General features: G+C 38.4%; 4 protein-coding genes and 4 pseudogenes across 16 annotated transcripts; 5 read left to right on the top strand and 3 right to left on the bottom strand.

Annotated features, from left to right (window-relative positions):
- Positions 1-384,176: 384,176 nt before the first annotated feature.
- LOC118709787 lies at positions 384,177-384,611 on the top strand (annotated as a pseudogene).
- Positions 384,612-409,851: 25,240 nt separating this feature from the next.
- ACVR2A (activin A receptor type 2A) lies at positions 409,852-501,804 on the top strand. 4 transcript variants are annotated; one of them, XR_006740504.1, is made up of 13 exons: positions 410,163-410,457; positions 462,543-462,750; positions 468,009-468,118; positions 468,308-468,462; positions 479,834-479,857; positions 483,583-483,726; positions 487,007-487,150; positions 488,491-488,636; positions 490,304-490,418; positions 493,346-493,484; positions 496,518-496,648; positions 498,102-498,709; positions 500,902-501,804. XR_006740504.1 is itself a non-coding variant. In XM_045575577.1 (12 exons), exons 1-12 carry the CDS (start codon positions 410,403-410,405, stop codon positions 498,294-498,296), a joined length of 1,566 nt encoding a protein of 521 aa, XP_045431533.1. In that variant the 5' UTR covers positions 410,163-410,402; the 3' UTR covers positions 498,297-501,804. The 4 variants fall into 4 exon arrangements, 3 of the variants coding, with proteins under 3 accessions (XP_036277111.1, XP_045431533.1, XP_045431534.1); XM_045575577.1 differs by having other exon boundaries at positions 498,102-501,804; XM_036421218.2 differs by lacking the exon at positions 479,834-479,857 and having other exon boundaries at positions 409,852-410,457; positions 498,102-501,804.
- LOC118709177 lies at positions 433,353-433,618 on the bottom strand (annotated as a pseudogene).
- On the top strand, positions 434,035-434,535 carry LOC118709274 (annotated as a pseudogene).
- Positions 501,805-504,622: 2,818 nt separating the features above from the next.
- Positions 504,623-559,809, bottom strand: ORC4 (origin recognition complex subunit 4). Of its 3 annotated transcripts, none has more exons than XM_045575289.1 (14): positions 559,701-559,809; positions 537,845-537,918; positions 534,711-534,787; positions 533,588-533,678; positions 528,148-528,223; positions 527,589-527,674; positions 524,407-524,455; positions 520,448-520,599; positions 517,995-518,168; positions 511,893-511,979; positions 508,755-508,863; positions 507,960-508,055; positions 507,811-507,878; positions 504,623-505,170 (listed from the first exon to the last, which is right to left on the bottom strand). In XM_045575289.1, exons 2-14 carry the CDS (start codon positions 537,899-537,901, stop codon positions 504,982-504,984), a joined length of 1,311 nt encoding a protein of 436 aa, XP_045431245.1. In that variant the 5' UTR covers positions 537,902-537,918; positions 559,701-559,809; the 3' UTR covers positions 504,623-504,981. The 3 variants fall into 3 exon arrangements, with proteins under 3 accessions (XP_045431245.1, XP_036277115.1, XP_045431246.1); XM_036421222.2 differs by lacking the exon at positions 559,701-559,809 and adding an exon at positions 558,658-558,794; XM_045575290.1 differs by lacking the exon at positions 559,701-559,809 and adding an exon at positions 558,665-558,794.
- On the top strand, positions 558,929-911,328 carry MBD5 (methyl-CpG binding domain protein 5). Of its 4 annotated transcripts, none has more exons than XM_036421216.2 (15): positions 558,929-559,095; positions 559,722-559,758; positions 680,541-680,634; positions 705,581-705,729; positions 774,039-774,158; positions 855,028-855,702; positions 859,086-859,188; positions 860,264-860,444; positions 867,020-869,155; positions 881,823-882,149; positions 884,385-884,593; positions 888,291-889,499; positions 901,369-901,442; positions 907,236-907,311; positions 910,716-911,328. In XM_036421216.2, exons 6-15 carry the CDS (start codon positions 855,590-855,592, stop codon positions 910,785-910,787), a joined length of 4,500 nt encoding a protein of 1,499 aa, XP_036277109.1. In that variant the 5' UTR covers positions 558,929-559,095; positions 559,722-559,758; positions 680,541-680,634; positions 705,581-705,729; positions 774,039-774,158; positions 855,028-855,589; the 3' UTR covers positions 910,788-911,328. The 4 variants fall into 4 exon arrangements, 3 of the variants coding, with proteins under 3 accessions (XP_036277109.1, XP_045431244.1, XP_036277104.1); XM_045575288.1 differs by lacking the exon at positions 558,929-559,095 and adding an exon at positions 620,996-621,042 and having other exon boundaries at positions 559,673-559,758; XM_036421211.2 differs by lacking the exons at positions 558,929-559,095; positions 559,722-559,758; positions 680,541-680,634; positions 705,581-705,729 and adding exons at positions 767,404-767,570; positions 843,838-844,011 and having other exon boundaries at positions 881,823-882,845.
- On the bottom strand, positions 837,129-837,918 carry LOC118709724 (annotated as a pseudogene).
- Positions 911,329-1,026,118: 114,790 nt separating the features above from the next.
- EPC2 (enhancer of polycomb homolog 2) lies at positions 1,026,119-1,132,577 on the top strand. 5 transcript variants are annotated; one of them, XM_036420838.2, is made up of 14 exons: positions 1,026,119-1,026,557; positions 1,063,037-1,063,196; positions 1,092,507-1,092,652; positions 1,097,767-1,097,973; positions 1,104,433-1,104,581; positions 1,105,366-1,105,498; positions 1,107,700-1,107,891; positions 1,111,380-1,111,469; positions 1,112,802-1,112,947; positions 1,113,052-1,113,395; positions 1,125,404-1,125,540; positions 1,128,336-1,128,495; positions 1,129,405-1,129,738; positions 1,130,668-1,132,577. In XM_036420838.2, exons 1-14 carry the CDS (start codon positions 1,026,405-1,026,407, stop codon positions 1,130,738-1,130,740), a joined length of 2,424 nt encoding a protein of 807 aa, XP_036276731.1. In that variant the 5' UTR covers positions 1,026,119-1,026,404; the 3' UTR covers positions 1,130,741-1,132,577. The 5 variants fall into 5 exon arrangements, with proteins under 5 accessions (XP_036276731.1, XP_036276735.1, XP_036276734.1 ...); XM_036420840.2 differs by having other exon boundaries at positions 1,026,122-1,026,557; positions 1,125,410-1,125,540; XM_036420842.2 differs by lacking the exon at positions 1,097,767-1,097,973 and having other exon boundaries at positions 1,026,121-1,026,557.
- The last annotated feature ends 20,856 nt before the right edge of the window (positions 1,132,578-1,153,433 follow it).

The raw sequence follows: 1,153,433 nt of genomic DNA, 5'->3' as shown, positions 1-1,153,433 counted from the left end.
GGCCTCCTGGATGGGGTCTGGATATCCTGCCCAGACTCAATACCTATAACTCCAGACACTGGCCAAACCTCCACCTCTAAAGGACTGATGGTCCAGCTGTGGCCTAATGTTCCTGATCCTAGACTCTTATTGCTCTGTTCCACCTGGCATACAGGACCTCTTCAAAAATGAGAGAAGAAACTAAGGTGGGAATAGAACCGGTAACAATGCTACCTCCCTAGGTGGATTTATGTTGCTGAATGCACTGCTTAGCTAGCTATTCTCTTGAATTGCTGACTCTATGTCCGCATTTCCAGGGATTTCCTAGTTTTTGGCCATTTATCATCTAATTTGAACTCCTATCTCAGTTGCTGAGATAGGAGAGCAACTGAAATAGGAGTTCCTTGCTGCTCCTTTATAGCTCACATATCTACTGTAAGTGATATTTTCAATCTTGCTATGAACCCAATTCCTTCTATTTCCCGTACTTGCCTCCTGTCCTGCCAGCATTTTAACTATAGGTTATGTTCATTACCTATGAACTGATCAGATAAAGTTATGATTACAATGATCCATTCAAGGCAATCCCACAGTCACCCAATTTGTTCTCTTCTTGTTCCTATTTGGACCCAGTTTCCTATATAGAACCTTTGGTGCCATCTCTGATTTACAACTCTACCTATAGTAGACATATTTTATGTCATGTTCTTAGCTCAGCATGATTCTCTTTATCTCCAGGGACTTCTCACCCTTTGCATGGTCAGGAGGTTAAACATTAGTAGTCATGTTTGAACCAAACAGAAGTGGACACATATTTAAAACCCGCCCAACCCTATTCTTTCCTGGCAAGTTGATATTGGAACTAATAATGTCTTGCTTTATTATAAGCTCAGGAGGAGAGCACAGTATGATAATAATATCTATTACAATATATCCACTGAGTAACAGGAAAAGAGTGGCTGTAGGAAGAAAGAAACAGCAAATGTTTAGAATATAACCAAAATGAGTGAGAAAGAGAGAAAATATCACAGGCTCTCAAAAGTCATTTATTACTGTAAATGGGGCCCTGCTGATTTTCAGATCTGGAGTGAGCTCCCCTGTATCTTTATATATTCTTCAACTTCCCTATATTGGTTTCTGCTATCTGGGCATTAAAAATCTTGACTAATTTACCATCCGGACTTCTCTAGGAAGAAAAATGACAGCATTATCCCAAGACCTGGTTTTTACAGGGTACCTTTCATCTGTTATTATGAATAACCAAGAGTGACAGAGCAGCTACAAGACCCTGGGTCCCTGGAAGATGCTGTGGGTTTAAGTTGCAGCAATGGATTTTTTTAACTGTACTCAATATTATATTACTGTTGGAGTTAAGACTTAGCCATGGCTTCCCCATTTATGTCTAGCTCTTCCCTGACCTCCCACCTCTCCTACCTCTCAGGCTAAGAGTGCTCTCCCTCCTAACTTTATAAGGTGGGTCATGAACTTTCGCAGAACCTGCACATAGAAAACTTCCCAACAGGCCTATTTATTCCCAACTTTCTTGCTTTCATCATTTAATAACCTTTTAAAAGCCATGGAACTCATACCAAAAGGAGCAACAGATGATGGCTTTTGAGTGAACAAATTTCAACATAACAGGTATCAATTTTGAACATCAAGATATTAGCCACACTGAAACCAGTTTGGCTCAGTGGATAGAACATCAGGCTGTGAACTAAAGGGTCCCAGGTTCAATTCTGGTCAAGGGCATGCACATTGGTTGTGGGCACATCCCCCTGTAGGGGGTGTGCAGGAGGCATCTGGTCGATCTTTCTCTCTCATCGATGTTTCTAGCTCTCTATCCCTCTCCCTTCCTCTCTGTAAAAAATCAATAAAATATATTTTTAAAAAACGATATTAGCCACAACACAAAAATTAGTATTAAACCATATTGACAAATTTTAATTCAGCAGGTGTCATAATTTTGAGCATCAAGGTATTAGTCATGGCACAATGACTAGTGTTAACTCATAACAATTTTAATTAAGAATCAAGTACTGAGCCATCTATCTGAAATTCTCAAAGAGTAGCAAGGATTTCAATATATCAAAGAATAGGAATTTTCTCCACTTTATAGAAAAAGAGACCCAGTGACACCATAATCAAAATAGCCTGGTACTGGTTCTCAGAACAGGCATGTAGATCAATAGAACAGAACAGAGAGCCCAGAAACTGACCCAAGCTATTATGCTCAATTAATATTTGACAAAGGAGGCAAGAGCATACAATGGAGTCAAGACATTCTCTTCAATAAATGGTTTTGGGAAAGTTGGACAGGTACATGCAAAAAAAAAAAAGAAAAAGAAAGAAAGAAAGACAGAAAGAGAGAAAAAAAGAAAGAAAGAAAGAAAGAAAGAAAGAAAGAAAGAAAGAAAGAAAGAAAGAAAGAAAGGGAGAGAGAGAAAAAAAAAAGAAACTTAAAACCACCAACTTACACCAGACACAAGAATAAACTCAAACTGGATGAAAGACTTAAACATAAGTCATGAAACTACAAAAGTTCTAGAAGAAACAATAGGCAGCAAAATCTCAGACATCTACCATAGCAATATGTTTACAGATACATGTCCTAGGGCAAAGGAAACAAGGAGAAAATAAACAAATGGGACTACATATAAATAAAAAGCTTCTGCACAGCAAAAGAAACCATCAACAAAACAAAAAAGGAGCTTTTTGATTTTGTTGATGGGAAAACATATTTGGCAATGGTATATCTGATAAAGAGTTAATATCAAAAATATATAAGGAACTCATACAACTTAAAAGAAGAAAGTAAAAAATCCAATTAAAAATAGGCAAAAGACCTAAATAGACACTTCTCCAAAGTGGACATACAGATGGCCAAGAGACATATGAAAAAAATGCTCAAAGTCACTGATCATCAGAGAGATGCAAATTAAATGACAAGGAGGTATCACCTTACACCTGTCATAATGGCTACCATTAACAAATTTACAAATGATAAGTTTTGGCAAGGATGTGGAGAAAAGGGAACCCTAATACACTGCTGGTGGGAATGCAGACTGGTGCAGCCATTATGGAAAGCAATATGGAGTTTCCTAAAATGATAAATAAATATGAGAGTGCCATTTGACCCAGTGATTCCACTACTGGGAATATATCCTAAGAAATTCTAAATACCAATCAGAAAGAATGTATGCACTCCTATGTTCATAGCAGCACAATTTACAATAGCTAAGATATGGAAATAGTCCAAGTGTCTATCAATAAATGAGTGGATAAAAAAGTTGTGATACATTTATACCATGGAATGCTAAGAGCAGTAAAAAAGAAGAATCTCTTACAGCATGGAGGCACCTGAAGAGTATCATGCTAAGTGAAATAAGTCAGTCAGAGAGAGGTAAATATCACATGATCTCACTCAGATGTGGAATCTAAGTAACAAAATAAACTAATGAGCAGAGTGAATCCAGACATGAAAGCATGGTACAGAGTGTGGAATCTCAAAGGGCAGGCAGGGGAGAGTGGGTGAGTGGGAGGTAACCAACCAAGGACCTTGTATGCATATGTGCATGGCCCATGGACACAGAAGAGGCTATGCAATACTGGTATGTGATGGTGAGGGCCCCGGGGCAGGGGATAGGGGTGGTCTGGAGGGGGACAATGAGAAGGACATATATAATACTTTCAATAATAAAAAATTATTTTAAAAAATAAAAATAAAATACAAGTGCAGGGGGTAAGTTTGTACAACACACAAAAGAAAGGAAGAAAGAGAGAGAGAGAGGAGAGAGAGGAGAGAGAGAGAGGAGAGAGAGAGAGAGAGAGAGAGAGAGAGAGAGAGAGAGAGAGAGAGAGAGAGGAGAGAGGAGAGAGAGAGAGAGAGGAGGAGAGAGAGAGAGAGAGAGAGAAGGAGGAGGAGGAGGAGGAGGAGGAGGAGGAGGAGGAGAGGAGGAGGAGGAGGAGGAGGAAAGGAAGAAGAAAGGTAGGTAGGAAGGAAGGAGAGACCCAGGAACAGAGTGAAGATTTTTTAGCTTTAATCCCAGTTCTCTTCTGATATCTACTTTCTCAGATTTTTTAGGACATAGGTAATTAATGCCACCCTGAGAACACAGAAGATGCAGTAAAGCTTGCTTTGTTAACACCACTCAGAGTAAGTTTCCTGTGCCTGTAGTGTTAATTTTGGAAGGGCAAGTGATGTACGCAAAAAACAAAAAACAAAAACAAAATAGACCCAACTTTAAAAGTTCTCTATGCACAGGGAGGCACTGGGGTATGGTAGAAAGAACATTGGCCAATGAAGCAATAAAAGAGTTACGTCCCCAACTCTACCATTGGCCTTGTGTCTTCTTTAAGCCATTGAAACTGCCCAAGCATCTGTTTCCTCATCTACATATTGAGGATAATAATAAGCTCTCCTTCTTCAGGGCTTTCCATGAGGATCAAGTGGAAAATAAATAAATAGGAAAAGAGTTTGCATGACATGGAGTTACAGTGAGAAAAAAATACCACTATATAAATCCTCCTTACCGTAATGGTTTGACTTATTGTTTGACCTCTTTAAAAGCTTTCTATTTCAATTTAACTTTGTTATTTGGTTAAAACACTAATGAAAATGTCACTTTCATCCCCTCAACATGTTGCCCAAAGTATGAGTAAAAAAATAGACCTATCAGGTAGCCATAATGTCTGCAAAGAAATGATGAAATGCTAGGGCATGAGGTAAGGCTAACACCATCCTCTATATGGATCAAGAAATGAGATAATAAATGCAAAAGAGCTCTGAAAGTATAAAGCACTAAACTACTGTGTGTTGCTACTATTAATGAGGAGGGATTGGGTTCAGTGACAGTATTTCCTGGCTGGGCCCAAGGTCACGCAGTCAGACCTCAGACACCGTATAGACAGACGGTTGTTGTTCTGACTAAGGAACAAATGCCCTCTGTCTTCCTTGTCCCTGTATGGACCCCAAACATTACTCATGCTGCTTCATCATCCTTGTGTGAAGGCTCCTGTTGACTTCTGATGGGATTTAAATGAAGTTTTCTTTCACACCTACTTAAAAACACTGGAAAGTCATCATGCCCTCACCCCTGTTGTGTGCTATTTTATCTGTGAGGATTATTTAAAACCCTTTAATTTCATTGGATGAAATATCTGAGGAGTAACTTTTTAAAGTCAGGGTCAATGCTGTCTTCAGAAGAAATAAAGTACAAGATGCATTAACTTGGTCATGGTGGTTATTGGAACGATACTAAGGCAGTCACAGGTCCCAAGCATGTGCATGCTGGTGTATCTTCTGTATTTCTTTAGTGAAATGATTTTAAGTCTGCCACAACAATATCGCAAAAACATTGCCTCTCTACCTTCATTACTTTGTGTTGGTAGATTTACCACAGACACAGAACTTTGACATCCTTTTCTGGTCTCCCCTCATTCTCTCTTCCATCTGCCAAGCCAATACTCCTCAACCAGCGTGGACTAAAGATCTAAGCCTATGCACATTTCATAATCAACTTTTTGGTGAATGGAGCACTGAGACATTCTAATTACTTATCTTATTAACTGCCTCCATTTATACTAGAAGCACAAAACCAGCTAGGTATTTGTATGTTTGTTGGTTTAATTGTAAAAGTGACAACTACCAATTCTAACGGGTCTCTATAATAAATGTTTACCTGGCACTGAATGTCAGACTTGAATAATAAAAGGCTTACCTTAAAAGCATCATGGAATTTGAAGGGACCTAAAATACTACATTATCCAATCTCTATAGTTAACAGATAAAGAAGCTGAGATGCAAGGGGGACAATCCCTTGTCTGTGGCCACAAAGCCAATTGATAGTCTAATCTTTCTGGACCATAACTCTTTTAATTACTACATGCTGAAGGTTGGCCCCCTAAAAATAAGACTTCTTCCCAGCACTGGAACTCGTCTTTGCTCTACAGGTGTTCCAAAGGTAAGAAAACTCATTAAAATCATCAGCAGAAATTTTAAAATGTTATCCTGTTCATCTATCTTACAAGCTGCTGTCAAGATTTTAAGAGGTGCTAGATAGAAGATAACACAAGGTGATATGAATTTAAATATGTATTTAATTAATCATGAAAATATTCATAATTAATATTGGGCAAATAGCCAAATGCAGTAAAGTAGCAAGGATTTGGAGAGGGGATCATTTCTCCCCCACTGATAAGTCACAGCATGGTAAATCGACTACTTGGGAAAGAACACGCTCATAAATACATATATGCCATCCTGAGTACCCCTCCATTTCAATAACACTAATTGCCCTTTTTTTCCTTGCTGCTCCTAGCCATATTTCTTGGAAAACAACAGCTGTGTTTATTCAAATAGTAGCATACTGATGACTTGATGATAGGGTAATCTGCTGGAATTCCAAGCGTGACGGTCCCAGAGACAACTTCTCAGCACACCAGATAAGTATCCTTTGCATAGTACAAAGCTTTGGAAAGGAATCCCAGTTTCTTAGGACGTGGAATTGGGTGTACCGTATTTTTCGGACCATAAGACCAGAAGTGGGGGGAAAAAGTCTCTGCGTCTTATGGTCCAAATATAGCCTACACATATACTTTAAAAAAGAAAGTTTTTTTACTTGCCCGGCTCTGTGTGGTCTCTGTGTGCTTGCCCAGCTCTAAAATGGTTCCAAATGCTGCTGTTTACTTTACAGGGTTGATTACATGTGTTTATGACTGTGATGTTGGGTTTTAATGCACATAAAATATTTTAGGACACTATTTGTTTCAGAATCTTTTTTTCTTCATTTCCCTTCTCTAAAAACTGGTGCTTCTTATGGTCAGGAGCGTCTTATGGTCCGAAAAATACGGTACTTTATTTCAACTAGTTGTGACATTGAATTTCTTCCAGTAAGTGTCATATTTTCTGGTTCTTGCCGAATAATCTTCCCATGCATCATTGTCAACAAGTAATCTGCAACATGAACATTTTCACTCCAATGGCTTCTAAGCAAAGGGATTAAACAGTCCCTTGAATTATAATGAAAATAGGCCACAAGATCCCAGTGCAAAATCTGAGCAAATAAATTCCATTTGTTGGCATGTTCTCTGAATCAATGGGCATTGGAGGGGATAATAATAACTTAAAAAGCTATTTACTGGAAAAACAAAACAAACAAATAAAAACCCTGAATATCCCTGGGAATGTAATTAATTGAAGCACAAGATTAATTTCCAAAAGTAGCAAGGGTTAAATTTCTGCAAGAAGTTAATCATCTTCTTTAATGAAGACCCTGCAAGATACCTTTTATGAAATATAAGGTTTTTAAAGGATACTTAGTAATAAAATAAATTTTTAAAATTCTAACCAACATTTTTAAAGTGATGACTTGCTCTTTTTAAATAATAATCTTTATAATTCAAGAAGTTTTCATTTTATTTCTTAGATGGTGTTTTCTATAATTCTTTTCTGTAAGAAGCATTCTCATATCAATTTAAAAAGAGAGATCTGTTCTATTGATGATTACATAAAGTGTAACAGTAACAACATACATGTATAGCACAATGGGAACTGTTTTATAAGATTTAAAACATTAGCTTGTGCCCTGGTCAGTGTTTCTCAGCAGTTAGAGCATGGGCCGATGCACCGAAGAGTTGAGGATTTGATCTCTGGTCATGAGCACATACCTGGGTTGCAAGTTCAATCCCCAGCCCTGGTCTGAGCTCATTTAGGAGGCAATCAGTCAATAAGTCTCTCTCACATCAATGTTTCTCTCTCTCTCTTTCTCTCTCTCCCTTCCTCCCTCCCTTATACTCTCTCTAAAAATCAATAAAACAATCCTCTGGTGAGGAATAATAATAATAATAATAATAATAATAATAATAATAATGTTTTAAAAATTAACTCATTAAATAAAATAGGTCCATCTTTTTTTTTTCCAGAGTGGAAACATGAAACACAGAAATATTGTCATTCATCCAAGGTCATGCAGCTAATAAGAGATAGACATCCCAACCCAGACCTAGGCCATACAGTCCATGTTCTTCATTAGGATACTAGACTCCTCTCAAACTGAGCATAACATGCAGAATAAACAATCTACCAAGTGTTAAAATCAAAAATTTTACAGTTATAAATAATTCCTTTAAAAACATTTATATAATAGTCTCCAGAAACAAAGGAAGTACGTTAAAAAAAAGACAAGAGTTGAGGGATCTGCTAAGTCAGAAAATGTTTTACATACAAATATATCTGACACACAAGGAACTCAAAATCAATTGAGACTCTGGCCAGATAGCTTAGTTAGTTGGAGCATCATCCCATACACCAAAAAGTAGTAGGTTCAATTCCCCATCAGGGCACATATCCAGGTTGTGGGTTCAATCCCCAGAAGAGGATGTAAGAAGACAACTGATTAATGTTTCTCTCTCATGATGTTTCTCTCCTCTCCTCAATCAATCAATCAATCAATCAATAAGTCAATTGAGAAAACTTATCTCCAGCAAGAACACAATTGTATTCAAAAACACAGTTCTCTTTATTTCCTAGGCAGTGGTTTTCAACCTTTCTAATGCCAAGACCCTTTAATACAGTTCCTCATGTTGTGGTGACCCCCAACCATAAAATTATTTTCACTGCTACTTTCATAACTGTAATTTTGCTGCTGTTAATGAATCAACCGTAATGTAAATATCTGTGTTTTCCGATGGCCTTAGGCTCTACAGCAGTGGTTCACAACCTGTGGGTTGTAAGCAAAGAAAAATAGGCTTCTAAAAGTTTCCATTCAGGTAGGGTTAGAATTTCAGAAGAGCTTTGTTTAGGTCAATATGTGTTTCTAAAATGACTTACAGAAATTGTTTCTCTAGATGTTATGTTTATTTTTTGTTTAGTTGATTTTGATTTTTAATACAGTAGAATGCTACAGGATTAGACTGGTTTGGTACATTCCTAAAAAGAGGCTAATTAATGGTCTCCATAACCTCATGAGGGTCATTCTGTCTTTGGAATAAAATTGGATGAGAAATCAATTTAGTAAACAACAACATCATGCTGTTTCTTTACTCACATGGGACATCTCCTGAAACATTCTCAACAACACTAAACAAATTCTGAACCACTTCTGCATGAATTATATGTTTAGTTTTAATTTCAGATTAAGAATTACAAAAACAGAATGGTGTTTTTAAATTGGCATTTAGCTATCACTTACCAGTAAGATAGAACATCTAAATTCAATTGAAAATCCCTAAGAAGACAAAGAAGGTGAGAACTTAATCTCTCACTTCACACATGCATGTACATTCTCTGTATACATATAGACACATGCATGTCCTTACATATAAGTATGTACACATAAATATGATACACAAATGGTTGAGTATCTAGCTGTGTGTCTGTGTTTTATGTGTGTGTATAATATATATGTATGGTCTGGTTTCCCCCAACAGCCCTCCCCTGCAGGCCTGGTCCCCCTAACTGCCCTTCCCAGACAACCCAGTCACTACTAACACAAAAATTGTTACATATGTAACAGATTTAAAAATATATTTACCCATATGCTATTCTTTGAGAATGTGTGTGTGTGTGTATGTGTGTGTATTCCAGCCACTTAAAATATTAATCAAATTAAAAGCTCAAGAATGAAAACAGTATGGTGTAAAATGACCAATGTTGAGCACTAAAATCAATTAGATATAGATCCATCTACAAAAATGTAAAAACTGTCATATTAAATAAAATAAATTTGAAATTAACAAAATTGCTAGAAATAGGTATCAGTCATGGGAATGTGGCTGATTTTTACTTTTTATGTTATTTTATTTTATTTAGCAAATAATCTACAAAAAGCATATCATATTTTTTAAAGAAAGAAAAGCAAAATATATTGAAAATTTTTAAAAGAATGGTTTAAAAATATTGGGTTAACTAATTTAATTAGTAAATTATGAAAAAAAATCTCTATGCCTTTTTGGACCCAACATTTCACAAACCTATTTGACAATAGTAATCTTTTAATTTTTGATATATCTATTCACCAATGTGTTGTATTCTGCAAATAAGTTGAAGAAAATAAGGCACTAGAAACATTTTCATGAGATTCAGGATATAGGCAAAAATATTCACTGTTATTGCTGGACTAAGAATTGTGCACAAGAACTTTTACTATAGCTTTATTTATAGTATAACTCAAGTAATAGATAAATTTACATATCTAGGTAGAAATATACTTAAGCAATAAATATATATTCAATAAAACAAATTAATAACATTTTCACATAACACTGAATGCCTGGAAAATACTATGCATTTCTAGGTTAATAAAGAAGGATACAAAATTATACATACAGTATGAATCCCATTAATATACACACATTTTAAATATATATTAATAGTAGTTATCACTGAAAGCTGGAAACATAAGCAATTTTTCATTCTATTCTCCCTACTTTTCAAAATCTTAATCAGGAATAATACAAATTATTTTTTACAGATGTAGAGATAGAACAGTTTCTACCCTGCAAAATTTCTGCTTTGTCCTTCAGCAGGCACATTATTATTAATAATAATGCCGATTGAGCAGGAATAATCTGTGTTCAGCATGAAACATCTCGTATTCATGCAAAAATAATCTTACTACTTATTATTTGTAATGAGAAAAATGTGTTCAGGTAGAACAATTCTTATCAAATACTTGATATGAACATGTAATGGAGAACTTGACTTTGTTACCAAATGTTACAATTGCCGATAAACTATGGAGAGGAAAAGAGGCTGGCAGCTGGTAGCGAAAGTGCGAACTGGAGATTCACAGGTACATCCTGATGAGTGGGACCTAGAGGCAGGTCCCAATGTGGTCCAGTAGATCCCCACCATTACCACCACCACTGCCCATTTCACACCCCTCCCCCCACACACACTTTTAAGTCCTTTTTCTTTCTTGTTTCATGACTTCTCTAGTCTGCAGCTGTCCATATTCTCCTTCCAGGATCTTCTTCATTTAAAATTCCTCTGCTAAAATAAATATTTAAGAACATTTTCACTGCATCACTTCCAAGACAAATTTATGGCTGCCTGTGACTTCTCTAGAAGTTAACTCACTGACTATTTCATCATCTTCCTTGGAGTCAACTTCAGTGCATATTTCAACACTAAAGGCCACTTACTTGGTGGATGTGTTGCCTCTTCAAGTAACATTGCCACTGTAGCCTCTAGATTATTGGGTTTCTTTTTCTTTTCTCTTTTGTTTTCTTCAATTCTGCCTTAATTTTATTTGAACTTTGACATCTGATTGTATCATCATAAATTGTGCTGAGATGCATATTTCCTCAAAGACCTTATGAACAATAAAAGTTATCCTACAGAGAGAAATAGCTCAGTAAAATGAACTTACACCATTCCTATATTTATCTCCTTTGCACATTTATTCAGAGTTCTGTTATGAAATGGTGCTTTTAAGATATAACACTGTGCCCTGTTCTGGTAATCATTTTAGTCCACCTTCTAAAAGAACAGAAAAAAACAAAACAAACAAACAAAAAAACGGATCTATTAGAGCATGAACTTGCATTTCAACCTTTTTTATTTGTTTTAGGTTATCTGTAATAAAACATAGAAAAGTCATTGTCTATCATTGGATCATGGTATAGTATAGAGAGAAAAATACAAATTTTGAGTTAGATCTGGGTTCCAGTCTCAGCTCTATGGAATATTTTTAATGACTCTGTGTTAACACCATTTACACACTCTAAGCCTCCATTTATTTTTATTTTTTGGCAAATAAAGTATAAATTGCCTACCTTACAGATTTTAATATTAAATGACATTTATTAACTGTGTTATATAACTGTGTTTATGTCCATATCACTTAAGATAGGTGCTAAAGACAGGTAAATAAAGTTTATTATTATATTGGGTAACACATACTAAAAAACAAACAAATACATTACAGAAAATCATAAAATGTGCTCCCATGCACTAAATTTTACATGTAGATCACCCATCTAAAAAAAATTATCTCTCTCTATTAAAGCTATAAGTTGATAGTTTTCTGGGAAATGAGGTTCCATTTTCTTCCATCAGGCTTTCATGTTGCCAGTTTTAATTGACAATTATTATAGCAAGATGGCAGCCTCCACGTTGGAGCTAAGAAATGTCATAGAGGTTGAGTGAAAAGCTGCATTAAGCTCTCAGAGGTAGTTTTCATGGTTTGTTGTGAGGAGGGAATGGAGGCTGTTAAGTGCTTATTACAGTGTCAGCAGACATACTACTGAGATGAATCTATTTTGACCTTTGTTCACATTCCATCTGCTCTAGTGACTACAGTTCACAGGTTCATTGTGAGTCAGGCTTCATTTACATCCTTAGAAACATTTGCAATAACACACCCCACTTTGGAAACCCAGAGTGAGTAAAGGATTTGCTAAAGACATTGCCTTAGGTAATGTGATGGGGGTAATTTACTCAAGTTCCTGCACTGAAAACACTTCAGTGTCCTCAGTTAACTCCAGAATCAACCATGTCGTTATAGAATTAACCCCTGGCCAAAGCACGACCCTTTCCCAATAAAGGTGAGATTAATTAAGAGAAACATCAAGAGCAATTTTGTAAATGTGATAAGCCACATGACTCCCCTCTGTAAGCAGAGACATATGCAAAGGAAAGAGTGAATTATTCCTATGCCTCAGGATGAGGTGGGAATCCAAGGAAAGCTTCTCTAGGTTGACATCTACATGTGAATCTCAGTCTTTAGGAAAAAATGGTAGAAGCACTTCATTCTCTTCTATTGCATCCTAGTTATAAGAGACACCCAAAGTGGAATGACACAAATTGCCCTTATATTAGAAATAACCAAACAACTTGATAGTCCTTGCTGAGTTGCAACCCATCCGTCTCAGTCTTCTTAGCAGATTCCCCTTATTTTTTTTTTAATCTCTAAGCAGCAGAGGACTCAGTCATTAAAAATATTTTCACAATTTATACTTAATTAGATGTTAGTCCCAGAGTTTTAAATAATACCTATTCACAGAAAAAGAAATTCCCAAGTTTTGTCTCTAGCCCTGAGCTCTTAACTACAAAACCACCTACCTGATATCTCATCTTAAGTATCTAATGGGTGTGTGTCAGCTTTATCAGATAAAAAAAAACCTGATTATTTGGTTTCCCCTTTCCAATCAACTATCTTGAAATCTTCCTTATTTCAATAATTAGCATTCCATCTTGCCACTTAGACCAAAATTCTTGCAGTGATCTTTAACTCCTTTTTATCAATAAATCCTTCCGTAAAAGGGTCAGCACATCCTATAAATTATGTCTAAATTCCAACCATTTCTCAATGATTCCACTGCCAGCACTTTAGTCCAATGCCCCACTAACATTTCTTGTTTGAACTAGCCTCCTAATCAATTTCACCAGTACTTGCTTTCCTACAGAAACAGAAGACAAGATGACACCTTTAAAACATAAGTCTGAACATGTCACTCCTATATCTACATTCCATTAAAGGCTCCCTATGTCATTTGGAGTAAAATACCAAGGGTGTGCCAGAGCATACAAGGTCTTGCTTAATCTGGATTCCTGCTAGGGCACTACCCTCCACTTCTGCTTTCTACCAGCTCTCTCTACCCACTCATTCTGGCCTCCTTCTTCCTGAAACACTGCAAGAACACTCCCACTTTAGTTCCCTTGGAGTCACTAGTCCTTATAGATAGAATGCTCCTCTACCAAGATGTCTCTCACTTTCCTCAGATCTCTACCCAAAGCTTGCCTACTCAGAGAGACATTTTGTAATTAGTGTGTGTCCCTCTTCTTTTACTTTTTTCTTACTGGAATACTTATCATCATCAGATATGTGTTTTGTTATTTGTTTACATTTTTATTTTATTTCTCCCCTGACTAGAATGAGAGCACTTTGAGAAGATGAGTTTTATTTATGATAATCACCACATTTTACCAGAACATAACACAATACCTGAAACAGAGAAAAAGCCCAATAGATATTTAAAATAATTTAGTATCGATACAGTTCTTGTCTTCAAGGAACTCACCAGCCAGTAGGGAAAATCAGGATAGTCACAGCTAACTATAATGCAAGCCAACAGTGATTAAACAAATTACAGGATAGCACACAGGAGACAAAATTAATTCTATCTGGGGTTGGGGAAAGGTCAGAGTTTTCTCACCATACAGACATTGGGACTGAAACAGATTAATGAGATTCAAAAAAAAAAAAAAAAAAAAAAAAAAGAGAGAGAGAGAGAGAGAGAGAGAGATGGAGATCAGTATGGGCATAGGGCAAGAACTTTAATGCTTAAAAGTGCTCAGCATATTCAAGGAACACGAAATGATCTTGTGTGGCTGCTAAGGGTAGCTAAGGGGAGGATAAAAGGAAGGAGATGGGGGCTGGAACAATAGAGAGAGCCAGATCTTGAGTGGTTTTGAATGCAGAGAAAGTTATATTATTTATGCAGTAAACAAATATTTGTTGGGACTTTCCAAAATGGCAGCCAAATAGGCAGCTGAGTCTTGCACCTCCTCATGGAGCAGATAGAAGGAACAACTAAATCAAATAACATCCACCCAGAATTGGTGAATTAAACACAGCTGCTGAGACAAACCACAGCCTGAAAAGACAAAGGATGCCTGGAGAGTGATAGGATTGGGAATCTGGGCTGGAGAGAGAGAGAGGGGGGGGGGGGGGAGGGAGGGAGAGAGGGAGAGAGAGAGAGAGAGAGAGAGAGAGAGAGAGAGAGAGAGAGAGAGAGAGAGAGGGAGGGAGGGAGAGAGAGAGGGAGAGAGAGAGAACCACTGGGAAGACAGAGGAACCTGTGCTATACCAAGTCCACATCCCTTGGGGACATGTGTAACATTTGACTGTGGAAAGAGGTCCACAAGACTGCTGGCAGCCAGAAAATCTAGATCCAAGTCCACAGCCATGAGAGGCTGCACCTAGAAAGGTAGACTGAAGAACAACTCGAGCTTTGTGGTACCTGGGGGAGAGAAACTTGCAGTGGCACAACTCTTTTGCCTTTACATTTTCTTTGCTTTTATTCACTAAACCCAGTTCATAGGACCTTTCAATTACAACACTCACTGAGGCTGCAGGGAGGTGGAGGTGCAGTTTTGTGTAGCCTGTGGAGAGACCGTGGAGAGGAGTAGGACAAGGAGAGGTGACCAGGAATCCAGCACTGGGACCCTAAGCAGCCATTTTTCTCCTAAACAGCCAGCCCCTCCCAAGAGCACCCACAAGGAAACTAGTGCAGCTGCACCCAGTCAGAGCTTTGCAGAAGAAACAAAGAACTGACTAGCACAGTGGTTCTCAACCTTTCTAATGCCACAACCCTTTAATACAGTTCTTCATTTTGTAGTGACCCCCCAACCATAAAATTATTTTTGTTGCTACCTCATAACTGTAATTTTGCTACTGTTAATGAATCATAATGTAAATATCTGTGTTTTCTGATGGTCTTAGGTGACCCTGCTAGTGGTTCTCAACCTGTAGGTTGTGACCCACAGGTTGAGAACTGCTGCTGTAGAGCCCAAGACCATCAGAGACTACAATAATAATAATAATACATCAATAAAACACATAAAGAAGCTCAGTTTTTAACAAGGGGTAAAAAGTAAGGAGAAAGAATAACTAAAACAGAGACAGGAGAAGAGAAACAGAAATAATAACCCTGCTAGCAGTTCTCAACCTGTGGGTCACAATCCATAGGTTGAGAACCACTGCTGTAGCGCCTAAGACCATCTGAAAACAGATATTTACATTATGATTCATTAACAGTAGCAAAATTACAGTTATGGAGTAGCAACAAAAATAATTTTATGGTTGGGGGTCATTACAACATGAATAACTGTATTAAAGGGTCGTGGCATTAGAAAAGTTGAGAACCACTGGAATAGCCCCAGGGAGCCCTGAGCGACTGGATTGAGGGGCCATTTGGTCCCAGAAACCAATAAAGTAACACCCCAACCTAAAGCCTGAGCAGAAATAGACGCTTGTGTAAATAAGACTGAAAGCAGGAGAGTAGGTTGGTCGTGCCTGCCTGCAATCAAGGCTGTGGAGACAGACACAGAGGAGCAATGGATCACTGAGAACTTCAAACAGGAAACTGAGAAGTGGCAGACAGAACAGTAGAGAGGGGTCTTAAACCAGTCCCCATGGGACATTAAAACTTGGCTGAAACAAATGACACTTCACTTTTTTATTTTTTTACTTAAATTTTTTCTTTCTTTTTTTTAACCTTTTTTTGTCTTATTTTTCTTCATTCTTTTTTTATTTTTCAATCATTATTTTATTTTATTTTTTCCACCCTTTTCTTCATCACATCTCCCTTTTTCATCCTGTTTCTCTTCTGTCTCTGCTTTAGTTTTTCTTTCTCCTTACTTTTTACCCCTTGTTAAAAATTGAGCTTCTTTATCTGCTTTATTGATGTGTTATTATTTTTGTAGTTTCTGTTGGCTTACATATATATATAATTTCCTTTCCTCTGTTCCAAGTTCATGCACTCTTCTCTTTTCTCTTTTTTTGCTAGCCATTTTGTTATCCTTTTTTTCTCTCTCTCCTCTTTTGCTCTTTTCTCCTAATAGCTTAATTGGTTTTACTCACTAAACTCAAGCTATCTGCTCTCTCCTCTCTTCTCCTTTTCAAAAAATAAATGAATATACAGATAGATAAATTTTTAAATGTTGTTTTTTTAATCTTTTTATTTTTTATTTATTGATTATTTTGTGTGTATTTTTTTTTCTTCTCCACTCACTTTCTTTCTACCTCTATACTAAACTGTGGCCATTCCTCTATTCATTCAATTCTTTTACCTTACTTTCTGAATATAAGCGCTGATTCTACAGATTCTGATCCTCCCCCCACCCCTACTTCATTTGTTGTTTGCATTTTAAAAGATAAATCACATATTGGGAAACAGAAAAAGTCTCTTAAAATTCAGGAAGACAGAAATCATATCAAGCATCTTCTCAAATCACAATGCCATAAAATTAGAAATCAACTGCAATAAAAACAATGAAAAAAAATCAAACAGTTGCAGGCTAAATAGAATGCTTTTAAATAATGATTGGGTTACCAAAGAGAACAAAGAAGAAATAAAAAGTGTCCTGGTAAGAAACAACAATAAAAACAAAGCAATCCAAACCTGTAGAATACAGTGAAATCAGTCATGAGAGGGAAGTTCATAGCTCTACAGGCCTAATAATCCACTCTACAGCAGAATAGTGGATTAAAAAACAGTGGTATATCTACACAATGGAATACTATGCTGCTTTAAAAAAAAAAGAAAAGAAACTTTTACCATTTGCAACAGCATTGATGGACCTGGAGAGCATTATGCTAAGTTGGAGAAAGACAAATATCACTTGATCTCACTCATTTGTGAAATATAATGAACAACATAAACCGATTAACAAAAATAGATCCAGAGACAGAGAAAACCAAACAGACCATCAAACCTCAGAGGGAAGGCAGGGGAGGGGAGTGGGTAAGAGATCAACCAAAGGACTTATGTGCATGCATATTAGCATAACCAATGGACACGGATATTGGGGCAGTGGGGGCTTGTTCTTGGGGTTGGGAGTGGCCAGGAAGGAATTGATGGGGGAAAAAAGAGACATATGTAATACTTTAAACAATTCACTCCAGGCCAGTCTTTGTGCTAAGTGCTGGGGATACAGAAATGGCATCTTCAATTCCTGTGTTTAGGAATGGACAGTGTACCATATGGTATACAATATGCAGTCAAATGGTTGCCACAATGTGTTATGAGTGTCATAGCAACCACCTGAGGGACAACACAACAAAGGGGTAAAGATTCTATAGGGTAGATAAGGAGTTTTCCAGAAAGATTTTATGGAGACTATGAGTCAAGGACTTGGAGTTGGAGAGTAAAATGCTGGCATCTAAGTTTTATAAAGATTAGTCAAGGCACAGTAGGCAATCGACTAGAAGGACAAGAACCAGAAAAAGACCTAATTCTCTTCTAGAAACGAATGAGGAAGTCCTAATCAAATTACTTTAGACTTGAAAATGCTATTCTCTGTCCTGGTGAGTATTTACCTGCTAGGAGATTTTCTAAATTTAAACCAGTTTCATGTGGATGATATTTTACATTTACCAGCTGATATTTTACATTTCTCTTTAAGTTAAAACAGGTAAGCTTCTGACTGTGGATCAGAAAATTCCAGGTTTAGCTCCTGTCTGGCTTTAAAGTTACCCTTCATAATCTTTTCTGGGGAGATGGGGCATGTGCTGTTATTTGTAATCCACATGTATCCAAAGAATTGAAAGCAGGTTCTTAAAGAGATTTTTGCATACCTATGCCCCTAAAAGAAATTTTCACAATATTAAAAAGGTGGAAGCAATCAAAGTTTCCACCAAGGGATGAATGAGTAAACTCAATGTGATCTATCCACAGAATGAATTATAATCCAGCTTGAAAAACAAAGGAAATTTGAGCACATGTTACAGCATGGATGAACCTTGAGAACATTAGGCTATGTGAAATAAGCCAGTCACAAAAAGACAAATGTCATAGATTCCACTTTTATGAGGTACCTCCAGTGGCCAAATTCATAAAGCTCAAAAGGAATGTGGGGGGTGCCAGGGACTTGGGGAGGGGAACATGGGATGTCATTTGAGTTTCACAAGATGAAAATGTTCTGGCTATGAATATGTGGATCTAAGTACCATTATTAAATTGTATATGTTTAAATGGCTAGCAATGGTCATTTTTATGTTATGTGTATTTTACCACAATTAAAAATGTGTTTAGCCCGGGGGAAAAAAAAAGAAAAAAAGAGAAAAAGAAGAAAAAAAACAGTAAGAAAACTAGAAAAAGCCATGCAAAAATTCTTAAGACAAGTATAGATGTAGAGGAAGAACAAAGGAACCAGGCAGTGTGATATTGTGTAGAATGCTCTTTAGTAATGTATGCTTACCTACATTACAGCACCGGCTTTTATCAATGAAATTGTTTGCATATCCTCAGTAGTTTAATAATAAAAGCTCGCAACCTGCTATATTCCTATCTTTCTACAAACTCTCATGATTTCAAGATGTTAGTGCCTACAAGTTCAAATCATAATCACGATAATTAGTATTTGACACTTAGAGCCTCTTCACTAAGAGAACATGTTGTTCATTTGTCAACATATAGCTGCGGTATAGAAAATATTTATCATACATAAGAACCACATGTTGAGTCATCTAGGAACATTTTGATAAACTAAATATACTGAAGGGTGCTTCCACCATTGATTATTTTTTCCCTATTTTGTTAAGATGTCATTTTATAAGCTAAATTAGTTTTCAAATTCCTGTATTTGTTGAGTTGAGTCCCTCTAAGATTATCCTCTGGCTCATGCAAACGGAGTGGTAAAATTGACTCACTAAGTTTAAAAAATTAAACATGAATAAATGCAATCCCCACACATATTACTATAGTGATCATATTATGTGTCACTTCTTGGTCACTACAAATGCATTGAAAGCACATATCATTTTTTAATGTAATATCCAATATAGTTATTTTTTTTCTACAAAAACTAATGATGGGCCAATGGCATTTGTATACAAATGTATGTTTACTTGTGGAAACTCAAAGCCTGTGCATTCCCCTGCTTTCTGACAGTAATTATTTTTACTTGAGATTGCTTAATAAGATTTCTTCTACAGAACAGATGAATATTTCCTTAGATGGTTGAGGTAAAGTTTAAGTATGTATAGCATCTGCATTCATAATCTAATTGAGAATTATTACAAATGTCAAGTGTAGTATCAAGAATGGCTATAGTTGCTAGTTAAAAAAGTTGTCCCCATAAATTAATTTTAGAATATGTAGTCTGTCCTGCTCTTTTGCACTGGGTTTATGGGTACAACCACTCTGATGCCTATTTCTTAGAAACTACGAATTTCACTAAGGTTACCTATAAAGTCACCAGGCCTAAAAATCAGCAAAGACTTGCCACCATCCCTTCCGATTAGGCAGCCAAACTACTAGTCTTCACTGGCTCCTGGATAAGATTTCCTGACCCCGCCTGGCCAAGTGCTTCCCACAAGGGAGCCTAAAAACACCTGCTCATGGTTTCTTGGTGGCTTCCCCACAAATATCATCTGCAAACAACGTGGTGTATATAAAAACAGGCTGAGAGTTCTGGGATTTTACAAAGCACTTTGATAGAGAACTGGTCAAAATAAACTGTGAAATTAAGTAAACAGTAAGTTAACCACATTTGGAAGTAGCATTAGAGCATATTCATGGAAAACAATTCTCCTCAAAGCAGACTCCCAGTGAATTTTGCATCAGAATTATCTGATACATTATTTTAGTGTGTGAGGATGTGTGTAAAGAGTATTATTGTAAAAATTTAGTGAAAACAGTACAAGCCTGTGAGAAACTTCAAATGAATTGAAATACATAGAAAGATTAGGTCAGAGAAAGATAACTGTATCCTTAAGCAGTGCGTGCCTGAGAAATTATGCATGATCAAAAGTCTTCCCACAGACCCACTTAGGAGTAAACATCCTTAGCATGAAGAAAATTACCAACAGGTACACTGCAGCATCAGAAATAAAAATGAATAGTTTTCTCTGTCTCTTCACCTTCTCACGTTTGTATAGTTCTTTATAGTTTAAAAAGAACTCTGAAAGCATTACCTCCTTTGATCCTTACAACAGCCTGGTGTGATAGGTAAAAGATTTTACAGAAACAAAACAAAAACAAAACAAAAAACAAACAAACAAAAAAAAGACTGGGGCAGCCGAAACCAATTTGGCTCAGTGGATAGAGCGTCTTGCCTGCGGACTAAAAGGTCCAGGGTTCGATTCTGGTCAAGGGCATGTACCTTGGTTGTGGACACATCCCCAGTGGGGGGTGTGCAAGAGGCAGCTGATCAATGCTTCTCTCTCATCGATGTTTCTGACTCTCTATCCCTCTCCCTTTCTCTCTGTAAAAAAAATCAATAAAATAAAATAAAAAAGACTGGGGCAAACAAAAGGAGCCACTGAATCCTAGTAGTGTGGCTGCCCCAGGTGAGTCTTGCCCTAGAGGTAAAGGGATGGAGCTGGACAAGGTACATTGTCAGAACAGAAGGTGCAAGATATATGTTCATGTGTGTATGTGATTGCAAATATTTTGCCTCCCAAGTAAACCCAAGAAATTTCTGGATTTCATGATTTCAAAGGCCTATATCTTCTCCTTTTTCAAAATAGTATTTTATTTAAAAAATTTTTTTAAAGAGAGAGGAAGGGAGAAGCGAAACATCAATGTGAAAGCATAACACTGATTGGCTGTCTCTTGCACGTCCCCTACAGGGGATCAGTTGACAACCCCAGCATGTGTCCTGACCAGGAAAGGAACCAGCAGCCTCTCGAGGCATGGGATGACACCCAGTCAACTGAGACATATCAGTCATGCCATAATTCCTTTCTTTTTAATGGACACCGAAAAATATAAACATCCAAAGAGAATAGTGCAATCAATACAACCTGGTTTGAAAGCTTAGAAAACTGCAAGAAAAGAGAATAGAACCAAGTGACATGTATACAGTATTGCATGCTAGAGGCACTCCTAGATACTGGTAAAGCCATAAGAAGAAATATGTGAAGAAGTCCTCCCTATAAGGGCTGTTTTTTATTGTGTAACTGTTTTCTAAGGCCATGCTCCTCTTTAGAGATATTTCAGTATTAAAACCCTGGTTTCTCCATTTTTACAACAGTTACTGATCTTGAGTGTGGATCTGTACAGAGGCAACATTTCATCACAGAGAGACATCTGTTACTAACTTTTAATGTACCTGTATTTTCCACTAGATAGCTTTACCTTGATGTTCTTATGGATATCTAGAATCCAGTCTTTAAAATCTAATCACACTACCTTACTCCTCAAACTGAATTCTACTACATCCCCTCTCTCAATAAATGGCAAAACCATTATGCAATCTCCCAAGCTATCAACCTTGTTCCCTCGACTGTTAAAACCAAAGAAGCAGATGCTGAGTTTGGAAAAAGAATGGCTTTGTGAGAGATAAAACTCTTAGTGATTTCTGAGGGAGTTTACACATTCTTACAGGAAGGACTGAAAACTGTCCACTTAGAAAGGTCTAGGTATTCAGCTTCCTGCAGGAATGAGGATGCACCATATTGTTTTCTATGAATGTGTCCAGTTCTATAGTTTAATGAGATTATCTTATATTCCCCATAACATTGCATAATATCCTGAAAAACACAATACACCCCATGTTTATTTAATATCCTCACATTCGTCCTCTGGAGGAAAATTTCACAATGGCTTTAAACTTTCCTCACAGGAAGTATATTTGTATCTTCCACCATTTTTGTGTCCACCAGCCAGCTCCTCCTCAATTTCTCTGCAAATTATAATAAATGTGGAGTGCCAAAAAACACACAACTCTTCAGTAGTGCCCAAGAAATACCAGGTCAAAATAGACAGATTACTCCATGGCTTTTGCATGTCATACATCTATTAATACATCCTAGGATCATGTTAACACTTTTAATAACAGCACCAGGCTGCTGACTCACATTAGGGCATGTTTCTACTTCCTTCATACCTACATAATTATCCCCTTTCTTGTGTCAGCCTGGCTTGTTTTCTTCTCTAATCTCATCCTGTTTAGCTTGGCCAACTTTTCTCAATTTTCAAGGGTCTGTTGAAAATTGCTGTCTTGGTTTCCATGTATCAGCAACACTACCAAAATGAGGACCTTCTTTTCTAACTTTCAAATAATCAAGGGATAAAACAAGTCAGAGGGAAGCTCAGTAATTTGTTTCAGTCATGTGCAAGGCTCTCTGCTAGGTGTTAGGGGTAAGACAAACATGGTTCCCACTTCCTGATAGATACAGGCTGTTAGAGATAAGTTAATAGAAAACAGCAAGCCTCTGTGATAAGGTTCAGGATGGGAAGGGGAAATGGCAATAGGACAAAGTGAAACTTTGAGCACAAGGAGGAGGATGGGTCTAGAGGCTGTGACTGAATATCATTGTGCCACCTTGACCTCCAAAGAGAAGGCTGCAGAAGAGAGAGAGGCAAAAAGTCTGAGAATTGTCACAAACATATAAAATTAACTCCTTTAATCTTCACAACAACCCTGTAGGGAAAGTACTGTTATCCCAACTTTACTGATGAAGAAATTCAGTATTTAATAAGGTAGCTAACTTATCTGAAGGTCACACACCTCTAGCTAATAAGTAACAGAACTGGATTTCCAATCCAGGTCTATATGACTCCAAAGTTCATGTATAAGACCATGTTGCTTTTCAAACATGCTCTATGTTTCTGGTTTATTACCACACACACACACACACACACACAAATGATTTGTGGAAAGAAATCCAAAATTTCAGAAGTCCAGATAATGAGTGCTGCTTTTATTATATGTGACATTCAGTCAAAAAAGAACCACAAGCTTATTTGACATAATTTCATCTCAAATTATTCTGGAAACATTCTGAGACTAGAGTTCAGGAAGCCAACTACCCTGTGATGTGTAGTTATGTTACCAGGGCCTAAAGATATAATACTGCATCCATAACTTCAAGAGTCATTTTCTTTCTTCCATGGTTTTTTTAACTATCATATTTTTCCATCTTTGGGCATTTTTGTTTTCTGCAGAAATTATTCTAATAATAGTTGAAAGCACTCAACAACTTCAGAAGTAGCTTGAGTATCTATTTTCATGGTTCAATGACAGTAGTTTCCTGTCATAAGCAGGTAGCTAATAATTAATAGGGATTTAAATAGGAAAAGGAAACAATACAGGAAATCAACTTAGCCCATAGAATTGTTTAACAGATGTTATCTTAAATTCTATGTTCACCTCCTGTCACTATCATTCATCTTATAAGTACAATGTTTAAGCTAACTCCTACAATGTGTCACTGAAAAGGGCCTAAAAGTGGCAGTGCACCAAGAATAATAGTTTTCCCATTTCTCTACCTGACAGGGAACCTGTTCTCCATCTTTCCATTTCTCTGATTTCCATTGGTTGGCTCAGGGGATGATCCAGTTTCTACCAACACAACCATATCCAGCACTCAGGATTTCTTGATAGTAATATTCTGATAGATTTCTAAAAATACTCTCATTCTTTAAAAGCCTATCAATATAGAATTTAAATCAGCACAACCACATCAGAAAAAAACAATGTTTAATAAAGCTTAACTTACGCATATCCTATGACCTAGCAAAAAAAAAATGTCTACATAGGTTCACCCATAGACAAGCACCAAAAAGTTTGTAGCAGTGTGCTTTGTAATGTCCAGAAGAAGAAACTATTGCAATGCTCAACTGCAGTAGAATTAGTAGACGATCTGCATGGGAATGAATAATGACAATGACAGGCAACAATAGAGATGGATCTCACAAACTTCATGATTATTGAAAGAAGCCAGACATACACAAAAACAGCATATACTGCATGATTCTTCATATGCAAAGAACAGAAAGAGGCAAAATTGATGTAATTTATTGGAAATCTGAATAATTGTTACCCTTATAAAGAGAGATGGTAACAGATCAGTAGGATAAGGATGGCATCTAAGGTACAAATAATGGGGATATTGACTTATTGAATGTGTGCAATTTTGTGAAAATTAATTGACTTACTTTTCTTTATATGTATTATACTGCAATAGAACGTTTTTAAAGCCCCCAATGGCTTGACATGTTGAAGAGCTAATATTTGGAGAGATTAAAATGGACTATATAAAGTATTACCTGTGAAATAGGAAAGTTTGGAGTAATGATCTACATTATAAACAACACAGGCTTAAATGTCTATTTTTTTTTTAGAAGCCCTGAGGTCTCTCTCTCTCTCTCTCTCTCTCTCTCTCTCTCTCTCTCTCTCTCTCTCTCTCTCTTTCTCTCTCTTTTTAATATATTTTATTGATTTTGTACAGAGAGGAAGGCAGAGAGATAGAGAGTTAGAAACATCGATGAGAGAGAGTCATCGATCAGCTGCCTCTTGCACACCCCCTACTGGGGATGGGCCTGCAACTAAGGTACATGCCCTTGACCGGAATCGAACCTGGGACCTTTCAGTCCCCAAACCGATGCTCTATCCATTGAGCCAAACCGGTTTCGGCTTAAATGTCTATTTTAAGATAAAACCGGATCCCTTGCTCTTCTAGAATTCATGAGGTTCTCACAACTCCCTACACATTGCCCCTGGTCTTTATTCTGGCTGGCACAACCAGTCCACTGTTTCTGGTCATAAATAATGTTCCACTTCTGCTAAAAGGCTATCCTGGTTCTTGAAAGATATGCCCTGGCCTGGGGTCTTCAAAGAAAGACACTTGTCTAGCAGCCTCAGCTCTTCTCCTCCTGGCCTTTAAACATGCTGCATTGGTCATGCAGTCACCTCCTTTGCTCTGCAGAGCACTTTGGAAATCATTCTTGGAATGGCCTCTCTCTCTCTCTATCTCTCTCTCTGACATTTTTTAGTTTGCCTCCTGTGGCAGTTAAGAGTAAGGTAGCTGTTTCACATATTGATACAAATTCATCCAAATGTACACTTGAACTTGATGGCAGATACTGCTTTGTTTTTGCTTTTACTATTTTCTAGGAGGGCCACTTCCCACTCACTGCTCATTTACTGACACACCTGAGTTCCCAAAAGGGCCAAATGATAACTGCTTCAGGCAGCCAGCCCCTTCCATGTAGTCTGGTTCTCTTTGATAAATTATCATGCAGCAGCCCCTCACCAAGCTGCTTATCTAGAGTGACATGATGACATTTTATAATATTAAAAATGAATGTATCTTGCCAAAACTGGTTTGGCTCAGTGGATAGAGCGTCAGCCTGTGGACTGAAAGGTCCTGGGTTCGATACTGGTCAAGGGCATGTACCTGGGTTGCGGGCACTTCAATAGTGAAAGGTGTGCAAGAGGCAGCTTGTCAGTGATTCTCTCGCATCGATGTTTCTAACTCTCTATCCCTCTCCTTTCCTCCCTGTAAAAAATTAATAAAATATATTCTTTAAATGAATGTATCTTAAGAGAAGCCAATATAACTCTCACAAGGAAAAAGAATCTAATAGGAGCACCTATTGTGTGCAGAACATTATGCTCGTATTTTCCTGTATATTATAATTTTCAGTCCTTACACAACCTTATAAAATGGATATGATAGCCTTCCTTTTGCAGATGGGAAAAGAGAGGTTTAGGATTTAAACATACAGTGCCAAGTCACACAACATGTAAGATGCAGAGCAAGACAGTAAACAAGGTATCAGCCAATGATTTTCTTTTTGAAGATTAACAAGTATTTTAGGTTTTTTGAGTCTCACCAGGCCCTTGTCATCTATTTTTCTTTGTTTCTTTCTTGATTGGTTTGCTTTTATAACACTTTAAGAAGATAAAAATACTATTTTTAACTACTTGGCTGGACTTGGTCCAAAGATGGTCAATTTGTATATGCTTGTCTTAAGAAGTTGGGGGAGCTTCCAGCTTTCAGCTCCAAGGAGGCGTAGGTGCAACTTTCTTTGGTCATCCCAAGTCCAAGTTCATCCAACACCAGCAGCCTCCACCAGGCCCGTGAAGTTCAGCTCCAAGGAGATCAGTCATATACCCGCCGGGCACTGGTGAGGAAGTCAGTGCCACATCTGCCCTACTCCCAAGACTGGCCTTCTGGATCTGTCTCCCAAAAAAGGTTGGTGAAGAAATTATTGCCAAACAAATGCTGATTGGAAGGATCTGAGAATTAATTACAGTGAATGGACCAGTCATAACAGACAGGTTCAGATTGAGGCAGTGCCTTCTGCCTCAGACTGATCATCAAAGCCTTCAAAGAAACACCAAGAGACAAAGAGAAGCATAAAACAAAAGCAAACAAACAAAAAATACAAACAATTCTTAAGCACAGTGGAAATATCACTTTTGATTAGATTGTCAACAGATGCAGTGTTGATCTTTAGCTAGAAAACTCTCTGGAATCATTAAAGAGATCCTGGGAACTGTCCAGTCTATCTGCTGCAGTGTTGATGGCCACCACCTCCATGATATCATAAATGATATCAGCAGTGATGCAGTGGCTACCCAACTAGTTAAGAATTAAAAAGGAAAATATTTCCATTAAAGATCATTTGACAACAAAAAGAAATCAGAATAAAATATGTGATTAGAGCGTGTATTCTGGACTTTGGTCTAAATGTAAGCCCTAATTCCATCTTTTACTAGCTAATAGTTTTGAAGAGCTTATGAAGTACAAAAGGGGAGCTATTCAATAAACCTGAAAAGCTCAGAAGGGCCATACTGCATTCCTGACAAGCTCAGTGACCAAAAGTAACCACACAGAATAGTCTGATCATAAATTCCTAAGTGGGCAGGTCATAGCAGTAGTCACGTTCCAGGCCGACAGTGTCTTTAGAAAGGTCAGTCTTTATCTTAAATGAAACATTGTCCTTATGAATATAGATTAAGATATTTTTGAAACAACAGAATAATTTTTCCCTATTCCTTGAAGAACAACCACAGGCACCAGAACACAGGAATATCAAAGCATGAGACCACAGAAACCTCCATTGTTATCTTGATACTCATATTCCATCTCTATGTACTGTAATGTTATTACTATCTCATACCCACCAGGGAAAAGAAGTATATGTTTCTCCATTTTATACAATCCTAGAGACTTCTGCTTTGCTTCTCCTGCCCCCTTAACCTACCAACAATGGATTTCATGTAACTCTCCTTATATCTGGTCCTTTGATTCTAATTTATAAAATAAGCTACAAAACTGCCTTTCTCCAGAGCATTGAGATTTTTCGTTCCAGCTTAAGTTGTCAGTTTGGATTAAATTAAATCATAAAATTTCTCTACATGTTTGGACACTACTGTTATCAATAGTCCCACACAATATTTTATGTATTTTACATGCATTTACTTATTTAATCCTCACAACTCTCTGAGGTAGGTAGGTTCTATTATTTCCCCAATTCTGCATATCTGGAAACTGAGGCCCAGACTAGTTAAATAACTCATCCAAGTTACACATAGTAAGTAAATGTTATAACTACAAAACCCATGTTTTCCAACCACTATGTTAATATTATTTAGGCCACCAATGAGCTATTTAATCAGGATAATTGGATTGCATTTGTACAAAGAAGAAGGCTTTTTAGTTATTTTTAATGATCCTTTTAGACTTGCAAGAAAAGGACTCAGTAATAGAAGCTATTGTAACTGGGACTGAAGCTTCAAGATTCTAGCAGGTGTCCTTATCTAAGGTTCTATAGGTTCATGAGTGTGCCAAGCAGAACCTAGACAGAGCAACTATTCCAATGCAAAGGGATAGACTGAGTTTGAGTTTATTAATCAAGGTCAAAGGAGCTTAAGGCACAATTGGAACTCAAGGTATGAGCAGGTGAAGAACTAGGTGAGGGATAACTGAGAGGCATCAAAATGGACAGGCCCTGGGTATCAGGACCTACAGCTAAGACAACAGGGCACCTGGTTGAGGGGGCCAGCCTTGGAATGTTTGAGATCCCCCACATCCATCTTGAGTGACTAGTGAGACTGATTCAGTTCTAAGCTGCAGAATTATTGCATCAGCAGTGGTAGCTCTTTGCCCTAGGTCTGCATTGTGCTTGTGCGCAAAAGGCGCATCCTCAAAGACAAGATCAATTATGTCCACCTACTAGAGTTAAAGATCCATAGAGACAGAGACCCAGGAAGACCCTTCAAATACATGGAACTTAAAGTTCTTTAAAATCCAAAGTAACAAATATTGCTATTTATTGTTATTGCAATTAATCTATTATCAACCAGATAATGTAAAGGTTAACAAAAAGGAAGGAAAGTAAAAGAAAAAGGCAATGTAGTCTTGTGTGGGAATAAGTTGCAATGGCCTAAGAGGCCTGTGTGATCTGCCTCCTAAGGTTCCCAGAACATGAGACCCTTTGTGCAGGCTGTCCCCTTCCCCTGAAATGCTTGACACCACCCCCTTTGTGACTGAGCTTTTTTCACATTTTCTTTTCTCTCTTTTTTTGTCACATTTATTGTGCTTTTAATTCTACATATTTTTATTGCCTGTTTTCCTCACTAGACTGTAAGCTCCAAGAAAGCAGAGACTATGTTTAGTTCATTATGGTATCTCCACCCCTGCTGAGCAGTTTCATAAATTTAACCTTTGTAATGATTGTTAGGAATAAATCTCCACTAGTAGGGCATTGAGAGGCCTAAATATTATTTCTCTCCTCAGACTGAACAAAAACTTCCTAAGGCAAAGAAATATGTACCACAAATACAAATTATTTGTCAGTAGTCTTATGTAACAATACTAGGAAAATCATAAGACGCGGGATAAATAGAGTATCATAATGTTATTTATACCAAAATGTGCCCACAAGGTCCCTGGGACAGAGAAGGGACTATATATATAACAAAAAGATTTTGCTGGTAAACAAATAGCAAGAATGTTTCTGCCTTCCACTCAGTAAACATTATGCTTCTTTCTTTTGCTTGCTGGTGAAAAAAAATTCACCCAAACAATCAGTCCTGGTTTTTTCCCTTCTATTTTTGACTTAAGAGGGCTATAATTTATGACATAAACTACCTGGCATCCTTGGAGTACTCAAAGTCCACATTGTCTATCACGGCTCAAATAGCAAGGGCATCTCTGGCATTCCAAATGCATATAAAGTAATCAATACAGAAAAAGAACAAATTAATCGGAAATTATGTAATCGTATACCCTAAAAGGACCTGATTAAATCTCCATCCTTTGTAGCTATTTCTAATCTTGGATAGTACAGGTGTTTACAATTTTTTTGTGAGTTGACCTCATGTGACCCAAGGATAGTTTTAATTGCTTGTCAAATGTAATTTTATGAACGAGATAAAGATATTGTGAATGTGTATCAAACACCTTTGAAATACAGAAAGCCTCTCAAGATGGAATTTTTAGTTAGCTTGCTACTCTTTCTTTAGAGTCTAATTGATTTTCTTGACATCTCTTTAGCCTGGCAAACTGCCTGCCTAAGTACTTTATCTGACCTTCAGGCTGTTTGCCAGGTATTGATCCAGTACCTACAATGGCTGTGTTGTACCAGCTCTTCCAACTTTGATAAGAGCTAATGTACTAGCACCAGGCAGACAGGAAGTCAATGGTCTCAAAATTTCTCTCATCCTCTGTCCTCTTCTTCTCTCTGCATCTTCCTTTCTTCTTATGCAAGAATTTCAAGTTTTGTCAAAATCAGATCTGAAGATCTGATGGACATTTGCATCCAATTTGTCTTCTAGGGACTTTTTAAAAGCACATCTTAGAAGAGCTGTCTATGCAACAATAAATAGAAATGTTTAGAAGTATTAGATTTCTTGCTGAAGTTAAAATATATTTTCATGATGGGTTTCCTTTTTAAAGAAAAGTAAAAGTAAATATGAGTTATAGTGATGCTTAGGGAGGATTTAGACAAACTGCATGACATAGAATGAGAGAGACCAGGTAGTAAGGGATCTGAAAATGTGCCATAAAAAAACAATAAAAGAAAATTGGATATTCTAGTTAGCCAGAAGAATAGCATTCTTGGAAAGAGCAATGTGTTAACCCTATGAGATTAATATCTGTATGTTAATGTGACTATAAGTATTAATTTGTAGATAGATCTCATGTTTTCATGCTTTGCCTTGACAGTAAATTTTAGGAAATTTTATTGGACAAATGACCCTGTGCAGGCTGGGGAGATCCTCTCCAACAAAACATTCCAATTACTTGTGAGCCCAGCATGTAATCCTTGGAATTGGAGAAAACAAAGGCCTAAAAGTAGAAATGTTGAAATAAGCCCCCGGGGAAAGGGTATGTTAGTGAGAATATATTTTGTGTTTTGAAGATAATTTGAGATAGAAAACATTGATTTCCTGGTTTGCCCTTTGTCATCTAACATCAACAAAAACAGTTGGAAGGGTTTAGAGACTTCATAATGCCTTTGCACAGAGCAAATCGGTGTTGACCAGTGCCTAGTTTGTCTGATTCAAGTTCTTTTGTAGCTTGGAACAGAGAGAAAGCCATGAAAAGTTTACTTTTAAGTTGCCAACTTGAGGGAAGCAATTCTTGCTTAGAATAAACAAACACATTCACATTCATCATTCTCAGAATGCCTCTTCTAGCAATCTACATCCCAAAGTCATTTCAAGCAAATGGGGTGAAGACTGAGCTGATGACCGGCCATGGGGGGAAAAGGCCAGAGTCCCACAGAGCACACATAAGTGGAAAACTCCAGAGGGTCCTGCAGGAGTGGCTTTGGGTGGAAGAAGCTCAGAAGGTCCCAGGGAGCTGCCATGGGTGAAGAGGGGCACAGAATCCCACAGGGCTGGCTTTCAGAGCAGGAGATCCAGAGCATTTCCCTGAGCTAGTTTGCATAAACCCAAAAAAGCTGTGCTAAGAAAGGTGCTGCCTGGATATTTATCTCCACCCGTACTAACCAAGGGCCATGAAACACATTAATCTGTTAGGCTCAGCAGTCCAAGAGATATTGCAGATAAGACTGAAGGATAGACTTTTTAGCTGCTTTCAAAACCATGGGAGCTTTCTGAATCTTAAATACCAAAGATTAAATGATTAAACCATTAGGAGAGGCAAGGGGAACCCGCTAAGAAGAGAAACAATATTAAGTGAAAGAAGGAGAAGGGTAAACAATGTGAAGCCCTAGAAATGCCTTTAGATAACTGCACACTCTATGCTGGCATAGGATCCCTTTACTGACAGGCTTTTAGACAAGACAGCTTTGCCAAATCCATGGCTGTTGGGGAGGAAATGTTAAATAGAGAAGTAATGAATAAGAAGTGATGATTACTCCAGGTTGTTTTGTTAATTATCAGTTAAATCACTTCTGCTATTGTGATTACAAGCATGTTTTTCTCTGGGACAACTGGAGACAAAAAAAACCTTGAAAACAAGGAGAGGAAATCAACTGAAATTTGGCATGGAAAAAAAATAGTTCAGACAAATACACTCAAGGGAATAAATGATAGAAAGTCTGAGATGCACCATTGCTGAGAGGACCAGAAGGGTGGCCAACATGGCAGGAATGTGTGCATGGCAAAGCAACAGAGAACTCTCACTGCAGGCCTTGTCTGTGGATCATGTGGATGAGGCAGATACTTTATTTACCTACTACAGGAAAAGTCTGTGGGATCAGATATAAGGTGCTATTTATGGGTTTGCATTTATGTCTTAGGTAGATTCCTGGACAGGATCTGGGGTATTTATCTAAGCCTTGAGATAAACTTTAACCATGCAGGTTGGGATATTCAAGTAGCTGTGAGGGAAGAGGCTGCTCTTTCTCAAGCAGGACTAAGGGCAGTCTTAGGACCAAAAAGACCAAAGGATTTAATTTAAATTTTAAGCATACACAAATTAATTCAATTAACTGCCTGAGGAATTACACCACATGAAACATATGCAGTTGCAAATCACACAGCTTTTTATTACACAAATTCACGAGAGGCTGTGGGTACAAGCTTAGTTAGGGATCCCTGTGGTGTTGTCCTCTGTGGTCCTGCAGCTGGGCTGGGCTGGTCCAGGTGCAGGGGGGCCTGTGTTCTTCTCCCAAGAGTTTGGTGCTGTCTCAATTGGGGATTACTGGCTGTTCTCCTGTCATCTGGCAGGAAGAGGAGCATGGAGCAGCGTCACTTGTCAGGCTAACAAAGGGATGGGTCTTTGTAATATCTCGACAAGACGAGCTTCATTGGCTGGCAGGGGTCCATATTTAAAGCTTGCTCATACCTGCAGCAGCTCAGGTGGCTATCAATGATTTACGTCAATGCACATATGTTAATCTTAAACATGGTGAGGGGGCTAAGGAGAGTACATCACTCAGGCAAGTGTTGATCTTGACACAAGTCACTCTGCGTCAGTTCAAGTCCTTATCTTGGGGGTACACGTGCTTCAGGGAAGTGGGGAATGTATCTTTAATATCACACTTTAAGTTTTAAGGGAAGTTAACTCAAACATTTTTTAACTCTTCTGACATTCTTTAAGCATTTTTAAACATTTCTATACTTTTACTTCAACAATTTAAAAACACACACACACACAATAGGACAGGAAAAATAGAGAGAGGTACAAGAAATTTAGGAAATGACAAATAATCAAATCTGATGGAATCCCCCCTCAAAAAATAATCATCAAGCCACAATCCTAAAGTGAGAAATGGAAAGAGAAAGTGAGGTCCAAAAGATGAATAATAAAAAAGGTGGAAAGAAGTTAAAATGTTGTGTTTATAAAGCTACCTCTCAGGGGCATGAAAAAAATCACTTGACCTCTTTGGACCTCAGTTATAAAAGGAGATTTGTGGATGACATTCTTGTTAAGGCCTCTTCTTAGAGAAGTGCCAAATGCCTATGTCCCAAAGCAAGATTTAAAATTCAGCTTCTTCTAAATCAAGCTCCAACCTCACCTTGGGGAACTCTTCTCTGATATATATCTGGTTTCACTCAGTTGGCCCCTTTCCTCATATCCACAAAAGGTCATCTGCTTATACTACCTAGTTAGGAACAGTTCATTTGCCTTATTTTTTAAATGAGGATTGGAAGACAGTGGAAAGAGAATGAACTGGAAATTAGAAGCTCTGGCCTCTGGTTCTGGCTCCTGCACAGACACAGGATGTATCCCTCTGACCCACAAAGAGATGGGTCAGATAAGTTACCACTCAGATACCTACCTTTTCTCCTTACTGATCGTGTTCTAGTTCTCAGGTCTTCAAATGAGTTCTTAATTATGTGTCACTTAACAATGAGAAGGCAACCACTGAGTAGAAAAAGGACCAAGTCTCTTGCATTCCAATTCTCTATCTAATCTATGATGTGACAGCTAGAGGACAGAAAGTACATGACATAAAAAGAAAATAGTAACAATAGACCAAAAGATGAAGAACTTCCCAGATTGGTGACTCACTCCATTACCAACCAGTCTCCAGAGAAAGGAAGAGTCAATTCTCTAGGAGACACTTGAAATGAGATCTGAAAGAAGGCAGACAAAACAGTCAACAATTGGCCATCCTCCCCCAGTGCTCAGAGAAGCTGGCCCCCATATTTCCTCATGTCTGATGCCCATAGCAGTCATCTCTGGCTAATGCTGACTTGGAGACCACTAGAGACAGCCTCTGCATCTCCACCCACCAATTCTTCAGTTTCCTGTTTCCTCCCTGTCATTCCTGCAGCAGGTGGGCCACTCTGCATCATGCAGTCCTGTTAGGTGTCCTGTTAGGCAAGGCTGGTTTATTTAAGGTCATGCTGGCAGCTGAGCTCAAAGAGCCTGCTGCCTGTGATGTTAACCTTGCCAAATTACGCTGCATCTATTTTTTTTTATCTTCAATTATTCCTAGAAATATCAATTCTGGAAAACTGTTTTCCCACATAAGGTTTTGGCAGCCAATCCTTAGTAGTTACCTCATTCTTAGCCCCACTGCCATCTGAGAGAACACACCAGGAAAAATCTGTACACCTGTAGGGGGAATCAATGCATAGAGACTGAAGGATTGGATAGCCTCTTCTTCCTGACAGGGTTATGAAGGAAAGTTCCTCATGGCATTAGAGTTCATTAGTGCTGTCAGAGACCTGAATCTCCACCTAGTCCAGACCTATCACTATGCATGCAAGTAAAGTTAGAGGAAGAAGAAGACATCTTTGTAATTAAGTCTCTTAATCTATCTGGGTTGCTCTAACAGAATATGATAGAAGACTGGGTAGTTATAAACAACCAAAATTTCTTTCTCACAGTTCTGGAGCTGGAAGTCCAAGACCAAGGTGTTGGCAGCTGCAGTATCTGGTGAGAGCTCAATTCCTAGTTCGCAGATGGCATCTGCTGGTGGTGTTCTCACATGGCAGAAAAAGCCAGTGAGTTCCCTGGGGTCTTTATTAGGGCACTAATCCCACTTATCAGGGCTTCATCTTGATGACCTAATCACCTCTCAAAGGCCCCACCTCCTAATATCATTACATTAGAGGTTATGATTTCAATATATCAATGCTGGGGGGTTAGAGAGGACACAAACATTCAGTCCATGATACTAAGTAAAAGACATCAACTCCTCTCTTGCTCCTCTCAGGTCAAAATGTGGGCACTGGTCCTCATTCCTGATTTTTGGTCCAGACAGCATTGTCAGAAAACAAGCTGTTCATGACTTTTAAATTATTAACAATTAACAAAAAGTGAGAGCTCAAAAGAGCCTTGGGAAACATATGGTCAGATCCTCATATTTTAGAGATGAGAGACTAAGACTTGAAAAAAGAAAAATGGCTTTTCCTGACCATCCAATGGCCTTGGAATGGTCATGTATACACACAAAAAGCAATACAGAAATACAGACAGACAGACAGACCTTGATCTACTTGTCCCTGAACAATTATTTTTTTCCTATTGAAATAAGTTTAAAACATGTGCAGGCACACATGTATACTCGTGCATTCATACCTACTGCAGGTATAAGAAGTTACTAAATATACTATTTCAACAGCTTGGATTTTACAAGTTGACTTTTTACAAGGTGTTTGTGCTTTCTTAAAATGTGTTAGGCTCTCTTCTTTTTTCTCCTCCTGAGGTTTATTTAATTTAACAAAAATCTTAAATATCAAAAGGCTGAATTGGTCAAGGCAGTTATTACAGGGTTACTTTCTACCTTCAAATTCAAATCATGGACAGTGAATTCAAGCCTGGCTGTGTGATTCTAGGTCACCTCTTTTGGCCAGCAGTGTTCAAATAAAGTGCACAGAAGCCAAAGTGGCTGGCCTGAGACCCTGCAGAAGTTGATACCAATGGGTATCCATCTCCACACTTGATTAGAGGGAATTCCCTTTGACATTAGTGGGAACTAAGAACCAGATCCTGTTAGGGGATCTTGTAGGTGGTAAAGCAGCACTACTCTCACTCTTATTCATGGGGCTTGTGATGAGTTACTAAACTGGTAACTTAGCGCAGAAGAGTCCATAATACATAACTCTACTTCATGTAGAAAAAGAAGCTTTTCCAGGAAACCAGACATCCACTGGAAAAAACTAAGGGGTGCCCTGGAGGAATTCAATGGATGTCACACAGTGATTTCATTTCCTCTAAAACTTCACTCATCTTCTTCTTCTGGTATCCCCTCCACTCATCATCAGCATTAGCATTCATTGCAAAGAAGTGTGCTAAGAACTGAGTTGGAAACAATGCTGGAGACCTTCCTCACAGAATTGACAATCTGATGAAATACAAAATGTGTATACAAAAGGCTAGAATAATCAAAGCACCAAATAAGTTAATAAAGTTTCAATTAATAATTAAGGTGTGCAGAGGAGATTGTGGTAAATTTCAATGAATTATGAATCCCTTCCTTTGCAGGAAATTAAATATTTTCCTACATTTAATTCTTGTTTTATTATTTAGGTCAGGTTTATGATTTACCCCCACTAGAAAAGCAAAAATAAATAAATAAATAAATAAATAAATAAGAAAGCAGAAGAATCTGGCACAAAGAGTAGGAATATGAATCTAAAATATGGTGTGAGCACCTACTATGTAGCCATAAAAGAAAATGAAACAGTGTACAGTTGAGTAACTGGCCCCACCTTAAGAGTTAAATCTCAGTTGAAAGTCAAGTATGTATGGCAGGGATGGGATCCTTAGATGGATCCCAAGAATGCCCTAGGCAAACTTGAGCAAAGTTAGGTGGGGCTGATGATCAGAAGAGGAAGAACATGGTTACCCCCAAAGAAGAGAATAGAGCCTTTAATGAGATTTTATAGTTTATGGGGGCTAGAGATGTAGGCAGCTCAGACTAGGCTACTAAGAAAAGAAGACTAATAAGGGCATAAGTGTAAGTGGGAATGAGGTGTTACCTAAGGAAACCAGTTAGGTTAGACTAGGATGAAATATTACTCCAATGGCACCATGAAGGAAGATACAGATAGACTCTTTCCCAGACCAAACCACCAGTCAGACAAGGGCTGCATTTGTTCCCTATAGGGTAGGGACATCAACTCCTTTCAAAGAGAAAAAAAAATGGGTGGAAAATTTTGACACCAAGCCACAAGTTAAACTTGGCAGTAAATTATTTAACAGCTTGTGCACCCAATTCCCTCTGTGACCTGAAGATAGATATTATAAACAGTCAACTCAGTGATTCCACTCATGAAGGCCAAGGGTATAAATACATGTCTCCAATAACTACGTCTCACGAACAAAAGTTTAAAATGAAATTTAAAATCAAATATTATATTAAAATAAGATTCATGTACAAAAAAAAAGGATATGTCTAATTCTGTTGTGAGATCTTAAAGAAAGATTTAGCAATAACAGGGCAATTAATTGTAGAGCTAACATATCATGCCCGGGAATTGTGAAAACGCAAATCCCCATAGGTCTCAATCAGCTAAAAGATTTGTCCTTGCTTAGTATGTGTAGATGATTCATTTTTATTTAACACAAATTAACTGAATCTCTGGGTTATATGATTTATAAAAATGACTATATTCTAAGAAGGATGAAAAGCAACAAGTGTAACAAATGAATATCTGAGTGTGGCAAGTTTCCTCTTTTCCTTAAACCAAAATGTGTTTCTTGGGAAAGTGTGTTTTTTAGTTCTTCAATGACACAAAACTTCTCATGGTCCCTTTGCCCATTGTTTGTCCCGGAGGCAGCATTGAAAAGAAAAGGGGAGGATCTGCAGCCTGCCAGCCTTTCAGCCAAATGCTGGCTCTGTCACTTACTTGTAAGTATTAATTATTAATAATTATTGAGTTGCTACAAAGTCCCAGTCCTGGGTAAATTTCTTTACCTGTATTTTGTCATAATAACTATATGAGATAAGTACTCTTCTTGTGTCCATCTTACAGATGAGAAAACTGAGACATAGAAAGTTTAGTAACTTGACCAAGGTCACAATAAGTGAGAGAGCCAGGATCTGGTCCTATATGGATTCACTTCTCTTAATCCTTATGTCATATTACCTCTTCTCTCTTGGATTTAGATTCTGGGTCACTTAACTTCTCTGGGCCTCACTTTCTTTATCAGCAATATGGAAAATATACTACTTATCTATCAGATTGATAGAGAAATTAAATGAGATGATACATACAAAGCGTTTAGTGTACTTCCTGGCCCAGAATAATTAATCATTAAATAGTAGCTACTACTGTATTTGATAGATGATTATTTTATAATCTCTAAGATTTCCCGATAAAATGATTATTTCTTAAGATATATAGTTTATTTTCATCTATAAGAATACAGTTATCAGTAACTAGATTTTTACTAATAGGAGAATTACAATTGCCATTTAAATTATTTTACCTATATATTTTGAGAACACAGTCAGGTGCTTAAGAGATAGCTAATCAGAAATGGGCTGTAGTCTTAGACTGTAAAAAAAAAGAAAAAAAAAAGAAAAAAGAAAAGCCAACTGGATGCTAAATGAACCTTTATCTCAACATTCTAATGTAAATGACCAAAACTAGTGGTTTACATTGACCCTGAAACATCATATCACTCAACAGAAATCTGAGGTCACCCACATATGTGAACTGTCTAGTTTTTGCACCAAATTTCCTTTTCAACGCCCATATGCTCTGCCCCTCTTCCTTTCCTTCATCCTTGCCAATAGAGCCCAGATTTTATTCAGGGGATACATGGCCACAGGCTCCAAAGAGATGAGGACCTTTCCAAACCCAGGTAGTGAATCATTATTGACTAAGCCAGTGGTAGGCAAACTCAAAGCCAAATGTCAACAGTACAACGATTAAAATTTATTTTGAGACAAATTTTAAATCTTTAACTTCTTCTAATGCCACTTCTTCAAAATAGACTCACCTAGGCTGTGGTATTTTGTGCAAGAGCCATACTTAAGAGGCCAAAGAGCCACATGAAAGCTGCAGTTTGTTGACCACGGACCTAAACTAATGGTAGTATTCCTATTAATTGATTTAACAATGGACTTACAATAGAAAACTTGACAGGAAATCTAATGGGAACTTTGGGAAATATATTTTCACTTTCAAAAATAAACATTCAAGAAGAAATGTTCTTTTTGTATTTTCATGTAATACATGAAACTACAGTGGGTAACTTGAGATCGATCATAAGGGAAACCAATGTGAGAAGATAAATCAATATGTTGAGATAGTCAGATGAGAAGGATGGAGAGTACATGGTCCCTGATGGGACACTGAAGATAAGAATTAACCCTGAAGGTGCCCTAACAAGCCCTCCGGACTTCTGGTTAGTGAACTACCTTTTCTATTCATTGTTTAAACCAATTTGAGTTGTGTCTTCTGTTATCTGAAGCTGAACACATCTTAACTGATATCCAATAAAAAAATAGATTTTATTATGCCTACAGAGTCCAAATTAACAGAGACTATCCAACAGTCTTGATTCTGTGATTCCTACCAAAGGCATATGACTAAAAAAAAGGGGGGGGAAACAAAAATGTAGTATATAAAGAGGGAAGGAACTTAAAAAATCCTCAGGTCCAGACCATCTTCCAGATACTGACTGTTCCTTCCCACACTCATTAACTTCTCTTGACTAGCTTGCTACTTCTAGGCCCTATTGATGTGCTTGTTATAAATCTGCTTATAGAAATCCCCAGAATGTTGAAATAGGACCTCAGATTCAGCTGCAGAAGTACTTCTCCATAACTGACACATCCCCTGAAAAAGTGTGTCCTTGCTTAAGTGTGTTTCTCTTACTCTGCACACAAACATCAAATATCACCCCCGACTGGCTCTCATGGAGCTTCTACTGGACTGGCAATATCAAGAAAGCAACTGAGTCAGATTGGAGTAGTGATGCGTGAGCTGCCCATGAACCACTAGGTGTGTCTCTAACCACGTTGAGCCATCAGCAAGAGAAACTGTTGCCTGAGTGGGCACAGTCGTGGAGAGTGAAGTGCAGGAGTTTCTTAGAGGCACTGAATGAAAATCAGGGAGAGGCAGAGACTGACAGTAACAGCCTCCATTTATCAGGGGTGACCGCATGGTTGTCGAGAGCAGCTGTTCTCTTCCACAACTGACAGGCAGCAGGATTACATCTGGGAACAAAACTCCCCGCAGCAGTTTGTGAGAATAAAAACATACTATGGGACAACATTATAAATACCTCCCCTGGAGACTTTGTATTATTTTCTCATAAAACTCTATTTATATTTACATATATATATATATATATATATATATATATATATATATATAAAGTAGGTTTACAGTTATGAGTACACAAAAAAGCACTTATCAAAAAAGCATTTATTATTGTATTATTTATTAATTAGTATATTATTTTCCATATGAAGAACTATAAATCTACTTTTGCCCCACCCTATATATGTATATAGAAATATGTGCTATATATGTATATAGAAATATGTGTGTGTAAATATATACATATATATCTATAGAGAGGTGAACAGATGTCTTGATGATAAGAGAAAGAGAGAGAGAGAGAGACAGAGAGAGAAGGAGAGAGAGAGAGAGAGAGAGAGAGAGAGAGAGAGAGAGAGAGAGAGAGAGAGAGAGAGAGAGAGAGAGATTCTATATACAAGTAAAACAGAAGGGACAATACTTAAATGCAGTTCTGTAGTAGAGATAGACAAGCTATTCTCCAGGTCCATTAATCTGTGATACACTTTAGCCTAAGGACACATTCTGCCCCCACCTTCCCAATGATTATTGTCATCATGAATTATTCTTGCACTGGTTGGTCTATTCCTTTCTTCACAAGCTTGACTAAAGAACTCTCCCTGAAATTTCAGCTGTACTTCTTCCTTACCACTGCTTCTCATATCCTCTTTGTTTCCCTGGGTCTCCGATTTCCTCCTTTCCCCTCTCTTCTTAATCCATCATTCTTTGTGAGACACTGCTGGCTGAGCACTGCACAATAGGCCTTGTCTCACCCTATTTACCATGCCCATTAAATCTATTAGTCTCAGTACAGCATCAGCTTTTAAAAGTGCCCCTTTCACAGGCCCCCTTCTTACCTGTTCTAATGACATTGTCCCCTCTCTCACTGCCCTTTGAACACTCATGTCATTAAGCTCCAATTTCACTTTGCTTTTGATAATGACAAGATGGCTGTCCTCTATAATCTTACTCTGGAGCCTAACAGAGAGTACGTTTACAGCAGCAGCCACAAGAGATACCTATTGATTGCTCCCTTCGCCTCTCCTTCCTCAAGGTCCCAGGGCTGCTATTAGGATTTGTTCAGTCCAAGCTAGTTCACATAGATGGTTTAATTTGTTATTTCATGGGCACTGGAAGGTGGGTATTTTGAATGACTTTCCTCCCTGATTGCCCTTTTTCTCTTCCCTCTCCCTGCCCCAAGCATTCTGCTCCGATATTCAGATCCTACTCATTCCTACTATTAGTATGTTCTTACTGAGTGTGTTTCAACTGCCTGGCTCTGAACTAGGTGTTAGGGGACAAGAAAAATGATATTAAGTTCCTTCCACCAGGAGATTTCTATCTGGACAGAGGGGACGAAGCAGGTGGACCTGCCATAACAATTGCCATAATAACAGGTGAGTGGCTTTATCCAATCCATCCAGGAACCTCAATCACACTGTTCTCCTTTTTTTTTCTTTTTCTTTTTTTTTCTGTTCTAAAAATAATGGCAGCCTGTGCAGAGCACTGTGAAAGTGCACTGCACCAAATAAGGATGGACCTTGGTTCAAATCTTGCTCAGGCACACATTTGAATAACCTGAGGCAAATTACTTGAGGGTGATCAGCTTGAAGGTAAATCAGGGACCACAGTGAGGATGAAATAGAACATCTGGAGAGATAGCTAGCCCAGCACCCGACTCCCCATCAATGTTAACTGGGGGTACATGAAGGTCTCATATTCCTCAGAAGCCCTCTGATTTCCGAGGCCCAGTATCCCTCCGCTAGACTGTTTCCCCTAGTGATCTACAACTGGTGAATTGCCTAGGAGGGTTGTTGAATCAATGTGTGAGCCAGATCCGCAGCTCAGTTAATTCACCACTAGCACAGGGACATGTTACCCATGAGAGTTTAGACACAGGGAAATTGGTTTAGAGTTTCTTCTGGGAATTTATTCCTGTCACAAAATGAAGCTGGATTTATTACCATTGACAGTCTCTAGTCAAGGGGAGTCAGAGCCCTGAAAAGCAATGGGGATCCAGATGAAGAGAAAACCACATTAACTAACTTTCTATGGGGGCCTCATGTCAACGCCGGAGCCGCCAAGGCCTAGAACCATCTCCTGCTGCATTTTATTGTGACAGAAGACCTCCCCTCTTCTCCCCAAGGGAAGGGGATTTCACAAAAATCCTCCCACATATTAAAGGCCTAAGGACTAAACAGTAGCAATGGAGAAACAGTGAAAAATGATTATTGAGCCATGTGCAGACCACCCCAGCATTTTTAATTACAGAGCATACAAGAAAAATATAATTTCTTTTGTTTTGCCTGTATTCAAGATAGTCTTATCAGGATTGTCAGGAAAGAGTAATACTGCAGTCAAAAGAATATTCAGTGTCCCTTCAGGCGCTTTTCAGAATTCAGAGTGTTGGCATATATTTAAAAACCAAATACAGACGAAATGCATAACTTAGAGAGTTCAGGTGCTAAATTAGCAGAGTCTGAGGGAAAGAATGAGTCAGGAAAATGCTTCCCCATCATGCCTACCTAGCCTTTAACCCCAACTTTTTCTCAACTCTTGTCAAAGTGCTGAAGTCTGGTGTCGAGGTTGAAATCATCTGACAACTTGTAACTCAACTATAAGCAGTTAGGCATAAGCCACAAGTGTCTATTTTTATACAGCAGCAGCAATTCTCCCAGGGACCCCACCTTTCCCTCCCGCCCGCTCTCCTGTCATGCCCTCCTATGGATGTTCCCTTCTCTAGCTGGATGCCTTTGGAGAGTTGCCTTCCAGTTCCTAATTACCTCAAGCAGCTGCCTAATGCAGCTTCCAGGCTCAAACCACCATGGACTATCCATTTCAACACGGAGCACTCTCACTGACTGGTGTCAAGAGAGAGGGATTGCTTCTGTGACTGTCAGGAAAACAACAGTTGTTGTATTCATTGGCCTCCCAGGAAACTAGGATGCCTTGCCATTGTGCTTGAGATTTTCCCCTGGGACTCTGGCTGATGAGCCATCAGGCACCAAAGAGGAATGGCTTTATTCTGCCCTCTATTCTCCTTGGCAGGGATTACATCATTTGCTCAAGTACCATCATCAACAAGCCTACATATACACTGCCTACAGAAAACATTTTATAAGCCAAGAGCAGTTATGACAAACAAATACCATGAAGACCTTATTCCTTCTAGGTAACCCTGTGACACAGTGCCCAGTGCCCAGGCAATGGCTTACTTATTTCAGGAACAATTCCAATGATAGAGAGAGCACTCAGTAAAGACTTGTGGATTAATTGATTCCTTGATTGGTCTGGAATACATCAATTGAATACTCTGAAATCTGTATTTTGATATGAAGGCAGGGTTTTCACAGCAATGGCATTTGCTGCCAGCCATTTACAGAAAGGAGAGTCTTATCACTGAGCTGTCCTTGTTTCCTTACACAGAATAGGCAAGCTGCCGAGCCTCCTGTTGTCCTCCCCCTGATCCTCCTTCCCCCCCCCCCAAAAAAAAAAAGAAAAGAAAGAAAAAATGATCAAGAAAGGAAAGGCAAGATTCTCATGGGCTTGGGCTTCATTCAATAAAAATCAACATTTTGCCTGTATTGTTGGTGGTATTTTTGCCTCCTTGTTGATGCCATTTACTTTGAGGCCTGTTTTCAAAGAGTGCCCAATAATTAATTACTAGTGTTTCAAACTCACTATTCAACAATCTATCTCTCTTTATTTTCACTAATGGTTTCAGAAAACAATCCAGTATCAGGATTAAGTGTTGAAAGAGCAACCCAATACGCAAAATGGGTTCTCAATTTGTAAAAATGGGGCATCTATTCAGACCAAGCTTCCAACACTGAATTCTCCCAACATTCAGTTCATTGTGCCTGGTAATTTGGTGGTAGATTCTACTTGGTGAACTTTTTCAGAAATGAAGAGATCCAAACTGTTCCACTTTGCCTGGGAAGTACCACATGAACCTGGCATCACAGAATAAGGCAGCATTCTTTGGGAAATTGTCTAACACGTGGTTCCCTGACACTCATCTTTTACATGAATTTCTTAGGATGACCACCACAACAAGGCCCCTAAGAGTGTGTTGTATCAGTGAAGTGAACAGGAATTAAATATGTTGTAAGATCAGAGTTCCAGGCCTGGTGCCTCCTCTACCCAAGAAACTTAACGTCTCTGAGACTCATTTTTATATAATAACTAAAATTCAGGAGCAAAACTAACATCTCCCCTTCTGCCAGTCTCTGTGATTCCTCACTGAGGCACACAGATGGGGTGGCTAGGAGAGAAGAGGACACAGGAAGAAGGCAGGTGAATGATGAGGGTGCCACAGTTACTGAACATCTTCCAGGGTGTCATTTTTTTCCCTCTCATTAATCTCTTACCCAATTTTCACCATGGGGGCGGAATGATTCACAAGGAAACAAGATTCTACATACTTTAATGTAGTAGAAATTAGTTACTTGAACTGAAGAGCCCAACTGTGTTTTCAAGAGATCCTCTGTCATATTAGAACTAGCTCTCGGTTCTGTGGAGGATGGGATTGCTCATAGATATCTCTCAAAAGCACATATGGGATGTTTTCCCTGGAGTGCTGAGGGATTTGTAAAACAGGTTTCGCTTCTCATGACCAAGCATGTGTGTCTGAGAAACGCTTTGGGCCCACTGTCACAAGACTAGATGTCTGAAGCTACATCTTCAGCTGTGGTCCCAATAGCTCTGAACCCTTCCCAAGGCAGAGGGCCCTGCAGATTCAAAATACAAGGATGGGAAGAGGGAAAAGGAATGGGGGGTGGAAGGGAAAGAGAGGAACTTGGAAACACAGTCATTTTGCTGCTTATGTGGGGAGGGGTTTGGGATGGGAATGGGGGGATGAGGACAATTATGTGATAAAATCAATTTTTTTTTAAAAAAAAGAGTAAAAATTAAGGAAGCTCTTTCTTATATGTTTATTCATTTTTACTTTTATACTTTTTTTCTTTTTCTATCCACATATAACCCTCTGCTATGATCTTATTTCCCAGTTGGGCAATAATAAACAGTTGTCTTGGCTTTCTTGTTATTGTTTGTGATAAATACTGAGGTTGTTCACCATTACTGCAGATTTTCTATCAATCTCAGGGTAAGACTGACTTTCCTGCCTCCTTGACAGTAGTCAGAGACATGTGATTTGCTTTGCCAGTAGAATTGGGGGGAGGGGGAGAATCACGTGTATTGCTTTGGGGCAAAACCCACTAAGGGGCAGGCATTTTTGCAGGCTTCCTTCCTCCCACCAATGTCACCAGCAAATCTCCAGACATTGGAGGCTCCATCAGCCTGACTCCAGAATGAGAAAGGCTGGGATAGAGCCCCCAGCTGCCCACAGTGGACATGTATTGTGAACAGGACATAAAACAACTTTGTTACTATTTTGAGCTGCAAAGTCTTTGAGGTTCTTCTTATTGCAGCATAACCTAGGCAAACCTGACTGACTTGGCATTGTTATTACTGGTTATGATTAGCAGAAGGCTGTCAAATACTGTTATTTATAGTGCAGTTTTACAAAACATTAAATGTCTGACGTAGAAATAAACCCATTTCTAAGAATGAATTCTGTTCCTCCAAAGAGTTGTTAGGATCTTATGCTGGGTGTGGAGTTTACCACTTGCTGTTTCATCTAAACAAAACTTTCTGTATATTGACAGCACTCTGGGTCTGAGAGGAAGTGTTGATTGAAAATAATGGAGACAGACTTTGCCTTCATCATAGACATTTTTCATGGATTATGATTACAGAATAATTTTTATGAGTATATAATAGCTGTAAACTTGTCAGAAATAGACACTAGAAAATAAAATTATTGTTGTCATGATTATTTTATCATCTCTAATACCCAGCAGCTAAGCTCTCAATGATTTTTAACACCAAATAAAATTCAGCCAGTACCAAGCAGGTTTATAGACCTAATAATCTTGTGAGGTTTAATCTGTAGAAATAACTAAATTGATCTGAAAATATTTTTCAGATGGGAATTCTTAGCAAAAGAGATTAAATATTGGAGAATGCAGATATAATAAACAAATGTTACCTAACATTTCCCGAACATAGCCTTATCCAGCTGTTGGCAGCTTTAATGCAAAAAAGGTTTTTATAAAGTCACTAATTTATGGCAATATTCTGGAAATTATGCTCTTTCTTCACACACTTAACCAATAACAATTCAAAAGGAGGGAGGTATTTTCACAAAGCAGAGAACAGATTAGCCACTCTAACCTCTACTTCATTACTGTGTTGAAGAAACATCCTGGCTGAGGTGCAATAATTATAGCTCCTTAAGGTGAAAAAAATTCTCCCCTAGCCCTGACTGGTATGGCTCAGTGGGTTGGAGTATTGTCCTGTGCACCAAAATATCAATTTGATTCCTGGTCAGGTCACATACTCAGGTTACAGATGCAATCTCTGGTCAGTTTCTCTCACATCAATATTTCTCTCTTTTCCCTCTCCATTCTTCTCTAAAATGAATACTATTAATTAAAAATCCTTCTCTACCCTAGCCAGTTTGGTTCAGTGGATAGAGCATTGGGCCTCAGATTGAAGGATCTGGGTTTTTATTCTAGTCAAGGGTATGTGATCCCTGGTGTTGGCTGGGGTGTATGGAAGGCAATCAATCAATGTGTCTCTCCCACATTGATGTTTCTCTCTCTGTGTTTCTTCCCTTCCCTTCTATTTTCTCTAAAAATCAGTGGAAAAATATCCTTGGGTGAGGATTAACAACAACAATAAAAATCCTCCCCTAAGTCTAGAAAAAAAAAACATTTTTTCTAAGAATAGAAAAAGAAATCTAAGAACAGTGGGCCCATAGAGAACCTAGATTAGAAATAGCCTGCTAGTTTTTCCCCAAACCCTGTGTCAAAAGCACAAGAACTTGACAAGCACAGATCTGAGAATTGTGTTCATTTAGTCATTGTTTGTTCATGTCTATAAATATTAAACTGTATAGGACCTTGTTATTATAGAAGTTTCCTAGACCTATGTCAAACCATATCAGCAAACACAATCCACTCTGAATAAGCTTAGAAGTTAAGACAGCCTGGTGACACATTCAATCTGGTATAAAATAAAATTCATATACATTATTTCTTAACAAATCCTTTTGCTTTTATTTACAATAAAAATTCAAAAAAATGCTTTTTTATCATTTCTCATTTCTCATTCTACCGTTCTTTATGTCTATAAATCACTTGTCATAAAAAGCACCTGTCCCCTCCAAATTCTTCTCCACTCCATCATAATCACAACCTAAGGATGCAAAATATCTTCAGTAACAGGCATTTTTAGAAATGTAAGTTATAAGGAGTAAACAAAAAAAAGCACATGAAATAATGTCATTTAGTTTCAGTAATCAAAAATGAGCACAGGCCCATAAATCAGAGAAAAGATATATCAATAGTTCAGCCTTCACTGTGTCAAACACTGTTTACTATTTCTCAGTCTTTTTCCTATTCTATGTAATAAAAGGCCAATATGTAAATCAACCAAACTGCAGAACGACCAGTCACTGTGGTGTCTACTGACTACCAAAGGGGCAGACTCTCAATGCAGGAGTTGCCCCCTGTGGTCAATGCACTCCCACAGGGGAGTATGTCTCAGCCAAAAGCTCGCCTCCCAGACTGTGAGAGGGCACAGACCAGGTTGAGGGACTCCCCGCCACCCACAGTGCATGAATTTCATTCACCAAGCCTCCAATAGTAAAATATTTTAAATGTTTCTAATTTTCATTTCCTGAATTGGATTTTTTTTTTTGAAATTATTTAAATGTACACTGAAAAACGGAGTTCCTTCATCACAGTTTTTTTGGTGGCAAAAATACTAAGACAAATGCACTGAACATGAATGCTCCTGAGTAGAATAAGATAATTGGGAGGTGGTATATGTTTGCTTCTTTTCAATACCAAATAATAAATTCTCAGTACATCAGGAGGTCAACATGTAGTCTTATTTAAAGGTGATTAATTCACTTTTCTTACCAATCTAAATAGAATCAAATATTCCTTATTGTTTGAAAACTTCCTATGAAATAATTTCCCATGTTTTGTGATAAATGTTTGTGCATTTTATGAGTTAATTAACATTTTCCTACTATAATAAATACACATTATTAAAATAATTGATCCTTCCTTTCAAAACAAAAACAGACTCATAGACACAGAGATCAAACTGATGACTGCCAGAGGGGAAGAGAGTGGAGGAATGTGGAAAAAGGCAAAGAGGAGTGAAATCAGATAACAGTGTGATAATTTTGCATGTGACAGATGATTAGTAGGCTCAGTGGGGTGATCACAACATAAGGTATATAAACATCAAACCACTATACTGTACACCTGAAACTAATATAATATTGTATTCATTAAGCCCAGGGTTTTTCAGGCCTTCAAAACAGAACATACCTATCAATATAGGCGATAGTGATATAGCAAGGATTTAGTACAGCTGTTCTCAACAGAATTAGGGATAAATGTATAAAAATCACCACCAAGGTTTTGGGAGTGTTTTTTGTTTGTTTGTTTGTTTGTTTTTGTTTTTTTTCAAACTACTTATGTCCATACCCTACTCGAGATTCTGGAATATGTCTGGCCTGGAAAAAACACATGATCCTAAGGTTCACTGCTTTAGGAGATAGGGCAGCTTTTTGAACTTAACACAGAAGTGTTGATAAAAATGTTTTCTTCTCTCTTCTAAAAATGTTGTGCAGGAGAAAAAACTCAAATTAATCTTAGAGAACCGATCCCTTGAGTTATTTTTAGTTAAGATCTTAACTGCATGGCTAACTCTGCTTTTCCATCTATAGAGGCAAATAGGCTGCCTTTGTCTTTCACCAAACTGGAAACATTTGCTTAGAGAAACATTTGCTGGAGAGCTGACTATCACCACCAAACACCTCTGTCTTGCAGTTAACTGGCTTTGCTGCAGCCTGCCAGGAGCAAAACAGCAGCTGATGGGCCAAGTCTAAAACACAGAGTGAAATGGCTCTATTAAAGTCAGAGATTAAAGCATCCTGCTTTGCAAACGAGGCTGAAGCTCCAAACCGCAAAATTATCTTGATACATGTGATTGGGAAGGACTAATTAGAAGAGAGGTTGTCATTTTATTTTCTAACCAACCCTCTCTGATCTGAAGCCTCGACACCCCCTCACTTGTCACCTAGCAACCCTTCTTTGTATATGTAAGGTTGTTCCTGCAATGTTATTAAATTTGTTTGCCATTTTAAGTATCCTCATCCTCTTTAGGACTCTCACCCTGGTGCGATTGGCCTTCAGCTCTAAAATACTAGAGGGCAGTCAATTCAGTGGGTCTAAGTATCACTGTGTGGCCACCATACAACAGTGCTAAACAAATGCTATAGATTTCACCTTGGACTTTGTGGTTTTACCAGAATCCCCCCACCCCTTCTGAAACCCCAGCCAACCACCACCCTCTGCTAACCCACAAATTTTGCTGTCACTGCTTTTATCTTGATTGAAAGAATATATGCAGGGCTGCTTCCTTTTAACTCAGTGGAAAAAATGATTATTAATTTAAACATTAACTGGTGTCCAATCTAATCATGAAGCTAAAAACAGAATTTGCTTCTGCATATTGCACTAAACTTCACAATTTCACCTAAACCCTAGCAATATGTAAATAGGTAATCAGCCACATTTGGAAATGTATTTTTTAATCAGGTAGTTTAGATGCGTAATCACCTCCAAATCAAGCCTCCATTAGAGGCCATTAACTCTTCAAGGGAGGAATCTCGGTTAACAGAATTCTGTCAGAAAGAAATTCTGATTCCACCCGTAATTCTTGTAGAACCCGGGCTGAGGCTTGTCTCCTAGATGCCTTGCTTTTGTTCTCCTTAACAAGAGAATTTTGATTCTCCCCCAGTGCTGGAAAAGAGTTAAGAAGCTTAACAAAACAATGAACATAAAGCACTTGAGTTCTTAGAAAAAGGCCCATTGCCTCTTTACTGTTTCTATTCTCCCCTCAGTCAGTCACTTGAGGATTGCTAGTAATGTCAAAAGTCCTAAATACTGACAGAATACCAAACTCCAGGACGTTCTGATATACAATATCTAATATGCAATCTAATATACATACTGGTAATAACATTTGCTCAAAGCAGTAGCACAATATTGCTCATGCAAAAATAACCCCTGTTGCAAGAACCCAAATTCCCATTCATTGCGGTACCCAAAATAATTCCAAACCTTCACTGCAATTCTTTGGGGGTTTTATACAGAAAAGGAATTTGAAAGCATTTGTTGTCTACCTCCTACTGTGCTGGTTGCGGGGATAATGGCAACAGGTGGACCTAAGTCCTAGGATATGAGACAGTGGGGTGCATAGCCTGCCAAATTTAGATAACTCAATTAAAACAGCCCTATTCACCCAGACCACGAAGAAAAGCTGGGAGCTGGGAGCTGGGGGCAGGGAAGAGGGCAAGCCTGGGTGACAACTGCAGATTTTCTTCTCTGGGGTCATTAGCTATGTTTATATTTCTATAGCATAACTGCCTTCGGAGCTAGCATGGTTATTTTTGCCTTTGCCTCATCACTCAGTGCACAGGGGCAAAGGCGAGAGCCTATAAATTCACACAGCTGCTGGCTAGGAGGAGGCATTTGGAAAATAGTTCAGTATTGTGGGCCTTTATTTCACACAAAGAATTGTTCTTTGAAGAACATTCTCTTCCCCCCTCCCCCCCCATTTTACATTCCCCCCCTAAACCAAGAGAGTACCAAGGCTCCTGCAAAACCTTCCCAGGGTAAAGCAAAGCACAATTTCTAGTTCTCCTGCCAGCCGGAGGTAGGCAAAGATTTTCTCAGCAGGAAGTCACTCATAGACATCACATGAATATTTAAACAATGGGAAGCCAGCAAAAAGATTCTTTCACGCTGCAGGATGATAGTGACTTCTGAAATTATCACAATTATCATTCCATTATTGCAAAACAAATGACCTGATTTATTATGCTCTGCCTCTGCTCATCGCTGGATCTCTTCCTGATATATTACACAACCGGTTACTTAGGCATTCTACACAAACAGCATTTGTATCGACTACTTCATTAATATTTTGATTATTATAAATCTCAGGAACTCAACTCACATCCTAGACGAGAGTCAGCTCTCCCCCAGGCTGTTTCCCTGAAGGAGAAGATGAGAGACTTTTAGAGGGGGATACACTGTTGTGGTCCATGAAATTCTGGAAAATGAGGCAGTTTATGAGGTAACTCTCTTTAGTGCAGAAATGCTCCTTACTTGTATCTCACAGCCAAAAAGGCCAATGGTTCTTGAATCAGCAAGAAAAGAAGTTTACATAAAACAAAATCTAGGCAGAAATGATATTCCCTAACATAATTCCAGTGCCATGTGTGACATTTTTTTCATCTTTATCATTGAAAGTATTTTATATGTGTCCCCCTTTTCAAGTGTGACATCTTTAAAATTAAAAAAAAAATTTTTCTTGTCATTTTTCTTTAAGAAGTAAAGATGGGAGGTATATTATGGAGGAGCGTAGCAGTTATCATTAACCAGCAGAGACAATACTAAACGTCTGGTCTTCCAATGCTATCCTCTGTTAACTCCTTTAGCTGCACAAGGCAGCTGGCAAGTGCCATATTTGCCAACCCATCTGCCAGGTAAGGCAAGTTCCTTTATCGTCTTCACAAAACTCAGCACAGGGTAGTTATATCCCAGCGGTGCACAGAGGTGACACAGTAGAGCGAGAGGGGAATTCGGAGACAAAAACAAACAAGACCATGGCAACAAAAACAAAAGCAGATCATGACAACTTGAGTATTGTAATGAAGCAACTGATGAGCCATGAGTCAAATTCCCACTTCCTCAGCTGGAACGTTATCACAGTATGAAGCGCTTGGAAAAGAGCATATCTGCTATACACTAATGACTTTAAGTGGGCTTGTGCGTCAGGCTGCAGGATGAAAGGAATACTGAAAGCATTTTTCATGTGCTATGAAATCACTTTGTACAGGAGTTTAAGCTTTACCTGTCCAGCAACAACTTTAGTCAGCCCTATCCTTTATTGGGGTCTAATATTTGCTCAGGAGGCACAGGATTGCCATCTGCCCTCAAGGTGAATCTAAAATTGGTCAATCCAGGTAAACTGCCAATAAAACCTTTGGATGAATTCTCCTGGCCACACCGTTCCCACTTCTTTTATTATATCCCTCCCCCCATACTCTCTCTTCCCTTTTAAAAGTTTTTCAAGAAGCAAGGGTAAAATTATCAGGACTCTAAAAACAACTGGCCTTGTGGATTTCTGTTACAATAAATATTTCTTGAAGATTCTGTAGAACATCATAAAAATAAGATCAAGACGCAGCCTGATCCTCTTCAAAGAGATAATAATATAGGAGAGATATAGAAATCAAGAAGAATCAAGCTAATTCATTTGAAGGTGGTTCATTTAACACAAATTTGTTGACTGTTTGTTAGAGAACTTCATTAGAACTATATCCAGCAGGCAAGGAGAAAGGAGCTAAAGAGTAATCTCATTTATGGTTTAGGGAGAAAAATCAGACATTTTTAAAAAAACATTTTTTATTGATTTCAGAGAGGAAGGGAGAGAGAGATAGAAACATTAATGATGAAAGAGAATCATTGATCGGCTGCCTCTTGCACGATTATTGGGGGATCGAGGCATATCCCCTGACCAGGAATTGAACCGTAACTTCCTGGTTCTTAGGTCTATGCTCAACCACTGAGCCATGCTGGCTGGCTGAAAATCAGATCATTTAAATAAAGATTAGAAAGATAATAATTACTCCTAGCTTGCCCTCACCCAGTTTCAAACCCAGAAAGGCACATAGAAAAAGTAGCCCCAAAATAGGGGAAATTGGACAACCTGGTGGGTTCTCATTTCAGTAGACCATAGGTGTTGGAGTGGAATGCTAAGAAAGGAGTTGTTTCCAGACAGAGGGGAAAAAGGAAAACCATGTCATGGATTCAGCTGCCTGGAACCAAGAGCTTGACTGGCCTGGTCTGGATGGAAACACCACCTGTCCCTTTCTTTTTATCCATGGGAGGAAACATCTTCAACTCACACAAATGATGCTGTGAAGTATCCTAAATTAGCTACAATCCCCTCCTTTAATCAAACAGACATTCTCACTGAAAGGAATAATACTTAAAAGAAATGCATTTATTTCCCTTTATATTGGAAAGGGCACCAAGTAAAATCATGAGTAGGAAAAAAAATAAAACTGAATCTTTCGCAATATAGCACTATTGTTTGGCAAAGCATCTACTCTGGGATTGTTTTTCTAACCGGAATGAGAAAAAAAAAAAATGTCCTATTTCCCTACCAGTGATAAGCCTAAAATTTTTAAGGCATCAAATACCCAAAGCAAGGGCACTAAAAAAGAGGGAGAGAGAAGTAGAAAAAAAAGAAACAAAAGCAGCACTATATAAATACACAAGTTTAAACCATTGGAGGAAAGCATTCTGTTGCATTAAAAATACCTTGAAAGATTGGTCTACCTTTTTTTGACTGGGAAAATTCTCAGTATTCTATTATATTCTTCTATTCTATTCTATTCTATTATAATCTTCTATTCAATAGAATCTACTGTCTAAATCAGGCCCATCTCTTACCACAAAACAAGTTGTAATTGGCCTTTGGCACCACAACTGGAATAACTCAAGGAGTGATTCTGGCAGACATCATTTAACATTCTCCCATTATACTTTCCAGGATGTTAGTTTTGTTTTCTTATTTCCTTGGATCCAAAAGGATTTTTTTTTAATTATGGGATAAAGATGTTTTCCTGTGCATCTTGGATTTCTTTGGTCCACTTGCAAGTCAAAAATGAATGATGCTAAAGAAGTATTTCTCTTATTTTGAAAATAAATTATAACTTAGAGACAAAAGATATGACCCTCTGCTGAAGCCGGTTTGGCTCAGTGGTAGAGCATCGGTCTGCGAACTGAAAGGTCCCAGGTTTGATTCAGGTCAAGGGCATGTACATTGGTTGTGGGCACATCCCCTGTAGGGGGTGTGCAGGAGGCAGCTGGTCGATGTTTCTCTCCCATCGACGTTTCTAGCTCTCTATCTCTCTCCCTTTCTCTCTGTAAAAAATCAATAAAATATATTTAAAACAAAAAATGATATGACCCTCCATTGCTATAAACCAAGGTCTCCAGGATAGCATAAACTCCAGTTGAAAATGGCAATAAATTCTAAATGATAGGTATGTTTTCAAAGACCTTGCAAAATCTAATGTGCAATATTTTTATAACCAGATATGTGAGAAATATTTGTATTGATATAATATTATTAAGGTAAAATTATGTGGATTCACGGCTCTGTGCCTTAGGTGTCTGCTCCATTGATTCTGAACATCCAGGGAGGTACTTTAAAAAGAAGAAAGAGTCCTGGCCCCACTCTATATCTAATAAGTCAGATTTTCTGGAAGTTGTGAGTGCTTGGGAAAAAATCTTACACCCCACAAGTGTCGCCCAAACAAGACTAAGAACCATAAATCTACTCTGGCCTTCAGGAAGCAGGACTTCTACAGTATAAGAAGCAAATGGATTTTCCATCTTTTCAAGATTCCAAGCAGAGTGATGGGAACAGGTGTAAGAATTCATAGCAAAAAATATTATCTACAGCTCCAAGAGAAGGACAACACAAATGGTATAAACAATTTTGAGGTTTCTCCACAAAGAATATCACACAAATGTTTTTCCAAGTTTTGTCTACTTTACTATCCTTTTAAATAGGAATTCCTAATGTCCTCTCCAACCTTGACCATTCCTATGACTCAACATATATGTCCACTTCGGGCACATCATCTATTTTACAGCACAGTGATTTGGGTAGACAATTTGTTCAAGAATTTCACCTTGCAGATAGGTTAACTGACAGAGGATAGGAGAGCATAAGAATATAAAACTGTCAAATGAAATCACATTAAATTGATGAGTTCCAAGAACAGAAAGTCTATTGCACAATTTCCCAATCATATTGCAGCTTGAACAAGAAGAATCTACAATGGATAGAGGCTTGACTTTGGGTGGTGAACACACGATACACTGTACAGACAATGTATTGTAGAATTGTGCACCTAAAACCTATTTAATTTTATTAACTGGTGTCACCCCAATAAATTCAATAAAATAGGGGGAAAATAAACATCTAGAAATAAAAGAATCAAATCCAATGGGTATATGACAATAGGGTGATAAAGAGTTATACTAAGTTATGCTATAAATAGACAACTCATTTCTAATGTAAATTTATTGCATTGTAAACACATTCTACAAAAAAAAAAAACACTCTCTATGACTTCACCAATGTAGAAATATGTCAATCTGACAACAGAATACAAAAAAAATATATACACATAAGGCAAAATGATCTTTCTTACTTAACAATCAAAGAAGAGTGTTTTCTATGTGCTGCTGGGCATTGTGCTAAGCACTTGGTTACTATTAGTTCATTTAATTCATGCTCAGAGCAGCTGTATGACAGATTTATTATTAGTAACCCTCCTTTACAAATGATAAAAATGTTAAGTTTCTTACCAAAGATCATATAATTAATAAACAGTAGAGCAAGGATGCAAAGCAAAGCAGCATGGCCCCAGAATCCATGAAGTTAAAGCCATGGTTTACAGCACATGTGTCAAACACAAGGCCCACGGGCCAAATCCGTCCCGCCAGGCCTTGCAATGTGGCCCGCACCTCGCTGTCATCACTGCACTCCGCTGCGTTTCCATCACAATGACAGTTTATGACTGTTCAGTAAACCATTCGGCCCGCGATTTAGGCTGGATTTTAGATTTTGGCCCCTTCTCTGATTGAGTTCGACACCCCTAGTTTACAGTCTCTCATCTGTTACCAAAAAAGCTGTATGGCAGAAAAAGTTTATGGCTTCTCCCAACAGCTTTTTATTTTTTCCTTCCACCAAATTACATTTTCTTAACTCCCCTTTCTTCTATCCAAACTTCTGTGCCTGGTATTTAATTTCCCAAGTCTTGATGTCTACTGGTTCATAGAATCTAAAATACATGGAGAATTAACAAATAAAAATAGCTTAACATGTTAACTATTAAAGATGATGGGTTTCCATTTAATCAAAAACTGTTAATGCTTAACTCAAAGCAGTGGTTACTGTGGGATTCTTGTCACTGATGGTAAGCATCTTTGGGGAAGAAGTCACATCTCATTCATGTATGTAGTCTCAGCACCATCACAAGGCCTGGGACATAACTCATTTCTAGCATAAATTTATTGCATTGTAAAAGCAGGCCAGGATGTTCTGCAACCATTCCATATAAGCCAACTTCATCTATGAGAGGACCACCTAATAGGAGATCTCATGGTTCCCTTGGACCTAAACTAAAATACCTCTAATATGGGACATCTTGGCTAAGAACCTCCTTTATTATTTTTTTAATAAATGTAGGTCATACATGATATATGGGGGGAGGGAGGCTCAAGGTTATAGGCAGCCACATTCCAGCCAGTCATAGGAAGAAAGACCAGACCATGGGCCCTGAGTGCCAAAAAAATAAAAAATAAAAAATAAAGTTTTCGTGAGGAGCTACCTAGAGAAAAGGTCTTGATCATGGGTCACTGCTTATGTGTACCAAGCCTAGGGCAACCTGGGATCCTGGCTCTTTAGGGAGACCTACAAGTTAAGAAAGAAATGCTTGTTAAAAGCAAAAGGGATCTAAAATGGAAAATGACTGGAGCTTCACAGGTTTGCTTAGAGCTATGTCTATAGAAAAGTCACTAGTAAGGCAGACTATATTTCCCAAGATAGCTCTCTCATTATCATGTTCTTCTTACAGTGTGACCGAGACATTCCTCCCATCAAAAAGTGAGCCTGTGTTCCCTCCCCTTAAATCTGGAGAGGACCGAGACTACAGTGGTAGTGATACTATGTGACTCCCAAGGCTAGGTCATAAAGGGTGATGCTACTTCTTCCTGCTCTTCCTGGGACACTTACACTGGGAACTAGGCTCTTAAGAAGCCAAGAAACCACACGAAGATGCCACATATAGATATTCCAGCCAACAGCCCAGCTGAAGTCCCAGCTGACAGTAAGTCACCAGACAGGTGGATGAGGAAGCCTTCAAGATGGTTTCGGCTGCAGCCAGCATCTGACTCTAATCGCATGAGACACCCCAATAGGGAATCATCTCTAAATGAACTCAATCAACCCTCAGAATCATGAGAGATAATAAAATAACTATTTTTTCTTAGGTCATTAGTTTGGGGATGATCTGTTATGCAGTACTACTGAAATACCCAGCCTGGAAACAGGTTCAGAAGCCACTTTGTGCAAACCTGGTTCAAACCCAAAGAAGAGTTGGGCTTTCCTAATAAGAGAAAGAGATGAAGCTGTTTAGAAACTGGGTGGGACTGGCTGAGTCACAGCAACCAGAAGGACGCCTTTTTTTCTTTCTATAAGTTGAGAAGCTATAAAACCTCCCTTGAGAGCATGCTGAGCCTGCCCAGAGAGAAGCCACCTCACAGATGATTAGAATGTAAGTGGATAACGAGCCATTTGAATTATCTCCTCTAGTTCAAACACATGCTGTTGCCAATATGCTGTGGCAGCCAGCTAACATCTGAGCATCTTTAATTTAAATTGCATATACTTAACTTGAAATGGCATCTACACTTGAAAACTAAGAATTTACTGTACCATCATCAGATCATAGGAGAAATCATCTTTTCAGGAATTTCCTAAATTTGCCTTTTTACTGCACTCTAATGTGATAACAGCTTAATGCCTGATGGCTCCCAAGTCAAATGTTTCAGAGTATGAGATATAACTCCTTTCCCAATCAGTTTGTTAATACACATGCTGTTTCCTGTCTACATATGTGAATGGAATAATTCTCAGCACTTTAGGTTTCATTCCTTCATAAACACCAAAATTGTATCTGTAACCTTAGACAATAGACACATTCATAAAGCTAATGTTTAACTTACTGAGCTTTATCAGAACTAAAATTTTCAAGGCAAAATCTCCAAAAGAAGCTAAGTTAAAAAAAAAAGAAAAAAAAGAAAAGAAAAACAACAAAACAGACTTATGATAGAAAATTGAGCCTGTACTCAAAATTTGAAAAACAAATATGGAGCCCATATTCTAGGCTCAAGATAAAAGCAACAACCCAAAAACATGTATTAGACCTAATCATATTGCATCAGCTATTTAAAAACAGATTCGGGGGTTCGGGGAGGGGGGGTCATCATATTAAAATGGCCTCATTTTAGACATTATCCTACTTGAGCTCCTTGGTATATAACATTGTGGACCATGTAATATCCCCCTCTCTCTGTCCCAAAGCTTCTTTTTCTCTTGGATTTTTACATTATCCCCCTTCTTTTATTGCCTCCTGGAGGAAGTTTCTAGAATCCAGGTCAATCCGGTTTATATCCTAGCCAGCCCCTCACAGCTATGTGACTATTCACAAGCTAAATTATCTAAGCCTCAGTATCTCTATCTGTGAAATAGAGATAATAATGACATAAAGATACAAAGGCCATTTGATGAAATAAAGCATATAAATGATTAGGTAAATAATAAGTATTTAGTATATGTTAATTATTAGTTTGCTATATTTTAGTGGTTCTTAGTGTCTTGTTCTCTACTTGCCCCTGAAAAGTTGGATTTCATGGGGATCTGTTCTCACCTCTGTTTAATCCCTCTGAACTGCCATATCCCCTTCCATGGCATCAATCCCCTCCAATATGTCAGTGATTCTCCATTCCTGATCTTTCTACAGACCTTTATTTATATGTGATTACTGCCCTGTTCTTTCAGAGGAACCAAGCCATGCCTACTTTGTGTGTTTAGATCCATAGGGCAGTTCATACACCTCAGAGGTCCTAGAAATGCTCTATGAATACTGTATTTTTTCCCATGTATAAGATGCCCCCATGAATAAGACACCCCTACTTTTCCAACCCAAAATTAAGAAATAAATATTTTAAACATTTTGCTGGGTTTTCTCTTAAGGCCTTCTTTTTTTTGGCATCTTAAGGAGTTGTTCTTCCTGTTTTCTCCACTGTCTGATCATATATTCAGGAGGAGGTCCAAATTATCTCTCTGCAGCTCTATTTCCATGCTCTTTTACATAGCTGATTTCATTCAGTTTGAATTTTGCAGAGTAAAACAATCACTTACAGTATTTATCTTTTTATTTTTTGACATCTTTATGGACTCAGAACACTCTGGTCCCTGTTGCATCCACACAATCTCCACCTCCACCTCCAATCACGGCATTGGCTGACATCAGTAGCAATAAAGCTCATGATGGAAGGAAGCCTGTTTGACAAGTTATAGGCAGCTACTAGGCTGACTTCCATGTATAAGATGCCCCTCAATTTTCAGTCTAACAACTTTAAGAAAAAAATAGTGTCTTATACATGGGAAAATGTGGTACCTTCATCTATGGGCTATCAATTGAGAGATCATGAGCCAGATGTTGTTTTAGGAGAATGGGGTTAAGATTTGAGCTTTGAAGCCAATCCTGTGACAAGCTAACAGGCTAAGCAAGCCTTCCTCTTGTGTCCTGCTATGTTGAGTGTACCCATCCTAATACCACCTTCACCTTTCTCCACCCAGATCTTTGCTCCGGGAAACATCAAGGGGCCCTTGTGCCCTCAGGCTACTAGCTGGGCACCTAGGCATGATATTGAAAAGAAGAAAGAGGGAAAGTCTGGCATATTTACTCCCTTGGCTCCTTCCTGTGATGTCTCCTCTCTATGCTGATTTCAAACCTCAAGTCACTATTGCAGCTCCTTTCATGGCAACACCTTCCAGAAGACTGTCCTATGGAGTTCCACACTCCTGTGGTACTAGCCTCAGGGCACATCGCTAACTTGCCTACACCTTTGAACAGTTTCTTTGTTAATTCTCATGAAATGTTCCCAATTTCAATGCACCATCTGTCTTCTGCTAGAATTCTGACTAAACTCCTGCCTGTTTGATAGCATAGACTTTCCTTTAAAAAAAAATAAAAAGTAAAATTGACTGAAAAAATTTTATGATAAATACATTAAAACTATGCTACAAAAATTATCTATAGATCCATCGCAATATTAGAATGTTAACATTATCACTTTGCAGTATTTCTGATGTATATTTAACAATTGTAACTGAGATATTTATAAAATTTCATAGTATTCTGTTTTTCATTTAATGTTCTAAAATTAGAATTTTCATTGTGCTAAATAATCTTTACAAACATCATTTTTAATGCTGCATAATGTTCTATTAAGGAGAGTGCTCCAATTTGCTTGATTTTTCTCAAATTAGTGAACATTTGACATGACCTTTCAAATGACCTTCCCAAAGCATACATTCACATCTACCATCAAACATATGGTGGTTTCCTTTCCCTTTCTCTACTAGCTTAGCTAGAGGGCAGATTTTTTAAATTTACATATGTTCTATAAACAAAAGCCTTTGTGTTCCCTGAAGTCTCTCCTTTGGAAAAGGTTTTCTCGTCTTGTGCAATAGAAAGCACAATGGGTTTGCAGTTAGAAGTCCTTGGTTCAAAGTCCAGATTTTTGTTGCAGTCTATGACCAGGAATACTTCTTTGAAGAAGTTAAACAGTTGATCTTTAAAGTCTCTTCAAGTCTAATGTGCACTACAAATTATTCACTCTAGAGCCACAACCATAAAGATAGAATGAGAAGATCATGAATTTTTGTTTGGAAGCAGGAGATCTCATAAATCATCTGACTGATTAATACATTCTCCCCTTGTTCTTAATCACCAATCTGAGAATTCCCCTTCTTGCATCTGAGGAAGCCGAGGCCCATAGAGTCTCTGTGACTTGCGAAATCATAAAAAGAGCATTAATTCTGGAGCCAGCACTCTGCCAGCACCTGGTGACTCTTAGTCCACTGTTGTGTTCAGTACTCCCAATATAACTCTTGAGAAGAGCATTTAAATATCTACAGACCTGCCTCACTCACTCAGATATAACTCTTTGACCTGCAAGATCAAGGTGTTATTTTCTTATCTTGCAATTACATAACCTTCCTCACCATGCTTTCATGTCAGATGATATCACTGTTTCTTTCCCATGACTATATGCAAAACTGCTATTAGAAAAAGGTTTAAAGTTCTTATGAAAATTATAAATGTATAAAGATTGTCCACATAGGTTTTTCCAGGGCTCAAAGAACTTGAAGATAGAGGGGAAGCATTTGAGGCCAAAATGGAAATGAAAGAAAGGAAGGGAGAGAGAAAGGGAGAAAGAAAGAGAGAGAAGGGAAAAAAGGGGAGAAAGAAAGAAAGAAAGAAAGAAAGAAAGAAAGAAAGAAAGAAAGAAAGAAAGGAAGGAAGGAAGGAAGGAAGGAAGGAAGGAAGGAAGGAAGGAAGGAAGGAAGGAAGGAAGTAAAAAAGTAAAAAAGGGCTAAAAATAAACAAAATAGACTTGACCACTGAAATTGCACTAATAGACAGTGATACCTCAAACTCATCCCTGTCCAGTTCTGTAGACACTGAATCATCAGCACCAATCTGATAATTATGCCATCCACAGTTTTTCAAAGGAACTGTCTCATGCATTATCTCATTTTCTTCTCACAACAACCTCTTGAAGTAATTACAGTGAGATTTCCAACTGAACAGAAAAAATAAGACTCAGATAGAGTGGTAAAATGACCTTCCCTTGGTGCAGATTTCATTGTATAAGATTTGGTTGCCCTAATTAGAAATTAGGCAAAGTGGATGAGCACCCCAACTGCAGGCACTCTACCTATATCAAAGGAGGGTCTTTAGAGCATCGCAGGGTGACTCGGACCTAGAATCCCTGAATAAATGAAACTTGAAGTCCCACACGTTTAAGTAGAGATAGCCTGAAACTACATTTTTTAGTTATCTTGAGTGATAAAATATCAATAAAATACAAAGAATAAATTATTGTAAAAGTATTCCCTCTCAGCTCCTGAAAATAGGGACCTAAAACAAGTTGTAAAGCAGGCTCATCTGACAATTAACTCCTAAATAAAACTAGAAGGTCGCAAATTCAATGTCTACAACAAGGCACTGACAAAATAAGAAAGTAAAAAAAGGGGTACTTTTTTACTCCCCACTTTAGATCTAGAAGTGACTCAGAAAACATTGAATTCAACTTCTTCAATCTTGGTTTCTGCATTATTTCTCTTTCCTGTCCATAAATTCCCTCATTACTATATACTGATGGCTATGGTCCCTCAGAAACATTGGTAGCATCTGATCATTCTCATCTATCTTGTCTTGAGACAAGTAAAACGTATTCTGCCAATGAATAAAGGAGGATAGCACATTTCACAGTCAGATATTTAGCCAATAGTTTTTCTAACTTCTCCCTAATAACAGCATCCCAGTTTATTGGCTAAATCATAATATCACTAAATCATTTCTTCTATCATATCCTCAACTTCCCAGATACATTTATAAGTAACTAATTCTACCCCATGGGGAATAGAGGGCTTTCTGTTAAGAGGAACTCCCTTTGGCTCTCACTGCGTGGTCCCTGGCTTTGACGTGGTGTGACAACCTAACGCTTGAAGCCATGGCCATTACTTTGCCACCATGAGATGACTCCTACAAAGGTAAAAAGCCAATATCATGAGGATGATAATTCAGAAAAGCAGGAAAAGCTTTTTGAGGATCTCTGAGCAGGTGAACTAAGTTTCAGGTAACCTAAATTTCAAACCTTTATATACAATAAATGTGTGTGTATTTTTGTTGAAAGCATGCTTAGATGGCTTTTTTTAACCTTATAATATGTCTTTTCAGGTAACACATTCAATTTGACATGGGTTTCAATGCCTCATAACCCAAAAGATTAACTAAGGCAATCATTATGGGTCCCAGGATCATTGTGGCACAGGAAGTCATTTTTTAGTAAAGACATCACCTATGTGGCCACCACAAGTGGTCATCTACCCCTTTCTTACAACACTGCTAAAGTTTTCTTTTTGAAGACAGGAAAAAAAAGACATATCCCCATTACAGAAAGTCACTGCAGCAAGTAATATCAAAGCATCAAAAAAGCAGAGTCTTCCTTTTTATTTTAAACTTCAAGAGACATGTATGCTAATTATCCCCAATAAAGACCTGCCTATTCCCAAACAAGTCCTATGTAAAAGTTGAATGGCATACATTCCAACACCAAGGCCAGTGCCACCACCACCAGCCAAAGCAAATGCTTTATTTTTTCAACAGTCCTAGAGAGGCCAAAATGCTTCAATTATTTTATGAATTTACCTCAGTATTTTCAACATCTGGACTATTCACTCCTTGTTGAGTTTTTGAAGTACTACGAGCTGTTAATCTTTCTTCTACTAATAGTTACCTCCATTTGTGAAAGGCTTGTATAAAAATCATGTTCTCACCAAGCTTTGTGAGAGTAGAGAGTTTCAGAATGTTGGAAAATGCCCATTCAAAAATTCTTCCGGTGGTCACCTGTAACAATGATTTGGAAATATGCAAGGAGGGGTTTGAGCTCTGGTTCTAAGGTTGCATTCCACGTTCATTATCTTAAATGCATTTTTCCCTCCATCAGAATTCCCTTAACACTTTTCATGAGATGTGGATCAGTTTCTATCTCTTATTATATTAATGCATATGCATTTCTCACATCATCCATAGAGGACAAGATTTTTGAGGGCAAAGATAGTCTTTTTATTTTTGACTTATTATTATTCCAACCAAAATCTTTTACTTTTATTTAAATTAGGCATCTTTTCCTCTACAGCACACATTTATATCTACCTTAGAGGAGATCATGGCAAAATACCTCAGTGCAGTCCACACCACCCCCAGCAGCAGATGGAGAGAAAATTTTCTAAATAAATATTTACTATTCTTAAGTCGGATATTGAGGTCAAATTTTTCTGTTATTTAAAAGTTTTAAAACACAGATACAACTGTTGAAAGGCTCAAGTTTTACAATCCCATTTCAAAAAAAAAAAGTCATCAGTTGGTTTCAGATTTAGATTCCTTTGCTAATCTGCAATTTTGAAATTACAGTAGAGCCATGTGACCTTTGCGCATTAAAGCAGCTGTTTCTTTGACCCTTTCCTCATTAAACTTGTGCCCTGACTCCATCACTCTCATTTTCCTTATTGTTTCGACCCATACCAACTCAAACTTTTTATCATCCACCTGGTATTCTCTCTACTCTTTGATGCCTTTATCACATGCTTTCCTTCCCACCTAAAGGACTATGAAGTCAAGTTCTTATTTCTTGACAGAGGGACAGAGAGCATTCTCCAGCCAGTCTAGTACTCATTTCCTGGTGGTGTACTCACTCTTTTTGAACTCCTGGCTTGAGTTTTTATTCCATTCAATTGCTCAAGAAAAATTTACATATGTCTCATTTTTAATCTCAAATGTACAGCTGTCTGTTGTGTTTCTCCTTTATAAAAGCTCATGTCTGCACCTTTTGCTAGCTTTGTCACTCCCTATATGACCCTTATAGGCTATCGACTTGGTAGGTATCAATTGTTTAAATGTAAAGAAAAAGAGTTAAACATGCATGTAGGCTATTTTTCCAGTTGTGGATTACACTTACTGTAATCTAGTTATATTTGCCCTGTAACATCTATATATATAAAACTCTAATATGCAAATACACTGAATGGCAGAATAACTGAACAACTGGTCACTATGACGTGAGCTGACCACCAGGGGATGCGTGAGGAACATGGCGAGCTTCAGGAGCAGTCAGCAGCAGAGCATAGAACATGGTGGCTGTTGGCCACAGTGAGATGGTGAAGCAGATGAGCTGGGGCACCAGACCAAGGCAGGGTGCCTGTTGCTTTTATCAGGGCAAGACTCTGGTGGTTACTGAACATTCTTTGCTCCTGTGCACTGCAGTCCACCCAGTGCTCACACCCACGACCAGCGCTGGAGCTGCCTTTTGCACCCTCTGCCGGCACCAAGCCTGATCAAAGTATGAGTGGCAGCTGTAAATATGAGTGGCGGCTGCCAGCTCCAATCACCCCTCAGGGCTTCTCCACTTCCCTCTGCTACTGAGGGGTGATCAGAGCCAGCAGCCGCCTCTCAAACCCACTGCTGGCACCGAAACTGCAGCTCGCACCTGTGCCAGCACCCAGTGCAGGTCCTGATCGCTCAGTGCCATCAGCAAGTGTGAGTGGCAATTGGTTGGCCTTGATAACCCCTCAGGGCTTCTCCACCTTTCCCTGCTCCTGAGGGGTGATCAAGGCAGCAGCTGCCACTCATACCCACTGATGGCGTCAGCCCTGCTTGCACCCACTGCTGGCGCTGGCCCCAATCACTTCATGCCATCAGCAGGTGCAAGCAGGGCCAGCACTGTCAATGTGTGGGAGCAGTGGTGGCTGGAGCAGAGCTGCTGGCAGACAGGGGCCAGGGCCGAGGTGGGAGGGGCTGGACAGGGGTACGGAGGATGGGCCAAGATCTGCTCCTCTGCCCACCATGGCCCATAGTTCCTTTCAAAGTACACAAATTCGTGCACTGGGCCCCCAGTTTATGAAATGAAATGATCACTTCAAGTGTTAATGTATGGCCATGGAAAAGATTTAGAGAGAACCCCATTGTGTGCTAATCAGTGGGGAAAAAAATATCTAAAGTACCCACTCAATAACATCTTCTAGATGTTCCACAATTAAATTAAGAAAATAGGTCATTTAAGTTGCCACCTTTGAAAAACATCTCTAGCTTATACCAATAGAAAATTTATTTTATGTCTGCCAACCATACAAAGGATAAAGAAAAATATAAGAAGGTCAGAGGCCTTAAGTAATTGCAAATTATTTGAAGAGATGATAAATGTTTAAGGAGAATTCAAATGAGGACACACATATTCTGCTTCAATAGTTTGCACCTTCCACCTTTGGTACCAATCAGAAGCCAGTCTATGTTTGTCAGCAGGTGCCATTCTGTTCGGTATTCCTCTCCTTCTTAAATATTGGAAGGAAACCTGACAGTACTCAACTTGCTTTCTAAAAAGACACTTTGAACTTGTCCTCTTCTCTCTTTTTAAATAGATTTACTGTTGAATACAATAAAAAAAGTTTTTTACTTACATGCTTTTCAAACTTCTCAGTCCCCACAGTGTGTCTCATACAACAGGCCTACATCCTGTCAAGGGGAGGAAATTAACTCCCAGATGGGCTCAATGGAAAACCAAAATCAGACAGACTGCACCTTGGAATATCAGTGAACATTTTCAGACTCTGATCCGTCCTCTTGCTCTTTGGGGCTTTCTTATTTTGTGTTTTCTTCAGGCTACTTGGACAGCTCTTGTCTTTTATACAGAAAACCACAGACTCCAACTATCTGACAGTTAAAAATCACTTGCTTATCTGCTCTAATCCTTCTTTCATTTTGAATACTGTAAACAAAATTAAATGCAGTTCCATAAACAACAACAACAACAACTCTCCAGCTATAACAGATGGACCCTATCCATCTCAGTAGATAATATCTCATAAATGATTCATCGCCATTGCTTTAACCCAGAGCCTTTTGTATTTTGCACATCTAAGTGAATAACCATTAGTAAGCTTTACACATTGCACTGTGTAAATTATCTTGAGTCTGTCACAATCTAGAGAATAGCACTGATACTGTGAAGCAGGGTGTCAAATTCAAAGGATACTATAGTAACGGAATCACATAGGATAAAGGAAATAAGAAAAGAGGTGGCTGAAAAGTACATGTGGGGGTGTGGGGCTACCACACACCCCTGGCAGAATGCAGAGGTCCCACGGGAGGTCTTAGGCTCCCTGTCTACGTTTCTCCAATTCCTCCCCACATGTTACTTTATCAGGCATTCCCAAATGCTGTGGACTGGGATGCCTATGCCCCAGTCCTTGCCATTTCCATCAAATCACACTTCTGCCCTGATCCATTTCCTCCAACACAGCTAGGCCAGTTAATCCTCCATTAATCGCTTTATACTGGAATTAGTGGCTGCTGATTCTTCATGAATTAGCCCTCAGAGATAATCTTATTACTTCTTGGGGTTCACTTTACCCTAGGAAACAAGGAATGGGGAGAAGATATCTTCCAGATCTCCCCCAAAATTCAGAGGGTTGTTGATACATCATCCTAGACCACATATTCTGACATCATATTATTTGCATTTTAAATTAGGGTTATGTTGGACATGGATTGTGGAACAGAATGAGAGCTGGTCATTATAGTCCCTTCTTAGGCTCAGGAGAACAAATTATGCAGAAATGTTATATATAAAATGTACATAAATCTGACTGGGCTAAATGACAAGACATTATCAAGCAAGAGAAAAAGAAAAGTTATCAAGATAATGAAGGAAGAAAGATAAGGACCTGTGAATTACCCTAGCCTAGAGCAAATGAATAAAGTTTGAAAATGCAAACGCCAAGAGGAAAAATACAAACATTTTAAAGTGGGTTGACTTTTGCTCCAGTTCTGAACCATGTTGATAAATAAAATAAAAGTGGCTAATTAGCATGAGTCCATACTTAACAGCTCACCACCCTATGAGTCATTTTATGGTGTTTATAACAAGCAAGGTCATTAATATAAGACAACACAAACCAAATAAATAATTTAGACATGAGCCTACTGCACATGGTTTGGGTTCCTTTGCATGACCTTTGAAAGAGCCCTTTGGCATAATTGATCACCAATGAAAGGAAAGTCAGGTGAAAACTCTCTTCCCATTCTGAAAAGGAAAGTAACACCCTGGGTCAGAGCAGAGTCCAAGGTGAAGAGAGGTAGGAGATTGCTAGCCCTATAAACATTCACCTCTTCTCTTTTGTTTTCTCAATCCAAGATTTAACTGCAAAGTCAGCCCAAAACCCTGATCAGAAGGAGAGGACTTCTCTCTGCTCCTGACTTGGGGCATTGGAATAAGTGCCACTGTGCCCAATCACAATGCAAAACTTTGCCAGTAATGGGAAAAACTTAATGAGAGGTCTTAGGCTCAGTTTGAAAACTTAACTAGATAGTAACAATTGTGAATGAGATAATTTTTTCTCATTGGCACTGTGGCATGGCAGTTAAATTACACTCTGGTGTCTATGTTCAAATTCAAGGTAGAGACATTCATTGAAAACCTTGGGCCTCAGTTTTCACATCTGTAAAATGGATGTAATAATAGTATCTACCTCATAGATTGAGAATTAAATAAGATAATGATTCTCAAGCACTTAGCCTGAAGCTGGTCTGATATATGATAAGTATTATATTCAATAAGTCCTAATTATTACTATTAATGTTATCCTTGTAGTCTTACTATAAATTTAGCAGATTATGATGAGAATACATATCTTGGTTGCCAGGCACATTTTTCTAGAAAAACTGACTAATGTCTGCTTTCCTTCTGTCACCTCGGTCAAACTAAAATTACTTTATGACAAAGGCCAATGGGTAAAATAGTTAATAAAGCAAAGAGACCGAGGATTTTATCATGGTGATGATCAGAGACCAGGTTTCAATATCTTGTTTAAGTCAGGTAGATAAACAGAATTGCCTGCAAAAAAATGTCTTCAACATTTCATTCCAATAAGATTAGCTTGTATTAAAAACTGCACAATTACTATGCTTTGGATAATGTTATCATTTAGAGAAACCAAGTAAAGCATTCATAGGATTCCTCTGTATTATTTATTTTTAAAAATGTTTTTATTTATTTCAGAGAAAGGAAGGGAGAGAAAGGGAGATAGAAACATCAATAATGACAGAGAATCATTGATTGGCTGCCTTCTTCACACCTCAACTGGGAATCTAACCCACAACCTAGGCATATGCCCTGACTGGAAGTCAAACTGTGACCTCCTGGTTCGTAGGTCAGCAGTCAACCACTGAGCCACACCAGCCTGGCTTCCATATTATTTCTTATAACTGCATGTAAATGTACAATTATTTAGAAATAAAATTCATAATTTTAAAATGCTTGAACCAGAATATGGCCTCATATAATAATTCAAAAAGAGATCTGGGAGATAAACCATATAGCTCAAACGTTGTTTGACCCATTGAAAAGCTGAGAACTAGAGAGACTCAGCTGCTTAATAGCTTCTAATCAGAGCTTGTTTCACAACTGTGTTGCTTCTGTATTAGTATATATTGTGTGCCCTGCTATTTTCCCAGTCCATTGACAAAACCAAGAAGTGTGTATCATCATCTATAATTCAAAATTGAGAGAAGGAAGGTACAAACAAACGTGATTATTTTAAGTTTGTAATTCTAAATTTCAAATGAAGTTCTAGCATATGGTTTATAAGAGTTTCCTAGTGCTGCCATAACAAAATATCACAAGCTGGGTGTCTTAAAACAATAGAAATGTATTGTCTCACAGTTTTGGAGTTAAAAGTCTGAAATGAAGGTGTCAGCATAGCCATGCTAGTTCTGAAGCTTATAGGGGAGAATCTTCCTTGCCTCTTCTGAGCTCTTATAGTCCTATGTGTGAGTCTTTAGCTTACAAATGCATCACTCCAATTCCTCATCTTCACAGGGCACTCCTGTGAGTCTTCACATCATCTTTCCACTGTGAGCGTCAGTGTCCCTGTACAAAGTCACCCTCTTTGTCATTTTAGATGGAGGCCATCCTGAAGACCTCATTTTAAGATGATTACCTCTATAGTCTCTATTTCCAACTGAGGTCGAATTCTAGAACTTCAACATATCTTTTTAGAGGGAACACAGTTCAGCACAAAACTGAACACAGTAGGTGCACAATAGATATCTGACCACTCACTAACAAAGGAAGGAAAGTCATTGACATCAGAAATCAAAACAAACACAGGTACCAAGTCATAAGGCATGAAACAGATTATTGGATTCATTAGATATTGCAGTAGTTTTGAAAGAGCTTAATATTTGTCTACAGAGAATGTTCAAACTTGTAGACAATTTAAAAAAAATGTATTTGAACATGGCTGGGGTGGTTCAGTGGTTAAGCATTGACCTATGAAGTAGGAGGTGATGGTTTGATTCCGAACAGGGCACATGCCTGGGTTGTGGGCTCAATCTCTAGTGTGGAGCATGATTCTCTCACATTTCTGATGCTTTCATCTCTCTCTTCCTCTCCATTCTTCCCTTTTAAAAATTTTATTCGAGTCAAGCAGAGGATACGCCTGGAAGCACATTCTCAACAGACTGAGATAAATGCTTCCAACAATAACAGTTTGCAGCTCCTTTTATGCATTTGAGATTAAGGAGGGAAAGGAAGGAAGACTACATAAAGGTGGAAGAAAGCAAGGGGTGGATCAGATTACAGGATAGTTTTAAGACTATGTGCTATCACAATACGGTGTACAGATGATGTGTGTGGAATTGTGCACCTGAAACCTGTGTAATTTTGTTAACCAGTGTCACCCTGATAAATTCAATAAACAGGAAAGTGTGTGTGTGTGTGTGTGTATATATATATATATATATATATATATATATATATATATATATATATATATATATATATATATATATATAAAATTTGGTGCTCACCTGCAAGAGTTTTCCTAAGGTATACGCCTGGGAAGCATAGAAAATATGCACCCTCAACTGTACTATATCGTGTCGAATTATTTTCTAAAGTGATTGTTATCACCTGTCACTGGTGTTCAGGAGACCCTATTATACCCACAAAGTCTTTCCAACACTTAAAACTGTCAACTTCAAATATGTACCAATCTGGTAGATGTGAATGTATCTCCCATTATGCCTTTATTTTGTTTTTGCTTGATTGATTCCTAATAAAATTAAGCTACACTGTGTATATTGATCAGCCATTCATGTCTCCTCTTCCGTGAAAATCCTTTTCATTCTTTTTGCTTCTTTCCTTTTTTGGGGGAAGGGGATGTTCTTCACTTATTTTTAGGAGCTCTCCATGAATTCTGTACATTAATCTTTTGTTAATTGAATGCATGGCAAATAAGCCCTCCAAATTTTAGGCTTATCTCTATGATGTCTTTTAATAAAAATAAAAGCATAATTAAAAAAAACACCATTTGCTCTTTTGAGGGTGATCACCTTTGAAGGGTGGGTCTGAAAAGAGGCATTTCAAGGCATGTTAACCTTGGTGCACAGAAATAATGCAGGGGACTTGCTTAAGGCAAAGATATAAGCCTTTTGCTAAAGAAGTTATATGCCTGAGACAGGACTACCTATCATGACCAGCCCAGTTAGGAATTTATGATAGATGTGGGGTTACTTTTGTCCACAATATAAAAAAAAAAAAGAGAGATGTCTGAGAGACAGGCAAGGACCCTTTCACAAAGAGCTGGATTGGAAGCTCAGACATTATCCTGTAGGCGGTTTATAGTGACTGGCAAGAGGTTGTTCCAAAGTTGTTTCTTGAACTAGGATGAAAGCCAAATAAGACATAGTGCTGCCCTCAAGGGCCTCATTGATAATGCAGAGAAGATCATGAGCAAATCATGACAGTGCAGTGTGTGTTCTTGGGAGCCAAAGGAATACTATATCTGCAATATCTTGAGGGCATAAACTACAGCAGAGAGTGAACAATAGTTTGCTGAATGATTTCAATGTGTCCACCTGCTATTTTTTTTTTCATTAATGAAGGTATAATGATAAAAATAATAAAGTTAATAGTAACTTGATTGTTTGGCAAGCACTGTGATAAGGACTCTGATATATCTCATTTAATCCTCATTACAGTGTTCTGAGTTGTGTACTGTTTCATCTCATTCTACAGATGAGGGAAGCAAGACTTCGAAAGTGTAAAGTAACAGATCTAGAAAGAGGTAGAACTGGGACTTGAACTCAGATCCACATGATTTCTAAGCCCTGGATCTTATCTATTACACTGCAATGTTAATTGATGAGCTTTTCAATGATCTTATATTCTAGTTCTAGAAGTTAGTGGTGATTTTCTTTTAAAGTACATCAATATCCCTTCATCACATGGGATAAAGCTTATAAAAATGCTGATTGAGTGAATTCAAGAGCAGTGTGTCAATGGCCATTAATCAGTCTATAATAAATGTGCAAATTCTCTGCTAAACAATTAACTTGTTGGAAAATGTGTAAAATAAGACAATTTTGGTTATGGCAGATATTAGCTGATAGGTGTGGAATACAACATCAGGGACCAACAAACTGCTCTCCATTTAATTGTATTTGTAACACACCTATTGTATATGTAATGAACTTCCCTAGAAATCAGCCCCTGGGACCTTCAGTAATTGAGAACTGTTCCTTTTTGCCTGACTCAAGAAACAATCAGTCTCACTAACAATAAATGGAGAATCTAGTTGGAAGTGAAATTGTAAGACAGTAGGTTACAAACAAACAATAAAACTATTTTAGGTTCAAATACTTGATTTGCATTTGATGCCATGGTAGTTTTGGAAAGGATGATCCAGTTCATAGGATCTTTTTTTTTCTGATCACAAGTTTATTCAACACAAAATAAATCCCTCTCACTTTACTGAGGTAGTTGACTATGCCCACGACCAAATCTGCCTCTACATTGGAATTCTGTTGCTGAATCCTAGATACACAACTCTTCCATGCAGCTTACAATCCTACATTTGGTTTTCCTAAAGCCACTGTTTATAAGCCTCAAAACAGCAAAAGAAACATAGAGAACATGTTTCTCTTTTCTTTTTATTAATCCTTTATTGTTTAAAGTATTACATATAGTATTACATATGTCTCCTTTTTTGCCCATTGACCTCTCCCCGGCCACCCTCACCCCCAGCACATGCCCTCACACCCCTAGTGTCTGTGTCCGTTGGTTAAGCTTATATGCATGCATACAGGTCCTCTGGTTGATCTCTTATCCTTCCCCCACCCCCAACCCCTGCTTCCCTCTGAAGTTTGATGGTCTATTCGATGCTTCTCTGTTTCTGGTTCTATTTTTGCTCATCAGTTTATGTTGTTCATTATATTCCACAAATGAGTGAGATCATGTAATATTTATCTTTCTCTGCCTGGCTTATTTTGCTTAGCATAATGCTCTCCATGTCCATCTATGCTGTTGTGAATAGTAAGAGTTATTTCTTTTTTCACAGCGTGTAGTATTCCATTGTGTAGATGTACCACAGATTTTTTTAATCCACTCATCTGCCAATGGGCACTTAGGCTGTTTCCAAATCTTAACTATTGTAAATTGTGATGCTATGAACATAGGGGTACATATGTCCTTTCTGATTGGTGTTTCTGATTTCTTGGGATATATTCCTAGAAGTGGGATCACTGGGTCAAATGGGAGTTTCATTTTAACTTTTTGAGGAAACTCCATACTGTTCTCCACAGTGGCTGCACCAGTCTGCATTCATACTAGCAGTGCACTGGGATTCCCTTTTTTCCACCTCCTCATTAGTACTAGTTGTTTGTTGATTTGAGCTCTCTGGCAGGTGTGAGGTGGTATCTCATTGATGTTTTGATTTGCATCTCTTGGATGATTAGTGACTTTGAGCATGTTTTCATATGTCTCTTGGCCTTCTACATGTCCACTTTCAAAAAGTGTTTATTTAAGTTCTTTGTCCATTTTTTGATTGGATTGTTTAATCTTCCTTTTGTTAAGATGTATGAGTTCTCTGTATATCTTTTGGAGATTAGGCCCTTATAAGATATAACATTGGCAAATATGTTCTCTTATGCAGTGGGCTTTCTTGTTTTGTTGATGGTTTCCTTTGTTGTGCAGAAGCTTTTCTGATTCCACCAATTCCACCATTACTATCTTATACTGGCCCAAAGGATCAGTCAACAACATTGGCCAGTGACTAACAATTCCATTCACCTTGAGGGGCTGTGCTCCAACTAATCCTTTCCAATACAACTTCATGGATTTTACATATCTACAGATTGGCTTCCATTTGAATATATTGGAGTAGGATAAAATGCCATCTACACTTTCTTCCAGGATTACCAAATACCTATGCTTATTGCCTCAATGGTGCAAATTGACAAGAGGATATTCTGTGTGTTTTTATTTTAAGTGAAAAGGAAATGTATGTGCTGTTTGCTGTCATAACAGTAAGGGAGCTTTGATGACATAAATGTCTCCAGAAAGATGAGTAAATTGGCCCTTTCAGAGAGCAGGGCTGCCAAGAAACTGAGGGAGGGGGTGGTGGTGTCAGCTTCAGGGAAACACCGTCTGGCCTATAAATTAGGCAAATCACTTTCCTTAAAACTTTACTTTAGAAATTGATTTTTATATTAAGATGGACAGATAGATAGGACATTAAATTAACATGCCTCACCTTTATCTCCTTTGGTGCAAATTAACCCCCTATTTAAAAGCTCTGGGTGCCACTGAAAATGAATTTTCAAAAATTATTTCAAAGTTTTTAATGCCTGATTAGAATCAAATCATTGTATTCTTTCTACTGTAAGCATCAAAGTATTTAAGATTGATTTTGGGGAGATGGGAATGGAGAGAAGATTTATTTGAAAAAGTATGTCATTTTCAAAATAACAGAAAAATCTTTATACTATGAGCACCAAAATTTCATTTCACATTCACAAAACCAAATCCAAACTCAGGATCTTCTGTCCACATATCAGTTTTCTTATTATCTTGGATAACTTAATTAGCACCCAACAGTTTAGAAATCAGTCGTTCATTCACATTATTTATTGAATACCTACAAAGTGCCACCCAGTAATAGAAAATAAGCAGACTAAGTCTTCCTCATTGAGCTGACATAAGAGACAGACATTAAGCAAATGAGTATGGGCTATACAGTCATATGCATTGCTACAAAGTTATGTAGCGCAGGGTAATGGGATAGACAGCAACAGAAGCTTTCGGTTAACATGGATGAAAAGGAAGTTCCTCTCTGAAAAAGTAACTTTTGAATAGAGACTTATATGGCTGAAACAGTGATGTCACATGAACATTTGGGGCAAAGCATTCCAGATACAGAGAACAAAGAGCAAAGATAAAAAGGCCTTTGAATAAGTTTCTACTTTTACAATGACTAGTGTGGCTGGCCCACATGAAGCTTGGATGGTAGGAAGGAGGTCAGGTAGGCAGCCAGGGGCTCAGACTTGCAGCAATTTATAGGCCATGGTAAAGATTAATTTCATTCTAACTATCACTAGAAGCTATTGGAAGGTTTTGAGCAGAAAAAATGACATCTGCTTTATAGCCCTTTAATTATCTCCCATTTACACCTATTATTTTTGGTTCACAACTTCAGTTGATTCTCCTTCATGTATTCATTGTTTTGATCCCAAACCCATTCTAGATCATATCTGCACTTCCTTATACATGCACCATCACAAGAAGACTTTTAGTGAGTATTCCAGTCCCCAGTTTCTCCAAGGTCCAATCAATCCAAATGCCAAATTGATCTTCCAAAAATACCAACAGTTCATGATATTTTTCTGTTTTAGAATAGGAAGCAACTTAGTCCCTACTGGCCATAGTCTAAAGCTCAAATTTCTTATTCTGTAGTTGAGAATTTAACAATATGGCCTCAATACTGTCAATTATTAAAGCCACAAAAAGAAAAGAAAAACCCACAAATGAACACACTAAAAACCAGCTGATCTTCATATCTACCTCTAAACATGCCTGACTCATCTTTGATCTTTAGCCAATCCCTTCATCAATTGGGATTGGTTCTCCTTTTATATCAGCCATTTATATCATATAATATATGATTTGTCTTTTGGACTTAATTCAAAACACACCCTCTTCTCTGAGGTTCTTCTGAATGACTTGAATTCAAAATGTCTGCAGTGCACACATCTAGCATAACCCATTTTTGTGTATATTTTCATATCCTACCTTGAAATACTATGTACTTGCTTCATATAATTACATGCTATCTTCACAAAAAAGCCATAAGCTCCTGGGGTCTCACTACTTCCAACTTAATGGCTTACACACATTTAACATCGAGTCTATGTTCAAGGAATGAAGGTTGAGAATCATAAATGAAAGTTAGAGCTTTCCATTTCTGGTCCCTCATTTTACGGATAAAAAGTTCAAGACCCAGAGATGTGAAGGGCTTTGCCCAGAGTCACATAGCTATTTACTGGCAGAAGCAGAACTCACTCACAGGTGCCCTGACTCTTTCAAAGACATCATGTTGACTGGATCAAAGCATAAATCCCACTATTGTCCCACTATTACCACTTTCTAACTATTGCGGCTGCATGTTTTTATTATTTTTAAACAATCTTTGTTTTTAAATCATACTCCTGTTGTGAAGTAATCATGTGACCTTCACCAATTACAAAAACAGAATTATTATTCTCAAGGACAAATAAGAGAAACCAGCTCTGGATACCATGAGCAAAAGGAACCTCATTAGAAAAATATCAGAGGCTGGCAGAATTGATGGGAGTTTTGAGAGGTTCCACAGTTGATAACAGCACAAGTGAGTCTGAGCATCACAGCATCACCATGATGAATGAATGACCTCAACTTCTCCTTCTATCCATTGCCATAGATTCAGGATTCAAAACACCCCCCACCCATACCCCCCACCTCACTCCCCAGCCCCCAGCCACATACATACACAACCCACAGAGTGGCAGATTAGTCGAATGTAGGTACCAGGAAATGGTAAGAAGAAAAGTCTGGAACCTCCAGCCTCCACAGTATAAAGCAGGGACAAGAAACAACACTTTCACCAAGATCAGACATTAAAAGGTTCAATAATTCCAAAGTTAGTTGTATACTATCATGAAGGGGGAATAATCAGAAGTCAACAAATCTCAAGTGTCTACTACACCAACCATCTCTACAGAAATCAGGGAAAACATTAGTTCTTCTATTCCATTTCTGCTTAGAATGAAGGAATAGAGTAGGGACAGAGTCAGAAGATAGGGGAATGAGACAAGCCGCTTGACTGAAATGGATCAGGATCATTTCATCTATTCCCTATCTCTGATTTTCACAAAGGAAAAAAGAGGTTAAAGTTAAAATCTTCCCTAGAGGTATTTTTAAACTGCAGCTACTATGCAGTTCTATGTTGATTTCTTAGCCCCTGAGCGCTATCAGTTCACTTATCCTATACCAGTGGTCGGCAAACTGTGGCTCGAGAGCCATATGTGGCTCTTTGGCCCCTTGAGTGTGGCTTTTCCACAAAGTACCACAGCCTGGGTGAGTCTATTTTGAAGAAGTAGCATTAGAAGAAGCTTAAGTTTTAAAAATTTGGCTCTCAAATTTCAATCATTGTACTATTGATATTTGGCTCTAATGAGTTTGCTGACCACTGTCCTACACAATAAAGAGGTAATATGCAAATTGACCCTCATGACCTTATGTCACAAGATGGCCGCCCCATATCGTCACAAGATGGCCACCCCCATGTTATCACAAGATGGCCACCCCCACATTGTCATAAGATGGCCAACAGGGAAGGGCAGTTGGGGGTGACCAGGCCTGCAGGGGAGGACAGTTGGGGGCAATCAGGCCAGCATGGGAGCAATTAGATGTTAATCAGGCTAGCAGGGGAACAGTTAGGGGACTACCAGGCTGGCAGGCAGAGTTGTTAGGGGCAATCAAGCAGCAGGCAGGCAGGCAGGCAAGCAGTTAGAAGCCAGCAGTCCCAGATTGTGAGAGGGATGGCTGACTGCCTAAACCAGCAGTTGGACATCCCCTGAGGTGTCCCATATGGAGAGGGTACAGACTGGGCTGAGGGACACTCCCCCTCCTCCCCCCAGTACACAAATTCCGTGCCCTGGGTCTCTAATATGATTGAAAAAATATTATTTTGCCTACATTTACCAGGGACTTGACATACATTATCTCATTTATTCCTTGGGGGTCGGGGGGTGGGCGCATAAATATAGTATTATTTTCCCACTTTAAGGAAATATAACTGAGGTTCATAGAGTCCAAGCTGGAATTTGAACCTCAATCTATTTACTCCAAAGTTCCTGTTCTTCCCATCATGTTATTGATAAAACAGGGGATACGTGCAAATAGAATATTTGGATGCAAGTCCTAGCTGTAGCAGTTACAGAGATGTAACTCTGGGCAAATCATTTTAACTTCTCTGTGCCTCAGTAATCTCACCTAGAAAATTGTAATACCTAAATATCCCTACTCATTCTCCCTCATAAAATTGTTAGGAGGAACACATGTGAAAGGGCCTTGGAAACTGTAACTATAAACCTATAAAAAGCTATTTAAATAAGTATTAGTAACTACCATTACTTCACACAACTGGAGACAAGCAGAGTACAGGCTCAGACACATCTGGCTATATGTGGTATGCTTGGTGAAATCCGGAAAGAGGTCCCAGATTGTAACTTTGTTCTGACCAAGTCTACTGGTATATGAGAAAGAAGAGCCAGAATTATCTTGAAAGACTGTACGCAATAGAATTTGAAATTAGGATATCATTTTGTAGCTGTCTTGCTGTTACAGGAATGAATACAACAAAAATCACTGAATTTAAAGACAATCTTGTTACTCTTGATAGACTGGTTGCCTGACAACATTTTGGAACTGCTAGAGGAAGCAAGGTTACTTTTATGTAACTTTAAAACTGTCAGGGAAGTAGAGTAAAATTAAGTTGTTTTTTTTTTCCTTTTTGCCACTTCGGGTAGAGGTAAATTGCACTGCTAGATGAAGGAGAAGGCATGTGACAACTCTAATATTACAAATGAATACCTTTATGAGCACTGAAAGTTTGTGCACAGAGAATGATTTTTCCCCCATTTGGTAGAATTATAGGAAAGTGATGTACTGCAGATCAAAGCAAAAAGAGAAAACTAGAACCAACTACAATATAATAACCACTCAACAGAAGTGCAGATATAAGTAAAGATCCATTTGTTTTAATTTAAAGACATTTCTGTTTGAAGGAGATGTGAAAACTGGAGCACCCAAACTGATGTATACATAGAATTACCTCCAATTTATGCTTTGTCAGTCTTCCTCCTTTTTATTAGAATTTATGAATCATGATTGGAACATGAGTATTTATTTTAAAATATCATGTAGTGTGCATTTAAATACACCGTTCTAACACGAAATGTCTGCAACCATTCGCCCTTTCCTCCAATTACAATGAAGAAATATTCCTCCTCCTTTCAAAGGCCATGGGTTGCACAAAAGCCCCTCTGCCTGCAGTATCATGGACCTTTAAGCTCCTCCTATCATCACTTACATATGATCTAGTATTTCTTACTGGAAATCTGGGAAAACCTGGACCCCATGGCACCTTTCAGCTATTGTCTTCTCCATCTTGGACCCTGGATGGTCAAGAGTCTCACAATTAGAATTTTAGCCTCAACTTTTTTATTCTCGTGGACTCTGCATTTCACTACAGTAATATATCTGCCCACACTAAAAACCATCCTCTCAAAAAAAATTATTTACATTGCTTGATTGAATGAGATTTTCATCATCTTCATTCTGAACTTCTCAGCAGCATTTAAGACACATGACCACCTGCTTCTTTCTTCTTTCTCTTGGATTTCTTAACAGTACACTGATAGTTTTGCTATCATTTATCTTTGGCTATTCCTTAATATCTTTTTCTGGCTCTTCTTTTCCATCTGATACTAAGTGTACTTACACTCTTCCCTGCCTCACCTCATATCATATTCTCTTCCTAGGCAAACTCAATGACTTACTGCTTTAAATTCCAAATGTATAAAATGGCTCTCAAATTTAGATTTCCAGCCTAGCCTCTTCTTTAAGCATTTTTAATTGAATATTCAACTAACTACTTGGTGTTTCCCCTTGGTTGTCTCACAGGTATTTTAAAAGTCCAAAGTCAACTTTTGATTTCTCTTCCCACTTTGAAGTGGTTACTCTTTCACAGTACTCTGGCTCAATACTTTTGTTATACATATACAGTATACTCATAGTCCATACCAATAACTTCAGAGTTAGCCCTGACCTGAGACTTCACATCTAATCTATGAACTCTATCTCCAGAATATATATCATTCTTCTCAACAATTGCTAACAATCAAGTTCAAATTATCAGCATCCTTCACTGTTGCTGCTTACAGTAACTTCCCAATGAATCTACCACATCCATTTCCAATCTTTTCTGTACATGGGGCAATGCAGCCTTTTAAATGGAGCACTAATCATGCCACTCCCCTACTTAAACACTTTCTGTGGGGAACTAAATTGCCCTTAAGATAAAATCTTCACATACCTGAGCAGTCACATGACAGCTAATCCATGGGCAAAGCACTAACCTGGCCTTTGGCTATCATTACATGGGTCATACCAAGTTAAACTTGCAAACCTTTTGGAGAATCAACTTGAGACATCCCTGCCTTCAGTGTGCTTGGAAGAACACAAGTCATGTAAATAAGATTATTCAAGTCTACTAGACTGAGAAATTATATCCTCTCTAATAAAAGAGTAATATGCAAATTGACTGTATCTCCACTACACCCACAAGCCACACCAACCAGCTAATCAGGAATAAGTACGCAAATTAACCCAACCAATATGGCTGTGGCCACAGAGTGAGCAGGAGGCTTGCGTTCCCCTGGCAATGGAGGAAGCCAAACTTCCCACACACCCTGCCAGCCCAGGCCTCCCCTCAAGACTACAAAGTTTCAATTATAGAAGGTAAACAAATCCCAACAAAAAATGCAGCCATGGAGTGAGCAGAAGGCTTGACTCTGTTCCAGGCTACAAAGTTTCAATTGTAGAAGATAAATAAATCCCAGATATCAGGGCCTCCCCTTGGGTTGCCAGGGGTGTGTGGCTAGCCTACAAACCACCATAGGCCCTTAACCCAGGCTTCCCCATACCCCAAGGCAGGCGTCTTCAAACTATGGCCTGCGGGCCACATGCGGCCTGCAGAGGAGTCTGATCCGGCCCACCAGGTTTTTTGGGCAGTGAGCGCAGCCGAGGTGTTACAGTAGGAATTAGTAGTTCATATAGTCCGGCCCTCCAGCTCTCTGAGGGACCGTGATCTGGCCCCCACTTTAAAAAGTTTGAGGAACCCTGCCCCAAGGGAACCCCCACCCTGATCTGGGACACCCTTCAGGGCAAACCAGCCAGCCCCCACCTGTGTACCAGGCCTCTAACTTATCTAATAAAAGAGTAATATGCAAATTGACATTCACTCCAACACACAAGATGGCTGTCCCCATGTGGTCAAAGATGGCTGTCCCCATGTGGACACAAAATAGCCACCCCAAGATGGCCAGCAGGGGAGGGCAGTTGGGGGGAACCAGGCCTTCAAGAGAGGGCAGTTATGGGCAATCAGGCCACCAGGGTAGTGCAGTTGTGAGGGACCAGGCCTGCAAAGGAGAGCAGTTGCGGGGGACTAGGCCTGCATAGGCGGGCAGTTAGGGGTGACCAGGCCTGCAGTGGAGGGCAGTTAGAGGCAAACAGGCTGGCAGGAAAACAGTTAGACATCAATCAGGCTGGCAGGAGAGTGGTTAGGAGATGATCAGGCTGGCAGGCAAAAGGGGTTAGGGGCAATCTGGAAGGCAGGCAGGTGAGCAGTTGAGAGCCAGCAGTCCTGAATTGTGAGAAGAATGTCCGACACTCATTGAAGCCCGATCTTACTGGGACATTCCTTGAGGGGTCCAAGATTGGAGAGGGTGCAGGCTAGGCTGAGGGACACACACACACACACACACACACACACACACACACATGAATTTTGTGCACCGAGCCTATAGTATTAATATATTTTAAATAAATGTCATTTATAAAATTATTCTTTTATCTACTATAACTCAACCCTTCATGAGATGATTCAAAATTATATTAGCCAAAACTGGTTTGGCTTAGTGGATAGAGCATCAGCCTGTGGACTGAAAGATCCTGGGTTCAATTCTGGTCAATGGCATGTACCTTGGTTGTGGGCACATCCCCAGTGGGGAGCATGCAGGAGGCAACTGATCGATGATTCTCTCTCACTGATGCTTCTAACTCTCTATCCCTCTCTCTTCCTCTCTGTAAAAAAGCAATAAAATATACTAAAGTGATCTTTATCAAAATTTCATAGAAGATTAAAAATCATTAATATTTAATAATTTTCCCATTTATTAGCCAACAAATATTTTTACTACTTTGGTATACATTATATATAAAGAAGAAGAGGAAATTCAAATTTCATGTTCAATTGACAAAAACTTCTATAAGCCTTTGAAAACATTTGTCATTTCAAGATATGTATATGTAATATAAGCTTTGGTTTTCATATTTTCAAAAAATTGTATATAGGAAAATAGCATGCATGCACATTCATAATTTGCATTATTCTCTGGAGGCCTGTAAAAAAGTCAAATATTAATTCTTTAAAATAAAACCTACCTATAATCTTTGTCTACAGTAATTAAATAGACACAATGAGTAGGTAGGTAGAGTGGAATCATTTTCTGAACTCCAGAATAATGTTTTAAAGATGACTTTTGAGGTGTTAATAACCTTATAAACTCCTTTGATAGTTCATGATTTATTTATTGCCATCATTATCCTTCATTCAGTTATTTTACTGCCCCTGCAGAGTTGTATAAAATTGCTCTGGTGCCCATCATTACTACCTACTACCTTGGAGTCACACTGGTCAGCTAGCCAGGCAAAATGTACACGGCTTCTCTGTTCTCTCACCAGAATGTCAGCTTTGCTGCCTGCCTCCAGTTTATAGATTACTCTTCAGTCATCATCCCAGAAAATGTCCACTCCCACTACTCACTGGAATTCTATACCAATTTGACCTGTATTCAGGGCCTGCCAAAGCCAACTAATGTTCCAGTGGAGAAGCACATTAACTACCCAGTCCTCTAGATTCTCTGATCTCTATTCCCATAACCAGTTAGGGCGCCAATAACCAATGTCCCTGAACTGTACTAACCTACTTCCTTAATTACAATTTAGTGTAATGAGAATTGTTCATTTCAATATATTGACTAAATCGCTTGCAAAACTGTAGTTGAATGAATTGTCTCCTCTGTCTCTCAGAGACAATTCAACAGATCCCTTCTTGATTTTAGCATTGAGAAATTAGTTCTTTTTAGCAAATGGGTACACTTCTAAATGTTAGCCAAGAAGAACAACTTAACTTGTCAGGTTTGCTTTTTGCTTTGACATCTAGAAACCAAAGAACTAAATCTACTCTTCAATTTGTATCACTACCTTACTGAGAGCTCCTGGTATAATAATTTCCTTCCTTCTCTAAATAATTTTTTTTTTCCTGCCTGCCGCATTGGCAAGAAACAGCAGAGCCACATCAGTAACACTGATTCAATACAACAATAGAGCATTGACCCAGATGCAACTAAAAAGTCCCCCCCAAAATTGTCTGTATTGAGCAAGAATGTCACCTTGGGAGAAGAGCAGATTCTCATCAGTAAATGGTTTGCCTCAAAAGCCAGGATTCTCCCTGGGATTCTTAAACTAGATTATCCTGAATGCACACCTTTCCCTCCATTCCTTTGTTCCCTTTCTCACCTCACCCAGATCTAAATCAAGGGCTGGCAAACTTTCTATAAAGACCAAATACTAAATATTTGAAGCTTTGCAGGCCAAAGGGCCTTTATCACCACTACTTCACTCTGAAATTCTGGCATGGATGCAACCTCAGAAAATATGTAAATAAGTGAACATGGCTATGCTTCTATAAAACTTCATTTATAAAAATGTGCTGTGGGCTTAATTGGACCATGAGCTGTAATTTGTTGCCCCCTGATCTAACTGGTTTCTTCTACTGGTTTTTAATTTTTTTAAAATATATTTTATTGATTTTTTACAGAGAGGGAGAGAGATAGAAAGCTAGAAACGTCGATGAGAGAGAAATAGCTGCCTCTTGCACACCCTCCACGGAGGATGCGCCCGCAACCAAGGTACCTGCCCTTGACCGGAATCGAACCCGGGACCCTTCAGTCCGCAGGCCGATGCTCTATCACTGAGCCAAACCGGTTTCAGCTAGTTTTTAATTTTTATTTTAATGTTCTAAGTTGTTTATGTTTAATATGTTAAGCCACTTCAAAATGTCAACAGCATATAAAAAAAAAAACAAAAAGTGAATATAAGAGCTTTAGAGTAATGATGTTCAACATATGAGCCTACCTGGATCCCAAAGATTTTTCATATGGCTCTTAGTGGATAATAAACCCACACTCCATTTAATACTGGTAACTGAGAATTGCCACCTTTGCAAGCCATCATTGCAGTGTGCTGTATGTACCTTGAGTGTGTTGGGAATAGATAATAAAGGTTGCAAAAGCCTGGCAAGAAGGCTGTCACAAGAAACCCAGGCAAGAAGTAAAAAGGAGGTAAGATATGGTAATAAGAATAGAAATAAAAATAAGGGTTTATGAGACTTTGCCCAAACAGGGCTTGCTTCCCCCTTGGAAAGTCCACTCTGAAGTACCTGGGAGGTGGTGCCAAATTAATAGAAGTGGGGATGTCAGAAGGAGCACAGTCAGGGGCAAAGGTGAGTTCAGTGACAGGCATGTGAAGTCTGAAGGGTTAAGCAGATTGTACAGGTGAAGAGCTGCTGAGACTGACCAGCAGCCCCTGAACGATGGACAAACAAATTACTCAGACACACTTTGAGAAAGAGAGGGCTAAGGGGCTCATAGCTCTAGAGGCCTGAGCAGCCTCAATTGCCTTCCTCGTTAGCCTTTTATTGCAGTTGTTATCTTTGATACAATTGGTAGGGTGAGTTATCTTTAGAGTACACATGTGTTTACATTGTCCTCTAGGCAAGGGCATCCAGGGGTTAAGCATAAGCATTCCAGTAAACTCCCGGGGGTCTGCCCGAACACAGGCTTGTTTGGGAAGGTCAAGGAATAATTAGAGGCGCTGCCTTCGACAGTCCTCTATGTCTCCCCTAAGTCAGAATTCCAATAAACAGGGCAGGCAGCCTTCCACACACTTCCCTTTGCTCAGAATGTCCACCTTTCAACTTTCCAAACACATCTTATGTGCTCCTCAACAAAGAGCAACCAAAAGATTGAGCATGTGAGGGTAAAGCTTGAGGGATTTGGGCCTAGAAGTAGAGATGTGGGCATTGTTCACATGAGGTGATAGATAGTCACACAGAGAGCATGTTCAGAGAGAAGTAAGCACTTGAGGATCAGTTATAATTTTGGTGCCACAAGAAGAAGAGAGGCAAGAGAAAGCATTTAGAGAAAGAAGGAGAAAAAGTTGAACAATCCCAGAAGTCAACAGTCGGAGCAAAGGAGACAAACAAGAAATGATTGGCCAAAAAGTCAAGAACTTGGAAACAGGCCTGTAGAGTGAACAAAGATGTCACTATCCACCTTTGGAAGGACAGATGGGTTCTAGCAGAACACAGGCTTCAATGGATGGAGGCGTGAACTGGGTGAGGAATTACAAGTAGCAACTGTAAATCCGCTTGAGAAATTTGGGAGTGGTTGGTTCCTGGGATGCTATAAATAACAGGAATGCAGGAAGCAGGAAGTTGGGAGATGAAAGGGACATCTTAGTAACAGGAGAGGAGTTTGCCATGGACAGTGCTTGTAATTAACTAGCCCCAAGGTTACAATCAGCTGGTGGTGTGATATGCAGGCCTTGAAATGTTTGTCACCCAGAATATGGTGGGTTCTGGCTTTCAGCCATGGGACAACTGGCCAGCAGTCACCATCATCATCATCAGAAGTAGTTAGAGAGCCCCTGAGTGCAAGTTGCATGCGTTTTGCTTAAAACACTTAAGCAAATGAGGTTTATATTGTAGAGAAGCTAAGAATTTCAGAGCGAAAACACCAACTTGAAACAGAGGCGGTTGAGAAAACACTGAACTAATTGAAATCATGACTATATATTATGATCAAATGATGGGTACCATTCCTTTTGTTAGGCAAAACGTGAAGACAACGTTATAATTTGTTCATGATTAAGTGGTGTTGTTGCTGGTATGGCTCCAATCCCTTCAGCAAGCCCACAGAGTGGCATAACCACCAGCCACCCACCAATTAACCACAAGAATTCACAGACCAGCTCATCTCAGTAGCTGTGTCAAATTTCTGGGTGTCCTGCCCATCACTATTGAATTTGCTCCAGCCAATTCAGCTTCCTCTTCTGCAAACTCAAGTTTTCAATGAAAACGTATGTATCTCACATCGGCTGGATATAGAAAGAAAGACATCATCAACCCTCACCCAAATACTTCTTCGAACTTTTTTTCTGGATGAAGCCCCTATGGTTTTTCCATTTCACATGATCACAGCCCTGCCCAACAATGCAATCAGAGTTTGGTAGGTATCACAGACACAAGAGAGAAGAACATTTCTAAAATCCATTTCTACTCAGTTGCCATTTTTAAAAGCCTCTGGTCCTTGAAGTACCTGAGAAAAGGAGTGGTTGGGACACTGGGAGTTTTGTTCCACCCCATATCATTGAACAATCATCAGTCTTTCAGGGAGAGAGAAAGAAACTGCTGCTATTTTTCAGTGGTCAAAGAAAAATATCTTGTGTTCTGATGAGGGTGAAAGTCAAAAGCACTTTTTCAGACTTTGCCACAGTGTCTGCAAAGCTGAGCTGGACAGAACTTGATAGCCCAGGCAATGTTGGCTGTAAGCCTGATGTTATGGAGTTCACTTTTCCCCTGGTGCAAAAGGTTTCCCTTAATTATTCTCTCAATTCAGCCTCCTCAACAGCAGGCTGCTGGGTCTTCCCATATTACCAGGTCCAGGCCTGGGAATGACGTCATGCCCCCTGACAGCTGTGTTGGAGTCAGTTACAGGATGAGGCTGACCAGATTGAATGATATGTTGGGATTATCCAAAGGCCATATAACATATAGCCCTTCTGCCTTAGAAGGAGACCTTTATAATTCCTTTGTTCCAAAATACATCCTCTGGCACTGCTGTTCCCTCCTAATCCTAACTGTTCATTTTAGGCCAGGCCATTGAAAAACTTCCAAATGATGCTCCTAGCAACAGAGCTACAACCCTAGCATCTCTCTCCATTTCAATGAGATTCCATCCTTCCTCTGGATGAAAAAAAAAAAAACAAAAAAAAACCTCAACAGTGAATGACCTCATCTGTATTGGATACTAGCCAGAATCCTTGTTGGTCCTATGGGAGGGCCAACAGGCTAATATGTGGCCGATCATGGGGCTTTTTATATTTTTTGGCAGAGGTGAAGAAAGCAGTAATATGGTGTCCACACAGCAACCACATGGAGACCACCCAGCAAGAGGCTTAGGAGTACAGCCCGTCCACAGATGACCTCTAAATGGCTCATGGGCCACTCTGCCCTCCCATGGGAAATCAGGGGAAGGGCTGGGAGACACTTTCCATTATAGAATTATTAGCAAATGATCCACACACAGTTCTGTCTCTTGGCTGCTTCTAATCTTCGCTGAACTGATCTTGGTACCAAAATAAAACAGAAGCTGAGGCCCAATCCACCACCCTAGTATCTCATCAATCCTTCACTTCATAGAAAAATGTTAAGCTTCAGCAGAGCAAAAAATAGCATAATTTCAGAAAAAATAAAATAACAGATTGTCATCCATATTTGCTAAAAATATTTTCTCCAAAGAGTTAATATTTATATTACATAAAAACTCATATAAAATGATTAGAAAAATATCTAAAAACTTCCGTTTATCAGGAATTTAAGTTCAGGCACAAAATTTAATTTCTTCAAGACTCAGCCTTCTCCTCTATAAAATAAAGGTAGAAATATTAATTAGACTCTGGTCATTATTCCAGAATTTACTCTAAAGTCAAGCTTTTGAGGAGGCTGAGGGAGGGGCCCAAGTATGAACTCTAAGGCTCCCAGACTAATACTGTACTTAATGTGGGCTACATATTCTTCGGGTGTTGACATTGCAGGTCCAACATCTGCTTGGACACATTACGTGCTTCTCTGTATTTCAGAGCTGAGAAGCCAATGGGAAAAGCCTCAGTATGTATGGTTCAGCAGGCTGTGTATAATTAGGATGTGCGCTTCCTGCACTGACCCCCTGGAGGAGAGCTGGCTCAATCCATTGATATGGATTGTTCTGGTAGTGTGACAGGATGGTCAATTACAGTCCATCGTGTTAAGATGACTATTGTTTCAAGACAACTGAAATATGTCTGGAGCCTTTTACTTGGCCCATCCTCTGTCAGAAATGTGAATGCTGTCCTGGCCAGGTGAACCTCCTTAATCAGAAAATACATTTTACTCCATGCATTGGTGACATTCCTAGTCAAATAAAATTGATAGTTCCAATTAAGATCCAAAAATAGTTTAAAGAAAACTTTAGAGAAAGCAAATTCTAAAGTGTTATATTTTCAGTATTTAATTTGACTCTAGTCATTTCAGTTTTTTGTGTGTGTTTTTTAAATCACCTGAAGCTACACACCAGGAAATGCTGTGGATGGTGGTGGATAGGGCAATCCCTCTTATCTAGTCTGACACTAATAAAGCCATTAACAGGGTCCAACTGGAATGACAATGAATAAGGCAAGAAGAGCTGAATTCCTTAATATCAGCCCTATTAAGTTAGACATATGTCAAGTTTAATCAATCTAGAGACCTTAAAGACTCACAAATGTCCTTTTCATTTTTTATGTGTTTATATCTTAGTTGTTTTAATACTCAGTTTGCATGGATATAATTATCCTTAATAGATATTAAGTAATCAGAAAAGTTTTTATTTATCTTACCTTAAAATAGAAAAGCTTCCTGGTGCATTAACTACTTTGAAAACTTAAAAATGAGTGTGCACACAGGCTAAAATAATGATACATGAACATGATAGTAACTAGGCCTGTTGAGCCTTTTGTTAACAAAGTCCGACACTTCTTTCAATTATCATTTAAAGAATGAATTAGCTGACCCTCTATATGCTATTTTTTTCTCCAGTGGCAGATACCTGGGAAAGTAATGTTTCACAATTAGAGATTTATTGCTTTGACTTGTACTTTCCAGCCTAAGAGATAATAATCTCAAAAGAAATCACATATGAACCCTTACAAGTTTAACTTGTGAGTCAAATTCAGCCTCCCATATTTCTTAATTCCACAAGTCTTTGAAATACAGAACTCTGCATTAACAGTGCATTAGAAAGGGAAGAGATGAGCAGAGAAAGAAGGAGAGGGGAGTCTGGGGTTTTGAAAACTGACTTCATGACCTTGCCTGGGCTTTGAGCAGGTCTGTGGAGTCATTAATTCTACCAGTGAATATTTGTTAAATATCTACTCTATATTCAGTAATGTGTTCAAAATTATCTGCCATTTCCCTCTTTGGTTGGACTGTACAAATTGTTGAATAAAGAATGTGAAGCTTGTGGATTCAACGGTTAAGAATAATCTATGATTATTCTCCTGCCTTGAGCTCCCTGAAATGGGCCTTACAGCTGTAAGCCTATATCTTGTCTCTATAGAAATAAGAAGATAAACCATTTATGCACCCTTCTAGTTAAAGCTAATAATTTTATAAGTTAAAAATCTATATTTAAACTGAGGTTGAATAAATGCAGATTCTACTTCAGATCCTAGAGCACACGGGACTCACAAACTTTAGGCAGGGGAGTTTAAACCTCATGTTCCTCATCTGAACCATGAGGATCCTTCTTAGACTTTCCCCATGTGGTGGTTGTGAGAATTTTATATGAGACAGAAGTGAGGGCTTTATATATATTGTGTGGGACAAAGGAGGAAGCACCCAGTAAGTGATGAATGCGATTGTTGCCTTCATTTCCAGGAAGTATAACACAACAAAGAAAAAAAAAATAGTGAATGAACACTTGATCTAGCTAAGGGGTGAAGAGTCCCTACTTATGATGAAGGTTGTGGAAATGGGAATTATGTTATTTTTTAAAAGAAGAATTGAAAAAATATATTATAATGATAATGCAAGTAATCTAATCAATGCCAAAAGTACCCCCATATAATTGTTACCTCAGATGTATCAGTTCTTTAAAATTTGTTCATGTTACCCATTTCTTGTTTATGAGCGCATATGAAAACATAACCATAATAGAGATGTAATTGTGCATTCTCTGCTTTTCTGTTATGTAATTAAATTTTATCTGATATTATGCACTAAGTTGTTCTAGATCTTTTCATTATAATGAATATTGTGGCAATAAAAATGTTTGTGCTTGTAATTCTTTGTCTTTGGGCTGTGTCTTAGGAGAAATTTCTAAGAAAAGAATAGTAGGTTAAAGGATATGAGCATTTTCTGTCTTTAAGTACAAAGGATATTGCCAAAGACTGTCCAAAAGGGTTTTCCAATATGTGCCATCACTGGTTGAGAATGGATGAAATATACAGTCTTCCTGACAACCTCACTGACAATCTTAAAGTAGTGTCATTATTTTGCATTTTTTCTCTGTAATAGATGTCAGGTGTCTTTTTTTGCATAGCTAGTAAGAAACCTTCATTTCTTGCATAGCTAGTAAGGTTTAATATTTTCTCACTTTTGTTTCCTAACCATATTTCCTCCAATATGAATTTTTTTGTTGTTGTTCTGGCCTTTACCCACTTTGGTGTTGGAGCATTTGAGGGGCAAAAAAGGGAACCTACTGTGTTTCCCCGAAAATAAGACATCCTCCGAAAATAAGACCTAGCACATGGAAAGATAAGACATCCCCTGAAAATAAGACCTAGTGCAACTTTGGGAGAAAAAATTAATATAAGACACTGTCTTATTTTTCAGGGAAACAGGGTATTATGCTCAGATTTTGTTCTTGGCACTTTAAATGCATCATCTCATTTAATCTCCAGCACCTCAGCAAAGTTGATAAATACTGAAAATATAAAACATTGCTAGAAAAGTTGTTATCAAACTTATTAGCAAATGCCATTAGTATCTTCCCCTCACAACTCTCCTACCCACCCCACGTCTCTCCCACAGTCAGAGTCTTTGAACTATGGTCCATGTAAAATACATAGAAGTCAGAATAATAGATAATCATGTATTAATCTTAAAGGATACAATGAGAACCCTAACCTCACACATAGAGTCCCAATTATATTAGAACCTTACTACCTAGTAACCCTGCAGAAGGCTAAGTGTCACAATGTACGTACAATAGTTTTCAATCCTCATAACCAGGAAAATCTAATAAGTAATCTGAATTCCCTCACCTACAAACAAAGACATGTAAGCCTGTCCTCACAGTTCCATTGGGATCTGGCCCCTGTATGCCTCTCCAGCTTCACCTTTCCTCTCACCTGCGCTGGCCTGGATTCCAGGCTCTTCTATGCCTGCTGAATGCCCCAAATCAATGAGCTTAGAGACAGAGCTGTGAGGACACAGCACTCATGCTCTAGTGCTGCTGCTCTTTTTGCCTCTCTACCTGCCCATCCTTCAAAATGGCCTTCCTCCAGGAAGTGCTCCCTGATCTACTGCCTTTAGGCTTCTCCTATGCACTCCCATTATGTTCTTTGGATACCCCTCTCCTAGCACCTTTTATGTTTATATGCCAATAAGGCTAACTTGTTTGTCCACCCACCAGATTATTCCTGAAAAATCTTTCTATTGTAAGTACTCACTCTTATGTTTTGCTCATACCAAGGACTCAATAACTGTTAAGTGAATGAATGGATGAATGAACAAATAAACAAATGAATAAACTCAATCCTTTACCTAGTTATTGAAACCCTCTCTATCTCATAGACAAGCAGGAAATGAGCATACTAAAAAAAGAAGGGAAAAAAAACAGAATTAAAACAATGTAAACGAGTGGAGTTCTAAAATTGGATTGTGGTGATGGTTGCAAAACTTTGTAAATTTACTAAATATTATTGAATTGTATGGATGAATTTTATAGTATTTAAATGATACCACATTATGGCTATTTAAAAAATGCATGGAAAATAAAATATTTACATTATACACTGGTTCAAAGTGAGAGATTCAGAAATGGAAAATGGTTGGTTTAAAAAGCTGCAGGATAAACAAGAGAAGTAACTATGAAAATTCCTCATTGAGTTTTCTTGCATTGTTATTGCAAAGTTGTTTTTTACCTGGACAAGACATTGATAGGAAGTTTGCAATTAAATATACTTATGAGAATGTGAGAGGATACATGCTGAAATTGGACTATTTCCAAATTGGCAGAAGGGACCACCCAATTTCAGAGTTGAATTAATGGTTTGAAAAACAACAAATTTACTTTTATTAATCCTACTTTTATTAAATTAATGAATAGAGTTCAAATTATGTAATTTAACTCTAAAATGTGTTGACAGCAAATTAAAAACAATAAATTTTTGCAATGAATCTTTATTGACCTTATTTTTGTAGTTTGCTAGTTCTAAGTAAATCCAGTGTTATATGTTTTTAATCAGCTTCACTACCTCTTAATTTCCACTAAAATTTTCTTTGTGGTGTTCCAGTCCTTGTCTGCTGAGCTGCAAATGAAGGGCTTTCTTCATATAGCATCTAACATCTAAATTATATAAAAGTGGCCTTGCTTCCCTTTTAAGTTCTTAACTACCTTACATTGAGAAGGAGTTCCTTTTAAATAGATCCTCTTTTATAAATAATAGCAATGCTTTCATCTGTCCATCAAAATCAGGTTGAAAATTCCTTTTCAACCTCATTTTTATGACACCTCTACCTTTTGGGATATAATTTATTAAGAAGGAAAATCACACCACAATAATAACTTCAGACCTCTTTTCTTTGTAGAGATAGCCTGAGGTACAAATACAACATGAAAATAATTCTTTTCATTATCTGCCTCTTAAAACATAAAATAAAAGTTAGACAATGAATTCCTGTTGGAAACATCAAAGTTAAATATACTCCTTGACAGACTTTTAATGAAACCAAATATGAAGAACAGGAAGGCTAAGTTGTTATAAACATCAGTTGGCATGTCTTGCAATTCTTGGTGGTCTAAGATCACCGCTTTAAATTTCAAAGGAGTTGAGTAAAGACAGCTTCACAGTTGCTCTGGAGTCTTCATATCTGAAACAAGTCCTTTACAGATCTAAAATGGACTGATTTGATATTTATTACAGAGCCGTCATGATCTTGCAAGGGATCAATGACTTTAACCATACTTTCAATGAGAATATCTTTTTAATGAGTGGTGGGCAAGGATGTGAGGGGCACATAGATCACTCAGGACTGTCCTTGTCACCCAGTTGCTTTTTGTTTGTGACCATTGCTGGCACTTCCATACTTGTTATCAGTAGGGTTTAGCTATTGTTGTTGTTGTTGTTATTGTTCTGATTAAAGGCGTATGTGGCATTCTTTCTAAATTACGTGTCACTTGGTTGTGATTGTTATTTCTGGCAATTTTATTTTTTTTAAATATATTTTTATTGATTTTTTTTACAGAAAGGAAGAGAGAGGGATAGAGAGTTAGAAACATCAATGAGAGAGAATCATAAATCAGCTGCTTCTTGCACATCCCCCTCTGGGTACATGCCCTTGACTGGAATCGAACCTGGGACCTTCCAGTCCACAGGCCGACGCTCTATCCACTGAGCCAAACTGGTTTCAGCAATTTTCTGGCAATTTTAATAGTCTGTGAACAGGAATGCTTTGGAACGACTGTCCTCTGTCCTTTGACATAAACCAATCACCAGGATTTAAACTTTCCTGACAAAACTATGGTGACCGATTTGAGAACAAAGTGGTTTTAAATTGTTATTTTTGACTATTTAACCTTTCCTGTTTTCTGTAACTAAATGTTTTCAAGTACAATATGTGATCATGAAAATAGCCTCAGCTTTTGTTATTTCCTCAAGCAAAAGCATGTCTTCAGTATATTCCTGTACCCTTTAGTGATGAGCGATGGCTTAAATTCATTAAGTACCTCCTATTGTTGCAATAGGGATGTGTACAAAAGCTTCAGAACCAAGCTCGATTCCTAAAAACCCACATTTGATTCTGAAAGATACATAAGCAATTATTATTCAAGTTTTCTTCAAGGGAAAAGAATTAAAAGCAGACATACTTTATCTCAACTTCCAACTATATGTGAGAGGTATCCAAGCAGGTTTAGAAGGTGATACTACCAGGTTTCCCTAAAGAGAGTTACTTTGTTAGTTGTGGACAATTCTATTATTCTTGATGCATGAACAGAAGAATTCTTACAGCTTTACTTGGTACCAACAGAATATAAGAAGAGGTAGCATGTGCTCACTGGGCAAAGCAACTCCTAGGCAATTTGACACAGTTACAAAAGTCACCAAATTCCTTCCAAACCACATATTGCACAAAAGTCAGCTTTTGTGCATTACTTTCCAAGTCATGAAAGCATTGAAAAACTCAGAGATGTGTCTGGATAATAGGATATGAAGTGAAATAATGAAAAGCACTTTTCTTTGGTCATTCTCAAACAGACCATAAATATTTACATCCCATTATAAAACACCTTAACAGCTCGGTGAGATTGAATGCAATAGCACTCATTGCAATATAACTCCAAACACTTTACAACTCCAATGGACTTTATAACTGTTCCTGATAAAGTTTATCATGCAGGAAAATCTGAGTTGACTAGTTAATGTTCTTTGTTTAAAAAACATGCGAGAGAAACACTATATGCGCTATATGAACAGCATATTAAAATAACGACTATATTTTATATAGTTTCATCCAAAGAGCCGTGTGAGCCCTCGAGGAATTGGACAAAAGCACTAGGTTTATTTCCTGAGGGTTATTGTACCACTTATCCGCAAATCTTATAAAAAGGAAAATGTGTGTGCTTAGAGCAAAGAGCACCTTATGAGCCTTACATTTAAATGGTGTTTTATGGTTCACCAAGCATTTCCTTGTTATTTTCTTATTTTATCATCAGGTAAGGAGATGGGAGGAAAGGAGAGCAGGAGGGAGGGAAGGAAGGCATATTTACTGAGCACCTACTACTAATATATACCAAAGACCTCAGGAATGTATATCTATTTGCTGGCCGCCTTCTGAAAACCATGTGGAGTATAAGTTTTCATTTACATTTTATATATGAGGCTCAGAAAGATTAATTTTATTGGCAATGACATATAAAAACTGGCAGAGCTGGGGCTGAACCCCAATTCTTATTCCAAAAGCAGGAGTGTTTTCTCTCTTTTCAAATAATTATTAATATTGACTTTTGAACAATTCTAAGACTATACTCACTTTATTTTTGTGGTTAAAATGCCCTGACTTTTTATACAGTGGCAAAGCTTTTTGAAATATCCTTTAGTATCTACTCTTTGAAGTATCCTTTTTTGGCAAAATAAAACATTGGGAAGCCCAATTTAGCCTCCCATATTTCTTAATTTTACAGGTCTTTGAAATACAGAACTCTGCAAATGAGTTTGTTCTGGTTCTCTTCATTCATTGATCTAGGGAAGTCTTGAGAAGTATGATCACAGACTAGAGTCCTCTATATTTATAGACAAATGAGATACAGAAGAGGAATCAAATTTTCTTTGGTTCCTGGGTAACATATGAATGATTCATAAGTGGATAAACAAAGAAAAACTCTTTATATTTTGACCCTTTACTATTGGTCCAGTTGCCTACTGTCTGCATGAGAGAGGATGACTGAGAATGCTGTACCAAGAAGTTGTCAAATGGCCTTTTCACCTTTTCTTTCTTAGCCTGGTTGATCTCAAACAATGTTCCTCAGGAGTTCTGTTGAGGCACTTAAGAGCCATTAAGAGGCAAATGAAGAGTCATCTTTAATCATACCATCATTATTTTAACTACTTTACATATGGAGGTTTCATTTTATTATTTTTTAGAGATTTGTACTCTGTAAGAACACACACACACATATATACATATATGAATATACATATATTAAAACTACCAACCTTAGCCTAATGTTTGTCAGTCTGAGGTTCTCACATGCTAAAAAAAAATCTGCAAACATAGCAATAAGGTGTAGGAAGTTACTTTTATATTTTTAATATTACCAAACTATTAACAGTCAATTTTAGCATAAGAAATTAACTTCATTTAAAAAAATAAAAAAGAGGATACTTATTATTAAATGTTGGTTAACTATTCTGATTTAGAGAAAGTAAGTATATGATTACTATCTCAGGGTGCTCAAAACATCAATTATATAGGTCTTTGATAACCAAAAGAATAAAGGAATTAATTAACACTTTAAATTTTAAAAAAAGTTAGTTTAAAAGACCAGAATGATTCAAAGTATGGAACCTATAATGAAAGAAAGACTTTTTTAAAAGTTGGTGGATTTTCTCCATCAGGCTCTTTTCCTTTTTGATCAAGCTTATTTTCACCTCCTCTTTTGATCTTCACTAAACTCCACAACTTACCTAGAGCCTGTAGGATTGTTGGATGTGAAAACTGACACCCAAAGTCTTTTGACTAGGTCCTAAGATAACATTTGGCAGAGCCAGGAATACTGGACCTGAACCTTGCCCACCAACACCCCCTGTCTAAGGACTGGTAGAAATCTTTTCATTTGGAGAAGTAGTCAAACATCTAACTATTTGGCTATAAGATGGAATTAAGAGTTAATATTAATAAATTCACATTAACATTGCCAACAGTAGCTATACTGCTTATCTGAAATTTAATAAGAGCATCACAGGCCATCTATGAAGAATACTATTGCAATAATTAGTTTAGGATTTTCCACCATTGGGTTTTCTCCTCCTCTGACAACAAAAGAAGAAACATTTTCCACCACAAGCCAGGTAAATGCTACTGAAGACTTTGCTCTCTGAACTTGACTTCTATCATATGATAGTATGATTTGAGAGGCTTAAAAGCATTTTTAAAGTGTTTCCCTTTAAGAGAAGGAAAAAGAAACATGTTTTTGAACTTCTCAGCATGTGCCTCTTTGATTTAATCTTCATGAACTGCAATATGGAGGGAGAGATTATGAAGTTTTAAATTTAAGGTTATTTTTCTGTTATTGTTATTGTTGTGGTTGTTGTTTGAGTGCAGTTGACCAGCTGTGCTGTTCCTAAGTAGCCATTGACTGAGGAGGCCTTTTGATTTCTGAAAGAGTAACGCTCCTTCCCACTGCCACCTTGTCTGCTAGGACCCTCACCCATTCACTGGAATGGGACTTCTACATTTTCCATTTCATGGATCCTTACAACCATGTAATGACGCAGATAGTGTCAAAATTGCTCTTTCCTGGGAAATGGGTAAGAGGCAATCATTGAAGATTAAATGGGGCTAGAGCAGGGAGTCAAGTGAAATTAAAAACACATCTGGAACCAAGAGTTGAGCTAAAAAGGGAAATAAAAATGAGTCAAGCAGAAATCAGAAACAAGGAGAGTGGGACAGGATGCTGATAATAGTGACATCAGGGTCTAGGTGACATATAGAGTAAAATGAACATAATTAAAACTTAAATAGATCCTCCAGCTCATCCTCAATGCTCACTTCCTGATCTTAGCCATCATGCTATCCTTTATTCTTTTCCTTTTGAAGGTATGATGTTGAAAAGTAGGACTGGTTTATCTGAATGTGGCTCTGGGTCAGAAGCAGAAAATTCCAACTCATGACATGGTATGTCTCCAAAGATCAGAGAAAAAGCAAATTTCTGTTGCATTAACTTTTTGTTAATGTTTTTCAGCAGAAAGTTCAATGGTTTATTTTCTAAGGTCATGAAATAGTGTGAAACTCTTGGCTACTTCCTGCTATGACCATATGGTTACATTAAATCAGTTGCATTTTACTCTTAAAAATGTGGTCAGTACTGAAAAATACACATCAGGGAGCTATAGGATGATGGAGTTAGCATTTCCCAGACAAAACTTTAATAATGCAAGCATTAGCCTTGTCCTTTCTGTCCTAAAACATGTGTCTCAAGTACCCTCAGGAAAAGGGAATTCCCAGAGGATAGCCTGGCCTTACGGTGTATCGCTTGGATATCTGTATATACTGTACATCCAGTTCCCTGGTTTGTTTTTTCAGCTTATAAATTGTACAGCTTCACATATTTGTTGAATGTCCATGGCTTTTGCCTCTATTCTACTTCCTTTGTTGAAAACAGTTTCCACCAAAAGAAACGATGATCCCTGGTTCAGGAAAAATGATGGTGGGTTTCACATTAACTATGGTTGTTCTTCTTTTTCAATAGATAAACATATACCTTGCCACCACATGGATTTCTTTTCAAAGACTGCCTATCTGATCTACATGACAAACTCCTGTTCCTCTCATTTATAAGACTATGATCCAATTCCTAATTGGGTCTTATCATACCTAAGATCTAGTCACTCTCTCTGCTATGGGATTTCATGATACAGGTTTCTATACCAAACATTTTAGAATGCACTGAAACTTTACTTTGTTTTGCTTTGATAGGCATTGGTCTCTACAGATAGCTTTTTTTGTACTTCTTACTTACTAAGAGGAATGTTGGAGAAGCCATATTCTCTTAAGAACAGGGGGTAGGGTCATAGATAGAGAAGGTAGTTGAATCTCCATTATTACAAATGTCAAAAATGAGGGTCAGAGAAATTAAGTGACTTCTCCAAGGAGAAATATATTTGGGCCTATAACCCATATTTCCTAATGAGTCCTCTACCCATTATAGTTTTTTAATCCATTATGGTACATATCTTCATAGTCACTCTGTGGAATGTATCTGTAAAAGTCAATACTTTTATGTAGAACAGTTCGACAGAGTATAGAGAGTAGAAATCACAAAATAAAACTTTTGAAGAGATTTAAACACTTCTAAAGATCAGATGCCTCTGCCTCATCCACTCTAAAAGCACAACATAATCCTATGACTGATCTTTAAGAAATAAAAGAATCTTCTATTGCTATTTAGCAAGAAGGGATCACATTGGGCATAGAACCAGCCCTCCCACTCTTTAGCCCCATTGTCAGGCTTCTGGGCAAATCAGCTTGAGCCCAATACCAGTTCTTGGGGCAAAATTTCACATGCTACCTGTCAGCTTAAAGCTGTTGCTCTCAACTAAAAAACTGAGATAAAAACTTTTCTTCTAGTCTAAGTGGCTTAGAATATTCCCTCTTTCATCCCAGAGGCATCAAGATGATGGAAACTTATGAACAAGAATAAACATCTAGTTTTCTTAGCCCCGGGCATGGATTAAAATTTTGTAGGTCACTATTAGCAAGATTGTGACTATAAATGTCTAATCTTGACCTATATTTGAACATGAATCTTTCAACATTTAAGCCACTTCTTTATTCTCCTTAGGATGATCATATCACTTTCACTTAGCTTAGAAGAATTTTTATGATTTCCCAGGAAAAGTAGGCAATCCATGATCAATTCCATAAGAACAAGAGCCATTGAGAAATACTAATTAACAAAAAACAAAGGCTTTGGACTAGTACCAAGAATTCAAGAAAAAAGCCAAGAAAGTTTCACTCATCCTAAAGAAGTAGACAATTCCTAAGGTTTTGTATGCTTTTTAGTTATTTCTCCTTACATATATTTCCCCTTTACCAGTGTGATACTCCTACAGAAATCTTGACATAGCTACTATGATTAATTCCATAGTTATTCTCAAATAATGCTAATTTAGTATTTAACCATTATTATGGCTTAATTCTTAACTGATTGACAACCAAAAAAAGTCATTAGTCACAAAAATACATACTAAAAGTGCAAAACAATAACCTGACATATACTGCATATTTTGGTGGCTTAGATTTTGTTTATTTTTCTTTCCCTTTTTGACTAAATGGCTATGAATGCAGATAACTTTCAGTTGTCCTTGTGTTTCTTGCCTGAAAAAACCTTTAAGTACTCTTGAAATGGTTACATGAGCAGCAGAAACAATTGCATCTTTTCAACCTTGATCACAACCATCCAGAGATTTTGATGAGTAAAAAGCATTGGGAAGATTTTAAGTCAATAGTGGCCTTCCAAATTCTAAAGTTCTTTCAGAGTAAAAACTATGTCACTTGTACTCTCCTGGCATGGTTTTGTTCATTTGCAGGAAAACCATATTTTGCACCACATCCTCACATATTGATATGTTGAGGAAATAAACAGCAAACATCACTTCCCATCCATCTGCTAAGCTTGTTAGAAAGATGAACATTCAATGTTCAGATGTTTTTCACTCAGGTTTGAAACTCCATGTTCAGCATAATTTGCTTTTACTTTATAAGACACATTTTAATATAATAAAAGGAAATTCTACTCCTTTGCTGAAAACAAATCATACCAATAAGTAGAAAGTCCATCCATGTAGAACATTACCAAGATACATCTGCAACTGGGTTCCTATTAAGGTTCAAGAAACATAAATACCAATTTGGACAAAAGACAATTTTCTCTATTTTTTATAAGCAAGTTCAGCAGTTATTATTCATCCTACCTAATAAAAGAGTGATATGCAAATTAACCACCACTCTACAACACCCACCAGCCACACCCACCAGCCACACCTACCAGCCAATCAGAGCAAGTATGAAAATAAACCAAACCAAGATGGCAACAGCCACAGAGAGCAAGAGGGAGGCTTGGGTTTCCCAGGCAATGGCGGAAGCCAAGCTTTCCACCTGGCCTGTCTAGGCCTCCACTCAAGGCTACAAAGTTTTAATTAAAGAAGATAAACAAATCCAAACAGAAATGGCTGCCAGCGATGGAGAGAGCAGGAAGCTTGGCTCCGCTCAAGGTTACAAAGTTTCAATTGTAGAAGGTAAATAAATTCCAGATACTAGGGCCTCCACTTGGGTCACCAGGGGGCATGGCCGGCCTGAAAACCACAGGCCCTCGCTCAGGCCATCCCACTCCCCAAGGGAACCCCAATCCTGATAAAGGACACCCTTCAGGGCAAACCAGCCGGCCCCCACCCATGCACCAGGCCTCTTTCCTGTCTAATAAAAGAGTTATATGCAGATTGACCATCATTCCAACACACAATAGCTGCCCCCATGTGGTCAAAGATGGCTGCCCCCACATGGACACAAGATGGCCACAAGATGGCCAGCAGGGGAGGGCAGTCGGGAGGCACCAGGCCTGCAAGGGAAGGCAGTTGAGATGGACCAGGCCTGTAAGGAAGGGCAGTTGGAGGCAATCAACCCTGCAGGGGAGGGCAGTTAGGGGTGACCAGGACAGCAGAGGAGGGAAGTTGGAGGCAAACAGGCTGGTAGGTGGAGCAGTTAGACATCAATCAAGCTGGCATGGGAGTGGTTAGGGGGTGATCAGACTGGCAGGCAGCAGCGTTTAGGGGCAATCATGAAGGCAGGCAGGTGAGTAGTTGGGAGCCAGCAGTCCTGAATTCTAAGAGGGATCAGGCCTCAACCAGCAGTCAGACATACCTCAAGAAGTCCCAGGTTGGAGAGTATGCAAGCTGGGCTGAGGGACAACCCCACCCCTGCCTTGTGCACAAATTTTGTGCATCGGGCCTCTAGTATAGGAATAATGTACTTTGATTTCAAAGTACCAGATAAAATACTAAAAATGAGGGTAAAGCATTTAATCTATCATTTCTAACTAACTGTTTTCTAAAGATTTTCACACCCATGCATCAGTACCCAGAATTACACAAGCTCTTCTTGGGTTGCAAATATTTTAAAAGCATGAAACAAAACAATAAAAGTCAATGGAACAAGCAAAAACCTGGCAGTCACAGTGCCCACTGGAAACTGAGCCAAATGCTCTTTTGTTAAAAGCAATAAGAATGAATGGTACCAGCATCCATAGATTTGTCCCTCCCAATATTTTTGCTTCCTCTTTTGTATGGAATTTCAACTCATCAGGGGATGTTTGCTTTTCGCCTGTTTTTGATTACTCTTCACATTTTAAAGGGTAGAAGGGGTGATTTTGTAAATTATATGTCAGTGGGATACAAAACAGCAATGAAGCAGATGTACAACAAATACTTTCTAAGTTATACCTAACAAAAACCCTTGGGGTCCTGTGCAACATAATCCTGTGTAATAAAAGCCCATCAACTGAATGGCAGAATGACCAGAATGACCATTCAACAAGTCGCTATGATGCATATTGACCACCAGAGGGCAGATGCTCAATGCAGGAGCTTCCCCTAGTGGTCAGTTCACTCCCACAGTGGGAGCACCACTCGGCTGACCAGGATGAGTGGCTCTCCCACAGCAGGAGCAGCATCTCAGAGGGCAGGTCCACAGCCACTCAGCTGACCGAGATGATTGGTGCTCCCACAGTGGGCTGATTCCCATAGGCCAGGACCATGAATACTGTGCACCGGGCCTCTAGTATTTTTATAATACCAATGTTGGTTTTCTTTGTGTGACTAGAAAATGAATATAGTATAGATCTTTTAACTTCACTATCACTTCACTTTAACTTCACTATTACTTCACTATGGTGGTCAGTATGCATCATAGCGAATTGTTGAGTGGTCATTCTGGTCATTCCACCATTCAGTTGCTGGGCTTTTATTACATAGGATTTTGTTGCATAGGACCCTAAGGGTTTTTGTTAGGTATAACTTAGAAAATATAACTTAGAAAATATCATTATGACATGAAGAAGCTAAGCTGAATGAATATAGTCTCACCAGCTATTTTATAAAATTCAAGACATCAAACTTAATCAAGGGTAAACAGCTCCTGGGGAGATCATAATGACCCTGCAGGAGTGATAGTGTAGTTCTAATGAAGAAGCAGAGAATAAGAAAATGCCGAGTTCGGAACAAGGAAGGATTTCAAAAGCTGTGTACCATCTAGTTCTTCTCTAACTATGCTATGTGTTCAGATCACTTGAGAACCTTGTTATAATGTGAATTCTGACTCAGTAGGTCTGAGGTGGGGTAACCATTCTGCACTTCTGAGATCTCCTGTATGATGCTGATGCTGTGACTCTATGGACTACATTTAGAATATCAAGTTTCTCATAACACATCCTCCAGGAACAAAGAAATTCAAAACAGGAAACTAACAATAATTATTTTTGAAATAATTGCTATGACTTAAACCTAATAAATAAGCATTGGCACTGTGAGAAAACAGTGCCTATCTAAAAAAATAGGTAAGTTTTTGTGCAAATAAACTTATAAATCAAAAGATATTTATTATTGACTTACAACAAAGAATAAAAAAGATATATAGTCCCTACTCTCAAGTCTAGTACCCTAATTTATCAATTCTTACCTTTCCTTAAATATGGTCTATCTATCTAGGGAGAATACCTTTTATCTAGTTACTAGATTTAATGTCATCCTGCCTGTTCTGAGATCTTGTTCTGTCATTATCCCTCATTCTGTCATTATTCCTGTGCCATTTTTCTCTACTCTCAGCATCTTTCCTTGGAGGCTGTTTACTTTCCCTAAAGTGATTTCATTTACCACCTACTGCCATGACTTCAAGGCCATGATCTCCGTTCTCCATTTAAGGCAGAGATTTCTCCCCTAAGATAAAGTTGTTCTTTCTGCTTGCCTCCTGGACATCTCCCAGCGTGTGCAATTTAACTAAACTTATTATCATATCTACAGAAGGTTCTTCTGCTCTTCTTACTCTGTTTACCAGAATCTAGTCTTTCCTCTGCATCTCACAGCTACAGCTCATTTTCCAGCTGCCCTCCATCTCTCCACTCTGTCCATAATCCATGTTGGTATCAGAATTCTCATTCTAGTAAATAAATCTTTCTTATAAATATCAGCACTCTGAAAGCTAAATGTACAAATTTCTTAGTTCCACATAGCAGATAAGAACCCCAACAAGCTGGACCCAGGCTATTTTCATCTTCCTCCCCACCTTCCAAACCACATGCACACAAAATATGCTTAAGCCTCTCTACTCAATTCACCAGGTACTGTGGACATTATGCCCTCTTAAGATTCTACTTCTACATAAAATGCTCTGTCTGCCTGATATATTGCCCCTGTCTTCTCTGACTAGAAAATTTCAATCTATCTTTAAGATCCATCGTAATCTCCATGAAACCTTCTCTAGAGTTAGTCATTCTTCTCTCTAAGAAGTCTCCAGCACTTACTTCATACTTCCCTTATGGCACATAGCACATCAAAAAGTGGTACTGGCATCTTTTTCTTCACTAAACATAAGCACTGCTGGTTGAGATCAGACACAATGCCCAATTCATACTCTTGTTTCCATAGTGCCTAGACCAAAGCAAATATTCAGGAAATGTTTATTACATGGCTGAATGGACATAAAACAGAAACTAATAATGCAAAAATGCAGATGACAAATGACTTGTACACATTAAAAGGCTTATAGGCACACAAAGTAAGGAGTGTTTATTGTGTAAAATTAAATGCTAAAATGCATGCAGTATGACCTTCAGAGTAGACATTCAAGGCCTACTTTGTGCAGGAAAAAGAAATATGAGATGGGCCTTGAAGGAAGTATCACTCTTACACATGAGTAGGAGGTAACATTACCTGTACAGCCATAGGGTTAGGACAGGTAGGTAATTATACGCTGTGTATAAGGAGGTACCATCCTGAGTAGGGCACACAATATTTTTTTAAATTGAAATTGATAATGTTGATTAAGGAGCACAGGGAAAGAGAATAGGTATCAAACTTCAGAGGAAATTGCCCTGGCCGTGGTAGGGATAGGACTGTAGGTAGCACACCACACCCTCCCATGGCACCAGAACACACTTATTATCAGGACTTGTTGCTAATTTTTTATTATCACTCTTGGAAGAAGAATACAAATCCATTCTTTCTGGTTCTGCCTCTACATATCTGCAAACATATACTATTTGTAATCGACTTCTTAATAGTTGAAACTCATTTAAAGTTACTCTCAGCTTTGCTTTCTCAGTACATGCGAGTCATTTTGAGAAAGGAAAGCAAAGAAAAACTTCAAAATCTCTTTATTGGACTTTTTCTCCTTTTCTCTTCTCCAATTTCTCATTCCCACTCCTAGACCTTGGAGGCATTATGGAGATCTGAGCAGAGCGGGGGAACACTGACTCAGATGCTGCATTCCCAGCCACTTGGTTGGCTTGTGCTGGCAGCAAAGACTAATGATGGGAAGGAAGGCCTCAGACCTGCTCCACCTCCACCACAATGCCCAGAAGGCCTCCTGGTCCTGAGAATCTCCACATCAGTCATACCACCCCATTGAATTAAGGCAACAAAAGTAGCTTCCAAATTGCTAATGATACAGGAGAAAAAAAAGAGAACAAGCCATTATCAATTGCTGCTTCATTCCTGATCATTCATTTCCCTTGTTAGTGGCAACAGAAAGGAAGCCTTGTGGAAACACACCAGGCACAGGAAAAGTCAGTATTAATGCATAAATAATTATAACACTTGGTGTAAAGGGTGTCCACGTACAATCAAAAGTCTACCCTCATAATATTTTATCCCTCTCTCTATTTTTTATGTAGAAGCTGAAACACTGCCATTTCAAAACTGAGGAGATTTTCTCTCAAAGAAGTAGGAGGACTGAATTCATCTTTGGACAGATTGTTCCTTTGCTTTGGGATAATTGCTTCAAATGGACCCCTCTATTGACAGGAATGTAAAGAAGTCCACACCCATATTGTTCTTGGGGGAAATTGAAAAAGTAAACTGAGTGCAGGTGTTTTCAATTGGTAAAATAAACTGTGGGGTACAGGTTTATAGCCAAATTCTTTATACTTGTTTCTTTCAGAGCAATGTAGCTGTTTTTTACTATCCTGTTAGATAGAGACAAACTTCTGCATGTTCTTGTGGAGTATGTGCATGTGTGTGAATGTGTGTGATTGTGTTTGTATGTGTACATTTTTCTGATTACTCAAAGGAGATAGATTGGAGGCGCTGAGAGAAAGGTCATGCTAGCCTGATCTTCATCTCAGGATGGATGAAAAAGGGTAACAAAAAAAGAACTGAAAAATCTCAGATACTTGGACTGGACCATTGAATTTTTATATGTAAAATTATTTAAGACTAAACTTGCAAAGAACAACTATTGTAACCGACTGATTTTCAAGTCATTTATAGTCATTCTCCTGTTGGAATCAGAGGACCTGGCCACAGTCTCTGGAAGTCAGAGACTTGACTTTCTTCCCAAGAAAGCAGATATTCTCTTTGACAATCATCCTGGACTAGGACTAGAAATAAGGCCCAAGGAGGTGAGCCTTAGTCTGAAAGGAAGGAGAAGCACCTGGTTTCTTTGGGATGACTGCAGATGCCAGCTCCCAGGCCTGAAGAGCCCTGAGCATTGTAGGAAGTATGAATGGGGAGAGGCTGGGCAGGAGGGCAGTATAGCAGTGGGGGAGGGGGGGTGTGAAGAAACTTCTGGCCAGTGGGCTTTGAGGGAAATTTCATCTAGACCCAGCTATATGCTAATATCAAGAATATATTTTTCTTTCTTTGCTGCATGGCTATAGGAAAGCCTTGTAAAAATGTCCAGCTTATTATCAGCTACTCATCTGGAGAATGGGGAGAAGGATCCTAGAAAATGCTAAGAAAGAGGGAAAAGGAAGGAGCAGTGCTCCTCTCCCTGGCCAGGGCCTTTATTCATGTCAACAATGTCCTTGGCAAAGGCCAGTTACCTCACACTGTAACCTATACACTATAGCTTCTTGACAAGGAAGCGAGATGGGAGGGAGGAAAGTACTGAAGACTCTTATAAATACCTGGAGAGCAGTTAGAGGAGTCTAAATTCCTTTATGGGCAGGTAGGGGCAAAGTCATTATAATTTCCATATTAATGAAGTTGTGACCTAGTTTTAGACACATAGGCCAATGAGGACTAGGCAGACAAGGAATTTAAAGGGGTTCTTATTTTTTCTGGTTATAAAATTGATGTATACTCATTGCTGAGAAATTAGAAATTAGAAAATAAAGATATCAAAAATAAAATTAAAAATAGCCCACAACTCTACCAAGAGATAACCATAGTTATTGCTAGGCAGTTTTGTAATCTGCTTCCCTGATCAGCAATTAATCTCCAGTTAAAATAAATTCAAAACTATTTTCAAAAAAAAATTCCTTACCCTACTCATAGATGCCCCTTTGATTCACCTCTGTGCCAAGGTGAGAGGGTCTTTTATTTAAGTATGCATCCTAGTAAGGCTTCTCAATTTTCAAATGAGGTCAATCAACCCCACCTGGGTTCTACTTTATACTTAACCAGCAATATAGGAAGACTGCATTCCAGGTATTTGTGAAAGAGAGTGTGAACTTGAAAGTCACTATCCTCCAATATTTTTAAAACACCCCACTTAGAGAAAAATTATTGACATGGATGTTCCAAAGCAAGTGAAATTCAATAATTACTCTTCATAGTCCCAAGTCCATCTTAACACACCGACATAACCATATGCATAAACGTATCCTGTTTTCTCATTTGTCTTTACTTGGTGTCATTAACATTGTCTTAAATAATGTATTTAAAAAAAACTTTACAACACTACCTAGAATAGCTGCATGGTAGCTATATTGGGAATACCTCATAATTTATTTGGATATTTAATTTCAGTTTTTCATTATTATATTTGAAACAGCAAAGAGCATCTTTGCATACAAGTCTTTTATCAAGACAATTAGAGAGTGGACCACAGAGAAACGTAAGCGATGAGTTGCTATAGTGAAGATGCCAGGGGCCATATGGGAAGTGAAGCCCTCACCAAGAGGCAGAGAGTTGCAAGAGGGAGGAGAAAGAGAAGCAAAACTTGCCCCTTCTCAGCTTCATCTAAGGGTAAAGTTGCCCTCAGTTTATGAGGTACTGAGATACCTACCAACAGTGTCACTTTTTTCTATAAATTCTCTATTATTTAGCATGGTCAGGAAATGGTATATTTATTTTGATTAATCATACATTCTAGTTAATAGAGAATTGGAACATATGCCATATGCCAATAACTGATTTCTCAAGGATTGGAATATAATAAAGTTTAGTAAAGCTAAGGTGAGTAAAATATACACTTTTGTCAGTACTTTTAAGGATTGGTCAGAATCTGCCCATTAATTCATTCATTTCTCAAATATTTATTAACAATCTATTATTACATAGGGCACTATGTTAAGTGCTAGTGCATCCGTTATCTATTGTCTATTAATTTTAGTTAGTACATATTTTCATCTATCTGACTTTGCACAAAGGATAAAAGTCATAATTTATAGAGAATCAGGCTATTAATAATTGTTTTTTAAAAATTAAAGAGACTACTTTCTAAAGTTTCCAAATTTGTTATCTGGATGAATTTAATGCTATTTTAAAAATTCATTCTCTGGAGGTGGAGAGGAAGAGATCAATCAAAGGACTTGTATGCATGCATATAAAGGTGAGGGTATGTGCTAGGGGGTAGGAGGTAGGAGTGGCCAGGGAGAAGTCAATGGGGGGAAAAGGAGACATATATCTCAATAACAAATTTTTTAAAAAAATCATCCTCCCTCAAAGCTCCTAAATATTGTAAAAGTCAACATCCAAGAAAAATTCTATGGCAGATTCACTATTTTTAATAGTAGTAAGAGATAAGAACTATCACATTTCTTTATTTTTCTATAAACAACATAATTTTGGTTTCCCCTCCTGCCTGGGTGGAGGAAAAGTCAACTTCAGTCATTCTGAGGGTCCCCAAAGTTGGACCAAGGTTCAATGTCTTTCAGACTTTGAGACTTTCTGAAGTTCCTTGGGGTCACTGGCCCTCTGTGCAAAGTTGTTGGTGCCAGACACCCTGTGTTCCAGCTGCACAGTCTCTCTAGATCCACCACTTCATGCTTTTGAGGTGCACCTGGATCTGGAAATACCAGCACTCCAGACCTCCATTCTATCCCACAGATAGGCTCTGATCCTTTGCTCTGCGATTATGCTTCCACTTCAGGATACAGGCAGGCAATGAGATATGTGGCCCCTTATCCCAGGATCTCAAGATCTGCTCTCCCCTCTATAACCCCTAGGGGAATTGTTTGGAGTCTCAGTTCTCTACATGTTTCCTCAAAGCAAGTCAACCCACCTCAATGGAACTTACTGTGCACTTGCTAAGTACCAGCACAGTTCTAAAAGCTATGCATATATCATCTCATTGAATATCATTCAGTATTTTTCCCCCCAAAGGAGAAAATTTACTTTGAAAGTCACAAAGGTAGAAAGAGGTGAGGCAGCTGAGCTGTGTGGGACTTCAGAGCTTAGGAGAAAGAAAGGCAAAGGTAATGCACCTGGGCTAAATAGAGGGGGAAAGGCATGGGTGTGTGGGCCTTGGAAAGAGTAAGGGTATGGAGGAAGGCGAGAGAGAGGAGAGAGAGAGAGAGAGAGAGAGAGAGAGAGAGAGAGAGAGAGAGAGAGAATGAATTCACCTCAATGAATTTTAATTACAACCCTGTCCATTAGGCCATATCCCTAACTTACAGATAAGGGGACTGAAGCTCAGAGAGTTCAGGTAACTTGTCTAAGATCACAGTCAGTATACCAGCACTGCAATAGCCATACCTATTACTCTCTATATTATTCAATACATTTCTGAACCTTATAATAACTATTTTTATCCTTTTGAAAACACCGAAAAATTGAGACACCAAATTAAGACACAAAGAATGTAAGTGATTGATACTAGGGCACACAGTCCAATATTCCCCTGGTATACCATTTAAAAAAAAATCATAGGATTTAGGCTTATGAGCACATAAAATTTAAATGAAACATCATCATAGTAGTGGCAAGAGTATAAACTTAGACTTGTCAAGAGATTAAGGACTTAGCAAAAGAACTAAAATACACTACTTTGAATATATGTTTATTTAAATAAATATCTACATATTATTATTATTAGGCAAACGTCTATTTAATGGTTTCCATGGGCAACATTCTATGTTCAGTGCTCTGAGAGATAAGACTCCACCCTTTGCCTTCCCTCAGCTTATCAGCAGATCATTCATATCATACGCAGGTATACAAATAGACCGAGGAAGTGAATGCAAACCAGGGAGGAGGGCTGCCGAGAGTGCCGAGTGTAGGCTGAGCATGGACAGAGCCAGCCTTGAGTTTCCAAACCTGAGTATAGGAGCGTGGGTATCAAGGCAAATAATGTGGGTGACTCCGCCTTTCTTCTCCTTCCAAGGGATGAGAATGCTAGAAGCTCAGCTGTTGCAGAATGTAAACCATACGGATTGCCCAGAGTTACTGACTTGCCTAAAGCCATAAAAACATTTTTTATGAGTTATTTTTCACTTCTTTTTCTGCCAGGATCAAGTATCAGCATTGTTATATTCAGAAACCTTCCACTTTTAACACAGTAAAGAAGAGCTAGCCCGACCGGGGTAGGCATAAAACAGTTGTCAGAGGCAGGAAGTCTCCCAGACTCCAGCCCCAAGCTACAGCAGAATAAATTTGAGACATTCAACAGATTTCTAATGCGCTGGGATGCCTGAACTAGCCTTCATATTTACTAGTAAAGAGACAAAGAATGTTGTTTTGACAGAGCCAAAAAGAGATTTCAAGCAGATTTGGATTACTCAGATGAGTTTTTCTGCACTGATCTAAAAAAAAAAAAAAAAAAAAAAAAAAAAATGTAATTACTGCTCAGAACCTTAAAACTGCTGCAAAGATTTCTTCTCCATCACTGGCTTTCCTGAGCTCCTTCAGGGTATACCCAATGGTACCAGGAGTTTTGTGCTACTACAACAAATCATTATACTCCATCTGTCCCCCCACCATTTGTTGAATTCTTTACCAAATAGAAAAAAAAAATGCCAAGAGACTCCAGTTGCCTGGTTTTAGGTTTTGACTGACTCCTACCCCATCAAGGGCCAGGATCACCATTTTCTTTGTCTTGGACTTTTCAGGAGACCCAGAGATTGAAATCCAATACTTTTGTCTGCATCTGCTGCTAAAAGCCTTTTTTCCCTGACCATGCCACAGCTCCCTCGAGGCTCATTAAGCACATTTACATTTGGCTCTTAAAATCCTAAATAGCCCATTTCACGCCTAGCAATGGTGTATTGATGAAAGAAGCACTCAGCTGATGGCCTGCAGGATGAGAGGGAAGTCTCTTTTGATTCTAGATATCTCCCACAAAGGAATTGTACATGCTGTGAAGGACTTAAACAGAATCCTGCTAGCAGTAGACTATTGTTAGAAGGACACATGCACACAAATGCCATCCTTATGCACCCCTTCGTGTGCAGAAAACATAGCAAGGGTCTAAAATGTAGTAGAAATGCACAGAGGTGAGAGAGAGAGAGAGAGAGAGAGAGAGAGAGAGAGAGAGAGAGAGAGAGAGAGAGAGAGAGAGAGAGAGAGAGGAAGGGAGTAGAGAGAACAGGAAGGAACGTGAGAAAAAAGAATCTGCATTGGATTTCAATGTAAATCTTTCTTGCTCACCAAATTGTAGGGAAAATAAGGAGGGAAAAAAATGGGTGGACTAATAAAAGCATATGAATTGATGTCAATGAGCTACACCTGGTGGATAATGGGAGGCTAATGAGGGACCAGAGGGTTCACATTACCCTCAGATTCAAGTTGAAACACTTGGGAAAGAAACAGAAGATCCACATTTTCTTATTGACAATCTTCATTTCCTTTCACAACCCAAAACAGAATAATATTTATCTTTGTGATTTCATGCTCTCTGGAGCAAGAGACTTAGCACATGATAGAAAGTGTCTCCTTTTAGCCAACACAAATTGAATACCTATTGAATTCAATGCTGGTTTCTCAAGGATACACAAGAAACAGTTCTTGATCATTGGCTGGTCAAGGTGGGAAAGAGACCTTTTATTTTTCATTTTAGATCTTTCAGTATTTTTTTCAAATAAAAGTAATAGATGCACATGATCAAAGTTCAAAGACAATGCAGGTTATATGTGCAATGAGATCATTTACATTTTGGTTTTCTTTACTATATTTATTTGTATGAAAAAACTGTCAATAAAAATAGTTCCATGGTAGTACAGGGAAAGGGTTGTCTACTGTACCATCTTTACCAGCCCATGCTCTGTATTTAATCTCATTAAAATTTAAGTGGGAACCAGTATGAAAATTCTCCAAAATATAAAAAATAGAACTACCATATGATTCAACACTTCTGGTTATTCATCTGGAGAAAATGAAAACACTAACTTAAAAAGATATATGCATCCTTATGTTCATTACAGCATTATTTACAATAGCCAGGATCTGGAAACAACTTAATTGTTCTTTGAAGGATGAATGGATAAAAAAAGGTGTGTGTATAAATGGAATATTATTCAGCTACAGAAAAGAAGAAAATCCTTCCACTTGAGGAAACACAGATGGACCTTGAGGGTGCTATGCTAAGTGAAGTGCAATAAGTCAGACAAAGACAGACATGATCTCACTTACATGGGAAATCTAAACCAAACAAACCAAAAAATAAGCTCATAGATGGGTGTGGAGGGTGGGTGAAATGGGTAAAAGTGGTCAAAATGCACAAACTTATTTATAAAATAAGTAAGTTATGGGACTATAATATACAGCATGGTGACTATCAATAATAATAAAAGGGTAATATGCTAATTAGACCAGACATCCTCTGGATGTCCTTCCGGACAAAGCCCCAGTGAATGGCGGGCAGGGACAGGGGTGGGGTCCCAGGCCAAGGCCCTTCCACGAATTTTGTGCATTGGGCCTCTAGTAGTTAATAATACTGTCTTGCATATTTGAAAGTTGTTAAGAGTAGATCTTAAGAGTCCTCATCACACACACAAAGGTTTTATAACTATGTATGACCACAGATGTTACCTGGACTTATTATAGTGATCATTTGGCAATATATGTAAATATAAAATCATTATGTGGTACACCTGAAGCTAATATAATGTTATATGTCAATTATATCTCAATAAATATATTTAAAAAATTTTTTAAATAGACTACTGAAAATCTTAATTAATTGCAGCTGCCATGTACCTAGCATTTGTGCCTGGGACAGAGTAGGGGCCCAATAAAAGTAGATTAATGAATGAATGAACATAAATTCAGGACACTTCCTAGAGAGCCTTAAAAATGACATATGTAGTGTATTTATATAATTAAATTCTAATTTTATTTTTCTTTTTCTTAACAAGGCCTTTAGGAAATTTAGGGCCGTCAAAGCTTCAACCAAATGAGAAAAGGCAAAACATAATTAGCAAGCCCCAAACAGATGATGTTTTCAGTGAGGTTTATGTCTTGTTAAAAGGAAACAATTTGTACAACCCTCTCTGAGCATACCTCATCTATCATTCCCTCAGTCCTGTTTTCCTCAAGGCTTTTTCCAGGTTGAGCTAAGAGACTTTCAATGTTTGCTGACCAAGAGTGAAACCTGGCTTTTGGAAGTGGCGTCCCCCAAAACATTTGCTCACCAAGGGGTCTCCTCAGCCAAAGGAGGTGTTTTATTAATAAGATGTGCCTCAAAAACTAGTGATTCCCACATCATTGAAGTCTTGGTCTGCCAAGGCTATAATTTCCACATTAGTTGAAAATACCATAGTGAATCCAAGTCCTTGATGTTGCTCTTATTGAGGCTGATTGCTTTGTGCACATAAGGGTGTGTGTGTACGTGTGTGCGTGTGCATGTGCCTGTGTGTGTGTGTATGTGTGTGTGTGTGCTCGCGTGTAAAAATCAGTAAGATTGCTAGTTATTTATAATTCTTCTTAAGATGCATTCTTTTTAAAAATATATATTTTATTGATTTTCTTACATGAGGAAGAGAGAGGGATAGAGAGTTAGAAACATTGATGAGAGAGAATCATCGATCAGCTGCCTCTTGCACACCCCCTACTGGGGAAGAGCCCCCAACCCAGGTACATGCCCTTGACCGGAATCGAACTTGGGACCTTTCAGTCCACAGGCTGACGCTCTATCCACTGAGCCAAACCGGTTTAGGCTCAAGGTGCATTCTTCATGCAACTAGCCTTTGAAAACAATGTGTCTACTTAATGTAAGGGGTTTGAGAGCACTGGAGTGGGAAGAGCCAGTGTGGCCAACCCCCTCCACTAAGGTAGAGCTGTGGAAGGTAGAGTTCAGTTCATCAGCCTCTCTCCATACACATCTCTGCTTCACAGAGGAGGATACTGAAGCTCAGAGGGCGGAATAACATACAACTCGTAAGGGACCACCAGGATTTGACTCCAACCCAGTCTCTCTCTTACTTCCTAACCTGGATGCCAAAGTATTACCCAGAAAAACCCAGGAAGCTTGAGAGGAATCTAAGAGGAGAATGCGTTTAATTTCATTCATAACTATTTGGGCTTTAACAAAATTAAAATAACCTTGTATTATTAGCAGTAGCAATATTTATGAGCAGGTACCACTTGGAACACTCAGTGCAAGGTGAGATGGTATAAACATGGTACATACATTCCATCCAAGGCCCTGAGAGACAGTCTCCATACTCAAGAGTCAAAAACAAGGAAATGATCACAGCTAATCAGTTTATCACCGCCTGGTGGTAGCCTCTATTCAAGCATTAGTAGATCTTTACAACATTACTATCAGGGGGGTATAATTACATGCTCATTTTACAGAGAAGGAAACTGAGTCTCAGAGAGGTTATGTAACTTTCCCCCACACAGCCACTAAGTCAAAAGACGGGTTTCTAACTTAAGATATCTGATTTAGGAGCTTATACTTCTAACCTGAATTTGTTTCCTAGAGTTGCTATGACTAAGTACTACAAACTAGGTGGCTTAAGTACTGAAGGCCAGAAGTTTAAAATCAGGTGTCAGCTCTCCTAAGGACTCTGAGAATCTCTTTCATGCCTCTATCTTGGCTTCTGATGACAACTGCAAATATGTGGTATTTCTTAGTGCATAGTTGCGTCATTTGAACCTCTGCCTCCACCTTCACATGGCATTCTGTGTGTCTGTGTCCAAATTTCCCTCTTCTTATAAGGACACTAGTTATAATGGATGAAGGGCCACCCTAATGACTTCATCTTACATTGATTACATCTGCAAAGACTCTATTTCCAAATATGGCCATATTCACAGGTCCTGAGTATTAGAACTTCAACATATCTTTTTTAGGGGGATGCAATTCAATCTATAACCACTACACCATGTTACCCTTCATAATCCCAATGTGAGAAACATTTCTCACCCTCTGAAGATATTTTGTACTGTTTGCAGTTTCTTTTCTACTTAATAAGCAAGAGATCAAATCCCACCATCTTCACTGGCAACTGAGCAATTTGAAAAACAAAAACAAAGAACCTCTCTGACTCAGGCCACCATAAAATCCAAACCCTGATTCTGTTAGTGATTAGTTAAAAATAATTATCTATAGAGTCCTGAACTTCACAAACAGCCATACATAGAATTCTAGAATATCCCAGCAAAAAAGGTCCTGATGGGTCCACCTGCCACATTTTACAGGTGATGAACATCAGGCTCAGAATCAATGATCAGTCTGAAGTCACATGGCTGATTATGGCAGCAGCAGGACCAGAACCCAGGTCTCCTGGTCAGCAGCCTGAATCTCTTTTTGGAACTCAGAGGACTACTGGTCTTCTGTCAACTGTAGAACTATGAACCAGATGTGCCCAGAAGTATTTTTGATGCTTTGCACTATTTTGAGAGCTCCAACAAGGTGAGTATATAATTGGTACATATCCAGGGGCACATACATATTTGAAGACAAGCAGGCTCCCTACCTTATGCACTGTCTGAACTATCTCATTTGACTGGGAGAGCTGAGCAACATCAGTCTGGGTAGCCTTACCGTTTCAAGTGCCAGGAATTTGCTTTCAGTCCCAGGAGCCTACTTTCATTCTTGAATCTTCAGATATAAATGACACCTTAACAGCACTTCCTTTCTTCACTCCTTTCAGTTTGACAATTCAGATATGAAAACAGTTGCCAAAGATAAGTGTAAAGTAAAAGGCTCCAAAGAGAAATATTACATAGGTTCACTTTGGAGAATATTTTTCTCTTTAATTGGGGTCCAGACAGTGGTGTCTGATTGGAAGGCTAAGCAGAAGAGATCCTGGCCTCACACTCAGATTTCCCAGGCCAGGCCAGTGGGAAGGAGAAGCACCCTCTCTCCAAGATTGTCCATACAAAGCAGGGTGGGGCCCAGACTGTCCATACAATAAGGGAGTGGCCCAGACTGTCCATACAAAGCAGGGAGGGGCCAAGACTGTCCATACAAAGCAGGGAGGGGCCTGTAGCAATTTCAATGCCCAGCTTTACAAAGCACTCCCTTACCCAAGTGGCCTTTCCACCAAGAGTTTATTTAAATAAATCAACAATTAAAAGCTCTAATGCGCATCACCATGAAACTCTAGCTCATGGTCACTCAATGGATTAATTTAGATAAAAATGTCTATCTCTACAGTTCTCTTCTAATAAATTAAACCACAATCCCATCTCACTTCCTTTTCTGAATTCTGTCCTGTTGGGGCCAGGATGGCTGATATATTTATGCTCAGATAGTAAGTTGAGATATGAGATATAATGAGGCAACAAGGGTACATCACAAGTCTTAATTTCTGACACCCAGCTTAGTATTGCTCTTTCCCTTTGCCGACCTAAAGAGTGAGCAATTTATTCCCGGGTAGATGAGTTGCATTAGGGCACCTTTGAGTTGCTCTCCTGCCTGAAATTCCCTCCCAGCCCTTCTCAGTCATGGAATCAGTTATTTAATATCTGTATCCTCCACCAGAAGGCAAGCTTCATTTCTATTGGAATCATCTCTGTATACTCATCTAATGCCAGGCTCATTTTATTAAGCACCACATTTTTTTTTTTTATTGAATTGAAGTTTCTTAATTTTTTCTAAGGGATCAACATCTGGTTCATAGTTCTACAATTTATGACTTCCAATAAACGATATTCTCCTTAAAACAGTATTTTAAATTCTCAGCTCTTAGCAGAATGAAAGGTCAACAGACATCTGTATGGCAGAATTTGCCCATGACATTGCCACATTTTTTTTTACCTGGCCAGGTAGCTTAAAGTATGTCCTCACCCCCTAACCACTAAAACACGTGTTCTCTCTCCTTTTATTTTCAGTAATGTTCTCTGTTATGCACTTATGCTTCGATTTTGTGGCCATCCATACATAGGCATGGCTTTGGGGCATGCCCACCATTTTTATTTCATCTGTTTCCTTTGAACAAGGCAAATTCCAGTCCATAAAGTCCCAGGGTTTTCTATGTCCTTGAATCTGGTTCCTAGTGCTAAAATGCCAGGTTGACTTTATTTATTACTTATAATCTGTCTATAATCTAAGATCATAAATATAGTTCTCAAACATCTCCCCTGTTATTTTCTTCAGTAAATTACTAGGCACCTCCCTCATCACTGGGCTGTCTGTGCCATGCTGGCTGTCTTCCTAATACCTAGTTTATAGGCCTTTTTTACTCCTCCCACTCAAATTTCAGTGTAAAACTTTCTTAATTAGATTGGTGAATCTCTCTGTCCTTGTATTTTTTTTACTCTTCCTAGTGTGTTTGGTGTGTATTCTGTCTCTTGATATTTTGTTTCTTGAGCCATATTTGAGAAAACTCATTCTTTGGCAGTACTTCTAGAGCCAGACACCTTTTCAGATTTTCTTTTCTAATTCAAAATTATGAGGATTACTTAGAAGGAGAATTGAAATTGGCACCCATAGCCCAGAGTTCTTAAATTTTCTGACCCTGATTTGTATAGATAATGAAGAAATTTGTACAAGAGAGAGTTGCTGCTGGAGCCCATATCCTTCAATATTTTTTTTCCTTCTGGATACAACTTTGTGCCTGTCTAGAAGAGTTTCTCAGCCCTTCCAAGAAATCAGAGCGGCTTTCACCATGGCCTTTGATCTTACACTGACACACAAGACAGACCTGCACCGATAGCACCAGAATGCCCATCCCCTAAAGCCTAAACCCTCAGAGATGCAGAGTTAACATACTTTCCCATACCCAGGGATTAGGGCATCATTCCTTCTGTTTATCTTCTGGGGTAAGCCATATAGATATTAAGACACAGCTAGAAGGAAGAAGGAAAAAAACAAAGGAAACATTCAAGATGTAAAAATCACATTTTTCTCTGAGTTTCGACTTGGTTTTCTACTCAACAAAATCAATTATCTAAATACATGTATACCTCATTGCCCCTTTCCCAGACCACTCCTCAGTTATTATTTAATTGTTATTGGTTACCTCCTTCGAGGCTTAATATAATTAGACACATCTCTAGTCAAAGGAGTTCTGGAGAACCTGTTGATTTCCTCTTGCTATTTTCTCCCCAAGGGAGGCTAAGAGGAGGGAGGAAGATGTCACTATGTGATTCTGGGGGAATAGAGGAAGAAGTGAGTGCAAGGATAGTAAAAGTGGTATGAGGGCTCTCTGCTTCTATATTCCATAGGTCATTCTACTTGACCTTTTCATTGCAAAGCAGGGTTCTGTTAAATAACCAATTCATTTGGCAAACTTTTATTACAAGCCTACTTCATGCCAAATCATATCTAGGTGCTGGGAATGAATATCACAGGCAAAAAAAGACATCAACAAATAGGCCTTGAGTTTAAAGAATTTAGCTAAAGAAAAGTGCAATATATATGCAAGGTTTTTTACAAACTTAGAAGGACCTATTATAGAACCTAAAACACTGTGGCTCTTCAAATGAGTATTTTTCTGAATAAATAAATGAACTGTTATTGTAAATGTTGAGGAATGACTCTGTTCAGCCTCCTGGCAAATACTGCCTACGGTACTTAATAAGAACAGTGGTGACTCTCCAGAAGGGCTAAATTGACTCTCACATTGATGCATTTCTAGATGTATATTGAGTTTTTCAGGTCTTCATCTCTGTTGGGAGACATTTTTTCAGAGTCCAGTAAGTTTTCCCATTTCAACCTATACCACCACTTGCAGTTCAGACCCTGGTTTGTGCAACTACACATATCTTGATTATGTCATTTCCTGTTTCATTTACTCACTAACCTGCTCTGCATCTCACCATTACCATCACCATCACACACCAAACCCATGCTATTCAGGGTAGAGTCCAAGGCTTACCGAGTCTCACAGGCTCTATCAGAGGGAACTGCTGAGTACCTCTCAAGCCTCATTTCTTGCCTTCCTCCCAATCATCCTACATTTTGTGTCAATTGATAGTCCTTAGAAGAAAAAAAAAAAAAAAAGAAAAAAAAGATGTTATTACTTTATTTCTTTTCTGTCTTTGTACAGGCTATTTCCTTTTTCTCCTGGATAACTCCCACCGGTCCTTGGGGATTCAACTTAAGCATCCTTCCACTCTTGAAGCCCTTCTAGGAAAACCCAGCATGATTTTGATGCCTCTTCTCAGGCTCCAAAGGCATCCTGCACACACAATGTCCTGAAATTGTCAGCATTTGCTTAATATATCTTACCAATTACACTAGCTACTTGAGGGCAGGAATTGTGTTTCTTTTCACTATTCCTCTAATGTACATCCCAGTGGCCAGAACACAGTAGGGTGTGTGTGTGTGTGTGTGTGTGCGCGTGCGCTCACATGCGCACAATCATATATGAAAGGGAAAGATAATAGAAAAGAAACAAAAACAAACAAGAAAGCACCTGGCTTTGGAATCCTAACCTCCCAGAGGTGGCTGGCAGGCAGGCAGGAAATTGCCAATGTGTTCATGTGAGTACTCTCTCTATGGACTGGAGAGAAGCCAAAGGAATAGAATATTCTAGCACTTAGAGATTTTACAGCCAAAGAAGGAGGGGAAAGCAGGCATTTTAAAAGGGACATGAAACTTTGGAGAATCACAGGGATGGAGAAGCATAAATTAACAGTGGGCAAATTGCATGATTATCTCGTAATTGGGCTCTTAAAAGACATTTGGCGATGTAACTATTGGCATTATTTCTGTTTGGGGAATGAGCTATAAGAAATATAGACCATTACCAGAGTCCACCTGAGCTGTCATTAGGAGATAAGCAATCTCTGTTTACTGAAATACCAGCACCCATGGGAAGACAGGCCACATATAACCAAGCTTCTGCCTAGAAACCCCAGGGTCAAGGCTGCCCCAAGTGGTGTTCCACTGATAGAGGAAGCCTTCTTTATGCCACGATTCTCCTGCTCCCCTGACCTCTCTGCCCATAAATCAACTTCCCTTATTTAGGCTCATTTCCCACGGGCTCTGCTCTCTGGAGGGAAAGGGAACATTTGTTGAGCCCTCTCTATGTGCACATCTGATATAATTCCCAAATGCCTGTAGATGTGGAGAAATATAGCCATCTTTTGATGATGAAACTTAGACTCTGAAAAGTGAATAATCTGCCCATAATCACATAGTTAGCAAGCAATAGAGCCAGGATCCAAATCCTACTGTTTGATTCTAAGGACAATGCTCCTTTCATGACAATAGACTATTTGTGCTAAGTAAGGTTGCCTTAACCTTTGTCTTCCCCCTGTTAAAATTCACACTGGGACCTTTATCCCCAAAAAGTACCCACCAAGGCCAAGCTAGTTACCATAGCAATGGCAGATGGGGAAATTTTGGCTATTTCTCCCTCCAATTACACCAGGTGTGTACCGTGGACTCCTCCTGAATTGTTCTAATAATCACTGTACCGATTCTTAAAATTGCCCAGCATGTGCAATCAGAAACAAAATGATATGGAAATTGATAGTGAAGTAAAATAGAACACCTCATATATCCACAACACTGCCTTTGTATATATAATTTCATCAGGGAAGGGAAAGCTTATAGGAAGATAATGGCAGCATTTATTCTCACAAGCAGGTTTATACCTGTGAATACATATGAGTTAAGGTTAGTTTAAACACTGTAATCTCTTTTCATGCATTTTTAAAATTTTAATTTGTGTTTAAAATATTTAGATGGCTTCTTTGTACCCATGAATAAATAATTCTATGTATGCTTTTTTGGCCTACTTAGCAGAAAATTACTAATCTATATTTTAATCCTTTCTTATAATATTACTGAATTCACAGCTTTCTTAGAAATTCAGGAGAGGAAATGTGGGCTCTGTTTTTTTTTGCCTTCTATTTCTCCCCTGCCCTCAAGAAGGGCACCAGACCTGGGGAGAAATAAAAGTGTCTTCTTCTGGAAGGGGAGGGGAGCTTGGTGTCCTGGGGACCCCAAAAGGGTGATGTCATGCAAAAGGGAGCACGGATTCCAGGTCTTCTGCCCACAGCAGCCAGTTGCCGTGCAGGGATTATCATGAAGCATCCAAAGAAACCTTACATCACCCCTTCCTCTAGGCCTAGGGGCTAAACTGCTATAAAAATTCCTCCAAGTCATGTTTGCTGAAATTGGGCTGAGGGCCGTGGTGGTTCATTATGACTGAAAGCTCGGAACGAACATGAAAGAAGCACGAGATATGGAGAGAGGTGTCATTCTGAAGCCTGGCGCCAGCATCGAAGTATTTAGAAAAGCAGCTGGGGTGTAAGCCAGATTTATTTTCGCACATGTTTAGCTCAGTTAACCAACATCAGATGCCCTAAAGCCAGCACTCTCCACCCCACCCAAACCAAAACTCAGAGTTTCAAGAATAGCAATAAAAAAATTAACTCATGACCATGTTAACTGAATTTCCCTTTCTTCTGAGATTTTTTTAAACACCACAGCAAAATAAATCTCTGCCTCTTTGTGTTTCTAAACAGTACGTCAGAGAACCTGTCTGTATTAGAAGTGTTGATAAGGTCATGTGATGCTTAGAATTTTTTCTGAAGAGATTATGATTCTGGAGTCTGGCACTCAAGAAGTTATTTGTAAGGAGTCACATTGCCAGCTATGAGAATGTCCCACTTATGAGAGAGGGTGGTATCTTTGTAAAAAGTTGTAGTTTGATGACAAAGTCAAAGATTGAGATGATCAATTTTTCAATCAATAACTTATCAAAATAAAACTCATTATTAAGGCAATTAAGTCTGATGACATTAAAGAGCTACCTTATTTAAGAAAATCATATATATTTAGAGTAATATATAAAAAATATTTTAAACTCTAGAACACATTATTTTCTCACTAATACTTCATTGGTATTGTTAAACAAGAAGCAAAACAATTTTTTATATAGAAATATAAAGTGAATCCAGCCAGCATTGGTGGATTGAGCATTGACCTATAAGCCAGGAGGTCATGGTTTGATTCCCAGTCAGGGCACATGCCTGGGTTGTGGGTTCCATCGCCAGTGGGGAGTGTATAGGAGGCAGCTAATCAATGATTCTCTCTCATCATTGATGTTCCTATCTCTCTCCTCCTATTCCTTCCTCTTTAAGATCTATATATATATATATATATATATATATATATATATATATATATATGAAATATAAAATGGTTTCGGTAAGAACCTGTGACAAAAAAAAAGTTATACAAGATTCTGAAAAAAACATAATACACATAAATAGAAATTATAATTTAAATTGGCAATATGCTTGTCCACATGACAGTGTTGATCTCAGGCTAATAGCAGCTAATATTTTAATAAAATAAGTTAACAGAAGCACACTGGCTTTGATAAAAATATATCTCATCTGTTATTTCTTTGTATTTCCACAAAATGTTCATGTTATATATTAAGCAAATATTATCTTTTTCAATCTTACAAGTAGGAGTTATGAGGGACTAAAAGAAAATTTGAAATGTCAAATATTGTTAAAATGAAAATGCTTGCACACAGTTATTACAAGAGCTGGAACAAGATTCTAGCTCTCCTAATTCTCATTCACTGATCCTTTTACAGACCACTCCGGCTTCTTGGAATTCAAATGCTTTACCACCATCACAGGGACCTGGAGCTCTATTTTTAAGGGTAGACTGAGTAGTGTTCATGTGATATTTGTGCATACTGACACCTGCACACTAAAATTGCACTTGGAATGAGGTAGGGAGAGAATAATTGCAAAAATGGGTGTTAGAATTATGATCCAAAAAAGATCCTGACAAGCTATGATATGGACCACATCGAAAACATTCTCTCCTGCAGGGGTTCATCCATCCTTAAATAGCTCCAATTTTCAGTAAGTAATCCATAGCCATTCTTTTGTATATGCCTATACTCAAAGAAATATGTATTAAGAACTTACTTCATGATAGCTAGGCATTTGTGTTAGATCCTAAAATTAAAATAGCATATTGGTTGCTATTGCTGTGTAACTAACCACCCCCAAAACTCTGTGACTTGAAACAAGCATTTATTATTGTCTAGAGGCCCAGTGCGTGAAATCTAACCACGCACTGGGTGGTCCTTAGGCCTGGCTGGTGACCAAAGCGCAAGCATCTGACATGGAAGGGCACCTCCCAACTGACCTCTGGGCCTTGGGCAGCACCTGGGCCCCTGGGCCTCCATAATCCCCCTCCACCTGAGTCATCAGGCCCCTGCCTGGCTCCCTCAGCACCTAGGAGCCAGGCTGTGGCCCTGCCCCCCCACCACTGACACTGGATGCCATCCATGAGGAGATCAATGGAGCAATCAGACCCTGCTTGCACCCACCTTGGCCTGGTTCTGCCTGCTCACCTGCTCCACCATCCTGCCATGTTCCTGCTCTCCTCGGGATCAATCGGGGCTGGCAGTGCCTCCACTGCCCCCTGCTGCCAGTGCTGCGTCACTAACACCTGCCATGTTCCAGGCCACCCCCTAGTGGTTAGTGCACATCATAGTAAGTGGTTGAACTCCCAGTTGAACTCCGGGTTGAGGGAACAATTTACATATTAGGCTTTTATTATATAGGATTACAAGTCAGCTGAGTGGGTCTACTGATGTGTGCCAACTTCACTCATGTATCTGGAAAACCAACCAAGTTGGTTGGTTAAACTAGTGTAGATTGACTAATCACATGTCTAGCAGTTGACTGACTACTGACTAATAGAGCAACAGAATGACTGGACCACATACATTTTATCCTCCAACAGATAGTTGCAGGAGACCAAGGGAACAAGCAAAAGTGTTCAGTGTTCTCAAGGTCTAGTCCCAGAAGTTGTACAGTCACTTTCACTGCATTCTATTAGCCAATGTAATAACAAGTCCAGGTCAGAAATAACAGATGAAGTAACAGAATCCACAACTTGATGGGAGGAGGTGAAAAGTCACATTGCAAAGAGTTTGGGAGCAGGAAGGCAGAAAGATCTTGGGTTATTTTTATAATCAATCTACTACAAATGAGTCAGACAAGCAATGACCCTCCCTATCAGAACTCAAGAACTTTATTACTATAGCTTCTAACCATGAATTATGGTTTATAGAACAAATCTCATCCCTTTCCACATGACCAGTTCTTCAAATACTTGAATTTATCTCTCATATCTCATGTGAGGTGTTTTTTTTTAAGGCTAAGTATGTCACATTTCTTGCTACTATCAGGATACAGTAGGTAATATGAGACTCTGCAGTACTGGGAATGTTTATTTTCTAAGGCTTCTGAAAGCCAAGGGAGGAATTATGTCAAGGATGTGTTGCAACTTGTTTTGGTTTAGAGATAGACTCTCAAAGTAACACGTAGCTGCCTGGCCGAATAGTTCTTGTACATACACTTGTATATTGTGAATTCTTAAATGAAAAATATTAGTGCCAAAATGGGATGAAATTTAGTAAGTCTTAAAATGAAGTCATTAGACATTGATAAATGATGTCATGGGGTTAAAGAAATATAAAAAATGGAATTTCATATTCCATTTTTACAGGGAATATAAAATTATTTTGATCTAAGCTATCTGTTCATAGGGCTTCTGAAAAAAATGGCTAAAAGATAAGAGGTTTGGGGATCATTCAAATATAGGACTGAACATGAGAATTTGGGCTGAATAGGTAAAAGTAATTAAAGAAATAATATCATTATGGGGAAGATGCATGTGTTTTTATCAATCAAGGAAAATTAATAACACTGTTTTTTAAAGACAGTAATAAACAATGATGAAACATTGAGTTTCTAGCATAACCAGGAAATAAATAACAAAAATCTTTAATAGGTAGCCCTAAGAACCTTCAAAACAAAAAGAAAATAAATAAATAAAAATGGATGCCCAAATCACAAAAGCAGATGATACCGAATTTGTTTTTCTATCAGTGTCATTATCTGAAGGAAAATTCATTCCTACAGCCAGGTTGACTATCAAATTTAGCGTGAAACTATTCAAAGGATTTGAAAGTGACTGCTCCACGGAAGGGAGTGAACAATAGCCTATTATGAGCTCTAGTTTACAATGAGCTTTCCCTGAAAATGTTTTTGACAGAAAAACACCATCACCTGGGTTGATCACCCATTTAGTCATCAACTTTGGCTCTGAGTTACTAGTACAGGTATTTCCAAAACTCAAATTCTCTATAAAAGCCCCAGCATGTTCCCAATGTTGCTTCATCTCCAAAGGCAATTCCGAAAATAAAATTTAAAGCATTTTGGAAGATAAAGCAGCATTAGAACAACTGATTGCCCCTCTAGTAACCACTTAAAGGAAGTTTTGGATATGGACTAAGCTGATTTTCCCTCTAATAGATGCTGGGAAGACAGGTCAGACCTCATTCTGATTTAAATTTTTAAATTAGGGGTCAAGAAACCAGCACTCTTAGGTCAACTGCAGGCCTCAGAATGTTTTTGTAAATTAAGTTTTACTAGAACATAGCTTGCCCATAGGTTTACATTCAGTCCAGGGTTGCTTTCATATACAGGGGAAGAGTGGGATAACTGAGACAGAGACTACATGGCCCACAAAGTCTAAAACATATTTTATCTGGTCCTTGACAGTTTTGTCCACTCCTGATTTAGACTATCAGTGTAATGTAAGTATGTACATCAACCATCTCTTTTATTTTGTTCACAGCTCTCTATATATTTACTATTTATTCATTGGCTGAGTTACTTATTTGTCTTGTTTTAACTTTTATTTTAAAATAACTTTTATATTTTAAAATAAAATAGAGATACAGGAAATTACTCTAACAAATATAGATTAAAATGGATTATTATAAGATAGAAACTCTTGTACATGATTCAGGTCAAGAAATAGAGTATTGCCAGCCACTCATACGCTCTTTTATGTGTCCTCTCCCCAAATGTGCAACCAATATTCTAACTTTATGGTAGTACTCTTTTTGCATTTGTATAGGTTTATCACCCAAGTGTACACTCCTGCTGTGGCTCATTTTTAAAATGTATCTATCTTTTAAGTCACTCTAGTCTGCAGTCCCCACCACCATCACCACCAGTGTCTTTTCCTGATGGCATTTGGAATGAGAATTTCCCAGGTCATTTGAGCAGGAGAATTTCCCACAGTCTGTATCTTTCTCACTGCATACACATGGTGCAATTCAACATGTTTATCGGTTCCAGGTATTTCCTGTAGACTACCCGTTGGATCCAGAGGCTTGATCAGACTGCTCTGGTTTATTTTTCTTTCAGCGACTTCCATATGACAGGGCTCAGGACAACCAATGAAAGGGTAGGAAAGAGTGGCCTCATTAGCCATCCCTTCCCCTTTTATTTTGTCTTCACCCCAACTTTTTAGGGTAGGTGCATAGCTGTCTGGGACCCTATTTCACAAATGAAGAAAGAGGGGCGAGGCAGGTGAAAGTTTGCCCAGGACTGTTCAGCTAGTTAGTAGGAAAGGCAGAAGCAGCAGCCAGGTGTTCTGCCTTCTTGGCATCTCTGATCATTCCACAGTCTCCTGCTTGTCTGTGCCCAGTCTAATGGTTTACTTGACGTAAGTGTGTTATACAAGAAGTTAGTGCCTATAGTGGCTGAGTACTAGGGACACTGATAGATATGGTCCCTACACTTAAGTTACAGAATGATCTAGTGCAAGCATGTTAAACTCAAAGGCTAACACAGGCCAAATCAATGAGGCATGCAGCCCATGGGCCACGAGCTAGACATGCTTGATCTAGTAGAAATTAAAAAAAAACTCCATTATTCAAATAATTATTTAATCACCAATGTGATATATGCAATAAGAGATAAAAAGACAGGGTTTTCTTAGCGTAAGTAATATGGGCAGAAACTCAGTTTGGGGGTAATGATTAGGGGAAAGTGCTATTTGAACTGAGAGCTAAAGGAGTGATGCCACAGATGGGCAGAATGGATGAAGGAAGGAGTGGTGATGGAGGCAGGGTAGGCAGGGCCTTGAATTCCAGGCAGGAGGAACATACCTGTGAAGTGCCTGGAGGGAGTAAGGGGATAGCAAAGCCCTGATGGAAACAGTGTAGAGCAGTGGCTGAGAGAGCAGATTGGAGCCCAGCCCCGGGGTTAACCTACACAGTCCACATGGCTCTGCCCGTTAGCAGCTGCCTGCCCTTAGACAAGTTTTTAACCGGTGCTACAGTTTCCCCATCTGTAAAAGGGGGATGAGAAACATAATAGCAACCCTATATAATTATTATGGAGCTTAAAGGATATGAAACACCTAGAACAGCCTGGTTAAGAGGTTCAGTTGAATGGAGTATTGTCCCGGACAACAAAATATTGCAATATTGCAGGGTCAACCCTGCTTGGGGCACAGACAGTAGACAACTAATTGATTGTTTTCTATCACATCAATGTTTCTCTCTCTCTTTCTCACTCTCTCTTTCTCACTCTCTCTTTCTCTCTTTCTCTCTCTAAAGCAATAAAAAAACATATTCTTAGGTGAGAATAAAAAAAACCCCATAATGTATTTGAGTGTATTTGAGAAATAAAAGGTGAGTATTCTGAGCAAACAGAGAACTTAGTGGTGGTTACACTGTCATTTTTTTTTTTTTTTTTACTTTATCCTAAGAACAATGGCAGGCCTTGAAGGTGTTAAATAGGACAATGACAGGATCAAAAGGTTTGGCAAAACAAATGCCTGAAATATCAACAACAGCAAAGTGAACACAAGACAGTCAATCATCTGACACACTAATATTTTGATCTTTTGCAAACTCCAGGGGAAAAGAGGCACCATCAATTAAGTAAACAAATGACTGGATTAAGAATGAAAGTATCCGCATAACCACCATCTCTTTCACCACAGCTAATGAATTCCACATTCAAAAAGGACGATTTACTGGTAGATGCTGGGTACTTCTGATCATTGAAATGCAATGTTTCTGTCCTGGGAGGAGTTAGTTTAGATGTGACCCAAACCCAGGCTAGATCATAACCTCCTTTCAGGGCAAGAGTAAGTCTTACTTGTTTTTGCAATCCCTGTCCTGCATCTCTGCTCAGAGTAGGCACTCAGGAAATTCTTATCCCAGTGGGTTGAACAATTCTGTGTCATTTGATCTCAGAGCTGTCTCCATTTATGTTGCTCCAAACCAGGAAAATAACCTACACAATGCCCAGCCGGAAATTCACCCACATTTCAGGATGATGATCAAGCTGGAGGCCTTGGTTATTAACTCATAAATGATTGCACTGAATAATGTAAATTTCCAACAGGAGCTGCTTTGAGGGAAGTTGTAGGCTTGTAATATACTGTCAGACTACCTTGTTGACACATGTAGACTACCCAGAAGCCTTCACAGAATCAGCCTTCATTCAGTTGTGCCTTTGTGTCTAGCATAACTGAAAAATAATGAATACTTTCTTGATGAATCCAGTACTTTCCAGACCTTCCAAATGCCATCAGGAAAAGATACTAGCACTGAAAGCATATTATCTGATGACCTCCCAAAAAACCACCAAAGGAGACTAACAGGTGATATTTCTCATAGTCCTCAAATACTGCAAAAGCTTCCTCTCCCTGCCTGAAGTAGGATCCAATTAATTCTTCCTAGGGTAAGATTTGATCTCTACTACCACTACCTTTTGGGTAACCTTGACAACGGACCTCATCTTTTTCTGTCTTGAGTTTGTCTTTTTTTTTTTTTTTTTTTTTTCTCTATAACCTTGCTCACGGAGTTGGAGAGTTATAAGGATGTAAGTTGCTTTGCTCATGCCAGATACACAGGTAAGAACTAAATCAGCATAAGTTACTATTACCTTTCCAGATTCTTTGGAGCAACGAATTTCAGTCCCAGTTTTACAATGTCCCAAATTCTGAAAACAAACAGTGTTAATTCACTTTTATTTTAAAAGTGCCAAACAGCAATTTTAAGAGGAGTGGGAGGGTGCCATGAAGTTAAAAAAAAAAAAATACGGTGTTTGCAATTTCAAAAAAGGTCAGGAATCATAGCCAAGGAGTTGACTATTTTGGTCTGTCCCCACTGCCCCACAAGACACTGCAGAAATTGTCCTTTTGGGTCATAGCAAACTTGAGGGGACCCACAGTGAAAGGGACCTCTTCCAAGATACACAGCAAGAACATTATAGGACTTGGAATTCTAAAAAAGAGACATGGAAACTCTGGGTCAAACTTTGATCAGCAAAACCCAAAATGAGTTCATCGATAGCCCATTTTCCAATGTAAACGGAACACACCTCACAAAAGAAGACTAACCTAAAAAAGACTTACACTATGGTATAGTTTCTCCCTTCCCTCTTCCTTTTTTTTTTTCTCCCTCTCCCTCTCTCACTAACAGGTCAAGTTTAAGAATATAATATAATTCTTATTGACTCCTACAAATGAGTGGCAATGAATTTGGAACCACGAGTAGTTAAGTTCTATAAAAGCTATCATGCAAGAACATTTACTTACATTCATACTTTAATACATTAAAGCTCTTTGTTCTTTGTTCATAAAGATATTAATGTAGCCATTGAGTCATGGAACAATTATTGCTTTTTTATTACAGACAAATTGTCACTTTTAACCAGATTAAGATCTTTTAAGCCTAAAAACCTATGTTGCTCTATTTTCAATATTTCTAGGAGAAAATTCTATATTTCATGAACTTTAAGGCCTGTACAGACTCATTCTTAATAATAAATCAGCCTATTCTATGTGTCAACCAACAGTCATTATTAGCAAGGTGATGCTGGTTTTAATCTAAATACACAGTTAGCAGCCATTCTTGCTGTTATTGCTTAAAATTCAAATGAGAGAATGGCTAGGTATAGAAAACAAATCTGAACACAAAAGCCTTTTCTTTGATCCACCTGTTGTCAAATTTCCTGGAAATGCAAATATTGGCCTTAAGAATTCCAAAGGTCCATCACAGTTTTATACCATTTTACATCAATCAACCAATGTAAGCAAGCTCATAAATGTCTTGCCAATGTTATTCAAGAAAGTTAAACATAAATAAGTATAGATTGAGGTTGAAACAAAATTAATAAAAGGGGGGCTAAATACTCTTACAACCAGATAGCCCTAAAGACAAATTAATCCCCTTTCTTTGCAGATGGATGGATGGATGGATCCATGGATGGGGTAGGTAAATATAGAAAACAGAATCATTACTATTACTTGGGCAATATAAGACATTGAGTGTGAGGATCCCTATCCTATTCAAGGAACTAGGTTGTTTTATCTAGAGTTTTCAACAAGATAAGGCATTTGGTCATTACTACAAGGCCCAGAACAATCTTGAATCTAATGAGAGTTTGGTAGATCTAAGGGATTGATAAATGTGTTGGGTAAAAGGTCAGCCCTAACCACTGAGACCTAAGGGGGAAAAAAAATGTGTTCCCAACCAATCCCAATCACTGTCTTTTCTTGACAGCTCACTGTGAGAATATGAGGAGTCAGCTACTGGGCACAGCCACTATTTTACACAACTCTAAAATCACCATATACATCCGAATCCATGTGAGCAGTGTACAGTATACACAGCAGGATACTATAGCTTTGACCAAAAGCCTGTCCTCTTTTTAGGTAACATGACCAGAATGTAGCTCTGCAAGGGGAAAAGACACTCTAGAAAAACAAAAGATATCTTTGATATAGACCTAAAGATTTCAAAGTCCTAACTCAGAAAAGGGTCAGAGTAGTCTAGTAAATGCTCATCATGTTATTCCTTCAAAGAAAATATTACACTAGCTTGATTAAGAGCTGAGACAAGAAATTAACATGCAGTCCTGGCTGGTGAGTTCAGTGGTAAGAGCATTAACTCACCCACCAAAGTTTTGTGGATTTGATTCCCAGTTAAATGCACTTACCTGGATTCCAGATTCAATTCCTGGCCCTGTTGGGAAACATGCAAGAGGCAACTACCGTATTTTTCGGACCATAAGATGCTCCGGACCATAAGACGCACCAGTTTTTAGAGAAGGGAAATGAAGAAAAAAAGATTCTGAAACAAATAGTGTCCTAAAATATTTTATGTGCATTAAAACCCAACATCACAGTCATAAACACATGTAATCAACCCTGTAAAGTAAACAGCAGCATTTAGAACCATTTTAGAGCCGGGCAAGCACACAGAGACCACACAGAGCCGGGCAAGCAAAAAAACTTTTTTTTTTAAAGTATATGTGTAGGCTATATTTGGACCATAAGACGCAGGGACTTTTTCCCCCCACTTCTGGGGGGGAAAAAAGTGTGTCTTATGGTCCGAAAAATACGGTAATTGATGAGGCTCTCTCACATAGATGTTTCTCTCTCTTTCTCTTTCCCTCCCACTTTCTCAAAAATAAAAAATAAAAAATTGAAAATATCTTCAGGTGAGGATTAACCGAAAACAAAGAAAAATTACCATGCAGGATTCTGACAACTCTAAAATTGGCTAATCTTCAGATTTCCCAAGTAAGGTAAAAACTAAAGAATAATTCCCTGAAATGATCACGAGACCCCAGGGCCATGGTTCTGATTCTGATATCAATTTTCAGTGTAATTTTAGACAAATCACTCAACTTCTCCTTATGTCACTTATTGAGGAAGTAAACATGAAAAGTTTTGAATGTTAAAAGTGGAAGATATCTATTAACTATTATTTTTATTATGACATTATTGCAATGGTGCTGTATTAGGGAGAATATGGGATTCCAAAGATTTGCTTTAAAATAAAATTTTCCCACTTCTTTGATCCTTTGTATCAATGTCCTCATTCTGTAAAACAGGAATAAATAAATAATAAAAACCCTAGATATTATCTCATTCAATCATCTGTGTACTAAATTCATGATACATTGTAGGTTCTCAATGAAGGTGAAGTTTCTTTTCTTCTTTGTGTCAATAAAGTCCCAATAAGGATATCTATTTAATAAAGGTGATCATTCACTAGCCAGGAATTTTGTTCCAGGGATTCCAGAAAAAGCCCCCACAAGGGGTTGAATGCAGCTGCATAGAAAGGAATTTCCCAGAACTTGACTCTTCCTCCACAGATTCTTTACTTAGTTGTGTTTTCTATCCCAGACATATTTAACACAAGAAGCTCAAGGGAATTGACTGATATCTCTGGCCTGGTCTGAGACACAAAGCCATCTGGAGAATATAACTTCCAGCACTCATTCCTGGTTGCATCACACCTAACCACAAAACCCCATCCATGCTCATAATTTCTCCTCCACTCTCCTTTCTCCATGGACTTATACTCATAGGCCTGCAGCAACCTTTTAAAACTTACAAAAAATAATTCTACCTTTAGTGTCCTCTGGGCTGTTTTCCTAATTAGGAATCAGAAATATGGAGAAGGCAACTTAGGAATAAAGTCAACCATCCAAAGTCAGTCATTTCTGCATTGTTCTGAAATATATGGCACATGTTTTCCTGGGAGCAAATTTATCTTCTTAATTGGGCTTTATTTAGTCAACTATTAAAATTAAGTTCCCTTCCCTGGGCATATTTCATTTGATAGCAATGGCAGGCAGCCTAAGATTAAATTTTCACTATGAATGAGCTACAAAAGTAAGAATTTGTGTGGCTAATCAAGAACAACACATCTTTGATATAGACCTAAAGATTTCAAAGTTCTAATTCAGAAATAGCACTCAGTGTCCTGCTGAACAACCAACAAACTATTAAAGCCTGCCTTCCTGCTTGCACATGTGGTCTTAATTCTTATCCTGGTACCATTCCCACACTTTCCATCCCCATTGGGCTAAAGTCACTCCAGAAATCCTTCCACAGGAGATGCAATCATTCTACTTCTCTCTGCCACCTTGGCCCAAGCTAAGGAGCGCTGGCTCTTTCCAATGCCTCGAGGTAGCTTTTTGTTACTAACACACGTATTCCAGCACAGAGAATGGCTGAGTCGCCTGCAGTCCTGAGGTTTGGCTCCATTTGGTGATCTGACTCTGCCTGTGACCAAAAACATAGTTGAGTAGCAGGGTGGTGAGTATTCTGAATCAACATAAGGTAACCAGACGCTTAGAAAAAAAGGCACTTATGAAATATATTCAATAAATATCCACATCCAATGTGGTCTCTTTAATTGTGGCAGAGGGAATACAAACAAATCAGCAGCACACAATTAGCTCTCCATCCATGAAATGGAATTTCTCAAAATTTCCACTTGCAATCAAGTCTGAGACTGCCACATAAACCTAACCATTTGCAAGAATACTGCCAGAGATGTAAACACAATGCTCCTTTGGTTGCTTTTGCCCACTTGTATCCTTGGACCCTCAGTTTGATAAGCTTCTTTGCCCTTGTAGTTGACAAAGGGCCAAATATGCAGTTAGTCAGTTGTTTGAAACTGATTGATCATAAGCCATTGAGGATGTTTTCCCAGACTAAGAGGAAAGAAGCAGTCCTAATTATATCAGCATTTATCAAGAGATTTTTACATAAATATATGGCACAAGTAAGTAGAGCTAGAACCAGCATGATAATAAATTCAGCAGTTTAATTATTACTAGGCCATTGGATTCAATGCAACCCAGGTGATTTTATTTGAAGATTAAAAGTAAAGAACAGTAATGTTAAAGTAGTACAGACAGTGGGTAAGAAGACATGGGCTAAGGGATCAGAGTTGGATTTAAATTACAACTTTAATATTTATCAATTATGTGGTCCTGAGCAAGTAAATTAACCTCTAAGACTTAGTTTCCCATTATTATGTGCATAGGGGACTGTAACACAAAGTAAGAACCAATAAAAGTGAGCAGTAATAAACTCTTAATACCAAAATGTTATAGAACTGAGCCCACTAGACTAGTGCCAATTATTCCCAAATTCAATGTGAGATACAAAGAAACCCGATTTACAAAGGAGGTTTTCTCAAGCCCCTCACCTCTCATGGGAATCTAAAGAAATCATTTGATAAGGCTGGGAGAACTGAAGATTTGAGGAAGGACTTTTTGTGTGTGTGTGTGTGGGGGGGGCATTTCTACTATCACCTCAGTACTTAAGAGAGTGACTTCAAGGAGACCATTTGGTGAGTTTGTTAGAGAGCTCATGGGTGTTGAATGACATAGTAAATGGACACTGAGAAATATAAAGGGCCTGGGCTGGTTAAATTGACTTGTGGAAGAGGAGTAGAGAACTCTAGCTGGAAAGTAATTGCATGCCCACAGAAAGAGAACCTCAGACATGGATCACATGAGAGAGATGACAGGGCAATAGGGAAAAAATTGTAAACCCTTGTCAAGAAACATATGGTAGGCAGATTCTAAGATTGCCCTCAATATTCACACCCCCTTGGGTCTGCTACATAATCCCCTTCCCTTGTATAATTGCCTCCATGGGGTGAGACCTGTAAATATGATAGTATATTGCTCTCTCGATTAGGCTACTGATCCACTGAGTTGACCAAAAGAAATATTTACTGAATGGGACTGACCTAATTAGATAAGACTTTAAAAGAAAGCAAAGTGTCACAGAGACACTCTCCTGCTGGCCTGGAAGATACAAGGAAATAAATTCTGCCAACAATCACGTGAGATCAGAAGAGAACGCCTAACTTCACTTGAGAACACTGCTCTGGCCAACACCTTGATTCTGGCCTGGTGAGACCCTGAGCATAGGACCCAGCTATGCTGTGCCTGTATTTCTGACCACAGAAACTGAGATAATAAATTTGCATTTTTTTAAAAACACTAAGTTTGTAGTAATTCCTTTCACAGCAATAGAAAACTAATATGAGGACCCTCTGGAGGAGCAAGAAAACCTCAGCAATGTGATGGAGATAAATTCTCAGATGCCCGGAACTGAGGAACATAACACAGGCAGCCAGTCTGAGTGTACCTCACTTGTAACAACAGAGCAGGTGAAATGTCCTTGGTGATGGGCTGTTGAGGGAGGGGAGTTTCAAGCTACTGCAAAGCCCACAGTGCTCCAGTGCCAGTTCCCAATAGTTTCAGTCATGCAAGACCCCACCTGTCCCCTTACCCTCTCTCTTACACCCATCTCTCAACTTCAAGCTACCAATGGGGATGAGGATCAGCAGCCATAGTTAGCAAGCTGTGGGAGGAAGGGTAGAAACATAACATTGAGAAATGTAGAAGGACCTATTCAGGTACCCTTTTCCCTTACTTTCCCCACTTCCAGTCTTCTACCTGCATAGGCCTAAAGTTCTTCCTTTGACTGAGATTCCTAATTTTGATCATTGCACTAAATTGACCTAATATAATCACAGATAATGCTGATGGGGCCATGATAAAAAAAATAAATAAATCTGCCATCAAGTTATCCTGAATTCTGCTCCAATGAAAATCTCAGGCTCTTGGTTCTATCTTAGTGGGGAAAGTGAAGAAGGTTAGAGTACTCAATAAACTCCCAGATTCAAATCTAACATGGTGATGATAATTCCAGGAACTCTGCTACCCAGCTTAAGTGGAAAACATTTCTTGGACACCAATAATTGAAAAATGTTCCATAGCAACTTGTTATTTATTCAGTATAAATACTGTTCTACACAAGATACATGCCTAAAAGTCATTGTTCTCACTCCTGGCAACACTGCTATCTACTTCATTGGTCTTAATATAAATTCCCCTACTTGTGGGGGGGGGGGTGAAAGGGGATACATATGAATGATAAGTACATACAAACACACAATCACATACACTTCCCCTTTTCAAAGGTGTGAGAAAGTGTCAAATTTACATTTTTATTTCTACTTATACAAAGAATTTAGCAGGGGGCGGGGGGAATGTTGGATCACAGAGAGAATGGGGAGTCTCAAGCAGGAAGCAAAGAGAATGAAGATACGGTAAATGAGGTAAGAAGAAGGCCTGAGGTTTAGACCAGAGGAGGCAGCAGGGAAGGGCAGACATAGAGAATGCACCAAACCAGAAGTATGGGGACAATGTGAGGATCCCAGCATCCCTCCAATTTCTATGGCTTATGCCTGATGAAGACTAGGCCTGGAGGGCAGGGTTCTGGTGAGGAGGTTTTATCATTTTACTTTTCAGCATAAAATAAAGAGGTGGCTACTTAGGAAGTTTCTTCCTTCCAAGCAGTTTTATCTCATGTCTGAAAGACTTGGGCTGACTGATCACTGCATATTTCTAATAGTGAGTCATCTGAAGACTTACTCTAAGTCTCTGGCCATAACCATACTTCCCTGCCTGGAATGTCTTTCTGTGACACCCTTTTATCTTCCTTCTGAAATATTGCCCTACTTTAAGACCTAACTTAAACCCTACCATTCCATAAATTTCTCTCTTCTCTAACCTCTTATTACATTTAGAAGGAAAGGAGAAGGGAACTGAGATGATGGGATAACCTAACTTGTACAAAGATCTGTGTTGGGTGGTTTCCATTCTGTCCCTGTTATCTCTCTGCATAACAAACCATCCCCCAAACAGAGTGACCTGAAATAGCCATTTTATTATGCTCATGAGTTCCATGTATCGGAGATTTGGAAAGGATACAGTGGAGACAGTCCTTCTCTGTTCCTCTTATTTGGGACGTTGGCCCAGGTGACTTTTCAGGGCTTGGAGTGACTCAATAACTGAGAGCTGGAATAACTGGGGAATCCACATCCAAGATAGCTTCTATACTTACCTATCGATTATATAGTGGAAGAATAGCTCAACTAAAACTCAATCAGAAGGCCTCCATGTGACCACACTGGCCTTAGGGTCTTTAGAATTATTATTTAGTGGCTCAGAGTTCCAGGAAAGAGAATTCTGTTTGACAGCCTTGGAGATCATAGAGTAACACTTCTGCTGTACTCTTTTAGTCCAAGTAAAAGTAATATGTTCAATTTGCAGTATCCATTGTACCCATAGGTACAATGACACATGATCTGACACCTAGAGAAAGTAGTAGTCCAACTTTATCTGATTTCAATGCCACCAATCTTTTTATTTAGGCTTTCTGCCGCCCTTGAGTCATCATCACATTGACATCTCCATAATCCTACACTCTTTGAGAGCACAGATTGTATCACTTGTTTCTTATTACATACACGTGACCTAAATACCTAAGTTAATAGTGGGACTTCTCATTGATGTTAGCCAACTGAGTTCCACCCCTTTCTTCTGCCAAAAGCATTGTATCCTTCGTTATACTGCATAGATAAGTAAGCTGGGTTGACACCAAGGCTACCCCCTCTTAAGAGAAAGTACAACAGAGAGTCTAGTACACAAAAACAGAAGCTTTTTTTAATAGCAGAGAAAAAAAATCCAAAACAAAGCATTCATTATTTCAACAAATTATAGAGCACCTACTATGTACCACTCACTGTTCTAGGCAATGGAGATAGGGGATTAACTAAATTCCCTGCCCTTATGGACTCACATTCTAGGGGCTGAGATGGACAAATTAATAAATAAAAATATAATGTGTCAGGTAATAATTAGCACATAAAGAAAAAAACTCAGGGTAAGGGCGTAGAAAGTTTAACAGGATGCTATTTTAGGTAGGGTGTCAGATAATACAATTTGAAAAGGTGACAAAGGAAATGAAGTTAGAAAGTCAACCAATTGTCTGATGCATAGCATCTCATAGGCCATAACAAAGAGTTTGAATTATATCCTTAAGTTTGATGAAAAGATATATAAGAGTTTTAAAGTAATGAGGAGTGACATGATCTGATTTTCATTTTTTTTTTAAATTGGCTTGTGACACTCTGAAAATAATTGATAATAGAAGGATATTGAATATTAAAGGCAGCCACAAAATGTTTTACACTTCTCTCATTGAAAGGAGGGTCTACTTCTCTTCTTCTTGAATCTGAGCTGGCTCTGTGATTGTTTTGACTGATAGAATATAATGAAAGAGATGCTTTGCCAATTTTCTAGGTGAGGGTATTCACAAACTGGAGCTTCTACTTCTTCCATCTTGGAACATTCATTCATTCATGTAACCTAGCTACCAGGCTGAGAGAAAACCCAGGTAACCTCAAGGAAAGGCCTTATGGAGAGGAATTGAGTCCCCCAGACGACAGCCCTGGCTAAACTCATGGCCAAGAGCCAGTACCAGCTTGCCAGCCATATGAGTAGGCCATTTTGGAAATAGATGCTCCAGCCTCAGTCCAACGGCCCCAGGTGACAATGCTGAACAATTTTGAATCCTGACTCACAAAATTGTTAGCACACATTTTGATATAGTTTGCTATGCAACAATCAGTAACTAGAACAAATGATGAGAGAGGAAGAAGGAGGACCATTGAGGAAAGCCATTGCAGCAATTCAGGTGATTGATAATGGGCTTAAGCCAGGCTGTTGATCTTGAAAGTGCTAAAAATCATGAAGATTCAGAATGTGTTTCATAGCAGGAATTGGTGACTAACTCAGACTGAAAGAACAGTGATCTAAAAGTTAATGGTATCGGTCATATTATTAAGTGTTTTATGAAATGGCAGGCATTGTTTTTAAAATTCTTTATATTTTACCTGATTTAAACCTCATGACAACCTATGAGATAGATATGATTATTATCCATAGTCGCATGTGAAGAAACTGAGGCACAGAGGAGTTAATTAACTTTCCTAAGTTTTTTTTATTTAGAGGAGAGTTATTAACCGGTAACTTGAATACAGGCTGGCCAGTCCCAGAAACTGTGCTCTTAACTGATCTTGACCACTGTATTATACAATATACACTATACTCTGAGTAACTAGCTCTATAACCTTTATAAGTATTTGACCTTCCTGGAACTCAGTTTTGTAATCTGTAAACGGAGGAGCTGGAGAGATAATCTTTAAGATATCCGCAAATGTAACATCCTGTGATTCCAAATGCCAGAATTCCTGGACCCGCTTGTTTTTGGAATTCAGAATGGATAACTTCACGGTTAGTCACAAGATATGACAGAAAGTTTATTACAGACTCTATCTCCAGGCCTGTGCACTAGATGGGAAACTAGGCACTTTAGAACCAGCCTCCTCAAGACAAGGTTAAGCACCCAGAGCTAGCGTCTGCTTGCCTCCCTCCCTTCTCTCTTGCCTCTGCAGTCCAGTGTGACCAGCAAGACCAGGAACCAGGAGCTCATCCCTCAGGTTCAGATAATGCTGATTATAAAACCACAATTTCCCTATGGGGATCGAAGAAGGACCAGCCCATCATGTATGGTGCAGGAAAAGAGACGGCAGCAATTCTGGGCTCTAACCATAGGGTACTGCTCACATTAGCTCAAGTATGTTACCAAAAATCATAGTACTGAGAACACAAACTGTACTACTGAGTGGGGATAAGACTGCCCAGTCACAGTCAAGGGCCACCAACCAAATTCAGACAGGGGAAAAATAAAGTTATGCTTTAAGAACACCACTATTTTTATAAATTTGCCCTCACAAGCAATATGTAAGTTGGTGTTTTATAGCACTGTTTCCAAAGACTAGATGAAAACATAGAAACCTTTGGGTCCAAAATCACCCAGCACATTTTCAGCAGCATCAGCAGGTGCCATGGTGCCATTGTCACCAAGACCTCAACTCAACCACAGAATCCTACAGTTAGCTGTGGACTTTATAGGTCATGTAATGTAACTACCACTTGATGGAGAAATACTGCTCACACCACCTCTAGATCTGGTCACCAGGTTCTTCTCTTATGACAAATCGATGTTTCTGAACATGAAAACATCTTTCACCTGGATCTGTCTCCCACCAAAGTCCTCATTCTGCTCTCTAAGGCGTCAAATAATAAGTCTAGATTATCTTATATTTTTTTTCCCCTTGAGTATTTTAATATGTTTTTAAATCCTCACTGGGGGATGTTTTTATTGGTTTTTAGAAAGAGAGGAAGGGGAAGAGAAAGGGAGAGACATCAATATGAGAGAAACATCCATCAGTTGCCTCCCATGCATGCCCCAACTGGGGATCGAACTTACAACTTAGGTATGTGCCTCAACTGGGAATTGAACCTGTAACTTTTTTATGTATGGGATGATGCTCCATCCACCTGAGCCAACTGGTCAGGGCTCCTTGAGTACTTTAAATTAATCATCATGAATTTATTGATCCATTCCTCTGAACTAGCAACAAATCTTCTCTTCTGAAAAATTAAACTTCCCAATTCAAATGAATGTTTTCTCGTGAACCTGGTTTCCAGACCTTGTGCCATTTTATTCACTTGCCTCTAGATGTGATCCCAATTATCAAAGCTCTTATTTAGGTGGAGAGTATGTTTCCACAAGAGAGCATAATTGCAGATACGCCATGGCCTCCACAAAGTGCAGCAAGACCTTCCCCTTTGTTTATATAAATTCTAACATCTCTCGTTCAGTACATGATTGCATTGCATTTTTAGCAACTACATCACACCAGTGGCTCCCTCTCTGCAGGTAGCTATGGATCCTTTGCTTGAAAAGGGAACATTCTAGGAAATGACAAGGTCTTGGATCCTGCCTTCACTAAGCCTAAGCTCTTTCCTGGTTCTAAAAGTCAGTTTTATAGTTCTCAGTATGAAGGCTTCACCCTTTCTTGAGAATCGTACTGCAGCTGCCTACAATGAGGGCCCAGCATCAGTAGTAGAGTGAGACTACTGAAGGAACAGGGAGGGGCCTCTAGAAGCCAAGCAGAAGCTTCCAGTAGCATTTCATTGATACTTAGCCCGCCACTCACGGAGTTTAAGAAATTTGCCCCAAATTGCAGAGCTACTCAAAAATAGAGCTGTCTGTGTAGTATTCTTCTTATTCGCTACTCTGTATATTCTAACTTGCTAGTTTAGTATTTCTCAAGTCATAACCCATGGACCATTACATCAGGACAATAAAAATATACCTTCTTGAATACCACATCAGTCTTACTCCATCAGATTATCTGATGATGCTCTGCAATCTTTTCACAAATCTCCCAAGTAATTCTTAAGTACATCAATGTTTGGGAACCAATATCTTTGGTAAAACAGAAAAACCATTCTCCACCTAGGAGAATAAGAGGATAAAGACTCTCTCCTGCCTAGTCTTTAAGATTTTCTGGGATGCAACACACACACACACACACACACACACACACACACACACACACACTCACACCACGGAACATCAAACAGTAGTTAAGCAATACTCTGTCCTTTTTTGTTTGGTGGGAAAAGGGTTGATTAAAGCTGGCTGGTCTCATGGGACTAAAGATAAGAAGATCAAAAGATTTGGATAATTGTTAGTCACTATTCTCCTGGCAAACAGTATTACATGAACTAGCAACACCTCAGGGTCTCCATGATTTAGTGACCTGAAATGGAATAGAGTTCAAGAAGCAAGAGAAGCTCTCCACCACTCAGGATATATCAAGAAGTCGTCAGCCCAACTAGTCTCTCTTCCCACTTTTTTATTGTTTTGCTTTGATCAGAGTAAGGAAACCTCAGCTTCAATAAGCAAATATATGCCAAATGCACCATGCAAATCAGGGCCTGGCTCATGCACCCCTTCTGGGGCTGGAAGAGAACCCACAGAGATTGTTTCTAGCTCATTCATCCATCCTAAACTCAGAGTCAGCCCACAGAGGACCAGAAAATAAATAAGGTGTTAAGTGACCCTGAGGCTGAAGAAAACATACCCAGCATCCCCTCTGCATGTGCCCAGACAATCTCCTCCGTTACCCCATATCCAAGTGCCTGCTCATGGGAGTCCCCTCCCACCTAGAAGGTTTCCTCTTTCCTACTTTTCTCTGACTCCAAAGCATCCTTCAAGACCCAACCGAAGTCTCCTCTGCTCAAGGAAGCCTTTGTCAGTGTCTCCTTGCCTGCTTCCAAGGATATGTGTCATCCTTTAAGTTCTGGGTGCTAGTCTTATAGTCCTGATTCTCTCATGGTGCCTACCACTAAGATGGCCACAAGGAGGAACATAAGATTTCCTTTGCATTTTTAAAAAAGCTAAGCAAAACCACAAACCAATAAATACTAGTATATAAAGCCAGCCTATGCCTGGACCTGTGACAAGAGCATGTCAAGAGGACCCCTCCCCGTCTCCTCTTCCACATATTGCCTTTCTCTTCTCAATGTTCCTACTCTTCTCAGAACCTATTTCCACCACAGCATTTGTAGCATACCGTCACATGAACTAATAATTCAATTCCATTAGACAAAAGGAAAAAAAACTCATATTGTAGAAGCATGTCTTGAGTGGCTACTCTATGCCAGGTTCTATACTAGGTGCTGAAGAAATAGAGATGAACCAGAGGCCTTCCCTCAGAGCTTAATACCTTGCTTTATGCATTCCAGACTGGACTGGGGCTTCCAGAGGATGAGGACTCAGGTCTGATTCTTCTTTGAATCACAGATCAGCCCATAAGAAAACCTGGAGGGACAGCTGGTGTGGATCAGAGACTGAGCACTGAATGAGGCACAAGGAGGTAGATTCCTGGACAGGGTATAAACCTGGTTGATACCAGCAGGAGGCATGCAGGAGGCAGCCTATCTATGTTCATGTTTCTCTCTCCTTGAAGTTTCTATCTCTCCCTTCCTCTCTCTCTAAAATAATATTAATAATAATAATAATAATCCTATCTAATAAAGAGGGACTATGCAAATTGACCATCACACTGTCTCAAAGATGGCAGCGCCCATAGCCACAAGATGGTGGTGACCAGTCCCCTCAGCCCTGCTGAAGTCCCCTAGTCCTTTCAGCCCCACTGGGGGAGGAAGGGTGGCAGGAGTGTGATGCGGCCAGACCCGCCCACAGCCCCTCAGCCACCCAGGATGGGCCCAAGGTGCAACCAAGCCTTTGAATGGTGGCTGCCCAGGACCACCTGAGGCTCAGGTAACCATGGCCGGTTGAGGCTTGTGCTGCCAGCAGTGGCAGCACAAAGGTGTGATGGAGGCATCGCCTTTCCCTGATCATCAAGTTGCCTCCTGCCTCTGAGGGCTCCCAGACTGTGAGAGGGGGCAGGCTGGGCTAAGGGACCCCCATCCAGTGCATGAATTTTCATGTACCAAACCTCTAGTAATAATAATAAAACTTTGTGAGTAAAATATTGGCTTTTTTTTTTGCCAACCCTGTGTGGTTCAGTGGTTTAATGTCACACACAAAATAAAAAAATAATAATAAGGCAAGAGAAGGATATAGAGGGGGGAAAATGAATAAACCCTAAAATACTAGCAGTCCTTAATAAAGAGTTTAGATTTTTAGCTCTTTTGAGATAAAGAGTTGTGACAGAAACTGGTTAATTTTTCCAAACTATCTTTCCTTTTCTCCAAGGTAAGAGACTGCAGCAGGACTGCACTTTTGAGCTTCCCTACAGTTAAGTGTGGTCATATAACCAATGTTTGGCCAATGAGATATGGATGGATTTTGGGTTTTTTTGTTTTGTTTTATTTTATTTATTTTTTTTGCTTATTTGTTTTTGACATTACAAACATGGTCACTTAATAAAGTCAATGCTCTTTTTTCGCCCCCAGAATTAATAGAGTGGGCAAACCACATCAGCATCATTGCTATTGGCCTTATTATTAACTAGAGGCCTGGTACATGAAATGCATGCACTGGGGTGGAGGTGGGGGGTGGAGGAATGTGTGTCCCACAGCCTAGGTTGCACCCTCTCCAATCAGGAACCCCTAGAGGGATGTCTGACTGCCTATTTAGGCCTGATCCCATTGGACATCCCTCTCACAATCCAGGACTGTCCTCCCCTGCATGGAAAAAAATGAAAGTGAGAACCAGGAATTGCTCTTTCTAGTTTACAATACAATTTCTTTAGGTTCCCATTTGGTGCTTACTTCCAAGGCCCACATATCCCACTACAACAAAAAGAAACATTTTAAAATATGTCTAAAGCAGCCAACCTTTACACCTCCCTTTCTTAAATTTAAAAATTGCATTCATCTTCAAAGACTTATAAAACTAACCAGCATAGCCGAAACCGGTTTGGCTCAGTGGTAGAGCGTAAATCTGCAGACTGAGGGGTCCCGAGTTCGATTCCGGTCAAGGGCATGTACATTGGTTGTGGGCACATCCCCAGCAGGGGGTGTACAGGAGGCAGCTGGTCAATGTTTCTCTCTCATAGACGTTTCTAGCTCTCTTTCTCTCTCCCTTTCTCTCAGTAAAAAATCAATAAAATATATATTTTTTAAAAACTAACCAGCATAAACTTTACAATTAAAAAATATATATATACAGGTAAGCACAAAAAATTGGAAAAGGCAAAATTCTCGTAATTTTATCCATAGTGATAACTGTTTTCTTCTAGTCCTTTTTTATTAATAGATACCTACATATATTTTTTGTTTTTACAAAAATAAGATCATAAGAAAAAAATAAGGTAATAAGTAAATGGAGTTAGATAACTTGATTTTTTCCTTTTTAGTTCCTTCAGTCTGTTTTTTTTTAAATAACAGCTTTATTGAGATATTACTCACATAACATGAAATTCAATCTAATAGGTAGTTGTTAGTATATTAAGATTCTGCAACCAACCAAATGTAGAAAATTTCACCAATCCGTAAAAAAACTCAATATCCATTAGCAGTTACTCCCCATTTCTTCCTCTGTCCAGCCCAGCCCCTAACAACCATTAATCTACTTTCTGTCTCTGTGTGTTTTCATATTCTGGACATTTCATATAAATGGAATAATATAGTATATGGCCTTTTGTGCCTCTCTTTCTTCACTTAACATAATGTTTTCAAAGTTCATTCATATTGTATCAATAAATTATTCTTTTTTAAGTTGAATACTATTTCACTGTGTGAATATACCAGGTTTTATGTATCCATTTATCAGTTGCTGGACATTTTGTTTATCAATTGGTAACATATTTTTTTGCTTATCAAAAAAGTTTTATTAATGTGGAATTTAAAAATCCTGTTTAATGTCTATGGAGTATTCTATTAGAATGGCCTCCAATATAAAGAACTACTGTATTTTCCGGCGTATAAGATGACCTCTAATTTTACAGTTAAAACATAGGTTTAGGCCTATATTCGCTGTATAAGACTACACCCCACTTCTGAGGCAACACCAGTTCTTTTTTTAATAGACCACCTCTCTGACTCTGGCCAATCTGAGCAGGCTTTTTTTCGTTTCAAAAGTCGTCTTATACGCCGGAAAATACGGTATTCCATTCAGTGAGATGTAGCATATTACTTAATTTAACTATCTTGCAATAAACATCTCTATAGAGACTAGACAAATTTTTAGCAATTCTGTCTCACTTTAGATTTGGGCAACTAGAATTGACTACATTCTGGAATGAGAGGGGGAAGAGGCAGGAGTTCAGTGCAAACACAGGGTGGAATAGAGTTGTGGGGCAAGGAGAGAGTCCGCTTTCTTAAGCTATCTACAGGCAAGGAAAGTGGGTTCAGAATATGCCACTGACAATGTCTGTAAACTAACAAATAAAATGATTTGCCTGACCAAGGGCAGATATAGCTCCAGATTGCACATGTGTGGCTCTAGCTTCTTTCAGACCTGAAGCAGCCTGAGGCAGTACTCTGTCAGCCCTAAAAGGCTGACTATAAATCACGCTTGTTGGCAATTTGTGCTGACGTGCTGCCTGGCACATGGCTGAAAGCCTTTCTCAGGGCTGAGAGTAAATTCCAAGACAGCAATGACAGCTATAACAATGATGCCACGTGTTAAAGTATTTAAAATCCCTCATCAGGAGTAGTCATCCAACACAACATCCTTTACTTAGATAGATCCTGAACGCTGGAAGACAATGGAGAGGCAGGCTAGGCTAAAGAACGGGAGACTGCAAACGACTATAGCAGCAGGGTTAACACTTAGTATTTGATGAAGTAGCCCCTGTCCCACCCTCACCTCCCCAAGCCCAAAGGGACTGAGTTCTTCCAAGGCATTTCAGTTGTGAGCAGATGTCTACTGTGCAACAAGAAAATGAGACAAAGGGGGATACAGAATTGCTTGAAAGAACATAATAAACACAAATCATGCTGCTTCCAATAGACTGTGTGGTTTTCATTTACAATCTGGCTTATTCCACTTGATTTGTTTCTAAAGGACTCAGGTTTGTTCTGGGATGGGGAGAGAGAGGTGGCGAGGCCAGCACTGTGTCCTGAGGATAAGCTTCTGTGGGGTATCCACACAGAAGCATGTGCACTAAGAACATTTCCAGGCAGGGGGGGGGGGGGGGGAAATGGGGGAGAGGAGTCCAAGGGTTTTGCTTAAAAAGCAGTCATAAAAGGGAAAAGGTTTGGCATTCCCTTTGAAGAGATAAAAAGTATACCTTTTGAGTAGTATGCCTTTGAAAGAATTTATCCCAGACTAATTTTTTTTTTAACCAATCAAACTGTATGTGTGTGCATGTGTGTTTTCAGAGAGCTGTTTTGCAAAAGGAACATGTCTTGAGATTTATGAGAAGAATTGCTAGCATGGAGCAAATGAGGGACCTTCTTGAGTCAAAAGAAAAAAAAAATCCCTGGTGGTTTCTGGCTCACAGATACTCTGCAAAATGTCCTGGGATGGAGACCATCTGGACAAAGATATTCCCACCCCACCAAACAAAATGCAAGTTAGAAAACAGGAAAAACACACCCCCACACACAGAGCTGAGCCAAGACACCGAATGATTGAAGGGCGGCAACTTTGCACAATGCAGGAGGAAGTGGGGCTCCTCAGGCACCTGGGAATGCAGAGCCACTGGGAACCCTGGGAATGCTCTTCACAGCCTCCTAGGAGAGAGAAAGGACACAGATCCTGCTGAATGTGAGGCTATAGAAGACTATCTGGCCAAAGGGAAAAAAAGGGGGGGGGGGGGAGACAGGAAATGGAGAAATTTCCATTTTCACAGTCATTTTCCATGCTTCCTCCAAGCACTCAAAAGCTGTCCAAATTACAGCTACTTGCTGGGTGGCTTTGAGTGATGGAATGGGCTTTTCTTGGGAGTCCTTGGTATGTTTAAATTCATGAGAGGTATAAAAGGGTGTAAGGTCTCACCTGCTAGATCAGACGGATAGTCAGCTTCGCAAACATATCAATAAACATGTAAGTTAGTCACCAATAGACAAAGAGCCGAAGCTGATATACTATGTGCAAACTTAACCAAACTTTCTAAGTTTACATTAGAAAAAAAAAATTTTACTGGAATAGGTTCTCTAAACTTATAGGTTAGTTTGAAAAAGAAACTTTCATAATAGTCAGTAGTGGTGCACAGGAATAACACAGATATGTATGCTATGGTATCACTGTTTCTTTCATGGTGTTGGTTTTCTAAGTACAATAATATGTCGGGCTTTCTATTCCTTACATAGAAAAATTATTCATGGTTTTATGTGGAGTGGAGTCTAACACACAAAATATTGTTTTCCCATCAGAATGCTGAGGATGTGGCTTTTCTCCCTTCGCATACCCCACCCTTTCCTACTCCTCATAAGTCACTTCAACTTCTATTTCTTTTCACTATATCTTTGAATGATGTAGCCAAAGTCTCCTCTGCCAATCAGCAGCCCATTCCTCTCCTCTTAAAAAAACATATTGGTTTTGGATGTGTATTTTCTAGAATAGTTGTCTTCGACTTGTGACCCACAGTTCTGTGCGGGTTCAAGGAGATTTGGCAAGTGATCCCTAGACAGAGGTGATGTAATAAATAAATAAATAAATAAATAAATAAATAAATAGATAGATAGTTGACTGCTGCCTGTCGAACAAAATAATCTCAGAAAGATACACGAGGAATCACTAATCTAGACCATGGGATAGTCTCCAACTATTATAAGAGCTTTAAAATCAATCTATGTGGCCAGGCCAGAAACATTGAGGACCCGGTTGCTAAGCACCCAGTTTCTAGTCAGGAATTTTGCTTCACCATTCAGTTACCATTGCTTTGCAATTTTTTTCCAAAATGCTGTGTGTGAGTGTGTGTGTGTGTGTGTGTGTGTGTGTGTGTTTGTGTGTGGTATATATTTGTGTGTGTGTACCTCATCATCTTTACCTCTGAAATAGGCGATAAAAATATATAGGCACCTGAATTTTAGACTATTCAGAGAAAAGAAAATAGAATAAAGAAAAATAGCACTGTGATAGCCTTCGTTCTTTTTTTTTCTCCTTCCTTCCTCCCTCCCTTCTTTCTCCCTCCTTCCCTTCCTTCCTCCCTTCCTTCTTTCCTTCTTTCCTTCCTTCCTTGTGTCGTTCATCTTTTATCTTTTGGCAATGAGATGCCTTTTCCTAGAAACATGTTAAAATTAACCCCATTATATAAAAATACAAAAGTTGAGCTTCTCTGGTTAAAAACAGGATAAAGGACCCTTATTCTTGTTTCCCCTTCAAGTACTGCTTTCCTCTGTTAGTCATGGAGATTGTTTCCCAGGGTCCTAGGGATCCAGAAAAGGTCTGAAAACCATTGGTTTTCTGGGAAGACCATTTCCTGGGTATCAGGAAACCCAGATTCCCATTGAGAAGTGGAGCTTTTGTCACGTCGGATCATGTCAGGAACCAGAGGACGGGGTGGTCTGGGAGCTCAGAGACCATTTCAACAGGGGAAGTCAGCCTGGCTGTGGAGGAGAGCTGGCATAGCCCCAATGTTTCAACAGAGCAGCTTCTCTGCCAGCTGTTCCTATCCCAGCATTCCACTGGGGTGTTAGGACCTGTCAAATCATTTGAACAGGTGATCTATAAAGTATCATTCAATCGCAAAGTTCTATACTACAGTTCTAACTAAGCTGTAGTCCATCTAACTTTCTCTGAGTGGTCTTAGAATATAGCCAATGTATTCATTTGCTAGTTGTTGATCGGATGTTATTAGGATTTCCCCTCCCTTGTTATGCTTAACGTCCCATAGTAACAATACCTGGCTACTCTTCTCTCAGAAAAGAAAGATAATTATGGGAGTTCAGGAAGCAAGGTATTAGCTAGTTCTATGCTATTCTTTTACATAATTTATTACAGCCACGTACATGAGATGTAATCACTTTACCCAAGTTACCTTTATGAGTTTGGACCAATTCAACTATTTTAGCTTCAATGCTGTTACAAAGCATACACATTTTAGAAACTCATATTTTTCATAGTTCTCGAATTATACCGAACATCGGTGGATTGTTTGTATAAAAATTACATATTGAAGGAGAGATCCAAGATAGATGCACAGGTAAATACCTAACAGCAACCTAACACAACAATTTCAATAAAATACAACTAAAATACAAAAGGGACATTACCCAGAACTACAGGAATGTCAACTGACTGGAAATTCTACAATGAAAAGGAAAGAGAAAACCAGAAGGAAAATCAGAGGAGCTATAAAAGCCTAAGGTACAGAGACATGCTGTGCGCGCGGAGAAGACAGAGCCAGAGAGGAGGGGGAGGCTGAGTGCCTGGCTGGCGTTTCCTAGTGGGAAGGAGATAAAAGCTCTGGACTGTGCTGAACCCCAGATTCTATAGCACTGAATCCCAGTTCTAGGCTAGACCCTGGGGACCCAGGCTCATACAGAGGGATCCTGGGCTGTAAAGCAGAAACCAGGGGAGCAGTGAAAGGAAGTCCCGGAGGCGCGCACATTGCGCGCAGAGAATGAACGGTTGACTGTGCTGCTGATTGCCCTAGCAGGAAGGAGACAAAAGCTCCAGACTGCTCTGAACTCCACTTCCAACTCCACTTCCAACTGAACTGAACCCCAGTTCTGGGCTCATTGGGGGAGAGCCTAGACTGTTTGGTAGTGGGCAAAACTCAAGGGCACCTTTCTCTCAGAGGTGCTTGCAGTGAGTACCAAAGAACCCTGAGGAACACTGAGACTCAGGAGCCTCATAGGGCAGGGCTGACGGAAGCCAAGGCCATGAAACTCTGCTCCATCCAAGCTGAACACAGAGACTTTTAAGGCTACCAACTCAGGGAAGCTGCAAAATGTCGAGACAAGGAAACAGATCACAAACGAAAGAAATGGAGGACAAAAAGCGACTGGATATAGGGTTCAAAACCACACTTATAAGGTTTTTCAAGAATTTCCTAGAAAAGTCTGATAAATAAACGAGACCTATGAGGATATGAAAAGGGATCAACTAGAAATAATAAGGGATCAACAAGAAATAATAAGGGATCAATAAGAAATAATAAAAGATCGACAAGAAATAAATAATACATTGTCTGAAAAAAAAAAAAAAAATATTATACAGAGTCCTAAAAACAGAATGGAAGATCACAAGAATCAAGTCAAAGATTTGGAACAAAAAGAATTAGAAGACATTCCTCAGCAGAAGCAAGAAGACAAGAGAATCCAGAAAGTTGAAGATAATGTAAGAAACCTCTGGGACAACTTCAAGCCAACCAACTTCAGAATTATGGGGGTCCCAGAAGAAGAGAGACAGCAAGATACCGAAAACATACTGAAAGAAATAGTGACAGAAAACTTCCCCCACCTGGTGAAAGAATTAGACTTACAAGTCCAGGAAGCACACAGAACCCCAAACAAAAGGAATCCAAAGAGGACCACACCAAGACAAATCATAATGAAAATTCCAAGAGCAAAAGACAAAGAGAGAATATTAAAAGCAGCAAGAGCAAAGCAGGTAGTTACCTATAAAGGAGCACCCTTATGATAGTTAGCTGATTTCTCAACAGAAATCTTGCAGACTAGATGGGAATGGCAAGAAATATTCAAGGTGATGAATAGCAAGAACCTACAGCCAAAAATAATCTACCCAGCAAAGATATCACTCAGAATCGAAGGCCAGATAAAGAGCTTCACTAATAAAAAAAAAAGCTAAATGAGTTCATCACCACCAAACCAGAATTATATGAATTGCTGAAAGGGGTTCTTTCGGAAGAGAAAGAAAATAAAGATAAAAATTATAAACAACAAATAAGTAACTATCAACAAGTGAATCTAAAAACTAAGGGAATTTAAAAAAATCTGATGAACAATATTAACTGGTGAATATAATAGAATCAGAGGTATGGAAGGGGAGTGAACTGATGATTCTCGAGGAAAAGGGGAGTGGGGAATATGGGAAGAGACTGAACATAAACTGTGCACCTATGGATGAGGACAATGGGGGGTGGGGAAACAGCAGAGGGTGGGGTGGGAACCTGGTGGAGGAGAGCAATGGAGGGGGGTAAAAAAATGAGGAACATTTGTAATAATCTGAACAATAAAGATTTATTTAAAAAGAAGAAGAAGAAAAAGAAGAAGAAGAAGAAGAAGAAGAAGAAGAAGAAGAAGAAGAAGAAGAAGAAGCCCGAGAAGCTGAGGATGAGAAGAAAGATGAAGGTGTTGGGGAGGAGCAAGCAATCAATAAAAGACTGAGCCCTCCTTTCTTTATTTCAGGAATAATCTTCCTGAAACCAGGTCAACCCCATCACCAACCAAGGGGTTGAGTTCCTGATACTATATGAATTAAGAGGTCAATATAGATAACATTCTGAGGTGACTCAGGTTGGACATTAAATGTTGCGCTATGACTTTTCTCCTTATGCAGAGTATCTGTTTGCTTGCAGAGTGGCTTTCTGGCTTGCTGCCAGCCTGTGCATGGTCCATGCTTATGAGTTCAGTATCTATGACAATGTGAATAATTCAGATGTTTATAATAAAAACACATGAATACATGAATTCACTGATGTTAATGTTAAACTTCATGGAAAAAAATAGTTCTTTGAATCTTTGGTGATTAGAAATTAAAGATCTCAAATCATGTGCAATAAACAGTAAATAAAGTTACACTGAATGACAAAAAAAATTTACATATTGAAGTAATGATGGGACTACAGAAATAACTTTTTCCAAAAAAAGTTAAAGTCCAAATAAACAAACTTTATTCTCAATTTCGCTTATTGCCTTCTAGTTTCTACATACACTTTATTGCTATTACTCTGGTGTCCACATAAATTTGCAACATGATTTACAATTATTTTGCAAAGTATTTAATTGGCAAAGGCTGCATAATATTCCATTGTATATATACTTCAACCACAGATCAAGTAGCAATAAAAGCTCAGAATCTTAACATCAGAAGTTGTAGCTCTGCTTTGTGAAGTAGATCCATCTCTGAACCACTAAAGTCAAGGGTTAAGGATTGAGTGAGCAGATTACAGGGCCTCATATGATGTTCTCAAGGTTGGAAAATATATATGGCAAGTGGAGTACAAAATGTACACCATACAAGGACTTTTAAGCCTACTGTAGTCTCCAAATACAGAGAAAATTGAAAATGTTAACCTAAAAAGTCCCATCAGGTTTTGGTCAAAGAAGCCAGGTCATAGATAGACATTGAAATATCCAAGTCATTCTTAGTTATCTCCAGTCCTGCTTTGCACAAAAAAATTAAGTCAGAATTTTCTACAGAAGTGACTCAAACGAAAAGTAATTTCTCTTTTTAAAATTATTTAAGTTGGAAATAACCTCACAAGCTTTGGAGCTGGAAATTTTTAAGGATGGACCCATGGATGGGATCTAGGAAATATGTCCTCATACAAAATAACTTATTTTTACTTGGCCTTCTGAGAGCATTTGGATATTTTGAATAAAGCTTTTGCCATCTTCCAATATATCAGGCAATACTGGGCCTTCAGTTGTATGTTTCAGAATGGATAGACCTCAACTTTTTCTCCAATCAGAATTTGGTTTTCAGATGCAATGGGTGGTTGGTTATGTTCCACATCTGTTCAGAGGGTTTTGTCAAGGGGAGCCTAAAAATGTCACTTCTTAGAAGTGTTCCTTGTTGTTCCCTTCTTCCTGTTAGTCCTTCTCCTTCTTGTTCCAAAACATGCTAAATAATTCCAACCTTCTAGCACTGTTTGCACCTTCCCAATGCGCATAGCAAGTACATGGGGCTGTATAAATACTCACGAGGAAGTCAAACTCTGAAAGGTGCTAAATAATCACATTGTTGGAGCTATAACAGCAATACAAAGCACTTTCATTTTCACAAGTACATTTTGAACGTAATAAAATAAAGTGTGTTAGTTAAACAGAGACATTTGCACCATGGGAGGCTGGAGAACTATTCAAAGGTAACATTGATAGAGGTTAATATATGAAAGAGGCTTTGGGGAACAGATTATTATTATTATTTTAAGTGGAAATACACTTACAGCATTCAAAAGGCATAGGACTGCAATTTTATTATGATAGATCCTCAAGCTCTTGATTTTCTTTAAAAATACAAATTTGCATTTGACTCATAGATATTATTCAATGAAATGGAAATGCTACCATCATTTTCCACCTTCTTACTTTTTTTTCTCTAAAACCTTCCAAGTTCAGTATGTTGTTGGTAAAATAAACTACCAGCTTGAAATGAATGATTCTCAGTGGACACAATCATGCACAATATAATGACCACTTTCCTCAGCTGTCACCACAGCTCATGTGTCTTTAAGAGAATGGAATCCTAGCCTTTGTCTCCACTTAAGAAACCTGCTATTAGGCTTTGAAGATGGGAACTACAATCACCTGGAAATATTTTGTGCCAAAAACTTATGCCTTCTCCCACACCCCTTTCCAATAAAGTTTCAAAAGTACACTTGGTAATTACTCATTTATTCGAGACTTTTATTTACTGGTATTGTCACAGCAAAAGAGGTGCATGGAAAGTACTTAACTTTCCAGAATTGCAAATGTATTTGAAAAATCCCTTTTTACTTTCTTGTGTCCCCCCAACCTTATGTTTTATGCAATAAAAATTTAAAGATACACTGAATCTCTTTGGTACCTTGGACCACCATGATTGGGCCTCATTGAACAGTATAAGTCATTGTATAATAGGAAAGCAGGAAATTTCTCTCATTGCCTCTACTTCCCCTTTGCAGTCCTCTCAACTCCTTTGTCTGTCAGTGATATATAGCTGTACCCAAAGTTTCGCCTGAGATAATGAAAAAACCACTCCCTCAAAAAATAGCCATAGTTCTGGGCCTCATGGAGCTTATAAATATTCCTGTTATTCTAATTCATATAGTATCCATTGATTGATTGATTGATTGACAAGAATCTTTAACTCTCTTTTATTTTGCTTAGAGCTCTTTCACCTCAATTGTAAAAATTTTAAGTTTTACTGAGCAAACATCTCACCAGACCTTGGGAAAGAGGAAAACATAGTGATCTAAAACTGACCTCACTTCAAATGTCACCTCTGCCACTCCTTCACTGTTTGTTGTGTAACAATTACTTAACTTCTCTAAGCCTCAGAGTTCTCATCTATAAAATAGGATAATTGTGTTCTTGGGATTATTATAAGAATTTAATAAAACACCTGTGAAGGTAGAAATCTCAGGACTTAACATAAAATAAACCAAAAAGTATGTTTAGTTGTTTCTTCATTAGTGTTGTTTTCATTTTATCAATCTCATTTTGTTTAAGTGATGGCCACTTACCCAGGACTACTAGTAAATGAACATACCCTCTATTTGTGGCACATGGGTTGAATCTATCCATATCATATTTTCTTCCTTCTGATGGTCCAATATCTTATATTCTGAAATTGCTCTCTCGTTTGAACTTTTCATCTGGATCATGAGTGTTTTTAGGGAAAGGATATTATACTATGCTTCTTCCTGTTGGATTGAATTATTTGGAGAGGAAATCACATATGGAACACCTATTAGGTGCAAAGTATTCCACACACTTTGTCAATCAACCAGCAAGCACTATTGAGAGCATGCTGTACGCATACAAATATCATCATAGTGGTTTACAGGCTTCAAAGGTTTACCTGGAGTGAAATTATCTTTTCACAGTTTGATTTTTATTATGTAAAAGGCTCATGTTTAAAAGAATGAAACCACTTCCCTTAGTAGAGATTTACACTACCAGAAAATCTTCCTATTTGAGTAAGTGCAAACATCTTCTCAATATGAGTAGGAAGTTCAAGGTCTGTTAGAAAACACTTATGAACAATAAACACTAAGTAATAAAGATATCACAATTTCAGTGTAAATCTGCAGGGAACCTGAGAACTCCACAATTATATAATGTTATAATTTCAAAATACTTTTAACAAGCATCTGTAGGAATTGAGTTATGTCTTTAAAAAAAAAAAAAAAGATTTGCAAGATAACATGAAGTCCCCATCAAAGGGAACCTCGAATTAGCATCCAATTTAAAATGTTACAAATACAACATTATTTCCCAACATCTGTTTTATGATCTGATGGTTTCATTGTAAGATTATTTCAGAAGTCAAGAGAGACCCTTATGCTGCTATTATTCTTAGATTATGTTCCTATTATCCCCATATCAAGCTCATGGCTAGTCAGAGGAGATCAAGGGATGTAAACTTAGCCCATTTTATTTAGGGTCCCACCTTACCTGCTCTAAAGAAATGATTGTCTATTTGTCAAGCAGTATAATTGTTGCTATGGTATGAATGTTCGTGTCACCCCAAAATTCATATGTTGAAATCCTAATGCCTAATGCAATGTTATTAGGAGGTGGGGTTTGGGAGGTGCTTAGGTCATGAGGCAGAGCCCCCAGGAATGGGATTAGTACCCATATAAAAGACACCTCATGGGAGTCTCTTGCCCCACTAACCATGAGAGGACACACAGAGAAGGTGACAGCTAGTATAAACCAAGAAGAGGGTCCTCACCAGAAGGCAACCACGCTGGTGCCATGATCTTAAAGTTTCAACCTCTACAATTATAACTGACATTTATTAGCCAACCAGTCTGTGATATTTTGTTATAGCAGCTAAAATGGGCTGAGATAGTTGTCAATTACCAAACATAATTTTCATAAATTCAAAAAAATATATAATTTTAGTTCTATTTTAATAAATTAATTTTTTACCTCAAAGTATCCTAAATTGGCAGAGATGCAACAAATGTGATGATCTATCTTCTGGTAAGATATGTAGATATTATTTCATGTATACAGATTACTAATAAAAGCCATCAAACTGCTCTTTGTAAAAGTAATTATCATGCATATAATTAGTAGAAAATTATTTTTGTACATTTAAACTGTTTGAAATAATACACTCAGAATAAATTCATTATCAAAAGTCTCCAGTCCCATACCTCCATACATTAAAGGCACATAATTACACGCTCATATAATACATGCTTTATAATAGCCTTGACCTTTATACCTTGGACATTAACAAACCAAGCCTCGCTGCCATTGATAATGACACTGACTATTACACACACATTTGTTTGTACGTATTTTTGGAAAAAATTTTGTATGAGCAAGAGAGTAGATTCTATGGAAGATACAAGGCTGAAGTATAATCTGTTTCTCCAGGATGAACAACAACAACAAAAAAATACAAGAGAAACTTTTAAGATAACGCGTGCACAGTATAATCAATCACTACTCCTAAAGACAGTAGAGTCCTTCAAATAGAGGGACTGCTTTTTCCTATATCAATCATAATTTGTAATGTTAATCTATTCAGTGTCTGAGACACTATAGAGATATTCAATAAGTGGTAACTACCCCACACCACAAAATTAAAATAAGATAGGAGCAGCAAAATGTTCATGCTATTGATCTCCCACATCTTTCCTCCATTTTCCAGTTAAAGAAGAGCAGATGTCAGCTGTGAGAAGGCAGAGATGGCTTCTTTTATTCACAGCTGTATCTTCAGGATCTGAAAGTGTCCCTGGCATATAACAAGCACTCAATAAATAATTGTTGGCTAATTAGTATTATTATTTTATTTAAATCAAGTATTTATTGGGGTGGCATTGATAAATGGGATCACAGGGGTTTCAAGTGTACATTTCTATGATCTGTATATTACATTGAGTGCCCAGCACCCACAGTCATCACATATTTGGCACCCTTTCAACCTCTACCTCTCCTACCTACCCCCTTCCCTCTGGTAACCACCCTACTGTTTTCGGTTTCTATGAGTTTCAGTTTTATATCCCAAACATGAATGAAACCATATAGTTCTTGACTTTATTTATCTGACTTATTTCACTTAGCATGATATCCTCAAGATCCATCCATGTTGTCACAAGTTGCTGTAGTTCATATTGTTTTGATAACTGAGTGTAATCCATTGTGTGTGTGTGTATATATATATATATATATATATATATATATATATATATATATATATATACTGCATATATATATATATACTGCATCTTCTTTATACAATCATCTATCGAAGGACACTTTAATTGTTTCCATGTCTTGGCCATCATGAATAATGCTGCAATATCTTTAGGGGTGCATATCTTTTTGCAATTAAATGTTTTCAAGTTTGTCAGCAAGACACTCAGAATAGCCATTGCTAGGTCACATTGTAACTCTATTCTTAATTTCTTTTGAGGAACCATCATACTGTTTTTCATAATGGTGGTACCATTCTATTTCCACCAGCAGTGAATGAGGGTTCCTGTTTCTTCACGACCTCTCCAACACTTGTTATTATTTATCATGTTCATAATAACCATTCTAACATGTATGAGGTTGTATCTCATTGTATTTTGATTTCATTTCCCTAATAGCTAGGAAGTTGAACATTTTTTCCTATATCTGTTGGCCATTTGTGTGTCTTCCTGGGAGAGATGTCAGGTCAGGTTCTCTGCCCATTTTTTAATTTGATTGTTTTTGTTTGTTTGCTGTTGAGTTGTTTGAGCTCTTTATCAATATTGATATTAACCTCATGTTGGAGCTGTTGTTTTCAAATATCATCTCCCATTCCATTGGTTGCCTTTTAGTTTTTTATTGGTTTCTTTTGCTGTACAGAAGCTTTTTAGTTTGCTATAATAGTTGGCTAATTAAATGGCTCTTCCCTTTCTCCCCCAATCACCTCTATCCCTGCTCTCTTCCTCCAAAATTGATGGATCCTAAACCCAGGAGGATAGAGCTTGAGAGGTAAAAGAGAGGAAGGTTGGGAGGAGCTGGGTTTCCAGGTGAAGGAGGCCTCAAAGCTGGGAATACTGTGGCGTGGATTGCATGTCTTTTGTTTAGCTCTAGGTTGCCTATAAAAGCATTAAAGATTCATGCACTAATGTACTATTAGGACTTGACTGTTCACTATGGTTAATAATGCTTTGTTTGAAATTTGTAAATAAAATAATATCTTTAAACTTTACAGAAGTTTTCATTTAAGTCAATAAGACTCTTGGAATCTTTCAAAATAGTAAGAGATTCAGATGGGAAACAATATTTTAAAATAAAAATCAATATAGGAATTCCATAAGAAGATTGAAAAGCAGTATCAGTAAAAAAGAACAACTAGATTCTTATTTTATCTTCTGAAACAAAAACTGAACTAGGCATGTGTACTGAATCACTTTGAAGGATCATCAGTCTCTAGATTAGAAGAACATCGCATTCTGGGATGCCATGATATTGGCAGGTTTATAAATCAGCTTTGTTTTGCTCAATCATTTCAGAAAATATAAGATTTAACTCTCTAGTCTTCACAGAGGTAAACTGCTCAAGAATAAAAAATAGTACATACATACATTGTTATTTACACATGATTAAATAGATCCATATACTAGAAAAAATGTATACATTTGATCCATATTCTTTTTTAAAAGCCAGAAAATATTCAGAAAGATCAAAGCTAAATTCTAGAGTCCTTCAGTCTGGTTTTATTTCTATTATACCTTGTTTTAATCCACTGGATAAAGTACTATTTTTCTGCAAGTAATATAGTACAAATATTCTGCTAGCAATGTGGGACTAATGCTAGATATAATAGTAGAAATAGTTTTAGAACATTTTTAAAACATATATATATATATATATATATATATATATATATATACTTAAGATTAAGCAACATACATGCCAGAGATTATTTTCTTTATTGCTTGAATCAAGAATAATTTTAACTTATTTTTCAATGTGACATACTTATAGGAGGCACACAGAATTTCTAACCAGAATAAAGTTTATATTCTAACAGTTATAGGTTAATTTTTTAAGAGTCAGTTTAATAATAAAGCCACATTTCTGGAAACATTTAGGTCCTTAAGAGCCTGATATGATGGGGGGAGGGGGAAATAGGATGTTAGACTACTATAATGAATTTTTATTCATTAAATTGAAATTTATCTGTTATTAGCAAAATAGGATATAATTCTAAAAGAATGCTGGCATTCCCTTGAACATATGAGGCAAATTATAAGTAAGACAGAATAAGTAAAAGAGGGAATGTACCATCTTTATGTACAAAGTATTTGCTGACTTCAAGAGGTGTAATTCTCTAAGTCAAGGGTCAAAGGCGACTTTCCTACATTTTGCTCTAGGTAAATGTTCATTAAAATAATGAATCTGCACTTTATAGACTAACACATTCTGACTCGGAAAACTTAAATATTTTAGCCAAATCACACCTTTAGAAGATAGAGCTTGAACCCCAGATCTCTGAGTTCTGGTCCTTGGTAGTAAGGAGGACAGCTCCATAAATGCAGAGGGCTCATAACCACACACATATTGCAATGAGAAACATGTGGAGCGATGTCTGGAAGGCGTGAGGAAGAAGAGAAAATGTTGTGGGATCCTATAGTAAGGGCAGAAAAGCAGTCAGAGTCCAAAATCACAAGTCCAAAGGTCCAAAGCCAAACTTAAGTCCCTCTCTCCTAGGAATGGACTTCAGAAAGGAGCCCGGTGGTGGTTCTTGTCAGGGAGCAAGGTTATCAAGTAGAAAGTAGACAGATGGAAGTCAAATAAAGGAGAGGTTCCTAGCCTACTGACAGGATCCAGAGTAAACTCCAGGACATAGGAGCACACTCATGTCCACATAGAGGGATGTGGGAGAGAACAAAGGTTAAGATTCCTGTCATATCTGTTTGGATTGCCTGGCCCGATGCTAGACCAAAACTGCAATAGCCTTCAGACACTGGACAGCCGGGCATTGTCTCCAAACCTGAATACTAATAGGGACGTGGCTGCAGACCCCACACCTATTTAGTGCCACTGGTTCTGGGCTTGGGTTTGAGCCTGCATGGGGTAGCTAGAGGGGCCCAGACTCAAACCACATGGAGTTCAATGTCCCTACGTCACAAAAACTGGCATAAATGCAGGCTTGGTGACTTGAAGTTGACATCATAATAATGGGCCAAAAGATAAGATACTAAGAGTGTAGTAACAATTTAGTCACATTACAGAAGCTAACTAAATGGGGCAGAATGATTGGCATGATACCATAGAAGATCACATGAAGTTAAAAAAAAAACTTTATTATTAATGATGTGAAATATCAATATTCCATTTTAAACAAAAAGTGGCAAAGATTTTAATAATATTGCATGCAGTGAGTGATAATGGTACTCCCCTATATTAAAAATAAGTGTATAAACTGGGGAATACAACTTGGCTATATATAGAGAGAGAGCCTTAAAAAGTGTGCTTATACCCAGTAATTTACTTTTAAGAATACTTCCTGAGGATATCATCTTATATTCAGATACTTATAAACCACAATATTTATCATATCATTAGTTATCATACAAAAAGGTTAGTCATCTAAATATACAAAAATAGGTAAATTGCAGTGCCTATATTCTATAGAGCATTAAATGATCATTAAGCATATTGATTGTTTTTTAAGAATTTTTAATATCATATTGTTTGGTAAAGTAGACCATAAAATTATCATATGAGATATGATTCCAATGATGTATGCACACATATACGAAGAGAGATATATATCTCTATATATTTGTGCATATTCACATATGTATCTACATAAATCTAGATATAAGTATAGGTATAGATGAAAAAAAATCGATATAAGCTGCAGATAGAAATAGACTAAAAGGAAATTGAACAGAACTTTATCAGAACATAGTATTGTGGGTGATATTTTTTGTGTCATTTATTTGAACTTTCTAAGTTTCCTATAATGACCTTTATTGCTTTTTATAATCAGAAAAAAAAGTAATAAGTTGTTCCTTTATATTGGTGTTTTTTAATTTTACATGGTATATAGCTTTGTGTCAGAATCCTATTTTACCCTTTATACCAGCTCTCTGATCTTGAGCAGATTATTTATCTTCTCTGAGATAATTTTCCTCATATGTAAAATGGAGACAAAATCATTTTTATCTTCACAACAAAGGGTTGTGAAAATTAAATAAGAACATGAAGATAAAACAATTATCATGATACCCAAAATGGTTTAGAGACTCAATAAATGGCAGCTGTTATATTATTCCCAGTAACCTTGCCCCCCCAAATCTACCATCCTACCACAAAGATCCAGTCTTCAGAGAACAGGTTTGTAATGACATTCAATTAGCACTCTATACCAGGCAGGAGACTGCCTCAAGGGTTATGAGGGACTAAACCCTAGGATTAGAAAAGAAAACTATTTAGAACTACATGGTTCACACAATTAAGTCCCAGCAGCTTCCTTGGCAATTCATTCCAGCCCCACAATTACTTCTTTCCATAACTGAAGAGTTTTAAAGTCACTGATACTTATAAATCTAACTCTTTCATTGAGTTTCACAATGTCCTATACTCCCATACACTATAAAGTTAATTTTATATTCATAACTTGAACTTCATGCTAAAAATGTAATCTTCTTTATATTTAATTATTGTTTGGATATTTACTCTTCACACAATTCTGGGTACATGTTAGGTTAAACAATTTACTGAACACAAAATCACAATCGCATTCTCTCCAAAATAATATATGCAACCAGTAATTCATTGCAATAAAATAATGCATACAAAGACTAAAGATAATTCAACAGTTTTATCTTGAAAAGTGAAGATTACAACCTGTTAGTCTAAGAGGTTTTATGTATAAAGCTATTATTTACCCTGGTACTATATGAAAATGTAAGGAAGGAAGGGAAGGAGGAAAGAAAGGGGAGAGTAAGAGAGAAAGAGAGACAGAGGAAAAATTTAACATATCCTATATAATAAAGAGGTAATATGCAAATTGACCCTCACGTCAAAAGATGGCCACCCCTATGTCATCACAAGATGGCCTCCCCCACATCATTACAAGATAGCCACCACAAGATGGCCACCCCATGTTGACACAAGATGGCCACCCCATACATCATCACAAGAGGCCAGCAGGGGAGGGCAGTTGGAGGGGACCAGGCCTGCAGGGGAGGGCTGTTGGGAGGGGTCAGGCTGGCAGGGGAGCAGTTAGTTGTCAATCAGGCCAGCAGGGGAGCAGTTAGGGGGCTATCAGGTTGGCAAGCACAGTGGTTAGGGGCAATAAGGCAGCCAGGCAGGCAAATGGTTAGGAGTTAGCAGTCTTGGATTATGAGAGGGATGTCCAATTGCCAGATTGGACAGGTTCCCAGACTGGAGAGGGTGCAGGCTGGGCTGACAGACACCTCCCCCCAGTGCATGAATTCCATGCACTGGGCTTCTAGTAGTAAGAAAAAATGCTCCTATTAAAAAAAAAAAAAAAAAAAAAAAAGATTTTTCAGGTGACAGAGCTTTTCAAATATTAACATAAATATTTGGGTAAGTTGTGGATTCTTTCTAATTTGGTGTGGAAGTAGAAGATGAGGAGAAAATTTGAAGATAGATTTTTACAATATCTGCCTAAGTTGATCACTAAGAATGGTTCCACTGATTTCATAGATCATAATTATTTATTTTAATCCTCTTCTTTAAAGATTAAGTACAAAAAAAATAACCTACATGGAAGACACATTTTCAGATTATTGAGATATTTCTACCTGAGATCAAAATGAGAAAAAGAAGACCATGCTATTCTATGCAACAAGAGCCACTGCAAATCACTCAATTCACTCAATAAATATTTATTGAGAATCTGCTCTGTACCATGCCCTGTTCTAGGGCTGGGAACATAGCAATGAACTAGCTCTGCATGTCCTTAATCTCAGTCTGTATATCTTAAACAGTCTTAAAACTAGGATAGCATATGACACCTTTTCAATGTAGAGTACCCCAAATAAAGTAATCAGAAATTCTTAGTATGCTTATTGCCCTGAAAATAAATTAATGGATGGGTAAAGAAAGAATGAGGCAAGGGAGATAAAATAAATCCTCAAAATTCACAGCTTCTGTATATCTATATTCTCTTGCTCAGTAATATTTCTTTGTTACCCCAAATCAATATTGAGGTTCTTTCACGGTTATTCATGGATGTGCAGTGAGCAATGAAAACAGGCATGTTCCCAGCTGTGTTCTTTTTGTGTTCTATCTGGTGACACATTTGTGTGCTCTTTGTGGATAATTTCAGTGTTTGAAATGGCCCCCAAGCATAGAACTAAAATACTGTCAGTGATTCCTAAGCACAAGAAGGCTATGATGTCTCCATGATAGCATAGGGAATATAGTCAATAATATTTTAATGACTATGTGTGCTATCAGGTAGGTACTAGTCTACCTGGATGATCAATTAGAAGGTAAGGTATATAAATGTCTAATCACTATGTTGTACACCTAAAACTAATATATTGTTTTCCAACTGTAATTGGAAAATAAATTTTTAAAATTTTATAAATAAATGCTGTGATTTGTCTTATGGAGAAAATATGTATTAGATAAGCTTATTCAGCTATGAGTTACATAGAAGTTTGATAAGAGTTCATGGCAATGAATCAACAATATCTATACATATACATATGTATTTTTATTCAAATATATAACATGTTTTATATATATATAAAACATGTTATATACACACACACACACACACACACACACACACATATATATATATATATATATATATATATATACACACATATATATATATATATATGTAAAACAAGCTGTCTTTAAACAGAAACACACCTGAAACAAAGTCTATATTGACAAGTTGGTGAAACTGTAACCAGGAACTCTCAGTATTTCCCCTAGGAATAAGGTTCATTATTCACTAATTCAGTATTCACAGTGACTTGATAAAACATAACTGCCACTAATGATTAAAATTGATTGTATATAGATTAGATAGATAGATGATAGATGATAGACTGATAGGTAATAGCTATACAGCTTTTAGAAGCCTGGGAGACTATTATCATATATATTGTATAACAGAGTACAGATACATTGCGGGGGAGCAGTTTTGGTGGTGAAATGTCTTGCTTCTGAAATAGAAGTTTGCCTTGAATTTTTCTGGAATGATTAGCTCCAGTTAGGAGGTTGGGCATCCTGCAGGATCATTCTGCGAAAGAAGGCTAACCCTTAAAGATCGCCATGTGTGCCAGCTGTGGGCTTTTCCTGCCCCCCCCCCTCATTAGAAAGGAATATTTTCCCAGGCAAGTATTTTATTTCAACACTCAATTATTTTCTTCAACCTCACCCACATGCTAGTACATGTCCAATAAAGTGTTGAATTTTTTTCTCTTTAGCTGTAAACACAGTACAAATCCAACTCCCACATAAGCAGTATCTGCTGCAAAATCATGTAGCACCCACATATTTACTTAATGAAACAGGCCCAAATGGAAAAGTTACAATCACATTTGAAGTTTAGATGCCTGCGGACAATTGTGATAATGTTTGGAGGTGTATAATTGTGGGAAACAGAAGAAATGAAAGATAAATATTGGCAGTGGCTGAAAGAAAAGGGAAAGACTGCATTCAGATCCATGAGCAACATTAATAAATAGCACAAGGTAAAAGACCAAGGATTTTATGTGTATTTGATGCCTAGGTACGTAGTTTTCTCAAGTGCCAGGAGCTTTCTGATTTCCGTTAGGACAATTGCTTATAAAAGTAATCAGAAGTATTTATTATTGCAAAGCACTCAGCAATAGCTTTGGATTTGCAAAATTTAGCTAGAAGTCCTGCTGTTTTCAGAGATTAAGGGCCTCTAGGTAGATAGGGAACACTAAGAAATTTTGATATCGGTACCTGGGCAAAGCCACAGGGTAAAAACAAGAGAAGAATGGTGCTTTGGAAGCTCTCCTTCCCTCTCAGAACAAGGGGTACCACATTCCACAGATGTTCAAGAGTCACTGAGAAGCCAACACTTGATACATGGATGGATTACAGGGACTAATCACAAGGGTCTCTTTTTTTCTTTGTTTTGTTTTTCAAGATGTAAAAAATAGAAATTATATAATTGGGCCTCAATGTTTGTTTAGTTTAGAAGATGACTTATTGCAACATTTGAGTGATGTTTACAAGAAATCTTTCAACTTACTTTTCACTGAAGGATCCAAGGCATTCAAAATTTACTGGAAACTGGAATAGTTTCTTAGAAACATCTGATGAGCAGATTTAGCTTTAGCTAAAATGACACGGGTTATTATTTTTGTTTTTGCATCTGGTGTGTATCTCCCACAAAAGGCCCTCTAAGTGCCCTCTTGGATTCTGATTATTAGTTACCAAGGAGACCATCACAAAAAGCCAGTCTAGAGGGACCAAGGAGTTAGGGGCTAGGGATGAGGCTAAAAGGGCAAAGATCTAATGGAAACAAATAAACAGAGACCACTGGTGCCAGGAGTCAGTCTCAGGAACTTGGCCATGGCGCTAAAGTTAAGCTGGCTGAATTAGATGCTCTGAACTGAGCAAACACTTCCCTTAATCTATATCTGACTGTGGCTATAACAACCTTGGGCAGGTGATATCATGATACTGATAAGACTAATAAGCTCAATTCCTGAAGAGGCCCATTCCTTTCACTGTTTCACTGCCAAAAATGTCCTTACTCCCTTCGGTTCATTACTATCATCCATGGACAAACTTTTTTGTCAAAGTCTTTATCCCCCAACAGTTTAATTATAGGATGTAGAGCCTCAGTGTGAATTCTAGAATTATACTTCCTGGGTTTGGAAGTATAATTTAAAAGACCAAGGATTTTATGTGTATTTGATGCCTAGGTATGTAGTTTTCTCAAGTGCCAGGAGCCTTCTGATTTCCGTTAGGACAATTGCTTATAAAAGTAATCAGAAGTATTTATTATTGCAAAGCACTCAGCAATAGCTTTGGATTTGCAAAATTTAGCTAGAAGTCCTGCTGTTTTCAGAGATTAAGGGCCTCTAGGTAGATAGGGAACACTGACTCCACTATTAACACTACTGTGGGCATTTTCCTCATTTATAAAATATGGTCTAGTAAACATGCTTTTCCCTGATTTACCTGATCATTATTTGTAGCTATAGTTATGTTTATAGAATCTCTCTCTTTAAAAATTTTGGTGCAAAGAAGAATCAACCTCCCAATATAGAAACTGGAAATGTGGGACATTCATCATCCCAGGTTCTCTTGCAGCTAAAGTGTAGTCACATGGTCAAAACAATCAGAATCACCCACTCCCGAGTTTTACTCAAATAATTAGGGATGGCAAGAATCCCTACTTCTGCGGTAGGTGGTCCACTTTCTCAGGCATCAGACAGGGGCCAGTTGGGACATCAGAGCTGCCAGGAAATTGAAGCATCTGGAGTTTAGTGGTATCAGTTCTGAGGCATAATTTTGGCTTAGGTAAAAAATAATTGTTTAAAATAAAATATATTAAAAGAAAAAGGAGAACAAATAGAACAAGAAAAACAAATTAAAATATGTCCTCTGTTTTAAAACCTTTAATAGATTTCTATCCTATAAAATAATATGCAAGTTTTTAACCTATAAATCTCTTCTGAGTTTGGCAAAATCTAAATTCCCAAACTAAAACCCTGCTGCTAGGCCCATGCAAATTAGTCTCAAGCCACAACTATTCTACCCTAGGTTGCAAACATTATTATTCACATTCATGCCTTAAAGTTCCTTCTCAAAAATCCTTTTCTTGGTGCAGCCTCTTCCAACTCTGTTACCAAGGTAGAATCAGTTGCTCCCTTCCTCGGTGTTCCCCTAGTCTTTGATAAGAAGTAGCTACTGAGAGCATTTACTACAGGCATTGTGATTTGCATGCCTTCCCCAAAGCAAATTTTAATTTCCTGATTCCTAGCATCTAGCACATTGCCAGTCAGTGGATGGGCATTCAACAAGTAATGAAATATAAGCAATAAAGGTCAAGAACCTAGTTTTGACAGAACCCAATATTTTAAAAATGTAATAATTAAGGGGTAGTTTGGTCCCAGTCAGCAACACATTTTTGTCTAGTGTGTCTATATAGCAAAAGCATTCAAATATTATTGTTACACAGTTTGCTAGTGGGAGAACTACATAAATTCAGGCATCTAACTAGAGCAGAATTAAGTGAAAAGAGTGTTGCAGTCCGATAAACATTTTTCTCAACAAACACATACAAATGAATGATCAATGCTCCTCAGGCCAAAAAGAAATTTGTTAAGACAGAAAGCAAGATGAAGTAAAATAAAATATAGGCTGACTTGTTTACGCTTTAGTTTGTAAACGTGAGGATTTTGTGGAAGATTTCTAAAGATATTTGCAATACATAAGGCAAAAAGGAGATAGGGAAGTTGAAATGAAAAAGGAAAGAAACTAGATATGCATGGGTGAAGCCAATGTCCAACATAAAAACTCTTGCCCAATGTGCTCACCATCGTAGCTCATTGTTTTCATCAAGTTTTTTAATCCATTGACTTCTCTTTTTCTCTCTATTCATTACAAATATCTGCAGGTCCCTTGGCCCTTTGTGCTTCTATAACCTCTACCTAGCAATATCCCAGTCCTGTTAGCTGTGGCATTTTGGCATGATTCACTTTTGATCTACCACCCACCCCCTCTTCTTGGGGAGGCTGCTCCATCACTAACCCCTTTCTCCCACATTCTCACACTTCCTCTCTTCTGCTCATTCCCATCAATATTCAAACATGCTTTAGTATCTCCCGTCTTTTAAAAATTCTCTCTATATCTGCAACCCCACCAGAGATCACTCCTCTCTATGCTTCCCTTTACAGCCAGTCTTTTCCTAAGACTTTTTCTCATATTTCACATTCACTTTCTCACTGTATATTATTCAGCTTATTGTAATCTAAGTTCTGCCTCTCCTTCAAAAGTTATTCTCATCAAAATTGCCAAAGTCCCCTAAATTATTAAGTTCTCATTTTTCTAAACTAACAACATTTAATTAACCAAACTTCTCTTCTCTTGTTGGCATGCTCTTTTTGGTCCCTTCTATGACACCACATTCTTCTAAATGCCTTCTTATTTCTTCTATTTGTAGCTCTTGGCTCATTAACAGGAACTCTATGTGACCTTTAAATTTTAGAGTCCCTCAGAGCTCAGTCTTTTCTTCTTCTTCTTCTTCTTCTTCTTCTTCTTCTTCTTCTTCTTCTTCTTCTTCTTCTTCTTCTTCTTCTTCTTCTTCTTCTTCTCCTCCTCCTCCTCCTCCTCCTCCTCCTCCTCCTCCTCCTCCTCCTCCTCCTCCTCCTCCTTTTCCTCCTCCTTCTCTTCCTTCTCCTCCTTCTTCTTCTCTTCCTTCTTTTGTTTGTTTCTTTTGTTAATCCTCACTAGAGGATATTTTTTACATTGATTTTAGAGAGAATGAAGGGAGTGGAGAGAGAGAGGAGAGAGAGAGAGAGAAAAACATTGTCAATGTGAGAGAGCCAAATCAATTGGTCATCTCCCACATGTGTCTCAACTGCATGCCCCCTCCCCGCCCCAACCAAGGCAGGGAACCTCTAACCAAGGTATTTGCCCCTAAGATCTTGGGCAGACTTTCTAACTACTGAGCCATACCAGCCAGGTCTGGGGATCTTTTTCTATTTACCAGTAAAATTATATGTATAGTTTTAAATGGCACCTCTGTGCTGACAAATTTTCAACTTGTATCTCTAACTGGGAACACTTATATCAAATTAAGTCTTTTTCCTTTTAAAACTTTTTATTTTTAATTTATTTTTTTCAAGATAAACTATTTTAAATATAATATTACCAAAACTGTATTAACATAGTATAATATCACAAAAGTTGTAGGAAATATTAAAAATCTGCAAATAATAGGATTACTTTTATTATATTCTAAAGTATTTTCCCCCTCTGGCTCTATTTCTGTTCATCAGTTATTGTTGTTCATTATATTCCACAAATGATATTTATCATTCTCTGATAAATATTTATCTTTCTCTGATTGGCTTATTTCACTTAACATAATGCTCTTCAGCATAATGTTCCATCCATGCTGTTGCAAATGCTAAGAATTCCTTCTTTATTATAGCAATGTAGTAATACATTTTGTAGACGTACCACAGTTTTATAATCCACTCATTTGCTGATGGGCACTTAGGCTATTTCCAAATCTTAGCTATTGTAAATTGTGCTGCTATGAATATAGGGGTGCATATATCCTTTCTGATTGGTGTTTCTAGTTTCTTGGGATATATTCCTAGGAGTGAGATTACTGAGTCAAATGGGAATTCCATTTTTAATTTTTTGAGGAAACTCCATACTGTTCTCCATAGTGGCTGCACCAGTCTGCATTCCCACCAGTAGTGCACCAGGGTTCCTTTTTCTCTGTATCCTCGCCTGCACTTGTCATTTGTTGATTTGTTGATGATAGCCACTCTGACAGGTGTGAGGTAGTACCGCATTGTTGTTTTGGTTTGCATCTCTGGGATGATTGTCTTTGAGCATGTTTTCATATGTCTCTTGGCCTTCTGTGAGTCCTCTTTCGAAAAGTGTCTATTTAGGTCCTTTGTCCACTTTTTTTATTGGATAGTTTATCTTCCTTTTGTTAACTTGTATGAGTTCCCTGTAAATGTTGGAGATTAAACCCTTATCGGAAATATCATTGACAAATATGTTCTCCCATGCAGTGGGCTTTCTTGTTATTTTGTTAATGGTTTCTCTTGCTGTGCAGATGCTTTTTATTTTGATGTAGTCCCATCTGTTTATTTTCTCCTTAGTTACCCTTGCCCTAGGAACTGTATTGGTAAAGATATTGCTATAAAATAAGCCTGATATTTTGCTGCCTATGGATTCTTCTAAGATTTTTATGGTTTCCTATCTTATGTTTAAGTCCTTTGTCCATTTTGAGTTCATTTTTTATGTATGGTGTAAGTTGGTGGTCTAGTTTCATTTTTTTACATGTATCTGTCCAATTTTCCGAACACCATTTGTAGAAGAGACTATCTTGACATCAAATTAAGTCTTTAATCTTACCACTATAATGTTTGAAATGCATTTCAACCATAATATATTAAAATTAAAATTTTATTTCCCCTCTATTTTCTCCAACTCCTTCCCCATTTCAGTAAAGGGCATTATTTTCCATCCACTTAATTGCACTAAAAATATGGAAGTCCCACTCATCACTTTCTTCTTCCTTATCCTCTCATCTAAGCCATTGGCAAATCCTATCTATTTTACTGATAAAATATGTCTGAATCTAGTAGTAGCTTCTGCTATCAATATCTCTGGAGTCCAAACTGCCATGCCCTTGTCTTGGGCTCAAGTATTAATGCTCCATTTTCTATTCTTGCCTTTTCCTCCAGATGACTTTCCATACAGTAGCCAGAGTAATCTTTGGCTACTTATATCCAGTTGTGTAATTCCCTTACTTAAAAGCTTGCAATGGCTTGCTAATCTTCTTAATATAACTCCAAACCCCTTGAAATGGGCTACATGCCTTGCATTATCCAGCTTTTGCCCATATCCCTAGATTTATCCCATAATTGTCATTTCCACACACATGAGGCTCTGACTATGCTGACTGCCTTTCTGTTCCTCGAATGCTTCTAGTTCTTCCCCTCCCCAGGGCCTGCAAGCTGGTGCTTCTGTCCGCCTGGAACAATCTTCTCTCCAATTCACCTCTTGGCTAATTCTTACTCGCCCTTCAAATCTTCTTAGTGTTATTCTCACAAAGGTCTTTCTGACTTGCCAAACTAACATCAATGATAATCATCAATCAAAGATTGAATCTATATGTTCCACCATAATTCATACATCTATTTGAAGTTATACAACTTTTCATTTAATTGGTGTCTGTTTCCTAAGGATGTCATAACATCTATGAGGATGGAAATTATGTCCATTTTGTTCACTGCTGCATTTTCAGTATCCATCCTATTGACAAACATTTGTTGAATGGATGGGAAAGTAACAGTTTTAATAAAGCAACATTAGGCTGTCCTCACCTGTTTTAAGGAGGGTAGGAAGTAGCTTTGGTAAGGGGGTAAAAGAATGATATACCTTCAAGACACAGAAGGACAACACACAGAGCAAGGGGCTATAGAATAAAAACCCAGCTCAGTTCTCTGGGTGACTGGCATCGAAACAAGGGGTCAAAATGTGAGATTATAACTCGTTAGAGTTATATGCTCTGCTAGATGGAGTTGCAATTATTCATTTGAATTTCTGCATCTAATTCCTCTTCATATTGTTCATAAACTTAAAGGTTCTACTAAAATACTATGCATAAAACTTTCAATACATTTACAAAAGTAGGTACTTTTGTACATTTTGAACAAAAGTATGAGGCTTATTGCCTCATTTCACTGACCTGTACACTAGTTCCTCTGTCCAAGGATGCTAACAAGAACATGCATTTAATTTTGTGACTGATCTTGTTATAAACATAAAAGAATAAGACCAAAAAAAGATGCTACATGGGTGGAAAAGAAAGTCCAGAGCTGTGAATAATATTCCTGCAGATTCTCAAGTAAAGTGAAATAATAAACAACTGTCATACCAGGCCAGATCCAGTTATTAAAGTGTTATATTCCAGAAACCCTATCAACAGTCAAGATAATTATGTTCACCAATAATCAGAAGAGTTCTCTCAACCCACCATTGCTGACCCCCAAAGAATAAAGGTCAGATATTTAAAATCATAAAAAGTTTGCTTCACTTTCTTATTTCCTTTCCAAAAGCTTTCTCATTCTGAAGCTTAAAAACTATGGAAAAGGTTCTTCCTTTAGTCAGTTGGATATTGCCTAAGCATAAATTTCTTCTCTTCTACAAAACACCCAAACCAAATAAGTCAAGAATAACATGGGTATTAATTCCTTTGCAACACTGATGACAAAGTCTAAATTTTATATTGCAGCTTGCAAAATATACCTAAAGCTTAAGTATACTATCTTTCCTTCTATATTGGAAGTCGTATACCATTCTGTTCAAGTGCTTAGCTTCATAAAATTTGACTTTTTCCAAAGGAATAGTAAAGCTTAAATCAATCAGCATATTATTATGTATGAGATTTGGTAATGAGGGTTGTTAAGCAAGAAAAAAATGAGTTTCAAAGCTTGCTGATCTTTAATGATTCAAGGTTTTGCTGTGTCTTCAGTCCTTTCTGAATGTTAATTATAGTCATAAGATAGTAAGTACAGGAGATTAAACAGATTTTTCACTAATCCCAACCATAATATAAAATGTGGTTTCTTGAAACAGTACGACTTCACTGGCATTTACTTTTTCTCCTAATGTAGATTATATAAAAATAGCAATCAACTAATATTCTGCTAAATTAAGACCTTTGTGCTTTAAGGTCTTTGTGTGTTAAGAACAAACAAAATGTCTGTTTCTGGGTAAAGTCCTGGAAAACTAGGGAACTTCTCATAGATCAATCTTTTGGGTGCAATAGAACCAGTCTAAGAGTTCACCGCCAGCTCCCTCTCTTAGAATTCAGAAGCAGAGATATAGTTGTTAGAAAGAGGGGTGGGCTTCAGATGCTGAAAGGAAGTTAGGCTATCTGCTCAGACCACTGCTATGCTTACAGAGACAAGGTGTCTCCATGATGTATTTTACTTCAAGTATTTTAATACTGTAATAAATTGATATGCAACTTGAGAAACCACATATTTTCGCAAGTATACCCAATAAACCAGGAGCTTATACTCCAAATACCAAGCATTTTTGCTTTCTATCTTGTATACTTCTCCAACAAAGGCCACAAAACCGTATCTGGAAGACTTATTTTCATCCTCAGAGCCCAGTGTATGAGAACAAGCAATTTTTAAAATCAACCAAAGCAATGCAAAAATAATAATAATAAATTAAAAAGGAGGTGGACTGTAGAAAGTAAAGTAGGCATTAGGAAAAATAATGACCATTTGAACTAGATATATTCTTGGGCCCAAATCACCTATGCCTACACCCTATCAGACACAGACCAGCCATCAATTGGTGGGGAGTCTGCTTCCCAGAGGTCACTGTGGAATGGATTCTGCACTGCCTCACTGGTGACATTGTTCAACTTTTCATGTTTGAAGACCTAAACAAGGTCATGGCAAAAACAGACTCCCTGTGCTCCTTCCTCATACATTCTAGGTCTGCTTACAAGAGGCTTCCTGAGAGGCCCAGTTCCATCCATTCTTTCCATTTCTCTTACCATGTCCTGCAGCTGTCAGGACCAGAGCCATAGCAGCAAAATCCTGCCCAAAAAGAACTGCTCCCTCTTTACCTGCCCTCAAGACCCCTCAAATTCAGAATTGTCCTTTCTCTCTCTCTCTCTCTCTCTCTCTCTCTCTCTCTCTCTCTCTCTCTCTATATATATATATATATATATATATATATATATATATATATATATATATATATATATTATTGATTTTAGAGAGGGAGAGAGAGATAGAAACATCAATGATGACAGAAAATCATTGTTTGGCTGCCTATAACTGGGGATGGAGCCTGTAACCTGGGCATGTATTCTGACCAGAAATCAAACTGTGGCCTCCTGATTCATAGGTTGATGTTCAACCACTGAAATGGTTGATATCCTCTCTTTTTAGTATGAGGAAACCACAGTCTAGAGATGATGTCTTACTTGCCCAAGGTCACACCACCAATGAGGGCCCATGTTGTGGGATGAAATGACCATTTGGCCCCAACCATCTGTTTTTTCTTTTCCAATCTACTACCATTCCTCAAATTAACCTGGGAGTAGAGGAAAGGCTGGCTCATGCATCCCTGTGCTTTGCCAGTTTGTTAAACATTGTTGTTAATATGATGGGAGTCCAGAAGCAGAATAGCCAAGAAGGAAAGGCAGCAGTCTGCAACCTAATATAATTTTACAGAAGTCACTTCTCCTAGTAAGATGGTCCAGCCACCAGCTCTCTGTTTCTCCCTGTTTCCAACCATTTTGGCAGAGTGTCATCTCTCTAGCCTCTAGAGTTACATATGGTGCAAGATCTCACTGTGTAAACTGACAGCAGAACCACTCCAAATTCTCCCCCATGAAAAGGGACTGGTGGGATCCCCGTGTCAGAAAAACAGAAAGAATTTGTATAGCAAATAGCAATTTCCATAGGGGGAAAAAAGGCTCCAAGGTCCTTATTCAAAGTAAGGGTCCCTAATCTTTTTTGCATGAACTCCTTCGCAGTTAGGTAAAGTTTTATAATGCCTACTCACAATAATATTTTTAAAAGCATAAGATTTTAAAATGTAGGAATACAAAGGAAACCAAATGTATTCAAATACTAATATAAAAATGTTTTAAAATTGTGACATAATATATTTTTTATTACTTTATGAAATAACAAGATCTATTTGCAGGTCTAATTAAAATCTTTTGCAGTTGTGTTGAATGTAAACAGTATTTTATGGTGCAGGAAAACAACAGTAATATCTGTTTCTACTAATGACTAAGTCACAAGTACCTTGGAAATTAAAAGTCAATAATTAAAAGTCAACATTCGTGATGAAAGAAATGTTACATTTCATTAAGAAATTAGGGGTAAGTGAAGGTGTACCCTCTTTTCAATTCAAGTCCACTAACTGTCTGAATTCCATCCAGGGACCCCAGGTGAAGAACCTCTGCTCTGAAAAATCACTGATATAGCCATCAGCACTGCCTAATGAGTACACACCCTGTACGATTGAGAATGCTCAGCTTAACATTTCTTAATGTCATTACATTTCAACTGAAAGTTATCAAGGATCTAGTAGGAATTAGATTACTCTGCCATCACTTTCCCTAAACCAATAGCTAATATATTCTCATTAGCTCAATGGGCTCATAAGCATTATTTCCAGAGTGAGATCATCATACCAGCAAATATTGATTATTCACATGGATTATAGCAGGTTTTAAGTGTAGTCTGTGTGTCTTTGGGGTTGTATATGCAGGCCACCATCTCAGCTGAGAATATGGTGGTGAAGCACTGGTTAAAAGAGTATAGGGGTCTCCACTTATTGTAGGAAAGTAAAGACATTCACTATGCAGCAAGTGGGGACCCAAGGCTGTCCACGTCCAATTTATAGAGTTAGACATAATCACAACACTGACAGAAATTCAATTAACTTCATCAAATTCTCATTGCCTTCTATTCTTATTTACTAATATTCCTATCCCATCCTCTTATTCTTGCATCTAAGTTTTAGGAAGTAGTAAATGCATTCTAGATTAAACACTATCTCTAATCATACATCTGCCTGTTAGTTTTTGCAACACTACCAAATTATAAGTTATGTGTTAGGTAGAAAAAATACTTACTTGCCAAAGCACTGAGTAAAATGTTGGGCACAATATAGAAGAACTTTTAAATACTTGTTCATTGACCAGAAGTAAATGAGAAATATTGAAAAAGAAGGATGCACATATAATAACTTCTTGGCTAATATATATATACATATATATATATATATATATATATATATATATATATATGAAGAAAATGGTGTATCAGAATTGTTTGGGTAATAGTTACCAAGAATGGATAATGTTTTCTTTGGGAAAGTCACATGAGCAAATATGTTATTTAGAATGGATATATGTGATATAACAGCAGAATCACAAAAGCCTAGCATTCTTTTGCTCATGCATTTATTCATAAAACAAAATGGAATAAGGGCTCACAAGGTGTGAGGAAGGAATGAAACCTGGTGTAGGAAATCAAAGCTTGGGAAAGTAATAATAATCCATGTGATTTCCTCTATTTCTTCCTTTGCTGCTACTCAATGAAGGCCTGGAATCCGTGAAATGTCTTCCTGTCATTGGCTGCCATTTCCAGTCATGTGTTATTTGTGTAACATAACCTTCTTCTTCAAATCATATTGCTGCCAAATGAATCTTAATAAAATAATTATAACATTATTTAATAATAAATAGATAATCCAAATGTTCAACAATTAGGAAGTGGTTGAGGAAATAACAGTATTTCTACAAAATACTGTACAACCAATAAAAACTATCAATATGTTCATGAAGTGTTTTTAATAATCTAGGGCTTTAATGTTCTGGTAAGTCCAAACACTGGGGCGGGGGGCGGGGGGGGGATTGTATATACAAGGTGATCTCAACTACAAAAGTCCACATGCACAAAGACAAATTTGCACAAATTTATAAAGAAACATGAGAATGAAAATGCATTAACTTTTTTATAGCTTTAAGTCTACTATCTCATTTTATTAACCAAAAAAATTATTCCAAAACTATGAGTCTGATTAAGCAAATCACAATCCTGGCCCATAACTCTTCACTGCCTTACGATAATTTAGTGAAGACAGACCAGTTCTCTAAAATTAGACAACCCTTCAAGGCCTCTATAAGCTGATGTCCCTTACTTGGCAGCAGTTTCTGCCACATCTATCCTACAGATGATGTCTCACATTCTTGTATGACACACCAAGCTCTCCAGCCTCTCAACCTTTGTGCGAGCTGTTGCTTCTTCCCAGAGTCAGATTGGGGCGCGGGCCAGATGGCAACCACGCTAGCAGTGCTCAAGAATGAAGGGAAATGCAGCAAACTGTGTTTACTAGGATTCTATTCAGAAACAGCACTGTAGGTGTTAGGAAGGGATAATTTAATAAAGCCACCCGGGGTTGCGGAAGATTGGCAGGGCCAAGTGTGAATGGCCACAGATGGCAGGTGGTGAGATAGCCTTTCAGGGAAGTGGATCCAGGTAACTGCAGAGTTTTTATCCTGCTAAACAATGGCACACAAGTTTGGCACTAGAGCTGAATTATTTGGGTTTTATTCTCTGCACTACAAAATGTTGAAGAAGTATTTTAAAACCATTAGTTTGCAGGACCGCCAATTCATAAACCCAGTCTGAGGGCTCTTACCTTGGTCCTGGCTCTACTGTAAACTCTCAGACATCTCCTCTATTATCTCCTTACCTCTCTCACCCACCACCATCTGAACATCTCCCTTCCCTAAACTGGGCATGCCTCAATCCGTCTTGTTTTAACAATATTTAGGATGTCCTCTAACTTCTTAATTAGATGAAAAACTTCTTATTTATTTTAGCTGTACCTACCATATTATTCAACATATATCAAATTTTTAAATGACTAAATTAAATAGAAGGAAAAAAAAAGTACTAAGCTAACTGGAAGCTAAACCAAGAAGACAAGAGTTTCACTAAGCATGAGAAGTGGCCCAACAGATATATTTGGGCCAATTTGACATAGGCCAGAGTGGGAAAAGAGCAGAGACTTGCCAAAAATTTTACCTTGGTGTGGCCATGACCTAGAGAAATAAAATGCCCATGTATCCCAGACCCTTTTCAGAGTACATTAAAGTGTCTGACAGCTGGCTATAAGCAGGATAAGCAGTCCCATAACTTTTGTAAGAAAATGTCATTGAAATGTGAATAATCTGAAGCCCCACTGGAATCCCCTAAGTACTGTTACCTAGATGAGCGGCTTTCCAGCCTGATGTCACACTGCGTTCTTTGGGTGGAGGTGGGAGTTGAACAAGCAAGCTCTCAGAACTGCACGCTATAAATAGAACACTGACTCACACTTTCTAATGACAATAACCATCCCTGAGCTATGTAGCCATCACCTGCTATATTTCACACTCCTCATATTTCCCAACTCATTTGCAAGAACCAGGCCTCTGCCATGAATCACCCTGTGTTGCTAGTTCAATTCATTCTTCCAGAATTAACCTCCAGACTCAGCAGAAAATCACAAGTCCCAAAGTAAAACGTCCCTCATACAGGTAAATGGGCCATCTTCCTTTTTAAACTTCTGTAGGACTTATCTACTCTGGTAGGTTTCTCTCAAACAAACAAGTGTCCGGAGAGCTCCTTTCACACACTTTCCACAGTGGCTTCACTTCTCTCTGTAGCCATGGCTGCCAAGATCCAGTCCCAACAGTTCCTCTGGTTTGTTTGAAATTTCATTTTTATGGGCTCTGGCTGGCCTGTTAAACTGGGGGTTTTTTCAGGTCCTGGACAGTTCTTCCCTCCTCCTATCTACCCAGAGCTCTGAAAGTAATAGCCGCTCAAAAGACTTTAATGCTTCATTAATGCATCATTTGTTTTCAATACTGTGAGACTTTTATTAAAAATTCTACTAAGAAGTCAATTCAAAAAACAATAGGAATACAAATCAAAGAAGATGCTTCTTATACATTTAGGTTGCATACTGCCTATTAGCTACAATACATTTCCTAAGTCTTTTCTTTTTCTTTTTCTTTTTTCATATCTAATTGACCATTTTAACTTTCACAGTGTTGGTGAAAAATATCCAAATGGACTCTCTTAGAATGGTTGGATGGAAGTCAGTATTTCCTGCTCTGCTCAAGTGAAGATTCTGCTAGACAAAAATCCTCCTTCGCTCAGCACTGGAAGTCAGTGAACCTAAGGAGGTAGTGGGATTTGTAGGAGTTCTTAAAAATATCTGTAGTCCATAAGTCTCTTCCCCACCACTCAGGCTGCCAGGGTCCCTGGAGCTGCTCTAAGCACATTTACTCTTTTGAGTAAGGCAGTGGGTTCCCCAAAGCCCCACATTGTCTGCTTAAATTCCCTATGATACCCAGGACACCACAAGTGAAGGGAAACAGACTGCCTCTTGACTCATGTAACCCTTGTTTGGACAATGCTAGCTTTAAAAAAATAACTTTCTAAAATGTAATAGTAAAATTGGCACCCACAAACCATTTAGAATTTACAATTTTGACATTTCTTCTTCTTTTTTTAATTTAATGAAAAAAATAAGTGATAAAGTTGAAGTCCCTTCTCGTTGGTCAGCCTATCTCTCTCCTCAGAGGAATTTAGAAGGATCAATTTGAAGCTGTTTCTTAAACTTCTCTAGATTTTGTTTGAATAATATGTTAATCTTCAACTGTGTCTTGATCAAAGTAATTCAGTTTCATGTGATTCAGTCTAACATATACATGTTTTGTGGATGTACCTTTGAAAATGTACATAAATGATATCACACCATACATATCAACCTGTAATTTGTTAGTTTCACTCAGTATTGTCTTTTGAAGTCTCTCTCTCTCTCTCTCTCTCTCTCTCTCTCTCTCTCTCTCTATATATATATATATATATATATATATATATATATATATATATACACACACACACATTTAGAGAGCTAGTGCATTCACTTTAACAGCCACATGGGATCCCATCATATGATAGATCAGTCTTTTGTTTGTTTGCTGTTACAAAGAAGGCTCACAATGGACATCTTTACCCATTTCACCCTCGAGTACAAGAATGAGAGTCTCAAAAATATATAACAAGAAGTAGAATTGCTGGGTTATAGAATACATTTTCAATTAAACAAAAGATTGCCAATTTACAGATTTCCTCTCTAGCTGTCACCAATGGTTATAGAACTCCAACTTCCACTGATTTTAACTGAGGGTTCTTACTTTCACACACTCTCACCAGACTTGACATTAGCATACTTTTTCATTATTGTCAATGTGAAAGGTAAGAAATTATTTCTATCTAGCATTTTTAATTTTCATTTTTCTGATTACTAGTGGGATTGAGAGAATTCTAATTTTCAGATAGTGCTTCCTTACCATAAGCCAAAACCTGCAAGTTCTACCCATTTATTTACTATGTCAGCAGTTATCAACCTTCCCTGGCACCCTAGAAAGTTGGCTTCTGATAAATTCAACCAGCAAAGCACCGCAACAAATTCTCCACCACCGGTGAACTCTGGAAATGCCTTCCAGTAAGTTCACAATCTCAACCCTGGGGGGATCTCCTGCAGGTGCCCTATCTAAGCCCTAGGATAGTGGGTGCTCCTTATAAATGGTCTTTCTATATTCTTTAGTGTTTTCTTTAGTTATTACTTCCAGTTTCTCAAAACTGCAATCCCCTTGCTATAATTAATAATTCTTTATATTTAACTGTACTTGTTCAAATAATTATATGGCTTATATCTCCTGATTGGATCCTGACTGATATAGACCACAGAGAACAAAACTTTAATTTTCCAATTTCAAAATAAACCTCTTTGAGGGTTATTATCAGAGATATTCTCATCTGTTGAAAGAAGCCCTATGCAGTGAGACACAGATAGGAAAGTTTTAAAAGAAGAAAATAGAAGATATAGAGAAATGAAAAGTCCATTGTATAGAGTTTAAGTGGGAAGGATATGAATAAGCACTAAGAATAGAAGTCTCAGAAAATTCAGGCAGACAATCTGAGGGATTTGATCAGCCAACAAGGGAAATAACTGAGTAACCTATTAGAGTGACTTATTTTGTATTCACCTTATATTTCAATTTTCTACTGCTGTGATGTTTACCACAAACATAGCTAGAAACAACTCAAATGTACCATCTTACAGTTTGGGCGGTCAAAAGCCCAGAATGGGTCTCACTGAGCTAAAGTCAAGGTGTTGGAAGGCTACATTTCCTTTCTGGAGACCATTTCATTGTCTTTACTAGCCCCTGGAGGCCACCCATATTCCTTAGCTTTTGACTCTCCATCTGCAAATCCAGCAATAAAGGATTACATCCTCATATTACATATGTCTGACTTCTTCTTCTGCCTCCCCCTTCTGTTCCTAAGGACAATGTGATTACATTGAATCCACCCACATACAATAGGACAATCTCACTGTTATAAGGGCAGCATATTAGTAATCTTAATTCCACCTACAGTATTAATTTCCTTTTGCTATGTAAGGTAACATGCTGATAGGTTGCAGGGATTTAATGAAGACATCTTTGAGGAGCACTATATTGCCTATCACACTGTGGCATAGGTTGCCTCCTGAAGCTCTCCCGACAAGGCTTAAAGGAAGAAATGTTGATGGGAGAAAATTAATGATAGAAAGGAAAGTAACCATTTTTGAAAACTTAGATTTTATGAGATGAGTTTTTTTTATGTGTTGAGTTTTGTTTTTATTAAGTTTATGTATGCATTCAATGCTAGTTTTTACTCTAAAGGAGATTAAAATTGAACATAGAAAAACAAAACAAGTCAAATGTGTCTCCTAAATTAAAAAAAAAAACTTGCTACTAAAGACAGATAATATTTTATTCTTCTTTGTTTTTTTCTGAACTCAAAGCATGGTGCCTTGCAAATAGGAGCAAATGTTGGTTTAGTGGCAAAGAGGTCAAGAGAGAGTTATTATAAAGAATAATATGTTTTATACACAACACACATACACATGTTAGAAGGCAAGAAAGAAGGTATAAGTTACAACAATATATTAAAATAAAAGAAGTGTAGAAATAGAAAGTTTTAATTTCACATTTTAATGTAATTTCACATATTATTACCTTATTACACTGATCTCTCAAAAATAGCCAAATGAAGTAGGCTTTCTATGTTTCTCTTCCAATTTAACATGAGGGAGAGGGAAGTATATTCTGCCCTCTTCAAAACAATGCAAAAATATAAGAAAACAAATTCAAAGGTGATAACTTTCAATTCAGAGGGTACATTTTTATAGTTACATTAAGTTACAGCCCGGTGGGTTTTAAATATGAAAATGTTGACAGGCCCTGAAATATAGCAGTAATACCCAGGGTCTCTCTTCCTTTCTCTCTTTTTATCATTGTCACCCACCTTCTTCATTGCTTCTCCTGTTTCCAATGCTCAATGGAACTGAGCTATTTTTTGACCAGCTTTTGCTCTCTGTTCTCAATCCTACTTTGTGTCATAAAAACTGATTAAAAAATAGTATTTATTTACCAAAAGCCATGATATCATTATTTGAAATGTCTGTCCTAGAACATGTCTAATAACATCTACTGTGTGACCCTAGACATTCCCAATTAGGGATTCTGAAGGGCAAACACAAAAGCAGTAACTGCCAGACCCTGCCACCTGAGTCCCTTGCTGAGTAAAGGGCTCTGAAAAAAATGGAAAAGGAAAAGAAGCAGAAGGGAGGCCCTGAGGGATTCAATGAGGAAGTATCTTGGGACACATTGCCCCTGACTGATGCCAGAGCTTGCTTCCTCTTTGGAAAGCTCTAGGATTGTTATGTCCCCCAGGATCAGCCTCTGGGTTTACATACTGCTGAAGTCATTAGGAAGGCTTTAAAGGAAGTGAATGTTTTTTAGAAACTCCTCCAGAATCAACTCTGGCTGATCTGGGAGAAGATGAACGTCCTTACAGGTTATAGCTCACCTGGCATGACTACAGCTATCAATAGTTCTACTGAGAAGAATCATTGAAGCAGCACAGAAGTGAGTGAGTGCTTAGGGACTTATGCTATGAGTTGGCAGGTCTGAATGTGGGTCTCAGGTTGCAAAACCTAACAGACCAGATTTTCTAGTTGTTTGATGTTTTTAAAATCTCCATTATACAAAAGATGCAAAACATACCTCTTTTGATACTATCTTACTGCCTTTCAGGAGCCTCTTCTCTCAGATGCCTTCTACCTAAAACTAACTGTCCCAGCCAATAGCATCCCAACTTCACATCCTTCCCACAGCCTTCCCCATTCAAAATGCAAGTTCCTGAATCCCATGTCCTCAAGTCACTCATCCCAGGTAAAACTTTTTACAGGTGCTTTCTGGGAGGAAAAAAGACACACAAAACAAAACAAAACAAAAAACTTAAAACAGTGAAAATGAAATGAAAAAATTTCAAATCTTAGACAATTTATTTGAGGACAGTGCACTTAGGTACCTGTCAAATCAAACCATATAGGTTCTTAACGTGGTAGATAAGAAAGAAAAGGATGTTAACACAATCGTAGGCAGAAACACATAAACAGAACATCACAGGATTTCAGAGAGGTAAGAACTGCTTCCTGCATGTATTAAAGGTCGATTTCAGACACAATATCCAGAGGGCCATGATTATACTTTCTCACCTATGCATGCTAGTCTTACTGAAACCCTAGCTAGGCTTAACTTCTATCCCTGTTTATGTTTTAATAATAACAAATGAAAGGAAAAAATTTATCTGATAAGGGAAGAAAATAAATCATACAGCTTATAAAAATACCCAGGATGATTTATTTTCCTTCCTAGCTTTCACTGGTTTGTTTTTGTTTGTTTAATATTTTTAATTAGTTAATTTTTTCCTACTGTTGTCATTGATTTAAAAAATAAAATCTAAACAAAAATGGTGAAGTGACAACTGACACTTCAAGAATACAAGTATTGTAAGAAAATACTATAAGCAACTATATGCCAAAAAGCTGGACAACTTGGATGAAATGGACAAATTCCGAGAAAAAAGAAAACCTTCCAAAACTGAATCAGGGTGCAGCCACTGTAGAAAACAGTATGGAGTTACCTCAACAAATTAAAAATGGAACTTCCATTTGACCCAGTAATTCTACTTCTAGAAATATATCCCAGGAAAACAGAAACACCAATTAGAAAGGATATATGCACCCCTATGTTCATAGCAGCACAATTTACAATAGCTAAGATTTGGAAACAGCCTAAGTGCCCATCAGCAGATGAGTGGATTAGAAAACTGTGGTACATCTACACAATAAATACTATGCTGATGTAAAAAAGAAGGAATTCTTACCATTGCCACAGCATGGATGGAACTGGAGAATATTATGCTAAGCAAAAGAAGCCAGTCAGAGAAAGATAAAATCACATGATCTCACTAAATGAACAACATAAACTGATTAACAAAAATAGAACCAGAGTCCTAGAAGCATCAAACACTGTCTAACCTATGAGGGAAGGCAGGGGGAGAAGAGGGTGAGGAGGTATGAAATCAACCAAATGACTTGTATGCATGCATATGAGTATAACCAATGGACACAGGCTTGGGGAGGAGGGAGTGAGGGCACTTGCTGGGTGCTGGGGGGTGGGGGCAGCCAGGAAGAGGTCAATGGGAGAAAAGGAGACTTATGTAATACTTTAAACAATAAAGAACTGAAAAAAGAATAATAATTTACCAAATTCCCAGTCAAAAACAAAACTGAATTAGAAAACCTGAATAGGCCACAACAATTGATGGAATTGAAGAAGTAATAAAAACAAAAACAAAAAACCACTACTAGCAAACAAAAGCCCTGGTCCAGACAGATTTACAGGGGAGATTTACCAAACATTCAAAGAACTAACGCCTATACTACTCAAGCTATTCAAAAAAATCCAAGAGGAAGGAACACTTCCAACCTCTTTTTATAAGGCCAGCATTATCCTAATTCCAAAAACAGATAAAGACACTACAAAGAAAGAGAATTATAAGGCAATATCTCTGGTGGACATAAAATCCTCAACAAAATATTAGCAAATCAGATACAGCAATATATTAAAAAGATCATACACCATGACCAAGTGGGATTTATTCCAAGATTGCAAGGCTGGTACAATATTTGCAAATCAATAAACATGATACATCACATAAACAAACTGAAAGACAAAATTTACATGATCATATCAATAGACACAGAAAAAATATTCAACAAAATCCAACATTCATTTTTGATAAAAACTCTCAATAAAGTGGTAATAGAAAGATCATATCTCAACATAATAAAGGCCATATATAACAAACCCACAGCCAACATCATATAAAATGGGCAAAAACTAAAATCATTTCCCCTAAGAACAGTAACAAGATAGGGATATCCACTTCCACACTCTTATTCAACATAGTATTAGAAGACCTAGCCACAGCAATCAGAAAAGAAGAAAACATAAAAGGCATCCAAATTGGAAAGAAGGAAGTAAATGTCTCATTATTCACAGATGACAGGATAATGAACTTAAAAGCCCTAAAGCACATGTGTCAAACACAAGGCCCGCAGGCCAAATCCGTCCCACCAGGCCTTGTAATGTGGCCCGCACCGCGCTGTCATCACTGCACTCCGCTGCATTTCCATCACAATGACAGTTTATGACTGTTCAGTAAACCATTCAGCCCGCGATTTAGGCTGGATTTTAGATTTTGGCCCCTTCTCTGATTGAGTTTGACACCCCTACCCTAAAGACTCCACCTAAAAACTACTAGACTTAATAAATGAATTCAGCAATGTAGCAGAATACCTAGAAACCAATGGCATTTTTATCCACCAATAATGAATTCTCAAAAAAAGAAACTAAACAAACAATCCAATTTATCATTGCAACAACAACAACAACAAAAAATTAAGATTCTTAAGAATGAACTTAACCAAGGAAGTAAAAGACTTGTACTCAGAAAACTATAGAATATCAAATAAAAAGGTAAAGGAAGATATCAACAAGTGTAAGAATAGACAGTGTTCATGGATTGGTAGAATTAACATCATTAAAATGTCCATACTACCCAAAGCAATCTATAGATTCAATGCAATCTCTATTAAATTACCAATGGCATATTTCACAGATCTAGATAGAATAAATACTCCAAAAATTTATATGAAACCAAAAAAGACCCCAAATAGCCACAGTGATCTTGAGAAAGAACAAAGTTGGAGAGGTCACAATACCAAATATCAAGTTATACTTCAAAGTCACTGTAATCAAAATAGTTTGGTATGGCATAAGAACAGACATACTGGGTATAGATCAATGGAACAGAATAGAGACCCCAGAAATTGACTCAAGCCATTACACTTAATTAATATTTGACAAAGGAGGCAAGAGCATACACTGGAATTCAGACAATCTCTTCAATAAATGGTGCTAGGAAAATTGAACAGATACATGAAAAAAACAAACAAACTGAAATTAGACAACCAATCAACTTGCACCATACACAAAAATAAACCCAAAATGGATAAAAGATTTAAATGTGAGTTGGGAAACCATAAAAATCTTAGAAGAAACCATAGGCAGCAAAATCTTAAACATCTCTCACCTATTCTATCTAATAAAGAGGGAATATGCTAATTGACCCTCACATCATCACAAAGATGGTGGCACCCACAGCCAATAAGGAGGGAACATGTTAATGTACTGCCATGCCTTCAAAGATGGTAGCACCCATAGCCATAAGATGTTGACTCCCAGTCTCCTCAGCCCCCAGCTGAGGGACTGCCCAGGGTCGCCCAAGGCTCAGGTAACCAGAGACTGCTAAATATGTGCTGCCAGCAGTGGCAGCAGCAGAGGTGTGATGAGGTGTCTCCTTCCCCTGATCGCCGGGTCGCCTCCTGCCCCTGAGGGCTCCAGGACTCTAAGAGGGGGCAGGCCAGGTTGAGGGACCCCCCCCCACTCCAGTGCATGAATTTTCATGCACCAGGTCTCTCGTATATATAAAAGACTAATATGCAAAGTGTCCTCTCCGGTGTTTGACCAGGAGACCAGGAGTTTGATCGCTTGCTATAATGTGCACTGACCACCAGGGGGCAGTGCAGAATGAAGGGAGGCCCCAGCTGGCAGCTGGAAGGCCCCAATTGGCCCTGATCATTGGCCAGGCCTCTAGTAGCAATATGTTTATGAATACATCTGCCAGGCAAAGGAAACAAATGAGCAAATAGAACTACATCAAAATAAAAAGCTTCCGCCCAGCAAAATAAATCATCAACACATATTTGACAATGACACATCTGATAAAAGGTTAATATCTAAAATATATAAGGAACTCATACAACTTAACAAAAGGAAGACAAACAATCCAATTTAAAACTTAGCAAAGGACCTAAATAGACACTCTAAGCTGACATACAGATGGCCAAAAGCATGAAAAAATGCTCAAAGTCACTGATTATCAGAGAGATGCAAATTAAAATGACAATGAAGTATCACCTCACACCTGTCAGAATGGTTATCATCAACAAATCAATGAATGACAAATGCTATCGAGGACTCAGAGAAAAGGGAACCCTAGTACACTGCTGGTGGGAATGCATATTATTGCAGCCATTATAGAAAACAATATGGAGTTGCCTCAAAAAATTAAGTATGGGGTTTCCATTGACCCAGTGATTCCACTTCTAGGAATATATCCTAAGAAACCCAAAACACCAATAAAAAAGGATGTATGCACCCCTATGTTCATAGCAGCACAATTACAATAGCTAAGATCTGGAAACAGCCCAATTTCCCAGCAGTAGATGAGTGGATAAAAAAGCTGTGGTACATTTACACTGTGGAATACTATGTGACAGTATAAAAAAAAAGATTTCTTACCCTTTGAAATAGCATCGAGGGACCTGGAGATTGTTATGCTAAGTGAAATAAGTGAGTCAGAGAAAAATAAATATCATATGATCTCACTCATATGTGTAATCTAATGAATAAAATAAACTGGTGAACAAAATAGATCAGAGACATATACTGGTAAACACAGAACAGACTGTCGAATCTCAAAGGAAAGGCAGGGGAGGGTGGGTAGGTGGATAGGAACTGATCAACCAAAGAACATATATGCACACATGCATAACCCATGGACACAGACAATAGGGTGGTGAAGGCCTGGAGTATGGTAGGAAAGGGCGGGTGGGCTAGAAGGGATAGATGGGGCAGGAGGGCGAGGAGACATTTGTAATACTTTCAACAATAAAGATTTAAAAATTAAATAAAAATAAAAACAAAATCTATAACCTGAGAAAGAAAGCAGATAGTTGGACACCGACTTGATTTTCTAAGAGACTAAGACTTTTTTAAATGCATCACTGTCCTTTAATTTTGTGTACTTTGGGCAGCCTGAACAGTAAAGGGCCTCAGAAGATTGTTTCCCCTACTGCTTACCTATGTGTTGCTAGGATAACATTAAAAAAGTCCTCCAGAAGTCCAGTTGGAAGTATTTACTGGCATAGGAATAGCACCTCAGGCTCCTGAATATTTTATTATTATCCTTTCAGAAATCTCACCTGCCTAGCAGATTGCTTTGCTTAAAGTGAGAAAAATAGTGGTGTCTATTTTAAGCATCATGATCCTTAATTTCTTAATCTTCTCTTCTTGAGTTCTAAAATAAATCCACTCTAAGCTCCACATATGCATTAAGAAGCACACAAAAGTCATCTTTTCATTTCTCTCCAAAACATTAAAGCCTTTTTATTTTGTTTTAAAAGAAGACTCTTTTAAAGCAAATTCTCTAAGCCAGTTTCTAGCTACACATCACAGAACACTAGGATCCAGTTTCTCTAGATGCAGTTACTATTGTAGTATAATGCTTGATAGAGTTATTTCACACATCAGCATCTCAAGGAAAAGTAGCTTCTGAGCAGGGCCAGGGCCAATTCTAGGAAAAAGAGGTGGAAGTGCTATGTTCAGGGTCTCTCTCTCTCTCTTTCTCTGTTTGTGTCTCCCTCTCTCTTAAACACAGCTCAATTTTCACCAAATCCCCCAAAATATTAGCCAATTATAACTAAGGATTTATTAGAAATGCCATACAACTAGTAAAGATTTCCAGACACATTCCAGGAAAATAACTCTGATCCACATTCTCCTTCATATGACTCAAACCCAAGATATGGCCACAATGTTCCCAGTAGATTCTGGGATGGATGTGTTTGTCCAAAGTTAGAGGTCAGAACAGGCAGGGAAGGCAACTTTCTGGATCACTAAATTTCAAAAACCATCTTCTTTTCTCCCCCTCCCTACTTTTCTCTCTCTGGAAAAAATAATAACGATGATGATGTACATTTTGGCAATAAGATATAGAAAGAGATAAGGATCTGTAAATACCTCCATAACTTAATATATTAATACTAATATATTTGCCTGTTTCAGAAATTCAGATGTAAATCCCTCCAAAACAAACAAACAAACAAACAAAAAACTGGCCTCTTTTGAACAATAATATTTGTGCTGCCATCACACATGGTTCTTCAAGGGTTTAGGTCACACATGTGTCAAACACAAGGCCCGCGGGCCAAATCTGTCCCGCTAGGCCCGCACCGCGCTGTCATCACTGCACTCCGCTGCGTTTCCATCACAATGACAGTTTATGACTGTTCAGTAAACCATTCGGCCCGCGATTTAGGCTGGATTTTAGATTTTGGCCCCTTCTCTGATTGAGTTCGACACCCCTAGTTTAGGAGGTTGAAAGGCTGCATACCATTAAAGCAAACTTCTTAAGGTGACTTATATTAATAAGTAATATACACATTTGCACAATTGATCATTAAAAAGTGCAACAATTTTACAGTGAAGTAATTTCTAAACAGCCCTCCTTGGCTTTTCCCATGCTTTGCCTCGTTGAAGCTCTGCTCCTGTCACTCACTGGGCCCTCTTTTTAGGCCAATCCATCCAGAATCTCTCCTCCTTATAGGCCGCAGTTCAAGCATCACCTCTTCTAGAAATCCTTTCCCTAACTGGTGGTCTCCCCCACCTCTTACTACTGCCATCACGTCATAATGGCCCATTGATCGCAGCTCCCTTTGTGAGAGGTCTGTGCAGTTTGGAACATCTCAGGGTCACACTGCTTTTAGCCAAGCAAGGACACTTCCAGGAGTTCCTCTAGCACTGGGACCTTCTCAGTGACCTCAACATGCACAGGATTCCTTCAACATCCTCATGTCTCAGTTCTTCACTGATGAACTCCAATGGGTTACTTGGGCCACTTACAGTCACCTTCAACCCCTGTGGCCAACATCTCTCAGCTGCCATACTCACCACTCTGATGCTCTCGTCCTCCATCTGACACCTACCCTGCATGTCTCCCACTCTCTGGTCTCTCAGCTTCACTTTTCTCTACATACAAACTTCAGTTCAGGCATTGCAACTACAGTTGACCCTTGAACAACACAGGAATTGGACACTGACCCCTATGCAATAAAAAATTCCTAGACCTGTAACTTTTCACTCTATAGTGAACCCTTGCATCTGCAAGCTCAACCATTCACCCATGGAAAACAGCATTTTAAATCTGCACTTGGGAATCCACCAATGGAAATCTGCAGTTGGGGATGCAAAATTACTGTTTCAGATCCACAGTTGGTTGAATCCACAGATGTAAAACCTGTAGATAGGAAGGGCCCCACTGTATTTGTTGAAAACAAATCCACGTATAATTGGACCCATACAGTTAAAACCTACGCTTTTAAAGAGTCCACTCTATATTCCTGTCAGCACCCTGGGATTCCTCAAAATTTTTTATGTTTTTTTTTTGTTTTGTTGTTTTTTTAATATATTTTATTGATTTTGTACAGAGAGGAAGAGAGAGAGATAGAGAGTTAGAAACATCGATGGGAGAGAGTCATCGATCAGCCGCCTCCTGCACACCCCCTACTGGGGATATGCCCGCAACCAAGGTACATGCCCCTGACCGGAATCGAACCCGGGTCCCTTCAGTCCCCAAGCCGAAGCTCTATCCACTGAGCCAAACCGGTCTCAGCAAATTTTTACATTTTAAAGCTACACAACCCACATTGCCAATCCTTGATCCTGGATAAAGTGAACCATGCCTGTTTCTGTTCTGAGCTGCTGGCATCCACAAGCAAAAATAGCAGCTATTTAGAACCTACTGGGAAATAAGGGCTAACTGGTACCAATGGAAACGCACACCTGAGTCCACAGAGAAAGGTCACAGTTTGCCTTTTCACTCTGGACAGAGAAGAAATTCTGTACTGCCTTTATTGGCTTAGGATAAGTCTCAAATGATTCCAATTTCTTTAGTTCAAGCATGTCAAACACATGGTTCACAATGAATATTTTTGTGGCCCAGCCAATATAAGATGTAAGAAACATCTTAATAAAAATTTTGTAACTTAATTTTTACAATATCCTGTTATACATAACAAACTACAATGTTCACTAATGGCTGATTACTATAATTGTGCAAGCACACCATTTCTCTCCACTAATACTAGCAGAAAATATTTTAGCAGCCAATTGCCGCTTCATTATTCTTGGACTGACGTGTTGGTGTGCACAACAGGAAATACTTTGCTTTTGGAGAACAAGAAAAATAGGTTTATTTGCGTTATGCTTATTAATTTATGTAGTTATTCAGTGTCTGGTAAGTTAATGTTCAAGAAAAAAATATTAATTTTTATTAAAATATTCTATTTTATGTTAACAATTACTCATTTATTTCAGCCCTTTGTATTTAACATGTCTCTATCGAAATAAACCTATGTTTCTATGAAAATTGAAGCTTGTGATTTTTTGCGGCCCACATAAACTTAAACCTTGTTTATTTCGCCTTTAAGTTTGACATGCTTGCCTCAGCTTCTCTTATCATCTCCTTTATATGGGCATTCCTAAGGGTGACAGCTAGCCTTCTCCTCTGCCTGGTCCCAGCAGGAGCTTTTCTGTAAACACCTGGAGGGAAGAGACCGCTGGGCAATGTGGGCAGAGCACATTCCTCCCAAAGCTGAGAGATAGAATCAAAGCCCCAGGAATGGACTGTTGAACTTTTCAATCCTGAGTCTACGGCTCATTTGCCATATAACATTTGGCAATTGACCTAACTTTTCTGTCCCCAAATTTTCTTATCTGGAAAATGGGTAGAGTAATAATACCTAAGCCATCATGTTGCTGGGAGAATGAAAGGAGGTTAGCACTTAGAAGCTGTTGGAAGAGTGCCCATGGGAAGTGCTCAGTGGGTGTTATTTTTAGCTGGTGTAAAGGAGCACTCATTTACTTCATGGACCTTTGAAAAAGCTATGTCCCCAACAGTGAACATCCACATCCATCTGATTCAGCTCACTTCCCCACTCCTCCCGGATTGTCCAATGGAGTGCTGAAATCTCCCTTTCCAAGAGACTAGATTTCTACAGTCTCTCTTGTCTGTGTATATCTGCTCAACTTAGTGTTCTTCATGTTTCCCCAACCTCAGCCAGAGGGGTTAGGGCAGATTTGCTGGCTCCTACTGGTTTTACATCCCATGTTGAGGTCTTCCTGCCTATTACTGGATAGACAGCTGGGCAAGATTCCTTCAAGATCCCTTCGTGTATGGTATTAGATCCCACAACTCTCACAGAGACACATTTATTCATATACCACCAGTAAGGATGCCTAATTAGCTGTTAAAAGGGGGAACAGCCCAGCTAGTGTGGCTTAGTAGTTGAGCATCAACCTATGAATCAGGAAGCCACAGTTCTGTTCCTGGCTGGGGTACACACCTGGGTTGTGGCTCTACCCCCAGTAGGGGGTGTGCATAAATCAGCTAGTCAGTGATTCTTATCATTGATGCTTCTATTTCTTCCTCCTTCCCCCTTCCTCCCTGAAATCAATAAAAATATTTTCTAAGAAGGGGGGACAAAAAGGAGAGACATCTTACATTATCATGCATGATGCTGACATTACTCCAGAATTTCAGTTGCACATTTAAAAGCTCCCCCCACCCAATACATGATGAAATTACCCAAGGGCAGACAGTGTACAGTTTTATTTATTTTTTAACTCTGGATTATGTAGGCAAGTCTGCTGTCCACTGCTAGATGAAAGGGAAGAGCTTCATACCCCACAATGCCATGACCATAGTAGGTATCAGGAAATATTTCCGAATCTGAGGTTGACTTGGTTTGGCTATTCAAATTAATAAAAACTCCCTTAATTAGCCTCAAACAATCTTCCTTTGTATCTATAGAAGCCCAATTAATCACCCAAAAGCCCTAGCAGCTCCAAAATCAAGATTGCCTCCAGGTACCAGGATCCCATCGGGGTTCGTCTAGAACACGCTTCTAGTGAACCTCCATTTCAAATTTGGAACCACCCAAGACTCTCACTAGTCTTCCCTCAAACTTTAGGAAGATTCACCTGGGAGGCTTATTTCACTAGCAGGTCCCGAGGCTCAACTCCCAGAGATTTGAAGTCAGCAGGTTTGGAGTGAAGCTCAGATGTCTGGATTTTTATCACCTTCTGGTGATGCTGAGAAGGTACATGAAATCATTGGAGGGCAGGAAAACAGGTCTTATTCTTGGCTCATATTTTGAATACCCCACACAGTGTCTGAAATATGTTTGTTAATCTGACTCCAAAGCAGCTAGTCCTACCTAGGTACCAACCAATATGGCATGGCAATGTATTAAAAGTAGCGGTGTTTGAGGTAAGACTGGGGATTCAGCCAGTCCTGTACTTTACCTGCATCTCTCTTTCCCCTGGCAGAGTCACTCTCAGCCTCACTTTGCACCTTGTTGACAAACACCTGGCTAGTTCTAGGAGCATTCAGCTAGCTTACATCACTGTCTTGGCCCTGCAGTTACAGATGAGCACGTGAGTGTGTGTTCTACCATCAGAACCAGCCTAGAAAACAAGCTCAGGTGACTAGAGAGACAAGCAATCTGGAGGAAAGAGGGGAAATGTGGGTCCAATTCCAGGAAGAAACTGAGCCTAGAGTGCTCATCCCTCCTCTCCGTTTGCCTCTGGCTTTGCAGGAACTGGTGGCTTCAAGAAAATTGAGGCTGTGGCTGCAGCATTTGTGCATGTTGTCTGGCAGGGAATGAGATAATGATAAGGTGGGCAGGGAGGGAAGCCAATGCAAATGTTGTGGGCTGGAAAATTGCTTAAGGAGTTTTGGAATCCTCTTCAAGGCTGACTCCCGCTGCATCCTGACTTCCACACACCCACCATACCCCAGATCCATTCAGAAGGCAAAGCAGAGGCGGAGAGCAGCGACCCTGATAACATAGTGCTTGGAGTGGTTCAGTGTGAGGCACACTAGGGTTGAGCTGAGCTTCAAAAAACAACATATCAGAGTTCTAGTCACAGCCTCTTCACCACCAGTTTGTTTGTTTAGGCTTCAATAGTCTCCTTTGAAAAAGGAGGTGTCTATACCGAAATTGGTTTGGCTCAGTAGACAGAGCATCGGTCTGCGGACTGAAAGGTCCCAGGTTCGATTCCGGTCAAGGACATGTACCTTGGTTGCAGGCACATCCCCAGTAGGGAGTGTGCAGTAGGCAGCTGGTCTATGTTTCTGTCTCATCGATGTTTCTAGCTCTCTGTCCCTCTCCCTTCCTCTCTGTAAAAAAATAAAATTAAATAAATTAAATAAAATAAATTAAAATAAAATATATTTTTTTTAAAAAAGAAAGAAAAGAAAAATGAGGTGGCTGGAGGCAATGCACTAGGGTTTTCTGCTGGTGTGACATGAAAGGAAACCTAAATCCAAGTCCTTTAAAGACCCCCTTCCTCAGAGTACTGCATCATAGGAAGCTCACCTCTGTGCACTGCAGAATTCCTGAATTCATTAAGTAAGAACAATTTGATAGCTTCCATTCTGCAGATATGGATGTGCAGAAAACTAATAAATAAAAGTAAGTACCTAGAAAGGATAAATTATTATAAATTTGTACAGTCATCTCAAGAATGACAGTGTTCTGCTGTCTTCTTCATTATTAATGAACTAGACAGCCTTATTTAAAATAACAATAGAGAATAGCAAGAAGATAAATATTTTACATTTTGCATTCAGGACCTTCTTTCCAATGAAGAGAAATTTCATCTCATAAATAGCTCATGTTATTTATTCAATTACTTCACTGTATGTTGCTCTTTCCCATAGGAATCTGTATAGGGAGAAGAGCCCAATTGTTTTTTTGTTTTTTTTCTTTTATACTTGAAACTCGGGCTCAGTCCTGCCTTTTGCACTAAATCATCATCTTAGCCCATTTTCCTTTGCCTCTTTTGGATTTTAATATTTGAAAATGGGCAACTACTTTTCCTCTACAAAGGTAGAGTTTATTTATTACTCATATAGATCAACTCCAAAAGTGTGAGTGTGCACAGAACTCATGCAAACGAGGGCATCTTTTTGCTGCGCCACTTTCAACCAGCACTAATACTCTTACTCTCCAATTGTCAGGAAATAACACAGCCACTGAGATGGAAATCCCTTCACAAACTAAACCCTGCAAATATTCAGTCCTTTTTTAAAAAAATATATATTTTTATCGATTTCAGAGAGAAAGGAAGAGGGGGAGAGAGACAGAAACATCAGTGATGAGAGGGAATCATTGATTGGCTGCCTCCTACATGCCCCTACTGGGGATCAAGCCCACAACCCAGGCATGTGTCCTTAACTGGAATTGAACCAGGACCCTTCAGTTCATAGTATGATCCTCTACCCACCAAGCCAAACTGGCTAGGGTAATAATCAGTCTTAATAGAATGCCCTGGACACAACCAGAACCTATGCCATATTTATTAGCTATACTGATCACTCTTGAAGCAGGTCCTAAATAGAGGACATAATGCCTTATATTTAAAGTATAATTTCCAGTTTAAGAAATGCTTTAACATATCTCATTTGATCCTCACATGAATCCAGGCTTTAGCCCATTTTATGGACTAAGATGCTAAGAAAAGGTAGAGGTCATTTCACAACTTCCCAGAAAAGCCTAAAACCATTCCACATGGGAAATGAAAGATTTCTATAACCCTCTCTCTTCAAGCAACATTAAGCTCTGGTTGGCTACTTACTAGCTGTGTGACCCTGGGGTAAATTACCTACTCAACCTGAAACTCAAAACATTTACACCTATGAAAAATAGAACACACAGAAAGCTACCTCTCTGGGTTGATATAATGATTAAATAAAATCATGCAAGTAACAGGCCTTGCTTTGATGCCTGGCACTCAGCGACTCAGAAAAGGATGCTTTCGCGCAGTGCCACCTGCTCTTCCTAATTAACGTCCCTCATAAACACACCCAAATGAAAAAAACAAACCAAGGAAGATTCCACCCGTAGAATCTTATAAAACATGCCACTTTCTCATCAGCAACACTGTTCCTGTATCTCTTAAGATATGATGAGATCTTGATTCCAGGGGCTTACAAAAGCAGGTCTTCCTCACACTAGACACAGAGGAGAGTTTGGAAATGAGTCGCCTCCTTGGGGCAATTTCTGTTGCTGCTTCCTTTGCATATCTGACCCACACAGAGAAACTTTCTTGTTCCTCTTCACCATTGATTAGTAGCAATTTTCATAGGTGATTTACAAGCCTTTAATGCATGATGTCCTGATGAAGCGTGACAAAGCCATAATCCTTGGTTTATCCACCTGTCTCATTTCGCTGCCCTAACCTGGGAAACAGATATCATTCTATGACAAAAGGCATTGCTCCTTGTGTTCGGGCAGTCCTTGCCTCCTTCCAGGCTTCTCTCCTCCCCTCCTGTCCCTTTTCAGACATCAGGCAAATGGGATTCCTTCAGGGAGGGCTTGGATGGAATCCAATTCAAAGACATATAATTGGCACTTTTTTTCATCTTTCAAAGGCCTTTTCAATACTCATGCAGCTACAGTCAGACTTGCTTTGATTCTCACAAAGCATTGCCTCACCTCCAAGACTGTTGCTAGGATATAGGGGATATCACAACTCCTGAATACATAGGCGGAAGGAAAAGATTTCCTCCTTCTCACAAATGCCACTCCAATTCTTGCTCTGCTTTTCTTCAAGGCCAAACTCAGGACAAAGAATAGGATTACCAGGATAAAGTATTCAACATGAAAGTTAGAAACCAGAGAGGCCAGGCCTGACTGGGAAGGGGGGTGGGGAAAGCCCTATGGGAGAGGAGCTTTGCTCGCAGCAGTGGTCAGATGACTCACCAGATGTGGACCTGGTCCAGAACCAGCATGGGTGATTGTGTGTATGTGAGTGTGTGAGTGTACGTGCTGGTGTGTATATCACAGACGGGAGAAGGTATTAAAAATCAACCAGAAACTGAAATGTCCCCGTTATGTCCTCTCTCAAGCCATAGGTTAGAGAAGGGAGCTCTAACGTGTATTAAATATTGAATAACTTGAGGAAGAGTTAGCAAACTAAAGCGTTATCTACTGTGGTAGTTTAATAAACATACCCATCATTTCTTCGATGCTACTTCCTTCAAAAGGTGGAGCCAAATTGCCCTTCTCCTTAGTATTTAATGACTCTTTTAGCTAAAGAGTGTGGTCGAACTGAGAGTGAGACCCCATGGCTTCTGAAATCAGGACATAAAAGGTTGGTGTGACTTCTTCCGTCCACTCTTCTGTATCACCCATTCTGAAGGAAGCCAGCTGCCATGCCATGAGGGCACTCAGACAGCCCTGTGAAGAAGCTTACTAAGAGAGGACCTGAGGTCTCCAGCATATAGCCACAGGAGTGAGCCGCCTTGGAAGCTGATTCTCCCCCTGTTGCCTAGCTTTGGGATGACTGAAGCCCCATCCAATATCCTGACTACAACCTCATGAAAGACCAAAAACCAGGACCATCCAACTAAACTCCTCCCAAATTTTTGAACCCAAAGAAACTATGAAGTTCATAATGTTTGCTGCTTAAACTACTCAGTATTGGGTTAGTTTGTTTTGCAGCAATATATATATATATATATAATATTTCCACTTTTTCTCCAAGAACATAATAGTTCAAATTAGCTAACCACCCAGTCACTGAGGAAACTATGCCTAGGACCAAAGTATTTCAAAGAAAGGGAAAAGTTAAGTATTTTATATTCTTTTATCATTTAGAGACCAATTTGTGATAATAGAGAGGACAAACCAGGGTAGAGCACAGTGGGAAATCTTATGATACCAGAGCTAGCAGGGTCCAAAAGAAGATGGAAAAAATCCAGAGAGGAGCTTTGACCTATTTCTGACATTTCCCAGAACTTGCCTATTGATCATCACAAGTATGGGCCCACCTTTTGATTCCAAAAGACAGGACTCACCTGCACCCGATGAGGCAAATCAACTAGCACAGAAAACCATCTATACAGAAAACCAGAAGCAGGAAGATCAATCATGGGCAAGAAAGGCCAGAATATCCCCAATTTAGCCAGCCTAGGAGTGAAAGACTAACATTTTAAAGAACATAAAAATTTCATAAAGAGACCTGGCTCATGTGGCTCAATTGACTGGAGCATTGTCCCATACACAGAGAGGCTGAGGGTTTAATTCTTGGTTTGGGCACATACATAGGTTGTGGGTTCAATCCCTAATCAGGGCTCTCTCTCTCTCTCTCTCTCTCTCTCTCTCTCTCTCTCTCTCTCTCTCTCTCTCTCTCTCTCTCTCTCTCCCTCCTCTTTACGTACACCCTTCACCTTCCCCTCTCTCTAAAATCAGTAGGCATATCCTCCTGTAAGGATTAAACAGTTTTCATAAAGAGCAGTACATGAGATGCTTTGCATGGGTTTAAAGAATCAGACCAGTCATTGTGAATGTAACAAAGTTCCAAATGCAACAGTTCCCAAACCCAGTGACACAATGATACCTGATAAGTTTGGGAAAATGCACATTACTTGTCCCCACCCCAGAATCTATGGAATCAGATGTAGGATCAGTGGCTTTGGTCACAGTTACCTCACTGGTACTTACCCCATTTACAAAGAAGGAATGAAAACGAATTCCCCTCTCCCTCACAGCAATGCAGAAACAATTAGTTGGATAATGCCAGAACATACTGAGCTCATCATAAGAAAGGCAGCAGGGTTTACCATTGCTATTATTCTACTCAAGGGACAGCTGCTGCAGTTGCTACAGAAGCCTACCTCCCTATGGCAAGAAACCTTTGAAGCTGGTCAGTCTTTATCTACAATGAACAATATGTAGATTGGGATTTCTTCCAAGAACATCTACCATGGATGTGGCCTTCAGGGCAACTGGTTGTGTGTGTGTGTGTGTGTGTGTGTGTGTGTGTGTGTGTGTGTGTGTGTAGGGTCAGGGGGCCAAATCCATGGCCAATGGCTTGCTATATCTTGGCATCAATATCAGTCCAGTTACCCATCACCCTGGTAACTGGACTGATATTCTGATAGCACAAGCTTTTATCACAGAAGCTCATCCACAAATTATAGCCCTGAGAAGCCACAAATAGCATCTACTAGATGTTTCTGAAAGTATCCCCACTATATGTGTATTCATAGCAGAAGAATACAGGAAGGAAATATACTGGTATTATTATGTTGCTTATTGCTCTGTAGTAGAATTTTAGTTAACTCAACATTTCCTTTTTATAGTTTTATTTCATTTCCATTTTTTATAATGGCCATGTAATATGTATAATTAGAAAATAATGTTGTTGTTGTTTTTATTATAAAAATGGGTAGAAGGCAGGAGGTAGTATTGCCAGATCCCAGAGGCTGGGGCATCCTGGAGACAGCTGAGTCCAGGTAAGCCTGCCTGTGGGGAGCTGGGACCACAAAATGAGGGACTGTCTGTGAGCTGGAAACACTTAAGAAGTTGCTACCTGAGACATCAAAGAGGACAGAATATCCAAACTCCCCTCACTCCTTCCACCCTCCACCCTCCAAATTCCTCTGCCTTCCTCTTTCTGGTTGACCCTGACTATGCAGAGCAGAGCCTGAGAAGGGCAAGGAATCAGTCTGAGAGCAAACTGGGAAATGACCAGCATCACTGAGTTTCATAATTACATGCCATTCTATTTTTCAGTATTTAAGAGCATCAGATGAGATAAGCCCGCACAATCCTACAGTGCTCCTGGCAGCACCACACCATAATGAGAATGCATTCTTAAAGCACCGTGTGAATCATCTAGCTGGTTGTGTAAGTTCAATTTTTGTGGAAAGGCCCTCAGGCATCAAAACCCAGCGGTGGGAGGAAGGAGTACAGTTCACAAAATGAGCTCTATTTCTCATTAGAAATGTTTCCTACATATGTTTAAATGTTTAGGCCTATTCACAAATTTATAAGCAGAGAGGTCTTGTGGAGAAGGTTCTTTTAAATCACTTATTTGTAAGAGGAAGAAGTTACACAAGGCTGGATTTTTAGGTAAGTCATCACTTCCTTCATCATCTTTGTTCTGTATAATCAGGTCCTGCTCTGAAACAGAGACCCCCATTGCAATAATAATTATTATCTTGAAAGGAGACAATCAAATACTCACCAAACCAACTAAGAATTTTCAGATTTTGTGATTGTGATAGCTCTGAAAGAGAGGCATAATCTATTTCTCCAGAACCAACCTCGTCACACACTTCACCTCTGGAACAACATCAGAATCTATTGTTTTATGAAATACTTTGCAAGTGTGAGTTAACTAGGTTTCAGTTTTGGTTCTCTTTATACACATCTCCCGTTTATTTATTAGATCTTTTAAACTGCAGTCTTTGCTAAAAGCCAGTCCACAAACACAATAAAATTTTTCATTAAAATATTTAAAACCCAGAACAGCAGCAATAACATCAAAACAAAATGCTAGCAGCCTGCAAGAGCAAATCCCAAGAGGCCCCTCCACCATCAGCACTGTTGAAAGAGGCAGCATTTCACACTTTGTCCTGAAACTTATTAAGCCCAGTTTCCTGAAGAAACAAGGTAAAAAGCTATCCAAAATCTTGACCTGTTCAAAGCAACTCTCTTACTCCTCTATTTTCTTTATAATGGCTAATTGGATGGGTGGATAGATGATAGATTGATTGATTGATTGATTGATAGATGATAGATAGATAGATAGATAGATAGATAGATAGATAGATAGATATAGAATTACTGCACAGTGTTGAGTCTGCTATGAATAGCAATCTACAATGCCCTGAGCATCGAGGCCTAGGCAGGATCAGGAACTGTAGCTATCCAAGAAGAGCAGGGGACTAACCTAGCATTAAAAGATAGAAGCATTTGTGTGTGTTGTCTGTATACATATCTAACATATTCATCAAAATAAGAATAAAGTGCCTACTGTACACCAGACAAAATTTTATTTCCCAAACCAAACCCACCAACCAAGAAAACGTGTTTACACTTGGAATAGAATACCTCCCTGGAATGAGGACCTCCCTGGGAAACACTGGCCTTGAGGATTATAAGGCCCAGAGAGCCAGCCCATGAAGCCTAAGGACATGGCGCTCTTCCAAGACTGCCAATTGGACCCTGCCCCCATGGGCCCTTTCCCTGAAAATTCTGGAATTGTCTGCAATCCCCTTAATAGGGGCAAAGTTCCACAACTTGCAATAAAAACCTCAAGTTGCAGACACACCTGGGGAAGGTAATGCTGTTAACTTGATTTCACACAAAGTCTGAATAGCTGCTTTCTTGAGAGTGGGTTTGATGTGCAGGGGGAGGTTGAGTGATAACAGGGAGGAGATGTACGACAAGGATCGTGTGTGCCTGGGAAAGAGTTGTCCTGGGGAGGAAAGTAAGGCCAACAGGGTGTCTAAAATAAAATCCTCCTATGACACAATTTAACCGAGGAAAGAATTTACTTCTCTTACTCACTTTTATGTTCACCTACACATGGTATGTACATCATAGCAACTGTCTCACCGACCCCACCCCAACTCGGCAAAAGCCCAAAGCCAACCCCTGGCTGGTGGCCAGAGCAGATTGCAGAACGTGTGGTCACAAGCACACAGTGGTAGCAACCAGCTGTGGGCTCTAAGACCAGGGATAGAGCATTCTCAACATGCAATACAGAGGGCTGGTGAGGAAATCAGAGGAACCCATATTCCTTCAGACTCTCCCTTGGCTTTTTCTTCTGTCGTGTTTTTGGGTTTGGTGACCCCAGCTGTACAATGTACTTGTTGTATTGTAACAGAGTTCCTATTTTCCCATAAAAACCAACTGTCATTTAATTCTTCTAGCAATCCTGTGAGGCAGATAAAATTGCATTTTAAAGGAAAACTTCCGTGACTTGTCCAAGGTCACAAAGCTAATTGCAGGTATTTGAGCCCAGATCTGCCTCCCCTTTTGAAACTTGTATTAAATCAATCAACGAAAGCTACCAAGACCAGTAATTTTCATTCCACTAAGCATATGATAGTCTCTTTGAATGAAGAGCTTATATTCTGATCTTGGAAGGCCCACTCCACTACAATATGGCAGATGCTCAAAGTCAACTCCATCTGCCTCTTTAAAAGATACATAAAACCTTGCTACATGCAACACATTTCAAGTTCCCAGGACCCCAGATAAATATCCAGCTCCACAAAAAATAAGTCTTGCAAATCCAAAATCCAACTCCACAAAAAATAAGTCTTGCAAATCCAAAATCCAACTCCACAAAAAATAAGTCTTGTAAAGAAAAGAGTTCCAAAGCAAAGACTACAATAGCCCACAGGTCAAAGATTTGAAGATGACATTTACACATCAGTCTTTGATGGTATGGATAATCTGCAAGATTCTCATTATTAACCAAATTTCAAAATCCCATCGCAGGGTGCATTTCTTGTTTATGTTTGAAAGAGCTCCTCCATGAAATTGTATCCTTCCTCATTGCCATGAAAATAATTAAGGGACCACTTAACACTTTTGTCACAAGATACTTACAATGAGCGGCCAGATTATTATGATCTCTGAATGCATAATAATCTGGCTACTCAGTGTATATATATTAGAGCCCTGGTGCATGAATTTGTGCATGGGTGGGGTTTGGCCAGCTTGGCCAGGAAGAGGGAACATGGTTTGCTGGCCAGCCTGCCTGCTCATCGAACTCCTGGTCAAGGGGACAATTTGTATATTAGCCTTTTATTATATAGGATATATATGAGTGGCCAGATTATTATGCATTCAGAGATGATAATAATAATCTGGCCACTAAGTGTATTTTTAGCCTCTTACTCTTAACTATGCGGTGGAAACCTCTACCTCCCCAGTCATTTCTATTGCTTAGAGATTATACTTATTAAAATGAAACAATATTTTTTTTCAACAAATAAAACTTAAAGTAAAATGTACTTTTCCCCCTCACAATTATTCCTATAATAACTAGAAAAACAAACACGGGGATCATTATATTTCAGCAATTGTCATGGTGACAATGTATTGCCAGACAGCTACATATGATTTTTTAAATGTTTTCATTTGTTAGAATATTTTAAACATTGTTAGGACCCTTCTGAAGCTAGCCAGAAATGAATGGCATTTCACTGCAGGTTACAATGCTTCTAAAGCCAAGGAGCTCCGGACTTTTTGAAGTCCCCTCACTAACAGGGTCCACATGTGTAAATAAGGAAAGCAAGCTTTACAGCTTGGGGGTTTGTAGCCTGGATCTCACTCCCACAATGATTGAAAAATTCCCAACTTGATTAAGTTTCTGAGCCCATAAAGTACTTTGAGCTCCTCCAAGAAAGACGCTATATAAATACAAAGTATTATTATTAGGTGGCACTGGAATTTATTAACAGTTTAGTTACTCCATCAGTTTCTTGGCATTAGTTTTTGTTCTGGTTTGCACAAATCCACCTGTAGGGTTCAAATTCAGCCCAATGATTCAAATATCCACCCTCCCTCGGGTAATAAAGAGAGCAAAGATAGTCTCATTAGCCAGAAATAATTAACCTTATCCCAACTACCCATAGGTAAAGTCATGCTAAGTCACCTATGGGGTCAGCCAAATTTAGTTATTCTGTTTCTTTCAGGTGGCACCATTGATGAACCATCACAATTTACCTACATGTTATAAAATACAAATGCATCCAAATGCTCTTGAGTCCCTCAATATGTTTTCTTACACAATAATTTAGCTAAACTTGCATGTTCTACCTTTTTTTTTTAACATACACTTTCAGGTAGAGAGACTTTCATAAATTTAATATCAACAATCAAAATTCATATACATATTATTTGTCTATTGAGTAACAAATATTTGATTTTCTAAAATAATTCAAAGAAAAATTCCCACATGGACAGTTCAATGTGGAAAACATTGTAGTTGCTGTGCTTTGGAGAAAAAGAAATATGGAATAGAAAGCACATCCAAAGGATTTAGGATCCTGCTGAAGAGATGAGATGAATGCAAAGATTAACAATACAAAGCAGGTACTTTTTTTCCTATTGAATAAATTAAATCAAGTATTATATGAATAAGAGTGTCCCAGCAAGAGGTCACTAGTGAAATCAAGTCATGCATCACCCAAGTCCAGTTGGGGCTGAACTGGTGGTCCTTCACACCTGGTTTCTATTAACATCACCTGGAAAGCTTTAAAATAATACTGATGCCTGGGCCCAACCCCTCCCCAATTAAATTAGAGCCTCTGGCAGTGGGACCCGGGCATAGCATTTTTTAAAAGCTCTCCAGGTATTTCTAATATGCAGCCAAGGTTGAGAACCTTTAGGCAAGACTAAGACTTGGAAGGAGTCAGCTGAACAGAAAAGCAGAAGGGAAGGCCCTTGATGTGATTAGGAAGGTGCCCTGGGGGGAACAGTGAAGCAATACGGCATGGACGGCACAGATTCTGATCAGGAGCAGTGAAGACCAGCATGAGGGATAAGGACTGGTCTCCACTGTGGAGTACTTTCATGTCCAGAACCATTACTGGACTCATCATTTTTTTTAACTGGACTACAGTCATTCTAACCTAATCTCTCCTCCAAATGATAGGCTTCTAAATATTTAAAACAATTTTAAAAATTTTAAATGTCATCCTATCTCCAGAATGTTTACTTTTCTGGGCTAAATCTCTCCTAGTTCAACCATTCATTCCTCACAAGACATTCCAGCCTTCTCCAAATTTAAAGCCCAGGCAAAGGGGGTCTTTGGGAAGTGTTCTCACCAGGCCACAGCAGCCCTCCTCCGGCCTTGGTGCTGGACACTTGCTCCCCTAGAGCTGAGGCCTTAACGCTGTCTCATCTAGGCCACTTTGCTGCATGCCTATGGAGCTTTTAATCAACTAAAGCCTTGCAAGTTGGGTGGATGCTGTTGTGTCTTGCTTTGTTTTAACAAGCCACTGTTATTCTATGTATGTGTAAGCTGATTTTTTTTAACTGCAGGACTTTGTATTCATCTTTGTTCTATTTTAGCATATTTGTTTTGGCCTGCTCTCCTAGCCTCCTTCCTTGAAAGTTAATTATGTTTGATTAACATGATCTGAATGTGTCTATTTCCAAGTGCCAAAGTGAAGTGTTCATTAGCCCTTAGGTGAGATACACAAATTACTCCACCAAACACTAAGGAACCAATTTGGACTTTGGGTATAAATTAACTCAATTTCAAGACATTTCCATGCCATTTCCCTGGTAATACTCCCACCTATACTCTTTATGTGAAGGAAAGGGAGCAAGAAATTGATGGGCTAAATAAAAAGTGAGGAATCATGAGGCCAGAGTTTCCTAAATGACTTTCTGTGACCTTTGATCATGCAAACACCATCTACACTTCTATAGAAGTCCAGTGTGAGATGGCAATGTGGGCCCTGAATCCTGTTCCTAAACTTTAGTTTCTCTTCCACCATATGCTGATACTTTATTCCAAGATCCCAAGCTCTAATCTCTTGTGCATTATTTAAATCATAATTAAATCTACAAGGAATGTAATTTCTGTTTGGAGGACAGTTTGGTGGAAGTCACCTGGTCTTAACTTTGGCCCTGGCCAGCTTTCCGCCTCTGTACAACAGAGATTATATCAACCTGCTTTCCTCGGCTTAGCTAATAAAAAGTTGTGTGAAGTGCCTTCCAGATAAAAAAGATTTCTGTGCTGCCAGTTGCATGGGCTGGCCATGAATTCCTAAAGCTTAGAAGGCGGTGCCTCTAAAGTCTGCATTCCAGTTACAACTAAGAGAATTCCCTGGGTTTGCAAGTAAGAGATGTTTCTTTTTAGTTGGAACAAGAAAAGTTGAAGAAGGTAGAAGAGTGGGGGCCTATGGAACATCTCTGAGTTGAGGAATAAACCTGAGCATGAGCTCACATTGAAGGCTGAGCTCATGAGTGTCAACATACATGCATGTGAGTATACATTCTCAAATACACACACACACACACACACACACACAAGTGGCGGGTGAATGAAATTCATGCACATTAAAAGGGAATTAATTAGAGGAAATATTTTAATATTGCTATTTGCCCTTTCTCTATAATAGAAGTATCAGAGATGAAAGAAAATTAGTAAAATGTATATGAAAATCTTCCTCCTGTTAGAGTCTGGGGTGTGCTACAGGACCCAGAGTCAAGTACCCACCCACCCACGCGTGCCTTGAAATCACACAAGACCCAGATCTGGTTGACCCCATCCCGGGCGAGATCTAGACCCAGCTGACCCCACCCCTGTCAAGCCCCATTGGGTGGGGGCACATCCTCAGGTCCCCCAGCCCAGTTCCAGGGCTGGGGGTGTGGCCTGAGGTCTCCTGTCAAGCCCCATCAGGTGGGGGAGCACAGCCTCAGGTCCCTGCTGATGGCTCATTAAGGCTCATTATGGGAACTTGGCCTCCACTGTGGATGCAGCCATCTTGTGTTACAGGATCCCCGCCTCTGCTGTGGGTGCAGCCATCTTGTTATGGTATGATGATCAATTTGCATATTCCTTCCTTATTAGATAGGATTTGGAGAAGTGTTCAGCTTGAGATTGACCTCTCCCTTATTTGAGCAGTGGCAGTGTAAGACAGGGAAGGAGGAAGAGAGCTCTTGACACCAAAACAATGAAGACAAAGGCTGCTTCACTTTCTATCAGGAAGAGATGAGATGGTGGAATTGGAGAGTCACATGGCACCAAACACTTCACGTTCAGATTCTGCAGTTTCTAACACTGCTTATCTTGCTTAATTTTCCCCTTTTGCTGATATTAATAATGATAGCACTTAGCATTTCTAAAATACTTTTCATCTTCAAAGCATTATGTGAATATTACCTAATTAACTAACATTAACTAATTATAATTAAACCTGCCCTGAGCTCACAGATCCAAACTCTATGAAGGGAGGGGGAGAGGAGGAGAAAAGAAGAAAAGCATTCAAGCCAGACAGGTTTCCCAAGTTTTCTCGATTAAAGTTTGATTCACATTATCACAGATTTTAAACAATCCCTGAGATAGCCGAAAAGGCGTCCCTTGCTTCCCGATTGTTAAATATTGATGAGAAATGGGCCCCTGAAAAGAAAATTGTCATTCTTATCCTAACTTGTATTAATAAAAAAGTTTAAATGCCAACTAAAAGGCGTTTTTCTAAAGCAAAATGCTCTAAAATATTGAGCCAACAAAATTTCTTTCCCTAGAGAAACCTCTCACTTTACACACACACACACTCACCTGCATAAACACATGTACGCATGTGCACATACACTCACATGAATAGATACACAGAGACTCACTGCTGAGCAGAGTCAGAATTCTGACTTCCATGCTTTTAAGTGCGATGAGCTCAGTGTTCTAACTCATGAGCCTGTTTCAGACATTTTAATATATCTATTGCATTTCCTTTTTATTAACCTTAGGAAAAACTTTCAGTAATATTATATCCTAAGATCAAATAAAGCATCCTTTTTCCATAATTCCTAGACAGAAAAGCCATTTAATCAAATGAGTTTATTTGGATGCTTATTTTCTGAACATTACACATGTCTAAAATTATACTTGAAGGAATGGGTAGGGAGATAGGGCTTAACGCCTCTTAAAAGTTCGTCCTCCTTTTCATTCTAGAAATGTCTAAATGAAATATGTAGCTATGCTTGACTGGAAGCCATCGCTGAGACTTTGTTCTAGTCAGGACATGCTCAGACTGTTCTAACCTATTCACTTTAGAAACGTGCAAGTTCAGTATTGTATCAAAAATAATGTTCCTCTTTATATAAATTTCCCTTAAAATGACAGTGTTTAGTAGGGCAGCTGTGAAAAACCTGGTAGTAATGACATAATTTACCTAGTGGTGTGATTTTTTAAAAAATTCATGCTGCTTGCATTGGTAAAATTACTCTATGTCTGTCAATAAAGCAGACCTGCAAAATGCTAGAGAGAAATCATTGCAACAAGCCTGTGTCTCTTTCGGTTTGCTTACTTTAAAAGGCCTCCAATAGCAAAAGGGATGTGATCTTCCCTCCTCGGCGAGTCTCCGGGAGAGACTGATACAGCTCAGCTGACAGTGGTTACTCTCAGAAGCCGGTTATTGATCAGCTAAGATGATGCGTGCCATTTATCTCTGCTGAATTTGATCTTTTTATTGTGCTCTTCCAACCTCTATGTAATGAGAGCCTGCGGGCCAGTGCTTGGCGGATCTTTATCCACTGAAGTCACTTCCACCTTCTTATTACCCCAGTGCCTCCCTATGAAGCTATACTTCATCTTTCTCCTCTGAAGACTGAATATCAAAGATCATAGAGGATATGGGTGCAAACAAAAGCTGGAAGCACCATCGATACATCATCCACGAAGAAGCCAGAGCATCTCATATGGTGCTAAATATTATTCATGTTTCAAATCTGATCTGTAGGCTTCTGGTTTGCAAAGATACATAGCCATTTTAATTGTTTTTGCTATCGTAAGACTATTTTTTAAGCAGCAAAATTAATTCAATGCTTGGAACATGTTTAATATCAAAGGGAAAAAATGCCTACAATATACAGAATTCAACATGTCAGGTTAAAAAAGGGATGATCCCTTGAGCATCCCCATCACAGGCCTCTTTCAGGAATATGAGACAAACAAAAGGGACCACAGAATAAATCAAAAGAGGACATAATTTTGAAGAAAAATATTTTAAACCCTCTCTCCATAAGGCTAATGACATGTGCCATTTTTATTTGTTAGCCTTAAGCAAAGTCACCTGACAACCCATCGCACTTCCAGAATGCCGTCTTTATTTTTTAGCTCCTGCCAGGGAAGTTGTACAACTCCTTATGGCATCTTATGAAAGCTTAGTATGCAGTGCATGCAAATCTGCCAAAGCTTGCTCTGCTACCTTAATCCTGTAGAGAGATTTATTCACACTGATGAAAACCTAATTTTTGAGCCCCGCCTATTTGCTGAATCCAAAATCTGTTACGCTCTTGATAATTGCTCTATAGAATTCCAGTTTCAATGACATAAAATCTTTCCAAGCAATAAACAGCTACATAGAGCAAGATCCTCCTCAAACATCCTTCTAAGCAAAATAGAAAAAATAAAAAAAAGAAATTGGCATGCCATGTGAACTGAGCTTGACAATACATAATAAGACACAAAGGCTTGGTGTGCAAAGGTGACACAGACCCAATATAAATATTTTGAGGCCTAAGCTTGCTGGGCATAGGTTCAACACAGAGCCTATTATACAATGCTTTCACATTATTTAACTTTATCTGCTCAATGCTGTGTAATTCCTGCTGAAAACTCACGGAGCTGTGACATGTAGACTCTCCACCTTCATTTGTTTGATCCGTTCTGCTTGAGAGAGAATGGGGACTCTAATTAGAAGTTGAGTTTTGAATAACTTTCTGAATAAAGGTAAAATAACTTCAAAATATCAAGCTGTTACCTTCCAAGGAAGAAAGCTCTCAAGATCAAGGCTGTTTGGGGGGCGGTTTTCGGCAAAGAAGGGCTCTCACGTGTAAAGGGCTTAGAAGTGGAGAAATGATCAATTTGGAAATGTGATTTTTTTCAGAAGAATCTATTTAAAATATACAGAATATTTGAATAATGCACACGTGCCATTTGCCAGGATGATCCAGCAAAGGGACTTCATTCTGGGAGCCTCCTTCAACGTGCAATTGGCCTCAAAGCAGAGAACAGAAGCCCAGCCAAAAGTCAAGCACAGAATAAAGGAGACGGGGGACATGGATTCACGTTAAGTAGATGAACTAAGACAATCTCTGTAATGACTGTTACATTTCATTTGTGTACTCCAAGCAAAATCTGTTAAAATAAATTATATATGTTTAAACTGGAAGTGTTCCTTGCATAATGGTATGAAGTACCTAGGGCTAAATTGAAACGATCATTCTAAAACTACAAAAATCTCAGGAACATAAATTATAATTTCACGGTATGCCTGGAAATGGTAGTTTTGCAATAAAATTAAGATATATATTCTCAGTGTTTGTCTGACAAATGCAAATACGTGAAACAAACATGGTTAGTAAATGAACCAACAATTTGCTAAATTTGGAGAAATCTGTTTTTACGCTGAATATTTCAATGGCAAAAACCTAAAAATTTTATCTTTCTAAAGGGATTACCATTGGCATAATTCACAGGATGATTCCAAAATGATCGGTGATTGTAACAATAGAGATCTTCTGTTCTTAAAAACAACAAAAGGGAAAGAAAAAAAATTAAAAACAAAACAACAACAACACACAAGTACCTTCAGCAATGGGAAATATTTTTCTACATTCATTTTCTTTGTTGTATGTACATAGATTTTAAACAAGAGAAAATGCAAAACAATTCGTGTTCCCTTACTAAAGGATCAAATAAAGGCAGAACTAGAGGTTGAACTGCAAACCAAAAAATGATTTTAAATTAAGAAGACATATTGCCCCCATGGTTTTTGCTTGCCTCTTGCCTATCTGTAAGAATAAGTAGTCAGCCCAAGTGCGAAGAAACCCTAAAGGAGCTGCTGGTTGGTATTCCAGCCACTCCCCCATCCAGCAAACCTGCCACCAAAAGTGGTTACTGAATGCTAGCACCATCAATTCTATTTTAAAGCAAACAAACATTCTGGATTTACTGGTTTTAACAGTAATGACACAAATTTGGCGTTCTCCTGGCCATGCAAACTTGCAGAAGTGGGTTTTGTAACACCAGCTGCTTTTCTCTGAAGGGGCGCTGCTTTTCTGACCAAAACATTATTTGAAAAATGACTATTATTGATGTTGATATTTCCTGAATTCTGCCCAAACCAAGTACAGATGAAGTGAGGCAGACCTGAGAGGGATGTTCTAGGAATGTATACTATTGGATCACATAGGTCTGTATATTCATGGAGAGAAAAGGAAAAAGAAAAAAAAAAGAGGTCTCAATTAGCATACTTATTTGATCTTTTCCCCAAAGGGTTTTAAGAACATTGTGTTTAAAACTCTATTCAATCTATCTTTGGAAGCACTGCTTTCCAGAGGCAATAGTGCGGAGCAGGGAGACCAAGAAGCTTTTCATGTAGAACCAAGAGTCAGGGCCCAGCTCTTCCGCTGACCACCAGTGGAACTTTGGCCATTAAGTTTCAACCTTTTTTTTCCTCAGGATTCTCATTTATAAAATGAGGAGGTTTGGATTTTTATGAATATTGAAGCCTCTGATCACATACTGAAGCAAGGAAAGTGATTACATTTTTTAGAGCAATGTTAGCTCTATCATGCTTTATATCATACGCCACATTAAAACAATAATTGACCACCACATATTTATTAGAGCAGTTTCAGTTCTCAATTCACAGCAAAATTGAGAAGGTACAGAGATTCTCCATATACTCTTGCCTTCACACTTGTATAGTCTCTACCATTATCAACATCTCTCACCAGAGTGGTACATTTATTACAATTCATTAACCTTCACTGACATATCATAATCACCCAAAGTCCATAGTTTACCTCAGGGTTCACTCTTGGTGTTGCATTCTATGGGTTTGGACAAATGTGCAACAATATGTATCTATCATTATAGCATCATACAGAGTGTTGTTACTAACCTAAAAATCCTCTCTTCCCATCCCCACCCCTGGAAATCACTAGTCCTGTATTATCTCCATAGTTTTGCCTTTTCCAGGATGTCACAAAATTGGAGTCATATAGTATATTGCCTTTCAGATTGTCTTCTTTCACTTAGAGATATACACTTAAGGTTTATCCATGTCTTTTCATGGCTTGATCATTTCCTTTATAGTGCTGAATAATATTCCATTGTCTGTATGTATCACAGTTTATTTATCCATTCACCCACTGAAGGGCATCTTGGTTCTTCCAAGGTTTGGTAATTATAAATAAAGCTGCTATAAAGTTTCATGTATAGGTTTCTGTGAGGACCTATTTTCAGCTTCTTTGAGTAAATACCAAGGAGCATGATGGCTGGATCATATGGTAAGAGTATATTTAGTTTTGTAAGAAGCCACCAAACTGTCTTCCAAAGTAGTTGTATCAGGCCCTGGGAGATAGCTCAGTTTGTTAGAGCATCATCCTGATATGCCAAGGTTGTGGGTTCAATCCCCTGTCAGGACACATACAAGAGTCAACAAATGATTGTATAAATAAGTGGAACAATAAATTGATCTCTGTGTCTAAAATAGAAATATTTTTAAAGTAGCTGTACATTTTGCATTCTCATCAGTAAAAGGATGAGAGGTCCTTTTACTCTATACCCTAGTAAATTTTAGTGCTGTCACTATTCTGGATCTTGGTCATTCTAATAAATATGTAGTGGTAAATTATTGTTTTAATGTGGCATATGATATGAAGCATATTTTCATATGCTTATTTGCCCTCTGTGTATCTTTTTGGTAAGGTGTCTATTAAGATCCCTGGCCTATTTTTTTTTAAATAAGGTTGTCTGTTTTCTTATTCTTAAGTTTTAAGAGCTTTTTGTATATTTTGAGTAACAATCTTATCAGATGTGTTTTTTGCAATATGTTCTCCCAATTTGTGGACTGTCTTCTCATTCTCTTGACATTGTCCCTTGCAGAACATAAGTTTTTCATTTTAATGAAGTCCAGCTCATGCCTTTAGTATTATATCTAAAAAGTCATCACCATACCCAGAGTCATCTTGGTTTTCTTTTACACTACTTTCCAGGAATTTTATAGTTTTGCATTCCACATTTGGATCTATGCTCCATTTTGAGTTAATTTTTGTGAACAGTGTAAGTTCTGTATCTAGATACATTTATTTACATGTGGATGTTCCTTTGTTTCAGCACCATTTGTTAAAAAGTCTATTTTGCTCTATTGTATTGCCTTTGCTCCTTGACCAAAAATCAATTGACTATATTCATAGGGTTTTATTTTAAATAGGTTCTCAATATTCAGTCTTTTTGTTAAAGGTTCATTGATTTTTCCAGAAGTCATTAATGTTCTACACCATGTAAAAATGACAATAGGCAATATAAGAGGTGCCCTAATAGCCAAGGGAATTTATACATGTCATATAATGAGTGGTTTACCCAATGGAGAACCATATAATTCAATGTACACTATGTTTGCAAACTCAAATTTTGTAGCATCAGAAAAAAAAGCTATTTTTATTTTTATTCAATAAATCTTTCCTTAGATTTCTAGTATTTAAATGAAATACTAGCTTATTTAATAATTAACTTGTTAATTTAAACTTTGTTGAGGTTTGAAGAGGAGGAGAAAGGTGTCATTCAAGCCAACCCTACTGTAGACCTACATCTCCCACACCCTTACTCCATCACTCCCTTTCCCCTCACCTCAGGCTATTTTTCTATATAGCACTTATCTCTATTTTGCATGACTTTATATATTTCTTTATTATTTGGTAATTATTTGCTTCTCCTAGTAAAATGAAAGCTCCATGAGAGTAATTTTCTTGTTCACCCCTATGTGCCTAATATATAGAAAAATACCTTGCACAAAGTGGATGCTTCATATTTTCTGAATGAATGGTGCCATTTGATTATTTTAAAGGTATTATCATGTGTAATGTCCCAATTACTTGTAACAATAACTTTAAATGTGCCATAATGTATATCTGCATAAACTTCATTTCAGGAAAAGAAGAAAGTCAAGAGAAAGAAAGATTTGAAAAAGATGTGGTCTGTGGGCCAGCCACATTGGCATCACGTGGAATAAATTGAGAATGTAGAATCTCAGGTCCCACCCAAAATCTACTAAATCACAATCAATATTGTAACAAGAAATGATTCACATGCACGTGAGAGATTGAGAAGCACTACACTGGGAACCTATATTGGAGACATATACTTAATGGAAGACACCAAACATATTGATCTTCACCTGGGACCTGCTTCTAGCTGCCACAGCTGAGTGGAACATGATTCCTGATGATTCTCTTTTGGGTCCCTCCACTGTGATTAAGTCAGGTTTAGCTCCAGTGCTTGTCTGACAAGCAGATCTAGAATTATATCAGACTGTCTTAACAAATTCCAGAAAGAATCCCTTGCTGATTTTTTTTAATGGAGAACCTCTTGTTTCCCAACCAGAAACAAAAAGCCTAATGTACAAGTACTCAGAAAAGAAAAATATAGACAAAAAAATAATTATACTAAGGTGAAATCCATAAACAAAAATAAAACATATCAGATTTTGCAAGTTTTGCTAGGGAAGGAGAGGTGCAAACAGGAGGAAGGCATTCGATGCTTGTAAATTGTTAACTAGCAAGTTAACGTGATAGAGAGGAATGCGGGAAACCAAAAACAAAGTGTGAGGTGCACCAATTTTTGTAGGGCAAACACTATATACTTTGAATTGAAAAAATATTGTTCCCATAAATGTATAAATATTTAAAATAGTCTAACATCATCAAATTATTTTATTCCCAGTCTTTAATAATCCAAGTATTATTCAGTAACCCAAAAATAAACGACAACACAGTGAATTACAATCTTAGCACTGACAATCTTATCTGTGCAGCATAACAAAAGGAAAAGAAAGCCCCAGGAAGCCATATGGATTTGCCATTTGGAGAAATCAAGCCAATGAATGCATACTCTTTATGGGAACTCAACCTGCTACCAGCTCAAAGTCACGTTAAGGGCACTTTTCTATAAATCACTATAAGTTAAAAACTAAATGTTTTGCAACTCCTTTTGGCATATCAAATCAAACTGACTCTCAGTTGGTGGAAGATCCAGATGTAAATTTTGTAACACACATCAATTACTATCTAATCTATCACTCGCAATGGCTGACTATGCTCAGTGTCACTCCCAAGAACTAGTGTCATGGAAACAATTAACAGCATCAAAGTAGGAGAAGAATTTTAAAATGCTCTCGTCACCATTTGCAAAGCAAATGGAGCACGTGTATGCACATGTTCAGTTTGGCCTTTTAATCTCAAACCATATAATCTCTTAAACTATTAAAAGCAACAATTTTGTTATGTAAAGAAAATGTAAATTTCTTTCATACCAATTTTATATTAGCTCATCAAACACTTTCTCTGATAATAGCCAAAATTTTCCAGAAAAAGGCATAGTCACTAACATGATTATTAACCTCAGTGATACCCACATGCTTACCCTTACATGTAAGACATGTGGTTTATTTGTATCCTTTACTTGCCATAAGGGTAAATTCAACAGAAAATAACATTGCAAGGCAATCTAATGTGAATAAGTTGATGTCAACATGAAAGAGTCAACAGGCTATTTGAACATCCAAACCATTCTCACGACTGCATTTCTGATCCTTCACAACCTGGTGAGATTATGTCAGGTATATAGTTTCATTTTCTGCTTGAATTAGCTAATTAACCAAGGCCAATTATCCTATTGAGAGATTGTCATTCCCATGATGCACCAGATACTGCTCTGTAGATTTAGCATGTATTAATTCATTTCCTCATAAAAATCATAGTCGTAGGTATTGTTATTATCCCCATTTTACAAATGAGCAAACAGAGGCCAGTGTGCTTAAGGAACTTGTGCAAGGTCATATAACTAACTGTATTAGATGCTTGACAAAGAACAAGTCCCATGCCAAAACCGGTTTGGCTCAGTGGATAGAGCGTCAGTCTGCAGACTGAAGGGTCCCAGATTTGATTCTGGTCAAGGGCATGTACCTTGGTTGCAGGCACATCCCCAGTAGGGGGTGTGCAAGAGGCAGCTGATCGATGATTCTCTCTCATCGATGCTTCCAACTATCTATCCCTCTCTCTTCCTCTCTGTAAAAAATCAATAAAAAATCAATAAAAAAAAGAAAAATATTTTTTGCAAAAGAAAAATATTTTTTGCAAAAGAAAAATATTTTTTGCAAAAGAAAAATATTTGGAGAGTGAGTACTATTGGCCATCTATTATGTCAGGTAGCCCAAGGTCAGATAAATTTTCTAATTTTTTACAAAAGAATCTGTAAAAAATCAATAAAAAAATCTTTTAGAAAAGAACAAGTCCCATCCTCCTCAGTTATATTTCCTACATCTCCATATTTTGACTATCTTCCCCCAGTCTCCCTGACCAACTAGAATGTTTTGAAGCAAATAGCCAGACAAAAATTAATAGAAATAGAAGTAGAATGGTAGTTGCCAGAGGCTGAAGGGAGAGAGAAATGTTCAATAACTCTGGGATTTCAGTTTTACAAAATGAAAAGAGATTTAGAGATCATAGAGTTAATGGTTGCACAATAGTAAGAATGTGTTTAATACCACTGAATTGGACACTTAAAAAAGGTTAAGATGGTAGTATTTGTTATGTATATTTTACCACAATAAAAATAATTGAAGGGGGAATAGAAGAGAGGCAGGTGCTTAGAAGAGATGCAGAGGTATCACTGGGATACTTCTTTGTGCCAATCACTTTTAGCTAGTTAAAAGATGCATCAACAGGGTTAGCACTGTATATGCCTAGGTCTGTCTGTGGCTTTGGAGCTACATGTATGGCCTGAAGCCTATGAGCTCCTTGAATGCACTGCTTGGAAAGGTGGCCCAGGTAGCACAAACAAACAGAATCACCCCCAATAAAGCATCACTCCACCTGGGTGCACTCTTCTTGTTCACCCACACTGTGCATCAGGGCCTTAACTATATCTGGGAGGTGCCCCAGACTAAAGATTTTATGAAATCTACAATTGATTAACAACAATGAAATATTCTTTTCTATGGAATAAGAATGATAATCAGTGTTCTATACATGTGATGTAAGCAAAACTCATGCAAAAAAAATTAGAAAATTTATCTGACCTTGGGCTACCTGACATAATAGATGGCCAATAGTACTCACTCTCCAAATATTTTTCTTTCACATCAACTCCCTTCATTAGCCAAACAAGGCTAAGAAAAATGTCTCTGCACTAAGGTTTCTGTCTCGGTCTCTCCACTCTTACACTATCCATCAAAGTCTGTATACTCCACACTGTTCTTGTGTCCAGTGCTTTTGAATGTCATTTCCTCATATAAGCTCCCTTATTACTATTTCCAGGTAATTTTTAGTCATTACTTTCCCCTTGCATAGAACATGGTTTAAGTATGGAGTTTATATGAATATGAGTTTATATGAGAATGTTTGCTTCCTCAGCACATTTTGGTGTTTCAGCTCAGGAAAGATGGCTCTGTAATGTGCATTGTCTCACGCTGCTCTTCCTGCCCCTGTACCTTGATTTTAGACGACTCCAAGTCTTAGCTCCTGCTCAGCCATGCTGAGACTGTTGGAGAGATATATATTTTGTTCTGTTTTGTGGCCTCTTTAGTTAAGAAAAATATTTTTCAGATTAAGGTTTATTTAAAAAGAGGATGACTTGCACTCTCCCAAGCTCTGTTAAGGGGAAAATGTGCTATCCTTCCCCACATACCCTTATATTTTATTTATAAACAATTAAAGGTTCCTATTGACTCATATAGGACAGTTATAATATGATTTATCTCAGCACAGAGGAAAGAATATTAATTTCCAAAGTCTGCTCGAGGTGCCTGGAACAAGACACAATAAAGAGCAAGCTAAGAAATCATTTGTGATTCACATGAATGGTTTCCCAAAGAAGGAGCAAGGCTTCTGTTAGCACTATCCTCAGCTTTCACTGTATTCTCAGCCCCCATGGAGATATTTAATGTGCTGGGGTAATAAAGCATCTGAAGAACTGAAACCATTTTTTAAATCCCTTAAGGTTGTTCATTTTGACCAAGGAGGAAGAAAATGCAGAGGCCAACATTTGACCTAAAAGCATACTAAATAAACTCATTAGAAAAACAAGAGAAACTAACTGTTTATATTTGTGGAACAGTCCAAAAGAAGCTTGTTTCTCAGCCCCTATGTTTCTTTTTTAACCTGATTAGTACTTTGCATAAGGAATATCTTTAAAATATCCTTGGTTATGCTGTAAAACAGTAAAGTCGTTGAAAAACAAATCATATGAATAATGCAGTAGAAAAATCAAAACAATTTAAAAAGCCAAATCAGTAAAAATTCATTTGGATGTAAGTAATAAAAGCTATTCAACTCAAAATGGGTGAAGTTAAAAATAAGAAGGAGGGAAATTATTGGCTCACAAAATGGTAAAGTGCATGAATCCCGAAGCAGGGGCTCAAATGCTATCATCAGGACTCAATTTCTCTCCACTCCTGGCTCTGTAGACCTCTGGGTTGGCTTTCTTCTCAGGTACACCCTGTCCTCATGGGAACTTTACAGCTCAGGCTTGCTTCAGCCTTTAGCTAGCAAGCCCTGCAGAGATTGTATCTTCCCCATTCTAACAAGTGTCTCAGAAATGAGTTGTATTGTCCTGGCTTAGGTCATATGCCACCCTGAACCAAGCATATGCCAAGGCAACTTAATACACTAGATCTGGTGTGGTGGAAGGTGCTGCCTCAGATGCCCATCCTCATGGACTAGAGGCACTGGGCAGAGAGGATCCCCAGAGTAAAATCAATGTGCCATTACTAAAAAAAATAATAATAAGGGCAGGGGGAATGCATGTCAGACAAGCTAAAGGCTGCCCATTTCGTCACTCAATTTAATTAATTCCCTAGCATCAGCTTGTGGGAGAGTGACCAAATATTTTAAAAGAAAAATTAAGTCTAAATCTTGACTAATCAGCAAATGCTGACTTAAATAAAGGTTAGGACAGTAGCCCTTCCATTGCAACAGCAAGAAAATATGTGGGTCACTAAGCTGGAATGAAAATCTGAATCTCTTCAGAAACAATTGTTAGCTCAGTGCTAAAGCCACAAGCATCCGAGTACATGATAATACACTCTCATGTCAAGGAGGTCCTATTCCTCTTCACTTCAATTGGCACTTGTTCTGACATTACACCATATGGTGTGGGCCAAGTGCTCTTGTATGCAAAGTGAGTTCAGAGTAAATAAGCTAAAAATGTCTTCCATGCGTAATGGCTCTTGTTTCAACCTAGCTGTGACTGCTAGATTGCTGCAAACACCAAAATAATAGTACTGCTAATGAGGAGATTTGTTCATAACTTACTACACTGTCAACTCTAATGTTCAACCATAATGGCTATTATTTATTGATAAGTTGTGTGTGCACAAAGCAGTCGCTGAGGCCAAAAGCAGACTCTTAACAGAATCCAAGCTTATTAAATTGTAAATAATCTCCTAACGATACTATTTTTTAACCCAACATCTCTGCCATTTGAGATATTATAATTAAAAGACAATGACATATATCTTAAGTCAGAACAACAAGATTCCTCCTATGAAACACTAATGTGAAAACTCCCAATGCTGGTAAGGATGCAGACAAGCAAGCACTTTAAGACATCATCAGTAGGAAAGTGTTTGACCCAGACTTTTGGAGAGGAATCTGACACAATATATTAAAATTTTAAAGACACATATCCTTTGACTCAGCAATTTTACTTCTGGGAATCAACCCTGTAAAAATTAAAATACCAGAACCTGAGGACATATATATAAAGTTGTTTGCTGCAGTTGTGTTTCTGATGGCAAAAATTTGACCACAGAATAGGATGTTTAAATACACTGAGGTGTATCTGTATGGTGTAGGTTATCATGCAACTACTAAAAAAAAAAATAAATAAAAAAAAAATGAAAAAAAAGTCAGGTTTATATCTTATCTTGGAGAAATGTATGTGATCTACAATAGTATTAAATGAGAAAAGAAAGTTGCAGGGAAATTGATAGATCGATAGACAGACAGACAGACATATACATTGTGTGATCACATCTTTGTATAAAATAATAGAATAATATGCCCTAACCAGTTTGGTTCAGTGGATAGAGTGTCGGCCTGCAGACTGAAAGGGGCACGTACTTGGTTCCAGGCACATCCCCAGTAGACAGTGTGCGGGAGGCAGCTGATCGATGTTTCTCTCTCATTGATGTTTCTTATTCTCTATCCCTCTCCCTTCCTCTCTTTAAAAAAAAATCAATAAAATATATTTAATAATAAAAAAAGAATAGAATAATAGAGTTTGGATTTAGGTTTTGTAATATGAGTGATCTTTGAACCTAATATTTTTCACCAGACAAATAAAATTTTTTGTGAAGATCCAATAAGATAATGATGAAAATAATTTGTGAACTGTATACAGGAATCAAATGCCATATACAAATATTATTACAAGATAGTCTCAGGTCAGTCTAAAGTTTAGGCTCCACAAAGTCTTCCAAGGTTAGTATCAACTTACAGAGTTGTATTTGGTTCTGTCTATGTGAATACCAGCCACCTCTTCTGGTCTCTAATTGTGTTTATTGGATTCACAAGAGAGAAAACAAAAGGTGAACTACTGTTAATACCACTGCAGATTACCCATACAGTGTCTGAAAAATAACTGCAACTGTTCCAAATGAAGCCACTCAATTCATTGAGTACCTTCAGCCTAATAAGCTCATGTTTATTTAGGTGCTGAGTTAAGTAGAGGACCAGATAAGATAATTGCCTTGCAGAGATATGATCATACATAAGAAGTGTTTTCACTTTTTAAAATCAACATATTCTCTCTTCATATATGCTTTATATCATACTTTTATAAATGGTTTTAATCATACAATAGATACAATTTTATATCCTGTCTCTGGGGCCAGGTGGCTCTATTTCTTTCTATCTGTGTAATCCTTGAAAATTACTTATCCTCTCTGTCTCAATTTCTTCATTTGCCAAATGGGGTGATAATAATGCCTACCATTTGATTATTGTGATAATTGAGTTAAAACATTTAAAGGACTTAAAACAGAGATATTATCTAATGGATGCTAAGTAAATGTTAGTTATTACCCTGTTTCCCCGAAAATAAGACAGTGTCTTATATTAATTTTTGCTCCCAAAGATGCACTAGGTCTTATTTTCAGAGGATGTCTTATTTTTCCATGAAGAAGAATACGGTACACATTTATTGTTAAATGAAAATAAAGGAAATTTATTACCTGTATACGGTATGGTAGTACAGTAGTTGTCAACACAAACCAGACAAACTGTGAATCCTACAGTATCAAGAATTTACTCATTATTCAATGACAATCATGTCATCATCTTCTGGAACATCATCATAACAATCCAATTCCTGAATTTCCTGGTGAATTTCTTGTGACTCCATTTCTTTCAAAATCAGTGGACCAAATCTCTCATGATTAGCCTAGTGGGGGGCCTTATTTTCAGGGGGATGCCTTATATTTCACTCAGAAGGAAACCTGTAAGTAGGTCTTACTTTTGGAGGATGTCTTATTTTCGGGGAAACACAGTATTATCCTAATCTTTCAGTTTAATATAAGTTAATATGCCATTTCCATATTCATTATATAGTGTTCATATTTAATAGAACATAAATATCATGCTCTAACAAATAGGTGTGTGTGATTTATTTGGAAATTATATTTACTTTATTTTTCAAAAAATTTTTTTCATTTCACTATTATAAATAATGCCTTAATCAATATCTTTGTGCACTAAATTTTTCCATGCTCTGGATTATTCCCATAAAATAGACCCCAGAAAGAGTTCTGAGAAAGAAAGAACATAGCAATCTAAGAATTTTGACATATCTTGAGAGTTAGACTTTAAAGTATGAATATTCCTTCTAAACCTTTTTCAGAACTTGATATGATGTTCTTCATCCAGTCATTCAACACTAGCTGATGTTTTTATCAACGTTGATTTAAGAAAGGTTACTATAAGAAATTAGCACATTAACCCAGCCCTGTATGTAGTTCAGAATCATCCTGATACACCAAGATTGCAAGTTTGCGTACATACAAGAAACAACCAATGAGTGTATAAATAGTATAAATAAATGGAACAAACTGATGTTGCTCTCTCTTTCTCTCTCTCTCTCTCATTAATTTTAAAAATTGGAATAAAATTTTTAAATAATAAATTACCACATTAAAACTCATCTATAAAATATTTGAGTCTCAGATCTTTAAAAGATAGTTTCCTAAATATAATCATGTCATATTAGAGCTTTGCTGTTAATAAGTCAAACTGAACTAAAAAGGAAGGAAAAAAAAAAAACACACCAAAAACAGGAAAGCCCACTTACTCAATGACATCTTTAGCACATAAAATTCCCCCTATGATTCATACACTCAAAAACCATGCACCCCAAAATATTTAGCTCCTTCTGACTCACTCTGACAACTTCTCCATTGAAATTTAACATGTCCTAATACTGTAAGGTCCTCTTTTCCTCTAATTAATTAGTGCCCTTTCCCACTAACAAAATGCAAGAGTGTGCTGAAACCGGTTTGGCTCAATTGATACAGCGTCGGCCTGCAGACTGAAGGTCCCGGGTTCGATTCGGTCAAGGGCATGTACCTTGGTTGAGGGCACATCCCCAGTAGGGAGTGTGCAAGAGGCAGCTGAAGGATGATTCTCTCTCATCGATGTTTCTAACTCTCTCTTCCTCTCTCTTTCTCTCTGTAAAAAAATCAATAAAATTAAAAAAAGAATTAAAAAATAAATAAAATAAAATAGAATGTTAAAAAAAAATGCAAGAGTGATCATCTCTATATTTACAGATTGTGGAATGAAGCACACTGCTGGAGCCTTCCACTGCTCACTAATCTAAGTGTTCCCATCTTCCAGGCATGCTTCTCTCTAACCAAACACTGGACTTTCATTATACCCCTTCCCTGTCCACAGGTGACCCCCCACCACTGTGCACAGGTGACATCTTATCCTTCAAAATCCTGGATGTTTACCAAACACCTTTTTCAGCTGCAGACCCTAAGTTATCTGTGTCCTCTCTGCACAGTGTGCTTAAGGAGACACATTGACCTCACTAATTTACATGGATTTATCCAGGCTTTCAAAGCACAGTTATCTCTCCCATAACAATTGCCTTACTTTCCTCCTCTATCAACACACCCTTGAGTGTTCCATCTTGTGTAGAGGTCATGCCACACAGAGAACAAGAGAAAAATTGAATTGTAATGTTTGTTTTTTCTCATTGGCCCCTTTTCCTACTTCTAATTATTATAGCATCCAAAAAATAAACATAAAACTCATTCCTCAGGTGCTTTTCTCTTCTATTGCTACAAATCACACTGGGCTGCTGGGCTGGCAAACTTTCAAGTTCCTTTGCCACCAATTATTGAATTAATTAATTTTCCAGCAAGCTTGCTCTTTGTTCTATATAGCACGTAAGGAGTGCTCAGGGCTGGCAAATTTATACTAAGAAAGTAAGACAAGTGCTAATTTAAGTCACCATGAAAAGCTCTTAAAACCCCCACACCTTCCAACAGACCCTTGCTGATCATTATCTACTTCCCAGGCACGGCCACTTGAGTGACTTCTGAGACCATGAATTTCACCAAAGTGGCCTTGCATGAACCCTGACTAAATTTTAAATTAAAATCATCCTGTGAAACCCCACTGGAGATCCTAGCAATATGGCCGGGGTAATGCTACTGGTTGGCTAAATAGCAAGTCATTTATCCTCTCGGCCCTTGTTTAGTCACACGTGAAATGAGGAACACTGATTCACAGAAAAACTGCATGTGTTTAATTAATTAACAACAACATCAAAAATACAAACTGCAGAACACCTTTGCTCAGTAAAAATGCCAAAAGCATTGTTTAGTTTATATTACCTACATCTTTCCTTAAGTTGTGCCTCTGGTCTGGCCCACCAACACATTTTTGTCTAAACACACAGAAAACTTAAGTCACTCCTGTGGATTTTAGTTGCCTATTTTAATGTTTTCTTTTCATTGCTGCAATTGTTGAGGTATTATATTTTCTTCAACAAACGTTCACTGAGATTTCCATTTATCACAGAAAACACTAAACACCTAGGCCAGAAAATTGCATGTCTGACTAGCATATATCTAGCCAAAATGAGTCCACATCAAAATCAGTTTTACTTTTCTTACTCCAAAGTACCTTCTGTGACTAGACAAAAGATGATGGAAACTTCATCATAGAACATCAAACCCTGCCAGGCACATTTCCATCTGTCCTATTGAAGATTGCCAAAAGAATTTTTTGAGTTTGTGGGGCTTTTTTTTTTTCATAGTTAATCAAAAATTATCTGTGGCAAAAGTTATTCAAGGACTAGGAAATGTGGTTGTTCCTACCCTGACTGACTTCTTGGATTATGGAAGACACACCTGACCAAAAGAGAAAGAGAAAAATCAACTTATTCAGAAGTGGTAAATACCTTCAGAATTTGTTTACTTCTTTTTTCAGCCACACAGAATACCCACAGTCAGCCTAAGTGATGGAGAATCATGTCCATAAAGGGTGAGAGAGGAAAGATTTCTTAGGCCCTAAAGAGGTAGGAAGTGTCACAGCAAGAGTGTGGAGCCAAAAAGGTTGGAAAATAAAATTGATGCCAAGGAGGTAAGGTCAAGGCCAAGAATTTGGGATTGGATGGATCAATGGCTAGTCATCCAAGTCAAAAAGTAGACTACCCATTTTGACACTGGAGCAAGGGAAAGTCTTACTGAAAAACAACAGCAGAGAGAAAAATTATTCAGGTTAAACATATCTGTTCTTCTCTGAGCAAAAGACCAAGTAGTTAAAGAGATGAAAGCTTTCTTAATTCTCCTCCTTGAGTAAGCACCATGTTAAGTCATTAACCTGTGCCAAACTTACAGTCATTTCTCATCAGTCAGCCTTTGTCAGTCCTACTTTTCTACTTTCCCCAAAGATCTTTAAAACCATCAAAAATCTCCAAGATCAGTTACTGTCCTTACTTAGGCTCTTCCTGCTTCAGGCAGATCTGTCGATCTTTTTTCATGCTTCTCCTAAAGAGCCATGGTAGGATCATGCCTGGATATTGTAGTTTCCAGATGCACTAATATGTTAATGAGTATTTATTAAGAAACCATGGAGTATTGGTCACCATAATAGGTACAATGAGAATGCTGTTTTAAAAAATAAGGTCCTTTCTTTTATTAATAAAATGTTCTTTTTAATTAATGACTTCAAACTCCCATATATACAATAACAACTAGCCAATGCATTAACAAAGTAATTTGTGATCAAGTGGAAGTCAAGATAGTACTGAAAAAGCAGAATCCAGAGGTCCTGAATGAGCGCCCTCTAACCACAACTCAGGAAATGAGGTCAGACCTAACTGGGGAAAGTGACCGTGCCAGCTGCCTCCCTTTCTTACTTCCCATTCTCTTAACCCTCTGGCATCTGTCTTCCTTCCACCACATGCTTGTTATATGGAAGCTAGTGGCTCCCAAATTTAATATGCATCAGAATTACCTGGAAAGCGTGTTAGAACACAGATTGCTGGGCTCCACTCCCAGCATGTCTAATTCAGTAGGTCTGAAATGGGGCCCAAGAATTTGCCTTTCCAACAAGTTCCCAGGTGCTGCTGCTGCTGCTCTATGAACCTCACTTTGAGAACCTCTGCCATGTGACCTTGAGCAAGTCTATTTTCCAAATGTGAGAATACCCACCCTCTCCCTACCTCAGAGAGTTACTGAAAGGACCTAAAACTTGTAAAGAAAATGGAACATTGTGCAAGGACTTTGTAAACTAAGCAGATATGCCATTAGTGATTTTTAATGCCTAATCGCCTCTACTTGTTGCATTTGACCCCAAGGGACACTTTGTTCTTGAAACTCTGTTCCCTGTTCTACTGCTCTTTTCTGCCTCCTTCACTTGTCCTCTATGCTCTGCTCTTCTTTCTCTACACTTTCTACAAATTCATCTAGTCTGACTTGCTCAAAAGTCACTTATAAGAAAAATTACCCTTAAGTTCTATATTTCTAATTTATCCTGCTCCGTTCACAATTTCTCTAGGCTTAAAAATATATTACATATTACCTTCACCCCTTTTTACCTTTTCCTTCCAGATATCAAAGTCTCAAATGCTTTCTCTTACATCATCGGCCCTGTTGCCTCCCTTCCTCTACAATCTCTGTGCTGCCACCCTTATTGGCCTCTGTCCCACCAGCCTCCCCCTGGGCCTCTGAACAAGCTCACTGGTCCAGTTCTCTAAAATGCTCCCTCCTTGTGAAGCTGCTTAAAATACTGCTTTCATTAAGACCCCCCCACACACACACATAAACACACAACCAACTATAAAATTCTAGCTTCTCGGCCTAAATAATGAATTCCCAAGGTTAGTCAGATACAAAAAGCTTTGCAATCTGCCCTCCCGGAGAAGCAAAGGCTGGTGGGTGCCTTTAAGGGAAGTGGTAGAACAGACTTCTATGATGAATAAACTTCCTTTTCAATTCGCCAGTTGTATTAGATATTTCCAATCTCTAGTTCTACTATTTCCCTAATTAATAAAGCTTCAATCAATCCATTCTAATACTTTGCATCAAAATACCATCTTAACTATCACAAATGCACATTTGCTTATGATGTTCCCAATCCTTTCTGCCCACACAAATGCTAGTCACCAACCAGGTCAAAGTCAATGACTTCGTTTCTATCAATACTCAAAAGTCCATACACTCTCAAGCACTTTGTACTTATAGGCTTTCCCTTATTTCTCCTCTTCCTCCTCCTCCTCCTCCTCCTCCTCCTCCTCCTCCTCCTCCTCCTCCTCCTTCTTCTTCTTCTTCTTCTTTCTCTCTCTCTCTCTCTCTCTCTCTCTCTCTCTCTCTCTCTCTCTCTCTCTCTCTCTCCCCCCTGAATCAGCCACCTTACCTTACAACATACTTTAAGACCTCTTATCCCCACCTGCTCTCATGCCTTTAAATACCCCCTATTTGCTGGTGACTCCTTATTTACCTCCAGGCTTAACATCTACTTTGAGCCCCAGACTGTCCTGGTATCTTAACTTTGATGTCCAAGATGCATATTAAATTTATCTAATCAGAACTCTTAGTTCACCTCTCTAATTTTCTTCCTGTACTACTACAATCCCTTCCTCTTAATAAATGATACTGTTCATTTAACTCAGCCCAAAATTATGTTCAATTCTCTCCATCTGCACTGCTACCACTTTAGACCAAGTCACCAAAATCTCTGTCCTGGAATGTAGCAGTAGTCCCCTACATGAACTTCCTACATTCATACTTGGCCTTCTTCCATAACAAATAGCTATTATTTGTGATTTTTTTTTCTATTTTTAATTTTTTAATTACAGTTGACATTCAATAATATATTAGTTTTTGGGTGTACATAATAGTGGTTAGACAGTTACATAACTTATGAAGTGATCTTCCAATACATCTACTACCCACCTGGCATACTACATAGTTATTTCCACATTATTGACTATATTCCCTATGCTGTAATTTACATCATGACTATTTTGTAACTTCCAACTTGTACTTCTTAATCCCTTCACCTTTTCACTCAGCCCTCTAACCCCCTTCCATCTGGCAACCATCAGTTTGATCTTTTTTAAACATCAATCTCCTACTTAAAATATTGCAATGACCTCCCATTTTCCCTAATAATAAAATTCAAAGTTCTCACTGCAGCCTACAGCATTGGGGTCTTGTCCCTCTAATCTCAATTGGTACCACATTCACCCCTCTACAAGCACCTTATTCAAACCACACTGATCTTCTTTTGTTCTTGACATAAGCCAAGTTCGTTCCTGACTTCAGAGTTTTTACTGTTTTCTCTCTGCTGAGTTTTCACATGGTTGATTTTTTTCCTCATCCTTTCTTGACTACCCTGTCTAAAATATTTCCTATTAAAAAAAGGTGTTCTTCACCTTAATGAGAGTATCAAAATATAAAATCTTACTAATTATGTTGTTTATTTGTTTATCTTTCTCCAGCTTCATATCCTAACCTCCCATGATGTTGTATAGCTTATAAAAGCTAGTGGGCTCTGCTCATTATGGTCTATGGGGGCCCATGATTGATTGAGGCTTCCTCCCAATATATGTGTCCATATATATTGTGTCCATATATATTGAGCATGTGGCTCCTAAAGCTTCCAACAAGAAGTGACACGTATCAATTTTGCTTGCTTTGCCAAAATAAGTCATTTGACAGGCCTAACTTCAGAGAAAATGGGAAAGTACAATATAATACTCCATGTACCCAGAAAAAAGAAAGTTGGTCAGTAGCATTGATGTCACACCCACCTTCTACTAGAAGATTCTTTCACCCAGAAGTAAGACAATAAAAATATTTGGTTCATGTGCACTTCTGACTTTCATACCCACTCTCTATTTAAAGCATTCTTCCACCTGTCCAGGCTAATATAAACTCTTTAAATACCTCTAGCAGTTATTTCTGGAATTCTCTGGTATAATTGTTCAATTCTCTGTTTTCCCATCTACACTATTAATAAGGAGGCAGGGACCCAGATCTCTTTTCTCTGAACCTAGGATTCTGAGAACCTGGTTCAGTACCTTTCACATAACAGATTCTGGACAAATATTTGTTGAAGGAATATCTTATAGCTATTCATGTGTAAGGGTTTTTGTCTGCACAATTAGACTAAACTATGCCTTTACATACTGTACCTATAGACAAGAATTTATATTTCATGTATCTTTCAGCTCATTTATCATGGAGGTATTTTCATTTTGGCAGAATACCATAAATAATTGTTGAACAAAGATAATTAATAGTATTGAGGCCACTCATCCATGTGAATTGCACAAAATACCTTTTAAAAAGATACTCTCAAATCCCAGCACCACCATCTTTTTTAATACATACTTATAAAAAATACACATTGCCATCCTTAGCTTCCTGTAAATGTCCCATGGCCATTTTTCTTTGGTAGGGAAAACCCAACAGATGATTGCTTTCTTGGTTCTGTTGGTGGACAATCTGTGTCGGGAAGCAAAACTCCTATTTCCACAGGATTTGATCATAGCAGTAGCTATAGGACTCAAATTTTAGTCATTGATAGTATTTCAGCTCAACTATGTATCCCAATGTGAAAATAAAAACTTGTGTTCCTCTCCCTTGAATTCCCTTTCCTTAAGTTGCCAGTTCTAAAATGATGCTGAAATTAAAATATTGAGGAGGGTCATTAAATACGATGACAGATCTGTCTCAAAAACCTCATTATATGAGAGAGAACAGTGATATTGTTGAGATTTTTTTTGCATCAGAAATGACCTCTGACTAAAAGGTGGTGTCTATTTCTGCTGACAAGATTAAAGTGCATATATTTGGACAATTTTTCTGCCACAATACTATTGGACTCATAACTTTCTTTTATATAAAAAAAATGTTTCAATTGACTGACTATTCTTAATTTTTCAAATCACACAAACCAGTGCAACATAGTAAAAAAAAGTTAGAGAGGCCATGTTTATTTAATTCCATAGCATATCTTGGGAAAATTACTTGACTTGAATTTCAGTCAAGTCAAGAAAAAAAAAAGATAATAAAACAGTCCTCGTAGGATTAAATAACATAGCACTTAATCTCTGTTCCTGGCACAGGGAGATATTTAATAAATGTTTGTTTTCTAATAGCTACTTTACCTGTTAAGCGAGGTACCAGTTTAAAGATCCTTTAAATAAAGTCACCTAGCAATCACAGAGCTACTGAATCTAAGAGCCCATAGCAGAGCCCGATAAGCTCTATGTAGTATTGTCAGTCATGAGCATCTACACTAGGACATGCTATGCTACAGTCTGGTTTTTATACTTTCCCCACTTTTTATCTCTTACAGCCTTTCTGAAATGTATCATGTTTTCTTCCATTGTGATTGAGAATATGTATGGGTAGACCTTTTTTTTTCTAGGGGGAATAATTTAGCAATATTATTCACAATTTTAAATGCATAAATTCTTTCAACCAGCAATCCTACTTCTAGGAACTTACCATATAAATATACTAACACAAATGCAAAGTAATATATGTATAGAAACATTCAAGGTAAGAAAGTAATATCCAAAGATGGAAATAACCTAATGTTCATTAGAAAGAGAGTAGTTAAACAATGATGATATGTACATATAAAGAAATATTATGAATGAAGCAACTATAAATACTGATGTGGAAAAACTTCCAAGATATGTCATTAAGCAAAAAGAGCAAGGTGGAGACAAATATTTATGATAGGCTACCATTCATGTTAAAAATTATATGCATATACATGCTTGTGTAAGCATAGGCCATCCCTAGAAGGACATAATAGACTGGTAATGGTGCCAAAACCAGTTTGGCTCAGTGGATAGAGCGTTGGTCTGTGGACTTAAAGGTTCCAAGTTCGATTCCAGTCAAGGGCATGTACATTGGTTGTGGGCACATCTCCGGTGGGGGGGTGTGCAGAAGGCAGCTGGTCGATGATGTTTCTAACTCTCCCTCTCCTTCCTCTCTGTAAAAAAAAAAAAAAAAAAAAATCAATAAAATGTATTTTTTTAAAGAGAGAGAGAGAGAGAAAGAGAGAGAGAGAGAGAGAGAGAGAGAGAGAGAGAGAGAGAGAGAGAGAGAGAGAGAGAGAGAGAGACTGACTTGTAATGGCAATTGCCTCTGGGAAGGGGGACCAGGTGGCCCATGGGAAAAGTAGAGGGATAGTTACTTTTCACAGAATATCCTCTAATGATACCTTTCAAATTTTTTGCTATGCACATGTCATTTCTTTACTATCTATAAATTGTTGCTTAAATCTGGGGAGAGGGTGATAGACAAAGGAAATTTATAGAATTTTTCCATTTTTATTTTACAAAAAATGTTTTCATATTACTTGTAATTATTTTAAAAAAATAGTGGGGGGGGGGGAGAAAGACTAGAAAGGGAAAATATTAGCTAAATCCCTGTTACGTCCATGCCACAATGACTGTCCATCAATCAACATACATTTATTGAATAACTTAAGTCCCTGATGTTCTGTTAGATGCAGAGAGAAGGAAAGATGCAAAAGAGAGAGGGCTCAGCTTTCCCCCTCAAGGAACTTGCAATCTGGTTGGATGGATGAGACTAACAGGTGAAATGGTGAGCAGCATCCAGCAGTATAATCATTCAGTTATTATAAAGGTATTGTAAAGGTATTATACAGGAGGGGTTTGCAGAGATAATGATGACATTGGAGGCAAGTTATGCCTTCTCCTTTCTCCATTTCCTTCTCTTTAAAATGGAATGATCTGCCTTAGCTGTCCTCTCACAGGGATGCTGTTAGGATTAATGCAGTATAAAGTCTGTGCTATATAGCATCTTTCTTCTAAGAGCTCGGAGTGCTTTGCAAAGTATTCTTATTAATATTCATAGGATGTTTATGTATTTTTCCACCTTTCACTTTGGAAGTGGCACATCCCTACCTAAAGATGCAGATTTTTCTCTCACTCTTCCTCAAAATCACTTTCTCTTTTGTACCAAAATAAGCAGGTTTGAGTTTTAAAGTCGTGGTGGTTTTTATATAGCTCAGGGCTAATAACATCACACAGCTTGCCTGCAGAGAACCCACCTGTACATTCTAAAATTTCTACAATTTCCATTGTATCCATATGCATGATAAACCTGAGCTCTGGGAAGATATCAAGCAAACATATAACATGGAGGGAAAAACTACCAATAACCAAGACTGCTCCCTGGGCAGGGTGAATCCCAAGAGCAGTAGTCATTTGAGGTTGTTCAGGGTTACACTTTTGTCCACTCTCCCCAGGGACCAAACTGCTCAGCATGACAGGGGTGATCTGGGGTTAGGGTAAAAGACAGAGGCTGTAGACAGAGAAAGGTGGTGGAAGCTGAGGAAGGAAGGAAAACAGAGCAGGGAAGGTAGCAGGAGGCCATGTACACCAGGAAATGACTTCTCTCCACATGCTCCCTTCCCAGTTATGAATAAATTCCCCTAAGAGAGAATGGATTTTTTTTCTTTCATTTTTCTTCTTAATTTTTTTGGGGGGGCGGGGTATAGATTTCCTTTGTAAACTGGGCTGAGCTTGCACCCAGAGAGATACGGTGATGAAACAAAGGTGTGAGGAGAAGCTTGGAAAATGACAGAAATCATGGGAAAACTCTGGACTTTCCATACCTTGGGACTAACTAGGGTCCAAATTAATTAGCTAAATGTCTGAGGGAAAGGGGGCTCAGCTGACATGAGGATATGTGATGCTTAATAATGTTTGTTATTTATGCGTGCATACCAATATCCAAGTAAAATTTCAGATTTCGAAAAGATGTCCCAGTCCAGCTCTTTTCTCGGACAGAGTGGAGAATGGGAAGCAGAGAAGTAAATGTATACCCTCCTGGTGCCACGGTCAAGACTGGATCCCGGTCTCCTACCTCTGGTCCGGTGTTGACTACAGGTAGCCAAAGCATGCCACCTTCCAGCATCTTTCTTTGGACTTATTTCTGGCCTGTTATGGATGTTTGATACCAGCACTGGCTGAAGCCATTCGCTTGAGAGAAGTAGGAGGGATGCCAGTTCATATCACACTACCTGGTTGGCTCTTAGCCAATATCACAAAACAACTTCTCTGCAGCAACTGAGAAGAAACCTTTTGCATAACTTAGAGCTATGGTACAATGTCGTGCTTCATGCCTGAGCAGCATAAGTCTTGAGCTTTAAATAGCCCATCCCTAACATATATTTAAGAGCAATGTTCTTAAGACTGTGTTACATAAAGTGGAACACTTAGTGACACCATAGCAAAATGCCAGGTACCCTTTCTTGCAAATTGACAGCAGCCAGTCTCAGGCAGTGGGGAAGAAAGTTTTTCTGTGACATGAAACCCAAAAAAAGGTCAGCCTTGTTTATAATCTGGAGAGCCCACAGCATTCCACCAACCCCAAATATCTCCTTCCCTGCTCTTCCATGACCTAAATCAGGGGTGGGGAACCTTTTTTCTGCCAACGGCCATTTGGACATTTATAACATCATTCCTGGGCCATACAAAATTATCAACTTAAGAATTAGCCCTCTATATTTGGTCAAACATTTATTATTTTTATTATTTTTTTAAAATATAGTTTATTGATTTTTTTTATAGAGAGGAAGGGAAAGAGATAGAGAGTTAGAAACATCAATGAGAGAGAGTCATCAATCAGCTGCTTCTTGCACACTCCCTACTGGGGATGTGCCCGAAACCAAGGTACATGCCCTTGACCGGAATCGAACACGGGACCCTTCAGTCTGCAGGCCAATGCTCTATCCACTGAGCCAAACCGGTTTCAGCTTTGGTCAAACATTTAATTAACTCACCCCTAATGCCTTGGCAGGACCAGACCAACTGATTTCAAGGGCCTTATATGGCCCTTGGGCTGGATGTTCCCTACCCCTGATCTAGATATTCTAACAAAACCACCATAAAATTGCTCCTTTGGATTAGACAATAAAAGAAGAGTCATAATTCCTGAAGGACACTTAGCAAGGCCTACATATGCCAACTAAGACTACAGGTCTTGTTGGTGGACAGAAATTGTAGACAGTGTCTTTCTCTTTCTGGTCTTCTCCCACTAACATATAGATTTAAATGATCTTTCATTACTCTCTTTGGTTTTCTGGTTTGTCACCTCACACATTTATGAAAGACCAAGTGTGCACCAGAATCACCTGTGACGCTTTTATAAACTATAAATGCCTTGGATCTGCCCCAAACTTACCAAGTTAGAATTTGAAAAGTTGTAGAGGTTTGAACAAGTATGTTTTTAAAGACATTCCTACAGGCATTCTGATGCAAGCTCCTACCTAACAACCACTGGAGATAGCATGGAATGTCAATTAAGGTCAGAGTTGGGAAAGAGGTATCTTGAAAACCTGGAGACTATAGAAATATGGCTGGGAAGGATGGGCCCCAAAACCTGCACTCCAGGACAAGTCCCAGATATGAAGGGAGCACAGTCACTGAAACATATTCACTCTGGAAAGAGGCTGAGAATTTCAGCCACACTGAGGACAGCCCCCAAATGGACTGCCTGAAACAAATAAGAACCTTACTCAGCGAACACTGCTGTATATATTTACATCTGTCTATACATTCAATTTAATATTTATTATTGATAACTACTAAATACCAGACACAAAGGTAGGTCCTGAGGATAGAATACAGAGCAAAACCAAAACAATTCCTGGCCCCATGGAGTTTAGATTCTAATGGGGAAGGCAAAGGATTAAAGAAGTAATTACAATTAAATTGATGGCTGGGATGCTATGGAAGTAAAGGCTCCCATAGGAATATATAATGAGGAAACTAACCTAGTTAAGGGTAATCAAGAAAGGTTTCTGGAACAAGTGTTCATTAAGTGGAGACTAGAAACATAAGTTAATATTAGTCTGATAAACAGAAAAGGGAATGAGAGTCCAGAATCATGTGCAAAGTCTGTGGTTCTTAGCCCAAGTTGAATATTAGCATCACCCTGGAAGATTTTTAAACTTCTGGCTGCATCCTCACAAGTTGAATAATAATCTTAAGGGGAGGGGGGGCGAGAAAGACTCTGACATTAATAATTTTTCAAGTTCCCAGGCTATTTCAATGTGCAGCCAAGGAAGGAAACCACTGGTTTGGAGACAGGACTCTCCATTCAAAGTACTGGAAGATATTCAGAGCATTTTATGCAAATGAGAGAATGACAAGAAATGAGGCTAAAGTGCCCAGATCATATATGCAATGTGCCCTAGAATTCTATAGAGAATCAGAACCAATAGGAGATGATGGATTATATAGATAGGTAGATATATAGGTAGATATATAGGTAGATATATAGGTAGATAGGTAGAGAGATAGATAGATAGATAGATAGATAGATAGATAGATAGATAACGAATAATTGGCTGGCATAAGTATGGAGGTTGAGAAGGCTCACAATCTGTAAACTAGAGACACAGGAGAGCTAGTGGTATAGCTCCAGTCCAAGTATAGGAAAAGTCTGATGTTTTATTTCAAAAAATAAGCAGAGAGAAAGCAAATTTTTCCTCATCCCATCTTTTATTCTCTTCAAGCCTCCAACTGGTTGGTTGAGGCCCACCCACCACTGTGAAGGGTAATGTGCTTTATACAGTCTACTAATTCAATTGTTAATATCGTCCAGAAACACTGGCACAGACACACCCAGAGGGTTTAACCAAATACCTGGACACATAAAATTAACCATCACACCATACATACTTAAAGAGTTATTGCCTTATCTTAAAGTCATGCGAATCTTTTAATCAAGAGAATATGGTCTGATTCACATTCAGTATGGTCACTCTGGCTGTGGTCACAATGAAAGAATAAAGAGGGAGAAACTGAAGATGCTGAAGTCATTAAGAGGTTGGCCAATAATCTAGGTGAAAGTGATGATAGCTTGGGCCAGGGTGCTGATGGAAGGGATAGAGAGATATGGAGAGATGTGGATTCTTCTGCAAAAAGGCAGAATCAACAGGACATGGTGATTGATTTGGATATGAGGGATGATGGAGAGCAGAGTCAATAGTGACTCCCTGGTTTTTATTTGAGTAGCTAAGTGAACTGGAATTCTACTTACCAAAATGGAGAATGTAGGAAGATGGGGAATGGATGTCTTAATCTCTCCACAGAATTCTAGGTATCAACATGTAAGAAATTCACCATCCTTCAACAACAGCTCTCCCCTAAAAATTGCACCCCAACTATCCCAAGCAGATGAGTATCCTAACTGAATTTCTCCAGGCCTGAAGGAAGTCCGCCTTCGACTTTCTTCCAAGATAGCTCTCCATGGAGACAATCCATCTGAGGGTGAAGAGATCATGAAAAGGGGCTGGGAAGCCAGATCAATAGAAGATACATGTACCTGCACTGAAGGGAAAATGTTCCTAAAACCTTGTCTTTGGAAACACAAAATATCTCTTTTGTTTTTGATCCTAAAGCTAGGGTTTTACTTAGGAGCAAACTGAGCGAATCCTGGATCATAAGCACAAATGGCAACAGGATGCTCTCACCTGGGAGTGCTTCTGAGAGATGCAGCCAGGTAGTTTACCCACACATCGTGTCTTCTAACCAGGAGGCCCAGTCAGATGACCACCAAGAGCTCTCATGTCTAGAATAACAGTCAACTTAGATGATCTACAATCCCCTCCCCTGAACAAGGAGCATGGGTTCTCTAAGTACAGAGAGCATAACCATACCTACAGGACCCATCATTCTGTCGCACTGGGAATGGTGCAGGAATTGGTGCTAAGGGGCACAAGAGCATTGCACATTTGGGGAGCACTGTAGGTACCTATACCATGACCTCCACCACAGAAAAATTATAAGCACTGAGCTACCATTTGTGAAACTCCTTTCAGAGGAGGTTTTCATAAATACAGTTTTAACAGTGGCTTAAAAGATTAAGCTCGGGGGGAAAATTGTGTTCGGTTTGTTAAAGCACCTACAGCTATGTTTATTAATTATTAGAATAAAATTGTTCATCAACTGTATTAGTTTCCTAGGGCTGCCTTAACCAATTACTGCAAACTTGGTCGCTTAAAATAATAGAAATTTATTTTCTCACAATTCTGGAGGCCAAAGTTCAAAATTAAGGTATCAGTAGGGTAGGCTTCTTCTGAAGGCTCTGAGGGATAATCTTATCCGTGCATCTCTTCTGAGAGATAATATGATCCATGAATTTCTGGTGATTGCTACCAATCCTTCCCATTATTGGCTTGTAGATGGCTGACTCCAGTCTTTGCCTCAGTCTTCACATTGCATTATTCCCTGTGCCTTTGTGTCCTATTGTCTTCTTATAAGGACATCAATCATTGGATTTAGGGCCCACCCTAATTCAGTATGTTCTCATCTATACCCTGAACTAATCACATTAAAAAATTCCCAATATCCCTATAAGATAACCTTTTGTGGTTCCAGTTTCATGAATTTTGGGGGGATACTGGTCAATTCACTGCAGCAACATATCAGACTTTTGTATTTCCAAATGATGGTTATAAGCAATTACATATGCAAAGTCTGAATATTTATAAAAACATGTCAACCCTACTCATAGTATATATGAAATAGGGGCTGTCAAAGAGCCTATGGCATGTTGTTGTTGTTGCTCCCTTTTCTTGCAAACCACATTCTTGACCTCCTAACTGCATTTTTCCCAATCAGTCTTTTTTATGAGTTGGAAACTTACTCTGCTCACTCCATTCATCATCACCTTTCTTCCTCTGTGCTAAACTCTACACTCAAAGAAATAAAGCATAGCTAAGGTCAGGGTCTAAAACATTTCTGAATTAATCAAATGAAATAGATTGCCACAGTTTTCTACTTCTCATGCTATTGAAAGCATCTTAACATCTTACTCTTTTTTAGAGTGAAAAAGGTTTGAAGACACATGAGGGTCACAGGACCCCTTGAGTGAGAAGGGTGTGCAGGATCAAAAAGGGTAATGATCTGTTTTAGAAATGATGACCCTCCTATCATAATAGCCTCAGATAAAGAGAGCAATGTTATCTGAAGCTATTCTGGTTTAAGATGTTTAAATAGTCTAATGTATCACAGTCTGTTTTAAACGCAATACATTAAAACACACTTCAACACAAGCCATAAATGAAGCAAAGATGTCTTGGAGGAATAGTTAGCTATGCTGCTTTGCAGCCTAACTGTAAACTCTCCTTGAGTTCTAAAAGGCATTAAAATCACAATAATGAAATTTTGCCATTAAGAGTCAGAAAGCACTTTTCTCTTGAAAAAGACAGATGCATTAAAGTTTAATTATTGTCTCCGTACCTGAGCATCAGATATGAATAAGGCACATTTGGGAGGGGGCAGGGAATTATACACATGTTCTCACAGCAACAGGAATATGTTTGAAGACTCTTCAAGGAATTATTCCCCAAGACTTACTCCCCAAGTAGACAAAGACATTACTGACAAGATATGTGTGTGTGTGCGTGTGTGTGTGTGTGTGTGTGTGTGTGTTGAAACAAAGAGCCAATGTACCAACTGCATAGGCAAACCGATACAAATCAGGTGCTTAGGAAATGGTTTTGGTTTCCTAATCCCTGCATAGTCTCACTGTCTCTGAACAGGACATGTGCTTTTGACTGGGGGTGGTGTTCCTTGATCCACATTTTCTTTTTCTTCTTCTTCGGGATAGGTAAGTAAAGATTCCTCCGTGGAGTCTGAAAGCTTGCAGCAGCAGGAACACAGCATATCTCATCTCTAATTTATGACTGACTAACTGAAACTCCTCACTGTCAGCAAACTCCGCCGTGTTTACTGGTTTGACAGCATACACACATATGGCAGGAGCCAGATGGACCTTCTCCCCCAGCTTCGAGCTAAGGGTGCTTCATTAGGAAAGAGATGCAGCCAGCCTTTGAGATCTTTGAACAAGGCTTCCCAGCACTACGGGGAGGAAGTCAGTCAGCAATCTGGAAAGAAAGTAGCCCTCCCCTCGGCGAGGGATTAGGTCAGAGAGAATTTATAGTTGCCCCACACTGAAGCCCATCAGGTTTGTAAGAACGAACAGCCTGTCCTCAACCACGGAAATTGGGAAGCTGCTTCAAAAAAAAAAAAAATCAGTTGAAATGAAGTTTGCATTTCATCTACGCAGACACGAGTAAATAGGACAATAAATCTACTTCCCAAACTCTGACTCACAGTTTGAGTTAATGGTGTCAAAAAATTCTGGTAAACTCCAAGAAAATAGCAGGTCTTTTGCAACTACAAAGATCGCAGTGAAGAAACTTCCTGCTACAATAAAATGTTGCTGATAAGTCATAAAATAACATGTAACTTTCTGAACCCGATTTTTCCCTTCAAAGTGTCAAGAAAAACAACTCTTCTTTAGTGTAGCCAACATTGCTGGGTTTTGTTTGTTTTCTTTTTTTTCTGGTAGGTGATTTCCTCCGACCCTTTTCTGACCTCTTAGCTTGAGTCCTTTTCCTCCTTAACCTCTGGCCTCCAAGTGTGAGGTGTGGCTCAGAGCAATGGGCTTAAATTCCCATCAGAGTCCATATTATCCACACTTGAACCAACCGGAGAAGAGATTTCTGCAAAGGAATCTGAGATCTTCCCCCTTCCTAAAGACCCAGGAACAAGGGTTCTTGGGGTGCTAAAGGATGTCATGGAGAATTGAGAGAAAATGGACCTTTAGCCAGGGAACAAATTGCCCCGCTAAACTGACCCTTAGATTCGGGTAAATCTATTAACGCCATATCTCTCAGGGCCTAGTTCCAAATAAAATAAGGGAAGGTCTAATCCCCGTGTTGCAGAGGGTGCTGAGGAGAAGTGTGTGTGTGTGTGTGTGTGTGTGTGTTGTGGGGGTTGTTCATGATTTAAGAGGATGGGCCTTTCTCTGGGACCTGGTAGATTTTACAGGAAATCCACTGCCTCCAAAGCCTTCTGATGACTACGCTCTGATGAAGAGAAGCAGTGAGAAGGGATCACTGGACTTTGCTGAAAACTACCTCTAAGTGCCCTACAGTTAGTTCACACTGACTTGAAATTCTTCTCCCTCTCAGAGAGCAAAAAATAACATATTGCTACAGAATGGGCTATAGAAGCAACTAACAATTTTCTCAACACTCTACAATGCAGTGTAAAAAAAAAAATTACTCAAGAGCGGCCTTTTAATTGAATGTTGGAATATATAGGGCCACTTCTCTTTCTGCCTTTCTACAAGGAGTAATTAGAACTAATGATTTTCGTAGGCACATCAGGACTCCAGGGTTAGCATAAAGCATTAACCTTCTGTTTAAATGTGCTTTCAGGACACTAAGAAGAAGCCCCTAGGGTGAGGCTGTGGGTGAATTGTCACCTGGCCCTTTTCCTCCAGATAATGGAAAACTTTGACACAATTTGAAACACAGTTGTCATTGTTGGAGAAACTGTATGAAACCAACAGGCCACCATCAACCAAACAGAACCTAAACAGAGTGCTTGAAGGCAGTCGGCCTGGGGTCCTCCTCCAGGCATTGGTATTTACCTTGACACCAGCCACCTCCAAGGGTTCCATACTCATCTTAAAGAACTCTGTGAAATAGTCAGAAACATTATTTTAGTCCCTTTTACACACAAAGAAACTGAGGCCCAGAAAGCTCCATGCTATGTGTCCAACTGGCTAGTGGTAGGGACAAAATTAAATTCTAAACATTCTATACTCAAGAATGTAATAGTGTCCTCTTACAAAGGGTTTCCGGATAACTGAGTTTCCGGATAACTGAGTACATTCAGTTAATGGGACTCAGTGACGGACGGGGTGGAACACATAGGCTCTGTTGGATCACAGCTTAGAGCATGCAAATATAAGGCAACTCGGAGCAAGGGGAGGAGGGAATGAGATGGAACTAGCGGAGCTGTTTTACCACTCAGCAAACATGCTCCTGAATCGCTCCATGGTTTACACCTCAGACAGCCCCCGTCCATGAGAATGGAAGTGAAAAGAAAATGCAAATTCAGCTGCGTGTTACATCCACAGTAAATGCAAAGACAAATTAAGAATTAAAGACAAATGCAAATTACTCTGCTCATAAAAGGAACCTATACAAAAGGCAGGGAATGAAAAGGCTCTGACAGTTATGGATGAATCTCTGAAGAGGCGCACAGCGACCGTATTTCCAAATTCAAGCCTTTTAAGAACTGGTTAGAAAAATGAGAACAGCTGCTGCAAAGAAGGGGTGGGAGGGGGAGGGGGGAGCAAACTACAGTTAACAGTAAACCAAGCTACAGAGAAAAAACTGAGAACCGTGTTCTTATTGTCAAGGTGAGGATGAAAAGCAACAAAAGGACGAAGCCAAAAGAATTCTCTCTCCAGAAACTCTGTGGAAGACTTTAAAAGCAAAGCCCCTGGCAAGCCTTGGGCTCGGGGAGATGGAGAGGAGAACAAAAGAAAAGGGGAAGATAGAAGGAGAGGCGGGTGTTGGGAGAGGAAAGCCACAGGACATCCTAGCAGGAAAGAGGCCCAAACACCAGGGGTCATTCGTTAATGCAAATGGCTGCCAGGCCGGGCAGGTAATGGGACACCCGCTTGGCTGGGAGCAGTGGGCACTGGGAGAGACTGTCCAAAAAGAATTCAGATTCACACTTTTTAAAAGAGCTGTTAGAATCAATGCTGAGCCTGTCCGCATAGCATCAGTGTGTGTGCTTTTCTAATTAAGTCCTTTGGTGCATCTCCTTCAGCAGAGCAGAAGGGCTGTGTTTTAAACGGTAGGTGAATGAACCAATGCACCAATGGACCCCTCATTTTACAGATGAAGAAACTGAGATTCTAGATGAGTAAATGGTTCTCCTGAATTCACTCCATCAGATCAAAGAAATGAGCCAAGTCCCCACCCTCGGTCCGAGTCCCCTTCATCTGGGCCCATGATTGGCAAACTGCGGCTCTTGAGCCACATGCGGCTCTGTGGCCCCTTGCGTGTGGCTCTTCCATGGCCTGGGTGAGTCTATTTTGAAGAAGTGGAGTTAGAAGAAGTTTAAGTTTTAAAAATTTGGCTCTCAAAACAAAGTTCAATCGTTGTTCTGATGATATTTAGCCCTGTGAGTTTGCCGACCACAGATCTATGGTGCTGCAATGCCTCCCAAGAAAAAGAAAACAAAAGTCTCTGCCAGATGTCTTTTTCAGCTTCAGTGAGTGGGACAGAGAGACTCACAGTTGTCTCAAGTGGCGCCTATAGGCTTTCCGACCACCTCTAAGCTAGAGTGAAGCATCCAGGCTTTGAGTTTGGGTCAAAAACTAAAGACTCGCAGGGGTCAAGGAGGCAGCGTATGGAGCAAGGTGTGCTTTTGCCAACCTGTGCCAAACTGGAAAGTGTGTGTCCTACAGGTGTGGCCTCTACCCCGTACCAGCCAACCAGCCACATGGGACTGTGGACAGTCCTTTCAGAACCCACCCTTTTTTCTTTGCTAATCCTCTTCTGAGGATACTTTTCACTGATTTTTAGAAAGAGTGAGAGGAAGGAGGAGAGACAGAGAGAAAGATCAATGTGAGAGAGGCACTTTGTTTGGTTGCCTCCAACACGTGGCCTGACTGGGTGTCAAGTCTATAACCGAGGTACATGCCCTTGACCGGAATCAAACCTGCAACCCTCCACTTCATGGGGCAATGCTCTATCCACTGAGCCAAACCAGTTAGGGCAGAACCTACCCTTTTTTCAACAGAGTCCAGAAACCTTAATTTTTTTTGAAACATCCTCATTTTAAGATGTTACAATAATTTATTTCTAAAGATAGAGTTCCACACTATACAACTTGAGGTCTTAGGAGCTTGAGCACAGCCAACTGACAACCTCTGACTTTAGTCATGACAGCCATTTTACGACAAGGAACAGTGTATGCGTTCTACAACATCTTTCCTCTCCCCTCCCTGATACTTCAGCTATTTAGAAGCTCTCGGTCTAAGAACATGTACTTTTATTAAAAGATCAAATCTCTATAACCTGCATTTTAGGGGAAATGAGTGCCCTCAGTGAGGCCTCAGCATGTGTATACTTACCTGTCACATTTCTTGAGGTTCATGGTCTCCTTGGGTGGCATTAACCTGGGACTGCTTTTCTTTCCTCCCTACAGGTAGCAAGGTTGTCAAAAGGAGACTGTGGCTTCTTCCTTTCCAAAATTCATAAAACACTGGCTTTCACACAGCAACTCCTTCAGTCAAGTTCAGACCTCTAGGGATTACACAAGCAAGACAACAGAAACTTAATTTGAAGCCAGTCTCAATAAATGTGCAATTTTTATTTAATAAGATTGGGTTAGAAAATGAAAAGTCATTGCATTTATTACGACGCAGACTGAAAGAATTCTTAAAAACTCACATCCAACAGATAGCAACTGGTCTTTGGGGGCTGGTTATTTATTTAATTTGGGGGGCAGGGGGGAGGGCGGGCAGTATTTTTCTCTCTCCTGAAGCTATTAGAGAACCAGTTTGGCGGATTATTCAAGAAATAGAATTCGCATTGTTTATGAGACAATCAGCCCCTGAAGAATGCTGCCCTTACAATAAGCTTCGCCCTCAGAGAGGAGAGGCTGCGATTTAAAACCTGCAGGAAAGCATTTCCGAGGAAGGAGCCTGTTCCTTGCTCCTCTCAAAATCGTAGGCTGTGGAAAATAAAAGTGGTAAATGTTATATAAATAGTGCGTGACATTTGCAAAGGTTACCAAGAGTCTCTTTGCTCCTTTTCTTCGTTTCCCAAGTATTATATTTGAGCAGTGAACCTCGAGGTTTCAGTATTCAGGTACAAGCCCACAGGTCAGATTACTGGCGATACCAAGGTAGATCAGGAATTTTCACCCTGTTTGTTCCTTGGAAGAAAGCAAGGCCTTACCAAGTAAGATTCTGCACAAACATCACCCAAACAAGGGGCGACATGGCCTCCTGCCAAGGTGTCCTGGTGCTGCTGAATTTGCACAAAGCAAACTCTGCTATGTGTTCCATTCCCATGAGGAATACAGCACCGTGTAGAGGCACTGCTTCACATAACGGCGCTCCAGTCCATCTATTCGTGGTCTCTGATTCCCCCCCCCCCCCCCCCCCCCCCCCCCCGCTTTAATCCTCCTTTTCAACTAGCTAAACAAAGAGGTAGGGTGTTTCTGCTACCAAATCTGTGAAAAACATTCAGTGTCTAGTATATCTGAGTCGTTAAGGTGTTGGGTTTTCCAAGCCATAAACACAGAACTAAACTGGGAGCTGGAAAACCAGCCTGGGAGGCCATGTGAGTCCTGCCCTGCCTCCAGGCCAAGCAGGATTAAAACCTAAAAGCAAACTCTGAAACTCACAGAGAATAACGCTCTCCAGTTCCTTCCTCGGTAACCTATCGAAGTTCCTCAAACTTGGAGGGTGAAAATTCTCCCTAATGTCTTACTCACTTCAATTTGCTTTCTGCTTTTCCCCTAAAAAGGGACAAATCTCCCTGCCATTGGTAGCAGGAACACTGAACATCCTGAACCGCGTTCATCTTCATGCAGGAATGTGTAAGTGGAATTCCAGGAGATTGCTCTACTAAGATGTAACAAGGGTAAATAATAAATTGCTGGTGGGGCTTCGGTATGAAGTGGTTTTGTGGACTGACTGGAAACTCGGAGTCAGTCTCTCCAAAGAAGCAGAGCCCTTGCAAGCCAGGTTTCCTTCTTGACTCACAAACACTCACACAGCTAGTTTATCCCACGCTCACCTCCCACATGACACACATCCAGTCAGGGTAGGTATAGGTAGTAGAAGTCAAATAGCTGAATATTCGTCAGTTGGTGATTACTGACAGTTTGGCCTCATGGGAAGTCATCCTGGTTCTTTCTGAGCCCTTGGCTAAATCTGATTTAACAGCTCCCTCCTCCTTTGCCCACACCTTCCTTTGTCCCTAACACACCATGCACTGTGCTAGTCTCTAGACTTCAACTAGGGCCAGACAATGTTTGGCACTGCACAAAACCCAGTTTTGCCACATGCTCCACTGTGTCCACTTTGGATTCCCTAGCGCGTGGTCGGCAAACTGTGGCTCGCGAGCCACACGCAGCTCTTTGGCCCCTTGAGTGTGGCTCTTCCACAAAATATCACGGCCTGGGCGAGTCTATTTCAAAGAAGTGGCGTTAGAAGAAGTTTAAGTTTAAAAAATGTGGCTCTCAAAAGAAATTTCAGTCGTTGTACTTGTTGACATTTGGCTCTGTTGACTAATGAGTTTGCCAACCACTGCCCTAAGTGTATGGACTGGTACTATCTGCTGCTCTCATTGCTGGCCCAAGGCCTTGTTTCAACTGTGACCCAAGCCATTACTTGCTTCTCAATCTCTGTAAACCTATGGAGAGAGAGACCAGAGCCAATTGCCAGACTTAGCTGTAAAGATGATGGTCATTGGGCCACTCAGGGTCAATTGCTATAGGTCCACAGAAACTGAATTGAATGGACAAGTGAAACTGCCATAGTCTATATGAAGGAGGTGATAGCAACAGCATCTTTGCTTGGATCATTTAGATTTGGTCATTTAGGGTGAAGGCTCCCTAACTCTTGCTACTGGAAGGGTGGTCTGGAGACCAGCAACATTAGTCACACCTGAAAGCCTGTGAGAAATGCAGAATCTAGAGCCCCGCCTGGAACATACTGAATCAGAATCTTCATTTAACAAGATCTCCAGAGGAGTTCTATGTGGATGTAAGCTTGAGAAGTACTGAGCTAGAGCTAGCACCTGGGGAGCTTCTGGGCACCGTCCCACACTAATGATGTCAGAATCTCTGGGGGTGGGGGTGGGGGGAGAGGGTTAGGAACTACACATCAGTATTTCATAAACCCTCAGTGGATGATTCTAATCTGCAACCATCGGAGTTCAGTTTGTTACACAGATGTGAAAAATCTGACCCTAACGAACAGTAAATGAACTGCTTTAGGTCCCGTGGTTCACTGGTAGCAGACAAAGGTTTTGATTTATATAGATGCTTAGTTAAAAGAGCAAAGACTTTAAAGCCAGGTTCAAATCCTGGTTTGGCCACTTTTTAGAAGTGTGGCCTCGGGCAAGTTTTTTTTTTTTTTTTTTTTTTTTTTTTTTACCTTTGTGAGCTAGTGTCCTTACCCATGAAATGGGATGGTTAATAAAAATCTCTGGACTGTTGTGGGGATTAAAGGAGATAATGTCTGTGAGGATCTCTCTTTTTCACTTTCATCCACTGTACCTTCCAATAAACAATATTTGCAGGAGTCCTAAGTTGGAATTATTTATCTATTCATATAAGAAACATGTGTTGATCACCTGTTAACTAACAAGAACTGAGGATTCAGAAACAGTGAAACAGTTGTTGCCTTCAAGGAGTTAGATCTTGCCTTGTAGGAGGGGAGATAAGCATGTAAAACACCAAATGTAGAAGCAATCCTAGGGGTGCTTGAAGGCACAAAGGTATGCAGAGACGTTTACAGTTGAGAGTTCAAGAAAATCTATCCAGAAGATGTGACATCTGAGCAGAAGGAAGGAAGTGAAGGTTTCTAAGTAGACAGGGAGGAGAGGGGCATTCCAGAAGGAAGGAGAAGCATGTACAAATGCAAGGAAGTATGAAATGCTATGGCGTTGCCAGAACTGCAAGCAATTTGGTGTTGTAGGTGAAGTGAAAGGGGGGAAGAGCAGGGGAGGAGATAGCAAGTAGGCAGGATCTAGGCCACTGAGGGCTTTTTTTTTTTTTTTTTTTTTTTACGTGCTACAGTACATATACTTTTTAAATATATATATATATATATATATATATATATATATATATATATATATATTATTGATTTTTTACAGAGAGAAAAGGGGAGGGATAGAGAGTTAGAAACAATGATGAGAGGGAAACATCAATCAGCTGCCTCCTGCACACCCCCTACTGGGGATGTGCCTGCAACCATGGTACATGCCCTTGACTGGAATCAAACCTGGGACCCTTCAGTCCACAGGCTGATGCTTTAACCACTGAGCAAAACCAGTTGGGGCTAAGCTGCATACACTTGATCTTATGAAGGATGGGAGCCAGGGAAAGGCTTTAAGAAACAGCTTGTTCGGGTGGTGTCTTGTAGAGGGAGAGACACCTACAAGATTCTCTCTGATGTCTTCTAGGAAGGGAGCAAGTCAGGGAATAGATGGAATTTCAACTTTATCACCTGATGTCTCTGAGCAGGCAGTCCCACAACATGGGATGCCACAGGACTTACTGATTCTTAGACAACACGTAGTTGCACAAGTAAAGCAAGAAAGAAAAATAAAACCAAGAGACCTGAGGAGGGTGTCATCATTATTTACGAATTCTGTTCCCATAATGGTACTGAGAGCTACCTAAGAATGTTTTCTTGAAAACAAGTGAATGCAGAAGTAACTCCCCTCTGTGTATGTGAGTTCTTTCTTGCTACCTTCCCCAGTGCAACTGGCCACACCTTCCAACCCCTCCCTGCCATACATTAGCTCTGATACATGCTGAGTTTAGTCCTAGATCCATTGAATTCCCTATGTGTATTTCATCTCATCTTTTTCTCTAATAATGTTTTCACAATCACCAAAAAAGAAAATATGGTAATGATGGAAAAGTACAGGAATACTCAAAGGAAAAAATTAAAACTACCATAAGCCTATCACTTAGAAAATACCATTAAAAACACTTCAGTGCGTTTTTCCCCTGTATTTTTTCTAAGCATACATACACGTACGAAGACTGTTTATAGAATAGGATTACACTATGTAGATTTATTTATAACTTTCTTTTTACACGTATTTATTCATTGGATAAGACTAATTTTAGTGAGTCTCTTTTTAAGAATGAGCGAGGAAGTAATGTGAAGACAGAAGCTCGAGCAGCCATGTGCTCAGAGAAACCTAGAAAGCCACTCTTCAGAGAGAGAGAGAGAGAAAGAGAGAGAGAGAGATAGAGAGAGAGAGAGAGAAGGAGAGAGAGAGAGAGAGGGGGGGGGGGAACACAAATGAAGCAGGTGAGCAGGGAGAGGCAAAGACAAAAGCCCATGAGATTCCAGAGAGCTGGAGAAAGTAACATCCATTCTTCATTATTTTCTTGTGAGTCCTATGGGCTTCTCAATATTGCCTTGTATCTTCCTAATAAATTTGTCCAGTTTTTCTTAATGTTGTTTGAATGTGTTCTATTTCTTACAAACAAATTTTCCTAACCAGGACCAAACACTGGAATATACTAGAGAATATTTGGGCATAAGAAGGTGGAGCCAATAGCATGTTCAAGTAAACAAGTGATTTTTGTCTTGAAGGTAAAACTTCCCCCAAAGAGCCAATTGTGATTTTTGCTGAAGTTCTATGCCATGTTACTGCTCACCCTCGGATGTGCAGATAAGAAATTTTACTTAATACACCATGACAACCTGTCAAAAAGAATGACTACAAGTGCACTGTGTGGTCCAAACATCTTGATGTGTTTTCCCCTGGAGTTGGATAATTGCCTTACTTGTTCCTGTTGCCACTGGAGACCAGGTGCAATGATAAATTAAATCAGTGTCCAAACTGGGGTTGTTCAGTGGTCCTTGCCATCACAGATTCGTATTAGTAGCAAGGCTACAGAACTCTGCAAAGTTCCAAGGCCAAGGTACAGAAGCTTTCTGGCAAGAGGACCCTATGAGAATTCAAGGGTCTTTTCTAACTATCCATTCCACAGTGCAACCAGAGACATTATTGGAGTTCAAATGGGATTCTGGTGATGTCTCTCTTAGCCTTCCTGTGACCTGTACTTGTCACTACATTGAATCAAAATTCAATACCAGTCCTTAAGTCAAATAGTGCCATCTAAGAGAGTCCTTCCCTCATCACTCTGAATTAAAAAGCACCTCTCTCTCTCTTTCTCTCTCTCTCCACAGCATTTAGCACCAACTGAAATAATGCAATATTAATTTGTTGGCTGTCAGTCTATCCCACTAGAATGTCCATTTCTTAAGAACAGGGACTTTACTTGATTCACTGCTTAATGTCCACTGTATACCACAGAGCCTGGAACATAGTAGGCCCTTAATAAATATTTGTTGAATAAATGAACTCCTATACATAGCATCCTAAGACTTGGGGGAGAGGAGCAGGGATTAAATTCCCAACAGAATGGGATGCCAGAGTCTTTTCCTTTCTTGCGATTACAACCCTAATTCTTACTTAAATTTGGGCGAAGATCTCAAAGATTACCATCCCCCTTTCCAGGCCAGCTCTTTGAGTCACTAAGTTTCCTTTCTTTGTAGCTTCAGCTCTTAAGCAGTTTGTCCAGCTGTTCCTTCCAAATTAAAAGTGGAAGGAGGTAGCAGCGGTTTCATTTCCATGATGCCATAATTCCCAGCCCTGGGACACTTCCACCACCAAGTGCCTCTAATTACCTCAAGGGAACATCATTAAAACTTCAGAGAAAGAATCATTTTCATGCATTTGAAGTTTTAAATAAGCATAGACCACATAGGACAAAATCAAGCAAACAAGGATGCTAATATTAAAATGGTAAAAATGCTAGGAAGCCCTGCTTTAATGGATTTCAGGGGGAAGATCCACAATTCTGAGCTGCAGTTAGTGTGATATATGCTTACCATACATTTCCAAAATGACTCACCTTTGAATTTTCTCAAATTTACACACTTCACCTTCTCTCATTCCAAATTACCAGGTCAAGAAATGCCTCTCATTTTCCTCCATTAATATGCTGCTTCACCCATTAAGCTTATATTAAGTTTTAACTTACTGGCTTCAGTGACACTCAGGGACCCCAAAGAGGGGGTGGGATGGGATAAAATAGGTGTTTTTCCAGGGTGCCTTCATGCCTGGATTGCAATTTCTAATCTGAACTATTGCTTGCTCTCTATCTGTGTTTTATGGAAGAGCTATTGATCTGCAATCAAACCAGTGTGAGATTTAGATTTTACCTCCTGGTAAAATTTCGAATCAAGGGCAGACTCTGGCTACAAATTACAGAAAAGGAGGCACCCAAGCATCCCAATAGAATTCTGACCTTTGGCCATTCACACCCTGGGCAATTGGAGAGCAAGCCTGTGCTTCTACTCTCCTTCATCGGTTAGCCAGGTGCTACTATGTCCCAAAGGCAACAGGAGTGAATAAATAATAAACAAACAAATAAATAAATGCAAAGTAGACTTGTGTTACTGCAGACAGTGCTATTGATCCCATGGTGTACCATTTGTGAATTATAAGAGGCAGCATGAGGTTGCCGGAAAAACACAGGCTCTGTGTTAAAACAACCTGGGTATTTTTTAATCCAGACTCCTCTTCCACTGTTTGCTAATTTTCTCTCTGAGCCTCAGTTTCTTTTTCTGTAAAATAAAAATAGTACTACCTAGCCTATAGACTTGTAGTCAAACTGATTACGTTGCGTCTAAAGAGTACTGAGATATGGGCTCAGTAAACAATAGTTATTGCCCCTACTTCCAATTCTCATATTCTAGACTAGAGGTCAGAGACAGTAAAAGAAATCATGTCCTTAACACTCAAAGAAACAAGAAAAAATATTGAAACAGTGGAGATGCCAGATGTGGGCCATAGGAATGTGCTGCTGTAAATGCCAAGGAAAGCTGAGGGGTGGAGTGGAACTGGGCCCTGAGAGTGAGTAGGTTATCTGAGGCCACACTTGATAAAGGGTGGGAGTCTCCTCCTTTAGGCCAAGATTATCTGGTAGGAAAAAAAATGCATTTTAGTAAATGAGTAACTACATCTCTTTAACACCAAACAATGAGGATTGAATAGAATCTACAGGTTGTGGCCATCCCAAGTTGCTGGTGACCTTGACCAAAGTAGAGTTTGGGAGATAGGCTGCTGGGAGCTAAAGCAGTAAGAGAGGAGTAAGCAAAGTCAACAAGTGGAGACTATTCTTTCAGGTAGTTGAATTGTGAAGGGAAAGTAATTTCACCTTTCTGTATTTTGAGGACTAGAAATTTTAATGCCAGAAACAGTGCAAATAGGAGTGTTGAGCAAATAGGAGGACAGTTTTCTCCACCCTGTCCCCATAGTTTTTGGGTATCACAAGTGACCTCCTTGAATCTTCACTGCCTTTCTAGGAACTTCTGAACCTCACTTGCTGACATTGGCCTCCACTTGAGTCTTCTCACAATATAGAGAGAGTGCAGGAGCTTAGTCAGGACTGGTATTCTGGTTTATGGGTTGTGGCCTTGGGCAATGTGATATCCAAAAATCTGTTTATGCCTCAATTTCCCCAATTATAAAATGGGGTAGCAAAAATATTCAGATGGGGGTGTTATAAGAAAAATCAACTGGTCTTTATCAAAGCACTTAGAACAGTGTAAGTGCTCAATAAATTGTTAATTGTTATTGTCATGGGTAGATTTGTGCTGATCTGCAGACCACCTTGGTCTCCTATGTCTAAAAGTCTGAAGTTTAATACAGAGTCTGTCTGGCCTTGAGTTTTGTCTTGGTTTAGTTTGCTACATAATTCCAAGATAACTCTCTTTTTCCTTTCTGTCAGTCTGAGACAAATTCTCCCTTGCTCAACTCTCCACCTCCAGTCATGCAAAATGCTATCTCCAACCCAGACCCTTTTCTACAGCCATATCCTACATAATAAAAGCATAGTATGCAAATTGTCCCCTCCACCAGAGTTCTTCCAGGAGTTCGACCAGGGGCAGGCTGGCCGGGGGAAGGGAGGGAGGCTCTGGCTCTGGCAGGAGGCCAGGGAAGGGTGGGGGGCCCCAGCTGGCAGCTGGCAGCCACTAGGGACCCTACTAGTGCATGAATTTTACACACTGGGCCTCTAGTCTTATAATAACAGCAATAACTGCTGTCTTTTATTATTGCTTAGCACATGCCAGTGACTTTGCCAGGAGTTTTATGCATATAAAATCCTCACAAACCCATGGGATAATCATTATAAATAAGGAACCCAGCCAGTTAACAACACAGTCAGAATTTGAATCCAGTTCTAATTGCACAACCATGCTCTTAACCCCTGAGTTGTTTTCTACAAATGTTGTTCAGATTATCTTATTCTTGCTAGAGCCTGGGTTCTCTCATAATTTCTCTGTTACATTAGATTTTTAGATGTCTGTGTGGTAGATTGTGAAAATAGCTATCAATTCCCCCACAATTTCTTGAAATTCATCAAGAAATATAGTTTAGTTTTTCACCCCTTACTGGTAAGTCTAGGCTGGCTTTGTAACTTGCTTTCACCAGTAGATGTGTGCTAGTTCCAAGCCTAGACATCAGGAAGCCTTACACACTTCCATTTACTCTTTTGGGACCTTTGCCACCATCATCATGTGAACAAGTTCTGGGGAATAAGAGACTGCATAGAAGAAAAATCAAGCACCCAGCCAAAAGTCAATCAGCCCCAGCTGACCTGGCACTCAATTAGAGATGCCTGGATGAGCTCCAGCCAAGAGCAGCCAAGCCTGGCCCAGATCATCGGAGCAGCCAGCCTGAGCCAAGCCCAATTTACCAATCTGCAAAAGCACAAACTAAATAAATGGTTATTGTTTGAAGTCATTGCATTTGGAAGTGGTTTGTTATGCAGCAAAAGCTCACTGATGCGATCTTCAAGCATTTCTTCGAAATCCCTAATTTATTTCCTTGTCTTCTGTCTTAGTTCCTGTTTGCCATTCAGGCTCAGTTGCTGATCTTCACACTGCTCTTGATCAAGCCTTAGGCAAGAGGAAAACAGTATTAAAACAAGATTTCACTAGCACTACAGTAATAAACTTCTTTGGATGAGATCCAAGCCTATTTTCTTTTCACCAAATGTCATACTCTAATAAGATGCATTATAGTCAAGTATCCAGGTAATTGCCAAATGTGGAGTAAAACAATTGAATTTAACTGTTCATAACCGAGAACCAGCTACAACATAAATGCACACAAATTTTCACTCCCCTTTTAGGTCAAAGAAGACATCATTTAGTCAACCCAAGATTAACCCAGGGGCTCCAGAAAATCATCAAGGACCCAGACTCCTTCTGTTTTTCTGGTCTGCCACACATAACTTTTATAACCAAATGCAGCTAGTTTTTCAGCCATTACATCTGGGCAGGAGAACATGAGCTCCTTCACATGCCTGCATTCCACCCATTAAGCTCTCTGCCAACAGAGATGGAAAACTACTCTTTACATCTCACTGGCAAGCCCTTTAGTCAAAGGGTCACATATTGCAAAGGATGTTAGGAAATGTAGCCCAGGTTCTGTTGCTAAAGAGAAAGGAGGAAGGTTAATGGGCATTGGGAGGTAACTGGCAATATCTGCAAGACATATTGTATTACCATCATAGCTAGGTATCTGGTTGCTGGCAGTACAGACTACCTTGGCCTCCTATGTCTAAAAGTCTGAAGTTTAATATATAGGCATTGTATGTCTCATAGTCTGTCAAGAGGCATTTAAAATCATGTTCATTAGTAGCTGTATCTGGGCAATCAAAGGCTCCGTCACTACATCCCCTGTCTGTGGAATATGCATTCTTCCCATTGTTCCCATAGTTGGAGTGGTTTTCAAGGACACACCCTTGAGATGGAGCAATACGTTGTTGCGACCATCTGCATAGTATATGTGACTAGACCTAGTTAAGGCCTCTCTATAAACTTGTTAGATTCTGGCAGGTGGGTACAAGGATCTACTCATCTTAAGGCTGCTGAAGATAAGCCTTGTATGTAAGTCTGCCACCTGCCTATCTGGAGTGGCCTGCTTCTTTCTTTGGTCTCTCCTGGCCTCCATGTACAGGCACCAGGTTCAGATCTCATTCAGGATGCTCCTGAGGTTTTCAAATCAACAAAGATTAAAAAATGTCTTGCAGTTCATAAAATTAGAGTAGAACTCCTTAAAAATTGTATATTTTAAGCTTTTAATATTTTCCTAAATTATAACAACTCCTAATTAGACATGTATGATGTATTATAATAACAGCTAAATAACAAATAAAGGGAAACCACCAGCTAAGATTACTTGAATGCACTAATTTTATCATGAAGTAAAATCTAAATCTTTTCAAAATTCCAGACTTAAATAAGATAAGCCATATTCCATATGTTTCTATCATGTTCCTATTTTTAATTCACTATCGTTGTAGGGACATTCTGAGTCAATATTCTCCTCAATTGTTTTTGTGGAATTATTCCTTTAGTTAGAAGCAATGTTAGAAAAAATATATAATGTAATTAATTAACAGATAGATAGATAGAATTAAACAGAACACTTATTTCATGGAAATAGTTGATAAAATGATTTGCTATTAGTTGAGATTTGAATTATTGGCTCCAATATCTGAAGTGTTTACCCAACAATGATTAAAGTAATTACCAGAAGCAATTTGCAACCCAAACTTTATCTCTGAACTCTAGACCAGTATATCCAGCTACCTACTCAGCATCTCCTTCTTAAAGGCAGCACAAATCCTACCTGTTCAAAACTAAAGTTATTTTGTTCCCAAATCCACTCTTCGTCTAGTATATCTCATCTCAGTGAACAGCATCACCATCTACCCAGAGGCTAAAACCAGAATCCTGGGTGTCATGCTTGATCTTCCTTTTTCCTTAATGCCAACATTCACTCAGTCACCATGTCCTTCCAATTATCACTCTTTAATACCTGTTAAATTCACTCATTTTTTCCATCTCCAAGGCCACCACCTCATCTAAGCTAACTTCATCTCTTATCTGGACAGCTGTAATAGTTTCTTAATTGGTCTCTACACATCCATTCTTGCCATGCCTCCAACTCATTGTCTACATTACAGAAAAAAATGTTTACTTGAAAATAAGTGACATCATATCACACCCTAGCATAAAACTCTTCAAATAAACTTTATTACCTTTAGCATAAACACTCAAATCCTCCATATGGTCTACAAGAATACAGATATCCTCATTTCATCCCTCATTCCACTCTCCATGATCCAGTTTTGTCAACTTTTTCCAAAATATGCCAAGTTCTTTTCTATCTCAGAGCCTTTACACATGCACTTTTCTGCACACCCTGCTCTTACTCCACCCCCACCCCCTCACTCACCTACTGTAGCCCCTGTCCAAATTATCCAGAATTCAGTTCAAATATCTTCCTCAAGTAAGTGAACTAATCAGGCTAGTCTAAGTACCCCAACTAGTGACTCTATTAACATGGTATACTTTTCCTCTGTAGTCCTCTTTATAATCATAGCTTAGTAGTTAATTGTGTCCTCTGGTTCCTCTACTAGAAAAGATGCTCTGTGAAGACAAGATTACTCTCTGTCTTGATTATAGCTACCATATTTTTCGGACCATAAGACACACTTTTTCCCCCCAGAAGTGGGGGGAAAAAGTCCCTGCATCTTATGGTCCAAATATAGCCTACACATATACTTTTAAAAAAAAGTTTTTTTACTTGCCTGGCTCTGTGTGGTCTCTGTGTGCTTGCCCGGCTCTAAAATGGTTCTAAATGCTGCTGTTTACTTTACAGGGTTGATTACATGTGTTTATGACTGTGATGTTGGGTTTTAATGCACATAAAATATTTTAGGACACTATTTGTTTCAGAATCTTTTTTTCTTCATTTCCCTTCTCTAAAAACTGGTGCGTCTTATGGTCCGGAGCGTCTTATGGTCCGAAAAATACGGTATATCCTACCATTGTGACATAATGATCTCAATAGATGTTAAAGGGATAAGTGAACAAATGAAAAAGTGAAGGAATAAAGAAATACCATGCAAGCAGAACATCTCATCCCAGAAGGCTTGCAGCAGATTTGTCATAGTCATGAAAGAAGACTCAGTCTTGCGAATGGTAGCATGAAGGGGATACCCAGAAATTGGGTGAAGATAAAATACTTTTACATACTGCAAAATCAGAGAGAAAAACAACAATAATAACCAGCAAGCAGCTTAAGCAGGGTTCTTCATACTCATCCCAACTAGGACCAGGTAGGTCCCATGTCTTTAGGCAGAGCTGATGGATATTTGTTAGATTTAAGTGTAACCCAAACAGTCCTGTTACATCAACTCCAACTTACCGCAATTTAAACTGAAAACTGGAGTTCTGGGTCTACTAGTATTCTGTTCACTGCGTATCCCTAACACCTGGTATAGAGTCAATGCTCAGTAAATATTTTTTGAATGAATCTCAGTGTGAATGGCCACAAGTAAGAAAGAAATACTAATAAGTGTTAGTAGCCACAATTCAAAATAGACTCAAGAAACAGGGAGTGGCTGAAAGATGAATAGCAAGTATGTCAAACTCAAAGGCTAACATGAGCCAAATAAACAAGGTTTAAGTTCAATTTTCATAGAAAAGTGGGTTTATTTTTATAGACTTACACTGAATACATAGGGCTGTAATCGTTAATATAAAATAATAGAACATTTTAATAAAAATTAATATTTTTTTCCTAAACATTAACTTACCAGACACTGAATAACTGCACAAATTAATAAGTGTAACACAAATAAACCTATTTTTCTTATTCTCTGAAAACGAAGTATTTCCTGTTGCACACACCAAACAAGTCAGTGCAAGACTAATGACACCATCGGCTGCTAAAATATTCGCTGCTAGTATTAGTGGAGAGAAAAGGTGCGCCTGTACATAAGGCATGTAAGAGAAATGAATGCAACAGGATTATAGTAACCAGTCATTAGCAAACATTGTAGTTCACTATTATATATAACAGGATATTATAAAAATTAAGCTATAAAATTTTTATTAAAAGGTTTCTTACATACCGTTATGTTGGGCCACGGAAATATTTGCTGTGGGCCACATGTGGCCCACGGGCCTTGAGTTTGACAGGCTAGCATTAAACAAATAGCATAAGTATTTAAAAACTGTGCAGTCTTTAGTTCTTTTTGACCCAAGCACAGGAGCTGCAGAGTGCATCCCTTTTAATCACACTTTCACAACTTTTACTTTCCCCTTACAGTTCTGCCACTTTACTTTGCTTTAAGTGTAGTTTTCCAGCACTAGTCAGTCTCTTTCACTTGATAGAGCACATTCTCACACCACATCAGTGAGTAAGGAGTGTCCAGTGTCATTTTGGCACAGGAATTAACTGTGTGTCAAAAAAACCTTGAGGCAGTGACTCAGGTTAGCACAGCTCACAGAATGGCACAGGTGCTGCATGGTGAAATCTTCTGCTGCCAGGCTTACTTTCCCACTATTCTCTCTTCCGGACAATGGTCACAGTGAAGGAAATAGCACATCCAGAATCAATGAACAGGTCTGGGGAGTGAGGGGAAAACTGCTAAAAATTTAAGAGATCTTCATTAAAAACCTTCCTATAACATTTTATATAATTTCTCTCTACAGCCTCTTTCACTTTGGTTCTAAAAAACAATGCAATTGAGTTTTACCTGTAGATAACTGGGGTGAAAAGTTTGTGGTGATCAAATGTCCTGTATTGGCTGATAGAAGATATGGTCACTCTGGGGAAGATGTTTACTTTTTCATAAAATGCTTCACTACATTTCAATGACCCAGTCCTCTAAGGCTCAGCTTCCACCTCCCCCAGAAGAGCCAACAGAGAAGTAGTATTTTGGCTGTTCTACCCGAATTATTCTAATCTCCATCCTCTTTCTTGCCTTAGCCCTAGAGCCTGGCCAGCAGTGTTTGCTCAGGCAGGCTTAAAACGCAGGCATTGCAAGGTTTCTTCATTTGATTGGAGCTGAGACTCATGGCCACCACTGATTCTGTACAAGCCCAGTAGACTGGCACTGAACCAGTAATCAGACTGAGAGTTGATGCTATCATTGGATTACTCCTCTGAGTTGGCAGCTTGTTAAAATGCAGATTCTGATCCAGTTGTAACTAAGGTAGAATCTGAGGGTTTTTGTTTCTAACAAGCTCCCAGGGGATGACAATGCTGCAAGTGGGCGGACCTCACATGTAGTAGCAAACCCTTGAGCTGATCAACACAGCTCCCCACCCAGTCACATGCCCTCATTGTACCTGTTCTTCATAGCATATCACAGAATGGCATTACATATTTGTAGGGCTATTTGAATAATATCCATGTCCCTCCAAAATGTAAAGTATTGAGATCCTATCACCCAAACTCTAGTCAAGAAAACAAAGACTACATCAGATAGTTTAACAGAAGGAATTTAATTTCAGAAACTAGTTATAAAGGTGCTGAAGAAATTGAGAGTTGAGACAACCTAGAGTTAAGCAAGAGCAAGAAGCTGCTCCCATCCTTGTGGCTGGAAAAAAAAAAAAAAAGGAGAGACTATTACATGAACCCAAGATCTGAGCGGCCTAGTCGGAGTCAGATACATGATAGAAGCTGCCTGGCAGGAGGTGGGACACAGGGAAGACGTAGCTTCCCAAAGCGGGAGATGGAGACATGGTGAGAAATACCATTGCTTCTCCTTTCTTCCTGCTCTGCTACCTCTTTCTAGATTCTTGCTGAATCTAATAAGAAGCCACTTGGCAAGGAAATCTGGAAAACATAGTTTACAGAAACAGAACAAGAAGTGAATCTGCTTACATATAGCTCAGCAGTGGCATCAGGACATAGTGCCTATTATACAGTAGGCATTAAGTAAATATTTGTTGAAAGACCGAGTGACTAAAGGAGGAGTAAAAAACAGATACCCTCCTTACACACACATACATACCACACAAACACATTTCTTGCACTTATTAAAACTATGATAACAGTCATCTGTGGTCACTGAGCTATGTCCAAACTACACTATCCAAAGTTACCAATGGAAGTGAACCGTTTTATTCACGAGCCATTAATGTGGCAAGCAACTTTTACAATTGAGCAAATCCCTTTTTTAGTAGACTGTGGTCCAGCATTGAGAGAGCAGAGATAGATAATCATAAAACACACTAAGAACAATTCAGTTGCCATCCACGTTAGGGATGATAGTGATAATAGTGGCATGGCAGAAGCGTCTACAGCCACTGAAAGTCTCATAATGTAACAAACAACCCATTAAAGATTCCCCTAAAGATTCATCTCTTGTTGGATAGTGTTCTTCCAGCCATTCTCTCTTAGGACAAGCTGATCTAGTATTGCTTACTATGTGGCTCTCGAGGTCAACAAAGCCAGTAGAAATCACTAATAATATCAGCCACCAGTTACTGAGAACTCACTACTTAGCAGGCATTGTGTCAAGAGCTTTTTTCATGCTTTATCCCATTTAGTCTTTACTATTGTACAATTCAATGAGGTTGACACTATTTTCATTCCCATCTTACAAGAGAAGAAACTGAGCTCAGAGACTTTTTCCTACTCAAAACCATTCAGCAAATAAATAACAGAGCTGGAATTGAACTCAAGCAATGTAACTCCAAAGCCACGTTTTATCTCTGATTCACCAGGGAAGACTGTTATCATACGAGCAGGATTCCCTCATGAGACTTGGGTACATAATTTCATTCTTGAGACTACAGTATTGTGCTGACTCTACAGAGTAGACCAATAATCCTTGTGTGTGTCTTTGTCAGCATGTATAGTATATCACCCTGGCTTATTGACTTAAGAAAGGACTTTAGATGTTAAGTAACTCTTGATGATATAGGAAAGTTTTCCAGGATATCTGAAGCAGACAGTAACATCAGTTCTAAATTTGTAGTAGTATCCTCAAGTATCCCTACACAAAACAGAATAAAGCTAGCTCTTTTAGGCACCCTTCCTTGCTCCTTTGGTGTGAAAAATGACTATAACACAGTACAGTTAACACTGACCACCTGACCAAAGTCCATGAAGCTCAACAATTTTCTCTGGCAGCATACTTAGCATCTGTCAGAGCCAAGCATTATGGAAAAGGACAGACATCCTAGAAAAGGTATTGAATGAGATTTAGATTCTGGAAGTTGTACTGGGCATTTACCCTATGTCAGCTACTCTTTGAAGACAGTATAAGGTTTCCTAAAAAAATGGAACTGCCATTTGATCCCACTTTTAGGAATATATCCTAAGAATCCTGAAATACCAATCAGGAAAAATATATGCAGCCCTATGTTCATGGTGGGGTTATTTACAGTAGCTAAGATCTGGAAACAGACCAAGTGCCCATCAGTAGGTGAGTAGACAAAAAAGCAGTGGTACATTTATATCATGGAACATTATGCAGCTGTAAGAAAAGAAGGATCTCTTACCCTTTGAGGCAGCATGGGGGGACCTGGAGAGTATTATGCTAATCAAAATAAGCCAGAGAATGATAAGTATCACATGATTTCACTTATATATGGAATCTGATGAACAAAATAAACCGATGAACAAAATAGATCCACCAGAGACACGGAAACATTGAACAGACTGATGAATTTCAGAGGGAAGTGAGGTGGTGGTTGTGGGAGAGATTAACCAAAGAATTTGTATTCATATAAGCATAACCCATAGACAGACAATAATGCGTAGTGTGGTGAAGGCCAGGGGAGGGAACAGGAGCAAGGTCGAGGGGGTCAATGAAGGGAAAAAAGAGGACATCTGTAATACTTTCAAATATAATAAAATTTTAAAAATAAAGAGTATCTGTGTGAACCTATAAGATATCCTAAGTCCCACCAGAGTCCAGGGGGCTTCTCTTTAATACAGAATCCTCCCTGAGCTATCACACTCAGCCTCCTCACCTTTCTTTATTCAGAGGCTGCCAATGGGGCCTCCAGTGAGAGGTGGGGGGAGGTGCTCTCTTCCTCCTGGATGGAAAGCTTTAGAAAGACCATCAACATTGGCTTGAGAAAGCTCATTTTTTTCTTACAACTGTGATATTAAAATCTTTAAGAATTCTGGGAAAATCTAAATCTATTAATTACTAAGGGTTGTTTTGTTTTTGTTTTTATAATTTTTATAGAAATTTTATTCAACATACAACATTTTCCAGCAAAAATGCAATATACAGGAAGAGTTGGCATATACTGCTACTACAGGAAAAAAACAAACAAAAAACAAGAAATACTGGGAAAGAATGAAAAATAAGTATGATTTGCTGATTCCATTTTACTGCACTTAAAACTAGACACACAGCTGGCATAAGCTCCAAAATAAAATAATTAGGGGGAAGGGGGAGTTGTTGGGGTTTTTTTGTTTGTTTATTTTTGTGGGGGGTGTGTGTGTGTGTGTGTGTGTGTGTATTTCAGCACTTGGGAAAGGGTAGTTGGGTAGTGTTTCAGTTACATACTTCCACAATCATGTTGAGTAACAAATAACTACTACATGCAAAATAAACACCTAATGCTCATATATGTGGGTTTGTTGAGTGGATTTGCTGATTTTGGCTGGGTTCTCTTGCGTGTCTTTTCTAAACTTTTGAACCTGAGTCAGGGGCCCGTCTGTGTAACCTCCAGCACTTTGTTGTCATCCCACCATGGCACTTATTGACTCAGATTGTTACTGTTTACTTGTCTCTTTCTTCCACTAGATTGTATATTCCAAGAGGAGAGGCCCTGCAGACCTAGAGCCCAGCAGTAAAATCAATAAATGTGTGATGAATGAAACTGCTCAGAGCCTTGGCACAAATGGCAGTGAGGAGGAAAAGGGCAGGGAAAGGGCAGCCAGCAAACCATGCATTCTAGGATGGAATGTTTCCTCCTAAAACAGTTCCATAGGAATGGTGCAGATCAGCAGTGGTCTTGAAAGCTAAAAAGAACATGGAGGTTATGTGGATGGGATTAAAGTGCCACTCAAAGTATTTGAGAAAGAGCATCTGGGGAAGATTCATATTCAGCAGATATTCAAGAGCAGCTCTGTCCAAAAGAAATAAAATGTGGTCTCAAATGTGGGCCCACTTAGGTAACTTTACATGTTCTGAAAGCCACATTTTTACAACTTAAAAAATAAACAGGTTAAATTCATTTTATTATACTAACATATTTTAAGTGATGATGGACAGAGACTTGACTTGGGGTAGTGAACACACAACACAGTGTATAGATGATGTGTTGTAGAATCAAGTACCAAAGCATGTATAATTTTGTTTATCAGTGTCACCCCAATAAATACAAGAGGAAAAAACATATTTTATTTTTCACAATTTAGCTAATATACATCATTTCAATGTGTAATCAATATAAAACTTCATAATGAGATACGTTACAGTTTTTTTGCACATTATGTCTCTGGAATCCACTGTGGATTTTTACATTTAAAGCACATCTCTATTTGAACTAGCTACAATACATTGCAAGGGCTATAACACCCCAGTGGCTAGTTATTAGTATATTGAACAGTTCAGCTCAGGGGATAAAGAAATTATCCAGCAGTAATCCCAGATGATGATAGTGATGAAAAATGCTGACAATATTGAGAATGGAGAGAAAGGCGAGTGCATGATACATCCTTGGCAGAATTAGCATGTCAGTTTATCTGAGAGAGAGAGGGAGCCTTCCCCCTTGAAATGTATATGTATACATTTGGCCTTCAACTGCACTGGAAAGAAGAATAAAATCAGTTCACACACAAGCTGTGATTTTGTTTATATTTCTCTTCTCAACGATAACTGTTTGTTAATGAAATCTACCATCTTTATCTAAACCATGAAAATAGTGAAATAATTTCTGAGGCTGTTTTCGCTAGTGTGGAATGCAAGATTTGCGAAATGCAAACATACTTGGTAGGGAATCCAAGCCCATTTTTATGTACTATGGGTCACAATCAGTTCCATTCAACAACCATTGAATGAGTTACTAATTGGAAGCTTGAGCTACTGAGCAATTATCCTTTGGAGAAGAGTAAACAAAAGCATAATTTATTAATTTGCTTTTTATTCTGCCAGTTATATAATTAGCTAACTATTGCAGACTTACATTGTGGTGTGTGTAAATGACATAAATTTGTGTGTGTATATGTTATGTGACTTTATGTACAACTTTGAGGTTATCTATTCTTTGCCCTTCCAGCTCTCCTTTCTTCATTTTACAAATTAAAACAACTGAAAAAGGATGAAGGATTTGCCTAAATGTAGGCAGTGGAAGATTTAACAGGAGAATCCTGGTTTCTTCCTCCTTCCAAGTAAGTACTTCTTCTGAGGTTCACTTGTATTTTTACATGATGTATTGAGTTTTACAGGCTTTGCTCAATTTCATCCACTTGACATGAAAATAATTAAACATTTACACATATTAGGTTATTTTTAAAGACATTTATATGCCTCTGTGTGTGTTAGTAAATGAATAAAACATTATTTTTTAAACAATTGCCTGCATTTTAAGTATATGTGTGTTTCTAGTAAAATGAATTTCAAGCACAGACCTAAAGGCTCTTAACCAACACTAAATTTGATTTGTCCCCAAACTGTGTCTTCATATTAGCAGATAACTCTCTTACTCTTATAAGCATCTTTAACATATCTTTTTAAATTATCTGGATTGACTGTCTAGACTGTTTCAAGTTCCCTGGATAATTTCACAACTCCCTCTTTGCTCTGACAGTGTGTGTGTGTGACCTTGAGTTAAATTAGAGAGCTTTCTTTTCTTTTAAATGCTTCATACGCACTACATACATCATTTAACATTAGAGATTTTTGTTTTAAAGTACAGAAGAAAAATTTTCTTGGAAGCATATTAAAGACCACTTAGTGAAATTATCAGGTTACATGACTGCACATTTTTCAGCCTTTAAAAAAAATGAATGCATTGTTATTGAAATTTAAAGAAATTAATGCATTTTTATCAAATCAATATGAATTTGCTATAACAAGCACACAATCCATTTTTATCAAAATATTTTTATTGCAAAAAAATCTATTTCAAGGCTCTTGACATTTTTTTTTGCCCCCCTCCCTCCCATACATACCTTCCCTCCCCAGAGTTTTATGTCCATTGGTTGTACTTATATGCATGTATACAAGTCCTTCGGTTGATCTCTTATCTCCCCCAGATCTCCCTCCCCTCCCCGCTGTAATTTGACAGTCTGCTTGTTGCTTTACTGTCTCTATATCTATCTTTTGGTTCATCAGTTTATAATGTTCTTTATTATCCATAAATGAGTGAGGTCATGTGGTGTTTCTCTTTCATTGATTGGCTTATTTAACTCAGCATGATGTTCTCCAATTCCATCCAGGTTGCTGCAAATGATGAGAATTCCTTCTTTTTTATGGCAGCATAGTATTCCATTGTGTAGATGTACCATAGTTTTTTGATCCAATCATCTGCTGACGGGCACCTAGGCTGTTTTCAAAACACAATCCATTTTTAATTGAGTGCTGTTTTTTAAAACCAATAAGATCACTATAGGTCAAAAAACAAATATATTGAAACTTTACTAAATATGTACATCTTTGTTGTCAATAACATGAATTCATCAAGAGCATCTAATAAGTCACAAGGATTTGAACATTCTGTTGTCTTACTTTTCCACATGACAATATGGGCAATGAGGAATCATTCTTAGTTTAAGAATTCATAGGTTACTTTCCTCCAGGATAAACTCATCTCATGAGAAGTGTGGACCTGGGAAGCTGAAACTCTTCAGGTCCAATAGGAAGTCTTCAATTTTGACACTCAGAAACCTATATTCTTATAAGATGTCAGCCTCTGAAGGTAGGGAGGTACCCAGAAGCATCCCATAACTTTCACTAATTACATTCAAGTCAACAGAAGTTCAGGGATTCTGGAAGTATTAATAATTTAAATTGCAGATTCAATGTGAAATGGAAGCAAATACAAGGACTTCCCTATATCATTCACAGGTCCAGTGAGCACCTATTGCAATGAACTACCATGGGTTTGCTAATCCAATCAGTATTTTAGAATTCTACCTGATTTCCTTTTTTACCAACAGTACGTTTGTTAAGGTCCAATTAAGTGCAATGAGTGAGCCATTGAAGCTTTGACCCATTCCCCTTGGTTTTTGCTTTCAGCGATTTCTTCAGCAAATCTGTATTCACCTTGCTCAGACCCTTCATGACTTTACAGACTTCAATCATATCCCTGCCAGCCTTCATCTTTCATATTATTCTGTCCAAACTAAAGACATCTGATGATTTTAGACATTTTGGAAGCACTTCCTTTCATGTCCAGCCAAGATGAAAATAGAGGGTTCCATTGTGCTCTCAAGGAAAAAGTTATGTGTTTGGTACTTGAGGCTGTCTCAAAAAATGAGATCTTACAAAGTATATCTCTATAGAAGACATAAAAATGGGAAACACTCAGACCTACTAGAGACCCAAATCCAAATACCTACATCCACTCTCACCTTAAAAAGACTCCTCTTGCTAGCAGCAACAGTTTTGAAGGAGGAATGCTACCCATTTCCTTCTTTTGTATGTTCAGAGGGAAACCATTGCCAGAGAAAGAAATTATACTTCACAAAATATTTTGTCTTTATCTTCCACTTCTTTAACAAATTCTATGGACTTTTTTTCACGTAAGAATGTTTTTCCTAGCATGAGTTGTAAAATGCAAATGTCTCTGAGTTAATTTATCAATTATCTAGATCTAATTGTGAATTGCTTTAATCACTTTGCTTTCCTTACTGATACTCAGATAAGATGAACACTAAAAGAACAATGAGCTACTGACTAGAAGAATGAAAATAGAAGCACAGGGCACTAGTGAGAGGGTCAGAGTTGAATGGGCACATCAATCAAAAGTATTGGGCCAGCAATACAAAGTAGGAATTTTTATCTGCATTTTAAAGTTGAGGAAACAGAGGCTTAGAGAACTTTAAGGGGTTTTCCCAGGATCCAGAGCTTGTTAATGACAAAACTGGGATTAGAACCCAGGTTTTTCTGACTCCACAGCCAAGGCTTCACACCACTATCCCTGTATCTCAAAGTTAAAGCTTTTCTGCTACCCCACCCCCCAGCAGCCTAGTGCCTTACCAGCAAGAACCCTACTTTGCCAATTAGGGCCTTGAGTCAGTGATTTTTCTAGGAGGGTTTTTTTGTAGTACCACCTTACTTTTTTTGCCAATTAAGATTACCCAGTAAATTATCACAGTATCCTCAGTTATACTTGTGTGCTCATAAAAGCCTTTGCCAGGAAATCAGTTGTCTTATGTATTGGTTCCAGACCTTCCATGGCTGGTTGTACGTCTTTGTGTCATCCCCAGGAACACTAGGGGCAAAGCCATGCCAATGAGCTGAGTATTGGAGACCTCCTGACACCAACATTCATCATCTCTTTGCAATCTTCTGTCAATTTGATGCATTTCAAATCTCTTCCTAAGTATTAAAACTCAGTATATATTTAGCAGATACTAGAGGAGGTGGAGAATAAGAGTAGGGGATTTGGCTCTAGCCTGTTTGGTTCAATGGATAGTGCTGTTCTTCAGACCAAAAGGTCCCAAGTTCCATTCCAGTCAAGGGCATGTACCTTGGTTGCAGGCTCCTCCTCTGGCCTGGGCCCTGGTACAGGCTTATGAAGGAGGCAACAAATGGATGTGTTTCTCTCACATCAATATTTCTCTCTGACTTTCCCTCTCTCTCCCATTCTCCCTAAGAATCAATGGAAAAATATCCTCAGGTGAGGATTAACAACAACAAAAAAATAGTAGAGGATCTGTTACAGTTCCACTCTTCTCCCTGCCACACACAACACAGTGTTGGGGATAATGTGACTATTGTTGCTTCATGTGAGTACTCCACAACATTAACTTTGACGCCTGGTATGTAATTCCTTTTGCAAATTGGATTCCATACTGTCTCCAAGAGCAAAGTATTTTTTCACTCACCATCAAGTGAGTACAGAATATGTGCCAGGAACTCTAGGAATAAACTTGAATATTGATATATGAATTGGGTCCTGTGGGGACCCAAAGTGTAGAGGAAGGGCCAGATAATTAATTACCATAGCTAGCTAGCTAGCTTTTAATAAGCACCCGATATATGCCAGGCAGTGTTCCCAGCATTTGACATGGATTATCTCATTTAATCCTGATGTAAACCCTCTGAGGTAGGTATGATATCCTTTGAAAGATGAAGAAACTGAGTCCAAGGGAGTTAGTGAACTTATGTAAAGTCACACAGATGGTAAATGCTAGAGTTGAGATAGGACTTTAGGGTTTCTGTTTTAGCTTATATATTTGGCCTACCTGCTATGTTATTTTCTTATAGTCCTTACAGTAAAAGTTGAGATAAAGGTCCCTGTGGGAACTGCTATAAAAAACACAAGCCCTAAGCCCTACTAGGACTTTAAAAATTTCTAGCAAAATATTTCTTGGGTTTGACTCCATTGATTTTTTTTCTTTGGAAAGGATCTTTTTGCCAGTATTGATTGTCAAGTACATTTAAATTAAATCGTATTTATTTTAATATTAATATTAAAATTGAAAAAAAAATTAATTTCATAAAAGAAAGGGGATTTGGGAAAATTCAAACACATTGGAAATTATTTATTCAGGCTATATGTTTTGTTTTTTATTAATCCTCACCTGAAGATATTTCTTCCATTGATTTTCAGAGAGAGTGGAAGGGATGGGAAAGAGACAGAGAGAAACATCAATGTGAGAGAGGTACATTGTCTGAACCCCAGGCCAAGGATCAAGCCTGCAATTGAGGAACATGCCCTTAGAGTGGAATCAAATTTGTGGACCCTTCAGTCCCAGGGCCAACGCTCTAACTACTGAGCAAAATTGACTAGGGCTGGTTATGTGTTTTAATTCAACACACATTTTAAAACTATTAGGACTGGTTATCATGAGGATAAGTTCTAAATAAGTGCAGAGCTATGGAACAAAGAATGAATTTACTGTCCTCATGTGTGTTGTTTAATAAACCAGCAAAAGGTATTTCTTTTTAGAGCTAATTAAAGCTTAATTGTGCTTCAATTTTTTTAAAAAAAAATTAATTTTAAATAATTGCTTTGTTTAAAAAACAAACAAACAAGCAAGAGAGATAACAAGTTTCCCCAAAACACCAACCCAAGACTCTGTCAACACTGATGTTTCTTTTTGACATCTGGGCCAGCCTCACCTTACTGATTTCTGTTATTTTTCTAAAGCACAGCTCCCAATTCCAACTCCATCTTCTTTCATTGTTATATTATGTTGATTAATTCAAAGATGAAGTTTAAGCTAGAGAGTAAACTAGATTTCTCTATGGATACATTTGGGGAGAAGGGGGTTGAAGAGCCAGAACTTCATTGATTGCTATTATCTCCCTGTGATACTTACTGAGAATAACCAGTGGTATAAACTCTGGGACAGTGTTCGGCAAACTCATTAGTCAACAGAGCCAAATATTAACAGTACAACGATTGAAATTTCTTTTGGGAGCCAAATTTTTAAAATTAAACTTCTTCTAATGCCACTTCTTCAAAATAGACTTGCCCAGGCAGTGGTATTTTGTGCAAGAGCCACACTCAAGAGCCGCATGTAGCTCACGAGCCGCAGTTTGCCAACCATGGCTCTGGGAAATGGTGAGGTTCTAAAGAGCCTTCTTACCATAAGGAAAGTGGCAAAGGAGCCAGAGTGATCATCACTTTTAGGCTCACACCATGTTTGATTATGACAAATTCATCCTTTCTATCACCAACTCTCATCTCTGAATGAACCCCTAAGGCAGAATTGTGAGCTAGACCCACCCTTGAAAACAACTCTCAAGTCATTAGGCACCATCTATTGATGGAAGCCTAGAGACACTGGCTAGTGGGGGCTTTGTGGTACCAAGCACCAGTAGATAAGGACTTTGAGACTTATTCCCCTCACTCTTTCTCTTTCACCTAAACTCTGGACCATCTTCACATCCACAAATCCCCAAAGGCAGATTTTACTTACATACCTTTTACCTTCTTACCTCCAGATAATTATTTATTTTTAATGATGATTCCCTGTGGGTAACTGACTAGAAAAATTCTGTGCCTTAAAACGTCACTGATTGCTTCCTCATTCTTTGCCTAATGCTTAATGCTTTGTGTGCTCCAAAATGCCTTTAAGGTCCTTTGCCAAACAAATATTTTTATATTATCCTTTTAATCACTTTATTTTTTTAAAAATTTATTTCATTTTAGTCCAGCCAAAAAACTGAAGACTGAATAAAACCATCCCTTGATGTCACTTTCGGTTCCAAAGTTTCATTATCCCATAAGAATTTTTACTAGAAGTATTGGGGCCAACAAAGAAAAGGAACTATAAAAGTGAAACAGTATTGGCTCAGGTTTAACACAAAGAAGAAATTCCTAAAGATCTGAATAAATTAAAACTAGGACTTTGGATAATCCCTTCCTATGGTGGACTTGGAGAGTAAACTCATTCTGCCTTTGAGGATAGAAGAATGAACCTGACTATATCTTGAGCTTTTGCCTATACAAAGACAATTTTATTTATACCTTAAATCAGTGTTTCTCAAAATGAGCTCAGGAACCATCTCTTCAGAATTACTTAGAATGTTCACAAATATTTAGATTTCTAGGTCTCATCCTAGAATGTATATTTTTAACAAACCCATAGTTAATATTTATGTACCACTGAATTGAGAGACTTCAAATGAATTTTGCTGAGTATTTCTAAATAGATACAAATGAGATATGTAGTTGGAAATTTAGCTCCTCCAAATTTATTCCCTTTGTCAATACAAAATCACAATGTTAAATATCACTGAAAAAGGAAAGTGTCTAACTAAAACCCCTTAACATTTTCATCTACTGAAGCACTAAATTATTTGTTAAAAACTTACCATTGGATGTTTAAATCTAAAAAGCCTCCGTTTCTTCTAGGCTAACCCTTTCTCTTTACAGAAGAGGAAACTGAGTGGAAAGATTACAACTCACCCAAGATCAGTCAGCTAAGGTCAATGGAAGGCTGAAAAGGAACCTCTTGGCTTGTGTTTCAGGACTCATTCTATTCCACAAGGTGAATTTCTATCTATATGGACTATTTCCACAATGTATGCTTTGAAAACTGTTCTTGGATTTGTTTTCATGAGTAAAATTTGTTTTTATACTCAAAAATGAGCAAGTCATAGAATGTACCATCAGTATTACAACTCAAACTTTATTAAAATGTTACCAAGTTCATATTTTAGCACCCAGTGAATGTTAGCTACAGTTATATTTAAAATAGAATAATCAATAAGTCAATGAATTGATAGATATAGAGATACTACACATACACCTATGACATCTAGGACAATTCTTTTTTTTTAATTTAAATTCTTTATTATTTAATAGGACAATTCTTAGAGAGATTTCTAGCAGAGCTATTGAATATTCTAGAAGTAGAGTTTCCTGTCACTCTGCTCATATATTGTATCTAATATTCATATATTCATTCATTTCACCAATATTTGTTGAGTGCCATCTGTGTGCCAGTTACTATGTCATTCCAAAGGAGTTATATATTTTGCCAAAATTGGATTCCAGGGTCAGCACTTGAAACAAGAATCATATAGAATCAAAATTATCCTTGGAAAAAATCCATAAGGAAGATTTATAACCCCATTTTCTTTCAGTTCTTTCTCTGATTGAGCACCAGATGAAGTTGTTAGCTTGCTTTTAGCGGCCATGTCGTATGACAATTAAGTCTCATTAAACATTTGGATCACCCTTGGTACAGAGAAATACTCAGTGTGAGAAGCACATAAGAACTGAGATCAACTCAGGAACATTTCTTGCTCATTTATTAGGTGGAATGGCAAGCAGAATCACCCATCCATTTAAATTATTTCTCTCTCTCTCTCTCTTTCCCCCTGAAGATAAAGTTGAATTCAAGTAATTTAAATCCAGCTATGTTAGGACCTCTTGCCATTTGACATAATCTGTCCTCAATTTGAATTATCCTATATAATATGCATGCAATTTTCTTAAATTGGTTCCTATGCACTCATGGCAGGGAAAACTATGAGACGTTTTTTAAAAAGAGAAGCCTCAGTTTCAAATTTTCTAATGCCAGTACCTTCAGTCTTGCCCAGTGTCTTACCATCTTCTTGATCTTGACCCCCACAAGCTTCCCGGTGGCAACCCAAACAGCTGTTGACTTGTTGACTCATAGAAAGAGTCATGTGATCTCTGGCTTTAGGACTGCTGACCCCTTTCCATAGTGCTCTCCGAGCTGTGAGGCCAACAGTGGATCCCAACTTCTTCGGCTTTAATAATATTTGCTTTTTACTATGGCCCCATTCTCCACATGAGCCCCAAATCCTGGAACAACTCCAGATAGCATATTCGGGTCAGTAAAAAAGTTTGGTTGCACTTCTACAGTTTATTCTGTCAAACTGCCTAAGCTCCGAGGAGAGGGGAAGAAATTGTTTCCAGAAACTGTTCAATTCAGAGCCCATTTGTCAGCCCGATGGAACAAAGGATGCCATGTGTCACTGAATTATGGGGAGCCTTGTCCATTAAAAACAGGATTGACGGCAACAGCTTATTTCACAGAATCCTCTAACTGGAGGTCATTAAAGCCAATGACTTCTTGATTGGCTCTGAATTAGGAACCAAAAGATGAAAGACTGCACATTTCCCATCACTAATCTTATGAGCCACTCAACCTAAATCCTGGGCTTTATTGTCAGGCAGCATACCACAACGACCTGGAGCAGCATAGCAGACCTCTAATCAGATCAAGCTCACCCAAGCTGTATAGCACAACAGCTTCTGGATTAGTAACTTCCAGGCTAGAGACTGTAAGAAACGAAGAGCTAACATCTCTCTAGCTTTGGGAAATCTGTAAGCATCATGCTACCAAGAGAAATAGTAATGGAACAGCTGGCAAGCACTTGAGACCTGGGACTCAAGTCGTACTTTTGCTTTTATTCCCCAGTTCTCATTATGTTTCCTGCCCCCATCCTTTTCAATAAACGTATCTTAATGAAAGGTTTTAAGGGGGGGAAAGTTACTGGAAACATGTAAAGAAATATTCTTTAATACATAAGTGGCAATTAAAATGCGAGCATGCCCTGAGGGCAGAAAATGGATACTTCTGTTAGGAATTGCAAGGCTAATAAATACAGCAATATAAATATACCATTAAATTGCACTGTAACCAACAAACAGAACATATGAATTATTGAGCCAAAGTTTAGGACCTGACTGCGGAAAAGGCCAAAAGCAAACAAAAAAGTTTCCAATTAATTGAGCAAGTAATAGGATCCAGGAGGGTAAACGGTTTAAAAGTGAAACAGCTGAGGCATTAAAGCACAGACTCGCAAGAGAAGCATCCCAAGTGGAGAGAGGAAGCAGAAGAGGTCATTCTGGTAACTGCATACCTTGTGGCTGAAACCCCAGCACTGATGCCAGTTTGAGTCTGAAGATAGAATACGTTTCCTAGAAGCACAGCTGTGGAAACAAAATGGAATTTTCTTTAGAATATAATATAGAGCATTGTCTATGTACTTTTCATAAAAGTCTACCAGGGGCTTCCACTTTTGGCCACAAAAAGTATCAAGGACCGTATTTACCCCACCGTCTTAAATAACTTTAAATAAACAAACTAAACATCTGAAATAATAGTTTCAGACATTGGCCACAGGAAGCATAGGACAGTGATCCCTAACTGAAGGGAGACAAATCTCAATCTCCTCCTTTTACTGCCTAGAGAGAGTGTCTAGGCTGTTGCAAAGAGAGGAAACCCACACAGAGGCAGGCTTTCTCCCTGAGTTGAGGAGGTAAGAGTTGATTATTTAAGAGAGGAGACCAAAGTGGATAGAATTCACAACACTCAGTATAGGAATAGGAGAGCTGCCCAGAGACCATGGGTTCCTTTGGGTTTTCATCTGAATGCTGATCAGCACATGTGTGTGAGGAAATACAAGGCTGAGTAAGGACCGCTGAGAAGAAGCAGTGGTTAGAAACAGTTCCATTTCCCTCTGCTATTACCAGAGTGGCAAAACCTCAAAAACAGAGCAGTAGGTACAGTGCTTCTAGGCTTAATGGTAAGAAAAGAAATTATTCCTAAAGGTTACACTGCTCCCACCAAAACATAAAAAATAGAAAAAAAGCTTACAAACTTATTTCCAAGTAACTTAAATAGGTCCAGAATGAAGTTCAAAAATATTTAAGAGAATGCAGAAAAATGTCCAGTACCCAACAAGATAAAATTGGCATCCAATAAGAAATCACCAAACATGCAAGGAAGCACAATGAGGAGAGAGGGAGAGAAAAAAAAATAGACACAGATTCAGATATGACACAGATAATAAGACAAGTGGACAAATATATTAAAACAGATACTATAACTGTCTGAGCAGGGTTTCTCAGCCTTGGTCTACTGATGTTTGGGGCCAAGTAATTCTGTGTTGTGGGGCTGTTCTGTACATTATAGCATGTTTAGCCTGACCTATACCCACTAGACTCCAGCAGCATTCCCCCACCCTCCTGTAGAAACAACAACAAAAAAATCTTCAGAGATTTCCATGGGAGGCAAAATCACCTCCAATTGAAAACTAGGGTAGAAAAAGCATGATCAAGTTGAGAGACATGGGTAATACTGAAAAGACCCATTTAAAAATTCTACAGATAAAAACTACATTTACTAAAACAAATAGCCGATTAGACACTGCAGAAGAAAAACTAGTGAAACAGATGTAAAGCAATAGAAACTTTCCAAAGTGAAACACAGAGTCTACCATGTAGTATAGTGATGAACTGTAGTAGATGGCCTATGATTGCAGTTAAGAATATTAGCTAGAGGGCTATTGTAGCAAACCTGTCTACTGAAAGAAGAAGGCAGGGTGAAAATAATAGTGATGGTAGGAAAGTAATGCCATAACTACCAATAACACTAATATAGCAGTAGGTGTTCTAGCTAATATAGAGTCTTTTATTCTAGACTACAGGCCCGGTGCACAAAATTCATGCACTTGTGGGGTGTGGTCCCTCAACCCTGCTGCAGTCTGGGAGCCCTCGGGGGATGTCCAACTGATAGCTTAGGCCTGCTCCCCAAGGAGTGAGGGCCTAAGCCATCCGTGGGACATCCTTAGCACTGCTGCAGAGGCAGGAGAGGCTCCCACCAGTGCCGCTGTGCTCACCAGCAATGAGCCCGGCTTCTGGCTGAGCGGTGCTCCTCCTATGGGAGCGCACTGACCACCAGAGGGAAGCTCCTGCACTGAGCATCTGCCTCCTGGTGGTCAGTGCACATCATAGTGATTAGTTGTTCTACTGTTCAGTTGATTTGCATATTAACCTTTTATTATATACTAGAGGCCTGGTGCACAACATTTGTGCACTGTGTCCTCTTGCAGTCTGAGATCCCTCAGGGGATGTCCACCTGTGGATGTCTAGGGAGCCAGCAGCAGACATCCCCCAAGGGATCCTTAGTGCTGCTGTACCACTGCTGTGCTCACCAGCCAGAATCTGGGCTCACTGCTCCTTAGCACTGCCTCAGAGGAGGGAAAGGCTCCCACCACCTCTCCAGCCATGAGCCCAGCTTCTGGCTGAGCTGCCCTTCCCTGTGGGAGTGCACTGACCACCAAGGGGCAGCTCCTGCATTGAGCGCTGTCCCCTGGTGATCAGTATGCATCATAGTGACCAGTCATTCTGCTGTTTATTTGCATATTAGGGTTTTATTATATAGGAGGATATTTAGCCAAGCCTTTATATGCATTTTTCCCTTTAATATTAAAACAAAATCCTAAGAGGTAGGTATAACCATTCCCTTTTACAGACAAGGAAGCTGAATTTCAAACAGTTTAAATAAAAGTAAATTTTATTCTACTGTAAAGCCTGCACTCTTAACCACTGGGCTTCCTGATACAAAATCGATGGAAAGGAAGACATTTGAGAGATATTTTGAAGAAGAATCAAAGTGAAATATGAGGCCAATTTTGAGGTACAAGAAAGAAAATATAGCAAATGGGAAGGACATTATCCAAAAAACAGCAGAAGGGTCAAAAATATAAATAAAGCTGTATATATGTACTACCCAAGAACTTGAGCTGGGCTATGAAAGAGAACCTCTTCTATACACAGATGCACACACACTCTCTCTCTTTTATTTAGTAAAATAAATACAGACCTAGAGATTTTGTTTTCCTTCCTTATATTTGTTGAGTGTTTTAAATGACGGCTTAGTTTTCCCAGCCAGTTAGAGGCTGTGCCAAGATGGAAGCTCTACTTGTCATGCTCTTCCTACTCCAACACCCTGCTTCTGCTGAATAAATATGTAAACATGCCTATCCCATGCCTAGCACATGGCAGATTCTTAATAACATTAGATGTTTCTATGACAACCAAGTAAGCCATTCAAAACGATTTACACATATAGACACAGCATAACTGCATGGGGGCAAATCCACTGTGAAACTCTCTCAGCCTTTTCGTCATGGAATAATCTTATTTACTATCACATGATGAAGCCAAGTCACAGTGACTGGGGAAAGAATAGAAGTTTTTAGAATTATTTCCCTTTATATAGTGTGTGTTCTTGAAACCCTCTCTGGTGCCTGCTGCCCAAGCAGAATGGGAAGAAAATAACCCTCTTCACATAAACAGCATAACCCATGTTTACAATACTTTCCAGGGGCAGGATCACCTGATGAAGGCAGCCAGTCTGAATGTACAATTATAGGAGCATGACAGAATCCAGGTGAGCCATTCTCCACAGGACTCTGCATTATTCAGAGCCCATATCCGCCCCAAACCCAAAGGCTGGCCTTAATCGCTTTATCACCACATTCTGCGCATACAATTGGTAAGCTTCATTAGAAATAGCTTTCTCTGGCTGCGACTGCTGTCCCCAGCAACATGTGAACTGGTTTGCCTTCAAATAGCCTCCCCATCGCCCTTGGCACCAACATTTCCTAATGTTTATTTTGAGAGAACATTGGAGAAGCTCTCTTGGTCACACACAGAGGTGCCTTTTTGCTCTGGCGGTTCACAAGATCTTCAGTTTTATTTAATGGCTTAACTGCTTCATAATTGTTCATATTCAGCTGCTCCTAAGCCTGAATGATCTCAGCTTTTAATGTGCCTTGTCTAATTTCTAGCCACATCAATCTATACAAATAGCTCATCACTACTCTGAAATGCTAATGCTTGTCACATATTTCAATAGCCTCTATAAGAACTTGTTCCAGTGTTCATAAATCTTATTAACATTTCAGGACCTTTATTTTCTTGTCCAGTGGTTCAAAGATTATATATATATACATATATATATATATAGTCCAGTGCACAAAATTTGTGCATGGGGGTGGGGGTGTCCCTCAGCCCGCACTGCATCCTCTCACAATCCGGGACCCCTGGGTCCTAACTGCTCACCTGCCTACCTGCCTAATCGCCACTAACTTCTCTGCCTTCTAGCCTGATCACCCCTAATTACCTACCCCTGTCCTGCCCATCCCTATCAGACTGATTGCCCCCAACTGCCTCAGCCCTGCTGGCCTGATCGCCCCTAACCACCTCTGCCTCGGCTCCACCACCATGGCTTTGCCGGCCAGGCCTAGGGACCCTACCTGTGCATGAATTTTGTGCACTGGGCCTCTAGTATGTGTATATACACATACACACACACACACTCACTAGAGGCCACATATACCTACATATATATATATATCTATATACATGTATACATATATATGGCCTAATTTTCTCCAAGGGTGGAATCCTACGTAATAAAAGAGAAACATGCAAATTAACCCCACCTTTGCTATGCTCACAAGCCCCACCCACCAGCCAATCAGGGTGAGTGTGCATATCCAGGCCAGAGAAAAGACTGAACACAGCATAGAAAGAAGCCAAGCACTGCAGAAGGAAGTGAAGCTGCATAAAAGCAAGCAAGAGAGCAGAGAAGAAGGAAGGGAAGCAGGCAAGGCAGGGAGAAGGGAGGAAAGCAGTCAGGGCAGCAACCACAGCAGGAAGCCTTTTGCAGGAATCTTCCTGCAACAGGCCTTTAGTTGTTTTATTTATTTATTTATTTATTTTTAAATATATTTTATTGATTTTGTACAGAGAGGAAGGGAGAGAGATAGAGAGTTAGAAACTTCGATGAGAGAAAGTCATCGATCAGCTGCCTCTTGCTCACCCCCTATTGGGGATACGCCCGCAACCAAGGTACATGCCCTTGACCGGAATCGAACCCGGGACCCTTCAGTCCCCAAGCCGACGCTCTATCCATTGAGCCAAACTGGTCCCAGCAGTTGTTTTAGAATATAAGATAAAAAAAGTAAGTAACCCTTTTCACTAAATCTACATAACACTACTTTTAGTTACTGATAGCATTTTATACCTTCTATTATACCTTCCTTTCATGACTAATTGTATGTTTCTCTTACCTCCTCTTCTTGTTTGTAGACACCTTGGGATAAACCAAGGAGATGAAGAACAATGTGGGCAGGAGAGTGGGGACCAGCTACAAATCGGTGTTCAGAGGCCCTTCTGGAATGTCCTCTGAGTGGAGAGCTGGAATATGGGAATGGTTAGCCACAGTGGAGACTGGTTGACTCTGCCATTTTCAGTAGGAGAACAGCAACATGGTCACCATTACATGGTGATGCTATTTCATCAGAATACTAATTTATTAAGTAAGTGATGACATCATCAGAAAGGGGTGGGACAATAACAAGGAAAAGTTTCTAGGGACACCTCAGGAAACTTGAAGTAAGGACTCCACTGGGAAATTCTCCAAATCAGGAAATGTAAATACCCGTTTTCCTTAGTGTCACTATCTTCAAGGCCACAGGACTGTTTCAGTTGTATCTACCAGAATTCATCATTACCCAAGCATTATAAGATCACTTACAGATCATGGTCTCTCTGAGAGCTGAAAAATAATGTACTCGACATAATTTGTAACTGCATTGACTGGACCTTGCTCAAGTGTTCCTATAAAAGAACTGTTCTTTCTTCCTCCTCAAGTACTTATTACCCTTAATAACACCTGTTATGACTGAGGCCTTTAGCAAAAAGAATGTAAGCTTAAATTGTATGTTGTTAGTTATAATTTGCCTGCTGGGAAAAATGTTACCTAAGTAATAAATATACTTTATTAATAGAAAACTAGGTCAGGGTTTTCTTTTACAAGTCCACTCTCCAACTACTTTTCTCCTCTTTCCCAAATGTGTGTGACTTTACAAGAGCTGCAGATGTTCCCAGGAATAATTCTGGCAGCTGGGGCAGCGTTCTTGTTATAAGACCAACCCTAGGACCAACACCTTTGTTCCGGCATCCCTTTCGGCAACAATTTACCTCCACGTAGCCTCTCTCCCCTTTCACGATTGTTGCATGGGATCATGATCCAATAAGCTCACTCACATTCAAACATCAGATACTGAGGGTTTGGGTGCCACCTCACTCAGGAGTATTTGTGTTTCATGAGAAGGTGTGGGAAGGGAAGAGCAATGTTTAAAACAAAGAAATAAATCCCTAATGGTGGAATTTCAAGTTTTTTTCTGTCTACCTGTAAGATCCAAATATGTGCAGATCTGAGGCATTCAGGAGCTGCCCCCAGCCCACAGGCCCTGACCAGGGGTGGCAGTGGGGGGAAGGGATGGCAAGCGGGCAGTGTCAGGCCAGCCAAGACATGTGCAAGTGGGGGGGTGGGGCCAGCAAGTGGGCGGCACTAAGCCAGGCAAGGCAGGTGCAAGTGGGAGCCCCCAATCACCCCGCTGATTGCCCCACTGATCAGCCCTGATTGCTGGCCAGGCCTAGGGACCCTACCAGTCACAAAGTATTTATTAAAAGCTTACTATATATGTGCTAATCACTGAGCAAAGTGCTAAAGATGTTACAATTTGACAGACCTAGTCCCTGACCTCCCCCAGCTTATAATACACAATTTGCTTAATTTGGGCCCACATAGAACCCTGACCCTGATTCAACATTGTGGACAATACCCTTCAAATACACTTTACTTCTTTTGAGGCCCCCAAACTCCCAGCTAAAAAGCATTACCTAGTTCTGATTTCTGTCGGGTCTTTCATATCACTCCAGCCCTAGGGAAGAAAAGATGGGCCCTGGGTGACCCCCAGCTCTATCTCTTGCTTCAACAGTGTTTGGACAGAACAGACCTAGGCACATCCCTTCTTCCAGCTTCCAACCATGTTCCAACGTCTTTTCCAGACACCACCTTCCAAACCACTTCAGCCATCCTCTGCCTCTGAGACCAGCCAACACCATTTTTCAACCTTAACTCTTTATTGCTGAGCAACCATGAGCTCCCAAATTTGTCAGATTATTCTACTGAGGTGGAGGTTGCCATCACCCACCTTGCCAGCCTGCATCTGCGGGCTGCCCACTCCTGCCTCACTCTGGGCTTCTATTTTGACTGCGATGATGTGGCTATGGAAGACATGGACCACTTCTTATGCAAGTTGGCCCAGGAGAAACTCAAGGGCACAGAGCATCTCTTAAAGAAGCAAAACCAGTGGGTGGCCGCATTCTCTTCCAGGTCCTGAAAGGGTCCCAGGATGAGTGGTAAAACTCAGAATGCCATGGAAGCCGCCATGGCCTTGGAGAGGAACCTGAACCAGGCCCTTGTGGAGCTGTAGGCCCAGGGTTCTACCCGTACAGACCCTCAGCTCTGTGACTTCCTGAAAAACCACTTCTTGGTGAGGAGGTGAAACTCATCAAGATGGGTGACACCTGACACCTCCACAGGCTGCCAGCCCCCAGGCTGAGCAAGGTGATTGCTTTGAAAGGCTCACCCTCAAACACAGCCTGGAACCTTTAGAGCCCAGAGGTCTTCGAGGAGCTCCTCTGCATTTCCCTGGTGGCTAGCTTTTGACTGAGCCTCTCTCTGACACCACTAGCCATTCTTTTAACCTCCCTGGAGCCTTCTCCCATGCACTGGACCAAATGGATAAATAAAGCTCTTTGCAGCAAAAAAAGAAAAGATGATCTGCCAAAAGCTTTCTATAGTTGTTGTTTTGTTTTTTTCTGACAGCCTTCAGGGTCAATTTCAAATTTAGAAACTGGGGAGACTCCTTGACTGGTTTCTGTGGTAGAAATAGCAGCTTTCTTCAAAGAGGACCGGTGCTCAGCACTTTAGGAAGCAAGACACCTCCCTTTGCCAGCAGCTCCTCGCAGATATGACAAACAGAAGAACTGACCCAGAGCTCGAGAGAACTTGGGCAATACTAGAAAATGTAGCTCGTATCGGTCGGCATTAGGATAATTGCATCAGATGTTTATATCCAGTCTCCATTCCAATTGTCAGTATTTGTGCCTTATCCCTGAATATATCCCTTTTAATCATTTCTCTTCAGCTGTCTTATAGATTCTTTCTTTCTCAAATCACTAATTCTTTTCCCCCTCAGCCTTATCAATTTAAACATGGATAGTGTATCTGATCCCATCTGGCAGAAGATGGGGGGAGAAGGGGAATTAGATGATTTTTCCATTGAAAACCAATTTGCCATCAAAATATGATTAAATTTATTAAAGGGAAATGACAGGGAGGAGACACATTTTCCATGTGATCTGACGGCTCCAGGTAAAATTTCAGTGGCTGTACAGGAACATTATGGATGTCAAAGAGGTCAAAAATACATTGAACCAAAGTTGTGGATGTAGAAAAGAAAAAAGATTTTGGGGGCAAACACCATCCGTAAATCTGAGTACGGCTGATTTAAATTAGTAGGCTGCATAGAAACTTATTTCTGGAGATAATTTTCAGCAGGCTTTGAAGACCAGACCAGGAATTAGAGATACATTTAAAAACTGTTTGATCTATATATAGGGAAAAGAAGCTATATAAAGGAAAAGGAAGTAAAATCCTCAGCTGGTTCTATATGAAGCAGCATAGTCTCGAGTAACTTTTTGCATGTGGAGCCATGCTGTACTTTAAAATAACTAAGGTTAATAAGTGGAGTATTTAAAATATATTATATATCTTTAGAAGGCTATCAATAAATGGTCATTAGGATATTTGAGTGATGAATTTAGACAGGCATACAAATCTTAATGATGACTAAAAAAAATGCTGGTTAAATAAAAACTGTTGACAATAATAATCAAGAACTTAAGTTTTATTCTGAATTTAAGAAGAAGAAAAAAAGAACCACAACTAAATTTGACCTATAACTTTGGTCTGTTTTAAGTAGACATCACCTATCTTCTGCCTTAATCTTTTATGATTACTGAATGTGCACAATTTTCTCTTGCTACTATCTCCAACTTCTTTCTTGCAAGTAGACAAACAGGTTATATTTATTGCAAAATATAACCTGTACATACATATCTCCTTTCCACACAACCACCCTTCCCAGTCATACTGAGGAGGCTGGCCCTTGGAAAATGGTACCTTTTTACTGCTCTGACCATATATGTTCTCAGAAATCATAGTAATTCCTTTCTTTCCTTTTTTTTTTTTCCTTCAAAATAGAGCTATTGGTTAATAGTTCTTGCTCATGAAATTTTCCTATCTCCATGATCCAGAATATTCTACTTCAGTTACCCATCAGCCTAAATTCTACCCATACTGCAAGGTTCTCTTCAAATTCTACTTCATCCATACATTTTTCCTGATCCATTGAAACTACATAAACACTTTATCCTTCTAAGCCACATGGCCCTCAAAGTAAGGACAACACTGTCAATAAAGAGTGTGACTTTATTTGGAAACAGGGTTTTCCAGATATAATTAGTTAAGATGAGATCATACTGGATTAGGGTGGGCCCCAGTCCAATGACTCATGTCCTCATAAGGCGAGAGACACAGAGACACAAATACTCGAAGGGAAGACGGCCATGAGAAAATAGAGGCAATGTTATGCTGCCACAAGCCAAAGAATGCCAAGGATTGCCAGCCACCATCAGAAGATATGAGAAGCAAAGAAGGGATTCTTCGCCAGAACCTTTGGAGGGAGAATGGCTCTGTTGACACCTTGATTTGAGACTTCTAACCTCCAGAACAGTGAGAATAAATTTCTATTGGTTTAAGCTACCTGGTTTGAGGTAATTTATTACAGCAACTCTAGGAAACTAATACATGGACCATGTCTTATATTTGTGTTTCAGATTACACAAAGTTTCAGGTTTGTGGCTGGTGATTAATTATCAATGGGAAGATACTTGATGATCACTGTAAAAGTCAGGGAAGCTATAACTGAGAGGTAGTCTTTAAGTGGAGACCATTCTCAAGACATTTATAAAAACAAGAATCCTGCCAGTGATTTCCCAGTACCACAAATATATTCAACTCCAAGAGGTGGACAAGTCCAGAGATATTTGTGTATTTGTTATTGGTCACTACATTAAATATATTTTCTTTCACCTGCATGCTATTGATATACTCCTCTTAAATAGGATTATAAGCAAAGGCAAAGATTCTTTTTAAAAACCACTTTGCTCTGAGCCTTTGATATTTAAATTTTATCATTAATTTCCATAACCATCTATAGTTTTTAAATATCCCACATTTATTTGATCATGGATTATTTTAGGTTGAAGAGTACATCCAGGGAATAATATCTTGAGTTATACATTGTGGAAAGCTGACCTAATTAATTACCCTTGCCTCTGTCTTAAGATTCTTTGAACTGAAAATAACAAACCAAAACAAAACAAAAAGTGATTTTGAGTGGCTTAAACAATAAGAATTATTATTTCATATAACAAGAAATTCTTCATCGGGGATCTCTAAGGATGGATAATTCAGTGATGTCATTAGGCCCCATGAACTTCAGTCTCTTTTCTTAGCCTTTCTCAAGGTATATGGTTCCCCTCATGACTACAGCACCACCAGCTATCAAAACCATATATGCCAATGTCCATCAGGAAAATAAAGTATTCTTTTCCCCCATGTGTTACTTTTAGTCAGAGAGGCAAATCTTTCCCAGAAGCCTCCTGTCCAGTTTCTTTCACAGCTCATTGGACAAAATTATGCCACAGTTCCTTACTTAACCCAACCCCTGGCAAGGGGAATTTGGCCACCATACTTGGCTTAAATCACTCATGACCATGATTCATCCTCTAGGACTAGAAAGGTAGCCCCTCGCAGCATAAATGAGTCACTCTCCTGTGTAGAGGAGAAAACTCAACAAAACTGTGGTTCTGTTTGTGTGGCAGATACTGTTGGCTGGTCCTTTAAGAGCCTCTCCTTCTTCCATACCAACCGAACCATCATTTTGTGTAGAACACTGATGTTTTTAGCCCCTTTGTATTTGAATCATGATTAGCTAAGCCATTCATAGCTTATTCATTTCTTCCAGATGCTAGATTTCCCAAACCCCTGTACCTACAAATGAAAAAGGATATATTTCAGGTCAGTGAGCTATGAGTACAAGTCTTCTGAAGCCTTGTGATTATCCATGTATCTATATCTACCTGTCTATGTGTCTGTCTATCAATCTATCAATCAAGAGAGAGAGAAAGAGAGAGAATTAGCTTAAGTCACTTCTTTCCACCTAACCCCACTCCCACTTCTTAATTCTGTCTTTGAATATGGCCATATTGCCAAGGAATTGTGGCAGTCATCTTGAGGCCTTGAAGTAAGCTGCACAAGAGCCAAATACTAACACAATGTTAATGACTAGACAGAAGATGAAAAGGCCTGGCTTTCTGATGTCATCACTGACCATAGAACCCACCCTGAATATTTATTCTACTCTTTATGTAACACCTATTTTTCAGGTTGAACATTCATGGAATGCAGAAAGCAAAACTCCAGAACACCAAGTTCTACAATAAATGTGCCATTGCAGCTGAGTCCCATAACCCCCACCCCATCAAGAAAAAGAAAGAAAAGGAATATAACCTTTGGGGGAACAGTAAGTCAAAGAGAGCCAAAAAATTCACCAATGCCCAGCCAGTGTAGTTCAGTGTTTGGATGTCAACCTATAAACTAATAGGTCATGGTTCGATGCCTAATCAGAGTTCATCCCTGGATTGTGGGCTTGATCCCCAGTGTAGGACATGCACGAGGCAGCTGATCAATGACTCTCTCTCATCGTTGATTTTTTATCTCTCTCTCCCTCTCTCTTTCTGAAATCAATAAAACTATATTTTAAAAATCACCCAGAAAGGCAGATTTTCCTGGCAGGTTGGCTCACCCTCACAGTAGACAGGTTCATTGAAGAGGTACTCAGAGATCTCCTGCAATCCCTGCATTATGGAAAGGGGCACGCAGACTGTTTGGGGAACAGTTTTTTCTGCTGTGAACAGGCAGTTGGAGCTCCATGGAGAGTATGGATGCACGAATGGGGAACTGAGATGTTTGCCCTCAGTGATTCTCACCATAACTATTTCAATCAGATTTCATCTGCATGAACCTGTGTGGAGGGAGCAGCGGCTCATCCAGGATCATTGACACTGGTTCTGTATCACCCACCTACCCTGAGCCCAGGATGGTCCTTGTGGCAAACCACTTTTTAGAGCAACTCTGTTCATTCCCTCACTCTGTCCTCCCTTCAAATCCCCTACTCATTTGTGACCAGTTTTGTAATCTACAGGCAAAGCACTGAACTTTGAAAGTATGCTTGGGAAAGGGGAACTGAAAATGTCACTAAAGCAAGGAGATGAGCTGGCAGAGCAAGCACAGGCTTGGTGCCACACAAGTACCAAAGAGGAACTTAGCAAGCATCCCAAATCAGCCTACTCACCCTCCTTAAATGACAGCCATACCTTCATTCTAACCAGTTGTACAAAAATAATATATTATGTCTTTATCATACACCCCTATTATGTGTCCTGTAAGCTTAAAACGCTTTCATTTATTTGTGTATTATATTATCCCAAGAAATATACATATGATTCATGGCTTCTGGAATTTAAAAATCTGAGTTCATGTCAAATGAAAGAGAATAAAAGAAAGAATCAGGAATGAAGGATAACAAGAAGAAAAATAGAGGAATTTTCTACTCACAGGTCTTCCTATAGATTTTCTCATTCCATGCCCTTTCCTGTGCAGACAAGGAAGACAGAAATTAAGTTTTGTGCCAGCATAAAGTTTCATACTTCTGCAATTCTTTTCCGGAGTTTGTCTCAAGGGACTCATTGTTTTAATTTGAACACTAATTTGTCAGACTGAAGGGTGGGAGAATTTTAATCATAATATATTTGCATGGAAGCACATCGAGAACTTGTCATAAAAATATACATTCTTTGAAATACATAAAAATGTTGCTTTTGACATTTCTAGTGCTTTGATTGTATATAAGTGATATCAGTCTCATAATAAACCCCTGGATTTAAGAGGGCTTCTCTAGCATGACTATGCCTTCTCTCATGGGGCTTTCCAACGAGGAGATAAATAAAACTGACAAATACTGAGTTAAATATCATCTGAAAGTACTGGGGTTTTTTGTAAGGGAGATTTCTGTTTTATTTAATCACTGAAGAAGGATGGGCCCAGATCAATCACCCCTCACCCTCAAGGAGGGGTACAGTTAGGGGGTGGTGGGAAGGCAGGGGGAAGGTCCCAGTACAGTGTTTCCCAAACTTTTGACATATGTGTACCCCTTCTATAATTTTCGTAACACTGAGTACCCCTCGTACTCATGAGAACATAGAATTAGGCGCAGCTAAGCACATTGCAGTGCATATCCCTACCAAACTCCCGTGCAACACATACCCCCACCAAACTCTTCCCGTACCCCTAAGGATACACATACCACACTTTGAGAAACACTGTGACTATGGCTTCAGGCACTTCCTTTGGCTCTACTCTCCAGAACTTCCTTCTTAAACGATTGGTTCTCACTGGTCTCCATCCTGCACCCCATGGTCATGCCATTGATTTCCATCTCCACTCAGTTTCTACAGATGAACATTTCACTTAGGACTGAACTTCAGGTCTTCAATTGGATATGTTTTTGGAGCTCCTGTGGCTCTGCTCAGCTTTTGGCAGTGAGTGATCCAGCCAAGCCCACCTACTCAATGCCCCCCAGCTCCTCAGGTCAAGTGCTTTGAACTCAGAGGGAAATCTAACATTAGCAAAAATGAGTTCTGTCAGCTCTGTCTTGAATGGTAAGCAAAGGGAGACAAATGGAGAATGAACACAGGTTTGGTTTTGATATATGGACAACAGACCTAATTTAGAAATATCCTATATCTTACCTGAAAATGGCACTGTCCTGGAAGTTTGAAGACCTCTAAATAGCTATTGTACATGACTCTGATCAAAATAGCTAAATTTTCTAAAGTCTATGATCAAAAGATCTGGAATATTCACTTCCTGAAGTCCTTTCAGATCTAAAATTCCACAACTGGTGAAAGGAGTGGATCAGAAAGCACAAGTTTATAAACTTCCTAGTGATTTTTCTTCACACAAGAAGCTGGGGGAACCCAGGAGAAGGCACTGAACAAGTAAAAACAGGATACCTCAGCTCTCTTCTGTTCTCCCATCCCTCTCCAAGAGAAAGCAACCAAGATTGATCTGGTGGTAGGCAGGCTATTTAGCAACCCAGGAGAAAACCAAAGGTGTTTATTTAGGATTCCTAACCCTAGCCATTTCCCCAGCTCAGTGAATGTTAAATCATGATGCAGAAGGTAGGATTGTAATCTAATTCTTTTCAAGTTCCAGAGGCTTTGGTTGAAAAAAAAAAAAAAAAAAAAACACAAAAAAGAACATATTACAAATTTGCATCCTATTTGGAAAATCTAAAAACTAAGTTTTAAAAAGCCTAAATTTAAAGTCTGTACAATTAAAATAAACACTCCTCTAGGCCAGATTCAAATACAGCACAAAATACATATTTTATCTTAATTTAATCACATTCACAATGAGAAAAGAAGTACAAGAAACATACAAATGTCCAGATTCACTGTGCTAAGGTAAGGAGGGGTTCCAGAAAGTAAAACTTGTCCTTGACAAATTCAGTCTTCCATTTCCCTGACTTGAACGTCAAATTTCTGCATTTCCCGGAACTCTTATTCTTAGCTAGACTATCAACTAGTCTCTACAGATAATGTCTTTTAGTTGATATTGATGTAGGGTGTTTCTTTTCCCAGCTGTATTTGCATATTTAAGTGAAAGCTTCGAATATTAGTTAAGGAACTAATTATAATATTGGGGTGGGAATAGTAGGCTGGAAAAATAAGAAAATGTTTTGGTGAAAAATTCTCAATTGGCCAGATTTCCTTGTCAAAGTCCAAGGGAAAGAGAATTGAAAACAGATATCAAGGTATTTAAACCAAGAATTGTCTCCTGTGAGACTTTTAGATTTCTTTCAGTTGCAAATGCTAAAAACACAATTGAAATCAGCTAGAGTAAATATGGGACTTTACTGGCTCATGATATTCAAGAAAGAAAAGAACAATAAGATATGGGAAGAGTGGAGATGCTACTTAACCTTTGAAGTGATTGAAATTGGGGACTCCTGCACACTGGCCCTTTCCTCCTTTTCTTGTTCCTGCCCCCTCTGCCTTTCTACTTCATCCTTTCTCCTTGCAGAATGATTTTCTTCAAATAATAAGATATATGACCTTTGAAAGTTGCTAGATCTTAAAGTCTTAAGCCCTAGAAAGAGGATGCCCTCAAGCTCTCTCTGGGCCCTAGTCCACCCCAGAAAAATACTCTTTAGCCCAGCTTAAACCAGTGCTTGGACCAGTTAACTAGGGCCAGAGCAAGGGCTGTTGGGATTGGCCCAGTTTCCAGGGGAAACCTGTCAGTTAAGGCCTGGAATGGAGACATGCAAGTAGACTCAGATGTTTGTCTCTGTGTCAACAGTGAGAATGAAGGAAAGGGGAGGAGGCAGTTTTTAACAAAGGGATCCCAGCAGGCAATAGTGCTGTGCTGCTTAAAGCCCCAGTGTCTCACGTTCACAGAAAATCCTCACTCCTTCAAGGTGGAGCACCTCATGGCTTCAGCCCCCAGGGGACTGTGAAGAACATATAGCCTTCTTGGATTAAACTGTAGAAATATGGAGGCAACAGTAAGACAATATCCATGGGACACCCACCAAACAGTAGAAAAGGATTGAGCAGACACTACACATTACACCAATGTCTACTGGTCCACACCTACCAGACATTCTGGGGGCACTTCAGAAATAGTTGAGTGTGGTGGCAGGGGGAGCTTTGCTAGAGACTGGTGTTTCTGCAATAGCAGTGAGGTGCTCACAGTAGCAAAATAAAAATGAATGCTTTTGGTATAGGACACAGTGACAGGGGACTTAATGCTGGTGCTCTGGAGCTAGACTGCCTGGGTTAAACTCTTGCTTTACCACTTCTTTCCTGTGAAATCTTGGGCAAGTGGCTAGTGCCTCTGTGCTTCAGGCTTCTCATCTGTAAAATGGGCAAAAATAACAGAACTTTTCTCACAAGGGTGTTTTGAGGATTAAATTAATGTACTTATTATATTAACTTAATATAATAAGCACCTTTAAATTTTTATTTCCCAGACAGATTTAGACAGGGACCTTCAGGAAACTGAAACATTCCAGATCCAAAGGACTTAATCTCTAGTGGTAAAATTGTGGATATTAATAGACTATTTCAGCACAAAGAGTTGTACGTAATACCTCAGGCTATCCACCTTATAGACACCTACTCACCCTGATTTTAGGTTCACTGTATCAGGCAAATAGGGGTTATTTCTCATTCTGATTCTCCTCCCCGCATAACTCTGTGGGTCTGGTCTCAAGTAGATTTTTGATAACTTAGGAATCCTTAGACACAGGCCTTGAAGACACTCCCACCATCACCAGTTTGTACATTCTCCTCAGTGATTCTAGTTTCTACAACCTGAAATTTCAGAATTTCTAAGAATTACGGAATAGGATGGGGGAGGAAGGGAGATAAGCCCTGAGAGGATTGAGGAATATCAAACAATGGCCCTTTGAAAGAGATAGGAAATGAAAGAGAAGAGTGTCCATCTGTGTAGCCTGGTGCAATGGCCCAGGCTGTCTTGGAAACTAAAGATAACACCCAGCTGCCCCCTGGGACAAGGTCAAGGCAAACTTATCCTTCACTACCTACCATGCTTCTGCAATAATAGGGAGGCAGAACACAGCTAGGTTAATCCAGGGCACTGAAGATCAAAGAGTACAACATGCAGGTCAGCTGCACTACCTCTTTCTGATGTCAAGGATGTCGTCAGCTCAGATACAAAATAGAAAAGTACATTCCTTTGAACTGTTGACTGAGAATAACCATTGGTTGTGAGTGCAGTATTTTTCTCTCTTTCTCTCTTAAAAGGAAGTTGCTAAACTTGTTACTGGAAAGAGTCAGATTCCTTAGATTGTTCCATATGCCCAAATCTGACAGTTACTCTGGCACACTTTGATTCTCCATTTCAGAAATGTGTGTGGAGACGCAACTGAGCGACTTCCATGTCACATCCTGTTCTCTCAATCCAGCTTTTGACATTTGCAGAGGACTCTTCCAAGGGAATAAACTGAGTGCAGATAGACTCAGTCTTCTCCCTTTAAGCCGTCGCTTCCTTTAACATATTCTTCATCAAAGATGCACTAGAAAACACTGTCTAGTGCGTAGAGAAGGTGTAATTTTTCAGTTTCTCACTGAGACGCACGTTGGCAAATAGGTTAATTTTATCTTCACAGATTGCAAGGTGTGTGAATGGAAGAGCTAAATCAAGAACAAAATAGAGCTGAGGAGAAAGAGCTGCTCTGAACCACCAAATTGTTTTGCCCCTGAGGTCAAAGAGGGCATCAGGGACTGTTACATTAACTACTGAAACAACACTCAGGAAAAACTTCGATAACATATGCCCCTTTGGTTCTTATCAGGAATAGAGAAGGGTGTGGAACATGCAAATTTTCCATAGATAATAATTAGAGCTAACACTGATTAAGTGCCTACTGCAGGCAAGGCACCAGAGTAGAAATATAATACACATGATCTCATTTAATCCTTACCATAATCCTGAGAAAGGGACAGTCTTGGTCTCCTTTTGTGGATGGAGAAGTGAGGGCGCAGAGAAGTTAAGTAATGGCTTGAAGTCACTTAGCTGGTATGTGGTGGCGGTGGAATTTGCTCCAACATCTGTCTAGCTTCAGAGCCTATACCCCATTTTTCTATCCAAGCTCATGCCATAAACCAGGGATAGGATAAGATCATTTGCTGTCCACCTCAGTTACCTGGGGCCTTTTACCATTTATGGATTACCCAACCTCTCAATACTTTCTTCCAGTGGTAACAACTTGTTAGATTTTAATCTAGATTGATCACTTTTGTTGGATCTTCCTTCAGAAGAGCAGGTACACATGGGCCACAGGCAGGGGAGGGGGGGAACAAAATGATTGATTTGACACACCTGGTACCAAACCCATGGAGGAAGTCACTAAAACCAATGGGCAGAGTAAGATTTAGGGGTTATTTGCATGTTTCAGTTTTCAAAAGTATTCACTGTTCCTCATAAACCTACATCACCAAGTTGGCTCCAAAGCAATTCTGTTTGCTTTGCCCTTTTACCCACCTCATTAACCTACACAAAGACTTCACCTCTGATTTTAGATAAACAAAGTCATTCTGTATGAAACACAACTGGTTCTGCAAGTCACACAGCAGCAAGGTCCCACCCTGAAATCAAATACAGTTTAAGGCCAGTAATGAACAAGGTCATTAAGTCATTTTAAGGCCTCTTACTCCTACTGCCTACCCAACCAGGACGTGTTTACTCATTTTCACATGCAGGAAAAGTCCAAAGAAGGATATCATGCTCCTCTTAATAATGAATGGATCTTAAAAGGTGTAACTTCAATACAAGTTATTTAAATTCATACTTATGTCATTCGCTGGGTGTAGACTCAAAATTCAGTGATAAAAAATCATGTGCGCGCGCGCACACACACACACACACACACACACACACACAAATAAATGCTTTCAATGATGATATATTGAGTTAAGTAAAGCTTTGTTAAACACTTTGTTTAAAAACTGACTTTAGCCTTTAGGAGATTAAATTACTGCCTTGGAGAATGAAGGCAGAAGGCTATTCCTATTTTATTTGGAGACAGAGCAGACAGAGCAGGGGCAGCATGGAATGTGGAAGTGCTGTAACCTTGTAAACTAAAGTAAACATTTCTCCTTGGATGAAGTTATCTGAATGCTTCAAGGGGGAGGCGGGGGGGGAAGCTCTCTTTTAAGTCTTTTTGGAAAAATTCATTTCATGAGTAAAATACGCCTATTCCTACAGGTCACCACAGCTGCTGATTGATAAATAGAGACTGGCAGAAACTGCTGGTTGCTCACTACAACCCATGTTCTCCACTTCTTTCTGCACAGGCTGACTAGATTTCCCAAGTTCCTCTGCAGTTAGATGTGGCCACGTATCCAGTAGAATGTGGGCAAAAGTGATGCATGCCACTTCCATGTGTCACAAGAGCCTCCAGGCTTGCTCCTCTATGTCCTTGCCAGCTACCAGCTGGCACTCGAAAGTCACATGTTGAGGATGACATAGCCTTCATCGGCTTGGGCTCCTAAATGACTTCATGAAAGAAGGCCATCCCCACTTCATGTGAGCAAGAATGTTCATTTATATCCTAACCATACCATATTTTATAGTCTACTAGTAGTCCTGCGCATGAATCCTTGCACTGGTAGCTTGCCAGTAGCTCACTGCTGCCCTCCTGTAGCTCTCCACCCACTGCTCCACCCTCCTGTAGCTCCCTCTGCCCCCTCCCCCTCATAGCTTGCTGCCCTGCCCCCTCCTGTAGCTCTCCACTGCCTACTTGTAGCTCACTGCCCCACCCTCCTGCTGATCCATGATCCGATCATTATGCAGTCAGTCATTACACTTCACAGGGTAATGATCATTTGCATATTACATCTTTATTATATAGGATTCTCATGGCAGTTAGCCTACCCTAACTAATATAGGACACATTTTTCAGGCAAAAATCAACTCCAAATTTGTTAAAACCATTTCAGTTTTGATTAACCTCCTGGGTATCAGTAAAAGCATTAACCATCTACATAGATAAGTTCCTGTTGTTATTCTTCTAGAAGCACAGCCCATAGACTAGCTTGACTGCAAATCCACATCTATAAATCAGGACATCTGCCCTAGAGATGTTTCATGTAAGACTCGTTTTGAAGCAAATGTTGGTTTTCTCTGCCCAAGGAGCCTTGACATATATAAAGCACCTATCCTCATTCACAGGTAAGTGGTTCTAAGGAAGCCTTCATCTCAGCCTCTCTGGAGAGTGACTACCTATATCTCTTAGAAGAGGGCCCCAGGAAACTCACAAGTGTATTTCTGGTATGCCTTATATGGTAATTGTTTGTATAAGATTGTTTAACTTAAGTTACACACATTATGAATTCCCATCTCAATTGAAGGTACAAAAAGAATTTGCAATGTTTTGAACAAAGCGAGAACTAACTAGAAGATAATGTGCATAAAGTATGATAAGGTAAATGCTTTTTTTAAAATCAATATTCCATATAATTACTCTGAAATATTTTTAGAAGATGGTTTCAAAAATAATTTTTATTCTTTTAATGACTTTATTGATTTTAGAGAGAAGGGAAAGGGTAGAGAGATAGAAATACCCATGAGAGAGGAACATCATCTGCTGCCTCCTGCATGCCCCCTACTGGATAGCAAGCTTGAAACCCAAGCATGTGCCCTGACTGGGTTTTGAACCGGTAACTTCTTGGTTCATGGGTGGATGCTCAACCACTGAGCAACACTAGCTGGGCTCAAAAAAGCCATTTTTAAATGATTTTTTAAATCTGCATAAACAGTTTTTGTAAATTATCTGTTGAAGTACACAAATTATTTTTTTCACATACAAAAACACCAACACTCCTCTTCCTATTCTTCCCTCCCCATTATTAAAGAACAAGTGTTTTTGAAGAAGTTATTTGATTCTTTCACTTCTGACTTCACAGGTTGCTGGAAAATGAGATCAGAACAGGGACCAGAGAAGAGGCCAGTCCTAGAAACTGGGGAAGGAGATTCGAAGGGAGATAGAAAAGATGTGAGGGGAAGAAAAGAAGATTTAATCTTAAAAACAGTGGAAAGAAATTCCCATGCTCAGACACCAGGAAACATGCAGCTAGAGGGGGAAGCTCAGAGTGTGGAGTAGATAGTCATTCAGTGACTGAAGGGGAGGATGAGTTGGTGGACAATCCCTCTCCACCCCACCCCCTGCAGGCTGCTTGAAGCAGCTTAGTAATGTGACCAGTACATTCAGCTTTCATTGACCTGTGAATTAAAAATTCAGAGTACATTTACCTCTAATATTCAACTGACAATAGTACTCCCTACAAATGAAATTCTTAGGCTTCTTGTCCAATACCTGCAAAGTGCTTCTCCCACATTATTTGTGAAGTCTCTGAAGGAGTGAGTTCTCTGTGCTTAAAAACAATGCTAGTCACCATTTGATATCTTCCATGGTTGATGTCCACTACCCCACTTGAAGAAGTCTCTTGGTTGCTTAATGAGATCACCAACCAGCGAACAGGTGCGAATCTGGGGGCTGATGGATAAGGTAAAAGGAAAAAGCCAAATGAATGACCTGGGACTGGACATACCTCCCTTCTCATCCAAATTCAGCTCATGTTAATCACTGGCCAAGTTAAGTAACTTTTTGGTGATAAGTTCTCTCCAAACTTCAGTTCTTCCTCTGTTTCCTCTAATCTTGATTTCTTTGTAAACATGTCTTGAAGGCAAAGGAATCTGATCTCAAAATGGATTCCTGTTTTGGTTAGTGAGGTCTGCCAGTAATTTGTACCATCTAAGGACATCAGAAGCAGCTATTTTGACCATAACCAGATGGTTGCAGCTTCCCAAATTATCTGTATCTTCAGTGTAACATTTTTCCCCATTTGTTTCATGGAACTTTTTGTGAGTCTATTGATATCTTTTACTTCAGCAATTAAAATTTCCCCAAGGAACATCTTTTCAGCCTTCCTCTCAGTTTTTTTCCTAATAGTTATAAATTGAATAATCTGTTCAATTTTATAATGCTGCAAAGAAACATCAGTAACTTCCTGGTAGATCAGGCTAATATATACAGAAAAATTAGTCTGTCCAAGTCTCAGTGTCTCAATAAGCTTCTCCCTTCCCCAGTTCCCAGAAAAAACAGCCTCAACAACAAAGAAAGAAGGAAGGAAGGAAGGAAGGAAGGAAGGAAGGAAGGAAGGAAGGAAGGAAGGAAGGAAGGAAGGAAGGAAGGAAGGAAGGGAGGGAGGGAGGGAGGGAGGGAGGGAGGGAGGGAGGGAGAGAGAGAGAGAGAGAGAGAGAGAGAGAGAGAGAGAGAGAGAGAGAAAGTTATTAAAAATAATATGTATAGTGTGTGCATAAAGTTTTATATATTATGTAGGAGATATATGTGAGTGTATACATAAATATAAACTTTAGGGGAATAAGGTTATACAAAAGTCTAAATTTCAATCAAAATTGGGAAAAAATGAAAATAAGACCCTAAACACTGATAGTTGGACTTTACTTGAAATAATTAGCAAGAATTTAAATGGAAGCAATTGAAAAGCTATAATTAGCATCATCACACTGAAACTCACTATAAAATTATACAATCTCCCTCTCTCTCTCTCTCTCTCTCTCTCTCTCTGCTCTATCTCGTTTCTGTTTCTCTTTAGAAAGACAGCAAACTTTATCCTACTACCTTTTGTACCCATCCCAGTCCTTCAAGTAGATCTTTGTGCAGGCTGGTGTTACTCTGGCAGCACATTGATAAAAATGCCTCCCTCAACGTAGCCTGCCCTCATAGAGGTTTCAACGGCATTTAAGGAGAAAAGCAGAAGAAAAGGGAAGATGGCTTTAAGGCAAAGTGGAGGGCTAACCTGAAGGATATTGTTATATTAGCAGAGAGGTTTGAAGGATTTTTCTGCACTGGTTTATATTATAGTAGTCTTAAGTATGTGGGAAAAGATCACCAACATGGGTTAAGAGACTGATTTGAGGAGTGACTCAAGGTCATTTCTTAAACCTTTCTGAGATACTATTTGTTCCAAATGTAAATCGAGAAGAATAATTCTGTGGATCTGAACAGCACAAATGTTTTCTGAGAAAACCCAGACTCACCGAGAGAGGCTCATTGATGGAGAAATTTCAAACACAGTCTGACATGAGTGGTCTAGATCCAGGTGTAAATAAGAAATTGCAATAGGTTCTTCAATGACAAAAATACTGTTTAACAAGAATAATCAGGTACAATATTTAGGATGAATATTTACATCTAGACAGAGGCAAGGAGCATGAACCACATACAATTATTTCTTGAAAATCGCGGAAGGTGACTACAACCTGAGATAGAAAACGAAGGAAATTTGAATGTGAAGACAAAAACTAACACATTATAACACTGATTCCATGAGGGTAAAGGAAAGAGGAGATTCAAATATGCCCCCAGTTTTTAATCTGATAGGTGGAAAAAATGACTTTGCACCTTTATCTGCTAACAGATTAGGAGAGCCATTGTACTTTAAAATTATTTTTAAAAATATGTGATTGCTTAATCATAAAGTGAGAGCTGAAGACAGATTGTTCATTTTAATCTACTTGCAGTGGCCACGTAAGTTCTTCATTAGAAAGTAGGGCTAAACTAAGGTTTGAGAAGTATATGTCATTCAGACCTCCACTCCACCCACCTTGAGGGCCATCTTTCTATCACCTCTGAACAAACCCACTGTGCTGAGCATAACACACCAGGCCTTGGGTAGCCTGGAATATACCACACTTTTTGGAACCTTTAATTTACTATAACCCTTACTATCACATGCTTCCCACACCAGACTGCTTAAGGCCATGCAGAGTCTTATTCCCATTCTTTTGCCACTTCAGTTCTCTCTGCATAGAGTGCTTTCTTCTTCCTGTGAAGGAATTTTCTATGCTTTGCCTTACTCCTCAATATAACTTTTTCTTGCATGTGATTGGATTCTATTTGGGATGATGGCTAACCGAATATATATTCTCCTGTCTCTAGGATGACCAATTCATCTGGATTTGTCCAGCACCATCCCCACTTTAAACCTGAAAGAAGCAAGTCCCTGTAAACCCATCAATCTCAGGCAAACTGTGATGATTGGTTACCCTACACATCCTTGTAATACAATCCAAAAGATAGAGTATTCAGGATATTTCCATAAGCACTTTATTTGTATTGTCTCAAGGATCACAGCAATGAGAAAGGTGTTCTTAGTCTATTCCACAGATGAGAAGACTGAGGCACAGAGCAGGTAAGTAACATGTTTAGAAAATGGCAGAGCTTAGATGGAGCCCAAGATGTTTAATTTTTGAACCCATTCATTGGAGAGCCCTAGCCAGTTTGGCTCAGTGGATAGAAAGTCAGCCTGCAGACTAAATGATCCCAGGTTCAATTCTGGTCAAGGGCATCTACCTTGGTTGCAGGCACATCCCCAGTTGGGGGTATGCAGGAGGCAGCTGATCGATGTTTCTCTATCATAGGTGTTTCTAACTCTCTATCCCCCTCTCTTCCTCTCTGTAAAAAAAATCAATAAAATATATATTTTTTAAATTAAAGCAGAAAACTGACAAATGTTTCTCCATGTCGCTCCTTAGCCAAACCTTGCTTTTCTTAAGAAAGTACAATTTGTTTTATATTTTAATTTTGGCAATGACTAGTTAAGAAGTGCTCAATAAATGTTCATAGAATCAAGGTAAACTAGTTGATAGGCACATAATGTAGAGAAAAAGAGAAATGGAGTCATGAAAGAGAAATATTAACTAATTTTCACCAGTACAAAGGAAAAAGAAATGGTGCTTCCAGTTAGAGCTTAAGATAAAGTTATAACTAGTCTGACTGCTCTCCCATCTCACCTCCTTTCAGTCAGGTGGAAAGCAGGCCCTTTTTTCAACATTTTCTCAGAACATTTCCAAATATTACTTCTCATTATTCTTATATTATCCCATTTGCATTTTAAGCATACAGTATAAAGGCTGGAAAACAATGAAACATGCAAATAAGGAAGCGAAAGTGTTCTTTGAACAGTTAAGTGATGAAAAGTAATGGCATTCAAGTTCTTTAAATGCAATACATTATCTCTTCAATCGGCTTTTCTATTCCTTTTCTATCTTCCCCCTTGTTTTTTTACTCTCTTCAGTGAGGAAAATATATAATTCCACAATGACATTTTTGTAGGGAAAAGTAACTTTTAGAATTTGAATTATTTATTTTTAATCTAACAAACATAAATGCCTTTGGGGGGAGAGGAAGGTTTAACCTGGATAGAAAATTCTATGGCAATTCTCCATTATTGCTATTTGAGATAGGTTATTAAATTAATGCAGGACCATTTAGTACTGAATATTCTTAAAATTTTGGCTTATCGTGAGGGTCAGGGCCAAAGTTAGTGACCTGAATTCAATTAAGGGATGTTTTTAAACAATTGGATTATCACATGGCCATTCGGGGCTTCATTGTGAGGAGCTACATTTTATAATTTGTTGGCATAAAGTACGCTTTTAAATTGTTCTCTCATAATCTGCTTGCTTTTAGACAAAAAGAAACCATTTTTGCTTTATTAACCTGGTTTTTTAAGTGCTCAAAATAGCCCTACACATAAATCAATTGATATATCTTCATGACAACAAAGGGACAATGGCCAGAGACATTTTTTTTTTAATTTTATTGTTGACTGTATTACAGATGTCCCCCATCCCCGCATGTTGCCCCCCTCCACCCTGCTCCTGCCCCACCCCAGGTCTTCACCACATTATTGTCTGTGTCCTTGAGTTATGCATCTTTGCATATATGTTCTTTGGTTAATCTTTTCCAGTCCACTCCCCACTCCCCACCCCCCAATGCTCTGAGATCTGTCAGTCTGTACCATGTAACCATGCCTCTGGTCCTATTTTGTGGGTCAGTTTATTTTGTTCACTCACTCTTCAAGGATGTTGGAACAGTCAGTAAAGCAACGGTATCTGCTTTTAAATAAATTCAAAAGATCTCTGTGCCCATAGAACGCCTTATGTGACCCAAGCCCCAGTTGCCTCACTGTAAATCCTGCGTTTTTTCCCTTTCCACTCACAGATGAACTCTTGGCCAAAGTCTTTCATGTTCTGATTCCGTCTCTTCTGAATCTTGTATAGCTGGTCCTCAGGCAACGCGTCCTTGTGTAAGAAAATTACCTATCTCAGTTAGGAAATTTGTAAAGACAGATCTTGGATGAGTCATGAGGTAAATAGCTTGTCTTTAGCTTGACCTTTTGGATTTTACAGCCTTCTCATTCTTCAGAGTGTCCTGCCACAGGCCTTCTCTAAGTGCCCTTGAGGCTTCTTCCCTCTCCTACCTTCAGGAGCCAATCTCCTCAGGGTTTCACCATCTCCTTCGCCCAGAAGTCTTTGCATTTTTTTTTTAATATATTTTATTGATTTTTTACAGAGAGGAAGGGAGAGAGATAGAGAGCTAGAAACATCAATGAGAGAGAAACATCGACCAGCTGCCTCTTGCGCACCCCCTACTGGGGATGTGCCCGCAACCAATGTACATGCCCTTGACGGGAATCGAACCTGGGACCTTTCAGTCTGCAGACCAACACTCTACCACTGAGCCAAACCGGCGACAGCAGTCTTTGCATTTTAAATGCAGAAAGGTTCTCTCCAAACCCACCACCTGTACCCCCACCCCCTATAGAAACTGCTTTATTATTTTTAATTATAAAATTAACACATATTTATTTTTAAAAAATATAGAAAATTATTTTTTTTAAAAAGAACACAAAAATCACCCAACATCCCACTATATACAAATGAATGAGACCATGCATACATATTGCAGCCATACTTTTTCACTGTATTATCCAGTTAATAAGGGCACACAAAGCTCTTTTTTTTTTTTTTTTTTTTTCTTTTTTTTTTTTTTAAGTGCCTCCATAGAAGCTTGCACAATCTGAAGCTAACATTGTGTCTTTTCTTGGTGGACCATGGCCTACTGCCTTCTCTCTCTGCACCCTCAACCAACACAAACTCGGTCAGAATGATGTAGAGAAAACTCTTCATGAAATAAATCATGATTCACTCTACAAATAGGACTCACATGTGCCACGTCTAACTCCCCCTACCCTGGGCTCTCCAAGGACAGATGCCAAGCCACTTCCTTCCTCTTCCTGCTCCTCAGCGCTCAGAACGCAAACTTTTTTCACTTACCAAGTGGGACCTTTCAGGTTGAACATTCATGTGTTTGAACTCTGGGAAACTGCTCTCTCTTACCGTTCTCATTGTTCCTTCCCTTTGTTTTCGGAGGGTGGGGGGGGGGGGGGTGTTTGTTTCATATGTTAGACTTCCTGGTTCGGTCTCTTATTTCATGCATTTTCGTATGTTGCTATTTGTTATTATGGCTTGATGCTCTGAGAAACAACCCCTACTTCGTTTTTAGGTTCTTGCACTGCATTCTTTTTGTACAGATGCTAATATTTTTTATCCTTTATGAGCTCTTGCTTTTTTGACTCTCCCTCCAGGGAGTAGGCCAGTGCCTTTCCCTCCCCCTCATCCTTTCCCCTTTCCCTCCTTTTCTCCCTTTTAGCACCAGAAATCAAAAAATAAAAAATAAAAATAAAAAGACCTCTTACTTTTTTTATTGCTCTTATTTTGTGTAATATTTTCTTGACACTCTCTGAGTATTTTTCTTTTAAAGTTTTATTCTGTTTCCTATATGATCTTGGATCCTTCCAGGTGTAGTTTTTGCTTGTGTGTGTGTGTGTGTGTGTGTGTGTGTGTGAGTGTCCTTTCTCTTTCATGGTGCTAAATTTCTTTGGATTTCTTGGCTGCCCAATCACACTTAAAGAATGGGGATTAAGACTCTGCTAAGGGTTCTGCTGTTGCTGCCTACATCAATCTATTTATTGGAAGAGCTCTCCCCTGAATAGGAAACCTCATAGAGAACTATGTGTAGTAGGTAAACATGGGAGTGAGTCTAAGAGCCAACTCTGAGGTGCAGTGCCCCTATCAGCCCCCCAAACAAAGAATAATAAGGGTACCAGCACCCATCCCAAAGCAATCACTTTGCTCCAAGGGTTAGTTCAATTGTGCAAGAACTGAGAAATCAAAATATTTTCCTTGAAATAAATTACTCTTTAGGTTTCTAGTAATAGAAAGTTACATCATTAGTACAGGTGCATAATCTTGTACCCACAATTCTGAAATCCAAAGATCTCTAAAAACCAAATGTTTTGCCAAAGTTTGGGGCTGACTCAGTATGTAGCAAATTGAACCTGAATTATATAGTATTTATTTATATATTTCTTGTTATTTATCTATTTCTTGTAAATAGCCATTTGGCTTCGCTGTAGAAATATTAAAGAGTTTGGTTATGTGGTGTCCTCCCAGACTCCATTCTTTCAACAGATTTTCTCAAAACCAAAGATTGGGTGCTACCAAGGTGAAACTAAAGGAAAAAAAAAACTGATTTACACTTTTAAATAGTTTTATTTTAATAGTATTTTTGTTTTGGAATGTTTTTATTCGTTGAATTTAGTTTATCACTTATGCCTATGAAATTTAAAAAAAAATGTCTCAAGACTCAGTTTTAGCCAAGTTTCCCCATTTGTACACAAAATGGGGGAAAATTTGGTGACACATTAATTTATTTGTATCATTTGGAGTTGATTCTACATTGAGTTTTCTTGTTTTCCCCCTGATTTCTTTTTGTTCCTGGGTCAATATTTTAAGACCTGGGTCTATTCTTCCTGACACATATGCAAAATGCTTAGAAAAACTAACTTAATATCTCAGGTGAAATACTATAGTGAAAAAAAATGTGAAAATAAAATCTCCATGTAGAAATGATTCCTCACCCAAAGCTATTCATATTGGCCACAGGTAATTCACCAGTTATCTCAGTCAGGCAGAATTATTTTTCCAATTGCACATGCAACCATAAGGTAGAAATCAAATTAGCCTCCCTCTTAATAGGGCCCAAAGCTATTAATAATAAATCCAAGAGGCATAGTTTAATTAAAAAAAAACACCTAGAAACTATTGTCAGACAGAAATCACCTAATAAAAACATAATTTATAATGCACACCCTAATTAATAATTTACCTCCTAGGGTAAAAAACTATCAAAAGTAATAACAATTAAAACACACTATTTTTTTAAAGATAATACCAAGAAGCTAGGGTAATCTCGAGCAACAAATTCAACTGCTGTTATCCTCACTTTCTGTCAAAAATTTAATTAATTCTTAATGCTTTTTTTAAATACAGAGGTTCCCTTCTCTCAACTCACACTCATTAAACTGGTAATTGTAACTTTATAAATGATTTAAAACACACACACACACACACACACACACACACACACACACCTAAACATAGTCTAGTAGAATTCTAAGAAAGATATCCACTATTCAAAAGGATTTGGGAAACAACGATCAAGTGATTAAGACTTGCATGAGAGATTAAAATGGGCTTAAATTAGGACGCATTGAGTTACTGACCTAGAACCAATTTCTGATTAACTAGAGACTTCAAGGAAGGATGTTAAATACCAATAGTCTCCCCCAGGCTATAATAATAAGAAAAAAAACTTGGTACATATTTTTCATTATCATATCCCTAGCTTCTCACACAATGCCTAAAATAATTTATGCTTAAGAATTATATTAAAAATTAGATGTTGCTTGAATAAATGAAAGAATATACATATATCAAATCATGTGCACATGTTATGTGTCAATTATGTCTTAATTAAAACCATTTTAATAAATAATTTTGCCAAATTGAAAAAAAAAGAATTATAGAAAAAAAATGTATGTACATAAACAGTGATGCTGGGTGTTGCAATAAACTGTCCAAATCCCCCTTAAGGAATGAAAGACTTATTTTCTTCAGGTGGGGACAGGGGCTACGGCTGATAGCTCTCGGTGGTCAGCCCCTTTCATCTGTTAAAGAGCACCACCTTCCCCAAAGTCCCACCCCTTTCTCAGGACCACCCATACCCATGATAGATCATTCTGGATAGAACAGACCCAGCCTCCACCCTCCAATTCTAAAAGGGTAATCCTAGCTTCAGAACTCCTGCTATGGCTGTCTGAAGATGGTTTAAATTGCATCATAGCCCAGTTTCTTCCTTCTGCCAACTCTACCTGCTTCCATTCCCTTCAGATTTGTTGATTCCAAGAGCACACTCCAAGAAATCTCTTATATGGTAATCTCCATTTTAGATTCTGCTTCTCAGGGGACCCAACCTGTGACAACATGTATCCTTCAGTTAAAAAAAAAAAATTAGAAAAATAAGATATTTTTAAGCAGAGTGCCCTCCTCCATTACCTAACGTATAAATACATTTAGTGGACCAGTAGAAAAAGGCTGAAAAAGGAAGATTTTGGTTGAGACAGACAAGAATCACCATGGCAGAGTATTGACAATGTCATCGTACTGGAAACCAGTCTTTCAGAGCAAGCACGGACCTGGTCTGCCTGGTTAATGTCTGAAAGTAAGGGAACCCCAAAGAATCTCAGCTGGTCATTAACAACACGGAATTAGGCATCTAATTGACGTGGATTTGAATAATTTACCCACACCTTGTGGATTGAGGGACCTTGGGGCAAGTTACTTAACTTTTCCAAGCTTTGTAAAGGAGAACAAAATGCATAAAATTGAAAAATGCTTAACAAAGTACCTGGCACACTCACTAAATGGTAGACATTCTTACTGCTTTTTAAATATTTATTATTAAGAAGGCAGAAAGATAATGCCCTTCCCTTGTCAATCTCCCAACTTGAAAACTAAATGAGTGTTATTGTTGCCAAGAGGAAAAATAATCCTCTGTGCCGTGGTTATCAGCACTCAGAAATGACAATATCAAATGTTTGTTCACAAGGAAATAGAGAAAGGGGCATAAGTAGAGCTTCTGGAAGCATGAGTAATGGATAGAGGGTATGCCTGTTGTTGGGCATACCCTGATACAGTGAGTATGATACAGTGAGTGACCTTCTGAGCATGTTCTGAGCTTCCATATACACATCCAAAGGGTAAGGACTACTCATCTTCAATGAAGATCTTGTCACTAAAACTAAGTGTAGAAGATTTCCAACTTCTACTCTGACAGAACAAAAAGGTAATAAAAAATAAAAATAAAAAAAAAGAAAGATTTTTTTCCCAAAAAAAAATCCTCCCCTTCAACAGCAACTACAAAACTGGACAAAATAGTCAAAAACAATTACCTCAGTACTTTGGAATTTGACCAAAAACATATAACAAACTGAGAAGCATTTAGTCTTGAAACAACTAAATGTTGGGTAAGAACAGACAAATCTGTGTCATTTTCCCTAGGGCTACAGCCATCACTCCTTCGGCTTTTGGCCCAGTAATTCAAAATTCAGCCAGAGTTGGGGAAGCTATGAACATATAAGCTTTGTTGTTGCACTGCTAGTAGAGGGTACTTCCTTGATTTGAAGCATTGTCAGTTAAAGAGGAGATCTGGTGCAAGGGATGGCCAGGCCTCTATCAGTATGAGGATGCTGCCCTCTTTGCAGAAAGCAATGGGTTGGTGAACTAGCCAGAGCTTCAAAGGAGAATTGTGGGGAAACTAGTATTCATAGAGGATATGATAAACTCTTCAAATATCCTGGATTGACCACATGCACAGCCACTCACATTCCTCATTGACAGAGCTAACTCTAGGTATATGAAAGGAAGATGCAAGAGAACCAGAGGAAATTGCAGGGGGGGGGGGGGGGGGGGGGGGGGGGGTGGCTGCGGGGAGCCTGTTTCTCTGTTTTCCGTGTCCATCATGGAAAATGACAGGTTCCTGAGGGAGGAACTGGGGCTTAAGAAATATTGAAAAAAGAAAAAGACCAGAGGCAGAAATAGATTCATCAAGCTGGGTGCTAGGTGGACATCATCTCTCTGATGGAGAGGCAGCAAGGCGACCCCAAGCTACACAGCAGGTTTATTTATAGGGTCAGAGGAGCTTATTTGATTCTTAAGTAGGCCCTAGCATTACTAGATTTACATATCTAGACCCGCCCCTGCTGACACCTGGACAAAGGTACTCTGCCAGTGCCTCAGGCTCAGCTAACAATTTAAAGAATGTCCATGTGCCTTCTCAGGCAGCCCTCTACAGAAAATAAATGCTGATGCAGACCTGAAAATGACCTGAAGTTTGAATATACTCCCTGGCCTCCACACAGATCTAGAAGCAATGAATGAAACTGTGCTAATTCAGAGTGTTTAAGCATAGCCTCCTTTGGGTTTTTCCCCCTTTATCCTTCATCACTGTCTTTTCCTTCTTAGGTCATTGGTTTTTGGTACCTATAACCCATGGTGATTACAAATGTTCTGAGATGGTCCTCCTTCATATTCAGATTTTCTTTCTTAAGGAAGAATTTCATTCCCATTGAGCAGTCTGACTTAAACCATTGCATAAAAAACAAAAAATAGAGAAATTGGGTACCCAAAATGACAATTACAAGATGTCTAGCATTCAAAGATAGCTTAAAAAAAAATGCAAAGAATGGAGCTCATTTACTTGATTTGGCTCCATGATTTAGCACAATAGCAAGTTTATGTAAACTTTGGATGTCTCAACGTAATAGTCAACTAATTTGTTATGTACGCCCATGTTATTTATGCTGATATTTCCATGGGAAAAAAATAATTCCATTTACTTCCATGCATTAATTTGAAACTGATTTGGGGAGGAGGATTACTTGAAAATCACCATACACTAAAAGCAGCATCTTTCTGTAAGATTTAGTCAGATACAGGAGAAATTGGGCAGCCTTTCAAAATTGAATCTGAGCATGACAGATAGGGGCTAGCATCAGGTGGGAAAAGTTACACTGTGTTCTTGGAGCTTGTTGATAATACTGTACTGGCTAAGCTGGTACACTTAGCCGGTACAGTATGGTACAAGGACATTCAAATTAAGCTCCTTTTTACAGTGCTGAAAGGACATAATGTGATGCAGGCTTCACAAAACAAACTTTTATCAAAAATGAAATCTCAATTATTAGAATTCTACCCAAGCCAGCAGTTTGATCTTGTAGGAAAATCTAATGCAGCAGACCTTAATAACAAAGTCTTTGGCTGGCAATCAATAATTCATTCTGTTTCTACAGTTAAGTTATGTAACCTAAATTATGACATTTACATTCTTTGGTACTCAGTTTTCTCATCTGTAAAATGAAGGTGTCAGACCAAGTGACCCCAAGTCTTCTTTCAAGCTTAAATATAAATGAAGCTTATAAAATAGTCTCCAGCCAAAACCGGTTTGGCTCAGTGGATAGAGCTTCGGCCTGTGGACTGAAAGGTCCCAGGTTCAATTCCGGTCAAGGGCATGTACATTGGTTGCAGGCACATCCTCAGTAGGGGGTATGCAAGAGGCAACTGATCTATGTTTCTCTATCATCGATGTTTCTAACTCTCTATTCCTCTCCATAAAAAATCAATAAAAATATTAAAAATTAAATTAAAAAAAAATAGTCTCCAGCTCCACCTCAATTTTGTTACTTGCTAATTCATAAGATATATATATATACTATTATTTTGTTTTTTTTAGTTGTTTGCTCAGGTCTGATTGTTGCCTTCTCTGAGAAGTTTAGCAGATCCTGCAGCCAACCATGAGGGCTCCAAAGATACCAGAGAACAACTTGTTATAAAAATTTACAAAATCCCTTATACTATCAATGAACTTTCAGATATGAAAGCATTCAAGATTAACATCCACAAAAATATCTTCTTCCAGACATCTTTGTCTTTTGTGGAATTCTGTCTTGGGGATTTTTATAACAAGATATTCAAAATATTCCACCCACTTTCCTTAGAATTATTAAAAGGTTTAGTCAAATATGAAGCAGAGATCAATTCACCAGTTTTTTTCTATCCAAGTTATTCATAGCCTATATGCCTCACAAAATGTAGCCCCTTCTTATTTTGGAATGAATTTCCCAATGAGGGACTTAGGGAAATGCATACTGCAAAAATATGGAGGCAGAGGACTTATCTAAGGTGTTATGTTTCACTTTTAGCAGGTAGTGATGAGCAAAGAGAAGCCAGACAAGCTATGAGCAGGAAAAGAGAGAACAACTCACAAATTGAGAGTCTGGTCAATCTGCTCCCTACCTTGAGTGATAATTTTATAAAAAGGAACTCTGTTGCCCAGACAGGTGGCTCAGTTGGTTGAGTGTCATCCTGTGTATCAAAAGTTACTGGTTCAATTCCCAATAAGGGCACATACCCAGGTTGTTGTGGGTTTGATCCCCTGTTGGGGTGCAAACAGATCAATTCTCATCCTCTCTCTCTCTCTCTCTCTCTCTCTCTCTCTCTCTCTCTCTCTCTATCTCCGCCCCCCCCCCCCATCAATATTAAATATCCTCAGGTTAGCATTTAAAAAAAAAAAAAGAACTGTGTTGCCCACTTACCCTCCTTAACTGAATCAAAGCTCCTAATTTTGTATTTTTCTACAGGACTTTACTATGGAAAGGTTAATATTTCAAGCTATTTATTTCCCTAAATCAACTGGTGAAATTTTTCTAATTTGCATTAACTCCAGTCTAGTCCTGGGAGCCTGTCCAGTAAAACAAGAACAGAGAAATTTGCATTTGTGCTCACAGATTGTTCACAATTTAATCAGCAGGTGAAAGAAAATCATCTTACAAAATGTGCCTTATCTTTGGCTGGCTCTTAGCTGTCAATAAGCAAGCTCTTCAATGATCACATTTGACAATAAGCAACATTTGCCTTACTCCACAGCTGTTGAAGAGTAGCCATGTTGTAACAACCTAAAAAGAGACCAATGTTTTGTTTTAGCCAATAGGCATTGTCTGTCTCTAATCCAACTCTTTAATGTTACTACTAATATTTTTCTACACAAATTCAATTTTTAATAAATTAACAAGAAATAAATTCCTTTCATTGATCATTTCTTCTTGTAGATTTAAGTTATTTGATTCCAATGGTGCTTTTATTGACTACTATATTGATTTTCTCTATGAATCAGGGCTGGGGGTTCATCTGCAGATACTTGAATATGATTCACAGATGTTGTGCTTGAAGAAGCTCTTCATGGTTATACATCCATCCGTCGCCTGACCAAAGCTTATATCAGTCCTTATGGCGGGGATATTCTACCATCTGTGATTTTTAATGAAAGATGATCCCAAGTCATAAGAAGCAGCTAACCCTCACCACAGCAGCTGGACTCTGTCTCCAAAGAGAGTTATAGGAGAATCATTGCACGCATAGCATTGCTTTGCAAGAATCTGATTAGATACAGCGTGGAAACCAAAAAATGTGCACAAGGACAGCTTCAGAAAGTGAGATTTACTATTATTTTCTCAGTTCCACATACTTTCTGAATTTCAAGAGTGGAAAGTCATTGTTTCTCTGATTTCCACAGAAGAAATGATACATTATGTTACATTATCTATCGGGAAGTAAAATTATGGAAGGAGAAAAGTTAAAGAGGTGTGAAAATTGAAGCCAATGTTATTTCCCCACTATTGTCCCTAAAAGGGGTTCAGAGTTGGACTGGCCATACACAGATGAAATGCTGAAACTTTTATAAGAGAGAGTATGAGGTCAAAAAGAAACCAGAAAAAAGCCACGACCTTGTATGGCAGGGGGAAAAAAGTAACATGTCAAAATGAATTTTAGGAGGAACTAAGCTTTTCCCACAATGTTTCTTGAAACAGAGCCCAAAGAGTCACACCACTTTTGAAGATCAAGGGAACAAGAGCCAGTCAAGTGCAAGGATGGCAAACCGAGGAACCGACGGGGCCCAGGAAACCCTTGCTATTTGAGAATGCGGGCCCTATGTTGCCAGATTTTTCCATTTCTTTTTTTTTTTTTTTCTTTTTTCTTTTTTTAATTTTAAATCAATCTTTATTGTTCATATTGTTACAAAGGTTCCTCATTTCTTCCCCCCTCCACGAAGTTCCCAGCCCACCCTCCGCCCCCTCCCCATCCCCCATTGTCCTCATTTATAGGTGCACAGTTTATGTTCAGTCTCTTCCTCCCTCCCTTTCCCCGATAGTAAATCCCTTTTCAGATAGTAAATCTGTTACTTAGCATTTTCTCATATCAATAATACCACCACATGCCCAATGATACACTTCACACAAAAGACATTTCCAAATAGGTCAACCAGCCTCATCCAGGCCCCACCCAAGGCACTCACAAATCAACACCCCAGCCCTATACTAACTCAACACATCCAGATCTAAGCCTTCATCACTTGATTCAGCAGACTCTCAAGTTCCCACAAAAGTTTCCAGCCATGTCTGAGAGGCAGCCGTGGGGCAGGGGCAGGCGAGGAGCGAGCTGTTCCGGGCCTGGCTGCTCCGGACCTGGCCTCTGTTGCTCTGGTTCATTCCACAACCAGCTGCTCCGGGTCTGGTCACCGCCGCTCCCCACCTAGTTGCTCTGGACCTGGCTACTGCTGCTCCAGGCCTGGCCGCACCCGACCCGGCTGCTCTGGGCCCAGCTGCTCTGGGCCTGGCCGCACCAGACCCGGCTTCTCAGGGCCTGGCTGCTCCCAGCCTGGCAACCGCTATTCCGGGCCTGGCCGCACCAGACCCAGCTGCTCCGGGCCTGGCCGCTCCCAGCCTGGCAGCCGCTGCTCCGGGCCTGGCTGCACCAGACCCGGCTGCTTCGGGCCTGGCCGCTCCCAGCCTGGCAGCTGCTGCTCCGGGCCTGGCCGCACCAGACCCGGCTGCTCTGGGCCCGGCTGCCTCGTGCCCGGCCGCTCCGAGTCTGGCCGCTTCCAGCCTGGATGCTCCGGGCTTGGCTACTGCTCTTCTGGACCTGGCTGCTCCCAACCTGGCTGCTCTGGGCCCGGATTCTCCGGGTCCGGCCACTCCAGGTCTGGGTATTCCTGGACTGGCCACCCTGGGCTTGACTGCCTCCACCTCAGGTCTGGCTGCTCCAGTGCTGGCTGTTGTTGCTCTGGTTCTGGCTGCTGCTGCTCTGGGGCCTGGCCGTTGCTGCTCCGGGCCCGATTGCCATTGCTTTGTGCCTGGGCACTCTAGGCCTGGCCGCCGCTGTTCCAACATTCTGTCCTTTTTTTTTTCCAAACGCATTTATGTTGCAATGTTGGCTGGTGAGTTGAGTTCTGACTTAGTCTTTGATTTTTCAAGATCTTCTTTGTATTCTTTCTTAAGTAATTTTACTATCTTTTGCTCTCACTTGATTTCTTCACATTGAGAACTTTGGTTTCTTCCTCCTTGTCCTGGGAGCTCAGCAGGTTGGCCTGTGGCACCCCTTTGTTCTCCGCGGGCTCCTGCGCTTTTTTTCAGCTCCTCTGATTTTCCTTCTGGTTTTCTCTTTCCTTCTTGTTGTAGAATTTTCAGTCAGTCGACTACCTGTAGCTCTGGGCAATGTCCACTCTACATTTTAGTTGTATTCCATTGAAATTGTTGTGTGCTGCTGCGGTTAGGTGTCTACCCGAGCAGCCATCTTGGATCCTCTCCAGATTTTTCCATTTCTTTAGAGACACCAGAAATCTTACGTAAATATTCTGATTTTTAAAATAATATGGTGGCGCAAACAAAACACCAGTGCTCACTGGATTTAAGCCATGAGCCGGCAGCTTGCAAACCTCTCATTTCACAAAATAAGGGCACTGAGGCTCAAGAAATTTACAGTCAAAGTCTGAAAGCTGCTTGTAGGCAAATCCAGGTCTGGAATCCAGGTCTGTGCTCAGTCCACACCATTCAGTATAACAGGCTTACCCTAAGTATGTCAACAATATAAAGACTGTGAGAAGGGGGAAAATATCACAGATGGCTAAGGAGCTTCCCATTCTCCCATAGTAGCCAACCAAATTGCAATTATACTATTGAAGAAAAGACTCTTGGTCTTCCCAGCATGCATGTGCTCTGCTGTGAGAAGTGAGGTGCCTACAGATGTGCAGCCACTCACTGATCTGAGAGGTACATAGGGATAACTCAGAGCGCTTCTCAGATTAGAATCTGACTTAAGGAGGGCAAACCATCTTCTTCTAGGATTATGACACTTTCTCAAAAGGACAAGTGCGTTGACACAGGGCAATAAACACAACTGACCAGTATTTTCTAAGAAGTTTTACTCGTTAATGCCCCGAAATAACAAACCCTATTTTAAAACCTTTGAGAATAACTCACACTGCAGTGTTTATTTGTTCCTGTTGAGAACTAAGAGTAAAAATAACCACTCATGGAGACTTGCATAAGAATAATGAGCTGCAGTTTTCAATAAAATCACAACCAATTCTCTAAAGTCACAGGTGAAATCCACAGAACTTTCACAAAACAAGATAATGCAAACTAAGGGAGTATTTCATTCCTGTAAAGGAAAAAAGGTGTAACGTCCTAGGTAAGAATGCCATTGGAGTGTAGTGACTTGCATCTTTGCAAGAGTGTGGAATGCATTATGTATGCATAATAGATTTGCAGTAAAGTTGGGAGCTGGTATTTAACAAGTTTGCCTTAAAGGAACCTTTAGCCATGGGGTTCTAAGATGAGAATTTTAGTAATGAATACTACCCATACTATAAGTAAAAATCAAAAATTTTATTTTTTAATTGCATATACTTTGACACAAAATAAAAAGTGTGATATATGGAATGCATAGACATTTAATATATTTTTATAATAAGGATGACAATCAAAGTATGGCTTGGCACATTCACTGGCAAAAGTATTTTAAATCTATTTCATTTAGAACTATATAATCAACAAGGAAATATAGTTGAGAGAAATTTCTTTACAGAAAAATTGACTCAATTTCTTCTAGAATGTTGCTATATAATTGCTCTGCCTTCTGACACTGCACCATCTCATAAGGCTCCAAGAGTATGAAATAAATTATACTTACAACTAAATGTCCTTTTATGTTATCAAAAGAAATCAAGTTAAAACAGCGGCACTTTGTAAATAGCTGATCACGTGATCAAACATTAAGCTAGGAGGTCATTCTGAAAGGACATTGGAGCTTTAAAAAGATCTAGGAAGACAAGAAACTGAACCAATAACTAAATACTACCATGATCTCATGCTTCATTTTGGGAAACAGTGTAGTGGCAATAAAGAGAATTTTAGGACTATTTTAGATACAAGTATGCAAGGATGGTGAGCTTGCTGTCTGCAGAGGAGCTAACTGCTCCCTTATGAATGTCAGAACCGATTTCAGAAGGATCGGGGCCAGTATAACATCATCTCAAAAAATAACAGGTATTATTATAGGTCATACTGCAAATGGTATTTTGAATCATACCATCCATACCAAATTAACTTTTCAAAAGATAAATCACATAATTTTGTAATTTCAGTGGCATATATCTAAACGGGTTCTTAAGAACAAACATTCTCAGAAGCAACAAACATTTGCTCACTATTTTATGATTATATTCCCCCACAGTTAGAAATAGCTGTGCTCTTCCAAACATGCCATACTTCATTAATGAGCATGAAAATTTCCATTCTTGCATTGCAACATTTGCCATCTCTCAGAGATCAGAATTTATTCATCTTTATAATTTTTACTGATGACTGGTGTTTGCACATAGTAGATGCATAAAACAGGTCTGTTGATTGATTGTCAACAAACCCTCATTTAATTCATCCATTCAACTAATACATTTAATTCAGATAAATCAAATTTTAAAAATTGAAATATAAAATTTGTGATATTTGCTTAATATTCTTCCTATGATACATACTACCAATTAAATTGTGCAGTTTTCTGCATTTCATGATACACATTCTCTCCCTTGGCATTCCTAGATTTAGTGTTGCAACCAAGGGGAGGGAAGCACTAATTTCTAATACTGTTTATAACAGAAATATGGTCCTTAAATCTCTTCCCCACATTCAATAACATATAAGAGTCCAATCTTCTCACGGACAACTTACAAGGATTGCAATACCAACCCTTTGTCGTGAAACCTAATCCCCCAGCGTCTGGCCAAGTTTAAATTGGAGCACGTCCACTATGCTTTTATAATCCAGCAGGAGACAAGCAGGAGTGCTGGGACCATTTATCTCATCCCTCTGTTAACGGGGGTCCCTTCCACCCTTTATCCTGAGAAATACTATTTGGCACGGTCCCAAGCCACTGCTGCCTTTGGATTTTCAGTTAGCAGCTTGAACTGACAGTGTCAAATTCTGGCAAATGCTGTGGCCATTCTCTGAGAATCCCACCTCTATTGACCGTGTACATATTTCCAGCATACAGCCACAGGGAGAGACCAGACTTGGAAGGTAGAAGATCTGCCTTTTGATGCTAAGTGTCACTCTTTTTAACCAAAAAGAGTAAACCTTTAAAGATCATTCTTCATGAGTAAAATAAAGACTTTGAATTAAAATGTAAGGTACCTTCCAGAGTTCAAAATCTACAATCTCAGTCTCTTAAAATATTTTTTTTCATTTATTAAATGAGGACATTGTCAAAATTATTAGATAATAGACATTTTAGTTAGGGGATTTTATCTCTTTTGTCACTGCTATAGCCAAGGTAGACTCTCAATAAATATTCATTCAGTGAATCAGTGGATGCTTTGAACAAGAACAACATAAATGTGATTCCCTCTTTTTTAAATATATTTCTTTTTTAAGGGTTGGCTATACAGATGCACACCAAGGAGATGATCCAATAGTTCTGCCTGTCTAGGGAGCAGTACCAGCCAAACATCTGTCCCACACTTTACATCTTGCCTACTTATCTCTGGTGCAATTCAACATCATGACCGTTTGGGAAATCTACATGGTTTTTGCTCCAAATCTCTTAATTCCCTATGCAGCTGACTTAGAACTGTAAGATTTATCTGGATCTTCAGGGGGGCACATTTTCAGTATTGTGTACCCCCTTTCCCAATGATGCTGCCAACCTCTAAAAACAACTTTGGCAACTGAAGATCAAAGGCCCTTCTTCTCAAAGTTTACCAAGACTGTTCGTTCCTTCTCTCAGCACCCTTTTGACATGAGGTTAACATTGACCAAAAGTTCTGGATTGAGGCGGATCTTATTTCAAATTGTCCTATTATCAGAGGGCATGCCAGATTATTTGTTCTTGCTTAAGAAATTTAGGACACCATTTCCCAAAGCTTCCCTCCCCCCCAAAAAAACAACAAAAAACTAGTCTTCAGAAATGTTCTGAAAGGGAAGGTGGTTTGTGGAAAATAATTTGAGGAAAATATTGCATACAGTATTAAAATTGCCATGTTAAATGCTCTGACAAGTCCTGCAGAGAAGAAACCATCTTGTTTTCTAGTATTTCTCCAATATTTTCCACCAGGAAACATTTCCATTTTCTAGTAAGACTTATAAACACCTCTAGAATGAAAGAATACTTTTTGAGACATGCTCACAAGTTTATTTTAATTTGGGACAAAGAAGGAAGTAAATGCAACAAAATGCATGGGGGGAAAAATGACAACCTTCAAATCAGTACTGATAAAAAATGTCTCCACCTTAAAATTTACCTGTGAACAAATTTCATAATGAGGAGGCAGCTCTAGCTTTGATAGGTCCTGACACTAAACTGTTAAAAGGCAGGGCCTCATTGAGGCAGTCTTTCTTCACAAGGGAACAGTCTGGGACCTCAGAGATTACAGCCAAGTTTTTTTTGGGGGGCGGGGTGTGCATTTGATAGCCTGGAACAGAAAACTGCCACAGGGAAAAGGGCTTGTGACCAATAAAATAAGGGGAAATCTGCCAGGAGACACACTGGCAGAGTTCATCTTCTGCCTGTCCTGATAACGCCTTGCTGATTTCTTTTAGATATGGGAGAAGGTTTTGTTCTAGGGCTGTTTTAAAGAGTATATTCACATTGGAGAGAAGACATCTATCTTGTATTTCTCCCAATTGATGTATCAATTCAGATCAACAGGAAAAGTGTCAGCCAAAGACAAATGCAGTTGGCAGAAGCCATGTGTGGAGTCGGGAAGACCTGTACTAGAGAATGAGGTCCAAACAAGACTGACTCCTTTATGGGCAGGCTGGCCCGAAGACACACACCCAGCGCCTCCTAACTATAGGCAGATGAATGTTCACAGGTTTCTTGATTGCTCAGTATAACTGTGGGTGGTCCTTGGCATCTTCTGATTTGACCAGGATACTGTCGGTTCAGAGCAAGGACTATGGCAGGCAGGGGCCAGCTTGGCCCTGCTTCCATAGCCTTCTTCCCAGCTGTGCAACTTTGAGTAAGTATAATCACCTCTCCACGCCTCACTTTTCTCTTTACACATAATGAGAATGACATTGCTCACCACACTGGATGGCAGTGAAGAGCAACAGAGCTACTACCATGGTGAGCATGCTATCAGGCAGGTAATGAGCACTCAGTGAGTGTTAGCTGGTATTATAATACTAATGGCTGATTGATGGAAGATACAGTCAGAACTAAAGATATGCAGCAAAGGTTCTGTAAAATAAAGATGTGGAGAATTAACTGAGCTGCTCTCTATGGGGTCAGCATCAGGCACATGGTCATCTACACTTTATTAACAGCTTTATTAACAGCTCTACCACTGACAGCGATGCAGCCAAGCTGGAGGACCACTGCTCCCCTCTCTCCCCAGGCCAAGCCAGTTAAGAAAGAAGGAAAAGAAGAAGGTAGAGAAATGGACAAAAACAGAGTCAGAATTCTGGCTTCTGGGACAGAACCTTTACATATCATCTTTGGAAACTCCATATGCAAGTTGGAAACTGGTTGCAGGTGAAGAGAGATTAGAGGTGGAGGTTGAAATTGACTATCAGTGACAGCAGTTTATAGAATCCTTTTGGTCATGGTGACAATGAGCAGAGGAAAACAAGTACAGAACTATGCCTTGCAACAAATTCATTGTAACCAAATCCCTAAAGACCAATTTCTCAATGCATGAAAACATCTGTATTTTTCAGAGCCCTTTGTTGCAATTCTCTAGTCCCATCTTTATCCTCCCATCGGGTAGCCACTAATAATACAGGCAACATGTGTTGAGTGCTCATTACCTACCCAGCTGCATGCTAAACACAGTAAGCACAGTAGTAGCTCAGTTACTCTCCGCTGTCACCCAGTGTGGTGAGTAATATTATTCCCCTTAAACGTATAGAGAGAAAAGTGAGCCTTTAAGAGGTCACTTCACTTTAAGTTACACAGCTGGGAAGCAAGCGATGAAGGCCTGGCCAGGCTGGCGCCTGTCTGCCATAGTCCCTGCTCTTAGACACAATGTCAAGCAGCCTGGCTGGATAAAGTCTACCTGCCACACCATCTCTGGAGTATGTTCCTGTCCTGGGTGAAGACCAGGCAGATCCTGCATCAGTCTTGGAGTGAAAAGATATTAGAGCTGGCAGATTCTCCTTACCCCTCTACTATCCTCAGATGAGACATCTATGGGTAGGCAGTCTTCAGAAATTACACATCCAGGTGAGCCAACTCTCACTTTTTCTTGGGTTTGTAAGCACCGTGTCACCTGAAGGGTATATCTAGAAAACTCCAGTTTCTCCATGATGGATCCAGGTGTTGTTGCTTGACCTGTACCCTCGTTCTGTGTCTGGTGGTGTCTTTAAGTTACACTGATGGTCAGCTTTGCTGTTGCCTTTTTCAGGGTTCCCTCTGTTTTGAATGCGTCCACTTCAACATTCACAGTTTGCATTTACCCATTTGAGGAGGGAGCTCATTGTCTACAGACATAGGTCACAAATCTCAGTCCCAGAATATAAGCAATAGTACAGTCCTCTCTTCAATTACCTTTGACCAATGTATAGAAACCGTTTTTAAGAACAGACTGTAAGTTTTATTTCAAACAGGTAAAATAGCATTTAATCAGTTCTGCTTAGCACAGCAGTTCCCAGGTCTCCAAGGATCGGCCATAGTAACAGTGCTTTGCTGATCTGGTTTCCACACACACACAAAAAATCTATTAAAAGAAAATCCTTTAGAACAGATGTGTTGACAAATCCCTGTCCACAAAGCAGTCGAGCTATTTAACAAAAATGTTGGTTCAGTATTTGTTCTGTGTGTGTGGTGTGTGTGTGTGTGTGTGTGTGTGTGTGTGTGTGTGTGTGTGTGGATTCTCAGCAGGGGAGGCTGAAGGGGTGGGGGGAGCAGGGAGAACCAGGAAAGAAGTATTAGCAGGGCCAGGTGCGCATGAAAGAAAACAGCAGGGGTGGAGTGAGAAGGAGTGGGGAGAGAAACAGACAGAGCAGGGCGATCACCCCCAAAGTTTAAGAGGCAGTTGCCAGAAAGCAGAAACTAGGAATCCATGATGCTGACTGCTCCAGGCAATGCTAATTTCAACAGTTCTTCCCCTAATGAAGCCATTTTAAGTCATCTTTCATTTCAAACCTTCCCTTCCCCTCATAATCGCTCTCTCAGTAAAAACAAAAACAAAAACACACTGGATCAGCAAACCTGAAATCTATGAATCTTTATTGACTCCTCTCACATACCAGCACTGAGTCAACCACCGAGCTCCTACAACTCTTCTGTTTTATTGTTGCTCAAATATGTCCCCTGCTCTTCATTACTGCCCTAGCCTCTCAGGCTGGCTCCTCAAATCACCCCCTACTGCTCAGTCACACCCTCCTTCAACCCATTTCTCACCCAGCAGCACAGAGGGCACTATTGAAAATGCAAAACCCAATTAATTGTATCTACTCTTTCACCTCCCCTCCCTCCCCCCACTCCTGTGCCCCCTATGCCAACATGCTGCATAAACTCCTTACATGGCTCCCCATGGCATTCCAAATAAACTTTTACAATGACAGGCAAGGCCTTCTAAGATTAGGCTCTGTCTACAATTCCAGCTTTATCTATTCCCCTGACTCTAATCCCCACCTATACACTAGCCAGCATCCTTGACTCCTAAATATTTCTTTCTCTATAGCTCTGCACAGGCACAACTCAACACACGGCTCATCACCCTTATCAACTCTTCCCACCAGATACAGAGTGAGAGCACACCTTGATTCTCCCAAATGTTCCTCCCCTGAGCTCCCACAGTCCTTTGAGCTTTCTCTCCAGGTGTTCTTGTCAATGTCACATTGTCCTTTAATCTTCAAAGATATTAATCTCCTCAGGAGCAAGGACTCTGTCAGGAAGTCCTCAACAGAAGCCTAATACTCACCACACAATAACAACTTAACAGTTGCTTCTTGAATGAGAGAATCCATGCCGCCACCAAAACGCTCAATGTGGAGAAGCTATCGTTTTCAGGGTGCACGCCAAAACAAGAGGAAAAAATGTAAACTTCCCATAGCCTGCGGCACTAGATTTTTTTAAAAACGTAATTTGAATTTAACAAACACATCTGAATAAATCCATCTGGTTTATTAAAATGGAATTTTTACCTGCAAAGTGAATAAGGGTTTAAAATAACTGTACACTATTTGACTTGTTCTCTCTAATGGAATCCTATCTGCAGTTTAATCACAGAGTTTATTGATGTTTCCATAAATGTATCTGTACCGAAGCACGGTTTATTTTCCGGACCATGGAGCTCTAATTTCAACCATCCCAGAGGACGCCCATCATTTTCATCCAATCCTTCGACTTCACAGGAGGTCTTCCTTTCTCCTCAATGGGACAAATGAACCATTTCTCATCTTGTGCACAAGAGAGAACAATTCATTAAGCACTCAACAATACTATACTAAGTACCACGAGAAGAAATTAAGGACCTAGATAAAGACCCTGCTATTGTGGTACCTCTATTCTCAGATGTGAATAGTTCAGCAACTGGGGAGAAACTGCTGTTAGCTGTCTTTATTTTCTCCAGTCTATACACCTCTTTCCCCTTTTTGCTTTTTCTTTCCCTTTTCTGCTTTCTTGGCCCCTTTGTCCACTCTCATCTTTTCCTTCTGTAGGTTCCTTCACTCCTACCCTTGGCCCTAGGCCTGACATTGACAATTCCAATGATTCAAAACTCCCTGGCTAGTACATTTTTTTTCTTGCTCCTTTCTTTGACTTCTACTGTCCCAGGCTCCATGGCAAGTCCCAGCATCTCCTCCCCAGTAGTGGGGAATCCTTCTGCAAATGATTTAACTTCTCTGCAATACAATTTCTATTCAAAAAAGTCACATCTACACAATATTTTACAGAGTGTTTGCATATCAGTTGATGTAATGAATATAACACCATTAAGTGCTACACAAATCTTATCATTATGGTGATGTTTACTATCATTTTTTTAAGTAAAAATATAAGAAATAATCATGTGACTATCACAAAGACAAAAATAGTCCATTTGATCTTGATTTATATAACTCTGCCTAAATTTATAGTCCCAAAGTCAACCTTAATTTTTTAGAATGTATAGTAGTATGTGGGTAGGGGTGGGACTGTGAGAGCAAACGGTGGTGTGAGGGGTAAATTCAGCGACAAAATACAGGGATTTTTACACAAACCCTTTGAGAAGCATTGCTTACACTAACTATAATGATTCTAGTAATAATGATATTCATAATAACAGGTAATATTTGCTAAGTAATTTTTATATACTAGGCACTCATTTAAAAGTGTCACATGCATTAACTTCCTATCCTCCCAACAACCCTATGAGATAACAACTGTTATGACCTTCATTTTGCAGAAAAGGAAACTGAGGCACACAAGATTTGAGTCTACAATTTGAGTCTGGAGCCCACACTCTTGACTGGTGAGCTCCATTGCCTTTCAGCATAGAGCTGTGCTTAAGCACACAGGTTACAGAGCCAAATCGGCAGGGAGTGAAGCCACTGCACTATTTCTGATACTCTTAGGTTAATGAGATAGTCAATACTCAGCACTTGGTAGGCACACAGATTTTAGCTAGCAGCACACTGCCTCAATTTGCTTTCTTCGCTTCTCAAACAATGAACTGGTTCTATCGATCGTCCCAAAGCAAAACAGTTACTGAAGGCAATGTATTTAAAATAGGACGCCTACTGGAAACCCACTCAAACGCATAGTGAACCAACCGAACAAGGATCTTTAAATACGTTAGACACAGTCCCTTCCCAGGCTTGACAGTGGAAATAGGCATCAAGAAACCAGAAGCATTCATGCTGCCATTTGCTCAGTGCCACCGTGGCTCTCTGTGAATAGAAGTAATTGGATTTTTTGGTCCCAAATCAATCCACACAGGGTAAAGAAGGCACATCGTAAGGTCTGTCTCTCTAAACAGATAAGGTGAAATAGAGAGCAAAACAATTTTAGATAATTGTAATGTAGATAGTCCAGCTGAATAATTTAAGCCAAAAGGGAAAAATCCGTGTTTGGCCTTAATGAAGGTTTTAAAAAATGAAATAATTTAGGTAATTGTCCCAGATTTCCCTTTTACTTTGCTTATATCCACGAGACTTAATTTTGCAATTGAGAAGCTCATTAAAAAAAAAAAAAAAAAGAGCAGGAACTCGCCTGTCTACTCGGGTGGAAAGGGAAATCGTTGCCGTCTATGCTTACCTTCTCAGAGCCATCCTTAGCCAGTTTTCTTTCATGGGTCCTATGTCAGTACTTCCCCTCTAGTCTCTCCTATCATAGAAAAAATATAACCAATCTCTATATAAAAACCCAGCGACGGGAAGAGCAGAACGGCCAGAAAGACAGCCAGTGGCTATGATGCTCACTATGGCAGCCAACCAGCCTGATCTGGGCCCTAATGGGCCCTCAACCACCCCACTGAGGGCAGGACCAGCCGGCCAAACACACATGGTTCCTCTCCCTGGCTGGTTCCACCCCTGACCGCCCCCCATCCCTGGTCCAGCCCAATGGGCCCCCATAGGAGTAGGCCAGCTGGGCCCCACCCAAGCACAAATTCCTGCACAGGGCCTCTAATTCTTTCATAATAGATTGTGCATTAATATATTACTCCTTCCTGGAGTATTTTCAATTTAGAGAAGAGTTACTCTATGAGGGAAAAGCTTAATAGCAAGCAATGAATCATTATTGGTTGTGATTCAATACACACAGTAGGACTATATCTTTGAACAGGGAAACTTCTCAGTTTTCTGTCAAACCCACAGACTATTTATAGTATATAAATCAAAACACTTCAAGCTTTTTGGCACTTAAAAAGCCCAAGCAATATGAACTTTGATTAATGGAAAATAACACAGAACAGGACTATCTAATCAATATACCAAAAAAGCTTTGAAATAAAAGGAATCTTTCTCACTACAAATATAGATTCCCCCCCCCCATGTTTTAATATGTTATGTAAGCCAGAGAAGATATTCTTTCCAAATGAAATATATATTTTAAAAAGTATCGCAGGTCAGTCTAATTAGACTTTAACACCAGATATGTCACTTTTTTTTATCTAGAAAGTGTGAACAAGCACATTAGTCACACAGGAAAGGTACTAGACCACTAAATAATGCATATTTTCAGGGTAAGTTAAAGGGTCATAACATGTGTGATATAGCTGTGTGAATATATCGCATAATGTGTATATGTGTGTCCCCAGGAGAAACACCTCCAACTAAGTTTTAGAGACATGAGTCAGTGTCTGGAGTTTTCACCACTTTTCCTTAAAAACTGTTGAATATCATGATGATATTTATAAAAACTGCTCATATATTTTTAATATAATAACATTTTAAATCCAGAATTTAGAACAATTGCATTGTGTAATGATTTGACAACTCATCATCAGAACAATTAACTTTATTTTTTAATATATTTTATTGATTTTGTACAGAGAGGAAGAGAGGGGAATAGAGAGCCACAAACATCAATGAGAGAGAAATATTGATCAGCTGCCTCCTGCACACCCCCTACTGGGGATGTGCCTGCAACCCAGGTACATGCCCTTGACCAGAATCGAACCTGGGACCCTCCAGTCCGCAGGCTGATGCTCTATCCACTGAGCCAAACCGGTTTCTGCAGAACTATTAACTTTAATAACAAAATTATATTGTGTATGTATTGTTGGACACAGCACAATACTATATAGCATTTCAGTCTACCCTCCAGGTATAAGAATAATTTTTAAAATATAACATAGAATTTATTACCTTAACCTTTTTTAAGTATACAATTCAGGAGTGTTAAGAATATTCACATTGTTGTGCAATAGAGCTCCAGAATTTTTATCTTGCAAAACTGACACTATGCCCGTTAAACAACAATTTCCCTTTTCCCCTCCCCTCAGCCTATGGCAACCACCATTCTACTTCCTGTTTCTATGAATTTGACTACTCTAGAGACCTCATGTAAGTGGAATCATACAGTATTTTGTGACTGATTTATTTTACTTAGCATACTATTCTCAAGGTTCATGCATGTTGCAGCATGTGTTAAAATTTTCTTCCATTTTAAGGCAGAATAACATTCTATTGTAAGAATATACCACATTTTAAAAAATATTTTTTATTGATTTTTTTTTACAGAGAGTAAGGGAGAAGGATAGAGAGTTAGAAACATCAATGAGAGAGAAACATTGATCGGAACAGCTGCCTCCCGAACACCCTCTACTGGGGATGTGCCGGCAACCAAGATACATGCCCTTGGGCCAGACCTGGGTGGCTGGGGGACTCCAGAGATAGGCATGCAGCAAGGCCAGGCCCACCTGGGGATGAGCCCGGCCTTGCCATGTACCTGCCATCCTGGTGGAGCTGAGGGGACTGGGCACCGCCATCTTTGAAGGTGTGGCAGTCAATTAGCATATTCCCTCTTTATTAGATAGGATTCTACCAAAATTAATTGAACACCTACTATATACTGGCCCTATTCTGAGTTCTATGGACACAGAGATAAATGTGCCACAGTCTTAAAAGGCTCTCAAAATGCTCTCAATCTAACAAGCAGTGAGAATCTTTTGGCAACTAGGGCTCTTTAGATCAAGCACTCTTCTCCATGGGTTGCTTCAGCTTCCTGCCAATGTTATACAATAAAACCAGAACATATGGTGTTTCTGTGATCCATATGAAAACACATACCGTACCTCCACAGGTGAAAAAAGCACAAGAGGTAGAAGGAGAAAATGGGAAAGTTTCATTTGTTTTCAGAACATTCTACAGCCATCTGGCTTTGGTCAAACAGAGGGCCTGGCTCCTCTATTTACTAGCCATGGAACACTGGACAAGAATATGATTCTCTGTGCTACGCTTTTCTCATCTGGCAGCTGGAAAAGCAGGAAGGTGAGAAATATGGAGTATAGAGTATCCAGAAGAAAACAAATGAGTAAAAGAGACGGAAATGGAGTTCATGGGAATTGAAATACATATGATTCTTGGAGAAGAAAAGATACTCAATCTCCCTCATAATAAGGGAACATGAAATTTAAACACTATTATTGCTCATATATTAAAAGATCAAAATCCATAAGATTAAAAAAGATGATAGAGTTTGATAACACACTATATTGATGAGGCTGTAGGGAAATAGTCTCATATATTGTGTTCATGGGAGAATAAACAGGAATATTCTTTTTGGAGAGTAACTTGGCAATATCCAAATTTTAAGTGTAAACATACCCTTTGACCAATCAATTCTACTTCTGGGAATTGATCCCATAGTATATTTAAACATGTACAAAATGATAAATGTACAAGAATATATATTGCAATATTATATCCAATACCAAAAGGTTGGAAACAACTCGCATATAGATCATCAGGGATCTAGTTAAACAAATTATGGCTTATCCTGAAAATGAAATACTATTGACAAGAATGAAGTGCCTCTATAGGTACCATCTAGAGGGTCCCTGAAGATATATGACCAAGTAAGGCAAGTCAAAGTTTACATTAGTATCTTTAGTGTGTTACATATCTCTATATATATAAGAAAATTCAAAAATATATAGATACATATACCTTTGTATATGCTTAGAATGTCTCTGAAAGAATGCATAATAACCTGGGTCTAAGGTTGCCTCTGGGCATGAGAACTATGTGGAGTGGTAGAGAGACTTTCTCTTTATTGTTGTTATATTATTTTGTACCTTTTTTAATTTTATAGCATATACATGTATTATCTATTCAAAAAGTATTTTTAAATTTCTGAGGAAAGAGTGTTGCCAAGAATGCAAGTAAAACAACGACTGAAAAACTGACCAATGATAAGGCAAGATGGAGAGTTTTGGTAACCTCAACAAGGATGAGTGACTGGCATGGGAGTATGGAAACCTGGTGAGACATTCAAGTGAGGGTAGAGATAAGTTAAGTGGTGATGGTGAATATAGTTCCATACAGGAAAGAAAACTGGATTTAATTTCTACTTTTGACCCAGCCATGTCTTACACTTTCAACTTAAACACATCATTTAATTTCTCTGAGGCCCAGTTACTTATGAGAAAGATGAAGAAAGCCATTTTGCCTTGCCTACTAGAAAGTATTCTTGTTGGACACAAAGGGGATTGTGTATTTTAATTGATAAGCTTATCAGATAAGACATTTAATTATTGTTACTAGTACCCAAGCATCCTTGCACTACAGAAGAAATCCTAAAAGAATTTTTGAGAGTTTGAGATTTAATGTTGTTATACTGGTTCATTTTTATAATGTAACTTATATTCTAGATATATCTATATTAATGTCCTTAAATGTCTCCTTTTTTCTAAATGAAAACGTATATTTCTGATTTAGAATACATTGATTTTAATGTCATATCTTTAGCTAAAAGCTTGTAAAAATCCTAGTGGTTATCTTTGCTTTAACATTATTTTGATAAAGCAAAAATGCATAAATCATTAAAAATAAAATATTATAATAGTCTAATTTTCCAGAGAGAACCAGTAATAACTAGTATGTTTTTTCAATTTTTTCAGCTATCATCCTACATAATAAAAACCTAATATGGACATTGTCCCCTCAGGCAGTTGTTTGACTGGAAGTTCAACCAGGAGACCTGGCGTTTGATGACTCATATGATATGCACTGACCACCAGGGGGCGGCACTGCACGTGTCAGGTGTCAGTGAGGCGCTGCATCCTCTCGCCTGCTACCTGAGGGTGGGGTGACCGGGTCAGAGGTATAGTGAGAGGCCAGCTAGGAGAGAGCATGCTGCCCACCCGGCTTTCATGTGGCTCCACTGGGCAGCCCAGAGGCCCACGCTGCACCCTGGCCCATAGCGTCCAACCTTGCTCACCGCATCTCCATGGGGGACTTGGGTGCCATGACTCAGGTGGAGAGGGCCCTACAGGGAACTGGGAGCCCAGGTGCTGCCCAGGGCCCATAGGTCATTTGGGACCTGCCCTTCCACACCAGACGTTTGCACTTCAATCACCGTCCAGGCCTATGGACCACACCCATGCATGAATTTCATGCACCAGGCCTCTAGTCTATTATAATCATAAATGCAACCAATGACCTATTCACATTTACTTGGGATTAAAACAAAAGCAACTTGACTTCTCCTGAAACTTTTTAATCCCAAACTGAATTAGCCATATTGCCCCCCCCAAGATACATTACTGATCTGGATTTGACTAAAAATTGAAAAATCAAGATTTTTTTTTTTCTTCTATGAAGAAAGCCCACACAAATATTTGAAAAGAAACCATATTTATTTAATTCCTTCCTAAATGTTTAGGTTTCTGGGTTGAGTAGAAGATTTAGAGTTAATTTTACCCTACCAGATAATTCTCATCTCATTGAAAGATGGGGCAATAGTGTGGCTGGGTCCCCTGCAGAATAAGAAATGCAAAACTCCCTCAGCTACTAGCCCCTTTGACCAAGATAATTAGAAATCACCTAATTTAGCCCTGAGCACTCAGTAGTGAATAACATATTCCCACTTGAAAGAGAAAATTTAAGACATAATAAACTTTCTTTTTAATCAAATTAATCTTTGTTTGCTTAAGCAGATCAATCTCTAGGGCAGGTCCAAGAATAGAATTTGCACATAAATCATGCAATGCACCTCTATCCATAATGCAAATTTGTGATTTGCAGAAACGTAGCATACTCTGAAGAAATAAAGATACTTCTGTTTTCTTTCTCACCTTCTAACAGTGTTCATCAAGACACCATCAATACTTATAACATTAAAAACCAATGGGAGAATAGCCAAATCTGGCCTTATTTTAAAAATAAAAGTATTTTTCTTTTATTGTGTTAATTTCCTTGGGCTGCCATAACAAAATGCCATAGATGGGGTGGCTTAAACAACAGAAATGTATTCTTTGACAGTTGTGGGGGTTGAGAAGGCATGATCAGCATGATTGCTTTTATATATATATATATATATATATATATATATATATATATATATATATATTATTGATTTTTTTACAGAGAAGAAGGAAGAGGGATAGAGAGTTAGAAACATGGATCAGTTGCCTCCTGCACACCCCCTTATGGGGATGTGCCCACAACCAAGGTACAAGTCCTTGCCCGGAATCAAACCTTGGACCTTTCAGTCCACAGGCTGATGCTCTATCCACTGAGCCAAACCAGTTAGGGCAGTTTGATTGCTTTTTTAATGATGGCTCTCTTCCTGGCTTGCAAACAGCCACGACTCATTGTGTCCTCACATGATGGAGAGACAGCCAGCAAACTTTCTGGTGTCTCTTCTTATTAAATCCCATTATGACGGTCCACCCTTATGACCTCATGTAACCCTAATTACTTCCATAAGGGCCTGTCTCCAAATACAATTACATTGGGAGTTACGGTTTCAACATTTGAATTCTGAGGAGGCATAAACATTCACTACATAGCATCAGTCCTTCTGAAGTAATGTACAATTAAAAGAATTATAGGAAGACTATAAACAGTGCCCTGGATTAGAAATCAAGAGACTTAGTTTAGTGAAACTCCTTGTTTGTCTTTGAATATCTCTGTTTTCCACTTGTTAAAATGAGACAGGTGGACTAGAGACCCACCATCAGAGCTAATATTCCATTTATTCAAAATGAAAGGAATGTTATGGCACTTAATTTTCTAATACCAGCTGAAATTAATTTCTGTCCTGCTGTGAAAAGATGATTGAATTATAACTCCGCTTTCCCTTTCAAAAATTCTCTTTTCCAAACAAAAATCCAATTTTGCTGCTAGAAATAAATTCCTGTACTTATAAGAGAGAGATAGTTTAATGTTGCAAAACCATATATAAATATATACCACATGACTGATGAAAAATTAATAAACACATTAGGGAACAAGCCACTGGAGAAAATGTTTAAATGATTTTAAATTTCTTATTAATTTCCTTTTATCATCTCACCTTCATCTCTGGATTTACTTTTTAATGCTATGATAATGTTATTACTATCAGAGGTAATACAATTAGTTAGTAATCTTTCCACTTTCATAGTGATACATAATTGCCTAAGCCTCATTTGTGAGGATAATGTATAGGTTACATGGCTTTCACAAGACACTTTTCAAATACTGTGATATTTAGATATTAAGTATTTATAAATTTTGTTATTTTTAGCATTTAGACATCAACTATAAAAATAATAACATAAACCAAAGTTACTCAATAAGGGTTGAACATTTAATACTGCTGTATAATCAAGTAATGCTCAATTTTTTTAAAATATATTTTATTGATTTTGTACAGAGAGGAAGGGAGAGAGAGAGAGAGTCAGAAACATCGATGAGACAGAGTCATCGATCAGCTGCCTCTTGCACACCCCCCACTGGGGATATGCCTGCAACCAAGATACATGCCCTTGACCAGAATCGAACCCGGGACCCCTCAGTCCCCAAGCCGACGCTCTATCCATTGAGCCAAACCGGTCCCGGCAATTTTTTTAAAATTAGGGGTAGGCATAGAAGATATTTAACTATGACACCCAAGAAGACATTAAAATAATTTCAACACCACAAAGGATTATTTTTCAAATTGAATTCAACCAATAGCTGTTTTATTATGTGAAAAATCCATGGATTTATATATTAATTATTTCCAGTTCCTCAATATAGGGCAAGGAAAAAAAAAAAAAAAACTCTTAGAAAAACCAGGTTGAGAATTGCTTGCAAAGAATACTCTCACTCTAGAGACCAAATGGGGGTATTTTGTAGAATATAAGGCAGACATGGAAATCCCCTTTCCATTTGATGCAATAATGGATTTGATACAAATTACATTTGATGCAATTATCTAAAGAAATGGATGAAAACCTTACTTAAAGGCTATGCTATGTGAATGGAAATGTAGCAACCAAATATCCTCTTCCAATAATAACCCTGAGGCTGAGACAATGCATGTCCAGTCTGAGGCAGGCAGCAGAAGGGCGTGCCAAGTGTAGGACACAGAAAGGGAGCCGTACAAAAGGACCCGCACCAGGGCAGAGCTAGTTCTCTCTCTGATCCTCACTTACCTAAGATTTTTCCAATTCTCTCATATCAAGAGGTGACCATCTCTGTCAGCATAATGTTCATTATTTCTTGTAGTTGGTTGGAAATGTATTAAAGTAAAATTCATTTTAAGTACAGCACTAATCTATAATAATAAAAGCGTAATATGCTAATTAGACCAGATGTCCTTCCAGACAAAGCCAAGGCTGCGAGGGAAGCCTGGCTCCTGGGTGCCAGAGGGAAACCGATGTCAACAGCCTGGGGAAGGAAGGCCAATTTCATGCACTAGTTTTATTTAATGAGTTCAGTTATTTCAATTGTACACAATTAAAAAGTGTTGCCTGGACTCGGTGACCCCCAACACCCCAACTCACAACTGCAGTCAAGATTCAGTTGCCCAAAGTAACGGGAGTTGGTAAGTTTTATTCCTGGCAGAGGGTACCTGAGCAGGTCTTATTCCCACCTGGAAACATGCACAGTACCCCAGTCTTTAGGCATTTAACACTATAGTATGCATGGCATTGACCCTGACTTCTAGAAACTTATTGTTGGGAAGCAAAAATGATACACATATACTCACAAATATAGCAAACATGAGCCTATATATAAGACACTATGCTAAGCAGAATATAAAGAGGAATAAAATTGCATGGTCCTTGACTTCAAAAAAGACTACAATATTTAAGTAGTGGACAACAGACAAATAGCAATATAATAATAACTTCAAACATATAATGGATCACATAATTGCCAGAGACTGCACCAAGAGCTTTATATTATATTGTAGCACATACATGATCTCATTTAATCCTCATAGTAACACTACTGGGTAGATATTGCTATTCTTATTTTACAGATGAAGAAACTAAGCTTACAGAGTTTAAGTAAGAAGTTAATGGTTATAAAACCAGTAAGTGGGACTTGTCTTTCTGATTCCAAGGAGCATTATTTCCTTTCTGTGATACCACAGATCATCTCCCATATTAGGACAAATTACAGTGAAATGGCAAATATCATCAAAGCAGACCCTTGAACTATGGTTTTTATATAGCAGTCATTTCCAGTCAGAGAGAACTGGAAATGTTGGTGGAGGAGATGGCCTTTGAGAGGGCCCTTGAATGATGGCAGGGATTCTAATAAGATATGATTAATAATAATAATTTGAATCATACCAGGAGGTGGGAGGCACATGAGCAAAAGCGTAGAGGTAGAAGAACATACATTTTGTTTAAAAAAAAAAAAAAAAGGAAATGACTAATAATCTATTTTGGCAGTGGCCCAGAAATACTATGGTGGAGTGGTGAGAGAAACAAGTTGGAATGAAGTTGGAATTCTATGGTAACAAGCGGGTTTTGAATGCTATTTTAAGGTGTTTGAGGAAGAGGGCGTTATCAAACAGTGCTTCTGTGTGATTAAACAAAGAGACAACAATTAGGTGGTGATATATGACAAACATTTTCCAAATATGATATCAGTGAGGAAATATTTTTGTAGAAATACAAGGAGAGACCTAGTAGACTGGTCCAGCAGTGGCTGATTAAATAACTGATCACAGCTTGACAAGAATCATCACCGTCTAGATTGGGCCAAAAAAAAAAAGGCTTATAAACTCCGTGTCATCAGTTTCATCCCCAGCAGTTTGATCACCCTGGGAGAAATGATAAAGTAGCAAGGAAAAGAAAATAGTTGTTTATAATAATAGCTAATCTTCTTGGAGCTCATATTATATGTCAGGAACTGCCTTCCCTCTCCTCGCCGCCCCTCCCGCCCCCCAAAAAAACACCCCCCACAACCTCTTTATAACAATCTGGTCTCTGCTGAGCCCAGATTCGCTGAAAAGAAGGTTGAATAGTCCTGTGAACTATTTAAATCAAGCTGTCTGGGAGATCAGAGAGTTTGTCACTTTTTAAGTGGTCAGATTACTAGTTGATATCAAATATAGTCTCTTCCTTCTGTTGAGCAGTCACAAATAAACACTGAAAAATACTCACCAACTTTCCCTTTCTGAAACTCCATAAGGACCATTTATCGCTAGCAGGCTTCTACTTCCAAGATTACAGTTTCTTTTACATTAGTTACATTTTATGGTACTTGTTTCCCAGCACTTCTGTCTCCCCAGCAAACCCTTCTTCAAATCAGAGTGTAGGACGGGTTATTTCTAGGAAAAACGTCTCCAAGTAAACTGATTCCACCCACTATGTGTTTGTTCTAGTGTCTTCTCCCTGCGTTTTGAGGCATGTCTGGAACCTGCAGCTCACTATCTGTGATTCTCTAAACTTCTTCAATGCAGACGGGGAGAGGTGCCGTGAAAAGGAAGAGAAAGGTTTTGCAACCGTTATCTATCTTAACTATCAAAGAAGACTTAGTCACCTATGTTCTCACTCACAAAGCACCTATTGTACATAAGCCACACACTTCACAAGCCACCTAACAACAGAATGTGTGTGTAAGGGGAGAGGGACTAGTTTTAACCAAATTATTGTGTCTGTTCTTTAATGATAAAAATTATTTTTTAATCTTTGTATCTCTTTTATTGCCAGCAGAGTGAACTGTACACTCTAGAAACTAAATATCTGTTAAGTAAATGAATACTTTTTAAACAAATCATAGATTGGAGGAAGGGAGAGAAAATAAAATTCAAATATGAACAATTCACTTATTTTAACACTTTGAGCTAAAATATCTCAGGAAGAATGAGCCCTAACTGGTTTGGCTCAGTGAATAGAACGTGGGCCTGTGGACTGAAAGGTCCCAGGTTAGGTACCAGTCAAGGGCATGTACCTGGGTTTTGGGCACATCCCCAGTAGGAGATGTGCAGGAGGCAGCTGATCAATGATTCTCTCTCATCGATGTTTCTAACTCTCTATCCCTATCCCTTCCTCTCTGTAAAAAAAAAATCAATAAAATATATTAAAAAATAAATAAATAAAATATCTCAGGGAAAATGAGCTTAATAGCAAAATATAAACATAATGTTGATTTTTAATAGAGATTTAATAATCTACTCTTTTACATGACCAGAACAATGGATATCTTTACTAATAATACCTGATCGTTTAATTCAATAGCTCAGGCTATTATCAGATGTCCTTTCAGCTAAAAAAAAAAAAAAAAAAAAAAAAAAAAAAAAAAAATTGCATGCATTCCTCCCTCTCATCCCACCTGCTTTATTTACAGTCTCTAGCTTTTCAATGAATGGTGTAGTGGATTGAATGATGCCCTCCCCAAAACACACACATTCAAGTTCAAATCCCTGGAACATGTGGATGTTACCTTATTTGGTAAAGGGGACCTTGCAGATATAATTGAATTAAGGATATTGTGATGAGATCATGCTGGATGATGTCATGTGGGCCCTAAGACAAGTGCCCTAAGACACAGAACAGGAGGCGATATGACCGTAGAGGCGGAGCCTGGAGTGGTACAGCCAAGGAACGCCAGTGAAAACCAGCAACCACCGAAGCTGGAAGGCAAAGGACGGATGCTCCCCTAGAGCCTCCAGAGAGAGCACAGGCTTGCCAACACCTTGATTTTGGACCAATACTCTCCAGAACTTTGAGGTAACACATTTCCCATGTTATTTTTAAGTCACCCAGTTTGTGGTGGTCTTTTTTTACAGCATTACTGAAACTCAAATTCAAGTAACAATTCTTTCCCTTTAGATGCTTGCCCAAACTCCTGGAATTGTCCTTGACTTGCACCTTTCTCTTACATCACCAGTCCATCCAATAGCGCTACTTTTAAAATGCAGCCAACATCTAGAAACAACCCAAGTGCCCATCAGTAGAAGAGTGGATGAAAAAGCTGTGGTACATTTTCACAATGGAATACTATACAGCTGTAAAAAAAAAAAAAAAAAAAAAAAAAAAAAAAAAAAAAAAAAAAAAAAAAAAAAGAAAAGAAAAGAAGGAAATCTTACCTTTTTATGACAGCATGGATGCACCTGGAGATTATTATTAGACCAGACTGAGAAAGACAAATGCCATAGAATTTCACTTATATGTGAAATCTAATGAGTGAAATAAACTGATGAACAAGCTAGAAACAGGCATGGATACATGGAACAACCTGACAACTATCAGAAGGAAGGGACTGGATGAAAGAAAGTGAAGGGATTAACCAAAGAATATACATGCATAGCCCATGGATACAGACCATAGTGTAGTGATGGTCAGAGGGAATGGGAAGTGGGGGCTGGATGGAGGGGGGCAAAGGAGATAGAAATGGGGACATCTGTAATAGTGTCAACAATAAAAAAATAAAGAAAAAATAAACAAAATAAAAACTATCCAGAATCTGATCACTTCTCACTATTTCCATTGCTCTCCTTGGAGCCACCATCCTAGATTCGCCCCTAAAGAGTTCCTTGATTCCACCCAGGCCCCCTGTAATCTATTCGCAACACACCATACAGGCTGAACATTTTTTCCCTTATTTTTTAAATTATCTTTCAATTACAGTTTATAGTCAATATTATTTTTCATTATTTTCAGGTGTACAGCATGGTGGTTAGATAATCACACACTTTATAGAGTGGTCCTCCCAATATTTCTAGTACCCACCTGGCACCATACCGTTATTAATATTTTTTACTCTATTTCCTCTGCTGAACTTTATATCCTTGTAACAATTTTGTAACTACCAGTTAGAACTTCTTATCCCTTCAACTTTTCACTCAGCCCCCCACCCCTCCTCTCCTCTGCAATCATTAGTCTGCTTTCTCTTGTGTGTATTTTAAAACCTTGTTTTATTCACATCTTTTCAAAGCACTGCAAGTCCTCATGTTGCCTAGAATAAAAACCAAAATCTTTACATTGGTACAGACCCCAGTATCTTCTGACCTCTTCTGCCTATGCATTGTTGTGCTCCAGCCCACAGCCCCTCCATTTCTCCTTGCTCCTCCTCCAACACTCCAGAACAGTTCCACTCTAGTTCTTTGCATTGGCAGTTCCCTCTGTTTTGAACGTTGTTTCCTCAGATATCTGCAAGTTTCACTCCATCCTTCCTTTAAGTCTTGCTCAAATGCCACCTTCTCAGAGGTGAGTAAAAGAAAACTACTGGCCTAATAACTAAGTGAATGGATTTTAAAGCAACATCTTTTATACATACCAGGCACTTTCACTTTTTAATTAATTATTATATTTTCTCTATTATTGTTCTTTTTTAACATATGACCTGATCTTACTGCTTCATGAATATTTTCTCAGTCTGTACAGAATTAGATTCCTATATAATGTCTGGTACATTAAATGCATGATAATTTGATGGCCTTGGATGTTTTGGAAACATATAATAATATTCAATGTTTTCTGAAGTAGCGTATGTCATACCTTGCCCAAGTAACTAATTAGTTTTAATTTGTGACATAGTGCAGTAGTCTTTTCTTTATAGTCAGGAAGATGATTGTGTGTCTCCTCATTTTCTCCAAAGTTACAAACTACTGTCAGAAGCATGAATGGTGATTAGTTAATGAATAATGTAAGAGAGTGGTTAGAATAACATGGAAAGTTAGCTTCAAAATGAACAAACCTATCAAAGAAAAAGCTATTTTTGCAATATGGTCAAGATAGTAGCAGGTATATTATCACTACAGGAAGCAAATCTGACTGTCAAGTTGGTGAAGAATAATTACAATTGTCAGGCAGAAAAATGATGAGATTGTGGGAAATGGAGCATTCCAAAATTCTCACAAAAGTGTTGACTTAATGTTAGAGTCCCAAAACTCATTTTAATGCTCTAAGATCCAACTCACTTTTCCAGAAGTCGTTGTTGCCAGTGTTCATCCTGCCAATTGCGAAATGTCCCAATGTGATTTTTGTGTTTGTTTGTTTTATTTGTTCGAGGGTTCATTATCGCATTGTCAGATTTCTAGGTCATTGCTTGGAGAGGCAATTTTAGTAGTGCTTTAAATGTGATAAACCTTGTCTTTGGAAAGACCTCTGTCTCAAGCATCCAAAACAATTTCATAATCTCTCTTGGATTGAGAATTTATAGATTTGAGGCCACATAATTCTTTCTTTGGCTAAGATAATAACTTTTTCCAAGCTAAAAAGAGCTTTCCCAAACCATGCAGAAAACAAAGTTATGACACTCTACTAAGTGTCAATTTCAATGACTCAAATACATTTTCAAAAATTTCAAAGCAGATAAAATGTTTCTACAAGTGAGGCACTCTGGGTCCCTTATTTTACTAAGTCCATAATAGCACAGTACTGTTTTTGAAGTCAGTATTCTTAGAGCACCTGTCAGCCCTGAGCCCAGATAAGTTCCTCAGAGACAGACCTGGTATCATTTGTATAACAGCCCGCAGCATTACCATTTCACACTTATAATTTTGCCACATCTTATATACTAAGCAAGCTTGGTCCTAGTCATTAGAGAGATGCAGCCTCCAGGGTAAACCCAATTGCAGTAGAAACTATTATTGAACATGTACATGGTGCCAAAAATGCATCTGAATAACTCATTGTAGTGATTTGGATCAGCAGCAAGACAATGCTTCTGGGCTTCACAAGGGCCACATGAATGCTTTGGCAATTTCAACCCAGGGAAATGCTGAAATGGAAAAGCACTGGTCCCAGAAGGGACTCAGGCAACATCATTCTGCTCCCTCGGATTCTGGACCACTTTCAATTCCAGCATCCTGTATCATCCCCTTATGTAGCCAAGAGACTGAAGGGAGGCCCAGATGTAATTTGATTATGTTTGGCCAATTTTATCTCCAAAACACTTCTCAAATATATCTTTTCATTTCACATTACTGACTACCATTGCCTTAGTCCAGTCCCATATATTGTTGAGTTGGACTAACACAAGACCTTCCAAACGAGTCCCTCTAACTCCTGTCTACCTGTATCTCCCACCCTGAAACTACCCTTACATACATTCATCACGTTGCTGCCCGAGTGTCCTGCCAAATACACATACCTGATCATTTCACTCCGAAATTTTGAAATGTTCTGAATTCATTCATTTCATTTATTGCTCAGTGCCAACAAAATGAAAAGACAACTTACTGTATGGGAGAGGATATTTACCAGTGATATATTTAATAAGGGGTTTAGTTTCAAAATGTATAAAGAACTCATACAACTCACACCAAAACAAAAACAAAAAATAAAAACAATCCAATTTTTAAAAATGAACAGAGAACCTGAATAGATACTTCTCCAAAGAGTGTTATACATACGACCAATAGACATAGGAGGAGATGTTCAATGTCACCAATCATCAGAAAAATTCACATTAGGACTACAATAAGATTTCACCTCACACCTGTCAGAATCATCAATAAATCCACAAATGATAAGTGTTGGTGAGGATTTGGGAATGCAGATTGGTGCAGGCCCTGTGGAAAATAGTATGGAGAGTTCTCAAAAAATAAAAAATGAAACTGCTTATGACTCAGTGATTTTTATTTCTAGGTATGTATCTGAAAACACAAAATACTAATTTGATTGGATATATGCACCCCTATGTTCATTATAGAGTTATTTACTATAGACAAGACATGGAAGTAAACCAAGTATCCATAAATAGACAAGTGTATAAAAAAGTGGTGACACATACACTGAGTGGCCAGATTATTATGATCTCTGAACACATAATAATCCTGCCACTCAGTGTATATATATATATATATATATATATATATATATATATATATATATAGAGAGAGAGAGAGAGAGAGAGAGAGAGAGAGAGAGAGAGAGAGATGCAAATTAACCATCACTCTGCTACACCCACCAGCCAATCAGGAGTGACTATGCAAATTAACCAAACAAAGATAGCAGCGGCCACAGAGCTGGAGCAAGCTTGGGTTGCTCCTGGCAATGAAGGAAGCCAAGTTTCCTGCCCGCCCTGGCTGGCTCTGGCCTCTGCTGAAGGCTACAAAGTTTCAATTATAGAAGATAAATAAATCCCAGCTAACGGCTTCCAGCAGGCCCTGTCCTCTGCTCCAGGAGGTGCTGAAAAAGAAGAAAGAAAGAAAAGAAAGAAAGAAAGAAAGAAAGAAAGAAAGAAAGAAAGAAAGAAAGAAAGAAAGAAAGAAAGAAAGAAAGAAAGAGAAGAGAGAGAGAGAGAGAGAGACAGAGAGAGAGAGAGAAAGAGAGAGAGAGAGAGAGAGAGAGAGAGAGAGAGAGAGAGAGAAGGAGGGAGGAAGGAAGGAAGGAAGGAAGAAGGGGCTGGGAGCTTGTCTCACCAGGGGGTGTGGCCAGCCTGAAAATGGCCATCAGCCCCTCACCCAGGCTGGCCAGGCACCACAGCAGGACCCCAATCCTGATCCAGCACACCCTTCAGGGCAAACCAGCCAGCCCCTACCTGTGCATCAGGCCTCTATCTATACTAATAAAAGAGTAATGTGCTACTTAGACTGGGATAACTTCCAGGAGACCTTCCAGATGTTCTTCTGGACAAAGCCATGGTGGCAAGGCTGAGGTAGAGGTGGTTAGAAGCCAAGAGGGAAGGGCAGTTGTGGGTGATCAGGCTGATGTGGGGGCAGGGCCTTTGGGGGTAAGCAGACCAGCAGGGGGACCAGTTGGGGGCGAGCACACTGTCACAGGGGGGGCAGTTGGGAATGATCAAGCTGGTGATGGGGAGCATTTGGGGGCAAGCAGGCTAGTAGGCAGAATGGCTAGGGACAATCAGGTGGGCAGGCAGGCAGGTGAGTGGTTAGGAGCCAGCAGGCCCAGATTGCGAGAGGGATGTCTAACTGCCAGTTTAGGCCCAATCCCTGTATACCAGCAGTAGGACATCCTTCAAGATTGAGGCCAGGCTGAGGGACACCCCCTCCTTCCTGTGCATGAATTTCATGCACCAGAGCACTAGAATATATATATTAGAGACCCAGTGCATGAAGTCATGCATGAGTGGGGTCCAGCCAGCCTGACCAGGGGGAGGGGACATGGGCAGTTGGCTGGCCTGCCTGCTGGTCAAACTCCTAGTCAAGGGGACAATTTGCATATTAGCTTTTTACTATATAAAATATACACTGAGTGGCCAAATTATTATGCATAGAGATCATAATGATCTGGTCACTCAGTGTATATGTGCAATGGAATATTACTTGGCCATAAAAAATTCCATTTGCAACAGTATGGATGGAGCTAAAGTGTACTGTGCTAAGTGAAATAAGTCAGTTAGAGAAAGATAAATGTCATATGATTTTACTTACATGTAGAATTTAAAGAACAAAATAAATGAACAAACAAAATAGAAACAGACTTATAGATACAGAGAGTAGGCTAATGTTTGTCAGGGGAAGGAGGTTTGGGGGCTAGGTGGAAAAGGTGAGGATTAAGAAGTACTAATTGCTAGTTACAGAATAGTCATAGAGATATAAATTACAGCATAAGGGAACATAGTCAAGAATATTGTAATAACTATGTATGGTGCCAGGTGAGTACTGGAAATATCAGAGGGAAACACTGTAAACTATATGATTGTCTAACCACTATGCTATACACCTGAAACTAATACAAAATCATATTGAATGTAAACTGTAGTTAAAAAATAAAAATTAGATTTAAAAAATGTTCTAGTGCTCTACTGCTAATAAAACAGTAAACAAAAAGTAGATAATATCTTGCCTTCTTGAGGTCTATATTCCTGTGGGTAAGACAAGCAATATGCAGACAACTGTACAAATTACACATGTGTATATAAAGAAAAAAAGAGGCAGAGAGTGATGGAGGTGGGTGGATTTGGTTTTATTAGAAGGATAGAAGGATAGTCAGGAAGGCCCTTTCTCAGCAGAAGGGCAGTGAGAGGAGAGAGTCAGTCATGAGAGCTTTGCAGGAAGGAAAGACAAATGTTACAGATAGAGAAATTACTACGTCAGGGAGATGCCAGCATGTCCCAGGCACAGCCAGGAGCACTGTATGGTTGGGATGCAGTGTGTGATGGGATTGGAAGTGAAGTGAGGAACAGGGTAAGGGGCAACTCAAGTAAGGCCTTGCCTTGTAGGCCTTGGTAAGAGTGTGGATTTTATTCTAGCAGTGACAAAGCTATGGGAAGTTTGAGAACTCACTGGGGGATGTCATTATCTGATTTATGTTTTAAAGGGACTTTAGCAGAACAGAAATGCAAGGAGACTGAGTCCCACTGTAATTGCAAAGCTATTGCGTGATCCATGGTAGTTAGGTTGGTGTTGGTGTTTAGATTTGGGATATCTGTTCAGGAGGGTTTGCTGAAGGAAATGTGGAAAAAGAGAAAACAAGAAATGAAGGACTTGGCATTGCCCATAGAATAAGGGCCAAGCTGATAGGTAGTACAACACCCAAATCCTTCCCGACCTGAGACATTTTTCTTCCTAGGCCTGATGTCCCACATTCTATGTCTCAAATATTTCCCTCCAGTAATTCTGAATGAGGGGAGTCTCCTGACCATGTCTCCATGCCATTTCATATTTCTGTGACATTTTTAAGGCTACACTTTTTAAAAAATCTTTACCTCCTTAACCAAGGATATTTTTTCCTCATTCATTTCTGAAGAGAGTGGAAGAGGGGAGATGAGGGGTTGAGAGATACAAAGAAACATCGAAGTGAGAGAGACACATTGACTGGTTGCCTCCCTTACACACCCCAACCGTCGCTGGGGAACCTGCAATTGAGGTATGTGCCCTTGACTGGAAATTGAACACAAGACTCTTTGGTTCAAAGCCTGATGCTCTAACCACTGAGCGAACCAGCCAGGGCAAGGTTCTACTTTTTATGTGGACTTCTCTTCCCACCTATGCAATGCTTTCTTAATCTTCAAGACTCTTGCATCATCTTCCCAAGAAACTTTCCTGGGTCCCAGGTTAGACCAAGTACCCTTCCTGTATTCAGTATCCAGAAGTCTTATGTTAGTATTGATTATACTACATTGAAAAACTGGTTTTCCAATGTCTTCCCCCTCTGCAAGCATAGGGATCATGCATTCAATGTCTTGGTATTCCCAGTGCCTCATTCAGCGCTTACACAAAACAGAGGCTCAATATGCCAAGACTGGTTTGGCTCAATGGATAGAGCTTCGGCTTGGGGACTGAAAGGTCCTGGGTTCGATTCCGGTCAAGGCCATGTACCTTGGTTGCAGGCATATCCCCAGTAGGGGGTGTGCAAGAGGCAGCTGGTCAATGACTCTCTCTCTCATCAATGTTTCTAGCTCTCTATCTCTCTCCCTTCCTCTCTGTACAAAATCAATAAAATATATTTAAAAAAAAACAAAAACAAAACAGAGGCTCAATAAATGCTCTTCATACCATAAGGTCAGCCTGATATTGGACAGAGGGAATTATACCACCCAAGAGAAATGGAGAGAGAAGCTTTCCTGGATAATTCACATTGCATAGAAAGGTCTGCTGACCACACGAATCACCCGCTCTTCCTATGGAGTGCTCAGGTCCTTAGGTCAAAGTAAGCCACCCCAAAATATCTCTGGATGTGACAAAGGCAGGGATCAAGAAGTGAAGGCTTGGGGGTAAAGGCAGAAAGAACACAATTACCTACTCTCTGTTATACATGGGGTAATGGACTGCTGGAAAAGTGAAACCACAAACACTGGCACAAGTTACCTCTGCCTGTGTCCTCTGCATCAGCCCTGCTGCTTTTCATGGTCATCATGGCTGGTAGAGAATACCAAGAGGACTGTTCTATGAGCTGCAGGTACAAAGCAGTGTTCAGAAGATCTATAATCATATTACATAAAGTGGGGTTTATATAAACTTGACAGAATGTGCTGATGTGAGCCATTTACAGTTCAATTGTAACAGAGCAGTCTGGCAAGCTGTTAGCTTTATCTGGGAGATGATGTACTTTGGATCTGCCATCAAGTCAGATTTAGAATAACAATCTGAAGGGAACACAATCCCTCTTTTAAAAATCCTGCCTTGTCTTCCTTGAATCCAGAGAAGCAAATACTTTTCATTACTTTTTACAGAAATTCCACACATCTAAAGATTTTTTTTTTTGTCACAGGAAACATATTCAACATACAAAACTCCATTATAATGCAATGGACAATAAACTTTATATATATATATATATATATATATATATATATATATATATATACACACATATGTATATATGTATATATATACATATACATATATATACATATATATATATTCTTTGAACTTAAAAAATTAAAAAATTAAAAAATTAGCCTGATGAATCTCTAATTAAATCTCTACAAATTTATCAGCATAGCTTTTCTAGGTTCTAAAAAACACACAATAATCACTGAGAAGTATAGAAAGGGACTACATTATGGAAAAGACACAGATTATCAGTCCATATGTGTGTGAAAAGATTGACAACTGTTATCCTTAAACACAGGAGTGCATTGTCACATGATTTTATTTTCGGATATATAATATAAACATGTATTTCAAATATTTTTCTCAATTTGTTTTATGTTTTTTCTATTTTTCATGGTTTATTTTGCTATACTAGTCTTTTCTATTTTATACTTAAATAGTTTTCTTTAGGGTAGGGGTGGGGAATGTCCATCCCACAGGCTGTATAAGGTCCACAAATCATTTGGTTAGGCCCTGCCAAGGCATTAAAGATGAGTTATTAAATGTTTGACCAAATATAGCAAACTAATTCTTAAGTTGATAGTTTTATATGGCCCACGAATGATGTTATAAATATCCAAATGGCCCTTAGCAGAAAAAAAGATTCCACACCCCTTTATTAGGGAGAGAGAGAGAGAGAGAGAGAGAGAGAGAGAGAGAGAGAGTGAAAGAGAGAGAGAGAGAGAGCGAGAGAGTAATAGTAAAAGGCTTTTCTTACCAAAAGAGTATAATACTAGCCACCCTTGATTTTTATCTATAATTCTACTAGAGGCTTTGTGCATGAAAATTCATGCACTGGAGGGGGTTCCCTCAGCCTAGCCTGCCCTCTCTCATAGTCTAGGAGCCCTCAGGGGCAGGAGATGATTGTCAAACAGGGGAAGGTTATGCTCCCATCACACCTCTGCTACTGCCACTGCCAGCAGTGCAAGCCTCAGCCGGCCCTGGTTACCTGAGCCTTGGGCAGCACTGGGCGGCTGGGGAGCTGAGGGTGGGTCCTGCCATACCACATGCCTGCCATTCCCCTACCTCCCTCAGTTGGGCTGAAAAGACTGGAGGACTCCAGTGGGACTGAGCAGACTGGGCACCACCATATTGTGGCTATGGGTACCACCATCTTTGTGATGGTATTATGGTTAATTTGCATATTCCCTCTTTATTAGATAAAATAGCTTAGTATTTTATACAAAATCTCTGATCATTTGGATTTTATGTTAACACAGTGGTTGAAATTAGTATTGAGCTCTTTTTTTCCTGAATAACTAACCAGTTTTCTTAGCACTATTTATTAAGTAATCCATCTTTTTTACAGTGTCACCTTTATCAAATATTTTGTTCCCCAACTAACAAGTCTCCTTCTAGATTAATCATTTTATCTCATCCTTCTGCCTATTCCTGTGCTTTCAAAACCACATTCCTTCACTTACTAATTCCTTGATGCTAGGGAAAGTTACCCCTCATCACTTTTCTTTTTCAGAATTTTATTGGCTATTATATTCATTGACTAATATATTTTTCAGAATATTGTTGACTGTATTTACAATCCAGTATTATCTTTATAATCACTTAGTCAAGTTCCCTGCAAAAAAACTCACTTGGAGTTTTAATTAGGATTTGCATTGATTGGGATCATGAACATCTTTATATTAGTGAGTGTTTCTAGTCAAGAAAGGGCATCTTTCCATGTGTTGTCTTCTTTTATACCCTCCACAGATTTTATCACTTTCTTCATAGGTCATGCATATTTCATGTTAAGTTTACCCCCTAGGTATTTTGGATGTTTGCAACTTAGAAATTATAATTTGTCCAAATCCTACCCACCAAGATTCGAAAAAGATCTTAGCCTCCAACTTTTAGTCAGCACATCCTGTTAATGTGTCACCTAATTTTAATTTCTAGCTCATCCTGAAATAAATGTGTCCTCACTGAGTTTCTTTAGTCATAGCCTTTGGAACTTAATCATTTGTAGCTGCCTGAGAGCTTTTAAGCATTCTCAATATTTTGAAAGATTCTCATATCATGAATCAGCCTTGCCAAAGTAGAATTTAAAAAAAAAAAAAAAAAAAAACACCACAGAACTCCTTCCAGTCTCTCTTGCACCTACAGTACAAGCATCAGATCGAGATTGTATCAAGCAAATACTTCCATATAAGACTCCAGAAGTAAAATGTGGAAGGTAATAGCATGAACCAGTAGTCACACATGGAGAAATAGATCTTCTGCCAAGTGTGGGAGTGGAGGCATCTGATTCTCCAGGAGGTGTCTGCCATGTGGCATGAAACTCAATCAGTGGAGGGTGGCAGCAGTGGTCAATTGGTAATAACAATCCTGCAGCTGGTGAAGCAGAGCTCCAAGATGTATTATTTGAGAATGTGTTGCCTTCAAACCTGGCCCAGTGGACCTTACAGAAATTCTGTGAGCTATCTGAGACACTTGAATAAATCTCTTTAAACTAGCCAGAGTGGACTCTGTGGCTTGCAATGAAAAACTCTGACCAATTTATAGACGAAAGATAGAAACCCATATAATAAGCACTAAAAAATAAAATAAAAAATAAATGTAACTATACGCAAAAATGGATGGATTGTGCCTGTGCTTATCTTTCTATTCCCTAGGCATTTATCTAATTATAGCCTTTACCGTGCCGCTGGCTAATAAACACAGTTTCTGTTTGAATTCCTCAAGTGCAGCTAAACTTGGCTCCCTAGTGTGAAAAGCAAACATACTTTCATAGCACAGGACTTTGATCCCTCGTTGTGTAATTAACCATGTGTTAGGGAGAAAATGTGTGAATTTGCTAATTTGTTGTTTTTTTAATCCTTGTTAATATTGGCCATCGGTATGTCTAGAGGAGATTAAGTATAGTTATGCCTGAACACAAAACTAAATACCCATATACAACCATTAATTCACAATAAAACAATAACCATATATTATTGTTAAACCACATACTGGTCTCAGCTATTTCCCACAAATAACTCTTCACATTTTACTGGATTTCCAAGGCTACATTCATAAGCTAAAAGAGACCAAGATTTCAGACTCAAACAATGCTAGGAACAACAAATACCTAACTATCAACAAGTGAATCTAAAAACCAAGGGAATTAAAAAATCTGATGAACAATATTAACTGGTGAATATAGTAGAATCAGAGCTATGGAAGGGGAGTGAACTGACGATTCTATGGGGAAAAGGGGAGTCCGGAGCGTGGAAAGGGCAGAGAGTGGGGTGGGAACCTGGTGGAGGGGAGCAATGGAGGGAAAAAAAAAAAGAGGAACATTTGTCATTATATGAACAATAAAGATTTATTTAAAATTTAAAAAAAACAATGCTAGGATTTATTGCCTTTGTTATGGAGATCTCATACTGGAACACAATTGAAGGCAGAAAGAAAGGAAGGAAGGAAGGAAGGAAGGAAGGAAGGAAGGAAGGAAGGAAGGAAGGAAGGAAGGAAGGAAGGAAGGAAGGAAGGAAGGAAAGAAGGAAGGACGGAAAAGGAAAGCTCTCTTCAAGATTGCTAGGCATTAAATAAGAACACATAAAGCTGAATATATATTCATTCTCTGATTTTTCTAGTTCCATTTCCTTCTCCTCACTTCTTACACATGAATGGCCCCCTTCTTTTTGCAGGTCTCCTTTCCACTTCTTTAACTAGATGGTGAAATACCTCTTCTGTTCTTTCTTAGTCAAAATTCAAAGACACCTAGGGCTGCTTCTTTATGTGCCTTCACCAAGACTAAGGTAACCCTTGCTCATTCCCAGAAATACACCTCGTATCCTGTTCAAGGCATGCACTAGACATTAGAGAAACAACTATTAACAGAGGATTGATTCCCAGAATGCTCACACACATCTTAGATGCCATGTTATTTCTCTAGTTTCAGAACTTCTAGCCTATCGCATATATAAGAAGAGTACATTGTGTCTCTAAAGTTTAGCCTGATCCTTGGTATGTAGAGGGTGTACAAGCAATATTGTGAAGTTTTTATTTTTGATTATCACTGATCAGTTTCACATATGATTGTATGTATGTGAAAATGCATAACTAAATTTCCAAAATATCTGAAGTGGTCTATGATTCAAAGAGCAAAATGTTCTGAATAAAATGTATGTTCCTTCTAAAATTTGTTTTTGTAACTTATTTTAGAACAAAGAGGATAATAAGGAAATTCATATTCATTTCAAAATTGCCTGATCTGAATACTTATTTTTAAACTTTATCGCTCTGCTTATAAATATACAACTATATGCACTAGAAGTAGGTTATTCAAGTAAAGTAATCAACAGGAACCATCTAATAGAGTTTAACTGAAACATTTAGCCAATGAGAGTCAGTGGAATTATCTTAACTATTTTGTGTTATTGGAATCGGTATTTCTAGATTCCACATTATAATATAATTATGTGGGAAATCTCTATCAAAGTGAAAAGTCTGATTTTTTTTTTCTCATCTGCTAATAGGCCATGCTGTCTAGACATAGTCTTTTCCTGTGAGAACATGGCTAAAATGGGTTTATAAATACTAGTTTCTTTGAATCTAGATTTATCTAATTGCCCTTCTAAAAGATAAGCCCTAGCTCAGGTAGCTGCTACAAATTTTCTCTTTTGTGCAGTAATTCGTTTTTCTTCTACTGACCTTCCTTTTTCAGTAATAATTGCAATAAAAATTAATAGCAACTGGGAAATCAAGAAGGATCACACCCAGGAAACGAGAATGTGAGAAAACCTGAAAACTTGAAGGGTAGTAGCCTTTATTAGTACTTTCTTGAAATCATTTATTTATTGCCTTTGATTAATCATGTTGCTTGGAACTATTGGCTTGCATATAAATACAATTAAGAAACATTTTCTTTTCAAATAAAAAACAGATGGGTACTTGTTTTCTAATAAAACAAAACTGATGACAGAATGAAAAAGGAAAAGAAGGGAAGCTCTCCAAAGCCTACAAATGATAATTGCCTTTTCCTCTTAAAGAATATTAAGGGTCCTTTTCCCCCTGCTTTATACACGGGGAATTTATCTCCTCAGCTTTGACTACATTTAACAAGAATCTTAACGGTTTAATGCCTCTGTATCACATTGAAAAGAGAGAGTAAAACTGTAATTAAGCATTTTTAAATGACGAGTTTCTCTTAGAGATGTTTCGAAGCCACTCTGAAGGAAATCAAGTTCATAATAGTTGGAAACAAACAAAAAAAAATAGTTTGCTCGTTACTAATAGTAAGTGGCCACTTACAAAGCGGAGTCTTGCTTTATGCATGAAATTCTCACATTGTTTACTTCCTTTTGGGCACCCCATTTCTTTGCTATTTCAAATTGTTGTCAACTCTAGTGAACTCTTTTCCTTATCTACCATACTATAGACTAAGGTCACTGATTCTGCATAGAGCAAAAGGATGGAAAAAAGAAAAAACAACACAAAACACAATTTTAATCAGTTACTGGGAGAGAAACTGTCAGTCTCAAAACAATGACCTTTGAAACAGCTACTATCTGTGGAGTAGGTTCTAACTGGGGAAACAAAGCAGGAGATGGTAACCATGCCTCTTAAAAACTCAACCTAATAGGGACAGAAAGAATCTAACAGAGACTGAATGAATAAAAAAATAATGACATGCAAAAAATATAGTGAAAAGATGTATGACCCACCTGAATATTCCATAAAGGAGCAAAACCAAAGATAAATAGTATTTACCATAGTAACTTTGGGGTTCTTCACCGCCTTATGCACTTATGAGATAGCCCAGAGGACAAGAAAGCAGGGTCACGCAGATGCAACCCACATGGACCAGTCTTTCATCTGCACTATTCAAATTCCATTCCAGGTTTGTGAAGTCCACACGTTTTAGGACACTTTTTTTAATCCCCAAATTAAATCCTAGAAAATCATTAACTTAAATCTTCATTGGAAAATGAATGCTTAATAAAAACAATTAAAACTGGTTAATATTTTAAATTGGATTCTTTAAGAACAAAGAAATTTTTAAAGAAACAGTTCTCTCTTTGTGAATCTGGGCCAAGCGAGCAGAAGACGATGTGAAAAAAACGAAAGATGGCTTCAGCTACCCCATGCAGCATCCAGGAGAGCATGGTGTGACTTCTCCTGTTTCTCCTCAGAGGGGGCTGTTCAGAGGGCAGTTTTTGAAAAACAGTAGAAGATGAACACAGAACAGCAAACTGGGAAAATCACCCGGCATGCCAAATAGCTAGTGCTCTTAGCTTTTCCTGCCTTCGTTTTCTATACTTGTTGGCAATGAGAGTCACCAAAACACAGAATCACATGTATTAAACTTTTTCAAGATGAAGTTTCTATCTTAAAAATAGTAAATTCCTAGTGGGAGCAGAGTAAGAGGTATGTTGATTTTTTTTTTCCCCCCAGAAAGATGGTTAATAAGTGTATGCCAGTGTTTTTGTTGATTTGGGGTTTTTTGTTTTTTATTTTATTTTTATTTTTTAGTGCTCAAAAAAAAAAAAAAATGCCATCCATCTGTCCTTAATTCCTTAATCTGGAAATGACTCAATGGTTTAGAAGCTTTTGTTTAAAGTTCACAGGATTGTGATGCATTGACTTGACTGCCTAAATGTGCAATTCGGGCCTTCAATTAGATACCCAAGTGAAAAAGATGATTAGAGTAACAGAATTATGTTTTTAAAGAACCATTTATTGTCATCCAGCGTATTTAACTTAATATTATGTCTTCCTTGACATCTAGTTAAAATGTTAGTCTCATCTAACTGAAATTGATGAAATCTAAAATGTATAATTAATGACCTCCTTTGCAGAAGAGTAGAAGATTAACTTTATTTCTTTTAGAAAAGGTGTTATTCTCATGAATAACCAAATTTCTTTAAGTTGTTAGAAGTAGTTTCGCTTAATAGTCTTATAAAAAAAAATCATGGAATTTTTTATTCTTTCTTTTGCAAAAGAAATAAAAGTCATATGTACTGTGACACTAATGCTCAAAATTAGAAATTTTGCTGGCTACTTCCATTCTCAGCCCCCACATACATCACTTGTCATGTCCCTCTTTCACCCTTTTGTACTATTTCTGTGTTTATGTCTCTCCCTCACAAGACAGTAATCTCTTTAGAAAGCAAGAAATGGGTCTTGTTTATTATTAGTCTCAGCACGGCCAGCCCAACCATGTGTACATAGTAGGTGCTCAGTAAATCTTTGCCTGCAAATATTTTAAAATGTAAATTAATAAATGTGCAAAGAACTGCAAATTTTTTTCTATATGGAAAGACAGGGAATTTTTAACCTTATAGCCCTGATGACATCAAGACTTCCAAGGGGGCATGTAATATGTGAGCAATCCCTTGCCCACCTCCACCTTCCCACACCTGGCCTGGAGCTGCTCTTTGATTGGGTGATATAACATTCCTTCTTACCCCCAGGTCTGCTCCTGATCCCAAACATGTGCCATGTGCTCCAAAGTTGAGAGCCTCTGTGAGTAGATCTTAGCTGGAAGCAGTGTCTTACCCAATCCCAAAGAAACCCTACTAATCTGTGGTGGAGTCCCATGCTGTGCTGGACAGGAAACGGCAGAGTTTCTTAGACATTGTGCGGGTGCTTAAGGAAGATGGTCTTGTACTCTAGGTCTATTAGAGAAGAAAAGATTTCCCAGCTGCTGACAGTTGGTCTGAGGAGAAGGTGGTGGTGAGTGCTCTGGGTCTGTCAAGTGTTTATTTAAATCTTCTTGGGATCAATTGTCTTTCTGCAAACCCAGTGCTCAAGGACTTGTGGGTCAGGATATTTTGGCTTCTCATTGCCCAATACCCATCCACCCTGGTTTAAAAAGCCAACACCCTCAATAGGGAATGGAAGGCTGAAACAGAAACCCTTTGAGTTCAGCCTCCCCAGCTCCAAGAGTAGCCGCATCTAGAAGAATTAGTAGGAATCGTGTGAAACTGTGATCGAAGGGGACTCAAAAGTCCTGGTCCTGGGCAAAATAGCCCAATACATCCAGCCCAGAGGTCAAACCCAGAACCAGAAATAGTCCCAAGTACAAGATTTGCAATAGAAGGCAAAGCTTCAGAGGGGTCGGAGAGAGAGCTGCAATGACGTCAACGGGGGAAACTTGTGTTAGGCTTGCGTACCCAAACCCACCAGCAGGCAAAGAACTGTCCCTGGACCTGGCCAGTTTGGACTTCTTGTTTTCTCACTTCCCAAGGATATCAGAACAAGAGTGGGAGCTTATAGAATCCAAGTACATTCCCTTTAAAGAACAGTTTTTAGTTTGGGGCTTTTGTTTGTTTGTTTCCCTAAACCAGAATCAGAGAGATATTCATTGGCTCTGGGAGGAAATGAGAGAGAGCATATGAGAGAGATGGCGAAGATGATGATGAAGACAACATTGGTGATGGCAGGAGACAAAGCCCAAGGAAGTTAGCAAAAAATAAAAAAATAGGGAGTCCTATCAATGGTTCCAGCAGTGGCACCTCTGCAGGCACTTGAGCAGCTGGGAAAATCCTGAGAGACCAAGGGAGCCAGGGTAGCACACAAGGCAGTATTTGCTAAAAGAAATTGTTGGGGACACTGCACGTTCCTTGTGGTGTGCAAACACTGTGCTTGTGAAAATCATGACTGTTGTAATTGAATTGGATGCTTCTCACTAGCTTTCTAGGGCAGGTATCCATCCACGTGAGACGAAGATTCACCCGGGTGCTTTGTGCTTGGGCAGAAGGGTACAGGGTGCTTTCATTTGTCGCCTGCATCAACACTCCTCAGATACTTTTTGGGAGACCACCAGACACAGACATTGTTCTAGCACTTGGTATAGACAGTTGTGGTCAGAAAAGGCAAAATCCCTGCCCTCGTGGAGCTTTGTTCCTATCCGGGAAATGGATCAATAAGCAAAATATATAGCGTATTTAACTTAATATTATGTCTTCCTTGACATCTAGTTAAAATGTTAGTCTCATCTAACTGAAATTGATGAAATCTAAAATGTATAATTAGTGACCTCCTTTGCAGAAGAGTAGAAGATTAACTTTATGAAGATTAACATCATGCTACAGGTGACTAGCATGATGGAGAAGGGAGTGAAGGAATGTTGTCAGGGGAGATGTGGTACTTATAAATAAGGTGCACTGAGAAAGTCTCACTGAAAAAGTGATATTTGACAAGTGACCTCTTCAAATAACTTATTTTACCATGAAAATTTGTTATCTTTAAATGAGTGTTAAGGACAACATTCCTCTCCAACCTATAACCAGAAAGATAAAAAAAGAGCAGGAGCTGTTCATAGGGATAAAGTGTTTCCTGAGAGATGTATATGGAAATGTGTTGCCCAGCAACCAGCAGTCGGTCCAGCATGGAAGCAGTGAAATGAACCCAGGAGTTCTCTGGAGTAACTACTTCCTCTTCCAGGAAAATGTGGACTCTGCCCTCTGGATGCAATCAGAGCCTGTTCTTACTGCCATGTCCTCTGCACAAGGTGCTCCCTCCTGAAGGCCTCTCCTGAGATGCCCTTCAGACATAGGCCTCCTTATACAGCTCGGAACATTACTAGAACCTGGGAGAGGAAGGGATAGAGTGAGCGTGCCTCCTTGCCTTTTGCCACACTAGCCTTTTACTTTCACAAGAATAGCTCATCTGACTGTGCAGACTTTAGCAAATTTCCTGCCTGAAGGATTCATGGTATTTCAGAAGGGAATAAAAACAGAGGTTAAAAAAAAAAAAATTAAAATCCCAGCAACGTGGACTTTTCCCTTCAGTGTCTAGCACACCTCAGAAGCACATCTCAAGATTTAAACCATCGCAAAGGAAGGTCCCTGCACACATACTCACACTCACACATGCATACAAGCTTCCTTCCACTACCACCTCCAAACAGATGTCTATTGATGCTAGAGAAAAAGGAAAAAACACATAAATCAACCATCTTTAGTTCCTATTGACTCCTAAATGTTTCCTGGCTGGGGAAAGAGGAGTTAATTCCTCATTAATGGGTCTCCTGAGTCCTTTTATTATGTTTTAGTATTTTTGTAAGATTAGCAGTGTAAATATCTTACAAATATTTTTGTAAGATATTTACACTGTCTCCAACTATAACCAGCCATTTAGTTTTTTAAAACTCTGGGGTTCATCGTCCCCCAAACTGATTAACTATATTTGAGAAACAGCTCCACACACAGAACCAGTATAGAAATCTAGAAATGAAGAATGAAGAAAATCAACACAAAATTTCCCTTGTAGTTCGATATATATATTTTGAAATTATAGTGTGAATTTTACCTTTGAAAATTTCCCTCAATTGGACACCCAATGAATAAAGAAATTAAAGCTACCAATATGTTGGGAGTTGAATAGCTATTAAATACTCAGAAGAGTGAGGGCTGAATGATTTGACATTTTTGACCCAATAAGGTATAATAGAGAAAGAAGGCCAGTGTCAAAAGGCCTTTCCTTAACTCCCTTCTCCATCATGCTTATCACTTCTAGCATATATTATATTTTTTACTTATTGATTCATTTTCCCTGACAGAATGATCAGATTTGTCAAGGATCACTTTGATATTTAGCAATGGAAAATGTGAATATGATTCTAATTTTTAATCAGAGGAGTACCATGTCTGAGAGCTCAGGGCACTCCTGTTTTCAACTCAGTCTGACTTGATGGGCGTTGTTCCTTTTGCTCTTTCTACAGATTATTTTCCTGTAAATTTTTCTTGAGAGGGTTACATTTTCATCTAACTAATATTCCTCTTACACAAATGAATGTTATTTACATACATAAAGCCAGTTAAGAAATCAAAATGGCATTCAATTGATATTTACAGGCAGTTTCATCTGCTTATTTTTTAGTTTCATAGAATTTAAATTTAGCATTTTCTGACTTGGATTTCATTAGATTGGTACACTTAAGAGTTAAGCTGATTTTCTTTCATTAAAGTTTCATTTCTGTGGTTTAATCAGTGAACATGTAATTGCTTAAAGTATTCATTTTATAAGATTTTTCAATAAATTATCAAGGCTGTTTAAATCTAAAAACTGGTGCTATTTTTGTACTTGTGGTCAGAGATACACAGCACAATTTTTGCAGCTAGTCAGCTTGCTTTACTTTAATCTAATACACCAGCTGGAAAAAAAAATGATTCTTTTTTCTCTCTGCTTGATTTCTTTCATTGTATTTCTATATGAATATTTCCCTTATAATTCTGTCTCAGAGGTCAGGAGCTTTTATTTTGAATTACTCTTGGTTCATCAGGTAATAGTTAACATTGACTGAAATCTTAGTATCTGGTAGCTACATAGTAATAGATTAATTCATTTAATCTTTATAACCCTAAGAGATATTTACTATTGCTATTCTTATAAATAAGGAAATTAATGCTCAAAGAGGTCAATTTTGGAAAAATAATAGTCACCTTCAGGTCCACCATATTCTCATTAAGTACAAGAGTAAATCTGCACTAATAAAAGAGAAATATGCAAACTGATCATACCTCCATGATGCCCACCAGCTAATCAGGAGTGTGTATACAAATTAACCCAACAAAGATGGCAGGTCAATTTGCATATTCAGGTGGGGAGCAAAGACTGAAGACTGAAGAGGCTTGACTTCTCCACTGCCATCAGAGTGAAAGCCTGGAGGAAAACCGGTGCCAGTAGCCAGGGGAAGGAAGGCCTATTGCACAAATCATATATATATATATATATATATATATATATATATATATATATATATATATATATATATATATATAGAGAGAGAGAGAGAGAGAGAGAGAGAGAGAGAGAGAGAGAGAGCAGGTTCTTATTAAATGCAATACAGGTTAATGTGTAGCATACTGTTTGCACTGTAAGTATTCAACTTGAGTTTGCTCCTTTTGTACACTCTATCTTCCTTTATTTTAGCTAGTGGCTCACTGCCTTCCAATTATTTATTTAGTTAAATGACCTTTAGCAAAGTGCTTAACAGCTAGTTAGATGCATAGCAGGATTCTTAATCAGGCAGTTTTTGTCTAGATCCCTAGCTCTTAACCAGCACAATACACTATTAGGTAAACAATATAGCTTTGATAATTCCATAGTCACCACACATTGCAATTTATTACACTATTATGGTACACAAGGGATAACTCTATTAACACACTGACTTGAGAATATAATCCATGGTCAAATCTATTGTAGATGACAATGTCAAGGGGCAAATATGAAAGAAAAATATAAAATGGAACAAGTACATACTAAAAGGTGAGAAAGTCTGTAGTGAGTACTCTTATAAAAGCTGGAAACCTAGACTCAAAAAATTGGAATTATTTACAAATACTATTATAGAAAAAAATGCAAAAATAAAACATAATGGAATGCCTGCAATGCCTCCCAAAGTACATGAATAAAGCAAAGGGAATGTGCAAAATCTGAAAAAAAGGGAAAGTGCAAAATCTAAGTTCCAGAATGTGAGAGGGATGATGAGGCATCTTGTTCATGATCTTCATTTTAGTGATGCGTTTAAGCCAATAAAGAAAGTATCATAGTAACTGTAATTTAGGAAGCTTTTAAAGATATAATCATTCTTCTTAACTGCTGCTAAACTGCTCTTTCTGAAAAACAAATCTGATTTCCTTCTACCAAAATCTCCTGGTGCCTGAATCCACAAGATTCAACATCATCCTGTCTTGTCTCTTGAAGTTCTCTCCCTTCTTCCATGTCACATAGACCAGCTGATGTGGTGGAGAGAACTTGAGTTTTAAAATCAGAAACATGCATATTTAAATTTAAAAACTGAGTGATCTAGGGAAACTTACTTAACTTCTCAGACTCTTATATTCTTTTTTCTGTAATTTAGGGATGATAATAATACATACTTTTGGAGGTATATTATTTGGATTAAATGCAATATTTATATATAAAATCATACGGTATACTGCCCAGCATGCTGGGGCATTGTAGGCATTCCCTTTGCTTTATTCATGTACTTTGGGAGGCATTGCAGGCATTCCATTATGTTTTATTTATGCATTTTTTTCTATAATAGTATTTTTCTATAATAGTAAATAATTCCAAGTTTCTTAATGTCTTTAGGTCCTATTTTCCTCATCTTCAAAATGAGCATGAGAATAAATATCTAGTGTAGTTTTTATGAGGAATAAAATAATAAAAACAAGGCATCAGTTGTTGCTCCATAAATGTTATATTATTGTTACTGCTGCTGCTATAAGTTCATGAACTCCTTGAGGACAACAACTCTGTCTTAGTTTTGTTTTATATCCCCAATGTCTTACATAAAAACTGCTTATGTAGTAGGTGCTCAACAAAACTTCAAAATGTGAATAAAGAACTTGTATCTGCTTTGTGAGGCAGGATTTCTTGGGACCAACCAACACTAGACTAAATAGCAGTCACAAATCTCAAATTATTAGCATACTACATGTTTTAGAATCCAATTTTATTAGTTAAAGTAAATAACTACAGTTTCTATAAAATAATACCCCCAAACTTCAGCAGTTCAACATAAACAGTTTATTTCTTACTCATAATACAATCTAAAGCATGTTGCATTCTCAATGATTTGTAATAGAGATAAAATTACAAAACTAAGTAGGTTCCTATCAAGTAGAATCAGTGGGGGCTTTTTTTTTGGGGGGGGGTGGAAAATTGGTTTTTTTTATAGAATCAGTGTTATATGTTTATTTATTTGTGTGACATCCTTAATTATCACTAGCCCTTTACTCATTATTGTTAGTACAGTGCATTCCTTGTCTTCCATAAGAATTCAGAAAATATTTATTTACTAATCAAACTGCACAATCAGTTAGTCTATTCTCCAAACATTTTAGAGGAAAAAAACACCTTTAATTAATGAAAAGTCGGACATAAACGCCTGCATTTGCTACTTTTATCTAAATTATTTAACTTTGAAAGAAAATTGCTTAAATCATACCCACATTGAAAAATCTTTTTGTACTAATGTCTAGCACTTCTTTATTTAAAAAGAAAATTTCTCAACTAGCTTAGTATGAATATGACCAGGAGTGATAAATATTATTTTATACACAAGAGTCTGAATCTTCCTACATTTGATGCAGAGAATATGTTGAGTATAAACACTGAATGGTTTCTATTTGTAGGCACGGGGCTAAGTGCTTTCCATGAATTGATTCATTTAATCCTCTCAACAAACCTCATGAGAGAAATCCTATTATTATTCCCTTTTACAGATGAAAGAACTGAGACACAGAAGTTTTAAAAAGCATCGTAAAGACTTACAGCTGAGGAGTGCTGGAGCTGGAATATAAGTCCAGGCAATCTAACCCATAGCCTATGCTAGGGGTGTCGAACTCAATCAGAGAAGGGGCCAAAATCTAAAATCCAGCCTAAATCGCGGGCCGAATGGTTTACTGAACAGTCATAAACTGTCATTGTGATGGAAACGCAGCGGAGTGCAGTGATGACAGCGCAGTTCGGGCCACATTGCAAGGCCTGGCGGGACGGATTTGGCCCTCGGGCCTTGTATTTGACACATGTGGCCTATGCTTTTAACCACCACCTTCTCTACTATCTCTGTAATAGAGCATAGATTGAAGAAAAATCACACAATTGTTGTTGTTGTTAATCTTCACTCAGCGATACTTTTTCATTGATTTTTAAAGAGTGGAAGGGCAGGAGAGAAAGAGAGAGAGAGAGAGAGAGAGAGAGAGAGAGAGAGAGAGAGAGAGAGAGAGAGAGAGAGAGAGAGAGAAAGAGAGAGGTATTGGTTGCCTCCCATACACACCCTGACCAGAGCCTGGATTTAAGCCTGCAACCGAGAATTGAGCCTGCAACATGACTGTGATTGGAATCAAACCCTGGATCCTTCAGTCAGCAGGCCAACACTCTATCCACTAAACCAACTTTGTCTTTACAACATTGAAAAGACTGTGCAGAATATCACTAGGGTAAAATGGCATCATAAACAATATAGGCACAATTGTCTTTTATTTTTTTTAATTTTAAAAAGGTTAAAGCTTTAGTATAACCTAAATAAACAGACTTTGAGTTATAAATTAGCTTGGGAGCTGTTTTCTTTGATGCTAAAAAGGCATTTGATTTGATGTGGCAAAATAATGCAATCAGTTTTAAAAGTAACATTTGAGCTGAACTCAAGATTTGCTTTTTAAAAAACAATCTGTAATCTTCAGTTACCAATGGCTGATTTCCAGGTTCTGTTTTGAAAGTGATAATTAGGCCTGGAAAATTTTTTGCTAACTTTGTTATGTAAATCACACCTTGGTAGAGGGCTGGAGGGGGGGGTAGATTTGGGCAAAATAACACAATAGCAATAGAAAACCATTTTACCCTGAATGATTTTATTCATCTGTTCAATCAGATGAGACATGTGGCAGGCTTTTGGCCATACTCAATGATTCCTAGAGCATTTAAAAATTCAGTCCCCAATTAAAAAAAAAAAAAAAAAAAAAAAAAAAAAAAAAAAAGAATGATTCTTGCTTTTGATTATTCCAACCTTAAATATAATCTTGAGTTCCTCAGGTCTTGGGTCCCCGCCCCTTGATTCATAGAAACTTGAACCACCAGAATCTTAAACATTTTTTCTCTTTTTCATCACAGTTCCCCTCAATTTGAATACCTCTCCTCTTGAAATAGTATAAATGAATCTTCTGTTCATGTTTTTTAATTATTATTTCTACATTTTTTTTCAAACCATTGAGACTGACAAAATTATGTCACTCCGGAAGACTTTCCTTAGTCAAGGCAATCCCCAAATTAAAGTCTATAACGTATATTACACAACCGATTGGAGACAGCTTCTCCAGGCCCGAGAAAAAGAGAACTGTATCAGTTCTTGCTGCTATGCAGCTTCAGTGGCAGGCAACATGAAAATGGTCCTCCAGACATCATAGAGCGCCCTGCTCTGGCTCCTTGAGAAGCAGTGTCTGCTTTTGATGGGAAAGTCCAATTCCAATGATGAACTCAAGATATCTGCAGAACTAAATGTATCTCTAATTCTCTAATTACAGCCCAGCTTGAAAAATAGATCAGATCAGGTTTCAAAACACAATGTCATTAACCCTTTTCAAGATGTGAAATTCCTTGAAATGATGGTCCTCAAAGTTAAAGAGAAAAAAGTCACAGAAAATCATTTTGTATCCAAATATTTGCTTGTATCTCAAAATATGACATTCCCACAATGGTGGCATTCTACCTTAAGTTACTGTATGGCTTCCTGACTGCTGAAGCCAAGAACAAAAGCAAAATAGATATAATTTGCCTATTCATATGTGAGGTCAGAATAGAGAGGCTGACTCATTGTAGAGTTCTTAGCAAGTCATGGTCCTTTCTACCATCAGCTTGTTCATTTGTTAATATGAGCTATTCGATTGCTGTTTTCCTTTCTTCATTCAGGGCTAGAGAGAGTGGAGTTCTTAATGGCTCTTTTCTCTCTCACTTCCCCTCTTGACAGGATAGCCAGTTGGACACAAATGCCTTTGTCATCTCGTCTCTTCATACCATCAGCTTTAATCACTTGTCAGTGTGTTTTTGTCTCTTTTCTGTGGAGAGGAGAGGATTTCTGGCACATACACTCTCTGTGTTGCTGGATATGACATTTACCATGGTGTATTTTAAGTTAATGTATATGTAATAATTTATCTATTTTAAGAAAGTCACTTTCCCTCTATTCATATTCTTCCCAGTGATAAAGATCCTACTTTCTTTTGTCTAACTACAGGTCCTAGTGTACCTACCATGTTGCAAGCATACTGACTCACGAAAATATTCCCTAATTTCATAATGATATTTCCCTTCTCCATTCCTTGGTAGCATTATTTGGAGTACATTCTTAACGCCTTGTTCTATTCTTTCTTATTCTCTATTCTCAACTCACCTATGAGTGGTTCCCAAACCTGTTGCATGTCAGAAATGCTTAGGGAAACTCTACCCCTACAGATTCTAACTCAGCAGTCCCTGAAACACTCAAGAAACTGTATTGTTTTTAAAAGTGTTACTTTTTTTTTTTCTTGTCCACAGTGTGAACTAGATTAAGAGGGCTGTCCTATCTAATAAAAGAGTAATATGCAAATTGACCATCACTCCAACACACAAGATGGCTGCCCACATGCAGTCAAAGATGGCCACCCCCATGTGGACACAACATGGCCAGCAGGGGAGAGCAGTTGTGGGAAATCAAGCCTGAAGGGAGGGCAGTTGGGGGCAACCAGGCCTGCATAGGAGGGCAGTTAGAGTTGACCAGGCCTGCAGGGGAGGGCAGTTGGGGGCAATCAGGCTGGCATGGGAGCAGTTAGGCATCGATCAGGCTGGCAAGGGAGTGTTTAGGAGGTGATCAGAATGGCAGACAGGTGAGTGGTTGGGAGCCAGCAGTCCCAAATTGTGAGAGGGATCCCAGATTGGAGAGGGTACAGGCTGGGCTGAAGGACCCTCCCCCTGTCTCCCCAATGCATGAATTTCATGCACTGGGCCTCTAGTAATATCTATAAAGATGTGACCTAAATAATATAAAATTTTAAAGTCCTCTAACAATTCTGAGGTAGACAGTCATTGACAGTAATTGAGAACCTTTATCAGCAACCTATAGCAGTAATGGGGGATATTAAAGTAGAGACAGTAATGCAGAGGAAACTAGTAGAGTTGACATATAGATGTAGGAACTAAACGTTAGGTTTGAACAAACAGATAAGGACTCCTAAAGGCTTTGTTAAAGGATGTGGATTTATTTTGTAAATAATAAAATGCTACTAGAGCTTCTTAGAAAGGAGTGTCATTCATTATCCACCACAATTCTACAAATATAACTCTGAAAGTATTAGGAGGATAGAGTTAAGGGAGAGAGACAGAATGAGGAGGGCCTGACTAATGAAGGAGGAGAAGAAAGGAATAGATGTATGAGACAATAAACAAACACTGGCAGATATTAGAGTGAAGGTGGAGGGAATAATTTTAAAAAATGATTACAGGAAGACTTGTGATCCCATTAATTGAGAATAAAGACTCAGATTTTGAGATGAAGGTGACTATAGTGGTGTATTTCTTACTTGAAAATCAGACTCAATTTGATCTTGGGAACATGCTAAGTTATGTCCAGAAATTTATGTCTGGAATTCATGAAAGAAGTCATACTGAAGAAGCAGGTGTAGAGTCATCCACCCAGAGGTACTATGTAAAATAATGCCATAGACTACTTCTCAGAGAATTTACATATAGAGAGAGTGAGGGGGTTGGGACCTGTGGGGCCTTAAATTTGAGAGTGGGCTGGCTGAATCTTTTGCTACTCTATTTAACACATGAGCTCAGTGAAGAAGTCATTATGGGGAATGTGAAAGGAACAAACTGGGAAAGCGTAAAAGGATCATCTGGCAACATTGATGGCTCTGTCAGTAAGACTGTACCAACTACTGTAACAAATGGTTTCCAAATCTCAGAGGCCTAATACAATAGCAGTGTATTTCTCACTGATGTCACAGTTCAATGAGGGTGGATGGATTTAGATGGAGCAAAGGGTCAGGGAAAGGGAGGGTCTTGATTCTTCTCCATGCACGCATTCAGGTACCCCAGTTTCTTTACTCTTCAACTGTGCTGTCAAATCACCCTAGTATCATCCAACAAGGAAATAGGAAAGAGGAATTGCAGAGAATTCATAAGACATTTTAGAAGTTAGGCCCAGAAGAGGTTTGTATTATTTCTCTACACATGCCACTGGTCAGAACTCAGTTATATGGCTTCACTTACTGAAGGAGATGCTGGGGAAAATAAATTTGCTATATGCCTGTTGGAAAAGAAAGCAGATTTGGTAAGCATGTGAAAATATCTCTGCCATAGTCTTCCCTCCCCACCACATATCTATTTCACCCTCTTCCTCCACACACAGACAAAACCTCCTTTTCCCCATGAAAGGCAGCCCTAATTTCCATTCTACCCCTGAATTCAGTCCAAAGACCAGGATCAAGTTCAGATATAATTTCTCAAGTTCTCGTAAACAAGGAACTAAACAAACTACAAGTTGTCTTCCTCTGGACACACGTACTCCCAAAATTCAGCAGTGGAATGTGTGCAGAATTATCACCAAAAACACTCCCATTTGGGAAAAGGAAGCATGAGTTAAAGCAAGTCTCAAATTCTACTGGGAAGACACTCTGAGGGTCTCCTACTTGGAATAGGGGTAAGGAAAGAGTGTCTTGCACAGGCCCTGCTTCCACTCTTTGGGAAGACTCTTTTGACCATTTATCCTTGGTCATTGTCTCTCCCATCTGGGAGCTTCTTCCTTGTCCAGCATCTTCTTTGGCTTTGTCTGAATTGGGTACTTGAGAGGACTGAATTTCTGTCTTGCAGCTCACACAGTTTCTATGAGCCACTTTCTTTTACAGAAACTTGGGAGTTCGAAAGTTGTCTTACTATTTGAATAGTCCAGTCGAATTAGCATATTAAGCTTTTATTATTATAGCTATCCCAGCTGCTATTATAACACCAAAATCTCACTGAGAGTCTAGCTTATGTCACAGTCAATGCATTTTAGGGAGAAGGTGATATCTATACTCCCCCTAACTTTAACTATAACTTTTTGCTACAGGCTTATTGTATATAGTCCTAACATTCATATGTTTAGGTACTGTCCGCCTGGAATCTCAGAATGTGATCATACTTAGAGGCAGGTATTTATAGAAGTAATTAAGTTAAAATTAGATCATTAGAATGAATGGGCTTTAACCAAATATAACTGGTATCCCCACAAGGGGAGGAAATTTGGACAGGGACATATACAGATGGAAGACGATGTGAAGACACAGGGAGAAGACAGCCATCTACAAGTCAAGGAGAGAAGCTGGAAACAGATCCTTCCTTACAGTCCTCAATAGCAACCAACGCTGTGGCATCTTTATCTCAGACTTTTATCCTCCAGAACTGTGAGGAAATAGAATCTGTTGTTTATGGTACCCAGTCCATGGTACTTTTTCGTAGCCATCCTAGCAAATTAACACAGCTTCCTAGTCACCAGGTGTTATCCAGCCAACATATAAAGAGAGAATGTGGAGAACCTTGAGGTGATTTCAGGGTCACTTTCTAGTCATTTAAGGGACTATGCCTCTGATCCACGGTCACCCCATAATATTAATTAGAACTCAGTCACATGGCCTCATCTTACCGAAGTAAAGATATAAAAATGAGTTTGGTAAGCCCATAAAATTGTTTCTGCTACAAGCTGGGTAGCCTGAATTTAATGGGAATGACTTTCTACTCAATCCAGAAATTGGTATATATAATAGTCCCTTCTTATCCACAAGGAATACATCCCAAGTTCCCCAGTTGATGCCAAAAACCTCAAGTAGTACCAAACCTTGTCATGCATCACTTAACAACCAAGATACATTCTAAGAAATGCATTGTTAGATGATCTCATTGTGCAAACATCAGAGGGTATACTTAAACACACATAGATGGTACTTATGGACATCAGGACAAGTCACATCACAGGTGGGACAGAGCTGAACTCACATGATTTCTTTTTTTGTTTTAATATATTTATTAATTTTTTTACAGAGAGGAAGGGAGAGGGATAGAGAGTCAGAAATATCGATGAGAGAGAAACATTGGTCAGCTGCATCCTGTACACGTCCTACTGGGTATGTGCCCACAACCAAGATACATACCCTTGACAAGAATCGAACCCAGGACCCTTCAGTCCGCAGGGTGACGCTCCATTCACTGAGCCAAACCAGTTAAGGCTGGACTCACATGATTTCATCACACTACTCAAAACAGTATACAATTTAAAACTTATGAATTGCTTATTTCTGGAATTTTCCATTTAATATTTTTGGACCACAACTGACTAGAGATAACAAACTGCAGAAAGCAAAGCTACAGGTAAGGACTACTGCAATTTCAGAACAGAATTGGGAGGTGATGGAAGAGATCCTTTCCTCATTTACATTTTGCTCTGTTGTTTATAAAATATAATTTTCTCAGTCATTACTCAATTCATTTGGTCCTCAAAACAGCCCATGCAGGTATCCACTGAGCAAATATTTGTTGAGCCTCTCCCTTCAGAATTTCCCAGTCCATTAGATGTCTGGGTGGATAGGTAGGTACATAGCTGTAGGGATATTATTATCTTTATTTTATATTTAAGTAAATAGAGTCACAGAGACATGGACTTACACAAGGCATACAATCAGCAATTAATTCAGTACCTTAAGAAATCTGTATATTTACAGTGCCTGGCAGGCATATAGTAAATACTAGTCATCCCACTCCACCCTTCACTTTCACGTCCTGTGTAGTTTTCACATTAAGATGGTAAGTGAAAGATGGCTATGAAAAGCATGATTATTTTAAATGCCTCCAACTACACATGCATATAGCACTTGTTCTGTGGCACCACTATAGAGTACACTCCAAAACCACACACTCAGACACGACTGCCACACGTGGCCCTTCCCACCTCAGATGCCCAGCTGAGGAGACTCTGCTGTGCTCACCTTCCATTCCATAAAACATGGTTTGGAAACCCATACTCTTGTGTTTTGTCATGCTTCTCTCGCCTTCTGGAAGATCGCCTTCCTCTTTTGCTTAATTGCCTAAATCCTATCAGTTCCTCAGGTCTCAGATGTGGCCCTCTTATAGATTCCCTGCATATGTCAGCCTCCCTCAAGCCTCCACTAGCTGGACTCACTATTTATAATGTTGTTTTGGCATTCCCTCGTTAGGATTACCTTAAATACTTTTTTAAATGCTCAATTGACTTAGATTAAGCATATTTTTATATTTCTAAACTTCTGGGCCTTTCAAAATTCATTTTGTAGTTAGAATAAATTTGCATGAATTGCCTGCTCATTTACTTCTGACAAAGTCATAAGTTGGCAGATCTTTTTTCAGTGTGGTGTCTAGATATGGTCGTCTCTGGTCAAAAATGTAAAATAGATAACCTCATGTAGCCTTTCAAGTCTTTTTGCCTTTTATAAAATAATGACTCCCATAGCATCCTCCTCCCATTAATAGTATAGAGGGCTTGCTTGGCCTCATAGGTCTGCTGAGGAGAATGCCTGTGGCCATGTACACTTTCAATTTTCTTCATTTCTTTCCCAGCAAAATATACCTGTCCTCTCCCACTTCCAGGTGTGCAAACTTAATCAGATAAACAAATTTACATAAGATACAGATGCGAAACACAGCGGCAGTATTCTGGTTGAAATTTCATGACATCCAGGATTGGCTGTGAAAATTGTAGACAATGAGGTAACCTTGGAAGTAGGAGGGAAGGAGGTGAAGAACTTTGATGTCCTTCAAATGAGAAAGCCATACAGACATGAGCAAAACTCTAGTCCAGTAAAATACCATTGTAAGGGGGGGAAATACTCCTTAAAACCGACTGAATAGTGAAACATCTCAAAGCATGGAATCTATAGAAATATTTTTTTACAGTTATGCTATTATATTAGTTTCAGTTGTTTAACATAGTGATTAGACATTTATATAACTTATGAAGTGATCACCTCAATAAATCCAGTATTCATCTGACAACATAGAGTATTATTGACTATGTCGGACTTTACATTTCCATGACTATTTTTGTAACTGACAATTTGTACTTCTTAACCTCTTTCACCTTTTACACCCAACTCCACCCCTTCCCATCCTGCAACCATCAGTTTGTTTTCTGTATCTACAAGTTTGTTTCTGTTTGCTTGTTCATTTATTTTGTTTTTTAAATTCCACATGTAAGTGAAATCATCTGGTATTTGTCTTTATGGAAATAACTTTAGTGTTGAGGTCTTGCACCCCTATTGTAGCTTTCCACATTAGTACTTTATGGTTACAAAGCACAATTATAAAGCTGGCCAGCTACTTAACATAAAAAGTTCATTCTAGCAACCACAACAAAAGAACTGTTTTTCTGACTTAGCATTCAGTAAGAGAGACAAGAACGAGCCATTCTTTAAAGGGCAATTTTCTGTTGAACAGAAAATGAGCCTAGTAGAAAAATAATGAATAGATTTAAGCATGAAAAGCATCTGCCTTCTCTGCAAGTCTGCTGGCTGGCAGGGCCACAAAACTGGTCTACAGTCTAGTAATAGTTACACAGGCACTGACTACTTCTGAGAGAGCTGGGAATAGGCAGGTTGTATTTTTAGATTATGAGCCTCAGGTACTTGGAGACCATAACTTGTTGATTCTAGCAGCACACTCTTGCACAGTGCCACATGCATTTTTGACATTCCAGTGTCCTTTAATATGGATATCGGGAACCCGTCTATCTTTGTCCATGAACCTCAAGAACAGAAGAGGGACTTTCATCTGTGCTCAAGTGTTCTCATGCCACTTAATGCCCGCCCAAGAGCGGAGAAGTCTTCCCCTACTTCATCATAAAACATTTTATGATGCCAATTATGGAAAACCCAATCGCTCACATAATTCATAGTGAGATGAAATAAAGTGCCTGGAGAATCATGGGAATAATCATAAGAATGGTCATGGATGCACACATCTTTCTAATTTCAATAATTCCTTTTTCCTGGAAATAGAGGAAATTAATCATTCATTCCTCCCTTTTAGCTACAAATATAGATATAAATGCATTTAAATGGAGGAATTAGGTTGAGCATCATAATCACCAACTTCCTTTATGAATGGGGTCAATTCAAAGGAAGGAGAAAAAGACAAAAACTAGCAGCATTCCCCCCTCTCTCTCACTATATTAATTTACTATAAATATATAAGAAGTTAATATTCTTACACTTTTATTTAACTTTTAATTAACAATAATTTAAGGTCTTCATTATAAAACATCAAATGAAAAAGAGCAGAGTTAGCTTAGTTATGTGTATATTTATTTGTGGAATACACCTCCCAGGTATAGTTATTTAAAAGCACATCAAAGGGCTGAAACCAGTTTGGCTCAGTGGATAGAGCGTCGGCTTGGGGACTAAAAGGTCCTGGGTTCGATTCCGGTCAAGGGCATGTATCTTGGTTGCCGGCACATCTCCAGTAGGGGCTGTGCAAGAGGCAGCTGATCGATGATTCTCTCTCATCTCTCATCAATGTTTCTAATTCTCTATCCCTCTCTCTTCCTCTCTGTAAAAAATCAATAAAATGTATTTTTTTAAAAATAAAATAAAAAAACAAAAGCACATCAAAGGATAAATTGTTAATTATAGAACTAACATGGCATACTGATTCCCTGAAAAGTTTCTGAGCTCTAGTTTCCTTTATCACACATAAATGGAGAACCTACTCTTTTGTGCATATATTTTTTTGTTTCCCATTTTAACAACTTTACCACCAACTGAATTAACATGAACATGTTTGTAAATCCTACAAATAAAACTCTGTAGTCTGTTTTTTTTTAAAAAGAAAGTCTGTTTAATAGTCTTGGTTGTTATAAATTCTTTTCACCATCTTTGCACTATACAATCTCAAACTTATTATAAATGACCAAAAAATATATATTTTTAAAGGAAAAAAAAAAACTAGCTTCAATAATCCTTTTTCAATTCATTACCATAGGACTTCTCTGAAAAACCAATGACAATGCTTTAACACAATTTCTCATCAGCACTTTCATCTGCCCCCTATTTCTTCTTTCTAGCTTCAAATATGCTAAAGAGAGATGCAAAGTCACAAAGAAGCACACGTTATGCTTTCCCAAGGGGGGAAAAAATGAAGTTCTGAGGCTCCTTCTCTGAGTGGGTGACCAGCCAAGTTTGCCTTCCTTGTGTTCTCCCCTCTGCCTCAGAATGTGCACCCCAAACAGAAGTGATGAAAACAGGTAGGGGGCTGTCACAGGTCCACCCGATCTTACTCATGACTGGGTGAAGGCATCTGTTTGTGGCCCTATGCATGTGTGTGAGAGCAGGAGGAAAGAGGACATGCAAAGGGACTTCTCCAACCCTGGCTAGTTGAACACTTAACATCGTCATGTTTCCACCACTTTCAACAACTGACTGCACATCTTTGTGCAAATGAAACTGTTAAGCCCAAAAAAGTGACTTTTCTAACGCTTCAGATAGACAACCCACATCCTCACAAAGAAAAGAAATTCTTGTTTATTTAAAAAATGTCTTTTGTGCTTGGAACCAAAACACTCCTCTAAACAATATCATGTGGTAGAAAACAAAAGGAGCAAAGGAGATTTCAGTAATTGGGTCCTGTTGTGTTAAGTAAATGCAGCATGAAGTTTACATATTTATGTGGGTGTAATGATGTAATCCGATCTCAGAAAACTCATACCTTTACAAGATACTGTTGGGATATATGCATTCCTGGGTACTGAGATTAACAATACATTTATACAAAATGGCAAACATTGTTGGAAAAGAAATAATATTGCCACCTTTATGGAAAAAAAAAAAAAAAAAAAAAAAGACAAAGACCAGCCATTCATATAAAGTAGTTTGCTCAATTGTCTGTTAGCTTAAAATTGGGTTACTCTTTTTTTTCCTCCCAGTTTAGAATGGTCCAACACATTTTTTCTAAGCACTCCTAATCCAAGCTGAATTTTGTTTTCTTTTTTCTATTTCTTTTATTTCACACTAAAATTTTCTCTATTTTTTTTTTTTTTTTGGTCCTATTGTATATAAGCCACTGCAAATCTTTTTTTTAACATCTCTTTTCCCAGTCCCAAGTAGCAGGGAGATTTGACTCTATCTTGTCCAAAGAGTGTGTGTCTGAAGCTTACAGCCTAACTGTCTTGGGAAAATTAATCTGCATGACCACTGTACTCTTAGCTTCTCATTGGCAGAGAAGAGTTTGGAGGGTATATGTGTGTGTAAGCATTAAAAATCACCAGTACCAAACCCAGCTTGAGGTATACACAGAACTAGGGCCTGCAGGTTAGAGGTGCTATATTTAGACATTTCAATTCTGCCCCCTTTTCTAGGTAACAAACTGAATTTCTATCCTTTCTCCAATACTGCTAAATCCATAAGATTATCGTTTGCATTCCCAGTGCTTGACCCGATGCTAATAAAATAGCTAATATTTTTTTTTAAATATATTTTATTGATTTTTTACAGAGAGGAAGGGAGAGAGATAGAGAGCTAGAAACGTCGATGAGAGAGAAACATCGACCAGTTGCCTCCTGCACACCCCCCACCGGGGATGTGCCCGCAACCAACGTACATGCCCCTGACCGGAATCGAACGTGGGACCCCTCAGTCCGTAGACCTACGCTCTACCACTGAGCTAAACCGGCTTCGGCAAATAGCTAATATTTTTTGAGCACTTAGTATATGCCAAACATTGTACTAGGCACTTAACATAAACTATTGTATTTAGTAATTTCAAACGCACTATGAAATAGTGTTAATTTTGCCCCCATTTTACAGATGTGTTCGGTAACTTGCCAAAGTACAAATTCACATTTGTAAATAGGAGCGGAGCCAGAATTCGAAGCCAGCGTATGCACTCCTGACCACTGAGCAACACTTATTCCAACTCCCCACACATTTAATCAAATTTTGATATGAGGTTAGAGGATTTTACCAAGTAGGGACATGAAAATGTAGGAAAGCAGTTGAAAGGCCAATTTTTCAAGTATAAAGGGGAATATCCTTGATAACTCAGAAGCTCTGCCTTTTTATTATATGTTCAGCCACTGAGCAATGAATGGTATCTTTTGAACCAGGCTGTGTTATAGACACTGCCTAGACCCAAATGATACCAGTAACTTTCTACATGACCTCTATTTCCAATCTCTTCCAGACTCATGTTCTATCCTTTCCAAATCAATTATAGTAAGGATTCTAATATAGACCATATATTATGCTTTCCAGATTGTGTTCTATGCTTTTAAAATTGATTCTATTCCTGGCTCTAATATAGACCAAATCAGAATAATTGAGTAAAATAATTGGATTCCCTTATTTATCTCAAAATGTAAGCTCATTACAGTAAGAGCTGTATCTTTTTTTTTTTCATTTCTTCTATATCCCCTTTCAAGTAGTAGACTCTCAACAAACGTTGTAGTTAGATAAATAAGGACCTTGTCAGTCTTGAGTACTCTTTGGGGAATAGTGTAGGGTGATCCCAATTGACAAAATATTCTGGACAGAGGCAGGGGTAGACATACACAAAATTATGCATACATAGACAAGTTTTCTTTGATTCTATATTGTTAATTGTGTGTTTAGCTATGAATAATAGAAAAACTAACTAGCTCAAATCAATAGTTTGTTTTTTTCTATATAACAAGATGCAGGGTAGCAGTTGCCACAATTATTCCACTGCTCAAGCATGTACTGAGGTTCAGGCTCTTTCTGTTCTTCCCTTTACTGTACTCTGCACTGGCTTTTCCTCGGCATGATTTTTATCCTATGTGGAAGGATATCTCTGGACATCACAACCATACTCAGAGCAGGCAAATGGGAAGGGGCAACACCAGCTATTCCTTTCATCCGGAAAGCAATGCTTTACCAAGAGCCCCACTCCCACCCAGGCAAGCTTTTACTTACATCTCATTGGTTGGCATATTGCCACATGGTCACTCATCAGCAAGGAAAGCTGGGGAAGTAAATTAGACTTTCCAGCCTCTTTAGTGAAAGGAGACAAGAGGGAAGGGGGTTATAAATTGCTGTGGTCATTTTGGGGGCCGGGTGGGTACTTGAAGTATCGGGGGACCACTCTGTGGAGAACATGGTTGTCTGGCCACCATGCAGTACATCTGAAGCTAGTGCAGACTAGTACTGAATGTAAACTGTAATTGAAAAGTGAAGAAAAAAAATGCTGTTAGGTCCTGGATGGTGTCCTCATTGGTTAGAACACTGACCTTCACACTGAAACATCATGGACTTGATTCCACATCAAGGGCATATACCTCAGTTGCAAGTTCAATTCCTGGCCTGGTCATGTAGGAGGCAACCAAACGACATGTCTCTCTTATATTGAAATTTCTCTCTCTCTCTTTCTCCCCCTCCCTTACACTCCCTTTAAAAATCAATGGGAAAAAAATATCCCCAGGTGCTATATCAACCAGCCAACAGTACCTGCCTCACATTCTTTTCTTTCTATTTTCTTTGCCCCTATGAAAACATTACTTCCAGGAAATTCATAAAAGGTGCTCTTTCTACCATCTCTTACCAGTCTAAGTACCAAAACTATGATCCCCATTTCACAGATAAGGAAACTGATTTCCAAGGAAAGACTGTAGACTATGGCAAGTTCTAAGTGACAATGCCCTTTCTGGTATTTACATGTTAAAAGGAACCAAGTGTCAAGCTAAACCCTGTCAGTTATCTCTCATCACATGCACTCTTGACAACTGGGGTAGGATAACTCTTTGTTCTACATGACTGACTGCTCATGCAGGGCATTCTCCTCACGTCTGGCCCCTTCTCCAATAGATAGTAGTAATATAAAATATCTCTCATTCTTAAATGCCCTATAAAGAGCTTCCAGGTGAGTCAACAGAGCTCCTAAATGCACTGTCAGAAACCAACAGCTTGGGACTAACTAAGAAACTGAGTTGGGAAAGAGAGTGGACAGGTAAGTCTGATGGGTCAGCAAGACCCTCTCAGAACCCCTGAGAAATTAAAGCCATCTGAGAAAGAGAAAAGCCTAAGTAACTTTTCTTCACTATTTGCCATTAGCTCTTAAGAAAGGTCATCCGGGGTCCTGACCAACATCACTGCATTCACAACCCATCAAAGACCACAATGGAATGAGAACAGGGTTAGTGAATAGGTTTGCCATTTAGTTCATAGAATGGTCAAAAAGGCAGACATTTAAGCACACCACACACAAACACATGCATTCATGCAAGCTTGTTTTAAAAACCAGTCTATTGCTATATCATCCATATGCCATACAGTTCACCCATTTGAAGTGCACAATAACCATTTTGTTTTCAGAGTAGATGTCACTTGTGCCTGGGGAGCAGAAGTGTTGAACCAGTTGTAGTCTCAGAGGCTTTGCAGCTCAGGGTTCCTCCGGTTTTCTGTGCTCTCCCGCTTGCCCTCTTTACGAAGTGGTGGAGGGGGTGGAAAGGAGATAGCCTGGCTCTGTGATCAGTCCTGTGGGCAGAGACCCTACCTGCTTCAACACCCTTGCACCAAATGCATGGGGAATAGTTATAAGTTGCAACGTCCCTCAAAGAGCTCAAAGCTGACTTTATATGTACAATGTTATATGTATTACAATAACAGGTGTATTTATTTTCATACCTGTACTGAGTAGATAATAGTTGAATATTATTATCTTTACTGCAGTAATAACGAAAGTGAAAGGCATTGGTTGGACTGGCTAAGTCAAAGTTCTTCCATTTATCCCTGGGTTAACTGCACCGAGCCTTCCAGTGAGAGTGCTCTGCTTTTATCTCTTAGGGGAATAAACATTAATGGCAGTTTTCTACACAGCTGGTAAGAAAAAATTACAATAAAATACAATTTCTTTGTAACATATTCTTGATGTGTTTTTTTCAGACTTGATCATCTGTTACTAACAATGAAGATATAGCGCTTATATAACAATTTTATCCACACAGCACTTTTTAAATGTTAATTAAACATCACAAGCACCCTGGGACTGAGGGGAAAAAAACAACTTACTGTATTAGATTTACATGCTTCTTGTAAGATGTATGTTAACTATTCTGTTTTAGGTTCATTAGAATATTTGTGACACAAATTAAGAAAATCTCATTTTAACTATTGACCTACCTTCTTTCATTATGCAATAGAAAGTGTTATTTAAAGTGTTGATTAAATATTCTAAAATTTCCATTTAAATAGAATAATATGGAACTTGAGGCTCTTAATGTATATTTGGTATGATATATTGGAATTTGAAAGCATAATGAAGTAATATTAATTGGATTGTTTTAAAATCAACCCTTGAGAGGGGGTTAAACAAATCACCAAAATTATTAACATTTATCAAACCTTCTCTAGGTCAAACGCAATTATAAATGGTTTACATTTATCAGCTCATTTAATCCTGGCAACAGCTCTCTAATGAAGAATGCACAATGATCCCCATTTCACAGATGAGGAAACTGATTGAAGAGAGGGCTAATGATATGAGTATGGTTAGATAGCTCATAGAAAGCTTAGATAGGTAGCCTGGCTCCAAAGTGCATGCTCTTAAACTCTATCATGCACTATTAAATTCACAACTGTGAGTAAAATTTTTAAAAGGACATTGTAAGTCAAAGGCCCATTGAAAGTTATTAAGATACAACCTGTCGAAGCCCTTAGAAGTCTTAAATATGCTTCCTTGTGAATATAAAGAATGAGCTTAAGTTATGGCACCATTACAGATTTGGAAAAAATAATGACAGATTTCATATTTTTTAAGGTGGATCTTAATGCTTGGTAATTATTTTAAATGCCATTACAAATATTCTCTGACACTAACCATAGTTAAATTTTTGAATTTTTAATTTGTCAATTTGTCTGCTAATAACTTTTAAAACAACTGTTAAACTTAACACTAAGTGGAAAATGTGCCATATGTAAAATTTCTTCTTTAGATATGTAAAGAAAAAATAAAAATGTGTCTGCATGTGTATGTGTATGAGAGAGAGATATAGAAAGCGAGAAAAAATAAGCTAAAAACAAGTTGAATAAAACCTTTATATTAAGAAAGAACCAAACATCTATGTAACCTTTGTCCACATATATTGTTTCAAATACAGAAATTTCAGTGGATATTTCACTAAGCATACTTCATGCACACAATATCTATTGAGCTTATGCTATGAATCTTCGGCAAAGAAGAAAAATGTTTTAAAATTTGTCTAGCATCCTCTAATCTATAATGATTATATTAGAACAAATAAATTGAAATAAAAAGAAATGTTCATTTACTATGATTGAATCTATCAAGATACATGACTTTACATCTAGATTGAATTAAAGTATAGTATCATTCTGAAATAATTTGTTTCATTTTATTGTGGATTAGGTTTATACTTTAGTTTAAATAATAACCTCAAGTATCTCACTCATTAAAATGCACATAAAATCTAGATTATTAATGTAAATTTTACCTCTATCACCAATCCTATATAATAAAAGGGTAATATGCAAATTGATCCTAATGGCGAAATAACAGGGAACGACCAGTCGCTATGATGTGCCCTGACCACCAGGAGGCAGATGCTCAAAGCAGGAGCTGCCTCCCGGTGGTCAGTGTGCTCCCACAGTGGGAGGTCCATTCAGCCATAAGCTGGGCTGATGGCTGCTAGCGCAGCAGAAGTGGTGGGAGCCTCTCCCATCTCCTCGGCAGTGCTAAGGATGCCTGACTGTGGCTTAAGCTCATGTGGGCCTAAACTGGCAGGTGGACATCCCTCAAGGGGTCCTGGACTGCGAGAGGGCACAGGCTTGCCTAAGGGGATCCCCTCCCCTAAAGTGCACACATTTTTATGCACTGGGCCTCAAGTGTTGTATTAACAGTAGCTCCATTGTATTATCAGTGTTTTAAAAGTCAATTTTGAGAAAGTTACAGAATTCTCACCTCCTGTTGAACTAACACAGCATATCCCCAAAGGTATTTTCCACTTCTCTGTCTTCTTTCTCTCACTAACATGCCCCCTCCCCTCACACCCATCCCCTCTAAGGGGAAGAAGGCACAGCCCTGAGCAGCCATGTATGGTCAAAGACATTAGAAAATAACTCAATTCTAAAAATATCCTAGCTATTATATCACTCATTAGGCAGATGTATGCATTGCACCCTTTTGTTACTTTTTTTCCTCCAATGAACAATTCCATCACTTCATCTGTACTCCTGGAAGTGTAAATATATTCTCATGAGAGTTAAAAACAACAAAAGTAGGCATGAAGCTTACAAATGAACCATGGCAATAATATTGTGAAATTCTTATTAAATTAATGTTAGCTTTCTTAGCCCTCTACTTTAATAGCTCATTTCCTTTGCTTTGTCAGAAAGACAACTATTTTAAAGGTATATGTCAAGATAGGAGCAATAAAATTTAGTAGTGATTAGAGAGTGCATAGAAAATTAAGACATTTTACAGTTACCTTCAAGAGTGGAAAGTTTTTCTTTCACTTTTGTCTTTGTTTCTGAACTACAACTTCAGAAATGAGAAACCTTATACCTGATATATGTGTTATGGAAGGCTGATAGAGATAATGCCACTCACACGCTCTTATAAATCTCAATCAAAACTCTAACTCAAAGATATGGAGCCTAACCATCAAACAGTCTTCCAATTTAGGAGTCAATCATTTTGATAAAGCACCAGGTTTGGTGATGTTACAAGAAAGTTATAACTTTGTAAGTCCACTTCTGTGAATATATCTAAAGAGACCTGAAACACTGATTTGAAAGAATATACTATGCATTTCTGTATTCATTGCAGCATTATTACAACTAGAGATCCGATGCACGAAATTCGTGTGAGGTGCTCGGCTCTCACAGCCCCAGCTTTGTCCAGAAGGTCGACCGGAAGGACATCCGGAAGGCTGTTTCGCTGTTCAGTCTAATTAGCATATTAGCTCTTTATTATATAGAATAGCCAAGACTTGGAAGCAGCCCAAGTCCCCATCAGTAAATGAGTGGATCTAAAAGCTGAGACATATTTACACCTTGGATTATTACTCAGTCATAAAAAAGAAGAAAATCTTAGCCCTTGCAATAGCCAGGATGGATCTGGAGAGTATTATGCGAAGTGAAATAAACCAGTCAGAGACAGACAAATACCGTATGATTTCACTCATATGTGGAATCTAATGAACAAAATAAACAAAATAGGAACAGACTCATAGATACAGAAAACAAACTGACAGCTGTCAGAGGGAATGAGGGTTGGGAAGCTGGGTCATAAAGGTCAAGGGATTAAGAAGAAAAAAGCCATACTCACAGAAACAGACAACATTATAGTGATTACCAGAGGAAAAGGGGCATGGAGAGAGGTAGAAGAGGATAAAGGGAGGGATAAAAGGTGATGGAAGGAAACTTGACTCTGGATAGTGAACATGCAATCCAATATATAGCTGGTGTATTATAGAATTGTACTCCTGAAACCTGTATAATTTTATTAACCAATGTCACCCCAATCAATTCAATAAAAATTTTTAAAAATAAAAAATGAAAGTTACAATAAAGAGAGGAAAATATGACAAAATATCAGGGAACACTATATTCTAACTTGTCTCACTGTGGAATTAATGTGCTATACTGTTTGATCACAATGTAGTTGTTATGTGAAATAATTGTGTGACAAATGAATGCAACTACGTAAGTGTCACAGGGACCATCTAGATAGTGAGGGGATATTTGATGCCTCAAAAGGATGACATTCTATATTAACATGCTATGTTTTGGAAGGAGTATTTTTAAAAATATATATTCTTATTGATTTCAGAGAGAGAGAGGGAGATAGAAACAGCAACGATGAGAGAGAATCATTGATTGGCTGCCTCCTGCAAACCCCCACTGGGGATTTAGCCCACAACTGAGGTATATGCCATGACCATAACTGAATCATGACCTCCTGATTCATAGGATGATGCTCAACCACTGAACCAGGCCAGCTGGGCAGGAAGGAGTATTTTTAATACTTATTATTTTTAATTATGAAAGTAATATTTTCCTTTGTGTGCCTCCTAGTTGAATACTAAATATAGAATTATACATGTAGTATATATATGTTGTGTATGTATATAGAATTTTATTTTCTTAAGAAAGTGTTTTGAAAATGTAATTACGTAAGGAACCGCTATTCTGCTATCCCCACCAAGTCAAAAGTACAAAAAAAAATAGTAAAAATTGGACAGCCAACTAAATGTGTCGTAGTGCTTAATCAAAATCTTCTCATTATTGATCACCTGAGCTTTCACAGGAATAAGGGTATGGCATGTAGATACAGTACTCTTTTCGTTACAGATAATAGAAAACCCAACTCAAACTCTTTAAGCCTCAAACAGTGCTTCAAGAGCTGAAATCCAGAGGCAGGTCTGATTGCAAGTATGACTGAATTTAGCAACTTGTTGATTTGACCAGTGGCCAGCTTCTCTGTATCTCCCACACGTTGCTTCCTTGCTGCTGATTTTATTGCCCAACTGCACGTACCAGTATTTGCTCCTAGTGGCCACATCTACATCAGCTTCATGCCTGACATCCTCATAGAACACCAGCCAAGAAAGAAAAGAAAAAAAAAAAGAAAAAAAAAAAGGGTGGGGGATCTCAGCAGTCAAATACAAATTTTTGGTGCAGGATCTCCTTGGTTCAGGTTGGACCACATGCCTAACTCTGAACAAGTCACAAGGACCACAGGAATGAGATGTTGATAAGCTAAATGAGGCCCAGTCCAGGAATGAGATCAGGGTTAATCCCACCTACCAAACCAGAATAGAGAAAGATAGGCTGGGAAATGATTATCACAAGACAAATAAAACAAAATAATACAAATAAAATAGTAAAATATATACTCCATACCAGCTTATTATTGTTCCACTGTGACTGGCTCCAATCAGACTTCCCTTGGTATTCACAAATAAAATGAGAAATGTGAAAATTTAGTAGATGATTTATAAATGAACAATGAAGATAAATAAAAGTATTTGGATTTCTTAATCTAATAAAGGGAAACCTGAAATCTGATGCAACAGACTGCATGGGAATAGTTGTAAAAAAAAAAATTATCTAATTATTTTCTTTTTCATAAACACTAACGTGTGGGTCTCCTAGATTTCCCCCTTAATGAAATCTTCTTGCTATGAGACTCCTTGTCCTATCACAGAGCCAAGCTGGATTCCTGTGTCACTTCACCCTGGCTTAGAGTGGCAGAATTAGCCTGGCCTTATGCCTAAACATCCTGTCACTCACAGGATAACAACTATAACAAGAGCTAACGTCTATTGACTGCTTATTATGTGCCATACAGAGTGCTAAGAGCTTTGTTTTATGTGTCATAATTCCATTAAGTGGTAACTGTTATTATCCTCATTTTAAAGATGAAGACATGAAGGTGAGTTTCTTCTTCTCCAAGGTCATAGCCTCTTGAGTCATACAGAATTATTTCTACATGACCACGTGAGAAACAACACGGAGAAACAACGTGAGAAACAACACAATGACTCCACACAGAACAAGTTGCAGAGCTCAGGGATGTGGTGTTCTTTCAAAGAAGAGTCTCACTTTTCTTGAGGACATATTTATGTGCTTTTTGAAAATGGTTACAATGTCTTATGCTCTTTAAATGTTCCTTACAGCTATCTCAGGACTATGACCAGAATTGAGACTCATGGACTATGTTAGTGGATGGATTAATCTGGCCAAAGGAGTCTTAAACTGTTGTTCAAATCTATATATTTAATTTATAATAGGCACATAGGTCTATTTGGATGTTAAAGTCTCTTTTCAAATCTATTAAGTATAGATTCTTTCATTACAATTAAGCTCTCATGTATTGGTCAGTGATTGTTTCACAACAAACCACTCTAATAGTCAAGTATAGAATGATAAAACATTGATTCTGAATCAGTTGAAGTGCCTTTGCTTCAGACTACACTAGAACTCCCCTGCTTCACTGGCCTTACTCCAATGCCACGGCTGAAAGAGCAGAAAATACCTGGGATATATTCTTACCTTGGTAGAGGCAGAAAAGCAAGAGGGAAAATCCTAGTATGGAAGTACATGTCAAACCTTTGCTCACATTTCTAACATTCCATTGGCTAAGGCAAGTCACACAGCCCAGATCAACATCAGTGGAATAGGGGAATATATTTCTCCCTTGGAAGTGTTTTTTGGGGAAGAAACTAAATATTATCTGAGTAATAACTGATTCAATCACAACTCCTCAAATAAAGAACAAAGAGAAAAGATTAACATGTATTAAGCACACACCCACTTACTCAGATATTTAGAAAAGATTATGGAACGATACAATGTAGTGATTTTTGAGCTAGATGCTGGGACTGCAATAATGAACAATAGTCCACTGACAAAATAAATGTTGTCTCCTTGTGAGCAATCCCATTAGTAAATATACCCTTCCCCACTGGGCAGCTGAAGAAATAAGGGCATCAAGAGATCAAAGTCACACAGATAACAAGTAGTAAAGGTAGAATGTAAAGATTGAGTATAAAGCCTAGATTTTTCAACCTCAACAATGTTGTTTCCCAATAAAAAATAAATTCTAATATGGCTTCAGAAATGAATAATGAAAATAAATCACTCATCAGTTAGGGTTTGATCAGGCAAGAAGAGCCAAAATGAACGACAGAAACCAAGGAATTCACTATGTAGGCATTAGTGCTCATACAAACATAAATGTCTGCCACATCTAGGTCTGAAGACTAACTCTGAGCATGAGCATTCAGGAAGAGAAGTTAGACACACAGACAAATCAGAGCCTGTGAGGAAACACTGAAAAGCCACCTCATCATTCACCACATCCAGACCCAACAATTTGGGCCACTTGTCAACTACACAGCTATACTTACCCCTGGGCCCAGGATTTTCAGAAGCTCAAGGGGTTTGATGGGAGCCAGAGGTGGTGTGGGCCCAACAGATGTACCTTGCCAACAGCAGATCAGTGACAGCAAGTACAAATGCCAGCAGTGCCTGCCCTGCAGCACTCCTCAGAGCCTAGGGATGGCTGCCCATTGGTGCCAAATCCCACCAATTTTTCCTGTGGCCAACCCTAACTTGGAACCATAATGGAAGAGAATTTGGAGAAATTGACATAGTTCAACATCATCATATAGTTTAGTACTTTTACCATGAATTAACTAAGAGTTGTATTTAAAATTGGTAAGTGTGAAATAGAATGATTTGCTAAAACTTGCAAATGCTCTGAGAGTGGAAAGTTCTGAGAGGTGTCAGAAGACTCCAGTCCAGAGCTTCTTCCGGTGATAGTTTTCATGGTCACAACTTGGAGTTACTCCTTTTGGGGGTGGTGAAAAGTTACGATTACTTTTAATTTATTTAGCCCTGCCATTTTATACTTAGAGAGCCAAACACTTACTTTTTCTGAGCACAGTGTCACCCTGATGTTTACTATTTTGGTTGTAAGAACGCAAACCAGTGTAGGTAGCAAAGAGGGAATTTGAAGCTCATAAAACTAAAATTCAAGGGTGGCTCTCACTTCGGGCATGACTAGGTTCCAGGGTGCAAATAGGATCACTAAGGTTTACTCAGCATCTCTCCGCTCTGCTAGTCTTCATTTCTCTTTATGAGTAAGGTTTATATTTTTCTACTTAAACTCTCTTCACATGTCAAAAGACAAAAAATGTCAGTTTTTTCAAGTGTGCGTCTTTACAGCTTGTGATGCAAAAATAAGCCCTTTCTTTCCCAACACAGATGCAACACACACACACACACACACACACACACACACACACACACACTGAAAGGTTCTAAATTGTCCTATCTGGGGCTTCTGCCCACTCTGGCAGCAGAAGCAGGCAGGACACTAGGGCTATCACTTCCACCAAAATCACTTGGGTGAGGGAAGCGTTACTCCTCAAATGACAGAGGGGTTCTGGCCAGTGTAAAATGACTGGGGTTTAATGCAAATGCACTTTAAATTAAAGAATTGCAATATCTCTCTGTTAGTTGAGAGAAAGTGAGAGAAATGTCATAGTTTATGCATTTTTTCCTTTTCTAGAAAGCATGACAGTGACATAAAGAAGCACCTTTATTAATTCTCTGATAACAGACGGAGTGTAGACATTTTTTAAAAAGCAACACATATTGGCAATAGAACCAAATGCAGTTTTCTATAGATAGCACTAGCCTGCTGCTGTCTCAATTTAAAATACATTCAAAGAATTGCCACCAAATCTAAACACACACACACACACACACACACACACACACACACACAAAACAAAACAACAACAAAATTCATAGGAAAAAGAGATCACACTTGTGGAATTTGGAAAGGGTGAGTTGGAGGAATATAGTCAAAAGCCACAAAGTTCCAGTTATAAGATAAATAGAGCTAGGGTTGTAATGTACAACATAATGACTACAGCTAACACTGCCCTACAATATGTAATAAAATTGTTAAGAGAGTAAATCCTAAGAGTTCTCATCATAAGGAGAAAATATTTTTCTTTTTTCTTCTCTCTTTTCTTGTTTTATATCTATAGGAGAAGATGGATATTAGCTGAACCTATTGTGATAATCATTGAATAATATATGTATATTAAGCCATCACGATGTACTCCTTTTTCTTGTTCAGGGATGTATGTTAATTATTTCTCAATAAAATTGGGGAAAATGCCAGCAAATGGAATTTATGTCCAGCTTTAGTTTAGAGAAAAATAAATCTAATGCCCTACAAATACCTTGTAATGGTATGTCTTTGCCTGGGATTTTTTAATTAACAAAAAATTGTTCATGCAGTCATTACCCACTAGTCATTCACAGCATATATATTCCTCCATCATCATTTATACCCTTTTCCATCACCACCCACCCCCTCCCACACCCCTGCAATCACTACATTGTTGTCCATGTCCATGAGTTCTCTCTCTCTTTTTTCTTTTTTTTTGCTCAATCCCTTCACACACACACACACACACACACACACACACACACACCAACTCATATTTTCTATTTTTAAAATATACTTAAAAATATATTTTATTGATTTCAGAAAGGAAAGGAGAGGGAAAGGGAGATAGAAACATCAGTGATGAGAGAGAATCATTGATTAGCTGCCTCCTGCATTCCTTTCCAGTGGGGATCGAGCCCACAACCCAGGCATGTGCCCTGACTGGGAATCAAATCTTGATTTTCTGGTTCATAGGTTGTTGTTCAACCATTGAGCCACACCAGCTGGGTCAGCTCATATTTTTTAATACCAAAAGGAATCCATAATAACTGATAGGCTTCCTAGTAATGAAGAATGACCTCTAATTGTAATGGATTTTGCTTTCTGGTAAATTGATAAAAGCAAATTTTTATAGCATGAAAAAATTATTATTTTTAATGGCTTTGTTTCTAGACAGAATGTGAATCAATAAGTGATAACATTGAAATTGTTTCACAACTAAAAGTGCTGAAGGATTTATTCATTCTTTTATTCTTCCACTCTGTATTGAGAGCCTACGGCACTATCATGCACTGAGCTGAGCACTAATGATACAACAAAGAATAAGACATGTCCTTGCTCTAGAGAAGCTCACAATACATCCGAGGAAAAGCTCAAAAGTATAGCCAAGTGCTACAAACCACTTAGGTCCAGACTTAAGATAGCACAGAGCAGCAAACTGTTGAGCCTGGGGTCTGAAAGAGAAAGCATTTTTTAAGTGAAGGTATTGATGGAGAAACAATAATTGTTTTTTAACTAGAGCCCTAGAAACTATATTCCAGGAAGAAAAAGCATAACTCACTGTTACAGCACTAGGGGGTTTCCTTAAGTCACTGGCAGGACCAGAAACAGCAGGAAGGATTTCCCAGGAAACTATCAAGGGGTGAGAACACACAGAATGGGATGGGAATAGAATGCCATGCCAAGGAGTTGGGAAAGATAACACTGGAAGTAGGGAGGAGGATGGGTGAAAAGGAGAGGAGACCGATTTCACTGAGACCTTATGGAGGTTACAGAAAAGGCTGACAGGTGGCCTAAACAAAGACTGGATGTCTACAGAGACTTTGCAAAGTTCAAATGGAAATTATTGGTAATGGATTGAATGAGAAAGCTAATGAAGAGAAAGGAATCAAAATAACTAATGTATCCAGTTTAGGAGACTAGTTTAATATCCTTAAAGGTATTAGGAAAAGTAGAAGAAACAGACATTGGGGTAGAGAGCAGGGCTGGGATGGATTGGAAGAGAGAAGGGAGCTGTAATTGCCTATGCTGAAAGACATTAAATCGGGGTTTTAGTACAATAGCTACATAAAATAATGTCTTCTACTGATAATATATTACTCTTGATATATTTAATGCACCACTTAAATGTATTCACCATCAAAACACATGTTATATAACAGTATGGATCAAGTCACCTGTTTCTATATTCCCAACACTACAAGAGAAGCTTGGTATTTTGAGTAGCAGTAATCTCATGTTATGTTTACCAGTACTATTCTACCTTCATGAGTATATTCCAGATGCTTTTGGGGACTGAACAAAATTTTGAGACAAAGAATTTTCTGACCTCAATTAGTGATCTCCTTTTAAAGCCAAGAACTGATATGGTTTATATTTCCTAACCTCCACTTTTCATGTGGAGATATTTTCATCTCTAGGAGTATCACATTGTTAAACCTTTTCAAATTATGTATTTTGGTTTAATTCAAAAAACTTGAGGACAACAGATTCTGATAGATTAGGAGTAAACTATTCAACAGAAACAATAATAGCTACTAGTTGTTGAATATGTATAGCATTTTCAATGATGTGCTAAGAAACTTGCTTACTACTATATTAAAAAAATTCTCAGTGATTTTGAAAAGGCATTAAAACATTATTACAAGAAAAATAGTTGAGTTTTTTTCACATTAGATGTCAGGGTGGGGGCTTTTAATGTCTAGTCTTATTTCACACCGAGTCCTTTTCATTAACTTTTCTTAATGCATTCAAAAGTTGTTAAAGTTTCTTATATAAAAATATGATTGATTGTTATAGTGACAGTAATTGCATTTTAGCAAAAGTAACCATTATAGTAATTTTCTTCCAGGAAGAGAAATCTAGCTAACTAAAGTAGCTAGTTACTTCCTCACACATTAACTCTGAAATTTCTAACATGAAAATACTTAATAAGGGAAGTACAGGTTGAGGAACATAAAATAGCATGTAATATTTACAAAATTACTTTCATCGGGGGGTTCACAATTTTAGTTAGCTGTTAATCACAAATTAAGTAAAACAAAGGGAAAACTAAAATTTCTACACTAGTGGGCTAAGCTAAGTGCTCAAGTGAAGCATTCGAAATTGACTGTCAGATATCTCTTATTGTCATGTCTAAACTACAGAAGGTAATGATTTTCTTTGAAACCAAGATTTATTCATATCATGCCTTTAGAAGATTGAATCAAATGAATACGCAAAGATACCATGATTACAAAGGAAAAAGAAAAAAACAATTACACATGTACGTAGACAGGGGAAATGCAGCATGTAGTAACAACTTGTACACATTAAATCACAAATGAAACAGCATTCGCATTTAATTTCCTTATTCCACTGCACACCTGAATACTAATTAGAGACTAAAATAGGAAATGTGTGGTGCTGCATGTATTGATAAAATCTCAGCTCGCTATTATTCAGACACCAGTGATTAACATGAATTGCATCCTGGGAAAAGCTACTCTATCATTTTTATAGTTTTCTTTCTAAAATTCTTGTTCCTTCTTATTGGAAGCTATATACTAATTTCAAAATCAATCAAAGGTAACTAAAATGATAGCTAAATGTTGAATTGCACTTTCTAATATTTATTGTTAAGATGGTATAGACAGTAACTGCCTCAAATTCAGCATGCAAATAGATGAACAGTATTCAAGGTAGCCTAAATCAATTGAATCAACTCAAAATTTCTCTTTTTTTTTGGGGGGGGGGGGCTGCCATGAAGAGCAGTGATACTTAATTTCTGCCTCTTCTTAGCCCTGTTTTGAAAATGGCCCCCAGGACTTCAAAAGAAAGATTTCTTTTGAAGGCTGAGATAGAGGAAAAGGAGTTTAAATCTCATGATTTTTCCCTAGCTGCCTCTACCCATCTCTCTCCATCTCTGTTCACTTGCTAGCCTCTTTATTTAAATAGGCCCTTGCACTACCATTTGATTTATTTTGGAGTTATTCATTTTATTTTATTGATTTTTTACAGAAAGGAAGGGAGAGGAATAGAGAGTTAGAAACATCAATGAAAGAGAAACATCGATCAGCTGCCTCCTGCACACCTCACATTGAGGATGTGCCCGCAACCAAGGTACATGCCCTTGACTGGAATCGAACCCAGGACCCATCAGTCCGCAGGCCAATGCTCTATCCACTTAGCTAAGCCAGTCAGAGCTGGAGTTATTCTTATAGATAAGAATTTTATTCACAAAGCCATATTTCTTTGAATTAATGCTTTCTTTTATTTTCCCATTATCCCCATAGATTACAGATCCTCTCCCATTTGTTTGCACATTTTGCCCATCAATTGCATCAATAATATAAGTTAGTTCTTACTATGTATGGCAAGTGGTACAGTAGGGGGAAATGCAGATATGTATCCACGTGTGTGTGTGTGTGTGTGTGTGTGTGTGTGTGTGTTTATGTGCACACCCTTGCATGTATCTGTGTGCTTTTGAGTTGTATTCTAAAAAAAGGATTCAGTATAAAATTGATGATAGCAGCCTATAAGAAAAACCCTATTTCCTTGAAGCCTGGCTGGTGTCTCATTTATTAACAGAACACAAAAGTAAAGGTAATAAAAAAAAAATTACACTCTTAGACATCAAAATAGAATAGAATGTTTCAAAGAGAAGGACCTAGTAAATATCTGCTAGGAAAGTCAGTAGTTGATCAGTTAGGATACTTTTTAGTTACAACAACAGAAAACCCAGACCCAACATAAACTTTCATAAACAATGAAGAGAGTTCATTGGCTCATGTAACCAAAAGTCTGGAGGACGGAGGAGACTCTGGTGCAAATAACCAGAGCTCCAGGCTATTCCCTTTATTGGCTACAATTGCCTCAGTTGTCTCAGTTCATTTCGCTTCTTGATGGTTGGTTCTGCCCTAAGTTAGCTTCCCAAGTCGCAAAGTTGCTTCAGATAGAAGCAACTAGGGTCATGTTCTTCTTTCTCATTCACATCTGCCAGGAGAGGACATGTTTTTCCCAGCCAAACAATAAAAGTCTAAACTTCATTCATTGACCCAGTTTGAACCCCTCTTGAATTATCTGTGGTGGCAAAAAGGAAAGATATTCAATAGTCCCCACTCACACTCTTTTCTTCAGTGGATACACTCCAAGACCCCCCCAACCCCCCCATATATATATATATATATATATATATATATATATATATATATATATATACCTAGTAGGATAAAATTTCAACTACTCACGGACTTTGTGTTCATTATGTAATAAAAAATAAGGGTTATTTGAACACAAGTACTGTGGTATGGTGACAGTCACTCTAACAAGCCAGAGAGCTGAAGGACAGGGAACGTATACAAGGGTGGATACACTGGACAAAGGGATGGCTCATGTCCCAAGTTGGGTGGAGCAAGATGGTACAAGATTTCATCACGTTACTCATAACAGCACACAATTTAAAACTTATGAATCGTTAGTTCAGTCATTTTCCATTTAGTATTTTCAGACTGCAGTTGACCCTAGGTAACTGAAACCATGAAAAGCGAAACCATGGATAAGGGGCACAACTATATTGGTTTAGACCAACCAAGGTGTATGCCTGGAACTCCCTGGTATGACTCCGTAGGTTTCTTAAATACTGAAACACTTCTAACCATAAGCAGCTAATGCTCTGAGTCTCCCCAAGTGTTCCTCACTGCATCAGCAACCCTTCCTAAAATCCCCCTGACCTTTCCATTATCCAGCAACTAAAAGGTCAGTATCTCCAAAGCAAAGATCCATTTGCACCATGCTTTAGCGATATAGTAGGCATCCCTTCTGTTTGGATGGATCATGTCCTGGATATTAAACCTTTTGAATAGCATCTAACATGCAGCACTAATCCCACTGTATTCATTGCCTAGGTAGCCATAACAAAGTCCCCAAAACTTGGTGGTTTAACACAACAGAAATATACTATCCATCATTCTAGAGGCTAGAAGTCCAAAATCAAATTGTTGGCTGAGCCATGTTCCTTCCAAAGACTCTAGGGAAGAACCCCTCCTGGCCTTTTCTAGCTTTTGATGGCTGCCCACATTCCTTGGCCTTTATTTATGGTAAGCTAACTCCAGTCTCTGCATCTGTCTTCACATGTTGATCATCCATGTATCTTATGTTTAAATTTCCTTTGTCTTATAAAATCACTAGAGGCCCGGTGCATGAAATTCATGTACTAGGGGAGGGGGGTGTCTCTCAGCCCAGCCCGTGCCCTCTCGCAGTCCAGGACCCCTCCTCCAAATCGCCATCCTGCTTCCTGCTCCCTACCACTCAGCTAGCTGCTCCTTAGTGCTGCTGTAGAGGCTCCCTCCACCACCGCTGCACTCGCCAGCTGTGACCCTGGCTTCTGGGTGAGTGGTGCTCTCCTTGAGCATCTACCCCCTGGTGGTCAGTTCATAGTGACCAGTCATTCCACCATTTGGTCGATTTGCATATTAGGGTTTTGTTATATAGGATAAATCAAAGGATTAGGGCCCACCTTAACCTAGCATGACCTCATCTTAACTTGCTAATATCTTCAAAGACCTTATTTCCAAGTAAGATCACATTCACAGGTTCTAGGTGGACATAACTTTGGGGAACACTATTCAAGTCAGTATATTCCCCCAAGTGGGGTGGCTGTTATGCAATGGGAAAGTAGCAAAGTGATGGTAAGGGGGTTATACAATGTCCACTATAGATGTTAGACCTTCTGGCCCTTTACTCTCTTCATTTACCTGGTTATAGACAACAGTTTTATAGTTGCCCTGGCATTTCAGGTTTTATTTACATATTCTAAACTAGATCCCATATTGCCTAATCTCATTTTTTTATTCTGAGGCCTATGTCCACTGACTTCAAAAAGTAATTTTGGGGAGAGGTCTGGCAAAGAGTCCTTAAATCCATATGCCAATCCAAACATTATCAATAGAGTGAATAAGCAATATATCTCAACTAGGTAAGTACTACTTTTTTTCAAATGAATATAGCTGTGATTAATAAATCTTCATTCAAAATCTTTTTATATCCCTTTGTCATTATGTTTATTCTCTATCAAAAGATTGTAAAGTACAATCACTATTGGACTTTAGCACACTGGCCTATATTAGAAGGGTCATGGGTAAATTGGGATACAATTCTTGCTTCTGCTACAAAGGCCAAAAAAATAATAGCTCAAAGCTCAAACAAAGACATTTATTTCTTTCTCCTAACCAGTTTGGCTCAGTGGATAGAGCATCGGCCTTCAGACTGAAGGGTCCCAGGTTCAATTCTGGTCAAGGGCATGTACCTTGGTTTCGGCACATCCCCAGTAGGGGGTGTGCAGGAGGCAGCTGATTGATGTTTCTCATCAATGTTTCTAACTCTCTATTCATCTCTGTAAAAAAAAAAAAAAAAAAAAAAAAAAGCTGAAGCACAAGTAATTCAGGGGTCACATGGCAACTCCATGGTCTTGAAGACGTAGGCACTTTCTATTTTGTTGTTCTATCATTCTTAAGACAGGTGTTTCATCCCCTGTTATAAAATGGCTTTTGTAGCTCTCACAACTGTGGTTGCATTCTGTTCACGTATCATTGGCTAGATCCTAAAGTATATGGTCAACATAGCTGCAAAAATAGCTGGGAAATGTAGTCTTTATCTGGGCAGCCATGAGTAATCAATTTATGGTTGTTCAAAGTTCTTATTCGTATTTCATTTGTTTTGCTTGTGCAGTCATGTGCTTATAAGTTATAAGAGTTGAGAGTTCATTACTAAAGAAATAAGGATAAAAGCATTATTAGGGAAGGGATAGCATCCTTGACAAAATCTACAACATTTGGAAGAAAGTAATGGTATTGCAAATGATATTCCTAATAAACTGTGATGTTTGTTCTAATATCAAAATACCTTTACACATCTTTAATATTGCTGTTTTCTGATTTATTTTCCTTATAATCTACCTCATCTTACTAACTCTACTTATATAGTTGGCCTAGAAATAATCATTAATATAAACAAATTGAGAAACAAAAATCACATAATCATATCAATTGATGCAGAAAAGACATTTGGCAAAGTCCAACACCCTTTTCTGATAAAAATGCTCAGCAAAGTGGAAATAGAAGGATCATACTTCAACATAATAAAAGCCTTATATGACAAACCTACAGCCAACCTCATACTCAATGGGCAAAAATTAAAACCATTTCCCTTAAGAACAGGAACAAGATAGGGATGCCCACTTTCACCACTCCTATTCAACATAGTACTGGAAGAACTGGCCAAAGTGATCAGACAAAAAGAAGAAATAAAAGGCATCCAAATCAGTATTATTAATAGCTGACATGAAACTGTACATAGAAAATCCTAAAGACTTCATCAAAACATTATTAGACTTAATAAATGGATTCTGCAATGTAACAGGATACAAAATTAACACCAAGAAATCTATGGCCTTTTGATATGTCAATAGGGAACTTAAAGAGATATTTTTTAAAAATTCCATTTACTGCCAAAGCCGGTTTGGCTCAGTGGTGGAGCGTTGGTCTGCGGACTGAAGGGTCCCGGGTTCGATTCCGGTCAAGGGCATGTGCCTTGGTTGTGGGCACATCCCTGGCGGGAGGTGTTCAAGAGGCAGCTGGTCGATGTTTCTCTCTCATCGACGATTCTAGCTCTCTATCTCTCTCCTTTCCTCTCTGTAAAAAATCAATAAAAATATATTTTTTTAAAAATCCCATTTACCATTGCACAAAAAAAATTTAAGATACCTAGGAATAAACTTAACTAAGGAGGTAAAAAACTATACGTGGAAAACTACAGGTCTTCGAAAAAAGAGATAAAGGAAGATATAAACAGATGGAAGAACATTTTTGGAATCAGTCTAAGTGCCCATCAGCAGCTGAGTGGATTAAAAAACCGTGTGTGGTACATCTACCCAATGGAATACTATGCTGCTATAAAAAGGAAGGAACACTTACCATTTGTAACAGCATGGATGGAGCTGGAGAACATTATGCTAAGTGAAAGAAGTAAGTCAGAGAAAGAGAAATATTACATGATCTTACTCATTTGTGGATTATAATAAACAACATAAACTGATGAACAAAAGCAGATCCAGAAACAGAAAAGCATCTATCAGATGCTCAAACCTCATAGGGAAGTAGGGGAGGTTGGGGGAATAGGGAGAGATTAACCAAAGCACTTGTATGCATGCATATAAGCATAAGCAATGGACGCAGACAACAGTGGGTAAGGGTGAGGGAAGGATCGGGGGTGTTGGGGGACATTAGGGGGATAAGAACACATTTGTAATAATTTAATCAATAAAGGAAAAAATAGTTGTGTAAAATTGTCACTTAAGAGATTTTTCAATTAAGTTGTTAGCTGTAAATCCACACAATAAATTTCTCTTGGAGTAAAAAAAAAAAAGTCTGAGCGGAGAATAAAAAGGCAGAAGCACACTCTCAAACAGATCAAGAGATTTTGAGTTAGAGGAACTGCTCTGAAACCCCCATCTTCTCTTTCCTTTTGTGGCCATCACGGAAGTAGCAGTTGACAAAATGAAGTGTAATCCCTTTGTGTCTTGTAAGTAGAGCAAGAACCATAAAAGGCATTTTAATGCACCTTCCCACATTCACATGAACGTTATGTTTTTCCCTCTTTCTGAAGAGTTAAGACAGAATTATGATGTTTGTTCCATGTCCACCCAAAAGGATGATGAAGGTCAAGTTGTGTGAGGACACTACCAAGGTCAGCAAATTGGTGACATAGTCCAAGTTTACAGGGGGGGAAAAAAATGCATCATTTACATTGAACATATGCAGCAAGAGAAACCAATGACACAACAGCCCATGTGAGCATTCAGCCCAGAAAGGTGGTTGTCACTGGGTTAAAACGACAAAGACAGCGAAAGGGTCCTGGAATGTAAAGCCAAATCTCACCAAGGAGGAAAGAAAAAGGGCAAATATAAGGAAGAAACAACTGAGAAGATGTAAGAATGAAGCAATAGTATATGCATCCTTCATTAAAAACTGCTAAAATGAAAGAAAAAAAAATTTTCCTCAGCCCTATCCCTGTGGTCTACCAGCTGCCCCGTTCTCCCAAAGAACAAACAGATGGAAAATTGTTTCAAGTTCTTGTTTATTAATTTAATATCAATTTGCACCAAAAGACTAAGAGTATCAAAGATTTCCAGGAATAAAATTAGGGCCCTATCTTTATTAAAGAGTTCTCCTGCTTTGGTCAATTATAAAACATTAGAGAAGGCTTCCCCTTTGCCCTTCTGCTGGAACTTGGCTCTGCCTCTGTTCTTCCCCAAGTCTTATTTCGGTGAAATGTGTACTATGTTTGCAAATCACAGTGTTTTAAAAATAATCAAAAGAAGAAAGAAAAAAAGAAATAAGGGACGGAGGGAGGGAGGAAGGAGAAGTCATAGTACATTAAACACAAGAAAATTTCTTGGGAAGCATTTCTAAGTAGGTACTTAAGAGTTTTCAAAACAACATCAATAAAAGAAGTTAAATGAATGAGTTTTAAATATTGATATTTCAAGTATGTTAGTAAATCAGAATGCCTATTAAACATGACAATACCATTCCTCAGGTTGCATAACAAACGTCTCTATCACATAAAAAGATATTCTAAAGTGTAAGTAATTCACATTTGGTGCCTCCTATTGATAAGAGTATTCCAATTGCCAGCAGCTCTCAACACACACAAAATAAGAGCCTTAGATTTCAATTTTTTATATTATTTGATATGAGGATCACTGTTTTTATTTCAAAAGTGATTTATATAAAACTTCTTTAGGATTTTAAAAGCATTTTATATGTTGGCTTTCTTTAGAGAACTTCTAGAAGAGATGTGAAATGTTGAGATTTAACCATGCCAGAAACACAGCAATAACGTTAAATTTACTAAACCAAATCAGAATTTCAGTATCAATAGGTATTAATCTACATATTCACAATTTTTCAATTCTGTGTTGTACTTTCAATTCTCTGTTGTACATCTTTTATATTCATTGACATGCTGCTCAATATGTGTATTTTTATTTTTTCTAACAGAAACATTGTACAAGTTATGATGTACGTCAGATGAGAACATTCATCAGTACAGGAACCATCCATTCTAACAGAAGTGAATGGATGGTTCCTGTACTGATATGTAAAGAGTTCTAAGTGATCATTCCCATCATCACAACATGAAAAATCCTGAAAAACATAAAATGCAATACCTCTTTTTAGATACATGACAGAATTGAGAAGACATGGCAAACCTTAACCCCAAAACGAAAGACAGGTAAATATAGAGTTACTACTTAGCTGGAGGAGAAACAAATAGTCAGCAGCCTCTAGGACACATGTGTCAAACACAAGACCCGCGGGCCAAATCCGTCCCGCCAGGCCTTGCAATGTGGCCCGCACCGCGCTGTCATCACTGCACTCCGCTGCGTTTCCATCACAATGACTGTTCAGTAAACCATTCGGCCCGCGATTTAGGCTGGATTTTAGATGTTGGCCCCTTCTCTGATTGAGTTCGACACCCCTACTCTCGGAAAACATAAACTCTTAGAAATGAATTTTCTAGAGACACAGATTGGATTAGCTTGAGAATCAAAAGCTTTAAGAAGTCCAATCCAAGGGAACTCCTTCAAATTTATTATTCCCTATAGAGTCTAAACAGGTTCTTACCATGAAACTAGAAAATATTGCCTCATGCTCCAGGCAGAAAATGGGGGGAACATTTTGATAAATCCTCAATGTATTTTGTTCTCTGTAACTTAGACATCCCTCAAAAAAAAGGAATTCACCCAAATAGTATCTGGTTGTTGAAAAGAGCAAACAGCTCTCAGACACTTTTGTTTTCTCTCTGACAAAACCAAAATAAATAAATCTAAGAAGCTGCTCTGAACTTTATAGCACAGAGATTTTGTCCCACCCAAACATAATAGTTTTAATCATAACATAAAATAACATTTTCTCACACATATATCTTCTTTTCATCATATCAATATGGCTCTAATTTGAAAAGATATATGCATCCTTATGTTTATTGCGGCATTATTTACAATAGACAAGATATAAAAGCAACCTAAGTACCCATCAATGGATGGTTGGATAAAAAGGAAATGGTACATATAATGAAATATTACTTGGTCATAAAAAAGACCGAAACCTTACCATTTATGACAACATGGATGGACCTAAAGGATGTTATGGTAAGTGAAATAAGTCAGATATAGAAACACAAATACCATGTGATTTCACTTCTATGAAAAATATAAAACACAAAATAAATGAATACACAAAACAGAAACAAACTCATGGTTGCCAGCCAGATGGAAGGGGGTTGGTGGTGGGGAGGGGAGCAGGAAGGGAGACTGGGTGAAAAAGGTAAAGGGATTAAGAAGTAAAAATTGGCCGAGACCAGTTTGGCTCAGTGGATAGAGTGTCAGCCTGCGGACTGAAAGGTCCCGGGTTCGATTCCAGTCAAGGGCATATACCTTGGTTGTGGGCATATCCCCAATAGGGGGTGTGCAAGAGGCAGCTGATTGATGATTCTTTCTCATCGATGTTTCTGACTCTCTATCCCTCTCTCTTCCTCTCTGTGAAAAATCAATAAAATATATTAAAAAAAAAAGAAGAAGTAAAAATTGGCAGTTACAAAATAATAATAAGGATGTAAAGTACAGCATAGGGAATATAATTAATAATATTATAATAACTAACTGCAGTTCTCCAGAAATTAGCACTAAATGATGCTACTATCCTTGCAAGAGTTTAAAGATTTAAAGCTGTCTCTATCTAATCTAAGGTTGAGCACTATATATAGAAAGCAAGCTGGCAGAAATTCAGCAACCAGAAATCTGTGTCTCTTAACAAAAGACAGTTGGACAACTCCTCTAAAAGACAGCAAGGTATTATGCAAAAAGTCAAACATTTGCTCCTTCATTTGCTAGGAATAATTGTTTTCTCTCATCAAACCCAGTGTGTGTTATTTTAAAAATTACATGCCCATCCCTACATGGCTGAGTTCACCTACATATGTGAGTTAACATATTAAACAAAGAAAACAGGCTTTGCTGCAAAGTCAATGAAAGTCAACTAAAAAGCCAAACTAAACAGATGAGACACCATGCCCTGAAGATCAACAAGGAGAGCATTGTTAGGTGAGGAGGGTTTAGTAACTTTGGCAAAGAGGATTTGCTGTGTTCATCACAACACAAAGATACTCATTTAAGCTACTTAAACACAAAAACACAAATCCAACTGCAAGACTGCTGGGTAGTTAATTTCATATATCTGCACCTTTTTCTTTTTCCACTCTGTATTACAGTTAAACTCCACTAATCCTTACATGGATATTCCAGAGGTATTTTAGGAAATAATGATGGTAATAATAAATAGGTAGTAAATTTCTAGTATTATTTTTTTAAAATATTTTATTTATTTATTTATTTTTAATATATTTTCATTGATTTTTTACAGAGGGATAGAGAGCTAGAAACATTGATGAGAGAGAAACATCAACCAGCTGCCTCCTGCACCCCCCCTACCGGGGATGTGCCCGCAACCAATGTACATGCCCTTGACTGGAATCAAACCTGGGACCTTCCAGTCTGAAGACGGACACTCTATCCACTGAACGAAACTGGTTTCGGCTTAAAAAATATTTTAAAATATAAATGCAAGATGTGATGGCAATTACGATGGCTGAGATTAAGATAATAATAAATTATTTGTTTTAAAACAATCCTCATTCCATTATATCTGTCCTAAAATAATTCTACAGCCTTTGAATACTGGGCATTACTTGGTCTGGTCTAGAGTACCACAGAGCCATAATATACCCATATTTGTCCTTCCAGAGATTTGTCAGAAGAAACTTGCATCCACTGAACCAGGGTTGGGGAACCTCCGGCCCATGGGCCATACCATGCCCTCAAAATCATTTGGATCTGCCAAGGCACTAGGGGTGAGTTAATTAAATGTTTGACTAAATGTAGCAGGCTAATTTTTATTTTTTTATTTTTATTTATTTATTTTTTAAAATAAATTTTTACTGTTCATATTATTACAAATGTTCCTTTCCCTCCCCCCCCACCATTGCTCTCCTCCACCAGGTTCCCACCCCACCCTCTGCCCTTTCCCCACTTCGCATTGTCTTCATCCATAGGTGCACAGTTTATGTTCAATCTCTTCCCACATCCCCCTATCCCCTTTTCCCCAAGAATCGTCAGTTCACTCCCCTTCCATACCTCTGATTCTATTATATTCAACAGTTAATATTGTTCATCAGATTTTTTTTTTAATTTCCTTGGTTTTTAGATTCACTTGTTGATAGTTACGTATTTGTTGTTCATAATTTTTATCTTTATTTACTTTCTCTTCTGAAAGAACCCCCTTCAGCAATTCATATAATTCTGGTTTGGTGTTGATGAACTCCTTTAGCTTTTTTTTATTAGTGAAGCTTTTATCTGACCTTCGATTCTGAGTGATAGCTTTGCTGGATAGATTATCTTTGGCTGTAGGTTCTTACTATTCATCGCCTTGAATATTTCTTGCCATTCCCTTCTGGCCCGTCTGTGATTTCATGGTTTCTGTTAAGAAATCAGCTGACAATCGTATAGGTGCTCCTTTATAGGTAACTACCTTCTTTGCTCTTGCTGCTTTTAATATTCTCTCTTTGTCTTTTGCTCTTGATATTTTAATTATGATTTGTCTTGGTGTGGTCCTCTTTGGATTCCTTTTGTTTGGAGTTCTGTGCGCTTCCTGGACTTGTAAGTCTAATTACTTCACCAGGTGAGGGAAGTTTTCTGTCACTATTTCTTTCAGTATGTTTTCGATATCTTGCTCTCTCTCATCTTCTGGGACCCCCATAATTCTGATGTTGGTTCGCTTGAAGTTGTCCCAGAGGTTTCTTACATTATCTTCAATTTTCTGGATTCTCTTGCTTTCTAGCTTCTGTGGAGGAGTGTCTTCTGGCTCTTTATGTTCCAAATCTTTGACTTGATTCTTGCGATCTTCCATTCTGTTTTTAGGACTCTCTATAATATTTTTTTATTTCAGACAATGTATTCTTTATTTCTTGTTGATCCCTTATCATTTCTTGATGATTCCTTATTAATTCTTGTTGATTTCTTTTCATATCCTCATAGGTCTTATCGATCTTTTCTAGGAAATTCTTGAAAAACCTTATAAGCGTAGATGTGAACTCTATATCCAGTCGCTTTTTGTCCTCCATTTCTTTCATTTGTGATCTATTTCATTGTCGCATTTCGCAGCTACAGATGGTGCGAGGTTTCAGGGTGGAGCCTACAGCCTTGGCTTCCGTCAGCCCCGCCCTGTGCGGCTCCTGGGTCTCAGGGTCCTTCAGTACTCGTTGCAAGTGCCTCTGAGAGAAAGGTGCCCTCGATTTTCGCCTGCTACCAAACAGTCCAGGCTTTCCCCCAATGAGCCCGGTATTGGGGTTCAGTTCAGTTGGAAGTGGAGTTGGAGGTGGCATTCATAGCAGTCTGGAGCCCCTGTCTCCTTCCCATCAGGGCAATCCCGCGGCATAGCCAACCGTCCCTTCTCTGCGCGCAATGTGCTTGCCACCAGAACCTCCTTTTGCCGCTCCCCCGCGGCTCCTCCTTACAGCCCAGCTCCCTATGAATGAGCCTGGGTCCCGGGGTCTGGCCTAGAACTGGGTCTAGGGGCTGTCAGGTCTGGGGCCCAGCACAGTTGGAGCTTTTATCTCCTTCTTGGTAGGGAACACCAGCCAGCACCTCAGCCTCCCTCTTCTCAGGCTCCTTCCTCTCCACGCGCCACGTAACTCCGTACCTCAGGCTTTTACAGCTCCTCCGCGCTTCCTTCTGGTTTTCTCCTTGCTTCTCGTTGTAGAATTTCCAGTCAGTTGACTTTCCTGTAGTTCTGGGTAATGTCCATTTTATATTTTAGTTGTATTTTATTGAAATTGTTGTGTGCTGCTGCGGCTAGGTGCCTACCTGAGCAGCCATCTTGGATTCTCAGCAGGCTAATTTTTAAATTGATTATTTTGTATAGCCCATGAATTATGTTATAAATATCCTAATGGCCACTGGCAAAAAAAGGTTCCCCACCCCTGCCTAAATTGAAAAGCAGAATTTCTTCTCCTTCACTGAGTCCATTAGGATTTTTCCTGCCTGATATTGTCATTATCAACCTCTAGGCATGCTGCCTAGAGGCCAGAGTGGCTGGGGGTGGGGCTGCCTCCATCTTTGTCAGTTTATTTTGCATACTTACTCCTGATTGCCTGTTGGGTGTCACACAGTTACACCAATTTGCATATTTCTCTTTTATTAGTGTAGATAAATATTCTCAAGTCACAGAAAGAAAATCCAAATGGCTTATAAACATAAGTAGATGATCAAGTCCACTTGTAATAAGGTAAACACATGTCAAAACTATTCTGATATGTTACTTTTCAGACTGAAAATGGTCTAAGAGATTGATAACACATTTTATTCTTTGTTAGGCCCTCTCACACATTAGGGAGAATTAAATGGGTATGACTCTAATAGAAGGAATTTTGCAAGATTCATCAAAACCTCATATATCTGTTGACTCACAATTGCACTTCTAGAAATTTTTCCTACAGATATACTTGCCCAAAAGTGAAATGCTATCATCCATGCCAATATTGCTTGACATAAGAAATTGGAAATATTTCACATGCCCATTAATAGGACACTGGTTAAGAAGTCATGGAACATTTACAGAGGGCTTTTTAAAAAAGAGGACACTCTCTAATTGATCATAAGATATATTGCTAAATGAAAAAAAAAAAGATAATGTATGAAACAGTGTATACTGCATGCTACTTTTTGTAAAAAAGAGAAGGAATAAGACTATCCTATCTAATAAAAGAGTAATACACAAATTAACTATCTCTCCATCATAAGGATGGCAATGCCCATAGCCACAAGATGGCGGCGCCCAGTCCTCCCAGCCCCCACCAGAGTCCCCCAGTCCTGGGTAGAAGGTGGGGGGCAGCTGCTGAGAGTGGGCAGTGGGAGCAGCCTGGCAGAATACTTGCTTCATCGCCATGGCAATGAGGCAAGCGTTCTGCGCCCAGCTGCGAATGGGCCTCTGGGACACAGAGAGCCTCTGGGCAGCAGGTGTGGAGTGACCAGGCCCCACAGAGAGCTACTGGAACATGGATTCATGTGCAGGGGTACTAGTCTCTTTATACTTTCCTTTAAATGCATGAAGAAACTCTGTAAGAATAGATAAGAAAATAAGCCAAACTGGTGTGGCTCAGTGGTTGAGCGTCGATCTACAAACCAGGAGGTCACAGTTCAGTTCTCTATCTGGACTTCTGGCTTATGTCAGACCCCCAGTATGGGGAGTGCAAGAAGCAACCAATCAATAATTCTGTCTCATCATTGATTTTTCCATCTCTCCCTCTCTCTTTCTCTCTGAAATCAATCAAAATATATTTTTTAAAAATAAAATAAGCAATTATGGTTCTATATATGCATTTGTGTGTCAGAGAGCTGTGTAGATGGTAAACAGTGAGAACAAAACTTTTTTCTGTACACTTTTTAAAAATTTTTGAACTATATGAGTATATGACATTTAAGGGTAGAGAAGGGGTGAAGACTGTGCTTGCCAGGAAGAGCTGTTCCTTTACAGCCCTAGTCACAAGCAAACCATTTGCTGTTAGGGAGAGTGGGAAGTCAATAAAAACTATCTTCATTGCCAGAGGATCTTTCTACTAAAAAGTACACCATTAAAGCCACACTTTGGAAAGAGAACCAACTAAAATACATTTTTTTATTATTTTTTTTTTACTTATTTGTGTTGCTTTACCTAGGAGAAAGGAAATTTTCCCCAAATATAGTGTATCCTCACGTCTTCATCTTTTTAATTCTTTTTAAACATGAAGGGGGAAAAAGCTTTCAGTATTTTCCTTGTCTTGGTCCATTCAGTGGCGGTGGCTTATAAACAACAGAAATTTAATTTCTACTGGTTTCTTTCCCATAGTCTGTTGAGAGCCCACTTCCAGTTCTCATTGTACTCTCACATGACTGAAGGGTTAGGCATATCTCCAGAACTTCTTTTATTAAAGCGCTAATCCTGTTCATGACGGCTCCACCCTCATAATTTAATGAATCCTGTTCATGAGGGCTCCTCCCTCATAATTTAATGAATCCTATTCATGAGGGCTCCTCCCTCATAATTTAAGTGCCTCCCTAAACTCTACCTCCTAAAACCATCATCCTTAGGGGTTTGAATGTCAAAAAAATGAATTTTGGAGGGACACATTCATTCAAACCCTAGCATTTCTCCTAACATACTTTATAGCTTTAAAATATGATTTTGTAAGCTGAATGTTTCTCTGCTTTTGTTGATTTTGCCATTAAACTTGGAAACTCCTCTATTTTGTCTACAGAATTTTAAAGTTTTCTGATCTAGATGAACACACCATTTTAGTACAATTCTGTCCAATGTAAAGTGGGAGAGTTATTTTTCAAACTAAGTTTATGGGAGTTGTTTTTTGTTGTTGTTGTTGTTGTTGTTTTGTTTTTAATGTAAACCTCACCTTTTATTTGTCACCTAAGAGTTCACCCTCTGTTTCTAGACTAATATTTTTACCAGCTTGCAAGGACATTTCTCTCTCTGCTCTAGGATATTAGCAAACCACCTAATTCAACTCCCTCTGAGTCTAACAATATGTCCTAAATTATTCTATCCAGATCATCAATAAAGCTATGACAAAACCTATGCTTATTGTAGGTTTCCGTGAATTATCTTTTTGATTCACCTGGTCTAGAAACACAGTGAAGGCTAACTACTCTTCTTTTATAACTTTCTCAAATTGTTCAATTACCTAGAAGTGGTATAAACCAGGCTCTACCACTACACTGATGTGATTAAAGAAAAGTTAACTCCAATAACCTAAAATTCCCTTCAGCCATTGTTTCAAAGGAGAATTTGTAAGACACTTTGCATTGCAACTTGACTTATATGGTAAAGATATAAAAGTGATACTCCAGGAATTAACAGATTGTATTCAGTTTCTTTGTTTTTCTCTTCCCTGCCCTCCCCCACTTGCTCAGGAAGTGTTTTTAGCTTGGTTTTAGGACTGAATTAAAAACAAAACAAAACAAAACAAAGAAGAAAAAAAAAAGACTAGTCCTGGGGGAAAATAACCCTTGAGAAAGTAATGCTAACACAATATCGTGACCATATTTCTTTTTATCACATAAGTAGACCATGATAATAGTAGAAATATAATAGTAGATATGAGAGCTCAATATAATTTTCCTCTACTTTTGTATATTTTGAACATATTTTCATAACAAAAACTTAAATAAATGAACATTCTCAATCTCTTTTATTATGGTGCATTTTTTTTTCTTTTTTTATTGAACTTATTGGGGTGACATTGGCCAATAAAATTATATAGGTTTCATGTGTACAATTCTATAATACATCATGCATATTGAATTGTATGTTCACCGCCAAATGTCATAATTATCTATACTTGCTCACTGGGTTAAAAAGGGTATACTATACTAGAGGCCCAGTGCACAAAATTTGTGCACTGGTGGGGGTGGGGGGTCACTCAGCCTGATCTGCACCCTCTTGCAGTCCAGGAGCCCTCGAGGGATGTACAATTGCCAGACTAGTCCTGCTCCCCATGGTTTTGGACTCAATGAGAAAACAGCAAATGAAAGAACTGAAATAACTCAGGAGAAATTATTTCCTCTTCTCAGGGTGTACTGAGCTAGTGAAATAATATACACCAGTAACTCACCTCATCTATCTATAGTTTACTCCTGAAGTTACCCAAAGGGTACTAATATTAGTTGTGGGATTGAAACGATTGTATATATGTATTTTGGTGGATATAATAGGAAAGGTCTGCTCTAGATAGGGAAAATGGTGTCCAGATGTAAAGAGATATTTGAAGGAAAAATCTCACACATACCCCCACCACCTTAAATATTTACATGGTTGAGAAGGTAAATATTTTTTTGCTCAAGATGAGGAACAGAGAAAATCCAGCTAAAATTGCTGTTTGGGCTCTGAGAGTGGTATTTCATCAGCCATTTAAAACTTAATTGCAAAAGCATAAATAATATTCCCAAGCCCCTTATTCTCTTTATAAATTATACTTCCTCACTTATGTGCTATTCTTCATTTGCCTGAAAAGAAAATTAAGGCTTCCTAATAGTTATCCACAAATACATAACAGCTTTGTGGGTCCTATTTTATTTAGTATATCATTTGTGAGTTGAGTATTTATGTTTAGAATAAACTTATTAAACTAGCCAAAGATAACAAACTTAGCTGGCATGCCTATTACTTAGGAAAACATGATTGAATTGTAAGTCATCGACACAAATTTAATGACCTTTAATGGGGACAAATGCAGATTAAATCACCTAAATAAAAGAAACAGATGTTAGAAATTTACATAAACATTGTAGAATATTATCTAGTAATTATGATATATCAGAAGCAATAAACGAAGCTTTTATAGTGATCACTGACCAGGTCTTAATTAGAGGATTGTTTTCTAGGTAAAACCAACTAGTATAGATGAAATGATGAGACTAAGATATTTTCTGATAGGAAGAATTTCAGCCAATATGAGAATGTTTAGTAAATGACAGAAGAGATGCATAAATTAAGTATGGGAAAGACCACTAATATAAGAATAGGTTTTAATGTTCCTCAAATATTTAGAAAGGAATCATAGATTGTGACCAATCATTCTACATTTGAGTAGAAGACAGGGAAAAAGCACGCTGTAGAAATAAAGACTTAGCATTATAATCATGGGAAGACTTCCTTATCACAAAAAATATGTGATATTGAAAATGAGAGAGCATTGTGAAATCTCCAAAAGATATTTAAGTTATATCTCATGGAGAGACTCAAAAGAGGAAGTTCAAAATTCTGTCTATTCCTAAAATCCTGTGATTACCTATGGAATCAAAGATTAATATCATATTTTAAGAATGATTTAATAGAAAGCTAAAACCTTGGATATCCATCGAATTTTAATAAGTTGGTGACTAGCAATAAACTACAGAAACATAATAATCCAAGAGTAAGACACAAAGTATCAACCTTCATTCTACTATTCACAAATTCTGACTCTACATCTAAGTGTTTTTATGTGGAAAATATAGCATTTGACTTCACCTTCAAGAGTTGTACAGATGATAAGAAAATAAATGTGAAAGCCATTTAACTATTGTTGACATATATGTCTCTGTTGTTAATAGTAACAAATCATACCTATGTCTCAATGATACATATATAAATCTTTTAACTACAAATATGAAACCTTTCACTTCTGCATAAAACTATTTACTTCTGTTACATTTTTTATGAAAATACGTTCATATAATAAAGTTCATAAGGTGTATTGCTCAAAGGATTTTAGTAAATAATCATCATTCAGGTCAAGATATAGAACATTACCAACATACTAGAATATTCCGTCATGTCCCATCCCAGTTAACCTTTGCAAAGATAACTACCATACTCTGACTTTCATCACTAGAGATTAATTTTAGTTATTTTGGAAGTTCACATAAATGAAATCATAAAATATGTACTCTGATTTTGGTTACTTTGGCTAACATTATTTCTGTGAGATTCATCAATGTGATTGCATGAAGCAGTTGTTCGTTATTTGTATTGTTATATACTATTTTGCTTTAAGAAACTGCTAAAAACAAAAGCATTTCTGGAATGGCAGAGTAAGGATCTCTGAAAATATCCTCTTTTATAAAAGCAATGAGATCACTGGTAAAAATGGTTAAAATCAACTTCTCAGAACTCTGGAAATAAGCCAAATACTACAGCAATCCTAAGATCATTTATTTATTTTTATTTACTTATTTTTTTAAAAAAACTGATATTTGTTTTTTAAAAATGAGCTCTCTGGGATTTTAGCTTCCCCTATTCTTATTGCACTCTTTCCAGATTCATAATAACCTTGAAAATCAGCAGCCTCTCATCATAGATGCTGTAAAAACCACCCTAGTAGATACTGAACAGGACAGAATGGGTTTGGAGCTCCCAAAAAATCCTTAGTCAATTGTTGCTATTTGACCTAGCTGGCAACTCCCTGGAAAAGCCCCACTCACAAGACTTGTATTTATTTTTCCTGCTCTGGAATTTACTCAGTGAGGAGAGCTCTATTCCCTAGGCATTGTCAAAAACATTCAGTGGCAATTACCTAACATCACAGCAATCTAAGGCAATCTACCATTTGAAACAAATAAGAAGCTTGCCAAAAAACAAAACAAAACAAAACAAAAACTTAAAAGAAAAATCTAGAAAATGGGACATCCACAGTGGACTTTGAAAAGTTCCAACCTATTCCTGGGGATCTAGATGGCCACATACATGTGCAGGACCTTATGCATGCCCCAGAAAGACCACAGAAGGCCCTATTCTCTAGCTTCTAGCATAATCCAAGGCCCTGTGCAAACAGGATCTGAAGGCTAAGGCAGATGTATAAAATGCCAGAGCATTGAAGACATGCCCCAACACAAACCCACAAAGATCCTCTTTCGTGTTTGCAAAATCTTGAACATTTGTTGTTTTAGGGCATTTAAAGAAATCTTCCTGCAGTTGTTAGCTAACCATTTATATAACCACAGAGAGACTTCCATAGCCATACATGACAGAACTAGAGGCCTAGTCCACAAAATTTGTGCATGGGTGGGGGAGTGGTCCCCTCAGCCCAGCCTGAAACCTCTCCAATCTGGGACCCTTCGGGGGATGTCTGACTGCTGGTTTAGGCCCTGCAGTTGGACATCCCTTTCATAATCCTGGAACACTGGCTCCTAATTGTTCACCTGCCTGCCTGCCTGGTTGCCCCTAACCCCCCTTGCCAGCCTGATTGCCCTTCACAGCCTCCGGCCTAATTGTCCCTAACTGCCCACCCCCTCTGGCCTGGTCGTTCCCGACTGCCCCCTTCTGCCAGCCTGGTCACTCCTATCTGCCACCCCCTGCCAGCCTGGTTGTAGGCAGCCATCTTATGAGGGTGTGATGGTCAATTTGCATATTATTTTATTATTTAGGATTAGTTTTCAAAAGTCTAATTTTACAGAATTAGTTCTCAAAATACCATGTTAGGCCAAAAACTGCAATAAATTTAAAATAATTTAAATTATACAACATGTTTTCTAGCCACAATGGAATAAAGTAAAAAATCAATAAAAAATTTTTGAGAAATTTACCAATAGGTGGAAATGAAACAACATACCCCTAACTAACAAGTAGATAAAAAAAAATCACAAGGAAAATAAGAATATATTTTAAGATGAATGAAAATGAAAACACAACATGCAAAACATATGGCATGCAGTGAAAGCAGTGCTCAGAGAAAAATTTATAGTTATAAATGCCCATATTAAAAAAGAAGATTTCAAATGAATAAGCTAAGCTTCCACCTTAAGAAACTAGAAAATAAAGAACAATCTTAATTCAAATCAAGCAGGAAGGAAATAAAGAAGATAAGAAAGAAAATAAATAAAATGGAGTGAGTCCTGGCCAGGTGGCTCAGTTGTTGAAGCGTCATCCCATACACCAAAAAGGTGGTGGGTTCTGTTCCAGGTCAGGTCACATGTGGGTTTGATCCCCTGTCAGGATGCCTCCACTAGGCAACTGATTGATGTTTCTTTCTCACATTGAAGTCTGTCTCTCTCTCTCTCTCTCTCTCTCTCTCTCTCTCTCTCTCTCTCTCAACATCAATAAAACATATCCTCGGGTTAGGATTTAGATAGATAGATGATAGATAGATAGATGATAGATAGATAGATAGATAGATAGATAGATAGATTATAGATAGATGATAGATAGATAAAATAGTGTTGAGACAAATCGAGAAAAGCAACAAAACCAAAGGTTGATTCTTTGAAAATATCAAGAAAATTGGCAATCCTTTAACCACTGCTAAAAAAAAAAAAAAATTAAAAATTAAAGAAAAGAATTGGGAAAAAAGGCTAAAATTACTAAAATTAGAAATGAACAATAGGCCGTCAAGCTATTCTGTCAAAGCCAAAAGTGGAAGTTGAACCATTTACTTTTAATTTGTACAAGTGAAAAGGATTATAAAGGAATCCTATGAACACTGTATGGCAACAGATTAGATAATCAAGATGAAGTGGGTGAATTACCAGGAAAACACAAACTACAGAAATTTTTACTTATGTAATTTCTTTCTTTACATATTTTATAATTATATTATTAGGTACATTTAAATTTAAATTTATAATCCTGTTGATTCCTTTACAATTGCGAAACACTATGTTTTTGTCTAATAGTAATATTTTTTGCTTTAGTGTTTGTTTTGCCTGATATGTATATAGCAGCACCATTTTCTTTGGTTATCATTTCATGTTATATTTTTCATACCATTACTTTCAACCTTCAGGAGTCCTTATATTTAAGATATTCTATCTAATAAAGAGGGAATATGCTAATTGACTGTCACACCCTCACAAAGATGGCAGCAGTCACAGCCAATAAGGAGAAAATGTGCTAATTGACTGCCATGCCCTCAAAGATGGTGGTGCCCACAGCCATAAGAAGGCAGTTCTCAGTCCCCTCAGCCCTGCCTGGGGAGCAGGCACATGGCACGGCCAAGCGTGCCTCCAGGTGGGTCCAGCCACTCTGTCCACCTGCCTCTAGAGTCCTCCAGTCCTCTCAGCCCCCTATCCCCCCAGGGCCGGCCCAAGGGGCAGGAAAGCCTCAGATGTCAGCTGCCCAGGCTCCCAGGGCCTGCCCGAGAAGTGATCAAATGACTAAACAAGCAGGCTGTGTGGCGTGACAAGGTTGGCAGGGGGGTTAGTGAGGGACAACCAAATAACTGGAACAAGCAGGTGCGAGGAGCAACCAGGCTGGTGGGGGAGGGGGTGTGTGAGGAATGAGCAGGCTTGCAGGAGGGACAGTTGGGGGCAACCAGACAGGCAGGCAGGTGAGTGATTAGGAGTCAAGGATTCAGGATTGTGAGAGGGATGTTCGATTGCTGGTCTATACTGGCAGTTGGATATTCCCTGAAGGATCCTGGATTGGAAAGAGTTGAGATTCTTCCCCCTGCCCCTGTGCATGAATTTCATGCACCAAGCCTCTAGTATCTTTTATGAGCAGCATGTACTTGGGTGTTTCTGTCCACTTTAACCATCTTTGTCATTTAATTGGAGTATTAATCACACTAATTAAGTATAATTATTGATACATTTAGATTTAAATCTACCTTATTACTATTTGTTTCCTATTGTAATATATATTTTTGTTTCTATATTTTCTTTTGTCCCATTTATGAGAGTTAGTGATATATTTATTATTGCTGTATATTATTGATTAAACTAAAATAAGTAATTTCAATATTCATCTTTTGCTTATTACAATATACCTTAAGTTATCCACCTTTTGTGTTGTCATATATTTTTAATCCTACATTCATTTAAAACCCTACAGTGCATTGTTACTACTGGTTGTATTTAAGTTTACTCATTTATTCTTCCCTATGTACTGAATTTTTTCTTGTAGTACCATGATTCTGAAAATAAAAAGGCCTTTTATACTTTCTTTTAGTGTAAGTCTGCTAGCAACAGATTGTTTCTCCCTTTGTTTATCCATAATGTATTTACTTTACATTCCTTTCTGATGACTATTTTTGTGAGTATAGAATTCTTGGTTGTGTACTTTTAGAATTTTAAAGATAGCATTCCATTATCTCCTGTATTCCATAGTTTCTATTGAAAAGTCAGCATTGAGTCTTATTTTTGCTCCTTTGAAAGTAATGTATTTTTTTTCTCTTTGACTATTCTAAATATTTTATTTTTATCATTGTTTTCCAGGTATTTGAATATGAAGCACTGGTTGTAGTTTTACTTGTATTTATCCTTCATGTGATTGGTGAAGCTTCTTGAATTCATGATTTGCTGTCTTTCATAAGTTTTGTAAAATTAGTTGCCAATATAATTTAAAAGACTAATTTTGTTCCCTTCTGGGACTCCAATTACAGGTATACCAAACTTTTAAACTCTGTTTCACATTCCTTTTATTTTCCCTTCTGTATTTTCTTCCCCTTTTTAAATTAAATTTGAATAATATCACTATTATTCTCTTTATGCCTAATTTGTTACAGTCCTGTCTTTTAATTTGTTTAGTTCTTATAACTTTTATATCTAGCATTTTCTTTTAGTTCTGTTTTTTTATATACTTGGTAATTTTTTAATTGGACATTGAACATCTTGTGTGAAAAATTACAAAGAATCTACATGAAGTTATATTTTTCCAGAAAGGATTTAATATGCTCTACCCATATATGGAATGAAAACATTAGTCAATGCAGGATTTTAGACTTTATTATCCTCATCAATTTCTATTTATTTCAGCCTTTAATTTTTAAGTAATAGCCTTCTTGGGTTCTCCTCTGAAATCCTGAGGTGTTTATTTATGTTTTTTCCTGAAATCTTGATGTGTTTATGTGGGCTCTCATACCTTGATGGTATCTAAATTTTCATCACTGTCTCCCAAGATCTCTAAGACTGCCAACATTTCTGCTTATCATCTAAGCTCTTCCTTTATAATTAGTTTCTCTGCAACAGTTTATGAGTCAGCACATGCCTCGAGGAGAAATTGCACAGGCATTTAGGCTCATTCCTCTCAATTCCTGGATGTTAGTCTCTCAAGTTCTAAGTTTGGTAGACTCAAACTCCAACACCTGTCTCTTAACCCAGTGAGACTGCCATACATTCTGGCTGACATTTGCTCCTTGGCCTCTATTACCTATGACATGAATCTACAAACACACATGTGAAAAGCTCAAGTGAATGTGTGGTTAATTTATTACATCTTTATCTTCTCTGGGATCTTGGTCCCTCCAGTACTGGCTTCCTTAATTCCCCTCTAATAACTTTAAATAGTTGATTATATTATTTTAAAATAGCTGTTCTCAACAGGAGAGTTAATGTAATACAAGCTATTCTGTCATAGCCAGAATGGAGTTAAGCCATTTACTTTCTATTTTTAATTTTTCTTAATCTCTGTTTTCAATATAATCTTCTCATTTGTGGTTCCTTAAAACTGCAGAGTTAAAATTGAGTCAGAAAAATTATGTACCTGGGTGAATTTAAAATAAGAAAAATGATTCAGGAAAGCATTTATTCAAACACTAAATAAAATTTGTATGATTGCTTTTTTTCTATGATTAGCTATTTAACAAAGGAAAAAATGGATTTATGAGTTATGTAGATGTTGGTTTAATAATGCAGACTCAATATTCTGTGTATCCCAGATATAATGTCACTATTAAAAAAGAAAACAAAAACATTGGTTTTTTAGGTATTAAAGTTAGTGTCTTTTTGTAACATATTTTGTATTATTATTTGAATTTATAACATGTATTTCCTTTTTTCAAAAAGGCAAGTTTATCAGTTTGATATGGACTTATTTCCCTCCCTCCGTCCCTCCCTCCGTCCCTCCGTCCCTCCCTCCCTCCCTCCCTCCCTCTCTCTCTCTCTCTCTCTCTCTTCTTTCTTTCTTTCTTTCTTTCTTTCTTTCTTTCTTTCTTTCTTTCTTTCTTTCTTTCTTTCTTTCTTCTTTCAAGTGAAAGTAGGTCTTTTTAGTATGTCGTGTAGATCTTCTGGACCGAACATGCTCCATTTAGAGCTGAGTTTCCTGCTTAGAGGGACAATTAATATGCTTACTACTTGAAAAATAGCATGGCTCATTGGACCAAGCTTTGAGTCAGTAGTTTGGAGTTATAATCCTACTTCTGTTACTGATTCAATTTGTGCCCCTGGGCCAGCCATTTAACTTTTGTATTTGTTCACCTGAAAATGGTATAAAATTATCAGTTATTTGCAAGAGTAGCTAGTAATTACTGATTTTGAATATAAATGCATATAATATATTTTGACCAGTTAAAATTACTACAAACATTGCTACAATTCAATTTTCTTCCAAAACTTCAGTACTGCTTTAATTAAAATTCTTCTGATCTAACTTAAAATGAAGCACAGTAAAATGCAGTTAAGTGTTTTGTTTAATTTGCATGCTTAAACAGGTGGGAAAATCCAGTGTACTTAAGCCTAAGAAAACAAAAAATGTTTAAAAATAGAGAGAACAATAATCTTTCTTTCCCCCACAGTTTTTTATTTTATTTTTAAAAGTATATATTTTACACACGTATTATTCTTTATTGCCAAAGCACAAAAATTTACATTTACATACAATAACAATAAACTCGTATTTTTTCTTTTCTTATTTATAATTCTTTAGAATTGAATTTAATAATAATTACTCCTAAATTTTATAATAAATTTCTCTCGTTACAGTTTTCTTTTTAATTTTTCACCACATTATAAAAAGGAGCAAATAGTCAGATCATTCCTTTGCCTGATACTTTATCTTCCTTTGTACAATACATAATACTAAAAAAAAAATAATAAAATAAAAAAAATCAAGATTGAATTAATGTAAATACAAAGAAATTTAAAATATAGTACTTGGACTTAGGAAAGGTACCTTTTAAATGAAGTTTTTAAAATAATGCTTTTAAATATTTAATAAGACATATACAATTTATTTCATTTATTTGAGTTTAAGTTTAAATAGAAGATACTAAATTGACTCTCTTTATTGCATATACTTATAACTGTTTCTACTGCATTTATAATTGCTCTGAGACTTAGAGCAATTATTATTATTATTTTTTACTTATCTATGAAATGCTAAAAATAATATCAAGTCTACCAATCAAAATTGTAGTAGCCCAATTGCCTATCAGTAGATGAGTGGATAAAAAAAGCCAAGTATTATACAATGGAATACTATTCAGCCATAAAAAAGAAGGAAATCATATCTTTTGCAATAGCATGGATGGACCTGGAGATTAATATGCTAAGTGAAAAAAAGCCAGTCAGAGAAAGATAAGTACCATATGATTTCACTTATATGTGGTATATACATATATATGGTATGTGTATATTTTAGAGAGGAAGGGAGAGGGAGAAGAGATAGCAACATCAATGATGAGAATCATTCATCGGCTGCCTTCTGCATGAGCCCAACTAGGGATTGAGCTCACAACCCAGGTATGTGCCCTGACCAGGAATTAAAAACTGTGATCTCCTGCCCTAACCGGTTTGGCTCAGTGGATAGAGCACTGGCCTGTGAACTGAATAGTCCCAGGTTCGATTCAGGTCAAGGGCATGTACATTGGTTGCGGACACATCCCCGCTAGGGGGTGTGCAGGAGGCAGCTGATCGCTCTCTCTCATCGATGTTCCTAGCTCTCTATCCTTCTGTAATCCTCTCCCTTCCTCTCTGTAAAAAATCAATAAAATATATTATTAAAAAAAATACCATGATCTCCTAATTCATAGGTCAGTGCTCCACCACTGAGCAACACTGTCTGGGCTCTATGTGAAGTCTTATGAACGAAATAGAAACATAGATACAGAGAACAGACTGCTAGCTGTCAGAGGGTAGAGGCTGGGGGTTGGGTGAAAAAGGTGAATGGATTCAGCAAAGAAAAAATACATAGAAAACAGTTGATTACTGGGGGGATGGGGGTGGGGGAGGTAGAAGAGGGTAAATGGGGGATAAATGATGATGAAAGAAGATTTGACTCGGTTGGTGAACATGCCTGAAACTTATATAATTTTATCAACCAATGTCACCCCAATAAATTCAATTAAAATTTTAGTAAATAAAATAATTAAAATGTAAGAATGTATATGAAGACACATTGAAACCATTTATCTTGTTAGAGATAACTTTGAAGAATGCTGATTTTTAACAGCCTCGAAATAACATCTCTGTATTATTGAAGTCTTGATGTTTTTATTCACCAGCCTAATCTTTGTCACCATTCTAGGTGGTTTCAACATTCTTGCAAATTACTCATCCAACTCCCTGGAAGTTTTTTATTTATTTATTTTATTATTAAAAAAAAAAAAAATATATATATATATATATATATATATATATATATATATATATATATATATAATTTTTTTTATTGATTTTTCAAAGAGAGGAAGGGAGAGGGATAGAGAGTTAGAAACATCAATGAAAGAGAAACATCAATCAGCTGCCTCCTGCACCCCCCCCCGCCACTGGGGATGTGCCTACAACCAAGGTACATGCCCTTGACCAGAATCGAATCTGGGACCCTTCAGTCTGCAGGCTGATGCTATATCCACTGAGCCAAACCGGTTTCGGCTCTCTGGAAGTTTTGACATCCAGTTTTCTGGACCTCCTTATGTTAGTGACCATTTTTCTGTCACTCCAATAAGACTTCTAGTGTATTTGTAATTGCTCTGAGACTCAGTTATTTTTTTCTTATCTATGAAAGTGGTAAAAATAACTCCCAATGGTAACTCCCTAGCTACTATCAACACTAGACATATATCCCATTCAAAGCCTTGAATTCTTATTCATAGATCATAGCTCCTATCCTTCTAGTTCACTTGTGTATGCAAATTAACCCTCATGCCCTCACAAGATAGATGCCTGTGACCAGGCCAGTAGGGGGCTTAGCTTAGTGAGAGACAACCAAATGACTGAATAAGCAGGCTGTGTGGGGCAATAGGTCGGCAGTGCGGGTTAGTGAGGGATGACCAAATGATTGAATAGCAGGCTGCATGGGGTGACTAGGCCTGTGGGGAGGCCTTGAGTGATGACCACACCAGCATGGGGAGCAGTTAGGGGCAACCAGGGCAGCAGAGGGGGGCATTTGGGGGCGACCAGGCAGGCAGCCAGCTGAGTGATTAGGAGGTAGAGGTCCAGGATTGTGAGAGGAATGTCCACCCACAGTTTAGGCCCTATCCAAAGGATCGGGCCTAAACCAGCAGTCAAACATCCCCTGAGGGGTTCCAGATTGGAAAGGGTGCAGGTTGGGCTAAGGGAACCCCCCCTACCCCACCATGCATGAATTTTGTGCACTGGGCCACTAGTATCTTGTATAAATACCTTCCAGGAAGCAAGAGTCCTTCTAATGTGTCAGCTTTCTAATTCATTACTCCTATCACTTCTTTTTACCTACAAGAGCCTCTTATAAACTATGCTTTCTTCTTATCCAACTGACATTCTATCATTCATTATCCCAATAACTCCCATACAATTTCCATTACTTCCTTATTCCTCTCCTCTTCAAAATCTCTTAACAAATCCAACCATGGAAGAACACAATCATCTGTCTTCTCTGTGCCTGCCAACACCTTTGTGTTACAGGAAATAACCACACACGTAGATGGGCAGATTGAAGCCATGATCTCCAACCTCTCAAATCATTGATCAATCCCTACACTTCTATGGTAACACTTTTCTCTCCAAGGTCAGTTAGGACTATTTCATACCTTTTCATCATGCCCCTTTCACGTTATGCTAAAATCTTGCTTTAAAGGGAAATAAGAGCTCTCAGCTGGGAATGCCATCACCCTCTAGTGTCCTGTTTTACAAACTCATCTTCTACTTGCCCTTTCTTCTTTTTGCCTGCCTCAAAAAAACAAACAACAAAACAAAACAAGAAAGGAAAAGATGTTAGAAATAGAGACAAAAAGGGAGATGAGGTAGATAGATAGATGATAGATAAATGAAGGGAAGAGGAGAAGAGAGAAAAAAAAGGAAAAAGAGAAAAAAAGGAATGGCCATACTGGTTTGCCCTGAAGGGTGTCCCGGATCAGGGTGGGAGTTCCCTTGGGGTGTGGGGTGGCCTGGGCAAAGGGCCTGTGGTGGTTTGCAGGCCAGTCACGCACCCCAGAAGCCCAAGGGGAGGCCCTGGTATCTGGGATTTATTTATCTTCTACAACTGAAACTTTGTAGCCTGGAGTGGAGCCAAGCTTCCTGCTTTCTCAGTGGCAGCAGCCATTTCTGTTGGGATTTATATATCTTCTATAATAAAACTTTGTAGCCTTTAGTGGAGGCCTAGGCCAACAAGGGCAGGCGGAAAGCTTGGCTTCCTCTATTGCCAGGGAAATCCAAGCCTCTCTCCTGCTCTCTGTGGCGGCAACCATCTTGGTTGAGTTTATTTGCATATTTACTACTGATTGGCTGGTGGGTGTTGGTTATGGGTATAGTGGAAGCACAGTCAATTTGCATATTACTATTTTATTAGATAGAATTATGTATAACAGGATATTGTAAAAATTAAATTACAAATTTTTTATTAAAACATTATATTGGCTTGGCTGGGCTGCACAAATATTATGGGCCACATGCAGCCCGCGGGCCGAGAGTTTGACACTCTTACTTTACTTGGCATAAGAGAAATTCATTAGTTGTGCTACTTCCAGAATGCCTATTTTATCTGAAACCAAAAGATTTTTACAGTAGCTAAAAAAACAGCAGAAATACCTTTAAGTCCTTCATTGAGGTGGAATTCAACATCCCTCATACTCAGGGATTCTAACATCTTCCTGAAGATTAAGACAGATTTGGCATGTGTTGCTTATAGGTGTCTATTGTTATGTCCAAAAGCAGGTGAATACCTTAAATTTCCTCACAATATATGCCATTCTACCAAATCTCAAAGGCTAATTCAATTCTAGCCCTACTTTAAAGTTGTAGTCTATCCATACCTTTTTGAGCCATGAGTTTCTAGTATAAAAAATCATCCTTTATTCTGGAACCATCTGTGACTCCTATTTACTTCTGTCTCCTCATCTAGCCAACACAAACTTGCATCTCAAGATTTTTCAGGCTGGGAATAATTTGCAGTTTAATTGAACTTGTTTCTGGGACTCTGGACTTGAAATTCTAGCATTGGAGTAGCTACTAGGGTAGGTCTCAAGTTTTGGGACTGAGTGATGTTAGCTAAGTTAAAACGCATGCCTAATGCTCTGGCAGACCAGAATTCTTTCATGTTTCATTTTCCTTTCCTCACTATTCTTCCTAAATCAGGTTTGTACAGCTTGCACCATTGGACTTGTAGATTAAAAAAAAGTGATTCTACAAAAAGGGCAGGAGGGTCAGTTGCAGCTATCTCTTTTTAAGTTTTGAAATTCCCCATAGGGAATAGTCTTAACAGGTTATTTTTGAATTTTTGAAAAATGCAGTGCAAAGTGAACACAGATTTAGGAACAAAACAGATAACTACTGTTAATGGATGCTAATATTTCCCATTTGGTTATTTTAACTCTTTATTAGAGAAGAATACTGTAGTGAAGACTTTGGTTAGTTGTTCCTCTTTCATACTACAGAAAAATAATTTTTATCTCCTCTTGCATTCTCATACTGGGGAATTTGGGTGGTAAGATAAGGATTATGTTTTCAAGTTTTAGTCATATTTCTGGTTATTCCAGTTATTCCACATGCTCTGGTTTCACAATTCAAAAATATTGAAGTGATTCAGAGATAAGACAACAGTGGGGCCTGATCCAGGGTATAACCGACATCAAATTCCTGAATGAAATGAAGGTAGTTCTAAATAAAATACACTCTTCTATTCCAGAAATGTTAGTGGCAACTCTTAATTCAACCAGCGAATGGAAAATGGTTTATATTTATTCCTTTGAACAACTCATAATGTCTAAAGAACTACATGAGATCTTTTAGATACCTTGAAGAGCAACTTTAGACTTTTCTCAACTGTTGCACAATATCAAATTCCGAGTACCATGACTTGGGAACTGGGAGTCTCAGAGAGAGTTTAAAGTGCCACAAATGATTGCTGTAACCTTGACAAGCTGTAGAAATGGGCAGATAATTACAGGATGAATTTAATAGAAATACAGAGTAATTTCGAGGAAGAGAAAAACACTATAAATACAAGGGAAAAGGCTTGACTTTGTGAGGAAAATGTAGGAATCAGAAAGCCACAAGTAAAACATGAATTAGCCTTATAATACAGTTGCATTATTATTTTTATTAATAAAAACAAATATTCGTGGAACACAAGTGAAAACATTGCATTTTTGTAAAAGGCTATTTTGAATCCCTATCTATTTACAAAATTATTTATTAATGACCCATCACATACTAAACAGATGAGATCCTACCTTCACGGAGCTTGCTAAATACTTTCTTTAGTTTGTATTCGGTAGACACAAATTCGAGTAGAGCAAATACTGTGAGCTCCTTGAGGCAGGAATACAATTTTTACATTTTATATACCACTCCATGCCTAGAGCAGCAATCAACTTAGATTAAGGGATTCAAAACAGGCCCTAAAAAGTTGAAAAAAGTCAACAATTGTCTGACCTTCAAATAGGTCGATCAAAACCTGCAGGTACTTGCGAACCTATTACATGCACAACCGTTCTCCACACAACGACGATTCGTGCATTAAAAGGAATGGTGGGAATGGATTCACGTTTTCAAATTGCACAACGTGAACACTGTGGATATTCTCATCGGGTGGGCAGCCATCCTCCTCACCTTTTTTTTTCTTTTCTTTTCTTTTTAGCCTAAATACAATGCGCTTAAGCCGAAGCCACAGGGGTGGGATGCACCGCTGAGGCTGGTAGCACCAATGCATCAGCTCGCACCAGGCCGAGCTCAATCGGGCAGCTCGCTCCGTGCAGCGGGCCGGCTCCCACCCGCGGCTTCCCGGCGCCCGGAGTCTCAGAGCGGACCAGGCGTCCCCCAGAGGAAAGACGGGGCGCCGCAGACGCCCCCCTCCCGGAGGAGTCGCCGGCCCCCCGCTTCGCCCCGAAGTCCTGTTCGTCTTGGGCTCCCCGAGCAGTGGGGATTGCGCTCCACATAGGCCGGGGTGGCGCGGTGAACGCACCAGGTGTGCCCGCCGCCCCTCCGCCTCGACCCGCCCCCAGGAGCCCGCAGCCCCGCCGGCCGAGCAGGCCGGACGCCCAGGCCCGGCGGCAGCGCGCCTCCGCCGGCCCCGCCTCCGCGTCCTCCCGGCCCCGCCCTCGCTCGCTACTTCTCCCCCGCGCCCGCCGCGCCGGCCCCACAAGCTTCTCGCGCTCCCGGCCCGGCACGCGCGCAGCGCCCCGCAGCCGCCACCGCCGCTGCCGCCGCCGCCGCCGCGGAGCGTTCCTCCACCAAGCCTGCCTTCCAGCTCCGGACCGGAACCGGAAGTCCAGGGGGCGGGGCCGGCCCAGGCCAGGGGACCGAAAACGCGGCCGAGCTCGGAGCCCGGAGCCGGAGCCAGCGCCTGGGCCAGAACTTGGCCGCCGCCTGCACCGCCGCCGCCCGCCGCCGCCCGCCGCCCGCCGCTCTGTCCTCGCGCCGCTGCCGCCGCCGCCTCCCGGGCCGCCGCCGCCGCCGCCGGAGCTCGGCCCTCAGTGGTCCGCGGACTTTGGGTGTCCGGGTTGAAGGTCGGTCCGGACGTCGGACCCAGCTCGGCTCCCGGACTGTCCGGGCGGCAGCGAACGCCGCCGCCGCCGCCTCCGCCGCCTCCTCGTCGCTGCCTCGTCGCCTGAGCCTGGCGTTTTGTTCCGAGGGACCCGCGAGGCGAGCGGCGCTGACAGTGATTTTGACAGTGATTTAAACCCGCTTTTGTTGTTGTTGGCTTCTCGTGGTTCGGTTTTGTGTGTTGTGGGTGTGTGTGGCGGTTTTTTTCCCCCCCGTGGTGCATTTCTTTTTTTTTTTATTTTATTGTTGTGCTTTTTCCCCCCCTCCTTTTTTCTTTTCTTTTTTTTTTTTTTTTTAAACCCGTGAACGTTTTTTTTTTTTTTGTTTTTTTTTTGGATCGGGGCTTCCGAATATGTTTTATGACGGTTGATTTTACACCAGGAGGTTTGTCTCCGAGGAAGACGCAGGGAACTGGATATCTAGCGACAACTTGCTACGACGGCTTCCCCGGCGCCTCGGGAACATGGGGGCCGCTGCGAAGTTGGCGTTCGCCGTCTTTCTCATCTCCTGCTCTTCAGGTAGGTGCCGGCCGGCGGCGGGAGGGCTGCAGCCGCCCTGCGGGCCGGCGAGCTCCGCTGCAGCCGGGGAGCCTTGCCCTCCCCCCCACACAGACACACACACATGCACACACACACACACACACACACACACACACACACACACACCGCCGAGCCCCTCGGCCGCCGCCCCCCCAGGTCTGATTGGGATCTGGAAACCTCCGTGCACGTCCCCGGTGCCGAGGGAGGCTGCTCGCCGATAAGGCTGGCGGCTCTTGTTGTTGTGGAAGTGAGAAAGTCATGGTTTTTGTGGCCATCGCACTGGGTGACAGCGCCGGCTGGGGTTGCAGGGAAGCCGCAAATACCACAAGGTAACAATTTTAGGATGCACAGGTTGGGAACCCGAAAGGCGGATTCTAACGTTGTCCTGTGAGTGTGTGGTGGCATGCTCCAAAATTAAGGGTGTATTTTTATTTTTTTAAATCGTCTTTTTTTAATTAGTGCTCCACCGGTGGCTATCTCGGCCGAGATCGAGTCAGTTGGGCTACTTAATTTGGACCGTGAGAAACAATGGATCGTATATCGGCAATTTCATCGGGTCTCTCTCTCTCTCCCCTTCACGTTTCTCCCCTTCAACTCCAGCGTCCAGCCGTGTTAAAAATAGTTGTGGTTGTTGTTGGGGTATTAACTCTAACCCCGTGCAGGGGAGGTATGCCGCTGGCTTCGTAATGTGCTGGCTCTCCACCACCATTTATGTGCTCTGTTCTGGCAGAGGATTTTGCTTACCTACGGAATACTTATTTCAAACGCGTTGTATTGAGGCATTGTTTTCGGGTTAGAATAAGCCCATTTGAAATTGTTCATACTGTCAAAAATGCACTGTATTCATAAAGTGGGTTTTGGCTCCAGGTTGGAAGAAGAATCTGGCCCTTTTTGCATTTGAAATGTTGATTTTTTATTTATTCTTTTTGTGAGAACATTCTGTGGTTGCAACCAGTGGTTGGAAAACTAGCTAGGCTTTTGTATTTGAAATTCTGTAAATGTGTCATCTAGCCCAGAGGTGTGCAAATGTACACAACCAGAGTTAGTTGCATAGATGAACAATTTTAAAGTCGCAGTGGATTTGTTTATCGTAAAATTTAAAAAAATCAGTTAGTTGCTAGGTTGTGAGATAGAATTATGGGGTGGGGGTGGGGGGTTGGAATTGACAGGTTTTATGGCCACGTCTTTATCTCATTTGCCTCAGGGAAATTAGAGGGTAGTAGTCCTTTCTTTGTGTACCTCTGTGGTTGGTGTGTGTTTGTGTGTGTGTGTGTGTGTGTGTGTGTGTGTGTGTGTGTGAGGTCCATCCTCCCCACCCCCCTTTTTAATAGAATTTTTTGTAATGTATAGAATTTTGCTGAATGGTACATTTCCTTGTGGTTAATAAATGGATAAAGTCTAGTCTTATGTCTGTAGTGGTATTGATCAGTTCCGGGTGGGCTGAATGTGTTGTGAAATGGCGATCATTGCCAGAGATTAACCAAAAGAATCATGTCTGTTTAGATGGAAGAAGGTGCATGTTTAAGGCAGGCTGACAGTTCTTTTTGTGCACGTTTGGAGAGGAAGATAAACAATGGTGCCTCTAAAAGGAATGAATACCTTGATAACATTAAACCCCTGGCTTTTGTGACATGACTTAACCATGAGGGTTTTATTTTTCCTGAAGTACTCTTTCTCCCCTGCTCCTATATGCTCAGGTTGGTGAACTCCTCTTGTTCAAATCCCTCTTTCTGATCTCCTGCCCTTGAGGAGGAGGGGCATCATGGCCACTGACCAAAGAATAGTGGACATTATTCCCCTCCCCAGCTCACCTGAGTCGCACTCATTGGTAAAGGAGGTTATTCTTGAGCAGACTCAAGGTATTACTTCTGGAAAAGCAGGCTGCCACTCCAGATCTTACAGCTTCCTCTGCTTGGTTTGGGAGAGAAAAAAAAAAAAAGAAAAAAGAATTGAGCATTCGTTTCTTGTAGGAGTATTTTCACTGGGCCAGGAGGGTTAATAGCTAAAATTTTGAAATCGTTTGTTGCTATAGAGTATATAGATATTCTACTTACATTAAACTGATATTATATATTGTTGCATAGTTTTTTTTAAGTAAATGTTCCTAGTTGAATATTCTATTGAAGATAATTGAACAAACCTTAAAGACTTTAATCCTTATTTATGCATGAAGATTATTAGAACTTAAAATGTCTGCTTTTTTTTAGAGCTTTTGTTGTGAATCAAATGCACTTTTAAAAGGGGTTATTATGTTTCTTTTCCTATTTGATTTTTCTATGTAATTTGTAATCTGACACAAGGATGACCATTTTTATGTAAATTAAAAATTTTTTTCCCCAGGTTTTCAGTTTTTTGTTTCTGGATATTTGAACATTTTCCATCAACTGGAGATTAGTAATTTATTTCAGGTGTTTAGGATGGATGTTTACTGTTTTCTTTAGTATTTTGTGCATTTTTATTTTTCAGTTTCCATTCCACGGTATGCACACTGAAGACTGATTATACAGACTATTCCTGTAGGGTATGGCCAAGTGTGTAATTTCCCCTCTCATTCCAGGGGAAACATTTTTGAGTTTTGCCCTCATCTAGAAATGTCTACAGATTCCCCTTGATTTTGATTTTTTTTTTTTTTTCATTCTTCCTCAGCTTTTTTTTTTTTTTTTTTTCCCAAACAGAAACCTACTTAGTTGTTTTTTATTTTTATTTTTTAAAGCATTGTGGTTAATTTGTACATTTTCCCCACAATTTGTTAAAATATGAGGATGAGTTCATTACTTGCTCTAGTTCTTGGTTTTATCCTATCTAACGTGATGAAACTATTGTGGTACTAAATGAGCTGCATTGAATATGTTGAGAATTCCTTTGGAGTTAGAACGGTCTGATCCATATATTTGATGAAATAAGAAAAGAAAATGAAGTAATATGTGCATTTTCTTTTGTTCAACTAGGCAATACTGTCTGTATTTCTTTGAGTAAGTGTGTGGTTGGAGGGGGAATTGGCAGTGCAGTGAATCTTCTGGGACTCTTCTGAACTTTGGCTAACAAATGATAGATATTAAATGCTTTGTTTTCTAAAAGGCAGAATCTCTTAAATGTATGCTGTGATCAAATTCAAATACAATATATTGGAACATCAAGAGCAAAAGGGAAACAAAATATCCACCACCTCCTGGGATCTTCCCATTCATTTTGAATTTTTACTTATTTGTGAGAAGCCAGTAGTCTCAAGCTTGGGTAACTTTTGCTCTCTACCCCTGCACCTCTACCCCAGGGGACACTGGGAGACATTTTTGGTTGTCCCAACTATAGGAGAGGAGGGGAGGGTGTGATACTGGCATCTAGTGGGTAGAGGGCAGGGATGCTGCTAATCATCCTGTAATACACTGCACAGCCTTCCATAACAAAGAATTTTCTAGCTTAAAATGTCAGTAGTGTTGAGGTGGAGAAGCTCTACTTTAAACTTTTAATTTTTAAAAGCATTAGTATATTAGTAAAGGAATTTTGTTCCTCCTCCAGTGATCTAAATTTTGTAAGTACATGGTGTTGGTCATCTCCAGGTGAGAGAGTTTAAGAGTTTTCATTTCCCCCCCATTATCTTTAAAAATTAGAATGATTAAAGAAATAAACTATAGGTATACACATTATTTCATCCTATTATACTTTATTAAAAATACTTTGCTGACTGTTAGGAATAAACTCTAATCATTTGTTACCAAGTGCTCATGAAGATTGCATATTCATGGATATGATGAATGATTGGTCAGTTTATCTAGTTTAATTATATTTGTTTTTGATCCAGTATTTTTTTTTTGCCATAATAATTGTCTTTAAGGATATTTCCTTTTATCCTTACTGCTTGGGCTGAATGGTGGCATCAGGGTGTGTTTGTGTGTGTAGTGGGTATTTAACATGATGCTTAAAAGTTTTATTAAGTTTTATATGGAAGAAATATGTCCACTATTGCATGATTCCTGAATGGTTCAAGGTGTATATTCTGTGTTTTTGTTTTTGTTTTTGTTTTTAAGATATATGTTTTTTGTCTAGCTAACTTTAATTTCAAGAAATTTTTAAAGTGATTTAATAATTACATGATTTTCTTGCAGGTTTTTGGTTATCATTAGGCTCATTTAGGCTATACTAAGTAATATTCTATAATCTATTAATAGATTCTTGTCCTTTTTAAGGTTAAAATTTGACCATAATTAATAAGTGCTTATTGTTTTGAAGTCAGCCAACCAGGTTAAGAATTACAGTGAAATTCTTACATTAAATAGCATTACACCAGTGAGAGGAAAAATTCTGAAGTCACTCCCACAAAAAGCATGCAAATAAGCCTCCTATTGTCTTTGTAACACACCACACACACACACACACACACACACACACACACACACACACATCTGATATTACTGACATCTCACCTTTTGAGTCTATCAGAATCACTGTTTAATGAGAAGTAAAGCATAACTAACCTAAAAGAAGTTTTAATCTTTAAATTGTCCCTTTGGTTTCTAAAACTGCTTTGTTGCTTTTTTTACTTTTGTAAGTCCTCTTATTTCTTATCTTTGGTGTCTCATAAGTCTGTGATTTAATTTTTTCTTTTCATGTTCCTCTTATATTGCCATTTGTCATGGTGCCCCTCAGATAGTAAGCTAGGTAAGGTACACAATGCTTGATGTTGAGATCACTAGAATTCCTTCACTGTTTGTTCCTTATCTTGTAATTCATTTCATTCATTTTCTTTATATTTCTTCCATTCCTTCTGTAGGCTGTTTGCTTGTGGAACCCACTCGTAGTTTAACATTGTGCACTTCAGAGGTCTCATCCATGGTTTAAATGAAAATGCTTGAGAATTGACCAAATAATCTTTTCCACTATTCTTTCACTTGTTGGTTTCTGGAATACCACACACACACTTGGGAGTACTGTTACTGTCTTGCAATTAAATGGCTTTATCAAACTTTAGATTGCTCTTATTCCCTTTTTAATATTCTGGTATTCTTTAATTTTTTGTTGTTTTCAAAAAGTCTGCCTCTTGTTAATATTCATTCATCTCTGTGTAAACCAGAATTTGACCAGGCCAGAGAGTATATTTATTGCCACAGCTGGGACCACATTAAAGTTTTCCTCTGTGGTAAATTTAATTCTGTTTGGTTATAATAGTCATGTCTAGACAGAACATTGATTTTAAATTGACTATTGAACATGAAAGTTCCAGGAATAGTGTATAGAGGAAGAAGAAGGAGAAGTCAAGAGGATAAGCCCAACTGGTATGGCTCAGTTGGTTAGAGGTTTCTTGGTTCGATTTCTGTCAGGGCCTATGCCTGGATTGCAGGTTCCATCCCCAGTATGTGGTGTGTGTGCAGGAGGCAGCTAATCTCTATTTCTCTCTCATCCATGTTTCTCTCTCTCCCTCTTCTTTCCTCTCTCTGAAATCAATAAAAACATATTAAAAAAAGAAAAAGAAAGATAATTACTGTAGTGCACAATTGACTTCCCTTCATTCTCCAACTGGATTTCTGATAGTCACTTTCATATATCTATTGCATCAAGAGGTCAGGTTTTGTTTAATAAAGGGACCTAAAGAGAATGTGTGTCTCTGAGGTTTGGAGCCCTCTCTCGCTCCCCCCCCCCCCCCCCATCCTCACCGAGGATATATTTATTCATTTTAGAGAGGGAGACAAAGAGAGGGAGGGAGAGAAACATTTATCTTTCCTCCCATAAGTGCCCTGACTGGGGATTGAACCCACAACCTAGGCATGTGTCCTGATGGGAAATTGAATTCACAATCTTTTGATGTACAGGATGACACTCCAACCAATTGAGCCATCAGGACAAGGTTGGATTTCTTATATGTTAGAATGGTGGGCTCAAGGGAAAAAATTGGGAGGTTCTTATGGATAGTGGACAGGAATGTGGTGGTCATTAGGCTTGGGTTCAGGTGCCAGCACTGCCACTGTCTAGCTCATCATCATTTTTCTTACCTGAATAATTGTAGTACTTTTCTAGCTAAGACTAGCTAGTTCCTTGTTACTACTTTCTCTTCCAGTCCATCCACATAGCTGCTAGATTGACCTCATTTAAAAATATATCTGTATGGCCGAAACCAGTTTGGCTCAGTGGTAGAGCTTCGGTCTGTGGACTGAAAGGTCCCGGGTTTGATTCCAGTCAAGGGCATGTACCTTGGTTGCGGGCACATCCCCGGTAGGGGGTTTGCAAGAGGCAACTGGTCGATGTTTCTCATCGACATTTCTAGCTCTCTATCTCTCTCCCTTCCTCTCTGTAAAAAATCAATAAAATATATTTAAAAAAATATATATATGTCTGTATGTATAATTCCTGCTTAAAACCTTTTACTGACTGTCGAGTCACCTTTAGCATAAAATGTAAGTGTTAAAATGGCATAAAAAGTCCTTCATCATGTGATTCTTGCCTCTTTTCTCTAACCCCTTGGGATAGGCTCTGGAGTTAGACTTCCTTGGTTTTCATGTTTTACATTTTGGCTTCTCAATTTAACCTTGGGCAAATCACTTCACCTTTTGTGCTTGTTTTGTCACCTATAAAATGGGGATAGTGCATACCCCACAGGCTGTTTTGAAGATTAAATGTCACATAAGTGTTAGGTGTTCTGCTGTGGCTCCTCCCTGGCATGAATCCTATATTTCATCTATACAAATTCGACTTGCGGATTCCTGAATGTATTTTCCTTTATTGTATATCAGTATGGTGCCTTTTTGTACAAGTTATTTCTTCTTCTTTTCCCTGGCTAACTCCTTGTTTTTAAGGCTGAGAAGTATCACTTCTTTAGAAACATTTTCTCTGCCACTCAACCTAGATTGAGAGTTGCTTTCTGTTTTCTTATACTTTGTAAATTACCTTGATCCCAGTAATTATTGCAAGTGCATACTCACCTATATGCACTTTAGACTATGAGCTCTTTAAAGATATCTCCTTTTTTTTTTTTTTTTTCCTTCACAGACCCATCCTAAACCTGTCATTCAGTAGATGCTCAACAAATGTTTATTGAACAAATGAGGTGAATTTTTTTCATTTTTGGGCCTGAGTTTTTAGTGTATTAAAGTGGTAAAATTGGATTAGATGATCTCTGAACTTTTTTCTACTCTAAAAGCTTTATAATTCTTTAATTTTAAGGTTAGAGTTTAATAGTGACATTTTATTAAGAAAAAATGATATTGTTTTTTTTTTATATCATTAAGTTCTCTGCATTTAAAAAAAAAAATGCTGTCTCTGATCCTGAGACTAACTCTTTTAATATAATTTGAATCATGTAGATTTAGAAGGCATCTTAGAGATCAAGTTCAGTGACTTTTTTTAACTTTTATTTTATTTTATCATAACTGTAATAAGAAATACACATTGCATCATGATTGAGTTCCCATATACATAAATATATAGCAGAAATTGAAGTTTCATGAACTAACTCATACTGTGTGCAGTACACTTAGTTATTTTTATATTCAGTTGTATTTAAAAACATTTTTATTATGACCCATTAATTAATTCCATGATCAATGGCTACTAAACTCCTAAAAAATACTGACCTAGTTCACCATTCTCTTATTCTACTCTTAATAGAGAATGAAGCTGAATAAGTAAATATTTGCAAGTGAAAATAGTGTGCACTGAAAAATATGCTCATTATTTAATCTACAGTAGAGAACATATAATTATAGAATTGAGGGAAAACTGATCCTGAGGGAGAACATGTATAATACCTGCTGTGGCCGAGTTGTTCTTTCTTCTGGACCAGTTGGATGAATTAAGCACACACAAAGGTGCTGAAACAGAATTAGTGGTATAATAAGTTTGAAGAGTTCAGATGTTTTTCATTTAGGAAAGGCTTGCTGGAAAATATAGATCCTAATAATAGGGGGAAAAAATGTTGTGGCAGCAGGTTGAGAAGGTTATTCATCTTAATGTTAAGGAAAAGGTACAAAATAGGATAAGAAACATAGAGGGCATTTGTGAGTAAACTTGATTATGGATAAAAGGTAAGTTAGAATGCAGGAATTTTGCCTAAATATAAAGAAGAGGTTAATAAGATGAAAAGATGTTTAGAATTGCTTGAAGAAGTAGAATAATCTCAGTTGAGGGGGGTTATGTCGAAAGGAAAAGTAATTAAAAGTTAGAGGAGATAGGAGTTGATGATATGATCATGATTGATGTCCCAAATACATATATGTAGCGTATAGGACAGAAAAGCAGCCTGAAGATTTAGGTAGTATGGTAGCACTACTAAATAAAATTGATAAAGAAATAAGCTATCAATAGAAGAAAAGAGGAATCACTTTCATAATAAAAGAAATTCTAAACAGATAGGAGTTTATATTATAAGCATGAATGAAAATATAGACTTAGATTTGGAAAAATAAGAGCACATAAAACACACGATAGCACGTACTATTCTTTTAAAGGGCAGAGACATTGCTGGGTATGTAACCATTGTGCTGTCCAGTTAAAGAATTCTGAGCACAAGTGGCTCAATATGTTGTTTGTGTTTAAGCATTCTTTGAAATCTACATGAGTCATTTTCCTCACAGTAAATTACACTGTTCTATAGAAGTAGATTTAGAAATTTTCTGATGTGATATAAGCTATTCATGCCCGAATCCTAAACCGTTTCAATACCCTTCTTTTGGACTAGATGAAAGCTCTATTTTCTTAGTAGGTAAAGTCACATTGGGAATCATTTTATTCTCTAGTGTTGCTGAAGAAAATTAATTTAAAGCAATAAGATAATTGTTAGAAGGACTCAGGTAGGGAGCTGTTGCTTTTTAAAAGATTAAGGTTATCAGTATACTAGAGGCCCTATGCATGAAATTTGTGCAAGTGTAGGCCTTCCTTCCCTCTGGCCTCAGGCACCCGGAATCTGGGCTTTTCTTGAAGAAGGCCCTGCCCACCTGCCACAGCCCACCAGTCACTGGCCTGGGCAATCCTGGAGTCCCCCGATTAATTGCCTCGCCAGCCAGTGGTCTGGGCCTTCCTCTGCGGGGCGATCATGGGGTGATGGCCGGCCCCCCCAACCAATCACATCACACCTGCCTTGGCTGGCCTGGCCCCAGGGAGTGTCATAGTGTGGTCCTGGATGGTCCTGCTGCTGTTCCGCTGATAAGTCAATTTGCACATTACCCTTTTATTATATAGGATAAAGTTTTGAGGTACGATTTTTTTCTTGTTATTATTACTAACTTTACAATTTATATTTTATAGAAATGAGACCCTACTTATTAGGAAAGATCTGTTGGTCTTCACATCTTTATGATTATCTATGATAAATCAAGCTTGTTCTAAGGCATTATTTCAAGAGGAAGGGGCATGGGTGAGTTATGAGATCTTGGCAAGTTCCTAAAACTCTGAGAATTTAAAAAAAATTGTAGATCAATATGTTCTAAGTGAATTAATATACCATATAACACATAGCTAGTTCATAGATTTTGCATATATGAAGTGGGCAAAAGTAGGTTTATAGTTGTGAATACATGAAACAATTTATTCTTGTATTATTATTTATTCTTTGTATTCCAACTGCAAATCTACTTTTATCCACTCCTGTATATGTTAGTGTCTAGCCTATCTTTTAAAATGTGTGTAAAACATTTAAACTATAAACCTACTTTTGCCCACCCCTATAAGTGTGAGTTTTTAACCTATCTTTTAAGTTTTATTTTTTAAAATGTAGCGTGTAGTGTGTAAAACATTTAAAAATGTAGAGTCACTTATTGGGGGATATTTCAAATTTGCTGGTTAATTCCTTATCAATTAATGTTGATATCAAGTGACAAATAGGTGCCAGGAAATATCTAGAACATTCAGATACCATGGTTCTTTTATAAGTTTTTTAAGGTCTTATTGTTCTAGCATTCATTAAAAGGAAACATTGGAGTAAATCTTCATCTCTATTTAATTGTTATAATTAAAAGTATTTTTCTTAGACAATCTTATTTAAGTATCAATTCAGTGTTTTAAAATTTTTCATGTAAAACTCAAGTTTGGAAAGATTCTCAAGTCTGTTTTGGGTAACAGCTATAAGCTTTGAAAACATGATCTTTCAGTTTTGAGATCAATATTTTGAATGTGGTGTGATATTTTGGACTAAAATTTTAGTCTCTCATTCAAATTCCTTTCTTACTTACTCTTCTTTGACCTTGGCAACCACGGAAACCCCTTTTATCTCTAAATTAAAGAAGATGAAATAATTTAATTAGTAAATGGTGAACTACATGCTAGACACTGTAATAAGTGCTTGGATGCAACAGGGAATATGACAGACATGATTATGTCCTAAAGGAGCTTACAGTCCTAAAGTAAGTAATCCAGTGAATAAATAATTACAAATTGTCATATGTGTAGTAACAGAAACAAACAGGGTCCTGAGAGAGTGACTGTTTGTCTTGCGTCACATGTCACAGTCTCTGATTACTACTCAGTGTATCTACCTATTTATTATCTGCCCTTTTCACTACTGGTGTGCAGGCTCTGAGAGAGGGTGAGCCACCTCTCACCTTCATCGCAGTACCCCTAAGGGTGGCACAATTTCTGGCAGAGTAGAAGCTCAATTAATATTTGGCTGCCTGAAGAAATGAATGAAGGGATGGGATTGGAGAGAGTCAGGGACGAGATCATAGAGGGGTTATGATCTGGTGTGGGAAGGTGTTGGAATGAAATCCAGAGGGGAGAGGAAGCAACAAGTTTTAAGGAGAAGCTAGATCTGGGTTATGTGTTAGGATCGCTTTGGCAGCAGTCTGGAAATACAGTGAAAGTATGTAGGGGTGAAGAGGTGAGACCAGTTAGGAGTCTATTACATCAACCTAAGCTAGAGAGACTCTCCAAGATCCCTTCTAGCTTTGCACATTCTCTGTATTTTAAAACTTGTCTACACTTAACCAGTCTTCCCTCTTAGTCACTCCACTTTTTCCTACTTATTATTACTTAAAAAGAAATGGATGCATTTTATTGTGCACATGAGAACTGTGAATATAATGTCTTAAAGCCGAAACCGGTTTGGCTCAATGGATAGAGCATCGGCTTGGGGACTGAAGGGACCCGGGTTCGATTCCGGTCAAGGGCATGTACCTGCCGAGACCGGTTTGGCTCAATGGATAGAGCGTCGGCTTGGGGACTGAAGGGACCCGGGTTCGATTCCGGTCAAGGGCATGTACCTTGGTTGCGGGCATATCCCCAGTAGGGGGTGTGCAAGAGGCAGCTGATCGATGACTCTCTCTCATCGATGTTTCTAGCTTTCTATCTCTCTCCCTTCCTCTCTGTACAAAATCAATAAAATATATTTTAAAAAAAATAATGTCTTAAAAACACACACCTCAAAAAGGAGAGAAAAAAACAGACTAGAGACAATTGAATTTATGTGGCAAATCTCTATCTTCAGATTTTGGGCATCTGCTACTTTATATTATTTATAAAACATTCCGATTTTTATTGGGAACTTTGGTTTTACTTATTTTCAAATGTCTTTTTTCATTAGATCACATCTTAATTGTTATAAACATGTAAGATAGTATATTGTTGGTATGGTTGAAGATTCATAAGTAGAATTGCATATTTTGTATTTTAATTCTCAGGAATTTGATATCTTTATAGGTTATTAAGGTCTTACAATTAAAGCTGAAAGGATAAATAGTTAATACTATGGGCTAATAATTTTACTCAGGACTGTGGCCTCTAACTCTAAGAAGTCAGCTTGAATATTTTTGTGAAAGATTTCAAGCCTCCACTGTTGATGGGAGGGGGAGTTGGTGCTTGGTGCAGGGAAATCTTAGTTTTATATTGGCAGAAGGTCAGTAGTTTCATCTTTGACTAGGAAAAACTACATGATTACACAGAGATAAAACCAGAAGAAACATTAAACTTTTCTGAATTTAAAAATATAATGGTTGCTGCCTCTTTTCATTTGGTTTCTTTCATTTTGGAAACAGGTAAAGTAAATTATCCTTGGTAAGCTATCCTCTATAAAGAAGTGTAGTTTCACTCTGTAAGTATTGTAAGGCATTTTATTTAATACCTTAGATAAAGTAGTTCTAGAAAAAGAACTGGTTGCTAGGTGTTGTGTTACCTGGAAGTGAGGTTCTATGCTGCAGGATTAGTGAACAGAATTTGCTGATTATTTTTATTTAAGCTAAGACTTGGCATTACTTGTATAAATATGCTCTAAAATTATATGTGTAGAAATGAAAGGTCAAAGTTAAAAGAGACTGATAAATTATAAATAAGGGCAGTTGTGAGATACTGACTTATACAAATATGGACAAGGTAATAGTAAAACAAATTATTAGTAGGCACTCAGAAGTAGGTCATTTCTAAATGACCAAGGAAAAATGATTGAATAGCTACTGACCATCCTTTTATTCTATATAAATATTATATAGTAAACCTTACCTGGTAACCTTTTTAAATTCTCTACCTTAGTTCTTTAGACAGACATAAACTTGGTTTGGGTATTGAATTAGGAAATTAATTGATAATTATGTTGTTTGTTAAAATGTAAACAAAGATTGCCTGTTAGCTAGAAATAATGGAAGCAGTTAAATTAGGAGCTTTAACTGGTGAGAGGGCCTAACAAACTGTCAGGTAATATTTTTTCTATCAGAATGATTTTTATGAAGAATACTTAAATTGATCCTTTCTTCTGAAGTATGGAGTCAAGTTAAAAGAGTAGGGTCATAGAAGAAGTGTGTTTTTTTCCTTTTGAATTAATGAAAGGTAGTTTTGATCTTATCTTTCACTATAGGAGCCTGACAATAGCTCCTACTAAGAATTGTAGTTCCTGTTAATTTAGCAACATTTATTTAGCAGCCCCAATTAAGTAACATTTTTTATAATTAATAACTAGTCTTACTTCCATGAAATGGAAACTAAGTCAGCAGAAGAGTAGGTGAGCTAGTCTGTTACACATTATAGAATTTTCTACCTATAGGCCACTAGGGGATAGTTTATAGAAATAAAGGCTAATCTTATTGGTACAAATGTAGCTAATGGTTAGAAAGAATGGTTTCCTAAAAAACAAACTGACAGCAGTAAGAATGTTCTTCATCTCAAATTCAGTGAAAATAATTAATTATGCAAGACTTGGGCTGGCATAGAAAAAAGAACAAACATTCTGTAGAGAGGAAACTTGGGTATTGGGCATTTCTTTACCATGGTATGATTATACACCATGTGAATTTTGGGCAGCTCCATAAATTTAGTTTCTTCATCTATAAAATGGAAAGCTTGTAATACTAATACTTACCTCTCAAGATTACAGTGAGGATCAAAGACTATGTACACAAACACAATCATACTTGCATATACATATATACATGAAACTTTAAAATATTATTGCAAGTATTTGTAATAATGCGATGATTTATTAAAGAGTAGAGAGTAATTTATTCCATAAACAACTGAATGTAAAATATGAAACAATGTCTATTCCTTCCAGTGACTTTAAAGGCACTGCTTGATAAGGCCCTCTCCAACCTCATCTTTTGCCATATTGGCCGTTTGATGGTTTCTACAATAAACCAAGTGCCTTTTATTTCTCTGATATTTTTCTTTCACTTTTCTTCCATTAATACTTACGAGGGGGGCCATATCTAACTTATTCACTCTAGTTTACTCAGTGTCTGACACATGCTTAACAGATATTTGTTATGGATAATATGTAAATGAATTAGTGTGACTGTTCTAATAAAACTTTATTTATAGACTAAAGGCCATATGTATGAAGATTCATGCAAGAATGGGCTTCCTTCCCCTGGCTGCTGGCACTGCCTTCTCTCTGGCCAGAGCCACCTTTTCACTCCGACCTGGAGCCGCCTTTCTACCTTCACATGCTGCCCAGAGGCCCAGAGTGGCTGGGGTGGTGCCTGTGTATACAAATTAACTCACCATCTTTGTTTGTTAATTTGCATACTCATGCCTGATTGGCTGGTGGGTGTCACAAAGGTAGGGTCAGTTCATAACTTACTCTTATTAGTGTAGATATTGGAATTTGATTTTCATGTGTGACAAAATATTATTTTGATTATTTCAACTATCCTACCTAATAAAAGAGTAACATGCAAATTGACCATCACTCCGCTACACCCACCAGCCTTGCCCCACCAGCCAATCAGAGTGAGTATACAAATAAACCCAACCAAGATGAATATGGCCACAGAGAGCAGGAGGGAGGCTTGGATTTCCCAGGCAACGGAAGAAGCCAAACTTTCCTCCTGCCCTACCGGGCCTAAGCCTCCACTCAAGGCTATAAAGTTTCAATTGTAGAAGGTAAATAAATTCCAGATACCAGGGCCTCTGCTTGGGTTGTGGCCAGCCTGCAAACCACCACAGGCCCTTCGCTGAGGCTGCCCCACACTCCAAGGGAACCACCATCCTGATCCGGGACACCCATCAGGGCAAACCAGCTGGCCCCCACCTGTGCACCAGGCCTCTATCCTATCTAATAAAAGAGTAATATGCAGATTGACCATCACTCCAACTCACAATAGTTGCTCCTATGTGTTCAAAGATCCTGCCCTCATGTGGACACAAGATGGCCACCACAGGATGGCCAACAGGGAAGGGCAGTTGAGAGGGACCAGGCCTGCAAGGAAGGGCAGTTAGGGTTGACCAGGCTGGCAGAGGAGGGAAGTTGGGGGCAAACAGGCTGGCACGGGAGCAGTTAGACATCAGTCAGGCTGGCAGAGGAGTGGTTAGGGGGTGATCAGGCTGGCAGGCAGTAGCGGTTTGGGGCAATGAGGAAGGCAGGCAGGTGAGCAGTTGGGAGCCAGCAGTCCTGGATTGTGAGAGGTATGTCCAATCTCAGTGGGATTGGGCCTAAATGGGCAGTTGGACATCCCTCAAGAGGTCGCAGATCTGAGAGGGTGCAGGCTGGGCTGAGGGACACCTCCTCGCCCCCTGCGAATTTTGTGCACCAGGTTTCTAGTTGAGATATAAAAGCCATTGTTCAGGGTTTGTACAAAAACAGGCTGCAGATTGTATTTCACCTGTGGGATATAGTTTACCTACCCCTGACATAGGACATTGTGTAAGTAGTACCCCTTCTCCAACTTAGAAATATATTATGTTCCAAAAACTTTGAAAACTAGGAAGCATTTTCTTGTAAGGATCATTGTTATATGTGTTGGTTAAGTTCCCAGACCAATCTACAAGCCTGTTTTACCTCTGTTCTGTATTATAGCAATACAACTAAGTTTATCCTCAGGAATAACATTATGTCTGAGGAAACATGGATTTCTCCCAGCATTATTAGAATTTCCTTATTCTCTGATCTCTCTTTCACTTGCTGCAATTTGCATCCTGGAAATACCCTGCTTCCTGGAGCTCCAGTAGGTTGGTATGGTGACCAGACTAAAAAGAAATTCATGTATGTGATTAGGGAGGAGTCATGAGAAGAAAAGGGTTATAGAGGAGAGGAGAAAGAAAGAAAGAAAATAGAGAATATCGGAATGCATTATCCATAGCAAAGGTTAGTATCATTTTGTGCAATATCATTTATATGTGTGATTATATCTGTCTACATGCTGAGTCTCAGTGAAAATACATTTCTTACTGTGGTCTGTAGTCAGTTTGACAGCCTGTTTTCTAAGGATTTGAGATACTGATCCTGAGAGATAGTGATCCTGAGGTCCTTTGTCAGAGCCAAGTGAAAAATATAAAGGAAACTGCCTGCTACAGTGGGTATCTGATACTGAGCTACCTTAGTTACCAGTTTTACAGATGAGAAAACAGGGTCCTGCAGCCAATAAGCTTCATGACTGAGATTCAGACAGACACTTACCTTATTTTAGAATATGGGCTTTGTCCACTACACCATGGTGTGTTCCCCATAGGGAAAGAAGCCCTGTTTCAGAGGACTAGATTGCTTGAGACAAAGGCAATTGGCTTAACTATTAGGACAGGGCCACTAGAAGAAAATGGTTAGGAACTACTTATGGAGAATGATACGATTTTCCATATATATATATAGTGTAAGAAAGGAGGGGACTCTTATATAATTTTGCCTTTATTTTTTCCCTCTGCCTCTGTAATACTCTCCCTGCTTATTCATACCTCACCACCAGTAAGGACTCAAGTCATACTAGATACAGCAAGGGCTTAAGGATGAGACTTAGTGAGAAAGAGTAATATAATCTTGTCTTTAGCTGAAACGAGAATGAGAAGGGAAACTCAAGTAGCAGGGCCACCTGGTCACCCAGATGGGTTAGCTGTTCCCAGGTGGCAATTTATCAGTGGGTATACGTAAAACAGCCTGCTATTAATTGTGTTACAAGCATGAGTCTTGACTTTAGATACTTGTAACTTGATATGCTAATTGAAAATAATTCTTTTAGTTATTAAGGGAACATCTCTCTTATTTTTAATTATTTTTGTTAATCCTCACCTGAGGATATTTTTCCATTGATTTTTGGTAGAGTGGAAGAGAGAGGGAAAGATAGAAACATTAATGTGAGAGAAAGACATCAATTGGTTGTCTCCTGCATGAGCCCTGGCCAAGGGCTAGAGCCTGGGAGAAGCCTGTAGTCAAGTTATGTGCCCTTGTTCAAATCGAACCTGGGACCCTCTGGTCCTTAGGCCAACCTTCTGTCCACTGAGCCATATGGGCTAGGGAATGTCTCTCTTAAGCAACACTTGGTTAGTCTAGATTCAGTTACCTATTGTAAGTACTTCAAAATTATAATACATGTCGAAGACATCTCTTGTTTCCCTTATGTATTGAGTTAACAAGTGTGGTAAAAACTCATTTATGCTGATTGTGATCTCTAACTTGACTTGGAATTGTCTTGGGAAGTAAAAGATTGATAGGAAAGTTATTGTTCTTAACTAGAAAACTAACAAAACCATAGCAGATAGATACTTGATTAATTGAATGGAAAAATGTGTTCCTCTTTCTCATGCTGAGTTTGGGATTCTTTATTTTTCTGTGGGAATTAATTAAAATATAATTAGTTTCAACTAGCAATATCTGAAGACTTGGACAATATTGCTTACCCTATAGTACTGCTTACTAAATGCAGTATAATTGCATGTTAATGTGTTCACCTACCAGCTGACCTGTGTTCTGTCAGTCTCTTTCAGTATAGTACCGTATTTTCCAGCGTATAAGACGACTTTTGAAACGAAAAAAAGCCTGCTCAGATTGGCCAGAGCCAGAGAGGCGGTCTATTAAAAAAAGAACTGGTGTTGCCTTGGAAGTGGGGGGGTAGCCTTATACAGCAAATATAGGTCTAAACCTATGTTTTTAACTGTAAAATTAGGGGGTCGTCTTATCCGCCGGAAAAATACGGTACTATGTTAATGTATGGTGTAGGTTAATAGCATTGGAGCCAGAGCACCTTAATTTTCTATATGTGACTGAGGTAAGTTATTTAACCTCTGTGCCACAGTTTTTTCACCCGGAAAATGGAGATAATAGTGGTACTTTATACAGTTGTTATTTAGTATAGATAAGTTAATATATGTAAAGACCTTTGAATGATGTCTGGCATTTAGTAAGCATTTTTGTAGAAAGCATTCTAAATAACTAAATACAAAATAGAAGTTGAAAGATAAGCCATAGACTGGGAGAAAATATTTGCACTATTTGATAATATCTGATAAAGGACTGTTACCCAAATAATGAAAGAATAAAGAAGAAAACAAATAACCCAATTAAAAAATAAGCCAAAGATTTCAATAAACACCTAACCAAAGAAGATATACAGATGGTAAATAAGTGTATGATAAGATGCTTTATATCATATGTCATCAGGGAGATGCAAATTAAAACAGTGAGATACCATTACATACCTATTACAGTGACCAAAATCTGGGACACTGACACCACCAATTGCTGACAAGAAGGTAGAACAAAAGGAACTGTCATACATTGATGCTGGGAATGCAGAATGGTATAGCTACTTTGGGAGACAGTTTGGTGGTTTCTTCTAAAATGAAATATCCTTTTTCCGTAAGATCTAGTGATCATGCTTCTTGATATTTACTTATAGGAATTGAAAAACTTATATGACACAAAAACCTCTACACCGATATTTATAACAGCTTTATTCATAAATCCGGACAATGGAATGCTATTCTAAAAGGAAATGAACTATCAAGTCATGAAAAGACATGGAAGAAGCTTAAATGCATGCTACTAAGTGAAATAAGCCAAACTGCTGAAAGGCACTATCCAGTATGACTACAACTGTATGATATCTGGAAAAGGCAAAATTATGGTGGCAGTAAGATCAGTAATTACCAGGAGTGCATGGGGGAACGGTGGTGATGAAGGAGGGATGAATAGGTCGAGCACAGGATTTTTAGGGCATCGACACTACTCTTTATGATATTAAAGTGATGGATATATGTCATTATACATTTGTCCAAACCCATAGAATATATCTCACCAAGAGTGAACCCTAAGATAAACTGTTGATTTTGGGTAATTATGATGTATCAGTATAGGTTTATTCTTGCTGACAGATGTACTAATCTGATGAGTGATGTTAATTAGGGCATTCTAGTGTACAGGGTGTGGCAAAAGTAGGTTTATAGTAGTGAGTTCGTGAAACAGTATTGTATTATTATTTATTAATCGTTGTATTATTTTCTGTGGGAATAACTGTAAACCTACTCTTGCCCCACCCTTTATTTAGTGAAAAACTACTTTTGCAAGTGGTTATGCTGTTTTGTTTAGGATACAATAGTGTTTGTTTTGTTTATAATATTTATGTTTATATATTTATTGGACTCTGGTTTAATTCTAGGAAATAAGTTGATTTTCAGGGAAGAATACTATATTTCCAATTATGTAATTTGGTAGTATTGCTTTATATAGAGGTTTTGGGGGGAATGTTTTCAGAAAACAGTAAAATAGAATGGAGTAGTGCATCATTCAGTAGTATATTCCCAAGTGAGAGCACCTCAAGACCTTTCCAAAATGAGGTAAAGACAAAAGGGAGTGGTTTTTCAGGGAATAAATGAAATTTCCAAGAGCATATTTTGTTTTATTTTCTCAGTATTTTAATATCAACATATCTGGGAAGGTTACTTCCATTTATTAATGCTTTATAGTTTTATATGTAATTTGATATAGATTCCTCTTTTATCTTATTTGAATTGTTTCATGATTTTTTTTTCTTTCTCTAACTCAGATTGAGGTAATAGAATTTACCTGAAGTCACTGATTTGCCTGAAGTCACTGATTGGTTTAAGCTAGAACTTAAACCCTGATTTTTAAGTTCAGTGTTCTTTTGTAAAAGTCAAGAATGCTTACCCATCCTCCTCTGCCATCTCCCTCCCTTAGTGGAAAAATGTTTGCAATCATTTATAGAGATAGTTGCTTTGTAAATAATCCTTGTACCATATTTTATGAAATCCCTGGTTGGCAGGGGAAGGGGAGAGCCAGAAGTGGCAATATAGCAGTAGGAAGTACCAAAGTCAGCTCTAATTCCAGGGTAGAAGTGGTTGTGCTCTTGATTGGATAGCTCAGTGGCAATCCCAAATCCATGTATTCCACATATGTTAATTGTTGCTGAAAGAAATTTGTAGGTAAATCCTGCCTTTATTGCTGCAGAAGTGCTTTTCTCAATCACTTTTGCTTTTTTTAAAAATTTATTTTTCTATTATAGTTGACATATAATATAATATTAGTTCAGGTACAACATAGTGTATAACTTACAAAATATTTACCCCAATAAGTCTAGTACTCATCTGACACCATACTTAGTTACTATAATATTATTGACTGTATTCCTTATGCTGTACTTTACATCCCAGACCACTTTTGCTTTTGATAAGAATGGTTAAAATTGTTTTCCCAATAGGCCATTATTAGGCGAGTCCCATTACGAATGTGCCAGAATTTTACATTATTACATTGTTTTGTCGAAATTGGAGATGGCAAGTTATGTCACAGCCCAGTCATTATGTAAAACAGTAATGTTACTAATGATTATTTTTTGTAAAAACTGCCATTGTTAACAGCCACCACTATATCGTATTGCACGCTCTAAGCTAAGTGCTTTTAGGTTTTAGTGATAATGTGTATGACTTACCCTGTCAGATAAATATTGTCCCCATTTTATAGTTGAGGAAATTGAGATTCAGTGACTTGCCGAAGTTATATAACTAAGTAAGTAGCAGAGCCAGGGCTATAACCAAGGTCTGCAGGGCTTAACTTTATTTTTTCTGTTGAATCAAGTATCTTGACATGTATATTAAAATTGGTGTTATTAATGCCAGGGCAGTGTGACTTTCTTTGAACCTGTTCTGCCAAAGTTGCTTCCCCTTGCACCACTCTGATATCAGCTGCTGTTGCTGAGATCCCTTAAAACTTACGATTTGGTAAAAAATGCTGAGTTAACAAATTGTGTTGCTAATGGTCTACCATGGTTCATGTAGCTGATATAACAAACTTTTTCCACCCCTTATTTAAAAGTAGTTGTTTGTTCAAAACAAAAGTTGTCCTTTTGGTTATGCAATGATCCAGAATCAGAACTAGGTCAAAATTCGTTTCCTCTTATCACCACTTGAGTAATTAGTGAATCAAATGATCAAAGTATGTAGTTCTTTTAAAAATGATTGTACTTTGATTCTTAGAGGTTGAATTAATTGAAATTTGCTCATGTAGAAGTAAACAAATATAAATTCTTTTGACTCATAGTTGGAAAATAATTTAATGATAGTGGTCATTATTATTCACTTTTTGCCTGTTGTGGATTAGTGAAGAAGAACATGCCGGATAAATATAAATGGTTCTGGCATTTGGATTTATGGTTCCCTTGCCCATGTTCAGAATAAAACAGATTGATAAAAACGTGTAATACATACTTTGCTTTTCCAAATCCAAGGACTTTAGTTTTCTTTTACTATAACTTAAGTTTTGGATTAGCTTGCAGAAAACTGAAAGATGCTGAAAAGAATATGAAGAAAAGGAAAACTCTCATTTCTATGTGTTAGACTAGGAAAAAAATGAATGAAATGTGGCAAATGAGTAGTAGAATGTAATAAATCCTTAGGGATTTGGTTTGAATTTAAGCGACTGAATTTATGGAAAACTAATATTGTTGTATCTTTAGTTCATTTAGCCATAATTGTAATCAATAAACATTTTAAGGGTACCTTCTGTGGGCTTCTCAGTTTTGCAAAAGGAATATGAAGTGTTTTGATTGAAAAATATTTGATACATTAAATTACTAAAATTAATTAGTGTCAGGCATTAAGGGATATTTCTCTCTCTCTTTCAAGGTTTCGATTATTTTTTAGAACTTCACTGGGTGAGGAGTGCTTTTCATATTCTCTTTGATCTCATCTTTTGAGTTCTTCTTGGCTTTTTTCTTCCTGAACTTATTGCTGCTAAAAGAAAAAAAGTATCAGAACCATGAGGGAAGGGATTTATGGTACTCATGTTTATCACTGCATTCTAGTGTTCAGTTTGGGTTTTGAATAAATTAATGTGAAAGTCTCCCTTCTTCCTCTCACTATCCAGTTTCTTGAAAGGTTTCTATCCTACATTGGCTTCACATTTGTACCTTTTGTTTCTTCTTCAGCCATTGGTATCCCAAAGTAAATGAAATAATTCCCTCAAACTTAATGATTTTCTAATAGTCTAATCTAAAGATTGTTATCTATATTTGGTTATCACTTGACTTTCCTGTGATACTCTTGTCTCTCTGTTCTTTTTTGTGCCTTTATTCTCAGTTTTTCTGTCCACTAACCCTCACCACCTCAATATTCATTCTGCCCATCCTTTTAGTTTTTTGTTTCTGAGTTCAGCTGTTAAAGAATTCTTAGTCTACTTGTCCTTCCCTGTTGAAGTAATCCCACCTCTTTCATTAGTTGTCATATATATATATTTCAGAGAGGAAGGGAGACGGGGAGAGGGATAGAAACATCAGTGTTGAGAGAGAATCATTGATTGGCTGCCTCCTGCACACCCCACATTGGGGATGGACTTGCAACTCTGGCTGTGCCCTGCCTGGGGATCAGATCCTCACCTCCTGGTTCATAGGTTGACGCTCCACCACTGAGCCATGCTGGTTGGGCTTATTGCTAGTTTTTAACTGAATGTATGTGTCCAGAAATATATATATCTGGCTTTGATCTCCCTCTTGAGCTCCAGTAAATATTAAGTATATGTCAGAACTGGGAATATGACATACTATTTAACCTAGACTGCTTATTTGGAGGAGAATGGTTAGTAAACTAGCAATTATGCAGCACATTATATGAGTACCTTGGGACTACTGAAAAAGATGGCCTAATTCAGTTTGAAGAAGTCAGGTAATGTTTTTCCCCTCTGATGCTTGAGGTGATTGTGAAGGATGATTAGGAGTTCACCAGGTGAATAAAGTGGGAGGGGTATTTTATGTTGTCTGTCAAGCCTGGTGGGTGTCCTCCCTATTGAAACAACCCATTATGGAATTTCTAAGGTCTGAGGACATACAACCTCAGGGCAGAGGATAAGAATCTTCCAGTGGAGCCAATGTCATAGTTGGCAAAATGGTATCTAGCATCAAATCAGGAGGGAAAGGTGACTGTAAGACCAGGGGAGTTAATATCAAAATCTATTACTACTATGTCAAAAGCAGTGAATATAAAGGAATGATTTTAGACTAAGGCTCTGAAAGTTATTTCTGCTACATTTGCCCTTTTCTGTGATATCTGTTTATATTGTAGTAGCGGTTATGATAAAGCAATGCCTCTCAAGCTTTAATGTGTATATGCATCACTTGGAGATAATGCTAAAGTGCAGATTTTGACTTGGTACCCTGGAGTGGCCCTGAGGTTCTGTATTTCTTATAAGCTCCCAGTGATGCCACTGCTGTTAGTCTCTGTACTTTGAGTAGACAGGGACTATAGGAGCTTTTGAATATTCACAGGTTCAAGAAAAGTGGTTTAGAACACCTTCAAAATTCATTCTACTACAAAAAGGCACAAACTTTCTGGGGTCTGGAAGGGATTGGTACTTGAAGATACTCTAGTCAGCAGAGGGTCATGTTGAGCATTCTGCAGTCAATTGGTTCAAATCTGCAACTGCCTAGGAAACCTTCACGCGGTTGAGCCCATCCTCCAGCCAGAGCTGTTGAACCACTTTCTTCATAGTGGTAACACTGGAGGAACTAACATTGATGTTGAATGGCCAGACAAATGCAGAGGAAACAATTAATATGGAAACATGAATATTTATTACATGTTTGAAGAACTGAAATTAGTTCATGAGACCTAGATCATAAGGCATATTAAGGGGCATGGAGCAGCGATGGGATGAGCTTGCAGAGATGTGCAGGGTGTCAGATCATGGAGGGCTTGATTTGTTCAGGAATGTTAACTGCATGTTTGAAGACTGTAGAAGTGTTCTTCATCAGATTAGAACTTTAGCATAAATAGATGGCATAAGTTTTCAATAAGTTGCAAGGTCAAAGTAGTGGCTCTTCCTGGTAGGGACATCAAATAAATAGTTAATTATATAGACCTGAGCTGGAGAGAGATTTGAGTTTCAGCAAGTTGAAAAATAGCCATGAAATCAACAAGGCAGGAGGAAGAATAAAAAGAGAACCAGGTCTGGCCCCCACGGATCCTCAACCCGCTACCGACCAGTCTGCCTGGCACTTGTGTGCACCATGTCTGGTTCCTCCAGTGTTACCGCTGTGAAGAAAGTGGTTCAACAGCTCTTGCTGGGCTCAACCGCGTGAAGGTTTCCCAGGCAGTTGCAGATTTGAAACAATTCTGTCTGCAGAATGCTCAACATGACCCTCTGCTGACTGGAGTATCTTCAAGTACCAATCCCTTCCAGACCCCAGAAAGTTTGTGCCTTTTTGTAGTAGAATGAATTTTGAAGGTGTTCTAAACCACTTTTCTTGAACCAGTGAATATTCAAAGAGAGCTAAATCTGAAGCCTGTACAAAAAGCTTACCCTATAACATGTGGCATACTATATAAACTTCTGCTTTTGTTAGTCCTTAACTTCTACCTCTCTGAATTTTCGTGAATTTCTATTTCACAAGAATGATTATTTTATATACACTGGCAGCAGCATACAAATAAAATACTTAGAGAGAACCAGCCCTGGCCGGGTTGCTCGGATGATTATAGCATAGTCCGGATGCACCAAGGCTGTGGGTTCCATCTCTGGTCAGGACACATACAAGAAACAACCAATGAATGCATAAATAAGTGGACTAATGATTGATGTTTGTTTGTCTCCCCCACACCCCTTCTTCTCTCATTTTCATGGTAGAGAGAGGAGGAGGAGGAAGAGCTTGTAGAGAAGACCCAGATGTCGCAAGACACAAATATAGTGTCATTGTATTAAATGTACAGAGAGATTCTTCAGTAGTGACAGAGTGATCAAATAAAATAGAGCCTGAAATGTCACAACTAGATTTGTCAGATTATTTGTAATTTTACAAATAATTTGGAGATTATTTGTAATTTTAGCAAGAGACATTCAGTGGAATGGTGGAGACAAAAACCATGTTGTAGAAGATGAGAAGTGAAATGCAGATGAGGAAGTAGGTCCAACTGTGATCTGTTACTTTTTAAGAAATGTTTGCTGAGAAGAAATGTAGAGACATGGGAAGAACACAAAGTTGAGATGTTTATGTGCTTGAAATGTTGGTTCAAGAGAGAGCTTATAGAAAGGGAAAGATTAAATTTAAATATTTTGGAGCCAGAGACTTGGGTACCATCCATCTTTAACACTTCTTTAGTATTGTGCCAAATCTAAGAAATTACTAAATCCTGTAAATTTTACCTTCTGACTATTTGTTGAGTCTCTTCTTGCTTGCACATTCCCATCATTAGTGTATTAGTTCTTCCCTTACTGTTCCTTGCCTGGACTCTTTTTATTATTATTTTATTTTATTTTTAATATATATTTTATTGATTTCACAGGAGAAGGGAGAGCCAGAGAGAGAGAGAGAGAGAGAGAGAGAGAGAGAGAGAGAGAGAGAGAGAGAGAAACATCAATGATGAGAAAGAATCATTGATGGCTGCCTCCTGCATGCCCCACACTAGGAAATTGAAACCTGACCTCCTGATTCAAAGGTCAATTCTCGACCACTGAGCCACACCAGCCAGGGAGGTTAAGCTTCTTAATTTCTGTACAGTACTCCCTGGGACTATTCCTTTTTAACTTCATTTCCTACTATTCCCTGCCTTCTACTTTGGTCCTATACCACTAAAAAGTATCTCATCTCTTTCTTGTACCACATACTTGTGTTTTGCCTCTAAATTCCACGGATTTAATACATCCTGCAATTTCTGGGGGACCCTTCTTGTGTAGCACTTTGTTAAGTGCTCCTTTCTGTGTTATCTTAGCGCCATACTCATCCACTTAACGTACTTCTTACATTATTGACATTTCCTCTAGTTTTCTCTCTTCACATTAAATCTGTAAGGGGTTTGTCTAATTCATCTCTGAATTTTTTTTTGTGCCTGGCTCAGTGCTGGTAGAGTTATTATTGCTCAGCTCATGCTCATTGATTATATATATATAAAAAATATTTGTGGTGGTGGTGGCATTTGACTGGATTTGGGAAGAATGGTAGGATTTCATCAAGTAACCTTTGATGGGGAAGATTCTGTGCATAGTAGCCAGTATATGCAAGAGCATTGAGGCAGTAAATATGATAATATTTATATATATGCTGACTATTCCTTTTAGACAGGATAGGACTAGTAGAAAATGTAATGGGAGGTAGGGTTAGAAAAATAAGTTGGGTACCAATGAAATGAAGCCTTGGATGCTATGCTTTAAGAGTTTATTTTTCCTTTTTTTCCTGTAACAACCCGTGTGGAATGTTAAACTGGGAGGTAATACCAACTCAGAATTTTTAGGAAGGGATCTGTATCTTCCTGAAGTATCAGATGTGGATAATTTTTTCCCCCCAGAGTTTTAGTAATTTCTGTTTTTGTTTTTTAGTTTCTTTTCTAAGGATTATAAAATGTTGCCCTTTGTGGATATATCAGTACTTTCTAACATTGTCTTTTAATATCCTTGATGATTTCTAGATTTTTTCCTCATAAATAATAATTTAATAAGGATAGTTTTTATTATTCTTCCTTTGATATTAAAAAGTATTCTAATATTGCAATTTTATGCCTTTAAGAGAACATAATCAAGTTTCTCCCTTTTGGCTTGGTAACTTGCTTCCCAGAATTGCTTTCTGAAATCTGTAAGTCTGGAAGTTTTGCTGTACACATGCTTTTCTGGATTATTCATAAAAATATTAAAAATTGATTTTGCCTTATTCATAAGAGAGATTGATTATTCATTTTTTCCTTTTGCATATTTCCTTAAGCCAATTTATGAGTGCAAGACTATGGAAGGAGATCCAGGGATGTATTTGGGGCACTATTAGACAAGAATAGGTGAGAAAGAGGAATACAGTATAAGGTAACAAGCATTCAAGAGGGATATACCCCTTTACTTTGTTCCTGTAGAGAAAACAAAGCTGTGGTCTATGCTTATACCTAATTAAATAGAGAATTCTATATAAATCTACAGTAAATGTTACAATATAATTTATATTTAAGTGCTGTTACGCGAGAAACCAGTTAAACCACCAGCTGAGTAAGAAATCTAGGACCAAAAAAAAAATAATAATAAAAAAAAAATCACAGCGACAAGATGGTCTGGAAAGCTTTATAAAGAAAATAGGACTTCAGTGAACCTTGAAAAATAAAATTTAGATAGTTGAGAAAGTGGTAGTGTGTGGTGTATTGAGAGATGGGGGAGGAAGAGTGAGGGTAGGCATGCGAATGGTTTATTTGCTCTGACTAGGGTATGAATGTGTATAGGGAGTGTAGGAGAGTATAGGTATGGAGGTTGAGAGAGCTGTATTGAAGATTGAGGAATGTATGAGAGGAGAGGATGTGAGGGTATGTGGGAGTTGTGAAGGTGTGTGGAGGTGTGTAAGAGGAAGGTATGTATAAGGGTGTGAGGGTATTGTGGGATGTTTGAGAAGAGGGTGTGTGTGTGTGTGTGTGTGTGTGTGTGTGTGTGTGTAGGGATGTGTGGAGAAGGGGTGGGAGGATAGGATGTATGTGAGTGTGAGAAGAGAGTATGTGTGGAAGGTGTGAGTGTTTTTTTTCAAAGCAAAATAATAGTGGAGTGCAAAATGTCTAAAGTGTAAGGAAACCTTCAATATGCAGACATGCCTTCAATATTCAGGCATTAGTTACTGTTTACTCTCATGCAGCATAGCATTTAAGTGTTGACTTATTTCTTCCTTCTAATATTCTACTTGGTCATCTCTGGTATTTCTTTAATCAAAATGTACTTTTAATCTCAAATAATTCTACCCATCTGTGCCTTTTAAGAAAAAAATTAGTCTGAGTAAAATATACCTTCTCAGAATGCTGAATCTAACAAGCAACTTCTAATTTTTCTTGTTTGAACATTTGCAATTTGAGAGCAGATGTCAGACTTTGTATCCACCTATGTAGCATCCTGTGGACTATCTGGGACCAAGTTTCACCTTTTAGTAAAAGTGACTGTAAAGTCACTCTCTATCGATTATGAATATTATAGATAATTATCATAAATCTTTCAGTTGCAAGAACTGTTTTTTCTCACTTGAGTTATTCTCATTTCTTTCTCCTGGCTGTATCGTGAAGACCCACTTCTTCCTTCTTCCCTTTTAATGAACTTCCTTTTGCATTACTTTTTGTTAAGACTCTGGGCATATGTGCCATTATTTTCCTTGAATGTACTCCTTTTTAGATAATCAGATATCTTTATAAATATAGCTAGAATCTTTTTCATAAGCTACTATGGAATCTTTTTCATAAACTTCTATTCTTTAATTCATCACATTTCTCATTACTTGGCTTACAAATAAGCATAAATTTATTTTTTAAAATTTCAAAAATTTTGATATGTTCACTATTCAGAATGGATTGCAGATTCCCCATGGACAGAAAAAGATGATTCAGTTTTTTCGGGAGTCTATTTCCATACATTTTGCATACTCTAAGCACTTAGATATGGTTGGTACTCCTGTGCCTAGATCTCATATGTGGAAAGGTGTTTCTCTTGCTATATTGCAAGTTGTAGTTCATATACTTGTGGATTTTTATGATATTAAATATTTTGTTAAGACAGTTTTTCTTCCCTTTTGGTCAATGTTGAATAAATGCTAATGAGTTAATACATTATTATTAATTAAATTAACTCTATCCTATACTTACTTTCTGCTCATCACTTTTTTTCGAAACCTAAATTCTAAGGCCCCTGATGGGACATAAAAAAATAATTTAAATTTTAAGTCAGGGTTTTAGTTAACATTTTTTATCAGGAAAATTTGCAGAACATCAAGCATAGGTATTGATGCATTTATGGATGTGTATTTAATTATAGGTAAATTTTTGCAGCTGGTATATCAGTACTTGTGAAAGAAAAAAGTAATGAAAAGCCTTGCTAAATGCTTCGGGTAAGTCCTAGTAAGCAAACTCATGAAACAGCTGCTTTTAAGCCTTGTACGATCTTTTCAGTGTCAGTGGAATTGAGCAGATATGTATTGAAAAACTCATTTTATAAATATTCTGAGGACTAAGTCCCCTACTTAACCATCTGTTAAGATTTCGTTTTTAAGACAAACTTACCTCATGCTTTTTGGGATCATTTTAAATTGCTGCTCACATTGCCTTCTTTCTCATGTTCAAGTTGACATTTTTTCTCTTTTCTGCTCATTCTCTTGTTACTTTTTCATTTATATTCCTTGTGACTTGATTTTGTTGGTCTTTGACTAGAGTAGGAGAAAAACAGTTTATCAAATGCCTACTATATTAGGGGCCCTTATTGATAAAAATTGCTTGCTCTCCAATGCATGTTTTCTTTCCTTTTTTTTTTTTTCAATGCATGTTTTCTTACCCCACATAGCGGCAGACCTGATCACGCACTTTCCATTTCCATCTTTGAATTAGCATTGAAAACGTAAGTTCATGGTTTGGTATGTATTTGTTTATTCTCCAAAAGTAAAATTTAATGACTGATGGCTAACTTCTTAAATGTGTCCTACTTACCAGTTTTACATCTGTAAAAAAGAGTCGTATGTTATTTTTTCCACATTGAATGTATTATGTAAAGTCCATTTAAAAGTAAAATGTACCTTGATGTAAAAAGCTTCTTATTATGTCTTAATGGAGTATTCGATTCCGTGGATAATTCAGAATGCTTAGTAGTTGACCTAAAGCATTGATAGCTTATATTTTATTGTACTTTATATTTTCAGACAGAGTATTTCTCAACAGAAACCTCTGTCTTGATTCTTTTGCAGTCTGACATTAACAGACTGCCAGGCTTTTTCATCTCATGTTTTGATTTATCATTGCCACTTCTGCAAATTCAGGAAAGTCGTCATTAATGTATCTCTTGGCTCAGACAATTAAAGAAGTATTGTTATGACTTCTTCCTTTGATCCAGATGCTTCTAGATGACCATGGTTGGATTCTGATTCACCTACCACTGCCTTTAGGTCATCTGGTTGAATAGGATTTGTGGCAGATGCTGTTAAATATGTCCTTTCTTCGAAATGTATGTTCTAAGTCCTAGAATTACATATACATGTGGTTTTGCATATAGATACTTTAGCAATAGAAGTTATACTTGTCTTCTTATAGTTTCTAGGATTTTCCTCTTCCATGTTAGAGATAGCCATTGTCTTACCTTCTTGGGAGCACTTCTATATACTTGGGAGTACATAGAAGAGAACAATAGGAAAAATTTCAGAGAATAATTTCCAAGTATGGGAGAGGACTAGTTTTAGAATAGTCAGGGTGGTTATATGCCTTTGAATAGCTCATTTACTAGACACCTAACTTGTAGTTCTCACTTTGGAGACATTTATGATAGTTTCATTCCAGGTAGTGTTCCTTGAAATGCATTCATATATTATTTATTAGGGGCCCCATTGCACAAGATTCATGCACTAGGGGGGAGGGGTTGGGGAGAGGGACAGTGTCCCTCAGTCTTGTCTGCACCCTCTCACAATCTGGGAGCTCTCAGGGGATGTCTGACTCAGAGGATGTCTGTCTGATGGCTTAGGCTACTGCTCATCAGCTGTGAGCCTGGCTTCTGGGCTTCTGGCTGAGTGGCACTCCCCCTGTGGGAGCTCACTGACCACCAGGGGCAGCTCTTGCGTCAGAGTTTGCCCTCTAGTGGTTAGTGCATGTCATAGCCACTGGTCATTCCACCGTTCAGTCTATTTGCATATTACCCTTTTATTATATAGGATGATTAATTATTTTAGATATTTTTATGGGAAGATACAACTTTTAAGCAATGGTTAAAAATAGAGTGGGTATGTTCTAAGAAGCTCTTATATGACACTAGAGGCCTGGTGTATGAAATCGTGCACGGGTGAGGTCCCTCTGCCTGGCTGGCAATTGGGGCCAATTGGGGCCGTCTTGACCAATCCCAATTGGGGCTGGCCTGCTTGGGAGGAGGGTCCATGGGAGATTAGCTGTAGGAACTCACTAACCACTAGGGACCAATTCCTGTGTTGAGCGTCTGCCCTCGGGTGATCAGTGTGCATCATAACTACTGGCCAGTTGTCCAGTCATCTGGTTGTAATGGTCACTTAGGCTTATATACAATATATATACTAGAGGTTCCTCAGTCTGGCAAGTGATCGGGGCTGATCTGGGCTGTCTTGCTCAGTACTGATCTGGGCCGATTGGGGTCACTGGCCAGGGGGAGGGACCTCGGGAGTTTGGCCAGCTGGCAGGATCGTGGGAGGTTGGCTGTGGGAGTGCACTGACCACCAAAGGGCAGCTCCTGCATTGAGCAGATTGCCCCCTGGTTGTCAGTGCCTATAAAAGCGACCAGTCGTTAGGCCAACCAGTTGTAATGGTTGCTTAGATTTTTATATAGACAGACAGATGTGTTATATATAATGAGAACATTAGGCCAGTTTAGCTCAGAATGATGTACTGTTTAAAGCAGTGCTGTAAAAGAACAGTGTAAGCTACAAAATGTACTTTTAGATTGTCTGGTAGCCACATTAAAAAAAGTAAAGATAAAAACATTAATTTTTTAATAATACTAGGGGTCCAATGCATGAACTCATTAACCTTGAAAAGAACTGTGGGGCCATGAGGCTGCGGTAGGCACAGAGGTGGGTCTCAGCCCATGTTCTGAGCTTCTGCCCGCCCCTCCCGCCATGGCCCCCGATCCCCTGCCAGCAGCCCTTCTCCCACTACCACCGCTCCTGTGTGCTGAAGGCCTCTGCGCCACTCGCATCCGCTGACAGCGCAGAGCGATTGGATTGACACCAGCAGCAGGTACAAGCCGGGCTAGCGCCATCAGTGGGTGTGAGCAGTGGCTGCTGCCCCTGTTACCCTTTAGCAGCAGGGGGAGGTGAAGAAGCCCTTAGGGGTGATCAGGGCTGGCAGCTGCTGCTCGCACCCACTGATGGTGCTGAGTAATTGGGACTGGTACCAGGCCGGCTGTGGGTGCGAGCAGGGCTGGAACTGGCAGTGGGTGCAAGCAGAAGCCGGTGCTGGCAGCAGGTGAGAGTGTTGAGCAGGACTGTGGTGTGCAGGAGCAGAGAATTTTCAGCAACCACTGGTGGCTCACCCTTATAACAGCAACCGGTGCCCCGCCTTGGTCTGTCGCCCCCACTCACCTGCTCCACCATCCCACCACGGCCAGTGCCCTCCATGTTTCGCACATGCCCCCAGGTGGTAAGCGCACATCATAGTGACCAGTTGTTCCCTTTGCTACACTGTTGGATCTATTTACATATTAGCCTTTTATTATATAGGATAGTTTATTTATTGTAACTCTGGATATTAAAAATATTTCAACATGTAATCAATATGAAAATTATTGAGTGTTTTTCTTTTTTTGTAATAAGTCTTTGAAATTTGGTGTATATTTTACACTTACTGCCAACTCAGTTTAGATTAGCCACATTTTAGTGCTCAGTAAGCACATATGGTGAGTGGCTATTATATAGGACAGCTTAGGTCTAGAGTGTTTGGTGAAATTATGGTGATACCAGGAAATTGGAAAAGCATAGGAGATCACATGGGATCACATGTGAATCACTAAGATGGACTAGCACAGGGAATTCTATATGAAACTGAAATTTCAGGAGAGAGCCAGATAGGGAAATAGGTATGAAACAGCTTTGGTAGATGGAGGGAAAACATCTGGAAAATGAGAATAAGAGAGATTCAAAAGATGAAAATAGGAAATGGCAGAAATTGACAATGGCCAATCCTTTATAATAAAGAGGTAATATGCAAATTGACCCTCATGCCCTCACAAGATGGCTGCCTATAACCAGGCCAACAATGGGGTCAGTGAGGGACAACCAAACGACTTAACAAGCAGGCTACGTAAGGCAACCAAACTGACAGGGGGATTAGTGAGGGATGACCAAACCACTGAAAAAGCAGGCTGTGTGGGGTGACCAGGCTGGTGGTGGTGGGGGGGTGGGGGAGGGCATGAGGGATGACCAGGCTGGCATGGGGTGGGCAGTTGGGGGCAACCATGTCAGCAGGAAGGGCAGTTGGGGGTGGCCAAGCTGGCGGGGGGCAGGGGACAGTTGGCTACCAGGCCGACAGAGGGGAGCAGTTGGGGGCGACCAGGTCGGTGTGGGAGGCAGTTAGGGGTGACAAGGCTGGTGGGGGAGTGTAGTTGGGGGCAAGCAGGCCAGCAGGGGGGGGCAGTTGGGGGAGATTAGGCTGGCAGGAGGGGCAGGATTGGGTGACCAGGCTGACAAGGCAGGCAGTTAGGGGTGATCAGGCTGTCACACAGAGGCAGTGAGGGGTGATCAGGCTGGCAGGAGGGGACAGTTAGGGGCCACCAGGCAGGCAGACAGGTGAGCAATTAGGAGCCAGCCATCCAGGATTGTGAGAGGGAAGTCTGACTGTTGGACATCCCCCAAGGGGTCCAGGATTGGAGAGGGTGCAGGCTGGGCTAAGGGACATATCTATCCCCCCCCCCCCCCCCTGAATTTCATGCACCAGGTCTCTAGTATTCTATAAGAGGAACAAAGTGATTGATTATCATTGAAAACATGTTTCCTAATCAAGGGCTTTTAGCCTATGCTATGTCATTACAGTTTGGAAGAAAGCAGTAGTTACTCAAGAGAAACCATTGAGATCAGCCGATAAAATTGATTGATTGCAGAGAAATAATATGAGTAGCAGGGAGGCAGTAGAGTGTGATTTACACTAATATAGTAGAGAGGAAGGGTCTGAGGTAAATGATTGATTTTTATAAAATAAGAACCGGATAGAGTTGTTAGTGACTTAAGAGCAAATGAAAGATGCAGAATATTATATCAAAATTTATTGCTTTGGCAGTGACTAAGACTTAGGGACATTGTCCACAGTATGTGAGAGAGGTTAAGTAAGAGCTCATGCTTTTAACTTTGGTCCAGTCCTAGCCTGACAACTTAACTTTATATTCCATGGCAAATTATTGCCACCCAAGCCTCAGTTTCTTCACAAAATAGGCAGAAATAGTATCTACTTCATAGAACAATATAGATTAAATGAGATTATGTATATAGTGACCTTGACTTGTATGACACATCTTCCTGTTATTCTTAGTTTGGAATGTCCAGAGGAAGGAAAAAGTTACAGTAGTATGTGTTTGGAGTACGTGCTCACACCATTATCTACTAAGTTATTACCCCTAAAAGCAGTTTTCAGAGTTCAGCTTGGTGAAACCTCTTGATAATTGATGACAATTTGTTTTACCCGTAATTAAAATTAAGTGAAGAAAGATTTTCTAAGTTTTGTTTTATGAATGGTGTTGGTAGTGAAAATGACAGTACAACTCTGGGATTGAGTCCCATCTACACCACATAATGATCTAATAATCATTTATCTTTCTGGGACTCAGTTGAGATTGAATTAGTGAGTCTTAAGCTATGGTTCGAGGACTTCCCAGCATTAGAATCACCTTGAGTACTGGATAAAAATTCTTGAGCCCCACGTTAGACCCACTGAAATAATCTCTGAAGGCAGTGCCAAGGAGCTTTTGTTTAGTACTCAAGTGTAGTTGATTCACACCACATCTAACCACCAGAAAAAATGATTCCAAGATCTGTTTTGGTTCAAGTATGAATCTGTACATTGCTTTATAAGCCTAGAGTAGGAGTTGGATAAAAATAATAATATATATTTCTATTTACCATATAAAATTGTTGTGACGCTCAAGTAAAATACTTTTAAGTTTGTAAAATTAGGTTTAAGTGAAAAAAACAAACAAACACACACACACCAAATTTTAGAATCCTATAGATTGTAATATATATAATACATATTATACATGCATGTGTTATAATTTGAAATACTTAAGTATATAGGCAGTGATTCTTGGCTATAAATCTATAGTGATTTATCCGTTGGGGGAGTTTTGGTGGATTACAGGTCAAGTTAAGTGTTTGATACCAGATTTCCTATGCACAAAATGAGTTTATTTTTATCTCCCAGGTCTTATTTATTTATTTATTTATTTTTTTGCTTTTATTAGTCATATAGAGGCTATGCAGGATTATAGACATTCAAACCAGATAAATATGCAATTTGAAATTAATACTTATAATTTTTAAATTTAGAGTTTTAAAACTTGTAATATTAGTACTATCAATATTAGGAATAATTCTTAATACTAATATTAGAAATATTTTTTTAAATCATTTCTATGACCTTTGTTTAAAGTAGAAACCCTGGTTAGGGATTATCTGTAACCTACCATTAAAACTCTTTTTTTCCCATCAGTTACCCCCTTTGGTCTCAATAGGAAATAAAAAAAACAACAACCCAGAACAAAAAGCCACCCCGCTGCAATGGTACTTTCTCTGGGGGTAAAACATAATCCTTTGTTTTCTTTATTTCCAGAGAACAGAATATTATTAAATATTTCTTTTGTGTTGGTCACAGTATTTCATGCTTATAACATTCTTGTTTTCATGTCTAATGTCTACACATCATTTAATATATAGAAATGCTTATTAAAAATGTAGCACCTCAGACAAAGAACATACTTTTAGAGAATTTGATTGAGTGGTTCTGGATTGGGTCCCAGAAATCACCATTGTGGTGATTTTGTTGGAAGCTGTGTAGGTTCTACACTGGAAATACTACTCAGAGATTCTTGTTGCCTCGAGAGGCATAAATTGTAGGTTCTGGCTCCATTGCATAAATTAAGAATAGCATGCTTCCAGCTTGCAATGGCCATAAAAATGTTACACATCCAAACTTCACCTGTGTTTGTGTGTGTTTTTCTCAGTAACTCAAGATAATATTAACACAGATGTCAAATGAAGGGGATAAACCTACCACCTGAAGATTAAAGCTGTTTATTATCACAGAAAACATTTTTATAAGAAAGAACAATATAGAACATAGCTGGCTCTTAAAGTAGTTTGTCTATATGTCTCAGCCTTTTTTTTAAGTTAGCTTTGGGGATCCCAAACCATTACAATCTATTAGTGAAAGTTGTTAAGATTTTGTGGTGAAATAAATAAGGGAGAAGAAAATAGGGTAACAGGCAGTGTCTGTCACTTCTTTTAATAAAAAATATTGAGCCCTAACTTGTTTGGCTCAGTGGATAGAGCATCAGCCTGCAGACTGAAGGGTCTCAGGTTTGATACCAGTCAAGGGCATGTACCTTGGTTCCTGGCATATCCCCAGTAGGGGCTGTGCAGGAGGCAGCTCTTCGATGTTTCTCTCTCTTCAATGTTTCTAACTCTCTATCCCTCTCCGTTCCTCTCTCTGAAATCAATAAGAAAAGGAAAAAAAAAAATCTAAAGTGTATTAAAAAAAGAAAAGAAAAACTATTGAGCTTTATTGTATGTCTGTTAATATGCTCCTGCAAGTATCTTTCTCAGCACTGGCATTGACCTTGTGAAAGGATTAAATGCCTTTATTCCCATGAACAGTCCTCAGGTTTTGGTCATTTTTCCTGTTCCTCATTTAAGCAGTCTGATCACTCATTATTTCTGTTTTGTTTTGTTTTTTTGTAATATGTCTCATTTTTTGTCTCTCCCTGTCTTCTCCCTTTTTACTGTATCGTATAATTATAAAATTAACTAAATAGTGTACAAAAACTTAAAAATTCCTAAGTATTAAAGTAAGCTAAAAGTTAAAATTTGGTTTGGTAAAAAGCAGTGATGCTCCTTTTTCTCTTAGTTTATCCTCAGGTGTTACATATATGTCATTAGTGCTTATTATATTTAAAAATGCTAATGTTAGAGATGGATCTTGGATTGTGTGGCATCTAGAGCATTACTTTCATCAGATTATCACTGTAATTCTCTTCATTGGATTTATGAGACTTCTAACACCTATAGATACGTAAATTCTCGTTGTGCTCAAACGTTTTTTCAATTACTGCTTCCATTTAGTATTATTTTGTATTTCATGTGCATAGCATAGTGGTTAAACAGTTATATACTTTACAAAGTGGGCACCCCCCCTACCCCCCATATTTCTAGTAACCACCTGGCACCATATATAGTTATTACAGTGTTATTGGGGCTCAAACATTTATTGCAGTTGTTCCCTGTTCTTAATTTGTTTTTAAAAAGCAAAATTGTGCTTTACTGTAAATTGAGTCAGGTGGGCAGAAGTGCTAAATGAAAAGAATGTGAATTCCACCAGGAATTGGTCTTCAGACTTTGTGGAAGGCCAGGGATTACAATAGAATTGTTGACCCCTGAGTCACCAGCCAGCCAGCTGCTTAACTGAGAACAACTCTGATGGATGCAGTTGTTATCCAAGTCCTTTCAACTACTTTTTGTTTCCATCCTTTTCTTCTGTCCTGTTGTTCCTGTCCCTTCCCTCTGTCTCCTCAGTGTACAAATGCATCACTTAGTATGACAAGGGGTAACAATTGTAGCATTATTATTAAAGTCTCTGTGTCTCTGAATTCCTTTGCTTTCTGCTTACATATGTTCTGATCCCAGACTTCCATTCCAAGGGTAGACCTGAATCTAAACATTGGCCAGCTGGTGCCCTTAGTTTCTGGCACTGGGAAAGTGGCTTTTAACTTGAAGAAAAGAAAGTACCCTATGTTTTAACTCCTTTAAATCTTATTTTGGTATCTTTCAGTGGCTCACTAGTAAGAAAATTTTGTCCCATGTTCAGATGTTTCAGAAATAAAGGACTAGTAACAACCCAATAATTGTTAGGGTTTTGAGGGTCTTTGTTCTTTAAGAGAAGGATGGATATAAACATTTCTGAGTGGTGTAATTGCATTCAAGGTGAGCTAATAGAATTCTTTTAAAAATACTTAACTTATTAGAACAGAAGCAAGGATATAACAACGTGTTGACTCTTCCACTACAGTAGGTCCTACGGTGCAACGTCGCGTGGTTTTCGCTGTAAGTTGGAACCCACCTACATACGCACCTACGTCACTCACATGGAGCACATACACAGCGTAATGAATTGAAACAGTAAAAGAGAATTTAAAAGAAAGATAAAAATTCCTGATCTTTACTTGTGGTAAATAAGTAATAAAAAACATAAAGCACATATGTCATATGTCAAAATGATGGAACTTTTAAAAAAATAAATAAAGTGGGAGATGGCAACATAACCACGAAACGATGTACATCGATTCTGACATAATCCAAGGACTGCCTGTATTAGATTAAAAGTAAATAGGGAGATGAGCCAAAACCGGTTTTTGGACTGAAAGGTCCCAAGTTCAGTTCCACTCAAGGGCATGTACCTTGGTTGTGGGCACATCCCCAGAGGGGGTTGGTTGTGCAAGAGGCAACTGATCGACGATTCTCTCATCAATGTTTCTAACTCTCTATCCCTCTTTCTACCTCTCTGTGAAAAATCAATTAAATATATATTTTTAAAAAAAGTAAATAGGGAGATGAATGTGGTAATGAAATGGTTTCATGTTTTTTATTGTGATGTATGCACAAACCTACACATCTGAAAAAAAATTGCTTAGAATTAACATGCACTCGCATGCGCCCACATGTACGTGGACACACATACACACACACAAATAAGGATAAGTAAACTATGGAAATCTGAATCTGGTGGGTTATATCAATGTCAATATCACCCTATATAATAAAAGCCTAATATGCTAAGTGTCTGACCATTTAGCCATTCGACCAGTCACTATGACTGCACTGACCACTGGGGGGGGCAGATGCTCTGACTGGTAGGTTTAGCTTGCTGCTGGGATCCGGCCACGCAGGACTGAGTGAGATGGGCCAGACACGCCCTGGAACTCTTCCATGATCCTGGCCCCAATTGGCCCCATTGGGCAAGATGGGTCAGACATGCCCTGGAGCCCTCCTTCAATCCCTCCCCAGCCCTGTAGGGCCCAATCAGGAATGGGCAAAACGGGCTGGGCATGCCCTGGAGCCCTCCGTCAGTCCCTCCCTGGCCCTGATTGTGCACTGGTAGGGTCCATCAGCCTGGCCTGCACCCTTTCACAATCTGGGATCCTTGGGGGATGTCGGAGAGCTGGTTTTGGCCTGATCCCCACAGACCAAGCTCAGGTGCACTGGGCCTCTATTATAATTTTATAATTTTACTAGAGGTCCAATGCATGAAATTTGTGTAAGGGTAGGCCTTCCTTCTCCCGGCTGCTGGCACTCGCTTCCCTCTGGCACCTGGGTCTTGGACTTCCCTCAGGCTGTCAGCAGGTACCCAGGACCTGGGCTTTCCTCCAGCCGCCAGCAGGTACCTGGGACCTAGGCTTCCCTCACAGTCCCAGCTTCATCCGGAAGAACGTTTAGTCTAATTAGCATATTATGCTTTTATTATATTAGCCTATCTAATAAAAGAGTAATATGCAAATTGACTGTCACTCCAATACACAAAGATGGCTGCCCCCATGTGGACACAAGATGGCCACCACAAGATGGCCTGCAGGAGAGGGCAGTTGTGGGTGACCAGGCTGGCAGAGGAGGGCAGTTGGGGTTGACCAGGCCTGCAGGGGAGGACAGTTAGAGGCCACCAGGCCTGCAGGTAGGGCAGTTAGGGGCAGTTGGACTGGCAGAGAGCAGATAGGTGTCGATCAGGCTGGCAGGCAGAAGCAGTTAGGGGCAATCAGGCAGGCAGGCAGGTGAGTGGTTGGGAGCCAGCAGTCCTGGATTGTGAGAGGGATGTCCAAGATTGGACAGGTGCAGGCTGGGCTGAGGGGACCCCCCCCTCCCCAATGCATAATTTCGTGCACCGGGCCTCTAGTTATAGATAAGATGTTACCACTAGGGGGAAACTAGTTAAGAGTAAATGGGGTCTCCCTGATCCTCATTATGTTATTCCATATAATTGCTTGTAAATCTATCATTGTTTTAAATAAAATAGGTAAATAGTTTAACTTTATTTAATATTTTTCAGTTCTACTTCTCCTGGGTTGTTTGTCATACTGCTGAACACAGAAAGTTTCTTTTATTATTAGCTTAAGTAAACAGGAGTTTTTCTAGTTTTATTAATCAGATACAGGTACTAGCATATCAGAAAGTAGTTAATCGTTTACATAGTAAAAAGTATCAATTATTGCTTGTTGAAGTAAACATGGATTGTTTTCAGTATAAACATGACATTTCAAGTGAAAGTTTTATTAGTGAAGGTGATAAAAAATCGTGGACTAAATATAGTTTGCTTTATAGATACTTATATTTCTAAAGGAGGCTGGTCTTAATTATTTTCTGTAACTTTGATCTTGATTAAAACTGTTAGTGTTACATTTATCATACTTGATTAAAACTATTAGTGTTACATTTATCATACTGCTGTTTTTACTTTTCAAAAACTATATTAACTACTGACTGGTTAATATAGAGAAATGTGAATTCTTACAGTAAAAATTATTGCCTGTAGTATGTTTTGTTTCATTAAATTTGTGGAGGAAAAAATCTATTGAGATATTATTAAAATAATTCTTTGTGGTAATTAACATAGAACAGAATTGTTAGGTTTTAGGCTGTATTAATATATCAAGACTATTAAAGTATTAATTTTTTTTCTTTCAGTTTAGAAGGTAAAGATTAAAGCTAGATTGGAGAAAATATTTTAAAATTATGTGAAGGATTTAGATTAAATATACTTATCTGAATTTTTTGCTTAGTTTTGTTTGGGTTTTGGAAGAAGAGTGCATGTTTTTCTATTATCTATGTGACTTAGATATTTTCAGAGGAAGGTTGTTAGACTTAAGGGCTCTTACTTGTTTCTTATGGATTAAATAGTAAATGAGGCTTTCTTTAAATCAACTGGTTATTATAAGTTTTTAAAAGTTTACATACAGATCAGTAGTTTCTTGGGAATAAAGAAGATGGTAAATATATGTTTTTTTTTGTTTTTTTTAAAATCTTACTAAATGCAACCAAACAGTTCTCAGTATCTAGGAACTATTTCCAAACTAGTTTAATTTTGTTCACTTTATGATCTGGTAATTTCAACTTTTTAAAGCATTTTCTCAATGTTTTAACTGCATTCTGCTATCACCTCCATTAAACGGGGTTAGAGATAAGGAGGATGGTTGTACTAGGGAGGATGGTTGTACTAGTAGAAAGACTGTATCAAGGCCTGAAAGATTTTGATGTTCAAAGGAAGTTCACTTGTCTAGTGTGAATTGAAGAGGAGCCAAACTGTGGAAGGACTTGTAAGTGTTCACATTTATTTTTAAGGCCAAAGGCAGTGGGAAGCCCTTTAATGGCTTTAAATTTCGGGAGAGACTTGATTTTGTTCACTTTAATAAAGGATCTGACTTTGGATGAAGAAATGATTGGATGGGATAAAAGTGGAAGCTGGGAAATCAGTTAGGAAGACTATTGCTCCTCTTCAGGGAGATATATTGGTGACTTGCAGTAATAAATAACCTTCTTACTCCACTGACTCCTTCAAAAAACTTGTTTAGATTTTCTCTAATTCTTTTACTTATGATTTAAATCTCAAACCTGATTTTGGTCTTTTTTGTTTGTTTCAGCTATATATAAATTTTTATTTGACAAGACAGGTAACATTATTATTTTATTCATTAAGGGTGTAAGTATGAATTTCTTTGTAGCTAGTATGACTTAATGGAGGATTTATTAATCCTTACTATCTATTAGTGAGTTTATATGACTAGTGAGCACTTTCTATGCTGTCTGTATATTCACTTTTTATTCATTACTCATCTTTTTATCTTCTAAATTTAGTCTAAGACAAAAGTTACTTTTTTTAGAGGTATTAAAATCATTTTTTTTCTTTTAAATAAAGGACATTGCTAAAGATAAAAATTCCCTGGTCTTGGCAGTTTTCTGATTATTTATCTAGTATTCCTGCCTTTCCACTTACAAATTACTGAAGAAATTAGAATGAACCTTAACTGAAGTTCAGAAATATCTAATGATTTGTGAGTTTCTTTCTTTTTCTACTTCCAGTGTTTCATTTTGAAAATTAAACCTCTAATTTTTCTCTTCTTTTCAAGTTGATATTAAAAGACTTCTCAGATTTTGAAAATATGACTTTTTCACTATTTCTGCTTAGAACCTAAGGGTCAAAGTGCCTGACACTGTGTGTGCCAACACTAAACATTTGTTGAATGCAGATGATGCTCTCTTTGTGGGAAAGACATAGTATCCTATAAGATTTCATTTAACATGTCACTAAAATAGACACTTAAGTATCTTGTCAGGATGAAAGGGGTAGAAGAGGGGAAGTTTATCAATTGTAAATGGAAAAACATAGGGCTCCTATTTTTCCTGTTCTTCACTTAATTGGAAATAAAAGAATAATATGCTTATTAGACTGGACTTTATTCCAGACAACCTTCTGGATGAAGCTGGGGCTGAGGCAAACCACCGTGGCTATGTGGGCCAAGCCCCTTGCATGAATTTCATGCATTGGGCCTCTAGTCTATCTATATTAATAAAAGGATAATAGGCTAATTAGACCGGATGTCTTCCAGACAACCTTCCCATCGAAGCCGAGCCCTGGTGAAGCCACCCTGGTCCCGGTCCTGGTCACCTGTGCCTATGGCTGCAGCCTGGGCAAAGCCGTCTGGGTCCAGGATTGTGAAAAGCATGTCCGGCCGCCAGTTTAGGCCCAATCCCATAGGTATTGTGCCTAAATCGGCAGTTGGACATCCCCCTAGGGGGCCCGGATTGGAGAGGGTGCAGGCAGGGCTGAAAGACACCCTCCCCCCTCTCGAGCACAAATTTCGTGCATCAGGCCTCTAGTAATGTTGTAAGAAGCCTTCTTATATTGATTACATTGAGAAGAAAGCACATCTTTTCTTGCAACCTTTACTTTTCTCCTATTTGTAATAATTAAAAAGGCACAGGGTAGTTGAGGTCTGGAAATACGCCAGGTTTTCTTGGACTGTCCTAGAAAAATAATCTTCAGTGTGGTCCCAGGTGTTAGTTAATTGAATCAGAAATTTTGAGTATTGTGATTTGCTCTTTTGCTGGCTCCAATAAACATATACTAGAGGCTTGGTGCACAAATTGGTGGGGTCTGGCCTGCCCAGATTGGGGCCGAATGGGGCCAGGCAGGGTTGGCTGAGTTATGGGCAGCAGGCAGTTGGCGGGCCAGACCTGCCCCTGATTGGGGTAGGGGGGCCGATCGGGTGGTGGTGCCAGCTGGGGTAGAGGCCATGAGCAGTTGGTTGGCTGGCCCTGCTTCTGTTCAGGGGGATAATTTGCATATTAGCCTTTTATTTATAGGATTCTTGCTTTATGTATTCAGAAAAGTGAAGTTCTTTGCTAATAGATGATACGAATCAGTGCTTTGTTCTGAACTGTCAATCAAATATACCAACCTGATATAAATTTCTGCCCAAACAGATGTCAGGTCATTCCTTAGGAGGATGAGGATGGTTACTTTTATAAATGAATGCTCTCTGGATTCTGATGCCTTTATATTGTATTTTCTTTGCCTGTATGTCATTGTATCTATGTCTTTCACTTTTAAAGAATATTTTCTTTCTTTTGGTTCTTTTGGAAGAATACATTACAAAACGTGTCTTTTGTTATTTAGTAGTTTAGTAACTGAGTGCAGGTAGTTAGCATCTTTATTGAATAAGCCTGTGTAGAGAGTACCTTCTGTAGATAGTGAAGAGTTTAAGAAAAAAGGTCCTCTAAAAGTTTTGCTAATTCAGAAATGCACATTTTTGTATTAGACTCTATATACAATTAAGTAGATCAAGAAATAGGCAAATTGTAAGGAATTTATTTAAAGGGGGCTGGGCTGCTTGCCTCTTTTATAAGAGAAAATATTACCATTACAAAGTTTGTGCTCTCTTTGGAACTCTAAAACTTTATGTTGAGGATTGTTAAAGATTTGGAAAAATGAGCAAATTATATATACTTCTCACATCTTGGTCTGTATAAAAGTAGATACTTATTTTGGAACTATGTACATGGGGAAAATTAGTCATTTATGAGTTATTATGTTGAAACATTAACGATGGTTATCTTAGTGATTTGTCAGGAATGACATTAGGAGTCCTTAAATATCCTATAGTTAAATGTTGACTTCTAAGTACTTTTGCTCTTATTCCACATGCACATGCATACACTGTATATAGTGTCACAACACACATTTATCTTATTAATTTATTCTATATTAAGTTTTGTTTTTAGTTTATAGAACTTGCTCTAGATCAGGGGTCGGCAAACCGCAGCTTGTGAGCCACATGTGGCTGCCATTTGGCCCCGAGTGTGGCTCTTCCACAAAATACCACATGTGGGTGCGCATGTACAGTGCGATTGAAACTTCGTAGCCCATGCGCAGAAGTCGGTTTTCAGTCTGGGCGAGTCTATTTTGAAGAATTGGTGTTAGAACACTCAAGGGGCCAAAGAGCTGCATGTGACTCACGAGCCATGGTTTGCAGACTACTGGTCTAGATGGACAAAATCTTGCACTATGTTGTCAGAATTATAGTAAGTACTAGATAGAAAATTTAACAGGCCAGGCCAAAATATATATATATATATATATATATATATATAATATATATGCCTGGAAAGAATGCCAGAAAGTGTTGTGTTTACCTTCAGAATTGATTGGTGGTAGGAAGGTGCTTAAAGAAATAAGATTGACAGGGCCTAAAATGGTGCATTGCCATGTAGAAGTTTTATTTGAAAATTTATTCTATTTACTCATATTTCTAACCTGTTTATCAGAAGTCTTTTGGAATATTGTGGACTTTATTTATTTATTTTTTTTTGCTAATGCTTAAAAAGAACCCAGGGCAGCCAGATAGGAAAGGTGACTTGTGTTCTATGATCTGTATTAATATAGAATAAATGATACAGAAGACATATGATGTCTTTATAGTTGCAATAGAAACAAATTATTAAAATGAGTTATTTTAGTTATTACATAACACAAAAGTAATAAATAAGAATTTTAATATTTTCTTTCCTAATACAAATAATTTTATTTCTAGTATTGTAAATATGAGCAAGGCTATTGGTGATTTTAAAAATAAAGCTAGTTAAGTGATTCTGTCTGCTATTTAACTAGAGGCCCAGTGCACGAAATTTGTGCACTGGTGGGTGGCGTGAGGGTGGGAGTCCCTTAGCTGGACCTGCGCCCTCTTATAGTTTGGGACACCTCGGGGGATGTCCACCTGCCAGCTTAGACCCAATCCTGCTCATCAGGCCAAAACTGGCATTCAACACCCTTCTTGCAATCCGGGACTGCTGGCTCCTAACTGCTCGTCTACCTGCATATTGCTCCTAAGTATCTCTGTCTGCCTGATCTCCTCTAACCACTCTGTCTACCTGCAAATCGCCCCTAACTGCCTTTGCCTGCCGGCCTAATGCCCCTAACAGCTCCCCTGCTGGTTTGATCGCCCTCTAACTGCTCCAATGCCAGCTTGATCGCCCCCTAACTGCTCCCCTGCTGGCCTGATTGCCCCCAACTGCCCTCCCCTACCAGTCTGATTGCCCCCAACTGCCCTCCCCTAACGGCCTGATCCCTACCAGCCTCTGCCTCAGCCCCTGCCACTGTGGCTTTGTCCGGAAGGATGTCTGAACTAATTAGCATATTACCCTTTTATTAGTATAGATTCCCTATGCTGTACTCTACATATCTGTGACTATTTTTGTAACTGGCAATTTATATTTCTTAATCCCTTCACCTTTTTTACCCACCCTGCTTACTTCCTGCCATCTGGCAACCATAACTTTGTTCTCTGTATGTATGAATTTTAACCAAATCACTTTTATCTTTTCCTTTCTAATACTCAGAGAGACCAAATGAGGGGCAAAGAAAAAACTTAATCTCTGTATTCTAATTTGCCATTCCTCTTGATAACTGTGGCCATCTGGTTAGCATGTACTAGTAGACCTTTGTTTTTATTGGGTAGTTAGTATGGCTTACTGGGTTTCTTTCCATTCCAACAGTTTACTCATTGTTTTCTCCCTCCCTCCCTCCCTCCCTCCCTTCCTCCCTCCCTCCCTCCCTCCCGTCCTTTTCTTTCTTTTCTTTCCTTCCCCTCCCCCTCCCCCTTCCCCTCCCCCTCCCACCTCCCCCCTCCCCTTCTCCCTCCCTCCCCTCCCCTCCTCTCCCCTCCCCTTCCCTTCCTTTCAATATATTTTTATTGACTTTTTTACTGAGAGGAAGGGAGAGGTATAGAGAGCCAGAAACATTGATCAGCTGCCTCCTTCACACTCCCTACCGGGGATGTGCCTACAACCAAGGCACATGCCCCCGACTGGAATCAAACCTGGGACCCCTCAGTTCACAGTCTGATGCTTCATCTTCTGAGCCAAACCTGCCAGTGCTCATCGTTTTCAAATTAATCTTAACAATACTTATTCTATTTTTTTAACTTAAAAAAACTTTATTGTTAAAATTATTACGAATGTTCCCTTTTTTCTCTCATTGACCCCTTATAGCCTGCCCCCCACCCTTCTTTCTTTAAATTTTTGCTGTCTTGCAGACCTGTCTAGATTATATCCAATATTAAAGACTATAGACTTCTTATGTCTAATTAAGAACAGTCTTCTCACATATTCACAACCTTGCTTGGTTATGGTCTTTCCTACTTTTGTTTACCTTAACTCTGTCTCTCCTTCAAAGCCCTGACTTAGTCCCATTTTCTCTATAAAGTCTTCTCTTTCTTCTTTGTCCCTGAGAATTGATTTAATGCACATTTATTGAGTTCCTGTACTGTTCCAGGGCACTGGCGGTATAGAGAAGATATCAGGGCTTTGTCTAGAAGCTCTTAGTTTAATGGAGGTTATAGGTTTTTATCTTAAAATTCTTACAGCATTTATTTATAAATAAATAAGACACCTTATCTTGATGTTTTAATCTAAAGTACAAGTATATAATGTTTTTTTATGTGTAAATATCCTATATAATAACAGGATAATATGCAAATTAACCATCACTCCCTCACAAATATGGAAGCCTCATAGACACAAGATGGTGGCACCCAGTCCTCTCAGCCCCACTGGAGTCCCCAGTTAAAGTTTGAGAGCAGGCAGCGTGAGTGGCCAGGTGGAATGTTTGCTTCGTCGCCATTGAAACGAGGCATGTGTTCCACTTGGCCATGGCGGGCCTCTGGGCCACAGAGAGACTCTGAGCAGCTGGTGTGGATCAGCCAGGCCCCGCAGAGAGCTACTGGTGTGCAGATTTGTGCGCAGGGATATTAGTACTAAATAAAGCAAATTTTTGTATTATATAAAGCAAAGTTTTCTCTGAAAGATTGTCAGAAAAAGAGTTATTTTATATTTGAGTCCTTACAAAGTTTTCATATTTGAGACTTTCAGTAATTTTATTTTTAATAAAAATGCAGTGTTTGGAAAACACAGACAATCTTGAAATGATGCCAGTCAGTTCTAGTTTTAAATGTTTATGGAGGTTTCTGGAGGAAATAGGTAGGAGGGGATAAAGAGTTTAACAAATAAATTGTTCATGGGGGTCGGTGGCTTCATATTATAATTTGTTGTAAACTATTTACAAAGGTTGTAAAAAATGTAAAAGCTCATTTTTAAAATCAATATTTTAAGTAGTTACTTTTATATACTTATAGAACAATGAAAAAACTACTCTCAGGATTATGTGTTGGATATTTGTGGCTTTGAAAAACATTTCCAGTGACCATATTCTATATGACTACAAAAGGTATTGCTTCTTAAGAAATTTTAAACAGAAGTAACGATTATTTACACTTTGATACTTTTAGATGTCTCAAAAGAAAGTAATGAGATGACACCTGTTGAAAGATGTATGTGAAGTTTGAACAAAACTGTTGTGTAAAATTTTTGTGCTTTGATTTTAAAAACATAAAACTAAATTAATGAATTAAAATAAGTGTACACTGGGCTGTTTCATATACATGTACAAAGGTTTATATTTCAGTTTGGTTAAAAAAAAATTAAATATCTTCTCATTGGGGGAAAATTGGGAATCCTTCATGATGAACTAATAAAGTGCTGTTTATATTTACTTATATTAGGGTTTCTTGGTGCCATGAAGGATTGTACTATACCAGACTTTCCCAATTACTTAATTTACTTAAAATTATTCTTCAATATACTGTTTTTTATATTGTTTTGCTTTTTATTTATAGTATAAAATGTTTTGGATTAAACGCATTATTCAGTTTGATCTTCCTTCCATAGCTGATTCTTTTTGGACATATGTTCTACTTCTTAAGTGGCAGGAAGCAATGACGTGAAAGGGAATTTTTTTTTCAAGTAGAACTAAGTTGTATATGGGAGTAATAAGTTTAGGGAAGGCATTCAGTTGCATGCCTGTTTATATTATATTCTCAATGCCTTATTTATAGTTTCATTCAGCATTAGAATACTTTTTTAGAAGCTAGACACAGATTTATAGGTTGTCCAGGCAATTCTTTTTGTTTGTTGGCTGTATATGTAACAAAATTGTGAGGGGGTAAGGCTGGTCACAGGGCTGTGAAAAACATTGTCATCTTAATTAGAAAAAAAATTAATGCAATTTCTAATTGTAAAATATATTTTAATTCCATCTACCTTTTTCAGAGGATGGGGAGAAGTAGTAGTTGGTAAGTTTTTTATTCAGTTTTTATTCATTAATTATTGTTTGTGTTGGGAGGGCAAGTATAATAAATAGTCTTGGACCCAGTGGCATTCTGACATGTAAAAGGACATATATAGTCAGGTAATTAAAAACAGTGAATAAAATAAAATAAAAATTAATATTATAAGTAGTATGCATTTTGGGGGAAGGAAAAGTTCCGATTAAAGAACTTATTAGAATTTTGATCTATCTTCCTTGAAAAATCATGAAATTGTCATATATGTGGGAGCTGGGCTTTTAGAAACTACTAGAATGATGATAGATATCAAAGGGAGGGCATTCATGAAAAATATTTGAACCATGTCCCATAGCTCCAGCATCATTTATTGAAAAGGCTCTCTTTCCTCCATTGAATTGCTTTTGATAATTTGTCAAAATTAATTGGGCATATTTGTATGGATCTGTTTCTGGATTCTCTTTCTGTTTCATTGATCTTGTATCTGTCCTGCCAGTACCACACATATGGTAAGCCTTACCATCAGAAAGTTATTTCTCCCACTTTATTCTTCCTCACAAATTTTTAGAATAAATTCATTTATGTTTAAAAGGAAATTGCTGAGATTCTGATATGAACTAGAAATGTTTAGGTTAATCCAGTTCAGATCAAAGTTTAGAGAAAATTGACATAATTATTATGTTGAATTATCAATCCATGAACACAGCATGTCTTTCCAAGTATTTGTCTCTGATTTCTCCCATCAACGTTTTGTAATCTTCACTAGAGGCACCGGTGCACGGGGTGGTAGGGGTGGTGGTGTATGTCCCTCAATCCAGGCTGCACCCTATTCAGTCTGGGACCCCTCAGGGGGTGTCCGACTGCCCTCTCACAATCCAGGACTGCTGGCTCTCAACTGCTCACCTGCCTGCCTTCCTGGTTGCCTCTAACTGCTTCTGCCTGCCAGCCTGATCACACCCTAACCACTTCCCAGTCTGTTTGCCACTGACTGCCTTCCCCTACAGGCCTGGTCACCCCAATTGCCCTTCCCTGAAGTCCTGGTCCCGTCCAACTGCTCTCCCCTGCAGGCTTGGGTTCCCCCCTATTGCCATTCTTTGCAGGCCTGGTCACCCCCAACTTCCCTCCTCTGCCGGCCTGGTCACTCCTAACTGCATTCCCCTGCAGGCTTGGTTGTCCCCAACTGCCCTCCCTTGCAGGCCTAATTCCTCCTAACTGCCGTCCCCTGCTAGCTTGATCACCCACAATTGCCCTCCCTTGCAGGCCTGGTCCCTCTCAACTTCCCTGCTCTGCTGGTCATCTTGTGGTGGCCATCTCATGTCCACATGGGAGCAGGATCTTTGACCCCATGGGGGCAGCCATCTTGTGTGTTGGAGTGATGGTCAATCTGCATATTACTCGTTTTCATTAAATAGGATAGAGGCCTGGTGCATTGGTGGGGGCCAGCTGGTTTGCCCTGAAGGGTGTCCTGGATCAGGGTGGGGGTTCCCTTGGGATGTGGGGTGACCTGGGCAAGGGGCCTGTGGTGGTTTGCAGGCTGGCCACACCCCTGGAGATCCAAGTGGAGATCCTGTTATCTGGGGTTTATTTATCTTCTATAATTGAAACTTTGTAGCCTGGAGTGGAGCCACGCCTCCTGCTCACTCCATGGCTGCAGTCATTTCTGTTGGGATTTATTTATCTTCTCTAATTGAAACTTTGTATCCTTGAGTGGAGGCCTGGACCATCCAGGGTGTGTGGAAAGCTTGGCTTTCTCCATTGCTGGGGAAACCCAAGCCTCCCTCCTTCTCTCTGTAGTGGCAGCCATCTTGGTTAGGGCTAATTTGCATTTTCTCTGGCTGGTGGGTGTAGTTGAATCGATGGTTAATTTGCATATTACTCTTTCATTGGGTAGCATTATATACATCTTATACATGTTCTCTTAAGTTATATTTAAGTATTCCATTTTCTTAGGAGCAACTTTAACTGGTATGGCATTTTTAATTTCAATTTCATTTCTTCATTCTGTCAGTAGATAGAAATGTAATTGAGTTTTGTGTATTGATCTTGTGTCCTGTGGTCTTAGTGAACTCACTAGTTCTAGCATTATTTTGTTTTAAGACTCCTTGGGACTTTTTAGATAGACGGTCGTGCAATCTGAAAGTAGAAACATTTTATATCTTCTTTTCCTGTTAGTATTCCCTTCCTTTTTTTTTCTTGCCTATTGCAATAGCTAGAAATTAATACCTTGTTGGATTGTTTGCTAAAATTTTGTTGGAGACTTTTATATCTAAGTTAATGAGAGATACTAGTCTGTATTACTTTTTTTTTTTTTGTACTATCTTTATCTGCTTTTGGTATCAAGATAATACTGGCCTCATAAAATTAGTTGTGGAGTAATTCCTCTCTGTTACTGGAAGAGATTGTATAAAAATTAGTGTTGGTATTTTATTATAATACTTTATGCTTTTTTAAAAAACAAAATGTCCTCGGGTCTAGTCACATTAGATGAAATTTACTTCTTCCTCATAGGGGGAATATTTTAGATTTGAATATGACTTTTGCAGGCCTATTTTCTGGCCATATAGTCTACCAAATTTCAGGCCGTTTATACTGCTTTTTTATTTTTTTTTAATGATAGGAAAAACAAAGGTCAGTACTAGTCATTGATGCATAGAAAGCACTTGTTAAGTAGAGCAATATCTAATTTAAGTCTAATGCTGGATTCCTTGACTAGACTTACTGATTTACTATAACTAGGCTAAGTGTGAATTATAAAACTATGAAATTATTCATAATATGAATTATGGAATTACAGAAATTGAATCAAATGTGGAAACAAGGTAGAGTTACAAAGATTTTCCATCTCTTGTTTTCTAGAAACTTCATAGTTTTAGGTCAGTAATTTGTTTATAATTAACTTTTGCATATGGAGTGAGAGATGAGTTGAGATCATTTTTGTTTTCGTATATAGATGTCTAATTGTTCTAGCATCAGTTGTTGAAAAGACTTTGTTTTCTCTAGTGACATTTATTGGCTGTATATCAATTGGTCATATATGTGTGGGTCTATTTCTGGATTCTTTATTTGTCTCATTGGTGCATATGTCTGTTTTCTAACTAAAATTGCACTGTCATAATTGCTGAAGCTTTATAGTAAGTCTTAAAATCAGATTTTCATGAATTCTCTTTGGTACCTTTTTTTAGAATTATTTTATCCAAAATAATTGTTTCCTTGCTTTCCCATATAACACAAGAGATAATTTCTCTTAAAGTTAGGTACAGTGAAAAATTTGAAACCATTAATGAACTTTTTGTCCTCTGTACCATTAAACTGTATTGGGCTATCTTGAACATTGAATAGATTTCCCCCCTTGAATGCTTTTGTAACATAACACATAGTTCATTTGAAAAGCATTGGTTTTCCGAATTATCAATATATAGACCTTCTAAATATTGGCACATTTCATTATTCAATATTTAAATGTAAATTTGTTAGTATCACTGGTTTCATCAGAAAATCCTTTATGTGTTGGGAAGGTGTCATGCTAATTCATGGTGGTGGATACAAATTTTCAAAAGTTCTTAATTTTGTGTAAAAACTCAAATTTTTGATGCATACTGTCAGTTGTTTTCCTTGAAGTAACTGGTTTACTTAATTCACTTTTGAGACTCTACTAGATACCCATGTCTGAGATAACCATGGTTGGTTTATTTCAAAACTCAATTATGCAAGGGCTTTTTCTTGAGGTAACCATTTTCAGTATGCAGCAGAAGTGCCTTAGTTCCTATTTTGTCACACAGAATATTGAACTCTACTTAAAGGTTAAGATTTAATAAAATGAACAATTTTACTGCTTTTCATCAAGGACATTCTTAAGTAAAGTAAAACTGATCTTTTCAGAGAAATCTTGTGATATATGTATTTGCTTTCTCCTGTTATTATTATTACACTTAAAATGCAGTGATTGACCTGGAAACCTATGCCTAATGTTATAACACTAGTAAGAGTAAATTATTGACATTTTCAGAAGATCTGAAGATAGTATATTGGGAGATAATCTTTTATTTTAAGAGAAAATGTAGTTACATTAAGTTTTTGTTTTATTATCTTATAGGTGCTATACTTGGTAGATCAGAAACTCAGGAGTGTATTTTCTATAATGCTAATTGGGAAAGAGATAAAACCAATCGAACTGGTTTTGAACCCTGTTATGGTGACAAAGATAAACGGAGACATTGTTTTGCTACCTGGAAGAATATTTCTGGTTCCATTGAAATAGTGAAGCAAGGTTGTTGGCTGGATGATATCAACTGCTATGACAGGTAAGGAAACATTTCTTTTTTTTATGATAGCATGGTATAATTTTTAAAGGGGAAAGATCAATGCATGTATTTTTCACTTTATTTCTTTTTTGTAAACATGGGATTATGAAGACCATCACAACGCTAGAGGCCTGGTGCACAAATTCATGCATGGATGGGATCGCTCTGCCTGGCTGGTGATCAGGCTGGTCAGGGCCTTCTCGCCCAGTCCTGATTGGGGCCAGTGGCTGGGAAGAGACTGTGGGAAGACTCCCAGGTGTGTCCAGACCCGTCTCACCCAGCAGTCCCAATCGGCCAGACCCCAGCAGCAAGATAACCTATCGGTCAGAGCATCTGCCCCCAGGTAGTCAGTGCACATTGTAGCAACTGGTTGGTCAACTCTCAGTCAGACATTTAGCATATTAGGCTTTTATATATAGAGATTCTCTAATGACAAGATATGTATTTAAAATAAATGTGACATGTTTATATTTTTTCTTCAGTATACTTTAAATAAATGACCAAGTGAGAAGTATAGATGAGAAATATTTCTTTCCTTATATTGTTAGGATTATAAATGTGTTGTTGTTGTTTTAAATGACAATTTTAAGGAAAATGGATTTTTAAAATTGCTTTAAAAGAGAATATATCTGTTGAAAATCTGTTCTTAAGGAGATGGAATCTTAATAAAAAAATAAAAAAAATATTAAATTTGCTTTTAGGTTTCTTTTTTATGGATGTAGAAGAAATTGATTTTACTACATTTTTTCCTTTTTTTTTTTCCCCTTGCAAAGTAGGCCTTTGTTCTCTATCCCAAGAGACATTTTAACTTGACATTCAGGATGACTTCAGAACTAACACAGTCCTCATAGAAAACTACATTTTATTCAAAAGATCTTGTTTAAATTGTTTTATTCTATATTGACAATGAAATGCAGTGGACATGTAATTGACTGTCAGTGATCTTTCTGTGAGGAGTCCCATAGATGTTGGGCTGATCACTTAAACTACCTGGATTTTTTCATGGCTGGTAGGTGCTGATGATTGGCAGAGGCTGCAAAGTCCTAGATAACTGGACTTTTTGGAGCCCAAAACTGATATACTTGTGGGACACGAGATACTTCCTCTTTGCTTTTAGGTTTCTCTTCTATGGTTGATTGACTATATGTGATTAATAGTAAAATGCATTGAATAAGACCATACAAATTGAATTAGCTCTACTTTTTATTAAAATAGTTATTTTGGTTTATATGTATTATTTAGGTTATACTTCTAACTGTGAATTTTCAAGGGATTACTTCTATATAATTATATATTTAAGCTGCATTTCAATTATTAGCCTTTCTATTGCAGAGGTGATCATTAAGTAATATTTGCTATTATGAAAGGTAAGTAGGGCCACTAAGAAAACAGTATAGAGCTTCCTAAAAAAAGTTTAACTACCTTACATTTCAGCAGTTCTACTTCTGGATATTTATCCAAAAATGAAAACATCAACTGAAAAAGATACATGCACTTTTATGTTTATTGTAGCATTATTTATAATAGCAAGATATGGAAGCAATATGTGTCTACCGATAGATGAATGGATAAAGAAAGTGTATGTGATTAAAATTAAAATATATATTTCATGCATAATATATATAATATATAAAACATATAATATTCTATTGTATGCATATAAATCAGCCATAAAAAGGAGGAAATCTTGCTATTTGAAACCACATGGATAAATCTTAATGGCATTATGCTAAGTGAAATAAGTCAGAGGGGAAAAAAAAACAAAAAACCCCATATGATGTCATTTATATATGAATCAAAAAGACAACCCAAAATTCATAGATACAGCATAGTTGTAAGAGACTGAGGGAAGGGGGTGGGTGAAATAGGTGAAAGGGGAGAAATGTTGCAAACTTCCAGTTATAAAACATATTAGTCCTAGAATGTAATGTACAGCATGGTGACTATAGTTATATACTGCATTGTGTGTTTGAAAGTTGCAAAGAGGGTAGATCTTAAAAGTTCTCATCACATGGAAAAAAATTTGTATCGCTCTGGTGATGGATGTTAACTAACCTTATTGTGGTGATCATTTCATAGTCTATACAAATATCATGTTACTAGAGGCCCAGTTCACGAAATTCGTGCATGAGGGGAGGGTCCCCTCAGCCCAGCCTGCACCTTCTCCAATCCAGGACCCCTTGGGGGATGTGCATGTGTTCAGGATTGGGCCTAAACCGGCAGTCAGACATCCCTCTCACAATCCTGGACCACTGGCTCCTAACCACTCACCTGCCTGCCAAGCCTAACTAGTCCCCTGCTGGCCGGATCACCCCCAACTGCCTTTGCCTGCTGATCTGATTGCCCTCACTGCTTCTGCTCTGCATGCCAGTCTGATTGCCCCCCGCTGACCTAGTTACCCCAAACAACCTGTCAGTTGTCCATTAGATTGCAATGGTCATTTAGGCTTTTATTATTATAGATTGTTTCATACCTGAAAAATATACAATGTTATATGTTAATTATATATCAAAAATTTTTTTTAAGGTAGGTAGAAAGAAGTTGCTGGGAAAATGAGATTTGGGAATTATCTTTATCCAAACTTATCTTTCATTAATTAGTTGAGATCAAGGATTTCTCGTGGGTTTTTTTTTTTTTTTTTTTTTTTTTTTGTGTGTGTGTGTGTGTGTGTGTGTTTTGTAATAAAAAGATACTGTGCTTTTCATCTAAAAGCAGTATTGCTGGAGGTTAAACTTGGCTTGATAATGGGGTGCGGATTGTTCAGTGCAAATGCTTGTTCTTACAGGATAATTACTACACCGACTCTGTTTCTAGGGATTAGATGCTAACTTAAAAGTATGTGAAATTTTGTTTTTATGCTCTGAATTTGATTAAAAAACAGATAATAAGGATAATAAGAAAAGTAGGAGAAAGAAAAAGAAGATTAAAGAAATGTCAAAGTGTGGAAGAAAAGAGTAATAAAAAGAAAAGTGAAATTGGATGGCAAAAAGTAATTAGGCTAGGTTAATTTACTTCCCATAGTTTGAGGCATGGTTCTAAATACTAAATATTAAATTTATATTATTTATATATATTACATATATATATATATACATATATATTATATATATATATATACACACACACACACATATATATATATATATAGAGAGAGAGAGAGAGAGAGAGAGATTTCTTTTGCTAAATTGTTAAAAATTTAGCTGTCATTTATCTTTTACTTTCTCCTAAGCAGATGTTGGTATCAATTACGTTTTATATATATATAAACATATATATATATATATATATATATATAGAGAGAGAGAGAGAGAGAGAGAGAGAGAGAGAGAGATTTCTTTTGCTAAATTGTTAAAAATTTAGCTGTCATTTATCTTTTACTTTCTCCTAAGCAGATGTTGGTATCAATTACGTTTTAAAGTTGGATTTTTTAGACTGCATTCTACCTGAAATATCTTGGGCTTTTCATTATAAAGTTAAATTCAACCTATTATTTTAATAGCCATCCTTAAAGTTCAATTTATTTGTAACATGTCTTTAAATCTACCTGATGTTTGTTAGCAATATTTAAATGTTTGATTTTTAAAAAAATATATTTTATTGATTTTGTACAGAGAGGAAGGGAGAGAGATAGAGAGTTAGAAACATGGATGAGAGAGAGTCATCGATCAGCTGCCTCTTGCACACCCCTTACTGGCGATATGCCCGCAACCAAGGTACATGCCCTTGACCGGAATCGAACCCGGTCCCTTCAGTCCCCAAGCCGATGCTCTATCCATTGAGCCAAACCGGTCCCGGCGAAATGTTTGATTTTTTTAAGAGAAGAAATAGGTACAGTGGTCCTTCCTTAGTTGCAGTTTTGCTTTGTTTTTAAATATATTTTTATTGATTTCAGAGAGGAAGGGAGAATGAGAGAGAGAGAAACATCAGCGATGAGAGTGAATCATTGATCTGCTACCTCCTGCATTCCCCTACTGGGGATGGAGCCTGCAACCTGTGCTTGTGCCCTTGATCGGAATTGAACCTGGGATCTTTCTGTCTGCAGGCCAATACTCTATCCACTGAAGCAAACCAGCTGGGGGTGCTTTTCGTGGTTTCAGTTACCTATGGGAATTAAGAGTGTCATTTTTGGGCCCCAAAATATTGCATGGAAAATTCCAGAAATAACTTGATATTGTGAACAGTTTTGAGTGTTGTAAAGAAATCTCGTGCTGTCCTACTCACAACTGGAATCATAGCTTTGTTCAGTGGATGTAGGTTGTATATGTTACCTGGGAACTACTGTATAGCTGTTTCTTAGTGATTGATTAGGATTTGTTCTACAGGCTAATTTCTGGTCTTTTCAGTAACTTAGGTTCTCTATAGAAGGCTGCCTCCGCCTTCCCCTCCAGATCAACCTACCTTGAATCAGTTTTTGAGTTACTAGGTTCTATGTTTGTTGTTACATATTGTTCTTGTTGCTTATTATTCATTGTGTTCAGGGTATTTAAATCTGCTACTACAAAAAAATGCACTTAATTTCCAAGGCCTGATTTGGTCTCTAATATTGAGATATATTCTACTGTGAGGAATGAACTTGCATTACTTTGTATTTGTGTATTTGAGTGTATACATACGTATTTATATGTACACAGATATAGTTTTATATATAGTGTTCAGTGTTTGTATTTCTAAAATGGGCAAGCTATATTTCTTGTGAGAAAAAGCACTCCTAGACCAAATTTATTCATTGGCTTAGGTTCCTCTTTCAGTTTTCTAATAATGAAACAACAGAAAGATGGTTTATTTAGATTGATCATTAAAAACTGAGCAGAAACCGGTTTGGCTCAGTGGATAGAGCATTGGCCTGCAGACTGAAAGGTCTCAGGTTCAATTCCGGTCAAGGGCATATACCTTGGTTGCGGGTACATCCCCAGCTGCAAGAGGCAGCTGATCAATGATTCTCTTTCATCGATGTTTCTAACACTCTATCCCTCTCTCTTCCTCTCTGTAAAAAATCAAAAAATATTTTAAAAAAACAAACCTGTATTAAAGCAATAGTGTCAATGAGCCAATGTGATTGTTATAAAATCAGCTGTTTGTTTTATTCTAATTTAGTAACAGGATTCCAAGCACAGTTTTGAATTTTAAGAATTGATCGTTGGATATTAATAAAGATCTTAAAGTTGACTATAGATGACTTAGTATTTTATCTCTGAGAAGAACTTGAGAATACCTGTTGTAGTATAATGTTGATTTTCATTATTTCTCTTTGTTTGCAGGACTGATTGTATAGAGAAAAAAGACAGCCCTGAAGTATATTTTTGTTGCTGTGAGGGCAATATGTGTAATGAAAGGTTTTCTTATTTTCCGGAGATGGAAGTCACACAGCGTAAGTTCACAGGGAAAATGCCTAGGTCTCTTTAGTAGATGGAAAACGAAGTATATTTGTGTTAATAGGATAATTTACTCCTACCTCTCCTACTTTTATTTTTCTCTTAAAATTTGATCCTACAATAAATATTTATTATAAAATTTTGTAGATCAAATCTGAGTTGTTTTTTTCCTTCCCTTTCCACAGCTACTTCGAATCCAGTTACACCTAAGCCACCATATTACAACATCTTGCTCTACTCCTTGGTGCCACTTATGTTAATTGCAGGGATCGTTATCTGTGCATTTTGGGTGTATAGACATCATAAGATGGCCTACCCTCCTGTACTTGTTCCTACTCAAGTAAGTTATTGTCTCATACTTTGTGCTGCTTTAACTTGCATATTTTAAAGGAGTATTACTGTGATAAAATCCACCAGTTTGTTACAATTCATTTTCCTTTAGAGTTAATTTTTTAAATATTTCTACAGTTAATCTTAGCCAAAAGGCTGAGAAGCGATTGAATATTTTTTATCATGGAAAAATATAGCTAATTTTGCAAACTTACTAATTTGCTATGTCCTAAACTTTTCTCACGTAAGTGTTGAGTAGACTAGATTGAAGGGTTTCCCCATTCCTGTTTTTCTTGTCATAATACTTTACAGTGTGAGATTCACCCTGCTTTGTTTATTATGATGTAACTGATGATGGAGAAGGGAAAACATTTTTCCCCCTTTCCATTCTCTCCTCCATTCCCAAATTTTTGTGCCTTTTTTCAAGACTACTTGCCAAAATATCCTTCTAACCATGAATAGGGACCCCTTAAGGTAACTAGGAAAGTGTGGAAAAGAGAGGTTCACAAAAGCTTCAGGAAGATATATCACTAAAAATGTTGTTGGGGGGAATTTCTCATCATGTATTGTTGGCAGTTCCAAATATATTTTTGTTTGCAAAATAAATTTAAACCCCCCCCCCCCTTTTTTTTTTAATGTCCTTGATTCTTACTTCTCTGAACCAGAATATATCTGAAAATATAGCTGTGGTGGGTAGCCAGATTAAATGCATGAAATTTTCCTCATTCTTTATCATATAGACAGTTGTTGGCTCTAGTCCAGGGCTTTATAAGGACTTTAATATAAATAGTTGATATTCTATAGGCTGAGCAAAGCTGATAACTTTTGGTTATATTTGCTTGAGACATTTTTAAACTCTAGTTTTTACTGTTTTAACTCTTAAGATCAGATTACCTCAGCCTCTGGATCTCTTTGTTTAACTTTGTTTCTCTAATACAGTAGGATTAATGGTTAAAACTTGATAGAAGAAAATGGTAAAGCCCTATAATTTAATGGCCAAAACAACTTCTTCTCTTTAAGCTTTATTTACATAACATATTTCTTTCTCAGTACTTGCTGCAATCTGTTAGCATTAGATCATTGATCCCCATAATCTTTGTAAAATGTGTATATCGAGGAATAAACCTGAGATTAAATACTTGATTCAATTAGGCAAACACACTATTTTGAAATATTTTAACTTTTAGACATTAGTAATCAAGTTGTGTGTCAATATAAAATAATCCCTAAAAAGTATTTTATAATAAAAAATATTAGTGTCCAGTTTAATCCGCAAGGTCATAGGATAATACACTTCAATCTTCTGTTGGTGGTAACTATTTTAATAATAAATACCTACATTTAGGAGAGAGAGCATTTATCTTTATTATTATAGTGGTGTCCAAATGTACCTTACTCACATTTGTGAGATAGAAACTAAATGGAAACTACATTTAAAAACAACTTCATTGTTTCTTAGTAAAACTATAAGAAGAATATAATCTTATAGATAATATTAATTACATACTATGTGATAGGAAAGTATGGTTGAACATTTTTTTAAAAGGGCTTGATATAATATATTAGGCTACTTTAATTAGAAATGCTAATTCTAGGGTTTAAGGAAAGATGCAGTTATTATTCATAAATAGCTAAGAGCCAGGTATCTTTATTAGTATTCATCTCTGCTATGGTTAATGTTATTGTACTCATTTATTTGACACTTGAATTGTTCTGTGGTGAATTTGAATAAATTGTATGAATTGCTGAAAAATGAGGAATGAGTTAGTTGGAAGGTTTTTGATGGAATGACCTAGAATGGTCAACCTTTGTTATTAAAAATAAAATAAAAGACATGCCTGATGTTATGCTTTCCTTCTGTCATAAACTGTGCTGTGGAAAAGGAGCATTGTCATCAGTGTGGTATTTCTCTTGTGTCAACTTCACAGAGTTTCAGAAACTGTAGTACCACTCTTTCAGTCTCATTTTGGGTGAGAAAATTATGTGAACTAGTTCTGCAAGATGACTTAGGGGCCATCTTGTTACAACATTCTGAGTTTTATCTATTTAAAAATAATTACTGAAAATTACATCAAGCATTTATTGAACATTTAGAGTGTATCAGAATACTGGTAAGTTATGTATATGTAGAAATATATAATTTAGATAAGAATATATAAAACTATATAAGATACATAATTTTCCCTTCATGATTTCCAACTTGTGACTGGTATATGAAGATCATTTTTAGATGCATTTTTGTATAAAAATAAAAATTACTGAACCACACCCCAGAACTATAGAATGGGGCCTAGGATATTATGTTTCTAATAAGTTTCCCAGATAATTTTGGTGACAGCCAGGTATGAAAAGCCCTGATTTGATTTTAATTACAGGATTATTTATATAGTTTAATTCCTACTTTATAGATAAAGAAATAGAGACATAGCAAAGCTCACAACTATTGGAGCTGGAATCTAAACCAAGGACTCTGACAACTAAAGCTTTGCTTTTATTGGTTATGCTGTTCTACTTCTCATTTTCTACAGAATACTTGCCTCAGGGGTTTCAGATCATTCTAAACCTTCCTGCCATCTCAGAATCATTCTATAGGCCTTTTTATTTTCCTACTTTGGGATGTTGAATAAATAACAAGCAATAAAACAATAAAAATGAGCAATAGTATGGTCACATCATCTCTAATAGGACAAAAGGAAACATAAGTCATGTTCATGTTTTCCATTAAAAATTTTTAACACATTTTAGAATAGGGTTTATAAACTTTGATTGGGTTGAAGGTAAAGATTGTTGTGTGTCTGAGTTGATAGTGCCAGTACCTACTTGGTATTCAAGGCTTTTTTGAGGGAGAGACGTAGGTAGGGAAGACCTATTACACATTTGAAATCTTAAAGTGACTTCTGTATTTCATCCCATATTCCAAGTTTAATTCCAAGACCAGTTAGAAAAATATCTTACATGCTTGTTGTGGATATCTAGACCATTCTTTCTCTAAATTCTTTAAACACTTTTAGACAATGATGTAAAATTTGTCATTCATTTTCTTAGGGAAATTTTTCCTTAGAGCTTTGGCTAAAGGCTGGTTTGTGGATTAACTGCTCTGTTGTAAGACGTTAGTGGTGATATCTTTTCATGATGATACTTATTGATGAGTCATTCCTTTAGTAAGAACTATACTGGAAGATTTACAGGGATTCTCAACAGAGCAAAAGTCTGTGCTGATAAAGTTACATATACTGTGCTCATTCATTGATCTGATCTTTTATTGTCCTTGGGGGGGGGAAAGATAAATTCTATGGGATATACTGGAGAACTGAGATATCAACATACATCTTCTTGCTAAGCTACTTCTATGTGACAGCTTAGCAAGAAGATGTATGTTGATATCTCAGTTTCATGGTATCACTGTCTTCACAATCATCCTAAATGAAAGCCTTGGAGACAAGTGCTTCTCCTACTCTTGGCTCTGCCCTTTCACTATTCATCCCTTCTGTTCCTAGTGTAGTTCAGGACATTTTTGCATCCAGTGCTAAGATTATTTCTATAATCTTGTAGCTGGTCTTCTTGCTTTCAGTTTTCTTTCTTCATCTGTACTAATGCTGTAGAATACTTGTCTGATTACCGTATTTTTCGGACCATAAGACGCTCCGGACCATAAGACGCACCAGTTTTTAGAGAAGGGAAATGAAGAAAAAAAGATTCTGAAACAAATAGTGTCCTAAAATATTTTATGTGCATTAAAACCCACCATCACAGTCATAAACTCATGTAATCAACCCTGTAAAGTAAACAGCAGCATTTAGAACCATTTTAGAGCTGGGCAAGCACACAGAGACCACACAGAGACGGGCAAGTAAAAAGTATATGTGTAGGCTATATTTGGACCATAAGACACAGGGACTTTTTCCCCCCACTTCTGGGGGGGAAAAAGTGCGTCTTATGGTCCGAAAAATATGGTATATTTTTTCTGTGCTTTAAAGCTATTTGAGAGTTTTCAAAGGATTAAATACAAAATATACAAAGTTTGGAGCATGATGTGGGGTCTTCTACACTTTGTATGCCTTTTGATTTTTTTCTCCTAATGCAGCTTAAGCCATCCATCATATCCATCTAGAATGGTATTAGTTATGTGCCTTCCTTGAGGGAATTGAGAAAATAGTGCTCAAGTCAGTTTCAGCTTTCTGTGATGCAGATGAGTAACTCTGGTTGAGAAAGGCTCTAGTCATTTGTATATGTGTCATTCTCACACTTGATCGTAAGCTCCTTGAATATAACCTGTGTTTGTATCACTACTGTATTTCAAACAGTATTTGCATGTAATAACTATTCTGTAAGTGATGAATTGCTAAATTGACTTTATTGTATTTAGAGTTATACTAAGATGATAATCCACTATGCCCAGGGATAAACATTTAATAAACATTTAGATGCTCTAAAGCTTTGCTTTAAGATGAATCTTGAGGCTGTATTTCTTGGGGGTAAAATAAGTTGAAGTCTCCCAGGGTTTTATAAGAGAATGCCATTATTCAATTCTTTATTTAATCACAATCTTAAAGTATTCTTTGGATTTGTATCACCTATGTCACTTTTCTTTTGCCTGTGTTGAAACTGTCTTTCTACATGTAAAAAGAGCCTCTTAATAATCTTTAGTGAGTAAACTGATCATGAACTGGTTTTTCTAGTGTCAGTGAGTCATGAATGTGAGAGAATTGATGCATTCACTTTGTTATTAAGAAGTCTTAATGTGGTTTCAATAAAACTATTTGCATCACTTTCATAACCATATTTGAGCTTAAGTTTCTTGCTTATAAAATCTTTATTTGTGCTGATTAAAAATACCACTTGATAAGAAAATGCATTTTAGCGACTAGAAACTAACCTGCCTTAACAAGATAAGAAGTTAGCTTCTTGTTAAAAATTTAAATATATAAACAGCATTATAGTATTGTAACATTCATACTTTTAAAATGACATTGATCTTTTCAGTTCTTATGTCATGACATTTTTGTCTAGGTTTTGGTCTGATAAGGACTAAAAACTTCCACATGTTTGACAAGATACCTAGTTGGGCACACAGAATAATCCAATTAACCTTAATATTAAAGTAATTATAGGTTGTCTTTTTATGCTATGTCAAATTACTGTGCACTGAGAAACCAAGCCATCTTTGAAATGCTTTGTAGGATTTTCCTGTTGAATATGAATCTATATATGTATGCATTTAAAGTTAATAAGATACTGAAAGGGGCAGTATATCATCATTCAAACAAGTCAGTTTAGGAAAGTATGTTCCTTCTTTATTTGGTTGGATGTAGGGGACATTTACTAAATTTCATTAACTATTTAATATACTAATATTAAGTAATACTTGCAAAATAAATATTACATCTATAGAAGCATATTTTGAAATAGATTGACTGCTTATTAAATGCTTGGAGTTTATGAACACATCTCTTGCTTTTTCTATATCTCTTGCTTTCTCTTTTGAAAATTGTCTTCTATTTAAAATCAGTGCTTACTTGAAACAAGACAAATTATACAGATGAAAGTTTGTATGTACCCCCCAAAAAAGGGGAAAGTCATTTGTTCTTTCTCTCTTTTTTAAATCAGTTTTCTGAAATAACCAATTCTAATAGGCTGGTGTATATCCCTTGACATCTTGAATCTCATTTGTTTTCCCCCTCTTTTTTAAACTGTAAAATGTTACTCCACGATGTATACTAAGGACAGCTTTTCAGCTCAGTACTTCTAATCGATCTCATTTTGATTAAATGATGCTGATTTTAGATGAAATGTAGTGGAACTTTAATGTGTGCTCTTAAAATATCAAAAATTTTTGAATTATTCGCTTAGAGTTTGTGTTAGGTTTCTGATAAGAGCAGGAACCTACATTCCACAAATGTTTTCACTTTATTATTTTAGCATGCTTAAAATATGGTGATATAATGCTATTGTTTTATGCTTGAAGATATATATTTTTTTTTGCGGGGAGGGTACATGCTTTAGAAATAGTACAGGGCTATTACAAATGTCTCTTCCTTCTGTGTTCCACCTTTGTGTGATTGTTTTTATATTGGTAATCTAAATTAAAACTTACTTTTATATATGCTTCTATACTAATTGTTGAAAAAAATGTCATAAATTATCCATAGACATACAGCTTGAAAAAAAATTACTATCATTAGGCATATGTAAGCTATTTCAATTGCATATACACAGATAGAGCCATTTGGAGATTGGCTGAAATGCTGTGTTCAAAAGCAAAAGGAAGGGAAGGGAAGAAGGGGGGAAAAGAAAAAAAAGCTATGTCAAAAGCTTAAAGTAAGTTAATGCTGTACATTAAAATTAAAGCACCTTGTTTCTAAGACTGACTTTCATTTAAATTAAAAAATGTTGAATTCAGTTTTTCTTTGACCTATGGAGAGGACCCTTTCTGCCAATTTACAAATGGGGCTGATGCATGTAGACCAGAGGACATTATTTCTTCTTGCCTGCAAGGAGATGGTAGATAGGAAGAAGTAAGTTTGCTTTTGCTTTTCTCTCTATTCTTTATTCCAGGATCTCATCCAGGATCTGTTTTTTTACTCCTAGCTACTTCATTGCTATCAAATCTTTTTCTATTAACTTGAGATTATAAAAATGAAAAAAAAAGTCCATTTATTAGTGAAGGCTGCTCATATCAGATAGTCTGGGAGGTATGCAAGTTTGTTTGTTTTGTTTTTTGTTTACACACTCACCTAATGCTTGAGGGCCCATCGTGAGCCAGGCACTATGCTGGGTGTGCAGTGGTAAGTAGCAGCAGGACAGTCCTTGCTAGTAGCCCTTTTGGAGCCCACAGTTAATACTTAGATGAATGAAAAGTAGGTTGGTTCATTGGTTGTTTGACTTTACAGTTTGGAAATGAAGGATATCAGAGTAAGAAGGGAGTTGCTTCAATAACTTTGGGCAATGATGGAGGAAAGGAGAAGTACCTGATTCTAGCTCTGTAGTGATTAGGAGAAGAGCCACATCTGGGGTGCTCAATTAATAATGTTAAGTCCTCAATACGCGTTAGCTATTATTGCTAACACAATAACAATTTCAAAATTGTACTCAAAATGCATCAGTCATTGAAACCATTGTAGGTACATGTCAATACTGTGTTTCCCCAAAAGACAGACATCCTCCGAAAATAAGACCTACTTACAGGTTTCCTTCTGAGTGAAATATAGGCATCCCCTCGAAAATAAGGCCCCCCTAGGCTAAATATGAGAGATTTGGTCCACTGATTCTGAAAGAAATGGAGTCACAAGAAATTCACCAGGAAACTCAGGAATTGGATTGTTATGATGATGTTCCAGAAGATGATGACATGATTGTCATTGAATAAATGAGTAAATTCTTGATACTGTAGGATTCACAGTTTGTCTGGTTTGTGTTGACAACTACCATACTACCGTACCGTATACAGGTAATAAATTTCCTTTATTTTTCATTTAACAATAAATGTGTACGGTATTCTTCTTCATGGAAAAATAAGACATCCCCTGAAAATAAGACCTAGCGCATCTTTGGGAGCAAAAATTAATATAAGACACTGCCTTATTTTCGGGGAAACAGGGTACTTTGAGATTAATTTAGTGTAATAAAAGATTTCATTTTGACTCAAGTACTATACAGAGCACTTACGATTAACTCATTTAATCTTTCAACATCCCATGATTTAAGTCCTGTTTTAAATCCTATTTTATAGAATAAGAAAACCAAGACAAAGATAGGTAAATAAGCCTAGAGTCAGTTTGCTTATTGGCAAAAATGCCTGTTCATTTATATCCAAGGATTTAAATACATTGAATTAATTTCAATTTAATGGCTTATTTCTGTAAATAATGTGGGGTTCATAAAAAACTAAAATAGGGTGAGAGTAAAGATCACAGTACATAAATTACGTTTAAAAAAGTTTTTATAGTGAGTATAAATAGACTTAAAGCTAAGCATAACCACTTTACCATATCACAATATATTAATGTATAGCATCATGGTCCTTTTCCTTTTCTCAGCCTTACTTGCAGAATACAAGTGCTGAAATGTACAAAAATTTTTCATGCCAGTAAAATCTGATGCTACTGAGCAGGAACTAAAAGGAGAATGGGCATCCCTACATCTCTTTCAGACTTTCACCGCAGGGCTGGTTACCCTAAGGAACTCACAGCTTCTTAGGGAACGTGTTCAGAATTCTAATTTCATCCATCTTGGTCTGTTTTTGCTTTGCTTTCAGGATGATTAAGTGAGAGAAACTGTAGGAAGTAGGAGTTGATATATCACAAGAATTTTGAAACTTTATTTGGATTGGAATCATGGCTGTGCATTTGACAGTATCCTTATTATTGAATCTGTTAATGTATAATGTCTTGCTTTCCTTAGCTCAGACACATTTGTCCTCATACACACACTGTGTTATTTCTTTATAGATTCTATTTCTATCTACTTGGCAATAGTCTTTTTATAATTAGCGATTGTAAAGTTTCTTAGAATGTAAGATAACTACATGACTAAGAGGAGATAAATTTAGAATTTATCAGTTTTCAAATACTTTGGATAGAGTATTCTTAATTCTTAATAGTTCTAAGAAGTTTTTGAGTGATATCAGAATAGTTTAAGTAGGGGAAAATATATATTCTATATCATATATATTTATAGTATGTAAATGAACCTAAATCCCTATTTCTAGGAAGATTTCTTTGTATTCCAGTTTTGTATATCTTACTGGCTACTAAATGTCTCCACCTCAATATCTCTAAGCACTTAACATTTAAGGATAGTGCACTCTCTCAAACCTGTTTCTCAGTAAATGGAACCAATAATCATTTGGTTGTGCAAGCCAGAAATGTAAGATAGGTCCTCATGTTGCTTTTGTACCTTAGCTTCCCCCCCCCCCCTCTCTCTTTATTGATTAAAGTATTAATATGTGTCCTTATCTCTCCCCTCCCCCTCCCCCCACTCATGCCCTTACCCCCCTGGTGTCTGTGTCCATTGGTTAGGCTTATATACATGCATACAAGTCCTTTGGTTGATCTCTTCCCCTTACTCTCACCCTCCCCTACCTTCCCTCTGAGGTTTGACGATCTGATCAATGCTTCTCTGTCTCAGGATCTGTTTTTGTTCATCAGTTTATATTACATAGATGAGTGAGAGTGGGTGATATTTATCTTTCACTAATTGGCTTATTTCGCTTAGCATAATGCTCTCCCTTATCTTGCTAGCTTTAATACTTATTTCATTTCTTAAGGATCCTCTTCTCTTATTTAACTTGCCAGTTTAAGTAAGATTTCTCCTTACAGGTGCTCAAAGTACTGAATTCCTTTTTCTTGTTCTTTATAATTATGCATTTATGAGTGTAATCTTTGATTAGTTTAGTCTTTCTTACCTACACTATAGTAAGTGTCACCAGAGCCTGGATAGTCAAGTCAGTGCCTGGCAGAAAATAGGCACTCAGTAACGATTGGTTGAATCAGGGAGAAGTACTGTTCATTCCTTTCTGATGTTTGACGGTTATTTTTTTCCCCTTAAGTCTTTCTTTAAAAGAATTTTATTCATCAAACCTAATTATTTGACATTAATGTGCTTATTTGGTTTTCACTGCTATCTCCAGTTATAGTTAGTGACATTCAAGTTCCATTTTCCATGTTGTGAATCCATGCTGTTTTGTTTGGTTCCTTTCTATCTATTTATGTATTTTGGTGAATCTATTTTTTTGGATTCTGTTTGGACCCTTTTATTTTATAACATTGTTGATACATTGAGGCTTGTTCTTGGTGTGTCAAACATAGTTTGCATCATTCTATAGTTTATTCTAATGTGTACATTGAACAAATTTATACTTTTTGGTAAGGTTCATAAATGGTACCTGCTTGCACAATGTTATTTACAGTGGCATCTTTATCTCCAAAAGCACCGGTATGAAACAAAACCTGGGAGATGCTTAAACCTTGGGAAGTTATAGTCTAGTTATTCATGTGGCATGTATTTCTTATGAGAAATGAATTTTACTGTGGAGTACTGATAAGATGTTTTAGTAGTAGGATTAGCTAAGCCTTTTAGATGAATTATAAATAATCCTGAATTGTCACAGGTAAAAATTAAGAAGGCAGCCGAAACCAGTTTGGCTCAGTGGATAGAGCGTCAGTCTGCGGACTGAAAGGTCCCAGGTTCGATTCTGGTCAAGGGCATGTACATTGGTTGCGGGCACATCCCCAGTAGGAGGTGTGCAAGAGGCAACAGGTCAATGTTTCTCTCTCATCGATGTTTCTAGCTCTCTATCCCTCTCCCTTCCTCTCCGTAAAAAAAATCAATAAAATACATTAAAAAAAAAAAAAAAAGGCAGAAATCTAGTTAAGCAACTGGTATAGATAAATGAGCTGTCAAATATTTTTGTTGTTGCTGTTTTTCTCTGTAGAAATATTGGAAACTGGAGAATATGATCAGTGATTGGAGGGATTCATAGCCTTCCCTTACACTGGTGACAGTATTTCTCTTAATTTTAAATTTGGACCCTTACCTATTTTGTGATGACTAAGGCATTGAAAATCTTGTTCTCTATGAGTGTCCTCAGATTGAAAAGTATGTATGGATACTTGTTCTCTCTCTCCCACCACTGCTTGAATTCTTTACTGTTGCTGTGGCTAGGGAAGTAGAATAATAGTAGGCCTGGTCTGTCACTCTTTCTATTTAATTCTGATTCTTAGTGTTCCCTTTTCTTTTTTTTTTTTTTTTTTTTACCCTAGTGTGTTGTTGCACACATTCACATTGGTACCGGAAACAGTTTTCTGTCTCACTGTTATGCTTCTACTGCCTTCGATGAAAGGGATGTGCAGCAAGCAGTTCAGGAAGTAAGAGATTCTAGAGATTCTAAAGATAACTGTCAGAGTGTGGTCTGAGCTAAATAGTGCTGCTCCTTTAAATGTTGTTAAAGGCAATACTGCCCTCTGGTGTCCAGAAGTCAATTCCATGCATTTCTTCTCAAATTACTTTTTGTATTCTTATAGTTAAGACACTCTAAGTTTTTAGAAAAATAAGTAACAGTTATTTAAGATTTGGTTTAGTTTATTTTCTAGCTTGAAGTCTATTCAATCAGGTAACTCGGGGTTATACAAGAGTCATCTAGCTGATAGGTAATGTCAGATAGGTAATGTCCCAGTTTGTTTTTTTAAATATTACTTTCCTTTGTTTTATAAGGAAAGTGTTCTCAAGTCTCATTTTAGAAATATTATACAGTGGATCATTGCCAATTTTAAAAAAGCTAAATCATTATCCTTCTTCCTTCACTTTTATAACTGATATGTCATTTTTCATTTCATTCTGGATATAAATCGTAATTTCTTTTGCCTGTGTTTTTTCTTCACAAGCACGCCTTTCATATAATGATAGAGGTAAGATGCATTAATGTTTGTTTTATGGTTGTGGAACTTTTTTGTGGATGCATACTAAACATTTTGTTCTTAGATTATTTGTTATTGCTTTATTGTGCATCCTTTTAGTTTATACATTTATGTTATGAAGTTTTTCCCCCCCAACTTTTAATATTGAAAACATGATTGATTTGCCATAGTAATAGTTTTTGGTTTTAATGGATTGTTAACAATATTTATACTTATCTGAGGTGGCATGTAGACACGACTATTTTAGTTGATTTGAAGTTAATACCTAATGGCAAGATTTTTAGTCTTAAAATCTTTGTATTGGTTAATTTTTATATAACATCATTAGCTTAAATGTTAGCATGTCCTCACCTTTGACAGGGGCTGACTTTCTGATTGAATCCATTATCTTTTAATGTGTAATCTTTATTTTCAGGTAGTTTCTTTCATCTTTGTCATCTTTAGCAAATGGACTAGCTAGTGAAGTGAAATCTGATTTTTTGCTGTGTGCTAGTTTAAAACTTTAATTAGAGTTCAGCCTTCATCTGGAGAATTCAGATTAAGTAAAATGATCACTTCTTTGAAGTTCTATCTTTGAACAATGTATTCAGGTATTGGTTACAGCAGTGTTATTGTGTTGGGTGGGAGGCACTTTTTCCAACTGTAGTCATTTGTTGCTTCATAATATAATGTCTCACGATACCATAATTTTCACGCATAAATGGGTAAAGAAGGGATGCAATCAGAGCCATGTTCTAATGTGTATCTTTTAGTATGGATACTGCAAAAGAACCAGAGAATTAGGGAGATTTTTTAGGAATTCTGCAGTCCTCATAGCTGCTCCCACCTGAAAGTAGTTTTTTTCTGCATGGCAGGGCAAATCCCTATTTTACGGATAACATTACAAAAGTTGCTATCATTTTGAAGTTTAAGTCTGAATTAGTCTTCCCAGGTATTCATATACTTTAAAGGTATAAATATTTATTTCTAGAATAGAACATTGCTTTTTGTGTGGGTAAATTAGTATAATGATGTTAATAAACTGAAAATCTCTTATAATCTTGGATTACAGAATAAGTAAAAGCTAAATATTAGAGCTTCAGTTAAAGCTTAATAAAGAACTTAAAATTATGAAACAGAAGGACATTCTACTGATTTTTAATTGAAAAAGGAAAATATATGTTGATTAATTGATGTTATAGATTTCAAATAGTGATACCTAATATAGTTACTAGTTTTTTAACCCAGCCTTTTAAGTATTATAGGATGTTATTTATAAACAACATTTCTTATTGATGCTCTATAGAAATGTACTTTTGAAGAGCTTTATATCCTCCTTTGAAAATTGGCCAGTGTTCTTTTTTAAGCTTTTTACTTATAAATAATTTTGACAATGGTGGTTTTTTCAGGCTATGATATAATGGTGATATCATTACAAGAGTTATCTAAGATTTCTCAGTGAAATGATGGGAGCTTAGAAACTTGTTAAACAGAGCCTTGGAAACCTGGGAACGTTGAAGTTTATCTCTGCGTTTGGAAAACACTCAGTTATTTCTTTTCTAAGCATAGACATTAAAATTTATTATGTTTCCTAAAATTAAGATTAATATTCTGTTAAATCATGTTTTGAACTGCCGACATATTCTTAATTTGATTTGTGAATTAAGTAATCTAAATCCTGTTTTTTTGACATCATTTCCAGGTAGTTGGTACTCTAGAACTGAGAATGAGCAATGTATGTTATCTAGAGACATTATCAGTTAATTTATATATGTTATTAAAAATTATAGTGTTTAAATTTAGAGCCATGTTACCCTTTATCTGGTTATTTTTTCCTTCAGCTTTCAGCCCTTATTGGTAGTTTTTAGTTTTTGGCATCCCAACTTTGAAAATTCAAGTTTTCTAATTTACCTCTAGAGGGGAAATCATTGACATTAATTTTTTAGTTACTTTAGTTTTTCAAATGGAACTTGTTCAGTTAGCATAAATTTTCTTTTATGCATTTATCCAATAATTCTTGGATTTTCAGCACTGAGTTCTTTGCCTCTAGAAGAGTCTTTTTCAACTTTTTTCCCCCTTCCTGACTCCACATTCCCATAAGTAACAAACTCTTAGCAGTAGAAGCTAAGAGTTTAAATGAGCAGTCAGAGAATGAGATAGGGAGGGTTAAGTTTTACTAAAACCTTTCCAGAGATCCTGGTGTCCTCTCCTACTGAAGATATTAACGTTAGGGGCATACGTCTATGAGATTTATATCTGACTTCCTGGATTCATCCCTGTTAAATAAAAATACTCTTCAGCTTTGCTAACCTTTCATGTTTTGAATATGTGATGGAAAAACAACTTCTATAGACATTTAAAAAAATAAATACCTGTGGTTGAAATGAGTCACAGGAAGTCTTGTAGTTATCTTACTGTTTTAAAACATAGGAATTCTGAAACTGTTTTGTAAAAGATTGTCTACTTTAGTTGAAATTACATGTTTGTTTGTTTTTTTCTCTAATACATTGCAGTGTTTCTATTCTTTAGGGTCCTTCTAATGTAGAGGCTAACTTTTTAAAATCTCTAGTGGCACTGGTGGGCTGACTAATGCCTGAAGGGAGCACTAACAGTCTTGAGGCATTAGAAGAGGAGAACTTTTCTTTTTACGCGAAGGGAGGAGGCAGAGAGAGGTGCATCGATATAGGGGTGACGTACTGTTTCCACGTGCCACCAGTGTCATAATGTCTGTTGCTGCAGTCACAGAAATTTTAGTTGCTCTCTATAATACTCATTATGCAGCCCTTCAAAGACTTTTACTTTTTTTTTTCTTCTGGAAACTTTCCAAAAGGCTTCCTAGTATATCTTTTTTTTCCTTGCAGATATTGAACTGATATAATACTTTCAGTGAAGGGTTGCTACTCCAGTCTGTGTAGGGAGGATTCCCTTATCCTTTGTAAATGCTGTATTCCTATTTGTATTTACTCCATTTTAAAAAGTTAACTAAAGCGGTACACTCACTTTTCTTTCTTTTACCTAAAGTCTGTATCACCTACCAGGATGACCACTCACTTTCTTGATTATTATTTGTACTTTCTTTGCCAGTCAGTCCCAGAACACTAATAATTTTTATCTCAGATCAGTTTTGGGAAATAATTATAAGCAAAAGGTTGAAACAATAGAATGAATGGAACAGTTGGGCTATAGCAACGTTAACTGACATTTCTTTTATGTGCTTATTTGAGAATCACTGTGGGTATTTCTGAGATTAATTGAAGAAACGTTTTAAAGAGCAATTGGGAAAAGAAGTGGATTTTGAGGACAAGTTTTCTTTGAGACACAGCCATAATTTGCTGTTTCTGATACTTTTTGAATCCTCATTCTGTAAAGAAGTATCAACCTGAATGAAACCATTGAAATACTAGAGGTATACTAGAGGCCACAGAAAGTCTTAGTCAGGAAAATTAATGACAGTGCCTCAAAAAGATTTTTAGATCTTTTTCTCCACTATACATAGATAGCAATACTGCCGAATGTTCTTCTGAGAACTCTCAATTCAAGTTGCTTGCCTTGTGATTACTATAGATAATTAGGAATGGTTGAGAACTCAGTTTGGGCAAGATTGAAGCTAATGCCATTTGTATGTGTTTACCGTTTCTGTCAATTGATTCCTCAGTATACTCAACTTTTCCCCTCACATTTAGAGAGATAAGTATGAAGTGCTGCTTTTTAATATTATTATTGTTATTTATCTGTAGGACCCAGGACCACCCCCACCTTCTCCATTACTAGGTTTGAAGCCACTGCAGTTACTAGAAGTGAAAGCAAGGGGAAGATTTGGTTGTGTCTGGAAAGCCCAGTTGCTCAATGAATATGTAGCTGTGAAAATATTTCCAATACAGGTATGCTTATTATAGATTCCTGATCTGCACAAATACTTTTAAAAGGTTGCAACTGGCTTGGTCTTTGTAACTCCAGTTTGAAAATATAAGCCATATGTTTCAAGGTGGTTCTTGTGGTACCAGGGAAAGTGGTCCGCCTGGTTAAGTCTGCCTTCTCATCTGAGAAATGGAATTAATGATATACTAGTTATTATGTTTTTTTAGAGTGGTGAAATTAAAGTAAATGAACATATAGGAGATCTTTTACCACTAAAAATTTTAAAGACATGCAAAGTGAAGATGAAGATTCTAAAAAAATTTAATTAATGTCTAGGTGGTTAACTTTTAATATACCATTGACGTAATCAGGAAAAAAAAAAGCAAACAGAATGAGAGTAATGTGCTTTGTTTCAGAATTGCTGTTTGGAAGTATTTTATCAAACTTACTCATTTTTGTTCTATTCTGAGTGTTAATAGCTTCAGATATTGCTTGTTGAATTTTCAGAGGCAGTTAACACTAAATAATTGGTTTACTGTTGAAAAAACATTTTTTTAAAGGGATTGACCTCATAAAACCCTGATCTAATACACCCCTAAGCTATCTTCTGTTTTGTTTTGTTCCATTGAGAATGACTGTGGTATAGATCTGTGATGATTCATTTTCCCTTTCTCTCATGTCTACACCCCTGTGGCTAAAGCCATGCATGTATTACAATCCTGGCTGAGTTGGATGATGCTGGCTTCACCACTGTACCTAGATGGTAGATCTTCCTTATTCCAAAGTTACAATATAATCAACTTCTTCATTGTAATATATCTGGATTTTACCCTTCCTGACTCTTCTAAAGCCTATTTCTTAGAGTCTATGCAAAAGTTTATTACTTTTGGTAGAATTGCAGATACTATATATTAATAGTTTAGTTCTCAGAGGAAAAGTCTGTTCTGATGTTCCAAGATTCACAAATATTTGGGTGATATTAATGTAAGATTAATAATAACAGTAGATAACATTTTATTTGATGCTTCTATTGTGTCAGGTAGAGGTGTTTTACTTATATGAGTAATAATATGAGTCCATCTATTATCCATACATATAATACAACACACAATATACATATCTATTTATATTAAACCCTAATATGAAAATTGACCAAGTGGCAGAATGACCTGTGGAATGACCTGTCAGGGGTGGGAGGGGCTGGCGAGTGGGCAGTGCCAGGCCAACCAAGGCAGGTGCCTGCAGGCAGAGAGGCGACCAGTGGCAGAGGTGTGACTGGTGGGCGGGGCCTGCCAGCAAGCGGGCAGCTCCACTCCCCAATCGCCCCACCAGTGGTGGCAGGAGGACGGGGCTGGTGAGTGGGCAGCAGGGGAATTGGGGGATGAGGCTGGCCGGCGAAGGGAGGTGCCAGTAGGCGCCCCTCCCTCCCCCCCATCACACCACTAGTTGCCCCACAGAGGGCCCTGATCGCCATCCAGGCCTAGGGACCCTACCCTATATATTGAGAACAGGCTCTTAGATTTAAAAATTAAAACCTGGCTAGGCTACTCTAACACTGAAACAACAGGATGATGCAGCGATGACGTGCATGGACTCTGGCTTACACATTTTGTGGTCAGACTTGATTCTGACACTTATAACTGTGTAACAAAGCCAATTACTTAACTTATCTCTGCTTCAGTTTTTCCATAAGATGGGGAAAATGGTACCACCGCCTCAGAAGGATCATATTATGTACTACTTTTTATAATCAGAGCAAAAAAATGTAGATGCCCACACAACAGCAAGATGCCTTTCACCTGTATTAAAAGTATGGTCACTGGTGCATGCAGCGTCCCAGATTGCGAGAGGGATGTCTGACTGCTGGTTTAGGCCCGACATCCCCTGAGGGGTCCTGGATTGTAAGAGGGCACAGGCCCGGCTGAGGGACCTCCCCTTACCGACCTGTGCACAGTCCTCATTTTGCTAATGGTTATTAACTTGCCAAAGGTCTCAGATAGTTTGGATCCAGAGGGTCCCTAACTATTATGCAGTCATGCCTCCATCTTTTATTATCCTTTCATTGTGGATGGAAACTAAGTATTTCATAATTTGATATGTAGTGGACATGGATCACTTGCAGGCACAAATGAGAATATTGTATTTTAAATTATTGTATTGCATAAGTATACTCCATTGTTCTCTTGTTGGCTTTATGGAATATTAGAAGCATTTTGTTAAGAATCCTATATAATAAAAGGGTAGTATGCAAAGCAACAGAACAATGGAATGTCCATTTGCTATGATGCACACTGATCACAGGGGGAGTGCCTCTCAGCCAGAAGCTGAGCTCACAGGTGGCGAGCACAGCAGCAATGGCAAGAGCTTCTCCCACCCACCTCCATGGCAGTTGGACATCCCCTGAGGGCTCCTGGACTGCGAGAGGGTGCAGGCCATGCTGAGGGCCCCCCCCCCCCCCCGCAACCCCCCTCCCCAAGTTCACAAATTCCATGGGCCAGTGTATGGATTCGTGCACTAGTGGGGTCTGTTGGCCTGGTCTGTGCGGTTAGGGCCAAAACCAGCTCTCTGACATCCCCTGAGGGGTCTTTGATTGCAAGAGGGCGCATGCCAGGCTGAAGGACCCTACAGGTGCACGTTCGCGGCCGGGGAGGGCTCCAAGGTATGTCCAGCCGTCTTGCCCAGTCCTGTTCAGGATCAGTTGGGGCTGTCTCACCCAGTCCCAATTGGCCGGACCCCAGCAGCAAGCTAACCCCAGAGCATCTGTCTCCTTGTGGTCAGTGTGTGTCATAGTGACTGGTCGAATGGTTGAATAGTCAGACACCTAGCATATTAGGCTTTTATATATAGAGACTCTTTAAAATATTTTTTTCCTAATTAGATGAAGTCTTTCTACCTGAATTTCATCTCCCAGGGAGATTATTATGAATAGTAACACAAGTAACTTCACACCATGTTGAAATTACACTGTAGTGCTAACTTGTAAGCAGAATGTGTCCAAGGTTAGATACTGAAGTTGAGCACTTCTGAGCAACTCCTGTGTTTACAAACTGGAAACACAGAAAAGTGTGTTTTGAGGGACTAGGGGAGGGCAGACATTTGGTATGGAACTCTTACCTGTTGTTAGAGTGTGATTTTATTAAAAATCAATAATGGTGAATCTTTTAATAGTTATGTTTATTTTTAAATTTTTGCCTTAGAACTTGAGTAACTTTTTTTTTTTTTTTTTTTTTTTTTTTTTTTTTTTAGATATGGTTTATTGCCTCTATTCTTTGCATTCTAACTGTTCTTTCTTTTTGACTGTAGGACAAACAATCATGGCAAAATGAATATGAAGTCTACAGTTTGCCTGGAATGAAGCATGAGAATATATTACAGTTCATTGGTGCAGAAAAACGGGGCACCAGCGTTGATGTGGATCTTTGGCTAATCACAGCATTTCATGAAAAGGTAAAATTACTTTCTGTTTTAACTCAGTAAAGTCAGGGTTGGTTTACCTATCTAATGTTGGCTACAAATTCCTCAGATTTATTTTTCTGGGAATAGTATATTCTAAGATAGCAACTCTTTTATCTAACTCTCTAGTTAACCAGTCTTTTATCCCTGATATCTTGTGCTGCAATTACCTCTCCTACAAATAATTATTTTAGTACTAGAGGTTCGTGCACCAGTGAGGTCCCTTGGCCAGGCCTGCGGGATCGGGCTTTCTGACATCCCTGAGGTGTCCTGGATTGCAAGAGGGCACAGGCCAGGTCGAGGGACCCCACTGGTGCATGACTGGGGCCGGGGAGGGATGTGGGAGGTTGGCTGCAGGAGGGCTCCAGGGAATGTCTGGCCCGTCTCACTGAGTCCCAATTGGCTGGACCTCAGCAGCCAGCTAACATACTGGTTGGAGTGTCTACCCCGTGGTCATTGCACATTGCATGTCATAGCGATTGGTCAACCTGTTGACTGTCTGCCCCCTGGTGGTAATGCATATCATAGCGAGTAGTTGAACAGCCTTAGCATATCATTAGCATATTAAGCTTTGGTTGAATGGCCAACCAGATAGTAAGACACTTACCATATTAGGCTTTTCTTATAATGGATACTTAGTAAATTTACCATCCATTTTGATTATGTGAACCATATTTTTTTTCAGCTTGAATTTGTTTCTTAAAACTTTGCTCAGTGTAGCTTAGTGACAAAACTAGAATTAGGAAATTTACCTGGTCTTTGTCACTCATTTGTAGGGTAATTATTACCAAAGCACACTAATTTTTTCTACTTTCAGAGTTGTATGAAAATGTACATTAATGATATGGGAATTGTGTTCTCCTTGGCAGTCAGGTTTATTACTGTCAGATTCAGATATAAGTGACTCTTTAACTTTTCTTAATTCTTAACCAAAAAGATAGCAATAATCCTGAGAGGATTCTTTATGGTTGTTGTTGTTTATGTGTCTTAATTTTATGTTCTCCTAGTCCTCTGAATATAACATCTCCATAGTCATTAAATAGTTTCTGAAACTAGAATTTTTGTTTTTTCCCCCCCTTCTAAATAGGGGGAAACTGACTGACTGCCTGTGCTTGTAGCAAACTTTTAAGGATGAGTGGTATTTTTTTTCTAGTCAAATATTTATTAATGTGAAACTTGAACCATTCCAGATACTGTAAATCGGTTTTGCGGTATTATTCACCAAAAGAAAAATATATTGTCTTCCATAACCTCTTAAAAGTAAAAAGGAAAATTTCCATATACATACGGCTTTTGTCAAGAACTTAAGTTGTGTTTTTTCCCCCTTTCTTTAGGGTTCACTGTCAGACTTTCTTAAAGCTAATGTGGTCTCTTGGAATGAATTGTGTCATATTGCCGAAACTATGGCTAGAGGATTGGCATATTTACATGAAGATATACCTGGCCTAAAAGATGGCCACAAACCCGCCATTTCTCACAGGTAGAGCTAAAATGATATTATTTTCCCAAGTAATTCAGTATTTGTTTATTACTTAAGCTTTTAATCCCCTGAAAAAAATTTATTTAGTTATCTAGTTATGCTATAGGAGGCAGAATGATTTCATTTATTTTTCAAATTAATTTTGAGATTGGCCAGGAAGTAATTTGGGTAATGTATTTATTAACATCATTAGCTTAATTGTTAATCACTAGCTTTATTATTGATTTATGTTTTAATTAGTCTTATTCTTGAAAGCATGGTTAAGAATAAAAGTGTATTTTCTCTGAATCAATAGGTAAATTTGTTTAACCTCAAAACATGATTGACTTCGAAGATGATTATAAGTAAAAGGGGGATATAACTAAGGAGTGCCCTTGTTTTTTTTGCTTTCATTTTGAATGATTATTTCTTGAGCTGAGGTGGAAGGAGGCATCATCAGAACAATTGGTTTTACTCAGTTGCCTTTTCGAGGGAAGAAATAGTACTTGGACAAATAAGTTATTTTCTTAAAAGGGAAAACATTAGTTTCCTTAAACATAGGATTCAGTTTGTCATTGTGTATTTAACTTCCTTGAACATGAGAACAATTTGTCTTCTGGCATTCAGTTTAAAATGGTTGCTTTAAAATTGGGTATGAACTGATGCATTTAACAGATATTTAGTTGAGTGGCACCAGATGGTGTTTTAGGCATTACTATAAACCCAACTGTAACGTAGATTCTGATTTTGCAAACTTTCACCTCAGAAATAACTCCCCTTCTCACCTTCCTCTGTTCAGTCTAACTGTCTCTTCCTGGATTTTACTCACCTCACAGGGAACTGAATGAACTTTTCTCCCCCAAAGGTTATAAGGAGTAGCATCCATAAAAATGTTTGAGTCTAAAACTGATTGGTGTCTCCCTGAGTCTCCTCTATCCCACTTTTGGTCTCTGTACACATAAATTTAACCATTGCTCATGGCACAGATGTATTCAGCTCAGGTACAGTATTCCTAGGATGAACCAGTTGAGGCTGGTGTGTAGAGGACATCTGATTGCCTTAAAAAACAATTACTCTTTTCAGAACACCAGGGTCTAGTTGGAGCAGGGTATGTTCTTAGTGCAAACTTTTTATCTGTTATACATTCCTGTAGGTGCTTGTCTGCAACCAGGTTGATGAATGTAAGAACCACTAAAATAAGGGACCATTCTAAAATGTAGGCCTGTACCAATAGGCAGAAGGCCCCCATTAAGCTATTCTTTGAAAATTCTTAAGTTTAATGTTCTGTTTCAATGGGAGTTTCTAACAGTAAACTCTGATGTGTTTTCATTATCTTAGAAAACAGCAATTTTATGATTGGTAGGAAGGAATGGCATAGATAACATGTAGGCTGGATAATATTTTTGGAATGGCACTTCTTTATAAAAATGTGTTATGGAAAGAATTCCTTCTTATTGTCCATGTTATAAATAGGAGTTTGTCCCTGTACTCTTTCTTGTGCTTCAGCTATATGGACACTTTGCTTAAGCTTTTTCTCCCTCTCCTTTTTTTTTTTTTTAATTTCATATTTTCCAGAAGCTATTCTTTTATTGCATACCTAGTCTCTCTTCACTTTCAGTGAAAATTTTTACAAGATGTACCTTGTTAAAACTTAATTTGAGTAATTTGTCCATCTTTCTATTTGCAAGGGACATCAAAAGTAAAAATGTGCTGTTGAAAAACAATCTGACAGCCTGTATTGCTGACTTTGGGCTGGCGTTAAAGTTTGAGGCTGGCAAGTCTGCAGGTGATACTCATGGACAGGTAAGCATGATCAGTATAAACTGTAAGAAAAAAATCTTGTCTCATATTTTCTTAGTATGGCATATCTGGGTTGAATTGGTCTGAAATTATTGTGGTCATTATTAAATCGAGATCTAATATAAAATAGCTCTCAAGAGTAACATGTTAAATTTGCTAAGGAGGACATCTTCATAGGATGGTGAAGGATTGTCAGGACCTCAAGTGGTTTAGAACAAGCATTTCATAAAAATAGCCTAGACAGATGTCATGGGATTCTATTTTAAAAACTAATCAAAGAAGAATCAAACACATTTTAATAGACGCATTCTGAGGGAGTTCTTAGTATTAACTCAGTTTTAACTTAATTCTTTCACTACCTTAAGAGCGAATGGAAGAATATTTGGCCACTATTCATGCTACATTGCACTAAGTTCTGCCCATTTTTCAGACAATTATAATTTCTTGCTTTTTGGTCTTTATTCTTTCCTCAACTCTTTAATTAGCTCTATAGCCTTTCTCTGAATTCTCTCCACATTTCAGGACACTTGTAAAAAACCTTGAGTGAAGATCCTACCTCTTGTCAAGGTCTGCACAGAGATCTCCGTAATGAGAACCTTTAAGAAGGCCAAAGGAGCCGAAACCGGTTTGGCTCAGTGGATAGAGCATCAGCCTGCGGACTGAAAGGTCCCAGGTTTGATTCCGGTCAAGGGAATGTACCTTGGTTGCAGGCACATTCCCAGTAGGGGGTGTGCAAGAGGCAGCTGATCGATGATTCTCTCTCATCGATGTTTCTAACTCTATCCCTCTCTCTTCCTCTCTGTAAAAAATCAAATAAATAAATAAAAAGCCACAGGAAAAGAACATTATCCATATACTTTATTCTCAAAACCTGTGAGGCTAGAAAATAGCAAAGGTATTGTCATTCCTGCAAGATGACTTTTTTTTTTTTTTAAGTATTTTATTTTTTAAATATATTTTGCTGATTTTTTTAAAGGAAGGGAGAGAGATAGAGAGTTAGAAACACTGATGGAAGAGAAACCTTGATGAGCTGCCTCCTGCACATCCCCTACTGGGGATGTGCCCGCAACAAAGGTACATGCCCTTGACCTGAATCGAACCTGGGACCCTTCAGGCCGCAGGTTGACATCTGTCCACTGAGCAAAAACCGGTTAGGGCTGCAAGATAACGTTTAATCAGGAAAACCAGTTTGACCTTAAAGGTACAGTTTTTTTTTTACAAAGCTTAATGACTTAGGCTCTGGTATGATTATTTCTTCATCTTTTAAATTATGCAAATTATTTGAACATCTAATTCTCAGCTTTCTTTTCCCCCACAATATCCTATTAATTTCCAAGAACACAGTTCTCAAATAACTACAGCATAATACATTTTGGCAGTAACTAATGATTTAAGAATTTACCCATGTTTCCCCGAAAATAAGACATCCTCCGAAAATAAGACCTAGCGCATCTTTGGGAGCAAAAATTAATATAAGACACTGTCTTATTTTCGGGGAAACAGGGTAGTTCTTGAAAGGCTGACACCAAATGTATTTGGAAACAAAGGCAGTTTTGTGGAGTAAGTTACTGAGAGGGAGATTGTGCAGGCAACCCAGGATTAAACACCTGAGCTTATTGTATGGTCGATTATCATAAGACCAAGTTTGGTGAATAGTTTATTCCTTTGGTACTTTATAATCCCCCTATTCCCTGTTTTTTTTTTGTTTTGTTTTGTTTTTAAAGAAAAGAATGTGGAACTCATTCATATCTCTTAATACCCTCATAGTTGGGTTACATGATGAGATTAACAAATAACTATGATACTTATATCAGTTGTTCTTTGACTTTATATTTCAGGACCAGAAAATAGAAAAATGCATGTTGTTATACATTTTATATATTACACAATTGTACCATTGAAATAGTTACTTAAAATAGAAAAAATATTAAGCTTTTTTTTTCTCTAAAGTATTCTCCTTATTAAATGAATTAAAAACTTGAACTTTAGGCTCTTAGTAATCTGTTCTGATTATCAGTATATTTGCAGATAATTGTGCCATTATAGTCCAGAAATCACAGTCACTTTATAATGGAGCTTTTTGGAAATGCCAGTATTTTCTAGATCCACTGGTCAAGTGGATTGGTATCTACCTAGCCATCACACAGATTTTTAAACATCCACCTATGAACGTTGTCAAGCACCAAGCAAAGCTAGCTGTACTAGCTTAGTAACCATTGTTACATTACTGAGAAATACCAAATTGTTAGGGAAAGACAAAGACCTCTGAGATAGAAGTCATGAATAAATAAACACATAGATTTTGTACAAATAGACTTTTAAAAGTTTATTCACCCTTTTCTTTTTTTAGCTAATTCTTTTTTTCTTTTTACATTTTGTATTGTTTATTTATTATTTTTTAATACAGAAAAAGAGAGACCCTTAAAGGACTTAAAAAAAAGATACATTAAAACTATATATTTTTTTTCTCTTTCATCCTTTTCCCCACAATTATTGTTCAGTTTCTTATGATTAGTTCCAGAAGAGGGAAAAAATTCTAAGTCTATACTTGCATGATGTTGATATATTTATTAAGGACTTTGGTATATATATATCGCTTTGTTCATTGATGTTTTCATCCTGTAGTGTTTTTGGAAATCTTTCTAGATTAGCCTGTAGATTTACCTCATATTTTTAAGAGCTGCTTATGCTCCATTTGTTTAATCTGACCTTACTGATGGATGCTTCTGCTCTTTCCAGTGAGTGTCTTGGCTGTTGTATTACTTGAAATGGAATAAATTCTGCTTGACTTTGTAGTCTGGTGGTTATAACTTAAGTTACCTTATCTGATATTAGACCACATGTGGTTTTGATTCTTTTTTACAAAAGTATAATATGTTAGTTCATAAAGTTAATGAATGAGTACTATTTGCTTTCAATGTCTTTTTCAGGTTGGTACCCGGAGGTATATGGCTCCAGAGGTATTAGAGGGTGCTATAAACTTCCAAAGGGATGCATTTTTGAGGATAGATATGTACGCCATGGGATTAGTCCTATGGGAACTGGCTTCTCGCTGTACTGCTGCAGATGGTAAGGGAAAAAATATTTTTAAAAAAGATACCTATATATGACTACACATGTATGAAAAGGGATGATTATATTCAAAGGTATTTTAAACTACACATTTTAATTTTTTTTTAAAATAGGAGGTGGTAGCTTAGAGAATTCAGGAGTCAGGGGAGAGAGGGAGGCAATATATATGGGTCCTTCATCTTGCCAGATGTTTTGCTGGGCACTTCACATAGCTTTAGGTTATTTCCTAAAACACCATTGGAGGTAGCAATTATCTCAGTTTTATACATGAGAAATTGAGGCTCAAATTTTAAGTAGAAATTAAGTAGCTTGCCTGTTTTAGCCTCAAAGTAGTGGTAAATGGTAAAACATAGATTTGAAGCTCTGACCCAGATGTAGGGAGAAGGCTGTGCTATTAGTTCATGTGGGTCCTGCCCCAGGTTCTAAGTCACCTCCTCTGGCTAGAGGAGATACATGAAGAGTTGAGACTTTTGCTCACAGGACCTTCAGGTTGAGTCTCATATACCCGACTAACCAGTCTGTCCTCTGTGACACATAAGCGAGCAGGCGTGTGGATATACCACAAGTTAAATTCCGTCTCCTCAAAGCTTTGAAAGTGTGATCTGATGTAGACATTATTGCAAATGTTTGCCTGCCCAGCACCTGGGTTCTAAGGATTCATGTTCTTTGTTCTTGTTAGTGAGGTCATTGTTCATGCCTATAAATACTTGCATTGACTGATAATAAATCTGCATATTATGTTCCTGGTATGAGATTTATAGTGCTATAAGTACTTGGTCTTAGTGCTCTTCGCAAAGCTTCTCTACTCCCTTCAGTAATGTTACAGTTTTTGCATGTGAATATAAGGCAAATTTTGTTAAACTCCCAAACAAATGTAAGTGAACTTGATCTGGTGTTTTACATTTTAACTTAAAACTGCCTAAAAACTTTCCGTGGATTGTGAAAGACCATAGAAACTGTTGAATATTTTAAAAGGTACAACCAATTTAGCCTATGTTTATAACATGGGGGCGGGGGGGAGATATAGATAGATAGATAGATAGATAGATAGATAGATAGATAGATAAAAGCCTAAGCAACCAAACGACCAGTCAACTGGTCACTATGATGCACACTGACCACCAGGGGACAGATGCTCAATGCACAGGGTTGGTGTCCCTCCTGTCTGGATAGGGTCTGCAGGGATCGGGCCTGTGGGGATCAGGCTCTCTCCTGTCTGGATCAGGCCTGTGGTGATCAAGCTGAAACCAGCTATCCAACATCTCGAAGGGATCCCAGATTGTAAGGGCGCAGGCCAGGCTGAGGGACCCCACCAGTGCATGAATCGGTGCACCAGGCCTCTAGTATTTAATAAGAACTTCATTAATATGAATTCTACACAGCGAACCATTAGATAGGTGTTACTTAGGGTCCCGCCCTTAAGTAATGTGCAGTTTCATTAAGGTGGCAGATTTTTTCTGGGACTCTTAAATTAATTCTAGAGTAAGGTAAGTGTGGATTGTTTAGCCCAGTGCTTGGTACATAGGCATTCAGTAAATATTTTTGGATAAATGTAACACCTGAGAACTGAATGTAAGAAAGTGTTATGGGAGTTTACACTGAGGAAATGGCTGTTACTGGGAGGAGGATTTGCCAGAGACACTTTTATGGAAAAGGGTGGATGCCTGGCATGTGCTGTGAAGTACCGAATTGCAGTTAGGCATTTCTAACCTTTAGGCAGAAACGGGGGCAGAGGATAGTGTGGATATTGCTAAAGTGAGTGCTTTAAAATTTCTTGTTATCTAATTGTTGATTCATTTCAGTGATTCTCAAATTAATGAGTTTCCAAATCCCTGGGGGTCTTGTTGACTCAGATTCTGACTAGAGGTCTGGGTTGGGCCTGATATTTACAGGTTACAAGGTGTACTAGGTCAGGCCGTTCTGCCGCCCTCTGGACCACACTCTGAGGAGGGGTGGAATAGACGCCTTAGCGTGACAGTGCTGTCACTGCAGGTGTTCCAGGGGAGGCTGTGACCAGGCATCAGAAGTTCTCACATTTAGAGAGGGTGGGGTTAAATGCCTTTCTTTATGACTTATTGTTTGACTTATATTCTTTTCAGGAGGATTTAGTGCATTTAAAGAGCTTGTACAGGGTTTATGCTACGTACAGACACAGCTGGACACTGAAATTGCTGATTGGTGACAGGCTTCTGTAAAGGGGAGAAAGCAGACTTTAGTCATTCACATGGATTCATATACCAACTCTGCACTTAGGAGCTGTATGCAAATTAGGCAACTTTTCTGAGCTTCCTTCTTATTTGTAAAATAGATGTAATCTGATCTTCAGTCTGTAAAAGTGAAATGGAAATAAATAATATATGTAAAGTTTCTGATCAGGAGAAAAGTGCATCAGATATCAGTTATTAACTCCTGACTACGTTTTCCTGTTTGAGTACGTCTAAGAAACCAGGAAACACTTATATTACTGAAGAAATATTGCTTATCTGTTGAAAGCACTTTCTGAATTGTTGGCAATGTTGTGTGGAGTGTTTGTGATTTGAAAAACAATGTATTTTTGTCAGCTCTTGTGAGGGCAGAGGAGGCAGACTCTGAAGTACAGAGCCCTTATGTGTTGGGAGTCTGAGCTTTTCATATTTAGAGATGGTTGTAACAGACTGAACCCAGGCTTCAGCAATGGCAGCACCACTGCTTACAGCTCCACTGGTCTGAACTGCAAGAGGAGGGGGTACCCGAGAGCGATTTTTAACTATCAGTGGTTCCCTGTGTCCTACATACATACCTATGGCGATAACCAGTACTCACATCGGGGTTAAGAAAGCTCCTTACAGGCCTTTGCAAAGTCACATACCAAGTCAGACTCCTCACTTCCCCTAAGCTAGAGTTTGGGTCACACTGTAAGTCTGGTTGAGAATGCTTCTCTCATTGTAGCGTGTAACAGCTGGGAAATGTGATAGTGTTTTAAAGTTTGTTCACTTTGGAAGCCAGGGAAATTTGAATTAAAAGATTTCCCCCCTTTTATTTACACTTTAGGACCTGTAGATGAGTACATGCTGCCATTTGAGGAAGAGATCGGCCAGCATCCATCTCTTGAAGACATGCAGGAAGTTGTTGTGCATAAAAAAAAGAGGCCTGTTTTAAGAGATTATTGGCAGAAGCATGCTGTAAGTTACGCAGTTAGCTTGTCACATGAAATCCCAACAAAATGCTTTGCAGAGGAATGATTTACACCTCTGCACATTTCTAGGAGGTGATCTTCATCAGAATACTGTGTTCTAGAAACTAGAAGATTGTGCGCTCACAGGGGAGATAGAGAAACACCCAGTTCTCTCCTTGGTTGCAAGATTTTCAAATTCTTAAGGATGCTCTGAAACTAGAGTCTAGGTGGGCACAGGATGACAATATTGTCGTGGTTATTTTGGTATAGATAAAACGAGGATCATAGATAAAATCAAGTTAAGCATTCTCAGGAATTGCTTTCTTTCTTTTCTTTTTTTAAAATATATTTTATTGATTTTTTTACAGAGAGGAAGGGAGAGAGATAGTTGGAAACATCGATGAGAGAGAGTCATCGATCAGCTGCCTCTTGCACACCCCCTACTGGGGATATGCCCGCAACCAAGCTACCTGCCCTTGACCGGAATCGATCCCAGGACCCTTCAGTCCCCAAGCCAACGCTCTTCATTGAGCCAAATCGGTTTCGACAGGAATTGCTTTCTAATGGCAAGGTAGAAATGCTGATTGTTAATGTAGACCTCTTATAGCAGTGGTTCTCAACCTTTTTAATGCTTTGACCCTTTAATTCAGTTCCTCATGTTGTAGTGACCACCAACCATAAAATTATTTTCGTTGCTACTTCATAACTGTAATTTAGCGACCCACAGGTTGAGAACCGCTAGCAGGGTCGCCTAAGACCATCAGAAAACGGATATTTACATTACGATTCATAACAGTAGCAAAATTAGTTATGAAGCAGCAATGAAAATAATTTTATGGTTGGGGGTCACTACAACATGAGGTACTGTATTAAAGGGTCGCGACACTAGAAAGGTTGGGAACCATTGTCCTATAGCCTTGGTCTTGAATCCATTTCAAGGGTTACACTAAAATGACTCGGTTTATGAACAATGGATAGCAATTTTTGGAATTTAAAAACAGTCATCTACTCTGATAATCTCCAATGCTAAAAAAATTTTCTCAGTGCTTCTCTTATTCTCTTTTTAAAATATATTTTTATTGATTTCAGAGGAAGTGAGGGAGAGAGAAACTATCAATGATGAGAGAGAATAACTGATTGGCTGCCTCCTTGTGACCCCCACTGGGGATCGAGCCAGCAACCCGGGCATGTGCCCTTGACCGGAATCGAACCTGGGACCCTTCAGTCCGCAGGCCGATGCTCTATCCACCGAGCCAAGCCAGCCAGGGCTGCTTCTCTTATTAACATGCCTGTATACCGTAGATACTAAAAAATGAACACTGACAAATAATAGCAAGTTTGGTTAATCTTGACACTTTCTTTGATCCACAAAAATAGCAATTTGTTTATGGAAGTTTTACTCAATTTCCCAATAGAAAACAAAAATTGCCGTGGTTTTTTACTATGTTTTTCCTTTCTAGGGAATGGCAATGCTCTGTGAAACGATAGAAGAATGTTGGGATCATGATGCAGAAGCCAGGTTATCAGCTGGATGTGTAGGGGAAAGAATTACTCAGATGCAGAGACTAACAAATATCATTACCACAGAGGACATTGTAACAGTGGTCACAATGGTGACAAATGTTGACTTTCCTCCCAAAGAATCTAGTCTATGATGGTTGCACCATGTGTACACATTGAGAAACGGGACTGTGAACTGGAGCTGCTAAGCTAACGAAACTGCTTACAGTGTATTTTCTGTGTGAAATGAGCAGGAGGTCTCCTGGAGACGTCTAAAAGAAGACCCTCGCTTAAAACTGTGGCTCTGGGAGACTTACGACACTGCCTGTAGCAGAGACGTGAAAGGACGCGATGAAGAGAAGCATTGTAAACTCTATAATAAACTTTTGAGAAAGTGTACATGAAGAATGTGGCCCTCTCCAAATCAAGGCTCTTTGGACCTGGCTAATCAAGTGTTTGAAACTGACTTCAGATTTCTAATGTCTGTCAGAAGACACTAATTCCTTAAATGAACTACTGGTATTTTTTTTTTTAAATCAGAAACTTTTCATTTCAGATTTTAAAAAGGGTAACTTGTTTTTATTGCATTTGCTGTTGTGTTTCTATAAATGACTATTGTAATGCCAATATGACACAGCTTGTGAATGTTTAGTGTGCTGCTGTTCTGTGTACATAAATAGTCATCAAAGTGGGGTACAGTAAAGAGGCTTCCAAGCATTACTTTAACCTCCCTCAACAAGGTATACCTCAGTTCCACGGTTGCTAAATTATATAATTGAAAACACTAACAAAATTTGCATAATAAATTGATCCATGTTTTGTAACAAGGTATTACAAATTCACTGTGTTATTTAAGAAAAAAGGTAAGCTATGCTTAGTGCCAACAGTAAGTGGCCATTCATAAAGCAGTGTTTTAGCTTTTTTTGTGCTAGCTTGTAATTTAAGGGAAAAAGTGCTGTTCTTTGAAATGAAAAATGGTGGTATTCCCCCTTCTCCCCATGTTTTAAAGCTTCATCTTATATCCAGTTCCCAAAATATTGCATTTTTACCTAAGTATTTTTTTTAGGTGTGCTGTGTTTGGGGAATATTTGAAAATTTAAAGCATGATTTAAAATTTTTTAAGTGAGCTGTGACACTGGATAGCTCTTCATTTTTATTCTTTTAAAATAGATTTTTTTCCTATTTATATATGTAAAATTGTAGTGTATTTCTTTTCACTAAACAGTGTGTGGGACATTCTTTATCACTGTTTTAGGATCACCTCAGGAAGTGTCATTACTCAGAATTCCTCACTCTCTGCTTTGAGACTTATAAGTTTATCACCATATTTCTGCTTGGTGCCATCTTGTCAGAGTAATATTTGATGTCTGTGATATGTAAAGAATTATCCTAGGATATAGACTGTAAATTTTAAGCACAGATTTCAGATGTTACCGTTTTAAAATAAATCAGGGATAACAAGTTAAACCTATAACTTAAAATATGCAATGACATTTAGAGGTAACCAATATTGAAAATAGGTCACATAGAGCCGTCTCCTCTTGCAAATTGCTCTCACAACTGATTCTGATATTAATTTAAGATAGTTCATTCCTTATCCTTGATAAGAAAATGAAATTGATGGTAGGCTTCAAGTGCTTTTCAAAACAGTATACCATTAGAATATCATTGGATTCTTTCTCAAATTATTCAGGCCACAGTAAAACATTCATTTCCTGAGTTTCTAGATTACTGACCACCAGTATTATGTATGCTATATACTTTTTGTCAGGTCATTTTAAAATCCATACATTAACTTTATAAAATAATTTTTTACATGTCACTGTCTGGCGCTCACTGTGAATGTGTTATCTTTAAATGGCTCTTTAACCACACAGTACACTACATTTTACATAGAATATGCACTTAATCTCTGGGAATAATAAGTTATATTATTTAAAAATAATAAATAGGTCAACAAACTAAGCAGGGAGGGAAAAAAGAGTAATTGCATTGTTGCCTGTGTGCCACACACCATCTAGAACATTCTCTCGGTCACATCATGTGCCCAAGTTGTCATGTCATTTTATTGTTGAGTTCACCTCTTTAGTTAAAAAAAGTACTTTGCCTATCAATTTCTTGATATGGTTTTGCTTCCACTTTGAAACTAATCAAGAAAGGAAAATAATCACAATGTTCACACAAGAAAATTGTTAATCTCCTGAAGACTAATTTATATCTGTTCTAAACATTTAATCCTGATTTTAAAAGTTAAAAATCTAAAACAAGAGGAATATTATGATTATTTGTCTTATGTGGGTACTTAGGGATAAATTTTATAAGACCAGTTATTCACAAGATAAATTTTTCTTGTAAGTTAGAATTTTTTTTTTTTAGAAATCTGGGTATTGTACTTAACCAATTTTAAAGCTTGTATCCTTTTGAGAACGTTATTAGAAAAACTTTTTATAAGCAGTTATGTAAGAATGTTCTGGTGACTACCTTGTCCTGATACCCAGTCTCGTTTAGAACTTTCTTTTGCCGGGCATTTTCATATTTGGTCTACAGTCGGGGCAGAGTGGGCAAGTCAACAAAACGTTTGAGCTGGTGATACTAAAAAAAGAAAGATCAAAGAATGAAAAAATGACTTTGTTTTGGGGTAAATGGATCCCAATACTTTTTTTCCTCATGTGTATGGTGCTCCTTATGATTCGTCTTGTATTTTGCCTTTCTGATACCCATCACACTGCTGCTCTAACTCATACTCTTTACCTTGCCCAGATCTTCATCTAAAGAACGCTTTATGATCAACTGCCATAGGACTGATGATGGATTAACCGGTATTTGGCTTTATTCGAAGTCAATGCCCTGCACAGCTCTTGTATGTATTTTAGATGCTAGGAAGTTTTCAGCATGTGATGTGTGATTCTTGTTTGAGTGTTTATTACAGGTACCTTGTGAATTCTAGAACAGACTGTGCCTCACAATTGTTGGCACCATGAACTATCTTTCATGGTGATGGTTTTGAAAATATAATTGGGAAATAACCCCAATAAACTTGGAATTTAAAATAGAATCATATATCATCAAATTAAAAAAAAATCTTCTTCCCCTTTTCCTTATCCCTACATAACAACTGCATTTAAGTAAAATGCAGCTGCTATGGGGGAAACCCCTGACCAGATGATACTTTGGTGGGATAAACTGATTACTGTTTTAAAAAAACTGCTTCACCATAGATATTTTCCAGTTTCTCTTTTTTACCTTTCTAAAAAATTACTTTTTAGGAACATTTGGTATAATGTGCATAAAATTATTTACCGATTTATGGGCAAAATGATACAAGTAGCATTTTGATTGAACATCATTTACCTCAGATATTCAACCAGCAGTACATTTTTTATGCAGTCTAAACCCATATCCTATTTGTTACTTCTCAAAATATTGGAAAGCAATTATTTAGCTTTACTCTGTATTTCTTGTCACTGTTTTGGGCACAGGTTGTTGTACTACTGTCGAATTGTACTTGCTGTTTTTTCTGCAAGTATTTAACAAAAAGCTAAAAAAAAGAAATAGCCCCATTAAACCCCACCTTGGATAAGTGATTGTTAAATATTGTACAAATAAAATGTATGCTATTCCCATTCCATCCCCAAGTTAAATAAAAAAAAAGTGAATATAGAATGATTTGCATATGCAGTTTTTCTTTAGCTATATATGTTCTTCTTAAAGAGGGGAATAGTAGCTTTGTAATTTATAGTGAGGTTTCCTCCTTGAGATTTGCAAGAATGGGGATAATTGTAAAAGGGAGGCTTGCCAGTTAGGAATGTCCTTTCTTTGTTGTCTAAGCAGATTGTATTCCCACTAAAGTATTTATTTATGTTGGTCCTGCCAGTTTTAGGAAGCCAGAGGCTAGTTGGCATTAGTTGTCTTCATATGGAAATAAAAAAATGTGACTTAGGAATGAGCCCTCAAAGAGATATATTCCCAATTTGTAGCCTGTTTACCAAGTGGATGGAAGGATTCTGGTATTTTCATATAATCAGTATTAGGAAGCCAGCTCCCATTTACATATCTAATGTTGCACAAGTTTTGTTTATAATGTGGCTTTTGAAGAAAGGGGTAACGATAAGCCCCACAATGCCACATGGAATGTCACAGTTCACACTGATTCTCAAGCTTTTAGGGTAAAGGCAAAAGAAGGGGAGGTAGTTTGAAAGAACCTGCACTGTCTTCTAAACCACTTGAAAATGGAAACAGTGGTGGAATCTACAGGAACATAGGAATTGTTTTCCACAATGTGTTCTGCAAAACAGATTTATCTTTTCAGGAAGCTAATACATTATACACTCAACATATATAGCATTATGACATAGTAAGTTTACAAAACAGGTTTTCATTCCTCAGAGCCATTCATGTGCATGTGCACATGAACTGGAGTTTGTCTCTTTAATTAAAACTAGAGGTCCGGTGTGTGAAGTGTGTGTGTGGGGGGGGGGGGGGGGGGGAGGTCCCTCAGCCGGGCCTGCACCCTCTCCCAGTCCGGTATTGGGAGATGTCTGACTGCCCTTGGGCCTTACTGCCTGCCTGCTCACTGCTGCTTATTGCTCAGTTTTTAGGGTAAAGGCAATGTGTGTGTGTGGGGGGGGGGGGCGGGGGGGGGAGGGGGAGGCTCCAGATAGCTGGAGCCTCTCCTGCCTCCACAGAGCTCCAGCTACCAATGCTGAGCTCCCCAGCTTGTGAACCCAGCTCGTATGTCGAGTGTCTGCCCCCTAGTGGTCAGTGTGCATCATAGCCACAGGTTCTGGTCCTTCCACCATATCAGGTAGCTTAGGCTTTTATTATATAGAAGATGATTTGTTTTATAGGAACCTGTTTCTGTTAGGACACCTGGAGGTGGGGGGAGGTGGATAAAAACTGCACTGAATTCTTCCACACCTGTTTTTCAATCTGTTGACCTAAGGAGGGGATGGTTTGCTTTCTGTTTCACTGAGTATGAAAACCCACCTTGCTACTTAGTTTTTTAATCTATATACTTGCCTGTTGATTGATCTAATGCAGCTCATATGTACCAGAGAGGCAGAGGAGGGAGGGATCTCAGTCTTTTAGTGTATTTAGCTTAATAAAAATTTATAAACCTCAAGACAGTTCTTCAAGTATTTTAACAGTCGGTGCCTTAAAATAGTTTTTAAAAATTTTTAAAGGGTCAATTTTAGCTCAAGTGTAAAATAAAATCTTTGCTCCTAGTAACAGTGATTCTATCATGTTGGCAAAACATCCCCTAAAAATCTGTCGAGTATTGCACAGAACTAGTATGTAAGCCTTAGTTTAGTGAGACTGCTGAAAAGCAAGTGACAGTGATCTGAAGACTTGGCCTTGGGCAGGGCATGACTGGCTAAGTGTGCGAACAATAGGTTGTAACTACTGAAGAGCTACTTTTATTATGCACAGATATTTCTATTCTATGTCCAAGACCAGATAAAAACCAGATAAATAATTTCCTGGAGCATTCTTTAAGAAATACATGGGAAGAAACCTTTACTGGACTTCAAGCCTTAATAGCAGAGACTGTGATGTCAATAAACCCAATTCTGTCATCATTCTCTGATTCTGGACACTGCCACCACTATGCTAGATTTTTCATCTGCAGGTAACGGCATTGAAACATCCTATAGTCTTTAACAGTTACAAGTATTACAAACTGCACAAGATTAGGGACAGTGCCTTCTGTAAACCTTCCATGAAAAAAATAAGCAATCAAATAATCCTGATTAAATGAAGTCACTTAACACTTAATGAATGCTTATTAAATTCTACTTTAAATATATGGCTGTATTAGTTATGGATTCCTGAATTTATAAGGTGATCCTTTGGCTGACAGTTCCACATTCCTCTTGTGATTTACTTTTAGATATAGATTTAGTTAACACTGCCAAACATTTCTTTGTGAAAGAGTTTTTTCAGGAATTTCATAAAGCACCTGTTTAAAAACAGATAAATTCTGATCACTTTGGACTAGAATAGGCCCAAGGGATCTGCATTTAAGAACACGCTTAACTCCTCAATGGATTCTTCTATAGATAGTATAAAGTACCACAGCTGGAAGAAATCTGGAGGAAAATGTCCAAACTTTTAGCCTTTTTCTTCCATGTGAAGCATCTTCTAGCCCAGTGGTCGGCAAACTCTTTAGTCAACAGAACCAAATATCAATAGTAATCAACGATTGAGATTTCTTTTGAGAGCCAAATTTTTTAAAACTTAAACAACTTCTAACACCACTTCTTCAAAATACTCGCCCAGGCCGTAGTATTTTGTAGAAGAGCCACACTCAAGGGGCCAAAAACCCGCATGTGGCTTGAGAGCCGCAGTTTGCCGACCACGGTTCTAGCCAAATTGGCCAGGCTCCTGAACTAGACCTGGGTCTGGAATATAATCTAACATTTCCATGGTACAGAAAAATTTTTAAAAAATTATTCATTACATCTCAATGCTTGCTGTTGTTTCTTTAATGTTTATAAAAACATTGGCTGCTAGAATGAAATGAACATTTCAAATGTAACACAAAAATACTTCATAACTGTTAAATAAGTATATGGTTCAATGCCTAAGAAATAGTCATATTTATTTTTTTGAACTTTTAATTCAACGTAGTCTAGATTACTGGAATTATAAATCATGAAACTGCTCATAATTTAAAGACATGACATAGCCAAGGATCCTACCTGTGTAACGGTTCCCCATGAATACAAAAATACATGTCTATAAATATAAAAAATGTATTAACACATCTTATTAAAGGACAATAGCTTTTAGTTCTTTAGAAGTCTGCCAGAAACAACATTACTGAAGCCCTGGGTTATACTATAACCAGCTTAGTGAGGATGTTGCCCACTGCCTAACATCTGTAGGACAGTTGGGATATTTCTGCAAAGCATTCATAATTTGAGTATTATCCAAAAGTAGTTTCATCAGCTGGTACTCTCTCTGTGCATTTACTGAAGTTCTTTCCACGGGCCTTATTAATTCTAATTGTTGTAAGTGTTCAAACGCCTGAAAGACAAAAAAAAAATAGTTTAGGTTCATTAGAGGAACAATGCAGAGAATAGTTAAGGTTTTTGGTCAGTTGTGGAATAGAATAACAGAAAACAAAACTTAATAGAAATCAATAAAATTCAAAAACAACTTCATCAACTTCACAAAAACTTGTGTATCAGGTGAAGCAGTGTCAATACATAGTTATCTGTCCTTACATTGTTGAATGTAAACAGGACACATTTTAATGCAGTCTGCACATTATGATTGTTTCTGATCTTATTTTATATCATATTTCCTACTAGTGATGAAGTTAATGGTTTCCAGCTCTCTATAAAAAAAAAAAAAAAGAGATCCTCTGGCACCGGTTTGGCTCAGTGAATAGAGCGTCGGCCTGCGGACTGAAAGGTCCCGGGTTCGATTCCGGTCAAGGGCATGTACCTTGGCTGTGGGCACATCCCCAGTAGGGGGTGTGCAAGAGGCAGCTGGTCGATGATTCTCTCTCATCGATGCTTCTAACTCTCTATCCCTCTCTCTTCCTCTCTGTGAAAAATCAATAAAATATATATTAAAAAAAAATCTAAGATCCACTATTCCAATACTTTTTGAGTTATTACTCAAATTTACACTTTTTTTTTTTTTATTTGAACCTTTGTAAGAATTTGCTATGTAAGTTTAATACAGCTGAGGAGAATGAGCCATAGGAGCTCAGCAAGCCTGTCAGCTGACCTTGTGACTCAGCAGAGCAAACCGGAGTGGAGGAGAGGGGCCAGCTCCTGCTCCTTTGGGAGTCCAGTGGAGACTGCCACCACCTGTCAGAGTTCCCTTCCATCTTCCCCACCTTACCGGGTTCTCTTCTGTCTGTTTCCTCTTACCTCTTTTATAACCCTGATGATTATTCTAGGTATTTTATTAGGTTATGAAAAAAAACCCATTAAATCATGAAATACTAAATGTAAATACTGACATTGCAATAGATTCCCAAGCTTTCTATATTCCTATAGCTTTATTGTGAAAAATAATATAATTAGAACATATTCTCTGTATATCATAAAAATTCTTCTGATGAAAGAGAAGTAGCTTAGATGACACTTCTGTAAATGAGAAAATACAAAAGGCTGGGGCTGAATAAAATTTATAGGCAGCAAAAACATTTTTTTTTAAATGTTAGAAACTCCTAAGAATGTAAATGCTCAGGTACCTTTTTCCACTGACACAGCTCCCCAAGCCATGACTATCAGACAGACACGGGTGTCAGGAAGGGGAGAAAACCCACCTGCACTGTTGTGAAGAAATGGCAATGCCCCAACACTTTAGGGTTGCTATAAGAAATGAAATTCTGACTACATGGGTTTACAGGGGATGCTAAGGATTGTATTGGTCCATTGCTTTAAAATACAAAATTTTTTCTCAGATAGTCCTCTAGAGCTGTGCAGTCCAATAAGGTAACCATTAGCCACATAGGGCTATTAAGCATTTGAAATGTGGGACTTGATTTTTAATTTTAATTTTCATTAAGTTGAGTTTTTAAAAACCGATGCTGGAGTCAATAAAAAAAAAAAATAACTCTGTTTAGAACAATTTCAGAATGTAAATTTTTTTTTGTAAAATATTTTTTTATTGATTTCAAAAAGAGAGAAATATTAATGAGAGAATCATTGATCGATTGCTTCCTGCAGGCTCCCTATCGAGGATGGAGTCTGCAACCTGGGCATGTGCCCTAATGGAATCGAACTGTGTCCTACTGGTTCATAGGTTGATGGTTAACTACTGAGCAACACTGCCTGGACTACATCTACTTCTTTAGCTAAAAATTTTATGGAATCTAAAGAGCAAGTACTTCCAATGAATATTTAGGGACTATTTTGATATATTAGGTTAAATAAAATTTATTATTTAAAAAAAACTTCACCTTATTTTCTTTTTTGTTGCTATTAGAAAGTTGATAATTACATTATGTGGCTCACATTATATTTTTAGTGGATAATACATATTACACAGAATAAAGTTTCTCAAGTTTTAAGATCCTTGTGTCATCCAACCCCTAATAAAACCACCTCTGTATGCTTTCACCAGCTAGTGAGATTTCGCCTGTTGGTTTCTTAATGGCTTATGTAAGCATTTTTGTGGCATTTTACTGCTAAAGTTATAGATTCAAACCTTGAGTTATAAAGGGATAGAACTGTATCAATGTATTTCACAAACTATAATTTTCTTTTCAGGATGTAAATGCTAGGAACAGACAGTAGAGGGCAATATACTCCCACAAACTAAAACACCTGGCTGCTAACAATGTGCAACTATGATATAGAGTTAGCCTTGAACAATGCTGGGGGTAGGGTGCAAACAACCTTCCACACCCAGTCAAAAATCCCCAAAGCTTCACTACTGTGGACAGGAAGCCTTACCAATAACAAACAGTTGGTTGACACGTATTTTGTATGTCATATGGATTATATACCATATTCTTACAATAAAGGAAGCTAGAACAGAAAAATTTATTTAAAAAATCATAACAAAGAGAAAATACATTTAAAATATTTACTGAAAAAAAAATCCATGTATAAGTGGACACTATTTAAACAACCCATGTTGTTCAAGATAATCAAATTGGATATAAAATATAGCAGCCTGCAGAAAAATAGCAGTGAATCTTACCTTCATGACAACAGGTTTCTCAAAATTATAGACAGAATGGGCTTTCCTTTGAACAAATTTCTGAAACTCTGGACAAAAAGCAATGACAAAGTCAGTATCTTCAAATAGGCACTGGGGTAGAGTCAGAAGGAAACTAAGTCTCCTCTCACCATTATAGACCATCTGAAAATTGAAGGGCTCCTCTTCATAGATGTCATTTAAATGTTTCATTGCTATTATAAGACAGATTTCCAAGACTGAAAGACCTATAGTAAAAGGGAGACAAACTATGAGTTATAGTTTCTTACTGATACATAAGACTGAAATAAATCTCCCTCAAACAAAATGATAAAGTGAAAGGGTGGAGAGAGGTCAACCCCCCCCCCCCCACCAGGTCCAAATGTGTTTAAGTTACTACCATCTTTATTACCTTAAGCAAGTTACTCAACTTCCCTGAGCTTAGTTTTCATATCAACAAAATAAGGATATTTCTAACTTACAGAGACGTTAGAAGAATTTAGCATGTACCATATGGCCCACAGTAAACAAACTGTGCAATGGCATGTAACTTTGTCACTTAAGGCTCTTGATTATTCAAAGAATCCATAAATCCCTGGAAACTATATCTAAATTCTTTTTCCTAAAGACATGGCTCATTAGATTCTCAAAAGTGACAGTAAACCCCCATAACGGCTAAAAGCCCATGCTCTTCATTAGCACTTGCTGCAGTAATAATACTGCAATACAGCCTTAGCTGGACTTCCCATGTGGCAAAGGGAGGGAGTGTCAGTTTTCTGGGACTTTACATGGGAGAGACAACACGTTACAAAGGACTGAGTTAAAGGCAGTGTGGATATAAAAGTAATAGTCTGTGTATAAAGCACTATACCCAAGGTTAATTATGAAAAACACTCCATTATACAAATTTAAACCTATAAAAATTATTAATCAAGTAGGTTTCTCACCATGTACAATATTTGCTTTAGAGTCCATGCTACACAGCTGGTTAGCCTCCATCAAATCTGCTGCAGTGATAAATGGGTGTGATGTGGTTACACGACTTAAAGCAAGCATCTAGGAAACGGGGATCAGAAAAACAATTACATCTTTACGTGGGAAATGTGGCGGTATTACTGAACAACACTTTAATTTAGAGAGTCTACTCTTACGAGAAAGTAAATATTAATGCTTGGGAAAAGTATTCTCTAATATTTAGCTCTACTAGTATTTAAATTCATATGCCATTTAACTATAAATGTAAACCATAAAAAAGTTTTGCTGCTCTTCTCTACTTCTTCCCACTTACAACTCCTCAAAGGAAGAACTTTTAAAAAGGAGTAGGGCAAACAGAGAGACCAAAAATAAAATACTACTTAAAGCCCCAAGACCAAATCAAACTAAAAGGCAGATGTGTGACTTGTGTATAAGTCTCTAACCACCAAATCTGCCAGTCCAGGTAGGGTTAAGTTAGCTACCTTATGTTCAATTGCTCAAAAAGGATAAAAATAAAAACCAAAATTACACTCAGAAATAGCTCTCCCTGAAAGCAGAGGCCACTTTATTTGAACTTCATTCCCTGGCTTCATTCCCTTTCTCTTACCTGTCCTTTTACATTTTTTTAAAAAATATATTTTATTGATTTTTCACAGAGAGGAAGAGAGAGGGATAGAGAGTTAGAAACATCGATGAGAGAGAATCATCGATCAGCTGCCTCTTGTACACCCCCTACTGGGGATGTGCCCGCAACCAAGGTACATGCCCTTCACCGGAATTGAACCCGGGACCTTTCAGTCCCAGGCCGACGCTCTATCCACTGAGCCAAACCGGTCCCGGCTGTCCTTTTACATTTTACAATTAAATATTTTTGACACACAAAAAGGCAAGAGAATAATATAGTGAATAACCACAACCACTTCCTCAGCTTACGAAATATGATCTTATACAGTTAAAGCCCCTGTCTCTTTCCTTGGTTGGACTCTTCTCCTTTGTATACAAAAAGAAAAATGTACATCTTTTTAAAAAGTATGTTTTTTTTTTTTATTGATTTCAGAGAGGGCTAGACACAGAGAGAATCAGTGACTGGCTGCGTCCTGCACACTCCCACCGGGCCTCTAGTTGAAGGAACAATAAGAAGCTTCAGTTTCTTAAAAAATAAAGACAAAAATACCCAAGGGTAAAATACAGACATAATGTGCCCTAGTTGGATAGAGCTTTGGCCTGCAGACTGAAGGATCCCAGGTTTGATTCCATTCAAGGGCACAAACCTCGATTACAGGCTCCTCCCTGGCCTGGGCCTTGGGCAGGCCATGTGCAGGAGGCAACCAATCGATGTGTTTCTCTCACATTGATATTCTTCTGTCTTTCCCTCTCTCTTTCCTTTTCTCTAAAAATCAATGGGAAAATATCCTCCAATGAGGATTTAAAAAAAAACAAAACACACAAAAAAAATCCCACATAATGTTGGTAAAGTAACTATAGCTCCTGGCTCAAGTGCTACTTAATAAATGATACCTATTATTATAATAAATGGATGTGATCAAGAAGAAATTCATGAAACAAAATTAGTGTGTTTTTTTAAAAGATATTTTCCACAGATAATTTCCTAGAAACTTTAGGCTAATGTCAAATATTCTTAATAAAAGAAGAACTTTCATTTTCAGAATAAAGTACTTCTTCATTGATAATGTTTAAGCTTAAGATATTATTAATATGTCTAAGACCATAACAAGATGGGATTTATTCTAGGTATGCAAAGCTAGTTCAACCTTCAGAAGTCAAGCAGTGTAACCCAACATCCCACAGGCTAAAGAAGAAAAATCATAGATCTTATTCATTCATAGAGTAGCCATTTGACAAATCCGGTATCCATTTATAATAAACTCTCATCAAGTTAGGAATAGATGGAAATTACTTTAACTTCATAACAAATATATAAACAACCTATAGCTTCCTCATACTTAATGGTGTAAGGCTGAATGGTTTCACCGTAACATAATAAACAAGGCAAGGATGTCCATCCCCACCACACTTACTTAGCAATTTTGAGAGGTTCTAGATATTGCAAGACAAGAAAAAAAAAAATAAATAAATAAATAAAAAAAAAAAAAATAAAATAAATAAATATATATATATATATATATATATATATATATATACACACACACACACACACACACACACACACACACACACACACACACACCCGTATTTTTCGGACCATAAGACGCACTGGACCATAAGACGCACCAGTTTTTAGAGAAGGGAAATGAAGAAAAAAAGATTCTGAAACAAATAGTGTCCTAAAATATTTTATGTGCATTAAAACCCAACATCAGTCATAAACACATGTAATCAACCCTGTAAAGTAAACAGCAGCATTTAGAACCATTTTAGAGCCGGACAAGCACACAGAGACCACACAGAGCCGGGCAAGTAAAAAAACTTTTTTTTTAAAGTATATGTGTAGGCTATATTTGGACCATAAGACGCAGGGACTTTTCCCCCCCCACTTCTGGGGGGAAAAAAGTGCGTCTTATGGTCCGAAAAATACGGGGTGTGTGTGTGTGTGTGTGTGTGTGTGTGTGTGTGTGTGTGTATACATATATATATGTATATATATGTATATAAAATCAGATTGGTAAGGGGGAAAAAACCTACCTCTCTATTTGCAGAAACTTGAATGTCTCAAGAAATCTAAAAAACTCCTAGAGTGAGTTCAGCAAGTTTGTAGAGTACATCAAAATACAAAAATCAATCACATTTCTATATATTTACAAAGCGCATGCTGAAACCAAAATTAAAAACAAAACATCATGTACAACTGCTCTAAAGAGTTAAATACTTCAAACATGTACAAACAGGATAAAAAATTATAAGATTATGATGAAAGACAGCAAAGAACTCAATAAAAAGAGAAAAGTACCACAGACAGAGACTGAAGGACTCCGTGTAGTAAACATGATAATTCTCCCAAAATTTATAGGTTTAATGAATTCCCAACAGAATATAATTGTCTGGTGAAATAAAAACAAAACAAACAAACAAACAAAAAACCACACAAAAAACAAAAAACAAACCACAATAAAAACAAAGCTAAAACAAACCAATAGCATATGTAAGGACCGCAGGCTTTTGCTGACATTGAAATGCTTCTGTAAAACTTCTTGGACACTTGTATCTTCTGAGAGACACTGGAGAAAAAAACCAAAGAAGAGTTAAGGAATCTTACAATTTAAAACTTAAATATAATTTTGTGCAACACTAGTTAGTGCACCTCATTAATTCTATTCATTAATAAATAGGTATTGGTCTGACTTAGAACACAAAAATCAAAATCAAATTTCTAGTTTATTGATTTTCTTCTTATCCTTTTACATTATTTCAATTGACACAAAGATAAAACACAATCCTTGAATTTCTAGTCTGAAAACGGAATCTACACAGTGATACTAGTGACATGATCAAAATGCAGCAAAACACACAACATAGAATAAGATTACTATACTTACAAAAATGAAGTATGCAGAATGCTTATTGCATGAATCAATAGGTTAAAAAGAAAAAAAAGGACAGTTCAGTACATATAATTACAGCATGAGTAAAGCAGGAAGATGGCAGCATACTGACAGAAGAAAAGCAGTCATGTAATCCCAAGTTTCAGTGACTGGCAAAATAATTTGTATATGAAGACAGAGGCAGAAAAATATAATCAGAAGTGACTCTAACTGTTCATACAATAGACCAAGAAGATCTGTATTAACAACGTGATGTGAAAACAAGAGAAAATTAAGACATTTATAAAAGACAAGTCTGATGAAGAATCAACTGGTGAGAAGTGGTTGAAAGAGATTTGAGGGGAAAAGAAAAAATCAGAGATGATAACATGGTATACAGAATGTCCCATGAGGAGATGCGGTCAAGAAGTGAAACTTGGATTATCAATGTTTAAGAAGCAGAAGGAAAGAGAGAAGCAAAGTAAAAGATTGAGGAAGATATTTAAGACTGGAAGAGAATACAAGCAAGAACAATGAAACCAAGGGAAAAAAACTTCAAGAGGCAAGTGGTTATCAGTGATTTAAAACACTTTCTCTAATTAAGTTAAGATATATTCTGAGAGGAAGCTAATGACTTTGGAAATTAGGAGACCCTTTGAAAAAGCATTATCTAAAAGAGCCAACTGACTACAGTAAATTAGGATTAATGAAAATAAGGTACATTTGGCATTGAAAAATATTAAATGAAAAGAGAATAAATTCAAAATTGGCAGAACCAAGAAAGCTCTGGGGAAGACTGACATTAAATTTTAATAAATAATCTGCAAAGAATAAGGATTATTTCTCTTTAAAAAAAAGTAAGAAAAGTAAGTACTAATTATTTCTGTATTTTCTAGAGCTAAAACTACATGTCGCTCTTTCTGCCATTGTTAAGAAGGAATAAGTTCTAGTCAGATGAAATAAAGTTTTGTGTTTTCAGTAAAAATATTATCCTAGTTATAGTCCCCATTTCCTTACTATGTTTTAGTTCTTCTCTTTCTTTTCGAAAGGGCTTACAGTCACTATACATACCTTTTATCAAAACAGCATCAAATACCCTTTGGACATATATAAGATGAACTTTTAGCTGATGTATTACAATCAGAGCACTTAAGGGAATGAAAGTAAATCCTCTCGGACAAATATATTGATGGAAGAAATTTTTTTTCAGCAAGAATTCCAGGTAGCTCAGTTGGTTGGAGTATCGTCCCACGCACCAAAAGGTTCTGGGTTTGATTTGGGGTCAGGGCATATATCTTGGCTGCAGGTTTGATCTTCAATTAGGGCATACAGGAGGCAACTAATGTTTTTCTCTCTCTTGCCCTTCCTCTCTCTCTCAAATCAATAAAAACGTATCAATGGGTGAGAATTAAAACATAAATAAGTAGAATAATGTGCCAAAGATTAGCCTACTATATTCTGTATTCTGCCTTTCTGCTCATCTATTTTTAGAGCTCTGAATCCAATGCCCCTTCTTTCTGAAGGCTATGATCTTCTTGCTTCCATAATTAGTCTGCCTAAAAGAAGCTTACAAGATCTACATATAAACCATTAAAAAATGAAACCTCATCATAGTTTTTTATTTCTCTTCAATTCAAACATTATAAACTGCTTGAGGACAAGGTTATTATTATCAGTAACCACTTATTGGATGCCTATTACATTTAACTAATTATGATAATTATTGAAGATATTAGATCTCAGATTTTGAAATATGTCTGAATTTCTTATGGTTGGGTTGGGAAATAATGTAAGTGGAGTAAGACAGAGACTGACTGACTGATATCACCACTCACAGGAATATGGGGGAGTTCCCAGAAATAAAGCAAACCCCCCTGTCATTCAGGAAAGCTGATATCTTCCCTTTTCACTGATGAACACATGAACAGCTGCCACAGAAGCAGGCTCTCACGGTCCTGATTGCACTGTGTGGTAGGCCAGTGCCTTCCTCAGGTAAGAGTCTAAGCAGAATGTTACAGAATTACACCTGCACCTTACGACCCATGCTGCTCCAGGTATAACTTGGAGGCAGCAGCATATATACTAATCTCCTAGTCAGTTCCTGCTGAAACTTCTCACTGTTTGTTAACTAAATAGGAAAGGTTTAAGACAAAGGGCAAATCTTCCTTTAACTTAGCTATAGTACTTCGGGGAAATTTTCCTGGAGAAGAATTAGCTATGGTTCTTTTAAATGTTCATTTATAAAGGGATTTCTCTTAGACTGCAATGCTAAGATAGTGTTTACTCTGCTTATTTATTTGACACATTTGGGGTATAAATGATATTCAGATGTATAGATTCAATACTATCCTAAAGATAGATCTTGGGTGAGATTCCATAGGCGACATATACCATTGCATTTGGTTTAACTTTGAAATTAGAAAAACTTCCTGGACAGTCAGCACTGAGAGAAAGGATAGCTCCCTTAATGCAGTCCCCATCCCACTCCCACACATAGGACAGGGCCTCTGGCCATGGTCCTGATATATTTTTCATGTGAAGTTCATTTTATTGGTATACGGAAAGGTGGCAAATGATTAGGATAGGGAAAAAAAGTATTAGAACTAAGAGACACAAACTCCAGCTGTACTAATTTTACCTTATGAAAGTCTGTAAGATTGTAAAAAAGATGACAGGACAGTGGTCACATTCATTCTTACCATCTGCTGCTAAATTCAATGATATAGGATCAACAAAAAGGGGACCAAAAACCTTAGGGCTACTCACTCTACAATTATATGGTTACCCATTTTCTGAGTCATCCAGAGTTTGCTTTACCATAACCCCTACCATCTACTTCCTTTATATACCCATTCTAAGATGAGCTGGGAAGGACAGAAAGAGGCATCAGTCAATTTAGGAAAGAAAATGAGCAAGGATAGAAATAGAAGTCCTTGGACAGCACAAACATTTACTATGAAAGATTACATTTGAATCTCTAAAGCAATCAGAAAACATATTGTTGTAACAAGACAGTCAGTTAAAGAGCTGCAGAAGCTGTAAGTCTGTGACTAACTGAAAAGTGGATTCAGAGACCAGAGATTCCAAACCTTTGAAAAGGAAGGAACAACATGGGAGCACCAATTATAAAGTGCTCCTCAAAAATGTAACTTACAGTTAGATAGAGTATCAAAGAAAATGTAGTCCCAGGCAAGACTAATTTGGAGAAGAAGTTGGAAGCAAGAACCCACACCTAATTATACAAGGTACAATATCTAGATTTTAAGGATAAAGTTAGCCATTTTTACATACAATTCCATATAGTTATATTAAGAAAAATAATAGGGAATTATTTATCAGAACCAAGTATTAAAAGTAAAACAAAAAAATATGAGAGATTGTCCCATGCTCTAAGACACATGTGTCAAACACAAGGCCCGCGGGCCAAATCCGTCCCGCCAGGCCTTGCAATGTGGCCCGCACCTCGCTGTCATCACTGCACTCCGCTGCTTTTCCATCACAATGACAGTTTATGACTGTTCAGTAAACCATTTGGCCCGCGATTTAGGCTGGATTTTAGATTTTGGCCCCTTCTCTGATTGAGTTCGACTACTCTAAGAGGTCACTGGTTTGATTCCCGGTCAGGGAACATGCCTAGGTTGTGGGGCAGCCCATCGATGTTTCCAACTCTCCCTCTCCCTTTCTCTCTCTCTCAAATCAATAAAAAATTTTTGTTTTGTTTTTTAATATGTAAAGCTTAAACCCTTTATGTAAAAACAAGTTTAGTTTTTGCATATAAAGTCTGAATTGCTATAAACTAATCACTCTTGTGAGTTTGGACATAATGAAAACTTCTAACTTTTACCATATATTCTTATGAACTGATGAAATTTTGTCCAATGAATTTTTAATTTAAAAAATGAAATGTGTCAAAATTATTAATGCTTACATGAGCAGACCATATTTTATTATTAAAAGAAGAAACAAGTTTCAGTTATGAAAGCAATGTGACTATCACTAACGATACAGTATTGTACCCTTGAAACTTGCAGAGAGGATAGATTTTAAGTGTTCTCACATTTAAAAGTTAAAAACAATTACACCTGTATGAGGTGGTGGATATATTTAATAGCTTCATTGTGCAATTTCACAATGTATATGTATATCAAAACATTAGGTTGAATACCACAAACATATACACTTTTCAATTTGTTGATTATACTTCAACAAAGATGTGGAAAAAAACAAGAATCATGTACAAAAAAATTAAAAAATTTTTATTTTTTATTTTGGTATTGTTATTTAAGAATAAAATCAAATCTAACCAGTTTGGCTCAGTGGCTAGAGCATCGGCCTGCAGACTCAAGGGTCCCAGGTTCAATTCCAAGGAAGGGCATATACCTTGGTTGTGGGCACATACCCAGTAGGGAGTGTGCAAGAGGGAGCTGATCAATGTTTCTCTCTCATGGATGTTTCTAACTCTCTATCCTTCTCCCTTCCTTTCTGTAAAAAAATCAATAAAATATACATTTTTAAAAATAACAAAATCAATACTACTTTAATATAAAATAATTATTTTTAGAGGCAATGAATATAAATTGTGTAACTTTAATTATCCATACAGCTAATCATCCTCACTCATTAGTATTTAATAGTATCTTCCAGTTTTATACAATCCTTTCAAAAAGAAGGATTTTATATTATTTTCCACTTTCATAGGACCCATATTCTTGAAGATTCTAATATGTGGGATTTATTTAGCATCTTTGATCTTCAATTATGTTATTAAACTTCCTCTTCCTTTCTCCCTGGCAACTGAAATTTCTTGTCAGCATAAGATAAACTGATGCCAGTATGTTGGGCTGAGTTAACAGTGGTTTGTAGAAGTTAAGCTGTTTAATTGAAGTGTAAGTAAATCGACAGAGTCTACTGTTTAGTAAATATTGAAAACAACATATGAAGGTATCTCTAGCTAAGAACTTCAGAGCTCCCTGAACTCTAATATGGATTTCGTCAATGTATATAATATAACCACAACTGCCATACTTTGGATTGCCTTTTAATAGATGTGATAAGATAAAAGCTAAAGTTCTTCATAAGAATTAGAGGGGGGGAAATCCACATTAAATAGGTGGGTATAAATCACTAATCTATTGCTAAACTTATAAAGTAATATAAAAATAATTTTTACAATGGAAACGCTTCAACAAGATAACCTAAAATATAAATAAGATATAGCTGAAACCGGTTTGGTTCAATAGATAGAGCGTCGGCTTGGGGACTGAAGGGACCCAGGTTCGATTCCGGTCAATGGCATGTACCTTGGTTGCGGGCATATCCCCAGTAGAGGGTGTGCAAGAGGCAGCTGATCGATGACTCTCTCATCGATGTTTCTAACTCTCTATCTCTCTCCCTTCCTCTCTGTATAAAATCAATAAAATATATTTAAAAAATAAAAATAAATAAATAAGATATAAATAAAACAAAAATCTCACTAAAGTTCTTTTGAGAGAAAAAATTCAGGAGCTATGACATTTCAACAGTCTTTTAAAAGAGGACAATATGCACACACAAAAAAGTGTGTAATTAGTATTCATGCAGTTTTATGCAATAGTACATTAGAAGCTTTGTACTAATTTAGAAATTTTAAATATTCCTAAGTTTTGTTTTCAAATGGCATATATAGCAAGATACAAAAATTATTTTGATATTATTACTTTTGCTCCAAGTTACCTGAACATTCTCATTCCACTTCTCAGCAAAAAGCTTGTCTGGAAATTCTGTAGGTAGAGATAATTGTTCTTTAAATATTTTAAGATACTGGGGGAAACCAAATGAATTCATTAAGTGCATCTGCCGGTGAGAAAATCGTGACTTCACTCTTTTTTCTAAGAGTTCCAAAATATCCTTAAAAACAAACAGAAATTCCTGTAAGATGCATGTTTTAAAAAAAATCAATGTTAGAAATATAAGTATTTCAATTATTACCTATAATTAGCAATGCCTATCCTATAATATTCAATAAAGCATAAAAAGATTTATGAAAACCACTAAACACTCAAATTATTCCCTTGATCTGCTTACTGTTAAAAGGCAATAGAAGTAAGAGTGTGTGGCTTGGAAATAGACCAAATCTTCTAAAACAGGGATGGGGAACCTTTTTTTATGCCCAAGGCCATTTGGATATTTATAACATCATTCTCTGGTCATACAATATTATCAACTTAAAAATTAGCCTGCTATATTTGGTCAAACATTTAACTAACTTACCCCTAATGCCTTGGCAGGGGTCAGACCAAATGATTTTTCAGGCCTTACATGGCCCAAGGGCCAGACGTTCCTCACCCCTGCTCTAAAAGATTCTGTTATGCATGGTTCTTTAATCCCCTTTAAGAATTTGTAGGCCAGGGATGTCATGGGTTTTACCTACAATGTTAATCTCAGTTAATCTTTAATATTCTAAGACTTATAATAATTGCTAAAAAAATTATAACTATTATTGATTAGTTATTTGTCGCAGTAACATTAAAAGTTTCAATAAGGAATTTTGTACATTCTATGAAGAATTCAGATAAAAATTTGCACTAAGATTTATTACATTCATGAAAATCTAAACATCTTTGTTTTATATAATGACTTAAGCAGCATGTGTAATGGAGAAATGTTCAATTCACTGAACTATCCACAAATTTAAGCTGAAGCCAAGCTAGGCTGAAGGAACAAACTACAGAAGAGGAAACTGGCAGAAACACAGCATGACAATGGTATGTTATTGTCCTGTGGCTTTTCTATGGTGAAATTTTAGACACTACTTATATTTATGCTATTTTTCTTTAAGTTAGAAATCAGCCAAAGCCGGTTTGGCTCAGTGGTAGAGCGTCGGTCTGCGGACCGAAAGGTCCCAGGTTCGATTCCGGTCAAGGGCATGTACCTTGGTTGCAGGCACATCCCCAGTAGGGGGTGTTTGGGAGGCAGCTGATTGATGTTTCTCTCTCATCGACGTTTCTGGCTCTCTATCTCTCTCCCTTCCTCTCTGTGAAAAATCAATAAAATATATTAAAAAAAAAAAGTTAGAAATCAAGTTTATTGCCAACTATTTATAATTAAATTTTTGTTATTTTTTTAGAAAAAGCTGTGATGAGCCCTAGAAATATGGATTTCTAACCTACCAAGATGACTTTCATAAAATAGCTAGGTTAAGAAATCAATTATATAGAGCAGGGGTGGGGAACCTTTTTACTGCCGGCCAAAGGCCATTTGGATATTTATAACATCATCTGTGGGCCATACAAAATTATCAACTTAAAAGTTAACCTTCTATATTTGGTCAAACATTTAATTAATTGATCCCTGATGCTTTGGCAGGACCAGACCAAATGATCTCAGGATTCTTATATGGCCCACAGGCCGGAAATTCCTCACTCCTGCTTTATTTGGTCCTTCACTGCGTCAATAACATTTGCCACTGCTACTTCCATCCAAACGAAGATTTTGAAGATGTCTCAACCCCCATGACAGACTGCTGCTTCTGGCAATGAAAGATAGTTATGTGGAAAACCAGCCAGATGTTCTACCAGGGAGGCTTATTAAGAAGGCATACGTCATAAGCTCTGGAGCACTAGGGAAGGAGGCGGGAAAAGTCACTCGACAGAAAAAACAGCATTAGGACTGTTGGAAGAGAACTTTGTAAAAAGTTTCACTTTTCTAAAAAAAAAGACAAAGAAGTACTGAAAAAGAGAACAGGTAAATGAATCTTATTATTTCCAGCAATATATACTTACAAAGTTAAAATAGTATCATTCTGAGTTGATTCCAAGCATTTTCAAAATATGGCAAGAATCATAAATGTTAAACAAAGACACTATTAGCAATTTAATCAAATGATGGTAAGATTATTTAACTTTCTCTTTACTTGCTAATGTAGAAATATTGTATTAATTAGCATAATCAGACTTCTTTTTTTTCATTTAGTGATTCCATTGGAGAGACAGAGGTATTTATGAGTTTAGATTAACTATGTTCTTATTTTCCTCAATCTGATTTGAAAAATGGGATAAATGTACCAGTCATCAGTGAAACACATTTGAAAAATGTGTGATATGATGACCTGTATTAAGTGACTATGTTGGTAATTAAGCTTTAATTTTATAAACATTATAACTTTATAATTTAAAAAAAAAACTTACCAATCTACATGTAAGACCAATAACTGCTATTGGCGTCTGTGCAGACTGAGAAATGTCAAAAAGATTATAGAGGAGTGTTTGGTTTCTATGATGAGCAAAGAGATCAAATTCATCTAATATGAAGATCACTGGACAACTATTAGTCCGGTCACCTAAGATAAAGTAAGAGTTTTATTAACAGCAATTACGTTAATCTTTGTTAAATTTCCAAACTATTTACTACATTTCACTTTTTAAAACTTAATTCGCAAACCTACTTCAGGTAAGACATTTAACAATGCACATACATTTATTTATTCAACAAAATTACTCATAGGACAAGATAGCCTTAAGTATTTCAGTCTAGTTACTAGTTTATTGATGAAAATTTAAGAAAATAAATAAATGCAGACTATTATTTTTAAAATTACGTAAGCCCATTCTAGCACCAGAAAATTTTAATACCTACACAAACCAAATCATTTTGAGATTAAATATAGTCATTATGCTCAAAACTATTATTTCAGAAAAGATTCATTTAGTTAGTAGAAATGCAAAGTATGTTTTCCCTTAGAAATAACTTTTATAAACAATGGCTAGATTGTGAAATTCAATCAAAACCACTATAATTCCTTCTAACCACAATTTTAATATTGCAACAGAGAAAAGTTCAACATGACTCTGAACTCATTGGTCTCATCATAACAGAATCAGCTTTAACAAAAGAATCACTTCTAGTTCAAGATTTAGGACTTTATATTAGGTCTAGTAATAATTAGTGTCGTTTTCTAATGCTCTTTTAAATCGAATTTATTTAAACAATACAACAAAATTTAATCAACAATATAGTTGCCGTTGTTTTCTACTACTTGTGCCCAATGCTCAGGAAGCATTTTAATCCCTCTGTTGTAAAATTCTTGTGATTTTGATGCAAAAAATTCGGTCAATGCATTTTTGAGGCATTCTTCATTATTAAATTTTTTTCCAAGAAGAAAGTTTTGCAAAGAACGAAACAAATGGTAATCGGAAGGGGCAATATCAGGAGAATATGCAGGTTGAGGGAGAACTTCCCATTCCAACTGGTGCAGTTTTTCAGCAGTGATTCTTGCAGTATACGGTCGTGCGTTATCGTGAAGAATTACGCCCTTCAGATTAATCAGCGCGGGTTCTTTTTCTCTTAAAGCTTGGGCTAACCTTTCCAATTGGGCACTATACACTGCACTTGTAATGGTTTGGTTAGATGGTAAAAGTTCATAATGAAGAATTCCTTTAAAATTCCACCAAACACACAACATCACTTTTTTCGCATGCAAGTCAGGTTTTGGCGTGGGCCGCGGAGCCTCATTTTTGTCCAACCATTGAGGCTGCCTTTTCAAATTAACATACAGCACCCATTTTTCATCTCCGGTAACAATTTGCTGTAAAAATGGCAAACGGTTTTGACGAGAGAGGAGCGAACTGCAAATTGTGAATCTTTAATTACGGTTGTTGTCGGTCAACTCATGAGGAACCCATTTTCCAAACTTTTGGACTTTGCCAAGTGCACGCAATTGATTGGAAATTGTTTTTTGTGAACAACTTAAAGTTGTCGTAAGCTCTTGCTGGGTAATTTGAGGATTTTGCACCAAAAGAGCTTGAAGAGTTTCTTGATCAAAATTGGACACACAGCCTCGACCACTCTTGTCATCTAACGAAAAATTTCCCTCGCGAAATTTCTCAAACCAACGCTGGCATTTTCTGGCGCTAACTGCATCTTGACCAAGATGTAGTACAGATGTTTTTTGTAGCCTCACTTGCTTTTCTTCCTAATTGGAACTCGTAAAACATGCAGTGCCGAATATGCTCTTCATCCGCCATCTTCTTAGCCCTAGTTTTGCAACAAAAACCAAACCAAACACAAACTTTTCCAAGCAAAACTTGTTAATTGCACTTCACACGTTCTGTAGATACCACGTGTTTGAAGGTTATGTCAATACAAGTCAACGCCAAGCAAGATTTTAAACGAATGTTTAAAAACGACATTAATTATTACTAGACCCGATATTTGCATAAGAAAGTAATAAGAAAATCTGATATGGGGAGACTCACTCCAACAGATAATAAAACATTTAACACTAACATAAACGGCATAAAAACCACAGGGACTGCTCAGAAGTCTAGAAACAGGCTTACAAAATTAGAAAGTTAGTATTGGTAAAACATAGCATTACATACTAATGGGGAAAAGTGGTTTATCCAAGGTTAAAGCTCCACTTTACAATTTACCAAAATAAATTCTAGCCAAATTACTAATAACAAATATAAATATTAGATGAAGACCTAATTAAATATCTTTAAAATCTGGAGAGAAAAATTTTTGATTATGCAAAAATTCTAAAACTCTGTTTAGCAGAAAATCCAACCCAAACTTAAGAGAAGAGAAACATTAAAGAATTCCCATCCTGCCGAAACCGGTTTGGTTCAGTGGATAGAGCGTTGGCCTGGGAACTGAACGGTCCCAGGTTCGATTCGGGTCAAGGGCATGTACCTTGGTTGTGCACATCCCCTATTGGGGGATCAGTACATCCCCTAGCTGATCGATGATTCTCTCTCATGGATGCTTCTAGCTCCCTTTCCCTCTCTCTTCCTATAAGTAAAAAAAATCGATAAAATATATTTAAAAAAAAAAGAATTTCCATCCTATATAATAAAAGCCTAGGTGGTGCCATGCCCTCATGTGATGTCATCACAATATGGCCACTACAAGATGGCTGAGTGCACAGTGGAGATGGGGCCCAGAGGGCACCCCATGCAGTGAGGCCTAAGGGTCCCATGGCTCTGTGCAGTGTGGGGGAGGCTGGTCCCAGCATCTCTGCTGCCTCGCAGAGGAGGCGGATTGCGGCAGGGATGGGCAGCTGGAGGTGATCAGGCCCTGGCAGGGGAGGGCAGCTGGGGGCCATCAGGCTGGCAGGGGAGGGCAGCTGGGGGCCATCAGGCTTGGCAGGGGAGGGCAGTTGGGGGCCGTCAGGCTGGCAGGAGAGAAGTTAGGTGTTAATCAAGCTGGCAGGCGAGCGGTTAGGGGGCAATCAGGCTGGCAGGCAGGCAAGCAGTTAGGAGCCAGCAGTCCTGGATTGTGAGTCAGACATCCTCTGAGGGGTCTCAGATTAGAGAGAATGCAGGCCAGGTTGAAAAACAACACCCTACCCCGTGCACAAATTTTGTGCACTGGGCCTCAGAAAATAAACAAGCTAAACATCAAAACAAGGCAAAGAACTAATAGGAAACACATGAACCAGGAAATGTCAATGGTCAATAAAAACGGAACATGATGATTATCATTACCAAAATTAAGCAAATTAAACTAATAAATTTTCTATTAAAAATTAATACTTGTTTTTGATATTGTTAAGAAAAAAGGTCTCTGAAATATATTTAGAAAATGGGCCTTCTAAGGTAGTTTGGTAATATTCCTTTTAATTGTTGTACCTTTTAATCCAGAATTCAACTCCCTGAAATTTTCCCCAGGAAATATCTGGATGACTATCTATGAATTTCTTCATAATTACAAAAATTAAAAATAAAAGTCCATAACTGGTGGTTAATAAGTTATAATTTATGTTTTTAATTATAGTTAATTTATATTTATAAAATAAAATATTTAAGAACCATAATACAATGCAGGGTTTTTTTACTGACATAGAAAAATGCTGACAACATACTGTTTGTAAATGAAAAGATGTAGACTACACAATATGAAAAATAAATGTATTCTTATAAAAATTACTTAACTATATCAATGATATACTGCAGGTGAATAAAGACATAAAACCAAAGTTAAATTGGGATAATCGCTATAATAGTATGGGAATATAGTGACTATTATTTTCTTTATTTTAAATATTGCTTTATTAATTTCTTTGTAAAAGCATATTACCTTTATAATCAGGGAAAAATACAGCTAAATAAATATGTTTGATACTGTCTAATATGTTAATGTTTACCTTTTTTTAAAGCTTCCAAAATAAATGAAAGGTTTTCAGCAAAGCTTCCCTGAATAACAAAAACAAAAAACAAATATCATGACTAGAAAAGTTTATTAAATAAGAAAAAGAGAAAGGTTATCTGGCCCTTAAACATTATATAGACACACCTTGTATCTAATTGTTAGATATTATATAGATACTCATTTGTCAGAGTAAACTAGAGGTCTAGTGCATGAATTCATGCACCAGTGGGGTCCCTTGGCTTGGCCTGTGGGATCAGGCTGAAATTGGCTCTCCCACATACCCCTCGGGGATCCAGATTGTAAGAGGGGAGCAGGCCATGCCGAGAAACCCCACTGATGCACCATCAGGGCCAGGGAGAGACTCAGGAGGTTGGCCAGCTGGGGAGGAAACATGCGAGGGCTCCACGGTGTGTCCGGCCCATCTTGCTCAGTCCCAATAGGCTGGACACCAGCAGCAAGCTAACCTATGGATTGGAGTGTCTGCCCCTGGTGGTTAGTGCACATTATAACGACTGGCTGACTGCCCCCAATAGGCAGTGCACATCATAGTGAATGGTTGAGTGGCCTTATCATATCATTAGCATACTACGCTTTGATTGGCTGAATGGCTGACCAGTCAACTGGACACTTAGCATATTAGGCTTTTAGATATTATATAGGGTTAGAGTCATTGTCCAGATTCTTAGTTGAATATATCTATGCTTCCAATCTAAAACGTAAATATAAAACCAGAGATGGCATAGCTCTGAAAGTGACATTTCTATTTAATATTCAAAATTTGTATTTTCTTGGTAAAATACAAAAAACTGCTAATGTTTTTTAAAGGGAGTTTTGTGTTTTTTTAAATCCTTATAGATACAAGGATATGTACATTGATTTTGATTTTTAGATAGAAACATTGATGTGTGAGAGACACATCTATGTGAGCAACATTGATAACTTGTCTCCTGTACTTGCCCCACAAACTTTTTGGTTTACAGGATGACACACCAACCAACTGACCCACAAGGCTGAGCTATTAAGAGTTGCTATATTATAAATACCGTCAGAGAATTAGAAATCCATTGCACTTGTATCATCAAAAACATCAGGCTCTTGAAAGTCACAAATTAATTTCTACCACTAAAAAATGAATTTAAATGAGATCTAAAAGTAAAATAGTGCATCTGTATTCAAGAGCAAATTACAGAATACGTATTATCATATCAAATTTGGCTATGCTTATTTGGATCACAACCAAAAAATTTTTGGATACAACTTAAATATTCCAGATAAAATTTTAGAGTTGCAGATGTATTATCCAGATGTTACAGCTTGTGGATAAAGGCCCTATTAAAATATTTTTTTCATTAAAATCATTATTATACTTCAGATTTTTTAATTTAAAAAAAAAACAGCCAACTTTAAATTTGAGAAGATGTAAGAGAAAGGAAACCCATTTGTTTGTTTCCTAATTGAGAGAACTGATATAAAATAGCATAAGTTTTTTAAGAGCTTCGATATATTTTGTGATGATTGCAAACTGCCACATCAACACTATTCCATGGTAAGCAGGGCTAGAGGTAGTTACCATAACATAGCAAAGGCTCAGAGACAATTTATTAGGAAATCACTGGTCAATGTTACTCAAAGGTTGCTTCTCTTCTGGATATTTTTTAAAAGAATGTTGTACCTATACAAATACATATACAAATACACACACACACACACACACACACACACACACACACACATATATATATATATATATATATATATATATATATGTATACTTACATAAATATACACGCATGTACATACATATAAGAATATACAAATTTGCTGTAAGGATATCAGAACAGAAAAGCTCTGGATTGAGATAAGTGACTCAGGTTCTTAATGTCCAGCCTTTGTTATTTTATGACTTTAGGCAAGCTTTTTATGTTCTCTGAGCCTCATATGACCAACTAATGGATATAATGTATGTTAAATTAATAATATCTCTATGTGACAATTAGGTACCAAAAGTAATGACTAGGATGATAAACAACGATGCCTTTTTATTATTTCATATAAATCCAATATAAAAGTTGCAAAGACCAATCTTACATTAACAGGAAACTGGGCCTCTACAATAATAATTCTCCTGAACGAAGTAGCAGATTATTTTCAACATTAAATTCTAACAGAAGATGAAAGATTAATAGAAGGGGCATTCTGAACTTGCACTTCAGAGACCTGCAGACAGTGAAAGGGTAACATATGATTGAGCTCAAGTTTTTAGAGATAATTACAAAAGAATGAATCACTACATGCTAGGAAGCTTTCACAACTATGGCTGTGAAGCTGCATAGGAGAGTGACAGCCCTGCATGATTGCCAGAGACAGAAATGAACATGGGATGTATATGACACACTTCAAATTCATAGGTATTATGAGGATAAGACATTTCATCATGAAAATTAAAGAAATTGAAAATTAAGTTAATATTCTTCCCTTGAGCCCTATACATATCAAGTGACAGGCAAAAATTTTTTCAAGTTTCAAAACATTTCTAATCAGTTTAAGTTACTGATATTCATTGTTCTAGATTCCAAGTTATCACAATAATGAGATATGGGTAAGTATCTGAAAACATTTTAATAGTACAAGATAACTGGCATATGTATGGTATATTACCATCAAGTATCTTTTCTTAAAACATAAATTATGTTTAATGCTTTCTTTTGTCTGCCAAATAAATTAGTGCAGTAAGTTTAAGATAATGCCTATTTAACAGAGAAGGATCTGAAATTCAGAGGCATTCATTAATCATTCTCACCAGGTTGTAAAGCAAGACTAAAATACACCTTTTCTGGAGTATAAAATTCAGCACATTTTTCACTACTCCCATGATACCCAAGTCTCAGGAGATTAGAAATAGACTGCTAGAGTATAGTATTTTTAAAAACATTAATTTATCTCCAAAGACAGAGAATCAGAATATTTATTTTATAAAGAAAGAAATAAACTCAATATCTACATAAACTTGATTTTGATAAATAAATGCACCCTAGTACTTTTTACATTTTTATGACAAGGATCTTGCATATTTCAATTTAAAATCTCTAAACCCTCCCTAGCTCTCCAAAAACATAAAGCTACAACACAGACTTTATTTTGAAGACTATTTAATAAAAGAATAGAAGTTATACGTACAAAAACTTTATCTCCAATTACATTTTCCAGATTTAACTGCCTTGTGATTTCCTTTAGAGCTATTTTATCATTAATCTGCAGCAGTCCTGAAACAAAGCCCATTTAAAAGTATTTAATTAAAATGAAATACGTATTTGACACAGTAGAGGTTATTTTCCAATCAAATAAATTTTTAATGATTTTTAAATTTAACTAGGAAGAAAAAAGTCAAAGACTGTGAGTTTATATTTCATTTTACAACTGAGTAATGAAGACATCTAGTGGAATCAAAGAACAATCTTCTCTGGAGTTAGGGTTATTAAAAAACAAACAAACAAACAAACAAACAAACAAAAAAACCTAAAGTCTTTATGTGCCTCCTTTATTTATTTATTGTTTTAGTTTATAAAAATACTATTTATGGTATGCTATCATAAATTAAGCATTGTTAGATATAAATCTAGTTTTAAAAATGTAATTATGAATTCAAATTTAAAATATACGAGTGGATTTCATTTCCTAATATAAAAAGCTCATATGATTTATATTATTTCCAGTAGCAAAATAATGATACACTTACCATTCAGGTGAACTTGTAATACATTTTCACTCACGTCTTCTACTTCCATTAGTTCTTTCAAAGCATGGTTTATTAGCTAAATAATATTTTAAAAATTATAAAATATTTAATGATAGCTAAAAGTTAATAAGCCCTTATTTTTAAACTATGAATAGTGGAAATGATATAAAGAGATTGCTACTTTAAATGAACAAATACAATTGCAGATTATTTAGTTCCCTCTGTGAGTTGTTAGGTATACAGAGAAAGTCCTTATTACAGAAACTTAGTGCCTACAATGAAAATATTATTCCTACTACTAATACCCTATTTAATAAAAGAGAAACATGCAAATTGACCATATTCCCACTACACCCACCAGCCAATCAGGAGTATGCAAATTAACACAACAAAGATGGCTGTTAATTTGCATATGCAGGCACTGAGCAGTCTGCATCTCAGGAACATACTTGGGACCCAGGCTGCTCCTAGCCTATAGGCCCTGAGCAGCAGGGGTCCCAGAACACCCCCGGCCAACCCTGCACTATGGGTGCAGCCGCTTGCGCATGCTCTGGCACCAAGTGGCGGTTTGGGTCCATTCCTCCAGCCCGGTGCCCACGACAGGGAGCTAGCTGCTGGCCTCCAGGGCATTTGGAGACGGGGATCATCCTGCCCTGCCCCCAGTCACTTGCATGTACTCAGGCACCACGCAGTGGTTCAGGTCCATGCCCTCAGTCCAGAGCCCAAGATGGGGGTGCTGGCTGCTGCACATGGCCTAGGGGTCCCCACATGCCCCCAGGCCCAGCACCCACGACGGGGGGCTGCTGCCAGTCTCTGGGGTGTGTGGAGACCCAGTGGCCACCAACAGGGGGTAGGGACACCCCCCTAGCCCAGTGGATACAACGCAGGGGCTGCATGAGCTGCAGAGGAAACACCATTAAAAAGAAAAAAGTATTTTATTGATTTTATTTTACAGAGAAGAGTGGAGAAGGATAGACAGTTGGAAACATCAATGAGAGAGAAACATTGATTAGCTGCCTCCTGCACATTCCCCATTGGTTTGTGCCTCTAAACAAGGTACATGCCCTTAATAGGAATCAAACTTGGGACCCTTCGGTCTGCAAGCCCTTAGTCTATCCACTGAGCCAAACCAGTTCCAGTGTAAACACCTTTTCTGACCACTCATTGGCTAAGCTCCTGTACGCCACCACTTGCAAGTGTTCTTGGTAACTTTGGTTATAAGAATCCAAGAAGGTGATTTAAGGTTTTTCTACCACACTCCTGGAGGAAAACATGAAGGTCCACTGCTGGAGGGGCTAAGAAATGTCATATCCTGCCCTAGTCGGTTTGGCTCAGTGGATAAAGCCTTGGCCTGTCAACCGCAAGGTCTGGGTTTGATTCTGATCAAGGGCATGTACCTAGGTTATAGGCTCCTCTCAAGGTGGGGCCCAGGTCAGGGCTCATGCAGGAGGCAACCAATTGAAGTGTCCCTTTCACACTGATGTTTCTCTCTATCTTTCCCTGTCTCTTCCAGTCTCTTTCACACTCTCTAAAAACCAATGGAAACTTATCCTCAAGTGAGGATTAAAAAAAGAAAAAGAAATGTCATATTCTATGAAAGACACATCTTGAAAATGCCTAAAGAAAGTTGTTATTTTTTTCATTGAAGGGACTAGAGTCCATGTTGATGAAAACACATTGCTGGTTGCAGTGGCTCCAGCAGTGGAGTAATGGGGCTGGAGCCTTCCCTTGATCAACCCGGTCACCTCCCACAGGGTGGCCAGACTGTGGACATCTCCAGAGGGCTCTCAGTCTGTGAGAGGGGACAGGCTGGGCTGAGGAAACCCCCCACCAGGCACAAATTTTGTGCACCAGGTCACTAGTACTTATAATAACTAGAGGCCCAGTACACGGATTCATGCACCGGTGGGGTCCCTTAGCCTGGTTTGCATCCTCTCACAATCCAGGGCCCCTAGGAGGATGTCAGAGAGCTGGATTCAGCCAGATCCCCACAGGCCAGGCTGAGGGACCCCACCGGTACATGAATGCATGCACTGGGCCTCTAGTATGCATATAAGATCTTTGGTTAATCTCTTCTCCCCTGCCCCGCTTCCCTCTGAGATTCATTAGTCTGGTGCATGTTTCCATGCCTGTGGTTTCCACTTCTGCTTTGAATGTCTGACCCCTGATGGTCAGAGTACGTTATAGCTACTGGCCGATCAGCTGGTTGCTTAGGCTTTTACATATATAGATTACTACTAAAAAATACACAGAGATTATTATACCACTTAAACTTTTCAATTATAAAGCTGCACATTTTTATAATTACAAGTTTCTAATCCACATACTTACATTTTTATTATACTCTTTAAATTGTGACATCTTACCACTCATTAAAATATCATATACATTTATTCACATTAATACTGCATACATTTTTAAAAATTTGAAAATAAATTAAGAAAAAAACTGTTTAGAAAAAAAATGAGACTATTCCTTCTAATATTAAAATATAAGGGTACCATCACAAAATAAATTGTATAGAAAAATAGGTAGCATATAGAAAAAAAATTAGCTAAGATGGCATCAAAATTTAGTGAGAAAAGAAATTATTCAACAAAGTCACTGGGATGACTGGTAAACTATTTTGAAAAACAAAGTACTATTTGTTTTTACAATAGCCTATCTTCTATCTGTCACTATACCATCTTTGTGTAATATGAAGAAACAAATATCCTCTTTTTAAATTACTAGGTTGCACAACAGGATATCAAAAATAACAGCTATTCCTTTTTTATCTATATAGTTTTTAAAGCAGATGGAATTCTACCTCAGAACAAAGACAGTCCAGGTCCTCTTTACAAGGGACAATCTGGAAATATCAACTGTTATATGCCTAAAAGCCTGGTTGAGACGTAAAATTCTTTAAGAACTGTCAGAAGAAGAGGTGGCGCTTTTCTGCCTTTGGGTCAAATCTGACTATAAGAGTTCGTCCCCAAAGGACATAAACTTGGGCTCTCAAAATATGACTTTTGCCATATTTTTTTTAATAATCTGCTATGTTCTTGCCCCCACCTCTTGATATTTTATTTATATAACATTTATATGTACTGAGCTCTAATTTTATAATTTAAATTATTTTATGTTTGCTGAATTGTTGAAAAGCATTTCAATTTCTTTATGGAAAGAAGCAAGGTTAATATAGTACCTTAATTCTACATAAGCATAGAGAGAGTTATAACAGATTTATAGGGCACTCTTTCAACTGAATTTACTTTAGGCATCAAGCTGTCATTTGCCTAGATCAACTCACAGCCTTTTTAATGGGTGTGTGTGTGTGTGTGTGTGTGTTCTAAATGGTAATTTAAATGTACTAGCAAGTATGTCTTCATATAATTTTTGGTCCAATCTGAATAATGCTAAAATTTACTAAGTAATTAGGTAACCAATTATATAATTTCAATCAATTTTCTCATTGATATAGTGTCACCTTTGCAAATATGTTTTTTAATATATTTTATTGATTTTTTACAGAGAGGAAGAGAGAGGGATAGAGAGTTAGAAACATCGATGAGACAGAATCATCAGTCAGCTGCCTCTTGCACACGCCCTACTGGGGATGTGGCCACAACCAAGGTACATGCCCTTGACCGGAATTGAACCCGGGATCTTTCAGTCCCCAAGCTGACACTCTATCCACTGAGCCAAACCGGTTTCAGCACCTTTGCAAATATCTTAAACTATATAATATATTAAAAAGCTAGTTGGTTATTAATGTTACACCAACCAACCAGCTTAACCAATATGGCTACCCCGTTTCCACATTTTTTGTTACTAAAAACTAATTTTTACAAATCTACTAGCAGAGTTTCTTTAGATCTGCCAGCATCTAGGAATTTTTATGCTTACTAATATTACTATTCCCAAATACTTTAATAAACACAACATTAAGCAATATGTAAATAGAAGAAACATCAATCAGAAGAAACATACTATTTAACCATCTATAAAAGGTATGGATAGAAATAGACAAGAAATAAAACTTTCTTTGTTTGCAGATGACATGACTTGTGTATGTAGAAAATCAAATTTATCAAAGAATTGATAAATTCCTAGAATTGATAATTATAGCAAGGTTGGAAGATACAAGTAATATACATATAGCATTTGCTTCACCAATATCAGCAATGAACCCTTGGGACATGAAATTAAAAACAAAATACCATTCCCAAAACACTAAAATGTTTAAATACTGAGACATAAATCTAACAAAATAGGTGTAAGTTCTGCATGAAGAAAATCACAAATTCTGGTGAAAGACCTAAATAAATAAATGGAAAAAATATTCCATGTTAACGAATGTGAAGATTATGGAAATGCAAAGTATCCAGGATAGCCAAAACAATAATAAAAAAGCAAAAAATTGAAAGGCTGACACAACTGAACTTCACGACTAACTATAAAGCTACAGTAATCAAGACAGTGTGATGCCAGTGCAAGAACAAACAGATAATGAAAACAGAAGAGAGACCAGAGAGACACATACATATACCGTCAACTGATCTTTCATAAAAAGACAAAGGTATTTCAATACAGAAAAGAGAGACTTTTCAATAAATGGTGTTAGAATTCATATGCAAAAAAAAAAAAAAAAGAATCTAGACACTCACTGTACACTTTTCACAAACATTAACTTGTAATTAATTAAATGCAAAGAACTATAAAACTTCTAGAAAATAAAACAGGAGAGAACCTAGAGAGCCCAAGTTTTGGTGATGAAGTTTTAGATGCAACATCAAAACTCACAATCCATGAAAAAAATAATTGACAAGATAACATAGTCAATACACATTGTTTAAATAGATTTTACACAGCCCACCTATTTAAAATTAAATAGTTTAATAATACTTTCAGTGTGACAGACATAATTGGTCTCATATACTGTATAAGAATGTGAAAAGAGAAATGAGGCAACTAAGCAAATATGATAACGAAGAAGGTAGAAGACAAATCTAGAAAATGTGAATGGACATATGAAAAAATTATTTGTGTTAGGGTTAAACAATAAAATAATAAGAAAAGAAGAATGCATGGGATGACAGTTACCTAATCCACAAACAGAGACAAAACCTATTTTACTGGTTAGTGTAAGCACTAAATGATAAAGCAAAGATAAAAGGCACAAGGTACATATCCAATAAATGCTAGTTTGCTTTTCCCACTGGCAATCACTGATTCTTCAAGGACAGAAGACCATGATAAAACAACTATCAACTGAAACTTGTCACTATGGGGAAAAATAAGGCAAGAAAGCCCCACTTTATAAGGCTTTTCATGTTTTCAATGATTTAAGGGGAAAAAAGCAAAATGTTAATAACAAAATAATGAAATACATTTCAGCATTGTCTACAGGAATCATCACAAGACTACCAAAGCAAACACCGGAAATAAATAGCTTTACCATGGACTTTCCTGATCCTCGGGGTCCAATAATGAGAACGGAGTTACTTTCTCCATGGATAGCAGTTCTTTTTAGCAGCTCAATTAAGTGTCTGAAATCACATAAACAGGCCCACATTTAAAAAACTGGAATAATTTTAGGTATTTTTTAAAGCTAAATTTTAACATGCATAAGAAATGGGTATTCCTCTTTTCTTTCTCTCTGGGCACTTGAGTTACATTCTAAATAGTCCTACACAGAAACAGATTGTTGGCTAATACTGATTCTCTGGAAATCACAAGAAGAAATCAAGTAAGTCTGAAATATCTTGGTCTTTATGCTAGTACCAGGAGCCCAGTGCATGAAATTTGTGCATGGGGGTGGGGCTGTCCCTTAGCCCAGCCTGCACTCTCTCCATTCTTGGAACCCTTGAGAGATGTCTGACTTCCCATTTAGGCCCGATCCCACCAGGACTGCTAGCTCCCAACTGCTCGCCTGCCTGCCCGATTGCCCCTAACTGCTTCTGCCTGCCAGCCTGACCACCTCCGAACCACTCCCCTACCAGCCTGATCTGACACCTAACTGATCCCCTCACGGGCCGATTGCCCCTAACTCCCCTCCCCTGCTGGCCTGGTCACCCCTAACTTCCCTCCCTTGCCAGCCTGGTTGCCCGCAACTGACCTCCCCTGCTGGCCATCTTGTGGTGGCCATCTTTGACCACATGGGGTGTCCATCTTGTGTGTTGGAGTGTTATATGTAGGATTATATAACCCTATATAATCCTATATAGAGAGGATTATATAGGGTTATATAATCCTCTTTATTATATAGGATTACTATATAGGATGGGGTAAGAGACAACAGTGGCTGCTCTTAGGCCATTTCACTCTACAACTGGCTGCCAAGATTTAGGTATAAGAAGCTCAGAATTATCTCTATAATACTAGATAACAAAAACAACATAAGACTAAAAGTTAAAATGCTTTCTTATTATGGAAATACTTATATCTCTCTTGTTTCTATACCCAAAGCAAAAGGTATTGTTTATTAGCAATGCTTAAGATAAAATTTGTATATGGTAATATCTGCAAAACCTACAGTGCATCTGTAAGTATACTGGTAACATACAAGGGAACAAACTTACTTATATTGTACTTGTATTCCAAATAGGTTAGTATGTGAAGTCTGATTACAAAATCTTTCACGTAAAATTCTTTGTACCTGATGAAAATAAAGTATTAAAAAATATTATACACGCAATCAAAATGAATGAGAATATACATTTTTAGGAGTCAGAATTAGGTATTAGTCAACTCAACCCTCCCTAAATAACTTTTCTTCAAGATCTCTGGCACCATTTTCATGAGTTATAAATTCAGCAGTTCTTTCTCTCTCTCTCTTTCTTTTTTCAATAGATTTATTGAAGAACAAGTACAAACTCCCATGTGGGGAGGGGAAAGTGTCCCCAGTCCTTTTTATCTTAAATACCAGAGAAAAGATGAGAATTTAGTTGTGCAGGTTTCAACAAGAGAGAAAGAATTACTTGCTTTAGCTACATCAGAATTTGAGGGCTGTTTTAATGTGAATGAATGTATACTTCATTGAGAATAACATGTCAACAAAAAAACTGAGGCAATAATCTAAGAATGTAACCTAATCTCATAATGCTCATATACCACTCCTCAATATCTCTAGAGACCAACACATTTAACTGCCTTAGCTAAAGCCCCACCAATCTGTACCTGCCATAAAGATCAGGATTCTGAGAAAATTAAAAAAGTTTAAATGGCCCCGTAGTTATTTAGTACTTATTAGATGCAGAACACAAGATTACTAAAAGAACATGACCTATGCCTAAAAAAAAAAAAAAAAAAAAAAAAAAAAAAAATTGCAAATATACTGTGCAGAAATGACACATTCAAGAACAACCTGTATAAAAGTATTAACAGCATATAAGAAAATGCACAATTATACAGAAGAAATCACATTCATGTAGGCTATTAAATAAATAAATAATTGAAATAAACTAAGAAAAAATTTCTTGTAAAGAGCTAAATTTTGAGGTCTTCATAGAATAAAGGGCACAGACTTAGTTGTAAGATATGTCATAAAATCTAGTACATTCTTTAAAAAGACAGGCTATTGCCCTAGCTGACTTAACTCAGTGGATAGAGTGTCATCCTGCAGAATGAAGGGTCCTGGGTTTGACTCTGGTCAAGGCACATGCCTACGTTGCAGGCTCAGTCTCCAGAGTGTGTGTGCGGGAAGGGGGGTACAGGAGGCAGCTGATCAATGATTCTCTATAGTCATTGTTGTTTCTATCTCTGTCACACTCTCTCTTCATCTTTGAAATCAATACAAATATATTTAAAAATGAAAAGAAAAAGATGAGCCATTAAAAACATTTCTTTTCAGCATCTACTGCTAATGAAGAGGTACCCCCAGAGACAAACTTTAGGAGGCTTCAGATTTGGCTCCATCAACAGAAACAAGAAGCCTCCATGATTCTTTACTCTTTCCAAATTGAGAATGTGGGACTGAACCTTCATATATCAAAGAGATACATGAGTTCTCTTTACATGCACTAGAGTATAAACAAAGCAAATTATTCACTAGGGATAAAATAACCCATACTTTTCATTATAGAGGAAGTGAAAAGAATAAGAAAATTAGTGTCAGAAAAGCATTTTACAGTTAGTCCTTTCTAAATCTTACTTTTTTAAAAAAATCTATAAAATGGAGACACTAACACTTTTATGACAAGCCTGCTTTTCAGATTAAGTAAGGCAGCTATCTCTAATACATTATAAGTATTGGATAGGTATTAGCTAATACCTTTAAAACATTTAAATGAGCATATATGGAGGATCAACAAATCATAATGTTTATCCCTCTACCTAGATAATATTACTAGAAATTAAAAGACAAACCTCAGTCCTTTTCTTTCTTAATTAGAGTTTATTAGAGAGGAGACAACTATGTATAAAATATGAAGGGATAAAGTGAAATGAAGTTGAAGTTAAGTAGTTGGAGTTTAAATATCCTAAAGTGATTTTAGGTGGAGGTCACATAATGTATGTACAGAAATTAATGAAGCTGGCCATGGTTGGTGTGGCAGGACCAGTTCCTGGTTGGAACATGTTTGGAGGGGAGAGGTGCACCAGATCAAAGTTTCTTTCACACTAATATCTCTGTCTGTCTCTCTCTCTCTCAAATCAATGAAAGCTATGTCCTCGGGTCAGGATTTAAAGAAATTAATGAAGCTGTACATGAAGGTGCCCTTTCTGAAAATATATAAATTATACTTGTTAAAAAAAATTTGGAACAGAATTAAATGTTTTCCTTCAAAAATAAGAACAAGGTTTTATAATGGGATGCCAATACCATTTAGTTTTAATTTAAAAATAATGTAGCTGTGATGATTAAGCCAGATAAAAAGAAATGCCAGGGTGGAAATATCATGCCCATTCCCTCCTAGATTCCTTAATAGAGATATGTATAGCTATATACTTAGCACTTGAAATACAGTATGCAACTATCTTAGATGTTCAGGATAAATATTCTAGGAATATAAGTGAACTTCCTTGATGTGATATAGGGCATCTACAAAAACCTACAGCTAATATAATGTTCCAGAGTTTAAGGCTGAATGCATTTCCCCAATATAAAAAACAAAACAAGATTGTCTGCTCTTGCCACCTTTATTCAATATTGCACTGAAGATTTAGCCAGAGCAATTAGATAAGAAAAAGGAATGAAAGACATCCAGTTTGAAAAGGAAGGAGTAAAACTATTGAATATTATATTTCTATTTGTAGATGACATGACCCAATATATGGAAAATCTTAGGAAATAAACTAATAAATGATTAGAACTAATAAATGAGTTCAGCAAGATATATAAGATTAATATGTAAAAATCAATTGCATTTAGATATACTAGCAATGAAGAGGAAAAAAAAAAACAACTTCATTTGTAACAGCTTAAAAAAAAACCCCACAAGAATACATTTAGCTAAGGAAGTACAAAACTTGGAAGATGTTAAACTAAATTGAAATCAGAATCACACTTTGGAAGAAACGTAAAGTTAGGATCCCAACTATCCAAAGAATTAAAACGGATGAAATTAAGTAGAAGCATATGACATTCTTCCCCTTAGAATGGAAAGAGTTATCCTTCATAAGTGCTAAGGAAAGAATTTATATTAAGAAGATAACTATTTCTCTGAGGATATCTGCAAGGTAACAGAATTTGAAATTAATGAAAATATATACTAACCTGTGAAAGGTACTCTGTATGTATTAAATTGTTACTCTTTGATTTACGACTGCTCATTTCAACAAATTAAAATCCTTAAAAACAAAACAAAACATTTTAGCATGAATATAATAAAGACTATTGGCTTAAAGTATTTAAGAATTTACAATTATAGAATCAAATTAAACATATATTTTAAAACACGAAAAAATTATCAAATTTTTAAAACTTTAAATTCTCAGCTGAACCTATTACGGTTTCTCCTTACATCCATCCCACAGAATCATTCTTCCCAAAGCCTTTGCTTTCTTAATCAGTCTTAGTCATTAGAGAATAGATAAATAAAATGCCTCTCCTATAAACATCCATAAATGTCTCTATTTCTCTTTATCCATAATCAAACTATATTAAATAAAATTGTCTATTTAATTGTCAGAGTCCCCAAATTGAAGATATTTAAAAATTCCAAGCTTTTAGCATTTTGACAATGATAACTGAAATGAAACATATATATATATATATATACTACTGAAAAATAACATAAAATTCTCTTTGAGGGCAACATACTCATTGATAAATACCTTGGCTGAAAGATTTCACTTCCTTAGCACTGATTTCCTATAGGAGTACTTTACTAGTCAGATAATAATAGCTTAAGCAGTGTTTACTTACTAGCATATAACAGGAATTGTTATAAGTGCTTTGCATTTATTAACTCATTTAATCCTCAAAATAATTCTATAAAATAACTATTACTACAATAATCCTTTAAAATTAGCAACATGAAATAATATCCTCACACTGGTTCTTTGAAAAGGGTCTACAAGTAGACATCTGAAATTACAGAAGACTGGGTTCAAATCCTAGAACAAATGTCCCTTAAATGATAAGGACTAATTATTTAAAAAACAGAGAAAAGCTTTGGTAATATGCCTCATTTTTTAGAGCTATTATTAGCTTTTTCATAGTATTTTTCTAACTAAAAAACATACTCTCTTTCTCCCCCACCCCCTTTTATGGATTACGAATATACTTCTCAGAAAAGCTAAGTAAAATGTCTGAGACTGCAGGGTAGATATTTAATCTGCCCCTTGCATCAAATATGTCAGGTAAGGCATTATTAAAAGCATGCATTTTTCTTATTTTGGGGATCCATGAAAAAAAAAACATGCATTTTTTTTTTAATTTAGTTGGTTTTTTATTTTTCATTTTTTAATAAATCTTTATTGTTCAGATTATTACAGATATTCCTTCCCTCTCCCCCATCCCATACCCTTACCGCCTACCACTGTCCTCATCCATAGGTATGAGTTTTGTCCAATTTCTTCCTGAACCCCTCATGTCTCCTTCCCCCCGAGAATTGTCAGCTCACTCCCTTTCTATGCCTCCGATTCCATTATATTCACCAGTTTATTCTGTTCATATTTTCTATTCACTCGATTTTTAGATTCACTTAATAGATATGTATTTGTTATTCATAATTTTTATCTTTACCTTTTTCTTCTTCCTATTCTTAAAGAATACCCTTTAGCATTTCATATAATCCAGGTTTGGTGGTGCTGAACTCCTTTAGCTTTTTCTTGTCTGTGAAGCTCTTTATTTGACCTTCAATTCTGAGTGATAGCTTTGCTGGGTAATCTTGATTGTAGGTTCTTGCTATTCATTGCTTTGAATATGTATTTCTTGCCATTCCTGTCTGCCCTGCATAATTTCTGTTGAGAAATCAGCTGACAGTCGTAGGGGTACTCCCTTGTAGGTAACTATTTTTCTCTTGCTGCTTTTAAGGTTATCTCTTTGTCTTTTGCCCTTGACATTTCAATTATGATGTGTCTTGGTGTGGTCTTTTTTGGATTCCTCTTGTTTGGGGTTCTCTGAGCTTCCTGGACTTGTAAGTCAATTTATTTTACCAGGTAGGGAAAGTTTTTCTGTCATTATTTCTTCAAATAGTTTTCAATATCTTGCTCACTCTCTTCTTCTGGCACCCCCATAATTTGGATGCTGGTACACTTGAAGTTGTTCGAGAGGCTCCTTACACTATCTTCATATTTTTGGATTCTTTTTTCTTTTCCATTTGGGTGTTTTTTGCTTCCTCGTATTTCAAATCTTTGACTTAATTCTTGGGATCCTCTGGTCTACTGTTGAATTTATGTATATTATGCTTTGTTTCAGACAGTGTATGCTTAATTTCTGACTGATCCTTTTCCATTTTTTTTTTTTTTTTTTGGCATTCTCATTAAGATTCTTGAAGGTCTCCGAAACCAGTTTGGCTCAGTGGATAGAGCATTGATCTGCGGACTGAAAGGTCCCAGGTTTGATTCTGGTCAAGGGCATGTACCTTGGTTGTGGGCACATCCCCAGTAGGGGGTGTGCAAGAGGCAGCTGATCGATGAGTCTCTCTCATCGATGTTTCTAACTCTCTATCCCTCTCTCTTCCTCTCTGTAAAACATCAATAAAATATATTTAAAAAAAAAAAAGATTCTTAAAGGTCTCACTAAGTTCCTGGGAGGTTTTTAGAAGATTCTTGAGTAAACTTATAACTTTGGTTTTGAACTCTATATCCAGTAGTTTGCTTTCCTCCATTTCTTTCATTTGTGACTTGTTTCTTTGTCTCCGCTTTTTGGCTGCTTCCCTGTGTTGATAGAGTGGCCTTGTGTGGGGTTACAGAAACTCTGAAATATCCATACATACAGGGGAAATAGGTGAGGGAAGAAAAAAAGCAATAACTATTGATATGTGCAGTAACTTGAATGTCTCTCAAGGGCATTATGCTTACAAAGAAAAAAAAAAAAGCCAATTACATTTTGTGTGATTCCATTTAAATCACATTCTTAAAATAACAAAAACATTTAGAAATGAAGAACAGAATTATGGCAGCTAGGAGACAGGGACAGGATTGAGGGGTGAGTATGACATGAGGGATTTTCTTATAATGGGACAGTTTTGTATCTTTATTGTGGTAGCAGTCATACAAATCTATACATAGGATCGTAGCTCAGAGACACAGACACAAGAGTGAGTGCAGGTGAAAAGTTGAATAAGGTCTTTAGTCTATTACCAATAGACTGTGGTATACCAATGTTAATTTCCTGCTTTAAAATATTACACTACAGTTATATAAGATGTCACCCTTAAAAGAAGCTGGATGAAGGATTTACTGGATTCCATGTTCTTCTATGAGTCTATAATGATTTCAAAATAAAAAAGTAAAGAAGAGAATTCTAATTTTATGGCTTTTAAAAACTACGTAATGACCAAAATAGTGATTAGTGGTCCAACCAAATCTTTATTACCTGCAAATAGATGCTTAGAGTAAGTTTGGTTGAAATTTTTCCTCAAATTATACCAATGGATCTTGGGACTCCTACTTCCTATTGTGCTTTCTATATTATAATTTTACTTACTATTCTAAAATAGAATTAAACATAAAGTGTAAGAGGAGATGAATGTCTATGCAGGACTAAGTGATTTCTCATTTTGATATCAAATATAAACCTAAGTGACAAGAATTTTGGTAGAACCAACTATTACTTATTCATACTATTGCAAGGATCAGTGAAATGGGTAAGTTTAAGGAATGATTCACCCTGATATTACTGCTTTAGCTTCTACAATTGTTGTATTATCAGTCTGCAGTAGGTACTTCTTTCTAAATTGTTTTGCTAGAGTGATTAAACCTAATAATCAAACTCAGTCTTTCAAGTAACAGCCTATGCTACTGTCTCAAAAATTTCAACTCAAACCACTTCTGTTACTAGTTGTCTCTATCCCACTTTCAGATCACCACTATTTCTTGTCCAGCATCTTTACTGGTCTACAAGTCTTTCCCCAATTTATGGTAACATTTACACTAATAAAAGAGTAAAATGCAAATTGACCATACCTTTGCGACCCCCCCACCAGCCAATCAGGAGTGATTATGCAAATTAACTCAATAAAAATGGCAGGTGAATTTGCACATGCAGGCGCCAAGCAGCTGGGATGGGATGCTTGAGTTGTTGCCATAGTGATGACTCAGGCGTTCCACACCACCCCAGGCCGCTCTGGGCCTCTGGGCAGCGTGGGAAGGTGGACAGGTGGCTCTGGGCTGGAGTAAAAAGGTGGCTCCTGCCGGAGCGAAGGCGGTGCTGGCAGCCAGGGGAAGGAAGGCCGATTCTTGCAGAGATCTCTAGCATTTTTTTTTTTTTTTTTTTTTTTTTTACCAAAATGGATCGTCTACAAACTTCTCCATAGCATTTGTCAGTTAAAAAAAGCAGGAATAATTTGTCATACCCATACACACACAGACATGCATATATTAGTACACAAATACCCACACAAATATATATTTATACATCTCTTATTATTTTTCCTATTACTGCTTTAAAGCAAAAAAAGAAAAAAAAAGAAAAGAAAATGGAATTAGTGGGTTAAACTGCTTGAGAAAAAGAACTAAGTACTTCCGCTAAATAATACAAAATACTTTTAGATTAGGCAGAATAAAAATTTTTTAAGTTTATTAAAATCTTATTAAATACCATCAAATGACATGACTTTTGAATGCAGCTTTGCATCTTTAGCTGGTTTTATTAGTTTGTTTTTGGTTAATGCAAACTAACTTCAGTGAACACCTTAGAGAAGCCCTTTGGAATATACTTATAGTCCAAGTAAATGGGGTCAGTGTGGTGACAATGTAAGGAAAATGGAAAATTACATGAAGCCTAAGTAATAATGTGAGCAGGAGCTATAAAACTACATACCAAAGGAAGCAGTTAAAAGAGAAAACAGGTGAGAATATGTCCTATTTACTTAGATTCAGTTATTCAAGTAGGTCAAAGATATAATAGTCTTTCCTACCCAGCATTCAATGGACTCCAAGATAGGTGGTACAAAATAACCCTCTCAGGTAAAGAGAATATTTCAAAACTTTTAGTTATAAATCCAGGTGATTTGCTAAACTTAAAGGTATTGTTTCAGTGTTTTAAATGAAAGGAAAATGCAGGTGTCTGTCCCAATAAATTGCAGATCTTTCCTGTAATGAACAGTAGTTGCCTGTCAAAAGCATACTGCTTAGCAAATAGACATAAAATTTAAAAAAAATCCCTTATGTAGAATTTTTAGACAAATATAAGAAATATACTCACCAGTTCAATCTTTTTTTAAAAAATGGACATGGAGACACTAAGTAGAGTGAAAGCAAGGTATTTACCGTATTTTTCAGACCATAAGACGCACTTTTTTCCCCCCAGAAGTGGGGGGGAAAAGTCCCTGAGTCTTATGGTCCAAATATAGCCTACACACATACTTTAAAAAAAAAGTTTTTTTACTTGCCCGGCTCTGTGTGGTCTCTGTGTGCTTGCCTGGCTCTAAAATGGTTCTAAATGCTGCTGTTTACTTTACAGGGTTGATTACATGTGTTTATGACTGTGATGGTGGGTTTTAATGCACATAAAATATTTTAGGACACTATTTGTTTCAGAATCTTTTTTTCTTCATTTCCCTTCTCTAAAAACTGATGCGTCTTATGGTCCGGAGCGTCTTATGGTCCGAAAAATACGGTAATGTCTTGGGCTTGCAAGATCAGGTGTCTGGTGAGAAGGCACACCAAAGCAGTTACAACCAGCATTTTATTCCCTAGTGCACAGGTCCCTCCCCTGGTTCCTAACTGGCTGAGAACTATGGGTTATACAATCTTCCCAGATGTCACCTAAGTTTCATTATCTCCTTATAGGGTATTCTTTTTCCCCCCTTCCCAGTTTTAAGTTCCTTTGTCAGATTGTCCCTCCCTAATATCCTGTTTGCCCTGGAGACTTTCCAGGTGCATGAACTTTGTCAAGTCCACAAGCCACTATGCAAGCAATCTACCAGTAATTTTCCATTAAGGGTTAAATGCCTTGCCTTGAAAATCGACCACCACTGACTTTATTTCTAACAACCTATAAAAATTCTTATATATTTACATGTAACACTTATAAAGAAGACTATTTAATCTGTTAACAAACATGTCTATAAAGAGTATGAATGGGTTTTATGTCCATTAGTTAAAAATATAAAAATATACAACTTTCCAAACAGTTTGCAAAAAACAATTTATACAAGAGATTTAATTTACTAAAATACTATTTACAAAATTCTTGTAAAATCAGTGAATTAAAATTAAAATTAAAAACATGCAAATGAACATTATTTTCATCAATAGCTTGAGTGGAAGTGAGGGAGTCAAAAACTTGAAATTCTAGCAGAGGGCAGTATTACCTTGTGAAAAGAATTCTTGTCAATTAAAATAAAAGTATTTAACACTACTCTCTGATAATGACTACAGAAATATTGAAAATAATACTATAAGCCACCATTTAACTTACATAAAAACAAATTCTACTATTTACCTAGTGTCTAATTCTGAATACTAGACATTTTGTTCATTCAAAGAGTAAAAATGGACAAAAGGCTAGAACTTTGCCTCTCTTCAGTTAGAAAAATATTCTTGATGAGATAAGCAAATAATGAAAAACAAAAGGTATTTTAGGAGAAATCTATGGATGCTTTCTATGTTTAGTTATTGGTTTTTGAGATAACATAGAAGTAAGAATATATTTAACTTGTTTTTCATCCAGCTAGAATTAAGGAACATTTGTATGTAGCAAGGTAAATATTAGAGTTAAAAGCTCTGAATTCATAACGTACTGTATTGTATTTTCTTGCAAGAGCAATTACTCCAGGGCATATGTTCACTTGAGAATAACTGAATAAAATCCTTACCACAATTTAAATAATTTTTTTCTTTTGACATGCTTACACAGTTATGTAAATATGATATGCTACAACCCTGGTGAATTAATTAGCAAATGTTAATTAAACTATTTTTGGAAGGAAAAAATCGAAAATAGCATTGCCTCAAAGATAAACCATTTGAGAATTTATAGAAATTATCCATGTGAATGCAAAAATCTCAAAATTTTCCCCAAAAACTTTAATAGTATATTGTTTCTAATGAGACACTTCAGCTTGTGCAGTAAATAAAAGGAGGCCAGATTCCTGCAATTTGAATACTAGGGCCAAATAAATTATGTTACCCAATTGTGCTTACTAAAGTATATACCAACACCACTACCCCTGACCCCATCAGCATGCTTAGGTACCGTATTTTTCGGACCATAAGACGCACTTTTTTCCCCCCAGAAGTGGGGGGGAAAAGTCCCTGAGTCTTATGGTCCAAATATAGCCTACACATATACTTTTAAAAAAAAGTTTTTTTACTTGCCCGGCTCTGTGTGGTCTCTGTGTGCTTGCCCGGCTCTAAAATGGTTCTAAATGCTGCTGTTTACTTTACAGGGTTGATTACATGTGTTTATGACTGTGATGTTGGGTTTTAATGCACATAAAATATTTTAGGACACTATTTGTTTCAGAATCTTTTTTTCTTCATTTCCCTTCTCTAAAAACTGGTGCGTCTTATGGTCTGGTGCGTCTTATGGTCCGAAAAATATGGTAACTGCCAAGGCAGACATTTGAGTTTAAACATTCATACTGTAGTAAGATCTTAAAATAGTTGGATATGTTTTAGGAAAATGATAAATTTTTATTTATTAATGCTTTAAAAAGATATCTTAGAATTTTTCTTATATAACATTATATAATACAGAGAAAAATTTTATCTTTTCAGACTTCAAACAAGGAAAATACTAAAAAAAACTTAAAAGTATTCCTTGTATTTCAAGATAACTGTTCATCATATCACTTTAAGCCTTAAACAAAATATCCAAAGTGTTTTCATAAAAGTTACAAACTCACTTTTTTATCAAGATCACCAAACATAACTCCCTCATTTTCACATGTTTATAAAGTCTACAGAAGTGTGAGTATACACATCACTCATTCACTTATGCAGAACTTCCATTTCTACAAGCTCCATTCATGGTAAGTGCCTCAGATAGGTATATAATTTTTTATTTTTTCTATCCTTTTTCTGTACCTATACTATATTTAAGATATGCTTAGATGCACAAATATTTTCTACTACTGCTTTACAACTGCCTATAATACTTGGTACAATAACATGCCATGTAGGGTTGTAGCCTAGAAACAGCAGGCTATAACCATATAGCCTAGGTGTGTAGCAGACTATACCACCCAAGTTTGTGTAAGCACTCTACGATGTTAGCACAAAAATTAAAACATTTCTCAGAAATGTATCCCCCTCGCTAAACGTGCATGACTATTAATATATTTGTTGAAATAGAAAATATACATTGCTTTCTATCCCAAGTTCTGATACAGAGCTCCTGAAATGCTTGTAATTTCTTGATAAGAGTGTCTTTTGTTCCATTTGAGATGACTCTTAGTGGGCTTGTGGATAGGTCTGGATGAGGAATGGTCATAAAAAAATAAGTCATGATTAGAAACTTGGAGTTTTCAGCCCTTCCACATTCTCTTGAGAAAGTGAAATTAACTAATCATGCCTGTGTGAAATCTCCATAAAAATCTAGAAGGGTTTAAAGAATTTCTGGGTTGGTGACCAGGTGGAGATATTGGGGAGTGGCATGCCCTGAGAGGGTATGGAATCTCCATATCGCTTTGCCAGACCCTGCTATGCACCTCTTCCTTCTGGCTGTTCCTGAGTTATAGTCTTTTATAATGAACTAGAGGCCCAAGGCATGAAATTCATGCCAGGGGCTTTGACCCCTACCACTGCCTTTGCCTCCTCCCCCACCCCCCAAAGGCAGCAGGAAGGAAGGACATCTGGAAGGACGTCTGATCTAATTAGCATATTACACTTATATTATTATAGATTGTAATCTAGTAAGTAAAATGCTTCTCTAAATTTTTTGAGCCAGTCTAGCAAATTAATTGAACACAAGGAATGGGTAGTTTAAATGTGTTGGTCAGAAACACAAATGACAAATTTGACTTGCAACTGGTGTCTGAAGAGGCTGGGAGAGGGGGACAGTCTGTGGAACTGAGCCAATTATTTGTTGAATCTATGTTTTCCCAAGTAAACAATTTCAGAATTAAGTTGGATTTAGGATACTCAACCAGTGTCCTAGAATTGTTGGGCAGGTGAAGAATACCCACACAAAGCTGGAATTCCATGGAGAAGTATTTAGTATTAAACAAACTTACCAACTTACTAAATAAAAAAATAAATATGCAACATTTGCAACATGTAACCTATAAAGCTAGAAAATAAATGAAGTAAACAAAAGAGTGTATAACAAAGAATAAAGACCAAGGCACAAAACTGATGAAGTAAATTTTTAAAAATGTTTTTATTGCCGAATCCGGTTTGGCTAAGTGGATAGAGCATTGGCCTGCGGACTGAAGGATCCAGGGTTCTATTCCGCTCAAGGTCACGACCTTGGTTGCGGCCACATCCCCAGTAGGGTGTGTGCAAGTGGCAGCAGATTGATAAAATATTTTTTTTTAAAAAGAAACTGAAGTAAATAGGTCTTTAGTGTGAGATTTTTATGTTCACTCAGCTCAAAGTTAGACTGTCATAAGGTGTTAGGAATTTCCCCACAGATTTTTTAAAAATAAGGTCTGAGAGTTGTTCTTTTAGTATAAAGAGGAGCTCTATTGATATGATGGTCTGGCCCTGGGCTAAGGGAGACAGTCTATATTCCTGTGATTAGGTTACAGCTTTGTTTTGTGTGTGCAAGAGCCTGTGGCCCCTGGGCTGTGCCCATGTTTGTGGGTACTTTTTAGCTAGATATTTGTGTACATCTGAGATACTGGAGTAAATTTCTCAAGTGGAATTGCAGGATTAAAGTCTATACAAAATTGAGGCTTCTAGTAATAAGTGGTTTTGCCATTATTGTGTGTTAACCACAGCCTTACCAACCGTGACTATTCTTTTAATTAAAATGAAACAAGCACAAGATCTGCATTTTTATGGAGATTTATTTTGTTATTTTTTCCTAACTTATTTTGTATTAATACCAGAATATGACTTAATTTTGCTACTTATCATCAATAGGTCATAAGGCAGAGAGAGGAATGTTAAAAAGTGGAACTTTTCAATTTGCTACATTGATGTAGTAGAGCTTCATCTATAAAGTTTGTTTTTACCCTTTGTCCAGTTTTATTAATAAAGGTTTTACCAAGTGCATAAAATAAAGTAAAATGGCCTGCATATTTATCTTGATACTGGAACTGTTTAAATTCTTCTGGACCTTGTTTTGAATGTTTGGTTAAAGATTAAATTCCCAAACCGCCTGGGGCTATTGCCATTGGTATGCATAGTTTTGAACACCCTTTCTAGTTCTTTCATGATGACTGATTTGTTCAGGTTTTATGCCTCTACTTTTCATACTATTTGTTATTTATTTTATTAAAAATTACTTTATCACCCCAGCTGGTGTGGCTCAGTGATTGAATGAGGTCACGTCTTCATGCCATGTTAGGGCACATGCCCAGTTAAGTCCCTTCCTTTCTGAAATCAATAAAACCTTTTTTTTTAAAATATATTTTATTGATTTTTTACAGAGAGGAAGAGATAGGGATAGAGAGTTAGAAACATCCATGAGAGAGAGATATCAATCAGCTGCCTCCTGCACACTCCCTACTGGATATGTGCCTACAATCAAGGTACATGCCCTTGACCTGAATGGAACCCGGGAGCCTTCAGTCGGCAGGCCTATGCTCTATGTACAGAGCCAAACCAGTTAGGGCTACTTCAGTTTCTTATACCAGAGTTTATCATGTATGGCTTTCAATCAGAACATAACAAAGTGGACTAAAAGTAAAAATAAACATACTTTGATGAGATTGAAGAGACACAATGAGACTTAGGTAAGGCAACAATTTTAAAATTAAGCCTGGGAATTTAATATGCTAAGAGCTCTAATGAAAAAAAGCAAATAACCTGCAATTATAGACGGGCAACATAAGCAGAGATGGAAACTCTTGAGAACAAATAAAAAAGAAATGCCAGAAATTGAAAACAACAAAATAGAAATAAAGAATGAACTTGATATGCTTAACAATGTATAAATGATAATGATCAAGTAAAGACTATTATAAGAAACTAGAGTCCCAGCACGCAAAATCACACTAGACTAGGGGTGTCGAACTCAATCAGAGAAGGGGCCAAAATCTAAAATCCAGCCTAAATCGCGGGCCGAATGGTTTACTGAACAGTCATAAACTGTCATTGTGATGGAAATGCAGCGGAGTGCAGTGATGACAGAGCGGTGCGGGCCACATTGCAAGGCCTGGCGGGACGGATTTGGCCCGCGGGCCTTGTGTTTGACACATGTGCACTAGACCATGATCTGGTGTGCCACAGGACCCATCAATGCATCTCCTAGTGATCAGTTATTATGACCACAGGATTTCTGTTATATAGACTAGAGGCCTGGTGCATGAAATTCGTGCAGGGGGGAGGGCAGGGTATACCTCAGCCCAGTCTGCACCCTCTCCAATCTCGGACATCCCTCTCACAATCCAGGATTGCTGGCTCCCAACTGCTCACCTGCCTCTGCCTGATTGCCCCTAACTGCTTCTGCCTGCCAGCCTAATCACTCGCTAACACTCCCCTGTCAGCCTGATCAATACCTAACTGCTCCCAGGCCAGTCCAATTGCCCCTAACTGCCCTCCTCTGCCAGCCTGGTTAGCATCATTGCTCTCCCTGCTGGCCTGGTTGCCCCCAATTGCCCTCCCCTGCAGTCCTGGTCCTCCCTCTAAACAGCCCTCCCCTGCTGACCAGACTCCCTCAACTGCCCTTCCTGCTTGCCTACAACTGCCCTCCTCTGCAGGCCTGGTTACCCACAACTGTCCTCCCTTCAGGCCTGGTCCCCCCAACTGCACTCCCCTGCAGGCCTGCCCCCCACCCCAACTGCCCTCCCTTGCTGGCCTGGTCTCCCCCAACTGCTCTCCTCTGCTGTCCTAGTCACTCCTAATTGCCCACAATTGCCCTCCTCTGCAGTCCAGCTTGAGGCGGCCACCTTGTGCTTTGAAGTGATGGTCAATTTGCATATTAATCTTTTATTAGATAGGATAGGAGCAAGAAAATGGCAATATTCTATTATATGATACTGTATTACCTGTTAAGTGCTACAGCGTTATTTGAAAACAGACTTGGATTGCTTACAAATGTACACTGCAAACCCTATAGTAACTACTAAATGAACATTTTGTTTTTATTTTTAAAGAGGAGGAACTGTGGAGGGGTGGAGGTAGGAAAGCAAATGGATATAACATGATTGACTAAAATCAGAGAAGGCAGAAAATGAAAGACAAAGGGGGAAAAAAGAACAAAGGCAACACAGAGAAAACAGCAATAAATGTGGCAGATATAATTCAACTATATCAGTATCACTTTTAAATGTTAATGGGGTAAAAACACCAATTAACCTGTTAACCAAGTGGGACCTATAAATATGTCAAACGTAAACAATATCGGGAACGGGTAGGACATATGAATACGTCCTTGAAATATATGTTGCGCCCCCAGAGGGACGGTATATATTTTTTGTAATTTAAAAAAAAAAAATTTTATTGATTTTTTACAGAGAGGAAGGAAAGGGGAGGGATAGAGAGTTAGAAATAGATGAGAGAGAAACATCGATCAGCTGCCTCTTGCACATCCCCCACTGGGGATGTGCCCGCAACCAAGGTAAATGCCCTTGACTGGAATCGAACCCGGGACCTTTAGGTCCGAAGGCTGACGCTCTATCCACTGAGCCAAACCGGTTTCGGCTATTTTTTGTAATCTTTATCATTGTTTGTAAAATTTATAATTTTTTAATTCGACGTGTCCATTTTTTTTTGTCGGTATTCTTTTCTATTTTTTTTTGTTGTAATTTTGTATTTTCCTTTGTGCTTTATATATATATAAATAAACAATATATATATATATATATATATATATATATATTTCATTTATTTTCATTAAGTATAAATAAAAAAAAATAATATGAAATTACGTCCTCCGGGGGTGACGTACTGACAAGTCCTAGTGAAAGAGTACGCGCCCTTTACAGGTTGCATCATTAAAAAGGGAACTCCCCGGTTAACAGGTTAATAAGTAGAGGCTGTGACAGTAGGTAAACAAATAAGACCCAAGTGTATACTTTCTACAAAACACTTAAATGTAATAACACACATTAAAGTACAAGGATGGTGGGGGAGAGTTATACACTAATCAAAAGAAAATTGAAGTAGCAACATCAACTATTATAGAACAAATATCAGAGTGAGAAGTATTACGATTAAATAAGGCATTACATAATGATAAAGGAATGAATTCTCTAATAAGACAATTCTTAATATGTGAGTGCCTAACAACTGCCTAACATCAAAAGGTCAGAGTAAACGAAACAAAAATTGATACGACTGCAAGAAGAAATTGATTAATCCACTTTATACTTGGAAGATATCAATATCCCTCCAACAGTAATTGACAGAAAATCACTAATGACATACTTGAATTGGACAGAACTACAAGTCAAAAAGACGTAACTGACATTTATAGAATACTGCATCCAAGAACAGAATGCATATTCTCCTCAAACTGACATAGCACATTTATCTAGATAGACCACATTCTGAGAAAAAGAAAAAAAAAAAGGAAGAAAGTATATAAAGTATGCTCTAACACTTTGATAAAATTAAGATAGAAATAAACAGAAAATGCCCCAATAAGCTGGTAAATGCCCCAATGCAGAGCTTAAACAACAGACTTCTACAAAACACATGGATCAAATAAGAGAAATTAAAAAAAAATACTTATAAATAAAATAAAAATTAAAATAGAACTTATCAAATGTATGACATATAGCAAAAGCAGTCCATAGAGGAAAATTTATAGCACTGAATGCATATATTAGGACAGAAAAAAAGACCTAAAAGCAATCATCTAAGTTTCCACCTTATGTAATAAAAAAAAGGAAAGCAAATTAAGCCCAAAGTAAGAATAATAAAAAGTTAGAGAACAGGCCAATTAAACTGAAAACAAGAAATCATGAAAAACTCGTTCAGCCTAAAATAAAAACTGATAAAGCTAAATACATAAATGAATAAAACTGACAAACCTCTAGCCAGGTTAAAACAAAACAATAAAAAAGAACAGGCCCAAAGAATTAATATCAGACAAGATATTAACATCAGAAATTAAAGCAGGACCATCACTACTGATCTCATAGACATTAAAAGAAAAGCTATCATCCTTTCAACTTTAACTTTGCCGACGCTGATCAACTTTATGGTCAAAACTTCATACTGATCTCTATTCCCATATCTATCAAGAAAGCAGCAAACAACTAAAATTATGTTGTTTTTATTGGAGGTAGGAAAGAGATTGGGAGACTTATGTGAGATTAAGGGGAAAAAGAATTTAGGGGAAACTAGCAATCCCAACACATGCTTGTTTGAATATAGGCACATAGGGCATGATTTGGGAATGAAAGGGGGAGTAGAACTAAAAAAGAATTGGGGAACAACTTTCGATTTCAGGTTTTATCTACATTCTAGTTTATAATATCAACTCGTATTATTTTCCCATTTAAGCATTCAGTAAAATGTGAAAAGCTATTCAATCCCACCAGCAAATCCTATCCAAAAAGAATCCTAATGTATAAAAAGCCAGGGGCTGTCATAACCTATCAGTGTTTCCCAAAGTGTGGTACGTGTACCCCCAGGGGTACGGGAAGAGTTTGGTGGGGGTACATGTTGCACCGGAGTTTGGTGGGAATATGCACTGCACTGTGCTTAGCTACACCTATTCTACATTCTCATGAGTATGAGGGCTATTCAGCTTTACGAAAATTAGAGAAGGGGTACACATATGTCAAAAGTTTGGGAAACACTGAAAAATGACCAAATGGGTGACTGAAAGGCAACCTGCGTAGAGCAACCAGGCCGGCAGGGGGAATAGTGAGGGAAGACCAAAAGACTGAACAGCAGGCTGCAGGGGGCGACCAGGCTGGCATGGGTGTTAGTGAGGGTCAACCAAACAACTGAACAGCAAGCTGTGTTGAGGGGACTAGATAGATGGGGGGGACAGTTGGGGATGACCAGGCTGGCATTAAGAGACAGTTGGAAGCAACCAGGTCAACAGGGCAGAGGCAGTAAGGAGCGATCAGGACAGAGACCAAAGCCTCTATTCCACTCCATCAAAAGACAAGAGGTTCTATTGAGGGCAACACAGAAGAAGTCTACACTAGGGATATCAGGCTCATTAGAAGGTAAGGCCATTACAGATGGAAAAAAATTGAATACTAATATTCATGAGCTCTCTGCTTTCACTTGCTTTTCCAAGCATTGGCAATCAGGCTTAGTTCTTGGAGCAGGATTTCTTGGTTCAATAGCACCTGCAGCTTCCATCTACTGATTTTTAATAACAATCGAATCCTAGAACCGGTGACTTAGAGGCATGAGACTGAAAAATTCTTTGCATTCAACTCTTGTTAGCCCAATAGAAAAGGTTTCCAAATATCGAAGACATGCACCTTAGTGTTTTTTCCTCCAATATGTACCCCAGCCAAATTTTTCCTCAGTGAGAAGCATCAATAGTTAGCAATTCCTAGCCAAGTTCATAAAGACCCAAAATAGCTTTCTACTGCCCCTTACATAAATTTGAACACACAATCAAGGATCATAAAAGAGTTGGGAAACAAAAACATACAAAGATAAAGCAAAGAGAAATAAATTTCAAAGAAAACTTTAAGTCCATAAAAAAGAAAAGAAACACACAAAACCAAACAAAGAAAAACCAACCACTAGGATTCTGTGAAAAACAAAACAAAAAACAAAAACAAAAAAAGCAGAGATCAGAAAAGCTATTGTAAATAAAAGTATGAGAACTGAAATGAAAATCTTTAAACATTTTAAAAAATCAAGTACACTTTCCAGTGTAAAGCATAAAATTGCAAAAACATAAAAAACGGGGGAAATAAAACAGGTCCAGTAAGACAATGTCTAATTGCACTTTCAGAACAAAATACACAGAAGCAAAGAAATTACACAAAAAGTATCAGGAACTTTTTCAGAGCTGAAGGATATAAGTTACAAAATGAAAAGGTCCTATGGAATGCACAAAAAAGTGCATTCATTTCACAAGACTATGACATTTCAGAATAGTGAGCACAAGAAGAGAAAATTCTATAAGCTTTAAACAAAAAGGCTTCAGAAGCTTTCATGAGAGAAAAGTGAAATGCAAAGTGTTGAAAATTAGAAGTTTCATATTTTATATAAGACACTAAAAATTCCTTCACAATTCTGAAGAAATACATTCCTAACTTAGAATTCTATATCCAAATTACAGCCATATAAAGCAGATATTATAGGAACATAATGCCTCAACACATTTGCCTTTTACAATAGATAGCTACTGGAAAACATGACCAAATAAAGAGAAGGAGCATATAAGATAAGAATTACATGGGACACAAACAATAGATGATCCATCATGGAATAGAGGCTGCATGAAGGACAACATTATTAAGTAATTGGCTTAATATGGAAGCAGAATATTCCAGGAGAAATTGATAAAAATAACCAATACTTTTGAACCTATGGAAAGGATATGCTGACAACCATCAGTTAGTTTGGAAGTGCGTTAATGATAAATACTGAAAAACTGAAGTATCTGTGGAATGATGGGGGGGTGGTTGGGTTGTTTGTGAGGAAAAAAATCAAATTTATAGCATCCATAGTGGGAAGTCAACAAATAATGAAATGAAAAAAAAATCAAGAGGTGACAATATAAGATGTTATTTAGAAATATGGAAGTAAATAGCAAAAGAATGTGCCAAGAAAAAAAATTTTTAAGGTGTTGCCCCCTAGAGATGAGAAATAGCCACTTTGTTCAATATTATACCCTTCAAGGGGCTTGAGAAAGGTGAGGGTATAAAGGTCCACGCATTTTGGTCCACCATGGTGCCAACTCTGATTGGCAATATTCTGGATAAGAGAACTTGGAATAAATGAGTTTCCCTGCCTGTTGTGCTCAGTTGATTGGAATGCTATCCCGTATATGGAAAGATAATGGGTTCGATTCCCCGGTCAGGGCATATACCTAGGTGTGGGTTCAATCCCTGGTGCAAGTACACATGTAAAGCAACTGCCCATGATTTTCTCTAACACTGATGTTTTTCTCTCTCTCTAACCTCCTTTCTCACTAAAATAAACATCTTTGGGTAAGGATTATATATATGTGTGTGTGTATCTAACCTAATAAGAATAAAGTAATATGACAATTAACCATCACTCTACTACATCAGCCATGCCCACCAGCCAATCAGAGTATGAAATTAACCCAACAAAGATTAATTTGCATAATTGAAGGGAAGGAGGAATGAAGAATGAAGACAGCATAGAAGGAAGAGGAAGGGAAAGTGGAAAGCAAGGCGGCTGCGGCTAAGCTGAGGGATGCCCCTTGAGTGCACAAATTTCGTGCACCTGACCTCTAGTCTATCCTACCTAATAAAAGAGTAATATGCAAATTAATCATCACTCTGCTGCACCCGTAAGCCATGCCCACCAGTCAATCAGAGCAAGTATGCAAATTAACCCCAACCAAGATGGCTACAGCCACAGAGCAGTTTGGGTTTCTCTGGCAATGGAAGAAGCCAAGCTTTCCGCCTGCCTTAGACAGCCTAGGCCTCCACTCAAGGCTACAAAGTTTCAATTATAGAAGGTAAACAAATTCAAACAGAAATGGAGGCAGCCATGGAGCAAGCAGAAAGCTTGGCTCCACTCCAGGCTAAAGTTTCAATTGTAGAAGGTAAATAAATTCCAGATACCAGGGCCTCCGCTTGGGTTGCTGGGAGGCTTGGGTTGCTTGGAGGCGTGGCTGGCCTGCAAACCACCACGGGCCCCTTGCCCAGGCCACCCCACACCCCAAGGGAACCCCCACCCTGATCCAGGGCATTCTTCAGGACAAACCAGCTGGCCCCCACCCATGCACCAGGCCTCTATCCTATCTAATAAGAGTAATATGCAGATTGACCATCACTCCAACTCACAAGATCAAGATAGCTGGCCCCATGTGGTCAAAGATCCTGCCCCCATATGGACACATATGGCCACCACAAGATGGCCAGCAGGGGAGGGCAGCTGGGGTTGATCAGCTCTGCAGAGGAGGGCAATTAGGGGAGACCAGGCCGGCAGAGGGAAGTTGGGGGCAAATAAGCTGGCAGAGGAGCAGTTAGACATTAATCAGGCTGGTATGGGAGTGATTAGGGGGTGATCAGGCTGGCAGACAGAAGCAGTTAGGGACAATCAGGAAGGAAGGAAGGCAGGCGAGCAGTTGGGAGCCAGCAATCCTGGATTGTGAGAGGGATGTCTGACTGCCTGTTTAGGCTTGATCCCACCCAGCCTATACAGGCAGTTGGATATCCCTCGAGCGGTCCCAGACTGGAGAGGGTGCAGGCTGGGCTGAGAGACAGCACCACCCCCTCCCCTCATGTACTAATTTTGTGCACCAGGCCTCTAATATATATAAATATATATATCTCCTTTCAATCTATGCAAATAGATTGAAAGATAGAACAACCGAACTGGTTGCTATGATGTACGCTGACCAATACGGAGCATGCACAGAACATGGTGGATGTTGGTAGCAGACAGCAAAGTGTTGAACATGTCAGGCATTGGCTGCAAGAGATGGTGGAAGTGGGGCCGCCAGACCAAGGTGGGGCGCCAATCGCTGTCATTAGTGTGAACCTCTTGTGGTTACTGAAAATTCTTAGTTCCTGACCACTGCAGTCCCACCAGGTACTCACACCTGCTGCTGGCGCTGGACCCACTGCTCACACTCATGGCTGGCGCTGGCCCCGATTGCCCCTGTGGGCTTCTCCATCTCCCCCCGTCTCTGAGGGCCAATTGGAGCCAGCAGCTGCCTCTTGCACCCACTGCCAGCACCGGCCCCACCCGCACCCAGAGCTGGTGCCAGAGCCACTGCTAGCAACCATTGCCAGCACATGGCACCAGTCCAGATCGCTCAGTGCTGTCAGTATGTGAGAGAGGCAGCTGTTGACCCCAATCGCCCCTGAGGGCTTCTCCACCTCCCCATGTGGGGCAATTGAGGCAGCAGCCGCCACTCACACCTACTGAAGTACCAGCCCTGTCTTGTACCTGCTGCTGGCGCCAGCCCCAATCCCTCCATGCACCATCAGCAGGTGGGAGCAGAGCTGGTGCCATCAGCGCCTGGGAGCAGCAATGGCAGGAGCCGGGCTGCATGCATACAGGGGATGAGGGGCTCCAGTGCAAGGGGCTGGGCAGGGGTGCAAACGATGGGACAAGACCTCCCCTGTGCCAAGTGCAGCCTAGAGGCCCTCAGTTGCTTTCAAGGTACACGAATTCATGCACTGGGCCCCTAGTACATAATATGTAACTCATTCACAGACAGTTAAATACAGGCAAAACTGTTCTATATTATTTTAGGAATGCTGGCATAGCTAGCTAAAAAAAATGTAGGACATAATTACCATAAAATCCAAAACCTGTTAACTCTTGAGAGTGGTGAGGAGGGAGGAACATCAGGAATAGATGGGGGTAGACCATGTCTCCAGGGCCAACAATGTTCTAGTTCCTGACTTTGGTAATGATTACAGATTGTTCATGGCATTCATTAGACTGCATATCTATAACTGGTTCATTTTTTATATACTTAACCACACAAAAAGACTTTAAAATTGTTATCTAAGGCACTTTATTTGCTATGCTATGTATTTTTCTGTTATAAAGTGATGAACATTTGGTTTTACTATATACAAAATTTTAAGGTTCTAGTTTTCATTTCATTTGACAAGATTACAGCACACACAGAAAGTAGTAAACACTAGGATATGATGTAAAATAGGGTCCACTGCTAAAACACAATGAAAAAAAAAAAAAAGAAGTACCTTTAATTGATAGTTTACCCATTACAGATTAGGTAATACCAACACAAATAAATGTGAGAAATTTTAGATTCTTGGTCTTCATAGAACCCATAGATGGGTGATAATCTTTCACAGTTCCTTTACAAAATAAGGCCAACTGAAAGACTGAAATGATTTAAATTGTAAAAAGAGAGTATGCAAAAGAAACAGTGCTATTTTATTTTAAAAAGCTTTACTAATGCAAATTCATGAGTCCTTTCTTAAATATTTTTGGAATTCTGATCTTATGAGGGAAACATTATTTTCAGCAAAAATATGTAGCATTTGATTGAGAAACCAAAGACTCTACACCCGAGGCTAGTAACAAAAAACAAACAAAAAAACCACCACCATCACAAAAACCCTAAGATACCCATTTAAAGATCTCTCTATACCGTAGAAAGTAAAAATTGAGATATGCCCCTTCTTTATCCACAGCAACCTCCGAGATCAAGGACTACACAGCCCACCATCCCTTCCTGAGAACAGGCACAGGCGTTGTTGCAGGAACAAACGCAAGACCCAGGGAGCGAGAAATCCCACCAAGACCTCCCAGCCTGCTCATCCTCAAAGTCACTCCGGAATCCCAGGGAGGGCAGCTAAGTCATGTCAGCATCGCTTCCGGTCCTAGAAGTTGTCATTCACACAGGGAGCTTCTGTCCCCGGATAGGTTTCTGCTCCGGGTCGAGGCAGCAGTCACCAGTCATCTGCAGGGGCTCCAAGTCCGTGGCCCTCTTTACACCAGGATCTCAGCCCGCTACAGACCTAGCCTTACCGGGACTCCTGCGCCCACCCGGGACCCGTGGGCAGGGTGGCAGGGTGACAGGGTGGCAGGGAGGCCCGGATCAAGGAGCCCGCCTGCTTTCTGGCCTACCTGGCCTATGCGAGCCAGCCCCCTTCTGCATCCCCAGTCTCCAAAGCCTTTCGCCCTCCCCCCTTTACACTGCCTTTCACCGCCGGCGCCCCTAGTAGGGGCCAGCCTTCCCCACGTTACCTCTCACCGGAAAATCCGCCCTCACGAGGGCAGAGCGGAGATCCAGCAGCAGAGGGAACAGTCCCGCACGTTCGCCGCGCAGCGGGATCGCACCGGTCCCACCTGCGACCGCTAAGGATACACCGCTCCTCCCGGCATGCGGCGCGCGCACGCGCCTCTCCCGCCCCGCCCACCACCCGCCCCGCCACGTGACCCCCCTGTCGCCTCCGCCACGCCCACTTCCGTTCCTCCACTTTCTCTTAGGAGGGAGGAGGGGGGCTGAGGGTGGTACGGAGTAGCGACTTCCTCCTACTTCTCGCCCCCGCCCCTCTACCCCCTGCCACAATGACTTCCGGGTCGAGGGAGCCTCACAGCCTTCTGGGAAATCGTCTCATTTCCTCCCCTCCCCCTTCGCCTGCCTTCAACCAACCAGCCTCCCATCAGTGAGGGGCATGCGCAGTGAGTGCCTGCCGTCTCTTCTACCCGATCTTCCCCCCTCCCCCCCAAAAGCAGAGAGACCCCAGCAGCAGCAGCAGCTGATGATGAAGAGAGAGGCAGTGGCAGAGGGGGGGGCACCTTTTATTTCTATTTTTAAAGGGACAGGACACTCATTTTACCCCACTTTAACCTTGAATTGAGGGGGGGGGGGCTGGGGGGAAGGCGACTGAGTTCCTTCCCCCACCCTCCAGCCCTGAGACCAGAGAGGGGGATTGAACCAAAGGGAGAAGGAGACGGAGTTTCTTCTTCTTCTTCGAAAACCCCCATCTACGGACTCCTACCCCTTTCACCCCTCCAAGTAGCCTCCTTCCCGAGCCCTCTCCACCCTCCTCTCTGGCCGCGAGAGAGGAGAGAAAGAGACCCAAAGCCTCTTAGCAACACAGACCCTTCTCTGCTATTGCTGCTGCTGCTGCTGCTGCTATTGCTGCTGCTGCTGCTGCTGCTACTGCTGCTGCTTGGCCCTGGCTGGAGACATCTCACTACACCCAGGAGCAGCCACTTCCCCAGCTCGCCTCCTCCTCCGCCGCCGCCGCCTCCTCCTCCTCCTCCACTCCCCCCTTTATTACCCTTTGTGTCATCCTCCACAGCTCCAGGGAAGGCACTCAAAAGTGGGGGGCAGGAAAGGTAAGTGTGTCTGTGGGGGCTCGATCGCCTTCCTCTGGCTCTGACTTTAACTCCGGGGCAACAGTAGCACCAAACCGTGTACGCAGTGTAGCTCCGGGGTGAGGAGGGGGTGGTGCTGGGGGGGGGGGGGCGGTGTGGGAGGGGTCGGAGTGGGGAGGGGTGTGTGAGGTGGGTGCCCATCCTGTCAGGGGAGGAAGGGCACTTTTGTTAATATTTGCTGTTGTCAAAAGTGGTTTCTCTCCTTCAGCTAACATCTGATTGTGTCTTCTTCTTGCTCCAGTGGGGGAGAATACAAAAACAACCCCCCTCCTTCTTCCAAGGAGGCGCCAGGGGAAAGAGAGACAGAAAGAGGCACACTTTCTAGATGTCACTTTACAAAATTCACTGGGAGAGCTGCTTTCCCCGGGAAAAGCTCCCTTGCGTTTGTTTTCTGAGTGGAAAAATGTCGGGATCTGGATTGTATTGGAACTGCTTATCTATTTGTGGACTTGAGTGCTTCCCCCAGTTTGGGTTGTGTATGTGATTTGGGTATTGACTTCAGTGTTGGAGTAGACTTGTTTGGTTTTTGCTTTCTGGGTTAAATTTTCCATTTTTTCCCCGTTTTGTCAGACATGCAGAGAAAATTTCAAATTTTTAGTTGATAGAGGCCTCTGGTTAGGTTTTTGACTTGCATTCTTGCTTTTTTTGGTTAAATGTGTGTTTCATATATCAGCATATGAAGTTCAAAGCTGAAAATGCTTAAAGTTTTAATACCACTGGTCTTGTCTTTCCCCACATAAGATGAGAATCTACGCTGTTTCATAATTAATCTGGGCATTTTTCTAATCGTTGTAACTTGTAGGTACAAGTAATCCCCATTGAAAACTTTATGTTGTTCTGGCTTCATGGAAGGCCAAACCTCTCCATCAATAGTTTGCTGGATTGGTACAACTTTCAGTTTTAACTGAATTATTTATTTACTGTTGTAAATTGAGACGAGTTTTTCACCTCTTGGGGTACTGAACAAATTGCTCACTACATCTGAAGGGAGGCAAATTTCTAAAATATGTATTCATGACTCAAAGAAATCATGAAGTTGTAGTGAGTATATTCATTGTAGTTAGATATAAATCGAAAGATGAATCTAGATTTAGGCTTACAGAGTAACAATCTTGATAGAAATCACTATTCTTATCTTTTTACATGGTATGTTCTTATGAATGGCTTTCAAATTCAGTGCTGCATTTTATTTCACAAATGCTAGAAAGTATGTTTATAACGTAGGCCTTTTATTAGGTCTTACATTAGAGAATGGTATTTTGTTTCATACAGGCATTTCTTTATGCTTTTCTTGAAGATGGATGCAACACATATTTTCTCTCTCTCTCTCTCTCTCTCTCTCTCTCTCACACACACACACACACACACACACACACCCTTTTTTGTTACTGTATTGGTTATCTCTGATCCCATAATTTATGTCGGCAAAAAATATTTTTCTATAAAGCAGCAATGTGATCAGACTGGCAACATGAAAATAGCAATTTGATCAATTAGAAAGGATTGAAGAAAAATCTAGAAGGATGTTTGACATAAATATTTTAAAGACATGATAATACCTTTAATTTATTATTATCTTGATGTTAAAGCCAAAACATACGGCTCTTATGTTTTAGTGACAGAAAAGCATTGCATATGTAGAAATTGGTTCTGTAAAATTTTATCAACTGTGCAAAGCAGACATTTACACACAGGGAACAAAAATGCTGTGCAGCAGTAAACAATATGGCCTTACTTCTCTCCTTTCTGTTATAAATTTGAACAGTTTCTTACCTTTCTCTGAGGTATAAATTGTGCTCTTAAGCAGAAATCTGTGCCAAGTTCAAGTTTTTCTTCCAACATCAATACTATTCCAGATACACTTCGGTTTTCTTGTTCTCCCTTTAATACCTTAGTAGCCTTAACATAAGAGATAGGAAGTAGAAGTTAGTGAGTAAATCAATTTTAAGTAAATCGAATTATGTGGATAACTAGGGTGGTAGTTGCCCAGCTGAGTGAAAAACATACAGTCTTCAGCATAATACCTTTACTTACTTTGTTTCTGTTTTCCTTTGAGAACATTCCTTATTCTACCACCCTCAGGGTTCCCCTATGTGTTTTGAAGATTCCAGACTTCCTCTAGGTTGGATAATTATTTACAATTAGAAAACCTTTTATTTTTATTATGGCTTATTTTTTAAGTATTAAGATATAATTTAGGATTGTAATTTTCAGCAAGGTGATATTTTGGAGGTCACTTTATCCAGCTTTTCATATTCCATATTGCTGAAGTTCAAGAGCTTGAGGAACTTGCTCAGGGTTCCAAGACCTTTAAGTGGGCGGAGCATGGACCAGAGAACCCAGGTCACTTAACATTCACTCTGATGTGCTATTTCATTTTCTACCCTGTTTCCCCGAAAATAAGACAGTGTCTTATATTAATTTTTGCTCCCAAAGATGCTCTAGGTCTTATTTTCAGGGGATGTCTTATTTTTCCATGAAGAAGAATATGTACACATTTATTGTTAAATGAAAATAAAGGAAATTTATTACCTGTATATGGTACAGTAGTAGGGTAGTTGTCAACACAAACCAGACAAACTGTGAATCCTACAGTATCAAGAATTTACTCATTTATTCAATGACAATCATGTCATCATCTTCTGGAACATCATCATAACAATCCAATTCCTGAATTTCCTGGTGAATTTCTTGTGACTCCATTTCTTTCAGAATCAGTGGACCAAATCTCTCATGTTTAGCCTAGTGGGGGCCTTATTTTCGGGGGGGTAACTTATATTTCACTCAGAAGGAAACCTGTAAGTAGGTCTTATTTTCGGAGGATGTCTTATTTTTGGGGAAACACGGTAGTAGTTCAGTTGATTAGAGTGTCATCCCAATACAGCAAGATGGTGGGTTGGATCTCCGGTGAGGGCACATACAATAGTCAACCAATGAGTGCATAAATAAGTGGAAAAACAAAATCGATATATGTTTTTTCTCTATCTTTCTAAACTCCCTTCCTTTCAAATCAATCAATAAAAATTTAAATAAATAAATGAAACTATAATCACAATTCTGTGTATAGCACTTAAGGGTTTTAATATGGAGGCATATTCTTCTAAGAATATTAAGGTAAATAGCTTTAGAGACATAATTTTGTTCATTTATAATTTGTTGATTTTTTAAAAAATAGTTGGATTATTACTATTTTGGGAATTATTTTCAGCTTCCCATAGGGTTTATTTCCCCCCTTGCACTTCCAATTAATCGGTAAATATCACTTACTCTTAGATTAAGGAACCATATATATAAGAAGAATGCATATTGTATTATAAATATTTGTGTCTTGTTCTGTGAATTATTTAGAACTACAGATTTTTGATTTGTTAGCATTTATATCCCTTATAGCACAGTGTCTGGTGCACAGTAGGCCCTATTGGTTGTTTGTTATAATTAATATTAGAGTCAGGCATATTTGAATCTCTTTATTCCATATATGGGATGTCTTCACTTTCTCCTTTATCCTTTCCTCCTTGCTACAATTACTTCAGCATCATGATTTTTTATTTTTTTTTTTTGTAATCTTTACTGTGGCTCTCACTTTATCTAATGGCCAAGTTAAATCAAGATAGTACTCATAATAAGTAAAAACATATGCCCCTAGTTCTTTTACAGGACACAATTTGACAAAAGTGATTTATTTTAAATAAAGGATGGTAAAAAATTCCAATGAAAATCATACTAGCAAATGTTGAGGATACACCTAAATTTCATTTCACTGAGTGACTGGTATAGGAGGTTGTCATGATGATTAGGTGGCTTTTACCAGCTCTTTAAAAACAACTGTTACTTAGGTGACATGTTTCCCTGACTTTGTTTTTTTGGTCCTTACCCAGACAATTATCAACTTTCCAGTTTTCTATGGATATGAAGATTTACTCCTAGTCATCAGTGGGACCCAATGAAGTCAGCCAGAAAACCCATATCCAACCTATGTACCTTTGCAAACTTGTCTGGATTTTGAATGTATGTGCAAAACAGATTGTACTTAGCTATTATTCATTAAACATCACTTGAGTGTCTGCTGTCTGTCAGGCACTGTGCTAGGCATCAGAGAAATAAGGATGGGCCCTACAGCTACTGAAGAGATATCATAATTGTATTCTAGAAGTGTATTGGTCATATCTTTATTTTGATGTTTCTACCTACGTAAATTTTATATTAACTAAATGGATACTGTTGGGTGGAAAAATGCATGTTTAAGAAAGATATTGCTGTATTTTATTAAAAGAGAAAAATATAAAGTAAAATTTTCCACTTAATACTGTATTCTGGGGATTTCTATTCTGTATATAATTCACTAATTTTAGATCATGAAAATAGTTTATGTGGCTAGCATTGCTAGTATTTTATTGTTATATACTTTAGTTTGACAATGACCAGCACTGTTCCTTGAAGTATCTCTTAGTAAATTATTAACAAAAGATAAAAAGCAAACTTTCCCAACTTAAACCTTTTTTCTCAAAAGTAACTTTTTCCTTTTTATATCTCTTATGACAGTTTATCTTTATCTTTCATGGTTATTTGAAAGACATTGTACATTATCATTTTGAGCACTTAGTTATTTTCTATCATAGTTGAAGCTGACAGTATGATTTAACTATCATGGAGTAATTATAGTGTATACTACTTAGGAGTTTTGGAATTTTTAATGTGTACTAGATATGTTCCTCTAAGGTCCGCATAAGACACTTCCCAGTCCTTGTTCTAAATTAGTTGCAGTTCTCAATCTTGGTTTTGTGATATTGTTTCTGTAACTTTAATAAAATGAGTTGGAGGTTTCTTAGCTGTTTGAATGTTTCAAAAACAAAGAATACTATCTTGGTTCCTGTCATGGCTTTCACGTGTAATTTTAAAGTATATTAGAGAGAAAAAGATTTCATGAATTTCCTTTGCCCTCTTAAGTATAACTTTTAGAATAATACTGATTCACAATTTAAAAGAAGGAGGAGATCCCCTGCTGATACAGTATCTTGTGAAGGTAAATAGACTCTGAGAATCAATTCTTATCTCCTTCACATTCATTCTTAATTTTTTATTTTAGTAATAATCATAGTTACCACTTATTATATGGGTCTAATACTGTGATAAATTTACCAATCCCAGTCCTGGTGAACTTTGTAATATTGTCCCCATGTTACAGACGAGGAAACCTACTCTTGACAAAACAACATTGAGCATTTTATTAAATAGCAAAATAGTAAGAGTATATTCAAGACACTTTCTAAACAAAAAACAAAGTCACAATAAAGAGTTTTTATCAGTCACTAAGTATTCTGGGAAACATTAGTAAAATCATGGCCCCAGTAGCTTATTGACTGAGTGATGGAAAATTTCTAAATTTTTCAAGGTCAGAAAGACAGACAAAAACTCAATCCTTTATAAGGAGCATAGATGCAGACCACTGTGCAACTTGAAATAAAATATGCATAAAGTCATTCTTCTCTTTGGCAAAAATGACACTTAGGCCTTCTACATATTAAACTTCCTTTATCTTGCATGGAATTACATTTAGCAGTTTCCTATGCTAAATTGTTAGGAGGATCCAATGATTTGTTACCCAAAGAATATTTACATTAAAAAAATTTTATATACTTTTGTTGGTAGTGGAAAACTTAAACAAAGGAGAGTTTATATTGCCTAGTCCTTTGGTGTGTATACATGTTCCTTCTGGACCCTCTATCTTGAAATATTTCCATAATTAATAAAGTTAATAGGATTAAGTTTAGTGTCTTCTTGCCTACTGCTTAAAGTCTGCAATATTTTTAGTATTAGAATGGACAGTTTGTTGGATTCTTAAAATGTCATTATTATGATATAGTTCTTTAAAGCAGCACCTCATTAAAATACTTTTTGATCCAGTTGACCAGAGTTGATTTTTTTTACATCTTGCTTTTAGAAGAAAAGAGTAACTTTTTTTAAAATTCCGTTATATTAAGTAACTCATATCCATCCTAAATAAATACATGTTTATCTTATATGCTTAACATTGACTCTGCTATCCTGTAAGTGTGATGCCAATACATTAGGAACCATGTAGTTTAGAAATATTTTTAAATGCTAAAGAACTATTCTATGTCATCATACTTTAGGAAATAAAGTTTATAACAAATGGTTTCTTGCTTTTAAGAACTATCTGAGTAATTGATGAGACAGAATAAGTCTGTGGTCCCAAATAATTTTCTTAGATAATCTAAAAGTAATTTCAGTTAAAAGTAAAGATTCTAATTCGTCAGCATTTCTATTTGAAGTATTCTATATTATGTAAGGTTTGAGAAATTAGAAAGACTCAGTATAACTCTTCAGGGAAACACAGTGAGAACCAGGCTTAACATATATTAAGGTATATCTTCTAATATAACTGGACATAATGGAAAAAAAAATCACTAATGATACTCATACCTGTTGAAAAGTATATACTTCATTCAGAGTTGGATGTGACTAATTCTGATTTTGAGTCCTTACTTTAGCTGATCTCTATAACCTTTTCTTAGAGAACTTGTAATTAAATTCTATATCATTGAGTAATTTGTTAGGATGTATTATTTTAAAGGTAAAAAAATGAGTTATATGAATTAGTTGCCAACCTTGTAAGGGCGAAAAATCTTTGGACATGCATATTTCACTGAGTTCTTTGCCAACCAACCAAGATTTCATCAATGAGAGGAAAAATTTCTCTGAGTTGCTAGGGTTATAACTTACATTCTTGTGCTGCCTTTTCTTTTCTTAATTTAATGTCTATATATCAGAAGTTAGAAGTAGACCTAAATTGTTTCTTAAGATTGACCAAATGCTAAATTATATCTAGATTTAATCTTATATTCAAATGTATTGTTTTCTATATACAACTTAAATCCAGAAGCTAACTTAATCTGTTGAGCGTTAATTAACTTAATACATACATTCTTAATGTTACTAATACTTAAAAATAATAATCTATACTCTCTATACATACACTTGCTGATGCTGGGGGAAGGAATTATTCTGATTCAACAAAAGAAAAGTATTGATTTTTAAATAGCTTCCTTGGGATATAATGATCTTAAAAGCAGCTGCTATGTAAGAGAAAGGATTTAGTTGGAAAATTAAATGTAAAGTTTGTCATTCATGAATATTAAGCAATATCAAAATATTTGAAAGTCAAATACAAGTTCCAGTAATTTGAGAGCCTGTTTTTTTGTTTTTGGTGTTTTTGTGTGTGTGTGTGTGTGTGTGTGTGTGTGTGTGTGTCTGTTTTTTACCATTATTCCAAAATCACTTTCTTTAGACATTTGTCACACAAGAGTTTATGCTGAAGGATTTCTTGGCCATTTTAGAGACTGTAATCTAGTTAAAAGGTTTGTTTATGCTTCCCATCTCTGTTCTGCTGATGGTATTAGAATGCTAGCCAGAGCCAGACATCTAACTGTTTATAACATTGAAACTTCAATTAAAGCTACAGTGTTCAGTTCACTAGATATCAGAATACTCATACAAGCTACAAATATCACCAGTAATTCTGGTTTTCCATATCATGCTACTCTTTATGAATTCCCAACCTCCCCTCCATTTAGGAGGTATTGACATTTAATTCTTCCATGGAAGTCTAAAAATGAAAATTATCTTCTATTAGAAATAGTACAGCATTTCCTAAATTCTTTGCATAATAAAACAAATATATTATTGCATATCTTATTTAAATGGTCCCAGGTTAGTATTTTTATGATTAGTAAATTCTATAGTAGATGTTAGTTTGCTGCCATCCACCTGATGCGACTTCTGTTTCTAGTTTGAAGAACATAGCAGAATGTAGCCTATTAGAAAACAAAAGGGATAGTCACATTACTCCAGTGTTCTTATATAGAGACCCACATAATACAGATTTTAATTTAATCTTGCTTTTCTAACTGCTGCTCCTGTTCTTTGTGGTTTCTGTATTCTAATATGTGGGTAAACTGTTTTAAAAGTTGTTTTTTTTTTCTTTCATTTTACAGTTGTTAAGAATAATTTAAAAACATTTCTTCCTTGCTTCTCTTGATTTTCCTTATTAGCTTCTCTTGCACAATTTACCTCAGTGACTCAGAAAATGAATAGTGCACATATTTTTAAATTTTTTTAATTAGTAGAGAAATTTGCTAAATTATATTGCTTTTCCTTTTATAAAAAATAAGTTTGGTTTTTATTCATTTTAGACCTTAATTTACTAACTATATGCATTTTTTGTGTATATTAGTATACATATATTTTTATTAGAATATGAATTTATAAGGGGTTTAAACATTTTAGGAAAGATGAAAAATCATAGTAAATTGAATACTTGCGAAAATGCTTTTCATTTTAATTAAGAAGAAACATTACAATGGAAAAATTTATATTACTCATTTTCCTAGTCACTGACAGAAGTGCTATGTTTACTTTGGAATGTTATAAAGATAGAAAATTAAGACATACTATCTATAGTATCTGAAGATAGGAATTGGCAACCATCATGCAAAATTTAGATTTGCAGGCTAAAAACATGGAAAGATCTCTAAGACAATCTAAGTTGAAAACAAAACAAAATAATATGCACAGTATGATCCCATTTATGTAAAAGAAAACACATACAGATAACATACAAATGTTAAGAATTCTTTAAAAATTTTCTTAAATATATATTTAAATATATAAATTTGCATATATAATATGGAAATTGTATAAAATACAGTAAGAAAAGGTCTGGACAATATGTACCAAATTATATCCTTTTTTAATAGAAAGCATGTGGAATGCTAGAAAGTTGAATATTTTTTGTTTTGTGTACTTTAGCATTACTTGGATTTATTTTTTAACAGTAAGTTTATAGTATTAATGTAGTAATTTTATAATTGAAAAATATATTTATGTAATAAAGAAATGAGAAATAGATTAACCAAAGAAAATTGTAGCCCTCGCCCCTAATCATCACATGAATATATATTTTTGAATACCTTGAAGAGATTGAATATTGGCTAACAATCATCATAACTTGATACAGACTAAACATTGTTAGACTGATCGAATCTTCTTAACCAACAAGTTGAAAAGCCTAGTCAATTGAGGGGGGAACAATGAATATAACCTATCCTGATTTTTAAATATTTTGCTTTATTGCAAAATACATTTCTTACTATTCTGGAAAATGTAGAATGTCAGTCATAAAGTGGTAGACAGTAAGTCAGTTTCAGTCTGATATAAGATATAATATATGGGCCTAAGATACTCTTTTATTATTTTAATCAGTGTTCTAAATTGTCGTATGCTCATTCATAATACAGATGACATAGTTAACTTACCATTTTTATAATGTTTTCTATACCCAGGAACTGGTTTGAATAAATGACAAAGATAAAACAGAAGGTTTTAATATTTTCTTAAAAAAATGACTAGAACATGATTTGAAAAACACTGTAAAATGACATCAAACTGAGTATGTAAATTTACAGAGTAAAGAAGCTATTAGACTTCTGTAAAATTAATCACACCAGCTTCCTGGGAGGACACCAGTTAATGTGGTTTGGGTTGAGAGTTTCTAGGTCCACATGGATAAGAGTAACTCACGTAAAAACAAAGCTTCCTCTTAGGACGAGCGGATGAGCGGATGAGGAAAGGATGTTTACTAGTCTGACGGGTAGGATTAAAATTTAGCATAAGCCGGTATAATAAGAAAGTGGTTAGAAATAATATACCTAGCCTTTTTATTTTTGAAACTTTATTTTTCAGAATGAAGGTCAGAAAAGAAATAGAAAAAAAAAAAACAAAAACAAAAAAACAAAAAAACACTTGCATAAAAAAATAAGGAAGTGAATAACTTTTTGCAATTATGACTGGAAAAATCTGTCGGAGTCTAAAGAAGTTATTCTGAATGTGAGTTGGAAATTAAACATTGTAGTTAAAACAGGAAAATTTTTATCCAAGGATACTGAGGTTTTCTTTTTATAATTAAAATTCATATTCAGGTCAGTTCCTAGGATCAGTAGTAAATAGTACATAATTTAAAACTATGAACCTTATATATAAGTAAATTTAAAAGATTTAATAGCTTATGTTTTTTCTATTTAATTTACATTTTAATTGCATCTAATTTATGTACAGCTGACCTGGTCATGTAAATTACCATTCCATCTACCCTACTATCAAGAATTGAACTGTTTCCTCTGAAAAATAGCAAGTTTAAAATATTCTATGAAATGGTGCTGTGTATATTTTGTTTTAACCGAAATGTCATAGTGCTTTAAAAATACACAACTATGTAGCAGTCACTAATTTATTGTTTGTTCCCTATCTTTTACTTTCTCTCTAGTGGTTTGCAATGTTTTTTTTTTTCAACAAATATATGTTGATGCCTAGTATGTGCTCACTGAAATAGTGAGTAAAATTAGACATGGTTCTTGTTGATTTTCTGAACTTACATCCTAAAGCTAGAGAAGGGTATTAATCAAATAATCATATAAGTAAAGGTAAAGTTGAAACTATTTTAATTGCTGTGGAGAGGTCCATGGTATTTAATATGATGACTTTTAGAAGGATAATTTGACCAATTGCTGGGATTAAGGGCAGCTTTTTTTGGGGGGGGAAGGACGTGGAGGGGAGTGTTTGGTTAGCTGCAATATATTGATGAATTAGAGATAACTTGATCAAGAGGGAGAAAATAGTATTCTGGAATAAAAAAACAATGTCCAAAAAGGTCCTGCATATTGAGAGAGCATAGTACCTACATACCAGTAAACTAAGGTCAAAGTGACAGGCATTAAGAACTATAGATACTTGGTAAAAGGTGATAGGAAGTTATGTAGGTACCAAACTATAGGATAATATAAGTTGTCTTTTTTTTTTTTTTTATTTACCTCCCCTCATCTTCTTTATGCTCAACAACTTTTATACTTATAAAAGTTATACGAGTTCATTTTTATTTCACTTTAAAATTCATAAAGCTTTTTTGTCCATAGAATCATTGTTAGAATGGTCAGGTCTCATAAAACCCCTTTTACACCAGTAACAATGGAAAGTACTGTATTTTTCGGACCATAAGACGCTCCGGACTATAAGACGCACCAGTTTTTAGAGAAGGGAAATGAAGAAAAAAAGATTCTGAAACAAATAGTGTCCTAAAATATTTTATGTGCATTAAAACCCAACATCACAGTCATAAACACATGTAATCAACCCTGTAAAGTAAACAGCAGCATTTAGAACCATTTTAGAGCAGGGCAAGCACACAGAGACCACACAGAGCCGGGCAAGTAAAAAAACTTTTTTTTTAAAAGTATATGTGTAGGCTATATTTGGACCATAAGACGCAGGGACTTTTTCCCTCCACTTCTGGGGGAAAAGAAGTGCGTCTTATGGTCCGAAAAATATGGTAGTGAATATAACATTGTCTACTAAACTTAGCCAGGTAGAGGTTAGAAAAGGGATGAAAATTGATCCTGCATGTATTTAGGAGAATATTCTGGGTGTGACTGACTAAATAATGATTAATGAAGAAAAAGAAAAAGCCCACAGGTAGGATTAAAAGCCCACAAGAATACTAGGCTAGTGTAGGAGATTGTACTAAATGATCGTAAAGGGGCATATAAAGTTAGACAACTTGAGAAGAACCTCAACTGCCACCTGGATATGAAACTGTGATATCTGGAACAAACAAAGGCAGGGAAAGTAGAAGACATCACAAAAATTGTGTGTTCTAAATCTAGAACATATTTGTTTCAATGTTATTAAAATATAAACATCCTCTAAAGAAAAGTAGAATTGCAAAATGATGTCAATACAATGCGAACTTTGCCTATTTTTAAAGTTATTTATACAGTCAGAAGTAATTATAAATTACTAAATTACATTAACTATTGATGTTAATCTTGAAAATAATTATGTATCTCAAAAGACAAATTTGAAGAAATTTAATTTTTAATTCTTATCCAATTAACATAACATCCTAATATATAAAAACCCAGGGTCCATAATGTCCAAAACGACTTAAAGCTTGACTGAATGCCAGGCTGCGCACACAACAGGCTCCAGTGGGTGAGGACTGGTGAGCGGGCTGAACTCCTGACCTCTTGAGGAGAGAGGTGGGGCTGATCAGCAGCCACCATGGCTGCTGGAGAGGCCCAGAGAGAGAGAGAGAGAGAGAGAGAGAGAGAGAGAGAGAGAGAGAAGCAGGGTCTGATCTACCTCAAGGCTGCGGATCAGACCCTGCTTCTCTATCTGGGCCTTGCCAGTAGCCAGATCTCTCTCTCTCCAAGAGATCAGCAGTTCAGCCCAGTCACCAGCAGCTTGGGCTGGCTGTTGATCAGCTCCAACTCTCTGATCAGGCCTGGAGATAGGCCCAGAGATGCTGACTGGCATAGAAACTGACAAATAAGAGCCAAATCTGGGTGAACTGCAAGAAGCCAATGGCTGCCTCGGTGGCAGAGCTTTTGACACTGGAATAAAAACCAACCAATCAGAACCAAATCTGGGTGAACTGCGAGGAGCCAATGGCTGTCTAGGAGGCAGAGCTTTTGACACTAACTGGCATAGAAACTGACCAATTCCAACCAAATCTGGGTGAACTGCAAAGGCAGTACCTAAGATGGGGGCTGAGGAGGTATTTCAAGGGCACCAGCTGTTTGGTGTAAGGTGTAAGAAAGTGGTTCAATTTTTTAATGACCCGTTTGGCAGCATAGTGCATATGGCTGGCTATTAGTCCAGATAAAGGGATTATGTATTTTTGTCTGCCAAGAGCATCTCCTCTTGCTGAAAAAGGCTTTTCCTGCCGAAACCTGTTTGGCTCAGTGGTAGAGTGTCGGTCTGCAGACTGAAAGATCCCAGGTTCGATTCTGGTCAAGGGCATGTACATTGGTTGCAGGCACATCCCTGGTGGGGGGTGTGCAGGAGGCAGCTGGTCGATGTTTCTCTCTCATCGACGTTTCTAGCTCTCTATCCCTCTCTCCTCCTCTCTGTAAAAAAATCAATAATAAAAAAAGGCTTTTCCACTGCACCCATTTAAGCAATCCTATTCTAGATAATCTATATTAATAAAAGGGTAATTAGTACTAACTAGACCAGGTTGACTGGCCATCTTCCAGATGTCTGACTTACTTCTGGACAAAGTCATGGTGGTGGGGGCCAAGGCAGAGGCAGTTAGGGGTGATCAGGCCAGCAGGGGAGGGTAGTTGGGGGTGATATCAGTCCAGGAGTAGGTTAGGGGCAATCAGGCCTGCATGGGAGGGCCCTTGGGGGCGAGATCAGGCTGGCAGGGGGTGGGGGCAGTTGGGGGCGAGATCAGGTCGGCATGGGAGAGCAGTTAGGGGCGATCAGTTAGGCAGGCAAAGGCAGTTAGGGGTGATTAGGCAGGCAGGCAGATAAGCAAGTTAGAAGCCAGCGGTCCCAGATTGCAAGAGGTATGTCCAACTGTCACATCCCCCAAGGGGTCCCTGATTAGAAAGGGTGCAGGTTGGGCTGAGGGAATCCCCCCTCATGCACAAATCTGTGCACTGGGCCACTAGTTCATAATAAAATATCTTTATTTCATGGTGATCTTTAAATTTTAAACCTCTTTAAACACCAGTTCCTGTTTGTATAAAGTAATAAACAGTCTAATTAATAACTAGAGTTTTAAGAAATATGCCAAACATTAAGAATATTGTAAAAAATGTATTAAGACTGCCCTGACCAGTTTGGCTCAGTGGATAGAGCCTCAGCCTGCAAACGAAAGGGTCTGAGGTATGATTCCGGTCAAGGGCATGTGCCTTGGTTATGGGCACATCCCCAGTGAGGTGTGTGCAGGAGGCAGCTGATTGATGTTTCTCTCTCATCAATGTTTCTAGTTCTCTCTTCCCCTCTGTAAAAAAATCAATAAGATACATGTTTTTAAATGTATTAAGACACTTGAATGTTATTAAGACCAAAGATACAAAGATTTGTTAAATTGTAAGGAAGAGATAAAATATATGCATTGGCTAGACAGGGTACCTCACATTACTGTTGGTTGAGTTCTGTCAATACATCTAAATCACCTGGTATTAAACTTAACTTTTTGACATATTTAGCTAGAGCAGACCATGTTGTTAAAGCAAATTAATACCTAAAATTAAAAACTACAGATTGAATTTAGTGATTACTTTTTCACCTATTTGCTTTCTTACTTATTTATAAAACATTCTAAATGATATAATATCATTAGTATTGATTTATTTTTCATGCAGTATCTTGCAGATTACTGTTGACTCATAGACCAAAGTGTTTGAGAAGCTTACTAGTGTTGGAAAAGATAGTTTACTAAATTTATCTAATAACTCTAAGGGGGTCACAATACCTTGTGAACAGAAATTAAGATTCCCTTGGGAATTATTCAGGGATTGATGTGTTTCCTCGCCTTTATAGCTTCCGACTTGTCTTTATATGGAAGTGTATTCCCATGATCCCTAGTTCTGTGATAGGTTAACAGGTGTCCTCCTCCTCTCTCCCCCTAATAAGGTTTCTTTATCAAATAAAGCTTAGAAAACATGATTGTGATTTAGGAATACTAGAAAAGTTTTTTATTACAATACTAATCACTCCATTTATTCAGTGCTTACTTTGTGCCACTCACTGTGTTAAGCCTTTTTAAAACCTCAACCAGAAAAAAAGCATTCTGAGAAACACACTTCAAAAAGTTGTGTGTGTGTTTTTGGGTTTTTGTGTGTGTGTTTTTTGGTGTGTGTGTGTGTGTGTGTGTGTGTGTGTGTGGTTTTTTTGTTTGTTTTGTCATATTACTTGACTGCTTATAAGCATGTAAAAGTGAGACAAATATCATTTGTTGTTGTTGTTATAATCCTACAGCTTTGGGAAAGAAAGGTTATGAACTGTATCCTTAAAATTAAATACTGAATTTAACAGTATATTTGTATATTGTTTTAACCACAGAATTCACAGAGGATCAGTGATAACCATTATACTCTTTTTATTAATAGGGAACAGTCTTTAGAGTTTTAGAGACATATCTGGTTTAGAACAATGTTTGTAAAAGTAGGGTAGTGATGTATTTCTTACAGAGTTGTGACTGTTTAATGGTAGAGTGCATATGAAGTCCTAGCATGTTGTGGACATTCATCAGTTTGTTTCCTTTCCTGCTTCTTTAGGAATAACCACATTTCAGGATATTTGGAAATTATATGTGCATTAAATCTTTAGTTTTTTTCAATTAAGAATAGGATCAGATAATTTACTTTTTCTTCCTCCTCCTCCTCCTCCTCCTTCTTTTTCTTCCTTCTATCCTACACATTGCTAATAAAATGGGCACTTATAACTATTGTGGAACTCATATATTAGAGAAATTTGAATAAATGGCCCACCTTATTTGTGAATGTAAATATTACAGTAGTATGTTTGGTAATTCTTATTAAGTGGAGTAATATGTAAATAGGTTTTCTTTCTTTTTACTAGTTCCCCTACATTAAACAGGCGATATTACAAAAAAGTTAAGAGCCTGGACTCCAGAGTCAGACTATCTGAATTTATATTTTTAATATGGCTATCTTTTTAAAATTAAATGGACTGCAGTGACAATGATTAATAAAAATATATAGGTGTCAAGTATACAATTTTATGATACAAACTATCTGGATTTAAATACCTAACTCTTTTATCACTTACTAGTGATGTGACATTCTGTGCTTTAATTCCTCATTAGTGAAGTGGGTGTAATAATTGTACTCATCTCAGATTATATAATAAGATAAATATATTGCTTTTAAAAGTACCTGGCATATACAAAATGCCATAAAAGTGTCAATTGTTAATAATTATATGTATTATTTGCATATTCATTGTCATATGGAAAAAATAGTGATTATTATATTTTGGTAAGTACCTAACTTGGTAATTTTTTATTTAGAAGAATAAAACAAATTTAGTTTAATTTATAGTTTCTGTATGTATCATTTTGTATTTGCCAAATTCTTTACATTATTTTTTACTTCTTAATCTTGCTCTTGAGAAATAGTGGGAAAAACATTCCTATTGTTCCCCATAAAGAAACTAAGATGTGCAGAATGTTCAGCACCTTTTAAAGCACAACAGTAGAAAAGTCAGTGGAAAAACTAAAATTAGAATTGGAAATATTGCATGTGCCAGTATGTTGAGCCAAGCTATTTCTGCTCCTTATTAAATATTCAAACAACAACTTATTAGTTGGCAGAATAAGTGTTAAAAGTATATTATTCTGTTCTTCAAAACCCTCATTGGCTATCTCCTTTAGTTATGATTCCTTGATAGATTGTATGGAAAAAATTGTTTTAAATAGGGTTAGTTAGACTAATTAATTAAAGGTAAGTATTGGCCTAGCTATCCTTTAGGACATTTGAAGGTTGAATATGTTTTTTTAGTTATCACTGTTTCTCCATGTTTGATGGACTAGATCAAAAATGCCTTCTGCATTTCTCATGTTATCAGTACTCTAGTACTGTATAATATGGGTTCAGTATGATTATTGTATATTATAGGTTCCGTGTGATTTTCTGAGCCACCTTAGAAGCTTTAATTATCATTCTTTTTTAAAAATCTTTATTGTTGAAAGTATTACATATGTCCCTTTTCTCCCCCATTGACCTCTTCTAGCCCACCTCTATTCCCTGGCCTTCACCATCCAATTTTCTGTGTTCATGTATTATATAGTATATGCATAAAAATTCTTTGATCTCTTCCTACCTACTCACTTTCACCAGGCTTTCACCACCTTATTTTCTGTGTTCATGTATTATACAGTGTATGAATAAAAGTTCTTTGATCTCTTCCTATCCACCCACCTCCCAGCCTGAGATACTATAGTCTAATCCATGCTTAGTCATCATTCTTAATATTTGGTTTTGGTGAAAAATGTTTACATGTTTCAAATAATAAATTACTGTGCAATGAACTTTTAAAAAGTGCTAGGATTATGATTGCAGTATCAATCTCTAATAATAAAATGTAATATGAAAATCAACCAAATCATGAACAGCAGAATGACAATCCACCAACTATGCTATGATACCCACTGGCGCCAAGGCAGGTGCGATGTAATTGGTTGGGGGTCCGGCCATCACCCTATGACCTCCCTGCAGAGGGAAGCCCAGGCCACGGGCTGTCAGGGCAATCACTCAATCAGGGGCTCCACAATCGCCCCAAAGAAGGTGGCCCAAGCCAACGACTGGTTGACTGTGGAGGGTGGGCAGAGTCTCCCTCTGCGTGGTCGATCCATCGCAGAGCCCCAACCAGGTGGGCAGGGCCTACCTCTTTGGGGTGATCGATGGTGGAGCCCCACAATGAATCGCCCCAAAGAGGGAGGCCCTGGCTACCTGGTTGTGGTGCTGCAGCAGGTGGGCAGGGCCTCCCTCTGCGGGGATGATCCATTGTGGAGCCCTGGCCAGGTGGGTGGGGGCTACCTCTTTGGAGGGGTCAATGTCAGGGTTCCCAGACTGTGAGAGTGCACAGGCTGGGGTGAGGCCCTACCCCCATGTGCACGAATTTCATGCACCAGGCCTCTAGTATTTTTATAAAGACACTAGAGGCCCGATGCACGAAGATCCATCAAAGAATGGGCTTTCCACCCTGGCTGCGAGTACCACCTTCATTCCGGCCTGGAGCTGTCTTTCTGCCCTCCCACGCTGTCCAGAGGCCAGGAGTGGCTGTGGTGGTTCGGTATCCCTGTGTTGTTGACCTGGTGATGACGCAGGTGCCTTGCCCTGCCCCCGACTGCTTGGCGCCTGTGTATGCAAACTAACCCGCCATCTTTGTTGGGTTAATTGGCAAACTCACTCCTGATTGGCTGGTGGGTGTCACAAAGGTATGGTCAATTTGCGTCTTTCTCTTATTAGTGTCGATATTGTAGAAAGACTTAAAATAAATGTTTACTGTTTGTTTCAAATATTGCATAGTGTATATAATTCAGCAATTTAAGCGTATGATGAACAATGTGGTTGAGCTTCGAAAATAAAAATGATGATGACTGAAAGTCTCAAAAAGAAACATTTCTTTAAGAGAGAATTAGTTTCTTAAATTAGTAATAACAGGAGAGCGTAATCTCAAATTTATAATTATTCATAATTGTTTAGGTAGAATTTTTATGTAAAATATTTTTTATGAATTTTTGTTTTAAAAATAACAGTACTTAAAATTTAGTATTCCAGTCTATAATTTGTAAAAATTTATGGGGGTTTTCCCATAAATTCCATTTTTATTATAGAAAACTAAAGTAAGATAATTCTATATGTGTTTTAAATAACAAGATGTTGACTCCCCATTTCATTAAGAATCTGGTAAAATCATTGGACTCTTGAGTAAGGATATCTGAAAAATTCTGGATGACCTTGTTTATGAATCTTATAAACGCTTATAATTCCCTAGACCATCTGCATCAGAATTATTCTGCTAAGATGCAGAATATTGGACAAGACCTCAAACCTACCGTATTAGAATTTCTAGTGATCTAAGTTCTGGAATTTGCATTTTAACAAGCATTCCCACATGATTTTTCTCTTCACTTCTGAAGTTTGAGAATTACTGCTGTAGGGCATTATGTGCTATACCACTTCTGCCTTGGCCTAGGAACAAGGTTTTTAATGATACTTAACCATGTGTTACCTACATACAAATTTTTAGTTAGGTGCCATTAATATTAATGAGCACCAAAAATCATAAAGAAATTCAGTTATTTTTACTATTTGAACATCATTTTATTTAAATGTTTTGAGAAATAAACATTTTAGATTCTGGGTCTGTGGGTATATATGACATAATTTAAGACTGATTAGGCATTGAAAATCAGTAGTAAAGGAGAACTTATTCAATCTTACATAATAAAAGGCCAATATTCAAATCGACCGAACAGTGGAACGGCCAGTCGCTATGACAAGCTCCGACCAACAGGGGGCAGACGCTTACCGCAGGAGCTGCCTGCTGTTGGTCAGGGCACTCCCACCGGGAAGTACCCTCAGCCGGAAGCCAGGGTCACAGCTAGTGAGTGTAGCAGCAGGCTTAAGTTAGCAGTTGGACATCCCCCAAGGGCTGCAAGGGCACAGGCTAGGCTGAGAACCACCCCCTCCTTCCCCCCAGTGCAGAAGTTTCTTGCACTGGGCCTTTAGTAAACAATACCTGGACCCTTAACCATAAAAGGGAAAAATAAAATTATATCCTTATCTGAAATTCTACACAGAAATCAAGTTCAGGCGCAATTGAGAATAAAGACCTAAATGTAAAAGACAAAATTTCAAAGCGTATAAAGAAGCTTTATTGGCATTAAGTTGTTTCTAATGTTCTCTTCTCTGTTTAATATCTGTATTTTTTGTTAAATAACTTTTTTGTAGCTAACATTTTTTTAAATTGATGCTTTTCTTTTTGTTTGTTTTTAGTCTGTATTGACATTATAGTTTTCCCCATCTTTTAAAAATATTACCTTTTGGTGCTACTGATACTTTCATTGTATGTTTACTTCCTATTTGTTTCTACAACTGTTTTATTCTACTTATTTATTTTGCTTCATTCATCATGTATTCTGCTAAATTTTTAAACTTTAATTTAGATGAGTTTTAATTAATTTGCATTTTTAAAACCTTTTTTAATATAAGCATTTAAAGCCATTAAATATCCTGTAAGTATTGCTTTAGCTGTATCCCACAAGTTTTGATATGTAGGGTTTTTGTCATTGTTTTCTTATATTTTCTGATTTCTTTTGTGGTATCTTCAGTGACTTATGAGTTCTTTAAAAGTGTTTGGTATGTTTGTTTGTTTTTGCCTTATAAGCCTATACCAGTGGTCGGCAAACTGCGGCTCACGGGCCACTTGCAGCTCTTTGGCCCCTTGAGTGTGGCTCTTTCACAAAATACGACGGCCTGGGTGAATCTATTTTGAAGAAGAGGTATTAAAAGAAGTTTAAGTTTAAAAAATTTGGCTCTCAAAAGAAATTTCAATTGTTGTACAGTTGATATTTGGCTCTGTTGACTAATGAGTTTGCTGACCACTGGTCTATACAAATACTTTTTTTTGTTACTGGTTTCTACATTTAAAGACATTGTGATCATGGGATCTGAGCTTAGAATCCCATATTGTAATAGTGGGATCCATTTATCCAAATTTAAGTGCAGTATGCTAAAAAAAAAAAAAAATGTGTAGTTTGCTTTAGGGTTTGTAATGTGGTCACATGCATTTGCAGTACTGTCATTACTTAGATTTCTCCCCTGGATTCTAAGATTTCCAGATATTATCAGCGGCATGAGGAGAATATCCACAAAAAATGTTTCCATAATTTAAAAAATATTAGATTCTTTAAATCTCTTACTGAGTTGTTGTTGCTTTATTGATATCATTTATTTTATTGTTTTAATTTGTTTGTTTTGTTTTCTGGGCCATGAAGTAAGCAATAGTGTAAATCTGGTTCAGATTTATTGGTCATAAAGTACAACATTAAAATCTTCAATGTGATTCATAGTTTATTCCCCAAAACATTATGTCAATGATGATGTTCTTTCCCCTGTACTTTTCAGTACTTTAAAATCCATAATGCACATTGTTCTTAGAGTGCTGTTTTACTCAAGAGTTTGGATAAACATTTTTTCTACAACGTGTATTATTGTATTTCTGTAGCATTGAACTTTTATGTATCATGTGACAGTGTCATGAACAGTTTTTCCTGACACTATTTCGTGTATATAGTCACAACTACCATACAAATTATGCAGTGCCCATATTTTCCCGATAATGAAACCAAAACCGGAATGCTAAATTTAACTGTTCAACATCCCTTGGCTATTAAGTGGGACGAGTCAGAGTAAACCCATCTCACGTCTACATTTATGTTTGTGTAAGTTTTGTTTTGTAGATCTGTTGAGTATATGTGCAGTCATTAAGAAGCAAGTTACACCATCATGCTTAAATGTGTTATAATGCATAAATACTCGTAGCCCTGTGCTCTAATCCATGCGCCAGTGGGTCACTGCCCGCTTCCTATAGCTCTCTGCCCACTGCCCCTCCCTCGTATAGTTCCCCCTCCTACTCCCCTCCCCCTATCCTCCATAGCTTGATGCCCTGCCCCCTCCTGTAGCTCTCCACTGCCTGCTTGTAGTTTACTGCTCCACCCTTCTGCAGATCTGTGATCTGGTCATTACTTGGTCCATCAGGGCATAGCGGATAATTACCATATTCCTCTCTTATTATATAGGATTTTTATTTTCCATATTGCTTTTAATTTGCTTGTATTGTAAATGCTTACACTAGGATTTCCAGCCCAGCCTGCATGGCTTAGTGTAGGGGTGTCGAACTCAATCAGAGAAGGGGCCAAAATCTAAAATCCAGCCTAAATCGCGGGCCGAATGGTTTACTGAACAGTCATAAACTGTCATTGTGATGGAAACGCAGCGGAGTGCAGTGATGACAGCGTGGTGCGGGCCACATTGCAAGGCCTGGCGGGACGGATTTGGCCCGCGGGCCTTGTGTTTGACACACGTGGCTTAGTGGTTGAACATCAACCTGTGAACCAGGAGGTCATAGTTCCATTCTCTGTCAGGGCACTCGCCTGGGTTGTGGGCTTAAATCTCATGTGGGGTATACAGAGACAGCTGATCAATGATTCTCTTTCATCATTGATGTTTCTATCTCTCCCTCTCCCTTGCTCTCTGAAATCAATAAAAATATATTATTTAAAATAAAGAAGATTTCCAGAGGTACTTACTATTAAATATCACCATATCATTTATATTTAATGTAATCATTTCATTAACAAATGAGTGAAGTATAATCATAACGTTTGATTTTGTTTTCCCACATACTTTTTCAATTATCTCTAGCCTCTATAAATGATAGACACAGTTCTTGAAGTTTGTTTCTGCAATTAGATTTTATTATTTCTGTCTAACTTTAAAACAATTGCTCAAAGCATGTGTTAGGCAAAAAGTATGCTTGAGTTATTACCGTATTTTTCGGACCATAAGACGCTCCGGACCATAAGACGCACCAGTTTTTAGAGAAGGGAAATGAAGAAAAAAAGATTCTGAAACAAATAGTGTCCTAAAATATTTTATGTGCATTAAAACCCAACATCACAGTCATAAACACATGTAATCAACCCTGTAAAGTAAACAGCAGCATTTAGAACCATTTTAGAGCCGGGCAAGCACACAGAGACCATACAGAGCCGGGCAAGTAAAAAAACTTTTTTTTAAAGTATATGTGTAGGCTATATTTGGACCATAAGACGCAGGGACTTTTCCCCCCCACTTCTGGGGGGAAAAAAGTGCGTCTTATGGTCCGAAAAATACGGTAGTTTAAAAATTTTTTGCTAGAATGTGTGTATGTTTGTGTGTGTGTGTGTGGTGTGTGTGTGTGTGTGTGTGTGTGTATTAAACATGGAATTCCAGAAGAACATAGTGAGTAGCCTTATATGAGCTTGGTCAGAACTTCTGGCTCTTTCATTCTGTAAATTCATTGGGACACAATGGAAGTGTTTTATGAATTGTATTGGATGCATGGATAAATGGATTAGTAAACAAATAAAATCTTTGGTATTATTTGCTTTTAAAAAAAACAATGTATCTGTTTTTGTAGTTTGCATATAATCATAGCATCATTTATAAATATATTAGAGGCATGATGCAAAAAATTTGTGCAAGAGTAGGCCTTCCTTCTCCTGGCTGTGGACACCAGCTTCCCTCTGGCACCCGGGCTTCCCTCGCAGCCCCAGCTTTGTCCTGAACATCATCTGGAAGGACATTAAGAAGGATGTCTGGTGTAATTAGCATATTATGCTTTTATTATTATAGATACTTAGAGTCAGTGTCTTTTTTAATAGGAAAATATTTGCACACTCATGAAAGATGGCTTTGACAATTGAAGAAAAATATAGTTTACTGCTTGCTCTCCATATCTATAATAATAAAAGCAGAATATGCTAATTACACCGGACAGCTGAATGACTTTCTGGACCTCATTCTGGATGAAGCCATGGTGGCAGAAGCCGAGGCAGAGGTGGTTCGGCCTGATCAGGCAAGCAGGCGAGCAGTTAGGGGCAATCAGGCAGGCATACAGAGTGGTTAGGGGCAGTCAGGAAGGCAGGTGAGCACTTAGGTGTGAGCAAGCAGGCAGACGATTGGTTAGGGGAAATTAGGCAGGCAGGCAGAGGCGGTTAGGGGTGATCAGCCGGCAGGCAAGCAGTTAGAGTTGATCAGGCAGGCAGGTGAGTGGATAGGGGCAATGAGGCATGCAGGCAGAGTGGTTAGGGGCAATCAGTCAGGCAGGCAGGCAAGTGGTTAGGAGATTGGGCCTAAACCAGCAGTTGAACATCCCCTGAGGGGCCCTCGATTGCTAGAGGGTGCAGGCCAGGCTGAGGCAACCTCCCACCCCCACAGATTTTGTGTACCAGGCCTCTAGTATACAGTAATCTGCAGTATTCCAAAGAGTAACTTTGCTGCCATAGTGTCCTCATTGTGCATTTTTTCCAGCTTTATTGAGGTATAATTGACAAAATTGTAAGTTATTTAAAGTGTACAATCTAACAATTTGATATACATTATGAAAGGGTTTTCTCCATCGAGCTAATTAACATATCCATCTCCTTACATATTTACCTTTTTATTTTTTTGGTGAGAACATTTAAGTTCTACTCTCTCAGCAAATTTAAATTGTACCATACAGTGTTATTGTATAGTCACTGTATTGTACATTGATCTATCACTATACTTTTAAGTTTTTGGATGCAATAAAGCAGTTTTAGCTCAGCTGGTGTGGCTCAGCGGTTTAGTGTGGACCCATGCACCAAGAAGGCCTCCTGTTCAATTCCTGGTCACATGGGAGGGTGAGGGCTTGAATCCCACCATGGAAAGCGTAGGAGGCAGCCAATTGATGGTGATGCATCAGTGTTTCTATCTCTGCCTCTTCCTTCCTCTCTCTCTCAAATCAATAAAAATGTATTTATTTTAATAAAACAGTTTTACCTTAATACATAAGCTGGTAGAAAATGCAATTAATATTGTGAGCTATGCAAATATAATAGTATAATGAAAATGTTTTTAATAGTCTGTATTTAAATGCAATTAAAGTTACTTTTCAATTAAGAAGCAATCGAAGGAAATTCTTCCAATTCTTTAAAAGATTTCTCTAGCACAGGGCTAGGAAGAATCTTAGTTCTTGGTGACTGATGAGATGTTTTCAGGTGTTTGGAGGGCACAAATGGGTGGTACCAGGCCTTAAATATGTCCCAATGGAGTGGCACACTTTATAAGCCTTTTATTATATGACTTGTACAAAACCAATATTTGTCATCATTTTTTTGGTACCTGAACCTAATAATTTTCACTATCTTTTCTTTCCATAGCAGTGAGAGTTAATTGTACAAGTCTGCTTTACATTGTACACACTTATAAAGTGAGTAGAGGTCCAGTGCTCAAAAATTCGTGCACTTGGTGGAGAGGTCCTTTAGCTCATCCTACGCCCTCTTGCAGTTTGAGACCCCTTGGGGGATGTCCACATACTGGCTTAGGCCCGCTTCCCAGGGGATCTGGCCTAAGCTGGCAGTCAGACATCCCTCTGGAAGCCTGGGATCCCCTTTGGGAAATGTCTGACTAAAGGCTTGGGCCGGTTCCCCACAACGGGATTAAGCCGTAAGTCAGACATCTTTAGCACAGCCACAGCGGTGGGAGAGGCTCCCACCACCGCTGCTGTGCTGGCCAGCCATGAGCTGGCTTCTGGCTGAGTGGAAGCACACTGATCACCAGAGGGCAGCTCCTGTGTTGAGCATCTGCCCCATAGTGGTCAGTGCACCTTATGGTGACCAGTCACTCCTGGTGGGTCTGCCGTTAGGGTCAATTTGCAGGTATCCTTTCATTATATAGGATTATTTTAGGGCCTGAGGCATGGACTACAATAAAGTTTTTCAAAATTTATTTAAACTTTTTGAGGGAAAAGATGTTTATTTTACTATTACTCTGGTAGTATCTGTTTTTTAAGAAAAAGAAAAAAAATCTCACCAAAGGACATTTATTTCTTTTCTTTAAAAAAAAAATATAGATATATATATATCTTTATTGATTTCAGAGAGGAAGGGAGAGGGAGAGAGATATAGAAACATCAGTGATGAAAGAGAATCATTGATTGGCTGCCTCCTGCACACCCCCACAATGTAGGCATGTGCTTGGACTGGAATGGAACCTGGGACCCTTCAGTCTGCTGGCTAATGCTCTATCTACTGAGCCAAACCTGCTAGGGCCAGAGCCTGAGGACATTTTCATTGACTTGAGAGAGAGAAAAAGAGAGAGAAAGGGAAGGAGAGAGAAACATGGATAGGTTGCCTACCTTATGCACCCCAACTGGGAATCGAACCCACAACCTAGGTATGTACCCTGACCTGGAATCAAACCCACAACCTTTTTCATGTATAGGATGACACTCAACCAGCCGAGCCACTCAGCTGGCAGTATCCTTTTTATAAAGCTCATAATTTTCGTAGGGTTTTAAACATAATTCTCAGAGAAATTTGAATAAAACAAACAAACAAAAAACTACCTGTGGGCTTTTTTTTCTTACAATGATATGAAAGTATAATACATGATTATTTGTTGTAAAAGTATATTTTTGTTATTTCCTTGTACATATTACCTCCGTCAAATCAAATGTACCAGTTTGACTACCCTTCATAGATTTCTAGATGATTCTGCTGTTTATTTATCCTGTCACCTTGCCATTTTAATGTATGTTTATTAGCTAACCAAAGAGGCTTTTACATTTTCCTACCAAGATTCAAAAAAGGGCAGATAAGACTGATTTCTGATGCTGATTCACTTTACCTCCCTTTTTATATTTTTGTGCTTTACACATTTTCTCCTCCATTGAAAAAAAAAGTATCCCTCTCTCTGAATGACTCAATTTTGGAAATAGTTTTGGGTTTAATTTTATCAAAGTGTTTAAAAGTCAAATATAAATAATTCCTACTTTTCCAATTTAATCATATTTACAATCCCATAGAATTTTTATTTAGAATGTTAGTCCTTTACAGAATGTTCTTCCTTTTACCATAAATAACCCTGCTTGCCTATTAGAGATGCTGTCTGACCGATCTGTAATCATAAATAGCACGTAATAGTATTTAAATGACCACTGGCAATTCTTTTCTTTTTTTGTTTCTCTTTTCTATTTCTGAGTCTACTTCATGCTTATACTAGTAAATCTGGGAAAAACATAAAATTAGAAAGAACCACTTGGGCATGTTTCTTTGTCCTTTCTTTATCCTTCTCCCCCTCAGAATTGAGATTATATTGTGTATCTGGTATTTCTTACTAGAACAAAAGGATAAATCTACCCTATCATAACTATATTTTCATAGTGTTCAAAACCTTTATATGTAATATTTCTCTGGTGTATGTATCATAATTTTCTTAGCAATTTTCTCAAAGTTATACCTTAGATTATTGCTAAATTTTTTTTTTACTATTCAACAGCAGTGAATAGTTTTTATGCCTAAGACTTTGTCAACATCTCAATTTCCAAAGTCTAGAATTCTTGAAAATAAAATTCCTGAATCAAAGTGTATGAAAAATTTCAAAGCTATTAATTTATATTGCAATATACTTAAGAAAGATGAAATTGATTTTCTTATCCCACCAGGCAGTTTATGAGAATGTCTTACTGTATCACTGAAAGTTTTGGATTTTCTCCCCCTTAAAACTTCTAATTTTTATTTCTTTGTGTCCTCAGGATATTAAATATTTCTCAGGTATTTGTTATAATTGTACTTCCATTTGTTTTAATATTTATTCATGATATCCACTTTGTTCTTTTTATCTGTTGAGGGATTAATTTTCTTATTTATGAATATGTAAGAGTATTATATGGTATGGATATTAACGTTTTGTCATGTTGGCAGAAAATATTTTTCCAGTATGTATATTAGATTGAAATCAGAATTACAATGAAAATTTTCTACAAATTCTTTCTGTTGGCAGTATTAACCTTGATGTGAATAGATGTAATAAAATAATACATATATACACGTATAGAATTTCATTTAAGCTTTTTTGTTTTTGGTGAAAGGAATATTGCAAGATGCTAAATTTGATATTATTTCCTAGAATCTAAATTTGTATAAAGTAAAAAAATTACATGGCTCTGTTTTCAAAATTTGCATACTTTCTTAACATGCTTTAAAAATGTATATCATTTTATATGTTTATTTAGTGATTGAAACATTTAACACTTAACTATCTATATTATATAAGCTCAGAGTAATATATAAACATTTGCTAAGTGTTTTTGTTTTAACTTCATGTAGAAATGTTTTGCAGATGTATGATTAATGTTAAAGGCAAATGAATATCTAATTTGAACATTGGTTTAAATAATTAGTGTATTTTAATCATAAAAGCTCTCCTGAGTTTTAAGTATGTTGTTAGGATTTGGGGATGTAAATTTTCTATCTTTTACTGACATACTCTGATAAGGATTTTTCAAGTTTTACTACTATATATATATATACAATATATAAAATCTTTTCCAGAAAATTTCTTAAATATATATCAAAATAAACCGGTATGAACTCAATTTCTTTCTTTTTTTAAATGCTCACCTGATGGACCAGTATGAACCAGAGACTCTAGTTATCGGTTTGAGAATAGCAAACCTGTGAGTTCGTGAGGTGCTTCTGTGTCTTCCTGGCTTGTGAACATTCTCTGTCCCATGGTTGAAGCCAGATCATCCTCGTTTACAGTAGCAACTAAGGAGCAGTGTCATGAACATATGAAATCATTATTGAACAAAAGATATAGGAAAAAACAGTCTCAGGCAAGGAGATTGATAATAACATATCATTGTAGAATGTAAGAAAATCTGAATTTTTTCCTGAGTTAATGTGTTAAAGTTAAAGACTGCCTGTTAGTTAAATCTGAGATGACATGGGGGTTGGGGAATAGGAATGACACAAATAAAATGCTAAATTTGAATATTCTATGCTTTATAGACTTTTTAATAGCAAGCATTGTACCTCTGAGCCTTGTGTGAGTTTTCTTAAAAGTAGGTAGATAGTCTATTAATGCTGATTGGTAGATAGTCTATTAATGCTGATTGGCTGGAATATATTGGTTTGGAAGCAATGCTAAAAAGATGAACTTATAATAGTATGTAATTAATGTATAATTAATAAAACATATCTGTTATTTGTTTGTCCCAGAATTGAGTAGATACGGTTGTTAAAGCTTTGGGGGTGTGGAGGAGCCAAGAGATTTTTATAGCATTAGTTTGCTAAGGAGATTAATAGGCCTTTTTATAAATTTTAAATGCCATATGTTAATCGGTAAATGTTTTATTTTCATCTCATGATGAAGCCACATCTCACGCTGGCTCCTCACTTTAGTATTCAGTATTTCTGTTAGCAATACTTTAACTATTTTAGATCTACCACATATACTATTTTTTTTTCTCACCTATAGGCTTTTGTTCATGTTATGCCTTCAGTGAATAATGCACCTCACATCTCTGTGCTTGTTTCACTCTTGTTTATAATTTGAGTTTGTCTTAGACCTTCTGTCAAACTTCTTTTGTCCTTCAGTGCACTTAAGGCACCAGCTTTGTACTTTCGCTCATATTAGAATTTTCTTTGAACATCTAGAGAGCAAAGATAGTGCTTCTAGTATGTAGTACAGATCTTTGTATATAGAGGTGCTCAATGAGTATTTGTAGAACTGAATATAGATTTAGGAATAACTATCTATTATGATTAATGATAAGAAACAAGAGTTAAAGTTAATGTAAGTTTAGACTCTCTTCTCAATAGCTGTGCAAAACAATAGAATATAAAAGGTACACTCTCTGAATATTCATTAATTCAGTACATTTATTAAGCACTCACTCTGAACCAGACACTATGCTATACATTGAAATGTCTATGAGCTTTAAATGTATCTCATCAAGTATTTTGGCCTTCAGTTAAGAGCCACTTGGTAATTGTTAGGTGTTTTTGTTAGATTTGATCTTGTTTACACATTATTATTCGACATAGAACAAGATTAAAATTTCAAGAATTCAGTAAATATCTTATTTCACTTTCCAACATATAAATAAATATTTCTTAATGTTGATACCTCCAAGATTCACAAGATAAATCTATACTCTATAGATTTATTTAAGATAATTTGTTACTTAATAAATATAGTTTAAATCTCACTCTATTTTCCTACAAAATAAAAATATTAAATTCAAATTCTATTTTTATTCAACTGTTAACTGAAACTAAATAGAAATGAGATGTAGATAAGGCTACAAAATAATATTTTTTCATTTTCTTTTCCCTCTTACACTGTACCCTACTTCCAGTTCCCTCCTGTCTTCCAAAGCTGATGTTAAAATCTCCTGGCAACTGAATTGTTATTCTTATTCTCTTCTCTTACCAGTGCTATAAGAAAACCTCTTGCCCTATATGGGCAAAGGTGTAGCAAAACCTTTTCTCCTTCAACATCAGAGTTTGACCTTCTATTAACTTTCTATTCTGTTTCCTTGGTAACCTGATAAAGGTAGTATATCAGCTGTGTCACTAGGCAACATTGCTTATGGTAAAAATAACTTCTAATTGATAAACTTCACGTGTACTGATAGCACTATAAATACCTGGCTAGAAGCCGCATCTCTGCATTTCCTTGTATGTGGTGACTCTTAAAAATGGATATGTACCTTGCAGGTGAGATATGCCTATAGAGTTGATACAAGAAATAATGACTCCAGGTGGGGCATGAGGCCTCCAGGTCAGTGTAACTCCCTCACCTGCCTGATGTGGGTCTCATGTTGTATGGAAGCCATGATATAGGAGGTCAGAAAGAAAACTCCCAGATGGTTGTATGAACTACTACTGGAAGGACTTCTTCAAAAGAGGGACACAGAACACTACCCTACTACTATACTATTTAGCTTGGTATTTGTTGGAAATAGACAAATTTATGCATCAGTCCTCTAGTAGTAACAATAATAGAGGTGCAGTAGAAAAGCACTGTTGGAAGGGATTATTGGAATGATGGCTCAAGGAAGAAGCCCAGAGCAGAGTGTTGGCAACAAATAAAACCTATAGCTGGCTCTAGCAGAGGGGTTATATGTCAAAGATGACACAGCTATAGGCATAAACTGTATTGAGTCAGGTTGGTTTCTTTATTTTTTGTTTCTATTTTTTGGGGTAATCACAAGCAAAGGTAAAAGTTGAATTACTTTATTTGAAATCATAGTAGGAATCTAGAACCTGCCCACTATCTTTTTTTTTTACCTTTATCCATTGCCCTTCTTTCCTAAAGTGCTAGACTAGGCTAAGAGAAATGAAAATAATTGCCCTGAAAGTGTTATAACATTATCTGTTAGATTTTTTCATCTATAAATATTTCTATTTATCTAAAAGACTAGAACTCAGTTTAAAAATAACTACACATTTTATCATACTTTAAAAAGTTCGTAGTCCTTAATTATCATCATCTATCAGTTAATTTTCAGATTTTTCCAATGATACTATGGCTTTTTGTGGAGGTTGTTTTTATTTTATTTTATAATTCTCTATTTTAATCAGGATCTAAATAAAATCCATGCATTGCAGTTGGTTGATGTATTTCTTAAGTGTTTTTGGATCTCAAGGTTTGCATTCTCGCTATGAATAATTGATTAGATTTGAGTTTATATGCACAATTTAACAAAAGAGATTTTAGAAAATAGCAATATATAAGAATTAAATATATGAAAAAATATTTAATTTAGTTTTTTATTTACTCTCCATATGAATGTATTTATGATCAAAATAAGTAATTTGCAAGAAATCAGGAGCCACTAGTAGTAAGCCAAATTATTCATTTGTAAATAACATCTCTATAGTTGTTTTCTTAATTTGCTCTACAAGTGCGTTTTAGAAAGTAGATATTATCCTGATTATTCAATCCTGGGTAGGAAAACAAGTCTAAAAAATGAAATGATTGGTAGTTTACCCTATGTCAACCTTAGGAATCAGTTTGAAAACTTGAAGCAGAGTAATAAAGATATTTTTGTCTTTCTTTACACTATAGCCTGTGTGAGTTTTAAAATAGATTGCAAGTAGACTGAAGATGAGAGTATGCTTGGTGTCAGTCAGGATAGCCTATATTGTGAGGCAGTGAGAAACAACCACAAAACCTCAGTGGTTTAAAACAACTAATGTTTTATTTCTTGTTTTCCTTGCATGTCCATCATGATCAGAGTTACCTCTGCTCACAATAGTCACTTAGGGACCTTATGGAGCAGCCACCATTTCAATCATTGCTGATCACCCTGGAAGGTCTTACAGCTACAATTAAATGTTCACACATTCAATCACAGGCTGGGCGTGGTTAGTCTCCTATGTGCTTCAGAGAGAGGAACCAGCTATTGGTGAGCAGCACAAATAACTAACACTTTAAGTAATGAGTCTGTTACTAGACTTCTGGCAGATATGCTAATTCACTCATTTATTTATTAACCTAATATTCATTGAATGGCTTCTATGTACAAGTTATTTTACTAGACAGTGAAAATATTAAAGTGCATAAAACATGTTCCATTCCTTCTCTTTAGGTTTTCAGAACTAGTAGATGCAAGAGGCAAGTACAATAATTCTATATTAGGGCTCAGCAAATGACCTATAGGCAAAATCTGGCCTGCGGCCTGTTTTATAGGGACCTTAAACTAAAAAAAGTCTTACATTTTTAAAGGCATACAAGCAAAAATAGAATAGGAGAGACTGTAAGTACAGCCTAAATATTTACTAACTACTCCTTGTAGTGAAAAACTTCAATGATCTCTGATCTATAACATCTGTCTTTAAATTTGAAGCTCCTCAGGTGAATTGCAATCTAGATCATTGTCAGATAAATGCTGCACAATTACCTTGTAAGCTCTGCATATCCCTGAATGTCCCTTTTATCTGATAATATATTTCTATGGAAATATGTCTTTTCTGTGATGTTGGGATGGTGATTAAAAAAAATTATTGATTTTACAGAGAGAGAGGAAGGGAAAATGGAAAGGAAAGGGAGGGAGGGAAAGAGGGAAAGAGGGAGAGAAACATCGATTTGTTCCATTTCTTTATGCATTCCTTTGTTGCTTCTTGTATGTGCCCTGACTAGGGATCACACTGGTAACCTTTGCATATCAGGGATGACACTTCAAATGAGCTACCTGGCCAGGGCCAGAATGGTGATTTTATTAGCATCTTGAGTGCTCTCGTTACTGGGCATTGGAGATATGGGGTTCCTGTTCAATTTGGTGCATATTTAGATAGACACAAATTTATCAGACTTCTAAAATGTATATATGCAGATATTAAGTAATGATTTATTGGCAAAAAAGGAAGTAGAGTAACCACGAGGATATCTGCTCCCACAGAGAAATAAAGCCTAAACTTGATGGACTTTAGAAATCAGTCAGTGAATGGAAGTACACATAAAAGTAGGGTTTTTATTTTCTGTACTATGGACTGGGCTACTCTGTTAAGGATTATAATTTTAGATATTTCTTAAACTGAATAAGAGGCTGTGGTTCAAAGTAAATGGAGTTCAAAGAATATATGTCAAGTCTCTGCTATGAATGAGGCACTTGAGCTACAAGGACAAGTGAGAATCACTCCTTGTACTCAAGTTCGAAATAAGAAAAAGATATTCTGATTCAGGTTGAGAGGAATAGGATTGTATAAAACAAATCTGGTTTATACTTCGTGCAGTCTTATATTAACCTTCAGAGCTCAATTCAGTTATATCTTCACTTTAATTTTATGTTAAATTATGGAAAACTGTCAGATTCCATTCCAGTTTTAGGAACTACTTAAGGTATTCTTATGTATGAGATGTAGGTTGTCAGTGCCAAAAACACCTTTTTAACAACAGTATAGAATTCTAGTCTTGGTCAAAGTCAGCTTCTATCTTGTTGAATTTTTATAGATTTGGGGAAATTTTTGTTTTAGATCTGGTGCTTCAGAACTTCAGCTGCCTCTTGCACACCCCCTACTGGGCATGTGTCCGCAACCAAGGTACATGCCCTTGACCAGAATCGAACCTGAGACCTTTCAGTCTGTAGGCCGGAGTTTGTTTTATTAGTGCATAAGCATATTTTTAAAGTGATTCCTAAGGTTTGTTTCAGTTTTATGACTGATTATGTCTGGATGGCAGATATGATTCTAGTAACTTTAACCAGATTTTGAGCTAGTATACCAAATGATCTGTGTTTACAGTGGGCACTTGTTTACATGTATATCAAGTTGGCATTGTATTTGACTAACCTGTTTGAGGACTAGATTACTTTAAATATAGCAAAGGTACCAGTGTTTACTGTCAGTTATGTATAATTCATGTATGTCTGCTGATTGCTGCTATATATAATTCTCAGATTATCATTTAAAATTTCCTTTATCTTATGTGATTATTTTATTGTTAATTTCCATAAGCACTGCCTTTTTACAGCTTAGCCACTGCAAAAATACTATAATATAGTGTCTTATGACTGACTGCCCTTTCTATGGCACCTAAAATAGTTTAGTTTAAGTATATGGTATCTATTGATACTTCTTTCATCACATTTTCATCCTTTCAAATCTCTGATTTCTATATTACCAATTTAACCTTCTTGTTAATTATGAAATTCTTGTGGTCAATATTAATTGCACATATAATTTCACCTAACTTTGTATCATAGCTATAATTTGGAATTACCCAATAATTCTGTCATTTTGTTGGAAAATTTAATATAATAAATAAGTATTAATTATTTTATCATGAAGTTATTTTATTATTTTATTTACTATAAAAATATTTTATAAATATATTTTATTCATGAATGCTACACAGACTTGAACAAATGACCCCATACCGAACCTTCTAAGACATATTTATAGAAAAGTAATATTTAATATTGTTGACTCATCTATCATCTGTTCTTTATATATAGCTTTTCTGTCTTCATTTTAGTAGTCCACTGAAATATACAATATGTCCAGGTCAACATCATTAAAATTTTTAAACAAAATTAAATTATAAAGTGATTGAAATTATTTATTTCTACTTAGGTCAGTTCTAATTCATAAAATGCTGACCTGGAATCTCAGCAGAATTGTGAATAGTTTTGCTCTATTATCCAATTTCAAAACCACTACTTTTGCATTTCCATAATTCTTTTTAAATTATCGTGTCCCGAGCATTTAAAAGTTTCTGAGATATAGTAGGGGCTTTATAAGTGAATATTAATTGAACAAATAAATAACACATGAAAGAGATGTACAGTGAACTCATAATCATTTTTGTACTGATACTTCCAGTGTAAGTTACCGTTTCCCGTACCCTCACCATCTCACTTATTTAGACTGCAAAACCAGAGCAATATAAATCTTGTGAAAATGATTAAAGATGTCTTGATTTATAGAGAATGTAGCAACTTACTGCCAAGCAAAATCAGCCTTGATAAAGAGTTACATCTCCATTACTCATAGAACACCTTGCACTAAGGAGTAAGTGAGTATATACAGTATGTACAGTAAGTAGGGTGGAGAGCTATTAGGAATACCCCATAAGTCTTGGTTTGCCTACCATAAATGGACCCTGTATTGCCATACAACCCAAGGTGGCACTCTCCCCACCCCACACACACACAGAAAGCTTTCCAGATTGTTTTGTGCATAGTTTGAGTCTATCCTAAAGTCACAACTTAAATCTATCTGTTTCTTCCACATTGTGCCTCCTGCACTGTGGGGAAGTCCAGATATCTTAGAAGACAAACCAAACACAACATCAGTAACTGCTCAATGTACTAAGGAAATAATTTAATTTTGCTCATGGTCGATATACTCATTATTTCCTTTCATTCAGTTAAGTGTGATTCTATGTAAATAATTTTTAGACTCTTCCTAATCTGCTTTCATTCTCTAGCCTCTTTCTTTTCAGTTACTATTTCCCTCTATGCTTTATTTCTCTTTGTGGAAATATTTCACACTTCATATGCAAAACTGGAGGCATTCTTATGTATCCTTTGGAATCTGAGAAAGCATAATTTCCTTTCTCTAGCCCCAGATGTTTATAGTTGTACACCAAATCTGCTCTCTCAAGACCCCTTGAATATTTATATGATAGACTCTCTCACTCTGAGCCCTAAGTTCTGAGTCTTGTCATTCATTCAATGTCTTCTGTGGTAGCTTTCCTTTTCTAGAGCACATTATCTATCTTCCTGTAAAGATTCCTACAAGTTTCTTTATTTCTTTTTGGTTCTGACAAGTTCTGTAAACTCCACACAACTTTGTCATTTGCCCAGAACCACCAGCACCTTATTTTTCTCATTATTCATGTTTTGTTATTTCTTCTCTGATTGATGTTAGCTCATTCATTCACTTATTCAGTCATTCAGCAGATATTTGGTATACCACTAAGTACCAGAGCTGTGCTAGGTGTTAGGATAAGTGGTAAAAGAAACAAATGTGGTCTACACCCTTGTGGAGCTTTCTGTCCAGTTGAAGCATAAAACACTAATCTCACAAATCTATTTCCATTATTAATTGCATCTGACTTCAGGATAAGGAAGTTTTTATTATAGAATTCTCTTATGCATTGCACCAAAAAAGGAATAAAATAATCTTACCTGTTTACTGATACCTTTGTTATAGTCTATAGACCATTTATTGTTTCCAACCAAAATGAATAGGTTATCCTATATAATAAAAGCCTAATATGCTAAGTGTCTGGTCGTTCAATTGGCTATTCAACAAATCAAAGTGTAATATGCTAATGATATGCTAATACCACTCAACTGCTGGGTATGTCTTGTACTGACCACCAGGGGGGCAGAGGCTCTCACTGTTAGGTTAGCTTGCTGCTGGGGTCCAGCTGATTGGGACTGAGTGAGACATGCTAGACATGCCCTGGAACTTTCCCACGGCCCCTCCCTGGTTGGCCAACCTCTGTGTCCTCCCTGACCCCAATTGTGCATTAGCCCCGATTGTGCTCTGATGGGGTCCCTCAGCCTGCCCTGTGCCGTCTTGCAATCCAGGACACCTTGGGGGATGTCAGAGAGCTGGTTTTAGCCTGATCCTGCAGGCCAGGCTGAGGGACCCCACTGGTGCACTAATTTGTGCACTGGGCCTCTAGTCCCTTATAAAACTCTTGTCAATAATTATAATCCATATTTATTAGACCTTGTGCTTCTTGCCCATTATGGGCATGATTTTTCTGTTGTCCATACAACAAACTCATGAGTAAAGAGGCACAAAGAAGTTAAGTCACTTGCTCAGAGTCATTGAGTACAAAGTGAGAGAGTAGGGATTCAAATCCAAGTCTTTTCTGTCTAACCTGAGCTCTGTTGTCTCTCATGTTTGCTGGGTTCCATTCCTAGTGAAGTTAATCAGAAGTCAAATGTGTAAATTTGTGTTTTCTCTTTGATTATATTATTGTGTGTGTGTGTGTGTGTATGTTTCTTTTTATTTTAATTTTTCCTCCAAATTCTAAGCTTTATTTTGTTTTGTTTTTAATTTTCAGAACCTTTATATTTTTTTCTTTATTGACTAAGGTATTACATATGTGTTCTTATCTCCCCATTGCCCCCCCCCCCCCCCACACACACACACTCATGCCATCACTCCCCTGATGTCTGTGTTCATTGGTTAGGCTTATATGCATGCATACAAGTCTTTTGGTTGATCTCTTCTTTTTACCCCCACCCTCCCCTACCTTCCCTCTGAGGTTTGGCAGTCTGATCAGTGCTTTTCAGTCTCTGCATCTGTTTTTGTTCATCAGTTTATGTTGTTTATTATATTCCCAAATGAGTGAGATCATGTGATATATATCTTTCTCTGACTGGCTTATTTTGCTTAGCATAATGCTCTCCAGTTCCATTCATGCTGTTGTAAATGGTAAGAATTTCTTATTTTTTACCACAGCATTGCATTTCATTGTGTAGATGTACCAGTTTTTTAATCCACTCATCTGCTAATGGGCACTTAGGTTGTTTCCATATCTTAACTATGCTCATATTAATCATTATTTCTGTTCTATAAAATGTTGGGGAATATTAGTTTCAAAAATGAAGATATAACCATATCTACAAAGCCAGTTTATGATTAGTTTTGATTATGAAAGAGAATATGACTTTTGAAACACTGGGGAATATTTATTATCAAATGGAAAATATTTTTGTGAAAGGATTCATTGCAGGTGAGTATTATTTATTATTCTAAATCATAAATAATTTGGAGTCAGCAAACTGACTTTGTTAATATTGAATTTTTTTATTTTTTTAAGTATATTTTATTGATTTTTTACAGAGAGGAAGGGAGAGAGATAGAGAGCTAGAAACATCGATGAGAGAGAATCATCGACCAGCTGCCTCTTGCACACCCCCGACCGGGGATGTGCCCGCAACCAACGTACATGCCCCAGACCGGAATCGAACCTGGGACCTTTCAGTCCGCAGACCAACGCTCTAATGCTGAGCCAAACCGGTTTTGGCTTGAATTTTTTTTTTAAATAAGATGAAAAGACAGCGTACATGGTCTCCTCTAAGTCTATTATACATTTTTTCACTTTATAATATATATGTAACATATATCATTAGAAAAAAGAAGAAATATCAATAAAACATCTCAATCAAAACCTTATGTTTCAGCCTGCTGTTATTGAAATCGTTTCCCCTTTTTTCAATTGTTTTATATTGTTTACAAGACCTATTTTTGTATCCTTCACAAATTTTCACTTCCTGCAGATACTTTTCTTCTAGATAATAATAGCCCACAAAAATATTAAAAACCTAGCATAAATTCTCATGTTTTTGTTTGTTTGCAAATTAATATTTTTCAATTTAATCTGGTTGAATACATATTTATGTAGGACTTAAAAGCATTCAATTTGCAGTCAAATGACAAAAATCTTTATTTATTTATTTATTTATTTATTACCATTAATATAGGGAAAATTTACTTTTTCTGTGCTTCTATTTTCATATAGAATGGCACCAACTCCCCATTACTTGCCTGATTACATTGGGATTATAAAATTCTACCCAACTAGAATTTAAACTATTCCAAAAACAAGGACATATAAACAAAAGCTATTGAATTGAAATAGCTATTGAAGAAATAAAAGTTTTATTACAACTAAATTAATATCTACCCTTATTTTCTACCTCTTAAGAAAAAGCTTTTAAAATATTTCAGAACAATGTTGTTGACTTTCAAGTAATTAGTTCAGTATAAATGTTTCATCATTGTTACATTGATTGTTCAATGGAAAACTTGAGCATAATAAGATCTTTGTCTGATATACAAACCTTAATTTGCAGTTTCTATATGTCTTTAAAAGATTCTTCCTTTCTCTCTCTCTCTCTCTCTCTCTCTCTCTCTCTCTCTCTCTCTCTCTCTCTCTCTCTCTCTCTCTCTCTTTTAGTACCAAGTAATTAATCTTCAATATGAGAATATCATATTCTTTTAAGAGTGGTTCAAGCTTACTCTGTACTGGCTCATCATCTTTAAAAGAAAAATTTCTCTTTACTTTAAAAAATATATCACCATGAATTTCTTGGTAGAAAGCCATTATATAAATACAGGGTATCTTATTACTATTTATAGAATAGTTTTGCTATATCTTTTAATGGTGGCTGTTTCTTTTCCTTCCAAATTAAATTGATTTTTTTCCTTCAGATAAATAGGTAGAAGTGAAATGCTGGTTGTTGGTGGTTTCTGCTTTAATTTTTAAAATTAATCTCCATACTGTTTTCCATACCATAACCTGCCTGGCTGCACTAGTTTACATTTCTGTCAGCAGTGTGAGAATCTTCTCTTTTCTCCACATCCTCTGCAACACTGGATATTTCTTGTCCTTTTGGTAATAGCCATTCTGCCAGGTATGAAGTGATATCACATTGAGGTTTTGATTTGCAGTTCCCTGATGATTAGTGATAGTTGATGGTGAGCATCTGTTCATGTGTCTGTTGTTCATTTGCATGTCTTCTCTGGAGAAATGTCTATTTTGAGTCCTCTGCCCATTTTTTAATTTGATTTTTTTAATGTTTCTATGGATTTTATGGCGTATTTGTATGAAAAATATTTTTAGAGTGTATCTATTTTCTTTACTCCACCCTTGCTCCTTAAACTTAAACACAACCCAACTGCAGCTTTCACATGATTTCTGAGTCCCCTTAATCGCTTGATGCATTGTGAATGGGAATTCCAACAGGCCCAGATTATGGCTAAAGGCTCCTTTAATAAGATACGGGATGAGGATGGGGTTCTTTTTGCTTCTCTGTTTTCATTCTTTTCTTCTTTAGACTCTAGGAATTGCCTGCCTAAATTCTTTTTTGTTTATATTAGCTGTAGTTCTCATACACTCTGTCCTTTACAAATATACACAATGTACACAGTGGTAGACTGCTTTTATTTTTTATTTTAAATATCTTTTTTTTTTTTTTTTTTTTTTTTTTTTTTTTTGGTTTGGCTCAGTGGATAGAGCGTCAGCCTGCGGACTGAAAGGTCCCGGGTTCGATTCCGATCAAGGGCATGTACCTTAGTTGCGGGCACATCCCCAGTGGGGGGTGCACAGGAGGCAGCTGGTCGGTGTTTCTCTCTCATTGACATTTCTAACTCTCTGTCCCTCTCAATTCCTCTTTGTGTAAAATCAATAAAATATATTAAAAAATAAATAAATAAACAAACAAATAAATAAATAAATATTATTATCAGACACTAGACAGACAGTTGTCTTTCTAAGTAATGATTCATGAGCAAGGTTTTTGTTTTTTTCGTTTTGTTTGTTTCTTGGTCAAAAACAAGTAAAAGTTAAAAAAAGCAGAAGACTTTTGTGGGTTTTTTCAATTAATTATAGTATCTCTCGAAGAAGTTCAAAGCTGTTTGGAACAATTGTAGCCCTGTAATCCTATACTTTGAGGAGATTAACATTTATTTGATGTATGAGGTTTTGTATGTTGATTTAAAAGTGCATACTGATTATATTTAGGTTTATTATTATGTAGGTGTATTTAAACATGCAGATATAGACATATATAATATAAGGTCATTGGGAAGTTGAACTATAGGAATCCAGACACAAGAGAATTTCCTTGAAAACCTAGCATATTTTAATTTTTCTTTAATTGTTTTGAACCGATACATATATCTGGAAGAGCAGAAGAGACTGATCTGGAATACATATTTATAAGTACTGTTTATTAAGTGCCCATAAAATAACATGTAATTACTTACTATTGTATATTCATCATATTTACAGTAATCTTCATAACAAATGACCCTACATGATTAATTTGGCCCCTAATTGACTCTCCACCCTCATGTGTAATCCAAATTATGGTAAGCTGTTTTCTGGCACATCAAGCTCCTTCCTGTTTTAGGACATTTACAGCAAGTATTCCCTGTACCTAGAATGTTCTTCCCTTCAGTCTTTCCCTGGCTGGCTCTTGTTAGTCAGGTCTCCTTGCTTTAATTGTGTATGGCACCTCCTATATCCCGTATTTTCCTATTTGTTTACATGTTTATTGTTTCTCTTACCAATGAAATGTAATGGAGCTCCAAGAGAGCAGGAGCCTTCATGTTCACCACTTTTTAAACAGCCTGACCAAGAAATAGCTGTAGAACTAAATGGGTGAATTGGGTCTAGGAAATGTAACAGATTATTCAGGTTAAAGCGGGCTAGAAGTAATGAGGATTTAAGGATATTTGAACCAGTGGCTCTCACAGCCTGCTGAACTAACCTGACCAGCAGCAGCAGCATCACCTGGGAATTTGTTGGAAATGCAAATTCCAAGGATCTATTGAATCGGGAGTTCTGGTTGTGGGACCTGCATTCTATTTTTGTTTGTTTGTTTTTTTTAACATTTATATATTTTTTATTTCAGAGAAGAAGGGAGAGCAAGAGATAGAAACATCAATGATAAGAGAGAATCATTGATTGGCTGTCTCCTGCACCCCCACAACTGGGAATCCAGCCCACAACACAGGCACGTGCTATGACCAGGAATTGAACTGGTTTCTGGGTTGATGTTCAAACACTGAACTACACCAACTGGGCTGCCCTCTGTTTTAATGAGCCCTCCAGGTGGTGATTTTAATGCAGAACCACTGATTTAGATATTTCTTTGCAGCAATGCTCAGAATTCTTAGTTTTGTTAGTTTGTTTGTCTATTAACCAGATTATAAATTTAAAATCTATTTTTTCTGTGCATGATTTTGCTATCAGTATATTCTTTAAGTTTTCACATATCAGACATTTCAAAAATGTACAACTCCAATCAAGGGTCAATGTAGATAATTCATTGAATTGAAGTCATAATTTTGTTTGCTTAAATAGCTTAAGACTCAGCTTCCAAATGTATTTTAAAATTTTCTAATTTCTAAAGAAGTTTCTTTGGAATTTCTTGAACCTGCTTCAAAGAGTAAAGTTTTAATAAGTTATAGACAGAGCTTGATCAAAGTGTATTGGCATTCTAAGGATTAGTGTATTCTAGTATTTTTTTACAAACCTCTAGGAAAATTCACTACAGAGCCTTGTATTTGAAGCCTACTTCTCTAAAGTTAAGGTTTTCTCAGAGACTTTAAAATATTTTAAAATCCCACTTATATTGTATTTGTCTTGAAATATTAATTTCCACTATCGTTTTTAAATGTGCCCTTTAAGTAGTATCAACTACATTAAGTAGTATGAGTATATATTATAAAGTAGTTAAACACTACACCAGAGTCCAGAATGGCATTTGCATTGATATTTTGAATTATTAGTGTTCTTCCTATTATGTACAGTGCCAAAATTTTATCTTTCTTTCTTTTTTCTTTTCCTTTTTTAATATATTTTATTCATTTTTTTGACAGAGAGGAAGGGAGAGGGATAGAGAGCTAGAAACATCGATGAGAGAAACATCGACCAGCTGCCTGTACACCCTGTACATCGATGAGAGAAACATCGACCAGCTGCCTGTACACCCTCCACGGGAATGTGCGTGCAAACAATGTACGTGCCCTTGACCGGAATCGAACCCAGGACCCTTCAGTATACAGGCTGACGCTCTATCCACCAAGCCAAACTGGTTTCGACTAAACCTTATCTTTCTTGATCTAAAACAGGATACTATAAGATATTTTAAAAGTCTAAACATTTTTTTATGAAGAACAAAAATAACTTATGGAATGTCTATCACAAGCTAGGTAATTACAGTTATTACAGCTAATAAGTATAGAATCTGCTATTCTGAGAATAAAATAAGTGACTTGACCAAAGGGCCATGGGTTCTATGCTACAGAGACATGATGGAAACCTAGCTATGTCTGAATCCAAGACCAGTGCTTTTTCAGCCACTCAGCACTGCCTTATAACTCCAATGTATGAAGACCAGGTAAATCATCTTAAATCATTAGTGGGGTACAAATAATAAATGTGTAAATAAAAGCATGGCGTGTGGTTGCTTGTTGCTCTCTAAACCTAGTTAAAAGGTTAACATATCTTCCAGCAGATACCTAGTTACTTAAAATGTTGGATCACAATTAAGAACTCCAGATTCAGCAACTCTTTTTAACAGGTGGGAAAATGTTTGTCATAGGAATGTTCATTTTCAAATTACTAAATATTAAGGTAACATTTTTTAAGAAGTGTTTGAAAGTGAACAAATTTTCCCTTGTTCTGTTGCTTTAAAAACTGAAACTAGTTCCTCATGTCATTTCAACATTAAAGCTTGAAAAATAAACAAAATTAAATCTGCTTGCTGGAAAATCATTTATTTATACTTGACCACTTGTGATATATTATTAGTGTATTATTTAATCCCTTTAATACATCTACAATCTACATTTAAGTGAAAAGTGTTCTTAATTTACTCAGTGTTGAAGTACTTTAGCAATATAGAGGATATGCTATAGTAATATAGGGTGTATTTTAAGGAGATATTTTTATTTGAAGATTTCATTTCAGATGCTCAAATTTAATTTCTTATAAAAAAAGGAAACATTTAATTATAGATCTATCATTTATAAAGTGTTCTAAGAGTATATGGTATACTATACCGTAAATATAAATTACTTATTGTGAGCAATACAGTCTGCATGCATAATACTCATTTTTAATTAATTTAATTACAGTGAGTTTTTGGAGTAATCTTTTTGAAGTCTTCTCTATACCTTCAACAGGCTTGAAAAAATGCTCTGAGTGAATAAGCAGTTTCAAATGTTCAGTGCTTGTAATGCTAAATGTTAATTGGGATCACTGAGCTATCAAACCATTTTAAATGGTCTAATGTGAGAGAAAAAGGAAATTAAGGTACCTTTTATTCTTAAAAGAGAAGATAGAAAAAGTAATTGACATACTCTTATAGTTAAAAGAACAATATTGTAAATTTTTAATTACTCCAGGAGAAATCATACAATCAGTTTAAGATTTAGACTTTTGTATTTTCTTTCTTTGATATGCTTGTGACTATTTGGAAGAAAATTACACTAGTTCTCCCTTATGGTTGAAACCATGGATAGTGCAAATACTATATGTGCTGTTATTTTCTATACGTGCATACCTACAGTAAAGTTTAATTTATAAATTAGATAGTTTCACAGAAATTTGTTCTTACTGTAGGTCTTAACAAACGTGACATACAGTTTTCTTCTTTCACATTTTTACTTAAAGGAAGCACTTTTCAGCTTCTCATTGGCATTTCCAAATTGCCAGCATCACTACTCTTATAGTGGGCACTACTTTGAGGCAATAATTAATTAAAATAAGGATTACAAGTACAATTGATACTAAGACAGAGGATCTGATAACCACAGTGGCAGCTAAGTGATAATGACTGGATATGCTGGGCAGCAGGCTGATTGAGGTACTGGGGCAGCACAGAGCAGAAAAAAAACATATTCTGTCACACTACTTAGATCAGTGCACAATTTAAAACTTACCAATTGTTTATGGAATTTATCATTTAATATTTTTGGACCATGGATAATTGAAACTTTGGAAAATGAAATCACAGATAAGGGAGAGAATACTGTATAATGGAGCAGAGAAGGAAAAGGAAATATAGACTATAAACCTTTATCCTGGTAATTTGTTAGAAGTTATGGAAAAATTGGAGGGGGGGTGGAGAGAGTAAATTACTAAAAAGACAAAGCTCTAGTTATAAAGTATCATTCTTATCTTAAAGCAGTGGTTCGCAACTGGGGGTGATTTTGACCCTCTGGGAACATTTGGCAATGTTTGGAGATATATATATATATAAATACACACACACACACACACACACACACAAACACACACACACACACACACACACACTCACACTCACACACACCTACACACACACACACACACACACACACACACACACACACACTCTAGAGGCCCAATGCACAAAATTCATTCAAGAGTAGGCCTTCCCCCGGCTGCTGGCACCAGCTTCCCTCTGACACCCAGGACCTGGGCTTCCCTCACAGCCCCGGCTTTGTCTGGAAGGTCTTCTCGGAGGATGTCCAGTCTAATTAGCATATTATGCTTTTATTATTATTGATTTTAATCCTCGCCTGAGGATATATTTTTATTGATTTTGAGAGAGAGAGAGACATTCGTGTGAAAGAGAAACATCAGTCAGTTGCCTTCTGCATGTGCCTTACTAGGGATCAAACCCACAACCTAGGTATGTGCCCTGACCAGGAATTGAACCTTCAACTTTTTTTTTTTTTATGTTGTTGTTTATCCTCACTTGAAGATATGTTTTCCATTGATTTTTTGAGTGAGAGTGTACAGAAATCAGGGGAGAGAAAGAGAGAGATACATCGAATTGTTGTCTCTGGCATGGGGATCAAACCTATAACCCAGGTATGTGACCTTAACCAGATCCTTTGATGCATGGGCCAATGCTATAACCATTGAACAATGCAGGCTAGGGCTGAACCTGCAATAGTATTTTAATATAATATATAGGAAGACACTCCAACCAACTGATCCACTGGGCCAGGGCTTGGGGATATTTTTTATCTTCCTTGCCTGAGGGAATCAGGTTGCGTAGAAGTCAGGATTGCTGTTGAACATCTTATCATACATAGCACAGCCACCACCAACAAAGAATTATTCAGTCCAAAATGCTAACAAATGTTAGATTGAGAAACCCTGTCTTAGAAAGAGACAACCATCTCTCATTTCAAACATAATGGAAATAATAAATTTTGCTTAAGCCCATATTCTGTTTGTTTATGTCTTGTTTATACAATATCTAGAAGTACTATTAGTTTTGGAATTAATAGCTTCAAGTTTACTTTGTTTAAAACTTAATACATATTATCAATGTTTATTAATTTCAAGGCATCTTGCAACGTATACCATAGGAGTAGAAGAATTTTAAGACAAAATTATAGCTTTTGGGGAAACTACAGTATAAAAGAAAATGAAATGTGGGAGAAATTATTCAAAATGTAAGTTGAACAAGGATATATAGAAACTACCTTGTGTCTAAAATTATTTGCAGGAACCACTTAAGTGTCCAAGAGCAGGAAATATTTGGATAGATGACAGTATTTTTACATATATAGCACTCATTATGCACTCATTACAAATGATATTTATGAGTTTATTATAACAAAGATATATTTTTATGTTCAGTGAAGAAAATAAAATGATATAAAATGTAATCCTCTACTTTTAACTTAAGAAAAAGGAAAAAATACTGTCAGATAAAGTAGCTGGTGTATAGTATTATAACATTACAGTACTACTAATAGGATTCTACTAAACAAGATAGATTATATTGATTCATTCATTCATGTAGCATATATTTTCTCAATGACTTCTATGTTTCAAGCACTGTGCTAGATTCTAGACACAGGCTAGTGAACAAGAGAAGCACAAAACTTTTCTTAAAATGTTAATAGTCTTATAAGGGAAGAGAAGCAGAGAAAAAAATTTTTAAAATGTGTTAAATAATAAAAGGGTCCTATGGGAGTGTATAGCTGTTGGTTATTAGTAAGAGTAGACTAGGCTAAGCTTAGGAACAAATTAACCCAGAAATCTTCATAATTTATCAGACAAGGAATTTGTTTTTCATGTAATTAATATCCATTTGTATCAGGCAGCACTCTCCTATCTTGCAGAATCAGGTGGCTTCTTCCATTGCCATTACAGGGGAGAACTGATGAATTCCACTAGACATTTTTAGGGACCAGTCCTGTAAGTTTTTCTTTAATATCTTATCAGAAATCAACCTCATTCCCCCAACCTAACTCGAGAGCATGCTAGAAAACGTGAAGGAGCTACATTTGAATATTTTTTGAGCACTAACTCTGTCATTGGTCTTTACCACAGATTGTACAATTTAAGAAAGACTGGCCCAGAAGTGGTGGCATTTAAATTGAGACCTGAAAAATAAGTGGTTAGCTAGACCAGGAAGGATATATCAATAGAAAGATTATTTCTGGTAGAAATAATCTTGTAACGCTGCCTAGAAGAGAGAGAAAGAATGCCCTTCTAAAAACTGGAAGTTTAGTAGTTGAACAATGAATGTGGGGGGAAGACAAGAAGTTGCACAGTTATGAAGGATTTTATAAGCTGTAGTAAGGTATTCAGAAACTATACTGAAATAAATAAGAAGCCATTGGCTGGTTTAAAGCATAGTAAAGTTTGAGTGATATGAATCGAGTAAATGTAATAAAACGTTCATTTTAGAAAAATCATTGTGGTTGTAGTGAAAAGTATGGATGGGAGGAGAGCAAGATTGCAGGTGGAAGGCCAGGTAAGAACCACAGGCATCAGTCCATCTAAGGCCTAGGGGTGTCGAACTCAATCAGAGAAGGGGCCAAAATCTAGAATCCAGCCTAAATCGCGGGCCAAATGGTTTACTGAACAGTCATAAACTGTCATTGTGATGGAAACGCAGCGGAGTGCAGTGATGACAGCGCGGTGCGGGCCACATTGCAAGGCCTGGCGGGACGGATTTGGCCCGCGGGCCTTGTGTTTGACACATGTGATAAGCAATGATGGGGACCTATGGGAATGGGAATGAAAAAATAAAATAAAATGGGGAGATATTTGACAGTTGTAATTATTGGAATTCTGTAGTCCCTGGGTGGTCAGGAGTGATTTATATGGGGGATGTGATTGGCTAAGTTACGGACATATCAAAGTGTTTGTGTCCAAACAAGAGTTGAATACATGGGTCTGAGATCAGAAGAGAGATCTTCACTTGGCAAAAGATTTATCAACACATAGATTATAACTGAAGCCAGGAGAGTTTGTGCAGGGGAATGAACGCATACTGTGAGAAGGGAAGAAAGCCCGTGTCAGACAATATATAAGGCAGACGTTTTAAACGTGTACAGTGCATCTAAATAACCTCTGGGCTCCACATATAAATTGCCCTCAGGGTGTCTAAGATACCCCTTGTTTCAAAAGCTCCCCTGGTGATTTTCACGTACAACTAAGGTTGAGAGCCACTGATGTAGGGTTAGCCAGAGAACTAATACAAATAGGCTAATAATCAGTGAGACAAGAGAGAAACTATCTGGTGTCTCCAAGCCATAGAAAGAAAAATGTCAAGGAATGGGCTGAGTAAAAAACTACTGAGAATATGAAAAATAATGATTCAAAGTATTATTTGATTTGATATTATAAATATGAATTGTGGCCCGAGTTAATGGTCATGGAAGCTTAGTTGCTATAGTTTGAGCAGTAAGTAAAAGGTAGAGGAAAGGAGGCAGTGCTGTCACACTCTTTCCAGGAGTTCGATTGTGCAAGATGAATCAGCCTAAGTAAGAGGCACTGCAATGACAGATCTAGGTAAATTAGGAGATTTGGGATATCAGGAGGCTCTATAGACTAAGATAACATGTGGAAGTAAGGGAGAGTGTTGGGAAAGAAAAGTAAAACAAATTGATGGAGAATGTATCTGATTTGCCAAATTTTCTGGAACTAGAATGGAGACTATTTACCTCTGAAATTTATCAAACCCAATGCCTTTGATATATTTTGGATACTCTGAATTAGGAAAGCCTCATTTGAAAAGCTAGTAAGTTATAAGTTATAAGCTATAAGCCTCATTTGAAAAGCTATTCAGTTCTCTCCAACCTGCAATTTCTTAATATTTACTCCTCCAATTTTCTAATGTCTTTCCTTTCAGCTCATGTGCTTTATAGCAGGGCAGAGGAAGAAAAGAACATTCAGACACTTTTCTGTAAAGAAAAGAGCATTCAGACACATTCATCAAATGATATTTATGCTGAATGAGAAAGTCCGTGCCCTCAAGGAGCTTACAGACCAGTCAGGTAGACAGAGACAATTAAACAACTAGAACACAGTGTGATAAATGCACTAGAATCTGATAGAGAGGGCACTCAATTCATTCATTAGCAGTTAGGTGATTCTTCTGGGAGAATGTGATATTTTGTGTGAGACCTAAGACCTTTAAGGAAAGCAGGAATTTGCCAACTGAAGATCAGAGTGAGTGTTGACTCACTGGGAAGGTGAGTGTTAAGGCTGAGGGAATAGAGTAAAATGTTCTCAAGTCAAGAGAAAGTAAAGAACCATATATAGACAGGGTAAATTAGAGAGGATGTTAACCTACCCTTGTCTTCCCCACTTCCATTGTCAGAGATATGCTTAGATTTTCCTACAAGTACAATCTGTTACATACAACCCTCAAATGGCCAGGTCTCCAACTTGCAGGTTGTTCCAGTTATCTAATGCTGCATAACGAATTACCCAAAATTGATGGGATAGAACAGCTGTTTATTATACCCACAGATTCTGGGTCAGGATTTCAGACAGGTCACACAGCAGGGATGGTTTCCTTAGCTGTATAATGTTTAGGATCTCAGCTTGAGGACTGGAAGGCTGTGAGGGCTAACATCATCTGCAGCATTGTTCATTCACCTGTCTAGCAGTTGATTCTGGCTATTGGTGGAAGGCTTATTTCTTCTCTGTAAAAGTCTCTCTATGTTGTCTCTCCTCATAGGCTAGTTTGAGCTTCCTCAGAACATGGTGACCAGCACACAAAAGTAAGTGTCTCCAGAAGAAAATTAGGTATAAGCTTTATCTTTTTGTGACCTAGCCTCAGAAATCACATGCCACCATCTTTACCATAGTCTAGTTGTTGGGGCAGTCATAGCCCTTGCCCATGTTCAAGGGAAAGGAACCAAGAACCTACCTCTCAGTTAGAAGAGTGTTAGTGACATTGTAAGAAGAGAAAGGGTGAAAGGGTTAATTGATTGATTGACTAGTGTATTTGGAAAGAATAATCTTGCATACTTGTTTAAGAATATTCACAAAATAAGAACAAACTATGTTCCACGGCACCCGCAGCAGTCATAATTCTCCTTTGTAGTTGCCTGTTACTCATTCATGTTGTCTTTAACATTATGCTTGAGGTAACTTATAAAAGTTAACTGCCCCATCCCACTCAGTATTTGCAAAAGCAGAGATAAGGCTAAAGTGGTAGTAAGGAAAATCATATGATTCCATTGGAAATGAACAAAGATTTTTAATTAAAACAGAGGTAAAACTGTTTCTATGTTCTCACATAAAACATATAAATCAATGGTATTAAATAAACTCTTTCAGAACCTAATGTAATTTTAAGTTGAGGAACTTCACTACTATATCATCTTTGCTAGCTAGGTATGACAGTTTGAGTTTATTTTTTAACCTCATTTTTTAACACTGTGTACTAGCCTCAGTTATAATATAAACAGAATAATAAACTTTAAAAACATTGTGTTCTTACAGTAAAAATAGATGTTAAAGTTTAAACTACAGCTCATTTCATTTCTGTTTGATTTTCTTTGTTTGGCCCTGATTTTTCTCATGAATGGAATTCTTTTTATATATGTATTTGCATAAGACATATATGTGCATGTAGGTACATACACAATATATTGAAAATCTCTATATACATACATAACCATAAGCCAAAAACTAGGCCTTTCTTGTTTCACTGTGTATCTTAACCATCCTTTTAGTCCTCCGATTTTAAATGATCCAGGAAGATCTGAATTTAATTGGAAGGAAATCTTTTAAGAGTTATGTATCTATTCTTGATATCAAGTTTGCTGTTCTAGTCCACCCTATCCTCCCTTCTCCTGCCTACTTCAGCCAAATCTCAGAGACTTAATGACCTAAAAAAGACTACTTTGATAAGAAGTAGAGATGAAAAATGGTAGTGTCAACTATTTTAAAAAATATATATTTTATTGATTTTTTACAGAGAGGAAGAGAGAGAGATAGAGAGTTAGAAACATCCATGAGAGAGAATCATCGATCAGCTGCCTCTTGCACACCCCCTAATGGCAATGTGTCCACAACCAAGGTACATGCCCTTGACCGGAATCAAACCTTTCAGTCTGCAGGCTGATGCTCTATCCACTGAGCCAAACCGGTTTCAGCAAGTGTCAACTATTTTTACCAAGTGCTGGGCATTTGTTAACTCACTTAACCCTCACAGCAACTAAGATTCTCTTTATTTCCCAGAGAAGAAAGCAAAAAGCTGCGGGAAATGCAGTAGCTGTCCCTTACTCAACTGTGATATAGTCATGACAATAAATAAGATTCTATGCCAGATCTGCCCAACTTCAATACTGTGGAGGGTTTTCCAGTCTACTACCCTGTTTCCCCGAAAATAAGACAGTGTCTTATATTAATTTTTTCTCCCAAAGTTGCGCTAGGTCTTATTTTCAGGGGATGTCTTATCTTTCCATGCGCTAGGTCTTATTTTCAGAGGATATCTTATTTTCGGGGAAACATGGTATTAGTATATGTAGTTTTCCCATAATATTTCAAAAGTTGAATATTATTTTGATTCTGATTTATCACTTATGTGAGTGATCAGAAATAAATTGCTTGCTTTCTTCAGCTAGATGTATATATAAATCTGGATTATTTGTATAGGGCATTTTCAGGAGCAGTATGACTTAGGTGAGCAGGACATTAGCCCTACGAAGAGCTCACAGTCTGTTGTCAAATCAGAATTTTCAAAGGTTTTTATTGTGACCAAAAAAATATACAAAAGAAACTATGTAAGGTATAATTTACTATGTTGCACAAGACTGGAACATTCCGGCTCACCAAGAAAAGATAGATGGAAAAATTTAATCATAATATAAGTTGCTTGTAAGAAAATAGAACATTCTGCGAGAAATCATACTGTTGCCTTAGATTAAATTCCTCACACATCCACGTAAGCACCATAAAGAAAAGAAAATGTACATTATCTACTTGTATTATATTTTTCTTTATTGTACCAAAACCAAGTACAACCCCAACTCTGTTGCTACTTACTGCTTGATCTTTCTATTATTTTGTGTTGCATTAGTAACTTTTTCCTTTTTAGAGTAACATATTTCCTTAAAGAGGAGGTTGCATTTTTTTTTTACAGAGATAAAAATTTAATGTAATTAAAAACATTGCAGCCTTGTAAACGTTTTAATATTAATGTATTGGCTCATGGGTCAGTATTACTGGAGTCGTAGAAAAGTCAAGATAGAAGTAGTGGTATAAGAAATACTCCCAAAAGCCAATCACTAATGGAAGAAGAGCCAGGACAATGGCCTTAGTTCAGAGAATCTTTTCAGGAAGTCGCACAACCTGTTGATGTCCTGATACATGCTGCATGCTAATGCGGCAAGTTAGTACATGGAATACTTTGGAAAATATGCTAGATAGTTCAGTGAAGTGCCCTTTGTTCTGGACCAGAGGTTTGCCCAGTTTTCCCATCCCATCATAGAGCCCCTGTTTTCTCTCTGGTAATTTCTGTCTATCCCAGTTCATGCAAAACTGAAACAAGATAGCCATGTTTTTAAAAATTTTGTGGTTTTTTTTTAGTCAAACATGAATCTCTGAAGTTTGATTTGACAATAAATTTAAGGTATCTTGCAAGAGTTAAAAGAATATTTTTTTAATATATTTTATTGATTTTGTACAGAGAGGAACGGAGAGAGATAGAGAGCTAGAAACATTGATGAGAGAGAGTCATCGATCAGCTGCCTCTTGCACACCCCCTACTGGGGATATGCCCGCAGCCAAAGTACATGCCCTTGACCAGAATCGAACCCGGGTCCCTCAGTCCCCAAGCCGACGCTCTATCCATTGAGCCAAACCGGTCTTGGCAGTTAAAAGAATATTTTAAATACATGAACTCATATTAAAATTAATCGTTAGCATTATTCAATAGTAAATTTAAAATTTTGCTCCTTATAAAATAATGTTTATGGCTGGCACCAGGCAATATAGGTTAGCATGTGTGTGCATGGTGAAGTTGTAGGGAGAATAAAGATTTGAGTTTTCTCCTCCTGGAATGGCCATCCAACTCCTTCCTTTCTCCTTTCTCCTTACTCTAATTTCTTTCTTAATACTAATATACAGCTTAGATGTCATCTGTTGCGGTGATGTTCGCAGATCCACTCGTTTTGCATTAGGCCTACTTCTGTGAACATTTGTAGCACTCTGCATGCTCAGGTGCTTCTCTTCATCTCTTCCTTGCTTGACTATAAAATTGTAATCTTCACTGTTTCTTATATTTGTGTCTCAGCAGCTCATCTTGTACCTGATATTTGGTAGGCACTGACATCTTTGTTGAATGAATGCATACATGAAAAAATAAATGTGAATAGATTTAGAGGTATTTTATGAAGCACACATTCATGGGAGATTGTGTTTCAGGAGGGAAAAAGCATTAACTCATTAGCCATGAAAATTAAACCAGTGCCTTTGTTATGCTTCTTTGTCCCATCCTGCAATATTGTTTTTGTTCCTTTGGATCTTTAACCTATTGTCCTGAACAAAATATAGTTGTTACTTGAATTATATTTATAGCTTTGTCAGTAAGGTTTTGACACATAATGTTGGCTTTATTAAAATATGAGTTTAAATTTTTTTTAAAATATTCTTCATTTGCAGTTGTATTGTGTGTGTTTGTGTGTGGTCAATTTTCCTTCCAGAGAATGTGTCCTTAGTTATTTACTGAGGGAGGCCACAGCAAAATAAGTTTTATGTGCCTTGTAGTGAAAACTTGACTTTTTGGTAGATTCTTTGGAATGTGTCAGTTTTTAAAATTATGGGCTTTCTGATATAAATCTAAAATTGGGTGAATAATATTTATAGTTTTTATAACACTTGAGGGCTTACATATTGCCTTCATGTACTTCTTTATGTAATCTTCAAATTAAATGTTTGTGAGATAGTATAAGACATAATATTAGGTCTAGTAATAATTAATGTCGTTTTCTAATACTTTTTTAAATCGAATTTATTTAAACAATACAACAAAATTTAATCAACAATATAGTTGCCGTTGTTTTCTACTACTTGTGCCCAATGCTCAGGAAGCATTTTAATCCCTCTGTTGTAAAATTCTTATGATTTTGATGCAAAAAATTTGGTCAATGCATTTTTGAGGCATTCTTCATTATTAAATTTTTTTCCAAGAAGAAAGTTTTGCAAAGAACGAAACAAATGGTAATCGGAAGGGGCAATATCAGGAGAATATGCAGGTTGAGGGAGAACTTCCCATTCCAACTGGCGCAGTTTTTCAGCAGTGATTCTTGCAGTATGCGGTCGTGCGTTATCGTGGTGAAGAATTACGCCCTTCCGATTAATCAAATCAGCGCGGGTTCTTTTTCTCTTAAAGCTTGGGCTAACCTTTCCAATTGGGCACTATACACTGCACTTGTAATGGTTTGGGTAGATGGTAAAAGTTCATAATGAAGAATTCCTTTAAAATTCCACCAAACACACAACATCACTTTTTTCGCATGCAAGTCAGGTTTTGGCATGGGCTGCGGAGCCTCATTTTTGCCCAACTATTGAGGCCGCCTTTTCAAACTAACATACAGCACCCATTGTTCATCTCCGGTAACAATTTGCTCTAAAAACGGCAAATGGTTTTGACTGACGAGAGAGGAGAGAACTGCAAATTGTGACTCTTTGATTACGGTTGTTGTCGGTCAACTCATGAGGAACCCATTTTCCAAACTTTTGGACTTTGCCAAGTGCTCGCAATTGATTGGAAATTGTTTTTTGTGAACAATTTAAAGTTGTTGCAAGCTCTTGCTGGGTAATTTGAGGATTTTGCACCAAAAGAGCTTGAAGAGCTTCTTGATCAAAATTGGACACACAGCCTCGACCACTCTTGTCATCTAATGAAAAATTTCCCTCGCGAAATTTCTCAAACCAATGCTGGCATTTTCTGGCGCTAACTGCATCTTGACCAAGAGCACTACAAATGTTTTTTGCAGCCTCACTTGCTTTTCTTCCTAATTGGAACTCGTAAAGCATGCAGTGCCGAATATGCTCTTCATCCGCCATCTTCTTAGCCCTAGTTTTGCAACAAAAACCAAACCAAACACAAACTTTTTCAAGCAAAACTTGTTAATTGCACTTCACACGTTCTGTAGATACCACGTGTTTGAAGGTTATGTCAATACAAGTCAACGCCAAGCAAGATTTTAAACGAATGTTTAAAAACGACATTAATTATTACTAGACCCGATATAATGGGGTATTATAATATCCGTTTTATAAATAAATAACCTAAGAGTCATAGAGGTTTAATAACCCTAGATTGTATACAGAGGCATGGAATTTAATTTGTGGGAAGATTTTTACTATTGCTTCCATTCCTTTAATAGTATTGTTCAGACTTTTCCACTTAATTGTGAATTTGTGTCAGTAAATTATGTTCTTTTAAAAGTTTGCCCATTTTATCTGTTTTCAAATGTATTGGCATGAAACTCTCTTAATATTTGCCTATTTTAGTGCAGCAACTATAATTAGGAAGTTTTTTATATTAAATATTTGTGCATTCACCTCTTCCTCTTTATTTTTCTCTCGTTCCTTCCTGTCCTTTTTTTTCCTTTCTTCCATCCTTACTACTTTCTGTTTAAATCTCTTCAGAGTCTTGCATCATTATTAGGCATTTTAAAAAGTCAACTTTTAGCATGGCTGTCATCTTTATTTTCTGTGTCTTTAATTTTGGTTATTTCTTATCCTCTCCAGTGCTTCCCAAAGTGTGGTGCGCGGACCCCCAGGGATACTGGAAAAGTTTGGTGGGGGTATGAGTTGCACTGGAGTTTGGTGGGGATATGCACTGCACCGTGCTTAGCTGCGCCTAATTCTACGTTCTCATGAGTACGAGGGGTACTCAGCGTTACAAAAATTATAGAAGGGGTACACATATGTCAAAAGTTTGGGAAATACTGTGAAGCATTCAAAACTATAAAATACTCAATTATTGATTTTGCTGCGTACTGCAAGTTTTCATATCATATTTTGGTTGTCATTTAGTTATCGATATTAATATTTCATTCGAATTCTTAAGTTATTTAGAAATATGCTTCTTATTTTCAAAGCAATTAAATTATTTCTAGTTATCTTTTCTTACTACAGTCTGTATTTTTAATTCTGTAAGAAATAACATTATTTTGTAATGTTAATATTGCTTGCATTTACATTCCTTTTTCCTACCCTATCATTTCTCTGTCATTTCACATTTTGTATCTGGTATTATTTTCATTTTGCTTGAAGGAATGTTCAGGGAGGAAAGTAATAAACCTTTTTAGTTTTTATCTCTAAATGACCTTATTTCACTTTCATTGTTAGAAGAATTTTGTTGTGTATAGAATTCTAGGTAACTAGCAAATTCCTTTTAGCCTATTGAAGATATTCACTGTCTTCAGGCTTCTACTATTTCTTTCAAAAATTTAATTATTGATCTGTCAGTCCATTTAATATAATTGAACTTTTCTCTGTTTGTTTTTGAGATCTTTTCTCTTCTTGTATTTTCTGCAAGTTTTGCTCTTCTCGTATAGCTTCTACTTTCTTCTCTCATTGCCAGAGTACTAATTCAGATATGTTAGATCTTTTCACAATATTTTCCATACTGCTTTACCTCTCAGGACTACATGTGACATAATGTATGTACTTTTCTGTTTCAGTTTTCTAATTCTTATTTCAACTATATTTAAGTTACTGCTTAATCTATTGGTTGATTTTTTTAAAAATCCTCACCAGAGGATATGTTTTTATTGATTTGGGGTGGGGGGAGGGAGAAAATGCGACAGAAGCATTAGTTGGTTAAATGTCAGAGATATCGTTTGGTTCTGGGACCGCTTGCTCCTAAACTCTCACCTGCCTGCCTGCTCAGTGGGCATCATAGCAACCAATCATTCTGTTTCTTCCAGTCGTTCCATCATAATGGTTGCTTAGACTTTTATATATAGATTAGAAAAGGAGGGAGGCCGGAAGGTCAGAAGGAGGGGAGGGAGAGAGGTCAAAAGGAGGGGAGGGAGGAAGGAAACGAAATTTGAAATCCCCAAAGTACAGGCATTCAAGAATCCAGATCTTTCATACCTTTTACTGGCAAGAATTTTAATTGCTATAACTCTTATACACAGCAATTTGTCAATGTGTATCCAAGTTATTAAAATATTTATATTTGTGACACTTAGATTTCACTTCTAAACTTCAAAAGGAATTCAAGATATATGCAGAGATTTAGCTACAAGAGTGGTCATTATATTACTTTATAAAAAATGAAACAATAATTACCATCCAGTGTAAATGAATTGATATTATGCCTTTTGTGTATGTGTTTTGCATGTGAGATTGGCAGAAAATATAACATATATTTTGGTGTGCTGCAGAATGTTAGTAGCTAGTTTATGTGTGCCATGAAATGAAAAAGATTGAAAATTACTATTTGAGAGACTAAATCTGCAGTCATATATTTGAGTTGTCCCCTGGCTCTGGCTTCAGAATAGGGAAGCAGATCCATTTATAATAATTTGGCATCTTCTTTAAAAAATTGTAAACAAATCCTTCCTTTAAAGCCCTGTTCCAAAGTACAGTTCCTAAACTTTTCTGAGGTTCTGCAATAGAATCGCTTTTTATCTCCCTTCATTGCTCCCTCTCTTCTTCCTACCCTCCCTCCCTCATTCACCTTTTCATCTCTTCGGTTATCTTTATTCAATCCAATTTCCAGTTTCAAAAATTGTATTGACGTCTTTTATCTGTTGTTGTTTTCTTTCTTGTTTTTTTTCTGCTAGTGTTATTATATATACATATATATATATATATATATATACACACACACATATATATATTTACATAATTAAAATGCTATTTCAGGAAAGAGTGGAGAGGAATCCATGTTTTACCTGCTATGCCTAACAACAACAAAAAAATCTCATTTTATAATATTATGGTCACCTATTTAAGAATATGACATTTTCTCTATTGGTTCAGGCATAGTTTAAATCTCCTAATTTAAGTTTAATAGTTTCCTTCATAAAGATTCAGTGCAACTCTCATTAAATTGCATTCCACAATATGCAGTTTTTCCTTGTTATTTGGAATGAAATTTCTTACTTCATTGTATTTTCTAGCTAGTTGTCTACTTGGTGATATTACATTAGTATATTTAAACCATCTGCAAAATTTAGTAAACTCATTAGTTTTATTTTTTCTTTACTGATTCTTTTAGATTTCATTACATACAACCATTTTGTCAGAATGGTTGTATGTAATGAAACCATTATTATTATTTATTTCTGTTCTGAATTTGTAAAAAATATTTGACATCATCCCATATAATAAAATAATATGCAAATTGACTGTACCTCTGTTACACCCACAAGCTATGCCCAGCATCTGATCAGGAGTGAGTATGCAAATTAACACAACCAAGATGGCTGCGGCCACAGAGCAAGCAGGAGGCTTGGGTTTCCCCAGCAATTTAGGAAGCCAAGCTCCCACAGCCCTGGCCTCCACTCAAGGTTACAAGGTTTCAGTTATAGAAGATAAATAAATCCCAACAAAATGGCAGCAGCCATACTGCTGGAAAGAATAAGAGGCTTGAGTTGCGCGCACGCCCCCTGCTGCCCCATGAGTCCAAGAAAATAATGTAGAAGAATTAGTGTGGAAAAGGGTGATGGGACTGTGCTTTAAAGAATGCCAGATAAGAGTAGAAAAAGTAGAAATAGAAAACCACCTTTTTTTACAATTGTAATAACTGATTTAGGCAACAGTCATCAATTGCTGTTAAAATTATTGGATAAAGGACTGTTTGAAAGCAGGATATTTACATGGTCTTAGAGCACATGTGTCAAACACAAGGCCCGCGGGCCAAATCCGTCCCGCCAGGCCTTGCAATGTGGCCCGCACCGCGCTGTCATCACTGCACTCCGCTGCGTTTCTATCACAATGACAGTTTATGACTGTTCAGTAAACCATTCGGCCCGAGATTTAGGCTGGATTTTAGATTTTGGCCCCTTCTCTGATTGAGTTCGACACCCCTATCTTAGAGTATCACCTCATAGATTACTAATTAATGAAAGAGGAAAAGGTACCTTTAAAATGGAGAAATCTGCCAGATACCATCATAACTAAATGACTAAACTTCCCAACATTGCTAAAGGACAGTTTGGCATTATGTGGCTTCTAATATGATGCACTTCAGAAGGAAAAGATGTCAATTTTATTATATTGGTACCAATAATGTTTAATCTAAATCTAATCATGCGGAATTAGACACATTTGAATTGAATAACTAGATTTTTCCAAAAATGTCAGTGATATGAAAAACTAATAAACACTGGAGAAATGTTCTAGGTGAAAGGAGAATGGAAATTGATTGGATACTAATTAAAACAAACAAAACAAACAAAAAACACATCAAAATGATTAAGGATGTTTTGGGCACAAAAACCATTGTGGATTGGATATTATATCACAGTAGAGGTCCGTGTACAAATTCGTGCACCAGTGTTGTCCCTTTGCCTGGCCTTGATGGTCTCCAGCCCACTGTCCACATTGATCCTGCACAGCACAAAATAGTGTGTAAAGTGGCAGGCGTCTGGGGAGGAGCCTGAGCCCTGGCTGGGCACTGGGCCACTCCTGCTCATCCTGGTTCCACTGTTCCTATCCCCGCTGCACAGTAGGAGTGTCCATGGGAGAGGCTCCTGCTGCCACAGCTGTGCTCACCAGCCATGAGCCTGGAGTCTGGCGCCCCATTTTTCAGCTGAGCGGCGCTCCCTCTGTGGGAGCAGACTGTCCACATTGATCCTGCACAGCACAAAATAGTGTGTAAAGTGGCAGGCGTCTGGGGAGGAGCCTGAGCCCTGGCTGGGCACTGGGCCACTCCTGCTCATCCTGGTTCCACTGTTCCTATCCCCGCTGCACAGTAGGAGTGTCCATGTGAGAGGCTCCTGCTGCCACAGCTGTGCTCACCAGCCATGAGCCTGGAGTCTGGCGCCCCATTTTTCAGCTGAGCGGCGCTCCCTCTGTGGGAGCAGACTGACCAACAGGGGGCTGCTCCTGCATTGAGCATCTGCCCTCTGGTGGTCAGTGTGTGTCATTGCTTCCCGCTGGTCATCTGGTTGCTCAGGCTTTTATATATATATAGATTAAATATCAATGTTAAATGTCTTGAAGGTGATAATACTTATATTACCAAAGTTAGATAGAGAATATCGTGTGCAATTAATTCTTAAATGGTTCAGCAAAAATGTGTGTTTACATGTGTGTATATATGTTTATGTCTATATAAATAAATGTGCATATATGTACACGCATGCAGATATACATACAGGAGAGGGCAGTTATTTTTGGTATAAAGATTAGGTTATGCACATATAAGTACATACCCATGAAACTGGGTAAAAGCTGTGTGTTCAATGATTGGGAGGGATTACTGGGACTTTAAGTTTAAATTTTTTCAAAAATGTTGAAAATTTTATTGTAACTTTGATCTATAACATCATAAAATTTAAATTTAGCTATTTTATATCTAGAATTATATCTCCTTTGCAGTAATTCTATAACAGTATCTTATTCTTCATGATTTTTTTTAGTCTATATAAGAAATTGCGTATGTTTGTGTGTATCCATGTGTTTGTGTACATATACACACTTGTGAGAGCCGTTAGTGTCTCTGCTGAAATCCTGTTCCCCAAGGAAACTCCTTGGCATGTGTTATTTTTTATTGGAGGTTCTGCTCTGTCATAAATATTCTAAACTAAAATGTTCTTTTCTTCTATAAAAAATGGTACCATTTATTAGCTGTTCTTGAAATGTTATTCTAAATCGGCCTAATCTTTATACCAAATATTTTTGACTTGGTGCAAAATGAATGTCTTTATGAATTATTCACATATGGTAGAATAAAATAAGCATGGGGAATTATCACATGAGCCTTTTTGCAGTTCATGGTTACCAAAACATAGTAAAAAATAGTCTGATGTACAATTTCTTCTCTTAATAAATTAACAATTTTTAAATTCTTATCATTGAGTCTAAATCCTATCACAGTCTGTTTATGGATTGTCAGTCTCATTTGGTCTAGTGTAGTGCTGAATTTGGGAAAAAAAACTATTTCAATCGGATTCAGAAATCCTAGAAGGCCCAGTTCTGCCACTAACTAGTTCTAACTAAAGCTCAGGTATTTTGTTTGGTTATTAAAGTGTGTGGGTCTGTTTGGTAATCTAAAAATTTCATCCATTTAACAATCTACTCCAGCATAGCATCAGTTGGCAATGTTTCCTTTATCGTGTGGTATCTGCAGCTGTTCACTCTCAAACTGACTAAAAAGCTTGCTCGTTTTATCACACAAATTCTCTTTAACACGTGAGGTGACATCGGGGTGGAGAAATAGGTGGTATGACTTGCAGATTCTTTATACTTATAATAATTTGTTCAATGTTCTATGATTGATGCTTCCCTTTTACACATAAAGTTCAACTCTTAGATAATGGCAAGTACATTTTATTTCAACTGGGACTCTTACCTGTGGAAAACTTTCTTTTTTATAGCACCTAACCTCAAATTTATACTATTGCTATTTTTGGCATTTGCATTTAACTGTTATTCTCCAGTTAAAATATTGTTGACATCCCCAGTTTTTGTCAGAGGATAGAGGGGCTTAAAGTGACATGCATTGTGGAACCTCTCAGAAGAATGAAAGTAGCCTCAATTCACCTTACTCTGTTGGAATGGCCACTTTTCAGTAAAAGGGGCTGCTAGGAAGAGTAGATCAGGATGGTGGAGCTGGGTTAATAAATGATGATTGCCCATCTCATTGCTTTTGTACATGATTTTTCCTCTCTCTGTGAATAACCTGCAGATGACTATATAGCATAAGGTCACTACAACACAACACACAATTTTGATTCTTTTCTATTTTTTAAACTATTTGGTTATTACAAAGTAATGTTTTGTTTTTCTTTTAGAAAATATAGAAGAAGAAAAAAATCACATGAAACTACATCACATAGAGGTATCATTTTGGTATTCATCTTCTTAGATCTTTCTCTTGAGGGATTTTTTTTTTAATTTTTTTTATTAAATTTAGAAGAGAGGGAGAGAGAGGAAGGGGAAGGAAAGAATGGCGGGAGGGTAGGAAGGGGGAAGAGAGAGGGAAAGAGAGAGACTTTTTAAAATATATTTTTATTGATTTCAGTAAGAAATGGAGAGGGAGAGAGAGATAGAAACATCAGTGATGAGAGAGAACCATTTATTTGCCGCCTCCTGCATGCTCTACACTGGGGATTGAGCCCACAACCTCAGCATGTGCCCCGGCCAGGAACTGAACTGTAACCTCTTGGCTCATAGGTAGATAGATACTCAACCTCTAAGCCACAAGGGATGAGCGCAAAATGCACTTTTTAAGATACCATTTTATATATAGCATATATTCTTTTCCAAACATTTTCAAATCCAATTCATTGCTTGGTATAATTGCCAGTAATTCTTAGTGTTTCTCTCTTACATTGGTGTTTCTCTCTCCCTCTCCCTTCCATATGGAAACTTAATAGAAAGATATTATGGGCTATTTGTTGAGTCAAAAAGTTGGCTACAAAATATGCCACCTTTTCTGGAGTGTCAATTGTTGAGAAAATAGTTCATCTAATCAATAAATTAAAACATGCACACATACAAATTAAAAATAGGGAAGATATAATAAGAACAGAGACTAATGAAGATAATAAAATGACAATTTACATCTAAGAGACTTGTTTTTCCACTAAGTATTTTACTACATTCATTGGCTTTTCTTGTATTTGCCCTGACTGGAGGTCGGACCCACAGCCTTGGCATATTGGGAGGATGCTCTAACCGACTGAGCTACCTGGCCAGGTCAGGATTTTCATTTTTTAATTGAGATCTATTGTATATGCCACTTTGTTACCTAAAATCATTTTATTAACAATAATATATTGTGGACATCTTTTCCAGGTTATTTTATTTTCTTCTGCACTGTTAGTTCATGTTGCTTTATAATATTATATAATTGTTCCGTGTCTTATTTAAACAGCTTCCTCTTGCTTATTTAAAAATTTTTATTACACTAGTACTCTGATGACATGGATGAAATAAATATTTGGGCACAACTTCTTTTGAATAAAAAACACAATAGCTAGATCAAAGAGGATGGGAATTTTTTAAATGTTGATCCATATTGCTGGACTACTTTTTTAAAGTACTTTATATTAAAAACTAGCTTAATATAATATTTAGAGAAAATCAGTAAGGAATGATGGTTGGTTTAAATATTGTCTGAGAGCTTTAGATAACCTCTTAGCAAGCTGTTACTTGTTGCTTAATAGTCTAGAGGTAAGAATAAGTTAGTTACTAACTGTTATTATTAGGAATAATATTAAGAATTTCCAATATAAATCAAAAGTACTATCTATGTATTAGCAGACAACACTTTACCAGTATAAAAGCTTTGATCTTTGTAGGATATGATTTGGTTAATGTAGTTTTCTCTCTTTAGCACCCCCAAATGGGGATTTTTTTATTTTTATTTTTTAAAATATATTTTATTGATTTTTTACACAGAGGAAGGGAGAGAAAGAGGGACAGAGAGCTAGAAACATCTATCAGAGAGAAACATTGACCAGCTGCCGCCTGCACACCTCCCACCAGGGATGTGCCCGCAACCAAGGTATATGCCCTTGAATAGAATCGAATCTGGGACCTTTCAGTACACAGACCGATGCTCTATCCACTGAGCCAAACCAGTTTTGGCCCAAATGGGGATTTTTTAAGGTTCTTACCCAAGATATGTTTCCAATGATTGGTTGATTGAGAGAGAGAGAGAGAGAGAGAGAGAGAGAGAGAGAGAGAGAGAGGTGAGAAAAACATTAATCGGTTTCCTCCCATACACACTCTGACCAAAGATCAAACCCACAACCTAGGTATATACACTGAACAAAAATTGAACCTGTCAACTCTTGGTATATGGAAAAACATTCCAGCCAACTGAACAACCTGTCCAGGGTTCATGTGGGGATATTTTTATTGCCTATTCTAAATGACAAAAACAATTAGTTCTTTTTAAAAAATCTAAAAGTACACAAATACAAAAAAAGTAAAAATTGCTATCTATATCTCTGTTAAGTTATATATGTACTACAGGCCTGGTGCACAGAAATTTGTGCCCTCGGGGTGGGGGGTCCCTCAGCCTGGTCTGCGCCCTCTTGCAGTCCAGGACCCTTTGGGGGATGTCCACTTGCCAACTTAGGCCTGCTGTAGGGGGTTGGGCCTAAGCTGGCAGTCAGACATCACTCTAGCAGCCCAGGAGCCCTTGGGTATGTCTGACTGTGGCTTAGGCTCACTTCCCAGGGGTGGGCCTAAGCCACACTCAGACATTATTTGTTCTGCAGAGGAGGCAGGACCACCAGGGGACAGCTCCTGCATTGAGCATCTGCCTCCTGGTGGTCAGTATGCATCATAGGGACTGGTCATTCCTGGTCATTCTGCCTTTAGGGTCAATTTGCATATTACCCTTTTATTATTTAGGATACATATAAATAAATGAAATTATATATATATATATATATATATATATATATATATATACATATATATATATTAATTTTTAAAATTTATGTGAGATCATACTAATAATGTTGTGCAAGTTTATTTTATTTTTTAAAAATCAAGCCCAGCTGGTGTAGCTCAGTGGTTAAGCATCAACTCATGAAACAGGAGGTCAGTATGCTTTGATAGTTCATTCAATGCCTTCGTTGCGGGCTTGATCCCCAGTAGGTGTGTGGGTGTTCAGGAGGCAGCCAATCAATGATTCTCATTATTGATGTTTCTCTCTCTTCCTCCCTCTGACTCAATAAAAACATATATATATTTTAAGAATGTTAAAATATATATATTTATACACAAACATATACATCTTCCCATATTACTACATGTAAATTTACTTTTTTTTAAAAATTCCTACATGATATTAAATGGAATGAACATAGTGCATTTTAGTAAGTAAGTTCCTTATTCATAATTATTTAGATTATTCTTTTCTAATCAATTACAGATAGCAGGTGCATTTATTTTCTTGGAAAGACAATTATGTTTTTATTATTATTTCCATAAAATAAGTAGACCTGCAGCATGGCATTATTATTGGTAGAGAGTAATGATAAGACTCTGAGCTCTGGTGTTAGGACTTGAATTCCAACCTCCTCCACTAACATGCTGTGTACCCTTGGCAAGCTAATTGATCTTCCTATAAAATTGATGTGAATATAGAAGCCATATTAAAGAATTATTGAGAATTCTATATCTTCTCTTAATAAGGATTTTTATGTCAGTCACTATGTGCCTATTGCATCTGACATAGAATAAGTACTAAAATATCTCTGTTCTTAAATTTTCTTCTTTGAAAAATTTTTCTATTTATTTCTTTTGTTCATTCCCCCCTCCCCTGAATAGTTTATTTTTATTGACTCTTTGGAGAAATTTTAATTTTAAGAATATTTACTTGTTTCTTTTCTAAATTATAACAATTTTAAAAATTTTATTTTTTTAATTTTTTGTTTATCTCTTTCTGAACTTAACATTTACACTTTTGTTTAGTCAAATGTGTCAGTCTTTTTTGGTTAGGATCTTGTATCCTGCTAAGAAAGGAAATTTCTGCTACAGAATTATAAAATTATCTTCTTGTATTCTCTTAGAGATTGTATCATTTTTATTTTCTACATTAAAATGTTTGCATCCTTTTTTTTTTTTTTAAGTGGGATTAGTTTTGTTCCTTTTCTACTATCCAAATGGAAATATTGATAATGCAAGGATCATTTTAAAGTTACCACCACGATTGAGAAAGCACTACTGGTATTCAGTGGTCAGGAGCCAGGGACGTCTGCCAGACTCTTTTAGTACACAGAGCTTGCTTCTCTCAACAAAGAATTCCTGAGTTCTACTTGACTTTGAAATGCCCTACAAGATCTCAATAACAGTCTGAAACTAATCATCTCCAAAGTATAAATAAAAATGACAATGAATTTAACCCATTGCTTTTCAGATTAACTGAGTTTAAAAATAATAAAACTGAGTTCTTGAACAAATTCTAAATTTCATGTACCAGGGGGAGTTTATAGATCAATAAGCTTTTTTGTTTTATGTTTTTATTGTTTCTTTTTCATGTAGTATATTCTTGTTTTATTGGCATAATGTAATCGAAAACAACATTAGAAATTTTCTATCACCTCTCCTGTTTCTTTTATTATTTCTCTTCACTAGATGCCATTTTACCTTGGTCTTCTCTTTTGAACTCTTGATTTTCTTTTGATATCCAGTAATCCTTATTTGTGTAGCTACTGTTGCCACACTGGAGTCACTTCAGGTAGGTGTGGCTTCAGGGGTTTCCTGGCAAGAGCAGACTGGGGAAAATGGAATTTTTATTACTGCATATAATAAACTTGTAGAACAGAAGGTCAGTACTTTTCATATATAGTAATGGTTAGATAGGTCTTATTATTTTATATTAGAGGCCGGATGCACAAAATTCGTGCACGGGTAGAGTCCCTAGGCCTGGCTGTTGATCAGGGCCAATCTGTGGGGCGACTGGCAGGGCGATCTGGGGGTCACCACTGACACCTGCCATGGCTGGCCTGGGGTATGCGGACTGAGAACAGCTCCTGTGTTGAGCGCCTCTCCCCTGGTAGTCAGTGCACATCATAGCGACCTGTTGTTCCACTGCACCTTGAAAGAAACTCTCCGCCGCAAGGCTGTAGTGGGCACAGGGTTGGATCTCAGCCCATCCTCTATGCCCCCACACGGCCCCTCCTGCCATGGCTTCTAATCCCTCATATGCTGGCAGCCCCATTCCCACTGTCACTGCTTCCATATGCTGAAGTGCCAGTCCCACTCACACCTGCTGACATCGCAGAGCAATAGGGTCTGGCACCACAGCGGAGCCAGTGCCATCAGCGGGTGCAAGTGGGACCGGCACCACCAGCGGGTGTGAGTGGCAGCTGCTGCCCTGATTGCCCTTCAGGATCTAGAGGAGGTGGAGAAGCCTTGAGCAATAGAAGCCGGTAGCACCTCTCACACCTGCTGATGGTGCTGAGCAATTGGGATCAGTGCTGAGCAATCGGGACCAGTGCCAGGCACCAGCAACGGGTGCGAGCAGTGGTGCTGGCTGTGGGTACAAGCAGGGCTTGTGCTGGCAGTGGGTGTGAGCAGTGGCTCTGATGCTGGCAGTGGGTGGGAGTGGGACCTTTGCTGGCAATGAGTGAGAGAGGCGTCTGATCGTCCCTCAGGAGCAAAGAGAGGTGGAGAAGCCCTGAGGGGCAATCAGGGCTGGCAGCCTCCACCTGTACCCACTGATGGTGCTGAGCTATCAGGGCCAGTGCCAGATGCAGGCAGCTGGTGCAAGCGGCAGCTCCGGCACAGGCAGTGGGTACAAGTGGGGCCAGTTCTGGCAGCAGGTGTGAGCATTGGCAGGACAGTGGTGCACAGGAGCAAAGAATAACCACTAGAAGCTCACCCTGATGTCAGTGACCAGTGCCCTGCCTTGTTTTGCCACCCCTGCTCACCTGCTCCACCATCCCACCATGGCCGAAGCCCACCATGTTCAGTGCATGCCTCTTCATGGTCAGCGCGCTTGTCATAGTGGCCAGTTATTCAGTTGTTCTGCCGTTCAGTGGTTTTGAATATTAGACTTTTATTATACAGAAAAAATCTACACTAATAAAAGAGAAATATGCAAATTGGCCTTACCTCCATGATGCCCATAAGCCAATCAAGAGTGTGTATGCAAATTAACCCAACAAAGATAGCGGGTTAATTTGCATATGCAGGCACTGAGCAGTTGGGCGGGGTGGGAGCCTATTATGAGGGGGGGGGCAGGGACAGAGGGAGCTACAAGAGTGACTCGTCCTTGGGAGGGAGGACTTACAGGCTCCCAAGCAGTTAGCAGTGAGGACTTGCAGACTCCCAGGCATCCGGAAGCAAAGCCAGGGGAACGAAGTCCTATTCTTTTTTCTCTTTTTTTTAATATATTTTTTGATGTTTTTACAGAGAGGAAGGGAGAGGGATAGAAAGTTAGAAACATCGATGAGAGAGAAACATCAATCAGCTGCCTCTTACACCTCCCCCACTGGGGATGTGCCCACAATCAAGGTACATGCCCTTTACCAGAATCGAACCTGGGACCCTTCAGTCCACAGGCCAACGCTCTGTCCACTGAGCCAAACCGGTTTCGGCAGAAGGCCTATTCTTGCATGAATCTTCATGCAACAGGCCTCTGGTAGGTAAGATAAGACACTTTGAGTTTATAGCCTTGTGGTGAACGTTCTTTTAAAGCACGTGTGTCAAACACAAGGCCCGCGGGCCAAATCCGTCCCGCCAGGCCTTGCAATGTGGCCCGCACCGCGCTGTCATCACTGCACTCCGCTGCGTTTCCATCACAATGACAGTTTATGACTGTTCAGTAAACCATTCGGCCTGCGATTTAGGCTGGATTTTAGATTTTGGCCCCTTCTCTGATTGAGTTCGACACCCCTATTTTAAAGAGTAGTAACTAAAAGAGTTGGACCACATTCCTGGCTGATGTGGCTCAGTGGGTTAGAGCATCATCCAATGCACCAAAGAGTTGTGATTCAATTCCCGATCAGGGCACATACCTAGGTTGTGGGTTTGATCCCCAGTTTGGGTTCCTATGGGAAACAGCCAATCAATGTTTCTCTCTCCCTTTTCCATCCTCTCTCTCTAAAATCAATTTTTTTAAAAAAAAGAAAAGATATAGCTTACAAATAATTTTTCATAAGTAGAATTTCTCAGTTGTTTTTTGTTTTTGTTTTTTAATAATTACCTACGAGAGAAGCTTTCAAAAGGCGTTTCTAGCCTCGCAGGTATGGCTCTATGGCTGAGCTTGGACTTATGTGCCAGGAAGTCACTGGTTCCATTTCAGGTCAGAGCTCATGCCTGGGTTGCTGGCTCCGTCTCCAGCAGGGGTGTGCCGCAAGCTGCTGATCTACTTTGATGCTTCTCTCTCATTGATGTTTCTATCTCTCCCTCTCCCACCTTCAAGTCAATAAAAACATATATGTATATACATATATATATATATATACATATATATATATATGTATATATATATATGTGTGTGTGTGTGTGTGTGTGTGTGTGTGTGTGTGTGTGTGTGTAGGTTTTTAAAGGCATTTCTAGAATATGAAAGTATCTTTGAAGATTATGTTGGAAAGGTACATAAATATAGTCATACACTTCTTAATGACAAGGATACTTCTATTAGGCAGTTTGTGGTTGTGTAAATTTCATAGAATGCACTATACAAGCCTAGAAGGTTTAGCCTACAACACACAGAGGCTAGGTGATATAGCCTATTGCGCCTAGGCTTTAAGCCTATACAGCTTGCTACTATACAAAACAAGCACAAGAGAAAATAATGCAATCAAGAGAGCAAGTAGACATTATTTGTATGAGGCAATTGCCAGTGTTACACTGCATACTGTTTTACAGTATACTTTTTTTTATATGTATAAATATTCTACTCTGATGTAATGGTATAAAGGATAGTATAGTAAATACATAAACCAATAAGAGCCATTTATTACTATTATCACATTATCGTGTACTTTATAGGTTTGCTTACACCAGTATCAACCACAAACCCATGAAGAATGCATTGCACTACAATGTTTCAATGGCTAGGATGCCATTAAATAACAGGAATTTTTCAGCTGCATTATAATCTTATGGGACCACTGTCGTATATGTAAACCAACATTGACTGAAACATCATTCTGTGGTGCATGACTGTAGCTTTTACAGAATTTCAATAACAAATTCATAAATAGATTTCTCATGGCTGTTTATTCTTTACTTCTTTAGTTACAAAATTGAGTTTCTACACAGTCCAAGTTTGTCCTTTGGGGGAATTACGTTTTACCTAACCATAGAACTTAATACTTAGAATGGAAAAAACACATCACTTTCAGGTAATTTCCTAAATATTACTTCTTAAAGCTTGACATTCCATAGAAGAAACTGTATAGAAACCAGTTGTACATTGTTGCCAGGTTAGGATATATAGCCATACATTTTTTAAAGTGCGATGGACAAAGGGTAAATTTATGTATAGATAAGAGAGCCTAACTAGCACACAGACCTGGGTGAAAAACAATTCACCTCAGTACATCAAAGAACACCCATATGTAAATCATCTCCACTGCCACTACTGCCACCATCATCATCATCACCATGTTTATTTAGTCTCTACTCCAGCACATAGGCATGGTGTATGTATTGTACTTTAAATGGATTGCCTCATTTAATTCTCATATGAACCCAATAAAGTAGATACCATTAACCCTTTTGGCACAGAGAATCTAAGTAACTTGATAATGGTCTCATGGCTAGAAAGAAAAGCTATTCAGATTGAAATAAAAATCATGCTTGTAGCATGCTGCATCTTTAGTAAAATGAGTTTTATAACTGCTCCAAAGAATAAGAAAAAAATGTCGACTGAATCTTGGGAAATCTTCACCATAAAGTGTAATGCATCATGAAGGAGATCTTCTGCTTATTACTAGAGTAGGCATTACCAGTTTTCCACTATAGCCCTGGAAGGAAGGTCACCATTGAATACCTGGCATCTATCTACTGCCAAGCTCATAGTACTCAGAGAAAGAGCAATCCTCTGTAATAATAGTCTCCTGAATTGACCAAAACAATGGATGATATAGTCATTCTACCAAATGAATTAGTTTCAAAATGTGCCCACAAATTACAAAAATGAATTAATTTTCCATATTAAACTATTGCTATAAATGTATTATATTTTTAAGAGAAGTTGTTAAAATTAGTTGTTTTTACTTTACAATGATTAATTGAACTATTATATCTGATAATAGTACTAGACCTGTTCTTGTTTAGTCTTGATCAAAGTTGGGAACACAGGACAAAAAGGAATTTAACCTTTTTATTCTCTTTCAATTCTCTGGGTCACTTAATATAGATTTCATTTCAAGTCATTTATATAAGGTAGAAAGATTATATTACATTATTTTAACAGCTTTATTGAGATATAACTTATATAAATCATTCATTTAAATTGTACAATGAAGTGATTTTTTTAAATATATTCAGAGAGTTGTTTTAACAATTAACACAATCTAGAATCAATATTTTTGAATCCACATCAAATAGGGACAGCAGTAACTAAAATACTCTTCAATTACAGTAACAGCTCTTCTACTTTCTGTTAAACAGTGCTTCACTTTCTAGATGTGTAAACTTGGGCTACTTTAACTTCTATGCGCCTGAGTTTCCTCATCTGCAAAACTAGGTTTGATTGATTTTTAGTACCTACCCTAGAGGGTCTTTTAAAGACTGAACTATTCGTAAATAAAGCATTTAGAATAGCAGCTGTCCTCATAAACACTAATATGTATTAATTGTTATTAAGAACATGCATAATTTGTCCATGAATTTATTTCAATACATTTTTACATAAATACACTTATTTTAGAAGGCATTTTTTAAAGGAAATAACGTATTTTACTTAAAACTTTATTTTTAAATATTTTATGTATTGTTGTTTCCCCCCCCCAATGGTAGACTCTTAATAGAACAATATTCAGGCAAACTTGTCTAAGGCTACATATATATCTAGAACCTAAAAAGTCAGCTAGTGTAGGATTCAGAACCCCTTGTTCAATTTTTGAAAAGTTTTAAAGTTAGTTTGGTTTGTATCTGTGTCTTGCCTGTTCCTACAGATGAATTCAGTTCTTCAGATCATATTTCTTTTAAGAAGCTATGTACTATGTCTGTAAAAAATCTTGTGAGTCATCTTCCTGGTTTTAATATTTAGTTAGCTAGGCCACTTCCATAGAGAACATGAATGAATAGCTATGAAAAGCAACATAACTTGCCATGAGGGTCTAGATTCATTAAGGGCATCAAAGAAATAAATTTCTAGGCCTTTTATTTCAGAGTAAAACAATTATTTTGTATTTTGATAATTCCTCTGGGCATAAATTGGAAGAAAGGACACAGATGTAATATTTACTTATTTCTTGTTATTTTGAGCTAGACATATAGATGAGAAGTTTCAAAATGAAATTGTATTTATTTGGAGTCAACTATAAGAGCACGCTTCATAATGTTAAATTCCTATAAACAGCCATTTCATATGATTTACTCTCATCTTATAAAATTTGAATACCAGTTCAAATTGTTCTTTAGCTTCCTAGAAAAAATCTAGAATTAATTAACTTCCTCACTTTGGATAGGCAATTAATTTTAGCACAAGCAACCATTTTAATACAGTTCCTCTTACGGAGGTAAAGTAATATAAATACCCAGAGCACTGAAAATAGTTATCACAAAGTTCTGATTGAAGCAGTTCCCTTTCTCTATAGACCATCACTAACTTTATTGCCTCCTAACATAGTTTTCTACTTGTTTAGCACAAAAAAGACTTTGAAGCAATACTTGAATATAGAGATTTATAAAGTATTTGGTTAGGAAAGAGACAACTGCCATTTAAACAGGGACCTTAAAAAATAAAAATTACAAAATTATATGATTAGTAAAATTATTCTCTACCTTTCTACTTAGGAATGCACATTTGAAATGTTTATGATATATTTTAGAACGTTTTTCTTCAAAAAAATTATTGTTTTTGGTGTTTTGTTTTGTTTTTTAAGTCTTTCTCCTATATATCAAATATACAGGCCCATAATAAGTATTTATTAAATATTTGTAGAAACTTACAATAGTGAATATTTTTCAAATTTTTAAGTTAGGAGAATCAAATAAATAGACTTATTGTGTTTTAGGAAAATGCCTGTAATGTGAACTGACTTGGGCTATTAGAAACAGAATTTAGAAAGCTATTGTAATCCAAATGAGAGATATATATAATACAAGTTATCGGATTTTAAAAAGGGGAACAATGTTAGAAACACTGTAAGTATAAATTCAATATTGTTTGGTTACTAGAAACTGCCTAGATTGGGGGACTTATAAACTGGATAAGCGGACTCTGAGGTGATTCTGAGGTTTCAAGCATGGAAATTTATGATTCATTAACCAAGATGTAGAACAATTGTCAAAATAGGATTGAGAATGAACAAGATGGGTTGTGGTTTTATGATATTATGTTCATTGTGTATTGACTATGTGATATCCATTTAGAAATGTCCACCAGACAATTAGTAATAAACTACTTTCAATTTTACTTTTCTACTTTTCAATTGTGAAAGGTGAGGCCTAAGAAACATACAGAAATGAGCTGACTGCATTTAATATCAGGGGTGGGGAACCTTTTTTCGCCAAGGGCCATTTGCCTATTTATAACATCATTCTCGGGCCATACAAAATTGTCAACTTAAAAATTAACATGCTAGCCGAAACCGGTTTGGCTCAGTGGTAGAGCATCGGTCTGCAGACTGAAAGGTCCCAGGTTCGATTCCTGCCAAGGGCATGTACATTGGTTGTGGGCACATTCCTGGTAGGGGGTGTGCAAGAGGTAGCTGGTCAATGTTTCTCTCTCATTGATGTTTCTAACTCTCTCTCCCTCTCTCCTCCTCTCTGTAAAAAATCAATAAAATATATTTTTAAAAAATAGCATGCTACATGTGGTCAAACCTTAACTAACCCCTAATGCCCTAGCAAAGCTAGACTAAATGATTTTGAGGGCCTTATATAGCCTGGGGTCCAGATGTTCCCACCCCTGAAATTATAGTCTCCAAGACAGGTATCTATCTGTCCTAGAAGAAGACTGCAGAGAATTGAAATGTGGGATAACATAAAATTTGGCAACAGAAGGGAATCCAATGGGAAAATTGGATAGAACACTTTGGAAAGTAGGAACTCAAGAGAGAAGCCAGCGAAACCAAAGATAAATCACTTTAGTAATGGCATTTAACACAAATGTCCATAGTGATCTTTTTTAAAGAAACTTTAATTTCAAAAGTAATGTATTATGTTATTTTAAAAAATTACTTAAAGAGATTAAGAAGGTAAAAAGTGAAAAAATATTGCCCTCTCTATACTGCATTTTTTCCTGAAATATTAGATGTTAAATTTCTTCATCTTTTGAATTATTTTTCTTGCACACTAGCTCAAATGCAAAATTTTCCACCTTTCAATATTTCTTATATCAATATTAGGCTGTGTCTTAGCAATTGATGTTTAAGTTAATGGATCTTCTCCAAAAAGACTGGTATTAAATGAATACCATATGAAAATAAAGGAATATGAAAAAAATATATAAATAAATAAAAATAAAAAATACAGTTATAATCTATCAAATCAAGAAAATGTAGTTATCTAAATATTAGAAATGTATAGCATGTATTTAAAGCAAATAGGTTTTATTACATATCATTCATCTTTTATATAAAGTTGGGATTAGGAGTATACGTGTATATGTTGGTGTGTGTGTGTGTGTGTGTATGTGGGTGGGTGGTTAAAACATGCTTTTTAAATTTAAGAGGTTTCTGAAATACAGAAGTTTAAAAGTATATTTCATCAATTCTAAGAGGTACTTTTTCTTATTTTAATATCTCTAAATCCAGGTTATATGTTACCATTTCTAGCATATAGACTCGATAAAAATATAGTAATTTTTTCTCTTCGCTGCATATTATTCCATAGTATGATTCTTTTATAAATTTTAATAATAAATACAATGTGCCTGTATATTTAAGACTTTTTGTTATTGTTCAGTATGATTTCTGGTTTTTATTTTGTTTTAAGCTTTTCACTATTACCCCAAATCACTTAATTAACATTCTTTTTCTTCTAAGTGTTGTGTTTATTTCATGTTAAATTGGTGCTTATAAGTTATATTGCTACTTTGCATATATTATAAAAATATAATCATGATTAACATTCTTAAATTTTTCTAATCTACTCTCCATATTGCAGTTGACCTTTCTGATCAGGTCATCTCTCTAAAAGGTAAAAATGATCAGTACAAACATAATGTAGTATATAAATTCTTATGATATTCCCTCTGCTTTAAATATCCTTCTCAAATTTTTGTTTCCCAATCTGACTTCAGGACTCAGCTTTTGTGTCATTGGGGAAGACTAACTTCAAGGTCAAAGACATTTCCAGCCTAGCCCAATCATCCCCTTTGCTTAACTTCTTTCAACATTTATCATATTGTACTGCAGATGCCTTATTTAGTTTTCTATATCTTTTAGTAGGCTTTTTAAAAATCTAGGCCTTTGTAACTAGTACAGTGAGTAGCTGTCACTTAATAGGTCAGTAAATATTGAAAGAATAAAGAAGGCTGTGAAGGATCTTAAAAATGTTTCTAAATATCTTTATAAATTCACTATAAAAATGTTTTCTATGCTTAAAAGAAAATAAAAAGAGAAGTTTACAGAGCTGTTAGACTAGCTTAGAAGGAAATGAAAAATATGTTGGTATTACAGATACATACTTTTTTTCTGTTTTTAGCCATCTTAAGAGGAAGCAACAACCAAAATAAAAATGTGTTCTAGAGATCTGTAATATACCCAGCCATGACATTGACAAGTATAGGTTAAGAGGTGGGTACTTTTATAAAGGAAAAAGTTACTAAGGGTTTGGATGAAAGAATACAACTGTATTATTAGGTGGCTAAATATAACCTCTGTGTGTGATAACCAGAGTGTTCACTTTATCTCTCACTATGTATAGTGAGTGCTTTCTGCCAGATGCTTCCTTCCCATGCTCCATACACACACAAAAGGCAAAAACAAACAAAGCAATTCTTTATACTTACCTTTCTCAGAGTGAGGTATTGCATGAATTATAGCATTAGGAGGAGGCCTCTAACCTGGGTTATTTTAATAATAGGAACATTAATAATGCCATCTTTCCCCCCTAAATGTTTATACATAACAGCATTGACAATCTCTTATCCAACATGACGACATGATGGATAGTAGTCACGTGTACAGCACGTTCCTTACTCAAAACAGCATGTCAGAATGTCTTAATTGAAAGAGATGAGAGAATATAATTTTGAGAGAATATAATGTATAATATAAAGGTAATATTGGATATTCCTGAAATTTAAAATAAATCAAAAAAGTTTTGCAAACTTTGGTACTTAATTATTAGTAATCTATTATTGCCACAAAAAATATATTTGAGAAACTGAAGTACTTTAAAAAAAAATCTAAATATTACTTTGCATACATATAATACATACAATACATATATTATTGAATTTTACAATAGCCCTGTGTTTTTGGTAGAAAAGGTCCTGAAGGACAATGATGAATTGGTATCCAAGGTCACACATTAATTAGGGCAGGAGCAGACACTAAGTCCAAGCTTCTTGCTTTAAGGCCCCTTTTCCTTTCAAACCACGTTGCTATGTAAAGGACTTAAAATACGAATCATCACACACAAAAAGTAATGTATAAATTTTTATATACGTGCATGCGCACACACACACACACACACACACATACTAGTATTGCACATATTGTCAGTGATTTACTTTTTAATGTCTGAAAACTCTTCCACCAGCAGGAGTATTTAAAGCTTCACTTCCACCTCTCTTAGAACAATGTTAATTAAAATAAATAGATTTCATGTGCATAATATTTACAATTATCCTTATTTATTACACTAGCACAATTTCCTGTATTTTTTAAGGAAGAAATCTGGCATCTGAATGTTTCTATCAGCACAAATAAGATTTAGCATAAAGTTTTGATATCTCAAAAGTCACAAAATTTATTTTAGGCTAGTAATTTCAGATTGCTTTTTGTCATTTTTATAATCTCCAAAATGCCTTTATCATCCAACCCCAATTTTAAACATCTCACACTCCAGGAGAGTTACAAGCAGCAAAGAAGTGTTAGCAATCCTGAACAAGAAAATGGAACACAAGCTGTGGCTGAAGGAACTTAACCAAAACAGTGACTCAGACCATAGTTTTATGTCTAAAAAAGCAGGCTCAGTGGAAATGCTACTGGTACATTGTACTAAGAAGATATATTCAATATATCACCGAGCATTAAGAAAAAGGAATTTTTTGTTGGTAATAAATTTTAAAAACATGGTAATTGATGAAAACGTTGAAATGTGGGGAAAGAATTCATTAGTTCTACATCTACTTAGCTTTTTTGTGGCTGAAATCTACAAATGTTAATAATTCAGACATTATAAATATGTTTTACTACATAATTGAATAGGCAAGTTCAGAATTTAGTGTTCATTTTTATTTGTTAAATGATATGGGACTTTAATTTTTTAATTTTCTGAACTAATTTGCACCTAATTTATACTTAAACATAGTTAAACACCTTTCTCAAATTGGGACTGCCTCCCTAATTGACACTTCAAAAATTTTTACAGTAGTAAGATTTTTCCATTGTTGAAATGTTTGCAATTCAATTATCAAATGTAAGTAATTTTGTGACATTGTAGACATTTTGGTGGCTTTTGTAGGCTATGAATTAACTCCGGTATAAAACATTGATCTTGAAACAAAGTCTCTGAACATTTAGGGAAGTAACTATTTAAAAAGCCAGGCATTTTGTCCTAAAAAAGAGGACTATAATCATTATTACTAATTTGGGGGGAGGGAGGGAGTTCATATATTATTTTGAGAAATTATTAATATAAGTTTTAGTTAAGTCAATTAAATAAACATCACCTAGTTTCTCCTGATACCTCTCAATTCTCCCTACATAGTACATTAGAAGCACTGCTCTTCTAGAGGCAGGCACAGTATAGCAATGACCCTGTGTACCTCAAATGCCTCTGGAATGTTGTTCTTTTATAGGACCAAACAGTGAGTGATGAACTAGGTCAGTGGTTAGCAAACTGCGGCTCACAAGCCGCCGTTTGCTGCTTTGTTGACTAATGAGTTTGCCAACCACTGAACTAGGTCAGTTCAACCATTCAAAATTATTCCTGATATATTGCTTACTATGACAGGGATATTTCTGTTTGTTACCATACAAACATCTAGAAACAAGCCTATAGAAATTTTTCAACAAATTTGACTCTTTTGTTTGAGAATGTATAACTTAAAATATAAGCCATATGACATAAATAAAATTCTCTTTTGGATCTCAAGGGGCCTATCTCATAGATAACTAAATTACCATGAAAAAGAGGAGCTTCTATGACTCTTGGTCATAAGAGACAGGGCTGTGCATTAAGACATCACAGAAAGATAAAACAGTAATGTTAAGTATGACTCTTCAATAAAGAGTCCTGAGGATGGACCTGCCAAATTGCAGACCTTGTTTGCATCCAGTGCTTTCTCATGTAGCATGCTCCAGGTTGAGTAGCAGCAGGGATTTACTCATGTAATGATGAATGATTTTCCTGGGCAAAGTGGAAAAGACCAGTTAATATGTAATATATTTTAGAAAGCTCACCAAAGGTATTTAGAATCAAAATAGTTTGGGCACTTAATAAATGAAGCTTCACTTATCAGAAAACTGAATTCATCCGTAACATCTCATCCTAATATATAAAAAAATCAGGGTCCATAATGACTGACTGCATGCTCAATTGAACCCTGGAAGTCAGTCCTGCAGTCAGTGCTGGGTCACCATGGCGCAGATCAGGTGCAGGCATGGTGACCCAGGACTGATTGCTGAGGGGGCTGCAGATCAGGCCCAGCGAGAGGCCTGAAGAGAGAGGCAGGGTCTGATCCGCAGCCTCCATGGCAGCTGTTGATCAGCCATTGCCTCTCTTTCTCAGGGCTACACCAGCAGCCACACCTCTGTTTCTCTCTAGGCCTCCGCTGGGGTTGCTGCTCATCCCTGCCTTTCTGACCAGGCCCAGAGATAGGCCCAGAAATGCTGACTGGCATAAAAAGCAACCAATCAGAACCCAATCTGGGTGAGATGTGAGGAGCCAGTGGCTGCCTAGGAGGTGGAGCTTTTGATGCTGACTGGCATAGACAAACCAATTAGAACCAAATGGTCAGGGGAGGGCAGTTGGGGGCAAGATCAGGCCAGCAAGGGGGGTTGGGGGGTGCAGTTAGGGGTGATCAGGCAGTCAGAGGCAGTTAGGGGCAATCAGAATGGCAACAGAGGGTAGTTGGGGGTGATATCAGGCCAGCAGGGAAGGACAGTTGGGGACAATCAGGCCGGCAGGGGAGAGCAGTTTGGGGGTGAGATCAGAACAGCAGGGGAGGGCAGTTAGGGGTGATCAGGCAGGCAGGCAGAGGCAGAGGTGATCAGACAAGCAGGTAGAGAGGTTAGGGGCTATCAGGAAGGCAGGCGGAGGGGTTGGGTGCAATTAGGCAGGTAGGCAGAGGCAGTTAAAGCAATCAATCAGGCATGCAGGTAAGCTGTTAGGAGCCAGAGGTCCCAGATTGCGGCAGGAATGTCTAACTGCAGGTTTAGGCCTGAAACCTGTAGGATCAGGCCTAAACCAGCATTTGGACATCCCCCAAGGATTCCCCAACTGGATAGGGTGCAGGCTGTGCTGAGGGAATACCCCCTCTGTGCATGAATTTTGTGAACTGGGCCACTAGTCTAATAATAAAAGCATAATATACTAATTAGACTGGACATCCTTCCGATGACCTTCTGGACAAAGCCTGGGCTGTGAGGGAAGCCCAGGTCCAGGGTGCAGAGAGAAGCCCAGGTCCAGGGTACCAGAGGGAAGTTGGTGCTGGCAGCCAGAGCGAGGAAGGCCTATTCTTGCACCAATTTCATACATCGGGCCTCTAGTTTCCTCATAAGAGGAGATGAATGAGAAGTTCTTTGTCATCAGAGTCAATATAGAGGCCATTCAAAAGGACTTTATTTAATGCTAATTTTTAAAGGGGATCTTTGGGTCAAGTAATAGTATCAACTAATTGCAATGATCATTGTCCATGTTCTAAAGTAAAAGTTAGAGTTTATTAAGTGAAAAGACTATCATTGATTTTAGTGTCTTTACAAATATTAGATTCCTCTTTTTGAGTTTAGAGTCTCTAATCATCCTTATACTCTACACAACACTGTGTGACATGTGATGAGTGTCCCATAAATCCTGTATGAATAAATGGCCTTTGTATGAAAGTAAGATAGAAAATATATTTTAACTTAGTTACAACGGTATGTTATTTCTAATAAAGCCTTCAGTTGTACCTGTTTATTATAAGGAATGCTTTAGATTCTCAGAAGTGAGTTTCTTAAAAATGGAGGTTCTTCAGCATGGCCTGTAGATTTTCTGATTCAGTAGGTCTGGAATAAGCCTGAGGAATCTAAGTTTTACTGATATGAACTATGGGTGATTATTTTTCAGGTAGTGAGTGAACCATCCTGGTAGAGCCAAATCCATATCCAGGTCATACCTGAACTATTCTTCTTTCTTGTTCCGATTTGTATGAAGCCTTAAGTTTCTTTTTTGAGTATAATAATTAATATTATTTTTTACCCAGGGTGTCTCCTGTAATATTACATAGTAGCCCCCTTATATGTAGGAGATACCCACAGTAGATACCTGAAATCATTAAATCCTATATGTACTATATTTTTTCCTATGCACATGTAACTATGAAATAGTTTAATTTATAAATCTGGTACAGTAAAAGATTAAAAATAATAACTGAAAATAAAGTGGAACAATTACAATAATATAACATAGTAAAAGCTATATGAATGTGGTCTCAGAATATCTTATTGTACTATATTTGCCCTTCTTGTGATGATATAAGATGACACAATGCCTGTGTGGTGATATGAAATGAGGAGGATATGCTGGTCAAAGGAATGAATAATGTCCTGGGTAAGATTTCATCATGCTACTGCATTCTAAGTATGAATTGTTTGTTTCTGGAATTTTCTATTTAACAATTTTGGACTGTAGTTGACCACTGGTGACTGAAAATGCAGAAAGCAAGACTGCTGACAAGGAGGGACTACTATATTTTTAAAAATGTGGATCCTGGACCACCAACATTAGCATTAGCTATGTGATTTAATAAAGCATTCCAGGAAGCATCTAAAACCTCAGGAAAATGATTAGGATGAGTGTCAGTAGCCCTGTGATCTGATGGGCTGAGTAGCTTCTGACTTACCTCTAGATTATATTAGGATTGGTGATTACATCTATAATAATAAGCCATAACATGCTAATTAGACTGGACGTCCTTCTGGACAGCCTTCCTGAAGAAGCTGGGACTGGGAGGGAAGCCTGGGTCCTGGGTGCCTGCTGGCGGCTGGAGAGAATCCTGGGTACTGGGTGCCAGAGGAAAGCTGGTGCTGGCAGCTGGTGGAAGGAAGGCCTGTTATGCACGGGCTTCGTTCATCAGACCTTTGGTTGTAATCTATAATAATAAAAGCATAATATGCTAATTAGACTGGACAGCCAAACAACCTTCCAGACATCCTTCCAGACATTCTGGACAGCCAAACAACCTTCCAAACAACCTTCCAGACATTCGTGCAAGTGGCTAGGTCCTCGCAGCCCTAGCTTCCCCTGAAGCTAGGGCTGCGAGGACCTAGCCACTTGCACAAATTTTGTGCATTGGACCTCTAGTATAATCATAATCAGAAGCTTCAGGGGTTTCTTATTTCCCTTTCTCTGCTCTTGTGTATATATATGCTTTCATCTATATTCACACTCTTTTTGGAATTCCTCTGCTTATAAGCCTGAACATACACCTTTTACATTATCACAATGTCATTCTTTATTCCTGAACAGAAATACCATCTACCTTACACTCAAGAATTATAAGGCCAAGGTGAAGACTTTGTAAACTCATCCTATTTGGTAGTTATTTACTCACTGTGATTTTTGTATTATTGAACTATGTGTCCCAATGACAAAAAAAGAATATTTTAGAGAAGTTGTTTATCAATAATTTTAATAGTTGTTATAAAATCTAATTCTAACTAGCATTTGGTACATTGTGTGGCATGCAAAGTAGCCACACAGCACAGTACCTGTTGAATGAATAGACAGAAGAAAGGAAGGAAGTTAGGAGGGTTGAAAGATCCACTGGTTTTTCTGTTTCCCAATCTGCTTTTTTTTAGTAATTTTTTTTTTAATGGACTGAGGCACATACCAAGAGATGTGGCATGCTTACAATAGGCAACTAAAAAGAGGTAACAGAAAGATTTAAGAAGTCAAATACCAGGTAGCATGGTCATCAAGTCCTATTACAAAGTCAAGGAGCACTATACTCATTGACAGCTGAGGTCACCACTATAATTACAGCACATTCTTCAAATAACTAGAAAAGAGTTTAAATTTTAGAAGAATAAACTTGCATTATTTTCTTTTAAATATATTTTATTGATTTTTCACAGAGAGGAAGAGAGAGGGATAGAGAGTTAGAAACATCGATAAGAGAGAGTCATCGACCAGCTGCCTCTTGCACACCCCCTACTGGGGATGTGCCCGCAACCAAGGTACATGCCCTTGACCGGAATCGAACCTGGGACCTTTCAGTCCGCAAGCCGATGCTCTATCCACTGAGCCAAACCGGTGCGGGCTAAACTTGCATTATTAAGACAAATTTTATTCTTAAATTTTCATTCTGTTCAGAATATAGGAAAATGTATTAGATGTGCAGCAAGTCCTCCAATAATCTCATTTACTTCAATGTCATTTTGTTGTAATGTTGATGAGATGTCATTAGGAACTTCACATAATTTGCTTATGGTAAAATTGGCTTCATTATAGGTTGTTTTTCACTACAGTTCCAAGAATATCAACATGTTAAATTAGAACTTATTGTATTTTTTAAAAGTCCCAAAAGTAATTTAAATGATAAGTAGAATTCTATATGTTGAAAATTGTCCTTAAAGTTTCTAATTCTTTGATTGTTCCAGATTAATGAGATATTATTATATCTTTTCAATATGGTGAGTTCCTCATTTAAGGGTTGTAACTTAGAGTTACATATTTTTTGATAAGTGACCTTCACATTATTTTAGAGGAAAGAGCTTTGATGTTAGATTCCAGCTAACATTCTATCCATGTGCCCTCTTCCAACTTGGTTTCCTCGATTGTAAAATGGGGATAATTATGCTTGCCACATAGATCTATTACAGGGGTTAAATGACATAATCTACTGAGCACAATGCCTGGCACATTGAAAGTAATTAATAGTCATTAAAAACGTTTAGAGGATTACAAAAGGGAATAATATATGCATTGTTGTAGTTTTTAAAGATTAAAACTACTAACCTACTGTTAGAATCTACTGTTCAAAACCTGAATGAAAAATAAAATATACACAGACAGTGCATAAATTATCATCTTGCTTTTACCTCTTATAAACAAAAGATGTCTAGGCTTTCAGTAGGAATGGATCTTCAGTGAGGTATTATCCATATGGCAGTTCTAAAATGTAAAAAAAACCAAAAAACTGCTTTTTTTATATTAAGCATAAAAATCAAATTATGTTTCTTAAAAGTGAATACTCATACATCTTTTCCCATCTTGCATAACACAAAAATAGCTAACTGCTTTTGCTCATAAAAATCATATTTGGAGGGTGACTAAGCATGAACCAGTTTCCAAACAAATCTTTGAGAAAGTTATGCAGGAGTGAAAGTAAGATTTCAGCTGTAATCAGTACCCTCATCCAGGTTCAATGAGGATAGACTGGTAAATTTTTTAAATCATTAATTAGTCATACATCATTTTTCAAGATATTTTGGATTTTACTGGAATATTAAATTTAATCTGATTTCTTTTTAACCAGAACCAGGATTTATAGTCTGTAGCTTCTGTGTACCAGTACTTCTGTCTTTTATAGGCACATGCAGATATTTACATAAGAATATTCATTCATTTACATAAAATACATGAAACAGTGAAACCTATCTGAAGTATGATTTAGTAGTGTAACGTATCTTAGGTATTCATATGCTATCTTTGCTACTTAAAAAATAATTGGATGGTTCATGATTAACAACATAGTTTTCTATTGGAAAGTAGAGAAATTGATAACTATACCAGAATGTTACTTTAAAAAACAAAAATTCATAATTAGTGTCTCAGAATATATAATTTGGAGGAATTATGCAATCATTTATAAAGGAAACCAAAAATCTTACCTGTTATGCCTGAGGTTCAATAATAGTTGAACTTCTATTTCTTCATCTCTTAAAGTAGCATACATATATTTCAAGAACAGTTTTTGTATATGTTTTTCTTGGGGTAATGAAATATCATTTAGGATAGAGTATATTTTCTTTTTTCATATTTTAACAGATCTGGTATTGCAGTTTACCTTGTAAACCTTAGATTTACAAATTATAGCATTCCAAATAACTTACTCTCAGTGAAATATTGAGGTATGAATTTGTCCTTGTTTATCTCCAAGTTGTCATTTCCATTTGGATGAGCTTTCCTAGTCTGACATTTTTGCCTTCACTTTATTTTTCTTGTCATTTTGGTTGTCAAATATAGAAAATAGTATGTTTAAGTAAAACTTTACTATTTAATAAAAACAAGTTAAGCCCTAACTGGTTTGGCTCAGAGGATAGATCGTTGGCCTGTGGACTGAAGTGTTCTGGGTTTGATTCTAGTCAAGGGCATGTGCCTGGGTTGCAGGCTCGATCCCCAGTGGGGGGCGTGCGAGAGGCTGCCAATCAGTGATTCTTTCTCATCATTGATGTTTTTATCTCTCTCTACCTCTCCCTTCCTCTCTGAAATAAATAAAAATAAATTTAAAAAAAAACAAGTTAAACATACTATCACTAACTTATTTTGAAAAGAAAAATGATTGTCTCAAAATTCACATTATAGTAGGAAAATTTATTTGCCGAGTATGTGTAGTGAGGGTAGGTGTCCAAATTGCCATGAATACAGTAAAGGAAATATTTTCATTAAGATTCTGGAATATGAAAAAAACATTTGTTATAGCCATGCATCATCTAATCTTTAAACTAAATGTGATTTTACTTTGTTTATTATGCCCAATTCTTACTTAGCTTAATGATAAGGATGGATGAATGGATAGATAGATAGATTTATATTTTAAAATTCTTGCACTAAACATGAAAGATATTTAGAAACTTCTTTTAATGTGTTTTTATAAAATATATACTTGGGTTTTGCTTTTTTTAACCCATTCTGAAACTTCCTGCATTTTAACAAAACTCCTCCTATCACTATCTGGAATGACAATTGATATATTTCATTATTTTTAACCTTATTACTGGATATTCATTATTTATTTCATTTTGTTGTTTGCTCTTTCCCTTTTCTTTTTATTGATTTGTTAAAATTACTATTAATTTCATTTTTAGCACTTTATTATTTTTTTTAGTACCTGTCAATCTGGAAATTATGTGCAATTTAAATTCTGATAATTATTACCTAACATATTTCTTCAAAATTATATGAAAACCAGAAACCAAATAAACTATCCACCAATCCAGTCTATTTCCCTTTCCTATATGAAAGCTTTACAATTCCCAATTTATTCCCCTTCCTAAATGGGGCCATTAGGGTGCTTTAACTTTCTGTTACCCCTCTTTCCAACTCTGATTTTGCTGACATAGTTCAATGCTTTAGGTTCCAGATTTATTAAATTTTTCCCTTGCCATATGTCTCTTATATTTTATAAATCTTTACCTCATAGTTATATTTCAAATTCCCAGTCAGACAATCATTATCCATTTAGCTTTAAGATGTATATTGTAAGACGTATTGAACTGCTTTCTATTCCTCATCTATATTGAGATTTCTATTCTGATTTATATGTTTGGTTCAGGTACTTTTTCTTGAGTATTTTCATCAGATGGAGTGTAGAGGAGTGAAATTATTTCCCACAAATAGCCACAATTCTTTCTTCTAACCTGCAAGATCAGTGATAATTAGGCACAGAATTGTTTGTTAGCAATTGCTTTCTCTGTTAAGCTTTCCAATATCTTTCAGCTTCTGATATGGCAGATAAGAAGTACATTCTCCATCTGATTCTTTTCTTTGATAAGTAACTTGTTCTTTCTTTCAGGAAATTTATAACATTTTTCGTAATCATTATAATATGGGAATATTACCAAAATATGACTGGTTGTATGCCTTATTTTGTTTAATTTACCTAGAATTTAGGGAGCCTTTCAATCACAAGCTCAATTCTTGTGGTATTTCTTTAATCATAACCTCCATTTTTTTGTGTGTGATTATTGTCTTCTTTACCTGAAATTTCTCTTGGAGTTGTTTTCCAAGTGTGTTTCCCCAAAGATTTCTGTCTTTGTATATTTGCTACATATTTTGAGATATTCTTTCTGTTTGGTCTTACATGCCAGTAATTCAGAGCTCAACAGGGACATACTTAATTTCAATTCTTCTATTTTTAAATTTAAAAATCAGATTTCTAAATTCCAGAATATGTTTTAAAGCTGATCATTATTTTGTATTACTGTTATTATTATGTGTGTTTTTTCTATTCTGCCAGCAATTCTATTCCACTAGGTGGTTTCCCATTCTCAAGATTTTGCTTGTTTTTTCCTCTCTGATTATTGCTCCCCTTGGGTGTATTATTATTTCCCTTTGTCTAATAATGGTTCTGTGCAGCTTTTGAGTGGTAAGAGGCCCAGCATTCCCTGTGCTGTAAGCTTTAAATATACCGACCGGCAAGCCTACTCACCATTTCTTGAGGCAACAGGATTATTTGGGTTAAATTTCTCTTTAGGAATAGAGAGTTATTCTGACCATCTTTATGCTTGCTTGGAAGATCTTTCACAAACATAATCCAAAACTCCTAAGACTGCACACATGTGCTTGTGCTTACGTTCAGCAAAGGCCAACATCTCTTAGGACCCTGGGAGTTTTGATGATTCCCCCTGGCCTGTTAGTGACAAGTCCTCCAGCCCCTGTCAGTTTTACAGATATAAAAAGTAAGGCCCTTGAAAAAGGTAAAGACACTTTTCCACAGTCACATTTAAATCTATGCAGTGTCTCAGAGTTCAGGCTTAAATTTTAGTCATAATATAGAAAAATTATAATTATCAAGTAACTTTAATTTATTAGGACTAAATCTTATAATGTCTTGACCACTTAACTTTTTAGAATGTAGCACGTGGCTATATGACATGACTTATACTTACATAGGAGATTGTTGTCCAAGGAAATACAGTGGGGAAATTGTATTTAAAGGAATCATTATGGAGCACAATATGAAGTGGGTGATTCAGAAGTTGTTCCACTAAACTAATCAAAAAATACTGTGACTTTGCCGAAACCGGTTTGGCTCAGTGGTAGAGCGTCGGTCTGCAGACTGAATGGTCCCAGGTTCGATTCCGGTCAAGGGCATGTACATTGGTTGTGTGCACATCCCCGGTAGGGGGTGTGCAAGAGGCAGCTGGTCGATGTTTCTTTCTCATTGACGTTTCTAGCTCTCTATCCTTCTCTCCTCCTCTCTGTAAAAAAAATCAATAAAATATATTTTAAAAAAAGAAAAGAAATACTGTGACTTAGAGGAGAACCAAGATGGTGGCCTAGGAAAGTGCCTAAACTGCCGCCTTGCACAACAATTTCAAAATATAATAACAACTATAAGACAGAACGAACATCATCCAAAACCACAGGAAAGCTGGCTGAGCAGGAAATCTACAACTAGAAAGAAGGAGAGAGGCTCACAGATCAGGGGAGCTGTAAAGCGCTAAGGTAGGGAGACTCTGCGCAGAGAGGAAGGGCTGCCAAGTGCCCGGCTGGCAGGAGGGGAAAGGTAGCCCCTGGCTGCATTGAACCCCAGTTCCAACTGCACTGAACCCCAGCCCTGGCCGAAACCCCATGAACCCAGGCACATACAGGTGGAGTCTGGACTGTAGAGAAAGGCACCCAGAGACTCAGAGACTGGAGACTGGGGGAGCCAGAGCCACAGCGCGTGAGTAAGTGTGTGTAGGGAGCCAGGCTAGGGAGACAGGAGCTGCAGCGCTCAAGTGAGAACGTGCAGAGAGGTCTGACCGTGGAGGTTGCTGCAGTCTCTCCATAGCAGAAGGAGTAGGAAGCTCCTAACTGCACTGAAACCCAGTTCAGGGTGAGCCCCTAGGGCACCCATACTCTTACAAGGGGAATCTGGACTGTCAAGCAGAAACTCAGGGCATTGGTGAAAGGCAGAAGTCTGAGCCCTTGCACAAGGGCAGGACTGACTGGAGCCAAGATGGTGGCTCAGCCCTGAGACTCCGCCCCATTCAAGCTGAGCACAGAAGCTTTTGCAAATTTGCAAGTCTGATCCTATATGACTGTCTCCAATACAGAAGGTATCCTGGTGTGGACACAGCTGATACTCACATCCAATAGGCCTGGAGTTCAATTCCTCCCAGTGATACCAACAACAATCAAGACTTAACTATTGTACAACAAGGCTGTACACGCAGTACACAAAGGGGAGCACCAAGAGTATCTGATCCTCCTGTCTTCCATTTAACCAATCGAGGTGTAATATGCCAATGATATGCTAAGGCCATTCAACTGCTTGCTATGACGTGTACTGACCACCAGGGGACAGACACTCAATACAGGAGCTGCCCCTGGTGGTCAGTGTGCTCCCACAGGGGAAGCATCATTCAGCCAGAAGGAAGGCTCACGGCTGGCGAGTGCAGTGGCAATGGCAGGAACTTCTCCTGTCTCTGTGGCAATGCTAAGGATGTCTAACTGAGCCATCAGTCAGACATTCCCAGGGGGCTTCCGGACTGTAAGAGGGAGCATTGAATTCTCCAAGTGCACAAATTCCATACACCACGCCTCTAGTTAGTAAATAATATTATTGCTATGAAAATAATTTTATTGAAGTAATGAAATTTTTGCCAATAGAGAGGCCCTTAGAAATGATCTAGTCTAATGCTTTTATTTTATAATGGAGGAAGCTGAGAACCAAAGAGATTTAAATGACTTACCCAGGCTCAAAATATTAGTAACAAATTAGAACCCAGATTCTTTTATTCCCATTTCAATGTTCTTTTTTACCACATCATACTGGGTTTTTGATTTGTATATCATTCCAAAGGCATTTCATTTCTTCATGATTAATATTATAACAATGGGTTTTTGCTTTAAATTTTAGAAAAATAATTTATTTTTTACATCACTAAATCTAAAACACCGAACACCACTAATAATTTTAGTATTGATTAAATACTATAAGGAATAGGTTGTTTTAGGCAAAAATAATAGTTTTTAAATAATAGTTTTGCTAGGTAAGATAGTTAATCATCTTTTTCTTTCACAACTTTGGAAATATCATCCAATGCAATTTGACCTACATAGTTTCTAATGATAAGTCAGCCTTTAATTTCACTGAGGATTCCTTGTCCATCCTTGGTTATTTCCTATAATTATTTTCAAGACTATAGTCCTGATGCATGTAATTCATGCACTTGGGGGAGGGTTCCTCAGCTTGGCCTGTTCCCTCTTGCAGTCTGGGAACCCTCAGGGGATGTTTGACTAATGGCTTAGATCTGCTCCCCATGGGCCTAAGCCAGCAGTCGGACATCCTTAATGATATCGTGGAGGCGGAAGAGGCTCCTGCCACCACCGCTGCACTTGCCAGCCATGAGCCTGCATTGGTTGTCTGCCCAGGTGGTCAATAGTAACCAGTTCCACCATTTGATTGATTTGCATATTAGCCTTTTATTATATAGGATTATCTCTTGTCTTTGTCTTTGACATTTTGACTGATGTGTTAAATGTATGGAGATTTTTGAATTTACAGTACTTAAGGTGGTTGAGCTTCTTGGATTTTAAGATTAATGTTTTTTCTTGTGATTTTTATTGGGGAGTCATTATTTCTTAAGATATTTTTCCTGCATTTTTCTTTGTCTTTCCTGTCCTTCTGGAATTTCCCTCATTCATGTATTGGGATGATGGGTGGTGGCCCACATGTGTCTAAGGCTCTATTAATATTTTTAAATCCTTTTTTTTCCTCATACCTGATAATTTCAATTGTCCTCTCTTCATGTCACTGTCTTTAAGTTAACTGATTTTTTCTTCTGCCAATTAAATGTGCTTTTCATACAAGTGGATGTTTTCATTTCAGTTATTGTACATTTCAATGCCAGAATTTCTTTTTTTTTTAATGGTTTCTGTGTCTTTATTGTTATTTATATTTTGTGAGATTATCATTTGCATACTTTGTTTTAATTCTGAGACATGGTTTCTGTTAGTTGTTTAATCTTATTTATTATAGGTAATTTTTTAAATCTCTCTAATAATTTTAACTTTTAGCCTTCCTCAGGGACAATATTTACTGACTGCTTTTTTGTTGTTGTTTGTTTGTTTATGAGCCATCCTTTTCTTTTTGCATATCCTATACTTTTTCTGTTAAATTGGACATTTCAACTCTATAAATAAGATGCCTTCCTCCCCAGGATTTGTTATTATTGTTTGTTTTTATTGTTGTTATTTGATTTTCAGTGATTTTTCTGTAAAGTCTTTGTATTTTGTTGTATGTGGCTATTAAAGTCTCCTAGTAACCTTGATAGTCAGCTACCTACTGATTGGTGGAAAATCGGACTAATAAGTCTCTCAGCCTTCGCTGAGGGGCTCTTTGTACGTGTTAGGGAATGACCTCAGTGCTCCACCTGGCATTTTACAACTCTGCCTTAGCCTCAGCCTTCACTTCTGCTTGCACAGATCCTCAAAGTCAGCTCAGTCATGTAGGTGAGAGTTTAGAGCCTTCTCAGGTCTTTCATGGTCTTGCACAAAGACCACCAAGTCTCCCAAGAATATGTTGGAGAATTTTGTAGACTCATGTGGACATCTCATTTCTCAGTTTTCCCGTTTTGTTTTTATCAGCCTCCTGTTAGCCCCAACTCTTAGAGCCACCTCCAACAGTTTCACAATTTAACAATAGCCACCAATTGTTTTCAACAAGGACTAGGACTGTTTGCACAGGCAGCTCTGAGTCAGATGAAATGAAGTGCCCTGAAAATGGAGCCATTTAGTGAGCTGCCAAGAAGGTCTATAGTGACAATTCTGTGGTGATGGACATTTTGGGGAAATCAAATTTATCCTAATCGCTTAAGTGGTGGATTGCTAGTTTTTATAGCTCCCAGAGTTGTGAGGCTTTTGGTTTTCAGTACTACTCCAGACCTAGAATGGAATGGGATTAGTGCAAATTGAAATGCCACAATATTTCTTTTCTTCTCCTAATGGGTTTGGCTCAATGGATAGGGTGTCTGCCTACAGACTGAAAGGTCCTAGGTTTGATTCCAGTTAAGGGCATGTACCTGGGTTGTGGGCACATCCCCACTAGGAGGTGTGCAGGAGGCAGCTGATCGATGTTTCTCTCTATCCCATTTCCGTCCTCTCTGTAAAAAATCAATAAAATATATATTTTTAAAAAGATTTCTTTTCTTACTAAGATACAGCCATTTTTCTTGATTAAACTGTCTTTGGATTGTTGTGAGCCTTTAGTTAGTTTTAATAGTTTTGAAAAGGTGATTTTGCCAGTTTTTGCCAGTGTTACTACCTTTATGCAAAAACTTTCTTTGGAGGCCTTTATTCCACTATTCCAAGTATTGAGCTGTGTGTTTTGTTATGATTTTTTTTTAATCCTCACCTGAGGATATGTCTTTATTGATTTGAGAGAGAGAGAGAGGAAGGGAGAGACAAAGAGAAACATAGATCAGTTGCCTCCCATTCTCACCCTGACTGAGGATCTACCTGCATCCAGGTATGTTCCCTGACTGGGAATCGAATCATTACCTTCTAGTGTATGGGTAAGCTTCAACCAACTGAGCTCCACCAGCCAGGGCTGAGCTGTGCTTTTATAAAGATAATTCAGATAGTACAAATAGAACAAAATATTATTATAAATAAGCTTTCTTTCCTAAAACTTAGTCCCCCATTGCTAACTAGAATATTAACTAGTGATAACAGTTACTGTGCATTCTTCATAAATGCATGCCTAGAGAAGCATGTATGTGTAAGAGATAAGATCTATATTTCCTTTCATACATATATAAATATACTGGGGTTTTTTTTGCCATTTTTTAACTTGGTAATTTACTTTAGATATTGATCCAAGTTGATCCATGGAACTATCTTAGTTTTTCTTTGTTGTTTTAGCTGTTTGATATTCCATGGGTGGATAGTCCCATTAATTTTACATTTTCGAGGAACAAATATTTGAGTTGTTCTACTATTTTGTTATCTCAAACAATGATGGAGTGAACATTATTGCACTTGCATCTTTTTGACCATGTGTGCTAGTATTACTATAGGATAAATTTCTACCTGTGAAATGTGAGATGTATTTGTTTTTAAGTTTTGATGGATGTTACTAAATTACCTCTCTAAGGATGTTTTATCGGTTATACTTTTGTCTGTAGTAAAGGAGATTGCTGTTTCTCCTCACCCTTTTCACACTGTATTGTCAAACTAACCATTTTAAAGATGAAAAACATATCATCATTGTTTTAATTTTCTTCTATTCCATATACTTACAAATCTTCTTCCACCACCAAACACACCATTCCTAGAGAGCCTTTTTTCATATTCTTTATAGTTTTACTGAGTTTTTATTTATAATAGCTCTTTGTGAGTTAAGAGAATTGGGTGGTTGGTCAGTTTTATATATTACAAATATTTCTTTTTCTAGTTGATTATTTGGCATAGCTTACAATATTTTTTCTTTAATTTTTTTTTAAATGTCAAACTTTCCAGTCTTCCAGTGGTTTTATGAATCGCTTAGAAAGGCCTTTGCTTTTTAGTTTATAAACATTCATCCATAATTTCTTACAGAAGCATATTGATCCATTTATGTATTTATTTGTCTGGTTGTTTGTGATAACCAGATGTATCTTCACCATTCCCTATTTAATATGCCACTCTGTTAGGTTCAAAATTTCTTTATGAATAGAGAATATTTCTGGAGTGATCATTCTTTTCCATTGATTTCTTAGCCAAATTATACCTTCTCTAATGACAACATTTTTTTAAATTTTTACAATTTTTCAATTATACTGGACATTCATTATTATATTAACTTCAGGTATAGTGCATAGTGGTTAGACATTTATATAACTTTTGAAGTGATCCCCCAATAAGTCTAGAACTCATCTAGCACCTTACATACTTACTAAAATTTTATTATCTCATGCCAAACTTTTAGTACTTATTTTTCCATAAAACCTTTAAAATAAGCTTGTCTAGTTCTGTTTACCTCTTAAGGAAAAGTCCTGTTGTTACTTTGTTGAGATTATAATAAAACAGTGATCTAAATTTTTGCATCAATCAAAATCATGTAGAAAGCTTGTCAATGCATAGTATGCTGAGACTCAACTGCAGAATTTGTGACTCACTAAGTCAAGGTTGTGGCCTGGGAGTTTGTAAATCTAATATAATTCCAAGGATGATGTTAATTCTGCTGGTCTGGACCCTCTTTGAGAACCACTGCAGTAAGGTTAGCTGGCTAATTTAAAATAGAGTTTATCTTGGATTATCCAGGTGGGACCTGTGTTACTATAAAGGCTCTTTAAAATGGAATAGGAAGACAGAACAGGAGCTGAGAGTAATTTCATGTGAGAAGTTCTTAACCTGCCATTTTGGGGCATGAAAACAGAGGAAGGGAACCACAAGTCAAGGAATGTGGGCAGCCTCTAAAACTGGAAAAAGCAAAGAAACATTCTTTCTCAGAACCTTCAGAAAGGAGTCAGCTCTTCCAACACTGATTTTAGCCCCCTCCAGAAGAACAAGGCGATCAATAGTGTTGTTCAACAAATAAAAAATTAATGAAGTTACTACACTATTATGACCAAGCACTCACGTATGGTGAAGGTTTTCTGTGTTAGTAAGCATTTAACAATAGGCAGGTAAAATTAAGCTTAATATGTAACATGCTTCCATTCCGTCCCTCCACCCCCCAAATTGTTAGAATTTGTCCATAACTCTGAAAGACTTTCCCCCCCCCCCCAATTAAATGTTCTGGAATTTTAATATTTCAGAGTTCATTTAGGGCAAAACCTTTTCCATCTGCAATTACCAATCTAGAAATCAGGCTTATCTGAAAAGTGACCAAGGACTGCATTAGAAAATCAGCCTGGAAAATAGCTGAGTCAGAATTAAGAATGTGACTCAGAGACATAGAACTGCTGCTGGGACTGGCTGTGTGACACTGGATAAGTTATTTGGCCTCTCAATGCCTCTTTTTTTTTTTTTTTTTTTTTTTAATAGAAGTTAAATTATAAGATTGTACTGAGGATTACCTGAAATGATGTGTGTATAGCACTTTCTGACCTATAGGTAGAAACATTTTAAAATGAAGACGGAAATACAAAAAAATAAATTATTGTAGTGCTGTTCATCATAAAAGCAAAAACTCTCGACATCGCAGAGTTTCCAAAGGCATAAATATAGCAATTGATATTCATAATGGTATTCTTGATTTAATCAAGTATAAGGTTTTTTTTAATTTTCTTTAGAGATGTTTAAAATTTGTGTTGGTTTTTAAAGTGGCAAGCTCCCTCCTCCCCCAGAAAAAGAAGTGATCTGGAATTTATATCAACAGTGTCAAATGAATAAAATATTTTAAAGTATATTTTTATTATGACTCAACTTCTTCACTTGTTATTCATTTATGCAGCCAAAAGCCACTCAAGCTCTCTAAGCTACGTCTGTTTCATAACATTTAGACAAAAGAATAGCTACTTGGCAGTGTACTGAGAGGATTAGTGACATAGTATATTTTAATCGCCAAACACCTTGCATGGCATGAAAGTAGGTACTGAGTAAGTGGAGCTTATTCTTGTGACTATTTTGTGTTCCTCTAAAACTACATAGTTAAAATTATGAAATTCTATGGGTCCTTCTCTTTATTTTTGTTTCTATTAAATGTGATACTGTTCAACATGTTGAAATTATCTTTTTTTCTCCTTTTCCAGTGTTCTTCCTACTTCTTTGGTCATTCCTTTTCAGACTTTTTTGCTCCTCTTCTTCCTTTGCCTACTCCTTAAATATTTTATGTTTCCCAATTCTCATAGGTTTTTAATCTTTTATTTTCTATACAATGTCTCTCATATGTGATAGGCTTCATGGAACCTGCTGATACCTTTCCTTTCCTTTTTTTTTTTTTTTTTTTTTTTTCCTTTCAAGCACCATTTAGATAACCCAGACACATCTTCTAATTGCACATATCTAAAAATAAACTTGTAACCATTTTGTACATATTTTTTTCCTCTCTATGCTTGCATGGGCAACACTGTTCATTCCTTCATTTGACCATTAATCAATTAGTTCACATGTGTCAAACACAAGGCCCGCGGGCCAAATCCGTCCCGCCAGGCCTTGCAATGTGGCCCGCACCGCACTGTCATCACTGCACTCCGCTGCGTTTCCATCACAATGACAGTTTATGACTGTTCAGTAAACGATTCGGCCCGCGATTTAGGCTGGATTTTAGATTTTGGCCCCTTCTCTGATTGAGTTCGACACCCCTAAATTAGTTAAACATTCATTGAGTGCCTGCTAACCTGAGAACACAGTAGTGAAGTAAACAAATTAACAGATCCTCACCTGTTAGGGAACATGTTTCTAGTGGAAGAGTCAGAGCAAAGTGTATTGTGTGTCTGCTGTGGATAAATTCTGTGGGGAGAAGTGAAGCAGGGAAGAGACCTGTTGCAGTTCTAAGAAGGATGCTTAGGAAAGTCATCACTGAAAAGTTGCCTTTGGAGCAAAGATCTGAGGAGGTGAGGGAGCAAACCATGTGGCTCTCTGGAGGAAGATTGTTTCCGGATGAGGAAACAAAGCCTGCACACTGTGAGGCAGGAGTGTGCCTGGCATTTTAGAGAAACAATAAGGTGGCCACGGTACCTGGTTTGTGTGAGGGGGAGAGCACTAGGAGAGAGGTCAGGGAACAAAGTGATGTTGGTCATGTCTACCCCTTTGTTAAAAATTAGAAACTATCCCTTACTACTTAACCTGTCATTCTTCTTTCCTTGCCTCCTCTTATAATTAGTAAGTTACCAAGTTTTATTGATTTCAACTCCTATGTTACTCTTCTGTCTGCCCTTCAGTCTCACTACATTTACCATAGTTCAGGTCTCTATCACTGGTCACTCAATTGATTTGCTGCTAGTCTCACACCAAACATTCAGCACCCACTCGAGCTATTTTTGAACAACTTCTGTTTTCCTGGCCCTGCACTAGGTATTGTGGGTATAATGGTCATCAACTATGTCATGATCATTGTCCTTACAAAGTTTACAGTAACTGGGGAGAAAATCATACAGTCGGTTAATAACATGACAGAGTAATAAGAGCTTTGAGAAGGGAAATACAAGGAAATACAAGCTGTCTTAGTAGCACATAGTTGGTGGGTAGCTCTCATTTATGAGAGTTAGCATAAGCTTTCTGGGAGAAATTATATTCCTCCTAAAATCTAAAAGATAAGTAGGAGTTAGAGAGAAGAGTTTTCAAGAAAAGAGACCACTTGTGCAAGCGCCCAGAAAATAGAACTGAATGCCGAAAAGCAGAGAGCGGCTCAAAACCAAGCTGGAGAGCAGTACGAAGGAGCCACATCATGCATATCTTCAGGTCCTATTAGTGTGTTCAGTTAGTCCATTTGTCATCAAAATGATCATTTTGAAACTTCAATGTAATAATTTACTCCCAGAATTAAACCCACCAATGGTTCCCTATTGGCTTTAGGGTAAATTCCAGCTCTATAATGTAGCACAGGTGGTATTTTAATTTGACTTTTACCTCTTCAGTGGCAGCTCCCACAGGCCCTGCTCTTACATCTTTATATACCATCAGTGCAGAACCACTTATAATTACCCCCTCCCCCAGAAGGGAGAGATTTCACTTCTCCAGGCCTTAGCAAATGCTTGGAATGCTCTTTGGCCCTTGCCCACCTCATGAATTCATTTTGTCCTTTAAAATTAATCTCAGATGTCATCTTCTACAGGAATCTTTCCCTGAAAATGTAAACATAAACTGATCATTTCTTCTTCTATGCTACCGCCCACTTCTGTGTGATCTTTGCATTGCAGTTATCTCAACCTAGAATAGTTTGTTTCTATGTTAAACTCCACTGGTGTAAGTTCTTTGAGGGTCTATGATATTTTTGGTTTTGGTTTTGTCTCTGTCTCCTTAACTTCTAACATAGTGCCCAGCACTCAGCTGCACTTAATATATGTTTAGTGAATTTAATTAATTTAAAGGGAGGTTTGGATACCCAATTACCAGCTTACTCCTGCTCCCGGCAGGGATTGGGCATAAGCCATCAGTTGGACATCCCCCGAGGGCTCCCAGACTGCAAGAGGGTGCAGGCTGTGCTGAGGGGTTCCCCCTTCCAGTGGATGAATTTCGTGCACTGGGCCTCTAGTATACAGATAAGCAGTTCAGCCGATTACCTAATACACATTAACTCCCAAAAGTTTGACATAGTTGTGTAACTGTACACTGATATTACAGTAAATAATGTCAATAGCATAGTCATTACATGCTGTGGAGAACAACCACTGGTCTTAGGGTCGGGTGAGTAGGCTTCCCAGAGGTTATGTGAAATGTGATAGGAAGCTGTTGAATGGGATCATTCCAAGACATAAGATGTATTGTAGCGATATCTTAGAGAAGGATAAGTAGAGGAGTATATGAGTGTGTTTTTTAAAGTTATAACTAGTAATTTTGAATTTTATTTTGAATCTTAGTCTACCCCAATTTAATTTGACTTTTATTAGTATGCTGTATACCTGAAACTAATACAAAATAATATTGAATATGAACTATAAAACAAATTTTTTAAAAGAAATGAAAATATTGCAAATACTTATTACTCTCCGCTTCTGTGTCTTTGCTTTTGTGGTGATTTGTGAGTATTTGATATCTCCAACTCCTTATTCTTAAAATGCTCGGGAGTACCTAAACCCTATCATGCACATAGTAGGACTTTAAAATGTCAACATATTGAATTAAGAGAGAAGAACCAGTTATTCTCTCTTTCTCCCCAAGTTGCCATCTTTAATGTTAGTATAATAGGGGAGCTATTATGTCTATATAATGCTAACGTGGAATTCTAAATAACAAACAAATCCAATTTATTTATGCAGAGGTGCCTACATTGGATTTGATAAATTTTGTATATTCAAGAGCCAGGTGTGCGTTTTTTTTAACAATGCAGAAAATTTTAATAAGTATTTGTTATCTCTTCAGTCATAATATTTAAATTTTAATGCCAAACTAGTGGTGCCTGTTTATTCCCTAGTGTGTTTAGAGAAGTAAGCAACACCATATCTTGTCTCTATCTTTGAAGCAAGAAAAAAAGAGGGAAGAAAGAAAGGAAAAATGGTAAGGAGATGAGCAGAGAGGAGAATTGAAAATGTATATCAGGTGTAATTTTACCTCCTTGCAAGATCGTACAATGGCAGGGTTGGAAGTAGAGGACCTGTAAACCACAGTCACAAACCTACTCAGAACACAAAAGTGTGTGCTGATCAGGATAACACAGGCCAATGGGACTGAGCTGGGGGAGAGTTAAACTTCTTTCCCTTTGCACTTTTCCCACTATATTATTATTTCAAAGACACATGAATTTAAATACTGACAGACACATTTGACACTTTGCCCTGTAGCCCAGTTATGGGGCATGTCAGCTTTTTTGCATAGTAATGAGGAATTTGTCATATCACAAGATCCAAAAGCCAGGCTTGTAAACATTGCTATATTGCACACTATTTTTGTACTGTGTTAAATGATACACACTGCTTTTTCCCAGGAGAAAACTGTGATTGATTTCTAATTAATAAATATTTAAATGAAAACGTGTTTATAATTGGTTTTTGAAAAGTGCTAACACTGAGGAGAAATTTGACTTTTAATGATTTCTCCCCACCATTTTCTGTACATATTATATAATGTACCTTCCAGTTTCCATAATATATAATATGACCAAAATTGAGTATATTATACCCTAGCCAGTTTGGCTCAGTGCATAGATAGTCGGTCTGTGGACTAAAGGGTCCAAGGTTTGTTTCAGGTCAAGGGCATGTATCTTGATTGCAGGTTCCATGGCCCTAGTCTGGGTGTATGCAGGAGGCAACCAATCAATGTGTCTCCCTCACACTGATGTTTTTCTCTGTCTCTCCCTACTCCCTCCCACTCTCTCTAAAAAAGTCAATGGAAAAATATGGTTAGGTGAGGTTTAACAAAAAATAAAAAATTGGATATTTTACTAATGTAATTTATCGGAGTGAGTTTGATCTCTTTTAATTAAAATCTCTTTGGGAATGAATATGTTAGACAATATCTGTATAAATGTTCTTGGTCATTGCACTAGTTATCCCATAGACTTTCTGCATTATTCCATCCTATTAACTGAAGCCTCCAAATCCCAAGTTATACTTTTTTGGGGGTAATTTACTGTTTTGGAATTGAGAATACATGTCCACCTTTGAAAACCATGTAGTAACTGGAGATAGATACCTAGGGCAGTGCTCCTAGACATCACATCATCCTAGTCACCTGTGAACAGAGAGAACTTGCCTGATTGTGAATCACTATTGATAACTACATTGCAGGAAATGAGAGGAACCCATAGCAAAGAGAATTCCATTTTATATACAGGATGGGGCAAAAGTAGGTTTACAGTTGTTCATATGAAAAATAATACAATAACAAATAATAATACAAGAATAAGCTCTGTTTTCTGTACCTATTTTTGTTTCACTCTGTATGATGCTGGTATTTTATAAGCTGCCGTGATCACTTTGTAGTAAAACAGGTAGGTAAGTAAATAAATCTAGAATGTGACAGATCTTAATTTTGACATGAATATAAGCCATTATCAGAGGTTTCACAAAGCAATGTGACCAGATGGAAGAAAGCACTAGGCTTGGGTTCAGGTTCTGTCTCTGCAATTTTCCGATCTAGAGCCAGAGCTTTGGCTTCTCTTAGTCTCTCAGTGTTCTCATCTGCTAATAAAGACAGTAACTCCTATACCAAGCATGTCAAACTCAAAGGCTAACACGGGCCAAATAAACATGTTTAAGTTTATGTGGACCAAAAAAACCCAAAAGCTTCAATTTTCATAGAAATATAAATTTATTTCAGTAGAGACATACTGAATATAAAGGGATGAAATAAATGACTAATCATTAACATAAAATAATAGAACATTGTTATAAAAATGTTTTCTTGAACATTAACTTAACAGACACTGAATAACTGCACAAACTAATAAGCGTAATGCACATATATTTTCTTGTTCTCTGAAAGCGAAATAATCTCTGTTGCGCACACCAAACAAATCAGTCCAAAACTAATGACGTGGCAATTGGCTGCTAAAATGTTCACTGCTGGTTTTAGTGGAGAGAAATGGTGATCCTGTGTATAAGGTGCATAAGGAAAATGAATCTAACATGATTATAGAAATCAGTCACTAGGGAACTTTGTAGTTTGTTATTAATAGCTTGTTCCCCAGAGCACAGATTTGTGCACATTGAAAAGAAATTAATTAGAAGGTGGCCTGCGGGGCGGGACTGGGCAAAATGGGCCAGACATGCCCTGAAGCCAACTTCTCACTGTCCCTCCCTGGTCGACCACACCTGGGACTGTGCTGTGGCTCAAAGGGTGTCTGTGGAGTGAACAGGGTCCTTCTGGCAGGTGGGGTCCCTCAGCCTGGCCTGCGGGGATTAGGCAAAAACCTGCTCTCTGACATCTCCTGAGGGGTCCCGGATTGCATAAGGGCAGTTCTCAGGTGACATACTCTTGAATCGGGCTCCCTCCTCTCTGGTTCTGGGGTACCACTACCAAGTCACTGCAGCTTCTCAGCTCCTGCATTGAGCATCTGCTCCCTGGTGGTCAGTGTGGGTCATATCTCCTGAATGGTCAGATGGTCACTTAGCCTATTATATATATATATATAAAGTTTGTATAACAGGATATTATAAAAATTAAGTGATGAAATTTTTATTAAAACGCTTCTTACATACTGTTATATTGGTTGCGTTGCAAAAATATTTGTTGTGGCCCCAATGGGTTTGGCTCAGTGGATAGAGCATTGGCCTGAAGATGGAAGAGTCCCAGGTTCGATTCCAGTAAAGGGCATGTACCTTGTGGGCACATCGCCAGTAGGGAGTGTGCAGGAGGCAGCTGATAGATGTTTCTCTCTCATTGATGCTTCTAACTCTATCCCTATCCCTTCATCTTTGTAAAAAAAAAAAAATGAAAATCAATATATATTTTTAAAATAAATAAAACATTTGTTGTGGGCTGCATGTGGCCTGCAGGCCACGAGTTTGATGAGGATGATTTTAATGAGGATTAAATCCCATTATATTTGGGAAAGTATATGGCATACACTATAAACTTAGTCAAACGCTAGTTGAATTCAAATTGGATTTTCACAGGTTGGGGAAAAATATTTTTGTTTTTGTCCCTCTACAACCTGTAATTACTGTGACTAAAATGGTCTAAGTTGTCGCATTCACTCGGAATGTGAGTCTAAACATTCTGGATTTGAGCATCCCATTTGTGAAGCCTGAAGGAATGCTGTGTTAGTGCTGTGCCCATGGAAAGAGGGGCTTATTTATTGAGACTCCATGATATCTCTATGCCCATAGACAAGGCAAGAGGAAGACATTCTCCTAGCCTCCAAAGCAGGAACCTAAAATACATTTTCTTATAGAAGCTGTGCTATCAATAGGATTAATTTGTCATGGTTTCCCCAGAAATGCTATTCATCCTTAATATAATTAAACAGCTGTGCACCTATGAAAATATAACTATACTCACAGTATTTCTTATAGCAAATGAGCCTTTCTCTCAGGTGGATCTAGACTTAGTTTATCGAAACTTGTTATCCTTCATTCTGAGCAAGAGTTTTGAAGAATGAAATTCCTTAAACTTGTTCCCTATCCAAGCCAAAATCTCTGTACTCAGGAGAATTGTTAATAATATATTGTTGCTTTAAAAAAATTATGCTTTGATGAACAGTTATAAGAATACTTTCTCATATGTAATTTGGGAGAGGAATGTAAAATAATAGAAGAAGAAGAAAAAAACCTTTGGGTTAGTGTGCTGGGTTTATTTTTGAAAAGATATAATATGTCCACTTTCCCCCTCCCTTTTCCACAGTTTGCTTAATTTCAGAAAGTATGGCTCTTCTTTTTTGTGGCTGTTGTTTTTTGTTAAACCTTACCCAAGGATATTTTCTTCATTGATTTTTCAGAGAGAGAGAGTGGGAGGGAAGGATAAAGACATAGAAAAACATCAATGTGAGAAAGACACATCAATTGGCTGTGCCCTCTCCTCCCACACATGCCCCTTCCTGGGTGGGCATTGAACTTGCAATAGGGGTAGGAAGTATGGAATTGAACTCACGACCCTTTAGTTCGTAGGCTGATGCTCCAGCCACTGAGCCAAACTGGTAGGGCCAGAAAGTATGACTTTTAGAAAAGAGCTCTATCTTTGATATTGGTGACTTGTAAATTTTAAAATAATTACAGTAATTTAGAGGTATTTCATGTTAATGGAATTGTTAAGAATAGTCACGATATTGTTTTTAATAGCCATATACAAGCATCTTTTCTCAATTATTAGAAAAAAAATTTGAAATATGTTTATTTTGGAAATCGGTGCAATGCTAATAATACCTCCCCCAAGTATTATTTATGTGGAGATATAATGTTGTAGCACTCAAGTGAAAAGCTCTGCAAGTTGCAAAAACACTATGTCAATAATATTTTGAAATTATCTGTGAAAAAGACATCTGAAAGGAAATGAGGAGTTCTGGATCCTAGCCCTTTTATCACTGACTATAACCTTTAGCAAGTCAACCTTTAACTCTGCCTTCTCTTCTTGAAAATTAAGACAAGGTTTGAGGGATTGCCCATCCTTCCAACTGTGAATTTCTAATATTCTTGTTATTAAAATTTGAGATGAAAAGAAATTAGTCATACTGTACATAGAATGAATGTTTCACTAAGAGTTATTAATAGTATAATTTTATATTGCAAACTGGTCTTTAAAAAACATAAAAAATTCAATTTTATTCTTTGTTTCTAAGTGCTTGGTGATTTATGTGCTATTTTTTACCAGACTTCTTTATTTTGAGAAAGAAAATATTTTAAGGTGAATATCTTACCCTTCTCATTTCATGCTACCTCTCCCTCATTTCCCAACCCCAAAATACCCTCCCATGGGTACCCACTTTAAAAGTAAGTCTGGCGCTAACCTGTTTGGCTCAGTGGATACAGCATCAGCCTGCAGATTGAAAGGCCCCAGGTTTGATTCCAGTCAAGGGCATGTACCTTGGTCATGGGCACATCCCCAGTAGGAGGTGTGCAGGAAGCAGTTGATCAATGTTTCTCTATCATCGATGTTTCTAACTCTCTATCCCTCTCCCTTCCTCTCTGTAAAACATCAATATAATATATTTTAAAAATAAATCAATAAATAAAGGTACATCTGGCACAGGCCAATGTGACTCAGTTGGTTAGAACATTGTCCCATGCACCTGCACCAAAAGTTGCCATGTTGATGGTAAATGTACATGCCTGGGTTGCAACCTCCATTTTAGGTAGGGGACATGCAGGAGGCAGTCAATCAATGTTCAGATGTCACATCTATGTTTCTCCTTCTCCTTCCTCTCTCTCTAAAAATCATTTTTTTAAAAAGTAAGTCTGAAGATTGCAGGTTCCATCCAGTTATTTGATCAGGTGGGGGCCCTTTTAGGAATCAACCTATGAATAAATGCATAAATAAGTGGAACTGTGGGCCAGTCTTTCTGTCTCTCTCACTCACGCGCACTATTTCTCCCTTCCTCCCTCCCTCCCTCTTTTCTTCTCTCCCTCCCTCCCTCCTTTTCTCTCCCTTTGCCTTCCTGCCTCCCTTCCTGCTTCCCTTCCTCTCTCCCTTCCTCTCTCTCAAATCAATAAATAAAAATTTTACAAAATCACACAAGTCTCACAATCACAGAGCCACAGAGTAGTAGCAGAGGCATCCTGACAAATTCTGGGGAACTACTTTCTGCAGTAGAAATATAATAATTTATGGTAACTATTAACATATTGTAAAAATATAATCCAGAGGTAGTTAATATAGGTATAATTGTCCCAAATAGCTACATAGCATAGTTTAACGGGAATTGTCATTTCTTCACTTTCTTGCGCACGCGCGCGCGTGCGCACACACACACACACACACACACACACGCTTGCTTTCCATCTTTTTTCTCTGTTCTCTGCAAAAAATAATTGCAACTACAAATATTAATCTTGATAAAGATATATACTTAGTTTATTTTTACTGACATGGTTAGCTTTCCAAAGATCATTACTCTTTAATCAACACACATAGGAAGCATATGTGAACAAAGATGCCCCATCTGGGCACAAGGCTGTATGATTTAGCTGTCCAATTGTCTAATAAGCTCTAGTCCAGAATGAGACGTTGAGCAGAATGAAGACCCAGAAATAATAATTCATAAGACTTGGCGTCTCATTGACCAAAGCAGCTCCAGCATTATGGGGAGGCCAGCACCTGGGCTTGGAGCATTCCTGCTTGGCACCTATCAGCTGACCCCAGGAAACCTCAATGCTGTATGGAACACTCCAAAGGAAGGAGGCCAAAGATTCGAGTCACATGAACATCCACAGGAACCAGGAAAGACTAAAGCTAAGGAAGAATTCTAGACTGAACAAAAGAATATTTACTTAGGTCAGCGAGGAATAGTCTTCTTGGAGAAAGTATTTAAGGGTCCACCAAATGACTCTAATCCATAGTGTCTTTGTTTTTGGTGTGTGTGTGTGTGTGTGTGTTTAAAGTATGAGCTTTCAAGTTTGAGCTTTCAATGGTTACAGTAGTCGTGTAACCATTTGCTAGGCCAACAGCCAGGCAGATGATTTTGGATGAAGCTTCACATCCCTTGCTCTGATGGGTGTTTGCCCTCACTATGGTATGGGACATTATAGGAATCTGAGAGGATTATTCTTAAAAGAGTTAAATCATAGGCTATTATTCCTTGGGCATATTTATATATTTCCTAGTGTCTTAGTACGTGGCTTCTTTTATTTTGTTAGCATTTTTAATTGAGAAGTTAAAAACTATCTTATTACCGTGTTTTCCTGAAAATAAGACATCCTCCAAAAATAAGACCTAGTGCATGGAAAGATGAGACATCCCCTGAAAATAAGACCTAGCGCAACTTTGGGAGAAAAAATTAATATAAGACACTGTCTTATTTTCAGAGAAACAGGGTAGTAGTAATGCTTAGCTATGGCTAGCATACTTTCAGCTTCCAGGTAAAGCTCATCTGCCAAAATTTCACCAACATTCAGGGCTAAATGTACTTTGCCAGAATGATCACTGTATTGATTGGGGGTGCCTCACGGTTTTGCTAATGTAACAGATAATGTGGTACTCTACCTCTGTGCTCTCGTAGCCCTGTACTATTTTGTACACATCAACCTTCTGAAGGCCAGCAGCTGCATCTATGCCTTAGGACTGCCTTTGAGCTGCTGGAAGCACTGAGGGAAGACTTGAAGTAATAACTGACAGGTGTCAGCTTCCTTGGCCCTCATTTAGACAATTCAGAGACATGTATCTTACACCATTTGCCAATGTCCTCCCTGGGGTTAAGTTTCAGTTGTCTTCTGTGATAGATAGCTTACTAATGTACCCTATATTAGCTGCTTGTTCTTCTCTTATCATCTTTCCCACCACTCTGCCAGTTACTCTGAATCTCCTAAATAAATTATGTGAACCTCACTAAGGGCCTGCTTCCTCAGAAGCCCCACTCAGAGCTACCTATGTAAACCCCCAAAACATGGTAATCTTCCTATTTAATTATGAAAAATTGTTTAGAGTAAGTGAACAGATATAAAAGTAATATATTTACATTTGTATGATACTGAAAATACTTAATGTTATAGATCCTTCTCCTTTCTTTGTTCCACCAAGCTTAAAATTAGTAGCCATCAAATACCAGTAAAAGTTAACAAAGTTATGTAATTAAAAGGATCTTACTTACATGATCAGCCTTTAATTAAATTCTAACCAATATTTTAAAATACTAAAATCAATATGAATAGTGAAGTCCCAATATAGGAAGTAAGGAAAAAATTCATTTTAACTTAAAAACTGAATATAACTATTAAAAAAAAAAATGTACTGAGACCTGTAACCTAAATAAAACTTAATACCCTTAAAATACTCAAATATAAATGTTTAGGGCTACCTAAAAATGCTAAAGAATTGAAAACAAAACTAAAGTAATAAGATTCTAAGACACTAGAAACTAGTGTTCATAGCACTCAATATGTCAAATAAATGAATAAAGTACTTAACAGCCACCTTGATACTGAAAGCAAATAAATGAATGAAGTACTTAACAGCCACCTTGATACTAAAATTAAAATGTCCAAGTGCATCCATGCAGTCACAAATGGTAAAATTTTCTTACTTTTTATGGCTGAGTAGTATTCCGTTCTGTAAATGTACCATAACTGTTTTATCCACTTTATCTACCAGTAGATAAAGAGGCCCGATGCACAAAGATTCTTACAAAAATGGGCCTTCCTTACCCCGGCTGCCGGCACCATCTTTGCTCCAGCCAGAGCTGCCTTTCTGCCTTCCCACACTGCCCAGAGGCGTGGAGCTGCTGGGTGGTGTGGAACACCTGCATTCTGCCCTGCCCCTGGCCACGTGGCGCCTTTGATGGGTTAATTTGCATACTCCTTATTGGCTGGTGGGCATCTCAAAGGTAGTCAGTTTGCATCTCTTTTATTAGTATAGATGGACTCTTGAGCTGCTTCTAAATCTTGGCTGTTGTAAATAAATAAAAGTGTAATGTGGAAATCACCTAAACAAATGAACAGGAGAATGACCATCCAGAAGCAAACCACACTATGACGCACACTGGTGCTGGGCCAGCTGCTGGCAGCGGGGAAAGCCCTGATAGGCCCTGATTGCCAGCCAGGCCTAGGGACCCTACCTGAGGAGTTATGGATTGTGAGAGGGCACAGGGCGGGTTGGGAAAAACCTTCCCCCCCCACACAGGAATTTCATGCACCAGGCCTCTAGTTGTAAATAACACTGCAATGAATATAGGGGTGCACATATTCTTTTGAATTAGTGGACCTAGAGAGTATTGTGTTAAGTGAAATGAGCCAGTCAGAAAAGGACAAGTACCATATGATTTTACTCACATGTGGAGTTTAATGAACAAACTAAACTAGCAAGAAAAATAGAGACAGAGAGAGCATAGCTCTGGTGAAGTGGGTGGGAGGACTGAGAAAAAAATAAAAGGAAGAACTCTTGGACACAGACAACAATGTGGTGATTGTGGGACTTATAGGGGGAGGTGGAAGAGGGTGTATGGGGGGATAAATGGTGATAGAAAAAAAAAGAATAAAATTAAAATGTAATATAAAGTAAAATGTAATAAAATGCTCAAATGAAAATATTAAGAGCAATTTAAAAATACTGAGAGCATTAGACAGATACCATTTTAACACACCAACAACTGAATTTAAAAAGCAATCTCTCAAAGCCACAATGGTCACAGAGCACTCAGGGGAGCCTCAGAGGTAAAGAGACCTAGGTCTAGTCCAAAAAAGATCAGGGTCAAGACAGTAGCTGAGTTTAACCTCCTTGGAACAAATATGCTCATTCTCTTGATTTGTGGAAAAGTGTCAGGTAAGAGCTTGATCATTCTGGAGAATTCGTTTTGGGGAGCCCAGACTGGTATCCATTGGCCTAAGGCCTGATTGCAGACTGTCTTAAAAAAAGTACTTATTCTGAAAGAAGAGGGAAAAATCAAATCATGTCAATGACCCTCAACTTCCTGCTGCATTTCCCACCCTTTTAGTAATATTTTGTAAAAACTGATGATAGGCCTACCTAACAAAAGAGTAACATGCTAATTGGCCATTCATTTGCGATGCTCACCAGCCAATCAGGAGTGACCATGCAAATTAGCCCAACTAAGATGGTGTGCTAATTTGCATATGCAGGCACCCAGTGGGTGGGATGGGACGCTTGCATGGTTGCCATGGTGATGACACAGGTGTTCTGCACCACCCCAGTCACTCTAGGCCTCTGGACAGTGTGGGAAAGCAGAAAGGCAGCTGAAAGGCAGTTTGATACAGAGTGAAGGTGGTGCCAGCAGCTAGGAGAAGGAAGGCCCATTCTTGTACTAATCTTCTTGCCTCTAGGATGTAAATAAGAAAACAAAGAGTATCTCGGGAACTTTAGCTGTAATGAAGAACCAATGATAGCAGGATTTAAAGCCTTTGACAATAGGCAGGCCACTCTCTTGTCTACACAAGTCTAATCTGTATCAGCCTGTATGTATTTCCATGAGTCACCAGCCTGCAAGGTAAATTCAGTATCCTTCTTCCTTCTTTTGCTGTTTGACCAGTTTTGTTTATATCACAAGTTGAGAAATTACTGTGTATTTCTTCCCAGTGTTTTGATTTTTATAAACACTTATATGTTTTATGATACAAATAATTCCAAAGATTACATAGCATTAGTAATTAGGAACATAGGTCCTTGAGCTAGATTGCCTAGGTTTAATGCTGGCTCTGCCACTTACTAGCTAATGCCACCTCTCCTTTGCCTTGGTCTCATTTGTAAAGTGGGCATGGTAAGAACATACTATTCCATAAGGTTGTTTGAGGACTAAATAACTTAAAAATAAAATTCTTAAAATAGTGCCTAAAATATATGAATGCTTAATGTGTGTGTGTACAGTATATTATGGATAAAATGGGAATTTATGAAATTGTTGACATATACATAACTGCTTTTATATGACTAATATGGGGAAAATGCATTCTAATTACTGGTCTGCTGTCTTCAAAAATGAATGTTTGAAACATAACCTATTTGTGAGTAAAGTACTTTCATTTTTGCTTATTTTTTTTTCATGTAGTATTTACAATGTTTCCATGTGATAAAAAAAAAAAAAAAAACATTGTATGTCATTTTGTGTAATACACAGGCAGGCCTACTTGGTAGCTCTTAATAACTTCATTTTATGTCAACAGTGAGTGTCTCTGGGTGTTGAGACAATAGGACCTAGAAGAGGAAGAGTTGCCAAAAGAGAATTAGATGGTCCCACAGGGAAAATTTTTCATCAAGTGGGTGGGGATATAAAACCCCTCTGGGACAGCCAGGCCAGAGTGGCTCAGTTGATTGAGCATTGTTTGCCTGTCTGATTCCAGGTCAGATCACATACCTGGGTTACGGGTTTGATCCTCAGTCAGGGGGCTTATGGAGGACTTTCTGACTCTCTCTCTCTCTTCCTCTCTCTAAGCTTGTCCCCCAGTGAGGATTTTAAAAAAATAAAACAAACAAAACTTCTGAGAAATCTAAATCTTTTCAAGACATATAATCTATACAACAGACAGGGAATGTGGCATCTTTAGCAGCCTTTAGAGTAAGGCCTGCTTTGTGGGAAGAGCTTGTTGTGGAAACAGTGTTTGTCAAGTTGTGTTTCAGAAAGTATTTTAGAAAGTCCATAAGCCTCAGATTCAGATTTCTTCAATGTTTACATTGTTGTTAAGACAGCAGTTTCAAATGTTGTGTTTATATAAATGTTCTTTGATTACCTTTATAATAAGTAAATGTTAAGTGTTGTTAAGCTGACTGTATAAAGTAAACCCATGCTGATAAAAGCAAAACACCCCATTTTAAAAAAGGAAGTTGAAATATCAGCAAGTCCAGTGATTTACCCAGGTAGCAGAGCTGCTGTAATACTGTCTGACTCAAAGCTTCCACTCTATCCCTGTGTTAAACAGAGGAGAGGTTGGAAATATTTAACAATTGGTATGGCCCAGGCACCAACCAATCTGAGTGGATGCCAGGGTCTTGGAGGCCCCCTGTGCTGCCAGGCTGCCAGATGGTATGTCGTTAGTGGTTAGAACTCTTGGTGGGCCACAGGATCCTAGAGAAGGGCCATGTGGAGAGGCTGGAGCAGTGGCCATTTCCCAACAAGCATGGAGGTCTCACTCTTTGGTATTCTAACAACTGGTGTATCCTCACTGACCAAACATTAGATATGTCAAAATAGGTAATCATGATGTACCTAATGTTATAATTAGGTATATAAAGTTTTAAATACTGTTTTAATTTTTGTTTTTATGTTTTATTTTTTCTTGTTGGGGGGTGGGGGACACATTTTAGGATTAGGCATAATTGAGACTTCCTCAAGATTTCTGCTAAACTATCCTAATATATAAAAATCCTGGGTCAGTCACATCCACAATGACCAGAGATTCCACCTAAAGCCCAGGCTTCATGCTCAGCAGGCTCTGGTGGGTGGAGACTTGTGGCAGTGGAGACAGGGATGGAGGAGGCGGGGCTGGCACTAACACTCACAACCACTCACACTCACAGACACACACTGAGCTCACCAGCTCACAGCCATTTCTCCCTCCCTCCCAGCTTGCTCTCAGAGCCTCTCTCAGAATGAGAAAACAAAACAGACTGGGCCTGAAGAAGCCTGGATGGAAGGGAGAGCAGAGGGCTAGCTACCCCCACTGGCTCCTTCCCCTCCCAGCCGGAAAAGAGGAAGTGGGACACAGGGAGGCAGGGAGGCCTGGAGGACCACTGAGAAAAACAAAGAGAGATAAGACTGGGCAAGATCAGGCCCACAGGGGAGGGCAGTTAGGGGTGATCAGGCAGGCAGAGGCAGTTGGGGGAAGATCAGGCTGGCAGGGGAGCAGTTAGGCATCAGTAAGGCTGGCAGGTGTATGGTTAGGGGGTGGTCAGGCTGGTAGGCCGAAGAGGTTATGGGCAATCAGGAAGGCAGGCAGGCAGGCGAGCAGTTGGGAGGCAGAAGTCCTGGCTTGTGAGAGGGATGTCCCAGATTGGAGAGGGTGCAGATTGGGCTGAGGGACACACACATACCGTGAATGAATTTTGTGCACCAGGCCTCTAGTGTTAACTATAATTTTAATTTGAATTGGGTGTAATTATCAATATTTAGCCTATTTTGATCAATACAAATATATAATAATTTTACCTTAAGTAATCCAAAAAGGAGGCATCTATTGCCAACATATTGACTGCTTTAAGATAATTGGTTTTTATTATTTTTTTATAAATGAATGAACTAAATATTTCATTTTACTTTTTGTTTCAATTGCTTTCAGTTGCAACCATCCAATCAATAGATATTTTTAAATATTTTATGCTTAATTTTTATTGAGCATGAACCCATCTACTAAGTTTTACTTTTACATACTGATTTTGAGTTAAAATTTGTATTACATGCATTTACCTAAGGTACATTTTATCATATCTGTATCTGCAGTGGTATCTGCAACTGTATTGTCAGTGCTATTGAGCCATCAGAAAAACTACAGCATTATAAATACCAGCAATATAAGGAACCTTTAATATTTTATTAATATTGAGGAGCATTGGGACCTATATGTGGTAATAAGACTTATACTCATATAGAGCAAAATGTCATATAATATTTTGGCTTAAACATTTAAATAGTTATTTTTCTGCATAGTCATTTCATTTCATTGTAAACAGAGACGATGGAGCAAATTTCTGGAAATATTTCAAATTGAAATGTATAGCTTTGGATTTAGCATCTTTGAAAGATCTGAAATGATAATTCCATTTATTTCTTATGAATCTCAAAAATGAAACTTGGCAGAACAGTCCTCTAAACCTGAAAAATCTCTAATAAACAGGAATGACTCAGAACTCATAATCAGAGTTCAATTTTTTCATCTCTCAGTTATCTCACCGAGTCAGTAATGACCTTGTCTTTGTTTACTCCTGGAAGTAATTTGTGTAATACAGATATCTTTTTCTGTTTATAAGGATTTTAGTCTTATGTCAATGTGTTATTTTCTCTAACAAAACTACATTATTTGGCAGGTTGGCATAGAATTGCTGTTCTTGGTAGGACTTGAAATATTGTTCTCCTTCGGTAAAAGATATCTATTTCCAGACATTGTAATATCAGGCATTACTGCTGGCTCACAGAATTCCTCACACAATATGGTTTCTTTTGCTGTTATGAGTGCCTGCACCAAAATTCTACAGAAAGTCCGAGCCTTGTATTTCCCTTAAATGCTGCAGCTTTGATGCTCCAGTCACATTACCCTCCTTCTCAGACATCACCAACGAGGATATTCCTATTCTTCTGTGTGTTTATTTGCATTTTTCTCTTCCTTGTCATTTTATTCTTTCAATGTGGTGACATATGGGGATTTCTTCACCTCCTTGCACAGAGTTCTAACACCTCTCCCTACTATCTTTTTGTTTTTGTTAGAAATTATGGTATAATTTAAATGTTTATTTTACTGTTTTTTTCTCCATTTTTTTCTTTATAACTTTTTTACTATTGTTCCAAAATGGAAGTACTTGTTCTTTTTTTTGTTTGTTTGTTTTCTTCAGTTATATATCTTCCCTTAGCTTTGGATAATACTTGGAGGATTTATTTTCACTAATGAGAACTCTACATTTTGGAAAGTTTATTTTATTTATTTACTAGAGGCCCGGTGCATGAAAATTCATGCAATAGAGGGAGCATCCCTCAGCCAGGCCTGCCCCCTCTCACAGTCCTGGAGCCCTCAGGAGTGAGAGGCAACCTGGTGATCAGGGGAAGGCCATGCCCCAACACACCTCTGATGTTGCCACAGCCAGCAGGGCAAGCCTTAACCATCCCTGGTTACCTGAGCTTCCAGCAGCCCTGGGTGGCTGAGCAGCCGCCATCCGAGACTTTATGGCATGTCGGACTGGCTCTAGGCAGCTGGGCAGCCAACATCTAAGGCTTGCCTACACCTCAGGCATTGGCTAGCAGCAGCCATCTGGGCAGCTTGGGGGCTGAGGGGACTGGGGGACTCCGGAGGCAGGTGCACCGAGCTGCAGGCCTTGCCATGCACCTGCTGCCCCAACAGGGCTGAGGGGACAGGGTGCCGCCATCTTGTGGCTGTGGGCACTGTCATCTTTGAAGGCGTGGCAGTCAATTCATGTATTCCCTCCTTATTGGCTGTGGGTGTCACCATCTTTGTGATGGTATGATGGTCAATTGGCATATTCCCTCTTTATTAGATAGAATTTATTTATGTTTGAAAATTTGAAAGGTCAGTTTGGCTGAAATATGCTTTGTATAAAAAAATAATGCATGTCCTAACCGGTTTGGCTCAGTGGATAGAGCGTCAGCTTGCAGACTCAAGGTTCCCAGGTTCAATTCTGGTCAAGGGTATATACCTTGGTTGCGGGCACATCCCTAGTGGGGAGTATGCAGGATGCAGCTTATTGATGTTTCTAACTCTCTATCCCTCTTCCTTCCTCTCTGTAAAAAATCAATTAAATATATTAAATAAAGATAATGCTTTATCTTATCAATGCCATAAATATTAGAAGGAGGGTGTTTACATATTATAGAACATTTAAGTTACATGATTTTCTTTTGTTTTATATAAAGGACATTTTTTGTAAAGACTTTTTTTCTGAGTTCTGATTCATTGTTTTCTTAAGTTCCTACAAGACCTAATAATGTTTTTGGTTCAATACAATAGAATCACTTTTAGACCTATTATTTTTGTTACTCCATGTAAATAAAGCAATATGGTTTATACTCTGGAGATGTTTTTTTAAGCATTGACAGATTTATGATAGCTGCATGAACTCTATCTTTATTTTTTTTTAATTTAATAAATCTTTATTGTTCAGATTATTACAGTTGTTTCTCCTTTTTTCCCCTTATAGCTCCCCTCCACCTGGTTCCCACCCCACCCTCTGCCCTTACCTCCCCCCACACTGTCCTTATCCATAGGTGTACGATTTTTGTCCAGTCTCTTCCCATGCCCCCCACACAGACACCCCTTTCCTTCTGTTAATTATCTATGAAATCTATCTTTATTATAATATTTTTCTTTGGGATAATAGTGTCTTTTATGTCAGGTGCCAAAAAATATATTATAGCACCATTAAAATACTTCAGAATATGTAAAACTTCTTTAAGGCCTCTTAATTTTTATGTTCTCTCTCTCTCTCTCTCTCTCTCTCTCTCTCTCTCTCTCTCTCTCTCTCTCCCTCCCTCCCTCCCTCCCTCCCTCCCTCCCTCCCTCCCTTCCTCCCTCCCTCCCTCCCTCCCTCCTTTCCCCACCCCCCTCTCTCCCTCTCTCTCTCTCTCTCTCCCAAAGAAGCATCCATGCTTTGTTGAGCTAAATTCCATTTGTTTTGCAATTTTTTATTTGGTGGCATGAGTTTCATCATCAGTCCCAAGACTTTTGTTTTATTCTTTATGTTGGCCCACCATCAATTTATAGTGTTTTCTTTGTTTCAACCTGGGAGTTAGTTAAATCTATTGTGTAATAAAATGCTGGTACAAATAATGCCTATTTTTTTTCCCATATTGCTTTAGCAAATTAAATATTAAATGTTTGTGAATTTCTATTGTCTGCCTCCAAAAAGGGGCAGTACCACTTTGGTGTTTGACTTGTGAATGTTTTCTTTCAAAGCATTCTTCTCTTGTTTGCTCATAAAATGTCTTGTACTTCCTAATCATAGATTCCTAAAATCATGGAGTTGGAAGGAACCTTCAAGGTTATCAAATTTCAGAGGGAATCTAAGCATACTTTCTCAGGTTGAAATTCATTCTTTGCCCAGTAATTCCATCTACACTTACACTTTTAGCATAATCCTGATTACTGGAATCGACAGTAGTTGTCATCATTGCTTTTCTTCTTTTCCCTTCTTTTTTCCCTCACAACTTCCTAGTATTGAAAAATAGTTCATTTCTAGCATTCTGGAAATTTAAGCAATTGCTGTTAGTGACGATAAGAAAAGAGGAATATGATGTTTTAGAAAAGAAAATGGAGGTGATGTCAGTGGTAGTGATATTTTTTAAGTAAGCCATCCTATATAATAAAGAGTTAATACGCAAATTGACCACCAGTCCTCACAAGATAGCTGCCTACACCCAGGCCTGCAGAAGGTTAGTGAGGGATGATCAAATGACTGAACAAGCAGGCTGCATGGGGTGACCAGACCAGCAGGGGTTTAGTGAGGGACGACCAAATGACTGAACAGGCAGGCTGTGTGGGGCAACCAGACCAGCAGGGAGTTTAGTGAGGGACAACCAAACAACTGAATAAGCAGGCAGCATGGGGCAACCAGGGGGAGGAGGGGTGGATGGACATGAGGGGTGACCAGGCCAGTAGGGGGGCAGTGAGGGGCGACCAAGTCAGCAGAAGATCAGTTAGGGGCGACCAGGCTAATGGGGTAGGTGTGGTTGCGGGCAACCAGGCTGGCGGGGGCAGGGAGGGGGGAGTTGGGGGCAATTAGGCCAGCAGGTGGGGAATGAGGGGTTACCTGACTGGCAGGGGGGCAGTTAGAGGTGACTAGGCCAGTAGAGGGGGACAATTGGAGGTGACCAGGCCACAGAGGGGACATTTAGGGGTGACCAGGCCAGCAGGGGAGTACACTTAAGAGCCATCAGGCTGGCAGGGAGGGAGCAGCTGGGGGCCACCTGGCCAACAGCAGGGGCAATTAAGGGTGATGAGGCCGACAAACAGAGGCAATAAGGGGCGATCAGGGCGGTGGGGAGGGGGGCAGTTAGGGGTGACCAGGCAGGCAGGCAGGTGAGTGATTAGGAGCCAGCAGTCCAGGATTGTGAGAGGGATGTCCAACTGCTGGTTTAGGGCCTAAATTGGCAGCCAGACATCTCCCAAGAGGTCCTGAATTGGAGAGGGTGCAGTCTTGGTAGAGGGGACACCCCTACACACACACGAATTTCATGCACCAGGACTCTAGTGGAAAGATGAAAGAATAAATACTGCTAGATATATGTAAGAGAGACAACTGAGTCAGGACTCAGAAAGGCAAGAGGCAGAACCTGAGAAATATGATGAAGATAACACCTACCATCCTAGTCATAAACTTCTAACATAGTCATCATTTGAAGGGAGGGAGAAAGTAAAGTCACTCTTACATCTGTTATTTCCATTATTTTAAAATATAATAAATAGTTTTACAGTATATTTCTATACACTGTCACAGAGGAAGTCCTTGAGAAAAGTTCTAGTGCATGGAAGGATAAGTGGAAATTATTTCTTTTAAAAAATGTTTTGATTGAATATAAACCTATTCACGTAACTCTTCATATTGACATAATTTCAGTCTTCCAATCTGCTTTTTCTGTATACCACACTCATTTTCTCAATCTTGAGTTCTCAATCCACAGTTTTTCAAGGTCCTTATTTTTAAGGTTGGTATAAACTATATAGAATTAAAGTAATAAATTAACTGCTAGCCCATTTTCTGGGTTTTAACCCTAACAGCTCAACAAACCCAAATGGATAAGAAGACTGAGATCAAATTTGTTATTGCCAGATTGTTAATATGCATGTTTTTGCAAAATATTGTTCTTAATGATTTGTCTTCAGAAAGGTTGGCTCTTAAAGTGATTGCTTATTAGTGTACCCCAAATCAATTCACTGGCATTCTCCAAATAAAAGATGTAATTAAAATAGTCTATCGGAACCAAATGGATTACTTATTCCAGCTGAAAAATAATTGTCTATCGAACCAAATGGATTACTATTCCAACTGAAAATTTAAAAAAAAAATAAACTGCTTTCTTAAATTATTACTGCACTCCTAATTTTAAAATATGGCAGTTTCTATAGGAAGAAAATATTTTACTTTTTTAAATTCTTATCTACTTCAGAAGGATAGTTTTAGATAATGCTTGTGGGGATAAGAATGTGAAAGAAAGGATTGTTTATTTTTCATTATCTGGTGGAAATATGTAATTTATTTGTAATATTGATACCTTGAATAGCTTGGTTATCATCAACTTTCACAGACAGAACTTCAGGTGCTTTGGACTTTAAAATAGTTCCTTACTGAGCCAGAGCACGTGGACAAATTCCAGGAAGGCTAAAGACAAGGCTTAATTTGGTGGACAGCATTTAGAATTACCAGTGATTCTTTATATTGAAAGTGACTTAGCCATATGCATTAAGAAACTTATACTGTTTATCCCAAAAAACAGAATATTGCATTAAAACCAAAAGTTTTACAAGGTCCACTAAAAGAGTAATCTAGAACAAACCTAATAATGGTCCTAATTGGTACTTAGCAATGGCTTGAATATGTTCAGGTTAAAATTATTCTTTGTGATTAAAAAAAAAAAAAAAAAACAGTTGAGAAAACAAATCTTCCATGGAGTGTGTAATTGGAGCTCTTAAATGGAAGAAATTTCGAATTTTAAAAAAAGCAATTATAGGCTAGAATATTTTTATTTTTTGAATATTTGTTTTCTGTTGACATAAAATACTTTATGGAGTTTTATTTTCTATACTTTCTTACTGTGATCTGTTTTCATTAAGTCATATATGAAATTTGTGAATTCGAATTATTTTTAAATAATCATTTATAAGATCAGAATGAATGGTTTCTCGAGGGCTATGAAATTGCATACTGCTAATGCTATAAAAAGCAATCATCTATAAAAGTTTATGTTTAGAAATAGTTCCTATAGCTCAGGGAAGTAGAAAGCAAATTTTCTTCCTATAGAAACAGCCATATTTTAAAATTAGGAGTGCAGTAATAATTTAAGAAAGTAGTTTTTTATTTTTTTTTAAAAGAGGTAAAACCATAAATTTTATATCCCAGTATTGAACCATACTTAAAGGATCTTAATTAGAACATGCTTAAAGAAATAAGACTGAGGCTTTTAGGATAATCCTTAGTCTCACAGAGGCCTTATTATGTAAATTGAACAGAAATAATAGAGAGTATGTAGATCTAAATGGGGACTTACTGTAGAAATCATCTTTTTGTGAGGAAGAGAATTAGAAGTGGACCAACCTGTCATTCTCCTTGTAGTGGGAAACCTGATAAACATTGCAAAAGGTTGGAGGGTATAAGGCAGGGCTTTATGTGAAGATATATTAGGTAAGTCTTCCAGAGCTACTGGAGATTTTAGTTTAATGGATGGGGCCTTCAAGAATTACTACAGTCAATTGTAGACTGCATGCATTTGAAACCCAAGTCTGCCAGTTTTTAGCTGTAAAACCCTGAGTAAGTTCATCTCTCTGACCCTCAATTTTCTTATTTGTAAAATGTAGATTAAAATAGTACTTCTTAGGATTGTTGTGAGGATGAAAGTAATGCTACTTCAAATTTAGCAATCAATAAATGTTTTTATTAGGGAATTTAAAAACAAGGAAGTCTTAGCAACTTAATGGGGCAAATGTTGAGTATTTAGCAATGTCTATTATCTAGAAGTTTGCATTTTTTAATCATTAAAGGTAATATACATAAATTGCATTCTTTTGTGATGTGGAGTATTTTGTGATTTAGCGTTATTGGTTCGTATTAAAAATGTAGTTTTCTTAAGGAAACACTAAATCATGTTTCCTGTAACTTCTGTATTAAATATATTAAAAGACCCCAACTTATGGGGAAAATGTTCATTCTTGTTAATTCGGTTGTTATTAATCATGGTAATTAATATACTGCTACTCTCAGTTAACCCAAATTTCCTGGATTATGAGCCATTAAAAGAGTTAGCTATGGAAGTCCTCAGAAGAGATGGGAAAATTCATGCAGCATAGGGAGACTACAGTTTTTAAATCATTCATAGTATCAGAGTATAATAAAGAGACAAGCTGAGTTCCTCACCCAATTATGGTAAAACACTATACTCAATCACTTAGAAAGACCAACAAATGAAATCATCACATATTTATTTAATGCTTTTACTGGGACTTGCTGGAAAATGATAATCTACTTGAAGGAATAAAACAGACATGCCAAATCCTAAATAATAATAGAAGATAAAAATAAGGGACCATAAGTGAATACCTGATTAATTAGTAATTTGCAATAATTAGTGTAGGAAATCAGAAGACAAATAGAGTTTTAGTGTCAGATTGATGGAAATTTCCTTCAAGGCGGAAGCAATATCTGAGCCAACTTTTGGTTGACCAAGAGATAAGAGATAAACAGCAAAAGGCAACTTAGGTCAGATAGTAGAAGATGGGAGTCTTGCCAAAGGACACTGGGACTTCGTTTCATAGCTGCAGACCATAGAGGCAGACGTACAGCCCACCATAGATTTTAAAGGTAGAACAGCTTCCTGTTTGTGAAGACATTGGGAAGCCCATCACTGTTTAGCAGCTATTAAGCAGCACGGTCCTTGACCGGGGATGGGGAAGATAAACTGTAGTCAAAAACTGAAGGTTGATGCTAACTTAATGGAGAAACCTGGAATCTTTAGCAGTATAAACTAGGTCAGTGAAAGAAAATAAGTATAGTTGTCTTTAAAGGTTAAGTAGTAATTGAGACCACCATCCTTATTATCAGAGACTCAGATGTTTACCTCTGCTTATTAGACATTTCTTTTTCAGAAAAAAATCTAAAGGGTATGTGTGTTGAATATATTATTTTCATTGCAAAGTATTTCTGGACCCATTTATAAGAATTTTCAAAACTAAAATGCTAACAGCCTATTCAGTGTTATTTTTAGTAAGTTATGTTAGTGTGTTTGTGCTCTTGAGGGAAATGGTTTGACACTTTTTCTTTTAAAACATGTTGGCTTTGTATTTAAACAGAGAAAATTATGCTTGAGAGTTTTTTCCCCCTATTAAGTTAGGGACAAAATTTTTTAATTCTGAGACATTGAGGGCATGTTTCTAGTTATATATTAGGTTCTAGGTTAAATTTTTATTTTGTAATATAACCTAGATTTGGTTCTTTGTTTGTTGTTGTTTGCCACAAGTATTTTATTGATTACCTGCAAAGCTTGCTTAGGAGAATACCAAAGCTTACAAAACATATAATCCATAAACATTATTCTAGCTTATCTACATTGATTTATTGTTGAAGTTCTATTTACTACATGTTTAAAGTTATCTCTTACCTAGTGTGTCTCAGGATTATCTTTTAATATTAGACATATAATCTTGGAATAAAACTCAAAAGTATTTTTATAAATGCTAATAAGATCAATTAGGAGTCAGTGTTTATAAATACTGAGAGCACAGTTTTACTGGGACTGTAAAAGTTTGTCTTTAAAAAGAGAGACACCAACGGTTTTAGTCTAGTTCTTCTGAATCAGGATCTCTGGGCATGTAACCTGGGAATTTACATTTTGAAGTAGTGCCTTTGGTCCTTAAGTGCCTTATAGTTTGGGATTCTCTGCAATTACCATTTATGTAATGGTTGGATCCATGTAATCTAAGGTTTTACATAGTTGTTAAGATAGGTGTGTGTGGGTCATGGAAGCATTCAAGTCATCTATATATATAAAATCCCAGTGACCAAACAGCAGAATGACCAGAACGACCAGTTGAACAGTCGCTATGACACACACTGACCACCAGGAGGCAGACACTCAATGCAGGAGCTACCCCATGGTGGTCATTGCACTTCCACAGTGAGAACACAGCTTGGCTGATCAGGATGAGCTGCTCTCCCACAGCTGCCGATCCCCACAGGCCATGCTCCCCACCAGTGCACAAATCTGTGCACTGGGCCTCTAGTTTGAAATATTTAGTAATCAGTATTTAGTATTTCAGTAGTTTTCACAGACCTGGTAGATAGTATTTTTTTTTTAAGGTTAGTGTTTTATTAATTAATCTATAGACAGTAAAACAAATAGTTACAGTGAGATTATTTCTTACCTTAAGAATAAATATACATCCTTAATGCTTTTTAAAAACACATGGGCCCAGGCCCTGCATCATACAAATTAATAAGAAATACACTGAATCTTCATATATTTTTAAAAGTTCCAAGTGTTTTCAATGTGTAGCTGCAACTGAGAAACAGGAAAATACACAAATGACCAAAAAGAAGAATGATGTTGCTAATCCAAAAATTATTGATATTTGGCTTGAGAATCCATAATACTCCAAACTACATACTAAAAGTATGATACTGTAGGATCCAAATCCTATTTTCTCTAACTGCTTGTCTGACCCATTAAAAAAAAAAAAAAAAAAATCAAAGAAAATTAGAATGAAATTTTTTCAGCAAAGAACATTTTAGTCTGAGTAATTTTAGTTCCATTTTAGAGGCAATTTCTCTTTAAAGATCTCTGCTAAGCTTCACTAGGATGGTATAAAGTACTGATTGGGCAGTTTAATTGATAAGGGAATAAACTTTTGACCTTTTTATGGGGACAGATATATTTAATCAGTTGATTTTTATGATTTTTGGCATTTATAACCAACTCAAATATAATCAATATTTATTTTTCATTATCTATTTTGAACAAGGAAAATATTTTCTGAAGTGTGGCTATGTTCATGTAGTACATCAGAATCAATATGTTTAAGATTATATTTTAAAATATGCTCACAGGAACTAGGCAACCAGATAAATTTAGTAGTACTGTAGAAAGTGCTAAACTTAATGACATGGATTACAATGTAGGTTCCACAGAAATTCGATTCTTCTAATATGAAAATTTCATCATTATTACATTTTATTTACATAAAATACATTCTTTGATATATACCTCCCTTTGTCCAAACTCATTAAAGAAAGTCAAAAAGAATAATTTCAAGATATGCTTTTACATTTAAAATAAATGAGACCATATGTATAAACTCAAATTTATGATATTTTGTTATGTTTCTCTTTTAGATGTTTATTGAGAATATCAGTTTCTGCATGTGGGCAGTAGATATTGAAGGTTATGTGGTTTACAGAAAACATCTTTAAAAGATAGACACTCAAGGTAAGTAATAACTTTAGCTCATAAATAATCTCATTTAAATGGTTGCCAGATTGTAATTTGACTTGCTTACTTTTTATTGCTGGCCCTGTCTAAATGACCTGACAACCACTTTCATTCGTATTTAGACACACATTTTTATGCCCTAACACCATCTTGACAGGAAGTATCAGATTTTATTTATCACAGGCAGTTGATAAAATTGGTACATTATTATGGAAGAGAGCAAATCCATTAAGGAGAATGAAGAAGTACCGTAGCTTCTATCAACTGTGTGAGCACAACTCAGTCCATAGAGTTTTACTTGAAAAATAACTAAACAAAAACTACTACTCACTGGGCTATATTAAGAGCCCAGTTATAGTTTCAAATATAGTATTGCCTCTAAATACCAAATCTCTTGTCACCATTTCTTGTGTCCCCAAAGATTTGTCTTTGAACTAGCATATCATTTTACTTAGCATGGCCTGTTCATGCCTTCGGTGATAACATTCTTGCATTATTAAGCAATTTTTTAAATACATTTTGGTACAATTTTGAGTTAGATATGAAGGGTACAAAATATAAATAACAGTGCATGTCTGGTGGGCACAATGGAACCTTGAAGAGTACGTGGCCTGTAAATGGGGCGCCTCTGTTCAGCTCTATAATTCTTTCTCAGTGGAAATAAGAGACCAGTCAAATCATATTTTATAATTTTTTCAAAAGAAACCAGCAATACAGATTTTGAAAAGTTCTAATTTTTCAATATCAGCATAACATTTGGCAGTGAAAAATCCACTTTTGCCACTGTGCGAGCCAAATAAAACAGTTTTTAGCTTTTGTTAGGTGAATTTTTTTTTTCCTTTCTTCTGTTTTTTCATTCTTTTAGAATGCAAGTACTTAGAATCTATTTTTTCTCCTTAATTTGTAGTTAGCAAGCTTAGCGATTTTCCTAGTTTTCTGTGATGACTATTATTGTCAGAAATGACTTCTCTTGAAAATATAAATGATATAAATATTACTTATTTTTAATTCATTTGTACAGTTATATATGGTGAGTTGGTTACTTGGGACAGCTATTCAATTGTTTCCTGAATTATAATAATTACACAGTTATTTTTATAGTTTCTTCATCTCCACAGTCTAAAATGGAGCCTTCTGATTTGGAAAAGAAAATGGAATCTTTTCTTTTCTTTAATGGTCCTTTTGCATAGAGAACAGAGTAAATCATCTCCTCAGTCCATGGTACACTGTCATCACTGGTCCATACAAAGCACTTAGTTATCTTTTTTATTTCTTTTCTTTTTTAAAAAAGACATGTTTGTATTGATTTTAGAGAGAAAGGGAGAAGGATATATAAAGAGAAACATTAATAAGAAACATTGATCTGCTACCTCCTGCACGCCCCCTACTGGGGATTGAACCTGCAACCCAGGCATGTTCCCTGACCTGGAATAAGTGACCTTTTGGTACATGGATTGATGCTCAACTACTGAGCCACACCGGCCAGGTCTAGTGTAACTTGTTTTTAGGGTCTTTAAAATATGAAAAGCAAAAAAGCAATAGAGTTGCAAGGAGAGATAGACAAATCCACAATTATAATTAGATATTTCAACTTTCCTTTCTCAACAATTGTTCAAAAATGTACACAGAAATCAGTTAGTAAACAAACCTTGAACAAGTGTAAAATCCATCTTGACTTAATTGCCATTTGTAGAACATATATTCAATAATAGCAGAATATACATTCTTTACCACTATAAGAACATTCTCTACGATAGACCATATGCTGGGCATAACACAAGCCCCAGTAATTTTAAAAGATTGAAACCATCCAAAGTAAGTTCTCTGTAGAAAACAGAATTAAGTATCAAACAAAAAAAATAATGTGAAGAAAAGTCCCAAATATTTGGTAATTAAGCACTATACTTCTAAATAACCTCTGAGTCAATTAGAAATCATAAGGGACATTAGAAAGTATTTTAAACTGAATGATAATACACAACATATCAAAATTTGTGGAATGTATGTTAAGCAGTGCTAAGAAAGAAATTTATTATTTCAAAAGAAGGAAAAGCAAATCCATTAGTAACTAGAAACAAAGAAACAATATAAAAGCAGAAATTAGTATTTAGGAAATATCAAAAGATAGAGAAAATCAGTGAAAGCAAAATATGGTTGCTTGAAAATATCAATAAAATTGATAAATCTCTTGCTAGACTCATCAAAGACAGGAGAGAGAGAGGAAAGCGAGAGAGATATATAGGGAGGGAGGGAGTGAAGGACGGAGGAAGGGAGGGAGGGAAGGAGGAAAGGAGGGAGGGAGGGAAGGAGGGAGGGAGGGAGAAATAGAGAGAGAGAGAGAGAGAGAGAGAGAGAGAGAGAGAGAGAGAGAGAGAGAGAGAGAGAGAGAGAGAGAGAGAATGAGAATTAGAATTGAAATAGCCAGTGAGGAGTCTTGGTGGTGACAGCCTTGAACTTCTTGAATCACCTTATTGAAATATGGTCTGATTGCTGTCCCTTATCTCTATGAACGGGTATCATTCTTGGATCTGTCTTCCTCTTTTATGGGGTTTCCTTTTTCTCTTCCTGTTGCTTAAACCTTTTCTTAAGGTTTTGCTCTCTCATTTTTGTGGAGCCAGTGCTCTGGGGAATTCTTGAGAAAGGGTGTATAGGAAATAATTTTTCATTCTCAATAACATTTCCATGAACATTAGATCTTTTCGTTTTGCCTTCATTTAGGTTGCCTTTAAGGTCATTAGAATAGCTATTTTAAAATGTGTTTGCACCACCATTAACAAATACTTTCTCTCTGCTTTATATAGCCCCTTTATCTGCATGAGAAAAACACTCTGTAAAAGTCTTTCATAAGAAAGAAAATTCAAAAAGACATTGCTATTAAAAGAATCAATCCCCATAGATAAGCTTTATTACCCAGAATTGTGTTTAAAAAAAAAAAAAAAAGTATTTATTTGTGTAGATTTCTTGTAAGTCACAATAAGATTCTTTTCATCACCAATATTAGCGAGATTTAGTATCTAGAAAACTTGGTGTTTCTTTTGAAATTCAGTGAGGTAGACAGTCTAGTAACCTAAGTGGTTAATAGGACATCTGTGAGCCAGAGTAAGCCCTGGGTCCTATTGTTGCTTCATATAAATATGAATAGCTTTGCCTCATTGATCTGAAATAGGGATTACTTTACTGTGTCAAACACAGGAGATTTTTTGGTAATTAAGCACTGTACTTAATTACCCTCAGCTTCGCCTAAGTAGGACACAGGAATTGTCTCCATCTGGGAGCAACAGCCCACCAAATCGGAGCCGACATTGCCAAGACCCCCTGGTACAAAATATGGCCCACAGCCGCCCAGCCCCGCCTGGAAACAGTGGCTGTTGGTGTTGGGTAATGACATCACATAGCAACTCACAGCTTCATCTCTGTAGCCACTAGTCTTCTTGGAGTTTCTTCATCCCTGGAACACGACTTGCTTTATAGTCAGGTGCAAACATTTTACACTTTAACCTAATATCTGTGAAGTGTTTTTCCATGTCTCATATCATTTGATCCTCATATAAGTCCTGGAATAGGTAGATAGGAGGCTTGATTGAATCCTGTTTTCTTCTCATTAGCTGGAAAATGGAGTTTTAGAAAGCTTAGACACTTGATCTGACTGAAAAGAAGTGAGAAATGGTGGAACTTGAAGATTACCTCAGGTTTTCTTACTGCACAAAATACAGTCAAACTGCTGAAGTTAAATATTTTTCCCTATGTTCTCCCTGCATGATCTATAGTAATAATCTGCTTCATTTGATATTACTGCTGTGTTGCTAACAATTACCTGAAAGAGAAGTTGGGGTGCTTTACTAGGCTGGAAAAAGTTTAGCTAAATCAGAAAGCAGGTCTAATTAACTGAGTTCATTCTATATATATATATATGGCTAAGTTGATTCACCCATGCACGGTAAATATAAATCTCTCCCTGTTGCCAATCACATGCATGTGTTTCGATTTGTCATTGTTGGTTGTGGATTTGATTGACACTTCTATTATAGAGAAAAGGTGACTAGCAATATTAAAATATATATTCTAATTTCCTTTCAGTGTGCACGAATTCATGCACTGGGCCACTGGTAATGCACATAAAGCACTTGACTGAGTTTTTTATATTTTACTTGAAACACTCAATGCTGAGTAAGTTTAGATTTTCTCATATAGAGAAGTAATAAGTTCATGTTATTGTCATTTCATCATATATATTTGACATAAGAACTTTATTATATTTATTTCATGATCATTTTCTTTTTTAATCTTTTGATTTTGTTGTGTACATTTTCTACTGTTTAGAAGTAAAATTACCTTTCAGCTACTAACTAATTACTATGCTCTTCTATGACTTTATTTTTTCTTTCAAGAAAGCAGTATGCTTGAACTATATTAGAAGCACAAATCATAATAAGATATGGTGCCTGTCCTCAAGTAGCTTTTTTACATGTCTGTAGTAAGAAATATATATGTGCACGAGTGTGTGTGTGTGTGTGTGTGCGTGCACGTGTGCACGCGCATGCACACGTTCCCATGTATACTTGTGTGTAAAGGCATTCATTTCAAGGAAGTAGCTTTACAGTTGTAGTCTCTCAAGTATGAAATTTGTAGGGCAGGCTGGCAGACTGAAACTCAGGCTGGCGCTAATGCTTCAGCCCTGAGGCAGAATTTCTTCAGGAAAATCTCAGCTTTGCTCTTAAGGCTTTTCAATTGATTGGATGAGACTAACCCAGATTATGGAAGATAATCTTTTTTATTTAAAGTCAACAGAGTATGGATGGTATCAGATGTTTAAAAAATTCTATGAAATACATTCACAGAAACACCTAAATTAATGCTTAACTAAACTGTAATATAGCCTATCTGAGGTGAATCAGAAAACAAACCATTGCAAAGGCAAATAGTTTAATACATTTCATCATTTCAATGCTTTTAATTGTGACATTTAAGAGAAAAAACATATAAAATAAGTGGACCTCTATGATAAAAGTGGAAAGGTTCGCCCTAGCTGATTTAGCTCACAGGACAGTGTGTCAGTCTCTGGACTGAAGGGGCATATGTCTGAGTTGTGGACTCTATCCCCAGCAGGGGGTATGCAGAGACAGCTGATGTTTCTATCTCTCCCACTCCCTTCCTCTCTGGAATCAATAAAAATATATTAAAAGTGAAAATGTTTATTGTTAGTATAGATTCTATGGATTTCTTTATAGATACATTTTTCTATAACATTTATGAGTCTTTATTATACAAAAAAAATCAAGAAAAGATAATCATATACAGTATACAAAGTATGGCTAAATGAGTTTGTTATCAGTGGAAGTGGAGTTCTTGGGGTGCTACAAGGAAAAGAATTTCCTGAGGGCCTCACAGGAGGGTGAGGTTTCGTAGAAAGCTTTATTGGTGCTGTAAAGTTAAGGGGGTTCCCCTGCAACGTCCCATTTCTATCCATCTCACCATGGAAAAAGACCAATCTTATCTTCATCAGGGTCAGAATTAAGGCCACTACCAGAACTTCTGTTCCATATTATAGTCCAGTCCAGCATCTGACTAACTTAACTGGCATTCCCAGCTGCTATTCATTGTGTGTGGGGGCCAGGTGGCCGCTTAAGGTTACATGCTATAAAGAGAGAATCAGGAGCCCACAGGCAAGTGCTGGTCATAGAGCAAGAGCAAGGGAATTCTTTGTACGGGTCTTTTTACTTTTCAAGATTGCTCATGCTTCTGATGGAGTCCTCCCTCTAGGCCTGTGGTTGGCAAACTGTGGCTCTCGAGCCACATGCGCCTCTTTGGCCCCTTGAGTGTGGCTCTTCCAAAAAATTCTACAGCCTCAGAAAGTCTATTTTGAAGAAGTGGTATTAGAAGAAGTTTAAGTTTTAAAAATTTAGCTCTCAAAAGAAATTTCAATAGTTGTACTGTTGATATTTGGCTCTGTTGACTGAGTTTGCAGACCACTGCCCTAGGCAATCTATTGCTCTTCATGCTAGACTGACAGACACCTTCCCTATGTCATCCCAACTTCACTGAGCATGCATCTATCTCCCCATTTTTTTGGATTCCTTCACCCAGGGACTGGCAAGGAATGAACCAGTGGTTCCCTGAGGGAGCATGAATCTGTAGCTTCCTTGTGAAGCTGCCTAGGTGACCACGCTTACCATGTCTAGCCTTCTCTTTGCTCTCTTCCTATTAATACTAATACCTAGCTAATTATGACCATAACAATTTGACTATTAAAAAAAGTTGAATATTAAATATATCATGCCATCTAAATGGATTTTAAATAATCCAATATCTTGTGAGATTGTATGTTTGTTTATCCTATGATTCTAAAATTCCTTAATATTTTGAAACTCCTCTTCTTGAATTGCCTCCTAAGCCTGAAATGCATTCTTATGACTATATTAATAGTTTCCTTACCTTCTTAAAACGTTTGCTTAAATGTCACCTCCTCAGTAAGGCCTATCTGACCATTCTGTTTTAAATTGCAACCCTCTTCTACCTTACCTTGACTGCTTTATTTCCCATGCCATTAACTTTTCTAATGCATTATGTAATGTACATATTTACTTTGTAACCACACTGGAAGCTCAATCATTAATGCAGGGATTTTGCATTAATACAGACACTATTTCAAAGAGCTTATAGATATAAATATCAATTTTTATAAAAATGTAACATGTGAGACAAGTGTAAATTAAACTTAAATTGTTTTCCAACAGAAATATAATCTGGTTTCTGCACAGAAGAAATGACATGTTCTATATGTACTGATGAGCTCTGAAAATACTTAGCACATCATAAAGAAAATATTTAAAGGCATGAACTTCTAAAGAAGTCTTTAGATGTAAATAGTTTGCTGTCATATGCTTTGTTTTCCCTAATAGAGGCAATTTTTAAAAGCTTCTTTAAAACATTTTTTATGTCACTTCCCTGGTCAATATTTTTCACTGGATTTTGATCATATGTGGAGTAAAAGTCCATGTCCTACCATGTCCTAGGAGGTCTGAATCCTACTTCATCTATTTCTTATCACTCTTCTCCTTCTTCACTTTGCTCTAACCCCTCTGGCCTTCTTGGTGCTTATAAACAGACCAAGTTCATTTTAGCTCCTGGGCCCTTACACTTGCCCATTCCTCCTAATCTTACCAGGAATGTGGTATGTCACAGATGGAAGCAGGCACAGCCTTAATTGCCATGTAAAACAAAGAAATGTGTGTTATATCATTAGGCAAACTTAAAAAATACAAATTGGAAATCACTAGCCCAATCTTGAAAGATAATAAATAAATAAATAAATATACATATAATACACACACACACACACACACACACACATATGTTAGAGGCCCGGTGCACAAAATTTGTGCACTGGTGGGGGGGTGTTCCTCAGCACAGCCTCCACCCTCTCCAATCTGGGACACCTTGGGGGGGATGTCAAACTGCCGTTTAGGCTCGATACTACAGGACAGTCAGATATTCCTCTCACAATCTGGGACTGCTGGCTTCTAAACACTCACCTGTCTGGCTGCCTGATTGCTCCTAACCACGTTTCCTGCTAGCCTGATCACCCCCTAACCATTCCCCTGCCAGCCTGATTGACACCTAACTGTTCCCCTTGCAGCATGATCATCCCCAATTGCCCTCCCCTTCAGGGCTGAGTGCACTGGGTGATGAGGCTGGATGAGGCAGGGCTTAGGAGACTGGGTGCTGCCATTTTGTGAGGGTATGCACTCAGTTAGCATATTTCCTCTTTATTAGATAGGATATATACCCTATATAATAAAAGCCTAGGTGGTATCATGTGATGTCACAAGTTGGCCACCGTGGCATCATACAAAATGGCCGCCTCTACTTCGTCAACACAAGATGGCTGCCACAAGATAGCCAGCAGGGGAGGGCAATTGTAGGTGATCAGGCTGGCAAGAAAGGGCAGTTGGGGGTGACCAGGCTGGCAGGGGAGGACAGTTGGGGGCAATTGGGCCAGCAGGGGAGAAGTTAGGGAGCAATCAGACAGGCCAGTAGTCCTGGATTATGAGAGGGATTTCCCAAATTGGAGAGAATGCAGGTCAGGCTGAGGGACAACCCCCCATGCACAAATGCATACACACAGACACACACACTAGAGGCCTTATGCATGAAGAGTAGTGTAAGAATGGGCCTTTCTCTCTTGGCAGCTGGCACTGCCTTTGCTCCAGCCTGGAGCCACCTTTTTACCTTCTCACGCTGTGCAGAGGCCCTTAGCGGCTGGGGCGGGGCCTGTGTATGCAAATTAACCCATCATCTTTGTTTGGTTACTTTGCATACTCTTGATTGGCTGGTGGATGTGGTGAAGATACAGTCAATTTGCATCTAACTGTTTTATTACTGTAGATGGGAGACACATTATAAGGAGGTTTGCTGGGAGACAACCCTATTCTTGGAATAGCCCTCAATGATTTTAACGGCTGCTGCCATTTAAGTTCTCAATAATGGAAAATACTGACATATCCTTATGAATGCTTTTGTTACCAGGCTTAAAGGACACAGGTTTAAATGCATCTAACAGAAAAGATACATTTTTCTAGAGCCAAAGATAGTCTCTGTGTTTTAATACATAATATTCTTTTGTTGACACACATAGAGACCACAGAGTTAATGCTCAACTTAAATAAGAAACTGTTTGCCTAGTTCATGGTGCTGACATATCTGAAGCTCAGAGCTAGAATTAGGGTTTGGCTGCCAAATTCATGAAGTTGCCTTGGTTGAAAAAGCAACTTAGTTTTTCTTGGAAACGTTTCATGAAATGCACACACCTCCACAGAGGCCTTTTATGATGTACCTCTACCAAAGAGACACTGTCCAAAATCAGAAAGGCCACACAGGAGATGGCCTTGGAATTCGTGCATGGTGGGGGCGGTGTCCCTCAGCCCAGCCTTCACCCTCTCTAATCTGGGACCCCTTGAGGGATATCCGACTGCCCATTTAAGCCAGATCCCACTGGGCAGCTGGGGAGCTGAGGGAACTGGGGAACTCCGGAGACAGGTGCATGGATTGACCAAACCCATGCTGTGTACCTGCTGTCCTGGCGGGGCTGAGGGGACTGGGAGCTGCCATCTTTGAGGGTGTGGTAGTCAATTAGCATATTCCCTCCTCATTGGCTGTGGTTGCCGCTATCTTTGTGAGGCCATGACAGTTGATTAGCATATTTCCTCTTTATTTGATAGGATAGTCAGTAGACAAGGGTAATGGAGCGCATGGGAGTGTTATTTTAGATAAGGTAAGGTTAGTGAAGACTTATCTGAGGAAATGATATGTAAGCAGAAACTTCCTAAATAGTGTAGGAAGGAGCTGTGTCTGAAGGAGGAGGGGTCCAGGCAGCAAAATGGAAGAGCAATTGTAAAGGCTGCTGGGTCAGCAAGAATTATGTGTTTGAGGCATAGCCAGAAACTAAATGTGGAGAAAGTGCGGGTATGGAGAAACTGGTATGGAGAAAGTGAGGAAAACAGTGTTTTGAAATAAAGCTGAAGTGAGAGCAGGGCAAGATATGTGGGGCCTTAAAGATCATATGGAGAAATTTAAAATTTAGGTTTTATTTTAACTGTGACAAGAAGCCATTGGTGAGTTTTGAACATAGGATTGATGTGATTTATGCAATTTAAAACATCTTCAGAAAATATATTCAATGATAACTTAGTGTCTTGTCTGAAAAACAATCATATAAAAGTAATAAAATAACGGATAATTTTTACTCCACATTTCTTAATAACTAGAAAAATGTAGAAATTAAATTAAAAGGCATTTAAAATGTAAGAATTAATATTTAGTCGCTATAACAAAGAAGATGCTGATTTTTTTAATAGGCAGAGTGCTAACAACTTAATATGCAAAAGATAATTCATTTGTGTAAAAGTCATAAAAATGCATTTTATCAAAAAAGAAATGCTAATGGCTAACAAATATAAGAGAACATTTCATTTCTCAACCTATCCCTTGCTCTATGGGGACATATTTCTAGTGATCAATTGCTGCCTGTTACTGTGTTTTGCTATTCTCTTCACCATCTTTTCGTAGAGTGTCTTTGTTACCAGGGCTGTATTCTTTTCTTTGTTATTAGCCATGCCTGGGAAATAGGACTTTTTACCTGGCTAGCTATTTTTAAGAGCTGTGTGTGTGTGTTTATAGGGAGACTGAAGGTAGAGAGGGTACAGAGTATTGTTCCAGGTTTGCCAGTATTCACAAAGTTCTTTTTCTGCTGCCACTGACACAAAATGCTTCCTATAGAAGTTGCTTGACTGTGTATTCTTTGTGTAACCTCCCTCCCCCACCTTTTCTACTTTCTAAATCTGAGTCTAGCAGGTTCTGCTGACAACTCAGCTCACCTCTGTACCCATACCTGTGATTACAAAAAAGCCTGTAGCAACTTAGGGTGTATTATATACCTTCGGGGCATATTTTTTTGCCCTCATTTTCTGAGATTCGCACTGTGGGCTCTTTTACAACTGCATTTCTCTGAGACTGCTTTTCTTCACTTACTAGCATGTAGCTCTTGCCAGGTTTCAGCTGCTCTTACTATTTTACAATTTAGGGGTTATACCTGAATCCTAATATTACTGCAAATATATTGTATGTGTTTCTTCCTTTGGAGGGAAAGACAACTGGGCAGATGAAAGGACACAGGCAGAAAGAGAAGAGAAAAAAAATAAATAAAGCAATCAGCTTTAGGAGGAAAATTCATGATCCAGAAAGCAAGAACTCTGGGAAAGACATAAAATAATGGAGAAGATAAATTATGAGTGGGCCAAACTTAGGAAAGAAGTATATATTTGAAAGATGAAATTGGAAAGAGCTCAAGAAAGACTGGAAATTATGAAAAGGAACTTCAGGAATATAAAAGATAAAAATGAGAAAAATGAATGCAATAAACCAAAGAAAGAGCAAATCAATTAGAAAATTTGTATGTATGTGTAAGGTATATAAATTGAGATAGAGACACTATGAAAACTTAAAATAATATAAAAGAATAAATATTTAAAATTGAATTTAATAACTTTTTGATAATACAGGAGACCATTTGAATCCACATTTTAAGAGAATACTCTACAGGCTAAGGAAATTTGATTAGAACTATTAATATTGAGACATATCCTCATGAAATTACTGAATTTTGAAACATGAAGAAATAATTATTAACTCACACATAAGAGGAGAAAATAGTCTTATCTCTGATTTATCCACATCAACATTTAGAGCCATCTGACTAACATCTGCAGTATCCTTTAGAAAAAATAGAGTTTTGTATTTTAAATTCAGTGAAGCTGTCTTCAGGCACAAAAACTTCAGACAGTTTTGAACTTAGAGAATATTGTTTCAGGTGTGCCCTTAAAAATAATTCCTAGAAAATTACTGCCATTCAGATGAAAATAACTGGAAACACCACAGAAGGTTGAGCAATGAACATTGAGAGGATTTACTTGTAAAATAAGATGAAAACCAATGTGGGAATTAGAATTAAAGAACAAAATGTGAATAATGTATCCCTAAAAATAGAAATTATACACTACCTGGACCTATTTTCTCTCCTTTTCCCCAGATTTTTGTATTTGAAATATTTTTTATATCTTCCTTTTCAATACTTACAAGTCAAAAACTGTCAATTAAAGTTGCAAATAATAAAAATAACAAACAAAATTTAACAGGTCTTAGAAAAACACTGAAAATATTAACTGAAATATGATAAGGAAAATAAAAGCAAGAAAAAGTAATAGAAAATATGCTACTATCATAATTGCTTATTGAAGTAATATATCTTGAATACAGAAATTTTTAAAAAACTATATAAATTACATAATATGATTTATGAATACAAAGTTGCACAGAGTGGATGTGAGGGCGATCTGGCTGCGACATCTGTCACCCCATTGATCGCCAGGGTTGATTCGGCTGATCTGGCTGGCTAGGCGGGTGTCCCCCTCCTCCCTCACCGATCCATGTGCGTCCCTCCAGAAGCAGCGCGCTCGGTCTAAGAGGACGACTTTCCCCCAAGAGGAGAGGACCGGTCTTCGGTCAAGGGTATACGAGTAGCTGCGCTCCCCTGCTAGAACCTCCAAACAAGCTCTCAAGGTCCAACAAAGTTGCACAGAGTTATAAACACAGCTACTGAAACAAAGATACATACATAGAAACTACATGTGGAGAAATATGAGATAAAATCTACTAGTCCAGAAAACAAGTTAAATTAATAATAGGATGGAGACACATTTTATTAGATGCCCACTGTCAAAACTATCATTTAACATTGTATTGAAAGGGATCAATCAACAGAAAAGGGGGCTTATGTTATTTATTAAAAGTGAATTTTCAACTAAATCACAGAGCAAATGTCTATTCTCTAATATATGCAAAAAAACAGAACTAAAGTGTTTTAGAAATGTTGAAAACTAAAGGGTAAAAATTAAGCCAGATAAAGTTAAGCAAAATTCTTGCATCAAAACAAAGGAATCATTCACCATGATATATTCTAGAAGTAGACCAGAAACTTAAAATGTAAACACATAGACGTACTAAAAAAACACAAGAATTGTTTTTTCTTTTAACTTTAGCATAGGAAATAACTTCAAAACAAAATCTAGTTATGGGCAAATAATGTTCAGCAAAGGAGCCAAAAACACAGAACAGAGAAAAGAAAGCTTCTTTAATAAATGGTGTTGTGAAAAGAATGAAAATATATTACAGTTTGTCCCTGTGATAAAAATTAACTCAAAATGGGTCAAAGACCTAAATATTAGACCTGAAACAATAAATTACTGGGAAGAAAACATAGGTACTAAACTAATGGACCTTGGTCTTTGAGAGGATTTTATAAATTTGACCTCAGGGGCAAGGAAAGTAGAGACAAAATAAATGAATGAGACTATATCAAACTAAAAAGTTTCTGCACAGCAAAAGAAACTGCCTACAAAACATAAAGGCAACCCACTGAATGGGGGAAGATATTTGCAAACAATAGCTCTGACAAGGTGTTGATATCAACAAGACAAGTAATAACAAGTGTGGAAGAGGTTGCTGAGAAAAAGGAACCCTCATTCACTACTAGTGGGAATGTAAACTGGTACGGCCACTATGGAAAACAGAATAGAGATTTCTCAAAAAATTAAGAATAGAGTTAACATATGACTCCGCAAACTGTCTTCTGGGTATCTACCTGAAAAATTGGAAACATCTATTTGAAAAGATACATACCGGTACATACCTACGTTCATTGCAGCATTATTCATGGTGACCAAGACTTGGAAACAATCAAAGCATCCAGATATGGTACATACATACAATGGAATATTGCTCAGCCATAATAAACATGGACAGATCTTAAAAATATGCTAGCAAAATCGGTCACAGAGAACAAATCAAGAATTATATGATCTCACTCATGTGGGATATAAAGGCGAAAGTAACAGATTAACAAACAAGAAAAACTAAAAAAACTCATAGACACAGACAGCAGTATGGTGGTTACCAGATAGAAAGGGGGTAGGAAAGCAGTAAGGATAAAGGGAGTCAAAATATGGTGACAGAAGATGATTTGACATTGGTGGTGGGCACAAAATGCAATATATAGGTGATGTTTCATAGGATTTTACATTTAAAACCTACATAGTTTTTTTTAGCCAATGCCACTCCAATAGATTTAATTAAAAAGAAGAAAATCTAGAAACTATCAAAGGAAATATTGATAAACTTGACCACATTTTTCGAAAAACACAAGCAAAATAAAAAGACAAATTATAAATATGTTTTTAAAATGTTTGCTATTCTTAGTAAAGAGGTGTGACTATATATCTTAAAATATAATTAAAAAAATACAAAGTGGTAAGTTAAAATACTAATAATACTGTTGGGAAAATGACAAAAACATGAACAGACTGTTCACAGAAAAAGGAAAGCAAATTGCTCTTAAGAATATGACAATTCTAACCTCACTGCTGATAAAGGGAAACAGATTTAAGTCACAGTGGAACACTGTCACTAGCAGAATTTCCCAGTATCCCAAAAGTGTCTATAATAGTCTTGGGGAGACTGAAGGCATTATTTGACGTTCCTGGTAGAATTATACATTCGCTCTTATCATATGGAGGGTGAGTGGCAATATCTGTCGAAGTTAGAAAAAAATGTTCCCGTTAATTTAATTAATTACTACTTAGAATTTATTCACCAATCTATTCCTTCATGAAATGAGATGATGTACAGTTATTCACAGCAGTATTTAATAGCAAATGGACAAATTTGAATGTTCCTGGTGGAACAAATTAAGCTATGGGATATCCAGAAAGAAATACTATGCAGTTGATAATAACAAACAAGGAACCATGTTACTAGAGGCCAGTACATGGACTCATGAACGGGTGGAGTCCCTCAGCCTGGCCTGCCCCTCTCGCAATCCAGGACCCCTTGGGGGATGTTGGAGAGCCAGTTTCAGCCTGATCCCGGCAGTCCGACATCCCCCAAGGAATGTAGCAGTACCAAACTGGCAGGTAGCGGGGAGGAGCCCCTTCCAGGGCCAGGCACAACTCACCTTCTGCTCATCCTGGACCCACTGTCCCTGCTGCCGCCACTGCTTGGTAGCACTGCTACAGAGGTGGGAGAGGCTCCCTGCCATCACAGGTGTGCTTGCCAGCTGTGAGCCCACTTCTGGCTGAGTGGTGTTCCACTGGGGAGTGCACTGACCTCCTGGTGATCAGTGCACATCATAGCAATCAGTTGTCTGGTCATTCCCGTTGTTCCGTTGTAATGGTTACTTAAGTGGGACACAGGCCTCGCCACCACCCCAAAGTTACAGCCCACCAAATCGCAGCCAACTCTACCGAGACCCCATGGTGTGAAATGTGGTCCACAGCCCAGCTCAGCCCTAAATGGTGGCTGTGGGTGCCGGGTAATAACGTCACGTAGCAATGCCCGGCTTCCTCTCCCTAAGGACCAGCCTCCTTGGAATTTCTTCAGCTCAGGAACATGACTTGTTTTATAGCCAGGTGCATACATTTTAACTTTAACCAAATGTCTGTGAAGCATTTTCTTGTGCCTCATCTCATTTGATCTTCACAGAAGTCCTGTAGTAGATGGGCAGGAGACTCTTTGGAATACTATTTTCTTTTCTTTAGCTTGAAAATGGAAATTTAGAAAGTTTAGAAACTTAACCAGACTGAAAAGAAGTAAAAAATAGTGGAACTTGAAAATGACTTCAGGTTTTCTCACTGCGTAAAAAAGAGTTAATATTGCTGCAGTTAAAGTTTCCCTTTGTTCTCCCTGCATAATCTACAATAATAACTGCTTCATGTTGATATTTACTGCTGTGTGCTGACAAGTACCTGAAAGAGAAGGTGAGGTGCTTCACTGGGCTGGAAAAAGTTTAGCTAAATCAGAAAGCAGGTCTAATTTAGCAAGTTTATATATATATATAAAGCTCTCACTGGCACCATTCGCACATGTGTTTTTCGATCTATCATTGTCGATTGTAAATTTGGTTGACACTTCTATTATAGAAAAAGGGTAAATAGCAATATTAAATATTTCTTCTAATTAATTTCCTTTCAATGTGCACAAATTTGTGCACTGGGCATCTAGTTTCTAATAAAGAAAAATCTTTTAAAATTACAATGTACAAATGCAGCATTGTATGTATAGGTTGCTATATTTGTGGTTGAAGGGTAATGAGGGAAAACATGTTCATTTATATATGATTACTTATGTAAAAAAAAAATCAAGTATATACAAAGAAATAATACAAATTCCATTATCTTATTGGTAGAAATAGGAGAAACTGGGTAGATGGAAACAGGATAGGGAAATTGAACTATAAAATCCTCTAAACTTAAAACTTACCCTAACCAGTTTGGCTCAGTGGGTAGAGCGTTGGCCTGCAGACTGAAGGGTCCCTGGTTCAATTTTGGTCAAGGGCATGTACCTTGGTTGCAGGCACATCTCCAATAGGGGGTGTGCAGGAGGCAGCTGATGGATGTTTCTAACTCTCTATCCCTCTCCTTTCCTCTCTGTAAAAAAAATCAATAATATGTATATTTTTTAAAAACTTACTAAAATAAGTATGTATATTAACTTTTTAACTAAATGAATAAATTTTATTTCTTAATGATATATTTATTGAAGGCTACTTTGTACCAAGCACTACTTTGTTTCAGGTGCATGGGATCAATGACAAAAATTGAGTCCTTATGGAACTTACATTCTAATGGAAGACAGACAAAAATTAACCATGATAATACTTAATATCAGAAGATAAAAGTTCTGTAAAGAAAAACATTTTATAAAACAATAACTTGGATAGGCAGCATCATTGAGATTAGGAGAAAATGTTACAATTTATTAAACATGATTAGCAGGTAGGTCTCATCAGAAAACAGTAAATTTAAATAAAAGCATGAATCCAGGGATTTAATCATGTGGATGTCAAAGGAAAGAGTGTTCTAAGTAACATGTCACATCAGATGTTAAACAAAAGGGTAGTAGACAGTGTGGCTTGAGCAGAGCAAGGATAATGGTAGAGATGGGGTCAGAAAGATAAATGAGATCCTTTTGAGTGTCTTAGCATAGGAGTAACAATGTCTGATAAATTTATAGAAGCTTAAGTTGATGTTACTACAAACAGGCTGATAGGGAGCAAAGGTAAAAAGCTGGGAGATAATGGTACCTGAGACCTGAGGAATGGCAGGGGAAGTAGTGAGAAAGATTTGGAATTTGGATATAATTTGAAATTAAATCAACTGGATCCCAGAGAGACTGGATGTGGAATGTGAGGGAGAAAACACAAGGAAGAGGAAGTATGAAAACATTATCTAGAAGAATGGGAAAATGAATGGACTAGGGAAATATACTATGATTGCCTGGGAGCATGAAGTGCCCACTTGAGTGCTTCATGAATTTAAAAATAAGGCCAGTCAGTGTGATTATGGGTTTTTCTGCAGCTACATTCAGTCTCATGATGTAGGTCTCATTTGATCTGAAGAAATAGATCTCTGTAGTATTATTAAAAGATGCCTCATAACAGGCATTATACATGAAGAAAATGTTCTCATTTGAATGATTTTTTAAAAAAAAAGGAGATTCATATATGCTTATTTTTATTTCTATTTATACAAAATTTAGATATATTCCCCGAGTTTTAGCTGCACATGGTTTTCATATGATCATTCTAGACAATAAATATGTATCCAATGACCCTAAGTAAATCATGCCTGTAAGACAGCAACCATTTCAGAGTGCTTCCTTATTTATTTATGTTAGACTTGGCTTATATTTTACAGTTTTCAGAAACAAACATGGAACTTATTTTGAACTTAATACATCATATATAAATTCTTTATATTAATTGTATGTATTCTGAGCATTTGTTTACTTAAAATGCTTAACAGTTTTAGAGGGTAAGAACTTTATGAAATCATGGGACAAACACTTATGAAATAACACAAGAATTAGATGGATTATCAGCCACATTGAACATCTCATGAACACGGTTGGTAAGAGAACACAAAAATCAGGGGTGGACGGACAAAAGTGGCAAATGACAAAAGAGAAATAAATGTCAAAAGATGAAACAAAAATATAAAAGATACAAATAATTATTGACCTATAATAAAAAGCAAAGAGGGGTTGTGGGAAACATCAGCAAGCAATGTAAGGCTTGTGTTATAGGCATTGAGTGACTACGCCACATGCCATCTATTAGAGCACATGTGTCAAACACAAGGCCCGCGGGCCAAATCCGTCCCACCAGGCCTTGCAATGTGGCCCGCACCACGCTGTCATCACTGCACTCCGCTGCGTTTCCATCACAATGACAGTTTATGACTGTTCAGTAAACCATTCAGCCCGCGATTTAGGCTGGATTTTAGAGTTTGGCCCCTTCTCTGATTGAGTTCGACACCCCTATATTAGAGTGTTTCCACTTGATCCAGTAAATGAAATATCTTATCTGAAATCTTGTAAAGCAACTTCTGAGAAATATACACAAATCCAGAAATGGATCCTCAGTTACTGGGTCCTCAGTTACTACCTGTATTAAGTGAGAAAATATATAATGTTCTCTAAGGATTTCAGTCTTGAACACTATGGCTGAGAACAAGATTATATTTCATTCATAATGAAGTATCTGAATACATAAAAGGGTATAATTTATCATTATAAGTATACTAGAGGCCCGGTGCTCGGATACATGCACATTGAAAGGAAATTAATTAGAAGAAATATTTTAATACCACTATTCACCCTTTCTGTATAATATAATAGGAGTGTCAACCAAATTCACAGTTGGCAATGACAGATTGAAACACACATGTGCGATTGGCACCAGCGAGAACTTTATATGTATTCCACATGCTCAAGTCAACTTAAGTCTTTTATAGATATAGAATAAACTTGCTTAATTAGACCTGCTTTCTGATTTAGTTAAACCTTTTCCAGCCCAGCGAAGCACCTCAACTTCTCTTTCAGGTAATTGTGAGCAACACAGCAGTAAATACCAACAGGAAGCAGATTATTGTTGTAGATTACACAGGGAGAACAAAGAGAAAAATATTTAACTGCAGCAGTGTTTGACTATATTTTGTGCAGTGAGAAAACCTAGTTATTTTCAAGTTCTACCATTTCTTCTTTTCAGTAGTGTCAAGTTTCTAAACTTTCTAAATCTCCTTTTTCCGGCTAAGAAAAAGAAAATGGGATTCTACCAAGTCTCCTATCTACCTTATCTTGGAATTATGTGAAGATCAAATGAGATGAGGCAAGGAAAAAAATTCACAGACCTTTGGTTAAAGTGTAAAATGTATGTACCTGGCTATAAAGCAAGTCATGTTTCTGGGCTGAAGTAATGCCATAGAGGCTGGTCCTTAGGGAGAGGAATCAAGGCATTGCTATGTGACGTCATTACCAGGCACCCATTGCTACCATTTAGAGCTGGGCTGGGTTGTAGGCCGCATTTTACACCATAGGGTCTTGACAGAGTTGGCTGCGATTTGGTGGGCTCTTGCTTCGGGGTGGTAGCAGAGCCTGTGTCCCACTTGGGAGAAGTCGAGTGTTGCTTTGTTGGTGCCAGATCCACAGTGTCATTTCATTGTAAATAGCCAGTGTGTGTCATGGCAGCTCCAGCATTGAACATCTGCCCATGGTGGTCATTGTGCGTCATAGTGACTGGTTGGAAAGACACTTAGAATTAGCTTTTTATATAGTATTTATAGATGGTAATATATTGTTTCCATGGGTAGAGATAGTACAGGTCTGTAATTGCAGTAAAAGGCAGTAGGTTCTGAAATCCAAAAAGTTATTTTTCCTTCAATATATTTTGGCAGCAAAACCAAACTGATGTGGAAACATTAATTTCATCATGAATTTAAAAGCTATTGATGGCCCTAGCTTAGGGGTGTCGAACTCAATCAGAGAAGGGGCCAAAATCTAAAATCCAGCCTAAATCGCGGGCCGAATGGTTTACTGAACAGTCATAAACTTTTTGGCTCAGTGGATAGAGTAGGGGTGTCGAACTCAATCAGAGAAGGGGCCAAAATCTAAAATCCAGCCTAAATCACGGGCCGAATGGTTTACTGAACAGTCATAAACTGTCATTGTGATGGAAACGCAGCGGAGTGCAGTGATGACAGCGCGGTGCGGGCCACATTGCAAGGCCTGGTGGGACGGATTTGGCCCGCGGGCCTTGTGTTTGACACATGTGGGATAGAGAGTCAGCCTGTGGATTGAAGGGTCCTGGATTTGATTCTGATCAAGGGCAGATGCCCAGGTTGTGGGCTCAGTCCCCAGTAGGGAGTGTGCAAGAGGCAGCCAGTGAGTGATTCTCTCTCATCATTGATGTTTCTATCTCTGTCTATCCATTTCTCTCTGAAATCAAGAAAGATATATTTTTAAAAAATAAATAAAAGCTATTGATGACCATATCAAATAAGGAATTGATATCCAAAATGTTAAAGAACTCAATGAACTCAATGTCCAAAAAACAGTCTGATTTTAAAAATGGGCCAAGTACTTGAATAGACATTATTCCACAGAAAACATATTCAGGTGGCCAACTAGTAATGAAAAAGGTGCCCAGCATCACTAATCATCAAGGAAATGAAAATCAAAACCATGAGATATCAGCTGACACCTGGGAAACTGGTTATTGTCAAAAGAAGAGATAGGTGCTGGTGAGGATGTGGAGAAAAGGGAACCCTTGTGCCCTGTCAGTGGGAATGTAAATTGGTATAGCCACCATGGGAAAAAGTGAAGTTCCTCAAAAATTTAAAAATAAATCTACCATTTGGTCCCACAGCTGCATATATATCCCACTTCTGTGTGTATATCACAAGGAAATGAAATCATTATTTCAGGGATAGAAATAATGATTTCATTTCCCCTTCCCTTTCTCTCTCTCTCTAGAATCAATAAGCATCTCTATTGATAGATGAATGGATAAAGAAAATGTGATAGATATGTGATATGCATGTCACATATATATCATATATAATACATGTAAATTTGTTTACGTATGCATACTTATTGATATTATTCAGCCAATAAAGGTAATCCTATAATTTGTGACAACATTTATAGGGCATGTAAGCTTAGTGAAATAAGTGAGACAGAGAAAGGCAAATACTGCGTGATCTTGTATATATGTGGAATCTATTTAAAAAAAAAAAAAGCCAAATTCTTAGAAACAGAACAAAAGGGTAGTTGCAGAGGCTGGGAAGTAGGGGAAATGGACAGATTTTGGTCAAAGGGTACAAACTTACAGTTATAAAATGAATAAGTTCTTGGAATCTAATATTCAGCATGCAGTCTACAGTTAACAATATTAGGTGTTTTCACAACACATACACATAAATTGTAATTAGATGAGGTGACGAATGTAACTAACCTTACTGCAATAATCATTTTGCAATATAAACATGTATCAGATCACCATGTTGTACACCTTAGATTTCCCAATGTTATATGTCAGTTATGTCTCAGTAAAGCTAGGAGAGAATGACATATGACATTCTCTGAGAAAAAAAAAATAAAAGCTATTTATGAATATATGAAATTATTTCTATTCTTTGTTTAAATCAACGTGTGACTATTCATTACTGAAAAAAATAGTATATTTGATTTTTATGAGCTGTTGCCTAGATACCACTGGCTGGTATTAGATAAACTGCACTCTATGCAGTTTATCTAGTTACCTTTCTAAATCTGAAAAACCCCAAATTCCTAAATATATTTGTGCCCAAGAGTTTCTTTAAAAAGGTGTATAAAATTTATGGAAATGAGACATGCAAGAAATTGATGGTGCTTTTTCCATGGAGAGAAGAGATAGGAGTTTTATTACTTTTTCACTCTTCTGTGCTCTTTGAATCATACCACGATCATTAATTACTTGAATAAACGCAAGTTACTTTAAAAATAAATCAATCATTGTACCTTTCTAGACCCTCCCCACCTTTTCTTTATATATCTAACAAAAGGACACTCTTATTGACAGTAGTTTTAAATATATGTCTTCTCTCATCAAATTGGTCAGTATGTCCAGTGGATTCTATTATTAATACTTCCATTTATTCTCCCTTTTCTGTTCTCACCATCCAGAACTGAGTTCATTTTTGTTCTCACCTTTTGTAGCACCTTATTTACATCTATGAGCAGCTTAATTTGCATCCATTGAAGATGCCATTAAACTATATTTTAACAATCTGAATACTTGTTTTTCCCCAGCCACTGGTCTGTAATCTCCTTGAAAGTAAATACTATCATTTATCTCTTGGCTTTTTTCTACAGTGGCTGACAAAGAGTTTGTACTCATCTGTTTGCTAAAGAAATAATGAATGACCTGAATGGATAAATATTATAACTTTTTTTAAAATTTACTATACTGTTTCTCAACATTTTTTAAATAGGCAAACCTTAAAATGTTCAAAAGGATATCATTATTTTTAAGTTACAAAATGTTGGAAGGCTATTGTTGAAAACTCTGGTGTGGCTCAATTGATTGGAGTGTTGTCCCAAACACTGAAAGGCTAAGGTCTTGATTTCCAGTCAGAGTGCATACCTAAGTTGTGGATTCAATCATTTATCAGGGTATGTGCTGGAGGCAACCAGTGATGTTTCTTTCTCACATCAACATTTTTTTCCTGCTCCTCCTCCTACTCCTTCTCCTCCTCTTCTTCTTCCCCCTTATTTCCCTACCTCCCCTTCCCTTTCCCTCTCTCTAAAATCAATAAGCATGTCCTGGGGTGAGGACTTCTTAAAATAATTGAATAATAACACAAAGTTTATAAAAGAATATTGCAAATTAAGGATAATTAGACCTCTATAGTGAACATTCAGAGAAATACTTTGCAAAAAGATAAATATTTAGAAAACTGATTATGATCCCAAGAAGACATGGCTTTTGGAAATAGAAGCAGGTGTCCATAGGAGAGAGCAGATAAAATTTAAAAACACCAGGATAAATTTAAGGATGAGGTAAATAAGGTTCAAAATGGATAAAATTAAAATTAGAAAAATAAATTATAATTCTCCGTTCTTTTCAGTAAAAACTGAATTGACCTGCAGGAATTCAGCTTACTGAAGGAAAAGGGGGGAAATATTAGAAATTTTTCTCAGAATGTAAAGAAAAATTAAAATTATGTAAGAGAAGAAGAAACATATGGGAATAAACAAGAAAGTTCCAATATGAGGCTTAGACATATTCCTGTTAAGATAAATTTAAAAAAAAAATGTCAAGTAGAAGCAATAGTAAAAGATGATCTTAAAAATTTGTTCTGATTAAAGGTAGTCTTTGGCTTCCAAATTGCAGAGTAGATTGTTTTGTATTGTAGCAGCCATATCACAGAGAATAAATAGAATAATGTAGTTATTTTTAATCCTTCTTGAAAGAATGGTTAAGTTACAAAAGGGAAAAAATGAATCATATAGTTTATTTAAAATATAAATCAATATTTATTAAGCATAATAAAGATATTCAACTTTTTTTTTTTTTACTTTTAGCAAATGACCTGCTGTAAAAGTTAATTAATTTAAATTTAGGGTGGGGACAATATGACAACAGTAAATATAAAATTTTAACAATATTTCAAATGATATTTTTGACTTGGAGGCCTAATGAGTATTTAAATGTATCTTAAAAAGTAACTAAATTACAGCATCAAAAGTAAGTTCAAAACTGCCTTTGTGATCTTATGTTTTGGAGTTTTTTATATTTTACTAGAAGCCTGGTGCACGAATTCATGCCAAAACCAGCTCTCCGACATCTCTGATAGGGTCCTGGACTGCGAGAGGATGCATGCCAGGCCAAAGGTCCCCACTGGTGCACCATCTGAGGAGAGGCACAGGAGGTTGGCCAGACAGGGAGGGACCGTGTGAGGGCTCCAGAGCATGTTCAGCCTATCTTGCTTAGTCCCAATCTGCCAGACTCCCACAGCAAGCTAACCTACAGGTCGGAGCGTCTGCCCCCTGGTGGTTGGTGCATATTATAGCAACTAGTCAACCAGTTGACTATCTGCCCCCTCGTGGTCAGTGCATGTCATAGAAAACAGTTGAATGGCTTTAGCATATCATTACCATATTATGCTTTGATTGGTAGATCAGCAACTTTCAACCTTTTTAACTCATGGCATACATAAACTAATTACTAAAATTCTATAGCACAACAAAAAATACATTCTATTTTTTGCCAATCTGACCAAAAAAAAAACAAAAAAAGTATAATTTTGATTTATTCAAACCAGATGACTATTGAGTTAGCTGTTGTAATTTTTTATTTGACAATCTGAAAGAAAAGAGGTGAGTGACCCTGACTAAATAGTCAGGTATTGTATGTTTTAAAAAGTCTTGTGGTGCACCAGTTGAAAATTGCTGGTCTAGATGAATGATCTACGAACTTTTTCCTGAGAAACTCAGATAGTAAATATTTTAGGCTCCTCTGGATGGCTGGTATCTGTGGAACTCTTCAACTCTGCTGTTGGGGTGTGAAAATAGTCAGAGGCAATACATGAACAAATGAGCGTGGCTGTGGTTCAGCTTTATTTATATACACCAAAACTTAATTTTATATAACTTTCAGGTGTCAAAATTTTAATGCTCTTAAGTCATTTAGAAATACCATTCTTGTCTGAAGGGCCATACAAAACAGATGGCAGATTGGGTTTGTTATGCTGGCTAAAGTTTGCCAACCCCATGGTGGGAAAATATGCTTTAATAACCCATTCTTAAACTCCTCCCCAGCCAATTCTATCAAACCATCCCAGAATTCTTACTGATGTGAGCTTATGCATTTCAAAATGACAAAAGATGTTCACTTTGTTACCAGCCACTTCTTCGTAACACCAATAGAATTGCTTCTTTTTCCCACTTCATTTGTCATTCACAGAAGTAAATTAAAAGGAATTTTTAGACTGCCTGTTAAACTGTCTTTTGTTAGATGATGTCGTGTGGTATGATGGAAGTAAAACTGGAAAACTTGAAAACCAGGCTGTAGCCGATTCTGCTCCTACTCAAAGTGATCAAGTTTGTCAAACTTCTAAGGGTCCATTGTCTATCCTGCACATCTGGAAGAAGTGTTAAGAGGCTATATTGTAATAATAGATATGAAATCAGTGGTAAAGAGTGTAACATAAGTATTGATTGGTTACTCATGCTGGCTCTGCCACCAATTGGTTGTACCATTAGTTGAGTTGTTTAACCTCTCTGAATTTCCATTTCCTGTAATGTAAAATATGGGGATTGAATCATCTAATTGATATAGCTCTTTTGTGCCTGCAATCATAAATTTAGCAAGTCCTTTGTGTAAGACTAAAATTCTGTGATTCTTAATGAGACCTCATAAAATCTCAAAATGTTCTTAAATATGAAACTAAGAACTATAAAATAACCGGCTCTCTGTTGAAAATTGGAAAATTCATCCTCATTCCCTTTTTAACAGGACCAAGAAAATAAAACACCAGAAGCCCAGAGCATAGAGTATTTTCCTTCACCAATTCGTAGCATCCTGATACTTCTCTAATTCCATCAAGTACGAAGGAATGACCACTTTGGCAGATGGCCACAGAGGATGTCAACAATTTATTGGAGGCAAGCAATGAAATATTGATGCTTTGAGTGTTCTATTATTAAGTATGTAGAAACAAGTAGAATTATGTTTTAATGAAAATATTAAAAGTATATTTAATACTGTAATTTACATAAGTGTAGATATAAGCTCTTTCTCCCCTTCTGCTCCCTCTCCCAAACCCCCAAACATTGTTGCATGTCAAAAATTATATTGATCTAAGCTGCTTTTGCCTTCCATGGTAAGGAATACGTTACATTCCTAAATACAAAGTAAAAATTTAAATAACAGAAATTAAGTAGCCATGTTTGACAGCAGGGCTCTGCCTATCTATCTTGGACACACATATAACTACAAATACTAACTACCGTATTTTTCGGACCATGAGACGCACTTTTTTTCCCCCAGAAGTGGGGGGGAAAAGTCCCTGCGTCTTATGGTCCAAATATAGCCTACACATATACTTTAAAAAAAAAGTTTTTTTACTTGCCTGGCTCTGTGTGGTCTCTGTGTGCTTGCCCGGCTCTAAAATGGTTCTAAATGCTGCTGTTTACAGGGTTGATTACATGTGTTTATGACTGTGATGTTGGGTTTTAATGCACATAAAATATTTTAGGACACTATTTGTTTCAGAATCTTTTTTTCTTCATTTCCCTTCTCTAAAAACTGGTGCATCTTATGGTCCGGAGCGTCTTATGGTCCGAAAAATATGGTAGTTTGGGTAATTGGAATAGTTTGGGAATTTTTAATTATCCATTTTATACCATTTATAAAATTTTTTGTTTTGATTCCTGCATTTTTCTCACTTGTTTTTAAATATTCTAAAGTATTCCAAATTCATGGTAAGTTGTCCCTTTATATTCCTCACAGCTTTATATTTTGTGAGATGTCTACATCAAAGGATCCCATTAAGTTTTTAGTTACTTTCACAGCTTCTCTTACTTTTCCTGGGAAAACAGTCAATCAGTGAAGTGTCGTCTTCAAAATTGAAATTAATTACCATACCCTTTAAAGGGAAAGTTTGCCTGGAAATAAATTGACTGTTTTAGAAAAATATATATATAAATATAAGTAATCTAATTTCTCTGTCTTCATGAAAAAAAAAAGTCTTAAGTATATGAATATAAAATGAAATAACATAAACATAAAAATTTGAGTAGAATGTACTAAAATTGAGTTTTTCAAAGCATTTTATACAAACAGAAAAACTAAAGATTTGCTCAGAATTTTTTATTTAATGTTCCTTCAACTCAGAGGCCTAAGGTCATCCAGCAAGAGTCTGCTTTTTAAGTTGAACTTAGAGAAACGCTTTCTAAGTAAAGGAGACCATAAATGTTTAAAAAGCCCAGTATAGAGCTGCTGAGTAACTAGAGTCAAAATTAATTCTTGCTTTTCTGTTGGGGAAAATTTCATCTAATTACATTCAAATTATTCTGCAATTTTTTGGACAGCAAATCCTGATCACCAAAGACAGGAAAGAGCAGCTGTGTTGCCCTTGCCTCATAGTTATAAGAATAGCAGTATTATGCAGTCACTGGGCTTTATAGAACCTAAGTGATTATCCACTGGCTGCCTTCTGGCAAAAGCACACCTAACCTTTCTGAAATGCTGATAATATATGCCTTCTGTTTGTAAGCGTAGATCTTAAAAAATAATAATAATAATAATAGATTTTACTGCTTTCTTATTTAGTTTAATAGCTCTTGGAAGTAGGAAATTCTTATAACCTTTTGCACATAGTATCTGTTTATAAAACTTTTCTCAGAATTATACTTTAATCGTGGTTTAAATATTTTCTAAGTCTAATATAATTCACTTAACTACTTAAAAAAAATACTTTAAATTGACCATTGCTAAATTAGAGGAAATTGTTCCCATAAACAGTGCTACTTCATAAGCAACCTATTGTCAAATTTCTTTCTCTGATGTTTCCTTTTTTAACTCATTCATATATCAGACCTTATTTTGTTCTTACATTATTCTTTAATCACAGCAACATAGCTGTGTCAGACAGCTCTAATTTATATTTCTTCCACACTAAGAACTAGCGCTTTGTTCTCTATGAATTGCATTCTATTTTTGCTCATATCATTAATATGTGATAGATATTTATAGTTCACATCAAAAGTGCTATTTCATTTATTTCCCATATTGTAAAGTTTATTTGTAAATTATCATTGTAGAAATTTTTAGGAATTTGAAAGGCACTTATAACACAGCACATATGACTTATAAGTATGACAAATCTTTCGAACAGTTAAGACTAACCGATTCATCCTATGCTAGACCTACCAGCTGTGTGATCTTGGGAAAATCATTGATTTTCTTTGACCCCCATTTATATATTTTTCATATTTGGATACTGACAATAATATAATTATAAGGATTAAATGGGATAGATGATAACATCGGTAAAAAGCTTATTTAGCACTCACCTAGCATATAATTGAATAAATATAATAGGTGATGTAGTTATCCTACTTTTTGCAAATTATTGAAAAAGGTTGAGTAAGCTCAACTCTTGGAAAATAAGTAATGGATTTGTCCATTATACTCATGTCATTTTTGTTTACATTATTATGTTTGTTGTACTGCTATTAAATTTTGTTCTTATTGAAATTTCCCAAAAAGCAGTTTAAATTTTATATGAAACGTGAAAATGCAATCTATGTTGAAATCATAGTTAAAAAACATAGTTTTCTAAAAAAGTAGTGGGTAACTTTTGAGCTTCATGAAAACTTTATAACATTACAAATTTTGCAAGGAATCTTACTTGGGTGATTCACTGCCTATTCTAAAATTTTAACTTTTAATCAAACACTATTGTTTGGAGAAATATTCCACATGCAAAGCAAGAGAATTGAGGAATTTTCTTCATGGGATTAAATATCCTTTAAGTATACATTAATCAAATGTGTATATATATATATATATATATATATATATATATATATATATGAGAAACTGTTTTGATCTTTTCACTAGAAAAATAAAATTAAATAGGCAATTTGGTTCTCTGGATTAGTTTTCTTTGTCTGTTGTAATAAATTATTACGAACGGGGTGGCTTAAATTAACAGAAATTTATTCTCCCCCAGTTCTTAAGTCTAGAACTCCAAAATCAAGTTGTCCTCAGGACCATATTCTTTTGTAGGTTCTGGGGGGGGAGAACCTGTTCCCTGCTTTTCTCTTAGCTTCTGGCCATCCATCCTTGGTGTTCCCTGGTGTATAGATTCATCCCTTCTACCACTGCCTCACCCATCACATGGCTTTTCTCCTCTGGGTCTGTGTCTCTTCTTATAAGGACAGAATCATATTGGATTGGGGTCCACCCTAATTCAGCATGACCTCATTTTAACTTGATTATATCTGCAAAAGCGCTTTTTACAAATAAGGTCACTTTCTTAGGTGTTAAGGTTTAGAATTGAATGTATCTTTGGGGGCCGGAGGGTACAATCCAACCGATTTACTTTATTATGTTTTTTATATCTATATATTAATAAATAGACTTAGGTACATATTTTTTACTGAGAATCAAGTTAGGAAAGAAAAATAGATTTTAAAAACTGAAAAATTGATTTTAAAAACTGTTCTCCTAGAACAATGGTGGTTTCACTTGTGACAAGACATGATCTATGAAAAGATTTTTGATGTTTGCTTAGAATGATTTGGCAGTACCATTTCTTGAACATAGTTTCTGGATAAAACTTTTTCCCATTAACTGAATAGCTCTCTGTGTGTTTTTTAAGTTAGAGAACAATAGCTATCTTTTTTGTTTGTTTACTTGAGATCAGAGTTCAAATAATAGGGTTACAGTTTTATGGTCACAGGCATGTGTCCATATTACATATAAACAAATGTGATGCCCTGAAGACATTACAGATGGTATGACATTTGTGTTTATAATTTTACTGAGAACTTTTCTTTGTAAGTAAATTAACTGAGACAGTTTTCCTTTGTTGTACTTGATTCGAAACAGGACTACTTTTTATTTTCCCGAGTAAGATATTTACTTTAAATTAAGATTAAGAAAAAAATTGTTGACCTTTCAAAAAGAACATAAGCATTACATATTTTTAAGATCAATTCTACTGTTTTTTATAGAAAAACTCATTCTTGTGAAATCTTTCTAATATATAACTTGGTATGTGGTATAGAGATCAGCAGTACATTTTTGTCACATCTTTTTTATGGTCATCTCTCATGTATTTAGACAACTGTCACAGATTTTCCATGTAATAAAACTTACACTGTGTAAGTTTCAATAAAAAGATTTTATATGTATTTTCTTCTCCTTGAGCTTCTGAAAAGGAAGGGAAGTAAAGCATTATAAAATCCTATTGTAGATCCTCGTGTTTTGCCATTCTTGCATGAAACACATGAAATATCCAAAAATACTTTTCTTGCAGGTAAAACCTGTTTCAAATTATTCTTTACATATAATACTCACTCAATAAATGTTTATGAAGTGAATGAAGGAAGTTATAATTAGTCCTTCAGCTTGTAGATAGCATCTAAAAGCGTGTTATTAGAAGGAAAAGCAATTCTGAAGCTAACTCTGTTATACACCTTCATGATAAATATTTTTCTAACATTTTTTATGAAAGGTAAACAGAGATGGGAACTAGAGAGTTTGCAATGTGGTAAAGTGGCAATATGGTCTTTATTTCCCAAAACTTTTCAGTAAATTGAAGGGTGTAAGGTTTATATTTTTATCTCATTTCCAAGTGAATGTTGAAACCTTGAGGAAAAAACATAAAGTATATAGCTGGTTAAATAAAGAGTTGACGATGCATTTTGAGGTGGGGTTTGGTTTTCTGGACTGTGGATCAGATTGCTAGAGGAGTGGTTCTCCACCCTGACTATGCTTTAGCATAATCAGAGAAGTATTTAAAAAACAGTTATTTAGGCCCTGTCTCTACTGGTTGTTCTCTATTGTTCCGATTACTAGCTGTGTGGCTTTGAGCATTTTTTAGTTCTCAGAATCAGATTCTTAAGAAGTGATGATACAGTAGTAGTGGACTTTTGGATAAATTACAGAAATTAGAAATAAAATATAATATATACTTAGAGATGTGCAGATCTAATTAGGAAAACTATGAACTGAAAAAACAAGATTTGAGGAGATAAATATGCAAATTAAACAATAAAGATTTAATTATTAACAGCATCAATAATGATGTAAATATCTTGTGTTACTGGTAAAAATACTTTGGGGAAAATATTAGAAATCGTACTTTTCCCTCAAATGTCTATATTCCAGGCCTAGACTATGTCTGAACCTGGACTGAACTGATTTCTTAGGTGGGGAATTTAACATCAATAGAGTATTCCCAGTGAGGTTGAGTAACCATTTGCTAAGAGTGTAACAGTGGTAGATACGGTGCTGATCAGGGATAGGACACAGTTAGAAAGGAATGCTTATGAATTGGAAAACCTCTAAGGTCTTTTCCAACTTGAATAGGCTGTGTTTGTAAATAATTGACAGTCTTTTGTTAGCAATAATTTATTCATGTATATATTTTGAAAACTTCTATGTGCCAGACATCATACTGGAAGATAAAATTTAGGACATGAAGAAAAATATCTATAGAATATACTACTATATAGTTTCATGGGGGCAATTAAATGACATAATTGTATTTAATTTATATATATATATATATATATATATATATATATATATATATGACATAATTATATTTCACACACACTCACACACATACACACACACGTTGGCTATTTCTGTTACCATTTAGGAGTTAACATAGAAGTATGAAATTGAAATTCAATATACTTAAATGTACAGTAACAAATAGTACTAGAAAAGCTGTAATCTTGATCCAAGATTTTTAAAGAGAAACTTCTGGAAAACAAATATAAGTATGCATTATATTGTATTTGAAATTACTCTATTATTGGGGAAGACTCAGGTGCTAACATTAATTTCTGTCATTGTTCCTTGCCTGCATGTTCTTTTACTGAGCATGCAACTGATGAAGTTACTTTTGATGCTGCTATTATTGCTTATTAATAGCCAGAATTTTGGAGAGCCAGAGTCCAGTTTCCTGGAAGAAAAACTGCTGAGGATAGAGAAACAGTACTCATAAGAGAAAGGCTAAGTAAGTATAATGGGTCTCAGAGTATAGGACATGATTGATTCCGGAGCCCCAGAGGGAATGTAGAGAAAGGAATTTCTAGAGAAGACCATCTAGTTCTGGTTTTAAAGAAGCAAAATGAAAACATCAATAATTATTTTCTTTTTTCTGCTATATATTTCTAAAGCAATATAAGGATAATAAAAAGTGTAAAAGTAAAATTGAGCTACCTTTTTTTAACCTAACTTCCCCTACTCTAAAATTTTATCACTTTTTGTTTTACTGGATTTTAGCAAGTCATTCCCTATTTTGAAATGTTTTAACTCCATAACAGAATTCAATATATATTACTGTCCATGAGTAAAAAGGCACCAGAGAAAAATGAAAATGAAATCTATTGTGTTTAGACCATCAGCATATTACTGGTCGGGTTCCTCAGAAGTAAAGTATTTTTGTTGGGTTTTGCTTTTGAGTTATAAAAGCAACACATACTCATGGTTTTTAAAATAAAGAAACATAATAAGGAAAAGTATAAAAGTAAAATTTGTAGCCATTCTGTTTCTACTTCCCACAGGTAACTTCAATTAATTTTCTTAATGTATCATTTCAGAGATATTTCAAAATACAAGTGACACACACATACACATGCACACCTACACATCTGCATATACTGTTATATGCTTTTTATTACCTAAATACAACAGATCCATTGTTTTTTGCTAATAGACTTTCCACCGTTTGTCTCTTTAATATTGATTTGTAAGAGCTTTTTGTATCCTATAAAATGTGCCCGTTCTTTGTGTTTCAGATATTTTTTTTCTGTTGTTTAATTTGCCCTTCAGGTTGATTTATGGTAGTTTTTCTCATACTGAAATTTTATTTATTTTTTAATATATTTTATTGAATTTTTTCAGAGAGGAAGGGAGAGGGATAGAGAGCTAGAAATGTCGATGAGAGAGAATCATTGACCAGCTGCCTCCTGCACGCCCCCTACCAGGGAATGTACCTGCAACCAATGTACATGCCCTTGACCGGAATCGAACCCAGGACCTTTCAGTCCGCAGACCGACGCTCTATCCACTGAGCCAAACTGGTTTCGGCCTCATACTGAAATTTTAAATTTTGGGTTAGTCAAATTATTAGTTGTTTCTCTTACAGCTTCTGGAGTTCACTAGTATGTCCAAGATGATAAAACATATAACACCGGTTTTTCTTCCCCACCATTATGGCTTAATTTTTGTTAAGGGACTTTAGCTTTTAGGTTCACAGCAAAATTATAAGGAAGGTACAGAGATTTCCTATAGACCCCCTGGCCTCAAACCTCTCTAGCCTTCCCCATTATCAATATTCACACCGCAGTGATGCATGTGTTACATCTGATGACCTTACAGTGACACATCATCACCTACTCTTGCACATGTCTTGTACTTATCTAGATTACATGTCTTGCACATATCTAGATTTATTTATTCCCAGTTACTTATTTTGTGTGTGTATGTGTTTATATTAAATGAGTTTGTTTCTAGTTTTTCTTTTCTAATTGGGCATGGCTTAGATATAGTAGAAACATTGATTTCTATATGGGTTTGGACAAGTGTAAAATGACATGTATCCACTATACTAGTGGGTTATACATAGTAGTTTCACTCCCTTAAAAATCCTCTATACCTATTCATCCCCTGTTTAAATCTTTAAATAACTGGAATCCTGTTAGTGTCCTAACAGCTTTTATTGAATCATCTTTTCTTAAAATGTCACCTTTATTCTATATTTTAAAATTATGTATATGCGAGTGTATCTCAGTATTCTCCATTATACAGACTTTTGTCTATTGCTTTTGTAAAACTATACTCTTAATTTACTATATCTTTATAATGTTTTTAATATCTGTAAGGGCTGGTTGAAAATATTCCTAGATAATGACATGCTTTTTATCAGATGAACTTTATTATCTTTTTAAATTCTCAAAATAAAAAATCCTATTGGTATTTTCATTAGAATCTTATTATAATGATAAATTAATCTAGGCAGAATAAGAAGTCTTAGAATATTGATTATATCAGTCCTGAAAGCAAATTACATGTCTTGCACATATCTAGATTTATTTATTGCGAGTTACTTATTTTGTGTGTGTATGTGTTTATATTAAATGGGTTTGTTTCTAGTTTTTCTTTTCTAATTGGGCATGGCTTAGATATAGTACAAACATTTCTTTCCATATACTAATCATGTAACTAGCTAACTTTCTAATTTTTTTTTCTTAGATTTTCCATTGATTTGCATACCTTCTACTTCTTTCTCCCACAGAATAATATCAATATAACTAGAGGCTCGGTGCACAAATTAGTGCATGGGTGGGGTCGCTCCGGGTGGCCTGTGGTGATTAGGCTGTAACCAGCAGTCCAATGCCACCTGCCATTCCTGCCTGTTGCTCCAGCTCATACTGGCCCTGCTGTGCCTGCTGTGGGTTCATGCCCAGTCAGTTCTGTTGGGGAGAGGCTCATGCCCCCACAGCAGCTCTTGCCAGCCATGAGCCTTGCATCTGGCACCATCCCGAGGGGGTGGGGGGGACAGGACATGATCGCCCCTCCGGGTGGGCTCCCGATCCATCCCGCTGACGTTCGTGCAGGTTGTCAGGAGCCACCTGGTGGCTGCTTTTATATTATTTCTTTCTTGCAGAGTGTCTGGGGGGGAAGGGGAGGGACGATAGCTGTGGTGCCCAAGGCCAACTTCTAGGAGGCTGGCAGCACTGTCAGGATTATGCCAGCAGTGTGGGTCCATAGGTGCCTGCCCAATCTCCAGAGATTGGACCTGCAGGACTACTGAGGGATTAAGTGGGCCACCAGGACAGATCTGTTGGTTGAGTGGCACTCCCCCTGTGGGAGTGCACTGACCACCAGGGTGCAGCTCCTGCATTGAGCGTCTGCCTCCTGGTGGTCAGTCCACGTCATAGCTACTGTTCAACAGGTTGTTCAGTCACTTAGGCTTTTATATAAAGAGGTTGTTTTTAACTTTTTTTGGTCCACCAATACTTTTAACACCATAGATATGACAAATAACCTCCAGCTCTTATAGCTCTGATTACAGGAAAATTAGGTATTTGCAAATAAAATAATTATTTAAAAAGTGAAACAAAATTGAATGAGTAGATGAATTCCTAGAGTTATATGAAACCAATGTTCTGATGACAGAATTAAACTTTCTCTTTTTATCTGTGGCTACTTTAAGATTTGCTTTTTATCCTCAATCTTCAGAAATTTAACATGATGTGCCTAAATTATGTTTTCTTGTATATTTCCTTCTAGACTTGTGCTGAGTTTTAATCTATAAGTTGATGTTTTTCACCAAATTTTGGGTATTTCTCCCATTACTTTTTTGAAAAAATTTTCCTGCCTCATTTCCTCTCACTTCTCCTTCTGGGACTTAAAATATGTTATGATAGATTGCTCAATATTGTTCCATAGATATGTGGGTCACTGAGACTGAAATTTTTTTATAATATTTTCTATCTGTTCTTCAGAAATTTATATTCATCTGTCTCAAGTTCTTTGGCTGGTTTCCCTATTACCTCCAATATACTGTTAAGCCCATCCTATGAATTTTTTACTTTTATATTGCACTTTTTAATTCTGTGATTTCAGTTCAGTTCTTTTATTTTAAAAAAATCTTTATTCAATTGGTATACTTAAAATAGTTAAAATGATATATATATAACATAATCTATCATTTTAACTATTTTAAGTATACCAATTGAATTTTTTCATTTTCTGCTAAGAGTCTCTATGTGTGCACTTACTATGATCATACTTTACTTTATGTTCTTGATAATACGTAGCTGCCTTAAAGTACTTGTCTAAGTCATCTCAAAGTCTGTTCTATTGCCTGCTTTTTCTTTGAGTGTTGGGTCACATTTTCCTGTTTGTTTACATCTCTAATTTTTTTATAATTTACTGGCTAGATGATATACTTTAGAGACTCTGGATTCTATTATCTTTCTCTGAAGACCATTGCCTGTTTGTATAACAATTAAATTACTGACTGTTTGTCTTTAAGGAAGGTTTGATTTTATGTTTTGTAAGAATGAGTCTCTTGGTTTTGCCCTTAATCCCAAGGTGACTCTGTTAGGACTGGGATATAATCTTTGCTCCTAAAATGTGGTCTTTCAGGGATTTCTGTAGAAAGCTTGAGTTGTTCACCAAGCTACTTTAATATGATGAGATTCAAACTCCAAACTCTTTTTCTCATTCCGTGGGCAGCAGCAGAAATCCCTGTTTTACTTCCTGTGGGTTCTTTTGAGTCTTCTCCATGCATGCACAGTTCAGAAGTCAGCCCAAGTGGGAGTATATATGCAGTGTTTTTACTCCCTCTCTGTTTCCCCACTTTCTGAAATCCACCTCTCCCAATCCTCAATTATCAGCTGTTCTTTCAACCATGAACAGTAACCACGGTTACCTCAAGCCAGTAAGTGTGGCCTTCTGCTTTTTTATTTCTAGCAGTTCACACTACTTTTTGCCTCAAGGAATAAGCAATATAAATGGAGATCTAGTCCAGCCATGTTCTTTTCTTTGAATGACTTAAGTCCTTTTCTTTCTGTTTCTGTTGCTTTTGGTCACTCTCTATTGTGTCTTTAAATAATTGTGTCTATCTGTTTGTGTTAGTATTTTTCACAGTTTATAATTGCTATCAGTGAATAATAGGTCTGATTGAAGTTACTCTACCATTAATTCCTGGGTAGATTTGTTTTACTTTCATATTTTCCTATTCACTTTATTATTTCACATTCAGGTATACTATGTCACTTCATGATCAGTTTATTCCCTTAGACCTTGGTTGGATTCATGGCTCTGCCATTTATCATAATGTTGCTTCAAATTTCTGATATCTAATGTCCTTTTATATAAAATGGAAATGATCACATGTACTTTGGTAGGTTGGTTGCTTTGGAATATTAAATGTGAAAATATGTGTGAAACATGTGGCACAGGGCCTAGACATTTCTTGCTACTCATAAATGCTTCTTGCTACCTTTATTTCCCATAATTATTCTATAATTCTGAAAGTCAGGTATTACCATATGGAACAGCTTACCCAAGATCTTACTGCTAAGAAGATGAACAAGAGTATATATTAATTAAATCAATTCTGCAAGATAAGTTTGTTTCCCAGAGATTCTAGTTTTAATATTATCCAAAATGAGGAGAAAGTGATGGTTTGATGGTGATTAAGAGGAAGAAGAGCTAAATAAGACTTACTAATAGTCAAGCCACACAGTCATGGTTCTGGGTGATGTCTTTTTCTCTTCTCTGAGCACTTAAGAGCCAGACATCTGACTGGTGACAGCAGATACTACTGTAGCATTTTTTTCTATCAGAGAAGAATGAATCAAAGCAAGTTTCTAATTTTAGAGCGAAACAGAATATTCAGTGAGAATACTCTGGTTCTGTGAAACAAGTAGTATCTGTACATATATGGTCAGTAAAGAGCATAATAAAAAACATAGCACTATGTAATGAACTAGTCTCTCCTTCAGCTTTACATGTAACTCAAAAGTGAATTAATTTTACCATAGGCAAACGTGTAATTTCAGAAACTTGTTATGGAATGAGCTTTTCTATGAATAGTTAACATCAGTGTTTGTTCTTTCTGCTGGAATCATGGTATGTGGTTTTTTTTGTGTTATATCGAAGCAATGCATAAGATTTTTTGCGTGATTTTCAAAAACATTTTGCTACAGTGGAAACAATTTAATGCTGAAGGTAAAAAGGGAAAATGATTGAGGTTGCATCAGCTCTCTCTGGTAAGCATTATTACAGTTGCTATTCACATTTATGCCTGTTCAAATAGAAACCCATCAGTCATGTAAACTTAGGGCCAGATTATGATCTCAAATGCATAGCATGAATTGCCACATATCTTTTTCCACCAAAAAAAGACATGCTGAGTAACATCTGAGATTAAAATCTGTCCTTTCAAATTGATTTTATTTTTATCCAGACTAAGAAGCAAAATGCAGTGTCAGAAGAGGAAATAAAATAATTCCTATGAGGTTGTGTTTTCTTTTATTACATAAAATTCTTGAAGAGTCAGATGTTCATATATTTCTGTAATCATCATGATGGCTCATAGATAAAATAGAAAAATTATTATTTATCATTTTAAAATGAAAATTTTATGTCCTTGTGAAAACATATGCACTAACTTGCATTTTAAGGAAAGGCCATATTATCAAAAAAGCATTACATAAGTTTATAATATGTGAGAAGCAAACAAAAGCTATTTAAATAGAACATGAGATTTCCCAGAATAGATTTGATATTTGTTTCCATCAAAACTTAAAAATAATTTTAAAACATACCAATAAAATAAAATATTTAAAATAATAAAACTTACTTAAGTATAAAGATTTGAAGATAAAAATCCTCATTTACATTTCCTTTGAGCCAAAGAAATTTAATTCGATTTACACATAGTGTTGTTTTTGAACAGTGTTTATTAAGAACTTTTTATGAGCAAAGCACTATTCTAAATATTTTTAGGGGATACCAATAAATGAATCTGATAGCATCCTGCCTCTAAGATGTGTGTAGTTTGGTAGGAAAAATAAAACACAAAGATGATATATAGAGATGAAAAGGATGGGCAAATTTCACAGTGTACTTCTCAGTAGCTCCCAGAGAACAAGGTTTGTCTGTCCCATTTTTAATTTTATTTCAGATTTACAAGTGATTTTTAAGAGAGCTAGCTGGCATAGTTCCTGAGCATAATAGGGTTCAATAAATGTTTTTAAAATACATGAATATTTTCTTTCGTGCTTGTAGTTTGAAAGTAGGCTTGATGTGTGAGTCTCTGTGTGTGTGTTAACTATCTCTGTGATTAAACCAGTTATTTTAGATTTAGACTGGTTTTATTTGGATTTTATCATCTTTATAACTTTGGGCAATTTGTCTCTTTAAACTCCATTTTCTTCTATCAAATGTAGTGATAATGTCTGTGTCATAGGTTTGTTGTGCAGAGTGAATGAGATTATGTATGCTGGGCCTATATTATAGTGGCTATAGTAGTTAAGGTTAGGAAAAAACATTGTTACAGTTATTGTTCTCATTATCCTATTTAATAAAAGAGTAATATGCAAATTGACCATCACTCCAACACACAAATGGCTGCCCCCATGTAGTCAAAGATGGCCACCCCTATGTGGACACAAGATGGCTTCCACAAGATGGCCAGCAGAGGAAGGCATTTGGGGAGGACCAGACCTGCAGGGGAGTGCAGTTAGGGACAACCAGGCTGGCAAGGGAGGGCTATTAGGGGTGACTGGGTCAGCAGGGGAGGGCAGTTTGAGGTGTCCAGGCTGGCAGGGGAGGTCAGTTAGGGGTGACCAAACTGGTAGGGGAGGGCAGTTAGAGGCAATTGGGCCAGCAGGGGAGCAATTAGGCATCAATCAGCCTGGCAGGGGAGTGGTTAGGTGGTGATCAGGCTGGCAGGCAGGTGAGCAATTGGGAGCCAGCAGTCCTAGATTGTAAGAGGGATGTCCTAGATTGTAAGAGGGATGTCCGACTGCCCATTTAGGGACTAAATGGGCAGTCGGCCATCCCTTGAGGGATCCCAGATTGGAGAGGGTGCAGGCTGGGCTGAGGGACAGACACACCTGTGCATGAATTTCGTGCACCAGACCTCTAGTCTTTACTAATAAATAATGGGTGAGAGTACCTTGTTATGAAACAGAACTAGTTAAACCATAATATTGACTTGGCATATGTGTAAATAGCAGAATTTTTATTCCAAAAAGGAAGTACTTTATTTAATCTGTATTTTTTGTGTGTGTTTTTTTAATTAAGGGGAAATATAATGAGCTATAAATAAAATATGTTTATTATTTAAATTTTTACCTAGTTATTTTGTCTTTGCAGAGTGAAAACTCAAATAATCACTCAGGAATTATTATTTACTCTTTCATTTATTTTTTATCCATTTGCACAAGTATTGATTGAGCATACCTGTTTTCCAGACATTGTGGCAGGAACTAGTGATAGCGCTGTGAGCAAGGCTGACCTGCTCCCTGCCTTCAAAAAGTTTACATTTAATTGGAATCCTAGTTCATTTTTCAGACCTGGATTTGCTCACAGGTCGTGAACAGTGTCCTAGGCACTGTGTTTGAGATTTAAGGAGCAAATGTCACATGAATGAGGGTTCCTTTTTTGACTCCATGAATCATAATAATGCCAGACAACATTATTAGCTCACATTCCTGAAAGTTATATGCAATTATTCTCTGTCCTTTTAAAGGAAAGATATATTTTCCAGTTTGCTTTGCCAAATTAACAAAAGTTTGGTAAGAAAAGTACATGATCACAATTGAATCTAAATACTATTGTTAGTTCTGTTAATTCCATTATCTGGTCTACTTTAAATAAAATAATTAAATTTTCTTTATCTTTTGAGTATTAGGAAACCTTGGGCCTTGGACTGATACCTGGGTTAATAGCTATTCTATTTGGAACTTTTCTTCTATCTTCCTCACCATTGATTACCATATTGTTAACTATTGTGAAAGAACTTTGTTGATGAAGACATTCTGCTAAATCTCAGAAAAGTCTATAGACCCTTTTCTGCTCTGTTTTTCTGTTTATTGTTTGAAGGAGACCAAACTATTTTTGAAAGAAACTAATCAAATAAGCATTTGCAATTTGTTTCAAGTTTAAATTCTTATCTGTAGGAGGATTTTGGCAAGTATGCTTGTCCTTTTTGCTCAGCTGTAAGGTGCAGGTGATAAAATTCACCTGCTGGTTATGTGGTTCAGATTTTGAAATAAGGAAGAAACTTTAGAAAGTAAGAACTTTGATATAGTTAGCTGTTGTATTTAGTGACATGAGATCATAATTGATTATAACAACTACATACTATTAAGCTTTTCAAAATCAATATGCTTCACATAGATTATCGGTACTCCTCACAGTAACTCCACATGGCAGTAATCATTATTGCCTAATTATATATGAAGGAACATGGTCTCAAAAATAGTAACTGTCTTTCCCACAGATATTTGAATTAGTTGTAGAGCCAGAATATAAACCCATGTTTTTTTTATTCTGAATCCAATACCACATTGTACCACATTGCCATTCCACTGGATTCTAGAACGTGGTAGTGGAGTGGAGTGCTTACTTAGCCTTCAATTCCCTGTTATGGATTGGACTTGTTTTTTCCTTTTGTTATTGTATTTATTAGGTGCACATGTTAAATCAAATAATATTGAGTATATCCTGCCTAGGGTCTACTTACTGATAACTTCTTTAATTTTTAACACTTTTAACTATTCCAAGTTTTTAGTCACCTATATGTAAATAGTATGTTTTACTACTATACCTAGATTTACCAATATTAGACACTATAGATAGAAATTAGAAATAATTAATCTATTATCTTAGATGATTTTACTCACTTGTAACTCTCCATCCCTCCATTCTGCCAATATAATTTTTTAAAAATGTCTACCTTGCCCTGGCCAGTTTTTCTCAGTGGATAGAAAATCAGTCTGCAGACTCAAAGGACCCAGGTTCGATTCTGATCAAGGGCATGTACCTTGGTTGCAGGCACATCCCCAGTAGGGGGTGTTTGGGAGGCAGCTGATTGATGTTTCTCTCTCATCAATGTTTCTAACTCTCTATCTCTCTCCCTTCCTTTCTGTAAAAATATCAATAACATATATTTTTTAAATAAACAGAAAAATAAAAATGTCTATCTTATTGATATTATATAAATATTGTTCCCTGCAAAACCAAATAGTATACTATAATTACACTTCCTTTCTTGTACATTACTTTTTGTTAACTGGAGATTTTCTCTTATTTTCTGTTATGAGTATTTTACAATTAGAAAGATTTTTTTCCCACCTATTCCTTTTTCTATCTCTGTCAATATTCTTTGAAACCATGTGGTTTAGATTTTAACTTTTATCCAGTTTGTTTCTTTTCTTAAACTTTACAGCAGGTATGTTTTTTTTTTCAATTATCACACAAAGATATGTTTTAATGATTTTTAGAGAGAGGAAGGAAGAGAGAGAGAAACTTCCAATCAGTTGCCTTTCATGCTTGCCCTAACCAAGAATTAAAATCACAGCCTATTTGGTGCATGGGACAACCCTCCAAACAACTGAGCCACGTAGCCAGGGCGCAGCAGAGTTTATCTGCAGAATCTACAACCTATCCCTGTGAGAAATTTGTGTTAGTTCTTAAAGAGTCTATGCATTTGTTTCTAAAATTTTTCTAAAAGCGACATTTAATATGTCTTTTTTATTTCTTAATTTTATTTTGTTTTTTAATATGTTTTTATTGACTTTTTAGAGAGAAAGGAAGGAGGAGGTATATATATAGAGAGAGAAATATAAATTGGTAGCCTTCTGCATGCCCCCCACTGGGGATCAAGCTAGCAACTCAGTCATGTTCTCTGACCGGGAATTGAACTAGGGAATCCCTTGGTTCATGGGTCAAAGTTTAACCGCTGGGCCACACCAGCCATGCTAAAACATCTTTTGATAAAATAAACAAATTTTAAAACAAAGATCTCTAGTGTTTTCTAATAATGAATAACTTCCATAGTAGGAGTATTTCATTTTATCTAGTAAGTTTTTTTAATTACCTAATTAGCACATGTTTTCAGCATGTCTTAAAATATGTGTAACCACTACCCTCTTGGTTAAGTGGACATCCAAAATATTGAACATGACAGATGACATTTAGTTTTTCAGTTGATCACTCAAAAGAGTTGGGCTTTTGCATCATAGGTGAACAGCCTGAAAGATGGTAATTCAAAACCAGCTAGAATACTGAGTCCTTTAAAGAAAAATAACAACTACTTTAAAAGCACTCAGAGTCATTTAAAAAAACAACAACAAAAAACTTGTGTAACAAACTATGGTTGACTAATCTAGACATACCTGCCCTTGTAGACCATCTTTCTAATATAATAAACTATATGTTCTGAATTCTGCTACTACTACAACTAACAAAATAGAACAGAAAGTTAGAATGTATTGACATAAATAGGTTTGAATGAAGACAGCTAGGGCTTTCCTACTCTTCTATCCCAGGGTTTTCCCCTTATAAATCATGAAATTAGGCAAATTAATGAAATAGGATTAAAAAATAAAAATAAAAACTCACCATATAGTGATACAGTCGTGTTTTTTTATTCCCAGACTTTATGGAGGGAAAATCCAAACAAACATTTAATGGGTGCCTAGTTATTTGTGCTAGTCATTATACTATGCTGGTGTTTCCAGAAATTTAGCTCATTAATTCTCAGAACAAATATATAATATATATTATTCTTATTTTACAGAAAAGAAAATTAGGACTTAGAAAAAGTACCTGTAAATGCCTTGTCCATTTTCACACAAAAATCAGGATTTGATCCCAAGTTTTCTAACTCAAGTTTAGTGTTCTTTCTACTCTACCATTCAGCCATTTAATACTTTACTGGAGGCTCAGTGTACAAAATTCATGCACTCAGGTGGGGAGGGTTCCCTCAGCCCGGCCTGCGTCCGTGCAGTCTGGGAGCCTTCATGGGATGTCTGATTGATGGCTTAGACTCGCTTCCTGCCTAAACCATCAGTCAATCATCCTTAGTTCTGCCTGCATTGAGCATCTGGCCCCTGGTGGTCAGTGCATGTCATAGCGACCAGTCGTTCCACTGTTCAGTTGATTGGCATACCATGCCAATTTATGTAGTTATTTTTAACTGTTTGTTTTCTTATCTAGAAAGTAAAGTAATTGAAAATCCATCTGTTTTTAATGTTCCTTTTTTCTTGCTTCCTGTCATTTTTCAATAAGAGATTTTTTATAGTAGTTTTGGGCACACCACAAAATTGAGAGGAAGGTACAGAGATTTCCCATATGCCCCCTGACCATGCATAGCCTCCCCCATAATCAGCTTCACTTACCAGAATTTTACATTTTTTTTAAGTGTGAACCTATATTGATATCTTATAATAAACCTAAATCTATATTTTACCTTAGGTTCGCTCTTGGTGTTGTACTTTCTATAGGCTTGGACAAATGTATAATAATTCATATTAATGATGTATCATATATCATACAGACTATTTTCACTGCCCTAAAAATCCTCTGTGCTCTGCTTATTCATCCCTATATCAACCATAATTTAGAATACCTAGTAAAGTGCTATGGGCTTAAAAAAGCTTAATAAATATTCTATAAAAAGGAAAAAAATGGTGGGGAAAGATGGGTGTATGGAGGAAAAGTAGGAATGCCTGACTTCTTCAGAACAATGTAAGAACCCTGCAGAACAGTTATTTCAAAACAGAAAAGGTAAGTTTGGATTTTAAATGAGAACTTTGTTTATATTTCCTTTTGACTCAAAAACTATTTCAGAAGCCCTTATTGCTTGATATGTTTGAATCATTTATCACATTGATTTGTTGCATTGATGCTAAGTGTCATGATAAGTTAAAAAGGGCAAGAAGTCCCATGCATTATGGACTTTCTTTTGATTTGCCATTCTTATTATCATCAAAATAAAAAAAAATTTGATTGGTCTTCATTTTCATTTGTATGACCATCTTGATGAAAATGTCAGACAGACATTTGAAAATATTCAATACCATATAGATTTATTTGAAGCTAAAATTTAAATAATTTTATTCAGTTTAAAATACCTATTCATCATAGTTTTTGAAGAGTTGTGGTCATTTTAAGATAATTGTCTTTTATATTTTAAGAGGGAGTGCCAGTTTTATATATTTAGTTTAAACTTGATATGTGTAAAAACATTTCAAAGGTAATATTTTTTAATTTTATACCTATTCAGCAGTTGTTGCAAGTATACATTTTCTCTACCATTTTTATATCCATATGTCAAAAGTACAGGTCATTTTGAGAGGGGAAATAAGTGATCATCATCTTTATAACAACTCCTGCCTTGCTTTCGTCAGTAGGAAGTCAGGGGCTAAAGTTCTGTGTATTACAGAAAAGAATACATTTTAGAAGTTATGTGAATGATCTAACTGCAAAGGCAAGAGCTTCTGCCATTGAAAAGAGTGCTGCTGGCAGGGCCCATGAGTGTTCAATTTTTTTGGAGAGCATGAAACAATCCCATCTAACAAAGATTTTTTCTCTACCAAATGTCATAGCATGTCCATTAAGAAACACTGAAAGATACTGATGCATATTCTAGTTATGAATATGTGTAAAATACCAGTTATCTTTATGAAAAGTTAAAGGGATCTGAGATTTAAGGGGTCTCCAAGACATAACCTTTAAACCCAACAAACCACCATTTCATGACGATGTTTATTGGAAAAATCAAGTTTACCCTTTTCACGTGGCATTGTGGTATTTGAAGAATGCAAGTCTTCAAATACCCTGAACTGTTGTTAGGAACATTTTTCTCTAGTACTATCCCTTCAGGAAAAAAAAAAAAAAAAAGGCCTAGAAATGGTAATAGGGCTTAATTTCTTATGAGGAGATTATAAGGTTGGGCTACAGAAACTCAGCAGTGACAATTGACTTAGGTTAAAAGGCTCACCAATGGCCTGGTACTTTGGCTGGTAAAGGTAAAGATTAAAAGCAGAGAGAACTCTAGAAGAAGATTGTTACCAGCATTTCCACCGCAGATGGAAATTGATTTGATAAAAGGCACTGACATATATTGATCACTTATTGGTTGCTAGACGTTAGGAAATGTACCTTATATATATTCTTTCATTCATTTCTACAGCAAAATTTTGCTGTAAAGAAGAAAAACCACTGGGGGATATGTAGCCCCTGCAATCTAAAATCATCCAGTGTGGTGAGGAAGACTACATGGAAGCAGTCAGTTGTAACTATTGTACATAAGATAAATGGCCTGATTTGGAGTGTATACTAGGCAGTGGGTGCACACGCATTTATTTCTGCTTTGGGGAATTAGGAGATCTGGGAATACTTAAACTGGATATGACACTTAAGTCTGTAGCATCTAATATTTAAATAATCCATTTTGTGCATATTTTTCCTATTATTTTGTACTGAAGTATAAAAATGCTATATAACTTATGTAAGGTTATATAATAATATCAAGAATATATGTGGCTCAGAATCTACTAGAGTTTTATATTAATTAGTCCTCACAACTGCTCTATATTGCTTTTGTTATTTCTATTTTATAGTTAAGAAAGCTAAGCTCTATGTTGTTAAGTGATTGTTTAAGGTCACATTTTAATAAATACGATATTGGGGTTTGAATCAAGCAAACTAGGATCTGCACTTCACTGTTATACATGCACCCTCTCCTTCCTACTTGATTATTGAGTCAGAGTTCAAAACTCAGCAGTCACACTCCAGAGCTCATGTTGTTAAATGACAGAATTATCTCTGCATTTTTAGAAAGATTGACTATCGTAAAAACAATGAAGTGAAATGTGACATGAAGACCAATAAGAAGCAGCATGGATGCTAGTCCTGACTCAGGTAGTGGCAGCTACTGAAGTAGTATACAGATTTAAGAGACTTTAGCAATTAGAAAGATCAGGTCTTGGTGATTAATTAACATGGAGTGTGAAGGAAATGGAAACTAAGGGATCACTCCAGGGCTTTTTGTTTAAGTGAGAAACTCCTAGCTAAGAAGGAGAAGATCTGGGGAGAAAATTGTTGAGGTTTTTTTTCTCCTCCTTAAAGGTGTGTTTGAAATACCCCTAAGGCACCCAAATGGAGATGTTCAGAACACAAAAGCATCTGTGAATGTAGGCTCAGGAGAAAGGTCTGAGCTGGGAAATAAAGGGCCAGGCAGGGAAATGCAAGATTGCAAGCATTTTTAAGGACACATTTGAGGTTTTAGATAGAAATATATCATGGCCTAAATCTATAGAATTGTGCAGGTAATGGAGAGGAAAAGATATGAGAGAAAAGGAAGGAGAAATATTGGAAGGCATGGGGAAACATAAAATATTAAGAATATTTAAAAGTTAATAAATGTTTCCCTGTTTGCCTGCTTAGTTTCAGGGTTAATTTATTTATGCTGCTTTATATATTGGGGAGGGAGGATAATTGAAAGAAGCTGAGAAAGCTTGGAATTTAGAGACGGGGTTGTATTGAAGTAAAATGTCATATTGGGAAAAACTTGGAAAGAGTTTGAGGAAGATGAGGGGGTATGAGATGAGGTTCTGAGGCAGCTGCCATTCTCTGTTATTTAAAGACAGGGCAAGAGAGAATTTTAAGATATTTCACTGGGCATTAGAAATGAAATCCTAAATTAGTGTTTCTTCACAGAGTTTAGTAAGGATTTAAAATCTCTTTTTTAGTGCTTGTTGATTTTTTTTTTCTTCTTGATTTCAATAAGGAATGGAGAGAGAGAGACAGAGAGAGAGACAGAGAGAGAGAGAGAGAGACATCAATGATAAGAGCCTCCTGCATGCCCCACACTGGGGATCAAGTATGCTACACAGGCATGTTTTCTGACCAGGAATCAAACCATGACTTCCTGGCTCATACGTCACTGTTCAACCACTGAGCCACACTGACTGGGCTCTTTTAGTGTTTTTTAGACATAGGCTACTATTTTGTTCATATTTTTGTTTTGTTTTGTTTTTTGTCTTAACATAGCATTATGAGTCTGGACAAAGGCAGCTTGACTTCACATGGGTTACTTCCTGTTTCTCTACCAGAACTCCAGCAACCTATGTACTAATATGTATAGTGAAGAAAACAGACACTGGGATTTATGAATAGGTGTTGCATGGCCTAATGAGATAGAAATAGTTGATCATATTGGCAAGTGGTTTTTCACTGTATTAGGTGTGCATGAGTAAAGTGTAGATATAATGTAAGCCATGGAATAAGGGGATTTGAGGTCAATATGAAATATGTGAAATTTTACCATGATCTTGTTCAAGCCTCAAAAATAATATAGTAATGAAGAAATTAAAGCTGAGAGAAATTAGTTCTATCGCCCAAGGTGGAAATACCGTTTCTGGTGTCCATACCTGATTTCTCTGGCTTCGAAGCCCATGCTTTGAACTTCTTAGAAAAATAGGGGCAATTTCCTAAATGAAAAAGCATGATTAGTGATCATTGCTAGGAAGTTATACCAATTGATAATTGTACCAATCAGGATGCTTGGGTTTAAATAATAGACACCAGCTGTCTAAAGCAGAAAAGAACTGTTTTGGAAAGGTATTGTAGAACTCGACGATGCTGTGAAGGACGCTGGACCAACACCAGAGTACCAGGTTTAGGAGAGAAGGAAGAGCCTAGTCAGTGTTATTCCATAAGAAAATTCTGCTCTGGAAGCTGCTGCTGATATAGTTTGCACTGGGCATTCATCATGTGCCGGGCTCTACTGCCCTGGGATACTCATTGCAGTTTGGGAACTTTCCAGACACCAGTTTGTTTTGTGAATCCTCAAAATAAGAAGTGTGTTCAGACACTAGTCAGCCATCAACAGATGTTTTTTACACACACACACACACACACACTTGAATATTTGATATTACTTTCCTATGCCAGTGATTGTTCATTAAATTGGTAACTGTCTAATTTTAGAATGCTTTTCTTTTTAAATTTCTCTTTTACTACTCAAAGCATAATTTTTATGGTAGAAAAGGAGAAAAATATAAGTAAAGGAAAAGGGGAAATTTTTTTGTTTTGTCCTAGTACCCGATGATGATAGGCAACAGCAATAATTTTGTGTATTTTCTTCCAAACTTTGTTCAATATGTAGAAGTGAACTTTTTACCAAAAATGTGATGATAATACATAGTATTATATTATCATCTCTTTAAACTTTATAATTTATCCTAAACATATTTCTGTGACAATTTTAGAAGTATATACTGTTCTTTATGGATGTATCAATGTATTAAAAAATCACAAATCATTAAAGGGATTGTTTGCAGTTTTTATCTAGTTTTTCTACATTATTAGATTACTTCAGAAAAATAAAATACTAGAACTACATTCACTGGATCAAAATTCATCACATTTGAAAGGCTTTTGGTTATCCTCAAATTAATACAATTTTCTTCAGAAAAATTGTATTAATATAATCATGTAAATGTGTGTTCATTTCCCCCCAAAATGCCAATATAAGCAATGCAAACTTTTTTTTAATATATTTTATTGATTTTTTACAGAGAAGGGAGAGAGATAGTTAGAAACATAGATGAGAGAGATTCATTGATCAGCTGCCTCTTGCACGCCCCCTACTGGGGATGTGCCCGCAACCAAGGTACATGCCCTAGACCACACATGTCAAACACAAGGCCCGCGGGCCAAATCCGGCCCGCCAGGCCTTGCAATGTGGCCCGCACCGCGCTGTCATCACTGCACTCCGCTGCGTTCCATCACAATGACGCGCGGTGACATAGGAGGCTTGTGATCTCGCCGGCCGCCTCGCTGGCCCACCATACTTGCTATCTATTACACATGCGCATAGATAACAAGTCACGCGAGATTCAGGAGGCGTGACCTATAGTCCGTCATCCGATGTGGTTGTGCGGGTGGCAGAGCAGAGGAGAGAGTGAGTGTGCGGGCATAAAAAATACACAGCAGAAGCTGCCAGTTCCTGGCATAAAGTGCAGGCATAAAAATCGCAACAGAATCTGCTATCTGTACCCAGCCAGGCATTTATTGACTGACTTTTTTTTTCTCCACTCCATCTGCCAAATCAAGCTATCCCTGTGCAGTTTTCAACTTTTTCCTTCTAACGCAGATTTCCAATAAACTACATCTTTTACTGCCAATATTGATCCCAAAATGTCCAGGAAAAGAAAAGTTGATGGTGAAGGCAGACAATTTAATGACAAATGGGAAAATGAATACATGTTTGTGCTTAGAGAGGGCAAACCAGTGTGTATATTGTGTTATGAGACAGTGTCGGTGATGAGAGAGTACAATATACGTCGTCATTTTGACACCAAACATAATGTTAAGTATGGCAAATATACTTTGGAAGAAAAGCATAAAATTGTTAAAGAACTAAAAGGCAAACTACAATCACAGCAGCAAATGTTTACAAAGGCTACAGCGAAAAATGATGCTGCAGTGAAAGCAAGCTTTATAGTGGCTGAAGAAATTGCCCATACTTCAAGGTGTTTTTCAGAGGGTGCCTTTTTGAAGCAATGCATGCTAAAAGTGTGTGAGCAAGTATGCCCAGACCAGATACAGAGTTTTCAAAATGTCAGTTTGTCAAGAAACACCATTGCAGATAGAGTTCAAGAACTCTCAGGAAATCTATCATCACAGCTGGCCGAACAGGCATGCAGTTATCTCGCTTTTTCACTTGCTATCGATGAAAGCACAGACAACACTGATACAGCGCAGCTGTCCATCTTTATACGTGCTACGAAGACCGACCTCTCTGTCACTGAGGAACTTTTGGATGTAGCTGCCATGCATGGGACGACGACTGGTAGAGATATATTTGAGGCTGTGGAGAAATCTATAAATAATTTTAAATTACCCTGGGAAAAGTTGGTGGGGCTAACTACCGATGGCGCACCTTCAATGTGCGGAGAAAAGAAAGGCTTGGTTGGACTAATGAAGGAAAGAATGCAAAAAAGTCACTGCCACACACCCTTGATTACTTATCATTGCATTATCCACCAAGAGGCTATGTGTGGAAAAGTTCTGGACATGAATGACATAATGACCACAGTCATTAAAACTATTAACTTTATACGGGCACGTGGCCTGAATCATCGCCAGTTCCAGCAGTTTTTACAGGAGGTGGGTACAGAGCATGGAGACGTGCCATACCACACAGAAGTAAGATGGCTGAGCAAGAGCACAGTCCTCAAAAGATTTTTTGAGCTCAGAGAACAAATTGCTCTTTTCATGGAAAGTAAAGGAAAGCCCTTGCCTGAACTGTCGGATCCCGCCTGGCTATGTGATTTTGCTATGATGTGTGACATATGCGAGCATCTCGCCCAACTGAATCTGAAGCTGCAGGGACGCAAACAAGTCATCACGAAGATGTCTGACATGATCACAGCATTCCAGCATAAACTTCAACTATGGAAGTCCCAACTGGAACAGGACAATCTTGCCCACTTTCCCGTTTGTTTGAGTATCTCAACCACTATTTCTGGTACTTTTCCTTGCAGTCGGCTGGCTACCAAAGTTAGCTGTTTACTAAGTGAATTTGAGCGGCGCTTCTCTGACTTTAGAACACAGCACTCAGGCTTTGACATCTTTGCCAATCCTTTTACAGTTGATGTCAACAATGTGCCCCATCACCTTCAGATGGAGATAATCGAGCTTCAGTCTGACAGTGGCCTGAAATCAAGGTTTCAGGATGTTGAAATTGAGGACTTCTACCCTCTACTGCCCCCTGACTCAATGCCAGAGCTCCGACTTCATGCTGCCGGTATTCTATCCATGTTCGGGAGCACCTATCTTTGTGAACAGATGTTTTCAATAATGAATCTGAACAAAAACAAGCACAGATCACGCATTACCGATGACAACCTCCATGCTGTTTTGCGGGTTGCTACAGCCCAAGAAATAAAACCGAACATTGACTCATTGATCCGGGGAAAACGGTGTCAGACATCTAGCCAGAAAACAAAACAATGAGCATTTTAGGTACATTCCAATATTACTGTTTTGCTTGATACCAATATTACTGTTTTGCTTGATAGCATGTGAGTTGGTTAACAGCACTGTTAAGGAAAAGATTGTTCCACTCATTTTAAATTCACATTTCTGGTAACATTGTCAGTTTATGACTGTTCAGTAAACCATTCGGCCTGCGATTTAGGCTGGATTTTAGATTTTGGCCCCTTCTCTGATTGAGTTCGACTCCCCTGCCCTAGACCGAATTGAACCTGGGACCCTTCAGTCCGCAGGCTGACGGCTCTATCCACTGAGCAAAACCGGTATAGGCAGCAATGCAAACTTTTTGTCTTTGTTAATCTGATAGATAAAAAGTGGGATTTCTTTATTTCTTTTATTTATTCAACAGATATTTTGGAGCGCCTGCTATAGGCCTAGCACAGCCCACTTTCTGGGGAGAGGCAAACTCCTAGCCCTTGTGGAGCTTACATTCTAGTGCATGTGTGAGATGTGGGATAAAGAGAAGGAAAATGGGGTCAGAGAAGAGAAAAGAATAAATACTAAAACAAGTTTGAAAAAGGAGGAGGATTGGAATATAATTCCAATGGTGGCTCAGACTAAAGTGGAGAGGATAGGACAATCAGGAAAAGTGGGAAAGCTTCTCATTTGATTCTAATATCAAAGTCAGGCAAAGACAATATAAGAAAGAGATATTATAGGCCAGTCTCATATAGAAACATGGATGCAAAAATCCTAAATAAAATATTAGCAAATTGAAGAGTGTTTGTGCACCTGAGTGTTAGTATCTCTTGACCACATAGGCTTTATCTGAGGAATTAAGGAATGTCAGTGCTGTTGCCTTTTTTGTTTGTTTAACCTGTCACTGTAATCTACTACATTGAATAAATTAAGAGAGAAAAACTATGTGATATTATCTCAGTAGATGAATAAAAAATATTCAGTAAAATTCAACAATTATAAGACAGACTTAGTAAATTAGGAATAGAGGGAAAATTTTTTAATTTGATAAAAAGGTGTTTACAGAATGTTTAAATAACATAAAAGAAAAACAGCAAGCATGTCATGCAAATGTCTAAAAAAATAGAAACAGTTGCTTATTAATATTCCAACTTCAACATACTGGAAGTTTTACCACATGCAGTTAGAAAAGAAAAAGGAAGAAATATACAATTGGCTAGCAAGACATAGAATGTAATTATTTTCAGATGTTACTAGTATCTATATAAAACTAAAAATATATATCAGTTTTCTGCATAAAAAGTAAACTGAAACAATTGATAATTTTCCTACTTAACAGTAACGGATTTTAAAAAGAAAGAGCAAGAATATCAATAAAAATTATACCAAAGACAAACTAAATGAAATTTTGTACAATTGATTTGAAGAAAATTATAAAACTTTGCTGAGAGATATTTAAAAACACATTAACAAATAAATATAGGATGTCCACAAAAAAATGTCTACACGCACTTTGAATAATTATAAAGACAGTGCTTATTAAAATACGTTTCATTTCAAAATTGAGCTATCAAATTGTTACATTGTGTATACTTCTTTTGGGACATGTGTTTATATGTTGGTTTGACTAAATGCAATAAAAATAGTAATTCTCATCCATAGTCTATTAATATAATACAATCCTAGCTTTTCAGTGTTTTTGTGTTTTGGGGGTTTTTGCTTTTGTTTGTTTGTTTTTGTAAAACAAATTAATTTACTGAACAGATACTTATTCAGGGACTAATGTATGTCAGTTATTAACAAAGCTAAAGCCCACTTCCATCTTGTCTGGCCCTTCCCCTACAAAGGTAACCACTATTCTATTCTGAAATTAATGTGTTCATATACATGAATGTTTGTATATTTTTACTAATTATAAGTATTACTGATAAATAATATATCATGTTCTTTAATTTAAAATTTTTCATATTTAATCGTGCTGTTCATGTGTAGTACTTCAATCCATGTGGAATTTGTCTTAGGTAGGATTTGAGGTAGGGATCTAATTTTATTTTTCCCAAGAAAAGCCTATTGTCTAAAAGAGCCTATCCTGTTCTCACTTATTTTAGTAGTATAGCTTTGGTGAGATGTATTACCAAGTATACATGCTTCTTGTGCCATTGTGAACTCTTTTTCTTTTACATTTTCTATTATGCTTCTATTTAAATGAAACTTCTTGTTCTCATTTTTAACACGCTATCTTCATGAGCTATCTTACTGGTTTAGTTGGTACACTTGGATGTTTCCTGTAGATAACTTTATCATTAGCAAATAATGAGAATTCTAAATCCTTTCCAATGTTTGTATCACATTTCATTTTCTTATCTTGTTGTATTGACTAATTCTTAACAGAACTGTGTTAAAGAAGTATAACCTGTACAGTTTATCATTTATTTATTTTAAATAGAAGTAGTTATTGAACTTTATCAAAGAACTTTAGTCATTTAGGGTGATAATCATATGGGGTTTTTGTCCTATTGAAATAATATATTTTATTAAATTTCCCAATATAGTTATCTCATGTTCCCTGTATGAACTCTACTTAGTCATGAATTTGATTAGCTTATTTTTTAAATTTATCTTTATTGTTGTTGAATGTATTACAAATGTCGCCTTTCCCCCCCCCCCAAGTACCTCCTCTACCCCACACCCACCTCTCCCCAGGCTCTCATCACACTATTGTCTGTGTCTATGAGTTATGCATATATGCATATAAATTCTTTGGTTAAACTTTTCTTATCTTCTCTCCCCCCCACCCCCCGCCCACTTTTTCATGCCCTCTGAAATTCGTCAGATTTGCTTATTTATAAAATCATGTTCCATAGAGGTGGGGTAGGAGTTTGCCTTTTTATTTACTGCTTTATCCTTAGTGTTGTTACAATACCTGGCATAAAATAGAGCATCAGTAAATGTTTACCTAATACAAAAATAAGGAAGATTACTTTTCAGTTTTTATTTTTGCCTTGTCACGTTTTATAACAAAGTACTAGTTTTATAAAATGAATTTAAAGGCTTTCTTTCTCTAAGATCATTCAAAATATTGAAATAGCACCAGAATTGTCTAATTACTACTCTTTAAAAAAGAGATCCAGCTTTTGTTGTGGTTGTCCCAACTATACCTGTTGGTCTTTGTTTCATTTATTTCTGTATCTTTGTTCTCTCTCTTTAGGTTTATTTTAGCGTTCTTTTCTTGCTCCTTGAATTAAATGGTTGGTTCATGTATTTCAAACATTTCTTTTTTAATAAATGGATTTTAGCTCTAAGTATTCTTCTGATGTCAATTATTTCTCTAATTTACTCTTTATTTCTTCTTTAATACAGGCATTATTATTAATTTAGGCTTTATGTAGAAAATGCTCACTTTTATATTCTAAGATCGTTTTAGCTATTCTTCTGTTGTGAATTTATAGATTTATTTCTTAGTTTGTATTATGTGGTCTGCACAGTTTCTATTACGGGAATTTATTGAACTTTATGATCTAATGTATAATCACTTCGTGGTATCTAAAAATAATATGTATTTTCTGTTAATGAAGCTTGGTATCTGTGTCATGTATTTTTTACTACTTGATTATTAATTTATGAGAACATTCTATTAGATTTCCTACTGATTGTAGCTATGACTGTTTCTCTTGTAATATTAAACAGTATTTGTGTATGTGTATACACACATGCATATGTAATATATATGTGTATATACATAGAACATATATTTATAAATGTGAATAGTGTCACTATTATTATATATTTTATTGAAAATTGACTTTTACCAAAGTCAGTTCATATAAATATCAATTCAAATATCCTTCTTATCCCAACTAATTAATTTTGTGTTCGATAAAACATTCTTTTCTGATACCTCTATCTTTATTAACATTTTTGTAGTTTAATCTTTTATCATTTGATTTTCAACATTTCTCCATCAGATTGATTTAATTGTGCCTTTTTAAACTAGAATGTCACTAGATATTTTTGGTCAGTCTTTGTTTTTTTTAATGGAGTTATAAAATGTATTGGTATGTAGTGTGATTCTTGATATGTTTGCATTATCTCCTGCCCTATAATTGTTTAGTTTTTTTACTTATTACTTTCTTATTTGTTTATCTTAGTTCTTTTCCTCATTTCTGTTGAACTGATCTAATTTTCGTCTTTATTTTGGTTTTTCTTTAGGTGATTTAAAAAATACTGTATGCTGTTTAAATATTTGTGCACGTACATATGCATATAAACCTTTATTTTCTAATAAAATGTAATCAGTACACCCTAACAAAACAAAAACCTAAAGTGATTAAATTTTCTTTCACACAACCATTTGAATTCATTCATCCCACAACCATTATAGGTTGTTAATGATTTCCTTTTGCCAGAGTACATCACAATTGGACTTAGCTACAAGTTTGCATGTAGTTTTGCTCAGTATTCTTTTCCTTTTCTTTTTTATTGTTCAAAGTATTACACATAGTAGTACATATATTTCCTTTTCCCCCCATTGACCTTCTCCCAGCCTCCCCCACCTCCTATTGCATGCCCTTATCCCACCCTCACCCAGTGTTCAATATTCTTTATTGAATTACTTGTCTTCCCTTCAATTCATATTTTCCTCATTTCTAGACTATGTTTTAATCTGACACTTATACATGTAAGTGTCTAATCAACTCTCCTGAGTGAAACCTACCCCTCATCTTCCTCTTTCTGGATTTCTGCTCTTCTATTATGAGAGTAGACACTCAAGCTCAAGGAATACTAGTAGTCTAAGAAAGGATAAGTGGGATGGTAAACTCCTTAATTTTTTCTATGCTTGAAAAAGCCTTGTATCCTGCTTTTATCATTGAAAACTATTTTTGCTATAAAATGAGTTCAAAATTATTTTCCTCAGAACTTTTAATACATACTTTATTTTCTCAGTATTGCTGTTAAGATTATTGGTATGTGACTTATTTCTTCTTTCTGGAAGTCTTTAAGATTTTCTTATCCAGTAGTCCAAAATTAAGAAATGTCTAGTTGTACTTTTTTTTTTTTTTTTTTTTTTTTTTTTTTTTTTTGCCTGTTGTACTTGGCATACAGGGTTCTTTTAACCTGAAGTCATATTTTTAAAATACATATATATTTTTTTTTTATCTCTGGCAGTCTATCTTCTATTATTTTGTTGATTAATTTCCCTTTCCATGTCTCTACTTTTTCTATTCTGAGACTTGTTAGTTGAATGTTATTCCTTTAAAATAAATATTCTGTAACTCTTAACTTCTTTCTCATATTTTTCTTTTTCAAAAATTTTCTCAACTTTATTTTCCAACCTCCCCATTAAATTTGGCAATCATATGTTCAGTTTCCAAAAGCTCATGCTCATTTTATTTTTATTCCTTCCTAAAGATAACCTGTTCTTGTTTTATGGATGCAATGTATTGGAAGATTTTCAAAGTTACTTTTCTCTAAATATTCTTTTCTCCATAATTTATCACCTTCCTGAACGAGTCTCCCCATCCCCCTCTCCTATTTCCCCAATTCGTTGTTTCCCTTTTGTTCTTCATTATGGTAGCTATGCCTCATGTATCTGGTCATCTGTGGTGCCTTTTTACTTTTTAAATAGAGTAATAGAAAAGTTCTGAGCTCTGTGAATTTGTTTCCTTCCTTTTGGATGAGGTATGCATGAAAATAGCCATTATCTTTTGTAACCCCAGAATGTAAAATGATTGGGAGCACTGCCTCTCCTTCTTGCCACCCTGGTTCATAACAGATGTGTGTTCAGGTTCTTTGGAGAAGAAACCTCAGTTATTTCCATTGGGATAGGGATAGAGGCTATTTGCTGAGCATTCTAGTGTGATAAGTAGTTGGGAAATTCACAACTTTGTCTTCTGGTTTTCAATTATTTCCTGTTTTCAGTCCTACATCTTTCTACTAAAGGCTTACAATTTGTGTTTCCTGCCTTTCTGTGTTTCCTCCAGCATGTTGACCCTCTCCTCTTCTGCTTTATCATTTGCCATTCTTCCTACTTTCCTTTTTCCCAAAGTTGTTAAACTCCATCTTCCACTGATGCTGACTCCTCATCCCTTTCCTATTTTATCTTTTTTCCTTTAAAAATAGTATTCCTTTACTCATATTTCAATGAGATCTCGAGAGAGGAGATAGGATTATGAGTTCAACCTATCATCTCATAACAGAAACTCACCTTGAGAGCTTTTGACTGCCTTTATTATTACTTTTTAAATATGGAGTCTATAATTTATGTTTTTATTCTCTTAAGTCTATAGTTTCTAGTTTTATTGCACTGTAATTAGTGGCTTGCCTATAATGTTTCTTAATTTTTGGAGTTCAAGGAAATTTTTTGTGTAATATGGAATATAATCTATTTTGATAAACATGACGTGGGCATTTGAAGATAATTACATTTTCTGTTATATACAAAGTTATGAACATTCATTATATTGATCAAGTTTTTTATTTACATGTTTGTTTATTAAATTAAAATGTAATCCAATCCTCTTCCTTGCCCCAAGTAGCTCAGAAACCCAAAAGATTTAATAAAATAAGTTAACAATTTTCTAACTTAATTATAGCTAAAAAATAGAAATGGATATCATTCTATTGTGAAATATTAGAAATAGAAAGTATTCCATTGCTGCAATGTTCCTCTGGACGCTTATGTGTGATATAAGTTATTTTCCAAAAAAAACTACTGGTATTTCTATCTTTTTGTGTTCTTCTTGAATTTTAAATAGCTTTGTTTCACATTTTCTAGTATACAAGTTCATAAAATAATAGAATTGTACCCCTGGAGAAAGAGATAGGGAAACCTATAAAACTTTATTAACCAACTAGAGTCCTGGTGCAAAAATTCGTGCACGGGTGGGGTCCCTCAGAGTGACCTGCAGAGATTAGGTCCTAGCTCATGTCCCCAGCCTTGCAGCCCCGCCTGGCACCCCACCTTGGCCTGGCACTGCCCCTTCACCTACTCCACCATCCCACCTACAGGACAATTAAACAGGGCCAGCTCCCTCAGTGCCTGGGAGCTGTGTGGTAACCTGCCCCCCTCCCCTTCATCCCCCCCCTCACACACACAAACACACACACACACTGCCATTGCCGCTAGTCACCATCTGCGGAGCGATTGGTGAAACAATCAGGCTCCTTCTTGCACCTGCCTTCACCTAGCACCGCCTGCTCACCTACTCCACCATCTCGCCACAGTCCCGCTCTCATCAGGGCCCATCAGGGCCAGCAGCACCTCCACTGCTGCCTACTGCCAGCACCACATCGCTAACACCCGCCATGTTCTGCGCCAACCCTGGTGGTCAGCAAACATATAGCAAGTGGACGAACTCATGGTCGAACTGAGGGGACAATATGCATATTAGGGTTTTATATATAGGATGTCACCCCAATAAATTTATAAAAATAAAGTTCATTAATACTATATTTGTGAACAGGTATGCTTTAATGTTGCCACTTTGGCTTTTTTTCCCCCCCTGATATATCTTTACCTATTCATTTAATTTTAACCTTTGCTTAGAAACACTTAAAACAAAAGTATCAAAACTTAGAATTGCTTTCTTACAACACAAAAAGCAACAAAAATTGGATTTTTTTTTAAGACAAAGAACTGAAAGATCTCACTGTTATTATGAGAAGAAATCTATGTGTTCTTACTTTATGCTCTCTATATTTTACACGTCTCTTTAGAAAACATTCTCTTTTTGTCATTGTTAACCTCATCTCACACATGCTCTGCAAAGTGAGAATGTTAAATTTGCCTGTGTTCCTGATGGGTATGGGAAGTGCACTTTCATCGCATGGACTTACCCACGATGAATATTTTTAGCAGCATTTTCTTTTTGCTCTTTCCTTTTCTTTTTTTTCTTCTGAGACTTTGATATACCAGCCACATTTTTCCTGATCTTTATTTATTTTGGTTCCCATCTGGAAATTTTTCATTGTGCTTTTGCTCCGTAAGTGCTTTGTTCTTCTTTCAGTGTCATGAATAAAGTTATGTAATAGTTTCCCCTATGTACAATGAGAGGTTTATCAAGATTTTACTTTCTCTCATTTTTCACATTACTAAATTTGGTTAAATGATTACTTTAACATGTGCATTGCCTCAGAACCATGTTAATTTAGGCATATAACCCAAAGTTTTAATGGTTTTATTGCTTATGCTTCCTCATAGCTCAAATATTTTACATTTCACAAATGTCATTTTTTTCACAATATCTTTGGAAATGAATTTTTGTACTAAGCTAGCTTGAGAAATCTTTTACTTTTAAAAATTAATTGAGCATGTTCCATTGTTTCCTATTGCATACATATGGTTATGTGAAGGAAGTCAACCTGATTTTTTTCATTTTAGATGACTTTATTATTTCTTTTGAGACCTGTATAGGGTTTTGTTTTTCCCTTTAACTTCTTTAAGTTCATAAATATCATCAGGGCATTCTAAGTGTAAGTCCGTTTTACCCAAGTTTGAGTAAATAATTTCAGTCTGAAAGTTCATATTTTTCTTTTTTTCAGAAAAATTGTAAGTATCATTTATTTTATTATTGTTTCCCTTCCATTTACTATTTCCTCATCTACTCAAATTCTTGTTATGTTGGACCTTTTTGGATTTGTCTTCTGTATTAAACAGGGCTCTCTAGAGAACTAATGGGATGTATGTATATATATTTGTAAATATATCTATCTATCTAGATAGATATGGTTTAGAGATATACATGTTTTTAGATAGATAGATAGATAGATAGATATTTTTTGCTAGTTCCCACCCTAGGATATTTTTCCATTGATTTTTTAGAGAGTGGAAGGGAAGTGGAGAGAGAAATATCTGTGTGAGAGAAACACACCAATTGATTGAGGTGTCCCGAACAGAGCTGGGCATTGAGCCTGCAACCAAGGAACGTGCCCTCCACTCAGGACCTTTTGGTCCGAGGGCTGATGCTCTATCCACTGAGCAAAATAGGCTAGAGCTATTTTTTTTATTTTTTTTTTTAAGAAATGGACTCATGCTATTGCAGCAGCTAGCAAGTCTGAAACTGTAAGGCAGGCCAGCAGGCTGGGAATTCTGGCAGCAGTTGATATTGCAGTCTTGTACTGCAAGGCAATCTGGAGACATAATAATTCTCCTTGGAGATCTTAGTCTTTCCTCTAAAGGCCATCAAGTGATTGGAGGAGGCCCACTCACATTACCAGAGTGATCTGCTTTACTCAAAGCCTATTAATTTAAATGTTAATCACAACTAAATATTACCTCCCTAGGAATACTTAGACTGGTGTTTGACCAAACAGCAGTGCACCATAGTCTAGCCAAGTTGACAATAAAATGATCAGATTCCCTAAATCACTATCTCTTTGTCCTTTATTTCTTCTTAACATTTAGTTTGAATTCTAGGATAATTTCTTAAAATAACCTTCTTAAAAAACAACTTTTGCCTCACCAGTTTCAATCAGTGGTTTGAGTGTTGGTCCATGGCCTAAAAGGTTGCAGGTTCAGTTCTGGTCAAGGGCACAGACCTCGGTTATAAGCATGATCCCAAGTCGGGGTGTATGCGGGAGGCAACCAGTCAATGTGTCTTTCTTACATTGATGTTTCTCTTTGTGTATCTTCCCCCTTCTCCTCCCCTCTCTCTGAAAAAAGAGAAATCAATGAAAAAAATATCCTCTGGTGAGGATTAACCAAAAAAAAACAAACCAACAACAGAATACATCTCTTTGCTGCTTGCGGCATTTATTGCTTTTTCTAAATTTGGTGATCCTATTCTCATTTAAAAGCAATACTTTGTGATTTCATATTTTTATGCTTGCAAGATATTCTCATATTTTTATTGGACATATGTTTTTATATTAAATATTTCTTATTTCTTGAGCATTTATATGCTTCTTTTGTTTTCACTGTTTTTAAAAACTTTTTCATTTTGAAAAACTTTTAAGCTCCAGAAAATTTGCAAGAATAGTTTAATACTATTATACCTTTCACCTAGGTTTGACAATTTTTAGCATTGGCCATATTTACTTTATTTCTCACCATATGCATGGATCATTTGTCATTACTTGGCTAAACCATTTGAAGGTAAATTGCAGTCTTATGATTTTTATCTAAATACTTGAGCAGGTATTTTCTAAGAATATGACATTCTTTTACATGACTTAAAAAAAGATACTGAATTCAGAAAATGCAATAGTTATATAATGCTATCATTTAATTTGCACTCTATATTCAAATTTTGTTAGTTCCAATTTTTATAACAATTGTTTTCTGCAGTCTAGATTCTCAGTCAAGAACAATACATTGCTTTTAGTTATCATACAAGAGATTTTTTTTAAGTGATGTACTCTTTCTTAAAATAAATGTTGTATATGGAAATATTTTATATCACTCCTCAAAATGATACCTTTTCTTGTAATACGTTGATTTTTCTTTGTTTTCTCATCATAAAGAGCAATTCTACATGTATCTATTATCAGAAGCTCAAAATTTTGATAAAGATTTTATTAGTCTGTATGATCCTGAATTTTTTATATGTCTTGAGGTTTAGTATGTCATCATTTCTCATGAATGGTCTCTGTGTGCTTGAAAGGAATTATCTATTTTTGGGTGTTGGTTCTATATATAGCTATTAGAAAAGCTTCTTGACTGTGTTATTTAATTGAACTATGTTCTTAATTTCTGTTGACTAGCATTTATTTTTTTTTAATTTTTTTAATTTAATAAATCTTTATTGCTCAGATTATTACAATTGTTTCTGCTTTTACCCCCAGTAGCTCCCTGCCACCCGGTTCCCACCCCACCCTCTGCCCTTACCTCCCCACATTGTCCTCATTCATAGGTGTATGATTTTAGTCCAGTCTCTTCCTGCACCCCCCACACTCTTTTTCCCCTGATAATTATCAATCCACTCCCTTTCTTTGACCCCGCTTCTATTATATTCACCAGTTTATTCTGTTCCTCAGATTTTTAATTCACTTGATTTTTAGATTCACTTGATATATATGTATTTGTTGATCATAATCTTTTTTTAATATATATTTTATTGATTTTTGTACAGAGTGGAAGGGAGAGAGATAGAGAGTTTGAAACATCAATGAGAGAGAGTCATCGATCAGCTGCCTCTTGCACACCCCCTACTGGGGATATGCCCGCAACCAAGGTACATGCCCTTGACCAGAATCGAACCCGGGGCCCTTCAGTCCCCAAGCCGACGCTCTATCCATTGAGCCAAACCTGTCCCGGCTGTTGATCATAATCTTTATCTTTACTTTTTCTTTTTATTCCTCTTCTTTTTTTTTTTTTTTTTTTTAAGAATTTTTTGTGAGTTTATTTGAGCCTTACTGTCGACACGTGCCAGGAAGCAGAACCTCACCGGATTGAGATAATGCTCCGGAGAAAGGCAGGTTACATTTCTTTCTTTCTTTCTTCCTTTCTTTCTTTCTTTCTTTCTTTCTTTCTTTCTTTCTTTCTTTCTTTTTAATATATTTTATTGATTTTTCACAGGGATAGAGAGTTAGAAACATCGATGAGAGAGAATCATCAATCAGCTGCCTCTTGCACACCCTCTACCGGGGATGTGCCCTCAACCAAGGTACATGCCCTTGCCCGGAATCGAACCCGGGACCTTTCAGTCCACAGGCCAATGCTCTGTCCACTGAGCCAAACCGGTTCCAGCTCTTCCTCTTCTTAAACAATACCTTTCAGCATTTCATATAATACTGGTTTGGTGGTGATGAACTCCTTTAGCTTTTTTTTTTTATCTGTGAAGCTCTCTGCCCTTTAATTCTGAATGATAACTTTGCTGGATAGAGTAATCTTGGTTGTAGGTTCTTGCTATTCATCACTTTGAATATTTCTTGCCACTCCCTTCTGGTCTGCATAGTTTCTGTTGAGAAATCAGCTGATAATCGTATAGGTGCTCCCTTATAGGTAGGTAACTGTTTTTCTCTTGCTGCTTGTAAGATTCTCTCTTTGTCTTTTGCCCTTGGCATTTTAATTATTATGTGCCTGGTGTGGCCCTCTTTGGATTCCTTTTGTTAGGGGTTCTCTGAGCTTCCTGGACTTGTAAGTCTATTTCTTTCACCAGGTGGAGGAAGTTTTCTAACATTATTTCTTCAAATAGGTTTTCAGTATCTTGCTCTCTCTCTTCTTCTGGCACCCCCATAATTCTGACGTTGAAATGCTTGAAGTTGTCCCAGAGGCTGCTTACACTATCTTCAACTTTCTGGATTCTCTTCTTTTCTTGCTTCTCTGGGGAGTGTCCTTTGCCTCTTTGTATTCCAAATCTTTGACTTGCATTCCTCTAGTCTGCTGTTGGGTCTCTGTATAATATATTTTTTTTTTATTTCAGTCAGTCTATGTTTAATTTCTACTTGGTTCTTTTTCATTTCCTCGAGGGTCTCGTTAAATTTATCGGCCTTTTCTAGGAAATTCTTGAAAAACCTTATAACTGTGCTTTTGAACTCTATATCCAGTCTTTTGTTCTTCTCCATTTCTTTTGTTTGAGATCTCTTTCCTTGTCTCCTCATTTTTGCTACTTCCCTGAGTTGGTAGGGTGGCTTTGTGTGCTTGGTATCTTATATGGTCAGCCTCCCCAATTATCTGAGGCAGACACTCTTTGTGCCCCTTTGTGGACTGCGTGTATAGCCTTGTTGTAGTTAAGTCTTTATTGTTGTTGGTATCACTGGGAGAAATTGACCTCCAGGTAAATTGGATGTGAGTATTAGCTGTGTCTACACTGGGATACCTTCTGTATTGAAGACAGTCTTATAGGATCAGACTTGTAAAATTGCAAAAGCCTCTGTGCTCAGCTTGGGTGGGGCGGAGTCTCAGGGCTGGGCTGACAGTCTTGGTTTCCCATCAGCCCTGCCCTTGTGTGTGCGCCTCAGACCTCTGCCTTCCACAGATCCCCTGAGTTTCCACCTGACAGTCCAGATTCCCCCTGTAAAAGCATGGGTGCTTCAGGGGCTCACCTTGAACTGGGTTTCAGTGCTCAGTGCAGTTGGAACTAGGGATTCAGTGCAGTTAGGAGCTTCCGACTTTTTTCCACTATGGAGAGGCTGCAGCATCCTCCACTATCAGACCTCTCTGCGCGCACTCACTTGCACAGGACTCTAGACCCTGCCCGCTGCAGCTCCTGGCTCCCCCTAGTCTCCCAGGCTCTGAGTCTCCAGGTGCCTTTCTCTACAGTCCAGACTCCACCCATATGAGCCTGGGTCCACAGGGTTTTGGCTGGAGCTGGGGTTCAGTGAAGTCGGAAAGCGTTCAGTGCAGTCTGGGGCTTCCTTTCCCCTCCTTCCAGCCAGCACTTGGCCGGCCTTCCTCTCTGCGCAAACACTTGCGTCTCCATCTCCCTACCTCAGCGCTTTGCAGCTCCCCTGATCCGGGTCCCCTGAGCCGTGAGCCTCTCTCTTTATTTCTAGTTATAGATTTTCCAGTCAGCCAGCTTTCCTGTGGTTTTGGATGATGTCCACTCTATCTTTTAGTTGTTGTTTTGTGATTGTTGTGCTAGGCCATAGTTTAGGCACTTACCTTGGTTTTCTTCTGTTGACTAGCATTTACCTGGAATGTATTTTTCATTCTTCTTTCATACCACTGAATTACTTGGTGTGTGTTTTTTCCCCCCAATTAATATTTTTTCAATTAATATTTTGAAATATATTTTCATTTTTTTAATTAATGTAATTTCCATTCCAATAAGTTTTGTTGTATGTTTTCATATATATCTATTTTTGTCTTTTCTCTTGATTTTCTTTCATAGTTCCTAGTTCTTTTTTGTAGGTTTTATTTATTTATTTATTTATTTATTTATTTATTTATTTTGGTGAATCTTAAACTCTTATTTTTAAGATGTTTCCTGACTGCTCTGTGTATGTATTTGTTCCTGAAACTTATTTTTTTTCTTTTTTAAATTTTACATATCCTAATTGTTGATGTTGTTTACTTCCTTTCTTGGCTATTAAATTTCCTTATGTGCTTTGGAAATTAGTTTGCAGGCTCATCTTGAAGGGAAATGTTTTTCTCTATTACTGTCTTCTGGGTATGCTAATCACAGAGTTAGTGGGTGGTTTGACCTATGTTTTAGGAGACAGATTCTGTCTGCATCCTCTGATCTAAGAGCTTTTTCGGTCTCTCTTTTTACAGTTTGGGGAATCACTCCTTGGTGCAGATTTCATGCACTCAGTCTAACTCCAGTCTTTTGCCAGGTGGTTCTTTTTAATCCCCACTCCCATGCAATACCAAGCTCTGGTGCCTCTGCTCGCTACCAGACTTGGAACCTAACAAGCCTACACTACTTACTACTTTGTGTTTTGTTACATGGCGGAGGGGGTGGGGGGGGGCTATTTTTAGTACAGTTTTTTATTTATTTATTTATTTTGGTTTATAATTACTAAGTATATGAAATAGAGAAGTCTCTAAAATGTATACTGTCTCTGCTATCCTACCTAGAAATCCTAGCAATAGAGTTTTCCCACAAGAATTTGGAATTTGGAAAATAGGATAAAATCTAAATATGTAAAGGATTAAATATGGAACTACATAAAATATTTACATAATATATGACTCGTAGTGAGACATCGGTGAATGCTAGCTATTTCTTATACAGTGGAGTTGTATGATATGCACATTTAATTGTATAAATTCACCTGTAGTAATTTTCTTTTATGATATACAATACATGTAGCATAAAAATGTATTTTAGGTATATATATAATACATTAATTGTACTTTGAAGTTAAATATTACTAGGATTGTATACCCCCTCTACTCTGTTTTACATTTGATGAATAATTTTAATTATCAAAAAAGGTAATTTTGACTACCACATATTTTTCCTTATTGACCGACTTTAAGATTTAACCTTCTCATTAGAGGTAACTGCCATTAGTTATTTCCTCACTAGTTATGTGTGTATTTATGGCAGGCAATGATAATCCTAATTAATAAAAGGATAATATGCAAATTGACCAAACGGTGGAAAGACCAGTTACTATGACATGCACTGATAACCAGGGGGCAGACGCTCAGTGCAGAAGCTGCCCCCTGGTGGTCAGTGCACTCTCACAGGAGGAGCGATGCTCAGCCAGAAGCCAGGCTCATGGCTGGCAAGCGCAGCTGCAGCGGCAGCGGCAGGAGCCTCTCCAACCTCCGTGGCAGTTAGAAACACCCTGGGGGCTCCCAGGCTGCGAGAGGACGCAGGCCAGGCTTGTGGGACCCCTCCGCCCCCGAGTGCATGAATTTTGTGCACCGGGCCTCTCGTTGTATATAACATTGTGATGATAGAAAATCATTTTATCTCAGAATTAGAAGATCTGGATTCAGATTACCTCTACCAATCTCTGAAGGTGAGATTTTATTCAATTGCCTCACCTCTACACCTCAGTTTCTTAATTTATAAAACAGATAATAATACATACCAGATGTTTATTGAACTTAAATGGCATAAGATAAGACAGTGCAGTCTGTAAACTGTAGATAACCACAAAAATAAGCTGTGACTGCTTGTCTTCATTACAGCAGGTTTACAGACCTCACATGGAAACAGGTAACTCTGTGCCTGGAAAGGCTGTTTCAGTTGCAATCCATCCTGCACTTTTTGTAACAAGGAAAACACTCCCAGTGAGGATTCTATGTAGGCAGGTTCTTCGGGGATGGCAGTAAAGTAGATATACATTATCTCGTATGTAGTATATTTGACAATGTAACTGCTGAGACCAAAATTTTTAACCCTTTGCTCATTCAAACACAGCATACAATAGTTATTTCTTAGCAATTTGAAACAGAAATAATTAACCCTAATTTAGTTTTGAAGTCAGTTGAGCTGGCATTTTCTTCCCTTTTCAGATAAAAGTATTACATACCTTTAGTGGACTATGCTGAACAAATCTAGGAACCAAGCTGTGTATCCTTAGTTGATGCCCCTATTTTGAATCATAAGAAATGTTTGCTGTTATTGTTTGTTTGTTTGTTTTTTATAGTATATTCCCCATGCAGGGACATAGGTATGGACTAGGGCTGCCACATCTGTCTGGTCCTTCTCTTGATTAAAGTTGCTTAAGCTTAAAATCTGAATCCTAAAAAGTAAAATAAATACTAAATAGAGGCCTCGTAATTTAATCACATTTTAAAGCAGCTACTTTCCCATCTGCTCCTGAAACACATAGCTGTTTTCAGCATTCTGTCATTTTGAATAACTAAAAGACTGACTGAAGGAAAGAAGAAAAAGTATTTAGATTGCAGTTATGTACCTGCGAGATATTCACTGTTCATACCTAAATGCTCACAACTCAGGAGACACATAGAAACTCCGTTTTCTCTTCTGCCTCCTGCCCATGTCAAAACATTTGGAAATGAAAGCATGATTGAGAAGATCTTACAATTTTGTATATCCATTTGTAAACTTATCAAAGGAAAGAATGGTGTTAATAAAATTGGCATAAGAAAAATTGAACAAAGGTGTCTGAAACATTTTCTTTCTTCACTGGAAATGTAAATCAGCCATACAGAACCAAAATAGCATTGCTTTATTCTAGGTGTGGCAAGCCCGGGCTAATAGGCCAGGTTCAGCCAGCAGGATTGTGTCATATGTGTCACATAATCATTCAAACTTGGGGAATTTTACATTAAAATTCAAATCTCTGGCTTCTCTTGAATAATCAGACTATCTGGCTACAATTGTCCATATTATCAAATCGCAACTATTAATGGGGGGAGGGGGGGTGCACTCTAAATTACTACATTTTTATACCTGGCCTCTTCACTCAGTTTTTTTCTCCTTATATTTAAGAACACTATAAAAAGTTTTAATAAGTTTATAGTAAAAAATTTACAGTTATTATGATTAAAGTATTTGTTCTTAAAAACATGGAATCTGACATTTGATTTAATGTTTGAATTACTTAACATAGATATTTTTCTTCTTTTAATAAAAGAACATATTTTCTTGCTGTTTTGGAAAACTATCGTTGATTTTTATCACTTTCCAAATGATTCTTATTTTCTTCATAGATTGATTATTCCATATTTCTGTCATTTGACTTTTAATATACAGTATCTATTATATAAAAGCCTAAGCAGTGGGTGACTGGCCAGTAACTATAGCATGCACTGACTACTAGGGGACAGACGTTCAAAGCAGGAGCAGAAACCATATGCATAAAAACATGGAACAGACTGATGAATCTCAGAAGAAAGGGGGGGATGGGGAAGACAGGGAGAGATTAACCAAAGATGTTACATGCATACTAGAAGCCCAGTGCATGGATTCATACACCGGTAGGGTCCCTCAGCCTGGCCTGCAGGGATCCGGCCGAAACTGGCCCAGTGCATGGATTTGTGTATCGGTGGGGTCCCTTGGCTTGGCCTTCAGGTATGGGGCTGAAACTGGCAGTCTGACATCCCCCAAGGGGTCCCAGATTGCAAGAGAGCGTGGAACACTTAGTAACTTTAAGAAAACTTCAGCCCTAACCAGTTTGACTCAGTGGATAGAGTGTTGGCCTGTGGACTGAAGGGTCCCAGGTTTGATTCTTGTCAAGAGCACATGCTCAGGTTGTGAGCTCAAACCCCAGTAAGGGATGTGCAAGAGACAACCAATCAGTGATTCTCTCTCATCATTGATGTTTCTATTTCTCTCTCCCTCTTCCTCTCTGAAATCAATAAACATATTTTAAAAAAAAAAAAAAAAGGAAGAAAACTTCAGTTTCTTATAAATGTTACAGCAAGGTTCATCAAAATTATGTTCATATTTCTCCGACATTTAAATCCCTGAGCTAACAAATTGACTTACCATAGAATTTCTCATTGATTTTAATCTTCAAAACTTATTAGACCCCTGTTTATTTAGCTGAGTTTTAATCTCTTGTTCATCCAGTACTTTATACTCTCTGCATTGAAATCTCCACATGGTATAAACAAGTATTAAAGATGATGGACATTGCTTTCTTTGTTAATACTGAACCACACTATGAAATGCTTTGTTTATGAACACATTTAACTAAGGTTTACATCTTTGTTAAAAAATAATTCACTGAATTTGGTTCTATTCATTTTTAGAATTAAAAAAAAATCACTTTTTCTATATTGCTGTTGTTATTATCTAGGAATAATTGGCACCAGGTCAAGGAACCTAAATGTAATAGGAACTAAAGATTTGTGGTAAATAGTGAGGACATGGAATAGAAAGGGAAGTTTTAATAGGATTTGATTATGAAAAGTATTAAACCAAAAGCTATCCAAATACAGGCTATAATTTTAACTATGGGAATAATGAAAATCAGCAAAGAATGAATGACTTTTTTTTTTCGTTTTTGAGATTCTCACATAGTTGACAACACAATATGAATCTTGCCCTTAACTTTCTAAAATGCTTTTGAAGAGTTGCCTTTTTTGCAAAAATATATTCATAAGATTTTTAAATTTTTTCTAGTGGTCTCTCTAATTATTTGATTTTTAAGTTACCCTCCTTTGGTACACCCAATGAATCATAATCCTTAGGATTTTCTCTATTTCACTTTTAACTTGTCTAACTGGCTTTTTGTGTGATTTGAATAGTATTCCAATATCACTTTCATTAACACCATGAAATTCTGCATTTTTCCAATACTGGCATATAGTCGATTATAATTGTATTATTCATAGCCAGAAATAGCATCCCAAAAGAGCACGAGCGCGCGCGCACGCGCGCGCGTGTGTGTGTGTGTGTGTGTGTGTGTGTGTGTGTGTGTGTATACACACAGCATCTAGTAATTAAGAAGAGACCAATCAACAAAACTTTTGCCGTAAAGGGTAAGGATAGATTCTTTAGTGTTGAACCAGTTAGAATGAGTAGGGAACAATTAGTGAGTGATATATGCACTATTTTCTTTCCTCTCTGAATTTGTAGCAGCTTCATTTCCCACATTGCTTCCTTGACAAATAATTTTGTACTAAGTTGTGCTATTTTCAGAAACTTGTTTAAATATCATATCATTATTGAACTCCTTTGGTGCTTATATTTTTCCAACTGAACTGTAAGCCTCTTTAAATCAATCATACTCTCCAGTGTCTACTTACAGTGCCTCACTAATAGTACATGTGGCCAAAAATGTATTTGGTTTGATTGATATACATATTCTTTTCCACAATTTCAAAAATTAATTTAACTCCTATTTAATGTGTAGTACATAGCTCTCATGAAACTATGCAAAGCCTTTATAGCAAATATTAATCATTACTCCCATTACTAAACTTACAAAGAGTTCTTTTTCCAGTATAGGTTGTGAGAGGAATTTTAGGTTAATGCTCTTAAGACGTCCTTTCATGAGGTTAAAATGACATATTCATGCAGAAACAGGTATTTTCTTAGACTGCTGGTAGGTGTAAATTTGTATAACTTTTGGAAAGCAATTAACATATATATGTACTGCAAGCCTCAAAATATTTATTATTCTTTCACCCAGTTCCTAAAAACCTATTCTAAAAAAGCTCAGTAAAAGCATTATTCCAAGGAAACTTTGCAACATTGTTTATAATAATTAAATTTTGAAAACAAACCAAATAATAGTAATAAGAAAATTTCAATGCGATAATACATGTTGGCAAAGAATATGTCAATACATGGCCTTTTTGTTAAAATGATATAATTTTAGCCTGGCTGGCCAGGCTCGATGGTTGAGCATTGGCTTATGAACCAGAAGGTTGAGGTTTGATTTCCTGTCAGTTAATATATCATAATTGTAGACTTGATCCCCAGTGTGAGCATGCAAGAAGCAGAAGCAGCCAATCAATGATTCTCTGTCATTGATGTTTCTATCTTTCTCTCCCTCTTCCTTCCTCTCTGAAATAAATATATATATATATATATATATATATATATATATATATATATATATATATTTACCTACTTTGCCATCCTGATGGCGAAGTAGGTAAGTGCTATGCTCACTGCCTCCCAATACCACATCAGAATTACAACTAAAATATAGAACAATCACCCTTAAGAAGCAACCACCTGAAAACTAATATTTAAGGATATCTGCCACATGGAGTGGCAGAAGAGCTGGTCCCACACCCACATGTGGCCATTAAGAGTCAAAAGGGATATATCTGCAGCAGAGAACCCCACTAGAGGAGCAAGGGATCCTAGCCCTACACCAGCTTCCCCAGTCCAGAGCACCAGTGCTGGTTAGAGGAGTCCACACAACAGCTGGCTGTGAAAAAAAGTAGTTACTCAGTTTTGGTCAGATGCAAGGCTGCTGGAGACCCAGATGCCCTCCGAAAGGGCCTCAGCACAACCTTACTTGCTCACAAACATTTTCCCTCCAGGGAAAGGGCAGCAGCTCAAAAAGTGCTAGGGAAATAATGGCGAGAGGGAGACTGCATTGTCTAGGTCAGAGTGAGGGCTGGAGTGGGAGCTCTCTCCCATTCTGAAGTGCTTGCAAGTGCCATTGTTCCTTTTTCAGCCCTCCTCCTACACAGCCAGCAGGTGCAGACAGAAGTGCTATCAGTAGCTACTGTTGTTTTTTGTTGTTGTTGAGCCCTCTTGTCACTCAGCCAGTGGGTGCTAGCAGGCAACAAGTCTGAGTCTCCATTAATCAGGTTAACATGGCTCTCGCCTCATCGTGAGGATTCCCTGAGACCTTACTTGACCTGAACCTAATACACATAAGCTGTTGATCTGGGCTTATGGTGCAGACTTTCCCAGAATCTCTCAAAAGTTCATAAATTCCCAAACAACCAACAGCTGGCCTCATGCCCTGTACCTCTTTCTAAATGAATAAGAAAACAAGACCCATACATATGTTGTCTATAAATACTTCTCTTTTCAAGTCCAGTGCAGCTAGACACTGAGTAGCGGTGGCTGGGGATTGAGAAAATGAAAGAAAGAGACAGACACAGAGAAAGAAGGAAAACGCTGGGGCCAAGTGGGACAGCTGTCCTCTGATGGAGAGACAGTGACCCAGAGCCAATACAACACATTTATTTTATACAGCAAAATACCAGAAAGTTTTAATAAAGCCCAAGACAAAGAAGACTATGTGCATTCTTGTGGCTTCTTTGTAATCGTCACTTCTGGGTGGGCCTGGATAGTGTTTGTTCTTGTTGCTTGGCTGGATTTAGATAATGAAACCCATCCCCTAACACCTGAGCTGAAGATCAGACTGACAACCCCATACCTGCCTCTGGCAAGGAATGTTTCCAGGGCATGGCTCTGCCAGGCACCACTGGATTCAGATGACAATCAGTTCAGGGGCCTTTCTCAGGTGCTCTCTACATCTCCCCCTTCTTTATATTTTAAAAGTAGCCTTCGGACTTGAGATCGCAGGAGCTTGCTATTGACTGAAAGAAAGCAGGATAAAATTAGTGGTACACAATGGAATCCTATTAGGTACCAGGTGGTGTGCTCCAACATCTTCCACAGACCAAATCCTCTTAAATCATCCAGCAATTCTTTTGCCAGTTTTGCTGGAGATATAATTTCATCATGACTATTCTGAATGGAAGGAAGAGCCAGTAAAATTAAGAAAGTCAAGGGCAGTGGCTAAACATAAAAAAAAAAAAATTTCCCCCGGGTAAACTTTCTGTTTCCATGGTCAGGGTGTTACCCACAAACTCTCTTGGCAACATATGCTCATGATGGGGATATTTAGCACCAAGCCTGTGAGACCAATCCAATACATACAAGTCAAAGCCTGAAATATTATGCCTACTGGTTCAAGGTTGGCACAATCCTGCCATTGAGGAAATGCCCCCAGCTCAGTAGTGGTGCTATTAGGACAGTAAGGGAGCAGGTGATGCTTATCAGCAGCCATCAGGTGGTCTTAGGAAACCCCAGTTTAGTAACTGTCTGAATATATTTTCCCATATTCCAGGGGCCTCCATAGGATGTCTTATTTTCTTGGCCAAGCTTTAAACATTCTGAAGTCCACTTTTTAGATAAACAAACAAAGAACTCCCACTAAAGCCATTATAAGTATAATCACCATGGGAAGAAGGAGTTATGTGCTTGTTGGAGCTATCCCTGACCATATTGGTGTTGTTAGTAAACACTGGCACTGATTCCCCAGTCCAGGTGGCTGGATGACCACAGTGGGGGCTGGAACATATGTCCAGTAAGTTTCTGCTGTAGCCATACTTATCTGGCAGCTGACAAGTGCTACTATAGCAACAAAAAGGGTGAAGCGGTTACCTGAAACCCCTGTTCTTTCACCACTTGCCAAGCATTGATGGTCAGCTTCTTCAGTTGACCTCATGTGAGGATGCTAGCTTCTTGAATGGCCTTGGTCACCTGTCTTCTGCTTTTCACCTTCTTTGGTGTTGGTGGATGAGCGGACATCATCATGGGAGGTGTGAGCTGTTTTCCCTGGTCCATGGTCATGATGCATCACTCACTCTGACACCCAAATGGTGTTAGAAGCACCTTCTGGAAAGATATAAACATGCTCTCTTCCCTACATCATTACTGGATCTGGCCCTCTCCACTGCCCTGTTTGTAAATCCTTCCATCATGCCATACTGGCAGATGCTATGTCACTAGGAGCTTGATGCCTCCCGGCTGCTGTGTGACCCTCATTGTCACAATTTTAAAAATTTAAAGTGTAAAGGGCATGATTTAACAGATTCTGTGGAGTAAGATAATACCCCTCCCCCAGCTTTCTGTTTTTATAATTGAGTCTTTAACGTTCGATTAGCTCTTTCTACAATTGCCTATCCCTGGTGATTATATGGAATTCCTGTTTTATGTACTATTTGGTATTGCTTGCAAAACTGCTGAACGTAGGAACTAGTATAGGCAGGTCCATTATCTGTTTTTATCTCTAGGGGCTGTCCCATAACTGGAAAAGTCACTGGGCAGTGGTTAATTACATGCTCTGCACTTTCCTTCATGAGAGAGAAAAGAAACATTTGAGGCCTTTTAGAGTCTATTGGGATGATTTAAAGTCAATTCTAGATCAAGTAAAGTTTCTTAAAACCCATTAAGGATAGCCAGCTTGCCTTTACCAAAGGATTATATATTAAAGTGTATTAGACAGGAACATAGGCTAATAAACTTCAGTTCCTATGATTAAAATATTTTTAAATACCTGATTAATATAACATAATTATTTTACTAGGAAAAAAAAAAAAAAAAAAAAAAAACCTAACCAGAATAAGGCTTATTCTCTAACTTCATTTGTTTTTGGGTGTGGACAGCAAATGACACTAATTGTATTTCTGCTTTCTGTCTCCTTGAGTGCTTTGACCTAAGTTATTTACCCTCTGTTTAGGGAGACAAAATACATATCAATGACTTTTAAGTGTCCTTGGTTTAGAGAAGACAGGGTTTTCTAGATGGTTGCAAACTGTTCTTTAAATATCTGCTTCTCAGTTCTGCTTGTCCTGGCTTACTGGCCTGTATCATTTAATCAATTTCTTTTAAACATTTCTCTTTTCCTTCTTATTACATACACGGTCTTCACAAATTTCACACTTCCAAATTAGCCTTCAAACCTTCCTTCTATGTCCTTCAAAAATGTATAACCATGCCTCAGTCCTTCCATCAGGTATTTCTACTCTAATATTCTTTCTTTCTGTCCTACCATCAGCAATGTGTACAGACCGTTTCTTTCTTTTTTCTTTAAAATGTATTAGCATTCTTAGGAACCTTGCTTTTTCAATAATAATTTAAAAAATCAATAGGCCATATTTCTTAGATTGACATTTATGAACACACTTTAAATGTACTTTTATTTTCAAGAAAATACGCCTTTAACAAAGTACAAGAGAACTTCTGTAATAAAAGCTGAGAGCTGGTGAATTGAAATTCATCTAGCAATGTTTTAGTATTTTATGTTATTTAAAATATTTAGATGTTTATTATTTAACCTAGTTATGCTCCAAAATCTTTAAACTAATAAAGTTTGGTTTAAACTTTATTAGTTTAAAGATTATACCTATACATAACTTTGGGAAATTATGTATAGGTATTTGACACTGAAGAAAAGGTAGGGGGACGAGGGAGCAGAATTTATAGCCGGCTCCCAGGCCTTGTGGCCATTTGGATTTAAAACTGCCATTTTCCTTAGAGATAACATGTGAAGGTTACTGCTGTAGCTCCAACTTCTTTCTCAGCCTAGAAAAGCTCATTTCCGGTGGCACAGGGCTGGTTGGGGCATGGGGGATGGCTGAGATTATAAATTCTCATCTTGGCTGCTTCCTTATATTCTCCCCCAGTTTGTCTAGGGAGGGAAAGGCAGGACAGGGGTCACATTCCTGTCTGCACATTCGTTTTTTTAGATCTTTACTGAAAAGTGTTATCTAAATTTTTCACTTTTGTTACATCTATTTATTATATTTTTTAATTAAATTATTATCTGTGTACATATTTTAACATTGCCCCCCCCCAATTTATTATACTTTAACAACTTTGAGATTATAAAGCCAATTATAACCTAAAGTATTTTCTTAACCTATTACCATGATTGCCCTTTTTGTTTAAGGGAAGGACACATTAATCTGGCTGGGGTCATATACCCCCAGGCAGGAACTGCACATTCTCATAGAAGCATTAATCTTGGTTGTCCAATCCAGACTGCTTAGCGTATTTCCTTATGTAAATAATTTTAAATATATTGTATTCGTCTAATGTAGTTTAAAAAATATTTCTTTTTGGGAGAGAGTACATCCCTTGAGATATCATAAAGCTGTCCCTCAGTTAAATTCTTGAAATATTATATTCGGAAAAGCTATCAAATATATCCAATTTAAAGATTATTAAAACTTAAACTGGTTTTAATATTAAAGAGTTAGTCTTGATCACAGAGTTAATTATGTTTAATTTGGCCAGTAAATTTTTATATTTTAATAATTCCACAATATACTTTGAATTGTAGAGAAAATGCTGGGAGGACATGCCTACTGCCCATCCATTTACATTCTTCATGTCCCCAGGGCTGGCCTGCACAGGTTTATGCATTACAGGCATGCTTGTGATTAGCTGGTCTTTGCTTAAACTTCCCTAAGTTGCAGTTTTTACAGATTTTACACTTTCAAATTAATCTTAGAATCTTACAATTTAAACATAGCACAATAAAATCATAAATCAGAGAAAAGCAAATTAAAGTTACAATACAGAAAGAATTTAACTAGCTAAGAGTTTCTGGTGGCTTGGGAGGGAAAGAAAAAATATATATTTTTTTAAATAAAGAATTATTGGCAGTTGCTGAGAAATTCCTTTTATCTTTTCTACTTGGTTCAGCCCACTACAAGTATTTTGAGCCTCCAGTAAAATGAAATATGAAGTCGCTTTCATTTTCGGCCAAGCGCCTGCGTCCAGCAAAACCTCTGACCATCTGAGTCATCCTGCTCACAGTGATGCTTGTCCCGCTCTGCCTCAAGCTCTAACTCCTGCTCATAATTACGAGATAAATATTTATCAGGTGGTCTATTGACTGCAGTCACAGGAGTGACAGGCGGAGGCAGAGGTGGCACAGAAGGGGAAGTGGTATTTTTAGAGATTTGCACCCCTCCACTGTAGGCTGTAAAGCTATGGCCACACTCTGCTTAGACATTCTTAAACTCTCCTGTGCTGAATCAAGGCAATCATGAATTAAAGACCGTAGTGTGAATGTAGAATAGGAATCTTCTCCGGACCTTTTGCTGTATATTGGTCAGCAACTGCTTTCCGACCTTTTCCCATGTTTGAAAGTTGATAGTTTCCTCTTCAGGAATCCAAGGGCAAGTTTCATTAACAAAACTTAAGAAATCAAGAATCTGACCAAGCTTAACAGAGCATCCTGGAGCTTAGAGCATAGTTTTAACATTTGAGAGTAGAGACCTCTTTCCTGAGACCCTAAATGACCCATGTTTTACACCCAGCTAATACAATAATCCATTCCTTACTTTACGTCTTTAATATGTTGCACAGCGCACTTCTCGGATCGACCCGCTCACCTTGTACTCAGGTCCCAGATCTGGGCACTAAATATAAATATTTCTCTCCTTTCTGAGTCCAGCATGACTAGAGAGCAGTCCAGTTTCTGAGTAGGGGTGGTTGGGGATTGAGAAAATGAGAGAAAGAAGGAAAAAGCTGGGGTCAGGTGAGACAGCTGTCCTCTGATGGAGGGACAGTGACCCGGAGCCAATACAACACATTTATTTTATATAGCAAAATACCAGAAAATTTTATGAAAGCCCAAGACAAAGAAGATTATGTGCATTCTTGTGGCTTCTTTGTAATCATCATTTTTGAGTGGACCTGGATAATCGTGTTTTTCCTGGTGCTTGGCTGGATTTAGATAATGAAACCCATCCCCTGGCACCTGAGCCGAAGGTGAGGCTGACAACATACCTGCCTCTGGCAAGGAATGTTTCCAGGGCATGGCTCTGCCAGGCACCACTGGATTCAGATGACAATCAGCTCAGGGGCCTTTCTCAGGTGCTCTCTACAGCTGTCTACAAGATACCCTCTTCAGATTAAAAGACACGCACAGACTGAAAGTAAAGGGATAGAAAAAAACTTCATGCAAATTAAAATGAAAAAAATGGGTAGCAATATTTAATATTAGACAAACTATGCTTCAGAAAAAAGCTACAAGAGACAAAGAAGTATTGTACATTTCATAATGATAAAGGGATCAATCCAACAAGAGGGTATAACCCTTGTAAATATCTATGTGTCCAATATAGGGCACCTAAAAAATATAGAGCAAATATTGATGGGCATGAAGGGTAAGATCAATAGTACTATGGTAATTGAGAGGACTTTAACACCCCACTGACATCAATGGATGGATCATGCAGACAGAAAATCACAAAGGAAACAGTGGTCTTTAATATTTTTAGAACGCTTCACCCAAAAGCAGCTGGATATGCTTTCTTTGCAAGTGCACATGGAAAATTTTGGGGGATAGCTCACATGTTAGGTCATAAAACAAGTCTCAATAAATTAAGAAGATTGAAATCATACCAACCATCTTTAACATCCACAATAGTATTAAAATAGAAGTCAACTACAAAAAAATTAAGAACTTATAAACACATGAAGGCTAAATAACATCATAATAAGTAATGAAAGGGTTAACAACAACTCAAGGAAGAAATAAATGGATACCTTGAGAAAAATGAAAATGAGAACACAATAACCTAAAAATCTATGGGATGCAGCCAAAGAAGTTCTAAGAGGAAAAATCATAGAAATAAAAGCCTGCATTAAAAAGAAAAATCTCAATAAACAATCTCACCTTGCACCTAAGCAACTAAAAAATGAGGAAATAAGAAAAAGTGAATATAAAGAAGGAAATAAATAAAAGAGTCTAAAAAATCAAAAGAACAATAAAACTAAGACATAGTTTTTTAATAAAATAATTCTTAAGGAGAAAAGAGATAGAATCCATATGAGTAAAATCATAAGTGAAAAGAAGTAAAACTGAAACCACAGAAATACAAAGGACTAAACAAAATTTATGAACAATTGTATACTAACAAATTGGACAATATGGATAAATTCCTAGAAACATTCAGTCTTCTACAATTGAGTCAAAAAGACATAGGAAATCTGAACAAACCAATAACTACTAAGGGAATGGATCTATAGTTTAAAAAACTCACAACAAACAAAAGTCCTGGACCAGATTGCTTCATAATTGAATTTGAGCAAAAATTTAAAGAACTAAACTCCTATCCTTCTAAAACTATTTTTTTTTAAAAAATTCAAAAGGAAAGGCTCCCAAGCCTATTTTTTGAGGCCAATATCTGGTTTTGATTCCAAAATTTTATTACAATAAAGTAAAAGTGTAGCCCCATGTATCTGATGAACAAAGATGCAAAAATCCATAACAAAATATTAGCAAACTGAATTCAGCCATACATTAAAAATATCATACACCACGATCAAGTGAGATTTATTACTGGGATGCAAGGATGATTTAATATGTGAAAGTCAATTAATGTGATAAACCACATAAGCAAAATGAAGGATAAAAGACATGATCATATCAATAAATGCAAAAAAATTCAGCATCTATTTATGGTAAAAACTCAGCAGAGTGTGAAATAGAATATAATTGAACATAATAAAGGCATATATGACAAACCCACAGCTTACATCATACTCAACAGTGAAAAACTAAAAGTGTTTTACTTAAGCTCAGGATTTCCAATTTTATCACTTTTATTGAACATAATATTGGAAATCCTAGCCATAGAGAAGAAAAAGAAATAAAAAGCGTCTGAAGTATAAACTAAGTAGTAAAATTATCATTGTTTGCAGATGACATGATATTATATAGAGAGTACCCTAAAAATTCCATGAAAAAAAAACTATTAGCATTGATAAATGGATTTAATAAAGTAGCAGGATACAAAATTAATATCCAGAAGTCAGTTGCTCTTTTATACATCAATAATGCACTATTTGACAATTCTTCAAAGAGGATATGCAAATGGCCTATAGACATAGGAAAAGATGCTCATTCAAAGAAGGAGAAATTAAGAAAACAATCCTGTTTACAATTGCATAAAAAATGCTTAGGAATAAATTTAACCAAGGTGGTATAAGACCTGTACCCAAAACATATGACATTAAAGAAATAAACTGAAGATAAAAATAAATGGAAGCAAATACCCTGTTCTTGGATAGCAAAAAAAAAAAAAAAAAAAGATATTGTTAAAATGTCCATACTCTCCAAAGCAATCTATCGATATATATCCAGTATAATCTCTAACAAATTATCAATGACATTTTCCATAAAATTAGATAAAATAATCCTAAATTTTATGTAGCACCACAGAAGATCATGAATAGCCACAGGAATCTTGAGAAAGAACAAAGTTGGGGATACCATGCTACCTGATACCAAGCTATATAACAAGGCCATGGTAATCAAAGCAGCATGGTACTGGCATAAAATAAGATACACAAACCAATGAAACAGAATTGAAAGCTCAGAGATAAAATCCTACACTGAGTGGCCTGATGAGTACCTCATTTATTCGATATCAAAGATACTATAAATCATGCACCTGATCAGTTTTCTTCTTTGCACTGGATGATAGAATGCTCAGGGAAAATAGGGGTTGATCTCCAGCAAAAGTCTAGAATACTTTTTACCTATTTGAGATACAAATACAGAGTGGCCAGATTATTATGCATTCAGAGATCATAATAATCTGGCCACTCAGTGTAGATGGTCAATTAATCTATGGCAAGGAGACAAAAATTTACAATGGACTAGAGACAGTCTCTTCAATAATCATTTGGGGAAAGCTGGACAGACATGTGTTCCCAAAGTGAAACTAGACCTCTCTCTTATACCATATGTAAGAATAAAGTAAAAATGAATTAAAGACTTAAATGAAGGCCCAAAACCATAAAATTCCTAATAGAACACATAGGCAATAAACTCTTTGAGATTGCTCTTAATTTTTGGCAGGGATTTATATCTCATTGGACAAGAAAAATACACAAATGGGACTACATCCAACTAAAAAGTTTTGCACAGCAAAGAAAACCATCAAGAAAATGAATGGACTACCTACTGAATGAGAGAAGATATTCAGCATTGATACAGTTGATAAGGGATTAATATTCAAAAATAGGAGTTAACAAATAGACAACCAATTTTAATGGCAGAGGACTTTCATAGACAATTCTTCAAAGAGGATATGCAAATGGCCTATAGACATAGGAAAAGATGCTCATCATCACTAAACAGAGAAATGCATTTTAAAACCACAATGAGCTATTGCCTCACATCTATAAGAATGACTATCACCAATGAATTAACAAACAGCAAATCTTGGCAAAGTTGTGAAGAGAAGGGAACCCTGGTGCATTGTTGGTATAATTGCAAATTGCTGCAATCACTATGGAAAACAGTATGGAAATTCCTAAAAATAAAATAAAATAAAATAAAAATAAAAAAAAAAACTACCCTATGGCCTAGAAATTCCACTTCTGGGTACTTATTCAAAGAAATCCAAAATACTAACTCAAAAAGACATATGCATCTCTGTAATATGTCTTTAATATGTCTCATATCTTTTTTGTTCCTTTATTTTTTACTTCATCTTTGAAATAAGTAGTTCTTATGATGATTTTTATTATGTATTTTTTATTAGTTATTGTTCTAAGGATTCCCTTTTACATCTTAACTGATCAGATTCTACTTCAGATTTATACTTATTGAATTCCAGTGAAATTAAAAATCATATTTCTGTATAGCTCTCTCTTTTTCATGCTATTATTATGCATGCACACCTATATATGTTACAAACCTAACAATATGTTGATGTCATTATTAGTTTAGGTAATTTTATGTCTTTTAAAGAAGAAAAAAAAGGAAAGCAAATACATATGTATAGGGTTTGTTTTATTAGCCTTCTATTTTTACCATTTCTAGTTCTCTTTACTTGTTCTTGTGGATTTGAGTTACAATTGGAGAAGGTGTTATTTCCTTCTCCAATACAGATTTGTTCCCATCAACTTCCTTTGAGCTATTATTATCAAATATATTATATTTCTACTAGTGTATGTTAAAACCCAACAATATGTAGTCCACAAGATTGTTTTGTACAATTCCTTTTTAAATTAGGTAGGAGGAGAAATTCACACTTATGCTTTCTTATAATTCCATAACTTCATTTACTGGTGCTTTGTCTTTTGTTTGAAGTCACGTCACAGCTGAGGGCACTTGCTTTCAGCCTGAAGAACTTTCCTTAGTAGTTTTTGTGATGTAGGTGTGCTACCAATGATTTCTCTCAGTTTTGTTTATTTGAATATGTATTTATTTCATCTTCATTTTTGAAAATTAATTTTACTGGATATCACTTTTTTGTTGGCAGGTGTTTGGGGTTTTTTCTGTTAACACGTTGATTATATAATCCCACTGTATTCTGACCATTATTTCCTAAGAATCAGTTTCTGATATTATTGGGTTTTTCTTATATATGATGAGTTCTTTTTCTCTTACTACTTTCAAGTTTTGTGTCTGTCTTAAACATTTTACTATGCTGTGACCTCCAGTTCTTTATATATAGGCCAGCTGAGGCAGATATATAAACAAATGCGTATAATTTAATGTGATATGTATTTTTATTTTACTTTTTAATTAATCTTTATTGTTGAAAATATTACAGATGTCCCCGTTTTGTTCCGCATTAACCTCATCCACCCCGTACCACTGCTCCCCTCTCCCCTGGCCTTCACCACACTGTTGTCTGTGACCAAGGATTAGGCATATATGCATATAAGTACTTTGGTGATATGTATTTTTAAAGCTACAAAAGGCTAGTGGTAATACGATAGATATGAGAAAATACAGACTGTAGTGTTTTAATATAAATTAACATACAACTATGATTTCAGTTTCATTTAAAACATTTAGGCGACTCTGCTAGCGATTCTCAACCTGTTGCGACCCACAGGTTGAGTGAGAACCCCTACCGTAGAGCCTACAACCATTGGAAAATACAGATATTTAAATTATGACTCATTAACAGTAGCTAAATTACAGTTATGAAGTAGCAACAAAAATAATTTTATGGCTGGGAGTCACCACAACATGAGGAACTGTATTAAAGGGTTGTGGCGTGAGAAAGGTTGAGAACCACTGATTTAGAATATTCAAGTCTAGAATTAAAGTAGAATGTTGTTGTGGTTATTGTATATCTTCCTCTTCTATTAGTTTATAAGTGCCTAGAAGACCTATCCTGTGTATTTTTTTCCCCCTATTTCCTAGCACTACCAAATATGCATAGAATACACTCAAAAAATGCCTGTTAAATTGAATTAATTTCTAGGAGCTGCTCTTTTTAAAAAATTTTAATATACTGCATATCTAGACTGCTGGGGGTTTTTCCTAATTTAAAATTTAATTGTAGAGAAATTGACAAACGTAACATTTTAAATCTATATTATTTTGCTCTTTCTCAGGAGCACTTTGGAAATTGTAGGCTTATTCTATGGGTACTACTTTCACACAACATATTTATAGAATTTGCCTTTTTTTCCTGATACACTGTTTTAAATACATACACTTGTTTTATCTGAATTCAGAAACTTGCTAAATGTAATCTCAAACTACGTTTAGTGGGTCAAAAGTTATGAAGGCCTTTTGAGGTCAAAAACAACAATGGATCTTGTGAGATTCAAAAGCTCATGCTAATGGCAATTACAAAAGAGAAATTCCAAATATATAGTGAAGTATTTTAGCATTTCTGGGCTTGCTTTATGGCCTCCCGGGATAACCATTTTGAAGGGCAAACATCATGTACAGTACATTCATTGAAATACCAAACTCCTCATAGTTGCAGTTTGTAACCCTGGTTTATTAAAAAGAGTTGGTTTAATTGGACTGGAACTTAAGCATTTTAAGATGTTTCCTGACAAATATGCAGTCTAATACTATCCTGAATTGATATTAAACTTTTACTAGTGACCTCTATATGATAACTTCTTTTTTATTAGAAAATATAATTATTATTTCCTCATTCTTTCTTTAAAAGATGTAATTAGAGCTCAGTTTTTTTTTCTTTTTTATTGGATATTTTTCAGCCTGAAAAAATGTATGCATTCATGCTCATGATTCTTTCATTATTATATTCATTGTTGTTATCAGATAAGACCAAAAATCACCCTCATTACCTGATTATCTGATCTTTTACCTAAAGGAGCCTAATCTAAGGACATGCCTAAACCCAAGGACATGCCTGAGGGAGCAAATACTACAAAGCAGCATTTCAACTGCACTTAAGCAGTTTCTGAGAAATGAAACTGGAGAAGAGCTGAAGTTTACTTTTGCTTTAGCTAAAGAAAAGGATTGCCAGTTAAATTAATGCTATGGAGATGGAGAGAGAGATCTATTTAAGGAAACAAATGCCTTGCCCTGGCTGGGTGGCTCAGTTGGTTGGAGCATCGTCCTGTACACCTAGCAAGTCAGACTCACAGTCCGTGGGCCATATGCGGCCCACAATGAATATTTTTGCGGTAATAATATACGTGTGTGAGAAACATTTTAATAAACATTTCATAACTTAATTTTTACAATATCCCTGTTATACATAATTATTAATAAGGAACTACAGAGTTTGCTAATGAGTGATTACTATAATCATGTTATATTCATTTCCCTTGCACCTTACGTGCAGGTGCACCTTTTCTCTCCACTAATACTAGCAGTGAATATTTTAGCAGCCGATTGTCACGTCAGTAGTCTTGTACTGACTTGTTTGGTATGTGCAACAGGAAATATTTCTCTTTCAGAGAACAAGAAAAATAGGCTTATTAATTTGTGCAGTTGTTCAGTGTCTGATAAGTTAATATTCAAGAGAAAATAATAATTTTTATTAAAATGTTCTATTATTTTATGTTAACGATTACTCATTTATTTCAGCCCTTTGTATTCAGCATGTGTCTATCAAAATAAACCTATGTTTCTATGAAAATTGAAGCTTTTGGTTTTTTGCGGCCCACATAAACTTAAACCTTGTTTATTTGGCCCATGTTAGCCTGTAAGTTTGACAAGCCTACTGTACACCAAAAGGTTGTGGTTTCATTCCAAGTCAGGGCATGTAATGGAGGCAACCAGTAGATCTCTTTCTCCCCCCATCCCCTCCTGTCTCCCTCTCTCCCACTCCCTTCCTCTCTCTCTAAAAATCAGTAAAAAAGCATATCATCAGGCGCGGATTGAAAAAAAGGAAAATGCCTTTTTATTTATTTATTTATTTATTTATTTATTTATTTTATTTTTTAAGAGAGGAAGAGAGAGGGATAGAGAGTTAGAAACATCGATGAGAGAGAATCATCGATCAGCTGTCTCTTGCTGGAGATGTGCCGCAATCAAGGTACATGCTTTTGACCGGAATCGAACCCAGGACTTTCCAGTCCGCAGGCCGACGCTCTATCCACTGAGCCAAACCAGTTTCAGCAGGAAAATGCCTTTTTAAAGCCATTGAGTATTTTTGGAAGGAATATTCATATACTTCCAATTTTTATTCTAACTTAAATGTATTTTATTTTAGAAGTTTATAAAACCAGCTTTTATAGGTACTAGGTACCATTTTTCAATTTCTCTTTAATTGGTGTTTTATTTATAGATAATAAAACAATTGAACTCTAGATTTTACTAATTAAGTCTGATATAATAAAATTCACTTGTAAGTAATTAGTACAGAGTACCTATTTTCAAAAGGATTCAAGCAGGTTTATGAAGCACAGATTTCAAAGGGTAAAATAGAGATTTGGGGGTACTAGCCTAACCTTGTAAGTTTGATGGATAAGAAAGCCATCTGAGCTAGTTACATGCATGACCTTAAACAAATAACCATTGTACATTCTTATATTTTTATACATAACTAGTGGCCCAGTGCACAAATTCATGCACCAGTGGGTCCCTTGGCCTGTCTGTGGGATTGGGCCAAATCTGGCTCTTGGACACCCCCCAAGGGGTCCTGCAAGACGGTGCAGGCCAGGCCAAGTGGTCCCACCGGTGCACAGTCGGCGCCATGAGGGACGCGGGAGGTTGGCGTGCCGGGGCAGGTCTGCAGGAGGCTTCAGGGTATGTCCGGCCTGTCTTTACTCAGTACCAATCAGCCAGACCCCAGCAGCAAGCTAATCTGGTCAGAGTGTCTGCCCCCGGTGGTCAGTGCACATCATAGCAAGCAGTTAAACGGCCTTAGCATATCATTAGCATATTATGCTTTGATTGGTTGAAGGATTGACCAGACATTTGGCATATTAGGCTTTTATTATATAGGATAGATACTCACAAGTAACATCAATCATGTCCAGACTTTCAGGAGGGTACTTTGATATTTTCTGAAAATAAGTATTTACTGTCTCAAGGCATAGTTTGCTTTCTGAAGAACTTTGACTTATGTTATTAAATATGATAATAACAATTAGCATGTGAATTCTGCATTATGTTTACCAAATATTTTTATATCTGTTATCTCAGTTGATCCACCCTAAAAACTGTAGATATCTATAATAAGAGCATAATATGCTAATTAGACCAGACAGCCAAACAACCTTCTGGACGTCATTTCAGATGTCCTTCTGCATGAAGCTGTGGCTGCAGGGGCCAAGGCAGAGAAAATTAGGGGTGATCAGGCAGGCAGGCAAGCAGTTAGGGGTGATCAGGCAGGCAGGTGAGTGGTTAGGGGCGATCAAGAAGGAAGGCGAGCAGTTAGGGGCATCAGGCAGGCAGAGTGGTTGGGGTGATTAGGCAGGCAGGCAGAAGGGTCCTGGGTTGCAAGAGGGTGCTGGCTGGGTCGAGGGACCCCTTCCCATGTATGAATTTCATGCACCAGGCCTCTAGTCCTATATAATAAAAGCCTAATATGCTAAATGTCCAACCGTTTGACCATTTGACCAGTCACTGTGATGCGCACTGACCACCAGGGGACAGATATTCCCATCGGTATGTTAGCTTGCTTCTGGATCCAGCTTATCAGGACTGGGAGAGACAGACCAGCAACACCCTGGAGCCTTCCCACAGTCCCTCCCCAGCTCCAGGCGTGCACCAGCGGGGTCCCTTAGCCTGGCCTGTGCCCTCTTGCAATTAAGGACCCCTTATGGGATTCCAGAGAACCCATTTCAGCCCTATCCCCATAGGCCAGGCTGAGGGATTCTGGTCCATGGCCTCTAGTATTACTTATGTTGTAGATAGGCATTAAGACTTACTTTGTTACAGGGAAGAGCATTCTTCTGCACTCCCCTCCCTTTTTCTCTTCTTCTCCTACCACACACACACACACACACACACACTCCAGAGGCTTGGGCTAAAATGGGACATTTGGGTTCATAGAATGGGATGGTTTTTAAATAAGCCAATTCCAGGCTTCCAACTCTTTCCCTCTGGATCAGCTCCATAGTCTATTTCACTCTTTGGTGATCCTGATGCTTTTGGGTATCACTGTTACTGATTTGGTTAATGTTTATATTTGGACACAACACTGTGGACAGATAAATAACTAGATACTTTGACTGCTTTGACACTTAGACTCACTTCTAGAGCTGACGAATAGGTGAGTTGTCAAAAGGAAAGTCAATATGCAGTTACCAAAAGTAGCAGTAAAGCATGGTGGGTGGCAAACATCAAATGTCCACTCTAGCAGATATTATCATCTCCATCTTTCAGATGAGAAAATGGATATTCAGAGGGGCTAAATGACCTACCCAAAGTAGGTCTTCCAGTTACAGATACAGCTCTATGCTGCCCTAAAGGAAAAGGGAAACAGCAATGGGTAAGAAAAGAGAGATGGTTCTAGGTATGACATTTATTTCTATTCTATTTTTTGAAGTGAACCAGGCATAATTGGTTTTAGGGTGATAATTGAATCTGAATCTGTGGGGAGGGTAAACAAGAAATTTGTGGGAAATAAAATGTACCAAATCTGTGTAAAATAAAATGTCCCAATGTCTCAAATGTTAGCAATTAAAATAGCTAACATTTATTAGCCATTCCTTATATCAGTCACTGTGCTAAGCATTGTTCCTATATCAATTAATACAACATTCCTATGAATTAAGGGTTTTTACAGGTAAAAAAAAACTTAAACAAAAATAATGGTTTAATCTCTTATTCATGTGGTTTAATATCTGTTTCATGTGGGACAGAGGTTACAGCTGAATCAGAAACAAGTACAAAGGAAACCAAGCAAATGAAAAGATGATGTAACTGAAAAGAGATAGAGCTAAGATTTAAACCCATTGCAGTGCCTGTTTTTTATTTTCATTGTCACCAATTAGCAGCAATATTTAGGGACCTGCCATATGCAGATACTTGGTGCAACAGCTGTTTCCTAGAAATTTACCCTATACAGTTGTATAATTCAATTCATACAACCACATTTAAGAATTTATAAATACCTACTATGTTTCCACAGATCATGTTTAATGATAACTTTTATGCTGTTTTTGTTTTGTTTTATATTTATCAGAGTTACACATGCACATAGTTTAAAAAATCAAGTAGTCCTACAAAACTTATTAAAAACCCACACACAACAGAAATAGATCCTTGCTGTGTACTTCCTTTTATTATTTTTCCAATTTCCAGAAGCAATCACTTTCTTTCTTTTACTTTTTTTTCTGGTATTTATGAAAAATAATATCTCTAAATTAACATGGTTATATTTTTACTAGATTTTTTCAACTTCAGATAATCCATTACTGTGCCACTATGGGAGATGTAGATTGAGATCTTTTATGTCCCCTACACCTTCACAGCAAATATGCCATCTTCTCAGTCTGATGACTTTTAATAACCATATCATGTGTCTAATTCTCTGCTTTCCCTAACAATAATAACTGTCATATTTTTCATTTGCTTGATTTTCTGTGTACTTGTTTCTGATTCAGCTGTAACTTCTGTCCCACATGAAACAGATTTCTTTTTACTATCACCTTTGGGTTTCTTTTGGTCCCTGTTTTGAATTGGATCTTCTGTTTTTAATGTCTTTCCTTCTTCATTTATTCTCTCATTTTGATGGAGCATTTCTAACAATTTGCTCTTCGCTCTCTGAAATGCCTTTATGCTTTTCAGACATTTGATTGATTTTGTGGCTGAGAACAGACTTTGTGGTTTGGAATTTAGTTTCTCTCAAAATTTTTATATTCTCTCCCCATTGTCTTTTAGTACTTAAAAGTTGAAAGACAATCTAATTTTTGTCCTACTTTTTTTTCTCTGGAACTTTCACTATTTTCTATTTTTCCAAGAGTTCTTAAATTTTATTATGATGTATCTTGTTGGGGTTTTATTTTCATTCATTTGACCAGACACTCAGTGTTGTTTAATTCAGGAAAATTTTCATGAATTGCTTCTTTGATTACTTCTTTCTCTCCATTTTCTCTTTTTCTGTTATCTGGATGTTGAACCTCTAGATTGGTCTAATTTTCTTATCCTTTCTCTCCTATGTTCCTTTTCTTAGTCTCTTCTTTCTAGGATATCATCCAACCTTTAGGCTTCTATTCCTAATATAATTTTGTTTTTCAGAAACATTTTCTTTGTTTGTTTGTTTCTTTCTTTTTTATTTATTATAAAATATCAATTTGTTCTTGTTTCATAGATGTAGTCCTCTCATATCTTTGAGGAATAATTTTTCTGGAAACTTTATTTCCCTGAATAGTTCTATTTCCTGTTTGTTTGTTTGTTTGTTTGTTTGCTTTTGTTGTTTTTGTTGTTTTGTGGGTTTTTTGTTTTGTTTTATTTTGTTTTTTGCTTTAAGGCTTCATCTTTTATGTTAGGAGCTTTTCTCAAATGTCTAGTGGTCTTTGACTGTCAGCTCACATGTAAGGTAGTAACAAAGGTAAATGCGTAGATAACACATAATTGGGGCTTAATAACTGTGAATTCCCTAAACCCGACTATGCTACTTATTCAGAACCCCAATATTATTGTAGTGAATACCTCCCTTTTCAGTTCAGTTAGAGTCACCAAAGAAGTTTTTACTCTCCTGCCTGGAGGTTAGAAGATGGGCTAGTAGCGTTCTGCAAACCAAGCAGAAGAGAAGTGGGAGTCTCGATATTCAGCATGTAAAATGTCACTCCACTCTGTTTTCAGTTGAGCACTCTGCCCTCCAGAACTAAAAATTTCCCAGTTCAGGAACAAACTAGGATGAGAGAGGGAGAAGTTCTTGTCCACTTGTGAAGGGTAGAGAGGGAATGTAGAAGACACATTCTTAAACAGATCTCCAAACGGGTTTGCTCTGATTCCCACCTTTAACTAACTTACATAAACCTGGGTCCCCCAATTCCTAAGTTTTTTTTGGAAACTAGTACCAATTAAATTGCTTCTTGGCTTTGCCTACTGCTGCTTTAGGATTTAACTTAGGATTCAACTATGGTCAGTTAGCTATAGTTTTCTGCCTTGTACCTCCCGAATTTTGGTTACTGTCATTCATCTCTATTCTGCTTTTCTTTCTTGGCTTATTCTTTTTAATAAAATATCTAATATTCTATTGTATTTTAGTGTGGTTTTGAAAGGGAATGAAGTTAAATGTGTATGTTCAAAATGCCACCTTTACACAGAAGTCAAAGGTGTTGATTTTATTGTCTACTTCTTTTTTATTTTATTTTTATTGAATTTATAGTTCCATTTATTAAACATTTGTTAAATTTGAGATAAAGATTTTTCTTAAAAATTAATTTTTATCTGGAGAAAATGGGAAATTGCCAAATTTAATTCTGTACTCTGTCTCAGAGTAAGATTTAAGGAGATTGCTGTTCACATATTATATATTTTGCATTTAAATGGTTTTTATTACTATACAGACCTGCTTCCTTCGCCACATATGGTGATATGTATTACTGGGTTGCCCTGAAAACAGTAACTGAGAATCATGTATTACAAAGCTCACGCTCTTATAATTATGACATATAATAAGTTTTTCAAAATTTTCCAAATCAAACACTGGACAACTTAATTTAAACTTTAAGGAAAGTAAGTAGATCCATGAACATTGGGCCAATGTACCTTGTACATTTCATTATCTTACTTAATGCACGTTTGAGATAATTTTTTATTATCGTACTATGTTTTATAAATAAAGATCATAGAGAGACTCAGAGGAGTCAAGGTACTTCCCCAAACTCATAGAGCTAGTGGGTGACAAAGGTAGAATTTGAACCCAGAATTCACTTACTTCAACACTAATACTCTTTGGAGTGAGTGTGTATAATAAAATCTGGATTTATGTGACTGCAATAAAGATCCCCAGAGCTTGGTGAAAAGTCAAAGAAAGATCACTATCAGCAATGGTAATCAAAAAATTACATCATTTATTGTTAGCACCTTTTTACACAACCATTTGATTGTATCCAAACAGCCCTATGAGCTGGCAATATAAATTTTAAGTTTTATAGTTGTTTATTTCAAATATGTAAAACTTTGTTTGCCTATAGCTAAAATTTACTTATCTCACAAACACCTTTTCCTGGTCATCATTGCCTGTCTCCTCCCACTTCCCCTCTTCCACATCCCCATCACCACCCCCCGCCCCTGCAACACATACCCTGTCACCACCATTTCCACAGATAAAGTAAAACTTAATCTTACCAATTGGTAGTTGCTTGGTCATTTCTGAAATAAAACTGAATCAATTTAGGTTTTAAACTAAGTTTCTTCCCTATCTCTTCCTCTCTCCTTTCCTTCCACTCCTCTTCACTTTCCTGGGAGACTCATAGCATTCTGGCATCAGTAGGTAAGTATGGGATTCCACACTCTTCCCTCTGCTTGCTGGTCTCTGCTGAGTTACTGGTTGGCCCTTGCATATTGGCACCATATGCCAGCACCTACTGAGATGTGGTTCCTCTTGCTGGGCCTCATACTGAACATACTGCCATGGTCTTTGCCATGGTCTCCAGTTGTAAGGACCTTGCACTCTTTTGCCATGTTTTCTTAAACCTCAGTCTCCTTTTTGTCTGCCTGATCAGTCTTCAGACTTTTGCAATCCACTCAGAGGAGAGGCTTCAGGAACTTTTCAGGTGCTCTGCCACAACACACACACACACACACACACACACACACACACACAGGTGTCATAAAATCCAGAGGTGTCTTCAGACAACCCTCCCAGGTACCTTCCTAAGACATTACCTTTGGCGCTCTATACTCAGACACCTAGATGCTCTTTACTTCTAATGGACAGAATCTTATTTCCTCTGCGTGGGAAAACATCTATTTTATCCTCTTACATTCCTGCCTATTTATAGTTTTTATGCCTAAACTTTATAAGAAGAATATATAAGGCAGCTCTATATATCCTGAAATGATCAATTGACAAACCATCATGAGAAGAGAGCCAAGTAAAAACAATGTGCATAACTTGCTCCATGTCTGTAAAAACTTGTTCAGATATGGCAATGCATTACACATTTCTGGAAGAAGACAGGAATCTGGATCGGCTTGCCTTTGGGGAGGGAAAGCAGATGTCTGGGGAACAAGACTGGAAAGGAAATTTTTCACTGCCATTTTATATCTTTCAAATTCTATACTATGCAAATAATTTATTCAAAAAAAATAAATAAAAAATCATCGTAAAACATTTTTAATTTGGCTTCTTTAATCTTGCCAGGCTCCAAATCATCTGATTCTCAGCCACAGACAGAAAGAAGCTCTTTTGGCAAAGCCGTCTTTTTCCCTCCTCTGCTTCCGGATGTGCCGCTCTGTCTTGTGGAAGGAAGGCTGCATGAGGCAGCAGCCTACTGCAGCCTTCTGACTGTTTGCCTTACAGTAGAAGATGGCCTGAGTCCCAAATGCAACAGATGACAGTTCAGCTATTTTGCTAACTTGCCAGACTGAGATAGAGGGTCCTCTTCCCTTCCCTGAACCCCTCTGGCCAACCCAAGTCTATTATTTTAGGGTCTGTCCCTTGCAAGAATCTTTGTTATCTGCAGGCTTACCACACTGAATAGGTATTTAATAAATTATGGAGATTATAAATGCATGAATGAATTTTATAAGAATAAGCCACCTAGGTTCGTTCTAAATATATTAACTGATATTAAAGATTGTATTTTAAATTTTCTGAATGTCCATTTTTTATAGCTTTCTTTTTTCACAGATCCAGAAACCAATTAAGGATCAATTATTGTATTCAGTTGTCCTATCCATTTAATTTCCTTTTATCTAAAAAAATTCTCCAGCCTTTTTGTGTCATGACATTTACTTTTTTTTTTTTTTTTTTTTTAAGTCTGGGCCAATTATTTGTAAGATATTCCTTAATTTAGATTTTTCTGAATTTTTAAATTGTTAGATTTAGATGTAATATTCTTGGCAAGAATACTCCACTGGTGGTGATGTGCCTCCTCCTGATAATATAAAGAAGAAATTGGTAACACAGTAGATGAGTATTCTACTATGACTTGATGGAGAGTCCAAAATGAGTTTTCAATTCTCATTGCTTTCATTTTCTACTGATAGGTCATTGTAAAGTGGTTTGTTAGTTAAATAGACCAGATATCAGTAAATAGTATTTTAATCAATCCATTGGATATCACTTGGAACAGCAAAAGTGTTCTATTAAATTGGTCAGTTTCTTGTGAGTTTGTAACAGTTTGTGGAACTGATAGAAGTTTCTGATTTGCAAAGTAAGGGCCAAGTGATAATAATATCCACCTCACAGCACTGAGATGAGAATTGCTTGAGATATGAACAGAAGTGAAATATCACTTACAGTAATATACTTTGTGAAGGGTCTCTATTAATGTAACAAACCCTACCCAGGTATTTATTTTTTAAACCACATATATATCATATACTATTATATATGAAATGTTCTAAATATTTTATGAATATTAATCTTTGTAGCAATGATTGGATATTAATATCATCCCCATTTGTAGATGAGGAAACTGAAGTACAGAGAAGATAAATAATTTTTTCAAGGCTACATAACAACTGTTTACCTGTGAGACCCCATTTAAAAGCAGCAGCCTGGCCGAAACCGGTTTGGCTCAGTGGACTGAAGGGTCCCAGGTTCGATTCAGGTCAAGGGAGTGTCCCTTGGTTGCGAGCACATCCCCAGCAAGGGGTGTGCAGGAGGCAGCTGATGGATGTTTCTCTCTCAACGATGTTTCTAACTCTCTGTCCCTCTCCCTTCCTCTCTGTAAAAAATCAATAAAATATATTTTAAAATAAAATAAAACAAAAGCAGGCAGCCTGTATAGCTTAAATATGGTTTTCATTCCACCACTCCTTTAAATTAATGTGTGTATCTGTGTTACTTCTGTTTCAGAGAGAAGAGGTACTCCCATACAGGGATTCATAAAGGCATAGAGCACCTAGAGATTTGCTGCCTCCATTACGCTGCTGGGTCTCACAGCACTTGTTATGATTTTAAGTTTCTCTCCAGAAGGTAGGAACTGTGTGTTTTTTCTCTCCATTAATTATTTATATAATTACAGTTTTCTTGTCTGTGAACTTAATTTTTATTAAATATTAAAAGCATCTTCTGACATCCATAGATTAAATTTCCAAAGAGTTAAGACACATAATCACATTGTCTCTAAAAAAACATTTTTTATTCTAAAATTAATACATGTTCATTGTAAAATATATATATATATAATAGTACAGAAATGTATAATAATCCTACCACCTTGAGATAACTATTCTTTATATTTTGTTGTAATTCTTTCCAAATTTGATGCATATATGATACGTAACCTACCTATATAATTATTATGATTATAACTGGCAACAATCTATATATATAAAAGCTTAAGCGACCGAACGAGCAGTCAACCAGTCACAATGATACACACTGATCACCAAGGGGCAGATGCTCAATGCAGGAGCTGCCCTCTGGAGATCAGTAAGTTCCCACAGCAAAACTCCCAAGGCTGACCAACCTCCTGCGGTCCCTACCCACACCCCACACCCCCACAACCAGCCAGCCCAATGAGGACTGGGCGAGACAGCCCCAATCGGCCCCGATCAGGAACCCCACCCATGTACGAACTCATGCGCCGGGCCTCTAGTAGGGTATAAATTAAACACTCCGGCTACAGTGTTTCTTTCACTTAGCAAGTTGTGGAATTTTTCATGCCAGTAAATATCATCTACATTAGCATTGTCAAAGGGCATACAATATTCTAGTTTAAGGGTATAACATAAATTGTATAACCATTTTCCAATTCTTAAGTATTTGAGATGTTTCCAGTATCTCCCTGCAGTTAACATGACTTCAGTGAATGTACTTGTGCATCCACCTTTGTATTCATGTCTAATGATATTTAGGACAATTTCTAAAAGTAAATATTGTAGAACTTTAGTTCCTAAGCATGCTCTCTGATGGTTCCAGGACCTATAATGTAAGAAAACACTGACAGTTATCTACCATCTTGAAGAATTACAATATTTAGTGGTATGTTAAGGTCTTAGAAATCAAACTTATTTGGTTATAGAATCCTTTCTTAAAATAAAATCTGTCTATGGGCTGTTGAGAGTTGGAGAAGTTGTGCATGTGTGGGGAAGGGGGCATATGGGAAATATTTCTAGTTTCCACTCAATTTTGCTGAGTCCAAAACTTCTCTAAAAAATAAAGTCTATTTTACAAAAAGCAAAGATAATATTTTAAAGGGGAAAATATTTAAGTACCATTGTATATATTTACATTTCAAATTAAATTTAGACTTGCGCACATACACATAAAATACAATACATCTGACAACGTCCCACTTAACACTGGAAAATACTAGCTTATGGTATATTCTTTGAAAGGGAATTGGTGGATCAAAAAGTAAATATGCTGAAAGTCTATCAATTTGCATTTTGTCATCAGTATAGGGGAATTCCACTTTTATTGTAGTTTTATCATTTGATAGTAACTGTTTTTGTTTTACATAAATCTGATATGAGAAAAGTATGTAGTATTTTAATTTTAATTTACTTGATTGCTAGTGAGATAAATGTCTTCTTATACTTTTATTTGACCATTATTTTTCTTTTATGGCCATCTCATTTATACCCCATTCCAAATTTTTCTTAGGCTTTTTAATGGATTTTTTTAATTGCAAAGAATCAAGAATCATATTAAGAATATTAACACTGTAAATCACATGTTACAATTATGTTTTCCCTCATTTTCATCTTTTTATGTTTTGTTTTTATTTTATGTATTTTAATTTTGCCATGTAAGTTTGGCATCTTATGAGGTTAAATCAATCTGTCATCTTCATGGATTCTGAATTTGATGTTTGTATGTGCATTGGCTTTTTCTAAAAAAAAACCTTTATTATGAATAGTTTCAAACATAACATAGAAGATATGGGAGAATCTATTCTGTTTATATAAAAGCCTAAGTGACCAGCAACTGGCCAACCAGCTGGTAGCTATAATGCACAATGACCAGCAGGAGGCAGATGCTCAACACACAAGAATGGAAACATGGAATAGACTGATGAATCTCAGAGGGAAGGAAGGAGGGGAGATGGTGGGAAGAGATTAACCAAAGATCTTATATGCATACTAGAGGGGACCCTTGGCCTGGTCTGCGGGGATTGGGCTGAAACTGGCTCTCCGACATCCCCCAAGGATGTGAGCGCACAGGCCAGGCCTTGGGACCCCAACAGTGCACAAATCTGTTCACTGGGCCTCTAGTAGTATAATAAATTCCCATGTATTTCAATCTGGTCTCAATAATTACCAACTCATGGCTAATCTTTTTCTTTTAAAATTCTTGTATTATGTTGAAGCAAATGCAGACATTAAGTTATTTCATCTATTAATATTTCAGTATGAGAGTAACTCTAAGTGTAGTTTTAACTCACCTCTATTTTACATCTCCCATAGTTTTTCTTACTGAAATCATTGACTTCCACTACAGCATACTTATAATGTTATAGCAAACATCAACATTAGCTAAGATTAGTCTTATGTAATTTAGGATTTTAAAATAGCCTTCATAAGAATTTAATTATACTGACTACTTGTAACAAAAAAAAAAAATGTTACTCATTTTTCATGCCTTAAATATACATATATCTATGACCCATACTTTTTTTTGTTGCTAAAGTTATATTAATAAAAAGCCTCAGTTTCCATTTTTACTGAAGATAAGCCTTATTAGAAGCTATAACTCTTTTTACACCACAATATAGATATTATTTTTCTGACCTCAGAAAGTTCTGTCCTAAATTGATTTATTAATGGGGAATTTTTCAAGACATTTGAATAAAACTACTTATGCCTCTTCAGAAACTTAGCAGAATTTTTTTTGAATCCTTGGTTTAGAGAGAATACAAAATTTTACATGTTTTATGTGATTAATATGTGATTACTTTTTAAGGTATCAGTTCAGAAGAAACCAATACTTTTTTTTTTTTTAAGAGATAGGGAAGGAGAGGGATAGAGAGATAGAGTCATCAATGTTGAGAGAGAATCATAGATCAGCTACCACCCACATGCCCCACACTGGGGATTGAGCACATAACCCAGGCATGTGTCCTGACCAGGAATCTAACCATGACCTCCTAGTTCATAGGTCAATGCTCAGCCATTGAGCCATGTTGGACAGGCAAGAAAGCAATACTTTCTTAGGGTCTTATGGGGGGTTGGGGAGGGGGAGGAGGTTGCTAGTGAATATAATAGTTCATAGGAAATTAGGATATCCCATGATTACTACTGCCAGAAAGAGTTCAGAACATAATCAAATGTGATGCTTATATAAAGAAGAATACAAAGAAAAGTTAGTCTCAACTAGAAATAGAATTGTCAGTGTATATGAAAAACAGAGGAGGAAAATAAGTGTGAGCCTTAGTCACAGCTAAGTAAAATCATGTAAGATTTAATAGTTAATAAAGATCTTTGGGTTTGTATAGTCAGGTAATATTATTTTTTTGAATGAGAAAACAAAAGAACAGAGTTTAATCCAGGTTTGTCCAAAGTCACACAAATGTTGTTGTTTTTTAGTTTTCTCAGAAGACATTTAAAAGGTTCTAAAACATTATTAACAATAATAAATAACAATTATTGAGTGCTTACTCTGAACCAGTAAATCTACCAAATATTTTCAAACATTTGTCACTTTTAATCCTCACTTATACTTTGCGAAAAGAACTACTGTATTATTACCCGTTTTATAGAGGTAAGGCAACTGACACTAATCCAGGGAGCCTGAGACATATCGCCCTCCCTCAGTAAGACGCCTTTCACTATCACTCAGACAGACAGAATTATGGGAAGAACAGAGAAAGGATTGCAATGAGCAATCCTAGAAATAAGGCAAGAGTGAAAACTTTTGGCAGGATAGATGGCAAGAAATAATATTTTGACATCCTAAGTAAAAAAAAAAAAAAAAAAAAGTGAAAAGTCTAGTTAAAGAAATTTGTGATGTGATTTGACTCTCGCTTATTCTCTGATTTTCAGGGACTATTGCATCCCTCAGTTCATTTTTGCAGTTAAAAAAATTATTTTGGATTTTTGAATAAACAATGTCTTATGAGAACTATATTACAAAATTCTGAATTTACCAAACTTTTCCATCATCACTGTTTTCATATCCCATTTAAGGACTTTAGATATTTAGTTGCATGTATTATGCAATGCAGTCCCTAAGTATTTTTGTTATTAAAATATCTTTTTAATAAGTTAGTGAAGAAAGCAACAGTCCAAACAAATTGCCTGTGGCTCACGGTTTTTATGCTTGCTGTAGTGGATCTCTATAAGTGCTTGAATTAGACAAAAAAAATTAAATCATAAAAGAAAAAATTATTTTCAAAAATGAGTATGCAAGTTTAGTTCTAAATAGCAATTGCAATCACAGTTTTAGCTTGAGGCTTTTCTGAGGGATTGTGAATAATGATTAGGGGAAATTATAGGCCTGAGGCAAGGCCTTGGGACAGTCACACACATAGCCAGCCAGTTAGCCTCCAAAAACTGGTCTTTGTGTTGTGGAGTATTGTTTTAAATACCAGCCGGAATCAAACCAGAAGCTGTCCCTTTATCCCAAGGACCATTTCAGGAGTCTAAAGTTTAAATGGTAACATAAATGTTTACCAAAACAAAAACTCTTGGTAGGTTTTTCAGGTCCTGTTGTTTTACTTTTACTGCTTTGGTTATGTATATTTATTTGCCTGTAGAAGGAATTATGAATAAAAAATTAAAAATTGTAACACCAAGAAAGTAATATCACTGTTGAAAATTGTGTTCAGCTGTGTAGAGCCTCTATTCAGGGGAAATAGGTAAGATTTTTGTCTTTGAAAAGATAATAGCCTTGCCCTAGTATAGACAGAAGATTTCAGAGGCTAGAGAAACCTGAAAGGAGACTAGTGTGGCTAACGCAGAGAGTTCAGGGGAGGGAGGCATGAGGTGAGACTGGTAAGGCAGGCAGGGCCCTGCAGGCTGAGTTTAGGTTTTTTATATTCAAAGAGCAATGGAAAATCTCCAAAGGGTATGTGTGTGCTTAAATCAAATTAATAATACACATGGTTAAAATCAATAGTTCTTTGGTCCAGCTTTTCCCACTTAAGCCTCACTTCTCTTTCCATTTTCTTCCTGATATTTATCTTCATTTTTCCAGGTAAAAGTAATTTTCCTTCACATCATATTTTTTATTTATCATTTTAAAGCATCATGTATTCACACATGCACATACACACACACACACACACACACACACAGGCCTTATACACTCACTCACCCTATTCCCCCCTTCCCTCACCTTTTCTCTATCATTATTCATTTAGTTTAATCTCTATTTTTGGCTTCTCTATTGTAACTGTGGATAATATACTTATACCTTTATTTTTTGTCCCATTAACTATAAATGCTTCTTTGGGATTGTCCCCTGTGTCAGATGAGAGTATTAGTGCACATATCTACTTCATGGTTCTGTTCTCGGTTCCTTAATTTTTATATTTCTAAAATTGGCTTCATTTACACTTATTTTATATCTACAATTAAATATTTATATTATTGTGTCAAAGGAGCCTTTGCAATGTTCCCTCAATCTGGAAATTCATTCACCCAGATTACCACATTGCTCGGTCCTTCCCTGCCTTAAATTATTGACCCTAGAGGCAGCTGCTCAGTTGCGCCATTCCTGGTCATCTTATTGGAAATATCCATTCTACTACCTGGCATTCTTGCTCTACTTTCCTTGTTATTTTTTTCTACATATAAATAACATTTTTCTAATATAAATAACATTTTCATTTCACCTAATTTCTGAAATTATTGTCACTTTCTACATTCTTGACTATAGCTTCAAGAAGACAACAATTATTATCTGTTTTAACTAATTTATTATTTCCCCCCTCACTATTACATTCTCAATTACTAAATCAGTGCCAGACACATAATCATTTGAATTAATGGGTAACTATATTTCCAAATGTTCTTCTTTGCTTATATGTCCTTATTTATGCAATATTTTAGTTTTCTTAAAATTTAGAATTGCCTTTTGTCTTTTTGCATTATATTCATTTTTTCTAATTTTTAAAGTTGTTTTATTTTTTAAATATTTTATTTTTTTAGTTACAGTAGACATACAATTTTATATTACTTTCAGATGTACAACCTAGTGATTAGACATTTATAAAACTTACAAAGTTATCACCCCCAATAAATCTATAGATATGATACCATACATAGTTATTACACTATTATTAACTACTAGAGGTCCAGTGCACGATTTGTGCATGGGTGGCATTTCTCTGGGTGGCCTGCAGGGATCGGACGGAAACCCACAGTCCAACGCCACCTGCAGCTCCTATCTGCTCCCGCTCATCCTGGCCCCACGGTGTCTGCTGTGGATTTGTGCCCAATCAGTCCTGTTTGGGAGAGGCTTGCACTGCTACAGCAGTGCTCACTAGCCATGAGCCCTATGTCTGGGGCCCTCCCAAGGGGAGTGGCTTGCAGGATTTGGCTGAAACCAGCTCCCTGACATCCCCTGAGGGGTCCCAGATTGCAAGAGGGCATAGGCCAGGCTGAAGAACTCCTCTGGTACACAATCAGGCCCGGAGGAGACCATGGGAGGGCTCCAGGGCATGTCCAGCCCATCTCACTCAGTCCAGACCCAGCTGCAAGCTAACCTACTGGTCAGAGCATCTGCCCCCTGGTGGTCAGTACATGTCATAGCGACTGCTTGACCAGTTGACTATCTGCCCCCTGGTGATCAGTGCACATCATATTGAGCAGTTGAGATGGGTAGTTCAGTTGTTCTGCCATTCATCCTATTTGCATATTACCCTTTTATTATATAGGACCAGGGGCCCGGTGCACAAAGACTCGTGCATGGGGGAGTGGGTCCTTCAGCCCGACTTGCACCCTCTCCAATCTGGGAGCCCTCTGGGGAGCCCTCTCCAATCCAGGAGTTTCTGTCCATCTTTGCAATCACATGAGTGAATTGTCTGAGACCCCAACCCAGTTAGGTTTGTTGCTCACAGAATAATAGATGGTTGTTTTTTTTTGTTTGTTTCTGTTGTTTTTGTTTTTGCTTTGCTTCATTGGTGGAGACTTTCTGGAAGTTTTAGGATATCTTCCCTTTAATTTTTCCTAGACACTCTGATTTTACTTATGTCTCTCACCTTTTCTTTCCCTCCATTTCCCACCACAACAGTAACTTGCTTCAAGCTCACTTTGCTGTAGTGTCTAGGAGATACATCTGCAACCAGAACTACTATTCCCAGAATTCCTGGTGCTCCCTGCTTTCTTGGTTTTCCCTTCCTGCTGGGTTTCCATCTCACAGCCTTGGACTCTGCCAAGTCCTCCAAGCTGCTAGATCTCCCACTCTGCTCTCTGCCCAGCAACTTGAGGGGAGAAACCAATGGAACCATGTCTATTGGTTAACCTCTCCCACTCTATTTTCCGCCTGGTGCCTGTGTATGCAAATTAACCCACCATCTTTGTCAGGTTAATTTGCATACTCACTTCTGACTGGCTGATCGGCATTGCGGAGAAATGATCAATTTATTAATACATGTTTCTCTTTTATTATATAGGAGATTCCCTATGCTATGTATTACATCCCCATGACTATTCTGTATCAATTTGTACTTCTTAATTCCTTCACTCTTTTTGCTCGTCCTCCCCAACCTTCTTCGCATTTGACAACTCTCAAAATGTTCTCCATATCTATGAGTCTGGTTCTGTTTTGCTTGTTCATTTACTTTGTTTTTTAGATTCCACATGTAAGTGAAATCTTATCGGAGGTTTTTTGTTTGTTTGTTTGTTTGTTTGTTTGTTTTGTCTTTTTCTGTCTTATTTACTTCACCCAGCACAATACTTTTTAAGTCTGTCCATATTATTGCGTATGTCAAGATTTCTTTTTTTTTTTTTATGGCTCAGTCTTATTTCATTGTATATATGCCCCACTCCTTTATTTATTCATTTGTTGATGAACACTTATGTTGCTGCCCTATCTTGGCTATTTTAAATAATGCTGCAGTGAACTCATGGATGAATATATCTTTTCAATCTACTGTTTTGGGTTTCTTTGGCTTAGCATTAAGAAGTGGAATTGCTGGGTCCTTCTTTATCTCTTGTAATATAGCCTTTGTTTTATAGACTATTTTGTCTGGTATAAGTATTGCTACGCCAGCTATTTTATTTTTATTTCCAGTGTCATAAAGTACTTTTTACAGCCCTATCCAGTTTGGCTCAATAGATAGAGCATTGGCCTGCAAACTGAAGGGTCCCAGGTTCTATTCCGGTCAAGGACATGTAACTTGGTTGCGAGCACATCCCTAGTAGGGGGTGTACAGGAAGCAGCTCATCAATGTTTCTGACTCTCTATTCCTCTCCCTTCCTCTCTGTAAAAAAATCAATAAAATATATATTTTTAAAAATACTTTTTTACATCTCTTTAGTTTCAGACTATATCTTTCTATCTGAAGTGAATCTTTTGCCAGCAGCAAGCTTTTATATATAATTTAAGTTCTTTATTGTGTAAGAGTGTTGTTTTGATATTCATTATGTATTTTGATTGGAGCATTTAATTCATTTGCATTTGAAGTAATTATTAATAGATATACCAGATGTACCGGGAAATACCCTGTTTCCTTGAAAATAAGACAGTGTCTTATATTAATCTTTGCTCCCAAAGATGCGCTAGGTCTTATTTTCAGGGGATGTCTTATTTTTCCATGAAGAAGAATACAGTACACATTTATTATTAAATGAAAAATAAAGGAAATTTATTACCTGTATACGGTACGGTTGTACGGTAGTTGTCAACACAAACCAGACAAACTGTGAATCCTACAGTATCAAGAATTTACTCATTTATTCAATGACAATCATGTCATCATCTTCTGGAACATCATCATAACAATCCAATTCCTGAATTTCCTGGTGAATTTCTTGTGACTCCATTTCTTTCAGAATCAGTGGACCAAATCTCTCATGTTTAGCAATAGCATTCTGAGCAGAGCCTGGGGGGTGGGGTGGGGGGGTGTCTTATTTTCAGGGGGATGCCTTATATTTCACTCAGAAGGAAACCTGTAAGTAGGTCTTATTTTCGGAGGATGTTTTATTTTCAAGAAAACATGGTAATGCTGATTTTGTAATCAAAGAAAACATGATAATTTCAGGAGAAACATCAAAAGTGCTTTATTCAAAGTAATGTCCATTGCCACCTACACTTTCCCCCATCTTTCAGGTAATTTTTGAATACTATCCCAATAGAACTTTTCTTGTTTTGAGGCAAACCATTCAAAGACCAAATTTTCCACTTCTTTGAACATTTTGAAGTGCTGCTCAGAAAGTGCATGTGCCATCGATCTGAACAAGTGGTAATGTGAAGGAGCAAGGTCGGGTGAATACAGCAGGTGGGTTAACTCTTCCCAGAGAAGATCCTTTAATGTGTCTTTAACCGATTTTAAAGCATGTGATGGTGCGTTATCATGCGATCCATTCATGCTGTCACAAAAAAATAAGATTTCCTTCTTTTTTATGGCCAAATAATATTCCATTGTGTAAATGTACCAAACATTTTTATCCATTAACCTACTACTAATGGACATTCAATTTGATTCCAAATTTTTACTAGTAAATATGTTGCAATGAACATAGAGGTATATATATTCTTTCTAATTAGTGTTTCAATGGGTTGTCCTTTTAACTTTTTTTTAATTTCCTTTGCTGTACAAAAGCTTTTTAGTTTGATGTAGTCCCATTTGTTTATTTTTTATTCTTTCCTTTTCTTGAGGAGTCAAAAAATATTGGTATGAGAAATGTTTGAGATTTTTACTACCTATGTTTTCTTCTAGGATTTTTAGGGTTTCAAGTCTTACATTTAAGTCTTTAATACATTTTGAGTTTATTCTTCTGTATGGTGTGAGAAAATGGTCTAATTTAATTATTTGCATGTATCTGTACAATTTTCCCAATACCATTTATTGAATAGACTATCTTTACCCCATTATATGTTCATGCCTCCTTGGCCAAATATTAATTAACTTTGGAGGTGTGGATTTATTTCTTGGCTCTCTATTTTGTTCCATTAATCTGCATGTCTGTTTTTATGCCAGTACCATGCTGGTTTTTTTAGTATAGCCTTGTAATATAGCTTGATATCAGGTAGCATGATTCCTCCAAATTTGTTATTCTTTCTCTAGATTGCTGTTGCTACTTGGGGTCTTTTGTGGTTTATAAATTTTTGGAATATTTGTTCTATTTCTATGAGATACATATTGGTATCTTGATTGGAATTACATTAAATCTGTAGAATATTTTGGGTAGTATGGATATTTAATTATGTTAATTTTTCCTATCTATGAACATGACATATGCTTTCATTTATTTGTTTCTTCACTGTCTTACAATTTTTTGAGTACAGATCTTTTGCATCCTTGGTTAAGTTTACTCCAAGGTATTTTTAATGCAATTATAAGTCGGATTGCTTTCTTAGTTTCTCCTCTGATAGCTCATTATTGGTATAAAAAATGCAACTGATTTCTGGAAATTTATTTTGTATCCTGATACTTCATTGAATTTGTCAGTTCTAATAGTTTTGGAATGGAACCTTTAGTATCATGTCATCTACAAATAATAACAGCTTTATTTCTTCTTCTTCTCTAATTGCAGTGGTCAGGACTATGTTGAATAAAAGTTGTGAAAGTAGACATCCTATCTTGTTCCAGATCTTAAATGGAACACTTTTCGTTTTTGCCCTTTGAGTATGATGTTAGCTCTGGGTTTGCCTTATATGGCCTTATTATATTGAGGTATGTTTCCTCTTATCTCACTTTGCTGAGAGTTTTTATCATAAATGGGTGCTGAATTTTATCAACTGCTTTTTCTGCATCTATTGGTAAGATCATGAGATTTTTATCCTTCATTTGTTTACATTTACTGCTTTACCAATATTGTACCAATCTTGCATCCCTGGAATAAAACCTACTTGATCAAGTTGCATGATTTTTTTTAATAGTTTGCTGGATCTGGTTTGCTAATATTTTGTTTAATATTTGTTTTCATTGGAGTTTTTAGCCTATAATTTTTTTATTTGTAGTGTTCTTTCTGGTTTTGGAATTAGGATAATGCTGGCCTTGTAAAATGAGCTTGTGGGTCTTCCCTCCTCTTGAATTTTTTGAATAGTTTGAGAAGATTAGGTGTTAGATCTTCTTTGAATGTTTAATAAAATTTACTTGTGAAGCCATCTGGTCCAGGAGGTTTATTGGGGGGAGTATTTATTATTATTGCTAGGGGCTCAGTGCATGAATTTGTGCACCTTAAAAGGAACTGTGGGCCATGAGGCTGTGATAGGCACAGGGGAGGGTCTTGGCCTATCCTTTGTGCCCCAGCCTGGCCCCTCCTGCCAGGGACCCTGGTCCCCTGTCTACCAGCAACCCCATTCCCACCACTGTCTGGCTGCTGTGTGTTGACAATACCGGTCCCATCATACCTGCTGAAGATGCAGAGTGATTGAGGCCAGCGCCAGAAGCGGATTCGAGTGGGGCCAGTGCTGTCCGCAGGTGAGAGCATCGGCTGCTGCACCAATTGACCCTCAAGAACAGGGGGAAGTGGAGAAGCCCTCAAGGGCAATCAGGACCAGCAGTCACCCTTTATATCCACTGATGGTGTCAAGTGATCGGGACCAGTGCCAGGCACCAGCAGCGGGTATGAGTGGCGGCTCTGTCAGCAGCTATGGGTGCACGCAGGGCCAGTGCTGGCAGTGGGTGCGAGCTGGGGCAGCAGGTGTGAGTGTCAGGTGGGACTGTGGTGTGTGGGAGCAAAGAATTTTCAGTAATCTCCAGAGGCTCGCCCCAATGACAGCGACCAGCTCCCTGCATTGATCTGGCGCCTCTGCTCACCTACTCCACCATCCCACTGCAGCCAACACTTGTTCAGATGTTCCACTATTTGGTCTATTTGCATGTTAGCCTTTTATTATTTAGGATTACTGCTTCAATTTTATTCATTGTAACTTATCTATTTAGATTCTCTGGTTCTTCCTGATTCAGTTTTAGAAATCAGTTGTATGTTTCTAGAAATTTATCAATTTCATCCCAATTTTTTTTGTCATATGGTTGTCTGTAATATTTTCTTATAATCCCTTACACTTCTGTGGAGTCAGTTGCTACTTCTCCACTTTCATTTCTGATTTTATTGAAGTGAGGGCTCGGCACCGATAGGGTGTTCGAGGGAACAGTGGCCCTCATCCTAGAGCCACACAACTCAAAATTCTGCCGGAAGGCCTAACTCAACAGAATGGAGCTGCCTGGACTTGGACAAGTGAGGCTAGTGAATCTACTGTGAGAACAAGGCTCTGGTCAGGCTTAGGGGATGGTTGGAGAAATGATTCCTGTCCCAAAGCCACACAACTCAGCCTATCCCAGATTCTGCCCAGACCTAGGCAAGGCAGAGTCACCTGGAGAAGAAGGTGGGGCCACCTTGAACCCAGAGGGTGGGGCTAGAGGCTCTCCTGAGGGAGGGAGGCTCCAGTCAGGTTCACGGGAAAGTGGGAGGAATAGCAACACCACTCAGCCACTGACACCCCCTGAGTTTGCACAGACTTCTGCACCTCAGCCCAGGCACTTGACTCTTCAGCAAGGTGTGACCTATAGAGGCTGGTGTGACAGGGAGTCTAGAGGGTGGGGCTATTGCATTCCCCCATGCTGATGCCATCAGGAGGGCCATGCTCCACCCAAGAAAGACAGTGTCTGGAGTTCAGGAAAGTGACTCAGCACAGGGGTCCCAGTGGCTCTCCTTTCAGCTCTCTCCCCAGAGCCACAGTAATCTCTCAAAGAATTCAAGTCCACTCTATCCTCCCTCTGCCAGGACCCAAGTCTGTGAACATGGTTTTTTGTGTTCGCCCTTGAGAAGGGAGCATGTGTCTCTGTCTCCCCATGGCAGACAGAATCCCCACTGATTTTCACAGCCAGTTATTATGTGGGTGCCTTTTCCTAGCTCTGGTGCTCTGGACTGGAGAGCTTGGTATGGACTTGAGTCCTCAAGCTCCTCAGGAAAAACGTTTGCAGCTGAGATGTCCTCTGGAATCTCAGCCACCACAGGTGGAAGCAGAGCCAGCCCTTTTCACGTTGCTGCCCTTCTACCAGTCTTGATGTGGCTTCTCCTGTAAATCCTTAGTTATGAGACTTCTCTTCAACTAGTCATTAGTTGATTATTAAGACTGATTGTTTTACATTTTAGTTGTAATTCCAGTTTTGTCGTGGGAGGAGGTGAGTGTACTGCCATTTTGGATTTCCTAGAGGTCTTTTAAAGATCACTTCATCCCTAAATTATTCATTTCTTCCACTTCAGCTTCTTTTTACTTTTTGTTTATTTTTACTTCTCTTTTTTTTATGCAGGATGCTTTCTGTAAATACTTGACAATCCTTGGTTACGGGTTCATATTTAGCAGTGAGACAGTAAGTAGCTGATTGGGAACTTTGCATACAAAGGTAGCTTTTCCTGATTTCTGGTGTTAAGGGTGATTAGCTAGGGGAGAGTCACTTAAGTGCCAGACATTGAAGCTATTCTCTTTGGGATTGATTCCCTCCAAGAGGAATCCTTTGATTGTTGCTTTAGGAATTCCATGATTCACTAGATGTGGACATCAAGGATTCCTTATGCAATTAATATCCCCATTTTCAGCCCAACTTTGCACTCCTACTCTCACTGCTACTCTATCAGGCATCCATGAGCCTCTGAACCTTTCTATGTTTCTTTACTTTTCTGAGTACCTTCTTGGCTTTTATCACTCCATGTCTGCTGTAGGCCAAGATCTCCTGTGCTCCAGTACAGTAGTCTTTTTTTGTTTTCCAGCTCACTTTCATCTTTTGAAAACTCTTCTCTATTGATGACCTATCTTCCATTTGCGGTGGTATAATTTTTTTTTTTTCATTTTTGTACTATCTTTTTAGTAGTTCTTAAATGAAGTAAAAATTTGTATGATCTGCCTACCATCTTTAACTTAAAGCCATTGAAAATTTGTAAATAGGAAATTGACCAGGTCAGGAGTCATTTAACAAAGATCACCTAGTTAGATTTTTAATTATAGCCACTATGTTCTTCTAGATGTAATTATATGATGCTTATACCACTTAGCACAAAATATAATTTATTAAAATAATAATATAATAGTACATTCTTACACATAACTGGACCAGCATTTAATGGAAACCAGTAATCTAGAAATTTGTTAAATATTTTTCTCCTACTAAACGCAAAATATACTTACTATATTATGTAAATATATCATAGTATATTAAAAAATTATATTTTTATAAGATATTACTCTCCAAGTCAAAACCAAAATGACTTTCTTTAGAAATGACCTAATCTCTATCTACTTTACCAATGCTTTCCATCTGTTTCTTAATACCATCACATCTCTTATCATTGATTATAAAAGTTATTTTGCAGAGAATAGCAATAAATTAATTTTAAACCAGACTTTGAATCTAGAAGTTTATTATCTCTTATTTGTAGCTGGTTGTCCATAATGAGTATAAAATTACTTTCTTGTGGGTGGCAATGATGATTAAAATGAGGTAAAATATATAATGTTAATTTTTCTTCTATTTTCTTTTATAGACCCATTTTTAAACAACCTCAAGAATATCTCCATAATTATAGTAATTCTCTAATTCAAATCTCCTAACCTGTACCTATGTGAAAATTTTAGTACTTTAAAAGGGACTGCTGCCAACTAATATAATTTTAGACATAAAAAGCATTTTTCCTGCTTTCTTGCAGGCATAAGCAGCTCCTTTATGTACTTAATTAAAAGATATTTGTAAGCTGTAGTGCCATTAAAGAAATATACATTGATTATAGTCAAGTTTTTATAATATGAATAATCTATCCAAGTTCTCTCTATATAAATCCTAGTCTTTTAAATATGTTTTTCAGTGTTTCCCATCTGAATTGTTATGCTGACGTATGTGTGATTTCCATTTTGTGTTATTGAATAGATTAAGAAAAATGCACTTAGACAAGTTGCTTTCATTTTTATCTCCCTTATAAAGGACTATTCATATATAAAAACTATAAGTAGTAGCAGAATTTTATTATAGGTTGTTAGGGTCTCTCTTTTTTACTAAGAAACATATTTCCTTCGTGCCCTTCACATAATAACGTGGAGAAGGGACAAGGGGAAATTTTAAAAACCTTATAGTTAGTAGATTTTAAGGAAAAGAATAAAAAATTACAGTAAAGATGATCCCAGGCTTCAAATATCTGCAACTATATGATTATAGCTAAAAGAAATTACAAAACCACTGTGCATTTTTTTGTGATTAAAATATATTGCCAACCCTCTATGTCTTTTTTATGTAAATTAAAAGATTGTAATTTCAGATATCATTATTATCATACCTATTTGCCTTCATTGTAAGTAGAAGCTATAGTTTCTGATTATTGCTAACTACTGCAAGATTTTTTCCTCAACTGCATATGCTTTTTTATTAATAACACATTTATTTTCAATTTTTATCTGTTTCTGTATGCATACACACACACACACACACACACACACACACACACACACAGGATACAAACATTCACCACATGAAGAAATCTGAAGGAGTAATGAAAGCAAAATACATTTTATTTAGTAAATAACAATTTTCAAAGGTTTTATTCTGTTTACATAATAGATGAGAAGTTAATTTTTAAGGCACTATCTTCTATTTTATGCAGGAATTGTTATTTTAAATACCATGATATGCCAGCGTGTTTCTTTCTTCTTTTTTTTTTCATAATTTGAATGCTATTATGATTTCTTGGTGGCTCTACAGAAATTTTGCTGCTTGTTTTTTTCCCTATTCACAGTATTCAAAGTGGTCCATGTGACCTAGATATTAAAAATTGAAGTAGAATGTGCTGCATTGCTGATATTTACTGTGAAACCTCAGAAACATTCTGGATACACATGCTAAAATCACACTGTTTAATATCACTGGTATTTTAAAAGGTCTCTGATAGTATACCATCATTTATAAATTGGCATTAAAATATTTTAAATATTAAAAAAATGTTCAAATATAAAAAAATGCTTTTATAGTCCAATTCAGAATACATACATGATCATTTTCAGTTTTCAGTGTTAGGTCTTGCTAGATAAGACTGTGGATTCCCCCCTTGTTATTTACCTTGTGTTTAGAATTATAGTAATCTACTAATTTTAAAATCTAACCACAATAAGGTGCAATTAGTCTGTTGCCATTTCCTAATTTGGTGTGAAGTCTTTTAAATTATTAAAAAATAAAATAGTATCTAGAATCTACATTATAAAATTATGTTCATCAAGAGCATCTGTTAGATTAGTATAGAGCATCTCTTCCAAAAAGTCAGCTTGTTTATTCGGGAAGCCATATTCTCCCCTTCTATAAAGCTATCTCACCCTTTAATGCTTCCATGTGAAAAAATGAAACCTTAAAGGGAAAGCACTGAATGAGTTAAAACATCTGCACAGGCGACTGACTTCAAAGTAGAGAATCCTGTATTGCTGAAAACATCTGATTTGTTTTCTCTTTACTCATTACAAAAAATAATATGAAATAAAAAGAAACAATATGTGTCGCAGTCCTCAGCTAAGAAAATTAAAGCACAGATGTGCTGAAGATCAGCTCTATATTTTTGTTTGTTCTCTCGGTGATAGAAAGATTAGCTTGCCAAACTAATTTATGGATTTCTTTATATAGCCAGGGAGAACTGCAAATGGCTGGGTCAGATGAGCAGAATGGATATTGAGGAGTCTAAGGCCATCTGCTTTAGAAAGCCAGTGCCTAGAATCAAAGCTCCTGAGTAGTTCTGGGGAAAAGAAATCTGTAAACCCGGCATTTCCCAAACTTGATTGACCTCGAACACTATTTTGCATCACATCAAATACCATCCTTTGGAGCTGTGTTCTCCAGGGCACTAGTGTCAGAAACTGTTTCAATACAGAAAGATGTTGCAAAGCCATTTTTTAAAGGTAGGATATATACTAAATGAATGAATGAATTTTTCCAATATTTACTAATATAGCTTTGCAACTTTGCACAGAATCCAGTCTTTCATATCAGAAGGGTTCACATTATTTATATAGTCAGGCAAATAAAAAATTGTCCTAGCTACTAATTTCCAAAGGTCATCTAGTCAGTGTATTAAGTTACAGAAGCCAAATTTCACAACAAAGATCCTCCCACTGATCCTGTATTTTGGACAGCAACCACTATTCATTAGTTAGAGCAAAACATGTTTCACTGTAACTACATTCTACTCTTATTCTACTGGGTAAAGAGGACACCCACTGAAAAAGTTTTGGGGTGATCTTGTGTTACCACAGGAAGCAGTGCATTGCAACAAGACACACCAAACTATCTATAGCCAGATTTGCATTCTGTATGGATCTGCCATCAACTATGAAACATTATGAAGACAGTTGTTTTCTAAAAAAATAAAAAATTAAGTTTATCATTTCCCAGCTGAATATTAAGAATCAACTTCTAAAAAAAATTCTAAGCCCTGTGTTCAAATTTGGGTAATTCTGGATTAAACAAAATAATGCAAGTTACTATAACCAATATTAATATTCACTGTGAATTTTCAAAAGATGGATACAGCATTAAAGTTTTTTTTTACCCTATATCTAGGCCGCATACATTAAGTGATCCTTAAAACATAGTTTGAAAAATACAGGACTGAATATGTTCCCACCTTTTTGTAATTCTGAGATGTTATATTCAGTGATTTAAATTACCTATTTACATTTTTTAAAAGAAAAACAAGAGGACTGTACATTTTTATAAGCAAAGTACTCCATATGTGTGCTTTGTGAGAGACCAGTGTTGTTTGAGAAAAAAACAAAAGTCTTAGATTGTAGCATTATAGCAACTTCACATGTAATTGGATTTTTTATATTTAATTAAAATTAATATTTGCACGATTTTAGAGTACTTAGAGTAGAATGTTAAAGATTTTTAAGGGTTTAAATGGTGTTACTCATTATGGTTTTTAGGTAAAATACTCTAAAATCATGCATACATTATTTTTAATTCAAAAAAAATTGCATATCTTACATTTCTAAGGAGTAGCTAAAGAAGAAATGGTTTTCCTGAAATAGGAACAATACTTTTTATCACTTAATTTAGTAATATCAGTGTCATATGTCATGGCATGTTCTTCTAGGATACTTTTGAGTTTGACATTATAGTAACTTTCTGCTATGAAAGCAAAAATAAAAGAAGAATATTTTATTTCTTTGGAGGTAGAGTGAAAGGTGGAACTGGGCTTTTTTTTTTCTTTCTTTTTTTTCTTTTTCTTTTTTTTTTTTTTAAGGAAAATTCATTTGCAAAGAATATTTGGAATAGGCGTCAGCTTGAAGAGACTCCCAGTGGCCAAATCTGGGACAATATGAGCATCAAAATAAATAATGACAATAATAAATTATAACACAGTTAAAATGAAAACCTGATAGTATATATGAATATAAAGGAATAAATAAATAAATGAAATAGAAGAGAAAGCTCTTTCTTCTACTAGAATGCCCAATAAACTAAGGATATGGAGTTAGATAATCATCAATGGATGTTAAAATTAGTGAGTAAAATATTATATCAAATAGTTTCCTCACAAATTATTTATTAATTGTAAAGGAAACTTAGTATTTTGACAGTGGAGAAACTGAAGGACATTACATTAACAAACAGATCAAAGTTACCAACAGTGGGTAAACTCACATCTCATGTGCCTCCTGATGTAATGCCCTTGAAAAGACACAGTGTTGCCTCTGTAGTATTCCCACCAAAATGTGTAAACTAGAGCTTATCATGAAGGAACATTGGACAAACTCAAAATGAGGAAATTTGCCAAATTAACTCCTGCATTCTTAAAAAATGTCAATATCAAGCAAGACAAAAAAAGAAAGTAGATGTTTCATTTTAAAGGAAACTAAAAAGACATTGACAACTAAATGTAATTGAGGATGGGTTGGATCCTACTCCAGAAGTTTTACAGACAGACACACACACACACAGGAGACCTGGTTCATGAAATTCATTGTGGGGAGAGGGGGGCGCGGGGCTTTTGAACTCTCCTAGTCCAGAACCCCTTGGGGGATATTTGCCAGCTGGCTTAGGCCTGCTCCCCATGGGAATGGGCCTAAGTTGCCCCAAGGGGTCCTGGACTAAGCTGGCAGTCAGACATCACTCTCACAGTTATAGGGTTAGGTAATTTATAACCATTTTTTTTGTTGTTGTTTTTTGTAGAATTATGAACTTTCCTCTCAAGACTGCTTTTGCTGTGTCCCATAGATTTTGGATTATTGTTTTTTCATTGTTATTTGTTACCATGATGCTTTTTATTTCTTCTTTGATCTATTTGGTAATTCAATAATTGTTTAATAGCATGCTGATTAGCCTCCAGGTGTTTGATTTTTTTAAATTGTTTTGGGAGTTTTTTTTATTGTATTTATTTATTTTTTTATTAAAATATTATATGTGTACATATCTTATCATTGCCCCCCCCCCCCACTTTTAATTGTTTTTATTGTAGTTGATTTCTAGTTTTATGCCATTGTGATTTGAGAACATGCTTGGAATTATTTCTGTCTTCTTAAATTTGAAGAGACTTTGCCTGTGATTCAACATATGATCTATCTTTGAAAATGACCCATGTGCACTTGAGAAGAATGTATAATCTGTGGCTTTGAGGTAAATGTTCTGAACATGTCAATTAATTCCATCTGATTTAGTGAGTCATTTTTTCATTGATATTTCTCTGCTGATTTTTTGTTTAGAGGATTTGTCCAGTGGTGTTAGGGGGTTATAAAAGTCCTCTATTGTGACTGTATTGCTGTCAATCTCTCCCTCGATATCCTGTAGAAGTTTTTTGTTGTTGTTTTTTTTAAGGTATTTGGGTGCTCCTGTATTGGGTGCATATATGTTTACCAGAGTTATATCTTCTGTTGATTTGCTTCCTTTAGTATTATGAAGTGGCCTTTTTATCTCTTGTTATGGCCTTCACTTTTAGGTCTAATTTATCAGATATAAGTATTGGTACCCCAGCTTTTTTTTTTTTTTTTTTGTTTTTTTTTCCATTCACTTGAAAAACCTTTTTCTATACCTTCACCATCAGTCTATGTGAGTCCTTTCTTCTGAGGTGGGTTTCCTGTAGACAGCAGATATATGGGTCATGTTTTCTTATCCACTCAGCTACCCTTTGTCTTTTGATTGGGGCATTTAATCCATTTACATTTAAAGTTATTATTGGTAGGTACTTGCTTGTCATCCTTTTTATTCTTTATGCCTGTGTTCCTTTTTCTTTTCCCATTTCTTATTTTTACAGCAGACCCTATAGCATTTCTTGCATTGCTGGTTCAGTGGTGATAAACTCCCTTAGTCCTTTTTTCTCTGTGAATCTCCTGATTTTACCCTCAATCTTGATTGATAGCCTTGCTGGGTATAGTATTCTTGGATTCAGACCCTTCCTTTGCATTACTTTGTATATTTCATTCCACTCCCTTCTGGCCTGATGTGTTTCTTTTGAGAAATCAGTCAACAGTTTGATGGGAGATCCTTTGTAGGTAGGTAACTTTCTGTCTCTCTCTTGCAGCCTTTAAGATTCTTACTTTGTCATTGGTGTTTGCCAATCTAATTATAATGTGTCTTGGTATTGGTCTTTTGGGTTTATCTTGTTTGGGACTCTGTGAGCTTCTTGGACTTCTGTGAGTTCTTTTCTTCCCAATATCAGGGAAGTTTTCTCTCAGTATTTCTCCAAACAGGTTTTTTATTCCTTGCTCAGTTTCCTCTCCTTCTGGTGTTGTTTTGTTTCGTGTTGTCCCAAAGTTCCCTTAGGCCAGTGGTTCTCAACCTTTCTCATGTCGTGACCCTTTAATACAGTTCCTCATGTTGTGGTGACCCCCAACAATAAAATTATTTTTGTTGCTACTTCATAACTGTAATTTTGCTACTGTTATATATCGTAATGTAAATATCTGTGTTTTCCAATGGTCTTAGGCTCTGCAGCAGCAGTTCTTACAACCCTGTTGAGAACCTCTAGCAGGGTTGCCTAAGATCATCAAAAAACACAGATAGTTACATTACGATTCATAACAGTAACAAAATTACAGTTATGAAGTAATAACAAAAATAATTTTATGGTTGGGGGTCAGCACAACATGAGGAACTTTATTACAAGGTCGCAGCATTAGAAAGGTTGAGAACCACTGCTATAGGCTCTCTTCCTGTTTTTTAATTTTTTTTTTTCTAGTTGCTGCTCTGCATGGGTAATTTTTCCTACCTTGTCTCTAGCTCACTAGTGTGGTCATCTGCTTCTTCTAGTCTAATGTTGATACTTTCTATTGAGTTCATTATTGCAGCTATGTTATGTTTTAATTTCTTCTTGGTTCTTCTTCATTTCCTCTTGGTTCTTACACATATTGTTGAATTTGTTTTTCAACCTTTTCAACATCCTTATAACCATTGCTCTGAATTCTCTCTCTGACATATTGCTTACCTCCATTTCATTTACTTACTTTTCTGGTGCTTCTTCCTTTTCTTTCGTATGTGGGCTGTCTCCCCATGATCGCTCCTCTCAAGGTGTCTGGTTATGTATCTCTCTCTCTTCTGCATTGGTTTAAAGGCACAAAATACAACAGAACAAGACACAACACACAGGGCACCAAACACAAATGTATTCACGATAAACCCAAATAAAGGTGACCACCAGAGAAAAGAGAATTAGGGGATAGAAAAGAGTGCAAAAACGATATTGAGTAAAGGGAAATGAAAAGGGGGAAATATATGTATATGGGGTTAAAACCCCAATAAGAGAACAACTAATCCAGGAAATGAAAACAAGAAACACCCAAACAACAGCCACCCAGATGAATCTTAGGAGGCAAAGGTTTCTCTAGGCAATATCTGACCTTTCCGTCCATGGATTGCCCCTCACCAGCTGTATTTAATTTGCCAATTCTGGGTTGTTCAACTGAACTGTTTCTTCTATCTGCTCTGTGAGAAGGCGCTGGGCCTGTTCATTTATTCGGCAACGCTTTGTCTCCACGTGGGCAGACATTTTAGACAACCACAGTCAGAGAGGCTGGAGTTCTGATATTTGGTCGCAGCTGCAGCAGCTGTTCCCTGGGCATTGTGGTTGTAGGGGCCCAGGGGAAGTATCTGAGGTCTACCCAGTTGAAGGTAGGTCTGGGCTTCTGATCACAGCCAGTCTCCCCTTCAAGATGGCATAGTCTCTGCTGCAGGGCTGGCCACTTCAGGAGAGGTTTCAGTAGCAGTAGAGGCTGCCTGGTCAGGGGAGCCCAGTCCACCAGTTCCCAACAGTCCTGTGAATATAGCTGACCCTTTCTCACAAATACAGACACTCCCCACACATCCACACACTCTCACCTTTTGTTCTCTTACTCACAGACTATCTTGCAACCTGCCAACCTGTCAGCAGCCATCTTATAAAAATCTGTAATACTTTTTAAAACTTGAATATATCCTCTAAGAGTTAAATCCTATCTGTATATATATATAAAAGCCCAGTGACCAGACCAGTAGAACGACTAGAATGACTGGTGGCCATGCACTGCGGCAGCCAACCAGCCAACCAGCCTGATCTGGGCCCCAATTGCCCCCCCCCCCCCAATTCCTAGTAGGCCCAGCCCCCAATTGGTCCCCAATACCCTGATTGGGGATGGGGCCAGCTGCCCAACCATCAGCGGCCCCTCCCCCCACTGATCTGACCCGATGGGCCCCCATTGGGGCAGGCCAGCCAGACCCCACCCATGCACAAATTCATGCACTGGGCCTCTGGTTTTACTATAATGTGTCACGTTCTCCAAGTATATAAGAAAAAAAGATCAAAGTAGAAATTTATCCCTTAGTCTTTATCCAGATTGGTATAATTATGAAGCAAATTAATGTGGTAATTAATAATCTCCCTCTCTGAAGAAAAGGTAAATTTTAATCTATTTGTGAGTAATATTAAGGTTTTTTATGTAAATGTACCACACAAATTCATGATATTAACATTTTAAGTGAATGCCCTTAGAGGATATACAATAGACAGCTATTTCAAGACAGCTATTTCAAGAGATACATAAAACTACTATATTCATTCTCTTTCCAGCCTCCATCCCACCTGCCACAAATTACTTATTCTTCATCCCCCAACTTTACCTGGCTAGTTTATATGTGACAAAAGCTTTGTCCAGGAACCTTTTTGCCCTCTATATTTTATAATAAGTCATTGCCACCATTCTATAAAGTTAATAGAGTATGAATTACATTGTAAAACATGTTTTTTAAAAAGACTGTACTAAGAAATTGCCTGGTTTTTGATACATTCTTTATATCATAAATTACTCTAGTATGTTTTGTTTTTTAAATGGAACAATTATTAAAATATCTTCAATTTAAAATATTTTAAATACATCATAATTTTTTAATTTGGAAGAATACTTATATCTCTGTTATGTGTTTTTTATTTTCTGTCTATTTATATGCAGTAGGTAAAATTATTAATTCCTTTACCTTTCTCAGAGTATATTCTGCCTCCTTTGTATTCATATGCTATATATGCTTTATAAGCAAGTTAATGTTTGTTTTCTGTTCAGAAGTCAAATATTATATTTTAGTTACTTGACATTAAGTGTTGGTAAGTCAAAGTCAACCTAGAGGACTAAACAGTACTATAGTTTAATTTTTAAAATATATTTACTGTTATAGACAATGGGAAGACAAAGACTGTCATAGATGCAGATATTACCTTGTATCTGAAATCTCCCAGAATCTAAATCAAAAGCAGAGAGATGAAGGACTGTCTTCTTGTGGAAGATTTTAATAGCTTTCAAAGGAAAGAGAAATGTATAAGCATTTCAACAAATGGATTATATTCAGTCTTTATTTTTATTTATAATCCCACCAAGAATTTTATAGTCTACATTCAGAATGTATTGAATAACAATGTCAATAATATTTTTGCCATTTTAATGATCATATACTTTTATGATTAAATGGTCATGTATTATCATGTAAAATTATTTTTGCAGAATTAAATCATGAATTTCTCACTTACATAAGAAAGGATTCAATACCAATATTGACCTACTTTTTTCCTCATTCATATTTTTTAGTGAGAGAATAATTGTCTCACACTAGAGTTTGGAGCCAAATTTTATTGTAAAATATAAAAAAAAGAAAGTAACACGTTCTTGCTATATTTCTGTAACCTGAATATAAATAAGATTGCAACATATCAACAGACAGCTGACAGAGAAACAAAATGTTATAGGAAACTAGGTTTTAAATACAAAGTTAATTCCAGAACTTCTCTAAGCTGTCTGATGTCTTAGTAAGAATGGGAAGGAAAGACACAGAATTTCTAGTTGAGGCCTGTATTATTTCAAATGGTTTTATCATCTTCTTATATTTCCTGTGAAAGCCACTTTCGTTTTTCTACTCCTAATTCTTAGGGATTGCTAGAAATCAGGAATAGAAAAATGATTTTTTTCCAGTAATTTTTCCTATAATATAAGTATTATGACTCTCATATATCTAGTGGTCTGTCTTTAAAAAAAAATCAATAAATTCACTCTTTATGTTAGTGATCAAAAGTCCTGTTGAAAAGCTGCTTTGGCTTCTATTCATTCTTTTTTGCAGTCTAAATCATGTACATATGTACCAGGTACTGTGCTTGGGTTAAAGTTGCAGCCAGAGATAGTCCCCAGGCAAAGTGAACCATGACAATGCAATATAACAAATGTGATAAAAATAAGCACAATGTATTATAGAGGTATAGAGTTAGAAGTCCTAACCCATACTGGGTAGTTATGGGAGTCAGTGATTTTTTATTAGCAGAGATGTATTAGAAAAAAACAGTAGGTGAATTATGTGATCCAGATCAGCTTATTTGAAGATAAACATTAGTCTTATTAACATTAACAATTTAATGAATGTCTATGATATGCTAAGTATTACAACAAATACAATCTTGTCATCTATATTAAATATCTAAAATAGTAAAAAAATAGTGTGCACTTTTTTCCTAAGAAAATATTAGTCTTATTTCTTGTGATTGTTGGGCTCTTTGATTAACTGGTATATAACGATTCATTCCATACAGCTCACACCATTGACTCTCAGAGATACGCAGGGGCAACAATATGGGTTCATTATTATAAATCCATCCTTTACTGCTAGAACCATGAATTGGATTTCTAGTAGAAAAGTATGGAACTCACAGCCTACTAATAATTGTTGGATCATTACCTTCATCATCATGTGTAAAAAACAGTAAATCATAATTACACTATGAACCCTCACCACTAGGAAAAGTGTTACAATGCAATATTTCTGAAAAGTAGTAGGGATGAATTTGGTGAAACAGCCTTGTACGTAGAGGAAGACTTCCAAATACAAGAGTGGGAATACAGAAATTAAAATGAAAGGTAAAAAGAAGGTCCTGGCTGGTCTGGCTCGGAGAATAGAGCATCAGCCACAGACTGAAAGATCCCAGGTTTGATTCTGGTCAAGGCCACGTACCTCAGTTACAGGCTTGACTGCTGGCCCTGGTTGGGGCCCCTGTGAGAGGCAACCAATCCATGTATCTCTCTCACATTGATGTTTCTCTCTGTCTCCCCTCCTCCCTACCATTCTCTCTAAAAATCAGTGGGAAAATATTATTGGGTGCGGATTAAGAAAACAAACAAAAAAAAGAAGGTGGGAAAGATTAGCAAAGAGAATGTGAATTTAAGTGAAATGAAATAATTGGGAGAAAATACAGTAGTTTTAGGAATTAAATAGTTAATTAAGAATAACACAGAAAGTCACTTGTACTTTAAAATGTGTTGTTGCACAGACATTGTTATTTTCTACAATTCTGCCAATTGTTTTCACCAACTCTGCTAACAAGGTAACTGAAGAAAAGGAATTTTGGCCTTTGAGTAATTGTTCTGATTAGTTCTCTCTAGTGTAATGAAGACCCACATCTTACCTTTTAGTTGCATACTGGAACAAACACATTGTTTAGTTGTATGTAGTTCTTATTTAATTATAAAAAGAAATCTGTGTTTATATGGCCACAAAATTAAATTTTTACTTAGGTAAGAACAGACTTTAGTGAAAAAATGAAAAATTAGTTATATAATACCTAATGGGAAAAAACAGGAAGTCCTAAACTTTGAATAGACTTAACTATTCAAACTTTTTAAGGTGCAAGGGAAAAACAATATCTTTGATAAGATTTTGTTCACTTATTTATTTCCACTCATGATTTTGATAGATTACCATTAATTGGGTACATAACAGTTCTTGTTCAATGATAGCATTTCATTACAGTGAGAGCGCATATTGAATAACCAGATAATAACCTAACACAGTAATGATTCCTATTGATTTGTATCTGCTATAGGGAAAAATAAAAACATGTTCTTCTGTATTTGTTATTGAAAGGAGAGGTTTTACAAATACCATCTTTGCTTTTATTTATCATAAAAATATCCATTAGCTTTCCCATACTTTATGAACTATAACACTTTCTGAACCACAGTATAATAGAATCCATAAGATACTGAAAAGTACAAACCAATGGTGTTGGCTTGACTTAAGTATTGATGATGGCATAAATTAAAAATTGGACAAAGCTTCTGTCTACATCCAAGTCACCTTTTTTGCAACTCTAAAACCAATTACATTTATTGGAAAATCCTCAATGAAAACACAAGCCAAATAAAGTTATTGAATAGTCATCAATAACTACATCTTTTTTATAAGTATTTACTAATTAGAATTATTCATAATATATAATAATAATTGACTTTGTGGCTTTCCTCCACACACTCCATTTTCAATCTTTCCTTTTAAGTTCTGAATCTAAACTTGCATGATTACTGTTTTAATGGTAACTAATACCAATCTTTGACACCAGAATTGTTGCAAAGCTTAATACATAATTTTTCACAAGTCTATTACTTGTTCCAGACTAAATAAGTACATTTCTGTGTGTGTGTGTGTATGTGTGTGTGTGTGTGTGTGTGTGCATGTGTGCACGCACGCGCCCATGTGCCCAAGTGTTTTTTAATTACAAAGTTAGAGGATGGGACCATTCTGAATGTATATTCAGTATCTATATATATAAAAGCCTAAGCAACCATTAGGAGTGAATGTCTGGAATGACCAATCAACCAGTTGCTATGATGCTCACTCACCAACAGAGGACAGATGCTCCTATCAGTAGGTTAGCTTGCTGCTGGGGTCCGGCTGATCGGGACTGGGTGAGATGGCCTGGACACACCCTGGAACCCTCCTATGGTCCCTTCCTTGCTGGCCAATGTCCCGCATCCCTCCCCAGCCTCTATCATCTACCAGTGGGGTCTCTCGGCCTGGCTTGTGCCCTCTCACAATCTGGGACCCCTTAGGGAATGTTGGAGAACTGGTTTCAGCCCAATTCTGCAGTCCAGGCCAAGGGACCCCATGCAAGTTAAGTGCTTATTGAATATTTTCTAAGTGAAACTTAAACATAAAATGATAATGAAGAGAAGAAAATTAAGGCCTAACTCCTGCTGGCCTTCCACTGATTTCCCCATAGTGGGAGAGCTGAAGCTGTTCCCTTTCCCTGGGGCTGAGATGTGAAGGACACAGTACATCCTCTCAGGACTCTGGGTACAGCAGATGCACAGTGACAATAATAGAGATTTATACTGTCCTCTTGAATTGCCATGTCTAGGTTCCTTTCTGTTGTGCATACATATGACTATACTTATATTTTAGAGCATTCTTTTTACTCGTATGTGTACTTTTTAAACTTTGCATTAGAAAACAATACTATTTTAAATACTTGATCACTATTCCAATTTATTGATTCTATTTTGAATTCAAGTTAACCTCTTAGCTAACATTCTTTGGTACCTACTTTGTACAAATGGTTTGTTAAATATTGATCCTGAATGTCACATCCTTGGACATTTCTTTACTTTGGCATCCTTTCATAAGTATTACATGTTATTTATTGAAAATCCTGTAAGTATCAGATCCAGACGCCATGGTTTAATAGTTTGTCTCAGGCTTATAGCTGATTCTTTAATAACAAAAGAGTTTAGGGAAGAAATGTTTTAAAATCGTACATTTTTGTATCAGTCAAGATCCTTTACTACAAATAACGTAATTCTCTCTGGTCAGTTTAACCATAAAAGAGATACATTAAAAGGTAGCATTAGATAACAGACTCCTGCAGGACCAGATAGTCAGCTCTGAAGTGACCTAGTCAATAACATGGTGCAACCATATTCTAGGAGACCCTCTACCAAAACACTGTTCCCCTGGCAGCCAGCACTTACGTTGTTGCATCAGTCTGCTCCCCTCAGTCATCCCCAAAGAACCTAATGTCTCCACCAGCAAATCAAGTTCTCCAGGAAGAGTTGCATCCTCAGGTTGCTTGCTTCCAGTTCCAAATCACACTCTGGATTTGATTGCTGGGGCCTAAAGTACATGCCTTGCTGTAAGACAGTCTGAAAATGCTCGTTTTCTGGATTCTACCTAACAAAGATTGGGGTCACATTGTAGAAAGTAAACAAAGATAAGGAACATGTTCGAAACCTTGTAGTAAGCACAGGTGATCAATGTCCACAGATAACAGTGATCTAGATTAACTTTTCTCTTAAATCTCCATTGCAACACTTAACATTTCTAGAATCATATACAGGCCATTGTCTTCCTCTGGGAAAGGTATCCTAATTTTTGCTTTCAGTAAGCATGCAAGATATTTTCTTTGTGAATCACTTTTACCTCATGTTAGCTCCTCTAGCCACCATTCATGCTTGCGCGGGAAAAGAAGAGAGCATCTTGTAAAGCCCTATGGACATTATGGGAAGTTCTTTATTGAGGGAGTGGTCTTGTGCATTGTTTACCAGCTTCTCTGGTTTCTACCCTCTAGATGCCACACACACACACACACACACACACACATACATGATGATAATCCCCACTGTCTTCAGACATTGACAGATGTCCCCTGGATTCCAAATCATTGCCAGTTGAGAGCCACTGAGATGAAACTTATGTCTTTGCTTAGTGGACAACTTATGCAAATAAACAGATGCTGCCTTTGCCTCTTTCTCTGTGATTCTTATAATAATGGCCATTGATTCTATAATTATATGTCTCTTGCTGCTTTTCCTAAAGTCTTTTCATCAAAATGTGTTATATAAATCTAAACAGGAGGTTGAGAAATTGTCTCTTCTGTGCAGGCCTCCAGGAATTCCTTGCTTCCTACAGTACCTTTTTGCTTTGTCTTCTGCCTCTTCAGTACAATATAAATATTCTATATCCTTTCCCTTCTTAAAGGATAGTCTTAACAGTGGGTACCTATAAGAAAAGAAGTGAAAGGAAAATTAGTTCAGACTTTGAATTAAACTTTATGTGTCAAAAGTTTGGTGAATTGAGTTAGTACATACTTGTTAAGGTTATCATTTTATCATCACATTAAATTTACTTGAAAAGATCTACCTACAATGCAGAAATTAGTTATTATGTTATAGTCAAGATTTGTGATTGAGCCTGGAAGCCTTCTTTTAGAAACTATTTTATATTTCCTTTAGTATTTCAGAGCATATGCAAGGAACTAAAGATTAGCCATATAAATTGCCTTTTTTTAAATTCATTTTGAAATATATATATATATATATATATATATATATATTCTTTAAAAGTGATAGTTTATGTGAGTAAAATGATTTTATATATTAATCTTTAACTATTCTAAGCAAAGATAAAATAGCAAATAATTAGTTTAATGACATTTGGTTTTCTGATAAATTTCAAAGTTGACCTGAGTAATATTACTACGTTTTTAAATTAACCTCTAAACTTGCTACCCTGTTTTAAAAATTTAGAAGTATGCCTTTCCAATATTGAAGAGTAACACCTAATTTTCTTACTTTAAGCTTTTCTTTTACTGCTTAATAAGTTATAGCTTTGCAAATATGAGGGCATGATTAAATTTCTTTCTGTATGGTTTTTAGGTAGAATAAATAATTCATCTTTTTATCAAGATAGTTTCAGTTTTTATACTATGTCATAAATACCTCATCAGCTATGTTAGAAAGAACATTTTTTTCCTTACCAGAAATGCTTAAAATTTTTCTATCATTAAAAAAAAAAAAATATGTATCTTATTCTGTCTTGAAATAACTCATTTATTTTAATCAGTTCATTTTTATGTTTTAATTTTGACTAGTATTTATCTTTTTTTGTTGTTGGTATTAACCTCAACAAAGGTTTTTTGTTTTTTTTCCTCATTGCTTTTCAAAGAGAGTGGAAGGGACAGGGAGGGGAAAAGAGAAACATTGTATGAGAGAGACACATGAACTAGTTGCCTCCTGCATGCTCCTTGCCCAGGAGTTAGGGAGGAAACTGCAGCTCAAGTATGTGTCCTTAACTGGGTTCCCCACAACCCTTTTGTGTGTGAGTCAACATTCTTACCACTGAGCACACTGGCCAGGGCTCTAGTTTTATCATAATGTATCCTCATAGTGTCCTTTATTCCAATTAAAATTGACTTAAATTTGATAATAGCTTAGGTTTATTTTATTAATACACATAGGATAAATATTTACAAATGTGTGATTAGGTAGTTACAAGCATATAATTGTTAGTTATCCATTGATTTATTTGGAAATAATAAATGTTTTGTGGCTTCCATCTTTCCACTTTTAATAATAGTGAGATTTAAATTTTAATTATTATTGTGCTCAGTGAAAAGAATTTTTATAGATTGAGGTATTTCATCCTACCTAATAAAAGAGTAATATGCAAATTAACCATCACTCTGCTACACCCACCAGCCAATCAGAGCAAGTATGCAAAGAAACCCAACCAAGAGGTGATACATATATGAAATTTGGAATCAATAGGAAAGTGTGAAATCACATGATTATATTTTCCTGTGAATTGATAATATTATTTAGGACATGTCCCTATAGGAGGACTGAAGTAATGTCATGTGTGTTAAAGGATAAGATGACATCAGGTAATATACATACATAATTTATAGTGAGTTTGAGTTTAAATGTGTGTGCTCACATGCATTCATGTGGTATATGTGATATGTTACTTATATATAGTTTCTGTACTGTGTATATATATATACATGGTATATTTAGAATTTATGGTATTATATAAACTGACATCTGTAATACTTTCAACAATAGAGATAAAATTTTAAAAGAATAAATAGCCAAAACCTGTTTGGCTCAGTAGATTGAGTGTCAGCCTGCGGACTGAAGGGACCCGGGCTCGATTCAGGTCAAGGGCATGTACCTTGGTTGTGGGCACATCCCCAATAGGAAGTGTGCAAGAGGCAGCTGATCGATGATTCTCATCGATGTTTCTAGCACTCTATCCCTCTCCCTTCCTCTCTGTAAAAAAATCAATAAAATATATTTTTTTTTTTTAAAGAATAAGTAGACAAGCAGTTGGTAGAGTAGGTTATATACCAGTTTGGGCTCAGCTAAAGAGTAAATTGATGGATTGGAAGAGATGTTTTAAAATGATAGAATACAACAAAGGAAAATAAATATGTGGGGGAAAATGTAGAGATTTTCAGGCTCAAATGTGAAATTCTAAGACTAATCAAAGACTCCCAACAGAGAAAAAAAGAGTAGATGAAGGATAAATAATAAAGAGTGAATAACTGATAATTTTTCCATAATGGTGAAGAAGAGTGGTCTGCAGATAGCAGAAGCACAATAGATAACAAGCAAGAGGAAAAAAGAGAAATTCAGACCTTGAAATTGTGTGGTAAAACTGCAGGACATCAAAGACAAGGAAAAATATTAAAAGTAGCCTGAGACAGGATGAAAAACAACAAAATGGACAACAGACTTTTTAATAACAACATGGAAACTAGAAATCAATGGAATATTTTTTAAGTGTTAAGAGAAAATATGTATCAACCTAAAATGAGGTGCCTAGCAAAACTTTCTTGCAAGTCAAACATATAAAAAAGATTGATAACCAAAAACAGAGAGTTTACCAATATATATGAACTAAAGGAAATTCTAAAAGAAAATTATTAAGAAAGATAAATCAGTAAAATATAGTATAATAGGAAAATAATTCCAAAAGAAAACATGACATGCTAGAAGCAATGATGAGTGAAAAATTGGCAAAAGAGAGTAAACCAAATAAAATCTATATAAAAAAGATTATTGCCCTAGTCAGTTTTCTCAATGGTTAGTGCATCAGCCCACACAACGAAAAGTCCCAAATTGAATACCGCAGTTTTAGGATTGATCCCCACTCCGCTTGGGATAAGGCAACCAATCTATGTGTCTCTCACATCAGTGCTTCTTTCTCTCTGTCTCTCCCCCTCCCTTCCATTCTCTCTAACAATCAATGAAAAGTTGATCTTTGGGTGAGGAATAACAACCACAACAAATAAATAGTATTACCACTTTTATATACTGGTAGGTATCATTATTTAAAGTTTCAGGGGTTGAAAAACTTAATAAAAATATAATATTAGCAATAGCATGAGAGCCTGAGAAGGGATACATTGGGGATTATCTGTATGCATAGTAAAGTTTTCAAGGTAACCCACAAAAAAGGTATAAAAGGAGAGTATGATGTCCAATCCAAAGAAAGGAGACAATAGAAAAAGTTCCAAACAAATAAAAATTATTCTAGTCACTATTTTAAGGTGAGAAGAAACATTTTTTAAGCATAGAAAGAGTAGGACAAATAGAAAGCAAAAGGGTAAAATTTGAAAAGGTTGAAAATACAAGGATAATAAAAAGTTCTGCTTGGCAAACACCTAACAATAAAAATCTGAGGTATCAATCTCAATGTAATAAGCATGACTAGAGATAGAATAGTCACTGCATAAAATGAAAGATTTAATTCATCAGAAAGATATAATAATAGTTAGACTCTACAACCATAATGGTCTCAAGATACAATAAAACATTAAAATTTAATATAATTAAAGGACAAAATTGATCAATTCAACATCATAATAAATTTTAACACATTTTTCTGTATACAACTGTATATCCAACAATTAGAAAATATGCATTCTTCTCAAGAGATTAACCATTTACAAAAGTGGGTCACATTTTACCACAAAGTGTCAATAAATTTCAGAGAATTGTCTTGGAGATCCTATCCTCTGACATATAAATAAAAGTCAATAGCAAAAAAGATAAATTCTTAAATGATTGTATATTCTAACATTTTATTAAAAGACCTTTGACTAAATCACGAACCAAAAAGGAAATACAGATTTTCCCGCTCTCTGAAAGGAAAGCATTGTTATGAAATCTTTCCTATGCTGAAAAAGTGTAAAGAGAGGAGCATCCCTACTTTTGAAGAGCTTACCTTTTTGCCACTTGTAATTTGCTAACTGAAAGAAATCTGGAGGGTTTTCACTTTTAGGAAAGAAAGCCATTTCTATACTAACGTAGATCTTTCGTAAAAGTGAAGTGGCATAACATGAACCTGCAGAAAGTGAGGAGTTCCTGTAATTTTAACTGGACAAAAACTAAATATATCAGATTTACATGATATATTGTCTTAAATACTTCTATTAGAAAGGGAGGGAGACTGAACTATAATAACCTAGACTTTCAAATTAATGAGTTAGAAAATGATCAACAGACTTAAAAAAAGGAAAGAAAAGAAAAAGTAAGAATGAGATAGCAGGGACCAGAAATTAATGAAATGGAAAACCTGCATTTAGCAGGTGGGATCAACAGAGCCTGAAATTGGTTCTTTTAAAAGACCTATAAAATAGTCCTCTGGAAGTTTAATCTGTTAAAAATTAAAAAGAAAAGGCAGAAATAATGTTATCAGTAAAAAGGGGGAGGGCACATACCTATAAATCAGTAGACATTTAAAAGATAAGAAGATACTGTGAAAAATTTTATACCAATAAATTACAAAAACTTAGATTAAATGAACAAATTCTTAAGAATATACCTTACCAGAAGTGACAAAATAAATAAATAAATAAATAACCATTAAAGAATTAGATATTCAGTTAAATTTTCTCATTAAAAAAAAAAAGTACTAGTATTTCATGGCTAAAACTGACCTCTGACCTTTTAAATAAAAGTCATCTCTAATTTGCACACTCTTCCAGAGAATAGAAAAAGACAAAGCATCCTCAAACTCAGCAAAATCACCTATATCAAAACTTCACTATTCAAACCAAAGAATAAAGCCAGACAGACAGCAAGAGAAACTACAAATACAATTCACTCTGGCTCATAAATGTTAATATCAAATCCTAAACAAAATATTAACAAACTGAATACAACAATGTATCTTTTTACTTTTATTACAACAATGTGTGTTTGTTGTTTTTTAAATACATTATGACAAAGGAGGGGGCATCAAAGGAATACAAGTATAATTTAACCTTAGGGGAAATCTATGCATGCCATTTAGCACATTAACAGATTAAAGGAGAAAAGGCATGATCAGCTCCACAGATTTTTTTTTTTTTTATTTAATTGACTCACTAATTGGAGGGAGGGGGTTCAATTCTTGGGAAAATTGGAGAAGAAGGGATGATTCCCTAACTTATTTAATAAAGGATATCTATCAAGCACATGCATCAGATATCATTTTCCCAATGAAATACTGGAGCTATTTTCTTTGTAATTGGAAGAAGACCATTTAATATTATATTGAAGGTCAGACTCCCCATAGGAAGAACTGAGGAAAAATATCAAGTACAGCTGTTCTTCTGTATCCGTGGGCTCCACATCCCCACATTCAACCAACCACAGATTGAAAATATTTAGGGGGGAAATGTAACATTGTAGCTGCTGTCTACAGGCATACCTCAGAGATATTGAGGGTTTGTTTCCAGACCACCACAATTAAGTGAATATCACAATAAAAGCAAATCATAATCTTTTTTGCTGGTGGAGGGTCTTGCCTTCAATTTGTGAAAAAATACAACATCTGTGACACACAATAAAGCAAAGTGCAGTAAAACTACAATAGGTGTGCCTGTGCTCTGTAGTGAGGCCTATGATGGTTGTCTGTATGGAACATGCACAGATTTTTTTGGTCATTATTTCCTAAACAATACAGGATAACAACTGTTTACATAGCATTTACAGTGTGTTGGGTATTCTACATAATTTAGAGTAATTTAAAGTATACAGGAGGATTAAGTAGGTTATATGCAAGTACTATGTATGCATCTTGGGATTTTGGTGTCCACAGGGGTTCCTGGAACCAGTCCTCCCACCCCCAGACTTCTAGTCCAGGAGACAACTGTATAAGCATTTGGAAGGAAAAATAAAACTGCCTTCATTTATACAGATGACATGGGAAACAAGCTAACTTACAAGTAAACTATTAGAATATGAGAGTTTAACAAGGTGACTAATTATAAAATCAGTATACAAAAATAAGTTGCATCCAAACATAAGCAAAATGTCAGTTTTTTCCAAATTGACTTATATAGCAATGTGATTTCAGTGAAAAACTCCAATAGGGTTTTTGAGAAATTCTGCTTGGGTCTAATTGTTACATGGAAAGACAGCCTAGAATAGCCAATGGACTCCTAAAGAAGAATTAAATTTGCTCTGTCAGATAATAAGGTTTGCTACAAAGCTGTAGGACTTAAGAAAGTTGGTAGTATTGGCAGAGGGATAAACAATTTGACAATTGAACAAAATATATTGTTTTGAAATATTACCTAAATATATGATAAAACTTTTTTTTTTTCTAAAGCAAAGGAATGATGAATACAAAATTTACAATAATGATTCCCTCTGGGACAGGGAGTTTGAGATTAGAGAGGTAGTGTGGGCATTTATGTTATTACTAAGTGGCCAAGTGCATGGATCCTGTACACTGAAAGGAAATTAATTAGAAGGTGGTGGGACTAGGCTAGATGGGCCAGACATGCTCTGGAGCCAAGCTCCCGTGGTCCCTCCAGGCAGGCTGGCAGAACCTGGGGCATCTGCTGAGTGAGCGGAGTCCCTCCAGCAGGTGGGGTCCCCCCGCCTGGCCCGCAGGGATCAAGCCAAAACCAGCACTCCTACATCCCCCAAGGCGTCATGGAGTGCGAGAGTGCACTCTGCAAAGCTGCTGTCTTACAGGGTGTGGAACGCAAACACAAGTGTGCAGTAAACCGGATTCAGGAACGAAAGTGCCTCAGGAACAACATAACCCATGTTTGAAGGTGGAATCGTGTGGCCCTGAAAGGAATCTGGCTCCTTCCTCTCTGGTTCTGGGATGCTTCACCCCAGAACTGCTTCTGCCTAGTTACCGCAGCTCAGCAGCTCCTGCACTGAGCATCTGCCCCCTGGTGGGCAGTGTGCATCATAGATACCGGCCGGTCAGACAGTTGGATGGTCGGACAGTCACCCTTTCTTATATATAGGTGCTTTATAATTCAGGTAATATATATTTATTATATACCTGATGTAATTACATTGCTGTTCTTGGGCTGCCGTAACAAGCTACCACAGACTAGGTAGCTTAAACAATAGATGTTTCTTTTCTCATAGTTCTAGGGGCTGAAAGTTCAAGGTCAAGCTATTGTTAGGTTCAGTTTATCCTGATGCTTCTGTGCTTGGCTTGCAGATAGCTGCCATCTTGCTGTGTCCTCACCTGTCCTCTTCTAGGACCTTCCACCTCTGTTGTCTCTTCCTCTTCTTATAAAGACACCAGCCTATTGGATTACTACCTTTCTGACCTCATTTAACCTTAATTATCTTCTTAAAGGCCCTATCTCTAAATATTGGGTGGGTTAAGGCTTCAACATAGGAATTTTAGGGAGATTCACTTCCATCCAGATCAATTTTTAATTAAATTTTTTAAATAGAACATGCACCTCACACATTTTGGTGTTCAGAAGTTCTTGATATTAACCTCTTTGGAAATGTTTTCACATTTCTCTAGAAAAATGATTTGCATAATAGCAAATCACTATACATCAGTCTGCAAAGACTAAATTTCCAGCCAGCAAATTGAAACTCCCAGGACTCTAATAAACCTAATAATGGAAGAGACCAGAGAAGAAAACATTCTGAGGTTTCTGAATATTTTATTTAATCTTGGATAGTCTCAACTTATATTTCAAATTGTGTTGTTTTTATTTTATCTTCCATTAAGAGGTTAGAGAAATGTTGATTATTTTTTAGATGTTTCATAAAATAATGTTAAAGAGCCGTACTTAATAGAAAATAACTCATACCTAAAAATAATTTTATCACATAAGTGTATAATTTAGCATACAAACAAAAATAATTTACCAGTTTAATTTGCAGCCCAGCTGTATTTTTTGCATGTTCTTGCTTTGCTCAAACTGAATGACTCATTGACTTCTTACTTCTCTGCATTGAATATGAGAAAAATCCTAGCAGATATCCAGATGATTTAATGTAATTTAAATCTCTTTTTCCTGCCTGAAAGTAATTTTTGACTCTAGAATGCTTTTCTTTTGACATATTTTACAAGAAATGTACTTTGGGGGGTCATCTAAAACAAAGAATAGGTTTCTTATCAGCAGACAGCATTCCTGTCTGATATGTTCATCTGCCTGATTTTAGAAAGGATATAAGTAAGAATTAATAGAAGCTTCCAGATATATTTACAACAGTCATATTTCTTCAATTATTCTGCATCTTGTCAAAGCTTAATAGCTGAAAGCTAATAGGTATATTGATAAAGTTGTCAGATAAAAGCAAATATGTATTTGCAAATCATTGTTCTGAAAACAGATAAGCTAATACTCATTTTTCTTAGGTTTTGCATTTGTTCCTCGAGGGATATAGATATACAACATGTATTCTATAAAACAGTATTTCTGTTGACCTTTATATGTATCCATTTGTTGCTTTGTTCTAAGTTGTGTTGAATTATTGAAAAACAAATGGGACATTTAATAATTTTTTTGCTATAGCTTCCCTCAGTTTGGTATACTGTATTATGTAAATTACTGTTTTACTTTTTCTCTCACAATGTAGAAATTACTTCATTGCTTTTTTTCTGAATATGAGTGGTGATACTTATTGCAAAGGTCTGTGTTTCTGGTAATGCAGATAAAGTTCATATTAGAATGGGTTTTCTGGAAGACATGATATCACATTTCATTATTACCATAGCTATTTCTATAATAAGAGCACTGTACACAATTCACAGTAACATAGCATGAATCCAAATTCCAAATATTTGTTATGGGAGTTTGATTCATTTTTAACAAAATCAATGCAGGAACTGCCAAATGTTCTATTTCTTTTTTATATTGTAGACCAATGCTTTTTCAATATGTTGTATCCAGACGTCCACTTGTATCAAAACTACCTGCAGGCACTTGTTAAAAATCCCAGTGCCTCAATGCTATCCACTGGCTTCCCAGTCAGATTGCCGGCTTGGGTATCTGCATGTTAGCGAGCAACACTGCTAATTCTTAGGCACGTTCAGGAACCCCCAATGTGCTCCATAGGCTGAGCAGTGAAAGAGCTTTGTGCCCTGCCTCTCTAGGTGTGACCCATCCTCCAAATTTCTGCTTCACTGTATTACAGTCCTTTTATGCCTTGGTTTAAATCAGACAGCAACTTGAAAACCAAGGAGAGCCAGCTTCAGCTCAGGCTCTGTGCTGGATGGCCTGTGTTCGTCTGTCAGGCCTGGAAATAGACAGCATTTGTGAAGTCCATCCCACTCTTTGTTACTTAAGTTTAGTAGATATTATCTCTTGATTTATTTTAAGAAATATTTTAGTCCGATATTTACTTAGGGGAATAATGGTTACATGGAAGATTCACTTTCATTCTTTCATTCAATGTAATTGCAAATCTGAACACTTTAAAATTAAGTTAAAAAAAAAAAAAGCCACTGCCCTTTGAACTCTTAAATATGACCTGTAATTCTTCACTAGGAGTTACAGTATATTTCTTTTAGCTCTGTGTTACTGAAATTTAGGTAGTTCCAGAAACATAGACCACAGACCTTTCAAGATATACTAATGGCCTTGTTCCCTCAGCCCAGCCTAAACCCTCTCCAATTGGGGACCCTTTGGGGGATATCCAATTGCTGTTTTAGGATTGGGCCTAAACTGGCAGTCAGACATCCCTTTCACAATCTGGGACCGCTGGCTCCTAACCACTTACCTACCTGATCACACCTAACTGCCTCTGCCTGCCTGATTGTCCCTAACTTTTCTGCCTGCCTGCCTGATCACCCCTAACTGCCTCTGCCTGCCTGCCTGATTGCCCCTAACTGCCCTCCCCTGCTAGCCTGATCTCAGCTCCAATGCTCTCCTCTGCTGGCCTGATCATGTCCCCAACTGTTTCTTCCTGCCTGGTCACTCCCTAACTGCCCTCCCCTGCTGGCCTGATCTCACTCCCAACTGCCCTTCCCTGTCAGCCTGGTTGCTGCCAGCTGCTCTCCCCTGCTAGCCTGATCTCGCCCCCAATGGCCCTACCCTGCCGGCTTGATCTTGCCCCTAACTGCTCTCTCCAGCTGACCTGATTGTCCCAAACTGTCTTTGTCTGCCTGATCACCCCTTACTGCCCTCCCCTGCTGGCCTAATCTCGCCTCCAACTGCCCTCCCCTACCAGCCAATTTAGTTCTGATTGGTCGGTTTCTATGCCAGTCAGTGTCTCTGGGCCTGATCAGAGAGGCAGGGCTGATAAGCAGCCCTTGCAGAGGCTCAGAAAGAAACAGAGGCATGGCTGCTGGAGAAGCCCAGAAAGAGAGGCAAGTGCTGATTAACTGCCTTGGAGGCTGCAGATCAGACCCTGCCTCTCTCTTCGGGCCTCTCTCTGGGCCTAACCCACAGCCCGCTTGGCAGTCAGTGCTAAATCACTGCACACACACCTGGTGGCAGTCAGTGCTGGGTTTTTATAATATATGCTTTATTATATACAGACTAAGGGAGCTACAGATAAAGGCCTTCAAACAAAACATTCAGCTCTCATTCCTATGAGAGTTTCTAAATAAAGGAAAAAGATGACCCACAAATATTAGAGAATTGAGAAGTATGGCAGTCCTCTGGGAAATTATTCCTATCTAATCTTTTAAATTTATGTTCACCTAATCTGTTTACTGTACAGTTTAGTATCTCTTCTCCAACCCCTATAATACTAATATAATGAAATAAATCACCTCCAGAGTCAAAAGTCTGCAACTAAGGAAAGTAAACAGTGTATCACCCACTGTTTACTTTCCTTTTCTTTACTTACTTTACTGTCTCTGTACCCCTAACTAGTTACAATAACAAAACAAAGCCACAAGGTCTGTGATTGGCATCTCCCTTTTCCAAAGACATCTTATCCTTTTGTCATCTTCACAGATTAGGCAGGGACAAATCTTAAAGCCATATGAGAAACAGTGCACTCCCAAAATCAAAACAATAAACTGCTGATTTCATTGGTTCCTATGCATTATAATGCAGAGCTTCTAAGCATTCTCCCTTTTGTCTGTTTTCAGTCTTGCCTAATGTCTGCTTATTAATCTTTTCAAACAATCAGTCTTTTCAATTGGCTATTCTTTCTTGTTAGTTGTTATTCTGGTTGTTGTTGATATATCTATACTAAAGTTCCAGTGCATAAAATCCATGCACCAGGCGGGGAAGAGGGGAGGTGTCCCTCAGCCCAGCCTGCACACTCTCCAATCTGGGACATCCTTCTCACAATCCGGGACTGCTGGCTCCCAACTGCTCACCTGCCTGTCTTCCTGATTGCCCCTAACCACTTCTGCCTGCCTGCCAGCCTGATCACACCCTAACCACTCCCCTGCCAGCCTGATTGATACCTAACTGCCCTCCCCTGCAGGCCTGGGTCCCACCCAACTGCCCTTCCCTGCAGGCCCAGTCACCCCCCAACTTCCCTCCTTGCTGGCCTGGTCACCCCTAACTGCCCTTCCCTGCAGGCTTAATTGCCCCCAACTGCCCTTCCTTGCAGGCCTGGTTCCTCTCAACTGCCCTCCCCTGCTAGCCATCTTGTGTCCACATGGGGGCAGCCATCTTTGACTACATGGGACAGCCATCTTGTGTGATGGTCAATCTGCATATTACTCTTTTATCAGATAGGATATCACCTGCCTTGATACTTACTAGTATTATCTCTTTCTTGTTTCTTTGGGCTTACTCTGTGGCTTTTATCCAACTTTTTTAGTTGAACACTTTACTCATTTAATTTTAACGTTTTTTGTTTGATAAATATATTTGATGAACTTCTTTCCAACTCCTGCATCAACACTCACTCTACTTTCTTTCCTAAGGTCACTGAGGATTAGATTTTCCTTTCCTGTTCAATGCCAACCCTTTTCACTTTGACGTTTTCTTTTCTGTCTCCTTTTATCTCTTCCATTTCTTTGCTTTTAGTTCTTCTGTTAGTGTTGGAGTTTGGAATGTGAGGAACAGAAACGCATTCATGTTAAGAGAAAATGGGAGTTAGTATAAGGATATCTGTGGACTGTCAGGCAGCTCACTCTCTTTCTCCCTCACTCCCTCCCTCCCTCCCTCCCTCCCTCTTTTCCTCCCTTCCTCCCTCCATTCTTTAGAGGGACATGGTCTTTCATGGAATCCCTGCCTCTCCTGCCTCCCTCCACACATCTCTGTCCTCTTCTGTTTCACTAAAAACTAGCTTCTTCACACTCTACCTTATAGATGCTTACTTTAGCTACTCAAGTTTTTTATTTTTGTCTAACTTCAATTATAATATGACTCATTACTGTTGTACTAGTCTTTCTTTTTAGTTCTACCCTTTCATCTGAATTTCCACTGCTAGCCAGCCAATTATTTCCATGTTTCATAGTTTATACTTCTAATAAAGAGAATCCAAAAGGCTTGACTCATCTTGTTATAACAGGTAGTTATTAACCAATCTATATGGCCAACATTAGTCAATCACCTGTATTGAGGGCTAAAGAATTACACCATGAATTGTGCATTGGTGGCCAGGTACTATGAGCAAGACATTTTCCATTAGGAACGTATATGTTGGTAGAATAGGCTCTGGTCATCTCTAATTGTCCTCTCATTCTTATTTATTCAATTTCAATTCCTTAGTTCCTTCTCCACGAACTTTTCTATTTAATTTTTATTGCCACTCTTTAAAAAATTATTTTTGATCCTGTTTTCATCAAGCTATCATGAATTTACTTCTCCTTTTCATCTCATTTATTGTATCCAAAAGACTAATGTTTGCCATATTCACATTCCTTTCTCTCATTAACTCTCATCCCACTGAAATTTGACTTAGTATTTTATTATATCCCTGTAATTGCTCTCACTAAGGGCACTAGTAACCTTATAATTGTCATATCCAGTGGAAAATTGTTAGCTCTTATGGTACTGCCCTTTGTTCAACATTTGACATTCATAGCAACTTTCTTCTACAAATATTCTACTCCCTTGGGTTTTATGGATCTCCAGTTTTGTGGTACTGCTTTGAGCCTGTTGATTTACCTTGTTCTTTTTCTTTTTGTGGGCTTTCTCTAAGGCTCCCTCTTGAAATGTTGATATTCCTGATTCCATATGTAGCACTATTCCTATTACTCTGTATTCTCTCAACTTTTATGTTCTTAAATATCACATATAAACTATTGATTCCCAAACTCCCATTTTCAATCTAGACATCCCCACAGAACTTCAGATTCATATATCTACGCATGATTATTTGGCATCTCAAGGTCAACATATAATCAAGTAGGCCACATAATAAGTTTGTCAAGCATTGGTAACCATTGCTAAATAGTTTGCCTGAATATCAGTCCTTTTCCATTTCATGTATTTTTTATAAGCCACATTTCAGTGGGATGAGAGTTAATGAGAGATAGGGATGTGAATATGGCAAACATTACTCAACTGAACTTATCATCCCTACTTCCAAATTTGTTCCTCTTGTATTTCTGTTTCATTTAATGGTATAACCATTTACCATTGAGGCAGAGTAGAAGCATGAAAGTCTAAATAGTTTAGGGTTGGATAATATACAACAAGCCTTCTACCATTCCTCCATCCTATACTTATTATAGACATAGGACTCATGAGCACTCATGCTGACACTGCTTCATCCCATTCTCATAGAAGATTTGTGCCTCTCGTGGTTGTCTGTCCTAATGATGTTGAATGACATTACAGAATCTTGTTCTACATACTGTTTCAAGCAGCCAGTATCAATCAATTAGGAATGGCAATCTGCTTATTTTTAACCCTGTTCATTTTGCATTCACCCCTAGGACTACATCAAAGCTTTCTTGCCCTCTGTCTCTGGTTGGGTTTTCAGGGAGGCAATTACAGAAGATCAGAAAGTGGGAGGACAGTGATATTAGGATTATCACAGTAGTTACCACAGGTTGGCTGCATCCCTTTACCAAAGGACTCAACTCCTGTGAACACCCTCCTCGATTCCAGAAACTGCTCTTTCCTGATTTAAGGGTGATAATGGATCCCCATTATTGCCTGGGGTCACATTCTACCTCTTGTCAGGTCCCCTAAGTCTTGCTTACATCTTTGTAGGTAAAGTGTTCCACAAATTACCCAATTTGATTATATCATCTTGTTTTCTGCCAGGACCATGACTAGTGTAGTGTGTGAATTACAATGTAAAAGGCATCCCTTTCCTAATCCTTCTAAATCCTCAAGTCCAACAATTACAAAGATTTGGTTATTTCAAATCTCAAATATTATGCAATTGTAGCCCTTCTCTCTACTCTCACTCTTAAAATCCTAGTTCAGGCCCTCAGTATATCTCTATGAAATAAAAATATATGGAATGGAAAAGGACTGATATTCAGGCAAATTATTTAGCAATGTTTACCAATACCTGACAAACTTATTATGTGGCCTACTTGATTATATTTGGCTTTATTATTCTCTGGTTCACTCACAAGTGTGTATGCTGTGACCCCTATACTTCTGTCTTCTAATCCTCACATTTTAAAAGATCATTGATATTTGGGGGGATTTTGTTTTATTTATAAACTAGAGATCCGGTGCACGAAATTTGTGCATGAGGGCAGTGGGGGAGAGGTTGTCCCTCAGCCCAGCCTGCACCCTTTCCAATCTGGGACCCCTCAAGGGATCTCAGACTACCCATTTAGGCTCGATCCCACCAGGCCCAAACGGGCAGTCAGACATCCCTCTCACAATCCAGGACTGCTGGCTCCCAATTGCTCGCCTGCCTGCCTTCCTGTTTGCCCCTAACAGCTTTTGCCTGCCAGCCTGCCTGATCACCCCCTAACCACTCTCCTGCCAGCCTGATTGATGTCTAACTGCTCCCCTGCCAGCACCAACATTCCTCCGCTGCTGGCCTGGTAACCCCTAACTGCTCTCTCCTGCAGAGTTGATCGTCTCCAGCTGCCCTCCCCTGCTGGCCATCTTGTGGTGGCCATCTTGTGTCCACATGGGGACAGGACCTTTGACCACATGGGGGCAGCCATCTTGTGTGTTGGAATGATGGTCAATCTGCATATTACTCTTTTATTAGATAGAATAGAGACCTGGTGCACATGTGGGGGCCAGCTGGTTTGCCTGAAGGGTGTCCCGGATCAGGGTGGCAGTTTCCTTAGGGCATGGGGTGGCCTGGGCGAGAGGCCTGTGGTGGTTTGCAGACCAACCACACCCCCTGGCGGCCCAAGTGGAGGCCCTGGCATCTGGAATTTATTTACCTTCTACAATTGAAACTTAGTAGCCTGGAGCAGAGCCAAGCCTTCTGCTTGCTCCGTGGCTGCCGCCATTTCTGTTTGCATTTGTTTACCTTCTATAATTGAACCTTTGTAGGCTTGAGTGGAGGCTTAGGCTGGCAAGGGTAGGCGGAAAGGTTAACTTCCTCCATTGCCAGAGAAACCCAAGCCTCCCTCCTGCTCTCTGTGGCCACAGCCATCTTGGTTGGGTTTATTTGCATACTCACTCTGATTGGCTGGTGGGCGTGGCTGGTGAGCGTGGCTGATGGGTGTAGCAGAAGTATGGCCAATTTGCATATTACTCTTTTCTTAGATAAGATCATATACAATAAATTGTAACTTTTACATTTTTCATATAACTTTATTTTTAAGGTGATTTTTTTAAAGCCCTTAAAAGATATTTGGATCTTAATTCTATTCTGTAACCATCAGCCATTCTTCCAATTCATTGTATCTTCATGAAAAATGTTTATTTGTATAGGGTTGCCAAAAAAGTTTTTGTATCTGCCAACAGAGAACTCTCCCTAATAGAATATTGACCTTGGAGAGTGAGTCACAAATCTGTAAATAGTCAGCCAATAATAAATATATACAAATTTTGAAATATCATCTAGCTCTTATTTTACCATCTGGTCCCCAAGATTTCTAATGATTTTGCCAAATACCTTCTTAAAATCAAATTATCTAGGTCTAGGGCATTTTTCAGATCTGTCAAGCAAGAAATACTTCAGGAAATGATTGAGTTTAGTCTGACATGACTTGTTCTTGGTGAAAACAAACTAGCTCATAGTTACCACTGGTTTTCTTTCTAAACACATGTGAGACTGTTTATTAATTTCTTCAGAAATCATGCAAGACTTGAAAGCATGGTTTAAATCCAGACTGATTTATAATTTTAGTTCTCCACATTCTTTTCTTTAAAAAAAAAAAAAATTAGAAACAGTTTTATTATCTAGCATTTCAACATCTCTTCTAGTCTACTTATTTCTTCAAAGATTACCATCATCATCCAGTTAGTTCATCTCCAAGTTCTCTCATTTCAGGCACTCATGTAGGTCAACATGCAGGTAAAGGATATGTTACTATTTCTTCACTTGTTGGAGATTGTGAGATTTTCTTTTTTTTTTTTTTAATATTTTGAAATAATTTTAGACTTACAGAAGAATTGTAAAAAGAGTACAAAGCATTCTGGACAGCCTCTCCTAATTGTTATCATCTTACATAGCCATAATCCAATTATCAAAACTGGGAAATTAATGTTGGTACAATACTGTTAACTAAACTCTTTAAGCTTTATTCTCATTTCACCAGTTTTACCATTAATGTTATTTTTCCTTTTAAGTATCATACAATCCAGAATCCCACATTAAATTTAGTTTTCATATATCCTTGGTCTCCACCAATCAGTTAGAGTTTCTTAGTCTCTTCTATCTCTCAGGATCTTGCCACTGAGTAGTAGTCAGGCAGTTTGTTGAATATCTTTCATTGTGGGTTTATCTGATGTTTTCTCCTGACTAGATAGAGATTATGCATTTGGGGGACAAATATTTCTAAGTTATGTACCTTTCTCACTGCATTAAAGACGATGGCACATGATGTTGATTCATTTTATGACTGGAGATGTTAACCTTGATCCCTTGTTTTAGGGGATATCTGTCAGGTTCCTCCTTCTAAAGTCACTTTCCCCTTTTGTAATTAATATTTAGAAGGGAATACTCTGATACCAGGTACATATATTCTTCTTAAACCTTCATCTACTATTTTTGGCATTCATTAATGGATCACGCCTGCCGCAATTAGTACTCTGTGTTCTAATAGTGATTTCTAATCTCCCTCCTTCTGCATTTTTTATTGGAGTTCTGTGAGGAAAAGTTGTCCCTTTTTGATTTGCTTATTTGTAATGGTTTTATTGAGATATAGTTGACATATGTAAGCAGCATATAATTAAGGGTTTACAAGTAGATGTTTTAGCATATAAGAAACCACAATTAAGATATGAACATATCCATAACCACCAAAGGTTTTCTTATATTTATTTCTTATCCCTACCTCTCTTTTCTCCCCACCTCTTTCCCATCTCCCCCAAGCATGAGCTAATCTGCTTTCTGTCACTATAGATTAATTTGCGTTTTCTAGAATTTTATATAAATCAAATAATACAGTATATACACTTTTTTCATTTGGCTTCTTTCACTCAGGATAATTATTTTGAGATTTATTCTTGCTGTTACATAAGACAATAGTTGTTTTTTTCGCCCTGAATCATACTCCACCATACGGATATATGACAATTAATTTATTTATAATTGATGGATACTTGGGTTGTTTTAAGTTTTGACTATCATAAATTCCTCTTCTACCTTTCTTTTAATTAGTATTAAGATTTATCTTTGTCCATAATTTTATTTTTGACCTATTGTGTTATTATATTTAAAGTTTATTTTTTTTAGGCAGCATAGAATTTGGCTTTGTTTTTTTATATGCAATGTGACAAACTCAGCCTTTTAATCGGGGTGTTTAGGCTATTTATGTTTAATATGATTACTAATATAGTTAGATTTGTCTATCATTTTGCTATTTGTATCATGTTTCTCCTTTTTATTTGTCCCATCTGTATTTTGTTTGTTTTTCCCCCTCTACATATATTGTTTGATCATTCCATTTTTATATCCTATAATGGCCCTTTTAGCTATAACTCTTTGTTTTGTTATTTTAGTGGTTGTTTGGGAGGTTTTGGTATGCATCTTTAACTTCTACCACTTAGCTTCAAGTGTTATTATTTCATTTCACTTGCAGTATTATAACCTTAGAATTAATATACTGCCATTTCTCACCCTTTAGCTTTTGTGGTATTGTTGTCATATATTTTACTTTTTTGTGTTATAAACCCTACACTGCATTTTTTTTTAAATTTAAATTGCTGGCTATATTCAAAGAAATGTAATATAAGAAAGATATTTTATATATTTAGCTATATAGTTACTATTTCTGGTACTCTTCATTTCTTTCTTAGATCCAAATTTCAACCTGGTATTAATTTGCTTCTTCCTGGAGGACTTTGTTTAATATTATTTGTAGTGCAGATCTGCTAGTGATAAAAATTCTTTAAGCTTTTGTGTATCAAAAACGTCTTTATATCACTTTAACTTTTTAAAGATATTTTTGCTGTATGTAGAACTCTGGTTGACAGGTTTAGGGGGCTTCCTTAATACTTTAAAAATAAGAGCCCACAGTCTCCTCACATGAATCGTTTTCATTGAGGATTCTCATAATTATCCCTAACTTTGTTACTCTATACATGACATGTTTTATTTAGGGTTGTTTTTTTCTGGCTGCTTTTAAGGTTTTTTTTTGTTTTTGTTTTTGTTTGTTTTTTAATCTCTGGTTTTGACCAATTTGATTATATGTCTTCAAATACATTTTCTTCATGTTTTTTGTGCTTAAGAGTTATTTTGCTATTGAATCTCCAGGTTTATAATTTTCATCAAATCTGAGAAAATGTCAGCCAGTATTCAAAAAAAAATTTGTCTTCACTCTCTTCTTTCCTTCAGAATTATAATTACACTTATGGTAGGTAATTTGAATTGTCCCACAGATCGCTGATACTCTGTTCTTTTTATTTTTCAGCCTCTTTTATTTCTGTTTCATTTTAGATAATTTATTGCTATTTCTTCAAGTTCACTAGTCTTTTCTTCTGCAATGTTTAATCTCACCCAGTGTATTTTTTATCTCAGAAATTTCCATTTCCACTCTAGAAGTTCAATTTGGGTCAGTTTTCCTATCTTTCACAGCACTCTACATTTTTAAATATATAGAATACAGTTATAATAATTATATCATAGCTGCTAATTCTAAAATCTATCTATCTGGATCAGTTTCAATTAATTGTTAATTAAAATTTTATTGAGTTAATTGTAGATTCACATGCACTTATAAGAAATAATACAGAGAAATCTCATGTACCTTTTAGCTAGTATTCCCCAAAGGTATCATCTTATAACACTAATAAAATATCATAACCAGAATATATTGATACAAAGCACTAATTTTCTTTCAGATTTTTCCAATATTACTTGTACTCATTTGTGTGCCTTTTGTGTGTGAGTAGTTCTATACAATCCTTTCCCATAAGTAGGTTTATGTATCCACCACCAAAGTCAAGTTACAGTTCCACCACTACAAGAATTTCTTATGCTGCCCCTTTATATCCATACCCAGATCTGTCTTGTTTCTACCATACCCCATCCCTAATCCCTTGGTAACTAATATACTTCATTTCTAAAAAGAAATGTTGAATAAATGGAATCTTATAGTATGTAACCTTTGGGGATTAACTCTTTCCACTCAGCATAATTCCCTGGAGATTCATCCAAGATTGATTGGCTTTTCTCCTTGCTTTGTGTTTTATTTTCATGCTTCTTTCCATACCTGATAATTTTTAAAATTTTTGTTTTTATTGATTTTAAGAGAGAAAGAGGAAAGGAGAGGGAGAGAGAAAGAGAAACATCAATCAACTGCCTCCTTACTGGGGATGGAGCCTGCAACTGGGCATACGCCCTGACTGGGAATGGAACCTGTGACCTCCTAGTGCAGGAGGTGATGCTCAACTTACTGAGCCATACAGCCAGCTGACAATGTTTATCTGATGCTAGATATTGTGAATATTTTCTTGTTAGATTCTGAGTATTTTGTGTATCTTTATATGGTTTTCAGCTTTGCTCTGGAATGCAGTTAAGTGATTTGGAAATAAGAATTTGATCCTTTCAAGGTCTTACTTTTTAAAACTCATTGGTTGGTACCAGAACAGTGTTTAGTCTAAGTCTACAATGTTCCCCGATACTGAGTACTGTACCCTATACCTCATGAGTTATGAACTTTTTTCAGCCCAGTCTGAGTGCCGAATGCCATTTGTACTATTCTTTCAGGGAATTCTTTTTTCAGCCTTGGGTTTCCTCAGGTGAATGCACTAATCAGTACCCTACTGGATTCTCAAAGGAACTCTCAGTAGAACTCTGCATTTTTCGCTCAGCAGCTCTGTTTTCTCCAGCACGTCATTCTGCAGCTCATACTGCCTTGGGCTCCCCTGACTCTTCAGACCTGTCTCAACTTAGAGAGTCTGTTGTGCTCCAGCTGGGTTTATCCTCTTTGCACACAGACTGGAAAGTCCCTCAAGGCATAAACTAGAGCAGTTTTAGGGCTCATCTCCTTTGTTTTCTGTTTCTGAGGATTCACTATCTTTTATTGCCTTGTATCTAGTAACTTCAAATCATTGTTTCATATATCGTGCTGCTTCGATTTGTTGTTGTTTTGACTAAGAAAGCAAATCTGACCCCTGTTATTCCATCTTGGTTGGAAGCCAAAGTCCTCTATGATTTATTCTTAATCAACTTTATGATAAGGCTTATTCTCTTTGATCAAGAAAATAGAAACAAAATTGAAATTTAATTTTCTTTTAATTTCATTTTATTATTACAGTGTTTATCCAAGTAAAGATCTTTTCTTTAATCTTCTTCTTGTTCCAATCATAACTTTAAAAAATTCCTTTTATGTCTTTAGGGTTTTTCATTTTGGACTTGATAAGCTTTTTGACTTTTTTATTTCACAGACTTTGTGTGTTTTTTCTCTCCCTTCTTTTTTTCCTACTTTTCTTCCTTCTTTCTAGTCAATAAATATTTATTGAAGACCTATAATGTGCCAGATGCTAAGCAAAGCACTGAGGATAATGTCATGAAAATGACAAAGATCTTGCTCTATTGTTTAAATTTTGGTGATGGGAGAAAGGCAATAAACACATAAATATGTTATTTTAGTTGGAAACATATGCTATAAAGAAAATAAGATGATATTTTGATGTGATATTTGAGCTAAAATATTAAAAGAATTTTAAAAGAGGGAATAGCAACTGCAAAAGCCCAACATCAAGAATAAATTTGACATGTTCAAAGAATAGAAAAAAGGATGCGACTAGAGAATCATTTATCAGAAAGAGAGTCATACAGCCTGGGTGACTCAGTGGTTGAAAGCCGACCTATGAACCAGGAAGTCATGGTTCAATTCCCAATCAGGACACCAGGTTTCAGGCTCGATCCCCAGTAGGAGCATGCAGGAGGCAGCCGATTAATTATTCTCATCATTGATGTTTCTATCTCTCCCCCTCCCTTTCTGAAATTTATATTTATATATATATATATATATATATATATATATATATATATATATATATGTGTGTGTGTGTGTGTGTGTGTGTGTGTGTGTGTGTGTGTATGTATATTTAATTTTTTAAAAGAAAAGGGTAGTACAAAATGTGGTCATGGAAGTATTCAAATGTCACATCAATTAAGGTCTTGAAGTCTGACTCATGCATTTATGTGCCTTTCCTTTTACTTTTTAAACATATTTTTTAAATTTTACTTTATTATTTAAAGTATTACAAATAGTAGTACATATATCTCCTTTTTACCCCATTGACCTTCCCCCAGCCTCTCCTATCCCCTGGCATAGGCCCTCATCCCACCCCCAACCCCCAGTGTCTTGTGTCCATTGATTGTGCTTATATGCATGCATACAAGTCCTTTGGTTGACCTCTTCCCCCCTCCCTAACACTCCTCAGCCTTCCCGCTGTAATTTGACAGTCTGTTCAGTGCTTTACTGCCTCTGTGTTTATCTTTTTGTTCATCAGGTTATAATGTTCTTTATTTTCCATAAATGAGTGAGATCATGTGGTATTTTTCTTTCATTGCCTGGCTAATTTCACTTAGCATAATGCTCTCCAGTTCCATCCATGCCGCTGCAAATGGTAAGAATTAATTCTTTTTATAGCAGCATAGTATTCCATTATGTAGATATACCATAGTTTTCCAATCCACTCATCTGCTGATGGGCATTTAGGCTATTTCCAAATCTTAGCTACGGTGAATTGTGCTATGAACATTCTTTCTGATTGGTGTTTCTAGTTTCTTGAGGTATATTCCTATAAGTGGGATTCCTAGGTCAAATGGGAATTACATTTTTAGTTCTTTGAGAAAACTCCATACTGTTTTCCACAGTGGCTGCACCAGTCTGCATTCCCACCAGCAGTGCATGAGGGTTCCTTTTTCTCTGCATCCTCGCAGGCACTTTTCATTTGTTGATTTGTTGATGATAGCCATTCTGACAAGTGTGAGATGGTATTGCATTGTCATTTTGATTTGCATCTTTTGGATAATTAGTGACTTTTGAGCATGTTTTATATGACTCTTGGCCTTCCTTCTGTCTTCTTTTGGAAAGTATCTATTTAGGTCCTTGCTCGTTTTTTTTATTGGATCGTTCATCTTCCTTTTGTTATGTTGTATGAGTTCCCTGTAAATGTTAGAGATTAAACCCAAAGGCCATAGATTTGTTGGCATTAATTTTGTATCCTGCTACATTGCCGAATTCATTTATTAAGTCTCATAATTTTTTGATGGTGTCTTTACGGTTTTTTATGTACAATATCATATAATCTGCAAATAAGGACAGCTTTACTTTTTCTTTTCCAATTGGGTTTCCTTTTATTTCTTCTTCTTGTCTAATCGCAATGGCTAATACTTCCAGTACTATGTCAAACAGGAGTGGTGAGAGTGGGCATCCTGTCTTGTTCCTGTTCTTTTTTTTTTTTCTTTATTGATTATGGTATTACATAATCAATATGTCTTTATTTCCCTATTACTCTCCAGCATTCCCCCCCATTCATGCCCTTACCACCCTTTTGTCTGTGTCCATTGATTAGGCTTATATGCATGCATATAAGTCCTTTGGTTGATCTCTCTCCATTACCTCCACCCTCCCCTACCTTCCCTGAGGTTTGACATTCTGATCGATGTTTCTCTGTCTCTGGATCTGTTTTTGTTCTTAGAGGAAATGGTTTTAGTTTTTGTCCATTGAGTATGATGTGGGCTATGGGTTTGTCATATATGGCTTTTATTATTTTGATGTATGATCCTTCTATTCCAACCTTGCTGAGAGTTTTTATCAAGAAAGGGTGTTGGATTTTGTCAAGTGCTTTTTCTGCATCAATTGATATGACTATGTGGTTTTTATCTCTCAATTTGTTTATATGATGTATCACGTTTATTGATTTGTGGATATTGTACCATCCTTGCATCCCTGGGATAAATCCTTCTTGGTCATGATGTATGATCTTTCTGATGTTCTGCTGGATCCGATTTGCTAGAATTTTGTTGAGGATTTTGGCATCTATGTTCATTGGGGATATTGGCCTGTAATTCTCTTTCATTGCATTCTATTTATCTGGTTTTGGTTAAACATATTTCTTATATCTGAGTCCCTTAGGAGCATCACTATGCAATTGCTTAAGCTTCTACAGATATCTGCCTGGGTTCTCCATCTTTGGGCTTAAACTGGATATGTGTGGTCATGATCAAAGTGTGTTTTTTTATTTTGATTTTATTTATTCAATTCTGTTTTGAAAGATTTTTTATTGACTGAGAATCATTGATCAGCTGCCTTCTACATGCCCCTACCAGAGATGGAGCCAGACACCCGGACATGTGTCCTGACAACGGACAATGCCCAAACAGTGGAGCCACACAGGCCAGGGCTAGTGTCCTTTTATTTAAAATAAAAGTAGTTTCAAACTTTTGCCTTCCTTATAACAAATGCTGACACAATGAACTTTTAGTTATCTTTGAATACTTTGAAATATGTACATTTCCAATGTGCACTTTCTGGGCTATTACAATCTCTAAAATAGCATGACCCATTTCTTTAATTATTCTAATTATGGATATCATTATTATTCAGAGTTAAATACAAAGAAGTAGTTTAGAAAACAGTTGTCTGAAATAGTTTAGAAATCCAAAATTTTGTCCAACTATCATCTTTTATCATAAAGACTTCTTTCTATCAAATTGCTTTTCCTAATTCATCTTTAACACAGAAAAAAAAAGTGGGTGGGGGAATTCCTTCCTAAAGTGCTTGTCACTCCTGTGCTTATATTCTTTTGATGGCTCTCCTTGCAATTAAAATAAAAATATGATTAAATATAATAAGGCCTGACACAATTCCTTCCCTGCCTCTTTCTCTAACCTCATCTCATGCCACTCCCCCTTATCTCATTATATACCAGCATCATCATCCTTCAGTTTCCAGAACACACCCAGCTCCTGTCCAGTGCTGGAATTTTGCACATGCTGTTTATTTGCTGGAATACCCTTTCTCATGCTAGTTTCTTTTTCATCCTTCAGGTCTCACTTTGATTTTTTTTCTCCTCAGAGAGGACCTGTCATCTATGTAAAAGAGATCTTTTCGACCCCTCCCTCTTGTTCTCTTTCTATACCCTTGTTTATTTCTTTTATAGCAGTTAACATAACCTAAGTTATTTTATTTATGTATTTGCTTGCTGGGTTCTGGTCGGCCTCCATCACTATAATATAAACCTCCCAATTTCAGTATCCCCAGTGGCCAGAATTGCCTGATAAAAAATAGGATTTAATAAATGATTTAAGCTGAAACCGGTTTGGCTCAGTGGATAGAGCATCGGCCTGCGGACTGAAGGGTTCCGCTGTTCGATTCTGGTCAAGGGCATGTATGTTGGTTGCGGGCACATCCCCAGTAGGGGGTGTACAAGAAGCAGCTGATCCATGATTCTCTCTCATCGATGTTTCTAGCACTCTATCCCTCTTTCTTCCTCTCTGTAAAAAATCAATAAAATATATATTTTTTAAAAATAACTAAATAAATGATTTAAATAATTTCTTTGAGTTTAAAGCTAGTTCATATATTTTTTAATGAGTGAATGAATGAACATAGACGCCTAACTTGGAGAACTTGTGTGTTTGGTTCCGTACCATTGCAATAAAGCAAATATTGCCATAAAGCGAGTCCATGAATGTTTTGGTTTCCCAATGTATATAAAAGTTATGTTTATACTTTACTATGCTCTATTAAGTGTACAATATTAATATGTCTGCAAAACACTGTATATACCTTAATTTACAAATACTTATTATAAAAATGCTAAGCATCATCTGAGCCTTCAGTGAGTCATAACCTTTTTGCTGGTGAATGGTCTTATCTCTTCAATGGCTGCTGACTAATCAGGGTGATTGTTGCTGAAGGTTGGGTTGGCTGTGGCAATTTCTTAAAATAACACAGCAATGCAGTTTGCCATATCAATGGGCTCTTCCTTTCACTGGAACTCTTAGAGGCCATTGTAGGGTTATTAATTGGCCAATTTCAATCTTGTGGCTCAGGGAATAGGGAGCCGTGAGGAGAAGAAGAGAGATGGGGGAACAGCTGGTTGGTTTAGCAGTCAGAATGCATTTAACACTTATTCATTAAGATTGCTGTCTTATATTGGTAGGGCTTATGGAGTCCAAAAATAATTACAACAGTAATATCAAAGACCACTGGTCACAACAGATCATCATAACAGATCTATAATAATAAAAGCATAATATGCTAATTTTCTGGGCAGCCAAACGACCTTCCAGACATCATTCCGGATGTCCTTCCAGATGACCTTCTGAATGAAGCCGTGGCAGGAGGGGGGCCAAGGCAGAGGTGGTTAGGGGCAATCAGGCAGGCAGGCGAGGAGTTAGGGGCTATCATGCAGGCAGAGGAGTGGTTTGTGGCAATCAGGCAGGTATGCAGAGTGGTTAGGGATAATCAGGCAGGCAGTTAGAGTAGTTAGGGGCAATCAGGCAGGCAGGCAAGTGGTTAGGGGTAATGAGGCAGGCAGGCAGTGTTTAGGGGCAATCAGGCAGGCAGACGAATGGTTAGGGACAATGACACAGGCAAGCAGAGCAGTTTGAGGTGATCAGGCAGGTATGCAGAGTGCTTAGGGGCAATCAGGCAGGTGAGTGATTAGGGGAGATCAGGCAGGCAGGCAGGCAAGCAGTTAGGGGTAATCAGGCAGTCAGGCAAGCAGTTACAGGTGATCAGACAGGCAGAGGGGTTAGGGGCGATCAGTCAGGTACAGTGGTTAGGAGCAATCAAGCAGGCAGGCAAGTGGCAGTTAGGAGCCAGTGGATTGAGAGAGGGTTGTCTGACTACCAGTTTAGACCTGATCCCCAGGATTGTGCCTAAACTGGCGGTCAGACATCCCCTGAGAGGTCCCAGATTGTCAGACAGTGCAGGCTGGGCTGAGGAGCCCTTACCCCCACCATGCACGAATTTTGTGCACCAGGCCTCTAGTCTATAATAATAATGAAAGGGTAATATACTAATTAGACTGGATGAAGCTGAGGCTGCGAGGGAAGCCCGAGTCCCTGGTGCCAGAGGGAAGCCAGTGCCAACAGCAAAGGGAAGGAAGGCCTACTCTTGCATGAATTTCATGCATCGGGCCTATAGTATAATAATAATGATGATGATGATGATGTGATGAATTTCATGCATCGGGCCTATAGTATAATAATAATGATGATGATGATGATGTGATGAATTTCATGCATCGGGCCTATAGTATAATAATAATGATGATGATGATGATGATGATGATGATGATGAAGAAGAAGAAGAAGAAGAAGAAGAAGAAGAAGAAGAAAAAGTTTGAAATATCACAAAAATTACCAAGTGTGACACAGAGACACTAAATGAGCAAATGCTGTTGGGGAAAATGGTGCTAATAGGCTTGCTTATCACAGGGTAGCCACAATCCTTACATTTTTTAAAAAAATGCAACATCTATAAAGTGCAATAAATTGCAGTACAATAAAGCTGGTATTCTTGTATTAGAAAGAAAATTATAAAATTTAGAATAAAAGTTCTTTTAAGAAAGATATTCTTTATTACTGAAGGAAAAAGGACATATAGGTGCTTTTCTAACTATTTTTCCACCATCATTTATCTCCTTCATGACCTCTTCTACCTCCACTCACCTCCCTCCCTTCCACCACATCACCACAGTTGTCTATGTCCATGAGTTCTCTCTCACTCTTTCTCCTTCTCTCTAGTTTGTTTTTTTGTGGGGTTTTTTGTTTGTTTGTTTGTTTGTTTATTTGTTTTGTTAATCCTCACCTGAGGATATTTTTTCCCCATTGATATTTTAGAGAGAGTAGAAGGGAAGGAAGGGGGGGAAAGAATGTCCATGTGAGAGAGCCACATTGACTGGTTGCCTCCCATGCCTGCACATGCTTACTGCACATGCCCTAATGGGACCAGGGATCAAACCTGCAATCCAGGTATTTGTCCTTGACCAAAATCAAACCAGCAACCTTCCCATGCTTGGACCAACATTCTAACACTGAGAATCCTTTGCTAGGCCTTTTTCTCTTCTTCTTTTTTTCTCAATCCCTGTACCCACCCATCCCAACACACTCCATCACCCTTTACCAGAGCTGTTTGCCTGCTTCCTATCTAAGAATCTGAATTTTGCTTGTTATCGATAGTTAAGCTTATTCATTAAATTACACATGAGTGAAATCAAATGATACTTGTCTTTCTCTGACTGTCTTATTTCATTTAGCATATTATAATTTTCCCATGTCCATCCATGTTGTTGCATAAAATCTGAAGTAATGATTGAGCATGACCCAGTTACTCTTGTATATCTTTTGCTGAACAAATGAAAAAATTAACATCAACATTACCGTCTCACAACATACATTTTTGCTAAATATAATTTCATGTTTAATTATTTATGACAATTCTACTTGTATTTTATAAGATTAATGAAGACTTGGTAATATGAAATTTCCCAGTGTATCTGATATTTACGCAATTTTTATAATTGAACAACTTGTATATATGAAATAGACTGAGGCTGCCAGGAAATCTTTTTGACAAATAGAATGTATATAGTAGTGCGCTATTTGGTAATCCGGAGTACAAAAAGGTGTTGAAAATACGAAATAGTATGGGGTGTTATCTATTTATCACTCAGCACTAATCACATAATACTGTTAAATCACAGCATTTTTACTATAATATCCTGGCTTATTTTTTCCAAAATAATGTTGTGAGTTGAAGGTTCATGCCAAAAATATAAAATTATTCCAATTGTACAGTGAAGTGTTCATGCCTGAAATGTTAGAATTACCATTAAAGTCACATGTTTAGATTTATTCATTGTTAATAACTAGTAAGAAGTAACCTCATAGTCTAAATTTGAAATTTATTTGAGGCATCAGGATTATTTTCTTATAAATTTGGTCAACTCTTTATTTGTTTTTTATACTTTTAATGTAAAAATTCATAGAATGTTTTATAGTTGCCTGCTTTGTTTATTCGGTAGTTTTTATGTAAACATCTGTTTTCTGATTATAATTTTCATATCTTCCTGACAAAAATAATAAATCGATAGCTAGTAAAACTGCCTAACCACAAGCTAGAATTAATATATGCTCTAAAAGTTAGGTAACCTATTTCATAGACTTTGACTCTATAGGTCAGTAGAGATTGGCTTATTAGCCCATTGGTTGGTCTGAATCATCACTCTCCATATGGAAAACTATAAAGATAAATGCATTAAAATATATCTCAATTGATATTTAGAAACAAAAGGCTAAACTAAGGAGTAAAGTTCAAATGTCAACTATAGTTAGAACTAAAAATGTCTTAACTTCTCATCCAACACCTTTGCTTCCGTATCAGGTTGCCATGGCAATATTTTCATTAACATTGGAATGACTTGCCCAGAGATAAAATTGCTTGCAACATATTACTTCCTAATATTTCTAAAGCATCCTAAGCCAACTTTAGATTTTAACCTCCCAGTTCAGTTGTTCCAGGTTCCCAGGAGTTACTGCCATGCTGACTATTGTGGAAACTCAAGTGTAACATATTGATGTGATCAAAGTTCGCATCAGGTTACTGTCACGTCTTCATTATTGAAGCCCCAAAAAATGTGTCAAGCATTTTAGATCATCAACGAATAATAAATTAGAAGCTGAAGAATTCCAAGGACATTACATAATAAAAATAAACCCAAATTAAAATAGTTCTATAAAGGCTTATATTTAGTGTTCTGGGCCTTTTTATATACATATAAAGTATTGAAATCTATGTTGCCCTGGCCCAGTAGCTCAGTTGATTTGAGTGTTGTCCCATACATCAAAAGGTTGTGGGTTCTATCCCCCAATCTGAGTGCATACAGGAGGCATTGCTCTCACTCTCCCTTCCTCTCTCTGTACATATCCTTGGGTGAGGATTTAAAAACTCTATGCTAATGAGCATGGAAAACCAGTATTTAACTGAAATAACTGGACACCTTTATGCTATATGTTAAAAATGATGCCTGATTCGGGTCCTTAAAGTAAATATTCAGCTTGTGTGGATTGACAAAAATAAATATAATCATTTTTCTAATAGCATCATTGCTTCATGCCACTTAACGGAAGCTCCCGAGTGGTTTCCTAAAGGTATTGCACAGGTTTTGAGGGGACATTATATCTATTACTTGTTTTTAACCACCTAAATGTATAGTGGGTATTCATTACGTGTTTGTTTGAACTAACATGTAATTTTATTAATTTTGTTGTTGTTGTTTTTTGTTTTTTTGTTTTTGTTTTTTTTTTAAATCAATCTTTATTGTTCATATTGTTACAAAGGTTCCTCATTTCTTCCCCGCTCCACCAGGTTCCCACCCCACCCTCCGCCCCCTCCCAATCCCCCATTGTCCTCATCCATAGGTGCAGTTTATGTTCAGTCTCTTCCTCCCTCCCTTTCCCTGATAGTAAATCCCTTTTCAGATAGTAAATCAGTTACTTAGCATTTTCTCATATCAATAATACCACCACATGCCCAATGATACATTTCACACAAAAGACATTTCCAAATAGGTCAACCAGCCTCATCCAGGCCCCACCCAAGGCATTCACAGATCAACCCCCCAGCCCTATACTAACTCAACACATCCAGATCTAAGCCTTCATCACTTGATTCAGCAGACCCTCAAGTTCCCACAAAAGTTTCCAGCCATGTCTGAGAGGCGGCCGTGGGGCAGGGGCAGGCGAGGAGCGAGCTGTTTCGGGCCTGGCTGCTCCGGGCCTGGCCTCTGTTGCTCTGGTTCGTTCCACAACCAGCTGCTCCAGGTCTGGTCACCGCCGCTCCCGACCTAGTTGCTCTGGACCTGGCAGCTGCTGCTCCGGGCCTGGCCGCACAAGACCCGGCTGCTCCGGGCCTGGCCGCTCCCAGCCTGGCAGCTGCTGCTCCGGGCATGGCCGCACCAGACCCAGCTGCTCCGGGCCTGGCCGCTCCCAGCCAGGCAACCGCTGCTTCAGGCCTGGCCACTCCCAGCCTGGCAGCCGCTGCTCCGGGCCTGGCCGCTCCCAGCCAGGCAACCACTGCTTCAGGCCTGGCCACTCCCAGCCTGGCAGCCGCTGCTCTGGGCCTGGCCGCTCCCAGCCTGGCAGCCGCTGCTCCGGGCCTGGCCACACCAGACCCGGCTGCTCCGGGCTTGGCTTCCCCGGGCCCGGCCGCTCCAAGTCTGGCCGCTCCCAGCCTGGATGCTTCGGGCTTGGCTACTGCTGTTCTGGGCCTGGCTGCTCCCAACCCGGCTGCTCTGGGCCCGGCTTCTCCAGGCCCGGCCACTCGGGGTCTGGGTGTTCCTGGACTGGCCTCCCTGGGCTTGGCTGCCTCCGCCTCAGGCCTGGCTGCCACTGCCCCAGGTCTGGCTGCTCCAGTGCTGGCTGTTGTTGCTCTGGTTCTGGCTGCTGCTGCTCTGGGGCCTGGCCGTTGCTGCTCCGGGCCCGGTTGCCATTGCTTTGTGCCTGGGCACTCTAGGCCTGGCTGCCGCTGTTCCAACATTCTGTCCTTTTTTTTTTTTTAAAACGCATTTATGTTGCAATGTTGTCTGGTGAGTTGAGTTCTGACTTAGTCTTTGATTTTTCAAGATCTTCTTTGTATTTTTTCTTAAGTAATTTTACTATCTTTTGCTCTCACTTGATTTCTTCACATTGAGAACTTTGGTTTCTTCCTCCTTGTCCTGGGAGCTCAGCAGGTTGGCCTGTGGCACCCCTTTGTTATCCGCGGGCTCCCGCGCTGCTCCAGCCTGTTGCCAGGGTCGACGCCGCCCAGGAAGCAGCCCCCGGCCTTGGCTCCGTTGCCCGGGCTCAGAGGTCAATGGCTCAGGGGCACCCCCCCCCTGGGGGACCCGTCGCCCGGCTCCCTGCCGGCGCCCGGCTGGCTGGTGTCTGGCAAGGGCTCCTGCTCCCTGTCGCATTCCTCCAGTCTGGAGCTTTTTTTTTACTCCTTCCCGCTAGGGGAGTCTAGGATCAGAGTCAACAGACTGTCCTCTGCGCGACTCTGGGGTCTCTGCTTTTCGCCACTCCCCTGGGATTCCGCCTCATAGCCCTGTCTCCCCCTGCCCGAGCCTGGGTCCCCAGGGTCTGGTCCAGGACTGGGGTTCAGAGCAGTCCGGACTGAGGCACAGCGCTGCTGGAGGCTTTGTTTCTCGGGTAATCCAGCATCAGAGTCAACATTCAGTCCTCTGTGCACAATGTGCGCGCGACTCTGGGGGCCCTGCTTTTCGCTGCTCGCTTGGGATTCCGCCTCACAGCCCTGTCTCCCCCGCCGGAGCCTGGGTCCCCAGGGTCTGGCTCATAACTGGGGGTCAGCGCTGCCGATTCGGGGGTTTAGCCCAGGCTGGGGGTTTTATTTCCTTCCTGCTAGGGAACGCCAGGCAGGCACCCAGCCTTCTCCTCCTCTCCGGCTGTGACCTCTCCATGCGTGTGTGCGAGCGCACAGCATGTCTCCGTACCTTAGGCTTTTTTCAGCTCCTCTGATTTTCCTTCTGGTTTTCTCTTTCCTTCTTGTTGTAGAATTTTCAGTCAGTCGACTACCTGTAGCTCTGGGCGATGTCCACTCTACATTTTAGTTGTATTCCATTGAAATTGTGTGCTGCTGCGGTTAGATGTCTACCCGAGCAGCCATCTTGGATCCTCCCTGAGCTAACATGTAATTTTAGTCTCTGAAGATTAAGATACTTATCTTTCTCTCACTGTCTCATTTCACTCACATAATACTCTCCAGGTCCATCCATGCTATTGCAAATGGTAAGAGTTCTTGCTTTTTTATTGCCACATAGTATTCCATTGTGTAAATGAAGCATAATTTTATTATCCACTCATCTGCTAATGGGAACTTAGTCTGTTTCCAAATCTTAGCTATTGAAAATTTTGCTGCTATGAACATAGGGGTGCATATATTCTTACGATGAGTGTTTCCCGTTCCTTAGGATATATTGTATTTCTAGATGTGGGATTCCTGGGTCAAATGTGAGTTCCATTTTTAATTTTTTGAGGAAAATCTATACTGTTTTCCACTTGGACTGCACCAATCTTCATTCCCACCAGCAGTGTACTAGGGTTCTCTTTTCTCCACAACCTCGCCAACACTTGTCATTTATTGAATTATTGTTGGTAGCCATTCTGACAGGTGTGAGGTGATATCTCATTGGCATTTTGATTTGCATCTCTTGGAGAATTAATGACTTTGAGCCTTTTGTCAGATTTCTCTTGGTTTTCTGTATGTCCACTTTGGAGAAGTGTCTATTTAGGTCCTTTGTCCATTTTTTAAATTGGATTGTTTGTTGCCACAACCTTTGCGTTGGGGTTCAGGATGTGAAGGAAGGGCTGACACACAAATGAAAATACTATACAAGTAATATGAATTTAGAATGCATTGGGGACCAGGTGGAGGAGCCTCTTTTTTGAAGAGACACACTGACCTTTGGCCAGTCTGCTTTTTATTTACTTAAATTCACATTTTTCCTTTAGCAATGCATACAGGCATATCAAAGGTAAAGTTTGATAAAAGTAAAAGAATTATCAGGTTAGGGAATTTGCCTTCAGCCACCACTATCTCAACAGATAGGATGCTTAGCCTCAGCACTGCTAACGCCCCAGGTCCATCAGCCTCCCGCTTTCCTTGGTGCACTAACAGTACTGGCAAGCAGTGTTTTCCTGCATCTCCCCCTTTTTGTTTTCTTAGTAAATCTTGAAAAGTGTAGGGCTTTAGTTCTTTTAAGACCCTTCATTCCACATCTGCAGACTAAAAATTTCATATAATAAAAGGCAAATATGCAAATTGACTGAACGGTGGAATGACTGGTCACTATGACATCTACTGACCACTAGGGGACAGATGCTCAATGCAGGAGATGTACCCTGGTGGTCACTGTGCTCCCTCAGGGGGTGTGCTGCTCAGCCAGAAGCTTGGCTCATGGCTGGAGAGAGCAGTGGCAGTGGCAGGAGCCTCTCACACATCAGCTGCAATCAGACATTCCCGAAGGGCTCCAGGACTGAAAGAGGGTACAGGCCGGGCTGAGAGACACCAACCCCCCGAGTGCACAAATTCCATGCACCGGGCTTCTAGTAAACATATAAGAACAAGAATGAGACAGACAATAGTGGTTATGCTAAGAGGCAGATGAATGGAGATCCAATGAAAAGGATTGAGTTCTTTCATGGTCCTTTTAAATTGTTGCCAGACATCTAAGGAACTATTTTGTAATAGGCTCCTTTCTGTGCCATCAGTTCTTTAAGGGTCCCTTTCTCAATCACTGTTCCCTGTGATATAACAGCAGTGATATTTGAGTTCTGGATCGTGGACAAACAGTGGGCAATGACAATGCAGGTCCTATCTTCTCTGGCTTTGTCCAGGGCAATCTCCACCATTCCACAACTTGTGACTGCTAGCATGGCAAGGCCAAGGCTTCTTTACCATCCCCCAGGTCATCTCTGGACTGATGCTCATCTTTCTCATTCTCCTACGATCCCTTATCTTCAACATGTTGCTTGGGGCTACTGCTATCTGTGGCTGGAGTAATTGATTGTACAGAGTGATGCTGCAGGTTCAAGGTCCTCATTAGTCTGTTCAGTTCCTCTCTTACATCCATGTTGAAATTTAATGTTCCTTACAGGACTCACACAGGCTTGGAGCAGTTTTCTGGAAATACAAAGCATATCCTTGACCAAAGGTTAGCAAAGGGTCAGGACCCTTCAGTAAACCAGATTTAGGATCTTTCCATCTAACCAAACCATTTTCCTGTGGTTTATTCTGGCACCAGTGTAATTCCATAGGTGTCTTGCCATTAGTATTACAAGTGAAAATTTTTAAAGTAATTAAGGCTTGATGTAGTTGACCTACAGGAGATTTCTCTAGCATCACTATTCCCACTTTTTGTTTTTCAGGTTGGGTTTTTAGCAGCTGATGTTGGCATTCTATAATTGCCTGTCCTTGGGAATTGTGTTCCCACAATGTGCCTGTTGTAATAAAGTATGCATTTCCTTTGATTAAAGGACCGGGCAGGATGGTATGAGCCCTGATATGAGTAATATAAAGAGATATTGTCTTTGCTATACAATTTGCTGTATCTTTTTAAATAGTGTATAAATAGACTTTGCTCACTAAACCTTTTAATTGAGCAGTCTCAATTCTGTTTACCAGGCCAGCAGCATAGGCAGAATCAGAAATAATATTAAGAGGCTCTTGGAAATTCTGTAATGCAGCCTTGATAGCTTCTATTCAATCCTTTGTATAGAAGTATGACTAGTCTGGTTGACTTGATCTGAATCCATTGCATGATAAGCAGCTTTACAATTAGATGAACCATCAGTAAAAACAGTTAATGCTCTAAAAATTGGTTCCTGCCTAGTATTTTTTTTTTTTTTTTGTATAATAATACGGGTATAATATAAAAATCATAGTAATTTGTTTTTTAGTAGGTGACAACTAAGTTTCCCTGGATATTCACTTAGTTCAATTTGGCAATTTAAATTAGTTTGAAATAAGGTTTATTTTTTAACTTCATTTGTTCTTAGATGTGAACAGCAAATGACACTAATTGGATTTCTGCTGTCACTCTCTTAGCTTATAAAATAGTTTATTAAATTTCTAAATTATACCACCAACATTATTGGCCCATACAGCTTTAATAAAAAGCACAACTGATATTGAAAAGCATACAACATAAGCTGCAGAGATAAGCATTCATCTGATTTCAAATGGAAATGCTGCTTTCATTAATTATGTGATTTAAGTGGGGGTCAGTTGAGAGAGTTTCCTCTGTAAGTTCAAATCAGGACACATTCTTTGAGTAAATAAAGGCAAAATCACTGAAAAGTTGCTTTGTATCTGGCAGATATCATTTTGAAAAAATAACTACATTGGAGGGAAATTGCATTTATAAGTTAAGATACCTGTGACCAGCAATGCTTATGTTAAAAATGTCATGGATCCACGATACCAAAGCTGTTTTAGCTTATTTGCATAAGACATTCATCCTATGCTAGGAAGATTGACGTGTTTTTTAAACTCTATTCGTGGTTCTCCACTTCAATCTGATCAGACTCTTCTCTGTCCCACTGCGTCTTATCTCAATAACTATATTTATGATTGAGTTGAAAAACATTGAAGTCATCTGCTTTTCTAGTTATGTAAAAATGATAGAATCAAAAGGACCAGAAGAACATCCATCTCAGAGGAGTTTCTTCAGAGTTTTCCAAACATTGGACACAAATTTAAAATTTAAAAATATATTAAGTATTTTAACACTCTAGTAAAAATAACATGCACACTCTAATGTTTTATAACATATTAATATACCATGAAGCAAAAGTAAACTTTGCTGTTAGTTTGTATTTTTATGGACTGCTGTCTAAAGCTTTGCTACCGATTTTTATGGAGATATTTGAACATTTTATGAGTATACATTTTTTATATTTATGTTTTTAGCTGGGCTTTTAAAAAACTTGAGTCCATTGTCCTAGCCAGTTTGATTCAGTAGATAGACCGTCATCCTGCAGACTGAAGGGTTCAGGGTTCAGTTCCGGTCAAGGGCACATACTTCAGTTGCAGGCTTGATCCCTGGCCCTGGTTGGGGCTCCTGTGGGAGGCAACCAGTCGATGTCGCTCTCACATCAATGTTTCTCTCTCTGTGTGTCTCTCCCCCTCCCTCCACTCTCTCTACAAATCAATGGAAAAATACCCCAGCTGAAGATTAACAACAACAACAAAAACTCGAGTCCATTATTATATATCCAAATCAAATTACACAAGCCAGAACCCGGCTGCAGCTTGTGTGTGCTCCGATGAATAAACAAACAAGATGCAGGAGCAGCATCCTGCACACACCCGTATCCCTCCTTCCCAGTCTTGCAATGGCAAGTTAATGTGATACATTTATATTAGAGAAAGTTTTCTTGCTTAATTTCAGTTTCAGTTAGTTCTTGCTCATATAAAATAAAATTTTATATTTATGACCAGAAATCTGAGAAACAATTAGATATAATCACTCAATATGGAAACATGATTTTTTTTTTTTTTATTCTTCCTTCAAGCTTCTGGACTATTTTAATAGCAAAGATCTTAATATTGCCCAAATCAAATTAGCTATTTTTAAAAGTTGCCATTTTCAATAGCTTTTTTAATATTGAGAATTGTCTCAATAGTATAAAGCCGAAACAAAGTATAGAAATTTGTTGATGATGATTTAAAATTGCAGCTATTACCCATGTCCTTTGATTTCATATTTTTATTAGTCAATCACTTGTTATTTTCATAAATAGCACTATAACTTGGTATTATAAAATCAGTTATTACTAACAAATCTATTTTGTTGTTGTTGTTGTATATAATGGAGATTCTATTTCGAGCTTATTAGACAAGAGATCTACAGTTAAATAATATGAAAACCACTGATCTGTCCCAATCCATTAGTTCTACAGATTGAAATATTAAAGGTCAGTTTATCTTTCTTGCTCAAAGTTATACAGCCAGAAAACTGCAGTTGCCAAACTTCCTAATACTTAGTTCACTGTTCTCTATTATCGTTACCTCATCTCTGAGTTCCTCTGGTATACTTAGTTTATGTCATTCCGTTTAGCATTTAATGACATGGTTTGTATACATCATTTATTTATTCAACAAGAAATTGTGCTGAAAATAAAATAAGAAATTTGATTCTATTTAATTTTGATTGAATGCATACATGTATCACTGGGTGGTTTTAATATATTACTAACAAGAGCTTTTCTATTTATGGTTATGTTTTAGGGAAGTTGAGGACGTTCTTTAGTATTTTGAAAGGTGAGAAAAACAAATAGTTCAACTCAAAGCATCTGCATACCATGAGCCTGTTAATGTGTTTGGCAACCACAAGCACAAAGATATATGAAATAAGGAATGTGTGTGGTAGGTGCTGTTACCTTTATGTAAACAGCACTGTAGAATGAGAGAGGAATGAACAAGCAGCTCTAAGCAGGGGGCTAGAGGGGCTTCACTAAGAAGCTGGCCCTGAGGATTAGTTAAGGACCAGTAAGCTGCTTTAAGAAAGTGGGAGGAATTCTTTCAAAGCCCAGGAAACAACACATGCATAGGCACCGAGGCGTGAGTGGTTCTGGCATTTCCAAGAAAGTTTAACACAGCAAGTTACTAACTAGGGTGTCTTAGGAGTAGTGATGAGTGAACGTTTACACCATTAGCCGATTGAAGAATGGAAGTAAGGAAATGTCCGAACTTCTTATTCTGTACCCTAGGTTTTCCTTGTGCTTCTACCTATTTCTGCCCCTAACTGTTAAGGTCTTTGAGAACACTGATATATTTGACCTTCCCAGCCTCATGGTGATGTGTGCAGTGCCGAGCATGGCCAGGGCTCAGGGTTTGCTTGCTCGCTACATGTTCCTTCATTCACTCACAAATATATTTGGCTGCAGCATGTGTAAGGCTCTGTACTTTGTGCTATTAGAAATAAAAACTTGTGATACAAAACAAAATATAGAAGGCTTTTGTCTGTTGACTAAGAAATCCATGTACTCACAGAGTTTACATTTTTGTCAGAAGAGACAGGCAGTAATAAACAGTAAAACATGTAATATGTTAGTGATACATACGAAGGGGAAATAATAAAGCAGAAAAGGGCTATATAAATTATCAGAGAGGAAAAGAGATGGCCAGTCTACTTATTTTCTTTTGCCTCAGTTTCCTTAACTCTAGAAAAGAAAACAAATAATAGTGCTTCTACAATAAATCCCTAATCTAGGCAACAGGGATTAAATGAGTCAATGACTGTATAAAGTATTCAGCATAGTTTCCAGAAGATGGTAAGATAAATGCCAGCTACTATTATTCACATACTTGGCTAAAACAACGTTAACACAATAATCATCTTATTTTCATCACTTATGGATCTCTTTTATTAAGGGACATACCTCCAAACAATTATGAACTACTCTACAGGCTAAGATACTCATCCATATCTTGCTCCTTTTAGCTTCTGCTTCCAATGCATTTACTTCTAATATTTGTTATTGAAATGAATCATTGTTTTTCATAACGTTCTAGAAAACAATATTTGATTATCTAGATGTCAGGCCATCATCCTATTTCAGGCATTAGGCCCACATCCAGATCTGTCTGTGGAAAATACTCATTAATGCTTCATGACTTATCACATCTCAAGGTTAGAAGTTCTGACAAAAATGAGACCTTTATGCTTGCTCACCAGCTAAAAATGAGTATAATATTGGAGTTGTTCTTACCAGACAGAATGTAAAGTCTTCAACATTAATGTTTTGGAGTTAAAACCGGTTTGCATGGATTAGGTAAAGGTTTCGGTCTCTTACCTTTCGTTTCCTTTCTAACCTCTGTGCATCCTTAACATCTATGCTGTCCCCCTCACCTGCCCCCCTTTATCTGATCCCCAGAATCCAGGCTAGCTCTTTTTTGTGCTCATTTAGCACTCCATACTTAGCCCCTATTATAGTGAGCATCATTTAATGTTGTGATGACCTGTTCACCTGACTGCCCACCCTGCACCTCCCAGGCAGTAAGTTCTTTAAGATGGGACTGTGTTCTCTTTATGTCTGGGTCCCTACTTACCATTCAGGGCCTCACATATAGTTGTTCAATAAATACTTAAAACATTAACTATAATGCCTGAAGTGCCTTTAGTACAGCAGGATTATAGAAACATATTATAGTTATCTAGCCGTGGCCCCATATCCCTTAGTTGCTACTTTGTCTCTCCTGGAGAACGACAGTTCTCACGCATGCTGCTGCACCGTGTCCTCCACATTCCCGTCCTCCTTTGGCCTAAGATAAAAAATAGAAAGCGGGCTGGTTATCAGGAAAGACCTCAAAAGTAGAGGAGCACCCTGTGGAGTAACAATGGTCCAGGATGTGGTACTTAGTCTTCCAATTTAAAAAATTGCTTTTGCCTTTGCTCTCAAGTGGGATGGGGCTCTAGGGTCTGACACAGACCATCTGCTATACCATCGATATTTATGAGAAATTAATTTACAAGCCAGATGACCTGTTTGTTTGTTTGTTTGTTTGTTTGTCTTCACTGAGTGAAATACATATTCATGGTATCCAAGTCACTAACTTAATGATATCAAAGCATCTAGGAAATCCAACAAATATTCAAAAGGTTGTTCAATGACCTTAGAAACAGAACAAGATGGGTTAGACTGTCCCAAGGATTATTTTACCCAGACTGAGGAGGAGCTTGTCAGCGTCACCCTGATGGCTGACCAGAGAGAATAGGATAAGAGGTAGCAAGGTCTCAAGCACACTTTTGAAAGCCCTTACCAACTTTTTATTTGCTAAAAGAAAATAATTTTAAAAGTCAGAAATAAAGCAGAGACATTTTCTAACTCTTAATAATGGTGATGAGCAATTTGGTTCCTTAATTCTTTGATCCCAATATGAGTTCCTAAGTTAATGATAATGTAGTATTGCTGATAATGGTGCTAAGAAAGAAGGAAAAGTAGAAGATTGAAGTTGGACAACAGTTTTCTGTCCCCTCTACTTCCTCTAATTCAAGAATCATCACTGTCCCATGGCCAACTCGGTTTCATTAAGAAAGTTAAAGTGCTTGTGGTTTTAGCCAGCTTTCTCCAACTCTACTAGTAATGCCTGATGACCCATTAGTTCATCCTTACCCTTGTGAAGAAACTATGACATGAAGGTTAAGTGGACACTTAAAAAAATAATAATAAGTTAAATAATAATAATAAGTTATACCTCTTGTCAAGGGCTAAAGTGAGTCTTTCAAGCCTTACCTCAAGGTCTTTTCTGTTCCAGAGATTGGAAACCCAAGTGCCTACAGAGGCCAGTCTGGTGGGAATGAAGCAGGAAGCCACAGCAGTGACCTGGAGAGCCAACTTCTTTCTAAAGGAGCAGCCGCTGCTCTGGTCCAGATAATTGTTGCAAGGCAGGAACGTTAACCTAGTGATGCCGCTTTGTCCAGTTTATCAGGTAAAGCAGGAAATGCAAGTTTTCATGTAAAATTTTTAAAATTTAAATATTTTCAACTAATTTGCCATTATTATTATTAATTATTATTATTATTATTATTCTCAAACTGTGTACAAGCCAAATACTTCTGCAGATGGAATTTGGCCCAGTCCTCCTACTTGTAGCTTGGTCCTACATTTGGCTTACCTATTTGTTGAACTGCAGATCTTATTTTCTATAGCTTTTGCTTTTCTTCAGCATGTGCTCTAAGCATATTGTGCCTGGATCTGTGATATTGAAACTCCTTTCCTCTGCAACCTGAGTAGCTTGTGCATATGTTGTCTTTGGCTGCTATGTTTCCTCTGCCACTCTCAGCATTCCAGTGAGCAGTGGATGCTAAATGGAGTCTCCTTGAGACACATTGTTATGACACCACTAAACATCTGCAGGTTTACTGCTCACTCATTTTGGAACTGACGGGTAAGCGACATAAACACAGTAAAAGATCATTTATTTCACGGGGCTTAGAGATTGTATGCTTTGGGTTCCTCTTTCCGGAATCTACACATAAATGATCCTCCTCTTACTTCTTGAGAACCTGATTTATCAGACAGTTTATTAGACTTTTACGTTTGATTATGTTTGCTGGAGACATTGATTGGGCCTAAGTGTTCCTAGGTGTCTCTAAACCAATGTTTACAGACAATGTCTTTGGGTGGGTTTCTTCAATGGCTAAGGAGTCTTCTTCTTTTCACTTTAGGAGTAAGCTGATTTTTAAGGTTATAAGTGGGTTTTGGGGGGGGGAAATACTGTTACTTTATATAGAAATGTTTACTCTAAGTAGGAACTTGACATCCACTGCCAGGTGAATAAAAAAAAAAATACTAAACATTTTTATAGTTAGAGTATATAAATATTAGTTGTTTCATATTATGTAACACCACATGGGCATAATGGATAATTATTTCATTCTCAATACAATTTGGGGGAAAAACAATATTAATGTACATTATTTTTCAGTAGTAGATATATTGGGCTTCATCTTGGGTAGCCAAAATACCAGTAATGCATGATTAAGATGTAAAAAGTAACCCTATAACTTGCTTGGTATACTCTTAAATAGATTATGTAAATACAGGCAAGTATTTCTTCTAAATAATCCCTATGAGAAATTTCATGTACTCTAGAAAAGCAAAAACAGCAAATTATGCTGTTGGCTAAAATATAGAAATAAATTATAAACTATTTTCCCTCAAACTTATGAGTTTATCAATTTATATTATAGATGTTTACTATACTTTAAAACTATTCTCTAAATGCTTTTTATGGATATGTATGTTGGAGCTGGTGACGGTTCACTTTTAGCATTTAAGAAGGTTAAATGAATAGAAAGCATTTTGGGCATATGCATACAGACCCTCACTTTTCACTTTCTTATATTGTTAAAGGTAAAAGGGGAGGCTTTAACTTGAAGTTAACTGTCTCAATTGGTTTTTTCCTTTGCAGTCACAAAGTATGTAAATGGCAAAAAGAAAGCTCAGTTATAAGTAGTAATATGGGTGAATTACTGGCTATTATATGGGGGAACCCAAGTTAGATTTGGAAAGCCAAATTATAACTAGGGCAACCTGGAAGGCCTCTCTGAGGAAGTGACATTTAAACTGAGACACATAGGTGTTGGTTTAGTGACGATCAACAGGGTCAGGATGGGAGACAGTAGCCTAAGTACAAAAGATGAGTGACATCCGGGGGCATTTTAGAACCAATCAAAGGGATAGCCTTAATTTCTTTTCTCTAGTATTTAGATTTTGGGGATTCATGGGTATTATTTCTGACTCTCTACTTGGCTAAAACAGAAAGAGCAGTGATAGCGTAATATGAGGTGCAAAGCCTGTAACTGTTTCACAAAAGTTTTCGTAATGCTTTTAAGGATCTGAAAGATATTAATTAGCTGGTCTATAGATACAACATTTAATTTTTTAGAAATAACATTTTTTTCAATTATAGAGCCAATACATTTTTGTTTTAGAAAATGTTGAAACTATAGAAAAACAATGAAAATATAGAGATATTCCTACTACCCAGAGACCACTGCTGGGAGGATAATGCTGTTCTATTCCTAGATCTACATATAGAGTAGCATTTTGGTAAATGAAGGTTCCTAATTATAAATGTAACTTTGTAGTATTTCTTCAGCTGACAATATCATGGACCTTTCCTATGCTATTAAATTTTCTATAACATGATTTTAATAGCTATGTATAAATAACTAGAGGCCCGGTGCATGCAAATTCATGCACTAGAGGGGGTTTCCCTCAGCCTGGCCTGCCCCCTCTAACAATCCAGGAACCCTCAGGGTGGAAGACAACCTAACGATCAGGGGAAGGCGACCCCCCCCATCACCTCTCTGCTGCTGCAACTGCCAGCCCTGGTTACCTGAGCCTAGCGCAGCCCTGGGCAGCTGAGCAGCCACCATCCAAGGCTTGCCTGTGCCCTGGGTTGGCCCTGGATGGCTAGGGGGTTGAGGGGCCTTGGCACCTCCATCTTGTGGCTGTGGTTGCCACCATCTTTGAGGGTGGGGTAGTCAATTAGCATATTCCCTCCTTATTGGCTGTGGATATGGCCATCTTTGAGAGTGGGGCAGTCAATTAGCATATCCCTTATTGGTTGTGGATGCTACTATCTTTGTGACAGCATGAGGGTCAATTAGCATATTCACTCTTTATTAGATAGGGTAATAGTTTGGATATTTGTGATGAGGTAGGCACTGATTTAAGAATTTTATTGCATCCCCAGATCAATTCTATCCTATCTAATAAAGTGGGAATATGCTAAGTGACCCGCACAACATTGCAAAGATGGCAGTGCTTACAATCAATAAGGAAAGAATATGCTAATTGGTTGCCACACCCTCAAAGATGGTGGCACCCACAGCCACAAGATGGCAGTGCCCAGTCCTCTCGGCCCCTTAGCCTCCCAGGGCCGCCCAAGGCTCAGGTAACCAGGGCCGGCTGAGGCTTGCGCTGCCAGCAGTGGTAGCAGCAGAATTGTGATGGGGCATCACCTTCCTCTGATCGCTGGCTCGCCTCCCACCCCTGAGGGCTCCCAGACTGTGAGAGGGGGCAGGCTGCGCTAAGGGACCCCCCTCCAGTGCATGAATTTTCATATACTGAGCTCTAGTAAGGCTATAGTTTCTACTCTAGAGAGTTACACGCTAATAAAGGGTAGAGATACATAGCTTCTCAATAATGTAATTCATGTAAATAAGACCCTATTTTAGACCTTCAGTTTGTTTCCAATATTGTTTTTGGCTATTTGGTTCTGTGGATTGGCAGTCTAGGCTGGTCTTAGCTTGGCCAATTTATCCCTCTTCCACATGGTGTTAGCTGGGCTCACATACATGTCTGGGGCCTCAGTTGGACTGGCTGACAACCTGGTGTGTAGTCCTCAAGGTGACTAGCTCAGGTTATTCATGTGACAGTGGCATTACATGAAGCTGGAGTGGAAGATGCAAGACCTTTTAAGGTTTAGTCTCAACTTCAGTAGTATCACGTTCATCCTATTCCATTGGTCAAAGAAATCACCAGGCCAGCCCAGATTCAAGGTGTGGAATCATAAATCCTACTTGCTAATGGAAGGAGCTACAAAATATTTGTAGTCCGTGCAATATACTACACTAAGCATTTAGTTTTCTAAAGGCTTTTATGTGATTAGAACGTGTAAGTTACTGAACTTTGGTAGCAAATACTGGCTTGATATAAATAATCCTCGGACCATAGATGGCCATAGGCCAGCAAGCTTGTTACCGTGACACTGAGGACTAGCCTAACTATCTGACTTTCCTAAACTCCCAACCTTCAGAGTTTCTGAAAAAAATGTACCCTTCCTACACGAGTGTGATCCCTCTGTACTGAGGGCAAGAAGATGTGGAACCAGAGAGCTTCAGTGATCAGGGCAGAGAAAGTGTGTGTAAGGAATCCTGATACACCCGCATAAAGCAAACATAAGGTGCTGGGAGTTATCTGGAGTGAATAAGGAGAGCCTGGCAGAGATTGGGTCTCTCACAAAGGATATATCCAAGAGGTGTGTTTTGGAAGAGGTGGCTGTACAGTGAAGATAAGAACCAAATGGAAATAACAACCAGAGTGAAAGTGGGGCTGATCTATTGGAAGGTTTTTTTAAAAACAAAAAGAAGATCTAACTGCAAGATAAGTGCTCATGAGTAAAAATGCATAGCTGGAATAAAACAGGTGGAAGGTGAAATGGATGGTAAGGTTGGATGGAGGGAGCTGGCTAAATGCTATGAAGGAGCCATTTGAATAACTGATATACAGGTGAAAGGTCAATAAAAGGGGAAATGTCATTTAGGGTTACTGTAATGAGCATCATTTAACTAATAATGATGGAAAGATGATGCGTATACCAGTATACATTTATTACCCCATCAAATGATAATTATGTTGTAGCCACTCAGACATTACTCTCCAAAATGCTAATGCTGATGTTATTTTTTAATCCAATCACATCTTTGTTGAGTGCACATGTTTTGGCATTTAAGAATAGAGGTAGGTTTTATGTGCTCCTTGTTCCAAATTTGAGAAAATGAAGTGTTTACTCTGCAAATGTAGTAATGGAGTGGACTTATTTAACTTTAAGTATTTCATCAGCTAAGTTTATAATTATAGTATTATAAAGTATAATGATAATTTATGTTTATACAACATATTAAATATTGGTGTTTTATCTGATTTACATTTTAATAGAATTTATTCATATCACATGATTCAAAAATCAATTCATTATTTTTACTATTAAGTTTGTCTTCCATTATTCATAAGAATTTATTATATTTGATGTTATTCAAAAACACTTATGAATCTACTTATTTTCATGATGTCATATCCTGTGATATTTAGTCTTCATGGTGTTTCAGGTATAAATTTTAAAATTTACATCAACATTGCATAGAGAGTTTATTCTTAGTTTGACAAGAATGTCAGCATTGAGAAAAAGTTCTATTGCACTAATTAAAATCATGCTTAATTTTTATATTTTTGCATTCACTTATTTTAGTGCTTCCTTCATTAATTCAAGTGTGTAATATATAGTCCATTTAATAAATAGAATCCGATGCATAAAATTATCATATTAATTTTCTTAGAAGCTCTTTTATACTTTTCCTACACACAGAAATTCTGAGATCATTTGTATATTTTTTTTCATAATACATACTTACTGGCTTCTTTTAAAAACCTCTTTTTCATTTTAGACATGTGTTTTTAAAACTTTATAAGCTTACATGGTAGAAATCAGAGTAGAAAATTATGATGACTAATTAGAATGTGCATAATCTTCAGGAAGTCTTTAAGGCCAGGTACTACAGCTGGAACTGGGAATATAAGAAGTCCTAGAGAGAAAGATTCCTGCCCTGAGGGAGTTTTACATTCTTTTGGGGAGAGATAGTTAATAAACAAACAAATAAAAGATAAGAAAAAAATCATGAAGAATTAGTGAATTAACAAAAGTGTGAGAGAATACATATGATTTACAGAATAGTCTATGTAAAGAGGTGACATATAATTAGAATTCTTCATGGTCAGAAAAAGTCAAAGTAAAGAAATTAAGTCACTAAAATTCAGTTCACCAAAAGCCAATTCTTATAGACTAATTTGCATATTGAAAGGAAGCAAGAAAATGAAAACAATGGTAGAATTGTGACATATATATTCATTCACCTTAGAACACACACACACACACACCACTTTTTAAATTTCATTATTATTACCACTAAAACTGTTTGTGAAGTCAATTTAAATTATATCATCAGTATAAGATCTTTCCTTTTTCCAGAATATTAATGAGATGGAGGTACTTTTCATATCACAATATCGTTTCTGTTTAACTTGTGTCTGTTGGGCTTAAACAAGCCATATAAACATGGTGGATCATAATGGAATCTTTAGGAGAGATGAGGGGAAAATGTTGTAGATATGTTGCTTTTTATGTTAAATTTATAAAAATTAGGAAAAAAGAGAAACTATGTTTTTATAATACAAACTACAAAAATAAAACTTGACTAAACCTTGAATGATGGGTTTATATGGAAGATAAACTTATCAAAATCTTAGAGACACAAAGAATAGATTTTGATATTTAGCAGAAGAGGGCATGTATGGGTGTCAGAAGTCTGAGAAATATGACTTGAAGTGCTTTCCTAAAATTACCCTCCTGGCAATATTCTGAAATTTATGAAGGGTCCTAAAATTGTGCAATTCTTATTTTAACAAATAATTCTAAGTGAATTATCAAAATGGCCAGAGATTTATGCACAGGAATATTTACATCAGATTTATTTTTAATTGTGAGGATTTAGGAGAAAAATCTATATAATTAAATAATTATATACAATCATCCAAGAAAATTCCATCCAGCATTTAAAAGCCATATTTTAGAAAAATATTTAATACCAAAGTGGTAATTACTCAATGTTGAAAGCAAAAAGACACATTTATACATAGAAAAAAAATTGAAATCAGTGCAACTACTTTGGAGAGTAATTTGGCAATGCCTGTGAAGTTGAAAATTTGCAGACCCTCCAACCGAACATTAATATGATTGATATACCTATAGATAAGTAGTTGTATAATCATATGATAAAATGCTATTCAAATGTTAAATATTAATGAATTGGATCAATATATCTGCAAGAGAAATAGATCGATATATCTCAATAAAGGTAGCTCTCAAAATAATGTTGAATTTTATAAAGCAAGTGACCAAATGATATATATATAGTAATATTTACATAAAATTTTAAAATACATATAACAATACCAAATATTGTTTCTCCCTGTGTGTGTGTGTGTGTGTGTGTGTGTGTGTGTGATACCATCAGAATCATGATGGTGGTGGCCTCTAAGGTGGGAGGGAGAGGAATGAGACTAAAAAGGGAATTAGGATAGGGATGAGAAATAGTATTTAACTTTATCTGTAATGTTTTCTAAGTCATTAAGTTTAAAAAATAAACATAAAAACTGACAAAATGCTTACACTCTGAATTAAAGATAGTAGTTCAAGTTTATTATATTAATCTATCTTATGTGTGCTTTTAATTGTAGATACCACTGCACTCGGACCAGCCTTATGTGTGCTTTTAAGATTTTCTAAAAACAATAATTCAAAGAAGCTACATATATGTATGCAGTGGTTACTATTCAGCAGAAAGATTACAGTTTCCATTTTATTTTCATTTTCAAACTTCTCTGCATTTTCCAAATTCACAAAATGAATGCTGAGAAATTTTGAGCCAATTATACTTAAATAACCAGTAGCTATATCCGGGGTTCCTAAGGCTCTTACACTTGAGCTGCCTCTGGAAGGCCGAAGAAAGGGCAAAAATAGGATGATTCTCCCACAGACTAAAGGAAGCAGAGGGCTGGCTGCCTGCGAGGTGTGGAGATGTAAAACCGGCCATGTCTTGGGAAGAGGGAGGGAAGCGTGTTATTCTAAGCCACTGTGCTCAGACGTGGGCATGCACCAGACTCACAGAGAGGGCTTGTTACAAACAGGGTGTCCCCAGCGTTTCTAACTCAGTAACTGGGGCCAGGCCTATGAGTTTGCTTTTCTAGCAAGTTCCCAGATGTTATTGACGATAAGGATATTTGTCTCAGGACCAGACCTTGAGAACCTCTGGTGTACGCAAAACCCAGCCATCAGATATTTGTATTTTTAATTGCTGAAATATGAGGGAGTCATTTGGCAGGAATCACTCCAATGTTATTATCTGGCAGATCCCAAATTACTTAATGAAGCCAGCCAGCCAGTCTCGGGGAAGTTGGAGTCACATGCTAGAGCAGGCAGATAAACAAAAAGTCATCAAGTGGTTAGAAAACTCAAAAGTGAGAAAATGATCATGTCTAATGATCAGACACCACTAAAGAGATTTCTCTAGAAGAAAAGCAAGGTAATAAAATGAGCAAGAAAAGGGACTCTAAAAAAAAAAAAAAAGAAAAAAGTTTTAGTCATCAGGGTCTGTTGCTGTTTGACAAAACTGGGCATCCAGGATGGCACAAAGTTTGCCTCCCATTCATATTTTTCACCAGCACTGGTATTCCCTTGGCCAGGGACTCCTTGAGGAAGAGGGACTGACCCTTCCTTGCTCTCTCCATCCTTTCTCATCCTCCCTGAATCCCACCTTCCTTTCTGTTTGTCCTGCCACACCGAGCAGCACTGGAGTGCCAGGTGTTATGCTGAGCTCTGGATAAAATAGTGTCTTACCATTTTTGAACTACAGGACATACTAGTAGCATAGTATCAAGTACATAATAGCCGCTCACTAACTGTTGAATAAAACATGAGTAAACACATATGTGATCAGAAGAGGTCTTGCAAGGTTGAAGGTGCGGTGAATGGAAGACAGGAATAGGATGCAGTGTCTACAAGTAGGAAGCATAGACACAGCAGAGTGGGCCCAGCAATGCAAATCACCAGCTTGAGACACCATCGGGAATGTTACTATTTGGCACTTGTCTTGATGTCCACATGTTTTTCCCAACAGACTTTTGCTACTCTTCCCTCTGCCTTGCCAATGTTTCTCGCACCAGTACCCCTGGTTCCCAACTTTTAGCTAAATGAGATGTATTTCATCACAACACCTTTAATCTGTCTCAGACCTGAGGCTGCAAATAAGGCATATGCGTGACTACATGATGCTCTTCACTGCAAGGCATTCTCCTACTTCCCTAAGGAAGGGATCCAAAAAAGGTTTAGGTTGAACTTAAAAATGTAGACTTTTAGAAATATAGATTAAGTAATTGTGTGTCTATTTACACTGTTTAATTTGTTGATGGTTATGCATGTATATTTAAACACTAGTGGCACAGTACATGAAATTCATGCACATTAAGAGGGGATTAATTAGAGGGAATATTTTAATATTGCTGTTTGCCCTTTCTCTATAATAGAAGTGTCAGAGATGAGATAAAATTAGTAAAATATATATGAAAATCTTTCTCCTGTCAGAGTCTAGGGCATACCACGGGACCCAGAGTCAAGTCCACGCCCACCCACATGTGCCTCAAAATTGCACAAGACCCAGACCTGGCCGCAGTAATTTAAATCCAATCCATATCAATCTGGTTCCATTGGGATAGAACCAGACCTGGCTGCTGCCACCCTTGTCAAGCCCTGCTAGGTGGGGGGCATAGCCTCAGGTCCCCTGGCCTGCCGCCAGGGTAGGGGTGTGCCTGAGGTCCCCCGTCGAGCCCTGCCAGGTGGGGGGTGCAGCCTGAGATCTCTGTCAAGCCCCACTGGGCAAGGAGCATGGCTAGGTCCCCCTTCAAGCCCCACTGGGCAGGGGGTGCAGCCTGAGGTCCCCCGGTCAGCACCAGGGTAGGAGGCACACCTTGAGGTCCCCCATCAAGCCCTGCCAGGCGGGGGCATGGCCTGAAGTCCCCTGTCAAGCCCTGCTGGGTGGGGGCCCGGCCTGAGGTCTCCCGGCCTGGTACCAGGGCTGGCAGAGCAGCCTGAGGTCCCCCAGCTTGGCGCCAGGGTGGGGGATACGGCCTGAGGTCCCCTGTCAAGCCCCATAGCGGTGGGGGTAGGAGGGCACAGCCTCAGGTCCCTGCTGATTGCTCGTTAAGGCTCGTTACAGGAACTCGGCCTCCACTGTGGGTGCTGCCATCTTTGTGGCGGAGTGATGGTCAATTTGCATATTCCCTTTTTATTATATAGGATATTCTCTAAAATATTAACTTTTAAAATGTATTTTGAGAGAGAGAGAGGAAGGGAGAGAGAGAGAAACATTGGTATGAAAGAGAAACATTGATTGGCTGCCTCCTTCACACACCCCAACTGGGGATCAAACTCACAACCTGGGTATGTGCCTGAATGGGAATTGAACCCACCACTTTCTGGTGCATAGGACAATGCTCCAACCAACCAAACCACACTGACCAGGGCTAAAATATTGACTTTTTAATTTAATTTTTTTGAAACAGCTTTAGTACTTCCATGTGAATCTTAAGTCATTTAACATAGCTTTCTGGAGCATATCACCTGGCTTTCATTAAGTTATTAGAGACATAACACTTTTTTAATCTGTCGGTGATGCTGCCCCTGGAAATTTTTATCACAGACCACAAGTCCCTCTCATATAATATGAGAACATTTTTTTCATTCACTTTTTAGTGTAGTTTCATGTGTCTCATAATGTAATTATACACTATATATGAAGTTGTTTATAAAAAGTCTTGTTTACCACAACAAATAAGCCAGCAACTATGACATACAATCTTTGCAAGGATTATGTACTAAATCTGTTTTTAAATGTATTTGTCAACATTTTTTTTACTTAACAGATCCTTTAAGATGACCTCTTACAAGCATTCTATACCAGCAGCGATTCCTGCTGGTTCAAGCTGATACGTCCTCCCCCAACAGTACCTTGTGACACAATAAAGAACTTAAGAGAGCATACCCCGTAATAGAAGGGAGCTTTAACTCCTAACTATAAAGCAACTTCCACTCTTGGATTCAAGAACAGTGTGGGGGAAACCTTCTCTTATATTTGGAAATGTACTAGAAGTTTATTTCCTCTGTATATTTCTTTTAAAAATAGGAACGTTTTGTTCTTTAGGCCAATGTGATTAAAAAAGAAAATTATAAGGATATGTAAAGTGATCAATTGTGATTAGATTAACATATAACTTTCCAGTTGTCAAGTCATAAGAGGTTTTGAGAGATATATTTTTATTGTGAGTTAAAGGAGTGTGTGTGTGTGTGTGTGTGTGTGTGTGTGTGATGCCATAATTATGGGTCGGCCTCTAGTAATTAGAAAGTTTCATGTGGTGAAGAGCAAGAAAATTGGTTTAAGTGGATCATTAGAAGAAGAAAATAAGTTGAATTTGTTTGTGATTTTGATGCCAGGGGGCATCAAAGTGGTTTAGTAACTTAGCAGTTTATTCTACTTATAAAAGTGTACAGGTACTTAGTTTTGTAACATTTATTATACAGTTAATATGTTTATATATGTTTCAGGCTACATTGTTGGAATTTTGAAGACATGAAAACATCAGATGAACCAACCTGCAGCATCTTGGATTCAGATTGGAAGATGAAGAGAAAGTTTAAAGAATGTGGCCTATAAAGGCGGGTAGTCCCTAGAAATATTAACGGACTCACATTGTAAAAATGAGACCGGTTTCTAAACAGTAGAGATTATTTTAGTCCAACGTCAAGGTTCAAGACAAAATGTCGAACTAAAAACTTTATCCTCCTCCCCTCTCCCCTTCAGACAGGTGACCAGCATTGGTGAATATGATTTTCCTTAGCCAGAAGCACTCCGCTTTACCCATGTAGACCATCCTTAGGAACACAAATATTGGTTATTTAATGTAGATTATAATGGGAGACTGATTTTTTCCACAATGGCAGATTTCAAGGACTTGGTTCCAAACTGAGCCGGAGCATGCCCATGCGTTTTGTACAGTCTGGGAACAACTATGCTGCACTGGCCGTTTTTGAAGGCCACCATGCCCTGTAATATAAGGACATCGTCTGCTTGCTGATATCTTTGGAGAGTCCCAAGCAGACACAGAAAATGAATGGAGGCAAGGAGTGTGACGGAGGCGACAAGGACGGAGGTCTTCCAGCTATTCAAGTTCCTGTGGGTTGGCAGCGCCGGGTGGACCACAATGGAGTGCTTTACGTCAGGTGAGCCCTTACTATTCCCTATGTTACCTCCAAGTTGCCGTTCCAAAATTAAGGAAGTAGAGCCTGTTCCTCTGAGGGAGCAAAATACTGTGACTTGACAGCACCTCCAATAAATTTGAATAAATGATCTTTGTGCTGGAAACACTCAAATGTTTCTATTCTGCCCTATTTTGCGATGTAGAATTGCCTTAGGTTACAAGAGAGAGTTTTCTCGCATTACTTGTGTTTATATAACGTGTTGTTCTGCTTATCTCTGTAACAAGGATAAAGAAAAATGAAGATTTCTAAAAGAAACGTAGACATTGTTACCACATTCACCAGGGAATGTAAATACTAGAAATAGACCCAAGGTCCCTCGACAATATTATTCTGTCCTTCAGAGTGCTTCAGCTCGGTTCTCCGAAGTAAGGTGGAGTGTTTATAGGCAGTTTTAATTAGTAGACTTCTTAATGATATTAGGTAAAAATAATTTTCCTATTTTTCCTGCACCATTTTTAATCTACATCCTTGCATATTATAGTAAAAGCGAAAAGGCCACAATGGAGATGGCTCTTCTTCTCTCACGTAAAAATCATACAAATAGCTGAGACCGGTTTGGCTCAATGGATGGAGCGTCGGCTTGGGGACTGAGGGACCCAGGTTCGATTCCGGTCAGGGGCATGTGCCTTGGCTGCGGGCACATCACCAGTAGGGGGTGTGCAAGAGGCAGCTGATCGATGACTCTCTCTCATCGATGTTTCTAGCTCTCTATCTCTCTCCCTTCCTCTCTGTACAAAATCAATAAAATATATTTTTTTAAAAATCATACAAATAAGATAAAAACTCAATAGAGTTTTGAGATCAAGTATCTCTTATAGAACAAGTTGAATGTAATAACTGAACTATTGAAGTTTCAGTCTTATTAAACTAGAGGCCCAATGCATGAAATTCATGCAAGAGTAGGACTTCCAGCACTAGCTTCCCTCTAGCACCTGGGACCTGGAATTCCCTGGCAGCCACCAACGTCCAGTCTAATTAGAATATTACACTTTTATTATTATAGATAATTGACACCTAAGTTCCTTAGTTAGCAGTTTATCAGTAGTATATGAAAAGTTAGGACACCCTAAAATCTCTTTGTTATGTAATGAACGACTATTGGAAATAGAACTTTTTAAAAGTTATCAAGTCGCATCATGATACTAATACTGTTACTTTAAGTGCAGTTATTTGTGTCTCTGCTTCAACAGAATTCTCCATTTGTTCAAAGATGTATTTATATGAATGAGGTATTCGCTGTTATATAAACATAAATTATTTCATGCCATAACAACTCAAAATTTAGTTCAGAGTCTGTCCTGCGTTTGTTTGACATAAGGTGTTTCTGGAGGTAAGCCTAATTACCAATTGAAACGCTCTGGCACGGTGTTCTTTTGTTTCTGGGATGCTCACGACGTGCTCTGTAATAAGAGGAGTGGAGGAATGAGAAAGCAGGGGATGTGGAGCTTGTCTTGTAAAGTCGGACACTTGGGTCACTTTCTCAAGTGTTCCTCTAGCCGGTGCTGTTAACAAACTGCCAGAAACACCTTCAGATAAATTAAGCCAGTGTGGGTTTGATTTGTTTGTAAGGAGTTAAGTTACTGCTTGGACACATAGAAGGGGCTCCCCTCGTACAGCTCCCCTCTCAATGTGCTGTCTGCTTGTAATTTTTAGCTTTGTCTCCAGCTGCTCCTGCCTCAGGGAGGTGTTGAGGCTGCACATTAAATTTCCCACCTGCTTCCAATCTTCTAAGCGTTATCCATGCCCTAAGACTTGTAGCTGTTTTCTACGTTAATTATTACTCCAAAAAGTTAATTAAAGAGGTACAGCTGAAGAAAAGAGCCCAGCTGACTGACTGAGAGGAAGTGTTTTTGAAGTGTCTAGAGTGGAATACTCCAGTAGAATTCAGGAACTCTTGTCTTCAGGTTTAATTTTATAATTAAATTCCTCTAGGATTCAGTCTGTACACACCTTCTTTAACTGTAAAATGTTAGGCAGTTTCTTGTCACAAAACTCATGAACTTTACACATGATAACTGTTTGGTGATCGTGTTTTATGTAAATTAGCAGCCACCACACCCCCAACCTCTGATCATTACCACTGTCATGGAACTCATGTCGATAATATGGGAGTTATTATTTTTTACAGATCATTTGAAAAACTTCGTTAGCCTCAATAAATGAGTGAGTGAATTGGCAAAGTTGAGGATTTTAATTGAGATTTTCTACATGCATAAGTCACTTCCATGATTGTCCATAAATAAAACATGAATTGCATTTAAAGTTGGTTCATTTGTACATGCAAAACTTCTCCCTGTGTTTTTGTAGAAGCAGGAAGTCTACCCCTAGTAGTGTAATCCTTTGTATTATTTCTGGCCAAATCCATATTTGATCAGGAAGTGTAAGTGAAGGTTTTGGTAAACAGTTATAAATAAAAGACTATTCTTGAATGAAAAGTATGTAATAATTTCCAAGGTTGTAAAAATCGATATTTTAATAATAAATTTTAATAATAAATGGGCAAATTGCCCATTTTAAACTAACCCACACTATATTAGTAAATGAAAATAAAGGAAAATTAAATAAATAAATAAATAAATAAATAAATAAATAAAACCCAAGAGTAATAACCTTGAGGGCAGTACTCATTTACCAGCCAGAAGACCTGCATGGCACTCACTTCTGCCACCTGAAGTCCTCTTTCCTCAAGCGTCCCCTCGTCCTCAGTCAGATCTGCTGGGCTCCTCTCTCCTTGTCCGTACCATTTGGCTCTTTGGTGTAATTTGCGTTGGGCCACACAGGTCTATCTTCAAAGAAACACATGGATGAAGGAGAAAAATAAGAAACCTATTTTTACATAGGGACGACTTGGTTCTGGACTCCAAGATTAAAGGAAAGAACTTGCTGGCTCCAACTTTTATACACTTAGTGACTTTCTGGTTTGACCTCCAATGTGTGCCTAAATTTCACTTTTCCCTCAGACAGCTTCAAAAGTAGATCTTCTGGTTTAAAATGATAATGATTACTTTCATGTTGTTTTCTTGTTCCTTTCTTGCCTGCTCCTGTCGTCTTTTCTTAAGAATAGCATTTTCCCCCATCCTAGTCCACGCTTGGTTTTCCAAATACTTTTATTTAATTTTCTAGGAAGATGTCTTTTTCTGAGAAATACTTTGGTTCAAAAGAAAGAGCGATAGTGCTAAGAGGCTATAATTTAGCAGCTAGCATAATATTGACAAAGAGAATGCTTTTCCCTGGTAAGAAAATATTACTCCGTGAAGGACAGTAAGACTATAAATTATGCCTTTTTTCATATGATATGTGCAGTCAGAATTATTTCCTGATGCTTTTTTGAACTATTTTTACAGTCCCAGTGGGTCTTTGTTATCTTGCTTGGAGCAGGTTAAAACATACCTGCTTACTGACGGAACATGCAAGTGTGGCTTGGAATGTCCTCTTATTCTTCCCAAGGTAACCATTTCACAACACTTTTATCAGCAGTTTCCTATTTTCTAGGTGTTTCGTGTATTTGCTTTTCTCATTTGGCATTTCGTTTTTATATTACTTCTCCAATCACATATGCATTTTAAAGTCTATCTAATTAGGTATCTTTTGCATGTATTTTGGAATGCTTAACGACTGGAAAGTGGTTCAAATCTCAGAGTCATTTTCAAAGGTGACAAACCTAAATTCATATTAAATATTTTATGAAAGCCTTTTTTGCACATTTTATTAGAGCTCTACCTATGTTCACCATTTAATGGTGCAGTAGTTTTTCCCCTCCTATAACTGCTCAATCTGCAATGTTATTTTTAGCGCTGATGTTGATAAGTCTGCCACCAATGCTTCTGAAATCATGAAGCTGAACTGCACCTTCCCACTCAAAATGTGAAACTGTTTTACTCCTTTGCAAGTTAGAAAGTAAAAACTGTTTAAAATGATAAAATATTATTTATTATGGAAGCAGGTTCTTATTCTCTGAGTATCTATTATAGTGCTAATCTTAGAATAAGATTAACAGACACCTTTTTTCTTTTTATTTGTGTCACCTTCACCTCATTCCAAAAAAGAAAAAAGCATTTGAAGCATCTCATAAATATGTACACAATAAATAAGATTATTTTAAAAAAATAGATTTTAATAGGTGAAAAGATAATATTAATATAGTAATAAAATAAAGCCAAAGGAAAAGTTAGCTCATAGAAATGTCATCTTTTGGATTTTTAAAATGAACTCCATCTATTTTTGTACTGTTATAACATCAGGAAATATAACATCAGAGAACATAGATTCTATACCTTTGCATATATTTTTAATCTTGGCTATCATGGAATTAGGATAATTTTCATTATTTACTGTGCCACTAAAAGCCATGAGTTCAGCAGAAGTACTATGAAGTTACATCAAGTTGCTTTTCTTAAATAACTTGAGGAAGTTTTATTCATGTTGATGGCCTAATCTATGTAAAGAAAAATGTTTTAACAAAGCAACTTTTTATGTTCTGCTTTTAAGACATGCTCTAAACCGAGGCCGTTCTTTTTTCCAGGTGTTTAATTTTGACCCTGGAGCTGCTGTGAAGCAGAGAACTGCAGAAGATGTGAAAGCTGATGAAGATGTCACAAAGCTATGCATACATAAGAGGAAAATCATCGCAGTGGCCACACTTCACAAAAGCATGGAAGCCCCACATCCTTCTCTGGTGCTCACCAGTCCCGGAGGAGGAACAAGTACGTACATATCCCCCGCCCTCCCCCGCCACCTGCCTCTCCTAGCGGAGTCATAGGGGATCACTTTGCCAAGCATTTTCCAGGTCCACTTTTCACACATGCACAATGCTTTCAAAGTCATGAATGTTTCATCATTTTATTACAAGTAGCAAACTCGTTCTGGAAAATCCCCATGAAGTCGTTTCCCAAAGTGTCCCATCCAAATCATCTAGTAAACAATTAGACTAAAGACTGATTAGCACATACACATCTGATGGGGGTATGGAGCTGGGCTAAGGAAAGAGAAAGTGACACAGATTTTGGGGAATCAGAAGTAGGCTTTTTCTTAGGGCTGTACTTTAATGTGTGGTATCAAGTCCTCAAATGCAACTAATAATATTTTCAAGAATTAGCAGTGTTATTTTTTTCTGTCATTTTATAGTTATTTATTGAGCACCTACTAGTAGATCTTACCTTTTTAGGAACTTTTCATACCTCCCCCAACAAACCTGTATGCATGAATGCATGCTTTCATAGTTTTTTAATTTTCAGAAAAATTGCATGAACAGTTTATTGAGTACCATGTACCCTTCATCTACATTCACCAATTAACAATTTTGTTTTAGAAATTGCAGATGTCATAAAAATTGACTACTAAGTAGTTGAACACACACAGACATTCTCCTCATAAACCAAAAATCTAATTGTCACATTTAGGAAATTTAACACTGATAAAATATGGTACAATATTATCTAATATGTAGTCTGTATTCAAATTTCTCCTCTTGTCCTAATGCTTTCTTATAATTATTTTTTAATCCGGATTTTTTAAATCCAGAATGCAATCAGAGATTGTGCACTGCAATTAGTTGTTCCATTTCTTTAATCTGTATCAGTTCCCCATCTTTAGTTCTTTCATGGCACTGACATTGTTGAAGAGTCCGGGTCAGTGTTAATAGGATTTTCTTCAATTTGCTTTTGCCTGATTGTTTCCTCATTTATATTCAAGTTAAACAATTTTTTCTAGGAATGCTGCACAGGTGTTGTTATGTCCTCCTCAGGAGGCACATAATGTCAATTTATCCCATATTGATGACATCAAGTTTGATGACTTGGTTATAGTTATATCCATCTGATCATTCCATTGTTAAGGCACCTTTTTCCTTTAAGGTTAATATGTAATCTGTGGAATCATGATTTGAGACTGGAGAACTTTTTGTAAGGGCTAGAATATAAACTCCCTTCAAAAAATTAAATCTACCTAACACTTGAATAGTAATTCAGAATAAAATGTGACTAAGTGCCAAAGTGTTTGTTTATAAAGGATTAGTGAAGTTCTGCAGAGCTCTGAATATAGATGACGAGTGTCCCCTATAGTGATCAGAGAAGGCTTTACGGCCGAACTCAGATTTGAACCAACCTGGAAATTTGTAGGATTTAGAAATATGAGGGAAATACGACAATTCTTGTCCAGAATGAGTAGAATCGATAATGTGAAAGCTAATCTGACTTGAAGGAAAGACTGAGCCTACCTAAGTAAGTTGGGGTCAAATTATGGACTTGTTTACAAAGAGGAGCAGTTGTGACATTGGACAGGTAAAGATTAACACTTAGCACTCATGTGAAGAGGGCAGGGAGATAATTCAGCAGCTGTGACCAGAAAGCTCTTTTCCAGTAACCTCTAACCTTTAAGCTTGAACAGGGATGATCAGAAAAACATTGCTCCACTAAGGTATGTAAGAAAAACCAATCTAAGGGATTGTTTTTTTTCTTTTGATGAGCTACATTTTTTTTAACTAAAAAAATATTGCCATAGTTTAAAGACATTTAATAATAATAAATTATTTAACATTTACCAATATCTTGCCACCTTGACATAAGTATGGTTTCGCTTTTGCATATGCTCAGATCAAACAACTTTACCTCTTTCTACATTCTGCCTTGCTGCCTCTTTTAATGACCTTAACAGAGTTTTGCTTTGGTTCTAAACTTTTTGTATCTTAACAAGTTTCATTATTAAAAAATAAAGATAAGTATTTAAGTGGAGCAGGTAAAACAGGCATATCTCCATCCACTCTTACAGTGGTATACTTTATTGGATTAATTGCCTCTATTACTAGCTTCACACATAACATTATATCAACTTACTAATTTTATAAAATTGATATCTAAACATTTAATTATTTAAAGCTCAACCTTCAGTGTTAAGAAGACTCATATAGTAATTTTCACCTCTAACATACATAAACATACATTTAGTTCCTGCTTATTTTTTTGAAAGGTCTCCATGAAAGCCCTTGATGGGTAGCTAGCATTTATATTTGCCAACTCTTCTAATACTTTAGTTCCTAAATGTATCATAACAGCAGCATGACATTTGTTTGTTTGTTTGTTTAGTATTCATATTATTTTAAAGATGATAACTATGTTTCCCCAGGTATGGAAGAAATCCTTTTTAAACCACAGCTATTTTCTAAATTCTGTTGTATATATTTTTTCTGTCTGTTGTATATTTAAAAATGCCAATGTCTACATTTTTAATCACTTAACTGTAAATTATAGAAATACCCAAGAAAAGAAACAAGTCTGTAGTTTTGTTCCCGAAGAGAACACAGTCAATCCTGTAATAAGGCTCATATAGGTACCTGCGTTCCCAACATGAGCCACACCTAGTATCCCAACTACTTTTCATATATTATTTTTATTGCAAACTTTGAAAATTTCTTTTTAACAAGAAAGTAAGTTCAGTTGAGTTTATCTGCTACAATTCTTATATCATTGATTCTCAACTTTTCATATATTATATTCAGAAATTATTCTATCCAGAATCTTCACCATGCTAGAAACAGAAAGCCCACATTTCCAAAGAAAAATATATGTTCACTGCATTCTCTTACTTCTTTAATAAATCTTTATTATTCAGATTATTACAATTGTTCCTCTTTCCCTCCCCACAGCTCCCTTCCACCCGGTTCCCACCTCACCTTCTGCCCTTACCCCCTCCCCACACTGTCCTCATCCATAGGTGTACGATTTTTGTCCAATCTCTTCCTGCACTCCCCACCCCCCTTTACTCCTGAGAATTATCAGTCCACTCCCTTACTATGGCTCTAATTCTGTTATATTCACCAGTTTATTCTGCTCATCAGATTTTTTATTGATTTGATTTTTAGATTCACTTGTTGATAGATAGGTATTTGTTATTCATAATTTTTATCTTTACCTTTTTCTTCTTCTTGCTCTTCTTTCAGCATTTCATATAATACTGGTTTGGTGATGATGTACTCCTTTAGCTTTTTCTTGTCTGTGAAGCTCTTTATCTGACCTTCAATTCTGAATGATAGCTTTGCTGGGTAGAGTAATCTTGGTTGTGGGTTCTTGCTATTCATCACTTTAAGTATTTCTTGCCACTCCCATCTGGCCTGCATAGTTTCTGTTGAGAAATCAGCTAACAATTATATCAGTGCTCCCTTGTAGGTAACTAACTTTTTCTCTTGCTGCTTTTAATATTCTTTCTTTTTTTGCTCTTGGCATTTTAATTAAATTGTGTCCTGGTGTGGCCCTCTTTGGATTCCTTTTGTTAGGGGTTCTCTGAGCTTCCTGGACTTGTAAATCTATTTCTTTCACCAGGTGGGGGAAGTTTTCTTCAAATAGGTTTCAATATCTTGTTCTCTCTCTTCTTCTGGCACCCCCATAATTCTGATGTTGGTACACTTGAGGCTCCTTACACTATCTACATATTTTTGTATTCTTTTTGCCTTTTGCTTTTCCAGTTTAGTGTTTCTTGCTTCTTTGTATTTCAAATATTTGACTTGATTCTTACAACCCTCTTGTTTGCTGTTGGATCTCTGTATATTATTTTTTATTTCAGTCAGTGTATGCTTAATTTATAGTTGGTTCTTTTTCATATATCCTCAAGGGTCTCACTAAATTTATCAGAGGTTTTTAGTAGATTCTTGAAAAACCTTATAACTGTGGTTTTGAACTCTATATCCAGTCATTTGCTTTCCTCCATTTCTTTCATTTGTGACCTCTTTCTTTGTCTCCACATTTTGGCTGCTTCCCTGAGTTGATAGAGGTGTCCTGTAGGGCACAATGGCTCAGCCTCCCCAGTTACCTGAGGTGGACACTCTTGGTGCACCCCTTTGTGGGCTGTGTGCAGTCTTGTTGCAGTTAAGCCTTTCTTGTTGTTGGTATCACTGGGAGGAACTGACCTCCAAGCCAACTGGGTGTGAGGATCAGCTGTGTCTACAATGGGAGAACTTCAGTGCTGGAGACATCTTTATGAGGCAAGACTTGCTTCAATGGGGCTTTAGTGCTCATTGAGTCTGCCCCCTGAGTGTGTCCCTTATGGATCTGAGGAGTTGTAATCTGGATGGTCCTACTCTGACCCCTGGGTACACTGGCTCTTGGATCTCCAAGGAGATGCTAAGTTAGCCTATGCCTGAGGCTACCCAGCAGGAGCTATGGAGAGATCTGTAGATTCCACTTCTTTGTTTGGGTTTTGGAGGTGCCCAGATGAGGCCCAGCTGTGAAGCAATGCAAACTACTATGGGGCCTTGGGCCTTCTTTTGGATGTTCTGGGTCTCTCTGACTCAGCTGCAGTTTGTTAGGTAAGTTTAGATTTCAAAGGACCAGGCCATTCATATGCAAAAGCCTCTGTGCACAGCTTAGATGGGGTGGAGTCTCAGGGCAGAGCAAATAGCAATGGCTTCCTGTCAGCCCTGCCCTAAGAGGCCCCTGGATCTCACTGGCCCCTGGTAATCACTGCAAGCACCTCTAAGAGAAAGCTGCTCTCGAGTTCTGCCCACTGCCAGACAGTCCAGTTTCTCCCCGTATGAGTCTGAGTCTCACCTGGAACTGGAGTTCAGAGCAGTTGGAAGCGTGTGTCTCCCTCCAGGTTGAAAAACCCAGCCACATACTTAGTTGCCTCCCGTCTCCACGGATGCTCCTCCATACCTCTGCACTTTACTTCCGCAGCCCCTCTGAGTCTCAGAGTGCTTTTCTCTTCCCTTCTAATTGTAGAATTTCCACTTATATCCAGCCTTCCTATGGTTCTGGATGATGTCCATTTTGTCTTTCAGTTATAGTTTTGAAGTTGTTGTGTGAGGTAACAAGTTCAGGTGTTTACCTATGCTGCCATCTTGGTTTCTCCCCTGCATTTTCTTACTTCTTGAATGCACCTTACCTGGCTTTCTGTGTACCCCCAATTAAGAACCACTATCTAAAAAAAAAACTTATCTGATTTGATCTGTATATTACCTAGCAGATAGGAGAAGTATATTTATCTTAGATGTACAAGTATCCATGTAAGTAAATATATTTCTGATTGCAAGTGAATCCAGGTGTACTTGCCAATATGTTGTAAGTCTCAGAATGGGGATGGCCAGCATATAGTATGAATGAGGCCACTCTCAGCCCCTGTGCCTGTAATAGACTCAGTGGCATTTTCTACAGAGCCCAGCAAGGCTCAGCATCCTTTCCCTCAAAGCACTCTAAGTAGCCACCACCAGTTGATAGGACTTGGCCTAGGAAATCAATTTTATTTGCCATCCCTGTTTTACAAGGTACAACTTTACAAAATAGTTAAAACATCCTTCGGGGCTAAAAAACTTGAACCTAGAATTCTGACAAGATAATATGAAAGCTCAGTCCAGTGGGCCAGCTTGCTTTTGTTGCCTGTATTCTGTTGATCTACAAAAGGACTGAAGGGACCCCAAAGGCCAGTGAGGGAGAGTTTCACTCTGTAAAAAGAGGAATTACAGTTAGAACTCAGCACTAAAGATTTAGCAGTCTAAATGTTTCTTAGGAATTCTGACCTAATAAGAGAATTGCAGCCTTTTACCTGAGTTGACTGACTAAGGTTTTTACAGTAATGACTGGTTAATTTCAAAGAAACGGCAGTGTTATAGAATTGATGGGGAGTTAGGCATGATTGCAGTATCACTACATTTACCATTGTTATCGCTCCCATTATAAAAGATTCTGAACTCCATTCATTTAATTCACAAAAATGAAGACTTTTACTCTTACAGTGGAAATCTTGGGATAAAGAAGCATTTCTTTAGCTGTCCTGATGAGGTTTCAGTAAGATAACAGAAACATTTATAGGGCAACAGATTTTCTGGTAAAGATGGCAATTCATTTAAATCACCCAAGAAAATATGCCACACAGATAATAATTTTCTATTGTAACTGTGTTCCTAAAAATTTCAAATTCAACAAGAGAGTAACATCATCACTTCTTTGTGGGCTGTCAATCTTGATTTTGCATATTCTAAATATTATTAGAATGGCTAATGTCAGTATGAACTGATTCAGATTTTCATTCTTTCTCAACAGATAAGAGGCAAACAAACATAATGAGCAGTTAATTGAGGACCTTTGGCCAACTAAGGGAGAATAATGTGCACTTTTTAAATCAAAATTTAATGTAGAGTAGAGAATTTCTAGTGGCATAGAGGCATGGCTTCTATTTGCAAATTTCTATTTCCAGGTGCCCTTCCTTCCTCATTTCCTCCCTCCTCATCCCCCACCCCAAAATACAAAAGAACTGAGATGACTTAACAGATTTTTTTCTGTTTCTTTCACAACAGATGCAACTCCAGTAGTACCTTCACGGGCAGCAACTCCAAGATCCATAAGAAATAAGTCTCATGAAGGAATTACAAATTCTGTAATGCCTGAATGTAAGAATCCTTTCAAGTTAATGATTGGATCATCAAATGCCATGGGAAGGCTCTATGTGCAAGAACTGCCTGGAAGCCAGCAACAAGAACTCCACCCTGTCTACCCCCGGCAAAGATTGGGCAGCAGTGAACATGGACAGAAATCTCCATTCCGTGGCAGCCATGGAGGCCTGCCCAGCCCAGCATCGTCAGGATCCCAGATTTATGGAGATGGCTCAATCTCTCCGAGGACTGACCCACTTGGAAGCCCTGATGTTTTCACAAGGAATAATCCTGGTTTTCATGGAGCTCCCAATTCCAGTCCTATTCACCTGAATAGGACTCCTCTCTCTCCACCTTCAGTAATGCTACACGGTTCTCCTGTACAGTCATCCTGTGCAATGGCTGGAAGGACTAATATACCTCTCTCCCCAACCTTGACTACAAAGAGTCCAGTAATGAAAAAACCAATGTGTAATTTTTCAAATAATATGGAAATACCACGAGCAATGTTCCACCACAAACTACCCCAAGGCCCACCTCCCCCTCCTCCACCTTCTTGTGCTCTTCAGAAAAAGCCATTAACATCTGAGAAAGATCCACTTGGCATTCTTGACCCTATTCCTAGTAAACCGGCGAATCAGAACCCTGTTATCATTAATCCAACTAGTTTCCATTCAAATGTCCACTCTCAGGTACCTGTGATGAATGTAAGCATGCCTCCTGCTGTTGTTCCTTTGCCAAGTAATCTCCCTTTGCCAACCGTAAAACCTGGTCACATGAATCATGGGAGTCATGTTCAAAGAGTTCAGCATTCAGCTTCAACCTCCCTGTCCCCTTCTCCAGTGACATCCCCAGTGCACATGATGGGGGCTGGAATCGGAAGGATTGAGGCATCGCCCCAAAGATCACGCTCATCTTCCACATCATCCGATCATGGAAATTTCATGATGCCACCTCTAGGACCCCAAGCCGCTTGCAGTGGTATTAAGGTTCCACCCAGGTCACCAAGGTCAACAATAGGGTCCCCACGGCCATCAATGCCATCCAGCCCTTCCACCAAGTCCGATGGACATCATCAGTACAAGGACATCCCTAACCCGTTAATTGCTGGAATGAGTAATGTACTAACTACCCCAAGCAGTGCAGCTTTTCCTGCTGCGTCTGCCGGAAGTGGTTCTGTAAAGAGTCAGCCTGGTTTGCTGGGAATGCCTTTAAATCAGATTTTGAACCAGCACAATGCTGCCTCCTTTCCAGCAAGTAGTTTACTCTCAGCAGCAGCCAAAGCACAGCTAGCAAATCAAAACAAACTTGCTAGCAACAACAGTAGCAGCAGTAGCAATTCCGGAGCTGTTGCTGGCAGTGGCAACACTGAAGGACATAGCACTTTAAACACCATGTTCCCTCCTACTGCCAACATGCTTCTCCCCACAGGTGAAGGGCAAAGTGGTCGAGCAGCGCTAAGAGATAAGCTGATGTCTCAGCAGAAAGACTCGTTGCGGAAAAGAAAACAGCCTCCTACCACAGTTTTGAGTTTGCTCAGACAGTCTCAAATGGATAGTTCTCCAGTTCCTAAACCGGGACCCGACTTGCTGAGGAAGCAGAGTCAGGGTTCTTTCCCCATCAGTTCCATGTCTCAGTTACTACAGTCTATGAGTTGTCAAAGCTCTCACTTGAGTAGCAATAGTACCCCGGGTTGTGGGGCCTCAAATACTGCTTTGCCTTGCTCTGCTAACCAGCTGCATTTTACAGATCCCAGTATGAACGCCAGTGTTCTCCAGAATTCTCTGACACAGAACATCCCTATCCGAGGGGAAGCCGTGCACTGCCACAACGCAAACACTAACTTTGTCCACAGTAACAGTTCAGTCCCCAACCACCACCTCGCAGGTTTGATAAATCAGATTCAGGCTAGCGGGAACTGTGGGATGCTCAGTCAGTCGGGCATGGCTTTAGGAAACTCGTTACATCCCAATCCACCTCAGTCAAGACTTTCAACGTCCTCCACTCCAGTGATACCAAACAGCATTGTTAGCAGCTATAATCAAACAAGTTCTGAAGCAGGTATGGTTTTCTTAGAAAAAAGTACCCAGAGGTACTAAGCTTTTCTACGTTTTTTAAAAATTTATACCAAAATATTTATTATGATAAGAAATGATCCTCTTTCCCCATTGTGAAACTCTCATCATTTCTTTAGTATTTATAATTTTATTTACATAAGGCTAGGGATCTGTCTACTAAGGGAAAAACAACAGCCCCGGGGATTCCATGTGTTTCCGTTATCTGTCGTCAATCTGTGTCATTTCGAATACCTTCAACTTTCGGTTGGTCATGTAGCCATTGGACTCTAAACTACAGAAGCCATAGAAGGCAGGGCATCCTGGCTCGTGAGCCAGGTTCTTGGCTTATGCAATATAAAATCTGTGTCCCCTAGCTTTTGTTTGTATTCAGGTAAATGAAGCTCATCATGGAAAACCCCAAAAGGCGAAGATAAATGGATTTTCTGTTCTTGCTGCTGACCAGAAATAGGTGAATGGGTAGGAAGAGGTAACCAGAAGTTGTATGAAGTAGAAAGCTGTCTTCTAATGTGTTTTCTTATCCTAGTTTGCTATCATTTATTATTATTTGAGAAAATTAAAAAATGGATATTGACTACTCCCTTTTTAAAAAGGGTAATAATTTAAGTTTTCTAATAAAAAAAAAGCTTAAAAACCTGATTTCCAGAATTATTTATCTTGATATTGTTTTACAGTTTTCTTGTAGAACTAAACCATTATTTTTAGCATTGACATTAAGTTTTTGATCCCAAATTTATTGTATCTTTTCATCCACTATTAATGGAGACAAATCTATTTAAAAGCAGACACATTAGAAAGAACTGCATTTTGTGCAATAGATTCCTCAGAAATTATTTTTTAAAATGTAAAGGAGCACTCAAGAGGGAAATTTATCGAGACATCAGAAAACTTGGCCATGAAAACATTAGAAAGAATACTCAAAACACAGCACTAATGATCTGGGAGATTTATGGGAAATGACAGGGAGAAAATAAAAGGTGGTTGTTGAGACAAAATTCAAATATGAAAATAATGGGCTTTAAAAACCAGAGTGTTTCAGAAAATGAGAAAACTGCTGAGGCTTTTAATAATAAGCTGCTGTACAGGCATGTATAGACCGTATTGTACCGCCTTGCTGGGACGGCACTGTAACCGGTGTCGCTACTGATAGATCAAGTGTTTCTTCTTAATGTCACTACCTGCACCTGCCATCCTCCACAACTCATGTCCGTGTTGTTTTGTTGTCAGTATTTAATGCAGAACTATTCATTGGCCTCTTTTGCTCAAAAGAATATGAGGCGGAGAAGATAATTGAAACCATTAGTGTCTTCTTGGTATTATTAACCTAAGAAATTTCATGAAACTATGTTTTGTGTTTAACAGGATACTTATTACAAACGGGCTTCTAGCTTTTCAATTACTCATATTCCTTTTTAGATAATTCCACACAAATGGAAATTTAATAGTATACACTTATCAGATTAAAGTTAAATGAAATAAGAAACTATTTTAAATATTTATTAAGCATATCTTCAATCATTTTTATGAGAATTGTTAGTCTTGTTGTATTATATCTTCAAATTTTGATATCCCTTACCTCAACTTACTTTGTTTCAGGTCTCAGTTCATATTGAAAAGTGTATGTATTTTATTAATGATGTATTTAAGTTTATATGTAAAGACAAACATTTATTTATATTTTTGTTTCATCTGGATGTCAAGTGTAGACTTATTTTATGTAGTCTTAAACATGTATTTTCTTATTCTTCACATCTGTGTGAAACAGTGGATCCGGATTCCCAGTGTTGGGAGTATCAAAACACACAAGTTTAAAATTGATTAATGTAAGAAAAGTGCTGGCATATAAATAGCAAAAAGGGGTAAGAATAAATGTCTAGTAATGATATGGATATGACCATATGTAAGCTAACAGAGAGCATATGCTTGATGAAAACTTAGGTCAGTAAGAATTTTTAAAATATTAAATGTAAGGAGATTAAATACTAATTAATATACATAGATTGAATATGCAGCTGATTATAAAAATTAGTAGACTTACTAATTAATGTAACTATTTTTTTAAAATACATTTTATTGATTTTCCACAGAGAGGAAGGGAAAGGGATAGAGAACCAGAAACGTCAATGAGAGAGAAACATTGACCAGCTGCCTCCTGCACACCCACTACCGGGGATGTGCCCGCAACCAATGTACATGCCCCTGACTGGAACTGAACCTGGGACCCTTCAGTCCGCAGATCAACGCTTTACCCGCTGAGCCAAACCAGTTTCGGCTAATATAACTATTTTGATGAGCTGAACGTTGAAGAGGTCTCTAATGCTGTTTTTCTTTTTTGATACATAGTGAACTGTCACTGAATGTTCTGTCACTGTAACTGCTTAGACTAAATATTTATTTACTTTGACTTTGTTCATCCATCAAATAAGCACCCAGGCAGGGCATTCATTTATAGTCAGACAGCAGATGATGGTCACAATTATCTCTGTAAGTTTTGCTGGATATTCCTAGCATACCAGTTAGATATTAGGTGAAAATACTTTTATTCTTGAAATGTTACTTATAGCTATTTATTGAGCACCTATTATGTACTAGGTGATTTACCTAGATTATTTCTGACATAGGCAGTTTTCCAAAGTATTGTCCCCATTTTCCAGATTAGTAAATTGAGTGTCAGAGAACTTAACTGTCCAAGATCATATGTAACTGAATTCAGATTTGAACTCAGGTTCATCTAATTCTATAATCCATTTTCTTCTCAGCTTCATAAGTTCTTCAACTGAAACAGTGGTTAAAAAATTCTCTTCACTTTCAACATCTTAAAAAATATCCAACAGATAATGAATTAAAGCATGTTACAAGCCACATTTTTAAACTTTTGATACACTTTTAGACAAAAGTCGATTATTTTTGCCTTCTCTCTTTGGACTCTAATATTATAGTGTACAACGATTAGCATGTTTGTGTCAATGCTGGTGAATTGTGCAAAATACCAAGAGAACTAACTGCCCTTCATTTGCTAATCGAATTTGGTGACCTTTATTTTAATGAATTGGAATGGGTTTCCTAGTGGATAACATGTAATTAGACTTTTAAAGGAGGCGGCTATGCGTGTGCTAGTCATTCCCAGTGTGATACACAGTGAGGTAAGGGACTCAGGTGACATGGGCCCGCTCTGCTCCACGGTAACGGAGTCTTGTCAGAGCTCACATGGCCTCCTGCGCAATCCAGTGCCCTTTTTCCTTTTTCTGAAACAACAGCTTAAAAATGTTGCATTAAGACATCTATTAAGACAAAAAAATCACTTGCTTTCAAAATGCTTCATAATGTTGGTAATTCATTTTCTAAATCTTCTTTTTTTAAAGAGTTTTTCTATAATAAACAACCCAAGTCTTTTTTTTTTTTGCCTATCAGTGAATTCTATGTGACACACTCAAATATGGGAATTGGAGGCAAAGATAATTTTAAAAATCAGATTGAAGATATGAAATGCTTAGAAAACATTTTGTGAAACTTAGACTATAAGGCTTTATTGGTTCTATTTGGAGTTTTGAAACTGCCTTTCCACTAAAGCTCTCTAAACATTTGCATTGTAAAGTTTACAGGTTTCTGTTAGCTTTTTAAATATCAGGTTTTAAGTAAGGTTAATATTTCCACATGACAGATCTAGAAACTGGCCAGTAGGAGGTGGCAAAGCAAAGCTGTGGATCTGACCACCAACCCCCAAAGTTCCTGATCTCAGTGCAAACACTCAAACCCCTGAAGGCAGGCTTTGAAAGTAACTTTCAATTTATGAAGAGAGACAGGTTTCAGCATGTTTTGTGGTGGTTTGGTTTAGAGAGGAATCCAAAATCAAGTGTCCTTGACTCAAATTTCATTTCTCTGAGCCTCTGCCCCCTGCCTGCCTGCTGACCTTAGTACAGAAGCACACACGTCAAGACCTGGGCCTCTGAGGGGACTTAGTCCCTCAGCACCCACATTACAGACAACCCATCCTTTCCATGGGCCTGTGTGTCTTTTTTCCCAATTTTCCAAGAAACGAAATGATTTAGACTACTCTGTTAACTAACTTAACTGAACTTTATCCAATATGATAAGGTCATTAAATACAACTTTTTTACTTCAAAATACTGTTATGTTCAATTATTTCCCCCTAATAAAATAATGAAATAAACTCTTCTGAACACATGAAAATAAATTCTCTGAATGCACAGAGTATGAGTTTGTACCAAAAGAGAAGACAACATTCATTTGCCTTAACTCTTAAAGATATAAATCGACTATAACAAGGATACAAATAAACCTACAAATAAATATATGTTCTTTTTTTTTTTTAAACTCTGGAAAAGACATGTTTTATTTCAGCACAAAATGCATTTGATTGAAACTCAGCATAACCATTGATATGGCAGGTAGAAGAAAATGAAAGAGAGCCACAAAAGAACACTCTTGGTAAAAGACTGCAAAGTAATAAGCTTGTGTTATTGTTGTTGTTCTATGTATTTATTTATCCTCAGAACATGCTAGATAGAAAATAAAGGTAAATTGTCATTTCCTACACATTACAGGTACAAAAAGGTTATGGGATAAAAATGTTCAAGGATGATTATACTCTATAAGTTAGATTATTTCTAAACAAACTGCCCATTATACTCTCAAGATATGGGCAGTTTGTGTAGAAATAATCTTCTAATCTTACACAGACTAATGTAGAGTGAAGAATGCCAGAGGCCTTCCTAAGGCCATGACTGAACATACATTAGTCTCTATTGAAAGTATTCCCACCCAAATGTTTAAATGCCTAGATTTTATCATCATGCACAGGCTTCTAGGTTAAAAGTTGCCCTCTTGTTTTTTTTAACCAAATACCAAAACTACATTAAATTCTTGATTGTGCGATGATAACCTATGTCTATTCTCTTGGTTAATTTTTTTTGCAAAATGAGCCATTTCTTCTTTGTTGGAAGATATTTTTACAACAGACAATATCTTGCTGCTTAAGAAGGCTTCCTAATATCAGGTTAATATCACTTGTTTTGCTTACATATCCCAAGCTTAATGTTTCTATGTGTGCGAAAGAAGGAGCTAAAACTTGTTTTACTTTAGACCTTGAGTATGTGTAATCAAAGGACATAACAGAACTCAGTGGGGTGAGATGTTTACTAATCCAATTACCTATTCTGTACCTTTCAAGAAATAAACTGTCTCAGTGTGTAAATTTGGAGAATTTTATTCCATTGCAGTACACTAAGCTCACTTATTAAGCCACTAGAAATTCTTCAGTCCAAGAGTGATGGCTTAAGCTACTATTTATATTTACTAAAATAAAGTGGTCTGAAAACAGTGAGGCAGCCTCTGAAAATACCCAAATTATAAGCAATGATGTTAACTTTACAAAAATTTGACTCATTAAAAATAACAATAAAAATGTTCCCCTGGTGTCATCAAAATAGATACCATTTAATACCACGTCTAAGTGGTACTAGATAAATCAAATTATTAAGATCTTATCTTCCAGGAACTTGTATCAGACAACATTACCAACCAAGCAAAGAGGAGAGGAAACATTCTTTCCTAAGAATTATATTTTTTGCAAATGCAAAGTGACAACTCACCTTTTCACAGATTAAAAATGGAGTTAGATGACAGAATTCTGATGGAGTAGCTGAAATACTCCTGGGATGGAGCTAGTCCAGAGAAGTTTGGAAATCTATCCAAGACCCACAGGTACAGGTCTAAGAGTATTTATCACAGACACCCTGAGCAGGCCCCGGCGCTGCCCAAGCCATGCCCACGCTACAGGGCCGCCTCTCGCACTGCAGTCTGATAGATGTGCTTCCCGGAGCACAGCTCCACAGAGCATCCACACACAGCTGAGCATCTCCAAGGCCTGATCTGAACACAGTGTTTGTCAAACTTCTGCTTTTTACTTCTCCCCACAGTAAAAAACTAATTTGCCTTACAATCCACCGGAGATATATCTTCAATGTATAACAAATAAAATTTTCCTGGAAAAAAAATACACTTATTACATGTCATGCACTCTAATATATTCTTCTTTATCCTATTCCATTTATTTCTTCTAAAAATCGTGATTCACTGAAATGATCACCCACTAACAGAACTTGACCCATCACTCAAATGTTAACAGAAGCAGTTTCCACAAAATAATACCCTAGTTATGCAGTGTGCTCCTTTCTATTGATTTATGGTTGGGGCATACTAAATTTATTTTGCAGCCCCAAATTGGCCTAAACACTGCCTCAGACTATTCATGGGGTAATAAACTCAGCAAATATTTATTGAGCACCTAGTATGTGCTAACCACTATTTTAGCACTACACATAGCATAGTATGCAATGAAAGGGTACAAATTAGCTGTATTAATCTAGAAACACCCCATTAAAATAAGGAAATAAAACTGCCAATTGGAGTATCGACGCATTTTGAATGTTACTCTAGCATATTCATACACTAGAAATGCTACCAAGCAGGAGACTGACATTCCTTCCTTCCCCCTCTCCAAAGTGCTTTTGTTTTGGGGCCCACCCCTCCCTCCTCTGTGGAGAACAATAGGCACTAAATGCTTCTAACTTATGATGGTTCAACTTGATTTTTTGACTTTGCAATGATGCAAACGCAACACGCGTTCAGTAGAAAGTGTACTTTGAATTTTAACCTTTTCCTCATATGCAGTATGGTGCTCGCTCTGTGATACGGGCAGCTAGCAGCAGGGAGCCCCGGCTTTCGGGCATCCACAAGGGTAAACAACCAGAACTCTGCAGTGTACTGTGTTGCCAGGATTTTTTGATGCTGCATTCAGTAAGTTATGTGAGGCATTCAGCACTATTGTAAAATGGGCTCTGTGTGAGGGCACCTAGTATGATTTTGCCCAACTATGAGCTAATGTAAGTGTTCTGAGCACATTTTAGTAAGCTAGGCTAGGCAGTGATATTCAGTAGGTTCAGTATTAAATGCATTTTGATCTGTGATATTTTCAACTTCCCATGGGTTTATTGGGATGTACTTGTAACCCCATTGTAAGTCGAGGAACATTGTCAGTCCCTAGGATTTCCTGCCTACTTCTGCTACAGGAATGCTAGGAATTTACATCACAAACCATAAGAATAGAGTGATACATTTTTGTAAATACTTATTACCGTGACATTACTAAGGCTTGGGAAAAATAATGTCTTGTTGGAAAATAGAGACTTCTCATAGAGTTATTGTTAACTCAATCATTTAAATACAGACGAGAAAATTGTACTATTTCCATTATATGGAAAGATGGATTATATTTATTGACTCACGAGGGCATGATATCTTCTCTCGTCTCTAGAAACATTCATTTTGAATAGGGATTGCCATTGAAGGTATGTAGTTGAAGTACATTTGCCAAATGATAAAGGTTAAATGGTGAAGGAGTTTCTTCTGTATGACTCATTTCTTGAATTTTATGGACAAAAACCAACATGTGGGCATACCAATTTAGAAAGCGTTTTCTAACATGAAATACTATTTATTCAAAATTGGAGATTAAGATGGTATAATGACATTTTAAAAACAACTTATTGGTCTATTTGGTGTGAGCTTAATTAATGCTCTATTCTGTACACATACAAAGTCATGTACGACATTCATACTTAACACATTGCGGATGAATCACGAGAATTCTCACTTCAGATTACACAGTGTTTTACAAAGTATCATACTTTAAAAAGATATTAGATATTTTAAGAATGTGTAATAAATAACTTCCAAATGCAATGGGTGTTTAATTTTAAAGCGATCCTTAAGCATTTATGTAAAACATTTTTTTGTACTAATTCAATAGAAACTTATCTGGCCACTGGGTAAAGCTAGAAATAAAACTACTGGTCCACAATGTGTTAAGATTCAGCCTTTAAAAAATTTAGCATAATATGAACAATGACTTTTCTCAAAGAATATTGGTGTCACAGAAGATAAATCTAAAGAAGTAGACAGTACCTTTGTTTTGAAAAACATTTTTAATGAGGCAAATAAAACTCAAGAATGAAAATTAGTAATAGGAAAATAGCCTTAAAAATTTCTTCGAAAAATTTTGTTGATGCTATTTCTGTATACACACAGAGAGAGATAAACTATATGTGTGTGCAAAGCATACTATTTATATTTGGAAATCAACCCAACTGGGCAAGTCCTTTCCTCATTATGCTAAACTCACCCTTTGATTGGGAATCGAGGCACATGATCTCACACCAGGAAAATTTATTTGGGTAGCTTTATATGTCTTCTCTCTTCTTCAGAAGCAACAAAGACAAAGAGAAAAACTATACCAGTCCATGGTACTGCTGGCTGGTATGAAATAATCTCTTTTTCCAATTAAAGGACTTCGACTTATTTTTTCCAGGCTCCCAGCTGCCTTTTGATTATTTAACTGCTAACTGGTTAATGAATAGTTTGCTTTTTCAAAAACTCTCTTAACTGTTCATTTTATTAGATTAAGCATGAAACATCTTGGCTGCAAACTAAGTAAAGGTGGATAGCCAGACAGGCAGGAAATAAGGGAGGAAGAGGAAAGAAAAGAGTAAAAAGAAAGAGACAAGGAAATGGGAAAAGGGAAGAAGAAAACCATTGTTTTTCCAAATGCTTCAACAGACAAGGATTTTATGCAGAGCTGTGATGTAGGTTCACCAGAGTGCCTATTCAAGATTACCTAAAGGGTTCAGAAATAAGCAACCTCCAATTTATCTCCAGCTATAAAAATCCAGGGTCCTCTGAATGACCCCAACCCTTAGTGAGTGACCTTAGGAACTGAGTACTTGGTGAGGAGTCTTCCTCTCTAGGGAGACTTTAACTCCCTAGACCACCCGGGAGCCTTCTAAAGTACCTTGGCATCTTCCAGCCACCTCCTTTCCAATATCTCATCTCCTGGCATCGGGAGAGTCAGGTTATTATTTTCTCCACCAATGGGTGGTATTCTCTTTCTCCACATACACACATGCCACACACACACCCATCAAATGGAAGTGATCTGATTTCTAGAAAATCAGTGCAAGTTTTCTAAACCTCTTAAGAGATTAATTCAAGCAAGAAACATTTTCTGAATGCCAACCATGTGTGAGACTGTTAGGTCTTGGAATGCAGAAGAAAATAGGAAGTGGTCCTTGCCTTTAATGGTTTAGAAAGATTATTTCAAATTTCATTACCTGTTGTCTAAGGCACATGTTTAACTGTGGGTGGCAGGGCCAGTGTGTCTGGGAAAGCAGCATATAATATTTTCAGTCATATTTATTTGCTCAAAGATATGTAAGAATCCATTACTCTTCATGCATTTTATTACCTCCTTGTCTTGTTTTTTAATTACTTTCCTTTTACTTAGAAGCCCTTTCTCTCCTTTTCCATTCTCAAATCCCAGATCAAATATTACCACTTGCTTAGTTTTCCCTGACACCTTCAGTTTTACAATTGCCTTCCTGTTATATACCTATTACAGCTCTTAGCCATTACAGTTACACTGGCTATATGAAAAGAACATTAGTTCCTGGTTCATAATAAGCTCTCAACAATGTGTCTTTGAAAGAAGAAACAGAGAGACAGGGAGGGAGGTTTATGTGCTCAAGATTGCTGAACTGAGTACCTACAGGAAAGGGCAGGGTGTTTTGTGGTTTTTATGCCTGGTTTTTGTTTCTGTATAATCATTTCTATCCTTCTGTTCAGAAGAGGATACCTGTTTGTTTGCACTTATTGGCTGAAAATTGAAGAAAGTAAAAAAAAAAAAAAAAAAAAAAAATGGCCTTTCATCCGCATATTACTCTTGAGAAAGTTGTTCTCTTCACCATCATTTTGTTTATAATGTGAAAATACATCCAAAGTAACTACATTTCTGTATTGTCATTCTTCAATAATATTTAGATGGAGACTTTTAGAATAATGTCCCCAAAGAGCTACTTTCTTGAATCTTAAATATAAATGTTTCTCTTGGAAAACAAAGATTAAAAAGAATAACCTCTACGGAAATCCTTCTTCTACAAAGCTTTGTCACTTACATGCTGGGAATATTTTGAAAATGTGCTCTGAATGGTGATCTGTACATTTAAATAAGTAATTATTATTTAGCAAATAAGGGAGAAGACCTTGGAAAGTGATTACCAATAAATAAGAGATTTTAGATGCAAATAAAGCACAGTACCGATTTATGGAAATAGAAGCAAGATTTAAGAGGCAATGAAATGTTTAAGATATTGATTGTTTTATTTACAAATCTGAATTAATATTTAAAGAATTGTATGCCACATGCCTATTTCAGCATTTGATATGCTCAGACCCCACTCTTTGTGAACATACTCATTATTTTATGATAATATTTTATAAATATTTATATACTTTTAAAACAGTGGGCATTTTAAAATCTTATTCTTTAAATGAAACACTGAGAGCTTTAAAAAAGAAAAAGCAGACATGACAGCTGGGAAAAATTACAAAGCTTTGCTATAGGGACATTCTATAAGGAGTATTGGATATGCTGATGTGTTGGATATACTAACTCCTATTGCCACATCACCACTGCTAACTACATATACTAATGCCAGTAGTAATGATGATGATAACTCCTTTATTTTGTATAGATTTTTACATATCACAAGCCTTTCATGTCCCTATTTTTGATTCTCATAACAATCATGCCAATGATGGAATTTTTTCCTAAGAAAAAATTCAAAGATAGGAAAGTATCATATGTATTAAGATGTTCATCCTTTTGTTATACATAATAATGAAAAAATCAAAATGCCAAAATGTATCAGAATGTTTTACATAAGATGGTCAATCTATATGTTACATGATTTAAAATATTAATACAAAGTCTATATTATCATAAAGGAAAAATTCTTGTGTTATTTCGCTAGAAAACAGATGATAAAATAGTATTTGTGCCATTATAACTATGGAAATATTTTTATGTGTTTGGACAAGGTCTCCATGGTTACTTGGTCAAATGTAAAATGTCTTATGATGGCATAGTACAGCAGTAAGTTTTTGAACTATTTTAGGTTTTCAGTGACAGTGGTATTGTTTATTATACTATAATATATAAATGTTTATGTTTTAATAAGAAATTAAATGCATATGCTTGTAATAATAAATTTTGCCAAATGCATGTATCACATAAAACAATGCATCTCCTTAGGGAAAAATCTTTTATGAAAAAATGATTACAGGTTGCTTTTCAACAGATGTGATTCTCACTCTCCTCACCCACCCCATGTGCATCGGGATCTCCAGGGGTGATTTGAAAAAATGCTTCTGCTCAGGCTGAGTGTGCCCCAGAGATGGGTTTTGAACTGTTCTGGAATAGGGCCCAAGGCATTGCTTTTTCTTTTCCTTTTTTTTCTTTTCTTTTTTTTTTTTTTCTTTTTTCTTCCTTTCCCTCCCCTCCCCTCCCTCCCCTCCCCTTTCCTCCCTCCCCTCCCTTTTTCTCTTTTCTCTTTTCTCTTTTCTCTTTTCTCTTTTCTCTTCTTTTCTTTTCTTTTCAAGTTATCCAGGTAATTCTATGGTGCAGCTTGGATTGAAAACAAGCAACCAAATTTTATATTTTTAAATTTTAAATTTCCTGAATTTTCATCTCTTGCATAAGACTTTCAAGATTAAAAATGCTGTTTGAGTGAAGACTTGACTGACTTAAGGAATAATGAGTGCAAAGTACCTGTATGCTATCAAAGATTTAAAAAATAATAAAATGTAAGGTTAGTAAGAATGAGCACTACCATGCACTGTTTATAGAAATGGAAATTGAATGTATATTGATCAACTTTGCTGGAGGGCAGTTTGACAAGAAGTATTCAAAGCTTTAAACATATGTAAACTCTTCTGTTCCTGGAATTCCACTTTCAAGACTTTATCTTTAGAAAGTAATTTAGTATATTGACAAAGATGAATTAAAACTTTTAGTGCTGCTTGCCATGTAAAAAAAATTGTAAACAATCAAAATATCACAGCTGTATGTTGATTAAATTGTGGTATATCCATACATGATATTAGTAAAATAATTCTATAGTTAAAAGAGTTAACATGGAAAGATAGTTACAATATGTTGATAAATGAAAAAAGTACTGATAGTATGATACCATTTTTGTTAAAATATGTAGCACATGTATATATGTATACATATGTGTGTATACAAATACAGATGGGTAAAGTCCAAAAAACTATACATTAATATATTAAAATAGTTATAAGTATTTTTTATTTTGTTTTATACGCTCATGCATATTCTACTTTGTTTTTTTTACTAAAAGCAAGTACCAGTATTACAAATAAACAGAAACTTTTTTAAAAGGAAAACTATTTTTTTTTTAAATGAAGGCTTGTTGCTTCTATCTAACCCAAGCGAATTAACTGCTACAGAAATTCCCCCATCTCCGCTCTGTCCAGCTGTGAAAAACAAGCTATTTCTTAGTAACCTAAACTTCTCCAACAAATTTACTTTTCAAAGGAAACTTGTGTCATTAACAGGTGGGGTATCATCTCTGGTCACAGTTTCTCTGGTTAAAATCCCTAAAGGTGACAGCTAATGAGTCAGCTGAAATGCATCTTCAATGCGTTGTCATGGGGTTGCCTTCCTTCACACCCACCAGTAACCGTGGCCTTTCTGTTCTGTGTTGTGTGCATCCCAGGCGGCTCGGGACCCTCCTCCTCCATCGCCATCGCCGGCGCCAGCCACCCGGCCATCACCAAGACCACCTCTGTCCTGCAGGACGGCGTCATCGTCACCACGGCGGCCGGCGCCCCGCTGCAGGGCCCGCTGCCCGTGGCCAGCGACTTCCCCTTCGCCGGCCAGGAGCACGCACTGCATTTTCCACCCAACAGCACTTCCAACAGCCATCCTCCACACCCCCTGAACCCCAGCCTCCTCAGCCCTCTGCCTCTCTCTTTGCCAGTGAACCAGCAGCATCTCCTAAGCCAGAACCTATTCCATATCCTCCAGCCTTCGGCGGGAGAAGGCAAGTCTGAGACCAACCTCCACCCCCTAGGTTTCCTCACCCCCAATGTAAGCGCTGCTCTAGCTCTCCTCTCCGGGGACGATGGGCAGGGCCTGCAGCCCGTCCACCTCCAGCTCCTAGCGGCCCTGCTTCAGAACCAAGCCCACGCGGCTGCCGTGCTCCCCCTGCCACCTTTCAACCTGACCATCTCAGATCTCCTTCCGCAGCCACACACCCCTGTGCCCTCCTTAGCACAGATGGCAGCCCCGCCAGACCACTTGCCAAGCAATCAGCCAGACAGCAGCCGGGCTGAGGCCCTTTTAACCAGCCCCCCGGGGAACCCTGTGCCCAGCTTTGCAGGCAGTGATGCTCCTTCCAACCCCCTGCTCCTCCCAGCTGTCCCTGGGGCCTCGGGATTAATGGCCTTGAACCCCCAGCTGCTGGGAGGTGTCCTGAACTCGGCATCGGCCCACACCGCTAACCATCCAGAGGTTTCCATAGCAACCTCCTCCCAGGCCACCACTACCACAACCACTGCATCATCAGCAGTGGCAGCACTGACTGTCTCAACACTTGGTGGGACAGCAGTGGTGTCAATGGCAGAAACATTGCTGAATATATCTAATAGTGCTGGGAACACACCTGGTCCAGCTAAACTCAACAGTAACTCTGTGGTGCCACAGCTACTTAACCCTCTACTGGGGACAGGTCTGCTTGGTAAGTTCAAATTTTTTTTTCACAAATTTTTTTTTTTTACAAACGAAACGTTTTTCTAATTCTAATTTCTCATTTTTAAAGACTCCATTTTGTCACACTATTTTTAAAAAAATGTTTTTGTTCTGTCACAGCTTGCTTCAGGAACTAAATATGATAACACCCACACACCACCATCGTTATACAAACATGAAAATGACTTTTTTCTTCTCGCCTATCCTAGCAAATACTAAATGCCAATTTAATCTGCTTTCTCTTATCTTCTAATTCTGATGCCACCTAACGCTAACCTACCCGTCATCCTCTTAAGCCAAGTAGAGTCTTATTATTCAAATAATAAGGCACAGGTACATCTTAAAGATAACTTTTACTTGGATTCTAGTTGGTGTGGCATCACAGGGTTAGTATGAGCAGCTGCACCGTGGATGGAAACAGTCTCAGGAAATGTTTTTGTTTTGTTTTGTTTTTTTCAGATGACCCCTCAATAAACAGAATTAAAAACATTCAAAGTTAAAAATGTATCCAAGTTCAAGGAAATAGCCCCGATAGCTGTTGCTAGATTTCCTCGGACAGTATTATTCTTTAAAAGTTTTGTGGCTTAAAAACAAATTCTTCATGTAAATTATAAGGTCACGAAAATGTTAGATAATAACATTTAGATAATAACAAGTTCAAAAATATAAGATAATATAAAGTACAGAGATGGTTTCCATAAAATCTGGTAGCATCGGCAAATATACTTAATATTATTAAGGGCATGTTCAATGTATGCAAAAAAAATATATGTTTCCAGACCTATGGGCACCATTATAATATAATTTAATTAGTTTTATTTGTCATTGAACTCAATGCAGTTAAGTAATCTAAAAAAGCATACTAGATTTATATATTTCTGGTTACAGAATAATTCCTATGACATCATCTTCAAAATAACTTCAGTGTAATTTCAAATCAAGTCTATTTTGAATTTTGAATATAAATTTAGTTATTAGCTAATCTTATCTAATTACATAATATTTTTAAATGATTATGACAATGATTTCTTTTTGTATTGTTCACTTTCTTTACAATTTTAATTTTAGTTGACCAACCTTTTACTTAAAAACATGATGATTGTGACTAGAGAACTAAACTTTGTAAACAAGGCCTGATCAGATCCACTTATTTTAATCATCTGATCAGATTCTTATGATTGCTAAAACAGGTTAGGACTAATTTCTACCTTGAATTGTAGGTGCTTTAATAAAAAATAGTTTCAAAGAATTTTTAACACTGAAGCTCAATGTAAGGACTAGCTAAAGGATAGAGAAAGACTCATCTCTCATGACATAAACCAAAAAACTAATTATGAGAAATAAAATTAAATAGTAAAATACTCTTTCCTTACCACTTAGTGAGACTTTGAAGAGAAAAAGAGAAAAAAATATTTATCATGTAAGTCTAGTTTTTAGTTTTTGTTTCAGGAATCGTTGGGTACAAAGACAGGCATAGGATTGCCAAAGAATCACTTTGACTTAACATTTTATGTTTTCCAAACTATAGGTGACATGTCCTCAATAAACAATACTTTGAATAATCATCAACTGACTCATCTACAGTCGCTGTTAAACAACAATCAGATGTTTCCTCCAAATCAGCAGCAGCAGCAGATTCTCCAGGGCTACCCAAGCCTCCAGGCATTCCCAGGACAGCCCACAGTGCCCTGCCCAGCTAACAATAACCCTATGGCTTGTCTGTTTCAGAACTTTCAGGTACTCTCCTTCCCTGGGTTACTTTAGTAGAAACCAATGTCTACGTTTTTGTTTTTTTTTAAACACTTAATTTGGGCAGAGACAAAAGAAGGAAGTTACTAGTATATGCCCTTCCACCTCTATTGCTGTCATTTCTCTATAATGAATATTGTTAAACATCCTAGTCTTTGGGTGAAGGCTATTTTATTTTGTCTGAAGCATCTCACTGGTCCTCTTAGAGCTATTAGTAAAAGCTGATCTTGGTACCCTCTTACACCCTTTTGAGGGTTTAATCCCTTTGCTCTCATAATTAAAATCCATATCCTTAACATGCCTGCCTTGCCTGCCTCACTCTCAGCCCCAGCTCTCTCCACTCTCTCCCTGGCTTCAGCCACTTGGTCGTCTTCTTAGTTAGATAAACTGAATAACTTCCTGATGGATTTAGGAGCTAGATAGAAAGAGTAACACTAAGTAAGTATAAGGTGAAAACATAGGATGTTTTTATTATTTGGGGGGTAGGAAAGGCTCTTTTAGAAGACACAAAACAAAGTAGTAAAAAAAAAGTAACAAAATTGAATACATAAACCTTTAAAATCTGTATGATTAAGTGTATTCTAAACAAAGTGAAAGACAAGTGATAACCTGGAAGAAAATTTTGCATAACTATAGCAAATATCTGATATCTGTAATATAAAAAGAGCTTCTAAATATTATAAAAATAAAGATAATTAATTAGAAAAATGAGCAATAGATGTGAACAGTCAATTCACAGAAAATAAAAATTATTAATAAACATGAAAAGAATAATCAGTTATATATTAATAACATGCTGACAGTGGTGTGGGATAATGATATATATTGTTATAAATCATATATATTGTTGGTCTGATTAGATGCTGACACAGTCCTTTTGGAGAGTAACTTTGGTTTATTAGATTTTTAAATACACATGACCTTTGACACAAAAATTTAACTTCTATGTGTCTAGGTTAAAGAAGTCTTTGATGTGAACCAAAAGGCACAATTCAGAATGTTCATTATAATTGCTTAAACATCCATCAGTAGGAACATGGTTAAATATAGTATGGTAGATCCATCTATCTAGTTTAAAAAATTAGCTAGACTTGCCAAGCTGGTGTGGCTCAGTGGTTGAGCAGTGACCTATGAACCAGAAAGTCACATTTCGATTCCTAGTTACAGTTCAATTCCTGCTCAGGTTGCAGGCTCAGTCCCCAGTGTGTAGCATGCAGAAGGCAGCCAATCAATGATTCTCTCTCATCATTGATGTTTCTCTCTCTCTCTCCCTCTCCCTCTCTCTTTGAAATCAATACAAATATATTTTTAAAAATTAGCTAGACTTATATATAATCTGATATGTTAAGGTCCACAAGATTGCAAGACTCCAATACTATAGCATTGCAGAAGAAAAGTAAAATATAATACCATTTATATGAAAGGTAGAAAGAAGGAAAGGAGGGAGGAAAGAAGAAAGATTAGATATCCACCTACACACTTGAATGTATTAAAAATATGTGTCTGCAAGGATGCTCTCCAGCACTGATTACTATAGTACTTCTTCTTTTTTTTTTTTAATATATTTTATTGATTTTTTACAAAGAGGAAAGGAGAGGGACAGAAAGTCAAAAACATCGATGAGAGAGAAACATCGATCAGACGCCTCCTACACACCCCCTACCAGGGATGTGCCTGCAACCAGAGTACATGCCCTTGACTGGAATCGAACCCAGGTCCCTTGAGTCCGCAGGCCGACGCTCTATCCATTGAGGCAAACCCGTTTTGGCATGATTACTATAGTACTTCTAAGAAAGGAAATTGGATTGCAGTAGGATAGCAAAGTACAGATTTGGGTGGGGCATAATGATAAAGAAAACTTTTGCCTTTTTGGACAATGTAAAAGTATTCATTTACATTTTAAGTAATAAAATACTTTAGAAAGAAAGAGGAAGTGTTCAACCATGTCACCAAGAGAACAAGCGGGTGAAGCTTGCAGAGAAGCCATTAGATTCAGCAGTGAGCGCGTCACCAAGGACTTGATGGGATGCAGTTTGGGTGGAGTAGTGGGAGCATGAGCCAGATTGCAATGGATGAAAGGATGAAAACAGTTGGGAATTAAAGAGTGTAGATGAAGAACTTTAAAAAACTGAGCGATAAAGAGCATACGACAAACAGGGTAATGTCCCAAGGCAGGCATAGGTTGAGTGCAAACTTTGTAATATGAACGCCATGCACATAGTGGTATGCTAAAGAAAAGAAACCAAAAAGAAGAAGAGATGATAATTACCAGAGGGAAAGGGTGGGGGTTGGGAGGTTAGAAGAGAATAGATAAAGGGGGGATAGATGACTTGGAGTGGTGAATACACAATACAATATACAGATGGTATATTTTAGAATGGTACATATGAAATATAAGTAATTTTATTAATCATTAAATTTATTTTTTTTAATGTGGAAAAGAGAACATAAAGAGGATAAGGGATAATAGGTAAGGCAAGATCCCTGAGGAGGAAGTAGGATCCAAAGCACAAGTGGAGAACTTGCTCTCAAAGGGCAGAAGGGGCCCCTCTGACCCTGGGAAGCAGGACAGGATTTGGGACAAAGTTGCACAGAAGTATGTGCCGCCAGAAGCCAGGGAGGAGCAGAGTATAAGAATTGTGAGAATTCTTAGCCTATGAACTCCATTTTCTGTGTTAAGTAAGGCCATCTACTAAGAATGATGCCAGAGACAGTACAGCAACCAGCTTGTGGAAGTGGGTAAAATCTGAATAGTGATGAAGCATCACAGACTCAGCACCCTCGCTATAGCTAGATGAGGCAGTTGAATTGATTAAGGACTGGGATTTTGTCTGGTAGGTGTAGACCCCGGGAAAGTGGCAAGAGAGTCATTGATGTGCTGGTGCTCCCAGATTCTGGGTTAGTGGGGAAGGATGGGAAGACCGGAAGGGAGTGATCCAGGGCGTGGGGGTGACATCCCAAGTATCAAAGATCTGGAGCAGCGATCCTTAGATGGGGTTGGTGAAGTTAGAGGGAACTCAGTGACTTTTCCCAAACTGCACCCATCCTTCTTGTCCTAAGCATTAATATTCTTCCCTGTGGCATTCCCTCCCTTCACCTCTTCCCAACTGAGAATCACTTCTATAAGGAGCCATTGTCACTGGTGACAGCACAGGGGTGTCACTCAGCTGATGCCTGGTAAGGTTGAAAATTAGACTTTAAAATTTTAGTGGTGTATTAGAAATATCTTGTTGTGTGTATTTTTGTTTTGTTTTGTTTTGTTTTATCCTCTGTTGTATTTCACTTAATTCAGTAGAAATCATTTTCAAAATCTGGTTCCCTTTGTAATTTGAACAGTGTTGGTGACTGGCTCGCTTCTCTCTTTGAATCCCAATTTGCAAAACCTATAATGATACTAAATACTTGAAGTCATCATCTGAAAACATATTTGTCCAATAGCCTCAACTTTAATTTTTCTAGAGGATGTTTAGTAATAATGATTAAAAATAAATCTGCTGAACGATTTTAACCGAAGAAAGAGTACCCAAATATAATCAAAACTAAGCTTTTCTATACAGAGTAACTTTTTAATTTCATTTTTGAGTCATTTTTCTTCCCCATTATATGTATTTGTCTTCTGGTAGATCTTTGAGGTCTTTAAATTTATTTATCTCTCTCTTACTGCTTCCTGTTCTATTTCTTTAAGGTGAGAATGCAGGAAGATGCAGCTCTCCTAAACAAAAGAATAAGCACTCAGCCAGGGCTCACAGCACTTCCTGAGAATCCGAACACTACACTTCCACCTTTCCAAGATACAGCTTGTGAGCTACAACCAAGGATTGACCCATCTCTTGGTCAGCAGGTGAAGGACGGCCTGGTTGTGGGGGGCCAAGGTGATCCTTCCGTAGATGCCATCTATAAGGCCGTTGTTGATGCTGCCAGCAAAGGAATGCAGGTTGTCATCACCACAGCAGTCAACAGTACAACTCAGATCAGCCCCATTCCAGCTCTGAGTGCCATGAGTGCCTTCACTGCTTCGATTGGTGACCCGTTAAGTCTCCCTAGTGCTGTCAGTGCAGTCATTCATGGACGGAACATGGGCAGTGTCGATCACGATGGTAGGCTGAGGAATGCAAGAGGGCCTCGGCTGCCCAGAAATCCAGACCATGGGAAAAACGCACACGAGGGAGATGGGTTTGAATATTTCAAGTCAGCAAGTTGCCACACATCCAAAAAACAGTGGGATGGGGAGCAGAGCCCTGGAGGGGAGCGGAACAGGTGGAAGTGCGAGGAGTTTTTAGATCATCCAGGCCATATTCACAGTAGTCCTTGTCATGAAAGGCCCAACAATGTCTCTACACTGCCATTTCTGCCTGGGGAGCAGCACCCAATACTGTTACCACCAAGAAACTGTCAGGGAGATAAAATTCTGGAGGATAATTTCAGGTATAATAACTACAAAAGAACTATGATGAGTTTCAAGGAGAGACTAGAGAACACTGTGGAGAGATGTGCACACATCAACGGGAACAGACCTCGGCAGGGTCGTGGCTTCGGGGAGCTGCTGAGCACCACAAAGCAAGACTTGATCCTGGGGGAGCAGTCACCAAGCTCCTCCAATAGCTTGGAAGGTTCTTTGGTCAAAGACTACATCCATTACAATGGAGACTTCAATGCCAAAAGCATGAACGGGTGTGTGCCTAGCCCTTCAGACGCTAAAAGCATTAGTAGCGAAGAGGACCTTCGGAATCCAGACTCCCCCTCTTCAAACGAGCTGATACATTATAGGCCAAGGACGTTCAATGTTGGCGACTTGGTCTGGGGCCAAATCAAAGGACTGACTTCCTGGCCTGGAAAATTAGTAAGAGAAGACGACGTCCACAATTTATGCCAACAAAGCCCTGAGGACAGGAAGGTATACCAATATTTATCCATTGTCCACTACTAGCCTTTATTCAGATATCAGTTATTATTTGTTGTTATTATCACTTTGGATACTTTGGATTTGAAATTAGGATTCTTCATGACTCATTGGGGTTTCACAACCTTCTGGAGCATAAGGTGAAGAGGGGAAGGTTAGTGGCACTGAAATGTCCCATCGCCAAGGGGTGAGTTGTAAAGCATCTGTAGAGTCCACCAAGGCTCAGAGTGGTTCTAGCCTGGGCACCAGATGGCCAGAATTTAACTCTGCCTTTCTTGCCTGCATCTGTCCTAATTCTTCATCCCCCATGCAGAAGATGAAGGCAAGTGGCAGTGAGTAGGGCAAAGTCTGGTAGCCTCTGGAGTCCAGGAGTGTGGCAGAGGGAAGAGTCCTTCCAGGCCACAGGAAGTGCCAGGGGGCAGCATCCCCTCCGTGTGCTTACACGTGACCCTTGGAGCCTGGGAGAGGGTAAAATCAGGGTGGGTTGCAGCCATTTCTGGAAGCAGCAGGTAATATCTGAAGTCAGAATGGTGTCTCCTTTCAGGAAAAGTCCTGGGCCTCTATAGCATATGGAAATGTTTAGCCCCGTAATCTGGTTCTACTTAACACAATCTGATCATATAAATTAAAGGAAAACTTCTCCGTGAAACTACCATTCAATTTAGAAGAAATTAGTAGGGGTCTTCTGGGCTTCCCCCACCCCCGCCCCACCGTTGGTGGAAGTGACTCAGTAGGCAAGAAATAGGCAAGTCTATAAAGTAGATAGAAAAATCTACATCTGACCAGGAGGAGATAATAATGTATGTTTCTCACATATAGTGAAGAAACATAATTTTTCATCTCCTTGGGAAATAGAAATTACTCTTCCAGGTATAGGTATTATTCTGATAAAGAGCATATTGTATAAAGCTTTGTCAACTCTGAGCAAACCTCCACTGGCACTTAGGTTTAATGGCAGGAAACCAAAGGCATTTTTGCCAGCACAATAAAAGGATTGTCTTTCTGCAAATGACCGGGAGGTCCCGAAACCCGTTGCTTATACGCCTAATATATACTTGTCAGGATACACTCTGGCCATAATGTTTCTGTGTTTGATAAGAAAATGAATTCCATACTCCTAGTCACAAAACATTTTGCTCTCTAATCTCTCCGAGAACAGACAAACAATCGTTAGGTTGATAAACCTAAATGTTTTTGACAGTTTATTACAAAATAATTAGAAACAGCAAAATTGGGCTCTTATGATACAAATGGAACTGCTGCAAATACTAGATGTAGACATTGAACTGTTTTAGAATGTCTGTGCACATGAAACCAAGTCCCTTTTAATGTGTGATTTTACAAAAGCTTAACGAAAGGAAGGATGATGGCTTCCCTTTCCTGGAAACCTTCTTCCTGTCCCGAACGCCTCGTCTGCACAGCTCCCACGTACCCTGGAGAACAAAGGCATGTGCTTCTAACACATTTCCCAGCAAACAACGCTCCTGACCTTCCCATTAGTCTGTGTCAGCGAACCCCTAAGATTGAGTTCCTTGCTGATATTCAGGGAGGTAGACTAAAAAAAAAAGTCGTTATCTAAGAGTCCAAGAAACATTTATTTTCCTTCATTTAAGTAAGCACCTGGTTTTCATTCACTATAAAATAATGTTTCAAAAACCCAGATTCTTCATTCTTGCTTGTAAGCAATAAGAAAATTCTTAATTGGGAGAATAAAATTGTTTCTGTAAATGCAAATATCCCCCCTCCCACGGGCTGACATTGTAACTTCGCATTCTCAAATCGTTGACATCCAGATACACTACAAATATTTTTAGTAATTCAGAAAAATAATTTAAAGTAGAAATGTAGAGGTATTGAATAAAAAAAATGAAAAGCATGTAATGAAATATTAATAGCACATGAAATATTTAGCTGTCATTAAAAAGCAAGGTATCACAGCCTTGAATACTCTAGGGCACTTAGTATTTTTCAAACCCTCGATTCTTTTCAGGGCCTTCGTCACTTTTTCACAAACTGAAAACAACAAAGTACTACTTCACAAAGAATCTTTTTTCTCCTATAGTTCACAAAACAAAGGAAGGGCTTCCTCTTACTTTAACGGTGCCCAGCTAGCCACACAGTGTCCCCAGTAAAAGCACCATTTCAAACCCAGGTCTGTCTGACTTCAAGCCCAGTGACCTTGGCCTGCTGCCTTCGTGACCCCGGTGCATCCAAAAAAGATCAAACTGTGTTTAATATCTGTGTGAGACAAAGCACAATCTATTCTAAAAGATTCCCATTAAAACATTTTCTAAATTTGTACTGTGATTCGAGTGAACAAAGTATGAAGATTATTTACGTAGAGCCCCTTAGTCCTCGGTGTATGAAGTCTTGTACATTAATAACCAGACTTCCGCTTTTAAAAAAGGGAAGTGGTGCATCAGGGCTCCCTCCATACACCTTGGCAACGCCTGACGTGTTAATAATGTCGAAAGAGGCTGACTCCATAGACAACTGGTTTATTATACTAGTAGTAAGATCTTATTAATTCAACCTCACTAATGCAGAAGGGACCTTTTTTCCTAGTGTTTATCTTTGTAGCGTCTCGGAGAAAGTTGCCGGACAACTTTCTTACACATTATCCTTTTAAACCTTTTTAGCCTCTCAGTTTTTCATACCATTCCTATGTCTAACAAAGTAAATTAATCCAAGTCCCTGTCAGATCCCACCAGATAAAATCTATGTTAATTCAAGTTTGAGAATAGATTTATTATCTTATCTCCCCCCCCCCCCCCCCCCACATCCCACAAACCTATCATTTATTTATTTTCTGTTGCAGTCTTTGTTCTGAGCTGGACACTTCGGATTCTTTTTGAAAGTAGGCAAAGCAGAAACAATAGATAATTGATTGACAAGATTGCAAGTTACTAGTTCAGAGCAAACCAGGCACCTCTGGTGTTTGTTGGTTGTATGTGCGGTTTCTGTGCTGAGTGGTCAGTGCTGATTGGAGCACTTTTGTCTTTGGGGGCTGACATCTCCAGAGCCATTTGTCCATAAGTCGATGCTTTAGCCAGCTATTTGTCACGATAGTAAATGATCTGTCCAGTTTATTATTTTAGAAAGGCACTTTCAGTCTTTGGTGGGGGTATGACATGTAGCAGAATTACGAATAAGCCATCAGAAATGTTCTGCAGTTTCTGAGATTACTTCCTAAGAGGTATAATTTCTAAACATTAACACTGTGTGAATACGGTCTACAGAGAACTAGAGAGAGAGCAAGGTGTGGCAGGGAAGGCGTGGGCTTTGGGCATTCTGACGTGAGCTTCATCCCAGCTCTGCCAGTTACCAAGATGGTCCTGGATAGGTATGTTAATCTCAAATGGGGATATTAATTCCTATTTAGGATGATGTTTTAAGAGTTGAAACACAAAAGAGGCTCAGCAAAAATGAACCTTCTCATCCATATTCTGTATGCACGATAACCTGATTATTTTGGTTCTCACCATTATAGAACTGTGGCCATCTGACCTTCGTTAGTGTTCATCTAGGCATTATCTAGGAATGCAGGGTTTACTATCCCTGAATACAGGATGATGATAAAAGGAGTATAAGGAATATAGTTAATGAGTTAAATAGTTTATGACTTTTTAATAAACCTCAGCACATCAGACATATTGGCATTTCTAATTATAAATTAATATTAGCTGCTCATTTCAAGTAGGAGTTGACTTGGAAGCATTTCAAAGCTCTCCATTTGTTGAGTGAACTTGAAAGTCCCCTCATCCTCAGATTTTCTAAAAACCATCAACTCAGACTTTCTTCCTCTACCTTCTTCACACACACACACACACACCCCCACACACACACAAACTCAACAACATGATGTAGATTTTTAAAAGTCTGTGAAAAGTTGGACTGAATCACCCCTCCAGTACTGTACCAGTGTTCAATGAAGGGTCTTCAGAGCCTTATTGTGCATTCAGGAAGTGGTATTGCCTTACTAATACTTTTTTTTCTTTAGTTAGCAGTTTGTCATGAAGCATGTTCTGGAAGATACATACAATTTTTCAAAAGAAATGCGAGTTTCTCTAAACTCTGAATGCGTCATAGTTTGAGGTTCAGTGGCTAAGGGTAAGACTTCATTGCAGTGCTCAAGTACAAGGTCATGGCCAGCGAGGCACTGCCAGTTCTTGGCAATGGATCAGAGAATTCTTGGAAAGGAAAAGGATTTCCATTGGGGCCACACCTACGTGCTATAATGTGCAAACAGGTGAAGCCTATGCAACAGGTATCTTTGAGTGCTCATTTCAGCACGTTACAAAAACACGTTTCAGCACGTTTTCAAAAACAAATTTTGGCATTCTCATCTTTGATCTTACATTAGCCTGAAAAGGGATGATTCTCTTTTTCTTTTTTAATGATTGGAAAATAAAATTCTTTTTTTTTTTTCTAAGTAGATCATTTTTACTCTTTGAACACTGCTCCGCTGGTCTTCACATTTTATTGCTCTAGTATCCACTATGCATTTTGACTTGAGCCCAATTTAGGAAAGGATTTCTTTCTAAATTGGCACCAACATGTTTCTTTCTGATGAGACATTTGCTGTTGATTGACAAGCAGGGACGTCTCTTGATTATCCGGGAAAGTTCTCCCTTCCAGTGCGGCACCACCTGGGCAAATGGAGACAGGTCTGTGAAAGCAGTGGGCAGGGTGCCCCTTCTCCAGACTCACACTTGGATTTTTCCACACTGTTGTATTTGGCAAGTAGAGATAAGAAGAGTTCTTTATATAGTCGTTCAAAGCAGACAAAACATATCATTATTAAAACTCATAAGAAAATTGATTTGGGACAGCACACTTCTGCATGTCAGTTCAGCGTCACATGCACACGTTTGACAGAGTAGAGCAAAACCAGAGACAGCTTGCATCGTATTTGGGGGATGTAGAACTTAAGAAACTGAGCCTGGGGACTGGATTTGGGAGGTGTGCCGTCCTGTGATGTTTAAACATTTTATTTTCAAGACCATTCTTCCTGTGCTTGCTTTTCAGTGTGAGCTGGTTGTATTGTTTGGTGCTATCATCTTCTTTGAAATTGTCCTTTGTATATCCCCTTTACTTCGTTTCTTAGCATCTGTTGGAAATGAACCCTTTCCTCTGTACAGAATCCATATTGATAGTATTTGAGCTACATTTTGGCTGGCAGGGCAGCAGGGGCAATCAGTGCTCTGTATCAACAGAATATTCTTGAAAAGGAAGCAAAATAGTTTTTGAAAAGTCATAAGTACAGTAAGATCCAGGCTAAGAAAGTCAGTGCTCAATCAAAACTTGAGAGATAATATAATACAAATAAAGAACTAGATGAGACCAGAAAATGGGAATGTTAGGAAAAAAGACTAAACTAAGTCAAACATTTAGATAAGACTGTAAGCTTTGCACTGGTGGATTGTGGGATATTGTGGACTTTTTCTTTCAGGCAGCATCTAAGAAGGGAAGGAGGCCTGCCTCCATTCACAGATACTGAGCTAACCCAGAATTCTCGAGCTGGCAGTGCAGTTTTAACGTAGATGGTAGCAAATGCAATCTCAGATCTCAGGCAAATATGTGCTTCTGTTACCTGAGCTTTTCAACAGTGTTTCTTCGGATTTACAAATTTATCCAAATCATATTATGTGTTTATGTGTTGTGAGTCATTCTGAAATTTGTTGTCTCATTTTAGATTTACTCTAGTCCTACAGTGTAGTTCTCTAGTACTCAAAGATACCACTTTACAAAGTGAGGAGGGCAAGCACGCGCACACACACACACACACACCCCTCAGCTAGTGTTACTAACACAGTAATAATGTGGATTTGATTAGTTCATTGGAAAAAAATGAATTCACCTTAGTGATATTTCCATGAGTTCTATTGGAAAATTAAGTTCATCCTTTCTGTCACGGGTGAGTTAACATTTTATCCCAAATTACTTATTTACCATTAATTACCATTCTTTCAAAAATGTTGACATATTGCACTTAAGTTAGCAAGACTTTTTCAGCTTGAAGATTTAAAAAAAAAAAATACTTACTATTTAATATTTGATAACTAGAATCCCGGTGCATGAATTTGTGCACAGGTGGGATCCCTTGGCCTAGCCTGTGATTGGGGCCAGTCAGGGACATCTAGCCCAGTCCTGATCAGGGCCAGATGGGAGAGACCACGGGAGGTTGGCTGGTCACAGAAGGTTGACTGTGGGAGCACACTGACCACCAAGGTGCAGGTCCTTTGTTGAGCGTCTGCCCCCTAGTGGTCAGTGCATATCATAGTGATTGGCCATTTGGTCAACCAGTTGTAACAGTTGCTTAGGCTTTTATATAGAGAGAAAATGAGCCTAGGAGCTGCCTCATATTCACTTAATTCTTCAGAGCTGTGTCTCCCAGACTTCAGCTAACATGATATATTATATATACTATTAATTTAAAATTTTCTTTAGATTCATTTACTCATTTGTTCATTTAACATTTTTTTTTTTTACCACATACTGTACAAGGCACTATTCAAGCCACTTTTTAAATAGCTTCTTTACTTCTTAGTTATAATATGTGTGAGAATCATAAGTAGAATGGTTTTTGTATTTTTCTAATACAAATTTATACAAATATATAACTATTAAAAATGTTTAAGGTCCATGTTTCACTTAAAATAATTTCGCACGCCATCAGTGGCACTTTGGGAAAAGCCACTTTGGTGTTGATAGAGCATCTTCCTGTTCACTGTCTTTTTAGATTCTCTCAATGACCCATAAAAATGTGCACAATTATCCCCATTTTAGAGATGAGAGAACTGAATCTCAGAGAAGTAACATTCCCAAGGACACAAGTCGTAGGCAAGAAAGCCTGGTCTCCTAACTCTAAGTAGTTCTTGGCATGATAACCTTCCCCCAACATTAGCTGCTGACACTGTAGAGATGGGATGGAGAAGTGAAGTAGGAAGGGGAACTCAAGGTCAGCTGTCTATCTCGGTTATGAAATCTGTGATGTGGCTTGTGCTCTGTATTTGACCTCTGTATAACAGCTTTGTCTCAGCGCTAAGTAGCCACAAAGTCATCACCAAGAGATTTCATCCTGTTATCAGGATTGTTAACATTCTCTAATTAACTGGCTCTATCCAAAAGTGATCTGGGACTTTTTTTTCCCAAATATATTTTTATTGATTTCAGAAAGGGAGAGGGAGAGAGAGAGAGAGAGAAACATCAATGATGAGAGAGAATCATTGATCAGTTGCTTCCTGCATGCCCACTGCTGGGAATTGAATCCTGGACCCTTGACAGGAATCGAACCCTGGACCCTTTAGTCTGCAAGCCAATGATCTAGCCACTGAGCAAAAACAGCTTGGGCTGATCTGGGATTTTTGTTCCCGGTTCTTCTCATATATTCTATACCTCAATTTGAGGCGGTGGAGTGCTTAAACAATAGAAATTTATTTTCTGACAGTTCTGAAGACTAGGAATCTGAGATGAAGATGTCAGCAGGGTTGGTTCTTTCTGAGGCCTCACCTGTCAGCTTGGCTTGCAGGTGGCAGTTCTCTGTCTTACAAAGTTTCCCCTGTTTCTACTGCAACTCACTTTTATAGGGACAGCTTGCTATCTGGAAGGTTTGTATCTTCACTTGTCACAGACTTTAAGTTTCTCTTGAGATACATACCTGCTACTGTGCTGACCCCAAATCAAACTTTATTAAATTATCAAGTGTTGATATGTGCCTTGTGAACAAAAGAAGCAACCAGAGATTTAGACTGTTTAGAAAACTCTCAAACTTTCACTGTATAATAATGTCTGGCTTTATGCACATGTTTCTAGCCTGACTGAACAGCTCTAGGACTATTTACATCAAAGAATTGCTATATCTAAAGAACGTGAGTGAAAGAAGGAATTTAGGGGTAAAAAAAAAAATGAACGTATGTGTGCTTTCATATATGATGTAATATGGGAATTGTAAATCCATATAAATTCTAGATGTCTTTTTCTAATTCTTAAATGATATATGTACAAATGTCATGCTGGCCTTTACAATAGCATCATCATACTAGAATGAGAATATGTGGGCAGTAATGATGCATTATAAAGTCTTCTCCCAATTTGACATCAAGATAGGACTGAAATAATTTTTGGAACCCCTGGTGTGTAAATGACAGGGAATATCTATCTATCTATCTATCTATCTATCTATCTATCATCTATCTATCTGTATAAAAGCTTAATATCTTAATTGTCTGATCATACGACTGGTAGCTATGACACACACTGACCACCAGGGGGTAGGACGCTCAATGCACAGGCATGGAAACATGGAACAAACATGATGAATCTCAGAGGGAAGGGGGGAGGAGAGAGGGCAGGAAGAGATTAACCGAAGATCTTATATGCATGCTAGAGGCCTGGTGCACAGATTCATGTACTGGTGGGGTCCCTTGGCCTGGACTGTATCCTCTCACAATCTGGGAGCCCTCAGGGGATGTCAGACTGCCGGTTTCAGCCTGATCCCCACACATCAGGCTGAGGGACCCCACTGGTGCACAAATCAGTGCACTGGGCCATTTTCAGCCAGATCCCCGCAGGCCAGGCCAAGAGATCCCACTGGTGCATGAATCCGTGCCCCGGGCCTCTAGTTAAGATTATAATTATAAATAAGAGTATTGTGTATGTTATTTCCTGCTCCCTCAGGGTCAGTTTTATAAAATATGTTTAACCTTTTTAACACATATTAAATATACTAGTATATATGTATTTAATTTTCCAGTATTTTTTTCATTTACAAGTTAGCCAGGTAATTTATGAGGGAATGCTTATTAAAAAATATAATTTCTATTTGACTAGAAATTGAATTTATTTTGTTCATCTCTGATGCCATTTGAGTGGGTGGTATCTTTAAAGAGCTTCTTGAATATTGTGAAGTTTATGAATATTTCCCCGGAAAGAGCACATACTCTTCATCTATAATAATAAAAGTGTAATATGCTAATTAGACTGGACATCCTTCCGGATGTCTTTCTGGATGACCATCCAGACAAAGCTGGGGCTGCAAGGGAAGCCCAGGTCCCGGGTGCCAGAGGGAAGCTGGTGCCGGCAGCTGGGGGAAGGAAGGCATAGTCTGGCATGAATTTCATGCATTGGGCCTCTAGCATATTCACAATACAGTAGAGTACTAAAATTCCATTAAATTTTCTTCAAACAAAATAAACTAGATATTTACCTCTGGAGATGTATAATACTGTTACATCAGAAATACGTAGACATGTGTGTTTATAGTTGGTTTTAGAAAGCACCATCATTGCTTTCTCTGTCAAGTTCATTGACTCCTTTATAAATAATATAGTTTGTTGTAAGAGTACCTTTGGGCCTTCCAGGCAAAATTAAGTGAAAAAGTCTTGTAGAGAATTAATTCAGGAAAATCACCAGAAAAAGCATAGAAAAAGCATAGAAAAATTTTGAAAACAAATTTGGGCTAGCATTGTCTAAATTTCTATAAAATTTTAACTTGATTTAAAATAATTTTACTTAATTTTTTATTATGTTTGTGTGTGTGTGTGTGTGTGTGTGTGTGTGTGCATATTATATATAAAATATATATAAAAGTCTAAGTGACCATTTGACCATTCAACTGTTCTACCGGTAGCTATAATGCACACTAACCACCAGGAGGCAGACACTCAATACACAGGCATGGAAACATGGAACAGACTGATGAATCTCAGAGGGAAGAAGGGAGGGGGTAAGACAAAAAGAGATTAACCAAAGATCTTATATGCATACTAGGCCTGCCAGGATCAAGCCAAACCCAGCAGTCCGACATCCCCTAAGGGGTCCTGGATTACGAGAGTGCGCAGGCCAGGCCAAGGGACCTACTGGTGGACAAATCCGTGCACTGGGCCTCTACTTATATATAAAATGACTGTATGTTTCAGTGTCTGTCCGAGTTGGTATCGTAGAGGGAGTTAGACATGAATTTCAGTTCTGGCCCTGTTACTTAAACTCCTGAGTCCCACCTGCAAAATAACAAAAATAATAGTGGCTTTCAGTATTACCATATTCATTAATAATCTGTGCCTTTTACATAAAAAAATGCACAAGAAATGTCTTTTACTACCCCTTATTCCTTATTTAATTAAAATAAAAAATTTAAGACTTTAAAAAATAGTTTGGCCTAACTTAGCGTTGTTTTCTATTTAATTAAGATGAATAGGGAACATTTGTACTCCGGTGTCTTGCTTTCTTTCACTGTGAACCTGCTGTGTTGCCTGCATCCATCCATCCCTCTGAGGTCTCTCTCTAGACCAGTTTGTGTCTAATAGAAGTTTCTATTACAGGAGAGCTTCCTTCCTGCTGCCAAGAAGGCCATTTAAATATAAGTGGAATTAGCTACAAATTACACAAATGCAATGTGTGAAATATCTTCCATATTCTCTTGGTGTGAGTGAATACACCATGGAACCTCATGTCTAACATGAAATGTGAAGATGTATCCATGCACCTATTTTTTTAAAAAAAACAACAACAACAACAATTCATGGATGTATTCATTTAAGGTTTTCTAATCATCCCGATAAGACGTTTTCTTCATGGCTCCTGTGAAGTGTCATCTCTTGTTCTGGCAATGATCAATTGATTATCCCCAATGAACTTGTGTACATAAAATATTTGAATCCTTTAGGACAAATTACGAACATCACTATTTGACTATTTCTCTCACTGAATATTTAGAATTGCTTGTTTTCAGACTTGACAGTGCAAATACTATATTGATCATTAATTACTGTGTACTATTATAAATTTGAAGGGGACAAAAAAATAGTCATTTGTAAATAATATTCAGGGGTCAGGAAGACTTAAAGACAAAAGTTAATAATAATGCCCTCGTGTATTAGTGTTTACTTTCTTACTCATGAGGCATGTTGTGGACCTCTGAATGTTTACATAAAGGTAGGGTGGGGGTGTGGGGACTGGGTTAAGGGATGGGCAGGGGATTTGCCTTGAAGTTGTGTTTATCCAAGTAACACTGTTTTTACTTAGTGTATCCTTTTATTTTTAAAGATCAATAAAAGTAGCAGTGTTTTTCTAAAGGTATTTTTGTTCACAAGTCACATACAAATTTTCCTACTTACTAATTGTTTTTCTTAGGGGAGGTGGTTTCAAAAACCAAGATAGAGATTGTTGGCCGAGGCACCTCCCCACCCCCACGACCCCCAGCTACCGTTTGATGGGGGGGAGGCTTCGCAGAGGCTGGTCATGCTGGAGCTGGACTGGGGAGGGGACCGCCCGTAGGTATAGCAATGCCCTCTTCCCACTTCAGTGAGGACTGTGGGGCCTCCTAGCATGCTGGGTAGTAACAGCTGCTCATACTTGCTTACCTGTTCAGCGTGACTTGTCACCTTTTGAATCTCACAGCAATTCTAGCAGGAAGGTAGGTATTATGGTCCTCATTTTGAAGAGGAGGAAACTGAGGCTCAGAAAATTTAAGTGTTTTCCTTATGTCACTCCCCACTGCTCTTGTCCTCCTTCATGGGATACAGATGTGCAGTTTCTGAATACAGGCAAATGAAGAAAGCAAACCAGGACCTCTGATTTATATCATTTTGCCAATTGAAGGTTATTAAACTTCCAAGTTTTGTTCTTAAAACACTTTTAAAAATGTTGACAACTTAAAAGCCCAACCGTCTTTCGTTTCTGCCGCTGTTTGCAGCGTGGAGCCTGGGCCAGGCTCTGTGGGCGAGGACAGGTCCCTGGGCAGGGCAGGGCGGGGCTGGGCCTCCCTCCCGGGTGCAGAGCCTGCTGTGCGGCAGGAGAGAGAAAGCAGCGGTAACCATCGCAGGTCTGGGTAATGTGATGTGGTCTTCATACCTTCACTCAGGTGGAGCCCGAGAAGCTGAAGACACTAACAGAAGGTTTAGAAGCCTACAGCCGAGCCCGGAAAAGAAACAGAAAGTAAGCTCTACTGTTTTTTTTCTTCCCATTTTTTAGTAATAAACTTTGGATTTATTTCTTTATTATTATTTTTATTATTGATTTCAGAGAGAAAGGGAGAGGAGGGAGAGAGAGATAGAAGCATCAATGATGACAGAATCATTGATCAGCTGCCTCCTGCAGACCCCACATTGGGGATCAAGCCTGCAACCTGGGGAATGTGCCCTGACTGGGAATCAAACCAGGACCTCCCGGTTCATAGGTTGATGTTCAATCACTGAGCAACACCTGCCAGGCCCACTTAGTATTTTAAGGATACAATTTACTGGTTTTCCTTCAAAAGGACAATGAAATCTCGCTGATTTTGTTCAGCCTGTAGGCTGCCTAAGAACAGTGTGATCGTTATCACCAAAGAGGCCCATTATAGACAAACCAAATTAGCTGCTTCAGAAAACATTTTCTTAGCAGTTTATACTGGCGAGGGGAGGAAGGGTTTGGTCTGCATCGGCTCTTTCCTAACTCCCTCCATCTCCATCCCTCTGATTCAGTGGACAAGGGAATATGATTCATATCCTCAACATGTAGCAATTAAATTGTCTCTGAAACCATTTACAGTTTGGCAAATTAGTCAAAGAATTATTTTTTTCCTTGGGGCAGATGTAGTAAGTTCTCTTTGAAATTGTAACAAGAAGTTGAACTTTGGGACATTATTTTTTTCCAGATCTTTATACTCTGAGTAAATGTAGAATGTTAAAGTAAATAATGTTTGGAGCACAGTTTCCACTATAATACAATGCAGTCTTCACAAGCATCATGGTGACTGACTGGCCTGTGAAGGAGAGTAAGCAATCAAGGACACCTGCCCAGGTTTTGGTTTGGATGTCCCGGTGGGTGGCAGAAACCCTGATCGGAATAGAGAAGTCAGGAAGAACTGTTGGGTGCTGTGTGGGTGCCTGTGGGATAGGTTGGACACTCAGGTCTGAAACGGACGTTGTATTTGACATTGTAAAAATGGCCGCAAACACAGAGAAATACCTTGGCCGGATTCAACACCGGGGCATTGAACTTACTACAGAATACTGGAGAAGATGGGCAGAATGTGCAGAAAGGAGGGGGACCATCAGTAGTAAGAGAGCAGGATGTTAGAAGCCAAAGACTACGGTAAAAGTTTCGGGATGACAGAATGCTCAACAGAGGGCCAGTAAGACAAACACTGAGACATCTCCATTGACTGGGCAGTTTGGAGGCCAGTGGTCAGGTTCCCACTGGAGTAGTGGCTATAAAAACAAAGTGGCCGTGGGTTGCTACCGTTAATGTGAGAAGTTCCTGAAGAATAACAATAAAAAATGTTTAAGGTTACAAAGATTTGACGGCTTTTGTAGACCGGGGGGAAAGAACAGAGGAAGAAATTGCAAGGGGAAGATGGTTTTGAACAAGATTGGGAAGCGGTTGGTTTTTTATCTGAGTTGAAATCCTGTTTCTTTCACTTCATTCCTCTGAGCCTAAAGTCTTCATTTCTAAAATAGGCATGGTAATACCTACCTTTTAGGATTTTTGTAACATAGATAACATAATCAGAGCCTTAACATAGTACTTGGTACATATTAAATATTTAGTAAATAGTTATTTTTGTTAGAAAGATAGAAGTGAAAGAAACAAAATTATCCGATATTTATGCAGTTGAAATATTCTATCACCATATCAAATGCTTAAAACTTTATGTAGTCACTTTATTCCTCAGCAACCTACAAATTGCACAATAAAATACCTTTAAACTTACATGCTTATTACAGCCTAACCGCAAAAGAAATATTAACATATTTATTGATGACACTACTCAGGTCATTTTGTACTTAAAAAGGAAATAGCTTTGTTCAAGAAAAATTCCATAGCTTTTAGGATTATTATGGTTTTCATTTATGTGAAGATTAAAATACCTGTCTTATACATACATATAAATTATTTGGTACCCTGATTTTTACAAAGCTGGAAAATGATAAAGTAATAAGACAAATCATACTTTTAGTTTAAAACCAAGAAATAATACTTAGTGTGTAAAATTTTTTTAAATCTTCATACTTTCTCTATGATAATGTTTTAGACTCTAAGGTTCTTGACCTTTAAGATTTCTCCAAATCTGTTCTGCATGAAGTGGCCCAGAATGTAAACGTGACAGTGTAGAGCAACATGCAGTTTCTCATTTCCCTCTTATTTCTTGTGCCACTCACAAGTGTGTACCTGGCTTTTTTTTTAATTAGTGAAGAAAAGGATAATGTGTGGCAACATAGGCAATGGAGATGAGAAGTGGCAATTATCTCCATTAATAACTATAAATGTGATTATATGAGCATCAATTGCTTAATCAAGTAGGTTTTAGAGTGTCCATTAGTAAAAATGTTTATTATTAAATGTCAGCAGGGTACAGAAAATAGTAGAATAGACACCACAGGGAGGCCCCCTGGACTGGAGGGCTGAATTTTCTCTAATTGTTCATTTCAGGAACTCTTGGAGTTTTTTCTTCCTCATTTAAGCTCATTTTCCCCCTACCTGACAAGGGAGAGTAAAAATTGGTCTGGAGATTTGACATTGGCGACATCATTCTCGGATCCTCATGATATAGTCAAGTAGTTTCATGTCCCGCATCTCTGTATCTATCCTGTCTTCCAAGAGTACTCACTTCTTCCTCTATTAACTACTTAAGTTTGTTAAAGAAAAACAATATTATACTAATTTAGCTTACATTAATACGAGGTAGTTACAAACATTTTAAATATCTTGTTGAAAAATGAGATCACAATCCCCTAAAATTCTAGCTTTTCATTTAACAGGTAATATTAAATGATTTATCTTCTTTAATGGAGATGTTATTGACATTTTTTTAAATTAAACTTATTGGGGTGACATTGGTTAGAAGGATCCCATAAGTTTTAGCTATAGAGTTCAGTATATTCAAGATCTGCATATTGCACTGTATGCCCACCACCCAAAGTCAAATCTTTCGTCATCATATATTAGGCTTCCTTCATCCCACACCCTCTCCCTCTTCCCCCTGGCAACCACCAACCACACTGCTGTTTGTGTCCATGAATTTCAGTTTTATATCCCACATGAGTGAAAGCATATGGTTCTTAGCTTTTTTTCTGACTGGCTTATTTCATTTAGCATAACATTCTCAAGGTCTGTCTATGTTGATGGTTCTTCTCAACAAGAACAGTAATAACAAGAGTTGGAGAAGTGGTGGAGAAAAGGGAACTCTCACTCACTGCTGGTGGGAATGTAGATTAGTGCAGCCACTGTAATTTTCATTAGTTACATAAAGTTTTTATGACTCTGTTTATTACTTTTAAAACTATTTATACTTAAATTTTCATCTTCCTCGTTACAAAATTAAAATTGGTTTCACCAGTTCCCCCTAAAAAAGTAATAAGGTATTGCATGCAAAATTTATCATAATACCTACCTTTTAGGATTGTTGTATGGGTTAAATAAGATAATGCTATAAAGATTTAACACAATTCTTGGCACAGAAAATTTTCAATAAATAGTCATTTTTGTTAAGGTAAAGGTGATAGAAACAAGATTCTCTGATGATTTTTCATGGAAACTTTTTACCATCTTTTAGATATTTAGAACTTCGTATAGTCAATTTTAAACCCATAAGATCTTATAATTGAATTGTGTAACAAAGAAATATATTTTAAAACGTATGTTCATACTTTTCAATACAAAAAAATAGTAAGGATAAATCTATTTAGCACATAACACAAGGAGTAATAGTGTTGGGCCACTATCAAGACCTTCTCCAAACAGCCCACAAAAACCTCAGCCAAGGGTAGGTGGCCCTGCAGTCCTGGGACTGGATTCCTGCCCAGTCACCCAGAATTCTGCCTAGCCAACTCCTCACTGGGAAAAGAGGGCAGACTGACTCCCCAAGATGATACCCCGGCCCTCTTAAAACCAGAATGGGTAGGTAAATAGAAACAGTGTATAATAGATCATATGGACAGTGCTCAAAAACAGTAATAAGTGTGTGGGGAGGGAAATAAGTTGCAGAATGGTGTATAAATATATAAATATATATATATTTTAAAGTTGATAACACAATCCCAGGTACTGTTTATGAATAATCATAAAATATGAACACATTCTAGAAGGAAGACAGTTGCCTTTGAGAGGAGGGTGGGAGAGAATGGGCCTGGGAATTGATGAAAATGGGAACGTCAACTTCAATTAAAAAAAAAAAAGGACTTAAATATGTCATGTGTTAACAGTTTATTCTTGGAAATGGGTTTGTTAGGAGTCGGTCATTTATTTTATGCATTTTTCTGCATTGTTTAGATTTCTAAAAGCACAGGGGAAAATATAAAAGCTGGAGGCTAGCTTACAGGTCAGCAAAAGGTGGGTGGGAGAGGTTTGGTGTTACATTAGCCTTATAATGTGGTTACAGCCAATGCATTTATCTTTCCTTTCAGTTAAACTGACTTAAGTGCATACTATATGTTTTCCAAAACATAGGGCCAGCATGCTACCCTGGGACACATCTTTTTATTTAGTAAACATAGGCATCATGGTGTGCCCCGCTCTGTGCTACTGAGGGATGGAAGACTCGGAGTTCTTCAAGGAATACCCAGACACTAGGTGTATGAATGGTCAGCCCTGGACTGGAGGATAAAACCTGGCGAGGAGTGCGGTGAGCCGAAAGGGCTCATCTAAAGGCAAATGCGTTTTAAACGGGCCGCGAGCCAGATTAAGTGGGACTGTGAGCCAAATTCTTCTGCATCTGTAAATCTCTGGTCTCCCTGTAGATGCTGAGATACAGTTTAACCCTTGGAAAGCTCTGCAGCTTTTCTCATAGTTGTCCTGGGAAGATAAGTGAAATGGATCACCTTACTCAGAATAACTGGGTAATTATTTATACGCATAGAGCAGGGGAAACAGGTTAACGGAATGGACAAAGGGTCCGTGACTGCAGAGACGGCTAGTGTGGATTTGCCTGCGTTTAGTAACTAGTCCAACAGCTTCCTTGATGTAAGTTTCCATCAAGGCAGATGTGCCCTGGGCGTTATTCAGGCCAAACGTGGGTAAAAGAATGCTGAATGGGGAGGAAAGGTCAGGCAAGTGATAGACATTCTGAGACTGTCAGTCTTTATCTGTTCAAACAGTTATGCCATTTGGGTGTTTTGTGTGGTTTTTTGTTTTGTTTTGTTTTGTTTTGTTTTGTTTTGGGGGGGGGGTGGGGGCGCGCACGGAGGGTGCCTTGGGTGTGGCGAATTCTGCAGCCGGCTCCCATCTGGCATCAGCCTTCCTTCACTAGCCTCTGAGGCCAGGAGCTCCAGAGAAGGGAGAGGGAGCTCCCTAGTGGCCAGAGCCCGCAGTTCAGCCCCTCCGCCCTTCCCTTTGGCCACATGCCTGGCTGCTGCCGGAAAAGAAACAAGCCAGACTCACAAGACAGGCAGGACAGGCGGGAAGACGAGCAGCGTCTGTGGGAAAGAGACCCGTGGCCCACATTCTTTGCAAAATGATCAGATGTGGAAGAAGCATGCGCAAGGGGAAAGAATCTGTTTTCCCCAATCTGTGTTCAATTCCCTCCCTCTCTCCCCCGCAAAAAATAAAAATAAAAATAGATCTGCTATTTTATCATCAGCCTTCAGTGGAGAGAATTCCAGAGTGTGTTGTCATGTGAATTTTCCAAATGTGACGATAAGTTGATTTTTCTCTGGTGGAATTGGTATTTCTGTTTGCTGATGAGGGAATTAAACTGCTGCTTTGTTTCTTTAATTTATTAATCTGATGTGTTGTTTTCATTAATTCCAGAAGTGGAAAGTTAAATAACCATTTAGAAGCTGCTATTCATGAGGCCATGAGTGAACTGGACAAAATGTCTGGAACTGTAAGTTAATTCGTTTTCCCATTATACTGTGTTTCTTTGAAAATAAATTGTATTGCACTTTTTTGCTGTAGTCTCTAAAATATGGTCAAGCAACTCATGTAGCAATCCTAAATTACTAGGCTCTAAAGAAGACTGGTATCAGAATAGATCCAAAAGTAATTTAAGAAGAAATAGCCTACCAGTACTAGCTATGTCTTTTCCTGTATAGGTAACTTCCTCCCAGCACCACCACCTCCCACCCCCAGCATACAGCTTTTTTTAAAAATATGAGCAACAAAATATTTAATTCAAACCACTAGCTTTCTGCATTTGGATTCTGAATAGCGTGGCCATTAATGTTGCCTAAATATTCACTGATACAATTTTTTTTTAAAGCCTAATTTATTTATTTTCAAATATATTTTATTGATTTTTTTTTTTTTTTTTTTTTTTTACAGAGAGAGGAAGAGAGAGGGATAGAGAATTAGAAATATCAATGAGAGAGAAACATAAAGCTGCCTCTTGCACACTCACTACTGGGGATGTGCCCACAACCAAGGTACATGCCCTTGACGGGAATAGAACCTGGTATCTTTCAGTCCACAGGCCGACGCTCTATCCATTGAGCCAAACCGGTTTCGGCCACTGATACAAATTTTGTCCATAGAACAAAAAAGTGAAATTGAACAACAGGGTCAAGATCAACAGTTCACAGACCTCTCATTTCCTTCCCACTGTTAGCTAAAAAATAAAATATTTGGCACAAAACTCTTGTTGTTAAGCTAATTAACACTATAATCTTTGGTTTTAGAGAAGTGGTATCTACTTTTTCTTTCCTTTAGTGAACAGTGCATATAACAGCGTTAGATGTAAGCAATTTAATCATTGTCCTTCAAGTATCATTTTGGTGATCGTTTTAAATATGTGACGTAGCTAAAGCTATTCAGCTCTGAAAAGTTATTTCTCTTCCTTTTCCTTGACACGTTGTGCTCACACGGTTATCTGAGAGCTAGCCGGTGGCTGTTGTGTGACAGGGTTATGTCATAGACTCACAGAATGCTGGGACGGGTGAGGTCTTTAGAGACTCTGTGACCAAACCCATCATTTCACGGATGGGCACCCGGAGGCCCTGCGGTGTTCGTTTTCCCGGCAGAGTGACAGAAAAGTCTGGAACTAGGATTACATACTCAAATGCCTCCTAGGACCAAGCACATAACATCCATAGGTAAGGTGAGTCAGGTGTGAGGAAAACAGCAGTTTGCGTGGACTGAGACGTGCCCACACAGAGGCGCTGGTGAGACCAGGCTGCCTGCCACTGCCGGTCTTAGAGGCTCTGCAGTGACTGCTCGCTCCCGCCTGGTTCCGACCGGACGGTCTCACTCCACACAGGCGTTCGGGGGCACAGGTTCTTTAGCACCCACTGTTCCTTAGAGCCTCAGGGTGCTCCACGATAACCTTTGTGTTGAGCCCAACGGCCTAGAGAAGAGAGTGCACACAGAGCACCAGCTGGATAGGTTTGACAGGCCAGGCCCGGCAGGTAACACTCCTGCTGACCCTCTGGGCCTGACCCAATCATGTTGCCTTTTTTTTTATTTTTTCCTTTTAACATATTTTTATTGATTTCAGAGAGGGAGAGAGAGGGAAACAGAGATAGAAACATCAATCATGAGAGGTAATCATCGTTCAGCTGCCCACCTGCAGCTGGGGATCAAGCCCACAATCCAGGCATGTGCCCTTGACCTGAATTGAACCTGGGACCCTTCAGTCCGCAGGCTGACGCTCTATGCACAGCTGGGGCTCACGTGGCCTTCTGAACTCATGGACAAGGACATGCCTTATACAAGGTGTCTTCTCAGGAAGAAGAGAAAATGGGTTTAGCAAGTATCTCACTAGTGCCTGCCTCAGGACGTTGGCCTCTGTGGCCCAGGGACTGTCTCAGGTCACAGGGACTGTGGTAACTGGAGCGGAGTCCCTGCAAGAGGAATAAAATTTCTCTCTCTCTCTCTCTCTCTCTCTCTCTCTCTCTCTCTCTCTCTCTCTCTCTCTCTCTCTTCCCCTCTCTCCCCCTCTCCTTCTCCTTCTCCCTCTCCCTTTTCCTCTTTCTCTCCTTCTAGTGTTGACAACTATTTTTGAAATAGTAAAACATCATATGGCTAAACAAAATACCTTTTCATGGGTTACTAGTTTACATTCTTGAATAATGGCTTTCCTTGATTATAAAAAGATTTCAGTTATAACCCCTTATCAGAGGCTATGATTTTTTTTTTAATGTATAGGAAAGGGTTAAGAGGAAGAGGCATTTTGAAAAAATGCATAAATGCTATTTTTTAAATTTCAATATTATTTTTTAAGAAGTCTTCTGCATTTGACCCTGAATAGCATTGACCTTTGCTACTATGTAAATGTTATTTTTTAAAACATACAATAGAGCCAACTTGTTGTGTATCTCACGAGCTGATTGTGTACATCTCTTTCTAACTCTTAGTTCTGTGACATCACATTGGTAGCTTGAAATTGACCATGTGGAAGTATTTACACTGTAGAAATTGGCATGTGCTACCATGTATTATATTTGTGTCCCTGCACAGGTAGCTAGTTGGTTGTTAATCATTTTGCTACGCCACTGCCTTGGGCCCATCCTGCCTTTCCTGCATCTTGACTTTGCCCTCTCTCATCAGTAGCCACAATTCAACATAGGGCACCTGATCACCTTTCTGACACTTTTCCTCTCAAAACCACACCATCTGCTTTCTGACACCTGGCAATCATGCTCCTCGTTTGATTCACCCCTGCTCAGTCTGATACATGGCCCTGAATCCTGCTAGTTTCTGTGTTTGTTTATAAAGAGGACTTGTATTAATTGCTCTTCCCAGGCTACGTAAGCTCAACTCTGCCAACAGATGGTAGTGGTGTTCTATTTTCCATCCTGACTCTTATAAATAAACTTCTAGGGCCAAGGTTCTTACAATGTTTTACCCTTCTTAGTGGTTGTGAAATAAGTAGGGTGGTGAGTAAAGAAGAAAACATGGTTGGGGTGTGTATTCATCCACTTTCCAGATCCTGGTGGCATTGATGACCGAGGGCTCTCTGACGGGAAAGGCCTTGTTTCCATCAGAAACGTACCACAGCTGTGGCAGCTGCACACCGCCTTTCCCACGCTTGAATTTCCCGGTTCCTCCTTTATGTCCCACTGTTGTGGGGTCCACAGAGTGCTGCTCTGCCTCTCAGCTTCTAGGGCTCCTCATATTCTGTAGTGACCAGGACACACTGAGATCTAGGGTCTTGGCAAATGTTCTAAAAACACCCTACGATAGCAGTGATTAAAAATGGAAGTCTGAGTCTGTTTCCTACGTTGCTTTGTCAGGAATCAGATGGTATTTATTATTTCAACCTCTGTTGTTGTCTTCCCACCTCTTTTTTTCCAGGTTCACCAAATCCCACATGGAGACCGACAAATGAGACCCCCCAAACCCAAGAGGAGGAAGATCTCCAGATAACAGGGACTACTCCACCACGCACAGTGTTTGTGAAAGGAACGCGCGCAGATAGATCTGTATATAGGTATTGATATAGCCACTGTTATATCAATATTTATACGATGGCAGAGAGCTACCACCACCGCAGGGTGCTAAAAGAAACAGCGATACAGTATTTTTTTGATCAGGAAGGAAAATGAATGCTGGAAAAACCAATCAAAATCCCTGAGTGATGAGCGTGATAAATGGTCAAGAGATGACTGAGAAACTTTTTTTTTTTTCTAGAACACTAAAATTGTGATTATAAGAAGTAGTCCAAATGTTTCTGAAGAATTTTCAATGTTGTATATAGAAGATACAGAATTTCATGGTGATATCAGAAATGTAAATATTGTACAATATTGTCATGTACAAGCGTACTTAATGCACACTTTATCTTTTATTGTACAAAGAAATAGTGTACAAAATTCTTTGGTTTCTATGGAGTACACCTACCAGAGACTACCATTGTAAAGTGATAAATAAAAATACAACCTAAATGCTTTTCTATGATAATGTAAAAGATGCTGTTTTTGTATTTAACAGCAGAGAAAAGGCATGACGATGTGTATCTCCTGAATGATGACATACACTGCGCACCACTGAGTGTCCATTTATATTGTCTGTTTGGATGCACCTGGCCTGGAAGCACTGGACTTGACCTCGGGCGTCTAGAAAGTTGAAACCTGGCAGATTTCTAAAGGGTTGAGGGCTCACAGGTCTAAATTCAGAATTCAGAAGCTGCAACCATTTGTTGCATATTTTTTTTACCTAAGTTTTAAAGTAGAATAGGTTTTATATATAAAAAAAAAAAAATCTTAGAGGGAATATTTTACTCGGTCATTTCTGTAGGTAACGTTTGATAGCCACCGATGGAACTAGGTTGCTTTTATGCTGCACCATCTTGAGGCTCAGAGCTAAGTTTCTTTGCAAACAATACCTGACAAGGTGAAAACTTTCTTCTGTTCCTGTACATAGAGGCAAAAGCCCCACTTTGAAATCACCATCAGCGAGAAGGTTGGTTATAATTCAGTTTTCCTTTGGGGGCAAAAAGAAATATGAATCATCAAAGCAAGTTTCATGTATCCATCCATTTATCAGTATTACTTAATCCGCAAGCTAAGGTGGCTTTCAAAGTTATTAGCAATGGTAATTTTTTATCAGTATTATGTAACATATCAGATTTATTTTATTTAAAGAATTATTTATACCATTAACAGATTCTTATATAAATATATATATATATATATTAATGTGGCTGAAATGTGCAGGTTAAATCTATTAACCAAATTATTTATATTATATTAAATAAGAAACAAATTTGAAACAAATGTAGAAAGAAAATACTACATTGCAAGTATACAAGCCTAAAACTATGAGCCATTGTAAAGTACAAGGTAATTAATAAGAAACGTAGCACAACCTAATTTTCTGTCTTTTTTTCCTCCCCCAGTTTTTGTGGTGGTGGTATAACCCTATCTCCCAAGCAATTGAACAAATTTTCAGGCCTCCAGCCAGGCCTCTGTTGATGTATTGTCAAAAGAAGTTCATTATTCCTTTATTTTTTCTACAACCAGCCCCACCCACACATTCTTACTCCCCTGGGGAGCGAGGCCTTGTTCCCCTAGCCCTGGGCTCACTCAGCAGCTTAGTGACCGGGGTGCTGGGAGACCCTCCAGTAGCTCACTCTGACCCCAAAATGCCCACCACCTCCCCTCCTCTCCCATCCATCCCCCAAACTCCTCAGTCCCATGATGTAGCAGAGTTCCAGTAACTCAGGAAAAAAAGAGACCAAGGTCATTCCTCCAACTGGTTTCCTGGGGCCACAGCACAGAACACTCGCCCTGGGCTGCCTGTAATATCAGCAGCTCTTCCTTCTTCCCCCAGGTCTCCTGTGTCTCTGTGTCCTTTCCACGCCCACCCTCAGCCCTGTCCCCAAGCCTGATGGAATGCAACTGGCCACACAGGGCTCACTGGCCTGGAGGGAGGGACCCTTCCTTCCGGGGCAGGTCCGTTTTGCCTTTCCCCAGTCCTCAAGTCATCTTCTGTGTGGTTGAGTTGGCACATTTCTGTAATTAGTTGATGTGTCCAGTGAGTTTCAACCAACCATTAATGTTGTCCATTTTTTGTGCACCAACCTGCTTTTCCTGCTTTTCTACTGTTTTGTTTATATGATTGATTTTATTCACAGATAGGTGCCTATGTCTGTGTCTGTCTGGGTTAGCGTGTGTGTGTGTGTGTGTGTGTGTGTGTGTGTGTGTGTGTGTGTGTTGATATGGACAAGTTTTTTCAGCCTTTGCTTTTTCGAATTCAGACTGAGTTTGTGTCAACCAGGCCTTCTTTTCATATTTTAAACTAACTGGGTTTGTGCTTCCCCTATCCATGTATACTTTACATCAGCAGACCATGTAAAGTATGTTTGCACCCATGATTTCGTTGGCTGCTCACAGCTTTGATGTGGGTGCTAGGTGTTGCTGTTTCGGTCTACCCGGGGTTTGTTTTGGTTTTTTCCCTTTCTCTTTTACAGTTATATGATTTCATGTAAGCAGTTGATGTAAATATTGTTGGCATGACAGGTCATGCAGTGCTGTAACATTTTTTTAAATGTTGCACCTACTTTACAATTAAAAAATTGGTCACCATCCTTAAATTTTGCCCATAGAGCCATTTCTTTCTCTTTGCATTAAAGCCAATTCATTTTTTAAAATGAAGGCTAGCCTTTCTACCTTAGTACATTTTTTATTCCCTAAAATAAACTTTCCCCCCCAATATATCCTAGAATAGAAATTGAATGAAAATTTTTTGCTCCTTTTAAGAACTTTAATAGCTCCCCTGGGAAAAGGCAATCTAATTTTATTCTGTTCCCCTCACAGTTTTAGGAAGCACAAGGAGAATAAACTACACCTTCATGTAGCTTCCAGAGATTATTTCCAACGAGTGAAAATTAACAAAGCAGCTCTTGTTTGATTTGTCTTGTTTGTGGCATTAAAAGCAATCAGGGTTTTTATTTTTAATTTAAAGGAACATTTCAATTCTGTGAATATCAATGCTTTAAGAAGAATACTCATCCCTTGTGATATCATGGGCCACTTTTAGTTTTTAATTAGACCCTGACTTGGAGTTATTTGCTGTGTCTGTTTTTTGTTTTTTGTTTTTTTTTTAAGTAATCACTACCTTCTTTTTTGAACATACAGCAAAATTGTGGGAGGAGCAGAGGGCAGTTATTTTGTTTTTTGTTAAGTTTTATGAAGATTCTCAACTGATTTATCCTATGAGGCGATTTCCTTTTTCATTTCCGAGGGTGATAACACCTTGCAGTGAGCTTTGGTAATCGTCCGTGCAGTGTGAGTCACAGGCCATTCTGCATTGAGATTTTAAAATCTAAGATGCTCAAGATCCTGATGACATTGTGGGGGGAAAAAAAAAAAAAAAAAAAAAAAAAGCCAAGGATTCTAGACCTTCCTGAAAATCTGAAATCTTGTTTATGTTGCCCATTTATGCCCAAATAGTGTAACCCAAAACTCAAGACATTGTCACTGTCATGTATAAAATGAGTTATGCAATAGTTTATTGATGTGGGGGCTATGACCAAATTAATATCAACCTGATATTAAGAACTGTAATATTGAATTAGTTTATTTCATTCATTCTCTATCACATTTGCATTAGCCAAAGAGATAACAACATTAGTAATTCATGTGTGTAAAAAACCCCTAGTGATTATTAAATCAGTGAGCCAAAAAGCAATAAACAATTCCAGCATGGGATATCCTGCTAAGAGTAGGGAGTTTGAGGGAGAAAAAATATACAAAAATCATTTTCTTAAATATGAAAGATTAATTTGTATCTACTGTAAATATGTATTATCAGCCTTACCTGCTTTTATACACACTGTGTGTGTACTTCAGTGACCTTTTATAAATTGGAAAAGAAATGATTGATTTACTGATTTGTTATGTAAATACAAAGTTGTCTATAAATCAGAAACTTTGATGCTGGATGGCTTCACAATATACAAATGTGTTTTGTAACATCATGCCTTTATGGATTAAGTATAAATACACCAATTGTCTGTGTAAAAAACTAGCAATTTACATTTCACCTGCATTTCAAATGAACATCTTTATCCAAATAGTTATGATCTTAGGAAAAATAAGTGACATCAACATTTTCATTGCGAAAAACAAATACGGTTTTGGACTCACGAAAACTCCTTTTCCCACTCAAGGGTCTTTTCAGTTCCATGCTAAATGCCTTGTGTTCGCAGATTTCCAGAGGTGATTTGATTCATTGATCCAGGTCTGGGCTCTGCCTAAGAAACCTCCCCAAATGAAATTGTTCTATTTTAGAGACAGGCTGTGCATCTTAATTTCTAAATCGTAGGCAGGGCAAAATCCACAGCCACCTTATGGGTTTTAACTTATTCTTTTCTATTTCATACATCTTGGAAAGCACCACACACAGAGTCAGAGCCTAGTTCCTCAAGAGTGTCATCCCAGCCCAGGGTTTGTCAGCCTTGGTGTCATTAACATTTGGGTGCCATCACGCTTTGCTGCGGGGCTGTCCTGTGCATTGTAGGACGTTTGGCTTCCTCCCTGGTCTCTACCCACCAGATGTTGGTAGCTTCCCTTCCAAATTGTGACTATCAGAAACGACTCCACACATTGCCAACTGTCTCCTGGAGGGGGGCCTGGGGGCAAGGGACAAAGTGAGATTTGAAAACCACTGCCTTAACGGAATCCGTTAGGGAACGTATGTCTGTGTGAAGTACGCCATGTTTTGCATGCTGTAATCAACAGGAAACAGATCCCTGGATCAAAATCCACAACAGAATCCATGCCACGGGTGAGCTTCTCAATCCATGGTTAACAAAGGGGAATGTATGAGCTTTGGTTCTATGTTGAACACATTCAACACTTTGATCCTAGGCCCCAGGACAATCATGTTTTGAGAACTCCCAGATAAGGCTTAGGAGAGTCACCTGAGTTTCCAAGAAGACGGAGGGCCCATTTGGGTAATGCACAGGGCTTCCGGCAGCGGAGGGCTGCCCAGTGCCAGTGTAGCTGCCTCCCTTGGTCCAGATGAGGGCATTGGCAAAGGAGGCCCTGTTCTGAGTGTATTTTAACAGCCCTCTACAGCAGCCTGGTTCAGGAATCGGTAGTTTTTGTGTGATCCTCTTAAAAGTTCTGGTTAGAAGCAGTTCAGTAGACCTTGGAGATATCATGGATAAATATATTCATTCAATAAATATTTATGGACACCTACTCTATGCCACAACCTGTGTGGCAAGGGGGATGCAGTAGGGATAAGACAGACCTCTTCTTTGCCCTCACAACAGCTGCCCAAGGAGATTGCCAGTTGATGTGTAAGTACAATCAAAGGTGGTAGGCTGGGGGGCTGGGATAGAGAAGCCCATCACAAGCCCCTGGCCCCATGTGATGGGTATGGGGCCTCAGTGAGGATCAAGGAAGATGAAGAAGCTCAGGCACAGGAGATGTATGTGGCCTGGAGGAGGGTAAATGAGAGCAAGTTAGGGGCAGAAGGAACAGGTGTGTAAGGCTTGGAGCTGAGGAGTATGAGAGATGAATAGAGTGCAAAGGGGAATTATGAAGAGAAATAGAGTGAAAGGCAAAGTCAGGGAGGGACCTAGGCAAGTTTTATCAAGATCTTGCCCTGGAGCATCACAGTAATGGGGAACTATTGTGGGGCTTGGGGGGGGAGGGGGAGATATAATCAGGTTTGTGTTTTTAAAAGATCATTCTGACTGCAGTGTGAAGAAGAGGCATTTGCACGAGGACAAGGCGGATGAGCACAGACCTCCTGTCAAGTGCAGCATTTTTAGTTAGCATGTTCGTCTTCAGAAACCAACATAAAATAAGGGGGGGGGGGGAGCATTCTACTTCTTCTCACAGGTAGTTTGCTGAGCAAGTTCCACCGCAGTCTTGAGGGGGGGTGTGAAGGTACATGTGCAAAGTCACTTCAGTAGCCATGAAGAAATGTTCATCAGTATACTTACGTTTTTTGTTTGTTTGTTTGTTTTGCCAACCACATGAATTCCCTATTTTATTTTATTTTTTTACACAAGTGAGTGTGCTGTTGGCCTAGCAGGAGTGTTTCCACTTTGATGATCAGAGGATGGGAAAGTTTAAAATCCCAAAGCCTTCTGTGCACGTGTTAGAAAGCAAGGCCTGCAAACAGCATGCACAGGTAAACGAGGGTCAGGGCACGCCTCCGGAGGGACCACTCAGCCCGCACACATCCACGGAAGCTGGAAGCTGCAGAGGAGCGTGCTCCGTGCCGGGGGCACCAGGTGAGCACAGAGGTTCTGGAGGCACAGGAAAGGGGAACGCAGGGAGTCGGAGCCCAGGACAAGGCCATCTGGCTTCATGGACCTCTGCCCCACAGCAGGGCGGCCACAGTGGCCTTTCATCATCCGGTCCATGCCCTTCAAAGCACTTCCAGCCACAATTAGTCACCTCCTACATTCAGGGAACATTGAACTTGAGGGTTTTTCAAAGCTAATTATCCATTTTAAAAGAAAAAAAAAAGCAGAGGCAATGCCATAACAGGCATCCAATTCTATGCTCCAGAGACCAGCAAATAGGCCTTCCCTCCGGCACGGGTCCTCTGCACAGGAAATGGACCCTCGACGGGGAGAGGGTCCATCATAAAGTTTACAAATTGGGCTCTGGAGGGAGATTGTCTGCATTCAGATCTAGGTTGTGCCACTAACTAGTTGCTTGACTTTGGGCAAGTTACTCAGCCTATCTATGTTTCGTTTCATCTACAAAAGGGGATAATAATAGCACTTTCCTTGTGGGATTGATTAAAGATCGCATGAGATCATGCAGCTCTGGGCGCCTGGTATGAAAGATTCAGATTAGAACAGGGAACTTCCTGCCAGTGAAAGTGTCTCCCATAAGGAGGGCTTGTGTCCGAGGTGCTGTGTCTTCCCAGGCAGCCCTGAAGGGAGGAGAGTGGTTGGCCTGTCCAGGGCAGTTCTGACAGAGCCAACTGCACCACGGAGCTGTCTGCTGCTCCCTCCCTGCTCCAGATTCTGGGCGGACTGCCCAGGGTGTTTCTTAGGTGAACTCCACTGCCCACGGTGCCACGTGCGGAACTAGACCAAAGTGATTTCCAGGAAACTGGACTGCAAAATAATTTCTCCAGGAAGCTCAGTGCATGGCTGCGGTGACCAGAGCAGAAGCAGAGTTCCTAACCGTCATCCTCAGAGTGAAATTGGAAAGGGCTTTTCCAATAAGTAGCTCAAGATGTGAAAATTTTAAACAAAATCAGTCCAATCAGGGAATGCACAGTTTAGTACAGGAAAAAGTGTATTTGACTTAAGAAAGTGAAAGTTGGGGTCCTCCTTAAAAAAAAAAAAAAAAAAAATATATATATATATATATATATATATATATATATATATATATATATATAGTTACTGATTTCAGAGAGGAAGGGAGAGAGAGAAACCAAGTATAAGAGAAAAATCGCTAACGGGCTGCCGCCTGAATGCCCCTCCTCCTCCCCCCGCTACTGTGGATGGAGCCTGAAACCCAGTCATGTGACCTGACCAGGAATCAAACTGTGACCTCCTGGTTCTTAGGTTGATGATCAACCACTGAACCAACCACACCAGCCTAGTTCTTAGTGCAGACTGACTCATGATCACTAACGAGACCCTGGGGCCATCTCCAAGGTATAAATCCAAGCATTCAGGATCCGTGTGCCTTCAGGCAAATTACCACCTCCCAGCCTTTGTTTCATCATCTGAAAAATGAGGACAATAGAACCTACCTCATAAACTTGCTTGAGGATTAAATATAGGAATCTATGTGAGCAGCAGGCATTCAGTGAGCGCTGTGCAGGTCTAGCTGTTATTAATAATAGAGGCTGGGCCACACTGATTTCCTTCATTCGTAGATCGGAATGGCGTGGCCCTCGTGTATCTTAAAGCAAGAGCCTGTCTTCTGTGGGATGGTCACTTAAGAGGATCCTATTATTCACGTTTAACCAGTTATTTCTCTTTCCTAATTTAAACGCAGGTGCTCTTGAGAAGAGCAAGGTTTTGAACCAAGTCAGGAAGCTCCCAGAGGTTTGAGGATGCGTTCGGGGGGCCAAGACTACTGGTCGCCTGAAGCTTTGGTCCCTGGACTGTGACTCTGTCCCCCAGGACATGGCTTTCGCTGCTCAGGTAATCTTCCACAGCTGTCGTGGTCAGGGGCATTAGCCTTTGGAAATCATCTGTGACCTTTCACAGGTCCTGTGCCCCTTTTCCAATCAAAGAGGGATTATCTCGAAACGGTAGGTTCTTTCAAATTTCAGAACAAGCCTGGAGGTTCAGGCGCTTATGATTTCAGGCTGATTCTGACTGTTCGGATGAATTTGGCAAAGAACTGTAAGCAAAAATTCACAGAAGCTGGGAAAGGAGGTGGGGGAGAGGCAGAATGAGAAACTGACTGGCTCTCTGTGGACAAGCCATCTGCCCAGCCCAAGTCGGCGAAGACCGAGAGACAGTTTCCTCCCCCTTCCCGTGGCTTTCCTGCTCTTCCCACGTGTCCAGGGCAATCATGGAGCAGGTGAGGCGTCCAGGAAGGAGGGGAAAATGTGAGCCTTGAGCCTCGTAAGGCAACTGGGTCAGCCAAGGCAATCAGGCCGCAGCAACTGCCTACAAAGAGCTCGTAGCTTCATGTGCAGGGAACAAAACAAGAAGGGGGGGGGGGGGGTCAGTCCTGCCTCAAGAGTAGGTTTCCTTGTTCTAGCACATGTGTCAAACACAAGGCCTGCGGGCCAAATCCGTCCCGCCAGGCCTCGCAATGTGGCCCGCACCGCGCTGTCATCACTGCACTCCGCTGCGTTTCCATCACAATGACAATTTATGACTGTTCAATAAACCGTTCGGCCCGCGATTTAGGCTGGATTTTAGATTTTGGCCCCTTCTCTGATTGAGTTCGACACCCCTATTAAAGCAATGGTTTCCAACTTCACTAACAAATCCCTATCAGTAAAATAAAAATGAAAGTGAGGACCTACTATATATAGACAAATGCAGGTATATATGCTTGTGCTAGTAGGTATACCACTGAATTAATAATGGAAATTAGGAAAGACTCAGATGAATGGAACAGAAATGGAAGTTTTTCCATTTCTCTCTCACACACCAGTGGATTATCTTGCGTTTTGCCTGCAGCATGTGCATCGGTCTTTAGAATCACTCCAAGTGATGAAGTACTGGGAGGTCATGATGGGTGTCCCCCATGAGCAAAGGCAATGATGGAGCCAAACCATCGAAGGAGAGACCGGTATTCCTTATTCAATCTGCTCAATTCTAATTAAATTGTAAAGGACAGGAAAGCAAGAAAGGGAGGAAAGCATTTCCTGAAAAGCTGACAGCGAACATGGAATGTAGACTTTTATTAGGGCGTGTGAATAAATTGATCTTTCTATGAGCTCAGACTGTCAGATACATATCTGAATGTGAGATAGGGTCCCAATTGGGTTCTGTCATTTGTTGAGGACAGGTGCCCACCCAGTGTGCCCAGCACTGCCCATGCCACGCTTGGTAGCAGTAAGCAAGCATGCCAGCTCCACGGTGAGCCCGCCAGCTCACAGGCCTGGGTCAAGCACTCTACTTGTGCATATGTACATGCACTTGGTACACTTCCAGCCCCAAGACGTAAGAGGAAGAGCCAGGTGCAAGCTGTATTGCCTTTTCCAACTCGCCCTCTGAAGTCACATGGCGTTGCTTTTGCCCAATTTGCTTGCTTAGAAGCATGGTCCCTCAAGCCAGCACTTAGGAAGGGAATTTGACTTTCTTGACGAAGTGGCAAAAATGTGCATACACATTTCAAATCACTACACAACCTTTTAACAAAATATGTGATTGGAACATACTCTCTTTGCTGGTATAAGTATTGGTAAGATAAAAGTAATTACTAATATTTTTGGGTCAAGTATCACATGCCAGGAACAATGCTAAGCACTATTCACGTTGAGAGAATTAAAGGACATACCACTCCTCATTCTGTGGCACAGGTACTAGCATTTCCCCCTGTTATAGACCTGGAGAGTCTAAAAGCCATTGTGTGCTCATTTCTTCATCCACAAGTTTTTATTTTAGATGAGAGTTATTCCTTCTGTCTGAATCCCACAATGAAAGAGACGCGAGGACTGGAGCTGGACGGAGCGCAGCAGAGCCATAGCTGACTGCAGGAGTCAAGCAACACGAGCAGGAAACAAACCCAAGGCAAAAAGAAGTTGTGCCCACACCGACTCCCAGTGTAGCTGGGACATAAACTAAATGGGCTGCCTCCCAGGTCCTCACTTTTAGCCACATGCACCACTGCCTCCCAAGAGGGCGGTGAAAGGAGACTCTGAAGGCCCTGGGAGCCGGCCCTTCCTAAGCGCAGGTGCTCTCACTTTACTGGACTTCCCGAGACCACCTGAGCATCCCTGAGTCATCCAGTGGGTCAGTTCCTGGCAAATGAGGACACCTGAATCACATCGAACGGGTAGCTCAAATGCTTTCCAAGTGGGAGGGAGTGGAGATGTTAGAGAGAAGAGTGGTTGTCAATGGAGCAGGCCTGCAAGGAAGCACAAGGGCTTGGGGTTAAGCGGGAATGCGGGGGGGTGGGGGGGGGTGTTTTTCTTCTATAACCAGGATCATCAGGCATTCACAGTGCCACAAGGTAAGTCAACTAACCAACCAAACTAGGATTTACCCCTAATCCAGTGGCTATGCCTTCTGGCTGGCTCAGCCACTGGTGGGAGGGGTTAGGTTGGGCCTGCATGACTCCTCCTTTCTGAGCCTTAGTATCTCTGTCAATAAAATGGGGAGAATGGTAAAAAAACAAAAAAAAAACAAAAAAAAACACACGGAGAGACTTTGACTTGCCAAGACTCTGGGGAGACTGGGAAGCACAGATCACATGATGGGGCTGCCTGGGCGTTGGGTGTTGGGCGCGGTCTTCCAGAGAGGGCCTCTGAGATAGAGGTGTGATTTCAGGATGCTGGTGGGTGAATGCTGTCAGGGTCACACCTGTGAGGAGTAAGGACAGACCAACTGAGCAGAGGGAGAAGTTACAGAAGAGGCAGCGGCTGACTCCCAGGGGAACTTGGGTTGGGATGGCAACTGGGAATTGTCTCAACCTGAAGCCTGGGGCTGTGCCTTGTACCCCGCCCCATGGAGGAGTCACTGGGCCTGGGATGTCCTGTAAGGGGAGGCCCAGCTGTGAGAGCTCCAGGAGGCAACACCTCATTCAGGGGGGAGATGTGTGTTGCCATGAAAAGAGGGACCCATGGCACACCACCACAGCAGCGGCTGTGCCCCCTTCTTAAAGCAAGAGGGACTGGGCTTTGGGAAGATGGTCAAGAGGTTCTGAGAAGGCCCAGAAGGAGAGTATAGAAGATGGTGCCGTACAGATATGATCTCCTCTGTACCCCCTTGGAATCAGCAGGAAAGGGAGTGACCTGTAATATACTGTGTGTGTGTGTGTGTGTGTGTGTGTGTGTGTGTGTGTGTACTCTGAAGGGATGGGCTCCTGTATCTAGTCTGAGTCCAGGAAGCTCCAGGAACTTAGTCAAGAGCCAGAGAGAAGCTGGAGATTATGAGGCAGGAAAGTGTAGGGAGGCCACAGAATTAGAGTTTGGGCCAAGTTTAACCTAAGTCTCCAAAGGACAGAGAGGTGCCACGTGGGTCACATTAGACAAGAGCACCTTTACCGACCTTCAGCTGGGTTCTCAGATCTCCAGGAGCAAAACAGAAGGAAATTGCTCTCTGCCGGATGCGTGCTCCCAGCTAACCGCTGGGCTGTTGAAAGTTACCAAGAATTTACCAGGCCTGATTCCGGTGACACAGAACGAGATGTGTGAGAGGATACGCCTCTGCCCAAAGCTTCTTCAGGGCAGGGGTTAAGGGACTATTATCAACTAAACCCCAAAATGTGTGGGCTACGGCCCCAGTCTCCAGGTGACTGTGGTCATAGATACGACCCTCAATGAGGTGGTAAGGTCAGGATCCTAACCCACTAGGACAGTGTCCTTATAAGAAGAGGACAGGCATCATCTCTGGAATCATTAAGCCTCTGATACAGCAAAACAAGTTCAGTGATGGCGAGTTTCTCAGAAGAGGAGAGCACCTGAAGAGGGCCGTGAGAAGGTGGAGGCAGAGACTGGCGTTAACCCTGCACCAACCAAGGAGCACCAGGAAGCTAGAGCAGCCAAGGATTCTCTCTGGAAGCCGGTGGAGGTGGCATGGCCTGCTCACACCTTGGCTCCAAACACTTGGCACACAGAACCACGAGAAAAGGGGTTTCTGTTGTTTCAAGAAATGTTTAAAACCACACATGCCTCCTTGTTTCCGGCGCTTGTTTGCTTGCTTGTTGGCTGTCGCCAATGGCACTGACCTGAATTCAGCTTTCAAAGAAAATGTGTGTCACTGTAATTCTTTCAATTCTAGCTTGCAATGTGGCTAAAAGGTATGACCCAATTTAGGAGCATGTCCAACACCCAGATCAAAACTGGAAACTAGAAAGGTGAGAGTTGTCTCTCTGGGCCTCCTTATCTGAAAAATGAGGTAGTTGTACTAGATTTGTGGTTTAAAACAAAAAGAACAAAATTTTTTTTTTGAACCACAAAGAGCCTTTCTTCAAAAGAAATCTTACCAGGAAGCAGAAACAAAGGAGGTGCCAATGAGCTGAGCTGCTCGGATCCAGTGGAGGGGCGAGCGGCAGGGCTCTGCACAGGGAGGCTGAATCCGGTCATGGTCCTCCCCTAAATCCTCCTCCCGCCTCCTGTCTGGGCTCTAACCTGCAGGAGTCAGTGTTCTCACCCCACCCCTCCCCAGTGCTCCTAGCATTGAACTGAAGGGAGGAGAGAGCTAGGGCCCAACAGAGCCTTCTTCCAAAGGCCTCATCCATCCTAATACCCCAGGGGAGGGGAGTTGGGAGGGAGGGCAAAAGCCAGGCGAGGCAGCCCTGCTGGGGTTCCCCAGGGTTACAGGAGGAGTGGGCTGGAATGAGAGAGAAGGTGGAAGCCTCAGATGAGGACCCCACTCTGCTCCCCAGACAAAGCTGCTCCAGGCTGCATGTGGCTCTTTCCTCCTGATTCCCCTCGTGGCAGGAAAGCCCTTGCTCCCTTGGTCGGCCAGGCTGCCTCTGGCCCTGGTCCTGCTGCCCCCATAGGTTGCTCCTGGTTGCCTCCCGGGCACCTTCAGCCTCTCCTTCTCTACCCACATCTCCTATCAGTGGAGGGCACCTCCTCACCAGAATTTAAACAAAACACAGCAAAAGGCCTTCTCCCATGTTCCCTCCACATTCACATTTCTGTATTTACATGTCTTGATTCCTTGTTCTTTTTTTTAATTTGCGTGGCCAGTTCTCTGCACTGAGGCTGAGTGCAGGGGTCTCTGTTGCTGGTTGAGAAGTGGGTGGCCAGCAGCTTCAGGCTTCCCCTTGCTTTGAGGCCTGCCTGGAGCCCTCCATCGAAACTGAGCATACCTAGCTCGCCACCAGCCTCCCTGTTATTGGATCTACAGCTTCTCTCTCTCCCCCTGTCCCACCAGTACCCAGATCTGCACCCAGCTCTGCACCCAGCTGCCCCATCACCATCCTCTGGCTGCCCTGGCCTCTGAGTGAGGAGCAGCTCACAGGCCACCATCACCACCACCTGAAGAGCTCATTAAAATGCAAATTCCCTGGAACCACAGGTCACAGCCTCTGGGGTGGCCCTTCAACCTGTGTCTGCAACAAGCTGCCTAACCCAGGTGTTTCTCACACACACTGACTTCTGAGAGCTGCAGAAGGTGCCTGAACTCCCTGCTCCTGCTCAGTGTGTGTGTGTGTGTGTGTGTGTGTGTGTGTGTGTAAATCCCATGGGGATTCCCTAAGTCAGCAACCCAGCAGTTGGTAGGAGAATGAAGAAAAATCTCTTCCATATATATATATATTTTAAAATTTATGGGATACATCAAACATGGTTCTTTTTTTAAAATATATGTTATTGATTTTTTACAAAGAGGAAGGGAGAGTGATAGAGAGTTAGAAACATCAATGAGAGAGAGAGATTGATCAGCTGCCTCCTGCACACTGGGGATGCGCCCGCAACCAAGATACAGGCCCTTGACCAGAATCAAACCTGGGACCCTTCAGTCTACAGGTCGACACTCTGTCCACTGAGCCAAACCGGTTTTGGCTTTCCTATATTTTTATGAGGTCAAAGACCCTCCTCTCCCCATGTCTTTCTGAGACCCTAAAGGAAGAGGAAGACAGACATGATTTAGAGACTTTACAGCTCTGTCCCTCTTCTTGCCAAGCGACTGGGTAACTAGAGAGGTACATAGAAGTAGGAGTTCTAATCTTTTCTATGTGTCCTGGCCTAAGGCTTCATTAATCACTTAGACCCCTGAACATAGTGATGTGCCAGAGACATTGGAAGCTACAATTAGAGGGCAATCTCCACAGAGCGTCATTTTAATTCAGCTATGAGTAATTAAAAATATAGACATGAATGCCCTAGCCTGTTTGGCACTGTGGATGACCATTGGCTCACAGACTGAAGGGTCTCAGGTTCAATTCCAGTGAAGCACACATACCTCAGTTGCAGGCTAGAAACTGGCCTGGTTGGGGTGTGTGCAGGAGGCAACCAATCAATGTGTCTCCCTCACATTCATATTTCTCTTTCTGTGTCTCTCCCCCTCCCTTACACTCCTCTAAAAAATCAATAGAAAATATATCCTGGGGTGAAGATTAACAACAACAACAACAAATAAATATAGGTATGAACATAGCTACGTTATAGAGTAGGGTACACAATCCTCATAAACCTTTTAAAGCCAAATAGGAGGACGTTGTGTGGCTATGGGGCATGCTGGATCTGGGCCAGATCACCGAGGTTATGGTTTCTTCTGAGGTGGGCAGCTGGTGAAAACATGGCCTCGCTCTAAGTGAAGGCCGTTAGGCCCAATGGTGAGAACAAGTTTTAAGAAACTGAGTTTCTGGTTGGCTCAATGTTACATAAGAATATCTGCACTTTACTCTGGGGTTTCTTTATTCATATATTTCATTCATTCATTCATTCATTCATCCAAATATCATTCTCAGATATTTACTGAATGCCCACTCCAGTCCAGGCACCACATAGAATGCTTTGCTAATTGCTTCAGAAGAGACTCATCTTTAAAGTGTTGGACACAAAGGATATGAAAGGAAAACTAAGCTTGGAAACCAGAATAGTGGTTCCCCTGTACCCTCTCCACTTTCGCGTGTCTCTGTTTCCCTAACTGTAATGGTAGGTGCCGTGAGGATGAAAAAGGAGAAATACTTTGAAACTAGAATTGCTAATAAGTGCAAGTGAATCTAAATTATGAGCATAAGTTATTCCTTCAATAAATATTCATGGAGCCCCTACACATGCAAGGATTTGGGCTGGGTACAGTGGGAAGGACAGGTAGTCCCAGCAAGAGCCTGTCCACAAAGGCAAGATTGGTAGAGATGGGAGAGACATATACGACTGTTTTGGAGTGCAGATGGAAACATGGGCTGGCTTAAAACACGAGATGCTATGAGACTCTTGGAGGGGAAAAGCAATCTGCACTGTACCACCAGTAGTGATGCGGTTAATCCTTATTCTCCAAGGATTTCGGAATGTCCACTTAAAATAATATAACACGAACACGAGCTATACCCTCAAGGGCTGAGCACAAGTGGGTACATCAACTGCTCAGACATGTGACCGTGATGAGCCTGTCATGCCTGCATGAGAAAAGGCACTAACCCTCTGGGAAGCATGAGCCCATCCAGGCATTCCAGGAGCCTGTGGGTTGTGCCAGTGAAGTTAGAAATAAATGTGGGAAGGCAAGGCCCAGTGGATTAAGCCACCAAAGCTGAGAAGAAATGGAGGTGTAAATATTTGGCAGTCAGTGCCTAAGATGGAGACCAAGACAGTGTATCACATACATGTGGGCCCTCTCCTAACAGTTCCCCTCCATGGACTGCTTCCCAGCCAGAAGCACCTGGTATGCCTCTGCTTTTTCTTGGCCCTAGAATAAGGTGACCAGACATCCCGCTTTTGGCGGGACAGTCCCGATTTTTAACAAATTGTCCCACATCCCACGGCGTTTTAAAACAGTCCCGATTTTTGGAAAGAATTTTTTTTAAAAAAATCGGGACTGTTTTAAAACGCCCCAGGATGCGGGACAAATTGTTAAAAATCGGAACTCTCCCACCAAAAGCGGGACGTCTGGTCACTTACCCTAGAAGAAGCCCAGAGACAGGAGCATGTGTGGATGAATCCACGGTTATTCTTGGAAGAGGACTCACGCACACCCCCACGGGGTATGGTCTCTCTGCCATCTCTGAATGAAGAGAGCAAACTGTCAGAAGTGCTATTAAGAAGAGGGCTAGCGAACAGAGGCAGAAAATCATACTGACAAATTCGTCTGAAGAGGTGTGTTAGTCTATGAGGGCTGTTGCAACAAAGCGCCACAGACTGATGGCTTAAACAACAGGAGGGTATTGTCTCACAGTCCTGGAGGCCAGAAGTTGAAGGTCAAGGTGTCAGTAGGTTTGCTTTCTTCTGAGGCCCTTCTCCTTAGCTTGCAGATGGGCATATTCTCCTTGAGTCCTCACAGGAGGTCTCCGTATGCATCTAATCTCTCCTTCTTATAAGGACATAATGATATTGGATTAGACCTAACCCTAATGACCTTATTTTAGCTTAATTACCTCTTTAACGACCCCTTTTCTCCCAACACAGTCGCATTCTATGGAACTGGAGGGTTAAGACATCAACAAATGACTTTTGGGAGAGGGTAAATTCAGCCCATAGAAGCAGCATTTTCTTTCTTTCTTTCTTTCTTTATTCCTTCCTTCCTTCCTTCCTTCCTTCCTTCCTTCCTTCCTTCCTTTCTTTCTTTTCTTTTCAAATATTTTATTGATTTTTTTACAGAGAGGAATAGAAAGGGACAGAGAGTTAGAAACATTGATGAGAGAGAATCATCGATCAGTTGCCTCTAGCACACCCCCCACTGGGGAAGTGCCCACAACTAAGGTACATGCCCTTGACCGGAATCAAACCTGGGATCTTTCAGTCCGCAGGCCAAACCGGTTTTGGCAGAAGCAGCATTTTCTTAACTTTGTTAAAATGAAGCTCCTGGAGAGAAAAAAGAAAGGAAAAAAAACAACCATCTTACTGTGTGGATTGTCATAAAGGCTGGGGGGAAGGACAAGGAGAAAGGCACAGCTCAGTCGCGTTGGGCCAGGACTTCAGGAGAGACCAGGTCTTACCACAGGCCTCCTCTCCAGCCGGTGGTGATATGGGCTGAAAGTCTGTGTTCCCCCAAATTCATATGTTGAAATCCTAACCCCCACATGACGGTAAGAGGAGGTGGAGCCTCTGGGAAGCAATTAGGCCATGAAAGTGGAGCCCCCCACAATGGGATTAGGGTCCTGATAGGAGGAGTGTGCTCTCTCGTGTTTCTCCAGCATGTGAGGACACCGGAAGCAGGCCATTTGCAAACCAGGAAGAGGGCCTCCCCAGAACAGAAACCGCTAGCACCCTGATCCTGGACTTCCCAGCTTCCAGGACTGTGAGCAATAAATATTTGTTATTTGAAGCACCCAGTCCATGGTAGTGGATAGCAGCCCAGGACAGGTGGTAAGGGTTCTGGGAGTGCGACGACCCAACCACACATGTGAAGAGGAAGTGCCTCCTGGATTGCAAAGTTGACCTTTGGCCTCCTTGCCCAGTGGGGTCGTGGGGCCCTGCAGGGTCTGACCTGGAGGCAGAACTTCCAGAGGGCAGACCATAATGCTTCCTCTCCCTCCTCAAGAACAAATGCTGGCTGCCCCGCTGGCCCCAGAGCAAGCCCCTTCTTTGTGATGTGGCGCCACCAGGTTGCTGTGCAGCCAGTTTGGAGCCTCTGTCTCAAAGGTGGCCCGCATCTCCGAGCCCAGGGAGAGGAAGCCCATGCTGATCTGGCAGCGGAGGTTTCCTGGGTGCTGACACCAGGAGGCATTTGTAATGCCGGGTGCGGCTCTGTGTGGCTCTAATCTGGTTTGTGCAAACCCAGCCATTTCACAGCCCACAGGAAGGCTAGGAGGAGGGATCTGCTTTGATCTGTTATCAAAGAAGATTTTGCATTTACATGGGAGTGGCTAATGCAAAAAAAAATAAAAAATACTGCTATTTGAGAGAAATTCAGATATTTAAAATGATACTGTGGTTAATCTCTATTTCCCAACTAATTGGAATACCCTGCATCAAACAAACACACATGGAACTCCCTGTTTCATTTTTCAAAGACCAAGTGAAAGGTGAGCAGAGCATCTAAGTGCTTATGCCAGTTTCCGCCACTCCGCTTGTTCAGCGACCTCTGTGATGCTGTGCTCTAACCTGGCTGGAGCTGCCAGAAAGCCAGGGAATGCCTTCTGCTCAAGGCCCCTGCACAAGGTCTACACATGAGGGCTGAGGCCAGAACCCTTGTTTCAGAAAGCAGTTTCTTCCACGTCCGGCTGCAGCCCAAAGGAATGGGACTCGAGTCAGAAGACTGGGTCTGAATCAAAGCACTCCCCCTTACCAGCTAGCTGTAAGGAATCAGCTCCTAACCTCTGAGTCTGGACTCTCTCGTTTGTAACAGGGGAATATAATCCTATTTGACCTCCCCACGCCCCACTAGGGCTTTGTGAGAAGCAAATGGAGTAGCATAGGTGAAGGAGCTTATACACAGTTGAGCATCATCTATACCTTAAAGAAGATGTTCTTTGTCACCCAGCATCATCTAGCTCTCCTTCTAGTAACAGCATGTTTCCTCTGACAACCAACCTCATCTGACTGTTAGTTTTTGGGCTGCAGGTAGACCTTTGACCTTTCCTCCAGTCTCAGAAGCTGAGAATGTGGCTCAAGGCCTGGTCAACACCTTGCACTCTCCCAGCCTCTTCCTGTTCCTGTGGTGGGCTGGCTCTCATAATGCTTTCCAGTCATCATGCAGTATATTATCCTGTATTGCAGGGACTGCACGGCTAAACTATCTTTTCTAGACTCTTCTATAGGCAATCATCTTTGTTTACAATTTTTAATTGATTTCAGAGAAAGAGGAATGAAGAGAGAGAAAGAGAGAGAGAGAGAGAGAGAGAGAGAGAGAGAGAAAGAGAGTAAGAGAGAGAGAGAAACATTAATATGAGAGAGAAACATCAATTGGTTACCTCCCTCATGCACCCTGACTGGGAATTGAACCCGTATCCTAGGCATGTGCCCTGACCGAGAACCAAACCAGAGACCGTTCAGTCCATGGGGTGATGCTCAACCAACTGAACCATACTGGCCAGACTACAGGCAATAATCTTAATGGAAATTATTATACAAAATGTCCCATTTAAATTAGATTTGGAAGGCAGAAGTGCAGAAGAGACGGTTTCCCTGTGGCTCACACTTTCTGTAGGCACATGTGCTCATGGAGACACTTCTTACAAGGACCCTAATCCTGCAGCGGTGGTCCAATATCTATTCAATCACGTCTTAGGCTTGTGAAGCAGTTTGATGACAGTGGCAGTGCTGGGAACTGGCCTTCTGATCTCAGAATCACACATAGGACACATGGTGTTGCACTCAACTGCTCTCAGGGGTCCACCTGACTCCTTCACTTTCCTGAGTGTTTCAGGAGTCATAGCTCCCCAACAGGCTCCTTCTGCTCTAGTCTGGGAGTCATTCCTGAAGATTCAACCTAGAACTCATCCCTCAATTTCGCAAGCACTGATATTGGAGTTAAATCCCTCTCTGCTTTAAATATCTAGAGTGGCTTCCATATTCTACCAATGAACCCCGCCTCGAACAGAGGAGATGGACACTTGGGAGCCCATTTGGACCAAGGAGAAAGTCAGCTCACAGAGTTTTATTCAGAGGAGAAACAGAGGCTAACTTTCTGATGGACGTGGAGGCCACGAGCCCAGAGCAGCTGGCAGCCACCTTGCCATCACACAGTCTCATCTGAGAAAATCGCCCAGGTGAGGGGGCCATGCCAAGAGATGAGAGAGGCCTGGTCCTGAAACTATTTGCATAGCTCCATCAAGCAACATCTTGGGCCAAACCTACCCCTGGACGTTCCAGTGACATGAGCCAACAAATGTCTCCTTCTGCCTAAGACAACTGGAGGTGTGCTCTTCCATCATTTGACCAAACGGAATTTATCAGGTGTAATGACAACTACAAGAGAGAAACCACGGGAGAGGAGCGGTCAGATGGATCACGTATTCTCAGCCAGAATCATATGGGAGACACCTTACAAAACAAGAGTGAACAGGTCTGGGCCTGTGCCCTGGAGGTCACCTGAGGGAGGCGTAAGCAATTGGAAAATTCTGTTGGGGATGGTGCTTCTTACGTGCACCGCTGAGAGCAGGGCTGCTATGGATCAACTCACCTGGAAGGGGAAGCAAAGAGGCAGGTATTTCTTTAAATCACTTAAATGTGTGAATCCCAGTTTCAATCTCCAACATTATTATTATTATTATTTTTTTTTTTTTTACTTAATTTTGATTTTCTTCTTTTAGGGTTGAAAAAAGCATTTACATTAAGTCACTCGGTATTGTAGCTACCCAATGAGAATAGCATCGAGTGAAATATTCCAGCCCAGCTTGCGTAAGCTGAAGCAGCTGGGCCATTTTAAAAAATTGTAATAAATAAGTGAATGCATAATCAATCCCTTGAGCACCAGCTCTCGGTGCCATGGGCTCCCGAAGCTGTGCTTTTTCATCTCTATTCTGTGCCCCGGAAAGAAAAGCAACGTAGGGGAAATGTTGGCAGGCTGTTCCCTGTGACGACAACCAAGAGAAAGCATTGAGCGGCTGGTCCTCCTTCCAGACGGCATTGCTGCTGCGGGCTTTGGTGGGTGCGGTTGAGAACCGCCCTTCCCTTTCTGGAATAACGGTTAGCTGTTCAACACCAAAAGCCTCTGGTGAAGAGGAGGCAAGTGTTTTGAAGTCTGCCTTGTGCACAGGACACCACAGTGATGGAAACAGCCCCGGGGAGCGGAGGGAACAGCACAGAACTGAATCCTGCCCAAGCCTTTGGGCAGGGCCTGGCCGGAGCTCGAGAAGCCAAAGATGACAGGATGCTCCACTGGCTCAAGAACTGTCCCGAGAAACAGGCGTGGTGAATGAGGGCCGTCGTTTGACGGAGGGTTTTATTGTTGGAACCAAACAAAAAGGACTTCACGACGAATCTGAAGAAGATGGGTGCTCAAAGCAGCTGACTCGAGGATGACTCATTGGTTGGCTTTGCACTCAGTTCCCAAAGCTGATTTCTGCAAATTCCCTGAGCTTCTCAGAAGGCGTGCGTAGCCTCCTGAGGCACCACTCCGAAGGGGCAAATCCATTTCGTATACAAGTTCTGTTTTCTGTTTTCAATTTTAGGAACATAAAGAGTCCTCCTACCGCCCCACACCACCCCCCCCCCACCCAAAAAAAAAAAAAAAGAATCACAAGATGAATGCTTAGTTGATGGAATTTTTCTTTAAGTTGAATTTCTCCAAGCCTTCCCTGTGTATGAATATGTATTAGGCCACATAAGCCTGAACAGTAAATTATACTGTCCCGTTGCCTCTGCCCTCCTGTCCTGGGGAAGGCCTCCCATGGTTTTGCTGAAGTCTTCTCTGCGTGAAAGAACTACCTCCTCTCTCAGGACCCCTGCCCAGCCGCCTTACTGCCGACTTCCGCCCGGGGAACTGCTGGTGACCATTGTGGCCACGATCTCTTGGGGTCTCTGCCTTCCTCCTGAGCCCCTATCGGCCCTGCAGACATGGGAGATGGGCCCTAATCCCAGCCCTGTGCTGTATTTTAGCCTCTGACCTGGTTCTCTAAAGTCTCCATTTGCCTGCTGGCAGCTTCCTTCTAACCCACCCCCTCATCCACAGCACAGGGTCACAGACACTGTCATCCCACTCCACCCCTCCTTCCCACCAGGCTCTGAGTGGCAGTGCCCATCACCTCCCCTCTCCATGCAAACAGATCCCTGCACAGCAGGCTGCCAGCTCAAGACTCCACCGGACATTGAATCCCGTCAGGCTCAGCTTCTTCTAAAATGAAGGTCAGGCGGGGCCTCGGATCACCTCTCCTGGTTTATGGCAGAGCTGGCCTCAGGCCAAAGCTTACATTTAATCCACAGGATGGGACCCAGGCAGGAGGCCACACTCTCCGTTAAAAAGGTAAGGACAGTGTGTGCAAGTGTCTGCACCGTGAAGACACACGTCTCCAGCCCTGGGCAGGGGTGTTGCACATGCGGCAAGGACCACAGGCACTGCTGACAAGGTTTTGGGAGGCAGTTAACACTGTGGGTGCTCCCACTCTGCTTTATAAAAGTTGTCATTTTTTTTAAAAATATATTTTATTGGTGTGAAGGGAGGATCCAAGATGGCTGCTCGGGTAGACATCTAACCGCAGCAGCACACAACAATTTCAATGGAATACAACTAAAATGTAGAGTGGACATTGCCCAGAGCTACAGGTAGTTGACTGACTGAAAATTCTACAACAAGAAGGAAAGAGAAAACCAGAAGGAAAATCAGAGGAGCTGAAAAAAAGCCTAAGGTACAGAGACATGCTGCGCGCTCACACACACACGCGCGGAGAGGTCGCAGCCAGAGAGGAGGAGAGGGCTGGGTGCTGCCTGGCGTTCCCTAGCAGGAAGGAAATAAAACCCCTAGCCTGGGCTGAACCCCCAAACCGGCAGCGCTGAGCCCCAGTTATGGGCCAGACCCTGGGGACCCAGGCTCCGGCAGGGGGAGACTGGGCTGTGAGGCAGAATCCCAAGCGAGCAGCGAAAAGCAGGGCCCCCGGAGTTGCGTGCACATTGCGCACAGAGGACTGAATGTTGACTCTGATGCTGGATTACCCTAGCCGGAAGGAACAAAGCCTCCAGCGGCACTGAGCCTCAGTCCGGACTGCTCTGAACCCCAGTTCTAGGCCAATCTCTGGGAACCCAAGCTCAAGCAGAGGGAGATGGGGCTGTGAGGTGGAGTCCTGGGAGAGCGGCGAAAGGCTGAGCCCCCAGAGTCACGCACATTGCTAGCAAGGGAAGGAATGTTGACTCTGATGCGGGATTGCCCTGGAGGGAAGGAAACAGGAACCCGGCCGTGTTGGGCCCCAGTTTTGACTGCTCTGAACCCCAGTCCGAGGCCAGACCCTGGGGACCCAGGCTCAGGCAGGGGGAGATGGGGCTGTGAGGTGGAATCCTGGGGGAGCAGCGAAAAGCGGAGCCCCCGGAGTCACGCACACTGCGCGCAGAGGACAGTCTGTTGACTCTGATCCTAGACTCCCCTAGCGGGAAGGAGAAAAAAAGCTCCAGACTGGAGGAACGCGACGAGGAGCAGGAGCCCCTGCCGGACACCGGCCAGCGGGGCACCAGCAAGGAGCTGGGCGACGGGGCCCCCAGGAGGGGGTGTGCCCCTGAGCCTTCGACCGCTGAGTGCAGGCAACAGAGCCAAGGCCGGGGGCTGCTTCCTGGGCGGCGCCGACCCCGGCAACAGGCTGAAGCAGTGCATGAGCCTGCGGAGAACAAAGGGGTACCACAGGCCAACCTGCTGAGCTCCCAGGACAAGGAGGAAGAAACCAAAGAAGTTCTCAATGTGAAGAAATCAAGTGAGAGCAAAAGATAGTAAAATTACTTAAGAATACAAAGATCTTGAAAAATCAAAGACTAAGTCAGAACTCAACTCACCAGCCAACATTGCAACATAAAGGCATTTAAAAAAAAAAAAAAAAGGACAGAATGTTGGAACAGCGGCGGCCAGGCCTAGAGTGGCCAGGCACAAGGCAGTGGAAGCCGGGCCCGGAGCAGCAACGGCCAGGCCCCAGAGCAGCAGCAGCCAGAACCAGAGCATCAACAGCCAGCACTGGAGCAGCCAGACCTGGGGCAGTGGCAGCCAGGCCTGAGGCAGAGGTGGCCAAGCCCAGGGTGGTCAGTTCAGGAACACCCAGACCCGGAGTGGCTGGGCCTGGAGAAGCCGGGCCCAGAGCAGCCGGGTTGGGAACAGCCAGTCCCAGAACAGCAGTAGCCAAGCCCGGAGCATCCAGGCTGGGAGCGGCCAGGCTCGGAGCGGCCGGGCCGGTGCAGCCGGGCCCAGAGCAGCCGGGTCGGGTACAGCCAGGCCCAGAGCAGCAGCTGCCAGGCTGGCAGCGGCCAGGCCCGGAGCAGCAGTTGCCAGGCTGGGAGAGGCCAGGCCCAGAGCAGCCAGGTCTGGTGCAGCCAGGCCCGGAGCAGCAGCTGCCAGGCTGGGAGCGGCCGGGCCCAGAGCAGCCAGGTTGGGTGCAGCCAGGCCCGGAGCAGCAGCAGCCAAGTCCAGAACAACTAGGTCGGGAGCGGCAGTGACCAGACCCGGAGCAGCTGCTTGTGGAATGAACCAGAGCAACAGAGGCCAGGCCTGGAGCAGCCAATCCCAGAACAGCTCACTCCTCACCTGCCCCCTGCCCCAAGGCTGCCTCTCAGACATGGCTGGAAACTTTTGCGGGAACTTGAGGGTCTGCTGAATCAATGATGAAGGCTTAGATCTGGATGTGTTGAGTTAGTATAGCGCTGGGGTGTTGATCTGTGAGTGCCTTGGGTGGGGCCTGGATGAGGCTGGTTGACCTATTTGGAAATGTCTTTTGTGTGAAGTGTATCATTGGGCATGTGGAGGTATTATTGATATGAGAAAATGCTAAGTAACTGATTTACTATCTGAAAAGGGATTTACTATTGGGGAAAGGGAGGGAGGAAGAGACTGAACATAAACTGTGCACCTATGAATGAGGACAATGGGGGATGAGGAGGGGGCGGAGGGTGGGGTGGGAACCTGGTGGAGGGGGGAAGAAATGAGGAACCTTTGTAATAATATGAACAATAAAGATTGATTTAAAAAAATAATAATAATAAAAATAAAATATATTTTATTGATTTTTTACAGAGAGGAAAGGAGAGGGATAGAGAGCCAGAAACATCAATGAGAGAGAAACATCGACCAGCTGCCTCCTGCAACACCCCCCACCGGGGATGTGCCTGCAACCAATGTACATGCTCTTGACCGGAATCGAACCCGGGACCTTTCAGTCTGCAGACCGACGCTCTATCCACTGAGCCAAACCGGTTTTGGCAAAGCTATCATGTCTTGATTATTTCCCAAAAAGGAAAGTCTCTGGCTCATAGGGTTATGGGGAGACTTACACATGTTTCAGATGTGAGGGGCCACACCCTTTCTCCTCTTCCTCACCACCCACTCCCCTTCTTCCAGCAACTTATTAGAACTACACATTTAGTTTGAATAGTTGAAGAAAATAATTTATTTTTATTAGAAACAAAGTTTGAATATATTAGGTGTAAGATACAAAAGTTCCCATGGATGTCTAAGAATAAGGGGCCGCTCAGAGGCTTACATTTGCCCTCGTTAGGGATCTTCCGCCCAGAAGTCTGAGCAGCTCTGTGGGGGCCTGGAAGGGAGGGGGGTCCAGAAAACGCCCTGGCTGAGGGCTGGCAGGAGAGGCTTGTGTTAGAGAACCCGCTGGGAAGGCCGCAGGGCAAGGTGGAGGGACAGAGGGCTGGTCTGGGCTCAGCCCCTGTGTAATAATCGCACAAGTTGCCTCTTGAATCCAGAGCCGCCTGCGTGCCCAGGAAGGCACACACACTTGCTTTCGGGTCCACAGTGAGACCCATGACACCTCAGACAGTGAGCCTCAGAGCGGAGAGGAGCTCTCAGCCACACGGCCTGACTGGGCACAGGCTGGCTGAGTCTCCCCCCCGCCCTGCACCTGGGACACAGGATCTCCACGTTTGCCCCCCTCTGGCCGTCCCTTTTCCAACATGGAAGCTCCCGGAGTCCCTATGGCCAGGCCAACCCACCCGAGGCCATGATGCCTTAGTACCTGGCTGGGTCCAGGGAGCTACCACTGGGGCTCCTGGCCCTGGGCTGGCTGCCCCTCCCCAACCCTCACACCCACCCCGCACCTCCCATTAGCGACCCATGCCCTGACAGGACAGTCCCGATCAGTCTACATCTGACGCCAGGAGAATGTGACTCCACGCTTTACCAGAGGGAGACATGGTGATGAGTTCGCAGTGGTTGTGCTGACTCAGGAGAGAAGTGACTGTGCTCACTCCCCGAGTGAGGATGAGTCTCGCACACCCTGACAGCCTCTGGGGAGGGGAAGGTGCACACACCACCCCTGGCACAGGTCCACCTCTTTGTATCAGGGAGAGGGACCAGCGGGTGCCAGCCACAGCGCTTTGAGTGGTCACCACCCCTGGGCATCACAGCTGTGGCTCTGCCCCCCCCCCCCCCCCCCCCGCATCTCTCCCTGCAGCCCAGGAGGAAGCACTGACTAGAGGACAAACCAGGCTTCTACTTATTGCTGAGTAAGCAGGAGGGCAAGGACACTGTCCCCTGGTGCACGCTGTGGGTGGACAGAGATGGCTCCAGCCTCCCCCTCTCAGCTTCGCTTTCTGTTTCAAGGCTGTAGTCTGTATCGCTGAGTCCTACATAACGCATTAGAACACAGTAAGGAACAAGTCCGTTTGCGAGGGGAACGTTCTGAATTCCAATAAGAATTTCTCTCCGTAAACAGCATCACTCCTGGGGTCCCAGTGGACTCTGATTCGTCCACACCCTTGGAGCGGGATGATGGTGGGTGTGAAGTTCCACGTTTAAGAGGCCAAATAGAGCTTTGAGAGTATTGGAGGCCACCTTCTAAGGGGGCCCCAGCAGTGGCTACACCTGACAGGCAGCCAACCAGTACTGACTTACAATCACCAGTATGTGTCAGGCATGGTGACAGATGTTTGGGATGGTGTGGAGCAATGTCTCCACCCTCTGTAGGCTTAAAAGCTAGTGGGGGAAGAAAGACATTAAGCAAGAGTTTCCCACCATATTGAACATTATGGAGAAGGACGAGATACTGGGTGTTCTCATCACCTCGGCTGGGGGTGGGAGATGGAGTAAGCAACCTTAAAAAGTAATTAATAGTAATCCCTTAATATCATCAAGTTAGCTAACCGGTGTTCAAATTTTCACGTGTCTTATATGTGACCAACATTCTTTTTGCCGTTTTACTCAAAGGGAAGTTCTTAGAGGTCAGCCAACCTTCTTATTTAACAAGATAAGGAGACTGAGAGCTAGAGAGATTGAGTAACTTACCCAGAACCTCAGAGGTTATTTGTCGATAATTTGACCCTGCCCCTTTTCATAATGTATTCGGGGCAGGTGATTGCACAGTGAAAGACCCAACAATTCACTCATCCATTTTAGCGAATATTGGTTGAACATCAGCTGTGTCCACTTAATGAAGCCAGCGCAGTCAACAGCACTTGGGTCTGTACTCAGAGGCACCGAGCTTTGACTGCTAGAGTTTCTGCCTCTGACATTAGGCAAGTCTCCCCACCCATCCACCATGCACCTGAAATCCCCCGGAGAGGCACTCTTGAATGAAGGGGTTGTCCTAGGAGTTCCTTATGAATATTTACAAGATTATTCTGGTGGGTAACTTTTCTTCCTATTTAGGAGGTATCCTAAAATAGGAAAAGAGACTGACTTTCCACTACAGAATTGAAAAAAAAATTAAATATATTTTATTGATTTTTTACAGAGAGGAAGGGAGAGAGCTAGAGAGCTAGAAACGTCAAATGAGAGAGAAACATCGACCAGCTGCCTCTTGCACACCCCTTACCGGGAATGTGCCCGCAACCAATGTACATGCCCTTGACCGGAATCGAACCTGGGACCTTTCAGTCCACAGGCCGATGCTCTATCTACTGAGCCAAACCAGTTTTGGCTAGGAGAGGCACTCTTGAATGAAGGAGTTGTCCTGGGAGTTCCTTATGAATATTTACAAGATTATTCTGGTGGGTAACTTTTTTTCCTATTTAGGAGGTATCCTAAAATAGGAAAAGAGACTTACTTTCCCCTACAGAATTGAAATTTATGGATGGTCCTTTCCCCACCTCCAGAAAGCTGTCAAGAGATACAGGACCAGGTGCTCCACCCCAAGGTTGCAGCCCAGGACTGTCTGTCTTAAAGAAGTAGCACACAGACACAGGCCACTCCATCTCTGTGGGGATGATCACAGGGCTCGGCTGCCTAGGAAGCAGCTCTGGTCCTGTTTCTGCAGGCAGCTCCGCTTGCCCCCTAGTTGAGGGGTCTGTCAGCCTGGTCTTAGGCCTATAGCTCAAGGGACTTGGCTCAAAATGCCACCACCCTGGGCTCCTCCCCTGTGCCCTTTCACCTTCTAAACCAGGATGAAGCAAGACCATCAGCTTGCTAGAAAGAACACCCACTGCCCTTCTAGCCTCATGCAGGAAGTTGCTTAATGAACTCCAAAATAATTACTTGCAAAAGTAAGACTTCCTACATTGAGGTTGTCGTTTCCTGCCCTGCAGATTGTGCTTTCTTCCCTCCCTTCCTGTCCCTCTCTCCACCCATGTGGCTTCCTGGGCTCAGGTGCCCCTCCTCCCTCCTGACTCTTGCTCTACTTCCTCTCCCTTTCATTCTGCTCTGTGAGACTTATTTTCTTCCTAACCATGCCCTTGTGTTCATGACTGTTTACTTTCTGAAAATATTTCCATTTTCAAGGGAGTTTTGTGGCCATCCAGTCTCTCCTGCTGGACCATTAGCTCTTTGGCCCTCTATTTCTCCCTAATCCAATGCTATCGTGGCTGAACTGTGGGACCCCATGGGGCACCTTAGCCTGCACAACCATAGGATATGACGTTCTAGAGTGGAACAGGGGAGGCTGAGCAAGAGGTGAGGAGAGGCCATGGAGCGTCTCTCCCCTTCCCCACCCCTCCGCTGGTTGCATGTTTGAGGCCGGGGTTTCTCCCTCGGGCTACGGGCTGAGTAATGCACATGCAATGCAGCTTTACCACTGATGGAGCCCTTCACTTGCAGGTTTCAGGACCAGACCTATCAATAGTTGTAAGGCAGTAATCAAGAGTCTGTGCTCTGAAGAAGGTGAAGGCCTGTCTGGTTGGGAAGCTAAGAGTTGTCCACAGAGACATAGTAACTCAAAGTCATAGTAACTCAATAGGGGCCATGGGATTGGGCAGCTTGGGAGGCCTATAGAAAGGGCTTAGACTTCAGAGAAAGATGTGAGCATTGGGGAAGAGAGCGAATGTTTGGTGGATGTCAAGGGACCTAGAACTAGGTCTTGAAGGAAGAGGAGAAGTGGAAGGGCATCTCACGGAGGTGCAATGCATGCAGATTTGTGAGCCTGGGCTTGGGGTTACATTTAAAAGACAGTCAGCCCCTGACAATGCATGAGTGGAGAGTGCACAAGGCAGTTAATAATTCCAGGGTGGACAGTGCTCAAGTGGATGGGAACATGTCCTGATGCTGGGAGAGATGCAGGAGGGCTGGGTCTGAGTTAAAGAGGGAACAACCAGCCTTTTTCTTCTTGGATAAATAACACCCTGATGGTTTGGTAATGGCTGCTTCAAATAAAACACAGTGACAGCAGTAATTTAGCATCAGTCACTCTCACTGAAAATACCAGAAGGCGGTCATTGGCAGTGTTGGACCAGAAACAAGATTCCCTTGAGGAGCTGGCGTTGCCGGCTGCTGACAGAACAGCCTCTCACGATTTGGCTGGTTTGTCCTTGTTTCCTCTCTGGCATCTGCAGGGTGAGATGGGCTATGCAGGCAGTTGACTAACAGGGATCCCCTGAGAGCTTGCCTCGGTACATCTTCTCACATGGCCTCTTGGGAAAAGAACATTGTAAGACTGAAAAGGGGGGGGAGGGGGTGACGGGGAAAGAAAATCAGTGGCGTGTGAACTATCTTGTGACAATGTTGATATGGAATCAATTTCCAGGAAGACGGGAGCATGTGCCACCAAGGTTAACACGATGAAATAAACAGAGACAAGTCTTAACGCTATTAAGTCAACCGTGATCACAGTAGGCGATGGCTTTTCTTCATAATGACAATTAAAGAAAAATGGATAACAAGCTGTAGACGTTATTAACTGATGTTTTAGATGTCACCCCAAGGCAGCAAATGAGAGAAAATACTTTGTTGGCTTAAGCTTCTTTCTCTGAAGAACATCAAAATGGCGTTCCTTGTGGCAAATGAAGTACCCTTATTCTCCCAGGCTTATTCATCACCTTCATTTTCAATCCGACTTGTTCAGCTGCTGTGTCTCCCTGGGTTCCTTTTGCTTTCCCCTGGGACAGGCTCCACTCAGACACTCATTTGATTATTGGGTGTTTAATTGCCGCCACTTTTGCCACTTTTCCTTCCTGGCATTCTCTGGGCTCTCCCGTGTGAGGAAGTGGGCCAGATGCCATCCAGCTCCTTTGCCATTCATATCTTTTCTGACTGCAAGTAAACAGAGGCAGAGTTTTTACATGGGGAGTGGAATGAGGTTGAGAGATGTGCACGAACTGCTTAGCTCAGTGCCTGGCATGGGCAGCAATTCATAAATACCTGCTACCTTCTTGAGAAGGTGTGAGGGAATGCAGTGAGCTGCCTCATATACAGATGCACACTTTAAAAATTCACCTACAAATTGCGGGGCCAAGAGAGAGGGGCAGGGGAAGATTTTTAAATGGTCACTTAAATGTTCTCTGTGCTTCTACCCCTGAGTTCGTTAGAGATCATTCGCCGGGTGGAGGGAGACATGAGAGAAAGCCCTCATCTCTGTTCTGCCCTCGCTCTGGCTCTCAGCTCCCGCCTATCACAGCATGGGACCCCACATGCGAGGTATGATTCCTGGATTTAAAAAATATATACTTTTTGAACAATATAGTTCTTAGTTGCAAGGCAACGACACATCTAGTATTTGACCAAAGCAGCACTAGTTTATCTTGAGTTGGCCAAAAGAAAAAACAGGTTCCCTATTGGCCCTTTTGAGCGATGGTATATTGGTCTCTGGTGAGACACATAAACACACCTGCAAGATACAGCCAGAGGCTGATTTCAGAGACTTTGAAGACTAATTGTGGCTGTGTGCAATTGTCATCTCATGAGCACCCCCAGGTCAACAGAACAGCGCCTTCTAGAGAAGGACCTTCTAACCAGCTCGTAGTTACTTAGGCTGCTGTGCACTCTGACATATGGGTCATCCCCTCTCAGCCCTGTTCCCCCTGATCCAGTGAGCTGTGATTCTCCAAGCCCATCTCTACTCTATGTTCCATTCGAAAAAATTAGATGTGAGGGAGTGAGGTGATGAAAAGGAGGGAAGTATTAGATTCAACTAGGAAAAGGGAATCTTGTCTTGCTGATTGTCCCCAAGTCTTAGAAGAAAGCAACCCTGTGTTTGGCCCTTTCCACTCGGGACAGGCTTAAAAATTCTAGACAAGAGAAGTGAGCTTCTGTGGAAGAAACCCGGGCAGTAGTCCCACCTTAGTGACAAGCCTTGGAGAGCAGGCCAGAGGCCAGTGACAGTGAGACTGACAGAGCCTCTCTGCCTCAGTTCCAGAGGCCCCACAAAACTGTCCTCCTGTTTAGTCCTTGGCGGGTTTCAATGGAAACTTTCACAACAGCAGGTAACTAACTGGTTGCCAAGCCCAGTTGTCCATCTTCCTAGGGTGGCTGTCTTCAAACTGGGGTTCAAGTATACTTGAAGGTTTACCGACTTTTCAGGGGGGTTAATGTCCATGAATGATCTAAAGAGAATCGGCTTCCACAGTCTTAACTTCAAGGATACATTTCTAAAACGTCTTTTGAAAAATTCTGTGTGCCCCTCACCCATCATACTCTTATTATGGGGCTTTTCTCTGGGGTATAAAAACCTCCTCAAGAAAAGAAAAAAAAAGAGGTGGGGGGGGAGACTGATATATTGGTTTCCGGGGAACTTCTTTAATGATTCATCAAGGCATCTTTGCCCCGTAGGGCTTCCTGTCTCTCCCTGTCTTGTACAGATTTCCATTAAGGGTGAAGGCAGCCCACGAGGAGATGCTCCAAATTTAGAACCGCTAAAGCAGGGTAGGTTAGTGATGCTAAAATTTTTACAGGATTTCATTCAGATTCAGTCTGCATTATTCAGTAATTAAACCTATCTTATCAAGCCATCCCATGAAATATTTATTCTAATTATATAATACTTCTTTCTCATCTTATGAAATGTTCAATTTTTTATAAGTCCTATAAAAACAAACTTTTAAACTAAGGCTGGAGAATTCAGATGTCAACTTTAATGTTTTCAAGGGGGTAAGTACTGCTTTAAAGATGTTTTAGGATGTATATGTGTAAAAATGTTTGGAGACCCAAGGAATCTTATGGTCTATAAGTCATCCCATCCTGGTGAGCTCCTCCCAAGTTCCAGATCTGTGTTAGCTAATATGTTGCTACCAGCCATGCATAGCACTGAGGACTAGAAATGTGGCTACTATGGTTAAGGAATTAAGTTTAAATTTAGTCTAATTTCACTTCTAATAGTGACATGTGGCCAGTGGCTGTTCTCCTGGACAGTGCAGATACAGACTAGCATCATCACAGGAAGTCCTACTGAGCAGCTGGTCTATAGGATCCTGGGAGCTGTCCTGGCCTCCATGGGCTGGTATAGCTCCAGTCACAGCTGTGATGTGGTCACAAATATTTAATTTTTTAAAAAGGTAGGTCAAGCACATGATGCAAAATCCAAAAGGTACAAAACGACTTATAGGACAAAGTTTGTGTCTTTTCTACTTTTGTCACCCAGTTTCTCCTTTTACCAGTTTCTTGTGATTCCCTCCAAAAGACATTCTACTCAAATGCAAGTATATGTGTCTCTATGGCAGTTTTAAAACATAGCCACAAATATTCTATGAGAGGTGAGGTTATTGCCCCCCAGCCATTGAGTCTGGGTAAGCTTCTGACTACTTCAACCATTACAATATGGAGTCACGATGTGACTTCCCAATCAAGGTCCTAAAAGGCCACGCAGCTTCCACCTTTGCTAGAACACTCACTCTTGGAGTCCTGAGCTGCAGTGTGAGGAGTCCAGCTATCTATGACCACCATGCTGGAGAGATCACATGCAAGCATAAAGGTGGCCATCTTTTAGCCACAAAAGCCAAGTTGACAGAGGGAAGAGTCATCTTGGTTGGTTATCTATAACTAATAAGAGGGGCTTTGCAATTTGATTGGAAAGTTTGGTAAAAACTTAGTAATAGATACTTTAAAAATTAAGCAATGAAAAATAATTAGTAACCCCAAGAAAAACAAAGTTGACCCATAAAAGAATAACATCCTATATGGTTTAGCTATGAATACTTAAATCAGAGTAATGCAAACACTGAACATTGATTTAGCCAAAAGTGATTATATAACTATAATACATTGGGAGGGTATAAGGAGGGGAAATACACATGAGAAGAGTGCAGAAAAGCGATTAAAAGTGTCTCAAGTTGAAGAAGCTAAAAATAGCTGTATTATTTAGACCTACAGATATAAATTACACAAGAAACAGATGGGAGATACTAATACATGTGTGTGTGCCAATGGGAATTATCCAATAGAGAGGCAGATGCTCATGGGAGATGACTGAATGAACATGGAGAGTCTCTCAGAGTACCAGTGGACTGATGACCTTTAATGGGGACAGACACATCTGACCCGAGGTCAGGAGAAGAGGACAAGTGTGGACGTGTAGATTTAACGTGGGAAAATGAGGAAGTTCACATTTGATAGCTTCTCTTTTCTCAATGAAATATGAGCTTGTTCATTAGCTGAGAGTAAGAAGCAGGAAGGGTTATAGGAGTTTTAATATATGAAAAGTGGCCTCCAGAAATATGAATGCTGGTTTCCCAGAAAAACACAGTAATATTGTCTAGCAGTCTTGAATAATCCTTACAGGTCTGTGATTGTGAACTTAGAATGAAAAGTCTGTTTGGTGTTCCATAGCAACATTAAGTTGCTTAAATGAAGGCATGGGGAAATGGAAGGTTGGATCCATTTAGTGTTTTGTAGGTTCTGTACCGGAAGATGAGGGAATTCTGAGGATGAGAGTGTTTGAAGGGAGTGTATACTGTGAGGGACCATGAACCCCAAGCTGCATAAAAGAGTGGACACTGGAGTGACTGATAGACAGTAAAAGTGATAGAGCCAATAGAAAAGAGATCTCCACAGAGTTGAAGAATTATTGCAGTAGACATTTGAACAAGTGCATTGAGAAGAAACTGTGGAAGACAGTGGCGTTTGGACTTGCAGAGACCTGACAGTTTCTGATGGTGACAAGGATCAAATGATGACCTTGAGGTAAAGTGGAGGAAGAAAAGGTCATGAGGAATGAGAAGGTCAAGGAAACTGAGAAGTCAGGGTGCTGGGTGGGACATCTGTGTGATTAACTTCACTGAGATTGGCAAAAGGGATAATCATAGAGGAAGATGGAGATCTGGGGTGTAGCCCTCAGTGAATGAGGACATGTGATCTAGTGTGGAGTCAGGCAGCAAACCCTGAGAGGCAGGAGCTTTGTAAGAGGAAAGAGGAATTACAGCCTGGAGCAAAGTGGAGAACAAGCAAGAACCAGCACTACCTCCTGGCCTTGAAGTTCATGAACTTAAAAGATCAAACAGGCTGTGCCAGAAAGAGCTGCAGGAACACAACATTCTTGGAACCAGCCAGGCTCTAAGGCAAGGAGGAGCAGGGAAGGCTGTTATAGTCTGAGGATGTCTAAGGATTTTAGATCAGAGCAGAGGTGGGGATGAACAGGGGGAGATTCCAGAAGACACAATGGGAATGTTTGGGAGGAAATGGAGGTCAAATGGAAATTGGGTCAAATCAGGTGTTGAGAGAAGCAGGAAAGGGATGCACATGCAGGTGATAATAGATGACTGGAAAGGCCTGCTCTTCTGGTAATGACAGAAGAAAATGAAAACCAGATCGTGTAACTCCCCTGGTTAAAACCCTGCAATGTCCTTTCATCACACCCTGAACTCCATCCAAGGCCCAACAAGGTTCTACACCAGTGCTCCTCAAAGTGTGGTCCCTGAACCATCAGCATTAACATCACCGGGAACTTGTCAGAAATGCAAATTCTTGGGCTCCACCTCAGAATCAGAAGCTCTGATGGTGGGACCCAGGAATCTGTGTTTAACAAGCCAAGTGATTCTGATGCACACTAAGTCTGAGCACCATTAGTGCGTATAATCTGGCCCTTCCCCACCTCTGACCACTGAGTTTAGCCACCCTGGCCTTCTTTCTTTCTGTTCCCAAGCTCACACTCTTCTCAGGGCCTTTGCTCTAGATGTGTCATCTGCCTGGAATGTGCCCACCAGACGCTCTTGTGGCTTCAATCTCTCACTGCGCAGGCCTCTATTCACAGACTATTGCATCTCATCCCCATCCCTGGCTGTTTTCTAATCCATGATGCTCTTATTTCTTGAAACAGTTGCCACGTCCTGAAATCTTTTGTTTTAAACTTATTTATGTCTGTTTTCCTCACTAGTATATAAACTGTGAGAGAACTGGGTACTTCTCTATTTTTTTAACCACTATGTCCTCAGTACCTAGAGCAGAGCCTGTGGCAGATTATTCAATATACTTGTTAAATAAATGAACAAATGATGGTATTTCTTAGACTTTGATGTACAAGTGAATCTGTTCTCATACAGATTCTGCTCCCATGAGGCTGGGGTGGGACTCCAGATCCCACATTTCTAACAAGCTCTCTGCAGTTGGTTCAGAGAGCTCACTTTGAGGAGCAAAGTCTTAGAGTGAGCCCTTAGGCTTATCTCTTGTGGTCTCAAATTCTTGGTCTTCTAGGCAACCTTCTGAACATCCAATGGCATCTGTGATGATTCTATTTGAAATATTTCTGACCAGGAACAGAAATTTTCTGAACCAGCTCTTCTGGGGGAGGAGAGATGTTAGAGATCCTTTCAAAGATTGCAGAGTAATGAAAAGAATCTTACTAAGGAGGCTGCTGCTTTTAAAGGAGCCATGGTTACAAGGAGAACAACTCAGTAGAACCCAACCTCCAAGTTTTCCAAATTAATAAAGAAATAAGAGTCTAGCCAAAACCGGTTTGGCTCAGTGGGTAGAGCATCGGCCTGTGGACTGAAAGGTCCTATGTTCAATTCCCGTCAAGGGCATGTACCTTGGTTGTGGGCACATCTCCAGTAGGCAGCTGATGGATGATTCTCTCTCATCGATGTTTCTAACTCTCTCCCTCTCTCTTCCTCTCTGTAAAAAAATCAATAAAATATTTTTTTTTAAAAAAGAAAGAAGAGTCTATATCACTGAAATCTGTGGCAAATCTGCTAACTGTAAAATAAGGATTTGTTTAAATCTGTTTCCAGCCAAATCATTCGCTAGGAAAGCCAACAAGAAATAGCTGAGTGTTCAGTATACATTTGGCCTCTTTTCTTCCCAGCTCACATGCTATGGGACCACAATTAGCGGGGGAAATGGAACTATCTCATCTGAAAACTCAGGTAACAAACACTGCTATGAAAACCATGAGCATCAGATAAGCATTTCTCAGAATATGTGGCTAAAACATGATCATTTACATGCATAAAAGAGTTATTTGATTAATAACAAGTGTAGACAATGCCAGATTATGTAAACAAAAATTAGGATCATTTCCTGCAGGACTTCTCAGAGGCATCAATGTACTAACCTACTTGTGATTTTCCAGGGGCTTTCTGAACACAGTATTTTCTAGGACCACCTCTAGAACCAGAGTGAACTGTGGGCAAGTTCATTGGATGAGGTTGGCTTCTATGTAAGTATTTCTCATAAGAGGGAGGCTAAGCAGACATGAGAAATAGGACCGAGAAGAGAGGCAAAAAAAAAAAAATAAATAATAATAATAATACTGTGTTTCCCGGAAAATAAGACATCCTCCGAAAATAAGACCTACTTACAGGTTCCCTTCTGAGTGAAATATAAGGCATCCCCTGAAAATAAGGCCCCCCAGACTCTGACTCAGAATGCTATTGCTAAACATGCGAGATTTGGTCCACTGATTCTGAAAGAAATGGAATCACAAGAAATTCACCAGGAAATTCAGGATTGTTATGATGATGTTCCAGAAGATGATGACATGATTTCATTGAATAAATGAGTAAATTCTTGATACTATAGGATTCACAGTTTGTCTGGTTTGTGTTGACAACTACCGTACTACCGTACCTTATTCAGGTAATAAATTTCCTTTATTTTCATTTAACAATAAATGTGTACCATATTCTTCTTCATGGAAAAATAAGCCATCCCCTGAAAATAAGACCTAGCTGCATCTTTGAGAGCAAAAATGAATATAAGACACTGTCTTATTTTCAGGGAAACAAGGTAGGTGCTTTATTACATATCCTACCTGTACCATCCTTCCCCCACAAGTCCCTTAATCCCTCTTTTTTTTTTTTTTCATCCCCTGTCCCATTCTCTCAGAGCTCTTTTTAAAACACTAAATGAATCACCGACTACTTTGAATTAATTTGATGCCCCTCCCCAGGGCACTAATACTTTAAAGAGGATTTGTAGAGCGGTCCTGCTAGATGTGAAGGAATGGAGTTCTACTGAACCATTAAGCTGGGCGTGGTTTTGACTGAGAAACACATCTAGGTTTCCTGAGGATTCTACTTCCTGGCCCTGGAATTAAGGGGCAGGGGCCTCGGCTGGTAAGGAAAAGGCTCTTTCTCCTTTTGTTTTATTCTGGGAGGTTTGGTGGGGAGGTTTCACACCCTCCCACTGCTCCCCCAAGCCTCCAACCAGTTCTCTTCAAACTGGGACCCTGGAAAACACCTGTGACAGTTCCAAGTAATAGTTTACAAGCAGAACATAGTTTCTAGCAATTGGGGGTAAAGCTCAATTTTGTTTCCATACTTTGTTTATGTAATCTTTCTGAAACAAATTCCTTTCTATTTTTCTGCCTCTGAGTTGCGCTCATTTGACCTTAACAGGACATTTCTCACCAAGAATATTGTCAACAACGGTACAGAAAGTGAACAGAACAAATATTGCTGCATGAACAGTTTTGTATCTATTTGTCCACAATTTGGGTAAAATATAACCTGGAGAAAAAAAATATTTTTTAAAAAACAAACTATGCACTTTCAAGGGAACTGACCATTCCCACTTGATGCCCAGGGCTGAGTGTCCAGTGTACAAAAGGTTTAATAGTTGTTTGCTGAACTGAATATGCAGTTGTTTTTGTTTTACCTTATTGGTCTGATTTCAGACCCTCTCCCCATTGAACCATAAATCTCTACACGTGAAATTTCTTTAATCAAGGCTTTTCAAGTTTTTAAAAAGGTACTGGGATATTAAAAACCATTCAACCATCTCTACCTTACGGCAACATATAACCAGTCTAATTCTCCATCATTTAGTAGGCTTCCAGCCACTAATAACATAACCCCAACTCACACAGAAGTAAATGATAGTGAAATGCATTATTTCAGGGACGGGAAGGCTAGACCAGCCTTTCCTTCAGGGCTGGTAGATTCACTAACCCACCAGTTGGTTCCAATTGGTGGCAAGATGGCTGCAGAAGTTGTCAGCATTATATCCAGACATGACAAAGCCCAGAGGAAGAGAGGGGTAGAGGACTATTGCCTCCTGTGGCTCTCATAAGAGCAGCAGGCCACTGTCCCAGAGGCCCCCAGAGGCCCCTCTGATTTGGCCAAAGTTAGGACATGTCCACTCTCAGACTAATCAATTGCAAAGGGAAGAGGACAGCTTGGACAGATCAGGATCCACCCTGGATGTGGGGGTGGGACATGCTACGCAGGTGAGGCAGGCCCCAACCATATCAGGCTCCAGGCAGGAAACAATGGCGGGCTATAAAAATTGGGCAGTGTGGGACTATTTACAAACAGGTGAGACAGGCATAGGAAAAGAACAACAAATACCACTGACCCCCTAGACCCCAAGGCTAGAAACAATGGGGATACCATAACTACCTGTATTATTAGTTTCCTATGGTTACTGTGACACCTGACTACAAACAATAGAAAATTATTCTCCGGTGTTTCTGGAGGCCAGAAGTCAGGAGCTGCCACTGGAGGCTCTAGACTCTAGAATCTAGAGAGTATCCATGCTTAGCCTTGCTGGTGGTTGCTGGCACTCCTTGGCTTGCGGCTACATCACCCTAGTTCTACCTCCATTACCACAGTGCCTCCTGCTCTTCTGTTCATCAGACCCCCCTCTACTGCTCTGGTATAAGGACACTTGTCATTGGACTTAGGGCCCACCTGAATAATCCAAGATTATCTTCTCATCTCAAAATCGTAAACTTAAAAAGAGATCTTTATTCCAAATGAAGTCATATTTCCTTGTCTGGGGATTAGGCTGTGGATGTGTCTTGGCCACCATTTGCCAGTTCACCACCCCAAGGCCTGCAGAGTATGGAGGGGTAGCAGACTCAGAGAGAGCTGTGTGGAGAGGGCCTTTTGCAGGAGCCACACCTTCAAAAGAGACACAGCTAGCCCACTGGGAGGAAGCTGGAAGAATCAATACCGAGCCTTACCCTCCTGTCTCCCTTTGATCTCTGCTGGTACCTTATTAGCCAAATGCAACCATAAAGGTCAGCATCCCAGGCTCAAAGTGAGGAAGAGAGAAGCAGAGAGAGGATCTGGAAGAGCACATGGAAGATATGGAGCAGAGCGTGGACAAAACTGAGGCAGAAAGAAAGGGAAGGGGTGGTCATAGGTAGCTAACAGTGCTAAGCCCCCTTCCCACAGCTAACTGACTCTGACACTTTACACCAGTTTAAACAGAACCACCAGTTTAGGCAGAACCAGTGCTACCACTTAAGTGGACTGTTATTGTCCTTGTTGTTTACATAAGCAAGACATGTTGATCATGGAAAATTTGAAAAGTATAGAAAAACACAAAGAAAATAAATGTCACATACCCTGCTACTACACAGAGATAGCCATTGTTGAGTTGACATACTTCCAATACTCCACACTACCGATATGTGGGTGTGGGTGTGTTCAACAAAATAAGTGGAATCTGTATATACCCATGGTCAGCAAACTGGAGCTCGCAAGCCACATGCGGCTCTTTGGCCCCTTGAGTGTGGCTCTTCCATAAAATACCACGGCCTGGGCGAGTCTATTTTGAAGAAGTGGCGTTATAAGAAGTTTATGTTTAAAAAATTTGGCTCTCAAAAGAAATTTCAATCGTTGTACTATTGACATTTGGCTCTGTTGACTAATGAGTTTGCCGGCCACTGGTATATACTATTTGTAGCACTAGCTTCTTTTCACTTACAAATTCATCACGAGAATTTCCCCGCATACTTAAATATTTTGAAAGAATAGCATGATTCTAATGGCTATATAGTATTCAGTATATAGTACATATATACTAGATTCGTCTAAGTCTTTAGGTTTTGAAATCACCTGAGCCCCATGGCCTCCCTGGCCCCTGGAGAACCAAGCTGCCAGCAGTGACAGTGTCTTTTCTCACGCCAGACACCTTGCCCAGCAGCTCAAACCCTGTCCAGCCCCCAGGGCTGACTCCCTCTCCAAGGCACCTGGGCGGAGGCAGGGCTGCCTGCTCAGCTTTGAGCTTCATTGTCTTCCTTTCTCTCTCCCCCTTTCCTCTGAGATGCTCCCCTGGAGGTTCTCGGGTGCCCACACAGCCTCCTGGTGGAGGAGCAGCCCTCCTGCAGTGTCCTCACCTGGGTGCAAACAATGAACTTGGAGCCTCCCCGTTTACCTTCACACCTTTCCCTACCCTCGCCAACTTCGGTTAGCAGTTCCTTAAAGAAGAGTCCCTACAGCACGCTGTTCTCTGCTTAGCATTTGAGGCTGTCAGGAACAGTTCCTTAATTCCAGAAAGGTCAGTGTGAAGAACATGGAGGAGAGGCAAGAGACCCATGTCTCTGCTCTGGTGAAGTCCCAGTCTCTTTAGGCCGAAACTTGTCTCCAAGATCATTCCTTGACTTAAGGACAGGCCTCATGCCTGAAGCCATCCTACCTGAGAGGCCAAGGGGTGGTGAGGAGAAGGGTCAGGACAAGCTTCCCCCTCCTTCCGGGCTCCCCCAGACACCCTGTCCTGAAGATGGAGAGGCCCCCCCACCCTGCCCCACACACTGTGAGGGCCGTGGTGCATGATTGGGTGGGGAGGGGCCAACAGCCCTTGCTCTGTCCCCAAAGGTGTACACAGCCACTTAGTAAAGAGCTCAGGTTTCAGAGGTTCCCCGCCGCCCCCCCCCCCAAAAAAAAAAGTCTGAACAGATTCAGGACCCACACAGCTGGGAATCATTAACCAGAATCAAAGGTCAGCACAGGATGGGAGGCCTCCAGGAGTTGATGAATCTGCCCCAAGGCAGAGCTGAGGGGGCCCAGCTGGATGCGGACAAATGCCCTCAGCAGTGTGGGGCTGGGTGGAGGGGCTTCCCAGCCTCTTGTCTTCAGGATTGAGTGGCTGGGGGAGCCCTCTAGGAGGGGGTAGTTTGTCTTGACCCCATGGACACTTGGTCTGGTAGAGTCCATCCATGGCCTTCCTTAGCTTAGAAACCTCACTGTGTCTCCCAAGAAGTCAGGAGAAAGCTGACCCCGTACTAAACCTCAAGCAAAATTGGGGTTGGTCAGAAGGGCCCAGTCAGAACCGACGCTTCAGGCCACCAGCCAGCAGCACATTCTGTGTCCAGGGTTCTATGTGGACCTGGAAAGAACGCAGCCGACATCGAAGGTTTCGCATTAGGCCTTTTCAAGAAAGCTAGGTGATTGACTCAGCTGAAGTTTGCTCTCTGCTCCACTGGAGGGCATTCCAGTCCCTACTCCTCTCAGGAAAGGCCCCACTGGAGGCCTCCTTCTGTGGACCTTCCCTCTGCCTCCTCTCCCACCCTTCTAGCACCTCTCTTCACTCCCCCCTCTTTTTCTACTCTCCCCAACCCCTCCCTCCTCTCCGAGGCTGCCCTGACCCAGTCCTTCCAGCAAACCCTCTCAGCACCGCCTCCCCCCACGAGGTGGGCGCCTGAGTGGAGATCCTAGCAGCCCCTTTCTCCTTGCCAGCGCTTCTTGAAGCCCCTTGAGCTCTGGACGGGCTCCAGCCGCAGTGAGCAGCTCCCCGGTGCCCCTCAGGAGCGGGGGCTTGGAGGGCCAAGAATGTGCAGCTACAGACCAGACTTCCTGCCTCAGGTGCCCTCTGACCTCCAGTAATTACAGCTTCGGAAGTGGTTGGCTCCCCATCTAGAAATTGGAGATAATGAGCCCCAACTTCTTGGGGCTATTGACCGTTTAATTGATTCATGGTGGCGAAGTGGTTGGCAATCCTGGCAGGAATTCCACAGAGGTGGCTCTGTCAACAAGGTAAGGGGGGCCTGGAGCCCTGAGTGGGGGAGTGTGCTGGCTACTGGCCTCTCTCAGCCCCAAGTTCCCCTGCCCCCAAATTCTTCAAACTGTTCCTCAGTGCTCTGCTCCCGGAACCCTCTGTCTGGCCAGGGTGGCCTGTTCCTGGGCCCTCATCCTGCCCCTCCCCGACGTGGAATGCCTTCCCCACATTTCTGAACCTTCGTTCTAATCCGGGCCTGCTGGGCGGGCCTGCGCTTCTGCACTCCTGCCAGCCCTCAGGGCAGCTGCAGCTCCTAGTCTGAGGAACCCGCTCTGAGGGCCGGCCTGGGTCTCCTGCCCTGTACCAGTGGGTGCCAGACTTCTTTCTATAATAGCAGCACAGACCTGCCCCTCACCCCCACACCCTGCTCAAAAGGAGATCAGCATTTCATTAATTCAAGTTTGTATGTTCCAACTTAACAACATTTACTTTTAAGTCAGCCCACTAGGCTGCCTGATAAAGACAGTTTGTAATCTTGAGTCAGCCTCTGCTTCCAAATTCATGTCAGTGTTTTATTGAGAAGACCCTGATACATCCAAAGAGTTAGAAATGGTTAATTTTATTAAAAGTAATGAGTTACCTGAAAATATTAGGATACCCTGCAGAGTGGGGCATCTTGCTAAGCGTTTTCTCCTTTATAACTGCTATGCCAGGAAGACTTAACTCGAGTTCTCCACACAAGCGTTTAATTTGGCAGCCCAAGTTCATCCTTTGGTGAGTGCAATGTGTTAAGTTTTAGTATGTAATAATATTCAACACATCTGTGGTTTGATTACTATTTTAAACTAAAGTGTAATTTAAGAAATTAAATCAAGTAATCGTATTACCCTGGAGCAGCTTTCTCAACCTGGGCATGGTTCCTATTCGGGGCTGGACGGTTCTGTGTTGTGGGGGGCACTCCTTTGCCTTGTAAGATGTTGAGAGAATCCCTGCCCTCTACCTACCACGTGCCAGTAGCATCCCCCCCCCCCCCCAGTCCCAAAGTTGTGAAAATCAAGTATGTCTCCATTGCCAAGTGGCCCCAAGAGGCAAAATCAACCCACCCTTTGAGGACCATTGCCCTAGCAACACTAGGGGCTGGGGAAAAGGTTTGAAAATAAATGGCTGATGTCTCCAGGTATCACTTGGCACGCATGCCTAATGTTGGTACTAGCCTCCTTTGGCAAATCCTTAATGAACTGTAAATCCTAGCAAGCAGGACCGTGAATGGAACTTCCGGAAACACCCTGTGAACAGTGGGTGATTGCTCAGGGGTGAGGCCAGCAGGTGTGTGTTCACTGGCCGACAGAGACTAGCATCTGCCCTACCTGCCCCATGTAGACATTCTGTGAGAAATCTGAGATAAGGGATGGGAACATATTTTGAAAGCATGAACATATAAGTAAATGTAAGGTGTTAATAAAACTGCTAAAGTGCATTTGTTCGTCCAAATTCTTAGCCTATCTTCCCCCACCCAGAAATATAAACAACGAAAAATTATTTTCTTTCCTGAAATTGTTTTTATTCTTAAAGAGAGATATCATTTCTGCCATTTATTAACTATGAGGCTTTTAGCACATTACTTAAAACCTTTGAGTCTTGCCAGGGCCTGATGCAGCGGGGATCTCCCATTTTCTGAGTCCCACACGAAAAGAGATGAACTCGCCGAAACCGGTTTGGCTCAGTGGTAGAGCATCGGTCTGGGGACTGAAAGATCCCAGGTTCAATTCCAGTCAGGGGCATGTACGTTGGTTGCGGGCATATCCCCAGTAGGGGGTATGCAAGAGGCAGCTGGTTGATGTTCCTCTCTCATCGACGTTTCTAGCTCTCTATCTCTCTCCCTTCCTCTCTGTAAAAAATCAATAAAATATTTAAAAAAAAGAAAAAAAGAAAAGAGATGAACGCACTGCTTCTAAGTGGAGGCGACCAGGAATTGGGAAATAATAGAAATAAAGAGAGAAGACACAGAGATAGATTTAAAGGTGGGAACAGGGTGGGCCACCATTCTGTCTGCTGGAAAGACAGGAAAACGACAACGACGACAACTCCTCCCAGTGCATTTATTTTATACCCCCAATGCCAGGAAGTTATCACCAACTTATTTGCATTCTTTCATAGGCCTTAGCATGCCTGGATTTACATATCTAGTCCCGCCCCTGCCAACACATGGGCTGATATGAAGGCCAAGCTGATTACACTTTCCGCCATGTTGGGGAAATGTGTATCCTAGATGTTGCTCTGCCAATCGTCTTGATCTCAGCTGGCAACAATGAAAAGAAATGCCCATGTGCCTTCCCAAGAGGCCCTCTATAGAATCTCAATTGGTTCATCTCTAAACTAGAAATGATAATATTCATCTCGTAAGACTGCTTTGAGGAACAAATGAGGTAATTTGGTAGAGTACTTAACCACCCAAAGAAGCACTTAGTCCATGTCAGTTGTTTGTTCTGCCTTTGCAATGTCCCTAAATATCCCCTCTCTAAAGAAGAGGAGAGGTGGCAAAGACAAAACAGCAGATAAGCTAAGCGTCTTTTCAGTTTAACTTGGGAAAGAGTCTTTTACTAACCTCACTCCCTCTACATTCACACATTCCCCTGGCTCCTCTGCTCCTCTTTCCCATTTTGCTTCCAAAAAGGAGGTTATCTTTCCCACCTGGATAAGCTCCATCACCCCCTGAGTCACCCACAGTGACTCATCCTTAAGGTTGTCGCTAGCGTCCGGGAGCAATTCCTTCTCCCCAGCTCTTCAGCTCTCCTGACTCCCTGAGGTGATTTGCCCCATAGCCTGGATTCCTTCGGCTATTGCTCAGGTCTTCATTGGTCCTTTTTGAACTGTTGCAAGACAATTCTAATATTTTCTCTGCTGTCCAATTTCAGCCCTTTCAAAACCATTCTCCACTGTGTTTCTAAGCTGACATCAAGGCATTTATTTACCATACTAGAGGCCTGGTTCATGAAATTCATGCATGGTGGGGTCCCTCCACTTGGCTGGCGATCGAGGCCTATCAGGGCCATCCGCCCAGTCCAGATTGGGGCCAATTGGGGCCAGTGGCTGGGGGGGGGGGGGGGGGGCACAGAAGGGACTACAGGAGGGCTCCAGGGCATGTCCAGCCCCATCTTGTTCACTCCTGAGCAGCCAAACCCCAGCAGCAAGCTAACCTATTGGTCGGAGCATCTGCCTCCTGGTGGTTAGTGCACATCATAGTGGCCGACTGGTCCACTGCTTGGTCAGACACTTAGCATATTAGGCATATATATATACATAGTAACTCACAGTGCAGAATTCTCGGCACACACTTTCCCTCTAGCCCCTGGTCTTGGAGACTCATGTCCTTTCAAGGCCCTGCTCACCTTCTTCAGCTGCCTTACAAAGTAAATTGCATTGTGTGCGTGGAAATACCTTGCACACTTGTGTCTTTACTTCACTGCAGTTCCAATTACCCCAACCTAAGGAGAGACACCCTCTTTATTAGGTAACACCATCATGGTAAGACCCCTGCTCAGCCTACTGCAGTGGTTTTAAATAGGCCATGGGTCGCCCTAGATGGCTTGGCTCAGTGGATAGAGCCACACCTGCGGACTGAAGGGTCCTGGGTTCCATTCTGGTCAAGGACACATTCCTGGGTTGTGGGCTCAATCCCCAGTAGGGGGTGTTCGGGAGGCAGCAGATTGATTCTCTCATGGTTGATGTTTCTCTCTCTCTCTCTCCCTCTGCCTTCCTCTCTGAAATCAATCTATCTATATAGTAAAAGCTCAGCAACCTTTACGGTAGAATGACCAGAACGACCAGTCACTATGACACTCCAGCTGCAGGAGCCACCTCTAGCATCACTGCCGAGCCCAAGGGTCCAGGGCTAGGCTTGCAGCCACCACCAAGGTGCTGGTAAAGAAGAATAAGAAGGTGGCCAGTGTGAGCCTGCAGCTTGAGATTAAGGCTCTGTGGGACGAATTCAATTAGCTGGGCACTGAGATGATCGTCACCAAGGCTGGCAGGTCAGGGCGCCCCTCTCCCCGTTGCACCCTCTCCACATGGCGCCATTCTCAGGCAGCAGGCTTTGACCCATTCCATGAAAGCGAAACTGAGAAGCGTGGTGGGGGGCGCAGCTTAGCCACCTGCGGGTCCCTCTCGTTCTCCAAGTCCTGGCTCTCCTCACTGCTGCATCCCTGGAAACTGAGGCTGCCCTGTGGCTTTGGGCAGGCATGCCTGGCCCCTTTTCCCCATCATGGTGCTACCCACTGTCCTGGAGTAGCTAGTGAAACTTAACAAATTAAAAGAAGCAGCTCTGAGGATTATAAATGGCGCACTGAGAACGCCACGAGCGGCCAAGGGCTATGTAGCCCACGGCTCGCGGACCACGCTTTGCAGCCTCCTGTGCCACCTGGTTCCTCCTGGCTCTTGCCCCCGCCTGCCTCCACCCAGGGCTCAGGCCAAACCCAAGAAGCTGCCTGACAGCTCTCACCTCACTTTCCAGTCCAGCCCACCAGCGCCCGCAGCAAACTAACCTATCAGTTGGAGCGTCTTCCCCCTGGTGGTCAGTGCATGTCATAACGACCACTCGAGCAGTCACACTCCCAGCAGAACTCCAGCTGAGGGGACAATTTGCATATTAGGCTTTTATTAGAAAGGATACTTGCCAGGGAATCAGTTACAGGGGATATATAGTCAAATGACATGGTGCTCCTGCCCTACTCACCTATTTGCAGTACTAGATAAATACTCTTGCTTCATATTCACATCGAAAAATTTAATCAACAGGAATCCTGTGTATAGAGTGACACATATGTCAGCAACTGGGAAGTGTGTGACTGCGGTCCTTGGGGGCCCGGTCTCGTCTCCCTCCCTGTGGCTGTGACGTGGTTCCCTGGGCCAACGTGTGAAGCTGTGGGGCATGTGTCCTCCACAGCTGTGGCCTCGCAGCTTCCAGTTTTCCCAGAAATCCTGTAAATGTTCCCATTTTGGTTCCCATGAGACCCAGCAAGGCATTATTTTTGGAGTGTCACTTACTCAGGGAGCAGCCTCTCACGTACCCATGGCGGCCCCTGGGTGACTCCGCTGTCCACCTGGGGGTGCACCGCCTGCTTCTCCCATCCCTTCACTCTCCCTGCCTCTTCCTTTCCCTTCTCCTTCTCCCTCCCTCCTCCCAGGCTCTCCTCTATGTTTGCATCTGCCTGGCAGGAAGGGAGAAAGCAGATGTTCTGAGACATTCTACCAGCTAACGGAGCACGTCATCTATGCTGGTAGCATTGCTCCCGTTAACTCATCCAGACCTCACCGCAAGCCTGCAACACAGGAACTTGGTTTCCCCACTTTACAGAGGATGAAACCCTGACACAGAAAGGTCAAGCCACTCACCAAGGCCCCACCTAGGAAAAGGCAGAGGCAGAGTTTCACTCGATGTCTGACGCCAGGGCCCACGCTGCCAGGTTTGTCTCAGTAAGTCCCACAGCGGTTCTGAGGCTGTTTGAATGCCCAGCTCCGCTGTCCTCTCCATGGGGCTTCCTGACCTTGTCCCCTTCAGAGGAACACGCCTTTGTCTCTGCCTGTGCTGCACCTCGGTGGCCAGGCTTCAGCATGGGGCCTTGTCAGCTGTCTTTCTATCCCAGGAGCCCGGCACACAGGAGCTTGTCAAGGTGGAGAGATGTTTCTAGAAAAGGCTAAATCCTCAGCAGCGCCTTCCACCGCCATAGTGACCTCGTGCCCTCTCTTCCAGGATCCCGCTGGCTGAGGGGGATGGGCGGGCCTGCAGGGGATGGGGAGGCTCCTGACGGCAGGCCCTGGCAGACACAGCAAAGGCAGCAACACAAAAGACCTGGACCCACGACGGACCACGCTCCTCTCTGTCCTTCTGTTCCAGAAAACTTCTGAGCCTGGGGCTGGGCATGCCGGGCTGAGGCCACTCTAGGGACTAGAGGAGCTTCTGGACGAAAAGAAGATGAGAGCTTTCGGGACTGCAGTGGGAAGTGTCCCCGGTAGGACAGCGATGCCAAGACCTGTGTGTGAACTGTGGCAGCAGCGTGGGTGGGTGTGCACGCATCTCCTGGGCCCCCGCCCAGCACACCCACCAGAGAGTGTGCGGTCAGGTTCTCAGCCTCGCCACATCCTGGCTCTGCTGGTGCTCACTGACAGAGGAAGTCTCCTGGGCCTTCTGAAAGCACCCCCACCCCGGCCTCAGGAAGCCAGGGAGAGAGGGAGGGGGTCACGGCTGGGGACCCCACAGAGGGAGACAAGGGATGGGGCTCTGCGTGTTCCTGTAACTCTGTGTTCCAGCCGGGGAGGTAAAGTCACCTGCTGGACTGGAGGGAGGAACAGCACATGTGTTAGGTCCACCTTCGTCAGGGGGAAGGGGAGGGTCAGTTTGTTCGGAAAGTGACAAGAAGGCCAGCATCGGTGCCCTTCAGGGTAACCTCAATATGCAGGTTCTCAGGGGGCACACAGTCCATCAGACACATCAGTCCTTCCCTGGCTGCCAGGCACCAGGGCCAGGTGAAGTCAACATCCCCCGTTAGCTCCGTCCACATACCAAGGGGTGCTCAGCGCATGCGTTCTGCCTAAGAGGGAATCATAATACAGACAGGGCATCGCCTGTCACTGTTTCCCACTGGGAGAGTGAGCACCAGAGAAGGTGCTGAAGGGAGAAGGGTGCAGTGTGCTGGCAACCAGAGTCCTTGAACCTCCTGTCAGATGGGCCTGTTCCCTTTGTGTGATGGTCTGATGGAGGGGAGATGCAGCACCCACCCTTCATTTACCAGGTGTTCACCCTCCTGCTTGTCACTGGTCCCGACGCCGATGCTGACCTATTATAAAAGCATGGAGCATCTAATACATCTGAGACTGTGGAAGGTCTGGCTATATTGTACACAGCCACATTCTCGTTTTGTGCTGGGTCCCCAAACCACAGGGGATGTCTTCTGATTCACTCCTTCCCTCCAGCTGTGTTTCTGGTCTGCTCTAAATGTCTTTTTGGTGACTAAGAGACCATAAGGACATATTTGCAAAGTTGAAGAAGAATTTGCAAAACTGAAGAGAATTGAAACTTGAAGACATGGTTTTGAGGTGGACAAAGCTTCCTTTTAGATAAAGCTATCTTGAACTGTGGGCTGCTAAAAATACATTTTAAAAGAAAGATGTTAAACCATGTCCTGCTTAGGCAATAACCCTTTGTTTCTCTCTTTAAAAAAATGAATAAATAAATAAAAATTATATATATATATATATATATATATATATGTAGGTATTACTGATTTTTTTACAGAGAGAAAGGAAGAGAGACAGAGTCAGAAACATTGATGAGAGAGAAAAATCTATCAGCTGCTTCCTGCACACCTCCTGCTGGGGATGTGCCCACAACCATCCTGCCCTTGAATAGCAGGACAAAAATAGAGAACATAATCTTGGGCCTTAAGATCTAAGCAGGCGTCTTCAAACTACGGCCCGCGGGCCACATGCGGCCCGCAGAGGAGTCTGATCCGGCCCGCCAGGTTTTTTGGGCAGTGAGCGCAGCCGAGGTGTTACAGTAGGAATTAGCAGTTCATATAGTTCGGCCCTCCAGCTCTCTGAGGGACCGTGATCTGGCCCCCTCTTTAAAAAGTTTGAGGACGCCTGAAAGGAGTAGCTTCCTATGGATACCAACAAGTAGGCAGGGGCAGGTCCAGGTGGTCCCAAATACATTTCATGTTTCTGCAAGTCAACTCAGGAGGGCTTTCCTGCCTGAGCCTCAGTTTCCCATTCTGTAAAATGTCCTTGCTGGGTTAATGTGTGGGATTAAATGAAATACCTAACCTAGCACTTGGCACTCAGTACTTGTTCAATATTCATTGTTATGGACATTATAATAGCAATGGGCTCTCTACATTGCTCTCAAGTCGTCTGAGTCACCTCATCATCCACCTAAATATGTTCAATAAATGCTGTGGAGACCAACTGAATAATTTCTACTGGAGAAATCTGGAATCTCTGAAAAGTGTCCAACCTGAGTTTTAAAACGCAGTCTTGGGCCTGGGTACAGTTAACAAGTATCTTAAATACAACCCCCATACAGCAGTACTTACTGTCAACTGAAATTCTCATCACAGTCTCATTTGGCCTGGTCAGACCGGGTAGGTTTTTTTTACAAGGCAAAAAAGTGTGCAAATGCAGTTTTACTCTTAATTGCCAAAACTTTAAACCAACTCAGACATCCTTCAGTAGGTGAATGGAAAAATAAACTGTGGAATATCCAGACAATGAAGTATTATTCAATGCATATTGCTTAAATAATATGCCAAAACAAGCCAAACTGAAAAAGCTACATACTGTATAATTCCAACTATATGACATTCTGGAAATGGCTTATCTATGGAGACAGTAAAAAGATCAGTGGTGTCCATGGTTGCGGGTGAGAGAGGTGATAATGAATGAATAGAGCACAGAGGATTTTTAGGGCAGTGAAACTACTCGGTATGAACTACAATTGTGAACACATGTCACTATACATTTGTCCAATCCATAAAACATACAACACCAAGAGTGAGCCCTAATGTAAACTGTGGATTTCGATGATAATGATGTGTCAATGGAGGTGCATCAATTGTTGCAAATTCACCACTGTGGTGTGAGGCTGTTGATAGTGGGCCTGTTGGTAGCGGGGGAAGTTGTGCATGTGTGGAGGCAGGGCATATATGGGAATTTTCTATACTTCCTTCTCATTTTTGCTATGAATCCAAAATCTAAAAAATAAAGTCTAGGAACCTGGTAAGACTGCATCGCAGCCCGGCAAGACAATCCGTGTGTGGGGAGGAAAAGGGATGCTCGGAAGCAGCCCTTGGCTCCCTCTCCTGGAGACACAGAGGTCATGAGCCTTGATGAGTGGCTTTCTTGGGGCCAGTTGCAGAGTGAGTAGACCCCAAGAGTCTGGGAGAGGGCCAGCCCCCACCCCTTAGTCCCCAGGGTCCCTGCTGTTTACTAAGGGTGTGAACATAAATGTCACTTTCTCCCTGCCTCCTTCCCACCACCCTCTATGGATTTGGATTCAGGATTTGTTCCTGGCATCCAAAACTTTGATTAGAAACTTAAGGAGGCTGATGCTTAACTACAAATCTTGATAGAGCAATTAAAGCTTTTTGATGACAAACTTCAAAACTGTGAAGATGATGAACAGAGAAAAAAAAACCTGAAACTCTCAAAGAGACAACTAATAGCATGGTGGGATCAATTAAACACTGCATTTGAGATATGTACTCGACATATCTCTAGTACTGCTGTTGAGAGATACATCATCTATCTCCCAGTTCACATAATATTGGGATATATATAGGTTGTCCCCAAAAAATATATATACGCGTTAATGGATGATAGCTCAATTTTGAAAATGAAATGTATTTTAATAAGCATTGCCTTTATAATTATTCAAAGTATGTGTAGACACTTTGAGACACCCTACATAAACACACACACACACACACACACACACACACACACACACACGATACAAGTGACCCAGTGCACGAAATTCATGCACATTAAAAGGGAATTAATTAGAGGAAATATATTTTAATATTGCTACTTGCCCTTTATAATAGAAGTGTCCGAGATTGAAGAAAATTAGTAAAATGTATATAAAAATCTTCCTCCTGTCAGGGTCTGGGGCGGGTCGAGGGACCCAGAGTCAAGTCCCGGCCCACCCATGTGTGCCTTGAAATCACCCAAAACCCAAACCTGGCTGGCCCCACCCCCATTGGGCTAGAACCAGACCTGGCTGGCCCCACACCTGTCAAGCTCCACCAGGTGGAGGGGGCGCGTAGCCTCAGATCACCTGGTCCGGGCCAGGGGGTGTGGCCTGAGGTTCCCTGGCCTGAGCTGGGGCATGCACCTTGAGTTCTCCCATCAAGCCCGGCATGGCAGGGTGCGCACCCTCAGGTGCCCTGTCAAGCCCCACTGGGTGGGGGCACAGCCTCAAGTCCCCTGCCCCAGCCCAACTCCACACTGCCTTAGGTCCCTGCTGATTGCTTGTTATGGAAACTCTGCCTCCCCCGTGGGCACAGCCATCTTTGTTACAGTGTGATGGTTGATTTGCATATTCCCTCTTTATTAGATAGGAAACCTGATGCCAGATTTTTCATAAATACTCCATCTACTGTAAATATTGGTTCCTCTGAGCTGTTCTAGAAAATTAGCATGATGTATTAAAATAAAGTGTTAGGAAATGTCATCGTCTCACAATAAGATTTATTTTGGAATTGTATCTAACTCTGGATTACAGTTTAATTATACTCAGGGCTTCTTAAGGCTTCACAAAGTAATTTTCCAACTTTTAAAAATAAAGTCAGCCCGATGAGTGGCTGAATTGTGTGATGGAATCCTGTGTGGTCCCTGTGACAGTCAGAGACCCAGGGGGTTAGCAGAGAAAATGAAAGCCTTTAAGATGGGCCTATCTTCTCATCTTTTCTTGCAAAGGATCAGTTCAGGAAAAATAAAAATGGTCACAGCCATACCTCCTTTAATCATTCAAAATGAAAGCAGCTCATCCGGACTCTGATAAATAAGAAGCATAGTCTTAAAACCAAGATTACCTCTTTTATTGAAAAGAAAAAGTCAATAATTGGCAGTGACTTTACTTTTTAGGTTTTATTACCAGGTCTCGTTTAGAAAGCAGCAGCATGGAGGCAAACATCTAGTTTTCCATCCTGAAATCAGACACCCAGCTCTGAGAGCCCAGCAGACTACATTAGCTCACTAGGTCTGTCCTTCTGGCTATTACTGCGCCTTCACACCCTTGGGCAAGCCAGTCGTGAGCTATTGAAGGGTAGTGAGGAGCTACTGGAAAGCAATGTGGTTACAGTGGTGTTTTGTGATGGTTAATATGTCAGCTGTGACAAGAGTGGATTCAACCAGGAGAGAAATGAAAGCACCTCATATCTATTGCATGATGTTATTACAATGGATATACGGTGATAAAATCCCAAACTTTGGTGAGAGCCATAAGATTTAAAATAAATAAATAAATAAATAAATAAATAAATAAATAAATAAGAGTATGGGATGTAAAGATAAGTAAAGGTCGAGACAGTTGGGGAGAGTAGCAGAAGCTACACTGTACCCTCTCTCTCGGGAGGTGTGGTATGAGTCCTAAAATGAAGGCTCACCATTACGTGCTGCCTTGAGAACTGGTGAGATTGGGAGAGCCCCCAGTGACCTGACTGCAAGTCCCCATCCCACCAGATAAGGTCCTGCAGATAAGGTCCTTCAGGCAAACAACATTCCTTATCAAGGGGACCAGGTACATTCCTGCTTATCCCTGAGAAGTGGGTTCCAGTCCACAGAACATTTCAAACAAGCCAGTCCCATCACTCCATGAAAACCGGGGCCACCACACCTTCTTGCCTCCTACAATCTCTGGTCTTCACTCTGTTCCTGAGTGCATCCCCATGTGGCCCTCTGTGACATGCCGTGTCTTCCTTCCCTGGGCTGTATGTTATGTGTGACTATATGTATGTATATATCCAGTGTTGGATGTCCTTAGTCCAGCCATTCCCGTAAGCCTGGAGCAGGAATCCCTCTCTCACCAACGGGGTGAATAAAATGTGGTTAACACAGGGGCAGCACAGTTAGGATGAGGCAGAGTCTAATTCCATAGATGGAACCAGAGAGTACCAAAGCTAGATAAACCTGTAAATAAGAAGACAGACCGATGACTTTTCCTCATCTCACCAGAAGGCTTTGAAGGGTAAGGGTAGTGGAGATTTATACAGGCAAATATCCTATATAATAAACGCCTAATATGCTAAGTGTCCAGTTGTCTGTTCAACCAATCAAAGGGTAATATGCTAATGATACAGTAAGGCCGGTCAACCACTCATTATGATGTCTACTGACCACCAAGGGCAGATACTCCAACTGGTAGGTTAGTTTGCTGTGTGTCCAGCCAATCAGGACAGGTCAGACACACCCTGGAGCCTTTCCATGGTCCCTCCCCAGCTGGCCAACCTCCCACGTCCATTTCTGACCCCAATCATGCACTGGTGGGGTCCCTTGGCCTGGCCTGCATCCTCTCACAATCTGGGACCCTTTGGGGGATGTCGGAGAGCCAGTTTTGGCCCAATCCTGCAGACCAGGCTGAAGAACCCCACTGATGCACAAATTCATGCATCGGGCCTCTAGTCATTAAATAATTATGTAGAGAATCATAGTATTTCTAAATGACGATATCTTCCTCCAGACAGAATTTACTTTTGCTTCTGGAAGGCAGCTAGAATAGGGCTGTTTGCCATAATGCTGACTTGGATGGATCTGATATGAAGTTGTGTCTTTCTGACAACAGAGGTATTTCTGGTCTTCCTTACTCCTAGGCACAGTCTTTTAGGGGTCACAGATGGAGCCTGGGGCCCCTTCTTGGTGAGCCCACAGCTCTGGCTTTTATTTCCTCAATCCTAGCTTCTACCTAGCTTCTCAGCTTCTCTGTCTCTTAGCCATCACTTTTTTTTCTTGTAATTCTGGGAGCGTGTGTTTCCCAGCTTTACTGATGTAATTGATTGGCTATCACTTTCTGATTGTATCCTCAGCCTCTCAGCCCCATCCCTCCTATCAATCAGCAAATGGATGGAGGGGAGACATGGCTCCAACCTTGGTCTCATCTCAATGCATTCCTTTCTCTCCAGGACCCTGTCCCTGATTTCTGCCTACCTTGGTAACGCTTTGATGACCCCAAATAGATGGGTCTTTTTAAAAATCCAGCAGTTCTAGTTGTGTTCATTGGAGAGTTGGTCTAACACAAGTTGACAGTTACAGCGTACGCGGAAATGCAGTTAATAAAGCATTTATTGAACACCTACTACCTGCTCAGCATTGTGCAGTTTCAATGCATAAAGGAAAAATAAAAGACTATCACTTGCCCTTCATTCATGTGCCAAGACAAGACCACACATGGGATAGTTACAGCACACTTCAAAAAAGAGAACATGATCAGAAGATAGGGGAGGCACTATGTGAGCTGTAGAAAGCAAAGAAAGTCTCCTTTGTTCCTCAGCTTCTGTGCCAGAAGCTGAGATAAAGCCTCCTTGTTCGTCCATGAACCTGTGTGTGCAGGTGGGTGTGTCTGAGTCTGGACTGGGAGCATCAGGCCCAGCAGCCTACGGTGGGGAGCACGCAAGTTGTCCTGACCTGGCGTTGGCCAGTCCAATGCGTGAGAGGAAGGGGTGCCCTGCAGGGAAGCTCTGCACAGAGAGATACTGCTCCCTTAAGCGACTACTTCCCTCGTCTCGCTGCAATTGTCTCTCATGTTCCTGTCCAATCCTTTCCTGCCTTTGAATCAAAACAATATTGGGGCCCTTCTATTGAGATGGGCAGGAGAATTTGTCTCCAAATGACTCATCGAGGTAAAAACATTTTCATTCTTCATCATCTCACGAAATATTCACCCTTGAGCCAGAAATCATTTCTCCCTCCCCCTTCCCCTTGGTAAGCATTAAAAAGCAAACACTGAGGTTCAGAGAGGCAAAGTCACAGAGTCAGTAGGAAGCATTTTACCCCAAAAGGGTCGCCCTTTCCACCACACCCAGGTAATGCCATTTGTTAAAACCTCCTCAAAATGCGTTTCTCCTCTTTCATCTCAGAGTTTCTAAGCCCCAGGGGTCACCTTTCAGGAAGGTCTAATGTCCGATGTATTGGAAGATGGTTTTCAATGAGCTTTCCCAGGCTTGGTATTAACTCAGTTTACAAGCTTCCCTGAGGCAAAAGTCCCTTTTATTTCAGTGGATGTCAGAGCATCAGGAGGACACAAAGACGGTAAATGGTTTAGTTGTGAACAATGTGCTGGCTTTTCTGCTGGGAAAAGAAAATCCAAAGCACAACCACCTACACCGCCCCTCAGCACTACGGCTCTGTCCTCCAGGTCTGAGAGGCCACTGAGGCGTGTGCTTTCCCCAGAACATGTATCCGACAGGAAACATCCTGGACGAGTTGGGGAAATGAGCCAAAACTTCAGGCAGAATTTTCTGGATGGCTGCATGGACTCTGCCGTCTACTGCCCGCATCCTTTAAACTCATTTTCCCTGCAGCTGTAGCGTTTTCAGCTCATCCCACTGACCTCTCTACTCCCAGACAGACCTCTTGCTGATCTCTGGGTCAGTGATTGACTGTGGGGAAGGCTGAGAGGGACTAAGGGCTCCCAGCAGGAAGGCTCGGCATTTCTGCTGTTTGAGAAAGAGCCCTAGATAAGTGGCTTCTTCGGCTTTGTGCAAAGCAGCAGGTAGTGACTTAAACCAGAGTGACTTTCTAAGGAGGGTCGGAAGAAACTGTCAGATGTGGTTAAGGCTTGGGAGAAGGGAAGGGGAGTGGGGAGGGATGAGGGGGACAGGAACAAGGATGTGCAGAGTCTGGGAGAGGTTCTGTTCTCCCTTAGAGATGAGGAGTCAGTTCTTTTCAACGAAGTCACTGTTTTCACTCTCCCCAGTAATCACGGTTCCCTTTGAACAAGGCTACCAAGTGAGACCAATGGCATGTGGTGGAAAGGCAGAATGAAACTGGGAGGGACTGCCCACTGTCTCATCAAGTCTACTGTTGAGGAAGCCTGACACAGCCCAGTCCAGCCATACGCAGAACAGAAAAGTAATCCTTGTTAAGGGCCGAATTGTGCCCCTTCCTGAATTTGAAATCCTAATTCGCAGTACCTCAGAATGTAACCTTATGGAGGAATAAGGTTCCCACAGCGGTCATCAAGCTAAAGTGAGGTCATTAGGGCAGGCTCTAAGACTGTAAGACTGGTGTCCTTCTAAAAAGGAAAAGAGGCCGAAACCGGTTTGGCTCAATGGATAGAGCATCAGCCTACAGACTGAAGGGTCCCGGATTTGATTCCGGTCAAGGGCATGTTGTGGGCACATCCCCAGTGGGAGGTGTGCAGGAGGCAGCTGATCGATGATTCTCTCTCATCTATGCTTCTGACTCTCTATCCCTCTCCTTTCCTCTCTGTAAAAAAAAAAAAAATCAATAAAATATATATTTTTAAAAGTAAATAAAATAAAAAGGAGGAAGAGGGGGACAGGCACACACAGGGAGAATGCCACAGGAGGGTGCAGACAGAGGTGAGGGTGATGATCTACAAGCCAAGGCACACTGAAGGTGGTCAGCCCAGCACCAGAAACCAGGAGAGGGGCCAGAAGCAGAATGCTTCAGCCCTTAGGAGGAAACTACATCTTGAACTCAAGACTTCTAGCCTCTAAGGAAGTGAGACAAGAGATTTCTGTTGCTTAAGCCACCCACTTTGTGGTCCTGGTTGCAGCAGCTCTAGCAAATGGTTATATCCCCTCAGGGTCCGACTCTAGTTCTCAGACATATTTCCCGAGGTGATTGTGATCATTTCCTTTAGGAAAGAATCTGAGAAATTGAAGGAATGTAAAAGGAAAAAAGATCAAACTATGAGCAATGTACTCAATCTTTCATAAACAAAATCCTAAGAAATACTTGAGTTGGGAAAATGAAGACAATAATTCGGGCACCTCTTCTCATTTTCTTTATCATAACCGTTCCCTGGCAGTGAAATACCAGTGGTGGGGGATGTGTGTGATAAATGAGCAGTTGAAAGTTTTGGAGATTCTGGAACAAAAAGAGAATGGGCATTGCAAAATAACAAGAGGAAGGCGTAAAGAAATTTGCTAGAAGATGAGTTGATAAAGAGGCAATATATAGGCGAAATGGGATGAAGTATAATAACAAAAGTAGCCTTCAAAGAAAGAATGATATGTTTGGATCTATGTATTTTTATATGTTGTTCAATGTAGATATGCATTTATGTCATCCTACCTCTTCATTCTAACAATCAGGAAAAATAAGTTTAATCCTCACTTGAGGATATGCTTTTTATTGATTTTGAGAGAGAGAGAGAGAGAGAGAGAGAGAGAGAGAGAGAGAGAGAGAGAGAGAGGAAGAAAAAACAAGCAAACATTGATGTGAGAGAGAAAAATAAATTGGTTACTTCCATAGGTGTCCTACCAACTGAGGATCAAACCCACAGCCTAGGTATGTGCCCTAACCAGGAGTTGACCCTCCCCCTTTCAGTGTACTGGATGACATTCCATCCAATTGAGCCAATCAGCCAGGTCTAGAAATCAGAAAATTTTAAATGTGATCAAGAACAGAAAGTGAAGGTTTGGTTAAGAGCATCAGTGAAAAATAGACCAGGAGAGGAGGCAGGAAGTGGAAAACAGGCTGTTTATTTTATTCTTATAGTTCTTCCCTTATGATTATGCCATGATACAGGCATGAACCACCCTCTTCCTACCAATGTCCTCATTTCCAGATGGTATCATGGAACAGAACTGTATGCAGTCAGGGCTCCCAGGATTCTGAGGAACTTCCTGCTGCCTTTGTGTGTCTCCCCAGTGATTGCTCTCTGGGAGCCTAAGAAACAGAGGATGCTGCCGTTTGAGCTAGTATCTTCCCATTTGGAAACTACATTTGCAGTGGCTGGTGCTGTAGCATGTGACCTTCTCCTAGAGTACTCTACATAGAACCTCACACACCAGGTACATAGATTAATGTCAACTAGCAGAGAGTTCTTTATCATCCTGGCATTTGGGGAAAAGACTAATATCCACCAAAGAGGCTGACAATGTCAGAACATGTCTTTTATAGTGTTATAGGTTTCATGAAACAATTTGACTACGAATACGTCTAAATCTCTGTAGCAAAATGTCATAATGTAGTGGGATGCTCTTATGATAAGAACACCATGTGATACATCTTGCATAGCATGTACCAAGATAGCAAGATGTGCTACATAGACTCCTGGCATCACAGATTGTTCAGAGGAACTCTTTCAGAGAAAGTGACATTTAAACAAAACTATAGACGCACTTACACACACATAATATCCCTGGATATTAACACTCTCATTCAATGTGTGAGAGCTCACTGCCACTATAGCCAATCATAACAAAGAGGGAAGAATTTGTTAAAGGGCAAATGTTTGACTCCAAGTTAAAAAAAACAAAGGAGAGCCCAGTCAGCATGGCTCAGTGGTTGAGTGTCAACCTATGAACCAGAATGTCGTGGTTTGATTCCCAGTCAGGGCATGGTGTTGCTGGCTCAATCTCCAGTGGGGGGGGGTGGGGGGGGGGAGGTTGGGGGGATGTGTAGGAAGCCAATCAATGATTCTCTCCCATCATTGTTGTTTCTCTCTCTCCCTCTCCTTTCTTTCCCTCTCCCTTCTCCTCCGAAATCAATAAAAATCTATATATATATATATTTTTTAAATCAAAAGAGAAACTCTTACAGCAGAGTTCAGTCCCTGGCTACCAAAGTCTGTGGAACTCTTTCTTCTATCATGGTGCTACTGTCATGTCTGATTTCCCTAATGGATCTTCTGCCCAATAACAGCTTGACTCTGGCAACAAGGAGCCTCAGATAAAGCAGGGGAAGGTCCATGGACCTCCACAGCTACCCCAGAGATAGACTTGGGCCTCTCTACTCCATCTGTGGCAAAGAACTCATAATAGTTATTTGCCGTGAGGAGATGAATAATAAAGTTCCACAGAGCCAGGAAGAGTAGACCTTGTTTCAAGGAAGCAATATAGCACCGTGTCACCTCATCATCATTCCTTCATCAACAGAAGCCTATTTTCATTTGATAAAAATGTATTAAACACTTGAGATGGGGCAAACAGTATGTGTATGTCTTCAAGAGAATTCTTAGTCATCATCATTAAGATCTTTAACACATACTTATTGACTGCAAACTGTGATATGTGCTGGAAAGAAAAAAAACCTGACCCATGTTCTCAAGGATCATAAAGAAATATGTTTTATCCATTGTTTACCCTGAAATATCAAGAAATTTACCACTCTGACTTACCTATAGATATTAACACGATATTATAATGCACGTTTCAAAGCAGTGGCTCTCAACCTTAGCCCATAGGCAGACCACCAAGAGACTTTTTTAAAAAGCCCGAATATCCCCAGTCCCACCTCAACCAATTGAATCAGAATTTCTGGTAAAGGGGTCCAGGCATTAGGAGTGTATAAGTGTGTGTGTGTGTGTGTGTGTGTGTGTGTGTGTGTGTCTGTAAACAATACAAACTGTCTTAGTCTTATGGGAAAAAACCCCACCGACCTACACCAGCTCAGGTCCCCATGGTTATATGTTCTCATGGCACACTTTGTTTTTCCTCTATGGCATTTAACACAATTTGTAATAATACACTTATTATCTCATGGTTCTCTGGTTAATGCTTTTATTCCCTTCTAGACTTTAAACTAAATAAAGGCAAAGACCTTATGTTTGATCCTATTTTTGGTTCATGGAAGATAGATATTCAATATATGTGACATTCATTCTTTCGTTCAGCAAATATTTATTATGGGTTTGGTGGGCACCTTGCGAGATTCTGGAGATACGGCACTGAACAGAGCAAACTAGTTCTCTCTTCTCTTGAAGTTTCCATTCTAGTAGGAGTCAGAAGATAACCAAACACACACACACACACACACACACACACACACACACACACCATAGCAAGTAATCTAATGGACATGATCCAGTTGTCTGCTAACAGGTATTACATTTTTCTACATTGATACCAATAGGAATTTAATTTTTAATTACTTTTTTTAATTTATTGGGATGGTGTCGATTAATAAAATTATATAGGTTTCAGGTTTACAATTCTATAATAGATCATTGGTATATTGTATTGTGTGTTCACCACTCAAAATCAAGTCTCCTTCCATCACTATATATCCCCTCCAAATCCTCTCCTACCTCCCCACCCTCCTTTCCCTCTGGTAATCACCACACTATTGTGTATGTCTATGAGTTGTTGTTGTTTTGTTTTGTTTTGTTTTTGCTTAATCCCTTCATCTTTTTCATCCAACCCCAAAACCCTCCTCACCTCTGACTTCTGTCAATCTGTTCTCTATCTATGAGTCTGTTTCTATTTTGTTTGTTAGCTTATTTTGTTCATTAGATTCCACAACTGAAATCATATATGGTACTTGTCTTTCTCTGATTGGCTTATTTCACTGCAGTGCTCTCCAGATCCATCCATGCTGTCCCAAAAAGTCTGATTTCCTTTCTTTTTACAGCTTAGTAGTATTCCATTGTGTAAATGCACCACTGTGTTTTATCCACTCATTTAGGGTATGTTTTTAAAGATTCGGGGGGTTCCACTGTGCAGCCAGGATTGGGAACCATCACATTAGAACATCTGCCTTAAACACTTAGAGTCTGAAACAATAGAGTCTGGCACATGGCAGGTCACCTATAACATCTCTTTTTTGTAATATTTTGTATAGTTTTATTTTCCACCCAGCTCCCAGCAGAGTGCCTGGCACAGAATAGGGACACGGTAAATTGGCCACTCCTTTCCACTCTTCCTCTTGCTAGAAAAAAAAAAAACTAAAGCCCCTTAGTATTGTGCTTGTCAAATTGTCCATATTGAGGGAACTTTGAACTCAAATAAATGACTTTACTCTTATTAATATGGATATACCAAAGCCCATTGCTACAAATAATCACAGGAGATAGTATTCTAACAATAACATTTCACCACCCCAACAGCCACCCTTGAAAGGACAGTTGGGGAAAATGTTTGAATGTGTTGGTGAAATATGACACAGAAATAAAGGAGGTGGCAATACTGGAGCCTGGGATCATTTGAGTTCAGAATAGAAACCTGGGAATAAGGAGTTCCTTATTCCCAGGTTTCTATTCTAAAATAAAACAATTTTCTTTTATATCTAAATATTGGAGTGTGGCTCACTTAAAAGGTCAGAAATCACCATGTTTATGTGTAGCCACTGGCTATTTGTTTTCTGATTGGCTTCCTTCCTTTGGCCTTTTAATGATCATTTTCTGCTTAATCACTGGGAACTTTAAAGATGCTTTTGATTTTACTCTTTTGTGAGGAAGGGAGAATATGTGCTATCAAACGGCCTTTGTCATGAGCGCAGGGTCTGCAGAGGGGCTCAGGGGGGGAGCAGGAGGTCGAGGCTATTGCCCATGAAGGAAAATTATTTCACTCGTTCATTCGATAAAAACTTGTTGAATACAGACTAAATGAAGGAAGGAAGGAACAGGGGTCATGAGGCCAATAAAGGAGTCCTCTGGGCTAATGCTTCCCAGGGAAAATGTTTTCTCAAAGATATGCCTGTTCCTTCTCCAAAAATGACATTTTCTTTCCCACGTGAATAAATTCACCCATAAATACTTTCCTGTGTGTGGACCTTGATCACGTTAGGTGTTCACACGGAGGGCGGCAGGCGTGCAGTGGAGGGCAGATGTGTTTCTGGGCCAGGGCGTGCAGGGAGCATGAGGCGGTCGGAAGAAGGAGGAAAGTGAGTGCTATTTTAATCTTGTTCTTAGCCTCAGTCAGCTGAAGAACCACAAGTCACGGCTTGAGGTTTTGAGTTTAGTTTAAACTAATGTTTCTTTTTCCCCTTAATCAGGTAAATACCCCCTTCCTAAGCCTCCTGTGTGATGTGGTGTCCCTCAGAGGTGTGGAGGGAAACGCTGGGAACAGAGTGCTCACTCTCTCCGGGCCTCCATTTCCTTGCCACTTGGCCTGGGATGTGTGGCGGCAGGACTGTTTTTAAACAAGCAGTGGCTACGGCGGGCTTGGGTGGCTTAAAGCAGTGGTTCTCAAACATGCCGTGCACACAGACCCCTTAGGATCAGGAAAAGTGCAGATGCCGACTCAGCGAGGCTGAAGTGAGGACCTGAGAACCGGCATTTCCAACAAGCGTCCCACCAAGCTGCTGTCCACCCAACAGACATTGAGTAGCCAGAGCTTAGAGGACTTCTAATCTGCAATAACAAAGGGAAGAGTTTGTGTCATTTCTAAAATCTTTTTTCCTCTAACAGTCTTCCCCCAAACAAACCTATTTTCTCAACAAACCCCCCCCCCTCAAAAAAAATATCTGAAACCAAGATCATATCTGAAATCCCTCACATGTGTTTCAGAGTATCAAGAGGGCTGCTGCTTTTTGCCAAAATAGATAATTAACCTTCAAGCTCCAGTGACTCCAACACAAGTATCTTCCTGGGAAAGCTATTTAAGTGGTTAATAGGATCTATTTTTGTGTTTAAGAATATCTATGATTGTTGGGTGTTTTCTATTTGTTCATGTCAGTCTTGACCTTAGATTGTAAACTTTGGGGGACAGACTTTGCCCTCAGAACAAGCGAAACACCAAACACCTAAGAGGCAGGAAGACACCTGAGGATCAGCCAGTTCAGTGCCATCCACACAGGACACAGCTATCCCAAGGGACAAAAGAGATGATTTTAAAAAGGACAAGAACAACTATTTTAGAATTTTTTATAGTAGTGTATATGTTTTTGGGGAAATATAACTAATATATCATACCCATTATTTCATGGGTAATATTATGAGGAGAAAACTATATTCACTTAAGTTTTAAAAGTGAGCTGGTATAACCCTGACTGATGTGGACAACTGAGTTGGGTGAGCATCAAACCCCTGTACCGAAAGGTTACAGGTTTGATTCCCAGTCAGGGCACAGGCCCAGTCAGGTTGGAGGCTCAATCGATGGTAGAGGATGTGCAGGAGGCAGTTTCACTCTCACATTGATGTTTCTCTCTCTCTCCCTTTCCTTCTTCTCTCTCTAAAAATAAAAAAAATAAAAAATCAATAACAAAAGTATTTAAAATAAAATGTGTGTTGCTATAAAGACAAATATGATACCCATCCATTTGGCAAGAATTATGAGAGTTGTATGCAAATAACTGAGGTTTTTGTGAAATAGTATTTACCTTCCACTGGAACTCACACTCGAGGAAACTGAAGCTCAGAAGTGTCACCTGTTCAAAGGATTTCACATGCCATGGATCATAGGGTGTGTCCCAATTTCAAAGGGCTAGAATGTGGAGAAATGTATAAACTAAATGAAATGTAAAAAGGGGCTGCTCAAAGTCAAACATCTGTGTTTGAGAGTGTTTTAACAGCCATCCTCTGTAAGAGCATTTCTGCTTCTACAGTCATTCAAGTGTTTACCCAAAGGAATAGCATTTTCATGGTGGAATTTCAGGTACTACCTGTGGCAGGTAGGTAGGCGAAATAGTTTCAGGCAGGAGCCCTTGTGTGATATGAAATCACCCGTGTTGAAGATGTCCTATCCTCCCTGCCAATGTCCATCAGCTAAAGAACAAAAACACACAAAAACTTGTAGATGGACAAGTTTGTTCCGTTATTGGATTCGGTGAGGAAGAACTGTGGTACATCTAGGCAAGGGACGTTAGAAACTCAGGACAGGCTTTGGGCTTGTGCTATGTGATTCTGAGGAGGGGTAAGGAAGCAGAGCTTTGTGCAGGACTGGATGCTTTCAGAAAACAAAGGTAATTCTGTGATTTGGCATCTCGTCTAGGTAACTGAAGCTGGGGTTGGTAAGGAAGTAGCACTCACTCTTACAGGCCACAATAGGAGGATGTTTGATCATTTTTGTGGTTTGGGCAATATTCACATTGTGTCCATGTTTAGACATAATCACAGAGTTGGTTTGGTCTTTCTTTTGATCTGTCAAGGCCATCGAAGGCCAGCGCTCTGTGAGACTATTTATATCCCTCAGGAGACCGGGACCTAGCCGTGGGTGCCAGGTTAACTCCTGCGCGGCGAACGGCTTTATTTTCACACCGTCCTAGGCAGCTCTTTCCCGAACCACCTCGCTCCATGTCCAGACAAAATGCCAGGGGCACACGGCCAGCAAGTGAAGAGTTTTGTATTCTAGCTATGACCTTTAAACCCAGTCTTGGCCTCTGGGATGGCCCTTGTTGAGCTCTTTGAAGCACTTCCCTGCTATTTTATCTCTTGGAGAGAATGCGATCGTCAGCCGTCCATGGCGATCAATACTCTGCTTCAGCAAAGGCCATCCCTCACCACATGCCCATCAGTCAATCCTTCCCCAGTCACCACTCGCACAGACACACTTTCTCTTTTGTATGACTACGAGGAATTGCCCTACAGAAAATTCCCAGTCGATAGCATTTACTGATGGTGGCAGGAAGAGAAAATCCGCTTGGGAAACAGGACTCTCTCTCCAGGCCTGAGGTGCTAATGCCACGGCCTCCCCACGGCTAGAAGCAGTATTAACTAGAAGGAAAAGGAAGTGGAGATGATGGATCAGTGGGGGCCAGGGGCTGGTGGTAGGGGATTTCTTTTCAGGGTGACCAAAATATTCTGGAATTAGATGGTGGTGATGGGTGACTATACTAAAAACTACCAAATTGTACACTTAAAAGGGTGAATCTTATGGTGTGTGAATGATATCTCAACTTTTTAAAAAATTTAAAGGACGTGAATAGCAAGAGAGAGGCCAAATACCTCAGAAAGACTTCTCTTATGGTTGGATCTGCTTTTTCTTTTTGTCTCCTGAATTGTGGCCTTCCAAGGTGACCAGAAATGTGGCATTTGATACAACCAGTTCACTTAGTAACAGAGTTGCTGTCGGTAATCAGATCTTTCTTCTCTGGATCCAGGTAACTAGTAGAATTGGCAACTGGTTGACCCAATCTCCACAACACTAACAGGTGTAAAATTTCCCTGTGAAATAGTGTCAATGGAACCTGGGTAGCAGGCTATATTTTGTCCTTGCAATAGGAAGCTTCATGCCAAAACCGGTTTGGCTCAATGGTAGAGCGTTGGTCTGCCGACTGAAAAATCCCAGGTTCGATTCCGGTCAAGGGCATGTACATTGGTTGCGGGCACATCCCCAGTAGCGGGTGTGCAAGAGGCAGCTGGTCAATGTTTCTCTCTCATCGACGTTTCTAGCTCTCTATCTCTCTCCCTTCCTCTCTATAAAAAATCAATAAAATATATATTTAAAAAAAATAGGAAGCTTCATTTTTTAAGAAGTCAGATCGTTGTCTTTTCAGAGAAATTTTGTACTTGTCTTTTTAAATATGTTATCACCAATTCCAGCAAAAGTCTAAATCAGCAGCATCTTACCTGTGATTCCTAAAAGGATTTCTCTAAAGGCTAAAGCCTGATTAAGAGTGAGAATGAGTCTTGCTGGTTTGGCTCAATAGATAGAGCTTTGGCCTGCGGATTGAAAGCAAAAGCTCTTGGGTTTGATTCTTGCTGAGGACACATGCGTGGGTTGCAGGCTCAATCCCCAGTGGGGGGCATGCAGGAAGCAGCCAATCAATGATTCTCTATCATCACTGATGTTTCTATTTCTCTCCCCCTCCCTTCCTCTCTCAAATCAATTATATATATATATATATATATATATATATATATATATATATATATATATATTTTTTTTTTTTTTTTTTTTTTTTTTTTAAAGAGTGAGAATGAGAATGGTGTTAGAAAGCATGCCACCCTGAACAGGTTAAAAATGTGTACACCTGTGCTCATTCATTCGTTTGCATGCCAGGCATTCTGCCAGGCACTGGGGGGTGCAAGGACAGTGGGCACATAGCCTGCCACCAAAGGATTTCAAGTGCAGAAGCACAAACCGAGCATGCTTTCTACGGCCTCTGGATAAATGAATTGATGGGCTGAGCTGCTTTTTTTTTTTAAGATATTGTCTATGGTGATTCCACAATAGTGGAAATGAAAACTCTAGAACTCGGAAACAAAAAAGACAAAGTATAGCCCTGGCTGGGTGGCTCAGTCGGTGGAGCATCACAATGTACACCAAAAAGTTGTGGGTTCCATTCCGTCAGGGCACATACCTAGGTTGCAGGTTTGATCCCCAGTTAGGGCACATATAGAAGGTAACAGATGGATGTTTCTCACATCAATCTCTCTCTCTCTCTCTCTCTCTCTCTCTCTCTCTCTCTCTCTCTCCTTCTCTTTGTAACAGATGGGTGGTTTCGCAAATCAAGGTTCTCTCTCGCTCTCTCCTCTTCTCCTCTCTCTCTCTCTCTTCGCTCCCTCTCCTCATCTCGCTCTCTCTCCTCTCTCTTTCCTTTCCTCTTTGTAACAGATGGTGTTCTCACATCAATGTTTCTCTCTTCTCTCTCATCTCCTCACCTCCCTCCTCCTCTCTCTCTCTCTCTCTCTCTCTCTCTCTCTCTCTCTTTCTTTCTCTTTGTTTGTAACAGATGGATGTTTCTCACATCAATGTTTCTCTCTCTCTCTCTCTCTCCCTCTCTCTCTCTCTCTCTCCGTCCCTCTTCCTCCTCTCTCTCATCTCTCCTCTCCTCTCTCTCTCTCTCTCTCTCTCTCTCTCTCTCTCTCTCTCTCTCTCTCTCTCTCCCTTCCCACACAACCCTCCCTCCCCCGTAGAAATTAGTGGAGATATATCCTTGGGTGAGGATTTTTTTTTTTAAAGACAAAGTATTCCTTCATTCCTACTTAAGAAAAAAACTCCTCTCAGAGAGGGACCTCATCTCTCCTTGGGATCTCTTGGAGTGGTATTCTTGTCAGTACGAAGAGAAAGGGTGCCTACCAGGGCTGCCCCGTCCCCAGCCCTGCTCTGTCATTTTCTCTGCATTGTATATAGTATTCTCATGCAGACAAAAGCCCCAGATACTTAAATTGCAGGCTTCCAAACATATTTAGCTATGAGCATCCTTTTTTGAAAGAAACAAATTTCTGCATGATAGTGATTTAAGTAGCTGTTGATTGAGAAAATACACAATGGTAAATAGATAAATTAATGCAGCAATACTTTGAAATGATTTTGTATTTCAATGATTACAGCTGAATCTATATACATTTGAAACATAGAATGTCATCAACTCGTTTACACACAGTCCTTACTTTTCAACCATCAGATTTCCAAACATTTAAGAAGTCTATGATACTCTGTGCGTGTGAGAGTGTGGCAAAACTTCTACACCCTATGAGGGAGATAGAAAATTGGCACAGCCTTTTTGGAAAGTAACTGAGCAGTATTTGTCAAAAATTTTAAAGTAAATTCTCTTTGCTTCAGCAATTCCACTTCTGTGAAATTACCCTACACAAGATTACAAAATGAACAATGATGTCATCTCAATGTTCCTTATCCAAAATCTGGGAACAAAAATATCCTAATGAGGACCCACCTAACCGGTCATGTGATGGGATACTTTCTCGCCACTAAAAAAAATGAGGTCTGTGACATATTATTAAGTAAAAATTCAAGTTACAGAATAGCACGTATGAGATGGTTCCAATGATCAAAAAAGAATCTCTCTCTCCCTATCTCTATCTCTAAAAGTCTGCAACAAGAACAACAAAAAAACAAACATTTTTTTTTAGCCGCCTACCTGGCTTTCTCAAATCCAAACGCTATCTGGATCCCTTAAGGGCAACTAGTTCTTTGAATATTCACCATTGGCTTAAAATTTTTCATTCTAATTTTTACTTAAATAGGTACAAGTATTAGAAATCAAGGTACTCTGGTTTTAGCATGAATTAGGGGGTCTTAGAAAGTAGAGCATTAATAGAAATATAAATTCAAAGGCAATTTATCAATTAAATGCCCCCCAAAATCTACATAATAGAAGCTCAAGCTGTTGAGTGTTGTCCTAAAACAAACGATCTCTGCTGAAGTTATCGTGATGAAAAGATGTAATCTAAGGTACAAGGCTATATTAAATTTTTTAAAATTTGACTTTTGTTAATACTGTTTCTACTCTTCTATGCTCTCTATAGCATAAAAGGCCTGTGGTCGTGGTGCTGTAACGGCGTCACAACCAACGAAGCAGAGGCTCCCGTGGCAGCTGGGCGGGGCGCAAGCTACTGGTGTGGGAGAGCTGCCAGCAGCCGAGGGCGGGGCAGCAAGCTGCCAGTGGCACGATTTCATGTGTGCTGGACCTCTAGTAAAATTATGGAAGACATTGATCTTTAGATGGTCAGACCACATTTAACCAAAACTATGGACCAATTTGAATGACAATGCCCCATCCCAGGCCCTCCTCTGTCACTTTCTCTGCATTATATTGAGTAATATTCTCATGCAGACAAGAGCCCTAAATAATTAAATAAAATAATAAATCTAAATTGGTTTTATATATTTTGTTAAGTGTAACTTTGCTATTGTTACTTTATTAAGCATTGAACTTTCGGTGGAACAGAAAAGTCATCTATGAATCTGCTCTATTTTCTGCAAATGTTGAAAAATATATAGTTTCAACAGAATCCATAATTAACATTTGAGAGATAATAGTAAAAATGGGAAATGAGACATTCATATCATTTAAAAAAAACAACCATAATTCAAGTTTTCTTTTCATTTTTTTTTCTGTATTGCCTGCAATTGAAATGGTCAGCCTACTGTCAGCACAATGTCCGTTGGTTTTCAGATGAGCCAAATGCACCATCTTCCTATTAAATCTGCTCGTCTGTCCTCATCCCTCCTCATTTACTAAAGTAATGCATCACTCATTTTAATTATGTTAATTTTCAGGACGCCTACTTAAATTTGGAATTCATTAAATAATTTTATAGGTTTAAGCCTTTGTATATGAAAATGCCACTCAAGTGCAAATTATCACAGCCAAAGGGAAGTTTTGTCTTCACAAGGAAGCAATTCAACATTAGCACCATGACTAGCATTTTGAGTTGAGATCTGCCAACCTGATGGCAGCAGCTAACTTGCTTTCCAAGCCAGAACCAGATAAAACCCAGGAAAGCATGTCAAATGTCCCTGGCATGACTGGTAGGGTCTCAAGTAATTTTTACTTCTTCCTTCCCTTTCTTGTGTGATTGGACCGCTTTTACATGATCATGATTATTTCCATAAAGTGCGAAGTGATAACTCTGATCTTACTGTGAAAAACTTGAAAAGATAAAAATGCTGTCACTTGATTACTTGACTCCCAAAGATTATAAACACAAATGAAAATAAAGGTCATAAATGTGAGGGCTACCTTTCAGTTGAATGTGCCCATCTTCTAGAATCTGGATGCCTGAGTTTTTCCTATTTAAGCATTGCAATGGCTATACTGATAAACAGATGCAATTACAAAGAACTTTGTGTCAAGAATTCATAGGCCTTAGACAATATGTCCAGAATCCCTATGGGGTCTTTGACCTAGTTGAAGAAATACTTTCTGTCCTTCTTTTGCTGTTCAAGGTGTTTGTGTTGATCAAGATAAAAAATAAAGTGGTACCACCCTATAGTCACCTACTTCTCACCTCCCCACCCAACTCTCCCCATTTCTGTTGTGCGTGTCCAGAACTGGCAGTTTTTGCACCAGTCCTATCACTGTATCAGAGATCTGAGCTGTGACAGGAGCATGGCAAGTAGTCACACAGGAAAAGAATAACAGACCAAGGATTTGGTGCCAAGTAGGAAGCCCAGTACCCAGAGCCTGAGCTGGGATTGGGATGAGGGAGAGTTCAGAGTTGTAGAACCTAAAACTACACAGAGAGCCTCCACATTAGGGAAGCAACGTCTCTTCATGCTGCTCACTGGCTGCCAATGTCTGGGTTTGCAGTACGGGGAGCTCTAGGGGGTGCTCAGCTGCACTGGGGGTGCCCACCTGAGGATGATGGATCTAGTGGCTGCATTGCATGGGTTGTGTGCCCTAGTCTGGAATTGGGAGCCCAACCAAGTGTGTGGGTTAGATAGCCAGATGGGGATTAGTCAGCATCTAGAAGATGGTTTTAACCACCTACTTCACAAGGAGACTCAGAAAGTTGGGGGGAAACCTTAAAAATTGGCTAGTCTTACTCTTTCTCAAGTGGGGGGAAAATGTCTCTCAGAGATTACTGCTTTCCCACTGGCTCAGTTAGAATTAGCATCCAATCCTCTTGACTTATCTCTGGGCTCTTTAAAATCTCAGCTCACTGCAAATTCGTAGTCAATTAGAAAACCATCTTCCGCCTTTCTGAAGAACACCCACCTCAGCACACACAGGCCACATTCAGGGGGACAGGCTAAGCCAGAGCTTTGTCAAGAAGGGTTGCCTTTTGTGAACCTCACTCCCTGCGCCTTCTCTCTGAGACCGGAATTCCCATGTCCCGAAGTGTTAATTAAGGAAGTGCTCCAGGAAGCCGGAAAACACAAGCAGGACCGAGGAGGGAGAGAAATCAAGCAAGGGTGTGATCTGGGCAAAGTTCAGAGGCAGAGAACGTCTGCCTGATCCCATAGGATACCTGAGGAGTGGAGGTGACCCTGCAGAGTTGTGTCCTCATGACTTGAGGCAGGAGAGTTAGCCTTTCATGTCCCTGCACCTTGGCCAAGGGCCTGCCTGCAGTGGATGAAACTCCTTGGCTCTTCTGGCTCCTGCCCTGGAGGGCAAAGCCACTCCTATGCCCAAGGTCAGGCCTCTGCGAAAGCTGCAGGTGTGGGCCATCTGAAGGTAGGGATGGGCGGGCGACCCCAGGAGGTACTGGGAGTAGCGGCAGTGTCCATGACAACCCCTAAATATCATACTCCAATCCTGCCAGACTGTTTCCCTATATCTCCTACAAGCCAAAGTAAACGTATCCACAGACTTGAAAAGAATGCATCGTGAAAATGAGTCCTCTAGATGAGGGTTCTGTATCTTTTCCCATAAAGGTAGTAAATATTTTAGGCTTTATGGGCCATAAAGTATCTTTCGCAACTATCCAGTTCCTACCAACGCAGCCCCAGACGGTACCTGAACAAAATGAACAAATGGGTGTGGCTGCATTCCTACACGGCACAGAAATTGGAATTTCACAAGACTTTTATATGTCATGGACTGTTCCTCTTTTGATTTGTTCTCAAATATTTAAAAATGAAAAGCCATTCTTAGCTCGTGGTCCAGAGACAGCAGGCAGCAGGCTGGACATGGCCTGCGAACCACAGTTTGCCAACTTCTGCTTCAGATCAGTGGCTTCCATTCTCTTCTGACCATGACGGTAAGAAAGGCATTTACTATGAGCTATAACATGTATAAATATATATACTCATATGTAATTCAAACTTAAGTTTGATAAAACCATTCTTATGTTTTGTATTAACTATAAGTTCCTTTTCTTTTTTCCATTTTATGCTATTTGGTTTTTTAAACGCTGTCATGATCTCCTGAGTTGTTTTTTCCACCCATCAAGGGATCAGACTCCTCCAGTTTAAAAAGCTCTGTTAAGATCCATCCAGGTCTTCTCTGAGCAGCAGCGATAGCGCAGCCACAGTGGCTGTTTTGCATTCATCAGCTGCTTGGAACTTGCCAGTAAATATCACGAAGATCAAAGGAAGATGCTATCACAAACCTCTCAAGGGCAGCATGACAGGCTCACCTGCCTCAGCCTGCCCTTGACACCAGTTGTTTCAGGACATTCCGGCCACTTCGTGTCTTCCTGGATGTCAAAAGCATGACTTTCATTTGAACTGAGCAAAATTCAGAGCAAAGAGAGAATCTGAAGCAACTGCAAGCCACAGCCTGAAGCCTTGAGCGCGGCCGTTTTGAAGGAGACTTGGCACCGTTTGCCTTGTAGCCACGCTTGTCACCAGCGGAGGTATTTGGAAAGTGTGACGATTTCCAATAGCAGCCTCCTGGTGTAATTCGGCTAAATACTGGCAGTGGACCAGACTGAGCTCAGCTTAAAAACAAGGCCAAACGTTCATTGTTTAAAGGGCAAAAGATAGGCTGCCTGAGACTTGTTCCTGACTAAGCTTAGCTTTGCACCCTGTATCTCGCCCTTCGGAGGTGGCGACTGGCCTCTGGCACACCGGGGCTAGGTGAAACTTGCTTCTGTCATTTCCCACTGTCCACGTCCCTCCCGCCACTCTCCACTGGCCTTCCTGTCTTGCCTTCTCTAGAGTTTAAAGATGAGATGAGATCAGTGGGAGGGAGACATGTGAAACCCTATGAAACAGCTTCAGGGTTATCCTTATTTTCAACATGATCCCCTTCCATCCTCCTGTCTCCTTCTCCCTCCTGTTTCAGTTCCTTTCCGTTCAGAAAGCAGCTATTGTGTAGATAGATGGAGCCAGATCCTGGGGACACAGCAGTTAATGAAATGGAAACCTGATCTTGAGGAACATGGCATGGCCTCAGGTCCCTCAGTTCAATGTTGGGGGGGGGGGGGGCATGTACAGAGGTTCTTCGCTAGCTGTGAAGTAATCCGTAGTCCCAGGGATGTTAGCCATTGCTCATGCCTTGCGGGCATAGCCATCCTCTGTGTGGCAGGGTTGTGGCCCACCTCCTACCTCCAATCCTCCAATGTCCCAGCTCTTCTCTCTTTAGGGGGAAAAAGACACAACCACTTTGTAACAGTGTGAGAGAAAAAACAAACAGGAAACATTAACTGATGTCACACACAAATAAAGCGATACGATTCATAACAATGCATTCCAGCACTGTCCAATTTGGTTCAGTGGCTAGAGTGTCAGGCCATGGACTGAAGGGTCATGGGTTCGATTCCCAGTCAAGGGCACATACCTCGGTTGCAGGTTAGATCCCCAGCCCCAATCAGGGCCAGTGAGGGAGACAACCAATTGATGAATCTCTCTCACCTTGAATTTTCTCTCCCTCTCCCTTTCTCTGGCTCTCTCTCCCCTTCCTTCTTCCCTTCCTCTCTCTCTAAAAATCAATGAAAAAAAAAATATCCTCAGGTGAAGATTTGAAAAAGAAAAAAAGAAAGAATCCTAGGCTATCCTAGATGGTGCATTTAAGAAATTTTTATTTTCTTATCCAATGTGATCTTTTTTAAAAAAATTTATTTTATTGATTTTTTACAGAGAGGAAGGGAAAGGGATAGAGAATCAGAAACATCGAGGAGAGAGAAAATCTATCAGCTGCCTCCTGCACACCCACATTTAATTGTATAGCCATACATTATATTGGCTATACAATTAAATGGTTTTCCACTATAAACATCTGTCCTTCCATATTTGTGCAAATATAATCCCAGGATAAATTCTTGAAAGTGAGGTTATTTATTCAAAAAGTATGAACACATTATGCCAGATTACTTTCTCCCCAAGATATGAGTTTCTCTAAGACCATGAAACACAGTATGTTATAGAATTTTTTTTTTTAAATCTGCCAATCTAATTATGGGAAAATGAATCCTGATTGTTGTTTTGATTTGAAAATTAAGATTGCTAGTGAGTTTGATCATCTATTCCCATGTTTATTGCCCACTTGCTTTTTTTCATTTTTTTAAAATTGAGTTGTAATTCACATACAATACTATTAACCATTTTAAAGTATACAATTCAGTGGATCTTAGTATATTTATAAGATTGTACAATCACCATTTTATCTAGTTCCAAGACATTTCATCACCCCGAAAGGAAACCTCATATTCCTCAGCAGTCACTCCCATCCTCCTCCTTCCTCCAACCCCTACTCCTCTAATACTACCCACCCTGCAGTCCTTGGCAGCCACTGATCCACTTTCTGTCCCTATGACACTGCTATTCTGAACATTTCCTAGAAATAAAATCAAGTAAGATATGGCCTTATGTGACTTCCTTCTTTCACTTAACAAAATATGTTCAACGTCCATCCATGTTGTAGCATGTATCAGTACTTCATTTCTTCTAATGGCTGAATAATATTCCATTATCCATACACCTTTGGTTATCCGTTCATCAAGTTATGGACATTTGGGTTGTTTCCACTTTTTGCCTATCGTGAATAATGTTGCTATAAACATTAGTGTGCAAAGTTTTGTATATACATATACTTTTAATTCTTTTGATGATATACCTTGGAAAAGAATTGCTGAGTCATTGGTAACTCAGTTTACCTTTCTGAGGAACTGCCAAACTGTTTCCCATTGTGGCTGTACCATTGCATTGTCATCAGTAATGTATGAGAGTTTCAATTCCACACATATTTACCAATACAGGTTATTTTCCTGTTTTTAAAAAATTATAACAATCCCAGTATATATGAAGTGATATCTCACTGTGGTTTCAATTTGAATTTCCCTAATGACTACTGAGGTTGAGCAGCTTTTCATGTATATATTCTCCATTTTTGTATCTTCTTTGAAGAAATATCTATTCAAACGCATATTCACAGTGATACATCTGATAAGGGGTTAATACCCAAAATTTATAAAATTTATTCACAACTCAACACCAAAAAAAGAACCAACCCAAGTAAAAAGTGGCAAAGGACCTGAATAGACACTTCTCCAAAGAGGATGTGCAGATGGCCCAGAGACATATGAAAAAATGCTTAAGGTCACTAATTACCAGAGGTATCACATCACACCTGCCAGAATGGCTACCATCAAAAAATCAACAAACAAGCGTGGAAAAAGGGAACCTTTGTGCACTGTTGGTAAGAATGCAGATTGGTGCAGCCACTGAGGAAAACAGTATGGAGTTTTGCAAAAAAATTAAAAATGAAACTTCCTTGCAACCCAGGGAACCCATTTCTGGGAATATATACTAAGAATCCAGAAACACCAATCAGAAAGAATATACGCAACCCTGTGTTCATTGCAACATTCTTTACAATGGCCAAGCTTTGGAAGCAGCCCAAGTGTCCATCAGTAGATGAATGGATAAAAAAGCAGTGCTACATTTACACAAAGGACTACTATGCAGCCATAAAAAAGAAGGAAATGTTACCCTTTTAGACAGAATGGATGGACCTGGATATTATTATGCTAAATGAAATAAGCCAGTCAAAGAAAGACAAATACCATATGATTTCTCTTATATATGGAATTTAATGAATAAAATAAACAACAAAACAAAATAGAAACAGACTCATAGATATAGAGAAAGAGGTTTGGGGGATCAGGTGAAAAGTGAAGGGACTGAGAAAAAAAAAAAAAAAAAAAAAACCTTAGCCACTGCGGGGGGGGGGGGGGGGGGGGGAAGCAAAAACAAATGCTTTGCCCATTTTAAAATTGCTTAACTGTTTTTAAAATATATCTTATTGATTTTTTACAGAGAGGAAGAGAGAGGGATAGAGAGTTAGAAACGTCGATGAGAGAGAAACATCGACCAACTGCCTCTTGCACACCCCCCACTGGGGATGTGCCCGTAACCAAGGTACATGCACTTGACCAGAATCGAACCCGGAACCTTTCAGTCCGCAGGCTGACGCTCTATCCACTGAGCCAAACCAGTCCTGGCTGAACAGAGTCTAGCTTTAAGGCCTCTGGTTTCTATGTCAAGCTTTCCTTTAGCTGCAGGCGTCCTCAAACTTTTTAAAGTGGGGGCCAGATCACGGTCCCTCAGAGAGCTGGAGGGCCGGACTATATGAACTACTAATTCCTACTGTAACACCTCGGCTGCGCTCACTGCCCAAAAAACCTGGCGGGCCGGATCAGACTCCTCTGCGGGCCGCATGTGGCCCGCAGGCCGTAGTTTGAAGACCCCTGTAAGGCATCACAAAGCAGTGAAGTGATAGGGATCAACATCATGAAATAATTGCAAGTGATAAGGACAGCATGAGAGAAAGGTCCCTGGAAGGAAGTAGGGAGGCAGGCTAGGTGCTGTGCCTTTGGGAATATGCAAAGCAGAGATTAGTGGAGAAAGGGAGAAAGCAAAGAAAATCCAGGAGAAAGAGATGAGCAAGGAGGAAGGGAAGGGAGAGTTGTTGAGAGTGCCAGCTACCTGAGGAGTTTTAGTGAGCAGTTCTTGGGCTGGGCTATCAGACTGGGGTGCTGGGAGAAAAGAGAGGCAGCTAAGTGTGGCAGTGAAAAAAACAGAAAATCAGAGAATGGCAAAAGAGTTTCAAAATGCTTTATTTTTTTCCAAAAAGAGAAAAAAGGGGACATTTTACAATGATTTTTTAGGTTAAGATCCAGGAGAGTTTTGTTGATAAGAGTAATGATTAGGCCCTGGCCAGTTTTCTCAGTGGTTTGAGTGTCATCCCTGGCTATAAACAATGTGTCAGATGGTGATGAGTGTCAAGGATGTGGAGAAGAGGAGGAGGGCCGAGGGGGCTGCAAATTTAAATAAAGGCAGAGAGGTGAGGAACGTGGGGGTAGATAAAGAGATGGTGTAGAATAGTAGTTGGGTTCCCAGTGGAGGGGGGTGGGGAAGGGAACATCATGTGGAGTCACTGTGAGAATTTAGCTTTAATATGAGTGAAATGAGAAAGAACTGCAGGGTTTGATCGAGGAATGACATGCCCTAACTAACGTCTTTCAAGGTTCCTGGATGCTCCTTTAAGAGTAGACTGAAGGAGTTGCCAGAAGCAAACCAAAGGAAGGGCCGTGGGAAACTGCCTGGGGCTGCCCCTTGCAGAGGGAAGTCCCACACATGCTGCTGTGGGTTGGGTGGGAATGGGGGGACTGTGTAGTCAGTGTTTGGCTTTCTTTTCAAGAGGGGCAATGGGGAGACTAACTAGAGAGAAGCAAGTTCTTTTCCCCAGCCCTTGTCTTTCTGTGGTGGTTTCTGTTTCCAGGGCAGTGTGGTGGGATCATAAGTCATTCCCCACCTCTTCCAAGCCTCCTGCTATAAATGCAGGACTGTCTGGTTTCTGATTTCTGGTCCCATGAGGATATGGGACCCTTCAGTAAAGGAGAACAACCAGAAAAGAAAGAAAAAAAGAAAGAAAGAAAGAAAGGAAGGAAGGAAGGAAGGAAGGAAGGAAGGAAGGAAGGAAGGAAGGAAGGAAGGAAGGAAGGAAGGAAGGAAGGAAGGAAGGAAGGAAGGAAGGAAGGAAGGAAGGATAGACTGAGGCAGTGCAGATATAGAAGCAGAGGATTAAGGGCCTGGTATATGGCAGTGGAGATGGTGAAAGATGGTCAGATCTGGATATATGATAAGCACATAAATCCAACAAGATTTTCTAATGAATTAGATGTGGAATGTGAGAGGAAAAAGAGGCATTAAGGATAAAGCTAAGTGTCTTAGTTCTCTATTGCTCTAAACCAATTACCCCAAATTTACAGAACTGTGAGGTAATTAACAAGTGTTGATTTAAGCTGCTAAATGTGTGGTGATTTCTTATGTCAGTCATAGAAAATGAATAAACCTTCCTGAGAAGTTTATTCTATCCTTGAATAGCACTCATTATAAGGAAATGTAATCTTATTGATTGCACTAAGATCCTGTCACTGTTCCAACAATAGACGTAATTTATTTCTTGAAGCCATGTTGACAGCCCATCCCGTATTTGAAGACAGCCCAGGTGAGCTTCCCTTTTTTGGACCAGAGATTCCCTGTGCATTCTCCATCCTGGCTTAGCCTAGATAAGGGAATTTATGTGAAAATGAGACATGACAGCTTCCAGGTAGATCACATGTTATGATCAACACTTAAATATGATATTGGGAGATGTGGACAAAACTGTGACTGCTGAAGAAATTGAAAAAGAAACATATGAAGAGATATGTAAGTCAACAAAATGGAATATTCCAGTGCCCATTGTCCAGGAGATGGTGTTTTAGTGACCACTGCTCTGAGAATTGTCTAAAACAAAGAATTCATCCTGTGTGGAAATTAGGGGACTTATATGATTGAGCCTTTAAATGTAAATGATATTCAGCTGAAACTGGTTTGGCTCAGTGGAAAGAGCGTCGGTCTGCGGACTGAAAGGTCCCAGGTTCAATTCCGGTCAAGGGCATGTACAGTGGTTGTGGGCACATCCCCAGTTGGGGGTGTGCAGGAGGCAGCTGGTCGATGTTTCTCATCGATGTTTCTAGCTCTCTATCCCTCTCCCTTCCTCTCTGTAAAAAATCAATAAATGTAGATGATATTCAAAAGAGAAACCTGCATAAATTTTGATACTAAGAGATGGCCAACAATTCCTCACTCCTGAAATTAATTTGCTCATAACTCACAAATTATTAAGCTAAATGGCATTTTTAGTTTTCTCCAATCTTTGCAAAAAAATGTGATCTCCAAGGGAAAAAAAGAAAGAAAAAAAGAAAGAAAGTTTTTGCTGATTTGGATTACCTTACTCTTCTGTTACAAAGGAGGAATTTTCCATCCTTATCACCAAAGGTAAACATTATTTTCTGGACCAACAACTATGAGATTGTGCATAATAGAGAAGAATCATTTGGAATTACCTGGAATAAAAAAGTGAAGTAGAAAGTTATCAGGAAGGTTTCAAAAAGTAGGAATCTGCCTGAACATTATAGATTGTGAGATATATATATATAAATATATTTCAGAGAGTAAGGGAGAGATAGAAACATCAATGATGAGAGAGAATCATTGATTGACTGCCTCCTGCACCCTTCCCACTGGGGAATGAGCCTGCAACCTGGGCACGTGCCCTTGACCAGAATTGAACCTGGGACCCTTTAGTCTGCAGGTTGATGCTCTATCCACTGAGCAAAACTGGCTTGGGACCCTTTAGTCTGCAGGTTGATGCTCTATCCACTGAGCAAAACTGGCTTGAGCTAGATTGTGATACTTAATTAGGATTAAGATTTGGTGCTTATGTAGTTAACAGGAATTTCCCCACATGAAGTAAATGCAATAAAAATTTAAAAAAGCAACAGCTGGGAATTAAGATGTTGTATTTCCTCTGTCCAGCTGGGATAAATCTCTTCTGGGTGTAACGAAACTTCTTTCTGGGTCCTTGGGCCATGGGGTAGGACCGAGAGCTGTGCCAAGACATCAGGAAGGCATGTGGGGCTGAATATTGCCATGATCCTTGACCAAGAGCTCCTGAAATCTCCCCTTAGTGTGGTTCATGGCAAATAAGAACAAAAATGCATAAAATGAGAGAGAGAGAAAAGAGAAACCTTAAAGTAGGAAAGATGGAGGAAACCTAGCAGGGGAACAGCATCTGAATGGTCATTAACATGATTAACTAGTCCATTAAGAGCTGACTTTAAAGATATACTGATATGAGAGAAGTATAGCTATTGGGAATACTTTGGAGAGTGACAAAGAAAAACTGGATTTAATAACTAGAGAGAGTGGGTGATTACCTTGTATTGCAATTGAACAGTTTCCAGTTTCATGCACAGATGAGCATTTTTCCTCAATTGAAATTTTAGCTCTTCGGAAGAATGGCTGTGTCTTATGGTTTCTTTGAGTAAGATAAGTAGCAAATACTTGGAAAACACTCAATTAATAGAACCAAATTAAATTGCCTGTTGACTGGTTGAATAACGAATGAAGACAATGTTGTTCTAATTAGAATACAGGCCCCTTGGGAGAAAGTTAGATTAAGTCGGAAGAAACCGCATGTTTCTGACTCCTCCATCCTTCCTCCTTAAATGACCCACTGCTCTGGGGTGTTTTCCCAAGTGCAGTCCAAGGCCGCATACATCAGACTTGTCTGGGGAAGCTTGTTAAAATGAAGAATCCTACGTCCCACTCCCCTGCACCCGCTGAAGGAGAATCTGGGAGTAGAAGTACGCGTTAGAATTTACATACAATCAACTGCATGTATTTTAAATATTCCACTCAAAGGAATTTGATAAATGTATACACCCCTTGTAACCACCATCCCAAATAAGACTTCTAGCCCTAGCCGGTTTGGCTCAGTGGATAGAGAGCATCAGCCAGTGGACTGAAGGGTCCCAGGTTTGATTCTGGTCAAGGGCATGTACCCTGGTTGCAGGCTCAATCCCTTTCCCTGGACCGGGGCACATGCAGGAGGCAACCAATCAATGTGTCTCTCTTACATAGATGTTTCTCTCTCTGTCTCTTCCTCTTCCTTCCATGCTCTCTCCTCTATCTCTAAAAAAAAAAAAAAAAAAAAAAAAAGGCTTCTATCATTCCAGTTTTCTTATTGTCCTTTCCAATCACCCCATCTCCCTAGAAGCAATGACTATTCTCATTTATACCAGGCTCCTTCATTCAGCCAGTTTTTGAGATTTATCCACGTTGTCATATGTAATTGTTCGTTCCTTTTTATTAGATAATATTCCATTGTAGGAATGTGCTTGTACAGTTTGTTTATACATCCACATCTGTCGATAGACATTTGAGTTGTGAGTTTCTTTTCTATGCTATGCAGCAAAACAAATTACCGCAAGCATAGCAGTCCAAAACAACACACATTTATTGTCTCGCAATGTCCATGGGTCGGGAATCCAGTCGTGGTCGAGCTGGCACCTGTGTTCAGTCTCACAGGCTGCCACCGCAGTGTCGGTCATACTGCATTCCTGGGTGGAGGACAGGGTCCTCTCCCAAGCTCACATGGTTGCTGGCAGAATTCAGGTCCTTGGAGCTGCAGGTCTAAAGATCTTGGCTTCTTACCAGCTGAAGCTGGACCCTCTGCCATGTGACCCTCTCAGGAGACAGTGCATAATAATGTGGTTGTTTGCGCCTGCAAGGCCAACAGGAGTCTCCCTCTTCAGTCTGCTGAAATGGGATCGTATGTCAAATACTAGAGGCCTGATGCATGAAGATTAGTGCAAGAATGGGCCTTCCTTCCCCTGGTAGCTGGCACTGCCTTAGCTCTGGCTGGAGCCATCTTTTTGCCTTCCCACACTGCCCTGAGGCCCAGAGCAGCCAGGGGTGGTGCAGAATGCCTGCTGTGTTGTCACCATGGCCCCACCCCCAGCCACTTGGTCCTGTGTATGCAAATTAACCGGCCATCTTTGTTGGGTTAATTTGCATACACTTCATTGGCTGGTGGGTGTTGCGAAGGTGTGATCAATTTGCATCTTATTCTTTTATTAGTGTAGAAGGTAACCATGGGAGTGACATATTGAATAGAAGCAAGTCACAGATTTCACCCAGACTCATAGACAGGGAATTAGACAGGCTATGGATTACTGGGGGCCACCTGAGTGTGTGTCCACCAGAAGTTGTTTCTAGTTTTTACTAATTGTGAATATCAGTACATCATCTTTATTGGAACAAACGCTTCATTTCTCTTGGGTAAATACCTAGGAGTAGAGTTGCTTATGTTTAACCTTAGGAGAAAATGTCAAGACATTTTTCAAAAAGGCTGTACAGTTTTTCCTTTCTACCTAGAATGTTCCCCGCTTTTTACCAATATGGCTGTTGTCTGTCTCTGACATTTTTGCCACTTCCTACTGGATGTGAAGTCTGCATTTTAAAGAGCTCCGTGGGTGATTCTTACACATACTCAACTGCTGCTTCAGAGGCGTGAGTCATCAAGAGCCTTCCAACACTGCTCAGCGACAGGCCCCTCAGAAGACTGTCCCCAAACCTAACCCACCCACTGAACCCCAGGGCACATTTGTGAAAACAGAATCTGCCCCTGACTTCACACCTTCTGAACCAGCATCTCCAGGAATGTAGTTTGGGAATCAGTATTTCCCGAAGAACTTCTAGGGGATCCTTTGACCTACTGGGGTTGAGAGCCCAAAAGTGTCTTTGGTGTGCTGCTCACGCTGAGAAAACCTCTATGATGCAGACATGGGACCCCCAGAAACTCCCTGCTTCACTAACAAAATCTGGTGGCACATGAATGTCCTTATTTGCTTACTGTGTATGTATCCTACATCAATGGTAACAATCTCCCTGTATATTTCAGGAAGACGCTGTTTCTTTAAGAAGCACTTCTTTGAAAAATACTGTGGAGCCCTTGCTATAGAGCAGGCACCACAGTGCTGGTGAGTGGGAATGTGAGCTGTGGAGGAGGACAGACCACCACACAGGTGATTGCCATCTTGGTGCTAAGTGCTAGGGAGGGAAAGTGTGCCCCCACCACCACCACCACCCCCCAGGAGAGAGGGACAGAGCCTCCTTCAGGCTCCTTATTCTCTAACCATCATTTTTAAAAACCATGTTTAAGGGCCTAATAGATAGTGACAGAAGATTGACGTTGGGTGGTGGGCACACGGTACAATATACAGACCACATAACACAGAAACTCACACCTGAAACCTGTATGAGCATGTTGACCATTGTCACCCAATAAATTTAATCGAGTCAAAAACCACCCAAGCTTATGTGACTACATGCAACTGGACTCTTCTCTAACCAGCAACCTTTTTTCCTTTAGGCAAAACTACTTCAGAGTGGTCACCTGTCGGGGACATAGGAGGAATGCTGGACACCTCCATGCCACCAAGTAAAGAGAGGCAGAGGGAGGGAGGGACAGAAGGATGGGCAGCGGCCAGCTGCACACTCCAGCACTCCTGGTGAAGAGGTAACAGGATGAAGACCAGGGGTTACCGGGACCCCGGCTGTGCTGCCAGCTGGTGGCTTAGGGAAACAGGTACCTCTGCTTCTTCCTCAGGAAAGAAAAAACCAAATACAACAAAATGGTGTCTCAGCAACCTGCACACAGAGAGCATCTGAAAAGCCTGCAAACGAATGTGGGATAAACCTCATTTCAAACAAGGTGCTATTGCTTTTTCAATATTATGTTTCTTCAACCTCCAAACACCGCTTCAGATAAAATTCTTCTAAATTTTAGTACAGTACAGGACATTCAAAGAAGTCTGCCAACACAGAGAAAATAAGCACTTCCTGAACTTTTTCAAATGGAAAGTTGGACCCATTGCTTTACTAAGTTCACCTGCAAAGGTGTCTGAAGTTGATTGAAAAAAACATATATTGACAGTATTGGAAGGTATAACTGCTGTGCTGTTTAACAGTAAGTTTGTGCTCTGTCAAGTGAGAACCTGAGATCCGGGAGGTTCCACCACTGGACCCAGGTCTCCCAGCAGCTCTGGGGCAGAGCCAGGATTTAAAGCTGAGCTTCCCAGGGCTCAAGCCCACCTGCTATCTCCTTCAGAGCCTCCCTCCCGAGCTCTGAGCCCCACACAGGGATGCTGAGAGGCCACGGTGCTTTCCTGACACCTGGGTCACATCCTTATTCATTTAGGTCACGTGCCCATCTCTTCAGGAGACTTTTTGGAACACCCAGAAAGATGATGGGCCCTCTGCCTGACAACTGAAATTGCATTCAGTACTAGGGCATGTGCAAAACAGGCCATCCCCGGACTCCCTTGGGGATCGTGGGCCCAGGTAAAAACCACATTTTGTCTGTAGAGTTCTTAAAGACAAAGCAAGAAACCTCCACTTTTCCACCTCCATCTAACGGCAGGGCTGGCACATGTTTGCTCTGGGAAATGTTTGCGCTTATATGAAAGTGCTTTAGAAACTGCTGGAGGGAGTGCAAGGGGGTCAGTGAAGCAGAGGAGGAGAGAAAACCTTTCCAGGAACAACGCTGTTATTAATATGAGAAGGTTCGAGGAATGATAATTCCCTTCGCTTTCAGCAGAGAGCACATAATCTCAAAGGCTCACTCCCGAGGCAGTAGTGTTGGCTGTTCGCTTGCTGTCTGGATCGCCGTGCCCGTGCCCATGTGCCCATGCACGGGTGCCCTAACTGTTGCTTGGGGCTGAGCTACAGATAGGGCCATGGGCATTACAGGTGTCATCCATAGCGATTTATTTCCTACGTGGGTCAGGTTGTAGCACCTCCTTGACTTCATGTGCTGTGAGAGTTATATGGGACAATATACCAGGTGTTTGAAACTTATTATTAAACAGCATAGCTGTTATATTTCCCAATACTGTGTTCAACCCTTAGCCACCCACCCTTCTTTTATTGATTTTTCACAGAGAGGAAGGGAGAAGGATAGAGAACTAGAAACATTGATGAGAGAGAAACATCGATCAGCTGCCTCCTGCACATCCCCCAATAGGGATTTGCCGCAACCAAGGTACATGCCATTGACCGGAATCGAACCTGGGACCTTTCAGTCCACAGGCTGATGCTCTATCCACTGAGCCAAACCAGTTTTGGCACGAACCCTTCTTTAAGGCACTCTTGTATTTTTATTGCTGAGAGTCAGAAGAATTTGTTTTCTCTAACTTCCCAGCAAAAGGGTACAATATCAAAGCCCTTTGAATATAGAATGTCTACTTCCTCCAAGTTCAGAAACTATGTGGAGAATGCATCAGTAATGCTCCAATTTTCCTTCTGAGTGCTCCTTGTCTCTGTCTCCCTCCCACCATTGTCCCAGCATTCCCTGCCAAGCCACACGTGCCCCTGCCTGATGGCTTTATTGTCCTCTGGCGAGCTTTTCTCACAAACAAAAACAAGCAATGCACTCAGCTCACACAAACATCTTCCCTCCTTGTGCGAGGTGCTCATTCACTAATGAATGCCTCCCTCGGGCTTCACGGACAGTAAGGCACATGCAAGACTGGGGACCAAGAAGTGAATTTCTGATCTCCTGGGCACAAAGCATCTTAACGAAGTAAGAATGAGTCCACTAGCCCAACCCTTGGAAAGTCATTTCCAAGATGCATTGTTTACATCTTTAGTAAAAATATTCTGCCTGGCCTCGTACCAGTTGACAGCTGCCCACATGAAGAGATTTCATGACATTCAAGGAGTACATGCATGTGTGCATGCAATAAACATTTCTGAACACTTGCTGTTTGCTAGGTAGTGTGCAATGTGTGGTGGATGCCATGAATTCCTGATCTAATGGAGACATGAATGAGCATCTCTACCAGAGGGAAACCCAGGGGCTTGCATGCAGGTAGAAAGAGTACTGCCCCCAGGCAATGGGCCTACAGCTGAGTCACAGATTGAAGCTCTGTAGGAATTAGCCTGGAAGAGTGTGGGGAGATGTGGAAGAACTTGGGTGAAGGTGGTTCTATGCGGGAAGAACAAAACGTGTGAAGACCCAGAGGCAGTGTGTTGGTGCTATTAGTAACTGTTAGAAGAGCTGACTGTGTGCTCTCCTCCCAACCCTACATTCATCGATGTCACCCTGATAGCCTGAAATCAGTCACAGGAGGAGTATTTACACCACAGAAATTGGCAAACACTGCTATCAGGGCTTTTTGCCCCTAAAGAACCAGTCAATTAACATTACAGACACACCATAGCCCAGACGGGATGAAGAGCGTGGTCATGTAGAGGAAACTGTGAGAAGGTCAGCATGTATGCTGTTACTTATAAGATTGGTTAGGTGTCACAGTGGATGAGTGAGTCATTGAGAGTCAGGTCATGAAATGCCTCCATGTTATATGCAAAGTAGTTTGGAAGTGATGCTATGTTGCCAAGGTATTTGTAGTAAACAGCTGCTGCTGGTGCTTTCCCAGCATCCACTTCTCTTCCTTCTGGTAAAGCAGTCCATGATATAACTGGGGGCAAAAGACTAGCTGATGGGATACAGGTCATGACAATTCCTGAAGACAAAGGAGGGAGCTCTGATCTTCCAGGGGCTGGCCCCCTGCAACCTCCTTAATGCTGGTCCCCTGTTCCGGCAATGATTGGATAAGAAGTTTCTAAGCAAAGGTCTTGCAGGTTTGATTACAGCCATGATTATCAAAATGTGGTTGGGGCACGAGAATCACTCAGAATAACTCAGCATAGTTGTGTACCGTGATGAATTGTGAGTCCTACCCCAGAAATGCTCAGTCAGGAAACCTGCAAAGATTCTGCATTTGAAACAAGAACCAGTTGATTCCAATGTGCACTAACGCTGGAGATGTACAGACTAAGTAGTGTTCTTCCCATTATGTGTTCATCATGGACTCTATTTATTAATTCATTTTATTTAACAAATATTTATTGTTAATTGCTGTCTCAGGTGCTGGAAAATAAAGTGATGAACAAGATCAGCCAAGTCCTATCCTCAAGAGCTTATAGTTGGGTAGTGAGGGGGAGAGGCAATAAATTATATCTTTAATGTAACTTCAGATAATAATAACTACAGAGGAAATGAAGAAAGGGGAGTTGGCAGGCAAGCAGCTCAGTGGGTTCTTTAGATTGGATGCTCAAGAAAGACTTTATGAGGAGGCAACATTTAATTGAGATGCATGTTTTTTTTTCCCCTTCAGATTTCTCATTCAGGATAAAACATAAACATATGCCCACATATGAACTGTAGTCCTATTAGACAAATTTAAAAAATTGTTGTTGTTTTAGAGAGAGGAGGAAAGAGGAAAAGGGAAAAGAAAAGGGGGGAGGAGAGGGAGAGGGAGAGAGACAGACAGACATCAATGTGATAGAGAAACATTGATCAGTTGCCTCCTGTATAAACCCCGACTGGGGATGGAATCACAAACTGGGTCTGTGCCCTGACTGGGAATAGAACCAGTGACACTTCAGTCCACAGGATGAAGGGTCACACTTGCCAAGGTGACAAATCAAATTTTAAAACCCTTTGATATAAGTTTAAATTAAGAGGATTTTTTAAATTTTATCTTTATTGTTGAAAGTATTACAGATGTTCCCCTCACCCCAGCATTGGTCCCTTCCACCCTGCTCCCACCCCCTCCCCAGGCCTTCCTTGAACTATTTATTGTCTGTCCATGAGCTGTGCACGCATGCATGTAAGTTCATTGGTTAATCTTTTCCCGCTCCGCACCCCCTTTCCCTCAGAAATACATTGGTCTGTTGCATGCTTCAATGTCTCTTGATCTATTTCATTCATCAGTTTATGTTGTTCATTAGATTCCACATATAAGTGAGATCATGTGATACTTGTCTTCCTCTGACTGACTTATTTCATTTAGCATAATACTCTCGAGGTCCCTCTATGTTATCTCAAAGGAAGAGATCCTTCTCTTTCATAGCTCCAATGTGTAAATGTACCACTGTTTTTTAATCCATTCATCTACTCAGGCACTGGGGCTGTTTCCAGATCTTAGCCATCATACATAATGCTGCTATGAACACAGGGGTACATGCATTCTTTCTGATTGGTGTTTCTGGCTTCACATACCAAAGGCCAAGAAACAAAAAAAAAAAAAAATTCTCACTGTCACTAATGATCAGAGATATGGAAATTAAAACCACAATGAGATGTCACCTCAGACCTGTCAGAATGGTTACCATCAATAAATCAGCAACCAACAAGTGCTGGTGAGGATGTGGAGAAAAGGGAACCCTCATGTACTGCAGGTGGGAATGCAGGCTGGTGCAGCCACTGTGGAGAACAGTGTGGAGTTTCCTCAAAAAAACTGAAACTGGAACTGCCAAGAGGATGTTGTAACTGCAAACTCAAACATATTAGAAAGACGTGTCCATCATGGTATCCACCGTGGTTGATGGTATCTGACCCAACCACTGTCCCTAAGCAATGTTATGAACCATAGGGTCCTAAGCCAAAGGCCATCAGTCCTCGGGACAGGAGCAGCTTAGGAAAAGAAAAGCTGTTCCATCAAGACTCTCCCAGAAGCTACCATGAGGAGACCCTTGGTGAATGAGGCGGGAGAAGCGAGCTCGGGGGCTGAAAGGGTTCACTGGTCTACACAAGGCCAGAGACGTCAGGGGGAAATAGAAACCATGAGTAAGATGAGGAAGCAAAAGCCCTCAGAAAGCAGAAACGATGAGATTGAGGCCACAGACCAACAGAGGAGCTGAGGAGGCACAAACAGCTCCAGCGTCAAGTTGGACGAATTCCCCCTCCCCCTTCCGCCTAACTCAGCTCCAGTTCCTGACCTCCCTGTGGCAGGGGGTTTGCATTGCCTGGGTCTCCAACCTTACAGCCACCAGCAGGAGCCGCAGAAGCAGAAGCACTGCTTGCAACACACATTTTTTATTTTTTTTTTTTTTTGGTGTGTGTGGCAACTTCATATGTCTCTGTCGCTGAAATTATTGCATAATTGAATTGTAAGACTGTACATAATTGTATAGTAATTATAGCGTGATGTTAGCTTACACACACACACACACACATGCACAGGCGCCTGCACGCGTGTGTGCAAGGGAAGGGACTAATGCAGACATCACTTCCCACTCCCCAAAAGAAGGCCGGGACACTCGGGGCCTCTGGCACGGTCCCGCTCGCTTTGCTCAGGAGGACAGGCTGCGACAGCTTGAAGAGATTTGGGCTTCGTTGATCCCAAATCATAAGAACAGTTTGCAGCGACTCCCCTGCTTCCTGGAGTTGATTTTGTTCTGATGAGCTCTTATCAGTGAGCAGTTGTTCTCTAAAAATAGTTTCTGAAAAGGCTCACGCATCGGCCGGCTCCCTAAAGAGAGAGAAGCAGAACGTATGCATAGAAAATGCACCGATGTCAGACCCCATCACCGGTCTCTTTGATGAATATGAAAAAGAAACGTTTGGGAGCCGCTGAGATATTTAGCTCTGAAAATTACCCAGTAAGCAGCTACTTGGATAATGTTGAATTTTTTTTTTTTCTACAAACCCCCCTTTGAAATAAACCAGACAGAGGTCCCTTTCACGTCCACGGGAGTTTTCAGCAAAAGGAGAAAGGAGGACTTTATAAGCTCCAAACGGCCTTGGAGGCCATTCACAGACTGGCGAGCATTCCCTGCCATTTCTCAGTGCTGAGGCCCTGGACGCGGCTCCTCACTGTCATCATTGTCCCTCCGGGGCTCCAGCCTGCAGCTGAGCGCTCGGAGCTCGGAGGCTTTGGAGTATGGGAAGAGGCCATCAGATAGGATCACAGAGTGTGCAGAAAAGAGATGAGCCGGAACTGTGGCGCTGGGGGTGGGGGTGGGGGGGGATGAAGTACATAAGGCTATTTTCATACCCCTGAATCGCACTTCCTGTTCCAATGCTCCTATAGCAAGTCTGAAACCTCCCGCTGGGGCGGGGGAGGGGCCGCAGGGAAGCCTTCTAGACAGGCAGTTTTCCCCTAGTCTGCCTCCAGGCTGCCTCCAGGAACAAGGCCTATAGTGCCTGCTTCTTCCGAAATGCCCCCCTTGCTGCTGGCTTTCCGCTGACTTGGCTGCAAGTCTTTTCTTTGGGTGAAGGGGAGGCGTAAGCAGATTCTGACACACAGAAAAGTGTGGAGGCAGAACACTGTGCTAGTTCACTGTTTCTTCTGCTAGAAGAGCCTCATCTTATTCAGGTTCTTATTTGTGCACACGTATGATGACACAGTCTTTTCAAATTTCATTTGAAAGGGGTAGCAGGTACAGCTTCTAGACAGCCCTGCCCCACCTCCACCGCTCCCTTAAAACCTCTTTCATTATTTGCCAGCTGTGGACAAATTTCCCAGAAATCCTTTCTGGTAAGCATTCACAATACCTCAGGTTAATTAAATAACCCTGAGAGGATCCCGTGCCCAGGAGAACACCTCAGGAGCAGGACCTCAGCACGCAGGAGTCCCTCTCAGGAATTCACAGTGATGCCCATCCATCCTTGATTCATTATAATAGCCCAACAGGCCCACACAGCCCTGGAGACGTCCACAAGCCCATTAATACCCCCTTCCCCATCCCATCCCTGTCTTCCCATCATAACGCGGTCCCCCTCCAGCTCTAAGGCCTGGGGTCTTTGAGATTAGAGCCAGAATGAATGGACTTCTAAGTAAATATCAGCTACAAAATAGCTATAATCTAGGGAACTTTGAAAAGGTACCTTCCTTTGATATTGCCCTCCCTGTATTAGATAGGAATGCTTCTGGCTGCAAGTAATAGAAAAATATAATTGTGGTTTAAACCATTTTTATTGGCCAAAGGCCACTTCAGGGTTCAATCAGCGTCTCAGGGATGCTACACAGCAATAGACACGCTCCACACTTCCCCTCAGACATCTTGAGGGAGTTGCCTTTCTTCCCGCCTGCCTGTTGTCTCATGGTCACAAGGCCAGACCAAAGTGAATGGAGAAGAAAGGACTTGGGGTCTTTCTTCTAATAAGGGTCTGCTTCTTTTCAGTCTGAGAAGGGAGGTGGAGCTCGGTTATGCGCCCTCGGCTAGACCAATCACCGGTGAAGGAGAATTGCATTGCCAGGAACAGCTGGAGCAATTGTGACCCATCAATCAGGACTGGGGCCTGCCTTCTCTGAAACGGAGGCGTGGAGTTCTGTGATGAGGGAAGAGAGGCAAGGATGGGAGACTGGTTGTTGGGGAGGCAGCCAACAGTGTCTGCCATAACCACTGAGCTGGCTGATGCCTGGAATCCCCAACATTGTTTCAAGGGTGCTTTAACTCAACAGAGGCTCTGTCCCAGGGAAAGAAAACTTGTATTTAAAAGGGGGCTAAGGGCTCTGGCTGGTTTGGCTCAGTGAATAGAATGTCAGCCTGCGGACTGAAAGGTCCCTGGCATGATTCCAATCAAGGGCACATACCTGGGATGCAGTCTCAATTCCTAGCCCCAGTCAGGTCTCCCCCTCTCTTCCACTCTCTCTAAAAATCAATGGAAAAATATCCTCAGGTGAGGATTAACAAAAATAAATAAATAAATAAATAAATAAATAAATAAATAAATAATGGGCAAAGGACCTAAATGGATACCCCTCCAAAGAGAACATACAGATGGCCAAGAGACATATAAAAAAAAAAAAAAAGCTCAACCATCACTAATCATCAGAGAGATGCAAATTAAAACTATAATGAGGTATTACTTCACACCTATCAAAATGGCTATCATCAACAAATCAACAAACAAGTCCTGGCGAGGATGTGGGAGAAGGGAACCCTTGTGCACTGCTGGTGGGAATGCAGACTGGTGCAGCCACTGTGGAGAATAGTATGGAATTTCCTCAAGAAATTAAAAATGGAACTGCCTTTTGAGCCAGTGATCCCACTTCTCAGAATAGATCCTAAGGATCCAGAAGCACCAACCAGAAAGGACATATGCACCCCTATGTTCACTGCAGCATTATTTACAATAGCCAAGATCTGGAAACAGCCCAAGGGCCCATCAGTAAGTGACTGGGTAACAAAGCTGTGGCACATGTACACCATGGAATACTACATGACTATAAAAAGGAAGGAGCTCTTACCTTCTGAGACAGCATGGAAAGACCTGAAGATTACTATGGTAAGTGAAATAAGCCAGGCAGAGAAAGACACATGTAACATGATCTCACTTCTATGTGGAATCTAATGAATAAAATAAACTGGCGAACAAAACAGAACCATGGCTACATGGAGCAGGCTAGCAAAGGTCAGAGGGGATGGAGTTGGAATGGAAGAGAACAGCCAAAGAAGATATGTGCATAACCCACAGACACAGACAAAAATGTGGTGAGGGCCAGAGGGAGGGAAGGGCAGGATCTGGGTGGAAGGGAACACAGCAGGGGGAGGGGGATGGGTGACATCTGTAATAATGTCAACACTAAAAATAAAATATACCGTAACTGAAAAAATAAAATTAATCACATTTTCAAGATATTTATGCCCAACAAATATTTACTTCATTCTATTTTTTTAGAACAATATCAAATAGGAAACTGAAAAACCAAGATGTTGAAGAAAAGATTTATTAGGGGCAGTAATGGTATGCTTATAAACCTTTCTCCACCAGTGGGGGAGAAACCCTGGTTTATAGTTTGTTGATTTCCATGATATGAATGCTCTTAACGTGGTTAGTTTCAAGCTACCCATGGTTTCGTGACTGGCTAGCAAAGTTCCCGAAAATATAATAACCAGCTTTTGTAAGGGCATACACATCACCTGCAGAACACCACTAAGTAAGTGTATGCTAATGTGTTGTGCAATTAGGCTGTACACATTTATCTGTGTGGTTGCTCCTTTAATCTAGCCCTTCCAATACCCTGTGAAGCAGGTATTGGCATCACCATTTCACAGTGGGAAGTCTGGGCTCAAAGAAGCTGAGGTTTTCCCCAGTTCTTCTGACGCTAGGTTCTGACAAGAGGCCCTTGGGAGCCAGAAGCTCAGAGAGCTCAGACGCTGGCAATGTTACGTGGGCACCAGCAAATTCTTACGCCTGGAATTATAATATGTGCACCGTCAACTCGTATAGCCCTCGGAGTAATAAAGACGAGGGCAGACTGAAAGTCCCGGGATGCCTTTCTTCTTGTTTTGAAGAGAAGGGGGGGAAAAATAAAAGGAAAATGGAACGATTTCATTAGAAACATCCAAAACAGAATACCTTCTGTTCTCATCGTGAATGTTTTATGTTTGAGAGAAAGGTTAGGTCCTTCGTGGGTTATTTTTGTTTTGTTTTGTTTTGTTGTTGTTGTTGTTTTGTTTTGTGACATCAAAAGAAATTTTTTTAACTAAAAGCACTCCTATTGGCATTCATTCCTACTTTTAGCTTCACGCCGAAGAACAGCCTTGTGGCTCGACCATGTGGGCAGCTTTACAACCTGTGCATTTCCTCATTACAGAAACATCCCCCAGCATTTCCCTCTGCCTACATCATTTGCTTGCAGCGGGTGCCACTGCGGGAATTGGGAATGGGAAAAGGCTCCCTCACGGGGAAGTGCTTTTGAAAATGTATGGCTCCATTGTCTTTGCTACCTCCAGCAGCCTGGGCCCAGGCTGAACTTTCTCCTTTCCTTGTGACTCCCTCTCCCCTGCCCCTGGATGGCTCCTATGTCATAGTCTTTTCCCTCCTGCTACTGATGCTGCAGGCTGGGGACATTCTCAACTGCGATTCAACAACCGGGGTCTCGAGCAGGATGCTTGTTGCCACTGAAAGGGCAGGAAGTGAAGTGGCTGCTGACACCTTTCTGGGGTTTCCCTGCCGGTGCCCGACCTCCGCAGTCTCCAGGACAGGCCTTCCAGGCAGCAAGTGCTTTCAGTGCCTCTGGCTCACTGGCCTGGTGCTAGTGTGAGGTTTTGGTGTAAGCCTGGCCCCCAGGGGTGGACTAGGTCCTGTCCGGGAGGAACCTGTCTGCACCTTCCAGAGTCAGAGAAGATGCCCAGAGGACAGAAAGCTTTGTTTTCCCTGACAGCACTCAAACTGCTCTGATGTGATGGCGGTGGCATGTGCTCCTCTCCTCTCTTTTGCTTCCTCCAGTCGCCACTTGGATTGTCCTCCCTCAAGACCCCCTCTCCTCGAGCCAGGCACACAAACACAGCATCCCAGGTTGTCAGCACGGCACAAGGCACTGAAAGAGGGGCTACTCTGCTCGCTGCTCTTTGGCTGTGGACAAGCCCATGTGCTCTGCTCAGAACACAGCACTAGGGCTGCCACATGCTTTAAATTAGGGGTGTCGAACTCAATCAGAGAAGGGGCCAAAATCTAAAATCCAGCCTAAATCGCGGGCCCAATGGTTTACTGAACAGTCATAAACTGTCATTGTGATGGAAACGCAGCGGAGTGCAGTGATGACAGCGCGGTGCGGGCCACATTGCAAGGCCTGGAGGGACGGATTTGGCCCGCGGGCCTTGTGTTTGACACATGTGCTTTAAATGAACAATTATGCTCTTGATTTAAGAAACTAGAGGCCCGGTGCACAAATTCATGCACAGGTGGGGTCCAGGGTGGGGGTGCTGATCGTGACAGGGCCGGCCTGGAGAGGGGCACAGGCAGTTGGTCGGCTGGCTCCACCCCCAATCAGGGTTGGGGGGCGATCAGGGGGAGGGCTGACCAGGGGCGGGGACTGCAAGGGGTGATTGGGGTCTTGATTGGGCTGGTTGGCTGCTGCAGTGCAGTTTTAGCAACCGGTCATTCTGGTCATGCTGGTCGTTCCAGTTGTTCCGGTTGTTCCACTGTCCTGGTCACTTGGCTTTTACATATATAGATAAAGCCAGTGCCTCACATGAATGTCTTGCTCACAAGATGTCACAGGCATTGATTAATTAGCCACTACACATAACCAGAAGCTCTCTGAGAGACAGGGGAGACGTCATGGCATTGGCTAGAAGGGACAACTCCAGTCAAACTGGTAGGAAGGGACCAGCTTTGAGCTAAAAGACAAACTCTGGTTATGAAGTAAGACACTGCCTTCCTGCATTCCTGTTGCCTTCCACCTCAAAGCAAGCTCATGGTTCTTGTACCCTGAGAAGAAGGATTAGAAGGAGCCAGCAAGATGCATGACCATTGAGACTGCTTTGTTCTTTTTTTTTTTTTTTTGCAGCTTATTTTATGTATTTATTTAATTTATTGATTTTTACAGAGGGGAAGGAAGAGGGATAGAGAGTTAGAAATATTAATCAGCTGCCTCCTGCACCTCCCCAGTGGGGGACCGAGCCTACAACAAAGGTACATGCCCTTTGCTGGAATTGAACCCTGGGACCCTTTAGTCTGCAGGCCAACGCTCTATTCACTGAGTCAAACTGGTCAGGGTGAGACTGTTTTTGAAGTCTACTGTAGGCAAAGAAAAGCAGATTTTAGAATCAGTGCCATTATAGTGTATTTGTTATTTAAACACATTGTAACAAGAATTGCTTTTTTTGTCTACAACAGAGTCTTTCCTCTCCTACATTCTTTTTCCTCTAGTGGATTTGGAGCCATTTTCAAGTTTTGGGCTTACACTGTTTTATGGGTATATTGTCTCATCACGTTATACAGGAAGATAATGTCATAACTTTGCTCTAGGAAAATTTTTAGTGGGAAGACTAACACAGTTGTTCTCAGAGTGGTCTGCAGACTCCTGGAGCCTGCTTTTGGAGGGAATAAACAGTCGAAACTATTTTCGTTATAATACTATGTTATTTGCCTTTCCTGCTGTGTTGACATTTGCATTGGTGGCGTGAAAGCAATGGCTGTCAACCTGCCGCTGGTGCCCTTACACAAATCAAGGTAGCAGCACCAGGCAGCAGTCATTGTGTCCTTTATTGACACAAGAAAGGAAGAAAGGAAGGAAGGAAGGAAGGAAGGAAGGAAGGAAGGAAGGAAGGAAGGAAGGAAGGAAGGAAGGAAGGAAGGAAGGAGAGAGAGAGAGAGAGAGAGAGAGAGAGAGAGAGAGAGAGAGAGAGAGGAAGGGAGGAGGAAAGGAAGGAGAGAGGGGAGGGAGGGAGAGGAAGAAAGGAAGGAAGGAAGGAAGGAAGGAAGGAAGGAAGGAAGGAAGGAAGGAAGGAAGGAAGGAAGGGGGAGGGAGGAAAGGGAAAGGAAGGGAAGGGAAGGGTAGAAAAAAGAGAGACAGGATGAGAAAAACCCATTGCCATTAAGAATTTCCTTGGGCACTGACCAAGTGGCCCAGTGGTTGGAGCATCATCCCTTACACCAGTGGTCGCAAATTTTGGTCTCAAGCAACATGTGGCTCACAAGCCACGGTTTGCCACTCTGTTGACTAATGAGTTTGCCAACCACTGTCATATTCCACCCTTTACCTCTTTGCACACAATATGCCACAATCGCCTAATCCTCACAGCTTCCAACTACACGGTAACACTTAGTCTAGCAATGGTCGGCAAACTCTTTAGTCAACAGAGTGGCAAACCGCAGCTCGAAAGCTGCAGTTTGCCGACCACTGCCTTACACCAAAAAGGTTGCAGGCTTCGATTCCAGTCAGGGCCTGTAAGGGAGGCAACTGATGGATGTTTTTCTATCACATCAATGATTCTCTCCAATGAGAATAAAAAATAAAAAAAAAGAATGTCCTTGGTGGGCAGTAATAATTATTAATTTCATTTAATCTTAATACTATGTGCTTTTTTTCTTCCTTTTCTTTCTTTTTAAATCCTTACCAAGGAGATATATATATATATATATATATATATATATATATATATATATATATTTTTGCCATTGCTTTTTAGAGAGTGGAAAGAAGGGAGAGAGAGAGAGACAGAGAGAGAAACATCAATGTGAGAGAGATACATCAATTGGTTGCTTCCTGCACGTGCCCCTACCCGGGGCTGGGGATCGAACGTGCAACCCAGGTATCTGTCCTTGATTAGGAATCGAACCTGAGACCCTTCAGTGCATGGGCCAACGTTCTAACCATTGAGCAACACTGACCAGGGCTCTTTTTTTTTTTTTTTTTTAATCCTCACCTGAAGGTATATTTTTATTAATTTTTAGGGAGAGAGGAAAGGAGGCCAGAGAGAGAAACATCAATTGGCTGTCTCCAAAGCCTGACCAGGGATTGAGCCTGAAACGTGGGAATGTTCCCTGACTGGGAATGGAACCAGCACTTTTTACGCACAGGACAAAGCCCAACCGACTGAGCCACACGGGCCAGGTCAGCCTTACTACTTTGTAATCGCAAGGCACTTTTGAGCCAAAGTTAGGTTACTTAGTTGTGACAAACTTGGTCTTTGCAAATTTGACCTCAAACAAGTCTTATCTATCTCTGTAAAGAAAACTTACCTTCAAAGGATGGATGTTTGCTTTCTCAGCAGTAAGCAAAGAGCAAAAGACATTTGCTCAACAATTTAAGTAATGGATGGAACTTTTGGAAGATTCTGGGCTGAGAAGAATGCCAGAAGGACGTCTACTCACTCACTCCTTTATTCAAAAGACACTGGCTAGTGTGAGGTCGGTGGCTGAGCTGAATGTTGGGGACACGGTGCTGAACCAAACAGACCCAGTCCCAGTCCTTACAGGGCAAGAGAGCACATTAAACAAGTAAACACAGAAAGGAATGTTTATGGGAATAAATGGAACAGAAGAAGAACGTGCATGAGAGAATGTAAGCGGGAGAGACTGTCTCTAGACTGGTGAGGAGACAGCCTCTCTGAGGAGGAAAGGGGTAAGTTGAGAGTTGAGAAGGCGCTCACCATGTACAGCGTGAGGGAAGGGACTCCTGACCAGAAGGCACAGCTGGTGGGGACCATGAGTCATCCCCCGGGAGGGTTAGAGGCATTCTGGGCACGTGCAGCACAGTGAGTGAGGGCAGAGGCTCAAAAGTCTGACAGGCTGGGTCCCAGAGCCCACTGGACCATCCACTGCCTGGCCTTGGAGAAGCTACGCCTGCTCTCTGTGTTTAGATATCGTCCTCTGTAAGATGGAAACAGTACTCTTCTCTTACATACAGGTGTTTCCTGTGGATTCCACAAGATAATCTATGCAAAGGGCTAGGCCAGTGGTCAGCAAACTCATTAGTCAACAGAGCCAAATATCAACAGTACAACAATTGAAATTTCTTTTGAGACCCAAATTTTTAAAATTTAAACTTCTTCTAATGCCACTTCTTCCAAATAGACTTGCCCAAGTCATGGTATTTTGTGGAAGAGCCACACTCAAGAGGCCAAAGAGCCGCATGTGGTTCGAGAGCTGCAGTTTGCTGACCACAGGGCTAGGCTTACAGGAAAAAACAACAAAAACAAACAAACAAAAAAACCACTAGTAAATATTAGCAATATAATATTGGTTTGCAGACTAAGGTGATTGGCCTGGGCCAGACTGAAGTATCCCAAGGATGTTGTCATGAACTTGGCTTAGTATCAGACCCCAATTTGTCCTTGTTGTGATGTAGAAATGGTATATATTTCAAGCCAAGACAGTCAAGAAGCGCAAAGACGATTGGAAGAAATACATCGTTGAGAAAAGCACTTGTCAAAGCTCGTAGCTCACATGCTTGCTAGGGCTAGAGTTTGCAGCGGGGGCTCATCAAAGGCACAGACCGGTGGAGGCTGAAGTTATGAACAGGCAGGAGTGCCAAGCAGTCAGCAGGACAGATGGGAGTGTGGGCAACAAGCCCAGATCAGGACTCAAGAGATGGGACAGGCAGAAGCCAAGGCTGGGTCTCAGCAACCAGCATCGTTCTTCGTTGGCACAATTAACCTGAAAGGGAGTCTGGTAGGTGTGGCTGCCAGCCTATTTTTCAAATATTTGCGCCTGCTCGTATGCTGAGTTAGGCTGCACTTGCTCCATCCACGTGCCCTTCACACTGCCCCCGGTGAGCATGCTCTCCCTTCCTGGAAAACATGGTGCGAGCAGGGGAGCGTTCCCCTGGGCATCATGTTGAGACTGGCATCTCTGAGTTCCCATGTTCCTCGTGTTTTCCTTCTGGCTCCAGGGCCCCTGTCCAGATGGCCATCTGTTCTTCGCTTCTGTGGCCTGCAGACAGCTGAGATGACTTGGGGGTCTCTACTGAACAGTGTCATTTTCAAATAAAAAAATGGAGAAGCAATTTACATGTATATTGAGGTCACTCAGAAAATTTTAAGGAGAGAGGTAATGTCACATGACACACAGGCAAACTTCCTGACATTCCTTTTTAGCCACCTGTTGTATTGCCTAGGGACCTCTCATCCCAACAGCTTTCAAGCACTCTCCTCTCTCTCTCTCTCTCTCTCTCTCTCTCTCTCTCTCTCTCTCTCTCTCTCTCTCTCTCTCTCTCTCTCCTCTCTCTCCTCCTTCCTTCTTCTCTCCCTCCCCCCCATTTCCTCAAAGAGCTAGTGATGGCTCTTCTTACTCCCTTGTAGGGAAAGTTAAGAAGGCTCTGTTGTATGATCCTATCACACCCCTAGAGGGGAGAGGCAGAGGTAGGTTAAGTTTTACTCAGCCTCTTTCATGCAGCCATGCTCAAAGGTATAACAGGCAGCTTGGAGGCTGGAGCCTACCTCCGTATCATTCTGAACCACTGCAATGACTCTGAAAATGATCACGTCTCGGAGACAGCCATGCAGGCTTTCTCTAGGTTGTGGTTTCTTTCAAAGTATATACACACTTGAAAGCATATTCCATCTCCAGTTAAAACTTTGCAACATGCCAAAACTGGTTTGGCTCAGTGGATAGAGCGTCAGACTGTGGACTGAAGGGTCCCGGGTTCGGTTCCGGTCAAGGCATGTATGTACCTTGGTTGCGGGCACATCCCCAGTAGGGGGTGTGCAAGAGGCAGCTGATCGATGATTCTCTCTCATCGATGTTTCTAACTTTCTATCCCTCTCTCTTCCTCTCTGTAAAAAGTCAATAAAATATTAAAATTAAAAATAAATTTAAAAAAACACAACTTTGCAACACAATCAAAGCTATCGTACAAATGGTTGATGATAAGTGTGAAATAATGTCGCGGTCCACCTCTGGAAATGGTAGTTCACCATGGCACTGGGTGTTTCTTGCTGCCCTCCATGTCATCATGGCTCCCTCTTCTTCCCTGTCCCAGGCCCCAAGAAGCTCACCTTCGTTGACTGAGTCAGCAGGTGACCTTGCCTGCTGGACCAATGATGAGCAACAGCAGATTTGAGAGGGAGGACGAGCGCAAAGGTGGGTATGGATTCAATTTTCTGTGCTGCCTGCTCACCACCATAGCTGGTACCTCCTCTTTGAAGCCACAACTCACAGCAGGTGGCCCTCTCTACCTACAGAGTTCTCTCTTGCACTCTGTCTCTCTCTTTCTTCCCTCTTGCTCTTCTCCCTGGAACCCCTCTTTTACTTCTTTGCGTGTACAGGTGGCAAGGGTGCCTTCCTGTTAGACCCCAGAAACAGCACTCTCCTTGTGGCTTCTGGTTTCCCAACACATCCTGTACACAATACCTTTATCAAGTCCATCTTTTTCCTGTCAAGACCCTGCCTCTAACTCCCTCCTAATACATAAACAGCAAACAAATCAAAGCAAAAAGTTTAGAGCAAGGAAAGATCGGAACAATCTAAGAACACTTATTTGGAGAGGTGTTGCCAGCAGATCAACACGAGAAAAAAAAGTTCAGTTCCTATTTTGCTTACATCTTCATTCATTAAAAGAGAAAAAGGATTACTCTGTTTTGAATTTAACCATGGAACAGAATGGATCAGAAGATAGCAGCCAATGGTTCCACACATGCACACCTCACTGCTCTCTGTCACAGGTCCCCACAGGCCCACAGCTGCTGCTCCGGCTTTCCGCGCAGGGGGCGTCCTGCCTGCATGTGCTATTGTGAGGTCCTCCCTGTAGCCATCACGTGAGCCTCAGCTCCATGGGCGTTAGCCTCCCTGGTCCAGTCCTTGGAGATGTCTGTGTGTGCCCGTCCCTTCACACCCACCCCCCATAGTGTCTCATCAGAGACTCTCTTTCACTTTAAACAGACTCTTCTACTGCCCACTGTTTCTCCGTTATACAGAAGGAATTTTATTTATAAGCTCCCACCCCCCTGGAACTACATTGCTTCTTACATACTTAGGCCAATGGTTCACATGTACGTTCTACCTGTATTTTTTTTTAACTTTGTTATTGAAGGCAGAGATTACTTCTTTGATCTCTCTGACTCCGCATTCTCTCTTTTACACATTATTTGGCATAGGGGCACCTACTATGAGCCAGGTGCTGTGCTAAGGCATACCACGTGAGAAAAACAGGTCCAGCCTGAACTTTCAGGGCCCTTATAGACTAGGTCAGTGGTCGGCAAACTCATTTTGTCAACAGAGCCAAATATCAACAGTACAAAGATTGAGATTTCTTTTGAAAGCCAAATTTTTTAAACTTAAACTTCTTCTAATGCCACTTCTTCAAAATAGACTCACCCAAGCCGTGGAATTTTGTGGAAGAGCCACACTCAAGGGGCCAAAGAGACACTTGTGGTTCGAGAGTCACAGTTTGCTGACCACTGGACTAAGAGAAAAATCAGAAGCAAACAAGCATGCCAGTAGACATATCATTGCAAAGCTTGATGCATACTCCAAACTAGGGGTGTCGAACTCAATCAGAGAAGGGGCCAAAATCTAAAATCCAGCCTAAATCGCGGGCCAAATGGTTTACTGAACAGTCATAAACTGTCATTGTGATGGAAACGCAGCGGAGTGCAGTGATGACAGCGCGGTGCGGGCCACATTGCAAGGCCTGGTGGGACGGATTTGGCCCGCGGGCCTTGTGTTTGACACATGTGCTCTAAAGGAATGGTGTACACTGTTGTAAAAACATGTAATGGGACATATAATCCACTCTGAGGGGTCAAGAAAGGCTTCCAAGAGGTGGTGATATATGAGCTAAAAGGATCAGAAGTCAGGTACATTGGTGATTCTGAAGCGGGCTGATGTTGCCCCCACAGGCTGTTGGCAATGTCTGGAGACATCTTGCAGACATTTTCTGTTGTCACACCTGGGGTGGGTTGCTGCTGGTATCTACTGGATGGAGTCAAGGGATGCTGCTAAACACCCCAGGATACGCTGGAAAGCCCCCACCACAAAGCACTGTCTGGCCCAAAATGCCAGTTGTGCCAACGGTGAGAAACCCAATCCCAGTCACTGATTCCAACCAGAGAGAATGTGTGCCAGCACCTCGCGCACACGGAGCCGGGCACAGAGAAGCCTCCACGTCTACATGTAGCATCGAGTTTACATCGGTTTGGGCATCATCTCTATCGGTCCTTGTTGTCATTACTTCTGTTGGGTAAAATTCTGTCTTGGGGTACAGGTCTGTTTGTGCCTTTCATTCCTACAAACAGGTGTAGGAATGAATATGACAAAACCTTTCTTCTTCCTCCCAAAAGTGTATGTGTACCTGAAGGCTTGGTCTAGGCAAGATAGTAAAATAACAGTTGATGGGTGGGAGGATTTTTCTTTCCCTCCAGACTGCTTGGAAACAGAAAATGACCTCTTCTCCAGCCTGGTGATCTGATTCCCTAAAAGTGGGCATTTGTTATTGGAGTCCCCATATGGTGACCTAGGTTGAGCTGAAATGGAAATGAAAATAGTTTTGTTTTTTGTTTTTTAGGAACTAAGTAAAATAAGAGATAGGAAAAAGGGCGAAAGGGAACTAAGATTTCTCGAGTACTTTCTAAAGTCGAGGTCTGTGGGTTCATTAGTCATTCATTTAACAACTATGCATTGGGTCAATATGCGGTCTTGGCATAATAAAAGGCTCAGGATATAGGGAGGCGACAGGTGAGCAAATAAACAGCGTTGATGCGATATGAATAATGCCCCAATGGAGTTAATTTTGCATGAGGCGCAGAGAGAAGGCCTGCATCGGTGATGCCAAAGATGGGGGGACAGGAGGGCAGCCCCATCAGAGCGTCTTCACAGAGAAGGGACGGATAGAGATGAGGCTTCAAGTAGAATATGAGGATACTGAGCAGAAACTCCAGGGGATGCCATGAAAAGGCAAGCTGTACAAGAGCATGGAGTGTAGTGGGCATGGTAGGACTCAATGAAGGGAACATGGGGGCTTGGGGCAATGGGGGAAGTGGCAGAGGGTGAGGTCATGGAGGGGTGTAAGCCATGCTAAGGAAGCAAAGGAAAGGCACAAACAGACTGCACCCCAAGAATGAGCACCCTGATACCACTGTGGAGACTGGAGAGGAAGAGAAATGTCTAGTGAGGAGACTCCTGATGTGAAGAGACCAGGAAGCACCTGACCATGGGGAAATAGTTAAAAGAGGTTAGTGGGTGGGCCACAGACATGAAAAGGCCATCGCAGCTACCAGGGATTCATTTCATCTCTATTTTAATTTTGCAAATAATCCATTATTAACGACAACAAAAAAGTTAAGCATAAAATAAAAGTGAACAGATATTTAGAACCAATGAGTGTTAAACTGCTATCGCAGATCCTCTGAAACAATGCCAGTTATTCATATATTCACCCTTAATTAATTTAAAAACGTTTCACCTTATGAAGTGGGAATTCCTTTCAACCTGAGGTGGGTAGTGGATGCTGGGCCCCACACCAGGACTGGGTTTAATTCTTCAGGATTCAGTGGAGCTGGGAAGAATGTGGGCCTGAGAACGGGGAGTCGTGAGGACAAGACATTTGAGAAGATGGCCCCAGTGTTCAGGCCAGAAGATAAACCTGTCCACCTACAGGGGAGGGGAGACTGGAAGCCTATGCTTAACATCTGAACTTGCAGCAAGTAAATTTAATAAGGTGAGTTATAAGTGTGTAGCCCATACCAGTTACCAAATGCATATAGAGCTGGTCTACCTGATTATATTACATTGTGTAAAAGAGGTAGCTGACTTCACCCGGGAAGCCATGGGAATGCCCACTGAAAGACCTCCTGCATCCGCTGCTGTTGGCACATGCAAACCCCTTAGCCTAAAGCTCAAGGCCCGCCATTGTCGGGCCCCAATCTACTAGTAAAAATGCCTTATCCTTGTATAGCTTTTTATGGTTATTAAACCCAAGTTTCATGATCCATGCCTGGTTAACAAGGTGTGAGAAATTAGGTGACCCTTCCATAACAATTAAACAGAAGGTTACATTGGCTAGGAATTGCTGAACTTCTCTACTGTATGTGTCTGCCCTCGGCTCTGGGATACACAGGGTAAACTGGGGAGAGAGGAAAGTGTTGGAAATGATTTCTTTTTTGAAGGCCAGGTTCTTGGGACTTTCACCTTCTTCACTTCATTCATTCATTCACTTATTCATTCATTCAAATATTCAGTGATGCCTACTGTGCTTTCTACTTCCTGTTAAGTAAGGACTTTTACTAAATGTAAGAGGATTCAACAATAAGCAAATATCTGCCCTTAGTGCCCACGACCTGGAAGAGGAGACAAGACATGTGCACAGCTAACTATGAGACAACATAGAAAGTGATAGTTATCTTAAGCAAAATCTACAAAAACAAACAAACAAAAAAAAGTTATGGGGAAAGAAACAGTGGAGAGATTACTTCTGGCTGATAAGCTTAGAATATGTCAGTGAAAGCTTTAGGGCAAAAAGCCTTGGAAAGTATGTGAACAGGTAGCAAGGGGGCGATAGGCTCATGAGCAAAGACATGAAGGGGAAAAGGACAGGATGCGTGCCAGGATCAGGAACTTGAAGGATAAAACACGGTGGGTGGGAAGATCTAGGATGCAGTCAACAAAGCTTTCAATCCTGGTCCTTCCTATAAATGACTATTTGGTCAAAATACTCAGCTTCTCTCATTCTTGGTTTTCTGTTGGAGCAAATGGTAAAATATCTACCTGCAACCCCACAAGGTTATTGTGAATGTAAAATATAGTAAATTGTGTGAAAATTCTATAGATACTACAAAAAGCTATACAATAGATTACTTATTTTTAGTCACATAACCCAATTAAAAAGTAGGCAAAGAACCTGAAAAAGCGTACCTTCAAAGAAGCTATATAAATGATCAACAATCAAGTGCAAACCATAATGACATAACACATCAAACCCAGAAGGATGACTGTTATTAAACACACACACACACACACACACACACACACACACACACACACAAATGGAAAGTAAAAAATGGTTGGTTAGAATATGGAGAAATTGGAACAATTGATCATTGTTGGTAGGAATGTAAAACAGCACAGCCACTATAAAAAACAGTATGGAGATTCCATAGCCTAGCAGTGGAAGTAGTCCAAGTGTTTATTGACAGATAAATAAACAAAATTTGGCAGGTACATAAATTGGAATATTATTCAGCCTTCAAAAGGAAAAATATCCTGACATATGCTATAAAATGGGTGAACCTTGAGGACGTTATGCTAAGTGAAATAAGCCATACACAATAGAACAAATACTTTATAATTCCATATATGAGGCACTCAGAGTGATCAAATTCATAGAAACAACAGTAGAATAGTGGTTGCCACAGGCTGGGGAAAAGGAGGCACATGGTGTGTTCAATGAATTTAGTTTCAGTTTGTAAAGTAAAAAAGTCCTAGAGATTAGTTTTATAATGTGAATGTATTTAACCATACCAAACTGTCCACTAAACAATGGTTAAGACGATAAACTTTTTTATTATGTGTATTTTCACAATAAAAAATAAAAGCAAAATCATAGAATTTGATGAAACCCAAGGAAATTTCAGGCTGTTAATTTTTCTGAATGACTTCTCTGTCCAGGTAGATAGTAAAAGTTGGAGTCTAATATTCTTACTAATTTAGTTAATTGAGTAATATCGGAATAGCTCTCTGCTCAGTAGCACTTACCTCATCACCAATACAAGGTATAGGACAGAAAAGGAAAGCTATGTTTATGTCCTGTGAGAGATGGGAAGAAATGCCTTAAACTTCGTGAATTTTAATATGATAAAATGCAAGGTGAACACTGCAAAGAACATAGGCCAATGATGTGGGTTTTTAAAGATTGTTATAGGAGTAAATGTTGGCAAAGGCCCTTTTTTGCTCCCATTCCATGCTCATCCCTTAGGTTGGACATAGGAAGCATTCAGTAGTCCAGCATTAAGTGAGTTACAAGTGCCTGATAGAGGATATTCTGTAAATGTTCGCCCTCCCCCTCCTCTCCTTGCTTTCTGCAGCTCATTCTCTCATCTTCCTTCTGTGGAGTACCACCATAAAGGCTGATGCTTTGTGCTCAAGAAGAAATGTTTTCTGACTTAAGAATTCCATATACCTTAATTCTATATAGTAATTCTCATTTTTTCATAAGTATTTAGGCCTCCTAAATATGGGTTGTGGTAATAATAAAACCAGTGTTTTCATCTATTCAAATTGCTTAATTTTTAAAAAAGCTTTCTAGTAATTTCTTTAAAGAGTAATCTTGATAAAATAAATATATCCTGAATAAGAAGGAAATTTGCACTGGCAAGTGTAACCAAGTGGTTAGAGCATGGGCCCCGTACACAGAGGGATCTCTACTTTTCTTTAAAAAACAGTATCCATTTATTTGCCTGAAAAGCTTTCCCTTTTTATTCTACACAACTGTTGATAGCCTTACAGGGAAGTACTTTCACACCTTCCATTTTCCTCTAGTGAGAGAGCAGGATAATGTCAAATGTGCTCTCTTCAGCCTGAAGCACTGGCCACGTTGGTGCAGGAAAATCCTGCACAGCAGGCGTGCCCCTTGTCTTTTCCTCTATGTCCATTCATGATGACGTTTTCTATATTGCAGATCCCCTGCTCGCTAGGTTTTCAGAACTGGCCTGCCATGTTAGTGGTCTCATTGGGACCCCTATCACACGCTGTCTTCAGGGCCAACCCTGTTTCCACTGTGTCCCTGGTCAAATGTCTGTCTGGCAGGACACGCTGTGCGAAATGGTCTTGTGCAGGGTGTCTATACCAGAGTGCGCACGGGGAGCCAGGGGTTCGATGACACATCCCCATCAAGTGGTTCCTGCACGGACGGTGGCTGCAGCTCGAAGCCTGCACGCTGCCTGGGGTATGTCAGGGCCACATTAAGAATCCCTATTGAAAAGGGCCTGCTGTGTCCTGATCATGTTGTCTAACCACACTGAGCAGTGCCTACCGGGTAAGTGATCACATTGTGTATCCATATCTGGCTGGGCCCGCTGCGATGGTGATCACATTGTATGTAATTGCGCTGCCACCCTGGGAATTTATTGCTATAGATCAGGCAACAGGGCAATGGAGAATTCAGTAATTGTGCTGCTCCGGGAAGTTCGCTGTGCTGCTGAGAACGCCTGAGCTCCTCGGGTGGGAAACACATATTTGGTTTGGGGATGGAGATAAATTCTTAATGCTAAGTATTTGGGGGCTGCTCCCTTTTTTATTACTATTTCATACAATGCCAAATTACTCCTAATTATAGTAAGGTGATTTCTAAAAGTAATAGAAATCTGTATAAAGAATATAACAAAAATACCAAATAAAATCAAGCTTGAATACTCTCTCATTCAAGCAGAATGTCTTCAGAGCTGTTCATAAATTTGTAAAACTAATACAGAATAAATATGTTGTCTGAAAACAGTGTTGAACAGCGTGTACTTATTGTTCTTTTTGAGCTAACCTCTTGTCTAAAGAAAATTCTTATCTCTCAGGAGTCAGAAAAGGTTGGTAAACCAAGTCTTATGTTTCAATGTTCTCTTATTAGTTAAATTATATCAATAGATAATAAAGAAAAAGGTCAGTTAATGATGGGCCTGGCTTAGTAAACATGCTGATATATACACATCCAAATCAGTGTGACCCTTGAAAGTGGAAATTTGGGCAAGTTTACTGTATTCTTGGGACCCTTCTTTTGGAAAGGCCTTCAGATATAATTTACAAGTCATGTGAGCAAACCAGAGTCATTATCTCCTTTCTCTCTGACCAGAAAAAAAAAAAAAAATCTGCTCAAATGGCTCACTCGCTTTAGTTACCAGGTTTGACTCTGAGAGATGTCTGGCTCTTTAGGGTGGTTATGTGCTGACAGACTCATTGAAAACAATTAGACATACATTATGTTTAAACATCATTTGTAAATTCCTTTGGAGAGCCTATAAATATGTTACATTAAAACTCTTGCTAATAATTTTTACAATCTCATTGGTGAATGTTAGGTAGCAGTATTTTACAGGTACTTAGACAGAAATTTGCACGTGGATCATGGTGGGATATTTCATGGGTAAGTGGCCAATCTCTTGCTTATTTTGAATAGAAGCTAACCATGTTGGTGTTCAGACAGAAATTGGAATTTTTAAAAATTAGCTTCAGAATTTTCTAAAATAAGAAGAGAATGAAAGGAAGGAAGGAAGGAAATGAGGGTAAGAGAGAAGAAGAAGGAAAGGCAAATGTGGGTATTAAGGTCATGGGATTCACCTTATCACAGTCATTGAAGAGAAATTTGTAAAATGAAAAAAAAAATCAGAATTTTCAGAGTCTAATTAAATGTTTAGATATAAGTGTGCCCATTCTTAATAAAGATAAGATCTTCGCACCTAATGTTACCTCTTTGGCAGGGCCCAATGCCCATGAGGATCGCAATAAAGTTCCACTCCATGCCTGAGAGCCAAATACAGCCAGAAAATAGGTGTGATAGGGGGAGAGGGGAGGGAGGAATGTTCCATTTAGTTCTAAATTCAAGTGTTTAAAATAAACCATAAACCAGAGTAGAAACTCGAGGTCTCATCTTCTATGCGCTATGGTTCTAATTTTATCTAATTTTAATCACCTCAAACTATGTAAATAGAAAGACAGAGGGAGGGGAACAGAAAGAGTAGTCTTCATGTTGATTGGGCCTCTATTTGCCAGGCACTGTTTTGTCGTATGTATTAACTGTTAGTTCTCATAAGGAGGCTCTGAAATAGTCACAGGGGTTAAAACAATGTTTCAGGGGTCATAGAATTCATGGAGAAAGCTTTGTCTTTCATCAGAGCCCAACTGTGCTCCATGACTTCAATTTTTTAAAAAATGAGTTTTTTAAACCATCTCTCTAGAATTAGTTATTTAACCTTTACAGAGGGGTTTGTAGAGTGAGAAGGATTTCTCTTCACCACTATCCCTTCCCCTGCAATCCCATTTCCCTCACTAGAGGGAACAGTTTGATACAAATGTTCCAGACTTGTCTCTGTGTCTAAAATAGGTTTCAAATGTTTTCTTTGGTTAGCCACTCAAGCAGGTTTTAAGCAGCTGGAGCTGTTGCAAACATACACATTTGAAACATACTATTTAGGCCATTTCATCTCCATGAAAGAGAGAAGTAGTAGAGGAAAGGACTAAGAAACTCAGTAAGTAGGGCTTGCAAGCAGTAAGCTCCAGAGCAAGCTATAATATAATTGCCTTCAAACTTTATAGAGGCCATCAATGTGATGGAGAAAACGGGCCTTCAAACCAACATCCATTCTAGAATCCCTTTTGTCCATGTTAAATTATATATCCTAAAATGGCAGGTCTGGGTCATTTGTGGACATGGGCCTGGGCCTGGGCACCGGCCTTGCAGGGGAATGCCATGCTGGGAAGGGCTGCTGGAGTGGGTAAGTGTGGAAGATGGGAGGCTTGATACAAAGACATCCCCTGCATGGCTTTGAGTAGGAGGAGCTGATATCTTCCTGTAAAAGAAGGTACCCTGAAGCTCAGTTTTTTGTTTTTCAAAATTACCTTTGATACAGTATAAAGCTGTTTATAGCGAGAAGCGGTTATAGACGGAGCTGCTCTCTAAGTAGAGGCACAATGTAGGCACTGGAAGTGGAGTTGGAACTGGAACCTATTGCTACCAACCATGGGACAACCTCATGTGAATGCAGTAAAAGAACCCCCCTCTCTTCCCCCGCAACTGTCATCTATCCCGAGAGAGCAATGCACACCTTGTTTATGCAAAGGCCAACTTACCTCTTGGTCCTGCCAGTAGATACACCCTTAGCTCACTGCAAGAGCAGGAGGGACAGCTTTCTATTCAGGCACTGGTCCTTGAAAGCTCCTTTCCTTCCAGAAAAGGAAGTTAACTCTGTCCTCCACAGCAGAGTCATTTAAGGCATATGGGTCTGCCCTTAATTGGGCACTTAGAAGAACCACTCTTCAGGCAATTACGATAGAGCACAATTTTGAGCTCTCAGCCACACATATGCTGGTGACACTTGAGAGAAAAGCATTATTCAGGGAAGATTTCTTAGAGGCCATTCCCACTCCCTGATCTGCGTGGGGTGGGGCTCACAGCCTCAGACAGCAAGGTCTTTGCAACCCTTGCAGAATTGTTGGTGCTGGATTGCAGAGGATGCCATCAGCTTGCAAAGAGGGTCGCTGTAAGAAACAGGTCCGGGTTGCTCCTTGCGGGTCTGTTGTAAGGAGACTGTTGAGATGTCTGTCACACCACCTACCATAGGTGCTCTGCTTATGAACTCTTGGATAGTCCCATTAGAACCAGGAACAGTTGTAAGTCTCCTGAGCAATCATTTTATTTAGTGGACATTGTGATGCTGAGGAGTTGTATTTTCATGACTAGGATATTTCACCTTACTAGGAAAGTTAGAGCCCAAAGGCTATCCTCGCACATTTGAGCTACTCTCAAAAGTCACCTAAAAGTCTTTCTGAAACAAGGCAAGCGGTATGTGTGAAGCAGTAAATATCCAGGTAATTAGTGTATTTTATCTCAATGGTTTCTGTCTCTTCCTCTGCCAGAGTTACCTTTAGTGGCTGACAAAAGACAAGTAGACCTGTCTTCTAATTTGGAGACGTGCAGGTGCTTTCCTCTGCCTCCTGACAAGTCACTCTGGAGTTTAGGGCTCTCAATAAGCTAATCCCATACCTCTTAGGAAACAGGCCAGCTTGTTCTTGGGGCAACAAAGATAAGATCAATACAGCTTACTAAATCAGTTGACTGATTTTTTTTTTTTTTTTTGGGCTTCCAAATGCATAATCCATTCCCAAATCTGTGTTTATAAACATTAGTCCTTTGGTGGTGGAAGAGATTTTTTTAAAAATTGGTGAAGGGAGAGACAGAATACCAATTCAAGGTCAGCTAACTTAAGACCCTCCTTTCCCGCCCCCCTCCCCCTTGAGCTCAGGGCTCTGAGCCTGCTACAGTTGTCTGAGATGTGCCAGCACACCAGTGAGGCTAACCTGTCTTCACAGGGAGAGAGAACCCACCTTCCACGTTACCTTTCATAGATTGCCTGAGAAGAAAAGGATGCCTGGCAGAGGAGGCCAGGGCAGGCACCTGAGAATAGATGTCTCAGGAGCCCTCAGCCAACAGAAGTGCACCTGTAGCACCAGAGCCCCAGGGTCTCCACCTCTCGGCTGAAGATAATCTGAAAGGTCCAGCCAATTCCTTGACTGTAACGGTGGCTTCGGACGAATGGCAGCTGTGCTGGACTTAGAGAAGGGTGAAATTTCTCAAGGCAAGGTAGCTGGATTGGAAAGGACCCTATTTTACGTCCCAGGGCCTTGCTTCAACAATCATGTTTCTCTGTTTCAAACTGGGCCCTTTATTAAAATAAGTAGGATCATATTTATCCACTCAGTGGAAGCTAGTGCCTCTCAGAAATTCAAAGTCCCAGAATTAAACCTATGTAACCTGCGTGTTGTTTGGACGCAGACAATTGTCCTAGTCAGATTTATTAGCTCTGTCACAGAGCTTTACCTATTCCCGGAACCCTCAGTCCCAAAGCTTGAGTGAGCAGCGTCAATCTATTCCACGTTTGAGCCATTGGGTGTGTTTTCTGGCCAGGGTGGGGCAACCAACGGGACAGGCTAGTGGTGTGATTTGAATTTGAGTGTTGTGGACCATCTGGAACTGTGTGTTTTCAAATCTGTTTCCTTCAATTACATCTGCCTCCTTCTTCCTTGGTTAATAAAACCAGAGCTTTGGGGCTGATTATTTTTGAGTCTCTCTGGGTCCTTTGTGGAACTGGGAAGTACATCGTCAGCTTATACACAAGGTGGCACCCTGTGATTCCAACCAGGGCCGAGAGAAGCCGTGCTGCCGAGAGGCTGAGCCACAGCCACAGTTTTTGTTCAGCGTTTGGTTTTCTCACTGTTGCAGATATAAAGGTGGAAGGAGTTTTCGGCATGCCACCTTTGAGGGCGGTCTCTGTCCCTAGGTCTCAAAGATCCAGAGTTGCCTTGGTCCAGGGCACTGGAACCGGGAGGCTGATTCTATTGTATTGAATGCAGACCCTCCATTCAGATTACAAGATGAAAACAATGAAGCTTTATTGGTTCCAGGTTCCCTCCTGGAAACACTGGGGGAGAGGTGGGGATGCAGTTCACATACCAACCCAATTAACATTCAATTGGGCTTGCTGAAATAGAGAGCCAATTAGAAAGAACGTGACATTTACAAAACTCTGAAATGGTTGAATAGCAACTGTGTTGACTAGCTCTAAGGTTCTTTCAAAAAGTAATTTGTTCATTATTTGGAAGCTGCCAGTCCTGGTGGTACTATGTATGGGGAAGTGGAAACTGGAATATAAACTCAATTCTTAATGTTGTTTGACTTTTATTCTAATTTAAACTATATGTAGACAGTGACTTTATCTTTGATATGGCTGTAAAACGATTTCTTTTTTTCTTATTTTATTTTTGATATGGCTGTAAAAACTATTTTAGCCAACAAATGTCATAAATACACATCCAAATTAGGAATTTGGATGTGTATTTATGACATTTGCTTGGCTAAATGCATGTCTTTTTTTTTTTTTTTTTTTTTTTTTTTTTTTTTTTATGGGTCCAGAACATATTTGCAGTGGACTGGCTTCAGAATAAGTGTACTTAGTGCATTGTACATGGAAATTAAAATAGGCTCTCAGGCTGCACAATCATTTGAAACAGGTTTTGATAAAGACATTTTTATAACAGGATCTACTTCAAAAGTTGAAAAGCTATTTTCTGCTCTTAGTCCTAACAAGTATATGGGTATTCAGCAAATAGATTAGAAGTAAACTTTGTGAAAAAGAATACTTGTATACAAATAAAAGCTACTTTCCAAATGTGGAAAGGGGCCTTCTGGTTTGGCTACTGAATTGGAAGCCAAGAAAACACAGGCTGTGTCTCACTTGAAAAGCATGCTGTGTTACCTGCCTCCAACTGTTTTATTCCGGCTCTATAATCATTGCCAACAGGGCAGGGGGAAAAGGTTACATGCTCAGAGAAAAGGACAACAAAACAACAACTATGTAATAAAATTTCAGATTTTAAGAAGTTTCTTCAAATTGCTTTAATTGGTTCTAACTCCTATGCTCAAGGTAGGAAGGTGCAGAGCAGGGCGGGCCATAAGAACAAATACTGGCAGTGATGGTGACGGGCCACTGAGGTCTGATGAGCACTAAGCTGGAATGAAGTGGTGCATCAGAGTCTCTTGAGGGGATTTATCAGTCAACAGATATACATGAGGTGTCTGCTCTGTGTGAGGCACAGAACTGGGGATACAAGATTAACAGAGCAGGTGTGGTTCCTGCCCTCACTGAGGGCATTGCATCTTTAGGCTCTGGGTCATGCACTCCCTGAGCCACTGGACTGCAAGGTGGCACTGCAGAGGAAACAGGAGTTTTGGGGGCCAGGGCTAGACCTGGTTTTGAACCCACTTCTGCGAGTTTAGTCGTGTTGAAATGTGGCAAATTATCTGTCTGAGCTTCATTTTCCTCATTAGTCAAGTTATAATAGTTCTCCATAGGGTTGTAATGAGAATGAAGAGGAATTTAATTAATATGTATATGTTACCACTGCAGTGCCTGGTATATTACAAATACTCAATATTTCCCTTCTTGATGGAAAGTAACAATAAATATAGGACATAGAGAAAAGCTATCCTTTCTGAGCCCGAGAAGTGCAGGGCACCCAGATGGAAGCTCTGCATGACTCATTTCTTCAGCCACCTTGAGGCCTGAACAGGGCTGACCCCTCGCAGCAACATCTTGTCCTTCCTTGCAGAGAACTGGAACTGCTCCAGAGGGTAGCACTCAGAGCTAGACGTGCCCATCAGCCTGAGGAAGGTGTTGCCTACAAGAAGTGAGTCACAGCATCTCCATTGTTTTCAAAAACAAAGTGGAAGGAAAATACTTAAGCCCAGCTAAACAACGGCTCCAAGTCTTGCTGCACCAAGCGGGTTAGACTATGTAGACAGACACTGCCAGGGGTCCATATGCACCATTTTGCCTTCAAGGAGGGAGATGGAGAGAAAAGGCAGGAGGGAAAAAAGGAGAAAAATGGATGAGAAGGAGGCGTTAATGGAAGAAGTTGTTTTTTTTTGTTTTGTCTTGTTTTTTTATAGAAATGACTGTAGGAATCAACTGTTCACACGCCTGGACTTCAGTACACCATCTCCTTTTCCCTGAAAGAGGCAGGGTGTTTATCAGCTATTAGAATATGGTAAAATGTGTTACACGCTTTCTAGGGCTTTTGTAAGAAAACTTGAATGCTTAAAGACTAAGAAACTTGGCAAAACGAGGCTGGTGTCAACAATAGCTGGGATAGTCGAGCCAATTTGATTTCCCTTCCTCTTCCCAACTTTCTCTAATCAGTTCAGGCTAACGCAATGCCTCCTCTCTCTGAACTCTCAGGCAATCATTGCCGGTACAGCTCATTCGGTAATGAATCATGTCCTTCTGCCTTGCATAGTCTCCTGCATAGTTTTCTCCACGTATTCACACTGTGGTGGTAGTCTTGTGGTTCATGTGTTGCTTTGCTGCCTTTTATGTTTCCAGTTGTCCGGTTCTTCCACCCTGGAAGGCTACTGTTAATCCATCTCCCCAGAGACCTGTCATCCCACCACGCGGGCAGGAACTTTTATCTCAAACTTCGTTTGGCCTTTCACTCGCAGCTAATACTATCCCCAAAGCTGCCACTTGGGAAATCGTGCGGCCTTCGTTAAACTTGATCTTTATAATTCTAAAGGACTCTAACATTTTTGAAATCAGAGGAATATATCTATACGTCCACTACATAACCCTATAAACAGTTTGGGTGACGAGCTCCAGTGCACTTGTTGCATCTGGCAGCCGCAAGTATGAACCCTCGCAGCTGCCACTCCATCCTCCCCGCCCAGGTAAGGACGAGCCACGCCGCCTGACCTCGGAGAGGGCTTTCGGTCCGGTCCGCACTCGAGAAGGGGCTGCGGGGATGGAAGCCGGGGCTGCGGGAGCAGCGTCTGAGCGGCGGCGGCGGGCTGGCAGCTCTGCGCCCCGCGGGCAGGGCAGCCGGGGAGGACCTTTCGCTCCTCCCGGGGACCGGCGACCTGGAGGCTGCAAATGAGCCGGCGCTCGGGGCGCCTGCAGACCGCGCTCCCGGATTCCCCGAACAGGTCTATACGGACACAGCCTCCAGGAAGAGCGCGATACATTGTAGCACGTCCCAACAGTGGTTACATAAGTATGGAAGCAAGTGTGCAAGCGCCGGCGGGGCGGCGGGGTGACAGCCCCGGCTGTCACCTTCCTTTCCCTCTCGCAGACCCGGGCGCGCTCGCTCCTTTCCGTGCGCTCGGCGGCGCTCTGCCCGGTGCCTTCCCCCGGGCGCCTGGCGAGCGGGAGCGGCGGCCGAGCAGAGGCAGCAGAGGCGAGGCAGAGGCGCACCCGCTCCGTCCGGGCGCGGGGACCCGGCGCACCTGGCACCTGCCGCCGGCGGGAGCGCGGGCCGCCGCCGCCGCCGCCGAGGGCCGCCCCGCGCGCGGAGGGCCGCCGCCCCGCTCCCCCGGCGCCCGCCCGAGGCGGAGCACGCTCCCGCGGGCCGGCCGCGCCGCGGAGCGAGTGGGTGGGCAGGCGGGCGAGCGAGGGAGGGAGGGAGGGAGGGAGGGGAAGGCAGAGGCAGGAGGGAGGGAGGGCGGACGGGGCGCGTCCCCGCGGCGGGGGCGCGCTCTCGCGCGGGCTGCCGGGATCGCTCGCCGCCTCTGTGGTAATGTCCGCCATGTTGGCCATGGCGCAGGGAGCGGACCGGGCGGGCGAGCGGCGGATCTAGTGTTTGGAAGCGGCCGCGGGCGGCGGGGGGCTGTTTTCGGGCGGGTGGGCGCCCATGCTGTGGCCGGGGGCCGTGCGGCGGAGGAGGAGGAGGAGCGGGCCGGCCGCGCTGCACTGAGGAAGGCGGTGGAGGAGGCGGCGGGAGTCCTCCCCCCCTCCCCGCCCGCCCCGCCGCCGCCGCCGCCGCCGCCGCCCGGGCTGTTCCTGTGAGGCGGGGAGACAATGAGTAAACTCTCCTTCCGAGCGCGGGCGCTGGACGCCGCCAAACCGCTGCCCATCTACCGCGGCAAGGACATGCCTGATCTCAACGACTGCGTCTCCATCAACCGGGCCGTGCCCCAGATGCCCACCGGGATGGAGAAGGAGGAGGAATCGGTAGGGACTCAAGTGTTTATTACCCCCCCCCTCTTCCCTCCTCCCCCCTCCCCTTTGTCAGTCGGGCCTCGCCATTCACAGCGCGCTTTACGCTCGCTGGAGGGCGCCGCTGCCGCTCCAGCGCAGGAGGCTGTACGCCGGAGGAGTAGCGTAAGCCCTCTCGGCCGGCGCGGCGGCCGCCATGTTGTTGCGTCCCAGTGTTGTGATTAGCTCGCCGCGCCTCTTACGCTGCCGTAAGGGGGCCTCGGCGTAAGCGGCGGCCGGGAATGGCGCAGGGGAGGTTCTGGCCGCACTTGGCGTAGGGCCTCTGTTTACCTTCCCCACCCCCTCTTCCTCCCTACCGGCGACACTGGGGTTAACTCATGGGAGAGAGGGATCGTTTGGCCGAGAAAGCGTTGGTTTTCACTTTTTTAGTTTTTTTTTTTTCTTCTTTTGCATTGGGTTTATCTTGGAAATGACTTAGGAGAGGAAAGCGCTTTCAAAAACAAACAGCTTCCTGGTTCCTTCCCCGGCCCGTTTGGGGGTGCAGCGGGGCGAGGCGGCGGAGGCCGCGACGGGCTGCCCGGCGGCGGGTGCAGCGTTAGAGGCGGGGACCTGCTCGCTCCGCCGGCCGCGCTCGGACGGCGCCCGCTCGGTGCGCGGCCTCGGGAGGAACCGGGGCGGGAGGGGGGGGTGCAGCCGCCTGCCGCTGGCCGTGTGTGCCGTCCCGGGGCCGCCTCCCCGAGCACTGTCATCGGAGGGGTGGGGAGTCTTGTAGGGAGTTGACCTCGTCCTGGTGCATCTAATCTGACAGTTGCATTTTTTGGTAATGCAGCGCATTTAGGCTGAAATGCTGGTTTTTTGTTTTTGTTTTTTCTCCCCGGTGGGTTGGTTACATTTTGCAAACAGTTGAATTTCCTCCGGTTTGACAGTGTTGATGACACCGGAGGAGCGGTGTTCCTTGCACGCGAAGTTTATAGTAACTGCACCCTCAAGGATTTCTTCAATGAACCTGCAGTCCCGCCTTATTGTCAACCCCGGGTGTTCGTGGATTGGCTCTCCTGCTTCTGGGACTGTCAGAGGAAGGCGCGAGGTTTCTGTGATTGGCTTTCTCCTTTGACTTTCAGTATTGCAGGAAATGCTTTTAAAAGCCTTTGATTGGTTGCTCGGTTCTGACCTCATTATATTGCCCTGCCATTACTTTCTTACCGCGATTTAATCTGTGGTGGTCGATTACTTGAAAAATTTTACTATTTTCAGTAGAAAATGAATACGGCCGCTCTATCAGGACGAACATTCAACTTCTCTTAAGAAGATGAAAGCCCAGCATTTATGCTGAAAGTTTAGAATTAAGTAAAGTGTGAAAAGTCTTTTGGTTGTTTGAATAAAACTTCTTAGCTCTTTGTTCCACCGGAAAGATAATTAAAATAAGAAAGTTATAGTATGCACCGGAATTAATTGAATGAACTTTAAATAACACAACTTTGGATTCCACAAATTTAAGTTTCTGTTAATGTTATTTTGTGGGTTTTGACCCCAAAAGAAAGGTGGCTTCTGAGCCTTAAAGTACAGTTGTGAGAACGTGAGACAGTTTATTCTTGTATTATTTATTATTGTATTTTTTTCCATACTAACAACTGTAAACCTTTGCCCCTCCCTGTATTGTATGTAACTACTTGGATCCTATTATTTTGGTTTGGAAAAAACTTGAATCAAAAACTAGAATGAATAATTAGCCTGTGGAAGATATTTTACTGTTTGTTAACAGTGATCAGCATTATATTTAGTTACTGCTTAGGTCCTTAGTTTGCCACATGTGTCTTGGTATTTTGTCTGAAAATAGGGGGAAAAACTTGCAGTTATTTATTTTAATGATATATGAAAAATAAGTGCTTAATTAACCCTAGCACAATTTTGTTTATTAATGTTAACTTTGGATTATTTTTAGAAGCCTGCGTCATCTACCCAACTTGAGGCAAGAAGAAATCCAAATTCTAATAGAACTAGAGTTGTAACTCAGGACTTCTTGTCTCTGTTCTGTCCTTTCTGCCTCTTTAATGTTACAAGTGGAGGTTCTTAAAATTAAAGCAAAACTAAACAAACCCTGACAGTTAAGATTTATACAGTATTTGCATTCTGAAGTCTTTTGCTTTCCAGAATGTTTAAATGGGATATTAGTTTTCGCCTTTTCTTTTAAAAATTAACGTAAGTCGGAAGACTTGTGTTTTCATGAATGATAGCCAGTTGTCATCTTTCTGTAACTTGGTTTCAAGTTACTTGGTCATTGCTTGGTCTAGGTCAAATAGTATAAACTTATGTCTATTTAAATTTAGAATCTACACAACCTGAAAGATCAGGTAATCAGTGGTTCTACCACCTCCCCATGAGTTTGTATAGTGGAGGTTGATGTTTTTAACGTTATCTATCATTTTTTGAATACTTCTTATTCACCAGGTACTGTACCAAGAACTTTGCCTTATTATTTTACTTAGTCTTTTTTACAACCAATTTGCATAGGTATAATATAAATACAATAAAACGTAGCCATTTAAAGCATAAAGTTTAGTGAATTATGACAAATGTGTATTCTGATGGAAACATCACAATCAAGATATAAAAATATTTTAAATATCCCAAAAGTTCCCTTATACTTCTTTGCAAGTTAGTCCCTCTCCACCGTAATTCTGAGCAACCACTGATTTGCTTTCTCTCGTTATAGAATATTTCTGTCTTCTATAGAATTTCATATAAATGGAACCATACATACTTTATTGTGTCTGGCTTCTTTTGCTCAGCATAATGCATTAAGGATTCACCCTTGTTGCATATAATAGGCCATTCCTTTTTATTACTGAATTTACATACTGTAATACAGGTGTGGGCAAAAGTAGGTTTACTGTTGTAATACAAATGAATAGTTAATAAACAATAACATACGAATAAACTGTTTTGCACAATCATGACTGTAAACCTACTTTTTGCCCACCCCTGTTTCATTTCCTTCCTCCCATCCTCCCTTCCTCATTTTCTCCCTCCCTTCCTTCTTTCCTTCCTTCCTTGATCTCTTCCTCCTTTATTCTTTCCCTCCCTCCCTCCCATCCATCCATCTGTTGGATTTTCAGTTGTTTTTAGTTTTTATTTAATCCTGTAACAGCCCTTTGAAGTCTTTTCTATTTTACAGATGAAGAAATTGAAGGGTCTAACTGCTAGTAACTGGCTGGGGTAGAATTCAGATCCTTGCCTTTAATGTCACAAAAGCCTGTTCTCATAACCACTGTGCTTCATATTGACTTCTTACAGAACCCCGAATTATCTTACAAACTATTACTAAGTTAATTTTAGTTTTTGTAAAGAAAGTGCTTTTTATAATTTTGGGAACTAAATTATATTGATTTGATTAAAATATTAAATTGATTAAGTGTAATTTTTCATCACTGACTTTTGCTCTTGGCTTTTCAAAGTTTCTCTTTTTTTGTTGTAAGACTGTTAACTTTGCTTTTCCCTAATGTTGGTGCCATTATGTTTATCTGAGTGTTTGTTATCCTAACCATGTAATAAACTTGTAGGAAACTATCCTATTTTATTACTTATATTTTCTCCTAGTAGAATGTAATCTCTAAAGGGCAGGGATCTTTGCATGTTTTGTTCCTTAATATATTTCAGTTCCTGGAACTGTGACTGTCATATAACTTAAGTTTGTTATATCTTTGCTGAGTATTGAATGAGCTTCTTTCTCATTTTCTATACCAAGAGTTAGGTTTTTATAAAACACTGTGTGTGTGTGTGTGTGTGTGTGTGTGTGTTATTAAACTCATTGTGCGTAATTCATTAGCAAAATTTGGTAAGTTATTTCCCAGGGATTCCTTTTGGTTTCTTATTTTGGTGTACTGTGTACACTTACATACTCATTTGTTTTCCCTCTTGAGTCAGGCCTCTTTAAATATAGAATTTTTTGTAGATAGGTATGGTTGCAATATTAGTCTTTATCTGTGTTAGTTACCCCTCTCATAGGTGTATATAGATTTGTGTAAGATCTCTTTATATTGGAATGAACCAAAATCTACATGAAGCATGTGTTTACATTTATTTTCAAAGAAAAAGATCATGACTGAGTTAAATTGTATTTCTCCCCTATATATTAGTTATCTAATCTTTGTCATCTTAACGTGATATTTTGAATGGTGGAGTAGAAATATATTCAATCTTTTTACCATTTCAAAGTTATTTTTGGTACTAACATATTTCATGTTTCATAATAGAGGGGTTCCAAAGAGGGAATAAAATGAAGTTTTGTAAGCTGACATTGTAAAAACATTAAGCTCTTTTTGTTTGGCTTGGCTTGTGTTGTGTTTTTTGTTGTTTTTTTCCCCCCCCCCCTAACAAAAGCAAATAACAGCCAGGTATCATCTAGGTTACAGGTGTTACCTAAATAAGAGATTGGGAAACTATTTAAAGGGTTCTGTATATCTATGTGTGTAAGGCTGTGTGCTCAAGTGCTGTTACGATTGAAAGAAGAATATTGATACTGATCTTGACTTCAGGGAACTTAAATGAATCATTGAGGTAAAAAACGTATTTGGAAAGTTAGCAGAAACTACCAGTTTGTCAGCCTGACAGACATTAAAAGAGCATTAGAAAAAGTTAATTGTTGGTGCTGTAAAGAGGAGTAAGAGAAAACTGTTACTGGAATATATAGAGATGGCTCCTTAGAGAGGGATTTAACAATTTGGACTTTTAGGTTTGTTTGTATGGGTATGTTGAAGCAAATATTTAGTGCAGAAACACTTAAAACTAGTTCTATGGATGTTACACAGACTAATGGAAGATCCTTAGATGTCATATATATTTTTTATCCTCATCCAACCAAGCCACCTGACTATGGCTCTTGCGTGTATATGTTTTTGAATCTATCCTTGTCTATCCTTCTCCTGCTTACAGAAACTTGAGGGGGTCTGCAGTCTTGTCATTTCTGAGCATGCCATTCTCTTTGATCTTTCTCCCTTTTTTCGACATGCAGATGACTTTTACTTCTTTCCCTCTCTTTGTTTCCTGCTATGTCTTTAATCTGGAAGTCACTCAGTAAATGTCTGGTGATTGAATGAATAAAATCGTTGCAGTGGAGACTAGGTTGAAAAAGGGGTAGGATCATGCCAGATTATACAGAATTTTGAATATTAGGCCCAGCAGTTTGTAGGATGGTGCAGAAGAAAGAGAATTGAGGTAGAAACGTGAAATCTGTTTTCTAAGTTTTCGTTCTGTTGTTAAGTGGCCTTATGATCTGGGAGAGTTGCCTACCTTTTCTGAGCCTCTGGTGGTTCATCACTACCGTCTAAGCTACCATTTATTGAGTGTGTGTTACTGAGTGTGTTGAGCATGTGCCAGGCACTTTCATAAACTAAGTACATGGTTTAGAGCTCATTATAACGCTGGATGGGTGGGTGCTATTATTTCTTTTCCGGAAAAAGAACCCAAGTTTTAGAAATTAAGTATCAACTAGAACATGATAGAGGTGGTATCTGAACTCAGGCTCTGTAGGTTTGTGACCCTGAGTTCTTTTCTTCACCATTGTACTGCTCATCCGTAAAAGGAGTGTGTAGAGAAGCAGATGATATCCAACTGTCATTATGTTTCTACTGTTCTATCACTTACTATTCCTAGGCATAGAGGAGGTACTAAGTTTTGCCTCAGGGAATATTATGAAAGAAACTTCGTGGTGAATTCTTTTTTTAAACACATTCCTTTTTTAAAAATTCAAAGGAATGATCTATCTGTGATGTAAGTTTAGATTTCATCAGTATCAATTCTCTAAAAATGTTTGGTGGGATCAGCAGGTTGGTTTCAAGTAACAGAAACCAACATTCTTGGAGGTTCTTTCACAGACTCCCAAGAAAGAAGTGAACAGTCAAGATTTGGGAAGGCCTGAACAAGGCAGGTATGGTGACATTGATGTCATTCCAATGATTCCCAGTCTATTGAGAATATAGGATAGTGGTTAAGTACAATACATGCGTTCTGGAGCCAGACTGTATGGGTTTTGAGTCAGCAGGCAGGTTAATTTCATCTATGAAATCTAATGGAGCTATTGAGATGATGAATTGTAGTGTGCTTGGGACAGTTCGTGGCTTGCAGTAAGCATATAAGTATTAGCTGCTATTATCATCAGTGTTATATTTCTTTTAAGTTCAAAATTCCAGATTCCTGAGATGAAGTGTTGTTGGTTTGGCCTGCATCAGGTATCTGTCTCCCTCTAAGTCCACCAGTCAAGGGGGAGACGGGGAGTTAGTATACATGTGCTGTTAAAGTCTTCCTTCCTGAAAATGGGTTTAGCCAGGAGCTGCCCTGAGAGATCTTCTGGTGGTTATATAACATCATAATCAAAAGTTGTTGAGGTAAATTGTTTAAATTCATGGTTTGACCCAAGGTGAATTTGTATACTTGTGTTTTTACAAACCTTAAATTTGTAAGGTGTTTTATTTTTTTGTTTGGATATTTTTTCCATTGCTTTTCAGAGTGTGTGGAAGAGAGGAAGGGGAGAGAGAGGGCGGGGTAATTTGGGGGGCATGGGGAGAAACCCACAATTCTGGTACATGCCCTAGTCTGGGAGTCAAACCCATGACCCTTTGGTGCATGGGCTGACACTCTAACCACAGCCACATCAACCAGGGTTGTAAGATGTTTTAATGAGATTATAATAATTTTAATGTATTACATTTCTTGATGGAATTTGAATTAGAGACTATAAAAGAATTCTGCAGAATCCCTTTAAAGAAAGCAAACCCTTCATTCACATTTACTAATTTTCCAAGTAGCAAGGAATGAATTTTGTGTGACCTCAAAGAAGTTATTTAATCTTTTTGGCTCTTAGTTTTTTCATTTGTAAAATAGAATTGGACTGAGTGACCTAAAAATTACTGCATCTGAGAATCAACATGTTTACCTAGAACTAACAAATGAGAGACTAGATATTAGGAAAATATTAATAGGCAGGGTTTAACTTTTAATACTATTGTATATGCTGTCAATTTTGTTTAGAATCCTTTTTTTTTTTTTTTAATGAGGATCAGTTACATTTACCTATAATCAGACACTGATTTTTTTCTAGAGATCAGTAGGCAGTCCACGCTGTAAGTTTTGGTTATAATGAGTTCCCTTGCTTTTATAAGATTTTCTTTTCCTATCTTTACTACTCTTGTTGCTGTAAATGTTCTGAATTTTAACCCCTACTACTTGAGTTTATTATAATTTTCGAATATCTCATGTGTGTATGTATGGCTATAGATGTATGCATGAGAGAATAAGAGCACAAGTGAGAGAAAAGACACCTGTTTTCCCAATTAAACCAAATACTTTAAGGAAGGTATGTCTTTGTTTTATTCAGCACAGATACCTACCCAGGCACTTAAGTGAGTTTGTAATTTAGGCATGGCCTCTGGGATTGAGTTGGATTGTATTACTAAAAATATAGCCCTGCATCTTTACTTCATTTTAAGTACAGTTGAGGTAGAAAAACTGTAATCTCTGCCTGAGGTAGAAAGGATACTATGAAGGAATAAACCATGAAGGAGACAGTGTTGATAGCAGAAGGTATCAGTCCTAAGGTAAGATCATGATTATTTGATCTTACCTTAGGACTGATCCTTGATTCCTTTTTTTTTTTTTTTTTTTTTTTGCATTATTTACACTTAAATGGAATAGAACTTAAGATTTGCCTGCTCATCATGTAGTACTGCTGCTTTTGGGATTTATACTAGAAGATGGCAGTCACTTCCAGTTTTTTTTTTAGCACCATTTTCATATACTATCTGCTTGTAGGTTTTTTGTTTGTTTGTTTGTTTTTTGTCTTGTCAGCTAGTATTACTATACAGTTTGAGGAATGCAGAGTGGAAGAGTCAGCCCATTTGCTTGCTCTCTAACTCATATCCTCATATCTTTACCTCCAGCTTTCTTATTGCACCCCCCTTTTTTTGGTGGGCAAAGGATAAAGTGGTTGGTTGGGGAATCTGCAAGCAATTCTTAGTTGGTACTGCTAATCTGAGGAAGTTGTTGGAACTTCCAAATTGTGAAGTTCCAATTTTGGTCTCTATCACTTTCCCTCTGGGCAGGTTAAAGAACTTTATCTTATTAAACAACATTTCTTTATCTGTTTAATGGGAAGTATCCCAAAAAAGGTAACTTAAAAGATTACTTTTTTTTTTTGGTAAAGACCTAAATTAGTCCTTTCTACAGGCAATTGCTATTATTTATTACTGGTAATTTTTAGTTATACAGAATTATAAATAATAATATGGAAGAATAAAGTACACAGTATTTCCATATGTTATTGTGGTATAGTTTCTTTCACATTTTTATCCTGCCAATTAAATATATTTTTATATCTGATAGACGTTAGCAAATTTATACTTTATTTCTCTCCTTCCATCTCTGTTTTCTGGCAGAGCAGTTAATCAAATTGATTTTAAAAATTAAAAACTGAAAATTAATAGCCAAGAGAACTAAATCTTTAGCGAATCCTTGGGGTAATAATTTAGTCTTGAATAATTGAAGTTATATTTGTTTTTCAGATTAGAGAGATTAGTTGCTCATAGGTGAAAATAGGTTTTAGTGGTAAAAATCTGTTCAGTGGGTGGTACACGCTGGAGAGCAGAAGCAAGTGAAGTGATACATTTTAATATACCAGTGAAGCCTCAGATGAACACTTAAGTTTGGAAATTTTGAAAATCATGGTACTGAAGAGGATAGTCTTGACATTTACTTGATTCTTGAGATTGTTCTCTGGACTGGGACTTTTTTTTTTTATGTTTGTGAGTAGTTAATTGCTTAGGGCAGACATATCAAAAAGTTTATTAATCAGTCTCCTGCCCACTAAATTTTTTTAAAAAATATTTTTTACTGATTTTTTACAGAGAGGAAGGGAGAGAGATAGAAAGCTAGAAACGTCGATGAGAGAGAAACATCGACCAGCTGCCTCTTGCACACCCCCCACCGGGGATATGCCCGCAACCAATGTACATACCCTTGACCGGAATCGAACCCGGGACCTTTCAGTCTGCAGATCGACGCTCTACCGCTGAGCCAAACCGGTTTCGGCATCCTGCACACTAATTTCTAATAGCATAGCAATTGCAATAACCTCATAATGTTTCCTCCTTCTGTTTCCAGATGGGGGCTGTTGCACTTGATTTGAGAACCATTATCCAAGCCTTCTTAACCTGTTTTCTTAACCTGTTTTGTGACTTGGACTCCTTTTTCTGGTGAAATTCTTCAGAATGATATTTGGATGCATAAAATAAACCAATTATATTGAAATGTAGTTATCAATATTAAAACAGTTTTTAATTTACGTATTTAATACATTAAGAACTGGATCTAGACTTGAGTCTAATTAAATTTGAAGTAGTGATAAGTATAAACAGTATTTTGACTAGTGCAACCATTGTAATATAACAATTGAAAGATCTATGGCTTCTTTTATATTGCTAGTCAAAAGTATTACTAGTACCACTGAGGTCTAATTACATCTATAATAATAATCTATAATAATAAAAGAGTAATATGCTAATCAGACCAGACAGTTGAATGACCTTCTGGACATCATTCCAGACATCCTTCTCAACAGAGCCACAGCAGTGGGAGCCCAGGCAGAGATTGTTGGGGCAATCAGGTAGGCAGAGAGCTTAGGAGCGAGGGTCCCTGATTGCAAAAGGGTGCAGGCCGGGCTGAGGGATACCCTTCACATACACACACACACACACCAGTGCACAATTTTCATGTACCAGGCCTCTAGTTAATAAAAGGAAATATTAAATATGTAACAAGTTAGTGAAATTAGAGAAAGGATTATTTTCTCACTTAAGTTCATGAATTCTTCAGTGAATGTTTTAGGGAATCTAGGGCCTGTGGTTTAGAACTCCTCAGAAGAATTTCCACGGCCCAAATGACAATCCCATTCTGTGTCCTTCTTCTCCCAAATACATAGCCAGGCTGTAGATTTTATTCCCATATACTTTACAAAGTGGTCCCCCTGATATTTTAACATTCTTAGCTTTTGAAATACAATAGCTCCACATTATTTAAATATAAAAATTTAATAACACAAAGTAATATACATAAAAAGTGTCTTCCCCATGTCCCCAGACACTCTATAGAGGAAACTGTGTCTGTGAGTGTGTCTCCTAGAAAGTTTCTAAACACATGCTTTTTATTCAGACAAATATTTCTCTAGTTGTATTTGTTTTATGAGTGATATGTGACCTTATATTTTCTTAATCTACAGTCTTACATCGGATAACTTTAAAATTTCTTCCCTCTAAAATCTCCGAGAAATTCGCAAACTGTAGCTTTCTGATAAATTGTTTGGAATTTGGATATCAAACCTTAACCTGTCATTCCCATGTGGGAATTTGGTTGTCACTAAGCTTTGTATATTGTGTATAGACTTTTATTTATTTTTCTATATATAAAACATTAAAATCAGATTAACTATTTTGTTTATATATTTATTCAGATTAACTATTAAGTGACTTGTCTCCAAGTTTTTTTTTAACAATTAGATATGGCCTTATCACATAGCAACTTTGATCAGAAAGAACATGCATCACATTGGTAAACTGGATCTTCCTTACAGACCAACTCTCAACTTTTGAGAGTAATGTTTGTGATGTTTATTCATTGAATAAATGGCTCCATGAGCACTGGGACTGTCTGTACTTCCTTTGTATATGTCATCTGGTACAGTGAATGAGATATGCTGGCTGCTTACTAAATATTTGCTGATGGAATGAACAGTACCTGCTGTGTACTTTAAACATGTGGTACCTGTCTTCAAGCAGCTTCCAGTCCCATAGAAAAGACTTGCACGTGGATAACTTCATATGAGGCTTAATGTGTTACGTTAAGATAAAAATGGTACTGTGGAAATTCATGACAACAAGAGACCTATTTGAATAAGAATGTATGTTTTTACAAATTAGTTTCAAAATTATGTCCATGTGCCAGAATGCCATAAGTTGTTGGGTTTATTTTTTTTAATAGATATTTTTTCATATTAGGAAGTGTGTGATGCCCAGGAAAGTTGTTAGAGGATTATAATTTTTGTTATTTAGTGCAGATTCACCTTTTAGGACACGAATGCTGGTGTTAAGAACAGTACCTTTTAAAACAGCGGTCATCAACCTGTCAGACCTCACAGACCACCAGTGGTCCATGGACCACCGGTTGGCGACCACTGTTTTAGAGTTCTGAGGACAAGAAACTTGTGTTATGGAGGATGGCCTAAATAAAGAAACCATGCTGCTTGATTAGTATACAAATAATTTGCAGTTTTTACTGGTTTTGGTTTAAAGCACAGGGACAATCTCCATAAAGAATCTACTTGAAAGAAGCTTGTCTAAATATTATAGGTGCTTCAATAGCATAACAATAGCAGATACCCTAATGTTTTATTTGAAACTCGTGGTTGGTCTGATACACAAAATTCATGTGAGGGGCTTGGCCCTCTGAGCCACAGCTACTTGCCTCGGCCCTGGAAGCCTAGGCTTCATCTAGATTCTAGAAGGTTGTCTGGAAAGTCATTTGGTTCTCCAGTCTGAATAGCATATTACGCTTTTATTATTATAGACAGCCTCAGCCATATTAGCAGAATACATCAGGGCTTTCAAAATATCTCTGAAAGAAATACAAAAGATTAGGTCAGGATCCTCAAACTTAGGCATGCACCAGAATCACCTTGAAGGCTTGTTAAAACACTGATCACTGGTGATTCCCAGAGTGTTGGATTTACTATAGTTCTGGGATGGGGCCCAGGAGTTTGCACTTTTAACAAGTTTCCAGCTGATCTGATCTTGCTTGCCCAGCAACACCACTTTGAGAGCCACCAGGTTAGGAGGGAGAAGCATGGTTCTCACGTCAGAAAATCTCGATACTTTTCTAAAGTACATATTTAGACTTTACCCTAGATTTACCAACTGATTTAACCTTTATGGCTGATTTTGACTTTTTAAGTAGAAAAAGATGATTAGCATGCATGCCCATGATCCCTTCCTGACTGCCTTGCCATTTTATCACTTCATTAAGAATTTCTGTGCTCTAATTCATTGGCTTTCAACCTATTTTGGCTATGACAGTGTGTGTGTGTGTGTGTGTGTGTGTGTGTGTACACAATCAAAATTAAGTACACATTGATACACACATACATATTTGGTGGATTTTTATATTTCACAGAAGTAGTTACATTTTATAGAGTTGCCATGAACAGTGAATGACTGAACCATTGCTCCTAGAGGAAATACAGGGTTAGGTTCCTGTAAGCCTCTGGGAAGTGGTGTGTGCGCGCGCATTCTTTTCTTTGTTTTGTTTTGTTAATCCTCACTTGAGGATATTTTTCTATTGATTTTTAAAGAGAGTGGAAAGGAGAGTGAGAGACAGAGAGAAACATTGTTGTGAGAGACACACATTAACCAGGGCCCATGATCAAGCCTTCAACCAAGGTACATGTCCTTGACTGGAATTGAACTGGGATGCTTTAGTCTGGAGATCAATCCTCTATCCACTGAACCAAACCGGCTAGGGTTGGTCTCAGTGTATTTTCATCAACCAATCTATGCTTACATAACCTTGTTTAACATCTGTTTCTATTTAAAGATTCTTTATATAATATATATTACCTAAGAGGAGCGCCTTAAATTTGTTGAATTTTAGGTCCCATCCTACACCTAATGAATCAAAATGTGCAATTAAAAAAATTAGAAAGGTCCTGGGTGGTTCAAATGAACATTAGAATTTGAGAAGCTTTGGTTTAGACCAGTTGTTGTTGTTGTTGTTATTCTTCATCCTCCTTATTCCTCCTCCTTCTTCTTCCCCTTCTACTTCTTCACCTTCCTCCTCCTCCGCCGCCTCCTTCACTTTAACACACTTAGGGCTTTGATACATTTGTATGACATTCTCAAATGGGGCTGGGAGATGCAGTATTGTTGTAGAAATTCCGACATAGTATTGATAAATTCTGAGTGTTCTGCCCTCCTTCAAATGATTGCTTCATAGTGATTTACTTGTGGTAATTTTCTGCCTACTGCCCATTAGCAACTAGTGTTGCTAATGTTGTGATAGCCTGGTTATTATTTAACAGGAGAGGAGTGAAAGGAGAGACCAAAAGATACAGGCATCATTTACATACTTTGCCAAAAAGCTGCATTTAACATTCTCTTAGCAGGCGTCTTCAAACTACGCCCCCTCGGGCCACATGTGGCCCGCAGAGGAGTCTGATCCGGCCCGCCAGGTTTTTTGGGCAGTGAGCGCAGCCGAGGTGTTACAGTAGGAATTAGTAGTTCATATAGTCCGGCCCTCCAGCTCTCTGAGGGACCGTGATCTGGCCCCCACTTTAAAAAGTTTGAGGACCCCTGTTAGTGTATTCCCACTGATTGATGGGGAAAGGATCCAGACAAAGGCCCAATAAGATCTGAGTGATGTGGGAGGCTAATTGCCAGGCAATCACACCTAAAAACCCCAAGTCAGTAGCCACTGCAAACAGGCAAAAATCTAAATATATAAACTTCCTAAGGGAGTTCGCCCCCCTTCTCTTTTTCTCTTGGCTCTTACGCACTGGCCCTCTTGGGGGACTGCGCTGTGCCCACATGGCTCATGGCCATGTGGGACTTCATGTATGCACTAATGCAGCGGTCGCCAACCAGTGGTCTTCAGGCCACTGGTGGTCCATGAGGTCTGAAAGGTTGGCAACCGCTACACTAATGGACTTTAATCTGGGCTAAATACTAAACCACAAACAACTATAATAGAATGGAAATTCTGGACACTAACCTTGTTTCTGACTGTATTGAACACCCAGCTGCTGCTCTTTCAGGACTGGCTTGGGGGAAATAAAACATTGCAACCTGAAAAATATAACTCCACGCCAATGAAGACTTCCACATTCCATCTTCCCCTGGAGCCTCCTAAAAATACTTCTTTTAACAGTGCCCCAAGAGCCTCACTCCCACTCATGTCTGGGAAGTCTAGGCCGTTAATTATTCTGGCATCAGTTTAAGGAGGAATTATTTTCCAAGCATTTCTTCAGCGTAGAGTTATCTAGCCTGGCACAACTTTTTGTGTAGGTGATGCCCATTTTCTTCTTGAAAATTTTGTGTAATTTATCTGGTGAATAGGTCCATTTGCCTTTTTTGTTATTTCTCTTTCCCCCCCCCCTCATAACCAGTGATCTAATTCTTGGTTATTTCTTTATATAGGTATTCTGAAAATTTCTGTATGGGTTATCTATCTACTCTTAGTATTTGAGGAATGCAAAGTAATTTCAGAAATGATTTTGATATTTAATAAATTAACAATATCAAATAATGCTTGTTAAAGCCAAATATGAATAGTTTATTTTGCCTACTGTTTTAAATTTTCTCTACTGCTCATTTCCATTATTGCATAAAATATTTTAATCAAGCTACAGTGATATTACTGTCACCTTCCTGAATTAGTGTTAATGTTAAAGGTCATGGTCTTAATTAGTATTAAGAAATTCTCAAATTAAAACAAGGTTTCAAAAAACCAATAATTAGATTAAAAGTAAACATTTGTTACTTTATCAAGTGAAACTAGTTAGTGTTATGTAACTTATAATTCAGTTCTCCAAAAGTTGATCTATAAGTCAAGTATTCTTAGATTTATACAGTAATGCTTGTGGTAAAATATTTCTACCCAATAAGATTGTTTTCACTTTTATATTTTTCAGTTGTTCAGGCCATTAAAACCCCCTCACCCACATTTCTTTTTTACATTCCCACAGGTCATTAATAAAGGTGGAGAAGCTATGGGTCAGTGGTCAACAAACACATTAGTTAACAGAGCAAAATATCAACAGCACAACGATCGAAATTTCTTTTGAGAGCCAAATTTTTTAAACTTCTTCCAACGTCACTTCAAAATAGACTTGCCCAGGCCATGGTATTTTGTGGAAGAGCCACACTCAAGGGGCCAAAGAGCCGCATTTGGCTTGTGAGCTGCAGTTTGCCAACCACGGCTATGGATGACCCAATTCTTATTTAAAGTTTAACATGTTTTTCAGAAGAGAAAAATCTTTATTCTATTCTTAGATTTTAAAAGGAACTTATTGCAAACTAGGGTCCCTCAGCCTGGCCTGTGCCCTCTCGCAGTCCACGACTCCTCAGGATATCGGATAGCTGGTTTCTGTTCCATCCCCACAGGTCCGAGGCAGACAGAAGGGAGCCTGATCCCCACAAGCTGGATCCAGACAGGGGAGAGCCCCATCCTGTGCATTGAGTGCCTGTCCCCTGGTGGTCAGGGCACATTATAGTGACTGGTCGTTCGGTTGCGAAGGCTTTTATGTAGAGAGAGGGGCACTTACCTTATTAATTGTTAAATGCCCTTAAATACAGTTTTCAGAAAAAACAAAGCTTAATAAAGTTAGTTTCTGTTTCATTGACTTTCAGCTAAACCTGATGTATCTCTTTGGGAAGCAAAGTTAATGAAACAAATGTAACTTTCCCTTCAAAGATTGCCATTGGGCAATCGGAGCCTACCGGTTTGGGGTGGGGGGGAGGAAAAGGAACCAAGAGGTTGTCAGAGTGGTCAAGTGGTTGTACTGATTGTGCCGCTATTCAGTCAGTTTGCACGTTACTCTTATGTATATAGTAGATTGGAACTTGTTATAAAACTACTGAATCAGAATTTCTGGTGGTTTGCCACAGCAGTGTGTTTTGAAATGAGCTCTATAAGTGATTCTGAAGCACACGAAAGTTTGAGAGCCATTGCTTTGCCGATTACCTGGGCTTTCTAAGGAGGAACTGGGTAGTCTTAAACTCTCTTTGAGTGCAAACTATGTAATTGAAAGTCTGAAAGGTATGGTTGGTTAAAAAGTTAAATCTGTCATGGATTCTTAGATAGGAAATAACACATGTAATTAAAGATGGAGATGTTTGAAAACATATGTGCTAACTGAAAAAAGATTCTAGTGTTTTAGGTACTAGGAATATGGGTTGCATAATTAAAATTATCTTGATGGATCTGAGAAGCCTGACTGAGCTCTCACCTAGATGAAGACTTCGCTGGTTAAAACCGTCATGGTTTAAGACCTCTGGGTTACATAGCAACTGATTCATATAACTCTAAGTTGGAAATCAGGCAGGTTGTTTCAGTACATACTAAAAGGAACTAGTACATTGTTGTATTGGAAGTCACTTTGGATTGAAATGGAATCTGTCTTGAGTAATCTATAATTTAAATTAACTTGTGTCTGTAACATGCATAAAAATAAATTTGACTTGTATATTGATCTTATACCCTGCAATATTACTAACATCATTAGTTTTAGAAGGTTCTATTATGTTTTTGTAGATTGCATCAGGTTTCCTTTATAGAGAAGGTCGTGTTGGTCTGTGCATAAAGCAGTTTTACTTCTTCTTTTCCCAGTCACTCGCTCACTCTTTCTGTCTTTCTGCCTGCCTTCCTCTCTGGTGATTACAGTGACTATGACCCTCAGTACAATTTTGAATATAACTCTTAACAGTGGATATCCTTATCTTGTTTCTAATTTTAGAAAAAAAGTGTTCAATATATCACATAAGTGTGACTTTAGTTGTGTTCTTTTCTTTGGTGCCCTTTGGAAATGCCTATTTTTAATTTTCTGAGAATTTTTTTGAAATGGTAGCTGGGTTTTGTAAATTTATTTTTGCATATGGAGATGATTTATTCTCTTTGATTTATTAATATGATGAATTACATTGATTTTTTTAAAAATGTAAACCAATGCTGCATTTCTGGAATAAACTCAATTTTGTCACTATCCTTTTACTACTATATTGTTGGGTTCTATTTGCTAAGTTTTTGTTTACAATGATTGCATCTGTGTTCACAAAGAATATTTGTAGCTTTCTTGTAATACCTTTTCCTGGTTTTGGTGTCTTAGAATGAGTTGGGAAGTATTCCTTCTATTTCAGTGTTTTGGAAAAATGTTTTTAGAGTTGGTAATATTTTCTCTCACATATTTGGCAGAATTCACCAATGAAGTATCTGTCCCTGAAGTTTCTTTGTATGAAGGTTTTTAACTAAGTTAAATTTCTTTAATGGATATAAGGTTATTCAGGTTATCTATTTCTTCCTCATTGAGCTTTGTTTCTTTCAAGGAATTTGTTCTTTTCATCCAGTTGATGAGTTTATATTGGTACAAAAGTGCTCATAATATTCTCTTCTTTCTTATTCCTGACATTGGTAGTTTGTCTTTTTTTTCTTCACCGATCTGGCTAGAAGTTTATCAGTTTCATTGATTTTGTTTTCTGTTTCCATAAAATTCTAAGTACTGCTTGAGATACTTTGTAATTTCCCCTTTAATTTTGTCTTTGTTCTTGGGATTACTTAGAATAATGTTAGTTTCCAAATATTTAGTGATTTCATAGAAATCTTTATCATTTTCTAATTTGATTGCATTGTAGTTTGATTGCATTGTAGTCTGAAATTTGTATGATTTGAATTCTTGCAAATTTTTTGTAATTTGTAGTATAGTTCAGAATATATTTTGTCATGCTAAATGTTCCCTTTCAACACAAAAAGAAGGTGTATGCTGCTTTTAATGGGTAGATAGCATTCTGTAAAAGGCAGGTCAAGTTAGATATTATGTTAGAGTCATTATATCTCTGCTGATTTTCTGTGTATTCATTTGTCCTATTACTACCCTGTTTCCCCGAAAATAAGACAGTGTCTTATATTAATTTTGCTCCCAAAGATGCGCTAGGTCTTATTTTCAGGGAATGTCTTATTTTTCCATCAAGAAGAATACTGTACACATTTATTGTTAAATGAAAATAAAGGAAATTTATTACCTGTTATACGGTACGGTAGTACGGTAGTTGTCAACACAAACCAGACAAACTGTGAATCCTATAGTATCAAGAATTTACTCATTTATTCAATGACATGTCATAACAATCCAATTCCTGAATTTCCTGGTGAATTTCTTGTGACTCCATTTCTTTCAGAATCAGTGGACCAAATCTCTCATGTTTAGCCTAGGGGGGCCTTATTTTCGGGGGCATGCCTTATATTTCACTCAGAAGGAAACCTGTAAGTAGGTTTTATTTTCGGAGAATGTCTCATTTTCGGGGAAACACCGTGGTAGTCCAGTGCATGAAATTAGTGCATATTAAAAGGGAATTAATTAGAAGAAATATTTTAATATTGCTATTTGCTCTTTCTCTATAATAGAAGTGTCAGGCTGGCCCCACCCCCATCAAGCCCTGTAGGGTAGGGGAACACAGCTTCACATCCTGGTGTTGGGGCAGGGAGCCCAGCCTCAGGTCCCCTGGCCCTGGCCCATGCCACACAGACCTGCCGCACCACAAGACCCCAGACCAGCCGTGCTGTGGGACCCATCAATGTGCCTCCTGGTGATGGGTTGTTAAAGATGAAAATAAATTCATGCACTTAAGCATACACGTTCATGTTCAATGCCTGGTTTGTCTAAGTTCTCTAAATTGCAAAATAAGTAAGATCTTCAGCCAGATAGCATCATAATGCCAAGTTTTTTATACAATGACACATCCATTTTCTCCACTCAGTATGCTCCATTTGAGTGGATTAACTGTATGTGCCTCATATGAAAGGCACTGCTGCTTGCTCTTAATAGAGGAAGCACTAGCTCATTACCTAACACCATAGTGTGGTTTAAATGGCATATACTGACTTGAAGAACTGAAGGAAAAATAACAAAGTAAAAAAAAAACCCCACACAACATTCAGTGCTATGGACTGCAGAATTCTCTCCCTTTCCCTTTGTTTTTTTCTGCTTTTCCCATGAACCTATTTGTGCTCTGCCTCAAATCAACACAGGAGACAAAATCAGATGCCATAATCTGCAATTTATAGTGCCATTTGAGTACAAAGAGGTGTTTTTCAATCTTCGCTTTTTTTTTTTTTTTTTTTTTTTTTTTTTTTTTTTTTTTTAATCTATGCAGCTCAAACATGCTCCCAATGTTCCAGGAGCCAGACCAACATGGCTATGCAGACACACCTTTGCTAGGTGCCGTCAGGCTTCAGGTCTGGGGCAGGGAACACGCCCGGTGTTGCTGGAAACGAATCAGCTCCTCTCTACATAGCAGGAGACTTTTCATTATAAAATGCAAAGCAGCAGCCGTTTTCTATATCCCCATCCCAGCCCTCCTCACCCGGGCATAGGAAGGGGCTGGGAGGATATTGACTCTTGGCTCTTTGATTTCTCTTATTTAACTGAGTCAGTGACAGCTGCTTCTCTGAGTGAAAGCCAGCCGGTTCAGGGCTAGCTGCACCTTGAAGGCAAACTGCAGAGCTGACCAGGGGCTTTGACCAAGCCCCAGCACACAGGTCACAGCAACCTCGGCAGATGGGCTGCTCCCTAAGACTCTAGGCCCCTCCCAGTTCCGCACCTCATCTCCCTGCTCTCCCCCTTTCAACCACAGGTGCCACCAAGGCTTGGTGTGCAGATTTCAGTGTTGCAGGTTCAAGATGCTCTGACTCCTCCTTTCACTTGGAGCCATAATTGCTGGCAGGGACCTTTCCTCTCGGTCTTGGTCTTTTGTCACTGCTGAGGTTTTCTGGGCTCACTAGACCAGGGCAGCTAGGACCTTTGCCTCTGACCAAGGCCATGCCTGCAGCCTGCCAGGGATACCTCCACCCAGAAAAGTATGGGGGCGTGGCCAACCTAGGTGAGGGACTATGGGGGGGGGGGTGTTGGCTAGCTGCCTCACCCTCAATTGGGGTGGGAGAGGCTGATCAGGGGAGGGGTTGGGCAGGGCAGCGTTATGGTGTGAGGGTCAATTTGCATATTACCTCTTTATTATATAGGAGGATTGATAAATCTCAATAATTGTAGATATGTCTCTATAATAAAATCTCTATAATTGTAGATATGTCTGTTTATCCTTAAAGTTACACTAGCTTTTATTTTACATATCTTGAAGCTCTGTTGTTAGGTGCATAATTGGGTAGGTTTGTTATGTCTCCCTTTAAGCAGTGCAAAATAAACTTCTAAATCCCTTGTGATTTTCTTTGACTTGAAATCTATGTTGGATGTGAATGTGGTCACACAAAGTCTCTTAACATCTATATATATGTATCTTTTTGTTTTTACTTTTAACCTATTTATATCTTTATAGTTAAAGTCCATTTATTATTGGTAGTTTATAATTGGGTCTTTTTAAAAATTCAGTCTGGCAGTTTCTGTTTCTTAATTGTTTAGACCTTTTACATTTAATATGACTTTTTAAAATAAAACATTTTTAGAGCAGTTTTAGACAGTAAAATTCAGAGGAAGGGACAGATTTCCCATATACCCCTGTACACATACATGCATATCCTTTCTATTACCAGAGTGGTACATTTATTAGAATTAATGAACCTGTATTGAAAAATCGTGATCACCCAAAGTCAGTACTTTACAACTGTAAGCCTACTTTTGCCCCACCCTGTAGATTAAGTTGGAAAGAACTGACATTATGATAATTTTGGTGTTCCTATTCATGAATATAGAATACCTCTTCATTATTTATTTCTTTGATTTTGTTCTTTAGAATCTACACTAAGAAAAGAGAAAGATGCAAATTGACCATACCTTTACCATGCCTGCCAGCCAATCAGGAGCTGGTATGCAAATTAACTCAACAAAGATAGTGGGTTGATTTGCATACACAGGCGCCTAGTGGCCAGGGGCAGGAAGCTTGCTTTGTCACCATGGCGATGGTGCAGGCATTCTGCACCGTCCCAGCCTCTCTGGGCAGAGTGGGAAGGCAGAAAGGTGACTCCAGCTGGAGCGAAGACAGTACCAGCAGCCAGGGAAAGGAAGGCTCACTCTTGCACAAATCTTCATGAATTGGGCCTCTAGTTTTATAATATTCCCTCATAGGTATATATGTTTTGTTAGGTTTATACATAAATATTTCATTTTGGGTGTTGCTAATGTAAATGGTATTTTTTTAAATTTAAAATTCTTGTTCATTGTTGGTATATAGGAAAGAGATTTACTTTTGTATAGTAACCTTAAATCCTAAAACCTTGATATAATAGTTCCAGGAGTCTTTTGTCAGTTTGTTTCAGATTTTCTACAAAGGTGGTCACTTCATCGCAAAGACAACTTTGTCTTTTCCCTGTCTTTATACTTCTTATTTCTTTTTATCTCATTGCTAGAACTTCTTGTTTGATGTTAAAGCACAGTAGTGGGTACAAGTTGAGGAAAGTTCCCCTCTATTCCTGTTTTACTGTGATTTGATATGATTTTTTTTTTATGGTTAGGTAACACTCTGTTGTTACTGTTTTCTCTTTGTTTCTTCTGTCCTTGGTTCCTTTTTCCTCTTCTTCCTTCTTTTGAGTTGAGTATTTTTTATGATTCCATTTTACCTCTGTTTTTAGTTCATTAGCAATAACTTTGTTTTGTTTCTTTAGTTGCTTTAGGAATGGGATTCTCAATGGGGTCTGATTTATTTTCCAGAGAACACTTGGTAATGTTTGAAAACATTTTTTTATTTTCACAACTTGGGGAATGCTCCTGACTTCTTGTGGATACAGGTTTGGGATGCTGTTTAAACATCTAGAGAGCACAGGGCAACCTGCCACAACAAAGAATTTATGCCCAGAATATCAGTAGTGCCAAAGTTGAGAACCTATGATTTGGGGATTATAATATACATTTTTATCATAGTCTACATTCAAGTGATATATCACTTTTACACTTAATGCATAGTGTAAAAACCTTATAGTAGTGAATTCCACTTCTCCTTGCCCTGCCCTTTTATTATTGTTTTATATACATAAGCCCTATAATACATTCTTATTATTTTTACTTAAACCACTTATTTTTCAAATACTTTAAAATAATATAAAGAGATGTATGTATTGACTCTTGTTGTTACTACTCCTGCTTTTCATCAATTTGTCTTATATTTAGACTTCCATCTGGCATCATTTTTCTTTTTCCCAAAGGACATTTCCTATAATGCCAGTCTGCTGGTGAGGAATTCTTTAAGCTTTTGTATATCTAAAGAAATCTTTACTTTGCCTTTTTTGTGTGTGATAACATGAATTTATCCTTTTAACAAGTTATAAATACACATTACAGTATTGTTTACTGTGTGCATATTGTTGAACAACAGATTTCTTATTTTTGCCTTGCTTTTGAAAGATTCTGGATACAGAATTTTAGGTTGACAGTTTTTTCTTCTAGTACTCCTTGACAATGTTCCAGTCTTTTCTTTCATTGTTTCTGATGAGAAGTCGATGCCATCTGTATCTTTGTTCCTGTACCTGTTAATAATGGCGGGTTTTGTAATCAGAGAAAACACGATAATTTCAAGAGAAACATCAAAAGTGTTTTATTCAAAGTAATGTCCATCGCTCGCTACACATTTCCCCATCTTTCAGGTAATTTGTGGATTCCATCCCAATAGAACTTTTCTTGTTTTGAGGCAAGCATTCAGAGACCCAGTTTTCCACTTCTTTGTACATTTTAAAGTGCTGCTCAGAAAGTGCGTGTGCCATCGATCTGAACAAATGGTAATCTGAAGGAACAAGGTTGGGTGAATACAGCAGGTAGTTAGTTAACCCTTACCAGGCAAGATCTTTTAATGTTTCTTTAACTGGTTTTACAGTGTGTGATGGTGCATTATCATGAAGCAAAATTACTTAGTCGTGTCTTCTGGCCCATTCTGGTTGTTTTACAATCAAACATGTTTCAATGTTTCAAGTGATTTTTGTTGTCGATAACAATCAGTATGAACAGTTTCACTTAGTTTTAGAAGCTCATAATCCATCACACCTTCCAGATCCCACCAAGCATTGTTTTCTTTCCAAAGCGATTGGGCTTTGCAGTCGGTGTTGATGGTTGACCTGGAACAACCCATGATTTTGTACATTTGAGATTCTCAAAATCACTTTTCATTGCCAGTCACAATTCTATGCAAAATAAGACTTTATTTTGTGCCGTTGAAGCAACATCATACTGATGACTTTTCGGTTTTTCATTAGTCTTTTGTTCAGGTGATGTGGCACCCATTTTCCTTCCTTTAAAATCTTTCCCATTGCTTGTCAACGATTGGGAATTGTTTGCTGAGCAACCTTTAATCTTTCTGCAAATTGTTTTTCAGTTTGACATGCATCTTCATCCAATAATGCTTGTAATTGTTGAACTTCAAACTTTTTTGGTTGACCTGGACATTCTTTGTCTTTCACATTGAAATCATCACTTTTAAAACATTTAAACCAGCGTTCACAAGTATCTTGAAATGGAACATGTTCACCATAAGTTTCCCAAAGGATACGATAACTTTTTCTTTAAAATAAAGTAATGAATTAAGACTTCCTGTAAATGTATTTTTTTGGCATGAAATTTGACATTTTTAAGTGTAAAAATATCTATGATATTAACACCTTCAGCAAATTTGACATATGAAGTTTTGAAGCTTGCTGTGTGTCAATACAACAAAATAGCATACAAATCAAATCGCATATATATCAACATGTGTGTAATTCCATCTATTGAAAAAAATCTGCATCATTAACTGGTGTGCCTAGTATTCAGCCTGTCTTTTTTTCTGGTCTGGTTGGTAGGAACAGGTACTCTTCCTGACCCTGAGTGACAGACAGCGTTCCCTCTAATCTTTTGGGGAAGTTTGTTCTTCATTGTTACATACATTTGCTGAAGAATCTCTGCTGAATACTCCAGGGAACATCAGGCAGATTTCCTGGATTCTATCTTTGTGTAGTTCTTTCTCTTTCCTCTTTGGTACTCTGTCATGAACTTTAAAGGTACCTTAGTCTTCCTGGCCTCTTATTTCTGTCTATGTAGCTCATGAAGTCTAGGCTCTGCCTCAGTTCATTCTTTGGCTCCTTAGCATGGAAACTCTTTCAAGGTAGTAAGCAGAGGCTATCATAGGCTCACTCACCTGATTTTATTTTCCATATAAGTCTTTTATTGCCTGATGTCCACTGCCTGGAAAACCATTGTTTCAACTCTTGTATCAGATAGAAGTGTAAATTCATTCACTGTCTCTTCATCTTTTTTGGGGGGTGGGGGCAATTTTTTTGTGATAAACTTTCATATAACATATAATTCACCATATGAAATTGTGCAACTCCATGTTTTTTTTTTCTTTTTTGTATATTCATACTGTTCTGCAACATCACAACTAATTTTTTCAGAACACTTTAAGCACCCTAAAAGAAACCTCATTACCATTAGTCACTCTTCATCCTACTCCCCCCACTACGACAACCACGAGTATACTTTTTTCTCTATGGTTTTGCCTATTTCTGAACATTTCCTATAAAAGGAATCATATACTATGCAACCTTTTAAATAGCATAATGTTTTTAAAGATCATGATTAGCATAAATCAGTACTACATTTTTCTTTATGGCTGAATATTTCACTGTATATATTTCATCTTTCTTGTAGAGAAAGTTGCTGAAACATTTTAACTGATTTCTGCTGCTGCTTTTATCTCCCATAGAGTCTATATTTGGCCTTCCAGGTAATTTTAATATGCTGCCAGGGCTGAGAATCAAATTTAGGAAGCACTGAAAGAGAAGCAGTTTTAAATAGATAGAATAAGGACTCATCTAAGGTTTTGTGTTTTTTTTTCTTTGTCTTTTTTCTCTTCCTGACTTTGATTCTAAAAAGGATCATTTTAAGTGATTTTAAAGATTGGCATTGGTTGCTCTCTGGGTAAATTGTAGAAAATGTAGAGAAGAGAGTAAAGATGATCTATAATTTCTTTACCTAATACTTTGGCACATTTCTTTTCAGCTTTTTTTTTTTTTTTTCTCTCTCTCTCTTTAATTCTGTGCTTATATATCCCATCATGTGTCATCTATTTACCTTATTCTATTTATCTTCTCTATTTGAGATTATCTTCAGTGTGTGATTTTGGTTCCTGCTTTTTTTATTTAGTGCATAAACATTTTCAAATTTTAAATTATTTTTCAAGACATTTTAAGTGGCAGTGTATAAGCCCAGTGTATGGATATACTGAATTACAATTAGTCCAATGATTGAGATAATTAGGTTGTTTCCAATTTTACTTAATATGATTATCTATCTACTGTCTGTCTGTCCGTCTGTCTGTCTATCTATCTAAAAGCCTAAGCAATCATTATGACTGGACAACCAGCCGGTAGCTATGACATGCACTGACCACCAAGGGATATATACTCAATGCAGGAGCTGCCCCCTGGTGGTTAGTGCACTCCTACAGCCAACCTCCTGGGGTATTTCCCTTCCCCCTCCCCCGCTGGGGCTGGCCCCAATCAGGACTGGGTGAGACGGCCCTGATCGGCCCCAATTGCCAGCTAGGCCGAAGGACCCCACCCATGTATAAATTCGTGCACTGGGCCTCTAGTTTAAATAACTAGATGGTTAACTGTTAGATGATTTTTAAGGCTTAGAAATATATTACCAAACTGTTCTTCAGAACATGCCAATTGACACTTTAAGACATTTTCTAGCACTCATTCTTGAAAGTGTTTGTTTTACTCATCACAATTTTACCAGCATTGCAGATATTGCCTAGCCACCATGTTTTGTATATGTTAAATGTTTATCACACAAGTTAATTTACTAGATTTTAAAAATTTGCTTTGTACTTTATAGTATAAAGCAATTATTTTGTGTGTGGTTCCTTGTTTTAATAAAAAGATATAACAGTGTAATCAGTACCCCAATTAAAGAATAGAATATTTTCATTCCCTACAAAAGTTCCCTTTAACCTTTTTGCAGTTTTATTTTCCACCCCCATTTCAGGCAACTACTGATCTGATTTCGATTACTATCGGTTAGTTCTGTCTGTTCTCAAACTTCATATAAAGGGATTCACACAGTATGTAACTGTCTGTGTGTGATTGTTGTTCAATATACTTTTGAGATCCTGAGTGTGGTTAGTTTGTTTCATTCCTTTTTTTTTTTTTTTTTTTTAAACAAATTTTCTATTGAATAAGTATAGTCTTATCTATTCATCTGTTGATAAACATTTGTATTGTTTCCAGTTTTTTGCCATTGTGAGTAAAATTGCAATTAACATTTATGTGCAAGTTGTTTGTGGACATGTATTTCATGTCTTGGGTACATACTTTGTTAGCAGTAGGATTGCTGGGTCAAATGATAAATGTATATTTATTTTATAAGAAACTGCCTGACAGTTTTCCAAAGTGTGATATCATTTAACACACCATCAGTTGTGACCAGTTTCTTAATTCTAGTCATTTTGTGGGTGTCTAGTCAAAACTTTCTGTGGTTTTATTTTACACTAGTGGCCCAGTGCATGGATTCATGCCCATTGAAAGGAACTTAATTAGAATGAATATTTTAATATCGCTGTTTGCCTTTTTTCTACAATAGAATTGTCAACCAAATTCACAGTCAACAATGACAGATCGAAACATGCGTGTGATTGGCACCAGTGAGAGCTTTGTATGTATTGTGCATGAGTGAGTCAACTTAGCCTTTTATAAGAGAATAGACCTGTTTTGTGGTGGTGTTAAACTTTTTCCAGCCCAGTGAAGCACCCCATCTTCTCTTTCAAGTAATTGTTAGCAGCACAGCAGTAAATATCAACACGAAGCAGGTAATTATTGTTGATCACACAGGGAGACAAAGGATAAATACTTAACTGCAGCAGTGTTTGACTATATTCTGCAAAGTGAGAAAACCGGCAGTCATTTTCAAGGTCCACCATTTCTTCTTTTCAGTCAAGTTTCTAAGCTTTCTAAATCTCTGTTTTCCGGCTAATGAAAAGAGGAATCTACCAAGTCTCCTATCTACCTGCTCCAGGACTTCTGTGAGGATCAAATGAGATGATGAGGCACGTGAAAACACTTCACATATATTTGATTAAGGTGTGAAATGTTTACACCCAACTATAACCAAGTTGTGTTCCTGGGCTGAAGAAACTGCAAGGAGGCTAGTCGTCATTAGGGAAAGGAAGCCAAACATTGCTATGTGACATCATTACTGGGTGCCCACAGTGGCCATTTCTGGGCAGGGCTGTGGGCCGCACTTTACGCCATGGGGCCTCGGCAGCGTCAGCTGCGATTTGGTGAACTGTCACTCCAGTGTGGTGGCAGAGTCTGTGTCCCACTTGGGAGAAGCCAAGTGTTGCTTTGTGGTTTTTTCAAGTTCGAGGTGCCACTGCACATCATGGCAGCTCCTCCGTTGAGTGTCTGCTCTCTGGTGGTCAGTGCGCATCATAGTGACTGGTTGGATGGTTGTTAATATGCTAATAACACTTAGCATATTAGCCTTTTATGTATATAGATTTCCCTGATATAAAAATTTTGAGCATCTTTTAATGTGTTTATTGGTCATTCCTGTATTTTTATGAAGTGTCTGCTTTCTTTAAAAGTTTGTTTCCTTATTGAGTTATGAGTTCTTTTTATACAATTATTTATATGGAAAATATTAATAATACAATAATCATGTAAGAATAAGCTCTTTTGTGTGCTCACAACTATAAACCTACTTTGCCTCACCATATATTCTGCATACAAGTTTTCTCACATATATTGAGAATATTTTTCACCAGTCTGGCTTATCTTTTTTGTTTCCTCAAGAATGTAACATGAAAAGCATTTTTTTTTTTTAAGGAACTTCAGCTTATTAATTCTTCCACTTATAATTTATGCTTTTTATGTCCAGAGAAGTCTTTGCCAAATCCAGGGTCACTGAGATTTTTTCCTATTTTTTTTTCTTATAGATATTTTATAATCTAGGCTTCATGTTTAAGTCTGTGACCTACTTTGAGTTAATTTTTGAGTGTAGTATGAGGTAGAAATATCAGGCTCACTTTTTTTTACCAGTTCATTTCCAGACCATTTGATAAAAAGACTGTCCTTACCTCATTTAATTGGCACTTTTGTCTAAAATCCATTTTCTGTGTGTATATTGGTCTCTTTCTAGACTCCTTTTTTTTTTTTTATTCTGTTTTGTTTTTTTGCCTTTTCATATGACTTTTAGAATCAACTTGTCTATTTCTGTGGGTGTTTGTCTTTTTTTTTTTAAGCCTATTGGGGTTTTATTAGGATTATGATGAGTCTATGTTTAGATCAGTTTAGGGTGAAATTTACCTGAGAACGTTTTTTTTAATGTTATTGAACCTTCCAGTCCATGACCATGTTATATTTCTCAATTTATGTTGCTGTGTAAGTTTGGCACATACTTTGTTAAACCCTAAATATTTAGTTCTGATGCTGTTATAAATGATACTGTTTTTTTCTTCTCATTTTGCAGTTGTTAATGGATAGAAATAAAATTGAATTTTTATTATTGACTTGCAATCTTCTTAAATTTGCCTTTTAATTTTATCAGGTCTGTTAAGATTCCTTATGCTTTTCTCCCTACATGATCATATCATTTGCAAATAGTTTTTTACCTTTTTGTTTCCAATCTGTATGTTTTTATTTTTTCCTTCCCTCGCTGCATTGGCTAGAACTTCTGGTAAAATGTGGATTAGAAATGGTGAGAACAGACTTCCTTATTAGTTTGTTACTGATCTAAGAAGGAAAGCATTCACTCTTTGACCATTAAGTATGATGTTAGATATAGGTTTTTCATAGGTGCTTGCTCTTTATTAGCTTGAACACATTTCTTTCTGACAAATTCTTGTTTTGAATGGGTGTTGAAAAAGATTTTTAATTGTCAAGATTTCTAATTTTTTTTGCTTTTGTTCTTAAAATTCCACTATTTGAATATTGTATCTTTGTGATATCTATACTACTGTGTTTTCTAGCATATAAGACGACCCCCTAATTTTACAGTTAAAACATAGGTTTAGGCCTATATTCGCTGTATAAGACTACCCGCCACTTCTGAGGCAACACCAGTTCTTTTTTTTAATAGACCGCCTCTCTGACTCTGGCCAATCTGAGCAGGCTTTTTACTAGAACACAGTGTAGCTTCGGGTACAGAACATGTATAATTTGCATACATAAAAAGCCTGCTTGGATTGGCTGAGTTAGAGAGGCAGTCTATTAAAAAAAGAAGGTGTTGCCTCGGAAGTGGGGGGTAGTCTTATACAGCGAATATAGGCCTAAACCTATGTTTTAACTGTAAAATTAGGGGGTCGTCTTATACGCCCAGTTGTCTTATATGCCGGAAAATATGGTAATGATAATGGAACATGCAAATTGGCCAGGACGCTGTCATGTAATGACCAGTCAGAATGGGATGAGGTCACAGCGGCAGCGAGCTCTCAGCACATCTGCACTGGGGGTCCGAAGGGCGTGGAGAGGAAGGGAGAGTAGATAGGCAGTTAGGGGGATCAGGCCAGGAGGGGAGAGCAGAAAGACAGTTAGGGGGATCAGGCTGACAGCGGAGAGCAGATAGGCAGGGGGATTGAGCCAGCAGGGGAGCAGTTAGGCAGTTAGAAGGATCAGGCCAGGAGGGTAGGGCAGTTCGGGGTATCAGACCAGGAGGGGAGAACAGTGAGGGGGTTCAGGCCAGCAGGGAGGAGGGCCATCAGGTCAGCAGTGGAGCAGTTAAGGGTATCAGGCAGGCAGGCAGGCAAGTGGTTAGGAGCCAGTGGTTCTGGATTGCGAGAGGGATTCCAGATTGGAGAGGTGCAGGCTGGGCTGAGGAACCTCGCCCCTTCCTGCATGAATTTCATGTACCAGGCCTCTAGTGTTTTAACAAAAACAAGGAACTTGTATTCCTCATGCCATGGCTATTCTGAACATGTTATTAATTTACATAATCACAATAAACTTTTAAAGAATACCTTATCTGAGTTTTACAAGTGAATTTCACATCATTATTTTCTAAAGGAACTTAAATTTTTTCTTTCCTATCCCCTTTCTGGTAGGTATATGAGTATTCATTTCTAATAAGTGAGGTTTCTGTTGGTTTCTCTTTGCATTCTATTTTGGCTTCTCCCCACATCTTTATTGACTTTAATTATTTTTAGACTAGACCCCTGTTCGTGCACTCATGGTGGGGGATCCTTCAGCCTGGCCTGTACCCTTTCATAGTCCTGGGAGCCCTCAGGGGATGTCTGATTGATAGCTTAGCCTTGCTCCCGTTTGGGCCTAAGCCATGAGTTGGACATCCTTAGTGCTGCCGAGGTGGGAGAGGCTCCCACCACTGCTGTTGCACTTGGCAGCCATGAGCCCGACTTCTGGCTGAGTGACAATCCCCTCATGGTCAGTGCACATCATAGTGACCAGTCGTTCAGCCATTCAGACGTCTTGCATATTAGCCTCTTATTATATAGGATTACATGAAATGTTAACATGGTTCGAAAATTCAAAACAATACAAAAGGTTATATGCTCAGAGAATTTTCACTTTGTTCTTGTACCTTCTACTCCATGTGTAATACTGTATCTTTGTAATTCTTAACTACTATCTGATCAGTTTTATGAAAATTCTATTTGGGACTTTGGGTATAAAGTTCTATAAACTGTAATAGTCTACCTTATTAAGTTGTGCAGGTAGGTCTATAATTTTTTGTTTTGTTTTTTGTTTTTGTCCCCTTGATTTGCCTTATGCTGAGTGTTGGGTTAAAGTTACTGATTATTGTTTCTTATTTATTACTACTTGCATATCCTATAGCTTTGCTTTGTAAAATGGTTGTTATGTTATTTGATGTGTAGATATTCATAAATTACATAGATATTCAAATATGGGGTGTCCCCCAAATATGGATGCACACACTTTTAATAATTATAAAGGCAGTGTTTATTAAAATAATTTTATTTTCAAAATTTTCAGCCATTAAAATGTGTATACATTTTTGGGGGAACACCCTGCATATACTCACAATATATAGATATAGGTATTTACAAATGATACCTAGAGATTAAAAATCTTTGCTGTGAAGTATGGTTTATAGGTCATGCTTGTTGTTCTTTGGCTTGAATTCTACTTGTCTGATATTAAGGTCTGGTTGTTTTTCTTACTGTCTTCCATTACATAGTAAACTTCATATATGCCTTTTATTCTTTCAGAATGACTTGAACCTGTGTGTGTGTGTGTGTGTGTGTGTGTGTGTGTGTGTGTGTGTGCACGAGCTGTGTAAGCATATAGTTGAATATGAGACAAGTTGAAAATCTTATTTTAATAGTTGAGTAAAGATCATTTACATTTATTGCTGTGACTAAATATGTTTGCTCTCAACTCTTTCATATTTAAATTTTTAAAATTTTATTATATTGGCTGTTTTTAGTTTTTGCTCTTTTCTAAAAAGACTAGAGGCCTGGTGCACAAAATTCATTCACTTGGGCGGGGCGGGCCCCTTAGCCCAGATTGCGAAAGGGCACAGACCAGGCTGAGGGACCCCACTGGTGCATGATCCGGGCCAAGGAGGGATGCAGGAGGTTGGCCAGCCAGGGAGGGACCTGGGAGACCTCCAGGGTGTGTCTGGCCCAACTCACTCCTTCCTGGACCCCAGCAGCAAGCTAACCTACTGGTCAGAGCATCTACTCCCTGGTGGTCAGTGCGTGTCATAGCAAGCAATTGAGCAGCCTTAGCATATCATTAGCATATTGCTTACACTTTGGTTGATGGCCTATCAGACACACAATATTAGGCTTTTATTACATAAAACTATATTTGGTATTTGAGAAGGTTTTTTTTTTTTTTCATTCTCCCGTTTTTAGTTATTTCCACTTTGGAGTTCAGATTTTGAATATTAGTCTTCCATCCTTTCTCCATCTTTGAAATATGTGTGTTTGTGTATACAGAATTTTGCTGAAATTTTCCAATCTTGGTTGATGGAAACCATGTGAAGGTGGACACTATCCAATATGTTGCCACTAGTCAATTGTGGTTTTTGAAGCACTTGAAATATGGCTAGTCTGAATTGAGGTGTTCTATACATGTGAAAAAGCAAACCACTAAATTTTTTTATCTGTTATTGCAACAGATATCTAAAACTGTTTTCATTTTATAAAGCTGAAACTCTGTTGAGTAAACAATGTCTTCCCTCTTTCCTCCTCCCTCCAGGCCCTGGCAACCAATTTTTGTTTCTATAAATTTGACTACTTTATACCTCTTACAAATGAAGTGATGCAGTGTTGGTCTTTTTGTGGCTGGGTTATTTCATTTAGCATAAAGTTTATAAGGTTTATCCAAGTTGTAGCATGTGCTAGGATTTCTTCCTTTTTAAGGGTGTGATATATTCCATTACAGGTATGTACAACATTTGCTTATCCATTCATTGGTCAATAAACTCTTGGATTGTTTTCACCACTTGATTCTAGTGAATATAGGTGTGCAAATATCTCTTCAAAATCCCATTTTCATTTCTTTGTATATGTTATTCAGAAGTGGGATTGCTTGATCATATGGTATTTCATTTTTTAGAATGGTCTTCTAATACATAAAAGCAAGGTGTCTTTCCTTTTTACTATGTCTTATTTAATTTCTTTCAGCAGTGTTTTGTGGTTTTTCATGTAGAGTTCTTTCATCTCCAGGATTAAGTTTATTTTCTAAGTATTGTTCTCTTTTCAATGGTGTTGTAAATGGGATTGTTTTCTTAATTTCTTTATAGATTGCTCATTGTTAGTGTAAAAAAAAAAACAACTGATTTTTGTGTGTTGACATATCTTGTAACATGGTTAAATTTATTAGTTCTAATTTGTTTACTAGTTGAGTTAATTTTTTTTTTCTGTTCCTAGTTTGTTGAGTGTTTTTTCTTTCCATGAAAGAAAGTTGAATTTTTTTAATGCATTAATTGAAATGATCATAGTGGTATTTGTCCTTCATTCTTTTATTATGGTGTATTGATAAATTTTTGTAACTTGCATTCCAGGAATAAATCCCACTTGGTCATGATACATAATAGTCACCATACTCTACTCTACATCCCAGAATTTTATTAACCTTGTAACTGAGTTTTATACCTTTTGACTACCTTAACACGTTAAACGCTGTATCACTATACTTTCTGTCTGGAAGACAAAACAGGCTGGGTGCTTAATGTGTTAACCCGTTTCCTCCTTCCTTCACCCTCCTCTTTGCAGTATTTTTGTGATTTTGGTATTGGTAATATTGGCTTCATAAAATGACTTTGGAAATTTTCCCCTTTAATTTTTTAAAAATATGTTTTCATTTATTTATTTTAAGAGAGAAAGGGAGAGAAACATCAGTGTGAGAGCAAAACATTGATTGGCTGCCTCGGGCATGTGCGCTGACTGTTTATCAAATTTGTGACCTCTTGGTCTATGGGATGATACTCAATCCACTGAGCAACACTGGCTGGGCTTCTTTAAATTATTATTATTATTATTTATTTTTTTTTTTTTTAAAGAGTTTAAGGATTGTTGTTAATTCTTTCACCAGCAAAGCCATCTGGCCATCAGCTTTTCTAGTTACAGTTCTGTCCCCACTTTTTATTTTCATGATTTAGTCTTGATAGGTTGCATGTTGCTAGAAACTTATCTGTTTCTTTTAGATTACCCAATTCATTGGTGTATAATTGTTCTTGGTGGTTTCATGATTCTCTTTATTTATGTGACATCATTTTTAATATCTCATTTCTGATTTCTAGTATTTGAGTTTACTCCCATTTAGTTCAGTAGCTAAGGGTGTGTCAATTTTGTTGATCTTTAGAGAGAGAAAAAATTTCAGTTTCATGGACTTCCCCCCCCCCCATGTTTTTATTTTCTATTTTATTTACTTCTCTAATACAGACTTTCTTTTGCTAATTTACATTTTGTTTGTTCTTCTAGTTTCATGAAGTGTAAAGTTAGGTTGTTGATTTGAAGTCTTTTTAATATAGATAGGATTTTAGTGCTATAAACTTCGCTCTTAATATTGTACATCCCTTAAGTTTAATTTTGAATTTTTGTTTCCATTTGTGTCAATATTTTCTAAAATCTCTTGAAATTTCTTTTTAACTTTTGGTTGTCCAAAGGTATATTCAATTTTCATGTTCAAGAGTGGGAAAAATTGGTTTACAATTGCGGTTACACAAAACAGATTATTGTTGTATTATTTATTAATTATATTATTTTCCATATGAGCAACTGTAAACCTCTTTCCTACCCCTGCATTTGTGAATTTTTCAGTTTTTCTATTACTGTTGATTGCTAGTTTCATTCTATTGTGATTGTAAACGATACTTGGTATCATTTCAGACTTCTTAAATTTGATAAAACTTGTTAATGTGTCCTAGCGTGTGATCTTTCCTGGGAAATGTTTTGTGAGTACATGAGAAGAATGAGTATTCTGCTATTGTTGGAGTATTCCATTAAGTTCAGTTGGTCTGTAGTGTAGTCTAAGTCCTTTTTCTTTTCTGATATTTTGTCTGAGTGGTCTTGAAATCTCCTGTTTGGTAAAATTCTGCTGTAAATCCATCAGATCCAGGACTTTTGTTTCCTGGGAACTTTTTAATTACTGCTTCATTTTCATCAGTTGTTATTGGCCTATTCAGGTTTTCTGATTCTTCCTGATTTAGTTTTAGATTTGTATTGTTTCTAGGAATTTGTTCATTTTTCCCAGGTTGTCCAGCTTGTTGGCATATAAATTGTTCATAGGATTTGCTTACAGTCCTTTGTATTTCTGTGGTGTCTGTTGTTACTTTACCTCTTTCATTTCTGATTTTATTTGGGTGCCCTCTCTTTGTTTCTCAATGAGTCTAGCTAAGGGTTCATCAGTCTTGTTTATTTTTTCAGACTGCTACCTCTTGGACTCATTTATCTTTTGTACTATTTTTTTTAGTTTTTATGTCATTTATTTCTGCTCTAATCTTTATTATTTTCTTCCATCTACTTCCTCTGGGCGTTTCTTGCTGCTCTCTTTCCAGTTTGTTTCGTTTTAGGGCCTTTAATATTAATATGAAGGGGAATTCTTGTGGGGTGGGTGGATAAGATAATATAATTTTCCTTCACCAAGGTACAGCTGGTTTGGGAATGGTCCGCTGTGGGTCAAGGTAGAGCGTATACATTAAGTGGGAGGTGATTGAAAGTATTTTATAATCTGTGTATTTTATAAGAAGTTTTTGTTCAACTTTTGTCTGTTGAACATCATTTTATCTTTCTTTGAATTATCCAGAATTTTTATTGTTGAAGTTTCTGTAATATAAATGCAGACAACACTTAAAAATCTGTGGTAAAAATTATTTTCTTGTCATTTGCATATTTGTAACTTGGTATTGGTGACAAATACCTCAATCACTTTACAAAATTTTCTTGTAATTAAGATGTTAAATTCTAGTTTATGAATATGTATATGTTTAATTTTAAGAAATTCTGTTTATTAAAATTGTAATCATCTAAGGTGACATCTAAGTATGAACCACAAGTATTAAAAGAGGGCATTGGCAATGTTTTCTCTAATTTTGTGGCAAATGAACTATTTATAATTGACTAGAGGCCTGGTGCATAAAATTTGTGCACGGGTTGGGGGCATGTCCCTCAGCCCAGCCTGCACCCTCTCCAATCTGGGACCCCCTCAAGGGATGTTAAACTGCTCTTTTAAACAGGCAGTCAGGCATCCCTTTCACAATCCAGTACTGCTGGCACCCAACTGCTTGTCTGCCTGCCTTCCTGATTGGCCCTAACCGCTTCTGCCTGCTAGCCTGATCACCCCCTAACCACTCCCATACCAGCCTAATTGATGTTTAACTGCCCCCCTGCCAGCCTGTTTGCCCCCAACGTCCCTCCTCTGCTGGCCTGGCCACCCCTAACTGCCCTCCCCTGCAGGGTTGATCACCTCCAATTGCCTTCCCTTGCAGACCTGGTCCCTCTCAACTGCCCTCCATTATAGGCCTGGTGCCTCCCAGCTGCCCTCCCCTGCTGGCCATCTTGTGTCTACATGGGGGCAGAATCTTTGACCACATGGAGGCAGCCGTCTTGTGTGTGGGAGTGATGGTCAGTCTACACATTACTCTTTTATTAGATAGGATAGAGGCCTGGTGCACAAGTGGGGGCGAGCTGGTTTGCCCTGAAGGGTGTCTTGGATCAGGGTGGTGGTTCCCGTGGGGTGTGGGGTGGCCTGGGCAAGGGGCCTGTGGTGGTTTGCAGGCCAGCCACGCCCCCCAGCCACCCAAGTGGAGGCCCTGGTATCTGGAATTTATTTACCTTGTACAATTGAAACTTTGTAGCCTGGATTGGAGGCCTGGGCCAGCCAGGACAGATGGAAAGCTTGGCTAACCTCCATTGCCGGGGGCAACCCTATCCTGCTCTCTCCAGCTCAGTGGCTGCCACCATTTTTCTTGGGATTTATCTTCTATAATTGAAACTTTGTATCCTTGAGGCCTAGACCAGCCAGGGTGTGTGGAAAGCTTGGCTTCCATTGCCAGGGAAATCCAAGCCTCTCAACTGCTCTCTGTGGTCGGTAGCCATCTTGGTTGGGCTTATTTGCATACTCGCTCTGATTGGCTGGTGGGCGTGACTGGTGGGCATGGCTTGAGCAGAATGATGGTTAACTTGCATATTACTCTTAGGTAGGATTCTTAAAACACCAAATAAGATTCAAATATGATTATGCGTTAATGTTATTAAAACAACTTATGTTGCCTACTTTACATTTTCCAGGAACATCACTTACAGCGAGCTATTTCAGCACAGCAAGTATTTAGAGAGAAAAAAGAGAGCATGGTCATTCCAGTTCCTGAGGCAGAGAGCAACGTCAACTATTACAATCGCTTGTACAAAGGAGAGTTTAAACAACCAAAACAGTTCATTCATATTCAGCGTAAGTTTTTTTAACTCATTATTTTCTGTTTGTAATTTAAAATTTTTTCTCTCTCTTGTCCATAGAGATTTAAAATTTTTAATTTGTATATACTGATTAGTAGAAATGTAAAACATTTGATAATAAATTTCTCTGTGCTTATATCTGAACTTGGAGATCATTTTGAGTGTTAGTTGCATTTGGAGCATTTGATATTAATGTAGTGTAGGTTTTTATATAGCACTAGTTTTTATAAAATTTTAATTCTGCCTCCTTGATACACTCATGTTTCTTTCCATTGTTATTAGTTAAGTGATAATTTCTTGCCTCTTTTAATAACCTCCTAATTATTATATTAATACCCCCCATCTCCTGACCTTACCCTTTTCTAATTTATCTATTCACAAAATCCATTAGCACCAGAGTGTCTTTTCGAAGTGTCAGCCTAAATCCTACTGTTCTTTATTGTCTACTAGAGGCCCAGTGCATGAAATTCATGCACTGATAGGGTCCCTAGCAGCTCCTGGCCAGGCACTTCCTCCCTTCCCCCTGGCTGCCTGCCATCTCTAGCTGCTGGCCAGGGCCTCCCTCCCCCCAGCCAGCTTGCCCCCTGGTCAACTCCCATAACTCCAGTTGAGGGGACAATGTGCATACTATACTTTTATTATATAGGATAGAAGGATTTTTCAACCAACTCCTCACAGACATGCTTCTGTCTTGTCTAATAGTGCATACACACACACACCCTCAGGCAGTTTGTTAGAATAGAGATTCCAGCATTCTGTTTAGGCCTACCTGCCTAAGACTCTCTGGTATGCAACTGTTATAAAGAATGTTTTAGCAGTTTCTCAAGTAATTCTGAAACATCTTCAGATTTATAGTCACAGGACTTTAAGATTTGTTTTTTACGTAGATCCAAAGATGAATATTTTTTCACTTCTCATCTTTGAAATGAGATTGCATTTTTAAATTGTTATTGACCTGGATTGAAGTTTGGTTTAACTAAAGAAAATTTACATTTGTTTCTGCCAGGCATCTGAAGATACTTGTCAGTCTGAGAGCATTTTAAATTATTGGCTTGTTTGTTTTATTTGTTTGTTTTTGTACCACACTGGTAACTTTAGTTCAGACTACAGACTTGTTTGGAGTTTAGTTCTCAGGGGGAGATTTTCTCCTTCCTTCCACATAAGCGCAAGTAGAGAAATGCTTTTCTTTTGCTTTTCCTTTCTGTACGACTAGTTTATTTTCTTTCTTACTATACATAAAGTCATGGAAAATTTGTAGTTGATGGTTTTTTGTTTTGTTTTGTTTTTTGTTTTTTTGACAATATTTAGTAATAGCCAGATTCTTCATTTTGAAAACAAGCTACTTTGTGATTTATTCTCTGACAGCTCTGTTAACCTCGTTTTCTGTTGTTCTTTCCCTTATTCTCTGCACCATAGGGACTAACTAAAAATTATACACACTTGCCTTGCTTTACATTTCACAATTCCTTGCATGTACTATTCAAATGTTCTTTCCCTTTTTATAGCTCATTTAAGACATAACTCACTTAAAAAGTTTACCCACTTTTCTCATTCTACTTATCTACTTTGCGTATCTCAGTATTTTGTACATACTTCTATAAGAGGATTCACCATATGCATTGCAGTTATTTGTAGCCATTCTTTCTCTCTTTTTAGACTGTGAGTTCCTTGAGGACAGAAGACTTTGTTTTCTTTTGTTTTTGTATCTTTAGAATAAAGTGCATGGCTTATAGATGTTCAATAAATGGCATGTTTGTTGACTGATTCAGTTGTTTTTAAATGGCTTTTGTTGTCATAACCATTTTCCAGAAACTTTTTTCTCTCTTAAGCATTCAAGAAAAACATATTCAAACATTACTTGTGATCAGTTTCCTCTGTGTTCTTTCATTTTGGGTTTCCATTAGCTTACTGAATTTGCCTTATCTTTGGATTAGGAGGGAGATAGCTGTTTACACGAGGAATTCTAAAAATTTGTCAAGCCAAAGTATATATTTTTTATTTTATTTTAATAACAGTATAGCCAGACAATAGGACTATTTGTAAAATCTATTCTAGGAAACCAAGAAGCAAGAAATTGGATGTAACTGTCCAGGTCAGGCCCATTGGATTCAGTAAACATTAATTTTGTATTGGTGTTTGTTTATTTTTAACTTCATTTTATTCTGTTATTGTAATAAATAATTTGAATAAAAATAACAGTTATTTTAACCCTTTAGTCTATCAACATATATATTCTACATACAATGTAATTTTATACTATACATACAAATTTTTTATTCTGCTTTTCTACTGATGTTTTTTTAAGTTTTTCAAGTTTTTATATTAATGGTCTCTTATTTTCATTTTCAATGTATACTACTTTTTTATCAAGTTGATTTTCCACAATTTGCTTATCTTTGTGGTTATTATTGGCTTTAAGGTTATCTGTAGTAAAACGTAATCTTTTGTTACTTAGGTGTTATTTTTTACAGGAAAGCTTAAAAAGTATTTTTTTTATATAGTAACTCCTTTTAAGTCCTATAAATGCAAGAAACTTCAGATAATATTGCTCTGGATTTTTTCTTTTTCTTCTTTAAATGATAGATTTGAAAGAATCCCCATTAGCCTGGCTAGAAAAAAGACATTGCAAAATTGCCAAAGTAAGGTGGCCTAGTGCAGGCCTATCTTGTTGCTTGCCTGGGCGTTGGCAGAAACCTCTTTATGGTCCTGCTCTAGCTTCATGCCTTCCGGTCCGTGGTCCACACAACCACTGTTATAATCATTACCCATTTAGAATTTTTCAAAGACTCTCTGTTGTGAATAGGATAACATTTTAACATGTCAATTCACAGTTACCTGTGTGTTTTTTCACTGTGACACCAACTTTACCGAAATAATCTTTTATAGAGAGTTTCCTTCTCTTGACTCTAAGCTCCTGAGGAACAGAAGCTTCAACTCACTCACCATATAGTCCCTATAGTCACAACCCCCTACACCCCCAATTCCTGTCTTCATACTTTCAGCTACAATAATGAGCTCCTTGCAACTCTCTGTTATGTCTTATTTTCTAATGCCTCCATGGCTGCACATAGCCCTTTACTTGTCTCCTCCACTTGTTAAAATACATAACTAGTTCTCCAAATCTCGTCTTTAGGATTACCTTCAAGAGCCTTTTTCTGACCCCGTTAAGTCTTTGGCACTATTTACCTCAAGCTCTCCTGTGCCATGTTTCCACCCTCGGTGTGGCATTGACTGCTTTCAGTTGTGATTGTTGCCCTCTGTTGCTCAAAAGGCATAATGCTCATTGAGAGCAAGGGAATTTTTTCTTTCATTTCACTGCCTAGTATAGTACCTAGCATGTGGTTAGGTATGTAATTATTTGCTGAATAAATACAAGAGTGAGTGAATGGATGGATAGTGTGGATAAAAGCATGCACATGAGGGCATTATTTTTACATCCATCTTGTAGAACTCAAAATTGTATGCAGAATCAAATATAAGAATAAAATTATTGGTGTGTACCGTGAAATTGAGAAATCTGTTGTGTGGAGAATTTAGGGGAAAGGATATGTAGGGTAGCACCCTCTTGTTATCTGTTAGACAAAGAGAGGAACTCTCCCAAAGTAAATTGAATTCTGCTGTTTTGGATCTGTGGCCAAGATCTTAAACTTTGGCAAAATGCCTGTGTGTATACCGTACTATATACCTCAGTATACTTGAAGCTGGCTCCTTCTCGGTCTGATAAAGCTGACCAGTGTATACTGGGAAAAGAAGAAAAATCCCACTTATTTAATGTAAAGTGAACCTGTCTAGTGCACTCAATTTTTAGCAAAAGGGAGACAGATGTTGACCTAACACCCAGTTTCAACCTCATTATCTTCGAATGACCTTTTCTATTTTCATGAAACAAAAATGATGGTAATTGACCCTTAGTACTGGCAGGACAAACATGTTTTGATTAGGAAGAATTGGAAAAGATCCCAAATGAAGAGCATTGTTTTGTTTATATAGTAAAACTTCTTGGTGAAAAGCATGCATTGTAGGAAGATCATTTTCTTGTAAAAATGTCACTAGGATATGTATTAAGTCAAATTGAGCACAAATCCTATTAGATGACATCACACTTTTAAGTAAATGCTAAAAAAAAGTCACAAGTACAAAAGCTGATTGTATCAAATTTGTGGAGAATCACATTCCAGTGAGGCTGGATTCCAATTTGGGATAATTAGAGGGATTATAATAGGGACATTTAGCAAGGCCTGCTACTGAAGGTCCACATTCTGATAGGTATCTTTAATTAGTTTCCTCTCTTCTCAAGAATGAGTTGACCCTCCTAACTTTGGATAAACATGTGAATGCAGATCCTAGGGCTGAAATGGTCGACCGTTATCTGAGTACCTACTAATCCAGGAAGGAGGAAGAACTCCAGAACTCAGAAAATATTAAATATTAAGATAATGCAAGGCATTTTGGGCAAAAACAAAATAATCATTTGGCAGTCTGGGATAGAGAGACCAAAGAGAAATTTGGGTACAAGGAGAGTACCTCTTGGGCCTATATGCATTTATTTATGTCCACTATGAAAAAAAGTTATTTGAGGTGATTGAATAAATAATATATTAAAGACCAGGGTTAAAAGAAATCATGGAGAAAATAAAGAAAGTATAGTAAGAGGTAAATTTGATGCATAGTGTTACATATTTTAGGAATGATATAATTAATAGACAGCAAAAAGTAATGTTGGTCTTTAGGTGCATATTTCAGTGCTTGTTTCCTGACACTGAAGCATTCAGAACTCCTGTAGGGCCACACAAAGAAAATACTATGATATAACACCTGATTGTGCTAACAGGAGTTGCCAGAATTAGGCCTTCAGCACATTCACTTAAGAACTAGCATCTCCAGGAAGGTTCTTCAGTGACAACACACTGCCCTGAGAGTTGACACCTTTTAGCATCTTACCTATCACCCTGTCTGTCATAAAAGACCAAATTTTCTTCCATCTGACCCCAGTAATATAATTTCATGAACTGCCTATGTATAAAAATATTTTCTCATATGCTTATTTCCTGAAAATTTTAATAGATTAATTTTCCCCCCCACAATTATGGGTCAAAAGCATTATAAAATATTTAACATTTACTAATTTTGCCCACATCCCAGTGTTTCACATATGTTAACCAGTTAATTGCCACACGTCCAAAACAGAAACTATCCCCACACGCTATGATATTTTGAATATAATTTAAAAAATCATCTGACTTTGGAGTTGAATAAAGGATGTCGTCTTGGTAGGTGCTTGGCTTGATTATTTCTTTATCTGATGCCGTTTATGGGGATTGAATTTTATTTGCACAAAATCGCCATGCGATTTTGAATTGTGCATTGGGCTCCTGGTATAATATAACAATAAATTCATTAATAAAATGATAATAATTTTCAATTCTATGGAAATATCAACAAAAGCGAGCATGAAATAAAAATAAACCTTCAACATGAAAAGCCTCAAAAACACTCAATTTTGTTGATGAGCCAAAGATGAAATCTATTAAAAAAAATAATGAAGAATGTACACCATGCTTACCATTTTAGGTATGAAATTCAAGAAAACATAAATCTCAAGTGTCTCAGTGTTCATCTCTCTTGTGTCTGAGTGGCAGCCCTATGTATCAGTATTGGAATTTCTTCCATATGTGCTAGGATATTTACAAATTTAAGTTACCATAATTTTCTTACAAAACAAGAGATGTAACTAACAAGTCTAATTTTACAAATTTTTTTTACAAAACAAGAGATGTAACTAACAAGTCTAATTTTAAAATTGGGCGACCAGAGCTGATAAATGAGGTTTGCGGCTGTAGACGTGCATGGCATGTTGGAAAGGTCCGCCACTTGCGTCTATAGAAGCTTATGGCTACGAAGGGTTAAAACACAAAGGAATCTCATGAGGCAGGTAATATATATATATTTTGTTGATGTTGTTAATGCTTACCAGGGAATATTTTTCCCATTGATTTTTAGACTGAGTAGAAGTAGTTGGGGGATAAACATCAATGTGAGACACATCAATTGGCTGCCTCCTGCACATGCATGACCAGGGTCAGGATTGGGCCTGCAACCCAGGTACATACCCTGACCGGGAATCAAACCTGAATCATTTGGTCCTTGGGCCCACACCCTATCCACTGAGCAAAACTGGCCAGGGCTTTGCCTCCTTTTTAAAGAAGGATTATGTAAAGGGATCAAGATAGTGCAGCCAGCAAGAGAGAGAGTCCAAATTAAAACTCAGGCCATCTAACTCTACAAGGTGCCTGGTTTACTTATATATTCTACTCACTCATGCCTCGTTGTTATAAGATGCAAATATTAATGTGCATTAAAAAAATCCATTACCATTCATGTGTGGTTGATAATAGAATCAGCAGGGAGAATAAAATGTTTCTTTTTCTGATGGATAAGTTGCAGGATAGATGATAGGTTGTCTGCTGATAGAAAAGGGAGATCTAGATGTGAAAGACAGATGCAAACACCTGCTATGACATTTTTCTGGTTTGGCCTGGCAGAGTTGCTTAAATAGTGAAGACTGCTGTGTATGAGGATGAGAGAAGGTACCGGGAAGCGGAAAGAGATTGAAGAAAAAGAGAGCCATTAGAGTAATAAAAACACATTTTATAATTTTAATTGTTAGTGTGGAGCTCCAGTAAAAGGGAGTGAATTTTATTAGCATTTAGAAAGCATCTAATACTTGTAAAAATATTAGCATCTAATATTTGTAAAAACCAAAAATTATGAACAACAAATACATATCTATCAACAAGTGAATCTAAAAAGCAAGTGAATTAAAAATTTGATGAACGGAATAAACTGGTGAATGTAATAGAATCGGGCATAGAAAGGGAGTGGACTGATAATTCTCAGAGGGAAAGGGGTGTGGGGGGTGTGGGAAGAGGCTGGACAAAAATCGTACACCTATGGATGAGGACGGTGGGGGATAGGTAAGGGCAGAGGATGGGGTGGGAACTGGGAGGAGGGGGTGGGGAGAGAAACAATTGTAATAATCTGAACAATAAAGATTTATTAAATTAAATTTTTAAAAAGAATACCCTGGAAGGAATTAACAATAGATTAGAAGCAGCTAAGGACTGAACCAGCAAATTAGAAGAGAAGGTAGAAAAATATACCCATTCAGAGCTGCAATTGGAAAACAGTATTAAAAGCAGGAGTTTAAGAGAGCTTTGGGACACCATGAAATGTAATGTTTATATAATAGGGTTACCAGAAAGAGAAGAATCTGAGCAATGAATGAGAACCTCTTTAAAGAAATAATGACAGAAAACTTCCCTAATCTGGTGAGGAAAAAAGTCACACAAGTCCAGGAAACACAGAGAGTCCCGATAAAGATGAACCCAGAAAGAATCATACCAAGTCACATCATAATTAAAATGGCAGATGTTAAAGACACAAAGAATCTTAAAAGCTGCAATAGAAAAACAAAGTTTCCTACAAAGGAGATCCCATTAGACTGTCAGTTGATTTCTCAATAGAAATACTTCAGGCCAGAAGAGCTTGATATAAAGTATGCAAAATAATGAAAAGCAAGGGATTAAATCCAAGACTACTCTATCCAGCAAGGCTATCAATCATTAGAGAAATTGGGAGTTTTGCAGTAAAAACAACTAATAGTTTATTACCACCCAACCAGCAATTCAAGAAATGCTACAAGGATTATTGTAACATGAAAGAGAGAGGGCAGAATACAGGCATAAAGAGTAAAAATGATAAGTATCTATTAATAATACCCTTAAATAATGGCTTAAATATTCAAATCAAAAGACAGGGTAGCTGATTGGATAAGAAAATCTGATTGAGATATATGTATGTATATGTATCAATATGTATATTGATACAACAAAGAGAATAAACATGGATAAACATGTACCCAATATAGTAGCACCCAATTATAAAAAATAAAACAAGACAAAAACAAAAACAAAAAAACTCTGGGGGACTTAGAGGGATAGAGTGACAGCAATTTGGTCATAGTAGGGAACTTTAATACTTCCCTGACATCATGGGATAGTTCCAGACAAGAAGTCAATAAGGAAACAATGACCCTGAATGACACACTAGCTCAAATGGATTTAATTGACATATACAGAATATTTCATCCCAGAGCTGTAGAATATACATTTTCAAGTGTACTTGGAGCATTCTCAAACAGCACAAGCAAGAACACAAATGAAGTCCTTACACATTCAAGAGGATTGAAATCATATCAAGCATCTTCTTGGATCATAGTTGCATAAAACTAGAGATCAACTAAAATAAAAACATTCAAGCACATGGTGGCTAAATATCATATTAAACAGTGAATGGCTTACCAATGAGATCAAGAAAGAAAAAACTTCCTGGGAACAAATAAAAATGAGTGCACAACAATCCAAAATCTTGGGACACAGCAAAAGCAGTCCTGCGAGGGAAGTTCAGAGCATTACAGGCCTACCACAAGAAACAAAAATTCCTAACAAAGTAACTCTACAGCTTAAAGATTTAGAAAGAGAACAAGAAAAGCCAAGAGTAAATAGAAGAAAAATAACAGAGCAGAAATAAATGACAGAGAGACTAAAAAATATATATGAGATCAGTGAAACCAAGAATTGATTATTTGAAAAGATAAACAAGATTGATGAACCCTTGGCCAGATTCATTGAGAAACAGAGAGGGTACCCAAATTAAATCAGAAATGAAAGAGACACCACAGAAATACAAAGCTTTGTAAGCAAATGCTGTGAACAACTATATGCCAACAATCTGAACAACCTGGATGAGATAAACAAATTACTAGGGAAATACAACCTTCCAAAACTGAATTAGGAAGAATCAGAAAACCTGAATACAACTGATAACAACTGATGAAATTGAAGCACTAATCAAGAAAATTCCAGCCAACAAAATGCCCTGGCCCAGCCAGCTTCATGGGATTTTACCAAATATTCAAAGAAGAACTAACACATATCCTCCTCAAGCTATTCAAGAGGAAGGAACAATTCCAAACTAATTTCTCAAGGCCAACATTATCCTAATTAAAAAACCAGATAAAGAAACTACAAGAAAGAGAATTATAGGCCAATATCTCTGGTGAACATAAGTGATAAAATCCTCAACAAAATATTAGCAAATCGGGTCCAGCAGTATATTAAAAAGATGATATATCATTACCAAGTTGGATTTATTCTGGGGATGCAAGGCTGTTAAAATATTTGCAAGTCAGTAGATGTGATAGATGGAATGGGGGGGAAAATCACATGATCATATCAATAGATAAAGAAAAAATATTCTATAAAATCCAACACCCATTTTTGATAAAAACTCAACAAAGTGATACTAGAAGGGTTATACCTCAACATAATTAAGGCCATATATGACAGACCTACTGCAAACCTCATACTCACTGGGCAAAAACTAAAACCATTTCCCCTCAGAACAGGAATAGGACAGGAATCACCACTCTTATTCTACATGGTACTGGAAGTCTTAGCAATAGCAATCTGACAAGAAGAAAAACTAAAAGGCATCCCAATTGGAAAGTAGGATGTAAAACCATCATTAATCACAGATGACATGATATTGTGCATAGAAAACCTTAAAGATTCCACCAAAAAATCTAGATTTAATAATTTATTTTGGCAATGTAGAAGGATACAAAATTAACACCCAGAAATCATTAGCATTTTTTATACCAATAATGAACTCTCAGAAGGAGAGACTAAGAAAATAATTCTATTTACCATTACAACTAAAATGTTAAGATACTTAAAAATAAACTTAACCAATGAATTAAAAGATCTTTACTCAGAAAATGATAGCATGTTGAAAAAAAGAGTTGGGAGATATAAATAAGTGGAAGATCATACGATGTTTATGGGTTGGTAGAATCAACATCATTAAAATGTCCATAATACCCAAAGCAATTTATAGATTCAATGCAATCCCTATTAAAATATCAGTAGCATATTTTACAGATCTAGAACAAACTCTCCAAAAATTTTTGTGGAACTAAAAAAGACCCCAAATAGCAACAGCAATCTTGAGAAAGGCACAAAGTTGGAGGGTTCACAGTATCATATATCAAGCTGCATTACAAAGCCATTGTAATCGAAACAGCCTGGTACTGGCACAAGAACAGACATATAGATCAATGGAATAAAATAGAGAACCTGGAAGTCGACCCAAGCCATTATGCTCTCATGTTTCATAAAGGAGGCAAGAACATACAATGTTGTAAAGACAGTCTCTTCAATAAATGGTTTTGTGATAATTGGACAAGTACATGTAAAAAGATGAAACTAGACCACCAACTTATATACAAGAATAACTTCAAAATTGATAAAATTTAAATGTAAGTGGTGAAACCATAAAAATCCTTCTGGAAAATGTTGGCAGCAAAAAAGCCAACATCTCAAGTAGCAAAATATTCACTGATACAACACATAAGGCAAGAGAAACGAAGGAAAAAACCAATGGGACTACGTTAAAATAAAAGGCTTTTGCACAGCACAAGAAACCATCAAAATGAAAAGAGAGTCCATTGTATGGGAGAACATAATTTACATGATACATCTGATAAACTGGTTAATTTACAATATATACAAAAGTACTTATAAAACTCAACAAAAGGAAGACAATCCAATAAAAAAAAAATGGGCAGAGAACCTAAAACGACACTTCTCTAAAGATGACATAAATGGCCAAGAGATATAAAAAATGCTCAATGTCACTAACTTACCAGAGAGATGCAAACTAAAACAACAATGAGGTATCACCTCATACCTGTCAGAATGACTACCATCAATAAATCAAGTGCTGGTAAAGATGTGGAGAAGAAGGAACCTTTGGACACTGAATGGAATGCAGACTGGCACAGCCACTATGGATAACAGTGTGGAGTTTCTTCAAATAATTAAAAATGAAACTGCCATTAGCCCCAGTTCTCCCTCTTCTAGGAATATATCCTAAGAAGACACAATAATTAGAAAAAAAAAATATATGCACCCCTTTATTCATAACATTACTTATAATAGCTAAGATCTGGAAACAGCTTACGTTCCCCATCCTATATGCTAATCGACGTTTACACCCTCAAAATGATGGTGCCCAGTCCCCTTAACCTTGCTGAGGCGGCAGGCACACGCCTGCCTCTTGAGTTGCCCAGTCTCTCCAGGCCCCAGGCCCTCAGGGCCTGCCTGTGGTGCAGATAAGCCTCAGGTGGCAGCTGTCCAGCCACCCAGGGCCAGCTGAGGCTGCATTGCCTGCAGTGGCAGCAGCAGAGGTACGATGGGGTTGTCGCCTTCCCCTGTCCACCAGGTTGCCTCCCGTTCCTGAGGGTTTCTGGACTGTGAGAGGGGGCAGGTTGGGCTGAGGGACCCTCCCCCCTTCCAGTGCATGAATTTTCATGCACCGCGCCTCTAGTCAGTATATAAATGGGTAAAAAGAATTGCGATACAATAGAATACTATGCATCTGTAAAAGAGAAGGATGTTGCCCTTGCTGGTTCCCCTCAGTGGTTAGAGAATCGAACTAAAGACTGAGTGGGTCTCTGGTTCTATTCCCTGTCAAAGGCATAAACCTAGGTTCCAGGTTCCCCAGCCTCATTAGGGGAGTATGTGGAAAGCAACCAATGTGTCTCCCTCACATCCATGTTTCTCTCTCTTTGTCTCTCCCTCCCTTCCACTCTCTAGAAATCAATGAAAAAAATATCCTCGAGTGAGGATTTAAAAAAACAAAAGGATCTCTTAGCCTTTGAGACAGCATGGAGAGACCTGGAGAGTATTAGGCTACATGAAATAAGCCAGTCAGAGAAAAACGGGTATCACGTTATCTCACTTATATGTTGAGTCTAATGAGCAAAATAAACTGACAAAGAAATAGATCCAGATACATGGAAGTATGCAACAGACTGATGGGTGTGGGGTGGGGTGGGTGGAGGGAGTGGAGGAGGGAAACAACTTTATGTGTATATGCATAACCCATGGACACAGAAAATAGTGGGGCCTGGGGAGGGGCTAGGAGTGGGGGTTATTGGGGATAAAAAGTGGAACATCTGTAATACTTTCACCAATAAACATAAATTTTTAAAAATTGTTTTCTCACTGACATCCTTCAATAAAGTCAAACTAATCAAAATTGTAGAAATATAAGACCACTTCACCCGCTACCACCTCCCAATGAGAACTTGTTCAGAGTAGTTGTTTCTCATCACTGAGTTATTAAAACTCTCCTTTTTTTCTCTGATAAAAACTAAGAAAATAGGGTGTTTTGGTTTGTTGGATTTTTTTTGGGGGGGGGGGTTGTTTTTGTTTTGTTTGTTGAGAGGACATTCTCTATAATGAAAAGTAAAATGTTCATTGCAGAAAATATTAAACATAGATAAAAGTTTTGTTTCCCTTTTCCCAAAAAAATTCCATTATATTTTATTTTTAAAGCTAAAATAATACAAGGAATTAGTTCCATATTTTTCAGTAGTCAACAGTAATCTGTAAGGAAAGCAAGCTAGTACTGAACATTTTTATTTGTTTACACTCTAAGGAGTTTTAGACCCATATCATTTGTTTTTTTTATATTAGTAAAATATGAATTTGTATATTAATAAATTAGTAGTCTGCATTAAGAAAATATAATTTGCATTTCAAAGGAAAAATTGGATTTTAGGCTTTTTAAAAAATTTAATAGTTCATTATATTCCACAAATGAGGGTGAGGGCTTGTGCTTGGAGGGAGTGACAGGGAAGAGGTGAGTGGGGGGAGGGAGGGAGACTCATGTAATAGTTTAAACAATAAAGAATTTTTTAAAGACGTTTATAGTTCATTATTTTTTCAAGAGCTAGTATGCAGTGAACTATTTTAGATAAAGTCTTTTTTAACTCACATTTATAATCTCACCTAATCCAGCTACATAATCTTTTTGAGATATAAAGTTGTAAGATGTCAGTATTTCTGTCCTTTCAGGGAATATATATAATTTTAGTTTTCCTGAGGAAATAATCTCTAAGAGTTCTTCCCCCCTCCCCCTTTTTTTCCTTCTTAAGGGTATTGCTATAGTGCTTAAGAAACAAAGTATGAATAAACTGATGTTAATGGGACATTGGAGCTCTGGTATTTATTTAGTTATTGACTGTTTTAACTTGAATCAAGTTATCTGATTCATATAGGTTTTAGATATTTGCACTCTGGGGGGGGAAATCATACCTACTTTATATGATTACATGAAAAAATAAAATGAAATATTATTATAATAACCACTAATTATTTGACATGTTTCTACCCCCTACCAACATCTAACCAGGTGCCACAAAACCATAACCACATCTGCAAAACTCTAGGCAAGAGCCAATGAAGTCTAGATTTAGAGAACCACGTTTTGAACAATTTTAGTCAGTATTTTGTAACTGATTAGATAAGAGATGATGAGAGAGAACAGAATTGAACATAATTAACTGTCCAACTGTGGAATGTGGAAATTGAATATGTTTAGGTGTGGTTCCATAATCTCATGCTAATGAAACATATGGAATATTTATGATTAGTCAAATATTGTTAGTTTATGTTTTACTTTATTTCATATCCATGAAAACTATATGAAATAGTTAAAATTATTTGCTTTATTTTACAAGTGATTGTAATGGTCTGTTATAAATACAGAGCGGTTTAGGAACATGTTCCTAAGCCCTTGTAACTAGGGGAGCCAGAATTTGAACTAGGCAATCAAACTTCAGAATTCATGCTTTCTCCTCCCCCTAGTTTTATGGAGCTGCTAGAGTCCCAGTGGATGAAAGTCATGCACAGGTAGGGTCCTTAGGCCTGGCCAGCAATCAGGGCCCGTATGTGGGGGCGTCTGGTGGGACAATCCAGGGACCCCCACTGGCACCTGCCTTGGAAGTGACCAACAGGGCTATTGGTGGACAGTACTGCATGCTTGTCAGCCTATCCCACCTTGCCCCTCGATTTCTCTGCCACCACTGCCAGTTGCCTTCCTCTGTGGGGCACCCAGTTGGGCAATCGGGTTCCCCACTGGCAACTGCCTTGGTTGGGGCCTGTGGGCTGGAGGCAGCTCCTGCGTTGAGTGCCTCTGGTGGTCAGTGCATGTCGTTCCACTGGTGGTTCAGTTCTGCTGTTTGGTCTATTTGCATATTAGGGTTTTATATGTATAGATAATTGGAAGTTTGGACCTTTGGAATGTCTTCATCCAGTTTGCCCTCTCCTCACCTCTAGTAATCACAAATCTGATCTTTTATTATTAGTTTGGGTTTTGTTTGTTTGTTGTTTTTTTAAAATTTCACATTTAAGTGAGTTCCTGCTGTACTGTTTGAATTATTTCACTTAGCATAATGCCTTCAAGGTTCAACCATGTTGTCACAAATGGGATTTTCTTTCTTTTTTTTTGGATGAATAATATTCATTATATGTATATACCACAAATTCTTTATCCATTCATCTGTCAGTAGACACTTAGACACTTATTTTCATGTCTTGGCTATTCTAAATACTACTGTTGAACGTAAGAGTGCAATTATCTTTTCAACATAGTATTTTTGTTTGCCTTGAATTTATTCCCAAAAGTGGGATTGATTCCTGGATCATATTGTACGTAGTTCTGATTTTAGTTTTTTGAGGAAGCTCCATACTATTTTTCATAGTGTCTGTACCCATTTTCATTCTGATCATCAGTACACAGGGTGTTTTTTTTTCTCAGTTCTCTTTTTTCTTTTTTTTATCTTTATTTTTTATTCATTTACCTATTGTAGGACATCTTGCTTGTTTGCTTCCAGTGTGGGGTGATTATAAAAAGAGCTGCTTAGTATTTTTGCAGGTTTTTGTATTATATCTCCTTTAAGTATTGACGCTTTATTATTATATAATGCCCTTCTTTATCCCTGATAACTTTTCTTTCTCTGTACTTAGCTCTGTGTGAAACTATCATAGCTACTCCCACTTTCTTTTGATTAGTGTCAGCAGGATGTATCTTTCTCCATTCTTTTGATCTATGTGTGTCTTCATATTTAAAGTGGGGTTATTGGTAGATAATAAGTTGGGTCTTGTTTTTTGAGCCATTCTATTTCTTTTAATTGCTGTAGTTATACCATTGATGTTTAATGCAATTATTGATATAGTTCGATTGATATCTACCATGTTTGTTACTGATTTCTATTTATTTGCTTGTTCTTTGCCTTTTTTTTCCCTTGAATATTTTATATGCTATTTTTTTTCTGTCCTTTGTTAGCATATTACTGTATGTTTACAAGTAATCCAAGTTCACTTCCAAGTAACACTATATCACTTTCTGGGTAGTGCATCTACCTTATAAAAACAAAACATTTCTGATTCCTTCCCCTTGTTCCTTGTATCATTGCAGTCATTACTTTTGCTTATTCATAAGCATATGTAATCAGATCAAATATTATTTTGCATAAATTGTTATGTGTTAGATTAGCAGACTTGTGACCTGAAACTCAAATGAATGAATGAATAAATAAGCTACAATAAAATATTTTCCAATTCTTAAAACTACTGTCTTTTCATTTCAGAGCACAATATATCATAGTAATATCTACTTAGATCATTTTGTCTTCATGAAAGGGGAAAAAAATAATACAGTGAGACTTTTCTTAAAAAATGCTCTGATGATTCATAATTAATAAGCCATGATCGTAATCCTGAAGAAACATATCCATAGAGAAACCATTTGGGAAACTCTGAAACAGACTTCAGAACTTGTATTTTGGAAAATATCTAGAGGAGTTGGGGAAATAATTCATAGTGTTTTTTGTATACAATTCATCCAATTTCAGTTTCCTCTAATTTATTATCATGCGTTACTGTGGTACCTGTGTCAAAAATAAGAAATCAGTACATTACTATTAACTAAAACCCAGAGATTACTCTTGATTTCTCTCAGTGTAGTTCTAATTTGGATTTCTTGTTATGAATTAGGTTGATTGTCTTTTCTTATGTTTAGTTGCCATTAGCATTTTTATCCCTGAACTGTTAACTGTTTTTTGCCCTGGTGTCTATTGAGTTGTTATAAAATAAACATAATTAGAGGGAGAATAAAAGGATCATTATCTTCACACACCTTTAAAAAAAAAAATGTTTCTATTGATTTTTAGAGAGAGGGGAAGGGGAAAGAGGAGAAGGAAACATATATGAGATTATTTTTACTTTTTAAAATATTTTATTGTAGCTTATTTATTCATTCATTCCTTAGAGTTTCAGGTCACACCAATTGGCTGCTGCATGCCCCCTACTGAGGATGGAGCCTGCTACCCAGGCATGTGCCCTGACCTCTTGGTGCATGGGTCTGTGCTCAACCACTGAGTTATACCAGCCAGTCCACACACCTTTAAAAAAAAAAAATCACTACTGTATTGCATTCCTTAGGTCCTGTCTAATATAATTAAGCTCTATCCCCTCTGTAATGATGAAAATCTCTACCTGAAAAATTCAGAGAATTCACTTACCCACTTTCATAGTCTGTGTTGTAAACATTGCTACTAATTTTTGCCAGTAATGCTTGTTATTTATATCAAATGTTGATTCTTCAAAGGGAGAAATAAGTGTTAATTGGCTGGTCAGCAAAAGCACTAATAGTGTTTATAGTATCAACCTGGAGTTTTTTTTGTTTTTTTTTTGGTTAAGTAGAGCAACTTGAATCACTGTGTGATTTTGTGGAAAGAAGCCTTGGACTCCTCTGTACTTCCTGTATCTGTATATTGGGGAGGGAGTGTAAGGAAGGTCTCTGGCCAAGTCTATAACTGTAGAAAATCTCAGAAAATCAAAAGTCAAGGTTCGCATTCTGACTTTCAACATCAATGATCTCTTGGTACAATATTGAGAACTGCTTGGCTTGGAGGCTATCAGAACCTTGGAGAGCTCCAAATAAAAGAGGATATGGTATTGGGTTGCTTCTGAACTTTGATATACACTTGCTTGTCAGTAACTACTTTTTAAAGTCATGTGAAGCCTGAGAAAAATATTTATAAGTTTTATTTTTTAAAATATTTTTATTGCTTTTTAGAGAGAGGAAGGGAGAGGGAGAGACAAAGAAAAATATCCATGTGAGAGTAGAACATTGATTGAGCCACAACCTGGGCATGTACCCTGCCTGGGAATTGAGCCAGCAACCTTTTGGTGCACAGGATGATGCCCAGCCAGCTGAACCATAGTCAGGGCAACTTACAAATTCTAAAATTTCAGCCAGTGTATCTTGTTTTAGACATAAGTAAAGATTATAATATTTTAAGAGCAAGGACTTGTGTTTAGATCAGAGGTCCTCAAAACATTATCCAACATAACTTGGGAACTCGTTAGAAATGCATATTCACGAGCCCTTTCCAGATCTACTGAGTCAGAAGTGTGTGCTCAAGCTCAGTAATTGATTTACAAGCCAAGCAGGTGATTGTGGTGAATGCTAAAGGTAAAAAAACACTGGTTTAAAGGTTTAAAGGCTTTGATGATACTTGTGTCAAGGAGAGACTTCTGAGCCTTTGTCAAGTCCCATGGTTAAGAAGTATATGGGATGTTAGGAAGATGCTTTATTCAAACTGCTTCCGAGTTCATGATTCTGCCTAGTCAGAGCCCACTTCAGTGAACACTAGGTTTCATGTAACTAGGTCTAGATGTGCAATATGGAAAACCATTTAACTCTGCTTTTTTTTAATCTTCACCGGAGAATATTTTTTCCATTGATCTTTAGAGAAAGTGAAAGGGAGGGGAGGAGAGAGAGAGAGAAGAAAAAAAAAAACACATCGATGTGAGAGAGACACAGGGTCTGTTTGCCTTCACACATGCCTGACTGGGGTTGAGCATGGAACCTGCAACCATGGTATATGCCCTTGGCCAGGAATTGAACCAAGAACCCTTCAGTTCATGGGCCAATGCTCTAACCACTGAACAAACCAGCCAGGGTTAACTCACTAACACTGCTTTTTTAAAATAAATGTGTGTGTTTGTCTATTTATACATGTTGTACTTGAGGTATCGTCAGTGGGTTCATAAAATTAATAAACATAATGTTGTATGAGAAAGGAAGTGCAGCCAAAACCAGTTTGGCTCAGTGAATAGAGCGTCATACTGTGGACTGAAGAGTCCCAGGTTCGATTCCGGTCAAGGACATGTTAAGGGGTGTGCAGGAGGCAGCTGATTGATGTTTCTCTCTCATCAATGTTTCTAACTCTATCCCTCTCTTCCTCTCTGTAAAAAATCCATCAAATATATTTTAAAAAGTATATTTAAAAGAAAAAAGGAAGTGCAGAGTTGGAGATGAGATAGACCAGCAAGAACACCAGTTCTTTTAGTGATACTGTTGAAAGTCATCACAACTCATGACGTTGACATTTCAGCCTCGCAGCAAGACCCTGGTGGTCCTGTGTTTCTATGTGCTTCATATTTCATGTTATTTGGCCAGAGCTTTAGCACTGCCCCACACACTACTCTTGAAATTTCAAGAACATAACTGATTCAGTTAAATAACAATCCCAAGGTAAAAGTCTAATAGGTGACTACCCACTTAAATTCAGAGCCTGCTCTTCTGTCCAAAACCACTGAAACCTGATATCTCCCTTCATGCATCCCCGAGTTCCCAATATGCCTGCCATTTTCTTACTGGTGGCCATAGATTCACATGAATGGAATTCCTGCTATAATAAAAATGTTTCAACCAATCAATACCTGCCAACAAGGTCAGTCAGGAGGTTTCTGTTAAGCCCCCTGAATTGGTCAGCATAGGTTATGCGCTTATTTCTAGATTTAAACAATATTCAGTTACTATTCTCACCTTATTCTTAAGAGGCAAGGGAAGAGCATGCAAATAGAAGGTCCAACTGCAGGGAATTAGGGTTGCTTGTAAACATTTTATTAACCAGAATTTGGCTGCTTAACTTCTGGGTCTAGTTCACCCTGCATTCTTATATAACTTCATAACTGAATCAGAACTAGATGGTCTTACCTGGCCAAGGGATGATTGGAACTGTCACCTGGAGCTGCCCTTCTCAGAACAAGGAGCACTTCGTGAATTTCTGATGGCAGTGCAGTGATGTTTGTGGCTGACTCTAGTGCAAAGGACAGAGGGGGAAATAATTTTTTAAACCAAGATAAGGAGAATCTGAAATGCTGGAAGAGGCAAGGTCTGTTTGCCTGGAACCCTGTCTGTGCCTATGTATGTAGCAGTAACAGTACCCTCCAGCCCCATGGGAGGTTTGAAATGGTTTGGCCACTCTTGGGCATTAATGGCTAAACGAGATCCTGAAGAGGAGCCTGAGGACAAAGGAAGCAAGAGTTAAATGTAACAAGAAAATGCAGATAACAAGGGGCCATTTGGCAGGTCTCTGGTTGACACCCCAACGGACATACTTACATTCACTTGCTTAAACATAAAAGGAAACAAACTTTTTCAGGAGAAAAAAACTACCCTGTAGTATTTCAAAACTGTGTTCTCTCACAGCCTTCCTTTGCCATTTTAAACCCATGCCATATGAGTACAAATCTACCCTGTCCAGTGAACTCTTAGAATGCTATCGTTAATACTTTCAAAGAAGAGCCTTTTCTTCTCTGCCGATGGGGCTCGGTGGTTGAGTGTCCATCTATGGAGCAGGAGGTCACAGTTCGATTCTTGGTTGGGCACATGCCTGGTTTGCGGGCTTGATCCCTAGTAGGAGGAGTGCAGGAGGCAGCTGATCAGTGTTTCTCATCATTGATGTTTCTGTCTCTGAAATCAATAAAAACATTTAAAAAAAAAAAAAAAAAGCCTTTACAAACAAGGTACACTTGTACCTCTGTCTTAATTTGTTGCCTTCATTAGAGGTATTGGGTATTGGCAAATACTTTCTAGAAATTATACATTTAGGAAACATAAAGATGCATGAAAGTAGTGTAGTGGCTTTGTATAAAGATTGATTTTGCTTCTTTTTGAAAAAAAATTATTGCTAGTTCTTAGGTAAATATTGGAAATTTTCTAGACTTGAAATAACTTTAGGAAAATATTGTCTTTGTTTATTTTAACATTTGTTTTTAACAAATCCTTAAGTATCTGATGCACCAGGTTCACAATAGCTTATTTTATAAGCATTTTAGTCAACAGGTAATTATTTTATCTGGAGATTATTTTGTATTATATTTGGTTATTAATGTAATTGATAAGCTTGAACCTTTAAGTCCAAAGTCAAAGAAAACAAGATTTTGATTTCTATATTTTTGTTCTTTTTAATTTTGAAAGAATTTTTTATTGCTGCTATTATGATTAGAAAGGTTTAATTGAACATCTGTCTGGCAAAGTATTGAGCTCCGAATCAAAGCCCTCAAATCTGTGCTCCACTGAAGTCCTTGACAGGTCATGGTTTTCTGATCTGTAAGACAAGGTGTTTCTAGTTCTGCATTGTGTAACTTCTTATCCTCGTAAATTAACTCGTATGTTTGATCTTCACTTTAGCTTGCTTCTTTATTGCTGTTTATCCTCACCCAAATATATTTTTCCATTGATTTTTTGATAGAGTGGAAGGGAGGAAAGGGAAGGGAGAGAGGGAAAAAGAGAAACATTGATGTGAGAGAGATACATTGATTGGTTGCCTCTGGCACATATTTGCCCAGGGCTGAGGATCAAACCTGCAATCCCGGAGAGTGTCCTTGACTGGGAATCAAACAAGATCCTGCCACTGCCCCCCTGCTCTAACCATTAAGAAACATGGGCCAGAGCTGTTTTTGTGTGTGCATGTGTTTTTGTTTTTTTTTTTTTAAATGACCCTAGTAGTGGTATGCCAGAAAGAGAAAAGTTCACAAGAAGGAGTAGGGTAGGGGGAGTTAAAAGGAGGAAAATTCAAAATGGATTCCAGTCAAAGCCAGTTTGGCTCAGTGGTAGAGCGTTGGTCTGCGGACTGAGAGGTCCCAGGTTCGATTTCAGGCAAGGGCATGTACACTGGTTGCGGGCACATCCCCGGTAGGGGGTGTGCAAGAGGCAGCTGGTCGATGTTTCTCTCTCATCGACGTTTCTAGCTCTCTATCTCTCTCTCTTCCTCTCTGTAAAAAAATCAATAAAATATATATATTTTAAAATGGATTCCAGTAGTAAGAAAAAACTTAAAAAGATAAAAACTATCCAAGTTTTATTTTATGACATTTCACTTTTTAAGCATTGCTTCAGTAACCATATTTAGTTATATAATTTCCCTCCACACCTGGTGTTTTTCCATCAACATGAGAAAAGGGAATAATGTGATTAATTGAACATCTGGGTTCTGGTTTGTGACTGACTATCCTTAGGAACTATGAATTTTTAAGATTTTTACCTCTGTTTACTAGAGAAGAGATAGCTGCTATGTAATTTGAGTAAAGCTAATTTGAATCTGGATCTCTCAGCATATTTTTGTTTATTGTATTTTTCCTCTTGACAAGTTGCACATAATTTACAATTTTTTTAAGACTCAGTAGCACTTAAACTTGGCATCCCCATGCTCCCTTTCTGTTGTTAGTGCCTGGCATATTATAGATCCTCAATAATACAGGTAGAATTTAAGAGAAAAATCAGCTTGTAAGAAAAAAACTCTAAAAGTATAGGAAATGTTTTCTCCATTCTCACTGCATTTTGTATCTTTGGCCTCTCTATTTTCTTTAATTCCTGTTTAGAAGACAAACAACTTCAGGTAAAAAATATTCCTAATAAAAATGGAGTAATTTTGATAATAGTAGTATAAGCATTTAAAATCAGAACTTGCCATTCTCATATAACTTTATCCACTTTTGAAACAGTTTTAAATCTGTTTTGCTTAGTTTGTTGCATTTTAAGTCAGAGGAAATATGTATGTAGATGAATGAGTTTTTATGTTATTTTTTTAACTTAAAAGTAAAGGTAATTATTAGGGTGTGAGAGAAGTATCTGATAGATATTAACAAAAGATAAAAATAAAAAAATTTTTTAAAAAGGTCAAGCAATGCATCTGTCTGCCCCTTCATTGGAAGTATACAAGATGAATTAGAAAGCCTTTTTTTTTTTTCTTCTTGTTTTAAAACTTGATTATAATTTTTAACAACTTTTTTTTTTCTTTTTTCATAAGAACTGTCTTGGGTTTTATTGTTTTTGTTTTAATAGACTACTTCATTATCTGAACTAAGATGGGAGGGAGGAGGTTGGCGTCTCTGGGTGTTGATCTTCCTTAAATGGAATTCCAACTTATTTTCCAGCAACATAGTTACTAGCTTAGCCTCTTGAGCCACACTAGCCAGACCTTAAAGCAGTGCTCTTAAGAAACTTTCCCTGCTTTGGAGGAGGAACTCCTTCAGAAATTTTTATTCTTAATCACATTTCTCTTAAAAATTTTTTTTATTGTTTTTGTTTAAAATTTCCTCAGGAGTCAGCTTTGCCCCATGTGATTCAGGGGCATTGTGTAGTGGCACCTTATACCAGTGTTTCCCAAAGTGTGGTACGCGTACCCCCAGGGGTACGGGAAGAGTTTGGTGGGGGTACTCGTTGCACTGGAGTTTGGTGGGGATATGCACTGCACCGGGCTTAGCTGCGCCTGATTCTACGTTCTCATGATTACGAGGGGTACTCAGCGTTATGAAAATTATAGAAGGGGTACACATATGTCAAAAGTTTGGGAAACACTGCCTTATACCATTGCTAGGTATTGTGTGCTATGGATGAGAACAATGCTGCTTCTCATCAGGGTCTTCGTGCAGGCCATTTATTACCAGATACATTGTAGTCTATACCGATGACCCTCATCTTACCCATTTAGAAAGATGCCTATGCTGGGTAGAAGGAAGGAATACTAAGACCCACTGCTATAAACTGCTGTCCCGTGTCTCTGCAATGCTTTGAAATTGTGGCTATTTACATGGATGATGAGAGTATAGAGCTTCTTTGACAAATCTTCGTATTAATGATGTTTTCTGAACAGATGTACTTAAATACTCTCGGGTGCATTCTTGTCCTTTAGTCAGACAGCTCTCTTGAGCCTGTTAACAGTATACACATTTGGTGCTTCCATCTCTTTCAATGTGAATTTTTTAGATTTCTTGGTATGTGAGGTGCACATTCCAATGGTAGTGAATGTTTCGAGTGAACTTTCTGGTCACTTTTTCTGGTGGCAGATGGCTTTTCCTTGCTTCTCTCTTTGCAGGAGCCATACTGTGTGGTATCTGGTAGGACAAAAATAACATGAGGCATTATTATTTCCAAATTTGTTTTAAAATGTTTGTCCCTTTGGGAGGGAAATTGATTCTTTCTCATCAGTATTATACACTATCTAGCTGTGGTACAAGTCTCTTTCAAAATACTAAAATTCAGGTGTTAAATGATAAAGTATCACTATTTTTCAACCCCTAATGAATACATGGATCAAGGCAGTGATCATTAATGGTTGCGAATATCACAAAAAGAGAGGAAACCAAAAATTATGTGCTTCCTGGTGAAGGATGGTTTCTTAGTACTCTCTAAAGGTGACTGTGAAGATGTTTGTTTTGTTTAAGAATCCTTATGAATCATGGATTTATGCATTTTTATTATGTTTCAATTTACTGCGTTATTATCCTCATTGATACTCATATATACGACTGTCTTTGGTCAGTAGGAAAAAATGTTATTCAGTTTAACTTCTGAGTCTTGACATTGCCAGTCCAAAAAGCAAGAAAACTAACAGTTATTGGCTCACCTAGTACAGGGGTGGGGAAAAATAGGTTTACAGCTGTAATAAAAATAAAACGGTAATTAATAATACAAGAATAAATGGTGTTTCATGTACTCAAAACTGTAAACCTACATTTGCCAAACCCTATATATCCTGGCTCAGATCTGAAAGCATCTATTTCTCCATAGAGCTTTTGTTCCTTTCAGTAACAAGTCATTTGGAGACTGCAGTCAGGGCACTGGGTTGGCCATTGTCTCTTAAGACTTTTTAGTGGACCTCACTAGGAAATAGCTAATTAAAATTTTTTAAGATAAAATATATCATGAGTTTATATAATATTTCTTACTCTAACTCAAGATAATAGTGTTTTAATCTATACGTTTACAACTTTTTTTCTCCCAAAGTTGCGCTAAGTCTTATTTTCAGGGAATGTCTTATCTTTCCATGTGCTAGGTCTTATTTTCGGAGGATGTCTTATTTTCTGGGAAACACGGGTAGTACTGGGTCAGTGTAGTTATCCATATGGAAAAACATGAAACTAAGAAATAAATATTAAAAGACAGTGTTAACATGTTTAAGGAGAAAAATGTGAGGATAACTTTATGACCTAAAGTTAAAAGTTTAAGGCAAGAGCAGAAACCATAAAGGAAAGATTGCATTATAGTAAACCTTTAAATTTCCATACCACAAAAGAATCAAACAACAACAAAAAAAGGAGAAATAGATGCACTCCTTTTAGGCAAGTTGGAGTAAAAGGAAAACAGCATGGACTTATCGATCCAGCAGACTTGGGTACAAATTCTGTCTGTGTGAGCTGGTGCAAAGTAATTAAATCACCTCTAAAATCTCAGTTTTGTTGTAAGCAAAATAAAGATACAGGTACCATGCCTTTCAGTATGCCATGAGGATTAGAGAAAATGTATATAAAGCATCAGTGTTTTAAGCAATGTATATAAAGCATACATTTAAAGACAGTAGGAATTGCATCAGTGTTTAAAGCATTACTCATAATAAATTATGAGTAATTGTAATTTACAGTACTTTCAAGCAACAAGTGAATTAGGGTTTTATTAAGCTACTTAAAACTAACTGGAACTGTTTAAAGCTACAGGCAGATCAAAGGAAAACAAACTTCTGCTTAAAACCTTGAAATAAACTCTATTGACCCTTGTGGAAACATTTTTTGCAAGGAATAAGTGTTTTAAACAATCACTTTTGATTGTAAGGTTGATGTTCATTCATGTAACTAAAGCAGAAAAGGTGGAATTATTATAAGGATTATTAAGGGCTGCAAACTGAAATTGAAATTTTTTACTATTTTCCTCTTAGTTTTTGTTACTTCACAACTTTGGTCTTCATGAACCGTATTGTAAGTGGAATCTTTTCACCTGTTGCTCCCATCATTAACAGCCTCCTCCTCCTCCTCCTCCTCTTCCTCCCTTCTCTCTCTCTCTCCTTCCCTCCCTCCCTCCCTCTCTCTTTCTCTCTCTCTCTCTCTCTCTCTCTCTCTCTCTCTCTCTCTCTCTCGTTAAAAAGTACATATTTTAAAAATCGAAGTGATGCCTGTATCATTACATTTAGTTGAAACTTTTTTCTTCTAAAAAGGGCAGTATTTTCCCCATTCTGAGATGCAACTAACTTCAAATATTTTACTTGTTGATGTTTTTTTGTGTATGTGTGGGTATTTTTGTTTTTTGTTTTTTGTTTGTTTGTTTGCTTTGTTTGGTGGGGGGTATTTATCTTTATATTTTTAAATAATAGGCTTATATAATGCTTTTCAAACTTTAAAAAAAATTATTTTTTTAGTTCTGCCTATTTAAAATTTACTTTTCTTCTCAGTATACTTTCCATGTTCCATATTTTGGCTATAGTTACATTATTAAATTATTATCCAATGTATGCAGTATTATCATTCTGTAAATATCAACAGTTTAATAAAAATTTCATATCCTTGTTTAGGTTTTATTTTCAAAGAAGATGACTTTCTTATCTTTATATCTGCTTCTGCTTGTATGTACCTTTGGTTAAGTCACCACAAATTCTCCCACAGAAATGAATAACTTCCTTAATATGTTCAAACAGTCAGATAATTTGTCAGTTTTATTTCTTCCGTGGAAATTATTTTTTCTGGAATCATTCATTATGTTGCTATATTCTGGACTGGTTGCTTTTAGGCTTATTGCTTGGTTATCATCCATTATCTTGGGAATTTCTTTGCTTTTCTCATGTGTTCATTTCCCCATTTCCTAGATTCCATGCTTTCTTCCTTTTGGACTTACTCCATTCTAATGGAGCACACCTTCTGATAGCTTTCTAAGAAAGGGTGCATGGAAGGTAAAAATGTTTGAGACCATGCATGTCTGAAATTATCCTTATTCTAGTCTCATACTTTATTGATAGTTTTGCTGGGTAGAAAGTTTTGAGTTGAAAACCTTTATCCTTCATAATTTTGAAAATTGATTGTGCTGTTGTGTTGCTATTGAGAATTCTGCTCTTCTTTACTTTTTGCTATTATAGTTTTAAACTTTAATTTTTTAATGTCTAAGTGTATCCTATTTCTGCTCTTTATTTTTCTAATTTTATATAATAAAAGGTTAATATGCAAATTGACCAAACAGCCAAACAATTGGTCGCTATGACACGCACTGACCACCAGGAGGCAGACGGTCAATAAGGAGCTGTCCCCTGGTAGTCAGTGTGCTCCCACAGGGAAAGCACCACTCAGCCAGAAGCCCTGAGCTGGGTTCATGACTGGCAAGGCTCCTGCCTCCACAACAGCACTAAGGATGTCTGGCTACCAGGCTTAAGCCCGCTCCCTGGTCGTCAGACATCCCTGGAGGGCTCCCGGAATGCAAGAGGGAAAAGGGCAGGCAGAAGGACACATCCCCGAGTACACGTATTTTGTGCACTGGGCCTCGTGTGTGTGTGTGTGTGGTAAAAAATACATAGAGAAGAAGGGAGAGAGATAGAAATACCCACCTGCTGTCCTTTCTCAAATATTTAGATTATTTGACTGTCCATATTTGAGTAAGGTCATTTATCTAATGTTGTGTGTGGGCAGTTGGTCTATTTTCCAAAAAAAAGAATTCTGTTTCATTCCTGGATAGCTGACTTTTTGTTTTGGGGGTGGGAATGAGGTAGTGGAGTGGCAGTGGTGGGAGTGTTCATGTTCAACCTGTGGACTTTCACTTAATCTACTTTGGTGTGGAGCCAGTACCTTCCTTCAGCATGCCTTGTACTCCAGGGTCCATTGGCTTTCTGGATTAACCTTTACAAATTAAGCCTTCAGTCTTCTATCATTATTAATAAAAATGGAGTTGAAATTCCTCAACAGACAATCTGATACTTACCCCTTGAATTAGACAAACTTGCCTCACCACTGGCTGGCCACTGGCAGAGCATATCTCCAAATATCGGGGTAAAATCAGCCCCATTGTGGGTGGTTAACTCACAACTATAAACCTACTTTTGCCCCACCCTGTATCTATAATAATAAAAGCATAATATGCTAATTAGACCAGACGTCCTTTGACGACCTTCTGGACAAAGCAAGGGCTGCGAGGGAAGCCCAGGTCCCATGTGCCTGAAGGAAGCCGGTGCCAACAGCCGTGGGAAGGAAGGCCCATTCTTGAATGAGTTTTGTGCATTGGGCCTCTGGTATCCAAATAAAAGGCAATCTGAAGGACTTTGAAAGGTCCTTTTAACTTGAAGTAATATCTCTCTCTCTCTCTCTCTCCCTCTCTCTCTTTCTCTCTCTCTCTCTCTCTCTCTCTCTCTCTCTCTCTCTCTCTCTCTCTCTCTCTCTCTCTCTCTCTCTCTTTGTGGTCTGCTGGGCCACGAAGAGAGAAGCGGTCTGAAGGCGATGTGCTCTGACCCCTGTATAGAACCCCAGGGCAGGCCCCACCCCAGCAGCTCATGTCTAACTTCCTACCTAACAATTCCACTTCTAGAAGAGAACTATTACCAGTAATCCTTTAAAAATATTCTGTGCAACCCTGGCCAGTTTGGCTCAGTTGATTGGAGTATTTGTTCCTTACACCTAACAGTTGTGGGTTCAATTCACAGGTCAGGGCACATACCTATATTGCCGGTTTTATCCCTGGTCAGGGCCCATATGATATTCTTTCTCACATCAATGTTTCTCTCTCCCTTCCCCTCTTGCTAAAATAAACAAACATATCCTTGGGTGGGGATTCAAAATAATAAAAATAACAAAATATTCTGTGTATTTATAAAATTATACATACTCATATACTCCTTCCTTTTTAAAAAACATAGCTTAGTACACTATACAATATTCTGTACTTTAGGCAACCCACCTCTCCCAGTATTTTTATTGAGTTTTAGAGAGAGAAAGAAAATCATCGATGTGAGCAGACATTGATCCCCGCACCGGGATTGAGTCCAAAACCTGGGCATGTGCCTTGACTGGAAATCAAGCCAGCAAGCTTTCGGTGTAAGGGATGATGCCCAGTGAATGAATTACACTGGCTAGGGCTGTACCTTAGATTTTTTTACTCAATGTTTATAAAGATTGGTTTCATTGCATATAAATACACATACGTCATTGTCTTTTAATCTCAGGGCATCAGTTTATGTACAAACCATCATTTATTTCTCTAGTCCATTGCTTGTTTTATATTTTTTACTTCTCATAGTGTCACATCTAAAACTCTTATTTCTATGTCTTTGTCTCTGTGTAAGTTTATCGGATAAATTCCTACAATAGAAATTAAATGTAAATATCAGTTTATAATTTCCTTTTTCACAGTGCTCGAGAAGGCCTCCTTCCCCCATTCTTTCCAAAATAGTTCATCAAAGCTGCGTTGGTGGTATAGTGGTGAGCATAGCTGCCTTCCAAAGTAGTTTATCATCAAGTTTTAGATCTTAGTCTAATAAGTAAAATATACCATTGTTATTGTATTTGTACTAATTTAGTCAGGTTTATGATTTCTGAGCTTGTACCTTCCCATATAAGATTTTCCCCTTACATTTTCTTATAATATTTTATGTGTTTTATTTTTTACTATAAAATTTGATAAATATATCATTTGGTATGATGGCAAGAATCAAACTTAATTTTTTAAATATATTTTTATTGATTTCAGAGAGGAAGGGAAAGAGAGAGAGAGAGGCATCAATGATGAGAGAGAATCATCGATGCTGCCTCCTGCATGCCCCCCACTGTGGATCAAGTCCACTGACCAGAAATTGAAGTATGACCTCCTGGTTCAGTGGACACTCAACCATTGAGCAGCACTGCCCTGGACAAACTTAATTTTTTAAAGATAATTAGTCTGTCATGCCAGCTCGTCCCCTTTTAAATAATCGGTTTTGTCCTTAATGATTTTAAATGCCATTTTCATTATATTTTGTACTTGGAGTTCATTTCTGGATTCTTAATTTTGTTTCACAGATTCTCATTGTTGCTACTACATTAACATGTCACTAAATATGTATATTTTTGTTGCTTTTAGTAAACTTTAAAACGTATATAAATTAAAATTTTATATTTTCATTTTTCCCTTTGTCTTTGAAGCCAGTTTATAGATGTCTGCTCATGAGCTCATCTTTGGTCAAAGCTTTATAGTTTAAGAGTATTCTGTGGTTATATGTAAACAATTTTTTCTGATTTGAACACTTTTTCTTTTCTAGCCTTTAATCTAGACAACGAGCAACCAGATTATGATATGGATTCAGAAGATGAGACCTTATTAAATAGACTTAACAGAAAGATGGAAATTAAGCCTTTGCAATTTGAAATTATGATTGACAGACTTGAAAAAGCCAGTTCTAATCAGGTACTGTACATTGTAAAAATGTCTTTTGTCTTATAATTAATCCATTTAGTAGCTTTATTTTACATTTTCTTTAGACTTAAAATTATATTGTGTTTTACTGTCTTTTGAATTTCTCTTCCTCAAATCCTAGAATTTCTATTTATAATATTTCTTAAACTGAATACATAAGCATAATTTCTTTCTTTGGGAGTATAAAGAGTACTGTTCTGTCATTTTTATTTTTTGGATATAAAATAGTACTAGTTACAATATTATAATGTCTTTTTGATCCTTTTTATAGGGCTATCTTTTTAGTGCCTCAGTAACTAAATTGGCTTGTTTGGGTCTCTAAGGCAAGCATCTCATACCAAGTCTTGCTCAGTTGCTCAGATTTATATTAAGGTACTCCTATTTTAAATTATTTTAGAGTTATTTATGTATTAAAATTTTAAGTGAAGGAAAAATTATTCATAAAGTAGTGAATTTTCCTTAGTGAGACAGTCTTTATTTGGTATACAGAATTTACACTGGTATGGTCTTTCTGAAAAGTAATTAGGTAGCATATGTCAAGTATAAAATGTTTATACCTTTTGATTTAGGAATCATACCTCTAGGAGTTATTCTCACGAATAATTAGTGAAAATATCAAAGATTTTTAAATAATGATGCTCAGAATAACTTACAGACTGTCTTTATTGTGGAATAGCATACAGTCATTCAAAATTATTACCGTATTTTTCGGACCATAAGACGCTCCGGACCATAAGATGCACCAGTTTTTAGAGAAGGGAAATGAAGAAAAAAAGATTCTGAAACAAATAGTGTCCTAAAATATTTTATGTGCATTAAAACCCAACATCACAGTCATAAACACATGTAATCAACCCTGTAAAGTAAACAGCAGCATTTAGAACCATTTTAGAGCCGGGCAAGCACACAGAGACCACACAGAGCCGGGCAAGTAAAAAAACTTTTTTTTTAAGTATATGTGTAGGCTATATTTGGACCATAAGACGCAGGGACTTTTTCCCCCCACTTCTGGGGGGGAAAAGTCCCTGCGTCTTATGGTCCGAAAAATACGGTAGTTCATTAGAGGCCCAGGGCATGAAAATTCATGCATTAGAGCAGGAGGTCCCTCAGCCGGGCCTGCCCCTTCTCACAGTCCAGGAACACTCAGGGAAGGGAGGCAACCCGCAATCAGGGAAAGAGGACCCCCCATCACACCTCTGCTGCCGCCATGGCCAGCAGTACAAGCCTGGGCCGACCCTGGTTATCTGAGCCTCAGGCAGCCCTGGGTGGCTGGGCAGCCACCATCCGAGGCTTGCCAGCACGTTAGGCCAGCTGGGGGACTGAGGTGACGGGGGGACTCCAGAGGCAGGTGCTGCCTGGGGTTGGGCCGGGCCTTGCCACATGCCTGCCACCCTGGGGGGGCTGAGGGGACTGGGTGTTGCCATTTTGTGGCTGTGGGCACTGCCATCATTGAGGGCAGGGCAGTCAGCATATTCCCTCCTATTGGCTGTCATCTTAAGGATCAGTTAACATAATCCCTCTTTATTAAAAAGGATTTTATAATTAGCCATTTCAAAACCATGATACCAAATTGTTTAAATGGAAATGAGTTTTATTTAAAGCTTTAAATTTATACTTGTGCATAGAATAAAGAACAAGAAAGTCCAACAAAATGGCAGCAATAATTTCATTTAAGTTATAGAATTATTGGTGTGTTTTTTTTCATTCTGTTTTCCAATTTTACTATAAACATGTTGCTATTGTAATTATTAATAGATTTTTTAAAAACTAACTTTTAAAACAAACATTGGTATACTTGTGTGATATATTAATATAAACTTTTATATTGTAAAGTGACTTTGCTCGTATTTAGCCTTTCTACCAATCTAATCCCAGGTCCAACTGCCCTCCCTTGCCAGCCCTGGTCACCCCCATTTGTCCTCCCTAGCAGGCTTGGTCCCCCCCAATTGCCCTTCCGTGCTGGCTAGGTCACCCCTAACTGCCCTCCCTTGCTAGCCTGGTCGCCCCTAACTGCCCTCTGCTGCCAGCCTGGTTGCCCCCAACTGCTCTTCCCTACAGGCCTGGTCCCCCCCAACTGCCCTCACCTTCAGGCCTGATCTCCCCCAACTGCCCTCCCCTGCTGGCCAGGTCACCCCTAACTGCCCTCCTCTGCCGACTTGGTCACCTCTAAATGCTCTCCCCTGCAGGCCTGGTTCCCTCCAACTACCCTCCTCTGCTGGCCCAGTCACCCCTAACTAACCCCCCCCCCCCCCTTGCTAGCCTGGTTGCCCCTAACTGCGCTCCCCTGCCAATCTGGTCGCCCCTAACTACCCTCCCCTGCAGGCCAGGTCCTCCCCAAGTGCCCTCCCTTGAAGGCCTGGTTCCCTCCCAATTGTTCTCCCCTGATTGCCCACAACTGCCCTCCCCTACTTGCCATCTTGTGGTGGCCATTTTTTGTCCACATGGGGGGCCCATCTTTGACCATATAGGGTGGCCATCTTGTGTGTTGGAGTGACAGTCAATTTGCATATTACTCTTTTATTAGATAGGGTGTTTGTTTGTGGTTTTGTTTTGTTTTTTAACAATCTTAGGCTCAGTCAGTCTTTTGTTATTTTTACTGTTTTCCATGGTTGCTCAGAAATTACAGTGGCCAAAATTATATTAGAAATCTTCACCTCTTTGTTCTTTAATATGCTTTTTTCCATTCAATCAGTAATATTTATTAAGTGCTCAGCTGAACAGGAGAGGTGACACAAGTTCTCAAGTTGTGGAGCTTATTTTCTAAGTAGGGACCAGATAAACAAAAAGCACGTAAATAATACAATTAGCTATACACATACATCATCATTATCTTATTTTAGTTCTCTTGCTCAGTGACAAGCTTGCATGGGGTGACCAGGCCAGCAGGGGAGTTAGTGAGGAATGACCCAACGACTGAACAGCAGTGGGGCGACCAGGCCATTGTGTATTGAATTCGTATGACCTGAAATACAAAGAGGGTACTTAACCAGGCAGAAGGAAATTTCTAGCAGGAGCAGAAAGCATCAGAGAAGGAAATCCATGGCAGTGTTTTAATTCCCTAATGCCTCTTGCAACAGGATAGTGTTATTTTGATAGTATTATTATATAAGACACTCACTACTGCTCTGGTGTTTGGTGGAAAGAATTCAATCCTTCTCCCCAGCCTAAGATTAGATTAAATTTTTTATTTACTGAGTGAATGTTGTAAAATTTTATCAGAAGCAGAATGACCAAACAGCTCAAGCACATGTAGCATAACCACAGCATTGTTTCCCTTGGTCCCCGGAGCACATGAGAGCTGCTAATGATGCTGTGATGCTGTCAGCATGAGGGAGAATTTCATCACATCCATCATGCTTGGTTCTTATTCTGCCACTGTCCTTGTAGACTTTGGGGGCACATATCACCATTCTAGAGAACTTCACCCATAGTTAAAAAAAAAAAAGTGTCCATTTAAAGTTGATATTTGGAAATATTGATTCTTTTCATTTGGTGTCATGTTCCAGCCTCTAGCCCTTCACTTGAAAGACAAATTGCTCAGCTTCTCAGATGCATTTAAGCTAACTCTGCTGAGACCTTGAATAAACCAAAGAATGGCCACTTAAAATTTTAATGCAGTTGTTACGTGGACTAGAATACTTGAGTTCACATTGTCAGTGTATTTTTTTTCTGTGGTCAAACTATCTTGGCAGCCAAATTATATAAGAAACCAACGAATGAGCCCTAGTAATCACTGTCATAGGATTAGAAGTCCAAGTGATCATTACATTATTCTATAAAGTTATACTCATACTAGAGGCCCAGTTTACAAAATTTGTGCACTGCAGGGGAGGGAGCATCCCTCAGCCTGGCCTGTACTCTTCTCTAATCAGGGACCCTTGAGAAATATCCAGAACCACTGGCTCCTAATTACTCTCCTGCCTGCCTGCCTGATCGCCCCCTAACTGCCCCCCCTGCTGCCTGGTGTCCTCCAACTGCCCCCCTGCCAGTTTGATTGCCCCCAAGTGTCCAGAAGGAAGTTGGATGTCTGGAAGATATATGGTCACCTGGTCTAATTAGCATATTACCCTTTTATTAGTATAGATAAGTCAGATCATATTAGATTTTTATTTGATGCACCATGCCTTCCTCAGATAACTTCATAAAAACAACAGATCAATTCATATTTGGATCTTATAATTTGAGTGAGAAGATTTTGCCCTTCATTTCATAAAGAGCAAGGAAACATATGACCAAGAAAATTTTTACAAACATTAGTTTGAGATTTGTTTGCATTATGCTGGCTGCATGATAAAGGAGTATATCCCTGAGATACTAATGTCAGAGTTACTACAGAAACTATCATAGGACACTGTCACATAACAGAAGGAGTGTTGAGAACAGAAATTATCTAGAATATAACCAGCTTGGATAGAGGAATTGCTTTTATCTGTACTTGGTACAAGAAATTTAAAATTACAGGGTGTTGAAACTTCTGGGAAGGTGCTAAAAATTTTCCTTTTATAATTTTGAAACAGGCATTATATATTTAGTTACAATATTTTAGGACATATAAGATTGGGCAAAAGTAGGTTTACAGTTGTGAATACATGAATTTACTTCTTGTATTATTATTTATTGCATTATTTTCCATACAAACAATTGTAAATCTACTTTTGCCACAACCTGTATTTATCTTTTACTTTGGAGAGGGAGAAAAAGAAAGTTTTATCTTGCAGTTTTTGATGGTAAATACACAGAAAAAAAAGTTAAACTATTGAAAATTAGTGGATACTCAAGTGTGTAGAACCATAGAATATTAGAATTTTGAAGGACCAAAGTTGTCTTCTAGTTCAAGACTTACCTGAGGCATAAATCTGTTGTCTTCCCAACTATCATTCATCCAAGCTTCTTAAATATTTTAAGTGGTGGTACTCCCTACCTATCAGGGCAAAATATAAATTTTCATTTAAATCTCCTATTAATAAATCCTTTGATTGAATTGAATTGTGTTATCTGATATCATGATATCTTATCACATTTTTTAGCAAATGTATAATTTTAACTTTTTTTAATTTCTCTTTTTCAAGCATTGTAGTTGATAATATGTAATTTTTTAAATTTAGCTTGTAACACTTCAAGAAGCAAAACTGCTGCTAAACGAAGATGATTACCTTATTAAAGCAGTATATGACTACTGGGTGAGAAAACGTAAAAACTGCAGGGGGCCATCCCTCATCCCCCAGATAAAACAAGAGAAAAGAGATGGCTCTACTAACAATGACCCTTATGTTGCCTTTCGGAGGAGAACAGAGAAAATGCAAACTCGAAAGGTAATGTTTAAATTTGAATTAATTGAATGTACCTTAATAGTATTTAAGACAAGTATTTTTTTCTGCTAACAATTTGAATAATTTTTAATACTTTGAAAATAAAGAGACAGTATGATATTGTTGAACTTTATGTTAGAAATCCCGCTTTTCAGTAGATTTTATTGATAACTGTATACAATTTTTTTCTAATCCCATGCCCCTTATAAATCTATTGATCATACCAATTTAGACTTGCAGTTGAAGTGATATAAGGAATTATATATCTTTATGTACCTTGGACATTTTTTATCTCTTTAGTAAACTATGACAATCTGTACATATTCTTTATTTGGGAAGCCCAAGAACTCACAGTTCCTTTGAAACCATATTCTAATCCTTGCAAGTAAATATGGCCTTTACTGTCTCTAGCTACGATACGATCGTGGGAAGTAGGGAAAGGTTCATTTTCAAGCCTGTTATGCCAACAGTCAGAGGTAATACAGTGGAATCTTTTTCTTCTTTTCTGAGTTGTCAGGTGTGTCGGATTTCAGATTGATAAAGGTGTCCCCATTTGGCAAGTTCATAAGCAGTATAAGCCAGATTTTTAAGTAAGAGGTCTCATGCTGTGGTATGACATGGTAGAAGGAAGCATTATTCAGATGAGTGTTCATTGCCTTCCTTTTCTCATAACTAACAGTAAGAACCACACATGGTAATACATTCTCTAACATTGTAAAATATTAAGAACATAAATGTAAAAACCATAAGGAAATATAATTGTAGGCAAAACATTTTCTGTGAATTTCTGTTTCTCCTAATATTGAAAGCTTGTCCTCCTCAGCTGTTAGTGTAACAGCTGGAAGCTTAACAGCTGCCAGGGATAGAACAGAACTTTAGGAGAAACTCGCCTACTGGTTAACAAGCAGAGTTACATAACTCTTTCTTGGATTTCCCTGGTGTAGATGGCATTCCCTAACCTGAGCTGAGTTTTCAATGGTGTTTTAGTTCTAAACTAAGGAAATCTAAGATATGTTATGAAGATTTAGTGCCTTAGAAAAGATTAGAGTGAGATAAATTTGTAAATATAATAAAATGTATAAATATAGATTATTGGGCATGAGGAAGGAAAGGTTTGTCTGAGTCATTTGAACTGCCAGTGGTTTTTTAAAAGAAATGTAATTAGATATATTACAAAGCATAAATTTTTAGCAATGTCTTGAAGGAAAACTGTAAGAAGTATTTATTGCATTTTAAACAATATTTAAATCTTTAAATGTGTTTTATTCTTAAATAGGTTAAGTTACTATTTTCTAATCAGTGTTGAGAATTGCTTGTTATGCTTTCTTGTGTTTATGTGCTTCTCCATTATGTAGTAACTAGTCCAGCTTTCTCCTGAATCTTATTCCTACCCTTATTCTTACCTGTGGTGTGGTTTCTTTTCCAGTAGTCTTTTTATTCCTATGTTTTCAATTGTGGGGCAAAAGACTGTTCCCCTTCATGCATGCTGTTGCTGGTAGAAATGTTTATGTTTCAAAATGAGAAAGCTGGGAAAGTAGTTAACAATGAGTACTCACTACCCCTGCCCCAGGTGTTTAAGAGGTGGGCAAGCATTGGGATATGCAAAAATGAATACAGCTAGCAAAGATTCTCTGCTTCCTTCTCTATTGCCACAAAATGCAAAGACAAAAAGTAAGGGACTTCTGAAATACTTGCTTGATAGTATATAATTTAATTTTAATTCACCAAACTAATATTTAATTTTGGAATATTTAAGTACTTTAGGCCGCTCTTAAATGAAATAGTCTTAAGGCACCAGCGAGTCTAAATGTACTGATTGGGAAGTCTTGAATCCCAATATACATTTAGTATGTTCAACCCAGAGAAACAATTGTTAGTATGTGTGCCTTCTCTCTTGCCTCTCTGTGGGCCAGAAGAAGCAAGACAAACAGGAGAGGGAAGTCTCATGGTAGTGGTTGTCAGTGTGACTGCACATAACAGTCACCTGTGAATTATCCTTGGTTATAAAAAGATCTACAGTTAATTCTAAAGTGAAGCAGTTTGAGAACCAGTTCCCCAGGGATTTGGCAGTAAGTCAGAACTGGAATAGGAAGAAAGGAATTGGCCTTGAGCAGAGACACTTGTGAGGAAGAGAAAAGGGAATGAGTGGGTTTATATGTAGGGGGTAGAAGCATCTTAAAAGGTGTCAGTATAAACTCATGGATTTTAATATATCGGTACAGTTAGAGATATATATAGCTCTGTGCACGTGTACATGCATATATATATATATTACATACATATTTCCTAACTCTATTATCTGAGAAGGTCTAGAAGCAATGACTCAGTAGCAGTGGGCATGCTTCGCATGTAGACTGTGACTTTAAATACTGTTTTTCATAAAAAGAAACCGGGCTTCTTAGAAAAACGAGTGGTTCCAGGTCTGGGGCTGAGAAACCATAAAGATAAGCTTGTTACATTCTGCTATGCCGGAAAATAAAAATGTGATTAAAATATGTTGGAGCTATGTCAGAAGGAGGACTCCACTGAGCAGAACTAAGAAAGTTTGAGTGTCAGAATAAATAAGAATAATGGATAAACGATAGAATATAACTAACCCATGAGTCCATAATGATATAAATGGGTGGATGAATAGATGATTGATATACAGACCCATAGATAAGAGAAAGGTACTCTTTTCCTTATAAGAGAACTCCAACTTATAAATGTCAATGGAATCATTGAATTTTAAAATCACCATTTGGCAACTACCATAGTAAAAATGTTTCAAGCCAGAGTTAGAATCAGTGGATACAAAATTAGTAGGGGGAGATTTGATGAAAAACAAGATACAGAGTTCTACCGCATACTTTTTGATTTAAAAAGGAAAAGTAGTAATTTTACTAGAGAAACCTGGCAGGTGTCATCGTAATCAAGTAATCAAAGCTAACATCAGCACTAATAGGACAAATAGATATAATTTAACTTGAAATATGGTGAGAGAAGGATATAATACTATAGTGATAGTCCCACTAAAAATATATAACCTGAACTTACTTGTGGAAAAACATCAAAGAAACTCAAATGGAGGAATGTTATGTAAAAATAAATGGCTGCTACTCTACAAAAATATCAAGGTCACGTCTGACCTGTGTGGCTCTGAGGTTGAGCATCAACCCATGAACCAGGAAGTCACGGTTTGATTTCTGGTCAGGGCATATGCCCGGGTTGTGGGCTTGATCCCCAGTAGAGGATGTACAGGAGGTAGCCGATCAGTGATTCTCTTATCATTGATATTTCTCTCCCTCTCCCTGAAATCAATAAAAACATATTTAAGCCGAAACCGGTTTGGCTCAGCGGTAGAGCGTCGGTCTGCGGACTGAAAGGTCCCAGGTTCGATTCCGGCCAAGGGCATGTACATTGGTTGTGGGCACATCCCGGTAGGGGTGTGCAAGAGGCAGCTTGTCGATGTTTCTCTCTCATCGACGTTTCTAGCTCTCTATCTCTCTCCCTTCCTCTCTGTAAAAAATCAATAAAATATATTTTAAAAAAAATATTTAAATACATGTATCTATAAAAAGGTCATGATCACTGTAGAAAATCAGATTAGAGAAACATGTCAACTAAATGTAGTTTTATCCTGAATTAGATCCTAGATAGAAAAAAATTATTACATTTTAATGAATTTTAATAATAAAAATTACTGTTGTCCCACTTAATGCCCTTTTTAACAATTATATAAAGATATAAAAATATAACTATTATGTTGCTGTAAAGAACATTATAGGACAATTAGGTAAATATGAATTAAATCTATAAATTAGATAATAGGAATACATCATGTTAATTTCTTGATTTTTATAATTACTATGATTATATAAGAATATTATTTTTAGAAAATACACTTTAAACTTTAGGAATAAAGGGGTATTTATCTTTTTTTCCCCAAAAAATTCTTTAAAATACTACTTTTAATAAATATATGTTTCTTAGTTCATTTGTAATAAAAATGCCAAAGACTGGCTGTGTGGCTTAAACACGAACATATATTTCCCACAGTTCTGGAGGCTCGGAAGTCCAAGGTCTAGGTACCAATAGATTCAGTGTCTGATGAGGGCTTGTTTCCTAGTTCATGGACGGTCATCTTGCTGTGTCCAGAAAGCCTTCTTGGGTTTTCTTTATAAGATCATTAATCCATTTCTAAGGACCACACTGATAATCTAATCACCACCACCTCCAAATACCATCACATTAGGATACTAGAATTTCAACATAGGAATTCTCAGGGGACACAAACATTCAGCCCATAACAATATGCATATATTTAAACATATAACATATGTGCATGTATGTGTATATATACAGGGTGAAGCAAAACTAAGTTGTGAGTACATAAACAGTTTTTTTTGTTTACTAATTATTACATTATATCCACACAAACAGCTGTAAGCCTAGTTTTGCCACACCCTATATACATAGAGAAAAAGATAAAGCAAATATGAAATATTAACATTTGGGGAATCTGGTTGAAGATGTATGAGAATTCTTTATGCTGTGTAATTTGTTTTATAAATCTGGGGAAGAAAGAATTAGGAAAGGTAGTTATTTGGGCCTACAGAGAGCTGGAAGTAAATGAGTAAGAGCAGAAGCACATAGTTCAAAAGGAACCCTTAGTGAAGAAGGAGCAATCTTAAAAGCTTCTCATGCTCTTTTGGATATTGTTCAGCTGGCTTGTAGCCTTGTATTATTATTTATGACTAGAGGTCTGGTGCATGAAATTCGTGCATGGGTGTGGTCCCTGGGCCTGGCTGGTGATTAAAGCGTGAGTATCTGGCATGGAAGGGCAGGTTCCAGTTGATCTCTGGGCCTTGGGCAGCACCTGGGCCCCCCCCCAGACCTTCACACACACCCCTCTGCCTGATTCATTGAGCTCCTGCCCAGCTCTCTCAGCACCTGGGAGCCGGGCAGCAGCCCTGCCTCTGCTGTTCGCCATCTGTGGGGTGACCAGCAGGGCAATTGGGCCCCGCTTACATCCATCTTGGCTTGGCGCTGCCCACTCACCTGCTCCACCATCCCACCGCTGTCCCGCTCTCCTCATGGCCCATAGGGGCAGGCAGTGCTTCCACTGCCACCCACTGCCAGCACTTGTCATGTTCTGCACCGCCCTCTGGTGGTCAGCGCACATAATAGAAAGCAGTCAAACTCCCAGTTAAGGGAACAATTTGCATATTAGGCTTTTATTATATAGGATTGTAATCTATTTGTCTCTCTTTCTTATAAGACTTAAAGCTTCCTGCAGAGAGGAGACATGCAGTATCCTGCACAGAGTGGACACTTTAATATTTGCTGTTGATAATGCTAATTATTTTTCAATTAGAGGGTATTATTGCTGCCTAACCCCCCTTCTCTCCAAAAAATTGCTTAAAATCATGCATTAGATTTTGCCTTTTGTCATACACATACTACTGAAGGGAAAAAAGATTTTCCTCTTGATGAGATAAAGGGATGAGTTATTAACATAGTATTTCTTAATGTTTGATATGCAGTACCTTAATGGGACTTAGTTTAGATTATGTTTTGTAGGTGCTGATCAATTTTAAGATACAAGAAACTATGTTTAAAAGAAAAAAAAGAATAAAACTTTGAATCTTTCTCAAGTTTTATTTTCTCTTCTATAATCCTCCAGCATAAAATTTGGCTTTCTTCGGGTTCTTTTTAATAATCATATTGCATTATTAAGTCAAGGATGGAAACTGTAACTTTTGTATACAAGTAGATGCTGCTAATTATAGCTGAGCATTCTCTAGTTATTAAACACAACTGTTGCTCTAAGTTTGTTCAAATTGTTTCTACACTTCATAGTTAGAATTTAATACTCTGAAACTCATAGTTATTCCTAAATCTCTTTTCTGCTCTGCAGTGAGGTGCCATTACAATGAATCATGATAATCTCAATCCTTGAGAAACATTATATCCCACTTTTAGTTTTATATCTGAGTTCCTGAAGTGAAGCTTTGCTTGTCATTGTGCATGTTTACATTGTAGTATATTGAATTTTCCAGTCCCCAATTACAGAGCTGGATGGATGGAGAGAGACACATTTTGGCTATTTTTAGGTAATCTTGATTTGACAGAACTGTTCTCTCTGTCATTGAAAAACACCTTGCTACAATTTAAATGGACTGCATTTTCTAATACATTAGCTTTTGTTTCAGGCAGATTTTAAAAATTTGGTTACACTGGAATTATCCCTTCTATGTCATTCTATCAGCTGGTAACACTTTTTTAATGAGTATTAATTGAGATATTTGCTTATACTTACATTTTCAGAGTTAGGTTTTTTTATGTGGTTGTTTAGATGACTTTTTAACTTTTACATTTAACATTTTTAAATTTTATAGAATGTATTTGTTGGATGAAACTAGAAATGTGGATAACTGGATTAATTGCTTATTCTTTTTAAATTGTCTTTATTTTCAATAGAATCGTAAGAATGATGAAGCCTCTTATGAAAAGATGTTGAAACTAAGACGAGAGTTTAGTAGAGCCATAACAATTTTGGAAATGATTAAGAGAAGAGAAAAAACAAAACGAGAATTATTGCACTTAACCTTAGAAGTTGTGGAAAAAAGGTAACATTGCTACAATTATATACTAGTGGCAGTTTTAGTTAAATTATGGATAGTATATAACCAGATGAGAGAAAGAGAGATTGAGTTTGTTGTTATTAAATTTAAACAATTGAAATGGATATTCTAACAAAATCTACTTTTTTATTTATTTTTTTTAAAGAATTATGGTTGCTACTTGTTTGTTTTGAAGCAAATTGTTATAATTTGGGGGTGTTTTTGGGTATAGTGTAGATCCTCTAAGTACACCTGATTTTTTGTTCTTGTTATTGCAGAATCATTGAATTGTATTTAGAAAAGAACCTTGAGATTATTTTGTCTAATTCTCTGTATTAAATTTTCTATTAAACAAAATTTCAGAGAAATTAATGTTTTATTTATTGTATTTTCTAATTAAATAGAAATACTTTTTGTTTCAATGCATTTTGAAAATATATTCTCTAATTTATTAGTCATTTTCCTGCATAATTATACTGTCCCTAAATCTAACAGAATTTAATCTATTTCCTGGAGTTATCCTTTCCTATGCTTCAAAATATAAAATATACAAGAAATTTGTCTTCTGTATACCTAAGAAATTTTTTTGTTTTGGGTTGTCGTTTTGTTTGTTTGTTTGTTTTAGTTACTAAATCACAATTATGAGCTTCTTTATTCACGCAAATTTTGTTTTAAGAATCTTGATTGTTTGCTCTGTTTGATTAGTTGTGTTCTAATTTATTGAGGTATCATTGGTTTTTCTTCATTTTTAAAATATGCAACTTTTTTTATATTTTGTTACCTTTTCAAGATATCATTTGGGAGACTATGGTGGTGAAATCCTTAATGAAGTGAAAATCAATAGATCAGAAAAAGAGTTATATGCCACTCCAGCAAATCTTCATAATGGAAATCATCACAAAGTCCAAGAATGTAAAACTAAGGTGAATATCCTCTGGGGAGAAGCATGTATGATAATATTGATTTCACAGTTATTGGTTTTTGCAGTTGTCTTAGTATAGTTTAGTTAAAGAGAGTAATTAACATGTGTTTAGTTCTTAATATTTGCCAACACTTTGCTGGGAATTTTATATACATGTGGCTTATTAATTCTTATAACAAGCATTTAAGATAGATTTTACTTCTGTGTGACTTCCAGATCAAATAGCTAATGAGTGGCAGATTCAATATTTGAATCTAGATCTTATATCAAAGACGATATGCTTTCTACTGTGCAAGCTGCTTCTGTAGAGAATAAGGTTAAAGTTTAGTTATTACCTTTAGCTTTAGCAAATCCTACATCGTACTCACTGGCAGGCGTCAAAATCTAAAATTAAAGCATTCTTTATTGAGACTATCAAAAGTTATTCTTGTTGTCATCATCATCGCCAGAACCACCAATTATCAGTTGCTATCTATACTACATAATTTGAAAATGTCCTCTGACTTCTAGACTACTATTTTTTCCTAGTAATTACACAGTGATTACTTTAGTTTCTTAGACTAAAGAATTATATTCATTCATTTTTCTCTTGGCACATTGATTAAAGTATTCAATTATATTTATTCCATATTCACTTGGTATATTAAGTATTCAATAGATAATACAAAAATTAGTAAGACCTTTAATTTTAGGAGCATAGGTTTAAATAAGGAATTGGTATCAACTGAAGCATTAGACAATAGAGCTTTGCTGTGTAGCAAGATTTACAAGTGACTTAGGCTGTTTGTGGAAAATTCATCTTTTAAAAAACATACACAATCCTCATTTTTCATGGGTTCATTCTTAAAGGTCAATGAAGAATGTGGAGCAGGAAAACTCCTTTACTCAACTCATGTTGGTTCAAACACCAAAGTTCTTTCTTATTAATCACAGGCATCTAGCCCACTTACCTGATAACCCTTAAATCACATTTGCCTCTATAACCAGCCAAAATTTTATCAATGCAAAAAAATGACATCTTCTAAGTTATTTTTTAAATTCACTTTACTAGTATATAGATAAATGCTTTTCCTAGGTATGTGATTGGCAGGCATAAAATCTGAAAATCTCAGCCCCAAATAACTGACAGAATTAGTCTTTATTATATATTGATTCTTACTTTATGTCATCTCTAAGAAAAAACATTCAGCCTATTTAAATTCTACTTTTAGATATGGTTGCATCCATAGTTGTTCTAACTATAACAAAGTTAACTGTATTTACTTTGTCACATCCCCCACCTTAAAATATAGACACTTTCTAAGAAGTTGGATTTTCTTTTAGTTGGTATAACTGTACCCAGCGTATGAAACAATTTATTATATCTCACTTAAATAATTTGGCATTTAAGCAACATTTTCATTGTGTGTACCATTTTGACTATAAAGTAGTTTTAACAAAAATCTGAGCTACATGGGGAAATGTATAACTTCCTAAATATTTTTACTGCTTGTACTTTGGTGCTCAGAGCAGTCATTTTCAAACTTTTTAAAGTGATAGGTCCCTTTTATTAAAAAGAGTGCCAGTATGTTAAAACAGAAACAGCTGCTCTGTTGAGGAGAGGTGGGGGCTGGAAACCCACCCGGTCGGCCTATCTTTTTCCCATATGGCCTCTGAAGTACCAACAGAGCTCTGTGGAACTTGAGAACAGTTTGATTATTGTTCAGATGAGGCAGTAATTATACATTCTAAAAAGTGACTTTTTTTTTTTTCCTAGGTAATAAGCTATTTCCCCTAAAAAAAAAATTTGAGTTTTTTTTAAAGTTGGAAATAAATAGAAATTAGTTAATAAATTCATAATCTAATTCAAGTTTTTAAAATAAAAATAATTAATTTTCATCATTAGGACAATGATAAAACTAAAATGTAAATAATTTTTAAATGCTGGATTGCAATAGAGCAATTTTTTAAAATCACTAACATCTTAGTTTAAGTATTAATAACAATAAATAAGCAAATTTAAGTACTATAATTATTTTTTATCTTATAGACAGTAAGACATTTTTAAATTTATGATTATATAATTTTTGCATAAAAAAAGCAGTAAATAAAATCACCTCTGGGGTAAAAAAATGTATGTTTTTCAAAGAGCAGTATAGTTTTTCATGATTTCTAAAATGATTTTCATTTCTTCCTTTGGGGGGAAAATCGTCATGTTAACAGCACCCTCATCATTTGTCTTTGAAAGAAGAGGCTTCTGATGTGGTTCGTCAAAAGAAGAAGTACCCAAAGAAGCCTAAAGCAGAGGCTTTGATAACATCTCAGCAACCCACTCCTGAGACTTTGCCTGTGATCAATAAGAGTGACATTAAGCAATATGACTTTCACAGCTCAGATGAAGATGAATTTCCACAGGTGCTTGTTTTAAAACTATTTTAAAAACATTTCCTTCTAGTCTTTTATATTGCTATATTTTAAAACATAATTGACATCTTAGAGTTTTGATTCTTGCTCTCTTCACCTAATGGTATAGCATAAATATTTTCCACATTATTTTTATAGCCATTGAAATGGTTTTTATTTTTTGTTGTTTTCCATCAGTAGAATAGAATTTATTCTATTATGGAGAACTTGGGTGGTTTTCCACTTTCTCTTTTAAAAGAAATGAGCATCTCTATCTTTTCTCTCTATTTAAAATAGATTATTAGAAATGAAATTACTGAACCAAAGATTATTAATATTTTAAGACATTTAATACATAATTATAAATATTCACCAACATTAATTCCCTTTTTTATCACCATTATAACTGACAGCTTTTAATGTTAATTTTGCTAATTTGTTTGGCAGTAACGATTTGTATAAAGATATTTAGAAGAACTGATTCAAGTTTTAAACTTGTAAAGATAATTCTCTTGTTTATACTGCAACAGTTTATAGAAAAAATGTGTGCAATTAAAATCTTAATATTACTTTCATAAATGCTATTTTTAAAACAAGACTTTGCTCTTGCTGGTTTTGATCAATGGTTAGAGCATTGATCCTCAGACCAAAGAGTTGCAGGTTCAATTTCCAGTTAAGAGTGCATACCTTGGTTGCAGGTTCCCCAGCCCTGGTAGCAACCAATAGATGTTTCTCGCTCCCCCTCTCTCCCCCACTTCCCTCCTTTTCATATTTCTTTTCTCTTTCCCTTCCACTCTCTAAAGCATTTTAATATTGTTTTATGGATTTCATAGAGCAGGGAAGGGGGAGAGAAAGATTGAAACATCGATGAGAATCTTTGATCGGCTGCCTCTGAGCCTGCAACCCAGGCATGTGTCCTTAATGGGAATTGAACCTAGGACCCTTCAGTTAGGCTAAGACTCTATCCACTAAGGCAAACCAGACAGGGCCCCTTCCACTCTCTAGAAATCAATGGAAAAAATATCCTCAGATGAGGATTTTTAAAAATACCTTTATTTTATATATAGTAAAGGTTCGGTTTTTTAAAAATTGTTTAGCACCTGGTGTAGCAATGTCCTCTTTTTCTTTTTCTTTTTTTCCTTTTTCTTTTCTATATGGTATGGGCAACCTAAAGAGAATATAATAACAAGCTTTTTCATATTTTAGCATTGTGACTTACTTTAAAAGAAATTAAAAAACAAAACAAATAAAATAAAATAAGAACACCATCACAGATATATTTGGAAGCAAGACTATTTATAAAACCCTTTATTGTAATTATTTAAGAATCTAGAGTTTATGTAAACTAGAGGCCCAGTGCACGAAATTCTTGCACAGTTAGGGTCTCTAGGCCTGGCTGGTGAACAGGGACCATCCATCTTTGGGGCAACTGGCAGGGTGATGCTGCCACAGCTGGTCGCCTCCCTCTGCGGAGAGATCCACTGGAACCTGCCTACGCCAGCATGGCACCAACCACTCACTGGGCCCGCTCCCTGCCACCTCTGCCAGTTGCCTCCCTCTGCAGGGCGACTAGTGGGGCAATTGGAGGGCTGCAGGCTGGACGCAGCTCCTGCATTGAGCGTCTGCCCCCTGGTGGTCAGTGTGCCTCATTGTTCGATCAATTTACATATTAGTCTTTTATTATATAGGATATTTACTTTGGCTAGATTATATGTTTTACTCTTTTGTCACCGATTTAGTTTTTTATCCCAGATGATAAATTAGCATTATAAGTATTGTAAACAATGCACAAAGATGTGTTTAATTTAGAATACTCTTTTTTTAAAAAAAATATATTTTATTGATTTTGTACAGAGAGGAAGGGAGAGAGATAGAGAGTTAGAAACATCGATGAGAGAGAGTCATCGATCAGCTGCCTCTTGCACACCCCCTACTGGGGATATGCCCACAACCAAGGTACATGCCCTTGATCGGAATCGAACCCGGGACCTTTCAGTCCCCAAGCCAACGCTCTATCCATTGAGCCAAACCAGTTTCGGCTAATTTAGAATACTCTTGAAAAGCACTTAGTGAAATAATATTACTTTTGTCAGAGGATCATCCAATTAGACTTATGCAGGGCTTTAAGTAGCCATGAAACTTTAATTAAATGACCTTTTGAAAGATTGAGGGAAATAATGTCCTAACAAATAGTAGATTTCCAGATAGAAAGTGTAGGGAAGGGTTGTAGGTAGAGAAAACAGCATACTAGAGAGCACTGTTTGCAATTTAGCATTGCTAGAGCATAAAACACAGAAGAAAAGAAAGAGTGAACAAAATGGTGCCTGGAGTACTATCTAGATAGCAAATGGCCTCTCTCCTATACTATTGGGAAATAATTGAAGAATTTTAAATCAGAATATGACAGATAGAGATATATATTGGCCTTATACTGATGGTACATATGAGAATCTGTTTTGCTATACAGTCCCTTTAAGAATGATACCATGTGATACTATGACCTTATTGATAGCATCCATCTGTCCATCCTGATAATAGGGCACACTCAACATACTAGTCATACATTCCTCAAACATTAAGGTATCTTCACTTCTGTTCGAATTCTCATGTTTATTCTCATACTCTGCAGCTCCCGTAATCACATGAAAATTGTATTTTGAAACTTTTAGGTTTCTCTGTGTCCTTGTACAAGGTCTTTTGACAACCCTGTCATTTTTATAATGGTATCCCCATATTGCTAAAGTAAGTATTTACCTACAGTTGGACATCATTAAGCTATTTAGAATGTTGCTCTTACAAATCAGGATTTTATTGGTAAAAAATCAATAAAATAATCATATGCTTTTTCTTTGTCTAATAAACAAGGAAAAAAAGAAGACTTAAGAGAACAAATGTTTTAACCAGACTTATCCACTGGTTCACAGTAGAGCAGAACTAAAACTCCTGTCTCTTCTTGATTATGCTTCTGGTTTTCCTAAAGTGGCTTTCTCTTCCTATAGCTCAGACCAAATCCTAAAGTCCACTCCTTGGGAAGAAAGGGGATGTTTTATGCAAGGAATTTCTAAGACTGTGATACTTTCTATGTGCATTTTAGAAGAGGTAGATGATTGGCAAAGGAAACAAAGTGTAAAATTCACATTTGGGATTTCCTCTCAAGTTTCAGGTTTGGGGCTTGGTTCTGCAGGAGATGAATCTGCCCTAGCTTTCTATTTCTGTATTCTCCACAGGGCTGGTGGAGGTATATTGTAACCTCAAACAAATGTCTTGCTCCCCTGGATGTCCCTGCTTAGTGGTAATTACCACAGTTTGGAAATAAATGTGGAGAAAACATTTTCCTTCTCAAAAGAGGAAGAGAGGGATTTGTGAGGTTCAAAATTTTCCAAGTTAATATAGGAGTGATTTACTATTTATGACCAGATTCTAATTTTAGACCATTACAAAGGTTTATCTATTGACTTTTGATAACTCCTAAGTAGAATGCCTCAATCCTCGCTTTTCAGGTACCGTCCCCCGTATCAGAACCTGAAGAAGAAAATGATCCTGATGGTCCCTGTGCTTTCAGGAGGCGAGCAGGATGCCAGTATTATGCTGTAAGAACTTTATTTTTTGTCATGTTTTTGTGAACTGGAATTAGCAGGTAACTCTTGTCAAGGTGACTTAGTCTTGATCTAGAAATTGGAAATCCTTCAGCATTTTTTATTTAATACATCCTGTGCAGGTACCAGTAGAAGATGCTCTAAGGTACTGAGTTATTTCAAAAGATATCAGAATTCTTCACTTGGAAATTGATGACTCATATTTTAGAAATCTAGTTTCACTTTGGGCTTTCAGTGTAGCTATAGCTCAGCAGTTAACGAAAATTACTCAGTGTTATTGCTGTAGTTAGGTAATCCCAGAATATCTAATTGAACCTTTGATGACTGTCAAGTATTTATTAGTATTTATTGTTAGACAAGCCATCTGTACCTACAAGTCCAGTAAGTATCAAACATAAAGAAACATTTTTAAATTTTATCTAATCATTATATTCATAACTATTTTACACACTTAGAAATTACTTTGTGCTATTAAGTCTAGTTTTGGTGTAGCATTATATCAAAGAACAGGCCTCGCTCCCAAATGTTTGGGTTTTCAGATAAAATATAACTATATAGTTATAAGGATGCCTTTCGTATATGGCTTGTGGACATCGTTTGTCATATAGCCTTTTCAGGGTGTGTGTGTTGTTGTTTTTTAAATATATTTTTATTGATTTTGGAAAGAAAGGGATAGGAAGAGAGAGACAGCAACATCAGTGATGAGAGAGAATCACTGATTGGCTGCCTCCTGCACCCCCACACTGGGCATATGCCCTGACCAGGCATCAGTGACCTCATGGTTCCTGGGTTGACACTCAACTGCTGAGCTACACCTGGCTGGGCAGGGTGTGTGTGTTTAATGTAGAAGAGGTAGGGAGTTGTTTACTAATTATGCTAATGTGAGAAGGAAAATATTAAAGGGGCAGAAGTGCTAAGACACAGAAAAATAGAATAATAAAGGGGATGAGAAGGTAAAGAAATGGACTATATGTTCTTAAAAGTAAAGAGAAAGTGTCAACTTGACCTATGCATGCTTAAAAAGTGTAATTTTGGGTCCAAAAAATTTATTCTGGTTTATCTCAATAGAAGCTTATTACTAACTTCACCATCTTTACTTTTTTACATAAATGTTAAAAGCCATCTTATTCTTTAAAGATTTATTTCTTTTTAAAATATACCTTAAATGTGTTTATATTTGTAAACTAAATTCAGTTTGAATTTTTAAATTTCTGAATATCTAAATTTAATTGTTTTCCTAATGCTGTAATTACTTTATTTGTATCATGATTTAGCTTTTTATCATTTCAGATTTACTCCATGAGTTTTCATTTCCTTTCTTTGCAGCCTCGTTTGGACCAAGTTAACCATTCATTTGAAAATTCAGAATTGGCACATCTGGATAAGTTGAGATATAGGCATTGCCTTACAACACTCACAGTCCCAAGAAGATGTATAGGATTTGCAAGGAGGCGAATTGGCAGAGGTGGAAGGTAAACTATTTGTTTTGACATGGATTTTGTTTATAAGATATAAGAAAACTTATAGGAAAATGTTAAGTTCTTCCATATAATATTGGTTTTATATTGTTTTTCAGGGTCATAATGGACCGAATATCCACGGAATATGACCCAGTCCTGAAACAGATAGATCCTGAAATGCTGAATGGTTTTTCAAGCTCTTCCCAAACTATAGACTATTCTTCTAATTTCTCTCGGACCAATGCTTCCAGTAAACATTGTGAAAATAGACTGTCCCTTTCTGAAATATTAAGCAATATCAGATCATGTCGACTACAGTGTTTCCAGCCAAGGCTACTAAATGTACAGGACAGTGATAGTGAAGAATGTACCTCAAGAAAACCAGGGCAGACTGTGAACAATAAAAGAGTTTCTGCAGCATCTGTAGCTTTATTGAACACCAGCAAGAATGGCATATCAGGTAAGCTGTCACTTTATTAAAGGTATATCCTGCTGGTTTTTTCCCCTTAAATTTCATTATATACTTCGTAAACTTACATGGTAAATTTTGAAGGTTTATTTTCATAACCCCACTGAGAACTGCAATTTTATCTTAATCTACCACATTTCCTTCCATCCTAAGAAATTAAACCTAATTATTGTGGTTGACATTTTAACCAAAATGTCCTGATACCTATAAAACTATTGAGTTATATCTGAGTGTGTGGGCCTGCAGTGGTGACTGTGGAAGCAGAATGCATAGGGATTCCTATGGGCAAAGTGATTATAAGCTGCAATCATATCATCATTGCACAATGCTATCTGCTTTGGTTAAAGAAAATGTTTATTTTTAAGTTTTAATTGTCCTTAAAAATAGCCATTGCTCCTCAAGAGTACCATTGAAAGCTTTTTTTGTGTGTGTAAATGATATTTTAAGAGGCTTTCTATGAAGAGTTATTACTTTTATCTGGTAACTTAACTTTCTAATTGAGATTTGAAAGTTTTTTTTATTTTAAGAAACATTGTGCTCTGAATAATTTAATATTTTTATGACATGTACATTGTAAATAATGTATAATATCTAGAGAATCAAAAGTGTAATTTTGATTTGTTTCCCTCTGTGGATAGCTTCTCTTTATGCAAGTATGTATAATTTATAAACATCCTTATAACAAATGCATTGCAAATGATTCATGATATCCAGAAACAATATAGATGTGACTTGACTTATACTGGTGATATCCTTTTTTTCTCTTATAGGTATAGATTTCTAAATTAGTTCCTGGATGATGTATTTTAGTATGCAAAATTATGTTAAACTTATTTAAAGTGATTTTTAAATCATTTTAGCTTGAAATTTGTTCTCAATAATGTTCAGTCTTTTAGTTAGTAAACTGCTTATTTTCAAACTGACCTAGAAATATTTATGTGTTTAAAAGTTGTAATGGGAAAATGAATTTGTTTGAATGATTAGAAGTTGGGATATCATTTCTCCAAATTAATTGGTTAATATTCTCCTGAATGAATTTAGGTAAGGAAAATGGCATCCTGTTATATAAATTTCATAAGTCTGTGATGTTTAATGAGCTTTTGAAGCTGAAATGAATAAATACCTAATGTGATTTTTGAGGTGACAAGATTGTCAGAAATCTAAAGATAGTAGAAAGTTGATGAATATAGGTCAGATCTTTTTTTCAGCCAACTCCAAGACATTGTTCAAATTATTGAACTGAACAGGAATTCCTATCCCCAAAATTGCTCAAAATAATTTTTGCCAAAAAGGGAGTTTCAAAAGCCCGTCAGTATAGGGCCTATTTATAATCAGATTTGACCATAGAATGTGTTTCTACTTTACCAATGTATATACCAAATAAAAAAAAAGATTTTAATTTATTTCTTCGCAGCTTGAACATACTTGCAACTTTTCTTCTATACAGTCCAATCCACTTTTGATCTATCTGACTTGACTCTTTTCCAAAATATATTCACTTGTTGCATATTATTGATCATCAATACTCTAAATGTATTAATCCAGAAAAAAACTTAATGTAACTTAAATAATTTCATAATCAGCTTTAGAATTTTATGATACTACCATACATTAGCACAGAAAGGCATTTAAGTGTTATCTACCCTAATAAAAGAGTAACATGCTAATTGACCGTACCTTCACGACACCCGCCAGCCAATCAGGAGTGAGTCTGGGTTAATTTGCCGAGCAGCTAGGGGCAGGGCGGGACGCTTCCATTGTCGCCATAGCGACGACTCAGGCATTCCACACCACCCCAACTGCTCCGGTCCTCTGGGCAGATAGGAAGGTGGGAAGGCGACTCGGGCCAAAGCAGAAAGAGGCGGTGCTGGCAACCAGGGAAAGGAAGGCCCGTTCTTGCACGAGTCTCTGTGCATCAGGCTTCTAGTAATAACTAGAGGTCTGGTACACGAATTTTGTGCACGGGGAGGAGGGGCCTAAACGGACAGTCGGACATCCCTCTTATAATCCCGGACTGCTGGATCTCAAATGCTTGCCTGCATGTCTGAATGCCCCTAACTGCTTCTGCCTGATCACCCCCTAACCACTCTCCTGCCAGTCTGATCGACGCCTAACTGCTCCCCAGCTGGCCCGATTATCCCTAACTGCCTTCCCCTGCCAGCCTAGTTACCCCTAACTGTCCTCCCCTTCAGGCCTGGTCGCCCCCAACTGCCTTCCCCTGCTGGCCTGGTGACTCCTAACTCCCCTCCCTTGCCAGCCTGGTCACCCCTAATTGCCCTCCCCTGCTGACCTGATCACCACCAACTACCCTCCCCTACAGGCCTAGTTGCTGCTAAATGTCCTCCCCTGCTGGACTGGTGCCCCCAACTGCCCTCACCTGCAGGCCCAATCACCCCCAACTTCCCTCCCTTGCCAGCACTGGTTACCCCCATTTGTCCTCCCCAGCAGGCCTGGATCTCCCCCCCCCCCCTAACTCCCCTTCCCTGTAGGTCCAATCACCCCCAACTGCTCTCCTCTGCTGACCCAGTCACCCCTAACTGCCCTCCCCTGCCGGCCATCTTGTGATGGCCATCTTGTATGTTGGAGTGATAGTCAATATGTATATTACCTCTTATTATATAGGACTAGAGGCCCGGTGCACAAAACACATGCACGGGGGGGGGGGGGGGGGATGGTGTCCCTCAGCCCAGTCTGCACCCTCTCCAATCTGCTCGCCTGCCTGCCTTCCTGATTTCCTCTAATCACTTCTCCCTGCCAGCCTGATCACCCCCTAACCACTCCCATGCCAACCTGATTGCTGTCTAACTGCTCCCGTGCCAGCCTGTTTGCCCCCGACATCCCTTCTCTGCTGGCCTGGTCACACCTGCAGGGTTGACTACCCCCAACTGCCCTCCCTTGCAGACCTGGTGCCTCCCAACTGCCCTCCCTTGCTTGCCTGATCACCTACAACTTCCCTCCCTTGCAGGCCTGGTCCCTCTCAATTTCCCTCCCCTGCTGACCATCTTGTGTCCACATTGGGGCAGGATCTTTGACCACATGGGGGCAGCCATCTTGTGTGTTGGAGTGAAGGTCAATCTGCATATTAATCTTTTATTAGATAGGATAGAGGCCTGGTGCACAAGTGGGGGCCAGCTGGTTTGCCCTGATGGGTGTCCTGGATCAGAGTAGGGGTTCCCTTGGGGCAGGGGCGGCCTGGGTGAGGGGCCTGTGGTGGTTTGCAGGCCAGCCACGCGACCCAAGTGGAGGCCCTGGTATCTGGGATATATGTGCCTTCTACAATTGAAACTTTGTAGCCTAGAGTGAAGCCAAGCCTCCTGCTTGCTCCGTGACTTCCGCCATTTCTGTTTGGATTTATTTACCTTCTATAATTGAAACTTTGTACCCGTGAGTGGAGTACGAGGCTGGCAAGGGCAGGGGGAAAGCTTGTCTTCTTCCATTGCCAGAGAAACCCAAGCCTCCCTCCTGCTCTCTGTGGCTGTAGCCATCTTGGTTAGTGTTAATTTGCATACTTGCTCTGGTTGGCTGGTGGGCGTGGCTTGTGGGTGGTGTGATGGTCAATTTGCATATTACTCTTTTATTGGATAAGATAATAAACACTCCTCAGGGAATTTAAAATGGAAACCATTCCCACGCGCCGCATCATTTTGAATTTAATTTAAAAAATCAATTTGCAGTGAATATTATAGAAATAAATATATTACAATTTGGGTGTGCTTGAATATTTTCAACTGAAAGTTCTCATGAAAAATTATTTTTAAATTGTTCAGAGCTGCCACTTAGGGAAAAGTGTGTTGTTGTTTTAACAGACGAGTGTGATGTTTGGGGAAGGTCTATCGCTTGCATCTACAGACATTTATGGTGTTCAGTGTTAAATCACAAGTGTTAAAAAGTTATAACATCATAGATAATAAGATTTTTATTTTTGCCTTTCTCCTACCATTGGAAAAAAAAGATCTGTGCCATATTTCCTGTCTTTTTTTAGTACTCTCAACATAATGCTATTTAAGCTACAATAGAATCTGTTTTTTAATTGAACTCTTAAAATATATATTTACTACTAAAGGATTTTATTTGAAGTTTTCCTTCTCTGCTAAGTGATTCTCTAGTCATAAAAGTCACAAGGCTTTTTGTTTGTTTTTAACAAATTTCTTTCATTTCAAAATAGTAGGCATAGATATATAAATGCATAATGAAACAGGTGTTTTAACAGCATTTTTACCAATAATCACAGAGCTATGGCAGTTTTAAGTATCCATTTGTACCAGATGTATATAAAGCCAGCAACCATAACGACCAGTGGCCAGTGAACCGGTCCAATCAGGGGATGGGGCCATTCAGCCAACCTCCCATGTCCTCCCCCCTGCCGACCTGCCCCTGATGGTACTCTCCCACCCCAATCAAGAGCAGGGCAGCTGGCCAAATGCTCCCTCTCTTCCCCCAACACCCTCGCCAGCCCCACCCCCGATCAGTCAGCTTCACCACAAAAGGCCTGCAGCCCCTCCCCGGAGCTGGCCCGCCCATGATCACACTCCCTCCCCACTGCAATAAGAGGCAGGGCTGGCCAGCCAACCTTCTGAAGCCCTGCCCCCTGGCCAGACACATCCCCAGTGGGCCCCCACCACCCTGATCAGCCCACAGCCCCTCCCCCTGGTCCGCCCCATCCTTGATTGTCACCCCACCTCAATAGGGGACAGAGCCAGTTGGCCAACTTCCTGCAGCCCCTCCCCGGCTGGCCTTGTCCCTTATGGGCCCCTACCACCCTGATCGGCCCCCAGCTGGCCCTGCCACTGATCCCCCCCGAAATAGGGGGCAGGGCCATTTGGCCAATCACATGCAGCCCCCCATCTGGCCCCACCCCAGATCGTCCCCCAATCTCAATCGGGCAGGGCCAACTGGCCAACTACCCATGGCCCCTCCCCCAAGCCACTGGCTCCTGATGGGCACCTGCTCACCCCATTCAGGGTGGAGCCCACTGTCCAATCACCAACAGCCCTTTTCCCCAGCCATCCCAGACCTAATCGGGCCCCAATGGGGATGGGCCAACTCGTCAACTTCCTGCCATCTCCTCCTCCCGACAGGCCCAGCCCCAATCTGCCCTGATTGGTGCCAGGCTGGCCAGACCCCACCCATGCATGAATTCTTGCACTAGGCTTCTAGTTTTCTCAGTTCTGGTTAGATAATTTTAAGCAGATTCACTTCAATAAGTATTAATAGAAATTCCTTCATCTGCCTAAAGCAAAGGATGTAGGTATTTTTAGAAAGTTGTATTTTGATATTTGATGGATACATACAAAAGGATTGAATCCTCCTATATGTGGTTTCTTTTAGTCTATGTGCCTTTAACACTTTTGCCTTCTGCTTATTCTTAGTTACCTTGGTCTTGAGATCATGTGTGTTTAAGAATACCAAGACTGACACCTGGCCATGTTTGTTCCTGGCAGGGTATCAATGAGCTAGACAAATTATAAGTACTGAATCTTCTGTTTCACAGAAGGCAAATCCAGCAAATAAAAGATTTAATCAGAAAAAGAAAATAGTAGGCATAGATATATAAATGGAAGTAATATATATTTATATATATTACTTGGAAGTAATATTTATTTATATCACAGGTTCCTTAGTTTTGTAAATTTTTTAAAGATATATTTTATTGATTTTCCACAGACAGAGAGGAAGGGAGAGGGATAAAGAGCTAGAAATGTCGATGAGAGAGAAACATCGACCAGCTGCCTCCTACACACCTCCCAACTGGGATGTGCCTGCAACCAATGTACATACCCTTGACCGGAATCAAACCCGGGACCTTTCAGTCTGCAGACCAACACTCTATCCACTGAGCCAAACCAGTTTCGGCAGGTTCCTTAGTTCTTAAAAAACAACTTGAACTTGAGGCCTAGTTGCAAAGAATTTTCTTTTAGTGAGTGTGTTGTTTATAAACCAGTTAATGTTTTTCAAGTCATAATCCCTGTGTCCTAAATATATTCCAATTCTTATTTTTGTATCATACATAAAGGACTTAAAGGAATGAATACTGAAATGTGTGTCCTAAGTATTAGAAGAACTAAAACTAGTACTTCAGTTTAAAGCAGAGGCACGTCTTATAACTATTAAGTAAAATAAGGATATGTTTTCTTAGTTGAAAAATTATTCTCAAAGAATAGAATCAGGACAGAGAAAGGAAAAGTAGGTTGTGTTGAACATGGCAAGTGAACAACCAAGGATTACTTATTTCATACATAATTATTTAGGATATTTGCAAAGCACTATATTAAGTATTTAAAAGTTGCAAAGTTTTACAAAACAATAATCCTTACCTTCAAGAAGTTTACAGGCAGATATTGCATTCCTTATATAAAAAGATGACAAAGTTTTGAGTCATTTAAAAGTGTAGCATTATTAAACTATTCTTTTGATATGCTGTTCTTAAATCCAGACCTCAAGAAAATATAGGCTGGATTAATTTACATTTAATCTTGGTTTTGACTAATGCATGGTTGCAAATTAACTTTCCTTATTTGTCTTAGTATACTGAGTAGTAGATACCAGCAACCTTTTTTTTTTAATATATTTTTTTATTGATTTTTACAGAGAGGAAGGGAGAGAGACAGAGAGCTAGAAACATCGATAAGAGAGAAACATCGACCAGCTGCCTTTTGCACATCCCCTACTGGGGACGTACCAGCAACCTTTTGACCATCCTCAGAAAATTACCAATTTGTAAAATCGTTAACATTTTGGATAGTTTTACGAGAAATTCCTGATTTTTTTTTTTTTCAGTTTATCTTCCTTTCTTAAATTGCCAGAAAATGTTGGCAAGCATAAAAGTTTTAAGATAGCCCAGCCAGTGTAGCTCAGTGGTTGATCATTGTCCTATGGACCAGGAGCTCACAGTTCGATTCCCAGTCAGGGCACATGCCCAGGTTGTGAGCTCAATCCTCAGTATGGTGCATTCAAGAGACAGCCAATCAATGATTACTGATATTTCTATCTTTCCCTCCCCCGCCTTTCCTCTCTGCAATCATTAAAAATATCCTATATAATAAAAGGCTAATATGCAAATTGACCGAGCAATGGAACAACCGGCTGCTATGATGCACACTGACTACCAGGGGCAGACACTCATTCCAGGAGCTGCCCCCTGGTGGTCATTACACTCCCATGGAGGGGTGGGTAAGGGGGGTGCTGCTCACCTAGAATCTGGGCTCTCAGCTGTGAGCATAGCGGCAGTGGTGGGAGCCTCTCCAACCTCTGCAGCAGCGCTAAGGATGTCCAACTGCTGAGGAGCAGGCCTAAGCCATCAGTTGGACATTTTTCTGAAGGCCTCCAGCACCGGGACTGAGAGGGCACTGGCTGGGCTGAGGCCCCCCCCCCCCAAATGCACGAATTTCATGCACCAGGCCTCTAGTATTTACATAAAAGGGAAGATTCTGCAATATCTACCTATTCAAATGTGTTTACCCGGGGAGATTTGCATAACTTTTCACTTAGGGAAAGGAACACTTCCCAAGGTGAGACTTGGAATAGTGAAATACTGCCATCTTCACAAAACATTCAGCTTTGTGGTTACTTTTAAACCAGTAGGACTTGGAGGCGTTGGGTAGGGCAGATTTATGACTGGCATGAATTTCACTTCTGAACTAGCAACTTCAGAGCAACCAGAGGAAAGAACTTGGGTTGGTCCTAAGCAACAGAAGCAGACAAGGTTTCTCTTTTGTACATTCCTCTTTCCCTTTGTGACACTACCACTGAACCAAAGCTCTGGGCCCCTGTCCTGTATCTCATTCCTAAACAGACTTCTTCATGCTATAGTATGACCTTGTGCTTATATTAATGCTTACCTCTTGATAACTCAAAATCATTGTAAGAAATAAATATCTTGTGGAAGTATTTCAGTAATTTTTTAAAGGAAAAATAATTAGTAGAGAAGGTACTTTCATTCAAATTACCATCCTCCACCAATCAGTTAGTCAACCCTGAGAATAATTCAGTCTTGTGTCTGTGCCACTAAAACCATGCATTTCTTACCATTTTCCATTCACCCTAACAAAAGGAAAGTGAGTCAGTTACAAAGGCTGTTTTGTTTGAGTCATGGTACTCGTTGCTGTTTTTGTCTAAAGAGTTGCAATAACACTAACAATGCTCTAGAAAATTCTGAATGAGGAACTGCAGCTTGTTTCAATTACAAGCACCTTATAGTAAAGAAGATGCTAGGTAACAAGAATCAATATGTTAAGTTTGAGGTGAGAGAGAAGAGAAACAACAATGAATGTAAAATTTAAAGCATATTATATTAAATTCTCAACCAGTAATGGAACCAGGAATGAGAATCAGTCAGCTTAAGTTTAAAAAATTGGGAAACAATGACCATTAATTTGAATAATTGAATTGCTCTTTGGTTGGAGATACATCTGAGAATACATTATCTAAGAAACAATATGGGGTTCCTGAGCAAACTAATGGCTCTCAACAGAGCAATAAGTAGACATAGCCCCCAAAATGGGCAGTTTTATCAGCATTCCTTTTTTGTATATACAAATGATTATTCATAAAAGCAAGTTGAATTCCTATAATTAGCAATACTGTAATTAGCAATGTTTGCCATGGACTACCAACCAAAAGTAATTATTTTAATTTTAAAAAGTACACTTCTTTCTACTAATTTAGTATATACTTTATTCTGAATTAGTAAGATTTTATGACAGTCTGACTTAAAATATTTTGGAAATAGAAAAGTTACTTATCCTCATTTCTCTTTAATTTTAAAATAGCCACTAAAAGTATATTCCTTGTTTGGTTTATTATTCACTTAAAGTTAACCACTGACTCAGCTTTGTACTACAATATAATCCTTAGCTCTAGACAAGCATAATACTGGGTTTGAGGAGTGGACCATGTTAACACCAGATTCCAAGTCATTTTTTTTTTTTTTTTTTTTTTAGTTGATTACACTCCTTACACATATAGGACTAAACAGATTTTTGGGGGGTAAAATTTTCCTTCCTGCCTTTGTATCTAATAAACTATTTTTCATCTTTCCCAAGGTTTTCAAACAGCTGGAAATTCATGAATACTTCATATTTTCATTTGATTTTGAAGATTGTACACTTAGAATTAAAATTATTATTTTCCATTTAAAAATAGAACACTTGCAGTGAATTTAATAAGTGCAAAGAAAGACATTTGATTTTGTTGGTAATTCAGTAAGATAACTAATGTGTACTTCAAAAATACAGGTAATATTAACATTTTAGTGAGCACTATCATAACCCGAGGCTTTTTAATCTTCTGAAAATAAAATTGCTGTCTGTGTAAGAACTGTTTTCCCCTCGTTGTCTAATACATGTTTTAATGGTGATTAGAATTGTGGAAGCCCTGGCCTGTGAGGCTCAGTTGGTTGAAGCATCGATCTATAAACCAAAAGGTCATGGGTTCAATTCCTGGTCAGGGACCATACCTAGGTTTTGGGTTCAAGGCCCCCACCCCCACACCCTCGTGGCACATATGGGAGGCAACTGGTTGAGGTAGATCAGTGTTTTTCAACCTTTTTTGGGCAAAGGCACACTTGTTTCATGAAAAAAATCACGAGGCACACCACCATTAGAAAATGTTAAAAAATTTAACTCTGTGCTTATATTGACTATATATAAAGTAATTCTCTTGAATAGGAATCAAATAAACACAAAGAAAGTATTTTATAATTACTTTATTATGAAATATTAAGTAAACAAAATAGTGAAAAATTATAAAATTCTTGTCTTGTCTGCACCTGCGGCACACTAGTGTGCCGCGGAACAGCGGTTGAAAAACGCTGAGGTAGATTGATCTCTCTCTCTCTCTCTCTCACTCTGTCCCTCTCTCCCTCTCTCCCTCTCTCCCTCCCTCCCTCCCTCCCTCCCTCTCCTCCTCCCCCCCACTTTTTCAAATCAGTAAACATCCAGGGAGAATTTTTTTTTTAATTGTTATAATTTGGAATAGTAATGAAGACCTATTAAAGCTTTGTTCATCTCTGATGCCTAACTCCCTTTTCATACAAAATAGACTATACAATGTATAACTTATTATATATCTGATTAACCATCAAATTTTTTTCCCATTTGTGATCCTACTATACAGAATTCTTTGGGGACTAGTTAAGTAAGCTAGGTTAAGGGTCTATCTCCTATGTAAACTTCTTTAGGTTATATTGATTAGATTGCTTGATTGCATTCACAGGTTGACACATTTATTAGTTGGTATTTTTTTTATAAGTATCTGTTCTTCTCAACTACCCTATAGGACATCATAGCAGGGACCTTCTTCTTAATTTATTTTTTCCTATAGTCACGCCTAACTCAATACAGCACTCTTCCTCAAAATAGATAGTAAATCCTTGTTGACTGAGAGAAGTACCTTGTTTCCCTGAAAATAAGACAGTGTCTTATATTAATTTTTTCTCCCAAAGTTGCGCTAGGTCTTATTTTCAGGTGATGTCTTATCTTTCCATGCGCTAGGTCTTATTTTCGAAGGATGTCTTATTTCCGGGGAAACACAGTAGTTGGGGGAGAGGAAGGCAATAAAGAAAAATAGAGCAGCCCTGCTGGGTAGTCCAGTTGATTAAAGCAGCTGCAGACCACCGGTGATCCCTGAGGTCTGAAAGGCGGGTGACTGCTGACTACAGCATGATCCCGATACGCCAAGGTTGCAAATTAGATTTAGATCCTGGTCAGGGCACATACAAATACAAGAAACAACCAATGAATGCATAAATAAGTGGAGCAAGGAATCTTTCTCTCCACTCCCCCCCCTTTCCTCTCCTCCCTTCTCTCTCTCTCTCTCAAAATTAACTTTTTTTAAAAAGCAAAATTATTCTAGTAGTACATATATTCTAATGTGATTTAATATTTCTCGAATAACATAGAAACTGCTATGGAAATAGCTTTGTGTCCTAAATCATTTTATCAGTGAGCTACTTAAATATGAAAGTTTGTATACATTTGTTTGAGAAAAATATTTCTTATATTACTTTTACTTAGCTAATTTTTTCAACAGAAGTTTTAGATGCCTTGCTTTTATTTTAAATTACTAACTTTTAATACAGTTGGTTACAGCATAATCAGCTCTATCTGAGGAAACATTGTATCTTTAATTTTCTGAATATCTCCCCGATTTCTAGCCCATATTTTTATAGATAGAACTTATTTTATACAGCTAATCTATTGGCTTGAGCTATGGTTTATGGAAGCGATTTTCAACCAGTGTGCTGCAAGAATTTTAAAACATGCAAGACCTAACTGGTCAGGGCCACTGACCTCTTTTTCCTTACATTGTCAAATAAATAAATGGCAACAGCCAACACAATAGCCGTCCAGTGTAAATGAATCAAAATTATACCTATTTTTTTTGTCAGATTAAAAAAATTAATAAAAAATAAAAAATAATGTAATTTTTTGGTGTGCCAAAGACTTTCAGTAATTAGTTTATGTGTGCCATGAGATGAAAGAGGTTGAAAACTGCTGGTTAATGGTTATGTAAGATGAACATCATTGTCTTTCACTCTGATTTGTGATTTTTTTTAAAAAAAAGGTATTTTCATATTGTCATAGATGAAAACCAATCAGAACCAATTACATTATTATAGATGGTCCTGTGTTCTTATTATGGTTATAACTTAACTTAGCCTTAATATTATTTGCACTAATAAATCAAAGTTTTCTCATTGTAGTTAACATAGTGTAGAGAAGTAAGAGTGATCACAGATAATGAGTCTGAATAAATGATAGAATTGTCATATCAGGGATATGTTATATAGTAAAAAATAAAGGAACTTTTAATATAAGGTCATGAATATTAGCATAAACCACTTTTGCTGAAAGATTTGTCATTTTTATTGGATTCTTTGCTGATGATGTATATTGTGGTTTATAATTGCTTTTCATCTTAAATGTGGAATAAATTTGTGTTTTATTTATGTTGTTAAAAGTACTTTTAAACATACTTCTGAAATTAATGTTCTTTATTAGTAACAGGGGGTATCACAGAAGAGCAGTTTCAGACACATCAACAGCAGCTAGTTCAAATGCAAAGGCAGCAACTTGCTCAGCTTCAGCAGAAACAGCAATCTCAGCATTCCTCGCAACAGACACATCCAAAAGCACAGGTAAGCCTGTCTTTAACCATGCTTATTTCTCTTCCTTTCTCTCATAATTACATAGTCTTGTTCACTTGTAGTCAAGTCAGAGGAAATAATCTTGATATTGCCACTCTTGATTTTAAAGATCAAACCTCTAAGTGTCTTTTTAGTTAATTTACATAATTTTAATTTTATATGACCAGTTCATATTTTATGAGAGGCACATTAGAACCAGATAGGATATTTTTAATTTAGGAAAAAATGTTTTGAAGGGTTATTGAGAATTTGTAAAAGCAACTGCATACTTTTAGAACCATTATCCCCCAACTCTTACTGTCCCTCCAAAAAAATATTTTTAAGCACTAACTTTCCTAACCGCTAGTGCCATGTGGCTGTTCCCCAAGCTGAAAGGTATTTACTTCTCTTGAATTGTGCATTAACTCTAAACATATTTTCTTGAATCATATTTTCCTGAAGAAAAAAATGCCACCAGTTGAGGTCCATAAGCACCATTAAAGGAAGACACTATGGATAAGAATAAAAATACATGATAAAATTATAATTGCCAGAAGAGAAAAAGCTTTCAACACCCTGAGACTCATTTTGGACTTTTGGCCTCTGAAATATGTATGACAATGTTTGTTGTTTAAACCACTAAAAACAAAACTAACTGAGAAGTGTATTTCAGATTTGAGCCATCTGAAAAAATAAACCCAGTGTTTTAGTTCTTACATTTTTCTCAAATAATAATGAGATTAACCCAGTTTATTATACCCAGGCCATCATCTGCCCATAGTAGTTAGTTCAGTTCATTCTCAAAGGTCAGTACACCAACCTTGAGATCCCATGTCCAGCAACATGAAAATCTTAGTCATTCTAGGGCTCCTTAACACTCTGCTATCATCTTGGTGGGTTTGGGACTGGCCCACATTCTAGGGTTGTTGGCTGTTAGTAATAGCTACCAGTTTTATACAGAATCAAGAGTAAATGCCATTCAAAGAACCTAAGTAGATACTTCAAGTCAGACATACAGATGGCCAAAGGACATATGGAAAAATGCTCAGTGTCACTAATCATCAGAAAGATGCAAATTATCTAGGAATCGCCTCACACTGGCCAGAATGGCTACTATCAACAAATCAACAAACAAGTGCTGGTGAGGATGTGGAGAAAAAGGAACCCTAATACACTGCTGGTGGGAATGCAAACTGGTGTCACCACTATGGAAAGTAGTATGGAGTTTCCTCAGAAAATTAAAAATGGAGCTATCTTTCAACCCAGTGATCCCACTCCCAGGATATATACAAGAATCCTGAAAAAAACAATCAGAAAGACTACCTGCACCCCTATGTTCGTAGCAGCTTTATTTACCATAGCTAAGATCTGAAAACAGCCCAAGTGCCCATCAGTAGATGAATGGATTAAAAAGCAGTGGTACGTTTGCACAATGGAATACTATACAGCTATAAAAAAAAAAAAAGATCTTCTCTTTGAGATAGCATGGAGGGACCTGGAGAACGTTATGCTAAGCGAAATAAGCCAGTCAGAGAAAGACAAATATCACATGATCTCACTTATCTATGGAATCTAATGAACAAAATAAATTGACGAACAAAAAGCTCCAGAGACATGGAAGCATGCAACAGACTGATGAATCTCAGAGGGAAGAGGCAGTGGGAAAGAGATTAACCAAAGAACTTATATGCATGTATGCATAGTTCATGGACACAGACAATAGTGCCGTGAAGGCCTAGAGTGGAGGAGGGCAAGGGGGGACATCTGTAATACTCTCAACAATAAAGATAAATTTTTAAAAATAATAAATGCCATTAAACTTGCCTTTTTATTTGCTTTTTTTTTTTTTTTTTTTTTTGAGTCTCTTGGGTAACCAGCCTGAAGTGTTTTTAGCCTACTCCAGGATTAGACCAAGACACGTTTTCTTACATTGTGACAAAGATGACTGTAAGTCATCTCTGATTTTATTTTGCTCATAGTATCAAGATTGTCAAGTATGGTTTTTTTTAAAATATATTTTATTGATTTTGTACAGAGAGGAAGGGAGAGAGATAGAGAGTTAGAAACATCAATGAGAGAGAGTCATTGATCAGCTGCCTCCTGCACACCCCCCACTGGGGATATGCCCGCAACCAAGGTACATGCCCTTGACCGGAATTGAACCCGGGTCCCTTCAGTCCCCAAGCCGTCGCTCTATCCATTGAGCCAAACCAGTTTCAGCAAGATTGTCAAGTATGTTTAAAGGCATTCATTAACACTTACTGGAAAAAATGTATAGAGCATTAAAGGTTTTTTGTTTTTTCAATCCCCTAGTTCTTTCTGAGAAACAGTTATTTCTGTTTTTAGTCACTTCTCTGCTTCACATGACAAAAATAGTCTATGAAGCCCTGGATCTGTCTCTCTCTCTCTCTCTCTTTTTTTTTTCTTTTTCCGTTTTTGTTAATCCTCACCAGAGGATTTTTTCCTATTGTCTTTTCAGAGGGAGGTAGGGGGAGAGAAAGAAGCATCAGTGTGAGCGAGATACATCAATTGGTTGCTTGACACATGCCTCAGGTGTGGGGAGTAAACTGGCAACCCAAGTACATGCCCCTGACCGGGAATCAAACCCATGATCCTTCAGTGTATGTCTGACTTTCTAACCAGCTAGCAATATAGGCCATGGCCAGAGCCCTCTGTCTCTTAATCTAAACACTTGTAACTGTTCCGCATGAAAAAGCAACAGCCTCTTCATGGGTTTTGCCCGTTTCTTAATAAGTTCATGGAATCACATCTAAAAAAAAATGGGTTTAATTTTGTTCATTTTACAGGGCTCAAGCACCTCTGACTGTATGTCTAAAACACTTGACTCAGCCAGCGCCCACTTTGCTGCATCTGCAGTGGTCAGTGCGCCTGTTCCCAGTCGCAGTGAGTCGGCCAAGGAACAGAACACTGGGCACAACAACATAAACGGTGTTGTCCAGCCTTCAGGTAAGCCTGTGGTTTCGTGTGGTACTTACTAGCTCAACATTGTAACTCAGTGATTTGAGGTATGATTTTTGTTTTTAAATCCGTGGGGAAGATGTACCAAACGTCTGTGGATAATGAGTGGTGGAACAGCTGGATGTGTTTTAGCATTCAAATAGAGCCTGCTTCCTATTCCTTTTGTACTACACCCACTGGATATCTACCTCTGTGACTCCACCCTGCCTGGTTTTATCCATGTCCTGTCAGTTGCCTCATATCTTAGGAAATGCATCAATCTAATCACTAAACATCACTGCTGAATTATCCATGCTTTGTTAAGAAAATGAAATTCTGTGCGGGATGATCAATAAGATTGAAATGGGTTTGCCTCCCCAGTTTACATACTCATAGGCCTGCTTTCTCTGACTCCTCTTGAAGTGCAGCATTGCTCTGAAATCCTGTCTGCTTCTTACTACCCCGAGTCCTCAGAGACTTGCTGTTCTTAACATCCTTCAACTACTGCTCTAACTTTAGTATTTTCACTTGCTTTGGCATGCATCCACAATCTTGATGGATTCTCCTTACTGATGTTCTTACATGTGTTCATTCTAATAGAAATTCAACTATAGTCTTCACCTGCCCTCAGCCTCCATAATGGACCACTCTGTCCTATTATACAATTTCCAAATATGGAGGCAACAGAATACTTTGTAAAGCCCTTTTATGTAGAAAAAGGGTGTCTTTGTCTTTGGGGTTATAACAGGTGCGTATATTGTCCTTACTAATCAGAAGCTGTCTTGATTCTGAGAGGCCATTATGTGGAAAGTTGACATGGTGTTTAATTAGATTACAAATGTTTACATATATTTTTATTATTAAAATCTTTTAATATGTCTCATGACATAAATTGAATGATTTTTTTTTCTCCTTCAGGAACCTCTAAAACATTATACTCCACCAATATGGCTTTATCATCCAACCCAGGGATTTCAGCCGTACAACTTGTAAGGACAGTTGGCCACACCACTACAAATCACTTAATCCCAGCCTTGTGCACAAGCAGTCCTCCGACACTTCCCATGAACAGTTCTTGCCTGACAAATGCAGTGCACCTCAATAACGTCAGTGTTGTTTCTCCAGTCAATGTGCATATCAATACACGGACTTCAGCACCATCGCCAACAGCCTTAAAACTTGCCACAGTTGCTGCCAGTATGGACAGAGTGCCAAAGGTTACTCCCAGCAGTGCCATCAGCAGCATAGCAAGGTGTGTGTGTGCTTGTTTCAGGCATCATTCTATCCCTTTCTGCTGGCTACTCTGAGGGAGGAAAAGACTTTTTTTTTACTGCTCAAGTAATAGATGTCTGTTGATTGGCTTGCTATTCAACAGATACTGAACATCTGCTTAGTGTAAAGTGCTTTGATTTATTATTTGTTTGAGGTCATTACTGCAGTGTTTAAAGGCCAGCCAAATTATAAAACACAGGAGAAAACCACATAAATTGGGAATCATCAATCCAAAAGAGATATATCACAGAGCCTATTTTAGGAACTTCAGTTACTCTTATACGACTTACTAGTAGTTTAAACAGTCTGGAAGATTAGAGTTGTTATTAACATCCATGTCAGAGCCTTAATTTTCAAATCACATTTGTGTTTTCTTCAACATTAAACACAAGAGGAAAGTAAATTATTCTATGTATATATTAAAATTGATAATATTCTGGGATTAACTAAATCTTATCTTTCTGTGAAATTAATACATGAAAACAATGAATTAAAAAATTGATTTGCATGGGTTAATAACTACATTACCTTGAAGCTGAAAAGTTAAACTGCAGTAGAAAGTAATTTAATATTGTGCTCCTAGTGATCATTGTTTTGGAGCATCATAAGCTCCATCTATTGTAAAAAATTGGATTGTCCTATGTTATATATTGCATAAGTAATTTTATCACTCGCTTCTACTGAAATTTGTGTTAAATTCCTTTTCCCCCCCTAAGTAAATAGTTATAATCAAGTAATTAGGAACTAATAGGATTTCTTAGCTGAAGGGAACTTTTTCTCATTCCTGTATAGAAATAATAAAAGTTGGGAAATGTTCTTGGGAAGTACATGTTTAGTTATAGTACATAAAAAGGTATCTGTAAATGCTAGAGAGTGTTAATGTTTATTTTACTCTTTGCCTTATTATAGAGAGAACCATGAACCAGAAAGATTGGGTTTAAATGGAATAGCAGAGACAACAGTAGCTATGGAAGTGACATAACCTAAAACATGTGGCTTTGACCTGTGCTGATGGTGTGCAGTCATTCATATTCCAGCTGAATACAAAAGGCGACACTCTGTGGATCACAGAGGTTAACCATGGACCTAAATGGACTACAGTATATCGGATGTGTAATCCATATATGATGTATATTTTGTAAAATCGGGAAAATCACTACCTTGTAAAATAGTTTATTTGTATCATCAATATTATTTCTGTTACTTGAATAGTAGATATTCATCATCATGCTTTTGCACTTGAATTTGCAACTGAATGGATTTAAAAAAATAATTCTTTAATGGGATCATGAGCATGAAATGGGATCCTACATCACTTGTTTTAACTATTTATTTTGCCATGTTTACATTTTGTATCTTGTAAAAATAAATCCAACTTTGTGTCTAAAACGTTAAAGATTCATAGCTAGGAAATGAAATTCTTGTAATTTTTTTCTAAAGGAACTGTAAAGTTTTCACTTGGTTCATTTTGTTTCACAATTTGACTAGATGGACTTTTTGGTAAATACTTTAGTGGCATTTCACTGTCAAATATGAAGTTCAAGGCAAAATAGTATTTTCTATTACTGTGCAGGGGAAAGGGATGGATCGATACATGCAAATTTAATGTAGTAACTCACTTTTCCATATATTTTGAATGTATATTTCTATTTATAATACCAGTTTATAAAAAATAATTACACAGAAAAAAAGGACTAGGAAAAATTATGCATCTAGCACATTTAAACTGTGCAGATATGAAAATTTTTCAAGGATTACATTTTATCTGAAGACTGCATATTTTAACTGGCTTTAAAACTGTAACACACCACATAAAGGGTATTTTACCAGGTATGTATTGCATTATTATATCATTGCAATAATTATTGGAAGTCTAAATATCGAGCCATCCCAGGTGTTGGGAGGGGGGAGGGTTGTGGCAAGATTGTCTTTTCAATTTTGGAGAGTTTTCCTGTGGCTACAAGGCAAGTAACGGGTTGGAAAAAGTCTGACTGTAAGCGTTGGACACCTTCATAGTGTAGTGTTTTAGTGACTTTTTTTATACGGTTCTTGTAAATTAGATACGTGTAGTGGTGTTTCAGAATGTTTGTTTATGCACTAGTTCAGACAACTTTCCCTGTTACTTGTTCTTGATAAGTGAAAACTGCAGGGAAATAAAAATACATATCAAAACATGGCCATGCTGCATATGTGTTTATTTCACAATGTGCACACAGTGTCAGTAAAATTTAAGGGAGACGATAGCACTTAACAGCACTTTTCATTTTCACAGTGCTTTCCAAGCATTAATGAAAAGGACTATAAGGAGCTCATCTGTGGGCACTATTGGGTTTCAGATAATCCAATATAAACTACCTTTGATATGAAAAGTTCTTGAAATATTTTACAAATGTAAGTAATTTGCAGTATAACATTCATTGAAATCTCATAAATGAGCCTCATTTTATAAATAGAAGTTTAGAGTAGAATTATATTGCAAGGGCGTTTTGTCAAGTAAGTTCTGGGAAATGTAAATATTTTTAATGAATATGATTAAAACCATTTCAAACTTACATAATTTTATACTTTACATTTTTTATATCTGCAGTTCTAAAAGTTGTAAATTGATATGTCAGTTGAATTAATGGGCCAAGATTTCTGCTGAGAGTGGTTTTTATTCAGGTCCTAAATGTGTAAAGCAATTTATGGGCAAAACCATAGAAAAATAAATAAATTTAATTTCTTCATTGGTTGTGACCTGATAGGATCCATGCTCGTTTCTGCCATTCTACCTCTGGAGTTCTCATTGCTGATGATATAAAGGAAATCATTTTGTTTGATATGTATCATGACTGTTTTCATTCTGCCTGTAGTTGAATGTATCTCTTCGTTATTAAGAACTTAAAATAACGTTAGTGCCAATTTTGGAGAAAGCTTTTTTTTCCATTTTACTAAAACAAAGCATGAAGTGAATTTGCCTTATGTGATATACATGTTAAAAAATAATTTAAGTAAAACAAAAGAACTATCCGTTTGTACAGTTTCTGGAGATGTGACAAATCCAGAATTTATCAGACTGATGACCCAATTTATTTGTTCCTTTTGAAGTAAAATAGAAAAATAAGCCTTCATTATTTTGGTGGTTGTAACTATTTCATGGATGGCATTTCAGTTACTTGGACACACATTTCAAAATCTTTCATGACCGATACTTATTTTCACCTTATTAAATTGAAGAACAGTTCAGTTTTGCATGGCCCTCCATTGGGCAATACCACCATCTCTCTCTTGGTTTTCTGAGGAAACTGGTGTTGGTATTAATAATTCAGTAAGCTCCTAGAGTCCTTGGAGGATTTTTTTTATGAAGTAGTAGGTCTGTTCGTTTGCTTGTTTATCCTGTGCTTGGGATATCTTGTAATTCAGTATAGATAAAAGTATTTATAAACTAGTCTTCCACCTTCCTAAAGAGAGTAAGTACCCTTTCTTTCCTAGTAATTGGAGATCATCATTATGCCCAAGGATTATGAAAGTAGCTCTAAATATATTTCACCATGTGTTGCATATCTTTTGCAAAAGTCCAAGGGAGGGGGGCAATACCTGGAGGGCACATTTAAAATTATATATACTAGAGGCACGACATTCGTTTCCTGGAGGGAGGGGTCCCTCAGCCTGACCTGCACCCTCTCCAGTCTGGGAGCTATAATGGCTTTGGCCCATCTTGTGGCTGTGGGCACCACCATCTTTGTGACAGAGTGACAATTTGTATATCACCTTTTTATTAGCATATGTGTGTGTGTGTGTGTGTGTGTGTGTGTGTCATTCACACAGATTCTTTTTTAAAAATAGGGAATACAGTATTTGCAACTATGCTTACTGTTTTTTATTACCAAGGTGGATTTTTGGTGGGGAGAGGGAGGGCAGTAAGGAGGACTAACATTTCAGAAATGTGTCCCTAGTAAATACTGCTGTGTTTGAGTATAATGCTCTTTTGATCAAATTTTGTTGATCAGTAGTAACACTTTTGACTGAAATGTTTTGTTGTCCCTTAACTGCCATGGCAAATTAAATTTCAAAAGGCTAAGGATATCTCAATAATTGTGACTACTTTATCCTATAAGACAAGTGATGTTTTAATCGCTAACCACAGCACAATAGAGCACGTGGAGTTCTCTCCCAGTGATTGTTCATTTAGTCCTAACAACAGTTTTAGAAAGTGAAGTTTAGAGAAGTTAGATAACTTGCCCCACATCACATAGCTGCTAAGTTACTGAGCCAGGAATCAAACTTGGGTAGTAAACACTCTCAAGCCACTGCATTCATCTTTAATGTGAAAGAAATGTTCTTCAAAGAAGTACTTACTCTATCTTTCAGTCCACTTATTGGCAGCATCTGTAGCAGGGTTTTAAAATTTATTTAGAAAACACCCCCTCTTTCACCACCAGGCACTTAATGTTGGCTTTTTACTCCTCAGACAGTGCATTAGATCCAACTGGCTCCTAGCCATCTGTCCGGCAAACCCAAACTAATTAGTTTCTGCTCTGTCAGACCTGGCCGGTAAATGTTCAGGCTCTCACTTGACACAAGGCATTGGGACCTGAGTCTGGGCCAGGACCTGGCTGAGTTTTGCCCTTTCTGGGCCTGGGTGTTCCTATCTGTAAAATAAGCAAGTTTTCCTGGAACTCCAAAAAGGAGGCCACACAGACAAGCTTGGTGGAGGTGGAGGTATGGCCCTCGTGTCATTGGTTTCTCAGCAAGGAAGTAAATGATGTGAGATGGGAGACCGATACCGTCTAGACAACTTTTTTTCACCATGAATATCATCAGGGCTGACTAGAGTGTGTAGTTCTCTTATGTGTAATGCCGCTGAGCTTGGGTAGAACTAATAATTCTAACCAACTTCAGTGACAAGTCTCAGAAGGACGCAGGAATTAATATTTTTTGGAGGAGGCATCAACGGGGGACCAGACAGACTACATAGGGTGCTAGACTAGCCTAGCAGAGAATTTGTTGAGCTGGGAGATTATATATATATATATATATATATATATATATATATATATATATATATATATATATATATATATATATATTTGATTTTTTACAGAGAGGAGGAGAGAGGTATAGAGAGCTAGAAACATCAAAGAGAGAGAAACATCAACCAGCTGCCTCTTGCACACCCCCTACCGGGGATGTGCCCGCAACCAATGTACATGCCCTTGACCGGAATCGAACCTGGTACCTTTCAATCCGCAGACCAAGGCTCTACCACTGAGCCAAACCGGTCTTGGCTTGAGCTGGGTTTTAATGCCTCTGCCATTTAATTGCCTGGTGATTTTATCGCCTTCCTGTCTCCAAGCTTGTATCATAGGACTGGTGGGTGGAATTAGGTAACCTCCAACATCTCTGCCAGCTCCAATGCTGTAGGAATCCGATCTCCTGTCTCTCTCCACTCCCCTGCTGGCTCCCTTGCTTTTCAGAAAATCTTGAAATGGAATCTTTTATGTCATATCAAGAGTAAGAGTTCATGAAATATTACTTGTCGGAGCATTGCATATTTGAACAAAACTACTTCCCTGGCTGACAGGTCAGAGGAACATGGCAGGTCAAGAAGATGACAAGATACCTCAGAGCACTGACCCTGCCTCAGAGTGAGCACCTGTTATTCTCAGGGAAAGCCAGGATTCTGCAGTTAACGTTTCACTGCCAGAGCACGAGACCAACCCCAATCACAAAGAAAATTCTCTCACCTTCCATATACAAACTATGGTTTTGGCCATAGAATATTGACCTTTTAAATTTATTGATGTTGAAAACCTTTCATTAGTGTATACAATGACATTATGTCCTTCCTCTGCTCAGTCCCAGGACCCATGAAGGTTGTGGGCACACGCACACCTTGTCTTACTAATGCCTGTCCTTTATGTGCTCTTCTCACTGTCATGAGTAGATTTTGGTCAACCTAAGTGAACCCAAATTAGGGAAAACCAAGATGCAGGCTTTCAGCTTTTATTTGTATTTTGTTGTTTTGTTTTACTTTTTTAAGGTTTTTATTAATTTCTGGGGAGACTAAGAAGGAGAGAAACATAATGTGAGCATGGAACATCCTTCACGCCTTTTACTGGGAATCAAGCCCACAACCTGGGGAAATGCTTTGGGAATTAAATTGGCAACCTTTCAGTGCACTGGATAATGCCCAACCAACTGAGCCACATGGGCCAGGACCAGGATTTCTGCTTTTAACATAAAACATTATTAGTTATCTGTTGCTGAGTAATAAATTGGTACATGTAATGTGAGTGAAGAGTCTAGCATAGCACAAAACAGAAATCCAGGCTCTGTGTTCTCATCTGGAGGCTCAAGTAGGGAAGGATTCCCTTCTAAACTCCCTCTGGTTGTAGACAATTCACTTCCTGTGGCTGTAGAATTTGTAGCAATTTGCTTCTTCAAAGCTGGCAGTGGGAGAGAGTTTCCGCTGTGTGTGAAGTCTCTTGCTTCAGGGAAGGCCTGGACCTCATAAAGGGTGTGGAGTATCTGATTAGGCCAGGCCTGTGCAGCCCGATCTGCTGTGGTTGATGCAGTCAACTGATTGAGGACCTACATCCGTGAAGTCCTTTTCCTTTTGCCCTATTTTATTAGAAACAAGTCACAGGCCTTATACTCAAAGGGAGGGAAGGCATTGATACTAAGAGATGGGAATACTAGGGTTACTCCAGGGTGTGTCTGCCACACATCAATTATTGGATCAACTCCATCCCACTACCACTCACCAGTCTTCGCCTATAAAGGAACAATTGAAGGTACTCTCCAGTGCAAACATTGTGTTTCTTTGTGAGCCATAAATTCCACAGTCCTGGATGTCAGGGAGGAGGTGAGGTCCAGCTGGAGATAAGCCTGCCCATCATCAGAAGAAAAGCCATGTGGAAACGAGTGGGTGGGATCAGCTAGAGCAAGAGTAGACCAGAAGGAAGGAAACTGAGCAGCAGAACCTCAGCATCGATGTAGCCAGGGGAGGGGGAGGCAGGCGGGGGGCAGAGAAGAGACAGGGTAGCCATCAGGGAGGGGGGGAGGGAATCTGGGAACCCAGGGAGTTTTCTAACTTCCTTTGGAAGAACTCTGCAGAGGAACAGTGCCAGTGAATAGCAATGAGTGGTTTTGGTTGGGAAGGAAATACAGGTGATGAGGATTTAGCAGTGAGGTAGAAAGTAGAGAATGGCCTGATCAGAAATTCTGGGTTCAAGTCCTGCCCAGGTGCTTCTCGCCATCACAGGTACAGATGTGTGAGTCTCATCCCAGGCTGGTTGAATCTCCAAAAGTGGGATGTTGTTTATTTCAAGATTTTTAAAATTATTCATTTTAAAACGTATTCTTTGTTGGCATTAATCCTTTTTATTTGCTATAAGGTTGGTTGATTGTGTTTGTGTTTGTAAGTTTACCAGATGGTGTTTGTTCACTGCAGCTAAGGTTGGGAATGACTAGTCTGATCTTTCTATTTACTGGTTGTGACAGTGGACGAGTAACTGTACTGAAAAGTTCAGAATTTATTTCCTTAGCTGCAAAGTAAGGGGAGATAAGTTACTTCCCTGAGTCCCCTTAGCTCCAAGGGAATACAGAGAATGCCTCCCACTGAGAAAGCTCCATGGCTTCACAGTACTGACTTTGAAGAATTGCTTGTAACAGTGATTTCCAACCAGTTTGCCTAAAGAATTTTTAAATCAAGCAATATCTGACTATTTAGATACTTTACCTTAGATTATCAAACTTAAAAATGACAACCCTCAACACAATAGCTGGGGTGAATGAATTAAAATTATACCTATTCTTTTGTCAGATTGGCAAAATATATATATATATATTTTTGTGCTACAGGTTTTTTGTATGCCATGAGTTTTTTGTTTTGTTTTGTTTTGTTTTTTAAGGGTTGAAAATTGTTGCCATATAACAAATGCAGTTTCCTGCTCTTTTAAGGTTTTGAGATCATATGCTTTAAAAAAATTTGTCATGTAGTTCATCACAGATTAAAATTGTGGTTATTTAAACTCTCTACAGCAATTGGTAAATATACTTCACACCTTCCCATTTCAAGCAATCTAAGTTCCCAAATCACACCAGAACATCAATATGCTCCGAGACAGAATTGTTCCCCACAAGGAACTAATCACCCACTTAAAAAAAAAAAAAAAGTTTCAATTGATTTTTTTAGAGAGAGAGAGAGAGAAGGATACAGAGAGAAATAAAAATGAAGTATTGATGAGATCTGCCTCCTGCACACCCCCTGCTGGGGATGGAGCCTGCAACCTGGGCATGTGCCCTTGACCAGAATCAAACCCGGGACCCTTCAGTCTGCAGGCGAATGCTCCATCCACTGAGGCACATCAGCTAGGGCCGTGGTCTGCAAACTGCGGCTCTCAAGCCACATGCGGCTCTTTGGCCCCTTGAGTATGGCTCTTCCACAAAATACCACGGCTTAGGCGAGTCTATTTTGAAGAAGTGGCATTAGAAGAAGTTTAAGTTTAAAAAATTTGGCTCTCAAAAGAAATTTCAATTGTTGTACTGTTAATATTTGGCACTGTTGACTAATGAGTTTGCCAACCACTGAGCTAGGGCAACCTAAGAGTCATCTTGATTCTTCCCTTCCTCGCCCCCACCTCTGCCCAATACAGTCCATCAAGTCTTTGACATGAGCTCCAAAATATATGTTAGGCCCATCCATTGTTTCCCTTGTTCAGATGACCACCACCTTGTCCACACCGTGGCCATCCTTGGCACTACAACAGCCTCATGACACTCTCCCACCCGCCCAACCCCCACCGCTTCCATTCTTGCCCATTTCCATCCATTCACATGGGAGCAAATAGCCCTTAAAAACCAGACTGTCTCAATAGTCTCCTAAAGCCTTCCCCATTGCTTCCCATTTACACTAAAAATCTGAATTTCTGCCATGACTTGCAAGATCTTCTGTGTCTTGCTCTGGCTTCCGCTCCATAAGCATCCTGTGTTACTTCCTCGCCTCAGCACATGTGAGCCTCATTGGAGGACCTTGGTCCTGAGGTTAACAACTGATTTCCTGCCTCGGTGCTTTTGTGCGCGGATATCCCTTCTGCCTAGAATTCCCCTCTCTGCCTATTTTAGGCCTTGAGGACCCCTCCAGAGAGCTATTGGTCCCCTGGCCTTCCCCCTCTTATTCTCTCTCCCGGCCCCTTATCTGTCAATGACATGAAGGAAATAATTTTAATTGTTTGTTTACTACTCCCTTCATAAGCCTCATGATGACAGGGACTGTTTTCTGTTGTATCTCCTGCGCTGGGCACAGACCCTGGCACATGGTAGTTGCTGAAATATTTGTTGAATAAATAAGGGAACAAACAGCAATTAGAACCATCAAACAGAATCTAGGCATTTCCTTGTTATATTTCATTTTTATTGTTATTTTAAACCAAAACATGATGCTCACTAAACACAGTTTCATTTCTCTTGGACTTATTAAGCAAACAGACTTGAAATCTAAAATAGTTCAATCATGCTTAAAATGATTGGCCTGTAGCTTCAGAAACTCATTTCCTGGGGAAGCTCTCTTGGGAGGTCGCTGTCATCTGCTTTGAGCTGTAGTCTAGCAGATGGCTGTGGGTGGGTAGTAGCAGAAAATAGGTTTTGTTTTAAGATTCCCTCAAAGCTATTTTTCTGCTTATACTTATATAGAACTAGTGGTTGTGCTCAAGTATAAGAAACTCTGGGAGCAGATTGGCTAGCTGCTGGTTTTGTCATGGTGTTTGTGAGCTAGAAGTGTTTCTTCATCAAAGATTGCTGAAAGACTCGTATCCATGGTTTGTGACTAATCAATATTTCCTTATGCATTATGCTTTCTGGGTGTATTTTTGTCAAAAAATATCAGATTTCAACATACTTGCCAGAAAAGTAGTGAATTGGTGAAGTTTTCCACTTAGCACTCACCATCTTGGTCCAACAAAACTTAAGCAGTTTTTAGCTCTTAGTTTTAAGTCCTAAGTTTGAAAATATCGGGTGGCCATGTTACTAATGAACATTTAGAGAGTTTAGTATACACATTTCATGGGTTTAGGGGCCATTAACAACTGCATGCCTTGAAATTAGTATTTTAAATATCCATTTGCATCTATGGTAATACTTAACAGTAAATATGTAAGTAGAAATTTATTATTTTAAACTTTTTAATTGCAAGCTAACTTTTCAGAATGTATATATTCATGAATTCAGCCTAATTTCATTGGATTAAAAATGCTTGTTTGCAAGTATTTAAATTAGATGTATCTTTCAAACTAGTAGTTTCACTGAAAAATCATAAATTAGTGTAGTAGTAAGCTCCTGCTAGTAATGCTCAAGAAATCTAGAGCGATTACATGGAAATCTGGATAAGGTGTCTTTTGATTTAAGTTTTCAAAATATCTGAATTTATCATTTTAAGCAGCAACAACTGTTGACCACTCGCTTTGTTTAAGACACCCTTGGGCACTGTCAGGGATATAAAATGTTAGGTTTTGGCCCTGTGGTAAAAAATACATGCACTTGTACCAATGGGAAGGATGAGGACGGAAAACAGCCAACCAATGGTGGGTCTTGGTTCCAGCTTCTGCATTGGCCAGATGGGATGTTTAGACCCCCCCTAACATGGTTCCCGGACTCTAGGGCTTCTCACTGCTCTTAAAATAAAAACCAGTTCTCTGCCCTAACTTGCACAGCCCTTCTTGGCCTGCTGCCTGCTCAACTCATAGAACGGATTTACCTCTGTTCCCTCCGTGGCCACAAGGGCCTTCTGGTCTACCGGGTACCTATCAAGCCGTTCCCGTCACAGCCTTGTGCTCTCCTTCCTCTGAAATACCCTTTCTTCGCACCTTCACATGACTGTAGCTCCTTCTTGTACAGTTTCCAGCTGAACTACATCCTCAGGGGGCCTTTCCCAACCTTTCCTAAATTCTGCAGTTAAGCTCTCTATCACTTCACTTTTGTTTTACTTTCGTCATAGCATGTAATTCTACCTAAAATTATCAGTGTATTTGTCCATTTACTTGCTTGTTGCCTGATTCTCCGCCTAGACTTCCAGTCTCATTAGAGCTGGAACAATGCCTGTCTTATTCCTGGCTCTGTCCTCAGTACCTCCTACAGCAGCAGCCTGGAGTGTAAACAGAGGCTCAGTAAGTAGTTCCTGAATAAAAAGTGAATGACTGTGCTACGCTGATTCCATCAGGATTTCCTGAGAGCCTAAATAAATAAATAAATAAATTAATTAATTAATAGACTTCTGGCTATTCCTTCAGAGATTCTAATTCATGCTAAATGAGTCCCAGAGGTATGCTTTTTTTGTTTTGTTTTTAAATGTCAGAAATTTCTTTATTATTATTGATTAATCACCAGTTTAATACTGCAGATAATTTCAAGTCTGCTTTTAAATTCTGCCCCCCCCACCCCCCAGGAAAAAAATCTCTCATATAGTACCCAGGTTTAGGAATCAAAATACTAACAAGTGATCCCTTAGGATCTTCCGGTGAAGTCTATTCCTGCTTTGACTGCTTTACTGGATTTCCCTGATGCTCTACTCTTTAAGACCATACAGAATATGTCTCATTCATTCATTCATTCAATAAATATTCATTGAAGCCTATTATTCATTCATTCATTCAATAAATACTCATTGAAGGCCTATCACATACCAGTGTTTTAGGTGCAGGGATTGAGCAATGAAGACATTGCATGAAAAGGTTCCCCATGCTTTCCCCATCCCCCTCACAGATAGCCATGTTCCCATATTTATTAGTTTCTGGCTTGTTCTCACAGTGTTTCTCATCTCTGTTGCATTGTGTTGTCTGTGTCAATGAGTTTTTTGTTTGTTGCAGTTTGAGTAGATATTCAAGGAATTCTGGAGGGTATGGGATTTTGCACTCTCACTAGTCATGTTTGAGTGTCTGTTTCCACTGAGCCTCACCAATAGTGTTTTTAGACGTCAGGTTTGTCAATCTGAGTGGTGAAGATACTATTTCATATGGAAAGAGATTATCTTTTCATAAACTTAAGGACCACTTTTATGTTCACCATTTTTTAAATTGGATTATTGGTCCTTTACTTAGTTTCTAGCAACACTTTACAAAACAAAAAAATAAAACAGCACTTTATGATAGGATTGCGAGTATATGTCTTATGACTTGGCTTACTATATTTATTATCACACAGTTTTTTTGTTTATGTAGTCAAGTGCATCAATTTTTAATGCCTTCGATTATTGAGGCATGGTTAAAAGAGCTTTTCCTACTCATAAATCATAAAGAATTTATTCCTTGGATATCTTCTAAGACTTGTATCATTTCATTTTTTTAATATTTAAACATTGATCCATTTGCAGTTTATCCTGGCAAATGATATGAGATATAGGTTCAAGTTTATATTTGTCCAATATTTTATCAAATTTTTATTAGTAAGTACACTTTTTCTTTGTTGATGACACCCTGCCTTTATCATATTCTAAATTCTTACATATACTTGGGTCTATTTCTGTTTGTTTGTTTTTTCTGTTCTATTGGTGTTATCTAATTGTGTGCCCCTATCTTATTGTTTTAATACTTAGGCTTTATAGTATTATAAATATCTGATAGCTCCTCTTTTTATAAATTATTCTGTCTGTTTTTTCTATTTTATTTTTCAATATAAAGTTTAAATCATCTTATTTAGGGTACCCTCCTTTGTCATGCTTAGTGATTTTTGGTCTAAATTCTATCCTACCTGATATTAAGGAAGGATCTTTTCTTTCTTAATGTTTGGATTTTACAGACACACTTTTTTTTTTCCACTTAACATAAACTTAATCATTTTAATGTAGTGGTTCTCAACCTTTCTAATGCCGCAACCCTTTATATATATTTTTTAAAATATATTTTATTGATTTTTTACAGAGAAGAAGAGAGAGGAACAGAGAGTTAGAAACATCGATGAGAAAGAATCATCGATCAGCTACCTCTTGCACACCTCCCACTGAAGATGTGCCGCAACCAAGGTACATGCCTTTGACCAGAATCGAACCCGGGACCTTTCAGTCAGCAGGCCGACGCTCTATCCACTGAGCCAAACCAGATTCGGCTAATGCCACAACCCTTTAATACAGTTCCTCATGTTGTGGTGACCCCCAACCATAAAATTATTTTCATTGCTACTTCATAACTGTAATTTTGCTACTGTTATGGATCATAATGTAAATATCTGTGATTTCCGATGGTCTTAGGCAATCCTGCTAGCAGTTCTCAACCTGTGGGTCATAACCACAGGTTGAGAACCACTGCTGTAGAGCCTAAGACCAGGGATCGGGCCTAAACCAGCAGTTGGACATCTCTCTCGCAATCTGGAATTGCTGGCTCCTAACTGCTCACCTGCCTACCTGCCTGTCTGATCATCCCTAACTGCCTCTACCTGCCTGATTGCCCCTAACCACTCTGCTGCTGGCCTGCTGGCTACCAACTGCCCCTGCCCCACTGGCCTTCACACCCCCAATTGGCCCCCCTTGCCAGCCTGATTGCCCCCAATTTTCCCTCCTGTCAGCCTGTTTGCCCCCAACTGCTCCTCCCATCAGCCTGCTCACCCCAACTATCCCCACTGTTGGCCTGCTTGGCCCCAGCTGACCCCCTCCCCTTCACTACTGGCCTGCTCTGCTCCAAATAACCACCCCTGCTGGCCTGCTCAGCCCCAACTGACTCCCCTGCTGGCCTGATCTCTCCCAACTGCCCCCCCCCACCAGCCTGATCACCCCCAATTACCCTCCCCTCCTGGCATGATGGGCCCTAACCACCCCTATCTCAGCCCCGCCACCATGGCTTTGTCCAGAAGGACATTCAGAAGGTCTCCTGGTCTAATTAGCATATTACCCTTTTATTAGTATAGATGCTGCTGTGAACATGTATTTATTTATCAATATATATTTTTTAAAATTATAGCTATCCTAGTGTTTGTGAAGTGATATCTCATTGTTTTGATTTGCGTTTTCCTGACAATGAATGAAATTGAGCATGTTTTCATGTGCTTGTTGGCCATTTGTATATTTGAAATGTCTATTCAAGTATTTTATTTATCTTTTAATTGGGTTCTTCGCGTTTTTATGTTGAGCTTTATATATTCTGGATACCAGACCCTTATAATTTACTAATTTTTTATTTGTGCCTTCTCTCTATTATTCTTTGTCAGCCTAGCTAAAGGTTTTTCGATTTTGTTGATCTTTTCATAGAATCAACTTTTGGTGTCATTGATTCTATCTTTTTTTTTTTTTTTTTTTTTAGTCTGCATGTAATTTATCTCCATTCAAATCATTATTTCCTTCCTTGCTAGCTTTGGGTAGTTTGATCTTTTTTTTTTTTTTACTTCCTTAAAATGTGAAGTCAAAATACTGATTTGAGATCTTTATTCTTTTAATATAATCTTTTACTGATAAAAATTTTGCTCTGAGCACTGCTTTTGCTACATCTGTAAGTTTTGGTGAATCATATTTTTGTTTTCATTAATCTGAAAGTATTTTCTAAATTCTTTAGTGATTTCTTTTTGAACCATTGATTATTCATAAGTGTGTCCTTCAGTTTTCACACATTTGTTAGTTTTTCTGTTTTCTTTTTGTGGTTGTTTCCTAGTTTCATTCTATTGTGGTCAGCAAAGACACTGCATAATTTCAGTGTTTTTAAATTTATTGAAACTTCTTTTGTGACTTAACCTATGGTCACATATACATCCTGGTGACTGTTCACGTGCACTTGGGGAAAACGTGTATTTCTGCTTTTGGGGAGAGTGCTCCATATGTGGCTGTTAAATATAGTTGGTTTGTAGTATTGTTAACGTCCTCTATTCCCTTATTGATCTTTCTAGGTATTCTTTTTAAAAATATATATTTTATTGAATTTTTACAGAGAAGAAGGGAAAGGGATAGAGAGGCAAAAACATCGATGAGAGAGAAACATCGACCAGCTGCCTCCTGCACACCCCTTTCTGGGGATGTGCCCGCAACCAGGGTACATGCTCTTGACCTGAATTGAACCCGGGACCCCTCAGACCGCAGGTTGAGGCTCTATCCACTGAGCTAAACCGGTTAGAGCTAGGTATTCTTATAGCGAGAAAGGAAGGGAGAGGGAGAGAGGGAAACACTGATGAAATATTGATGCTCCCCCACCAGAGACAGAGTCCACTATCCAGGCTGGGGCCCTGATGAGGAATTGAACTGGCAACCCTTGAGCTACACCACCCAGGACTACCTCATCAGTTCTGTCAATATTTACTTTATATATTTTGGGGCTCTCTAGTTTGGCCTGTTCATATTTATAATGTTATATATTTTAATGAGTTGGCCCTCTTATCAGTATATATTCATCCTTGTTTCTTGTAACAACTTTTGACTTAAAGTCTATTTTGTTTCTGATATTATCTTGCATTTTTCTCATATTCCTAATATAGCCAAGCCAGCATTCTTTTGGTGACCATTTGCTAAAAATTATTTTTTCCTTTCCCTTTCAACCAACTTGTGTATTTGGGTCTAAAGTGAGCCTTTTGTACATAGCATATAATTGGGTTATTTGTTTTTAATCCATTTTTCCAATCTCTGCCTTTTGATTGAAAACTCAGTCCATTTATATTTAAAGCAATTACTGATAAGGAAGGCCTACCTACTGCCATTTTTCTGTTTGTTTTCTGTATGTAATACCTTTCCCCCTCCATTTTATTTAGTACTGCCTTCTTTAGTGTTTAATTGACTTTTTGTGGTATGCCATTTTGATTCCCTTTCCATTTATTTCTGTGTGTATCTTTTTAAGAGAAGGCTTTCTGAGGAGTCTTCTCAGATGAAGCTCCTTTCTCTTTATTTCCTTGTCATAACACTTACACTTTAATCCACTGCAGACATCTCATCTGCCTCCAAGCTCATCCTCCAGGTTAGACTTTAGGACAGGGAGGGGCCTTGGTGCACGTATTAGGCACACAAAAAAGTAACTTGTTGGTTGAATTGGATTGCTTCTTCTAATGGGAAAGCGCAAGTTGTCCCCTTTTCCAAGGTGGTCCTTTTCTGGACATCTGGGGTTCTCTTTCCCATCTTGAGACAGCCCATGTGGGTGCAGAGGGCTGTGGCACCTTGTCCTCTGGCCCTGCTCAGACCAGCAGGCTGCCTATTAGTGAGCCGGGAGCAACTCTGCCTCTGCCCTTGGCTCAGAAACCTCTGGCCCTTCCACAGCCGCCCTCCACCACCCGCCCCACCCCGCCTCCCAATTACTGAGAAGCTTTCTTGCCGCTGACACGGGGCCAGGACTCCTGGACTCAGTGCCAAGAATCCTCTTGTGCTAATTTATAACCACAATACCCGACGTCTAACCTTGAGGATGTCTGTGAGTCATGCACTCTTCCCGGGCTGGCGGCCAGGCAAGAGCACCAGGGCAGAGGCTTCGGATAGTGCCACTCGGCATGGTGGGACTGGCCATTCGGAATGCTTAACCTGGTCCCTTCACTCGCCATTCTTCGCTTTTTCCTTGCCTCAGCCAGACCCAGCCATCTAGGGAGTGGCAAGCCTAGGGCGGGAGCCCATCTGGGGGCCTTAGATGGGCCCTGGCAGCCCTCCTAGCTGTGCAACCAGGAACTGCTTGGGGCCTGAGGGGCTGCAGGAACTCAGCCGGGTTCCTATAGGGCTGGGGTGTTGATCTGTGAGTGCCTTGGGTGGGGCCTGGATGAGGCTGGTTGACCTATTTGGAAATGTCTTTTGTGTGAAATGTATCATTGGGCATGTGGTGGTATTATTGATATGAGAAAATGCTAAGTAACTGATTTACTATCTGAAAAGGGATTTACTATTGGGGAAAGGGAGGGAGGAAGAGACTGAACATAAACTGCACCTATGAATGAGGACAATGGGGGATGGGGAGGGGGCAGAGGGTGAGGTGGGAACCTGGTGGAGGGGGGAAGAAATGAGGAACCTTTGTAACAATATGAACAATAAAGATTGATTAAAAAAAAAAAAAAAGAAACTGCTTGTCAACATCCTGCTTTCCCTACCACTTTCCCCAGCTCCTGCGGGGAGGACATGCTCCTCCACGGGGAGTCTGCGGGAGGGCATCCCCCTCCACAGGGAGTCTGCGGGAGGGCATCCCCCTTTCACAGGGAGTCTGCGGGGAGGGCATCCGCCTTTCACAGGGAGTCTGCGGGGAGAGCATCCCCCTCCACGGGGAGTCTGCGGGAGGAGATCCCCCTCCACGGGGAGTCTGTGGGGAGGACATCCCCCTTTCACAGGGAGTCTGCGGGGAGGGCATCCCCCTCCACGGGGAGTCTGCGGGAGGAGATCCCCCTCCACGGGGAGTCTGTGGGGAGGACATCCCCCTTTCACAGGGAGTCTGCGGGGAGGGCATCCCCCTCCACAGGGTGTCTGCGGGAGGAGATCCCCCTCCACGGGGAGTCTGCAGGGAGGTGGCCCCAGCTGCCCGCAGCCAGTGTGCAGGCAGGAAGGCTGCTCCTCGGCCTCCAGGCCAGGCCGCTCTGCTTCTGCTTCTGTGTTCTCACCTGCAGCCACCCTATCCCCTCTCACCCCCTCTCCAAGGAGGCAGGCATGGAAAGCAGCCTGAAGCAGGGCCCTTCCCCACCTGCCTGTACAGGAGGTCTCAAGTGTTCCAGGAATGGTCTAGTCTAGATGAAGGGGACTCAAACCTCAAGGTGCCTCAGAGCCGCTGATCTGATCGCCAGCCCCACCACCAGAGTTTCTGACTCAGCAGATCTGACAGGGGACCCATGACTGCCCACCAACCCTGTTGGCCCCGGGGACCTCACTGGGAAAACCACTGCTCTGCATGTCATGCTTCAGGTACCAGCCACCACCTGCCACCGCCAGACTCCAGTCTCCACTCCCCCACCTCAGGCATCCTTGTTTTGCAAAGCATGGCACCTGAGCTCTCGTGTCTGTGCTGATGTGGGCCATGTGGGCCATCAGTAAGTCTTAGACATTCTCTCAGAGAACACTTACTGATCAGGAACACATATCCAATATCGTTTCGCACACTCTGTCACACCCAGGTTATGATGGTAATGTTCAAAACTCCACAGAAGAATCACATTAAATGTCTCCTCTCCCTTACCCTCAATTGAGTGATACCAGGACTCTGATTCCAGAACAACTAAGGATTTCTGGGCTCGTTGCTCTGAGCTGTAAATATCACAGAAAAATCAAGAAGGGTCTTATTTTAGAGAAACCCATTTCTCCCTGGCTGTCCTCTCCCAGGTGATTAAGATGTTGGCTTTTCAGGAATCCCACCTCGCCTTCTGAAAGCCACCGCGGCATCAGTGGAATATTGAAAAGGAAAGCAGGGCCCCTCCCCCGCTAGCTGCCAGCTCGCCTCGGAGAGGCAGGGAAGCCTCATTAAATGACAGCGAGTTGAAAACCGCCGGTTTGCATGCATCACTGAAACCCCTGTGCGGTCGTCATTTCCGAGCGGTGATTGCCTGTCTGCAAGGACACCTTGGATGCTTCCCCAGATGGCTGCAGGCTTCCAAATTGGACCTGGTTTTTGTGCACTGACGTCTGCCTCTGCTGCCTCCCGGGAAGGAGGGGGAGGAGGAGAGAGCAGAATTTAAAGAGCTCCTTAAATTAAAACCCAAATCATCTCCAGGCTGCACAGCAGCAAAGGCTTCAGCCTGCACGCATTCTCTCTGCGCTGCCGGTGAAGCCTGGAAATGGAGCAGAGAGATGGCTCCCGCACCGCCTGTCACTTAACTCTTCCCGCACCGGAGGGCAAGGCGGTCCTCAGGAGCCACGCTGAGCAGCAGCAGGAAGCACAGAGCACATTTTGAGTGAGAGGTTCTGGATAGTAGAATTACTTGGGGAAGTATTTTTGTTTGTTTGTTTAATATCTTTTATTGATTTTTTAAAAATATATTTTATTGATTTTTTTACAGAGAGGAAGGGAGAGGGAAGAGAGTTAGAAACATCAATGAGAGAGAAACATTGATCAGCTGCCTCCTGCACACCCTCCACCAGGGATGTGCCTGCAACCAAGGTACATGCCCTTGACTGGAATCCAACCTGGGACCTCTCAGTCCGCAGGCCAACGCTCTACCAGTTTCGGTTTTTATTGATTTTTTTACAGAGAGGAAGGGAGAGGGAAGAGAGTTAGAAACATTGCTGAGAGAGAAACACTGATCAGCTGCCTCCTGCCCAATCCCCACTGGGTGCATGCCCGCAACTAAAGTACATGCCCTTGACTGGAATCTAACCTGTGACCCTTGAGGCTCTATCCACTGAGCCAAACCTGTCAGGGCTGAGGAAGTGCTTTTTAAATACCCATGCCTGAGCTTCTTCCCAGACAAAATCAAACCCCCCCGCCCCATGAGGTTGGGGGCTGGGCATCACTACCTGCCTCCATCTCTAACGTGTAGCCAGCGTAGAACACCACTGCTTTAAGGCCTTACTGGCACTTATCTACTGGCGCGGTGATACTGAAAGGCTGCTCCAGTCCAGTTTCCATGGGGATCAGTGTGGTGGATGTTCTTTGCCTCCCAGGACTGTGGTCAGTAGCAGGGGAAGTCAGTGGGCACAGAGAGTGAAGGGTTCAAAAAATGGTAATTCTATTTTGAGCGTGGGTTAGCAATGGAGGAAAGATCCTGGAGTGTAGAGATGAAGTGAGAAATAAAATTAAAAACAAAATCTAAGGAAATGAAGTAGCAAGCCATGGATTAGAAGACAATATTCATAATATATATATCCAGTGGGGGACCCAGATTATAGAAAGAATTCCTACAAATCAGTAATAGGAAGATAAACAACCCAATAGCAAAGGATCAAAAGACATATCTCTTTTTATATCACAAAAACAGATATAAGATCAACCAATAAGTGCATGGAAATATTCATGTCATTAGAAAAATGCAGATTAAAATTGCAATAGCAGGAATTCAAAAGATTGATAAAACCAAGTGTTGGTGGGGATATGGAACAATTGGAACATTGTGGGTAGGCATGTAAAATGGTTACAATCACTTTATATACCTGCTTGGTAGCTTTTCCTAAAATTAAGCATATACTTGCAATACAACTCCAATTCAAACCCAGGAGGAATGAAAATCTACGTCTACAAAAAGACTTCTGCATGAATGTGGATTTCATTTATAGAAAAACACTGGGAACAACCCAATGTCTACCAACTGGTGAGGTGATTAACAAACTGTGGTTGCTACTCTGTCTTAAAAACGAATGAGTTACTGATACAACCTAGATACATTTCAAAATCATTATGTTCTGAGAAAGAATCCTGACACTGAAGAGATTATTGTTTGATTCCATTCATATAGAGTCAAACCAAACAAATCTAATCTATGTTTGGTGATAGAAAACCAACCAGCGGCTATGTCTGAGTGGATGGTTGGGATTACCTAGAAAGAGGATGGAAATGTTCTATTTCTTGTTGGGGTGATAGATGCATTAGATGTGCATTGGTCAACTTTTACAATTAAACCTGTGCATTTTAATATATGCAGGTTATACATCCAGAATAAAGAGTTGGAGGAAAAGAAATGATAGCATTTCACACCAGAGACCCTATGTGGACAGGTGCAAAGAATGGATGCTGGAAGATAGATGAGGGCGCAGCCAAGCTCATCACCAGCTGTTTCGCTTGGTCAGAGAAGGTGTCTGTGCCTAAGAGGAGGCATAAAGCATATTTACTTGGCATATTAATTAAGGATATGTGCCCTCCACAGAGGACCGTGATCTGCTTTCTACGCTTCCCATTCTCCAAGGTTTGTGTAAATAAGATCTTCAGACAGGGCCAAAGATTCCATGCGGGTTTTCAACTTACATATTTACCGGAGGCTAACTATTAAATACGAGGTCTTAACCCAACCAGCAAGTTAACTCTCAAGCAAACCTGAAGAGGTTCCAAGTGGCCAAAGAATGGACAATTTGAGCACCGCTGAGGATGATGGCCTCAGTGGACAGAAGCACATCAACTCTGTGTGAATAGAGCATACACTCATATTAATCCAGCAAGGACAACAAAAGTAAATCTAATGAGTCACCGTTGGAGGATACTGGGAAACTGGGCCATTATTTTAAAAAGTGTAAATAAAAAGGAAAGAATTAATCATTTATCCTGCTTTCTCTTTACTCACTGTACCACTGGGTAGAGCAAAGACAAGGATAAGTTTACTTTTAAAGAAGTATTTCAGCTAATAAATGAAGAAAGAATAGTGGATTTTGAAAATCACAATTTTGGACCTGAGAGCTGTTAACATGACAAAAAGGACAACCAGACATCCTCTACCTCCTGCTGGAAGCACACACCACCATCTAGCAGGCTCTCATGCCGAAAACATCTAGCTTGATCCTGATTAAGCCGACAGACTCAAGTACTCATACAGAAAAAGGAAGAACTTGTTAAATAGCACCCATGGGATGCAATCAGCAAAATCCAGACTTGGAAAACTGTAGGACAATCTGGTTTTTTTTCAACAAATTAATTGTAAGAAAAAAAACATGGAAGGCAACTTACAGATTAAGAGAGATTGTAAACACATGTCAACCAATTGCAATGTTTAAAATGTGGACTTTATTTGGAGTCCAATTCAAATAAGCTGTAGGAAAAAAAAATGTCATTTATAAGACAATTGGAGTTGTGGGTATTTATGAGATATTTGATAATATTAATCTATTGACATTGCAACAATATATATAAAAAGGAGTCCTTATATTTTTTGAGATTGATATTGAAAAAAATGTACAGGTGAATAATATTATATGTGGGATATGCTTCACCATAATATGGAAGGAACAAGTGGATGGGGATATAGATGAAATAAGATTGACCTTGAGCTGGTACATTCTCCTCATGTTTAAGTCGAGGAGGTGTACAGAGGAATTCATTATACCATTTGCCCTACTCCTTGTCTGTATTGGAAATTCTCCATAATAAACATTTTTAAAAAAATATATTTTATTGATTTTTCACAGAGAGGAAGGGAGAGGGATAGAGAACTAGAAACATCGATGAGAAAGATACATCGACCAGCTGCCTCCTGCACACACCCCACCGGGGATGTGCCCACAGCCAATCTACATGCCCTTGACCGGAATCAAACCCGGGACCCTTGAGTCCGCAGACCGACTCTCTATCCACTGAGCCAAACCGGTTTTGCCCATAATAAACATTTTTAAAAGGGGGTCTGGGACAAGGTTTTTATAACAGTACTATCTTGTTTGAGTTTTATTGTTTTGGATCCCAATTAATTCTCAGCATTGATAGGGAAAAATATGCTTAAATATCTCTGTCAAAATGTAAATGTAACATTAGATACATAGAAATAAAATATATCATTTTTAAGTAAGGGAGGCATTCTGCAGTCTGTTCTATGCTTCTTTGTCTCTGGGTCTATTTTGTTCATCAGTTTATTTTGTTCATTAGATTCCACATATGAGTGAGATATGTGATAATGAAGGCAAAAGATATAGGATCCTTGAAAATCCAGTAAAAGAAAGAAGGGAAATACAGGAACATCCCAGTGAGAAAGCTTTCTCGTGCTTAGTTAATTCCAGGTGCTTGTTTGTGTAAAGAGGGCCCTGTATGTTTGTACATGCAAGAAAAATGGAAGCCCAGACTGTTGACTCTGAGCAGGATTTCAGTAGGAATAAAGGCAGATTTCCATCTTATTTATTTGCTCTTATTTGAATTTTTAATATAAATGTATTGGTTTATGGAACTTTATTAAATATTTAAAAGACATGACAAATTTTAGCCACACATGGGGACTGTGTGGCCTTGAATTTCTAACTCCTTTCTCTGGGGCAGGGTCCAGCTGCCACCTTTTCACTTCTGCGCCAGGTGATTCTATGCAAGCAGATCAGGGCTCACTCTTGTGAAGACTGAGTCCGGGGGTTAGGGGGAATAAGGGAAGAGCAAGGTGTCTGAATGTCAGGCTATTGTAGGCAGAGAGAAGAATGTCCCAAGCCTCTCTCCTGGGTCCCTGTCATCTCCTGGCTAAGCCTGGAACTCTGTAGGTGTTCACACATACAAATAAGTGTGCAAGTGAACAAGTGAGTGGGAATTGGAGCAGTGGCAAGTGATTATAAGTTCCAGGATAAGGACAAGGAGGGGACTGCTGAGCAGAGTGGAGGGGAGGAGTGTACTGGAGCAGAACAGATTCACATGAAGCAGGAATCACTGATGAGACACAGCACTGCCAGCATGACGGTGCTAAGCTTCCATTTCACCATTTCTGAAACAAAGACAGGGACAGTATCCACATCATGGGCTTCATAAGGATAACACTTGTGTTTCATACAGGGTCATGTATGTACTGTTTAGCAGGGTTAGTGCCCATTAACTGTATCATTCATATTACCACTTGCATTATTATTAATGTGTGCAATTGACTCTCCAGGCCCCCGGTAACTGTGCAGAAGGTCTGTAAGTGTTGGCAGTCAAGCAGGAAGAGGTGAGATCACTGAATGACAGCAGCTCAAAGATGAGGGATTTTATTTTATTTTTAAAAATATATTTTATTGATTTTTTTACAGAGAGGAAGGGAAAGGGATAGAGAGCTAGAAACATCGATGAGAGAGAAACATCAAGTAGCTGCCTCCTGCACAATACCTCCCCTCCCCCCACTGGGGATGTGCCCACAACCAAGGTACATGCCCTTGACCGGCCTCCCCCCACTGGGGATGTGCCCACAACCAAGGTACATGC

Source organism: Pipistrellus kuhlii, unplaced genomic scaffold (assembly GCF_014108245.1).
Source record: "Pipistrellus kuhlii isolate mPipKuh1 unplaced genomic scaffold, mPipKuh1.p scaffold_m20_p_7, whole genome shotgun sequence".
Classification (NCBI taxonomy): Eukaryota; Metazoa; Chordata; class Mammalia; order Chiroptera; family Vespertilionidae; genus Pipistrellus; species Pipistrellus kuhlii.
The sequence above is the reverse complement of the archived record's forward strand: the minus strand, read 5'-3'. Positions and strand labels throughout refer to the sequence as shown.

Coding starts and splice junctions, on each gene's coding strand:
- ACVR2A (XM_045575577.1), top strand. CDS start 410,403: ATGGGGGCCGCTGCGAAGTTGGCGTTCGCCGTCTTTCTCATCTCCTGC. Junction 462,751..468,008: donor GATATCAACTGCTATGACAG/GTAAGGAAACAT, acceptor CTTTGTTTGCAG/GACTGATTGTATAGAGAAAA. Junction 487,151..488,490: donor TCACAGCATTTCATGAAAAG/GTAAAATTACTT, acceptor CCCTTTCTTTAG/GGTTCACTGTCAGACTTTCT.
- ORC4 (XM_045575289.1), bottom strand. CDS start 537,901: ATGAGCAGTCGTAAATCAAAGAGTAACAATTTAATACATACAGAGTAC. Junction 524,456..527,588: donor TAATTGGAGATAAAGTTTTT/GTACGTATAACT, acceptor TTTGTTATTCAG/GGAAGCTTTGCTGAAAACCT. Junction 507,879..507,959: donor TTTTCAGATGGTCTATAATG/GTGAGAGGAGAC, acceptor CTTTTTGTCCAG/AGTTTCAGAAATTTGTTCAA.
- MBD5 (XM_036421211.2), top strand. CDS start 855,590: ATGAATGGAGGCAAGGAGTGTGACGGAGGCGACAAGGACGGAGGTCTT. Junction 859,189..860,263: donor GTCCTCTTATTCTTCCCAAG/GTAACCATTTCA, acceptor TCTTTTTTCCAG/GTGTTTAATTTTGACCCTGG. Junction 901,443..907,235: donor GCCCGGAAAAGAAACAGAAA/GTAAGCTCTACT, acceptor CATTAATTCCAG/AAGTGGAAAGTTAAATAACC.
- EPC2 (XM_036420838.2), top strand. CDS start 1,026,405: ATGAGTAAACTCTCCTTCCGAGCGCGGGCGCTGGACGCCGCCAAACCG. Junction 1,092,653..1,097,766: donor AAAAAGCCAGTTCTAATCAG/GTACTGTACATT, acceptor TTTTAAATTTAG/CTTGTAACACTTCAAGAAGC. Junction 1,104,582..1,105,365: donor TTAGAAGTTGTGGAAAAAAG/GTAACATTGCTA, acceptor TACCTTTTCAAG/ATATCATTTGGGAGACTATG.